This window comes from Erpetoichthys calabaricus, chromosome 2, assembly GCF_900747795.2.
Source record: "Erpetoichthys calabaricus chromosome 2, fErpCal1.3, whole genome shotgun sequence".
Classification (NCBI taxonomy): Eukaryota; Metazoa; Chordata; class Cladistia; order Polypteriformes; family Polypteridae; genus Erpetoichthys; species Erpetoichthys calabaricus.
The window spans coordinates 54,485,484-55,638,916 of NC_041395.2; the positions used below are offsets into that span (position 1 = coordinate 54,485,484).

Sequence of the window (1,153,433 nt, forward strand, 5' to 3'; positions counted from 1 at the left end):
TGAAGGGAAGCAAACTGTCATATCACTTAAACACATTTGAGGTCCTGTGAGAGGAAAAGTGTACAGTAAGTTCTTAACCAACAAACACTGAATCAGCACAACAAGTCGTCTCCATGTCTGTCTCTTTGCTTTCCAAGCATCACAACAAAGACAGCAGGTCACTGCCCCTCTCAGCTCCTCTCGCTCATTCGATTACGACCGTCCATTCCTAATACTCTACCGTAGCAGGAAACTGTTTGTCGTTCGTCCAAAACGCCGTCAGAGAGAACATCAGCGCCCTTCTGTCATTCAAACAAAAGGCTCTGATTCTGCCATTTCACAAATTTGAAGAAATGAGGAAAAAAGGTCAGCTAAGAAAAAAATCAACAAAACAGCAATTCTGATGAGGAAAGCAAAGTGTCACGCAAGTGCATCCTAAAACGGTCAGTTCAAGCAAAAGATGACATTTTCAGGAACTCCCATTCTCACCAAACATCTTATATCTTGATGGCAAGAGCTCAACTCCCAAAAGAAGCATTAGCAAAGAAATACAACCATAGTGCAATAATATATTTATTTCTTACAGTAATTTTGGTTGCCATACAAGAGTATTGAGGATTTTGGGGAAAGTGCAGTTACATGAACTTTTCTTTCTTTTTTTTTTAATATAACTGACTCTAAATAAGAGGATTTTTAGCACAAAATTACAGCAACATAGATAACATGAACACAAATTTTTACACAAAGTAGAGCGAAAAAACAGCTTAGTATTTATGAAGAAATAAAAAAAAAAAAGAAAAAAAAGAAAAGCAAATTCAATTTGATTCCTAGGAGAATAAAAAAATTGAAATGAGAAATTTGTGTGGTACAGACATAATCATTGCCAGATCAACTGGGTGATGGATCATTTATTTAGAACTTGAGATTCCACTACTCTGCTCTAAAATTAGTTCCACAAATAAATTAGCTTAGTGATATGTAATTCCATAAAATCGATTTGTCAACAGTCACATCTAGTCATTTTTCGTTAAATATATAAGTTAGCGTAAAATGTGATTAGCCCCTTTGCTATAAAGAGGCCTAAAAGGTTATACATAATTTACATCCTGTGAGATTTTGGTAATTTATACACACATTGTACACAAACTAAGCAGTTTTCATTTTTAAAATGTAATTACAATATGTAACAGATGCAGGTGAATACCATTTCCAGTGATTTTGTTTGTTTGTTTTTTTTTTTTCGATGCATCTTGTGCCAATTCCTGTGTCATCATTTTGCTTAAAAAATAATAATAATAAAAAAAAAAAAGTCTGAAGCATGGGCGCGTTAATACTATACATTAGAGAATTAACAAGCTCGAAAAAAGGAACAGACTGATCCTTTCAATATAAATATTGCTTCTAAAATTGTACCTCATTAAATGTGATATAATATATTCATATTTATGTATATCAATATTAGAGAGATAGACAGATGTGATATTTTTGGCAAACCATACTCCAAAGTTAATACAGTAGCATTTTTCCCAAATACCTTTATAAAATTCCATATAATATATACTATAAATCATTAAAAATACTGTGCTTTTTTTCTAAGCTCTGTTGCTTTTTAAAATAAGATCTATTTAAAAATTCTATACTTAGCAGCTTATCTCTTACAGTCCTCTTAAAGGAGGACTGTATTCCCTTTCCAGGATAGTTTTATATATAAAAGTCAAGAACAAGTATAGTTTACATCTGTCAACTTTTACATCCAGTTTGTCATTATGGAGAAAAAGTTTTTGTTTGCAACATATTAAAAGTGCACACATACTGTAGGCAGTTCGGCTTGAAAGACATAAAGCTGACTAAAGTTACAAGTGGTCTTAAGACATCTTGCGCTGAGGTCTAGTTTGACAGCTGTTTGTTTTCCTTGACCTGGAAAAGGGAACACAGCCACAGTTTAAAATCTGTACAATTTCAAGGAACAGCTTGCAAAACTAGCTTCACGTCTTTACTTGTGTTGTGCCATAATCCATAGCTTGATTAAAAAGTCCTCCCCACCTCCGCTTATCCTCAGCCAGCACAGTAATAAAGCAAAGACAATGGAAAAGCATCAAAAGAAAGGATGGAAGTCACCCCTGCCCTGCCGGGTGGGGTTTGGGTCCGCATACCCTTTGGCTGGGCACATTCCTGTAGGACACACATGTATTTCTGCACAAAGGTAACTTCATCATTTATTCCCCCAAAGACCCCCCCCCCCACCCCACACCCAGCTTCTCAGAATTGCTAAGGGACTAGCAGTTCTCTGGAACGGGTAACCCTGCCAGTCGATGTTCTGTGTACTTTCACCACACTGCGTCATGCTGTAGAGCCGAGTATTATTTTGCCACACACTCTTCAAACCTTTAAAGGTCAGTCAGTGTGATTGTGTTTCAGATTTCACCGTGGACGGGGCAGGATTAGTACAAAGCATCAACAGCACCACCCTTTTAAGAAAATGTGCTCTTCAAGTTCTCCAGACCCCCTCTGTCAAACCTGCTGGCGAGGCATGGATATATATATGCCTTTGCTAAGGAAAAAGAGACACACGTGATGCAAGCACAAGATTGCTGCCCTCAGAGCACAAGTAGCTGCTCAAATTCAGCTTCGCATTTCTCAAGTGGAGGCAAAGAGGAAAACTGAGCATGGAGCATTCGGCAAGAGAACCGCCAAAGGAGTGGCAACCACCAACTTAAGCACAGGCAAGCTAAGCTACAAAGAAGTCCACCAGTTTGCATCGTCCTGGAGGCACTTTGCGTTAACAGTTATAGGGTTAACGTAACACTGACAAAACGTAAATGGGACACCGCTGCTCTGTATACGGACTGCGTTAATCGAACACCGGGGACTCAGCCTCAAACAGCAGCAATGCACATGTCAGAACGGTACACACCTCTGAGGTCCTGCCAGGTGAGAGCGAAACCCCTCGGCGTTAATATTTCAAAAGTAGCCCAAATCTCAAAGTCAAGTGGAGTACCGTGAGAGACAGCATGGCTGCTGCTTGCCTTACGCTTCCAAGACGTACTGACCTCAACCGAACCTTCGGAAAATGCTTGCCATCACACATCTCAACACTGAATGGAAAGAAATGGACATTTAGAAGAGGAGTACTGCAGCTCCCGTGAACTAAAAAAGAAAATATTCATTGGAGAAGTTGCACAGGTCAGAATTCCAAAGCATTATATACTCTACCGGTGCGTAAATCGTAAAAGTGGAACGATATTTTAAACCGTTAGTGGCACATCATTAGAATCTGACCGATGAGATCAAAAAATCAAAGTCGGCTCTCAGAATTCACTATGCTTTCATTCACCTGCACATTTATGGAAGACAATAATGGTTCATTTACATTTTACACTTTTCAGAGACTGAAAAGAAAGAGAGAAATAGAAAACAAAACAAAACTGAAAGGATCTATTAATCAGAACAGAACGTCCCCCGAATCAAAGAAGGAAAGGAGAGAGACAGAGAGAGAGAATAGAGAAAGAGGAGAGGTTAACTGCTACAGTTGTGCCCCTAAAACGGTGACATAGGTGCAACATCGTGGAGGGTGACTTTTTCGTAAATTCTCTTTTCAAGTAAAACACCAATGCTGGGAACTTTTATGTGCACTAAGAATGAAAAGACCTAAGTGGACGTTTTAGCTTGATCTTCTTTCCAGAGAGAGATATGTGCGGAGTGAGACAATTTTCTGAACAGCTGATGCATTGTTTTAATATAACCCCCTTTATTCTGAAGAAATATTCATAGTTTGAACAAATACTAGCAAAGATAGAAAATGTAACACAGCTCTGCTGGTTTGGGTGCTTCCAAATGAGGTTGATTAAAAAGCTGTTTTTTGATATTTCAAAGCAATAGTCTCTATTAAATCACAAAAAAAGGAATCTCACTTGTTTCTTCTGCTTGCCTCTGCAGTGATGGAAGGCTGCTCAGTGTACCCGCCGCAACGCTTTCATCAGAATTATTGTGCTTATTAATGAACTGTACAATTATTTCAAATTGCAGTTCTTAAGGATATGATAATTCCTACACTCCAGTAATAGCTGATGTGAATCTAATTACACGCTTGATGTCAGTTGAAAGATGGATGAACTTTGAAGCCTGGAGTCCTGTAGATAAGAATCACCCTTTCTTATCTGTCTAGTAGAAGTTTTAATGCTCGCTCTATGTTCATTCGATGTCCAACTCTAGTCACGCCGAGATCTATCAAGTCCTCCTTTTGTAGGTTTGGCAGGTGGGTTCCATCAATTTCGTTATCCATAAAGGTGTCTTTATGCTCTCCAAGATTGAGGCTTTCCAGCCAGTCTGCTACATCGTGCTTCGTCCATAGATGGACTGGCTTACTTGAAAAAGGCTTGTTGGAAACTGGTTGTACTAAAGTTAAAGGTGAAGGAGACCTACTTCGACCTGAGCCAAGGCTGAACCTTTCCCCAGGTGCTTGAGGGCTTGGGATAGCAAAGACATCCGTCAGTGTGGGAGAGGAGACGGAAGGAGGGAGGGATGAAGCTCTGACATCTTTGTTGCTCTCGGTTGGGGAGACAACAGGACTGGGTGCCCTCCGTGTCACTGTCTTGCTCTCTGAGTTCCTGCTCTGTATGGTCACTGGCTGGTTTGCTCCTGGCCGGACCGTAAAGGTGACCATAGTGGTGCGCTGTGTACCTGAGGCTGAAATTGGTCCATCTGCACCCCTAGGAAAAAAACAAGAGACAAAAAAAAGTATTTAGGACCAGGAATCGAGGCAATACTCCATATATGTTAAACACAAATTGCTCACTGCAAAAGTTTACTGTGGAAGAGTTCCAGAATTTTTTTTTTTACTTTTTTCCTATTACATAAATGGGCCTCAACACTTGAGCAAATTGTACTTTCTAACCAGATGGACCTAAAATTAAGAGCCAGCACTTAAAGCATGCAAACATTTGTGGTGTCTTTATCTAAAGGACAGAGCAGAGGTGAAGGAAAGGACAACTCACGGCTTAGTAAACCGGAATAAAAAGGCACACAATTTAAGTGTGAAAGAAAACTATCCACCATCAAACCTGTTTAATCCAGTCCAGGGTCATGGAGACCAGAGCAGAGCAGCACTGGGAAGAAGCCAGTTACCAACCATGGACAGGACACCAGTCAACAGCGGCACATATCAAGTTCAACTCCTACAGAGTGGTCAGTGGGTCTGCACCTATACACAGTACATGGAGACGCTTCTGAGGTCCCGTGCTCCTTCTCATCCAATCAGTTCTGCTGATGAACAGCATGTTGGGATGCCACCTCTGTGTGGTGTCAAATCTCGGTGCAGACTCTTTGCATCTGTAGGTCCTGGTTAGTGGAACAAGCTGCCCACACCTCCATTTTAAATTCGGACTCCCTCAATATGTTTATGTATCATTTGAAGACTCTCTTGTTTGGTGAATAACTGATAGTGCCTATGAGGTTTTGTAAAGCTGGGACTTGTGACTCACTTGTATTTTTGTTGGATTGTTGATCAGGCAGCAAGGAACCTGGTTGATAAGTGCAGAAAAGTTCTGGGGCATCAACTCAGGAGTAACTATATGAAGCACCTGTTGTTTCAAATAAGTTTGAAATAAATTCACAACTTAGAAATTATTTGTGCAGGTTATGTTCTAAGTTCTTTGCTTGGGATGATCAATTTAGTGCCCTTGTCCTATTACACTTCAGTCCTCAGACTGATGTTACTCTTTTATAAGTACCTTTGGATGAAAGCGTCTGCTAAGCTAGTAAATGTAAATTTAAACGTCAAAGCAGGGCATACTCATGCACATGGGCTGGTTAATGTGCACATCTTTGGGATGTGGGAAGACAACGAGAACATCTGGACAAAAGCCCATACAGACATGGAGAGGACGTCCCAGCTCCATAGAGGCCAGGCCGTTTGTTGAACACATGAGTATGGGGCTGTGAGGTAGCACTGCTAAACATTGTAGATAGATAGATAGATAGATAGATACTTTATTAATCCCAATGGGAAATTCACCACCACGTTATCTCAGAAAACAAACACTCCAAGAAACCCTCTACCATTTTTAAGGTTTGCCCAGTTTCAGTGCCATGTTAGATCTCAAAAGATATTCTTATTTTGCAGTGTGTTATCAATGTTCATCTTCTTCTTTTGTGGTCTTCCTCTAACTCCTCATTTTCAAACTGTGCTTTGTAGTTAGATAGATAGATAGATAGATAGATAGATAGATAGATAGATAGATAGATAGATAGATAGATAGATAGATAGATAGATAGATAGATAGATACTTTATTAATCCCAAGGGGAAATTCACATTCTCCAGCAGCAGCATACTGATACAAAAAACAATATTAAAGGTAATAAAAATGCAGGTAAAAACAGACAATAACTTTGTATAATTTTAACGTTTACCCCCTCAGGTGGAACTGAAGAGTTGCATAGTGTGGTGGAGGAATGATCTCCTCAGTCTGTCAGTGGAGCAGGACAGTGACAGCAGTCTGTCGCTGAAGCTGCTCTTCTGTCTGGAGATGATACTATTTAGTGGATGCAGTGGATTCTCCATGATTGACAGGAGCCTGCTGAGCGCCCGTCGCTCTGCCACAGATGTCAAACTGTCCAGCTCCGTGCCTACAATAGAGCCTGCCTGTCTAGCTGTACGTGTTTTTCCTTTGTAGACTATACAATACTGTAGATCATATGATTTTAAGTGACTTGATGTTTAGGAAGCCAAATACTCAAGAGGGGGGGGGCAATGCTAAGGTGTGCAGACTTTATAGCATGAAGGCAGGCTTTATTCTGTAGCAGAGCCCGTAACAAACACTGCCAGTGGTTTTATGGTCAAGCCAGCACTCCTCCCCAGTTCCTCTTTAAAATGCTTCCTTGTGTCTTTTTTATGTTCTTTTCATTACTGTTTATTGTTTTCCATTCATTTTTATAATATAGTTGTGTTTGTTCATTGTCTATGTATTAATATCTGTTAACTTTATTCTGTTTAGTTATTATGTAATATCACAACGTGTTTTGTGGTTTTCTTATGTTCCTTGTAGTTTGTGGCTGGATCTCCCTATCTATTATCATTAAGGGACCACCCCCACCCTTATAAAAGGAAGCTGGTTACTGAAGTCCAGGCAGATCACTTCAAATGGCGATTCTTCTAAGTATTGTCTGTTTTTTGGTTTTGCTCTGGTTCTTGATTTTGCTACTATTTCTTGGGTTATTCTTGTGGATTTTAACTGAGAACTTGTCCGCGTTTAATTGATTTTCAGACAGTTCCTTTTTTGATGATGTTTTGTTGGTTTGTTATATTTTTCCTTTTCTATCAATAAATTCTTCTTTATGCAAGTTTTTTGTGGTCTTACTGTATACAGACCGGGGGTTGACGGTGACCCTCCTCTTGCGGGAAATCTTGAGTGTGTTTTGGGATATTACAGAATATATGTTTGAACTTAGATAGTGAAGTGAATGTTTGCTCGGTGTAGACTCAAGAGGAAGCTACACTGCCTTTTGATGCACTTTTGGCAGATGGATGACATGTAAAAAAAACAAAGTGGGATTTCAAAAATAGAAAGACTAAGCAAAGGCCAAAAAAGAAGACAAACCTGAAAGAACACTAATAAAAGGCTTTCTTATAAAGAATATCCACAAGCTTGGACAAGGAAGAAAGTGAGATACTGCGATGTGACGCACAGCACAACTTTTGAGACCACGTACCCTAACAACAGTTCACTACGTAATAGCAAACAATCCTCAAGATGGTGTCACCCATTAAAATCCAAGGTGGCATCATGATATTTGAAAAACAGAACAAAATTCTTAAGTCAAAATAAAAGTGAAAAATTAAAGTGAAACCAAATTCCTTATAATATGAAATCCAGCAAAAAATAAACTATTCTCAGAGGAAAATTTTGACAAGCCAGGAAAAATGAATAAACAGAGAGGTGGACCATAAGAGCTGCCCTGATAGCACTGATGGTTTCTTGTTACCTCTTGCCATAGTCAGAACACCAAAACGGCAGGCCAAGTGGCAAAGGAGTATAAAGGAGAGAGGACATGTTTTCCAGAAACAGACTAAGGTAAAAAAAAAAAAAAAAAACCAAAATGCTACACCAAAGCCCAATATGAAAATTAAAATTCAAAGTCAAAAGTACATGCAAAAATACAATCTCCTTGAATTGATTTGATTTTGAAAAAGCTGAAATTTGTCCCCATTCCAGTTTGTCCTTGGTTAACATAATGCGGTAGGATGCTTCACGTGACTGTGTTCATTGCTTCAATGGCCTCACAGAATGAGACAATATAAATATGGTGGTGGTGCCTTTATGCATTATCCCTCAGTGGATTTATATTTTAAAAACTAAGCTCCATTAGAGATAGTATCTCTTCCAAGTGTAAGGTTTTGTATCAGTTTTTTTTTTTGTCATTGACTTTTGATCCTCATTTTGCTCTTTTGTTTTGATTCCCTGGTCTCTGAGGCTGGGGATCTGCACTGGCAATCAGAAGGTTGCTGGTTCGAATCCTGTAAATGCCAATAGGGACTCTGCTCTGTTGGGCCCTTGAGCAAGGCCCTTAACCTGCAATTGCTGAGCGCTTTGAGTAGTGAGAAAAGCGCTATATAAATGCAAAGAATTATTATTTACTTTTCCTGACTACAACTTCTGTTGGTCATGTCCTGGTTATTTTCTTTGCTGGTCACAATAATTCCCAGACACTTTGTGCCTCATAATAGATGGCACCTGTGGTGAAAAGCAAAAAACAAAATGGCATTGTGAAAAAATTAACAAGAAAATTTTATAGTGACTCCAAAATCAATATGAAATAAAAAAAAATATATATGCAAAACTATAATCAGAATGCCCTAAAATCTGAGAAGCATAAAATTTCAAGACAGTAGCATAGCATTGTCAACAAAAGAAAACGGAGTTATACACAAGCATGAGAAAAGAGAGTGCCTAGAGTGTGGGGAAGTCTCCGTGTGTCAAACATTTCAAAAGTTTCATTCGTTTTGAAAAAGTCTTCATATTTAGGACAGATGTTGCCAGGTCTAGAGCACAAATAAAAGGCATTCACTTGCTGTTGTCCCAGTTGGGACAGTATGTTCATAGTTTAGGGTTCCTTACATAAAATAACACTTACGACAGTAACAGCAGAATAAAGAAGGGGAAAGCCATTTTAGACTCCTTTTGTTTGATTTTTCCTTCTTTATTTAAGTGTTTATTTTTCATGGGTAAAAGCACAGCTCCTATTAACCACAATGTGCCTTTCATAAGAGTAATTTCTCATTAAACATATTCCACAAGCAGTGGTCATCCAGTGTTCAGCTGATCTGGCAGAGGAATATGCCATAGGTATTGATAGTCTGAATGAAGCAACATAGTTTCATAATTCAAGCGTTTTCACATTCGGTTGACTGCTCTGCATTGATGGAAAATGTCGACAGTGTAACTCTAATCTACATCTTCACAAAGAAAATTCCTGAAACAGAAACGAAATTCAAAAATAAAATGCACCCTTAAGAAATATATATTATACTAGCTGTAAAAATCCTCGGGGTCCTAGAAACTATTGAAATCGTCAGAAAAAAATTGAAATGTAGAGATATCAGGTAATTGAAAGGAACTACTCTGGGCATCTCTCTCTTAGGAGGATTCGTGTTGCCGACGTGCTCGCATCGTTTGTGCATTAGCGGCTGTCTTTCTTCGGAGGTTTCCTTTTTGCCGATGTGCTCGCCTCACTTCTGTATTAGCGGCTAAGTGACTTTGTCTTTCTTCTGAGGTTTCGTTGTGCAGACGTGCTCACCTCACTGTGTTCTTAGCGGCTAAGCGAGTTTTCTGTTTCCTTGAAAGTGGAGCCCTTACCCCGACTCCACCTCTCACATCTGGGCCGGACAGACACACACACTTCCACGCGTAGACGTTTATATATAAGACATTTGAACTGAATACTATCCAAAAGAAAAGGAATGAGTTTCATGTTTTTGTGCACTGAGAATAGCAGATGAGAGGATGTCACTTTCAGAATAGATAAATATATGAAGAGTGGGTTCAATGTGCGAAAGTTGAAATTTGGACATTTGAACGTGAACTTCCTTTTCTTCACAGTTGTGGTGTATTTTCATCTGCTGTTGACTTGCCCTTTGCTTAGTGAAGTTATATTCAGTAGTTTTACAAAATAATTGCACTCACCTGGAACTGTGGCAAAAGCTTTAAAACGTAGAGAGCAGCTCACTATTCAGCAACAAAGCCCCCAGTTTCACATAACACGTCATCTGTGTCTCTGATTAATGTTTATGACAACAAGACAAAGCTGGAAGTGTTACTTTTAATGCAGCTTTTTACCCCAACCTTTTTATAGGGGAATGATATTTGGGCCTTTCCAGGTTGACAGTCACTAGAGCAGATAGAGTTTTCACAAACAAAAAGGCAAGTGAAGGAAATTCAGGGGGAGGTAATAGTAGTGCTAGCAGCAGTACTAAAATCGTCATTTGTAATGCACATCTATAGCTGTTTAACATTCTAGCAAAACTGAGACAAAAACATCCATTTTCCAACCCGCTGAATCCGAACACAGGGTCACAGGGGTCTGCTGGAGCCAATCCCAGCCAACACAGGGCACAAGGCAGGAACCAATCCCGGGCAGGGTGCCAACCCACCACAGGACACACACACACACCCACACACCAAGCACACACTAGGGCCAATTTAGAATCGCCAATCCACCTAACCTGCATGTCTTTGGACTGTGGGAGATAACCGGAGCGCCCGGAGGAAACCCACGCAGACACGGGGAGAACATGCAAACTCCACGCAGGGAGGACCCGGGAAGCGAACCCGGGTCTCCTAACTGCGAGGCAGCAGCGCTACCCACTGTGCCACCGTGCCGCACACGAGACAAAAACATACACACACAAATTGTGAGAATTTAATTAAAAAAATGACCAATCTACTCATTCCTTCAGCACAATTCACTGCTACAAGTACTTCAAGATAACCTCCTCTGTGAGTGCCTGTAGTAGCGCCATCTTGGCTGCACACAGTTAGCAAAAAATGCTAAGACAGAGATCTGTACTTAGGTTACAGCTTAGCATACAACATTGCTGCAGCCTAGATTAGACTTGGGGCACACTGCCAGTCTGCATTTGGATTTTGTACTTCCTAATTGGCAGAACGCAGCATGCACAGATAGGCAGCATCACTTCCTCAATACAGGAAATCCTTGGGGAAGTGTGCTGAACGCTATGCCGGACTAGGACTGTGTGGCCAAACACAGCTGCAAATGTTAAATCTGCTGATGATGGCACTGCAATTGGCTGATTACAAACAAGGACGACATGGCTTACAGAGAAGAGGTTTGCCTTCTAGTAGTTATCTTTGACTCTAGCATGTCATTTAAAGCGCATATAACAAAGTTGTCCAAAACATGTTTCTTCCATCTTAAAAATGTTAGGAAATTAAGGCACTTTTTAAATAAACAGGATTCTGAGAAACTAATACATGCATTTATCTCTAGTAGGATTGACTACTGCAATGCGGTGTTCACTGGATGTTCAAACTGTTCTTTATACAGCCTCCAGTTAATCCAAAATGCAGCTGTGAGAATTATTACAAGAACAAGAAAATACGAACACATAACTCCAGTTCTTAAATCCTTACACTGGCTCCCGGTTAAGTTTAGGGCAGATTTCAAAATCCTTCTTTTAACATATAAAGCATTAAATGGTCGAGGTCCGGCTTACTTGTCTGAACTTATCATGACTTACAAACCTGAGCACACATTAAGATCTCAAGATGCCGGTCTGCTTATGATTCCAAGGATTAATAAAATAACAATGGGAGGTAGAGCTTTTAGTTACAGGGCCCCTAAACTGTGGAATGGTCTGCCTGCTACTATAAGAGATGCCCCTTCGGTCTCAGCTTTTAAATCCCAGCTGAAGACTCACTACTTCAGTTTAGCATATCCTGACTAGAGCTGCTGATTAACTGTACAGTCTGCATCTCTGTTGTTAGTCATTAGCACTTAAACATAAGTAACATGACAGTTATAATTGTATACTAACTCTCACCTATTCTGTTTTTCTTCTTGGTACTCAAATGTAGCACTTGGTGCCACGGCCCACCTGCCAAGTTGTTTTGCCTGCCTAAGGAAAAGTCATCCCAGATGGAGGATCGCAGGAATCGTGGGAAAGAGGGGTCCTTTCATCGGATTGGCTGGCCCAGCACTGTTTCAGCCGTGGAATGGCCAAATGGGGGAGGCAGCTTGATGGAAGAGGTCTCCATGACTCTACACAAATCCAAATCTTATTATGGGATATATCATCTACTGTTAAATTCTGCTATGTAATTCTAAAATTTATATTTTTTAGTATATTGAGGATTTGTTCTGTTCTGTGTACTGTATTGTATTGACCCCCTTCTTTTGACACCCACTGCACGCCCAACCTACCTGGAAAGGGGTCTCTCTTTGAACTGCCTTTCCCAAGGCTTCTTCCATTTTTCCCTACAAGGTTTTTTTGGGAGTTTTTCCTTGTCTTCTTAGAGAGTCAAGGCTGGGGGGCTGTCAAGAGGCAGGGCCTGTTAAAGCCCATTGCGGCACTTCCTGTGTGATTTTGGGCTATACAAAAATAAACTGTATTGTATTGTATTGTAGTAGATAAGAGTATGACAGGTAAACAATTTCTCCCTTAATATCAACAAAACCAATAAGATGATTTTAGAATTCAGAAAGCAAAAAGAAGGCCACACTCCCTTCTCTAGTGTAGGAGATGGTGTGAGGAGGATCACCAGCATAACTTTTCTGGGAGTCATTAATGACCTGAAGTGGGTATAACACTTGGCTATTGTCAAAAAGGGCCAGCAATGCCTTTACTACCTCAGATATCTGGAGAAAGCTCAGTGGCTCCACTTCTGTTCAGCATCTATAGGTGCATGCTGGAGTTCATGCTTACTGGCTGTTTAACATCCTGATACTGAACCTCCTACACAGGTAGGTGAGGTGAGATCAGAATGTTAGAGGCACTCAGCTCCTTTCTGTTTAAGATTTATATAACACATGCCTGTCCTAGAAAGGCTAATAGTGTTGTTAATGCCATCCTACACAGTCACGTATCTCTCTCTGTTCAGGACCACCAGTACTCATAGCACTGGATTCAGTGACAGTTTGTATTAACAAATCATTAGGCTACTTAACAGCCACTCATACTGACATCTGTACATATCAACTGATGTTGCAGTCAATGTATGTTGTTAAAATCGCTTTAGTGTCATTAGACTGTGTAAGAATTCCATTGAACTATGAACACATGTCAATACATTTGAACTGGAAATTGAAACACAACTTTGAAGCTCTGGCTTGTAGTTCATAGTTTTGATGCACTTTATTTATATGTCCCATTTGATGGACTTGGAGAAGCTGTGGTGCCCAATTCTATGAGGCAGATTAGGTGCTTCCTAAGAAAACAAATGATGTTTCTTTTTACCCTCATCTGAGCATTGTCCAAGTGAGCCACTGCCTGGCAGCACAGATGTATAGTTGGATTCCTGTCAATGTCATTTGGTGTCAAAGTAACTAGAGAAAAGTAGTAGAAGCAGTAGAATTATGGAGTACAGCAAAATTCTTACTTGCATGTATAACCAACTTGCAACATGTTACCACTTTACCGATAGATAGATAGATAGATAGATAGATAGATAGATAGATAGATAGATAGATAGATAGATAGATAGATAGATAGATAGATAGATAGATAGATAGATAGATAGATAGATAGATAGATGAGTGCAATGCCAGTAAAAAGTATTCACCCTCTTGGAAGTTTTCAGTTTAATATTACACAACACTAAATTCAACATAAAAAGACTCTTTAATGTCAAAGTGAACTCTGACCTGATGGTGGTAAGCAATTTTAATCAGGATGCAACAGTCATCTAAAGTGTTTGCAAGTCACAAGCTCGTGATATTTAGGGAATCAGACATGGGCCACCCTGATAGCTTCACAAGAATGACTGAAAGCGCTGAGGACCTCACCCAAGCCAGTAAAATCTAAGACCCCTGCTCCTGGGGGAGTATAAGAGGTGTATGACATCGAAGGTGGGAAGATCATCAAGTCTTCACTTCAGAGTCATTTTACCCACTCGGCTATTATTAAAGATATCAGCCCCACTCTTGATGCAACAGAGTGACGTTATTAACAAGGTGGTAAAACAGACTGCAAATCAATTTCAAAAAGACAGAGTAGTTAAATACATCACATAGAAAACTGATCCAAAATGACTAGATGTCATGGCTCAGTAAGCTATCCATACTCCTGGACTTCACCTGTTTCATTTCAAAATAAAACTACTGCACAGGCTACTGACAAGGACCTTCTGACAAAAACATGAGCCTTGTTAAGCTATAAAATTGTGTTAGTTGGAGAGGTTGTGGGTGTTAGTGCTACTCTAGACTGTACATACTTATACAGGACAGGCACCATTTAAAATTTTAAACTCGTCTTTCTTTTCCCTAACATACAAAGACAGGTCTCCTTTGTTGTGTTGTTTTTTTTTAAATATGCCCCAAAGCATGTGTGCTGTTTAATCCCATCTAATCCTGAAATGCATGACTAAATTCAGAATGGGTTTCGGGAAATGCTACTAGAACATTTTCCCTTTCATTTCAGGCAGTAAACATTTTTCATGTTTCTGTTTCTGTTTGTTTTTGTCTTTGTCTACATTTTTTTTTTTACCTTTACACTCTGCTTCAAATTGTTGCATTCATTAATCTTTTATCACCCTGTCATGTAGAGTAGGCCACCAGTCCTGCTCCGATGCCCCATTTTCGATCTTAAGTTTCCCTCAGGATCAATAAAGTGTCTGTATGTCTGTCTGTCTATCTAATTATTGAGATCTTGTGACTATAAGTAAGGATGAGGATGAAGACTGACTGCTAAATGAAAGGGTTTCTTCCAAGGACTTACTTGTTGCTTTGGCACCACGATCAGGCACACCCTCTGCAAATCTGTAAATGCTACTTTGATTTAGTGTACATTCTCATGATCACCTCTACCCTCACACGCACAAACAAGACCCCTAGATATCAGAGCCCCTTACCTTGGGGTAACAGCTCACCCCATACCTTAACAGAACACACCATTCCTTTCTGGGTGAGGGTCATGACTTCGGAATTGGAGGTGCTGATTCTCATTTCAGTTGTATGATATTCAGCTCTTAACCTTTTCAGTACCGGCCAGAGAAAACTTTCTAATGAGACAAGAGGACAACATGATGTGCAAACAGCACAGACACAATCCTATCATGAACAAGAGTCATGACTTTCTCTTGGTAGAGTTCAAAGCCCATGGTGAACAGAGCCTATACGAGGCCTTCAAAATACTGTAAGATGCAAAGGTAGGCCAGGACCTTCACTAGCCAACACAAATGAGGCTTTCCCTAAGTCAGCCAATCCGCAACTACTACCAGTAGGCTTTGGCCAACAAAACCACAAAAATGAGGAGATGGCTTTTATAGTTCAACATGTCACAGATGCACCACAATATACCAAAATGTCTCACAAGAGACAGAGAAAATGTGAAACTCTGGCTTGTAGATATTTATTATGATAATAAAAAAGAGCAAAAAACAGAAAAAGGAGGCAAAAAGGATTTGAATTGAAAGGAAATCCAAAGCATACAAGTCCCAATGCACAATTCAAAGCTCAAATCAAGAGTAAAAAATTCACAAACCAGAAAACAATACTCAACAGAAACTCCAAAAACAATTTCAAAACTCCTTTGCTGGGTCTCCTTCTAACTGAGAATATAAAGCAGTGACATCAGGGTGGCCTCACCCCAGGACTCCATGCACAAAGAACAAGGAATGGACACCACTTTACAGAGACAGCAGGTAATAAAATAAGTAGTAACGAATACTAAAGGAAATGACAGAAAAATGAAAAATAATCAAAGTAAACAAAGATTATGATACAACAGAAAATAAATACAGGCTGGGGGAAACAGTACAGTTTTACAACAATGACAATCGGCAATCAAACAATATTTGACGTTATCACACGGTCTTTGTACAAGATGATGAAGTACTTGTTTTCATTCTCCAAAATTAGGACTGAAGAATCAAAAAAGAATGAATAATACTTTAGACAGCCAAATGAAAACAGAAAGGGTTTAAAATATTTGGATTTAGCCATTATGGATGTGGTGAGAAGTCAAGCAAAATGACACCTTTTATTGGCTAACTAAAAAGATTACAAAATGCAAGCTTTTGAGGCAACTCAGGCCCCTTCTTCAGGCAAGAAGTGTGTTTCCTTTTCTGAGTCTAAGCAAATTGATATAGATAGATAGATAGATAGATAGATAGATACTTTATTAATCCCAATGGGAAATTCACATAGGGAGCTGATTCAAAACAAAATGTTAAGAGAAAATGTCCTCTCTGTTAATCTCATGATGTAGCGTGAGTGTGAATAATTACATTCATAGTAAAATGACAGAAACATAGCGCAAGTACTCCGAAGCGACAATCGCTGACACTCCAAAAATAAATGTGAACCACGCAAAGATTCCAGAACACTAAAATATAAAACCTTAAATTCTAAGAAAATAAAACTTTAAACCAAAATAAGTGAATAAATTCCCAAGAGGAAATTCACAAGCAGCAGAAATATAAAAAGAGGGATACAGACTCACAGGATAAATAATACAGCCAATCAATCAATATGTAAATTAAATAAATAAATAAATGTATATTGTTCAGATATTTCAAAATAAACTTAACAACTGTCCCAGGAGGAAGCATTCATATGTTTGATAACAGTGGACAGAAAAGACCCCCAGAGGTGCTTCTTAGTACTTCATGGTGGAATGAGCCTGTGGCTAAAAGTGTTCCAAGACAGCGCCTCCTGGAGGGGATGGGGGGAATTTTTCGTGATGGCATAGACTGTTCAGTTAAAAACATTATCGTCTCTTCTTCAGTTATACTCCCTTATTCATTCATTGGGAGTCATATTAGTTACCGTACTGCTTTCACTATTAGTCTAAAATATGGGACTTTATTTTAAATTTGCCTAACATCTGCAGAAAAATGTTGCTCATTTCCCTTAGAGCCTGCCCAAAGAGCCTTATATTTAAATTTTCTTTCATGCATATAGTATCACTGTATTGTTTAATTCTTTAACGTTTTTCATAAATGTCTTGAACCCATGAAAAACAAATACATTCACAACACATGAATTGTGTCAGGTTTCTGTATTGCTATAAGGATCCTCTCATGTGCAGCTATGGAGACCTTCAGCTGATTCATTTACAGTAAGCTATGTTCAGGTGTATGCTTACTATTCCTCCGCTAGTCAAATCACGTACATTTTATGCATATTTTGCCTTTAGGCTCACTGTTCTTTACATTAATATTACTGTTTAGTGCATTGGTTGAATCGTTAAATCTAGTCTGTCCTAAGATGCACATCACTACCTTGAAAATCATCTGAACCTACTTTAACAAGTGTGCAAGGGGGCCTGTTTTGAACATGGATTACAACTGTTGTCAATGTGGCTCAAGAAGGGAGTCATGCAGCAAAATACCAATCTCAAGGCTGTAAAAGAAGCAACTACTAGGCAGACCATGTCTGACCATCAAGAGCTGAGGTTGTACATGTGCTGGATGAACACTTGGGGACGAGAGGAATCCCCAAATTCAATAGCTGTTTCTTATCCTATATGTGGTGCCCTGTTACCCACCACCTTGGGAAGGTTACCTGAATGTTGCCTGACGCTTTAAGCAATGACTGGTGCTCAGGAGTTTAGAAGCACTTGGGGCTTCTGGAAAACACACTGGACTATGGCAGTAGTTCCTCATGTTAAAATGCCCATTCCCACCAGTCCTATGACCTTGGCGTCAGACAGAATGTGAACAAAAATATCAGCTGTTAAGAGGATGTGAGACCAGAGCAAAGAGGTAAGGAGCATTTGGAGTATGTTTAGTGGGTAAGCGTGATAGGCACCTTGTCTGATAGACACAGAACACACTGTTGTAGGAGTCTAGCCAAAAGGACAGACGGTTCTTTATGTTTGTCTGCAATTTTCTTAATTTGCCGCAAGAGGGTGCTGCAGGGAGACAAGTCCATCACAGTTGGGAGCATGTCTTCCTGCAGCGCCCTCTTGTGTCACCCCTTGACCCCAGCAGGGCTGCCCTGCCAGACTACATTTCCCAGCATGCCCTACTGACTTCCCACTGGGCACTGATAAGCAGGGCTGCTGCATTCTAGCATGCTGGGGGAATAAAGAAAACCCCAGCAATATTTTTTCTTTTTAATGAGTTGTCCATCCACCCTTCCAGGTCTGCTCCCTTTCCTAGCCAGGATGCCCATACAGCCCATGTGGCATCTACAATATATATATATATATATATATATATATATATATATATATATATATCCTGTGGTGGGTTGGCACCCTGCCCAGGATTGGTTCCTGCCTTGTGCCCTGTGTTGGCTGGGATTGGCTCCAGCAGACCCCCGTGACCCTGTGTTCGGATTCAGCTGGTTGGAAAATGGATGGATGTATATATATATATCTATACAGTCATATGAAAAAGTTTAATTCTTTGGATTTTTGTTTATCATTGGCTGAGCAACTTCCTTTTAATATATGACATGCCTTATAGAAACAGTAGTATTTCAGCAGTGACATTAAGTTTATTGGATTAACGGAAAATATGCAATATGCATCGTAACAAAATTAGACATGTGCATAAATTTGGGCACCCCAACAGAGATATTACATCAATACTTAGTTGAGCCTCCTTTTGCAAATCTAACAGCCTCTAGACGTCTCCTATAGCCTTTGATGAGTGTCTGGATTCTGGATGGAGGTATTGTTGACCATTCTTCCATACAAAATCTCTCCAGTTCAATTCAATTTCATGGCTGCTGAGCATGGACAACCTACTTCAAATCATGACATAGATTTTCAATGATATTCAAGTCAGGGGACTGTGACGGCCATTCCAGAACATTGTACTTCTCCCTCTGCATGAATGTCCTTGTAGATTTCGAACTGTGTTTTGGGTCATTGTCTTGTTGGAATATCCAACCCCTGCGTTACTTCAACTTTGTGACTGATGCTTGAACATTATCCTGAAGAATTTGTTGATATTGGGTTGAATTCACCTGACCCTCGACTCAAATAACTCAATTTTTGTCTCATCAGTCCAAAGCACTTTGTTCCAAAATGAATCTGGCTTGTCTAAATGTGCATTTGCATACAACAAGCGACTCTGTTTGTAGCGTGAGTGCAGAAAGGGCTTCTTTCTCATCACCCTGCCATACAGATGTTCTTTGTGCAAATTGTGCTGAATTGTAGAACAATGTCCAGATACACCATCTGCAGCAAGATGTTCTTGCAGGTCTTTGGAGGTGATCTGTGGGTTGTCTGTAACCATTCTCACAATCCTGCGCATATGTCGTTCCTGTATTTTTCTTGGCCTGCCAGACCTACTGGGTTTAACAGCAACTGTGCCTGTGGCCTTCCATTTCCTGATTTCATTCCTTACAGTTGAAACTGACAGTTTAAACCTCTGAGACGGCTTTTTGTAGCCTTCCCCTAAACCATGAGACTGAACAATCTTTGTTTTCAGATCTTTTGAGAGTTGCTTTGAGGATCCCACGCTGTCACTCTTCAGAGGAGAGTCAAAGGGAAGCACAACTTGCAATTGACACACCTGTCTATGAAGTCCAAGGCTTAACAAGCTAATCCAACCAGTTTGGTGTTGCAAGTAATCAGCATTGAGCAGTGACATGCACTCAAATCAGCAAAATTACAAGGGGACCCAAATTTTTGCATAGCCAGTTTTTCACATTTGATTTAATTTCATACAACTAATTACTGCTTCACTAAAAATCTTTGTTCGGAAAACACCCCAGTGCTCAGATGTTCCTAGGAAATGAAAGACATACCATTGTTATCTTTTTTGTTGAAAGTAGAGTCAATTATTATGCAGGCTGAGAGGGGTTCCCAAACTTTTTCATATGACTGTATATGTGTGTGTGTGTGTGTATATATATATATATATATATATATATATATATATATATATATATATATATATATATATATATATATATTAGGAAAATTTGACTCAGATCCTCAAGGGCTACAGTTTGTGTAAGATTTCATTCTAACCCTTTTCTTAATTTGTTTCCAGGTTTTCTATCTAATTAATTTTGGCTTTAATTGTAATTTAAGAATCAGACTCTTTAATTATTTCTTAAGTAACTCCTTAATTAGTAACCAAACAATAATGAGATATAAAGTGACCCAAAACACGACCAACCAACCTGTGTCCATCATATAAAAGTCTCAGTAATGGTGATCTGCTCAGGTCAGCAAAATATTTTCATGGTGTTCTTAGAAAAAAGTAAATCAACAGTTTTATAAATGTCTACTGTGTCAGAACAAGAGTAGCAACAAACCATGGAATTAAAAAAAAAAACCAAAAACAAACTTTTAATTAACAACAAGAATTGGTTTCTTATTAAGAAACTGGTTAGAGTGGAATTCATTGGAGCTGGAGTCCTTCACTACGCTGGTCATCTGTTGGCTCACTTCATGTCTCATTTTTGTTTGACTTCCATTTAAGAAAGAAATAAGCAATTCAGAGGACTGAGTGTTAAAAAACACTGCAGATAAAATGAAGGGAAGAAAAGCAAATTAGCAGCAGAAACGAGTCACTGATTAAGAATATGGCAGGAAGGAAAATGTGCAACCACCGTGTAGCCCAGCAGGACCAGAGATGAACACCCCTGATATGTATACAGTATATATGTGTGTGTGTGTGTGTGTGTGTGTGTGTATATATATATATATATATATATATATATATATATATATATATATATATATATATATATATATATATATATATATATATATATATATATATATATATATATATAACAAATGGAGGTTACCTCACTTGCTCAAGGTGACACAGAATCAAAACAGAAGATGAAATAGAAGCTTTGCAGTTAATTTTCCTAACCATTAAGTCACACTGCCTGTCCTCTCAGATTCACTTCCTTTCACCTGGTGGAAAGTTCATATTCCATAAACCTGTGCCCGACTATTCAACATTAGATCCTGAGGAGAACAAATATCCTGACTTCACCTTATTCAGCCTGAGATAGAAGAATATGACAACAGCATACATTTTAGCTCATGTCAGAAGTTAATTCACATACTTAGGGAGGACTTCTGTGTGTTCACATATATATATATATATATATACAAGACTTACTATTGTTGGTGCACACAATATAATTACTTACTGGGGGTGTGTTTAGATTAGTTCTGCTAAGATTTAACAGCTTATCTAAACTACACAGGTATTGTTGTCACCATTAAGGTTTGTAAATACCTGGAAGCAGTTGCTCATGAACAGACATCTTGTCCTTCAGTTTCTGTATATCTAACAGTGATAAACTTGTCTCTTCTCGTCAGAATGGAGTTTTCTTTCAAGCCAGTTTTGCTACCCATACTATTTGCGATCAGAATGCGTGAACTGGTTTATATAGGCCCTTAATGAAATGTTTTGTTTATTTTACCCTTTATTATAATAATAAGTTACATTTATTAAGTGTCTTTCACAAACCCAAGGTCTCTTTACATATACAGTAAAAAAAAAAAAAAAAAAAAAAAGATGAGTTTAACAATCACACGAGGAGTGTCAAGGTAAGGCAGATGATGGCATTGCTGTTTCATGGATAGCACAATTGGGTGTTCTATATGTGGAGGTTGCTCTGACTACTACGGTTGTCCTCCCACATCCACTAATAAGTGGTGGTCATCTAAATGGGCAATTCCAAATTGACCCTGTGCATCTGTCAGTATGGGTGTGTAAGCGAGTGGGTCCTACTTTGGACTAGTGCCCTGTCTGGCTCAGGCTCCTGCTTTGTGCAAAGTGCAGCTAGGATGGGCTCTGGCCCCTGTGATATGTTACAAGCAGTATCTCTGTCTATAGTTGTTTTAAACTTTTACAAGCCTGAATGTGTACCTTAATCTAAAAATAGTTTTTTAAACCATGGGCCATGACCTTGTTTGTGATAACTACGTTATAACATTAGCCAAGTTTATATGAGAGTGGATTCTCTTCTGGGTCATGTACAGTACCTCCCTCTATTTACTGTTTATTGTGGTTGCAATAGAAATGACACAACTGACATATTACATACAGCTTTTGTTTAAGTGATACCTAAATGTAATTTATATTCCCCTCAACACCAACTTGTGAAACAGTCAAACTAAAATGACTGACAAGCTAAGACATGAATAAGAAAAGGGGAAAGAGGAGGGAATGACAGACAAGCTGGTGAGGTGAAGGGACTGCAGAGCTTGAAATGTTGAAATGAAAAGAACTGGTAAGGCATAAGAATGAATGATCTTCAGGGGTGTTGTTAGTATTGTGGGAGTATACATAGTGCAGTGGCCGTGTTTTATGCTAAATGCATCTACACCTGGTCGGTGCCATATCGTATATTTGCTGTTATGGCATACACTGAACCCAAATCTGTAATAGATATGTAAAGAATATTTTGTATTCATTTTCATGTGCAGTAGAGAGGGTGAATTTGTTCTCTCAACACTTCATTTTTGATGAATTTCAATCTACTGACAGTGTGAGGACATGTTTGTTGGACCAAGGACAGTAAGAACAGCAGAAGTTATCAAAAGGATGACACAAGCTGTATAGTGGGCTTTGGCGCTCAGCACAACATCAGCCAGAAGCCTGAAACAATTCAAACAGGAGTGACATGTTTGCCGAATTCTTCATCAAGATTTATTTTATTACCAATAAATATAACACAAAAATAATGCTTTCATTTCTAGGAATAATTTAGCTATGCGGCGCAATCATTTGTACTGTACTCAGTTTTTTGAATTGTTCAGTGAAAACCAGGATATGCTGAACACATTACTAAACTCATTCGCGAGAATAAACTGCTAATGGTGGAGCACATCTGAAAAACAATATACTGTAACAATAATAATGCTGTTTACAGCAAGGTAAATAAACAGCAGTAGTCAAGGGTATAAGTTAAGTGAACGTTCATGCTATCCTTTCAAAAAATCATGACATCCTTTAATTGCACTCCTTATAAAGAAGCGTTTATTTCTATAACCTTTACTAAATCTTACTAAGCATTTACACTGGCAGTGATAAACCTCAGGAAGGTATCTGTTGTACAGATAGATAGATAGATAGATAGATAGATAGATAGATAGATAGATAGATAGATAGATAGATAGATAGATAGATAGATAGATAGATAGATAGATAGATAGATAGATAGATAGATAGATAGATAGATAGATAGATAGATAGATAGATAGATATTTGGAGAGAAATGTACTGTCTTTGAGGGTACCAATGTGTCGACACAAATGTCAAATGTTTGTGATGTAGTGATTGGGTTTAAGTCAGGGCTCTGGCTGGGCCATTCAAGAACAGTCACAGAGTTGTTGTGAAGCCACTCCTTCGTTATTTTAGCTGTGTGCTTAGGGTCATTGTCTTGTTGGAAGGTAAACCTTTGGCCCAGTCTGAGGTCCTTAGCACTCTGGAGAAGGTTTTTGTCCAGGATATCCCTGTACTTGGCCGCATTCATCTTTCCCTCGATTGCAACCAGTCGTCCTGTCCCTGCAGCTGAAAAACACCCCCACAGCATGATGCTGCCAACGCCATGCTTCACTGTGGGGACTGTATTGGACAAGTGATGAGCAGTGCCTGGTTGTCTCCACACATACCTCAGTGCAAGACACATGACAGCCCGCATGGAGTTTGCAAAAAGACACCTGAAGGACTCTGAGATGGTGAGAAATAAGATTCTCTGGTCTGATGAGACCAAGATAGAACTTTCTGGCCTTAATTCTAAGCGGTATGTGTGGAGACAACTAGGCATCTCTGGAGAGACCTAAAAATGGCTGTCCACCAACGTTTACCATCCAACCTGACAGAAATGGAGAGGATCTGCAAGGAGGAATGGCAGAGGATCCCCAAATCCAGGTGTGAAAAACTTGTTGCATCTTTCCCAAGAAGACTCATGGCTGTATTAGCTCAAAAGGGTGCTTCTACTAAATACTGAGCAAAGGGTCTGAATACTTAGGACCATGTGATATTTCAGTTTTTCTTTTTTAATAAATCTGCAACAATTTCAAAAATTCTTTTTTTTGCCTGTCAATATGGGGTGCTGTGTGTACATTAATGAGGGAAAAAATTTATTTAAATGATTTTAGCAAATGGCTGCAATATGACAAAGAGTGAAAATTTGAAGAGGGTCTGAATACTTTCCGTACCCACCGTAGATAGATAGATACTTTATTAATCCCAAGGGGATTTAAATTTGAACCCCTGATATACAGCAGAGCAACTTTTGGAAGTCTCCAGCTTTGATTAAACAGTGTCTCTGTTTAGAACATTTCTACATCTTTTCTCTCAACAAGGGACAACTTTTTATGTTAATGACAAAGGTGACTGAAGAAGAGAAACCCTAGATAGATAGATAGATAGATAGATAGATAGATAGATAGATAGATAGATAGATAGATAGATAGATAGATAGATACTTTATTAATCTCAAGGGGAAATTCACAATATAAATTCACATATATTGATATGGTATATACAGTGTACATATTTTTATTGTAATTACTAAAGTTTGACCTTAAAAACCAGAGCAATGTGCATCATAAAGAAGCTTAAAATAATCTGAAAAACACTTCACAGTGTAGGAAAAATGACTCTTTAGCAACTGTATTCAAAGCCAACACCTAGCCTGGTTCAGCTCCACTCTATTGCTGAATACGGGTGGAGTGGTGTCTCTGAGGCTAAGGATCTGCGGTGGTATCCAGAAGGTTGTCGGTTCAAATCCCTTTACTGCCAAAATGGATCCTACTACGTTGGGCCCTTGAGCAAGGCCCTTAACCTGTAATTGCTCCAGGGCTGCTGCACAATGACTGACCCTGTGCCCTGACCCCTAGGGGTATGCAAAAATAACACATTCCTAATACAAGAAATTGTATAATAATAATAATATTATTATAATAATATCACATGCCGCTTGCATCCAGTTTCAAATTTCAATGGCTTGATGTGACTTAATTGATTACAAATTAAGTTTTAATGTTCACATTTTACACAACCCTGGAATGTAGTTTTCACCTATGAAGTGCCTATCTTCATTATAAATCAAGGTTTTTCTCAAAATTCCATCAACCTATTGTTACAATGAAAGCCTACCAACCAATCATGCACTCTGAAGTGTTACTTGTTTGCAGATGAAAAAGTAACAAAACTTCTCTTAATGAAAAAGGCTGTAAAAATGTACATAACTGCAGTACTTATTTGTGACAAAAACAAACTTTTAGGAGCAAAACACTATTGATGAAAGAAAACTTTCACAAAAAAACAAAGAGACACAGCTTAGAGCAGAAAAAAAAACTATACCCTGTGCATGAAAACATCTTTACACATTAAAGAAAACAAAAAGATCCCTCCACCTGATAAACTATTCCTATTGTTACACATCTGCGCATTTCTCTAATGCTTTTACAGTCTTTGCACAGGCAGATTATGTGATTGTTCTGCACATTGATTTCTCTGCATAAAAACAACATCACTTTACTTTCAAGATGTATACTATACTAGTATTGGATGCCCTATTTAGTCTATCGAGTAAAAAATTACTGCTAAAATCTGAGCTATCGTTCATTGATAAAAAGCTCATTTGAAAAGAAACTCAGCAAACAGAATAGAAAACACTGATGGTGTGTCACTCTAAATGCATAAGCAATAAAAACAGGTTATGTGGAGAATATAAGAATTAATGGAAAATAAAAGTAATTTCCTGCCAGAAAGGGAACAGAGAAAGCGTCCATTTTTAATAAAATTCTACATCATAATAAGAACAACTGTAGCAAGTAACACAGATGAAATACTGTATAAGTGACTGATGTGAGTTTTTGCTATGGAAACATTAAAAACATGTCCCAAACTTGGCCAATGAATAATGATAATAGTGTTACAGCACTTCTGTCGACTGCTTTCAGAAAATGTGCCTCAGCAAAGTTCATTCCCCTTAGGAACAGGCCATAAGATTTAAAAAGCTGTTGGCTGATGCATATTTTTGTCTTTTTCAATCCTTCCTCATCCTCTGGGAACATCAAAAAGTAACAGTGCCATGCGTTACAATGAAAAACCGTACAATTGCAGCACAATTTCAGTTACAAAGCACCAAGATACAGAGGACATAAGCTTTTTCTTGGTGGATTTACAGGTATTCAATGTGATCCACTAGAATGAGAAATGGGAAATAAAAGAAACAATGGTAACAACAAAGAAAAAGAAATGATATTCAGGTCAAACTTATTTTTATATAAGGATTAAGAACACAAGAACAACATTTTAGTGAACAGAGGATGCTATATGGTCAAAATGACAATCAACAATGGATTTTATATTGGTTCTGCTTCAGCAAGGAAAGCAAGTCTGTCATTAGGTTTACCAGTAAAGTTGCTGTCTGATACTTTTGTATGATAATAAATCTGAAAAGTCTGTGTGTCCAACAGGGAGCGTTATCTTAAGAGATGGACCAGGCTCAGTGCTGGGAATTTCACTCTGGAAGGTTGTTCCACTTACAGTACTGCCTCACAATCACAAAGGCAACAAAATAACCGCAACACAAAAATGAATTTAATACTTTGCTTGTATTAAAGAATCTCAGCATACAAATCCACACTCATGCCTTACTGGGAGACCCATGATAAACATCACCAGAGATGAACACAGCAGTGAGGTAAGGTGGTTGGAGATCTTCTCCAGAGACTGTAGATGTTGGAATAATGGAAGGGTATGGAGAACATGTGACGGTTTGCTCAATGGTCTAATTGTCATAGACTGAGGATGACCTGGGCAAGGAGGACACATGCAGTCAAGAAGTGGTGCAACGTGCTTTATTTACAAAACAAATCGTCCAAATAAAAAAAGTGCACTGCTCTTTAACAATAAATAAATAATATCAATGTGCATATGGAGATTAAAAAGTAAGTAATAAAATCATCCAGTAAAAAGAAGCTAAAATCCAGAGACAGTTCTTTTAACAGCATGAGCCCCAAAGCTTCCTACTTAAATCTGGCGTCTCCACTGCTTATCCCATCTGGGCATGCAGCAAGAGGAGTCACCTGCTGACAGGGGCAGTCAACCATTAATACTTGACTCAGGTCCTCACTGACAGTCCTTTGGTGGGCACGGGGCGCCATTCCAAGATGCACACACGTCTCCCGCTGCCAGTCCTTTGGTTTTGTTCTCTGTTGTTAATAAATTACTTCAACCCGCATCTGGCCCAATTGCCTCCTCTACTGAAGTTTGTGAAAAATTCCTCCACATTTTCCATGATAAAATTAAAAGTCTAAATAATTCAACTAACATAAATCCCTCATTCATATTTCTTTCCTGTCTTCCCACTTCATTCAGCTCCTTTGCTAAATTTTCACCAGTCACATCGGCATTTGTTAATGACCTGCTTTGTAAGATGAGGCCGACTGCCTTCATGCTGTAACTCTGACTGTTACGACAATAATAAATACATCCCTTGACACTAGCTTTGTGCCAACCTCTTTTAAAATCACTTCCATAACCCCAATGTTAAAAAAGTCTGGTTCTGTTGCCTCCAGTTGTGACAATTTTCAGCCTATTTCTCACTTACGTTTTCTGTCAAAAGTTCTTGAGTGTATTATAGCCTCCAAACTCACCAAATACTTAACTTCTAATAAACTGATGGAATCCTTTCAGTCTGGTTCACAGAGCTGTGAAACGGCTCTGCTTCAACTAACTAATGATTTGCTTATGGCAGCAGACTCTGGCAAATCCACAATGGAGGACATGCTGGGTGTCTCTGGCACTGCCCTTCAGTGGTTTAAGTCCTATCTGACTGATAGTTTGTTAATCTTGGTAACAGCAGATCCAGTTCAGTGCCAGTCACACAAGGGGTTCCTCAAGGGCTCTGTCCTCAGCCCTTTGCTTTTCTGTGTTGATATGCTTCCCCTGCCGTATTATTTCTAGCTTTGGACTGGGTTATCATTTTAATGTAGATGATACTCAACTCAATTTCAATGTTAAAAGTGAAACTTCATCAAAGCTTTCTCAGCATATAACTTGCCTCAGCAAATTTAAAACCTGGACAGAGCAGAACTCTTTAAAATTAAATTGGCAAACTGGCACTGAAGTGCAACCTAAGAAAATGAGCACCTTTTTAATCACTCTTGACGGTAATCTCATCAGACCTTCTTCTAGAGCCAGGAATCTTGGTGTCCTTTTTGATTTCTCCCTTTCTTATTCCATCCTCAAAAACCACAATAAGAAACTTCTTATTTTCACCTCTGTAACATATTCTGTGTTCACTCATTCCTCTCCCTTTCTAATGCTGAGAAACTTGTCCATGCTTTCATCACATCCCGCATCGATTATTGTAACTCCCTACTGGCACGTGCCTTTTCTAATCTTCTATCACGACTTCAGTTAATTCAAAACTCTGCTGCAAGAGTCCTAACACAGACTAGCAGCAGTGAGCTCACCACACCCATCCTGCTTCACCTCCACTGGCTCCCTGTGTCCTACAGGATTGAATATAAAATTCTATTAATAACCTACAAAGTTTTAATTACATACAGCACCAGAATACATCAGTGACCTTCTCCATCACTATTCTCCTGTTCTCCCACTAAGGTCCACTGATTCTGGCAATCTTGTTGTGCCCCACACTAACCTGCACTCTATGGGTGACAGAGCCTTCAGTTCTATAGTGCCCAGAAATTGGAATGACCTTCCTAAATTAAATAATTAGATCAGCTGACTCTTGTTTCTTTTAAAAAACAGCTTAAAACTCATCTGTTCAGGAAGGCCTTTAACTTAACAATCTGACAATCAAATGCAGGCCCTTTTACTTACCTCGGGAGTTTACCATTGTCATAGTTACCGCTTTTTACATTCCACCGGATGCTAACACTGACGGAGCTCTGGGTTACTTGCCTGATACCATAAATTTGCAGCAAAACACTTATCTTGAAGCTATTCATATTATAGCTGGTAATTTCAACCATATGGACTTAAAAGAAGTTCTCCCTAAATTTAATCAACACAAAAGACACTGGACAAGGCTTGCTCAAATATCAAGAATTGTTATATGATAAAACAGTTGCCTCATTTAGACCAGTCAGATCATTTATCTATACTTTTGACTCCAGCATACACTTCCCTCAAAAGGAAAGGCCAACTGTTAAAATATGGCCTGAATGTCCATCTTTACAGCTTCAGGATTGTTTTGAAAGGATCAGGACACATCCACTGTACTCTGCTACATTAAAAACTGTGTTCATAATGTAACTGTTAGCAAACATATTCGTGTGTACCCCAACCAGAAACCCTGGATGACGAAGGAGGTCAGATCTCTCCTCAAGCACCGCAATGCAGCCTTCAAGTTTGGCAACAAAGCCTTTTACAGCAACACCAGAGCCAACATAAAGAGAGTCATCAGAGAGGCTAAAACAGCCTACAGAAGGAAGACTGAGGGCCACTTTACCAAAAGTGACCCATGGTGACTTTGGCAAGGCATTCAGCACATCACCAACCACAACACCGGTAACCACATGGCTGTTGATGTGGACATGTCAATGGCAGAGGAACTGAATTATTTATTTGCTTGTTTTGAGGTGGAAACAGCAGAGACAGTCAAATCTAAGACTCAGCAGTCTTACCTCACCCACACCAACCCTCTACAACCAGACCTTCACAGCATGATGTGAGGTGGGTGCTCAGAGTGGTCAGCTGAAGAAAGGCTGTTAGTCCTGATGAAGTGACAGGACGGGTACTGAAAGAATGTGTGGATCAACTCGTTGGTGCCTTCACAAAAATCTTCCATCTTGCCTGAAGTCTACCATGATCATTCTGCTGCCAAAAAAAACCTATCATCAGCAGTCTCAATGACTACAACAACAACAACAACATTTATTTATATAGCACATTTTCATACAAAAAGTAGCTCAAAGTGCTTTACATAATGAAGAGAAGAAAAATAAAAGACAAAATAAGAAATTAAAAACTACTGTTCAGTGGCACTCCCTCCAGTTATTATAAAGTGCTTTGAACAACTGGTCCTACGAAACACATCAAAGCCACCCTCCCAGTCACATTGAATCCACACCAATATGCTTATAGAGCAAACAGGTCCACAGAAGATGCCATCTCCTCAGCCTTGCATATTGCACTTTCCCATCTTGAGCAGCAAGGGAGCTATGTGAGGATGCTCTTCGTAGACTTAAATTCAGCTTTTAACACAGTTATTCCAAATTGACTGTTTACAAAGCTCGCTGGCTTAGGACTTTCACCATATGTCTGCCACTGGATCAAAGATTTTCTGACTAACTGCCCTCATATGGTTAGATTAGGCCCCTACTTTTCCTCCATCCTCATACTCAACACCAGCATCCTAGAAGGCTGTGTATTGAGCCCTCTTCTATATGTGTTCCATACCTATGACTACTGTATGTACCTTATCACTCCACCAACACCATCGTTAAGTTTGCGGATGACACAATTGTAATTGGACTCATTTCAGGAGTTAGAAGAGACTGACTATAGGGATGAGGTCCAAAGATTGACTGCATGGCGCACTGAGAACAACCTCGCCCTGAACTCTACCAAAACAAAAGAACTTATAATAGACTTTCAAATATATGTTTACATTCTTTGCAAGTTATATTATTTATCTATTCCTATTATTGCACTCAGTTCATATATGCATTATACCTAAGTAAGGATCTGTGCTGGTATCCAGAAGGTTGCCGGTTCGAATCCCCGTCACTGCCAAAAAAAGAGATCCTACTCTGCTGGGCCCTTGAGCAAGACCCTTAACCTGTAATTGCTCCAAGGGCGCTGTAATCTGGCTGACCCTGCGCTCTGACCCCAAGGGGTATGCGAATCCTAATAAATTCCTAATACAAGAAATTGTATAAGGCGAAATAAAGAACAACAACAAAAAAAATGTAGTTCTTCAATTGTATTGTATTATAATTTACCTCTCAGTTTACCTCTCTGTCCAGATGCTCAGGATAATTTGTGTGTGTTTTATGTCACAAATTATGTTGTTCAGGCTTTTCTTCTAGTATTGAATTTAGTATTTAACTCTGTTTTATTATCTTTTATTCTATTTAATACTTTGTATATTGTGTATTTATTTGTTTTAGTGTTCTATGCAGAAAAAAATTGTAACCAATTTACATATACCTGCTGTTCTTTCTTAGACTCTGTGAAGCACTGGAGAGAAGCCGAGTGACACAGTAGGAATCAGGTTAAGCATTTTAACAGAGAAAATGTTACTCTTATGATTTCATTACTAAATCTTGCATACTTGCCCAGCATTTTTCTATTTCAAGACTTCTCCTTAGAGGTAATCTATCCACATCACCCATATAAAGAAAATGCTGGAGGTAGGTTACTACAGCTCCACTCAAAGGTCTGAATCTACAGTGTCTGAATCACCTAAGAAGTCCCAACAGCATAGGCTCGATTAAAAGGTCTGACAAAGCTGCTGTGGTGAGTTTATGTAGTAAAATCTACACTATTTTAATAATATCTGCAGAAATCAAAGTAGGGATTGGAGCTTTTAAAGAAGAACAAATGATGATGAAAGTGACAATATAATCCATAGGGGAATATTTTATAAGCCACAATACTGAAAATGTAACGTTTAAGTCTGACTTGAAAGCACTGAGAAAAATAGATATGAAAGACCATTCAAGAAAGGACAACCCATGCATTGCTGTGTTACCTGAGGGAATTGAGGGCAATGATCAAAAAACAATCATTGAACAAAGTCTTTTGAAATAGCTTCTTGCACAGGGCTCAGACCACACCGAAATAATTTACATGCTCACTGGGTCTGCATATATTCTTTTCAGGGGCCCTGCATCATAATAATGAAGGTGCTCAAGTTCCTGGACAGAATTTACATCACTGAAGTTATTCTGCATGTCACAAGTGTCTGAATGGACTTTAGCCTCACAATAGCTCAGAATAAGAGCCCTATAACTTGTATTACTCACCTTTAGCTTCTATTAATGCTCTTACCAACCTTATATACTTTGAGACACTCTCCACACTTTGGTAGGTTTTGTGTTTATGATACTGTAATTGTTTAAAATCAGTACACTTACTGGGCACTTCATTCATATATATACTTATATATATATATACCTATACACATATATACACTAGCTGTGTACGCCTGTGCTGTAAAAAGCCTGGGCTCCTAGAAACCATGGATTCTGGAACTACAATCAATCAATCAATCAATCAATCAATCAATCAATCAATCAATCAATCAATCAATCAATCGCATTGGTTGTGCATTAGCGGTTCTCTTTCCTTGGTGGTTTCGTTTTGCCAACGTGCTCACTTCTGTTGTCTATCACTGGCTAAGCGAGTTTTTCTCACCTGGGAGGTTTCATTTTGCCGTGTGCTCGCCTCGCTTGTGTTTTAGCAGCTAAGCGAGTTTCTCTTTTCTCTGCGGTTTCACTTTGGCGACTCAGTCGCTTCCTTTGAGCTTCATGCTGTAGCCTTGCACTTCTGGGCCAGTCAGACAGACACACACACTTGCATGCGTAGATGTTTATATATAAGATATATCACGCAGACAAAGTTAAGAGGTTTCATTGTTTTTTGACCAAACATTTCAATGTAGATGAGATTAGTGTGGACACCTAATAAGCAGAACTGCATAACTAAAGACTGGAGAAATGATGCCTGGTCTGATGAATTTCGATTTCTGCTACAATATGTAGAAATCAGAATTTAAAGTGAAAATTGGTCATAAAAACATGATTCCATGCATTCACTCTTAGTTATGTAAATTAACACAGGCAGATGATGGTACTGTAGTGAGGTGAGGAATATTTTTGGCACCTATTAGCCCTCTTAATACTAAATGTTGGTAATCACGTGCATTGCTTTATCACCCCAGGATACCCTTTTTGAAATGGATGCATGTGTTAAGAATACTGTGTAGGGTCATATCGGGATGCTATATTGTACTTAGAATCCATGAACTCTTGAGTCCCACTGGACAAAAGCAGCATATACTACAAGATGCCTACATGTAAATCAATCTGATCTGTCTACTTGCCACAGTGTACACAAACAGTCAGCCTGGGTAACAAGCTCAAACACCCAAAAAACACAATAAGAGCTAAATAATGCAATGTTCAGTAAACTCACACACTCAGTAACCTAGTTTTAGAGATAAGCATTACAACAAAACAGAACTGAAAAAAATACTATACCTGTTACAGCAGGCATGATGACAATATGCAATTCTAGTAAATAGCTGCCGGAGAGCACATAATTACAACATTTACTGTGATGCAGCAAGCCTGATAGCGTAATACAAATTTAAACCCAAACACATCTAATATATCATAAGGCCATACACCTGTGCCTAACAAAAAAAATCAAATTTACTTTAAAATGTCAAAAGTTGTTGTAGGAAACCACTTTCCTCTATGTGCTTGTGGTCCCCATGCAGTGTATCAGGAGAATGCAATAACTCAGATGCAATTACCTGTCATATTTACTATACAACCAAATTAACTGCAGAAAGGTACCCTGGTCTAGTGTATTATCATCATGGGTATACATTGCTGGCTACATTCACAATGCAGCTAAAAGTGGAATAATTTATGATTTTTGGTTCATATTAATTCAAATGAATTTTGCAAGCAATTTAAATCCACCATGACCGTATACAAATATCTATCCTGACTGTACCTCACATGTACAATATGAATCAAATAAATATGTCAGCCAGATATAAAAACATAAGAAATTTGACAAATGAGAGGAGATCAATCAGTCCATTGAGCCTGTTTCTTTTGTTAATAGCTAAGCTGTCTCATCCAGATTCCTACAGCTCTTTCAGTAGAGGTACTGTAATTCCTGGCTTTAGTCCTAAATATCTTCCCTTTAATTTTCACTGGTGTGCTCTAATGTGTGATTCACTGTTCAGTTAAAGGAGATCTGTTGGATCTACTTTATCAATGCCTTTGAGACTTTTGAAGCCCTGGATTAGATCCCCATGCCATCTCCTCCGCTCAAAACTAAACAGGTTTAATTCTCCGAGTCAGTCAGAGTACGACACGTCCTTAAGTCCTGAGATGCACCTGGCTGCTCTCCTCTGCACAGCTTCAAGTGTTGCTATGTTTTTCTTTTACTGTAATGTTCTAAACCAGACAAAATACTCCAGATGTGTTCTCACTAGTGCATTATATAGTTCAAACAAAACTTGATTTATATAGTTCAGTCCATAAATATTTGGACAGAGACAACTCTTTTCTAATTTTGCTTCTGTACATTACCACAATGAATTTTAAATGAAACAACTCAAATGCAGTTGAAGTGCAGACTTTCAGCTTTAATTCAGTGGGGTGAACAAAATGATTGCATAAAAATGTGAGGCAACTAAAGCATTTTTTGAACACAATCCCTTCATTTCAGGGGCTCAAAAGTAATTGGACAATTGACTCAAAGGCTATTTCATGGGCAGGTGTGGGCAAGTCCGTCGTTATGTCATTATCAATTAAGCAGATAAAAGGCCTGGAGTTGATTTGAGGTGTGGTGCTTGCATGTGGAAGATTTTGTTGTGAACAGACAACATGCGGTCAAAGGAGCTCTCCATGCAGGTGAAAGAAGCCATCCTTAAGCTGCAAAAACAGAAAAAACCCACCCAAGAAATTGCTACAATATTACAAGTGGCAAAATCTACAGTTTGGTACATCCTGAGAAAGAAAACAAGCACCGGTGAACTCAGCAACGCAAAAAGACCTGGACGTCCACAGAAGACAACAGTGGTGGATGATCGCAGAATCATTTCCATGGTGAAGAGAAACCCCTTCACAACAGCCAACCAACTGAACAACACTCTCCAGGGGGTAGGCGTATCGATATCCAAGTCTACCATAAAGAGAAGACTGCATGAAAGTAAATACAGAGGGTGCACTGCAAGGTGCAAGCCACTCATAAGCCTCAAGGATAGAAAGGCTAGGTTGGACTTTGCTAAAGAACATCTAAAAAAGCCAGCACACTTCTGGAAAAACATTCTTTGGACAGAAGAAACCAAGATCAACCTCTACCAGAATGATGGCAAGAAAAAAGTATGGAGAAGGCGTGGAACAGCTCATTATCCAAAGCATACCACATCATCTGTAAAACACGGTGGAGGCAGTGTGATGGCTTGGGCGTGCATGGCTGCCAGTGGCACTGGGACACTAGTGTTTATTGATGATGTGACACAGGACAGAAGCAGCCAAATGAATTCTGAGGTGTTCAGAGACATACTGTCTGCTCAAATCCAGCTAAATGCAATCAAATTGATTGGGCGGCGTTTCATGATACAGATGGACAATGACTCAAAACATACAGCCAAAGCAACCCAGGAGTTTATTAAAGCAAAGAAGTGGAAAATTCTTGAATGGCCAAGTCAGTCACCTGATCTTAACCCAATTGAGCATGCAGTTCAGACAGAAAGGCCCACAAATAAACAGCAACTGAAAGCCGCTGCAGTAAAGGCCTGGCAGAGCATTAAAAAGGAGGAAACCCAGCATCTGGTGATGTCCATGAGTTCAAGACTTCAGGCTGTCATTGGCAGCAAAGGGTTTTCAACCAAGTATCAGAAATGAACATTTTATTTCCAGTTATTTAATTTGTCCAATTACTTTTGAGCCCCTGAAATGAAGAAGGGATTGTGTTAAAAAAATGCTTTAGTTGCCTCACATTTTTATGCAATCGTTTTGTTCACCCCACTGAATTAAAGCTGAAAGTCTGCACTTCAACTGCATCAGAGTTGTTTCATTTAAAATTCATTGTAATGTACAGAACCAAAATTAGAAAAAAGTTCTCTGTCCAAATATTTATGGACCTAACTGTATTAAGTATCTTTTACAATATACAGTAACCTAACATTTTGTTTGTCTCTAGCTTGTACTATTAATTGACAATCCTTTTGCTCAATTTGCACTTTTCTTCATTAAACTACATTTCCCTAGTGTTTGCCCTGTTCTGAAGCTTGTCCAAGACATTTTGAACTGCTTTTGCTGACTCTTCTGTATCTGCCATTCCACCATTTTTAGTATCATCTGCAAATTATCAGAAGTTCACCAACCATACCATGATCTATATTGACGTAAAACTTGTTGGGCAGTGTACAGGACATTTCCAGACAACTCCAATTTGAGCATTCAAATGCAGGTCACATTCAAGATACATTATCTGTGTTGGATTTAGTGACACATACGAATGTTGTCTAAATCAGATTTGACAAGCTGTAAATCTGTGTGGTGTTTTGCTGTTCACATTTCTCTTAGCAGATAACATCTGCCTTGCATGTGCCTGTATCTAAACCAACAAAGAGCTACAGCACTATGACTTCATCTGTATGATCCAGACAAACTCCATGTGCATAACTCCTCTCATTTTATCCTAAAATGTTCTTGCTTAATTCTGTTGAAAAATTTATTGTCAAACATACAAAGTGAAATACACACAGAGCAAAGAGGACATGCGTAACTGGTAGTTCACCAGGAAAAATCACACTTCTCCTGACAGTCGATCTTCCCCTGCCACTGTGAAAGAAAAGAGTGCCCTAAGATGACAGAATATAAGAACACAACCAGGAGATGCCATTAGCAGGTGGGAGCAAACAAAATTGAAGTCACCGAACAGCTCAGGGTAAAAAAAAAAAACAAGGAAGTGAGTGACAGAAAAAAATGTTAAAAACACAAAAACAAAGAAAATCTTGTCAAAATGAAAAGCAAATGGTTTTAAGCTAAAAGTGAAAGAACAGACATGCAAAACTTTGATATTGTGTGATGCACACTGCCATCTTAAACAGCATTTGCATGATGACGCCATGGTCCCACCCACATGGCATCACAATTCACACTTTCCTGACCAGGAATGAGCATTGTGTGTATAAACAACATTGTGGCACCCATGCCTAAACACTTTAACATGATATTGTGCAACATAATACACTTAAAACAATAAGCATAATATTTCAAGATATTCAAGGAGCTCTATCAGGGTCTTGCTTCGCAGAATAAGTGGAAAGCCCAAGGTCTTGTGAGCTTGCGATGATCTAGGTAATCAAGAGGTCTCTACCTTAATGCTGTCCATTAAAAATTAAAAATTACACCCAGGCCTCAATACATTGTTGATTACAGTATTTCTCAAGCAGAAAACAGGTTCAATCTGTCATCATATACCAAATAATTTACAGCTTCTGCACAATCAATGCTGTATAATGGGAAATGATGGGGAAAACGTCCATTGTAAAAATAAAAAATCTCACCTTACTTGTATCACATAATCTGAAGGTCAGTCATCCAGTTATATGTTCAAAATGTTCAAAACACGTGCTGTCTTGTTAAAATATTGCTAAATAGTTAGTTTCAGAATTAATAGCACAAAGCATAAACAAGAAGACTAAAGCCTCATGGGAATGACTTTATGAATTGAAGACAGGACTCTTGACCAACAAATGGGTCTTCAACTGAAAATTTCATTCCTATGAGGGCTCAGGTTTTTTGTTTAAGATTTGCACTGATTATTCCAGAAATATTAAATGGATGTTTTAGCAAAAAAGCATATTCATATCACTGGATTATGCACCATGAGTAACATAAGGTTTTTTTTTCCATGTGTGCCAAAATACAGTTTAAAAAGTCATTCCCGTGAGGCTTTAGGTTATTTGTTTATGATGTGCACTGATTATTCAGGGAGTTAACTATTATGTGGCATGAGTAACATGAGATTTTTTTTTCTTTCAGTTTTCCATTGAACTGTCGACTTGCCTGAGGAGAAGCCTCTGATGTTACGCCAGGGTGAAGATCGGAGCACAGTATTACCAACAGGTGTCGTGTACACTTTGTATTGTTTGGTAGGTATTGAATCACATATCTATGAGCTGCTTCTCGCAACTGAGAGGACGTGACAGATGTTTGTCGATTGGCCGACTAACCATTAGCATTGCCTGGTAGGTAACCTAAATAATCAGATTTTATGTAGATTATATATATATAATTTTTGGGTGGAGTATTTTTTAAGGAGAAAAGACAGACCAAACATTCAACAGTTTACCAAACTAATATTCAAGCAATATAATCCATATTTTGGGAGGAGGGAAAACAGGAGCCACAGACAAGGTGAACAAGTCTATGTTCCAGCAGTTTGCCCCCATCAGCTTCCAGACACAGCAGCAATTGCCTATAAATAGTCTGAAAGGTAAAGGTAAGTGGATGACAGGCCTAAGCAGTCCTGCACATACAGAGTTGCAGACAGCTGCTCTGGAGTTTTTCCTGACTGAGACACAATTTTATTTTTGGAGAAACCCCTGGACATTGTGTTGGAAAACTCTAAAGTATCACTGCCTGAAGACACAGCAATGAACTCTGAAATGCCTCCGTAATTGACCTTCAAAATTCAGGCAAAATGCACCAAAGCCTCCTAAAAGCAATTTAGCTAGAGATTAGTACAAAACCAACATGTTCTCAAGCAAACAAATGAAATAGGTTTTCTGAACAAGCAAGTAACCTCAAGATTGTTGAATGTACCAGAAAAAAAGAAAACAGATATTGAAAGAAGCAAGAATTCATTGTTAACGAAATGAAACAGACAACCACGGGTTCAATAGAGGCTGTGCAGTATGCACCTTCGGTAAATTACAGAAGAGGTCATTTATGACCAGTGGGCATGACCCTGATGAATTAGAACAGTCAAAAGGGTCCTCTCTAAAAGAGTGTGTCATAATTACTAGTGCTTATTGAAAGTTCAACAATTTTCAAAACAGAAAACTTAAATAGAGTTATGTTCTTTATTGATAAAATGTCTGTACAGTGGATAGTTTTTCAACTATAATCTAATTTTGCTTATGTGTTCTAGCCTTACCTGTGTCTGGGCTCAAGGTTTTACCTTGTGATACTGAAGGCAAAGAGAAATGAACAAACATACGATCAGACCAGAATGTTAATTTTGCACCTGGCATAAAAACTTTTTAACAAGGCCTGAAAGCTGCAGATTTTTTAAAGTATTTTGAACAAAAAAAACCTGTTTTGTTTCCAACTCCTTGCCGAATTTAACCTTGCTTTCATTTTGTTCTCAAAGATCGCTTGCTAGATAGATAGATAGATAGATAGATAGATAGATAGATAGATAGATAGATAGATAGATAGATAGATAGATAGATAGATAGATAGATAGATAGATAGATAGACAGACAGTAAAGTCAGGAGAGGCAGCTTCCTCTAGGCCATGTTTGGTTATTGTTATGAACCTTCCACATCTTGTTAATTAAGTATATTAAGAACTTGAAACATTTTTTGCATTGTTCTCTTGATAAGTACATTTCAATCACTTTATGTCTCAATTACACTCAGAGCTCCAGGGTCTTCGTTGTTAAGGAACAAAGCAGACATTTATTTTCTCTAAAACCATGAAAACCACCACCGTTGTGTATTAAGGGTATCAAACATCTACTTGTATTCTTAGGTGATGAAATTTAAGTCACTTGTGCAGTTCTGCAGTAAATGTTTTAAAAACACAAATGTGAGTGATTTTTTAAATATTTTATATAATTTATGAGATTTTACAGATCAAAAGTATCATTCATCTGATGATAAAACAGGTTGGTTAACCTTGGCAAATGCACTGGTCTACAAAAATATTTTTTGTTTGCTACTGGGAACTTGAGAGCAGCTCTTTATTAAGTTTTTTACACTGATTCCATATATGAAATCGGAATAAAACTATCTTGTCAGGTTTTTGAAATACACATCATTGACGTTTTGACACTTTTGAATATCATTATAATATATCAACACAATATCTGGAGTTTGTCCCACCAAAATTGTTTTGATGTGTTTATTCTGAAAACAAACCGGAAGACGATTCCAGAGACACGTTAAAGCATATTTATGTCAATTTACCTCAATATAAATGTGAGGTCTGCGTGCTCCAAAATGTTGGAGGCACTTGCTTTTGCGCTTGTACTGCACATCCATCTCTCTTTGCAAGAACAAACAGTAGTCTCCCATCATGCTCAGAGTTCATTTTCCCAGATATTGGTTTTCCATCACCTTTATATCTTGATGAAATCTTTCCCCATGCTCATCTCTGTCATCGCTTAAGATTTGGTGGAAAAAAGTCGAGATGAGAATGTAAAAAATGCATCTTCACTGACATTCTGGCTCCCGTAAGCTGATACGCTTTCAGCATGTTCTCCACAAGCTCAGCATTATTCTCTGCTCTGTGACTGCCAAGAGAATTCTGGACAACCTGCACGAATGAGGGTGCTGATTCAGTTGACTTCGGTTTCCTTTTGAACTCATCGTCAAGCATCAGTTCACGGATTTCAGGGCCAACAAAAACACCTTCCTTAATTTTGGCTTCACTTTTCTTGAGACCAAACTTATTTCTTAAATGCATTGCTGTTTCTGTCCATCACCTTGACAGAATTTTCAAAGTAATGGTGAATCTAACGAACGAAATGTCCTGAAATGCAATGTTATGTTTAACAGTTAAACCACTACCTACTGCACCGTCATGTCTGAGTTGTGTCATTATGCTTTAGAGTCATATAAGACTTGGTAATCAGTAACAAATATTTTTTCTGCTAATTAAAAATTAACAATTAAAAAAAAAATTAATAGGTAAACAACACACAGCTGTTAGTAATGTGTGGCATAATCATGTATCTCAATGGCATCCCTAGTGGAATTACCTGTATTTATCAAAATGGTTATTCGCCTTTACTGTCCAGTCACCCTAGTTGTCCAATATCTGGAACATAATAACTAAAAAACGGGGTGTGATGGACAAAAACGGTTTTCAGATTTGGAGTCAGCAAGTGAAACCTGTTAAAGTAAAGGTGAAAGACTCTCAGTAGCAAAATGCTTGTTGACCAGTGATGTCTGACATTGATGTTTGAAAAATGGAATTAAACAATATTACTTTAATGGCAACCCAAGCCAACTCTGTTATCCATGTTTGGTATGGAGCTAAAGATTTTCACAAGAGGTCTGAAGAAGGCCTACGTGCTGAAAAATGATTGTTCTCTCAAATGGAGAAGAGATATTCTGAACACGAAAGCAGAATAATCTCAAGACTTCTGCATGCAAGTCAGAAAAAATAAAAACAATACAAAACATGTATGACTCCAAGCATCAAATGATGACAGAATTAGAGAGTCACAGATTCTCACCTTGTATTTGAATTTTTTAACAAATCACTTCATAAATAAACACTGGCAACATAAACTTTTTACACCGTATACTGTAGAAAACAAAATGCTGTGGCAAGTGTGAAGTGAATATGACGTAAGTTGCTAAATCTTGCATCTCTGGTTTAGTGATTCCATCTTTGCTCTGGCCTGTCTCTGTCCCTAAAGCAGTTTGGCTTATCCTGTGTTAATCAGACTGACAGGATTCATCTTGTCCTCAAGGTTGCTCTCATTATTAAGTTGCTAAGCAACTGTTCCGTTCATGGACAGAATGCACTAATGTATGAATCTAAAAAAACCCTAATTTCTAAAAAGTGTTCATTTAATCCTTGTACTCAAATTTGATTAATAAGGGGTTACAGAAGTAACAATGGTTTTCTACCAGGGTATAAATACAGTCAGGTCCATAAGTATTTGGACAGTGACTCAATTTTCATAATTTTAGCTCTGTACACCACCACAATGGATTTGAAACAAAGCAATCAAGATGTGTTTGAAGTATAAACCTTCTTAATTCAAGGGGTTTAACAAAAATATTGTATGAACTGTTTAGAAAAGACAAACATTTTTATACATTGACCCCCCTATTTTCAGGGGCTCAAAAGTACAATCATATATATAAAAACCTTTTCAATATTTGATTGAAAATCCTTCGCAGTCAATGGCTGCCTGAAGTCTGAAACCATGGCCATCTCCAAGTGCTGGGTTTCCATCCTAGTGATGCTTTGCCAGTCCTTGTTTGTTGGCCTTGCTGCCATCAGTTTTGTCTTTGGGTTGAGTTTAGTTGATTGACTTCGCCTTTGAAGAATATTCCACTACTCCGCATCGAAAAGCACTTGGTTTGCTTTCACAGTATGTTTTGGCTCGTTGTCCATCTGTACTATGAAGCATCGTCCTATCAGTTTTGCAGCATGTGGCTGAATCTGAGCAGATAGTGTAGCCCTGTACACTTCAGAATTCATCCTGCTACTTCTGCTAACAGTCATATCATCAATAACACTAACGACTGACTTTCATTGGCTGTCACACATGACCATGCCATAAAACTGCCTCCACCGTGTTTCACACATGATGTGGTATTCAGAGGATCATAAGCTGTTTTTTCTCTACTTCATATTCTTCTCTTTCCAACATTCTGGTATATTTTGATCTTAACTTCCTTTGTCCATAGAAAACAGTTCCAGAACTGGACAGGCTTTTAAAAATGTTTTCTGGCAAAGTCTAATCCTATGCTTGAGGTTCACCAGTGATTTGCACCTTGTGGAAAACCCTTCGTCTTTACTCTTATGAAATTTTCTCTTGATTGTAGTTCTACCTCACAGAGAGTCTTCTTGGTTTGGCTAAATGTTGTGAAGTGGTTCTTCTTCACCAAGGATGGAATTCCACAATCATCCAGAGCAGCTGTCTTCTGTGGTTGACCAGGCCTTCTGGTGTTGCTGAGTTCACCAGTGTGTTCCTTCTTTTTAAGAATACAGTGGAACCTCGGTTCACAACCATAATTCGTTCCAAAACTCTGGTTGTAAACCGATTTGGTCGTGAACTGAAGCAATTTCCCCCATAGGATTGTATGTAAATACAATTAATCCGTTCCAGACCATACAAACTGTATGTAAATATATATTTTTTTAAAGTTTTTAAGCACAAATATAGTTAATTAAACCATAGAATGCACAGCGTAATAGTAAACTAAATGTAAAAACATTGAATAACACTGAGAAAACCTTGAACAACAGAGAAAACTAACACTGCAATAGTTTGTGCTATAGCGCTACCAACCGCTGGCTAAAAACACTTTTTTTTAATGAGTTTTAAGCACAGGGAAAAAAATGAACATTTGAAAAAATCCGTAATTTAATAAACCACCAAGAAAAGTAACATTGCAACAATGCACGCTACGAACCGATCGCTGTAAACAGAAGTGAACACAAAATCAAGCCCAGTGCATTCTTTAACAGCCTTCCTACCTTATGCGTCCAGCTCTCTCTCTCTGCTGCCTGTGTGTGTGTGCGCGACTCTCTCTCACGCTACCTGTGTGTGTGTGTGTGTGTCTCTCTCTCTTTCGTGTGTGTCGCGCTCTCTCGCTCTCTCTCTTGCTTGCTGCACAGGAAATGCACAGGAAAAGACTGAACATGTACAAACCAAAAGGGAAACTGGCTTGTTTGTATACCGAGTGTGTGATCATGAACCAAGGCAAAAGTTTGGTGAACTTTTTGGTCGTAAACCAATTTGTAAGTGTACCTGTATACCAAACGGTTGATTTGACCACTCCTGGTGTTTTTGCCATCTCTCTGATGGGTTTGGTTTTGTTTTTCTCAGCCTAAGGATGGCCTGTTTTTTACTTGCATGGGCAGCTCTTTGGATCTCATATTGAAAGTTCATAGTGACAGCTTCTAAATTCCAGACCTTTTACCTGCTTAACAGTTAATGAAATAATGAGGGTACTGCTCCGGCCTGGCTATGAAATGGCTTGCAGTCAAATGTTCAAATACTTTTGAACCTCTGGAAATGGGGAGGTGGAGATGTGGGGGAATGGAGCTATGCAGAAAAATGGCTGTAATTCCTAAATGGCTTATATGATATTGGTTGTAAACTCCTTGAATTAAACCTGAAAATTTACACATAGCTTTATTAGCAAAATCCTAATAGAACAAATTGCTGCTGTCATCTTGATGTCTTCAGTATCAGATCCCTCATTATGTAACTGTAACTCCTCAGATGGCTACAGTAAACTGACTTCTTTGTGGCTCTGCTGCTGCTCTACTGCATAACATTCAGATATTAAAAACTGTTCTACAGTGCTACACACTACATAAAGTTAAAAAAAAGAAATATCTTGAAAATGGCCTTCCCAAAATAATGAACTTTCTATGGCTTTCCCTTAAAGATAGGGTGAGAAGCTCAGTCATCCGGGAGGGGCTCAGAGTAGAGCTGCTGCTCCTCCGCATCGAGAGGAGTCAGATGAGGTGGTTCGGGCATCTGATCAGGATGCCTCCTGGACGCCTCCCTGGAGAGGTGTTCCGGGCATGTCTAACCGGGAGGAGGCCCTGGGAAAGACCCAGGACACGCTGGAGGGACTATGTCTCTTGGCTAGCCTGGGAACGCCTTGGGATTCTCCCGGAAGAGCTAGAAGAAGTGGCCAGGGAGAGGGAAGTCTGGGCATCTCTGCTCAAGCTGCTGCCCCCGCGACCCGACCTCGGATAAGCAGAAGAGGATGGATGGATGAACTTTCTATGCACTGCTCTCTGAAAATTCTTATTCAACATTTTAGTGTCTGGTGAAAAATAAAGCATGCAGTGACAAATCAATCACTTAATAAGAAGCTTGGGCAGATATGAACCAGTTTTTAACACAAGACTGTTGTGCATTAAAATCATCAATAACACAATGATGTCAGGAGGAAAACAGGAATTTTCTGAGAAGCATCATCAGTTTCTTCTTTTTTATCTTTTTTAAATCAATGAAATATATATCAATTAAATTCAGTTTATGCTTATTAAGCAAACACCCCCTTCCTGGCATTTTCAAATTGTTTGTGTTGGTGTTTCCCTCCACAACCTATAAATGTTACGTTGATTAACAACTGCAAACTGAGCTGATATGAGTGAGTGTATGTGTGAGAGGGCCCTGTGGTGTTCCATCTTGCAAACATAGGCTCCCCTCAAACCTTGTAAGCTGCTTTATTGGTACATGACCAAAAATTGAGAAACATTCAAGAAAACCAGGGCAACCTTAAAATACGGAAAAAGCTAGATACAAGCAAAGAAAACATTATATATACTGTATGAAAAGCTCCTGCTGAGTTGACACAGTATTTTATTCTTCAGGTGATGTGTTAAGGAAATTCAAAATACAAATAAAACGGTAGGTTATATTGTAAAATCTGTTCAAAATAAATCAAGGGTGAATCACTAAAACACTGTGTGTAGCTTTGGTCACCAGGCTAGCAAAAGAGACCATGAAGCACTAGAAACGGTAAGAGCAACCAAGTGAATCCCATTACCTTCTTCAAGATATCTTAATGGTGAGGAAAATGTCTGTATGCAAATAGCGAATCCTACACTTCAGGACACTTGTGGTAATTTATAGGGAGCACATTTAAGATATAATTCAGGGAGCTCTTCTCACAAAGCGTTGTGAGAATTTGTAATTTCATTTATTTGAGGCAGGAACTTTGATGGCTCTTAAAAATGATCCCTATGATGAACAGATAATGGGTCAATTTAGCTATCAGCCAACCAAACAAAGCTTGACGAACTGTGAAATATTTGTGAAACTTCTTAATTGTCTTATGTTCTGAAGAGCCAAATCCAAGACAAAAATAGTCAAAAACTGAAAATTGCACAAAATTGAAATAAGAATTTTTGCGACCTTGGTACATGGAATACTTTCACTGGGAACACTATTTACTAGAAGTCTCCCTTCTTTGACCAATGCCTCTTTCTTCCTCTCATCTTTCCTTGAAATGTAGCTTAGTTCTTCTCCTGACCAGAAACCAACCACTCAGCAAACCTTTAGTTTAGCCATGAAGCCTAATATTACGATGCATTTATAATTTTAAGGATTAAAAGGATAGATTAGAGATAGCTTGCTCTCTTTCTCTCCCCCCCAGTCCCCCCCATTTTGCCTCCCCACTTGAGGCTGGACCACACTTCACAAAGTCCCAGTCATCTGACATACCTAGAAACAGAGCACGTCCAAAATAAAACAAGCCCCCCAGCAGTGGCGTATGAGGATTAAAATTGAGATATTTATTGTCAATACAGTCCAATTACTATTAGCATAAAATCTAATATTCAACAGTCTTCAGATAGTAAGACTGTAAACACAGGGAACGGTGTTAAAAAGTGGTCCTGAATAAACATAGTAAACCCTAATAGAATAATAACAATAACAATAAACCAAGGGTGTGATATTGAACAGTCTCCTTTAGAAGAAGAAGAAAAAAAAAGTTAATTTCTTCCACACATACATACGCACATATAATTGTAATTAAAACTTAAACTAAAAGTGGCCGAGAAGGGAAAAGGATGAGTAATTACAGTACCAGTATCGTTGCAAGTAGATCAAACAGCCGGTAAGATTTTCTTTGCCATGCCATGACAGGATATAACTCGCGATTGTATTTCAAAAAAGTGTCGGGATCAGTTCTCTCAACTCTTTTTCTGTTTCCTCCATAGAGGTAAAGATATAGTGCTTCTCTTGAATATCCACTTTCAGTTTGGCAGGGTACCAGAGGCTGTATCTGATCTCGGCTTTCTGTAAGCGCTGTCTAATGTTGTAAAAAGCAGCACGTTTAGCAGCTGTTGAGGGTGAGAAATCTGGGAAAATATGAATGTGGTTATTTTCAAATATAATCTCTTGTTTCTGTCTGAGAAGTGACATAATAGTGACATAAACCTTTAGTTTAATTCAATATTATTTATTGTTAACAAATTACCTGTAGCACAACACAATAAATTGTTGTAAAAATAATGTTTATGGTAAATGTTTTAATTAAATGTCTAACCCTTTATTAGCTTTTAATTAATACATTCGATTGCTACTCACCAAAATTCAGAGGTACGTGAGCCAGAGCAATGGGTGCAAAGTATGACATGAAGGTCTAGAGAGATTATTCTGGTTTAGCAGGAGTTTGTGAATTTAACAGTGTTTTTTCTAATTTTGTTTGTTACAGTTTGTTCCATTGAGAAAATAATTAGTTACAAAATGCTATCAAAGCACGATATATCTCTACACATGCCAGATTCTCTAAAGAACATTTTGACATTAGACTGAAAACAGGACTCATCCAGTTCAGGTCAGTCCCTGCCTCTGCTCTCAGCTCAGCCACCAGGAAATGGCCTATGACGACCTCTTGATTTCTGGTCTCTTGTAGACTTTAAATGAATATTTTGCTACCTTCTTTAAAATACAAGTTGCCTAGTGATGGAAGCTGCAATCTGTAAAATATTGATTGAGTGATATTTTCATGTGACATTTGCACTGCAGTCACTATATTTTCTGTTTGTTTCAATTTGTTGAAAAGTACAGTTCACTCAAGTTTTACAAAATGTTTTCAGCATAGACCAAGCATACACAAGACAACCAAATGTAATTGTACAAAAGTTTGAGTACGCTGTCTGTTGTGTCATCACGCTCACAGGTTATGCGTGAGCGTGCACACGTGTTATTTCTGTATCTGATATGCGGAAAACGCTGTACTTCCAGGAGTCTGCACATACCCGCATTTATTCAATCATTTGTTGACTTTGTGTGCATTTGTTTGATGTAAGTTACGCTTTGCTGTTTATTTTATTAGAAATAATTTACTGCAAGTAATGATAAAGCTCGTAACGTTGTTTTACTAACATGTTCAGACAACCCTTTATGTCAAAGTGTGTTCAGTTTAACGTTCAAAACTGTATAAGTACATTCAGAAATGTTGCTTCTTTATTAATATATAAGAGTGTCAAGAAAACAGACTTGGTAATAGTTGCTTAAGTAGTGATTTGTCTGAGTCTGTACAGTGCTAACGTATTTGGTAAGTTTTATTTAGTGCCTTTTCCCAAAGAGAGCATGTCATAGCGCTCTGTTAATTTCTGCTGCCATCTACTGACCTTTTTGGGTATTACCTGTTTTAGCATTCTCCGAGCCTTTATGAGTTATTTTATGTTATTGTATTTGTTCTGTTTCAGAAACCACACACAAATATTTGTCTGCAAATAAGCATTTAGCTCTACAAAGCCATTGCAACGATTCCTTCCTTTGCAACGTTCAGCAGTTAATTGAGATCTTTCTACCTTAATTCTGGTCTGCCTCATCCTTCTTATCGGGGATTAGAATTTGGTGCCACAGACAAACACCAGTTTGACGCACGCACTGTTTAACAGTAATATTTAAAAAAGGCCAAACAGGCCTTCAAATCATCAACCAACATAACATTAAGCTAGAACTTAAACACTCTTTGCTGGATTGAATCAGGAACTTACTGTATTTTTGTGAAAACTATTTGTGACGTGCTCATTGTGCTCTGAAAATAGTATCTGAACAGTCAAAGTTTCAGAGAAAACTATAGGTATTACAGTAACATCAATAATAATAAATTGATATTATTAGTGCAATTGAGAATTAAATATTTCTATTAATAATGGGGAAAGATATAAATAAAGATATATTGAATATCATATGTTAATATATTTTAATCTAAACCCAGTGTGTGGTGTACATCTAGGATTCTGTCTTAAATGTGCTTCATATTAATTTCCACCCATATGCTGGAGCTTGTTGTTCACAATCTACATGTTAGACCTGGATTAGTCCTCACTTTGCTTTAACTGCTCAGTACTAAAGGGGCTCAGGTCCATTAGCCTGTCAACAGTGGTACACACCCTTAATTCAGAGGTATAGTTACTTGATCTTCTCTGTACAGCTTCTATGCCTTTTTTGTATTATGTTGACCAAACATATGCACATGCAATCTCACTAACACATTAAACTCTCAGACCATAACATCTCTTGATTTACGAGGGCTGTCCAAAAAGAAATGAGCATACTGGAAAATATTGAAGTGTGTGGTATTGTAACAAGTACTTCCAATTATTTTTTTTTATCTTCCTCAGTCATATGTTCTTAGTGTGAAAAAATGGTTGACAAGGACATGTTTTTTCTGACAATGGGAGGCAATTAAACTTCTTGTGACCGCATTATGCCATTGCAGTCTCTGTAATTCATGATGACTACTCCAGTCTCTTCTGCCATTTTTCTAATTGTCATCCATCATTTCCCTATGATGAACTCAACAGTTTTGTTCTTTGTTGTTCTCTGTTGGGATTGTTTGCGGCCAACTGCTAAAGGGCAGACCAGTGATATCTGTGTTCATCTTCTTCAGTGTTTTAATTTAGATGGTGTGTGAATGTCAGCCATGGAGACATTAGGGGCCTGTATTTGCTCACCAACACCTGCAGCTCTCTGACAGTGTCAGGCGGTGCAGTGCGACACCACACTCTATGACAAACTGTCATAATCACATTATGAATATTATGAAGGTCTTCAGATATCCTGTTTCAAAGAAGGTAAAACTTCAAAGGATTGTTTTTTAAAATAAGGTACTCATTCACAGATTTGAAGAAAACCTGAATCTTATAAAACTGTTGTCTTGAAAACTTTAGTTAGTCTGTACTATTTTATTGAAACGTGATCAGTACAGTGATCAGGACTAAAAAAGTCTTGCTTCACCACTTTCAAGTATGGTACTTTCATATAATATGTACCTTGTGCAAATTTTTACCTCTTAGTAATTCATCGTGCTGGATTTCTGTCTACCGGTTTCAAATGTTTTTTTTCTTTTTATTATAAGTTGTTTTGTTATTCATTATTATCTACTTTGATTCTATATAAAGCCTACCAGTCAGTACAAGTTTGTAATTTGGTACAAAATGCCTTAATAAAGCAACTGCATAGTTGAGCTATTGTTGTTGTTGTGATGTGATATTTTGCATACAAGTTGATAAATATTTTGTATGTCTTTATTTGTAACTTGGGCACAGCAATGTAATATGAGTGTTACATTAGTGAGAAGCATTCATGTTTACAACCTCCCGCTCCCACCTCTTTCAGGAATGGGTCTCTTTGAATTTTACGACAGAGTTGGGGGGGAAGTGCCTGAAACAAGCTTGGCTAATGTTTCTCTAAAGTCTCTCAGTCAACCTCCATAGGGAAAACAGGCTGCCTAACTGCCAGGCTTTACCTTAACATAAGGTTTTGGGGGATGGCAGGTGTGGAGGTGTTCTATTCCCCCACTGGTCTGAAGTATGGTTGTTTGGAACTGGCCTGTATCAAAAGCCTTTAAGTGCCATGATGCCCTATTGGCTGTAGGGGTTGGACAGAGAATCGATAAATTTGCTTGCTTTACCTCGCTCTCTCTCACCAAACTGCTCAAAGACCATCTCACACCGTGAACTGAAACGGACAACACAATGAAGAGCACAGCTCGGCAGCCATATTGAGACAGGTGTGCGGCCTGTTCTGAAGAAAGCCGACCACCAATGATGCCTTAACTAGAGACATTTTTAAGTAACTAACAAGTCTGTGTGCTGCCTGAAACTACACATCAACATTTATCAGGTTGTATGGTTGCCAATATTCAAATGTACTTTGCATATTGTTATTATTTATGAATATTACCAAAAATACATTGTTTAAATTGTAACTTAACTCCTGCTTGTCTTTTACTACACCTAATTGCCTGAGGTTATAGATGCAGAAGGGAAGGTGGGGAGAAGTTATATACTATAATACGTTATAAACAGTGGTAAGTCTGTGAGATTTGAGGCATTCTGACAAAGGCTACATATTAATAATACAATAGGGGAAAGTAGAGTAAAATGTTATTTTACCAAGACAAAACAGATGTAAAACGCTAACATTCAGTAATTGACTCATACCGATTCCTTCAATTTACACATAAACACACATTTCTACATGAATGCCAAGTCTGTCATTTTCATCCTTATTCTTAGAGGTAATTTACAGTAAAAAGACAAACAAAAAAATAGTCTTAACCAAATCAATTTAGAAGACATGAGATTTGGTTTGTTATTTAAGAGTCTGCGATTATCTTCAGAGACAGTTAAGTCTTTCCCAGAATCTAAAATATTTAGACTGATGGCACTGCCAACAAGATTAAGAAGAACAACTACATCATTTGTGCTTCTACAACACCAAAGCAGCACCTGGTGGGCTTTCACGACAAGAATTAATCGAGCAGCAACATTAAGTGCTCATCTACTTCTATTACTTTAAGCCAAGAAACTCAAAACTGTGATCAAAATTTTATCATTCTGACTTTGCATTATGATTTGGGCCACAGTGCCTTAACACCTTTAATTTAATCATACTCAAAAACCTCTAAAAATGCTTTTAAAGGTAAGCTAAAGTAAAAAAAAGTTTGCTTAGATGTATACACATGCTGAGTTGGAACTTAAACCTCAAAAGTAATGGCGTTGAAATTTTCTTGAAGAGCTTTGTTCAGGATTGGCTCATTAGTATTTTAAACATAAGCACAGTTCTTTGAATTAAGGATACCTCACATAAAGATTACACACTGTTAGAAGAGAGCAAAATATTGGATTACTGAAAATTACTCATAACTACATTTAACTATTTTATGTAGGAGATTCACTAAAAGAGTTACTTTTGTGTTATTTTTCTCATTTCTTCCCTTTTCCAATGAGGCACTTACACAATTGAAGAAGAAACAAATTCTTTATCTAATTTAGTTATGAGATATTTTTGTTTCTTTCATAAAAAAAATGAAAGTATGCATAGCATACATGTTTTAACAAGAAAAGGCTTCATTTCAAACACTAACAGATGGTACAAAGCCCAAAATATAATACTATCCCTGTAAAAAAAACAATTTCTAATATATTTTGAATAGCCAAACACTGTTGATTTGTCTGATTTCCAGAGTTTGAACATGACATGCATTTCCTCCATTTTTTAAATATTAAACCACCACGTTTGGCTGAAAGTCTTGAAGTATAACCCGACTGAAGACATGTGCTATATGAATCCAAATGTGCTTTGTGAAATAAGTAGTGGAAGGTTACATATTTTCCTTTCTGCTGCATCATTTATTATATTTTTAATGTACCAAAAAATATTTTTTCCCCTAGGAAGGCCGTGCTAATAACATAAAATCTGATTTATCAATAACTATTCTGAAATTGTTAAACATGTTCATATGAAAACTTTACAAGTCAAAAGACATTGAAGCCATTTTGGAAAATGTCAGATCTGTTATAGTGACTTCTTCAGAACTGTAGTTCAACTTAATCCAGACAACTTTGGTTGTACAGCACCTAGTGGGCTTTACTTTTTTTTTTTTATTTGTGTTTTTAGCTATATACAGACACAGTACAGGTAACAGGAAATAAGTAAGCAATAGACATCTCAGTATGTTTAAGGTCACGTACTATACAGAAATGCTGGGCAGACCCAGTGGCTCTTTATATTGGCCACCATAGTGCTTTTGCTCACAAATCTTTGATAGAGGTTTGATTTTAACAGAACATTTCCCAGGACTTTCAGTAGTAAAGGCTGCTTAATGTGATAAAGTTTTATTTCTTTCAGTGAACTTTATAGTAAACTAGAACCATGTCTTATGCAAAGGATATATTTATGGATGTCATGCACATATATAAAAAATACAAAGTTGACGGACTAACTGACAGAGTGACTCACTCACTAACGTACTTGTCAACTAAAACACTTTTAACAAATTTTGAAGCATTTTACCTCTAGGGCAGTAGATATCTGTTAAGAAAAGACAATTCAATATATATATATACTAAATACCCCAAAATTTCAAAAATGCTTTGACTGAATTTATTGAAATTTGCTGACATAACAGAAAAAAAAAAGTTGACCCGTTCTTTTTTATTTCTCAATAACTGTTGTTAAAAAAAGCGTCAGCGAGCCGGTTTATGTTAATGAATACGGCCTGCAGAAGCAAAGTACAAGAAGGAACGAAGCTCAAAGAAGAAGTGGTCGGCCAGAGTTATGAAGCTCAAGTACACGTCAGACACTGTGCTGTGGGTGTGGCGGGACAGAGAGAGTAGAAGATGGAGTGCTGTACTTGGCTATAAGCAGTGCTTGAAGATGAAAGAAATAAACCTCAGGTACTCTCTATACTTCCTATTCAACTTTTAATGCAATGCAATGCAATAATTGCATAATTAGATGTGGACCACACTGTACAGGCTTCCTCTTGCTGCTCATTACAGTATAAACGATGCACAAATTCTTTGTAGCCTGTGGGATCAACCATTCAATTTTGTAATTGATCTAGTAAGAAATATATTTAATAATTGATACATAATTGATAATTGATCAATATAATTGATCGAGTAACAAATGTCCATCCATCCATCCATTATCCAACCCGCTATATCCTAACTACAGGGTCATGGGGGGTCTGCTGGAGCCAAACCCAGCCAACACAGGGCGCAAGGCAGGAAACAAACCCTGGGCAGGGTGCCAGCTCACCGCAGGGCACACACAAACACACAACCACACACCAAGGACAATTTAGGATCGCCAATGCACCTAACCTGCATGTCTTTGGAATGAGGGAGGAAACCGGAGCACCCGGAGGAAACCCACGCAGACACGGGGAGAACATGCCAACTCCACACAGGGAGGACCTGGGAAGCGAACCCGGGTCTCCTAACTGCTAGGCAGCAGCGCTACCCACTGCACCACCATGCTGCCCAGTAACAAATGTATTTAATATATTTATATATTATTCATTTATATATATTTATATACCCCCCTTCATCTTCCCTTCCTGCGTGTGGGACTACAATTCCGAGCTGCCAGTTTGCTGGCACATGATTTTGATCAGCACTTGCAAAGTTTAAATAAGAGCATCAACAAAAGCAGCATGTCATCAAAGGCAGCAACATCTGTGTTATTTGTTTCTCATTCACTTTGGGACAACAATTTCATTGTCATGCTGGATTACACGTTTTGTTTTAAAGTACAGTATGTCTTTTTGTCTCATCTTGGATTTTGTTTAGATGTTTATTTTTCCTCTTGTTTATTTTAATCTGGAGCCATTTCTAAGATAGCTAGGGGTTGTGGTGGACGGGGATGCCTCTTCAATGAGTATTCAGAGGGAGCAGCCCTGGACGGTGCAGTACCTCGCCCTGGACGCTGGATGGCCATCCCCCTGGGTTGGAGCGGTGCCTCAGTCTCTCGCAGGTCTTCATGGGAGATGGAGTTCTCCACAGCCCTGTTGGGATCTGCGGTGGCCGCCAGGAGGCGCGGCATGGGTCCCTGAGCCCAGCTGGACTAATCTTCAGCCCCAGGTGATCAAGCACCTCAAGCACGTCCGGGTGGGCCATAAAAGTAGCCAGCAACCACCACTCAACGGTGGTGGGAGTGGGAGGAGATGGTCAAAGCTTGAGGAGGAGTGGTGGAGGAAGAGAAAGAGAGAGGAGTGTTGTGGTGTTGTAGTTTGTGTTTGGGGACTGTGCTGTGGCTGGGGGGATTACAGGGAAGACGTGCCCTCCAGCTGAAGAAAAATAAAAGTTTATTTATTTTTATACGTGCCTCCCGTGTCCAGTCTGTGTCGGGTCGGGCGCATTATACTACCTTTGTTACAGGGTCTAAAAGAAGTTTATGCAGTTTTGCCAATCCCTTAAAGAGCAATCTTCCTTTCTTTCTACCTGTTCAAAAACAACTTAAAAAAAACTCCCAAAACCAAATACCTGTTTTTAGTAAATTTCACTATTGCAAGCTCACACATGACATGCAAGAAAACTCAGCTGTTTTGGTTATCATTATCCATTGTGATGTTATATTTGACATAATCTATGAAGCAATGGTGGTGGTGTGATGTAGTTGGCCAAATATGCACCTCATTTTACTGCCACACATGGCAATTACCCTAGGTTCTTGTCTATAAGCCGGACTCGTGTATAAGCCGGAGACCAAAAATCATACGAATTTTTAAAATAAAATCGTATCATAGATAAGCCGGACTCATGGATAAGCCGAACGTACTATAACCTATAACTAATAGAAAGGAGGGAGGTCAGTGGTCTCACTCGCACCCATTTAATTTCTTTAAGGGGGGAGAGAGTGTGAGATATTGGCGTCTTTCTCACGCCCCGCATGGCGTGGTTGGAGCGGCCGGAGCGCGTTCTTTCTGCTCTGGGCGTCGGGGAGTCAACACGCGCGCGTAGCGGTCATTTAAATTGTGATTTTATATGTAAGCATATTTAAATATATATCGCAGATTTTTTGCTGGTTCGCGGATTTCTGCGGACAATGAGTCTTTTAATTTCTGGTACATGCTTCCTCAGTTGGTTTGCCCAGTTGATTTCATACAAGGGACGCTATTGGCAGATGGCTGAGAAGCTAGATTGCTTACTTTTCTCTCTCTCTTGCACTATCTGTGATCCTGACGTATGGGGATTGAGCAGGGGGGCTGTTCGCACACCTAGACGATACGGACGCTCGTCTAAAAATGCTGAAAGATTATCTTCACGTTGCTATTTTTTGTAAAGCTGATTCCTGAAACGACATGCTGCACGGTGCTTCGCATACTTAAAAGCTCGAAGGGAACGTATTGATTGTTGACTGAAAAACAAACTCTGTCTCTCTCTATCTCTCTCTCTCTGCTTCTGACGGAGGGGGTGTGAGCTGCCGCCTTCAACAGCTTTGTGCTGCGGTGCTTCGCATATCTAAAAGCCAAACAGCACCACTGATTTGTTTGCTAGAGATTGTTTTCTCTATCTATGTGACATTCTGTGCTCCTGACACACTCCTTTGAAGAGGAAGATATGTTTGCATTCCTTTAATTGTGAGACAGAACTGTCATCTCTGTCTTGTCATGGAGCACAGTTTAAACTTTTGAAAAAGAGACAAATGTTTGTTTGCAGTGTTTGAATAACGTTCCTGTCTCTCTACAACCTCCTGTGTTTCTGCGCAAATCTGTGACCCAAGCATGCCAATATAAAAATAACCATATAAACATATGGTTTCTACTTCGCGGATTTTCTTATTTCGCGGGTGGCTCTGGAACGCAACCCCCGCGATGGAGAAGGGATTACTGTATAAGCCGGATTTATGTATAAGCCGATATTCTATTTTTTCATTTTCACAACTTTTTTCCTTAGATAAGCCGCGGCTTATAGACAAGAACGTAGGGTAATCTGAAATGACATGATTACACTACATCATAAGTGCATAATCCTGCATTTTTGAAAAGCCAATACAATAGTCTGCTTCGGATATTGCCATTAAATTTACAATACCAATCACTGTTTAGTGTTAAGTGCTTTTCAATGAGACGAAAAAAGAAGAAACACAGAAAAAATAAAAACCAACACACTGCAACTTAACTGCTGGAGCCAAGCCACACATGAACACATGAAGAGTTGAGGCACGGTCTGTCCACAGCCGACGGAGATAATGTGATAAGAACAGAACAGGAAGATTTCTGAGTGAGTAAAAGTAATTAGTTAACTTTTAGTTTGTTTTTTTTGGTAGACATTTATTCGAACCCACTATATACAGAAGCAGCACAAAATTTAGGCCTGAATGCTAAAGGAAACTTGAGATTTCTTAGGAGTTTTTAGGTTTGAATTAATCAATTTTAAATCCATATACCATTACTGAAAAATATTATTAGTGATGTCCTTAGGTGCTGATTAGGTGCTGTATGTCACCCCAAGAATTGTAAATTCACACTTGCATTTAAAATACTTTACAGTAAACATTAAATTTATATAATTTATATATTATTTATTTATATAACAATAATAATAAAGTATATATTAATATATCATTAAATATAAAATATAAGATATTACAATAACTATTAAACATAAATACAGTAAACTCATGTTAAATCTCAATTATTGGTTGACAGCTCATCTTTCAAGGACTAATACTAATGTGGCAGGCAGATCATACATCTTAGACACCTGCAACTTATAATAATGTATGTTCAAGTGCAAGTTAATTTTTATAATGCAATCTATTTTTTACTTTTGACATTTTCCCTTTCTTTGTACAATAGGTAGAGTGAATAATTACTGGGAAAGGGCATACCATACTGTATTATTGTTAAATATTACATTTAATTGCATTTGCTTTAAACAATTATATAGCTGAAAAATGCACATTGCATTTCTGTTTTAGTGTAGAAGCAAACAAATATCATTTGGTAGATCTGTGTCTTACTCATCATTTTACTGCCTGATCTCACAATTCGTTATACCATTCAGTGAACGCTAAAGTCAAATTGTCAGTCAGTCAGTAAAATTCCAACCCGCTATTTCCTAACACAGGGTTACGGGGGTCTGCTGAAGCCAATCCCAGCAAACACAGGGCGCAAGGCAGGAACAAACCCCGGGCAGGGTGCCAGCCCACCGCAGGGCACACACACACACACTAAGCACACACAGATATAAGTACAATGAATTAAAGGGAATGATCACCTTAAAGCTGTGTGTAATCAGCAAATACTTAAAACATGATGTTTCACGCCGCGTTTCACAAGTAGTGTCACAGACAGATTCAGTTGACAATACAAAAAATATGTAAAATTAATGATTTTTTATGTCTATTGGATTACTGGTGTTACTTTTGAGTGGCAGAGGATAAATATCTAAAGGCAAAAGGAAATTGTGTTCAAATAGAAAAAATGGGGGAAACTTATATTTTTAAAAGAGAATCAAAACCAAAAGTTTATAAAACAAGACAAATTTTTATTTTTACTTTTTCACTATAAAGAACCTGAGACTTAAGTGAATCCCCGTAAATTCTGCTTCAGAGCTTTTTCTTTCTCTCCTGTAACTGTGTTACTTGTGGTTTTTCACATTTTGTTTTTTGACACTTGGTGCACGTTTTGTGGTGCCGTTTTTCACTACAGGTGAGTCTTGGTTTATGGCAATTTAGACTCATGGTAATTCCAAAGATACAAATGAGCACATAAAACCCAAAACTTTAACAAATTAAATTTTAATGTCCTTTTTGTTAGTTATAAGCGAAGCAAACTAGGTTGATGCGAATTAATATGTTGGCAGCCATCACTAGGGCTGAGGCATAATACAGTACAGTACGCTATCCCTGTCACTATTTGATACCATTTTCAATCAATTTGTGCAAATGTGCATGCATGTTACCGAATTAAGAACAATAAGCTACTTTACAAGTACTTAATTAAATTGACATCTGAAAATTTAGCTGCTTGTTATTCCCAGTGCTCTAAACAGGCCACTGTTTTTTGGTGCAATCGGGAGTCAAAGTCGCAAGAATTTTTTCTGACTTCAACTCCAACGCCAGAACCGCAAGTGCTTTAATGAACTGGTGTCCTGTTGCAGGACAACAATTCCAGCAGTGACAGTTGTCTGTTTATTAGTGATAAACACTGATAAAAACACACAGATACATATATTGAAAATATACAGTAGACCCCCGCAAAGACGTGTTCAGGGTTCGCGGCCTCAGTCTTTTGCTTATTTTTCCTTAGCACCTATTTAATAATTGTTAGCGGAAACCGCAAATATCCTCTACAATTTTTTATGGCTTTTTTCGTCACAATACTGCACTGTAGAGAGAACAGGAAGCAACCTTAGTGGAAAATGCGGCTTGGGATTGTGAAAGTAGCCAATCCGAGAGCGTTGTACTCTACTAGAATTTGAAACTGAAACTCCCAGCAGTGGCTCTGATTGGTCTTCTACTGAGGGTGCTGGGGCTGTTGGGGTCAAAGGATGTCAGCGCGGCTTTTAAAAAGGGGGCCGGCGACCAAAAGAAAAAAAAAGTTTTTGTAATTTGTGTTTCAAGGTCCTGTTTCTCTGCCTGCCTTCTGTTGGGTTACCTGTACTTATTCATTTTGTCCTGGATCATTTTGTGGTTGGGGTCTGGATGGTCTGCCGTCGGCCTGTGTACATGAGGTCTGTAAGTGGATTCATTGCCATCCTGCGAAGAAAGGAGCGCTCCTGAACCCATTTCAGGAACTAATGGTAGGACTAGGGAATCCATTCCTGGATGGGGTTATCCATTCCCGGGAATCCCAGGCTCCCGGGCATGATAAATTGCACGGGCATATCACATGTGAATGGTTTTAGAACGACCAACACTTATTTTTAATAAAACTACCGCAATATGTTGACACAAATAAAAGACTAACCTTATCTACAAGCAGTTCATGCTGTCATATAACTACATGTATTTTTAGTTGTGGTAATAAGAGCGTAGAAAGCACAACGTCCTCATAGGTGGTGCAGTGGTAGTGCTGCTGCTTTGCAGTAAGGAGACTGTGGAAGATTGCGAGTTCGCTTCCCGGTTTCTCCCTGTGTGGGTAGCGCCTTGAGTACTGAGAAAAGCGCTATATAAATGTAATTTATTATTATTATTAACGTGTCCAGCGTGCGGTCGTCCAGGCAAGAACGCACCTTTGTGCAGAAGTACGCCAGCCACTAAGAAAGCAGGCTCTGCCTCCACTGAAGTAGGCGGCACAATCATCAGATAGTGTCTGATACACTTGTTCTAAACAACGCCTGCGCTTGCCTTTGCTCTGAAACACCGCCATTTCAGCTTTTACTGATGCATCCAGTTTCTTGTCATCATTCTGTGATGGCAAGTTTCTTAGCACAGATAATGCGGATGCAACAGACTGACGCATTGCAATTTCAAGTTGCTGTTCAAAGCTGTTGCCTGATGAAGTGCAAGCTGCAGCAATGGCGCCATCTTAATTATTTTCAACTATAACTCTGTTATTTCTTGATCGATTTTTACACGCTATATATGCGAGCTTGGCCGTTCCTGTTTTCCCGGGAATTACAGCAGTTTGATTCCTGGGAATGTGGGAATGAAAAATGTCCGGGAATCCGGGAATGGATTCCCTAGGTAGGACTACCTTTACATTCTCATTCAACGTGTGGATCTCTGGACTATCTATTTTCATCATTACATTTCATCCGTTGCCGTTTTTCATGATTTACTGTGTGTGTTTTCTTTGTGCTTTGTTGTATTTAATGTATAATCGCCGGTGTGAATCTTAGCGGCACTGGACTGCTACAGCGTTATTCATTTCTCCTTGCTGCTGATTGACTGCTGCCCTATGACGCAACTCCAGCTGAGTGTTCTTGTGTTTTCTGTTTTGTTCTTTTTAATCCTTAAACTGCCACAACTGGCTATAGTCGTTTCCCAGTGCCATTTGCCAGCACGTACAGTAGGAGCCATGTATATTCGGCGACGTACATTCATTGAATGCCGCAACTGGCTATTGTTGGTTCCCAGTGCAATTTACTGGCACGCCGTCAGTCAGTGCCATACATTTGTTGAGCAGCCAGCTCATGACCATTGCCGGCCCCTGCGGCCTCACTATCCCTGGGACTGAGCCGCTGCACTATAGCCTGCCAGCGTCAGCGTTTACCTCTGCGTGCTTGTGTGCAGCCAGTTCAGTGCAGCTGGCTCAGTGATTTACTGAATTTCATCAATTTTTTTAAATAGTTTTTACAGTTCATTAGCAGTGTGTAAAATAATCAGTGTTGCAGTAATTGTGATGCTCTTTGCATGAAAAAAAATGTGTTCCATTAAAATTTCACTTTTTCTTTGTGAATTGTGATGTCTACTTAAAAAGTGCAGCAAAAAAGTATTTGGTGTCCAGGGATAACCCCCAAGTATGTGGCAGTTTAAGGATTAAAGCCCCAAGATGTCGTCGAGAGGCCCTGCACCGTCTAAGGCTTCTGGCAATGAAAACGTGCTTGTATGAATTACAGTACATATAGCGGTAACATCGGTATGTTACATTCTAGCACTGTGGGAGACATAGCAGTACAGTACTGTACAGTAGACGGGTTTACCTTTAAATTCTTTTTTTTAGGTAATGTATTAAGCTGAGGTTGAAATGAAATTAAAGTGTTTTGGGGGCATATTTAGGGTTTAAACTATAAAAATAGGCATTTATTAACCAAATCCATAATTTGCGTTTTTTCACAATTCGTGGATGCTCTAGGAACGTAATCCCCACAAATTTCGGGGATGCACTGCAATTGTTTTAAACTTAATACAAGAACGCTGACACCCACACCAAGATGGGCTGTAATAGTTGCACAGGTGATTTAGGTAGCACTAAACAGACATGCAGATAAAGCTGCGGAGCGACAGTGAGTACCAGTGCAGTTCCTCGATGCATGAATGTTACACGCACCATAGAGCCACATGCAATGTCGTTTTTTTAAATCCTCTTTCCACCAGTACTTTAACTTTTCCCAACTGCTGCACTTTTTCCTAATTAACTTGTTCCAGTTGCTCAAATAAACAAAGAAAAAAAAAGCTAATTTAAAATCTGTCAAAAAAGGGTATTTATTTTAATGAAATAAACAGAGAAATGTTTACAAGAAACGGTTTGCTTTAGACTGCTTGCTTAAAAAATGTCAGGACGTTTCTTTTTTTTAAGATCGTCAGTTTAGGGGTAGGACACTTTTTTGAATAACTGCACATTCCAGGTTCTCAATATGTGTCCCTGCCATGCTGTCTCAGGGGGTTTTGATGACTTGGAGGAGTAAGCGGCTCTCTGAGTGATTCCTCAGCAGAGACAGAACATGTCCACAACTGTTAGTTATAGTGCATTTTTAAGCCATTATTATGCCTTTAATTATATCATGAAAAACAGTAGAATGTTTAAAGCATATGTTTGACATATTGCATATACTTGTGGTTCAGACTAGCTTAACTTAGTTTAAATTATTTGTGCTTTTTGATTTAAAGTGCTTTCATATTATTTCACTGTCAATTTATTAATGTGTTTGTGTAAAAACATAAATAAAGCATTATATAGTATTTTTGTAATTGCAAGTTTGAAAATACATACAAAAATGAATTACAATCTCCAGCAGGAAAGGAACTCATTCTTCATATTTTTTGACAGCACTGTGGTGTTGCTGTGTTCATACCGCGTTCATTTTCTGAGGCAGATATTTATGCTGGGGATGTAGCTGTAGCTTCATTTTTAAGGACAAGAATTATGGCCCGTTTGGCACTATCTGAGTCGACCTGTGACTAAAAAAAAAAAACGTGTGACTCATTGGCAGGTTTATGGCTAATTGTTTGTGTGTTTGTTTTTTAATTCATGTCTGGTAAATTACACCAAATAGTATTTGGAGGTGGGCTCATCCAGGAGTTGTCCGGCAATGAAACTATAAAGGAACTGGCAGCAGCTTGGGTTCTGTTGTTTTGTATCTTTTATTACTTTGAGTTTTCTCTAATCAACTATTCAGTGTGTGCCCCAGAAAATGAAATGCACATCTGTATAATAAATTTTGTTTGTTGGCTTTATTAATGGTGTGCAGATACTGTATATTACAATGCACACTCCTTTTACAATCCGAGTCTTATTTGACTAGGTGTTTAGTAACACGAAAGTACTGGAATGGCCTTAACTGGCACAGTGAGAGACATTTCATAATAGTTCACCTCTCATCAACTTTTGATACTGCAGAATAGAAAAAAAAGTCTAAGCTGTCTTCATAATTGTTGATACCTTGGATTTGTTCATATCTCTTCAGACAAAGGCAGTCAGTATTCCCTGATGAACAAAGCCGGCCTTTACATCTGGAGTGGGGTGCATTCAAAGTTATTTCAGATCAGTATAAAACAATGGAAGTATATTTTCTAGACAAAGTGTGTACCCTGTTAATAGAAACATATTTCACTCCAGATTTATTAAAAGGTATACTAAAGATGATTTTTTCTTCAGTGGTACACAACAGAATCACCAGTGTTAAACAGCAACTTAAAGCCTAATTAAATGGTTATTGTAACACTGTGTTAGTTCGTTTCACACTGGGGATTTTGGTGTGAACAGGAAAGAAACCCTTTCACCTGAATTTTAATTATTTCTAATGATCATTGCTACTATCTCTCACAGTTATATGTCTGATCTAGAATTGTTTTGTGCACAGTCAGTTTGTATTGTGTTCATCATGTGTCTCCTTATCCATATATTACGAGATTCAACACAACAAAATAAAAGACAGTACTGACTGAATTAATTTTCTTGTCCGTAGTCATTCCTTTTAGAGTACAATATAGCATATACCAGTACTAGCTATGCCACAAAATGATTCATTTCTGTTTATATACAAGACTAATGCTGTCTGTACTATAAGTAATGCTGCTACATATGACAACACTGGCAATAAATAAAAATTAAAGGATTTAAAACTTTTTTTCCAGCATTCTCAAATAACAGTCCTGATGTAACATTTAGATAAGCTCATCAACTTAAATTGAAAAAAATGGAAACAAAACTCCTTCAATCAAGGCTTTCTTGAAATTTAATACAGTACAGTTTGGTATCTGATTTGTAGGTTCAGCTGTGTACACCTAAGAAAGACTGATCATGTATGAGTTAGATGTGCTTCTTGATGTGCACATTGATGGAAAAAATGTCTAATTCACATTGGCAATAAACTAAATGATGAAGTCTTAAGCACTGCAGATGGTATTTGGAGACTGAATCAGTACATTACAGTGGATACACTGAAGAGGAAACACATGTGCTGTGGGCAGTTAGAAGGCTGGATGCTCCTTAGGATTGTTGCTCTTAGCAACAACCAAAGTCGATTCATGGTGTTCTGCAAGTGAATATGCAGGTATTCCAGCTTTATTTTTTATTTTCATATTCAAACAAAATATGGATTCCAAATTAATCATGTTTATCTACAAGTTTGCATGGTTATTAAACAGTTTTCATGATTTATTTTTCAGTATTTTGTCTTTCTTTGTTTCCACATTTACAGTAGATAATTCCTTTGTAGATTAGTTTGAAACCTTTATTATTCAGAGTAGAGAAATACACAATAGGGTCCTTATCTAGTAGAAGGATTATTCAATAAATGTTCTTATTAATACAGCCATAATAGATGTCAGAGAAAAGATAAAATGTTGCCTTCACCTTCAAGTAAAAGAAATATCATGTGAGTCATGTTTAATTATCAGTAGCCTTGACTGTATGGTATTATATGCTGTCTTAGTATCCTACTGACCACACTTACCGTAGCCTTGACACCACATGCAAAGATTAATCACCAGGTTGGAGCCAACTATACAGATAAATGTCTACATTGTATGTTGCTTGGGATTTAGCAGTACATAATAAAGCAACTTGGGCCCATTCACATCCTAACCGATTTTAGCACTGAACTAGAATGCTCCTAAACACTTGTAAAGTTATTTGTCATTATTTCAATGATCTAAGAGTATTAGCAATGAGTGGTTTAAAAAATCTCATGCAAGCAGTTGTTTTCCAGCATTTTCAGCTGAATGCTTGTTTCATTGAACTGGTCTTTTTCTTCTTTCATCTTCTTCCATATCTTTCTGTCCTCTGCATCTTGCTCTGTTACACCCATCACCTGCATGTCCTCTCTCACCACATCCATAAACCTTCTCTTAGGTCTTCCTCTTTTTCTCTTTCCTGGCAACTCTATCCTTAGCATCCTTCTCCCAATATACCCAGCATCTCTCCTCTGCACATGTCCAAACCAACACAATCTCGCCTTTCTGACTTTGTCTCCCTGTCCAACTGTCCAACTTGAGCTGACCCTCTAATGTACTCATTTCTAATCCTGTCCGTCCTCGTCACACCCAATGCAAATCTTAGCATCTTTAACTCTGCTACCTCCAGCTCTGTCTCCTGTTGTCTGGTCAGTGCCACTCTCTCCAACCCATGTAACATAGCTGGTCTCACTACCGTCCTGTAGACCTTCCCTTTAACTCTTGTTGATATCTGTCTGTCACAAATTACTCCTGACACTCTTCTCCACCCATTCCACCCTGCCTACCCTCTCTTTCACTTCTCTTCCACAATCTCCATTACTCTGTACTGTTGATTCCAAGTCTTTAAACTCATCTACCTTTGCCAACTCTACTCCCTGCATCCTCACCATTCCACTGACGTTCCTCTCATTTACACACATGTATTCTGTCTTCTTCCTACTGACCTTCATTCATCTCCTCTCTAGAGCATATCTCCACCTCTCCAGGGTCTCCTCAACCTGCTCCCTACACTCGCTACAGATCACAATGTCATCAGCAAACATCATAGTCCACAGGGACTCCTGTCTAATCTCGTCTGTCAACCTGTCCATCACCATTGCAAATAAGAAAGGGCTCAGAGCCGATCACTGATGTAATCTCACCTCCCATTTTAATGCATCCATTACTCCTACCGTAGACTTCACCAATGTCACACTTCCCTCGTACATATCCCGTACAACTCTTACATACTTCTCTCCTACTCCTGACTTCCTCATACAATACCACAACTCCTCTCGAGGCACCCTGTCATATGCTTTCTCCAGGTCCACAAAGACGCAATGCAACTCCTTCTGGCCTTCTCTAAACTTCTCCATCAACATCCTCAGAGCAAACATTGCATCTGTGGTGCTCTTTCTTGGCATGAAATCATACTGCTGCTCACTAATCATCACCTCAATTCTTAACCTAGCTTCCACTACTCTTTCCCATAACTTCATGTTGTGGCTCATCAATTTTATCTCCCTGTAGTTACTGCAGTCCTGCACATTCCTCTTATTCTTAAATATCGGCACCAGTACACTTCTTCTCCACTCCTCAGGCATCCTCTCACTTTTCAAGATTCCACTAAACAATCTGGTTAAAAACTCCACTGCCATCTCTCCTAAACACCTCCATGCTTCCATAGGTATGTCATCTGGACCAACGGCCTTTCCATTTTTCATCCTTACTTCCTCCTTGCTAATCCGTTGCTCTTCCTGATTCACTATCTCCACATCATCCAACCTCTTCTCTCTCTTGTTCTCTTCATTCATCGGCCTCTCAAAGTGCTCTTTCCATCTGCTCAGCACACTCTCCTCTGCTGTGAGTACATTTCCATCTTTATCCTTTATCACCCTAACCTGCTGCATGTCTTTCCCAGCTCAGTCCCTCTGTCTAGCCAATCAGTACAGGTCCTTTTCTCCCTCCTTAGTGTCCAACCTCTCATACAACTCATCATACGCCTTTTCTTTAGCCTTCACCACCTCTCTCTTCACCTTGCGCCTTATCTCCTTGTACTCTTGTCTACTTTCTGCATCTCTCTGACTATCCCACTTCTTCTTTGCCATCCTCTTCCTCTATATACTCTCCTGTATTTCCTCACTCCACCACCAGGTTTCCTTTTCCTCCTTCCTCTTTCCAGATGTCATGCCAAGCACCCTTCTTGCTGTCACCCTTACTACATCTGCTGTAGTTTCCTAACTGTCTGGTATCTCTTCACTGCCACCCAGTGCCTGTCTCACCTCCTCCCTAAACTCAACCTTGCAGTCTTCCTTTTTCAGCTTCCATCATTTGATCCTTGGCTCTGCCCTCACTCTCTTCCTCTTCTTGATCTCCAACGTCATCCTACAGAGACCACCATCCTATGCTGCTTAATTACACTTTCCCCTGCCACCACTTTGCAGTCTTCAATCTCCTTCAGATCAGCTCTTCTGCATAGGATGTAAACTACCTGTGTGCATCTTCCTCCGCTCTTGTACGTAACCCTATGTTCCTCCCACTTCTTAAAATATGTATTCACCACAGCCATGTCCATCCTTGTGGCAAAATCCACTATCCTCTGACCTTCTTCATTCCTCTCCTTGACACCATACCTACCCATCACCACCTCATCTCCACTGTTCCCTTCACCAACATGCCCATTGAAATCTGCTCCAATCACCACTTTCTGCCCCTTGGGTACACTGATCATTACTTCATCCAACTCACTCCGAAAATAATCTTTCTCACCCATTGCACACCCAACTTGCGGTGCATATGCACTAACAACGTTCATCATCACACCTCCAATTTCCAGCATCATAATCATTACTCTGCCTGACACTCTTTTCACCTCCAAAACACTCTTGACATACTGTTCCTTCAGAATAACTCCTACCCCATTTCTCTTCTCATCCACACCATGATAGAACAATTTGAATCCACCTTCGATCCACCTGGCCTTACTCCCCTTCCAGTCTCTTGCACGCACAATATATCAACCTTCCTTCTCTCCATCATATCTGCTAACTCTCTCCCCTTACCAGTCACACTGCCAACATTCAAAGTTCCTACCCTCAGTTTCACTCTCTTTACTTTCCTCCTCTCCTCCTGCCTCCAGACACGTCTCTCCCCTCTTCTTCTCCTTCTTCGACCAACAGTAGCCCATTTTCCACCAACACCCTGTTGGCTAACAGTACTGGTGGCGGTCGTTGTTAACCCGGGGCTCGACTGATCCGGTATGGAAATTTGTATTGTTGTCTGCATATTGATTTGGCAAAATTTTACACCGGATGCCTATCCTGACGTAACCCTCCGGGCTTGGGTTTCATTGAACTGGTTAGGCTCGTAAAATGCTGGTAAGGTTGTTTATAAAGCATTTTTGCAGAAAGTCACTGCCTGTCACAGCTCATTAAAATAAGAAAAAATGCCATTGCCGTTGTGCATACAAGTGCTTTGGTCATTTAGGGACAGCCATTGAGGGACAGGCCAAGAATGCATGGATTTTACAATCAAGTGACAAGAACTGAACAAATGTTATAGGTATACATTAATCAAGCTAGAGTTTAGTAAGTTTAGTAGAGATGCTTTATAGGCAGAATGGTAGTGCATGTTCTGTCTGTACATTTCTGAATTTATGGGTATTAAGATGTGTGCTTAACTACATGTTTTAACACTGAATACTAGAAACATTTCAGTAATATTTCTCAATTAAGAAAATACAGTATATGTAGTTCTTCATGTACTGTGAAGTAAATAATATCCAAACGTTTCCATTCACAACCTGAGCACTCAGGTATGAACACTGACCACTACTGTATATCACCATATCACACTGTGTGGTATCATTCTTTTCAGAGTTTATCGAATTTTAATGTGATGTTGTTAGATTTTCAGATACTTATTCTGTTTTTAAAAAAAAAACGAAAAAATATCAAGAACTCACATCTCGCGAGACAGGACTTTGTGCCAAGAGATTTAATCACGCCCAGGGCTAGAAATAAAATACAAGCAGTAGGACAGCTGCTGTACAGGCTTTTAAATGTTTGAAGCGCTTTGCGAGATGTAGATCACGTGGCACGGCACCAGCAGCAAGCCAGCAGCTGATTGAGCAAAGAGGAGGTTAAAAAAAAAACTATTTGTTTCCCATTGTATCACTATTTACGAGGGGGTTTCGGAGGAGCGACTGCATCTCCTTGGGGTGCGTTCAGCCCCCCTCTTCACAACACGAGCGGCAGAGAAGCGAAGTGACTGACGAGCGAAGTGAGCAGGGGGAAACCCCCTAGTGTGTGTGTATATATATACAGTATATATATATATATATATATATATTGTCACAGGTGGCTGGGGGGGGGCAACCCAGCAGGAACACCCTGGAGGAGGGCTTATATCTCCTCCAGACCACGAGGGGGCGACCACCATGGTGGCTATGGCGACCACGGGTACAGAGCTTTGAAGCTCAACCCCTGTAGGGGCCCGTGGTCACTGCCAGGGGGTGCCCCAAAGCTTTGGGAGCCCTGGACCTCAGCACTTCCGCCACACCCGGAAGTGCTGGGGGGAAGAGGATCGGGGACACCCGGAGTGCTTCTGGGTGCACAGCCGGCACTTCCGCCACACTGGGGAGTGCTGGCGGAAGATTGTCGGGAGGCACCTGGAGCACATCTGGGTGATTATTAAAGGGACCGCCTTCCTCCATTCGTGGGCTGGAGTCAGGAGAGAAGGAAGGACAAGGTCTTGGAGGAGGCAAGGAGGCGGCCTGAAGGAAAAGGCATTTGAGAGTTGGCCTGGACTTTGGGGACTTCAGGGGTTTGTGGTGCACAAATGTAAATAGTAGTATTTATAATAAACGTGTTGTGGGTGATTTGAATGTGTTCGCCTGTCTGTGTCCGGGCCATCTTCCACAATATATATATTGTGACAGACAACCAGGGATCTTGCCCCACTGGGATGCCTGGAAGAGGGTCGGACCACGGGAGGGGCACTGTTTTTCCTTGGGTGTAGGAGGGCAGCCCCCTTGGATTGGATCAGGGCAACGGAGAAGGAGCCGGGGAGCTCAACCCTGTTGGGATCCATGGCCACCACCAGGGGGTGCCTGGACAGTCCTGAAGCCCTGGAGGACAGCACTTCTGCCACACTAGGAAGTGCTGCCAAACCAGGAAGTAGGTACACCTGGAGTGTTTCCGTGTGCCCATGCAGCACTTCTGCCACACCAAGAAGTGCTGCAGGGAGATCATCGGGAGCACCTGGAGCACATCCAGGTGCGCTGTAAAAGGGGCCGCCTCACTCCATTCCAAGAGCCAGAGTCGGGAGGAGGAGGACGAGGTTGCGAGAGAGGAGTGGAGGCAGCTAAAGGTCAAGGACTGAGTAGTTGTGTGGATTAGTGGGGACTGGATTGAGCACTATAAATTGTAAATAAACTGTGTGTGTTGTGGACATCTGGTGTCGTGTCTGTCTGTGACCGGGCTATCTTTTACAATATATATATATACATATAGCAAAACATATGCACATAGGGGAAAATGCTTTAAAATACCTGAAATCCACCTGAAAAACGCTTACAGAATTACACTAAAAACCTTGAAAAACGTTAAATAAATGTCGGAAATTTATGCTCAAATGTGAATGAGCCCTAGGATATTTCATCATTTAAGTTTGGAGTGAGTCCTTAAAGTTTTACTTATACAGTATAAAATGATGATAAAAAAGGATATGAAACAAACAACATGAGTTAAGGGACTTTACTATACATACTGCTAGGTTTGAATACAAGTACTGGTCCACCTTATGTCCACTTATGACCAGTCCATCAGAACCAAATGTGGCTGTAAGTCGACACGTCTACCTGTAATAGGCACCAAATAAAGCAGGTTTTTAACATGTGCTGTATGTTATTACAATCTGCAGTGGGTTCACAGAAATGCAACATGTAAGACTGACCAGTAAAGAGTGAAGTCTCATAATTTTGAAGAAGTTCTATCATTTTTTTCTGTTTTGTATGTGTCACCAAACAGTCATTTTAAAACCTGCTTGGTCCTGAACAGGGTTTGCAGAGTGCCACAGCCTATCCCAGCTAGCATAGGGAACAAGCCAGGAACAAACCCTGGGCAAGACACTCACACACACACCCCAACTACTTTGTCTAAAACTTAGTCTGTCTAATTCAGGGTCATACTAACTTAGGTTAGCTATAAATTTAGCTTGTCCATGTATATTTTCTTTATGTCTAGTTTATTTTATAAAACAATAATGCAGGATTATAGCAACAACAACTTTAACCATTACAAAGAAATGAACTGGACCTTAGGTTTCCAAATTGCTAGATTTCAAGTTGAACATTCATTTGACTAACTGTCACTGGGTCATATGTCCCATTAAGATTTCCTATGGCCGTGACGTAGACTGTTCTCTTTGCACTCCTCTAAGATGCAACTGTGTGTCACAGATGACAGAGCAGTAACACAGACGTCAATACTGAAAGGAATGCTGAAATTTGTTTATTTATTACTGAGTCACTTGCAATTCTCTGAGAACATATCCCGTAAAAGATGTTCTAAGCATTATACAACATTTTGCTTTGCTAAACTTGAATGCAAAAAATGAAATGTTATTCAGACTCTCAACAATAAAGCAATTAACTATCCATCCATCCAATCTGCTATATCCCAACTACAAGGCGCAAGGCAGGAAACAAACCCCGGGCAGGGCGCCAGCCCACCACAGGGCACACACACCAAGCACACACTAGGGACAATTTTAGAATCGCCAATGCACCTAACCTGCATGCAGACACAAGGAGAACATGCAAACTCCACGCAGGGAGGACCCGGGAAGCCTAACTGCTAGGCAGCAGCACTACCCACTGCGCCACCGTGCCGCCCAGCAACTAACTAGTTCTATCCATTTATTAATTTTCTGTAACCACTTTACTTGTTAGGTTGGTTATAACACTGGGCTCCATTCCCGGCTCGTCTTTTCCAGCACTAGCTATACTTAAGCCATGCAATGGGCGCGCCTGCCATAGTTTTAGCCATTTAGAATGTATGACATATTTATGTTTTTTGTAAAAGTTGTGTGTTTTGGATTTGTATTATATATTCGGCATTTTGCTTTTTGTCTAGCGTTTTTTTCACTTGCTTTACCATGTATGCCTGCCCTTGATCCATACTGATGATCACAGACTTCAAAATATAAATGCAATTTTCCTGATCTCAGTTCTCCCTCTCCTAATAGTACCCTTCACTGCAATAGTCCATAATGCTGAACTAACTTCAGACATATTATAGTCTATAGTTATAGATTTACTGTACACAGAAGAGTACCACTTTGCTTTTTGGCAGACCATGGAGAAAAGAACAGCCATTAAGTTTGTGACAAATTATGGAGCCATGGTGAGTCAGACTTTAGCCCCACAACATCAGCTGATGATACTGAGCTCTTTGGTGGAGCTACCTTTAAGATCTTTTACCAATCCATTCAACATGAGCCATACTGCAAGATCACACTGTTCAGGAATCCCTAGCCCTTGAGCTCACATGATGCTTTCACTGTCCAATCTATTCTTTTTTTTATGAAATTATGATGCAGAGATTTGAAGGAATTCTTGGGATAAACAATAGAAACTGCAAATATATAGTATATTGTCATTATAGAATTAGAGAGAAAGCAAACATCCAGTATGTTAAACTTAATTTCTATCCAATCTCAAGACAAGTCAGTTTTAACAATATGTGACTCTCAGCACAATTAAGGGAATCAAGTGGAAATAAAGCTCATTACAGGAGGGTACAAAAATCTCCCTCACCTAGATTGTTGTTAGCAAGAGAAAGACAGTAACACACAATTGCTTAAGACAGAATATAATTTTAAACAGGCAATAAGTGTAGTTCTAGCTATTATGGTTGTACTTGCGTATTACAGATACATTTAGTTTTTTTTAAAGCAAATAAGTGCATTCTAATATTCATTTATTGTATTTATTGTCCAAATCAACATATGAAGTGTGTTTAGCATAAATTCTACAATGCAAGAAATAATCTTGTCAATGCACAAGTAGTAGGTTTCCCCGTCACAAATATATTCATATAGGTTCCCGATTTCAAATCACAGCCTGTTTTATTTATTAAGTTAAGGAGGGCCTAAATCTAAATCTATAAAAGTCTCTGTATGTGTGTGTGTGTATGTATGTCCCAGCATCACTTCTGAACGGCTGGAGCGATTTTCATGAAACTTGGTATACATGTTTCTCATTGGTTGACTAAAAATACTGTAGGGTGAAATCAACCCTAACCCACCCCCTTCTGGGTAGGGTGGGGGGTGATCTTGTACGCATTTTTTTGACATCTTGTAAAACACGTTGAGTTACGTCCATTGCATGAACACGTGCTACAGAAATAAAAATGTTCCTGTTGTTTTTCCTTCAATTTGTCTATCTCCCATTCCTTTTCAAAGTATATCCTATACAGTCCTGTCCTTTCCTATGATACTCCTCTTTACTCCTTGCATAAAACTCTCCTTTTCAGACTCATGCTTCTGTATTTAATCCTCCGTCTTATCACTCAGCTCTAGGCAGGCGTCCCATGCAATCACAGGAAACGTTTTCACAAGAGCTCCACCACTGACCTGCCTACCATGAACTACAGTGCTACAGTTCCGCATGAAGCTGGGTCACACATCACAGTATCATTAGACTCCTCTTTCTTCCACTTCATTTTTAAAGGAGAATCATGAGCAAAGCCACATTAATGTATAGACCACGTGGACAATTTAAATTAATGTCCCATATAAGCTTTATTTTGGAATGAATGTGATGTACAGAGTCATTACAGACTAGCCACAAGTACAAATATCGCCACCGGTTTCAAATTGTGTCTACTATATTTAAAATATGAGCATGAAAATGTTCCTTCTAGATAAGAGTCTCTTTATAGTGTTTTTTATTAGCCAGGAATTCATCTCCCTAACACTTCTATTTGATTTAATCAACACAAAAAAGAACAGAAAAGAACAGCATTAATTACTAATTGATTACTAATGTCTACTTCTGATCTTGCACTAGTAGTCTGTCATTTTAGCTTTGTGTGGAAAGAGCAGAGGGGGGTTCCCCATTATTGGAAGTTAAACTGTTTAGAATTTTCAAATGGACTATTCTCACAATCTTACTATAAAATTCAAGCCCTTTAAAATATTATTGTTGGAAATTGTATATTTTTGATAAAGGCAGGCCACTGCGTACATCTTTTAATTTGAAAATATTTTAAAATTAAAATGAGGACAAGATCAAAACCAACAGAGGAATTTCATTGCCTATTTTAGGTTTCTAGTCATAATGATAATCAATTTCTTCATATATTCTTAAATAATTTATCATTAATTTGTTAAATAAAACACAGATGTTCTGAGCATAAACTTAAAACTCAGACTCAGTGCTGTATACAAGATCAGGTTAATATAAGTCAGTCAGTCATCATCATCCAACCCGCTATATCCTAACTACAGGGTCACGGGGGTCTGTTGGAGCCAATCCCAGCCAGCACAGAGCGCAAGGCAGGAACAAATCCCTGGGCAGGGCGCCAGCCCACCACAGGGCGCCCACCCACACACCAAGCACACGCCAGGGACAATTTCGGATGGCCAATGCACGTAACCTGCATGTCTTTGGACTGTGGGAGGAAACCGGGGCACCCGGAGGAAACCCAGGCAGACACGGGGAGAACATGCAAACTCCACGCAGGGAGGACCCGGGAAGCGAACCCAGGTCTCCTTGCTGCGAGGCAGCAGCGCTACCACTGTGTCACCGTGCTGCCCTTTAATATAAGTATGTGGCTAAAATCCTGTTTAAAGGCAACATTTATTTAATATAAATTGTATTTTATGATGAGTGAGATTTAATTTTGACAGCCAAAATGGAAAGATAATGAATTAATCAATTGGACAGTCTGGCTGAGTGAATAAGGAAGCGGTCTTTAAACCTCAAGGGTCTTGGCTTAATGTTCATCTCCTATCCCATCTCTTACCCTGCCCATGTCATTCAGCCTGCCTTTTCTTCAACTATGTCTGCAAACAGTTGTAATGTGTACTGATCCTACAATTTACCTTATATCAATTTAAATATAAAATAAATATATTTTTATAAAGAGAATGGCTCAATTAAATGAATCCTTGACGTTTCCAGTTCATTATCCTCTTCAGATTCAGCTCCAGTATTCTTTTTGTTATTAAATCACTCTTTATACAGTATTAGCTCTCACTGTGAATTTACAGTGACATCAGTTTCCGCACCATACTTTATTAAGTACAGTTGTGTATCCTATGTAGAAAATACGTGAAAAGAGTTAGATAAAAGGAAATAAGGCTGATCTTAGCTTGCATTGTAATGCCCCTTTTTTTAGCATCAAACAGAAAAGCATTTCAACACAACAGTTAAAGAAATCATATAGCCAGAATGTTCAGCTTCTCAGTTGAAAGATTACTGCGTCAGTACTTCCCAGTTAATGTTATTCTTTACTTATCATCCTTAAATGTAAAAGAGTCTGCTAATGAAAACCATCAGGTACTGGTGATAAGAACTGAAAACTATCACGGTGGTGAATTATGTGCTGCTGGGAGGAACTACAACTCTGGCGAATTAGCTGTGGGAATACACTGCTTCAGGAATGTTTTAGAGGATTTATAGTGGGAGTAGATCTTATCAAGCCAGAATAAGACAAAAGAACACCGTAATAATTGCCAAGGGGTATGGCAGCTTAGGCTTAGTGTCTTGATACAGTAAATGCTTTTGCTACTGTTCTTCACTTACATTTTGGTTAGCTTCAAGTCGCCATACATGAGGTATGCTACAACAGTTTTCCGTGCTATGTAGGAGCTCTAAATGTTACTGAATAAAAGGTGCTCAGTGACTCTGTGTCTGTTGCAGTCATCAGAAATGAGCACTGTAGTTTCCTGCTTTAGTGCAGTCTAATTACAATCTAATTTTCTCTATTTTGAGCTATTCTATACAGTATGTGTTATGAAAGGATGTTGATAAAAAGTGTAAGGGTGATATAAATATTTATTTATAATGGCACCTTATACTAAGCACACCATCTCCAACTTCACAATTTATACAAGAAAAAAAAGGAAGAACTTAACAGTAGTTGATCCTAAGTGCCACAAGCATTTCTTCATGTAGTCACAGTTCTTTATGATCAAGGAAAGCCATATAAATTTTGATGTATATAAAATATAAGAGCGGCTGGCACACACAGATGTTTACATGTAGTGCACCTTAGATCTATGCTACATAATGCAGTTAGGTGTATCGTTATCTGGAGGTTCAGGACACCAACTGGTGCTCTATGAGGTAATCCTGTTATCATAGTTTGCACTCTTACAACACAACACAAATTAGCGCCATTAAGCTCCTATAAAGACAGATGCTTTTAGTCTCAACATAACCTGCAAATACAGTAACATTTGGACCTTGGATGTAGTCATCAAGGAGCTCCACACAAAACAAAGAATGCATAAAATCAAATTAGATTTTCCACAGACACACACAAACGCACATACAGACACCATGCTAGAATCAACTTTACACAATGTTTTGAACATCGTAGAATCAGAATGTGAAATTAAATCAATTGCAATTTTTGACCTTATCACCAAACTACCATTTATATGGAAACAAATGTCAGAAGTGAATTTTTTCAGTCCTCTTCAATCCTAATACAAGTTGTCTGCATACAATAAGAATTGCTATCTGCAAATCAGGGCAAAGAAGGAAAGCAAACTGCACCAATAACAGCAAACCAAAAACAGTAACATTTAAGCAAAAAAAGAGTTAAAATCAGGATATCCACACAAAAAACAATCACAAGTTACAAACTGCAGCTCCTCTTTTTACACCACCTTCTGCAGTCCCCAGCTGCATTACCTGGTGGCCCACCACCTTAGGCTCTACATAAAGGGGACAAGGCACAAAGTAAATAAAACTACCACTAATAATATTAACATAATGCAAAATACCTGCAATATTAATAAACACCTCAATATTAAATAAATACAACACAGACAGAACAAAACTAAACATAGAATTAATGACATATTATGAAAATAATATTTGAAGTACAACAATAAGATAAATAAGGAATAGAGTAGCTGGCTGAAACATGACAGACTGCAACTCTCTGGTGGTCACCGCCAGTTTAGCACTGAATGGAATTTATTTTCTAATTTATTTTTTTAAAGTTCTTCAAGCAAGGAAGGTACAAGCTTTTGCAAATCACCCATAGGACACCTTAAATATAAATATATATAAACTCGACTCTTTCAAAATACAATCAGTGCTTGAAACAAAGATGGGCAGAGAGGGAGCAGCAGGTGTAAGCTGAATGCCTGAGACAGGAAAAATATGGAGAGAGGGCAAACAAGTGCGTCAGACAATGGTGTTTATGGGATTGAAATTCAACATCCTTCATTTAGCTTTTCTTTAGAGCTCTGTCAGGAACTCACACAGCAATGACAGCTATCACAACCATCTCCTAGCTATTGCTAGTGTAGAGAAGGGCACCTATTTACCAATACATTGAAAAAATTAAAAACCCTACAACACCTTCTCACTTAAAACTATGTGGTGGTTTCTGTTCAGGTAATTTCTTTTTATCATACAGTTCTGTCTACTGTAGTTATCAATCTCATAAGGACTTCTAAGATCCAAGATGGCTGCGATGACGTGACAGCATTGAGGGCATAGTGATTTGATGCGTTAGCACTTGACATCATGGCAGACATTTTCTTCTGGACCAGATTATCAGATCTTCAGATGTCTCTTTTAGGACTATTACCTCTTGATGGATCTTTTCAAATACATTTTTGAAGTACTCAATCCATTTTCTGCCACCGTGTTTTGTATATAGTATTTCCAATCTCAATAAGTTTAATTGGTGTCAATTTTTGATTTAATTCAGCATTGTGATCTTTAAAACCATTACGGACTTGTAAAATAATTAGGTGCTCATGTTGACTGCACAGAGTCTGGGGGGCTGGGAATACAAGCCCTAAGTATAATTACCATTTAGTTTCCTTTCTCCTTTCAAACAATATCCTGGCAGGGCTGTTTGATACATGTTTTTCTTTGGCAGTCTCACTGTCACTGCTACATTTTCTTGCAACTAAGTGGCACATTTTGCACATATTAATATTTTTATATTTATAAGTCTGCTGATCATGACAGGTAATCCACATATAATGTATTCAGTTTAATAAGTAGGTTTTTTCAGTCTTTTTCATCTGTGTATTACATGTTATGTACTATGTATGACCTAGCTTAATCTGTCAATCTCTCAGATATGTGTCTAAAATGTTCAGTTAACAGAAAAGATACATGCTTTGGAGGATCAAGTTATTAGGCAAATGAAAAACTGTTTACTTCAATGATTAATTTAGTCTTAATTTCACCTTCATTTTACCTCCTGGACCAACTGTGTAGTCAAAGTATAGCCAAAACCAGCTGCACCATTTTGACAACAAAGTGATTAAATTACATACAGACAGGGTTGAGAAGTCAGACAATAGACATTTAGCGCCAGAGTTGGAGGTAATACTGCATAAAGCAAGACGTTACTGTAATTTAATTGGACTTCATTTTATTTTAAATAAGCGGTGCAATGCATTATACAGTAATTTAAAAACTTCTAATCGCAGCACTCTTTCTGACTTAACTATTACTTGCATTACACATACTCTATGGTTCTAAGCATATCATTGTCTTGAAAAGCAGACATTTCACATATCATTCGAAGATGATGCGTGTAGCTGCGATATCTGTGTCCTCTGCCCGATCTTCACTGCACATGTGCACTATTTTCAAACAGGCATACAGCAGGAGCTATGTCAGATCTGTAGAGACTACTGCCATCTCTTCTGTACTGCCATAGGAAGGAAAGCAGCAGGCAGAGGTGTGCAAAAAGGTCTGAAAGATGAATTGTAAGCTTGACAAACAAACAGGAGATTAAAATCAAAACAAAATGATGTGTTTTAAAGCCAAAATGGAAACTCAAAGTCAAAACTGCCAAGTCAGAAAATCAGAAACTGGAAAATTTAAACAGTGAAGGCTTTATTACTGTACATACCCTTGTTTAAGTTCTTCCGCGGATAAGTCGGGACTTGATTTTACCGTATACTTTTCAGTATTTTATAATGTCGGTCGCATAAGTCGAATGCGTAAAACTCATGCTATCACTCCAAGAGATTATGATATGCTAATGCCCACCTGAGAGAGTAACCACGAAGCACATTGCCTTTTTTTTTTTTCTATGTACTGTGCCTACGTGACCACACAGTAATACCCGAACTATTCTGAAGTGACGTTTGCACTGATTTGTGTTCTCACACCCTCATACACCTTTATCATAAGAGCATCCCTTATCTATGATGGAGTGTTCGATCAGAAGAAAATATGAAGCTGGTTTTAAATTAAACGTCGTTGAAATGGTGAAAGAAATTGGTAACTGCGCTACCGCAACAAAATTCGATGTATCTGAGAAACTGATGCGAGATTGGAGGAGGCAAGAAGAAGTAAAAATGTGTCATATTTTTGAACGGGCGTATAAGGCGGGTCTGATTTTATGATCGATTTTTCGAGTTTCAAGACCTGACTTATACGTGAGCATATACAGTATATACAATATTGAAAAGCTTGGACGAGATGCATGATGCCGGTTTAAGTATTGTTGTGCCAGTGACAATGTAGGGTGTGACTTCCAGGACTCCTTAACAACAGGTTGCCGCATAATAGCAACTAATTCTGAAAATGGTGACACCCATCAACAAAGTGCAGTGTAAGAAAAAAATTAAATGATGAGTCTTTAATCAAAATCAAGATTAAAAACAAAAGTAAAACCAAATTCATTATAACTCAAAACCAGAACAAAAACAGACTGTTGTCTACTGTTGTCTTGAGAAATTTCTCAAGCCCAAGAAAACTAAAAAAAAGAAACCAGCAAATCATATCAGCTACAGACTGTGGAACAGGTGATTGTGCGTCACCAACATCCTGCTCTACCCAAAACAAAATTCAGCTCCTCGCTTACCAAACGTCCAGCTCCTCACATTCCACAGGCTATAGCGAGGTATACTAGAGATACAACTAATTTCATGATATCTTATTATATTTTGTTTTAGTATAATAATAATTCTTTGAATTTATATAGTGCTTTTCTCACTACTCAAAGCGCTCAGCAATTGCAGGTTAAGAGCCTTGCTCAATGGTCAAAAAAGCAAAGTCCCTATTGGCATTTATGGGATTCGAACTGGCAACCTTCCGATTGCTAGTGCAGATCGCTAGCCTCAGAGCCACCACTCCGCCTGTATGACATTAGATTAGATTAGTATGACACAGTTGGATTAGTATGACATTAGATTAGACAAACTTTATTGCTCTCATGGGGAAATTCAGATGCACAAAGCAGCAGAAACTTTATAAACAAGATTACAGACTAACAGGACAGATAAAACATCAATCAATCAATCAATAAGTAAATAAATAAATGTATATTGTGCAACTTTTTTTCAAAAATCATGAGGAAGCACTGAATTGCCTAATAGCACTGGGCAGAAAAGACCCCCATAGGTGCTTCTTAGTACTTAGTAGTGATGGAATGAGCCTGTGGCTAATAGTGCTTCAAGAGAGTGCCTCCCTGAGGGGATAGAGAGGGTTTTTCATGATGGCATCCAATTTTGCCACCATCTTCTTCTGTATTTAGGTCAACTTTGTCTTTAATAATAATAATAAAGAAAAGTATGTGGGGTTTTACTTTGAAAGATAACTTTTTAGTTTTACAACACATTGAAAGAATGCCATTAACAGAGAGACTTTAATTCTAGTTTAAGGGAGATGGAGCGAAATGAACCATGGTGTACATCAACTTCTATAATGAAATATTAGGTGTTAATATTTTTGTTTTTGTGATGCACAATCCCTTGATCAAAGAAGTCATTTGGAATTAGATTTACAGAGATAAAAAAGTCTTCGATATCCAATCAAATGAAAATACCGTAAGTGTGAAATGTAATAAAATGTTGCGGCATATCTCATGTAGTTTGATTTTTTCCCCATCATATCACTTTAATGTTGAAAATTGAAGTTTTCCTTAATCATTAAGTGAACATAAGGAAATTACAAACTGAATTTTTTTTCTTTTTGATTGCTAAGTGATTTTGTGATATTTTGCAAAGATGGGTGATAAAACAGAGACTGGGGCAAACTGATTGTATTGCCCAATAAACTTAGTCCAACTGATTACTTACTGCTGGCCACTTTACTGTTTACTGACAACATGTGTGCAAGTGTTTCACTTTTCATTGTGAAAGTGTTTATTTGATCTTTGGACTTCAGGCTTCACACATTATATAGTTTATGCCAACATTTTGTCATTTACTACTAAAATATGAAAAACGTTTCTGTTTTAACAATGTGTTTACACAGATTATCGTAGAAACGGAACACATATGAAGTGCAACTCCAGCACTTCACTCCCAGATAATCAAGGCATGAGCTGGGAGAACTCTGTGCACATTCTGCAGCTGTGAGGGGATGGAATAGCAGGCTGCTTGCTGCTTGTCTTTATCTGCACATTTACAGGACAAAAGACACTGATGGAGAGGTGCGATGGGATTTAAAGTGGGCTGGATCTACGAGTTTTTTCATAGGCTCTGGTAATTCTAGTGTTAAAGAATTCTACAAATCTCCACTTGCTGGGTCAAATGTTTGAAATGTCACAGTGCTTATGTAATATGTGTAATGTATTTGCTATCTGCTGAATTTGTATTCACTGTTAATGGGTATTTTCTCATTCTTAAAACACTGAATGGACATTTGGGTGTCATCCTTCTAGCTTCAAAATAATACATATTTGCATGGGTTTACATCATAAGGTAAAAGTAAAGTAATTAGTAGTTTGATTACTTTTTCCAGGAAATAATGAGTATATAATCCCACTTAATTCCAAGAGAAGCCATTAGTAACTTGTAACAAATCACTTCCTTTGAGTAACTACCCTATCTCTGTTTTCCAGCCAGGTCATTAATTTAGGCTCAAGGCATATACTCAGCACTTGGCCACATCTTTGTTTAATGCAAATTATTAAAAGCTTATCACTGGTGATAAATGAACCCTGCAGTGAAAGACTGGAGCATGTGAGTAGGAAGCAAAAGCAATTCAAAAAGGCTTAGGTAATCTTCAGAACTGGGCAAACACAGACAAGTGAAAAGTGCTACAAGCAAAAAAAAAGAAATATAAATATAAATATATTGTGGGATAAGAATGGGCATCCCGGCCAGGGAGAAGCATAGGTTATTCCAAGAGGAATGATGGATGGATTGGCCGGCTGGGCAGAAAGATAACACTGTGCCCAGCCACTATAAAATAATGGATGGACCAGTGGAAGCCGAAACACGGGGCTGGGTTCCAACCCCCATTCACTAGGTGGCAGTGGTCCTTGTATGAGGACCCAGTCGGGACACATGCAGGGGTGTTAGGGGGATGGAGTTCAGAAGTGCAGCCCTGTAGGGGTCCCTTGGGATCGATAGAGGGCGCTGTCAGGGGAGGATCTTCCTACCTTCATTATAGGGTGTTTTGGCCCTGGAAGCATTCGCGGATCTGGCATAAAAGGAAGCCCTCTGCTACACATGAATGAGTCAGAGTCAGAATCAAATCCTTTATTTTACCCTATCAACGTGAGGTGCTTTACTGTGTCTGTGGTTTGGGGCTCTCTGGCGCCTTCTTGTGGTTATAATAAATTAAAAAAAAATGCAAAGTTGACTGACTCGTCCACTGTCATGCTGTCTGACTTACTCACTCATCAATAAAAACACTATTTCCCATTTAGTTCAAAAGCTATAATTTGTCACATTTAGGCTAGTAGGAATTCACTAAGAAAGGAATCCTACAACAGAAAAGCTAAATACCTCAAAATCTCAAAAACACTTTGATTTGATTGAAACATGGTGACATTATAGAAAAAAAAATTAACCAATACATGTTTTTCACTTCTCGAAATTTGTAAAGTAATAAAGCTATAGCAAGTGGGGTATCCTTGGGCACTGTGTTCTATAGCTGTGTTCGTGCAGGGAAATGAGGCATGCAGTTCAAGCAAATGAACGCTACAAGGATAAGAGAGCCACCGTACAAGCTGTAGCTATAACCGCAGGGAGAAATGGGGCTGGCAGTGAGTGGAGAAGAGCAGCTGTCCTCCGTGGTGGTGAATTGCGTGGAAAATGAGATGTGAAGTGGACAAAGAAAAGTTAAGAGAGTTTCAAAGAAGACATGGTTAGCAAGTGGCCTCCATGGGTACACAATACATGGACTACAAATCCCATTAGCTAGTGTCGTTCTATTCAATAAGGGCGCACACAAAAAGGCGACCTTCAAAAGGGCGACCTCAATTGGGCGCGGAGAATAAAGGCACACGTAAATAAAGGCGACCTCAATTGAGTGCCGAATAAAGGCGCCTGTAAATAAAGGCGAGCTTCAAAAGGGCGACCTCAATTGAGCGCCGAATAAATGCACGCGTAAATAAAGGAGCGCTTCAAAAAGGTGACATCAATTGAGCACGGCAAATAAAGGCGTTCATAGATAATTTAGTTGAAATGGCTCTGGAATATGTGAAGAGCAACAAAGGTGCAGATCTACTCATAGTCGAAGGCTATACATTCAGAAAGGAGAAAACTATCAACGGGAAACACATCTGGAAATGCACTGAATATAGGATTGGAAAATGTTCGTCTCGCTGTCATACCAAAAATATAGAGAGCTTTAGAAATAGTTCGTTAGAAGTAGTTTGTTAGAAGTTCATGCATTAATTAATTGGATGTTTTAATATTCTTGCTTTCACCTTTTTATACGTTCAATCATTGCCTTTATCTAATAAATTTTCTGTAATAATTTTGTTGCGTTTGCCTTTATTCGCTGCGCCCAATTGACGTCACCCTTTTGAAGCACTCCTTTATTTATGCACGCAGTTATTCGGCGCTCAATTGGGGTCGCCCTTTTGAAGATCGCTTTTATTTATGTGCACTTTTATTCGCCGTGCCCAATTGAGGTCGCCCTTTTGAAGGTCGCCTTTTTGTGCGCGCCCTTATTGACGGATACCAGCTAGTGTGCCGCTTCAAATGATTTTATCAGCCCTCACAAAGTTTAAATAAGAGCATCGACAAACACAGCATGTCATCAAAGGTACCGTAGCAAGTCATGCATTTAATTCGACTACATTGGGATAACAACGCCATTGTTTCACTGGATTACAGCGTACATTTTAGAGTCCATTGTTTTGTCTCATCTTGGATTGTGTTTAGACATGTTGAATTTACAACATTTATTTATTTTATTTTAATCTAGAGTCTTTTCTGAGAAATGTGTTGCCAAAACTAGTATATGCAGTGTTGCTAAACACTTAAGGAGCAATCTTTTGTTCTTTCTTTCTTAAGCCAAATACTTGTTTTTAGTAAGTTTTCGCCAATGCAAATTCACGTGAAATGTAATGTACTCAAAAGGAAACCCAGCTATTTTACTAATTACCTATTGTGAGGTTATATTTGACATCATTTACAAAGTGAGATTCAGGAAACCAACCGGAGAGTGGAGATGAGATGCACATGGCCATACATGCACTTCATTTTACGGTGTACACCATATGTGACGATAAATCTGAAATGAACTGATTACACTACATCTTTTATCAGTGCACAGCCTTGTGTTTATAAAAAGCCAACACTGTTGTCCACCTTCAAATTATCATTATTTGCAATACCAATCAGCATTAAGCTCTCTTTGAAGTTTGATGAATGGAGATTCCTATTTTCAAAATGTAATAAGAAGAAAACTGGATGGTGCTTTTAAATGAGTAAAAGTAATTGGTAATCTTGTTTTTTCATTTATAGACATTTATTCAAACAGATTGTATACTAAGGCAAGTACTAATTTTAGGCCTTGATGCTAATGGAGAGTCAAATTTTTAGCAGTTTATATAGCTTTGAAAGAATGAACTTTAAATCACCTTTGTAACATTACCAAATGCTATCGGAGATATCCTTTAAAATGGAATTCTGCTGCAATCTCTTTCACACCAACACCACCAAGGACCCTCTCACTTCAGTTCCCACCAACTATAGAGACTTTCCATGGTCCATGCTGTTCATAGTTCAGTAAATTATTTCTTTTTTCCTGTTCTGTTCTGTGTAGTGTTTAAAACATAAGGTTCATTACATGGGCCATGTACATATGCAGTATATAAATGTTATACCTGTTTATAGTAAGTTAAAGTGAAATTCATTGTTATAACTATATTATCTGGCTGTGGGTTTGTCAAAGAAAAAAATAGCTTGAACATACAACTGATAAAAAGCATGGAAAGAAATGCTTGGGTGAAAAATTAAAAATAAAAATTGTAAACATCTAATTATGATAGTAATATGTACTCAAAATTAAAAACATTATTCTTACTGATTACCTATTTCAGTTCAAAAGAATAGGAATATAGATTCCTTTAAATTTCTCATTTGCAATATCCATCAACAAAAGCCAATTAACCAGGAAAAGCAGGAATTGATCTACAGCAGAAATCTTCCACTCACGGGCAATTGCATGTAGCATGTTCAACAGATAGAAGTTCCACAGAACCAATATTAGCCACGGGAAAAAATATAAATATTGTATACAGAAAAGTACCATTATAACTGAGGCCCATTGTATTATAAAATTTCCTGGCTGAACCTGGGTAATATAGCTAGTATAAATTCAAGTTCAGCAACATAGTCCTACAGGGAGCAACAGGGAGCAAGTTTAATATGTCACTGTGCTCTGTACAAAAAATATTTTATAAATCCACTCACATGTACAGCTAAAACAAGGCCAGATTTAGCACACAGGGGATCATCATTTAGAACTGCTAGGCAAGCATAAGACAAGACAAGTTAAGGACAAACTGTGAAATGGGCATTGTACTATTTCTGTGTGTCAGAGTCAGGATTAGATCTTCTTTTCCTTGTTTGGAATGGCATGAATTACCTAAGTGGGAGCCTGCACATGGAGAAACAGTATAAAGTCTTGGAACATTGCCTGGCCCACCTTTGAAGCCGACGGACGGATAACAGATACCGTCATCCGATCCGGAAAAATCCTTCCAATGCAGCGACGAAAATGTCAAACTCTACACAAGGTTTTTTCATGACTTCCTTGTCTGTTATGCCACGTAAACCATCATTAAAGAAAGCTAAGTTATTTCTCCTATGTGATTTCTTACTGCCGTATCACTAAGGGAGGGGTATCGCTTTTTTATATTTTATCTATATAGTTTCGGGTTATGTAACATGCCACAATTACAAACTTATTCCAACAAGGGAGGGAGCTAGCGCTGCCTGCAGGATTCATCCATGTCTTGAAATTCTTAGACATATCAAAAAATTTAATTATTTCATTCAAACAGCAAATCACACCCCCGAAGACATTACTGAAAAACATGAGGAAGTGCACTTAAGACAAAGTCCAGAAAGTATTTCTGCACACAAAGTGTAATTCTGAAACAAACTGCTGAGTCATGTGCCGGAAGTGGAAAACATGGCAACTTTTTGAAAATATATCTAAATGTGAGATATTGGGACATAATTAAGTATTAATGATCTCCTCTCATTTGTAAAAATTCTTTGAGTCAATGTATTTCTGTTGGAGAATAAAGGCAATTCCACACGAATCAGGAATGCTCCACTTACAGTGAGGTCATCAGTGGAGTTCTGAGGAGTGTGTCCTTAGACTGTTACTTTTTCTGATTTATATTAATGATTCTAGTATACTGTAGTTAGTACACTTGTGAAATTTGAAGTTGGCATTTAAATTGGAGGAATGGCAGACACTGAGGAGGCAGTAAAAAAGAATTCAAAAGACCTGGACAAGCTTCAGACCATGGGGGAAATCTTAAACAACGCTCTTTGAAATAGAATAGTGCAAAGTGTTACACATAAGCAAAAGAAACTTCAGTTATACAGTAAATACAAAATGGGAGACACTGTCTTACAGGAATCAGCCTCTGTAAAGGATTTAGGGGTTTATGTTGACTAAACATTTTCATTGTCTAAGCAATGCACGGAAGAAATTAGAAAAGAAAATGAAATGTTAGCTTATATCAGCAAAAACTGTTGAATATATATTGAGGGACGTTATACTTAGATTATAAAATGCACGAGTGAGACCATCTGAGTATTGTGTGCAGTTGTGGTCAATTCGCTACAAGAAAGACATAGCAGTACTTGAAGCTATGAAGAGGAGACAAACCAGGTGCACCCTAGAACCTATGGACAGGTTGTACCCTGACATACTCAGACAATTAAACCTGATTAATCTTGAGCAGAGGAGACTGCATGGGGACCTAATTGAGGTGTTCAAAATCCTCAAAAGTTTTGATAAAGTACAGTAGATAGAGGAGGATTCCTTCAGCTTAAAGGTGAATCATGCACTCAAGGACACCAGTGAAAATTAAATGCAACTAGGATTAAAGCCAGGAAGTACTTCTTTACCCAAAGGAGATATGGGAATCTGGAACAAACTACGGAGACATGTAGTTTAAGCTGTCAACCTTTAAGAAGTATCTGGATGAGCTATTGGAACAGCTTAGCTATCAGCTAAATAAACAAACCTGATGGACTGAATGGTCTCCACTAGTCTGTCAAATGTCCTATGTTACACCAAGATATGTATACTAGAAATCAAAACAAAAATGATATACATAATTCTAAATATATTTTTGAATAGCTGTAACCAGAACCCAAACTAGAAATCTGTGTTCTGGAAGTGCCTTTTCACCTCTGCTACACTACTAAGTATTTCCTTTGCCATGAAAGTGAAATTTCAGACACTTGCTTTTTGGTGCTGACATGTTATACAGCAGCAACTACAATGTGTGGAACTCTCTTATTATATTTGTTTTATTTTTTATTACCACGCTTCTTTTAACTTCACCTGTTTGTTGGTACAAATCTTGTAATCGATATTTAACCCACTTCCTTTTGTCCAAATGACTTGAAATTTTGCACACTTACTTCCGATGACAATACATGAATCAATAATCAGAAATGAAATTTTCATATGAAGCATAGTTAAAGATTTCACCAATAGAGGGCGCTAGTAACAGATAGATATATTAAAGTGTTAAAATATTGATCACAAAATTATACAAAAACAAACCCTAAAAAGTTGAAAGTAATATATATATATATATATATATATATATATACTGTATACATAAAATACTTTTTAAAAACCACGCTTATATTAAGTTAAAAAGTGTACTAAAAAGTAAAACATACTGTAAGTCTCTCATACATCACTTGTAAAATAAAAGTGTGGGGGCTTTTCATCAATCAATAAAATCTTAGCAAAAGCACCCACGCTTTTATTTTAAAAAGTATTCTTTTATCTATATATTTTTAATATACAGTAGATTGACCTGGATTAGCTGATATTTGCATAATACTGCACTGTTAGTTATCTCCTAATAGTTCTTTATACTAGTTAAAGGTGTGTTTTGTCTGAGAATAATTATGATGCTAATCACTTGATTAATTTTGGTAATGGAGGGGTGAGGCCCATTGCACTGGTCTACAAAAAATATTATTTGTTTGCTTCTGGGAACTTCAGAGCAGCTCTTTATTAAGTTTTTTACACTAATTTCATATATGAAATCGGAATTAAGCTAGCACATCAGGTTTTTGAAATACACATCATTGACGTTTTGACACTTTTGAATGTCAATATAATATTTCAAAAAGATACCTAGAGTTTGTCCCACCAAAATTGTTTTGATGTGTTTATTCTGAAAACAAACCAGAAGACAATACCAGAGACACGGTAAAGTATATTTATGTCAATTTACCTCAATATAAAAGTGAGGTCAGCGTGCCCAAAAATGTTGGAGGCACTTTCTTTTGCGTTTGTACTGCACATTCGTCTCTCTTTGCAAGAACCAACAGTAGTCACCCATCATGCTCAGAGTGAATTTTCCCTGATATCAGTTTTCCATCACCTTTATATCTTGATGAAATCTTTCCCCATATTCATCTCTAACATCGCTTAGATTTGGTGGAAAAAAGTCGAGATGAGAATGTAAAAAATGCGTCTTCAGTGACATTCTGGCTCCTGTAAGCTAATATACTTTCAGCATATTCTCCATAAGCTCAGCATAATTCTCTGCTCTGTGCTTGTTAAGAAAATTCTGGACAACCTGCATGAATGAGGGTGCTGATTCAGCTGACTTCAGTTTCTTTTTGAACTCATCGTCAAGCATCAGTTCACAGATTTCAGGGCCAACAAAAACACCTTCCTTAATTTTGTCTTCACTTTTTTTGAGACCAAACTTATTTCTTAAATGCTGAAACGCATCGCCTTTACTGTCCAGTCACCCTAGTTGTCCAAGACCTGGAACATCATAACTAAAAAATGGGACATGCTGGACGAAAACGGTTTTCAGATTTGGAGTCAGCAAGTGAAATTTGTTAAAGTACAGGTGAAAGAATCCCAGTAGCAAAATGCTTGTTGACCAGTGTAATTAGAACAGGCAACAGGTTCTGTAACTCACCATCCTTGAAGTAGCTGAAGGACAAAACAAAGTTGGCTCAGTCACCACTGGCATTAAAACTATTTGGCTTAAAGTTCTTAATGTTCTTGTTCCCATCTTTCTCTTTGCGTTGTAGCGTTTGGTTTATCATTTTGGTTTTGATCATTAAGTTATCAGATTGCCTGGTTTTGACAACTGACTTGATTATAAAGTTTTCATTTTGATTTTGTAGTAGCTTATTTATGGATTCCCTTTGCACTTGTGTTTGAACGTTGATAGTTTCTCCATATTTTTCTACCTTTATTGAAACTGTTCATTTTTAAATTTTTGTCTTAGTTTTGTGCCTTCTTTGAATTATTTTCATTCCCATAGCTTTTTATTTCTTCCTTCATTCGTTCTTCCTGTGATGCTTTTGAAGCATTTTTAAGACACAAAATGAAGTATATTAGATGCAATATAATACATTCCTCCGAATTTAATCCAGTCGAGCCTCAGCATGCTTTTTTGCTGAAATAAATTATTTCACTGAAATAGTTTTACTTCATAGAATAGTTACTCAACTAAAACCTTCCACTTGAATCCTTGGCCCAGTCTCAATAGGCTTTTTTTAAAGCTGTATCTGATGTGCTTATTGACGGTGTGCTTGACATAATTAACTCATCATTAGATAAGGGGGTCTTCCCAGTTTCTCTAAAGACAGCAGCAGTTAATCTCTGGTTCAAGAAAAATAATCTAGACTCTTATATCTTTGACAGCATTAGAGCTATCTTTAACTTGTCTATTTAAAATAAAATTCTTGGAAAAGTAGATTTCAGCAATTAAATGATCACTTAAATATTCTATTCTTTAGTTAAGTTTCAGTCAGATTTTAGAATAAATCATAGTACAGAAACTTAACTGGTTAGAGTAGTAAACGACCAGCGGGTTAATGCTAACAGAGGCCACACTATCTGTTCCTGTTCTTCTAAATCTGAGTAAAGCATTTAACACCACAGACTACAGTATTATTATAAATCGACTTAGACAATTGGTCAGTCTCTTGAGAAGGGTCTTAAATTGGTTTTAGTCTTATATAACAGGAAGAACATTGTTTGGTAGTTGTGGTGATTGTAGTTTGGCAATCCATAATATTTTTTATGGTGTACCACAAGAATCTATTCTGGCCCCGCTCTTATTTTCAGTCTACAGGTACATACTTCCATTAGGCTAGACTATTTCAAAACACAAGGTGAACTACCAGAGGGGACGCGCAGCTTTACTTATCTATAGCACCTGATGATCCTGACGCTCTGGGCTCTCTGATCCAATGCCTTTCTTCACGCTTAATAAGGAAAAATTGAAATCTTAGTGATTGGCAAAAATGTAAATATTTTTATAATCTGCTATATAATAAAACACTGAATTCTATGCGTCCTGTCACTTTGAGCAATTTGATTGGTCAGTTTGGCTTTGGCGATACGATGATAGAGGAAGTGTGAGCAGGAGAAACGGCATGGGAGGAATGCGGAGAGTCACCTTCAAAGACAGCCAGTATACAAGTGGACAGGATGTGAGAAAGCCACCTCAAAAATAATGAGAGAGCCTGAGAAGCAGGCTTTATGGGAATGTGCTCAACAGAGGGGGCACCAGTGAAGAATCATTCATACACACATGCGCACGAATACTGGGGAAAGTAGCTGAAAGTACATGTAGGTCAAGAGACAGCAAGTATTTTTAAATTATTCTCTTATCTCCCTTCGAAAGGAAGCGTGACTAGTATATATCTGTAATATATTACAGAGTATTGTAATGCATTCCTAACAAGACATTAATCAGTTGCAGTTAGTTCAGAATGCAGCAGCAAGAATTTGAGGAAAAAAAAGAAACTTTAGCACATCTTCCTAGTTTTAGTATCATTACAGTTATTACCCATGTCCTTTATAACTAACTTTAAATACTATTAATGGTATATAAGCTTTAAATAATCTTGCTCCTGCATATATTTTGGAGAGGTCGTCCCACTACATATCAAGTTGTAACCTTAGATCTTTTAATAGCAGGCTTCTTATCATTTGAAGAGTATAAAAGAGATGGTGAGGTAGTCTTTTGCTGTTTTATACCAAAAATCTGGAATACTTTACCAACAGAGATACACCAGCCTAACTCTGTGGATCATTTTTTAAAAAAACAATTAAAAACTCACGTTTGGCTTTTTTTGTAGCTACATTTTAGTTCTACTCCTAAAAGACTATACATGTACAGAATGATCATATCCTTCATGGATATGCAATCATTACTAATCTAGCAGATACTCCAACTATGCATGAGATCCTCTGCACTGAACTTTTTAGGACAAAGCCTAAAAAATAATAAGTAACTACTTATGTTTGGTACAATGCCCGGTAGGTGTTGTGCAGTCTTTTGGCCTTTGAATTTGGTTTCTTTCTTCAATCCAAGGCATTGTCTCTTATTAGGAAATCTTGTAATTTGTAGACTGAGGACGGACCACTGCAAATGAGGCAGACAAGTGACAATTTAAAATCAGAATAAAATACAATGAGAATTAAAGCGCGCATAAAGTTGCAAATAGTACATATTCAAAATCAATAAATAGACCAAATAAATAAATACTCCACAAATCTGTCCCAGTAAAAACAATCAGTGTTAGAGTGTTCAAAACAGTAATAGAAATCCAAAAAATAAGTTATAATCCAAAGTGGAGAGGTAACACCGATTTTGTGCCTTCTTTACTCTTTCAACATTCTAATCAGGATTTAATGATAGTTTCCACTGAAGAAGCCCATTGAATCTCGGTCTGCCACCTCTTAGTGCTCACCACAGACCAAACTGCCTCCTCTGCCGGTCACCACAACTCCACCAGGCACCTTGCCTTGTCACAGATGCTGCTGTGTTGGGACCTCCCTGCTTCAACCAGCTCAGTGGCCTCTTCTCTTCTGGCAAGTTCTATATTTCTGCTGTTTAGCTAAAGAGAGACTATCTGCCTTGCAGAGCCATCATCAGCCCTCGGTCCTGCTCTCCACAAATTAATCAGCATGACAGATGCTTCCCAGCTTGTCCTCCTCTCTGATACAACATGTCTTCCAAAAGCAATTGCACATTCCCTCTCTTTACTATATTATATATATATATATATATATATATATATAATATAACCAACCCCATCCTCTGCACTAACCCTACCCTGCTCCCTTTGTTACTTCTTCATGCTCAGCTGGGGCCTCCTGATTATAGTAATGCAGCTGAACATTAATCATCATTTAACCTTAGTGCATGCCCCGTGACAAAATCAATAAAACCATTAGTGTCAAAAACAATAAAAACATTAAAGGAATTAACGACTAAAATAATTAACACTCCTCTTAACTGACTTCGCCACAGATCATATCATTGAACTTCTCTTCAGAGACTAAAAAACAATACTATACATAAGGACAACACCTTTCTACTAATTATATTCTATTTGGTATAAAAGCATATTTATTTATTTTTTGTTATTTAGACATTATTATTCTTATTTAATTTGCTTTTACTTTTCTTGTAGTTATTTCCTTGACATCTTGTAAAGCACTTTGAGCTACTGTACATTGTGTATTAACATGTACTATTGAAATAAATGTTGTTGTTCCTTTTCACTTTTTCTAGTTATGTGATTTTGCTTTGAATTTTGCTTTTGCTTGGATTCTTTTTTTTTTAGACCAAACCAAAACACCAAAACACAAATCATTTTAGAGAATAATATAGGAAAATATATTAGCCCCTAACTAACATGATTTCTTAAAGTTTATTTTTAAAGAAGGGATGCGATTCTTTGAAGTCAGGTCTAGTGTGCCACCAGCTTAGGCAGGGCATGAGCGTGCAGATTATTCCACATTATTCTACAAAGACAATGTAACTTTTTTTTTTTGTTTGATGATCCATGTATCATGCCCATAATATACCAGAATGGTATTTTCTGTTTTTATGATATGTATTAATAATTTGTTATCAAATTAATTAAGTGGCTTCAAAAAACGAACGTATTAGTAACATTTAAAAACAACCATTACACACAGTGAGATCAATTATGATAGTATCCATCCATCCATTATCCACCTGCTATATCCTAACTACAGGGTCATGGGGGTCTGCTGGAGCCAATCCCAGCCAACACAGGGCGTAAGGCAGAAAACAAATCCCGGGCAGGACGACAGCCCACACACACACACACAACAAGCACACACTTGAGACATTTTATAATTGCCAATGCACCTAACCTGCATGTCTTTGGACTGTGGGAGGAAACCGGAGCGCCTGGAGGAAACCCATGCAGACACGGGGAGAACATGCAAACTCCACGCAGTGAGGACTCGGGAAGCGAACCCGGGTCTCCTAACTGCAAGGCAGGAGCGCTTTATGATAGTATACATACTGTAAATTATTATTTAGAAGACAGAAAACTCGCAAAAATGCAAAAACCACAAACTAAGTGAATTTATTAACAGCACCATGCATTTCACAATGTGGGAGGTTAAGACCTACTGAGGATTAGCCCTAATGGTTAACAGAATAGGTTTCAAGGACCTGAATACTAAGGAGTGAAAATGTACCCTGGGCTGACAAAATCATACTCAAATACTTTCAGTTATACCATTAATGATTGTGGAAACTCAACATCTTTGTAATTCAACAGAACAAACTGTACAGAAGAAAACACATTTGCTACAACTCTGTTTTTCTTTAATTTTTTATTTGAGGTTGACATATAGCAGATACTGTATGTAATTAGCTCTGCCTGTTATGATCCTACCACTCAAAAAAGGGGGTCAGGCCTCAAAAAACCACAACCCAGATCAGTGATTGACCTTGGTCTGGTTCCGCAGAGTAGGCCCACACCACCAAGGTCAGGCTAACTCCAAGCTCAAAATGTAGGATTACAGCCTGCAGCGGCTCAAAAATGGGACAAAGGCTCTATAATCCAACTACCTTTAACATGAGGCAGTGGTCAAAAGCCAGTATATAAAAACAAGAATAGTAAATCAAAAACCAGCAATGTCAAAGCAGCCTGTCTCAGCAATCATAGGGCACAAGGCAGGAGAAACCTTTGGACAGGACACTAGTTCATCACAGAGTGAACACGCATACTGTACATTAAGTCCAATTTTGTAATGCCAATTCACCTTTCTGGCAGGAAACCCAAGCAGACAGAGCGAGAACATGCAAACTCCATACTGGGAACATCTCGGATGCAAATCCCAGTCTCTTTACTACAAGACGCCAGTGCCTACCACTGCACAACTGTGCTGTCCATGACAAAGACTAATATACACAATGTTAACATAATACAAAATTACACAATAATTAATAAACAATACAATATCAAATAAATAAAAAGGAGAAAAACAAAGCCATAAACAGAATTAATAATACAATACACACAATTATGTTTAAAAAAGGCAACAAAAAGATTCAACAAACGAAATATAAACTTAAGCCAGGGCAACAACCCTGGCCGCACCATAACTCTGCCCGCAAATGTACTGTATATCAGCCACTGCTGTTAAGCTGCATTAACTAAACCCTATTTAAGAACATTTTCTGGGCTCATTTTATACCCAGAAAGTTTTTAGAACAATTAAGACTTTAGAGTTATGATATATCAGCAGATTTATTAAACTTGTAAAATAAAGGCTTAGTACTATATCATTATAGCAGATAGAGCCCTTCCCTTGAACTCATTATCGAGTGGCCAAAGGGCTGCAACATGTTAAAGATGGCTACAGTGCAGAGCTTACATATATGTAGAAAAGTACACTTTGTGTCCAAGAGTGCCTAATGACATACGCTTTTTCAAAACAAATTCACTGAGCTGAGGGGCCGACATTAGAGGGGGCTGAGGTGGGCACTATCCCTCTCCACCACATTTTTTCTGTGCCCCCAAATGAAAATTGGTAAGCAATTTGTAGGAATGACATCAGTGTCTCCTGCGGGATTTCTGAATATGGTCCATAATTTCCTCTGCTTCCAAAACAACCCCTTTCAGAAATATCAGCAGTTATCATTGAATTGTACAGTTGTATTTTTTTCCCCACAAAGGAGAAACACCCCATCTCAGTCTGCAAGTTTCCTATGGGAAGGACGGCCATTTCTTCTCTGAAATCAATTCTTCATGTTGTATATACTAATATCCCGCTTTTTGCTGGCAGTTTTCTGATTTGCTTATTCCAAGAAAATAATAAAAAATACAAAACAATTTACAGAACATGCTATAGTGTATTAGAAGTAGTACAGTGGGCAGGTGCTACTATTTTTCATTACTGTAGCTCATTTCACTCCCCTCTAGTCAAAGCAGTCTAGAAGTGCAATCTTCTAACAAGCACTCATTATTAACAAAGATATCAATAGTGGTCGGCAGACAAAAATTGTTTTTAGCTCGTTTTGATTCTGTTCAGCATGGCAGAATAGCTTTCCCTACATTTAGCTTTTATCCTCATAATTTTAGGCACAGAATTGAGAGACATTACATTCTGTATTTAATACATTACCTATATTAGGTAACGCATGCTCTTTCTTTTAAATAATTAGTCTAACTATTTGAATAATCATCAATTTCTGAACGTATTTTGGATGTAGAATGAATTTTCTCAAATATTTTAATGTCTTAAATTCTTCCAAGACATAGTTAAGGAACAATTACCAGTTACGTTCTGAACCAGAATAAAAGCCTTGGGACTGATTCTGCTTCCTATTAGACTGTCCGGCACATATGGAGTGTGCTATAGAATGCCTGGGAGTCAAAGCTCAGCCCCTCAGAGGTTTAATTCCATTCAGGAATACTTTTGATAAGAACTTTCCTTCTGGCTGTATCTCAACTTTAATTTTAATGGATTTTATATCATCATGATTTGTCTTTGTTAATAATGGAGACTGCTTCTGTTTAAGTGTTTGTTTAACACAAGTTGTGCATTTATGCATGTAAATGCGGTACAGTTTATAATTCACTGTTAAAATACTATTTAAGTACAAGCATTCTCAGCCTACATTCCGTGCTATAGTGAAAAAAGCTTATATTTTTGTTGTTAAGAACAGGGCAAACACATATTTTTTGCTTATTAACTAAAACTTCTGCAATAGTTTGTTATGTAATTGAACATCTATTTTTTTAAACCTGGAGAACAAAGTATAATGCCAATAAATTAATACCATAATATTCTAATGCAAAAAGTCATTCATTGACTCTAGTTTAAGCCTCAAATGAAGATAATTTCATTTTATTCAGCCTTTCATCTCCTCTCTCTGTAATTTTATTTGAATTCGTATTAAAAGGAAAAAGTAATCTTTATTTTCAATAAAGCATATTATTTTAATAAAAACATATAAATGCCCTTTACTGTGTTTACAAAAGCAAATTATAGCAAAGATGGTGAAGTTTAACGAAAAGAAAAGCACCTAATTTAAAACAACGTGCCAAGATTACCTTACTCCAAAGTTTGTGCTTCTGGACCCTGTTGGAGAATCCAATGCGTCTCCTGGCTTGGAAGTCCTGTCTCGATTCATTTGTAGTAATATTGAATTGAGTTCGCTAATTACATTTGCCTTGGGGTCGGGGGTAGGGGGGCTTTTAACATCTGGTGGGTCACCCCAAAGTTTTGAGGTCCTTTGCTGTGGGGACTTAGCAGTGTCTGTCTGAGCACCCCCTGGGGGTGGAGGAGGTGCCGGGGGAGGAATCACAAAAGTGTCAATGTTTTCTTCAATTAGGGCATCCTTATAAAGTGCATTGCTTTTGTTAATTATGGGCTTCATTTTTGGTTTTGGAGGTACGGGAGGCTTGTCAACCAGAAATGCTTGCCCATCTGCATAGACAGTACAGGTATCCAGGTTCTCCCCACCCTCGGAAGACAAGGTGGAAATACTGGACACTGTTGAGATAGTGCTGGTTGTTTCCAAATGATGGTCACTGCTGCTCCTGCTATCCACTTCCTCAATCCCAGAGTCTGCAACATTATCAAAATTCTCTGGGGGTGGCACAAATGTTGGCGGCATGCAGTTCGAAAGACTAACTGACTTCTTGCTTTCTAAAGTGTTTGCTGTAGCCGTAGCCACCGCTACAGCAACTGCATGGGGATTGTACGCTGTTAATGTGGGACCAGCTGCCCCATTTTTCCTTTGCTTTAGCAGGTCCACTAATAAAGGAGTTGCCGCTTGATCTTCGGGAATGTCAAAGCTGTTTGCAAACTCCAGTGGTGGAGGCAATGGCTCAGTAAAAACAAACTCCTCGTCAATGTCTACTGATGCCAGAGGAGGAGGGGGTATACGGAAGGGTAGCACAACTGGTTCATCGACTGAGCTGATAGTGATTATAGTTTTTGTAGAGGCCAAACTGACTGGAGGGTTCACCACAGGTGGACTGGGCTCAATTGCTGCCTGGCTAGTGTCACGTAGCTCTGATGGAGCATTGTCTGCTGTCACAGCTTCCTCCTTTTCACTTTCTGACAAGCTGTTCTCTTCAGTTTTAGCTCCATCCACTGTGTGAACCATTAATAGCCCTGCTGATTTCTGCTGTGAGGTATCTACAATGTTGATCAACATGTTCATCTTCTCCTCTGGCTTCTTCTCCTCTTTTGCTGGTTCACATTCATATTTGGCCTCCGTTGCTTGCCTTTTGAGTGCAGCCCTTTGATTTGGCCGACTTATAGTGGCTGTTACAGGGAAAGTAGTTTCCATGTTGGACCTCATCTTAGTGTCAATAAAAAGTGGCTTGTTAAGGTCTGCCTTTCCAGGCTCATTCTTTGCAGGAGCCACTTGTGTTTGCTCCTTCATTGCTCTGTCTCTTGCAGCCAAAGCAAGAGCCAAAGGAGAATTGGGATCAAGCAACTTGCCAGTGACTGGATGCACATAATTATTTCCATTAGAATTATAACTTTTATCAGCTCCAGTACTTACTTCAGTGGTCTCACCTTTAGAAGGAGCATTCACTGTCCTTGTGTTAATAGGTTCTTTTGGATAGGTAGGTTCTGGACTGCTGAAGGCTGTCACATTTCCACGAGGAAGGGCTAGCAGGTTAGAAGCCATAAGAGTTCTCAAACGTTCATCATTGCTAAACATTCCTTCGTCAATTGATTTGGAATGTCTTAGTCTAGGGGCTGGTGTAGGTCCCACATCTTCATCTCCCAAATCTGTTGAAAGGAAAGCTGGTGAATTTCTTTGGGCTTCTAGCCTTTTCTCTCTGTCTCTTACTGCACCAGCAATTGCAGCTGCGAAAGGACTGCTAAAATTTAAATTATCTTCAGGTCTGAGCTGCCCCGGATGTTCTGACATTTGGGTATCAATCTCCATACTGCTTCCCTGGCTGCTTTTCCCACTGCTGCTGGTAGATGGCTCCTTGACAATGATTGTTGGGATTGGAATTGAACAAGTTTTTTCAGGGCTGTCTTCCACATTGGATTGTTTTACCAATGTCCCCTTCCGTCTAGCTGGCTTTGCAGGCACATAAACTGCTTTGTTTCCCATCTTCCCAACTTCTGAATATGGGTTTTCTGGCATCTGGGCCCTTCTGTTTCTAAAGTTTTGCTGATTAGAAGCATTTTGCTTGTAAGCCTCATCTGCATCATATTGTTCAGAATCTTGCCTGTAATACATTCCTTTATCTCTTCGGATAGTGCCTATATTTTCAGATCTGTTGGGCCCAGGACCTTTTGGTGTAGAATTTTGGGTGAAACCCGGCCTAATTGTGCCATAGCTTCTTGCTGTTGGTGACTTGGGGGTATTGTAGGGAGGAGATGGAGGCGAAGTTGCTGGAGGGGGTGGAATATCCTCTGATGTGTCTGGCATTGAAAGGCTCCGGGTAAATTTTAGCAAAGGTGGTGTGAGAAATTGCTTCTCCTCTTCAGTTATTCCTGTAGTAATACAAAAAACATCTTTATAATTTAAAGCTTTGCATATTATTCCAGTCTAAATTATCTTTTACTTTTGAATATTCAACCAAGTACGTTAATTATATCTTTGACTTCTAACTGCATCCATCATGGATAACATGTTCTTCTATTTTCCAAATCTGCATTTTTATTTTATAATTTTTGTAGACTTAGCTTATTCTGGTAGTATTGGGAACAAATGTATCATGTAAACTAAAAACAGACAAGATCAGACCAGGAACTAAATCCAGATCACATGGAGCTAAGATTTAGTAGTGTTAAACCACCACACCAGTGTACCATCCTTGAAATTTACCAACAACACTAAATAAAAAGCAATTTGACTTGATTGTGAATCACAAATTTGAGTATGTATACAAAGTAATTGCTTTGTTTAAATAATGGTCCTGACAAGGGCAGCTATGGATGTATGTTCTCTGCTCATGTGTTTATTATTTTCATTTTCTACCATTGTGTGTTGAGTCTCTGAGATGGACTGACACCCTGTTCACTGCATTGTTCATACTGTATGGCAGATTACTGGGGAACTAAGGGATCAGCTAACCCTATCCGATGCCAACCCTAATCATGTAGGGGGAGGGGGCCCTGAGGGGGTTAATAGGGTTGGGATTCTGGGTCAGGTGATGGAGCTGAGGGAGGATGATCATCTGCAGACTGGAACCCCACGGGTGGAGCACATAACCAACACTGGCCACAGACACATAATTCCAGTTGTCATCACTTACTCGTTACATGCCAGGGCAGTCATGGGTGTCCTGCGTTCCCATTTTATGGGGGCACAGGGCACTCATGCTCCACTCCAACAATATCAACTGATCGCCGCTTACAGGAAAAACAAAAATCTTAAAGACATTCTGGTCCAGGCCAAGTGCTCATCAAAGAAACAAAAAAATAAAACAGCCTGGAAAATCCCCTTTGCCAGAAAAAAGAATATTTATAATAAACTGGCAAAGGTGGATAAACCCATTCACCAAAACTTTCAGTTTAACTTCAAAAATTGTATTTATGGGATACAGTGCTCCACCTGTGGTCTAACCTATATAGGGGAAACTAAAAACACACTAAGGGACCGATTCGTGCAGCACCTCAGACTCATCGCCAATCAGAGGAAGGCAACAGCATTATTTCAACATTTCAAAATAGATGGACATAGACCAGTTATGTTTGGTCTGGAGCAACAGGCGCACTGGAACAAGACAAGGAGACTAAAAGCAGAACGGAAATGGATAACAGCGTTAAATACCTGGGCCCCATTGGGTTTGAATGAAAAATAACTTTTTTAGTAGTTTGGGATAGATTTATTTATTTATTTATGGAGTATTGATTGATAGATTTGGGTATTTATTTATTTATTTATTTATTTATTTATTTATTTATTTATGTATTTAGGAATATATTTTAAAGGGGATTTAGGGTTTATGAAATTTTAGGGGGGGTTAGTGTTTTAAAGACAATTTTATAGATTTTATGGGATTGATTTTATTAATATTTTATTGATATTAATATTATTGATTTTTCTAATTCATTATTTATTTAAGGAATTTTATTCATTGAGAAACCTTTTTTTATAGTACAGTGGGGGGTGGATGACAACTGAATTAAATTAATTTTTCAATTGGGATTAGGTATTCTGGTATTTTATATAGTAATGTCGGTTGTATAAGTCATATGCGGAAAACACATGCTATTGGTACAAGGAATTATGATATGCTAATGCCCACCTGAGAGAGTAACCATGGAGCACACTGCCTTTTTTTTTGTATATGGGTGCGGCAACGCGCTTTATCAACAAGTGCGCCTAACCACTCTATCTCTCTCTCTCTCTATATTGTGCCTACGTGACCACACGGTAATATCTGAACTATTCTGAAGCAACGTATGCACTGTCTTGTGTTATTTGTATCACACACCCTCATACACCTTTGTCGTAAGAGCATCTCTTATCTACAATAGAGCATTCGATCAGAAGAAAATATGAAGCTAGTTTAAAATTAAACGTTGTTGAAGTAGTGAAAGAAATTGGTAACTCGCTGCTGCAACAAAATTCGATGTGTCTGAGAAACTGATGGGAGATTGGAGAAAGCAAGAAGATGTAAAAAAAAAAAAAAAAAAAAAATTTGAACGGAGTCTGATTTTATGATCAATTTTTTGGGTTTCAAGATCCGACTTATGCGTGAGTATAGTATAGTACAGTGCATCCGAAAAGTGTTCACATTGCATCACTTTTTCCACATTTTGTTATGTTACAGCCTTATTCCAATATGGATTAAATTAATTTTTTTCTTCAGAATTCTACACATAACACCCCATAATGACAACGTGAAAAAGTTCACTTGAGTTTTTTGTAAATTTATTAAAAATAAAAAAATTGAGAAAGCACATGTACATAAGTATTCACAGCCTTTGCCATGAAGCTCAAAATTGAGCTCAGGTGCATCCTGTTTCCCCTGATCATCCTTGAGATGTTTCTGCAGCTTAATTGGAGTCCACCTGTGGTAATTTCAGTTGATTGGACAGGATTTGGAAAGGCACACACCTGTCTATATAAGGTTGACAGTTCATGTCAGAGCACAAACCAAGCATGAAGTCAAAGGAATTGTCTTTAGACCTCCGAGACAGGATTGTCTCGAGGCACAAATCTGGGGAAGGTTACAGAAAAATTTCTGCTGCTTTGAAGGTCTCAATGAGCACAGTGGCCTCCATCATCCGTAAGTGGAAGAAGATCGAAACCACCAGGACTCTTCCTAGAGCTGGCCGGCCATCTAAACTGAGCGATCGGGGGAGAAGGGCCTTAGTCAGAGAGGTGACCAAGAACCCGATGGTCACTCTGTCAGAGCTCCAGAGGTCCTCTGTGGAGAGAGAAGAACCTTCCAGAAGGACAACCATCTCTGCAGCAATCCACCAATCAGGCCTGTATGGTAGAGTGGCCAGACGGAAGCCACTCCTTAGTAAAAGGCACATGGCAGCCCGCCTGGAGTTTGCCAAAAGGCACCTGAAGGACTCTCAGATCATGAGAAAGAAAATTCTCTGGTCTGATGAGACAAAGATTGAACTCTTTGGTGTGAATGCCTGGCGTCACGTTTGGAGGAAACCAGGCACCGCTCATCACCAGGCCAATACCATCCCTACAGTGAAGCATGGTGGTGGCAGCATCATGCTGTGGGGATGTTTTTCAGCGGCAGGAACTGGGAGACTAGTCAGAATAAAGGGAAACATGACTGCAGCAATGTACAGAGACATCCTGGATGAAAACCTGCTCCAGAGCGCTCTTGACCTCAGACTGGGGCAACGGTTCATCTTTCAGCAGGACAACGACCCTAAGCACACAGCCAAGATATCAAAGGAATGGCTTCAGGACAACTCTGTGAATGTCCTTGAGTGGCCCAGCCAGAGCCCAGACTTGAATCCGATTGAACATCTCTGGAGAGATCTTAAAATGGCTGTGCACCGACGCTTCCCATCCAACTTGATGGAGCTTGAGAGGTGCTACAAAGAGGAATGGGCGAAACTGGCCAAGGATAGGTGTGCCAGGCTTGTGGCATCATATTCAAAAAGACTTGAGGCTGTAATTGCTGCCAAAGGTGCATTGACAAAGTATTGAGCAAAGGCTGTGAATACTTATGCACATGTGATTTCTCAGTTTTTTTATTTTTAATAAATTTGCAAAAACCTCAAGTAAACTTTTTTCACGTTGTCATTATGGGGTGTTGTGTGCAGAATTCTCAGGAAAAAAATGAATTTAATCCATTTTGGAATGAGGCTGTAACATAACAAAATGTGGAAAAAGTGATGCGCTGTGAATACTTTCCGGATGCACTGTATATATTAACGGACTGGTATCACACATTTTTCTTTCCTTTGCCACACAAGTCTTTTGCTTAAAAACCAGCTGTCAGTCACTCTTAACTCTAGGTCAAGCGTGAGGTTTCTCTCCACTGGGCCTCTTTGGAATTCAGTTTTTGGACCTTATCTGACAAGGATAATAAATCACAAACAAAGTGACAACCAAAGATAACTTTGTGATTCACTTTCTAAACACAATGAACTATAACTCAAAGACTGGCAACCCTGATAGACAAAACTTTGCACCAATTTTCAACCAAAGTTGAGCTTATGATCACCCAAACATCTTTTTTTATAAACCAGTTGCCTAAGCTGTGGCTGTAACAAAGGCTGCAGCAATCCAGTTTACTCCGAAGGGTAACCTGGTGCTGGACTGGAAGAGTGGAAGACTTGTCTGTATTGGAGCTAGACAATGATGTAACAGGTCCAAGCCTTGCTAAGGTATAACAAGTTGCATGTGTAGGACAGATTGTGGGTAAAAGCCAAACATTCATCTTGCTAAAGGCGACTGATCACAGCCTACCCAACAAATGTAAACTTTATGTTAGCAAAATATGACCACAGTGTGTGCAGAATGCTGCAGCACCATCTGCAACCAGAAAGTGTGATCAAGGCGAAGAAGGAGAACAGCTCCTGAACAAATAAAGAAAAGTGTAATGGAGCAAAGGAGAAGTTAACAAGACCAGAAGTTAACAAGAATCAAACCATAGGTACACCTACTTTGATTCTGAAAGCTATTAAATGTATTTTAGTATTTGGGATAAAGCCACCTAATGATTTATTGTATTGGTATAACTGTAACTAGAAAGAAAGACCTATTGTAAAGAATAAGTTTATAGCTATTATAAACTTGTCTTCTTAAAACTAGTAGGAAAGTTCACAGCAGCAGCTCACACACATACACATGAACAAACCGTGTGTTTTGTGGGGTAAAGCAGTGTAGACTAGCTGTGAGCAAATGAATGGTACTATCATAGCACAGATAGTGATATAGATCCAATTTGACCACATGAATCAAAAGATCAGAATTCATAAGTCTTGTGCCTTTTTCTACAGGAGATAAAAAGTTCAACTAAGCAGGTGTAAATTTATGTTTTATATTGTTTGTTACTGTCCTTTTTTTCTATATTTCAATACATATATATCTATATATATTTGCAAATGTCCATCTTCTAGTATCCTTATATTTTGAATAAATTGTATCAGTTGGTTCATTGCAGCAAGCATGTTTGGGTTCTTTGTTGAAAATAGTCACACCACATGTGAACTACAAACAGAGAAAGTGGAAGTTATTTAATGTAGACTTTTACATAAATTTTATAGATCTTTTCATATTTCTGCTGTCCCAGCTGAACTGAACCTGCATAACTGCACTGTACTGAAAAATGCAAATGCACTTGTGTCTTGTATATGCTGCATTGTAATGTCTACAGTATATGCCTCATAGATCTGCACTTGATTTTTTCACACCGGCATGATTGTGTGTGAATCAGTTTCTAAATGTACCAGGACAAACTCCTGTAGCTGACACAAACTGGCAAATAAAACTCAGTGCAATGTATTGTAAAGATACATAAGCCACAGTTTTAGGCTAAGGTAAGTTAATTGAATGGTTTAGCTGCAGACGATAATTCATTCATTTAGCAAAAGCCTCAAACTATAAACACATCAAAAACTGATTTTTTTTAAGGAATTAACATATTAAACAAAAACAATCATCTATCTTTTTCATCAGTTCCACCATAATCTAATATTAGCAAAAGAGAAAAAAAATGTGATAGGAATGTAAAACATATACAGTATATAAAATTTGGGACATTGACAGGTTAACAAAGCCACCGCTGCATTTTCATTCATTCATTAATTCTAAAAAAACTGTATTTTCTATGTTAATTTTTCATTCCTCATATTAAAAACTATACACTAATTTGCCTAACGAAATTCTAAATATAAACCAAAAAATATGCGAAGGATCAAGAAGCAGCATCACATTACTCACAAATATTCCAGGACTTTAAATCAGGTATTCACTTGATAAATCACATTGACAATCTGGATTTCATATCAACTCTATCACAATTCATAACATTATAAAAAATGGAGAAAGTCGAGTCTGCTTTGAAAAATAAAAACAAAGTCACATCCACATTTTGCCCTAAAGCTACTTACTGTGTTGCTGTAGATTTTATTCACTTTGAATGCTGCATTTTCAATATTAAAACCTCACTCTTAAAGAAGATGTACTCCAATACCTTATGGAAGTTGAAATATCAGTAAAAATAAACAAAATGAAGCGGCAAGAGATGGAAAACATTTTATTCAGCAATTTTAAAGGTAAATAATTTTGAGAAAAATAAGCTTTTTTTGTAGGATACTAGTTGACAGTCACCAGTTAAAGTAGTATACATATTTCATCCACCATACATTTACTAATTTTAAATACATCATAACAATAAATCAGTTTTTGTTTATTCTCTCAATCTGTATCTCATTGTACGACAATATGCTAATAAAGTTTTAAATACAATATAAATGGATTAAGTCATTTCTTTGGGAGCAGAACAGTGTTAAATAACAGTATGTTCCAGTGACCCTACATTTGTACTGGGAAAGGATATAAATAGATGGCCAAAAATAAATTTAGGAAAGAGGCTGAAGTGACGTTCCTCTATATGGCTGCTAGAATCATTGCTCTCAACATAATGTGGACCTTGACAACCCAACTGGATCTGAAGTAGAGACACAAGTGCTCCTGATAAAGAGTAACCATCTCAGGTGGTCTTAGTGACCAATGAGAATGAGATACTGTATGATTATGCTCTACTGTACTGTGTCCTGGGCTTAGACCACTTGGACACACCCCATAAACTAATCCATAATCCAAGGACTGTGAAGGGAATACATTTTTAGAACACCTAGGAATCACTGGAAATCTCCAGGGAGGAACTAGCAATTACTGTTGTTGTGACATCTGCTTCATTCCACTGAAGCTGTCATCACAGCAATGAAGAGTAGGACAAACAACTATAGAAAATAAATACATTTTAAAAATGAAAAAAATGAATAAAAATACATATTTAATTGTAAACATTAAAATACACAGAAAGTTTGAACAATTGTTTTCAGTTGCAAAGTGTACACTGAAGGTCTGCATGTCATTGTTATATCATTGTTTTCCTGATGATCCAATCACATCTCAAGAAGGTTCAAAAGAGAATTCTTGTTTCTCAGAAAAACCTTAAAATACTGAATACCCATCCTGTTATCTAGCAATCCAACAGGCTCTCTTCCAGCTTGTGATATTCTTAATAATCTGATGCAGTATTTGATTTTCCATAACCTAGCTCTTTTAAAAAGCTGGTGGTGGTGGATGTGGCAGCAATTTGCCTACATTTGACTTCAGTTGAACAAACAAAAATGCTTATTGGTTAATTATTTGGAAGCATAACCCAAGCAAATGCTTCTTGATGCATTTTTATTGTGCAGTTAGCTGCACAATGTGAGCAGGGGCAAAAAGCATTTTCCACATAATCTGTGGATATCTTCAGCAATTTGTAGCATTAAGCTTTGCTCCTGTATTTCTCTTACCGACTTTCATGGGCTGTTCAGATTCTGAATGACAGTCTGAACCTTTCCAGCTATCCTTGGACAAATGCACTTGATTGAGTATTATGAATGCTTATAACTAAATACATAATGTGTATGTGTTTCTTCTCATGCAGAGACTTAAAAAAGCATGTTTCAGTTTGTCATTATGTGTTACTGAGTGTAGATTGATAGTCAAAAAAGGCTAATTTATCTTTTTAAAATTAAATCTACAATACAATAACATATACAGAACATTTAGGGGTCTGAATACTTTTTGAACCCACTGTATATTGTTAGGTTCTACTTATGTTAATCAGTTTGAAACTGCTTAGTTTTAGTCTGTGCTTAAACAAATCAATATAGATAGATAGATAGTGTGGTGTGTGGTCGGCTAAATATTCCTGCCATCACCCCCAGGCCACCAGGTGGAGCTCTCCCAACAGCGTGGACGTTCCCCGAATTCCAGCAGGGCCTCATGGACTTTGTAGTTTATATGCACAGCCCTGCTGGATACCATGGGGACCACCAGGAGTCGCTTTGGGGAGGCTGCCGGACTCTTACTTGCCCTATAACCCGGAGGTGCGTCATGATCACATGACAAGAGGAAACGACGTGCTTCCGGGTTGAAGAAAGGAGCTTTTCCCCCGACCCGGAAGTGTTCATGATCACATGGACAGAAGGGAGAAACACTTCCGGGTCAGGGACTATATAAAGGACTCTGGGAAACCAGTACACTGAGCTGAGCTGGGAGGAAGGGTGGCGAAGTGTCTGGGAGTGTGGAGGATTGATTATTGTATTGTTTATTGATTAGTTTATGAGTATTGTGGAGTGGAGGGTGCTTTGTGCACTGTATGGTTCAAATAAAAGTAATATTTGGACTTTTACCTGGTGTCTGGAGTCGAGTCAGAGGATTCAAGAGGACGACAAGGGCCTCAAACTGCGACGATAGATAGATAGATAGATAGATAGATAGATAGATAGATAGATAGATAGATAGATAGATAGATAGATAGATAGATAGATAGATAGATAGATAGATAGATAGATAGATCTTTATTGTCATTGTCACTTTTACAAAGGAACAACAAAATTGAAGGTGCAGTCGACTCAGTGTGAGGCATAAGAGTTAAAAAGACGAGAAGAGAGAAAATAATAACAAACCGAATAGTAATAAAAGTACTTTACAAAATATACAAATTGCACTTGTTATATATTCAAATTGCACTGGTTGACTTTTGGTCTATATTGCACATTGGGAGAATGATATGGAGCAGTTTTATTCTGAGTTCAGGGCCATGATTGCTTTTGGATAAAAGCTGTTTTTAAGGTGGTTTGTCCTGGTTTTCATTGTCCTGTATCTCTTGCCTGATGGCAATGACCGGGTTGTGATGAATCCTATGAAATGTCTATGGCTTTTTTGTGGCATCGGTAGGTGTAGATTTGTTCCAGAGTGGGGAGGGTACAAGCAATTGTTCTCTCCGCTGTCCTGATGACCCTGTGGAGCGCTTTCCTTTCTGAGGAATTACAGCTGCCGTACCACACACACAGTTCGTATGTGAGCAAACTCTCGATGGAACGATGATAAAAGGCAGGGAGCAGATTTTTGGGGAGATGGTTCTTTCTGAGGATTCTAAGAAAATACAGCCTGTGCTGCGCCTTCTTCAGCAGCTCCTTGATGTTGGCGCTCCAGGTCAAATCTACAATACAATATCTTTATGGGTATGCATTATGCACTAATTAATTTTTAACATAATTGCATTTGACCTGTGAACTTTGCAGTGTTTAAGCCTGCACTCAGTGTTATACAAAAAAACTGAACAGAACCTCAGATCCAGGCCCCTCTATTTAGGCACCTTTTCTTCCAGAAGTGTATCCCCATGTCTTTCACAGTTGTGAATCCATTCTGTGTATGTACAGGTACAGACTTAACTTGTTTTATTTGGCAATACACCTCTTCCATGTTGCCCCCATTTGATCCTTTTCTGTGTCTTGGTTATATTGTCCATCAGTGAGTCAATGTCTGTACCTGCTGTCAGACTGTGGGCTATCAATTACATCAATGACAGGCTATTTCTGGATGCTGGATCACACTGACATGGGTAGCCATCTATTCTTTCTCATAAGCTGCTGCTCTGCTCTGTCTTTTCCTTGCTGTTAAGACTTGCTGGTTAATGTATAAGTAAACTGGAGAGAACTGTCATTTTCTTGCCTCTTAGTCTTCAGTTGAGAAGGTTTTTTTTGCAAAGAATATTTGCTAGCAAGCATTTTCAATTAAATGCAAGTCACGTTCAGTTATTGTTTTGCACAATGTGTCTATTAGAGTGTATTAGCAAAAATGGTATATTTTGAAAATATGATATTGAAGAACCGATTATAAATACTTGATTTAACTTTTACTGCTGTGTAGATAGGATAAGAAAGATAAATATTCATGCATGGAGTAGTAGGTTATGATGCTTGAAAATTGCAATGTAAAAAGAAATAAAACATCATGAATGGCTAAGAAAATTACTTGAGGAATTATTCCCAAAGCAACATATATTACAGTTTTTTATACAGCACGATTTACAGCAAAAGACATTTAGAATAATTTATGTATGATGAATCACAACTTGGCTAAAAATAATGGCAATGCAAGCTATTTTCTGGTAAAGCAAAGTGTACAATAATGTGAGAATGGTCTGGATTTCTATTGAACTGTATGATACCTAATGATCGAACATGGTTTCATAACCCACAACAATATTAATCACTATGCTGTAACTATTAACACTTACAGTTAGTCCCTTTAAAAACACTGATGAATAAGAAGTAACTGTACATTTCATTTATTCATAAGTATGCATAAGAAGTGCCAGTACATTTTATTTATTCATAAGTATTGATGCTGCGGCTTTTATTGACTTAGCAGATTTATTACTTCGACAATGTTGCCTGGCAATGAAGTTCAATTCAACTCAATTAATCATTTCCCTGACAATTATTAAAATAAACATGATGATCCTGAGAAATGTCAATAAAACAAGAACATACCTATAGATTTCTGGCGTCGCATTGTGCCTCGTGGTACTCCCAGGTAAGGACTTCTTGGACTGCCCGGCACGGTCGGAGGCATTACAGCTATACCCTGTCGATCATAGAGTGACTGCAAAGCACAGAGAAGATGAGCAAATGTTTATGTAAAAGTTGAGTGAAGTTATCTGCTTTTGGTTAACCGATCATGTACAGTATGTATTTTACAATTAGAGAAAAGGGATTTTACATTATTAGATCAAGGTTACACGAAGAGCCAGAAGCAGGGGCTACTCTAACTATTAAGCCAAATGGCTTATCAACAATGCCACACTACCTGCTTCAGAAAAACAGCAGCAAATGAGTAATTAACAGTTTAATTGCAGGCAAATAGAAATATAATAGTAAATAATATTTTTTTCCATATTCTCAAAATCCCTGTTACTGATATAGTTCAACTGTAAAAAAGTGTAGTAGTTTAAAATTTAATAGGATTGTATCTTTAAATCAGTAAGGAACATAAGAGGAAAATGAGCAAGTTCACTCTGGTATGGCTAACAGGATATGTAGGACTGGGAACAATACTAAAGATATATGTGGGAGAGCAAAAGCACGTCACAGGGTATGGATTTAAGCACTACACACCGTGTCGTTTGAAGTAGCATAAATGAAGAAAACTGCAACTTAGGTTTATAGCATACAGTGTGTCACGCATGCGTGCCAGAGGGTCACCTAAGGTATGTAGTACCATCCCGGGACAAAAGGGGGTTGTGTCACTAACAGTCTTGTCTCCCTTTTCCCTCACAGCCTTGAGAAACCTCCTCTCGAGGGCAACAAGGCCAGGGAAGTCCACTCCGCTAGGTGTAAAAGGGCGATGCTCTCTGACGGTGGCATCTCATTTCGGGCCTGACAACAACAGTGAACACTTGAGTGAAAGATGAAGAGAAAAAGTGCAACCCTGAGAGAGCACTGATTCAAGGGAATGGTCCTGAGCTAAGAACGCCTACGAGTACCATGTTTTTTGCTACAGTGTTCCTTTTTTTGTTGTTTGAATTAAATGGGTTTTTGGCCCAGTTGGCACTCCAAGCATTTGCCTTTTGCCCTGCCTCATCGTTTGTCCCACTACAAAAGAAATGCAGCCAACTCAGGGTACCATGTTACAGAAACTATATCAACAATTGCTTATACAGAACAGTCATACACATAATACATGCAGTTGTTTTAAACCAAACACAATTACTAATTTGGTGTGCATGTATAATAAAGTTGTTTATTTGCAGTACCCATTTCCATCAAATGGCCACACTTCTGATTTTTAAGAGGAAGTATTCCTAACCACATGCAAGAGTTCACCCACACTTCGATTTTGCTATACAGAGTAAGGCTTCTTTTTGAAACTAATGGATTGATCTAAAGTGCTTAAAAATATAGACTTGATCCGTTAACACATTGAATGCTGGACCATTTATTACAAGGATGCTGCAGTATAGATCTACACAATGATGATAAATAATGAACTCTATTAAAATATGTCAAAAAAGTATCAAGAAATTTATTAGAAAACAACTGTTTTATTATCAGCAGAAACTGTCAAAAATGTAAATAAACTGTTAATTACTTTATTCTCACCAGCAAAATGTAAAAGTCTACATTTGAATGACAGTCCTAGAAGCATGGCTCCATGCAGAGTGCATGCTTAGAAGCACATGTGCTCCACATATAACACGCTTCTTTGTGTTGTCCACAATTGTTACACAACACATTTTGTAGCTGGTGACCGTCTGCACTGAGTGGGAGATTGAATGTCCATCGAGGGCTGTCCTGACAGTCACGACAAGTAGGATGGGTTGTGACAAAGAAACGACTTTAGGGCAGCCTACAGGTTCCACATCAGCCAATAGATTGTCACTATCTCAGTCACTGTCATTATCATCAAGATATTCATCTTGCAAAAAATCTAGTTGTTTCAAATGATCAGCACTTTTGACCAGTTTCAGAGTGATGTAACTACGGACTGCCTATTTCAAACACTATTTTCTGCAAGTGTTGCCACCAAAAAAATTTCTATGGCTATACACTAGATGGCAGCACTGCAGTAGGTAACTGAGGTGTGGCAGCAAAGATGCATACAATAGTGGCAATATATTGAGATACGAGTTTTCTCGTATGTCATGTCTTGACAGACTCAATGAAATGCGAGTTAACTCATAGCTTGTGTTAACCGTTCCTTTGTTAATATTAAATAAAATTTAAAATCACAGTTTCCAAAATACAGTAAATATCTACTGGCATAATTATTTTTTGGTCTGTTAAGTCCAGTTGCACAGGAGATTTGTAACCTATGTATAATATTGGGTGTACTGTTTCATTGGTTTCTTTGCCAAATATTGTCAGTTTATTCATTTTATGCTCTTTTTTCAGTTAAAAGATTGCTGGGAACCAGAAATTATGCTATCAGAAATAAGTCAAGGCAGGAGCCAACTGTAGGCGGGATGTCTTTACATCACAGGACTCACCCATGCATACAACCAAACACTGATCCAATTAAGAGTCACCACTTAATAACTAACATAAATACAGGAAGACAGAAAACAGAGTAACCAGAAAAAAAACAAACCCTACACTGACACAGGAACACAGTGATGGGGCCAAGAATCATACCTAGATGACAGAGACTTTGGGAACGAGGTGCTAACTACACCATCAAGGTGACAACCTATCAAACATTGTATCACATTAAAAATTAAAATCTCTTTAAAAAACAGAGAAAAACATAATTGTGTTTAATTGTACTTATCTGAGTATTAAGTTATAAAAAAACATTACCAGAGCTACAAGCCAGAAAAAGACAATCAACTGCTCAGTCACAAGCAATGACGTCTTGTGCCAGAGACACTGGCTGCAAATCACTACAGCAAACATATGGGTAAGGTGCTGACCTTGCCAGAATGGCTTGGCTACACATGCAAATTCATGCACAAGGCATTTTTCATGCACATGTTTAGACAAAGCACTTACATTCATGTCTGTAGCAGCAGGAAAACACCTACTGGACGGACGTTGCTTGATTGTTGCAACTCTCATATCTACCGATACATTATCGGCTGTGTTTCGAGGCTTGGATATTGGCATGATTTCATCCACTTTATCTGCAAACAGAAACATAAGGTGTCCATCTAAGTGAACACTGACATTATACTATAACTTACACCTAATGATCCATCAAGCCAAGGAAAAACGACTGTCCTCCAAAATGCAGATTAAAAAAATAAAACGGCATTCAGTAAGCCGTGCAAGCTACTTTTTATTTACTGTTTGCATTTATGCAACATGCTTTCTTGGTTAAGTCTCCATGCATATCGTGTTTACTTAGTGTGACTTGAAAAATAATCCTCTTCTTCAGACCCTCAATATTTGAAGGCTGATCATCTATATAGAAATGAAGAAAATAAATTAAATGTAATAACCATCCTAATACGTATCAATAAGAATAAAAAAGAGAATTAGCCAGCTGTTTTCTGCTATGACTTAAAATGTAATAGCATCTTACAGAGAGGTAGTCCACACTGCACTCATTCAGTGGCTGGGAAATGCACCACTGGATCTGAATGACAAACAACACTAGCCGCTGGATTTATGACAGATAATAGTATGAAGTTTTACACTAAGAAAAATCCCAGATACAATGTATATACAGTACAGTATCATATGACACCTCAAACTTCACACTGCAATAAATAATTATATATTATTTTTTTTAGTTTTGAAATATTTGAATTTTACTTTATTACTGGAGTTTTAGCTATACCTTATAAGGTGCCGTCCACTGTGACAACACTAGTATAAAATCACATTGGCAACACAAAGGTATTGGATTTAGTCTGGTAAAACAAGATGTAAGAAAATTGCTGTTAAATAAAATCTTTTATTAAATTTATCTTTCAGTAATAACATTAGAATAATTTTGTGTAAGAGCTCTGAAGAGCAAGTAGCAAAGAAAAAATGATTGCAGTGCAAATTCTCAAATTATGGCAACTGCAGGTATTGCATATTTAGAATCTCATTCAGCCAAGAAGAGGTGAATGAACACAGTAGGGTTCAGCGCCTTAATCTGAACCCACAGAATGTTTCAAATTATTCTTTTGTTCCCTGAATGCTCAAAAAACACACCTGCTGGTCAAAAACAGTAATCAAATGTTGCATGGCTTAAAATTCCCTAATTAAGGAGGGTGCATCATGATATCCTTAGAGTGAACAGGGGACAATTATGGAAGGATAGCTTTTTATTCCCTGTTACTTTAATACAGTATACACATTCATTTAGATATATAATGAGCTATTTAAGGCATGCAAAAAAATCTGCTTTTACTAGAACTATGAGGTTAGAAATATTGGAATGGGAACAGACGGAGTGGGATTTAGAGGGAGCTGCAGTCTGTCCTTGAAGATGTGCTGTATTCTTGGGGGACAGCCTGTGATTCCTGCCCTTCAGCTGTGGCACTGAGGCTTGACTTTCTTTTTTTTTCACCTCTCCCAGGAATTTTAAAGAGTAGTACAAATTCCTTGCACATGCTGTCAAATCAATTGGCACTATGCTTCTAATTTTTGCATCATATCATATTTTTGCCTTTCTTTAGTTTCAAATGTGTCATATTTTATTTTGTTGGTATAGACCTACACATCTTTGGCATATTTCATTTCCCATTTTAAAGATTACATTCAGGTTCTTAGGGAGTTAAGCCTTATTCCATTAAAAAATTATATTTGATTTTCATTTCAGGTGAAATGTTTTTGCAACCATATGAACTGAACTGAATAGCATTTCCATGGCAACCTTATAGTTCCTACTGACTCAGTTCCTACACAAGGAGGCCAAGATGCAACAATATTTTTGCAGCAATCTGGTTTGTGCTATCCAAAGATATCCAGAATACATAGCCATACCCAATAGTTTAAACAAAAAAAAAAATATTGCACTGAATTTGATATTGAGAGTATATTAATCATCAATAGCTATCAATAAGATGTGTAGCTGTATAGTGAGTAAAGTCTGAGAATTTTCCTATGCACAACACTTTTGAAAGAAAAAAAAAAGGAAAAGCAGGGCTTGGCAAATTTTCTAGCCATTGAAGCAGCATCAATAAAATCTACAAATATTAATGACCACTTCTGAAGAAGATTCAGATATACGTGTACATTTTGTAGAGGCAGCTCAGGGTCTTACTGATTTTCATCTGCCCAATCTAAAGTTAACATTTTCTGTTTATTTCAGCTTACTTACACAAATGTTTAGTGTCTACTGAACACTGATATGCATGAAAACATAAACCCAGAAATACAGATTTCAACATTCAATGATTTGCGGTGGGCTGGCACCCTGCCCGGGGTTTGTTCCTGCCTTGCGCCCTGTGTTGGCTGGGATTGGCTCCAGCAGACCCCCGTGACCATGTATTTGGATATAGCGGGTTGGACAATGACTGACTGACATTCAGTAATAAATGCAATTCTAAACGTATGCCTTCTTCCTGAATATATAAACATCTTAGTAAAATACATATTCCATTTTCACAAAGAAGGTCCAGTGTTTATTCTTGCTTTTGCATACATCATTGGGTCTGCAGTGTCTGTGAACACTCTGAAAGCAAGCCGCTTTGCTGACAGCACTCCACAACGTGCCATCTCATGTGTTCTCTTTTCCTCACGAGGTGTCTTTTGTATTCAAAGTGTGTGAAAACTTTGCAGTGCAATTTCAGGGGAATTTTTTTTCACTGACTGAAACAACTGGAGCAGCGACAGGCTGCACAAAGGTTTGTAAGCAGTTTGTCATGCTGCTTGCTTTCTACCTAAATATTCCATGAAATATTTAAGAATGGCTGTAACTTTTGTAATGTATTCATAAAGAAAAATATTCATTTTCACTTTGTTTATTATATTATATCCCCAGCTGACTGAAGTGTGCCTTGTGCCTTCTTTTTTCCATATTTAGGCATTTGCTGAAATGAAGGAACACATTGTGACTGACACATCATCCATTGACGGTGATATACTACAAAGGATCTGGTGGTGCAGATGATTGTTAAGGCTTGGGACTTCAAACCCTGAGGGTGTGGGTTCAAATCTCACTACTGACATGGTGTGACCCTAAGCAAGTCATGTGACCTGCCTGGGCTCCAATTGGAAAACCAGAAAGAACTGTAACTGTAAATCATCTTGGATAAAGGCGTCAGCCAAATAAGTAAATGAAAATAAATTAGACTTCAGGACGGGCATGTGCTGTGTGACTTGAAGGGCGCATACTGAGCATTTGTAAGAATAAGAAACATAAAAACTGGGTTACTGAATAAAAATATTTGAAAGTGTTCAATTCCGCTTAAATAAAACATACAATTGTTGTTATGATTTGTTCATGTTATCAAATTTAAACTGCTCGGTCACACTGTGCATTTACACTAGTTTGTGTGTTCATGTATGTAAATGTTTATGGTTTAGAAATTTGCTGCTAATACACTGCCGCTGCTGATTTTTGCACACACTCTGAGCCTTTACTCAATGAGGAATGCTACTCAAAAATAAAGTGAGTTTAACTTAATAATGAAATTATTTATTTATCTTACTTATTCTTTTTACAGTCTGTGACTTTGTGCTGCAAAAAGCTTAAAAGATTTAAAAACTTGTATAAATAATAAAAAAAATGTCATTTTCTAAGATAGCTTCTTGCTGAACTGCCTTTCATTTAGTGCTTAGAAATCTTGCCTCCCAATGTAACCTTCCTTCTGCTGTTAGCAGAACAGATTAACAAGTCATTTGGCTCAAAAATTGCATAATGGCTCTTTTTGGTGCAACTGGTCCAGGGCCAGGTAGCCACTGATCAGCACTACTACACCACTTCTCAACTCCTGCTGGTCCCTCTTCTCTCTCTTGAAGGCCTGCTGTGGACCCTCACACCTCCTCCTCTGATGGCCTTTCCTTTACTACTGTGCTTTACATTTTCTTGCAAGGTTCAGCTGGGTTGGAGTGGGACTGGCATTTACTTTGTCATGGTTGGATTGATTGATTGCTGATGTCTTTCTTAACTGACTGTTTAACTCTTGTAGGGCATATGTTGACTTTTGTCGAAATTCAGGGGTAGACAACTGTAATCAGCTGCAAACTGTGACAAAACTCGGTGTTACATTTTCGTTTGACTTCTATTTGCCAGGAGGAAAGTTAGCTTTGTAGATTTAACCTTGATTGCCTGTGTGTGCAGGAGGAGCGAAGAACAGACAACCTCTAAAATGAGAGACTAAAGAGAATGCGCAAAGCAAAATACTCCACGGACGAGGTTTTGTACATTATCTCTGAATCGGACTCTGATTGTCGGATTCTGATTTTGATGCAAGTGATCTGGAGATGGAGATCGAAAACAAAAGTGAGGTACCAGCATCAGCTGATCAGCTCCCAGCTGATTGTGGTGCTGAACATATTTGTGTAGCTGATGCACCTATAGCAACTTTCACATGGGTGGACCACCGCTTGCAATGACAAGAGGTACAAATCAGATTCTGCTGCACTGCGACTGCCACTGCTACGCGAACACAGCCAGATGGCCAGCCCACCACAAATTCCTGCTAACCATTGAGCCACTGCTGCTGCCAGAGACGCCGGACAGCAGCCACAGCATGCAGTAACAGACATTTTATGTTGATTTATGTGTGAAACCATTGCTTTGTGTGCTTTTCAGAAAACTGAGTTTTTGGAAAAAAATATTCAGCCCTCAAAAGAGTTAAATTGGTTCTACTTCCTTTGTCCTTCCATTAGTATTTTATCTCAACAAAAAAAATTAATCACAAGAAAATATGTCATTTTCTGTGTGAAAAGTTTTGCACAAGAAGTCTCCCAAACCGAAGTGAATTTCTTTGCAAAATTGTAAGTGGAAAAAACAGAAACTTGCATGTCACTGCTATTCTGAGAGAGCGCAAAAGAGGTTTGTCAGCACTGCGTCCAGCGCACCCAGGAAGCAACACAGATAGAAACGTTGACCTGTAAACTTGTCCTACTAATGCTTCTGTTGTCTCCCTAAGCTAAGTTAGCTTGTCCTAGTTTATCATGACGACATAGTGCTATAGAAATAAAAAATGTTATTTTTTTATTATTACTCTTAAACAAATTATTGGTATGCCTAGGTAGATGTAAAAACCTGAATGTGAAATTGATTATTTAATATTGTGTTTAATTTATCTAAACCAGAAGCAGGATAGCATTGATTAACTAAACATCATGGTACAGTTTGATTTTTACTTCTTGTGAAGTTAGTGGTTCGGATGTGCAGAGTCCATCACTTTAATTATCTGGTGTGGCAGCTTTACCTTAAGTTTAGTGCCAAAAATAATTAAGAGTATGATAAAATAAAATCCTACAATAAGCAATGTTGTGTGTTCCAATACATTCAATCCATATTTAGGCCAAAAACTTGAAAAATGTACAAGAAGCAACTACTATATTTGGTTTTTTTTTTATCGCTATCGCAATAAACCTGGGGAGAATGTGAGAATGATGTGAGAATGATGCAAAGGAAGCCAAACTGAAAATACAAAAGAAATGGATTATTAAATAATAAAGGGAAGGGGTGAACAAGAAACAAATCACAATACAAAGTAAAGGAGAAAATAAAAAAAACATCTAACGACACTTGGAGACTTATAAACCCTAATTATTGGCGCTGTGGCTGGTTCACTTGCCCACATTTATGTACCGAGTTTCACACAACAGACATTCCCTTTGCTTCCCATCTTTTTCTGTCTGTTTCTTTGGTCACTCATCCTCCTGATTGTTGGGATCTCAGTGATTTCTGTCTTCCTGATTCCTAGCTCAATATACCCCTAATTAAGAGGCAGCCTTGAATTCTATCCCAGCCATGCCACTGAATCATGTCTTTGGGCTGTGACAGCCTTACATCTGTTCCAAAGACACCAGGCTCAAAATCCACTCTAGTAGCTCCTGGTGTCTCCATAACTCTGAGTCATCTGTTAGCCTTAAAGGGGCAGGACTCCCTGGGATTGTTGCAAATGTCCATATACCTGAGGAACAGCATGGCCCCATAAAGTGCTCTTTTAGGACATTGTGCCCTTCAGATGCTATGAAGAGTTGCCACCTCTGGTGTTTTGTTTCCAGTCACTGCAGCTCTTTAACCAGGTATCCACACACACCCTGGGACTTCTGGGATTGTTCTACTCAGGCTGCCTATTTCCTGCCTCTGTTTAACATACTCCTGGCTCTATTTTTCCATGCCGCCTAGTTTAGATATAAAACACACCAACCACTGGTGGTGCCATTATGTCTGTATTAACTGGAATATACATCTTACAAACCATTGAACACTTTTCCGAGACCCAGCCTTGTGTAACACTTCTGTGTCTGCAATCTCGATCCAGGCCAGGCTTCCATCTATATGGTAACAACAATAACATAACGGTATTTATACAGAGCGCACCATCCGTCACTTCAATAAGGCACATACTGTATATGATCTCTCTCTATATGAAAGAACTTGGTAACGCAAAGGACATGGGGTCATGATAATACTAGTAGTCTGTAAGTAAGGGATTGATATGTTTCCTCTAAATAAGGCCATTGTAAATAATCTGCAAGAAACATTATGATTTGTGATGCAGACCAAGATACGTTTATTTTCTGTGATTTTAACTTCAAAAATCTTACACACTGGCATCAAATTGCTGAGCACCATAGCAACCTGCAGCCTGAAATTTGCCAAGCCCTGTTTTAAATATCACAGTTTAACAGCAAGTCTATTTTGTTAATAGAATAGCATCAAGTATCCATTAAATGGCACAGAGGTTGCAGATACAAGAAATAACAGAAATTAACAGAAAGAGCTACACTTAACTTTCTGAAGAGCAATTCATCAAACAATCAGATATCTCCCTTTGATCGATTTACAACATAAAAGTTTAGTGAAAAATATAAATCTCTAACACATAAAAAAAAAACAACTCCATCTAATCATAAGTTGGCCTCATTTTATTCATATTAGTTTTTAAAAAAGTGTGCCCACTGTTAGGAAACAAGCTATATTCAGCATAGTGTTAATATAATCTTGCAAAAATGTCTTAAAAACTTACCACCCTTCTTTTTCCTCATTGTGGCTTGGAAATAAAAAAGGAACAAACTATAATATTTATCTTAACCAAAATTAAGAAAACAGGAAGAGAATAAACTGCAAATGGTTTAACCTCCAATCAGGACATGGAATTCTTGAGTAAAACATGAAAAGTGCATTTTGACAGGACAGGGAAAACAAGAAAAATATGTGTATTTTTTACGATTCAAATATGTTCATATACAGGTGCAGATGAAGCTGCCAAGCTGCTCTAATTAAAAACAAAATCCAAAATAATAATACCTATACAACATAAAGTCTGCCTTGCACACTGCTATACACTATGTCTGAAGATGAACAGGCCCGCCGCTGCCACAGATGCATCCCTGTGCAGTTAATAAACTCTGTAGTCTTTCATACATGATTGCAGTTGTGCCAATCTTCAGCTACTAGCATAAAGAATGAATTGCTGGTCTGTCTTCAAATGATTCTTTGATGGGAAGGGAAAACACTGTCAATTATACTCCTTTCACCTCTGCAGAGTGAAAAGGCCAACTGAAGTTTTACTGCAATGCTCCACATTTCACACCATCACAAGGGCACAGATGACAGATGGGAAGCTTCCAGCAGGATTATATCTGCAAGCCTCATTTCTCCTTCTCAAACCTCAGGCAACACGTACTGAAGTAGGCTGGTCACCTTGGAAGCCAAAGGGCAAACTCTCACTTCTTTTTCAGTGCCTGGCCAATTTGGCAACACCCTATAGCCCCCAGCCCCGAGTACATGAAAAAAGGCACAGATGGGATTTGAACTTGCAAACACTTGACTGCAGGATGCACACACTGTTTTTATGAAGCTTTTGCTTGGTGAACCAAAGGAAAAAGTGGACTTCTGGACTGCAGGTAATTCTGGCAGCAATCTGTTCCAAGATGTTAGTATTTCGTCAAAGGCTTTGAATAACTGGGTCCTTTTGGGAACTAAATTATTAGACCGCAATGATATTATGTTTGAACAAAAAAGCATTACAAAGAAAGATTTTTCATGAAACATATTTGGTAAATATTTTTAACCTGTAAATGCAGAACAGTTTAAAAAAGGCATTGTAAACTGTAACATTAAAAATAGAATAAATATTATTGCTTTTTTATTATTTTGAGGCAGGAACTGTTTGAAGTATCTTGCTGTACAAGAACATTACAATACTCAGTAAAAGAAAAACTGCATCAGAATGTATTCCAGAAGGAAACAAAAGTGGAAAATTACTACTGAAAAGAAAATAGAAAGTTAGAAACATAACCTTTCAACTAGTGTCTCCAACAGATGTCCTGCTAAAGTGTGTTTAAGTAGGTAAGGTATACTGGTGAGAGGAGGACTGGGAAGGGGGAAGCAAAGCCAAAAATGTTAAGGAGTGAGAAGTGTGGAAGGAAGCCATCTAAGAAGGCAAATGGTGAGGTTAAAAAGAAGAATGAAACAGCAAACTGAGAAAAAAATGTTAGTGAAACAATTGGAAAACCATTCAACCTGAAATTCAGCTAAATATTTTTTTATTTTAACCAGCTTAATAGTGACCACTGTTAAAAATCACTTCACAAACCTATTAACATTGTAGCTTATGATATGTTTTTGCATTTGACTTATCATAACAAGCATATGGCCTTTTACTGATGATGTTAATTCATCAATTTATTTTAAGTACCACTGAAAAATGCAATGTTTTATATGTTCAAATTGTTTTTTTTTTTTACATTTTAATTCAATATGCGAACACAGAGGTTATTACTATACACTAGAATTACCAGATCCAATGAAAAAACTCGTAATTCCGGCCCACCTTAAATCCCTTCGCACCTCTCCATCAGCATCTTTTGTCTTCTAAATGTGTCGATAAACCCAAGCAGCAATTAGCCTGCTATACCACCCCCCACAGCCTCAGAACGGGCAAGAAGTTCTCCCACTTCCTGCCTTGATTGATTATCTGGGAGTGAGCTACCTAGAATTGTAAGGGGAAATAATTTGATGTGTGTTTTGTGTCTACAACAATTTATGTAAACACATCGATAAAACAGAAACGTTTTTCATGTTTTAGTAATAAATAACAAAATGTAGACATGAACTGTATAATGTGTGAAGGCTGACGGCCAAATATCAAATACAGTAAACACTTTCACAAAAGGTACAAGTACAATACGACAGCTTCTGTGGTGTTGTGGTTAGAACTGCCAACTTATAATCCAAAAGTCGTGAGTTTGAAACCAGCTTCCCGGCAAATTTACAATTTTGAGTAGTAAGCTGCTCTTATTGTTATTATACAATAAACACATACATTTGATTTGTGTCTGTAACAGCCGGTGTAAATTTATAGCACTTGTAAAAGTTAGCTTTTTTTTTTTTCACTTTTATTCTCTCAGTCACGATCACGATACAACACCCACCCCCCCTCCCCAGATTTGACACTGTTACTTTTTATCTGAAACTGGGAATAACTGTAGATGTGAGTGGTGTTCTGAGACAATGGAACTGGAAATTCTCTGATGTGGATGGATAAAAGCTGACACACAAACGCTGGTGAATCTGCCTTCTTTGTATCTCACCATCACTTGAATTTTTTTTTATTCAGTTTTATTGAGTGTTCCTGCTCACGTTGAATTAGTATGCACCTTATGGTCCATGATGTCAAAGCCGCACTGACAAAAAAACAGAGACATAGGTATATATGATATTTGGAATAACTCTTTTTATGACCTGTATAGTACATTTTGGAAAACATTGTGGCACTGATGCAACATTATTCATATTATTCATATTCATTTGCACGCCTTCTTGCGCTTGTAATCAGTGACCGCGTTTTTTTTGTTTTCGATCTTGCCAGTCCCCACATGTTGCTGTACGGTGCAGTTTCTTTTGTACTCCAGGACATGCAGAGGAAAGAACAGCACAGAGAGGTTAGTTCCACGCTATATGCAATCATCAGATTCAAATGTTAACAGTTCTCACACACCCAAGGACCGTCCTTTCTACGTTTACGACATGTGTACCTGTTGGAATGTACACACTTCTCTCAGTGCTGTGGTTCCTATTACATTGAAGGGGTGCCTGACACTGACTCACTGAGTTTGCTTTCCTGGGGGAAGTGGCGGTCTTGAAACAGAAGCTTGTCGATGTTGCATCCTCTTTTGCTTTATCCATCACCTTTTCTTGTAAGAAGCGAAGACGAAGTTCCTCTGCAAGGTGTGCCATGAACACTCTCCTTTTCTCAGTGGTCCCTGTGCATGCCTTGTACAGTACATGTGCGTTGTTATAGCACACAGCAACTGGCCACCTGCATGTTCCTGCTCACACTGAATAAGCTTGCGCCTTCTGGTGCACGATGTCAACGCAGCACGGGGAAAAAAAGAAAGAGACAAATATATGTGACTTTTTGAAGAAATCATTTTATGACCTGAATAGTACCAATCAGAAAACATTGTCGCACTAATGCAATATGATTTGAAAACAAACAGCGTCAGATCAGCTGTAAATGTATATCACGTTCACGCTCTCCCTCCACCCCCACCCCCATCTGATCTGACTCTAACTAACAGCGCTAGTATAAATTCACACACTTCGTCGTCGCTTCTTACAAGAAAAGGTGATGGATAAAGCAAAAGAGGATGCAACATCGACAAGCTTCTGTTCCAAGACAGCCGCTCCTCCCAGCCCCTTCAATGTAATAGGAACCACAGCACAGAGAGAAGTGTGTACATTGCAACAGGTACACATGTTGTAAACGTAGAAAAGACGGTCCTTGGGTGTGTGGGGATTGTTAACTTTTGAATCTGATGATTGCATATAGCGCAGAACTGACCTCTCTGTACTGTTCTTTCCTTTCCATGTCCTGGAGTACAAAAGAAACAGCATCATGCAGCAACATGTGGAGACTGGCAAGATCGAAAAAAAAATGCGGCCACTGGTTACAAGTGCAAGAAGGTGTGCAAATGAATATGAATAATGTTGCATCAGTGCCACAATGTTTTCTGAAATGTACTATACAGGTCATAAAATGAGTTTTTCCAAATATCATATATACAGTAGACCCCCGCAAAGTTGTGGTTCAGAGTTCGCGGCCTCAGTCATTTGTGGATTTTTCCTTAGAACCTATCTGATAATTGTTAGAGGAAATCGCAAATATCCTCCACAATTTTTTGTCTTTTATCGTAGCAATACTGCTCTGTAGAGAGACCAGGAAGCAACTGTATTAGAAAACGTGGCTTGGGATGGTGAAAGTAGCCAATAGAATTTGAAACTGCAACTCCCAGCAGTCCCTGCAGTGGCTTTGATTGGTCTTCTGCTGAGGGTGCTGGGGCTGTTGGGGTCAAAGGATGTCAGTGCGGCTTTTATAAAGGGGGCCGGTGACCAAAACCAAAAAAAAAGTTTATGTAATTTGCGTTACAAGTTCCTGTCTGCGTGCCTGCCCGCCTGCCTTCTGTTGGGTTACCTGTACTTATTCGTTTTGTCCTGGATTGCTTTGTGTGTCTGGATGGTCTGCCGTCTACCTGTGTACATGAGGACTGTAAGTGGATTCAGGGCCATCCTGCAAAGAAAGGAGCGCTCCTGAACCCGTTCACCTGTCTTCACTATTTCAGGAACTAGCAGTAGGACTATATTTACATTCCCATTCAACGTGCGGATCTCTGGACTATCTATTTTCATCATTACATTTAATCCGTTGCTGTTTTTCATGAACGTTTTTCATGATTTACTCTGTGTGTTTTGTTTGTGCTTTGTTGTATTTAATGTGTAATCACTATAAGGGGAACAGGTGTGGTATCGTTTTCATTTATTTCATTTGTTTTCATTACATTCTTTATTTGCTGTTTGATTACCGGTTTGCTTTGTTTTTGTCTGTTTGTGAGTGCGTGCGGGTCCGGCCAAGGCTGGGTGCGTCCCTGGAATCTCTACCATAAAAATAAATAAATCGCCGTCTTCCTGACGGTGTGAATCTTAGCAGCAGCGGACCACTACAGCATTATTCATTTCTCCTTGCTGCTGACTGACTGTGAAGCATCCCCAGCTGAGTGTTCTTCAAAAAAACCCTCTTAAAAAATGCTGATAAACTACCTTCACATTGCTCCCTTACTTGCGGCTGCTGTGTCGTGTGATATGCTTCTCGCGTGACGCTACGCATACTTTAAAAGCCTGAACAGCACGTGTCATTTTTGGCTGATTGATTTATTTCTCTCTCAACCACAACCCCCAAAACAACTTCTGTTCCTGTTGCGGGTCCCGCTCTCGTTGTGTTCCCCTATGATGTTTGCCTATTCTTTTAATCGATAACTAACTGCATACTGAGCTTGTTTTACTTCTGAAAGAGACATGTTTGTTTGAAGTGTGTGAATAAAGTTCCTGTCTCTACAATCTCCTGTGTTTGTGTGCAATTCTGTGACCCAAGCGTGACACCCTGCAGCACTGCAGCCCAACTGTCTCTGGTATAGGCTGCACTATAACCTGCCATCATCAGCGCTTACCTCTGTGTGCTTGCGTGCAGCCAGTTTAAGTGCAGTTGGCTTGGTGATTTCATTCATGGCATCAGTTGCACCTTGTACATATTGTTCCAGTAGTTTTTTAAATAGTTTTTACAGTTCATTAGCAGTGTGTGAAATGATCAGTGTTGCAGTAATTGTGATGCTCTTTGCATGAAAAAAGTGTTCCATTAAAATTTAACTTTTTTTCTTTGTGAATTGTGACATTTACTTAAAGTGCAGCAAAAAAGTATTTGGCGTCCAGGGATGCATTAACCCCCAAGTATGTGGCAGTTTAAGAGTTAAAGCCCCAAGATGCCGCCAAAAGGCCCTGCACCTTCTAATTCTGGGAATGAAAACGCACTTGCATGAATTACAGTACATACAGCGGTAACATCGGTATTTTACATTCTAACACTGTAATGTATTAATCTGAGTTTGAAATTAAAGTGTTTTTGGGGCATATTTAGGGGTTAAACTATAAAAATAGGCATTTTTTTAACCACATCCAAAATGTGAGGTTTTTCACAATTCGCAGGTGCTCTAGGAATGTAACCCCCGCGAATTTTGGGGGTGTACTGTACCTATGTCTCCGTTTTTTTGTCAGTGCGGCTTTGACATCATGGACCATAAGGTGCATAACAATTGTGTGAGTAGGAACACTCAATAAAACTGAATAAAAAAAAATTCATGTGACGGTGAGATACGAAGAAGACAGATTCACCAGCGTTTGTGTGTCAGCTTTTATCCCTCCACATCAGAGAATTTCCAGTTCCATTGTTTCAAAACACCACTCACATCTACAGCTATTCCCAGTTTCAGATAAAAAGTAACGGTGTCAAATCTGGGGAGGGGGGGTGGGTGTTATATCATGACTGAGTGAATAAAAGTGAAAAAAAAACGCTAACTTTTACAAGTGCTATAAATTTACACCGGCTGTTACAGACACAAATCAAATGTATGTGTTTATTGTATCATATTAACAATAAGAGTAGCTCACTACTCAAAACGGTAAATTTGCCGGGGGGCTGGTTTCGAACTCACGACCTCCAGATTATAATTCAGTGGATCTTACCCATGCACCATGGAAGCTGTCGTATTGTACTTACACTTTTTGTGAAAGTGTTTATTTGATATTTGGCCATCAGCCTTCACACATTATACAGTTCATGTCCACATTTTGATATTTATTACTAAAACATGAAAAACGATGTGTTTACACAGATTGTTGTAGACACAAAACACACATCAAATTATTTTCCCTTACAATTCTGGTTAGCTCACTCCCAGATAGTCAATCAAGACAGGACTGGGAGAACTTGCCCATTCTGAGGTGGTGGGGGGATGGAATAGCATGCTGCTTGGACTTATCGACACATTTAGAAGATAAAAGAGGATGACGGAGAGGTGCGAAGGGATTTAAGGTGGGCTGGAATTACGAGTTTTTTCGTTGGCTCTCGTAATTCTAGTGTTACTATGACATAAGAACATGAGAATGCTGACAAATGAAAGGAGGCCATTCACTCCATCAAGCCTGTTTGTTTAGCCAATAGCTGTCCCAATATCTCATCCAGATACTTCTTAAAGGTTATCAAGATTTCTGCTTTGACTATATGACTCGGTAGTTTGTTCCAGATACCCACAACTCTTCTGTGTCAAGAAATTTTTCCTGGCCTTAGCCTTAAATGCACTTGTCCCTAATATGCACTGCTGTCCTTGAGTACATGATTCACCATTTAGTCAAATTAATCCAGCTGGATATACTTTATCAATGCCTTTAAGAATTTTGATGACCTGGATTAAACAGGTTTAATTCTCTGAGTGTGTTGGAGTACGACATGGCCTTAAGTCTTGGGATACTCCTGGTTGTTCTTCTCTACACAGCTTTATGTTCTGATGTCTTTTTTGAAGTGCAGTGACCAGAGCTGCACACAATACTCTAGATGCAGTCTCACTAGTGTGTTAAACAGTCTGAGCATAACACCTTTTTACATTATGTTGTAATATTTTACTTGCCTTTGTAATTGCTTCTTCACATACTGTAGCTCTGATGATAACATTGTGCCAATGTTTACCCTTACATTCTTTCCTGTAGGACCATATTGTATTTATACTAAAAACTAGGAAGCTTAACCATAAAACTTTCTCTTCCAAATTGGCTACAATTTAGGATTAGGGTGAATTTCAAAAATATCCATCTAACATATACAGCCTCTACCAGAACTCATTCCATAGAATATGCTGGGGTGTGTCACGGTAGTTATTGCTGATGTTTAGTCGTCACTATCTGCGTAGAATTTGCTTATTCATGAATATCTCCTCAGGTGCTTTTCTTTTCCTTCTATATCCAGTAGAGGTTTGTTTACTTGGTTAACTGGCAGTTCTAAATTTTCCCCATCTGAGTGTGTGTCAGAGTAGGCCCCTAGGATGTACTGGTGCCCTATAAGAGGTAGTTTCAGATTTAAATCTGATGTCCGTGGGACAGGCTCCATATCCATTTGCCCTTCCAAAAATTCTAAGTATAAACAGGCTGCTCTAGAAGTTATGGCCTTTAGCTACAGTACTGTCAAACTTTGGAATGATGAGCCTGCTCATATAATGGTTATGCAATCAGTCTCTGGAATTACACCCTTACTAACTTACTAGTGTACCATTGTTAGACCTGTTGAATAAACTTTTTCACATAGAAAAGTAACTGATAGTCATCCCTTTCATATGTCTCAAACCTGACCAAACTGCTACTGCAGATCTTCACATGAGATTTCAGATTGGATGGCAACCTAATACATCACTAGACTGCCGACACTGCACTAGACCATCAAATTATGCTACAGCTATGAAGAGCAACATTTGCTGTACAATGCTGTAAGATGGCTGGGAAGGGGAGAGACCCCCTCCCAGAGATCTTCTCCATTAATACTGTTAACTGTAGTTTTAGTCTTCTTCTCCTCTGCTGCCAAATGGACACATGTTTTGTTAGCAGAGTTTGGGTAAGATTTTATCCACATTTTTTGGATCTCTACTATGCACTTAAATGGATGCATACAAATGCGGAATTTCATGATTATGCTACGGTTTTCTTTTGTTACAGTGCATAATTTCAAGGAGCCCGCCTTTAGTGAAATGTGCTATATAAGAATAAACTGAATATTCATACTATGGTCAGCATGTGGTGCATACACCCCTTATTGTGAGGACCATGAGGGTTATAGGTCATTTCTATTCCTAAGATGAAGCAATTTTTCTTTGTATGATTTTGTGTTTCTTTTGTATTTTAGGGATTGGTTTACACCACATGGACAACAACAATACTCTTTCTTAGCCTTTAGCCTCAATCAGCTCCCTACAGGCATTTACTTAATTTGTAATTCAGATTTCATGAAAAATATTTGTAAACCTTTTTAGAATGCCTGGATTTCCATGAATTATCATGCAGTGTACCATTTTTTGTGCTGCTTTATGTTTTCCTTTTGTTTTTTTTTTTGCAAAATACCAAGTAATAGAGATCACTGTGAGCTGCCATGATATAGCTAATATACTGAGAGCGCACACACTCTAGCTTCTCACCATCAGCTCCGAAAATTCTATTTTCCTCAAAAAGAAACATCCCAAAAAACACTGCGAAGATGAGGAGTTGAACTTTTTTGTCTAGAATTTTAGATAATAATTAACTTATAATATTCACTACTGAAGAATATTTTTTAATTTTAATTGCTGTAACAATATTTAGTAATTGGAATCACCAAAGAATGTCTTTTATCTTGTCTGATAAGAGTTTTGTTTAAGCATGCTGGCATCTCATGAGCACATCTTAATAAATAACCTTCTGCTCAGATTGCTCAGTGATATTTGAGTTCACAGAAATCCAATGAAGGGTTAAAGCTGACATTATTCAGGATTAAAACTTGCCAAAGTTAACAACAGACAACAAACAGCAATCTCCCTTCACAGTACTGTCCAAACATATTTATTTTCTAGAATTATAAGGCAGACGATAAAGACAAATGAAAGACAGGATGCTGACCCACTGCTTTTTGGATCAAATATTTTTCAAATTTGATTTTTAAGTTAAAAAAAAACATTTTCATGCACAGTAAAACGTACTGTTTGTGGAAGTGAGCAAGTTGGTAATGTGGCAAGCTTAAATATATTCTTGTCATATGCAATTGTTGTTGTGTACTGTTGAGGAGAAGTTTATGGCAGCTTTGTGTTAGCTACAAGCTGTCTTTCTTACTGCACATCTTTAAAAACTGTTTATACTGACAACTCCATGACCTAAAACACCTCTTGTTATCTTGTTTCTTTAGGATTTCTTCTCCGACAAGGGACCTAATGATGATGTCCTTCATTGCTGACTGCCAGCCAATGCCAAACTTTCCTTCTGTAAATCTTTAATATTTATTTTAAGTATCTGTGGAGTACGTTATGACTCATAAGAGTGAACACAATGAGTAGACTAAGATATGGGTAACCATTTCTTTAAGTTCATCAGTTAGCTCAAGTACTACATATTTAAGTATTCTGCCTAAAACTGACTTTAAAAGACACTGCATATACAAAACACAGAGGATAAGATGTAAGCCATTTATACGTGCGACTGATAAATGGTCAACTATACATAACAGTATTTTAAATTTCTGGTGCCAATGCATTTAAAAGAACTTTTTTGAATCTCCCATTTTCCTAATTTATGTAAGAACACCAAATAAATAACCAAGTTTGATTAAGAAAGCCAGGCGCCAGTTTTCCTTTTTGGAAGTTTTACAACATTTCTGTTTCCACATGTCTTAATTAGTTAAACTATTCACTTTTGCCGTTTTATTACAACTGTCTATGTCTTTCTTACCTCTGTTTGAGAAACACTTTTCCTTTCGGCTGGACCCAGTCTGATTTAATTGGTATACAGTACCTAAAGTCCTTTTTTTGGTGGCACGTTTACTTCCTAAGCGGACTTGTAACCCAAGAGTCCCTTGCAAAGCTTAAAACTGAATGGCAACACTACACAAACATTTTATGTATCACATTTTCCTCAGAAAAGCAGGTTATTGATAACACAGGCATGTTTTCTCACTCTGTGTTCCTCAATTCATATCTATAAAGTAGCTTTGAAGACAAAGTAGTCCCACAAGCAACAACAACAACAGAGGATCATTTACAACATTACTTTTAGTTCTGCAAACATTAGCTCATGATATTCAGGAGATTAAAAAAAATCTAATTTTGTCTTCACAGTGCTATATAACCTGAAAAGAGCTGTTTAATGAACGATATTCACAGATATCTGTAGGCTTTTCTTTAGTTATTATTGACATGGGAGATACTACTTTCCATTGTTTTAATTGTTTTAGACAGAACAAGATTAAAGAACAGGAAAACATGGAAAATGAGTCTTATTAATGCTAGCAATTTAGGATATGTGTTTTTACTCTTTCATATGGTCACCCATAATCAACAAATAGCATTAGTCATTTTAAATGAACCTGAGAATTTCACATGGACATTAAAGAAAAATCCAGTCAAGCACAATACATTAATAATAATAATTCATTACATTTATGTAGCGCTTTTCTCAGTACTCAAAGCGCTATCCACACAGGGAGGAACCTGGAAGCAAACCCACAATCTTCCACAGTCTCCTTACTGCAAAGCAGCAGCACTACCACTGCGCCACCTGTGAGGACAATTGTATCTAGGTAACTACCACGACTTTCAAGGTAGAAATCGAAAGTTTCCTCATTACTTTCTTTTTGTAAAGAAATTCAATGGTAATAATTTGGATGAAATATCCAGTTTTGTTCCTTTAACCCCAGGTAAGTTTATATTTTTTTCTGGACCATCATCTATTCCCATCTGCTATTCCCTCTGTGATGGTTATAGATAGATAGATAGATAGATAGATAGATAGATAGATAGATAGATAGATAGATAGATAGATAGATAGATAGATAGATAGATAGATAGATAGATAGATAGATAGATAGATAGATAGATAGATAGATAGATAGAACTTTATTTGCCTCCAGCTTACCATTATTTTGCAATTTCATAATAAGACCTTTTTAGGGTATAGGATTTGTTCAGTGCTTGAAGTTAAACTTTTTTTCATAAAATTTCTATGTACATAAAGTGGTAATTAAAATATCACAAAAAGGTTTCTGCTTACCTTTATCCACTGATTGAGAGAAACATCAAATAAAGAAAAAAAGAAAAACACTGTTAAAATAGAAATAGGATGAAGAACTCGCAAATCAGAAATATTTTAAAGCACCTTCATTATTTGTGAAGTAGTTTGTAAGTACAGAAAGCCTTGATATTTTTACATGAATTTCACAAGACAGTCAAAGGACAGACACAGACCAGCAGCACAAAGTCGAGATCATTTTTACTCCTCTGTTTGTGACTCACTCATTGTATTTGAATGCAACCTGTGATGAATGGTGCAGTCAAATTGCTGCACTTTGCATTAGCACTTCTAGATTATAAACCCGGTTTTATTCTTCTGCTCATTAAATAAAAATTGCTTACCTAGTTCCTCAAGCTCCGAGGTCATAGACTTAGACCGTAAGGTCAATGCAGTTGTTGGCGCTCTCTTTGGAGGAGGCGGTGCTTTAATAATAAGGCAGAAAGAAAAAAGGGGGGGTTAGGTTATTTAAAATGTAGGAACATTCATTCACTCTGTGCTGCTTCCAAGTTAACTGAATTACCTCTGAAGTAGATCAATAAAGATGTCTCAAAATTGACAGTCATTTATATTAAAATAAGCACTGCCTGTTCTTAGAGTACAGTATTAAATTATTAAATATATAAACAAAAAATAAAGCAAAGTATTTAGTTTAGAATGAAGATCTAAAAAGTGATTAGAATATGCTAAACACGGAAATTTGCTTATGTATTTTTTGCTTTGCTACAGGCAAATTTAGTAGAATTGTTTCTATATTTCCCTTTTGAATTCATATTTTAATTAATTGATAATTATGAGCTAAAAATAAAAAGCAGACATACTGCAGAATGCAAATACTGTATATCTGCAGTTTCATATATACTGTATACACACACATACATATATATATATATATATACATATATATATATATATATACAGTATATATATATATACTCGTATATATAGTGTATGATCATAGGGTAAGGTATTTCATATGCCCTTAAAAATGTAGTTCTAGAGCTCACATTTATGAAATGTTGATACTTTTTGAAATGCAGGCTTTGTCTTCTACACTTTCTCAGAAAATACTCATGAGACTCATTCACACAAAGATGATACCTCAGCAAATGTTAACAGCAGACAGAGTCTTGAAAAACTATGCAGCAGAAACACAAAATAATTAATCATATCATAATATTTTAATGCAATAGATCTAAAAATGACTGGATCCCAATATAGCATTGTTCTTCTCAGCAAACTGTTCAATGCAAATACTGCTAAACAAATAAAAGCAAAATCTGGCAGGGAGTGTTGTGGAAGTAAAAAAACAAACACTGTATTCTTAAAGGCTAACTGAATTTATAACCACATCCTCTTGCAAAATTAGACAAGCTTTTTTCATAAGGCCCTCAAATGACTAATAAAAAAATCATGCCATTCTTTGCAATGCAGTAGGGGACTTTGAGGCACTTCATCCATCCTTTTCAGATGCCGACACAAAGAGTTCAGAGTCATGAGGGACCTAGGGCCTCATGTATAAAAGGTGCGTATGCACAAAAATGTCGCATAAGAACGTTATCACGCTTAAAACGCGATGTATAAAACCTAAACTTGCCATAAAGCCACGCACATTTCCACGGTAGCTCAAACCCTATCATACACAAGTTCTCTGCTCAGTTTTGCAGACTGGCAGCACCCAGCGTCAAAGCAGTGCTACTGTTCCTGTGTGATTATCCTTTCTTTTTCAGATCCACATCCCTGATGTGGCTTTGTAAATACACTGAAATTAACTGCATATTGTTTATTAGTTTAATGCATCTGATTGTAATTAACCTGTAACAATATAATGGTCCACAGAATGGTCAAACTATTCCAAATACCATAAATGCTTTAGCGTTGTTACTCTCACTGCACCTTCTTCTTCTTCTTTCAGCTGCTCCCGTTAAGGGTTGCCACAGCAGATCATCTTTTTCCATATTACTCTCACTGCACCACTCGGAGTATTTATATCACTGTATCTGAGTGTGGAATCACAGCTGTCCAGCAGCTGATTGGAAAGAGAATTATCGGTATACAGCATCAAGCACACGCTGCCTCAGCCATGCTGTCTATTGAACTGCTCTCATATGACAAACACTTCAGAGCCTTTCCTGTACTGCCCTCGCGGTTCACAAACAGTTTCATCCCAAGAACTCTAAATGCACTCAATCAGTCCATCAAGTGCTCCTTGTAGAACTGTTTGTACTTATAAGTACAATTACTTCACTGTAGTGCGCTTAGTGACGAGCTGGAGCTGTGTTCACAGATTGTTCCTGCCTTGCGCTGTATTCTTGCTGGTGCTAGCGCGACACTGGAAGGATAGATGGATAGGATAATTAAACACGTACTATGAAGATATTTCAATGTTCCTTAAAATTTTTGAAGAATCTGCATTCTAAGCTTACAGATGGCTTAAAGTCTATTACAGAGCTGATTGTGTGGCGATTGGGTATTTGGAGAAAGAAAAGTAAGGACAGGAATTGGAGGTTAGTACGTTTGAAAGAGACAGTACTTCTGTAATAAAGTATTTCATTGAAGATTGCACATGGAGTAACAAGCATCCTGCGTGAGACATGAACAATCACTGCACCACCGTTTTCCCATGTTTAATAACATGCTTTAACTTCTATCATCATGAAAATGATATCACGTTTACTTCTCAGTATTTTAATTAGTCAGAGAGCTGTAATATTACAAATGTAATGGATTCTGTGTCCTGTCGGAGGAAGAGAAAGCCCGGAAGCATGTAGTGATTCACACACATAGAACACATAGAAGATCAAATACAAAACAAAGCATTTAACGTGCTACTTTAGTTACAATGGGATTTGAGAAACTAGTAAATTAAACAATTGTAAGATGAAGTTTATGATGTTCTACTTTAATGACAAAATAAACTACGTGATTAAAGTGGAAATTTCAAGATTAAAGTTGACATTTCGTGCTTTTTTCTCCACTGTGTGCCTTTTTTTTTTCTCTGTACCATAATAAGCTTTCATATCACACTCAGACGGTGGGCTACGACTCGCCTTTTCACAGCGACTTTGATATCTGACTTTATTTCGGGCATTGTGCGACTTTGTGAACTTGAGCTTTCGAGTTTCTCCAACACGCTATGTCACTCGATCAGCTTCCTTTTGTTGTTTATACCACTGTTTAAACCAACAGTACGTTTTTCTTTGCCTCCACTTGGTATTCGCTGAAATTGTTCTATTTTCCCTCGTACTTTTGCCATTGTCTTTTCATAGAAGGCTGATCTTAAGGGCTATTTATTTTGATTTGCATATTCAAAGAGGCGTAATTCTGGGAGGAGTTGGGGCAGGACAGCAGGCGTGTGCACGTGCATTACTTTTCACGCAGACCATGATTTATGTAGCGGAAGAACGTGGAAGCTGGCGTTTGCACAGATTTATGCATCTGGATTTTTTTGTGCATACGCACACTTCCGCTTTTGTGCTTATGTCATGTTATAGTGCAAATTCTACGCACGCCGTTATGCATGAGGCCCTAGTCTGCCAGCACTGGCTAAAAGGCAGGAACCAGTTGTAGATGAGACACAAGCCCATCCCAGGACACACTCACATACACTGACTCACAAAATGAGCCTATTATGTCTAATATGTACGCCAGAAAGTTTTGTAATTTATAAAAAAACTATCTGAAAACAATCATGCGATGACTAGATGCTTTTGCTACACTCGTGACTGTTCAAAAAAAGTCAGTAACCTTCATTCTATATAATGTTTTATCGAGAAGAAAACTGTAATTATTAGATATCTTGCATCTGTCTTCATGGTGCAAAGCCAGAAATGTTTACCACCCTATCTGTAACTCATCTGAAAAAAGCTATAAAAAGTTTATTGAACATTCAGTCTTTAAAGTCTGTCTTTCTCTTACTCTTTCAATATGGAGTAAGGGTGTGAAGAAGGGGGTGGCACTTCTTTCTCGCAACCCCAGAAGTTTCAGTTTGAATCCTGACCCAGCCACTGGGTGGAGTCTCCATGTTCCTCCTGTGTCATGTGTCTGTGGGGTTTTCATTTGGTTACACTGTTTTTCCTCATACATCCCTGAGGTGTGTTTGTTAGATTAGCTAAATTGGTTGGGTATAAGTGGGCATGTACCCTACAAATGTAGAAAGTAAACAAATGTCGTCTTACAGCTGTCAGTGTCTGGATATTACTTTCATTACTTAATTTTCCAGTCTTGAAAACTAATAGCAAATTATTCTGCTAGCCTTCTTTAAGTGGAAAAGAAAACATATAAAAGAATCTGGCACAGCCAAGCTGTAGGCCATTGTGTTCAGAAAACATTGAAATTAAAAAAACAGTGTTGGAATATACTGCTGTGCGTATGTATCTAAGAATGATGCGGCACACTTTAAGTCACTTCACAAATGGGCTTTTAGGACATAAGCATTAATCATTAAATGCTGAAGTAATTAATATAAAGATAATTTGCGGTATCTACAAAAGCCCTGTGTTATATGAGTGTCCTACTAAAAGTAATCCAAACATTGGCATTATGAACAAAAATCTGAGGCATTCTAACTAGATGTAGACATCAGGCTGATGGGAACTTTGGATTCAGAGGTTACTACCTTAATGCCAGAACGTCTCCATTTGGTTCAGTTTATACTTTTGTTGATTTGAACTCATCAGATCTGATTTCTAGGGGTGGCACAGTGGTAGCGCTGCTGCCTTGCAGTAAAGAGACCCGGGTTTGTTTCACGGGTCCTTCCTGCGTGGAGTTTGCATGTTCTCCCCGTGTCTGCGTGGGTTTCCTCTGGGTGCTCTGGTTTCCTCCCACAGTCCAAAGACATGTAGGTTAGGTCGATTGGCGATTCTAAATTGGCCCTAGAGGGTGCTTGGTGTGTGAGTGTGTGTCCTGCAGTGGGTTGGCGCCGTGCCCGGAATTGGTTTCCTGCCTTGCGCCCTGTGTTGGCTGGGATTGGCTCCAGCAGACCCCCGTGACTCTGTGTTCGGATTCAGCGGGTTGGAAAATGGATGGATGGATGGATATCTGATTTCTTATACTGGGATATTAGATTGAGATTACATTGATTTTGTTATTAATAATTATATTTATTTAAGCCAAAGGTGTAGGGTTTACTTTACTTTTATCTTATTAAAATGTTAACTGTCTGTAAGTGTTCTGAATCTGTACTCAGTGGAGTATTTATGAACAGTTCCATTTGTCATCTCAAATTGAAATAAAAAGTTTCTTCAGCAATCTCTTACAACTCCATTTTCTGCACAACTTTTTTCACTATCATTAGGTCAATTCAATTAATGGTAACTGTAATTTTTTTCTAATTATCTTACAAATACTTAATGGCGTCTTTACATAAATAACTATACATCTAATTGTAATTACGAAATTTGCCTTTGTTTCTTTAAGTTCTGTGGAATGATCTGTATTTGACTAGCAGTACCATTCATTTGTGGAGATCTATTTACCACTTTAGTAATTCTTTAATAATAAGATACAGTCATGTACCGATTTACAGTAAACCAAGTTAAGGCCATTCATATGGCCAAGGGGCATAAGAAAATAATAGGGTAATAACGTTCTATAAACTGCCACATCCAGCAGCTAGTGGCCACAACAGCTGTAAGCCTTTTATTTATTGCGTACTTACGGCGGTGGTGGAGCAGCAGAAGTAGCATCCACCTGGCTGTTTTCCTTTCTGTACTAATGTTGCAGCCATCAAATGGCCACAAACTAGCAAAAAAAAAAACTATCTATCTATCTATCTATCTATCTATCTATCTATCTATCTATCTATCTATCTATCTATCTATCTATCTATCTATCTATCTATCTATCTATCTATCTATCTATCTATCTATCTATCTATCTAGTCACACACGTGTGCTCAGGAGAAGATTAATAGGCTCAAATAATGTTGCTTCTCAGCCAGACCAAGGGTTGGTGCTGTCATCTAACCACCTCTCCTTTTGTCCCTATACAGACCAGCAGAAGGACCAGCCAAATAGTGACGTCACCTCAAACCCGCCCTCAGATGACGCCACTTACAGCCTTTCATGATGACACCATCCCTCTCAGAATCACCTCTTTGGCATATGAGAGGAAACTGAAGTACCAGGAGAAGAGACTTGTGGATAAAGAAGTAAACTCCCCACAGACAGGCTGGGAAATGAACCTGTAGCTGTTGTCCAACAGAGTACTTGTAGGCACTGGGGTGTACTAGTCAAGGAACTGGACTTTAAGTTAGTAGGTTACCAGAGGAATCCCTACCCCTGGTTCTCTGTGTGGCCCTGAGCAAAGAATGTAGCTATCCTCGAGTTCCATCTATAAAAATAATATACTGTACATACAAGTGTGGTGACTCTTTATCCAGTAAGTCCCCTTAAAATAAAGGTGCCATCCACATTTAAATTAAAAATCTGCATTGACATTGAACTTTATTTCAAAATACATCTGCCAGTCAACATTAAAATTTAACCCTTTACCTTTCTTCCGGGCAGTGTCCTCAGGATCCATATTCCTGCTGACTGTGACCACCTTGAGAACCAGGTGATTTCCTCCCTGCCGAATCATGTTGACAACTTGCCGGTGGCCAACTTTGACGACATTGTCAGCATTGACCTACAAATGGAAGCAGAATAATTATGTAAAATACCTGGTTATGAAATAGTCACAGAGAATATACTGTACGTCCAGGTATAGACCATACAACTTACAAGTGATGACTGATCGCTATATTATCTTTTTATATAACTCCCCAACTATTTAAATATCTTATTGCAAATCAGATAAGACAAGGAAAATCTTAAGGGCCAGATTAAAAAATGGGCATGTCACATGTCACTTTACATGTCATAACCATTTCACTGTGTGGACAAGCTAGGTCAGAGTAGAATACAATTTCAAACTTCATTATGGTCATTTTACACAACTACATTGAACATCATGTGAAAGTGCAGGAATGCAAAATTTGAAACAGGCCATTTTGAAGCAAATTCCTAAATTAACACGACATGATACAAGAATCTCCTGCTGTCGTAATAAAGCTTAAGTGCTAACTCTGGATCCTTTCTTAAGGTATCTTTGTGCATTGCAGGCAATAAATAAGAGAGCAATGGATTATTTCTTTTAGATGACTGAATGCAATTGAGGAAGTAGTAGTGTGCAAACAGGTGCACATTTACAGAGTATACTAAGAAGCTTATTTTAAGACACTACTATAAAGTACCTGAACAGAACAATTCCTTCATTCAAGCAACGTCATTTAAATTTACAATGCATGGTTATTGTAAAGAGATCTATATGGCAAGTTAAGTAGCTCCATGTATTTTAAAGAGAAATTTAAACCTTCAAACATGATACACATACAAATGACAATAATAAGGATCTTTAAGGTTTCACCAAATGTAATATATTTAGTGTTATAATGCGCATTCTACTGCTGATAAAAATATGGCCTTGTGACAGTTCTTAATACTCATTAATAACCAACTTTTCATTCTTGGCTCACACATTAACTCTACTTCTTTAGATTTCGGCTTTTTCTTTCTGAATAAGTTACATTCATAGATTCTTTAAAAATGTCTTTTTCTATAAGATTCCAAACTCTTTTTCTCTGATTACACTTACAAACTGCCATACCATACAAAATGAGTTTAACACTAAAGTGGGTGTTTTTGTGCTTGTATAATGAGGATCTAACATACTGTATCTTATCTAAAAAAATAAGCATAACATTCCTAAACACACAGAATCCACTTCAGGGTGATACCATCTATGGATATGTGGCACCAGCAGTGTTGTGCATGAACTAGTTCAAAAGAGCGCATTCATTGAAAAAGCTAATTTTTCTAGGAACGGTGAACTTAACGTAACGTATTTGCAAGTGAAGAACTTGAATGTGAGCTAGTTCAGTTTTATGTGACATTCTGGATCTGGTTTAGGTCCAGATTAAAAGTTTTGTAATGTAGGGGTGGAGCAGAATCTGAATACGGTATTCGGATAAGCACAAATAGTGGATTTTAACGAATATTTATTTCGTACTAATTTTTTTCCATTTATTTGTATTCAGAAAAAAATAACGTAAACTCAAATAGACACTGTCTGTGTCTGCCTGCTTGTGCTTAAGCTGCACCCTTGCTGACACAAGCACGTGGTGAAGCTCCGCTTTCAGGAAAATGTTGTACTTTGCGAGACCACTTTATATTTTTCCCCTTTGGACATTCAATATGTGACGCAAATTTTGACCAGCAATGTAATAGGTTAGTTCACCTACACGCTGGTTCCACAGTCACCATTTGTGTCACACGGTTGGAAATAGAGCGGTAATTTATATATATACTTGCATCTATTTAATTTCTTGACCAGGAGGATATTAGCATATATGGTTATATGTGTTTGTTGCTGGGTATAGCTCAATAAAGTGTATTTAAATAAAAAAGTCTTCATAATTATTGTATTTTATTGAAGAACTCTGTAATCTCTTACATATACCGTATTTTTCGCACCATAAGACGCACTTTTTTTCCCCAAAAGAAGGTTGGAAATGTCTGTGCGTCTTATGGAGCGAATGTTGCGTCACAGACCATGATGTGTATTACCTGAAAAAAGTCGACATCCAGGGGTAGAGGGCGACAAAACTCACTGTTACGTTACAGGCATTCCCTCTGTGCTTGGAGGAATGTTAGACTCATTGACTCGGCATCTAATCCTTGCGTGTGCGTGAGTTGTGAAATGTAAACAAATATAAACAAAGGCAAGATAGCATCTACATCTCATGAGGGAGCGAAGCGAGTGCAGAAAACAAAATACTCAGCAGACAATGTTTTGCGCATTATCACTGAGGCGGACTCTGGACTCGACAGATTACCAGCCGCTGGACTACTTCAGGCTGTTCTTTCCTGAAGCTGCCTTTCAGCTACTGTCAGACGAGACAAACAGGTATGCAGAGCAATTTTTTGAATCGTGGGCTGTGCTTGCACCGCATTCTCATTTTTCAAACTGGAAACCCACAACAAAACACGAGATGAAGGGCTTTGTGGCATTACAAATATAGATGGGACTAGACTGGCGATATAACTTCAGGGAGCATTGGTCCAAACGTGCTTTGTCCCCTGGTGGCTTTGGACAGGTTATGTCGCGTGATGATAGGTACGTGATGCTGCAAAGTGATGGTGAGCAACTGAGCTTAATAAATTCTGACACTAGCGATGAGGAGTTCTTGGGGTTTCCATAAAACTAGAAAAGTGCTTGAACCTTAAAGTCTCTCCTTATTTGTTAATGACAGTGATGATGTTTCTTAATATCGCTGTTGAATTTACATGGTTGAAATATTATTCTGCTATATTTTATTAAACATATTAGTGCACCATTTGGTTCAGAATATTTTTTTTCTTGTTTTCCTCCTCTAAACCTAGGTGCGTCTAATGGTCAGGTGCGTCTTATGGTGCAAAAAATATGGTATTTCTCTTCTGGTTTGTCCTGCTTCCACTTCAAAACCGGTCCCGCCCACACGCAGCCGACACGGCATTTCTCGATTCCTATTCGTCCTCTTCCATGTCATGCACTATACTGGCCTGCTGAGTGTAATACATCCAACAAGTACTTGAGGTGCTGCCACAATGGTAAAGTAGCTTTACCACCTTTACGAGAGCCTCCTGTGTCTTTACAACAGCTTCTTACACAGCGAACATCAGAAGCTAAAACTTATCTTGAACACATTCGAGAATACAACTCTTCTCTAGCTTTTGCTTCCATGGGTGCACAGATAACTCAACCTCCTGGCCTGGACAATACTGTTTTAAAATACATGGGCAAATTTATTACTAAATCTTTCCACTATACGCTAACACTTCTACCTCTCCAGGATATGGACAGTTGTATGTTTTTGACACAGCGCAAGCTACTGAAGTACGCTTACAAAATAAAGCAAACTCTGCATGCAGCGAAAATTTACTTCTCCAGCTAGATTCCATTCTCGGAACCATCAACCCCTTCGCTAAATCATACTAACACATGCATGAAATCACTCCAATCCAACAGCATCTGTACGAATGGTTTTCAAGGAAAACCCTAGGCAGGATTTACGACTATACAATGCTCCGAAGAAGATGGGGAACTGCCTGCCGAAAGGGACATTTGCATCTATCCCATAGGCAACTCCTGTAAACAGATTTCCACACTCAATATGAATTGCGATCCTATGGTTTACCCACTTTTATTCCCTTATGGAGACATTGGCTGGCACAAAGATTTACAACATGTTCCCGATAAAAGAACCGCCAAGCGAATAAGGCTTACTCAATGCCAATTTTATGCGTACAGATTAACAATGAGGAATACATTTAGTATTTTGCACTCCAGTGGCAAACTATTCCAACAGCACATCGTAGATGCGTATGTTAAAACAGAGGGCGCGTATCTCAACTATTTCCAATTACATCAACAAGATCTGCACGTGGAACTATCAGATGAACTGCAAGCAAACGCTGAAAATAACAACGTACGTGTAGGCAAAATGATCATATTACCGTCCACATTTCCAGGAAGTCCAAGATACATGCAACAAAACTATCAGGATGCCATCGCCATAGCACGTAAATTCAGAAAGCCTGATTTATTTATCATTTTCACATGTAATCCTGCTTGGCCGGAAATTCTACATGCACACTGCGTCTTTCAAGAAGTATTTATTTCTTCTTGATTTCTTAATTTCTGTTCCTATTCTTACACTGCCGTATGCTACGGCGGGCATCAGCTAGTAGCCTAATATAAGGCATGCAAAATTGAAAAAAGTAAACTCATGGGTCATTTATTCTCATTCCTTAAAAAATACAAAATGAACTGAACATGAACTAGTTCAAAATTAAAACGGTGAACTATGAATGAGAATTTATTCATTTTAATCAGTGTGAATTGAAATTTGAGCTAGTTCTTGTGAGGTGTGAACTTGAACAACACTAGGCAGCAGACCATCACATGCACAAACCCACACATGACCAATTTAGAAATGCCAATTAAAATTAATGTCTTTGGGATGTGGGAGGAAAACTAGGATATCCAAAGAAAATTTCACACAGACACGTGAAGAATGTAGAAGCTCAGAAGAGATGGCAAAGCCAAGGATCTGGATCCATAAAAGAGCAGCATTATTCCACTGTATCAATGATTGTCTATTAAAATATATGTAGGATCTAAACATCCAGTGACTACCTATTATAAAAATCCATCCATTTTCTGAACCAACTGTTCCATTACAAATTTGCAGAGTACGAAAACATGTCCTAGCACAGGGGTGGGCAGATTCAGTCCTGGAGGGCCGCAGTGGCTGCAGGTTTTTGCTCCAACCCAATTGCTTAATAAGAAACCCTTATTGCTCAAGTAACACTTCTGCTTCACTTTAGTTGTTTCGCTCGTTAACAGTTTGAACCCTTATTGCTTATTTTAGTCTTAAACAGCTGTAATCTTGGTGTTTAATTGCTCCTAATTAGCAATACCATGCAAATGACAAAAGAGACCAGCATTTCTCCATTTAGCTTGTTACCATTTACGCCTGTGTGTATTTATTGTGCACTATTTGGTTTAATTAAATACTTGGAAGGAAAGTGAAGAGAAAAAAAGTGAAGCACTGAGAATTACTCATCTGTTTTAGACTTCAGATCATTTGGATGATATCCTTAGGAAGGAAAATAAATCTAGGATATTAGAATGACCTGACATGGCAGAGTTAAAGCACTAGCAAGCCATGCAATTATATAATTGACAAGGATTGGTTTTTAATTAAGCAACTGGGTTGGAACAAAAACCTGCAACCACTGCGGCCCTCCAGGACTGAATCTGCCCACCCCTGTCCTAGCATCATTGGGTACAAAGGTGGAACTATTTCTAGAAAAAACACCAGTTTAGACCAATCATAGGGGATACCCATGCATATTCTCACTCACATCCAGGCCATTCAGAACCACCATGATATCAAACACCAGTCTTTGGGATGGGGAGGTAGTCAAAGTATTTGGGAAAACCCCTCACAGATAGGTACCATAATGAGACCTCAACCTAAGTACATGGAACCATACAACCCTCAGCATTGTGTCATCCCAATTCTAAATGGGACATAAAGAAAGAATATTCACTCAGAGAAATAAAATCCAATCTTGATAATGTGCAGTGAGAAATACAGTTATGACTAGTTTTTAGCCCCTCTTCAAATCTTATTTCTGACAAATGATTGATTTCACTAATAATCTTGAAGTCAAGAGTTTCTTTATAACAGTTAATGAAATTGTTATTTACCATATTTACAGACATGTATTCAATGGACAGAAGTGTCATGGAATTCCCCTTTTATAGTATACTTTATAATATGGCATATGTATATGTTCTGTATATGATTTTTTAATTCAAAAGGTTACACAGAGTAGTTGGGAAGTGGCACAAGCACTTTTGAATAACAATGTGCTGTATAAATGATTTGCCTGTGCAAGCTAAAGAACATCTACTAACATTCATCAAAACCAAGGTTTCTGTTGAGGTAAAAGCAATTATTTGCATTGTGAATTTATAAATTATGTTATGTGGTCAAAACGTGCAAATGACATCGGCGAAGAAACAACAGTGAAATTGGTATGAAATAATTTTTATACAAGAACACGAGAAAAGAGGAGATGGAAATTGTTGGGTAGATGTTCTCAGATAAGAAAACAACTCTTCAGGCAATATCTATATATATAATTCACTAAGTCCATGGTAAGCAAGACGCACGCAAGACAGAGCCACGCCCACCAACAATTCACTAAGCAGCCGGCCATGGCACACACGACAGAGCCCCGCCCACCAACTCTAACACTCCTCCCACGTCCATTACCTTCACATTGTTTTCCTTTTATTTATGATCCTGTTCAACAACTATATGGCGACATCGACTTCTCAACTGTGACTCCGGAACAACTCAGTATGTGAGCTATATTAAGCGTCACCAACGAAGACTCGCTACACCGTAATGAACAAGTACTGAAACTTATCCCTACCGACGAAGTAACTTACACCAGCATTGCCTCCATCGTCACAGACGATCCCGCAGATCAAGTTTCATTCCCCGAAGAATTTCTTAACGGTCTTACTCCCACTGGCATGCCTCCGCATAAACTCAGAATTAAAATAGGTTCAGTCGTCATGCTTCTCAGAAACTGTCCATGGCAAGCAAGACGCACACAAGACAGAGCCACGCCCGCCAACTCACAGAGCATCGTCCACCAACAATAATTCACTAAACAGCCGTGCGCGCCGATGATTTCCGCATGTCTCTCCCTGTGCAGCAAACGAGCGAGCCAGAGAGAGAGAGAGAGAGAGCGCGACACACACACACACATACAGGCACACGAGAGAGACACACACACACACACAGGCGTGCGAGAGAGACAGACACACACAGGCGCACGAGAGAGACAGACACACACACAGGCGCGCGAGAGAGAGAGGGGGCTGGACGCATAAGGCAGAGAAGGCAGTTAAAGAATGCACCGGGCTTGATTTTGTTTTCACTTCTGTTTACAGCGATTGGTTCGTAGCGTGCATTGTTGCAATGTTACTTTTCTTGGTGGTTTATTACATTATGGATGTTTCAAATGTTCATTTTTTTCCCTGTGCTTAAAACTCATTAAAAAAGTGTTTCTCAACTGCGACTCAATAACAACTCAGTACACGAGCTATATTAAGCGTCACCAATGAAGACTCGCTACACCTTAATGAACAAGTACTGAAACTTATCCCTACCGACGAAGTAACTTTCACCAGCGTTGCCTCCATTGTCACAGACGATCCCGCAGATCAAGTTTCATTCCCGAACAATTTCTTAACAGTCTTACTCTGACTGGCATGCCTCTGCATAAACTCAAAATTAAAATAGGTTCAGTCATCATGCTTCTCAGAAACCTCATGCCAGCAAGAAGTCTCTGTGATGGCACTAGACGGACTGTTACCAGCATTCACCGCAATGTACTGGAGTGTAAAACTATCACAGCTCCTACCTCACAAACTGTCCATATTCCCCGGATATCCCTGACCCCATCAGATTCAAATTTGCCTTTTACTTTTACATGCAGACAATTTCCTGTTAGATTGGCCTTTGCAATGACAATTAATAAGGCACAGGGACAAACTTTCAAAACGATATGCCTGTATCTGCCAAACCCAGTTTTCAGTCACGGACAATTGTATGTTGCTCTCTCCAGAGTTCCATCTTTTCATTCACTCACAGTCGTATCCCTTAAACCCACCCCATTTGGACAACTGTGTCGTTCAGGAAGTGTTCACCCATCAATAAATAATTATGCGGCGTATGCTACACCAAACTCTACATATTTAACGTTCTGTGGACTAACTGCACAAGCAGGAAAGGAAGTATAAGCTAACAAATAATGGTGGAATTAACGCCTATAGAATGTGAGAGGAAGCTGAAGTCTACTACAACAGAAGGAAAAGGTGAAAACTTTACCTAGATAGGGACCAGAACAGAAATTGAGCACAACTGAGGAGGAAGAGGAGGAGGAGGAGAAGGAAGAGGTTGGGAGCATTCACTTATAGCATGTTGCCACACCCACCACACGACGAACCACCTGGATTGGGACCTGAGTGCAGCAGGTGACACCTCAGCACCACACTGGAACAGTGGGAGGTTTTTTATGATGGCTGGAGTGCCAATCCTGCCACCAACCCCCAAGTTTTACCTGTAAGGTGGAGGACCTGCTTGCAGTATCATCTGGCGTTTTATGGGATTCAAACCGGCAACCTTTCCATTGCTGGTGCAGATCCCTAGCCTCACAGCCACAACTCCACGCAACTGAGTTGTTAATCCCTGTACCTCCCTGCCTTCCTAATACTTCAGTATGTCACAATTCTCAAAGGTTTTTTAACATGTGTATAGGATTATAGGGTTGTTATTGCCATGTGCACAGAGTACAGTAAAATTGTCAAACTATATTGAATACTGTATTTAAACACAAATTCAAATATTCATTTTGTACTCTTGTAGTTCCATGATTACAGAGAACAAGCACACCCATAAAGTGTTCTATAGCAGCACTTTTCTGTAGTAAACACCATCTGAAGAAAAAGCAAAACAGTTTATGAATTTCTACAATGTCATTAAAAACATGGGAAATGAATTGCTAAGGGCCATGCAGTCACTCCCTGGTGGGTACAGGGACACCAATACACCTGAGTGGACTTTATTGTCCAGACCCACAAGGAAACTAATTTAGCAGAATAGCAGACATTAGCGGAGTGGTGGCTCTGAGGCCATGGATTTGTGCCGGCAATCGGAAGGTTGCCAAAAGTGACTCAGCACCGTGGGGCCTTGAGCAATGCCTTTAAACTGCAATTGCTTTGTTCTGGGTATGACGTTAATCTGCATCTAGCCCTCAAACAGGTCCTCCAGCTTACAGGGAAAACTCAGGGCTGCTGGCAGAATTAGCAGGACTGTAAATAATCTTGCACAGTTCCTGTGTGGTGCTGAGGTGTCACCCGCTACACTCATGTCCCAATCCAGGTGGTGTGGTGGGTGTGACACCGCACTATCTGCGCATACTCCCAACCAACAAGCATTAGGCTGTAAAAGTGAACCAACTTTCTGTGTTACTGTGCAGCATGAATCTAGTCTTAATGTTTAAAGTTAAAATGGACTAAAGGAATGCCACTTGTAAATCCAAGACAAGAGACACTAAACTCTGAAAAGGATTTAGGGGGTTATGTTAACACACAGTTTCATCACATAAACAATATGGGGAACAGATTAAAAAGACTAATAAAATGTTAGCTTATATCATTAAAGCTATAAAACATCGAGGGACTTTATGCTCAGACTGTATAATGTACTAGTGAGACCACATCTAGAGTACAGCATTGTGTGCCAGTTCTGGTCACCACACTAAAAGAAAGACATAGCAACACATGAAGCTGTGCAGAGAAGAAGAAGCAAGTGCGTCCCAGGACTTAAGAACATGTCCTACTCTGACAGATTCAGAGAATTAAAAATGTTTAGTCTTGAGCAGAAGAGAACCAATTCTCTAAGGCATTGATAAAGGAACTTTCAACTTAATGGTGAATCACGTACTCAAAAACACCAGTGGAAATTAAAGGGAAGTGTTTTTTGGACTGAAGCCACTAAAGCAATTGTTTTTTAAGTAAAGAGTTGTGAAAATCTGGAACAAACTACTGATACATGTAGCTGAACAATCCTGACAACCTTTAAGAGGTATCTGGATGAGATGTCGGACACTTTAGCTATTAGCTAAGCAAGCAGAATGGATAGACTGAATGGTCCACCTCCTGTTTTCTTATGCCCTGATGGTTTAATAGTATACAGTACATGGCCATAATCATTACACAACGTTGATTAAATGATATACTAGCAAAACCAGCATTTTGATAATTTCTGGAAACCTTATTTGCAATTTTATATGATCTTTCACTAAACTAAACATTTGTGCTTGGGAAACAGTTTTAACCACATCTTCAAAACCATGACATTTACGCTTTAAGATACAGTACTGTGCAAAAGTTTTAGGCAGGTGTGAAAAAATGCTGTAAACAAAGAATGCTTTCAGAAATATAAATAATGATTGTTTATTGTTATCAATTTACAAAATGCAAAGTGAGTGAACAAAAGAAAAATCTAAATCAAATCAATATTTGGTGTTACTACCTTTTGCCTTCAAACCAGCATCAATTCTTATAGGTACACTTGCACAAAGTCAGGGATTTTGTAGGATTATAGTCAGGTGTCTGATCAACCAATTATACCAAACAGGTGCTAATGATCATCAATGTCACACACAGGTTGAAACACTGTCATTAACTGAAACAGAAACAGCTGTGTAGGAGGCTTATAACTGGGTGAGGAACAGCCAAACTCTGCTACCAAGGTGAGGTTGTGGAAGACAGTTTCATGTCATGGCAAGATTAAGCACAGCAACAAGACACAAGGTAGTTCTACTGCATCAGCAAGGTCTCTCCCAGACAAAGATTTCAAAGCAGACTGGGGTTTCAAGATGTGCTGTTCAAGCTCTTTTGAAGAAGAACAAAGAAATGGGCAACGTTGAGGATCGCAGACGCAGTGGTCGGCCAAGGAAACTTAGTGCAGCAGATGAAAGATACATCAAGCTTATTACCCTTCGAAATCGGAAGGTGTCCAGCAGTGCCATCAGCTCAGAACTGGCAGAAACCAGTGGGACCCAGGTACACCCATCTACTGTCTGGCGAAGTCTGGCCAGAAGTGGTCTTTATGGAAGCGTTGCAGCCAAAAAGCCATACCTCCGACGTGGAAACAAGGCCAAGCGACTCAAGTATGCATGAAAACATAGGAACTGGGGTGCAGAAAAATGGCAGCAGGTGCTCTGGACTGATGAGTCAAAATTTGAAATATTTGGCTGTAGCAGAAGGCAGTTTGTTCGTCGAAGGGCTGGAGAGCGGTACAATAATGAGTGTCTGCAGGCAACAGTGAAGCATGGTGGAGGTTCCTTGAACGTTTGGGGCTGTATTTCTGCAAATGGAGTTGGAGATTTGGTCAGGATTAATGGTGTTCTCAATGCTGAGAAATACAGGCAGATACTTATCCATCATGCAATACCATCAGGGAGGCGTATGATTGGCCCCAAATTTATTCTGCAGCAGGACAACAACCCCAAACGTACAGCCAAAGTCAATAAGTACCATCTTCAGCGTAAAGAAGAACAAGAAGTCCTGGAAGTGCTGGTATGGCCCCCACAGAGCCCTGATCTCAACATCATCGAGTGTGTCTGGGATTACATGAAGAGACAGAAGGATGTGAGGAAGCCTACATCCACAGAAGATCTGTGGTTAGTTCTCCAAGATGTTTGGAACAACCTATCAGCCGAGTTCCTTCAAAAACTGTGTGCAAGTGCAACTAGAAGAATTGATGCTGTTTTGAAGGCAAAGGGTGGTCACACCAAATATGGATTTGATTTCTCTTTTGTTCATTCACTGCATTTTGTTGATTGATGAAAATAAATGATTAACACTTCCATTTTTGAAAGCATTCTTTGTTTACAGCATTTTTTCACACCTGCCTAAAACTTTTGCACAGTACTGTGCATTTTGCATTAGTAGCTTCGGGACTTATGAATTAGAGCTATGAGATTTGTGTGTCCATTTTGTGTTTCTCCAGTCATTGTTACACTTGTGTTTTTCTGTCTCTATTTAGCAGTGGCAGATGCCTATCCTGTTGGTAGAAGGTATGGAATGGGAATTGGATGCAGAGTACAGACTTCATCATCCCCCCAAACACACTCACTAATTACACCAGGACAATCTATATTCAGCTTTTTTCTTTGCAGAGATCTACACTAAACACTGCTTTAATATATACTGTGTTTCATCACAACATTCATACCAACCTAGATATAGACATTCTTACCTCTACACTCAGGAGATGTACTACGAGAAAGCTCTGACCACAAGGATATCTTTACACAGAGGACACCGAGTTTCATATGGTACCTTTGAATTACACACAGAACTTTGTACACTGATAGACCTTGTATTGTTTCTTTTCACATACTTTGTATCGCATGCCCACTGTTACTCTTTTTTATTTATTTTTCTTTATTGTCAGTGGGAGAAGGTTGCAAAACAATATGCTGGTTAAAAATGGCAGATAAAACATGAACTTGCAAACCAGAGTCTCCAGAGGCAGCCACCACTAGAACTAGAAAGTCTCATAACTTGATAACTTGAGGCTGGATATTAAACTACAAATCAAAAACAAGATGTGCTAAATTCAGCACCATGGTGCACTCCTTGAGGAATATGATCAAAATACAGAATTTTGAAGTACATTTACTAAAAAAGCAAACATAAAACCAGTTACATACAATGGCATCCAAAGCATCAGACAAATCCTATCCCTACAGTTCAGTGATACCCTCCTCATATTTGATTGCTCCTTCAGGTTTGACAGTGACATCCAGAGAGAAATCACACCTTTTCTCTATGGCATATGGTCAGACTGTTAAATTTACATTCTTGCTTATTAAGGTGCTTAAATTTGATCACTTTGTTATAAACTGATTGTATTATTATTTTCACACCAGCAAACAGTTTGCAATGTAAGATCTTCTTACTTGTGATGCCTAATAGCCCAAACTTGACTTGCTGTTTCTTCTTGGCTGCTACCACTTCGTCCTCACCAGTGGCTCCTACTGAAAACGTTTCCAGCTGGCACGGCACTAAGATTACGATGCATTAGAGTCAATAGCTTTCCGTAGGCAATGCTGTGAGCCACAATAATGAAGCACATGTTGCTTAGATTTAAGAAGCATGAAGAAAGACAGAAGTCAAATAATATGTCATACTAAAAGCCTTTTAATTAAAATTGTTCTACAACAATATAAAATTTTTCAGGAAAACTTGTTTGGTGAAAAAAAAGACAACTGAATGGGTCTTAGTTTTTAATTACTCCTCCGGCTCAGCATCCCCCACAACCCCACTTGACCTCTAAATCAGTATGCAAGACTTCATAGATGTAGTATGTATCTTGTTGATTTTATTATGAATGAGTTATAATGCACGGATTTCATGCAGCTGATTTTTCATTTTAATTAACCTGAGCTGTCTTTGGGATGTGGGAGAAATGTGGAGTACTCACTGAAAAACGTGTGGAACTGGGCCACCGAGCCAGGCAACAGACTGAGGAGCAAATTGAGTCTCTTGGAGCTGTTATGCAGCAGTATTAACCTTTGTGTCCTCCCTTACATAATGATAATGTTGCTAGGACCTGATTTACAACATTAAAATTTCATACTTTTTTATATTTGGTCAAATATTTTACCTGTAGAAACAGATACTTAAAATGTATTTTCAAAGAATGAAGGAGTATATTCAACACAATTACACTTTTGAGTACAAGTTATCTTGTTCCATTACAAAAATACCCTGGTCTGAAAATGAAAACTTAAGTAAACATGAGAAAAAGTTTAAGCAAACATGGGACAATGTTTTTGGAAAAATTTAGAATGAAAAAGAAAGAATTTCACAGTAAATCATCAGTGTTCATTAATTAAAAAAATGTTCAATGGAAGTTGGAGCTCACACTAAACCGTCACTTCTATTTCTCAAATAAAGGAAAGGCCTGCCAGAAACAAAGAATGAAATTAAGAATTAAGTATACCAGAAAAAACACCAAATTAAACAAATCAAAACAGTTGCAAGCTCTCTTTGGCTAGCCTAAATCTGATCTTTGACAAGGTGTGAAAGATTAATCTTACGGTTTGTAGAGGATCATCTTGATAGGGCTTCTATTTCTGATTAAAACATTTAACAAGTCAGAGAGGAACACATATTTCCAACAAGACAGGACTAGCTAGGGCAAGAGAAGTTCTAGTGAAAGATCTAGCCACTCTTGACCCAATGTGCCATGTCCAAAAAGTCTTGCAGGTCAATTTTAACTCTTAAAATTATCTTATATTATCTAACTTAATTTTGAAAAAAGAAAACATTTTTGCAAAAAAGTAACTAGAACATCAGAACAATCTAGATTAGAACAGGCCATTGAACCCAACAATGCTCGCTGTTTCTATCCGCTTAATTCTTCCAAAATAACATTAAGTCCAGTTTTGAAAGTCAGTAAAGCCCTACTGTCTACCACACTACTTAGTAACTTATTCCAAGTGTCTTTGGTTCTGTGCGACAAAAAAACTCCTAATGTTGGCATGAAATTTACCTTTAACAAGTTTTCAACTGTGTCCCCATGTTCTTGATGAACTCATTTTAATATTAACAGTCTCAATCCAATCAAATTCTCTTCATAATTTTAAACACTTCAATCACGCCTCCTCTTAATCTACTTTTGCTTAAACTGAAAAGGCTCAGCTATTTTAATCTCATAATTCACCCCCTTTAGCTCAGGCATCAACATAGTTGTTCTTCTCTGGAAGTTTTCCAATGCTGCTATGTCCTTTTTGCAGCCTGGTGACCAAAACTGCACTCAGTACTCCATGTGAGGTCTAACTAGTGTAGTATAAAGCTTGAGCAGCACCTCCTTGGACTTGTGCTCCACACATTGTGTCATATAACCTAACATTCTCTTAGCCTTCTTAACACTAGAATAACCTGAGTCTACGAAAAAACTCGTAGATCCGGCCCACCTTAAAACTGTTCTCACCTCTCTTTTGTCTTCTAAATGTGCCGATTTGGAGGAGCAGCGAGCAGCCGGCTATTCCATCCCCCACCGTCGCAGAACGTTCACTAAGTTTTCCCAGCTCATGGCTTGTTTGATTACCTGGGAGTGACTGAACTGCTGGAGTTTTAGAATAGAAATAATAGATCGCTATTTGGAATACATGCATTTCATGCGTGTTCCATTTCTACAGTAATCTGTGTAAACACATTGCTAAAACAGAAACTTTTTCATATTTTAGTAATAAATGTTACAAAATATAGAATGTGTAAAGCCTGAGTTCCTAAGATCAAATAAACACTTCCACAAAAGCTTCACACACCATATAACAGTTTCTGTGGCGTAGCATGCTAATGTAATGTAATGCTAATGCTAATGTAGCATGCTCACCAGCTCTAACATCACCCCTCCCCAGATCTGGCTCTCTAAGTAACAGCGCAAGTACAGACGCAAACCAAGTGTAATCAAGAGTACTGGGTCGATCCCCACTCACTCCTATATTTGCCGTTTTCAGTAGTAAGCTGCTGTTTTTGTTAATATTATACAGTACACACATGCACTTGATTTGTGTCTGTACTTGCGCTGTTACTTAGAGAGTCAGATTGGGGGAGCTTATTCAGTGCTGCAGAAACAACGCGCATGTTGATTTTTTTTTTCTTTCAGTACATGTGCCTTCCCTGTTTGTTTGTATATCTCTGCCTGTCTGTCTCTGTATTATGCAGTGCTCTGTCTGTCTGTGTGTTATGGATCTTGAAAAAAATAAGTTATAAGGACGGTTTGCTGACTTGGAGCACCACTGCCTTACTGTGCCACAGAGACGCGAGTTCGATTCCCAGCTTTGAAGAAAGTGTTTTTTTTTTTCCTCAAACGGACATTGAATTTATAAATTGGTATGCACTGTAAATCGTTAACTTTAAAATGTCAATCGCGGTTATTTCTGTTGATTAATTCATGCTTGTTTACTTAGAGTCAGAACAGGAGCTTTTTCAGCTTATTCAGCTTCTGATCTGACTCAAACAGCGCCAGTATAACTTCACACCCAACCTGACGCTGTTCGTTTTCAAATAATATTGCATTACTTCGACGATGTTTTCTGATTGGTACTATTCGCGTCATAAAATGATTTCTTCAAAACGTCACATATATTTGTCTCTTTCTTTTTTTAAAATGTGCATTGTAGCACTCAGCAACTGGCCACCTGCATGTTCTTGCGCACACTAAATCAGACAGCGCTATATGCAATCATCAGATTCAAATGTTAACAGTTATATAGCACAGAATGGAAATCAGCAGTTCTTAGCATTCCACCTACTGTAACTTGCTTTCTTTTTTCTTCGGTTATAGTCTTGAATAAAAGTGCACTTGTTTTGTTATACTTTTACATCAACATATGTTCCTGTGTTTGAGCTACATGGGCATGCTCAAAAATACACGTATAATGCCACGAAAAGTGCATGCAGACACTTCAGTTCGCAAGCATTGGTACGACAATGCAGTCACAAGTACACTGCAGAGCTTTAGCAGTGTCAGATGGGGAGTGTCTGATGATTGCATATAGCGCTGAAGTTACTGCTCTTTACTATGCTTTCCTCTGCATGTCCTGGAGTACAAAAGAAACAGCATACAGCAACACGTGGGGACTGGCAATACTGGGGGAAAAAAACAAGCGGTCGTATGTATCGTGATACACTGCAGAACTATAGCGAGTCTTTATGTAAAAACAGCAGTGTCAGGTGGGGGGCGGTAGGGATGGATCCTGAACGCGACTGAGGCAATGAAAAGTGAATTTTAAAAAAATAAAGCTAACCTTTACAAATATCATAAATTACACCAGCTGTTACAGACTGAAATCAAATGTATCTTTTTATTCTAAAATAGTGAAAATTAGAACACTTCTCAAATGGGAGTTGTGCAGGATCGAACTCATGAACTTCTGATTCCCAGTCAGCGACTGATACTGTTACGCCACGGAAGAAATGATAGTTAATTCATATCAATGTCTCACACTAAGGTGGGTTTTTTTGGCGGTGGCTTTTTTTTGTACCTTTTGTGAAAGTGTTTCTTTGATATTTGGACTTCAGGCTTCATACATTATATAGTTTATGCCTACATTTTGTCAATTGCTACTAGAATATATAACACGTTTCTGTTTTAACAATGTGTTTACACAGATTACTGTAGAAATGCAACACATATGAAATGCATGTGTTCCAAATAACAATCTTATTATTTCTACTCTAAAACTCCACTTCACTCCCAGATAATCAATCAAGGCAAGAGCTGGGAAAAGCCTGTTTACGTTCTAAGTCGTTGGGGGGATGGAATAGCCGGCTGTTTGCAGCATGTCTTTATCAGTACATTTAGATGACAAAAGACGCTGGCGGAGAGGTGAGAAAGGTTTTAAGAAGCGATTTAAGGTGGGCCGGATATACGAGTTTTTTCGTAGGCTCTGGTAATTCTAGTGTTAATGGCTTCTGAACAGTGCCAGGCAGTTGATAGTCTCAAGTTCACCATGACTCCTAAATCCTTCTCATGAGTGTTACTCTCGATTTTCCGACTGCTCACTGTGTATTCAAACCTAACATTTTTACTTCCAATGTGTAATACTTTACATTTACTGACATTAAATTTCATCTGCTACAAATCTGCCCAAGCCTGTATGCTGTCCATGTCCCGCTATACCGACACATCTGTTTCTAGATTATTTGCCAATCCACCTAACTTGGTATCATCTGCAAACTTAACCATCTTAAAATTTATATTCAAGTCCAAATCATTTATATACTGTATATGCTGACAAGGTAATTAATTTACGTATATTCCTTTATTATTAAATGTCAACATGAAAAAAAAGTATTTTACAAATGTTTTATCATAGAACTTAAAAACAACATTGTACAAAGTAATATTATCTTGAGTAGGAAGAGGTGAAAGAATTGTGGTCAAATATTTATAGGTAGGTAGACTAAGCATACAGTATAAGAAGAAATCAGTGACAGACCCAGTAAAAAGGGACAATGTCAATAGTGAGACATTATAACAAGAGTTTAAGTCTAACTAATGACTGCTGCCAACCTTCTTCATTCAGCCCACAGTATTTTACTAATTTTCTACACTTTTTTAAAATGGAAATTTTTACTACCAAAGTGAATGAATGAAGAGCTATCAGATGTGCTTGCTGAACACACTAAATCTGAAATTCCCACTAAAGCAATCAAGATTTAAGTAAAATGCTCACTTCCAAAGCTCGGTGGTAGCTATAAGGAGAGATAATATTTAAACTCTTCATGTCTTCCTTAAATTTTGTGGGGAAAAAAAGTCAATCATTGACAAGGACCAGGCATACTCCAAAATGTAGTTCATCTGCGGAACTTTGCTTCGAGAAAACACAAAGCCCTAGTTTGAAAACTATCTGGTATGAATTAGCTATAGTTCTGAATAACAAACAGCATTGCTTCTTTTTGTTAATGATCTCACCATTATCATCATCATCATTACTGGTTTAACAACTATTTTCCAGGTTTACTCAGGTTAGCCAATGGACCCCTAAATCTGCTTCCTCCATTCTTCATGGCCCTGGATACTTCATTCTTTTCATATCATTTGACACCCCCTCCGACCACATCTTCTATGACTTCCTTACACTGGCTCCCGGTTAAGTTTAGGGCAGTTTTCAAAATCCTCCTTTTAACATATAAAGCATTAAATGGCCAAGGTCCGGCTTACTTGTCTGAACTTATCATGACTTACAAACCAGAGCGCACATTAAGATTTCAAGATGCCGGTCTGCTTATGGTTCCAAGGATTAATAAAATAACAATGGGAGGTCGAGCTTTTAGTTACAGGGCCCCTAAACTGTGGAATGGTCTGCCTGCTACTATAAGGGATGCCCCTTCGGTCTCAGCTTTTAAATCCCGACTGAAGACTCACTACTCCAGTTTAGCATATCCTGACTAGAGCTGCTGATTAACTGTACATACTGCATCTCTGTTGTTAGTCATTAGCACTAAAACATAAGTAAAATGATAGTTAGAATTGGATACTAACCCTCACCTATTCTGTTTCTCTTCTCAGTACTCAAACGTGGTACTTGGTGCCTCGGCCCACCTGCCAAGTTGTTTTGCCTGCCTAAGGTAAAGTCATTCCTGATGGAGGATCGCAGGAATCGTGGGAAAGAGGGGTCCTTTCATCGGATTGGCTGGCCCAGCACTGTTTCACCCGTGGAATGGCCAAATGGGGGAGGCAGCTTGAAGGATGAGGTCTCCAGGACTCTAAAAAATATCCAAATCTTATTATGTGATATCATCTACTGTTAAATTCTGCTCCGTACTTCTTAAATTTTTTATTTTTTTTTTACTTCTAAAAAAAAAAAACTTTTTATTTTATACTGTATTGAGGATTTGTTCTGTTCTGTGTATTGTATTGTAGTGACCCCCTTCTTTTTGACACCCACTGCACACCCAACCTACCTGGAAACCGGGTCTCTTTTTAAAATGCCTTTCCCAAGGTTTCTTCCATTTTTTCCCTACAAGGGTTTTTTGCGAGTTCTTCCTTGTCTTCTTAGAGAGTCAAGGCTGGGGGGCTGTCAAGAGGCAGGGCCTGTTAAAGCCCATTGCGGCACTTCCTGTGTGATTTTGGGCTAAACAAAAATAAACTGTATTGTATTATATTGTACTTCCTTCTTGGTCTCACCCCTTCCAACTCGATCTTGGTGCTTCTCTTCACCTAGGTATGCTCTGCCATGCTAGTTTTTTTCTACTCAATATGACACCTATCACCTCCCAAACTATGTCTTTCCCTTAACACAGCATTTATCACTCTGCACATTCATCAGATAATTCTCATTTCTGTCCTTTCCAGCTTTGCTCTATTATCCATCTTCATTGGCTACATCTCACTTCCATAGCAGCTTGGCTTCAATCTTTATTTTTTTAAGAAATAATTCAGGAAAAATAAAGCATTATTCAGCAACACAGCAAAAACCCCACAGGGCACTGCAGGATCTCTAATCGAGTAAAGAAAATAGAAAAGGACTAAAGTAAAACATCAGTTCTTGGGCATAGGAGAGAAAAAAGTAGTTTAGCAAAATCCTGATTGTCTTTGTTAAAGGATTTATTTCTTGCATGATATTGAGAAGATTGTATCTTTGCTTGTTATTCCAGGAACTAAGCATAAAAGAACTGGCGAGGTGGAGTTTTGCTGTTATACACCAAAAGCCTGGAATGCTCTACCAAAAGAGATATGCCAAGCTAATATGATAGAATATTTAAAAAATTTCCTAGAACCCCACTTTTTTAATGTCATTTTTTCAAGATTGTTTCTTTTTTGTATCAGTTCTACCCATCCAGCCATCCATTATCCAACCTGCTATGTCCTAACTACAGGGTCACAGGGGTCTGCTGGAGCCAATCCCAGCCAACACAGGGTGCGAGGCAGGAAACAAACCTTGGGCAGGGTGCCAGCCCACTGCAGTGTATCAGTTCTAATACATTATAATATATTATGCAATATCTTATACTTTAAAGATCAGTTTTACTACTAACATATTCTCTGTTTTCGTTACTGGTTTTCAGTTGTGGCATCTCGCACCATTACCATCTAATCAAAGTACTGTGAAGCCACCAGTGATATCAAAAGTAATGTGTGATAACCTATAACTCTGCTAGAGTAGCACAAATCTATAAGACATTTTCAAGTATAATTATTATTTAGTAATAGTTACTAAAAATTCACGTTTCTGAAAGGACCTGCTAAGTTTTTCATCATTAGATGCTTTGTACTGAAAAAGTGAAAAAAGACACTGCTTAGCAGAAAGGATTTTTAATCAAAAAGCAATTTCTCATTACACGGCTAAAATAAATTCACACAATCAGGGCTACATTCAACAGTTGGTTTTGCAAACAGGAGAATCACACCAAAGCCTCAAAGAGTTCATCCAAACTTGTAATTGGAAGCATTTCAGTTTAATGGAAGAAGAAACTGATGTCATTGATAATTATACTGCATACTTATGAAGGATCAGTTTTGTTTTGCACTTTGTTTCTCTTTTTAGCATTCTGCTCAGAACTCCTTAAAATGGCAAAACGAAAATGGATGCAATTTGCTCAAATTATTAAACGGTTTCCAAATCAGAAAAAAAATCTGTCTTAATTGACTGTAAATAGTATAGGTGCTGAGCACAATCCTTCGCTGTGTTTGGCTGCTGTGTTTTATTAAGAGTATGACTCACAGCACAATTATATTGCTTCATACTAATTAGAGTCACCAGAGGAATTTCTGTGGAGAGAGCGGCCATATGACTTTCCTTGGAAGTGGCCTTGGAATATTTTTTAGCAAATAAATAAGAAAATATAGACTAAAAGGCTACTGTGCCTTAACTTTCCACATGTACTTAACATGCATTTACATGACCTAGGCAGCAATTAGGATCATTCTTCTAACTTTCAATTTAATGTTCTGATTTTTATTAAAATTCAATTTTTCTCTGTGTAAATTTAAGTAAACACAATGGCCAAGCCTTTCCAGTCAAGTATTGTTATTCCTCTGTAAAATTTAGGCAATAACTTTTTTCTGAAAAAAGATTACTTGCCAGCATATTGTGACACATGAGTCACTGTCTTGCACCCCAAAACACAAGGCTGAGTCTCAGTACTTTAGCAAAACCAACTTTATTCAACTTGAAACAGGAACAGCAGAGTTATTTATTGCAGCGGGAGCTACCACTCTCCTATACACAGACACAACAAATGGGCATAGTCGGAGCCAGGTGAGTGGCCAAGTTATACTGTTCCCTGCATTTATAATGTCCCTTGCATCACCCAATGGCCACAGGCGCATATAGCGCAATCTGAATCAGCTCGTAGTTGTTTCCGCGACACTCTACTGCTGTGCTGAGAACCTGTGGTTGCCTTGGCAATGGAGAAGCAGTCCTCCACAGACGCGCTTTGGCATGCCGCCCCGTTGGAGGGTGGGGGGAGGTCCTAATAGGGTTCAGAATATAAATGATGACTGTTCTGGCTTTAGCTTATTTTTTTTCAGGAAACAGACACATTTCCCATCAACAGCATCCTAATCTGTAGAGAATTTTTTTTTAAAAGTAACATAACAGTCTACAGAGAGCAATCCATCTGGTCTTGACTATCTGAAAAAGTGTAACACAATAAATATTGTTCTTTAACACTAGAATTACCAGAGTCTACGAAAAAACTCGTAGATCCGGCCCACCTTAAAACCGTTCTCACCTCTCTTTTGTCTTCTAAATGTGCCGATTAAGACAAGCAGCAAAAAGCCGGCTATTCCATCCCCCACCATCGCAAAACGTTCGCTAAGTTTTCCCAGCTCATGCCTTGTTTGATTATCTGGGAGTGACTGAACTGGAGTTTTAGAGTGGAAATAATAGATCGTTATTTGGAACACACGCATTTCATGTGTGTTCCGTTTCTACAGCAATCTGTGTAAACACATTGTTAAAACAGAAACTTTTTCATATTTTAGTAATAAATGTTACAAAATGTAGGCATAAACTAACGCTGAGATTTGCTGACTCAGAGCACGGCAGCCTTGCCGCGCTGTAGGACCTGAGTTCGATCCCCCGCTGGGGAGGAAGTGTTTTTTTTTTCTTTGTAGCCTCAAACGGACGTAAAATTTATAAATTGGTATGCACTGTAAATCGTTAAGTTTAAAATGTCGATCGCGGTTATTTCTGTCGATTAATTCATGCTTTTTTATTTAGAGTCAGAACAGGTGCTTATTCAGCTTCTGATCTGACTCTAAGTAACAGCGCCAGTATAAATCACACCCAATCTAACACTGTTCGTTTTCAAATAATATTGCATTACTTCGACGATGTTTTCTGACTGGTACTATTCGCGTCATAAAATGATTTCTTACAAAGTCACATATATTTGTTTTAAGATAATGAATAGAGCTACAAATTACAGGTGCTTGTTCAGTGTAATAGGAACCATAGCACAGAGAGGTGTGTACACTACAACACAAGTACACATGTCGTAAATGTAGGAAGGGTCGCTCCTTGAGTGAGCTATAGCGCGTCTATATGTGAAAACAGCAGTGTCAGATGAGGAGTGTCTGATGATTGCATATAGCGCTGAAATTACTGCTCTTTACTATGCTTTCCTCTGCATGTCCTGGAGTACAAAAGAAACAGCATACAGCAACATGTGGGGACTGGCAAGATTGGGGAAAAAAAACACTTGGTCGTATGTACCGTGATACACTGCAGAGCTATAGCACGTCTTTATGTGAAAACAGCAGTGTCAGATGGAGTAGGGAAGGATCCTGAACGCGACTGACAGAAAAGTGAATAAAAAAAAAACAAAACAAAGTTAACCTTTACAAATATCATAAATTACACCGGCTGTTACAGACTGAAATCAGATGTATCTTTTTATATCTAAAATAGTAAAAATAAGAGCAGTTCACTTCTCAAAAGGGAGTAGAGCAGGATCGAACTCGTGACCTTTTGATTCCCAGTCAGCAACTGATACTGTTGCGCCACGGGGCCGTCGTAGTAAATAAATGTCAATGTCGCACACTAAGGCGGCTTTTTTCTTTTTCTGCAGTTATATTTTTGAATAAAAGTGCACTTGTTCTGTTATATTTGTAGCTTTTATGAAAGTGTTTCTTTGATATTTGGACTTCAGGCTTCATACATTATATAGTTTATGCCTACATTTTGTCATTTACTACTAGAATATGAAAAACGTTTCTGTTTTAAAAATGTGTTTACACAGATTACTGTAGAAATGGAACACACATGAAATGCGTGTGTTACAAATAACGATCTATTATTTCCACTCTAAAACTCCACTTCAATCCCAGATAATCAATCAAGGCATGAGCAGGGAAAAGTTTGTTTACGTTCTAAGTCGGTGGGGGGATGGAATAGTTGGCTGTTTGCAGCTTGTCTTTATCTGCACATTTAGAGGACAAAGGACGCTGGCGGAGAGGTGCGAACGGATTTAAGAAGCGATTTAAGGTGGGACGGATCTACGAGTTTTTTCGTAGGCTCTGGTAATTCTAGTGTTAAATAAGATTTTAAATATATTGTGATTGTCTAGTATTTTAGCCTCCCTGCGTGGAATTTGCATGTTCTCCACAGCAGACCCATGTGACCCTGTAGTTAGGATATAGTGGGTTGGATAATGGATGGATGGATAGTATTTTAGCCTACTTTGGTTAACATGGGCAGACTTATTGGCATCTACAAATGTGCCCTTTAGGTGTGTGTGTGTGTTTGGGGCCTGCAAAGGAATGGCACCCATTCCAGGGCTGGTGCCCAATGCTGCTGGCATAGGCTCCAGGCACTTACACCATGAAATGCACTAAACAGTTAAAAATGTATGGACAGATTTAAAGTTGTTCATTTATCCAAATTTCTAGCCATACATGCAAAAACGTTTGTAATAATAGTAATACATTTGTAAAGCTTGAGTGAGAGAATGACTGCACATGAAATACGCATAATTCATTTGCAGCTTCCTTTGGGTTTTAATTATTTGATTGTTTCCCTATTCTCAAATATGCACTTAAATATTCATTGAATATTATAAACACAATTCATTTGTCCGCTAATTTAAATTACCTAAGATACCAGAATCAATTATGCACAAATCTTTCTTGTTTATTATTAATTAAACATAACAAATTAATTATTTAACAGAACTCACGGTTAATTTAATCCATAATTACATGTTAATACTTACAGTGTTTAAAAAATGAGTTTTGAATAGCATAACTATACAGCAAAAATAAATTGAAAAAGCAGATATTCCAAGATGTAGATGAACTAAGACGATTAATAAGTACTAGGCGGTATTGCTGATTTTTACAGATTAAATGTAGGAACTGTTTTAATAGAGTGTGCTGGTAATAGAGATTTACAGCAAAATATTTATGTGGAAAATTCAGACCATATTTCATGTAGGCTCAAAAAAGTGTTCTGGCAGCAGCAACTGAAGGATACAATAATGCTTTAAACTGGATGCCATTCTAGTATTGTCCTTATAACTCTCTCTCACACACACAAAGCAATGGATCACAACTGCTGTGTCATTCCTTGCTAAACATCACTTATCATATCATCTTATTTGCTGTTGCCAACTTTATTCCTGCTTTGCAGGAATCTACTTACATGATCTACTACATGCATCTACATGCATGATGGCCATCGACTGAAGGCATCTTATCAGTTCATATTGAAAAGAACTAAAGCAGAGATGACACAAATACAGTAGTTGGGACTGGGATCAGAAATTGTAATATGGAGTGATGCGATACCCTAAATGACTACAATGAGGATCTCATCTCCTCTGGTCTGTTTGCATCAACGTCTTTACAATCTGCATAGTTTACATCATGAAAATTAAGGTACAGAGTATTTGCTGCATCGTTGACAGATACTTACTAACTGACAAAAGTCCAAAACTCGTTTCATGTATACTGGGATCTCGTGTGTGATATAACAGTCTCAAGTGGGTCATTTTCAATGAACGCTGCTGTAAAGTCTACAGAGTGTGAAATATTTATTGCAGAAGCTCCCTATGAAGATAAGGCCTGTTTTATTCCACCTAAACAGAGCTGTCATTGAAGCTTGCCATGAACAGCAGAGCATTTTGTGGTTTGTCTTGATCCCTTTGTTGCTTGAGTGACATAATTTGAGTCAAGCTGAACACTTTTTAGTCATACCCTCAATTTGTCTACACACCTTGCCTACACATCACATAGTATACTTCCAGGCGATGTGCAAGTAGCAGCCTTTTTATAGAAGCTCCATATTTCTCACTGGTTTTCTTTTTGTTTCTAAACTTATTTACTAGGTATTAGTCTTATTCAAGATTAGAATTGATCTGGCTTGTCAATGACAGTAGCCACTAGAAATCAGATAAAAGGATTTTTAATGGATTTTAAATTTATCAACAAATGTCAATGTACACAAACCCACACGCCGGCTTGTCTAGACTGCATTTCAAACAGGCTGCGCACTTGGACAGGTTTACGAAGAGGACCCGAAGGCCACCTTATGGAAATGTAAGAGACACGGAGAAAGTGTAATTGGGGTGTATTAAATACTGACTGTACTCTTTTCAAAATGTCAAGTAATAAAAATTATAATATGCAAAAAAAATGTTTGCTTTATTAATATAATTGTCAGGTTTGTTTGCATTTTGCAAATATAGGTCTTGTAATATGCTGATCCACTTTGGTGTGTGGTGGCTACCCTGAAAGCTAAATGACGTCATAACATGATGCAAGCAGCGTTCAAGGAAAATTCAAGCATGTAGGGTTGTGGATCCAAAACAACAGTAGTTTGCGGATGACAGTGTCCAGCAACACTTGTCAAGAAATGTGACTAAGAAACATCATTATGAAGTGTTAATGATAGACATTATTTTCACTACTTAGTTTTAGGCATGGGGAAAGATCTGGGTTTGATTTAGACCTTTATGCCAACAACATTAGCAAAATATTTCTAAAATACATCAAGGTCTGAGCCTGCTTTCCCTTTCATGAGACCACTGTAACGCAGCATTAAAATTTCTGACATGTTTGTCTTTAGATGTTGCAAATGCCAAAATGTCTCCCATACAGGGCTGCAACTAGGGATGTCACAAGAATGGATACTTCTGTACCAAGTTGATACCAAAGCTCTGAAAGTGCAGTAGTACTAGGTTTTTTGTAGTATTGGTAGAACCAAATAAAAGGTGGTATGGCGGAATGGTAGCTCTGGGGCGGAGTGGTGGCTCTGAGGCTAGGGATCTGCGACCGATTGCTGGTTCAAATCCCATAATTGCCAGAAGTGATTCCACTCCATTGGGCCCTTGAGCAAGGCCCTTAACCTGCAATTGCTTCATCCTGGGTATGACGTTAATTTGCATTCAGCTCTACAAGCAGGTCCTTCAACTTAAATGGAAAACTTGGGGACTGGTGGCAGGATTTGCACTCCAGCCAGTGTAAGAAAACCTCACACTGTTCTAGAGGTGCTGAGGTGTCACCCGCTGCACTTGGGTCCCAATCCAAGTGGTTAGTTGTGTGGTGGGTGAGACACCACACTATCAGCGCATGCTCCTAACCTCTGCACGTTGAAGAATTAGTTTGCAGGGCACAATAATTTTTGGGAAAAAATACATAACAAAACAGCTCACGATGGTGATCATTCAGCACTGCATTAACAGATGTTGCAAAGAAAATCAGCAGGTCATATCTGGAAATGCTCTGAGTTTGATTCAGGAGAATTTCAGTGTGCGATTGTAGGAATTATATAAAAAAAAAAAAACACTTACATTGACTCTGATTATTTCTACTTTTCATCATGTAGTTCAGGAATAGATATTAAATTTACCAATCAATGAGATGTAATTTTGTTTAACATATAGTTTCACAAATTTGTAAGAGGAGATGAAGACATGGTAAATGTAATCACTTTTCAATAGTGTCCTACACAGGTCAGATAAAGGAAAGAAGGTTTTGTATTCATTCTCTAATTGTAATGAGCACTTCTACAAATGTCCATCAGTCCAAGCATCTTTCCATTTTCAAAGTGGTGTAGACAGTTGGGTCGGTGGTGGGAAATTTAGCATGCATGCACAATCACTCATATGGGACTGTGTGATGTGAAGGGAAACTGCACACTAACTGTAACAACAATTTCTAATTACCAAAGACGGCCCACCTTAAATCCCTTCGCATTTCTAAGTCAGCGTCTTTTGTCTTGGTAATGTGCTGATCAAGACAAGCAGCAAGCAGCCTGCTATTCCATCCCCCATTGCCACAGAATGGCCACAAAGTTCTCCCAATTCCAGCCTTCATTATCTGGGAGTGAAGTGCTGGAGTTTTAGAATGGAAATAATAGAACGTTTTTTGGAACAAATGCATTTCATGTGTGTTCAATTTCTACAATAATCTGTGTAAACACATTGTTAAAACAGAAACGTTTTTCATATTTTAGTAAAAAATGACAAAATGTAGACATATCCTCTTTAATAAAATCCCTGTGTGCGTGCAGGTGTCCGTGCGTGTGTCTCTTCTGGTGAAGTACGCATGCGCCGGGCACGGTGCGATGAGAGATATTACTGTCAGAGAAAGTTATCGGCGTTTTATGGAAATACAAACCAGTATTACTGCGAGAGGAAATTAAAGGTACACAATACAGTGATGCATATTACAGCCACATACAAGCCAGTATTACTGTCAGAGAAAATTAAAGGCATATTATCGACGCGCACGCCTGTATTACCGCCAGAGAAAATTAAAGGTTTATTATGGACATACAAGCCAGCAGACGTACAAGATGGTATTACTGTCACAGAAAATTAAAGACACACAGTACACGGTGGCAGCACACGAAGAACGGTCAGCTCAGCAAGTAAACATCAACAAAAGAATGGCTGAAAGACAAAGAAAAATACAACCAACAAAAAGAATGAGGTCAAGGTCCCTTGCCATTTAATATAGACTGTTCCTACTAATGTTTATGCACTACTGTTCTAGCACCCGTTATTGTAACGGGCTTAATGACTAGTACTATATAATGTGTAAAGCCTGAATTGCAAAGATCAAATAAACGCTTTCACAAAAGGTTCAAGGACAATACAACAGCTTCCGTGGCGTAGCGGTAAGAATTGCTGACTTATAATCAAGAGTCCCTGGTTCAATCTTGACTGCCTCGTATATTTATCGTTTTGAGTAGTGCTCTTTTTGTTACTATTATACAATAAACACATACATTTGATTTGCGTCTGTAACAGCCACTGTAAACATATAGGACTTGTAAAAAAATACTGTTTTTTTTTTTTTCACTTTTATTCTCTCAGTCACGATCATGATACATACTACCGCCCCCCAGGGATCGGACGATGTTATTCCCAGTTTCAGATAAAAAGTAACTGTAGATATGAGTGGTGTTTTGAGACAATCGAACTGGAAATTCTCTGATCTGGATGGATAAAAGCTGACACACAAATGCTGGCGAATCTGCCTTATTCGTATCTCATTGTCACTTGATTTTTTTATTTAGTTTTATTGAGTGTTCCTGCTTACGCTGAATTAGTATGTGCCTTATGGTCCATGATGTCAAAGCCACACTGACAAAAAAACAGAGACATAGGTATATATGATATTTGGAATTATTCATTTTATGACCTGTATAGTACATTTCGGAAAACATTGTGGCACGGATGCAACATCATTCATATTCATTCGCATACCTTCTTGCGCTTGTAATCAGTGACCGCATTTTTTTTCCCCCTTGATCTTGCCCAGTCTGCACAGGACTTCAGGACATGCAGAGGAAAGAATGTTCCTCTGCAAGGTTAGCCATGAACACACTTCTTTTTTCAGTGGACTCATTCATGCCTTGCACAGTACATGTGCGTCGATCACCGCCAGTCAAGCTTGTTATAGCACAAGCAACCGGCCACCTGCTTTCATTGAATAGGCTCATGCCTTCTGGTGCACGCTGTCAGCGCAGCACCGGGGGAAAAAAAAAAGAGACAAATACATGTGACATTTTGAAGAAGTCATTTTATGACCTGGGGCGGCACGGTGGCGCAGTGGGTAGCGCTGCTGCCTCACAGTTGGGAGACCTGGGTTCGCTTCCCGGGTCCTCCCTGCGTGGAGTTTGCATGTTCTCCCCGTGTCTGCGTGGGTTTCCTCCGGGCGCTCCGGTTTCCTCCCACAGTCCAAAGACATGCAGGTTAGGTGGATTGGCGATTCTAAATTGGCCCTAGTGTGTGCTTGGTGTGTGGGTGTGTTTGTGTGTGTCCTGCGGTTGGTTGGCACCCTGCCCGGGATTGGTTCCTGCCTTGTGCCCTATGTTGGCTGGGATTGGCTCCAGCAGACCCCCATGACCCTGTGTTCGGATTCAGTGGGTTGGAAAATGGATGGATGGATTTTATGACCTGAATAGTACCAATCAGAAAACATCATCGCACTAATGTAATATTATTTGAAAATGAACACCGTCAGATCGGGTGTAAATTTATGCTGGCGCTGTTCGTTAGGATCAGATCAGAAGGGGAGGGAGAGCATGAACGTGACTGAGAGAATAAAAGTGAAAAAAGCTAACTTTTACAAGTAACATAAATTTTCACCCGATCTGTTCTACTCTCTTTCACTACAATAGCATAAGTACTGTATATTCTAAAATGACATTTTTCACAAATAAAATATATAGAACGAAATTTTGCTGCTAACTTTAAGGTCAATGTTTACACTTTCAAAGCTTTTGTGAACATAACTCATCAAGAAAGGGTAGGCAGAAGGCTGAAACCATTGTTAAGCATCAACAAAAGTTGCCAAGAGTGTATTGCCTAACTTTGTCTGCTAGATGGCAGGAAAGACTGCAAGATGAACTAAACATCATGCTCTTCTTTACAAGTGAAAGCTGGCTATTATCATCATCACCATCATCATCATGACAATGCAGGTGTCCTATTACAATTGTTATGTAAAAGACAATTAAATGTTATTTAATACAGTGCCTTTCACAAGGCTTACAAAAGCTCTCATGAACAACATATAAACATCAACTGGATAACACAACACTTCCTAGATGGTAATTCAGACTGCGTTTCAAAGTCTGAATCACACATCTCAGCTTTAAATGTGATGTGCTCACTTTTTAGTATATTGTATTCACATAATGTGAGCCTCCAGACCCCTGCTGTTTTTTTCCAGAGAGGCCCACCGAATGAACAAAGCTAACCAAAAGGCAGGCTCACTCTGCAAACCCCAGAGGAAGTATTATGTCAGAATTAAAAGAAAACTCAGTGCCATTATGAACAATGCTGCACATCTTTGTGTTATAGCGGGTCCGCAGCTCAGAAAAACTGGCTGTTTTTAATAAGTAAACAGTGAATGCTCTTGCATTGGGGAGTGGAGCAGGTCTGAGCAATCTGTGGAGAAGTCAACTCGTCTCCGGGTTGGTGTGAGGCTGACCGTGCTTTACCTTGCCGGCATGTGCGGACAGCCTGATTATCTTATTATCAACCTGGGGCTGCACTCAGGCAATAGCACCTGCAAATGCTGCCCAGCATATAGAAAAGGGAGAACAAGATCAGAAAAGGAAAAAGAAAAGAACAAGAGAGACTGAAGGTTAAAGAAAGGAAGAAGAGAGGCAGGGGTGAGAGAGAGAGAGAGAGAGGGGCAAAGAAAGGAAGTAGGCAGACAAGTATGTAGCCCAAGGAAAGAGCGAGTGCGGTCAGTGCTTAAGAGGGGGCTGAAGGGTTGCTCCAAGTAGGAGGAGTGGCCATTATTGCTCAGGAATGTGATCTCGCCAGGAGGGGCCAACGGATCAGCAGCGGTGAGAGGACGGAGTGTGCTTTCGCTGGGTGGAGCCTGGAAAGGCAACAGTGGGCACGGAGCAGGGCTCCTTTGTACGATTGGCAATGGGGACATGGGCCAGGAGAAGAAGGATGTCCGCACCTGCTGGGTAACTTCTCCTCGGGCTACAAGGTCCTGAGATGGCAAGCCAAAGAGAAGTCAGTTTTTTTTTAAGGGGCATCGAGGTTCAGCGTTTTAAAGATGGGCTCCTGCCTGTGTTTTTAACCTCATTTTATGGATATTTATTTAGAATGATTTTAACCTCCATCTTCACTGACATTTTATGGATTATTTGTTTATTTTTGAGTTTTTGAGCACTGCACTTTTTGTTCACTTGTTTTGGTTTATTTTAAAGAAAGCACTTGAGCACATTTCACCAACCCCTTGCTTGGTGTTTGTCCTCGTCTGCTCAGCTCATCCCGGTCATGACTATCGATGGTGTTGAGTTCAAGAGGTTCCTAAAATGGATCAGGGAGTGTGGAGTTGACCCGCACCATCACAATCCTCTCTCTAAAACACTAACACTGAGGGCTTTCACTCAACAAATTATTCAGCAGGAAGTGTGTCAAGAAACACTAATGGGGCTCCTTTATACCAGCAGCAATACACCTGCATAATGCCGCACTGGGACTGGGACTGCCAAGTCAGACGTTTTCTTTTTTTTTTTTTTTATTTTCTTCCTTTTTAGTCATTCTGATGTTTGTTCAGACCATATTGTGTGTATCTATCTGTCTAAATGTAGTGTGCTTACAAATCAAGGCCTTCACATATTTTGAGGCAATATGGTAGTACACTAACAAATTATACTTTATTTGCACAGAGTCTCCTGCTAATAAACAGTGGTTAAAGTTTGAGATGAGATCTGGAAGAAAACTTTCATTTTGCAGCATGCAATTTTTGCATGGAAGAAATTTAAAACAATTCAAAACACTTAAATAAAATGTTGTCAAATTTTCAGTTGCTCTGCTTATACTTACAAGACCCATCACAAAACACAGCACAAACATTACTCTTATGAAATGCACCAACACGGTTTGTCTCTTATACAACTTGCATATTTACCTAAACACAAGAAATCAATAGTTTTTAAAAACAATGTCTGCCTGTATCTGTATACTAGTAAAGACATTTCACCACAAAGCTGGATTTAAAACATACAGAGTCAGGCTCAAAACACTCCTTTTGTAATTACTTGCTTCTCTAACTTGAAATACAGTTTTATTTCCTGCATCTCACCCTAAAGACAGTTGGTATAGTATAGACAAGCTGGTATAGTAGCTGCCACTAGAAAGTAAACAGTAAAAGAATTAGTAGAGTGATAGCTACTGATATGGCTTATACCACAGCAAAAAACTGACAGAAAGTAAAGAAATTATGTCTGTAAGTCACAACATTAGACCACCGTACACACAAACGTGGAGAAAAAAATTAACATCAAATCTTTTTCATTGTCTCCATGTAATAATATTTTTGGCTTCAAAGTCTTGATCCTGTAGAACTGTAACACACCAGGCACTTGTCCTCTGTATTAGTGTTGTGGACCTGATGTGCCTTATGCAGACTGACCATGTCCTTTGTTTGGTCTACTTAAGATTCACTCTATTGTCCCATCCTCTGCTTGTTCTACTGTATAAGACCTGCTAATATATGTTACTTTCACTAGTGTCAGGCAGCTAAGAACCAAAACTCGGCAGGTTTTCTCCCAGTCATACAAAATTCCTCAGAAATGCAGTCTTTAATCATTCCTCCATTGTTTCCATAATTAGGCCAGAAACAAAGTCTAAACTGAATCTAAACTCAGTCTCAAAATGCTCAACGGGTGTGTTAGCGCTTCCATAATTTCTTAATTAATTCAAACTGAGCAAATACGGAGTTTGTTTGGAGCATTAATCATATTTCAGAATGGTCACATGTGATTTTCAGTACATTATACACTTCATATTCCAATATTCATGTGTTGGAAATATTTCACTGATAAGGGTTTCTTCTTTCTTTTTTATTTCAATAACATGACAATCACATACTGTTTGAATTAGCACAATGCCTTGGGCAGGGTACTTCTATTTCAATCTATTTGACTTGCAGGAACTCTAGTAATAAAGAGCTTGTCTTGAAAAAGAAGATTTTGCCTTCTTTTGTATTTCTTTTCATTCAGCACCAAGCCACTTACTTCCAGCCTGGCGTCATGTTATGTTGCGCACACTTTGTGCAAATAATGACTTTCAGGCACCAGTGCCTAACAAATAGTCCTACAACGTTTATTAATCACTAGCCATGGTACCTGTCAAAGACAGCTTAAAAGATTATTAAAATATTTTCTATCTCTTGCCCAATGTGTACCTTCAGTCTCTGTCCTATGTATTTACTGTATGTATGTGAATAACTGTTTACCAGTGTTCCCATAAAGCCCCATTCTCAGACTCTGTCATTATTTTTCAGGCAACTTTCTCACCTCCTGTCTGGTTTTATACGAGTACAGTACTTTCCATCTTTGAAGGCGACTCTCTCAGTTTGCACTTTACTCCTCCTCGTGTGTCTCACAAAGTGGTTCAGCGCAGGGCTAATTCAGATGTACAGGTAATCTTTGGTGTCTCGGGAGTCACCAAAGCCAAACTGATCAGACTGCACTGAGGGACTTTAGTGTTTTATTATATAGTAGATACTCTAGCTTAATATAATTACCCAAACTATTTAAGCACAATGTAGCAGTGTAAAAATTTAAAAATTTCCAAAGTTCTTTGATATTATAGTCATATAATTGTGCAACACTATATTTTGATACTATTTTCATGTGTAAGTAATATAGACACTAAAAGTAAATATAATGACTATACAGAGGGTAGGCCATTTGATTTACTGTAATTCTAGCCAAAATGCCAAACACCGTGACCCAGCAATGTCTGTCCCATGGTGGCCTTCTGCTTCTACAAATTTCTCAGATGACATGTAACTCATTATAAGTTTCTCACAGCTATTATCATTTGTCTAGGTTAGATCTGTATTACCTTAACAAGCATTGCTCTAATATTGCTCTATCAATGCATTCAAAAAGCAGTTCTTCAAGAAGCTGATTATGTAATCTATATGACTGGGTACAAGCCATGTGGATCAAAGCATGCACACAGATAGCATGCTGAGAGTTGCATCTGTAGAAGAGTAGTAAATCTGGATACGATTTTTTGCCAAATGAATGGAGTTTTAATTCTTAAAAAATATTCCTATACCGATAGGAAAAACTGAGATGATTTTAAATTAATCAGACTTCCAAATGTAATATCACTGTGACTTCTACAATAATTGTAACAAAATGATTAAATAAATTTAGGCAACTGAGTGTCAAAAAATAATATATAAAATGTATGATACCAAAAATGCATTTATTTAAGTACAATGCCAATCATTTAAATTACATAGTACAGCAAAAAATATCTGTCCATCACTGAATAAAGCTAGGCCAACGGTTAGGCCTCTGTGCCTGTTATGCTCACAGCTGTAACTGGGGCAGCACAAAGCAGTCTTGCTAAAAAAAGTGATAACCAGATGATGCATACCATGGTGACCACAGGATGCTTGTACTGCAGCTAGAGCACCACAAGAAAGTGTCAGGCTTATGGACAATTATTATTTGATATACTTTATTAATCCCGGAGAAGAAATTGTCTTTTTGCAAGACCTTTGGGAGTTAAGTTCAGCTAATGTACAGCACCCCTGGAGCTATTTTCAGGTTAAGGGCCTTGTTCAGGGACCCAATGGAGTATCTCTCGTGGCAGTAACAGGATTTGAATCAGCCGCCTTCCTGATATCAGCACACAGCTTTAGCCACAGAGCTGCCACCACTCTAAGAATTATTAGTCTGTGTGAGGCTGGGTGCTCTGCCCCACATCTTGCAGCATACGTTAGACATACAGTATGGAGATGTCACAAACAAGTGCAATCAGAACAACATTTATAAATGGTACATCAAAAATAGGTTACATGGTGAGTAGCACCATCACATCATCTATGATAGCTTGATGCTTCTGCTGCTTGCTAGAAAAGTTGAGGATATCATGACCTCTGTCATTAAAAAAAATATTAATGGCTGTGCCCTCCTGGTGCCATCCAAAATGACAATACCTGACCACAGAGAGTTGTCGTCTCCTGGGAATACCTGCATGAAATCAATTGTCTCCTAGAAGCAACTGTATTTTCGGACTTGATTTACACAGAACATGCATGGGATATGCTGGGAGGCCAATAATAATAATAATAATAATAATGATTCATTACATTTATATAGCGCTTTTCTCAGTACTCAAAGTGCTATCCACACAGGGAGGAACCGGGAAGCGAACCCACACTCTTCCACAGTCTCCTTACTGCAAAGCAGCAGCACTACCACTGCGCCACCTACATCACCCAGGAGAAATGGTTGCACAAAACATGGTGTGGGCATGCCATACAAATATATTCAGTTTTAGGATGACTGTAAGCATTACTCAGGGTCACGTTTTTTATTTGCTCACCAATGACACCCAAAGCTTTGCTCTGAGCTAATAAATAACTCCTTTGCTATAGTTTAGAATCTTTTTCACCCAAATGTCACATACTCTGTATGCTGGTTTAACAAAAATTGGATCACTACGTCTGAGTACAATTAAATATTTATGACAGGGTACACATGAAGAGGCTAACTAGAAGCACACAATTCTCTTCGTTCTACTCTAGCTGTAATTATGTTAGACCTTTGTAAAAGTAGCTTACATTGATGTGCATGATGTCTTTTCTTCATTTTGAATGCAATTTATAAAGAATATTAAACACAGAATTATGAAGCCTAAAATGCAGGAGAAAATTTGATACAATAGATATCTAACTCAATACAAGAGCAACCAGATGACAATTTAAATCCAATATATTAAGCACACTACAGATCTAGAGAAAATTGAAGTTACACATTTAGAAACAAAATGTACCATTCAGAAAAATCATCAGTTTTTATACCAGTAATATTTCCACAATTTCCAAGAGCTCAGCTTCACTTACACACCCTCTGTTATGATCTCACGCTCCATTAGACAGAGTGGGATGTTCTGGCACACCTCCTTTTATAATTCAATCGTGCAGAATTTACAGCAGGTGAAAACAGAAGATGCCCGAGAAGCAGCTGAAGGACATTGGTTCATATGTCCTTTTTTTCTGAATGATGTTTAGCCCTATAAAATATTCCAAAACAATGCTGACAGACAAGAAAAGACACAGTCAAAAAGCAATCTGTGTCTGTAAGCGCACTCACTCAGAGAGAATTTTTTTTCTCATATTAATGTTTAAAAGCACCAGGAACAAACACTATATGCTCACACCTTTGCCATTCATTTTATTCATTAACCAAAAAAAATTGCAGGGGTGTCAAGCTCTGGTATTGGAGGGCCACCATGTCTCTTGACTTGACAGAGTCTGAGAAGCAGGCCTTTGAAGACAGATTTAGGCACATGCAAATGCAGAGGATGGGTGCTGAAGGTACATGTTAGGCAAGAGATCTTTGTTATTACCTGTCTTCAACAGGTGCCATGGCTACTTAAACAATAACAACTTAAATGTCTCAAAGAGTGGATCAATTAAAATTGAATTGAATGAATGAATTGAGCAGACTACTTTGCACGAAAAGCTATAGCAGTGCTAAGCACTTTTGTGAATTTCGTAAGTTATATGAAGAAATCGGTATTAATGAATGCCTGCAACCATGCCCATACAGAACGCTGACAGGACAGATAAAGACTTGCACACATTAACTGTATCACTGGGATTCTAAAGCCAGTTAGATCGTATTTCATTGGTTTTAAAATGAAGTGACCTGTACATGTGATTTCATCAGTGTGCCACGGTACTTTCTTAGTTCGTGTCTCAATTTGTTTTATTCATTTAAGAAACACTGGAAAAGAAAGTTCTCAATTTGGAAAACTGATTTGTACTGTATACAGTAAGGCTCCCATTTACATTTGGATCTGATTACAAAATTCTAAAAATCATGTTTCAGTCAGGGTTTCAGCCCTGTCTTAAGATTACGTTTTGTTTATTTAATCGTTTTGTTGTTGTTTTTTTAATATTACTTTGCATACTTTGTGTTTGGTACCATAGGTTTTCTTTAGTATTATGTTAATTTATTATTTTGTATTTTTGTGTTATACTTTTAAAAAATGTAATTTGTCAGTTATCTGCCCTATCTCCTTTATGTAGTGCCAACACAGTCAGGGCCACCAAATCACGCAGCTTGGTTACTGGTCCTAGTTAGTATTTAAGGAGAAGCTCCAGTTGTAGTGGATCTTCGGCATTGTGTTTCTCTTCTGTTTTTATTTTTTTTAACCTGTGCTTCATGTTTAGATTTACTGGCTTTTACCCCAGCCTCCGCTATATGACACTGTTTACTGAATTATGAGCTGGATTTGCTTGCTTAAGGTTTTGCCTCTCATCAGGTTAAAGTGAAATCCAAATGGTCAAATATATAAAACATTCATGAAAAAAATGACACATTTTCTTTTCATAAAAGGGAAATGTGTTGTCTTTAGACACTGTATCAAAAATGCATGTCTTTGAATATTAAAATGAAAAGAAAACGTGAAAACTATAATTTCTATAATTGCCAGTTTTGAATTAATGACTTTAATTGATCTTCACGAAACTACTGGAACATTCTGTTGATTTTCCAATATTAGTAACAGTTAGATGTACTGTCCCAATTTCAGATGGTTCCAAAATTTAATATATTATTGCTATTTAATGCATGTCCTGAATTTATATTATAAACGTTCTAAATCTTGGTGCCTTTTGTGTATATATACACATACATATACAGACATGATTCTTCACTCCACGCAGCACCACAATTTTGTGATGATCTACATTCTGGGTAAAAAGACCACCAACCCCAGGCCAGCTGGCTGACTATGGACTTTTTTCCTGTGGGAGTTTTGGCTACCCCTATCAGAATACATAGTCTTATTATAGCAAAGGTCGTTAAAAAGAGAGGACTAAACACAATGCAACAGCAAATAGAATCACAAAAAATAAAGAAATGAGTTTAAATAACTGAAATGTTGCATAAATACATCTCTGTAACCAAGGAAACTAGGGAGAAAGCTCACGTGTGAGCATTTCATATCAATATAAAAAAAAGGTATTGAAGGGGTCTGAGTTTGGCTTTTGAAAATTCGTTTACTTCACGTTTTAAGCCCCAAGCCCACTGATGTACAGAATCAACCTTACCTCGGCTACTACTGATTTTACCTTTTACAGTATGTCCAAAACTAGCTTAGTATATTTTCACAGTTCAGTGAAAAGAACATGGGTAAATAATCTTTTTGCAATACTTACAAATGGGTATTATTTTCATAAAACAATAATACTAAGTTACCAGAGGATGGTAATGGTCTTTCTAGTTAACCTCTCCAAGAATCCACTAAAGAACAGAAATTTATATAAATCAGAATGAACAGGGCAATTCATTTTTCAATGACTGTGCAAGGACAGAGACTACATAAAACCATGTACAGATGACAAAATTTACAAGATGTATTAATAGAAATTAAAAAGAAAGCAAATAAGAAATGGAATGCAGACCAAATGCAGATTTGTTTCTCAGTAATAACTGCATGCAGTGAAGTTAATTAGCATGTGCTAGCTGATCTAAGGAACACAATGATGGTAGCTTTTTCTGGCTAGCTAGTCAACTGCTTTAGCCTGTAGGGTGTAACGCTCTTCAGAATCAATATGCAGCCATTTGGTGGGAGGAGAGTGAAGTATGGAGCCTGAAAGGATCCTAAATCTGAAGTTATGTGACATTGGTGGTGTGTGCCAATATAAAAAGTATGAAGGGGCAATTATCTGGCTGTAGTCATCTCATATACCTTAGATCCATGTATGCTCTTAGAGTTAAGATCATGTTTTAGGTACAGTCTTTCAATTGTTTCTTTCAAATCTATTTCAGAATCCGTTAATCTTTTTATTTTGTCCAATTTTGAATCCTAGAGGGTAGACAACTTGTACTGTAGGGCACACACTAGGATCCCTTTTTCTTTTTGACAATTACATTTTGGTTAATTATTTCTATTCATATTAAATTCTTCCATTTAAATCTACCGTTCATGTTATAAAAATTTGGTTTAAAGAAATTGCTCAGTAATATGTACTGTGGACAGTAGGTAATTAATGAATAATTACTTCCAGGAAATTCACCTGGGAGGTTTTTATTCTTTCCATGAAATAGAGTTAAATTTACAGCCAGAAAAAGATGGACTTCACGTTGTTTCATTTATAAGGGAAGACTTAACAAGACTCTGGACAAAAACTACACTGTGAACAATAGTCATTCTAACAAATGTAGAATGTTACAAATGATGGAAAGGTACTCTTTGTTGAATCAACATAAAACATGTTTAGTGCTGCCTCTCTTATGAAGATGTGGCTACCCTGCCGAGACATACTTTACACGAACTGTTTTAAAATGTATTCTTTTTTTAATTATTTATTTTATTGATTTTATTGTAATCATTCCATATAAATAGATCAATTTTTACAAAAAAAAAAAAAAATAGGATTGAAAACAAATTCACCCCCACCCCTGAGGAACAGAGCATGGCCAACGGACTAAAACTTAAAAATAGTAAAAATAAATAAATTGATGAGTTTAACAGGCGGTTAGAGATAAATGGAGAAGAAAAAGAAATGGGGAGAGAATCTACGTCCTCAGCGCTTTAAGAGCTTATTCTAAAATATTATTGATTAGATCCTGCCAGGTTCTGAAAAACTTCTGCACAGATCCTCTAAGTGCTAATTTGATTTTTTCCAATTTCGAATAATATATAACATCAGTTACCCACTGACTTAAAAGAGGAGAGTTAGGATTCTTCCAGTTTAGCAAAATAAGTCTGTGTGCCAAAAGTGTAGTGAATGCAATCACAGTTTGTTTGTCCTTCTCCACTTTAAGCCCATCTGGAAGAACACCAACCACAGCTGTTAATGGGTTAGGAGGGATTGGGACACCAAGGCTGTCTGAAAGGCACTTCAAATTTTTTGTCCAGAATGATGTTAATTTGGTGTAGGCCCAGAACATGTGACCCAGTGAGGCTGGAACTTGTTTGCAGTGTTCACAGGTTGGATCCTACCCTGGAAACATTTTGGATAGTTTTAAGTGAGACAGATGTGCTCGATATATAATTTTGAGTTGAATAATTGTATGCTTTGCACATATGGAGCTCGAGTGAATTCTCTGCATTGCTACCTTCCACTCCTTTCTGATATGTTGAGTGAGAGATCCTTTTACCATTGTCCTTTTGGATCTTTGAAAGGGAGGGACTGTAAAACAATTTTATATATTGCAGAAATGCTGGCTGAGTCCTCAAGACTGAGCAATATTTTTTCCAGCATAGAGGAAGGTGGGAGATGGGGAAAAGTGTATTCTGTACAAAAAGAAAAGCAAATAACCTTTCTAAGTATGAGTAACATCTCAAGCACTGTACAAATGAATATTATTGTGAGATTATGTAATGACTACTGAGACCACTTCTGGTGTACTGCGTCCAGCTCTGTTCCCACACCTAAAAGAAGATGTAGCAGCTCTTAAAGCTGTGCAGAAAAGATTACTTAGAACATTCCTGTGATTTGGAACATGCCTTACTCTGACAAGTTAAGGTAAGTAAACCTCTTTAGTTTTTGGCAAAAAGGTTATATCGAGACCTAGTCCAGGTCTTTAAAATTCTCAAAGGAATCACTAAAGACTGCAGCTGAATTATTTCATTTACATAGTGAATCACATACTTAAAGATGGAAGTCATTAAGCATACTTTATTTAAAGGGCCATGATAAACTAAAGAAAATGCCATGTCATAAAGCTGAAGTGGAAATTTTGACGACTTCTGAAAGCATATATGCATGAAGTATTGGGAGAACTTAGCCATTAGCTGACCAAATAAGCTTGATGACCTGAATGATCTCCTTTCATTTGTGAATTTTCTTAAGTAAAAAAATCTTAACAACTATAGGCTTGTAGTTCTCACTTCCATTGCAATGAAAGGCTTTGAACATTTGGTGAAAAACATTTTAATGACACAGACCAAGCATTTTCAACATAGACACACATTTGCTTTCATGGCAAACAAGAGAGTAGAAGAAGCAAGGCTTGTTATTTTATACAATATATTGTATTGTATACGTTGTATATATATATATAATATATACAGTATATATATATATATATATATATATATATAATATATAATACATTGTAGGCATGGAGATGGACAGTTTGACATCTGTGGCAGAGTGACGGGTGCTGAGCAGGCTCCTGTCAATCATAGAGAATCCACTGCATCCAATAAACAGTATCATCTCCAGACAGAGGAGCAGCTTCAGCGACAGACTGCTGTCACCGTCCTGCTCCACTGACAGACTCAGGAGATCGTTCCTTCCCCACACTATGCGACTCTTTAATTCCACCCGGGGGGGTAAACGTTAACATTATTCAAAGTTACTGCCTGTCTGTATATCTGCATCGTTATCACTCTTTAATTTAATATTGTCTTTATCAGTATGCTGCTGCTGGAGTATGTGAATTTCCTCTTGGGATTAATAAAGTATCTATCTATCTATCTATCTATCTATCTATCTATCTATCTATCTATCTATCTATCTATCTATCTATCTATCTATCTATCTATCTATCTATCTATCTATCTATCTATCTATCTATAGCAACTCTTTTCATAATAAGCCTAATTTCTGTGTCATAGCACAATTTCTGAACTTCTCCTCAGAACCAATCATTCTTATATATTTATTGACAAATTGAATGTTAATCCATATATTACATTATGTATTCAAGACTTTACAGAGACAACATAACGTTTCTCAAATGGAAATTCTCACATGCGGGGGCATCTCAGTACTGTGCTCGGTCTCTGTCACAATTCATACACTATACCACTGACCTGAGACACAACAATGATCACAATTAAATGATTAAGTATGCAAGTGACATTATAGTGATAAGACGCATAACTGGGAAAGCTGAAAATCATTTTTCAATCAAGCAGACTATTTAGTGAATTGGTATAATAATAACTATCTTACTTTGAATGTCATAAAGACTAGAGAAATACAATTTGGCTTCAGGAAAAAGAACTTGAGAGGTTCTCATCAAAGAGAAAAAGTGACTGATTATAAATATCCACAAAACCGTAGTAATAATGATCAAAATTGGAATGTGACTACAACCGTCTTTACTCTAAATACAGTCCTGTGCTTATTTCTCCTTCAGAGTGGACAAGGGCCCTCATACTGTCCTTTCATCACAGTGTCATTCAGCCTGTGAGCACTTTCACAGCCATTTCCTAGTTTAATGCTACGGCCCATGTGATGGAGAGGAAAAACCTGTACGTTATGTAAGTTAAAAACTTTTTCCTCAGGAGACAAAATGTTTAAACAATGAGAAAGAATTTTTAGCAATTATATGGGCTATGTGATACTACATTTTATGAAGAATGTTTGGTCTGGAAAACGATTACAGAGCTCTTAAATGGACACGATGATATCTTGCACTGCCTCAATTTCAAATTGACAAAAACTTGGCAAACATAATATCACAGCTGATTGGCACACTTGGAGAGGAGGTAACCATGTGATAGAGGACACTGTCACTGATTACTTTTAAACAGATCACAGTATTCAAATACGGAGTTACAGTTAATGTATATCAAGTTCATTTTTATTCAACATTAAATATTAACTCTCCTTTTCATTTCTCTCCTGGTTTTTTGTTGACTTATTTCACAACTGAGGCAAAGAAAGTATGCAAATTGCATTCTCAGGTACTACTGCAATGATAAAAAAAATGTAGCCAACACAGCCACAATCACAGGGTTACTGTAAAAATAAAGTATCTACTGTATAAAAATAAAGTGCTGAGAAAACCTAACTGAAACTAAGAGTTCTATAAACACGCAAATTACATTACACAACCCATATCCTGCTGCTTACATTAAAACCTAAACTGTTCTAATCAAGTAAACATTACACTGTGATACAGTAGATTTCAGTTTTATAGTTTATTTCTTATATTTTTCTGTTGATCTTATCGCTTTTGCTTGTCTGAAACAGTGCAATGCAAGTTTTGCAATGTTAATTTAGTGTATACTGTACCATGTTGCCACAAGAACCCCAACTTGTATATGGCATGCCTACTTCATAAGTAAAGCTTGCCTAAAGATTAAGTGGCTCCTGCCACTTCACTAACCACCTGCCAAGAGTGAAATTGCTACTCATTTGTTATTTGTCTTGGATCAAATCCATTCTATGTGATAAGCCTTCCAATGCAATAAAGGCACAATGCAGTCTAATCAGATTTTTAATGAAGGAACACATTTTAAAGACTGGGTGGCTACAGCTAATGACAGCACTATGTACTCTTTAATCAGATCAATACAAATACATTTAACCTTTTTTGCCTAAAACTCTCTGCTAGGGTGAATGTCACATAAGGATGATCAATTAAAGCAGAATTAAACTTCACAATACATTACTAATAAGGCTCTAGGGAGGTAGAAAACTAACACAGAGCCATTTCTATGATTTGTTAACTTATGCGTAATCTAAGGTTTGTTTGACCAAGTGCCTCCACAACACTTATTGTTTCTGCGTTTGCAGCAATGCAGAATATGGAAAGGGGTGGTGGGGGTCATACCTGAATATACAATATTCTGATCTTATGAAGAAAATGCTACCATTCAACAGTTTAGATGCACTCTTGCCTTAGTTGCAGATATCAAGATAGCTGATGCACTTAGGATCGGCTGTAGGAGGTGCTGTGACTCTCCCCTGGCACTGAACTCACATTTACACACATTTACAGATAACTCTACTTACAAAGTCAACAAAAGAAATGAAAATATTATTGATAATGAGTAGCCAAATTTCAAACTCCAAAACACACAATAATAATTAAGCTTCATTGTAATCTAATAAGGTGAGACAATGTCTCAGAACTCTGGATGATTAAATTTGAAACGTGATTATAATATAGGCAGTAAACTAAATTCCATACATCACCTGATGAATAAGATGCCACAATAGGAACTTTTGCCCCTGTCATTACAGATAATATCTCCTGTGAATGGTCTGCTGTGTGGTATAAAGTCTCAATCCAGACTGCCCACCTCCATCCATACTGCTGACTCCATCACTGTATTCAAGAAGCAATTGAAAGCCCATCTGTTCTGTGAATATCCATCTAACTGACTGGAAAAAATTGTTCTGTGATATTTTATGTTGTTGGTTAATTTGTTGTTAGATTGAGTTTTATTGTTTTATCGATTGTAACCTATGATTGTAAATTTATTAGTTATTACATCTTTTCACTTGTGACAATCAACTATGTTACCTGTCCTATTACACTTGCTAATCAAACACACCCTAACCTAATAGCACTGGTATTATGTTTACCTCTTTTGTAAGTAACTTTGGATAAAAGAAGCTGCCAAGCAAATAGATGTAAGTGTAAATGTAAAATGACCTCACGGTAAAACCCTGGTTAACTCTTCCAGTTTGATGACAAGAGATCTTTTGACTAATGCAGCATTCTATGTGACATTGTGAATATGGGGTAGAATTCAAAAGTCATTTATTGGAATTTGGAAAAAAAAGCATCATTATCAAACGGAGAAGCAGGAAATCTATCATTTTTATTAAGGTATTTCTGGTCTTCATCTGACATTCTACCAAATGCTTCCATCGAAACAGTACATAGGTTACTGATAAGACTTGAAATTATGACAGAACAGTAGAAGCCAACCACATAGGGAATTGTAGTCATGTATACGGAGAATTTAATATCCATATCTACATCAGGCTATTTGCTAAATGTTTGTATTTTTAATTCACTCAATTGTGAGAATTCAATGGACTGATACACCACACCATGTATATGTTATAAAGTATGTGAAGACTGTGCAAACAATATCCTCCAAAAATGGTATGGCCAAGTAAGTAAACAGTAATAATAACAAGATGCAAGTGATGAGAAGGAGCCATGACTAACTCCTAATCATCAGTGTCATAGCGGCAGATGACGCACATTCTAATAACAGCAAGCGATTGGATTTAGCTAACATAGATGTAGAAGATTCTGCACCTGGAACTGAATCTCTACCTTTTAGGATATGTTCTTATCATTATTAAGGTATATAAACTGTAAGACTACATGATTTACATTAAACAGATGAATATATGCCCCAGTTTTTCAAAAGAGGACAAGGGGAAATTAAACAAATATGACAGTAAACTCAGTATAATACCTAGGCAATTTTAAGGTAATGAGAATCTATGAATCTGTATATTTAGAGACTATATGGTAGTACAATACAAATTGAAAAATAAAATACAATGACAAATCACTACTGCAGGGTGGCAGTCTGGGGAGACAAGCAGTAGTAGTAAATGCTACTGATTTTTAGAAAAAATAAACAAATTGAACTCACAGCTTCCTATATTTCACAAAGACATATCCAATTGTCAATTCATTTTTACTGCAATTTGTAGTAATGCAGCATGAACCAAAAAATGACATATGGCACACTGTTTAAAAAGTTAAGGAAAAGAAGTACAATAAGGCCAGAGAAACAGGACTCGGCTAAATTTGGGTTTCTTATACCTGTATCCCTGTCAATCAAAAGTGACTGGAAAGATTGTGTACTTGCATTCCATGGTATAGATTGACTGGGAAGAGTAACTTTCCAGAAGCCCTATTTATACTTAAGTTTGTTCGTTAAATTTGCTCACACATCATGATGTAATGTGCATGTGTTCTCAGCGACCCAAACGCTGTGATGTCCCGTTCAATTGGTGTGTTCAAATGTTCCTAGTCAGTAGGTGGCAATGCTAGGTCAATGTCGCATATGTAACTTTAACAGCAGTGCAATGACTTGTCTACATGATTATTCAGCAAAAAATGACAAGACTCTGGTGATGGTTGAAGAGTTGTGCCTGTTATTACAGGCTTTAAGAGGGGAGAAAGTGGAGAGTTCATGTTTACTTATACACTGCTTTGTTTTGTCCAGTGCTATTTGCAATTTCCTTCTGTGAATTTGTTGTCATCTGAGAATCTTTGTGGTCAAGAAGATAGGAATCAAACAGGTGACTATATAGCCTCACTTCTGCCACCTACCTCTCCCTACACTTTGGATATGTGGTGATGCTGTCAGGAGGAATTCTGTGTGTAGCGCATGGCAAAAACCTAGCAAGCCAGAACCATGCAAGGGGACGTGTCCCAACATCTGATGGGCCTTATGATGAGTGTGGATGTGTCATACATAAACCAGGCTTGAGACAGCTTACATGAACTATCCTCCATTATGAAAGTGGCAGATATATCTGTGTGTGCCAGGCCCTGCAAGTCATCTCTTCTCTGTCTTTCATTTTGGGATATCTGCTGTTAGACAAGGACTGCTGGGGTGAAGTGAGATGGTCATGCAGTGAGATTCCAGTGTGTCCAAGGAAAGCATCAGACATGATGGGGAAATACCTCTAGTGCAGTGATGGTTTGTACCATAGTGGAGTGGAATCTCAAGAAGTACTAAATGACAGAGAAACCCTTAGGTCAATGGGCATGAGTGCCATTCTTTAAAGTCTGGTTATACTGCTCTGCACCACCATTTGACTGTGGGTAGTCCAAGGGAGAAAAAAAAAATACTTCTTAAGTAGTGTGGTTTACTGTCTAATGTGATAACACAAAGCAGTCCCCAAAGAGCAAACAAAATGAAAAAGATGTCTATTATAACATGATACATCTGATTGGGAAAACTTCAGTTAACCTGGAATACAAATCATGAATCACAATTAGAATCTTTAGTGGTATGGATCAGCCTTCTCTGATGTTTCTGTGGTTGAGAAGGCCCAACCAAGGATCAATAAGGAGTGGAGCTGACAATCCTCTCTTACCATTATAAAAGCAGGCTTCAAAGTCATGATGGATGCCAGGCCACTGTACCCTTTCACAGTATTGCTGCTTCATCTTGACAATACTAAGCAGACCCTCAAGTGCCATCAACTAGATGTGACTACAGATTGTTGCAGGAGATGGCAGTGCAATTCAGGAATCATTCCAGATGGATACCTCATTCTTCACTGTACAACATGTCTCCACTCTGGGAGTGAAAATGAGGTCAGCATAGGAAACTTTCAGCAGTTCTTTCAATAACACAATATACTCAAGTGGAGAGTGCAGTAATTGTGCCAGATGTGCCTCTAGGTCCTTTGGGAATCCCTCAATTGTATCCACAAAAAGTCAAAATTGCAATGGCAGAAACGATCTCTCCATCAAAAAAATAGTGGACAATACCCTGGGTGGTCTGCAGAGTTGAAAAGTAGAGGTGGTCAGTATGGAGTGTGAAGTATCTGCCTTACAAATACTGTAAATATGCCAATACTCATAGGCCCAGATGCACATCAATGCTTGCCATTCTCCAAAAAATTATTCTGCATGGAGGATGTCATAGCATATGAAGAAAAAGCCATTTATGGCTGTTATATTCATAATGAAAAGGAGCCCAGGAACTCACAACAAATGCCAAATCTGTTTATTCCTTTCAAACTCAAAAACACCTTTGCTGTACAGGCTTTAGATATCAGCGTTTATTTTTTATTTCAGTGTAAAAACTGAAAAATGAGTAGTTCAAATATGAAAGAAAATGTTAATTCCTTTAACATATTTATTACCTTATTCAAGAATTTGAAATAAGGGTGTTCACTAGAATAATAGCTAATTAATAAAGTTTCATTCATGCTGATGTTCAGCTCTTAGCACTCTGGTACGTCTCCACCAAGACAATATTGCTAAGATATCTGCAGACAAAGAGTGTGCAGTGGCTGTGTGTTGGTCTCTCCCCGATGGTGTCTAAGAGGCGTTACACATGTGTTGCATCTGTAAGTTAGTCAAGTTTCCCCCTTCTCTTCACAATTAGTACAGCAAGTCTGAAAACTGAAGCCAATTTAAATTGTTACATACTGTAGATACCACATCTGATGAACACATGATGTTGGCATTTCACTCTATTTTCAGATTAATTTTACAAGAATTTGCTATTTATTTCACCTTTTATGAATTTTACTACCTGTCGGCCAGTAACGCACTTGTGCTGCAAGTGTGGACTTTTTATATAAATGATTACGGAAATAATAGCCACTAATAATATTTTATTAATGTTTCTTCAGAAGTAAACACTGTATATGACCAGTCAAGCACAGCAATAGACTTTGTTTTGTCTGTTTTTATTATACTACACTTGTAAATAAGGTTAATAATTCATGGAGAGGACAGCAAGATTATCAAGCTTTAGTAAAATCATTTTTATGCTGATACAAGTAAGCTTATTTATCTCTATTCTCTAAATTCATGTTAATGAGAGAACAATGTAAAACTGTTAACAGGCTTTCTTAATTACAAGGGATTATGGGAATCTAAACTCTAAGAAGCATTTTTTAACTGGCTCAGTCCTAAATCTGAATACAGATCACAAAATTAAACAAGTCAGACGACAGATGTTTCGTTTTTTTAATTTTCACTCTTTGAGTAAGAAGCCTGCAAAATAGATGATGTTTGTGCTCACAAAGGAGGGGTTCTTACACACTGTGCTCTACAGAGAAAGTGCCTTAACAGACTCAAAACTCCAAAACATGCTTAAGGCAATAGTATGTTTGTGAAAATGGCCACTTCATACATTAGAAACACACTTTAGATGCTATGTGAAGAGCACATTTCATGCTGTTTAGGGATTTCTTAAGTTCTTCATCATCTTTTAAAACATATCCAGATGCAGTGTCAAAAAGTAGCAAACATGGACTACTGTATCTCTTCATCCATCCCTTTGAGTTGGTATAAAATAGATGTATTGCATTAGGTTTCCAAGATATGAGGAATGTATTTTGCATGTTCTTAATTTAAGGTAGGGGTTTTGGGAAGTTAGGAGTCTGTCCCACAAGCATTAGATGTAAAGCAGGGACTAGGACAAGGAATTCCTATTATAATTATTGTACTTTTTTGGGAGGAACTGATTGCCTGGGAAAATGCAGCAAGTATGCCCAAAGTAGTTAACAGAAAAAAACGGGATGCTGTCAAATGTATGGGTGCATTTTAACTTGTTTTATAACTTATAAGAATTCACTGATTACTTGTTGACTAATGCATGTGGAGCTGAGGATCAGAACAAATGGGTCAAAATGCGTGCTCACCTTTTCTGTCTCTCTCAACACTACAATGTATATCTCCTCACCCTCACTGCTCTGCTGTGGTCTATTCAGTCCTTTTCCCCTGCAAACAGCTAGTCCTCTCAAGTGTTCTCTTAATTTCTATCACTAATCTAATCTCTACAATTCATTATCCTAAAAAATTCTGCAGTTTAAATATTTTAGGATTTTGCTCCACTATATAAGCCCGAAACTCCAGACACAAGTACACAAACACAGTCTAAGGTACAAATTAAGTGTAGCTTTATTACACTAAGTTCCTTTCACAGGCTCTTCCTCCAAAACCAGTACTCACAATGAAATATCTCCTCTTCTCCTGTCCTCATCTACGTTTATGTCTCCAACTCACCTTGATGAGATCAAGGTGCTTCTTTTACGTTGAACCCAGGAGTACTTCTGGTGCCATAACACTGAGTGGCAGAAACAATTCAGGGTCACACAGAAACCCCACAAAACAGGGAGTGTCCTCTCCCCTGCAGTGTGCACTCTGGCGATACCCAAGGACCCCAACAGGACTACAAAAGCAATGGATCCCTGCAGGTGTCCATACTGGGGCCATGACAGAGAACTTACAGTGTATCCAGAAAGTATTCACAGCGCATCACTTTTTCCCCATTTTGTTATGTTACAGCCTTATTCCAAAATGGATTAAATTCATTTTTTTCCTCAGAATTCTACACACAACACCCCATAATGACAACGTGAAAAAAGTTTACTTGAGGTTTTTGCAAATTTATTAAAAATAAAAAAACTGAGAAATCCCATGTACAGAAGTATTCACAGCCTTTGCTCAATACTTTGTCGATGCACCTTTGGCAGCAATTACAGCCTCCAGTCTTTTTGAATATGATGCCACAAGCTTGGCACACCTATCCTTGGCCAGTTTCGCCCATTCCTCTTTGCAGCACCTCTCAAACTCCATCAGGTTGGATGGGAAGCGTCGGTGCACAGCCATTTTAAGATCTCTCCAGAGATGTTCAATCGGATTCAAGTCTGGGCTCTGGCTGGGCCACTCAAGGACATTCACAGAGTTGTCCTGAAGCCACTCCTTTGATATCTTAGCGGTGTGCTTAGGGTCGTTGTCCTGCTGAAAGATGAACCATCACCCCAGTCTGAGGTCAAGAGCGCTCTGGATCAGGTTTTCATCCAGGATGTCTCTGTACATTGCTGCAGTCATCTTTCCCGTTATCCTGACTAGTCTCCCAGTTCCTGGCGCTGAAAAACATCCCCACAGCATGATGCTGCCACCACCATGCTTCACTGTAGGGATGGTATTGGCCTGGTGATGAGCGGTGCCTGGTTTCCTCCAAATGTGACGCCTGGCATTCACACCAAAGAGTTCAATGTTTGTCTCATTAGACCAGAGAATTTTCTTTCTCATGGTCTGAGAGTCCCTCAGGTGCCTTTTGGCAAATTCCAGGCGGGCTACCATGTGCCTTTTACTAAGGAGTGGTTTCCGTCTGGCCACTCTACCATACAGGCCTGATTGGTGGATTGCTGCAGAGATGGTTGTCCTTCTGGAAGGTTCTCCTCTCTCCACAGAGGACCTCTGGAGCTCTGACAGAGTGACCATCGGGTTCTTGGTCACCTCCCTGACTAAGGCCCTTCTCCCCCGATCGCTCAGTTTAGATGGTTGGCCAGCTCTAGGAAGAATCCTGGTGGTTTCGAACTTCTTCCACTTACGGATGATGGAGGCCACTGTGCTCATTGGGACCTTCAAAGCAGCAGAAATTTTTCTGTAACCTTCCCCAGATTTGTGCCTCGAGACACTCCTGTCTCGCAGGTCTACAGACAATTCCTTTGACTTCATGCTTCATGACCTTATATAGACAGGTGTGTGCCTTTCCAAATCATGTCCAACCAACTTAATTTACCACAGGTGGGCTCCAATTGAGCTGCAGAAACATCTCAAGGATGATCAGGGGAAACAGGATGCACCTGAGCTCAATTTCGAGCTTCATGGCAAAGGCTGTGAATACTTATGTACATGTGCTTTCTCAATTTTTTTATTTTTAATAAATTTGCAAAAATCTCAAGTAAACTTTTTTCACGTTGTCATTATGGGGTGTTGTGTGTAGAATTCTGAGGAAAAAAATGAATTTAATCCATTTTGGAATAAGGCTGTAACATAACAAAATGTGGAAAAAGTGATGCGCTATGAATACTTTCCGGATGCACTGTACATCTATTGTACTGGGGAAGAAACTCCTCTTGAAAATCAATCTCCCCCAGCCCATCCATTTACTGTAATCTCTACAAGGATAATAATTAATCGCCATATAGAGAGTCCATCGATTATGACATCCCGTCCAGGGCCAGGAATCGCCCTTCATTCCAGTTGGGGTGACAGTCCCTCCCTTAATGCTCTTACAATGCATACAAACAACTCTATTTATGCCCTGGGGGAATATGATGTTGGACAAGTTGATGTCACTAAAGTTAAGGGGTTAACTAACCCTAATACTTGTAGCAAAGTAAGGCAAACATTAATGACATGCAAAAAGATTGAAACAATCACTCATTCTAGTCTTTATGGCTAGGATTTAGCCCTTTCTAAACTCTTCAAGACAAGGCCAAATGAGTACTTTACAAAGACTGGAGAACAATGGAAACTCATAAGTTTGACAATGAAAGAACTTATCCATGTACCTTTTATGTTCCAAATTAGCTTAATTGTGCAGAAGTAATGCTTTTTTTGAGTATCTTGAGACTAATTCTGCTGTGAGCACAACCATAAAATTTCCCATTGGGATTAATAAAGTATCTATCTATCTATCTATCTATCTATCTATCTATCTATCTATCTATCTATCTATCTATCTATCTATCTATCTATCTATCTATCTATCTATCTATCTATAAACTACATCTTTTGGGTATATCTAATGACACTGAACTACTAGACATACTTGCATTCTGAAGCACAAACCTTATCTGCCAAGTTTCTATCTTATTAGCCATAAACTCTTTTGTCTGAATAACATTTTGCATAGGCTCCTTTCATATTTTAGGATATTAGTACAGTGTACAAATAATGTGATTTGGTTACATTCTTTACATGTAAGCTTTTTAGCTTCATTACCAAACTGTGCAATAATTCATAGTGTAAAGAACTGAAAAGGAGTATGGAAAGAGACACAATGCAAAGAGTCCCAGTCTTATCAAATACAGTATATTTGGCAAAACAATTTGCTACAGTGCAGACATTTTAGCAGTTATCTTCTAGCTGATTAACCTTCTATTACAGGCAACTCAGTACCAAGCTTATCTTGAAGCTTAAGAGGATCTTTGAAATTTGCAGTACTGTGCAGAGATTTAATTACTCGCCTTGAGATTGTACACTAATGATGTGTCTGAAGAGGTTCAGGATTTTGGTTTGCTAGACAATTTGATCAACATTGTGTTCTGGAAAAATTCTGGGCAGAGTGGTGGCTCTGAGGCTAGGGATCTGCACTGGCAATCGGACATTTGCCGGTTCGAATCCCGTAAATGCCAAAAAGGGACTCTGCTCTGTTGGGCCCTTAAGCAAGGCCCTTAACCTGCAATTGCTAAGCGCTTTGAGTAGTGAGAAAAGCGCTATATAAATGCAAAGAATTATTATTATTATTAAGGCATGATAAAAAAATTAAACCAGTCAGATACTAGAGCGGGAAAATATGTCAGATGTTCCTTTAAGTTCTGAATCATGAATTTCAAGCATGCTATATATATTTCAATGCTTCATTAAAAGTCATGTGTTAGGCATTCACAAGATAAAAGAAAAATGACAATTAGGATCAATATTAAAATAATGATATGTATCTGCAGGAAACTACTGTGAATAAATACAATTCCCAAAGCACAGATGTCATCTGGAAACTCCTCTATATCCACCTCTCCACTTAGTCATACGATACTTGATTTTGTTAAACATTCAGTTTGTCACACTGATAAATGTCCCACTTTGAAATTTCTTCTCTCAGAAAATACTAATAACAGCTGAAGAAGAAAGGATTAATATTAAGATAGGATTGTGATGTCTACTGGCTGTATTTGCTTTTCACCACTGTTGGTAAAACTCACAAGCAGAGTGACAACATGTATAAAGTAAGGAAGTAGGCAGCAATAAAACAAAAACAGACCAAGTGGGCTGAGGGTAAGCACACTGGTAGTGGATCACTTCTGTCTGTAATGGGACTTGCCTGCTATCAGATGTGTCAGCCATTTCAGCATATGTATGTGCTTGGTTTTTGTAATTATGTCATTTATTTATTTATTATTATTATATGTCATGTTGTTTGTTTTGTTGGCGATTTCCCTTTGTTTTCCAAAATCCAAGATGGTAGTGCATACTGGCATGTGATGTTACAGTCACCCTTTTTGCTTTATAGGGAGGTCTGAGGACAGGCTTAAAATCATCAGGTTTTCTGGAAAAAACACATAAATCTTGATGCTTTGTACCATTAATATTTGTATCTATTATTTGCTTGTATATTTTCTACTTTATTTTCTGAATCATATTTATAGTACTTTGTGTGATCTACAGCACTACTTTTTCTTCCCAACACTTTTGGGTTTGTTTTTGCTTAGTAGAATCTACTTGGTTTAAACTAGAGCTGTCACTATTGATCAAAGTGGTAACTGATTAATCTATCAGTTATTTTATCAATTGATTAATGTTGTGTTTTTTAAGGATCTACATTACAAATTTACTTAACTGAACAGCAACAAGATAGACAGATAGTCCTGAGGGGGAAATTTATCCATTTGTCTGTATATATTTATATGTACTGTATATAGCACAAAATTCTTAAAATTGTGTACTTTAAAAAAACTATAAAATTATTATTACTAATATTATTATTTACTTTCACTAATGAAATAAGTGACAGTGGAAACTATAATGATCTCTTTACCATCTCTGTACAACACAGTTTTAAGTTTATTAACTTTTAGAGGAGTTTCCTCCGGGCGCTCTGGTTTCCTCCCACAGTCCAAAGACATGCAGGTTAGGTGCGTTGGCGATTCTAAATTGTCCCTAGTGTGTGCTTGGTGTGTGTGTGTGTATGTGCCCTGCGGTTGGCTGGCACCCTGCCCGGGGTTTGTTTCTTGCCTTGCGCCCTGTGTTGGCTGGGATTGGCTCCAGCAGACCCCCGTGACACAGTAGTTAGGATATAGTGAGTAGGATAATGGATGGATGGAACTTTTAGAGGAATTCACTATTTCTGTTAAGGAAAGTAAGCATATCAGCATACTCAAGACTTAAAACTTGTTTAATGCTCGGATCGAATATTTCCTGCAGCAGAAAACAAGTGCTCTGATGCTGTGGAGGTAACATGAATGTAAAGGAAAACTTGGCCAACATGGCTCAGAACTGCCTCTGAGAGGAGACCTTTCAGCCTTCTGCGGTTGCAGGAGTGGTGTGGCCATATGTGCTCTTTCATTACTAGATATTTCCTTGTTTAATGATTTCAGAAAGCTGCCTTGTCATGTACTCTTTAATGATAAAAGAAACTATGATCTATTGCTTTATATTAGGACTTTAAGTCCAGATATTCCTATTATTAATTTTTGCCAATAAATATTGCTTTCCTCTAAACTTGAGTAACTGAGGTAATAAAGAAAATACAGGGGACAGTTTTGGTAGAGTGACCCTCCTTCGCACATGATTAGTGGCTGGGAAAGTACTCCTTCAATAGTGATAGCACGGGAGAACAAAATGCACCTTTGGTGTCAATATAAAGGTTCATCAGCCTCCAGTAGGTAGGAGACAACTGTCTGGCCTGCTCACGTCAAAGCTAGTGAGTCTCGATATGGGGTACTGAGGAGTGATAGGCTGTGCAGGAGTCACTAATAGATAGATAGATAGATAGATAGATAGATAGATAGATAGATAGATAGATAGATAGATAGATAGATAGATAGATAGATAGATAGATAGATACTTTATTAATCCCAATGGGAAAATCAAGACCTAAGTGTGTGCATGGAAAGGTCTTTCTGTGTGAGTGTGTATGTTTAGCTTAGGGTGCTTTTTAAATCTAGTGGGCCCCACTAACCACACAAAAATAGAGAGATTCAATAGTGACTATGTGTATGGATTCTTTAATTAAATGTGGACTTCCAGTAACACTCTACTTCTTTTTTATACAAGTCAGATCCTTTGTCAGTATTTTAGCTAGTAATGATGTACATACTGGCAGTATTTCCAGAATTTTTAAAACTAATTTCACAAACTACTAGACAATCTTAGACTAAAATGTGACAGGAACCTCTCAATTAATATCTCAGACGAGGAGTGGAATTCAGTTATTTAAAACATGCAGTCTTCTTTAATCTAACCAAAGCATGGCAATATTCAGTTTAAAACTATGCAATGCACACATCTTTCAACATTACAATGATCTAAAATCTATCAAGGGCACAAAGCTAACTGTGAACTAAGTAATCATGCACCCACCTCACTAGGGCATTACTGTGACTTGTGTTCTTTATTAATTGTTTACACTTTCCTGAGGAGTTTATGGCCACTTCTTGGTGGCTGTTGTGAGGTTTCTGAGGTTGAGGAGTTTACTAAGGTACTTATTTTGCCATATCTTTAGCATCTTATTACTGCACCATTGTGAATATTGTTGGGCAGTGCTGTTTTGTGAAAAGAAGTCCCTGGCTGTGTTCTTCCCTGATGTCATTGGTGCGACCCTTTAAAAAATGCCATCTGTATGCTGTCCAGGTTTCCATGTTTTGGATAAATGTAAAAGACAATGTGCGTTTTATGGTATTTTCATGCCTGATTTTCTAACTTACTTTCTGGTTTATGATTCTGATTATTGTCTCATATTTCTGGCTTGGCAAAAGATTGCTTTGTCTCATTGGTTTTGACCCTGTCGCTTACTTCATTTTGTTCTAGTTTCATTTTCTGGTCCCACAATGACAAATTATTCTGCTTTGAAAGAATAATCCACATTTTTGGGAAAGTGCCACAAAGTCATCTGTGCAGTAACCAGATGATCGTAACACCATCTATGTTCATTCGGATTTCAACAACACACATAAAAGCCAATGGAAGCATGGCTCCATCAGATGACTAGGCAAACAAAGTTTGCAGTTCTCTGACAAAAGTGAATGCTTGTAAAGCTGTAGGTACAGACGGCATCCTTGACTGTCAATATCCTCATATAAAACAGTCAAAATATCCCTAGCTCAGGCTACAGTGCCCACTTCCCTTAAGATAACCACCTTTACCAGTGACAAATAAATATACAGGAACATGTCTGAATGATCCTGCTCATCCTGATTACCATGAAACATTTCAATTGGTTGGTCATAACACATATCAATTCCAGCCTACCAACATTCTATCTATCTATCTATCTATCTATCTATCTATCTATCTATCTATCTATCTATCTATCTATCTATCTACCTACCTACCTACCTACCTACCTACCAGACTGGCATCATTTTGCCTACTGCACAAATAGATATCAACAGAGTATATAAATTCCACAGCAATCAATGCAGCATTAATCCACCTTAACAAAAGCAGCACTTACGTTTAAATGCCATTTATTGACTTTAGCTTCGCATTTCATTAACATAAGTCTATCCTGATGCAAGATTCCACTTCTTTCTCTCACACCCAGTTTTGTTCTCCTGTTCTGTGTCCATTACTCATGCCAATTAAAAGTCTCCCACTGGTCAATAGAGTCTCAGTTAACAGCTCTCTCTCTATCTCTTGCTTCACATCTCCTTGAGGAGATCCATGCCAAAAATCAGGATTCTCCATGAACCTCACACCAAAGCTCATGGATTTTTTGGGAAAGAGAGTTTTTTAAAAGCTAGCTACATTATTTGCCCCCCTCTGGGCACCAAGCGAGAGATCCCACAGCACTGAACGCCTTACCTACAGACTCACCATTTTTTTTATCTGTGGGCAAACAAACTGTTAACTGCCAGGCAATTACCTGCCTGACCTGTGAAAAAGACCACACTACCAATCAGTTTGCAGCTCTGTTTCAGTTTTATTGACCACAAGTAGTTCACTTGCTTGGATTACCTGCTTATTACCTTTTTGTTTTTTCTGACATCAATTCATTTTTGGTTTCATATGGTTGCACGTTACTGATATTATTATTGCTCTGTTTGGTAATTTGTGCCTGCTGTGCTGTTGTACCCTATACAGTATTTTCTCTGTACCAGAGGGACTAGCAAGACATACCTTTCATTGTACTGTAAAGTATTGTGATAATAAATTGAACTGAAATGAACTAAATGTGTGTTTAAGCGTACATGTTTGCAGGCATGCCATTAAAGCTGTTTAGCTTTATCGAAACATTCAACGCGAGGTTTTAAAAATCAATTCATTGCCTCTGTCTGCATGCAGTGCTGTCAGTTGCTCCTGTAACATTTGTGCTTGGTTGAGTTGGCACTGATTGTCCCCTTCACTGTGTTGTACGCTGCAAACACACACTAACTGCATGGTGGCATGTGGAAGCCCAGCATGCTGCAGTAGACACAATGCACAGGGGGTGTTAGATTAGTCCAATCTGCATTCTCCTTCCAACAATTAAACAGTGAGAGCCTATCGATGCACACAAACGACCTAATGGCGAATGGAAATACAAGCACAAGGGACACTGCATGAAAAAAGTGTTTGGTTTAAAGAGCAACATCTTCTCCTTTGGCATTTAGCTGCGAGAAGGTGTGTCAGCCAGCCAGCACTGTTCACAACTCTGACTGTCACTTGATGATTTTTGGAAGGTACTTTGTCCTGGTGAATTTTCAATTTTTTTCTTTAATTAAAAATTTGATCTTGATATGTCAATTATCAATGAATTTATAGTTCAATTCAATTTCTTGTTACTTTCTTGCCACAATGTGATTTTAGTTACAGTTTTATGAAAAACTAACAAAAAAAAATTATGCTCAATTCATATCTAATATTAAAGAAAGAAAACTGCCTCAGTGTATGAAAAAAATGTTTGATTTAGTATAATATTAAACTATAATCAATCAAATTAACTTGTACAAAATGTACATTAGGAAAGATCCAAAATTAGTAAATGCTTCTTTATATTATTTTTCCTTATGGCCATTTACATATATTCTTTCGAAAGTTCCTTAAAATATGGTAGTGTTGCAATTTCAGTCACATCATCGACTGCATCACCTATTTTGGAAAAGTTTCAGTCCAATTTTTCCCACAGAACTGAAACAGCTTTATCAACATCTTTATTCAAGAGTGGAAATACATTATAAATATAATAAACAAGATTACGCTGATGTGTTATTTATTAATACAGAATTATGTCAGTACAGCAAATCCAAAGTATAAGGTCAGAATATTGTTTTGCTAACTTAGATATTGCATCAAACTTTTTTTTCTACTACAATTTCTCTAATGGGATTAAATAAATGTACTACTACTACGGCTACTAGTGCTGCTGCTTATGATAAATGCCAAGGCTATACAGTATTCTTATGAATGACCTGATATTGAGTTTATTTTGCAAAGATAAATAAACAGCAATAATTACTGCCACTTTACCATCAAGTATTCTGCTTGAGTTTTGCTATTTTTATAACCCTGTGTTTTTACAAGTACCATGTGTAATATTCAGCCTGTGTACACCATAAAAGATCACACCAATATTTTTGAACTCAAAAACAGATCAAAACATAGGTCAATACAGAAATCTCCAAAGGCCGCTTTGGCTTGCATTTGATTCCACAAAAATCTGGTATATAATAAATGTACACACTCCTTAGTTTCCTTTTGAGATAATTACATGCATTAGTTATACAATATCTAAAATACTAGAAAAGTATCTCTGCTAAGCTAGTTACCCATTTAACAGTTACACCAGAACACTAAGTGTTTATCCTTTCAGTTACTACAATTATTGTGAAACTTAAGGGAACAGTTGATTCAAAAGTCAGAATTTTAGTCATTTTCTATTCCTGTGAAATGTCTGTGGATGGGAGCAGTCTCCAACACAGAAATTTGAAAGTGAAATGTATACCCCGATAACCTTGTAAAGTTTACATTTTAGCATGAGAACAGCAAAATTCCCCAAATCTCTGACCTTATCTTTTGTATTTTAATTAGTGTTTGAATCAGTCAAGAATAACCTCATCCATTCTAAGAATATTATCTCATCAGTCAGAAATCCATTTTGCTGTGACCCTTCATCCTCCTGAGAAATATAAAAATAAAGCAAGCCTGAATGTCACAGTCTACTGCATTTCATTCGCTTAATGGAAGAAACAGGCTTGAGCTAATAATAGCATTACAACTTTTCAGAAAACAAATGGAATCAACTGTAAAAGAAGAAAATGGGGAAGTCTCTTGGAGGCTTCATTGAATTTACTGACCCGAAAGCAAAAGCGAAATCGCACACTACTGTATCAGCTCAAGGCCTGCCCCTTTCTGTTAGAACCACAGTGCAAAGCGACCTGTCTCTTTGGATCACCATCATCTTTTCTAGAATGGCTTCATAATTCTGTTTAGGATAATCATTTTGTAAACCAGGATCACTTTTATTTTGTTGCTACCATCCCCCACCCCCAGCTGATGTTTGCAGATTTTTGACAAAATTAAATTAGTAAAAGAAACATACTGAAGCTTGTGTCACTTCATTCAATTACAGCTTCCCTTGTTTCACCGAAGATGGCAGTTTTAACCCAAAAGTGCAAGAGCAGCATATTAAACGGGTCAGAAGACAACAGAAGATCACACTAACTCAATAATAGATATTATGGTATTTTTCTACTTTTTAATTATATTAAAGGCAGTGAGTAGTGCTGCAGGCACCACAGTGACGTGGTGGTCACCACTGCTGTCTTAAAGCTCCAAAGCCTTTGAGTCAAACCACAGACCTGGCACTGTCTGTGTGGATGCATTGAGCTCTCCAGGTGTTCGGGTTTCTTCTTACATCTTAAAGAGATGAAGGTTAGGCAGACTGATGATTAATCAAATAGGAGTGATTCCTCTGGTGGACTTTTGTCCTTTTCATGTTTAATTAGCGTCTTGCGTCTGATGTTTCTCACAATCTTGTACTGAAATACTGTGAGTGGGTTTGAGCTCCAGGTTTCTAGTTGACTTTTGCCTCTGTATATGCGAGACTGTTGTTAGGGGGTCTTTGGATTCCTCACACACCTTTTCATGATAACCAGTTACCTTTAACTACAAGTGCTTGTGGTTGCATTTGTATTCCATCTAAGTAGGATCATCTCTAGATGTATACAGGGTCAAAGGTAACCAAGCCAGCCCTGGCTCTCCACTATAATGACAATAAACTCTGTGTCTGTGTGTATATATAAATATATATAATAAAAAAATCTTGGGTCAACATGTGATCTTCTCAGAAGACACTTTGACGTCCACCGAGACAAGGCAGTGAGACAAAAGGACTGCTGCTGTACAGGTTTTTAAATGATCGACGCGCAGCATGACAAGCAGAACACGCAGCTCCGCAGCAGCAGCAGAAAGCCAGCAGCTGATCCGTCCGCATCTCTTTAGCGTGTGTTCAGCCTCCCCACTTCACAACGAGAGTGGCAGAGACTCGAAGTGGCTGGAGCGTAGCGCGCCCCAGGTGGGTGGGCAAGCGAAGCAAGCAGGGGGCTAAGCGCCCTAGTGTGTATATATATATATATATATATATATATATATATATATATATACACACACACACACACACACAGTATATATGTCTGTGTGTGTGTGAAATATAAGCTCCAACTTTATCTTTAGATAAGCTTAGACTTTTGCGTAGAAATAATGGGTATCTGTCATCAAGAAAAGTAACTTTTTTTTTTGGCTGTGAAGCATTATGATGAAATTATTGTGATGAAATGCTATCCACATATTATGAGACATTAACATATCAGTTATCATCAGCTATGTGTGTAAGTTGTAGCTAACAAAGTTAAAGAACACTGAACCAGAAACTTTTTAAATTTGTACATTTTTTGGGTTGCTGAATTTTTTTTGTTTATATTCATACTTTTATATTTGAAGTTATGACTTTTTCAAACTGATAAGGTGACCTCTTGTTCTATGACTTTATCATTAATCACTGCTTTGCAGACCTGTGTGAATAAGCATCACAAATGAGTCTAATGAAACATACAGCCAGTTGACAATGTAGGAGTGAGCGTCACAAACACCAGTTATCAAGGTCTCTCCTAAGATGTTAATTTGGATTTCTAGCAAGTGGAACTGACTTGCTATTAACAATCACAAAGTACTTTTTTCAGCAGCATGAGACATTAGGCAGGCAGCTCCATGTTGAAGGGATCCATCTCGAAGACTCATACAGTGATGTAGTTACGCAAATACAGGGATGGGACACTTTGGGTTGGAGTCCCAATAATCTCACATTAGGTACTGCACAGATTCATCAACCTTTGGAGCTTAATTTCCATTTCTTTTTTTTTTTAATTTATTCAGGGAATACTAAATATAAAACATTTATCTCAGGGTAGTTTCACTACAGGGTGCTGTTCTGAGATGAGGCTTCACTGTCAGTATCTTTCATAGGGCCTGGGAGTATGTTATATTTGTATCTTTTGTGAAAGTGCTTATTTGATATTTGTACTTCAGTCTTCACACATTATACACTTCATGTCTACATTTAGGTATGCGTTCAACATTACTTGCATTTCCTGTCATCCTATACTTACATAGATCTTTGTAGACACAGAACACACATGAAATGCATGTGTTCAAAATAACAATATTTTTTTTTAGCCTATACAGCTCTAGGTACCTCACTCCCTGATAAAGAAGGCTTGAGCTGGGAAAGGTTTTTGCCCTTTCTGTGCAGGTGAGTGGGGGGGGGGGGGGGGGGGGGGGGGGGGATTTGGGGTGCTGGGGGTGGGTGGCATAGCAGGCTGCTTGTGCTTATTGACTCATTTACAAAACAAAACACACTAATGAAGAGGTGCGAACGGATTTAATGGCGGGTCGGGTTTACAAGTTTTTTTGTAGGCTTTGGTAATTCTAGTGTTAAAAATGGAAATTTTGAAGTTGAATTTTAATGTTACCCTGTAATACTTGCATCTAAGGCAAGGTTCGCACTATTGAAATTTTCTGTACCCCTTTCCAAAATGATCAAACTCAAAAATGGCTAGAATTGTGAATGAATCAGATTTATTTTCCCTTAAACAGAATCAAAAATAAATGTTAAATGTGTCAATAATTTGGGCAATCAGAAGTAAATAGGGGATATGTGGTGGTGCAGAGGTTAGTGCTGCTATAATAAGCTCTAGACAATTTGGCTTAAATAAGAGTCTGGTCAGTGTATGAAGTGGCACATTCTCCTTGTCTTCTGGAATTACAACTAAATCTTAAAGACGTATTACACATGATACACTGGTGACTCTAAATAAGTCCCATAGAAGTGAGTGTGACAGCACTACTGACTGGCCTATCAAGAATAGTTCCAGCCTTGTGATTGATCCTTCAGGCATTGGCGCCACGTCCTGTGACCCTGAATCAGATAAGTGTTAATTGCAGTAAGTTAAATGAGATACTGCTTCCATATCTTCTACCAGATGTCGCTGTTATGCAAAAATCAAATAAGTAGTAAACTCGCCACAATAATTTAAAGTATTGGTAAAATTCTGATAACAAACTCACCTTGGTCATGATAACCACATTTTACCATTTTTCAAGATATGCTCAATGCTATTTGTTATCTAGAAATTTCTTTCTGTAGTACATGAATTTTTTGTTTGTGCCTGCTACTAGCTTCTATCCAGTTTGCCTTGACAGGCCCTTCGACCCTACGGTGTTCTCGGCACAGCTTTGTTCATGCGTGTGCATGTACAGTCTGAACATTTCATTTCTGCATTGGGGCTTGAAGGCTCATGTCCTTTTAAGTGACAAATTGTGATGCAATTTAAAGAGATGGTCAGCTTGTACTGTACATCTTGTAATTTTGGAGCTGTTATCATCATGAATGCTATCAATTACTTATGCAAAATACCATTTTGTACTTTACACATTGAACAAAAATGGGACATTTATTAATATTCATTTCCATTCCTGCTTTCAGTGTTGAACATTTGATGCTGACATATCTTTTAATGCTGTTCTTTGGTGGTTGTACTTTATGACAAGATGTTGATAGATCTTTGTGTGATTTTCTTTATAAACTTATTCAGCTAACATTTTATCATTACTAGTGCTGAAAGCCTAATATATTGTAAAATGCAGCATCTCTTTGTCGGTTCCTAGCCACCGTCAACACTGCTGCAGTCACTCAGATCTTCCATGGCTCCTTCCATACTGCTCAAATTACCTTTTTTATATTGTGTCCACTGCCTGCACATTCATGCTGCTGGCTTCACCTTACACTGCTCACTTGGAGTTAGAGTCAACACCATCTGCACTCAATGTTTTACAAATCCATTAGGTGACACAAGCCAGAATGAATCCACATTTCCAGGCCAGTGGATTCAAGCAGAGGAAAAGTTCTCAGAAGTTCTGCTCTTTAAGTGCTTAATCATCTCTGTCTCTCTCTCTGTCACACCCAGCCATTCCCACTCAAATACACAGACATACCACACACGCACATATATTCTCCGCACGGCTTCTTAGGAAATCTCCAATCATTCTGCCAGTGCCCCTATCAAGTCCATTTGGTCCCAAAAATTCTTTCATGACAAAAAAGCCACTAGATAAGAGGGTACAAAAAATGGACGGGTGTAAGTAAATAACATTTAAAACATAATCAACTGGACTCAGGATCTAAATAAATATGCAAGCGTGTGTTAACAGTAAATGTGGCGCTTCAATACCCAAGGTGACTAACAGAAGGGCAAAGACAACACAAGGGAAATACAAGCAAACAAAAGATGATGTAATGCCCATCAGGGACTGACATGCACAATATGTTTCTCAAAATGTTAACTTTACAAGGTCTTTCAAGCGCAAACGTGTTCCCGCCATTCTTTGTCAGTGAATTATTATTTACTACCACCAAATGTGATCTGCAACTGGAACCATTATTGATTAGCTGATTGCTCCAGGGACAGGGTCAAAGGTCAGGCATAAATGCTGGCACCATAAGGCGGTGACTTATTGAGCAAACACAGCAATACACATCCACTTTCCTAGACATCTTACTTTAAAACATTTTTGCATTTTAATATTCCTCTGTGCTCACTTATTCATTCTTTGGCTTGCTCCTTGAACTGGCCCTACTGTATAATGTCCTTTGGCATACAATATCTGAGGAGCCATTGGCATATAAACACGTGTTTCCATTCCCTGCATTCTGACTGCATAAAATCGGTTGCTTACTGTAACTGAGTCTATACTATAATGCACCCATAAAGGTTTAAAGTAAATATTTCTTAATAGGAAAAGTCCATATAGCATATTCATTTCATGGTATAACACATTTTCTTACGAATTTAAATAATCAGTGTTAAACAATGAACATTAACAACTTTAGAAAGATATATTTCCTTGGTGGTCTGTGACTTAAGGTTTCCAAGGCAACAGAAATTATTCATTGTTACATAATGAAAAAAGAAGCTTAGTGTATATAGAGTACAGAGCTTCTTCCATACAATTAGAGTAACTACAGCTAAAAGATACGTTTTGATCGGTGGCCTCTGGTGAAAACATTAACTCTAGGACAAGAAAGTGAAAGTAGAAGAATATTCATTGCCTTTTAGTAATAGCTGACATAACCTGCCAAGAAATAATAGAATCCAAACATAAAATAGGGAAGGGATAATTAAAGCAAATCAACAGTAAACGTGAATAGAAAGTACTGTATGCATGGTACCATAGTAAAAATGCAGAGTACAGTCAATAATGCAGTGGAAGAGCTAAAGCATTAAACATCCACCCATCCATCCACCCCCCCTTTGTATGAGAACAAAACAAACGCAAAAGAACACAACTCCATCAATCCTTCCATTTTCCTTGCCTGCTTATCCAGGGTAGGGGCACGAAAAAGTCAATCAAAAAAATAAGGTTAACATAACAAATAAAACAGTGCTTTAAAAGAATCCAAGGCTGCCCCAAGCCAAAAAGAAACAGTGGGAAAATGTACTCTATGCATGGCGTAACATTCTGGTATGTTTGAGGACTGCGCAGACACCATAGAGCTCAAAGGACTGAGATCAGGGGGTAGGTTCTAGAACTTTCTCAGTCCATTTCAGGATTGTGGGGGTCAAAGACAATATTAGCAAGACTGGGCAAAAGGCTGAAAACAGACCTGGACAGGACTCTAGTCCATCACAGGGACAACTCACACTCACTCTGTCACTCACACATACCCACCCAAAATTCAAACACAGTGACAAATAGGAGTTTATCCATCCATTCATTATCCAAGCCACTATATCCTAACTACAGGGTCACGGAGATCTGCTGGAGCCAATCCCAGCCAACACAGGGCACAAGGCAGGAAACAAATCCTGGGCAGGGCGCCAGCCCACCACAGGGCACACACACGAAGCACACACTAGGGACAATTTAGGATCGCCAATCCACCTAACCTGCATGTCTTTGGACTGTGGGAGGAAACCGGAGCACAAGGAGGAAACCCACGCAGACACGGGGAGAACATGCAAACTCCACACAGGGAGGACCCGGGAAGTGAACCTGGGTCTCCTAACTGTGAGGCAGCAGCGCTACCACTGCGCCACCGTGCTGCCATTAGGAGTTTAACATAATCTAAATTAAGAAAAGGTAATTAATTCCTTCTTGACTTAAGCATGTCAGAGTCTTGTAATTTTTATGAGATGAGATTTGCACAGCTATTCAGTTATGACAAATGCTAGATAATAACAAAAGTGAAAGGCCAACTTTATTACAGCAAGTGGCCATTATAAATATCTTGTGAATGTGGCGCTCTGATAGAAAATTATAAAGTGCCCAAAATCCCAAATCAGGACACCTGTAGCATGTATGCCCGCACATAAAGTACATCCTCATTTTTTTTAATGCCTACTTTATGTCGTCATCTTCAGAGAAGGATTAGGGTACAAGCAAAAAAAAAAAACCCACACTTTCACAAATGAACACAAATAAATGAATGCTGTTCAAATTTAACACAAATTCTTAATCAAGCTTTACCTGTCAAGAGTTTTGACCATGCTTTTATATGTACATTATATCAAAGGGGGAGGGATATATGGGGGGCCCCTTGGAGTTTTGCATGTGCTGTTGTGAACGTATTATGAGGAAGTTTGCTTCAGCAGAGAAATGTTTTATTAGATTAGCAGTCTATTAAGACCGGAATATTTTGATATTCTTCAGTTATTTATCGGGACACATAGGCTGAAATCAGGACTGTCCCCATCACGGGATGTCTGGTCACCCTAGTGACGGTGAAATAAGGATTCATTATAGTTGGCAGATAAATAATAACAATATGCAAAGTACATTTGAATATTGGCAACCATACAACCTGATAAAGGTTGATATGTAGTTTCAGGCGGCACACATACTTGTTAGTTACTTAAAATGTCTCTAGTTAAGGCATCATTTGTGGTCAGCTTTCTTCAGAACAGGTCGCACGCCCATCTCAATATGGCTGCCAGGCTGTGCTCTTCATTGTGTTGTCCTTTTCAGTTCATGGTGTGAGATGCTCATTCATCATTTGTTTGTAAGACAGAGAGGGTGAGGTAAAGCAAGCAAATTTATAGATTTTCTGTCCAACCCCTACAGCCAACAGGGCGTCATGGTACTTAAAGGCTTCTGGTACAAGCCAGTTCCAAACAGCCATACTTCAGACCAATGGGGTGATAGAACATCTTCACACCTGCCCTCCAAACCATGTGTTAAGGTAAAGCTTGGCAGTTAGGCAGCCTGGCTTTGTGTGGGGGATGAGAGAGAGACTTTAGCAGAGAAACACTTGACAAAATTGTTTGAGAAACATCCCCCCCAAACCCTGTCGTAAAATTCAAAGAGACCCATTCCTAAAAGGGTAGGGGTGGGGTGGGGTGAATGAATTCTCACTAATGTAACACTAATATTACATTGCTTTGCCTAAGTTACAAATAAAGACATACAAAATATTTATCAACTTGTATGCAAAATTTCACATCACAACATCTAGCTTCCCACTTCAGGAAAAAAGCTTTAGTGAGTGTAATGTATGTCAGGAGGGCTGGGAACATGCATCTAACGGATTGTTTAAGGTGACTGTGTTCAGACATCACATGAATGATTAAGCCATAATCTGCAGGAAGGCCATAAACAGATATGAAGCAGGTCTTTTGGACTAAAATGTGGCTTTTTACAACTGGCCTTACTGTACCTCATTGGGCCAGTTGTGTCGAATTAGGACTTGATGAATCGAGGGAGTTGCCCGCATCCTTTGGCTCAGAAATGAAGATAAGACAACTCTATCGCAGCAGCCGTACTGAGACAAGCATGTGCTAGCGAAAAACAAGCTAGACTGAAGATAAACCAACAGCCGCCTATGGACACAAGATGCACTGCTACTTAGACTATAATGGAATTTTAGTCACACTCATTTCATGTTGCCTATAATTTGGATATATTATCTATAGCAGATAATTAATTGACAGTGTAACTCTCTTTCCTATTTGTTATATTGCTCTATCTTGTTGCCTGAGGACATACTGTAGGTATAACAGGTTTTGAAAAATATGAAGGTAAAAAATATGCGATTTCAGGCAATTTGTTAAGGTCCAAACAAATAAAAGAGTATTCAAGGGAAAAACAGGGTCACATAGGACTCTGTAAAACACAACTGGTGACTTCATGAAGCAGAAACATTTTGCCATCAGCAGCGGCTATAGGAGGTGAAAAACAATAAAATACACAAGATGTATAAATTGGTTTAACTGCTGTCAAGGAAAAATTGAGACAGTAAACTAATTTGCAGTTGTGGTGACACAGAACATTTTTCCATTTTAAGATATACAAGTCCGCAGACTCACCAATGCTGTTCAATGGGAGATTTTGATTTTTTAAAACTGTGTACAGTGCAATCTGGAAAATGAAAAAATAGCCTTGACAATCTTCTTGAAGAGTAAGTGTGCCACATTTCAACAAAATTGGTCTTCCAGGGGCCAATTTGTTTAATGCAGACATACAGATAGACCTGGCTATCATAGGTTCTTTGCATGTTAAATGTAAACACTACTAAAAAGAAAGCAATAAAGAATATTTCTGAACTTGTTTAAATCTATCCATTGACCTAGTAGGAAAGCACAATAAAAGCAGGAAGCCACCCTATACAGAAGGAAAAAATCTCATGCCAGCCTTATGTAGACAATGACCAGCCACAGATTCAAACCAAGTCTCAGGGAGCTGTGCTGCCATGCCAACTATGAAACATTTTTAAACTGGAATTTACACAGTGGCAAAGTTATTTCATTTATTTGCCATATACCACTAGGAGAAAGGAATTCTGCTCATGTTTGCCCCGTGTAAAAGCATGAAACATTAAAAAAAAATAATGAAAAAAGTGCAGTGTAAGGCCACATAAAACATTCAAAACCCTAAACGATATATGACACAAAAGAACAATATAATGTAACCAGCTGCACACAATCAATCAAAATGAATGAATATGTTATTTAACCATCCGTTAGTACTGACTTGGCAACTGTTGTCAGGTCATTGAACCAGGGAGACTAAAGCAGACAGTTATCTCTGCTGATGCTGTTCATTTTGTGCTTCACAATGATCCAGGGGAAACTGAGAACTTATTTTAAGCCAGGTGCTGAGGCAACAGAACAACAGATTTCTAAAGTTAGGGCAACAATATATATTATGGAGACCAGCCTTGACACAGACAGCCAGACACCGATGGCTCAAACATCAACACATGTTTATTGTCCATATTTACAATATTTACACAGTCCCAAAGCACATAACCCAGTGCCCCTGCACCAAGCACCCTCAGTCCAGGCCTCTTCTCTGTCCTGTCCTTAGGGCAAGAGTCATGGAAAACAAGCACATCATCTCAATTGACTCATGTAGGTGAGCAGTGCACATTCAAAGTCACTATAGTATATCGAATCAACAATTCCTGGGAACAGAACCAATGGAAACATACTCTGTGTAAAGAGCAAATCTCATTTGATCCAACCTAAGGTTCCCACTGATACTGGGGACAACTCTCAGTAAACCAAAGCAAACTGCTGTCTTTAACAGTTCACTCCACACTGTCCCATAGTATCCAATACAACTGTGTGCAGAAATTAAGTACAGGCAGTAATCTAATCTTTACGGCATCACCCTGGCACCTAGATGCAAATTTTGGATTTCACTTTACTTCATTTACTATCTGTTTTTTCTGGTAAGGCTTGCAACAGCAAAAAAGCAACAGACCAAGAGCACATCATCTTCAGCAACTTTTTCAAGCTAATTCACAGGCATTAATAGGCCAGACAAGAGATATAATCTTTCTGCCCCTAGGTCTATTTTCAGTGGGCTACGCCTATACAATGCAAAGTGGGAGGCATGTTAGGGTAATTTGTGAGTGTATACTGGCCCTGTATGAGTGAATGTAGGTGTGAGCATGAATGTGCCTTGTGGTAGACTAGTGTCAGGTCCGGATTTGATTCCTGTCTTAACTTCTAATCCAACCCATTGCAACAGAAGGATTTTAGAGAATTCTTTAGTTAAGTAACACAGTATATCTTGGTGACATTTTTACTGTTTTCACATGGGCTACTAGGGATTATAATGCTCTTGCTGTCCTCACATCAGTTTTCAACCAAACGTCATTTATTTATGAGTTGTGATCAAAAAGTATGGTGAATGTTGATGCAGAGCACCATCCAAGAGCAACACAAAACAATTCAATGCAGGTTCTGACATGTCCATCCTAGAGCCTAGTTTGTGACAAGTTTCAACTTGTTTGATATTGTCTGTTGTTTGTGAGTCACTGTTGAGTTCAAATGTGTTTTTCAAGTTTGTTGTTAATAATGGATATCGAGCAACACATTAACATGAAATTTTGTTTCACATTTCACAAAAGCTCAGGTAACCCATCAGATGTTAAAATTGGTTTATGTTGACACTGCATCAACAGTTAAGACTGTTTACAAGTGGTCTGATCGATTTTGTAATGGCTCTAACTCGGTTCAAGACGTGAAAAGTTCAGGGCGTCCTTCAACATCAATAACCGAGGAAAATGTTGAAACGGTTTCATTCTTCATCATGACAATGCTCCTTGTCACACATCCCTTCTAGTAGGACAATTTCTGTCAAATAAAAACATTACGCTGTGTCCGCATCCACCTTATTCGCGGATCTGGCACTGTGCGACTTCTGGCTGTTCCCTAAATTGAAAATGACCATGAAAGGCAAACGATTTCAATCCACTGAGGACATCCAGGCAGCCACAACAACCCAACTAAAGACACTTTCGAAAGAAAATTTCCAGAACTGCTTCGCAAAGTGGCAGAAGTGTTGGGATAAGTGCATTCGAAGTGGAGGAGAGTATTTTGAGGGTGACTAGTAGTTGTAAATCTTTTACTGCAATACACGTTTCTTTTTTAAAACATTCACCGTATTTTTTGATCACACCTCATATATTAAAATGTAATGCCCCGGATGCCTACAGCCATGGGCCACTTGGCTTTCCTGGGAAATCAAATGTCATAACGGAGGATGGACTAGAGTATGTGATAAGCCGAGTTAGCATTTTGTTTAAAAAAGTACATTATGGAAACTATAGCTTATCACAGAAACTACAAATAGTTATAGTGTTAAAATTTACTTACCTGTTGCTTTGGCACTCTTTAGTTCAGGGCCACTTGGCGGTTGTTTGTAGGTCTACAAATGGTTTGACAGAATATCTCTAGATTTAAACCGGCCTGAGGTCAGGTCACCCATGAGTAACCAATGCAAAAGAACAAAGTAGAAGTTACTGTGCTGTTTAAAATGGTTGCCGGCAAGAACTGTGCACAGAGGAGTTAGTTTGGAAAGATAGAGTTAAAGTAAGGTGTAAGTTCCCTGCGAAACTTACTACTGAGGTGAATGAGCAGATAGTGATGCACTATTGTAAATGTGTGCGCGAGAGTTGGAGGACTGAAATATTAAAACTACACCTGAGGTTGAGTTTGATGCACAGTGCACAACTAAATGCCATTTATTATTGGAGATCTCCAGAAGATGCAAGTGGGGACTGACTAAACGACAGGGCTAGCCACATAAAACTGTAGTCGAAACCATTAGGGGTTGTCATTTGACCGGTCTTCTGACTTATAAACATTTCTACACTGCTGAGTTGGTGGAGCAGAAAGAAAAGTACTTGATTTTTGATGATATTCACTTAAATGGATTTGCTTCTCATTGTATATATTTTTGGGTGAAAGTACTTGCCAAAAATGAACACTTTCAGACTCTGGGCACCTGGATCCATAACCGAGTGACCAGGGGATTGAAGAATTGAGACACAGACCCAATAAACTGTTCAACGTCTGGTTTATTTAAGACTGCCAAAAACGATTTACAATAATGGTTTATACATTTTTTTTTTTGGTATTTGGAACACTGTATTAATCCCTGAGGGACACAATTCAAAGCAAGAACATTAACAAAAACAAGAAAAATAAATGTAGGTGATATATACAACAATTACAATTTCTCCAAAGCAATAAAACAAAAGACTCTTCTTCCTCCTTCTACTCAGACAGTTCATAAAGGGCGGAGAGAAAAACAATCTAAATCAAAAAGTGAAAAAAAGACAATAATGCAAAATGAGCACCCATAATCACAGATTACCTCCACCAAAAATATTCATAGATGGAAGTAAATCTGTCAAAGCAAATATATACAAAAATCAAGCACTCTCTTCTCACTCTGCTCCACCTCACTTCAACTCCATTTCTGCAACCTAATTTCTCTACACATTTGTTCCTGCCAGCAGTCTTTATAAACTTAGAGCACTACACCTGTTAACTTTTTCTCCCACAGCAGGTGTCCCCGTGTCGGGCCAGTCTGAATCTGGAGAGACTCTGTTGAGTCATTTGTAAGCATGCAAACAATCACTGAGCAGCCCTGAACTCTAATGCTGGTGCGACATTTCTTCGCCATTTCACTGTTCCTCTTTGGGGCACTAAAACAACAGGTATGTGACTTTTACCACCATAACTATTTACAATTTCCATGATAAGCTATAGTTTCCATAAGCTTACCTTTTATACTTAATGCTAAGTTAGTTTAAAAAAATAATCCATAAAAATAGTGCTAAGATGAGGAAGTTAAAATCCAATAAATAGAAGCAAAAAAAAAAAAAAGGTATAAAAGCACAGTTAGCATTATCTTCCTTCCTCTTCATTCCCAGTGTTCTATCTCCCATTTCACACTATTCACACAGCACATCAAACATACCAGATGCCAGTGATTACAGTCTATCCACTGGCTCTTTTTCCAACCAGCATACATCAAAACTCATAGATCCTGGCTCCCTTGGTCTACCACCATCCAATACCGGTGCCAAGCTCTTTGGAGGATGCCGTAGCCACTTCACGACCAGAAAATTGGCTTTCGGTGCGCAGTGTCAGGAACATGAATAGTGGGCCCAATACTGCGGTTTACCTGGACATCTTTGAACAGTTTTACGACCAACTGACATCAGAAAAAAAATGTACTGCTTTTTCCAACAAGATAGGGCAACATGCCACACCTCACGTGATTCACTGGCACAAGTTCAGGAACTGTTTCCAGAGGAGTTAACTGTGAGCAAGGGGTTATGGCCACCACGGTCCCCAGACTTGTCCACATGCAATTTTTATCTGTGGGGAAATTTAAAGTGGAAAGTGTACGCCAACAATCCACATACCCTGGATGAACTCAAGGAAAACATCACAAACACTATCTGCAGCATCACTGTTGAAGAGCTACAAGCCAAAATGCTCCGACGTGCCTAAAGGTGCATAGACCTGAACGAGGACCACTTTCAGCATCTGTTGTAACTTGTCTGTAAGTGAATAAAAACAATCCACTTGCTTGTTCATCTTGTCATACTATCGCTGGAGGTGGACTACTTTTCAGTGGCCCACCCTGTATAAAAAAATTGCACTTCATTATACAGTAATCCCTCCTCTATCGCGGGGGTTGCGTTCAAGACCCCCCCGCGAAAGGTGAAAATCCGCGAAGTAGAAACCATATGTTTATATGGTTATTTTTATATTGTCATGCTTGGGTCACAGATTTGCACAGAAACACAGGAGGTTGTAGAGAGACAGGGACGTTATTCAAACACTGCAAACAAACATTTGTCTCTTTTTCAAAAGTTTAAACTGTGCTCTATGACAAGACAGAGATGACAGTTCCGTCTCACAATTAAAAGAATGCAAACATATCTTCCTCTTCAAAGGAGTGCGCATCAGGAGCAGATAATGTCAGGGAGATAGAGAGAAAAGCAAACAAATCAATGTTTGGGCTTTTAAGTATGCGAAGCACCGCTGGACAATGCAGCTCCTAGGAAGGGAGCAATGTGAAGGTAGCCTTTCAGCATTTTTTTAGAGGAGCGTCCGTATGGTCTAGTGGTGCGAACAGCCCCCCTGCTCACACCCCCTCCATCAGATGCAGAGAATGTCAGAGAGAGTGAGAGAGACAGAGAAAAACAAACAATTAAAAATCAATACGTGCCGTTCGAGCTTTTAAGTATGCGAAGCACCATGCAGGAAGCATATCGCTTGACAAAACAGCCACATTTAAGCCCAGCAAGGAAGAGAGCACTGTGAAGGTAATCTTTCAGTGTTTTTTGAGGAGCGGCCGTATTTTCTAAGGGTGCGAACAGCCCCCGTGCTCACAATATATTTGAGGAGTTTTATTTAATACGTAATACGCGCTCTGGTTGAGTAGCTTCTCAGCCATCTGCCAATAGCGTCCCTTGTATGAAATCAACTGGGCAAACCAACTGAGGAAGCATGTACCAGAAATTAAAAGACCCATTGTCCGCAGAAATCCGCGAACCAGCAAAAAATCCGCAATATACTATTTAAATATGCTTACATATAAAATCTGCGATACAGTGAAGCCGCGAAAGTCGAAGCGCGATATAGCGAGGGATTACTGTATTTCATTGTGGCTTGGCCATAGTGCATATTTTGCTTTTTCTTACCGTGTGAGCAAACGACATGCCATAACATGAGTGTTGATTGTGAGCTTGCAATGTACGATGTGCATGCAGGAGGACAATGGCACTGAATTAAAAAAATAAAATAAATAAAAAAAAATGTAAGACACTGCTTTGATATAGAGTGTAGTCCGTTTACTTCAGATTTATTATCTCATGTACACAATACAGTTACATTCCTATTTACTTGCAAGCAGTACTTGAAGTGAAAACAAATTATTAGCAGCACTCCGCCTTTTAGGTCAGAGTGTGTATATATTGGTATATGATATAGAAGGGGAAGTCCTCTTCGATCTATGAGCACTCTGATGTGCTAACATTCAACTGATTGCTGAGGGGTCCCCTTCCAGCCTTTGGTACAAGGCCATTTCAAGCCCTCACCACAAGACCAAACAAGCACCACCACGTGGCCACTTTCCTTGTTTGCCGTCCGAATGTCACTGGATAGGCTATGTAAAATACAACACCAAGGATAGGCTCAGGCAAGGATAGGCTGCAAATCTCCTAGGATAAGCATGGTAGAAAAACGAATGATGAATGAAAAATATTGTAATGTTGCTGACAAGATGCATTAGCCTGGGAATTAAGTCAACCACAGTATGAGTTGACATTCCATTACGCAAATGATCACTTTCACTTTCTCTTAAAAGGGGCAAACCTGCCAAAGTTGCAAAAAGAATTCCAACTTTTACAACCACAGTGAGCAATCACTGAAAGAACAGCGAGCTAATTAAAAGAGTAATGTAAAGGGCCGTGAAACCATGGACACTGCAAGCCTGTGAGCACTACCATCAGCTACAACATAGTCCTGCTATACTAGCATAGCACAAGAACCTCGGACACCTCCTACTGAGAATGCAAGTGCCTGACAGCTTTCTTGTGAGACATGAGAGAATAATAAAAAAAAAAGTGATGGCTGCAGTTTGGTGCCAATAATAAAAAAAAAGTGATGGCTGCAGTTTGGTGCCAATCGATGATTTTATACATACATCAATGCATCACCGATGTGTCTGGCCAATTAACAATGGACAATATCATCGGCCACTGGCTCAGCCATACCACGGGGATACCAGAGGATAAACTTGTGGTAGACAAATCACAGACTAAAAGGAACAATAGAAAATACATATATTTTTTTAAAAATTATATACATATATATATTGTGGAGACCAGCCTTGACACAGACAGCCAGACACCAACACATGTTTATTGTCCATATTTACAATGTTTACACAGTCCCAAAGCACACAACCCAGTGCCTCTGCACCAAGCACCCTCAGTCCAGGCCTCTTCTCTGCCCTGTCCTTACTGCCTCCACTCCTTCTTCTTCCACCCGACTCCAGCTAACGAATGGAGGGAGGCGGCCCCTTTTAAGTCCACCCAGACGTGCTCCAGGTGCCTCCTGATGAGCTTCTGCCAGCACCTCTGGGCGTGGCAAAAGTGCTGACGTCCAGGGCTTCTCAGGCATCTGGGCGCCCTCTGGCGGTGGCCACGGGCCCCTATAGGGATGAGCTTCCATGCTCTGTTCCTGTGGCCACCATACAAACCAGGGCGGCTGCCCTCTCGTGGTCCGGAGGAGGCGTAGTCCCTCTCCCGGTCCTTCCAGGCATCCTGGCTGGGTACCGCCCCCAGCCGCCCGCCACAATATATATATATATATATATATATATATATATATACATTGTAAGAAAGGCGCTATAGTGCGCCCGACCCGGCGCAGACTTGACACAGGAGGCATATATAAAACAAAACACTTCAGCTGGAGGGCATGTCTTCCCCGTAATCCCTCCAGCCACAACACAATCCCAAGCACTCCTCTCTCTTTCACCACCACTCCTCCACAGTTTTGTCCTCCTTCCACCTGACTCTGGCCGCAGAGTGGTGGTCGCTGGCTCCCTTTTATCAGGCACCCGGACGTGCTCCAGGTGGTTGATTAGTGACATCCGGGTGCACTTCCGGGTAAGGTGAAACCAGTGCCCAAAAGGGGCCAGCCGCTCCTGTTCCACCAATGGTTCAAACACCAACACATGTTTATTGTCCATATTTACAATGTTTACACAGTACTTCAGCATGCGGAACCCCACAGAGCTGTACAGAACTCCAATCCCCATGAAGTCCTGGGGGAGTCCGAGGCACCGCTGCAACCCAGGGAGGCTGCCATCTAGCATCCAGGGGGAGATACTGGGCTTCTCACCCTTGTCCCCCTGGCAAATGTGGTGAAGGGGCATCCTGGCCAGGCATGGGCCCCAGCCCTCCATCACAATATATATATTTTTTATTTACAGTGCTCAATCAGTTCACTAATAAGTGCCAAACAACTAATTATCATACAATTCTTGTGGTTTCAGGCAGCAAAAATTAAAGACAAAAATACTAAATTAAAATACAAAGAAAAAAATACTCCAGACTTCTTTCCTTCTGCCTTCCTACAAAAAACGATTATTTCAAAATAAAAATAGACCACAGCTTCAATTGCAGCTCACCACACTCCTTCTCAGGAAAAAATGGCCAAAAACCCAACCTTGTTTGATTCATTAAATCAATAGGCTCTCCCTTTACTGACACTGCCATATCTTCTTTTTTATAGAATACTTAGAAGGTCATCAGAACAATCAGAGAACTGACAGAGTCAAACCCCACTCTATTCTTGATCTCTGTGCTTCACTAGCGACTGCAATTGGGCAGTTTTTAAACGTGTGTGGGATTCTTCGAGCTAATCCTGAAAGCACATGTAAATCGATGCCCACCAATAGAAGCTGTTCTTCATCACCCTTGTGAAGTTTAGTAATTGATCCAGCTGCAACACTTATAATTAGGGCAGATCCAATCACGCATATGTGTATGCCTATGCGTCATGCCAGCTGCATCCAGACACCTACCTGAACAGAGCACAGGTAACCCTTCACTGTTACACTCAGAGCACTCAGTTGTCTCTTGGCTTCTGTTTTAAGCCAGCCAACAACTACAATTCTTTCACATCCTCTTAGCGCTGGCAATATGCCAAGATCATGGCACTTGCCCCCTCACGCACACATCTAGCCCGTTGGCTTCAATGCAGCACAACTCTGTGCAGCTAGCCCATTTCCTCCAGGCACCTTGCCGCTACACCACTACACACAAACAGGTGAGTTCACAATAATGCTCTCTGCCAGCATATCATGCCCTGTAGCCCAGCTTACCAAAGATGTATGTGGACTTATTGCAAAAAAGCACTTTCATCTTGTGTGAATGGCACAATTTTCACAGGAGGCAAAACACAACATATTTTGCAAATTTATTCTTGAAGCGCAGAATTGAGTTTCACTGAAAATTCAGTTTTGCCCAGCGTTACTCAAGAGTCAAAATACATGAAAAGTTATAATTCCTCAAATTTCTTGAAATGCTAACTGCTCTCAAAAGGTTTTAATCACAAATTCATACAATTGACATTGTTGTTGGTGCACCACCATCTTAAATACTGTTGGGTTGGTGATACCACATGCCATAACTTCCTGCCTTTACAGGATTGCAATGGGATAATGTTGGCAACAAGAATGTAAAATTAAACAAGAATGTCATTGGCAAGAAAGACATCAATCGACTGAAATTAGTGCAGAATGCAGCAGCCAGAATCTTAACTAGAAAAAGAAAATCTGAGCACATCTCACCAGTATTAGCATCGTTACATTGGTTAACTGTGTTATTCATAATTGACTTTAAAACACTACTAATGGCTTCCAAAGCCTTAAATAATCTTCCTCTGTTCTATATTTTGGAATATCTGTCCCCTAACACTCCAAGTCGTAACCATAGATTTTGAATAGAGTCCTGCTTGTAATTCCAAGAGTCAAGCTTAAAATAGGTGATGAGGCTGACTTTGCTGTTATGCACCTAAAATCTGGAATACATTTCCTTCAGAAATTCACCAGGCCAATGCTGTGGAACATTTTAAAAACTGCTAAAAATCTATTATTTTAAAATGGCTGTTTCATAGCTACATTTCAGTTTTAGACTATATGGATATAGAATTATCATATTCTTCAGGGTTCCACAATCTGTACTATTCTCTGCGTTCTTTTCCGGTTCTTCTGTGGTGGGGATCTGTGCCACCACCACCTGATTAAAACACCATGCAACCCCCTGAGATGATGGAATAAAGGCGAGTGTCGCAGCTGTCCATAAGCCTAACTTCATGAAATCCTATCATGTGAAGTACGAAAACTAACAGGTTTGATTTAGGAACGTTTATGTTAGGTAGAATGCCCAGTTGGCGCTGAGTGGTCTTTTGGCCTTGGAACCCTTGCAGATTTTTTTTTATTCCAGCCTACCTAGAGCTTTTTTTTTTTCTGTCCTTCCGGACATCTGACCTTACCTTGTTTTGTTGTTTACTCTTTAATATTATTGCCTAATCTTAATTGTTTTTCTTTTCTTGTAACTTTCTCTTTGTCATCTTGTAAAAGCACTTTGAGCTACATTGAGGCCTGTTCTGTGACTTATTCAATGGACATTGGTAAAGTTGTGGAACAACACATAGTTTGAAATCTGAAAATGATACGGAACATCCTTCATATTTACTGATCACATTTTTTTATAACTTAGTAAATAAAATATATAACTACAATGTTTCGTTTATTTCAGACTCTGCTTTTCTATACTAGATCATATTAGAGTGACATGTCACCCTCAGGACACTGGGTTCAAATCAACAACCCTAAACGTAGTACTAGTTTGCAGCACAGTACTCACGCTTACACAAGAGCAACTTAAGATTGCAGATCAATCGAAGCTGCACATCTTTGGCCTGAGGGAAAAATCCAAAGTACCCTGAGAATATCCCATGTACATAAAGAGCATGAGCACACTCCACACTGACAGTCGGGATTTCAACTCAGGACTGAATAAAACAACAAAGTTTCCTGACCTGAGAGCGTTTACCTTAAATGTTACATTTAATGCCTTCTGTGTGGTTAAATCCATGATCACTACTTATTCAATCACCAACTGAACAACTCTTACAATTGTTCCAGAAGTGATGGATAAACTGAACCATAGTGTACAGTATATTGTATATTAAGAGATGCAAATATGTAATTCATTAGTTTTATGCACTGCTGTTACTTTCAGGCTCTTAAATTAGTTTGTAAGGCTTTAATTTGAATAGGATAATGTATAGCAGATATAAGGAAATTGTTCACTTTTTTGAGGGTATAATAGTTAACAGAACTAACAAAGAGCCTAACAATTTGAATGTAAGTTAGAGAAGAAAATGGACTTTTAAATATTAGACTTGTAAAACAGGAATATAAACAAATGTTTAATTAAACACAATTTACTGGACTAAGAAATTACTATTCAAGGTCATTTGCTTATATGCATTACAAACCCATCACATAAATAAAAATGTACAGAAATTTGATCTTATAATTCAGGCACTGTCTTTTCTAAGTGACCCTTTTCTATTAAATAGCCTAATTGGTAACATAATAAGCAATCTCAGATACTGATCTTAAGTTAAGTTCTGTTATGGTTTAGAGTCAGGGTCATAACGAGAAAGGGTGTGAGGTCGTACAATCAGCCACCAGAGTATGCCAGGATCTCTGCTGGCCTGTCCTAAAGAGCCTCACCTCAAGCCAGCCAGCCGCAATCTTACTACTTGAGGCTGTGGTCAGATCAGACCCAAAAATGGAGAAACTGGCTTTAACGTTCCAGAATATATTAGATACGTCTCAAGGGAAAGGGAAACCATGAAAAACCTTTGGCTTGAAGAGAGAGTTCACAAAAGGCATCTTAATAAATAAGCCCTTGCAGTGGTAAAACACGAAGAGTAAGATTAGTCTTAGCCATTGTTAAGGTATTCAAAAATTAAGTGTTAAATCCTTTCAAAGGATGTCAGAGGTAAGTATTGTGAAGAGTACCCGTACAAAAGGTTAGTAAGCTCAGGAGTATCATTTAGGCATTTCCAGGATTAACTTTTCCACCAACAAAAAAATAACCTTAGGAGGTTAAAGTGCTTTATGCAGACACTTTCACAGTAAAACATTTGGCATAGTCAGCAGTAAAAATAGAAAATATAGCAAAACGAGTTGTCTAAAAAGGCAGTTCTATGGAAACAAGTCCCAAAATGCAATCTAAAGACAAAACCAATAGGGGCATATGTGATCTTAATAATGAGGTATGTAAGACGCTTGCACTGTCATTGTTTATTTATGATACTTTTAAGGTGCTACAGGCTTCTCACAGGCCGGCATTTGTAAAGCTTCCTTAGTCTTTGATTGGAGTGAGGCTGCTTCTTTTATACTGAATAAAGAAAGATAGATTTAATATTTTAACAATCTTATTAAATACATAGAAATGAAAAATAAATGTTTCATTCATTTGTATGAAGCAAGGTAAACCACTCAACTGCAGTGCACGTCCTTGCTGGTTTTCACCATCTGTTTTAAAGCCCCGTCTACTGAGCTTTTTTACGTGCACTTGAACACACTAAGGCAGATGGCAAAGTGACAAGCTGGTGAGTGACAATCAACAGAAAGGTCATGTTCTGTGCTGAGGCTGTCATCATGCGAGTGTTCCTGTTCTCACCAGTCTGAGAGTATGCCCAGCAGGAGCTAAGGTGGCTTACCCCCTACTCCGCCATGTAGGTGATTTAGTAGGACACTTTTCTTACTCAGCAATTGCCTTCTGAATATGGATGAGTGCGAGGTGAATAAAAAGATGTCCTCTAGCCTTCAAGTGAGTGACAGTGGGACAACAGTTCAGTCCTCGCAGGAATAAAAGACTCACAAAGCCCTGAAAAGCTTTCTTTGACTGTTACTATAGAAATTCAATAAAGTGCTATTGATTTGGCAAGTGAGCAAAACAGTTTATCAAAAGAGGATGATGATACCATGCAACAGGAGGCATGGTGCATCTCAAAGAAAGCAGAATCTAAGAACACAAACTCATCTCCCATCTCATAACACAAAGAAATACAATGAGAGCCATAGTACAAACCTACAAGACTTCATCAATTGCAATTATTGGTAAAAGTAATTAAACAGAAGTAGAGAATAAATGAAGCACTTGTGTTAGCAGACCGCTTCTAAAACTGACTACTTAATATTTTTTTTTATTTAGGCATATGCCAAGTGGCACAGCTAAGCACTATGCAAGATCTAAGGTGCAAGATATGACTATGCTATAAAAATAATTGCCATTTATGGTTACATTTTGGCACACGTCAATACATATACTGATAAATTTTATATTGTCAGTGAATGTAAAACTACATTATTGTAAAAATGGGTAAAAAGAAGCCATGAAGAATCCCAAAAATAGCATACAGTGGAATTGTTATAATACACCAAGATTACTTATAAAGAGTGGCACCCAAAAACTGAAATTAAGATTTCAAGAATCACAAAGATAACGGTCATCTCTACCATGTAATCTAATGAAATGATATCATTAACTATTGTGTTGTATCATCAGAAGAGGTGTATTTCATACTGTAGGTAAGTTGCTCTGAAGAGAAAAGACATAGCAGCTCTAAAGAAAGTCCACAGGAGTGTGACTAGGCTGATTTCAGGACTGAGAGGTATGAGCTACAAGGAAAGACTGAAGGACATTAACTTTTTTAGTTCTACAAAAATGGACATAAAGAGGTGACATGACTGAAATGTTTTAAATTATGACAGGGGATCAGTACAGTGGGTCCCTGCTGTAACTTTTAAATGCATTCCTCAATAAGGACATGGGAACACAGTTGGACACTTGTTAAGAGCAAACTCTACAAACATGTCAGAAAGTTTTTTGTCACACAAAGAACCACAGACACATGGAATAAATTACTGAGTAGTATGGCAGAGAGTGGGAACTTGGGAAACTTCAAATCTCGAACTGATGTTATTTTGGAAAATCTAGAAGGCTGAAGAGCTTGTTGGAATGAATGGCCTATTCTCGTTAAAATGTTTTTAATGCTGTAAATCCATAGAGTATATTCGTGACTTTTGCTAAAATGTATGTAAACCAAGCTACCAGAAAGAAATGAGAGTCATGGAGACAAGAATTCATGAAATGACAACGTACACCTTCTTGAAAATATAAACAATTCCTAACTCATTTTTTACGCAGTTTTCCAAATATGTTTTTACCCCATCAGGATGGCACAGACCTAGATTTCCAGGCTGTATGAGGTGCACCAGTTTATAACTTGACACCTTCATATTCACAAGTTTGTATACATTTAGTCACAAAAAGCAAATTCAGATTTGTCAATTAAACTAAATGTGATCTTTGGAATGGACAGGAAAATAAAAGTGCTAATAGAAAAAGAAGGTGAAAATGCAGGGGAATGTACAAACACCACATACAACAAACTAACTTCGAGGTAGCTGTACAAATCACACTATCACCCTGTTTCCCTAGGAAGTATTATCAGTAAAGTAGGTTAGAAAATGAATGAATGGATGGATGGGTTTACTTGTCTACTAAGTCATTTCATTAAGCTTAAGGTTATATAATAAGTGATTTTTTGACTCACCAACAGAATATTTTATCTCCCTTGAGTCAATGCTTTGTATCAGAACCTTAAACAGATTCCAGCCTTCTTGGACTATACAGTATAAGGTTTGTCTTTTCTGGATACATGCTGTACTTGCAGATACCTTTATGATCAGAATTTATCATTTTTTCCATATACATTTAATTGTAAGCCTTGTACAGTATTGGCATTTCCCTAGATGTCTGAAATCACTGCATTGCTGCTTTTACTGTAAGTTTGATATCATTGATCTCTTAAACTGTGAATTATATTATTGTGAGTAAGATCTCTGCAGACTAAAGGGGTTTGTCCCATTGAATTTCATGTGCCTTATATCTCAACAATCTAAATTTACTGTGTATAATGATGCTGCCTTTCCATCCTTCACTATAAGAAAACAAGGGGGCTCCGCCCCCTGCTTGCTTCGCTCGCCTACCCCCGGTGTTGGGTAACCCGAAATAGATTGATGAATGTATGCGATATGTGCCTGCTTTGCTTGCGGCATTTCAGACTCGCACTGTAGGCGCCTGCGTTCATTGATTATATCCAGGCGGGCTCGTGTGTGTATCTCCGTCAGTTGTGGTCTTTCGTTTTGAACCCATGCCTGCTTTGCTTCCACAGTTTCTGATGCGCATTGTAGGCGTCTATGTACATTGTATTTGTTCATGCGGAGCTGTTAGGTTTTGGAGCCGAGACAGTTTTGCTTCCGCGGTTTCAGACGCGTGTTGTAGGCGCCTACGTCTATTGTTTTTATCCATGCGGGCTCGCTTTTGTAGCTCCGTTAGTTGAGCTGGATCGTTTTGGAGCCGTGACCGTGACTCCATTAGTTATCCATTGTCTACCGTTAGTAATATGGATAATTGCACTTACTGTTAATACGAAGCGTTTTCTGTGGTTGTACCGTTAATAATGCATCACTGTAATGTGATTCACATATGCTATATGGTTAGGACGTGTGAGGATGCCGTACGTTTAATACGGAGAGTTCGTTTATTCTCATTACCCGGACCGTGCTGTGTAGTGTGGACGTTTAGTTCAGAAGCGCGTTGTAGGCGCCTGGGCCTTTCGTACTTTCTCGTGCCTTCCGTACTATTTTTGTGGACCTTTGCGGATGCCGTAGTGTCTTACGTGTGACTCTGGGGTGCAGTGCAGAGCTATGGGCGCGTTGTTGCTTCATGTCCTATTCAGAAACGCGTTGTAGGCGACTGCGCCTTTCGTACTTTCCCGCGCCTTCCATACTATCTTTGTGGACCTGTGGGGCCTCCGTAGCCTCTTCCGTTTGACTCTGGGGTGCAGTGCAGAATACTCTTTTTTGTGTGGCTGTGTCGTTAGTCGATAGCTATGGGCGCGTTGTTGCTTCATTTCTCATTCACGTTAGTTGAGCTCTTTTGTTTTTGGGCCGTGACTCCTTCGTTCGCGGTGGATAAAACTTCGCTTGCGGTTTATGAGACGCGCGCTGTAGGTGCCTGCGCAGTACGTCTCATGGTCCCATCGCCGTGTACCTGTGTCCATATCCGGTTTATTCTCGGTTAGTAATATGGATGTTATACAGAGATGATTATGTTTGGCCAGTTTTTGTCAAAGATAGCAGTTTTGCATTGTGGCTGACAGACGCCATTCTTGTTTCACTATCCCATTGATTCATTTGTCAAGTGCTTTAAATGCATGTAGCTTGTGAAATTTAGGTGTGCTAGTATATAGAATTATCTCATGATTGGCTTTCATCTACCAAATCTCTCTGAGAAACTGAAAGCTGAAGTACTATAAACATTGTTGTCCTTGGGGAAATTTGACTGATTTAGTCTATTAAATTAAAGCGTTCAGGAAAGATCCTCAGTGGGGTCTTGGCCACTTTTCTGCCCAATGTCCTTCTTGCCTAGTTGCTCTATTTGAGTACACACTTTATGCTCTGGAGACCTCGGGCATATCCAGCATCCTTCCTGTTTATTAATGGAGGACCTGGCTCTGGTCCTAGGCTTTTTCATCATCAAAGAAATTCTGTACCAATCTACTGTATACCCTGTCTCCTCTCAAATGTTGAGACAGAAGGTTAATTGTGAGATGTTATGTAAATAGATGCATTCCATTTGTAATCAGGTCCCCTTGTGAAGTGACCAACATCTGGAAGAACTTCATGAAGAATAAAGGTGCACATACTAAATCACATACCACAAGATACACTTATAAAATCAAGATATGTCAGGTTCTCAATTTAAATTGCATGGAAAAATCCAGAATTTTGAACCTACTTTGAACTTAACAATTAATTAATTAGAGATGATATATCTATATGGTACATATCACATTTAAATCTTGTTTTATTCTGAGTAAGCAAAATAACAAAACATGAGAAACAAATCCAAGGAGGTGTAAACTTTTTTCCCATCACAGTATATGTGAGAAAGGGGCATTCTAAATGGCATGACACTTATTTTCAGCTTTGTCACCATTAATGAAAATGAAGTACATACACTTTATCAGGTTTCTAAAACATTAATCATTATAAACTAAGTCAGAAGATACTAGAAACATTTTTTTGTTTTATTCCGATGTATCAATATTAATTTCGTTCACAATTACACTACATTTATTGACACTGATTAAATATATTTATGTAATCTGATTGGATTCAAAATATCACATACACTCACATAAGCAATTCAGGCTAATAAAGTCAGTAAATGACTAGAGTTTTTTTTTATTTGTTTAACAAACTGTGCAGCCAAACACCATTAATCTAATGTATTTGGGTCAAACAAATGTTAAATTCACTCGTTAGCATAAACAAGAACAAAACTACAGAGACTGGGTCTCAAAAAATCAGCACATGTTACTTAAACTGTATGAGTTAGGAGCGAGAAAATTTGAGGCGAGAAGAACAGAAAACTGTGTTAAAAATGGAGCTACCTTTAATAACAAAGGAGTGCAATCAAATAATAAATTACAATGGCCCTATGTGAATTTATATTTTGCACTATATTTCTGCAAATTATCACATTGGTCATGTTTTCTATTAATGAATAAACATTATTTCCCTAAAACCTACAAAAAAAGGCAATCGTTTAGAATTCTCTTCCAGATATTGTATACATTCAACTACATTTTACCAATATCCGTAATATTACAGTTATAGTACAGTCACACACAAATCTAAACACACATACAAAGTACAAAACTCAAACATTTGAGTTACACATTGTACAGGAAATAATTTAAACTGTTCAGGTAAGGGGCCTTTTGACTTTTTAGCCTGAGGTCTTGTCAATGAACAGAAATGCAGTGCATGCAGTGGAGATTGGAACACTAAACAGGACTTCAGAGTTTTCTTTTTATGATAATACTAGAAGGCTCCGCCCCCTGCTCACTTCGCTCGCCAACCCCCGTGTTTGGTTAATCAGACATAAAATTTTAAAAGCTTGTTTTTTTTCTTTGGAATTGTTTCAATTTCATTATTTGCACTTTTACTTTAAAGATTCAGTAAAAACAATATTTGGAATTACCTTTTCTTCAAGATCGCATTGAATTATGATTTCGTTTTTGGACTTATATCATGACAACGCAACGTATAACTGCCCGTGAGTGAATACCGTTTCTTTTTCTCTAATAAATAATCCGACTTCTTCAAATGTTTGTCCCTGTGATTTGTTAATTGTCATAGCAAAAGCTATTCTAATGGGAAACCGTAAACATTTTAATACTAATGGCATATTAAGGTCTCCTTTGGTGACTATTGTTAATCGTGGAATATATACTACATTACTGATCATAAATATACACCTGACCGAATTGTGGTTTCTTCAAAATTAAAATTGTCGTTGCTTTAATTGTTGTGGATCTACAGATTCTCATAGTGTATGGTTCATTACTGTGTAAATCTACGTTTTGAGCATTGAATGATGCAAAGGCGAAAAGATTATTTTAGACTCGTACATTTTGCCTGTAGTGTTTGTGGATTCTGCACTGGGCTGGCGCCCTGCCTGGGGTTTATTCCTGCCTTGCGCCCTGTGCTGGCTGGGATTGTTAACTGCAGACCCCCATGACCCTGTGTTCGGATAGAGCGGGTTGGGAAATGACTGACTGACTTTCCCCAAACATCAAATCTTTTAATTCTCTTGGATACGCCTCCTCATTGTGTAGAAACACTACTTTTCCCTGATGGCAACACGAATTAGAAGATCTACAAGTCTCTGACTTAAACTTCAAAGCCTTGCAATATTTCCATACTTCTGACAGATCACCTATGTCCATATATTCGATCTCTTACCACCTTTCCGTTATTTCACAGAGTAATAATTTCTCATTGTTAGCGCTAAAGCAATCTTTACTATCTTTTTTTTGATACTTTCAAATTTTTCTGCTTTTATATTCTCTACCGTGCTCTGCACGTGTAACGTTTTTTTTGTGTCTTTTGAATTCCACTGTTTTCATTATCTCTAACCTGCTCTGCATGTGTTTCACCCCCTCCTTTTTGGACCTCTTTATGACGTTTTACTTTGTTGTCTACTCTTTGCCTTTTATTTCTGACCTCGCTTTGTCCTGCTATTTTTTCAATTACACTTGGTCCATGATGATTATTTTCCCTTTTTTGAGTAATAATTTCCGTTTGTTTGCGCTAATGCGATCTTTACTATCTTTTTTTTTTGATACTTTTGAATTTTACTGCTTTCATATTCTTTAGCTTTCTCTGCATGTGTATCGCGCCATCGTTTTTTTTGAGCCTTTCGAATTCTACTGCTTTCATAATCTCTTATCTGCTCTGCATGTGTCTCGCGCCAACCTTTTTTCGAACGTCTTTATGAAGTTCTACTTTGTCCTTTACTCTTTGTCTTTTATTTCTGAGCCCGATTGGACCTGCTTTTTTTTCAGTTCCACTTGTTCCAGGCTGATTATTACTTTCCTTATTTTCTGAATTTGTACATAGATTATTATTTTTCTTATTTGCATTTTTTTTTCTCCAACGCTTTTGGGTCTCTTTTCTCCGGGCTGCTCTTTTTTCTTCGCTTAGTCGTTGACGTTTCATCTAGGACGTATTGTCCTTATACGCTTTATATGAGCTGAGAGCACAGGATCTGTGTCTGCTAAAAGCCTTTACACGACTGAGAGTTTTGATGACCGTGGTCTTATTTGAAAATGGTTGTAAGTAGTGCATGACTTGCAAGAATCTCATGTTCCACGTCCCTGTGAGACGGTCCTAGGACAATCTCTTGGCACCAAGTCTCATGTTTAAGGTCCCCTGTGAGACGCTCCGTGGCCAATCTCTTTCGTCTTGCGGGTCTTTTAAGTGTCTTCCGAGAAGATCACGTCTCGTCTCCATTCCAAAAATTTTTTTTTATAATAGAGACTAGGCTTTTGCTTACTTAGTTGTGAATCTTAGAAAACCAACCTTGAACTTTCTTTTTGATACCAATGCAAGAACCATTTTCATGTGGTGTAAGAAGCTGAAACAGACATTGTCAATATGCTCTGCTATCAGGGTTACGCTGGGGTGAGAGTTACAAAGCTGATACTGGAGAGCCCCTCTTTCTCCTCCCTTTCTCAACTATTTTTAAAAATGTCCTTGCTTTACTTGGGAGCACAGAACCTGCAAGAAAAGAAGACACCTGGGAGTGGAATGATCATCAGCATTTTACTACTTCTGCTTGGACTGGATGAAGATTTAAAGCACCCAGGCATCATCTTATATATGCTGTTATTGGTCTTAATGCAAATAAATATAACTTACAAGGAAAAGCTTAAAGTTAATACCATTGTTTAATATTATAACCAGTGAGCCAAGGGGCTGGATTGTCCATTCTTTGTCTAGCTGTATTCCCCTAAGCGCTCAAGGCAAAGCCTTTGAGAATCACTCTATTGGTGGTAATACTGGATTGAAGTAAAGGTTTGGAAATAAAAGGCAATGCCAGTCAGCAAGCAGCCTGCCATTAGAGGTTCTGTTAGGGTTGAATATGTGGGGTATATGGACAGTGATACAGGTAAAATGTATATGGCTGATTTTTGGACATTTCATTCTATCCTACATTAAGAAAAGAACCAATAAGGTTAGTTTGTAGACATATACACACACCCACATAGAGGATTTATATATAGTTTCTCTCCCTAAACCTAATTGCTCAATTGGATAACCTATACTCTGATCATTAACAACTAGCTGTAATCTTAGAAAAATGAAACCTATCTAACTATAACATTTCTGCACTGGTTTACATTTACTTTAGAGATGCTGAAACCTTCTTATCAAATAAAACTGATTAGTACAATGCTTCAGTACTATTCAAAAACTAATGCAGTTTATTTAATTCTGCAAACTGGCTGCCACTTAAGTTTAAAAGTGAATTTAACATTCCATTTTATTCCATGCCACCTTACAGAACTCATTAAGGTCAACAGTCCAAAGAGAACACTGTGAAAAAAGGATGAAGGCCATTTTAGACGTTCAAGCGTAAGCAATAGGGGTGTGACGAGACGCTTTTCCCATGAGACGAGACGAGACACGAGACTGGGTTCACGAGAACGAGACGAGACTTTTAGACATTTTTTTTAAAGAAATCCTTAATGTTTAAATATATAGCAAAAATAGCCTTTTATTTAACTGAAAAACACAAAATGCAAAAATGCATGTCCATTTTGAAATCAACTTTATGAAATAAAACTTCTATTTTGATGAATGATATGCAGTAATAACATGTAAACACTGCAAAATATTTTGCCACAAACTGACAGGCAATTAATTGCACAATAAAATTAAATAGTATAAATAAAAATAAATAATAAACAACACAAATATCCCTTTACGTGCAATTAACCATAATTAGTGTAACTATCAAAGTAGTGCTGTCTTAAAACTCAGAGTGCAAAACAATGAACAAAATTTTCTTAAGCATGGAAAAAGAGCTAAGACCTAGGTAATGCGGTAATGACCTATACAGAACAGCCTAAGATATGGTCATGTTCTTTTTTAAGAATATAAGCATGTCTACATTTTTTCACAAGAAATTCGGCATTGACAATGTCGCAGGTATCCAGTGTGTCAATGTTTCGGGCATTTTGTCTTATTTTTGGGCTGGTGAGCGCTGCTGCTATAGCAGCCTGCTGCTCCAGGTAATGAACCAGCATATCCAATGATGAATTCCATCGCGCGGTGACGTCCATTATTAATTTGTGCGGTGGCAGTTGTAGCAGCTTCTGCTTAGACGTCAGTACCGCGGCAGCTGTCGAACTCCGGTGAAAAAAAGCAGTTACACGTCTCACCCGCCCGAGCAAACGAGCGACACGCGCAACACTGAGGCCAGCCTGTGTAGCGAGATTTATTGTGTGCGCGAAGCATTTGATGTGCGGCTCAAATCCTGCCTCGCGCACAGCCACATCCATATTACGCGCATTGTCTGTTACAATAGCGATGCAATGGTTTGGCTTTTTAAGACCCCACTGTGTGACAGCTTCTTGTAAAACTTCAGCGACGTTTGCCCCTGTGTGTGATTGAAAAAGTGGGCGTGTCTGCAGTACAAAAAATTACTGTTGATAATGTGGGCTGTAATTGTGATATAGCTCTGTGTACACCTAGAAGTCCAACCGTCAGTAGTTATGGCGATGGTTTCTGCCTCTTTCAGAGCCTGTACAACGTTTACCTTGCACTCCCTGTAGAGGGTTGGGACCACCGTGCGAGTAAAATGTGCGCGTGACGGGATGGCATACTTTGGTTCCAGTGTGTGGATGAGTCGCCGAAATCCCAGATTTTCCACCACAGAAAATGGTCTCATATCGGCTGCAATGAAAACGCCAATGTCTCTTGTTATTGCCGTGACTCTTGCATTGGATGGTGGAAGTTTAGCTGCAAAGGCATTTGTTATGGTTGTTTGCCCTTTCATGCGAACTGAATTGCTTTCCGTTTTCTTCACAGGTGCAGCTTTTAGTAACGAGCTGTGGTTGTTTTCTAAATGCTTTTGCATAGTGCTTGTGTTAGCAGAGGTGTACGGTATTAATTTCTTACAGTGTTTGCAAATTGTCTTTGTCTTGTCTGTCATTTTTTTGCCGTTTCTTATTTCCACAAGGAATCCAAAATATTGCCACACCAACGATTTAAATGTCGCGGGCGCATCTTCTATCCTTACTTCTCCCTCACACTCCATCATGCCAATAACGCAAGGATATCGTCACGTTCTCGCGAGACCAGACGCATCTCACAAGACAAATCTGATCTCGCGAGATCTCGTACCACGAGATCTCGTCACACTACTAGTAAGCAACCGTAATTGCTTATTAGTTTACAGTCTAAAGTACTGCTAAGTTCCTAAGTGATTTGATGGATTAAAAAATGAAAGTTGTACACTTATTGGGGATGACATCAAAATCATTCATACTAGGTAAATAATTATTAAATAAATGTAGCTAACATTGTGACATTTATAAGCTTAATATTCACTACTTGCTTAATAAATCAAGTAACCTCTTTTTTCAATAAATATTGTTATAAAACGTTTATCATCAGAAATGCTTTAATAAACCTTTTTAACTTTTGTATCTGTAAATCCCAAAGTATTCACTCCACCCACTCTTAAAGGGGTTTCTCTGCCTCACCTATACTTAAGAGGTTTTAAATTCAGTATTACATGTGAGAAAAGACTACAATAGAAAAAGCAAGCTATAATGGATTTGTTGTTATGTGGCAGATCCATGAATATACTGTAACTTTCACTTATGCTGAGGTTCTCATTTACTCTGAGCTCAGTACTTATAAAGCTTAGCTTTCATTTTTTTTTGCATTTTTAATTTGCAGATATTACTTTATGATAACAAAAACATTTAATAATGTCTGATTTTGCTATGTTAACTACATTTATGTAGACATTACCTTTGTTCTAGCATCACGAAATGTAGTAAAATTGGTTTGAAATCAGAATAACTGTGAAGTTCAGGATTACAGAAAATACTTGTCAGTTTTCATCTGTTTATTCATCCACTTAAAAAAACAATTTCATTTAATTTCACAACTGAGATAAGCATACTCCCATCCCAGAAGCACTGTGTGCAAGGCAACAAGTAATCATGGATGGGTCTCTGGTAGACCTCAGGACATACCCTCTCAAACATGGAAATTCTGGATTTAAATTTCAATTACTTTAACCTTCATGTCTTTAGGAGATGGGAACTGATTTGCAAATTAGTGCCAAGTTGCTGCTCTTACCCATGAAATTAGATCTCAAGATGATTGGAAATGTAAGGTTTCAACAGTTGTTTCCATAACACCAGACAATCTTTTCTTTACATCCATTTTTAAAGATGCAGACTTTGGCATCTACTTATTTTATTTATAGACACAGAGCGTGGCCAATTTACCAAGGACAGCAAAACTTTGTCTTTCCTGTAATAAATGACCAAAATAAAGGAGTTTTATTTTATTTCAGCAATACCATTCATTTTTTTGTACTTGTACCTGCCATAAAACTTAATGCTTAAGTTAATAGAAATTTGTATTAGCATGACTCGGTGCACACTGAAATCAATAAGGGTGATTTATGTTTTACTCACTAAAATGAGGTTTTTGTAGTGTTAAGCAAGGAAAATTTTTACCTAAAGGCTATTCCCAAACTGAAACTTCTTTTTCCTGCGTTGGTTGCCATTCCGTACTCCTCCAATCTTCCAAGGCTGTTTCCAAGTACTGTGATCTGCTTTGTGCACTGCCTGTCTGCACATTCACATCACAGGGTCCCCCTCACACCACTCATTTGGTGTCAGAAGCAGTGACATTTGCACTCACCTTAACCATTTTCATAAACTAATCCAAGTCAAGATTATTTGTTACTCTCGCCAGTGTTCATATACCAGGCCAAGTGCTTTTAGCAGCACCTCCAAAGTATTATCTAGTCACATACATACACACTTTCCAAACTCTGCCAGAATGTATTTTACTATGCTTTATATATGGAGAAAAATGCTGCAGATAAGATGAAAATACGTGTTTAAAAGGGCATGTAAGAAACACCAAAACTCAACGGAGCATTTAAGTCAAGGGTTCTTAACTTGAGGGTCTCACGGTAGTTGCGTGGTGGGAGCAAGGTGGTGGTTTTAAGATTCTCACTGTAACAAATATCTAGCTGAGTAGACAAATTTATACTGAAATTGACAGAAACAAATAATATTTTTCACTTACTTGAACATTCAACTGTTTTGAGCCATCACCTTTAATCGAGGTTCAGAGTACACACTGCCCGGTGTCAAGTGGCAAAACAGAATGAAATAGAGAGAAAGAACAGATCTGTTCTCAGGTATCTAACAGAGACACATCACTGCTGTGTTGCCAAGAGTCATGATGAGAGCACTGATGTTTAGAGAACTTACATAGGAGTTTGCAAAGTATGGTCATAGGCTGAGAGCTCACTTTGTCACCATTTGTGTTTCTGAAATTCTGGCAGTCCACACAAAATTATTTTATTGTTGTTGCTAAAGCTACAGTTTTGTACGAGGTCAAGAATAAAGTCAAAATATATTTTGGCTTGGCAAGTACATGAGACAATAGGCATTTCATATCCTGCACAGCTGTACGTTATAATGAGTTATGTGAATAGTTCTGGTTTAATTCAGGAGAGTGTTATTGATTTCTTTGGTGTAGTAAAAGTGAGATATATAAAAATTGATTTAAAATTCTGGTAAACTGGCATGATTAAAAAAGAATATGTTCATATTAAGCAGCATAGTATAGACGTAGATGAGATTTGGTATTATGTATTTTCTTTCTATTAATGACAGCCACACACAGGGCCTGCACATGGACAAAGTAGTAGAAACTAAGTAAACAAAGTAGTGGCCCCAAACCCCTCAGACACAACTTCCCATAACAGTTCCATGTTAAAATCACTGGTTTTTTTTTTACAAAAATACCTGACATGGCGTCCACTGCAATTGGAAGTTCACAACACAATATACTGTAAATGTCTTCTTTTTCTTTAACCTTTCTTTCTTTTCTACTTCCTGTTTTTCCCCCCACTCCTTTCCTATCCAGATCCCTCTCAGATTTTGTCCATTGACTCTGACTGACCCCCTTTCATGAAGAAGGTTAGATCCATTTTATGCCAGAGCCAGATGCACTTCCAGAGGCAGCAACCACCCACGGAGGAAGTGCTTTCGAGTCACGTGGACCTCACTCTGGATAAGGACGGTTATTCTGATCCAACTGGAATAGATTCGATTTTCTCACTAACAGACCACAAACTGTGCGCATGGGTAAGCACTTCTCTTTATCCATAATACTGAACACTGGGGTATCACATGGCTGTGTGCTAAGCACTCTCCTTTACTCCCTCTTCACAAATGACTGCAAATTTACCCATGTTACTAATATCATTATAAAGTTGGCAAATGACACCACCATGACAGGCCTGATTTCTAATGATGACACGGAAAGCCATAGAAAAGAGGTCAAGAGTATGGAGAGTTGGAGCTAGAACAACCACCTTGTACTCAATTCCAAGAAAACAAAGGAACAGATTCTGGATTTCAGTGGACACCATCCCATTAGCATTAATGGAGAGAAAATGGAGACCGTCCAGAGTTTCAGATTCTTGGGAGTCTACAACAGCCAGGACCTGTCATAGACAACAAACATGACAGCAATGGCCAAGAAAGGTCTTTGGAGGAGCCTGAAGAAAGCACAACTTTTACAACAGCTGCTAGTTAACTTCTACAGGTACACCACACAGTCTGTCATCATGTACTGCATTACAGCGCGGTACTCTGGCTGAACATTTGAGAACACATATTTACCTTTATGTTTACTCTGTTTATGTTTGGAACTATTAATAGTAACTGTGCTTCTCATAGTTTAATGTTTTACTTAGTGTATTGTCTACTTTTATATACTTTTATCTAAGGCATCTAAATGCTTGCTCCAAACGATATTTCATTGTACTGTACATTGACAATAAAAGTATCTTGGTATCTTTTGCTTGCTTGCTTGCTCTTAGTTGTGCATTGGAACTACAATACCCAGAGTGCCCTACTGCTCCAGCCACAGGATTCTGCCACCTAACAGCAGCATGAGGGAGCATGCAGTTCTCATAGACATTCTCCACCTGGCATCTATTTCATGTGGATGTTGGTGGGCATGAGATTAGCATCAGCCATCACTGCTGAAAACAGCATGGTCGCCACAAGGAATGCTATCACAAAACAAAAACATGATCCAAAATAGCTGTAAATTCATGTCACAATCATAATGATAGAAATTAATAAAACATTTGAAAAATGAAAAAATAATAGTGCCCAAAAATTACCAAAAGCAATAAATAACAGAATAATATTAGGAATCGCAATAAGACTCAATCCTTCTTCTGGCCACAAATGGCTTTAAGAAACTTTACCAGTCAAGCCCCAGAATCACTTCTGTGATTGACGCAGACATCTCTGATTCTTAATTTAAATAAATATCTCCAGTTAAATGGCTTTGTGTGTCACTGTTTACCTCTGCTCTCATGAAGGGCTTGATCTCTGAGACAGCTGCCCAATTGTATCCATACAACATAGCTCCATTGATTCTCATCAGAGACCTTCTGCTGCTCCACAATGGCTAGACTGTAATCCTTTCTGGTTTACCTGTAAAGGAATGACATAGCTTCCTTTGCAACCAGATCACAATAAGTCTGTCTAGTGCCGGAGAAGCCTTGTGGCCCCTTCAATGTTTCTCTCTCTCATGCACACACTGTCTGTTTTAGTTAAGTGTGTCTGCTTAGAATCTGCTTAGTACTCCTGGTGTGGCACTCTTTCTTTTCTCCTCTAGTGCTCTTGGAGGTTTCACTTCTGTTACAACATGCTTGAAGGCAGGAAAACCAAGGAGATCAATGTCGACTTCAGGAGGCACAGCACCGACTTGGCTCCCCTTTACATCAACGGCGAGTGTGTGGAGAGGGTCCATACCTTCCTCCGCTGACATCTCCTGGACAGACAGCATCACAGCAGTCATCAAGAAGGCTCAGCAGCGGTTACACTTCCTGAGGGTCCTTAGAAAGCACAACCTGGACTCCAAACTGCTACTGACCTTCTACCGCTCGTCCATCGAGAGCCTGCTGATGTACTGTATCATAGTATGGTACGGCAGCTTCACCATGCAGACAGGGAGAGGCTTCAGAGAGTAGTAAAGGCAGCACAGAAGATCATCGGCTGCCCTCTCCCCTTCTTGATGGACATTTACACCTCCCGCTGCCTCAGCAGAGCAAAAAACGTCATCAAGGACAGCTCCCACCTTGGCTCTGATCTGTTTGACCTGTTGCCTTCAGGGAGGCGCTACAGGTGCATCACAACAAGAACAAACAGACTCAAGAACAGTTTTTTCCCAAAAACCATAACCATTCTAAACTCACACATGCACTGACTACACAGTCTAACCCCCCCAACCCCTGGACTTCCTTCTATCCATCAACTGTGCAATATCCAATATCTAAATGGTACTGATAATAACTGTGCAATATCTGTATACTGTACAATATCATTACTCTCAGGGTCCAACATCCACTACTCACTGCACATGATCATCATTATTGTGCAATATTTAAATTATATGCAATAAGTCAATAATGCAATAGTTATTTATTCTTTCCAGTATTTAAATGATGTGCAATAACCCAATAGTGCAATAGTTATTATTCTTTCCATATGTATATAGGGTCGCAGAACTTTCTTGCAACTTCTTTGCAACTTTTTGCACCATTTGTTTATTTGTTTATTTACTTGTTGTGTTCTACATATATGTTTGCATTGAAGGAGCTGCTTTTAATCTCATTGCCATGTGTATAGTGACAATAAAAGGCATTCTATTCTATTCTGTCCCCACATAGTTTTGGTCACCACGCTACAAAAAAGACACAGCAGCACTTGACGCTGTGCAGAGAAGAGTAACCAAGAACACCCTTGCACTTAAAGACATGTCCTTACTCTGACAGATTCAGAGAATTAAACCTGCTTAATCTTGAACAGGGGAGACTGCGTGGGGACCTAATCCAGGTCTTTAAAATTATTAAATGGATTGACAAAGTAGATCCAGCTGAATTAATTCTTTCAGTTTAAGGGTGAATCGTACTGGAGAACATCAGTGGAAATTAAGAGGAAGTGCATTTAAGCACTGAAGGTGGGAAGCACATCTTTATGCAAAGAGCTGTTGGACTCAGAAACAAACTACAAGGCATGTACTGTACTTGAAGAAGAAACTTTGACATCCATTAGGTATCTGGATGAGATATTGAGACAGCATAGCTATTAGCTAAACAAATCAGTTTGATGGACTGAATGGTCTCCTGAAAGATCACATTTCTTATTTTCTTATGTTCTAATGGTCCCCGTCTACACACACTGGTAAGTACAAGACATCTCGTTGTGGATTTTACTCTTTGGATTTTTCCTATGGAACTTTCTTTTGCCCAATTCTAATTCAGTGGTGTCCTTGGGAGGTGATTTTCCCTGACATGTTTATGGAGTTGGGTAATCAATCACAACAGGTCACAGAGTAGAAAGTAAGTGTCTGAAACAGAATGAATTCCTGATGTTAATTTTTTGTGTATATCAATTTGAACAATTGCGGTTTTCTCACCACTTAAAGATGTGTATGCTAGGCTGATTATTTATAGTAGTATGGTCGTATAGGAACTAACATACTGGTAGCTCATACAGCTTCATTGTAACCACTGACATTTCAACCTAGTGAATAATTAAACTGCTTCTTTGTTAATGTACTCCGTAAACAACATCTACTGCAGTTACTCATGTATCAACACTCAGGCTTAGTGAATCCATATCCAGATCCAGAGACAGACTAATTTTTCCCACAGGAAAATAAGAGAAAAAAGAGTTGGATAACATTTCAACACCTTAATGACTAAGCACTGCAGAAACAAACTCTTTTTAGCCAATAATATATTCATTATGAAGGCCACATATTAGATTAAGGCAGTTTGGAAAGTGAATACATGAATGAAAAATATTTAATTTTCAGCCTACTGTGAAAGTATTGCACATTCTTTTAACATTATTCCTGTACCTGCAGCTATAAAATGATTTTCTACAATATTCACATGTAATACAATGTCATAAACAGCTAATTAGTCAACTTTTCAATTACCTATTTCAGCTAGGTACTCTATTAACCTACATTTATTATCTGCTGTTTGAAAAAGTATGCTGGAATCAAAAACGTAATATTAAAATCTCACCGAATGCAAAGATGTTTTTTTGATCCTCCCCACAATGGAACTGGCTTTGCACATACAGTATATGTTGCTAAAAAGCAACTTAATTGTTCTTTCCAGAATTGGAGCTTTAAGCAATATTCAAAAGAGATTTTAATGGTATTTTTTAATAAATTACATTATCTAGGTTTACGCGTTGAAATGATTACAGCACATGGTGAAGAAGCAAAAAATCATCCAGCAGATTCAGCACAGACAGCTACCCTTCTGAGAGCAGCCCCTTGTCTTCTGTGCTGTAGGTAGAAGTTTTTTAATCTCTGCTCCTTCACTTTACTTTTCTTTACACGTGAAGCCACTCCTACTCAGATATTCTTCTCTTTTAAAATTTGTCATATTTACAAATTTTTAACAATAATACTAATCTACATTCACTTCAGTCCACATTCAGATTGCTGTGTAAAGAAGTGGACGCATATAACCAAAATTGTAACAAAAGTGGGAGATAGGTGAGTAGCAAAAGTCAGTACTTAATGGGGATACTGTGCAGAATAAAGTGAATGCATCACCTTGCTCCCAAGTCATGTCTCCTTGGCACATCTGCATTTAACCCCTGTTACAAAATGACATGAAGTATCTAACTAATCACTGTATTTAGATATTATACTGCACATTCAGACTATCAAAAAGGTTCATGAGACATACTGCAAACAAATAAGCAATATTCAAAATTAAAAAGAAAAAGATTATATAAATTTGCATATAGTACAAAATATAGCACACTGAAAAATGTTTAATTGGTTGAAAATGTGTATCTAGTGCATATGTTTCAAAGTGCACTTGCCAAAACCAATGTAGAGTAATTCAAGACAAGTCACTGTGTCAAGCAGTAAGGCAGTTTGGAGTCTGCTGTGCTTTCATACTTGAAAAAAGTGGTGTTTAGTTAGCCCTGGGATGACCTGAACTGAAAGTGTGAAATGAGTGCAATAAACTGAGGAACTGCTGAAAGAAATTGAAACACTTAATTTTATATGACTCGGCAAGCACATCATTGAAATGATTTGTGACATACCCCGTCTTAGCTGTAAATCTGGTGAAAAACAGAGCAATTTCCATTCGGAATTACTACTTGTTAGAGAGTTTATACCATAAACAGTGATTCAAACATGTTTCTATCCACTCTTGCAGAAGAAAGAAACAAGAAACAGTGCACAGAAGTATAAGGGGCCAACGTGTACACAAATACTCCCATCCCTTTTGTTGTCTATGACAATATCTGTTGGTTAATAGAATGAACATTTATTTAAGTGTATTCCACACTTCCACTCTCATAGACAAGGTTAAACTAATGAATTTAAAAAAAGAAAAAGTGCATTTGTATATTTGTTTATGTGTGTGCGTAAGCACTCTGAAACTACATTTTTATGTGTAAGAAAACTGGGGCAGGGTTTCTCACAATGTCAGGATTAAAATGGGCTTGGGTTCAAGGTAAAAGATTAAAGGTTTTCTCAACACAAGTACAGCACTCTTTCAAAATATCTTCTTATATAATACGCTACCGTGGTTATTCATTTGTCTGTCCAGAATATTAAATCACCTGTAGCTTGCAAACCGCTTGAACTATTGACCTGACGTTTGGTACACATATGCTATGTGACATCTACTATCTGCTTTTGGGGTGATGATTGACCTCCAAGGTTATTCCTCTTTTTATTGTTATTTTATTATATTGTAGAATCAACTCTCGGCAACAGGTAGCAGGGTGGCCGTGCAGTGTGGTTCTCGTTCCCTACCACCTTTGCCGTCACTTCTCCTACCTCTTCATATCTTAAAATCATTCTTGAGGCAGATTGAGGCACTTAAGTGAAAAATTAAAGAAAACGTACTAAGTAATTGCAACACAACCACTGACTTAATCAGGTCTAACGTGAAAAGATGCTGACGAAAGAAGAGAAGAAGGGGGCTGCTAGAGTGGAGAAAAGACAAGCTGCTCGGGAAGCAGCAAGCGCAACAACCTCTGAGTAAACGAATGTTAAATGTACAGAGAAAGAGGATGAAAACTAGGAATGCTCAAGTCAAGTGGATTCACGTGCACTGCGCCGCTACTGGTCTTTAAATATTACATGTTCAGATATGCTTTATTTTGGCAACACACTTGTATGCATTAATAGAAAGCAGTAAGTGGTATAACAATTTATATTCTGGTAGCTCTATATTACACAGCTTTACCTGTGTCACTGAAATTCTTAAATGGCAAATAACTGAAATGTTTTTATATTACTATACTCAGTAAATATTTACTCAAACCATTTATGTTTAAAATTTCTGCTGAGTAAGTCCATGTCCAGTCTGAGAAAACAGTGACATCCAAAATCATGCAGGGACTAAGACAGAAAATGTGTTTAATTCTTATTAACTTTTCTTGCAGGAAAAAAAAATGAAAACTGATGGGATACCATTTCAGTTCCTTAATGAATAAGCTACTGCCAAAATATAATCTTTTAGCCCGATAATGTGTTCATATGCATAGCGTATTTAATTAATAACAAAAAATCAACAATAAAATGGGACAACAAAGATTATTCTTCCTGAACACTTTTGGAGGAATCTTATGGAATCTGACCAGCTGATCACAAAAATTATCTTTAAATTTTCTGATCATGTATTATTATAGTGCAGTCGCTTATTTTTGATTTCCTAACATATTATAAATATAACTATACTGTCCAGCAACTGCAACTGGAACATTTGTGGTGATCTGAAGGTAGTGGCACTGCTAGTAGCAATGCAGCTCAGATATACCAAATACTGCTGTTTCTTTTGCAAATGGGATATCCATTACATTAAAGAGAACTGACCGCCCCAAAAGTTTTTAGTTTCAGGGCGGAATGTTGTGGCACATAAACTATTTGTGGACCCAGCAAAGATGTTTTTCCCTACTCTTCATATAAAGCTTGGGCTAATGAAAAACTATGTGAAAGCGATATACAAGGAGACTGAAGCATTTCACTACTGAGACAGATGTTTCCATGAATAACTGATACTAAGATTAACAAAGGCATTTTTGTTGGTTCAGAAATTGGACGTGTCATCAATGACAAACAGTTTGAAGATCTGTTAGTGGGGCTGGAGGAAATCGCATGAAACGTCCTCAAAGATGTTGTTGACAAATCTCCTGGCATCCACAGAGCACTAAACTCTGTACTGATGATTGACAAAAAACAAAGAAGTGCAACATGTCGCTAAAAATACATTTTCTGTATTCACACTTTGACTTCTTTCCTATTAATTTTGATGCACTCAGTAACAAACATTGTGAAAGATTTCACCAGGACATTGCAACAATGGAAAATCGGTACCAGAGCAAATGGAATCCATCAATACTGGCTGACTACTGTTGGACACTAAAAGGAGACATTTCAGGTGATGAATACAAATGAAAATCAGCAGAAAAACATTTTTACTTCAATTGATCTAATGAAATGTGTCAGTATCATTAAGTGATGAAACAGGCAAAATTCAATAAAAGTCAAGGAAAATGATGGTGCTGCATGTGGAGCTATAATGTGTCTTAAAGAAAAATAAACTGAGACTCAGTCAAATTGTACAGAACTGAATGGGTTGGCAGTCAATTTAAAGAATCAGGAGACAGAATGAGATCAGAATAAGGTCCAGGACATAAAATAATAACCACAGTCAAGACATGGAGCAACAGAATGAGAAACCAAAAGGTCACGTAACCAGAGGCATGACATAAGACAAAAATTATAGTCAGACACAGGAACTAATAAGAGCAGTTAAAAGCAAGACTCAAAATCATCATACAAGTTTATAGATGTCTTGTGTTGCTAATGGAACTTGGTATAGTGAGACTAAAGAAGCCAATGTCTGCCTAGCTCTTTATAATCGCTCCTAATTATTATTTTGTAGCTATCTGCACATCTCCCACACCTAACTGCATGCACTGATGAAGGGCATCAAAAGAATTCAGGCTCCTCATTGGTGGTTAATAATAAATTAAATTTACACAAAAAACTTGCAGGGCAAATTGCTTAAAACAGGAATGAACTGCATTTATTATAAATTATGTTTGCATTGATAAGAAAGTATATTAACTGTTACATTGAAAATGAAAAATAAAGATGAAACATGGTCTTTATCTTTGATTAAGTACTGATAAAGTTCAGTTATGCCAAAAAATATAATTGAGAAAACACATGTACCAATTTGCATGACACAACACACAATAACTGGCCATGCAGAGGGGCAGCGGATTACTGAATTTCATTTTTATTAGTAATTTTGTACATTCTTCTCTTTTTTTATAATGAGCATGCATAATTATTAATCATACACTGTACCAGTTGCAGTCTCATTTTCCTCATTAAAATTGGGTTAAAAAAAGCCACAAAATCCATGTCTTTGAAAATAAGCTCTGAAACCAATGCAGGTTGCAATATTAAAGCTGGAGTCCAGTGTCGCTAAGCTCTGTTACAAGCTGCTTTATACTGCTTCAGAATCAACAGAGGCTGAGTCAATAGTTTAAAAGTTCATCTTACTATGTCCAACACACAAACTGCACAGAGAAGGTGCAAAATTTAAAAGTATTAACTAATTGTATGCTTTAATGTGTTTCAGAATCCATGACCAGCCATAAACGGCACAATGAGCTGACATTTCCCAACACGGATTTGCAATTAAACATAAAACTAAAGCATTGGAAAAAAAAATTGCAGAGGGTCTAACAAAATTATTTCTAGTAAAGATGTATACTCCTACTGCGGTGGGTTTTTTTTTTTGTTTTGTTCTTTATTTATTTCGCCTTATACAGTTTCTTGTATTAGGAATTTGGTAGTTTTCGCATACCCCTTGGGGTCAGAGCACAGGGTCAGCCATTGTACAGCGCCCCTGGAGCAATTACAGGTTAAGGGCCTTGCTCAAGGGCCCAGCACAGCAGTGGCCTTTTTTTTTTGGCAGTGACAGGGATTCGAACCGGCAACCTTCGGGATACCAGCGCAGCTCCTTAGCCTCAGAGCCACCACTCCGCCACCACTCCTGCCTGGGATTGGTTCCTGCCTTGTGCCCTGTGTTGGCTGGGATTGGCTCCAGCAGACCCCCGTGACCCTGTGTTCAGATTCAGCGGGTTGGAAAATGGATGGATGGATGTATACTCCTCTGTTTGCCTCACTTTTTTCACGGCTCTGCTGTGCACATTTCTGTTGATTGTTTTTGTCACAGTGAATGACAGCCTATTTCTAGGGTTTGAGTGTTTTTGTGTCATTTATTATAATTTATTAGGTGCCAGTTAGGGCATGAATCATTCTTAATGGTACATACAATCTGTGGGGAAAAAAGATACACATCATATAGAAAAAAAACAACAGATTCTATACTTTCAAACTTATGCCATATGCTTAAATGTTTATTCCAATTGGGAGTCACAGTGAGGGGCTGGAGTGTATTCTGGCAGCGTTAGGTGGAAGGCAGGAACCACTTTATGGACTTCTTAAAATCTCATCTGCTTAATGCTATTAAGTACTGTTTACATTCAATATGCATGCTCACAGTATACATTTTGCTGAGTTTCATCATAGAGTTACATAGTATATAAGTTTCAGTATATAATAATTGTTAAAGAGTTAAGTCCTAAAAAGTATTTTAAAAATAATTACCTTAAACACAACCATTCTACTTGTGTGTGCTCTAGTCTACTTTTTTAATGCTGCGTATTGTGAAAGGTTCTGTTTTAACCCTAAAAGAGTACTTTTTACTTAGACACATACTTAGTTGTTAAATTTTTGCAGTTACTGCATGTTTACTCATTTTTATGTCATTTTGTGAGAGAGGCATCTGATCCTTTTTATGATCTATATGTCATAAAAAATAGGTGGGGAAGAGGCAAAAGTTATGGTGGTAATATTTCACACAAAACAGGAACCAACCCTGAAATGGATTCCAATCTATCATAGAATACAGTCTCTCATACTCAGCTATTTTGAGAAAAGAAACCAAAATACCTGAAGAAAACCCACACAGACACAGGAACTTTATACAGGCAATGTTAGTGCTATAAAACAACAATAACTACTGTTGCACCACCATCTGGCCCATATTCATACAAGTATAACCCATACATCTCTCCATCCATTTTCTAACATGCCATCCATTTCAGTGTTAAAGATATGGACGAACAATTTGATACCTAGAGATACACCTTCACAAACATACTGTATTAATGACAAATTTTCAAAAAAAAGAGGAAAGGTGCTGAGGGAAGTTCCTATTGCTTTACCATCTTCAGGAACTAAGATAGCTCCCTAGAAAAGAAATGATTTTACTGTATTTATTTTGTACTGTTATCTATGAAGCCACAAAAGATGAAATTCCATCCATCCATCCATCCATTTTCCAACCCGCTGAATCCGAACACAGGGTCACGGGGGTCTGCTGGAGCCAATCCCAGCCAACACAGGGCACAAGGCAGGAAGCCAACCCACCGCAGGACACACACAAACACACCCACACACCAAACACACACTAGGGCCAATTTAGAATCGCCAGTCCACCTAACCTGCATGTCTTTGGACTGTGGGAGGAAACCGGAGCGCCCGGAGGAAACCAATGCAGACACGGGGAGAACATGCAAACTCCACGCAGGGAGGACCCAGGAAGCGAACCCAGGTCCCCAGGTCTCCCAACTGCGAGGCAGCAGCGCTACCCACTGCACCACCGTCCCACCCAAGATGAAATTCAGTGGAGCATAAATGCTGCATTGCAATCATTGCTAACAAATAACTTACAATAGTAATATTTAATGATTTCTTGGTCCAACTAAGTAATTGCACTAGTGTGAGCAACGTTTAATAAAAGTTGTACACAAAGTGAAATTATGCATCCAAGAATTAAAAAAAAAACAAACTGAAAATTGTACGATGAGTATACTGGGAAATGTATAGCACGTAAAACCAAATTGCTAAAATAAAAATAAAATGAGAAGTCAATTTGTCCACTGCAGATACTGACAACTAAATCATATCAGATTTTTAAAATAATTTTATTGATTTTATTGTAATCACACAACATTCCATACAAATAGATCCAAATTTTACAAAAATAGGATAGAAATCAAATCAACCCACACCCCTGAGAAAGAGAGCATGGCCAGCAGAGTAAAACTTAAAAAGCTAGCAAAAATAAGTAAATAGATGAATTAATAAGTAAATAAAGATAAATCTAGAAGAAAAAGAAATGGGGAGATAATTCTGCTTCCTCGGTGCTTTAAATGCTTATTCTAAAATGTTACTCATTAGGTTTTGAAAATGTTCTGCACAGATCCTCTAACTGAGAATTAGATTTTTTCCAATTTCAAATAATATAAAACATCAGTTACCCACTGACTTAAAAGAGGAGAGTTAGGATTCTTCCAGTTGAGCAAGATACGTATACGTACGTGCCAATAGTGTAGTAAAGGCAATCACAGTTTGTTTGTCCACTTTAAGCCCATCTGGAAGAACACCAAACACAGCTGTTAATGGATTAGGGGGGATTGTGACACCAAGGCATTTAAAAATTTTGGTCCAGAATGGTGTTAATTTGGTGCAGGCCCAAAACATGTGACTCAGTGAGGCTGGAACTGGGTTGCAGCGTTCGCAGGTTGGATATTGCCCTGGAGACATTATGGACAATTTTAAATGAGACAGATGTGCTTGACATATAATTTTGAGTTGAATAATTGTATACTTTGTACATATGGAGCTCGAATGAATTCTGTGCATTGCTGCTTTCCACTCCCTTTCTGAGATGTTGAGTGAGAGATCCTTTTCCCACTGTCCTCTTGGATCTTTGAAAGGGAGGGACGGTAAAATGGTTTTATATATTGCAGAAATTCCAGCATAGAGGGAAATGGGAGGTGAGGAATATTGGGCAGGTTCTGTTTAACAAAGTTTCTAATTTAAAGATAGTGAAAGAAATGTGTTACTGGAAAGTTAAATTTGGAATGTAATTGTTCGTAGGATGCAAAGACGTTGTCTATGTACAGATCTCTAAGTGATTTAATCACAAATGTTTTCCAGATATTAAAAACTGCGTATGTTTGAGAGGGTGGAAAAAGGTGGTTCTCATGCAGAGGTGCTACAGATAAAAGCTTCTCTATCTTAAAATGTTTCCTACATTGGTTCCATATTCTGAGTGAGTGAAGCACAATTGGGTTATTAGTATATTGGCGATAACTTGCATTTATTGGGGCACAAAGCAAGGAATATAAAGAGGAACTGCAGGATTTTATTTCTAGTGCAGACTTAAGCCTGCATATGTTCATCTATTTGTGTCCATGTCCAGGTTTTTATAGTTTGTATGTTTGCTGCCCAGTAAAAAAATTGAAAGTTAGGTAGAGCCATGCCACCTTCTGCCTTTGGCCTTTGTAGGGTCGCTCTTTGGATACGTGGATGTTTTGAATTCCAAATAAATGAGGTTATGGTTGAATCCAATTTCTTAAAAAATGATTTATTGATGAATACTGGAATGTTTTGAAATAAAAAGAGAAGCTTAGGAAGGATATTCATCTTAACAATGTTAATTCTTCCAGCTAAAGTGAGATGAAGGGTTAAACATCTATGCAAGTCTTGCTTAATTTTTTTCATACAGACGGCAACATTTTGAAGATAAAGAGCTTTATGTTTACTTGTGATATTTACCTCTAGATATTTAAACTGATCTGCAATGATAAAAGGGAAGGTGTCCAAACTAATATTGTGTGCTTGAGAATTCACTGGAAAGAACACACTTTTAGTCAAATTAATTCTGAGACCAGAAATCTTTTGAAATTCTGTTGCTGTGTTCTGTTCTGTTGCAGTGCTGTTAGGACTACAGGCACAGTATTTTGTGGGTATGATATATACAGTACCATATCATCTGCATATAGAGAAATTTTCTGTTCAAGTCCTTCTCTGATAATCCCCTTTATCTCATAAGCATTTTGACAGGTTTATCCAATTCCTCTGCACTAAGAGTATCTATTTGTGATATCAGTAATGCATCCAGAAACACATTAGATTGTGTGTTGTCTTCTTTAAACTCAGTAGAATATAAGGATTTATAGTTGTCTCTAAATCTGTGCATTATATTTTTATGGTGAATGATTTTGTCTCCGTTTGTGTTGGTGATTGCTGGGATTACATTGCGAACTTCTTGCTTGTGGATTTGTTGAGCTACGAGCTTATCAGCTTTCTCTCCATGTTCATAGTAATGATGTCTTGATTTAAAAATGAGTTGTTCAGTTTCTTTACTTGTTAAGAGGTTGAGCTCTGAATGCAGAGCCTGTCTTTTCCTATGAAGAGCCTCACTTGGACACCTGGCATGTTCTTGATCTATTCTAGTAATTTCGCTGGTTAGCTCTGATACCTTCTTGGTTTCCAATTTATTTCTGTGGGAAAGATATGAGATAATCTGCCCTCTTAAGAAGGCCTTCAGGGTTTTCCAGAGTATTCCTGCAGAGACCTCTGAGGATGTATTTGTCTCTAGAAAAAAACTGATTTGTTTTGATATAAATTCTGTACAGTTCTCATCTGCTAATAAAAGTGGGTTAAGATGCCATCTGCGAGATCAGTATGTGGGGCATAATGATTTTATCTCCAAGATCAGAGGGGCATGGTTGGAAATAACAATAGCGTCATACTTGCAAGATTTAATAGTAGGGAAAAAATTGTTATCTACAAAGAAATAATCAATTCTTGAGTATCAATGATGCAATGGTGAGTAGAAGGAATATGCTCTTGAGTTTGGGTTTAGAAATCTGCAAGGATCTGATAGGTTGTGGTCAGTTACAAACTGTGTAATTGTCTTTGCAGTGTTAGATGTCATCACCCCTGTCGCAGGAGACCTGTCTAGCTCTGGATTTAAAACACAATTGAAGTCCCCAGCCATTATAATTTTATGAGTGTTCACATTGAGAATGGATGCAAATACATTTTGCATAAATTCCCTATCATCCACATTGGGTGCATAAACATTTATCAAAATCACTTACAGTTAAATAAATTACATGTTTCTCCCTTCAGGATCCGATACTACATCTGATACTACAAATAAGGCTGTTCTATGTATAAGAATTCCCACACCTCTAGTTTTCTTTGTAAAGTTGGAATGGAACATTTGGCCAGTCCAGTCTTTTTGCAGCCAGACTTGATCCTTGCTTAATAAGTGGGTCTCCTGTAAAAATACTATTTTAGTGTTTAGACCTGTTAGGTGAGAGAATACTTTCTTTCTCTTTAATTTGGGATTCAGGCCTTTAACATTCCAGCTCACAAGGTTAACCACTACTATCCTTTGATAGTTCAAAAAGATGATTGTGTAAACTGAATGACCTAAAATGCTGCTTATAATGAACCATGGGCCCTCTTTGCTAATCTAACTCAAGCCATACTTTTTACAGACAGAGCATAGCCTTCAGATTCTTCATGCAAGTCCTGTCTGTACAAGGGAGTCATCAGGATTAGCAGATTACTTCTAGTCTGTGCATGTGACAACACTACTACCACTACTGCTATTTTTAAATTCTGGCCAATGGGCTTACAAACATATTTCTCAATCAGTTTTATTCATATTACGACTTTTACAGTTTCAATAATTTGTACCTCATGTCATTTTTTCTAAATAATAAAATGCAAGAATATTCAAAAGCAACTTTTCCTTATATTTCTTGTTGATGCTAGTTGGTCAATTTTCTTAATGAAATAAACCTGAAGGTGGCTTGGAATATCACATTATTATTACTACTATCTGTAGCCTTATTTGGATGTTTCTTTTGTTTTAGTCTGTTTCCCATAAGGCAATCCAGAAATTCTTTTTCAACAAGGAAAAAGCTAGCTGGTAAATAAGCATTTAAGCAGGTAGAGTACTAACTCCAAGAACACACTATTTTCACTTCATCTAATATTTTTATTTAACATGGTAAGTTCACCATTTTCACTTTCGTTTTATATGAGAACTATAAAACTCTAAAAGCAAAACGATGCTGTAATGACTGTAAAGTTTATTTTCTCTTGTCTTAAAAACATAATGTTCATCCTTAAGCCAAATACATTATTAAATACAACACTGCAAAATAGCTTTACATTTATGCTGCACTGGGAATGACTGAAGGATATTACAACAGTCTAGATGAGAACAGGCCATTCTGCCCAACGAAACCAAGACTTTTAAACCCAGAAAAGGTCATCCTCTGATTTCCGATACACTGTGAAAAATTATGACTTAAGCATTTAATTTAGTCATGTCTCAGAAGATTAAGTACTAGACAGCATGAATTACTGTAATGCAAAATGTGCTATATCGGCCGAGTGATTGGTACTGCTGCACCATGGATCTAATGTCCTTGTTTAGAACCCTGCACACAGTTGTAGTGTGTGTGAAGTTTGCATTTTCTCCCAGTGTCTGCTTTCCTCCAGATATCTAAATTTTTCAATGCGGTCGGTGGACTAGGGACTCTATATTGTGTGTTTGTGACCTGCGATGGACAGGTGGCCTGTACAGGGTGTTTCCCGAATTGTTCACCGTACTGGTAGTCCCTGTGAACTGAATTTGAGAGATTTTTGAGAACAGATATATATATATATATATATATATATATATATATATATATATATATATATATATTACTGTATATATATATATATATATATATATATATATATATATATATATATATATATATATATATATATGGGATGCAAAAATAGTTCAATGTGCCTTATTATTAAGCAAGCTGACTGTTAAGTGAAGGTTGTTTATTACATTCACTGCACCAGGTAATGATTTATAAAAACTGCAGTGTTATAAACACAAAGTTATTGAAACATAAAAATGATTTCAAGGTATATGAATAGGCAGTGGCCAGTGCTTTCCAGCTCACTTACTTAGTTACTCAGAAGTCAATTTTTGCAGTTAAGTAGATGAAAACATAGAGACTGTACATGACTTGGAATGTCTATAAACCTAAAAATGTTTAATATATGTGGAGATTTCCCAATAATTAAGTATATCACAGTTGCCAATGGGCATCCTAATTTTATGCTCAAATTCGCTTCCCAACTGCGCTACACTCAGCTACAAACTGTTCCATTGCTTGTCAGAGATCATTGGCTTTGGCACCATTGTCATGTGCTCAGTAAATAAGCTAGCCATAAAATTTAGAAACATACAGTATGTTGTAAATGAGGCAATTCAGATACTGATTTTATACTTAAAACAATATTACAGAATTCATTTATCTCAATATCAAGATGGCAAAAACTTTTCAAAAGCAAAGCAGTACACTGTTTCAAGATTTATTCATAATATATTATGGTTATATTATATATATAGGTTATTTGTAATTTATCTGCCGCTATCATACTTCATTGCTCATTTCACGTCATGTAATCATACATCTAGATATGACTGTTGGGCTAATAACCCTCAAAAGTAACTATTTTATCATTATATTTAAAAACGATTAGATTTTTAACTTTCTTCTTCAAATAAACACTGATCAAAGCTGTAGCAACCTGTTACGTTCTGCAAAATATAGCTAAAAAAAAAATTATATATATATATATATATATATATATATAAATACATATATATACACACACAGTATATATAGTACTGTACTATATATATATATAACACTAAGATGGCACCGACTGGTGTGGCTGGCCGTCTGCTCGTCTCGCTGATCTATATTTTAACTTCGTTTTTATGTATTAGTTTATCTCAATGGCCACTGTCCTATAATCGTGATTCTTTACTTAACATATTTTCTTGATGGGATATTATGTGAACCTCCACCTTTGTTTTATTCATCTCCTGACTTCACCTGGACACCGGTGTTCACCTGTATCAGTGAGCTGAATGCCTCTCGGAGATGCAAACGCACCTGCCGCCGCCGTAGAAGAAGAGCTGGTATTGCTGTTAAAGAACGCTGACTCAAGTCCCAGAGCTTAGATTCCCGATGCCTGTGAGTCGTCTATGACCCATCTTCTCCTGCACAGGACTCCATCCCTGGTCCATGAGCGCTGGATACCGGATTTAATTTCTGCATCTCAAGGTGCCATCACTCTTCCTTGGTGTGCTCTTGGGGAGTAAACCCTGGTAATCTTCGCATGCTCACCCGTGTTCGTCCTGCAGCAAGCTCTTCTACTTCTATTAAGGCTACTCACTTGAACGTGAGATCAGTGCAAGACTTTATTATCACAAATAAACTGGATTTCTTTTTCATCACTGAGACCTGGATTGTAAATGGTGACTCTTCATGTTTTACTGACTTGGTACCATCAGGTTATTCACTTTTAAACTCTCCTAGGCTGACTCATTGTGGTGGGGGCAGTGCCACTGTTTTTAAAAGTATGTTCTTGTTTCAGAGCCTTACAAGGGGTCTGTTTAGTAGCTTCGAACTGAAACTTTTCGAAGTGTGCAGTTCCCCTTCTTTGTTGTTAGCTGTGGTTTATAGACCTCCTGTAATTTATGATATCTTCATTTCTGAATTCTCTGATCACCTGGCTGATATTACCCTCTCCCATGAGAAAGTATTTATTTGTTGGTGATTTTAACATTCACGTTTGTTGTCAATCAAAACCTTTGGTTAATAACTTTTTATCACTATTGGACCCATTTGATTTTATCCAGCATATTAATACTGCAACTCACTCTCTTGGTCACACCCTTGATCTTGTTCTTACACGTGATATTTCAGTTAATAATACTGATTTATGTGATGTTTCTTTTACTGATCACTTTTCTATAATGCTGGATTTGAATATTACTGTTGATGTTCCTACTACTAGTTGTGCTCCACGCTGTTCTCGCTTTTTAAATTCTTCTATTATATCCGATTTTAAAACCATATTCTCTAGTCTTGATGTACATGTTTAATATGATGGTATCGATGATTCTGTTTTATAATTTATTTTTTTTGTAAAATGGTTTTAGACTCAATTGCTCCGCTCAAGATACACTGTAATAAGTGAAGACCTGCTCCCTGGCTAAATGAAACTATGCGACCGCTACACCGTGCCTCTCGAACTGCGGAATTCTCTATTCAACTTCCAGGTTGCAGTTAAGAAAGCTAAAAATGATTTCTTCGCTGATTTAGTATCCCATCATTCTAAGAATCCCAGGGTCTTATTTAATTCAATTAATGTGGCCATTCACCCTCATTTTGTGACAAGATTAAATACAGTAGTACTGTTCTTTCACATGAGCAGTTTCTTTCATTCTTTGTCAGTAAAATTGATACAATCCTCAGTGGCATTGTTCCAACTGGCTATGAACTTCCTACTGCTAATCATGGCATTGTCTTGGAATCTTTTGATCTTCTCTCACTTTCACTGTTAAAAAGTTCTATTGACACCCTTAAACCTACTGTCAGTCCTCTTGACATTGTACCACCACGCCTCTTAGTGGAAGCCTTTGATGTTTTGGGTCCATCTTTACTAGCAATTATCAATAGTTTTATTAGTGAGGGGGCTGTGCCCTCATTTTTTTTAACATGCTGTGGTGCGTCCCTGTCTAAAAAAGGCAGAATTAGATCCTGGAGTTTTAGCCAATTTTCTCCCAATTTCCCAATTGCCATTTCTGGCTAAAATATTAGAAAGAATTATTTATAATCAATTGGTTGATCACCTTAACTCCAATAATTTATTTAAGATCTACCAATCTGGCTTTAAGCGTTATCATGGTGTTGAGATGGCCCTCCTGAAAGTATTCAATGACATTTCTGTTATTACTGACTCAGGTGGTGCTGCAGTCCTTTGTCCTCCTTGACCTGTCCGCTGCCTTTGACACTATTGACCATGAGATATTGCTGCTGTGGCTTGAACATCTTGTTGGGCTTAAAGGGTCTACTCTTAACTGGTTCAGGTCATATCTAATCGGTAGACACTTTTCAGTGACTTTAAATTCCTCTTTTTCATTTACTGCTCCTCAGGGATCCATGTTGGGTACTATTTTATTCTCTATATACCTTCACCCTATTGGAGCTATTTTTAGGAAATTTAACATTTCTTTTCACTGCTATGCTGATGATACTCAGGTTTATATTACCGTCTGCAACTCTGCAAAGAATCAACTGCACAACTGTCTTTTTGAACTAAGATCCTGGATGGCTCATACTTTTCTTGATCTGAATCAAAATAAAACGGAGGTGCTTATAGTGGGTCCATCAGCTAAAGCCCAAATTGGTCTTGGACTTCTCGGCTTTATCTCTGTCTTTTGCAAACCTCAAGTCCGCAATCTTGGTGTTATCTTTGACAGTAACCTCTCTTTTGAGAAACAGATTAATTCTGTAGTCAAGAGTTGCTTTTTCCAGCTTCAGCTTTTAGGTAAGATCAAGCCTTTTTTACTTCTAGGGATCTTGAGAAAGCTACTCATGCTTTTATCTTTTCTCGCCTTGATTACTGCAACTAGTTGTATTCGGGGTTTAGCAAAAACCCTGATACGCAGGTTACAGTTGGTCCAGAGTGCTGCCACTCACTTCTGGTTGGGGCAAGAAAGCATGACTCTGTTTCTCCAATATTAGCTTCTTTACACTGGCTGCCTGTCAGTTTTCGAATTGATTTTAAAATCTTCTTGCTAGTTTTTAAATCTTTACATGGGCTTGCTCCTGCCTATTTATCTCAATTGTGTGCTTTACACCAGCCATCTAGAGTGCTTAGATCTTCTGGTCAGTTGTCTCTTGTTGTCCCTCGTACCAAGTGTAAAACTAAGAGGGACAGGGCTTTTGCAGCTGCTGCTCGTCCCCTGTGGAACTCTTTACCTCATTACATAAAGGAATCATCTACTATTGAACTGTTCAAAACAAGACTAAAGACTCATTTCTATTCACTTGCTTTCCGTGACCTTCTATTTATTATTTATTTTATTTATGTTCATTTATTTTATGTCTATTTATGTTAACTGCATGTTTTTTCTTCTTTTATTGTAAAGCACTTTGGCCACAGCATTCCTATGTTGTTTTAAATGTGCTATATAAATAAATTGACATTGACATAAAAAATTCAAAAAGCATCTTGCAACTCATTGTAAATGCCATTAATTGAACTACACTGCATTTCTTATGGCAGTCTGCAGACATCAAAAAGCCACACGTAAGCCTATCTAATGCCAAACGGTGTCTTCTCTGCAGCAGCATCATAATCTGTCAGATGGTATCCTGGACAGCGCACCGATATTAATTAGTCCTGACAGGGATATCAATGTTAGAAATAAGGGAAAAATCCCATATTGATTCTGAGCGTAAATGCTTAGTGGAAGTATAGTGGGGGACAAAGCTAAATAACACACAAGCTCCCCAAGCTGAGATATTGCAGCAGGATCTTTTCTGTCCTCCTACTGCCTATGGCATTCAGACCCCTGCAAGGTTGCCGAGGTATTTTATAGAAACATAAGCCTAAAGCGTTGAAGAACTGTCTGGAAGAATCCATTTAAGAACCCCTCAAGGTTTACAGGATAACAGTTCTGAGTTGACCGGAAATGACCCAAGAACTGCTAACAGGAAATAGATTAAAAGGCCTGCAGGCACATACTGTAAGTTTGGAATCAGGTGAGGAGTGCAGGCAAAGAGAAGCCAGAGTGGGTGGCATTAAGGATTGTTTTGTATATGCTTAACACTGAGGATGTGGGAGCAGACATCCCTCGAATACACAGGATTGCTTATATGTATGACATAGGCCTTAGGACTATTATGGTTTGACCAACTCCTTCTGTGTCACATCATTTATTTTTACCCAATAAATCACCCTTGTTACCTGGCCCTCAGTTGTGTCATTTTGTGTCGGAGGTGGCATCTGCTGATGTACACCCACACAATATACAGTATTAAAAGAGCCTGATTACAGACTATACTATAAAAAGCTCTTTGAGGAGATCATTCTGAAAAAGCAAAAGGACAGCCCAGTGCTGTAATTTGACATATCTTTAGATTCTAGCAGAAATATATCAATAATATTTCTAATTTTAAATGACTGCATTGTCAAACAATTATCTTTTTTGTGATTGTGCCGTTTAAACAGATGCTGCCCATCGAACATCACATGCTGCTTTTTTTGTGCATTTGATTTAGAAGAATAACATGACTAAGACTTATTTTCACCAAGAGAAGGATGGAAATTCCATGTGCTGTTTTTCTGTGTCTGCCTCATCTCTGCCATGATTTTACTCCTCACAAGATGCATGTCCATCATACCTTGCACACAAATGCCATCACTGTATGATAGCCCTGAACTTAAAAAAACAAAACAAAAAACTGAAAAGTAAAGCCTCTATGACATTTTGCAAACTTGTAACTTTACCAAGCACAGGGGCTTTGTTTCAGACCATGTCCATTCTGGAAGATTTCTTGTAATTTGATCTTTCTTTTTGCCATTAATTCACCCCACACTTCATTCCCACCTACCTACACCAATAGTCACTGAGAATTGTAAAAATTGCAAGGCTGTCCTGCCCTATTCATATAGCACCTGCTAAATCTGACTTTCACATGATTTTGTAATAATTTCTAAAGTCCAAACAATACAGGAAAGAACATATAAAAAGTAATCTGCATTACATGCTGTACTGTTCTTTCCTTTCTAGCTTAATTGTCTCCTGCTGTCATCTTTAAATGTACTTGTTTTAAAGAGGAAGAAGCCACGTTTGAGAAAGAATAAACCCTGGTAGGATCTTTCATATGTGTATTCATTCATAACCTACATCTATATTTAGTTGGATAAGTCAGAAGAACAGCATTTATAGAATGTACTCTTGATACTAATTCATATAATTTTGCTTAGCTCGCATTTAAAGACATTTCGGAGATCACATAAGGGGGTTTTGAACTCACTGCTTGCTTCTACAAATCGGTAACCTAATATTTATGAACGGAGTATACATCACAATACAGTGGTTACACTCTGACCTTGCAGGACTATATCCATCTATTCAAGATGTTAAACATTAAACTTTTGAGAACTCTACATCACTTTGTGTGTCCAAGTTCAGGATTAAGGAAGGACAGGTGAAATTTAATTCAAATTCCACTTCAAGTTTGTTGTCATCAGAATCTGAATTCACTTTACTTGCCAGGTACACTAATGTGTACTAGGAATTTGTTTTGATCCTATCGGTGCAACATACAAGGACAACACATAATACAAACAATACAAATACGATAAAACATAAAATGAAAAAATATGATGCAGCATAGCAGGGCAATCTAAAAAACAAAGAGGAGGTTTAAAAGGTCCAGGCAGTCTAGCATGCAGATATAATTGATACGGAGTAGAAGCTAAGACCTGATTATTCAAGAAAAAAATGTTCAGGTGACATGTTGTTTTAGCTTTCACTGCAGAAAGATGTTTGCCGGAGTGAAGTTTTTGGAATATGTGATCCTCTGGGTGAGTCGGATCAGCAATGATTTTTTCAGCCTGTTTCCTTACCCTGGACTCATACAGGACTTGAAAGTAAGGTGAATTACAACCTGTGATCTTTTCATAGGCTCTGATGATGGGCTGCAGTTTGGCCTAAGCCTGAACAGAGGCAGAACCAAACCAGACAGTTATAGATGATATTAAAATGGACTTGATGGCTGTGTGGAATTGGACCAATTTTGCTTGGGGGAGACTGAATTTCCTAGGCTGACACAAAATGTATTCAGTTGATGCAAAACATTTCCTTATTGGATGCAAAATGAGTACACAGTGCAATGAGATTCTGACTCGCATGTCTACCACACACTAGTTACAGTTGGATAATACAAGCAACAAATCAAAAAGACAACAAGGAGAATAAATTCAACTGATACATATATTTACATGTACATATATTATTATTATTATTATTATATAGAAATATACTGTACTGTATATAAAAACTACTTGTGAATTTATGGTGTGCGTACTAATCGTCCTGGTTGGAGGAGTGGAAAAAGTGATTGTGTAGGATGGCTGAGGGTACCAAAAATATTATTATCCATTGTTAGGCAGTAAATACAGTAATCCCTCCTCCATTGCGGGGGTTGCGTTCCAGAGCCACCCGTGAAATAAGAAAATCCGCGAAGTAGAAACCATATGTTTATATGGTTATTTTTATATTGTCATGCTTGGGTCACAGATTTGCGCAGAAACACAGGAGGTTGTAGAGAGACAGGAACGTTATTCAAATACTGCAAACAAACATTTGTCTCTTTTTCAAAAGTTTAAACTGTGCTCCATGACAAGACAGAGATGACAGTTCTGTCTCACAATTAAAAGAATGCAAACATATCTTCCTCTTCAAAGGAGTGCGCGTCAGGAGCACAGCCTGTCAGAAACAGAGAGGAAAGCAAACAAATCAATAGGGCTGTTTGGCTTTTAAGTATGCGAAGCACCGCCGGTACAAAGCTGTTGAAGGCGGCAGCTCACACCCCCTCCGTCAGGAGCAGGGAGAGAGAGAGAGAGACACAGAGATAAAAACAAAGAGTGAAAAATCAATACGTGCCCTTTGAGCTTTTAAGTATGCGAAGCACCGTGCAGCATGTCGCTTCACGAAGCAGCTGCACACAAAAGGTAGCAACGTGAAGATAATCTTTCAGCATTTTTAGACGAGTGTCCGTATCGTCTAGGTTTGCGAACAGCCCCCCTGCTCACACCCCCTACGTCAGGATCAGAGAAAGTCAGTGCAAGAGAGAGAGAGAAGTAAGTTGGGTAGCTTCTCAGCCATCTGCCAATAGCGTCCTTTGTGTGAAATCAACTGGGCAAACCAACTGAGGAAGCATGTACCAGAAATTAAAAGACCCATTGTCCGCAGAAATCCGCGAACCAGCAAAAAATCCGCGATATATATTTAAATATGCTTACATATAAAATCCGCGATGGAGTGAAGCCGCGAAAGGCGAAGCGCGATATAGCGAGGGATTACTGTACTATACATGTCCTGAAACAAAGGTATCTGTGTGCCAGCAATATGTTGAGCTGACTGGGCAGCGCTTTGCAGAACTAAGATGAGCAGCTGCCTCTCTAAGATGTTATGCAATAAGTAAGAACAACAGACTCCACTGTTCACCTGCACATGTTCCTGAGCACAAATGGAGATACCTGGGCTTTAATCAAAGGTCTGAGGAAGTAAACCCATTAGTGAGCTTTCATCATGCAAGCCAAGATGTGTTGTGTCCAGGTTAGGTCAACGGGGATTGTAACTCTCTGTGATGTAGATGTGAGTGTGATCTGCCTACTGCTTCATGAAGCCTGTAAACAGACTCTCTGACATTAAGGGAGAAATTGTCCAGGCATGACTGTGTCACAAGGCAAACATTTTTACTGAAATGTTGTTATCCCAAGACATGACCCTCCCCCACCCCCATAAGCCACAACAAAACAAATTAACCGGTAAAGTTAATTAGCTTATCTACTCTGTTCACTGAAGTCCTTGGTTTCAAGATTCTCCTTCCAAAACAAAACCCATGTTCCTTTATCACTTCCTTCAACTACATAATGGGTTTTGCTTTTGAGTCTATATAAACAGCAAAATTAGTATATATCATAGGAGAAAAAATATGTACAAGTTAAATGGCCAAGTCAGAATTTACTTCCTGTCTTGCCATATACAGGACAATCCCAACCGACTTCGTTATCACCTTGGTTTTGAAAATAAATATGGTTAAGGTTCCATACAAATCCAACAAACCTAACCCTAACTTCACGGTCATTCACTTACGGTTTTGCTTCCTGAGATGATCTCTATCTTTCTCTCCCTGTCATTACAAATCTAAATTCATAGGCTTTATAACTAAAATGATAAGTCATGTTTTGTCAAAGCATTAATGATTAAAAAGCAATAATGGGTTTACATAACTAAACCAGAAATAAACATATAACATGATTTTCTTGTTAATAGTGTTATTTTTGGGAATATGTAGCAATTTTCTTCTGTGCAGTCTGAGGGATGTATTCAATGTCTCTCATACTATATTGCATTTATTGTGTAGGAGTTCATTCACACTGAAGGATATTTCCACATATGATGGAACAAGGAATGTGATACCAGCAAGTAATTAGAGTCACAGTTTACCAATGGCATCTTTTGTCTCTCCTTTGGGTCTTTGAGTTTACTAAGGCACTATTCCAGCCCATATTCATTTTTATAGTCTGATAGTCCTCTAAATTATTGACTTTTTTAGCGATCCAATGACAATTGTGCTACACTTCTATATCAGTATTGATTTTTTTTCTTTTTATTGCTCATATTTTATTCTTAACAGTGATATGAAGCAGTTTTATGTTCATTTGATTCCCCTTTTGAAACAGCTGTCTATCATGGTGATAGGCTGGAATGGTGCAGACTTGGAACTCACCTGCTTCTTAAAGCACATTGTAAAATTCAAAATGAAAAATTTCTATGGACTCATTTCATAGTTCATTTTAAACAGTATCCTCCATACTTCACTACCATACAAGAGGATGATAAGGTTTCACTTTAGTCCATGTTTGAGAAGAAAGCTTTGTCTACTTGGTCTTTCAGAGGAGAATTTGCCTCATATGTTCATAGCTGCTATTAATTTTACAAAGAATTTTTTTCAGATTGATTTTGAAGAACTATTAAATTAATTTAAGCTATTTGCTCACTTTTTATTGGTAAATTGAATCCTATATATGTGGATTGTTTGACTCTTTGTTTTTGGACTATAAAATGCAGCAGTGAAACAAATTGCTGTCTGGGGGCAAAAAAAAAATATCCTGGGTTACTGTTGTTCTCTTCTCTACTCTGTACAAGAATGATGCATCATATGTTTATGTACATACTAACTTTCATTATTTTGGGCTTTCACAATTTTATCTGGTCTGATATTTGTTTTTGACACAAAATCAACAAACTTTAAATTGTAGTTAGCATGCAATGTCTCAGAACATTCTGTTTTCAGTTGTATTAAATTTAAAAACGAATTCCTGAGGGATAAAGCAGACTCTAACCTGACTGCCTGACCTAATTTCCTCTTCAGCTATGCCTGCTTTCTTTTCACTTTTAATTACAGTTTCTTGTTTCTGCCACACTGCTCCACATACATCACTTCCAAAGTGGCCTCCCTCACAACTGGACAAGGAGTTATAGAACAAGCATAGGAACTGTAATAAATAGTAGAGACAGTCCTATCCTACTTTGTACAAATGAGGTTGTTATGTTATCTGCAAATCTCTGTTGCCTCAAGCAGTGAGATATTAGGCAGATTTACACTATGGCTGGATCAGGATCAAATGGTAATGAATCAGAAAAATTGAATTTACATAATACCCTGATTTGTACAGACTTAGAGCAAATTTGAGGGCTTTGCATTTACATATCTGTACAATGTGCAGCAACTGAATTTCTTATAAATAAAGAAAGTCCCACAGCTAACATTTATGCAAGACTTAAGTGTGCATACAGAGACACCTGTGTGGATGCTACCAGTGTCAGACAATGGATAAATCATGTCAAAGGTAAGAAAACAGACATTGGTGATTCCTTTAATGGGGTAATGTAAAAATGGATGATGAATAAATACTATTTATATTTGCCCCATTCTTTATCCATTCACTTTACTCTTAAACCTAGCAAACATAGCATATCATAGGCATGGGCACTGACTTGTCAGAAGTCATATACTACAGCATAAAGAATTTAGCCACATTCAGTAGCCTACCATTTACAATACTGATCGCTTTAGCTCAGAGTCTGATCATTCATGTTGAAAGAATCAGCAGCACTGAGGCCTTTTTGTAAATAAACCATTAAAAACTGACTGGAGCAGGGGTTTTGAATATTTGTTGAAAAGTATTATAGGCGGTAGGTTTTTAGGGAACAATGGTACTGTTTATAATAATAACAAGACCAGTTTGAATTATTTGCATGAGACTTGTATTTGTTTCATAAAATAAACTCTTCCAACTTGCGTAGCATAGGAGGCAGAGACACAGAAAAACTAAATTAAATGATTAATAATACAACATGACTGAAACTCTAGGTTTTGATGGAATTGCTAAAGACTGATTTAATTAAAAGTGAAAATATTAGCATCTCCCAAATATTCATACATTAAAAGTTTTGTTAAAACCTTACAAATTTAAAAGCATAATACATTTGACAAACAACTGGAAACTATTCAGTTCACCGAGCTTGTTTGCTTAGCTAAGGTGTCCCAATATCACTACTGTCTATGAATTGATTGATGACACTTGTCATGTTTGCTGCAGGCTCATTAAGAATTTTTCTATAGTTGGCTTCTTGTTTGACAAACTGTTTGATGTTGTGTGTTAAGTGGACGGTGGTGTGAGTTTGGGCCCACAAAATTAGTGAAAAGCCTGAAACTACAATATTACTCAAAACGTAGATTCTGAATTTCAAACAGACTTAGCCAATACATTCCAAATGGGTGAGAAAATCTGCAGCCAAAGAACAAATCAAAACCTCTAAAATATATATGATAGATAGATAGATAGATAGATAGATAGATAGATAGATAGATAGATAGATAGATAGATAGATAGATAGATAGATAGATAGATAGATAGATACTTTATTAATCCCAAGGGGAAATTCACATACTCCAGCAGCAGCATACTGATACAAAAAAAAAATATTAAATTAAAGATAATAAAAGTGCAGGTAAAAACAGACAATAACTTTGAATAATGTTAACGTTTACCCCCCCGGGTGGAACTGAAGAGTCGCATAGTTTGGGGGAGCAATGATCTCCTCAGTTTGTCAGTGGAGCAGGACAATGACAGCAGTCTGAAACTGAAGCTGCTCTTCTGTCTGGAGATGATACTGTTCAGTGGATGCAGTGGATTCTCCATGATTGACAGGAGCCTGCTCAGCATCCGTCGCTCTGCCATGGATGTCAAACTGTCCAGCTCCATGCCTACAATAGAGCCTGCCTTCCTCACCAGTTTGTCTAGGTGTGAGGCATCCTTCTTCTTAATGCTTCCTCCCCAGCACACCACTGCGTTGAAGAGGGCGCTCGCCACAACCGTCTGATAGAACATCTGCAGCATCTTATTGCAGATGTTGAAGGACGCCAGTCTTCTAAGGAAGAATTGCCGGCTCTGTCCTCTCTTGCACAGAGAATCAGTATTGGCAGTCCAGTCCAATTTATCATCCAGCTGCACTCCCAGGTATTTATAGGTCTGTACCCTCTGCACACAGTCACCTCTGATGATCACGGGGTCCAGGAGGGGCCTGGGCCTCCTAAAATCCACCACCAGCTCCTTGGTTTTGCTGGTGTTCAGGTGTAGGTGGTTTGAGTCGCACCATTTAACAAAGTCCTTGATGAGGTTCCTATACTCCTCCTCCTGGCCACTCCTGATGCAGCCAACGATAGCAGTGTCATCAGCGAACTTTTGCATGTGGACAGGACTCCGAGTTATACTGGAAGTCCGATGCATATTGAGAAATTACAGTCCCCTGCGGCGCTCCTGTGTTGCTGACCACAATGTCAGACCTGCAGTTCCTGAGACGCACATACTGAGGTCTGTTTTTAAGATCCATGCCACAAGGTATGAATCTACTCCCATCTCTGTCAGCTTGTCCCTAAGGAACAGAGGTTGGATGGTGTTGAAGGTGCTAGAGAAGTCTAGAAACATAATTCTTACTGCACCACTGCCTCTGTCCAAGTGGGAGAGGGATCGGTGTAGCATATAGTCAAAGTCAAAGTGAACTTTATTGTCATCTCAACCATATACAAGTATACAGATAGATGAAATTGCGAAGCTCAGGGTCCACAGTGTAGCAACATGACACGCAAATAATAATTTAAAAATAGAATTAAAATTTAAATCTCTATATATAATTCACAAAGTCGACGCAGGAGGGGGAAGACACCCATGAAAGCACGCACACCAAAACAAGACACCCATGAAAGCACGCAGGAAGGGGCGTGGATTCACTAAGCCGCTGACAAGTAGGAAGGAGCCACACCCACCAACTCTATGACCATTGGATACGACGCCAACTCGCAGAGCCACGCCCACTAACTGGGATGCAACGCCTCGGAAAAAACGGCGTCATTTATGTTCATCTGTTGTACGCTACACATGGACCTCTGAGCCATGTTGAGTTGGGGGCAGCAAGTCTTTGATAGGCTGCAACAAAATGATGAAAGTACGGGCGCATTATTTCACACAAGCTGTGTGTGTGTGGGTGGGTGTTAGTTAGTTAATTTGTTACTCGAAGGATTTCAAGATTTAATATGCACAGGCGGTAACACTGCAAATGCAGCCCAAACTAACCCAAAATCTTCCACAGTCTCCTTACTGTAAAGCAGCAACACTACCACTGCGCTACAAGACAGAGAATGCAGTTAAAGAACGCACCATGCTCGATTTTACTTTCACTTCTGTTTGGACAACTGTGTCGTTCAGAAAGTGTTCACCCATCAATACATAATTATGCGGCGTAAGATATGCCTTGAGTTGGCTAGAGCCACGACCACCAACCCGGACGCAAAAACTCACCAATCACCACGTTAGTCGAGTTCCTCCCTGCTACGATCCACATGCACCTCAGAGCCACGAGGCAGCGCCAGAGAGAGACAGAGGCACACACAGACAGCCCCAGAGAGAGAGCCGCGCACACACAGGCAGCGCTACAGAGAGAGCAGCGCAATCCTTTAAAACTGAGGTTAAAACACAATGAAGGAAGCAGTCTTTAAAAACCAATAAGCCCTGTGCCTCTTTTTCATTAGCGTCTCACCTGCTTCACCGCCCTACAACAGTCGAGACGCTTTCTCAGCAGCTGACCTTCTCTGTGCCTGACTCCACTACTGTCAGTTGCCTGATTAAAAATGGTGAACTCCTGCAATGTTACTATCTTGGTTGGCTTTTAAATAAAGTTCGGATTTGTTCAAATGTTCCTTTTTTTCCTCCTGTGCTTAAAACTCATTTAAAAAAAAAGTGTTTATACAACTGCTGCAATGTTACTGAGAGAGAGAGAGGACTCTCGTGCTTCTGAGAGACAGAGGGGGAGGGGGCTCGCGTGCTGCTGAGAGAGGGGGGGGGGGGGGGGGGCTGGGGTGGCTGCTGCTGAGACAGAGAGAGCCTGCCCATGCAGCTGAGCAGGGAGCCTGGGTGTTTGTGTCAGTGTTATTCAATGTTTTTACTATTACACTGTGCATTCTGTGGTGTAATTAACTCTATTTGTGCTTAAAAATCTTTAAAAAAATATATTTACATACAGTTCGTACGGTCTGGAATGGATTGATTGTATTTACATTCAATCCTATGGGAGAAATTCCTTCGGTTCACGACCAGAGGTTTGGAACGAATTATGGTCGTGAACTGAGGTTCCACAGTATATTGAGTCTAGAAAACATGATCAACAAGTCTTTGATAGGCTGCAACAGAATGATGAAAGAATGGGCACATTTTTTTCTCACAAGCTGGGTGGGTGGGTGGGTGTTAGTTAGTTAAATAGTTACTCGAAGGATTTCAAGATTTAATATGCACAAGCGGTAATACTGCAAAAGTAGCCCAAACCAGAAAAGACGGCTGGCAAAAAGTGGCTGACAAATTAAACACGTGTGAATTGTACTTACTGAAAGCGGAGTTACAGATTTTGCAAATGTTCATTTTTTCCCTCTGCTTAAAAAACATTAAAAAAGCGGCGTGATTATGCGGCGTATACTACGCCACGGGTTGGTATGCAGCGTGTAAAACTGTTTGTCGTAGATAATTTGCCTTTTACTTTAACACGAAGACAATTTCCTGTTAGATTTGCCTTTGCGATGACAACTGATAAGGCACAGGGCCAAACTTTCAAAAAGATGTGCATGTATCTGCCAAAACCAGTTTTCAGTCACGGACAGTTGTATGATGCTCTCTCCAGAGTTCCATCTTCTCATTCACTTACTGGTATCCCTGCAGGAACACGTGCAGCGAGCGAGAGAGAGCGAGCGACACACACACGCATACAGGCGCGGGAGAGACAGAGCGCTGGACACATAAGAATAATAATACTTCATTACATTGATATACCGGTGTTTTCAGTATTCAAAGCGCTATCCACACAGGGAGAAACCGGAAAGCAAACCCAAAATCTTCCACAGTCTCCTTACTGCAAAACAGCAGCACTACCATTGCGCTACAAGGCAGTTAAAGAATGCACCGGCCTCGATTTTGTTTTCACTTCTGTTTACAGCGATCGGATCGTAGCGTGCATCGTTGCAATGTTACTTTTCTTGGTGGCTTATTACATTACGGATGTTTCACATGTTCATTTTTTTTCCCTGTGCTTAAAAGACATTAAAAAAGTGTTTCTCAACTGTGACTCCGGAACAACTCAGTACGCAAGCTATATTAAGCGTCAACAACGAAGACTCGCTACACCTTAATGAACAAGTGCTGAAACTTATCCCTACCGACGAAGTAACTTTCACCAGCGTGGCCTCCATCGTCACAGATGATCCCGCTTTCAGTCACAGACAATTGTATGTTGCTCTCTCCAGAGTTCCATCTTTTCATTCACTCACACTGGTATCCACAAACCCACCCCATTTGGACAACTGTGTTGTTCAGCAAGTGTTCACCCATCAATACATAATTATGCGGCATATGTTACGCCGCGGGTTGGCTAGTTAAAATTAAAACACAAACAAGACAAGACATTGCACAAAGACAAGACAAAGAAGTAGCAGCAATATTGATGTGTAAGATATGTAATATAATAAATAAATAATAAATAATAGATATAGATAATACAGAAATTATCAGTGTATGATAATTGTGTTTAAGACGTGCAAACAATGACAGGTCAGAATGTTTCACAGCAGAAGGATAACAAGAGTGTCAAAATACTTAAAGGTCAGTAGGAGATTTCAGTTCTTCTCTACATGCACACTCATCTTTGCAGGACAGTGGCTCACATGTATAAAAGTTCTGTTTTTAGAGGTGGTTGAGGCCGTGGGGGCAGTCTGGTGTTATGGAGTCTAACAGCTTAGGGGTAAAAACTCTCCAGCAGCCTGGCAGATCTGGCTTTGATGCTGCAGTATCTTCTCTTGGATGGCACAAGTGTGAAAAGTCCATGTGAGGGGTGTAAGGGGTCCTGCACAATGCTGCAAGCCTTGCATACACTGCGTTTGTAAAATATGTCCTGTAGTGAAGGGAGAGGCACCCCAATAATGGTCTCTGCTGTCTTCACTATCCTTTGTAGGCGCTTGCGGTCGGATATGTTGCAGTTGCCATACCAGACCGTGATGCAGCTGGTCAGAACACTCTCAATGGTGCCACTGTAGAACATGGTGAGGATGGAAGAGGGAAGACTTGCTCACTTCAGTCGCCTCAGGAAGTGTAGCTGGGCTGGGCTTTCTTGTTTAGTGATGAGGTGTTATGTGTCCACGTAAGTTCCTCAGTTATGTGCACACCGAGGAACTTGATACTCCTAACAGTCTCCACATTTAAACCATTGATGCTGAGTGGGATGTGGGGAGGACGTGATTTTCTGAAGTCCACGATTATCTCTTTCGTCTTGTCGACATTGACAGATAGATTGTTGTCTTCACACCATGCAGACAGCTGTTCCACCTCATCTCTGTATGCTGTTTCATCATCCCTGCTTATCAGTCCCAGCACCGTTGTATCATCTGCAAACTTGATGATGTGGTTGGTGTTGTGCGTGGCTGTGCAGTCGTGAGTCAGCAGGGTGAAGAGCAGTGGACTAAGTATGCAGCCCTGCAGTGCTCGGTGTGATGATGCTGGAAGTGTTGCAGCAAATCCAAACTGACTGGGGCCTCTCTGTCAAGAAGTCCAGGATCCAATTGCAGAGGGTGGTGTTCAGGCCCAACCTGCTCAGTTTTACAACCAGCTTTTGAGGGATGATTGTGTTGAAGGCAGAGCTAAAGTCTATGAATAGCATCCTGACATATGTGTCTTTTTTATCCAAATGTGTCAGGGAGAGGTGAAGGGCAGAGCATATGGCATCCTCAGTTGACCTGTATGAGTGGTATGCAAACTGAAGAGGATCAAGAGAGACAGGGAGATTAGTCTTTATGTGTGACATGACTAACCTTTCGAAGCACTTCATTATGATTGGCATGAGTGCAACTGGTCAGTAGTCATTCAGGCATGTCACTGATGACTTCTTCGGCACTGGTAGGATTGTGGTCAACTTGAAGCATGCTGGGACTGATGACTGGCTCAGAGATATGTTGAGGATGTCTGTGAGGACACCAGCCAGTTGACGATGGCATCCTCCGCTCCCACCTTTTCCTGGTATGCGAACTGCAGAGAGTCGAGGGTGTGGCATACCTGTGGCCTCAGGTGGTGAAGCAGCAGCCGCTCCATGGTCTTCATCACATGTGACGTCAGAGCGACAGGCCAGTAGTCGTTCAGCTCACTAGGACGTGATACCTTTGGGACTGGGGTGATGCAAGATGTTTTCCAAAGCCTCGGGACTCTCCCCTGTTCCATGCTCAGGTTGAAGATGTGCTGTAGAGGGACTCCCCAGCTACAACGCCAACTTATTAAATAAAGAAATGGTACAAAACAATTAACTAATCCAAAAATTAAGGTGTAAAGGTGAAAAATTCAAAATACACAAAATTGGGTGGAGTGGTGGCTCTGAGGCTAAGAATCTGTGCTGGTATCCAGAAGGTTGCCAGTTTGAACCCCCGTCACTGCCAAAAAGAGATCCTACTCGGCAGGGCCCTTGAGCAAGACCCTTAACCTGTAATTACTCTGGGGGTGCTGTACAATGGCTGACCCTGCGCTCTGACCCCAAGGGGTATGCGAAAACTAACAAATTCCTAATACAAGAAATTGTATAAGGTGAAAAAAAGAACAAAAAAAAAATTACGCTAAATTAATACAGAGATCAAAAGCCTCCTAAAAAAGCAACCAATAAAGTGAGAAAGACCAGAATTGGAATCCCAAAGCAATAACCAATAAACAAGAATAAAAAAAATGATAAAAACCAGAAGATCAAGATGAAAAGGTCAAAAAGACAAGCAGGATGTAAACGTTTCCAGCTACGTAATTAAAGGGGGAGTAGGATAGCTACAGTAAATACTTCAGGACTAAGCTGATGCATCTTAAATCAGGTATCTGTCACGTCTTTCTCTATCCTAAAAACAGCAGGCAGAGTGAATAATACACACCAACAATTTATTTCTTTGATGACCTGAAAACCATTGGAGCGGTCCTTTAAATGGTCATGTTGGTGATATCAAATGCTGCACTACAAATAGTGACCATAACAAAATTTAAAAAGTTCTAAAAAAAAAGACACAAAAGAAATGCATAACAAAGTACATTTCTGCAATGGGCTGGCACCTTACCCAGATGCTGTTCCTGACTTGTACTCAATAACTGCTGGGAGAGGCTCCAGCTGACTCGGAGCCCTGTGCTGGATAAAAAGATTCAGAGGATATAAGGATGGATAGTAGAAATCAATTCTACATCAATCAGAATTCGAAAACAATACAAAAGAGATCTAAATTACATCGTGAAAAATGTAAAAAAAAACCCAAAATATTAAATGCAATATTAAAAAAAGAAAAACAATTCAATAACAGAATAATTCATAAAAAAAAAAAAAAAAGGAAAAGAAACTTGAGCGAGAGGTGGAGCCATAGTTAAACCATGACAGATAGTAATTGTTTTTTCTTGGCATGGACAGAGTAAACTGAAATTATTATTATTATTATTATTATTATATCTTGAGTTCAGCAAATTTCATGTATATATTAGACTAGTCAGTTTTTTAGGAACCTAAATTAAATTTACAGCATCATTTATAGGGCTGCTTTGGTAAGACAGTGATTTTCCTGCCACCCTCACCATATGTTACTAGTTAGACTTGACTTGGGTCAAGTACAGATCTGCCATTGGTAACCCATACTAACATACAAACACATATATAACATGATATGGACTTTACAATTCAGTTGTGACTTTTTCTAGCATTGCCCCAGATAAGGGGGACATTAGTATAAACGGGGCAACTAATGATTACCCTCAGGGTTCATGTTTAGTGATCAAAGACTGCTGCTATATGGAGTGCTGAATTTACCCCAAAAACTGGAGACTATGTGCCAGCTAAAGATCACACAGAACTCTGACTAAACTCCCCCAGAGAGTTGGAATTAAATTACTGCTATTTACAAAGCTACTGTACTGTACTGTAAAAACAATGTGCTCAAAGACTATTAGGGATTGCAAATTTTTAATTAAAATGATTGCCTATTTATCTATTAATTATGTGTACCAGTAGTGGGTCAGAGATGTAGGAACCTATCCTGGCTACATCAGACTCATGAGGGTAAGGCATGGAGACTCCACACACGGTGATCATGGCTTGGATTTGAAGCTTGTGTATCCTGGTATTGTGAAGAAGTACTGATAAGTGTTTTGCCACCATCTTGGCAATGTCTTATTTTGTACGATATTTTTTTTCCCAAATTATACCTAATTTTAACTATTATTCTTTTTCATAAAACCAGAGTTTTCCTGCTGCACATCTTCTCCGTACAGAGAACTGAACACTCTGACTAAACATTCATTAAGCAACTACTGAGTGCATTTACATGCACACAGAACACAGGGATAAGAGAAGTAGACTGGTTAAGGAAGGAAACCTCAGTTGACATACGAAAATACCGTTCTGGAGTTCTAACTTTCGGCAAAAACCTCAGTCGTCATTAAACTACATACAAAAGAGTTAGACGTCATCTGCTGTGAATCTGAAAACAAGCAAGAAGCCTGTGATAATTTCCTTGTGTTTTATTCATTTTGTCCTTCAGGTGTTGTGAAGTAAATGACATCCATCCCCCTTTTACATACTCTACCTGAGCCAACAATGAATCACGGGATGAGTGCTGGCCACTGCATCACTCAATTACATCGTTCCAGCATATCTACGGCAAATAAGCTGGATGAAAACTAAACTGACACTTTAATAATTTGTTTCTGTTACTTGATTGCATACAGCACACTCTTTTCTGCTTTGCAGTACAACCGAGCCCAGCAAAGGAGTTACTCGTTACTTTATGGCAAGATGGCACCGACATGTGAAAAGGCAGCGAAGCAAGTGCAGAAAAGAAAACACTTGGCAGACGTTGTTTTGCGCATTACCGCGGAGTCGGACTCTTGATTTTTCAGAATCGGACTTCATTGGCAGTGATCAGGAGATCGAGCAAGAGAGTTAGAAGCAGGCATCAGCTGATCAGACACCAGCCGATGCCGCGCGAGCGGATCTGCTGCCAGTTGAGTGCCTTCGCGCAGCCGATGCATGTACGGCAAGGTTCGCATGGGATACATACACAGACATTGATCCGTTGAGAGCCGATATGGCTACCGGAGTTTACAAGACGGCATGGCTTGTTTTTGGACACGACAGATCACCAGCTACTGTACTTCAGGCTGCTCTCTCCTGGTGCTGCTTTTCAGCTACTGTCAGACGAGACAAACAGGTAGGCAGAGATTTTTTTGAATCGCGGGCTGCCTTTGCATCGCATTCTCGTTATTCAAAGTGGAAACCCACAACGAAAGACGAGATGAAGCGCGCTGTGGCATTACAAATAGAGATGGGACAGAACTGGTGAGATAACTTCAGGGAGCATTGGTCCAAACGTGTTTTGTCCCCGGGTGGCTTAGGTACGTGCTGCTGCAAAGTTTTATTCACTTCTGTAATAAACAGAAGCAAATCCCATGGGGTGAGCCAGGCTATAATGCCATACATAAAGTCATAAAGTTTCAGAAGATGAAAAGAGGTGACAATACGGTTTTCATGCAGGCAGAAAACTTGGTGGCAGTGGCATGGCACGATGGCAAATGGGTGACTTGTCTCTCTACAGTACACACTAACAATATATGTGAGAAAATGCAGCAACAGACAATTGAAAAATAGGCATCAAAACAACACATAGAGAATTCAGGCTCATACAACATGCAAGACAGTAACATTTGTCAAAAGTAAATATTGTTGATTTGATATGTTAAACAATTGCTTTGTGTTCTTTTTTAAAAAATGTTAGTTTTTGGAAAAATATTCAGCCCTGGGAGAAAAGAAACAAAAAAAAAATTAGCCCTAAAAGAGTTAAAAAGTAATCGGGCTACATAAGGCACATTATTTTTGTAGCAATGGAAAAATGAATTTTAATTTGCCAACCCAGGGACAGTCAAAATAATGTGAGAAGTAGAAGAGATTCGATTATTAGTCTTGCCTTTTCTGTAGTGCCAGTAACTGACTAAATAATTCAGCAAGACTCCTACTTTATTTACTTTACTTTTCTCTGAGGTGGTCTCTGGCCTACAGACGTATAAACAAGGTAACTGAAGCACACTCATTTAAAGAAACAGAATAATACAATTTATTGAAAAACACAAGGATTATAGAAATATGATAACTACACTTCTATCTATGGATAATATAAGACAAGACACCGACAGACCAATATATAATGTAAATACCAAGTCTTTAAAGGTGTGGTCTGATGTAGAGTTGTTACTTTGTTGCTGTTCTGGGTTCAAGTGGAGATTTCTTCTTGCGTTGGAGTGCAGTCTTGCTGAGTGATCCTTTGTCCGTGGTGTGCAGTGCTTTTCTCAGGCAGGGCCTATGCTGTGTCATCTGCAACTTCACAGGGAAAAGCAGTACTCTTTCTGGCACAAGAGTTTAGATGATGAAGTTTCCCTCTTGATCTCAACTTTCAGGTCCACAAAGAAAAGAAAATGCTCAGTTTCACTCCCCTCGGAGGGGGAACAGCTTTTTTAGTTTCAATGAGCAGATTTCAGATGGTCATTCTGAGTAAAATGTTCTCAGGACTGACCCTGAGAATCTCCTGAGAGTTTCCTTGAAAGGACTACCTGAGAGGGACTGGAGAGAGTCTTCAGGATGGTGCAGCAAGTTAAGGGAATGTATAACTTCTTCTGATTGGATTAATGTCACTTCCAAACGTCTGCAGAGGGGCCTCAGGAAAGATGTCCATTTAACTGTAATTTTCAGATGAAGTACAGGCACATCCTGGTACAAACTGGAATTCAGTCACCTATCTTGAAATGTAAGTGGGAGAAGGCGCAGCTGGATGTCTGCTAGATCTGCTGTCTTGACATGCCTGGTGTGTCACTAAAGCCTAGCAAAATGGCAATGCCCATTTTGTTCTACACTGTTAATGCATTACTTGTAACACTGCTCCTGAGAATCTGCAACTGAGCTTAGCACTGAATGTTCAGCTCATCACATAAACTTAGTGATTTATGAAATATTAAGACAGATTATTTTAACCAGGAGAAGCAATAATGTGATCATCTGAGCACTTGCCTCAGGATATTTAACTTGAGGACACTGTTGCCTGTGGCTGCTGAAAGCGTGTGTGAAGCTAATACATGCACAGGCAAAAAGAGTGCAACGCACATGCGCAGACTACAAAATCCTGAACTGTAAACCGGTTAATGGTTTGCATCCCAAATAACCAAGTTACTTGTGAAGAAATCTAAATCTTTTAACCTGGTTTCTCTTGCCAATGTTAGGGTTTACATGGCATTTTAGAAACCAAGTTTTTGTGAATAACCAGGTTGTTAAAGCACATGTAAACGCACTCATTGATGTACAGATAACTTTTTTTTTTCCTAAAAACTTTGCTGACACACAGCATAACGTAAACTTGTGGAAAAAAAATCTAACTTTAAAAACGCCTCTTTAACACTAGAATTACCAGAGCCTACGAAAAAACTCGTAGATCCGTCCCACCTTAAATCGCTTCTTAAATCCGTTCGCACCTCTCCGCCAGCGTCCTTTGTCCACTAAATGTGCAGATAAAGACAATTTGCAAACAGCCAACTATTCCATCCCCCCACCGACTTAGAACGTGCACGAACTTCTCCCAGCTCATGCCTTGATTGATTATCTGGGACTGAAGTGGAGTTTTAGAGTGGAAATAATAGATCGTTATTTGGAACACACACATTTCATGTGTGTTCCATTTCTACAGTAATCTGTGTAAACACATTTTTAAAACAGAAACGTTTTTCATATTCTAGTAGTAAATGACAAAATGTAGGCATAAACTATATAATGTATGAAGCCTGAAGTCCAAATATCAAAGAAACACTTTCACGAAAGATACAAATATAACAGAAGAAGTGCGCTTTCATTCAAAAATATAACTGCAGAAAAAAAAGCCGCCTTAGTGTGCGACATTGACATTTATTTACTAAGACGGCCCCGTGGTGCAACAGTATCAGTTGCTGACTGGGATTCAAAAGGTCATGAGTTCGATCCTGCTCGACTCCCTTTAGAGAAGTGAACTGCTCTTATTTTTTACTATTTTAGAATAAAAAGATACATTTGATTTCAGTCTGTAACAGCCGGTGTAATTTATGATATTTGTAAAGGTTAACTTTGTTTTTTTTTTTTTTTATTCACTTTTCATTCTCTCAGTCGCATTCAGGATCCTTCCCTACCCCATCTGACACTGCTGTTTTCACATAAAGACGCGCTATAGCTCTGCAGTGTATCACGATACATACGACTGCGTGTTTTTTTTCCCCCAATCTTGCCAGTCCCCACATGTTGCTGTATGCTGTTTCTTTTGTACTCCAGGACGTGCAGAGGAAAGCATAGTAAAGAGCAGTAACTTCAGCGCTATATGCAATCATCAGACACTCCCCATCTGACACTGCTGTTTTCACATCAAGATGCGCTATAGCTCACTCAAGGAGCGCCTTTCCTACATTTACGACTTTTGTTGCATTGTACACACCTGTCTTTGCTATGGTTCTTATTACACTGAACAAGCACCTGTAATTTGCAGCTCTATTCATTATCTCAAAACAAATATATGTGATGTTTTGAAGAAATCATTTTATGACGTGAATCATACCAATCAGAAAACATTGTCGAAGTAATGCAATATTATTTGAAAACGAACAGCGTCAGATTGGGTGTGATTTATACTGGCGCTGTTACTTAGAGTTAGATCAGAAGCTGAATAAGCACCTGTTCTGACTCTAAGTAAAAAAGCATGAATTAAATCAACAGAAATAACCGCGATCGACATTTTAAAGTTAACGATTTACAGTGCATACCAATTTATAAATTTTATGTCCATTTGAGGCTACAAAAAAAAAAAAAACACTTCCTCCCCAGCGGGGGATCGAACTTTGTATGGTGCAGCAGGGCTGCCGTGCTCTGAGTCAGCAAATCTCAGCGTTATGCCACAGAAGGTGTTGTTACAGCCTTGAACCTTTTGTGAAAGTGTTTATTTGATGTTTGGCCGTCAGGCTTCACACATTCTATAGTTTATGCCTACATTTTGTAACATTTATTACTAAAAAATGAAAAAGTTTCTGTTTTAACAATGTGTTTACACAGATTACTGTAGAAACGGAACACACATGAAATGCGTGTGTTCCAAATAATGATCTATTATTTCCACTCTAAAACTCCAGTTCAGTCACTCCCAGATAATCAAACAAGGCATGAGCTGGGAAAACTTAGTGAACATTTTGCGATGGTGGGGGATGGAATAGCCGGCTTTTTGCTGCTCGTCTTAATCAGCATATTTAGAAGACAAAAGAGAGGTGAGAATGTTTTTAAGGTGGGCCGGATCTACGAGTTTTTTCGTAGACTCTGGTAATTCTAGTGTTAATACCTGAAAGCTGATAGCAGAAAAAAGGCATTGAGAAGTGCTGCAGTGCCACTTTTTAGCATGCTATTTACAGCATTGCAGGTGTCTTAAAATACACGGCAATGTGCCAACTGTGGCCCATTCCTGCACTTCTCAGCAATGATCTAAAATGGCCATACTGATGCTGCATGCTTACAGTACATGAAAGGCAGCTGTGCTGCCTCCTACGTCACAAAGTAAAAGAGGAAGTGTGCAGTACTACTTGGTAAGAATTTGCTGCCAGGGTAACCAGACGCTGGGTTTTAATAACTGCTACAGAAGCTTGATGATTGGACTTTACTGCACTCTGTTACCAGGTTAACAGTGACTGTGTGGTATATAAAAATGAAAGATGTTAACTGGTGCTTAGATTACAATTTAAAAAAGATGTTTAGTAAAACATTACACAAAACCTTATCCTACATTTGAGCACATAAGCCATCAAGGTCATCCATATGCAACAGCAACAATTCTTAGTATTAAACGTAATAAATCACCACAAGTTCTTTCGTATTAAGTGCTGCTAAATCAAAGGTTAGTGCATTAAACACTGGTCAAAATGTAGCTAATTAAAAATACCACTTCAACCAATGAAATATCTCACAACCTCCATGAAAACTTCCCTGATCAGCATCCCTGCTGCACTTCCTTTCCTTCTTGTCCTCCTAAATTCAAGATGTCACCGGGGCTTAATACAGGAGGTTTGCAAATGCCTCCCTCAGTGCAGCTGGGTCTGATTGATTTTTAGGAAGCTACAAAGTAGAACTATTTAAATAATTAACCTCTTCTCTTTACTCTTAGTTATTACTACTCACAAAACATGAAAGAGAAGAACACAAAACAAAAAGCACAAATCTTTCTTGGTAAACCCTAATCTGCATCAAATTATTTAGATCTATCATTAGGTAACTGCACATTATTTTATCGAGCGTTCTAGTGTTTTTTCATAATCTGAGTATCTACATAGAGTATGAGTTGAAATGTGTCACATCTTTTTGCATTAGAAATTGGCTGAATTTTTATTTTTTTCGCTGCGCCAGCTTGTCTCTAGCAAAAGAAATTAGCAGCACTCAAAAAAGAAGAAGGGGGGTACAACATAGGTATGGATGGTATCTAATGAAATGAGCAGGTAATGGGAGGCTAAGGTAGAAAATCATCTTTTTTCTCACAGTATAACAAGGCAGGCTCTGGTTTTACATGACAGGAAAGGATACAACATTGTGTGAATTTAGTGTGAAAAAGAAAATAATTCAAGCGATGGCTTGAAAATATGCAATATGAGTTTATTGCACATCATGACGGCCCAGTATTTCATCACTTTGAATTGGGAAAGCCTGGAGTTGAAGTACCTTTGAAAATTATACCAACTCTTTGACTTCTTGGTTAAGAAGGAAACAACTGTCGAAATCATTATACTAAACCTTGACTAGTCTAAGAAAACAACTGTGAGTACGATACTCTACTTTGATAGGCTGTAAATAAATTGAAATTAGGCAGGGTTCAGAGGTTGGGTTGATTTAATAAAGGAAAAGGAAACAAGCGTGCATACAGCCACAGGTTGGGGCCATCATTTGAAAGTGTGTGTAAGCAGCTCAACTCTTCTATGAAACAACCCTTGATATATCTATAGTAATAGGAGACAGCATTTGTGAGAGTGATGATGTGTGGGTTTATGGCTGGTTTGTGTCTCATGCTCATCCCTTTATTTAGATCCACTTTGATTTCCCGCAATCCTGAAATAAATAAGTGGGTCAGAACATGGGTGGAATGATATCTATCATCTATCATATGCTTACATAAGCAGCGGGCAGTGAAGCAAAGTAAGCAATACAGAGAGAGGAGGGCAATACTGCAAGAGACTCTGGAGAGGAGTGCACACGGAGCACTTGATAATTTAACTGAAAATTTGGAATATCTGTCGGCATTTACATTATAGTTTCTTCTTTAAGCTATCTAGCCCTGTTTTCTAATTTTCGATCTCTCCTGAAGGTCTGTCACGATTACACATGAAAGTTCCTTACTTTCTTTTCTGGGCTTCAGCAAGCTGCTCTGAGCTGTTGTAGCTGCTCTCTGTTAAAAAATATTAGTCACTATGTCCATATAATGTATACTGTTTTTTGCATTGATTAAGATGAAAAATTGCATTTGAAGCATAATTCCAATATTTATACTACTATTTAGCGTACTGTATATAATTTATGACATTGTAAAAGGAAGTCTGTAAATGGTCCCATTTTCTTATAGCCATTTGCCAGCAGTTTTTAGTGAGCTACAATATTATACAGAAAGAAGGCTAGATAAATGGGAAAAAAATGGGATAAATACTAGATAAATGGGAAGATCTGAATGGTTGGGAGAAAATCTGGAGACCATAAAGTCTGGATAAAACAAGAGTTTACCCTGCCGTCTGTTTCTTAAAGGTGTAGAGCTCAGAACAAGAGAACACCTGCTTCTTCATTGGAAATTATACTCATCAGCAATGTGTTGCCAAGAATACCAAGAAATGAAGTCTGGTAAGTAAGAGGAGCACATGAGAATTACAAATGGTATGGGAATCTTTGAAGATGAATAGTTCTGCCCCTCTTAGCTTCTTCTTATGAAACATTTTAGACTACTGTAAGTCTTTTAAGTTTCTTTAAGATAAATAACAAAACAGGCCTAATTAGGTGAGTAGCTAAGTGGGAAAATGACCATTCCTATATTGTGTGTGAAGCTACTGCAGTAGCACAAAAAGAGTGCTTATTTCTGGTGGTGGTATATGTTGAAGTATTCAATTTATGTGTTTGTTTATGCTAGCCTATTATATCTCTGCATACAGTATGAAACTGTCAGCCTGTGTTTTATGTGTTAAGGCTGAATCTGGATTGATGGTCAAATCACCATACAATTACTGTTTAGATATTTTTTTTCCAATAATTTAAAACACTTTAAAAACTCTGTAATAAAAATGTAGCAGTGTTAAATCACTGTAGTAGTGTTCAGAATTAAACAGCTACTGCAGAGTAGATTGAGCATATTTAATTATCTAAGCAGTATATGCTGTGATGAGGTGTCACTTTTGTCCATTGGCCCACAATCCAGGTGATGTCTTAAACAGGATCCCCTTTAAATTTTTGAGTGTTTTACTATGCTTTCTGAAAAGGTACATGAAGATGTGTGAAAACAAAACATAATTAAACTTTGCTACAGCACTATAAAACCAATATATAACTCTGAAACATGGGGAAGGTGTTCTGGGTCTTCAAAACCCTAACCCTAAAACATGGATTTCCATGACAGCATCACCCTCCTGCATCTCTTGCTGTTTCCACTCTTATAAAAACATTCTCACTAAGCTCAAATTCTGACTATAACCAATAAATAAATAAAAAACAGAAGAGACTGAACTAAAACCACGGCTGTGGCTGGTTATTCAGTTTTTTTGAATGCAAAAAGGAACTCCACACAAAAATGTAAATGCACATTCTTCCTGTACGTAATGTTCTTGATGTTTCTTGAATATTCATTTAAACTATATCAATTAAGGCTGCATGAGCTATCATTCCAAATAATATTAATTTTACAGACATTCATTGATTAACTTATAATTATGTTTTATGTCTTCAGTACAGGAAGACACAGGGGCGCACTGGTTGGCGCTTCTAATTCATGGATCACAGAACAATCTCAAACCCATTTAAACACATTTAGGGCTGGAGGACCTACGCACAAGGCAAGGAATAGCACTGCTTACCTTACAGTATCGACTATTAAGGTTAACCAGAACACATATCTGGTTCAGGAGCATAATACAGCACATAAAATCACACACACAAAGCACTTGAAACTAACAGATGCTTCATATAATATATTACAGCCTTAATATTTTTTAAAACTACTGTTTTGCATACATGACTGTAGAAACCTGGACATGTTTTTTCAGGCACAAAGCAACAAAATCAATCTCTAGTTGGGTTATCATGGAAGGGTCCTAGGATTGACTCTATTCTCACTTATTATGTAGACCTGAACAAAGTGCCCCAAATTTCAACTTTAGCTCTTTTATGTTTACTCTTACCAGCCCATCACAAAGATGCTGCTGCAATCTGTAGCTTTATTTATTGTCACTGTTAGTGCTGACTGCACCCTTTCTTTTATATATGTGACCCAGGGCGACAAGATAGTGTACCAAAACAAGCAGGAAAGAAGGTTTATACTTTGATTCACTCATTGTTAACTTAAGGTTCCTAAATATGCCCAAAACCAAGGCAGAGTAATAGGAGTGTGACAAAATATTACCAATACAACCTGGATGGGTAGCAGCTTTTCTTGCTAGAAGTCTATGCATCCAATTTGCCAAGGTAATATGGTGGATGTTTTTCTTAATAAGCTAATTGATTACTCATCTGTTGTGGTCTCTGGAAGCTGAGAGAGAGAAAGAGAGACAACCAGCGACTGATCTGGCATTGCCTCTGGATGGATGGAATTACAGAGACCTGAATTTATATTTGCCTTGTGCTTCCTTGATGTACCTCTTTGGGCCAATGAGACATCACAGTGTAAGGTAACTTCCTTGTTATTTTCAGGCATGCCCTTTCTCCAGTCCTGTTTAGGCATGATTTATGTCCTTGAAACTTTCATCCACCCAGCTTTTCACTGTAATCCTAGGGCTAGGAAAAAACTTTATACTGGTTCTGCCCTGGTATGTGGTGAGTTGAGAAAGTTTTTCTTACTGCCAAAAAGCTGCTTCTTTCTTTTAAGCAACCAATTCAAACTCACCCTTTACAGACATTATACAAACTTCTTCTTTTGGCTGCTCCCGTTAGGGGTTGCCACAGCAGATCATGTTCTTCCATATCTTTCTGTCCTCTGTATCTTGTTCTGTTACACCCATCACCTGCATGTCCTCTCTCACCACATCCATAAACCTTTGCTTAGGCCTTCCTCTTTTCCTCTTCCCTGGCAGCTCTATCCTTAGCATACTTCCCCCAATATACCCAGCATCTCTCCTCTGCACATGTCCAAACCAATGCAATCTCGCCTCTCTGACTTTGTCTCCCAACCGTCCAACTTGAGCTGACCCTCTAATGTACTCATTTCTAATCCTATCCATCCTCGTCACTCCCAATGCAAATCTTAGTATCTTTAACTCTGCTACCTCCAGCTCTGTCTCCTGCTTTCAGGTTAGTCCACCATCTCCAACCCATATAACATAGCTGGTCTCACTACCGTCCTGTAGACCTTCCCTTTCACTCTTGTTGATACCCGTCTGTCACAAATTACTCCTGACACTCTTCTCCACCCATTCCACCCTGCCTGCACTCTCTTTCACTTCTCTTCCACAATCCCCATTACTCTGTACTGTTGATCCCAAGTATTTAAACTCATCCACCTTCACCAACTCTACTACCTGCATCCTCACCATTCCACTAACCTCCCTCTCATTCACACACATGTATTCTGTTTTGTTCCTACTGACCTTCATTCCTCTCCTCTCTAGAGCATATCTCCACCTCTCCAGGGTCTCCTCAACCTGCTCCCTACTATCACTACAGGTCACAATGTCACAGACATTATACAGATAATTATCACAAAAGCTTTTTGTGCAGTCCATAACTTAGTTCACTTATCTTCATTCAAGAGTATAATTTTTCTCTCCATTACAGCTGGGCACAGGGATGTTACCAATTTATTCATTATGTTTTAGTCTGTACAGTAACTAAAAGCCTATAAGAGACTTGTGTGAACACAGGAATAATATGCTACCTGTGGTGCCATCATGCCCCTTAATGAAACAACGTTTTGAATGCAAAATCATACTGCTAAAACTGACTTTAAAATAATCCATATTGATGTGGTATTCTGAGGTTCATCCAAGCCTTTCTCTTGATCTATACCCTTAAATGTTACTTGCTGTTTTGAATGATTAAGCTTGTATTTTTCTTTCACATTAAAGGCTTTAGGATATCAACAGCGTGTTATGCAGTAGACATGTGGAGCTGTAAATCTTGTGCAATGAATTACTTCTTTACTGCAGTCAGCATACCCCCAGTCATCAGCTATGTTTCAGCTACTTTAAGATGAGTGCATTCAAAGCTGAAACACACCATTTTCTTCCTTTGGCTGACTTTTTTTTTTTCTTTTTTGAGAGAAAATCATTTTTCTTTTACAAGTCTCACATCATCAACACCATAATAGTAGGGGGCTAGGAATAAAGGGTCATTTAAAGCATGAAAACCTTTAGGAAACTGGGGTTCTTTCTTCAATTACACTCCAAGTAATCAGATCAGCAGACAGAGGCTGCTAAGGTCAAATGCTTTTCAAGTCCGATTACACGGCTTTACAAATGTGGTTATCACATTTGCCAGGTCTGTATCCCACTGTGTATGTATTGGCATTACAGCACACTCTCACACGACTGAGCAGATGCCATGGGCTTGGACAAGCAGGAGGAAAAGGGAGAGAAAGAAAGGTTTTTAATGCTTTGAGAATTAAGACTTTAGCTTTGAGTATTGCCTCATGGCCCCATCTCTGGAAAGTTGTTTAAAAAACTGTGGTATGTAGATATCCCCTCCAATGCATATAAAGTTATCAGATCAAAAGTGGCTGAATGTTTGCTTTGTCTGGTGGGCTTATTGTTTGTCAAGGTGTTGCTGCAGGTACATAATCGTTTGATAATCAAGATCCACAACTAATATGAATAGAGGTAATTACAAATAATCTTTGATTGGGTATAAGAGAGTAGACAGGGTCAGGATAATTTTCTTAATGATTAAGAAGACTTCACTGACCAGTAGAAATTTGTCTCTTAAAAAAGTAGACCTCCTGAAATTACCCACATTTTCATTCACCAGTCAATTCATAACTAAGGATCATTTCCAGTGTTGAGTCAGCTAAAATATAAGTACAGTAATCCCTCCTCCATCGCGGGGGTTGCGTTCCAGAGCCACCCGCAAAATAAGAACATCCGCGAAGTAGAAACCATATGTTTATATGGTTATTTTTATATTGTCATGCTTGGGTCACAGATTTGTGCAGAAACACAGGAGGTTGTAGAGAGACAGGAACGTTATTCAAACACTGCAAACAAACATTTGTCTCTTTTTCAAAAGTTTAAAACTGTGCTCCATGACAAGACAGAGATGACAGTTCCATCTCACAATTAAAAGAATGCAAACATATCTTCCTCTTCAAAGGAGTGCTTGTCAGGAGCACAGAATGTCACATAGATAGAGCAAACAAATCAATAGTGCTGTTTGGCTTTTAAGTATGCGAAGCACCGCGGTACAAAGCTGTTGAAGGTGGCAGCTCACACCCCCTCCGTCAGGAGCAGAGAAAGAGAGAGAGAGAGAGAGAGAGAGAGAAAGAAAAACAAGCAAGCAAAAATCAATACTTGCCCTTCGAGCTTTTACGTATGCGAAGCACCGTGCAGCATGTCGTTTCAGGAAGCAGCTGCACAAAAGACAGCAACGTGAAGATAATCTTTCAGCATTTTTAGACGAGCGTCCGTATCGTCTAGGTGTGCGAACAGCCCCCCTGCTCAATCCCCCTACGTCAGGATCAGAGAAAGCGCAAGACAGAGAAAGATAAAAGTAAGTTGGGTAGCTTCTCAGCCATCTGCCAATAGCATCCCTTGTATGAAATCAACTGGGCAAACCAACTGAGGAAGCATGTACCAGAAATTAAAAGACCCATTGTCCGCAGAAACCCGCGAAGCAGCGAAAAATCCACGATATATATTTAAATATGCTTACATATAAAATCCGCGATGGAGTGAAGCCGCGAAAGGCGAAGCGCGATATAGCGAGGGATTACTGTATTTCTTTGCTCTCAATTGATGGCTTGCATAAACTCAAATCAAAATTTCAAATGACATTTCTTGTGACATTTGTACTGCTGCCTCACAGAAAGGAGACAAGGTTTGCATTCCGAATCCTCCCTGTGTGGAGTTTGTATGTTCTCCCTGTGTCGACAAAGGTGTCCTCCAGATTCCTCCCACTGTCTAAAGACAGGCAGGTTAGGTAAATTGGCCATAGTGTGTGTGTGTGTGTGTGTGTGTGTGTGTGTGTGTGTGTTTGCCCTGAGATGGACTACCACCCTGTACAGGGTTTGTTGCTGCTTTGTGGCCAGTGCTAGCTGGGCTGGGGTACAGCCCCCACCACCCCTGGTCTGGACTAAGCGGGTTACAAATTGACATGAAAACTGAAAGTGACTGAAGAGTACATCAAATTTTTAAAAGAAAGCATATGATTAAAAACCTTTGTTTACACCAATATCAACTGAATAAAACACAAAAAAATTGTGCTTTAGGGATTTGTTTTCAAAATGCTGGATTTCACAACGTTGAACATAACCAAGGCATTTTATGATGCACAGCCCTGGAATCCGCATTAAACTAGCAATGCAAAGTTGTACTGCTTAGCATAAGGTGTCTCCCTTATTGGAAACATTGTGTCCCTTGCACCTAAACAATATCTCAAAACAAGTATTGTGGTAGCAGTTATGTTTTACATATTTATTTGGAAAAAACACTTTATATCATTTTGAAGGAACAAGTAAACAATTTGTATATATAATAATTCTTTGCATTTATATAGCGCTTTTCTCTCTACCCAAAGTGCTCAGCAATTGCAGGTTAAGGGCCTTGCTCAAGGGCCCAACAGAGAAGAGTCCCTATTGGGATTTACGGGATTCGAACCGGCAACCTTCCGATTACCAGTGCAAATCCCTAGCCTCAGAGCCACCACTCCGCCTTGTATGTATAATGTATGTATGTATAATTACATACTAACTGAAACCTGCATTTCAAAATTATTTTTCATGCCAGTCCTTGGAGCAATTACCACTAGATACATAGGAAGCTTCCATTTTTTATACTAGATTGGAGTTTTTGCGCGGCAATTCACTCATTTTCTCCTGCATTTTGTTGCAGTTGCCTCATATAAGTTTAGTGTGTTTTCCGCTGTTCATTTTTTTGTTGCCCTTGTTTTTTTCTTGCACTTCAAATCAGAAATATAGTATACAGTAATCCCTCACTATATCGCGCTTCAACTTTCGCGGCTTCACTCTATCGCAGATTTTATATGTAAACATATCTAAATATATAACGCAGATTTTTTGCTGGTTCGCGGATTTCTGCGGACAATGGGTCTTTTAATTTCTGGTACATGCTTCCTCAGTTGGTATGCCCAATTGATTTCATACAAGGGACGCTCTTGGCGGATGGCTGAGAAGCTACCCAATCAGAGCACGCGGTTAAGTTCCTGGGTGCTGATTGGCTCAGCGACAGAGCGCCAAATTCGATTCCGCTTTGCATTAACCAGGAAATCTCATCTCGCTCATTCAGCATCAATGCGTTTCGCTGTGTAAAGAGTTAACTTTTGTGCTCTTTTGTGTTTATCTTTGTGCATAGTCAAGCCCTTCGTTACGGCTCCAAAACGATCTGCTCCTGTTACTGCTTCAGGGGCCGTGCCAACGGAAGATGTTAACGATTGCTGAAAAGGTAAAGGTTTTGGATATGTTGAAGGAAGGGAACAGCTACGCCGCTGTAGGATGCCATTACTGCATCAATTAGTCCACTGTTCTTTTTATTTAAAAAGGAGTAAAAGAATATAAGATCTATGGCCGCAGTGTCCTTTAACCAGGGTGCAAAATGAGTTGTAAGTGGACGTAATAAGGTGGTAGTCCAGATGGAATCTGCTTTAGGGATTTGGATTGAAGACTGCCGGAAGAAGAACAACGGCGGTGCTACACAGTCGCCGAAAAAGGCTCCTTTAGAAGAGCTGTAACGCTCTCCTTTGTTGTGCAGTAAAATTAAACTCATCGTTATCGGACAAGTCGTCATGTCATTGTTGGTGAGTAACCATAATTAATTTTCTATGTACAGTACTTAATACATGTACGTATGTTTAGTGTCACTGTACACAAATTTTACTGCATACAATTTTTCTTGCATTGTACGTATTTATTGCTGGTGGCCTGTCTATCGTAATGGCTGTAATATATGTTATATCTGAGACGCTCGATATCTTTAAAATAACATTTAGGTTTTACTGTATATAAACAGTGTGTTTACATACATAATTTCAACGAATCTTACCTAATATCTAAGAGTATACAAAGGGTTTATGCTGTATAACTGTGCGGGAAATGTTTATAAGACAGTGGGAGCGCTTATAAGAGGCTTAAAATATCTATCTATCTATCTATCTATCTATCTATCTATCTATCTAATAATAACCATATAAACATATGGTTTTTACTTTGCGGATTTTTACCTTTCACGGGGGGTTCTGGAATGCAACCCCCGCGATCGAGAAGGGATCACTGTATAATATAATATATATATATATATAAGTACATGTATACAGTTACATATCAGCTTCTTCCAGTGATGGGTTATGGGGGTAGGAACAATGCCTTTGCTGGCAGCTCTGGGCGCAGGACAGGAAACAGCCTTGGATTGGTCCCATCGCAGTGTCACGAGCACATGAAACATGTTAACGGTATAATCTTAAGCCAGTGACTCTCTTTGTGTTTCCTTCATCCATTCACTTGCTTCAACCAGTGTTCTATAAAGGCTGTTTTACAATTTTATTTCACATTTGTAATCATGCTAGTTTCTACCTTCTACTTAGTTTGTTTAGGGAACTGGTGAAATAATAGTGATTAGAAGCGGGGTAAAAAATATTGAAAGGAGCTATCTATTCCTTCTGTGGAGAGGGAGGACGGGGTCGGGGAATAAAACCATGAACAAGAACTAGCTGAAACAGCTTTTTTTTTTTCTCACAATTGTTCCCCACATGAAACTACGAGGAGCAGACTGGTGATGCTAAGTTATACTAAGCAGTACTTTCAAATCAAGGATAGCATTGAGTCCCTTAGCAAACACATCATTCACAAGAAAGTCAAAACTGTGACTCAAGGTTTTCAAATTCCACGTCACTAGCATACAGGAACTTTTCTAGGACTTCCTCAACTACAGTATATGCTTTCTTTTTTGAAGAAGATGACATTTCCCTAGTACAAACTGCAAGTCTTATAGCACATCAACTAAACAATCCACATGCATTCTCAGAGAAGCTTGGGCATAACAATGCATAAAAATATGTAAAGATGAGCTGACGCATAACCAATGTATTTCCTGTTTTTTTATGCATGTCTGTGACATAAGTGACAAATATATAGACAACTATATCACTAAAAAGGTCAGCTATCCAGCTATTCAATGGATTTACAGCTTTACCACCTCTGAGCCCAGCAAACCTGACCCGCAATGAATATCCAATTTTAACTGCAAAATGTAAAGCTCCATATTTCTTGTTTCTTCCACTTTTTTATACATTTATTTTCACATCTGAATCTGATATGAACTGAAAAGTTGTAGTCTGTCGCTCAAAATAGAGCAAATTTGCTGTTATTAGGAAATGAAGCTACAACTAAAGATTCTTTATGTACCGTCACTGGTGAAAATGAGAGCAGGGAGAATAAACTGCCTGCTCAAATTGGTATTTGTTACCACAACCAACCTACATTAGTTTTACAAAGTACCTATCCTATAGCAAGCACCATCCTCGGGTAATTCACAAGTTCAGAGGCACAACACAATTGAAATGGATCAGTAGGAACTGAACCAGCAGCCTTGTAGGTTGAAGTCACTGGAGCAATCTGCCTGTCAAAGTTTAGATTTTTACTAGACCATTATTATGATCATCACAAAAAAACATTTGAAGTTTGTTTAGCTAATAAGTAATCTGCCAAAATATCTGACTCAGATACTTCTGAAAGGTTGTCAAGGTTTCTGCTTCAAATATATGTGTCTGTAGATTATCCATGTCCCCTAACAATGGGACAGTTTAAAGATCCAAGTTAACCATATAATTACAAATCCTTAGCATGTTAGCAAAAGAATTTAGAGAAATCAAACATAATCTACGCAGAAACAGAGAAAACCTGCCATCCCCACACAGAGAGATACTTTGTGAACTCAGGTTCCCAAAGTTGACAGGCTTTTAGTACAGAAATATTGTTCCACTTTGCAACTTTTATATTAATATATTGTTCATAAAAACATTGAAAATACACGTAAAATTATACTATATATTGCTTATATTATTATAGTATATATTATAGTAGTGTATAAATTTTATATATATATATATACATATATATATATATATATATATATATATATATATATATATATATATATACATACATATACACACACACACACACAAACGGTACAAGTCATTGGAAGAACAGAAAATAATTAAATATGTCATTAAGTGGATTTGCAGCAAAGCTGTGTGTTTACAAAGTTTTGAGATGAAGCAGGTGGCTCAAAAATGATCCAGAATGAGGCGTAAATCATAATTATCATGGCAATAATGTGGTTTACATTGAATGGAATTTTAATTCCCCTGGTGCACTCTCTTAATTGCTTCCAATCTGCAACAGCAGATATTCCATTTACAATAATCCAGGGAAACAGGATGACTGAAGCAGCTGAAGAACAAATTTTGGCCACAAATCTTAATTACTTTAATAAGCAACAATGTACATCAGCAAAAGGTGTAACTAGGAAGACAATATGCAAAGGTGATTCAGTGGGTTATTTAGGACATGCTGTATCAATAACGCATTTCAAATTAGGAAATCAGCTGTCAAAAACTTTGGAAGAATGCACAAAACTGTGACATACCATTCTGAAGATATATATTAAAGACTATATTCTTTTATATGAAATGAAAAGAGGGTATGCTGAATGTATCAATGTGGATAAAGTAATATAAAGAGTACACTCAATACCAATTTATAAGCCAGAAAGAAAATGGGACGTTATGTTGTTGTAAACAAAAACAAATAAAAATGTTGAAATTCTGATTCGGAATCACGTGTTCAAAGGAAACACTTAAAACAATGCAGCAGATACAACTGTTTTCATTATCATTAAGAGCAACAGCTGGGGGAAAACAGTTGCACAGGAGAAACCAAAATGGTAATATTAGTCATGAAGCTTATTTCAATACACTGCTCAGTTCAACACATTTACATAAACCAGAATACTCACAGAGGGACAGCATTATATTTATAAACTTTATATTTCCTTGCCACTGTTAAGAAATAGGCATGTTCAGAAACTCTCATGAGTGCACTGGTATTCTGGAGTAATGGAGCCGTATGAAGGTTTCCTTGAAGACTCCGGCAGGAGAACACCGCACTCTGATGTAAATTGACACCACATACTTATACTGTATAAATAAGTTGTAAAATGCTCCAAGACTAAATGCAGCTCAACTTGTTGATCCAAGATATTGCACTTAACTTTGTATTATTGGCTGGATATTGGCATTAATATGTTATGTGTGCATTTTTTGGAAAGAAAATGCAATAAAAACAATAAAATAATTAATAAATTAAGATAAATACTTAGTAATGAATACATTTACTAAGTTTTAAAATTAGTATTTTTGGTAAAAAGGGGGCTACTGGCACGTTAAACTAGACTTTAGGGCAGGGGTGTCAAACTCCAGGCCTGGAGTGCCGTAGTGGCTGCAGGTTTTCATTCTAACCCTTTTCCTAATCAGTGACCAGTTTTCACTGCTAATTAACTTCTTTTCCCTTCATTTTAATAGCCTTGTTTTTAAGGATTCAGTGCTCTGAATTAATTATTTTCTTCATTAAATGACAGCCAAACAGAAATCAAATGTGAAACAAGTCAACAGTTGACCAGCTAAATTGGGACTTCACTCCAACCAGTTTCTTAATAAGAAGCCAATTCTTGCTGTTAATTAAACTTGTTATTTAATTCTATGGCTTGTTGCTGCTCTCATTCTGACACAGCAGACATTTCCATAACTGTTGATTTTCTGTTGTTTCTAAGAACATTGTCAAAGTGTTTTGGGGACCTGATAGATCAACCTTACTGAGACCTTCACCTTTCTTTATTTTCTGATATTGTGTGATGGGCACGGGTGAGTTGGTCATGTGGCACCTTGATTTGTGTCTCATTATTGTTTGGCAGCTAATTAAAGAAAAAGAAACAACTAAGGGGCCTGAATCAAGTTAATTAAAACTAAGGCAAAAGAAGTTAATTAGCAGCAAAAACTAATAAAGAAGATGGTTAGAATGAAAACCTGCAGCCACTGCGGCCCTCCAGGACTGGAGTTTGCCACCCCTGCTCTAGGGCAAGATTATTGAAATGACTAAGAAACCACTACAATACAAAAGGTATGTCAAATCTAAGATAACACTGTAGCTAGCATGTTTTAATGCACATGGAATATATTAAGCAAATTTCAATACTTTTTAAATGTATAATTAATTAAGGTGGACTGTTCAGAGCAGCAGGATGTAATTAGTCAGGGGTGAATTTCCACAAAGCAACATCATAAACCCAATCTTAAGGTCAATTGTTAATTTATGGGTGTTTCTCAAAACCCATTGTAACTAAATGTTTTGCAACCTGCTTCCTCCCCGGCCCACTTGTTAATCACTAGGTTATTCTTAAATTGGCTACTTATTGTGCTGACTGTGGTGACAGACAGAAATCACATTAAATTAATGTCATGACCGTCTTCTGAACATCTAGAATACTAAGATTTACACTTGAAATAATATGATTTTCATGGTGAAACACATTAATGCATTAGTAGGATTATATGTTCAATATAAATTAAATAATATAAACTTTTAATAACTAAAAATTTATAGTAAATATTTATGTCTTATTTAAATGTTGTAAAGATACTGTGCCATAAGGTTGCAGTTATCTTTGCTTTCATGGAGATATTTTTGGAAATACAGTTCGTTTTGAGGAGAAATGGGAAGAAAGAACAGGGAAGGACAATCAGAAGACACGTTTATGAGGGTCACCAGCAAGCGTGATAGGCGACTCACAGCACAACAGCTTCAAGCGCAGCTCAACAGTGGTCAAGAAAAAGAGCACGTCTCTGTTACTACTGTGAAGAGGAGACTTTGTGCTGCAGGTTTGACAGGGCAAGTGACAGTAAGAAAGCCATTCCTTAAAGGACAAAATAGGGCCTTGGACTGTGGACTACTGTACAGTAGACTGGAAGAAAGTCTTATAGACCAATGAATCAAAATTTAAATCATTGGTTCATCATGCAGGGTGTTTTTACGCTGTCGAGTTGGTGAAAGGATGGTTCCTCAGTGTGCGACACCAACTATCAGACATGGAGGAGGAAGTGTGATGGTCTGGGGTTCTTTTGCTGGAGGCAGCCTTGGTGACTTGCACAGAATGACTGGCATTCTGAATCAAAAGGGTTACCACAGACTAGACGTCATATCAGTAGACGGTGGCTTCTTAGATGAATCAAACATTTGAAATAATTGTTGTACACTTAATGATTCCTTGACTTATGTTTTTTTTTTTATTTGTTATTGCTTATTTGTTCTATGTCTTGATTTAATGTAATATTAAGACATTAAACTGTATATATTTCCATAAAAACTGAGGTGTTGTAAAACTTTTGACAAATTGGTTAAGTTATCGAGGTGGTGTGTGTCTCTAAAAGAGACTAAAGTTCATTTGTGATTTGCTGCTGCTTGTTCTCTTCACTGTCTCACTTTCTTTAGTAAACAACTAGCACTGTGGTGTCAACTGAAAAATCAAGATCTGCTTTAGAAAATTGGGGTTTTGTTTTACGGCGAATGTCTAATTTCTTTTGCATTCATCCAAGAAACACGTGACTGATTTGTGCTTACATATACACTTTGTCTTAATTATGATGTTACATCGACTTCATATTTGTTCTTTCAACTTTAATTTGTCCCACCAAAGGACCAAAAAATTGTGTATCGATGTCAGGGGTGGGGCAACAAACTAGTACTTTATTCTTAATTGTACAGTTGCCAATTAAGAGGGGTTCCGGAAAACGTATGAAAAAGATGCTTGTATGTTACATTTGTGCATCATAAAGTTAACTGCTAAGAGTGAATGCTTTTGGGAAACACACTCCTGATTTACTCAGAATGAAACTGTGTCATAGTCACTAGGAAATCCATCCATCCATTTTCCAACCCACTGAATCTGAACACCGGGTCATGGGGTTCTGCAGGAGCCAATCCCATCCAACACAGGGCACAAGGCAGGAACCAATCCCGGGAAGGGTGCCAACCCACCGCAGGACACACACAAACCTACACACCAAGCACACAGTAGGGCCAATTTAGGATCGCCAATGCACCTAACCTGCATGTCTTTGGACTGTGGGAGGAAACCGGAGCGCCCGGAGGAAACCCATGCAGACACGGGGAGAACATGCAAACTCCACACAGGGAGGACCTGGGAAGTGAACCCGGATCTCCTAACTGCGAGGCAGCAGCACTACCCACTGCGCCACCAGTCACTAGGAAACTGTGATAAAGGTGGGGATTATTAATGTTTACCTCAAATTATTCTTCTGCAAAATAATTTCTGAAAGTCCTTTTTCATATACTAATTCTACGTGAAATGTATTTTTATGAGGTATTTGTTTTGTTAAATGGGACTTTTGAAAACCTGCACAGATTTCTAGAAGAGAACTTTTGGTGACTTTTGCTCAGCAGTCATTCATATACAGCGTTTCTCAATTATTCCAAATAAAGGCTATTATGAGCTGTACCAGTATATACTGTACTTTGAAAGGGCTTCAAAACAGGTGTTCATATTTTTTATTGCTCTAAAATCTCAAATGGTTATTTTCTAATTCTGATATTAAATAATCTATAGTAAGCATATGATTTATCCATGGTGGAGCATACAACATTATTCTCTGTCTTTGTTCCCCAAATAAATTTAGTGAAAGTACACAAATGAATAAACAATTTTGTGACTGTTTTTTCTCTTTATTTCAGTGTAGCATTCTGAGCCTTCAGTAGTCCCAAGATACTTACTGTAGAATAGACACAGTTCAGCTGAACAGATTTTGCATGTTATGTTTGCATGTTTCCTTACACGTTCCCGAAGACATGTAGGAACTGGCAATTCCAATTTGGTCCCAGTTTAAGTTTGAGTGGGTGCATATACGTAAATGGATCCTGTGATTAACTGACACACTGTCCAGGGCTGCTTCCTGCTATGTGCCCAGGGTTGGTGAAAAAGGCTCTGGCCTGCCACAACATTGACTTGGACTAAGCAGGTCAGTGAATGCTATATTACATTGGACATGTGCTAGGCAAGTGCTACCATAACAAAATAAATGTTACTGAATCAGAGAAGCTGTCATTTTAACCAGCTATAAGTAATATGCACTTTGGCCAAGCCAGACACCTTCTGATATACGCCGTTGCCATTGCACAAGCTGTGCCGCATAGGTAAGCCATTTGATTCCACCCACACTAGACAATGAATCTACAAAATACAATGCCAAAGTGTATAGCTGGCGGCAAGCAGCGGTCTTAAATAGACCTTTCAGGTACCAGAGTTCTTTGAGACCGCAACATCTGAGAGTTGTAATTTACAAGGAGAACTCTGTTATTTATATTATTAAACTATAATATTTATAGTTGATTCACTTGACTTTTTAACCTCCACCTCTCTGTGGTTTAATGGATTACTTATTAATTGAAGATGGCACTGCACGTTTTACACACTTTGCACCACCTCTTGACTGTACGTGTCCTCATTTGCCCAGCTCATTTACCATCCATGAGCTACCAAGGACTTGGAGTCAACCCAGACTATCACAAATACCTACTGTATTTCTTCAATAACATAAACAAAAACTAAAGTGTTGTAGGCCAGTCTCAAAATGAACAGTTGACTCCCACAATAACTAAACAATAGTCGTTCTCCTTTAAGAAGTTTGCTTTTCACAGTACAGAGAGGGAGAAAGATGTACGGATGTAAATTGTGAGAAACTAACAGTTAAACAGCCCTGACAACCTTGTGAGTGTACTCCTACGAAAGAAAAAAAAAAGTTCTTCGTTTTGTACCCTTTTGTAATCACTCCGTCTTCTGTTTATGCATTGCTTCTTATAAAAAATGTTTAAATTGGTAAGTTATGAATTGGCATTCTTAGAGTATAACTTGGGTCAACTGAAATAAGATCCGGTTAGTATGGTTTGTTATATCTGCTTCACTTTGTCTAACAGGTTTATTTCCAAAAATGGAATATCACTGACCGATATTGTACAACTAAATTTTGAATTAGAACATTAGAACACTCTAGACGAGAACAGGCCATTCAGCCCAACAAAGCTCGCCAGTCCTATCCACTTATTTCTTCCAAAAAAACATCAAGTCAAGTTTTGAAATTGCAACTATTTAAAAATTACACTACAATGAAAACGAAGGAACAGCACTGATATACTGTATCTTCCCAAGAAAATATTAACACCTACTTCAATATCAGGTTCGGGAAAATAAATATTTTTCAGCCTAAAATTTAAGTTAAGCATATTTGGACTCAACCCATAGCATTGTATTTTTTATTTTCCAAAAATTCAAAATTAACAAAGGAGCACATCTTTTCTATGCATTCAGTGATTTTCTAAACCCACTTTTTCGAGTGGGTGCAAGGGTAGCACTGCTGCCTTGTAGGAAGGAGACCCGAGATTGCATCCTAGGTCTTCCCTGCACGGAGTTTGCATGTTCTCCCTGTGTATGCATGAGTCTCCCCTGGGTGCTCTGGTTTCCTCCTACTGTCCAAAGACACGCAGGTTCGGTGAACTGGCAAAGTCAAATTGGCCCTAGTGTGTGTTTGCCCTGCAATGGATTGGGTACCCTGTTGAGGGTCTGTTCTTGGCCTTGCCACCTATGCTAGCTGTGGTAGGCTCCAGGATACTCCCCCAATGACCCTGGTCTGGATTAAGTGGTTTAGAAACATGAAATGACTTTTTCTAGTACTTCACGAATTAGAAAGAGCACTGCATCCAGAAGCCTACCCTGAAAGGGCTGCCAGGTCCTTACTTTACACATATATACACACACACACACACACACACAATCAATAACAGCTTTAGTGTCTTTCTAAATAACAAATTGCGGTCAAAATGTCCTCAAACATTCAAGCAACTTTTCCTTGATTGCTTGTGCCATGTGGAGTTTTACAAAATTATATTAGAGATCTCCATAAATACGTAGGTTAAAAATTAATATGAAACTGATATTTTATTTATTCTTTCATGCTCCACATTATGCTGTATTTGAGCATGTTCAACTGCAAAAGTTTATACTACGCTTACTGCTGTCATGTATGCTCTAACAGTAGTTTCTTTCTATATTAATTTGTATCATGGAGCACAGATGTGCTGCTAACAAGAGTAATCAAAGTATGAAGAAATCTGACTCTAATAATCAGATTTTAAATTCTTCTGTATATTATTGGAATATTTTCTACTTTTTGGTGTTATGAATATAAGAAAAAATTAAAGATGATGGCTCAGAAATGGCGAGTTATACTGGTGGACACTGCATTTACCACAATGGACTGAGTCATAAAGATTTTATTTCGAACATTGGGGCAAGTATAATACAAATAAAGTAAGGATATGGAATTGAATTTCAAACTGTTTTTTCAAATTTTTATATAAATTATTCACTTTATTCATAGATTTACATTTATTTAAAGATCACTAACACTAGTTTATTAAACAGCTCAGTTTCCAACTATTGAACTACTTCCTTTGGAAAGTTTATCTCATTTGGATAATGAAGGATTGTTAAGAGTATTGTACTAATAATTCCTGCACTGAGCCAATTTGAGCAGCAGTTCAGGTTTACCAGTCAAGTCCCACTCTCGTGCAGTAGGAAGCACGTTCAGGGTTGAAAAATGGGGATGAGTTATTTCATATAGGACACTGATCACACTCCTATAATTACAATTCAAATGTTTTAGAGCTGCAGTATATTATATCACTATACTCTACCATACACACAACTTTCTTACGTTTCAGAGTGGGTATTGATCGGGTGAAATTAATTGTGTTGAATTACTAAAACTGGTGGAAGTTATGAAACTAAGGACACATTAAAACCAGGCTAAAAATCTTTATGTACAATTACTGTATGATTACCAGTTCTGTAAGACTTCTTGAATTTTGCAAGCAACCCAATATTGTTCAACTGTTTGGCTATCTATACTTTATGTGTCAGTTCTGCTGAGGCATCTTAAAACCAGACAAGTATAATCAAACAGAAGACATGTTTAACTATCCTTGACGTAAAGCACAACTCTGTACTAAACAAGTTTAAAGAATAAGTTCAGTACTTTTCAAGCTGGAATTATTACTATCAAGGTATATGTTACTTTCCAACATGAATTTGCACTCTAAAGTAAAGCATTTTTAAAAATTTAAAAAATACCTAGCTGGCTCTTGCCTTTTGTAATGAATGTGAAAAGTACTGAGGTCAATATGTGAAAACAACAGCAAAGGCTTCAATTTAAGAAAATATGCTTTCAGTGTTTCTGAGGTGTGCTTGTGACAACAAATGAAAACCAAAAATGTGGTTCATGGTACTATTTTCTCGAGGTAAGGATACTGTATATCTTGTTTGCTTGCCTGCTGTCAGCGGGCATCATGGGTAGAGTCTTGAAAAAACCCACCCCCAAATTTCCAAAGCTTTGTCTCTGAAATTCTGTTTTTTCAATGCTTACGTCTTGAAACAATAGACAGGTGTGTGCTTCAAATCATTTAATTATCTTTTTCCAAAACAACACATATTTTTCCCCTATTCCATTCTGTGTTGTTATTTTATATAGCCAGCGGTAGAACATTCATGCCAGGTGGCAGTGTTGGTGGTGGAGAGGACACATAAGAGTTTCATTGTACTCTGTATAAACAGGAATAGCTCTGAACTGAACTAATGACACTACATTACATTTTTTATAAAAGCCTTAGATTTAGAGACAAGCTACTACCAACTCAATGCTAGATTCATGGTGCCAATCAATATTCACCATAATGCACTTTTCATGGTGTGGCACACACTTGCATGATAAAAAAAAAATACTAACAAAGTGAAACGAGAGTGCAATAGAGTCAAATCATGATGTGACAGACAGGATCTCCACAAACCAACTATCGAATTGAGTTCCTCTGGCTCAGGATACAGCAACTGAAGACAGGGTAACTGAAGACAAGGTTTTTGAGTGACTAAACTCACTGAACCTTAAGGATACCAATCAGTCCATAAATACATGGGGAGAATATGCAACCTTCAAGCAGGCCACGTAAGACAGGAATGACAGCTCTGGGTTACCACTTTGTCAACACTAACACATCCGTACAATACTTGCCTATAACATCTGTTCAGTTCTTGTCACTTGATTTCACTTTAAGCATGTGCTCAGTCTTCCTGTTGATATACCACTGAAGCACAGGCATACATGATCATACCAGACAGCAGCAATATTTTTGTAATATACTGAAATGATCCTCCGTAAAGTTAAAGACTGTGAGTAATCATAAGTGTGATTATTGTCTAATTGTCCACAATTTTCTAAGGATAACCCTTACACAATCATAAGTGTCCTTTCAAGTCAGCTCTAGGGATCACTATGGAACCACCTTGCCATCATCACAGTCATAGGAGCAGCTTTGAACTAAACCTTCAGAACAAATCCTTGTTTTATACTCATTTTAAATTATGTGCTTAAAATGAGTAAGATTTATTATTGGAAATGTTAAGCTAGCATCAACAAACAGAGGAGTGATTATGCTGGTTTGCCTTCAATTTTAGGGAACAACATAACTGTGTTTCCTGGAAATTACATAAAGAAATACAAGTACAGCACTGAGGTTTATTCCTTAGTGATGATTACTATGAATCACAGTGAATCACACTCTTACAAATCACTAGTGACAGAAATGCAAAGCCATTTACGTCCTTGGAAAACACACATGAAAAATGTTGCATTTGTTCTGATACCAATTTTCCATTACAGTATTAAATTTGGACTTTAAGCTGCAGTGTCCCCTTCTTTTCTTTAATTTGAAATAAATTATTAATTGCATATTATTGATGTTGATGTGTGAGCTGAATTCCTTTATTTTGGCTAACAATATTCTTTTATGTTTAAGGGTACTTCCTTTAGCAGAATTTGTTTTACTGCATAATGCTTTTAAGTTATTTCTTCTTTTAGTTTATAAAATACATAATGCAGCAAGCAACATTTGAATTTAAGGATAGTTCCAAATGTCTTCTATGATATCTTAAAACTAATGATATCATCTATAGATGTGTTTACCAGACACACCTAATCCAGTTCACAGTCACGGGGGTCAAAGCCTATTCCAGCAGAATATTCAGAGATTCTACACACTGCAAAACACCAACGGTGTCAGGGCTGCCATTCGAATGCAGGGCTCTACGGCTATGAGGCAGCAGAAATGACACCCAAAACCCTAGAAAAAGCAAAGCTGATAACAGAGTTAGTGTTGACAGAGCAACACGTCAGTGGCTTAAAATAAAACACACTGATGTCACGGAGTCAGAAATCTGAACTGAATCTCATCACAAGTCCATGACATCAAAAGTTTACAGGGTGCAGCAATGAGCAAGGGTTGCTTTGTAATGACTGGAAAGTTTTTACAAATCTCTGGTAAGCAGAGGAGGTGACATTACAGTTTTTGGGGTTTTAACTGTTTTATTCGATATGATTTCATTCGTAACTCTTTGAGGGCTGAATATTTTTTACCAAAGACAGTTTCTGAAAAGCAATGTTTTCACACAGAAATCAGCATAAAATCTCTTTTGCTGCATGCTGTGGCTGCCAGTTTGACAAGAATGTGCAGCAGGCTTGCTGTCTTTGCGTGGCTGGGGCAGCAGCAGCGGTCACGGTCGCAATGCATTGCAATCTGGTTTCTACCTCTTATCATTGTTAAGCGGCAGTCCTACCTGGCGAACATTGTCAGTACCACGATTAGCTGGGGACCAGTCAGCTGAAGCTGGAACCTCACATTCGTTTTCAATCACTTGTATCAAAAATCATAATCCGACAAGTCATAGTCCAGTTCAGAGATAATAATAGGCAAAACCTCGTCCGTGGAGTATTTTGCTTTACGCATTCGCTTTGATCTCTCACTAGATGTCAGTCCCATTTCGGCTGTTGTTTGCGCCTTGCTATTCACGCGAGCGCAAGAAATCTCAGTCAAACCAATGAATCTAACTTTCCTTCTAGCAACAAGAGTCCAATTAAAACATAATGTTGGTTTTGCCACCGTTTACAGTCGATTACCATCCTCCTTTTGACAAAAGTCAACATCAGCCCTGAAAGAGTTAATATATATGCATGCAATATAAGTTGAATAGTGACTGACAGCATGCTTCCCTGAAATGGATTAACTGGCTTAATCTCTGTCATCACAACAGCATAAAAAACAGTAAAAGTGTTTTTCTAACCAGTTAAGGGTTGTAACTTTTTTATTAAACATTGTGGTGGTCAGATGGGGGTTGTGCCCAGTCGCTAGGCCTGGATGGACCAGGAGAGGGACTGTGCCTTCCCAGGATCATGAGAGGGCAGCCGCCCAGCCTGGTATGGGGGCCACGGGGTTCGAGCATAGAGCTTTTTTTTGCAACTTTTTGCACCATTTGTTTATTTATTTGTTGTGTTCTACATATATGTCTGCACTGGAGGAGCTGCGTTTAATCTCATTGTACATGTGTATAGTGACAATAAAAGGCATTCTATTCTATTCTAGAAGCTCCACCCTATCAGGGCCCGTGGCCATCGCCAGGGAGCACCCGGATGATTGTGCGGCCTCGGATGTCAGCACTTCCGCCACACTCGGAGGTGCTGGCGGAAAGAATACCGAGGACACCCGGTACCACACCCCGCCACACCAGGAAGATGCCGCAGGAAGTCAATCAGGGAGCACCTGCAGCACATCCAGGTGGTCATAAAAGGGGTTGCCTCCCTCCAGTCAGGAGCTATAGTCAGGAGGAAGAAGACAGAGCTCAGTGGAGAGGAGAGGAGGTGGTTGAAGGCCTCGAAGAGGGTGTGTGGTGCAGGGGCACCGTGTGCTGTATGGACTTGGTGTAAATATATGTGTGCTTTTTGTAGACGTTCAGGTGTCGGTCTGTCTATGTCCGAGGCTGGCTTCCACAACATAAAATCCTGCAACAAACAGTCCATTTTAAAATCCCCCGTGCAAAATCTGATGCGATATATAGAACAACATGTACTGACTGTTGTCAAGTCAGAAAAATACTGTATACAGTTATTTTTGATAAAATTGTAAATATCTGTACATGTAAATTAGAAAGGTTTTATTTTTCTGCCAGTTCCCACAACTTTCTATAATGGCATGATTTTATTATAAATATTCAGGCTAACATAAAGAATTCAGTATCTAAATACAAATTTAGAACAACTCAATCTTATGTTTGCCTGAATACTTGAACATAGCAAAAATATGGCCAACAAAATATATAGTGTATTGCTCATCAGTGATTTGCTTCATGTCTCACCGATAGGACAAATACAGAACTATCCGTCAGAGAGCTCTGTAATTTGCCATGGAGAACCACAAGGTTCAGTATTGGGGCCACTGTTCTTTACTACAGTATTAGCTTCCATTGTCTTTACAATATTTTTCAGCAATGCAATATTTATCTTTTCATTGTTATGCTGGTGTTACGCAGATCTGGATGTCCACTAAACCTACTTGCATTCTCCCCAAGTACTCTTACTTCATGCCTTGATGACATTACCACATGGATGACAACCAACTCTCTCAAACTTAATAGCAGTGAAACCGAGTTACTTCTTACTGGGTCTAAATCAACACTGGCCAAGACATGCAGCTTCAATCTTTCCAAAGCTGCTGCACCATACCCATTTCTATACAGGCCATGAACCCAATCTTTCTTTTACTGCTCACATAAATAATGCTTCCTGGATTGTCTTTTTTCATTTGTGAAACATCTCAAGACGTCCTGCTTTAACACAACACAGCTCAGATTTTCTAGTCAATGCCTTGGTCACATCTCACATTGACTACTGCAATGGTATTCTGGCTGGTCTTCCCAATAAACATATTCACCGCCTTCAACTCATCTAGAACTCTGCGGCACGGATTATTATATGTTCTAAGCTCACTGAACATGTTACACCTCTACTCATTCAACTTCATTGGTTTCTTCTGTCCTATCAGATACACTTTAAGGCTTTACTGTTAACATTTAAAGATCGTCATAACCTTGCTCCAACATATCTTACAGATCTTCTTCAGACTTACATTTCCTCCTGGTGCCTACTATCTTCATCAGTGGGTTTACTTTTTACCCCAAACTATAACCTTTGTATAATTTGGACTGGGACCTTTATTTACGCTGAATCCAAACTCTGGAATTCATTTCTTCCTCACATTCAATTACTGAACTCTATTACAAGACACAAAACTGTTGTTAAAACTCATTTCTTTAAGTTGGCTCATGAACTTTGAATTGTCTTTCTGATGGTACAAAGTTGTTTTATTACGCTTCATTTATTTTATATTTATTCTTAATGTTACTGTTAATATTACTTTTGATTTTAAGTTGTGTAAGGGCACCTAAGTGTCATGAAAGACACCACCAAATAAAATGTATTATTATTATTATTATTATTATTATTATTATATGGTATTGGTCATCTGGGCACCCTCTGATAGATGTGCTCTCAATCCTATAGTCTCATTTTTTCATATTTTTAAGGGTTGAAGTTTCATGGCATATGCACAGTTTCTAGCTTAGGACTTATAAAAACGTTACATTACTACGTTTGCTTTAGAAGCCGTCATACAGCATTAGAGCAAAACTATATGTATCATAGTATAACAATGCAGAAGCGTACAAAGAAGTTAATATGCAAATATTTCATTCTTCCTGCTCAGTTAAAAATGTCAGTATGCAATTTTGTAGGCACAAATGACTTCCAAATTCATCCTTGCCACTGACCATATTAAATATTAACTGACTTGTCTCTGGACAAGATATTTCACTCTGAACTGAAATCTGCCAACCTATTCATTAGGCCTTATATGGAAAGTAACATTGCTCAGTTTTCTTCAGAATTTAATTAGAAACCATTTGCTTATTATTTATATGAAAATCATTATTATTGCTATTATTATTATATCTTGATTTTATCAAATTTTATAGTATATGTTAGAGTAGTCAGTTTTTTTCAGGAACCTAAATTAAATTTACGGCATAGTTTATAGGGCTGCTTTATTCTTCATTCTTCTTTAGGTAACAGTCACTCAGCTCTCTGCACAGTCCAGTTTAAAACTGTCCATTATGAGTTTTTTATCTGGGTCAAAAAATCCAGAGCACTTTTTTTATGGTACACATGAAATTCTGTGCTTTCACTGCAGTCTTGTGCATCTGCCACAGTCTGCATAAGGAACTCTGTTTAAATAGCAAAGTCTTTTTCACTTGAAGAAGCAAAAGCAAATGAGGCCTTCTTTGCAAGCTTCCTCTTAACAGTACTGTACAAGTCTATGGTACTTTTGTTTGAACAGATGGTACTCTATTGTTGCCTAACCTCACAGAGGTAATTCAATCAGAAGATTTAGGGAAAGGGGTTTTTAGTGGTAGTGTGGGAATCAAGCAAAACAAGAAAGTAACTGCCAGTTATTATCAGCCAATGTCACATAAAGAAAAAAGAGGCACATTTAGTGACCATTAAATGCTTTACACTATTTATTGTAGCCACTGTACAAAGTAAAAATGTAAAATCAACTTATGAATTTAACAGGGAAGCATTAATTTTCTATACTCCCGTTATGCAATAAATAAGGACACTTTCAGGCAAAACATGCATTTAGAGAATATGTGACAGACACTTCAGCCAACCTTGCCAATTTTATTTTGTGACTTGGTAAATAAATTTCCAATTTGGGAGTTACTTTGTAAAAAACAAATATACTACCCAAACCAGAGAGGATGTAGAAATACCCTCATTACCAATCAGGAATAGCAAAACCTGTTCAATCTGATAGAAACGTCAGATTTGAGAATTATTAAAAATGGTGACATGGTAAGTATGCATTGGAACAGTGTTCAGTGTTGTCCATTTGTGCTTTCTATGTATGCTTTTAAAGGCATATATAGTTACACACATGAAACACAAAACTAAAAACTGTAGAAAAAGCAAACTAGGCAGTACACCATAAACTTGAAAATAATTCTTAATAACGAAATATAAATAAAAAAAATAGTAATAATAGTAATTTGCTTAGAAATGGCTATTTTGTAAAAGATTGGAAATACCACTATCCACGCTGCTATGCTTGTAATATTCAGTAGCTGAAGGGAATAAGAGCCACTACAGGGGGTGAGCATTATGAAATGGCAATGTACATTAATTCTTCATGTGTGCATTTCTCACTGGAATCAAACAGGCTGCCTAGGTGTCTAGTCTATATATTATAGGGAAAATAGGTGTCAAAAACACAGATTCTGCATTTCTAAGAGAGATAAACTATTGTTAAGGGAGCGACTGCTGTTATGGTGTAGAATAGTATGCGTATAACAAGTAATACTAAATGGTTGGTGTCAATAAAGATATTAATGGGAGTTGACATCTGAAGAGGCTGAATCAAGAGAAGGGCTGCTGTGTAAACCGAACACTGTCTACAATGGGTCATTGTCCTGATGCAACTTCTCCTTTGTCAGTAAAGAAACAAAATATATCTTTGATTATCACAAAGTGAGTTACAAATTAGTTTGAGAATTGCATTCTACCATAACAAAATTATTTTAGGAAGCTACCACACAAGCCCAACTCTCCGTCACTCTTCATGCGCTTCCTGGTGTCCCTGGAATGTTCTTGCAGGACATATAAAGATGCAGTGGACCCTCAGCAGGTCCATCCATCTACTTTCTTTAAAGCAAAGCTTTGGTCTGCCATTCAAAGTGCAGTGTGTCCAAATGATAATAAAAGGATATCCAAACAGAAAAGCTACTCATTGCAAATTCATAACAGAAATGTCATAATTACTGGTTAACTTGTAAAGATATAACCAGACATTCTCAAACCCTCTTAAACCAACTCAGAAACCCCAAAATTGGGTGCCAGGATAAGGAGTACAATCATTTTATTATGAAAAAGTTAAGAGAACAAATCCGTATTTCAAATGGGCCCTTACTCTTAAATTACTGTACAAACTACATTGTTATGCATCAATAGTGTTTAAACGGTTTAATCTCATTGCCTAATTGCAACTCTCTAATAATATACAAGGCCAGAAGTCCATATTTAAATTGAAATCTGGTGTTGGTAATCTAGGAAAATGCAATATAAAAATGAGGAAGATAAAATTAAACCTATTGTAATACGTCAAAGAAGCATCGTGTTTAACAGCCATGCAAAGATGACATTTGTTCTCTTTTATTTGGTTAAAAAAGATGGGTTATGTAATCTGTAAATAAAACATGATTCTTCTTAAAATACACCAAAGATGCGTATGGAGGAGGGGTACTTATTTGGTCTATATACACTCTTGGCGATGAAAGCAGCTGTATTAACGTATATAGAAAATGGACAACATTTCAAAAGATGTAGTCAGCACAAACACCCCGCATTCTTAATAACAATGAGGTGCATGTTCGTGTTAAGACACATTCAGCGTGGTCTGCTGTCATCTTTCTCCAAGTCCCTTCCCCCTTTCTCCTATTTTTGCACATGTTTAGATTTAATCATCCGACTCTACAGTGTGCTTTAAAAGCTGTAACAGCTGTCCTGCTTTTATCACAGAGCACAGAGACAATGTGCTGCCGGTTGCTAGGTGACTGTTGCTCCATGTTACAACTCAAGGCACAATGGAAAGAATAAGTGCACCACATACATTACTTATTATTTTTTTTAAATAGATGCTCAAGTTGACTAAATGCTGCTTTATGTTGCGTTAAAAGAAGTGCTTTTTAAGTGGCCTTCCTTGGATTTTATTTTCACATTAAAATGTTACACTAGAAGCCTGCTGAAATGAGAAAGAAAAAAAATTAGAAATATGTGTGCTTTCTTAATGCTCATTCAGAGGAATTCTGTGGGAAAAAAAAAATCTCAAAGCAATAGAGGAAAAGCTATGGGGTTTTAAAGAGATCAATAAATACGCTTCAGTGCTACTCCTCCCAGAGGGAGTAATTGAATTATTTTTTTTCCTAAATCTTCTGACATTGGAGGATTAAAAAAAGGTCCAGATTTCATTATTTTTTTTCTTTAAGGATTCAGCATATCTGTCAAGAACACTTGATGTGTGCAACAAAATAACACTGATATTTCGACTATTTTTTTAATAAGTTTAAATTTTATATAAAAAAATAATAACCATGTAGTTGCAAATGATGCGTTTCATACATTGAAAGAATGTTCCTAATCAGTCTTTTTTAATTTTCTTATATACCAATATACTGTATAAAAGACTGTCAATAGCATATTATCTACTGAATACTTCACCAGCTGATGCGCCCAACAATGTTTGGGACACTCAAGAATCAGCCGATTTAGTTGCAGTTCATTGAATGGCACCTTAATCTCCTTATTCAGAGCAGGTGAAGCCTTACAAAATAGGGTACACTTTAAGCCCTTTCAGATATTGTCCTGGAGCCATAGCCCTATATAGCAAATTCTAAACCAAACCTAATTCACCATTTATGACAATTCATGTATGGAGCATATACACCTGGAATAAGACAAAACAGCTAAGCAATCTGGGGTAAAGACGGTCTGTTCATACCAAACAGTTCTTATTGTTTAAATATTAGATTTCCGGTATGGCCAGAGAAGCCTTTAATTTTAGGACCTTTCCCCCTTGCATCTGGGATGAAAAGTGAAGTTTTGTAAAAAAAAAAAAAAACTGGGTATGTTTATTATATTTTCTGCTCATTAACCTCAGACCGCATGTACACTTTCACTGTCCTTCTCTCTGTGCTTGGACAAATATTGCTACAAGGTGTAAGCTCCTGTCCCAGACTCTTTTGATGCTCAAAACCATATTTTGCTCATTCTCAATGCATGTTTTATTTTTTATTTACTATGTATGCAAACATACAGTACATATACACACATACAGTACATTTTAAAGTACACTTTACATAAAATATATGTCCATGATAAACACAGTGCTCTAATATAAAGAGTGAAGGGGTGTCTGAATAGCAGTATGTTAACAATTAAGGCAATAGTTTATTGGAAAATTTTGTGGAAGGTCAGAATCAGTATTTAGATTAAAACACTTCCAATGGTATAGTTTAAGCAAAAGTTAACTGGACGGCACTTTTCTATAGTGTAGTGCAAAATATTTGGGATCTTCGCTGAACATGCATTGAAGTCAATGGGAAAGGAGAAACTGAACTAGTTTTGATAATAGTGCATGGTCTTCTAAGTGTCCCTGACTGCTGGAGAAATGTCTGCCAACTATGTTGGACAGATTATTATTGAGGCCAAAAATGTGGCCTGAGCTGCAAGGTAGCAGTGCCAAACACTGCATCACTCTGCCTTGTTGAGACAAAAATAATAGAATTAAATATCAGAACAGTAAAACGTTTTGTAAACACTGGCAGACAGGAAACATGAATTTGCTAAGGCTTGTCCTCCATAGATTCAATAGCAGGTACTCGCCTCTCATGAACCAAAAAGTACAGTTTGTTTTTTACCTCCTGAAACACTAAAGCATGTGATTACTTCCCTCCTTCCTGTTTGCATCAACTAAGCAACACTCTGAGCAATACTATTAAAGAGGTAGGCTCACATATTATATGCAGGTCACATAAAACACATTATTTTTAAGACACAAAGATTTCAGCACATTTCCAGTTTCCTTCAGCATGCATAGTTTGTGTTTAAATGTATTCACAAGTTTCCTGCTTATTTTTAGCCCACTACTACTATGATCAGCATTACATACTTGAGGGGCCGTCCCTTCCAACATTGGCTGCTAAAGCTCTGTGATCTCACATAGGTCTTGCAAAGCATCATGGGGCACTGGGAAAAAACAGTTCACTTGCTGCACAGTGAATTTGCAGAAAAATATTCAGTGAACAAGGCCACCACCAAAATCATCATATTCACTGAGAAAAAACCCTTTGGATCAACACTACTTTTCTACCACCTCTTGTGTGCAAGTAAAATGCACATGCATACCAAAATAATCTGTCTTGTTGTGCGGCTGCCACATAAAAAAATCAAAACACATAGTATCACATAAACATTTTAATAGATATGCAAACCAATCTAATGGGAATGGGAAATGGCTGGAGCCTAATCCAGCAGGCATAGAGTACAAGGCAGGAACAGTCCCTGCTTATGAACTAAGTACAATGGGCATTAATTAATTACGCATTCCCAAATTCCTAACCAGATAAAGCATTTTCTGGTAATCATAAGTAAATACAATCTGGTATAAACAGGCAAAAGATATTAATTTGGAAATGCCAGGTACAAACCTGGGATCATGCAAGTGGTATAGTTTATTAGGGGATACTGTGGAACTTTTATTGTATGTCCAATGTCAAGGGTGACTTCTTTTTAAGAAATCATAAGTTTCTATGTTGTCTGCTGTCTTTAATTAGTACAATATGCTATTTGCACATGAGTATGAAGAGGCGAGCAGTTTGTCACAGTTGATTGAATCTGCTTTCATGAAAGATTCCACCTATGTTGAGCCACATGCAGTGGAAGACTCATTAACATTGGATAACTGAGTTTCAGACCTTTTCAGTGATGTATACCTGTCTGTGGTTGGTCATTTGGACCATTGTACATGTCACAGCTGTGTGTAAAAGGTAAGAAACACTGTGCATTTTACAGCTAATCTTTAAACATTGTTACACCTTGTTATGCACAAGCATCTGTGAGAGTGCATGCAGACTGTTTGGTTGATGTGCAATAAGACTTAAAGTTTGAACTAGGGAAATGTCTTCTTCAAAAACAAGAAAACATACGGTTGAGGAAGCCCTAGAAAAATTCTGAAAAGATAGTGTAACGGAATATGAAGACCCTGAGTCACAGTTTTGACGCTATTGAGAATGACACGTTTGCTGAAGGACTCAATGATAGGCTTGATTTGTAAGTACAGTAATCCCTCGCTATATCGTGCTTCGCCTTTCGCGGCTTCACTCCATCGCGGATTTTATATGTAAGCATATTTAAATATATATCGCGGATTGTTTGCTGGTTCGCGGACTTCTGCAGACAATGGGTCTTTTAATTTCTGGTACAGGCTTCCTCAGTTGGTTTGCCCAGTTGATTTCATACAAGGGACGCTATTGGCAGATGGCTGAGAAGCTACCCAGCTTACTTTTCTCTCTCTCTTGCGCTGACTTTCTCTGATCCTGACGTAGGGGGATTGAGCAGGGGGGCTGTTTGCACACCTAGACGATACGGACGCTCGTCTAAAAATGCTGAAAGATTATCTTCACGTTGCTATCTTTTGTGCAGCTGCTTCCTGAAACGACATGCTGCACGGTGCTTCGCATACTTAAAAGCTCGAAGGGCACGTATTGATTTTTGATTGAAAAACAAACTCTGTCTCTCTCTATCTCTCTCTGCTCCTGACGGAGGGGGTGTGAGCTGCCGCCTTCAACAGCTTTGTGCCGAGGTGCTTCGCATACTTAAAAGCCAAACAGCCCTATTGATTTGTTTGCTTTTCTCTATCTCTGTGACATGATCTGCTCCTGACGCGCACTCCTTTGAAGAGGAAGATATGTTTGCATTCTTTTAATTGTGAGACGGAAGTGTCATCTCTGTCTTGTCATGGAGCACAGTTTAAACTTTTGAAAAAGAGACAAATGTTTGTTTGCAGTGTTTGAATAACGTTCCTGTCTCTCTACAACCTCCTGTGTTTCTGCGCAAATCTGTGACCCAAGCATGACAACATAAAAATAACCATATAAACATATGGTTTCTACTTCGCGGATTTTCTTATTTCGCAGGTGGCTCTGGAACGCAACCCCCGCGATGGAGGAGGGATTACTGTACTGCTTTGCATAATGCTGAAATGTCACAGTGTGGAATTTTACCATTGCCATGGGTTCATTTACCTTGTTGTCTGCTGCATGTTCCCCCTAAGTTAGTTTTTCGGAGCGGTGCTCTTCTAGTTTCAACTTCTTAGCATACCAGTCACTACCGTTTTTCTGTACCTGCTCAACGTTTCACATGCGGAGCTCTGCCCAACCTCCACCTTGACTGAATGTCACTGGCCATGTAAACTGTTACAAGGGGCCGCTCTTTGATCAAATGTATTTGTATCGCTCCATGCAACGCCACTAGTCGCAGTTTCATGTCAGGAACATCTAATATCTCTGAATCACTATATGCAAACTTTCATTGGGGATTGCTATTCACACGAATGTCACTGAATTGTGCCGTGCTGTGTCATGCTGCTGCTAGGAGCTTCACATGGGGAACTCCTTGTACTCCTCTAACTTTGACTGAATGTCACTGTCCAATCCACTGTTTCTGAGTATGACAGTTTTTGAATTGTATACCAAGAATGTGCTATTTAGGTTGACTGCACACTCTGTGAATGGCTCAGATGTATGTGTGTGCCCTGTGAGGGGCTGTTTCCTGCTCCGAACTCAGGGCAGCCGGGAAAGGAATTGACACCAGCACTGGAAGACCTGGAATGCAGGAAAAGAAACCACCAAACCATTGTGGGAAAACTGCAACAGAAGGAAGGAGAAGATGTGTGAATTGCAGCAATAAAACCCCAATCTATTATAAAAAAACAAATGAAAAGAAAACACTGAATGTAGTTCTGTGTCTTCTTGTAAACAGAAATTACAGGCATTTAAAGGTTTGTCATGGAAAAAATGTTCAAAGTAAAGGTTTGGATGAGTACACAATTTTACATACATAGTTACAAATTGTTTACTTGTTCCTTCAGAGTAATATATAAAGTGTGTGTGTATGTGTGTATACGTAAACTATGCATATATTTCTTTTTCCTTTAAAAAAATATAAATGCAATTGCAATACTTGTTTTGAGAGATTGTTCAGGTGTAAGAGTCTAAATGATCCCAAATGGGTAAGACACCTTGTGCCAACCAGTATAACATCTACAGTATATGACATCGAAACTTGGTAAAATGAGAGCTGACAGATTGGGACACAAACAAAAATTAATCCAAGAGTTGTGCACATAAAAGGTCTAGGTTATTTACTGTTAAATCCAGTGTTTTGGAGAAAAAAATCCTGAAAGGCCTAACTTGCGGTGTTTTATTAAGTTTATATTGGTGTGAAACAAAGGTTTTTATTCATATAAAGACTTTCTTTAAAACTTTTAAGTGATTTACTCACTATGCTTCAGTAATCTGAAGCTCCTTTATTACATAAACAGAACCATAACCATTCATTTTTGGGTATATAATTTAGGTTCAATAGTGCAAAAATCGCTTAGAGCATAAGAGATTAAAGTCATCCATTACAACTGCATTCGGCAGGATGAATAGATTTTTATTTTAAATGCCACCCTAAGACACAACATGATGCTGTGGTATGAAGACATCTGTATTCTATACTGTAGGTACTTTGACCTGCAAGCACTAAGTGAAAACAAGCAGCAGCATCTCCCTATACAAGAATAAGGAGAAAACATGGCCATACATTTTTTTTGTGCTGGACAAGGGACCTGGTATTCCTAACCTTTTTATTACAGAACCTGATATTTGCTAGGAAGAAAACCAGGAGAGCCTGTCAGAATATGAAGAATATCTAGTCAGCCTCGAATTAGCTGATAAAGAGATTCAAGGGACCAGACCAAATACCTTTTATATGTCCTTTGGCAAAAAAATGATTTTCTTGTCATGCTTTAGAATAAGTATACAGTACATTCTGCTGTCCAAAATTTGAATTTAGTTCATTCTGGTTTATTCTTATATAGCACACACACTTAACACCCACAAAGATACTGTATAAATATTTTCCACCTATACTGGCGCTGAATCTGTTGTGCTGTCCTTCAATTGTTACTGTCAATAGACTCCTACACTGCTCACATTCAGTTTACTGTTTTATATTCTGTCTTGATACCTCTCCATGCATCTTAATCAGTGCTTTGTATTCATGTTTGATTTAAATGATCTTGTACGCTATATTGATAGCTTTGACTTTCCTCACACTTTTATCATACTACACCTCTCTATCAGACCAAATGACGCTTCTTCCATTGTATCCTTAATTAATTGTGTCACAGAATTGAAGGAGTGGATGAATGATAATGACTTGTTTTTGAATGCAAAAAAATACAGAAATGCCTTTTATTGGTGGGAATGATGCTGACAATATTTTACCTCTTGTATAATCCAGAAGGTCTAAACATTACTTTTAGAGAACGGGTGTTATCTTTGACACTAGTCTGTCTTTTAAAACACACATTACAAAACATCCAGCTTAAAAATGTTAGAAATTTAACAGGGTTTCTAAATTTGGAAGATACTGAGAAATTAATTTGTGTATTTAGTTATAGGAGAACTGACTACTAATATGTGTTATACATATGTTCAAACACTCTTTTAAACAGCCTTCAATTCATTCAAAATGCTGCTGAAAGAATCCTTACTACAATTAGACAGTATGACTACATAACCTTGTTCTCAACTCTTTACCTTGGATTCCAATTAAGCACAAGGCCGATTTCGAAACCTTCCACCTTTCATACAGGCCCTACTTACCTACCTGAACTTATCATTATACACAAACCAGCACATGAAGTAAGATCTCAAGATGATGGTCTGTCTACTAAGGATTACAAGGATTAATAAAACAACAGTGGGAGGTTAAGCCTTTAGCTGCAGGACCCTAAATGCTGTGGAATGATCTGCCTGCTTAAATAAGAGATGCCCCTTCGATTGCAGTTTTTAAATCCAGGCTGAAGACTCACTACTTTAGTCGCGCTGACCCTGATTTGAATAATTATGAATGGCTACTAACACTCCTCTTTTCTGTCTCACTTTTAGTATCCTGCCGTGACACCAGAAATGCTGGGACTCTTACAATCAAGAATGGAAGGATTCTGTCTTCTTATTAGACTGTCCAGCACAAACTTGTGTAATATCATAGAATGCACGGGTGTTAGTTGGTCTCCAGGACTGTGACTATTTCTGACTTTGTATTATAACTGAGTGTGGACCCCCAGAGGTTTACCTTCCTCCAGAGATGCTGCTGACTGGAGTTTTTCTTCTCTTCTCTTTTATTATTAACCTGCCATAATATATTGTTTGGATTGTTTTGTGTTAATCAGTTTTATTTACTGTGTATTTAAACTAATTTGTACTTTTATATGTGTGCATTTTGTAATTTGTGATGTTTACATTTTTTCTTCAAACATTTTACAGCACTCAGTGAGTAGTGCTATACAAAAATAAATTGACTTTTCATACTCTTGCTTTGTTCTTAATATTCTGTGTGAAATGGCACTGTGTAAATAATGATTCCTGGTTTTGGAATCCATTTGTTCCTTTCCCTTTTACTACAATTCTTTCTACAATGTGCTTTTGAATAAACATCAAATATCTAGCTTCTTCCTTATTTGATTTTTGACATATGTGTAGTGGAAGGCATCCAGTAACAACATATTAACAAGCATTAATTATACATAAATTAGTTATACCTGAAATATTAAGAGCAACAGAATTGACCTGTAAGTAAAACTACAGTCATTTATGGCCCGAAAAAAGCTGATGCATTTTGAAGTATTTGTGCACTTTACACATTATATAATAAAAGCAAGCAAAACGCTCAGTGAAAATAAAAAGGTATTACCTAATAATACCACAGAATGACAAAACCATTCTGTGAATATGTAACATATCAACAGGATTTTGGGTAAACATTGTTGCATGAAACAAAAATCATTCACATAAATATTCTGTCAGTGTCTGTTACATGAAACAATACAATTAATGGGAAAATTAATTAGAATTCTTGCTATATTTTTAATCCTAAAGATTCGGACTAATCAAATTTAAAATCAATAAATAACAGCTAATTGCAAAAGCCACACTATTTAATTTACCTAAATAAAATGTAAAAATGACATTATATAAATTTCGTTGCATATGCCCAGTCTTTCCTACAGTAAAATGTACAGTAAGACCAAATAGTTAATACAGTGCCAAAATGTTTTCTGCTGAATGACCTGCAATTTGACATGTAATCAAAAGAGAAGAGTTTGGTTAAAGGGTTTAGATTAAAATATATTTTGGTGAGCCCCTACATCAAATAGCTTCATGTAATCTGAAGCAACAAGTCATGAAGTCAGATTAGATTTAAACTCAGAACCTTCTGGTTTCAACCACTGTGCCAAGCTGGCTCTTATGAAGAAGACAGGGCTGTGAGTAGACTGTATATATATTTTTACACATATATATATTTCATTCCATTGCAGTTAATCATCATTTTCAACCCACTTTATCCTGAACAGAGTTGTGGGGGTGCTAGAGCCTATCCCAGCAAGCATAAGGCACAACAAGACAGGAAGAAATCCTGGACTCGCCAGTCAATCGCAGGGTTGCACCCACACACACAGTACACCACCCACACACTAGGGCCAATTCCGTGTTGCCATTTCACCTAACTTGCATGTCTGTTGACTGTTGGAGGAAACCAGAGCAAGTGGAGGAAACCCACACAGACACAGGGATAGCATTCAGGCTCCACACAGGATTACCTGGGACACAAACCCTTATATGCTTATTGTGAGACAACAGGGGAGGACCCAGGATGTGAACACAGGTCTGTCTCTCTCTCTCTCAGACGGTGCTATCACTGTGCCACCATGCTGCCAACTCCATTACATTTTTAGTCACGTTCTGCTCACTACTATCTAACATGTGATAAGATGTTAACATTAAATTTGGAAGAACATGATTATTCTCTTCTCTGTACTCCATAAAGATGTCTACAGACACATCTTATTGATATTCAGCAAATTATCAATGAATCAAAGGTATCTGACTGCAGCAGTCAGTTCTCACACAGTATATTTAGACTTGACATTCCTTTCAATACACATCTACGGTGCTTAAATCTTACAGTATAAATTATGGAAAGCAGGTCTAAATCAAAATGACTTAGAAGCGCAAAGGTCCAATTGTGTTGATATTCCTATTTAATTTAGATACCGCAGTCTTCAAATTCAACTTGAAACTTCTGTACCAGAGGTAATTATGTAACAAGGACTATCCTTCAAAAGACTCTTTTGTGCATACCACTCTGTTTTAAAGGCTATGTAAAATGAAAGAGCTTTGTGGAAACACAGAAGCCACATGAGGGATATAATACCCTAACAAAGTGCAGAGCGAAGTGGTGACAATTTGGGACAATTTAAGTCTTTTAAACTGATCTGACACACACACACACGTGGCAGAATGTATTGTGGTTGAATTACATCAACAAAAGTACAGTACCAAGAACAGAGTCTGGTCAAGAATCCAGTCCATGAATGTATTTGCTCTTTTGTGGCCAAAATGAACATGGCCTCCATGAAAATGCCTTGGCATATTTAAGAAATGCTTTCTAAATCAGTAACAGCTTAAAAGTAAAAGCTGTATAAGGCATACAGTACAGTATGTAAAATTAGTCTTATACAGCAAGTATAAAACATCATTTAAACAGAATATAGGATCTTCTACTTATTTCTTCCTTTATTTCTTTATTGAAAAATTTAAGTTTTTGTACACATCCCTAATAAACAACAATAACAATAATAAAATATTGTTCTCATCCATAAAAATATTTGGTGATTAAGATATGAAAACACATTTATTTCTGTTTACCCATTATAATTGAAACTTTTTTCTTTTAGTTTTTACTACATAAATGTGAATTTTTTCTACAAGTAAAAATAAAAGCAAAACATTATTTTTAAACATTAACGAACTGACAGCTACCAGTATAAAAGGAACACGTTTATGAAGAAAGGATCACTAGATATTGTACATATTAAAAAGCATATGCAAATATTTGTCAGGCTCCAAGCAAACTGATAACATAATTAAATCCATCAGTCTTTCTGTATGATCAATAATGATATATTTCTGGATCATGGGTGAGTTAGAACCTTATTTAGTACAAGGAGGGTCTCACCTTGGTTGTAGAGGCAGACATTAAGAAAAGAGGGTCTCTGACAGAAACTGGGGTATTTAAAGTTATACATTCATCGTACTAACGTGTCTTTGGAATGTCATTTAAAAGTTAATGTATCAGACAGAAAAACTATTCAGATTTGCAAGTAAGAGAAACATGAACTTAGTCTTTTGGTGCAATAGAAATCCATGTTTTATTTGCACAATATATATTATGTTCTCATTGGTTTCATAATTCTCTCTGTAAAGTAAATGAATTCATGGACAAATATTGTTGTTTTCCATTTATGCATAATCAGCTCTACCTTGTTCTTTGTGTGTTTTAAAAAATCTGTATTTATATGTGTACCAGTTCTGTATTTAGTAACTAGCTGATTACCCAATGGCGTCGCACACTGAGTGCAAGGGAAAAAAAATAAAATGTATTTATAAAATAAGTTTGTTAATTGCCAATTTTATTTTTCAACAAATAAAGAGCACTTACAATAACATAGAAATCAATATAAACAACATTATTAACATCATTTTCATATGAGAATATGAATATATAAGAAGCACATTGCATATAAATATAAATTATTAAACAGTAAAATCTTCTTCTATAATACGCTACCGTGGCTATCCGTTTGTCTGTCTAGGATTTTAAATCACCTGTAGCTCACAAACCGTTTCACCTATTGACTTGAAATTTGGCACACATATACTATGTGATGTCTACTATCCGCTTTCGTGTTGATAATTTTATTAAACTTTTTATCTTAATTTTATTTTATTGTAGAATCAACTCTCGGCAGTGCACAGCAGGGCGGCCGTGAGGCGCATGCGTATGGGCGCCGTTCTCATTCCCTACCACTTCCGAATCATTCTTGAGGCAGATTGAAGACTTAAGTGCCAGATTAAATGAAAGGTTAAAGAAAACATACTAAGTAATTGCAACACAAAAACTAACTTAATCAGTTTTAACGCGAAAAGATGCCGACGAAAGAGAAGCAGCGGGCTGCTAGGGTGGAGTAAAGAAGAGCTGCTCAGGAAGCAGCAAGCACATCAACCTCTGAGCAAACAAATGCTAAACTTACAGAGAAAGAGGATGAATACTATTAATGCTCAAGTCAAGTGTATTCACTGCACGTTATCGTGCAGTGCGCCATTACAGGTATTTTGATAAAAGAATTTGAACAACATATAAGAAGCGTATAAATTATTAAACAGTAAAACATTAACATTTAAGAAGTAAAGATACATTGAGTATACTACTGCAGTGCTTTTGGGTATACTACATTTTTTGTTTGCCCATTACGTGCATAAATGTATACATTTTTTGGTGTACCTACCCGAGAACACGCGACATATAACTGACCGTGGGAGAAGCATGGATTTTAAACACTTGTTAAGTTCATCTGCTGGTGTCCCTTGTAGAATAACTGGTAATGTTTGACGAAAATCTCCTGCGAGTAAAACATCAGTACCTTCCATTATTTTGGTAGGATCTCTGAGATCTTGCAATGTTTGCTTCAAGGCATCACAAGCTCTTTTACGTGCCATGGTGCACTCATCCCAAACTATTATCTTTGAATGTTGCAAGACTTTTGCCTTTCCAGAGCCCTTGCGTATGCTGCATATTGGATTTTCGTAGTGAGCAAAGTTTAATGGTAATTGCAATGCCGAATGTGCTGTATGGCCTCCATCTAATAATGTAGAAGCGATTCCCCATGACGCTACAGCCAGAGCTATGTCACCATTCGCTTTCTCGGCAAGAATCAGGTTTATTAAGAATGTTTTTCCTGTTCCTCTGTGGTCATACATAATTTCCGTTTCAAATGCGAAAAGTATTTTATATATATAGACGAGCTGTATATACCCGGCGTTGCCCGGGGCAGAAGTAACCTAATCGGTCAAACACTTACATATATACCAAAGTAAACCTAATCGGTTAAACAGCTTCATATATACAGAAGCGAACCTAATCGGACAAACAGCTAATCTATATACATAAGCAAACCTAATTGGTCAAACAGTTACATAAATACAAAAGCAAACCTAATCGATGAAACAGCTTCATATATACAGAAGCGAACCTAATTGGTCAAACAGTTATGCATGTGCAGAATAATTTTACAAAGATTATGCGTGTTAACAATCATTAAAAAGAAAAGATTGAGGAACTCTTCTTCTATATGTGATGAAGCTGGATGAAGCTGACTTGACGAAGACGTAGGTGGCATAGATTGGTTTTTCTAAAACAGAAGAAAAAAATGAGTATCTATTATTATTTTAAATTAGAATGAAAATGAGAACCTTGATTAGAGATAGATTATCCGTATTAAAATATGTGCATGAATAAACTTTTGGTAACTCTCTAGCAAAAGTTTATTCATACAAATTGGCATGGGATGGCTTTGTGAAAAAGTAAAAATTAGATAAAAATAAATTGAGAATGCGTACTTCGATTTGACTGAGATTATCTGTAATGATGAAAAAAAAGTTTAGTATGTTTTTTTTTTCCATACGGGAAGGATGTAAAACCTTACATAGGCACCCTTCAGCCCGTACTGAAGGGTACTGTCAGATTCTTACTGACTAAAAAACACCCTTTTTATTCCACAGCTACCCCAAAAACCACTATTAGGCATTACTTTGGGGTGGCAGTAGTTTAGTTATGAAACAGCTGGGTCCTGAAAAAAATGTGTCTTATTAGTGGCTTCATCACATATAGAAGAACAGTTCCTCAATCTTTTCTTTTTAATGATTGTTAACACGCATAATGTTTGTAAAATCATTCTGCACATTCATAACTGTTTGACCAATTAGGTTCGCTTCTGTATATATGAAGCTGTTTAACCGATTAGGTTTACTTTGGTATATATGTAAGTGTTTGACCGATTAGGTTACTTCTGCCCCGGGCAACGCCGGGTATATACAGCTCGTATATATATATATATATATAGCAAAATACCCGCGCTTCGCAGCGGAGAAGTAGTGTGTTAAAGAGGTTATGAAAAAAAAAGGAAACATTTTAAAAATAACGTAACATGATTGTCAATGTAATTGTGTTGTCATTGTTATAACTGTTGCTGTCTTTTTATATATATATATATATATATATATATATATATATATATATATATATAGATATATATATATATATATATATATATATTATATATATAATATACACACACACATAAACATTTATATACATATACATATATATACATATCTACATATACACATGTACATATATATACACACACATACATAAACACACACATAAGACTTACTGAGTGAAACGGGCTTTCATTGACAATCATGTTACGTTATTTTTAAAATGTTTCCTTTTTTTTTCATAACCTCTTTAACACACTACTTCTCCGCTGCGAAGCGCGGGTATTTTGCTAGTATATATATATATATATATATATATATATATATATATATATATACATATACACACATACATGCAGTTTTAATAACACAGAAATCAATATAAACATTAACATCATTATCATATGAGAATATGAAGTAATATATAAGAAGCACATTTCATATAAATATAAATTATTAAACAGTAAAATCTTCTTCTGTAATTTGCTACCGTGGCAATTTGTGTGTCTGTCCAGGATTTTAAATGACCTGTAGCTCGCAAACCGTTGCACCTATACACTTGAAATGTGGTACACATATAGTACGTCACGTCTACTATCCGCTTTATGGGTGATGATTGTTTTAGTCTTTTTATCTTTATTTTATTTTATTGTACAATCAAGTCCTATCTGCGCACAGCAGGGCAGCCGTGGGCGGATGTGTATGGTGTATTCACTCGATGTTATCGTGCATTGCGCTGTCAGTGGTATTTTGATAAAAGAATTTGAACAACATATAAGAAGCGTATAAATTATTAAACAGTAAAACATTAACATTTAAGAAGTAAAGTTACATTAAGTACTACTGCTGTGCCTTCGGGTATACCTCATTTTTTGTTTGCCCATTACATGCTTAAATGTATACATTTTTTGGTGCACCTACCCGAGAACACGCGACATATAACCGAGCGTGGTAGAAGCATGGATTTTAAACACGCGTTGAGTTGATGTGCTGGTCTCCCTCGTGAAATAACTGGTAATGTTTGACTAAAATCTACAGCGAGTAAAACGACATTAGCTCCTATTTTTTTTTTTACGATCTCTGAGATGTTGCTTTTTTCGGTTCAAGGCTTCATAAGCTCTTTTATGTTGTATGGTGTACTTATCCCAAACCATCATCTTTGAATGTTACAACACTTTCGCCTTGTATGTAGATCGGGGTAATTACATTCATTGCATTCCTAGTCTGAATCACAATGTGATTGTATGGGTGGTTACCTGGCACTGTAGGGTTGCCACCCGTCCTTTAAAATACGGAATCGTGCCACGTTTGAGAATGAAATTGCGCGTCCCGTTTTGAATCAATACTGGACGGGATTTGTCCCGTATTTTTTTTATCATTTTTTTTTTAAAGCAGCGTCTCATGCAAATCATCCCACACGCATTTTATGAAGATGCCTCCTTTCCTACTTTTGATTGGGTAATACTTGATGTCATCGTTAGTTTGATTGGTGTTTTTAACTGTCCAGTGAGTAGGGCGTGTCTTTCAACGGAATGAAAAAAAGGCCCACCCGACGACCCACCCATTCCATTTTTATATATATAGATTAGTATAATCTGTACTTGTATTTTAACTGAGAATTGTTCAAAGCACTCTGCTTCCGCACTCAGTGAAGACTGCTATACAAAAAATAAGTTGCAACAAATAAGCTATTCTAAAGACTTAAAATATGTCTGCTCAGCAGGCTTATCCTGCAAAAACATAAACAATGATGGAAATTAAGTACTTAGTTGATTTTTAGGACATAGTAATTGAATGTACCCACAAAAGAACCTTTTTCAAAATAAATGTCCACCTTTCACATATTAACTTATTTTAAAATCCCAAGCAGTATTATACTTTAATGAATATTTAAGGATGTAAGGATTTGATTAAATTGTTTACTAAGACACAAGCATTGTGTTTTTGTTAACACTCTCCTTTTTTTTTTTTTGCTTTATGCTTCTCTGAGCTCCACCAAACAACAACAAAAACAAATCTATTAATACTAAAAATGGTAATAACAAAGATTAACCCACCTGTTCTCTGAATGTCTGTCCAACTGATAAGGGCGAAAAAACTTAGCTAATTTGTTTAAGTTTAATTGCTTTATTGATTGTAATCTATGCTTGTAAATGTATGAGTTATTACATCTTCACTCATGGCTATCAACTTTTGTTACCTGTCCTATTACACCTACTGAACAATGTTATTCAATTGTTTACCTCTTTTGTAAGTTACTTTGGATAAAAGTGTCTGCTAAGCAAATTAATGTAAATGCAATAACTGATTCAGAAATATCTCTATAGCAAAATATGCTTGTATATTCGCTTTTGCATTCATTTTAAAGATATGACTATTTTTTAATGCTTATTCTTAAAGTAGGTTCAAGAAGAGGTCAGCCTGCTTTTAATATGATTTTAACTGTTAATATCATTAATTTAAACTTTCTGATAGCCTCTCGTACCTTGGCTTGTATTTTACACATTGCTTACCTTGTGCCTTAGCTTTAGTAAGTAAAAAAAAATAAATTCAATCCATTAATCAACCAACTAATGAATCATTCAATCAATATGAAAGTAAGCAAGTAAATAAGTAAAAGTAACCAGTTTAATTGATTTAAGTGATGTATAATCAAACATGACCGCCAATCTTTTAAATTTGGGACTGCATTTTTGACTTCCTGACTGTCACACTCTTCGTGTGTGCTGACATCGTCACTTCCTTCACACTCATCCTTAACATAGGCATCCCACAGGGCGGTGAGCGGAGTATACTCTGTTGTTCCCTTTGTTATCCTATGACTATGTCACTAATCACAGCTGCAACTCCATTATTACATTCGCTAATAACAATAACACCACCGACCTGATTACAATAAATGGTGAGACAGCAAAGAAATTTGCTTTCTGACTCCCTTAGTGTCAGAAAATTAGCTGGTCATAGATATCAGGAAGCAAGAGGCAGCCCACAATCCTGTTTACATCAGAGGGGAAGTCATAAAGAGTCAGCAATGTTACATTTTTAGAACTTTAAATTTCACCGCCACTGGTAACCTGAAGTGGGCACAACACATCTCAGCTATTGTCTAGACGGCTCACCAATGACTTTGCTTTCTCAGATACCTGAGGAATGCTCACCTGTACTCACCAATATCTATAGCTGCTCAGTGGAATTCATCACCACTGGCTGCAAAAGCATCCTGGTCAGTGGTTAACTTGTAAATCATGACGTAACGGAGCTCATAGTGTGGGGAGGGGTGGTAATGGAGGTGTGCTGACAACACCTACATGACATACTGATGTATGGTTAAGCCCACGATGACTGTGGTAATGTCCCTTTTTAAGTTTAAGAACATTTATTATATGATATATTGAAGTATGCTTCGTTTGCTCTGCCATGGCCTAATTTCTATCTGGCCACATTCATATTCCTCCCTTTTTGCCTGGACATCCCTAATCTATTTCCTACAATTTCCTGCCTCTACATTGCTAGGCCTCTGTGTCTTGTGTTATTTAGAACTTCCTTGGCCATCTAATGTTTAATTTCTTTTCAGGTAAACTGTTGAGGCAGTAGAATCCTAGTTCCTTCATTCACTGTTCTATAGGTTTTAACCTCACAGAAATTATTATTTTCTCTGACAACTTTAAGAGCAAGAGCTACAGTTTTCTAATAGTTTTTAAAAAATGATTTTTCAACTAGAGTTGTTCTTTGCTCATTTCCACTTTTTCCTCTTCTTCTGATTGACTGCTTGTTCCTAGATCTCAAGTTGCATTGCACCTCCCACTAACTTTAGTACTACATGGATTCAAAACCTGGGGCTTCCCTTCCCATTTTCATGTGGTCCTCTGCTGATTTATACAACTGCTAAATTCCTTATTCCATTGTTTATTATGTATTTGACTCACCTCAGTGACAATCTTTGCTATACCCTTCACAAGATGGTTCTATTTTTTGCTTTATAAGCAGATCTAGCACTTAGGTATTTTAACTAAAGTTTGCTTGATAAAACATGTTGCCCTTTAAGTCTAGTTCACACTTTTTGTTTTCTTTTTGCTGCAATAACAGGCCTCTAAATTAATTTTTATGTGCATTTGCATGTTCATATTAATCAGAATCCTTTTCTTGGACATGCTGCATGTTATGCCAGTCATTTTATTTCTCCAGTTTTGATATTCTGCTGCTTAAATCTTAATTTCTTCCCTCTTTGTCCCACTTGCTTTGGTCTGGATTAGCTAAGCGATTAGCTAAGCACTGATGTTATTTGACCGCTTAACTCAGATGCTTTATGTTAGTTTTACATAGACTTTAGATTCATCTTGAATTTTTAATGTTTGCTTTGATTTAATGGTTCTGGGGTTTCATTTAGCTACATAAAAAAGTCAAAAGTTTTACCATCATGTCAGTCTGTTCATTAACAATTTGCTAGTTTATGCTGCTCACTTTAGAGTTTTGATGTCTTACTTGGTTGTCTAAAAATTAATCTCTATGGAGTGATATCTATATTACAGGTTATGAGAACATAAGAAATGTCACTAAATAAACTAAGAGGTGAATTGTCCAACACCTTCTCCATATAATTGTATTTAAAATATGTCATTGTTGGTGCTCAGTAGTTTGTTCCAGAGTCTGTTAACCCTTTTGGTGAAGAAGTTCTTCCTGATTTCTGTCTTGTAATCACATGCCCTGAATTTCCACTGTGTCCCCAAATGCACAATTCATTTTTAACTAAACTAATTCTGCTGTGTCAACTTTATTAACATCAGATTAGGTCCCCTCCAGGGATGCACATAATTGCTCTTCTTTCTGCTGTGTCTAGTGCTGATCTACCTTTTTAGAGCGGTGACCACAAATGAACACAGTACAACAGATGTTCTCTTAGTAGTGCATTTTAGGGTCTGTGCACAACACCCCTAGATTTTTAATTAATACTTTTTACAATGTAATGTAATATTTTATTTCTGACACCTCATGTATCTATATGCTTCTGTGTCTACTGTTAATTTAGCCCCACATACTAGAATACATCAAATATTCACCAATTCCCCAGAAAAAGCTGACCTGGAAAAAAAAGCTGACAATGTTCCTCAAAAAGATGTGACTACAGTGTTCAGGCTTAAACACAAAAAAATCAATTTTCATAGTTTATAATTAGTAAATCAAAGATTAATCTGACGTCACAAAGAAACTAAGATCAATTCAAATACCTTTGGGATTGGACTTACAAAAATAACCTCTTAAATAAATATAACTACAGGAGTATGAAGAGGAAGATAAGTTACTTAAGAAAAAAATAATACAAGTCTGGAACAAAAATAAAAACCTTTGCAAGGAAGCACCTAACAGCCATTACACTTTATGAAAATGCATTGCCAGTAAAATTAGAGACAACATTGAAATGCGCTTGTTAGTGTAGTAACAGAAGATCATCGATTACATACACGTCATTAATGCAACATGTTTTCATAACTGCGTGAGGACTAGTATTCATTAGCAAAATTCACCAAAGCATTTTTTTCATTGGTTATGCTGCATTTGCCAGTGACCTTGTTCAGCAAATATTTTCCTGGAATTTCTTTGTGCAGACAGTTTAGATTAAGTTTTTCCCAGTGCCTAATAATGCTTTTCATGGCCAGCATGGTATCACAGAGCTGTAGCAGTTATGTGTTGAATGTTTATGCATGCATATGGTAAGATTGGTACCGAGCTGCTTTGGCATGCATAAAGTCATGACCTGATCAGTACCCTGCTAGATATTTAACACTGATCCCTAAGCTAGCACTGCGTGGCTAATATGCAGTCATAATAAGCCATGCGCCGGAGCAACAATCCAAGAGAAGTCTTAAAGGAGCCATCTCCTCCCCAAGAACAAAAGTGAAATAATAATAATAAAAAAAAAAAAGATTCTTTACAAAGCATTTCTATATTCTTCATGGAAGAAAAAAGTTCAAAGCATCTACACAGTGATTGGAAACAGAAACTGGTGCCCAACTAACAAGCCAGATTTACACCTGTGCTTCATCACACTACCAGTATGTGCTCCAAAATTGGACCTCTGTGAGCACAATGAAATACACATTGTCACACACGTGCGCATAGGAGGCAGCTAAAGGGCTTGAGTAAGGGCAGTTCCGAGTCATGCCGGGATGTGGCAGAGTGCACCAACTCTTTTTCTCCCTTTCCTGTAGACCATTCACGGGAGATTCCACCTGGCTCTCTTGACGTCACTTCCGGGACCGAGCCTATGGAAGTAGACCTTGCCGGCTATGGCCCCTGTGATGTCACGTCCGAGCTCGAACCAATGGCTGAAGACCTTCATGAGCCCGACCCCTTTGATCTCACTCCCTGTCTTCCCCTTTAAAAGCCTCCACCTTTTCCCTATTCCCTCAGTTCTGTTTTGGACTCGGTTTTGTGCACAGCAGTGCTATCTTTTCAATGACAATTTGCAGCCAGGAAAGCAAATATACGGGTGGCTGCCCCAAACCTTGCTATGGCTCTTTGTGGCTTTTGTGACAATATAGTAATCCCTCACCTATCGCGGGGGTTACGTTCCAGAGCCCCCCGCGATAGGTGAAAATCCGCGAAGTAGCGACCTATATTTATTTTATTATTTATACATATTTTAAGGCTTTATAAACCCTTCCCACACTCTTATAAACCTTTCTCACTCTCTTGTTAACCTTTCCCACACTCTTATAAACACTTCCTATGCTCTTAAACACTTTCAACATTCTTAAACACCGCAGACCAACACTGCACACTGCACGCAGCGGTCAGACGTCAATGTGTCTGCACTCGCTTTGTGAAGGGGGGCAGCTGAACTCACGCTGAGCAGAAATGGACTTTGTGCTGCTTCTGCCAAAATGCCTGCTTGTCGCTCTGCGCGTTCAGAAGGAGGAGGAGGAGTGTGTGCGTGTGTGTGTGTGTGTGTGGGTGTGTGAGAGCTGAACGCACGTTCGCTCAAACCCCCCCTCCCCGGAAGCGCAGTACGCTCCTGCCACTTCGCATTGTCAAGGGGGTGGGGAGCTGAATGAACGCTAAGGAGAAGTGGACTTTGTGCTGGCTTTGTGCTGCTTGTCGCTATGCGTGTCAATAATTTAAAAGCCTGTACATCACCAATTTTCCTGTCTCACTGTCTTGTCTTGCGTGAAGTTAAAATGTTTTATAATAGTGAGATGTTACTCATATCCTTAGCCCGACATCCACATATCATATGTGTTAACAAAGTGTGTTTTATAAGTTTACGTGTGTTTAAAGCATGTGGGATGGGTATTTTAAGGCTTAAACTATAAAAATGTTTATTTATATGGTCTTTCTATATCGCGGATTTTCTCCTGTTGCTGATGGGTCTGGAACATAACTTCCACGATAGGCGGGCAATCACTTGTATTTAAAAACCCGCGAAGTCGTGAATCCGCGAAAAGTGAACCGCGAAGTAGCGAGGGATTACTGTATATATTTTTTTTAGTTATTGCTAGTTTGCGACATTTGGTGTATTTTGTTTGTGATTATCATTCTGTGCGTGTATTTTGTTGTTTGAGACGCGATGGAGGTGCGGTTAGCACTGCTGCCTCACAATAAACATCACATTTTAGGCCATAATAATCAGTCCAGCACAGTTGGAAGCTGCTTCCCTATAACTCAAGGGCAAATAAAACACCATTGAACCATAGTAAGCAACTCAAAACTAGTTCAGTTTCTCCTTCCCCATTGACTTTAATGCATTTCGTCAAGCTCATGGTGAAGCAAACTCTATACAGTTCTCTCATCACTAGTGAAGACTATGACATGGAACTAGCAAACAACGTACTAGAAGAGCTGCACAGCATTTTTTGAAGAGGGAATGGAATTGTCCAGCCATAGCATTTCACAAAAAACAAAGAAGTGTCAAAAAAGCAACTAAAGAAGTGTAAATCTTCTACTTTGTCAGTTGTGAAATGTCAAGGGACTGCATGTCCTTCACAAAGTCGTTGGGAATGTAATGAAATCAGGCTGAGCTACATAAAATCAAACTGAGATCATAATATTATGACTAGTGAATAACAAACATTTAAAATCATCTTGGGATTTTAAATAATGTGTTTATGACTGTAAGGCGATGAGTGAAAAACCATTCATTCATTCATATATTTTCAAACCCATGTTTTATCCAAGTGTCAAGGCTTTGCCGACTGAAAAAAAATAATAAAATTAACATTGATCTGATAAAAATGCAAAAGAGTACAACAGGTTATTGAAATGATAGGAGTCATGCCCTGTAAACCAAAGTAAATGATACTTAGTTCAATCCAGTTTCATAAATCAATGGGTCAGTTTTATTTCTAATTGATCAGATTGTTTCATTTGAATTTAACTGATCTGATTGTTTAAATAGACTTTTTTTCTCTTATTTTGCATTCAAGAAAATGTGCCAGTCTATTATTTACATGTAAAAGAAAATTAGAAATGTGCTTTTTCCACCATTGAATTAAATGCTTATCTTTCTTTTCCCATATTCTTTAATTCACCTTTTCCCATGGGGTTTGCTCCCTTAAATGGATCCAAATACTGACCATTAATTGCAGGCAGTGCAGACACAGGTGCGAGAGACACTGAAAATAAAAAATCATATGTGTCACATTCACTTGTGCACTAATTAGCAAGAAAACACAATCTAAACAATTAGAGCAATTAGAGGTAAGAGTGACCCCATTGATATACAGTAATCCCTCGCTATATCGCGCTTCGCCTTTCGCGGCTTCACTCCATCGCGGATTTTATATGTAAGCATATTTAAATATATATTGTGGATTTTTCGCTGCTTCGCGGGTTTCTGCGGACAATGGGTCTTTTAATTTCTGGTACCTGCTTCCTCAGTTGGTTTGCCCAGTTGATTTCATACAAGGGACGCTATTGGCAGATGGCTGAGAAGCTACCCAGCTTACTTTTCTCTCTCTCTCTTGCGCTGACTTTCTCTGATCCTGACGTAGGGGGATTGAGCAGGGGGGCTGTTCGCACACCTAGACGATACGGACGCTCGTCCAAAAATGCTGAAAGATTATCTTCACGTTGCTATCTTTTGTGCAGCTGCTTCCTGAAACGACATGCTGAACGGTGCTTCGCATACTTAAAAGCACGAAGGGCACGTATTGATTTTTTTTATCTCTCTCTCTCTCTCTCTGCTCCTGACAGAGGGGGTGTGAGCTGCCGCCTTCAACAGCTTTGTGCCGAGGTGCTTCGCATACTTACAAGCCAAACAGCCCTATTGAATTGTTTGCTCCTTTGAAGAGGAAGATATGTTTGCATTCTTTTAATTGTGAGACTGAACTGTCATCTCTGTCTTGTCATGGAGCACAGTTTAAACTTTTGAAAAAGAGAGAAATGTTTGTTTGCAGTGTTTGAATAACGTTCCTGTCTCTCTACAACCTCCTGTGTTTCTGCGCAAATCTGTGACCCAAGCATGACAATATAAAAATAACCATATAAACATATGGTTTCTACTTCGCGGATTTTCTTATTTCGCGGGTGGCTCTGGAACGCAACCCCCGCGATGGAGGAGGGATTACTGTAATAAACTGGTTGGAATCAAAACTTACTGCCACAGTGATACACCATGGCTGAAACTGAGAACCACAGTTCTAGATAAAAAGCCTACAGTTGAAACCAAGGCAAGGATATGCAATAAGCCTCAGAACAGTGACCGAGCCCAGGTAATCGAGTCGTAAGCCCATCCTGGTGATTCAGTCTTGGGGTCTTTATTGCCAAACAGGACAGTTCATGCTAAGTTTACATGATTATGATTGGTCAAACCACTAGAAGCTGGCATGGTTAATTCAATAAGAAATACATGATCATGATGAAATATGTAATATCCATCCATCCATCCATTTTCCAACCCGCTGAATCCGAACACAGGGTCACGGGGGTCTGCTGGAGCCAATCCCAGCCAACACAGGGCACAAGGCAGGAACCAATCCCGGGCAGGGTGCCAACCCACCGCAGGACACACACAAACACACCCACACACCAAGCACACACTAGGGCCAATTTAGAATCACCAATCCACCTAACCTGCAAGTCTTTGGACTGTGGGAGGAAACCGGAGCGCCCGGAGAAAACCCACGCAGACACGGGGAGAACATGCAAACTCCACGCAGGGAGGACCCGGGAAGCGAACCCAGGTCCCCAGATCTCCCAACTGCGAGGCAGCAGCGCTACCCACTGCGCCACCGTGCCACCCAATATGTAATATCTTTGTTTTTAATCAAATGTCAAACTATACAGTGTCATACTATTCACACACCGTTTTTTAAAGCAATATCTTAACATAATTAGAAAACAGCCTTTTTTAAACTTTAGCACAATAAAACTAATGACATGTTGAATGTTGGACCAGCTCTGTGTCCAAAACAAACAGATTTAAAATCGTTCTTTGGTTGCTGTTGTACTTTCTTCACATACAATCTGCCTTCAAACAATAAAAATGGGTAGGAAACTTTTTACTGTCTAGTTTTCCATATTTACCTCCCAATTTTAAAACATGGTGTTTGAGTATAGCCATGTTACTTGATTACCTTCAAATCCATCAGTTAGCATTACCTTAACTACAGCTGTTAATATCCACATTCCAGAATAACTAAACTGTATATAGTTCAAAGATGTCTTACTTAACAGATATTATTATTAGTATATGACATCATCAGCCATTATAATTCTGATTATAGTTTTATTTTTAACTGAAATAAACTGCTTCCACATCAACTTCCAGTTTCTCTTGCTCTTCAGTTGAAATGATTACCGTATGTACTCACGTATAAGTTGGGTCTTGAAACTCAAAAAATCGAACATAAAATCAGACCCCAACTTGTACGCCCGTTCAAAAATACGACACTTAATTTTTAAATTTTTTTACATCTTTCTGCTTTCTCCAATCTCGCACCAGTTTCTCAGACATATTGACTTTTGTTGCAGTAGTGCAGTTACTAGTTTCTTTGGCCACTTCAACAACTTTTAATTTAAAACCAGCTTCATATTTTCTTCTGATCAAACGCTCCATCACAGATAAGGGATGCTCTTATGATAAAGGTATATGAGTGTGTGAGATACAAAAAACACAAAACAAAGCAAACATCCATCCGGAATAGTTTGGGTACTACCATGTGGTCACATAAACACAATACATATAAAAAAAGGCAGTGTGGTCCGTGGTTACTCTCTCAGGTGACTGTTAGCATATCATAATCTCTTGGACCAATAGCGTGAGTTTTCCGGATTTGATTTATACGACTGACATTATAAAATACTGGAAATTATACAGTAAAATCAAGACCCGACGTATCCATGGGAGAACTTAAACTTGAGTATATACGGTAGTTCTGTTAGAACATAAGAAATTTGACAAATGAGAGGAGACCATGCCGTCCATCAAGCCTGTTTGTTTAGCTAATAGTTAAGCTGTCCAAATGTCCCTGTCCCTGTTTAAATTTATCTACTGTAATTTTACAATTTCTGTTTCCTGTTGAATTCTTTTTCTTTCCCTTTAAAATCTTTCTAGTTATGTGGTAATATTCACATTAATTTTTAATAAATTTCTGTTTTTTGTTTCCTCTAGACATTGTGCAACCAGTTCATTTTGATGAACATACAATACTTCTATTTGGCCTCCTTCCACTAATTGTTTGAAATGGGTACTGTCTACTTCCCACCAACATTCTTTCTGTTTAATGCAGGTCCCACTTTATGCCCCTTATTATATTTGTTCTAAGCACCTTCCATGCTCACCTGAAGTAAAGCTTTTTCTTTCTTTCTGTGTTTTTTTAACTCTGGTTTGTTTCTTACACCTCAACAGTAAAACCTCTCCACTTTATACATCACTGTAAATTTACCCTCACTTTACATTGTGTATGCATTGCTTCTTCCTTTGACTCTGATTTTGTTTCTGTTCTCTCTAAATTATTCTATGTTTCCTTTTAAACAATTTGAATGAATTATTTTAATGACTTTGAATTTAATAATTTCCTTTGGCTTTGTGGTGTTGCTTCTAGCCATGCCTTCTATCCTCTAATAATTCACTTAAGTGCCGTATATTATTATTAACAGCAGTTTCCTCTAGAAAGTTATAAACAACTTTGAGCAGAGATCAGTGAGAAAATATAAATAACTTGTAAATAAACTTCAGTATAGTTCATAGGAAAATAATATGCAGTATACATGTACACTAATTATTAATAGGCTTGATATTATATCAAATGCTATTTGTACTAAATGTCTAAATGTGTATGGCACTCTGAGCTTGTAAATGTTGAGTAAATTATAAACAAATAAATCCAAAATGCCTCAATTTAATTTTTTATTTTAAAAACTGATGTATCACATACAATGATTATATTTACATTTAATAATGACTAGAAATTCAAAAGCATTTATGTTTGTAAATTGTTGTTTGACCTATACACCAAACAAATTAAAATCACTAGGTAATAGTTTCTGTCCTGCAATAACCAGAGCTAACATTTAGTAAATAAACTGAAATATACTTTACTATAAAAGATTATTATAATAGTTTAACAGTTTTAAAAAGTATTATAAGATTTGTACATTAATTTATGGATGAAGTAATACGCCAATACATGCATTTCTTCTTGTCTGACAAAAATATCAGCAAAAGGTGGCCTTACTTTGTTATACAGTATGAAAGCACTGATATCAGTAATCTGAGCAAATCCTCATGCTGTTTATGGCCCGTTATTATTATCACTATTGAATCCAAGGTGACTTACAAGATCTGTAGCATGTCATAAACTGGACTAAAATAAATATGTGGCTTTACTATAATTTTTTCTAGATCTGTTACACTAAGGTAGGGGGGTATATAACCTGTGGACCATGGGAAATGAGATGTGGCCAAATTTTAAACATTCACATATATTGAGGTGAAAAATTGGCAAGGAACCAAACCACTGCAACCCCATGACATGCACTGCATGTTTCTGAATAACTGTATGAAACTGAAAACTGACACCCCTTACTTTCACAAACCTACCTGTCAAAGGAAGTCAACATTTAAAGAAAGGGAGTGTCAGAGAGAGACAGACAGACAGAAGACCCACTTCCCTATAAAATCAAGTCTGTGAAGTACATTACAACTGGACTTTGTAGGCCTTACCCTTCTTGATTGTCTGAAGTTACAACTAATGATAGTAAAGTATTCCATCTCTGTATTTGCTTTTACCAAAACAAAATTTAATTAAAAGGGAAGCAGGCAGAAAAACATCCATTGATCTGTGGCAGTATGCAACAATACCTGTGCGTTATCAGATTACCAGAATTCTTATTGAACTTGCTTCTAATTGCTTCACTTGCACTCATCATGCTCTTTAACACAGTTGCAATATACTGTAATTATGTTATCGATGTTATCATAATTTTCCTTTTTCTTCTTCTTCAAGCAAGAAGAAAGTTTTGCTCTCTATTTTTGATGTATGATCATGTAACTGCAATAAATGGGAACACATTTCTTTTATTCCTACAACTGACATATTGCATATAACATTTGCAAAAGAACTTAAGAGGTTATAGTGAGTAGCAATTTAAAAAAGTCAGACCCTTACTCTGCTAGGATCAAAAGGCATCAAATTAGTTTATCTATTGTTAGTAACTATCATGTTTACACATTACTATTAACTGCCACCTAATTAACAACAAAAAAGTAAAGAAAAAATAAATTTAAAATAAACCAAAAAAGTAGACTTAACATGATGATTTCTGTGTAATGGGAGCTGTGACTTTAATTTTATTGATTTTATTGTAATCATTCCATACAAATAGATAAAGTTTTACAAAAAATAGGATTGAAAACAAATCAACCCCCACCCCTGGGAAAGAGAGCATGGCCAATGGAGTAAAACTTAAAGCTTGTAAAAATAAATAAATTGATCAGTTTAATAGGTGGGTAAAGATAAACGGAGAAAAAAAAAAGAGATGGGAAGAGAATCTACTTCCTCAGTGCTTTAAGAGCTTATTCTAAAATATTGATTAGATCTTGCCAGGTTTTGAAAAAGTTCTGCACAGATCCTCTAACTGAGAATTTGATTTTTTTCCAATTTCAAATAATATACAGTAATCCCTCGCTATATTGCGCTTCGACTTTCGCGGCTTCACTCTATCGCTGATTTTATATGTAAGCATATTTAAATATATATCGCACATTTTTTGCTGGTTCACGGATTTCTGCGGACAATGGGTCTTTTAATTTCTGGTACATGCTTCCTCAGTTGGTTTGCCCAGTTGATTTCATACAAGGGACGCTATTGGCAGATGGCTGAGAAGCTACCCAACCAGAGCGCGTATTACGTATTTAATAAAACTCCTCAAATATATTGTGAGCACGGGGGCTGTTTGCACCCCTAGAGGATACGGCCGCTCCTCAAAAAACGCTGAAAGATTACCTTCACATTGCTCCCTTCCTTGCTGGGCTTACATGCGGCTGCTTTGTCAAGCGATATGCTTCCCGCACTGTGCTTCGCATACTTAAAAGATCAAACAGCACGTATTGATTTTTGATTGTTTGCTTTTCTCTCTCTCTTGCTCTGACATTCTCTGCTCCTGACGGAGGGGGTGTGAGCAGGGGGGCTGTTCGCACCCCTATACAATACGGACGCTCGTCTAAAAATGCTGAAAGATTAACTTCACGTTGCTCCCTTCTGTGCAGCTGCTTTGTCAAGAGATATGCTTCCCGCATGGTGCTTCGCATACTGAAAAGATCAAACAGCACGTATTGATTTTTGATTGTTTGTTTTTCTCTCTCTCTCTCTCTCTGACATTCTCTGCTCCTGACGGAGGGGGTGTGAGCAGAGGGGCTGTTCGCACACTGGCCTAGAGGATACGGACACTCCTCTAAAAAATGCTGAAAGACTACCTTCACATTGCTCTCTTCCTTGCAGCTGCTTTGTCTGGCGGTGCTTTGCATACTTAAAAGCCAAACAGTCCTATTGATTTTTGATTGTTTGCTTTTGCTCTCTATCTCTCTGACATTCTCTGCTCCTGACGCGCACTCCTTTGAAGAGGATGATATGTTTGCATTCTTTTAATTGTGGGACTGAACTGTCATCTCTGTCTTGTCATGGAGCACAGTTTAAACTTTTGAAAAAGAGACAAATGTTTGTTTGCAGTGTTTGAATAACGTTCCTGTCTCTCTACAACCTCCTGTGTTTCTGTGCAAATCTGTGACCCAAGCATGGCAATATAAAAATAACCATATAAACATATGGTTTCTACTTCGCGGATTTTCACCTTTCGCGGGGGGTTCTGGAACACAACCCCCGCGATCGAGGAGGGATTACTGTAAAACATCAGTTACCCACTGACTTAAAAGAGGAGAGTTAGGATTCTTCCAGTTTAGAAAAATAAGTCTGCGTTCCAATAGTGTAGTGAAGGCAATCACAGTTTGTTTGTCCTTCTCCACTTTAAGCCCATCTGGAAGAACACCAAACACAGCTGTTAATGGGTTAGGAGGGATTGTGACACCAAGGCTGTCTGAAAGGCATTTAAGATTTTTTGTCCAGAATGATGTTAATTTGGTGCAGACCCAGAACATGTGACCCAATGAGGCTGGGACTTGATTGCAGCATTTGCAGGTTGGATCTTGCCCTGGAAACATTTTGGACAGTTTTAAGCGAGACAGATGAGCTCGATATATAATTTGAGTTGAATAATTGTATGCTTTGCTCATATAGAGCTCAAGTGAATTCTCTGCATTGCTCCCTTCCACTCTGATATGTTGAGTGAGAGATCCTTTTCCCATTGTCCTCTTGGATCTTTGAAAGGGAGGGACTGTAAAATATTTTTGTATATTGCAGAAGTGCGGTCTGAGTCCTCAAAACTGAGCAATATTTTTTCCAGCATAGAGGAGGGTGCAAGATGAGGAAAATTGGGCAGGTTCTGTTTAACAAAGTTTCTAATTTGAAGATAGTGAAAGAAATGTGTTGCTGGAAAGTTAAATTTGGAATGTAATTGTTCATAGGGTGCAAAGATGTTGCCTATATAAAGATCTCTAAGCAATTTAATCCCAAATGTTTTCCAGATATTAAAAACTGCATATGTTTGCGAGGGTTGAAAAGGTGGTTCTCATGCAGAGGTGCCACAGATAAAAGATTCTCCATCTTAAAATGCTTCCTACATTGGTTCCATATTCTGAGTGAGTGAAGCACAATTGGGTTATTAGTATATTGACGATACCATGCATTTATTGGGGCACAAAGCAGGGAATATAAAGTACTGCAGGATTTTATTTCTATTGCTGACCAAGCCTGTGTATGTTCATCTATTTGTGTCCAGGTTTTTATAGCTTCTATGTTTGCTGCCCAGTAATAAAACTGAAAGTTAGGTAGAGCCATGCCACCTTCTGCCTTAGGTCTTTGTAGAGTTGCTCTTTGGATACATGGATGTTTTGAGTTCCAAATACATGAGGTTATGGTTGAATCTAATTGCTTAAAAAATTATTTATTGATGAATACTGGAATGTTTTGAAATAAAAAGAGAAGCTTAGGGAGGATATTCATCTTAACAATTAATTCTTCCAGCTAGAGTGAGATGAAGGGTTGAACATCTATGCAAGTCTTGCTTAATTTTTTCCATACAGATGGCAAAATTTTGTTGATAAAGAGCTTTATGTTTACTTGTGATATTTACCCCTAGGTATTTAAACTGATCTGCAACAATAAAAGGGAAGGTGCCCAATCTAATATTGTATTCTTGAGAATTCACTGGAAAGAGCACACTTTTATTCAAATTAATTCTGAGACCAGAGATATTTTGAAATTCTGTTAGTGCTGTTAAGACTGCAGGCACAGTATTTTGTGGGTCTGATATATACAAAACCATATCATCTGCATTGAGAGAAATTTTCTGTTGAAATTCTTCTCTGATAATCCACTTTATCTGATAAGCATTTCGACAGTGCACTGCCAGTGGTTCAATGGCGATTGCAAATAGCAGTGGTGACAAGGGGTATCCTTGTCTGGTACCACGTTCTAGTTCAAAGTAGTCTGAACAAATGTTGTTAATACAAAATGAAGCTTCTGGATTGGTATACAGTAGTTTGATCCATGCACAAATGTTCGGGCCAAACCCAAATTTCTCTAATGTAGTGAAAAGGTAGTTCCATTCAATCATGTCAAATGCTTTTTCTGCATCCAACGATAATATCATACTCTGGGGTGTTTGACTTTGCTGGTGAATATATAACATTTAACAGGCGTCGAAGATTGAAAGCTAAGTGTCTGCCTTTAATAAATTCAGTTTGATCTTCTGATATTACCGAAGGCAGCACTTTCTCCATCCTTCTAGCTAGGATTTTTCAGAGTATCTTAACATCATTATTCAGAAGTGAAATTGGTCTGTATGATGCACATTGTAATAAGTCCTTATTTTGTTTAGGAAAGATGGTGATTAATGTTTGGCGAAACGTTTGAGGTAGAATTTTATTGTCTCTAGCTTCTTTAAATGTTGCAAATAAGAGGGGAGGTAGCTGAGTGGAGAATTTCTTATAAAATTCTACAGGGTAGCCATCAGCACCTGTAAACCATGTTTTCTAAAAATATTAACAATTTTCTTCAAATTAAAAATCTGGATGGCATAAAAAACAAACAAAGAAAGTGCTCTCCCTGTGGCCTCCCAGAAACCAAGCGTGGCACACCAGTGCTGGAATCTGTGCTAGTTAAAACACAACAAAGAAATCCACAGTTTGGTAAACTTTTTCTGAATGGTAGTACACACCTAGGTTTTCATCGCCCCTCCTAAACAAGTCACCCATTGTAAATTTATACAAGTTTTAATTAACATATTCATCTTAATTTGTTTTGCATTTTTGTATTTCTTTAACTAGTATGACTATTCCAAAAACTTTGCCATGTAGACAATCACGAAAAAAATATGACTAAATAAGAACTGCACTGAGCCTTGACAATGAATGTCTGAAACTTAGTTTAAAATATAATTGCATCTGCGTGCCATACCTTAAGAAAATAAAACTATAATATTGGATCTTGTCCTACAATAACCAGAGCTAATGATGGGACAATTTCATAATCTGAAACTGCTCCATTTTCCGTACACCTGCCATTCCATCTGTTTATTTCATTCATGTCTTCCAAAAAATCCCTAACTGGTACCACCGAAGAATCATTTAAGCTGCTAAAAGCTGTTGGATTATCAAAGCATGCTAAAAAGAGTAGTTCTTTTTTTATTTCCAAAGGCGGTTTATTTTTTCTGTCCTAATTAAAGGAACACCATTGAATGGTGATGTTTGAAAATGTGAAATTAAAAAAACAAATATTCAATATAGTACATATTTATGAAATATCACTTTGGTTTCGGAAGTTAAAGTGGATGTGCCTTATCAGCTTTATGGTTGACTGTGGCATTACAGGGCATATGTAGGTTGCATTGCTCTACTACCATTTTAAATCATCTTTCCATATGTGAGGAAAAAAGAAGTCCCTTACTGCTGAGATTAGGTGTCCCCAGTTCTGAAATATGGTCCCTTTGGAAATGACCTGGTATAGATTTTATCATTATGCAGCATGATCAATGTACTAATGTAAAACACATTTTGCAAATTACATATGCTATCTTTGTGGGTCACAGCTGTACACCTTGCACTCACTAAAACATCGCAAGAAAATTGTGACACAATTCAACTTTATTCACATGACTATAGAGCATAACTGCCTACATTATCCAGCTTACAGGATCTCCTAGTCTATGTATACCTGTAGTTTCAACCCATCAGCCCCTTCAAACTACCGTTGAGCTTCCAGTGTCTGAAGGACCACATACATCTTCCACTTTAACTGAGTAACCTCAAGGCCACAAAAATGAAATCCTCATAACTTGTGCTCTGAATACACAATACAAGTTTAATTATGTGAGAGAACTTTCAGTCCTTCCGTGGCTGTTTGTTTGTCTGTCCAGGATTTTAAATCACCTGTAGCTCGCAAAACGTTAGAACTATTGACCTGAAATTTGGTACACATATAATATGTGACATCTACTATCCGCTTTCAGGGTGATGATTGACCTCCAAGGTTATTCCTCTTTTTATTTTTATTTTATTGTAGAATCAACTCTCAGCAACAGCCAGCAGGGCGGCCGTGTGGCACATGTGTACGGGCACCGTTCTCATCCCTTCGCCGTCACTTCCCCGACATCTTCATATCTTAAATCATTCTTAAGGCAGATTAAAGACTTAAGTGAAAGCTTAAGTGAAAAATTAAAGAAAATGTACTAACTAATTGCAACACAAACACTGACTTAAACAGTTTTAATGCGAAGAGATGCCAACAAAAGAAAAGAAGAAGCGGGTCGCTAGGATGGAGAAAACAAGAACTGCTCAGGATGCAGCAAGCACATCAACCTCTGAGCAAACGAATGCTAAATGTACAGAGAAAGAGGATGAAAAGTAGGAATGCTCAAGTCAAGTGTATTCACTGCACGTTATCATGCAGTGCGCCACTACTGGTCTAATAATAAGCTATGTTGATCTGTGACTGGGTGTGTGAGTGAATGTACCCTGGGATAGACTGCTGTTCTTAACCAAGTCTTGGTAGCCAGCTTGTACCTGACACCTTTAGGATATGGTTTGGCCTCCTTTAACCCCATATTGGAAAAAGAAGGTGTAGAAAAATAATTTTAGCAAAAATCATTACTAACAGCAGCAGCAGTAATAGTTGTAATAGTACAATTGTCACATGTACAAAATGCGCTAAAATTCTTACTTCAATGTCCAGCTAACAAGCAACCCATCACTCTCTAGTGCAGCGGGAATCCAGAATGAATGAAACTGCATTTATTCAAAAGAAAACACAAATTAGCCATTTCAAGGATCTTTTTCAAGATATTAAGTCAAAAGACCATACAAAGATACTTGCAGAATATTTGTTTGTGGAAGTGAGGATAAGGAGTGCCCAAGGTAAAATGATCTACTTGTTTTCTCCCTAAATATATAGTTTAAATGAATAAAATGTAGAGTAATACAAAGATAATGCCACCATAAACTACAAAACAATAGAACAGTCACACACACATAGCAATTCATATTTGCACTTCCAAATAATGCGCAACATGCCATTGTTCTTCAACTTCATGACAAACGTGAATGTATTAAAACATGTAACTCCATTTTATTAAAATAAAATGTTATTTTGATTGGTAATGCTAAGTTAGTGCTACATTAGTTGGCCCCATCCAATATACTTATTTTTTGCTGTGGCCGATGAAAAAAGCTTTCCACCCATCTATCAATCCTACGTGCTATTTCCTTTACAGGCTTGCTTGCAGCTGGAGTCAATCGTAGCAACATCAACTGCAAAGCAAGAACCAAGACTGGGTGTTAGTAAATCGCAGGGCACGCTATTAGAAACTCCCACACTCAATTGTGCAGATCCACCTTATAGTCACCTATTGCACACTTGATGAGGAAGGAAACTAGAGTACCTGGAGAAACCCGACAGAGAATGGGGAAAACACACAAACTTCAGAAACAAAATGACCATTCCAAGTTTTAACACAAATTTTTGGAACTGTGAGGCAACAGTGCTAACCACTACGTCAATCATATTGCCTCAAAAAATATATATCCTCAAAAGGATAGCTTAAGTTTTTGACATTTTGAAAAATGTAATCAGAATAAGGGAATGTGCACATTAAGAAAATGGAATATTTACAGAAATCTGTCAGGGTATCTGCGAATCTAATGAAAACACCAAAAACTGCTCAGACCAATCTGGAATGTTAGGCTGTACCACTGGACCAAATCCCCATCACTTCCCCCTGCTTAATTTATCATCTCCTTATATGTTCAGAAGTTAGTTGAAGTATTTAATCAGGGTCATAGCAGAATTTAGGCCTGGCATCATTACTTGTTATCCTGCCTCTCTTAACACACACTCAAGCTGTAATGTCAATAGTTCTACTTCCTCTTAAGAAGTTAAATTCTCGCAGCAATAGTAATATGGGCACTAGGCACTCGTTAAGCCACTCTAAAGCCTAGATTTGTTATAGTCTCAATCCTAGGTGACCTCATCAAGATGATAGTTAACTCAGACAACTGACTCACACGTCTGGCTTATCCTGCTGATCTATGCTGTGCTGTACTGTCACAAGGAACACAGCAGAGGGTATATTGCTTTCATCTGCAATGAAAGTAATTCATTATTGTACACTGTTAAATACATTCACTTTTTATTACATGCCTTTAGAAACTGTTAATCATATCAAAATAAAATAAAATGAAATAAAATAACGCATTTGTAAGCAACAGTTTTCTACTGTAGATGCTGTAAAGGAGATGCTGAAATAATTAGTAGTGTTATTATTTATAGTGTTATTACTTATTAATAAATAGTGCCAAAGTAATCTTCCAAATGTAAAAGCTTGTGTTCAAAACTTGACTGTAACTTATCTTATTCACCCGTAACCATTTAAGAATGAAAGAGCAGCTTTCACAAAAATCATCATTTTAGCATTTTCCTTGACTCTATTTGTAATGAGAACAGTATGTCCTAAACATTAGCAACATGGTGTTTATCTCCTGGACACATTTTTTAGTAGCTGGAGGGGAAATGCTGACATCAAGTAGTCAGTGTTAGGACAGGAGGATATTAAGAGGATATTTTATAGTTTCAATTATAACAATACTGTTGCAGTTTAGGTGAATGGTCATGAAAGAGGCAGGAGATTTTAAAGCAAAAACATAATAAGAATCTTAGGCAGGATATAATAGGAATCTCAACATTTATAATATACAACTAATGTTCAGTAAGAGGTCTTTGAAATGATACACTGCTTGAACTAATACATGTATGGAATTTTAGTGTACTTTGATCCATGAGTTATTATCCCTTGTGATGGACTCGTGTCCCCTCCTGGGGTTGGATTTTAAAAATTTCTGTATGCACAAAGACAGTCTGAAAATGTATACAGGTAGTCCCCAGGTTACGGATATCCGACCTACGACTTACGAACGAGGAAGCAGCTGCAACGCATACACCTCAGTAACTGCCGCTCCGTCATCGTCGGCCTGGGGATGCTGCAAGCGGTGGCTGGAGGGAGGCAATTTCGCTGCTCGCACAGTGTAGTGTCCCTCGGGCGGCTCCCGGCGGCAAGCGGTGACCCGTGGTCCATAGTCACCGGGGCCACAGCTATCGCTCGTGTGCAGGACGATGGTTCACTGCCCACCCACTACGCCGCAGCAGCTACTGCTCCTGACTGGACGCAGGCTGGATGGAGCGGAGTGGGGCATTTCACTGTCCGCCCAGCACAAACGACTGGTAATACTGCAAGCGGTGACCCAGTTGTGGCTGAACGGGGAGGCAGGGGTAGCATTGTAGTGTGCCTCGGATGGCTGCCTGTTGAATTGGGGTTGGGCGATTCACTACTCGCCTTTGGCCGCACCGTGTTCGTTCTACAGCATACTGTAGTGGAGGTGACTGTGAGGTGGGCTGGTGAAGAACCGCCCCTCACCACCCCCATTCATTCTCAATAGCAAGCCTGCTTGTACTGTTACGCACATAGCAGGAAGTTGTCTCTTGTCAGTACATCAGACATGTTGACGACTGGTGCCTTCCTGGTGTGATAACGTGTACAGTGCTGTGCAGAAGAGCTCATCTTAACCTTTTGTCTTCACCCTTCAAGAACGTCTATGAAACACAAATCTGATGCAAGTGCTGGTGATACAGTAAAGAAGAGAAAAACCATCACCATTGAAAATAAAGTAGAAGTAATAAAAAGGTCAGAAAGAGGTGAAACTCTATCATTCATTGGCAAAACACTTGGTTACAGTCGGTCAAAAACAGCATTTATTAAAATAATGTACCTGTTCCGACTTACATATAAATTCAACTTAAGTACAAACCTACAGTCCCTATCTCGTACGTAACCAGGGGACTGCCTGTACATGCAACTTTTCATCCAGAAGTTGGGATGTATAAAACAGGAAAGAAGAACTTGCCTGAATTTAAGGCAACTCTAAAAGTGGGAAATGATAACACCTTTCATGAAGTAGGGAAATGCAGCCAAACCAGCTAAATGAAGACTCACACTTTTAATAATTAATATCATTGACTCATTATAATGTGCTTTGATGTGCCAAATAAATCAAACCTCAGATGTAATGAAAAAGATGTATAGATTCTATTGTAATTGCCTTTTAAAAGGGCCAATACTGCTAATTTGCAATGAAGAACTTTATAAGTCCGGCAGTTTATATCATCTACCAGTTGTCACTTCACAGGATTATAAATCAATGCAATCCCTTTTTGCCAATAACTGCATTAAGTACAAACAGGTGTAATTCACTTCCTGCATACAGAAAACTATAAATATCATTCTCTAAAGTCTTTTTATTGTCTAATGGTTTGACAATATATGACTTGCTTGGAGCTTCTTGAAGACTAAGCAAATGGTCATATACAAAAGGAACAGGTTTTGAGGCACCAGCAGTTATTTTTTTGCTCATGATGATGACTAGCTTATGAGCCAAACTGGCTCCAAAGAGCCATTTTCTTGGAATAATGTGCAGAGCTGAGCCCAGCTTTAGAAAGACAGACTGACCAAAAAAAATCAAATCAAATTTGATTTGTCACATACACATTATAAATGCAGTACAATATGTAATGATTTGCTTAGTTGCTGAACTTTAATGACTGCCTTTCAGAAAGAATATAAAAAGGACCAATAACAATAATACATGACTTCATAAATATCAAAAATCAGTAATAGAATTTTAAATGTGATAAATAATAAAGAATAACTACAGTAAATAAATAACATAATATAAGGGAGTTAACAATAATGCATCATGCAGTCCTCGACACTTTCCTTATTCAAGGATCATATGGACTATGGACAGAAGCTCCTGCTCAGTCTCTCTGAACTGGTCTTTAGAAAGTGGTATCGTTTAACTGACCATAATACAGAAAAGAGGACATTGTTGTGATGGCTGGAACCATTGATAATTTTCTTAGCCCTGGTCCGACATCACTTGGAGTAGATGTCCTCAAATATGGGAGTGCACACTCAGTGATGTGTTCAGCTGATTGCACCACTCTCTGTACAGCCTTGTGGTCCTAATGAGTGCTGTTCCCAAACCAGGCAGTACAGTGATCCCTTGCTATATCGCGCTTCGCCTTTCGCGGCTTCACTCTATCGCGGATTTTATATGTAAGCATATTTAAATATATATCGCGGATTTTTTGCTGGTTCGCGGATTTCTGAGGACAATGGGTCTTTTAATTTCTGGTACATGCTTCCTCAGTTGGTTTGCCCAGTTGATTTCATACAAGGGACGCTATTGGCAGATGGCTGAGAAGCTACCCAACTTACTTTTCTCTCTTTCTCTTGCGCTGACTTTCTCTGATCCTGACGTAGGGGGTGTGAGCAGGGGGGCTGTTCGCACACCTAGATGATACGGACGCTCGTCTAAAAATGCTGAAAGATTATCTTCATGTTGCTACCTTCTGTGTGCAGCTGCTTCGTGAAGCGACATGCTGCACGGTGCTTCACATACTTAAAAGCTCAAAGGGCACGTATTGATTTTTGACTGTTTGTTGTTCTCTGTCTCTCTCTATCTCCCTCTGTCTCTCTCTCTCCCTGCTCCTGACGGAGGGGGTGTGAACTGCGGCCTTCAACAGCTTTGTACCGGCGGTGCTTCGCATACTTAAAAGCCAAACAGCCCTATTGATTTGTTTGCTTTCCTCTCTGTTTCTGACCGTCTGTGCTCCTGATGCGCACTCCTTTGAAGAGGAAGATATGTTTGCATTCTTTTAATTGTGAGACAGAACTGTCATCTCTGTCTTGTCATGGAGCACAGTTTAAACTTTTGAAAAAGAGACAAATGTTTGTTTGCAGTGTTTGAATAACGTTCCTGTCTCTCTACAACCTCCTGTGTTTCTGCACAAATCTGTGACCCAAGCATGACAATATAAAAATAACCATATAGACATATGGTTTTTACTTCGCGGATTTTCTTATTTCGCGGGTGGCTCTGGAACGCAACCCCCGCGATGGAGGAGGGATTACTGTAATACTTCCTGTCAGGATACTTTCAATGGTGGATGTATAAAAATGCATTAATAATTGTGGGGGCTGCCTGAAATCACTGAAGCATCTGAGGTGGTAAACACATTGGCATGTCTTCTTTATGAAGGTGTCTCTGCGTTTCTACCAGGATAGGTCCTCTGTCGTGTGGACACCAAGGTTGTGAAACTTTCCACCTGGGAGCTGTGGAGCACCTGTGTGGAGTGTTAGGGATGATTATGTGAGGACACCCACTCAAATCATATGGGGTCTGCCTGAAAGGAAGTTAAAAATCTCAAATCATATGGGGTCTGCCTGAAAGGAAGTTAAAAATCTCAAATCATATGGGGTCTGACTGAAAGGAAGTTAAACATTCAGCTGCTCAATGATGTGTTTAGATGCAGGACCCTAAGCTTGGTGACCGGGCTATGCCTGTTCATACAAAAGTTTTAACAATAGTTGGCTTTATGAAAAAAGGCACCTACCAGAAGGAACTGGGTGACAGATTAGGAATATCTCAGATAAGGTTCAAGTCCATCTTGCATTCTGTGCTGCAAGCCATAAACCACCCGACGAGAAACTACATTCAGTTTCTGTATGATGTGGGTGTACGGACCGACAAAAAATGGCAATTCAAAGCAGTTTCTGTTTTTCCTAATGTTAATCGGGGCAATTGACTGCACTTAAATTGCAATAAGGTCACCTAGCAAGACTGAAGATGCTGCTTCCGTTAACTGTAAGCAGATATATTCCATTAAAACGCAAGTCATATGTGATGACAGCATGAGACTGGCGAATGTCATGCATTGGTGGACTGGGTCGACACATGGCTCATTTATTTTGAAGCAAAGCAGCGTAGGCAGATGACTTGATGATAGTTGCTGTACGTTATGGCTGGTTTGTTCATAATGTAACTGTCTGATACTTCAGTGTTTCATATGCACTATACTATTCATTGGAACAGCAGTCATGTCATTATCAGGTGAAAGTGGCTATCTGCTCAGATGATGGCTCGTTACACCTTTCCCTGACCCCTAAAGGAGAGCCTCTGTGATGCTCTTGAGTGCTCAGATGCTGGGAGGCTGCTCAAAGAACCAATGAAGGTGTGCAGCATCATAATTGCAAAAGCTTTGCTATATGACGATTGTTATTTAAAAAGGGTAAATTTTGTATAAAAGTGCTTAATAATAATAATAATACTACATTTTATTTATTCTGTATAGCGCTTTTCCCATGCTCAAGGCACTTCGCAGAGTCTCATAAAGAAACATTGGACACAAATGTTTCCTGAATAGAACAGTAAAACAGATAGATAAACTATATACAAAGCATTAAATACAATAAAAGACAATAAACCAGGGTAAAATACTAAATTCAAAACTAAAAGAAAAGCTTAGCAAATCATTTGTGATATAACACACACACAGCATCTGGACAGAGAGGTAAACTAAAAGAAGGGGCAGAATGTCAGGTTAAGTTAAATGCCTTCCTGAACAGATGAGTTTTAAGTTGCCTTTCAAAAGAATGAATGGAGTCAGCCGATCTAATTAATTTCGGGAGGTCATTCCAAAGTCTGGGCGCTATACAGCTAAAGGCTCTGTCACCCATAGAGTGCAGGTTAGTGTGGAGCACAACAAGATTGCCAGAATCAGAGGACCTTAGTGGGCAAACAAGAGCATAATGATGGAGAAAGTCACTAATGTAGTCCGGTGTGAGGCCATTTAAAGCTTTGTAGGTTAATAATAGAATTCAATCCTATAAGACACAGGGAGCCAGTGAAGGTGAAGCAGGATGGGTGTCTTGTGTTCGCTGTTGCTGGTTCATCTAAGGACTCTTGTGGTAGAGTTTTGAATCAGGCTGGAGCTGTGATACAAGATTAGAAGCCAGTAGGGAGTTACAATAATAGATGTGGGACGAGATAAAAGCATGTGCAAGTTTCTCAGCATTAGAAAATGAGACGAATGAGCGAACACGGGACATGTTACAAAGGTGAAAGTAGGAAAATTTGTTATTGTGGATTATATGCGTGAAATTAGAAAGGGAAGAAACAAAAATGACTAAGATTCTTTGCATTAGAGTGACTGAGAAGAAGCTCATTTTCTTAATTAGCGTTTTAGTGCCAACTTGCAGGAGTTCTGTTTTGTTGCAATTTCATTTTAAAGAGTTCTGCGCCATCCAGGTTTTAATTTCACCGAGGCAAGTTGTGATCTGAGAAAGTCCTGATGAAGTTTCACTTTTAACATTGAAAAACAGTTGAGTATCATCTGCATAAAAATCATAACCCAGTCCATAGCTACAAATGATATGGCCAAGGGGAAGCATATTGATACAGAACAGCAGAGGGCCGAGGACAGAGCCCTGAGGAACTCCTTGTATGACTGGCGCTGAGCTGGATCTGCTGTTGCCAAGACTAACAAACTCTTGCCTATTAGTCAGATAGGACTTGAACCACTGCAGGGCAGTGCCAGAGATACCCAGCATGTTCTCCATTCTGGACAGCAGAATGTCATGTCTGACTGTCAAATGCTGCATTAAGATCTAACAAAACTAATATGCTGGTTGGTTCAGAGTCTGCTGCGATAAGCAAATCATTGGTTACCTGAAACAGCTGTGCTATGCCCTGAAATCAGACTGAAAGGGTTCCATCAGTTTATTAGAAGTTAAGTAATTGGTGAGTTGGTAGGCTACAACATGTTCAAGAACTTTTGACAGAAAAGCTAAGTGAGGGAAAGGCTGAAAATTGTTAACGCTGTCAGCATCAAGACCAGACTTTTTACCCCAAGGTTTTTTTTTTTTGCATATGCATTTTCCTGTTTTTTGGCATATGCATATTTTCACATGCAAAGTTTTGTAAATGAGACCCCAAGGTTGTTTGTTGCTCTGCACTCAGTGCTGTCAGGGTAGGTTCTGGCCCCTTGCAACCCATAATTGGATTAAGCTGTGTCAGTGCCACATGGATTGGATGGGCATCCCTGGTCAGGGGAGAGTAAGAAACCAGACCCAGGAAAGATGTCCAGAAGGGATGGACGGACAGCCCATTAGTTGTGAAAGACGCTGCAGGGGATGTGTTATTCCCCCAGGATGCTAGATGGCAGCAGCCCTCCTTAATGGTGCCTATTTGGGAACCAGCAGGGAATGCAGGGAGATGTAGTCTGGCAACATAGCCCTTCTGGGGATGCTGCAGGGAGATAAGCTCCCTAATAAATTAGACTTCCGTATGACCCCAAAGTACTGCCATTGGGCAGTGGCACTGGCTCCAGAAGTACTCCTGGGTTCTTAATAAAAGGGACTGCACTTTCTTGTCCAGGAGAGTCGGAGCTGGGAGGATGTGGAGCAACACTCAACTGGAGGAGGGCAGTGTGTACTGGTGAAAGGAGAGATAAATTGTGGAGATAGAGACAGAGATCCTGTGCTTGTGTTTTTGCAGCTTTGTGGAGGTGTGTTTAATAAACTATCCTTTATTTGAACCAGGGACTCTGTGTCATCATGTCTGGGGTTCGTTTATGCCACTTGTTCAATCACAGCTGTTGTTAACAATGGTAAACAATAGGTAGCTACAGACTGTATTTACATCTTTCTTAAGCTGGGTGCATCAGACCAGTCCCATTTTTTTTAAAACCTTGCTTAAACCAATCACGATTGTGAAATGCAGCTGACAAAACATTGAATAAGGTGTTACACATGCCATACAAGAAGAAACACCATTAACAAATACAGTGAGCAACACAGAGAGCACTAAGGTGTTTGTGAAAATGAAGTGGCAGTAGTAGGCCAAAGTGAACATGTCAGACAATATACCACTTCTGAGTAACCTTCTCACTTAGGTTGCTCTGACTAAACCATAAGTAAGACAACTCCCTGTACTGCTAGTCCTAGAGTATACTGTGCATGCAGGTCACAGAACAGACAGTATGTTATCATATGTGGTTTTTTTAAAGTAAAATAAAATATTTATCACAAACGTATTTGTTGTTTCAGAGATCAGAAGGTTCTTTGATCCTCTTTTTTTTATTTGGTCATTTAGTACTGTGAGATGCTGGTGGGGTTGGTGGTAGGACTGGAATAAAACTTTTTGCTACTGAGTGAAGCAAATTAAAGAATCAGTGAATCAAAGATCTCTTCATTGACCTCAACCAAATGACTCCAATCACTGCACTGAGTATCAGAAGGCTACCCGAGTCAGCAGTAGCAGGTGATGTATTCACAATCAAAAACTTTAAATTGAAGTTGCAACACAAAATTAACAGTGGCTGTTGCAAATGAGGTACATGCAGTAATGTGACCACCTCATCTATTCCTTATTACAAAGTTACAGAAAAAGTCTATACTATTAATGTTTCAATATTAGATATTAAGGGATATGTTCAGGGAAAATAACATAATAACAGCATAAACGATATAAAGGACAGGCAAGGCTTTGGTGGGAAAAAGAGGATTTAGTAAGGCGTTGACTGACACTGAGCCATGCACTTCCAGGCACACTCGATGGTGGTTGTGACAGTACACTTAAAGAGATGCGCATTCTACCTCAATACAAGAATATCCCTACCTCCATTTACCTGACAGGACTGTTCTTATATATATGATAATCTTTGGAAGAATCATTGGATATCATTATATAAGAATAACAGACAAGAGGAAGGGTTACTAAATGTAAGACAGACTCTGTTCTAGCAATAATAAACTTAGCCATGCCAGGTTTGTTTAAATCACATGCTGATATAATTTGTATGAAATATAGTTATTTGTTGATGTATGTTTGGTAATGGTTTAATTTGCAAAAAATATGATACACTTCTTGTTACTTTTTTTTGCATTTGAACCTTATTTAACCTTCTGACTTTGAGTAGATACTTTGTTTTACTTATGGGCATCACAGTGGCATTGCTGCAATACAGCTCCAATAGACTGGGTTCAAACAATGGCCTGATCACTGCCTTTTTGTTATCAGTCACCTAGAATCCTTTTATTTGTAAAATAAATATTATACACGTTATTACTTTTTAAAATTTGAACCTTATTTCTTATTCCTTACGTTTTTATTTAGCCTCTACTGTTTGAAATATGGGCGTCACAGAGGTGCTGCTGCCATATAGCTCTAAGAGACACAGTTCAAATTGAGTTTGCACTTTCTCCCAGTGCTCTTCTCTACTTGTTTTAACCATCCATCCCACACCCAACTCTAAAATGACCCAGTGCCTGTGTGTGTGTATTTCTATGCCCTCCAATGGAATGGCTCCCTTTCCACCACTGTTCTCCAATTTAGATGCAATGCATTTGGGGTTGGCTTCAAATCTCCCCTGCCCCACACCCCGATCCTAAAGAGGTATAGAAAATGGATGTGTGAATGCTTGACTAAAACCGAAGGAAACTCATAATGAAGAAATACGTCAAGCTGCTTGCTGTCTCGGTGTGTCTACATGCAAACTTTATGTAGAAGTAAGTCTGGCAAACTAATTAATAAAAAAATATATAAGGCTAGGATAATCATCTTTAGGAGCTTTCTGCTTGTGGACTTTCTAGCTTGGAACCAAGTGAGCATTATAATGATAAGCCTCACTAACTATTAAAGTTCACGTTTCTCAGAATGCAGATTGTGACATTGTTTTAGAATGACTGAGATGTTTTTAGCACTATTCCATTTTCATTATGTTTTCTAAAAAAATATCTAAAAATGCCTTCCAGAATTCATAGTGTTTTCTGTATTGTGCTGTTTAACAGGCTTTCTCTATTAAATTGTGAATATCTGTGCACTGACATAATGGTACCATTTTCTCCATTAAAATGCCTGCAAAAAATTTCTGTCGTTTGACCGACAGGTTTGACCAGGTCCTATAAATGAAGACAATCTTATTACAGTTATAAAAGTTTACACAGCAGCCGGCAATGCTGAGTTAATGAAAAACAATATGGAAAGATTTGTGAAGATCCTGATGCTTCTTATGTAGCTGACTGTAAATGATAACCTTGTAGTGCAAAAAAAGATTTCATGCAGTATAGGACAATATACACTGTAAGATTTCACATCTTTACACATAATTTTATTTTTCCTGCCTTTGAAAAACTTCAGTTTATTGAGGACAGCATTTCCACTGGTCAAATACAGTGCGTGGGGATCATCAGTCTTACAGGAAAAGTAGGCTGACAAAATATATACAACTGTGATGTTTTGTGCCTTGCTAGAATCAAGTGAAGAATTTGCAGGAGGTCATTTTGTCATAAGTGAAAGTGATAATATCAGACTGGAGAGATGGCGCAACACAGCACCACAACACGAGTGGATAATCAAAAAAACATTTTAGGTGAAAAGAAGCCCACATTTCTCATACATAAAAAACAAATGAAGGGAACTCAGAACGCATTCATAATTTGGACTAACTCACTCCATGAACACATGTAAGATTTAATGCTTTATGTGTAATTAATGCTTTCTGTAGTATAATGTACTCTAAGTTGCAGGTGGCACAGAGCAAAGTTTGAGCAATACAAATGCATAACCAAATAAACAAACCAATAAACCTTTTAAGAAAATGCATACATGCATTAAAATATAATTAAAATGATAAAATTGTTCTTCTTTAGTCTAGAATGACCATTAGCATAATTTACACTTTTCATATTCTATCTATCTATCTATCTATCTATCTATCTATCTATCTATCTATCTATCTATCTATCTATCTATCTATCTATCTAAAAACAGCCTTCAGGTGAAATAAATTACAAATATAACATTTACAGTACTAGAGTGTTATTGTTTCAAAGGACCTGGGGTGTTTATTTTCTTTTTCCTGGCATATCCACTGTATACAGTTAAAAAAGAGACATGAAGCCAAACAAATATATTCGGTTGTAGAAAAATTATTAGAAGTTATAGTGTACACATGATAACACTGTTAACAATAATGCTATTACTACTACTACTACTACAACTACTACTTCGACTATAAGTTGACAGACATAAAACAAAAATAAATCCAGAGAGGAGTGCTAAAATGTGCACAGAATTGTCAGTTATAATCAATGGTCAACCCCATGTTGTACCTTTTAAGGAAGTTAATCAACACACAGTCTGAAACTGGGAATTCTGATAATTAAGAGTTTTTGGATAGGGGGAGGTAGATTTGTAAATATATTGGTATACTACATCCATCCATCCATTTTCCAACCCGCTGAATCCGAACACAGGGTCACGGGGGTCTGCTGGAGCCAATCCCAGCCAACACAGGGCACAAGGCAGGAAACAATCCTGGGCAGGGTGCCAACCCACCGCAGGACACACACAAACACACCCACACACCAAGCACACACTAGGGCCAATTTAGAATTGCCAATCCACCTAAACTGCATGTCTTTGGACTGTGGGAGGAAACCGGAGCGCCCGGAGGAAATCCACGCAGACACGGGGAGAACATGCAAACTCCACGCAGGGAGGACCCGGGAAGCGAACCCGGGTCCCCAGATCTCCCAACTGTGAGGCAGCAGCGCTACCCACTGCGCCACCGTGCCGCCCTGGTATACTACATGACTGAGGACAAGATCACATCATATTAAAGTAATCAAGAAGGCATGCAATAAGGAGCAAGTGATAGAAGTGGAACCTGACTGGAAATAGGGGTCACTTTATTGATTAAAAGGGTATATAAAGAGTAAGAGAGAAGCATTGAATGTAAGAACATAACAGAAGCTTTCACAGCTGACCAGAACTGAAGGCAGAAATAATTTAGAAAATGATAGAGAGCTGGTTAAACTGAAATTGTATGTCTTAGAAGTTGTATTTCGCATAGCCATTTGGCAAAAAAAATCACTAATGAACTGAACCCTAGTAGTGACCATGCAGAGTTTTGACATCTATGACAAAAGTCTTATTTTTGAAAAATAGGAGATTCTTTGCACCTTTGACCCCCCAATTTCTTCCTGTGATACAATGGGCCTGAGAAACATAAACTGGGATCTGGCCACTATTAATAATTTCTTCAGCTTTGAAAAAAAAAATAATGATTTGCATGAAAGGAAAGCATGACGCACATCAGAACCTCAAATGATTTTACTTAGAAATATCAGGTAAGTGTGTTGTTTTATTTACTGTAAGTCAAATGTTAGTGTTAGTGAACGGGTATTACAAAATGTTTAGAAGAGTAGAATAAAAATTGACAAGGGCAAATCTTAGATATTACAGAAGTTTGTAAAGTTGTGCATTCAGGGAATTTCATCAGAAACACATGCCGGTCTGGTTGATCGGCTTGGTATGGGTGAGTGTGTGAATGAGTGCGCCTTAATTATAGATAGTTCACTCCATCCTGGCCTGGCTACTGCTGTGAGTGTGGTGTTGCCAGGTTAGGATCAAACTACTGTGACGAAAAAAAAAAAAAGGAAATTAAGCAGGTTTAAACAATGAATGGACTTTTTTTTTAAACATAGCCCCTTTTGCATGCTCAACATTAGTCCCTTCTTATATAAATTCAAATTTAAAAATCAAAATATGATATAGAGTGCTTCTAGTTTAACTCTGATATATTGATATAGCATAATATCATTATCTATCCATCCATCTGCTGTTTGTGGACTACAGCTCTGCATTTAACACCGTCATTCCATCCCAGCTCATCGCTAAACTCCTGGATCTGGGGCTTAGCTCTACACTGTGCAACTGGGTACTGGACTTCCTCACCGGCAGACCTCAGGAAGTGCGTATTGGAGGAAAAACCTCCTCCCTCATCACCATCAACACTGGCACCCCGCAGGGCAGCGTGCTAAGGCCCCTGCTTTACTCTCTCTACTCCCATGACTGCGTAGCTAAGTACCATCCATCCAAGTTTGCTGATGATACCACTATAATAGGTCTGATCAGCGAGGACGATGAGACGGCCTACAGGGAGGAAGTCGGACTCCTGGCAGAATGGTGTCAGGACAACAACCTCACCCTCAACGTTAGCAAAACTAAGGAGATGATTGTGGATTTCCGCAAACAGGCAATGGAGCACAGCCCCGTCTACATCGGAGGTGAGGCTGTGGAGCAGGTCAGCAGCTTTAGGTTCCTCGGAGTCACCCTCACTGATGACCTTAAATGGTCAAGTCATACTGCGGCAGTAGTCAAGAAAGCCCAACAATGCCCCTACTTACTCAGGAGACTGTGTAAGGCCCGGATGTCCCCCACAACCCTGTGCAGATTCTACAGGTGTACTGTGGAATCCATCCTGACAGGATGCATCACCTCCTGGTACAGCAACTGCTCAGTTCAGGGCTGCAGAGCTCTGCAGTGTGTGGTGAATACAGCACAGCAGATGATGGGCACACAGCTCCCTGTAATCCATGACATCCACACTACACGCTGTCTCAGGAAAGTGAACCGTATCAGGCGGGACCCCAGCCACCCTGCACTGTCACTTCGGTGAATCGGACGGGCACCTCCAGGTTCAGGAACAGTTTCTACCCAACTGCAATCAGGACAATCAGTAACCTTGTGTCACCTCCACTGCTACCTGCACATATACTTCTGTCACTGTCTCTATTTTTCCTAGGATTTTGGTTTTATTTATTTACTTATTTATATTCATTTATTTATTGTGCGTATTTTCTTTTGTCTATGTTCACTGTCTGCGGGGGCACATGCAAGCAAGCATTTCATTGTACATGGTACTTGTTCTTCTACACATGACAATAAAGAATTTAATTGAATCTTTATGAAAATTTTTTCATATAGTTTAGCAGTTTGCTTAGATGCAAAAAAGAATGTTATAATTTGTACATTGTTTTCACCAGAGTTTTGAAATTTCTCAGATACTAAAAGACAAATGGCACTGAAAGAAAATATGCTATAGAAAAAAAGCCTTTTTTTCCAAGGTAAAACAAACACAACATTTTGAAATACTCATTTGAGAGACAAATCCACTTCCACACTGAGAAGCACTGTGGTACTGCTCATGCTTTACTTTCTGGTGTTGCTTTGTTAACTTTTTCAGAAACAAGCAACAAGTTTAGTCTACTGTGAAACCGTTTATCCATTCTTGGCCAAGGTGTCAGCAATGCATATAAGAAACACACACCTAGAGAAATAAGAAACCTCCTAGAGATCAATGAAAGCATCACTGGTTTGTGTTGAAGGAGGCAGTTCAAAGAGAGAAATTTCAAAATGTCTGCTGTGAACTGCACTCAGTAAACCAGAAGAGCTGAAACACTGGAAGATTATATCTGCTGCTCAGCATATGTTACCAAGGCAACATAGGCAAAGGGTCACAACACCTGTTTAAATTCCCAAGCCAGAAAACTTTTATGAGGCGTACTGTAGAGTCATGCAAGGATTTCAGCATTCTTGTTACAAAAATCTCACATGGAGAGAGTCTACCCATGAAGCAGCCAGTGTCATGGCACACTGTACAAAACACAACATGTTTGCCAAACAACACAAAACATATAATACATTGCATACTTGCAATACATACAAGTGCTCCAAAAAATAATTTAAAAAATGCATTAACATTGGAGAAGACTAACAAAGCCCAAGAGAAACAGGAATCCCCAACCAGCTAATACATTCACAACTTTGTCTGAAACTTGGTTAAGGCTGCTGTTCAAATTACAGAGTTATTGATAGTGGCAGTGGGTAAATGTGTGACACTACAGCACAACAGTGATTACCCTTTAATAAGGGTTCACTAGCAAATCTTTATAGTTGTCAAAACAAATACAACGTAAACCAAAGGTTTATTAACGACAATATACTAGTGTAAGTACATAATGCTTCTAAATAAGCAGCACTAAAATGTTTATTTCAGGCTACAGCCATAAAAATTTGACACCAAATGTATCTTCTGTTCATTTTATGGTCATGACTTTAATTACTCTGTGTATCTTGCTTGAATTCATACAAGTACAGTATATTCAATATCTCATTATGCTTAATTCATATATTACCATGGAAAATATACACACATTAAATAATTATTCATTATTTGGGGCAACTATACAGTGGTTTTCTCCATAAATGCTTAACCCATTTATGCCGAAGGTTGAAATTTTTGAGTTTGTGCATGAAATTCACATATGTTGCGTGGAGAAATATAAGGAACAAGAATTTGAAGAGAAAAAAAATGTATTACATTCCATTGTTGAGTTATGTGGCGTTCCAAAATTGGAACACTAGGCAAATCCACTTCTTACATTATACATAACATATGTTACTCCAACGTGACTGTCGTTCCAATAATGGAACACGAGGCATAAATGGGTTAATATCCTGTAAAGACAGTTGTGAACTTTGTAAGACCCTCTTGAGCGGCAGAGTTATCAAATCTGTACTTGACTGAAAACAAATGGCACCTCAGGTTGTGTGCCACACTGCAAAACTCTGATATTCACTCAGGCACAATGCCCAATGTCAACATCTACAATTATAAAACTGTCTACCATGGACTTTCAGCTTGGCGGCTCTGGAGACGATACTCTAGCAACTTATGTACAGTATTGTTAAAATGGATTTTGTAAAGTTTTATTTTGTAAAATACTGTCACATTTCACATCTATGACAACAAACTCTCAGTAATATCTGCAAAAAAAAAAACAAAAACAAAAACACTGAACAATGCCACCAAGTTTTTTGTCTACCATTGATTATTACTAATTTATTGTTGAATATATTATCTTCAGTACAAATCAGCAAACAACTTTAAAAAAAGATCCCAGAATTGTTGTCAACTGTCCTGCCACAACATTACATTGAAGTGAAATGTCTGTAACACCTTCAAACATAGCAAACTGGCCCATTTAATAGAAACATACCCTAAAGTAAAATGCATTTATGCAACTGTATATACAGCATGAATTTAGGCAATTCAGACAGTTGAAATTTCTAATAATACCATTATACACACCAGCATAACAGCTTTTCAGAATGCTGTTCTTTCACAGTCTTTATAAAGGTGCACATTATTGTGTAAATTATCAAAAGTAAATCCATGTATTTCAATGCCAAATACTCAGTTAATACCACAAGAAATCTCAGTGAATTGATCGGAATCATCAATGTAAGTCCAACCTTACAATGCAATATAAAAACAACCTTAAAAAATAACAAAATGTAATGAAAAACTAAAACATTACCAGAGAAAGCCTAAATGACAATTTCTGCCATTTTAAAACAAAGTTACAATTATACTGTGAAATGCCAACTAATGTCATAATATTTATACCAAGCAACACCACAGAAAAGTCCAATCAACAGTATAACAGTTTGCATTGCTTTTAACATATTGCAAAAAAATAAAAAAGTACAGTGAAAGCAGTGATCTCAAGGAAGCCTTCATACAATTAAATAAAGAAAAAAATGACACATGTGAAAACCCAAAACAACAAATCTCAGTCTCAATTAACTATTAGGTACTGTACACTCAGTCAAAGAAACCAAAACCAAATGCTAAAACATTAACAGAATAAAGTCAAGCAATGCTGCAAATACACATTTAGTTAATTTAAGGTCTCGGCAGCCCATTCCCAGCAGAATTAATAAACAGACCATCCAAATGTGTCCAGGCGGTGCAAAGAACATTACTGGTCAGGCCTTACAACAGCCTTAATTTCTTTTAGATGGTAACTTTGCCATAAATCAGAGCACAGAACAAGCTTCACCTTTTACAAGCACATCAGCGTGTCACCAGTCCCATACTCCTTACATATCTAATCAGTCCAACATGACAAACACTGAATCACAGCAACACACACTGAACTTTCTTTACAAACACTGTGACACTCAACAGCGACAGTACAGCTGCAAAGCCCAGTCAGGACCTCCCTTTAGCTCATTGCCAGCAATGCATCATGCTGACCAGACCCACTGTACACTACTCTATTCAAGATCCTTCTTGACAAACATTGCGAAAATAACCACCAGAAAGATTGGAAACTTCACCCAAATTGCTCCAAGCCGAACAAAATATAAAGAAAAACTCGTGCTTACCTCAATGAGAAAGTCTCCAGTCCTGAGTCCAGCTTGCCATGCGACCCCACCTTCATCAACTGACTCCAGATACTGCAGTGCAGGAAAGGCAGGGGTAGGAGTGAACTCTTCAATCGGGGTGTCAGCTTGTGAAGATGGAAGAGGAAAGCGCAATAAATAAACACATAAATAAATACAATCTAACTATTGCAGTGTTTTTTTTTTGGTCAAGAAGTAAGGATTCACAGTAATTTACACCCAACAGGCAATCCTGAAATAGGACACAGTTTCAGCAATGCTCACAGTTGAGGAGCTCAAAGTTCCTCAAGTAAATGTAACAATCAATCAATCAATCAAGTGTCTACTTTGTCTTCTGTTTCTAGAAGCATTTAGAAAAACCTCTCTAAGACTTTTATTCATTTCTCTTGGCTCATTCCATTGCACCAGAAACTTTTGTAGCAGTGACCTATTCACTTTGCTGAATGTTATTCACTTCCTGTCAGGACTGTTACTCTAAAAGACTTTTTCCAGTTCTTTAGCACATTGGATCCACTGAGTAGATGAACAATTGAGGCTAATCGTTTTAAAGGTGATTTGGGCCGTCAGATAAGTACACCTTAGAATTAAGAGGAAATAAAGCAAGTTTACAAGTTTACTTCATTAAGTATTTTTTTGTTGTAGAACAGGGCAGAGAGAAATACATGGATAGTTAAAGTAAGAAGGTGGAAATCCTTGAAAACATGCCACATAGTGAAGCTGCGGAAAATTATAATTAAGAGGCGATTTCAGAATGCGCAGCTTTTGTTTTTATATTCAGCAGTTCCCATTAGACTTTTGTGGCCCTCAAGTCTGCAAGAAACCAGTAGCGACAAGTATCACTTTTGATTAATCATCCTTTTATTTTTTTTTACTGAGAGCCATGTTATTGAATGTGCGTTTGAAATTGTTTTCTTCGAAGAAAATGTAATTCAAAGCAAATTGGATGTCCTTTTGTAAAGACAGAAAATATCAGGGACACCGCAGTTATTTTTGTTCAGTTGGTAAGTGAAGTGAAGTGAGAATGTTTTGGTTTATTTTATGTATGGAAAAAGGGGTTAAATGCTAGAGACATGCGAGATACATTAAAGGAATGGCTGCACTTTCATGTTTCTGATCTCTTTTTAAACAGGTATGTGAACAGAAAATAAAAGCCTGAAAAGGCTAGACACAATGACATGGCACTAAATTAGTTGAAAGGAATGTAACATAGGCTACACTTTTTACAACTATGTTTCGTCATAAATTAAATAAAAGAATATTTAAATAACATAAAGAATGCACATTTTTGAGAGCTCACCACTCTTTTCAGGGGGCTATGATAGGGCTGTTTAAAACTTACACAAACAACAGAGAAAAATATTTTTGCTTGGAAGCCAGTAAGAATCTGAGAATAACAGAAATTCTAAAATACTTTTTGCTAAATTATCACTATTTTACATTTTTCAGGTTAAATGATGGCAGAGAAGGTACACTTTTAAGCAAAGTATAACAAGGGAGAGATGCCAGAGGATTTTCTAAAGAGAGCTTCAACCTACCTTTGGCCCCTCGCAGCACAAATCCAAATCCTTCATTGTCTTTTTTCTGCAGGACCACTGTCTTCTCATCAATAACACAGTCACTGTGAAGAAAATTCCGAGGATAGCGACCATTATTACACCCCATCATCCTCATCATCGTTGCAGCGGCTCTTCCTGAGTAAAGGTTCATCGTCATCAACAACAAAGCTGCCACCACAGGAGCAAATTATTCATTTATTCAAACAAATAAAATAACAATCCTGTTACCAGGAGCAAAGAGAAACGGCACTGATAAAAAAATGAATTTAGAATCCGTAGAACACCGAGAGGCCTGCATGAGAATATGACGTTCTTGAACAACAACATATCAGCCAAAAATACAGAACGATAATTAAGGGGGGGGGGGGGGTGGGGGGGGTGGGTGAAAAAGCAACGTCACAGAAAGAATTATATAAATAGAAAAAAAAGATTACATTAGAAAACATGCATGGTGCCTGTAAGGCTGTGAGTGAAAGACTGAATGAGTGTTGACTCTCATGTCATCACTGGGTGAGCTGAAGAAGCCTGATGAAGGCAGGCTGCATGTGATTTGAATGACATTTTCATTAATATAATCCTCAACTGTGAATGCACCAGATGCATTTCCGAGTCAAGCAAAAGAAAAGCCAACCCAATAAAAAGTGAGGCAGCATTCTGTTGTCGTTTTCCAATTTTCTCTGTTGCTCAAAGGTGCGTGTATCCTGTTTTGAATCCTCTCATCACTTAAAGCCACTGAAAGAGCAGGAACATGGTCAGAGAGCAGAGGTTTTGCCTTTAAAAAATCTCTTTCTTTCAACCCATTTAATGCTGCATGCTGCTAGGAGCCCACATGATCTGTTTGACAGCCCACACGCCTAATAGAGAGCAGCTTGCCTTGGCGTCAGCAAGCATGCTTCTCTTACAGCCTTAGGAATCTGCATAATTCATTTAGCATAAGGAAACATGCATTTTTAAGCAACTAGGTGTAAACTATTTTCTTTACTTTTGTTTATCTATGGGGAAAACCACACAGTTAACTGCCTGTAAAATCAACAGTGAGCTTTACTGAGGGAAACAAAATAAAATAAAAAAATAAAAAAACAAAAAAAATCCCTCAAATGTAAATGCTTTTTTGGCAGGAAATGTCTCTCTCTTTATTTGACTATGAACAGATCAGGTATAGAAATATGTAAAGTATATATATATATAAAAAAAACTACTTCATCTTGGTCATTAAAGGGCTTTTGTATCTGCTTTTATATCCAGAGGTGCAATGCTGCATCTGTTAATGGCTAAAAGGAAAAAAAAAAAAAAAAAAGGAAAACACAATGCAGTCTCACTGCAGATTTTTATATATACAAGCCCACCAGCTGCAGTCTCAACCCTGCGAAACATTAACACCTCCAAAGTTCGTTCAGTATATTTAATTGTGTGTTACTCAGGTTTCTGATATTACTACATCTCATGAATATTACCATAAACCAATACGTGGAGGAGGATATATTTTGGATGCAGGAAAACAAACCAGTTTTCATGATTTTTACCAAATCAATAACATCAAAGTATAGCTCCTTTCACATACTGTCCTGAAGTCTACTGTGTATTCTTGCACATGAAGAAGTATAAAGCAAGATCCTGTCAAAGCATGGCTCCGTATTTACTTATAAAGAGACCCACCCATAATCTGTCAACATCCAAAGATGGGTGCTTTTAAAAACTTACCAAAGAAACAGAAAAATTCCCTCACCCATTCACCCATTCATCCACCAACCCATTTTCAAAGTGGCATTAATTCAATTCAGGGCCACAGTGAGTTGGGAGCTTTTTCTATAAGCACTGTCCTTGGATGGGATACCAGTCCATCGCAGGGAACGTTCACACAAGCCCATCAGATCAAATGTAGTGTCTAATTATCACGTAAGAAAAATGAAAATGTGTCAACCACTGATCACTAATTGATACAATCAAGAAATACTGTAAGTAGCAATACAATACATCCGCACATACCATCCTGCTCGTTTTGGGCACCATTCTGTTTCAATCTGTTACCCATGATATTCATTTTTATTTTAAGAATTTTAGAATTTTACCTGTATACAGGCAGGATTTTTTTATTTCATTAATATTGGCAGAATAGGCTCTGGCCCTATAATAGAATAGTATTACGAGTTCAGAAAATGGATGAATGGGTGGATGAATTTTTGTTGCTGTTGGGGGCCAGCATGTGACTGCAAATACAATTGTAAGGGCATGTGTATGTGTAGCGTTTTTCAAAAAGAAAGAATGTGGGGGGGGGGGGGGGGGGGAGGGAGTTAACCCCCATCAGCATCATGATGAGTGGCACTGAATGCTGAGTTGCCGTAGTAACATAATCTGTTGTTGGAGAAAGCCATGGGATAGATGAAGTGAAGCTGTGTTATTAAAATTGTGTGGCTGCAGATAAATGATGTCCTTTGATTTTACACATTATTATTTTTTTATTATGGAGAATTTGTACCTCAGAATGATAAATTCACCCTCAAACACCTCTGGCAATTTTTGCTATTTCTGGAAAATCTCTCGTCATTTATCTCACAAAACACGTTCTGAAAAATACTACCCTGTCGTCTTGCCAGCCTCAACATGAGAGCTTGATTACAGGATGGCATCTAATATACATATTTTAATGTCATGTACACCCAACCAATTTAGCAAATAAGAAGTTTATATACTGTAAATACTGTACTAATTTCATATTTTTTTAATCTGAATAATTTTATATGATTTATTCTTTTTGGGGGTTGGCACACCATATAAGAAAATCATGATAGCATATCAATGTAATAGGGAGACTCTGTGGTTGTAAGACACAAGATAACATAAATGTGATGGGCTGGCACCCTGTCTGTCCAGGGCTGTGTCCAGTGCTGCTGGGAGAGGCTCTGGTGCTCCATGACCCTGAACTGAATTAAGCAGGTTTAAAAACTGAATGGCATGTAAGTTTGTTATGGACTAGTAAATATTTTCAGGCCACTGTTATGCAGCATAGTGATATTTGTTTTTGCTTTAGCACCCCTGGCTCCAGTTCTTGCTCAGGCACTAGCTGTCTAGAGTTTTCATATTCTGCCTCAATTTACACTATTTGGGTTTTCTGACAAATCTCATGTAAGGCTGACCAGTGATTTGAAATTGGCCTGGTGATTCTGTATGTGCTTACAATTGCACCCTTTAATGGTTTGGCTCTCCATCCCAGGCTGATTCCTAACACTCCCGTTAGAGCCTCTGGCCCACTGCAATTCAATATTTAACCAAAAGTGTGTAGTAAGGGACCATATGGGACGTTTAAAAAAAATAAACAGTTGAGCTTAGCTAAATCTTACTTTGCTAAGTAATTAGATGTGTTTACAAATGTAAAGCATTCATGCAACCAATGGAAAAAGGCATATATCAGGCCAGTAGATCATCTTGCTGGGTTCAGTAGGTTTTGTCAATACCCTTGAATTAAATTAGACTTGAGGCAGGTAGCATAACTGTCTCTCAGTTTGACTTCATATCTACATTTTCATGTTTAGAATATAACAGAATACTCAACATGGCAATTCAAATCTAAGTACAAGAAGAACCAGAATGATAAATGAATTGTGCAGTGCTGGGGTATTGAGTTGTGTTAGCAATGTGTTAGCTTGAGTGAATTTGTTATATATACTGTACACGTGTGCGTGCATATACAGTATATGCATTCACATCCATTTATATGCACCTGTGTCATTAATGTAACAGAAATGTGCTGGCAGTTTCCGCCCAAGTATTTTATTTATCCTATAAATTTGTTAGGACTCCATCAAAACCTAACAGATGACTATCTACAATAGCTGTCTTGTATTTTTATTCAGAATCTGAATGTAATGTATCCAGCCTTTAAAGCTAAGTTGACTTTTGGTGCCATCTGCTGACACTGAGACTTGCAGACTTATAGTCACTGAAGGTCTCAAATGACATGCATTAACTCTAAGAAAGTTCAGTATGTTACTGTACCCTGTTTTGAATGTTAGAATAAGACATTTCATTGCTGTCTGTCAACTACCTTATGGTGTTAATCTAGCAGTTGTTCACTCTGCTCCATCTGCACAGCATGCGTTTGTCAACATATTTACACGACAATAGTGGCAAAGATTTAAATCATTACCTGAAAGAAATTCTCAGTGCTTAAACCACAAGGTACACTGCAAAAAGTGAACTAAAGCAAGTGAAAAGTATATTATGACATGAAATCTTGTTTTCCTTATCATGTTAAAAAAAATTGTATTTATGATTTTTTAGCTTACTTTAAGAAATTTTTTCAAGCAAATTTTGGTCACCCCATTGGCAGATGTTTGCTAAATAAAAGCAAAACAACTCCTATTTAAATATTTTTTTTGTCTAGGTTTTGAATATGTACTTTGTGCAGTGCATTCAGTGAGTTATGAAGCCATGAAAGCACCAAATTATGAAAACACACAAAAGCAGTGGAGGTAAACAAAATGTCTCACAATGACAGCTAAAGTGTAGCCCCACACGCAGGGCATGCCGCTGGTCACTCAGGTGACTGCTGTACTCCCAAGTCTGATCCCAACATGCCACAAAAAACTTTTCAGGACTGTAAACCAAAATTGAGAAGTGTCTAGTATGAGAAATCTAAATGCTGTACAATGGGATGGCCTGTTCAACTAACATTAATATTTTCAAACTTAAACAGCACCAAGGAGCAAACATTGCAAATAAATAAGATCCTTCTTAAATGAATGGATAATCCTTCCCATCCTTCTACAAGGCCTCCACCAACATTCAGTGCTTGCCTTCTTTTAACTATGCATGTAAATATATTTAAATAAAAAGTACCACATCTTCCAAAGTTACTAGTGATACTATATATATTTATATGTAATTTCAGTGTTTCATAGCAGCTAAGGATGAATTTAACAAAAAATATTGTTATCACTTATTTATTTTAATTTAGTAGGAACAATGTGATTTAGCATAAGTTATAGTTCAAAAATCATGGAACTGATGTGCCATATGGAGTTTAGAGCTACTGCTGATTTCCAAATTAGGCTCCTAGTTAGGTGTTCAAAATACAACTTAAAAAATAGGAAAGAATAAATTAAGGAGGCAACTTTAACACTGAAAACATATGCACCATAAACATATTGGTACCTTTTCAATTTTTTTCAAGTAATGCACCAGTTTTTTCAGAAAATTGTTGAAATTAAACATGCTTTGGTGTTAACATTTCTTTCATTTGGATAAAACGACGCACAAAAAAGGTGGAAAAAAGATAACTAAATCTTAAATCTAAAATGGACTAGTCAAAAGTATTGACATATTTTAGAAGTTTTAAGAAATATTTGGATTTTAAGCATTTGATTCTTCCTTGATTTTTAAGTAAACTTGCCTGTGATGAGTTGTACGAAATAAGAAGCATCCATTTAACCAGTGTCAATTAAGAAAAGTGGTTTCTCATTCTGCTTTATTGTTATATGGGTATTGAAATATTACTACAATTACTATATTAAAATTAATAATATTGATAAACAATAACTAACAATATTTTGATTTCTTTTTAAAGGTTACACAATTTCCTATAACTACACACCATTTATGTAATTGCAAGGCACATTGAAAGTTATCTGCTTATAAAACAAATACTTAGTTTTTATGAAAATGCAATATAACAGCTAATATACTTTTCAATTATTTCACAAAAGGAATATATTAATAACTTTAAATGAGCCTATTCTAGAATTTTCTTCTCAAGGAGAAAAAAGGAAGCAAAAAGCTGCTTTACATTAATAGGCAAAATGTGTTTTTGCCTGTATTATTTTAATCATATAGAGTATACGTCCTTACTATTCACCCATAAACTTAGTTAATTTTGCAGTAACACGCATCTAGCTGAAATAACAGTTAAAATGTTGCAATATAAGGAAAACAATACCATAAAGGATATAGAATGCTCTGTAAGATTTAAAAAGGTTACCTATATATTTAAACTGAGCAGAGGCTGATTACTGTTCTTCTACCAGTTCCACTTTGTTGGGCTTATTCAGTGTTAATGTTTTCAATGCACCATCTATTGGAATCTGTTTTGTAATGCATGCAGTAATAAAATGCATTGGCTTTTTCATTCAAACAAATGGTGCGTCACAAACATTAACATTGCTGTTGAGAGTCATATACTAAATGCTGAATAACTGAAGCAACAGACAAACTGGCACTATAACTTAACAAAGTTATATTTAAATTGACAAAAATCTAGAAAATAAAAAAGAAAGAGAGGCATCACTAATCTCAATCAACTCCATTAAAAATTCTGGTGATGTGTTTAAATTAATGCAGCAAGTTCAGAGCAGGAATAAATCATGTAAAGAAAAAAAAATCAACAGCTATAAAGGGGGCATGATGGTCTCCCAGGACCCACATTTCAGACCTTGCAATCATACTGTCAGAGACTTCCTTCTCAGTGAAAGTCAATGGGCTCCACTGCAATTAAGACTTCTTCTGCCTCTTTTTTCAACTTCCTACCTTTTTCACTTTACATTTCCTTTATTATGTTATTGCGTCTGGTGTACATGCCACCTATTGGAATGGAAAATGCAATGCACTTTATTATATCACTTAACAAAGGCCTTAGAATGAGCATGTCAAGAATGCCGCACTTGAGTGAATGTGTTGCTAATGGTGTCGTAGGTTTATGGACTGCAGTTACACTTTCTTATTCAGTTCAATTAGATGACATTTCTGCACTAGACCAATTGCCGAAGATTTATCATGAACTGGACCAGCTAGTATAATAATATTTGTCTCTCCTGCTCAATTCATTTTTAGGGTCATATGGTGTGAGAGCCTATCCCAGGAATATCACGCTCAAAGCTAGACCTAATCCTAGACCATGGACGGAGCTATGCCGCACCATCCCACTTCACGCCATGACAGATTTACTTGTATTAAGCAAACTGAGAACTGCTAAGTATCATACTGTAACTTGCACTAGGGTAGAGAGGAAACCAAAATGCTCTTATTAAAACCCACACAGAAACAAGGAGACTATGCAAACACCACACAGACCAATATTATATTTATAAAATATTCAAAAGTTTGCTTTTGACAAAAGGGAACATTTTTATTCAACAAAGTTTATGCCAGAGCTCCATAATGAATTCTTACAAAAATATTTTTAGATACAGTATGTACCAAATGCATGTTTTGAATACACAGGTATAAGATAATAAATAAGTGGACTGAATAAAAGTTATTATTTGGTGAAAAGTGTAAAATATACGCTTCCTGCACAGCAATGCGCTGAGAGTTTGATCACAAACTGCTACAGGTACCAGATTCATCATATCTCTTTTAACGGTAAGCACAGTCGATTAACATGAGTTTGCATGTCTCTGCAATGTTGCACATCTGCCTTTGTCTACAGTGAAGTGTTTTCGATAATTAAATATTAAGTTAACACTGTATTCACAGCATCATTTCAGTACTCTGTGTACTAAACCCCAAAGGAGTCACTTGTGAATGTCCATGCCACATTTGTTCTTAATTTTGATGTTTTATTTTGCTTTATTTTACCATATTCCATTGGAAGTAACAGTAAATTCAGTGCTATGTGCTGGGGTGCCTCATGTGTTCACCATCCCTGCTTGGCTTGGCTCCCTCTGGCATTTTCTATACCTGTTCATGGCAGGTTTGGGTTGTATTTGTGATTTTAAATAACAAAAAATCTAAACCTAGCATTCAATTTCACCTATAGAGTGCTGTTTTAAGGTCAAAACTATTTCTCATCGAATATGATTGCAACTATTTTTAAAACCTTTCTTTTATTGTTGCCATAATGTTGCTATGCACAGATGACTGGAAGTTTATACTGTGAGACGACATCAATGCTTCGAGAAAAGGGTGCCATACACTTTTTTAGGTATCCGAGATTGCGGATTTGGCTCAAAAAGAATAGTCTGTAAATTTGTGTTTACTAGACTTCTTGTTAAATGAGCCCTTGCTTAAAAAAATCTAGCCTCGTATTTAGATTTGCATTTTGGCTTGACCACTCAATTATTGGTCTTCTTAGCTTTTCGAACTCTAGCTAGACTATGATGATGTTTCATCTCCCAGCCCAGATCAACAATAAAACCACCTGACTCCTCTCTCTGGCAGAAGAGTTTTTAAAAAAAAAACAAACAAAAAAAAAAACTAAAGTGCTACTTTGAAGCGTTACATTGTGTGGGATGAAGTTCTGTTTTTTTAGCATTTCCGTATGCACTCTCTGCCGTATTTGTCGTAAAAGAAAATACTGTGGGTTTTATTGCCACTTTATACTGAATTCCCTTCACTGCTGCATTTTACACTGAATTCACTCCTCAATTCCCTTTCTGTGACAAGTTTGTGTAAAATATTATACCACATTATATCAAAAATTTTTAATTTCTCTGTACACAGTGCAGCAAATAATTAAAGAAGCCCAATTTTATGTTAAATATTAAGTAAAACACATAGTGATGTCTTAAATTTACTTTCTGTCAACAGCATTTACTTCTTAAAACATGCTTTTGAGCCTGTGTCCCCTTACTGTGACAGATGGCTGGTAGATTTTTAAGACATCTACTCTGTCCTCTTGAATTTTGACAATAAGCTATGGAGTGTTAAATGGGTTATTTTTCTCGTCACCTTTTCATGGAGTTAGAAGCGTGTTTACTTAGCACAGCTAAACTGACATACATTTCTCTGAAAATGCAAAAAGACAAGTTCATTGCAAGTGCTGCATACATTTCTTTGACAGTTTATTCGCCACAACTATGGTTGGAAACACTGCATTGTTTAATTTATTAAAATGAACATTCTACTTCATCTCTTTATTATTTCTGGATATCTAAGAAGTCTTTTAAGCTGCCTGCACTCCTGTTGAATAAAGAATATTTTATGTAAACGGTACCACAGCTCTGCAACTGTGAAGTGTCTTAAGACAGTGTTAACAAAAGAAAGATGTTCCATAAAATACTCTTTTTTTTGTTGGCTTTACAAAGTAGAAAAAGGCAAACACTGCCATTTACAATCTGTTCTCCAAAAGTGGTAACTGAGATATTGAAGCTTCAAATTAAGACCTAGATCATTACAGGCCTTTGGTCTCTAGTTTTAATGCTATACATTTTTTATTTCTAACAAGGATCACTGGAATCATTCACATCAGTATTTCCTAATAATGTGCTTTGCTTACTCTGTACTGGCTTGTAGTTCAAGCTAACTCTAAACTTCCTTGCATATCAACAACCAGCAGAAATAAAAGTTTATAGTTAAAACATATGGCTTAAACGTGAACATGAAATTGTTGATGCCATGTTAGCATGAGTTAAGCTCTAGATTAGACTTGAACCTGTAAATGCTATCTAGTCTTTAATACTTTAAGTCTGGTCTTTCATGGACATACAGTAGATGAACTAACTAACATGAAGGAGAATGGAGAAGGCAAAAACATTCAGGTAAAGCAGGTCTAAGAACACAAAAAAAAGCTCCACAATTGCAAAAAATGAGATGAAGGTAAGTATAATTCACTGTTGAGTTAGGAATCAATGCAAAAAGTCTACTCAGACACAGCAACAATTATAGCAGAAAGGGCTTAAGGTGTTGGTGGAGTATACACCCTCTCCAGGCAAAGGAAGCTGAGTGACATGGCTTGACAGTTTATGTACACCGTAAATACTGGATTACAACATGATCCAAGGAAGGCAGTGCAAATTCATTCAATTCAAGGTCATGGGAGGGCTACAGCATATCTTGCAAGCCTCAGGCACAAAGTATGAGCCAGCTCTGGATGGGGCGCCATCTGGATACATCCTCAATTGAGAATCACCAATTAAATCTTACACACACATCTCTGGGCAAGTAGGAAGAAAACCAGAAAAAAATCCACACAAACACAAGGAAAAACATGCAAATGCCATTCGGCAACCAGGCATGGGACTTCAAGATAGAATACTAAATCTGTAAGTCAACAGTGCTAACTGCTGCGCCACTACTTAAACATTTTATTTGAATCAATGAAATTGTTTGGTAATTAATAATTCAGAAAATTAACCCACAGAAAAGGGATCAGTAATGAGAAAAGTTGATTTCTAAGGGTCATGCTATGGTAGAGTTTTATTTTATCTACACGAAAATCTTCCCAATTCACATGATAATAAAGAATTCTGGACAGACAAATAAGAGATTAAAGGGTGTGCATGGTGACGGAAACAGGACATTTTCAAGCAACATCTGAACTGAACGAGAACTGAATTGTGTTTCTGAGATAAAGTGCAATAAAAATTAAGACAAACTAGCATGGAGCTTTTCAAACAAGCCTTAGATACTGAATGTGCTCAAGGAAGCTACGGTTGTACCTGTTGAAATCTTTACTTGATACATTGGATCTTTTACCTGATAAAAGGGAAGACTGTCAGAAAAGTGGATTAAAACTTTGAAGCATTATTGATGTGAATTTTTACCTTTTACTTAATATGTTTGGAATGTGCAAAAATATAACCTATTAATTTATTTCTTTAGAATATGTAAAAAAAAAAAAAACAACATTATCTGCCTTGTGTAAATACAATGAGCATGGGCATCAGTCTGGGAAAAGAACAGCATTTGTAATGTATAAACAGAATATTGTAAAATGTAAACATGACAGTTAGTATAAGATTATCAATCTTAATGGTATGTTACTATCTTATTGATGGTAAGTTACCATTTGCTTTTAATTATATAGAAATAAGCTAACAAAAATGTCTACATTCCAAACTGGCACCATGGCTGTTTAGCTTTGAGGACCAATTCTGCAGCTTTCTATACTGCAGTCAAACCAGTCAGTCCTTCAATCATCATGGGACACAGTTTTTAAAGAAATCACAAAATAGAGAAATTAGCACTGAAGCACACATTGCTTTTGTTCTTTTATTTCACCACTTAGGTGCCTTTGTTTTCCTGCTTTATGCAGTTTAGTATCTTAATGACTTAAAAACACATAAAGTGTACCAGCACCTGGAAATTACTGTGAATGTGACCGTCAATCACAAGTTTTGTCATTATTTTAATTAAATTTTTTTATCTGTAGTTTTGTTAATCTTGATTAAACATTACTGGTTTCATATTGTGATGGATTTCCGGCTTTTTACTCCGGCCCTCACCCCCAGGCCGCCAGGAGGAGCTCTCCCAGCAGCGTGGACGTGCCCCGAGTTCCAGCAGGGCCTCATGGACTATATAGTTTTTATACACAGCCCTGCTGGATACCTTGGGGGCCACCAGGAGTCGCTGTAGGGGGACTCGGAGGCTCGTATGTGCCCTATAACCCGGGAGTACGTCACGGTCACGTGACAGGAAGGAACGACGTGCTCCCGGGGTGAAGAAAAGAACTGTTTACCCTGACCCGGAAGGAATACGGACTTGTGGGTAATGGAACAGAGGCACCTCCGGGTCAGGGTGTATAAAAGGACTGTGGGAAAACCCAGAGATTGTGCTGAGCTGGGAGGCAGGGTGGCAAGTGTCTGGGTGAGGAGGATTGGTTTGAGAGAGTATTGTGATTTATATGAGTGTGGAGTGGAGGGTGCTTTGTGCACAGTATCATTATTTAATAAATAATAATTATACTTGTATCCGGTGTCTGGAGTGGTACCTGTGTTCAAGAGGTGGCTCCACGCCTCTACTGCTACACTGGTGTAGCTGGCAGGATTCTCTGGCCATCTGTTGGCAGGGGACCTGTACTTTATTTAAATTTTGTGGTGGCAGAAAACCCTGTGAAGGTCCCTCTCGAACACACGGAGGTGCAACAAAACCCCACTACAGAGAGCGCTGCAACTGCAAGCCTTCGGACCGCGATGGGAAAGAAATCCAAAAGAAAGAATGAGCGAGCCCAAACAGTACAGAAACTCGCAGAAATGTGGCCACCGGAGGACGCCGCGATGCTGTGGTCTTACCTGACGGGTCCTGCGGAAACCAGGGACGAGATCAACGCTGTGAGAGAGCACTGGCTAAGACAACAGCAAAGCAGTGAAGAGAGGACTGTGCTGGAGCCTGAAGCAATCCCTCATAAGTCGGAGGTATGTGTCGCGATAAAGCCCGAGGCGCAAGGAACTGTGTTGTCTTGTTTTGCAGAAGACGAGCGGTTCGGGACATCATATAAGAAAGACGCATGCCTCATACCTTGGCAAGATGGCCGCGAAGTCGAGGAGTCTGTGGATGTACACCTGGGGAGCCTATTCGCGAAGGACGATCATGTGGACCATCCTGGTGCAGGCTGGGACAGACGTAAGGAAAATACGAAGTCACCTGACCAGGAAGGGACCTGTCTATTCACCGCCCCACGTCGCGTGATTGCGCGCAATGGACCCCGGGAAGGTGATGGTCAGTTTGGGTCTCTAGGTGAGGTCATTCGTTCCCTGACGGATCCGAGCTTCCTGAAAGGGAAGGGGACGGCGAGCGAAGCAGCGCCACAATTAAAAAGAGGTAAAAAGGAGCGGGAGGCGACTGAACGGTCTGCCGACAAATTAAAAGAGGCAGATCGCAGTCAGCCGCTGGAGGCTATCCGTTCCTCTTCGGACTCCATGTCCCAGAAGCCTCCGCGAAGCCCAGCAGAGCATGTACCAGGAGTGGACGTGCTCATTGACTCCCGGCCGGCAGGTGAGACGAATGCGGAAGCAAACTTACCTCCGGCCGAAACAAGTAACTTTGTGGACTTACGGGAGCTCGAGAAATATCTCAAGCCTGTGTATGATTTCTTCCAGGGACTAAAGGACTTGAAGGAGCGTGTGGAGGAGCTGGGAGCTACAGCCGAAGCGCCGTTGAAAGTACTACAGGTGTACCTGCGGCGATTAGGCCGTGAAGCCCCAGTCTCGATTAATGTGGCGGTGCAGGTAGGTGAACTCTGTAACGTATATAAATAAGGGGACACAGTGCGAGTCGGCCCCGCAATTAATAAGTAGCGGGTGTCAAAGCGCTGTGAACCCGACAGTTGAGCGTGGCTTGGTGACTGAGTGGTCGGGTGAAGGTCCGATCGAACCGGGACAGCGGTACGAGATGGCTTCCCGGAGCGATACGGACCTCGAGACCCCGACCTGCGTGATGAGGGAGTTGTCGCTTGTTACTGGAGGGGCGGAAGATGTGCCAATCAAACCGGGGCAGCTGGAAAGTGCTGTTACCCGGAACGATATGGTACTAATGACGCCGCCTCCTATAATGCATAGGACAACAGGCGTGCAAACAGCAAAGAGGCTCTCTCTTCTCCACAGAGAGCCTCACGCTGTGCACAAGCCCCAGAATAAACAGGGGATCCACAAAGTAAAACGTGGGGCTCCTGACAAGATAGAGAAAAGGGCTGAGAGCAGCAAAGCGGCCGTAGAACCCTCCTTGGCGGAGAAAGGGGCTGAGATGACGCTGACGAAATTTCCGAGATGTTTCTGGTCTCGTAGAGGGAGACAACCAGGAGGGCATCGTCGGTGCTACAACTGCCGTCGGCCAGGCCACCTGTGGCAAAGTTGTCCCCGGAGGACAGGGGAGCGGTGGGACAGAAGATACACCGTTCCCCCAAGGTTCGCTGGGGGGCCTAGACAACGTAGCCAAGGTCCGGCTAACGCGTCCTCCTGGAGGAGGATGTCCCTCGCGGGGCTGGACGCTCCGCCGCAGTTGTCGTCGCTAAGGGGGGGGAATTGTGATGGATTGCCGGCTTTTTACTCTGGCCCTCACCCCCAGGCTGCCAGGAGGAGCTCTCCCAGCAGCGTGGACGTGCCCCGAGTTCCAGCAGGGCCTCATGGACTATGTAGTTTTTATACACAGCCCTGCTGGATACCTTGGGGGCCACCAGGAGTCGCTGTAGGGGGACTCGGAGGCTCGTATGTGCCCTGTAACCCGGGAGTACATCACGGTCACGTGACAGGAAGGAACGACGTGCTCCCGGGGTGAAGAAAAGAACTGTTTACCCTGACCCGGAAGGAATACGGACTTATGGGTGATGGAACAGAGGCACCTCCGGGTCAGGGTGTATAAAAGGACTGTGGGAAAGCCCAGACATTGAGCTGAGCTGGGAGGTAGGGTGGCAAGTGTCTGGGCGAGGAGGATTGGTTTGAGAGAGTATTGTGATTTATATGAGTGTGGAGTGGAGGGTGCTTTGTGCACAGTATCATTATTTAATAAATAATAATTATACTTTTATCCGGTGTCTGGAGTGGTACCTGAGGGTTCAAGAGGTGGCTCCACGCCTCTACTGCTACAATATAAAAACCTAGAAGGAGTAACTGTCATTGGATCAGGGAACGGAAACCTTCCCCATTAGCATTAGGTGCAAGGCAAGAACCAAGGTGGTCAGTCCATTGCAGGGCTCACTCACTCACTCCCTCCATCCCTCCCTCATTCCCTTGCTCACTTCCTCAATCATTCCTTTCCATATTTGCTGATATAGTGGTAAATTAAAGTAATCAATCATCTTAACCAGCACATGTTTGTGATTTGGGCAGAAGCCCACACAGTCACTGTGTAAGAACTGTGCAGTCTTTATATCCACATCTCCAGGGCCAGAATCTGAATTAAGGCATCTGGAGCTGTGAGGCAATGTGCCTGCAAAAAAAACCCCAAAAAAACAACTGTACGTTACCCCAAAATTTAAAGTTGTCTGAATTAGTTTGTTAAGAAAAAAAAGAACTAGAACTTAAAAGAACTGTTGATTTTTTTTGGCTCTGAACAATCAACCTGCCTCATCCAAACATAAACTGGCAAGCATGCTTTCGTTACATTGTAGGTACTACTTCACGTTGATTATTTGAGAACTGTTTCATGAAACTGGCCAAACTTGGGGATGATCCGATTACTGCTCACTTAATACTGAGTGAATATTTGAAAGACAGAAGAGTTTAACAAATACCTGAGAGTGTCAAGAGTGGAAAAAAAAGCTTTCTAACACTGCAGGCAGCCTGATCACTAATGTCACAGATGGTTTGTAAAACTGCTTTGCCAGTTGAATACCGCCAGGTTTACTCTTCACAGATGTGAACATAATAATAAGTAGTAGCTATAATAATTATAGGCTCTTGCAATCCACCACTGTAAGGGGGTTAAGAAAATGGATTCTGTTAAGAACGTTATGGGCTTAATTAAAATGCCATCATGCAGATGCATTAAAGGGTGTATCAGCACATAAAATGGATGAAATAATTGTTCCTTGTGCTCTTTAAATCTTCACTCTGCTACAAAATGACCTAAATACAGAATCAAAAGTGTACATAATTCAGTTAACCAAATATAAAATCTATTTTTTTTATTCTAAATTCAGCATGTTTTTCTGAAAAGTTAATGTAAAGGTAATGATTTAAACATGAAAACACAAAAAACATCATTAAACCTGGACCATGATCACAGCTCAAACTTTTCACCCTTTTTTGTTAACACCAATCCCAAGCCTAAACAAACCTCCCACTCACCCCAGTTGAATCATTTCCTAAAGCTGCTTATTCAGAGCAGGGTTACAGGAAAGCTGCAGCCACATAAGGCAGAAACAATTCCTGGATTGGTTGCCAGCCAATCACAGAGTAAACATATGCACACACACACACACACATCATGTCAAATTCAGCATCTATTATCCACATTTCATTAAAAATATATATACATATTTTGAGAAACAATTATGGAAAGATGTGTGTCCATATTTCAGTGGTACACACACAAAAATTTTTTACTTGTCAGTCTTTTAGGTTTTGAAATATAACATTTTTAAATGCAGTAGTGGTATTGTATCTGACATGTATGAGGGGAACCCAAAAATTTCTGTAATCAGCCAAAAGAGTACAGAGTACGGAAGTAAATTGTAGTTATCAAATATGTCTCTAGGTATGATCAAGTGTGTATTCCTGTGTATTTTTTCCAGCCACCATGGCAGATTTTCAAGAAATAATGATGATCACATTAATCAGTAACATTACATTGAACTGCCGAGGTTTCTACAAGAACGCACCAGGCAAAAAAACATCCAGAGAAGGGGCATCAAAAATGGATTTTGCACAATGACAACTTACCTGCCCCATGCCATGATGTCAGTCAGAGTTTTGATCAAAAACAGTGCAGTTGTGTTTTGCCCCCTGCACTTGATCCGTGAGACTTCTTTTTGTTACCAAAATTTAAATGAGACTGAAGGAAGAAGTTTTGCTACTGGGGAAAAAATCCAGGAAAGAAACACAGACTGGAAGTAACAAACGCATAAGAAATACTAACAGGAATGACAGAAGTGATGGTACAAGTGTATTGTATCTCAAAGAGAGTATTCTGAATGTGACTAAAAGAGAACTGCTGTAAGTTTTATGATAAAGTTGTTTTATATTCTGGTAAATATTTTTAGTCTGCCTTATTTATTTTAGGGATATAAATAGGGGTTGTAGTCTAAAAGCTATTGCTCATTTCCTGTGTGTTTTTCTTATGGGTGCCTTGACAGTATCCAAGAAATATCCAACATTACTGTAAAGACCTCGTCTTTGGTTATACGGCAGTTTTTAAGCAAGGGGCTATTAAAAAAAAAAAAAAAATTATGATGAAACTTCAAGAGAAATTGACTTATAGCTCTGGGCTAGTCACAACATTAAGCTGTTCTTAAATGTAACAACATTTTAGTAAGCATAATGGCAATGGATTAATTGAACTATCTCCTCTGCACTCCTGAGGAACAGGATAAATACCTGATTTACTGGAATGGTTAAGAGGTTTGCTTAGTTTATTTTATGGGTAAACCTAATCTGTACCTATATAAGGCCAAATACAATAATTAAAATATTAACAGTAGAAGGTAGTCTATGCAAAATTCTTCTAAGATCTATTCTACACTTGTAATAACTTATATATTTCTCTGGCTTATCCTATTTGGATCTCACAGCACAGACAGATGTCAAGCAATAGCCTCTATGCCTCTTTTTGTTTTGTCTTCTTGTTCCATTCTCTTCTCCCTTCCATCCCATGCAGGCTTCTTTTAACTCTGCTGCCTTATGTGGCCCTTCTGTGGCCCCAATGAGGTGTGTGACTGATCCGCCCTCTTATGCACGTGTGCGGCGCTATCAATCTACACCTCAATTAACCGAAGATCGAAATGCACTCGCACACACCTGCACATGATTGGAGTCCTACACCCTTACACGGACAATATTTTTTTTTTTTTAAAAAGTCGACCTGTGCCACTGACCACTCACCGCAGGAACAGAGGAGAAACCCCAAAAGAATGAGAACTTGAGCTGACAGTGGAACATGAACAGAAAGAACAAAAAGAGGAGATGTGGTCACATAGGACCAAAGTGAACAAACTGGGAAACACTGCCAGAACATGTGGAAGAAGGTCCCTGGATATTTAAGGAACACAGGTAAAAAGGTAGGTCTAAACCCAGATTATTAAACGGCAATTATTAAATGGGGTCAGGTATAATCTGTGTATAATTTTGAACTGAGTGTGCTGGTAATTGGTGTTTTTCAATGAGTTTCCAATATTTCTGAATACAGAATTCAGAATACTTTTGTATGGGAAGGAAGGTCACAAGACCAGACGGCTGAAAGTGATAAGGGTTTATAGGAAGCTTTGTGCAACAAGGAACAGAGAGAGGTTACAAGTTTGGATTTTGGGGATATGGAAACTGTAAAAGTGTAAAGTAAGTGATCAGGGAAAGAGAAAGTGTGAGAAATTCTACATGGTCTAAGCACATACCTTAGCTGTAGATAAAAGAAGGAGTAGAGGAGGGAGTAGGCAACCCTGAACTGAAAGGACTGGAATAATCCTAGTACTGAATCACTGAATATATATTCTAATGTGCCAGTACCCCTTCTAGACCAACTAGGAAAAACAGTTGGCTTGCCACTGATATTTAATGCTGGGTTGTAAAAGACAGGCATATACAGATGCCACCTTGAAGGCGATCCCAATAATTTCTCTACATAATACTCTAATTTAAGGGCATAGGAAATAACAGGGCTTGGTTTGATGGGGCAAAGATTTTAATCTGTGATTCAGAGATGCGAGTAAAGAAAGAGGCGCAGTTTTGCTCCATTTGTAGCCAGAAATGGGTATCTGAAGGAGACCTGATCCAGTGCCATATTAGACCAAGGGTATATGTTGTAAGATACTTTATGCCTGGGGTTCTAAAACTTTTTTTGTGAGGACCCAAATAAGAAAACTATAATATACTAACTATCCATCCGAACACAGGGTCACGGTGTCTGCTGGAGCCAATCCCAGCCAACACAGGGCACAAGGCAGGAACCAATCCCGGGCAGGGTGCCAACCCACCGCACGACACACACAAACACACCCACACACCAAGCACACACTAGGGCCAATTTAGAATCGCCAATCCACCTAACCAGCATGTCTTTGGACTGTGGGAGGAAACCGGAGTGCCCGGAGGAAACCCACGCAGACACGGGGAGAACATGCAAACTCCACGCAGGGAGAGCCCGGGAAGCGAACCCAGGTCCCCAGGTCTCCCAACTGCGAGGCAGCAGCGCTACCCACTGCACCACCGTGCCGCCCTATACTAACTAAACTAACTCAATACTATACAGGGACCCAAGATAATGATTGTTATCATAATGACATTGGAGTCATAAACACACAAATAAGAAGCATACTACCACAAAGAATAGTGTGGTAAATGGAGGGAGGTTTAGCACTCGACACAGAATTCGGGTTTGGACAAACTCTGCTAATTTTACTACACAATCATGCGACAATCCATCACAAACATGTTTGCGACCCATAGTGTAAGAAACACTGTCAAACACACCACAAAGTTTCCACCAGGCAAATACAGATGTTAAAACACATATGACTGGAGAAGGCTACATTTAAAAGAAATGCCACTCAAAATGTTATGGTATGTAATAGATTTAAGGAAAACTGTACATAGGCTGAAAGATGAACACTGGAGCTGGGAGACAACAATATTAAACACGGATTATACTTTATCTTTTTAGAGTATCTCCTAGAAATAATATACTACTGCACATGTTTTGTTGCAAAGTGAATAAGAAGAATCCTGTGTTCAAAAAAGCAAAAAATTGAAAATGTAACTGCTGTTTCTTAGTTAAAAGAGGGTCAGACTGCTTCTTTGAATGACATTTAAATTGTGAAACTGCATCTTTTATTCATAGTGAAACTGCCTGCAAAGTGTTGTATTATGCATGCAATCTTCTCCACAAAAAATGAATAGTAATATTCATATAATAAATGTGATTAGTCTGTGAATGATCATTTAGCTTTGAAGTTCCTACTCTTTGGAACTATCTCTCTAGTTCAGCTAGTGTTAATGTTGAAACCTGAACTGAAGCCCACCATGCATGATAGATTAGCTAATCCTTTGTTTACTTTATTTTGCCCACTGCCAGGGATCATCACACGACTCATTATTTTTTGCACCCCAGTGGCCCTAATATTTACTCTGAAAACGAGACACATCTTGGTTCAGCAGTAATTTTTGTCACAACAAAACATTTACCAGTGAATGTTAGACTACAGCAGATACTGTACAATGATTAGGCACTATATTAGACACACCTGCCGCGTCCATGTAATTGCCAGCTCCAATATATGTGTAGTCAAAAATATTTACATCAGGAAGCTAAGCTCCATTGGACTATGTGTGTAATTAAAGGGAGATTTACCAGACTAGGAACATGACATAGTAGAATGAGATCAGAAGAAAAGGCCTGAAGAAATGAGAAAACGCAATTTGGTTTGTCATATATGATAGTGCTACACACAAAAAAACCAAATAGGCCTATTGATTCAGAGGCAAATTGTACAGATTTGAAGATGGGCTAACAGATAAACAGAACAGCTGTGGTGCTGAAAGTGTCATATCAGCATATTGAATTCACTGCACCTTTTCATGGACAACAGTTAGGCTCCAACCAACTCTTTGTAAAAAACAACAGTGTGCAGCAACAGAAGACAAAGGAATTTAAGCCCAGAGGACTTGTAAAGCAATGCCTAGACTATTCAGCAAGAACTGTAAATAAGAATGCCAGAATATAGCAAACACACCAGAGTGTGAAGTGGGTTTCTCCTGGCCAACATTTGAAAATGTATTATGATTAAAGCTACTTTTTGAAAGCCAGAGGTCACTAGAACTTATCACATCACAGTGAACAAGAAAAAAGATACGCTCTCTGTAGATGACCAATCTATGAACCCCAAACACACACCCTCATTAGGCACCTCTCCATTGGTGTCTTTTGTTTTGAAAATATGTTGATCAGCACAAGCAGCAAGCAGCCTGCCACCCCCATTGACGCAGCTCAACTCGGGAAAAAAGTTCTCCTAGCTCAAGTCTTCTTTATCTGTGTGTGAGGTCCTGGAGTTGCAAAGGGTAAAAATTATATCATTATTTGGAACACATGTATTTCATGTGTGTTCATGTCTACAACGATCTGGGTAAGTGTAGGATGACAGGAAATGTGAAAAACACAAGAAATGTTGAACACATACCTAAAACAGAAACATTTTTCATGTTATAGTACTAATGACAAAATGTTGACATGAAGTGTATTATGTGTCAAGGCTGAAGTCCGAAACACTTTCACAAAAGGTACATGTATACAAAACAAGTGCGCTTTTATTCAAGAACATAACCGAAGAAAAAGAAATCGGGTTAGGGTACTACACTGACATGATCGCTTGGGTGGTGTAGTGGGAAGAACTGCTGACTCATAATCAAGAGGTCACCGGTTCAATTTTGAGCGCTTCCCAGAATTACTGTTTTGAGAAGTGAGCTACTCGTATTGTTACTATTATTGAATAAAAACATACATTTGATTTGAGTCTGTAACAGCCGGTGTATATTTATGGTACTTGTAAAGGTTAGGATTTTTTTTTTTTAATTCAGTTTTATTCTCTCAGTCACGTTCACACTCCTCTAGATCTGAAACTGTTGTTTTCAAATAAATATAGCACCTCTGTGCTATAACAGAGGTGAACTCAGATCAGGATGAGGGTTCTACATCGGAGAAAGACAACAGCATGCCCATGTCGATCAAACACAGGAAGCTCTGCAGTTTACTTGTGACTTTACGCTGTAGGAAGATAAGTAAATAAATAATAGGTAAATGACATTTGATGTGGCTTTAATACAAGTAACATATAAATATTTTTCATATACAGACCATCACAAAACATAATCACAAACAGAACTTTGCATGATACCTTGGCGAACTCAGCATGCCCTGCTGTTTCGTTGAAGGACAAGCATGTGGCAGATTCACTGGCAGGATGACGCCAAACCTCTTGCTGCATCCAAACGGTGTCGTCCTTCGCTTTTACGCCTGAAGCAGCTGTATTGTCCTTATGTGTGACTGGACATTTCTTGCAGAGAGGGCTTCTGTTCTCTTTCTCCGATGTAAAACCCTCATCCTGATCTGAGTTCACCTCTGTTAAAGCACGTCTTTATTTGAAAACAGCAGTGTCAGATCTGGGGGTGCGTGAATGCGACTGAGAGAATAAAACAGAATTAAAAAAAAAAAAAAAAAAAACACTAACCTTTACAAGTATCATAAATGTACACCGGCTGTTACAGACTCAAATCAAATGTACGTTTTTATTCTATAATAGTAACAATAAGAGCAGCTCACTACTCAAAACGGTAATTCTGGGAAGTGCCTGGAATTGAACTGGCGACCTCTTGATTATAAGTCAGCAGTTCTTACAGTTGCACCACCCAAGCAGTCGTGTCAGTGTTGTATCCTAACCCAATTTCTTTTTCTTTAGTTATAATCTTGAATAAAAGAGACTTGTTTTTTTTATACCTTTTTTTGTACCTTTTCTGAAAGTATTTATTTGACATTTGGACTTCAGTCTTGACACATTATACACTTCATGTCATCCTACATTTACATAGATCATTGAAGACAGGGAACACACATGAAATGTATGTATTCCAAATGAACATATATTATGTACCATGTACAACTCCAGGTGCATCACACGCAGATAAAGAGCCGTGAGAACTTTTTGCCTGAGTTGAGCTGCAGCGGAGGGGGGAAGGGGGGGGAGTTGGGGGGGGGGGGGGGTTTGTTGGGGGGGGTGGTAGTGGACGTTGGGGGATTTCTGGGATAGCAGGCTGCAGAGGAGAGGTGCAAATGAATTTAAGGTGGCCCGGGATTACAAGTTTTTTGTAGGCTTCAGGGATTCTTGTGTTAATCTCAGTGCTTTCACCTATGATAACAACTTTAAACCCCAAGTACAAAAGTGCTTCTTTTTTGTCCTGACCAAGTTTATAATTTGCAATATTCTCCTAAATTAACCTATCTAACAAACATATAAAAGATACATTGATGATTGTGTTGGTGCTTCCTCCTGCTACAGATGCCAGCTTGACAAATTTATTAATAACTTTCCAGATGTCATCCATTTCTCAGTTTCACAATCAACGCATCTGCTACAACTCTTCCATTCCACATCAGTCTCTCTGTCAACTTTCAAGCATTTCAAAGCTTTGTATATTGCAAGGCAAATGACTCTCACAGTTACCTTCTCTACTGCTCTCTCCATTCCTCTCTTTTTGACATTTCCTCTGCCTCTACAGCAATGAAGTGGACTACCATAATGAACACTCTGAAAGAGGATGTCCTTCTTATGCTGCGTACAGGGTTCCTCAACCATGCCAGGAGAATACCTTTCAATATCCTCCTAAAGAGGGAGACCAGAAACGAAACCAACATCTTACTTGTCCTCTATTTTCACTCTAGCACACTTTCTCTTCCACAGGTCATTTAACAAAACCTCTCAGTTTTATACACAGCTTTCCATGAGAAAGCCTTTTTTCCCTAACCTCCCTTGATCTTCTTCTTCTTCCATTGACTGCCTAACATATGCTAAGTTCTTTCCTGCAGCACACTACACAAAGAAAAGTCACCCTCCTGCCGAGCACTTTTCAGTTGTAACAGGAGCTGCTGTATCACTTACAAACAGGACCCCCTACAATAAAATCATATTGGATTACTCTAGAAAATTTATGTCAAAAATACAATTTAATGTATTTCTTATAGAGAATACTGTATATGGCTGTCCACATGGGTAAAATAGGGAGATGAATTTAAGGATCATTTCAGGTGGCACGCTTGAGCTGTTAATAGCAAAGTCATTACAAAGCATTTCAGCACATTTCACATCCCTTAATCATGGCCTCACGGATATCCCTGCTGTTGTCTCTTTTTGTTCTTTTACATGGTTTCAAAGACTCCTTTCAAAGAAAAACAGGACAAGCTAGGCTCATTGTGAAGCTTGGATCACATATTTCTACAGGACTTAATGACCAACTGACTTTTAATCTCTTCCTTCATCCTGTTTAATGCATGCTTTTCAAACCATTCTCATCTTTTGCTCCTTTCATCTCTCTGGTTGTGTGTTTTGCTTCCCTTCCTGCATACCCCTTCTACTTTTATAGCCAAAACTCCTGAAGAAAGCTACACACTAGAACAGGCTCTAAACATCGTTATCTTTCCAGCATGGAAAAAACCTTTACCTTTTTTTTTTATTTTTGCAGATGCACACTGACTCAGCCTTTCACTATCTTCTCCTATAGACAGCCTTATTTAAAAAGGTAATGCTGAATTATGAAATATTACATCCATCTGTCCATCCACTTTCTGCCACTTACCTGGGTCTGGGTCATGGAGGCAGCAGTCTAAGCAAAGATGCCCAGACATCCCTTTTCCCTCTCCACCTTCTCTAATTCCTCCACAGGGATACCAAGGTGTTCTCAGGCCAGCCGAGAGACATAATCTCTCCAACATCTTCTGGGTCTACTCAAAGATGCAAGTTGATGATTTCCCAGACATTGTGGTTGGCTAAATGTTCCAACACACACCCTCACTATAAGTTTAGACACACCTGGTTTGTCTGGTATCTTCTTCGCCATCTGGTCTAACTCTCAACAAGGTAGTGATCAATTGAGAGCTTAGCCCCTCTCTTTACCTGAGTGTCCAAAACATATGGTAGTAGATCTGATAACACAACCACAATATCGATCATTGACCTATAGCCCAGGGTGTTCTGGTGCCAAGTCACATATGAACACCCTTATGCTCGGACATGGTGTTCACTAGGGACAAACTGTGACTGGCACAGAAATCCAATAACAAAACACCACTCTGTTCTGCCCAATCTCACCCTTCCAGGTTGCACTGTTGTTATCCACATGAGTGTTAAAGTTCCCTTGTGGAAAGATGTGTCCCCACTGGTAGCAACTTCCAGACTCGCCCTCCCGAAAGTCTATAAGAAGGCCGGATACTCAGATCTTAGGGGCGGAGTGGTGGCTCTGAGGCTAAGGATCTGCGCTGGTATCCCAAAGGTTGCTGGTTCGAAACCCCATTACTGCCAAAAGAGATTCTAGTCTGCTGGGCCCTTGAGCAAGGCCCTTAACTTTCAATTGCTCCAGGGGCGCTGTACAATGGCTGACCCTGTGCTCTGACCCCATGGGGTATGCAAAAACTAACAAATTCCAAATACAAGAAATTGTATAAGGCGAAATAAAGAACAAAAAATCTAGTTGTCGGCACAAAACAAAGACAAGAGTGGTGGTTGCTTCTAACAAAGACGAGATCTCAGTAAGACACAAAGTTGCAGGAAGGTGACCCTCTCATCCACCGGGGTAAACTCCAACATACTCTTGCCAAGATATAAGTCAATCCACACCTGCAACTCCAGGTGTTACACAAATATGATTATAAATTCAGCTACATTGGACTCAATATAGTTGCCAAATTTTATGCTGAAGCAAAAACAAAGAAAATTTGTAGTGAAGGTCTGCCACAGGCTAATACTGCAATTTATGCAGCATGCATGGGACTCAAAACAGTAAGTCAGCAAGCTGGATTTGCAGGGGCCATGATTTGACACCATTTACCGGTAGATATCTTCTAAATCTGCCTTACAACTCATTGTCATAATGAATGCTGCTTTATACCCACACCCATAGTTCCCACAGAATATGCTTTCTTAGAATTTCTGTTGCAAGCATCCAAGTCATTAGAAATTTTATTACAATGTCACAATCAGACCATAGTGAGTACACACAGAGAAGAATAATTTTTTAAACCCTTTTAAAAAGCATTAAAAAACACAAATCAGAGAAAAAAAAAATAACGTGATTAGATAGAAAATGTTCATGCCAGGCTCTGCATGCTGACAGTCATAGCTGCACTAAATAAAGCTTCAGTAGCAGATGAAGCAAAGCAGTGCTGCATATTGTTAATAAGTTGATGAGTCATTGTTTTCTTTCAGAGGCTTTGACCTTATGACAAAGTGATGGAATTGCAGGCTGTGGAAAGTTTTTATTTTTTATAGGATTCTGAATGAACATGGTCGCATTTGAAAATTCATTTTCCTGAGAATGTATATGACACTTAAAATGAGTGACAATTATTTATATTTTTTGCTATTTCTTAGGGTATACCATAAAGCAACAACATGCCACTGTTTAATGGACTATTATCAATATACATGTCTGTATACATATGAAAACTCATAGACAATACATTTTTAGTTTTGCCCTCACACTGTTCCACTCCATTTGAACTAGTGTGGTGGTGCTGAGGTGTCGGTGGTTCATCGTGTGGATTGGTGCGGCAATGTGCTGTATCAGTGCATGATCCGAAATTCTCTCCTCCTCATCTCTTTTGCTGTCAAAATTATTATGCAAGGACAGTGCCATTTTATACAACTCCACATTTTTGAATGTCCTATAAAGAGTACAAATTAAAATCCAACTGAAATTCTATATTATTGATAGCTTCAAGTAGGCTGACTGTAACATAAAAGAGAGACACTCTGACCAAAATACCAACATACATTTGTTCTCCCATCAAATTTAAACTCAAAATTCACATCAGAATTGCATTCAAAATTTTTGCATGTTCATATCAAACAACTTCACAGAATGAAGAAATGCTAGTGAGTCCTTAGGGTGTCTGCTTCTAAACAACTCTGTATCTATAGAGCCCCCCTAACATCCATATGGTGGTGCAGTAGTTAGAGCCGCCTCATGGAGTCCTGGTCCATGAGTCCATGGAGTCTAGTGTCCTGGGCCGGCAAGGGCACGGTAACTTCTGTCAAGGATACCCACAGTCACCTTGAGGTCATCAATGGGTAGTGCACCCTAAGTTATACACTTTTTAGTCCTTACTATAAATTATAACACTTTCCTGTTTTGGTTAGTTCCCTGATCTCAACTCTCCCAGCCTCACCTTCACCCCTCTCTCTGCATTTTTCTCTTTGTAAATGAAAATTTGACATTAAAAGATGGTGCAAATGTATTAACAATAAACACAGGATTAAAAATTTTAACAGAAACAAGTATAGACTTTTTTTCATAAATTCTATATAAATAAGGTCTGCTTATTTATTTTTTCTTCAGTTTCACGCTTTACACAAACGAAATATGGTTATTTTCTTATACTACTTAGGGATTTAGAAATTGTGATTACATGAACAAAAGAAAAAGTATGTACAGCAAGAGTGTCAAATGTAGCCATGAATGAACATCAATAATGTAGCAACTCAGGAATAACTGATACTCATCACATATTGATTTTGATCAAATGTTTGCAGGGTGGGATGGGAAAGCAAACTGTGCAGAGAGACATAAACCTGTAGAGGACATGACCTTTGCAATCATAGTTAGGTTCATGTTTATATTCAGACATTCTTTAAGTTTGGTAACATTAGACGCTTGTTTTATTGTTCAGTTTGTATGTATGATTAACTGCTCTATGTAGGACATAATGTACCTTTAACCAAAAGGCTTGTTGCTCAACTGAGCACAGCACAGCAATTAAGTCTGCTAATGGTCCTTACCTTGATGCATCGAAGCTGTCATACGATCCAACGGTATAATGTCTAAACAGTTTCTTTGTTCTATCCGTTCGAGTTTCTGTGAGAAGACAAAAGCAGAATTATATGCATATTTTTTCACCATGCACATTACTTTATGCTGACAACCTCATCTAACATTTTTTTTTAATTAAAAGGAAAAATCTTTCCTTCTTAAAATGTAACACTCAAAAGAAACTGCACTGTATTTATATTCATTTCTGCTGATATTTCATGTGCTGATCTACCTCAACCACAGAATTTGTGTTTAGTTTGTGGTTTTACAAAGTAATGAAATGTGAAATTTCAACCCACACACAAAGTCTGCAACTTTTAAAATAAAGTGACAACTGGCAGAGTAAGCCATTATAGACCATCTGGGGGCAACTGTCTGGAGTGGACACAACAGTGGACTGACAGACTTAGCATTTACAAATGCGGTGAGACCAGCCAGCTATCAAAAGCAGTGACTGTTCCAGAATGGTGTTTGTCTTTTCCACATCTTTGTGATGGTTCTTCATCTCTGCAGAGGGGTTTACATAGGAGTACTGTGAGTTAGTCCAGTGATCCAGTGGGATGAAAAAGTGACAACAGTCTGTGAAGAGATTACAAGAAGAATGGAAGGAGCTAGGGTAGTTGATATCCTGGAAGAAAGATTCAGAGCACTCTGCGCAACTGGGAACAGCTAGGAGAGCCTGCATGCTGTGGAAGAGGCCAAGGAGATGCAAAGAGTGTAAAGAGTAGGGTGCAATGAGAAAACATGCTGGAGAGGTGCTAGTTAGCCATTTGTAGGCGTGCTACTTGATTGTCAGTACAATTGTCACAAGTGCACATGGAAGGGAGCAAGGCAAGATGAGCCATGACTTGTTCTGAGCGCCTAGGTGTGTATATATACAATATATTGCTTTGAAGGCCCTCTCCACAGACCCTAATTTTAGGCAAGTCTGCTTAGGATTAAGTGGTTGCATATGCTTAGTAAAACAATACATAATGCCAATTTGTTTAAGGGCTTGAATTGCTCATTCTATGTGATGTTACTGTCTCTTCCATCTTGGAGTCTATTAAAACCTTTAATGGTAGTGCCTCTCACTTAACTGGAAAACAAACAAATACAAAAAAGTAACTCATCTCATTGATAAAAGTTACATTTTACAAACGACATATTTCATATAACCTATTTTAATTGAACAATCCTTTTTTGTTTTATCTTTTCTATCTTTTTCTGCCTGTTGTATGTGACATATTCATGTGCATACTGATGCAACCAAGATGAAAAAGCATGTTGCAAAGTCCAATGAAGCAACAATAAACAAAGTACAGTACACCTGAAGCAGCTTCTTATGCATGTCACATGAGTCACTACACCCTATTTATCTGGCTGCAGAAATTCCATTCAGCAATTCAATTCCACTTGTTTTACTCTTTGCTCTGAGTCATCCACAAGACATAATAAAAATGTACTGCTTAACTTCAACTATCCATTCTTTTCTTCTCAAAAGAGCCTACACTTTTTTCCCATGAAGTGTTCAACTTCAATTAACAGCCTAGTTATTTATCATTACTTTGTGATATGCCAGCCTGATGCATTGGGACTGAAGAAGAGCGTTCTAAATTGTCAGAACCTACAGCCAAATATTGGCAGGTGAAAAAAAAAAAGGTTGTTTGGAATCTAGCACTGAACGTCAGTGGGAGGTTTGTCAGATGTTCATGTGAACTGGAGTAGACAAGTAAAAGGGCCTAAGAGTGACACAGAGGGCAATGAATTCATAGAGGAAAAGATTAGCACAGTGACTTGTGCAGGGGAATCTCCACGATAAGAGATGACTTTTATCATGACCACTTACAGGTTTTGACCTAGGCTCTAAATATATTGGTGGACTCAAGGAAAACTTCCATCACTGTGTGGCTCAATATACTCATAACTATCACCTCCAGTTTATTTTGTGTAACCAGAATGGTTAGACAAATGCAGGTACACCAAACATTTGAAATAAAGCAGGAACAGTCACATCATTAGCATGTCCGTTACAGACCCATGACTCCTAGACCTAAAGTTCCTACACCAAGCATGATCCCAAATAGATCTTCAATACCGGCACGCCAAAGTTCTAGAAGAGCCCAGCAAAAGAACGGATGGTCTAGTAATTGTCCTAAGACAAAAAAAGATTGAGTGATGATAATAAACCAAGCTGTGATGCCTGCCAGTCAGCCCTGGCAGCGAAAGGGGACAAGCTGGTAGAAATGTGGGCACATTTGCCCAAGTGTGGAGCAGCCTGGAGATGCTGGTAGCGGAGATGAATTTTGAGCATGAAGTGAACGTGTCCGAAGGTGCAGTACAGGCAGTCTCCAAGTATTGACTATGACTTGACACAGTCACTACTGGTATGTCCAGCATTTATTGTTCTTGCGGACAAGAAGCTGAGGAGAACATAGACTGACCTGTTAAGCAGTATATAGTGGACTGAGTCAGGACTTCACAGGTATCGGGCACTGACAGCCTCACCAGATGAAACACATGGGTGTTTGACACACACCTTTAAAAGGAGATGGGGCCGTAGAGTAAATAGTGGTCGGTACAGCAAGTACCTTGAATTAGAGAGAAAGATGGGAGAAAGATAAAATGGGTAAGATAAGGTCTGATGTATTCTATTACATATTTGTTTGGTGGAGTCTTTTGTGGCCCAAACAGCAGGAATAATGTGTAAGTACCACAGCAGATAAAAGATTCCAAACAAGCATCATGTCCTTTATTCTGACGTTTATCACACTACGACTTGCGGCACAGTTTGGCAAAATACATATCAGAAAATACTTTATACAAATGAAAAACACTGGAGGGCTTTGTAATACTACTGCTTCTAAATATAGTTAGGTCCATAAGTATTTGGACAGTGACACAATCCTCATAATTTTGGATCTGTACACCACCACAATGGATTTGAAACAAAAAAAGATGTGATTGAATTGTAGACTTTCAGCTTTAATTCAAGGGCTTAGCAAAAATATTGTAAGAGCTGTTTAGAAAAGACAGACATTTTTATACATGATCCACCTATTTTCAAGGGCACAAAGTATTTGGACAAACTAACATAATCATAAATATAATTATCATTTTCAATATTTGGTTGAAAATCCTTTATAGTCAATGACTGCCTAAAGTATGGAACCCTTGCCCTTCTCCAATTGATGGGTTTCCAATGTAAGTGCCACACAGGATGGACGAGCATCCCGACCAGGAGAGGGTATGGTCCCTTACCTGGACTGGAGGCTCCAAGTGGACAGACAGGCATTTTGGCCATGACAGAGAAAGGTGCCATACCCGAACGAGACTCTCTAGGTGGACTGACAGACATCCTAGCAAAAAGAGAAGATTCCTTACCCAGATGGGAAGCCCCAGGCAAATAGATAGGCACTGTGACCTGTTATATTTGTAGGTACGTTTCCTAGCCAGGATGAAAGGAAAAGACAGGGAGGTACTGGCTCTAAAGGACGTTCGTTACCCCAGGACACTAGATGGCAGCAGCCCTGGATATCGGTACTCGTTCAGACACCAACAGGGAATGTTGGGAATTGTACTCTGGTAACTCAGTCCTGCTGTTGTCTGTGGGTGCCACAAGAGGGCGCTGCAGGGAGATACATTCCCTGTTATTAAGGTTTTCTCTATGACCCAGAAGTGTTTTCAATGGGCAAAAACCATGGCACCAGAAGAACACCTGGGTCCTCAACAAAAGGGAATGCACTTCCTTGCACATGTGAGTCGGAACAGGGAGGAAGGAAGGCAAATACTCGACTGGATGAAAGAAGTACAGTAAAGAAAGGACAGAAGAAGCAATTTGTTTGTGCTTGTGTTCATGAGGTATTTGTGTAATAAAAACCCTTTATTGGAACCCAGGATTGTGTTGGTGTGTTCGTGTTTGGAGCTCATTGGTGCCCCCTAGCCTTCACACCACTCTAGTGATTCTTTGCCAGGTCTTTACTGAAGATGTTTTCGGTTGGTACTTGTTCCTTGGACTTTCTACCATCAGTTTTGTCTTCAGCAAGTGAAATGTGTGTCCAATTGGGTTGAGGTCTGTTGAATGACTTAGCTATTGAAGAATATTCCACTTCTATAAGTTGAAAAGCACGTGGTTTGCTTTTGCAGTATGATTTTGCTCATTGTCAATCTGTACTGTGAAGTGTTGTCCTATTTGTTTTGCAGCATTCAGCTGAATCCCACTTCAGAATTCACCCTGCTACTTCTGCCAGCAGTCATGTCATCAACAAACACTAGTGACTGACTTCAGTTCATAGCCATCCATGCCCATGTTATAAAAATATCTCCATCATGTTTCATGGAAGATGTGGTATTCAGAGGATCATAAGCCGTTTATTCTCTTCTCCATACTCTTCTCTTCCCAACATTCTGGTATATATTGACCTTAGTTTCGTTTGTCCAAAGAGAATTGTTCCAGAACTGGACAGGCTTTTAAAAATATTTTCTGGCAAAGTCTAATCTGTCCTCCTATGCTTGAAGTTTACCAGTGATTTGTGATAAACCCTCTGTCTTTACTTTTATGAAGTCTTTTCTTGATTGTAGACTTTGGCAATGATAGGCTTACCTCCTGGAGAGTGTTCTTGGTTTGGCTAAATGTTGTGAAGGGGTTCTTCTTCACCAAGGACAGAATTCTGTAATCATCCAGCCCAGTTGTCTTTTGTGGTTTTCCAGACCTTCTGGAGTTGCTGAGTTCACCACTACATTCCTTCTTTTTAAGAATGTTCCAAATGGTTAATTTGATCACTCCACATGATACTGCTATCTCTCTAAAGGGTTTGTTTTGTTTCCTCAGCCTAATGATGGCCTGTTTTTACTTGCATGGCCAGCTCTCTGGACCTCATATTGAGAGTGACAGCTTCCAAATGCAAACTCCACCTTTGGAATCAATTCCAGACCTTTTACCTGCTTAATAGTTAAAGAAATAATGAGGGTACTGCTCCAGCCTGGCTATGGAATGGCTTGTCAGTCAAATGTCCAGGGTTGGCTATGCAAAAAAAGGCTGTCATTCATATTTTTGGTAAAACCCTTAAATTAAAGCTAAAAGTCAACACTTCAGTCACACAGTGATTGCTTTATTTGTGCTAGTGTATAGAGCCAAAATTATGAAAATTGTGTCACTGTCCAAATACATACAGTACGGTTCTAAATGTATTAGGTAAATATTTTTGATAGTAAATATCTGTACAATCAATGGAACAAGCAGCATTTCCTTATAGCAAATTTTATGGATAGATGGCAGTTAAAATCACAAAGGAAAAAAAGAACACTGTCAAAGCAGAAAAAAGAGGAAAAATAAGACAGCCATCAGAAACATGAAAATCAAATGTTCACACAAAATTTCCGAAGAAGATTCAAATTGTTAAGCTTACTGACAGAACAAACGTATGGAAAATAAAATTGAAGAAAAATGTTCTGAGCTGCAGGGACCAAAATAATTTCACACTTCTGATACGAATAGCAAAGGGTCACAAGAGGTTATTACAGGCCATCTATACTTATTTACTGAAGAGCAACTTTTAACAATTTAGGAACTGCAGCATTAAATTCGGAAAACCAAAAGATGGAAAGTAGTGTATAAGGTTTCATGCTTGCAGAGCTTAAAATATACTTTCAACAATTAGACAGACAGATCTTTATTTGTCCCCATCGTGAAATTTTACATTTTACATAAGCTCTTTAAATAAATAAATACATAGATAGATAAATAAATAAATATATAGATACACACACTATGGTCTGAATACACACCAGAAGAAATCTTCTGACTTGGCATATATTGGTATAAAAGAGCCCCTACAGTATAGTGTTTCTTGAAAAGACTTTAGCTGCATTTGTTAATATTATTATAGTCCTTTTTTGTTTTCCTCATTTGTGTTCTGGAGCCTAAGACATCGCATAGTGATGAAATCGGACGGCACCATATACTGTAGCTTGAGAGACCATACATGGCGGATCTCTGTGTGAGCAAGCAGAGACTGATTTTCTTTTTTAATTTTTTTTTTCCTTTTGTGTGTTTCTATTAGTTTGGAGACTCACTAGGGACCTTCAACATTCCAAGAGAGTACTTAGTCCAGGAATTGAGATTCAGTAATGATTTGATTTTGTCCTTGGTATGTTTTTGAACAAGTATCTGGTTCTTCATTTTTAGAATCCTTGGTTAAATTGTGTACCTCTAGTTTGTCATCTTTTCCTTTTTTTTTATCAGTTCTCCTAGTAGAAATATTACGTAGTTTCTAACATTTAATTTGAAAGTAAAATATGTAGCAGAGCTTAGGTGGAATGAACCTGCAGCAGTGAAAAGACACTCTTGCAGGCAGAAGCCTGGTTAGCCACTTGAGCCGAAGACGCCTCTTTAGGCTGTTTAAGCTGAGGTGGTCCTGGTTTATGTCTCTGAGGGCCAATAGGGATGGCTTGCAGTTGGATTGCCATTCATGCAAAAACATCTGGTTACAAATAAACAATGTGCTATAGCAGGTCAAAGGCACGTTTTTGAAATTAGCTTAACCATATCTTTTTCAGGAAACTAGATGACAAAAGCCAGTTATTTTCTTTATCATCTCTCTTCTATCCCAGCTTGTCAGTGCAGCTAACTCAGGTGATTTTTATCTGTTCTATTTCTGAAGTTTAATTTAAATTCAATGAGATAAAATTTATTAATCCCATGGGGAAATTCATACATCCAATTAATCAATTGATAAACAAACTTCACAAGCACATTGTATGGAAGCATTGAATTGCCTGATAGCAGGGAGCAGAGAATTACCCCAGAGGCTCTTCTTAGCACACCGTCGTAGAATGAGCCTGAGGCTAAAAGTCCTCCAAGACAGCACCTCCTATAGGGACTTTTTCATGATGGCATCCACTTTTGTTATTATCCTCTTTTCTACAACAGCTTCCAATGTGCCCAGGTTTCACCCTGTGATGGAGCAGGTTGGAGACCACAGTTGTGATGCCATTGTAGGTTCTGCAGGGTGCAGATGGCATTTGGGATTCCAGAACTTTCTCAGCTTGCACACAGAGGATAGCAGTTTTGGTGGAGAGTTGGACTTAAAAGGGTCAAACCTAATAGCATAGAGAATATCACTACTAGTAGTGCTACTACTGTGACTACTCCTAATAATACTGATAACCCTGGATTATTATCTTGGTGCTGTTTTTCCTTTGGCTCATCTTTGAAACCTCTATGTCTACATGGTCCTTAAAATTGTCACATGACCACATCCCAATGTAATATTATCAAGATATTTTCTAAACATGTTTTTCCTGATTGATATCATATCGGTTCAATAGTTTTGTGGTTTCTGTGTGAGACAATGTGCCTTATAATGGACTGGTGTCCAATCCAGGGATAGATCTTCTCTAAAAATAAACAATAAAACAAAAAAATAGACAGTTGTTACTGTAGGCCATTTGGCAAAGTTTGGCCAGCAATGTAATGTAAATACACGGGCAGCATGGCACTTATCATCCTGTCTCAGTAAGTTTTAAATGGCAGTCTTAGAATTTTTATGCAAAATCTCACATCTTGCTTGGCAGCTACACTCACTTGGACTGTATGATGTACAATAACACATTGCTTTTGGTTGTCAAGGCAATTGTCTTGGAAGCCAAAAACCAACTTATTGAAGGTTTTTGGAAAATACAAATTTTCAGTTGCCTTACTGCTTGTGTGTAAAGCCTCAAAACCACTCTGGGAATATTAATTTTTGATTTCCAAAGGTAAACTCTCTGGATGTTAATTATCCCTTTTAAATTCTGATTGCCGTAATGTGAATAATATGAAGTGATGCCTGATGATGTTTGATTGCTAATGGGCATCACTTGTTACAATATGTGCTAAGATTACAAATGACTGTGAGATGTTACAGCTTTTTAAAATGTGTTAAATACATTTCTTTAAGTGATTTTGAAATAATAAATACCTTCTATGCATTTTCTTTATCTTTCAAATTAGATTTGATCTCCCACATGCTGCAACTCAGTTACATTGTTATTTTACTAGTTCAAAATGGAACACTAAGATATCCTCTGCAGTATAACCCTCTTAACCATCATAATCATTCCATCTTAATTACTAATGTAATGGTACACACATACAAATACAATAATAACAACACTGATAAGGTAAAGATTATTTCAAAGATAATTTGTATAACAGTGTTTCTGTTTTAAAATATGCTGACAAATGGTTTTCAATTCATTGCTCACAGAAGAAATTTATTACAATAATTGCCTATTCCCAGAAAAGTTGTGCAGACTTTGCCCCAAAACACACACTATTTACCGCCGCCTCCAATAGTCTTCCATTGCCAACTGAGACTGCACTGTCTGAATTTCAAGGAGCAAACAGTTCCTATTTGTTGGCACTGTCACTCACATTTACTGGTAACATAACTGCCTTGAATTTTGGCCCTGTATGCAGCTACCTTATGTACCATATCTGGTCTCATATATTAAGTCAGATGACTATTAAAAAAATTTATCTGTCTTTTTGTGAGATAGCATATTATCAGTGGGTGGTATACATGCATTACATTTTTCTGTGAACCACACATGTGGTGTATGATAAAAAATGAAATAAATAAATAAATAATCATTTTCTGTAAGTGACTGACAATTAGTGCAAGTGGGTGAGCTGGGCTGGGTTTGCTCTTTTTCTTTCTGGGTTGCCACAGGATTTACTGCAATATATGTCTGGTAAGTATTTAATTCGCTATATCAATAAACCATGCTAATAACAAACATTTCTGAAACCAAATAAAATATCTTTAAATGATATACAGTAATCCCTCCTCCATCGCGGGGGTTGCATTCCAGAGCTCCCCACGAAAGGTGAAAATCCGCGAAATAGAAACCATATGTTTATATGGTTATTTTTATATTGTCATGCTTGGGTCACAGATTTGCGCCGAAACATAGGAGGTTGTAGAGAGACAGGAACGTTATTCAAACACTGCAAACAAACATTTGTCTCTTTTTCAAAAGTTTAAACTGTGCTCCATGACAAGACAGAGATGACAGTTCCGTCTCACAATTAAAAGAATGCAAACATATCTTCCTCTTCAAAGGAGTGCGCGTCAGGAGCAGATAATGTCAGAGAGATAGAGAAAAGCAAACAAATCAATAGGGCTGTTTGGCTTTTAAGTATGCGAAGCACCCGCGGCACAAAGCAGTTGAAGGCGACAGCTCACACCCCCTCCGTCAGGAGCAGAGAAAGAGAGAGAGAGACAGAGACAGAGAAAAACAAACAACCAAAAATCAATACATGCCCTTCGTGCTTTTAAGTATGCGAAGCACCGTGCAGCATGTTGCTTCACGAAGCAGCTGCACAGAAGGGAGCAAAGTGAAGATAATCTTTCAGCATTTTTTGACGAGCGTCCGTATCGTCTAGGTGTGCGAACAGCCCCCCTGCTCAATCCCCCTACGTCAGGATCAGAGAAAGTCAGCGCAAGAGAGAGAGAAAGAAAAGAAAGTTGGGTAGCTTCTCAGCCATCTGCCAATAGCGTCCCTTGTATGAAATCAACTGGGCAAACCAACTGAGGAAGCATGTACCAGAAATTAAAAGACCCATTGTCCGCAGAAATTCGCGAACCAGCAAAAAATCCGCGATATATATTTAAATAATATGCTTACATATAAAATCCGCAATAGAGTGAAGCCGCGAAAGGCGAAGCGCAATATAGCGAGGGATTACTGTACTTGTTTAATTTCTTCCACAATCTATATATATAAAGGAGAGTTGGGATCCGAGAGACTGTGTTTATGTGTTTGTGGAGGGATGGAGAGTTAAGGCGGGTCTTGGAGTCACGTGATCATCTCCCCTCCCATTCACCTCATTTCATTCACTTCATTTTGCTCCGAGCCGAGCTCCACAGCTGGCGCAGTCTTGCCGTTCTTTTCCCTTAGTGTTTAGTCCTTTCTCTTTTACTGATTTACTATTTAGTAGATGCGCTACTTACTGAATAGTATTTTTTCCTTTAGTGTTTCTACTTAGTGTTTCTTAGTGTTTAGTAGACGTGGTGTGCGAAAGGAGAGTTGGGATCCGAGAGACTGTCTTTGTGTGTTTGTGGAGGGATGGAGAGTTAAGGGGGGTGGGGGAGTCACGTGATCATCTCCCCTCCCATTCACCTCATTTCATTCACTTCATTTCGCTCCGAGCTGAGCTCCGCAGCTGACGCGGTCTTGCCGTTCTTGATTTGCTTTTCACATGGCCAACTATACGTTGCATGCTCAAGAGTAAGCTCAGTGCACAGCTTGGTCATATTACAACCGGAGGGGTGAACCTTAACAAATAATTATTGGTATATTTTCCCTCAGTTTATTATTTAATAATTTTAAAGCAGTACTTCGCTGCTGCGAAGCGCAGGTATTTTGCTAGTTCATATATATGGTTCTAAAATAACACTATTGTAAAAAGGGTTTGAAGCACATCAACTGCGGGAGCACATCCATAACAATCCCGAGGATTCTCTATAAATATATTGAATTCTGACCTTGAGTGGAAATACTGTCACCCATTTCTGGGGCCACACATGGAGGTTGATATGGGCAGCTAATGGAAAAAGTCAGCTAGAAAACCTATGTAGTGCTCCTATGAGGTAGTGTTTGGATGTGATGCCAGTCAGGTGAGTTAGTAAGATCTTTGGCAGTGGAGCTAGACCTCTTGACATTGGTTCTTATCTCTACTATTCTGAAATTTCTCCACATGATCAGCACTGGGTATGTGTGGGGACACTCACAAGAGGATTTCTTGAGTGTTGCTTAAATTAAGTTTCTACGGATGGATAAGAAGGCTCCCTGGCTGAAATACAGAGACAAAAAAGTTTGAGTTCTGATTTTGCCAACGTGACTACCAACTCCAATATTCACAGTATCAGTCTTTTTTCAGTTCTTTGCTGACAGGGATTCTGTCGGCTCAATGACCTTAACACAATGACAATGATCCCTGGACAGAAATGATAGTGACAAACACCCTGCCTAATTTGAAATGATGGACAGAACTGTTAATCGAGTCATAGATGGCCTACAACAAAATGTGTGTTCAAGCATAATGTAGCTGCCCATACTATTCTCAGGAAATACGTGAGAAAGATTTATCTAAAGGTGAAAGGATCACTGTGGAGAACTACCACACCCAATGAATATGTTCTCTTCAGAACTGGTAGGATGGGAAGCATTTGATGAGACTTGGCCTGTTTATATGACAGAGGTTATTTGCAGTGTTAAAAAAGCAAAACGGCTGGGGCAGAGCAGATTTGTCTCAATGTGAACACGGGATATTGTGGAAATGTCCTGATTAACATGCCTCTTGCACAAAATAAGCAGGCATGAATAATGGTCAAATAACTTAGGCTTTCCTACTAAAGAAAGAAAGCATACTCCCTGTCCTGGGGTCTAAGAACAGAGACCAACAATATAGTGAAAGTTGTTTGATTAAAATCAATTATATGGCTTGAGGTGTTCATTTTTCTTACATTTTAATAAAAATGGGTCATGATGCTTGAATGATGAGGTGTATCATACATTTTTCTACCCTGGAATCTTAGTGTGTGGTGATTGCAAGTGCAAATACAATAAACGAGATCAAATGTAGTATGAAACAACTATCCCATGGAAAAATGGATAGATGGTTGAAATGCAGTTGCAAGTGCACTTATGAGGCTCTGAAGAGAAATCAAGATTTGTCTCCTGTCTTGTCCCTGATACTGCCTGGATTATCTCCAGCTCCCTGTGACCACTACATTCAAAGTATGGCTTTGTAAAGTGGATAAATGAATTATTATTCAAACAGTTGCAGATATGAAGCTTCAAGTTTGTATCACTCATTATATTTGTCCCAGATGGCCCTAGAATGTGTGTGTCTGTGTGTTCACCCTGTCATAGACTGGTACCCTGTGCATGGTCTGTCTATGCCTCGCATCCACTGCTCACTGGGGTAGGCTCCAATTTTCTAAAATCCTGGTTAGGATAACTGCATTAGGAAATGGAGGAATAGATGGATACACAAAATGGATGCATAAGACAGACTGGAATTTTACTTTTGTGGAATTTGCAATTAGTGAGAACAATGGTAGATCCGAAGTCCACTGGCCCCAGGGCCTGACAAGACTTAAGGCTCCCAACCCCACTGCTGTTAAACCAGCCTACAGAAATGTTGAATAAAAGTGTGTCATTTAACCAAATGAAGAATGTTTATTTGCTTTTAAAGGGCTTTACTATTTGCATAATTGGCACATACTGCATAATTTACACAATAATTTACATTAGGATTAGCACACTTTACTTGAGTGGTCAGCCTATATGAACTTTTTATTCAATAAAAATACACACAAATACTGTAAATCCCACAATTAACACACGGCAAAATAACAAGATGTGAGAAATAGCATGATCGTCCTTTCCCTCTCTTTGTTTCTCGTATGTAGTCACAAATTCACAATCACTAGTTCACTTGAACTGATAGTGTCTTCACTAAGGCCAAACGAATGGTGCAGCACTTGATTTCGCTGATGCGTAATGTTTAGTGTGCAGTAAGGCATACCGGAGTTATTGAGTACAGATACAAATAATAACATTATAGCCATCAACTTTATCTCTGTTTGACATCCTAATTGACACAGTCAGTATCTATTGAAAACATGCATAATGAGAGCAATGTAAAAATTGGTAAACATGGTAAATGTTTAGTGTAAATAATCAGAGATGTGTAAAACTTTAAACAGGATTCTGAACTTAATGTCTAATTACAGTAGCTCAAAATCTGCAAATGTAATTTTAAACAAGTTTGTGCGTGGGAGACTCCTTTAGTTATGTCATGTTTTATGATTATGTAGTTGGTTGGCACTTAAATGTTGGAAGGTGAGGTTTTAAATGTTAGTATACATTCATCCGTTTAAAATTAGGAGGCCTTTCTCTTTTCTCTCTTCATCTTTCTCCCTTAGAAATGTTTGTCTCAGAAAGGCTAATCCACAGGAAGAAAGAATACATTGCCACCAAGAGCAAGATTTGTTTATTTAATAAGGGAACCAAACCACACAATCAAGTAACAAGTAAATATTGCACACAAAAATTGAGAAGCCACCAAAAAAACGAGAAACAAAACAAGATGCGTGGCCTCCTTAACATTATGTTTACCTCTGGAAAAAAATCTGCCACAAACCTTGTATTTTTTTCAATAACAAAAAAATGTTATTATGCTTAAGAGAAATATGTAAATATCAAAACATCAACATAATCACAGTAAGAAAGTTATGTCTAGTGTCCACTGCAGTACTGATGAAGATTTGGTACATCTGTGTCATGTGATATGTTTTGAAACAGTCACCAACGCACACAGGCACTATTTGAGCAGACATTAAAAGGTTTTTTGCAATATTTTTCCTGTTACTTGGGTAAGGCAGGGTAGAATGTCAGTGCCTGACCTGCACGATTGACACCACCCATTGTGTCATTGGAACCTTCCCCAGCACAAGGCATACCCCTGATACAGTCTGTGACAGTTGCTGCATTGTGAACACTGCTTTGGAGCCCGACGTCTTTTTAGTCCTTCCACTTGTTTGCAATCATTTTGGGTATCTGCAACACAACTACTGCATCACACTTGCAGATTGAGGAATTCATGTGATTGGACTCAAAAGGCATATCATGGCGGTTTGGTCGTACAGTGTGCAGTTTCCATCAGTTTTCCTTTGAAGTAAACTCTCGAGCAGTTCAGGTGAGGTATAGAAATTGACCATCCTTATACAGCAACCTTGGTCAAGCAAAGGGTCCACCAGTGACAGCACAAATGATGTAGCAATGTGCATTGGTTGCGACCCTACCTGGTCACTCTACTAGTGTAAAATATCCGGTTCCAGATGTACAAAGAGCTTGCTTCACACAGCTTGTGGTATTGACGTGATGTACTATGTTTTTGACAGTCTTCCCTTGTAACCGTGAGACTTTCATCAATACTTATGTCACAATCGGGAACATACACCTTTTGCATATCTTTGATGATTGCCTGATACACTTACAACAGTTTGTAAAGTTTCAGTGCTGAGTGATTAGCTTTGTCATAGTCAACGTTATTAAAAAAATTCAGGAATTTCACAATGAGTGGAAAACGACGCTCAATAAAACTTTGCAGAAATTTGGTGTCTGCAACAACTTATTTGTGGACCAGCACCAGTGTTGTTTCTGTGAGGAATTTTTGCTTTTTATTTTTCTTCTCTAAAGCTTTCAAAATGCCTAATTAATTAGAGCCTGGGGTAGCCTATTAAAATTGTTAAAAAAATTAAGTTCAGTTGACTGGTTTGCTTTCTTTTTCCAGCTAAATTAACAATTTTAAGTCATGCAATAAACCTAGGGTACGTTCCTTTACAAAATGCATCTGTGCTTTCTAACAGTCATGGTGTTATATATAGTCTGCTGAAAAATGACTTGTTAAGAATGTTTTTAATAAAACACGCAACACTGCCTATTCGCTAATAATTAATATGATTTAACTCTTTTACTGGACTTTACTTTGGGGACCGTAAACCTACAAAACAGATGGTAATTTACCCTAGTCTGTGCCCTGCCACCTTATTCATTTTTTACACTGCACTCAATTGCCAGCTGTCACTAATCCTTTCTTATTCTGTTTTTTACCATTTATCTTGCTCTGGCTACCATTACTGAGATATTTCTTCTGCCATTGAAATGTTATGTCAGAAAACTTGGGAACCTTGGGTATAAAAGTATAATGGCACAACAAAAGACTGGGGAAAGATGGTAAGAGTTTGCCAAGTGCAAAGATATCACCAGAATGGCACAGGGCAGGGATATGTCTGGCAGCAGAAATTCAGAAAAGAGATATCCACAATGCATGTACTGAATGCTGCATATTGTCTAAAGGGGCAGTAGGCAGGGGATCCAGGGACTGCATGAGAGACACAGATTAAACTAAGGAGAGACAGACAGAGAGGGACTGAGTAAAAGCATGCAGTGTTCCCAAATGACAGCAGAGACCAGATAAACCAGCAGTTATCAGTTATCACTGACCTTATAGAGTTCTGAAGAAGCTTTGATTTTTTCCATCCAGTTCATTTCTATCTCATGCATGTGCTAATGCTCCTGCATAATGATCTTCTGGGACATGTAGCACACTTACAGGGATTGCTGTCCTTGGTGGACTCTGTGGTTCCACCTGGAAATATGAAGAATGTCTACTGCTACTGCCAATGTGGTGCTCTCTCTGTCTTTTTGTGCGATTTAGCCCTTCTCTGTGCTTTTCTGATAGTAGCCTGGCCCTAGAAAATTCTTTCCATCCAGGCACCACTCATAATGTGTCTTTGTTCTGACACTATGTATTGGATAATGTAAGAGTTGGGGAGAACCGACAAAGAGCAGAACCTTCTATGCAGATGATACATAACCACACACACTAGTACCCTAGCAGGTTTTTTAAGGGGGCGGGGTTGTGACTCTGTGTCTGATGTTATTTTCACCGTACTGACTTTGGATAGAAAGTGCCTTTTCTGCACTCCATGCACAGCATGCAGCAAAAACCTAGCGTGTGCCAGTAGCAGACAAGAAAATACCTATGTGTTGGAGGTAATTTTTGCCATGGTGTCTTTCATTTTTTGTATCTCAATTGAAGCTCCGTCGTTAAAGAGTGACAGTGTTAACCAAGTAATGACTGTACTAGTGTAAGCTAGAAATAATGATCACTCAGTTAGAAGATATGGACATAAGAAATTTGATAAACGAGAGGAGACCATTCAGTCCATCAAGCCCTTTTGTTTAGCTAATAGCTACGATGTCTCGATATCTCATCCAAATTCTTCTTAAAGATTGTCAAGATTTATTTTTTCAAGTTATTTTTATTCATTGTGCGATTAGTACAAATATATTTTTTCTAAAATTATTGTGGTTTTATTGTACTGACTAAAAGCTTTTGACAATTAAATATCTGCCATATAGACAAAAAATAATATGATAGCTGCATTTTTTTCACTCACTTCACTTTCATTCTGCTTATCCAGGCAAGAGTTGCAGTGGTAAAATGCTGATCTGGATAAACCAGGCTAACCTCCCCTCAGCAACTTTTTCAACTTCTTATGGTAAATTCCCAGATGCTCCCAGGTCAGTCAAGAATTATTATTTCTCCAGTGTGCTCCGCTGGAGGCATCCTAACTACTGTATATGTTTAAGTCGCTTCAATTCTGTGTAGAAACCTCTTTTAGTTGCTTATACCTGTACTTGCTATCTCAACATCCACATTGAACAGACTCAACTTAATGCTACATATGCAACAAAAATGTTCCCCTCTCAAAAATACAAGGATCGAATGGTATACAATAGTGGACTGACAAGGAAACCTAAACACTTTAAGTACTCTCCAAAAGATACTACAGGGCATATGGATATAAGCCTTTTCCAAACCCAAAAAGCATACAATATGTAGCTAGGATTGGTAAACTCATATGAGCCCTCAAATATTTGTGCCCACAAATATAACTAAAGAGTTAGTTCTTTGTTATATAACCTGGATGCAATACTCATTGTTTCTACTTTATCCAAGATGCAACAATCTGATGGAGTCTCCATTTAAGGATCATAACACAGGATTTCTCTTTTTCTGAGGAGTGTGAACCTGCAGAGCACAGTCTCTTGTCCCACTTTTAAAAAATAGAGACTACCGCTCTAATCTGTCAGAGCTCAAGTACTGGCCCCATCTTTCAAGCAAAACTGAGAAGTCTTGTTAGACAAAAAAAAATCCCCTCACAACATTCATAGCTTTTTGCATTATAAGCCATATCTCATCTGTCCCGTGGCCTTGCTTCAATGGAACTAAAACAGAACAGAAACAGACTCAGACTCAGACTCAGCCTCAACTGCTTCGGACACTGCCTTTTTCAGGGAGGGTGTATTCTCCAGGTTTATGAGTTTTACAAAGTGCTCATTCCAACTCTCAACAGGTAAAGTCAAGGATTTTGGACCCCTGCTGACAGTAGCCTGGACAACTTCTTGTCTAACCTTCCTCAGTCACGAAATGGGCTATGATTAACCTCATCGAGACTGTCCAAAAGTCAGTCTCCATGGTCTTATTAAACTTCTCTTACACACAGGCTTTGGTCTCTGCTGCACTTTCTAACTTTTACGTGTGCTGGTACCTCCTCAGCAAATTTAGAAACTGTGCTGCAAACACTGCATAGAAGGACAGCTTACCCTTACTGCTGGTGTCTATCAATGGACGCTAGGTTTGTCACCATTACTGTCACTAAAAACCATCTCACCAGGGATCTGTGAAGCTACCTTCACTATAAAAGTTTTAAACATGAGTTCTTCGGACTCAATGTCTGACTTCTCCAGAAATGCAGGGGAAGCTCTTTCAAGGTGAGTATTGAGCTTATGACAAACTGAGGCATCTATTAGTTTCTCCCAGCATATCTTCACAACTGTTTAGATATTACAGCCTGTCTAACAAGTGCTCCATCCATCTTAGCCAGCTCACCATCAAGTGGTGATCAGTTAACAGTGCAGCAGCTATTTGTACTTGAATCTTCAGAACGGATGGCACAATTACAAAATTGACCACTGACCTCTAGCCCAAGGTACTCTGAAAAACAGAAGAACTTATGAGCACCTTTATTCACAAAATTGTTTAAGTTGGCATGAGCAATGCATGCCGACCACAGAAATCCAGTAACAATTCACAGGTCAGATTTAGATCAGGCAGACAGCTCCTTCCAATTATACTATTCAGGTATCTAAGTGTTGAAGGTTCCCAGGAGGACTTCAAATTCACTAGAGGGTACTGTTTCAAGTGCTGTAATCCAGTCTCTTTAAAAGGACAAGTTCTCTGAATAGTTTTTGGCACGTTCACACAAACAACAGCAGTCAAAGTTTTCCTCTCTAAAATGTAATGTTAATGTCAACCACCAGAGTAAAATCTCTTGTTCGTATCCCCATACTGATAAAGGCCTCTCCCACAACTAGGAAAGAGAGATTACACACACACACACACACACACACACATCAAATATCATTTCAACATCCTGCGCCAGGTTCTCATCATCCCCCACCAGTGTAGTTACATTTCATGTCTTAAGAACCAGTTAATCTTGCCAATGTCTAGTATGCCATGGAACCCAACCTTTAACCATAGCAGTTCTGCACAGCTTTTTCCAGACTGCACATAATCAGTCATATGGCAAATAGGCATTCACTGTGGCAAACACCACACCCAAGATTAACTCCAGGAATTGGTCCCCATATCCTTGTTTCGGGGGAAGTTCTCCAATATTTAACTGAAATTAGCATGAAGGTCATTTATGATTTACTCTCTCTTTGTTCCTTCCCTTAACACTAGAATTACCAAAGCCTATGAAAAAACTTGTAATCCCGGCCCACCTTAAATCCCTTCACATCTCTCCATCAGCATCTTTTGTGTTGTAAATGTGTCGATAAGCACAAGCAGCCTGCTATCCCATTCCCCCACCAATGCAGCAAAGACACAAAGTTCTCTCAGCTCAAGTCTGTTTACTTGCCTGTGAGTTGCTTAGAGTTGCATTGAGTAAAAAACATATCGTTATCTGGAATACATTCGATCTGGCTTTTATATACAAAGTACAGCGACAGCAAAAGTGCAATGTGCATTCATTCTCCAATGTAGAACCCTCATCACCATCTCAGTTCACCTCTGTTATAGCATGTCTTTATGTGAAAACAGCAGTGTCAGATGGGGGAGCATGAACGTGACTGGGAGAGTAAAACTGAATAAAAAAAAAATGCTAACCTTTACAAGTACCATAAATTTACACCGGCGGTTAAAGACTCAAATTAAATGTATGTTTTTATTGTATAATAGTAATAATAAGAGCAGCTGACTTCTCAAAACAAAGGCGTCCGGGGTCGAACCCATGACCTTCTGATCAACAGTCATCAGTTTTTACCGCTGCACCACCAAAACGGTCATATTAAAGACATGTCAATGTCGCACCCTAACGCGGGATCTTTTTATGCAGTTATAATCTTGAATAAAAGTACACTTGTTTTGTTATACTTGTACCTATTGTGAAAGTGTTTATTTGATATTTGGACTTCAGTGTTCACACACTATACACTTCATGTCTACATTTTTTCAATTATTACTAAAACATCCATCCATTATCCAACCCGCTATATCCTAACTACAGGGTCACGGGGGTCTGCTGGAGCCAATCCCAACTAGCACAGGGCGCAAGGCAGGAAACCAACCCCGGGCAGGGCGCCAGCCCACCGCAGGGCACACACACACACACACACACACACACACACTAAGCACAATTTAGAATTGCCAATGCACCTACCCTGCATGTCTTTGGACTGTGGGAGGAAACCGGAGTACCCGGAGGAAACCCATGCAGACTCAGGGAGAACATGCAAACTTCATTCAGGGAAGACCCGGGAAGCGAACCCGAGTCTCCTAACTGCGAGGCAGCAGCACTACCCACTGCGCCACCATGCCGCCCTTACTAAAACATGAAAAATGTTTCTGTTTTAATGATGTGTTTACAGATTGTTGTAGACAAGGAACACATATGAAATGAACACATTCCAAATAACGATATACTGTATTATTTACCCTATACAACTCACAGGCAGGTAAACAGACTTGAGCTGAGAGAACTTTGTGCCTTTCTGCTTTGGTGGGGGGGTGGAATAGTAGGCTGCTTGTGCTTATTGACACATTTAAAACACAAAAGACACTGACATAGAGGTGTGAAGGGATTTAGGGTGCCCTGGGATAATGAGTTTTTTGGTAGGCTTTGGTAATTCTAGTGTTAAGACCAATTTTCCAGGTTTAAGAAAATATATCACTCAATTTTCAAATGTTAACAAAAAAATAATAATAAAAATCCTCCTTTATAAAGCTAAAATTATACCACTTACTGTATTAACACTAGAATTACCAGAGCCTACGAAAAAACTCGTAGATCCGTCCCACCTTAAATCGCTTCTTAAATCCGTTCGCACCTCTCTGCCATCGTCTTTTGTCTTCTAAATGTGTAGTTAAAGACAAGCTGCAAGCAGCTGGCTATTCCATCCCCCCACCGACTCAGAACGTGCACGAACTTCTCCCAGCTCATGCCTTGATTTGATTATCTGGGAGTGAAATGGAGTTTTAGAGTGGAAATGATAGATTGTTATTTGGAACACACGCATTTCATGTGTGTTCCGTTTCTACAGTAATCTGTGTAAACACATTTTTAAAACAGAAACGTTTTTCATATTCTAGTAGTAAATGACAAAATACTGTATAACAGAACAAGTGCGCTTTTATTCAAAAATATAACTGCCGAAAAAAAAGCCGCCTTAGTATGTGACATTGACACTCATTTACTATAACTACTGCCGTGGCGCAACAGTATCAGTTGCTGACTAGGAATCAAGAGGTCACGAGTTAGATCCTGCTCGACTTCCTTTTGAGAAGTGAACTGCTCTTATTTTTACTATTTTAGAATAAAAAGATACATTTGATTTCAGTCTGTAACAGCCGGTGTAATTTATGATATTTGTAAAGGTTAGCTTTGTTTTTGTTTTTTTTAATTCACTTTTCATTCTCTTTGTCGCATTCAGGATCCTTCCCTACCCCATCTGACACTGCTGTTTTCACATAAAGATGCGCTATAGCTCTGCAGTGTGTCATGATACATACGACTGCGTGTTCTTTTTTTCCCAATCTTGCCAGTCCCCACATGTTGCTGTATGCTGTTTCTTTTGTACTCCAGGACATGCAGAGGAAAGCATAGTAAAGAGCAGTAACTTCAGCGCTATATGCAATCATCAGACACTCCCCATCTGACACTGCTGTTTTCACATAAAGACGCGCTATAGCTCACCCAAGGTGTGTAATAGAAACCACAGCATAGAGAGAAGTGTGTACATTGTAACAGGTACACACATTGTAAATGTAAGAAAGACGATCCTTGCGTGTGCGTGAACTGTTAACATTTGAATTTGATGATTGCATATAGTGCTGTCTTATTCAGTGCGCACAAGAACATGTAGGTGGCCAGTTGCTGTGTGCTACAACATGCTGGCGGTGATCAACGCACATTTTAAAAAAAGAAAGACAAATATATGTGACGTTTTGATGAAATCATTTTATGACGCGAATAGTGCCAATCAGATATTTGAAAATGAACAGTGTCTGATCAGGTGTGAATTTATACTGTGGCGCTGTTAGAGTCACATCAGAAGCTGAATAAGCTGAATAAGCTCCTGTTCCGACTCTAAGTAAAAAAGCATGAATTAATCAACAGAAATAACAGCAATTGACATTTTAAACTTAACGATTTACAGTGCATACCAATTTATAAATTTTATGTCCATTTGAGGTTACAAAGAAAAAAAAAAACACTTCCTTCCCAGTGGGAAATCGAACTCGGGTTTCTAAGTCACGGCAAGGCTGCTGTGCTCTGATTCTGCAAATCTTAGCGTTATGCCACGAAAGGTGTTATATCATCAGTGTTTATTTGATGTTTGGACGTCAGGCTTCACACATTCTATAGTTTATGCCTATATTTTGTAATATTTATTACTACAATATGAAAAAGTTTCTGTTTTAAAAATGTGTTTACACAGATTACTGTAGAAATGGAACACACATGAGATGCGTGTATTCCAAATAACGATCTATTATTTCCACTGTAAAACTCCAGCAGTTCAGTCACTCCCAGATAATCAAACATGGCATGAGCTGGGAAAACTTAGTGAACGTTCTGCGACGGTGGGGGATGGAATAGCCGGCTGCTTGCTGCTCGTCTTAATCGGCACATTTAGAAGACAAAAGAGAGGTGAGAACGGTTTTAAGGTGGGCCGGATCTACTAGTTTTTCCATAGACTCTGGTAATTCTAGTGTTAATCTGTAAAATGTACTGCACAAAACATAAAATGCAGGAAACTGATGATAATAATAAAATTTGAAACTTCTACAGAAACAGAATGACATTACTAACCGCAACTTGAACTCGTAAGTGCTCCAGATGGTGGTAGTAGGTGACAAGATTCAATTGGTATAAAAATAACAAATTTACAAAAATATCAGTTTGGCTTTATTCTAATAAATTAGTTACTACATATGCTTATTAAAAACAAAATACTGAAATACTCCTGTTACGAAAATAAAACAAACTCAAGTACAATAATGAAATATTGAATTTTGATATCATAAAATAATTTTTGTAAAAGAATCAAAATTGTGCAATAACTGGCCATGGACTTTCAATGAAAACTTTAAAGTTAAATATAAAAGTACATCAATTTTTATAAAGAAATAATTCATTCCTACAACTTACTGTATATTTTATTTAGAAGAAGGGATTTACTATGTTGCAGCGATTAGTGCCAATGCTTCAGATATCCAGTGCAAATTCTATGGCCAGTGAATGCCTGCGTGAAGTGTGCACATCACCCCTGAATCTGCATGAGGTTTTGTCCAGGTACTCGTTTTCACTCACACAACCCAAATTCATGTGTGCCGAGTAAACTGGGGATTCTAAACTGGCTTAACAAGAATGATGGTGCATACATTGCATACTGCCTTTTCAGAGCTGGTCCTTGCTTTGTGCTTCCTGCTCTTGTCTAATTTTCCAACATGCTTCCAACATGAATTGGATTAAGGGGGCTTGAAAATGTTATTCTGTGTTATAAGAATAGTATACAGTAATTGTTTATTAAAAACACATGTATTATACTATAAATCAATGTCAAACACATTCATACATGAAATGTGCACATCAGCACATCACAAACAACTACAATTTGAGTAGTTGTAATGAATTAAAGTAACAAATTATATTTTTTCTTAATCTTAAAAAAATCTAATATTTTAAAATAGACATTTGGCTACAGGAAGGAAAATAAAAATATTGCCTAGGATAGATAGATAGATAGATAGATAGATAGATAGATAGATAGATAGATAGATAGATAGATAGATAGATAGATAGATAGATAGATAGATAGATAGATAGATAGATAGATAGATAGATAGATAGATAGATAGTGTGGCAAAAGGCACTGTATAGGCGTTGTCCCGATACAGACTGAAAACGTAGGCACGTATAAAAATAAACAAAAAGGTTTCTAACTTTTCTTCGGCCGTGGGGCACGTCTTCTATGTGTTCCAAAGGCCCAAAACAGTCCCAAAACACACAACAGCACAAAGCAAAAACACCCAAAAATCACTCCTCTTCCTTCACTCCTCCCAGGCAGCTTTGTCCTCCTCCTCCCGACTTTGGTGCCCGGAGTGGTGACTGTTGGCTCCTTTTATAGCCCACCCGGAAGTGCTGCAGGTGCTCGTTGCCCTACTTCCAGCTGCACCTCCGGGTGTAGCTGCTTTCCAGCCCAGATGGGCTTGTTAGGCCGTGCAGCTCCCCCTGGCAGTGGCCACGGAGCCCAACAGAAATGAGCTCTGGTCTTCCAAAATATTGGCCCCGATGCAACCCAGGTGGCTGCCAACAAGTGTTCTGGGGGACATAGTGTGGATCCCATGACTGCTCCCCCAGGTCCAGTGTCAAAGGGGTGTCCTGACCGGGCATTGGTCCTGGCTATCTGCCACGATGGATGGATGGATGGATGGATGGATGGATGGATGGATAGATAGATAGATAGATAGATAGATAGATAGATAGATAGATAGATAGATAGATAGATAGATAGATAGATAGATAGATAGATAGATAGATAGATAGATAGATAGATAGATAGATAGATAGATAGATAGATAGATAGATAGATAGATAGATAGATAGATAGGATACTTTATTTTCCCCCAGGGAGAAATTTGACATTTTACAGAAGCTCTTTAAATAAATAAATACATGCATAGGTAGGTAATTAAATATATATGCACACATATAATATGATCTGAGCATAAGCCATAATGACTAAAATGGAAGAAAATTACAAAGAAAGAAAACTCAGCAGCCCCAGTCTCAGTAAGGCATAATGCAGGTGTATTTCTGTTGGTATAATGGAGCCCCAGCAACGTTTCCTGACAACAGTTATGCTGAATAATTTATTGGCTGAAAGTACTCATCCCCTCCCTGAACCGTAACCAGGCAAAGAGGCATTTTAGACAAAGAATGAATATCATCTTAACATTACTGCAGCTGTAAGAGTCTAGGATTTATACGTTATGCTCTGATTATGGCATTATACTTAGAGTATAATTAACAGAAGTATAGTTTGCCTTCACTGCTACTCTGCATGTGTCTTGCCTGGGAATAAAATGCTCAATATTAATATCAGGTGAACAGAGGTGAGAGGAGATGTCCTCAGTATGGTCTGTGCATTGTGTACTGTTGGATGAAAGAGCCATATATGAGGGTGTTTCTTAGTAAGCAGTATCTAAAAAAAACTCTTAGACAAGCTAAAATCACATATGATGTATACATACTGTATAAACAGGAAATGTGTTATACTTTATATGAAAATGACAATCAGCTTATAAACTACTGTATATAATCACATAAAATAATGTACAAGTTCTTTGAACTTTTTAAAAATTGCTAACCTTTCGGCAATTACTTCAAAAAGTCCACAAATATGAAAAAAATAAAATGTTTCATAAATTGCTTATTTATAATATCCAAAACATAAAATCTGCACTAAGCTTTTTGAAAGAGTCAGTCAATTAAATTGAAAAGCTCTGGAGGCAAACAATTCAGGCTTGAAAAGATGAATGCACTTTACAAAGTAAAAAAAAAAAGTACCATACATAACAAACTGTAACACAACTTTCTCAAACCCACTTATTTCAAATCAGGATTGCAGGGAGGTCAGAGCCTATGTTGGCATTGTTGGGTGCAAGGAAGGAAAACAGGAGCCTGGACATGGCACCACTTCATCATCGACCTCTTTCATTCACGTAAGGGACAAGTAACCTAATTAATGTCTCTGTGGATATGGAAGGAAGCCCTGAGCACTTGGAGAAAAACATGCAAATATCATACAGTCTACAGACAGGCACAGGACTGGAATTTGAACTGATGCACTACCTTGTCAATGACAAACTTTATTTAATTAAAACAAAGAAACCATTAAACTTATACAGGGATAAAGAGGCACTGTAAAACACCGCAAAAGGAAACCAACCTATAAATCAAAAGGTACTGTGACATAGCAAGCAAAGGTTTTAAGAGCAACTATTACTCACTTTTTAAACTGTGCCACCTGTCTGCAACTTTATTGCATTCTTATTTCTCTATTTAATTCTAATATTCTTATAGCATGTGATTGTCTATGAAACATTTCAACATTAGGAAATAACATGCAAATGGTAAGTAACTTCAGATAAAAAAAAATAGGAATGCTACAAAATATGTGAACATATTACAGCATGGTGTTTGAAATAAATCAGTAAAAGAAATCCATATTTAATAAGTAGCATGCAAGCAGTAAAAAAAGTATTCCTCTCTAACAAACCCAAGCATAAAAACGAGTGGCTAGCGATTTACTCCACCTAGTGTTGAACTTGCAGTTTTACAGACACCACGATGATGCCAGGAATGCTCCATCCCAGCCTTTTTTTTCCCAGTTCTGTTCTACTATATTAGAAAATGATGTCTGCTAAATAAATAATAACAATGATAATACATACTGTATATACATACATAAAACATACTATCATTGTGTTATATTGGATTTGTATGCAAATATACACGGTCTGGAAATAGTATTATTTGTGCAATTTATTCCTTCTGAATTCTATTTTCATCTTCTATGCATTTTACTATTAATAAGGGTACAATAATTTTAGTTTTTGTGCCTCTTCACAGATGTACAAACATGGAATTGCATATTTCCATCACTGACGGACTCGACCCTTCAGACCAGTCCCTCCAGCAGTGACACAAAATATAGCCTGATATGTTGTAGTGGTCTTGTGCTGTTTTATACTAGAGTTCAACATACTGGGTAATCTTTGCAGCTCAAGTGTAGCACAGTATAGCAGATGCATTCTCCATTAAACAGAAGTGTAACATCGCTATGTACATTAAGAAAAGACAAAAGCTGTCAACAGTTTTCAATCAACTCTGAAGCAAAAATCGGCAAAGCGTGAACTATTATTATTTTCAAAGGTTGCTCTTCTTGACGTCCTGTATATTCAGAATAGAGGGAGAGTCGTTTTAATAGAAAAAAAAACGCTCAGTAGCAGAAGAATGCATTCATTCCTCTCAGGAAATCAATAAAAAGAGCCTTTTTCTTCAGTGCCTCCCACACATGCAATGGCTTAATGTGTAGTACACCAACTTAGAATGCAGAGACTTGCCATTTGGTCTTAAGGTATACGATATAAATTGTTTAAAACACCGATTAACATACATAGTATTATTACCTTTAGTTTTCACACACCACACAACAGACAACGGAGAACACACACACAGCCGTAAACATTCTTTTAGGCACAGGATTTTTTCCTGCCAGCTTCTTAAAAACCCTTTCAAACACAGCATTCTTCAGAGGCATTGATAATAACTAAAAGGAATGCTTTAAAATGCTGCAGAGTCAACACTCCTTTGCAAGCAGCATTAATTTCTGAGGTATTTTTAAAAGCAGGCATATTCAGACCACTAAGAATAGACAACTCGATGTGTCGAAGTTCTCCTTTCACATTTTGCTTAAGAATCTGAAAGAAGGTAAATGGGGCATCCCGCTTAGACAATCCCCAGTTAAAATAAAACGCATTTAAGACAGATAATTATCACATTTGACCAAGCCAGCGTGTTAACGGGTTTTTAACTAGCACACAATACCTCCGAAATGTACTTTCTTCCTTACGGTCTGAGTGTCTTCCATTGGATTGCTTCGGGACCTTCACACTTCAGCAAATTCCTTAATTTCCAGCAAGAGAAGAAAGAAATGAAACACAAGCCACAGGAGATGACTGGAGATCACGCAGCAAGGCAGACTGTAAACTGCACTGAAAGTTTCAAGTGCTCCCAAAGCAGCAGGTCTATAGTTATATTATTAAAAAATACTGAAAACATTTTTTGTACACCAACAAAGAAAATAACCCACAAAAGTCCACCAACTGAGAAATGCTATTTTACCTCTCTTAGAGCAATGAAAAAAAAAAAATCATACCATAGCCCACTCCATAGCAACAGAGTGTTACAGTGTAGAGAACATTTCCATGGAGATACATCAATCAGGAACCTACATGAGTGTTGAAGTGAAGGGTGCCACAAAGACCAGAACGATTACACATGACATTCGCGTCAAAAAGAACAAACAAAATATCAACTTAACTGGGCACCAGCCTGAAGTGTTCATTTGCACACATCTCTAGGCATCTAAATTGGTGATGCAGGTGTTAAAAAATAATTTCATACCTTTTTGTTACAACATTACATGAGCTGCGTCTGCAAAGGAAAGTTTAACAGTTTTTCTGCTGGCTTGGCAAATGCACTGCTGAGATTTCAACAGACTGGGAAAAGGGAGGAATGCTTATGAAGGACTGTGTTTTTTAGCGTCGATGAACGGATGCCTAATGGTGTCTACAGAAGTAGCACATACTGTTTTCTTAATGTCAATCTTGTAAGTTAGTGTTGAAAAAAACAGATCAATCTGGGTTGTATCTTACTTACGAATCATCTAAATTTTGACTTCTTTCTGGCTGCCTACAGAATTGGGAAGCATCAGACAGCAATGTGAGACACACATAATAATAATAATAATAATAATTCATTACATTTATATAGCGCTTTTCTCAATACTCAAAGCGCTATCCACACAGGGAGGAACCGGGAAGCGAACCCACAATCTTCCACAGCCTCCTTACTGCAAAGCAGCAGCACTACCACTGCGCCACCTGTGAGGACATTGCTTGATTTACAAAGTATTTTGTGACTTTTACTATGGATATCCTCCATCCAACCATATTCTAACAAACCTATTTAGATTAGTAATGTGGGGAGATGAAGGCACCACTTGGTGCAAGGCTGGAACCAACCCTGGATGGAAACCCAGCCAATTGCAAGGCACAGTCACACACATTAGTTAATCTAACCTGCACATCTTGGAATGTGGACAGACAATCTTGAGAAAAACCCATGCAGGCATAGGGAGATTGTACAAACAGCACGAAGGGGGTGGCCAGGCTACAGTTCAAACCTAGGATTTTGGAGCTGTGCCCCAGTATTGCCAAACACTCCGCCTCCTGATCAAGAAAGACGTTTCACAGAAAGAGACGTCTTACACTCAGTTTAGAAAATTAATTTTATGACCTGCAAGTCATAGACAGTGTTCAAGTTACTGAAATTTATAACAAACTAACGTAAGTTATGTATATTTCTTATTTTTTTTAAGAATCAAACTTTTATTGCTATAAAATGATACAAGACCCACGGCAAACAAGCCCCAATCCTACTCCCCAACAACCAACCAAACCAATTAAAAGATGGTTGTAAAAGGATGCCTGAGCCCATCACAGGAGGCCATTGAGAGAGAGTCAAGAGAAAACAATGGTAATTAAGGCATGGGGTAGCGGAGCTGACCATTGGCCACCTAGCCCTGAACCAGTTGCACATTGGGAAGCCATTATTCAGTGTTTGAGCCAGATGACCTGATAATGCCCACTGCAGAAAGCCTGCAGTGGGTGAAGGGTGGAGATCCAAACACTAAATGAAAGACAGTGCTTAGACTTCCAGTGTGAGGCCATCAAAGCCTTTGTCACTATTCATGCTAAGCAGAATGGCCACTACTAGAAATAAGAAAGAGAAAAGAAGTCCAGAAGGAGAAAATTTGTTGCAGAAGGGGAAGTTAATTAGTGGACAAACATTAAAGGGCACAGAGCATATGTATAAATGTCCCAAGGTCTGGTTGTATACACAGTATAAGTAATAGCAAGGGTCCTCGGCCAGACACATAGAGTGACATGTGCAGAAATGAAGGTATGAATGATGTACAGATTTGAATTTAATATGTAAAATAATTCTTATGACTAAGAATCATAGAAATGATTTTTAAAAGTACTGTTGCAAGTAGGTGGTGTCTGAACAATAATTAAGCCAAGGAAGCCAGAGTTTAAATAAAAAAGGGATTTATTATAAAAATAAATAATAACTGAAGGGTACTGAAGACTTCAAGGTGTAGGAATAAGGGCACTAAATACAATGCAACCATATTGGGTCTAGCTGTTCACAGGTGTAATGACAGTCTAGTATGTGGAGCACCTAAAACACTTTCCTACTATGGTGATATGTTACATCTTCTCCCTGCTACTACACATTCTTTCTTACCTCTGGCCTCTCTTCCTTCCATAAGCTGAGCCTTTGCCAGCACTATTACCCTGTCTCCAAACTCATCTGTCATATAGCCAGAGGGGGCTTTCAAGCACTGGACAAGGAAGGATCTACAAAGAAAACCCATACATCATGTAGGGTTGTCAGGAATGGCCAAGGGAACACAAGGAGGACTGCTCCCAGAACTATTTCCAGCTGTCTTTCTCTTGAACCACGAATTTGCCCTAAACATGACAGGCCACTCCCAGCACATTTGATTATTGGAAGGAAAGTAGGGATCCACCTGGCCATTTGTAAGATTTTTGCCCCCATTTCCTGCCATTCCAATCCAAATCTATGTTCCAAGAGTTATTGTCTCCAGAGCCACCGCTGTTGAACCAGTGACACTGGTAATGTCATCTGTTGGCCATATGGAAAACCCCTTGCTGCTATGGTTCCCTACCAGACTTTCGATCACAATAATAAGCATTCTGCACTGTTCTTTAATCTTGTTTGCACTGTAGAGTGCCTGTTGATGGTGAAAGCATTTGCTGGAACTATATAAAAGAATGTTAATTGACTGATTTGAGCAGATCAAACACATAAGCAGAATGGCACAGTGCTATTCAATATAAAACAAGCAAGGTAACCACACGAAATCTATGCTTCTTTTTATATCTGTCATATTTTCTAGTGAGATCTGTTGCAATGGAAATCCTGCTAGGAACCAGAGATGAGAACAACTTAACATTATGCAGAACAGGCTCTAAGTTGATCTAGCAGATTGAGTGTTGGTGATCACACTATCACTGGTGACACTGGAGCAGAGCCAATCGGGAACGCTGAGCTCCAATGTATGGTGCACTGGAGTTAGTTAATTACTTCTTAGCCATAAATATGGAGAAAGCTCAGTGGGGTCCAATGGGAATCAGCTCTGGAATCTCCCTTAGCCAGTATGTTACAGCCTGAAAGCCCAGCTTATATGGGGACCCACAGTGTAATCCTTTCAGGTAGAGTTGGAATGCAGGGCTACACAAGCACCACGGGTTGCTAGAGGAAGTGATAATAATGTCTATTACTGACTCTGGAATTGACATATGGGCTTTCCCCAGAAGTAGTTCCTGGACAAGTTTTAAGAGCCCCTTCAGAGTATAAGGCAGATGACTTGGAGAATGAAGTGGTCAAGGGTTCAGCTGGTGGGTGTAAGTCAGGCTACAAGAAAGAAAAACCAGTGAAAGTATGAGAAGGAGCAGACTCTTTGAGATGTTATTTTGGTGGGTTTACAGGCCTGCCATTATACCCAAAAGACCGGGAGCAAAATTTGTATAGCTTTGTGAAATATTTCTTTTTGTTTTGTATTTTTGTCTCCATCTTCAAGTATCCCATTGCTATTCTAATTCTTGTTAAAATAAATCTTTTCTTGAATTGACATTATTCTGTATGGACCTAACATTAATCTGTTGGGACGTACAGTATAATAGTCAAGCAGGTCTGTGCTGCAAAGACAAAAGATGAATTCTTTTGCTAAATGAGAACATGCTACTGGCATTAAATGATTCAAAAAAGCTTATTCAGTGGAAACAGTAGTGTGACAAGTTATGTGTTTAGATAAGTAAGCGGGAGTAAGGTGATTTTGAAGGCAGCAATTTTATAACACTTAGCTTGATGGTACTGTGGTCCACATCTGGACAAGAGGTCTAGAAAATAATGAATAATGCAGATGACCTTAAATCAATTGTCATTAAGATGAATTTATAAGTCTAAAAGCCTGATGAAGAAACCTTATCAATTTTAGTAAAACATAACAAAACATTTTCAAATCCACTTAATCTTGTCCAGTGTTGTGGAAGACTAGAGACTGTTCTGGCAGAAATATATGGAAGCCAGGATGGAGCTCTAGTCTAGCGCCAAGCTTACTAAAGCACATGCCAACACTAAGTAATGGGCAAATTAAACATCACAAATTAACCTAACAAAGATTTAAAATCCCAATTAGGCACAGATTATATTTTAAAATATAAATATTACATATTAAATTGAAGAGTTTATTTGCTGAGGAATTTGATCAAGGTTTTGCACTAAACCCTCAGTTGCATGTCGGCACTGAGATGGCAGCTATGGGACACATACTCAAAACCTTGAAATTAGACAACAACCCTTTCAGCCAGTGGAGCTAAAAGAGAAGACCCTCTGTTACAATAGCTGATTAGAGGCTTCTAACTGTGAGGGTGCGTCTAGCATAGCAGCAGACCTTCTCTCAGCCTTGCTTCACACACACTGTTACCTTTTACATATTTAAGTAAAGGAACAACTGAATGTACTAAATTATTATCATCAGTGAGTAGATCATTAAATTACTATTATTATTATTAGTAATTATTAAGTAGACATAGTTATACCAGGCAACAAAAAATATATAATAAACAGTATGGGTCTCACAAGCAATCAAGTTACTCAATTAACTTGATTTAAAAAAATCTGAATTAAAATTTACCTCTTTGAGTAACTGGTAAATGAAGTATCAGAGAAGGTCAAAGCAGAATGGCTCATAAAGTGTCAGTGGTTTGGAAGTATTTCAATTTAAAAGAAAATGTAGTTTTTTCCTGATTCTGTAACGCTAAATCAGGATAGAATTGTAGTAAAATGGCTATGCAGCAGCAGGATTTAAAACAAAAGCATCTAGGTTTCATCCAAGACTCAATCTAACCCACAGGGTGAGCTATGACTAACTGCAGGGTATATTCTATATCAAGGCTACTTACTGTGTCAGCTAATTGTGGGTATCTTCCAGCTATCCATGTTTCATTTTTCTGGTTTAAATGACAGATAAACTAAGACAAATTTACAACTCTTTACATGCACCTATGAATGCCTATGAATACTGCAATGGACAGAGGCCAATGTAATTAAGGAACGGGGGAGACAATGTATTTAAGCTGCATGCTTCCCTGTTCTGCTATGTGGCATCAACCCTGGAGTCCTGTGCACCAGGAGACACCCACAGGGCATGCTGTTTGTAGTCCCGTACAGCAGCCCTGTTGGGGTCTCTGGGTGCCACCAGGGGGCAGCTCCTTGGTTTTTGGAACTTCTGATTGACCAGAAAGTGCTTCCTTTGGGCTATGCCCTGGCACCAGAAGTACTCTCAGGTACTAGATAAAAGGAGATGCCCCGCCACATACTGGCAAGTCAGAGCTGGGAGTGGAGTCAGACAACGCTCACTTGGGAGGAGTGGAGGAGAGACGATGGAATCGAAGAGAGTAAGAATTATAGTTGTCGTGGTGGTAAACACTTCTTTGTGTAAGAGTTTTGCACCATAAAACCCTTTTTCCTTTGGAAAACTAGTGTCTGTCTGGTTGTGTTGGGAGTTTGGGGAGCTGCAACGCCTCCTACTGGTCACAACACATTATAGCCTAAAAAGTCTAACAAAAATACAGCCTCTCTATTCTTAAACATTTCACTTTTCTTAAAAAAAGTATATAAATAAAATAGCCAATCAACATATTATTTTCTATTATAGGCTCCCAATTTAATTTTGATCAGGTTGTGTAATGCTAATAAATAAATCTAAAACATATTCACAACATAATTCTGAAATTTCCCATTTCATGTGAACATAGCTTAAGTACTTTTCTAACTTGTAAGTACTGTTTGACTTTAAGAACTTCAAGAAATGCTACCTGCATTCAAACCTTCAAACCTGACTGATTGGTTTCTCAAAGCACTACTCCATGATGCAGAGACATTTACAATATGAACAAGGTGCCTATACTGTATATATGTTGTGAAGAGGACACAGGGTGGCTAGCACTCTGACAGGGATTGTCTGAAAGCCTCAACAGTGGAAAGGTTGCAGAAGACTGACTCCCAAGGCAATGTGTTCTCCCAGAGCAATAGGTGTCAATAATATAGTGGGTCTTCTGTGTACACACCTAAAGGGCTGCATGGGTGTCATAGCTCTGATGGGCAGCCTTGCTGGGTTTTTTAGTGGGAGCTGCCTCTCAGCTGGGTAAGGAACCATCCAACCTGGCTAGCTTGACAGCCAATCCTTGTCCTCTATGACATTGGTTATAACTAAAAACCCATAAAACATTTTATCTATTACAGCTAAATATAAAAGTGTAGTGTACACACCTACTGACAGCTTGGACTGCTGGTTACAGAAAAGGCTCCTTATTTACATGGTGCATTCTTTTCAGCTGTTTCAATAGATTTAGATAGGATTTGAAATATTGATTGGAGAATGACGCCTGTCACTTTAACATAAAAACAAGCAGAAAAAATCGGTGGAAGGCTAAAACAGATCTGTTCCCTATCACAATACATCACACAAAAGTAACTTTACTTAATTTCGCCCTCTGTTATTGGATAAAAGTCTGTCATGATTCAGTAGAAACTCCATCTGCCATCCCGCCCAGTCAGAGGTATCTGTGCAGTGATCACTTTGGCAAGTTGTTAAGAAAAGAGATGGTTATAAAAAAGCATGGAATTTGCTTTGGTTCTTTTTTTTACGAGAAAAACTTGCACATCAAGTACAACACTAAGTAAGTAAACAAATGATTTTATTAATTTTTAATGAAATTTTGCTTCATCTATGCAATGCAAGATGAGATGAGTGGGTACCAATTTCATTTTTTAAAATTTTAAAACCCTGTGCCTGTTTATATATGTTGTAAACAGCCTCTTGAAACAGCCTGAAATGCTGCTTAAATTATTATATTTTTCATGAAGTCACTTTAAGGCTTTCTAGTTTTTTTTTTTGTAAAATATTTTGGAGGTACTGTAATGAGGCACCTATTTTGTTTATTTACTTGCATCAACTTTTTATAAAAAGATTTTTTTAATGGGTTAATTAATTAGTCATAAAAACAATCTGTACATTATTTGATTAAAAAAATAGTTGTTAGTAGCAACAGAAGAGGCTTAGTACAATAGTTTGCTTCAAGACTCCATGAAAACTACTTACTTGTCTAGCAAAACAATAGCTGCTGGATGGTGTAATAATTAAGTCATGTTATACATATATTTTTAGTTCAAACCCAGCCACAGGGGATGTACAAACCAGTGTGCTTCTTTGTGGCAGTCTCAAGCCCGGATAAACGGGGAGAGTTACGTCAGGAAGGGCATCCGGTGTAAAATTTTGCCAAATCAATATGCGGACAACAATACAAATTTCCATACCGGATCGGTTGAGCCCCGGGTTAACAACAACCGCCACCAGTACTGTTAGCCAACAGGGTGCTGGCAGAAATTGGGCTACTGTTGGCCGAAGAAGAAGGAGGAGAAGAAGAGGGGGGAGTCGTGTCCGGAGGAAGGAGGAGAGGAGGAAAGTAAAGAGAGTGGAACTGAGGGTAGGAACTTTGAATGTTGGCAGTATGACTGGTAAGGGGAGAGAGTTAGCAGATATGACAGAGAGAAGGAATGTTGATATATTGTGCGTGCAAGAGACTAAATGGAAGGGGAGTAAGGCCAGGTGGATTCAAATTGTTCTATCAAGGTGTGGATGGGAGGAGAAATGAGGTAGGAGTTATTCTGAAGGAACAGTATTTCAAGAGTGTTCTGGAGGTGAAAAGAGTGTCAGACAGAGTAATGATTATGAAGCTGGAAATTGGAGGTGTGATGATGAACGTTGTTAGTGCATATGCACCGCAAGCTGGGTGTGCAATGGGTGAGAAAAGATTTTTGGAGTGAGTTGGATGAAGTGATGAACAGTGTACGCAAGGGACAGAAAGTGGTGATTGGAGCAGATTTCAATGGGCTTGTTGGTGAAGGGAACAGTGGAGATGAAGAGGTGATGGGTAGGTATGGTGTCAAGGAGAGGAATGAAGAAGGTCAGAGGGTGATGGATTTTGCCAAAAAGATGGACATGGCTGTGATGAATATGTATTTTAAGAAGAGGGAGGAACATAGGGTTACGTATAAGAGTGGAGGAAGATGCACACAGGTAGATTACATCCTATGCAGAAGAGTTGATCTGAAGGAGATTGAAGACTGCAAAGTGGTGGCAGGGGAAAGTGTAGTTAAGCAGCATAGGATGGTGGTCTGTAGGATGACGTTGGAGATCAAGAAGAGGAAGAGAATGAGGGCAGAGCCAAGGATCAAATGGTGGAAGTTGAAAAAGGAAGACTGCAAGGTTGAGTTTAGGAAGGAGGTGAGACAACAGGCACTGGCTGGCAGTGAAGAGTTACCAGCAGATGTAGTAAGGGTGACAGCAAGAAGGGTGCTTGGTGTGACATCTGGAAAGAGGAAGGAGGAAAAGGAAACCTGGTGGTGGAATAAGGAAATACAGGAGAGTATACAGAGGAAGAGGATGGCAAAGAAGTACTGGGATAGTCAGAGAGATGCAGAAAGTAGACAAGAGTACAAGGAGATAAGGCACAAGGTGAAGAGAGAGGTGGCGAAGGCTAAAGAAAAGGCATATGATGAGTTGTATGAGAGGCTGGACACTAAGGAGGGAGAAAAGGACCTGTACCGATTGGCTAGACAGAGGGACAGAGCTGGGAAAGATGTGCAGCAGGTTAGGGTGATAAAGGATAAAGATGGAATCGTACTCACAAGCGAGGAGAGTGTGTTGAGCAGATGGAAAGAGTACTTTGAGAGGCTGATGAATGAAGAGAACGAGAGAGAGAAGAGGTTGGATGATGTGGAGATAGTGAATCAGGTAGTGCAACGGATTACCAAGGAGGAAGTAAGGACAGCTATGAAGAGGATGAAAAATGGAAAGGCCGTTGGTCCAGATGACATACCTATGGAAGCATGGAGGTGTTTAGAAGAAATGGCAGTGGAGTTTTTAATCAGATTGTTTAATGGAATCTTGGAAAGTGAGAGGATGCCTGAGGAGTGGAGCAGAAGTGTACTGGTGCCAATATTTAAGAATAAGGGGGATGTGCAGGACTGCAGTAACTACAGGGGGATAAAATTGATGAGCCACAGCATGAAGTTATGGGAAAGGGTAGTGGAACCTAGGTTAAGAAGTGAGGTTATGATTAGTGAGCAGCAGTATGGTTTCATGCCAAGAAAGAGCACCACAGATGCAATGTTTCCTCTTAAGATGTTGATGGAGAAGTTTAGAGAAGGCCAGAAGGAGTTGCATTGCGTTTTTGTGAACCTGGAGAAAGCATATGACAGGGTGCCTCGAGAGGAGCTGTAGTATTGTATGAGGAAGTCGGGAGTGGCAGAGAAGTATGTAAGAGTTGTACAGGATATGTACGAGGGAATTGTGACAGTGGTGAGGTCTGCGGTAGGAGTGACGGATGTATTCAAGGTGGAGGTGAGATTACATCAGAGATCGGCTCTGAGCCCTTTCTTATTTGCAATGGTAATGGACAGGTTGGCAGATGAGATTAGACAGGAGTCCCTGTGGACTATGATGTTTGCTGATGACATTGTGATCTGTAGCGATAGTAGGGAGCAAGATGAGGAGACCCTGGAGAGGTGGAGATATGCTCTAGAGAGGAGAGGAATGAAGGTCAGTAGGAACAAGACATAATACATGTGTGTAAAGGAGAGGGAGGTCAGTGGAATGGTGAGGATGCAGGGAGTAGAGTTGGCGAAGGTGGATGAGTTTAAATACTTGGGAGCAACAGTACACAGTAATGGGGATTGTGGAAGAGAGGTGAAAAATAGAGTGCAGGCAAGGTGGAATTGGTGGAGAAGAGTTTCAGGAGTGATTTGTGACAGACAGGTATCAGCAACAGTGAAAGGGAAGGTCTACAGGACGGTAGTGAGACCAGCTATGCTATATGGGTTGGAAACAATGGCACTGACCAGAAAGCAGGAGACAGAGCTGGAGGTAGCAGAGTTAAAGATGCTAAGATTTGCATTGGGTGTGATGAGGATGGATAGGATCAGAAATGAGTACATTAGAGGGTCAGCTCAAGATGGACAGTTGGGAGACAAAGTCAGAGAGATGCTGGGTATATTGGGAGAAGGATGCTAAGGATAGAGCTGCCAGGGAAGAGGAAAAGAGGCAGGCCTAAGCAAAGATTTATGGATGTGGTGAGAGAGGACATACAGGTGATGGGTGTAACAGAACAAGGACAGAAAGATATGGAAGAAGATGATCTGCTGCGGCAACCTCTAACGGGAGCAGCCGAAAGAAGAAGATACATATATTTTTAGTTCTGATATGGTTTGGGTAATTTCGAGTGATTTTAAATTATTTTATAAAAGTTTATTTTTTATTCCTGTCTTATTTTCTATTTAAACTATGTGGCAGGATGTGTCACATGACTGTGATTGTTGCATCAACTACATCATGATGTAAATATGGTGGTAGCCCTGTAGCACTCGATCCTTTGGTATGTAATGACTCTAGTCTGAGAATCATTGTGAGAAAGGAAAATAACAACCAGGGGATGATTTACATAAGGTGAGAATTGTAGTGAGAGAGCAAATAGAGGTCCTAACAAAAAGAGACAAATATTCACCAAAACACAAGGGAAAGACAGAAATCAATCATTGAAGAGAGATAGGAGTTCAATAAACCAAAATGAAAAGTGACACTAGGGACTACTTGTTTGAAGCTAACTATCTAAAATAAATGTAATAATTATTTTCAAATTTAGGGATAAAGTGACACAGGACCTCTGTCATATTTATATCACTGTATCCGATGACATAATTGATACAACGATTATAATGGCAGTCATGTGACGTATTCTGCCGTGTTGTTGATAAAACAAAAAACTTTCATAAAATAATTCAAAACAACTCAAAAATCCCAAAACAACAACAGAAATAATACCAGATCTAAAAGTATACACATAAAAAACATTAATCATTACAGATGATCAATAGTTTCAGCATAGAAAATGAAAGCTAAAGCAGTCCAAAGGTGTGCTTATCACATTTACCCCAACCCCAGAGATGCATTGTTTACATTTTCCTTTAAATGATAATGAGCAAAATTATGAGCACTTAATATCCTAATGGTGTGGAATTTTAACTTTCCCAAAATTAGCCAAAGCTGACATCTGTATGAAGTAAAAATATGCTCTAAGCTGCAATAAAGCTCTGCAAGTAAAAGGAAAGGTAAAATAAATAAAGTTCTTTAAAAAAAGGGAGTAACAATGCAGCATTGATAGATACAGTGGTGTGAAAAACTATTTGCCCCCTTCCTGATTTCTTATTCTTTTGCATGTTTGTCACACAAAATGTTTCTGATCATCAAACACATTTAACCATTAGTCAAATATAGTCAAGTAAACACAAAATGCAGTTTGTAAATGGTGGTTTTTATTATTTAGGGAGAAAAAAAAATCCAAACCTACATGGCCCTGTGTGAAAAAGTAATTGCCCCCTGAACCTAATAACTGGTTGGGCCACCCTTAGCAGCAATAACTGCAATCAAGCGTTTGCGATAACTTGCAATGAGTCTTTTACAGCGCTCTGGAGGAATTTTGGCCCACTCATCTTTGCAAAATTGTTGTAATTCAGCTTTATTTGAGGGTTTTCTAGCATGAACCGCCTTTTTAAGGTCATGCTATAGCATCTCAATTGGATTCAGGTCAAGACTTTGACTAGGCCACTCCAAAGTCTTCATTTTGTATTTCTTCAGCCATTCAGAGGTGGATTTGCTGGTGTGTTTTGGGTCATTGTCCTGTTGCAGCACCCAAGATCGCTTCAGCTTGAGTTGACGAACAGATGGCCGGACATTCTCCTTCAGGATTTTTTGGTAGACAGTAGAATTCATGGTTCCATCTATCACAGCAAGCCTTCCAGGTCCTGAAGCAGCAAAACAACCCCAGACCATCACACTACCACCACCATATTTTACTGTTGGTATGATGTTCTTTTTCTGAAATGCTGTGTTCCTTTTACGCCAGATGTAACGGGACATTTGCCTTCCAAAAAGTTCAACTTTTGACTCATCAGTCCACAAGGTATTTTCCCAAAAGTCTTGGCAATCATTGAGATGTTTCTTAGCAAAATTGAGACGAGCCCTAATGTTCTTTTTGCTTAACAGTGGTTTGCGTCTTGGAACTCTGCCATGCAGGCCGTTTTTGCCCAGTCTCTTTCTTATGGTGGAGTCGTGAACACTGACCTTAATTGAGGCAAGTGAGGCCTGCAGTTCTTTAGACGTTGTCCTGGGGTCTTTTGTGACCTCTCGGATGAGTCGTCTCTGCGTTCTTGGGGTAATTTTGGTCGGCCGGCCACTCCTGGGAAGGTTCACCACTGTTCCATGTTTTTGCCATTTGTGGATAATGGCTCTCACTGTGGTTCGCTGGAGTCCCAAAGCTTTAGAAATGGCTTTATAACCTTTACCAGACTGATAGATCTCAATTACTTCTGTTCTCATTTGTTCCTGAATTGTTTTGGATCTTGGCATGATGTCTAGCTTTTGAGGTGCTTTTGGTCTACTTCTGTGTCAGGCAGCTCCTATTTAAGTGATTTCTTGATTGAAACAGGTGTGGCAGTAATCAGGCCTGGGGGTGGCTACGGAAATTGAACTCAGGTGTGATACACCACAGTTAGGTTATTTTTTAACAAGGGGGCAATTACTTTTTCACACAGGGCCATGTAGGTTTGGATTTTTTTTCTCCCTAAATAATAAAAACCATCATTTAAAAACTGCATTTTGTGTTTACTTGTGTTTATATTTGACTAATGGTTAAATGTGTTTGATGATCAGAAACATTTTGTGTGACAAACATGCAAAAGAATAAGAAATCAGGAAGGGGGCAAATAGTTTTTCACACCACTGTATATTCCCACTGACGGTTAATTAATATCAAGCTTTTATCAGTAATGACAGCCATCTTGTGTTAAATATATATTGCTAGCTTATCGTTAGTGCTACAACCAGAAGACTGCTTAACAGTTTAACAATGAATTTATTTCGAAAAAATTATGGTACTGGTCTTCTTGCTAGTGTGACACAAAGCTAGGATCTTCTTCAGTCAGATGTAAGAGTACGCATGAGAATGAGTTGAGAGGCACCAACAGCCCAATAGACTGTTTAGCTCTGGTCTCAGCCAGAAAGACCTCAAGCATCTGAAAAAGCCATTACTTCAACCAAACCTTGCCTACTTGTCTGCCTCTTCTAGTCCTAACAGTATATACACAATGCTTCAATAACAAGGTATTGTCAGATTTTGACATGCCCAGCAACAAGACACACACACTACACCTTTCATCCACAGAAAATCTGATATTAACATTAAATGGGGATCTTAAAAAGTTTTTACTTATTTCATATGTTAAAACCAATGTAGTCCCAGAATATTTGAACAATATTTGAAAATATTATAATGCAGATGTATTTTAATATTAAACAGTTAAATTTCCTTTATTTTATTTAATGTTTCTTTGATAAGCTCACTGATCTTAAGTGAACATGTTTGGTATATCAATTTTCAAGATCCATAAATTAATTATAATTCCCATTCTCCTAAAGAATTCAAATGAGGCTTCTCATTCCACATGTTGATTATTTTTGTATAACTACTTATAATCCCTTCATGTTACAATACAATAAGTGTGACCTGCTTTGACCTGCAAGAACATCACCACTCCAAGGGTGAAGCAATGCTGCTCGATTCAATCAATATATTCGCTTCCATTGGATAATCTGATTCAGAGCAGAAGGTAACATTATATGGTAGGTGTAGTGTGAGGCTAACTGGAGGTGGATGGTAGTGTGAGAGAGCCAGGGAAAACTGAACAAGTGCATATGAGACCAACAGCAGGGGTTCATTCCTCTACTAGAAGCAGAAGGCTCCAACCGCACAACTTTACTCCCACGGACACTTATAGAATGTACAATAAACTACACACACATACACACAAGTGCAATTCAACTCGCAAACTGTTTTGCAGAAAATATGTATATTGCTTAAAAAGCAAAAAAAAAAAAAAAACTAATTAAAAAACAGGAAAGTGCACAAATGTAAATTAGAATAACTTCTGTAAGATGTGATTTTTCCTAAACATCGTGAATTTATGCAAACTGCAGAAAAAACATAATTCTGGCTACCTCACATAGATTATTGTTATTGAGAAAATTTGCTTGCTATCTATCTTCATTGCTTATTTTCCCAGTGTATTTCTGAGTGCCTACTTTTTCTGAAGATTTTTTTCACATTGTCGCCTGTTACCAATATGCAGTACATGATAACTTAATACAACATTTCTTTCCACTACTAACAAACTAAAAACAAATACAGGTAACCTTTATTTTTAGTATGGTGCCTCTTCATTGTGGATGCCATAGTAGATACAGTACAATTCTTAACATAGAATGACAGTCCGGGTCGGCTCAGCTCTCCCAGGTTGTTGCCGGAAGCTTCTTGAACTCAGAACTGTCAATAATCATGAACCAAGATGAGCCGAGCAAATGAGGACACACACAGTCAGCAAGGGGTGGGTACAAAGTGTTCAGTGCTTTTAATAAACCAGTGCAGTGTAAAAACAGATCCTCAATGAATAAATAATCCATAAAATTCAAATGTGTCAAGTGGAGGTTAAAAATAAGAAATAAATATATTTCATAAGAAGAAGTTTAAAATCTTGGCAGGAATCTCGCCATCCATTCAAAATAACCAAGAACACCAGTGTCTCTCTCTAAAATGTGACGTCTCCTCAGTTTACAGCATGAGGAGACACCCGCCGACGGGTGCAGTCACCCAGCAACCCTGGGTTTGGGTTGCTACTGTCTGTCCATCGGCATCCATAGAAGTTGGCATCAAACCCCACTCAGGAGATGCGGTACAACATGGCCGCACCTACCCCATTCTCCTGCTCCACACTCAAGCACAGGCTTACCGCTTGCTTTCTAGGGCATACTCTCGACCACCTACCTCCACTATTTAACATCATGGGCTCCTTACCGTCCTGCCCCTCTCTTCTTTCTTAACCTCCTTTCTCTCATTGATCTGATCTGACATTGTTCTCCTTCCCTCTGTCCGCTATGCAGGCTACCTTATATTGCCCGATTAGGTGCAGATGCAGTCCTCTGTCTAATCTGAGGTGTGAGTGAGGCACCTGACTGGTCCAATTGCATTTGCACATGAATGTGTAATCAGCCAAGTGCCCTGATTGATCCCGGAGTGGCACTGGCATGAGTACACCCACACCCGTTCGGAGCCTGCACAATCCAAAATCCGATTATGTAAAAATCAAACTTCACCATGGATCTCTTATCATACGTAGATATTTTAGATTTGGAAAATGGCAGCCTAAGTTTTCATAGTCACAAGGCACCTGGTATACCATGCAAAAGCTCAATCACAGACGGGTTTCATCTTGCTTATAAGTAGGAGGTCATTCCAGAGCTTCATTTGTGATATTTCCTAGATCATGGATCACTCTACCATCACAGGTTCAAATTAAACCAGTAACCATGTAGTTCCTACCCCAATTTCTTAAGATATCTCTGATGAGACATCAGTCTATTACAGTGCTCACTCTAACACACACACACACTTACCTGTACTAGATGATTTGGTGATTTTAAGGAAACAGCATGACTTTAGACCAGTGGCTCCCAAGTTCAGTCCTGTGGCTGCAACTTTTTATTCCACCCAATTCCACAGTCAGTGTATCAATCTTACTTTTAATTGATCTCACTTTTAGTGAGCTGTCATTTTTTAAATTCCCTTATTCTAAGGAATTCTAAAATTATGTGTTTTTTGCTAAAAATGTAAGTACTTAAGTTTCCTTTATGATTTTCTTTTAAATTCATCCTTTTCCATAGATTTTGCTAACTTAATTGTATCTAGTGCTGACAACAATGAATGCTAAAGGGGAGCGGTTACGTCAGTGCCAGGTTCACATGTCTGCTTCTTTATAAGAAATGTTTTTAATGAGCAGACAAGTGAAAATGACAGCATAGTAATTGCTCCCTTTTAGCATTCAACATAGCTTAGACCAGTGTCTGCACTGCACATTGCTAATCATTAGCATTTAGATACCATTAAGAGATCAAACTTTGCAGAAAAGGATACATTAAAAAGAAAATTGCAAAAGAAATGTAAGCATTTAAAGCTATGGCAAAGAGTACAAATATTTATTAATTTCTTTGAAATATCTGTAGGCCAGATAACTAATCAATGAGATACATTAAAAGTAAGAGTGATGCACTGGTTGTGAATTTGCTTGGAATAAAACCTCCCAGGACTGGACTTGAAAATCACTAGACACAGAATGCACCATGCAGAGAACTGAACTGAGGCTCAAGTATTACAATGTATATGAAGAGTACAAAATGTACCACAAAGTCAGCCCATCCATCCACTTGTCCAATTTTTTACTGAACCCGCTTAAACTAATTCAGGGTTTGGGTTCTTGCAAGACTGAGTGGCAGTGTGAATTAGTCCTTGATGCACACATCCACATTCGCTCATGCAAAGTCAACTTAAAGCTTTTAAGTTTTTGGGATGTGGGAGGAAATCCCCAAACATACACAGTGGTTAAAGTGCTAATTTATCATAGGCAGTGTCCAAGCAGGATTTACACCCAGCAATCTAGAATGGTGAGGCAGCAGCTGTAACAACTGTGTGAGTTTGTTGCCTATTTTAAACAATCAACAGTGTAAAATCAATGTCATATTCTAAATTTTCTCAGTGAACATTACCTTAAAGCATTGTACAGGTAAGGAACGACTACAATATATACACTTCTACAGCTGGAACGCTGACAGGTTAAGTGACTACACTCAAGGTAAACTATGAGTCACTGGTGGGGTGTCAATCAGCCATCTTAAGGTTTACAGGCTTATGTCTTATCCCTTGAGCCACAAAAGGAAAAATCTGAAAATCTATATATATAAAATTCTTTTCGCGTTTGAAACGGAAATTACGTATGACCACAGTGGAACAGGAAAAACATTCTTAATAAACCTGATTCTTGCCAAGAGAGTGAATGGTGACATAGCTCTGGCTGTAGCGTCATCGGGAATCGCTTTTACATTATTAGATGGAGGTCGTGCAGCACATTCGGCATTGCAATTATCATTAAACCTCACTCATGACGAAAATCCAATTTGCAACATACGCAAGGGCTCTGGAAAGGCAAAAGTCTTGCAACATTCAAAGATAATAGTTTGGGATGAGTGCACCATGGCACATAAAATAGCTTATGAAGCCTTGAACCAAACAATGCAAAATCTCAGAGATCCTACCAAAATAATGGGAGGTACTGTTGTTTTACACGCAGGAGATTTTCATCAAACATTACCAGTTATTCCACGAGGGACACCAGCAGATGAACTCAAAGCGTGTTTAAAATCCATGCTTCTCCCACGGTCAGTTATATGTCACATGTTCTCGGGTAGGTACACCAAAAAATGTATACATTTATGCACGTAATGGGAAAACAAAAAATGTAGTATACCCAAAAGCACTGCAGTAGTACTCAATGTATCTTTAATTCTTAAATGTTAATGTTTTACTGTTTAATAATTTATACGCTTCTTATATGTTGTTCAAATTCTTTTATCAAAATACCAGTAACGGTGCACTGCATGATAACGTGCAGTGAATACACTTGACTTGAGCATTCCTACTTTTTATCCTCTTTCTCTGTACGTTTAGCATTCATTTGCTCAGAGGTTGATGTGCTTGCTGCTTCCTGAGAAGCTCTTCTTTACTCCACCCTAGAGGCCCGCTGCTTCTCTTTCATCGGCAAACTGATTAAGTTAGTTTTTGTGTTGCAATTACTTAGTACGTTTTCTTTAACATTTCACTTAATCTGGCACTTAAGTCTTTAATCTGCCTCAAGAATGATTAGCGAAGGTGGTAGGGAATGAGAACGGCGCCCGTACGCATGCGCGCACGGCCATCCTGCTGCGCGCTGCCGAGAGCTGATTCTACAATAAAATAAAATAAAAAAAAAATAAAAAGAGCGATAAAACCATCACCCCGTAAGCAGATAGTAGACGTCACGTAGTATATGTGTACCAAATTTCAAGTCAATAGGTGAAATGGTTTGCAAGCTACAGGTGATTTAAAATCCTGGACAGACAAACGAACAGCCACGGTAGCGTATTACAGAAGAAGACTTTACTGTTTAATCATTTTTATTTATCTGCAATGTGCCTCTTATATATTACTTCATATTCTCATATGATAAAGATGTTAATAATGTTGTTTACATTGATTTCTATGTTATTGTAAATGCTCTTTATTTGTTGATAAATAAAATTGGCAATTAACAAACTTATTTTATAAATACTACATTTTATTTTTTTCCCTTGCACTCAGTGAGCGAAGCCATTGGGTAATCAGCTAGTAATAATATGAAATAGGGAGCACAAGAGAGTGATAAAATAATTATTTTTTATTTTAAGGATCATTGTTACTTTCTGAAAACACCAGTTACTATTACTGAATAGTAACATATTTTTGTATGACATGATATAAAAATAATACAATGACCGCCCAACAGACATAAACTATTCCTTATGTAAAGTAATGACACCTGTAAAGAATGGGGTCTCTTGCACAAAGCAGCTCCCTTATACAGTAGAAATCAATATCTATAATACTTCAAAGCAACAAGAGTTAAGTTACTAAATAAGTTTATTAGACTGAATTACCTTCTTACATTACAAATTTCATATGCTACAAGGTTCTAAAAAGAAAGACTCCATGCTGATATCTGTAACACTTAGATTTCATTTTAATAAGTTATGGCACAGTCACCAAAAATAGTCAATTCTGTTAATTCTATTCATTCCTATTGTTTGCAGGTTAACTTACCTTTAAATAAGTTTCTTACTTTTTGGATGAATAGCGTATTGTCTCAGAAATAGGGTGATATAAGATTAGAAGCACAAACAGTTGTCTACACACTATTTCATGTGGTATATTTCAGTAACCTACTAGTAAACCTACCGCTAGATTGTGGGTTCCCGGTTCCTCCCTGTGTGGATAGCGCTTTGAGTACTGAGAAAAGCGCTATATAAATGTAATGAATTATTATCATTTATTATTAACCTCCTTCCATGGTCTAGTTTCCCCTATATATGATTCTGTCATTAGTTTTTCCAGGATACTGTCTTAAATAGGGTAAGGAGGGTAGGATCATGAGGCACAACCAAGCTGGGAGAAGGTTCATTATGGGTTAGCAACTCTGTTTTTGAGTTTCAGGAGAACACTCAGTTGTACAACACACCAAAGTATTCCTCAGGATGGCAGGTAGGCAATCAGCACAGATTGGACTGCTTCCATGAACTGAGACAGTTCCTAAATTCCAGTCTGGGAATGGAACTAAAAACTAAGAGCTTATGGTTAAACCCAGAAGGGGTTGCTTTGCTATCTAGCCTAACCAGACAGTTGTGGAAAAGCTCAAAACCTTTTTATAAACAGCATGAAATAATAATGCACAGATAAACAAAAGCAAGAAAAAAAATCCCACAAATTAGCAAGAAAAAGAGAGAAAAAAGGCCATGCCTGCTTTCATGGGTAAAACTGCTCATTTCATATTAATGTGCATCTGTCACACCCACCATATAAAATCAAACTGATCTGGCATCTCCTGAAACATTACAAAGTACTCTGATAAGCACCTTTTCTCATTTTCTTAAGAAACACCAAAATAGCCTAAACGTTTAATCTTACAGACTAATCTCTTTGTCAAATATTGACACTATTTTTTGGCTAAGGTTCTCAGAAGCAGAACGTAAAAATCGTTTCCATTTACCAATTCATATTATCAATCTGGTTTCATTAAAAGAATACAACAAATATGAAAATTGTTACCTTAGTTTAATGTAATATATACAATACTTGAGCTTCATGTAAATTCACAGTGGTTCTGCCCTCTTTGGGCATTAAAAAGAATGCTTACTTGCCACCTTACATAAACTTGGGTTCGAAATTAATATATCTGCCTTGATTCAAGTAATATATTCTGACACTGAATCCTCAATTTGCACAAACAGAATAAATATTAATTTCACCCCAGTAGGGTGTGACACAAAATAAGGGTATACCCTTTAATCACAATTCATTTAGCCATCACAATTAAGCCACTCACCACTTGATGCTGTATCAAATGAGAATCTTAAAAGGATGAAAATACCTGAAATGCTCCATTTTTTCTGATGATATATTGCTATGCTGTTCATAGTGCACTGAAATTCTTACTTTCATGTCTCTTCAGAACAGTCAACAATAATACATTAATAAATAAATAATTCATATCATTCTTTTTTTTGACAGCAACAGTGTTGGCATACAATGACACAAGTAACGTCCCTGTGATGGTCTAGGTTGGTCGCAGCTGCCTTAATGTCCTTGAACCCAGGACCATCGATAACATGACAGGACTGGTAGTCAACAAGAGTATGGTGCAAAGTGGGTTGTGCTTTTATTAAACAAAATGCAAACAAAACAGGGGTTCAGATTCCCGAAGTGCAAATTGTGCAGTGCTTCAATATATCATCCAATAAATACTTTTACAAAAGCAAGTGTTCATCCATGACAATAAAATTCAATCAATAAATAAAAACCAGACTAAAACCATGCACGTAGCGGGGTTCCCTCTCTCTCCACATCTAACACGTCTCTCACTCTCTGTCTCCCCAGCTTACACCATTAACTCTTTGTTGGAGGTCCAGCTTTCCTCCCAATTGTCTCTGTTGGTGTCTGCCGTGATGCTTATAGTTGGCCCTCTATCTTGCACCATGCTCTCCCTTCAGTCCATCGGATCCCTAGGAGGAACTTCCCAATCATCTGTGCTACCTCTGAACTGATCAGTGGACAATGACCTATCTCTGGAGCGTTGACTGCTCGCTCCCTCATTGGGTCAGTGCCCACCTGCCTCTGTGCTTTCCTTGGACACCTCAATTTTGTATTCTTTTCCATTCTTTTCCTCTCATCATTTTTCTCCCCTCTCTTTGCTTAGAAGTTCTTTGTACCCCTTTATTTAAAACCCTGCATCACCATGGACCTAGCACATCTAATCACAGTCTTCCTCGACATTCTTAATTTGTCAACCAACTGGTTTTATTTAGGCTCTCCACATCTTCATCTCACCAGTCCTGGATACATTTGTGTCCACAGTTTTCCAAGTACAGATATGGCAGTGGCATTTGCAGTCAAAGCAATTTGTGGGACCTTTCCTTTCCTACTTGTCTTCCTTGTCATTATGAGCTGACTTTTTTGTAGACATCCTTCACTAAAAACAACATGAAATAGGTCAGAAGCTATTAGGTCACATCTGCCTGACAATTTTTTTTTTCATTTGTTTTCACATGCTATGCACATTCAAGATAGAAATGTTTACACACTTAGGTCAGATTTGCAAAACTAATTTAAACAAGCATGCAAATAATCGGATATGAACCAAAAATGCATCACTTTTAGATGCAGTGTGAAAGTAGCCAGCTGTGTGTTCCTTTGATTATAATTCAGCAAACTATGGTACTTTTCTGGAATTAATATTGTTGTGAAGTAAATATGACAAGTGTATAAAGGAGCATTGGAGTTATTGCATTCTCTTGTCAGAGAGCAGAGAATTTTCATTTACACCTCTTTGTGGTCTTACTATGTATTGCATTAGTTTGTGTTTGGAGCTGCACCTTGCCTTCAGGTTTGCTTTGTTGGGGCAAGTAAAGGTTTTTCAGATCATGCACATGTACAGCCATCTTAATGTATATAGACGATGTCGAGTGTGCTGTCAGAATCCATAAAATCCTAGTAAAATGTAGTGCCCTAAAACTGACCATGAGTGAGACGGAACTAGCAACTCAGTAACCTTATCAGTGCAACCCATATGAAATGGTAGCTTCACAGATGTAATGATACATCCTGACAGGAGTAGGGTGATATGCTGAACATATCATTCTGTTGACTAAAGTGACGCCGACCAAGTGACAAAAGCGAAAAAGGGGAATTAGGATGAGTTATTGATTTATTGTGTTGATAATGACTTCAATTTCGCTTTAGTCCTGCACAAACCTTTGAAAAAACAGCAAGTGGTAATATAGGCAAGGTGGACTATCATCATATGCTATTTCAAGGTTGCTGATCCCAAATACATTAATATTTTTGCTTTTTTTTTTTTTTACTAGTGGTCCTAGCCCTCTAAGAGTCACTTCCAGAATTTCAAACATAAGCATGTGGGGTATCATTTCAGACTATTTCAAGGTCAGTGATTATGAATAAGATGTTATTTTTGATATTTGATCATTTACTAGGGATGTAGCCCTCTATAGACCTCAATTTGGAATTTAATTATTTATTTATTTTTGATGTACGTTTTAATCCTGGAGGGAAGTTCTATTACCATCAAGAATATTTAGACTTTAAATATTTAAATTGAAGCATATATTTTTATATTTCAAACATGTAATGATGTTTATTATGTACTTCTACCTCATTAAGTAAAACATTACATTTCTTATGAAGACCACGAGTTAGGGCGGGTTGTACTAACTCAGACTTTTTTTGTCATGGCACTTGTAATTTAAGAAATTTTCTTAGTTTACCTATCACTATTGCTGCTTTTCTACAGTTTCCTCATTATTTTATTCAACCCTTGCCAGTTTAACAGTCATTTCAAATGACAAAATATTATCTTAAAGTTAATTGTACAAGTTAAACTTAAAAAGTCTAAATTAAATGCATTAATTAACAGCTCACTGTGAGGTGGCATTCTGTCCACTTCTCGTAGTGTAGCCATGTGTTTATCAACTAACATTGACCATCCCAGTCACTCTTGGTTTAGAAGAAGAATGTAGCACAACTCCAACACAAAGCGTACCACTGGTATGAACATGTGCCATAATGTACCATGGGGGCACACAATGAACTCTTCAAAGACTTGCAGTAAAGATGCCTTTGTGTTCCTCAGGAATGGCAAATACATTTTCAGAATCTGAAAGCCAATGAAGATACATACTGTATTTTTAAGCCATCAAAACGCTCTGTAACTTGTGCTATATTGTTGCAATTTCTTTTACACAGTTTATTATTTAGAGAATATTTGCAGCTAAACAAACTAATCAGAAAAAGAACTGTTATATTATTTTTAATTCAATTAACATGTACTTATTTAGTACATTATCCAATAAAACTGGCCATTTCAAATACCCAATTTAACCTATACTGCTTCCTTCATTTATTCGTCAATGAACCAGTTCAGGGTCAGCGGGGTTGGAGCTTATCCTTGCTGCCTGAAGTGCAGTACAGGAAGCAATCCTGAATGGAGTACAAGTTCACTGTGAAGCACACTCATGCACACACCCACACTTATTCAAGCAGGGCCAGTCAAAGTCACCAGTTAACTTAATATAGTTTAACGCTCTTAATCCATTGCAGAACACTCTAGTCACTCACAAAATACAAAATTGGTGTGCGCCTCTGAGATATGGGAGAAACAAAATAACACTAACAGCATTAACAACAAAGCCACCACTCCACTAGTGTTGTTTTGCTTTCAGTGCTTCATATACTAAGTGCATGAACAAAAACAACACTGTATACCGTTTCTGAAATTAAAATTCTACAATAGTATAACCAAATGTTCTTTCAATGATAGCATTTCAGATTTCTAATTAATGGTATCACATACTTTGAAATGACTTAAAATGCTCCACTGAACCATGTTGTATTGGGTATAGAGAATCAATGAACAAGAAAGAGGAGCAGACAAGTTAATAAACATCACATGTAGCTTGTGTAAAATCAGGTCTCCAACTTTTGATTGCAATACATATTTATCAGGTAATACATTCTGTTTCAGTTTAAGGGGATTATTCTGCCTGCAATGACTGAGGTTAATGAGATTCAACTTGCAACAGTCTACAACTATTTTATAATTTCACTAAAAAGAGTTTACATTTACAGAATGTTTTATTGCAACTGGAGTAGTAAACCGATTAGAATATCCAGTTGTGGGCCACGGCCAGGACACCCCTTCTGTATATAATCCCGGGGAACAGACATGGACTACACAATACCTCCCCCAGGTCGCTAGATGGCAGCCTCCCTGGGTGGCAGAGATGCCTCAGATTCCCATAGGGCTCCTTGGGAGATGGAGTCCTTTACAACCCTGTTGGGATCCGGGGGTGCCGCCAGGGGGCGCTGCAGGGGTTCCTGAGCCCATGTGGGTGGTTCTTCCGTCACACCCGGAAGTGCAACCGGAAACGGGTTATCAAGCACCTGGAGCACTTCTGGATGGGCTATAAAAGCAGCCAGAGTCGGATGGAGGAATACAACGCTTGCCGGTGAGGAGTGGTAGTGAAGAGGAGATTGTTTGTGCTTGTGCCTTTTGGCCTTTGTGGGACTGTATTGTGCCTACGGGACACAGGGATGACGTGCCCCACAGGTGAAGAAAATAAAAGTTTGTTTTTTATACGTGTCTCACCCGTGTCTTTCTGTATCAGGTCGGCACTCATATAGCACCTTATCACACAGTGTAAGGGGAGAGCAGTGTCATCTCACTCAGAGCTTGGTAAATATTTTGACTGCATTGGTACCAATATGAGGGAGGTGGATGGACACGTTAATAAAACACAAAACTCTGTAAATGAGCACAAGAAGGAGAATCTTAGCAGTGAGGACATACAGCATTCAGCAATAATGATCATTTTTCATTTTTTAGCTAGACCTGCTTTTGACAAGATTTAGATAATTTCTGGTGTTATTCTGAGTCATGTGTTAAAAATTCAATCGGTATATGACATTCACTTTTGAAACACTGCAGACAAGTGCTCAATTATAATGAAATGGTGAAGTTTTAATTGAACGTGTAATTGTAGAGCACTGTTTGGAATTAATGTTGCCTTTGTTAGGAAATTGCACTGGAGGTATTTGGTGTACCACTAAGCAAAGCTGCTCAGGTAAAGCGCTGTAAACAGAGATGCCTGGCAATACACAAAATGACCCAAAAATATATTCTATGAAAAGAAATGGGCACAACCCAAAAATCAGGATAATAAATGTGGAACAAACTGCGGACCCTGTATGGAAAAATAGAACCTGTGTATATGCAGAATTTGGTGTCTTTTTTAACATGCTATTACAGTAAGTATGGTTACAGACATCATAAATAATCAATCAGACAATTATTCCCGTTCAATATGAAACCAGATATAAAGATGATTTCTTACGCCTACCATTTTATGTGTACAGCATATACTTATATGTATTATATAAACCCAAATATTGTAGATGTTCAATTTTGGGCATTTTACACTTGAGAATTTGGTAATTCAAAGTATTGCATATACCAGCAGTTCTTATAAGTCACTGCTTGGACGAGTCATCTTCTAAGCTGATAAAACATATGAAAAATCTTTTCAAGTAGTACAGGACCTTCAAAGTCCAGCCAACCAAAAACCCATTATCACGTCTGGGTCAGATATGAACCTCCTTTGGCTACAGGAACAGCAAGCTAGAACTTCCTTTGATGGTCCCTCCTGCCCCTGCATCTCTCTAGCCGTTGGATGGCAGGACAGTTTCTGGCAATTTTGGGGCTTTAAGCAACTTAACTGTTTTTGAGGCCCCACCACCTTCTTTGTGTGGGATGGATTCCCCCAGTAGTTGCCGGGTCTTTAGCAGTTTCTTAGCTCGTAAATGCTAGAAAACACATCTGCACAAGTGCCTACTGACGCCTGGTCGCCCATCTGTTCTACAATGGCAGACCAAGCTGCTCTCCCTGCCACGGTCTCTGTCACTCTCTCTCTGATTTCCTACTGGACAGCCCCGTTTTCCTAGCAATGTCCTTCCAGTTGGTATACGTTTACTGCATCTTATTAACTGCATTAATCCTGGGGAGGGGGTTGTACAAACAATGTAGCACTCTATAATCACTGGATTTTAGTTATTGTAGAACTTCACACCACAACATACTCCTATCTTGATCCACTGCAACTTCAGTTTTCATTCACGTGAACGCAGTCTGTAAGTTACCCAGAGTACATGAGCTTAATAAGCGGCGGTAAATCCAGGCAGAAGACAATCAGGTTATGTAAAGCATACCCTTTTTTGTCTTTGTAATATTATTTATCGACTTTCACCAGCAGATGGCATCTGGAAGCACAAATGACATGAAATAATTTAAGAAGATTGCATGAAAATGCGCAACAAGCACAGGTCTTCAGGCAAATGTTTTACATTTCCTAGTATATACACCACATAACCAAGGCAAAACAGTGACTAATTCACCACAAAATATGTATTTTCCATAGCGCCTGTCTTAACAAAAAGTCTTAAAAAATCTTATACAGAATGTACTAATACATGCTGTAATTTATCAATACATTACTTAATAGAATTAATATATTTGGGAAAATCTACCTAATGCCTGCCTTTAACATTAATGTCGGTCTTTATTTTACAGGCACTAATACAGATTACTAGCTCAAATCAGTATTATTATCAAGAATGTATTTGCCTGAATTTGATTTTGAAAAGTTGAAATTCACATTCCATTTGCCTACACATCTGCAGTTTTGTTCAGTATTACAAACATGATCTAGGTTGGTTATACATCAATTTTACATGCAAATGACTTTTATGACTTTTTTTAACCAATAAAACCAGCAAATATAATTTCATCACCTTTGACTTCATTTAAATATTACTTTTACTACTTGTTACCTCAGAATTATCAACCTTTACTGCTGTAGACAGACTGAAAGTGATGCAGAGTGAATTGTGCTTGCTGTGGCTGGAAAAAGATTATGGGGTAAGCCGGAGTTAAGGAAGGCTTTGGATACAGTTTAAACTTACAGTTAATGTAATTTAATGAAAACATACCACACAAATTCATATATACTATATACTGTATAATCCTGTAACACTTGATCCAATTCAGCACTGCGAGTGGCCACTGCTAATTACAGCAACACTGTGTGCAAGGAAGGAAAGTGCTATGGACAGTACTGTCAAATGAGATGAAAAATAAGGTTTGAATATTCAAATACAAAATAAATATTTCACCATATATAAACTTAAATGTGCATTACTATGTGTTTTTTTATATTTTACTATTATGGTAATGTCAACAGCAACGGCCACAGCAGGAACAAGTATCAATAATAATAAAAAAAAAAAAACCCCAGCGGTACTCTGGCAACTGTTATTTAAAATATAAGAGCCATTAAAGTCCGGAGCAGCTATACACCATATAAAAGAGAAGCGACTGCACTGCCATCTTGTTTTCAGTTTAGAACTCACGGCCAAGTGCACAAGTCTTACAACCGCTCAGTTGTTTTGGTGTGAAAGCAGTATGCCTCACCCTATCACTAAGCTCCTTCTATGGAGGTGCCTTGTGACCTCACAAAAAGTGCTTTCCCCGGGCTCCACCCCAAACCAGCTTCCCCTTCCTCAGTGCTATCCTTGCAGCAGCAAGATACATCATAATGTGTTTGTAGCACAGAGCACCAGCTGAGTGCTAAAAACAGGACTCACTCAACAACAAAAGTCAAAATTGCTTCATGCTTTTTTGCAGACTTGCATATGCATGGCAACTAAAAAACAACTAAACAGGTTAATACTAATGTAGCAAAGCATAGCACCACTGTGTGTGGCTCATAAGGAGTTATGCAACTTTTCACGGCTGCTTCTATGGCTTGCTGTCCTGACGAGGATCAGGAGGAATACGGGTCAGTTAGTAAGACCACAACAAGGTGAGAATAGCAAAAGAAGTAGAACAGCAAGCAAGAGGCGGGCCTTTCGAAGGAAGACTTGTTTCATTATTCTGGAGGTGTCCAATGGGCAGCAGAAGGGCATTCAGGATAAAAAGCCAGCTGGCACTTGTGGACTAACCTGGAAAAGTGAAATGTCACACTATTAAGTCAGAGCCTGAGCAATCATTCTAATTTTTTCTCCTTTATAGGTACAGCAATATTTTATTACAGGTGGCCTGGTGTCAAACCAGCAGCCATTTAAGAAAGAGACTAATTGTGGGATACAACGTGTTGGCCGACATATAGACGAGGCTTTTTAGGGTGTAGATTTCAAAACATTGTGTTTAGCAAAACTGTTCAGAGAATACTTGTAGATCAAAGTGCAAAGCAGTGGGACAGGAAAAAACAAAACACTACATTATAAGAGTGTCTGGCTGCAAGTTTTACTAATCATTCAATAATAAGAAAATGTTTTATATATATATATATATATATATATATATATATATATATATATATATATATATATATATATATATATAGTGGAAAGATCAGCCTCGACACAGGCAGACACAACATCAAATGTCCACAAAGACACGCTTTTATTCACAGTTCTCACTTCCTTTTACACACTGTGCCTTAACCACCCACAATGTTCACAGTCCTTTTCCACTCTTTTTCTTCTGTCTTGCTGCCTCATTCCTCCACACACAAGCTTTGTCTTCTTCCTCCCAACTCCAGCTCCTCTAATGGAGTGAGGTGGCCCCTTTAATACTGCCCCGGATGTGCTCCAGATGCTTCCTGATGATCTTCTGACAGCAATTCCTGGTGTGCCTGGAATCTCTTCCGGCAGCACTTTCAGTTGTGGCGGAAGTCCTGCAGTCCAGGGCTCCATGATCCTCTGGGCGCTCCCTGGCGATGGCCATGGGCCCCAAAAGTAGGATGAGCTTCTACACTCTGATCCTGTGGCCCCCATGCAAACCAGGACGGCTGCCCTCTCGTGGCCCAGGGGAGGTATTATCCCTCTCCCACTCCTTCCAGGCGTCCTAACTGGGCAGGATCCCCAGCCGTCCGCCACAATATATATATATCACAGACACCTGTTGTTTTTGATCTATAAACTTTACATTTTTTTATTTGCTTTACAGTACAGTCTTCGGGCTCCAAGGAAACTAACTGAACATTTCATAATATTTCTAACCAATGAACCAGATGTGTTAAAAATAAAGCTTTCAGAAACTGAAGATACCTCTGTAATGTTGTGTGATGATAGAGGACCAAAACGTCTTGTCATTGTAACACCTGCTCCCTACTCTCAGATGAAATATCTGCAGTTGTCTGCCAATTCACATAAGCCTTGGGGCTAGAAAGAACTGTGTGATACCCACAAAATACACCAACTCAATAAACTCCAATTCTAGTTCTATACATAAGAGAGCCTTTATCTTAAAGAAATTTGCTGACATTAATGAAGGACTAAGTAAATGAGCTGCTACAATAAGTGGCCCATTTAATGTAATGCAGATACAAAAATCTGTAAATTGTTAACATTATTTCTCTGCAGCAATTTGAAAGTTCCAGCCCCTTCTGAGAAAGTAACAGGGAAGAGGATATTAGGACAGCATAAGAAATGCAGGAAACTGTGAAAATGAGAACAGACTATTTGGACAATTAAACTCATGTTGTTACCTGACAGCTAAATTGTCCCGACATCTCATTGAGACTTTTTAATCAATATGGTCTCCTCTTCAGTACATGCTCGGCAGTTTATTATGATTCACATAAACCCTTGTCGGGAGACTTGCTTCCTTATTTTCGCTTGACTGTATTTCTGCTTATTGCCCATTGGTGTCTCTGAGTACATGATGCATTATGTAGCTAAAAGAATTTAATTGAATAAACTCAATCTACTTTGACAATGTAATGTGTATACCCCTGGCATACTGTGTGGGTAGTAAGGAGCCACAGCCACAATGAAGTGATTGCTTTATTAGCATCACTTGAGTAACTAACATTATAGTTTGTGCATTTGTTTAATGCTTGGCTTACTGTACCTTCTACTCTCATAACATGAAGGAGTGTTAAGAACACAGTAACCAATACTGGGCGAATTGCTGTTTATTTGCGTGTTTGCTGACTACTTAAATTACTGCTGCTTTTGACTAGCATTCTTATTATAGTTACTTTCTAGCCGAATGTTAGGAGGATTTTAAAAAAGAAAACGTTCAATCATAACATTTTTTCGTTTTATCCCCCTAACTCTCTGCAGCAAATTGGGTGTAGCGATATTTTTCTTGCCAAACATGTACATGCCTATATTTCCTTGTCAGGAGTAGGTACAAGCAGTACTGTGGTATCAATAATAATATATAAAGAATACTCAAACCAGGAGTGATTCCAGCACAAGGTGATATGCTGATCAGAACGTGGATGTGGAGCAAGTTTTGCAATTTAACCACCACTGGAACGGGAGAAATGCTGACATTTCTTGCTAAATTCTCTTAATTTGAAAAGGCTGCGCAAGAAAAACATAATTGTGGCCCCTTACACTTTGTACAAAAGTGACTTGGTACAATGCCTCTGTGTTAAAGAAGCAGGTATGTGGAGAAACATTTTACTCATTTGCCAGTCTCGTGTTGTCCAGAAAAACCACGGCTACACAATATTTCGCACTGCTCCCATACTGTCTCACAGCGTTGTGTTTGAATCTTCTAATGTGTGTTGATTAAAGGTTCATTACCTGTTATCATTGCTTGTCCATACACAACTGAGAGCTGTGAGATCTTAAATTGAATGAATTGTTCCATCAGATTAGGCAAATCATAGCCAATGTAATATTTAGGTCATCAGATGGCTGCCAGACTGAAAATTATGCAATATTTTGATCTGTATTTTAGAATATGGCAGTGCTGGAAGAGATAGCAAGGTGAGATGCAAAATGAGACCAACCAAGCACCAACAAACAATGATGTTCAGTTATCCAGAGTATGCCTAAGTTGCCCACTATCACAAAGCATTCCAGGTAGTGGAACAGACATAACCATTTCTGAATCAACTTTGAACACCAACACCTGCTCATGGCTGTGCTACATTTGCCAGTAAAATCCCATGCTTGCTGAAATGAAACATAAAATTGAAATTAGGAAGACACAACCTTTATCTGTTATACAATGCTGAGGCACTGCCACATGACTTTCCTTATCCAATATTTCGACACTGCCTGACAACTGAATGAGGACCCACCCTGGGTGGGTCTTGCCCTTATTTGTAACTCTACTTTTAAAAACAAAAAATCCATGTTTCTAACTGAGTTAATTTCTCATTGTCTCACTATTCAGTCAGAGTAATAAAACGAAGTAATTAAAAAAAATATCCCTGGCACTGCACACATAGCCTCTTGCATAAGTTGTTATCCCAGCTTGACAGCTTGTGAATTTGGGTCTATTAATTCATCCAATCTCAAACTGCACATGGAATTGAGTTTCCATAATGACCGCATGCTAGCCATTAAGTTATCTAAAGCAAGTAGTTTGAATTTATTAACATGAAGGTGTTTCCAGATATGTCTGAGGTCACACATGAGGCGGACTGCTCAACTGAACAAATCAAATTCATGCAGTATGATTACATACGGACTGTCTGTGGTGTGTCACATTCTTTGCTTCATCATCAGCTTGTAACAGAGTCAAATTTAATGTTTAAGATTGCAGAGAAGTGTGCCCTGGCAGCAGAAATAGCACACCGAAAGACGCATATGCTGAGGACTGAGAACACAGTAACTGCTAACTATGTGGAAGAGATATGCACAATGATTCCAACAAACATAGCTCTGAAAATAAGACCACCTACAATCCAAGAAACTGTTTCAGGTGGAGTAGGTGCTGTTCAGCTGAGACACACAAGTTTAACACAGAGGTGTCCACTTACTGAAAAAATGACACTTAGTTTGTGCGGACTTGAAAAAAGCTCACTTTACTCCTTTCACATCTAGAAAATACAGCAATGCAAACAGAAGCCCAAGATGGATATGCAGTCCCTAGTATATGGATTAAACACAAAGCCTGCAAGAAGCCTGCTTACAAGGCTACAGCTGCATTGGATGACAGGCTCCTAAAAGTGAAAGTGGAAGCTGATTCCAGATCAGCTTGTAGTTTGATCAGTGATGACACATGGCCACATAACCCACCTCTGCTGGTACATACAATGGTATGCCGAGGCAATGGTCTCAAGTGCCTGGTAACATCAAATGTCAGTAAAAAGTCTACATTATCAGCTTTTGTTATTTGGGGCAAAGGTAGAAGCTTGTTAGGCCAGCACTGGTTTGAGGCACCTGGAAAAGAATTAATAGGTGTCCACATAATATACCTGCACAATGTGACATTTCTCCTGGAATGGTATTCAGAAATGTTCTAGAAAACAGGAGCATGCTGGTTGACCACCTGTGTTTGCTGAAGTGAATTCTATAGTATATGAATTCTATAAAACAAGTCCTGCACCATTTACTCTTAAACATAGGACTGATCATCTTGTTAAGACAGACATTTTTGTATCAGACCAACAATCAAAATGGGCAATACCAATTATCCCTGTCATTACAAGGGGTGGCAGCTTAAGAATCTGTGATGACTACAGATGTACTGTTAATACAACAGCAAAACCTGATGTTTATCTCTTGCCAACTGTCACGAAGCTGTTCTCCACACTGGCAGGGGGTGTCATCTTTACTAAATTAGATCTTAAATAAGCCTACCAGCAGCTAGTTCTTGATGAACTCTCAGCTGAGCTGCTAACAATAAACACAAATAGGGGGCTGCACAGCACCCAATGGCTGCAATTTTGGAGTTTTTAAAGTGGTTGCCATTTTTTACTATTTTATGGATGGTGGGCTGGCAGGTGTTCAAATTGTACAGTGTCACAGGAGGCTGGGGGACAGACCCAGCTGGGACGCCTGGAAGGTGGCATATACGTCCTCCAGGCCACGAGGGGGCAACCACCCTGGATCTGGAGAGGACCATGGGAGAGGAGCATGGAGGCTCAAGCCCATTGGGGCCCTTGGCCACCGCCAGGGGGCGCCCTGAGCCTCATGGAGCCCGGGAAACATTCACTTCCTCCACACCTGGGAAAATGGAGTAAGATTCTTCCAGGGATGCCCGGAGTACTTCTGGGTGCAAGAGCAGCACTTCCACCACACCAGGAAGTGCTGCCAGAAGAGAATCATCAAGCACCTGGTGAGCATAAAAAGGGCCGCCTTCCTACAGTCTGGGAGCTAGAGTCGGGAATGGGAGCAAGATGAAGCTCCCATGGAGAAAGGAAAGGCGGTCCAAGGACACTGGGGAAGAGGCCCATGTTAAAGGTGGTTAGTGCTGGGAGCACTGTGTGTTGTGCAAGAACTGTGTTTGGAGAAAATAAACGTGTGTTTTTTATAAAGATGTGGTCTCAGTCTGGTGGTGTCCAGGCATATGTCACAGCAGTCATACCTGGATCACATTTTACTCAGGTAATTCCATCAAAGAAGCAGGATATGTATTGTGAGACACTGCTATGTCTCATCTCTGATGTTGAACTTGAGTTTCAAAGTGAGAAATAGACTTTTGCTTCCACCTAGTTTCTTGGATTCAGAGTAAATTAAAAAGGCATCCATTTACCCCATTGTCTTCAACTTATTTTTTAACTATAACTGGGAAAGTATAATATGTTCCAAGGACCAGCAGAACAGTGATAGCAGTAGCACAAGAAGTGTAGTTACTAAAATAAAGTGCATTTACAAAAACAGTTACAAAAACATTGTGCAAAACTTTCAAATAATTTAGAAAGTTTATTTTGTCAGTGTTGACCAGGGTTGGGCAAACTACGGCCCGCGGGCCACATCCGGCCCGTTGGTCTTTTTAATCCGGGCCCTCCGAAGACTGGTACAAAATTGCCCAAATCAAATCATATCATAATTATGACTACATTCATTTGACCTTGTCCAGTAATGCCTGGCATTACACCAGGTGGTGCATTAGGCGCAGTGATACATTGACTTGATTTTGCGGAGCCCAGGTTACTCTCTGTTATTACTCTGCTACTGCTCTGAACCCATCTGCAACAATGAATGGACCAAAGAAAAGAAAAGTCGACAGTGAGTGCCGAGTGTTTAATAAGGAATGGACAACTTAAAACCTTTTCACTGAAGTCCGTTCAAGGCTGTATGTCTTATTTGCCAAGAAACCATTGCGGTTTTAAAAGAATACAACATCAGCCGTCACTTTTCCACCAAGCATGCTAATTACGCTAACAACTAGTCAACGCAAGAACGGACGGCTACCACTCAGAGGTTGGCAGCTAGTTTGCAGGCTCAGCAAAACACCTTTATCCGACAAACTGCCATCCAAGAATCAAGCACGAAGGCAAGTTATGTGCTGGCATTTAAACTAGCAAAGACCAACAAGCCTTTCTCCAAAGGGGAGTTTCTCAAAGAGTGCATGGTAGAGACAGCAGGTATCTTGTGTCCTGAAAGCAAGAACAAATTTGAAAAAATTAGCTTATCACACAGGACAGTGACTCGCCATGTTGAGCTAATTGACGGAGACTTAGCTAGCAAGTTAAACAAAAAGCGGAGTCATTTACATTATATTCCTTGGCACTGGACAAAAGTAATGACATAAAGGACACCGCTCAGCTTTTAATTTTTATCAGAGGGATTAATTACAATTTTGAGATAACGGAGGAGTTTTTGGCCATGGAATCCCTAAAGGGGAAAACGCAGGGAGAGGACTTGTATGACAGCGTGTCGGGGGTCATAAATAGGCACAAGCTACCTTGGAGTACGCTCGTCAACGTTACCACAGTTGGATCGCCAAATCTGACTGGAAAAAACGTTGGGTTGCTCAAAAGAATCCAGGAGAGGGTGAAGGAGGACAACCCTGAGCAGGAGGTAATTTTCTTACACTGCCTAATCCACCAGGAAGCACTGTGTAAATCCGTAATGCAGCCTGACTACGTAGTAAAGCCAGTTGTAAAACTCGTTAACTTTATTCGAGCGAAGGGACTTCAGCATCGTCAGTTTGTTACGTTTCTTGAAGTTTGGGGAAAGTATGTCGACGAGTGTGGGAGCTCAAACAGGAGATTATCTCATTTTTGGAGCTACTTGAGAAAGCTGACGATTTTCCTGAGCTGAGTGACACAGATTGGCTTTCTGATTTAGTTTTTGCTGTGGACATACTGACACACATGAATGAGGTGAACATGAAGCTACAAGGGAAAGACCAGTTTGTGCATGAAATGTACACAAACGTCAGAGCCTTCAAAACCAAGCTAGCTTTATTCTCAAAGCAAATGTCAAACAACTCATTCGCTCATTTCCCCACAATGACTACGCTGAAAGAGGACCCTCAACTTGTGAAAAAATACAGGAAATCACTGGACGACCTGCATGGAGAATTCTGCCGTCGGTTCTCTCATTTTGGAAAAATTTACAAGTCACTTCAGGTGGTGTCATGTTCGTTCACACAAGACCCTGAAACGGTGCCGCAGGAGTTGCAGTTGGAACTGATTGATCTCCAATGTGACACTGTCTTAAAAGAGAAGTTCAACTCTCTTAAACTGGATGAGTTTTATGCTTCATTAAGAGCAGCCAAATTTCCAAACATCCAGAAGATGGCACAGAGGATGCTGGTGTTGTTTGGCTCTACATATGTGTGTGAACAGACTTTTAGTGTGATGAACACCAACAAAGCACGCCATAGATCCCAGTTGAGCGATGAACACCTCAGATCTGTTCTGAGAATTGCCACAGCAAAACTAACACCAGACTTCGATGCACTGGCAAAAAAGGGTGATCAACAACACTGTTCCCACTAAAAGTGAATGGAAATATTAACACTGTAATGCCTTTTTTATGTTTATGTTTGATATGTATACATCTAGTGCTGGCCCAGCCTGTCTGTCAAATTTTAAAAGTCAATGTGGCCCTTGAGCCAAAAGTTTTGCCCACCCCCGGTCTTGACTGTACCTACCCAAAATCAAAAACAGAAAACAATTCACAAGGAGGAGGAGGAGGTTGGGAGCATGTGCTGATTACAACGCATTGCCACACCCACCACGTGACAAACCAGCCAGCCGTGCAATGGGTGACATCTCAGCACCACATTGAACAGTGTGAGATTTTTTTTACAGTGGTTGGAGTGCCAATCCTGCCACCAACCGCTGAGTTTTCCCTGTAAGTTGGAGGGCCTGCTTGCAGGGCTGGATGCAGATTAACGTTATAGCCAGGATGGAGCAATTGCACGTTAAGGGCCTTGCTCAGGGCCCACTTCTGGCATTCATGGGATTTGAACTGGCAACCTTCTGATTGCCAGAGCAGATAGCTAGCCTGAGCCACCACTCCGCTCAAATCACAAGATACAATAAAATTTCTCTGCACTGAAACATGCCTTAAAAAATCAGCCCAAATTCAGTAGTATTCAGTATTACTCCCTTTCTAATACCTTAGTGAGAAAATACAGCTCATCTCTGAGAAAGAGAGTTTAGCAGCCAAGTCCACCCTCATTCAATGCAGCTTGCCTATACCTGCCCCTACTGACACCCAGTTAGTCCCCAGCTCTTCCCTATAAAGACCACTAGAGCTCCAGTGTCAAACAAAACCTAACCTACATCTGCACTTCCACCAACTGACTGCTCTGAAACTGGTTTCTCCCGCGTCATAGTCACATGCTTGAAAAAGGCAAAGGACCCACAAGCCATTGTCTGAGCAAGGTAAGCAACTCACTGCAATCTGCCACTAACCACCTCAATTCTTACTTTTAACAATGTTCTGAAAAAGGGACCAACATGAAGTCACACTTGCACACTTCGAGAGTACACCTTATGAGAAGAGTTTAGAAGTCATAGTGAACTCTAAGCTATCGACTTCCCGACAGTGTTCAGAAGCCATTAAGAAGGCTAACATAATGTTAGGTTATATAACACAATGTGTGGATTACAAGTCCAAGGAGGTTATGTTCAACCTTTATAACACACTGGTAAGGCCTCATCTTGAGTACTGTGTGCAGTTTTGGTCTCCAGGCTACAAAAAGGACATAAAAGCAATGGAAAAGGTCCAGAGAAGAGTGACTAGGCTGATTCCAGGGCTACAGGGGTTGAATTATGAGGAAAGATTAAAAAAGATGAGCCTATACGGTTTAAGCAAAAGAAAGATTAAGAGATGACATATCTGAAGTATTTAAAATTATGAAGAGAATTATCACAGTGGATCGAGACTGTTATTTTAAAATGAGTTCATCAAGAACACAGGGACCCAGTTGGAAACTTGTTAAGGGTAAATTTCACACAAGAACTAGGAAGTTTTTCTTTACATAAAAAACCATAGACACTTGGAATAACCTATTGTGGAGGGCAGTAGGACTGAAGGGACCTATAAAACTCAAGTTGATGTTATTTTGGGGGGAATTGTAAGTCTCAATCAACTTAACTGATTCCTATAATAATTTAAAACACTTCAATCATGTCTCATCTTAATCGCCTTTTGCTTAAACTGTAAATATTCATCACTTTTTAACTATGAAAGAATAATTAATAAATGGATAAGATATGAATTAAATGAAATAAGAACCTTTTTAATTATTCAATGTTGTAATTTGGCAAATAAACAATAACTTTAATTCCAGTGTAAACTTTTCTGATAAACAATAAACTCTAAACATGCATATAAAACAGGAATCACACTTGCATGCAATAAAGTTTACTAAATACACAGTTAATGTAAAATATGTAATGCTCAAAATGAATCAAAATAAATAGGTTAGTACTAAAAGAGTCCAATGGAAACTTTTTAAAAACCTACTATTCTAAATAAATTCACGTCAAGTACAAAACAATGTAGCAGCAATAGCTAAATAAAGATAACAGATTTACAGAAAAGAAATCACAAACAATGCCGACAAGTAGGCTATAAGATACAGCAGCAACAGTGAATGTTTTTAGGGCTCACTTAAGCGGCAGTGAGAAGTTAAGTTTTCTTTTTGAAGAAAATAAGCATTTATCTGCAGTTAGCAGATTCCTTTTTTGCCTTGTGTTGTTTACTTGTTGACTAGTTACACTTATACTTATTTTGATTGGCAGAATGCTGCAATTTTAAAAAGGAAAAAGGAAGTTCATTCAATAGGTTTTTTAATATTTATGAGAAACGCAAGAAGAATAAAACTGGTTAAATTTATTATCCCCTCTCTGTCTATATTTATTTTCATCCAATATAATAATAATACAGGTAGGAAGCTAGTCAGAAGTGTACATGTAGGCTGTGAAAGCCAGATGGCTGCACTGTAGCTTAGCCTACAAACCTGAAGATTTACTGTGCAAAAGTAAAAAGCCACTACAAAGACTAACATCAAAATGTGAGTTTACATTTAGACACACACAAGCAGAATTATGGCTGGACAGAAGGAAAAAGTGCGTGCTGGTACAAAGGTTCAGGAGACGCATCATAATGGGAAACACTGCTTTAAATTAGAGGATCATATTCACTCATTAGGAAACGAGAAAAGGGAGAAGAAGACTTTGGATTTCATATTCTCTGTCTCTGCTGTCTGGGGTGCTTCAAAATCAAACTAAAAATCAAATGTAAAACATAATAGTAAAATGTGTGGGGGAGGAGGTTAGTTGTGTGACTAAATCATGTTACATTTTGTTTCCAAATGGAGAAAACTAAATTTGCTATTAGCAAATTTTGGCCTTGACTGTTTTATAAATAGGACTAGGTGTTACAATACCTGACAATTCTGTATAGCAGTTGCCTTGAGTTGGGTTGGAGATGTCTACTTTGTTGGGATGACATTGATGATGACTACTTAGTGTTGTTTCCACCAGTACGACACTTCAATATTTGTGTACCTTGGCCTCATAGGGTGTTTCGGCCTTTTACCACAAGACACCCTCAGCTGAGGCAGGCTCACCATAGGCTGATCAGACCTGGGTTTGTGTCACATGGTTACTAGTGGCTATTCAACTTCATTCTCATTTATCTCAAAATGACCTGTATGAACAGTTCCAGTCTGGTTTTCGCCCCTTCCATAGCACAGAAATGGCATTTGTCAAAATTACTAACAACCACCTTATGGCAGCTGATTCTGGTTTAATTACTATTCTTATCCTTCTTGATCTGAGTGCGGCATTTGACACTATTTGTCACACCACTCTTCTCAATAGATTATCTTCAATTAGCATTATCCAGACTCCATTGGATTGGTTCAGATCCTATCTCTTAGCCAACACTCATCAGTTCATTCGGCTTAAAACTTTTACATCCCAACCCACTGCTGCTACTTCAGGTGTACCCTTAGGGCTTTGTCCTTTGACCCCTCCTTTTCCTTATTTACCTCCTTCCTCTTGGCAATATCTTTCATAAATATAACATTAGCTTCCAATGTTACGCTGATGACACCCAGTTCTACCGCACTAGCAAACATATTTTTTCCTTTCCACCTTCCTCACTTACTGATTGCATAGCAGAAATTAAATCCTGGATTTCTTCAAATTTTCTTAAATTAAATAGTGACAAAACCGAGGTTCTCCTCATTGGTACAAAATCAACATTATCCAAAACTAATAATTTTTCATTTGTTATTGATAATTCCTCTGTTTCCCTTCCTCACAGGTTAAGAGTCTGGGTGTCATCCTTGATAACATTAATCGTATTCACCCCTCCCTCACTCCCCACACCACTGCTATCCTTGTTCATAGCCTTGTCACTTCTTGCCAGGATTATTGCAATTCCCTCTTCTTTGGTCTTTCTCGCAAATCTCTTTATAAGCTTCAACTGGTCCAGAATTCAGCTGCCTCAATCATTACTAGAACCTCCTCTATTCACCACATCACTCCCATCTTGCAGCAGCTTCATTGGCTTCCAGTTAAGTTCCGCATTGAATTCAAAATTCTTGTTAACTTTTAAGGCTATCCACAACCTTGCACCTCCATATCTGGCCGACCTCCTCCATGTTGCCATTACCTCTCGCACCCTTAGATCCTCTTCTTCTATCAACTTGACTGTCCCCTTCGTCCGTCTTACCACTATGGGGAGTAGAGCATTTAGTTGATTGATTCATTCATTCATTCTCACTTCAAATCTAAACTTAAAACTCATTTATTTAAGTCTGCTTTTTTTTTTTTTTAAACTATAATTGCTCTGTCTGATTTTAATTTTTGTATTTTTAGTTTTGTTTATAATGTGTGTTTTATCTATTGTTTGGTGTCCTTGAGTGTTTAGAAAGGCACCTACAAATAAATAAAATGTATTATTATTATTATTATTATTATTACTACTAAGTGGTCATTTTGCAACCCATACCATCTCCTATTGCTTCAGCCACAACTAGTAACTGCTTCTTTCGGCGACAGTGGTGAGTTCCTTAATTGCCTTCCTCTGGGCCTGCCCTCCAATTCCCATTTTCCTTCAGCAGCCTTGTAGTGAAACTGGCAGCCCAACTCCATTGGACTCGCCTTCAAATTCCAGCCTCACTCCTCTGCTTCAGCTGAAAGACTGGTATACAGCAGCTTTTTTCTTTCATATGCTTCATTGATGGCATCCTCCCAAAGGACTGTCAGGTCAATGATGAAGCCACAAGCCACAGAAGACCAAATCTGGGCACATATTTGTGAGTGCGATTTCAGATGAGAAGGTGAGTCTCTGATTCAGGTTGACTTGCACTTCCCAATCCCTGGCCATATTCTGCAGACCTGAGTCCAGAGGTGATGGCTTGGTCTGCTGTTTCTCCCTTTCCTGGATGAAGGATGTTGGTTGTGGGAACGTAGTATGGGCATTAAGGGGGATGGCAATGGTTGACACTCTCTTGTTCTCTAGTGTTAAGGTCAAGCACCTCAGTACTTGCTGATGATGCCACCTGTATCTTCCTTGCATTAAGCTGTTCTTACAACCCACCAAGACGTGTTTGAGGGTTGCCAAGGCTGCACACTGGGGATAGGCTGGATCCTCTCGATACCAAAAATGTAGGTTTGTTGGCAAGAGCAGCACATCATATGTGGCCCTGATGATGAAACTTAGCCAGTTCGTTTCCATGTTCCAAACCTTGCACCATGTGATTTTACATTGCTCTATGATTTCCTGCCTCATCCAGGAGCCTTGCTGCATTTTGGAGACTGTTCTGGCACATTTGGCTGCTTCCTCCTGGCAGAGCATCTCCTCATTCACCAGATAGTATTATTCATTTGGTGTAGCCATTTGCTAGGTGGGTGTCGTTGGTCCCAAACAAAGTCCCCTTCTGCCATTTTGGACTTGCTCCACAATGTCCCAGTGTTTGCGGAAAGTCTTTCATTATGCCCTTGCCGAAGCTGTGTCCAATTTCCTCCTTAGGATTGGTGCAGCATCTCCTATGAAAGGATTGTGGGACTCTTCGAGTGTCATATCCAGCCTTGCTTTGATGCATTTATACTCCTCCACAAGGCTTGATATAGGCAGGGAAAGGGCTCCGTTCCCAGTCCAAGCCAATACCTGACTTGTGCATTAACCAGTCCCTCCAGCCATTTAGTATGGGATAGAGTGACATTCCACTGTGGCCTTCTTCCACTGACTTTTTCAGGCTCCATCTTTCCTTCATGAGTCTTTCAGTCTCTTGCTGTCTCCTAGACTTAACTTGGGCTGATGGTTCCATATGTGTCCTTGGATCCTTGCTTTTCAATCTGAATCTCTCGGCCTGTAGGTGTAAATAATCTCTCCAATCATCTTCAGTTTTCTTTTGACATCTCCTTTCTTACCTTCTAGCAACTGGCCAAGGTCTATGTTAATGGTTGCCTACTCTTTTTTCTGACAGGAGCTGGACTTCTTCCATCCATCCTCCTTTCTATTGATGGCTGTGGCTAGATGGGCTCTGGGCTCATGACAATCGGTAGATTTGTATCTTGTTGAGCTTTGACTGGGGTTTTGATGCCCTGTGGACTGTGGTGCTTGTCCTGCAATTGGGCTTCACCTGACTGATTTGCCCTACCTCTGCGGAAGCAGTGGTCAATGCAAGGCCCCTCTGCTAAATTCTCTCAGGCACCTTTTCCTGCCCTAATAAACAAGTAACAGTGACCTATCATATGCAAATTATATAAGCTGGTCTTAATAAAAAGGAGAATAAAAATTAGGTATCGATATGTAGTATAATACTTGACTGTAGAGCACCTTCTGGATCAGGTATTTAACTGAAAACACCAGAGTAACCAGTAACTTACAAAAATTCTCACATCATAGTCTAAAATGAAACTAAGATTAAGAAGAAAGACCTATCAATGTAAAAATGCAATACAGAAATGCTTACTGTTATATTCTTTTTCATATTTAATAATTGTGGCATCATTACTATTTAATCAATTCCTTGAAATGACAAATCACAGTACTAACCATTTTAGATTATTCACTGCTTGTTACATCAAAGGTAATTTATTATACATGCAGTATTTATTATTAATCTTACTTTGGACTGAACAGCACTATTAAATGCACTATATTTTCCTAATCACTAGCTGTCTTGCATCTAATGATGCTTGGACAGTCTGCGCCTCCCCACAACCCCGTAATGGAATAAATGTGTTTACATAATAGATAATTCAATAGTTTAATAATATCATAGTCGGCGTGAGGGTTTCCCCGCTGTGGCATTTTTTCATATAATTTATTCTAGTCTGAGTTATGTTTTATTATTATGAATATATAATTAATGACAGTAAAAGTAAAATGTAATAAAAAAACAATAAACATGCTGAAATCTTCCTGGTCTAAAAGCCAAATCAAAATCCTCATTCTTACATATAAAATGCTATTTTGTAATCTGAATTTATTGTTACACACTAAGGATTCCAAGGATTAATAAAATAACAATATGGGATTGACGTTTACGTTACAGGGCCTCAAAGCTGTGGAGAGACCTGTCTGCTTGCATAAGAGATGCTCCTTCAGTTTTAGTTTTTAAATCCAGACTGAAGACTCACTACTTTAATTCCCCATACCCTGAGTAGAGCTACTGAGTAGCTGTACATATTGCATCTCTGTTTGTTAGACATTTGTACAAAGAATATAAATAATACCATGCCATTTTCCAAGCGCACGTAATCTGGAGCAGGTTTGCAGCCTACCCCAGCAAGCATGAAGTACAAGGCAGGGCAACTTCTGGAGATGGCACATGTCCATCACAGAGTGAACACACACACTAATTCAGCATTGCCAGTCCACCTAAGTTGCATGTCTTTGGACTGTGAGAGGAAATTGGAGCACCTGGAGGAGAACATGTAAACTCCACGCTGGGAGTACTTGAACCCTGGTCTCGTTACTGCGAGGCAACATAATACAATGATTACATTTGTTACTGACCCTTCTATTCTGTTTCTCTTCTTGGTAGTCTGCTGTGACATTTGGTGACACAGATCTATTTCCAAGTTGTTTATCTCATATATTAGGAACTGTAAAACTAAAGAATCATTGGTTTTATTAGACTGGCCAGTGCAAAGATAGGCAGTGCAGTAGAATGCCTGGTGTGGATGGGCAGCCAGTTGGTTAGGCATTCAGGACTTTGACTGTGTCTGACTCTGCTTTTGTCTTTGACTCTAATAACTAACTGTAGGTCCCCCAAACGTTTATTTTCGCCAGGAATGCTGAAAACTGGAGTTTTTGTTTTCACAACAATAATATTGATACATACATGTTTTTAAGATCATGTCATGTCTTTCAGTATTGAATTGCTTTGTTTTACTGTATGTTTTAACTAATCTGTATATTTATGTGTGTACACTATGCAATCAGAAATTTGTTTTTATGTATTTATTTTTTAAATTCTATTGATTTTATTGTCATCATTCCATACAAATAAATCAATTTTTACAAAAAATAGGATTGAAAACAAATCAACCCCCACCCCTGAGAAAGAGAGCATGGTCAATGGAGTAAAACTTAAAGCTAGATATAATAAGTAAATAGACGAATTAAAAAGTAAATAGAGATAAAGAAAAATAAATTTGTTTTTAATTGCATTTTGCTAGTGAACTTGTTATACTGGACTGATCCTGAACTCAGTGAGAAAATATAAAGTGCAATATAAATAAAATTTATTATTATTATTATTAAGTGCTATATAAAAAAAAAAAGGAAAAATGAACTGAATTGAATATTAATCATCCATCCATCCATCCATCCATTATCCAACCCGCTATATCCTAACTACAGGGTCACGGGGGTCTGCTGGTATTAATCAAACAATCCAAAAATAAAATTATTATTATTATTATTTAATGCTACTTGCATGAAGAATTAATTTGCATGACAAATAAAGTATGGGTGGAAAATTTGGGTTGTATTTTATATATATATATATATATATATATATATATATATATATATATATATATATATATATATTGTGGCCAAGTTTCAGAATAAAACTTTCTTGATGATATATGCTGTTCAAATTACAGAACAGGAGTGTACTTAGGTAATGGTAGACATGCTGTCTTTTCTTTTCATTGTTATAATCCTTCTTTAGTGACTTCAGGATTTAGCTGGGTAAATAAAATGTATAAATGGTACATTTCAGACTAGTCAGTCATTCTGCAGCAGCTTTTTCTCAGGTTCTCATTAAAATCAGTAACATTTAGTCCTGTCATTTTTGTTCACTCATTCTGCACTGATTGTTTCCTGAACAGACCTCTAACCAGGTTTAGGAAGAGAAAAGTAAGACCGTGTAGAATAAAAAGGTCTTCTTCATTAAACTAAAGTTGTATGTTGACGCTGTATAGGTCATTACTGAGAAATTTCTTTGACAAGTATTACTTACTATCTGGTTTTTCTTTCCATTTTATTTGCTAAGATGTTTAGCAGATTATTTCTTATATGAGAGTTAGAGCCACACGATTGTTATCTTTTGGTTTTTATTTTATTGATCTTAAGTGTTGGCCAAGGACCTCATGCTACGTTGTTTACCTCTTTTAAGTGATATCAGGTGAAGTGATGACTTCCTCTCTCATTTCCTATTATTATGTTTCAGCACAGGAGATTACAAGCTGAGTATAATTAGTCTTAAACAACATGTCTAGGGGGACAACCGTGTGGTCTTCTGGAGCCAAATACTGTGAGTCCTTATGAGGAGTACTGAGGAGTGATAGGATGTGCAAAGCATCACTCATAATTAGTGCATAAGTGCGAGCATGCATGGGCTTTCCTGTGTAAGTGTTTGTGAATTAAGGTTAGGATGCACAAGAGTAGCTAAATTCATAAACTGGGTGAGTTCCTCTAATCCCACCATAGTAAACTTCAGAATATGTCAATGTTTTTTCCTAACTTTGAAGGGTGTTGAATATAACAATCATAGCTTACTTTATAGCTGGTTACTCAACTCAGCTTTTGAAAAGATGGGATTCTAGGGTCAAACTTTATATGATATCCAGTGTAACCACTGAAATCAATGAAGATGAACTCAATAATGAAAAGTTTTGAAACTACACCTGTCATGGTTTAGCCTGGCTTATGTTTTATTTATTTCATTTTTTGTTGTTTTTAAAATTACTATTTACTTTTCGCTGTTAATTCTTATTTTGGATTTTGACTTTTTCTAATTTATTTAATTGTATGATCTTTGTGAATAATGTGTTGTTGATTATTTTTTCTGCGTTTGTGTGTCATGCTCAGATTTCTTTTTATGTAACTTATGTTCTGTCGGTGGAGCCTCAGGAGGCAGGTCACTGCTAAAAGACCATCCTCAGGATATATATTATGGCTGAGGGTCAAGGATTGCCTTTGAATTTGACCATTGCAATTTTCTATATTTTTGTGAATTTTTGAATTTTGTTTGGATTTAGCTTTAGGACTACATACTTTCTTTGATGTGGTTAGGAAGTCCATTTGGAACAGTTATGAACAATGCTGCAGTGATGTATCACATATTCTACTATTATTAATATTATTTTCAGTTATTAACACTAGAATTACCAGAGCCTATGAAAAAACTCGTACATCCGGCCCACCTTTAAATTCGTTCGCACCACTCCGTCAAAGTCTTTTGTCCTGTAAATGTGCTGATAAAGACAAGCAGCAAGCAGCCTGCTATTCCAACCCCCATAGCCGCAGAACGTCCACAAAGTTCTCCCAGCTCATGCCTTGATTGATTATCTGGGAGTGAAGTGCTGACGTTTTAGAGTGGAAATAATAGATCATTATTTGGAACACGTGCATTTCATGTGTGTTCCGTTTCTACAGTAGTCTGTGTAAACACATTGTTAAAACAAAAACGTTTTTTCATATTTTAGTAGTAAATGACAAAATGTTGGCATAATCTATATAATGTGTGAAGTATGAAGATCAAATAAACACTTTCACAAAAGGTTCAAGGGTAAAGCAACAGTTCCATGGCGCAGCGGTAACATTTGCTGACTTGTAATCAAGAGTCCCCGATTCGATCCCGACTGCCTCCTGTATTTGCCGTTTTCAGTAGTGAGCTGCTCTTATTGTTAATATTATACAGTACACACATACATTTGGTTTGCGTCTGTAACAGACGGTGTACATTTATAGGACTTGTGAAAGTTACCGTTTTATTTTCACTTTTATTCGCTTAGTCACGATCACGAAACATACTAAGGGATTTGATGCTGATAGTTTTTATTTGAAACTGGGAATAACTGTAGATGTGAGTGGTGTTTTGAGGCAATGGAACTGGAAATTTTCTGATCTGGAGGGATAAAAGCTGACACACAAACGCTGGTGAATCTGCCTTCTTCGTATCTCACCGTCACTTGATTTTTTCTTTTATTCAGTTTTATTGAATGTTTCTGCTCACACTGAATTAGTATGCACCTTATGGTCTATGATGTCACAAAAAAAAACAAAAAAAAAAAAACAGAGACATAGGTATATATGATATTTGGAATTATTCATTTTATGACCTGTGCAGTACATTTCGGAAAACACTGTGGCACGGATGCAACATTATTCGTATTATTCATATTCATTCGCATAACATCTTGCGCTTATAATCAATGACCATGTGTTTTTTTTATTTGCCCGATCTTGCCTGTCTCCATGTTGCTGTATGGTGTTGTTTCTTTTGTACTCCAGGACATGTAGAGGAAAGAATAGTACAGAGGGGTAAGTTCAGTGCTATATGCAATCATCAAATTCAAATGTTAACAGTTCACACACACGCAAAGACTGTCTTTACTACATTTACAACATGTGTATCTGTTGCAATGCACACACTTTTCTTTATGGTAACTTTCACAAGTACTATAAATGTACACCGTCTGTTACGGACATAAACCAAATATATGTGTGTACTGTATAATATTAACAATAAGAGCAGCTCACTACCAAAAACGGCAAATATAGGAGGCAGTCGGGATCAAACCGGGGACTCTTGATTACAAGTCAGTAAATCTTACCACTATGCCACGGAAGCTGTTGTATCGTCCTTGAACCTTTTGTGAAAGTGTTTATTTGATCTTTGGACTTCAGACTTCATACATTATATAGTTTATGCCAACATTTTGTCATTTACTACTAAAATATGAAAAACGTTTCTGTTTTAACAATGTGTTTACACAGATTATTGTAGAAACGGAACACAAATGAAATGCATGTGTTCCAAATAACAATCTATTATTTCCACTCTAAAACTCCAGCACTTCACTCCCAGATAATCAATCAAGGCATGAGCGGAGAGAACTTTGTGCATGTTCTGCGGCTGTGGGAGGATGGAAGAGCAGGCTGTTTGCTGCTTGTCTTTATCGGTACATTTACAGGACTGCATAAGGGCTGCATAACTGAAGAAAAAACACTCATTGTTGCCTTCACATACTCCATACCACATGCACTTCAGAACAGGATATCCATCTGAAGCTAATCATGTTTGAGTCTGGCCAGTACTCGGATGAGTGGCCATCTAGGAAAAGGTAGGGTTGATGCTGAAAGAGGTGTTGGCAAGGCCAGCAGGGCACGCTTACTCAGTGGCCTGAATGTGGATCCCAACGCCCCATGCATTGACGGATGCTGTGCTGTAGAAATGGCTCAATCCTTCAGATGAGATGTAAAATTGAGACCCTGACTCTCTGTGGTCATAAAGATCCCTAGGCATCCTTTGTAAATAGTCGGTTGTATCCCAATATCCTGGCTAAATTGTCCACCACGGCTTAGCCATTCTGACCCCCTAAATATCCTCAGTGTCTAATTGGCTAACTACCCCTCACCCCTTCACCCCCTAACGGCTAATGTGTGGGGAGTATACTGGCACAAAACAGCTGCTGTTGCACATTACTGGGGTTGAAGTGGCTCCCCACTCACTATGTAAAATGCTTTGAGCAGTAAGAAAAGCACTATATAAATGTAAAGAATTATAATAACTAAAGGACTGAAGAGACACTGGTCTTACTACTGGTGTACAGTAACAAGGTCTTGACTTTGACTCCTCAATGACATGGAAACCATGCTGCCCATTCTGAAACTTTTTATTCAGCCTTTTTATACTGTATTCATCAGTATTTTAAAAAACAGCTAGTAAGGTCTAAAGATGCTGTAATATCAGCAATGTTGCAATCAGATTATGGAAAAAATATATAAAACATCTGAAATGACACTAATTCAATCTTAATTCAAGAAGTGAAACTAAAATAAGCTGCAGATTCAAAGCTTGAAATTTGTTCTCATGCATAAGAGCGTTAAGTCTCCCTACAGAAACAGTGCAGAAAAGAAAGGGGGCAGAAAGGTCTGAACCATCAACTGAAACAGATGGTGATCTGCTGGTACTGCTTGCAATGGACAAGTGATGTGTTAGGAGATGCACCAGTCTAATTTTCAAATCAAAAATGAGTGTAAAAATAGGATAAATGTGTCTAGGAGATATTTCATACAAAACAAATCAAGATTACTAGTACCTTTAAGGATAAAAACTGACTCTTATCTAAGAGAACAATTTAATCTATCAACAGGAAAAAAATGAAGTTTTACTTTTATATCTGTGGAGTTGTGAAAAAATGTATACAAGGATTTGTTTTACATTTAAAAAGTGGAACGGTGACAACAGAATGCACTCAGCAGGTATGGCCAGTTGGACTGCCCCAAATCCATAATGATTTGCAAATAAAATCTGCCCCTTGCTTCATTGGAAAGAGGTTTACCAGCACAGCATGCCCAGGCTTTGCCAAGACCATGGTGGTGTGATCACATTAACACACTTTCAATAAGCTATAAGATGGATAACCTTTCAGCCCATGAAAAGTTCTACAGAGCTCCATCTGTTCACAAACTCTTTAGTAGAGATACTGAAACAATGAAATTCATTGAAGGCAAGGAGAATAAATAATTGTTTTGAGACAAGATGCATTTTGTTTCAAGCTACCATTTCAGAAAATATGTGCATTTATTTTGCCAAAAAATAATTATAAAATTTGAAACAGAAAAAACCTAATTAGCTCAGGACTATATAAGATTTTACCGAGATTTTGTTAAACTAAAACTAACAGATACTGCAATGGCCTGGCGCTCCTACATTCTGCATTGATTTCTGCCTAGAGCCTGATGCTGCCAGGAACGCCATATATAATTTGCTTTGAGTCAATGAGTTACCCATATTTTTTATTTCAGAGGAATTTTGTCATTGAAGGGCAACAATAACAACAACAACAACATTTATTTATATAGCAAATTTTCATACAAAAAATGTAGCTCAAAGTGCTTTACATAATGAAGAAAAGAAAAATAAAAGACAAAGTAAGAATTACTTTGCCAAACAAGTGAGCAAAACAAGTGAGCCTCAAAGCTGTATTATTGATTTTTCTTGGTAGTCTCTGCATTAGGGGTCCATGAACACAGCCCTGCCAGATAGTGCTATTGTGCAAAATCAGTACTAGGCATCCCTGAATAATTTAATGAATTACTAAAATATTCACAACCAACTCAACCTAATCTGATTGTTCCAATTTTTTCCAATTTTTTTTTATTTTCCTTCATTGCTCAAGGTGGATTTTTAAAATCTTTTTTTTTTTTTTTTTACATAGCTTAATTTACATTATATATTGAAGAACAAGTTCATCCCCAAATTGAAAAATCATTAAGAAATTATAAAGAACTCCATGGTGGATAAATAAGGGGCTGAAAAAAAAGTTGTAAAGGAAAACACAGTTGTATAAAATATAAAAGGTAAACAATTTCAATGATAATCATAGGGCGTGTGAGAGCATAAGAGCCTAGATTAAAATGATATCAGGAAAGTTAAAAGGCAAAGATAACCTAAAGAGGTTCTTTGAGAATTTTAGTAATAAAAGAACTTGTCAAGGAGGAGGAATATAAGAGTATCGGGAACATCCATCCATCCATTTTCCAATCCGCTGAATCTGAACACAGGGTCACAGGGGTCCGCTGGAGCCAATCCCAGCCAACACAGGGCACAAGGCAGGAACCAATCCCAGGCAGGGTGCCAACCCATCGCAGTATCGGGAACAGTGGGGGTGAACTAAAACATACAGACAGTAAAATAGTGAATAACAGGGACTTCCAAGGAGGTACTTGGTAACGTGTTTATCATATAGGGACAGCAGCTGTGCAGATTAAATTATCTTAATTCTAACATATCACAGGAACCATCCATCCATCCATTTTCCAACCCGCTGAATCCGAACACAGGGTCACGGGGGTCTGCTGGAGCCAATCCCAGCCAACACAGGGCACAAGGCAGGAAACAATCCTGGGCAGGGTGCCAACCCACCGCAGTCACAGGAACCAGATAACATGTATTGAAGAGCATTTAAAGAGGTTAGTGAGTTTATATGTAAATTGAAAATCACTGACCATGGGAAAATTCCTAAGATAAACAAAAACAAATTTATTAGTGAATGGTCAGCATGGGTTAAGACCTGGGATTGTTTTGGGGATGTGGGTGAAGTCGTGTTTGACTAATATGATAGAATTCTGTGAGGTTAATCATTAAACTCAAAGAAGTGGGAATTAAATGAGCAGTGTTTAGATGGGTGCAAAATCGGCTTAAACACTGAGAACAATGGGTTACGATGAAATAAACATTTTTGTAAGTAGGAAATGTAAAAAGTGATGTCCTTCAGGGATCAGAGCTGGGACGAGTACTCTTTTTACTATACTGTACATAAATCATTACAGAGGGACCTGAACAGACTTGGGCAGATTTGTAGCACTTGGAGTTTAATGTAAATGAATGTAAAGTATTACTCAGAGGAAGGAGAAATGTTATGAGTTCAATACACAATGGGAGGTTTAAAACTTGAAAATACAACTTATGAGAAAGACCAAGGTATTGCAGTGATCTTGTCACTGCCTAAACCCAGAAAGTATACAGAAGCCATCAAGAATGCTAATAGGATATTAGGTTATACACAATAGCACAAAGAGTAGAGTGTAGGTCATGTGAAATTTTTGCTTAAGCTATATAACACACCAGTGATGCCTCACTTGTATTACTGTGTGCAACATTGGTCTCCGTATTACAAAAAGACATAGCAGTTTCTAGAGGAAGAGCGAGTAGGCGGATTCCAGAACTCACAGGTATGAGTTAGGAATAGAAGATTAAAGGAACTGAAATTATTTTAGGTGCCAGCAAGCATGACTAAAAGGTGACAAGACTGAAGTTTGTAAGATTATGAAAGGAATTGGTACAGTGTCTTCTGGTTGTTTAAATTAACAAGAATGCTGGAATACAGAAGGAAATTTGGTAAGGACAGATTTCACACATTGGAACTAGCACAGTGAATTAAATAAAAAGCAGCAATGGAGATTATCCATTGTAATCCATTTCTGAAAATAACCTGCAAAAACATTCTTAAAATTATAATCATAATACGGTACTATTGACGAACATTAAATCCAAGAAAATCACACACATTTTTAAAAAAATACAGACTTTTACATGAAATATGATCAGTCAGCAGAGGCTGGATGCATTGGCTGTGCTACCTACTGAAAACCGTTTCAGTCATGGACAGTAGGATCGTCAGAGCAAAGTTACTGAGAAGTTTGTACACATGAAAGGCCTCAATGCTGCCTTCCCCTTCACCAAAGTGAACATAATCAGCGAATTAATTGTTAACATTCTTTATTGGTGTATTGACTGGCACATACTGTATTGCATGAATACTGATTCGTCTTTCTGGTGTCCTTATGATGATGTTGTTGATTTTGGTCTTAAGTATTTGATGCTGAGGCATCTTTCAAGACTGTGCTTTGGTGGGAGTACTATTGATTTGACAAGGTTTGCTGAAAGATGACATAATTTGACTCTCATTATATCATCACTGATGTCATCTCCCTTGTCCAGCACACTGCTTTGGGGGACATTTGGAAATGAAAAACACCTATGTCAGGATGCTGTTCTGCCATCAGCATCATTGTCTGTCCAGCCTGGTGCTAAATGTCAGAGACCTTGTTTTAAAAATTTCCATATGTGTCTGGGTGTTTGGCTTCATGACAAATACACTCCAGTCAGTGAGGTTTGGCGAAAATAACTTCTCCACGCTGTTCACCAACATCGGTGTCCCACAAGGAACACCTGCCTCATCCCACTGCTCTATGGTCTGGTGACTGTGTAGCAAAGCATGAGGGCAACAGCATCATCAAGTTCACGGATCAAACCACTATGACTGGCCTCATCAGCAACAATAAGAGAGTGGCTACAGGGGGCTGGTAAAAAACCTGACTTGACCTGTCATAACAACAACCCCAATCTGAATGTCTACAAAGCAAAGGAGATCATTGTTAACTTCAGAAAGAACAAAGGCAGTCACACTCCACTCCACCTCAACAGCTCCAGTCTGAAGACAATTAGCAAATTCCGTTTCCTGGGTGTCCACATCACTGACTGCTTTTCGTGGTCTGTCAACACCACCTGTGTATTGAAAAAGACTCAACAAAGACTCTTTTTTCTGAGAAGGCTAAAAAGGCTTTGGGGTAAGAACCAAAGCATCGGTGAAGTTTTATTTCTGCATTATTTAAAGTATCATGACCAGGTGCATCACAGTATGGTTTGGTAACCTGACTTGCCAGAATCACAAACTCCTCCAATGGACTGTCTGTACAGCTTCTAAAATAAGAGCAGTGAGATTGTTTACATGTCATCACAGCTCTGTAACATGTGGCAAAGTCCAGGTAAATCTTTTACTGTTGTGCAGATCAAAATTTACAGTAAATTTAATCTCTAACATTTTAATGCCAGTGCAATAAAAGTGAACAAGTAAAATTTCAACTAAATTTAATTTGAATCTAAACATCAACATTGTCTAAAATAAATGTCATTCATCAGACTAGGCTACCTTCTACCATTGCTCTGTGGTGCAGTTCTGGGAATCACATGGCCATTGTAGGTGCTTTCGGTGGTGGACAGGAGTCAACATGTGCCTTAGGACTGGCTGGCAGCTACAAAGCCCCATATGCAGCAAGCTGTGAAGCATTGTGTGTTCTGACACCATTCTCATATGGTCAGCATTAAGTTTAAGACATGAGCTACAATATTTGCAGGACAATTTGATAAATTAAAATCTTAAATATATTTTCTCTTGTTTATATACAATGGGAAACAAACACACATTTTTATTTTCATGTATTCCATGTTACTTAACTGATTCTCCTCTTTACCAATATATTTAGGAATAACCAGTTCATAGAAAAAATAAACAAGACACTAGTCCAATAAGAATACTATTAAACCTTAATAAAAGCAGGGAATAATTCATATTCATCGAAAATATGTATATATAGTGACTCTGTTATTCTAATCACCAAGGAGAAAATGTTACTTAAAGATTTCACTGCAGTGTGTGTCCAAGACTTCTTTGCAGCCTGTTTTAGGAGAGTTCATAATGACCTTTGTGTGACAATGTGGTGATTTTCTCTAATTAGATGCTTTTCTATAATGCTGCTACATGTACGTATAAGACAACCAAGTGAGAATGGGGATCTGCTCCACTGTGTTCACAACTAAATTACTATGAGTAACTAATAACCTAATACTAATATGTTTACATTCTAAAATAAAGAATAAATAAATACAGCAAACTAAAAATGAACAAAAACACATTGTGCACCTTGTACACTATTAAATATCACCAAGAAATGCATTTTTAGATTTTTATTTAAACCAATTAAGAATTGCATATCCTATAGACCTACAGAGAAGAGAAATGGTGCTGCCTAGTGGCAAGAAAGCCAAACAGAAAACACTGCTTCCACTGAAGGAACACAAAATAAGATGTATCACTCTCCAAAACTACCCCCTCTTCTGGTATATAGAATTTCTAAAATTTATTTTTAACCTATTCTTTTTTCTTTTCTAATAAATTGCACGATTATAATATTTCACTAACAACAGAAATGTAATAGAAAGAGTGAAAAGCAGAGTAAATAATTACAGACACAAATACATACTTTAGCACACTAAATTCTAGCCGGAGAGCTTTTGTTGCAGTGTTTTACACGTAACCCATTGAAAATGTGATTTGGTAAAAACTGGCCATTGGCACTATTACAGGGGATTACAAAAGATAATGCGCACTTTTTAATAGAGAGTAGAGTCCTTATGTGTAGGAAACATTTTTAAATCTCTAAAGATGAGCCCGATGATAAAGTCAGATTGCAGGGGAGGACAGCAAAAAATTTTAAAACTTCAGAAAAAAGGGGGATCCAAGGCCAAAAAACCACCCAGCCCCCATTTGGGCATTCTGCCTAACACAAATGTTCTTCAAGTTGTTTGAAGCAGGGGGTCTTGTGGGAAGATGAGGTATCTGCTCTCGTTAAAACATCACAGGCGACTGCACAGTACTTTGACGCTATGTGTCACTCAATGAAAAAAGGCTATTCTCCAATCACTAATAAGATCATTAAAGTCTTACTGGTTAACACTCTAATATTTAGTAAAGCCCCATTTAAGGTCTTGGAAGAGCAAAACTGTATCAGAGTGTTAGAACATCTTGAAATTGCAGTTAAGTCATTTGTGCTTATCCTGCTTTGTCTGGACTTTTGCTTAGACTATGGTCTGTTACCACAGTGCCAATACAGAGCACACCTATACTATAGGTGAAGCCACTGCAGAGTTATCATATCCTAGCATGGGATTATAACTAACAGTAAGAAACACTATCATCAGTATTCTTTACATAGAATGACTTGCAAGTTTAAAGCACTAATGCTACATAAAGTCATTTTATAATTCACGGGTTGGCATGTTTTAATAGCAGGCATAGTTATTAAATTGTGGACAGTAATTCCTCATCAAATACTGTATTTAATGTGTTTATTACTTATTACATACGGCTTGATATAAAACACATTTTCAAACTACTGACTTGGCTAGACTCTAAATATATCGTACGTTACTAATAAGATTGATTTCAAAATGTCAAAGCTGATTAATTACCTTAGCTATATTGTCTGAGAGGACCTGGGCTCCTTGTCTGTTCAGATGTAATCCATCTATTCTAAAAAACCTCTGTCGTTTCCAGAACAAATCGAAATTGCAAACAAAGGGAAGGCCATGCTCAGCTCAGAAAGTTTTCAGCCAGGAGTTGAGGGGAAAAAAGACAACTAAAGGCCTTATCAGGATGTTGGTGTGGTCCAGAGAGGACAATTCACGCAGCTGACACGCGGGTAACCCACTTGTGCAATGTGGAGCAGCAATCCAAAGTCTTTTTTCAGCACCCCTGACTGGCAACTGTGAATGTCGTTTGTTCCCAAGTAAAAACACAGCTCTGATCATCTTTGCACAAGACTTTATCTTTTTTATCAGTGTCCTGAATATGCACCCAGGGAAAACCAAGCTCAAAAGTCTTCTGGTCAGAAGGTGCACAGTCCAGGTTTTGTATGATGGTGTCCCACAAAATGGCTAGAGCACTTTGGGAGGTATCTGACACAGAGCTGAGAGCTTCAAAAGGGTTCTCTCTGGGTGCTTAATGTGGAGGCCACTTTTTTATTGGTGCTCCTTCACTTCTTAAATAGAAGCAGGGGTAAAACAAATACTTGCCTGCTTCAGGCACTACAGCAGTACGGATGAAGCTAGTAGGCAACTACTGGAAGGAGAAGCCAGCGCTGGCCATCCTACAATATTGTTCTGTAGCTTATTTTTAGGTGCTTGTAGTGAGTGCAAAGCTTTTGTCATTGTTCCTCTAAAACTCTTTAGTTTTTCATCAATGTTTAGAAGCTCACAACTGTTGTTCTTCACTGTACCACATGATTTCTGTGGCATTTTTCCGATGGCATAAAACAGAAGAATGATATGCCATAAAACAGAGCTTCCACACAAGACTAGAAAGTGACTTACAGGAAGTCTCCAATATATGTGATCCCTGACTTTCTGTCACCAAGCCAAGAGTATCTTCCAGGGGAAATTTGCATCTATTGTAAAATTAGGACCTCATAAAATGGATTAAACTATTCACTGGCATCGCTTTGGCATTGACTCGAATTCCCAGGTGATAGATATAAGGACATCTGCACATTAGAACTACACCTACTGTCCACTAGTAGATCTTTGTTTAATTCACAGATTTTTGAACAGATCTCTTTATACATTTGTGGAAATATTAAAAACATGGTCAATTTTGAGTAATTCCCTAATCTAGAACATACAAGGGATGTCTGCTTGTTAAGAGTTCCCAGAGGCAGAAATACTGCCAGGCTGGCAGAAGGAAGCCTTTTCGTTCTGCAGTAAACTACCAAAGGAGAGAGGCAGCAGATATGGAAAGGAAGGGACCATTACAGGACAATACGTCCTGCTGATGCACTACAGTAGATGCCCTGGAAAAGAAAGAGGAAAATATACCATTGCGAAAAAGAGAGTAAGAGGGAATGATGGCTTTGGAAAAATGACACAGGAGGCAGCGTTGGCACCTCTGTTTAAAGACTGAGAGACAGAGAGAAACAAGGAGGGAAGGAAGAGGCCAAAAAGGTCTCCTGGCTGAGAGGGGGCTATAGGTGGCCACTAGCTTGGAACTTGCACAAGGTTAGAGAGTACTGGTAGGAGGCCATTAATCTCAGCCTAACCACTTAAAAACATGGCTTTTTAATGGTTATCAGTATTTTCACTGGAATTCTTTGATCCCTTAAGGAGTTCATTATTACTAGCCTGGCGTCTCTGTAGTAATTGTAGGGTTACCCAACATTGACTTAGCTGGAATTGACTTGGATAGGGAATTTAAAAGGCTCAGCTAGATGTGCGCTGCTTAGAATTAGCAGAAAAGTCAAGATGAAAGCTCAGGTGGGAGGAAGAGACCAAGCTGGAGAGAGAGGGGGTGAAAAGCAGATGTGAGGTGAGAAAGAGAGTGCTTGGCAGTATTGTAAGGACTGATAATCAGATCAGCCACCAAGTAGATTGTGCCTCAAGATTCATAAAGGAAAGGCGAGAATTAAAGTAGGAGTTTTGTTTAATCCTGTTTACTTTGTACAGCGATTTATTTAGTGCAATAATTTTATGCAAATATTATTTTTCATTATTTCTGGACTAAAGTTTCATTGTGTATATTAAAGGTCTCTAAGAATGAAACACCTTCTTTAATACACAACATAAAGTCCTTTTTCTTCTGCCATTTGATACTGCAATTTTGGCAGATGACACCACAAATGACATAGTCCTTTTATTTACTGAAGATGGTAGAATAATCTGTCAAGTGATTATTAGTTAGAAAGAGCCAGCTTTGCTAATTCTTAAGTTAGACTTGATTATCCTTAAATACATGTATAACTCAAAGAAAATAAATACACAAAATGAGTCAAAGTAATTTCATATAGCCAGATATCATGGGTATACACTGATTAGAGTAAGCGTAAGTCCCATCTCATGGCTACACCCTGAAGAATCTGCCAAAGGCCTAGTTCAAGACACACAAACACGGACATATACAGTACAGTGTACTCATGTTTGTATTCTTATACAGTATACTCTACTTGTGGAGACATCACCGTACTTTAGTTCAATATTCTACTCTGTAAAAAGTTTCGTAATAGATTACCTATTGAGACCAAATTACATGTTACATAAGCATTGAAGATTTGCCTGTTAATTATAATGGTATATTATCTGGTACAGCTCTTACAAGTATTAAGAGCAGAATTGTAATTTTTAAATTCTTCCTGTAGAATACCTCAAAACTAAAATAACTTCTATTATTATGGAAAGATCAGCTGTGTTACCCCGCTTCGCCTGTAAGTTATAGTGCAGAGGATTAAATGGATATAACAAAAGTACTATGTAAGCAACTAAGTGCTTTTTTGTATATGACATTTGTTGTTTGCTTCTCCAAGTGCTAATATTATTACTTCACTGGAAATCCTTAATCTTGAACATTCTACATACAATTGGACTTGAGTAAAACATTCCTGCCATTGATCAATTCTTGCTGTTACTAGTGACTGGGCTTTTGTTGATAAATTTTGCAATACATAATTTTAGATGAAACTATATTTTTTAAATCAAGCAGGTAATTAATAGGAATAATGGGAATTTTATGTATAAATATAAATTGTAGTTTCACTCACTCACTTTCATCTTTAATCTTCTACAGTTACAAAATTTTAGTGAGTTCAGATTAAAAGCAATATACACTGAATCGTAGTTACTTTTAACTTATTCTATACAGCATTGACGTTTACTGGCTTCACATTTATCTGGATCATGTAATGACAGAATATCTAAGCATTGTAGAGGTAAGAACAGGTGAAAAGAAATAATATTATGAACTAGGTCCACTTCATCTATGTTCTGTACCATTATTATAAATTTCAGCTTTTTAAATAAACAGAAAATAGTATTTTTGCTGATGAGTGAGTGAGTCATTCAGTATACTATATACAAATGTATTAATCAAAAGAGTCTGTCAGAGAATCACTGGTGACCAACCGAACGATATAACCTGGATTGGCTTAGCCTAACCCTAAAGTATTAACTTGGCTGCCTTTGGGCTGACCACACAAAAAAAGGGTGGTCCGAAGCAGTATAAATAAGGTATTGGGCATGTAAGGGACAAATAAAGATGGAAAAGAATTTGATAAGAGAAAATGGCCTTTTATTTATTAATAATAATAATAATAATAATAATAATATATTTTATTTCTATAGCATAGTTTAAACAACATCATCACCATCAACATCATCATGTGTATTGGTTTTAATTTATATAAAAATAACTAATCAAACTAATAAACACAAAAATAAAGAATATAGGCTAAGATTCATAAAGAAAATATATAAGAAAGTGAATTACTAAAAGCACTTTAAAAATGAAGTTTCAGTTAAAAACACCCAGTGATGATGAGGCTCACACTGACTTTGGCTGCTTGTTATATAAACCTGGGCCAATGCAGCAAAAGACACAAACACCACAGCACAGACCAAAGAACTGAAATCAGAGCAGGCAGACTGGAGAAAACCTCCAGAATTGGATGGGGTGAGTAAGTCATGAGGATATATGGATGCAAGAGGAGTAACACAGTTATGTACTGTACAAGAAGCAGCAGTTATTTGAAAATGTTTCCATACATTAGTTAGTAAATGCGATTAACTATTTTGGATGTACTATAACTTCTTTGTGAAAGAGACACAAAAGCTATACAGAACCTCTGCCAAGTCACTATAGTTGGAAAGCCACAGAACCAGTGCAACTGCAAACACAAAATTAGCAATGCAAGGCTAATGAGTGTGGTAATTAATCCACAGTAAAATGTGTCGTAAGCCAGCCATACCCAGCTGAAACACAAAGACCTTAGCTCCAGACAAAAAAATAAATAATCCCATGTTCCCTATGGACCAGGTACTAATATGTTAACTTACTTGTTCAGAAGAGGCTGGAACTTATGGAGAAGAGCAAAAGTATTAGCTAGTGTAAATGCCACATAGGCGGTACGGGCATCCCGGCCAGAAGATGGGAGAAGAAGGGGATCAAACATGAAGAGAGGGCCAGAAAGGATGGACGGACAGCCCACCGGATGTGGAAGATGTTGCTGGGGACTATTAATTCCCCCAGAACACACTAGATGGCAGCGGCCCTGGATATCAGTGCCCAGTAGGGTGCCAGCAGGGAATGCTGCATGACCTGGAAGTACTTCCAATGGGCAGCAGCCCTGGCACCAGAAGTACTCCCAGGTCTTTAATGAAATTCTCCCTTATCCAGTTGAGTCGGAGCTGGAAGGGCAGAGAGCAACACTCAACTGGAGGAGGACAGTGCAGTGGTGAGAGATGAATTGTGGAGAGAGAAAAATCTGTGTTTGTGTTACATTGGAGGTATTGTGGCGAATAAAAACCACCCTTTATTTGAACCCGGGACTCTTGGTGTATTTGTGTTGGGGTTTGGGGCTTGCTGATGCCCCAGTTTCATTTACACTAGTCAGACTCATCTCTACACAACAAATGAGTGTAACTAGACAGAAGCCCTCAATGAATCTGTAGGCATTACAATATAAAAATCATATATAGGCGTAAACAAGCTCAGCTATTTTACGTATGCCTAGACTTTAAACCTTTAAGTATGGAGTCAGTTCCGTGTGACTTCCAGCTTAGTTACAGATCTCATGTTTCTACTACAGAACAGTTACTTTTACAGACTCCTAAAATAAATAAAACATTTTAAAAGCTGTTTTCTGCATGTAAATGTTTTTATGTCTTAACTTATAAAGCAGCTTGGAATTGCATCAGGTATAAACTACACTATTTAAAAAGTAGTCTGTCCAAAAGAGATTATAAATTTTAATAAACTGTAAATTCTTATGGTCATTCAAGGTGTCTAGAACAGTGTCAATGAAAAGCACAAAAGACAACATGAAGAAGTAAAAAAGCATCCATCCATTCATTTTCTAACTGAATTATTGAGCTCAGTCATGTAAAGTCGTTGCCGTGCTTAAGTACATGAAGTTGCTTGTTAGATAGATCAGATTTAAATTAAACACAGCAAATAAAATTTGACATGAAATTATATTCCAGCAGATGGCACCAGAGCTTTTTTAAGAGGATTTTGACAGCATTTCAGCAATAAATAACTGCAACATTCTTACAAAACAAAACAATCAAATATTACTTTCAGACTTCAAACACACAGAAACTTTACTGATTTCCCACTCTCCTGTATTTTTATGGCAAATAAACTGAATGTGAATCAGCAAAAGGAATATTTCAAAAGCTTTACTCATATAAAAATATTAACTAAGAAACCCTTTACAGTCCATTAATATATTTTTGCAAAGTTTATTGTAACAATAATGCCATAATTACTACAAAGAAGTGCAAAAATATAATATTCAGATATCAAACAGGCCCCTCCTTCGTTAAAGTAAGAAACCATTTTGCTTAGCATATAAACGCAAACACACAAGCACAGATACAGATTAGTTAGGTGGGTAAACATTTCACATTCAAAATGTGCTGAACTGTAGAAAATTTGGATTAAAACATTTTGTTTGCAAAGTACAGATATCCATCCTTCCATTTTCTGTACCCAGTGCATTCAATTGAAAGATGGGAGGGATGACACTAATCAAGGCATCATTTAAAGGATAAGTTCATTATTTTTCAAGTCAAAGTTATTTCTTCACAAACATTTGCCAAGCAAAATTATGTTCTGAAGTTAACTACCTTTTATAAATTAAAATTAATATCTTGTCTACACTGCTGTGTTATATTGTAGTCTACGGAGCATGGAGAAAAAAGCCTAAAAACATACCAAATAATAACCATAACATCACTTCAAGAGAGGCCCGCCGAATCAACAAGCTAATTAAAAGGTCAGGCTCAGGCTACCTCTGGACCCCGTGGAGGTAGCAGCAAAGAAGAGAATTAAAACAAAACTGAGTGCTATTATAAACAATGCTGCACATCACCCCTCTAACACACCAACACTGAGGACTTTCAGCCAATAAATCATTCAGCAGAAGCATGTAATGAAAGAGTACAGGGGCTCCTTTATAGCAACAGCAACACACAGTACCTGTATAATGACTCACGCTATGACCGGCATGTCAAAAGTTTTTCTTTCTTTTTAAAGTTTTCTTTGTTTTTAGTCATTCTGGTGTGTGTTCAGATCATATTTAGTATGTACATGTACATTTATTTATTTTCTTTTGTATTTATTTAAGGAGTTTCTGTAAAAAGCAAAACATCCCCCGAAGACAAATATAGTTTGTTCTATCCATCCATCTATCTATCTATCACAAATGAAACATGTTTATATTAACAGATAATAGAATAGTGGATGAGCTTTTAGCTTTGTCATGCTATTTTGATAATTTTATAAGATGGTGGCTTATCAGGTAAAAACATCATGGAGCATATTTTATCACTAGGAATCTCAGGTCTAGATAAGAGTGATGAATAATTAACAAATTGTGTTATTAGAGGGAAGTAATGTTTCTTCCATTGCAGGAAGTGAGCTTACCATCTTCTAGGGGGCCCTATGTTCTCATAATGACATATACAGGACCTGTGAGTGTGGTTCTCTCCCTCTCATCAATCATACTTTAGGGTAACATTCTGCTGCTGCCCTTGCCTTTCAGGCACCCCAAAACACAAGTAACACACCTTTAATTATAACATAATGTATATGGCACCTGAACACTTTGTACATTTTATTTTCATGAATTCCTGGATGTGGGGCATGGTTCTTTAGTGTGCTCTATGGAAGGCCTGTCACTGAAGGCATCTCAGATGGAAAACAAAAACTTCTAAAGATGGAGGTAAATAGAAAAAATCTAAAAAGTTCTGCTCACTAAACACATGATACATCATTCAACCTATTACTAACGTGTTTAAATTAACCAGGCATACAGAAATCAACCAGCTATTTCCTGCTATTAAGAGTGTTTGGTGAAATGTTTTATATTCTTCTATCGTATAGTAGTACTGTGTCTACATTTAATACAATTATAATTCTGTACATTGCACATAGTTCTATATCTTACACAAAGAGAATTTCTAACATATTCACATTAGGCATGCTCTTTGATTTTCTTATAACAAAATATATAGTATTATGCTATCTGGATTTATGGCTCTGATATTACAGTTAAATATGACATATAAAACATTTCAATAACTTACATTCATGGTGTGATAAATACATATTTAAAGCTAGGAGGAAACGATAATATCTTGGGAGAAAAGAAATAACAAAACCCTTGGCTTCCAAAACCTTCTGTATGAAACCACTACCTTGACTTCTTTGTTGTAAAAATTAGCTGCTTTGTATGTTCAAGTATTCCTCATATTGAAGAAAACTACAGCCGCATGTTGGAATAGACAGTATTTTAAGAAATACATATTAATCAAATAATTTCCAAAATCAGAAATGCAATATAAGGTTCCTAAGTAATTTATCTATATTTCCTGTTTAATTTCACTTTGTGCCACTCAGGAGCTCATTTACTTTAACTACTAAGAACCAGCAAGTTAAAGATTCAGAGTTCTTGGCCTCTGATATGAGCATTATGGAGCTTCCATTCTATTGCAGGGCGTCCTGCTGTCCTCCTTTCTGTTAACCATGGCAGATCTCTTCAGCTGGTACCCACAAGCAATCACCTTTCAATTCACTCTTTGTACACACCATTCCTTGGGTATAGATTTAAGCAAAACAATAAAATTGAGTATAATAAGAAACTTCATTTTCTCCAAAAACAGATTTGTAATAACTATGTGAAAAATGTTTATTGTTCTCACGTTTTGATATGTTACCTAAAAAAAGAATAACACATTTTTATTTATGGAGAAAAAATATTATAATTAAAACCTATATGCATATTAAGTGAATATTAATTGCACACTGGAAATTTTCAATTTTGCAGTATTGCATGTTTAGTAAGGATCTGTGCTGGTATCCAGAAGGTTGCCGGTTCGAATCCCCGTTACTGCCAAAAAAAGAGATCCTACTCTGCTGGGCCCTTGAGCAAGCCCCTTAACCTGTAATTGCCCCAGGGACGCTGTACAATGGCTGACCCTGCGCTCTGACCCTAAGGGGTATGCGAAAACTAACAAATTCCTAATACAAGAAATTGTATAAGGCTTAATAAAGAACACAAAAAATATATATTTATTAAGTATATTTACCAGTGACACCAATACAAGATTTAACTAATCCTGTATATAAATTCCTAATCAAACTGGATAGTCATGCACAATGGATGCCTTACTTGCTTATACATCAGTTATTGTTGCTTATAGATATAAACACAATTTGTACAAATAATCTGAGTGTCCAGCTCCTCTGAATAAATATCCCTAGTTAAGAGCTATGAGTCATCACAGTCATGACATGGCTTTTAAGACTAGCAGAGCGCAGCGGGCACTCACATTTTGAATAATGCTGAGTCACCAAAGTACTGCTGTTTACTGCACTACCTGGTAATCAATTTCACGTATTTATGGTTCTGAATGTGAAGAAACATAGTAGTACAAATATGGTCACATGTGTAGAGTATAGTGAAATTCTTACTTGGATTTTTCAAACCAGTTCCATGAGAAAAAAAAATGTATTAAAATACATAACTCAATTTTATGTAACCTAATAAATCCCCTGGGTCTCATGGGATTTTACTGGTAGTGTTGAGAGAAACATTATAAATTAAACATTTGTTAAGCATATTTAGGCAGTCACTTCATATGGTTAATCCAAATTGCAGACTTTTCGAGTACACAAGTAGAATTTCAACGTCCTCTGTGCACTACTATAAAACATATAAATCACAAATTTATACTCTACTCTACATCATCAACAAGTTGATGTAATAACATTTACCTATGAAAAGGATTACCCTATAAAGGGATTCACCTTATTCTTGAGCCACCTAGTTTTTTTTCAATTTACTATGGGTTACTTGCTAAAGATTATTTTTTTTCCTCTAATTTTATCTCAAAGAAACAAAGTTGGTGTTTCACTTGGTTTTTGACTATTGTTTGGTCTCTGTTTTAAAGTGATATTTGAGAATTGTTGGCCACTTTGTTAAGCAGGGAATCTCTGTGGCTCAATGATACACAAGAGGTTACCTTTGCTACACTAATGACTCATGGGCATTTTGTCCGATTTCAGAAATACTGTAACCCTTTCAAAGTAAACTGTCATTGGCCTCATTGTGGCCAACTGTATAGTTTAAAAAATATACATACACACTGGAGAAATCCAAAGCAGATACAGTGAGAACATATAAACACAAAACAGACAGTGACCAGTTTAGGCACTGAAACCAATATTCTGGAAATGTAAGGTTACAGCTTTAACCGCCATACCACTTTTCCAAACCCTAACAAGAAAAAAGATAGTTTCTTTATTTGATCTGTGTTCATCATCTGCATGCACAAAAAACAATGAGGTGTACAATCTTAAAAAAAAACCTTCCTCATGTGTTGTCCAACTACTGTTTATTCTGCACATTACCACAACTTGACTTACAGTACAAGGACTGATGATACGCAGGTCTGTTAATAAGTTAAAAGGTATAATTCATGTTAATTTTACATTTACCTAGCTATAGTAAAATTTGCTTTCACTGTAAAATAGATGTATTATTTTATGAATAACTTTATATAGTACAAGTAAAACAAATGTCACACATTTTAAACACTGTACAATAAGTGCCAAAGTAATGCTTAACCATTAACTTTCATTTCATTACAAATAAATATTCAGAACAAGACACTGACAACCTTCTGCAGCCTTTCAAAACTGCACATTTCAAATGAAATAAAACTTCTATTATTTTGCTAAAAGGCAGCACGAACATCTCCAGGGGTATGTATATTTATCATCAGCTAGTAAAGTCAGATGTCTCTGTATTTACTCTACCTGGTTTACTTTCATTGGGCTTGGACTGGATTTCTTCCACACATTCTGCAGGAAACCAGCCCACATGACCCCGGGCACTGCCTTCCCAGAAACCTCCTTCTCCAACACTGATCACTGCAATACAAGAAGAAAACATTTTTCATTGTAACAAATTATAAAGACAACACTCAAAACTGTAATTTTTGAAAGGACAGGTCAATATGTCAAAATGCTACAGACTTGTATTAAATGATACGAACATGTCTAGAAAAAGAAGAAGAAAAGCTTGTGTGCACAAAAACAGAATCACAACAAAGATATTAGCCAGCTCTGTGTCGTGTAATACACACATGCCTTATATTATAAAGAAGCAGCACAACTACTTGCACCATTGTTTGTTTTTTTTTTGGAAACTCTAAAATAACTTAAATTTGTGAATTTACTAGTCACCTTTAAAGGGAATGTACTGTGTTTGCTTCTACATACTGACGCCTTCGCTTGCTCGCTAAGCTTGCCCGTTTTTGTCCCTCTGACATCACACACATTAGTAAAACACACAAAGCACATAATGACACAAAGACTATCCATCCATCCATCATCCAACCCACTATATCCTAACAACAGGGTCACGGGGGTCTGCTGGAGCCAACACAGGGCGCAAGGCAGGAAACAAACCCCGGGCAGGGCGCCAGCCCACAGCAGCACACAAAGACTATTCTACATAAAATAAACTAAGCACAGTTGGAGCCATTAGGAATACTTTAATGTAGTACATACTTTAAAAATTGGTAAAGCTGAAAATTAAACATATGTGAAAGAATCACAACTCACTGGTCACCTACACCTTTATTAATTCAGGGATCTGAGTTTACATCATGGCCGCATAACTCTGTATTAAGTGCTCACTATATCCTTATGGATTTTATCCAGGTATTTTGATTACCTTTTCTGAACCAAAAATAATGTATTTCATGTTAACTGGCAAAACTACCACTAATTTTGTACACAAATATTAAAACAATCTTTTATCTGAATTATAAAAATTGATATTAAGTGGAAAGCAAGTCTGTTTTACATAGTAGAGAACAGGCTGGCATTTGTTTAAATCTCAATCTGCCTGTCTTGCATTTTGTCTGCGCTGGGAGTACTGTAACATACTTAACTGATCATATTTAATAATAATAAGAAGAAAAAGAATAATACATTTTATTTATATATCACCTTTCCCATGCTCAAACAAAACACAAATTTAAATTAAGTGGGTGATACTAAAAGAGGAATAGGGTTTTCTCAGTTGGATGAATCATGGATGCTTAAATAATATGTTTGTCAAAAACTCAAAAGTAAAATTTCGATTTCATACAAACAGTAATAAAGCACAACTTGAATAATGGGAGGTGAGTTTAACAATGCTTTTGACATTGTTTCTTTCTAATTGACACATGTGGTATCAGAATTTACTCTGCATCCTCTTCAGGACAAAGTCAGGAGCCATGGGGGAAAAGAAAAGGAAATGTCGATGCCTCAAAAGCATGCTCTACACCAGGGGTGCCCACACCTTTTCGGCTTGCAAGCTGCTTTTAAAATGAACATTAAAAAAGCTATATAAGATTATTAAATCCAAATACTGTAGTGACCATAAATGTATTGAATTGTTATTGTGCCATAACGGTTATTCAGTTATGCAAGGTACAGCAACTTATATTTTATGTATAAAGTATACTCAGTGTATATATATATATATATATATATATATATATACACACACACACACAGGTGCTGGTCATAAAATTAGAATATCATGACAAAGTTGATTTATTTCAGTAATTCCATTCAAAAAGTGAAACTTGTATATTAGATTCATTCATTACACACAGACTGATGTATTTCAAATGTTTATTTATTTTAATGTTGATGATTATAACTGACAACTAATGAAAGTCCCAAATTCAGTATCTCGGAAAATTAGAATATTGTGAAAAGGTTCAATATTGAAGACACCTGGTGCCACACTCTAATCAGCTAATTAACTCAAAACACCTGCAAAAGCCTTTAAATGGTCTCTCAGTCTAGTAGGCTACACAATCATGGGGAAGACTGCTGACTTGACAGTTGTTCAAAAGACGACCATTGACACCTTGCACAAGGAGGGCAAGACACAAAAGGTCATTGCTAAAGAGGCTGGCTGTTCACAGAGCTCTGTGTCCAAGCACATTAATAGAGAGGCGAAGGGAAGGACAAGATGTGGTAGAAAAAAGTGTACAAGCAATAGGGATAACAGCACCCTGGAGAGGATTGTGAAACAAAACCCATTCAAAAATGTGGGGGAGATTCACAAAGAGTGGACTGCAGCTGGAGTCAGTGCTTCAAGAACCACCACACACAGACGTATGCAAGACATGGGTTTCAGCTGTCGCATTCCTTGTGTCAAGCCACTCTTGAACAAGAGACAGCGTCAGAAGCGTCTCGCCTTTGGACTGCTGCTAAGTGGTCCAAAGTTATGTTCTCTGATGAAAGTAAATTTTGCATTTCCTTTGGAAATCAAGGTCCCAGAGTCTGGAGGAAGAGAGGAGAGGCACCGAATCCACGTTGCGTGAGGTCCAGTGTAAAGTTTCCACAGTCAGTGATGGTTTGGGGTGCCATGTCATCTGCTGGTGTTGGTCCATTGTGTTTTCTGAGGTCCAAGGTCAACGCAGCAGCCGTCTACCAGGAAGTTTTAGAGCACTTCATGCTTCTTGCTGCTGACGAACTTTATGGAGATGCAGATTTCATTTTCCAACAGGACCTGGCACCTGCACACAGTGCCAAAGCTACCAGTACCTGGTTTAAGGACCATGGTATCCCTGTTCTTGATTGGCCAGCAAACTCACCTGACCTTAACCCCATAGAAAATCTATGGGGTATTGTGAAGAGGAAGATGCAATATGCCATACCCAACAATTCAGAAGAGCTGAAGGCCACTATCAGAGCAACATGGGCTCTCATAACACCTGAGCAGTGCCACAGACTGATCGACTCCATGCCACGCCGCATTGCTGCAGTAATCCAGGCCAAAGGAGCCCCAACTAAATATTGAGTGCTGTACATGCTCATACTTTTCATGTTCATACCTTTCAGTTGGCCAACATTTCTAAAAATCCTTTTTTTGCATTGGTCTTAATTGATATTCTAATTTTCCGAGATACTGAATTTGGGACTTTCATTAGTTGTCAGTTATAATCATCAACATTAAGAAAAATAAACATTTGAAATACATCAGTCTATGTGTAATGAATGAATCTAATATACAAGTTTCACTTTTTGAATGGAATTACTGAAATAAATCAACTTTGTCATGATATTCTAATTTTATGACCAGCACCTGTATATATATATATATATATATATATATATATATATATATATATATATATATATATATATATATATATATACACACTGTATATATATATATATATATATATATATATATATATATACACTGAGTATACTTTATACATAAAATATAAGTTGCTGTACCTTGCATAACTGAATAACCGTTATGGCACAATAACAATTCAATACATTTATGGTCACTACAGTATTTGGATTTAATAATCATGTGAAAAAAGACTGACTCGCATAAATAAGTGGAGCCGAATAATGCAGTCAAGGAGGTAGCACATTTCCTCATGTTTGGGTACTTTTCCTCTGTTAATAAGTTCCAAAACTGTCCAAGAGCCCCAGACTTCAGATGAATGTCATCCTGTAGTGTCAAAATCTCATCCTCCACTGTAGAGGAGTTTTAGGTGAAACAGTGTTGCAATTTTTGATGCGGGTGAATCACCCTCAACATCTTCCCTAAATGGATAGCACTTAAATGTAGCGATTGGCTCAAGTAAAGCTGAGTGTTGAAGCCGTCTGTCAAAGTCTGACAGGCAATTTTCAATCTGCTCTGTGTAGCGTATGCTGTCAAGTTGCGCACATGCCTTCCATTGCGTATCCAGCTCTGACGCGAGGTTTTGGATGTTCTCCAAATCAAGGCAGTGCAGCTTTGAGGACAGATGTTGCATTTTTCGTTTGAAAGGTTTAACTGAGCTTTTGATTTCAGCTGAGTGAAAACTGACGGCTGTCCGATTAACTGCGATTTTAGTTCCCTCTCCTTTCTCTTTCTCAGATCGCTTTTTGGAAGGAAGTCAGTTCCGTAGTTTTTATGAACATTTCGAAAGTGCCTTTCCACATTTTCCTTCTTTGGAATAGCAATGATAGATTGACAGATCAGACAAACGCACTTCGATTGTGACATTGTGAGTAAAAAAATACTCTTCCAATTCCACATCCAGCCCATACCCATCCCAATTAAATTTTTTTAAAATCTCTTTTTTAGTCGATATAAATTGTAAAGCTAACTAGATCACAGCCAGAGTTTTGCAGTAGCTTGTGCGTTTGATCGTGCGTGCAGGATGACCAGTTTTTTAGAAAAAAAGAGATCTCAGACTGGCCGCCCTGTATGTCAATCAAGTGGCAAATGCCACTTGGGAGGATATATGATAGACTAACATTTAAAAAAAATTTTTTTTGAATGCAACGCGATCTACCTGCACTACCTTTGCGATCTACCAGTCGATCACAATCGACGCATTGGGCACCCCTGCTCTACACTGTTTTCAGAAGAGGGCAAGAAATAATCTATAAACTATATGCCCCTGAGAAAACCAGAAAACAAAGACCTGGCTCAACCAACTATGGTCAAGTGAAACACTGCAAGTGGGCTGCCACTTCTGATCACAAAACCTCAGCTGAATATGTAAAAGAGGGGCTAACCCAGTCATCTGAACCTCCAGCAGCTACAGAAAAGGACCTCTGGCAAGAAAGTTGAAATTGTTTTAGCAAAGAATAAAGGGGAAAATGAAACACTCAAAAGTAATATGAACGAGAGCGGTTGGACAGAGAAGCTGCTCTGTTTGAAAACTGGAATCAGAAAAAGACCAGCTCTGATAGCTAATACAGGGTGAGCCAAAATGGTATCACAATTCTCAAGGTCATTGCACAGGGTAGAGGCAGCTGAGTGGGTTGGGGTGGGAGGTCCTTTGATAGGCGATCTCTTGTAGTTTTCAGTCAGTAACATGCCTTGGTCTGGTGCGCACCGTGCTTTTGCTGTTGAAGCATTCTTCAAAAACAATGAATCCATCATCACTACGCAACCCACCTCAGAAAACAATTCTTCAGTGTGTGGCTAAAATTAGACAGATGGGTACAACATTGAACAGAAAATCTCAAGGCCTCGGACTGTACGAATGTCTGAACACATCCAAGCTGTAAGGGCTTTTTGCAGTTTCCTAGACGTTCAGTGTGCAAACATTAGGCATTTCCAACACGTATTTGAGGATTTTGCATGAGGATCTTAATTTCCATTAATACAAAATAATGGTATTGCAGTAACTCACTGATAGAGACTGGGAGGACCATACAGAGTTGTGCATGAACATTCTGCAAACCGTTCATTGAGATGCCATCGTTATGTGGAGTGATGAGGCACATTTCCATTTGAATGATTACGTAAATAAGAAAAACTTTCAGTATTGGGCTGAAACCAACCCTCATGAACTTCATTAGAGACCCCTGCACAGTGAGTGTGTTACAGTTTGAATGGCAGAATTTGGCATTGTGGCAGAATTTGGCATTGTAGGTCCTTACTTCTTCAAGGAGGGGGAGAAACGGTCACCATCACTTCTGAATGTTTCATTGAAATGTTAGAGAACTTTTGGCAGCACTAGCTGGAAGAAATGGATGTGGTGGACGCCTGGTTTCAAGGGGATGGAGCAACAACTCATACAGCGTGGAGATCCATGCAAGTTTTGCAGGAGATGTTTCTGGGAAAGCTGATCTCCCTGCGCGGCGATGTCAGGTGGCTTTCACATTTGCCTGAGCTTGTTCCGTGTGATTTCTTCTTGTGGGGCTATCTCAAGTCGAAGGTATATAAACACCGTCCTCAAAACCTTCAAGCCCTCAAGGACACTGTTCGCCACGAAATTGCCACTATTCCCCTTGAAATGGGCAAACGAGTCATGCGAGTGTTCAGAAATCGTCTCAAACAGTGTATCGCTAAAGATGGCCACCACCTTGAAGACATCATTTATAAAACAGTGAAAAATATCTATTTTGTATACCCTTTCTTGTGTCGTAATGAAATTTATTTTATCTTGTAGAGTTTTTGTGCAATAAACGTTTGAAATGTGGTACTTTTTAGCTCACCCTGTATATGAAATGATGTATAAATATCTCTGTTACTTGGTCAACAATCATGCTTGGACAGATATTATTCTACAGCACTTTTATTCCTAATTTTTGCATACAGTGTGTCTTAGTTATGAGACTAGTACACATTTCAAGACAATTTTACATTTCACTCTGCTGTTTTACATGACAAATGAGGTTTCACTGGGACTCTGGGGAGAGACCAATGGATCTGAAGCTTTATAGACAGACAGAGAGAGAAAGAGAGAGCTGTACTTTTATACATTTGACAAACATATAAATGTTTACACATACATATTTAGATGCTGTCCATACACACTCAGCCATGGATAACTACTATAAAAATACTCTGAAAAATACATTCTACACAATGTATGCAGGGCCTTCTAATTTTAGTTGTGCAAGATTCATCAATCAGTCTTTATTATACTGTACGAAATGTGTGTTCACAGGTAGCCATCATCATTCAGTTTCCTTATAACAATAAATCACAGCAGAGAAAAATAAATGACAACAAAAGAGAACAACTGGCCCATATGCTAATTCTCTGCTTTTATTCCTTCTGATTTATTCATCAAACAATCCATAGGGAGCATATTCCTCACTTTGACTACAATGAATAGTTGAAGGCATGAAGCAGTAGGCATATGCATAGTCAACTGTGTTCCATTTTAGTCTAATTACAAAATAAAGAGAGTTTCATTTCTCACTGTTCCTTAAGATCACGTGAAAGAGCCAACTCAGTTTTGTAGGATCTTGCAAATTAAATTCTTCCAGCTACAAGGTGAGAAGTTTTTGTCTCTCACATTCATTACTTACTCGTTACATTAGTGCTCATGCATATTTCTTACTGATAGGGCTCACTATAAAAGGCACATAAAAACAAAATCTATGATTGACTGAAAAGCTTAATATACAATAGAATCTGAAAAGTTCACATAAAAAACAGATAGTGAGATCTCCAAGGAGAACCTTCAAATATCTGAAAATGTTTAACTTTCTTTAAAACACACTAACTGAACCTCCATATTCCTGTATCAGTACAATAAGATGCTGCAGATGTTCTATCAGACGGTTGTGGCGAGCGCCCTCTTCTACGCGGTGGTGTTCTGGGGAGGCAGCATTAAGAAGAAAGACGCCTCACGCCTGGACAAACTGGTGAGGAAGGCAGGCTCTATTGTTGGCATGGAGCTAGAAAGTTTGACATCTGTGGCAGAGCGACGAGCTCTCAGCAGGCTCCTATCAATTATGGAAAATCCACTGCATCCACTAAACAGTGTCATCTCTAGACAGAGGAGCAGCTTCAGCGACAGACTGCTGTCACTGTCCTGCTCCACTGTCAGACTGAGGAGATCATTTCTCCCCCAAACTATGCGACTCTTCAATTCCACCCGGGGGGAGGCGGGGGGTGGGGTAAACGTTAACATTATATAAAGTTATTGTCTGTTTTTACCTGCATTATTATCAATCTTTAATTTAATATTGTTTTTGTATCAGTAAGGTGCTGCTGGAGTATGTGAATTTCCCCTTGGGATTAATAAAGTATCTATCTATACTCTGTGAATAGCTTTTATCATTACTGATATATATATATTTCTATAAGAATAAAGTGATTTATTTATCTCGTTTACTTTTTTCTTTTTTAAATAGTTTTAACTATTCTTGTATTTCTCCTCTTCTAAGTGATTTTACACACAAAGTTTATCGACACATTCGAAGTTTATAGTAATATAGCACTGTTATGGGGCAGCACATGGAGCAATGGTAGTGCTGCTGTCTCACTACAAGGAGACCGGGATTCAGGGTATGGGTGCTCCCTGTGTGGAGTTTGCATGCTCTCCCTGTGTCAGCACAGGTTTTCTCTGGGTACTCCAGTTTCATTCCACTGTCCAAAGACATGCAGGTTAGGTGAACTGGAGTTAAACTTGCTAAGGTGTGTTCCGCCTTGTGATGGGATTGTTCCTCCTGTCTTGTGCTTGCTATGATCGACTTTAGCTGCCCTGCGACCCTGCCGTGGATAAGCGGTTTAACACTAGAATTACCAGAGCCTACGAAAAAACTCGTAAATCCGTCCCACATTAAATCACGTCTTAAATCCGTTTGCACCTCTCCGCCAGAGTCTTTTGTCATCTAAATGTGCTGATAAACACAAGCTACTAGCAGCCAGCTATTCCATCCCCCCACCGACTTAGAACGAACTTCTCCTAGCTCATGCCTTGCCTTGATTTGATTATCTGGGATTGAAGTGGAGTTTTAGAGTGGAAATAATATAGCGTTATTTGGAATACACGCATTTCATGTGTGTTCCGTTTCTATAGTAGTCTGTGCAAACACATTTTTAAAACAGAAACGTTTTTCATATTCTAATAGTAAATGACAAAATGTAGGCATAAACTATATAACGTATGAAGCCTGAAGTCCATATATCAAAGAAACACTTTCACAAAAGGTACAAACAAGAGAACACGTGTGCTTTTATTCAAAAATATAACTGCACAAAAAAAAAAAAAAGCCGCGTTAGCATGCCACATTGACACTCTTACTACAACTGCCGCGGTGGCGTAATGGTATCAGCTCCTGACTGGGAATCAGAGGGTGGCGAGTTCGATCCCGCACGGCTCCACTTTGAGAAGTGAACTGCTCTTATTCTTACAATTTTAGAATAACAACATAAATTTGATTTTAGTCTGTAACAGCCGGTGTAACTTATGATACTGGTAAAGGTTAGCTTTTTTTTTTTTTTTTAATTCACTTTTCATTCTCGCAGTCGCATTCAGAATCAATCCATACAACCCCAGTTCTCAGTGTCACTTGAGTAAAGCAATGAACGCGTGAGTTCACATGCATGGTTAAGTTGTCTTGGCAGGGTCAGAGTAGAACATGCAATTAATGATGGTGTTCATATTCAGGTGGCAAAACACAATGAAACAGTGGAAAAAAACAGGGCCTTTCTTAACCTCCTAATTGACATTACTCCATTGCTTGGCTGTCAAGCTGGCATGATGAGGGTATTGAATCTCCTAACAAGGAAAATTACAGGGAAATCACTTAAACATTATCCAAATATGATTCTGTCTTGGCCACACACTTCCAGTCATCTTCTGGGGTTTTCTGGCATGTCCCACTCCATTCACAATGATTTGATTTCTGCTATTGCAACCACTGTTGTCGATAAAAACAAAGGTCAAGTTCAAACTGCTCCCCTTTTTGCAAGGCAAGCAGATGAAACAAGCTGACACTTCATGTCATGCACAACTGTCCATCATAGTTCGATATGTCGAAACTGCAGGTCTAATTTGAGAGCAGTTTGTTCGATACCTTTATTTTTCAGTGGGGCAAGATGCCCAGTCCGTCTTTGATGTTTTAAATGAACAAATGTAGGGCTACAATTACAAAGAAAAACTTGTGGCTCAAACCTAAGATGGGGCTGCAGTCATGACTTCCTCACTGAATGGACTTTAAGCTAAAGCTAAAGCAATAGTCCACAATGCAATGCTTGTACATTGATATGTACACAGATTGAGCCTTGAGTTGTCCCCATGTTTAGGGGGGCAAAATGCTTGTCTGAATCCAGAATGTTTTTTGCATCTCTCTCTGGCTTGGCCACATTTTTTTTTCTAATCTACCAAGAGGATGTCTTATCTTGAGTCTGCAGGGTGGTTAACGTTGCTCAGAAACGCTCCTAGTCAGTGGAACCTTAAATCACAAATAGTGAGCCCTGGGCCAAACAACTATGAAAAGATTATCGAGCATGAGAGCTCAGCAGAGGAGGACACACTCAACGCTGCCAAAGGCTTCTTAAGGACACTGGAGGATTTTGAGTTTTTTTCATGTTGAACACATGAACAATTCATGAACAAATCTTCTCAGAAACTGATGTGGTCTTTGACATTGTGCAGCAGAGGGCTATGGATGTTCTTTATTGAAAAGAATTGAGAGATAGAAAAGGTCAGTGGAGGCTTTCAAAGCTGTTTATGCAAAAGGGGCAAGTCTCATGTCAGACCGGCAAAATGAGCTTAGGTGAAAGAATTGGTTGCTGTCACAATTGGAAGACCCCTCGGAGCAAATTTCTCAGTGCTTTTCAAATTTGAAAAGTATGCACTTCCTAGAACTAATCCATCCATCCATCCATGTTCCAACCCGCTGAATCCGAACACAGGGTCACGGGGGTCTGCTGGAGCCAATCCCAGCCAACACAGGGCACAAGGCAGGAAAACAATCCAGGGCAGGGTGCCAACCCACCGCAGGACACACACAAACACACCCACACACCAAGCACACACTAGGGCCAATTTAGAATCGCCAATCCACCTAACCTGCATGTCTTTGGACTGTGGGAGGAAACCGGAGCGCCCGGAGGAAACCCACGCAGACACGGGGAGAACATGCAAACTCCACGCAGGGAGGACCCGGGAAGCGAACCCGGGTCCCCAGGTCTCCCAACTGCGAGGCAGCAGCGCTACCCACTGCGCCACCGTGCCGCCCTAGAACTAATCAACCCAGGGAAATTAGATGAAATGAGTCAGGTATTTCCTGAGGAGGCATTCCAAATATAGACTCCAAGTCCTATATTCAGATTGTGACTTATAGGGCAACAGGGTTAAGCTGTGTGATTTCTTGGTGTTTTTTAAAACCAGAGCACCTGGACGAAACCCACGCAGACACGGGAAGAACATGCAAACTCCACGCAGGGAGGACCCGGGAAGCGAACTCAGGCCTCCTTACTGCGAGGTTGCAGTGCTACCACTGCATCACCGTGCTGCCATGGTGGTAGTGTCATCAGTAAATTCAATAATAAAGCTGTAATTATGTCTAGTCACACAGTCATATGTGATTAAAGAGTACAGAAGGGAGTCAGTACACCATCTTCTGGAGTACCTGTGTTGAGGGTCAGCATGGAGGAAACGATGCTGCTAATCTCTTGGTATGTTAGTTATGAAATCCAAAATTCACAGGGTGAAGTTAACTCCTACATTCAGAAGTTTAATGGTCAGTATTTCTGGTACAGCAATGTTAAACGGGACTCATGTTTTTTTTGGTATGAAGTTCAAGGGAAATGGCATCCACTATTGACAGGTTATGATGATATGCAAACTGGAAGTAATCATGACAATCTGGAATATTCTGTTTAATGTGTAACGGCACACGTCTCTCAAAGCACTTTATCACAATTGGAATTGGAATTTACACATTTTTTTTTTTTTAGACAGTGCTTCCTTTTTCGAAATTTATGCTGTGAAAACTGCACATGCACAGACTGCTGCCCATTATTTCACCTCAGATTTTCAATGTTGCTGTTGTGATGGACGGCCAGCGTTTCAATCTGGCCGGGACGTCCCTGAACAGAAAAAAGGAGGAAGAGCAGGCTTTTCAGGGCACTGCATCCCCCGGAACGCTAAGTGGCAGCTCCCCCGGACGGAAATGGTTCCCTGGATTCCCTCAGGGCATCATGGGACATGAAGCCCATTTCCTCAGCCCTGTTAGGTGCCGTGGGTGCCGCCAGGGGGAGCTCACAAGGAACCTGGGGACTCCTATTGTTGTTACGACCTGTAAGTACTTCGGAGGCACGAGGACAGTATTGTATTGATTATTCTTTATTATTATTGTTATTAGTGAATTGTGGAGTGTGCTGTGCTTTGTGCACTTTATTGAAGAATACTAAAGAAATTATTCTTGGTGCTTTTAAACGTGTGTCCTGGACGTCTGTCTAGTGGGTTTAATGGGGCAACAGTGCCTCTAGCGTCCACACTGTGCCATCAGCAGACACGCCTGTTATAGTGACATTATTATTGGTTTCATAAAAAAAAAAAGTTTAAAAAAGTTAAACCTGGGTTTGCAAACCTGCAAACAACAAAAGTCTTTTGAATATGCAGTTGCATTTAGTTTGGTTACTTGGTGTTTGGCTGTCTGCGGTGGGTTGGCACCCTGCCCAGGATTGGTTCCTGCCTTGTGCCCTGTGTTGGCTGGGATTGGCTCCAGCAGACCCCCGTGACCCTGTGTTCGGATTCAGCGGGTTGGAAGATGGATGGATGGATGGATGTTTGGCTGTCAAAGGACCTACATTTTTAAAGTGTTTTAATACCAGATAAAACAAAGGTAGTTATGCAAAGTGTCATGGCAATTTCAGATTTGATTCCAAGCTGGGAAAACATCAGCAATAAACTACTTTATCTGTGTGTAACTTTGAAGTTTCCAGTCAGCATTACACACATATAAACGAAAGACCTGTGTGTGCGTGTGTGTGTGTGTGTGTGTATGGAGTAGTCAGCTCTGTACACGCTCAACCACAGCCACCAGATGGCACATGCATGCAGCACTTTTAAATAGTTTTGTTGCTTGCATGCACTTGACTTCTCACTACCTAAGACCTGTGTGCACCAAAAACTACTGCGTAACAACAATGTTGCGCTGATCAGACAGATGAAGACACAGAACATTGAAAGGAAGCAAACACCGCGGCTAAACAACTTGCAAATGAAACACCTCAGCAACGGAGGGGCAAGGCTTGTGGTTTTCACTAAAAACACTGTTAATATGCCAGCGATACAGCTAAGATACGGTATCGCCAGGGTCTTACGAAAGCCACTGTTGCAACAAGCATAAATTAGGTCCATTTCCTCTGTCCTGGGTAATTCTTAAGAGTTAGCTGACACTTCTCCAAATTCATGAATAGTAAAACTGCTAGGGAGTCTTTGGGTTGTTTTTTGTCCCAAAGACCACACACAGCTAGTTTTCCATAAAACAGAAAAATGTGTCAGTGTGCAATTATTTATCAAGTGTACATAATCTATTTGTTAAACTGTAACAGTCGTATGTAAATTTTTATTTCATCTTTATTCAGAGAAACTGTTTTTTAGTTGGAAATTCCCTTTTGGGTTTATTTATTGTAATTTACCATTTGTTAAGTTTTTTAAATATCCATCCATCCATTATCCAACCCGCTATATCCTAACTACAGGGTCACGGAGGTCTGCTGGAACCAATCCCAGACAACACAGGTCCCAAAGCAGGAAACAAACCCCGGGCAGGGTGTCAGCCCACCGCAGGTTTTTAAATTAATTGTTCTGATGGATGTGTTTGTAGACCACGCTTAAAGGGGGTGACCATATTGTGATTTGTGACCTTTATTACTTTTTATGTGAGAGAGTTTTAAGATTTCTTGGTGGCTTTTCTTGGGTTTCAGAATTTGAGGAATGTGATTTCAAAATTTATTTCATTCTATCTTGTCTCGTTACAAAGTTATAAAGTGGTTGTGTCACGGTGCCATTTTGAATATTGATGGTCGGCACCTTTTTCTGTCTTTCAAGTTGGGCATTGCTGAGTTAACCCCAAAGTGGCCCAAAGGAGCATGCTCGCATGAAATCACTGATAGAACATTGTAAAGGGTCATGATATGGAAAACCACTGACTTAGATGACAAGAGCTGTCAATCAATAAAATTAAGGAAAAACAATCATTATACCTTTGAAAATTAATTGCATGTATTAATGTGTTAACTTTGGCAGCCCTAATTGCAATATACACAATATATATTAGACAGACAGACAGATGTGAAATGCAATAGATAGATAGATATAGGTGAAAGTCAACAAGGATCCCTAGATTAGCTGCCAGTCCATCACAGAGCATACCCATGCACACATCTGCATTTATATACAGTGCATCCAGAAAGTATTCACAGCGCATCACTTTTTCCACATTTTGTTATGTTACAGCCTTATTCCAAAATGGATTAAATTCATTTTTTTCCTCAGAATTCTACACACAACACCCCATAATGACAACGTCAAACAAGTTTACTTGAGGTTTTTGCAAATTTATTAAAAATAAAAAAACTGAGAAATCACATGTACATATGTATTCACAGCCTTGTCAATGCACCTTTGGCAGCAATTACAGTCAAGTCTTTTTGAATATGATGCCACAAGCTTGGCACACCTATCCTTGGCCAGTTGCGCCCATTCCTCTTTGCAGCACCTCTCAAGCTCCATCAGGTTGGATGGGAAGCGTCGGTGCACAGCCATTTCAAGATCTCTCCAGAGATGTTCAATCACATTCAAGTCTGGGCTCTGGCTGGGCCACTCAAGGACATTCACAGAGTTGTCCTGAAGCCACTCCTTTGATATCTTGGCTGTGTGCTTAGGGTCGTTGTCCTGCTGAAAGATGAACTGTCACTCCAGTCTGAGGTCAAGAGCGCTCTGGAGCAGGTTTTCATCCAGGATGTCTCTGTATATTGCTGCAGTCATCTTTCCCTTTATCCTGACTAGTCTCCCAGTTCTTGCCGCTGAAAAACATCCCCACAGCATGATGCTGCCACCACCATGCTTCACTGTAAGGATGGTATTGGCCTGGTGATGAGCTGTGCCTGGTTTCCTCCAAACATGACGCCTGGCATTCACACCAGAGAGTTCAATCTTTGTCTCATCAGACCAGAGAATTTTCTTTCTCATGGTCTGAGAGTCCTTCAGATGCCTTTTGGCAAACTCCAGGAGGGCTGCCATGTGCCTTTTACTAACCGATCGCTCAGTTTAGATGGCCGGCCAGCTCTAGGAGGAGTCCTGGTGGTTTCGAACTTCTTCCACTTACGGATGATGGAGGCCACTGTGCTCATTGGGACCTTCAAAGCAGCAGAAATTTTTCTGTAACCTTCCCCAGATTTGTGCCTCGAGACAATTCCTTTGACTTCATGTTTGGTTTGTGCTCTGACATGAACTGTCAACTGTGGGACCTTATATAGATAGATGTGTGCCTTTCCAAATCATGTCCAAGCAACTGAATTTACCACAGGTGGACTCCAATTAAGCTGCAGAAAAATCTCAAGGATGATCAGGGGAAACAGGATACACCTGAGCTCAATTTTGAGCTTCATGGCAAAAACTGTGAATACTTATGTACATGTGCTTTCTCAATTTTTTTATTTTTAATAAATTTGCTAAAACCTCAAGTAAACTTTTTTGACGTTGTCATTATGGGGTGTTGTGTGTACAATTCTGAGGAAAAAAATGAATTTAATCCATTTTGGAATAGGGCTGTAACATAAAATAATCTAGAAAAAGTGATGCGCTATGAATACTTTCTGGATGCACTGTATTCAGGGACAATGTAGTGTTAATGAGTAACATACCATGTAAATCATTGGAATATAAACGGAAATAATATCCAGTCAAAATGTATAAACTCCATGAAGAAAGAACCTATTGCAATAATCAATCCAGGGTCTTTAGAGCTGAGATAGCAACATTAACCACTGTGGAATGGTGTTGGCAAAGATTATATCATGAATTAAAAGAAATAAAAATCCTGAATGCATAAATAATATAAATGTTTTCAGCTCACATAGTTTACAACTAATTTGTAAAGTGTGAATGCCCACAGTATATGTGTTCTGTAATAAACTGTCTTTCCTAATGCAGCATGAACATGTACTACACTAAGCTGGTTCAGGTAAGAAAATATGACAAATAAAGGAACAAATAATGCAATAATAGAATAACACACTTAAAATGTGGGTATCTGGCTAACATTAGGTCTACTAACCTTTTACCCGGTCTCCCTTGTATAGCGGTATCTCTCCATCTCCTTGTGGTTGATATGGCTTCACAACTATAAAATGCCTTCCTGGCACAGCACTGTATAGTTTACGCTTTGGTCCTTGAAAATCCAGGCCTGAAACTGTCTCCTTATTGGCATTAGGACTAAAAGGAAAAGACATATATAAATGTTAAAATTCAAAACATTGATGTGTAGAGATCTCTTGTGTTTTTAAATTTGAAAAGCCCTGTTTGTAGCATCTAAATAAAGTGACCAGGAATCAACAAGAACTTCAGTTTGCTATTTGTCAAATATACAAAGTCAACCACACTTGAATAAAGTCACTGAGTGGGCAATGATATTAAACATATTCTTGAACAGTGCAGTCAAACTCTTAAACTGGAAAACACCAAAAGTCATCCTTAGTGATTTAATCATGATTACTGAAGAAATATGGAATCAAACAGAACTACAATTAATCGAAAAAGCTTTTTAAATGGTTGTGAAGTTAACCAGGAAATTAAATAAAGTGTAGACATATTGACAATCGCAGTCACAGAGTTACAGATCATTTTTACAAATAAATCAGAGAATAGATTGATTTTGTTAGCTTTTTTGGCTGTAGGCATGTCTAGAACAAAACAGAGAAAATAGTAGAGTCATTCAAAGCAGTTGCTGAAAATATCAAAATAACATTAACTACATCATTAGTAGTACTAGGGTGTTGTACCGTGTTAGCCATTATGAATGTAGTGAAAAGTCAAGCAAAATGACACCTTTTATTGGCTAACTAAAAAGATTACAATATGCAAGCTTTTGAGGCAACTCAGGCCTTTGCTTGCCTGAAGAAGGGGTCCGAGTTGCCTCGAAAGCTTGCATTTTGTAATCTTTTTAGTTAGCCAATAAAAGGTGTCATTTTGCTTAAATTTTTCACTACATCATTAGTGTCAGACTTTCATGGGTCTTGAAGTGTATAGCTTCCAAAACATCAGTAACGTTCAAGGACATTTGTTCTATCAGATATTGATAGTTATAAAGATTTTACAAATCTATTTCTGATAGTTCAGACAAGGTTATCAAGAGTTCCCTTTCTCTTCTCATACTTTTTAGGGATTAAACATTTTTAAAATGTGGTGAAGCACTTGTTACTTGTTAATTAAACTACTTTTGCAGCTATAAGGCATTTTCCAAACAGTTAAAGAAAGTTGGAGTCCACTAGTTCATTCACTATTTTTTTTTCACAGAAATACACAAGCTGAGAGTCCTGTCTGCTTTATTTGTACACCAGAAGGAAGATACTGATGTCAGTGCACCAGAAGAACCCTTCAGTCTTTACTGAAAGTTTCTTATTCTGCTACAGGGATATGTGGACCCGGAGCCTATGTCAGACGTAAGGCTACAAGAGGTGAATCAAGAATGGCTGGACGACCAATCTTCCACAGGGCAGAATTAGTTAGTTCAACGTCACTTGAAAATCCAGAGAGCAATTTATACAGTATAGGTACTGGCATCAAAATATGTGAAACCTAACTTAATAAATGAAAGAGAAGGTATTGATCAAGAACTGAATATATAAATAAGACATAAACCACATGTTAACAGTCCTGTGCATTAAAGTGATGAACATTTAAAGTACAGTGTATGGTACTGCACTATATTTGTATTTGTTTGTATTTTTACACACAGGGTTCTTACAATAATATACTTATTGTATTTTTTTATAAACAGAAAGTGGTAATTAATGTAAATACTGGTCTGGAGCCATAAGTACAATTTCTAGGGCTATACAACATCAGGCAAAAAATACAGGGAAATCACAAATACAATTTGAACAAATGCCATTCATGCAGATAAATTAAACATTGAATATCAAGTCACAACAGCACAACAAAATATTTAAATGGCTCAATAGACATCTCTGAGAGGTACCCAATTCGCTAATATTTGTTTTGTTTAAGTGTGTTCGTATATAACGTGAGAACAATTTTATCTTAAGACTTCAAATGATTCGTACTGTTTGAGAATATTTTCAAAATGCTATGTTTAAGAAATTTCAATTAATCACATGCACCCTTCAACCAATACCTAGCAAGAGCACACTGATCAATTTTACAGCACTAGAACTGGAATCTGCTTTCCCTGACAGCTATTGAGCCAACACAAGCCCATTTGAGCCATGGTTTTAACTACATGAAGTTATAAAGTACTGTTATTTTTTAATATGACTCATTGTCAGAAAAATGTTTAATAAATAACAATGTAAGAACTGATTTTATGAAGTAAAAAATGTAAAATGCTCAAACTTTCAAATCCTTTAATTAAGTCTCTGAACACACATGAATGTTATGCCATCTGTACAATTCCTAACTCGTTTTATCCTTTCTTATTCCTTAATAAAACTCATATGCCTACAAAAAGCACAATTTGTTTTTGTCTGAAACATAACTTGATAAGCATGGTATAAAGAAAAATAGGCAGGGGAGGAAGGAGGGTTAAGTTGGAGCCCACAACTCATTGATAATCGTATTAAAATCCATGTGAACAGGGAAAAAACATACACACGCATTGTGGAGGAAACTATTGTCATAGAAAATAAAATGAAAAGTACCTGAAAGTAGAGAAACTTACTAAATTATACAATTTTTAGTTCCTCTAGCTTTTTCTGGGATTAGCTGTTTCTGGTGGTATCTCTTAAGCAGAAATTTTGAGGAATACTATTTTGCCTATGCAAAAAATAAATGCATCGATGTTTCACAGTTAACCAAGACGGGAATGAAAGGACACACAGGGACTGAGAAAACATCAGCACTATTTGGTGAGGGGCAGCCATGCCAGATGGAAGGGTGCATGTGTGAGAGAAACTCCCTAAATGTGCAACACCAGGACTAACAACTGAACTTTTGATGAAAACTGCTGTTATTTCAAAGCAGTGAAAAAGCAGGTATGTCTCTACATCTTCAGCTTTAAAAATTAACAGTGACACATAAATCTGATTTGCAGATCTGCTACCAACCTAATATGACCTCCTTTTTGAAATGAAGTCATTCTAGGCCAAAGTATAAACAGAAGGATATTATTTTTTGTTAACTATGTAGACAGATTGATAGGAATAATCAATATTAATACTTTGCTTTGTTTGCTCCAGTTAAGAAATTGAATCATTTCTTTAATTCAATATTTTGACGAGAAATTTATTTTAGTGTGTATTTTTGTTTTGCTACCTGTCTGTCTCATTCTGGGTGCTATGAAATGCAAGCCACCTAATATGCAGTGGCCTTTGAATGTTCCCTGGGATTGGAGCTACAGTACATAAGAATAGACTGAATTGAATACATCCGCTATTTTCACTCCTCTCCTCCCCCCCCCCCCATCTGCTCTACGCATATTTAACCATTATTAAATAGACACACATCCTCCCCTCCTAGCTCCCATCACATAAAAGCTTGTGAATAGAGCTCTTTGTTTCTCCATTAGTTACAACTGCATAGAGTAAAAAAGCACCAGATGTAAATTTTATTGCAGCTGTGAAGTTCCACAATTAGACCAAAATGGTAGCAACAAGTTTTACAAAAATAAGCAATTGTCTAACAATAGACCATCACAAGACAGTTAAAATATTTAATAAATCATTTCAAGTAGTGACAGGGCTAACGAAGCACAATCACGGTGCACTGAGGCATATATTAAAGCCACCACTATGCCTACTCACTGCAGACATCTCTCATATGACTTTACCAATAGCTGGTCAAAGAATGAATGTGTCATCCCACGAGGCAGCATTTTTAATTTCTGGAATGTTTGCATTTGTTTTTTGTGGCCAAATAAAAACAAAGTTGTGTGAGTACTTTTGTACTGTTATTCTGAGTTCGGCTTTTGTCTTAGTGTTTCGGAACTGGATGGTTGGATCTTTTTGCATCTAATGATGGTCTGACTACTGTCTGCTTAAGGACGTAGATTTAGACTTGTTCTATTTGCTCCCATTCAACACTGTTTCTTTCATGGTGTCCATAACAGGATAGCCTTTATTCACAAACAACAGGATTGTGAATGAGACCAATCAGTTAATGCACTGGTGAAAATGGCATTGTACTATGTAGTGGTAGTAAGGTGAAATGGGAGCCAAGTCCGTGATCAAAGCTGGCAGAATCCACTTTCTCATTTAGAAGTGAATGCGAACACAGGCAGGAGTTACCAAAAGTGTCATTTGTTAGGCGTTTAGACTCAAACAAGATATTTAAATAATCAAAATACCCTGTCCAAATAACTGTCTAGTTCAAATATCTAATTAAATTGTTTAATTTTAAATAATGAGTTTAAACACAATCCAAAAATTACCGCAGGTTTCATGCTCATTTTCAGATTCATGGTGGCCAATGATGACATTTAAATCTTTTTTGCGCAGTTTAATAATATGAGAGTGTTTTGCCAAAGAACAATTACTTGTGCATTTAACAGGGTTACTCACCTTATCCGATGTTTAGTATGGGCATGTAAATACACAAAGTATGAAAAGATTAAAATCTAAATTCATTAAAAATTATCTTAAGAATGAAAAAATGGTGAAGCTCAAAACAAAGAAATTTCCAGAGGGAAAAAAATAGAAAAAATTTCAAAGATCTGGAACTGAACTACAGAAGTGATATAAAAGATATAAAAAGTGAACTGAATTAACTCAAAAATAAAAAATACAGTGGGACCTCGGGTCATGAACGTCTCGTAACATGTACAAATCGTGTTACGACCAAAAAGTTCGCCAAACTTTTGCATCTATTCACGATCACACACTCGGGTGACGAACAAGCCAGTTTCCCTTCCAGTTCGTACGCGCTGATGATTTCCGCACATGTTCAGTCTTTCCCTGTACAGTACATTGTTCTCGGTCAGACGTGCAACGCGCAGAGGGACACTACCTCAAAACTGTAACCTCCTCTTCACCCAGCTTCGTGCTCACTTCCTTCATGCCAGAACTCCACTCATGCAAGGTTAGTTTTCTTGGTTGTTTATGGTTAGTTTTTGCATAAATTAAGGATTTTTCATTTTTTTCCTTGTGCTTAAAACTCATTAAAAAAAAAGTGTTTACAGCGAGCGGTTCGTAAGGCTATAGCGTGAACTCTTGCAATTTTAGTTTTCTCTGTTCAAGGTTTTCTCAATGTTATTCAATGTTTTTACATTTAGTTTACTATTACACTGTGCATTCTATGGTATAATTAACTTTTTTTGTGCTTAAAAATCTTTAAAAAATATATATTTACATACAGTTCGTACGGTCCGAAACGGATTAATTGCATTTACATACAATCCTATGGGAGAAATTACTTCGGGTCACGACCAAATCAGGTTGCGACCAGAGTTTTGTAACAAATTACGGTTGTGACCCGAGGTTCCACTGTACATAATTAAGCAATCCTAACAACAACCCTAAGACTCAAAAACCGACCACACACCTCTATCAATCAACAATTTTCTTTTTCACCTCTTTCAAGAGGTATTGTTACTGTTAACGGTTATCATTATTTCTTATGATTTTAACTTTATGAGAAACCTGAAAATTATTCATAAAATTATTTTTGTTCATTATTGTTATTAACTCCAATAAACCACCTCACTACAACAAAGGGCAGCACCAAAATGAGCAAATGAACATGGTTACAAGAACTGGTATTTCAACAGCATTCTACCTAGTCCTGAGGTAGCTGTGGTCCTAATGACCATAGCACTTTAGGAGCTCATTCAATCAGATGCTCCATCCCAATGAACAAGGAAAACAACACAGGATACCATGGACCAATCTGCTACACTAACAATGTAGGGACTATAATGGGGAATATACTATTAGGAGCTAAAGACAGATGGTGGGAATAGGCAAGTCATAAATAGGGAAAAAAAAAACAGAAAAAAGTATCAGCTATTAAGAGACTCAGTATTATCAGAAACACTTCAGTATAATGTCTCATGAAATATAGCGTGTGTGTACGGTATTTGTATGTTGGGTCGTGGTCTAGATAAGTAAATTCTCAAAATGTGACTGCTGCCCCCAGAATAGGTCTGTGTTTTAAATATCAGAAAAAACACAGGCAATATTATTATACTAAAATAAAATACATACCTGTACATTAGTTTCTTTTTTGTCTATAAACTATAACAACAACCATTCAAATGCATTTATGTCTAATAGCGAGAAGACAGTGAAGGGAGAAAAATTAAATGACTTAATGCAGCCCATGAAGTATACAGGTTTTAATCAGAATATTTTGAAATTAGTAGTATTTTTAATAACCACAATCATCAGCACCACTGCATATGTATATAAGAAAAACTCATAGAATCCATATAATGGGTTAGAATTATTTTTTTCTCTACATTTGGTAGAAATCACAGACGGATTTGCACGGTTTTGCGTTTTATTTGATTGGAATCCTGGCAGATTCATAAGCCGCTGCTATAACAATTGCCATCCAGATAAATACACTCATTCTGTTATAATTTACTGGCCAAAGTAGCCGCCGTTGCCTGGGTGTATTTGTAGAATGGGTTATGGAAAGAAAAGCAGAAGTTTGTGCATTTTTTTAAATGGTGACCTGCTAGTTGATCCACCTGTCATTCACTCTGCCTCTCCACCAATGTCTCTGCTCTCGTGAGTTTTGCGTCCAATTGGGATTCCTCAATAGAAGTAATTCCTTGCTGGGCTGTAACCATGAATGCAGTCAAGTCTGACTCGTAATCTTAATTCAAGGCAGGCAGTTCGTAGTGCTTAAATTATGAAGAAAAGCTGACAAATTAGATAGCAAACAACAACCCTTTGTTTCTCTAGCCTGCTCACCAAAATTCTGAATTATTACCTGCTTCTTGTCTCTACCAATTTTTTTATCAGCTTCTCCCTTACCATATTTGAAACACAAAGAAACTGGGCAGCCAGTGATGCAGATATTAGATTTTCTGCCTCATACACATTCCTTTATAAAATCCCGCAGCCAGTTACTATCCATGTGGAATTTGCATATTCTCTGGGTAGAGTAGTTATTCATCCTTATCCTTACAGGTCTGCATCTTAGGTTAACTGCTGATTCCAAATTGCCTCTGGGAAAGTCTGAGTGTATGTGATTTGCAAGAGTAGGTCATACAATGTACTTATGCCCCGTTCAGTGCTGCTTCGTGCATTGTGCCTTATGCTGCCAGGATAGGGTCCTACACTCTCCAGGACCATGGGTTATATTAGGTGGGCATGAATTTGCTAGGCAATGCTGTAATAAACAAAGAATGAAACAAACATAGCAAAAAAGGTTAGAGAGAATGTCCTCCCACCTGTCTACTAAACCTCAGGAAGTACGTTCTGGAAAAAAAAGTTTTTTGTTTTCTTTTTCTCTATTTTTTTAAATAAAAACTGTGAACAAGAACCAAGTAATGATGAAGTTGTTGCACATTTTTTATGTTCTGAATTGATATTTTACTGTTTTAAGTTAGGCTAAAGTTAATTGAAAAACATTTTTCTAATTATAAGTAATTATAGTCATTGGTTTCTTTCTTGCTTATCAAAAGCTTTTGTCTCTTTCCTTCATTTCTTTTCTTCAATACTTTTATCATTACCAAAAACACAGCTGCCTGAAAATTTGCACATTATAACTATGACCACAACTATAATTTAATTTGCTTTACCAAACCTCCACTGACCAACAACTGTTTCTCTGTATTCCGCATATATGGAATTGTGAACACCTTAGAATTTTATGTACAGCATTTTTGGTAATATAAATATTGTTATTAATACATTTTATTAAGATATGACCTTACCCTTGTCCAAATCACTTCACTGATACTAGTTTGGCTTATGTTCCATAAACTGATGTATGAATGATGTAATATATTTAAACGCATTACAGTAAGCAGCATTTTTACTTATGCATTTATCATAAGCTGAGTCCTCTACTTTTCTCTCTGTATACCTCACTGGGCTCTATCATCCAGTCCCATGGATTCTCTTATCAGTGCTACATTGATGATACACAGTTGTACCCATCGTTCCCTCCCGAGGACAACACAATATCAACTAGAGTCACTGCATAACTTACTTATATCTCTTCCTGGATGAAGGCCCACCATCTATAACTCAACCTGGCATAAACTGAGCTTCCTGTGATCACTGCCAGCCAGTCTGTTCAACTATCCATCTTTGTAGAGCTTGCCCCACTGTCGCGAACATCTGGCAAGTCAGTACACAACCTTGAGATGGTGATTAATGAGCAGCTAACTTTTTCTGAGCACATTTCTACTCCTTCATGTTAATGCAGGTTCATGCTGTACAACATCCACAAGATCAGATCTTATTTGACGGAATATGCAGCACAACTTCTGCTCCAGGCTTTGGTCTTGTTGCGTCTGGACTACTGCAACTCACTTCTGGCAGGAGTACCTGCATGTGCTATCAAGCCAATGCAGGTGGACCAGAATGCAGCCGGCCATCTTGTATTTAATCACCTGAGACAGGCTCATGTTACTCTTCTCTTAAGGTCGCTACATTGGCTCCATGTTGCATCACGCATTAAGTTCAAATCAGTGATGCCTGCCAACAGAGCAGTCAATGGGTCAGCACCTGTGTATATGGAGACATTGATGAGGTGCTATGCCCCTTCTCGCACACTTTGGTCTGCCAGTGAACAGCGTCTGGTGATGCCGCCTCTGTATGGCATCAAATCTCAAATCTGTGTAGTTCCTAGTTGGTGGAATGAGCTGGCCACCTCAATTTCTACTGCTGACTCCCTCAATGTACTTAAGAAACAATTGAAAACCCATCTGTCCTGTGAATTTCCCATCGGGATTAATAAAGTATCTATCTATCTATCTATCTATCTATCTATCTATCTATCTATCTATCTATCTATCTATCTATCTATCTATCTATCTATCTAATATCTGTCTAATGGATTGAGAAGAAGGAACAAAGAATGCTCTATGATCCTTCTTATTATTGGTTCATTTGTTGCCACATTAAATTTAACTGCTTTATAGATTGTTAATCTATGTTTGTCAATTTATTAGTTACTACATTTTTTCACTTATGACAATCAACTTGTGTTACCTGTCCTACCACACTTGCTCAATTATGTTTACCACTTTTTAAGTCACTTGTAATGTAATGTAAATATGTGTAAGCGTACCTCTCTCATAAGATGTGTGCAGGATAATCATCAATTAAGCTAAAAAAAAGTTAGAATCAAAAGAATACATCAAACATGTCATGATTTTGCAGTATTGAAACAAATTATAGCTCTGCTTCAATTTACAATTTTAACATTTGATAATTACACTTTTTATAGTATAAACCTATTTACCGAACAAAAATATTGTTTTTGAAAGTAGTAAATGCTTTTGCCAAAAATTTCTTTAAAACAAAATTTGGAAATGAAAAAAAATTATTCTTTCCATAAATAAACATTTTGTGACTTTATTTTTTATCAAAAGCAATCCATGTGATTCCCTCACAATTCTCATGACTTTCCCAGTTTGGATTCGGTGTCTTTGTTGACTGCACATCTGCGAAGCACTAATAAGGTCTTATTAGCACTATCATACAACTGACGAGTGGGTTTTTCCCTTTCACATAATTATTATTCAGTGTTTACACAACAATTCCAAAGCTACCTGCACAAACATAATCATTTATTTGTCAAAAATACTTAATTCTATGAGTAAATTGAGCAATAAAAAAACAAACAGCTCAGAGCACTTTGTAAATTTTGAGACATACATCTTTTTCAAAGAAAAAAATCACATATGAATGTGAAGTGGATTTTAATGTATATCAAACAGAGCAATCGTCGTCAAGTCTAGTGCTCCTTGTTGGAAAGAGAAGGTGACATGTTATGAAAAGCCTTCAAGCTTTAGCACTCAATAAAGAGCACTCAAATGCTAAATTATAGTATTATCAAATACTGTAGAGCAGAAACATATACAACATTCTCAAAATCCACTTACTTCAATTCAGGCCGAACACCATCTTATACTATTGGGAACAAGGCAGGTAAGGGCCCTGGTAGGGGCGCCAGTCCATTGATGGGCCCACTCATTCACACATCCAAGAAGGGTTCATTTAGATTTGACAGTCAACCCAATCAGGCACATTTTTGGGGCTGGGGATGTGGGAGGAAAAAACAAGCGTACACAAAGAAACACACACACTACAAATACAGAAATTTACACATGACAAACAAGCACAACGTTCAAATCCTGGAAGCAGGTTGTTTGTGGCAGCAGTGCTACCCACTGCTCCATCGTGCTGCTTGCTCTTAAAGAAACAGTATGTGATTTTGAATGTTTATAAGAAATAAAAAATCATGTGAAAAGCTATCTTCACAAACCAGTATGAAAGGCATGATTTTCTTCTTTACCAAAATGGCTTTTTAATATCTATTTAATTTCAATGCTCACTACAACAAACAATATCACAATAAACACATTGTGCATACGCTCCTTATAATCTGAATTTATCTTATGAGCTGTAAATGATGGTATTGCCCTCTTTGATTTTAATGAAGGAGGATTCACAGCTGCAGCTGGCTATTTGACTTTTCAGATTCTGATGCTTCTATTTTGTCCTATTCCTAGAATCGCTGGGTTGGGGTGCAGCAAGACAGTACAGGCAATTAAATGCATTCATGAACGTGTCTGATTAAGGACTCAAACTATGTTATTAAAGTGTCTGACTGTCTTAATTCCAGACAGCAACTGTTATAAGATTAAACTGTGCAAAGCAACCAAGGTTTGTAGAAAATGCAATACAATATTTTATGAAAGACTTCATAAAAACAAAGCTTATCTTAAAATTACAATTAATTGCAAAGCAACATATTGATGTCAGTAATGTACACACTTAACACAAAGCTAAAGTTTGCATTTGCATGATTTCCATTAAAATTCAAATAAAAAAAAATGTCACACTTCAACTTCAAGTGATCAATATTTTATTAAATATGCTCCTCCATATCAATGGGATGCTTGTAAAATCAAATACAAATAACTCATTCACTGATAATAAATGTATAATAGGGAGAGTGTAACATGAAAGACATCATGAAAGAGGTTAAGAATTAAATGTTAAAATTAACAGGCAATATAAGGAAAAGCATTTTAACAAAAGTGTAACAAGGAACAAGGATTTAACAAGGATTTCGGCAATGACTTGAATGTTAGGTCCATTGGATTTTAACACACACATACTTTGAATGAAATGACTGGATGCAAATAAATTATAAGAATGACAGCTACAAAGAACTTTGTCCAGGGCCCACAAAGTTTGATAAAGCAAATAAAACATAAGCAAAACAATTATGACAAATAATTTACATGTAAACATGCTTACCTCAAGCTCTTATTAAAACAGAATTTGACGCAAAGAAATTCTCTAGGTCACACTTAGTGCTTAGGACCATTATTTCTTTAGCTACTTCAGGATATGACACAGTTTTGCAATCTCCCTTAAACACATGGAATACTGGTAAGGGCAGGGCAATGGGTAATGCTGCTGCCTGAAAGCCATTATAATCTTGGGTCAGAATAATGTCTGTGTGGAATTTGCATGTTCTCCTAATGCTTCCCAGGAATTTTCACCCACAACCCAAAGTTAACTGTCTTAAAGTTGTTCTGTGACCCATCTCTCCTCGTGTTCAGTCCAATATGCTTTAGGTTTCATGATTATGAGCATGTGTATAATTCTAGAAGTAACTACTAATAATATTTTAGCAAAAGGCAAGCCTTATGAACGTTTTGAGCCTATGAATAGATATCAAATGTGGATTATGGGAAACAAGTAAGGAGAGATTTTTTTTTTTTTTTGGAGTGTTACCAATAGGTAACACAATTTTACCAGAAGCATTCCTGGGTCCTGCCTCACAGTCAGAGTCAGTGTTGAGAAGCAGGAAGCAACACTAACCTGGAAAGTGGAAGGAGTAAAAAGACATCCAACTTGTCCTGGGATTGTGTGATTATTGGCTGTAAGACACGGTGTGTAATAAAAATTCTTTTATTTGAACCTGGGACTGTGTTGGGCATTTCTGTGTCTGTTTGGGGTCTCAGTGGACTGTCAAGTTTCTTTGGAGGGCTTTAATTCCATTTGAGCCTGCAAGGCCTGAGGCAGGCCAGTGGATTTGACTTTAAGCACCATTGGGGTGAGGCCTTTCCAGACAAGCAAAGGAGGCCTGGCCTGACCAGTAAAGCCTTTTAATAAAGCCTTTGGGTGGCCTTACACCACTGATTTGCCATGTTTGTGTCTCCAGATCCTAACAAAAATAACTATCCAATCAATTGACAACTTCAGACAGTAATTTTTCGAGTCAGAGATGGAATATGGAAAACTTTTTTAGCATACTAAGGACTCATTTATACTTCACGCTCAGAACGCGTACGCGCCCGCATCATGGCCGCCACGCGTTCTGAGCGTTCATTTGATGCGTCCTCTGAGCAGGTCCTCAGAAATTAACGCGATGCGTGTGCAAGTTGTAGTACCAGCAAAAAGTCGGGGGGCACAGTGTGCAAAAAGTTGGAATGTGACATCAGAGTCTCTGTTTACTATCTACATGTGACAGAAAGCCGCTTTGCGGATACTATGAGATCGGTGTGCGCACTTCGATATTTGATAAATGGTTCGATGTGGTGAAGTAAAATGCCGACATACAGATGTATTCATGGTGCTTTTATATTCAAGTGTCATATATTCCTGATCGTAATGATACGATACGTTTTAAAATTCTCACATACCGTCTTCTGTGCCATCTTTTTTTCTAGGGCTTCCTTTGCTACTGACAGCAGCAAATCGCCAGTGATAGATCGGCACAAAGAGCACATTAAATGTATGATATTCCAACTCTCTGCACATTTAGAATCCTTAGATTTATACTTGATATCACTTTCATGATGAAAAGCATTAAAGTATGTATATTACATTTTACAGATAAATCGGTAATTTCGTTTAAATAATGAATACTGTTAATAATTACACACATGGGGTGATACAATGGCGGAGCATTAGCGCTGCTATCTTGCAGGGAGTCACGTTGCTGATATTCCCTGCCTGGAGTTTACACATTTTCCTGCTGGGTTTCCTTCCAAAGATATGCAGATTTGGGGATTTGGTGCCGCTAAAATGACGCTAGTGTATGTGTGTGCTTGTATTCACCTTGCGATGAGCCAAGGCATCATCCAGGGATTGTTTCTCACTCGTGCCCAATGCTTGCTGGAATGGACACATCCCTGGATTTAATCAATAAACATCCTTTTCAGAGATAATGCGGTAAGGTGTCATTGGAATTTAATGTGTGTTCTACGCAATTCACAACACAGAGAAGCCGAACATTTTCTCACCGTGATAATATCTCGCACTGCCACCTGGCGGATTCCTCCAGATTTACGTAAAGTACGCGTGCAAGTATAAACACTTCAACGCTTGTGTAGCAGGAGCATCCGCTGCAGCATGCGTCGCGTGAAGTATAACTCCGGCCTAAGAGCGACTGTCACAGATGTTGATGAACGAGGACGGTATTTTCCATGTTTAAAGACATGTGGGAGATGTTTATAGTTTGAGGTAATCTGTCTTTAGCAGTGTATTCAAGAGCTGAAGTCATTTTGATCGTTTTTTTTTTTTTGCTGCGTTGTCTGTGTCTTCTATGCTGCAGTTTGTGCGTTATTATTAGATACTGTAGATAGATACTTTATTAATCCCCAAGGGGAAATTCACATACGCTAGCAGCAGCATACTGATAAAAACAATATTAATTACAAAGTGATAAAAACACAGTGCAAGTTAAAAAGTACAAGGTGGAGAGTACGAGGCAGGTATAACAGTCAATAACATTGTATAATGTTACCGTTTACTTTTATTATCTTCATTATCATTATTGTTGTTGTTCTTTTCATTGCTGGATTGTGTAGTTCATCAGATGTTAAGACAAAACATTGCTAATATGAGAAAATAATGTTATGCATAATTGGCCAGACATATTGAGTCAGAGTGTTCGTAAGTCAGAGTCTGTATTCTTTAAAAAAATGCTGCCCACTCCCCAAATTTTGTCATCCTTGGGGATCACCTAGTTCACATAACTAATAAAGCCTTTCAGCTATAAATTTTTAAAATTGATTTTGTCTGATACATTCTGTATATCTAATATGGCACTTCTGTTTTCCTGTTTTATTAGTATAATTTTAAGATATATTCCACATCAAATAAGCAAAAAATGCTTAATTGAAATGTTTGGTGTAACCAATTTTGGGTTTGAGCAAGATCAATAGTAGTAAACAGGTTTGTAATCAACAAAATAACCTCAGTGTAAGGCTCCTGTGAAATGCAATCTTTTAACTGTCCAAACTTGTACCACAAATTTAGCGAATAATACACCATTTCTGTAGACTTGTAAAACTTGCTGATGCAACTAACAATTTGCAAGTGAAGTGGCAGAGTAGGTTGAAGGATTTTGCATATGATTCATATACATTATAACATCATTGTAATTATCAGCATTTGTGTTATATGAGAAAACTTGGAATCACTCCCACTGTCTCATTACAGATTTCACAATATGATGCAGAATTTTTAAACCTAATACATACGTAACATATTCTCACAATGACAGAAAATAAAATAAACAATTTCCATCTGCCTTTACACATACAATACAGTGTTAAATTATTACATTATCAATCAAAAAGGATTCTACTTTAATGAATCAAAACCAATATACAACTTAAAACAGGCATTGTGTCAGGAAACAACAGCTTTTTTTTAGTGCGACTTTCCCCTTTCCATTCACTTCACAGCTCCATCTGCACAGCACATGTCAATGCCATGTCTTTTTCCTCTCTAAGCTTCCCCTCCTTCACTCATCACTCCACTCTATTGATCAGTGGTACTGTTTGTCTGCACTGCTCACGGGCTCTGCTGGAGACCTTCATTTGCATAAATCGGCATGGCACATACAGGCTGTTGAGCGGCTGCTCCTCTTTATCTTCAGGGTTCTGTCGGTGCTGTACAGCACGTTAGCACAGTGTACACAGTACAATATCGATATAGACAAAATCAACAAAAAAAAAACCACAAGGGTCATCTAATTTTATTTTCTCTATAAAGTCACAAAATTTCAATTAAAGTCTTTTGGGGTATTTAGTTTTTCTATTGGGAGGGGGTTTACATCTAAATATTGATGTATTTTCTATCCAATACCTTCTGGCCTAGTTCTGCAACTTTGCCAAATTTCAACTTTTAAACCTAAAGGTAAATAGTGTTTTTTTTGATGAGTAAGTAAGTGAGTAAGGCAGTTAGTCAGCCAAATATACACTATATACAACTATATACACACACTCACACACAAACATACACACATACATATATATATATATATATATATATATATATATATATATATATATATATATATAGATATATATATATATATATATATATATATATATATATATATATATATATATATATATATATATATGCACGCACAAATATATTGTTTGAATGAACGGTGTCCAAAAATATTAAGAAAAAGAAAGGTTACCTAAATTGAGGAATATAACTTTTATACCATTAACAATGATGTAGCAGGGTGGCACATAGACCAGACCAATGTCAATTGGAAGTTGTGGGTTTTTCTAACATCAACTGGCTGTGGATGTGTAAATGAGTGCACACTACAATGAACTAATGAGCCATCCATGGTTCCTGCCTTGTGCCCTAGCAACCCTGAATTGAATTAAGCAGGTTTAATATTGGATAGATAATTTTATACCTTAGAAGTACCGGTATGATTAACTGATGAATTAAATTTTTACAATGCGTAGAAAAATATGAAATGTTTATCTGGAAAATATTAAAGGAAAGCAAGAAAAATGAGAGTAAATGGAAAGTTTGTAGAAAAAAGGGAGGGACTATCAAAGAAAATATGCAAGCTAACTGCAGAAAAAGAACACAAAGGGATGAATTGTCTAAAATTCAGGAAGTGATTCCAGGAAATTCAGCACTATATAAAAGAATACTAGTTTGAAATCCTAAATATCCAAAGGAGGAATGTACAGATTACTCAAAGGCATGGGCAATGTCTAGCAACAAATTTAGGAATATTTTTGGGGACTAGAAAATAACTGAGGAAATGAAAATAAGGTATAGCAAAAAAGGAATTTCAGAGATTAGGAAAGAGAATGTGGATATTGATAAATGTGTCAAAGGAGACAATATGAGTGGAATAAACACAAACTTATGGAATTAAAAAAGGGTACTGCTTACAGGAATTCTGGAGGAAACTAATAAAGAAATCAGGGATTATGCAATAAAGAAATTAGAAAAAAAAGAATGGTTTGATTTGGAATTCCTATAAATCAGACTAAAGAGTAGCTCTTTTAAGTAGTGTGAAACTACAAAAGATGATTTGGACTGAGTTCTAATTAAGAACAAAGTGGTATTTTTTTTTGAATCAGCCATTTTCTTAATGTCAAAACTTAGATTTATTTCTGTAATGTGATCTCTCCTTAACCCTTAGAAGCATGATAGTTAAATATTGATTTTGTCTTTCATCTTATAATTGGCACTAACTGAACTCATCCAAGAATTCGTAGAGTTGTGGAGGCCAATTGTCTGATGCAAAACATTAAATAGGTTCAAAAGATAATATTAATCAAAGTTAAACTGAAACTGTGGATTTTTTTTATATTAGCAGAAAAACAAAAAGCTAAGAAGTGTTTTGGGATGATAAAATCAATGCAGCACAGAAATAATAGAAATAGTAAACTATAACAGCCTATACAGTTGTTTGATCTAAAAATGTTCTTTTTTTAATATTATGCACAATATTTAGGTTGAAAAATCTGGTGTGCCATCGATAAACACCCAAGTGATTATTAGAATAAACCATTGCCAAAGAACACATTTAAAATAACCTTATTTTAGAAATATTAGTAGGGATATTTCTTCTTCTTAAGAACACAGTGCTATGTCATCTAATTTAATAATTTGCACTGAAATAATTGTATAGCACTAAGAACATGACATAACGCAACATTCTCAGACCTTTTCAACCCAAATCAGAACTGTGGGGCCTGGAGCCTACCCTTGAAGCACTTAGTGCAAGGCAGGAAGCAGCTCAGGAAAGGGCACCAGCCTCATTTGAGAGTTGGAATTAATAACTATTAAGTATGAATACAGAACACATATCTCCCATATTACTCTGTTGTATTGTAATTGGTTATTAGTGTGCAAATGAATTGTAATTAATATGATTAATAATATTAGCAATCTGCGGTGGGTTGGCACCCTGCCCCGGATTGGTTCCTGCCTTGTGCCCTGTGTTGGCTGGGATTGGCTCCAGCAGACCCTCGTGACCCTGTGTTCGGATTCAGCGGGTTGGAAAATGGATGGATGGATGGATGGATATTAGCAATATAAAATATTATTTCAGTTTTATTTACTATTTGCCATTAAGATATGATATTTCTGTGCAGTTCAATCTAATAACTTATGCTTACCTTTATTATTGTTACTTTTTGATACTGAATGTTCTGCTTCTCTGACAAAATGTAAAATTAGACAAAGGTCAACTGACTGAATATATAACACTTTTTTTCTTTTTTACTAATGCCATTTATTGAAAGAATTAATGTTATTTACTATCACTTGGAATTATGTGAAAAAGCAGGTGCTCACTTACATTTAATCTGCAATAACTGCAACCAAATACTTTATAATTCAAAACCAGTCATCCACATCGACTCTGTCTTGTAGAACTGCTTTAGTTTGAAATATTGGTGGGTTTTTAACAAAAAATGGCTTTTTTTCGGGTCCTGGCTTGGCCAGTTTTTCTGTTTGAAATTATTTCTTGCTGCATGGTCTAATACACTTCAGCTTCAGATCATGGATGGATGACTAGATATTCTCCCTAGGAATTTTCTGATACTAAACAGAATTCATGGTGCCTTAATTTACAGCATGTCATCCAAGTCCTTAGGCAGCAAAATATCCCCACAGCATCAAAGTATGAGTGATATAATGTTCTTCCAAAAATCTTGACTATTATCCAGGTGCTTCTTAATGAAGGAGAGGCAGTAAGTTATTCTCTTCTTGGCGAGCTGTGATTTCCACCTTGCTACTCTCCAATGAAGCTCACTGTTTTCCAGTGTCTATTTAATTTTGTAGTCACAAAAACTGAACTATGATCAGGCAAAGGAAGCCTGATTGATAAGCGCGTGTGAGAGAAAATTGAGCATGCTTGCAATCAAGTTAAAAGAACTGAACAGGTTTTATAGCCATCCATCCACTAATTCAGGGCAGGATCGCCGGGCGTATGGAGCCTAACCCAGCAAATATTGGACTCAAAACAGAAACAATCATAGGGCGAACACATCCAAACAGCCCAAACACAAACGCTAGGGCCAATTTAGCAACATCAATCCCCTAAATTTAATCACATTGAAGTTTAATACAGATGATTTAGCACAGGCAGAGTGTTAGTACAGAGCTATCATTCCTGCCTCACAGTGCAATTTCTGTATGGAATCTGCATATTCTTCCCATGTATTTATCAACTTATTGGTATTATTATTGATAATTAGTTTGTGGCATTTCAATCTGTTTCCTTGTGGTTGGCCTGTATCACACACTTAGCCCTTTCGTTATTCTAAAAGTGTGATGTGCAGGTGGCTTGGCTCCTTCAGAAACTTAAGGCTTTTATTAAAAATACACTGCAGTGTAGGCAGTTTAGATTTGATTTATTGTTATGTGTATCAAGTACAATGAAACTCTTATGTGCACTCTTCACCGTCATGCCGCTACTTAATGTGAATCTCCCCAGACTATGCCAAACAATACCACAGACTATAACAGGTGAAAAGTGGGTGCTATCCAGGAAAAATAATTATATTACATGAGCCTGCATACTGTATGTCTGTTTTTACAAGCTATGGCAGAACATAAACTCTGAAGAAATAGAACTGCAGACGCAAAGGTACAGTACTGTAATAAGAAGAAAACAGCCTGGTTAAATTTGGATGGGGTGGGTTGTCATAACTCCATCCACGGCGCCTGCTGCATGTAGACAAGTGAGCAAGAAATGGATCCTTACCTCAAGGAAACAGTATTCAGAATGTCTGATAAAATTTATTATTTTCTGTTTACTTTAGTTGTCACATGCATGACTCAGAAACACAGAAGGCACATTTTCTTAAATTGAAACATTTGCTGCTTCAAAGTGGATGCGTTTGGTAAGATGTAAAGCATTTCTTTATATGTGAACTCTGGTACCCATCAGCTCCATTATAAAAAGCAAGAGTGGCCTATTAATTTTCTTAAATTTAGAAAATATGCTTAATTTTAAAATGCAATTTCAGTAACTTTGACATGAAAAACACCAAATGTATCCTTTAATAAAGAGCCAATGATAGTTATTGGGCTACTCTGCTATATTCTGTCAGTGAAACTGCTCAGATGCACCTGCTAACACAGTCTCCTTCTCTGCATGCTTTTACTACATGGGGTAGTTAATGCAAGCCAAAGTGGGATGCAATATCAAAGAAGAGCAATGGTAGCAGGATAGAGAATGTTTAATGGTGGTGGTGGGTCTGGCTCTGGTTTTTGGATCATGAGGGTGCAGGTGAACCCTTGATGAGCTTTTGTTAATAGAGGGTATGATGGGATCCAAACAAAATGCAAATGCAAATAAAAACTGACTTTTATCAGCACAGCATATGCAACTATGGGCAGGCTAGTGCAAGTCTGAGGGTGCTGTTATAACCTCATAAGCCCCTATCTCTTTGTCTTTCTCTATATTTTTTAATGTATGTATATAAGCATGCTTTTTAAATTAATATAGATTTAACAATTATCTGTCATAGAGAATCAGAGAAAGAGAATCTTGGCAAATGGCAAGTGTTTCCAAAAATTTTATTTCTAGAAATTAAATTCAGTCAATTACTGCTGTTTTAACTGCATTGTAAAGAATGACATTGATATCTGCACCCAAACCTGACCCTAAAACATACAATCATTAAGAAAATAATCCATCAATAAGGCTTCTTTCACTCTCTCTTTCTCACTTGCAACTACTCAAGCACGTGCTGCGTTTGCCTGAAAAGGCATGTGATGATGTAAGCAGTGCTACAGCCCACAGTTTTACAGTTTCACTTGTGACACCTACGGTATATCTGAGGAAAAATATATCTATATTTAGATCGTCTTAAAAATGCAGAATTATATCACAAGAAAAAGAAAGAAATTACTACAAAGGTACTATAAATGAAGTGAAAGTCAAAGTATAATGACAAATCTTTAACAATTTGTTCTATTAGTTAACACTAATTGTGCTTTTTGAGAGATTATTATTTGTGAAGAAAAATAAGAAATAGGCAAGCTTGGAGGGCCCTTTAAGACAACAAAAAACTAAGAATCAATTCCAACATAACAGAGCTAACTTGTATCTGTGTGTCAATTATCTGCCAAATGGTTTATACAGCTTTTTATTAGCTATTCGCAAAAATCTTTTGTCACGTCTTACAGAAAAGCAACTGTTAACAATGATGAGCATATGAATGCACAGTGCTGTATGCTCAATAGTTCATATCTAGATCATCTGCATAGTTTCTCTAAAATTGTCACAGATGAGTACTCTCAACTAATTTGTTACAGAGGAGTTTTGGAAAGAGTGTTGACAGGGCTGCATTTGTCTCTTCTAAGAACACCTACACATCACTCTTAGAATTTACAGAAACAGATGTCATCTAATCTGTAAGTATGACCTACAGTAGAGTATGCCAAGTTCATAACATTACATGATGAAAGTCTTCTCTGTAAAAACGGTGTGAGATGAAAGAATGAACCAAATGATAGCTAAGCAATGTGAAACAGTAAATCTACTCATTTAGAGAACATCACTTCTTCAGCAAGGACAAGACACGTCTGTATTATGATACTTTCATAATGTTTTCTCAGTAAATGGCGTGATCCTTTCATGATATTCTATCAAATGTTGCTAAATCAGTTTAGTGAACAAATAATAAAACTTATGATTTCATAAAAGAGGAGAAGTGGGGTCCAACTTAGTTACTGAAATCCCAAAGTGGGCATAAACATTTATCACAACATAGGCAACTATGACCAGGTCAGCATTAGACATATCTGGCCAAAATGCATACTGCATATCTCAGCACTAACATTTGACATGCTTCACAAAACTTTTTCTTCTCAGTCAAGCACAGTGTTACTAGAGTTATGCTATGGGACTGCTACAGGATTATGTCACTCACCTGAGCAACTGCTCAAAGCATAAAAAGAAATCTAAACTGTAGTGGCTGGAGGACATAAAAGGTAAAGGTAATAATGTCCTTGTGTTTGGTCTATTGTACATTAGTCAAGTCATGACTGGTGAATGGAAGCACAGATGTGAACAGCGGACATTTCAAGCAGAGGCAGCATACTCACTGGTTCTGCACATCATTGTGGAGCTTCACTGTGTTTAAAACAATTTGTACTAAAGTCTGCGATTGAAAGATATTCCATAATCTTGACAAGCTTGCAGAAATACACCAATAAACAACCTTTCCTTCATTTTTCAATTCACTCATACATCCAATAACTAAACCTGTTTAGGACAGCATGGGAGCTACAGCCTATCCAGTGAAGAAAGAATCAAAATGCAGGACCCAACCCAATGTGATGCCACACTCCCTCATTTCAGACAGACAGACAGACAGACAGACAGACAGACAGACAGACAGACAGACAGATAAATTAATCCCAAGGGTAAATTCACATACTCCAGCAGCAGCATACTGATACAAAAACAAAATTAAATTAAAGAGTAATAAATATGCAGGTATAACAGACAATAACTTTGTATAATGTTAACGTTTACCCACCCCGGTGGAACTGAAGAGTCGCATAGTGTGGTGGAGGAACGATCTCCTCAGTCTGTCAGTGGAGCAGGACAGTGACAGCAGTCTGTTGCTGAAGCTATCCTGTCTGGAGATGACACTGTTTAGTGGATGCAGTGGATTCTCCATGATTGACAGGAGCCTGCTCAGCGCCCGTCTCTCTGCCACAGATGTCAAACTGTCCAGCTCCATGCCTACAATAGAGCCTGCCTTCCTCACCAGTTTGTCCAGGCGTGAGGCGTCCCTCTTCTTTATGCTGCCTCCCCAGCACACCACCGTGTAGAAGAGGGCACTCGCCACAACCATCTGATAGAACATCTGCAGCATCTTATTGCAGATGTTGAAGGACGCCAGCCTTCTAAGGAAGTATTGTCGGCTCTATCCTCTCTTGCACAGAGCATCAGTATTGGCAGTCCAGTCCAATTTATCATCCAGCTGCACTCCCAGGTATTTACAGGTCTGCACCATCTGCACACAGTCACCTCTGATGATCACGGGGTCCATGAAGGGTCTGGGCCTCCTAAAATCCACCACCAGCTCCTTGGTTTTGCTGGTGTTCAGTTGTAGGTGGTTTGAGTCGCACCATTTAACAAAGTCCTTGATTAGGTCCCTATACTCCTCCTCCTGCCCACTCCTGATGCAGCCCACGATAGCAGTGTCGTCAGCGAACTTTTGCATGTGGCAGGACTCCGAGTTGTATTGGAAGTCCGATGTATATAGGCTGAACAGGACCGGAGAAAGTACAGTCCCCTGCGGCACTCCTGTGCTACTGACCACAATGTCAGACCTGTAGTTCCTGAGACGCACATACTGAGGTCTGTCTGTAAGATAGTCCACGATCCATGCCACCAGGTATGAATCTACTCCCATCTCTGTCAGCTTGTCCCTAAGGAGCAGAGGTTGGATGGTGTTGAAGGTGCTAGAGAAGTCCAGAAACATAATTCTTACTGCAGCACTGCCTCTGTCCAAGTGGGAGAGGGATCGGTGTAGCACATAGATGATGGCATCCTCTGCTCCCACCTTCTCCTGGTATGCAAACTGCCGAGGGCGTGGCGGACCTGTGGCCTCAGGTGGTGAAGCAGTTGCCGCTCCATGGTCTTCATAACATGTGACGTCAGAGCAACAGGCCGGAAGTCATTCAGCTCACTATGATGTGATACCTTTGGGACAGGGGTGATGCAAGATGTTTTCCAAAGCCTCGGGACTCTCCCCTGTTCCAGGCTCAGGTTGAAGATACGCTGTAAAGGACTCCCCAGCTCCAATGCACAGGCCTTCAGCAGTCGAGGCGATACTCCATCTGGACCCGCTGCTTTGCTGGCATGAAGTCTCCTCAGCTCTCTGCTTACCTGGGCTGCTGTAATTGTGGGTGGGGGGAAACTCTCTCCTATGCTGGTATCAGCAGAAGGATGGGTGGAGGGTGCAGTACTCTTAGGTGAGAGTGGGTTAGGGTGGTCAAACCTGTTAAAGAAGTTCATCAGGTTTGCTCTCTCCACGTCTCTCTCGATGGAGGCACCCCGCTTCGAGCTGCAGCCAGTGATGATCTTCATCCCATCCCACACTTCCTTCATGCTGTTATTCTGCAACTTCTGCTCCAGCTTTCTCCTGTACTGCTCCTACGCCGCCCTGAGCTGGACTCGGAGTTCCTTCTGCACGCGCTTGAGCTCATGCTGATCACTGCCTTTAAAAGCCCTTTTCTTCTTTTTCAAAAGGTCCTTGACGTCACTTGTAATCCATGGCTTGTTGTTCGCATAGAAGCATACTGTTCTTACTAGAACTACAATGTCCATACAGAAGTTGATGTAGTCAGTAGTGCAGTCAAAAACCTCCTCAATGTTCTCACTATAAGACCCCTGCAGGATATCCCATTCCATAGTTCCAAAGCAGTCTCTCAGAGCCTGTTATGCCTCAGGGGACCACTTCCTGAATGAGCTTGTGGTTGTAGGTAGCTCCCTCACTCTTGGTTTGTAGTGAGGCTGAAGCAGAACCAGATTATGATCTGCTTTCTCAAGTGCAGGCAGTGGGGTGGTGCTGTATGCGTCTTTAAAGTTTGCATACAGTAGGTCAATAGTCCTATTTCCCCGGTATATACAGTACTGTGCAAAAGTTTTAGGCATGTGTGAGAAAATGCTGTAAACAAAGAATGCTTTCAGAAATATAAATAATGATTGTTTATTGTTATCAATTTACAAAATGCAAAGTGAGTGAACAAAAGAAAAATCTAAATCAAATCAATATTTTGTGTTACTACCTTTTGCCTTCAAACCAGCATCAATTCTTATAGGTACACTTGCACAAAGTCAGGGATTCTGTAGGATTCTAGTCAGGTGTTTGATCAACCAATTATACCAAACAGGTGCTAATGATGATCAATGTCACACGTAGGTTGAAACACAGTCATTAACTGAAACAGAAACAGCTGTGTAGGAGGCTTAAAACTGGGTGAGGAACAGCCAAACTCTGCTACCAAGGTGAGGTTGTGGAAGACAGTTTCATGTCATGGCAAGATTGAGCACAACAACAAGACACAAGGTAGTTATACTGCATCAGCAAGGTCTCTCACAGACAAAGATTTCAAAGCAGACTGGGGTTTCAAGATGTGCTGTTCAAGCTCTTTTGAAGAAGCACAAAGAAACGGGCAACGCTGAGGATCGTAGACGCAGTGGTCGGCCAAGGAAATTTACTGCAGCAGATGAAAGACACATCAAGCTTATTACCCTTCAAAATCAAAAGATGTTCAGCAGTGCCATCAGCTCAGAACTGGCAGAAACCAGTGGGACCCAAGTACACCCATCTACTGTCTGGAGAAGTCTGGCCAGAAGTGGTCTTCATGGAAGAGTTGCAGCCAAAAAGCCATACCTCTGACATGGAAACAAGGCCAAGCAACTCAAGTATGCACGAAAACATACTGTAGGAACTGGGGTGCAGAAAAATGGCAGCAGGTGCTCTGGACTGGTGAGTCAAAATTTGAAATATTTGGCTGTAGCAGAAGGCAGTTTGTTCGTCGAAGGGCTGGAGAGCGGTACAATAATGAGTGTCTGCAGGCACTCCAGAAGTTCCTTGAACGTTTGGGGCTGCATTTCTGCAAATGGAGTTGGAGATTTGGTCAGGATTAATGGTGTTCACAATGCTGAGAAATACAGGCAGATACTTGTTCATCATGCAATACCATCAGGGAGGTGTATGATTGGCCCCAAATTTATTCTGCAGCAGGACAACGACCCCAAACATACAGCCAAAGTTATTAAGAACTATCTTCAGTGTAAAGAAGAATGAGAAGTCCTGGAAGTGATGGTATGGCCCCCACAGAGCCCTGATCTTAACATCATTGAGTGTGTCTGGGATTACATGAAGAGACAGAAGGATGTGAGGAAGCCTACATCCATAGAAGATCTGTGGTTAGTTCTCCAAGATGTTTGGAACAACCTACCAGCTGAGTTCCTTCAAAAACTGTATGCAAGTGTACCTAGAAGAATTGATGCTGTTTTGAAGGCAAAGGGTGGTCACACTAAATATTGATTTGATTTAGATTTCTCCTTTGTTCATTCACTGCATTTTGTTGATGAAAATAAATGATTAACACTTCCATTTTTGAAAGCATTCTTTGTTTACAGCATTTTTTCACACCTGCCTAAAACTTTTGCACAGTACTGTATATAATATATATAACATGAAGTAAAACTGTATTCAGGTTCACAGCAGGCCTGGAGCCTATCCTGGCAGGCGTGAGTGCATGGTAAGAACAAATCCTGGAACGGGCATTAGCCAACCACAGGTGCCACTCCTGTAGACAACCTCACTCGCACAGGGGTATTATACAGGCACAATTTCACCCAAAACTCTATTATCTGAGGTGTGCAAGAACAACATACATAAACACAAGAGGAACATTAAAATACAGAAACCAGATCTGATGTGGGAATCCAGGATGACAATCATTACAATGTATACAAAACCATTGGTGTGGATTTAATTAAAGCAGTGGTAAAGAGCTGAAGCTTAAGCTGTGGAGAGTAACAGTTATACATAATCATTTTATTTAGATAATAAATAATCAAAGGCATCCATCTGTATTCCTGTATTCTTACATCATGAGCTGTGTTTTCTTGTACGCATTTAATATAAGAATGAATTGAAGATATATCTGCTATTCATCCATCCATCATCAAACCCGCTATATCCTAACTACAGAGTCACGGGGGTCTGCTGGAGCCAATCCCAGCCAACAAACCCCAGGCAGGACACCAGCCAACCGCAGGGCACACACACTAGGGACAATTTAGGATCGCCAATGCACCTAACTTGCATGTCTTTGGACTGTGGGAGGAAACCGGAGCACCCGGAGGAAACCCACACAGACACGGGGAGAACATGCAAACTCCACACAGGGAGGACCCAGGAAGCGAACCCAGGTCTCCTAACTGCGAGGCCACTGTGCTGCCCTATATCTGCTATGCCAAACATTATTAACTTACTCTTAGGCCTTTTTTTATTTTCATGACTGCATAGACTTAGAAAAATATAAGAAAGCCGACAAAGTTAAATGTTAATGTTCTTTAGTATCAGTAAAACAATATCATTTTAGCTTGTCCATTGTGAACCAAGTAATCTTGTGACGAAATATTTTTAATAGTGTCTTATAAATTTACTGAGCAACACAAAATACGGTCTACTGAACCTACAAACTAAAAAAAAAAAGAAAAAAAAAAACTAATAAAGTGTGACTCATTTGTGAAAAGTTACAGGATTGTCACATACAATTAGAATCTGGCCCAGAATATTAAATCTTCAGGGGTTACAGTCTATTAGTCAATCTACACAATTTAACAATGATTTCATTTGTAGTGTTTACAAATATCAATAATCCCAAGTTGTAGGTGTATCTTAAATATAACAAGGACTGCAAACGGTATTTAAAGAGAGGAGGAAGCAACATCTTAATAAAGCCCTCTAATGTTAAGTTCGACTCTGGATATTTACTTTTTCCAAGCAACTTTATTTTCTAGAATTGTTGTGAAATCTATCTTGCACACAAATTCTGCTACATCTAACAGAGTTGTATATATTCAGTCACAAGTAAACTGCATGCATTTAAAGAATTAATATACCACTGGGAAAAACCTATCAAGATTATTGTAATAAAAAAGGTTTTCTCTGTAACAGGAGAAGGGATGAAATAAAGGAGTAAGAGGGGGGGTTGGTCGCTTCAGTGCAAAACCAGCTACAAAGATTGGAATGTTTGGGATGATAGCGAAAGAATGTGCAAAAACTTGCTTCTCATAAAGAGTTTCAGAATGTTATGGGAATACAGTCAAGGCCATGTACTTGTTTTTCACTTCGAGGGGCTTCATTGCAAGCAACGCTTGTTATTGTGTGTCTTCTGATACTAGGCACCATCTCAGTGAGGGCCAAGTAGAAGAAAAACAATAAGATGTCCCGTGGGAAGAAGGTGTGCAGAAACTGATCACTTCTGTATACACTGCTTACACGTAAGCCATTTTGGGCAAGGACACTCAATTAGTATATAAGGGAAGGTTCCGCCCTCAGTTTCTTTGGAAGCTCAACCGTGGGGAACGTGCACACCGCCCGGTATTGGACCAGGCTCACGAGTTGATCCTCTGACGAGACTGACACGCGGGCTCCCTCAGTCTACTGGTCTAGGATGATGGCTCTGGGTCTTTTGATATTACTGTAAGTATAGTATAATTCACATATCTGTATTACTGTAAGTTAATAGTATAAATCATATATCTTTATATATATTACTGTAAGTCAATAGTACAATTCCTATATCTGCATGTATATTGCTATTATATTGTATGTAACTGATATTATATTTGAACAAGTAAACAATTGAAGTATTGGACCTTTCCTCTCTGATTCTTGCCTGCTTATTTTCTGTTAAAACCTTTGAACCATTTTCCCAAACTAAAACATTTTGGCGTAGTCGGCAGGATTTTGGGGAATTTGGTAAAATATTGAATTACTAAGTGAGGCAAAGGAAATCAGAGATGTTTAAGAAATGTCAGGTGTCTGTAAAGGAACCCATAATGGGCTTGCAGACGCGAGGGTGGGTTTTGCTAACTGCGGTTAGAAGTCTGGATAGTCTGGTAGACGAAAAAGAAAGGGAGATTAAGAAAATGCAAATGGACTTGGCGGATGCGTTAGGGCGGGCCTCAATGGCCGAATCCCAGGTAGCTGTATTATTGCCGCGGGTACAGAGAGCCGAGGGGATTGCGGAAAAGGCAGCCTTTTGCATAGCCAAGGTGAATGCAAAAAAGAAGCGTAGACCGGATGTTGCAAAGATCAAAGCGTTTGTAGCAGCAGTTAATGTCCATGAGTGGGATCCTGAAAAATGGGACGGTAACATTTGGGATAATGATTATGAGGATGATGACGGACCCGATGCAGGGTCGGTAATTAACCCTCTGCCTCTACAGGCTAAACCCGTGATGCGTCGCAGACTTTTTACTGACGCACATGGTAATGTTAGGAGGGGAGATGTTTTCGAAGATTATACTGCACAAGAAAGAGAAGGATTTAGATCACGTTATGCACAAGGGCGAAATGAGCCAGTAGACACATGGCTTGTACGCTTGCATGATGCAGGAGCCGGGCATGTGTCACTGGATAAAGGGGATAGTACGTTGTTGGCGCTGGCGGCGAACGCAGCGTATGAAATATATCCACACCCACAGAATTGGCTTGAAGTAAAACCATGGACGACTTTGCAGCAGGCGATTCGAGTGGTTAGAGAATTGGCAATGAGGGACGCCGTGGTAGCGGGCCAGGCGGACCAGTTAGATTTGTTCCCATTTACATCTATGGCCAGGACCGTCCTGATAAGAACAGCCCCTGCTAGTTTGAAAGGAATAATAATGACTCTTTTACTGAATGAGGTAGGTGCAGGAGTGGGGGAAGTTGTAGCTAAATTACGGGATTTAGGTGACCTGGGAGAGTGGGGAGGAGCCCCGCCAGGGACAGCTGCAACACAACTCACTGGGGCTACATCAAGGAATAGCGCCTACAGAACAGGGGGAGTGAATAGGAAGGAGTTATGGGGAGCGTTAATTAATGCTAAGGTCCCTAAGGAGGAGATAGATGGACAGCCTACAGGACTGCTCCTGGACAGGGCAAAGAAAAAAGGACTTATAGATAAGTCTGGCGGAATAAAGAAGCGAGTGGCAAAGGCGGAAGTACATTCACTTCTTACCTTCGCTGAATGGGAAAAATTAAGTAAAAAGCATGACGAAGTTCTTACTTTTGCTGAGTGGGAAAAGTTGAGTAAGAAGCGTGATGAAACTGGCCCCTCTTCATCTTCCGAGAGCTCCTCGGAGGAGGAGGAGGAGGAAGACAGGGGGAAAAACCGGCGCAAGAGTAAACATAAGAAAGGAGGGAAGAAAGCTAAAAGCAAAGGGAAAGGGAAAAATAAAGGAAGGACTTTATATCCCGTCAAAGAATTAGAACGCGCAGCACGAGATTGTTAGGGATGGGGCCAAGCACAGGTGAGAGCCCTAAATTGGCATGATGCGGACATTCGACCTTTTGTACCGGTAACGATACATTGGGAAACTAAAAACAAACAAATAGTAAAGGCTCTCATCGATACGGGTGCGGAGGCCACTTTAATATATGGGAATCCATCTAAATTCAAGGGGAAACGATTGACAGTGCAGGGGATTGGGGGAACGGACATCCCTGCCACTCAGGTGACGGTGATGTTACAAATTGGTCAGTTGCCCGTGAGACCCTACCCCGTACTAATCACCCCAGTGAAAGAGTATATAATAGGGATTGATCGGCCACAGGTGGCAAATATGCTGTAATCGCATGCTGGCATACAGCCGGCAAATGTCAGCGTGCATCAAAAGCATTTCTGAAGTTTTTTAGGTGTACGGTAGAATCAGCTTTTACAGCTGTGTTTTCTTCGCTAAAAATGGAGACAGCAGTAGTTGCAACAGAAACTTTAACGGCAACGTTAACTGTAGCAGTAGCAATAAAGAGAGTCGAATCGGAGGCCGTTGTGCTTTCCTCGAGGAGGGCGGAGTCAGCTGCAGCAGCTGCGCTAGTCAAAGACGCAGATAAGGTGTCTCTGCATAAAGTGGAGGCAAAGGCGGTTAAAACAGAAAACCTACACTTGTCTGCTGGTCAGACAGATTGTGTAAGGTTAATAATTATTATAAAGCAGTTAGATGAGGAGGCAAAAGAGAGGAGTAATACCTGGCTAAAAAGTCGCGAGCAGCTAGCAGTACACGTAGCGATGTATATCGAGAATGCCATACGGAGTAAACAACGACCGCTCAGTGTTAAAGTGTGTGCTTTGATTTCGGGGTCTTTTGACCCTGAGGAACAGCAGTAGAACTTAAGCTGGTTATTGGGAGCACTCCTTTCAAAGCCCCTGTGTTGATTGTTGCTGCAGAGAAAACAATATGTATATTGGAGACGTCAGTTTACAAGTAAAGCTGCTATAATGTGAGGGTTACTTGTATGTAGTAATGAAGGAAAGTGTACGTGACAATATGGTGTGCATTTGTTTAAATGCAATAATTGGTATGAAAAATGGCATGTGGCAGTATAAAAACAGCCAATGCCAAACTGCAAGTGAAAACAGAGGACTGAAAGAAAAGGAAAAGAGTAAGAATGTTTTCTTCCATTTATTCTCTACTGCACTGCATTCTCTGTATAATTCTGAGGTTTAAAAATGTTATACCAATAGTTAATTCATAACTTTTTGTAAAAGTAACCAGTGCTAAGATAAGATTTGATTTAGACATTGAATGTGGAGAAACTGGTGGATTTGTATAGCCATTGTAGACTGCAGGGCATGAGTTGAATAATGTGACTGAAAACTAAGTGAATTAAAGAAAGAAATAGAGGAGATGAAAGCAAAGCACGTGTTTGTATATGAAAGCTTTTGAAAGTACTGCATTTGAATTAATGGAATGGCCATTTTAGCAGTTAGTTGGAATGAAAAAACTTATTGGTGTTTCAAGCAGCACATTCATATTGGGGAATAAGTAAATGAAAGGCAGTGGCTTACCATCCAGTTTTTGGAGCTCAGCATGTAAAACAAAGGGGTGAAAATCCCGAAGGGACACTACGGGCATGTATGCCCAAGATCAAGTCTGGCGCTAAAGGGAGTCACTGTGCTAGCAGGCGTAATCAATGCAGATTACCAAGGGACCGTCAAAGTTCTGTTACAATCCTCAATGGGGGATCCGATCAAATTGACTAAGGGAGATCGAATAGCGCACTTGTTAATAATACCAGTTCACATGGGAAAAGTGCAGGAAAGTACTGCACCAGTAGTTAAGACTGGCCGGAATGTGGGGGGATTTGGATCAACAGATGCTCCTAAATTGGTTAATGGGGCGAAGGTGTGGGTTAAACAACCCCATGAACCACCCCGCCCGGCAGAAATCATCGCAATGGGACAGGATTTGATTGTAACTGTTCTATACAATGGAGAAGAAGCATGGGTAAATGTTCCTGTAAAACACTGCTATAGACGGGAGTGAGGAGTGGGTGCAACATGCTGTGCTCTTGTTTTACAGAATTGGGGGTGTTCTGAATGAAGTAGGAGCCACCACATTAGGAGGCGAGGCAACGGAGACGACTCAGGTCCGATGGTGGTGGAACAATTCCACTAAATCTAGACGGCAGGAGAACACGACGTGTCCGGAGAATCAGTCTTGCAATGTCCTTACAATTACGACTGGTGATGGGTGCACCATCTACTCCTCGAACTTGAAGGTGCCAGGGGTAAAACCACAGAGGTATCTGATTGAGTGCTCTGAAAACTTAAATATTACCTGGACGTCGAAAGTAACTTGGTGTATGGGGCCCTGGAACGGCTCCAAGGTACAGTGCGAGGACAATGCAACATCAAGCGAATACACCTCTAATAAGACTGGGCCCATTGGCTGGATCAATGCAACTGAAATTATTAACAGGACTATACCAATGCTTGCTATAGCCGTGTGGGCTAGAACCCCCATAACGAGACAGTCACATGTAGAACCAATAATTGACACATGTAAACTTGTTTCTATGACAGCAAAAAGGACTAAGGTTACATGGCAAGTGACGTTTCCACTGTTGCCACAGTGTAAGCGTGCTAAACGGGCATGGTATGACACTTTCTTAGGAGGGGTTGGCACCACCCTAGGAACTTTAAACACCGTAGATAATGAAATAACTGCAAACAAGCTTGAGAATGTGGGACGACATACTCACAAAGTGGCAGACCAAATGGCTAGGTGGTTACCTCAGTCCATGGTCTCTCATCAGCAAACAGTAAACTGGGAACAACGCGCTTCAGATTGGATAATCACGGCTAGCAATGACACTCGATGGCTAAATGTGTCAACTTTCATGAACTGGACTGTATGCACTTTTAACATATTACAAGCACAGATACAGAAAAATAACATGCAAATGGCTTTAAGGACTAATAATATGCAAATATGGCAAGATATATGGAACATTAGCAGTAGCTTATGGTTAACGGTTAAACCTGAATATATTAGGTGTAATGATACAATATGTAATGGGTATTGGTTTCAATATAATGTTACCACTATGATAACCTTGTGTAGATATCACGTTTTACCTGTTGTTGCACACGGACACCCTTTGGTGCTGCTTATTATTATTATTGCTTTAATGACTATATTTAATTGCTATGTGTTTTGTGTTTTAAAACGAATTAATAATAGAGCACAACAGACAAGGTTGCTGATTTTGCGCTGAGCGAGGGACCGATTGTAATAAAAAAGGTTTTCTCTGTAACAGGAGAAGGGATGAAATAAAGGAGTAAGAGGGGGGGTTGGTCGCTTCAGTGCAAAACCAGCTACAAAGATTGGAATGTTTGGGATGATAGCGAAAGAATGTGCAAAAACTTGCTTCTCATAAAGAGTTTCAGAATGTTATGGGAATACAGTCAAGGCCATGTACTTGTTTTTCACTTCGAGGGGCTTCATTGCAAGCAACGCTTGTTATTGTGTGTCTTCTGATACTAGGCACCATCTCAGTGAGGGCCAAGTAGAAGAAAAACAATAAGATGTCCCGTGGGAAGAAGGTGTGCAGAAACTGATCACTTCTGTATACACTGCTTACACGTAAGCCATTTTGGGCAAGGACACTCAATTAGTATATAAGGGAAGGTTCCGCCCTCAGTTTCTTTGGAAGCTCAACCGTGGGGAACGTGCACACCGCCCGGTATTGGACCAGGCTCACGAGTTGATCCTCTGACGAGACTGACACGCGGGCTCCCTCAGTCTACTGGTCTAGGATGATGGCTCTGGGTCTTTTGATATTACTGTAAGTATAGTATAATTCACATATCTGTATTACTGTAAGTTAATAGTATAAATCATATATCTTTATATATATTACTGTAAGTCAATAGTACAATTCCTATATCTGCATGTATATTGCTATTATATTGTATGTAACTGATATTATATTTGAACAAGTAAACAATTGAAGTATTGGACCTTTCCTCTCTGATTCTTGCCTGCTTATTTTCTGTTAAAACCTTTGAACCATTTTCCCAAACTAAAACAATTATTAATCTGAATTTCATCAAGGAATCTACAGTAATCCCTCCTCCATCGCAGGGGTTGCGTTCCAGAGCCACCCGCGAAATAAGAAAATCCGCGAAGTAGAAACCATATGTTTACAGTGATCCCTCGCTATATCGCGCTTCGCCTTTCGCGGCTTCACTCCATCGCGGATTTTATATGTAAGCATATTTAAATATATATCGCGGATTTTTTGCTGCTTCGCGGGTTTCTGCGGACAATGGGTCTTTTAATTTCTGGTACATGCTTCCTCAGTTGGTTTGCCCAGTTGATTTCATACAAGGGACGCTATTGGCAGATGGCTGAAAAGCTATCCAGCTAACTTTCTCTCTCTCTCTCTCTCTCTTGCGCTGACGTAGGGGGGTGTGAGCAGGGGGGCTGTGTGCAGCTGCTTCCTGAAGGACAGGCTGCACGGAGCTTCGCATACTTAAAAGCTCAAAGGGCACGTATTGATTTTTTTTATCTGTCTCTCGCTATCTCTCTCTCTCTCTCTCTCTCTCTCTCTCTTCCTGCTCCTGACAGAGGGGGTGTGAGCTGCCGCCTTCAACAGCTTTGTACCGGCGGTGCTTCGCATACTTAAAAGCCGTATTGATTTTTTTTTTGACTGCTTGCTTTGCACTCCTTTGAAAAGGAAGATATGTTTGCATTCTTTTAATTGTGAGACAGAACTGTCATCTCTGTCTTGTCATGGAGCACAGTTTAAACTTTTGAAAAAGAGACAAATGTTTGTTTGCAGTGTTTGAATAACGTTCCTGTCTCTCTACAACCTCCTGTGTTTCTGCGCAAATCTGTGACCCAAGCATGACATTCTAAAAATAACCATATAAACGTATGGTTTCTACTTCGCGGATTTTCCTACTTCGCGGGTGGCTCTGGAACGCAACCCCCGCGATGGAGGAGGGATTACTGTATATAGTTATTTTTATATTGTCATGCTTGGGTCACAGATTTGCGCAGAAACTCAGGAGGTTGTAGAGAGACAGGAACGTTATTCAAACACTGCAAACAAACATTTGTCTCTTTTTCAAAAGTTTAAACTGTGCTCCATGACAAGACAGAGATGACAGTTCCGTCTCACAATTAAAAGAATGCAAACATATCTTCCTCTTCAAAGGAGAGAAAAGCAAACAGATCAATAGGACTGTTTTTCTTTTAAGTATGTGAAGCACCGCGGCACAAAGCTGTTGAAGGCGGCAGCTCACACCCCCTCCGTCAGGAGCAGACAAAGTGAGACAGAGTTTGTTTTTCAATCAAAAATCAATACGTGCCCTTCGAGCTTTTAAGTATGCGAAGCTCCGTGCAGCATGTCGCTTCAGGAAGCAGCTGCACAAAACATCACAACGCGAAGATAATCTTTTAGCATTTTTAGACGAGCGTCCGTATAGTCTAGGTGTGCGAACAGCCCCCCTGCTCAATCCCCCTACGTCAGGATCAGAGAAAGTCAGCGCAAAAGAAAGAGAAAAGTAAGCCGGGTAGCTTCTCAGCCATCTGCCAATAGCGTCCCTTGTATGAAATCAACTGGGCAAACCAACTGAGGAAGCATGTACCAGAAATTAAAAGACCCATTGTCCGCAGAAACCCGCGAAGCAGCGAAAAATCCGCGATATATATTTAAATATGCTTACATATAAAAACCGCGATGGAGTGAAGCCGCGAAAGGCGAAGCGCGATATAGCGAGGGATTACTGTATAGTATATTGCAAAATTTTTTGTTTTTAGCTGCATTACTTTTGTTCATCATTGGGCCATTTCAAGTTATTGAAAAAGCTGATTAAGCAACATGTCCAGAGTCACTCTGTGAGCTGTATGCGGGGATTCCACTAGCGACCAGTAATCCAGATATCCAGTCATTTTTGTTTTTCAGAACAGTGGCACAATGTCCCATTATGCACATTAACAACAGCTTTTAAGCATAAAAATGATGAGAAACCAGAGACAAACAAACTCACTGAAACTGCTGCCACTATTTTTTTGTGACCATTTTTCATTCAACCAAATAGAGAGAAACAACAGAAAATATAGGAACACATCTATAACGGTAAAAACCCATTCAGCCCAAAAGAACCCCGCCTCACTATTGAGTCAAAGGAAAGAAACTGTGGGATAATCAGTCCTCTGAAGAAAAGGAGGCGAATGGAACTATGGTAGTATGTGCAACTACGATAAAAAAGAGCAGCATTAAAGGAAAACTACATCATGGGGTAACAACAAGCCAGGATGTGAATGATTGATCTGAAAAAGTCCTGTATTCCTTTGGTTTGCTAGTTTTAAACTTATTTGATGGTGAAAATCTATATATATAATTCACTAAGCCGGAAGACAAGTAGCCACCCATGGAAAGCACGCCGGAAGGGGCGTGGATTCACTAAGCTGCCGACAAGACCATTGGATACGACGACAACTCGCAGAGCCACACCCACCAACTCGGACGCGATGACTCGGAAAAAACACCGTCATTTATGTTCTTCTGTCCTACAGTACACATGCACCTCTGAGCCACGTTGACTTTTCGGTTACGACGCACGACCGCGTGCACCATAGCAAACTGTTTTACACGCTACATACAGCAATTCGCACTCGCGACAAACATGAGTCTTCTTAGATGGTGCTGCAGGGACACGGAAGACGTTTCCCCAGCCCGCGTCTACCTTCGCTCTCTAGGCATTCACACTGCCTGCTCATGTGCCCGGACGCAAAAACTCACAGACCACCCAGTTAGTCCCTTTCGTCTGCGCTAGGAGTCCACATGCACCTCCAAGCCACGTTGACTTTTCATTATTCGTTTCAGTTACGACACCCGACCACGTCCACCATCGAAAACCATGGGAAACGAACAACGAAGCCCCGCTCAGAAACTCTACCCCTCCGCCAACTCGAACAGCTCATCAAACACATACTTGCTTTGGTCTGTGCTGCTGTCCAAATCCAGCTGTGAGCCACGTTGACTGTTCTTTTGCCCTCCATGGCTACGGCTTCAAATGTATTTCATGGAAATAACACTTCTTTCAATGTTCTAGAAATTCCTGCATCAGGTAACTGTTTCTTTCTATCAGTCGGGGTTTTTGGAAAAATGTCATTGACGAAACTGTTGCTCTCAAACTTCGCAACATGGCTGTTGGCTTTGTTTGCCAACATTGGGATAACGTCGGCAAGGTGGTCACAAACTGCAACAACTCACCACACATGGACGCCCTGTCTCTCGAGGCATTCACACTGCCGGAAGACAACCATGGGATACGCAGAAAATAGCCATGTCAGTCAACGCAGATCAGACACCCAGGCAAACAACACTGAATAATCAATAGCTGCAACTACTTTGCCTGCCCCCACTCCTCAACTGAGTCGGTTTCGTCTCTGTTCAGCAGTGTTTCCCAAACTCGGTCCTGGTGAACCCCTGTGGCTGCAGGGTTTTGTTCCAACCAGATTCCTAATCATTGATGCCGGTGAAACTCATCTGAGATAAGTCGGTTTTTCAAACGCAGCCGTGTAGCAGATTAGTCTAGCAGGATGTAATAATCCGAGATGAATGCGCGCCCTCGCGCTGAGTGAAAAGCCAATGTATATTGAGTCTAGAAAATATGATCAGCAAGTCTTTGATAGGCTGCAACAAAATGATGAAAGAATGGGCGCATTTTTTTCACACAAGCTGGGTGGGTGGGTGTTAGTTAGTTAATTAGTTGCTCGAAGGATTTCAAGATTTAATATACACAAGCGGTAACACTGTAAAAGCAGCCCAAACCAGAAAAGAACGCTGGCAAAAAGTGGCCGACAAATTAAACGCGTGTGCATTGTACTTACTGAAAGCAGCGTTACGGATTTTTCAAATGTTCATTTTTTTCCCTCTGCTTAAAAAACATTAAAAAAGCGGCATGATTATGCGGCGTATACTATGCTGTGAGTTGGTATGCAGCGTGTAAAACAGTTTGTTTGTTGCGGATAATTTGCCTTTTACTTTAAGACGAAGACAATTTCCTGTTAGATTTGCCTTTGCGATGACAATTAATAACGCACAGGGCCAAACTTTCAAAAACATGGCTAGCGGGTCATACGCTCGCACTGATTACGTCCCTGCCCTTTGTACACCCACCCCCTGGTACTACCATGGTCGGGTGACTTGGTGGATTATATATAGAAAAGCAGCCAAAACCGCAAACAATGGAAAGTCTACGTGACTCACAAGTGCATGTGGACTGTGCAAAGAGCAAAACAACTCAGATGACGAGTTGGGGGTGGGCACATGAAATGTTACTTTTCTTGGCGATTTATTACATTACCGATTTTTCAAATGTTAATTTTCTCCCTGTGCTTAAAAATCATTAAAAAAGCGGCCTGATTATGCGGCGTATGGTATGCCGCGGGTTGGCTAGTTGAATGTAAACTAAATTATAAAAAGAAGCTGACCAAACATACACAGTAATGGGCCCAGTCAAGCATTCAGCAAGAAGTAAGAAGTAATCTGATGCTACAGTGCTGAGACAGAATAATTTATGTTGTGAAGATTAAAGAAGCAGCACAGAACGGTCTAAGACAAAGATAATTTGAGCTAATACGTAAAGAAAGATCTGAGGATAGCATTCAAACAGGAAGACCAATTAACAGAAGACACAATGGAAAAAAGAAGTGACACAGAGAATGTAGCGAAAAGTAAATAAATATCAAAAGGAGACATATGCCTGAGTGGGTCAGTGGTGAGAGTGCAATCCATAAAGAATTTTAAATTGGGTAGTATCAAACATTAGAGAATACAATATCCCAAGAGACAGTGGAAAAATGGTTAGTAGGTAGGGATGCAGTTAGGGGAAGCAAACATGTCCTGAGTAACCTATGCGATTGGAGAAACAGCGGTAAGGTTTGGGAACTCGACAAAATGCATTGAAGTCAATGAAGAAGGAGAAACGGAAATACTTTTGAGTGGGTTATAATGGTGCAATGAGTCGTTCATGCACCCCTGAAAGCTAGAGAGGCAAATGCCAACTATGGAAGACTGATCACTGTGGCCAGAAATGCGACCTGAGCTGTGAGGCAGCAGCGTTTATCACTGCACCACACTGCCTCAAACAACAAAATATGTAGATGTGACAAAAACCATAAACAAAATACATCAAATGGCATGCAATGACTAGCAATAAGTAAAATATATATATATATATCACTGTGCTCAAAGAGTTCCATACCATGCTCATTGTGCAAAGTCAAAATTAATTTCAGTAAAATAGGCTTTTTAATTTTTTTATGGAAGAAAAAAGTGCAAGGCACAGATTGAACGGACATAGCTAGCAAGTCTTGATTGTTTTTGATTAATCAATCAGAGCACATGCTTTTCCCTTTTTTTCTTCCATTAAAAGCAGACACCCCTTTCATTATTATTAATATTTCAAAGGGTCTCGTGTTTTCTGACTCTGCTGTTGAAGGCTTACTGCAGATGCATTTGGCCTATGCGCCCTTCCCTTATAAAGACCCAGTGCTGCTCAGGTTGCTGGGACTCGAAGATTGGTTTGTGCTTTTCCATACCAGTACTTCTCTGTATGACCTTCTGAGTAACAGCAGAGATGTATGCATACTGGAAGACTCAGAGAGCTTGTGATGAAAGAAATCAGCGTTATACACTCAGGGTTCTGCATATGATCTGCACTACATAGTTAGCATTAAAGCATTTTTTTATAAATGCACATGGGGTGAAAATGATGCTGGAGTACTGAATATCACACATCTGCGAAACTGATCGGACAGTGATATAAATGTGAGGTGGAGTGCGGTTGCGGTATACATGCTTGAAAATCTGTGCATGGCTGCTACAGCTCTGTGATGCAATGCTGGCCATCGCAACTCATCATGAGGCACTGGGAAAAAAATGTTAGTCTAATATGGCCATATAGTAAATTTCCATGAAAACATTCAGTGAACAAGGTTACTGGCAAAAACAGCATATTCACTGTGAGAAAAGCTTTGGCAAATTTTGCTGATCACTATGGTCATTTCAACAGCTACCAAAAAAACAGATGGAAAATGCTGCAGATTTATAATTTTATTTCTTTAAAAAATAGTATTTTTAAGTTGTACGTATACACAAGATAACAAAAATTATAACGATACAGGCAGTCTGTTCTGGTGGCAAATATTGTTTTCACTATTATGTGATCAATTCCTAAATTATCTTCTGGATTTGTACTATTAGAAAGTTTTTGCTCTGAACTGATTCAGAAAGTTAAAAAATAACAAAACACTGTACACAGAAGAGTTTATTATATAAAGAATAAGGAGCCTTTCAGTCACCCCAAAAAACAAGCAAACTGCATTCCATAGAATTAATTATATGCTTTAATATTCAGGTACCTCTTTGGATATTTAGAAAGAGGAATTAAAAGGAATTAATACCGATAGGGATTTTCCAGAAAGACAGCAAAGCATTTCAGTTGGCAGCTCCCCAGCCATAAAGATTTTTTTAATCCCAAGTTCAAGTTTAAAATACAGAGATTATCAAGTGATTTTGTAACATCAGCCAAAACAGCTTCCACCTCTAACCTACTTCAATCATATCACAGATGTCGATCGAAACAGAAGTGAATACATCAGTCAGTTGGTGTTTAAAAAAAATCTATCATATCTGAAGAGCTTCTTGTACAAAACAAAACAGCAGGGCATCCCAACTGAGCATCTGCTCAGTAGAAGCACAATCCCTGGCTAAAGAGCAACAGGGAGCAGTCACTTAATGTGAAGCTTTTCATGGCAGTTGGATTATGACGCTATCAGCGATCAATTTCATCGAACTATCAACTTCTGTAAAAGGGCATATGCATAAACAGAAAAAAGGTGCTTTCCATATTCCTTTACTTTATAGTCGCATAGTAAGAAGCTAAATATTATTTACTTCATGACGGCCATACACATTACACATTTCTGTTATTTTGTACTTATTTGCAATGGTAGCATACAATATTATGATAAAAGCTACATCACATTAATAATCATTTATGAAGAATATCTACCACATTTACTGTGCCTTTTCACCTTATAAAATAAAGACCTTTATATACTGCAATAAAAGAAAATAATCCACAAAGTCACTGTTTTCACCATATTTGCATGTAAATAAAATCATGCTCTAAAGTACATGCATTACATTTCTGTTAAAACCATGAATAAATGTACTTTACTGTAACAAGCTAGGCAATAAAAGAACAAAGACTCTAGCTGGCAGACATTGTTTTAGTCACGTTTTAACCTTTAACATTCAATGGCAATGACCTACAAAGACGGTGAACTTCCACAGATGAGATGGTGTGGCTAAGCACTGAGTGATCAATGCTACTGGTTATTACTCCTCAACTGTAAACAATCACTGCTAAATATGTAGCATTTGGTATGTAAAATACTAAACTATATCCAACTATATGGTAAATTGCTCAGGCTGCTAAGGATAATATAGCCTAACACTCTGGGAGCGATTTAATGAGATTTAAGGCTTCAAGGGGCCTGAGCTCATCAAGAGTATGAAACACAAGGCAGAAAGCAACCAAACCATTGCAAGGCCAACTCATGCACACAGACACACTGGGGTAGTGGTCAATTATGTAGGAAAAAACCTGGAAAACCTGGAGAAAAAATAAATGCAAACATGGATAGAACATGCAAGAGCTACATGTAGGATCTGTGAGGAGCTACTGTGGCGCCCTGGTGGGCTTTTAAAATAACACATTAAGTATAAATAATATTAACCAAACATAACTCAATGAGAATTTCTTTACTGAAGCACATCCTACTCAGAAGCATCATATGTTTGTCACCTAATGTCAGTCATTATCCAACCCACTATATCCTAACACAGAGTCATAGGGGTCCGCTGGAGCCAATCCCAGCCAGCACAGGGCGCAAGACAGGAACTAATCCAGAGCAGAGCGCCAGCCCACCGCAGGGCACACACACACAAACCCCCACACCAAGCACACACTAGGGCAGGGGTGGGCAAAGTCATTCCTGGAGGGCCACAGTGGCCGTGGGTTTTTGTTCCAACCCAGATGCTTAATTAGAAAACAATCCTTGCCAATAATTACATTTCATGGCTTGTTAGTGCTTTAACTCTGCTACGTCAAGTCATTCTCATATCCTAGATTTTTTTTCCATTCTAAGGATATCAGTGAAAAATACTTTGAAGTGTAAAACGGATGGGTAATTCTCAATCCTTCACTTATTTCTCTTCTCTTTCCTTCCAAGTATTTAATTAAACCAAATAGTGCACAATAAATACACACAGGTGTAAAGGGTAACAAGCAAAATGGATAACTGCTGGTTTCTTTTGTCATTTACATCTTATTGCTAATAAGGAGCAATTAAAAACTGAGAATGCAGCTGTTTAAGACTTAAATAAGCAATAAGGGTTCAAAATCTTAATGAGGGAGATAACTAAAATGAAGCAGAAGTGTTTCTAGAGCAAAAAGTGCTTCTTATTAAGTAATTGGGTTGGAACAAAAACCTGCAGCCACTGCGGCCCTCCAGGAATGACTTTGCCCACCCCTGCACTAGGGACAATTTAGGATCACCAATGCACCTAACCTACATGTCTTTGGACTGTGGGAGGAAACCCATGCAGACACAGGGAGTACATGGCAACTCCAATGTTGCTGAGGCTTTTTAGATTTGTAAGCATGAACTTTAAAAAACATAGTATGCTACAATACTAAAAAACAACTAAAATATCCTCCATTTTCTATTAAGGATATACAGCAATCTTACCTTATTTGCCTGTGGGGCTGCCTCTTGACCTCTTCTCCCAGTCGGTTTAATGAAGGTGAGCGGCTGCGAGGACCACGGGCGCCACTCCCGACTGTCTTTACTGTGCCATTGGGGTTGTTCTGCATCTGCTGAAGCAATTGTGGTGAAAGGCTGCGGTGTGAAGATGCAGAGGAAGAGGCCGACCAGTCCGGGAGGTTGTTGATATTCAGGTTGTTGTCACTATTGGAACGCAGTAAGACCCGGGGGGTAGCAAGAGTATTCTGGGGTCCCCTTCGTCGATTAGAATAAGTTGGTGCCTCCCGAAAAGGCACTGCAGGGAAAAAATAAAAACAAAGAAAATCAACTTTTTCATCATTCTTAAGATTCTGGAATTAATGTGAATTTCTGCCAAGACTCTATACAGACAAGGTAAGATATTCATTTTTAAAATGTTATGATAAACCAAACAGTAGGCTACCTACAAAAGGTAATTTAGTGCCTATGTCTATGTGAATTTCTAAAGGAACATACTGTATGCTATAATGGATTTCTAAACATCTAAAAAAAGAAATTAAGATGTATCAATGTTTCCATTTTTTATAAATATGTAAATATATTGCTAACAATAAATATACAAATTAAAATATGCTTATTATATGCAAATAACCAGACAGAGAAAAGGAGATTATGATGTAAAATGTAAAATAACACTATGCATAAAAATATGATCCCATTTATTACTTGGGTTGATTTCAATTAAGTATATGCTGTATTTACCATAACATATTGACTTTATCATAATGAACAAATAAACTATTTACAATACATATAAAATGTACTTTAGTGTTAGACAGTTGTTCAAAAATGCACACACAGTAAATACAGTAACCAATCTTAAACCAGCTCTAAGCAGTTCTGGGAGGCAGTATTGTAAAGTCTTTCATGGCAGTATTAGGAGCAAACTGGGAACCTTGGTAGTGGGTGTCAGTTCATCCTAAGGCACAATCAAGCACACAGCTAACATACACATATATCTGCAGATATGAGGAGAATATGGGAACTGCACAAAGACAGTTTTCAGGTGCAGGATCTGTGAGTCAGCAGCACTAAAAACTGGACCTCCATGCCACAAATAAACTTTGCTGATTATGTAAATCTCAGCAATACTAAAATCTCCAAGTATGAAATCTTGTATTTTTCTGCTTTATGTAATAAGTAATAAACATTTCAATGAAGAAATAATCCCCACTGCATAGCATCTAATCCAGTGTAACTTCAAACAGAAAACAGAAGGCTGAAGAAGGCATTAGTTGGTAGCATTGCAAGACAGGCTAAGTTTACTCAGGGGCCCCATAAAGGTTTGGTCTCTTTATGAATACATTAATAGATATCCCTAATTAAAATATCTAAACATGTAGCGGTACTCTGCAATCCATTTGCATATATGGTTTTTAAAAGATAATAAAATAAACAAGTTATACTAGCATAAAATGAAACCAAGATATTGAGAAGCCAGAGTCAGGGAAAACATAATACAAAGCTGACTAAACGAAGACTAGCTAGGAAAGTGAGGGGTTATGATGACTTATACACAGAGCCTTTGCCAGTGTCCTTCATAAGCAACCACCCATATACAGTATATATCTATTATATAAAAAAAATCTTGGGTCGAGACATGATCATCTCGGAAAGACACTTTGATGTCACGCGAGACTAGACATTACAACCTTAGGAAGCAAGACCCATGAGACAGTGACTTTTGCACGTCATGCCCTACTTCCAAACAATTTAAAACAAGTTCACAGATATCTAACATCGCAGTTGTTGGAATGCTTTTGGCAGACACACTTCATGTGCTCCCTGCTCTTAAAAATGTTATACGTTCTAGATGGCATGTGAACGACTAAGCGAAGAAGAAAGAGCAGCATGTCAAAAAGTGACATGAAAGCGTTGGAGAGAAAAGAAGGCAAAAAAGGATGCACAAGAGAACAATAATAATCTATGTGCAAATTCAGAAAATAAGGAAAGTAATAATCAGCCTGGACCAAGTGGAATTGAAAAGCTCGTAGGTCAAAACCGGGTCAGAAATAAAATACTTCATAATGAAGTTCAAAAACGTTAGCGCGACACACATGCAGAGCAAGTTAAAGAATATGAAAGTAGGAAAATTCGGAAGTATAAAAAAAAAGATATTAAAGATCACATTAGCACAAACAAACGGAAATTATTACTCTGTGAAATAATGGAACAGAAAAAAAGAGATTGAATATATGGACATAGGTGATATGTCAGAAGTATGTAGATATTGTTTGGAGTTAAACTTTAAGTCTGAGACTTGTAGTTCGGCTAATTCCTGTTGCCATCAGGGAAAAGTAATGTTGCCTCCCAATGAAGAGGCGTATCCGCGAGAATTAAAAGATTTGTTGTTTGGTGAAAGTGAAATCCACAAACACTACAGGCAAAATATCCGAGTCTACAATAATTTATTTGTGTTTGCATCATTCAATGCTCAAAATGTAGATTTACACGATTCAGGACCATACAAGAAACGATGAAGTCAAAAGAATTAACATAAAAATTGTAGAATGATTACACGGCAAATTAGTTAAATAAGTATCAATAGATTATGCTGCAGCAGTTGGTGCTGATAGTGCAGAAGATGAAAACATCAACTTACAATATCCCATCAAATATCTACAAGCGTTAACACCGTCCAGACTCCCACTGGCTGAATTACTGTTAAAAGAAGGATGAACCATACGCTATGAGAATCTGTGGACCAGCAACAATTAAAGCTACGACAAGTTTAATTTTGAAGGAACCACAATTTGGTATATGTATATTTATGATCACGGAGAAGACGAGGTTCAGTCAAATCAGAGCATACATTTACACGATCGAATTTCAAAAACGGGGTTTACCTCACATGCATTTATTGGTAACTTTGCAAAATAAATTATTAACTGCTGATGATGTAGATTGGTTTGTGCTTAAAGTCCAAACAGAGAAACCTATCCTGAATTACGTTACAAAGTCATTAAACACATGTCTCATGGACCACATTTAAAAGATTCAGTATTGAGACTCAAAAGAGAAAAAGTGTTAAAAGAAATTTCCTAAAGCGTTCGTTCAATCAATAGATATGACTAAGGCTGGCTTTCCTTATTATTGCTGAAGAGATAATTGTCACGAACAACACACTTACCGCAGAAAGAAAGATGGTAAAATTGTGATGATCAATAATTCAATGATTGTACCATATAACCAGTATTTGCTCAAACGATTCGATTGTCATATTAATGTTGAGTATTGTGCATCGGAAATGAGTATTAAGTATATCTACAAGTACATTCTTAAAGTACGCATAACTTTATCCAAAGAACAGTCTCAGGACAAAATTCAAGCATATTTAGATACTCGGTACGTCAGTGCAGTGGAAAGCGGGCGGCATTTAATGGAATTGCCAATTGCAATGCCAATTCTGTTGAATTATTAACAATTCATTTACCAGATCAGAATATGATTCAATTTAAAGAGGACGAAGAAGCAGAAGCTTTAAAGGTAGTGAAAAATAGAAATACAAAATTAATGGCTTATTTTGAACTTAATAAAACAGACGTAAATGCAAAAGCATATACGTATGCGCAAATCCCTCGACATTACACATGGCAGAAACAAAAAGGAGTGTGTATACTGTATATGTATGTATGTATATACAGTATGTATGTATATGTATATATATATATATATATATATATATATATATATATATATATATATACACACACACACACACACTGTATACTGTATATATATACGTCTATGTGTATATGTATGTATATGTGTATGTGTGTATATGTATGTATGCATATATATATATATATATATATATATATATATATATATATGTCTATGTGTATATGTATGTATATGGGTATGTGTGTATTTGTACGTATGTATATGTATGTATATATATATGTCTATGTGTGTATATGTATGTATATGTGTAAGTGTGTATTTGTATATGTGTATATGTGTGTGTGTATATGTATGTGCATGTGTGTAAATATATATGTGTGTGTGTGTAGGCATCTAACTAAGCAGTTACTCAGACATTAAAATGAAAGCTAATTAATGTTATATTTGGTATTTTATTAGATATATAAAAAAAACTATACATAGAATTTGAATTATGCAGATGGATTGAAATGTAAAGTTTTGCTTCTAGAGGAATAATTGTTTCTAGTCTCCTTGGGGTGCGTTCAGCCCCCCCTTTTCACAATGGCGCGTAGCACTGGGGGGGAACAGGGGGTAGGGGTCGGCGAGCGAAGCGAGCCCCCTAGTATATATATATATATATAAAAGTAACATCAAGTAAGACCATTTTACAAATGACAGGATGATAAAAGATCTATAAAAGGGAAACCATAGACATTGTGGAGCCTCTGACTCTCAAACAAGCATATGCTAGAGCTCAAATATGAAGTTTCAACTGTATGACAGATGCAATGCCAGCTGCTTCTGTGTGTCTTCTTTACTCAGCTTCCTATTGTGTTTTAGCTTGGAAACAATATGAACGGGAAAACATTTTTCAAATTAATAATAGATAAATTGTTTTGACATGACTCTAGCGTACTTTACAGATGTGGCAACAGAATTAAAATATTCATCTGTTTCAGAAGTCAACAAAGCAACAAATAACTTGGCTTCCAACACCGAAGACATTTTATGAGTCTTGAAACATTGAATACTTTATGAATAAATCAGAAATAAAAAAATATATAAAATCCAGGAGGTAAACATGAGGAGCTCCCTGTTCTGAATTAGGAAAAAAAATATAATGTAGGCTGACATACATGTATAATGAATTTCCAAAGCAGATTCCCAAAGTATGAGTTTAGGAACAGGATAGCTTAGAGTTTTACTTTCTCCTTACTGCTACTGGATTAATCTGATTCATGCAATTCTGATTATGAAAGACAAAATAAAATATACAACTATATCATGAACATTTTATCACTCTGAAACATAGGAGCTCTTAGTAAGTGACTAAACCATTGCTTTGAATTTTTTACATATTAAGCACTGTTTGTCATTTTTTATGCATAATTAAACTATCCTGCACATGAAAAAGATTTAGGGTCTCAATAACCATGTGAGAAAACAGCAAAAGTGTACCTTTTACACATTTTACACAATACATTTTAGACTTAACAGTGACAAGTTTAATATGTTAAAATATGTATAATTTTAAATATCATACATATTTAATGTTTTTAGATTATTGTACATAATAGGCTGTGTTCCAACATGATCCTGAATTGTATTGAACAGTTTTTTTTGTCATTTTCTAACCCACTTAATCGCAGCCTGGATTACAGGTTAGGTTTGGGCTGGAGCCTAGTCCAACTAGCATAGGTCATAAGGCAGAAACAATCCCTGGACAGGGTGCCATCCATTGCAGGTTGAACACACACACACCCACCCACTATGGTCAATTTAGCTATGCCAATTCACCTAACCTGCATGCCTTCGGACAGTGGGAGGAAACCCACACAGACACAGGAAGAACATGCAAACTCTTAAGACCCAAGACATGAACCTGGGTCTCCTTACAGCAACTCAGCAGCGCTACCACTGCACCACCTTTAAAACAGATTTGAAAAAGGATACACCTTACACTTAAAGCATTTATGCATTGTATAACTCATTTTAAATAAAAGCAAATTTTAAATTGTTGCCAAGGACTATGGAAAACAACAAAATAAAAAATAGAATAAAATAGGAATACCTTGAATAAAAATAAAAAGAAGCACAAAACAGATTAACATCTAATAACATAATTGTAACAAAAATAACACACACAGTTATAGATAGATAGATAGATAGATAGATAGATAGATAGATAGATAGATAGATAGATAGATAGATAGATAGATAGATAGATAGATAGACACATATATCGTGTACAGTATATATCTGACAGTATCCCAAGAGAATTTACAACCTCTAAACAAATAACTATAGACAATATTTTGTCAGCCACTGGCAGAAGCAAAGTACAGAACCACATATTATGACCTGAGCTGAACTCAAGAAATGCAAAAGTAACAACAAAAAAAATCTTATTTTATTAAGCTGACATAAAATCATTTGTAATAACATTTGTTTGGCAAACCCACTTCAGTATGGAGTTACCTGTAGATAAAGCTGATACAATGGCTGCAAGCAAGGAGCTGACCTGGACTGGATGTCAGTCCAAATGGCCAAGCACACAGTTGTACTTTGCCATACCTGGATAATATAGTCCCAGTTAACGAAGAGACACAGAAACAAATATCAATTCTGACAGTTCCTTCCCAAGCGAGCTGCTTTAACATCCCAGAACTACAGTACTATAGTACACCCTTTTTTTTGTTTTTTTTAAATAGTTGAAGCACAAGAAGGTTATGCAACTTGTTCAGGGTCACATAGTGAGCTGGAGGCAGGGGCCAAACCAGCACCTACAAGGCCAATGCTTTAGCCAAAAAGCTAGCATGTGTTTGTGCTGTGGAAAGAAACCAGAATGACCAGAGAAGAAACAAACAAACAAGAGGAAACCTTTCAAACTTCTCAACAGAAGGTACACCAACAAATTAGCACTTCTTAGTTGGACGATGATAATGATCAATCTATGTATCTGCACACTAAAATTAACAGTGTTTCTTTTATATATGTGCGTGTGCTTTTTTCCATTTATGAACGTCAGCAAAATAGGTGGGAGTCATTTCTCAGTGGTAAAGCAAAGAATCAGTGTATTTTCAGCCTTTCCTTAGGATGACATATCACCCTATATGTCATGCAAAATACTTAATATCTTTAAGGCAGTCCAAAAATCAATATCATTAGCCTTAATCCTGAGCAAAAACAAAACCAACAAAATTGAAAGAAGACTCTTGCTGTTGTTCAGAAATTATGACAAAACCAAACAGTACTGTCCTGATTTTTGTATTTCTGTAAAAAATGCTTGTGCTTCAAGAGTATCACAGCAAAACAATAAAGAGAAATGAAGAACAGTTATCATTCGAAAAGAAATAAATAAACAAAGTGAAAAGGCAGAGCTAGTAGTTTCGTGGGATCTTTAAGAACACATATCGCGCGCCCTCCCACCTGCCAAGCTTTCCGTCAGACTATTCCCATTCACAAAATATTCTTGCCTCTTACCTTCTTTCTTTGTTAAGGCATTCAGCAAAGACTTCATTTTCCCCCCTCCTGCCTTACTTTCACTCCAATTCCCTCATTATAATACCTTGGTAAAAATAGAACTACAGCACAAATAAAAAAAATGCATAAAAGTAAATAAATATACAAGTAAAGAACAAATAATAATAATAAAAAAAAAAAAATCTTTTTATTCTGCATGTAACCAAACACACACAGCAGGCAAGTTCCCAGGCATGCAGTGATAGTGAGCATCGAGCATACAGTTCCTAATGCTACAGTGACAGCCCACCCTACATAATGTTGTCTGTCAGCTGAGAGCTGACTGCGAGCGAGGACTGGAGCTCTCCAGCACAACTATTCGACCCCCCCCCGCTTTTTTTTCTTTTATTAGTCACACAAAATCTTGCCACCAGATTCTTTTTCTATAATCTTCTCTGCTTTTACAACCACCACAGTTATGAAAAGAAATGCTTGTATAGCACAGAAGAAGAAACTAACACTGGAAATTACTCAGACAGATTTATATCACTTTATTTTATATTGTTTTGACGTGAAATTGATGCACAATCTTAAGATTTCTTGGCAATAGGAAACCAGCATAACTGGCACAAATCTCGTTGGACCTCATGAAGTCTTTTCCTTCCCTGTTTTCTAGAACCAGTCTCTTGATGCCTTGATTCTTGTTTATAGGAAGTGACTGTATGTATTTACTTAAAACGATGACCTATTATTTCCTTTCTTTACAGATTTTTAACTCTTCCCAGTAAGCTGCAACATACTCAATGATTCCCTTGTTGCCTAGCAACAACAAAAGCTGTCCAAATTTGTCTTTGCAGGATGCCTTATAGAGCTATTTAGGTGGCTGAGAAAGGCATTGTGCTCTTCTTTTCAGCCTTAAACAATAATCTTTTGTTGTTTCAGTTGATATGTATTTAACTCTAAAGTACTGGGGAATGAACCCAAATGACTTGAATTTGTGTGTCGCTCTTTCAGGGCAGGTCTTGTCAAAGCTACAGAAAGGAAAAGAATGATTGTAGGCAAGCTCCCAAAAATGGGAAATGTGTGAACACTTTGAAAGAAAACGTATTCTCACAGTTCAAACATTTCCCAATATGCTGCACAGTTTTCATTGGTCTGACAGTGATAGCTGACAAAAAGATACAGGAACAAACCAATGAAAAGCACATATACTTTTGTAAAATAATAATAATATGAAATGTAAACAGCAAGGAATTGTAAAACTTTAGCATCAACCCAACTATTTCATAAATCAGCCTGGAAATAAATTTAAATTTTTTGTTAGAAAAAGCTGAGGAATGTAGGTGAATATGCTGTCTTTCGAGATGGCACAGCAATGACGGTGGAGCAGAATGAATTAGGAGAGGTAAGTGATCACGGTCGGGCACGTGGCAGTTGCAAAGCGGCAGCTACAAAAATAAACTCTGTTGGGGGATCTGACAAATTGGTCTTCTGCAGATTCTGCTCACACCTCGATGAAACAGTCTAATCTAACACTCAGCAGAGAGAAGGAATGTGTAGTTTTCCCCAGGACTGAGTGGTGCTCTTCCAGTACGGTTGAAAATACAGACTTTGATGCCTTGCTTCAAGTGAGCTAGCGGGAAACTGACAATTTTATTTTTTGTGGCTCTTTCAAAAAAGTGTGGAAAGATATGTTACCTGTGTCTGCATTAACTACTTTAACCAATGCAGATGCTAAAAGGATTAGCTATTGAGCTAATACATTCTTAAAATGCATCGTCAAAAGCTAAAAAAACAATGTCTGTCAAAATTATGCAATTTATTTATGCTTTCGGAAGATTAGTTTACGGAGAACAGTGTAAAGATCACAATTTTTAGGATTCTGATTAATGAATTAAGTATAAAATAAAAATGTATTTTCTGTATACACTTATGCTGAAATTGTGATTTTTCAAAAGCTTTATTGTGTGGAATTTCATTTGATATGAACTGTATCACACATTACAATAATTTTACATAGAATTAATTATTCTTCTTGTCTGCAGCTGTGCAAATTTTGCTTCTCCTAATAAGCACATTGTTATTCTGAAAAGGCACAGGTTATTCACAGTTCACATGTTTGAATCAAGCAAAATGTTTGTAATGCTCAGAAAAGAAATTAATACTTACGTGTCAGCACAGAAGTAAATAAAAGAAGACCAGGTTGAGGTGTGGGTTGGCTCCCTAAGGCACTAGGGTTTACTATTGAATGAAACAATGCTTCTAAACGAACAGGTCCACTATCTGGGCCAAATTCTGTGTAGTAATGGATGATCGCTCAATCACAATGTATTACACACTTTTAATTAGAAATTTGACATGGTCATTTCCTGGAACTCCTCCTACTCCTCCTACAATCTCAGTCTTAGCATACATTCACTGCACAAATTATTAGGAACACCTGCAAACCTGCTTATCCATGCAAGTATTTAGTCGGCCAATGAATAAAATCAAGCAAATACCAGTCAGAAGCTTTAGTAAATGTTCAGATCAAACACCAGAATAGAGAAAATAATGTGATCCCAGTGATTTTGACCATTACATCATTTTTAGTGCCAGAGAGGCTGGTCTGAGTATTTCTGTAACTAATATGATTTTTGCATCCCCAAAGACATTCTTGTTAGGTTAATTGGCCATTTTAAACTGGTTTTGTGTGTGTGGGTGACTGGCACCATGATGCTGTACTGAACAGGTTTGTGAATGCATGTTCAGGTATCTGCTGAAATAGACAATACCACCTCAGGATGAGGGGGGCACTAATGCTTTTTCCTTTTTGCCTACTGCTTCAAGGTGCAAGCTGCAGAAAATGATTAGCTACTGCCCTGACTCCTGACCTAAGACCCACCTATTCTCGCAGTGGATTATACATTCAGCCAGAAGAAGATCGTCCCTTTTAGATAACTTTATAGGAGAACCTTGACTCAAAAGAGCAATGTTCACTTTGGCAGTATAGCCACTTCCTTTTTTGTGATCACACACTTTAATTTTCAAAGTCCTTTTTGTGTTCATTAAACAAGGATCACTTGGCTGGTGCCCCAACCATTGCTTTGATGTCTGCTACAATTCTGTGGCCGTTCACAGCTGGCATGTACAGTATGTATGTATGTATAAAATTAATGAGTTACTGACTTGCATCTTACACACAATAATATTGTGAATGGCAGCTAATAAAATAACTTAAGTTTTTTTTTTTTTTTTTTAAGTGAATATTGGAGTTAGTGTGCTCTATGATGGAATGGAGCTGCACTTTCTGCTCCCAACCCTGTGCTGGAATGTGAAACTCTCTTTGAAGTATTGCTATTTTTTTTTTTTTACTACAACAGCATCAATTATGTATACAAACATAAGTACTACAGTTGCTGATCATATCAACAGCATTAAGAACAAAGCAGGAAAAAATCCCGGACTGGACCTTAATCTGTCAAAGAGAGGTATGCTTATATTCACCTGAAACCTGACTTTTCAGAGTCTCTTTATTCCAGCGAAAACACATTGCTAGAGAGACAGAGTCAAAGCCATATGCTTCCCAATGGATTTATAAGGCAGGAGAAATAAATATGCAATTACTTTACTTATTTACTTTCTGCTTGTAGCACCCCTCGGCCACTGATGCAATTTAGATATTATCCACGTTCCGGCTCTGGATTACATGTATCTTAATGTACATGTATGTATGATTCCACTGGAAAACATGCATAGTGTATGTCTATATAACAGGACACATGGCAGGAGTTATGCCTGGAAAGTGCGCCAGTGTATCACTTCGTACATTCACTCACTCACTTAATCTATACAAACACAAACACTGTAACCAACATATAAATTAAATCTTGCCTTGTATCAAACGTTTATCTGCAAAATTAAACTGATTTTTATACTCTATAGATTTCTGTTTCTGTACTGCCCACAACTTCTAGCGGAATTTCTTCCAAGTAGTTCTTATTCTTGAGAGAAAAGTACATGCACAGGTTAGGCGACACAGCAAATACTGAAGTTATATTTGATTCATTGATAAAGCTCAATAGGGTTCACTCAACAATGCTGTGCAGTGTGCACAACTTAGTACTGTTTGTTGAGTATTTGCATTTAATATCTCTGACTCTGTTTCTAGTGTATGATTGGCCTTGCTATTAGACTAACCAATCAGGTATATGCATACATTCTCGCCAGTGGAACTGATATTATCTGTGAAAAGGGTACCCATGTATTTTGGCTTCAAAAGGTTGGATGAGTAACAAAGCGTAGCCATATGATTGACATATAGTACATTATGCCGACAAAAGATTCCTACCAAAGCTAGCAGAACTACAAATCTCTCTCACATCTCAAACAAAGAGGGTATGATTCAAACTTTGTACTGCACATTATTCCTCTCGTGCTTCTTAAAATAAACTACATGAGCAACTTCATATTTTTCATTGAGTATCTTACATGGTTCTAAGTTTGACTTAATTGTATGGAATGTTATTTGCTTCAAAATAAACATCAATAAAATATATATACAGTATATATGTATTTATATGTAAATATATATACATATATACAGTATATACTCAAGTATAAGTCACATATAAGGTCTTGAAACCCGAAAAATCGATCATAAAATCAGACCCTGTCTGATACACCCATTCAAAAAAAGCGACATTAAAATTTTTTTTTTTTACATCTTCTTGCCTCCTCCAATCTCGAATCAGTTTCTCAGGCGCATCAAAGTTTGTTGCAGCAGCACAGTTACCAGTTTCTTTCATTACTTCAACATTTAATTTAAAACCAGCTTCATATTTTCTTCTGATCGAACACTCCATCGTACATAAGGGATGCTCTTACAATAAAGGTGTATGAGGGTGTGAGACACAAAAAACACAAATCAATTCAAACCTTACTTCAGAATAGTTTGTGTATTACCGTGTAAACACAATAGAGAGAAAGAGAGAGAGAGAGGTTAGGAGCACGTGCTGATACAGTGCATTTCTGCATCCACATAGAAAAAAAAGGCAGTGTGCTCCATGGTTATTCTCTCAGGTGGGCGTTAGCATATCATAATGTCTTGGACCAATAGCGTGAGTTTTCCACATTCGATTTATATGACTGACACTATAAAATACCAGAAATTATACGGTAAAATCAAGTCCCGACTTATCCGCAGGAGAACTTATCCGTGAGTATATATGGTATTTATTTACAGTATATATATATGTGTGTGTGTGTGTGTATATTTATTGTGGTTTACTTTGCCCCACAGGGGCTAATATTAATAGTTCACTGGATGTCCTTAATCTTGAACATGCCAAATACAGTTATACAAGAGTAAAACATTCCTCCCAGAGATCAACTCTTGCTTTTCCTATTGACTTGGCTTTGATGAAAAGTCACTGTAAATTTAGAGGAAACTCTATTCTTTTAAATTGAAACAGGTAATTAAGCAGGAATAATGGCAATTTTGAGTATAAATATCATTTAAGCCTGTAGCAGATTCTGTAAAAACAGTAGCTCCAGTCATATATGAATGCTACACTTATCTATAAAAATAAATAATATTGTGAACTATGTACATGTACTATTGTACCTCTTCTATGTTCCATCTGAGGGAAACACCTTTACTGAGCTGCAAAAGCATTTAAACTGACCAAGGCATGCCGTTGCTCCTGATTTACACTGTACCAACAGTTTCCCAGTACTGCTTTGTGAACCAGAATATAGCAGCACATTGCGGTCTGGGTTGCAAGCAGACACTTTAGTTCTTCCCAATACTGCATGCATCTCACCACCAAATAAATGTATATAAAATGTACTCAACAAACCAATCCAACTTGAATTTGTATGTACTTTAGCACATCTTATGGAGTAGGAAGTTAGCCAAAACCTGTGTGGATAGCGCTTTGAGTACTGAGAAAAGCACTATATAAATGTAATGAATTATTATTATTATTTATTATTAAAACAGTATGGAGTCTGAGAAAAGCGCTATATAAATGTAATGAATTATTATTATTATTATTTACTGCGTGTACCCAAGGAGGAATTTGCTAACAACAGCTTCTTTGAACTTTGCCTAACTTTTCTTCGTACATTTCACATCCCTTTTTTCATGCAGCTTGTCACCTCATCGCTGTTTCCTATGTAGGACAGCTGTCCTTCCTCAGTCACCACCAGTGCCATTTCTCTGCACAATTACAGCCTCAGCTTGTACAGTGGTGCTGTTCTGTTTGTGAAATTCATTTGCATGAACTGCACACCCCATTTCTCCACATGATCACAGCTGAGGCAAGAAAAGGACATGCTGCCTAAGAATGCCCCACTGGTCACAGCTTTATTACTGAAAAATATCAAGATATAAAAAAAAACGTGTTGGCTAATTTTCTTTTTTCTATAACGTCACCAAATTTCAATCAAATCAGGAAAATCATTTTGAGTTTTTGGGGTACTTAGTTTTTCTATAGTTTGGGGATATTTACCTCTAAATACTGATATAGTGAAATATCCTTTATTAGGCAACATTATAGAAGGAAGCAGCTCTTTAAGGGAGAAAATAAGTTAATTCAAGGCAAAAATGGGTAGACATTACTGCATTGCACGGGATACTCAACCTTTTTACTAAAAAGAAGTTATGGCCTTTTTAAGGCTTACCAATTGCTCAGGGGTGCACAAGCACCCTGGCCAGCTGAAGAGAGGTTTAGCCTAGTACAGTATCTCTGGAGCAAACATAGGGTTGTCATGACCACAGACATGATTGTGGGACATTGATGGAAGTGACAGCAGGAAGGTGTTTAAATCCTTCTTCAAGATAAAAGCTTATTGAGTGTTAAGTCAGAAGAAAGGATGGAGGAAAGCAGGAAGAAGAGAGACCAAATAAAATGAGAACAGGAAGGAAAAGGGGTATGTACTAGTATTAAAGTAAAGCATTTGGAATAGGAGAAAACAGACAAGTCTGGAACACATATCCTGTTCTAGGAAGGTCTTACTTGTTTATTGCTTTCTATGACTTCATTTAACTCTTTTCAGTATTTGTTTATTAATAAATATTCTTGTTAACTGCTTTGGCCTCTTGTGTTTGTGGCAACTGTAACAGTGCACCCTATCCCTATTTAAATTATATAACCTTTAGCTTATAATTTTTCAAAAATGAAAGTTTTGATTTAATAATTATTTTTGCTCTCTGCTATGACAAATTCCTCTCTGATATTACCCATATTTATGCCTGCATAAAATAATGTAATTTATGGACAACACATACATCTCTGACTACAGACTAGGATACATGTGCTAGTTATTGACTAACAGATCATAATTTATGTTAAAAGAAAGTCTTTTAGGCATTACTTACTTTGTGCTACTTCAATACTAGTCCTTTTCTTCTCTGCATTCCTCTACTCAAATAAACAATTTATATAAAGTCCTTGATGTATTTCTTAAATAAGTGCATATGGGGACCAGTAAACAGAAATAATGAAATTGCTATGTAAAAAACTTAAGGATTTGTTCTCCTCTCCTCTCAAAAATGCAATGTTAGACCACTGGGGTCTTCTGTAGAGTGGGTGAGAGCTTAATGACAGGGAGTTACAAGGAAAGTCACCTGCAGTGCTCATTTATAGTACACGCAAATAGGAATTTCACATTACTCCATACACATGACAATGCTACTACTACTGGTTTATTTATAGTGCACTTTCACACTAAATTGTAAAAGTACTATTTAAAGATGATGGAAATAAGGTGATAAAGAAAACAATAACAACATAAGAATATGAAGCAAATCTGCATTGTTTCAATGATCTCAATCTACTGACTGAAAGGTGTACAAAAAATGTAGTGTAAAGATTAATATCTATTCCCACTGGAAGCAGGTACAACTTACAATCAAGAAACCCAGGAAGAAAATCAAGTGAAAAAGATCACACTTTAAAAAAAAAAACAGCAGCTGATGATTTCTGAAACTAAATTAATTCTGAGGTGAGCATTTCGTATTGCAAATATACAGCATGTTGTATTGTAGTAGGCCCTTTTTGTACTTTTAGGGGTTAATTATTTTTTCTAACGGAGATCCCACTTAAATACAGAGAAGAAAGAGGTCTGTAAAAAAGAACAAAAAAAAAACACATGCATTGAAAAAATTAATTTTTTCCAGCCTGGATGAGTAATAAGATGTAAACCTGAAAACCATTCTTTACACGTTTAACTCAGTACAGGTAAAATTCCGTTACAACAAACTGCCAGGGACCTAAAAAATATTTCATTGTAATGAAAATTTCGTAGTAATGAGATTCTGTATTTGTCACTACAGTGCTTTCTTTAACTTGCGTCCAGGCCTTTGCAATCATTTCAATAGCTTCTTTCGTGTTAATTTTAATCTCCTCCTGTCTACGAGTTATGCTGACGAGAATTTTTCTCAGCATTTCCTTGCGATAATGCACTTTCAGGGTGCGAATGATGCCCAAATCCAATGGCTGAAGCACTGCTGTGCAATTGGGTGGGAGGAATTCAACGTGAACATTATCTAAATGTGGAAGCATGTTTTGGCAGCACAGTCGTCAATCAGAAGCCGAATCATCCTTTTCTTCTTCTTCATATTGTGAAGTTTCTAAACTCTTTTGGGATTCCCCCCCACCCCACGGGCGACACGCCGAAGTGCGTCCCGAAGTGCAATTGCCACGTCTGTGGAAGATTGTTTGTCCGTTGCCAGGGCAGGAGAATAGCAGGCTCACAGCGGTGCAGTGAAGTGCCACAGAAGAAAATCATAAAAGATCGTGGTCGCGCTATATGTTGCTGTCTTGCGCCCCAAAACACAAGGCTCAGTACTTTAGCAAAACCAGCTTTATTCAGTTTGAAACACGAACAGCATGGGCATTTATTGTAGTGTGATCTGCCACTCTCCTATACACAGACACAGGAGTCAGGTAGGGTTGTGGATAGGTTAGTGGCCAAGTAATACTGTTCACTGCATTTACAATGTTCCTTGCATCACCCATAGAGATCTTTTCTGTTTGCTTCGGTGGCGAGCCGGTGGCAATGGATAAACAGTCTTCCACAGACATGGTGATCACACTTCGGGACACTCTTCGGCATGTTGTCCAGTTGGGGGAGGTCCCAAGAGAGTATAGAAAACCAAGGAGCTGGGTGCAGACCTATAAATACCTGGGAGTGTAGCTGGACGATAAATTAGACTGGACTGCCAATACTGATGCTCTGTGTAAGAAAGGGCAGAGCCGACTATACTTCCTTAGAAGGCTGGCGTCCTTCAACATCTGCAATAAAAAATGCTTCTTTGATTCATCAGCAGCTTCAAAGTTTACAAACAATTTAAGCAACCAGTCCGTTTGTACTGCTTACTACAAAAGTGAGAATAATGTAAACAGTAAGTTGGAAAATTTTAATACTCAGTGAGAGCTGCCGCTGACATAGTCGATCCTGAAAAGACAGTTAAAAAATCCTCCAGCACTGTTACATCATTGAAGACACAAAGTGTGTCTGATCTAAAGAAAACACGCCGGAGAGCTGGACGTAAATGGAGAAAAACTAAATTGATTATCCACTATGAGATACTGAAAGCTAAAATAACAGAATACAACAACATAGTTCGTCTTGAGAGGTAGTGCTATTTCTCTAAAATTATAAATAACAATGCTAGTAAACCGAGAGTTTTATTCTCTACAATTGATCATCTGCTAAACCCAGGTCACTCAATGGAATGCCTCCAAAACACTTCCAGTGAAACTTGTGAGGCTTTTGCTATATTTTTTAATCACAAAATTAATGATTTTAGAAATAATATAGTACATCTCCCCAATACTGATCCTCTTAAACCCCGGTACACCATTTTAAACAAATTAAATTCTTTCACCAGGATAGATTTACCTGATTTATATAAAATAAATTCTAAACTGAGACCCTCCACCTGCGTCCTTGACCCAATATCAACAAGTTTTTCAAAGAAGTATTCGGCATGCTAATTGATAGTGTTCTTGACATAGTAAATTCATCATTAGATACGGGGGTCTTCCCAGACTGTCTTAAGACTGCTGTAGATAAACCCTGCTCAAGAAAAGTAATCTTGACTTCTCTGCTTTTGAAAATTTTACACCTATTTCTAACCTGCCTTTCTTAAGTAAAATATTAGGAAAGGCCGTCATTATGCAGCTAAATGATCACCTGAATTGTTCTTGGCAAGTTTCAGTCAGGTTTTAGAACAAAGCACAGTACAGAAACTGCACTCATTAAAATATTAAATGACTTGCAGGTAAATTCAAACAGAAGCAGTTTATCTGTTCTCATCCTCTTAGATCTGAGGGCCGCATTCAATACCATTGATCACAATATTCTTAGAAATCGCCTTAGTCAGTGGGTGGGCCTCTCTGGCAGTGTCTTAAATTGGTTTGAGTCCTACCTGGCAGGTAGAAAATTCTTTGTTAGTTGTAGTAATTATACTTCAAAGACACATGATATTCTATATGGTGTTCCACACAGATCTATCATGGGTCCACTGCTCTTTTCGATTTACATGCTTCCATTAGTTCAGACTATCTCAAGGCATAATGTGAGCTACCACAGCTAGGCTGATGACTTACAACTGTATTTATCAATAGCACCTGATGATCCCGACACACTTGATTCACTGACACAATGTCTTACTTGTGTTTCTGAATGGATGAGTAGTAATTTTCTCAAACTAAATAAGGAGAAAATAGAAATCTTAGTGACTGGCAAAAATGGATATAATGAGGGTATTAGAAATGAACTTGATCCATTAGGCTTAAAAGTCAAGACAAAGGTAAAGAATTTAGGGGTAATCATTGACTCTGACCTAAATTTTAAATCACATATTAATTAGAGTACTAGGACAGCATTTTTTCATTTAAGAAACACAGCAAAAGTTAGATCCCTTATAACTTTTCAAGATGCTGAAAAATTAGTTCACACTTTTGTTTTTTGTCGGCTAGATTATTCTAAGGCACTCCTCTCATGGTAAATGACACCTTATAAAACCTGAGAATTCACCTTCTGAAGTCTTTCTATTTTAAACATTAACACTAGAATTACCAGAGCCTACGAAAAAACTCGTAGATCCGGCCCACCTTAAATTGCTTCTTAAATCCGTTCACACCTCTCCGCCAGCATCTGTTACTTAGAGAGTCAGATCGGGGTCGGGGGGTGATGTTAGAGCCCGTGAGCTTATTCAGTGCAGCAGAACAACGTACATGTTTATTTATATATCTAGTGACTTGTCTGCCTGTCTGTCTCTCTATTAAGCAGTGCTCTGTCTGTCTGTGTGTTATGGATCTTAAAAATAACAGTTATAAGGACAGTTGTTCATGTTAATTGCAGTCTCAATTGTTACAAAAATATTTTAAAAGGAGCATCACACATGAAAATATAACGATCTCATTAACTGACAGTGCATACCAATTTATAAATTTTATGTCCGTTTGAAGTTAAAAAGAAAAAAAAATAACACTTTATCCCCAGCAGGGAATCGTACTCAGGTCTGTGAGGCACGGCAAAGCTGCTGTGATCTGAGAAGCAAATCTTAGCGCGCTATGCCACGGAAACTGTTATATCGTCTTTGAACCTTTTGTCCATCCATCCATCCTCTTCCGCTTATCCGAAGTCGGGTCGCGGGGGCAGCAGCTTGAGCAGAGATACCCAGACTTCCCTCTCCCCGGCCACTTCTTCTAGCTCTTCCAGGAGAATTCCGAGGTGTTCCCAGGCCAGCTGGGAGACATAGTCCCTCCAGCATTTCCGGGGTCTTCCCTGGGGCCTCCTTCCAGTTGGACATGCCCGGAACACCTCACCAGGGAGGCGTCCAGGAGGCATCCTGATCAAATGCCCGAGCCACCTCATCTGACTCCTCTCGATGCAGAGGAGCAGCGGCTCTACTCTGAGCCCCTCCCGGATGACTGGGCTTCTCACCCTATCTTTAAGGAAGAGCCCAGACACCCTGCGGAGGAAACTCATTTCAGCCGCTTGTATTCGCGATCTTTTTCTTTCGGTCACTACCCATAGCTCATGACCATAGGTGAGGGTAGGAACATAGATCGACTGGTAAATTGAGAGCTTTGCCTTACGGCTCAGCTCCTTTTTCACCACGACAGACCGATGCAGAGCCCGCATCACTGCGGACGCCGCACCGATCCGCCTGTCAATTTCACGCTCCATTCTTCCCTCACTCGTGGACAAGACCCAGAGATACTTGAACTCCTCCACTTGAGGTAGGATCTCGCTCCCAACCCTGAGAGGGCACTCCACCCTTTTCCGGCTGAGGACCATGGTCTCGGATTTGGAGGTGCTGATTCCCATCCCAGCCGCTTCACACTCAGCTGCGAACCAATCCGGAGAGAGCTGAAGATCACGGCCTGATGAAGCAAACAGGACAATATTTGATCTTTGGAACTCAGGCTTTACACATTCTATATGCTTACAGTTTGTAACATTTATTACTAAAATATGAAAAGGTTTCTGTTTTAACAATGTGTTTACACAGACTACTGTAGAAACGGAACACACATGAAATGAGTGTGTTCCAAATAACAATCTATTATTTCCACTCTTAAACTCCAGTTCAGGCACTCCCAGATAATCAATCAAGGCATGAGCTGGGAGAAGTTCGTACACGTTCTAAGTCGGTGGGGGGATGGAATAGCCGGCTGCTGGCAGCTTGTCTTTATCAGCACATTTAGAGGACAAAAGACACTGGCGGAGAGGTATGAATGGATTTAAGAAGCGATTTAAGGTGGGCCAGATCTACGAGTTTTTTCGTAGACTCTAGTAATTTTAGTGTTAAGCGCTGCTGAAAGAGATCACACAAGCGTTGCAGGAAATGCAATCTCAAACCACAGTTGACAATAGGCATGCATCTCCAGAGAATAGTGAAAAGCAATAAATAAATATGTAGGTAATTCCATAACAGTAAATAAAGAACTTGCCTAATGTTAACACTGAAACTTTGTACTATGATTATAGGTCAGTATTTATCTCTGCCTATCTATCTATCTATTTTTTTTTTTTTTTTTGATGACTCAGGCACCGTCGTGAGTGGCAGCCATTCCAGCAGCTCCATGTATGACTAATGTGGACTCGTTCCCTGGACACTTTTTACACACGAGACTCATCTATTCAAGTAGTCAACTTCAAGTGCTGAGAACAAATGCCTGCGCCGGTGTGGTTCCCTATTTACCTGACGAGGTAAGAAGGCAGTATCGCGGCAGCAGAGCCGGTGCTAAGATAAAAGCCAAGCGTTTAGCGAGAAAGTGGAGCTACAAACCTTCGGTGCCATCTGTGATCCTGGGAAATGTTAACTCACTACCAAATAAAATCCGACGAACTGGCTGCGCTGGTGAAAAATGTCAGGACCTACAGAGAATGCAGTTTGTTGTGTTTTAGTGAAACGTGGTGTAGAAGAAGAATGTTCTCTTGAGCACCTTGTACTCTGTGTGTTTTGTAACTGAATTTCAAAAGCAATGCTTGTAACCCTGCCAAGTAAGAAAGCCTGATTTATGAACTGACAAAAAATATGTTACGCAAGGGCTCAGGAAAGTGGTTTCTATATGATTCAAACTGCCTTTTCTGTTAAGTTCCTCAAAGTAAAATGGCTCAGGGAAAAAGGTCACAAGGCTGCAAAATGCAAGGCGTCTGACCTGTGATCAGTCTTATGGACATAGATAATGCTTAGCTCAGACATATTGCTCAACTTTGAAATTTTGATGATAAGGATGTTTTTCTGTCTCACCAATCATGAGATTAAGGGGTATTTAAGCACCCCCCAAGCTGTCGTTCAGGGTTCAAACGAGCCCTGTGGCCACAGGCTGTGCTCTCTGAATCTCTACTCCTGCGACTCTGCTTACTGATATTAAAAATGAGAACTAAGAGAAAAACCGCCTGCTGTGAGTCTGCACTTTTTTTTGTCCACAGTGGCTAACAACTAACATCTCAGATGCTAATGTGGAGCTACCTGGATTTAGCACAGTTAGAGTGGACAGGGACGCAAGTACCTGCGGGATGCACAAAGGAGGAGGATTCGCACTCTATGTCAATACAAGATGGTGCAACTCTGGACATGTTAACGTTAAAATCTCCACTTGCTGCAAGGACATCAAACTGTTGGCCGTAAGTCTGCGTCCCTATCACTTGCCCAGAGAGTTTGGATACGTCATTGTTGCTATTGTTTACATCCCTCCTCGGGCGAACGTGGAGATAGTGGGTGATGTCATCCATTCAGCAGTTGCTAAATTACAAACACAGTACCCTGAGGCGCTTGTGCTAATCGCTGGAGACTTTACCAATGTAACGCTGGACAAAACATTACCTGCCTTCTCCCAGTATGTGGATTGTAACACCCGGGGAAATAGGACTATTGATCTACTGTATGCAAATGTTAAAGACGCATACAGCTCCACCCTGCGCTTGGGAAAGCAGATCATAACCTGGTTCTGCTTCAGCCTCACTACAAACCAAGAGTGAGGGAGCTACCTACAACCATTCAGGAAGTGGTTCCCTGAGGCAGAGCAGGCTCTGAGAGACTGCTTTGGAACTACAGACTGGGATATCCTGCAGGGATCATATAGTGAGAACATTGAGGAGGTTGTTGACTGCACTACTGACTACATCAACTTCTGTATGGACATTGTAGTTCCAGTAAGAACTGTACGCTGCTATGCTAACAACAAGCAATGGATTACAAGTGACATCAAGGGCCTTTTGAACCAGAAGAAAAGGGCTTTTAAAGGCGGTGATCAGCATGAGCTCAAGCACATGCAGAAGGAAATCAGAGTCCAGCTCAGGGCAGCGAAGGAGCAGTACAGAAGAAAACTGGAGCAGAAGTTGCAGAATAACAGCATGAAGGAAGTGTGGGATGGGATGAAGATCATCACTGGCTGCAGCTCGAAGCGGGGTGCCACCATCGAGAGAGACGTGGAGAGAGCAAACCGGATGAACAACTTTTTTAACAGGTTTGACCACCATAACCCACACTCACCTCGGAGTACTGCACCCTCCACCCATCCTTCTGCTGATACCAGCATAGGTGAGAATTTACCCCAACCCACAATTACAGCAGCCCAGGTAAGCAGAGAGCTGAGGAGACTTTGTGCCAGCAAAGCAGCGGGTCCAGATGGAGTATCGCCACGACTGCTGAAGGCCTTTGCGCTGGAGCTGGGGAGTCCTCTATAGCGCATCTTCAACCTGAGCCTGGAACAGGGGAGAGTCCTGAGGCTTTGGAAAACATCTTGCATCACCCCAGTCCCAAAGGTATTACATCCTAGTGAGCTGAATGACTTCCGACCTGTTGCTCTGATGTTGCATGGGATGAAAACCATGGAGCGGCTGCTGCTTCACCACCTGAGGCCACAGGTCCGTCACGCCCACGACCCTCTGCAGTTCGCATACCAGGAGAAGGTGGGAGCGAAGGATACCATCGTCCATATGCTACACCAATCCCTCTCCCAATTGGACAGAGGCAGTGGTGCTGTAAGAATTATGTTTCTGGACTTCTCTAGTGCCTTCAACACCATCCAACCTCTGCTCCTTAGGGTCAAGCTGACAGAGATGGGAGTAGATTCATACCTGGTAGCATGGATCATGGACTATCTTAAAGACAGACCTCAGTATGTGCGTCTCAGGAACTGCAGGTCTGACATTGTGGTCAGCAACACAGGAGCGCCGCAGGGGACTGTACTTTCTCCGCTCCTGTTCAGCCTATATACATCAGACTTGCAATACAACTCGGAGCCCTGCCACGTGCAAAAGTTCGCTGACGACAGTGCTATCGTGGGCTGCATCAGGAGTGGGCAGGAGGAGGATTACAGGAACCTAATCAAGGACTTTGTTAAATGGTGCGACTCAAACCACCTACAACTGAACACCAGCAAAACCAAGGAGCTGGTGGTGGATTTTAGGAGGCCCAGGCCCCTCATGGACCCTGTGATCATCAGAGGTGACTGTGTGCAGAGGGTGCAGACCCATAAATACCTGGGAGTACAGCTGGATGATAAATTGGACTGGACTGCCAATACTGATGCTCTGTGCAAGAGAGGACAGACCCGACTAATCTTCCTTAGAAGGCTGGCGTCCTTCAACATCTGCAATAAGATGCTGCAGATGTTCTATCAGACGGTTGTGGCAAGCGCCCTCTTCTACATGGTGGTGTGCTGGGGAGGCAGCAAAATGAAGAGAGACGCCTCACGCCTGGACAAACTGGTGAGGATGGCAGACTCTATTGTAGGCACGGAGCTGGACAGTTTGACATCTGTGGCAGAGTGACGGGCGCTGAGCAGGCTCCTGTCAATCATGGAGAATCCACTGCATCCACTAAACAGTATCATCTCCAGACAGAGGAGCAGCTTCAGCGACAGACTGCTGTCACCGTCCTGCTCCACTGACAGAATGAGGAGATCGTTCCTCCCCCACACTATGCGACTCTTCAGTTCCACCTAGGAGGGTAAACGTTAAAATTATACAAAGTTATTGTCTGTCTGTATACTTGCATTGTTATCACTCTTTAATTTAATATTGTTTTTTATTAGTATGCTGCTGCAAGTATCTATCTATCTATCTATCTAAACCTCACATTTTCTTGAATGAGTGCCACATTAATAGGAATGTTTCTTGAATGAGCATCACTGAACAACATAAAAACTACTTTTTAGACGTCTTCAAATGCAGCAGGTTGCATACGTTTGCAACCCGAGATTTTTCTTCTTTTTTTGCTTGGCCTTTCAAGAAATTTGACAATTTATTGCCACTAGTGTACTTCTGAACATAGTAGACAGTATTGTTATTTTAAAATATGATTTGAGGATGACATAGGAGGTCTTGATCAATAACTTTTCTACACCAGTGTTTCTAAAGAAACTGAACAGGGTATGTATATATGTATGTTTTGAAAAGAAACTCAAATATTTTAAAAACCTACATATGCAATAGTATACATTCAGTACATATTTATTGTTCAAATGTATTTAATAACACATAGCTCTTTATATAGGGTGTCTTCTGTTACAAAGTAAGGTATTGACCAGTGCACTTTCAAAAATGATGAATGTCAAGGATTAAAAAAAACATCTTTAGGAAGTGCCCACGGTGGCGCAGTGGGTAGCGCTGCTGCCTCGCAGTTAGGAGACCCGGGTTCGCTTCCCGGGTCCTCCTTGCGTGGAGTTTGCATGTTCTCCCTGTGTCTGCGTGTGTTTCCACCAGGTACTCCGGTTTCCTCCCACAGTCCAAAGACATGCAGTTTAGGTGAATTGGTGATTCTAAATTGTCCCTAGTGCGTGCTTGGTGTGTGGGTGTGTGTGTGTGTGTTTCACGCACTGTGGTGGGCTGGCGCCCTGCCTGGGGTTTTTTTCCTGCATTGCGTCCTATGTTGGCTGGGAATGGTTCCAGCAGACCCCAGTGACCCTGTAGAGTGGATAGAGTGGGTTGGATAATGGATGGAATAGATGGAAGTGCCCATCTTCAAGGACCCCTTCCATACCATGACTTACTAATGTATTCTGGTAAATCTATCAAAATATACTGATATCATTTTTCTTCTTTAATTTTAGATTGATATTTTTGGGGTGGAATCTTCTAGGTGGAAAGCTTTACCTCGAGTTTGGTGAAAATGCAAAAAAGTTTGAGAACTTTGAAAAACTTTGAAAAATGCATTGTAGTCAATGGGATAAGGAGAAACGTAACTAGTTTTGAGTGATTATAATGGCGTGGTCTTTTACGTATCTCTAAGGGTCTGCCAACTATGCTGGACTGTCGATAGTAGCTTAAAATGTGATCTGAGCTGTGAAACACCAGTGCTACCCACTGCACCACTGTGTCCCACTGACTGAAAATTACCTCTCTCTGTGTCTCCTGAGCTCCTATCACTTTGCGGTTCCATGAATTTTAAATGTTGTATTTTATATTTTATTTTACTTTTTGCTCACACAAACGAAAATTAACTTAATCTTTTATGGATAGTTAACGAATTGTATCACATTAAAACAAAGATTTTACTCAAATGGACAAGATAATCTTAACACTTAATGAGGCAGGACATCAAAGCATCCTGTTTTCCTGAATTATGCCAGTATCAATCACAGTAACATCTGTTTAAATGGAGTAGAAATCCAGGAGATGCTTCAAACAGTATCGATTACTTTACTTTAACCTGCAAACACTGAGAAGATTCTTGGAACTAAGAATTACTAAATTGAGGTATGGCCTGGAAAAGGAAGATATTCCACTTGAAATCTTATGAAAAATATGCCTCATCTGAAAGGAGACTTCAGAAGAAGAAGAAACAGCAAAGAGAGAGATGTCAGAAGAGGGTGAGAGACATGTGACCGTTTTCAACCGATTGTCATGTAAAGCATTTCAAAATTGATTGCTAAATCAATGCTGCATCTTTGACATCTATAATTCTTCGTAAACTTTTTCTAAAGACATATCTATATCCATACTTTGCTATCAATCTTAAATTTGGATATTATATCTTGTTCTATTTGGTATCATCATTATTCATTTAATAAATATCACACTGCTTTAAACTTTCTATACTTTGTTTTCATATCTAGAGTGATTGAAGTAATACGGTAAAATATTGGTTGATAAATGGGATATAGCCAAGGATGTTGAGCCTTTATATATTTGAATAAATATATACTTGAAGACCAAAAGTAACATGTAGGTCTGAGATATATCTAAAACATCATACATTGTACGTGCAGAAGATAAATATGTCTCTAGAGTGCTAGAGAGTGGTGTGTCATTCATATGGTACTTATGTGGTACAAGTACTAGAGAGTGGTGTACAAGTCATTCATACAGCACTTTTGTGGTTAGGGTCTGTGTGTATGCACATATTCTAAGTGTGTGTGTGTGTGTGTGTGTGTATATTAATCTTAAAGTGCAACAGTAGACCAACCCAGTAATTAACCTGATGTGTACACTCATCCCTGAAGAAAACAGATAAAGTAGAAGGGAATATCACAATGATACACACTTCAACTAACTAACAACCACCGAGATTGTCATACAACGGTTCAGCTTTACATACTCAGGGAGCTTATCCCTGTCACCAATCTGTATAACATTGTGAGGAGAGTAACATGCTGAATCCACTGAAAGCACAACATACAATAAATCTATGCAGAACAATGAAGAATTTTCAAAGTATTCTCACTATGGTCAGTTAGTATACCCCTTAAATGAAAATACCGCAAGTTGTGAGTCCATATATGAAATTTGGATCAGACTGTGCTATAAAGTGTAATACTGAACAAAGGTTTTTTTTTTTTCCTTTAAACACATGTGGTGGTGCAAATGCGGCTGGAGTGCCATCATGTATACGCAGTGTTCTCCCTAGCATCTTTTAGCCGGGCACTCTGCCCAGCTAATTTAGTTGAGCGCCTGGCTGTCATCTCACATGACATTGTGAGATGACAGCCGCAGATCTACAGGCACAGGGAGATCTAATGATCTGCAGAGATGGCAAGGGACGAGCGGGTGGATGGGAAATATTTTAGAAGCAGGATCGCAAGTTGCAAGGGGAGAGGTGCGGGACGGGATGTTGCCGATCACTCAATGCTAAAACTAATAGTGGGAACGAGGCAGAGTGGAGTTCACAAGCAAAGAGTATGTGGAAGTGGGCTTTCGAGAGGGGGGTGTACATGGTAATAGCGGGGGCGGCGCATCTTAATACAGTAGCAAGGAGTATGGAGAGGTGGGCGGGCGAGAGGAGGCAGTACATGCTAATAGCAGTAGCGGAGCGGCAGTTCACAAGCAAAGAGGATGTGGAAGTGGGCGAGCGAGAGGACGACTGATAAAATAAAAAGTCTAGTGGAACCAGCATGTTAGATATCAGAAAAAGGGTGTCAGGAAGTAACGCCTCTGTTCTCAGTGTCAGTGCAGTCTGTGTAGTGCTGCTAAGCTTATGTCAAGAATAAAGTCGACATTTCCACTTTATTCTCGATATTTCTACTTTATTCTCGCCGTTTATCTCGAGATTAAAGTCGACATGTTGACTTTATTCTCGTAGTTTGTCATTAAAGTAGAACATCGTAAACTAAACTTCATTTTAAAATGAATATTTAATTTACTAGATTTTCTCAAACCCCATCATATATTCTGTAACACATGAAATGCTTTGTGTTAAGTGTTCCTCGAGCCATGTTAATCGCTACGTGCTTCTTAAACTGATTTTCACTTGCACTAAGAGGAGGCGCAGGCAGCGATCACCACACAGAATACATTAATTTCATGATATTCCTGCTCCCTGAAAATTTACAATGCTAAGATAAATTCTTGACATCATTTTAATGCATTAAATGCATTAAAGCATGTACTAATCATGTGGGGGCACGGTGGCGTGGAGGTTGCACTCGCAGCAAGGGGGTCCCGGGTGTACCCTGCTTTGAATTTGCATGTTTTTCTGGTGGGTTTACTCGGCGTGCTTTAGTTTCCTTTCAAAGTCATGTAGGATGTGGGGTTTTGTGATGCAAAATTGACCCTGCTAGTGTGTATGTGTTGCTCGTATTCACCCTGCGATGAGCTGCCGCCCCGTTCAGGATTTGTTCCTGCCTCGCACACGATGTTTGCTGGGATGGGCGCAACCCTGAATGGATGGCATAATTAAAATGTATAACGAAGATTTTTTTTAAGTTCTGAACACTCCGTGGTCTAAGTTTATAACTATTTTTAATTTCACAAAGATGTTTATTGTGTGGTGATTGGTTATGTGGAGAAAGAAAAAGGAAGGATAGGAACTGGGGGTTTGGCAAGTCGGATAGAGACAGCACACATGCAATAAAGAAAGCCCGCTCAGAAGAACATCCATTGAATTCTGTGTTAAGTGTCTCCGACCACCAGATCATGAACCCAACATTTACACAATATTTAATTTAAACCTGCGCGATACCCATTCATACATCCAGTTTTTTGAAGCCTCGTTACACCTGCCATAAAGTTCTCTACACTGAACATACACCTGGGGACCCCATACTGTGAGGGAGCAGCACTACTGCCACACTACTGTGCATGTTTAATACCTGCTTTAATGCATTTCATCATGAAAATGATATTAAGTAATTATCTTATCATTGTAAATGTTCAGAGAGCAGGAATATCATCAAGTGAATGCATTCTGGGTGGCGATCCCTGCTGGTGCCTCCTCAGTGCTAGAGGAAATCCATTTAAGAATCGTGTAGTAATTAACAACTCGGTCGGGGAACACTTAACACAAAGCATTTAATGTACTACATTAACTTATGACGGGGTTTGAGAAAATCTAGTAAATTAAACATTGATTTTAAGATGAAGTTTAGTTTACGACATTCTACTTTAATGACAAAATAAACTATGACAAAGTGGAAATGTCGACTTTAATCTCGACATAAACGGCAAGAATAAAGTAGAAATGTCGAGAATAAAGTCAACATGTTGACTTTATTCTCGACATATAGGTTTTTTTTTCTTCACTGTGCCCGTATTTATTTTTCTTCACTGTGGCCTTAATATGCTTGCGTAGTTTTGTTAAAGTGACCCATTTGCCATTGCTTTTTGTTCATATCTTGCCCTGCCGTAGTGCAAGTGTGCACTGAATATCCAACAGGCTCTCACTTTCCCACTCCATTGTCTTATTCATTGGTACTTTTTATTTTTTCAAGCCGTTTTACCAACATGAGCAAAAAAAATGTTATTTCAGAAAGTTATTTCAGAAAAGAGATGCCACAAACTAATGAAGGTGCAGCGTCAACTCCTGTTGCAACTCATGTGACAATTTCAGACAAAGACATTGCAGAAGCTAGTCCTTCTGGGGAAATCTTTTCAGCACACACTCTGCCAATTGATAAATCTAAGCACTGCTTATCCGGGGTAAACAAACAATGGTTTAAAGATTTTGATTGGGTAATGGTCAAAGAAAATGGTATGTGGTGCTCATTGTGCATGAAATATTGAAACAAACATCCCCAACGAGGAAGTTACCTTGGGTAAACGTGCCATGCACAAGAATTCGAAAAGAAAGCTTGCTGGACCATGAAAAAAGTAAAACACACACTGAGTCTTCTGCTGACCTTTTAGGAAAGCATGTACTAGAGCAAACTGGAATCAGTCAAATTGAAAGATCTGTATCTGTGTTAAATAACTTTCAGAGAGATGCCTTTATGGGAGCTTTAAGATCCATGTATTGGTTGGCAGAAAATGAGTTGCCACATACAACGTTGTTTGAAAAGCTGTTGGAACACTGTAAAGAAATGGTTTGTTCCTTTTTACAACATCTCAATGTTGGTAAAAATGCACATTACACCTCTGAAAGAATAATGCAGGAGCTGCTTGATGTCTTAGCATCAGAAATAAAATCTAACATACTGAAAAATATATACGTTGAAAATTTTTTCAGTATTCTGTGTGATGAAACCACAGACATCTCAATTGTAAAACAATTAATTATTTACATTAAATGTGTTTTCCAGGTCACTAAAGAGGTCAGAATTAGTTTTGTATCAACCTGCAATACGATTGATGGCAAAGTGGAGACTATAACCAACACACTGAGTGAGACAATGGACACTCTAATTTGGTTGGACTAGGGTCAGATGGAGCGGCTGTTATGATTGGGAAACAGAAAGGTGTGTCAAAACTGCTTAAAGATCAAACATCTGGACTCTTGGTCAACTTCCACTGTGTAAACCACCAATTGGCCCTTGCAAGTGCCCAAGCAGCAGCTGCTGTACCTTAATTAACAAAACTGAATGACATCTTAAGGCAGCTGTTCTATTTCTTCCAAAATTCTTCAGTTAGGATGGCTGGTTTAACGGAAATTCAAAATATTCTGAACATTCCGCAGATTAAGCTGAAAATGGCCAGTGACACTAGATGGCTGTCTCATGACTTTGCAGTACAGTCACTACGACAGTGTATGATGAGAGTCATAGCTGCGCTGGAAAGAGAGGTCACTGAACGAAATGACATCACAGCTGAAGGATTAAGCAGATGTATTAAAACATACAATTTTGTTTCCTCTCTGATGATGCTTTCAGACATATTACATTTGTTGTCCAACTTATCTAAGGCTTGGCAAAGGCAAGATGTCAATCTTACCGAAATTGAGCCAATTTTGCTCGCCACAAAATTGTCCATCATGGAGTTGAAAGACACTCCTGGGAGATATTTTCAAAGTCTTCATCATTGTCTGGCAGAAGAATGGTCAGATCTCCACATTGTTTATACACAGAGTGATGTAATGTCATTCAAAACTGCAATATATGATAAATACCTAGAGACAGTTGTCAAGCACCTAGATGCAAGATTCCCTGACATGCCAACTATTTCCAGCTTTTCAAAAGTTTTCAGTGCAGAAACTCACGATTCACGTGAGTCTGCTGAAATTCTTTTCGATCATTACTCCAAAAATGGTAGCCCTCCAATTTTAAAATATGAAAGTAGCAGGCAAGAATGGACAGCTGCGTCAAAAATGATCAGAAGTCGATCATACAAAGACTTCAGTCCAAAACAGATTTTACTAAAAATGGCAATGACATCAGAGCTCAAAGAGTTGTTTCCAAGTTTAGCCAGACTAGCTCATATTGGGCTAGTGATCCCAGTGAGCACAGCTGAATGTGAAAGGGGATTTTCTGCCCTTAAAAGGATCAAGACATGTTTGAGAAATCGCATGAATCAAAGCACGCTAAATAATCTCATGCTGATCTCCTTGGAGGGCCAGATCCTGGGGACTTTAATTATGGGAAAGCTGCAGACAACTGGGCCTCTACGAAGAAAAGAAGAATACATATTTAACTGAAGACACCTTCTGAATATGCAAGTTGGCTTTGAAGAATATTTTAAAATTTTTCTTCATTAGGTTTCCCATACTTTTTTTTCTTTGTTCTCACTTTTCTTCCCGACAGCTACAATACTTGTGCCTCTTGGTTTAAGACATAACAATTTTTATTTAAAATTTTTGTTAGGGTTGCAGGATTCTGAATTGGATACTTCTTAAATTTAAGAAAAATATTCTGGCACTACTGTCAAACCTTAAAAAAGGAAGTCATATTGAGCATTGGAAAATATATAATAATAATTAACTAATAAAAACTGTGCACATTTAATTTTCCCCATCACCAAATTTCCTCGTCCCGCCCGGCTACTTTTTCATGCCACCCGGCTGGAAAAAATTTCTGGGAAGAACACTGTATACTACGGAAGCTCTGAACCACACAGTGAAAAAAAATTATGGGATAACCCTTATCTCGTACGTACGGGATACTTTCACGCACGTACGAGATGTTTTCGCGTACGTACGGGATACTTTTACGTATGTACGAGATGTTTTCACGTACGTACGAGATAATGTTAGATAAAAATATTACAAAAGTGCGCTTCGGGGCTACCTAATTATGCCTTTACCAAGGCTTCGGAGCTTCAGTTTGACGTCACTTCCAGCTCTTGTAGCGCGGTGATATAAAAAAGCAGACGGCTGGGCTTTTATTTATTAAAGAAGTGTGGGATGGTATGAGATCGGTTTAACTGCAGCTTGCAATACCTTTGACGTATGTCAGGTACTGCCCGGAACGTCAGTCACGAAATGCCCATCGCAAAACAGCAGCAACACGATTTAGATTTCTGCTTTACTTTTAAAGATCGCAGTTTGTTTTGCACAGTGCAACAGATGACCCAGTGTGCCAATGGATTTGACTAAGATATTCAAGTTTGGCATTTTAACAAGGTTATATTTCTTGTCTGAAAACAGCGGGAGTTAAAGTGGCCCGATTTGGATTTAACTCTTTAGATGCATGTTAAATCCCACAGTTCATTGGTGTAGTTAAGCGATCGAGTGTGCACGGTTTACCAGTGCATTAAAATAGTGAACCCACATTGGACTGCATAAACTTCACATGTACTCAACACGTGAAATATGAATTCCTTTCGTAACTTGTGTGAATAAGAAACTGCGAGCTAGTAACTAGATGGCTAACTAATGTCATTTCCTTTTACTATAAATTAGTGCAGTGGTTAGTGGTGCTGCTTCGCGGATTTAACAATCTGGGCTTGAATGCATAGCCTGCTTTTATAAACTTGCCAATATCTATTTCTGTGGACTGTAACTGTGTGAGGAAAACATCAGACTGTTCAGTGATATGTCCTGTTTCCAGAAAATGATGTACAGTAGCACGCGATGGCATTTGAATGTATGAGGAGTACACGCAGTATTGGCCGGTGCGACCTTAAAGCACCTGGTGCACAGGCTATGGTAAGTGGTGGGCACGAGATATATACATGGTGGGCATGAGATAGTAAGTTGTACGCACTAAATTGTTTCCCAGGAAGAAAAAAACACCATATCTCCTCAGGTGCTCCGTACGAGTGAGCAGACGAATACCTGTAAACATGAAGCAAACCCTTAACCCCCCCCCACCCCCCCATCCTCACACATACACAAGCCTAATCTTAACCATAGTGTAATGGGGTATGAGATGGGCATTTTGTGACTGACGTTCTGGGCAGTACCTGACATACGTCACAGGTATTGCAAGCTGCAGTTACACCCATCTCCAACCATCCCACACTCCTTTAATAAATAAAAGCCCAGCCGTCTGCTTTTTTATATCACCGTGCTACAAGAGCTGGAAGTGACGTCAAAATGAAGCGCAGAAGCCTTGGTAAAGGCATAATTAGGTAGCTCCGAAGCGCACTTTTGTAATATTTTTATCTAAAATTATCTCATACGTACGTGAAAGTATCCCGTACGTACGAGATAAGGGTTATCCCATAATTTTTTTTCACTGTGCGGTTCAGAGCTTCCGTAGTATACGTCTATATGTGGTAAATTATTGATGCATGCATGAAGCAGGTCGATCAGCATCACACATTGTCAGGTGAAATACACTTACAGTATGCATGAATGTGCAATGCAAATAGGCAGGTAGCACACACTTGGTAGTGGCATCCTCATTCAACAATGGCTGCTACAGCCCTGTGATGTCACGTTGGTCTCCCAAAGCAACAAGAGGCTCTGGGGAAAAAAATAAGTCTAAGCCAACACTACACTGAACACTACTAGTAAGCAAATGATGGGAGAATGTAGGTCCAAAGGGAATGTAGGGAAACATTTGATGACAATCAAGGAAAGCAACTGGTGCACATGATTAATACATGAGAAGGAATAAAGGGGCTCTGCTAACAACTATTATTATCATATACTGTGTTTGGACAAAGGGCAGTGGATAGTAAACTTCTAACAGTTTTCATAGGTTATTTGTTGACTTCCCAGGCTCAACTGCATGGAGTCTGCAGCCCGGCTGGTCGAATCTTCAGCCCCACCCGGAAATGCAATTAGGACCAGGTGATCAAGCACCTGGAACGCTTCCAGGTGGGGTATAAAAAGGGCCAGCCACCACCACTCGAAGGAGCCAGGGTCGGGAGGAGGAGGAGGACTAAGCTTGCGGAGGTGGGTGGGAGAGTAGAGAAGAGTGTGTTGTTGTTGGGATTGTGCTTTTGGGACTGTATATTGCCTGTGGGTCACGGGGAAGACGTGCACCCATGTGTGAAGAAAAATAAAAAGTTCTTGTGTTTTATACGTGCCTCTGTGTCGTTCTGTGCCGGGTCAGGCGCCTATATAGCACCTTTTCTACAATACATAAATTGATACATGTGTGTCACAGGATGCCTCACTGTAATAAATGTGAGATAAACACAGTTTTCAAGAAACATACTAAAATATGGAATGCAGAAACTTTGGGAGAGGCCCAATATGAAAGGGCAGCAAGGATACTGGAATGGGAAGCAGTGTAGATTTTTTTGTGGTGGATTAAATACTCCACAGCAATTTCAAGTTAAACCATAAAGGTACAATTTTTCTTAACATATAGATAACAAACTAATTAGTAAAAAATGTATGCAAGCATAGCCCTTTGGGACAAAGCTTCATCTGAATATAGTCTTTGTAAGAGATGCAACCTATGAGACATTGATGTAGATTTGTAAAGCTCAATTACTAAGAACAACTTGACACCAACATAAAAAGAAACAATTCATCAGAAAGTATTTTCATACTTAAATGAATGAAATGTAATTAGAAACTAAAAACATATAAATCCAAAATAACTGAAGCAAGATACTTTTTCACTTTTTGACACTTGTAGAAAATTACTGCTGCTTTAACTCAGGCTTTGGTTGTTGATTATCTATTAAATTCCACATTGTGTGATTCTTCAGATTGTTAGCATACAATAAGATACTTATGGCAATATCACTGCAGAAATAAATTTTAGAGTACACTAAGACAGACTTTTTACAGACAGCTTATTGCATATACAGTTACAGTATATAATGCTGAAGTACAATAGGAGAGTACAATATTTTATCACACTGAATTGCACTTTCTGATTCTCTTCAAGCAATAAATCATGAATAAAATATTGAAAAAGTCATTGAACAATGTGTAATGGACTAGAGGATAATCTACTGTATCTGTTAGTTTTTGATGTTCTCTTTATTAAAATGGAACTATCATGCTTAAAGCTCTCTCCTTCAGATCTTGACTACCATATCACAATGCCACAGAACCATAGTAGCCTGCCTCCAAGCAATTGAAAATCTAATACAGGATGATCTTAAAAACTTCTAACATGAAGTATCAAAGACAGAGTAAATACCAAACTAAGCACTGTCTGCAGGAAACAAGATGTCAAAGAGTTTCCTAGATAGCCAAAAAAAGACCCATTTCTGAGCAGTCCATTCATAATTGCTATGTGCAGGACACCATCAAAGTTTTGTTGGGCACCATTGTGGGAACCTTGAGGGTGGACATTTACAAGAATGTACAGGACAGGTACAACTAATAGAATATCCTGATAACACTTCTACATTTGCACCTCCATAAGAGAGATAAGGTATCCTTTTGGTAAACTGGAAAAGGGATCAGAGATAAAGTTTACAGGCTTTCCTTTAATTATTCTATTTATTTATCAGTTGTGTGTATCATGTACGGCTCAAACACACCCATTAACTTACATCAGTTCAGTTTATTTTTGTATTGCGCCCTTCACTGAATGCAGGCTCATAGAACTAAAATGTGTCACTAACATAACCCTCTTTTACTTAAATTTTTTCAGAATGGTAATAACCTTTACCTTTGCTTTCTTTGATTTTATCAATGCTGCCGAAATAGGTCGTGGCTCTGACAGTGATCCTAATGGAATTAACTTGCTCTGACAACAGACATATACCGTAGATGGATGAATATATTACATGTAATGGCTGGATAGTTCAATCAATCAATCAATTAATTAATTATATATCAAACAACTGAGATGTGACAGAAAGGCTTTAATTAAAAATTCTGCAATATCAGAAGTAAATAAAGAAACACAATCAAACACAAGATGAAAAAGGGTATGAGATTATCAACTGCTAGAAAAGGCAGATCAAGAGCGAATAGTCAGTGTGCACCTTCCTTTGTTTCACATTTTATATGCTGTGTATGATTTTATTAAAATATCATCAGTATGAAAAGAGAACAATTTCATTTTGTAAACAACTAATATAAAATTGCATTGAGATTCATTTCTTACGTGCACACATAAGATATACAATTCTATACATCTGCGACTTTAAAGTATTAATGTAATTCCTCCTAAATATTCCACTTACAGCAGTAACATGATATACCTGTTTAAGAACATCAAGAGCTTACATTAGCATTGACCTCTGCCATTAAAACTTTTCTAAGCATTGGTACTTATTAATCTTGTGAACTCGTATTCAATTTCCATGAATTAAAAGCTATACTTTTGTATTTCAAATGCTTGTAATAGAGCAGAATGAATGATAGGAAAAGAAAACACGCACACACACACATATATATATATATATATATATATATATATATAAGCAATTATGGAAATATGTTTTCCTAATTTCAAATAAAACAAAAAATAAAATCAAGAATGCATGCACTATAACATGCACTTTCACGCACATAAAGAATATATACAAAGCATTAAAACTAAAATTAAAACACAGCAACATTTGCCAGTCATTCTTAGTTTTTTTTTTTTTTTTTATGATTAGGTGACCTGCAACGACTTCCAAAGCTGAGATAAACAAAAAATGCATGTCATCAATAATGAAACTACAGACCTCGTTCCGGTGTTGAACATGAGCAACCCATGTCAAATAATCCACTTTAGATTGTATCACATCACAAAATAGGAAAAACAAATGCAGAAAAACAAACTATTTTCCAAACCCTAATGTCATATAAACTTCATCTTGCTTTACATGCACTTTCTCTAATTATGTAAGTTTCCTCTGCTTCAAGGCTCCAAGATTCACTACAGCTATAGTTTTCTTTTACCTCCATGTCACACACTATACACAAAGAAGCATGGCTAACAGATGCTTCCTAATCCTCACATGCTCAGTCTTTCCTTATCAACAGCTGCATATTGCTGAGAAACAATCAGGGATTATATTTTATACTGTCCTTGCTTAGTAATCCCCTTCTTAACCTTTGCTTTAAAATATATTAATTAAAAATGAATATATTATTTTAAAATATAACTTGAAGTCAACTGCACTTTAGTAGGTTTTTGTACTTAATTTTTATTTCAATATTATTCATCATTCACATAAACAAAAAACACCACCATTACAACAGCCCTTTTGAATTTATTATTAACACTGACAACACACAGCTTTTTTTGTAAGTAAAATATTAATATTTATACTATTACAATATTAGTCAATGACATAAAAACATTGATCTTAAGAAACACAAGGATTTGTAACTAGAATTTTTTTTTTCAAAGTGCTGACTTAGTTATGTTAACTCTAAATTCAGAAGACACTAAATAATGTTTCACTGTGTAAGGCTGGCATGGCTTTGACATTTCATTTTAGTATCAAAGATTTGCCTACTACAGTTTTATAATATCTGAAAGCTATTGTGACATACAAAAACTACACAAATGATCTGTGTATTTTCAGTTACACAGTTTATATCGCTCTCTTTTCACAATTATAATTATTTCACAGCTCAGCTGCAAGGATTACAACGACCTATAAAAATCAATGATATCACTACTGCTCTTAGGTCTCTTCCGTTGCTTTTCATTTTCATTTTTGAATTTTCTTTCTAATCAATATAGAGTAGCTGTAAGTGGTTTCACTTCGCTTTACCCTGTTGAACATGTTAATCCTTAGATACCCGCTTGGATAATTAATCTTAACATTATATATGACAACTGAAAAAACACATAATCACACAATTCATTATTTTTGAAAAACTTTTTATTGATTACCTACAAATTTTTGAAAATGCTTCTTTTGATGCACATGTAATCTTTTTCTCATTTACATAGTAAATTTAATTTTCTCTGATTTAAGTAATTGTTTCAAATTGCACTATAGTAAATGAGTTTGGATCCTTCCAGTGCAGCAGAATAATAAGGTGAGTGAATAGTGTAGTGTTCATTATAATAACAGAGTGAGTCTTAAGTTGCATTTCTTCATTCAGTGTTACCCCAAAAGTAGCCATTCATGGGTGAGGATTTTTAATAATCCTAATGATGTCAGGGTTCTCAAACTTCAGTCCTGGAGGGCCCCAGTGGCTGCAGGTTTTCATCCTAACCCTTTTCTTAATAAGTGACCTGTTGTTTTTGGTTTATTTTTTAATTAATTTCAATTGACTTTTTTTTTATTAATTTTTATTAATGATTCCAAACAAATAGATCAATTTATAACCAAACAAAATTGAAGACAAATCAAACCCCACCCCTGAGAAGGAGAGCTTAGCCAAAGGAGAATTGCTTAGGGCTTTTTAATAAGGCAACAATAAACAAAAGAAAGGGAGAAATAAATATATAGGTAAATAAGAAATGGAGAGGGGAATTAAATGCAGTAATAGTTATTTCTCTTATTCTAAAATAATATTGATTAGATCCTGCCAGGTTTTGAAAAAATTTTGTACAGATCCTCTAACTGAGAATTTGATTTTTTCCAATTTCAAATAATATAAAACATCGGTTTCCCACTGACTTATCAGAGGAGAGTTAGGATTCTTCCAATTTAACAGAATAAGACTGCATGCCAAAAGTGTAGTGAATGCAATCACCGTTTGCTTGTCTTTCTCCACTTCAAGTCCATCTGGAAGAACACCAAACACAGCTGTTAATGGGTTAGGAGGAATTGTGATACCAAGGCTGTCTGAGTGGCACTTAAAAATTTTGGTCCAAAATGATGTTAGTTTGGTGCAGGCCCAGAACATGTGACCCAGTGAGGCAGGAGCTTGGCTGCAGCGTTCGCAGGTTGGATCTTGCCCTGGAAACATTTTGGACAGTTTTAAGCGAGACAGATGAGCTCGATATATAATTTTTAGTTGAATAATTCTATGCTTTGCGCATATGGAGCTCGAGTGAATTCTCTGCTTTGCTACCTTCCACTCCTTTTCTGATATATTGATTAAGAGATCTTCTTCCCAATGTCCTCTTGGATCTTTGAAAGGTAGGGACTCTAATAGGATTTTATATAATGCGTAAATAGTGTTTAATTCCTCGAAATTGAGCAGTATTTTTTCCAGCATTGTGGAGGGTACGAGATGGGGAAAATTGGGCAATTTCTGTTTAACAAAATTTCTAATTTGAAGATAGTGAAAGAAATGTGTAGCTGGGAGGTTGAATTTTGAACGTAATTGTTCAAAAGATGCAAATATGTTGTCTATATAAAGATCTCTGAGCATTTTAATCCCAAAACTTTTCCAGGTATTAAAAACTGGATATGTTTGTGAGGGTTGAAAGAGGTGGTTCTCTTGCAGAAGTGCCAGAGATAAAAGATTTTCCATCTTAAAATGCTTTCTAATTTGGTTCCATATTCTGAGTGAGCTAAGCACAATTGGGTTATTAGTATATTTGCGATAACTTGCATTTATTGGAGCGCAGAGCAGGGAGTATAAAGAAGTACTACAGGATTTTACTTCTATTGCGGACCATGCCTGTGTATGTTCATTTATTTGTGTCCAGGTTTTTATGGCTTGTATGTTTGCTGCCCAGTAATAAAACTGAAAATTAGGTAAAGCCATGCCACCTTCTGCCTGAGGTCTTTATAGGGTCGCTCTTCGGATACGTGGGTGTTCCATTGAGTTCCAAATGAATGAGGTTATTGTTGAATCTAACTGTTTAAAAAATGATTTATTGATATAAATTGGAATGTTTTGAAATAAAAAAAGAAGTTTAGGAAGGATATTCATCTTAACAACGTTAATTCTTCCGGCTAGAGTGAGATGAAGGGTTGAACATCTATGCAAGTCTTGCTTAATTTTTTCCATACAGACGGCACAATTTTGTTGATAAAGAGCTTTATGTTTACTTGTGATACTTACCCCTAGGTATTTAAACTGATCTGCTATGGGAAAAAGGTAGGGTGTCTAATCTAATATTATATGCTTGTGAATTCACTGGAAAGAGTATACTTTTATTCAGATTAATTCTAAGACCAGATATCTTTTGAAATTCTGTTAGTGCTGTTAAAACTGCAGGGACAGTGTTTTCTGGGTCTGATATACTGTATATAAAACCATATCATCTGCATATACAGAACTTTTCTGTTCCAGTCCTTCTCTGACAATCCCTTTTATCTGATAAGACTTTCGGCAGTGAACCGCCAGTGGTTCAATGGTGACTGCAAACAGCAGTGGCGACAAGGGACATCCTTGTCTGGTACCATGTTCTAGCTTAAAGTAGTCTGAGCAAATGTTATTAATACAAACTGAAGCTTCTGGATTGGTATACAGTAGTTTGATCCATGCACAAATATTTGGGCCAAACCCAAATTTCTCCAATGCAGTGAAAAGGTAGTTCCATTCAATCATATCAAATGCTTTTTCTGCGTCTAATGATAGTAATATCTCTGGGGTGTTTGATTTTGCTGGTGAATATATAACATTAAACAAGTGGCGGAGACTGGAAGATAGGTGTCGGCCTTTAATAAATCCAGTTTGATCCTGTGATATTACAGAGGGCAGCACTTTCTCCATCCTTCTAGCTAGAATTTTTGAGAGTATCTTAACATCATTATTCAGGAGTGAAATTGGTCTGTATGATGCACATTGTAACAAGTCCTTATTTTGTTTAGGAAAGACGGTGATTAATGCTTGACGAAATGTTTGAAGTAGTATTTGGTTGTCTCTAGCTTCTGTAAATGTTGCCAATAAGAGGGCAGCTAGCTGAGTGGAGAATTTCTTATAAAATTCTACGGGGTAACCATCAGGGCCTGATGATTTCCCGCTTTGAAGTGACTTTATAGCATCTAGTAATTCTGTTAGTGTCAGAGGTTTATCCAGTTCCTCAGCACTTAAAGCATCTATTTGTGGTGTCTGTAATGTATCCAGAAATGCCTTAGATTGTGTGTTGTCTTCTTTGAGCTCAGTAGAATATAAGGATTTATAATAATCTCTAAATGCGTGCATGATATTTTTATGGTCAATAATTTCTTCTCCATTCGTGTTGGTGATTACTGGTATTGCATTGTGAACTTCTTGTTTGTGAATTTGTTGAGCTAAAAGCTTATTAGCTTTTTCTCCGTGTTCATAGTAATGATGTCTAGTCTTATAAATAAGTTGTTCAGTTTCTTTAGTTGTTAAGATGATAAGTTCTGTATGCAGGGCCTGCCTTTTCCTGTGGAGAGCTTCACTTGGACACCTGGCTTGTTCTTCATCTATTCTAGTAATTTCGCTTCTTAGCTCTGACACTTTCTTGGTTTCTAATTTATTTCTGTGGGAAAGATATGAAATAATCTGTCCTCTTAAGAAGGCCTTTAGAGTTTCCCAGAGTGTTCCTGCAGAAACCTCTGTAGGCGTGTTTGTCTCAAGGAAGAAGCTGATTTGTTTGGATATAAATTCTGTGCAGTTCTCGTCTGCCAATAGAAGAGGTGAGGTGAGTGTGAGGGGCTTAATGATTTTAGCTCCAAGACTAGAGGGGCATGGTTGGAGATAACAATTGTGTCGTATTTGCATGATTTAATCGGAGGCAGGAAATTATTATCTATAAAAAAATAATCAATTCTTGAGTAGCTATAATGCACTGGTGAGTAGAACGAATATGTTCTTGAGTTTGGGTTAAGAAATCTCCAGGGGTCTGATAAGTTGTGGTCATTTAAAAACTGTATAATTGTCTTTGCAGTATTAGTTGTTGTCCCCCCGTCACAGGAGTCCTATCTAAGAGTGGATTTAAAACACAATTAAAGTCCCCAGCCATTATAATTTTATGAGTGTTCACATTGGGAATGGATGTAAATAGATTTTGCATGAATTCCTTATCGACATTGGGTGCATAAACATTTATCAAAATCATTTTACTGTTATATAAGTTGCCCATGACCATCACATATCTCCCTTCAGGGTCCGATACTACATCTGATGCTACAAATGGAACTGTCCTGTGTATGAGAATTCCCACTCCTCTAGTTTTCTTTATAAAGCTAGAGTGGAACATTTGGCCAGTCCAGTCTTTTTGTAGTCTGAAATGATCCTTGCTTAGTAAGTGGGTCTCCTGTAAAAATACTATTTTAGCGTTTAAGCCTGTTAGGTGAGAGCAAATTTTCTTTCTCTTTAATTCGTGATTCAGGCCTTTAACATTCTAGCTCACAAAGTTAACTGTCCCATCATGGAGACATTGATTCTGAGTTTTTAATGTCATTTTATAGTCTTAACTGATAGTGAGGCAGTTTTAATCTTAATTTCAAAATTCCCCATGAGTTATTGCATTTTAGCCTATTGTTGCATTGATATTTATAATTATAGGGATTAGAAGAATAGATTAGATATAGCCTGCTCTCCTTCTCTCCCCCCTTTCTCCCCCCACTTTGCCTCCCCACATGATGCTTGATCCCACTTCGCGATGTCCCGGTCCTCTGACATACAAAGAGACAGAGCACATCCAAAACAAAACAAACCCCACCCCGCAGCAGCCTTAGAGAATTAAAACAAAGAGATATCTATTGCAGCTGAATTCTTAAAACTATCTGCCGAAAATATAATCATTAACAGTCTTTAAGCTTAAAATAATCTTCAGCGATTTTAAGATATTAAGATAAAAAAAAAGAATGAACCCTGGGAATGATTTTAAAAAGTAGTCTAGGATAAACATAGTAATTCCTAATGCAATAGTATAATGTAATAGTATAAATGTAATAGTAATGTAATAGTAGAAATAGCAATAAACCAAGAGTATGATAGATAGATAGATAGATAGATAGATACTTTATTATGTTAAACAGTCTACTTTAAGGTAGTAAAAAAAAAAAAAAATCCTACTTTAATTACTTCCACACTCGCGTCTATTACTGTAATTAAGATATAAACATATAACGTCCAAGTAAAGAAAAGGATGTATAATCAGAATACCAGTATCTTTAAAAGTGGATCCAAGAGCAGAGAGCAGATGATAGGTCCTTCCCATGCCTTGATAGAGTACGGCTCCTTATTAACTTTCAAAAGAGTGTTGGAAACAGCTTCTTTAGTTCCTTTTCGGCCCTCTTCCTTGCTTGAAAAAATATAATATTGATCTTGAACTTCCACTTCAGTTTGGCGGGATATGAGAGGCTGTATTTGATATTGACTTTCTGTAGCAACTTTTTAATGTCAAAGTAGGCTGCGCATTTTGCAGCTGTTGTTGATGAGAAGTTGGGGAAAATACGAATAAGATTATTTTCAAATATAATCTCTTGCTTGTGTCTGAAAAGTGCCATCACATCAAGCTTACATCGTAGTCGATCGAAGCGGACAATAAAAGACCTAGGTTTAAAGGTACTTGATCTGTATGTGCGATAAGCAGCTGCTATCTCAATGTCGAGTTTAAAATCATCTCCAATTATTTTAGACAGTAATTCTACTGCAAATTTCACTGGGCTTGAGCTTTCTCGTTTCTCAGGTATACCCTCAATTCTTATATTATTTCTTCTGTACCCATCTTCCAGGGCCGCAAGTCTGTCTCCAAGTTTTTTGCATTCGGAATTTGCAGCTGTAGCTTTTTCATCGGCGTTAGACGCCAATTGTTCCGCTGTTTCAACTCGAGCCGTGAATGCCTGCTTAACGTCATCCAGCTGATCTGTAACGTCATTAATCTGGTCAGCAAGCATTTTCAGTTTGGATCTATTTTCTTCGATGTGTTCCTCTAATTTCCCCAACATGCCTTTAAAGTTCATGTCAAAACGTTTAAAAACACGCGTTTCCCGATCTTTGTTATCCTTCTTAAGCTCGTTCTTGTTATCCTTCTTAAGCTCATTTATGGCCGTAGCCATGGCAGAGGCCAGTGTAGCGATCATCTCTTTCATTTCAGTTTTCAGTTCGGACAGTTCATTTCGGATTTCGTGCTCCGCGAGTGGAAATGCAGCTCCTGTTACAGCAGATGCTGCGGGCTCACGATGAGTAGATGAGAGCACATCCTGCAGGGCCTTTTCTAGCCTCGAATGATCCTCAGAAATTGGAGATGCATCGCGACCTGTATCGCTTGCACCTTCGCTCCCATTTTCACTCTCGACTGGAGACGATACAATGGAGCGGGGTCCTAGGAGATCTGTGCATTCGTCTGCTTGTTCCAGGTCAGTCTCCGAGAGGCCATACCTTGCACTTGGGCCGGATGTCTGTCCAGACTTTGAAGCAGCTTTAAGTTTCTTTTTCGGTTCTTTCTGACTTGCCTGACATGCTTGTATATTGCAGTGGAAGTTCCTTGGTCGGGTTAAACACAGGATACCTCTAAATCAGGGGTTGGGAACCTTTTTGGCTGAGAGAGCCATGAACGCCACATATTTTAAAATGTAATTCCGTGAGAGCCATACAATATGTTTAAAACTAAATACAAGTAAATGTGTGCATTTTATGTAAGACCAACACTTTTAAAGTACAATAAGTCTTATTATGCTGTTGCTAACCAATGATGAATAAAGTACTTCTTACCATTATGCGACTTCTGGTGCTGCATGGTTTTGCTGATGGCTTTGTAGTCTGGTTGATACGTGGTGAGGTTAAGCTTCATGCAGGCGTTGAGACTTCCATCCGTTAAACGTGATCGTAGGTTGGTCTTAATGTTCTTTAGATGTGAGAAAGACTGCTCACATGTATACGTAGAGCCAAACATTGTCAGTACAGCAATACTCACACGCTGCATGCAATGTGTGGTATGTGACGGGAAGCGCGTTCCAAGTTTTGACAATCAGCTGGTCCGCGGGTTGAAGTTTTTTCATTTCTCCCCACTTGTGTTTGCTCGCCAACTCTGCTTGCTGTCGTGCAAGTCTTTCCAAATCTTCATTCAGTGACTTGAACTTATTCACCCACATGTCTGAGGCCTTCAGGTCAGCAAGCTCGTAGCTCAAAATCTCTGATGGAGACACCGGGGATGTAACTCAGGTCAGCACTGTCCACTGCACACTTGTGTGGATGGGTGATGAACTTAAAAAGACGAGTACGCTCACGAAATTCTCCAAAGCGCGCTTTGAATGACTGCAGGAGATTAGATGTGAAGCCCACTAGCTGCTGAAGATCAAGATGTTGAGCAGGGTCACTTGCTGTGCATGCATCTTTAAACTCTCCCAGTTTTTCAAAGTGTAGTAAACGACCTGTTTCAATGTCGGCGATGAAGAGTTCTAGCTTGTTTTCAAATGCAAACACTGCTTGTTGAAGGGATAAGACTGTATTTCCAACGCCTTGCATTTTCACATTGAGCTGGTTCAGATGTTCAGTCATGTCCACGAGATAGCAGAACTTCAAGAGCCACTCAGTGTTACTAACTCAGGATGCTCGACGTTTTTTTCATTTCAAGATAAGTCCGGATTTCACTCAGACAAGCCGCGAAATGGCTGAGCACCTTCCCTCTTGACAACCAACGCACATTGCTGTGCAGATGCAGACCAGGATAATTATTCCCAACTTCATCCAGCAGTGTTTTAAACTGGCGATCATTTAAAGCTCGGGCAACAAGAAAGTTGACCACCTGAATGACCAGCGACATCACCTCACCAAGCTGCTCGCCACACATCTGAGCACAAAGCGACTCCTGATGTAGGATGCAGTGAAAACTTAGGATGGGTCTCTTTTCATGTTCACGAAGAAGCGCTACGAATCCTCTGTTTTTCCCCACCATGTTTATCCATCGGTAGATTTTTTTTCTTTAGCGAGCTCAGTGAAAGACTTGAATAAATCCTCCCCTCTTGTTGTCCCTTTCACAGGCAAAACAGCAAGACTTTCCTCACGTAGTGTGTCACCGACAGCATACCTTGCAATCACGCTGAACTGGGATAAATGGCTTATGTCTGTTGACTCATCCAAAGCGAAAGAATGGTGCTGCATTTATGTCCTTCACTTGTGTTGCCTCAATTTGATTTGCCATCATGATGGTACAATCGTGAACAGTTCTTGCCGACAGAGGCATGTCTTTTATTCGTTTGATTATCTTGTCTTTATCCGAAAAGTCGTCAAAAAGTTCATTGGCAACATCAAGCATGAATGTTTTGGCATACTCCCCATCTGTGAATGGCTTTCCGTTTCTCACAATTGCTAAAGCACCAGCAAAGCTAGCCGAATTCCAGTCACCTTGTTGGGTCCAAACACGGAGTTGCTGCTGAATAGCTTGCACTCTGCACAGTAGCTCTTGACATGCTCTCTTCCTGCTGTCCCCCGCAGGATATTTCGATGCAAATATAGTATGGCGTGTGTCAAAGTGCCGCTTTATATTTGACCGTTTCATCGATGCAATTTTATCATTGCATATTAGACACATTGCAGAACCTGCTCTCTCCACAAAGGCGAATTCCTCTGTCCATTCCTGCCATCTTCTTCGATAAAAGGGTTTCTGCAATTAGCTAGCTGACTACTTGATTAAAAGGAGGGAAGTTGACTTCCTGACCTCACAACGAACCGTGTACGTTACGCATTATCCAATAAAAATTTGGTGTTGTCCCGGAGGACAGCTGTGATTGGCTCCAGCCACCCGCAACCATGAACATGAGCGGTAGGAAATGAATGGATTGAAATACATGAGAATGTTTTATATTTTTAACGTTATTATTTTTTTTTTAAAGATTTGTCTGCAAGCCAGATGCAGACATCAAAAAGCCATATCTGGCTCGCGAGCCATAGGTTCCCGACCCCTGCTCTAAATAATATGAAATACGTGGGAATATAAAGCCGCTGCTAGCGGAGCTCTGCTTCAGACGTCCATCTCCTATAAACGGACGAGACCAACATTGACTTGTTTATGAAGATTTATTTCCCTGAATTTCTTCATCGTTCCTCTGAATTGCTTCATTTCTTTCCTTAAATGGCACCCAAACAGAAATGAAATGTGAAGTGAGTGAGCCAGCAGAAGACCAACTAAGTCAGGGCCTCAAACTCCAACCGATTTCACTCCAAACAATTGCTTAATTAGGTGCCAATGCTTGTTGCTAATTAAACTCATCTATATATATAAAATCCCTATGTGCGTCCAGGTGTCCGTGTGTGGGTGTCTTCTGGTGAAGTGCGCATGCGCGGGGAATGGTGCGATGCGCGATATTACTGTCAGAGAAAGTTACAGGCGTTTTACGGAAATACAAACCAGTATTACTGCGAGAGGAAATTAAAGGTACACAATACAGTGATGCATATTACAGCCACATACAAGCCAGTATACTGTCAGAGGGGATTAAAGGCATATTGCCGACGCGCACGCCTGTATTACTGCCAGAGAAAATTAAAGGTATATTACGGACGTACAAGCCAGCGGACGTACAAGACGGTATCCTTCAATAAGGGCGCGCGCAAAAAGGCGAGCCTCAAAAGGGCGACCTCAATTGGGCGCAGCAAATAAAGATCTGCACCTTTGTTGCTCTTCACATATTCCAGAGCCATTTGAACTAAATTATCTACGAAACGCCTTTATTCGCCGCACTCAATTGAGGTCGCCCTTTTGAAGCTTGCCTTTTTGTGCGCGCCCTTATTGAATAGAGCCGTACAAGACAGTATTACTGTCACAGAAAATTAAAGACACACAATACACGGCGGCAGCCCATGAAGAACGGTCAGCTCAGCAAGTAAACATCAACAAAAGAAAGGCTGAAAGAAAGAAAAATACGACCAACAAAAAGAATGAGGTCAAAGTCCCATGCCATTTAATATAGACTGTTCCTACCAATGTTTATGCACTACTGTTCTAGCACCCGTTATTGTAACGGGCTAAATGACTAGTTCTTTAATAAATCCATGGCTTGTTGCTGCTCTCATTGTGCAATAGCATACATTTCTGAAATTGGCAATTTTCTCTTTTCTATGAGCAACGTTAAAATGTTTTGTGGACCTGAGGAGATCAACATTCCTGAGACCTTCATCTTTCTTGATTTTCAGATATTGCATGATGGACACAGTTTGCTGGTCATGTTTTTGCTCATTTTGTATCTTACTATTGTTTGGCAGCTAACTAAGGAAAAAGAAACACTTAAGGGGTCTGAGTCTTCAAGAGCAAGTCAATTACAATTAATTCAAAAAGAAATTAATCAGCAGCAAAAACAGTTCAGTAATTAAGAAAAGAGTTAGAATGAAAACCTGCAGCCACTGCAGCCCTCCAGGACCGGAGTTTGAGAACTCTGGCTTACGCAGAGATCAACCCAACAACGCAGCCAGGTGAGGCAGGTGCTTGAAAAGTGTACTCAGGGGTCTTTTTTTGACAATCTAAACTAAGTCATATTTTAAACTGAAGCACATCATGTGACCATGTGAGGAAGGATATACTCTAGCTAGTGTTGATTCTCATTTATTAAAATATTATCAATCAAGCCCCTTCCTCTAGAAACAAATAGCTGATCTTTTCAACTTACTATTTAGCATAGTTGTCTTGTCCGGTGCCCTAGCTCAGAACTGTGCTGGTGTACATTAGCCTTGTCATTAACAAGTATTATGTTCATTCAGCTTCCTCCACTTTAAAATTTTAATAATTGGATATCAAATTTTAAAATAAAAAATGCGGATGAGTTAAAAAAGGGACTTACAGTTGAATGATGTTTAGCTTATTTTTCTAAGAGCTACTTATTTTTTCCTATTTAGATCATCTTATTAACATGCCAATTGATTTATTCTGCTCTGATTAGTTTCACTACCAAGTTAAAACTCCTTAATTATTTCTGATGGCGTAATAAATCATATTAAAAAGTGAAACAGTGAGATCTCATGCTGACATAAGTGATCAATTAACATTTTTATCCTAAAAGATTATCACTGTCATTTCATACTGTAATGTCTCAATTTCCTCAAATGACTGTTTTGAAAATGATGCAGAAGGCAGTGCCTCCAGAGAAACTGAAAATATACTAGGTAAACAACAGATCTGCAAACAACCCCAGGGCCGGAAAAGTACAAAAAGCCAGAAGAGGAGCTATTTTTATTCTTTCATTCTGTCATGATTTTAAAACAAACTAACAAACGAACCTTAAAATAAAGCAGTACAATTTCAAATATCCATTAATGTCAAATATCAATTAAAGTATGACATACATTGTTAAGTCCTTGTACCATCACAATTAAAAAAAGGAATGGCACTATTACAAAACAAACAAGAAACAAATTGAGGACCATGACCACACATTGCCAATCCTGCAGCCAAAAAATGTTTACTTTTCCTGGGCAAATGTTGTCTTTTTCTGGTAAAATATTCTAAGTGCATTTAATGGTATAAAATGTGCAGCCTTTAACAATCTTTCACCAATAATTATAATTGTAGTGAATCCTTAAAAAATCTGTAATAAAACCCTTAGTAATATGTTCTCATGCATAATTAGGAGGTGATAAAGACGGTAAAGGTCCAGTAGAACTACTGTTTAAAGAACTTTCTCTGCCGCATACTGTATAAGACTTTTTTTAAATACAAAAGTAAAATGTGTAAGACATTAAAAATAGCTTGCCTTAATGCTAGAAGTATCAAAAATAAAACAAATGAGTTGGAGTTGTATGTACCAGAGCATAATAATGATATTATAGCAATAATAGAAACCTGGCTAAATAACAAAGATGGGGATGAGTATAACATAGATGGTGTGGCAGGTGGCCGGGGTCCATGCCCAGCTGGGATGCCCCTGCTCACTATATTCAGGGGGAGCAGCCCTGGACAGTGCAATACCTCCCCCCTGGACGCTAGATGGCCGCCCCCCTGGGTTGGAGCGATGCCTCGGTTTCCCACAGGGCTCCATGGGAATTGGAGTTGGGTGCAGCCCTGTTGGGTTCCGCAGGCACCACCAGGGGGCGCCGTGTTTGGGACTCCTGAGCCCGTGTGGGAAGCATGTTCATCACAACCAGAAGTGAAGCCAGAACTCGGTGATCAAGCACCTGGAGCACTTCCGGGTGAACTATAAAAGGAGCCAGCGACCACCACTCAGTGGCCAGAGTCGGGAGGAAGAGGACGAGGTTGCCAGGGAGTAGTGGTGGAGGAAGAAAAGTGTGTGTATTTGTGTACAGTTCTTTGGGACTGTGTTGTGGCTGGAGGGATTATGGGGAAGACATGCCCTCCAGCTGAAGAAAAATAAATATTTTATTTTACCCGTGCCTCCCGTGTGAATCTGTGTCAGGTCGGGCGCTATATAGCGTCCCTCTTACAATGGGTACACATTATTAGGAAGACAGACAGAACAAAAATGAGGTGGGGTTGCTGTTCATTTCAAACAAAATTTAAATGCAAGTTCTCTTCAGTTGGACGATGAGCACCATCTTAGTGAGGACATGTGGCTTTGCCTGGAAAGCATTAGGGAAAGAGGCATTATTTTAGGAATGTGTTACCGACTGCCCCATGCATACAATATTTCAACGCACATCTTTTCGGTAATATTAAAAAGGCAAGTTTACAGGGGGATATTATAGTCATAGGGGACTTTACCTCCCTAAATATTAACTGGCATAACCTTTGCAACACATGTGCAAGTAGGACGCAGCTAAAGGGCCTGAGTAATTGTAATAAAACATCCGACCAGGGGGCGGCGGAGAGTGCTGACCTTTTTCTCAGTTCCCTACAGACCTGTTCCGGGAAATCCTGTAAAGTTCTGGCGCCTCAGAAGACATCACTTCTGGTGCCGGCCCCTTTGCTGACATCACATCCGGTCCAGAAGACATCACTTCCGATTCCGGCCCTTTTGATGACATCACTTCCTTTACGGGCCTTTAAAGCCTCCATCTTTGTCTGTAATGATCAGTTCTGTTTTGGACTCTGTTCTATGCACATCGTGCTTCTAAAATTCAACATTTGCAGCCAGGAAATCAATATACGAGTGGCTGCACCAAACCTTTATGATGTCTGTGTCACTTTATTATCACACCTTGCAAATAGTTTTTTTTAAGAAGTTATCAGTGGCTGTTTTTTTAAACGCAGTATGTTAAAACACTAATGCAAGACGAAGCCTGTCTCCTTTTAGTATTTTGAAATAATCAGGATAGAATTGAGTGGGTAAAGATGACTGAGCCACCAGGGTCAAATGACCAAAATATTATACAATTGTCAGGGTTTTGAAAGAATGTGAATACAAAGACTAACGTTTAACTTTGGTAGAGCAAATTTCGATTGGATGCGGCAAAGTCTAAGGAGGATAGAATAGGATACACTTTTAAGTGTGGAGACTGTCCAGGAGCAGTGGAACAGGTTTAAAAATGCTTTACATATAATGCAGGGCATGGTACATACCTAATTTTGGAATTAGTAAAGTTTTCAAAAATCTCTGCATTGAGTTAATAAAGAGTGGAAAAGAAGCTGCAAAAGAAAAACCAGCTGTATAAGACTAATAACTCCAATATGAATCGTAGGGCATATAAGAACATGAGGGCAACCATTAAGAAGGTTATCAGAGAGGCTAAAAGACAGTTACAGAGGAATATAGCGGATAAGGCAAAAGATGACCCAAAGCGATTCTTTCAGTATTTTTGCAGTAAAAGAACAGTTAAGGAGGAGGTGAAGTGTACCAGGAATAGTAAAGGGGAATTAAAAAATACAGATAGTGAAATAGTAGATGCTTTAAACCCACATTTTGCTTAGGTCTTCAGATGTGAGGCAGTGGATAACCTCCCAGGAGTAAAAGGGACTGCACTAAGGAGATACTGAGGGATTTGGAAATTATAGAAGATGAAGTATTCCTCAGATTAAATAGGCTGAAATCAAACAAATCACCAGGACCAGATAATATTTACCCTCAAGTTCTTAAGGAGGTTTGCGAGTACATATACTGTATAAATGCTTATTTTGGAATCACTGTGCACTGGGGATATTTCAAAGGACTGGAAAACGGTAAATATTATCTATCCCCTTACAGAAAAAGGGTGACCAGGCAGATCCAAGCAACTATAGGCCAGTAAGCTTAACATGCATCACAGGAAAATTAATGGAAGGAATTATTAAGATTGAGCAACACCTGCCAAGGAGAGGAGTTTAACTGAAGAGTCAGGATGGATTCAGTAGAGAGAGGTCATGTTTTATCAACATGCTGGAATTCTATGAAGAAGCAACAAAAGTATATGATCAAAGTGGAGCATATGATACTATTTATCTTGACTTTCAGAAAACATTTGATAAGATGCCACGTGAGAGGTTGGGCATCAAACTAAAAGAAGTGGGTGTTCAGGGTGATGTTTTTAGATGGGTGCAGAATTGGCACAGACACAGGAAGCAGAGGGTTATGATGTGAGGAACCCTGTAAGAATTGTCTGATGTTAACAGTGATGTTCCACAGGGGTCAGTGCTAGGGCCGTTGTTATTTTGTATACATGTAGATGATTCAGATAAGAACATAAGTAAAAATCTGGTTAAGTTTGCAGATGATACCATATAAATAATGTAATAAATAAAACACATAATACAGATTTTGTGGCACAACCCAAATAATGTTTTGCAGAATCAAATCTGGGAAAAGTTTTCATTCATTTCGAGTCATGTTAAGTTGTGTGTCACTTTCATGAGATAACCCTACCAAATATTTAAAACTATTTGCTCAGTCAGATTTTGAACTCAATGCTTTGTTTCCTTTACTTTGACTTTGATGTAATAGTTTACATTTTGATGATCAATTCTTCTTTAGACCAAAAGCCTTATCCGAGAGTATTCTTAAGTTTGCCTTTTGAAATTTTTTCATTGCCTCGTCTAATTTTGTTTTTCACTTTATCAGTCAATAACAGTCTGTATCTATGGGAACATAACTAAAGAGGACTGGCGAAATTAACATTTTATTAAGGGAAACAAAGTGTTTCTTTAGAGAAAACCTCCTGTGCATGAATAAGTAACCACATAAACTCCCAAAACATTCTAGGGGCCAGTAAGGCAAGAGAAACTGTATTAAAAGTCATCTTCTATTTGTATCCTTCTCTAATGTGCATTAGAATGTAAGAAACTCTCAACAGTAAGCTCCAAACACAATCCATGAAACTCACCTCTAAAACAAGACACAAATACAACTACAATGGTTCGGTTAAAAGGGTAAAACAGAAAATAAAATAAAAAGGCTCAATATAAGCCTGCTATGTTTACTTTAAAATCACATTATTGAGTTCTGGATAAGTTCTGAAAAATTTCTTAACTTAAACCCACAACCAGAATAGGCTTTTTCCAATTTAATATAGATCATCGCTTTCCTGTTGAGTTAGGGATTTTTATTCTTCCAGTTGAATAAGCAATGTGGTTTGACAAGATATTATAACCGATTATTCATAGCACACTTTTATGCTGCCCGATATTTCTTCAAATATTGCTGCTAAGATGTTAAGAGTATTTTAAATCAAGGCTATTTGAGAGATAAGCTAATATTTTGCCCAAAATAGTTAAGTGTAGGACATTCCCAAACCAAGTTGTATCTTGACTTGGGCACATTTTAAACAACTTTTATATTAAATGTATGTTAACGATGAACAATTTTTAATTGAATTATAGCAAGGTTAGTGCATTCTAAATAAAAATATATTTTAAGAATCACTGAATTCCATTGCTTTTCTGAAATTTTAATTGAAAAATTCTTTTTCCATTGTTCCCTAACAAATGGGACTTGTCATCCCTTTCTGGAAAGGGAAGGGTGATAGGCTGGATTGAGGCAACTACAGGGGGATAACACTGCTAGGATCACCCTCAATAGGATCCATGATCATTTTCTCACCTACCAGCAACCAGAGCAGTCTGGTTTTCAGCCTAAGGAGTCTACCATCGACCGCATCCTGGCACTAGGGGTTCTCATCAAGTGCAAACGTGACTATCGGGAGCGTTTCTCTGCAGCCTTTGTTGATTTTCATATGACATTAGACTCAGTTGATAAAGCTGCCCCGTGAGACATACTGAGACTTCACGGGATCCCTCCAAGTTGTTGGTTGTTCTATCCACTAGTACTGTGAGTGCTGTGCTGAGTGGAGGCAGAACCTCTGGGTTTGTCCCAGTTGATTCTGGGATTCATCAGGGGTGTGTTCTTACTCCTACTCTGTTCAGTGTTTGCATGGATTGGGTATCGGGTAGGGTCGTGGGGTCCAATAGCCGTGGAGCAACTGTGAAGAAGAAAGATTCACTGATTTTGACTTTGCCGACAATGCTGTGATCTTCATGGGCTCTTGAGAGGCTGAGTGAGGAGTCTTGAGTATTTGGGCTTGCAAATGTCCTGAATAAAAACCATGATCTAGGTCTTTAATGACCGCTTGGGTATCAGCAGGGTGTCTGTCTGGTGAGAGAGTGTCAACCGTGTCAAGAGTTTTACTTACCTCGGCAGCAACATTCAATCAGTAGACGGATTGGGAGAACATGTGAGGTCACTGGAAAGTGGTGTGTGGCACTTCCAATATCTATGCAAAAGGACAAAGGTCCAAGTCTTTAGAGTCCTGGTGCTTCCTGTTTTGCTATATGGTTGCAAGACATGAACGCTGTCCGGTGACCTGAGACGAAGACTGGTCTCCTTCGGTACTGTCTCTCTTCAGAGAATTCTTGTGTACTATTGGTATAAATCTGCAGCTAAGGTGCCATGTTGAGAAAGAATTCCTTCTTGTCCCACTATTTAAAAGTAGTTTGATAAATATCAATCTAATGGTAGTGTGAAACACATGTTTTTAAACCACTGAGAACTGCAAGAACCCCGTAAAATGTCTAAAGGGTAACATTTAAAACAGGACTATTCACCAAATTATTTAGCAAGACTTATCCTATCACCAGTATGAAGTACACATAATGTTTATATATTTTTTAGGAATAATGTAGCTTCTTCTCTGGTTAATTGAACCATCAAATGGAAACCAGAATATTTTAAGTTATTTGCAAACTCATTTAGAAAAAGTTATTGTTAATAAGGGAACTAATCTGAAAAGCATTCTTTTTCTTTTTAATGTTGTTTAAGAAAATGTAAATAAGCTATATTGATTAACTAGCAAAATACCCGCGCTTCGCAGCGGAGAAGTAGTGTGTTAAAGAGGTTATGTAAACATATATATACATAAACATATATACTTATATATACATATCTACATATACACATATCTACATATATATATACATATACACATCCACATATATATATATATATACATATATCAACATATATATATATATACACATACATATACACACATACATACATACAAACATGTGTGTATATATATATATATATATATATATATATATATATATATATATACACACATACAGACACATATATATACATATTTACATATCTACATATATATACACATATATACATATCTACATACATACACATCTCTATCTATCTATCTATCTATCTATATATCTCTATCTATCTATCTATCTATATATATATATATATATCTCTATCTATCTATCTATCTATATATCTCTATCTATCTATCTATCTATATATATATATATATATATCTCTATATATATATATATACACATATATATATATATATATATATATATATATATATATATACAGTAATCCCTCACCTATCGCGGGGGTTACGTTCCAGAGCCCCCCGCGATAGGTGAAAATCCGTGAAGTAGCGACCTATATTTATTTTATTATTTATACATATTTTAAGGCTTTATAAACCCTTCCCACACTCTTATAAACCTTTCTCACTCTCTTTTTAACCTTTCCCACGCTCTTATAAACACTTCCTATGCTCTTAAACACTTTCTACATTCTTAAACACCTCAGACCAACACTGCACACTGCACGCAGCGATCAGACGTCAATGTGTCTGCACTCGCTTTGTGAAGGGGGGCAGCTGAACTCTGAGCAGAGCAGAAATGGACTTTGTGCTGCTTCTGCCAAAATGCCTGCTTGTCGCTCTGCGCGTTCAGAAGGAGGAGGAGGAGTGGGGGTGTGGTGAGGACTGAACGCACGTTCGCTCAACCACCCCTCCCCGGAGGCGCAGTACACTCCTGCCACTTCGCATTGTCAAGGGGGTGGGGAGCTGAATGAACGCTAAGGAGAAGTGGACTTTGTGCTGGCTTTGTGCTGCTTGTGGCTCTGCGTGTCAATAATTTAAAAGCCTGTACATCACCAATTTTCCTGTCTCACTGTCTTGTCTTGCGTGAAGTTAAAATGTTTTATAATAGTGAGATGTTACTCATATCCTTAGCCCGACATCCACATATCATATGTGTTAACAAAGTGTGTTTTATAAGTTTACATGTGTTTAAAGCATGTGGGATGGGTATTTTAAGGCTTAAACTATAAAAATGTTTATTTATATGGTCTTTCTATATCACGGATTTTCTCCTGTTGCTGATGGGTCTGGAACATAACTTCTGCGATAGGCGGGCAATCACTTGTATTTAAAAACCCGCGAAGTCGTGAATCCGCGAAAAGTGAACCGCGAAGTAGCGAGGGATTACTGTATATATATATCTCTGTCTCTCTATCTATCTCTATCTATATATATATCTGTATCTATCTATTGTCAGTTCAGCACTACGGTTGGAATATGACCAAGCCGTGCAAGCTTACTGTTAAGAATGCAACGTATAGTTGTACAGGAGAAAAGCAATCTTGCCTCAAATCAATGGCAACCTTTTGTAGGTCTATGAACTTAATTTAAACTTTAGGTTTACACAGTGCTCTGTTTCCATAGTACCTGCACTCATGAATATATCTGTATGTGTCAGTCGCTGAAATCCCCGCGCTTGGCACTGGCGAAGTACTGCTTTTAAATTTTTATTAAGAAGAAAAGAAAACCTTTTTAAATTGAGGTAAAATATACCACTAACAATTTGTTAAGGATCTGTTTTTTTGTGTAGCTGACTTCACACAGCCTCTCCGCTGTTTTATAAACGAACGTCATATAAGGTCTTCCTTTTTCGTTGCTTCACCAACGGAAGCAGCCTTTTTATTTAATCCTGTTTTTACGATTGTTCTGTTTGTATACCAGTTTGTCAGTTCAGCACTCCGGTTGTAATATGACCAAGCTGTGCAAGCACACTCTTGAGAATGCAATGTATAGTTGTACAGGAGAAAAGCAATCTTGCCTCAAATCAATGGCAACCTTTTGTAGGTCTATGAACTTAATTTAAACTTTAGGTTTACACGGTGCTTTCTTTCCGAAGTACCTGCAATCATGAATATGTCTGTATGCGTCAGTTGCTCAAATCCCCGCGGTTCGCACCGGCGAAGTTGTGCTTTTAAATTTTTATTAAGAAGAAAAGAAAACCTTTTAAAATTGAGGTAAAATATACCAATAACAGTTTGTTAAGGATCTGTTTTTTTGTGAAGCTGCCTTCACTCGAGCGATCACTTCGAGCTTTAAGCCTGAGAAATCACCCCGTAAATGCACACGTTTAATTGCACATCTGTTATCTGTTAATATGTATGCTTACACAGTATTAAAAGACACTCAACAATTACACAGTATTAAAAGACACTCAACAATTAACGTCATTTACCTTCGTTCCCGCGTTTGACTCGTGCTGTAAATCTCTTCCTTGTTTTCACTTCACGTGATTACGTAGGAGGCGTAATACGTGATGACGCGATACGTGACTCCGCCTCCTCCATCTATACTAATTAATAAAAGGCAAAGCCCTCACTGACTGACTGACTGACTGACTGACTGACTGACTGACTCACTCACTCATCACTAATTCTCCAACTTCCCGTGTAGGTGGAAGGCTGAAATTTGGCAGGCTCATTCCTTACAGCTTACTTACAAAAGTTAGTCAGGTTTCATTTCGAAATTCTACGCGTAATGGTCATAACTGGAACCTGTTTTTTGTCCATATACTCTAATAGAGGAGGCGGAGTCACGTATCGCGTCATCACGCCTCCTACGTAATCACGCGAACTAAAAACAAGGAAGAGATTTACAGCACGAGTCAAACGCGGGAACGAAGGTAAATGACGTTAATTTTTGAGTGTCTTTTAATACTGTGTAAGCATACATATTAACACATGTGCAATTAAACGTGTGCATTTACGGGGTGATTTCTCAGGCTTAAAAGCTCGCCTTTTATCAAACGCGGGAACAAAGGTAAATGACGTTGTTGAGTGTCTTTTAATACTGTGTAAGCATACATATTAACACATGTGCAATTATACGTGTGCATTTACGGGGTGATTTCTCAGGCTTAAAAGCTCGCCTTTTATTAAAAAGGTAAATGCAAACTGTTTTCATTCTGAAGGGCACAAACCACGTTAGATTTCAGACGTTAAACGCGCAAAAATGTCGGTACACCAGATAAATAAGCGCAACATATTATCAGTTGTATTGTATGCTTACAATACATATAGAAATGTGTTAATCGTTAACTAATATTATGGGATGGTGTTTTTCGACTCGCGCCTTGATTTAAACTATTGCATTTCTTGGTGGGTTTGCGTAGCTTATTGTCAATATCTTTACACCTCTTTTTAAGACTTAATTTAAAAAGGTTTTCTTTTCTTAATTAAAATTTAAAAGCAATACTTCACCACTGCGAAGCCCCTCTAGCGCTGACGTCCGAGGTTCAATTACCGTAAGCGAGTGCAGTGAGTGTGTACGCCTGATGAGCCAAGAATAAGGGGGAAAGACATGTCGCGTACTCTTTGCATTATTTGACAGTAAACTATTTTCAACCATTCTATGATCTGCTTCTCACAACTGAAGGCACCGTGGCTGATGTTACCTCACTTGCTGGCCAACCATGAGCGTTACCTGGTAGGTAACCAGCCACTCACTTCACTCCCTTACGGGAATCGAACCTCGGACGTCAGCGCTACAGGCGAAGCCCCTAAAATTGCGCCACGGCGTGTGGTTCGTTTATTTGACAACATGTGGATCGGGGTAATTACATTCACGGCATTCGTAGTCTGATTCACAATCTGATTGTATGGGTGGTTACCTACCAGGTAACGCTTATAGTTGGCCAGCAAGTCAGCTCGAAGTAATCACTCGAGTGAGGGCAGCTTCACAAAAAAACAGATCCTTAACAAACTGTTATTAGTATATTTTCCCTCAATTTAAAAAGGTTTTCTTTTCTTCTTAATAAAAATTTAAAAGCGGTACTTCGCCGGTGCGAAGCGCGTGGATTTGACCGACTGACACATACAGACATATTCATGAGTGCAGGTACTTCGGAAAGAAAGCACCATGTAAACCTAAAGTTTAAATTAAGTTCATAGACCTACAAAAGGTTGCCATTGATTTGAGGCAAGATTGCTTTTCTCCTGTACAACTATACGTTGCATTCTCAAGAGTGTGCTTGCACGGTTTCGGATATAGATATATATATATATATATATATATATATATAGATATATATATATATATATATATATATATATATATATATATATATATATATATGTATGTATGTCTATATATAAATATGTAAGCTTATAAGTACTGCCTTACTTCTCTTTAAGAAAGGAAGATGTAATGATACTTGATTTAAACGATTCCATGTCTTGCTGGGTTTGCTTAGCTTATTGTCAATATCTTTACACCTTTTTTTAAGACTTATTGACTGAAACGGGCTTTCACGAAAAAAGTTAGGGCTTTGCTACAGGATACACCCTCCACAAGTTAAGCAAGTAAAAATAAAATATATATTTCTGTTTTATTTAAACCTTTTAAGTTCGTATGGATAGCCCCATTTGGCTGTTTTACTTTTTTTTTTTCTTTCTTCAGTAATATTTAATCTCCTTAAAGAAAAAGAACATATGCATTTTACTTTTTTTGTATCTCTTTAGTAATATTTTAGTGTAAAAGGATAACCAGTATTTAAACCTTTTATGTTACTTTATAAATTTATTTTACACAATGTTGAAAAATTAATAAGAAAGCTACATATTTTGGCAGCTGCTGCTTTAATTTTCAATGAAATGAAAAAAGCTCTCCAAGAGAAAACGTCAATGAAGAAGAAACAGTTTGCACTATCTAAAAAGGAGAAACCCTCATTTATAAAGGTTTGCTGCAGATGACTTAACTGAAAATAAATTAATAGTTCCTATGTGTATAATACATATTTATCTATTTTACTTATGCCTTTATTCCAGCAACTTGCAACATCTGAGGTACAATTTGTTACATTACTTTTGTTTTTTGCAGCACAGGCAGGTGAAGTGACTTTCTCAGGGTCACAAAGTGGTGTAAGTACCAGGATTTGAACTGACAAGCTCCGGGTTTGATGAAATATTACTGAAGAAAGAAAAAAAATGAAAACGGGCAAATAGGGCTATGCATTCAGATGTCCATCCATCCATTATCCAACCCGCTATATCCTAAATACAGGAGCCAATAAGTAGATATGTATATATACAGTATATATATATATATATATATATATATATATATATATATATGAATGTATGTATGTATGTATATATGTATGTCTATATGTATATGTATATATATATATATATATATATATATATATATATATGTATATATGTATGTCTATATGTATATATATATATATATATATATATATATATATATATATATATATGTATATATGTATGTCTATATGTATATATATATATATATATATATATATATATATATATATATATATGTGTATATATATATATATATATATATATATATATATATATATATATATATATATATATATATATATGTAGATATGTAAATTTGTATATGCATATATATGTATATATGGTTATGTATATATATATGGTTACATAACCTCTTTAACACACTACTTCTCCACTGCGAAGCGCGGGTATTTTGCTAGTTAGAGTATATGGACAAAAAACAGGTTCCAGTTATGACCATTACGCGTAGAATTTCGAAATGAAACCTGCCTAACTTTTGTAAGTAAGCTGTAAGGAATGAGCCTGCCAAATTTCAGCCTTCTACCTACACAGGAAGTTGGACAATTATTGATGAGTGAGTCAGTCAGTCAGTCAGTCAGTGAGGGCTTTGCCTTTTATTAGTATAGATTCTTTTTTTTAACTCTTTCATTCCTTAGCTGGTGCCATGAGTCAAATGACAAAATTAAGTCTTTCATACCATGCTTCCGAAATCATTACATCCTCATGCCACACCCAAAAGGCATGGGAAAGGCACTATATAAATAAAATGTATTATTATTAGATATAGGTGAAAGACAACAGGAGTTAGGTTGCTTTAAACAAAATTTCTAGTTTGTATATAGAAGGAACCGCCCTGCGTGGAGTTTGCATGTTCTCCCCGTGTCTGCGTGGGTTTCCTCTGGGTCCTCCAGTTTCCTCCCACAGTCCAAAGACATGCAGGTTAGATGCATTGGCGATTCTAAATTGTCCCTAGTGTGTGCTTGGGGTGTGTGTGTGTGTGTGCGCCCTGTGGTGGCCTGGCGCCCTGCCCGGGGTTTGTTTCCTGCCTTGCGCCCTGTGTTGACTGGGCTTGGCTCCAGCAGACCCCCGTGACCCTGTAATTAGGATATAGCGGGTTGGATAATGGATGGATGGATATAGAAGGAAAAAGAAAGACTAAAATTGGAGCTTAACATAAGAAAGGATGCAAATTCATTATAAATATAGAGATTTCTAAATGGCACAATCCTTCACACCCTCCAGAATTTGCTTTTAGTGCAAGAACTCACTCCAAACCCATTCTCATGGGGTCCTTAAGAGGCAGCTGATTTCAGCTCTCTGCCTGCTGTCTCAGAAATTAATAAAAACTTTACTTTAACCTTTCCTTAAATTTATGATGTTTACTCCTGCCACTGGATTGTTTTGGGGTTGATGTTATTGCTTCATTTTTATTCATTCATTTTTCAAGCAAGTTCTCATTATTTTAAACCAGAAGGCATTTAACCACAAGTGGAAAATCACAAAAAAGACAACAGCTAATCATGTTAGCTGTTGTCATTTTTACTTGTACAAGTTTTCTTCATGAAGAGGCCGTGATGAATGAAACTGTTCAAATTTCAAAAAACAAAATGTAGGTAATGAGTTGTCCTATCCTACTCACTTAAGTTTATGCTTTGACCTTTCCAAATGATAACTGGTCCAAAATTAAATATGATATTCCTTCAGATTAATAAATTGGTCTACCAATAGTAAGACTAAACACCTCTTCACATAACTATCAAAATGTTTACTGTATGTAGAACATACAGAATTCAGAAAGAAGCAGATATATGACGAACAATATTTAATGCTTAAACGTTTATAAAGTTTATGAAAAGGAAACATATCACATATATTTAAACAAACTAGTATCTGAGGCATTAAAGAAATCCTTATGAAAAAGACTTGTTAGTCAGTAGTTGTTTTACCTGTTGTGTTAGAAAACACACTGTTCTGAGTTCAGGGGAAAATGCGGTTAAAAAGAGCTTTTAAAACCACACCTCGAATACTGTATGTGGTTTTCATCACTATATTACAAAAAGGATATACAGTAGCAACACCATAGAAAGTCCAACGAGGAAGTACTAATTTTAGGATGGTAGAGCAAACATTGCGAAGAAAGGTTTAAGTAATCAGAGGGAGATGATGACAGAAGTGAATAAAATTATTCTTTTCAGAACTTTTCCTTATGTCCTAAATGTGTCTTGAACACAAGTTATAATTGTTTAAGGCAGCATACCCAAATTAACAACATTCAGTCATGTCTTCAAAAAACACCCCACAATCACCCAGAAACTATTAAGGGGTCTTCATACATTAAAATCATGTTAAGGTAAATCCTGACTTTCACCAGTTTACCTAGTAACTACCATTCATGACAAACCCTCAGAGACACAGTACAGTTAACAAGTGAACTTTGTGGTCATTGAAGAACAGTTAGGCAAAGCTAAATCCAAAGAAAGAATTAATGGTGTAATTCATCCTTCCATTCATGTCCTGAAGTCATTATTTCCAGTACTCAGTTACTGTGTGCTACTTCCACAACAGTGGGTTCAAAGCAGAAATCAAGCCTAAATGATACAGTAATGCACTGCCATGAACGTGCGCATAGAGGACAGCTGAAGGGCCCTAGTGACTGCAATTCTACTGCAACTCCAGGGGTTAGCTCTGTGTCCTAAAGCTTCCATCTCTTCCTCCCTCTGCAGACCAGTTGATTGACGGCTAGAATGACTTTGATGTCACTTCTGGTGTCCTTCCTCCTGGACCTGCCTCTTCCTGTCAGAAAGACCCAAAACTGGAAGTTCCACCATCTTGGGACAGTTCTGTTTTGAACTTGAATCTGTAGTGATAACTCTGCAATAATTGTATATTTTGTTGAAATTCTCTGCATCCTGTTATATGGGGTGACCGTCTTGACATCCCAACTCTTTATCTTTGCCCTCAGTTTCTGTTACAGTGGTGTAGTGAGCAGGACTTGTTGTTTGGATGATGGAGCAACAGAATGTGGTGGCCCTACATAACGCCATGGCAACTGAACTTCAGGCACTAAAGGTCCAGCTCACTGAGAGCAAGGTATGTAGTCAAATGCATGCTGACCTTGAGCAGGAACAACTGATTAGTCCAGACTTACCTTCTAGTGTTTGAGTGTACCTGTCATCACTGGGAGAGTACAGAGTGGGTGCACATAGTGGTGCCAATTTTGAAGGGACTGGTTCAATAAGCCTATTATGAACTTGATGAACAGATCAAAGCTGATGTGCCACTGAGGTACAGAGTTAGTCCAGACCAGCAGGCAAGGGCTTGTCGGGAGAGGATTTTTGACCCAGAGCAGCCGACCCGCTCCCAAATATTTGAACTTCGGGGCAGAGTCAGGCGTTGGCTACAGACAGTAATAAATGACCCTAAAAAAATTCAAGATCATAACATGCAACTTCCTGGTGAATGTCCTGCCAGTCTGGCAGTTGGACTATAACAGCATTTATGACCTCATTGCAGCCCTCAAACGGCACCAGACGGCCTCACAAGTTTGGTGCTCGGAATGGCCTGTTGATTGCCACAAGTCCCTGATGGGATGTGTCGCCATTCCTAAGCCTACCTGCCACAAGATGGAATCATCAGAAGGACAAAAGGAGGAGCACGCACCACCTGCCCACTGTTGCTAGTGTGGGAAGGTGAGCCATCCCACGGAGACTTGTCTCCACTTCAGTAAGCCAATCAACTGCAGCTGGGAGCGAGATGAGAGGTATTGTTTCACTGCCAATCCTCTATCACTTCCTTGCACCAAGGTGGTAGTTATCAAAAGACAAAGGGTCACAGCTCTTATAAACTCCGAAAGCAACATTTCCATTCTTGCACAACATTACATGCTACCATGACATTGGGAATCCAGATTGACCAGTCTAACTTGTATCCATGGGAAACTCAATGGTACAGGTCTGCCTCATATACTGTATAATCACCTAACAAGGGGAAAATAGAAACATCAGGCTAGCTGTATTATGTAGTCCACCTTATCCTGTGATACCTGGGCAGGACTAGTCACACAGTAAATGCAGAGAAGTATGAACCACCCATCTAAAACACTGGGCCTTAAAATAGATTGTAAGAACCAATCTCAAGCTGTCTCCACACTGTGCTGTCAGCCGGCTGATAAACAGGGTTACATGGCTACCTAGAGTGACAAGGGGAGTGTAAGACCAGCTCGCACATACGTCTCTATGGAGACGGACACCGAGTTGTCACAAGTTGTCACTCTATCCACTAAGGTTGATCCAGAGTCACTCTCAGATTTATATTTTCAATTTCGGCAAACATTGGCCTCAAAAGATAACAGTGGAATGATTATTCCTTAAAATTTGCCAAGAATGCGGTTGTTCTGATAGATGGACAATAAATGTCTTATTCAATGCCACCAGTTCCGCACTTTGTGCTTAATAATGATTTATTGTATCGTGGTCCTTGGCACCCACTTTTTGGCCGGGGATTAATGAGGTCTGCCGCTTTTGTGTTTCTTGTCCGGAATGTCAGCTGCGTCAGATTCCTTTGAAGAATCTTGCTTCTCTTGTCCCACCTGTTGATGTCCCATTTGAGTACATAGGAGTAGATATTGTAGGCCTCCTTGAACTCTCAACTCCTGGCCATAAACATATATTAGAAACTGTTGATTATGCTACACAATACCCAAAGGCTATCCATCTGAGAGTAGCTAATTCCAAAAACATTGCACGGGAACTGGTAGGTGTCTTTGGACATGTCAGCATCCCTAAAGAAGTCCTAATGGATCAACAGATGCCTTTCATCTCAAAGACATTCAGGGAGGTTGTCAAATTATTCAAAATTAGGCACTTCAGTGTATCATCCTTAAACTGACGGTTTAGCAGAGCGGTTTAATCAGATGCTCAAACACATGCTGTGCAAGGTGGCCAGCGAGGATGGAAGGAACTAGGATCAGCTCCTCCCCCTAATGTTATTTGCATACTGGGAGGTCCCACAAGCTTCCCCGGGTTTCTCTCCATTTGAATTATTGATTATAGGACATTCAAAAAGAAAACTGGAAGGAAGAGGTAGTCCCATCTACTAATATTTTGGAATATATTGCACAGTTACGTGATACGTTTGAAAAAAATAAAACCTATTCTAAAAGAAAACATGGAGCATGAGCAAACAACACAAACTTGCAATTACAATCATGGCTTGAACTTTCATGACTTCCACCCCGGGGATCGAGTCATGGTCCTCATTCCCACTTCACATTCCAAATTACTGGTACATTGGCAAGGCCCTTACTAAATTAAGGTGAGGAATGGGCTGGTTAATTATTTAGTGAAACAACCAAATTGTCGACCAGTGGAAAGAGTATACCATATGAACTTGCAGAAACTGTGGAAGGACAGGGACTCCAATCCCTACTCTGACCAGCCTAATTCCTTTTTTGCGCATAAAATGACCCTTAATTTCAGCACAGATTTGACATTCAAACAACAACAAGTGCTTGAAGCAGTTATCTTGTCTGTCCCAGAAGTGGTAAATGAACAACCAGAAGTATTTATCTGATTGAGCACATCACAGAGCCAGGGGTTTTCATCAGAGAACATCCGTATCGCCTCCTGGAGGAAAACTGAGCAGAAGTGGAGCTTGAGATCAGGAGAATCCTAGATCTTGCTATAACTGAGGAAAGTGTTAGTCCCCAGTCTAGTCCCATTGTCCTCGTCCCAAAGCCAGAAGGTAGCTGGTACTTTCACAATGACTTCTGCCAACTTAATCAAGTCTCCCAATTTGATGCTTACCCAATGCTGCAAGTGGATGAGCTCCTCAAGCAACTTGGGAAAGCTCAATATCTGACTTCCCTTGACATGACAAAAGGGTATTGGCAAATTCCTTTGATATAATCCACAAAGATGAAGACAGCATTTATCTTTCCAGCAGCAATTAGCTGCATCATGTCCTGCCATTTGGACTGCATGGGGCACCAGCAACTTTCTCCATCATCGCAACTCAAAGAATCTGGGCCTGTGGGCCTTGGAGGTCCTGTCACATGTAGGGGACAGGTGAAGGGCCCTAGTGTCTGCAATTCCACCGGTGCTCCAGAGTTTGGCACTGTGCCCTGTGTCACCCTAACCCCACCCGTCTCTCTCCCTCTCCCTTTTTTCCTCCCTCGGCAGACAAGCTGATTGACCGCTAGAACACTTCTGACATCACTTCCGGTATCTGTCCAGCTCGACCCGCCTCTTCCTGTCAAAAGGGCCCAAAACCGGAAGCTCCACCATCTTGGGACAGTTCTGTTTTGAACTCGTGTCTGTAGAGATTGAATTCTGATGCATCCAATTCTACAGGGTGGTCTTTTTGGCGCCACAGCTCTTTATCTTTCTGTTACAGTATATACCCACAATCCACACATATTGGATCAGTTTAAAGAAACCAATAATCCTATGAATCTGGAAGTATACTAGAACAACTGGAGAAGAGTCATATGAACAAAGAAGAAATGAGGACTCTACACAAAGGGTACCCCACTCCTGCCAGTCAAATCAGGATCATGTGCTGTGAGGAGGAGAATAAGAAGTGAAAAAATGATACCCTGGTACAAATAGTTTTTGAAACTTGAAAGGTGTGTTTCAGCTGTCTGTTACATATCCAAGAAAAGCAAGAATATAACTTTTAACATCTTCTAGTCATCCATGACAACCAGGTATGGCGGTTTTCAATTCTATTACTGTATAAAGTAAAAGTAGGTATGAAGATACATGTATAGTACCAAAAACATTTTTAACAAATATTGGCAAGTATTTGTTTAGTAAAATATGCTCAGCTAGTGAATGTACTGTATGCGTATTATCATCAGACTTCATTGAATATCAAGTTATATTGAGAAAAGAAATCTTAGGCAACTAAGGCTAAGTTGAGGCGATAATTATCTTTGAGTTGTCCTGCATGGAACAAAGACTTCTTCAATGCTTGAATTGTTTAAGTTTGTAAAAAATGTTTTGTTTATAATTTTGACTTCAATTAAACTATGACATTATAGCAATTAAACAAAACACTGAAAGAAAAATAATATAAGAGAATTATTTAATGGCACTGTGCAACTTACCAATATCTGTCTCTTTGTGATTCTTGATAAACTCTGCCAGTTCAAAATTTCCAGCTATGATAGCAACCTAGAAGGCAAAGACCCAAGTGAAATGAATGTGATTATGTCAAGAAAAATAAGTTTCAAACAGCTTACCACATCTTACTTTCTAATATGAAAGGTTAAATTTTAGCTAAAAGTTAAACTAACATTAATGTATTAATAATAACAACTATGATAGTGCCAACGTTATTGTGGTAATCACAAAAACATCATTTATTACTTTACAATCATATTAAAATAAAACATACATATCTTGAATGTTCAGTTGATAGAGCCACCATTCAGTTAGTTGTGCCTATTCTGTAGCAAATGTAACTTGGAGAGCTGACTTTGATAAGTACTTTTTTGCACATGTATAACTTCTCTGTGATTCTCTCTGACCCTTTTTGACCTCTTCCTATTCTTTCAGAACTATGAAAATTATGTTTTTCCATTTATTTTTAGTGTTTCATTTGTTCTTCTTAGCTGGTGCATCACACTTACTATATAGGCTTTAGATTTCCAAGATGGTGGATTGAGACCTCTGTCTGTACTCATTATGATGGTGCATATGAAAAAAAAAATTACATTTACAGAGAAGGGTACGACACATAAAGGCAGACACTGTATTTTGTGTACTCTTCTTGTGAATCTTTGTTATCTATCCTCAGTTAAAGACAGTTTGCAAAAGGTTTACAAAATTGCTTCTATGAAAAGGAGAGAAATAACTTCTTGCATATTCTGCTTAACTAATTATTCAGAACATTAATGTATTCCAATGACATCGGTATTACTAGTTTGAAGCTTTTCTCTGATTATCTTCATACAAATATATTCATTTTTGGAAAACCTCCCAGTTGTTTTATTTAGACTCTATTTGACCCTAACTCCTTTCATTCTTAGTTATTTTCTTTATTTAGCACAGTTATAGGAGTTAAAGGAGTAGACTACTTTTACATTTCACTGCATGCGACACTGGTATATTATGTACTGCATTTGGCAAATAAAGTTCATAATTGAAATTGTACAGGCAGCTGTAACACACACACACAAACGGTTACAATTAAATTAAATAAAAATGAAGATTTCATTTCTTAAAAATAGGTGTTTTTTTTTATTTAAAACTTTGAAAAACATAACAACACAGCTAAACATAATGATAAAAATAAATCCCACATCGCCGAACTGAATTAATGTGACTTCTGGAAATGATTATATGAACATACTAAATATAATACTCACATGGCAAAACCATATGCTTACTATATTCCATGCCTGTACATAGAATTTGTAATTACTATCATAAAGATAAATGTTCATGTTCAATCATTCATTAAAGACAGTTTATTTTTTTTCTCCTAATATACTATAATTAACTTGGAAAAACTCCCAAGTGCTTCAGGGATTAAACATGACCTTTGAAGATGTTAATAGGGCAAGAAAATTATAAGAAAAACCATTAAAAACTGTTGCTCCAAGTCCCGAAGTAAAATATTGCCTCTCTGCTGCATTAGCTTTTATACGTCACTTAGCATTTCAAATCATGATTCATTCTCACAGCCTCACTCTGGAAAATGGGTCTATTTAAGTATACAGTATATCTCCTTTTTGATTCATCCATAGCCATCCCCTGATTTTAGAAATGTGCCTTTTCTATGAGTGAGCTTTGGGATTCCATCAGCAACAGGTACAAATAAAAACCATTCCTTGTTAGACTCCAATTTAGAGTCAGTTTGATATGTGAGAAACTGGAGTTTCCAATCAGAGTATTATGCAGATCCTCAGACAAATTGCACAGAAATATACAGAAATATACAATATAAAAAAAATTAAGATAATGCTCTCACATCTATTTCACTATATATACTCATATATATATATATATATATATATATATATATATATATATATATATATATATATATACTCATATATACTCATATATTATATATATATTTATATATACTTATATATATGTATATATGCACACTCATATACAAACTAACTGTATAGTTAGTAACTATACCTCCGAGGGCAAACTATCTTTTTTTTTTTTTTTTTTCCAACTTTTTTTATACACATATACATATATATTGAGGCAAGAACTCCACAAGACCTTAGAAAATGTCCTGTAGTATCTGGCACCGTGACATTACCAGTATATCCTTTAGGTCTTGTAAGTTACAGGGTGGGCCATCCATGTATTGGACTTGTTTCTCCAGCATGTCCGACAGATACTTGATTGGACTGAGATCATGAGAATTCCGAACTCTAATCATGTTCCTTAAACAATTCCTGAACAACTTCTGCAGTGTGGTAGTGTATGTGGCATTCTACTGTCAACTCTTCTTCTGGTAAATCATGCACATCAGAGCAGGAAACCTTCTTCCATTGCTCCATGATCCAGTTCTGATGCTTATGTGTCCATTGTAGGTGACTTTGGACACTCTAAACCGGTCTACAGCTACATAGCCCCATATGCAGAAAGATACAATCCACTGTGTGTTCTAACACCTTTCTCTCAGCATTATGTTTTTCAGCAATTTAACCACAGTAGCTGTTCTGTGAAACTGTAGCAGGCGGGCTGACGTTTGCTCCACACACACATCAATGAGCCTTGGGCAACCATGATCTTGTCGGCGATTCTCTAGTTTTCCTTCCTTAGACTTCTTTTGGTAGATACTAACCACTGCATACAAGGAACACTACACAAGACAACAGATATGGAATTTGTTTGACCCATTCATCTAGTCATCACAATTTGGCCCTTGTCAAAGTCAAATCCTTTTGTATGCCCATTTTTCTACATACTTTCAGCACTTGACCTTCAAGAACTGAATGTCCACTTGCTGCCTAGTACAGTATATCCCTCCCCTTGATAAGTGCCATTGCAACAAGATAATTAATGTTATTCACAACACCTGTCAGTGTATACATAAATACAGTATCTTCAGAAGGTATTTAAACATTTCTTTTTACACATTTTAAGTTTCAGCCTTATGCTATAATCATTTAAATTATTTTTCCCCACATCAAGCAACACTCGATATGTCAAAATGACAAAGCAAAAAAAAGATTTTAGAAATATTTGAAAATATATTAAAAATAAAAATCTTAAATATCACATTGACATTAGTATTCAGACCTTGTACTCAGTACTTTGTTGTGGCACCTTTGGCAGCAATTACAGCCTGGAGTCTTCTTGACTATGATTTGACAAACTTCACACATCTGGATTTCGGGATTTTCTGCCACACTTCTATACAAATCTTCTTAAGCTCTATCAGATTGTATATGATACCGTCAGTGGACATTGTCCTGCTAGAACATGAGCCTTCAGCCCAGTCTAAAATAGATAAGAAAGATGAATGGATATGTCTGCACTTTGCTTCATTCAACTTTCCCTCAACCTTGGTTAGTCTTTCAGTCCTTGCCACTGAAAAACAACCAAAAAAGCATGATGCCACCATAATGCTTCACCACTGGAATAGTATTGCGCATGTGCTAAACTGTGACTGGTTTTCTCCAGATGTGACACATAGAACAGTCTTAGTTTCATCAGACCAGGTAATCTTTTTTCACATTCCGAGAGTTCTTTAGGTGCCTTTTGGGAAACTCTGGATGGACTTTCAAGTACTATCTGGCCACTCTGCCATAATGCCCAGATAAGCATAGTACTGCAGTGGTGGTTATTCATCTGGAAGTATCTCCTATCTCCATACAAGTTTTCTGGAACTCAGTCACAGTGACAATCAGGTTCTTGGTCACATCTCTTACCAAGGCCCTTCTACAAGGCATACAGCTCTAGGAAGAGTCATGTTCATTCCATATGTATTCCATTTAATAATTACGGAGGTCACCTTGCTCTTGGGAATCTTCAATGCTGCAGATATTTTTTCCAGTTATCACCAGATTTGTGCCTTGATAACGGGGAATGAATTTAAATGATCTTAGCATAAGGCTGCAAAACAGCAATATATGAAGGAAGTTATGAGGTCTGAAAACCTTCTGATGGCACTGTATATACAGTATAATTGTCTTACACTGAATTAGAGACTTCTGAGATTTTTTTCTTATATATAATGTAGATAAACTCAGATGAAAAGAAATTCACCCAAGCCTCCAAATCTGCAAGTGTAGGATAATATCCTATTCCTGTAAAAAAAGCCCGCTTAAGCTGATGGGCACTGGCATCCAAGGGTTTTGTCTCCAGATGTCATAATCCATTGTATTCTAAAGGTGCATGTAGTAGTTGTGTTTGCCCGGAAAATTTTGTAAGATAATGGGCCTCTGTTATAGAGTCATCAGTTAATTGGATGTATCAGAAGTACTATGCAACTAAGTACTTTTCCATATACAATATTTGTAGTTTTTTTTTCCTTTTTTTAACCAAAGGAACATGTTACCTGTAGGCAAAGTGGTGTTGTGATTAAAGCTTTGGGTCAAGGACTAAACCCAGAGACTGTAGGTTCAAATCCTAGTACTAACACTACATGACCAGGAGCAAGTCACTTTACTTGCCTATACTCCAACTACTGTAAAAAAACAGAAATGTAAGCAATTGTATGTCAAATGTTGTAAGTTACATTGAAAAAGGTGTCATTCAAATAATAAACAACAACAACATTATTAGTTCACTGAAGCTGCTTACTCTTGCACATGCTTAAGACAAGTGTACATAATTAAAACATTCCTGTGTTAAATCACCTGCTCCTCCTGCTGATGTGTCTTTTGTTGATGGTCATCACAAAACACAGGGAAGTGTATCTCTTGAATTGAAATGGGAAATCAGTAGGAATAATATGAAATTTCAGTATATATTATTCTTATTATTAGATTTTTATGACTTTCATTTGTTGACATCATTCACTCAAGTATTTCATTTTGCATTTTTTGTTAGCTGTATGTGGTATTTTACAAAATACAATTAAGCTGGTCAATGAAAATATTGAAAACCTTTTCTTCGTACATTTGTCAGTTAAATGAAGTTTCAAGAGAAGTAACAAATCACAGATTTTTGTTTATATTGCATTTTGGAAAATATCCCAAATTGTCTGGAAATGGGGTTTTTATATACATATACACACATAGTATATAGTTGTTACACACATACATACATAAATATGGAATTTATGCACTTTTTTTGCTGGGTTAAAATCTTAACCTTGTCATTGCAAATGTAGTGTCTGAATGTTCTCCCTGTATACATTTGGGCTTTATTCAGGTACTTTTTTTTCATCCCACATTCCAAAATTTAAGTTTAAAACATATGTTAGCATGAGTGTATGTTGGAGTGTGGCACATGATAAATTAGACTCATTCTTTCACCCAATGCTATTAGTATTGCCTACAGCTCCCTGTAAGTCTGTAATGGTAAAAGCAAACTCAATTAATATATGGATGAAAGGTTTTGTTATGAAACAGCTGTGATTAAATCTTTCCCCACAAGAGGGTGTCAGAGATTGCAATTCAAAACTAAACTGTTTTATTGCAATCTGCAAAGGGGAAAACCATCTTTAGAGGTTCAAAAAGTATATTTTTAAGCAAAAATCAGCATTTCTTTATGTTATCATTTACTGTTATTGAAATGAGCAATGTATTAACTTAATTTTTATTAATTTTTCTGTAATATTTAATTAATTTGTATTCCATTTTGTATTTTTTACTTACTCTTTTTTCTTTGAATGTGGATAAAGAGTAAGTAAAAAACATTTTGAATTAGTAGAGAAAAAAAACTCTGCAGTGAGTTAATAAGGAGTTGAAAGAAAAAAACAAACAAACAAACAGCGGTATAAGGTGCAAAAAACTAATAAGTCAACCTAATAACTGTAAGGCATATGAGTCAATGACAACAACCATTAAGAAAGATAACAGAGCAACTAAAAGGCAGATAGAGGAGAATATAGCAGATAAGGTGAAATAACTCTCAAAAGAGGTTCTTTCAGCATTTTAGTAGTAAAAGAACAGTCAAGGATGAGTTGAAGTGTATCAGGAATAGAAAAAGGGGAAATAAACTATGCAGACAGTGAAATAGTGAATGCTCTAATCATTTTTCTGAGGTCTTCACATGTAAGTAAGCAGATAACCTCCCACCAGTAAAAGGAACTACTATGGAGGTACTGACTGATTAGGAAATTGTACAGAGAGAAGTACTGCTTAAATTAAATAGTCTAAAATCTAACCAAGCCACAAGACCAGATAGCATTTATCTTTGAGTGCTTAAGGAGATTAGCAAATACACATATAAACCCTTGACGCATATTTATAGGAAGTTACCTCACACTGGGGAAATTCCTAAGGACTGGAAAATGGCAAATATTGTCCAGTTATATAAAAAGGGTGATTGGGCAGATCCAAGTAACTATAGCCCAAAATAATCTGTTGCAGTCCTCTTGGTAAGAGTTTTGCAAACAATTTAGCATCAGCTTTCATTGATGATATAGGATGGCAAATGAAACAGTTTACAAGTTCATTGCCTTGTTTAACACTAGAATTACCAGAGTCTACGAAAAAACTCGTAGATCCGGCCCACCTTAAAACCGTTCTCACCTCTCTTTTGTCTTCTAAATGTGCCGATTAAGACGAGCAGCAAAAAGACGGCTATTCCATCCCCCACCGTCGCAAAACGTTCACTAAGTTTTCCCAGCTCATGCCTTGTTTGATTATCTGGGAGTGACTGAACTGCTAGAGTTTTAGAGTGGAAATAATAAATCGTTATTTGGAACACATGCATTTCATGCGTGTTCCGTTTCTACAGTAATCTGTGTAAACACATTGTTAAAACAAACTTTTTCATATTTTAGTAATAAATGTTACAAAATGTGGCATAAACTATAGAATTTTTGAAGCCTGACGTCCAAACATCATGTAAACACTTTCACAAAAAGTTCAAACCTGTTACACCACCATCTGTGGCGTAGCAGTAAGATTTGCTGACTCAGAGCACAGCAGCCTTGCCGTGCCTTAGAGACCTGAGTTCAAATCCCTGCTGGGGAGGAAGTGTTTTTTTTTTCTTTGTAACCTCAAATGGACATAAAATTTATAAATTGGTATGCACTGTAAATCATTAAGTTTAAAATGTCGATCACGGTTATTTCTGTTGATTAATTCATACTTTTTTACTTAGAGTCAGAACAGGAGCTTATTCAGCTTCTGATGTGACTCTTTAACAGCGCCACAGTATAAATTCACACCCAATCTGACGCTGTTCGTTTTCAAATAATATTGCATTAGTGCAATTATGTTTTCTGATTGGTACTATTCGCGTCATAAAATGATTTCTTCAAAACATCACATATATTTGTCTCTTTTTAAAATGTGCGTTGATCACCGCCAGCATGTTGTAGCACACAGCAACTGGAACTGCATGTTCTTGCACGCACTGAATAAGACAGCGCTATATGCAATCATCAGATTCAAATGTTAACAGTTCACACACACACGCAAGGATCGTCTTTCTTACATTTACAACGTGTGTACCTGTTACAATGTACTCACTTCTCTCAATGCTGTGGTTTCTATTACACACCTGAAAGAAAGACAATATATGTGAAAACATCATCGCACCAATGCAATATTATTTGAAAACGAACAGTGTCAGATCGGGTGTGAATATATGCTGGAACTGGAAATTCTCTGATGTGGAATCAGTTCTGTATGGTTGTGGGCGTGGGTGTGAGTGGTGGACATAACTGGGAATTACTGTGAATGTGCGTGGTGTTTTCAGATAATGAACAGAGCTGCAAATTACAGGTGTTTGTTCAGTGTAATAGGAACCATAGCACAGGCAGGTGTGTACACTGCAACAAGTACACATGTCGTAAATGTAGGAAGGGCGCTCCTTGGGTGAGCTATAGCGCGTCTTTATGTGAAAACAGCAGTGTCAGATGGGGAGTGTCTGATGATTGCATACAGCGCTGAAGTTACTGCTCTTTACTATGCTTTCCTCTGCATGTCCTGGAGTACAAAAGAAACAGCATACAGCAACATGTGGGGACTGGCAACATTGGGGGAAAAAAAACACGCAGTCGTATGTATCGTGATACACTGCAGAGCTATAGCGCGTCTTTATGTGAAAACAGCAGTGTCAGATGGGGTAGGGAAGGATCCTCAACGCGACTGAGAGAATGAAAAGTGAATAAAAAAAAACAAAAACAAAGCTAACCTTTACAAATATCATATATTACACCGGTTGTTACAGACTGAAATCAAATGTATCTTTTTATTCTAAAATAGTAAAAATAAGAGCAGTTCACTTCTCAAAAGGGAGTCGTGCAGGATCAAACTCGTGACCTTTTGTTTCCCAGTCAGCAACTGATACTGTTGCGCCACAGCGACCGTCATAGTAAATGAGTGTCAATATCACACACTACGGCGGGTTTTTTTTTTCTGCAGTTATATTTTTGAATAAAAGCGCACTTGTTCTGTTATATTTGTACCTTTCATGAAAGTGTTTCTTTGATATTTGGACTTCAGGCTTCATACATTATATAGTTTATGCCTACATTTTGTCATTTACTACTAGAATATGAAAAACGTTTGTTTTAAAAATGTGTTTACACAGATTACTGTAAAAACGGAACACACATGAAATGCATGTGTTCCAAATAACGATCTATTATTTCCACTCTAAAACTCCACTTCACTCCCAGATAATCAATCAAGGCATGAGCTGGGAGAAGTTCCAAGTCGGTGGGGGGATGGAATAGCCGGCTACTTGCAGCTTGTTTTTATCAATACATTTAGATGACAAAAGACGCTGGCAGAAAGCTGAGAACGGATTTAAGAAGCGATTTAAGGTGGGACGGATCTACGAGTTTTTTCGTAGGCTCTGGTAATTCTAGTGTTGAGAAAAGGATGGCCATGGTTGAATTTATAGAAAGGGTTCACTTTGCACCAAGAGTAAGCAGAATTCATTATTTGAAGATATGAAAGAGCTGGTTCCTTCCATAAACCTGAAAGCCACTTTGAAGGTAATCTTTCAAGGCCTGGGGCCTCATGTATAAACGGTGCGTACGCACAGAAATGTTGCGTACGAACGTTTCCATGCTCAAATCGCGATGTATAAAACCTAAACTTGGCATAAAGCCACGCACATTTCCATGGTACCTCATACCTTGGCGTACGCAATTTCTCCGCTCGGTTTTGCAGACTGGAGGCACCCAGCGTCAAAGCAATGCTACTGTTCCTGTGTGGTCACCCTTTCTTTCTTAGACCCACATTCCTGACGCAGTTTTATAAATACACTGAAATTAACTGCATATTGTTTATTAGTGCAATGCATCTGATTGTAATTAACCTGTAGCAATTTAATGGTCCAGGGAATAGCCATAGTATTCCAAATATCATAACTGTTTTACCGTTGTTACACTCACTTCATCTTCTTCTTCTTTCAGTTGCTCCCATTAAGAGTTGCCACAGCGGATCATCTTTTTCCATATTACTCTCACTGCACCACTTGGAGTTTTTATATCACTGTATCTGAGTGGGGAATCACAGCAGCAGCTGGTCGGAAAAAGAATGATTGGTATACAGTTTCAAGCACACACTACCTCAACCACGGCAAAACGCGTTAAAGCCATTCCTGTACGGACCTCGCGTTTCAGAAACAGTTTCATCCCAAGAACTATAAACACACTCAATCAGTCCATCAAGTGCTCTTTGTAGAACTGTTTGTACTTATAAGTACAATTACCGGTACCCCACTGTAAACTTGCACTACAGTTATAATATTGCACAACCTGCGCCACTTTATAAAGCGCGTATGATGACGATATAATTTGTAAGATGAAATGCAGCAAAATATGTTGCTTATAGTATACAGATAAAACTTTAACTTTATTTAAATAATCTGTATCGTTAATAATTAAACATGTGAGGACACGGTGCCGCAGCGCTAGCAAGCCGCTGGTGCTCTGTTCACGGATAGCTCCTACCTAGCGCTGTATTATTGCTGGTGCTGACGCGACACTGGAAGGATAGATAGATAGATAGAATAATTAAACATGTACTACGAAGATATTTCAATGTTCCTTAAAAGTTTTGAAGAATTGCGTTCTAAGCTTGCAGATGGCTTAACGTCTATTACAGAGCTGATTGTGTGGCGATTGGGTATTTGGAGAAAGAAAAGTAAGGACAGGAATTGGAGGTTAGTACGTTTGAAAGAAACAGTACTTCTGTAATAAATTATTTCATCGAAGGTCGCACATGGCGCAGCAAGCCTCTTGCGTGAGATATGAATAATCACTGCGCCACCGTGTTCCCATGTTTAATAACATGCTTTCATTCCTATCATCATGAAAAAGATATCACGTATACATCTCAGTATTTTAATTATTCAGAGAGCTGTAATATCACGAATGCAATGGATTCTGTGTCCTGTCGGAGAAAGAGAAACAATGGAAGCACGTAGTGATTCACACACATAGAGCACATAGAAGATCAAATACAGAACAAAGCATTTAACGTGCTATTTGAGAAACTAGTAAAATAAACGATTTTAAGATGAAGTTTATGATGTTCTACTTTAATGACAAAATAAACTATGTGATTAAAGTGGAAATTTCGAGATTAAAGTTGACATTTCGTGCTTTTTTCCCCACTGTGTGCCTATTTTTTTTTCTCTGTACCCTAATAAGCTTTCATATGACATTCAGACGGTGGGCTACGAGTCGCCTTTTCATGCCGACTTTGATATGTGACTTCTTTTTTATTTCGGGCACTGTGCGACTTTGTGATCTTGAGCTTTCGAGTTTCTCCGAAACTATGTCACTCGATCAACTTCCTTTTGTTGATTATACCACTGTTTAAACCAACAAATAGTACGTTTTTCCTTTGCCTCCACTTGGTATTCACTGAAATTCTTATATTTTCCCCCATGCTTTTCCCATTGTCTTTTCACATAAGGCTATTTATATCGATTTGCATATTCAAAGAGGTGTAATTCTTGGAGGAGTTGGGGCGGGACGGAAGGCGCGTGCATGTGCGTTACTTTTCACGATGATCGGGATTTATGTAGTGGAAGAACGTGAAAGTTTGCATGCGCACAGATTCCTGCATCTGGATTTTTCTGTGCGTATGCAGATTCCCGCTTTTGTGCTTACGCCATGTTATAGTGTGAGTTCTACGCACGGCGTTGTGTTGGCTTTATGGTCGATCGACGGACTGCCGCTAGTGTTATCGCATTCCAACCGATATCTGAGCGCCTGGCGGTTATCACTATCGATGGAACGATCAAGACCTATATTGTATCCGTCTACGCTCCAACTGAGACCAGCCCGGACACGGAAAAAGGACAAATTCTACGATCAGCTGCAACACACACTGGATACAATACCCCAAACTGAATTAATCATACTCGCGGGCGACTTTAATGCACATAAAGGTGCAGATCGAACCGGATGAGAAGAAACAATGGGAAAATTCGGACATGGGGAAATCAACGACAACGGAGTTCGCCTTTTATCTTTCGCAGCGTCAAACAACTTGACTGTCGGCAACAGCATCTTTCGTCACCAACTTAAACATCAACTCACGTGGCGAAATCCATCCAGCAACAATGCGGCGATATTGGACTACGTTCTGGTCAACACCAGATTCAAATGAAACTAAAAAGAGCAGCGCCCAGGTTTAAAATCCAAGTCTGTGCAGTACCTATATTTGTCTGCCTATGTGTTTTTCCTCCTGCATCCCAAGGACACACTGTTAAGATTATTTGGTAACTCTAAATTGGCCCCGTTTAAGTTCATGGTTGGTCAATTTCTTGTGCTGCTCATTACAACACTGGCATGCTCAACACCTTCGAGGTCTATTGAATCACCTCCTCCCCCAATTCCTGAGCTGTAAAGTCCATTCTGGGTTTACATGTTGCTATAGGTTTTGTATAATAGTAGATCTCTACTTAGCCCATCAGCCTAACTGGTTGCTTGTGGTGACTGTGATAATGTTATAATGTTATTGAAGCAGCCCAATAAACTACAAACATAAATTTAAGTCGCTGGAATCAACTGACTAGATCAATTTATTGACAAAATCAATGCAATTGAAATATCATGATGATTTTGAAACAATGACCCAGGCTTTCTGTTTACTTTGCCCATGCCAGTTTATGCAGAGAACACAATATCATCTGCTCAATGGATGATGTCAGAGTTTTTTAAATGAGCAGGAAAATGCAGGGTAGAACTTTTTAGTGAGCCAGACATTAAATTAAGGTGCATCATTAATCACTTCATAGATGGTAGTGAGCACATTTGGAAGACATTTTAATGAAACCAGTATTTAGTATTCAATGCCTAGAGATATATTCATGTTGTCTTGCTGATCATTTAGTTTTGCTTTACAGCATCTGCATTGAAATCCTCTGGTTGGAAGGTTAGTATTATTACTGTTATTATTGTTTAGGGTGGTTGTTGTTGTTTTACAGAAAATGAAGCTCTACAAAATGTAAGTCAGTCAAGTGCAAATATCTTCTATAGACCAAAATGAAAAAAAAAAATAAAAGTAGCTTACAATGCCATTCAACAAATATTCAAAAGCTTTAAAGTCAAGAAATGAAGGATGTCAATGGTAAGCTGTTAAATAGAGCAAGACTGGATTTTTTTTATTTGTGTTGTATCCGATGATTAGTTACTCCCAAATGTGTATGGGAAGTTAGCACTCATCAAATGCACTGTCTCCTCCTGACCCTGAAATAGATAATTAGATTAGAAAATGGTTGGATGAATAGATTAGAAATTCAAAAAACTGAATTTCAAAGAAGAATGCTTGACCTTTTTATTGCCTGCAAATCCCCATCTTTGTTTCCTCTTAGAATATTCCAATGCTATTTTAAAAGACAGGAAGAAACTGCTCTATAATTTTTCCAGTTGGAAATATTATCAAGTGGCATTCAATATTTTAAAATAAGACCTAAGAGAACAGATATAGTAGTACATTAATTGGTTCTTTCATGAGGAGGAAGGGAAAGGATCTGTGAAAATCTGAATTAACAAAGTGATCATTAAATTCTCCCCAGACATGACATAATAGTACATTAATGAACAATAGAATGTGATGGCATTTCCAAAGAAAAAAATAAAGAGATGGAGACAGGGTGTGATATATTCAACCTTTCTCACAGAGGATAAAATCATACGTGTAGAATAACCATGCCCAAATGTTAAGTGAACACTGAAGTCATCAGGATGCTTTTTTTTTTTTACAAGTCTCATATGTATAAATGGAGAGTGTGGCAATCTGTGCAAGTGTTATGATGTGGCAGACTTTAATAACATTTTATGCTGAAGGTATTTTTTCTTGTTTTGAACCTTGCAGAATCAGTACTTCTTAGTATTTTGTACATACTATTGATTGGAACAATGTTAATATTTATATGCACTGTGGTATGTTTACAGGGAAATTTTCTTTTTTGGAGTTGCTAAATTGGGGGCCTGGGGTTGTATTTTGTGGCACATCATGAGAAATGCACTTGTCGATTGCTAGGGATGAGTTCTCGAAGGTGGTGTGCTGTGACATCACACAGGAGACCCTTTATAAACAAGAAGTTCACAGAGAACTTCATCCAAGATTGTGGATAAACAAAAGAGAGCTTCAGTGTTATTTAACGTGTTACTGGCTTTGAATATTAGTGATTTCCCTCTGACGTCGAGTTTGGTTAGTGTTCGGGTTGGCCAACAGTTTATTTTAAATTCTAAAATTAATGATGTTGCTTTGGTGATTAGATTTATGTTTCATCTCTTGGTCCATTCTTCTTCCTAGCTTCTCAATTCTTCTGCACTGACACTACACCAGGGTGGTTGGTGATACCCTTCCCGAACAAGAAGGTGCAATAATGGAAGGACAGAGGAGGGTCACAGGTCATGATATATGTCCCCTGGACTGTAGGATGGCCTGAGCATAATATTTTGAACGTCCGCTGGGTTGTCTTGGATTTGTAGTTCCGACAGAGGACCTGGTCAGAGACTTAAAAAGCTGCTGGAGGGAAAGCACTTGGAATGAGTCCTCATTGTCCTCTGTTCTGGCCCTAGGGTGTATAAGACCACTTTGACGTTTTGGTACACATACACTATGAAGACAGTGCTATATAGCTAGCAAAAGATATTTGGGGAAATTCACCTTCAGTGTAACAGTGCTGGTACTGTAAGGTAACACCATAGGCTTGAATTACAATGCAAGATCACCTTTTGAAAATTATCAAAATAATGCCCAAATTTAGGTGTGCTAATTTATTCCTGAAAAATACATACTAGTCCTATATTTTAAATTTGACTAAATTGTTAATGAAGTAAATTACAGAGACACTGCACTGATTACATTGCTGCATATACCCATGTGTCCTCCTGGCTGGAGAGTAGCCTGTTCTCCCAGTTTGAATTCTCTCTGATCCCACAGTCACACTAGGTTTAATCACCAGTTACATCCTGTAACACCAAAACTCATATCAATACATATGCAACCTGCCAAAAATCACTTCAAGTGAAAATTCAGTAATTTACTTCTTTTCAGTCCTGGTGACTTTAAAAAGCGGACAACTTCTGGATGATTCATCAAGCAATGCACACATTTGTTTATAAATGAAAATGAAAAACAGTGCAGACTCCACATATTTGTTTATAACCGAAAAACAGTGCAAAGCCAATATAAACTGTAAAGAAAATGTTTGCTTTCAAACTATTGATCAGACATTGCTTGTTGTTTATTCCTCCATACTTGCTCCCACATTGTGGTGCTCTGAGAGATGAAAGGAAGAGGTCTCAAGACTATTCCTGGTACTCTGAATGGTTATAAGCTCAAGTGTACCAAATATATTAGATTTTCTTGATGTTCATTTGACTCTCAACCACAACCAACCGGTGTTTTGTATGCAACATTTAAGTAATGCCCTGCTTGACCAATGGGACTCTTCAAGAAATGTAAAGTCTGATTCAGAATATTTCCCTTACGTTTATACAACAAAAGAGAAATGGCTGATATGCTTTTGAAATATTTTTTCTATAGCTGTTCATGAGTTACTATCAGTCTGCTGGAAGAGTCTTACTAGTGCAGTTTTACAGATTGGACTGAAACTTCGGCAGCAAAATGGCAATTTTTATTTATTTATTTATTTTTTTACAGTATCAGTCATACTAAATGAAAGTACCACACTGCTGAATGACAGAATGTTGGCGTCTTACTTCTGAAGGAATTATAATACATGATAAGACCTTGAGTACAAGCTATACTTGAAAATGGCTCGCAGTGCTACAGCACATCTCAAAAAGACAAAAAAAAGCAGAAATTCTATCTGGAAATGCTTTTTGTTTAAGGCACAAGAATTTCAGGGTGTGATTGCCAGAATCATAATTATAATTAAAAAAAACATGTCCAATCAGATCTAAGTTGTAATTACTTAACTTGAGGACAGTAAGATTAATTCATGTCCAAGATACCATGTCCCACATAGTCTCATAAAGGAATGGAGGCTTTACATTCATTCTCTGATTCTCTTACATTCGTATCTTACAGATATCTGCCCAAGGATCCAATGACATGTATGGAACTGTGGGATGTAACAAGAAAACTGTACACAAGTGCTAACAACAGTTATATTATCCAAATCCAAATCATATTATGGGATATCATCTACTGTTAAATTCTGCTCCATACTTGTACATTTTTTATTTTTTATACTGTATTGAGGATTTGTTCTGTTCTGTGTATTGTATTGACCCCCTTCTTTTTGACACCCACTGCACGCCCAACCTACCTGGAAAGGGGTCTCTTTTTGAACTGCCTTTCCCAAGGTTTCTTCCATTTTTTTCCTACAAGGGTGGGGGTGCTGTCAAGAGGCAGGGCCTGTTAAAGCCCATTTTGTCACTTCTTGTGTAATTTTGGGCTATACAAACATAAACTGTATTGTATTGTATTGTATTGTACAAAGTAAAAATTGAGGCATGTCTCAAACAAAATAGTTGTTTGACTTGTGGGCACTGGTGATGAAATAAGCTGCTCCATTTGTTAATAGTAAAATAGAATAAAATAAAATATATTTAGTGTTTCACTACTTTGAAGCACAAAGTATATAGTAATACAACATATAAAGCATTAACAGAAATGCACTGCAGAGTGTGATGTGCAGTTTGCTGACAGCTAGCATATGTCTCTTCAACCCAGGTCATGAATAGTCAAGAAACTGAGATGGACTGGGCAATGAGGACACATAACAGCAAGAGTAAGGTGCAAATCTCTGCTAATTTGCTTTTATTATTTGCACAGCATTCAAATAATAAAGTGCAGCGCAGTCTTTCAGTAAATAAATAATCCATAATAAATAATCCCAAAACAAAATCCAAGGTCTTGGTTGAGGTTAAAATCAACAATAAATAATACAATAAATAGGTTAAAATTGAAGGTTAAAAACAGTCAGGATCTGTTCTGTAAAATCACTTATGAGCCTCTTTGTTACCTTCTAAAACAGATGTCTCCTTTGTTCAGCAAGAGGCGACATCCTCCAACAGGTGCAGTGAACCATTTTATCCAGCTAGTTTCTGGCTTAGGGGACCTCACAAGCCCTGCTCTCTTCTCCAACCAGCATCACCTGGCACCTGCAGGAATCTCTTGGAGTAGTTGGTTGCTCCTGCTACTTTGGACACTTTTAAATCAGTTTGACTCGTCCATTAAATATTGCTCTTTAATTAATTTTTTTCTTTACTAGCTAATGATGAAATGTAAATCTTACAGTAGCAAGATTCTAATAGATTGACTCCCTGACATACTAGATTTTAAAATCATGTTGTTACAAACACAGTTTTAAAGAGTTTACTGAAATGAAGCTATCCTGAATTATCTTGGAATTCACTAATTCAACAATTTTGATTGACAATATAATAATATTTCATTTTTTTATATTTAGTATTGATTGTAAGCAGTTTTGTTCAATTACAGGAGAGAAAATGTCAGGAAATAAAATTAGAACTTGCACATTGTAAGATAAATCCAGTAGTTGATCATATATCACTCTTTATAAATCCTGTTCTGAAATCCCTCCAAGATTAAAACATCTCCCTAATTTGATGTTACACAGGAGGAATTCCCCAGTCTATTACACATTAAATTCAAGTCTTGTATTGTAATTTGATATTTGTGAATGCAAGTGCTGGTTTATTTACAAGATAGCCGGGCAACTACTTGACTTATATACCAGTGTTTTAAACTTCTTGTTGCTATTTGTATTTACAGTATATATGTTATTTTACAAAAAAAAGGTACAGTACTGTCTAGTGAAAGGGATTCCTTTTTTTTGCCAGGGTTTCAAATAGGTACTGGTATTGATTACAAAACTTCAAGCACCACCTCATCTCTCTGTTATTGTTTTTAGAATTACTGGAGTATTTGCCAGATCCAGACCAACTAAAGCATTTTAGCATATTACACAGACGCCACACCACATTATTTATTAAAATCTGCCAAGTGAAACACACAAGATGATGCACAAGAAAAAAAAATTCAACACTTCTGGCATATTTGGTTAGCTAATATGCTTATTTGTCACACTTATATCACATTTTGTAAAAAGATAGCAGTTAATCTGTATCCACTGCATGAATGGCAAGATCGTTATATAATCACTTTGATTTCTGTTTCAAATTACATCGCCTCAGAGTCATCCTGTGATTCAAACTGAATACTATTTTAATCATAAGAAGAATTTGACTGGATTTACAGTGCTAAAATTTAGGACTTCTTGATTATATTCTTCACAGGAACTTCCTCAGAAGTAAAGTGTTTCGTAGTATCTTTAATGAACTCACTACATCTTTGTGTGGCAAAGAACAAAGGCACGGTGATTAGTGCTACTACCACATATCCCAAAACAAAAGGCTTCTCTTTGTTGTTTTCCATCCTGTCTGGTAAAGTATTATTGGTAGACATCATTCTCAGCTAGTTTTCGTTTTACCAATGTTAATAAATAAAAATGGAAGAAAATAAATGTTTCTACAATTTTTGAAAATAAAATGCATTTTGTTAAAAATATCCACACGAGAAATGATGCCATCCTGAAACCATAGATGAAGTTCTGTTAAAAACGAGAACAGGATTACAGACATAAACCATTAAATATGAAGCCGGGTTGTTTTTGTAGGGGTGGGGCTGCAAGGATTAAAAGGATGCAAGCAGACCTTTTAAAGACAACTCAAAGGGTAGTGAAAATACTGATAAAAAAGAAACAAAGGGAACAATAGTAAAGAACAGAGATTGCTTGAGATAAGATGACAAGATTTCCTATGACATACAAATTATGTGACCTTTGAAAGAACCAGAATTAAACATAACTCCACTTTTATTAGTTACTGAGCTGAAACTGTTAGCTCAAGGAAATACAACATTTTATTTCTATTTTAAGATCTAGAAAAAAGTGCTTTTATTTCATCTGGATGTTAACTCTGTTATAGACTTTTAATGCATTGATTAGGAACAAAAACCTTTTTGGTTGGTGACCTATGTTACACATAATATGTAATGTTAATTAAATGAAGGATGTTCGGGTTATGGTTTTTTAAAAAAAGAACAATAAGGAATCTTTCTAGTCTTCTCAAAATTTGTAACTATGTTTACAAAAGCTTGAATGTATGTTGTTTCAATAGCACATATATTACAATGCACAGTCATCAAATGAAGTAATTAATTTCTTTCAACTGGAAGATTCTCCCTATTGCCACATCTTAAATTTAAAACAAATCATGTGATCAACTGGGCTTTTCCTGAGAGTTGGCTGTATAACAATATTAAAAATTAAGCTAGTGTGCGAGTGTACCCCAGTGCACTAAAAGCACAACAATTAACATCTTTGCCAGAGATTTCAGATTGTTAGGTAATGATGAATTTGCAAAAGAAACCTGAATAGTTCAGTTAAGGATTTAGTTTGCTTAAAATTAGGAACTTGCCAGTGAATAGGTAGTTGCAATAGCAACAACTGAATACATTACAACTGATAATGATTTTGCTTTATGTTACAATTTGTTTCAGCATCCCCCTGATGTAATGCGATAGGAGCACATCAGAAACCACTAGAGCAAAGACTGGGAACTCTTTTATTAGAATGTTGGAAGGGATCAGAAATGCAACAGCAAGGACCAGATGGATGACCATACAGCTCACCCGCCCCAAGAAGACTGAAGCAGAGGAGTGAAGACACAGAAGTGATAATTTGTAAAAAAAAAAAAAAAAAAAAAGTAAGTAATAAAGATTCTGCACAGTGCACAGGTGGTCACCTGAACAAACAACAAACACTTCTTAGTTAAATGTTTTCAGATTCATATACAGTATTAGAAAAACTAGAAACAAAATCTCAAAAAGATCCTGTTCTGTATCTGATTATCAGTATTTATGTTTGTGAAAATTAATAAGAAATGCATTGGATGCGAGTTAAAAAAATATTTACCAATTTTATAGATGTTTTAAGGGGTTGCTTAGATAGCAATGTGCTGACCAAGGTAAATAGATTGTGAGTACGACATTGGATCAAAGAAAGACTTGAAAGAAGAGGCCTCACATAAACGGATAGTTGGGAAGTTCTTCTAGCAGACAGTGTGAATTTTACTATCAGGAAGTGGAAAGTCATTTCTGTTCTTAGAGTGTCCTGCAAATGATTTGTATGAGGACATAAGACTAAGAGAGAGATGGTGTGGAAGGCTATGTATGAGGCCCTGAAATTTTACAGAAAAACTAATGGTTCAAGGTATTATGCATCAAATTAACCAAAGGTAGGGTTATAGACCTTTCCTTGCGAAGGCCTTAAGGAGTCTAGAGTTTAGGTGAAGACATAATGGCAGGAGCCAGACCCACACCATCCGACTGACTATGGCATTACACCATGCTAGTAATTTTATCGGATTGGTGAAATTCATTATGACTGCTCTAATTTAATATGACAACTAATTTGACAGTTCTGCTCATTTTGAACAATCTTTCTCTCCTTATAATTGCTCTTACATGACAGTGGAGATTTTGCACCTAGGTTCCTATAGGATATTGTGACTCAATTCTCAACTACTTAGGCACCAACTTTGTGGCACAGAGCTGACTCAGAAAATGTGGGAAACACAATCTGCTGTAGTACTCACTGAATAAATAATCCCTGGAAATATCATGGTGGGAGTGTTGAGCTTCAGCACTTAGAAGAGCACCGAGGTCCTAAACTCAAATATTCTGATCTTAGTGCTTCATTCTGACACTTCTCTTGAAGGAAAAAACATTTGGGTTTGTAGCTGGGGCAGTTTTCTGAACTACATACCATCAAGACAAGGTCTCTTGCTTGGGTTTGACATAGAACACAGATCCTTCTTGCATTCAGGAGGGTAGACGATGTGCCGAGTTGTAATAATGTTGATCCATTCCTCATTGCACTAACATGTCCTGGTACAACCCTGGTAATGTTCATGGGTTCTGTGGTTCTCAAAACAAAGTAGAACTGAATTCATCTAAGTGGTTGAACTCTAGTACCTCATTTTAAATGTAAGAGGTGATTGAAAAAGGCAGGAAATGTCAGGAATCATGAAGTTCGTCTAACACAGCCACACAACAGAAATAATACTGTAAGTGGTGCTTCACAACAAAGCCTCCTTGACTCATTCAGTTGATGTTAAAAATAATTCTCTTGTGGCTGGCCTCTTGGACAACCTGGTGATCCTTTAACACTAGAATTACCAGAGCCTACGAGAAAACTCGTAAATCCGGCCCACCTTAAATCCGTTCATACCTCCCCGTCAGCGTCTTTTGTCCTGTAAATGTGCCGATTAAGACAAGCAGCAAGCAGCCGGCTATTCCATTCCCCCACCGTCGCAGAAAGTTCACAAAATTCTGCCAGCTCATGCCTTGTTTGATTATCTGGGAGTGAGTGAACTGCTGGATTTAAGAGTTTTCTCGTAGGCTCTGGTAATTCTAGTGTTAAAGGGAAAGAAGTCTTCCAAGATAAGTCCTCTTCTTATGTCTAGGAAAGGGGTGATCCAAAATAGGAGGGCCTGTCTCTTTAATGTTTAACTTCTCAAATCGGAGAGGATGCTGGTCCAGGACTTTCTGTGGCTTTGTAACTTTGTTTCCAATGTTTTTTTTAACGATTTCTGCTCTGTGTGAAGATCAAAACTGCCATGAAAACAGTAGGAGCTACAGAAGCAACTGATTTTACATTAGCAGAAGTGGTAGTTTGCACTGAGGTTTGTGTCAACCTAGGAACACAGGGTGTAAACAAAGGGGGGTTACAGGGGGATGCACTGTCACTACCCTGCCTTGCATTTCCACATTTCCACCCTCAGACTGGAAGAAGATGCCACAGAGGAATCATGAGGTCAGTTCCACTGGCCTTGAAGACTGTCTCTTTTGATCCTGCTACACAAAAAGAAATGCAACCACTAAAAGCTGGTGTTCAGACTGAAACAGCATCTGCAGGAAGCAGACACATGTAAGCTCATCCACATCTGGCAAAACCAGTGTTTGGGTTATCAAAAGAGTCCTGTCAGTATTGTACTTTAATTCTCTTAATTAACATTACAACATTAGAACAACCCAGACGAGAATAGGCCATTCAGCCCAACAAAGTTTGACAGTTTTATCCATTTAATTCTGCTAAAAAAACATCAAATCTAGTTTTGAAAGTCCATAAAGTCCCACTGTCCACCACACTACTTGGTAGCTTATTCCAAGTGTCTATGGTTTTCTGTGTAAAGAAAAACTTCCTAATGTTTATGCGAAATTTACCCTTAACAAGTTTCCAACTGTGTCCCCGTGTTTTTGATGAACTCATTTTAAAATAACAGTCTCGATCCACTGCACTAATTCCCTTCATAATTTTAAACACTTCAAGACTGAAAAGACTCAGCTCTTTTAAACTTTCTTCATAATTCATCTCCTTTAGCCCTGGAATCAGCCTAGTCGCTCTTCTCTGGAGACCAAAACTGCACACAGTACTCCAAATGAGGCCTCACCAGTGCATTATAAAGGTTGAGCATAAACTCCTTGGACTTGTACTCTACCCATTGTGCTATATAACCTAACATTCTGTTTGCCTTCTTAATGGCTTCTGAACACTGTTGGGAAGTTGATACTGTCAAGTGCCCTATGACCCCTAAAGCCTTCTCAAAAGGTGTACTCTCAATTTTCAGACCTCCCATTGTGTATTCAAACCTAACATTTTTACTTCCTCTCTGTAATACTTCACATTTACTCACATTAAATTTCATCTGCCACAAATCTGCCCAAGCCTGTATACTGTCTAAGTCATTTTGCAATGATTTAACAAATTCCAAATTATCTGCCAATCCACCTATCTTGGAATCATCTGCAAACTTCACCACCTTGTTACTTACAGTATATCCCTATCCAAATCATTTATATATATATTAAAAAGAGAAATGGGCCTAGCACTGACCCCTGCGGAACACCACTCTTAACATTGGCCAATTCTGATGAGGTTCCTGCTTCCTGTGTCTGAGCCAATTCTGCAACCATCTAAAAACATCACCTTGAACTCCTACTTCTTTTAGTTTGATGCCCAACCTCTCATGTGGCACCTTATCAAATGCTTTCTGAAAGTTAAGATAAATAATATCATATGCTCCATTTTCATCATATCCTTTTGTTATTTCCACATAGAATTCCAGCATGTTAGTAAACATGACTTCCCTCATCTGAACCCATGCTGACTGTTCAGAAAAACTCCTGTACTTCCCATGTGCTGCTCAATCTTATCCTTTAATAATTCATAATAATATGCAATTCAAATTCTGATAATTTTCATCATTGCTTTGGATAATAAACTTTCAAATAACATAGTATGTTGAACTCTGATTTGGTATAAGGAAAATGCTGTATTAAAATATCCCTTTATTGGAATAAACAGGCTTGGAAAAAGAAAGAACGAATTAAAAAAATGGCTAGCAAATCTAATTATCATAGCACATCAATAATCTGTGCTGGGCCTTAACGTCATGGCTGACATACCCATTTGTTTACTTCAGATTTTGCTTTTTAGGATAAATGAGTACAGAGAACTTGGTCCACCCAGAGGAATCAACAGCCAATTCTGGCAATGCAAACAGAATCATTTGATGATTTAAATTGTAGATGAAAATACAAGTAAGCTGATGGATAAGAGTAACTGGAGCAACACCTTATTCAAATCATAAACATTCATGTAAAGTTAAGACAATATAAAAATCATAATGAAAGTATATGGTCCAAAAACAATGCTCATAAATATGAGACATACAAAACAAGGTAATGGTCATCTAATACTGGAGATTAAGGTAAAACTAATAGCTTGCTAACCCTAATTAGTAAACATTACAAGTGCAGGGCAGAAAAACAGTCTGTAACCCTGGATGCAAGTTTGCAGAAAATAATTTCACAGAATGAGTGAGTAACTAAAATCTATTTGGACAATGATGTGAATGAACTAAAAAAGAAGAAAAATCAGAAACAGAGCATAAATAAGGCTTCAAGTTAAACAATTTCATTTCTTTCATCTTTTAGTATACTTGTGTGATCTCTTTTTGCATTTATAAATCCTGCTCTGCAAATGCAGCAATTCATATAAAGTCTAAATATCTGTATTTCTTTGTTTAGATATTTTGTCATGTTCTGAGATTGTTTTGGGAATGCACTGCATCATGAACCTAAACAGTAAAGTATAAGCATAATTCTGACATCCCCGGCTATGCTTCAGAGATTAAATATTGCTTTTAGTTCAGTAATACCAAGAAAGGTTAACACTCACAAACTGATAATAATTTTAAAATATGCTGAGACAGCTTTTATGGTGCAAATTCATTCAAAGAGCACTGCATTTTAATTCACCAACATTTCACCTGTGATTAGAATCACATAACAGTGACAAAGTTTGGTCTGTGAATGTCACAGTCTGACCCTGTTTTACATATTTCTATAAGAAAAGCTTTACCTTTTATATACAGTAACATTTACCTTATTGTGCACAAACTGAACTTAAACCATGTACCATAAATGATGATAAATATTCAATAGAGATTCCACTTACACTGACAATCAAAAGAAGAAATTACAAAAAAAGGACAAAAGAAATAATTAATGGAAAGCTTGTAAGAGAATTCCAGCTGTTACTGAAACCAATGAAAAAACTATAATTAGGCTGTCAGACAGAGTAACAGTTGGAGCCAAATATACATTTTGGATTATACTTTGATTAGGCTTAAAACAGTAGTGAAATAACACTAAAGAAGGACTATATACTGTATTATCTTTTAAAACCCAGGTGAGACCACACTGTCTTTGAGCATCAACAGGCCTTTGGATTGGTTGTTTACTATGTTCACTGAACCACAGTTTAATTAGAATCCACCTCCAGACATCTGCTTTTGTAGTGGTTTCCTCCCACACCTCCTACATGATCTGGAATGTACCAACACATACAATAATTGATCACTTGCTGGAAGAAACCAGCTGATTGCAGCTGGTTGTAAAACTGAAAAAAACTAACTATAAAATCAGGACTGAGTAATAGTCTAGGGGTGCCATAAAGACATATGCTGAGAACAACTTAACTGTGTTTTAATACTACTCAAGAGATCCCAGAGGTTATTATGAAACAGTCTTCTTCAAAAACTAGAAAAGAAAAAAAAGTGAAAAATGTAGTAAAGAGATTTCATCATGTTAATGTATATGTGGTGCAGTGGTAGTGCTGCTGCTTTGCAGTAAGGAGACTATGGAAGATTGTGGGTTCGCTTCCCGGTTCCTCCCTGTGTGGATAGCGCTTTGAGTACTGAGAAAAGCGCTATATAAATGTAACAAATTATTATTTTTATTATTACTAAGGGGTAAAAGGAGTGTATGATGGATGGATTAGGCAAAAATAAAAAAAGCAATTTGATACTTTCATTATCAGCATCAGCAAAACATTTGTCAGAATTTTAAAAGGTAAATTATGGAAAAGATTTTTCACCAGATGCTCCGGTTTCCACCCACAGTCCAAAGACATTCAGAATAGGTGGCAATGCAAAATTGGCCCTAGTGGGGCTATGTGTGAGTGTATTCCCCGGTGATGGACTGGTGCCCTGTCCAATGGTTCCTCCTGTAATGTGTTCTATGCTTGCTGGGATAAGCTCCAGCCCCTAGCGACCCTGCTCAGGATTAAGCAGACTTAGAAATTGGTAAGGTATTAAGAAAAAGGTTATAAACCACCTGAATGTGGGTCACATTGACCAAAAAACATAACCACAAATGATACATTTGAGGTCATTTAAAGTATAGATATTAAAGAACTAAAGTTCAGACATGTAGTTTAATTCACTTTATTTTCCTTCTTGGAGTACAGGCTTACAGTGGTGGTACAGGTTTCTAGCTGTATAGCAATAACAAAAATATTTAAACTATCCATCATTTATATGTATGTGCACACAAATTTAGTATTCCATCACGCAATACATTTTCTAAACCACCTTATTCCAGTTTCAGTTTCAAGGGAGTTGTACTTTACTCAAGCAACACTAGGTGCAAGATCAGAACCATCACTGAAAGGGGATGCCCATCCATCTTAAGGCACATTTATGCATCTCTCACTGGGCCATCTAACCTAACATGCATGTCTTTAGAAAGTCTGGGGGAAAAAAAGGTATCATGTGGAAAAAAAAGAACACAAGTACTAACCCTTGAGCTACCAGGCCACCTGGATCTTTATGCAAGTAACTGAAAATAACACAGTCAACCACACTTATTCCAGTTCACGGTCTTAGGAGATTGGAGTGTATCAAAGAAGCAGTAAGCAGACTGGGCAGAGTACTAGCACACTGCAGGGTCCACTCACAGCAACAAATTAACCTAACACGCATATCTAAATGTACTCGAAAAATGAAGAACCCAGAGCAAAATGTACAGAGTCATGACAGAAAACAATACACTGATACAAACCATTTATTTAGACTTATTTTGGTGATGCTATATCACATCGCTATTTTGTGCATTTTGCTCTTTATGGGTGTCTATATGGTCTGTAGTTGCTTGGATCTACCCAGTCACTATTTTTAATTTATTCTTCCTTTTCCTTTTAGACAATGGCTGACAGTGAGATGAACCGTGTCGTCGAAGAACTCCAGGCTCTCGACATCCAGATCCAGAAACTCCTGTCCAGATGGAAGCACCTGAGGGATTTGAAGGCTCGTTTGCTGGAAAAATCCTTCCCAACATCTAAAATCGTCACATCAAACCGCGGTTCAGTAAGATCAACTCCACACTGTGCCACTCACTTTCAAGGCCAAGTGAGCTTTACCCCTTGCGCCTCATCGTCAGAGCAACGATGTCAACAATGAAGAACTCGGCCAGTTTCAAATATGCAGGAAGGGGTTTAAGGCTAGCACACCTCCATCGGCACAGGCAAGCATCTCCACCCAGAACCAGTTCGACCCTCTCCATGCTCCCAGTTTGCCTTCAACCCAGGGTGATGTTTTTGTGAATGGAGATTCAATTGTACGAAACCTAAATATCTCATACCCTAATCAGAAATCTTTTGTCTCCTGTTTTCCCTGTCACAACCCTCCTAGCCCATTAATAGCTGTGTTCGGTGTTCTTCCAGACGGACTTGAAGTGGAGAAGGACAAGCAAACGGTGATTGCATTCACTACACTTTTGGAACGCAGACTTATTTTGTTAAATTGGAAGAATCCTAACCCTCCTCTGATAAGTCAGTGGGAAACCGATGTTTTATATTATTTGAAATTGGAAAAAATCAAATTCTCAGAGGATCTGTACAGAATTTTTTCAAAACCTGGCAGGATCTAATCAATATTATTTTAGAATAAGAGAAATAACTATTACCGCATTTATTTTCCTTCTCCATTTTTTATTTACCTATATATATTTCTTCCTTTCTTTTGTTTATTGTTGCCTTATTAAAAAGTCCTAAGCAATTCTCCTTTGGCTAAGCTCTCCTTCTCAAGGGTGGGGTTTGATTTGTCTTCAATTTTTTTTTGTTATAAATTGATCTATTTGTATGGAATGATTACAATAAAATTAATAAATAAAATTAAAAAAAAAAAAAAAGAAACCTTTCTAAATTGAGGACTATAGTTACAAGACCAGAATTGGAGATGATTGAACATGCTTTCATCTCCTCACATCTTGACTACTGTAATGCCCTGTATTCTGGTCTGAATAAATCCTCCCTCTCTTGGCTAAAGTTAGTCCAAAATGCAGCTGCTAGGCTTTTAACTCAATCTAGTCAGAGGCCACATATTAACCCAATCTTGTACTGTATGCATTGCACTGGCTTCCAGTTTATTATAGAATTAGTTTAAATATTTTGGCGCTTACCTATAGAGCTCCCTGTGGACAAACCCTAAGTATATACTGGCTTCCTCCACTGCCATAAAGCCTATTGGGCACTTAGGTCTGGGCAACAGGGCCTCTTAGTCATCCCTCGTACTCCGCTCAAGCGACATGGTGATTGTGTGTTTCAGTCTGTTGAGCCAAGTCTCTGGAATGGTCTTCCTCTAGCTTTGTGCACGGCTGAGTGAGTTGAATCTTTTAGTAAGCAATTTAAGACATTTTTGTTTAAGCAGGCTTTTGAACACAGCTCAAGCCTCTGGTTGGACTTTTAGTTTTGTTCTTGTTTTATCTTATTTCTTTTTTATTTTTCTTGTTTTGTTATGTTTGTATGGCACCTTTATGTGTTTTATTGCTGTACGACGTTCTGTGATGTCATGTCTGTGAAAGGCACTTTATAAATAAATTTTACTTACTCACTCGTCACACCCAATGCCAATATAACCCTTTTTATTTAACGGGATAATATTTGCCATTTCCCAGTGACTTAACCGCAATACGCAATGACTTCCCAAAAATATGTGTCAAGGGTTTATATATGTACTTATTAACCTCCTTAAAAACTCAAAGGTAATTGTTATTATCTGGTCCTGGTGATTTGTTTGATTTCAGTCTATTTATTCTGAACAGTACTTCTCTCTCTACAATTTCCACATCACTCCTAAGTGCCTCCTTAGTAGTTCTTTTTACTGCTGAGAGGTCATCCACTTGTGAAGACATCAGAAAAATACAAGTTTAGAACATTTGCTGTTTCACTGTTTGCATTTTTAATTCCCCTTTACTATTTCTGATGCATTTCACCTCCTCTTTGACTGTTCTTTAACTACTAAATACTCCAAGAATCTCTTTAGGTCATCTTTCACCTTATCTGCTATATTCCTCTCTAATTGCAATTTAGCCTCCCTAATAAAGGTTGCCCTCATGTTCCCATATGTCCTACGATTCACATTGGGGTTATTAGTGTTATATGCCTTATACAGCCATTTTTTCCTTTGCAAAACCTTTTATTCTGCTGGAATCCATGCACTTCTAGGCATGTGGCGCAAGTGCATTGAGAAGGGTGGAGACTACATTGAGAAATTACATTATCAGATTTGTTAAGGTTCATTCCATTTTCTAATAAATCCCATTTTCTAACTTTAGCTTGACTCCCCCTCGTATTATGGTCACTTGACCCTAGTGGTTCAATCACCTCTACACCCTAAGTTCTATTCTGATTATTACAAAATACTAAATCTAAACAGGCTTCACCCTGCATTGGTGCTTTAAAATATTTTGTTAAACATCAGTCACTGATTACTGTCAAAAACTCCTGCTCGTGTGCTGCTATTTGCAAGGTTATCCCAGTTAATATTCAGGTAGTTTAAGTCTCCCAGGCTATAATATCTCCCTGTATACTTGCCTTTTGAATATTACCAAAAAGATATGCATTGAAATTATTGTCTGCATTAGAGGGGTCTATAATACACTACTAAAATAAGGCTTCTTTCCCTAATGCTTTCCATGTTCTAACTAAGATGGGGCTCACAGTCCAACTGAAGAGGACTTGCATTTAAATTCTGTTTTGACATAAACAGCAACCCCACCTCCTTTTCTGTTCTATCTATCCTTCCTAAAAATGTTTATCTCTCTATGTTATACACATCCCCATCTTTGTTATTTAGCCAGGTTTCTGTTATAGCTATAATATCATAATTATGCTCCTCTACATATAACTCACTTATTTTTGATACTTCTAGAATTAAGGCAAGCTATTTTTAATAAGATACTCATTTTACATTTGCATTTAAAAGTATTTACATTACTTTACATTTTTGTTTTTACACTAATGTTTGTTCCTTCATGTACAGTTTTAAACCTGACCTGACCTGACCTAAACTCCCTGCTCCCCCCATACCTTAGTTTAAACAATCCTCTACTAACCTATTCATATGCCACCCCAACACATTTGTGCCCTTCCAGTACAGATGTAACCCATCGCAGCGGAACAGGTTCCATCTGTTCCAAAAGGAGTCCTAATGCTCCATACACCTATAGCCTTCTATGCTACACCAAGATTTGAGCCATGCATTAAGCCTTCTTATCTCCTCAGTCTTAACTGGACTGATGCGTGGCATAGGCAAAACTTCAGAGAAGACTACCTCATCAGTTCTTCTCCTCAAGCTGGTGCCTAAATCTTTAAATTTGGATCACAGAACTGACAGATTACCTTTATATATGACATTTTTCCAACATGGACAATGACCACTGGATCCAGTCCCGCTCTGGCCAAGAGCCTATCAACCCTTCCACGGAGGTGTCCCACATGTGCACATGGAAGGCAACACTCCGTGCAAGACACTCTGTCTTTGGAGCAAACCTGGGCTTCAGTCCCCTAATGACTGAGTTCCCCACTATCACTATCTCCCTCTTTCCGGGAACTGGTTTCGAGATGGCCTGTTGGGGATCCTCTTGCCTGCCTACCAACACAGAATCTTCAGGGAAACCATCCAAATACGCAAGGACCTGAAAACAGTTTGACACTTCCAGCTCTGAAGTTGATGCCCCCAGACAGTGTGCATCCTTCACCTTGCACCTTGTAACCGTGACCCACCTATCTCTACCTGAATCAACCAGCAAATAAAAAAACAGAGCATCGAAAGCACATAATATAACTATGTTAAATGGAATGTAAGTTGTTGGCCAAGCATAATATATCATAATCATACATGAAATAAACTGAGTTTTGAGTCAATATACTGTATAGGTAAAAGACTAAAAATGAAAACACCAATCAATAGAACAGTTTTTACATCATAAACATCTTCGTAAAATCATTAAGTGCTGGTTTATGGTAGAAGTCTACAATGAATTAAAGCAACAGAGTGGGAAAACATGCAAAAAAAGTTAACTTTATATAATATTCACACTAATTATCATGTTGTCATTTTGAAAAGCAATCTGAAAGAAAGAGCCATGTTTTTAGTTTAGTTTTTAGTGCTATTACAGCTCTTCTAAGGTTTAATGTTTCTTACTTCCTGGTATTGCTCCTCTGTTTTTATGTGTTAGGATTTTGGTTTTGAATTACAAGTAGCACATTCAGATTGAGATTAATCTTTTTTTTTGGTTAAATTTGAAATAAATTAATTATAGGGTATTTGTTTTTTTAAAGTTACTTTAACATGTCTGTGTTCCAAATGTTCTGAATGAGGGAGTACTCTTTTGTCAACTTCCTTACCTGGAATAATTTTTGTCTTTGAAATGCTGTTGTTACAAATACACAGCTTTTTTTTTTGTTTGTTCTTTTCTACTTTGTCTTTCTATTCTGGTGGTTTTCTTTTGGGTATTTTTGTCAATTAGTTTCAAATGGTTTTATTGTTTATTATTATCTATTTCTGTTCTCTTGTTTTGTTACTTGTTTATTTGCTAATAAAATGGTGCCCATAAAGTACCATAAATTTGCACAGGATGTTACAGACTCACATCAAATGTATGTTTTTATTTTATGATAATAATAATAGCAGCTCACCACTCAAAGCTCTAAATGCAGTGGGCGATGTCCACTGTGCCATCTGTGTAAGTCTGAGATAGAACAGCGTTACCACTGTGACAACTGGTTGAAAATGAAACGTGCAAACACACATGTATGCAAACTTCTTTTACTTTGTACCGACTGATAGTTGGGCTTCAGCAACATGTCAATTGAGCAGTTTCTTTTTCTTCAGTTTTATTCTAAAAGCATACTTGTTTTGTTACACCTGTTGTGAAAGTGTTTCTTGGATATTTGGGCTTCACTCTTCATACATCCTACACTTCATGTCAAAATTTTGTTATTACTATAATATATGAAAACAATTTCTGTTTTAGCTGTGTGTTCAGCATTTCTTGCCTCGCATTTCCTCTGTCATTCAATATTTACGCATATTGCTGTTGACCCAGAACACACATGAAATATACAGTATGTATTTTAAATCATGGTATTTCATTACCTATATAAGTCCTTACAAATGCATCGCCAGATAAACACTTCAACACAGACTTGAACTGTGAGGATTGCAGCAGGATGATGCCTTCATCTGACTGAATGGTGGGTGGGGGGTGTAGCAGGCTACATTCTACTTACCCACAGATTTGCAAAACAAAATTGGGCTATTAGCGCAGTGATAAGGAGCTATGAGCTTCCTGGCATATGTCAGGAAAATTTAAGGAAGTCAGGGACCACGAAAGAAAATTGTAAGCTTCAGAGATTTTAATGTTAAAAACTGCCTATTGCTATGGGCAATGCACAGAACAGAAAAAGTGAAGGTATTCATTGTAGCCTCTACCAATACTTGTTCAGAAATTGAAAATCATCTCTCAAAAATTAATGTTCATGCCTCCCTGAAAAATCGATTATGATTAAGAATGAATGATGCAGAAAAGGGCAAGGTGAAAGAGTACAAATAGTCGTGCTTAGATTGTTACTAGGAGTTCTGGTACCAAATCAAATTTTTTTTTTAATTATTCAGTTAGGGCAAAACAAAATCAAAAACAAGTAAACAACCTTGAAAACTGCTCAAGAAACCAGCTTTCTGGCATTTAACTATTTCTTTAATTTGGAAACAAATTGCAAAAACTTTCCAAACATGCAGCTGCCAGCCTGCCACACCTCCTAATGACACATGGAGCTATACCAAGCTGTTTCAGAATGGTGACATGAGATGGTGCCACAAATAAACAACTAAAGTGATGAAAAGAGAACAATAATAATTAACAAAATTATATTTTTTACTGAATGTGACAAATAATCCTTAGTAAGAAAACTCAGCAATCCTGCACTTGCCTCAAATAAAATTTGCATGTTCCTACATTAATTTTCAATTAAAGTCAGTCAGTATACTACATTTAACGTTCAAATCATTTTCAGTTGTGATGAAAATACTCCCACAAATTACAGATTATGTGTTCATGTTTCCTGCACATTGAAAAAAATAAAACTTGTATACATCCAGGCTGGACATGAGAGTTTGATCCCTTTCAGTTCTCAGACCAAAGCTAAACTGTGGACAGTCTGTAATTTACCATTTATGACAGTGATGCTCCTCAAAACCCCAATTAGTTAAACTTATTTGGTTAATGCAGTCAAATCACAAAAAACACTGCTCAACAGAAAATAAGAGACATGTCGGAATACTTTAACATCAATGTAAAATACTAAGAAAATCTCAGCAAATGAACAACAGGCCATGTAACCTCCAGAAATGCCATGAAAGTTATTATTTTTTTCTGTAAATGACACACATACACATACACATACACACACACACACGCACACAGATTAATTAACTCAAACAGCTGTTAGTCACATTTTGCACTAATCATCAGCTGACAGCATTATGTCCAGCTGTCAGGCAAAATATGATCAAATTTATATTACGTTAGAAAATAAAATGTGACAGTCCCTTATCTCACATACTTGGCTTAGCAGAGCATGCAATATTATTCCTTTCGGTTCTTATTTAAAGCAATGATTAGTCCAGTTCTAATTAAGTGCATTCAGCACAATTACATGGAAGTTATCAAGATAACTGTGGGCAATTTCCTTTTAATTTGGCTGCTGTGTTTTAGTTTTTAGTGCTGGCAATACTCTACACATACTGTAATAGCACATAACCCATAGTGTACCAGGCATTCAGTCACTACTCTAATAAACCGGATAAGAGCACAGCAAGCACATCAGAAAAAACAACACCTGCCATTTATACAGTGGCATAAGCGATGCAATTACTAGTTTTCCCTTTTTTCTTTAGTTATACAATCAGGTAATATGTAATGATGATACAGAAAGTTTTGGTTAATTCAATTTTGTGCGAGCCAGAATAAATGATGAGGATAGCGGTCATCAATACCGTAAGATGTATTACAATGCAACTTAATAAAATGATAAGTTTCTATCTGATTGTCTGTGCATTACAAACATTTGTAGTAATAAAATGCTTTGAAGTTGTCATTCCAAGAGATGGTGTATCACAAACAAACACTGCTTTTATGAATCCCATAAATGGTAAATGGCATATAGCACAGACATATGCATTAAAATTGTCATTCTGACAGATAATATATTAGAAACATTTCTAGTAAAGCATTTTATTACTGCAAATTTTTGCAATGTGCCATTTTTGGACCGACAAATGCATTGCATTTTAGTAAAACAGAATATAGTCATGTGCCAGCTTTCAGGTCTGTTTGGGACAGACTTGAATGCTATTTTTTAGGTCCTTCTATGCCTGCCAGTTTGACAGCCATTGTTGGAGCCATTTTCCCAGTTGATAGGGCTGTAGCTTCTAGGCTAGATAAAATAAAAGGTTTGTGACTGGGAGGGATTGTGACAAGATTAAAGGTTGGCTGGGGGTTCCTTTTGTTACTCGATCTATATTTACAAAGCTCCTAATAATAAAAAAAATACTTAAAAGGAAACTTTTGTTATTGTTCTTCTCTCGAGTTCCATTTTGGTTTGACCTCTTTGCCTGATTTTTAGACTTTCATCTTGTCTTTCATTAGGACTTGGTAGCTACGTTTATTTTTCTTTGTTTTGGTTTCATTTCCTATGTGCTTCAGTATATAAATCACCTGTCCGGTTTCTGGTAAGACAGCCATATGTCAGTCACAAAGTGTACAGGTCATTATGGGTCTGTTGTGGGTCACTGGTATGCAGACTTTAACTGGTGGTACAGTGTAGTGCAAATTGATCTCTGACTCTGAGCATCTATATGCCGGGTCCGCATAAGACAGCGTTTCTCAGCCACTAGATTGCACCACCGGTGGGTCGTAAGTTGCCATCATTGGTTTGCGAATGATTCTTAGTGGGTTGCCTAAGCATTTGGTGGTGAAATATGTTTCCTCATTTCTAAGTGAGCTCATTTCACTAAGGAGGCAGTTTGCATTTGTTGCTAGTGAGTCATCAATGAACTTAAAAAGGCAAAACAGGATCACGGTTGAGGGAAAAAAAACCCACAATGAATAATGTGTGTTGGTTTGGCAGTGACAATGGTTAATAACAAATTGGTGGCAACAAAGTGTCACAGTCTATGTTCTCTCTAAGCTGTGAGGCTGCATAGCTGGTCTACCTGTACCTGACATCAGATGCTCCACCTGTTCTTGGAAGGAAATAGAAGTCTACTATGCCTCTTAAGCTCCCCAATGTTGTCACATGTCCCAAATACAAGCTAAAGGGGAGTCCTAGGTTCGATTTGAGAAGAAATTCCACATTCACTCCCAACTGCAACATGATTTCAACAAGTTCCTAAATCAATAATCTAGGAGAAAAATGTATCTGACAAAACATTCTAAACTGAATAATGTATTATTTAAAAGGGGACTTACCTTGTTAATTGACTGGTTATGGATTTGCCTGGATAAGTTCATTTTTATTTAAAATTTAAATAAGTACTCTCTTTGTTAATGGACTGATTATGGATTTGCCTGCCTAAGGACATTTGTATTGATTTTTTTCACATTACACCTTGTTAATAAAATACTGCCAAGGTACATTGAAAGATCCATAAATTGAAGAGTGGTTGTCTTGTCTCAGCCTCCCTCCCAGTCACAAAACATATTTCATAAAGAAAAATGTATTGCTGTCAGAAGTCATCAAACCAACCCAGATGTTCATTTTTTATTTTTTTTAATAAAAAAGCATTTTCTCTCAGTCTATCTTATTCCAGATATTGAAAATGACACCATCACAGAAAGCACTCTGAAGAGTTAATCAGGTTAAAGCAAGAAAAATAATAAGGAGGAATTCAGCAATACCTACAAACAAGTTAGAAAGACAACACTTTGCTACATTAACTAATCATTACCACATATATTTGTTAGGATAATGGTATGTTGACCACACACCCACATCATGAGAAGAAAATAGTTGAACTATATAGATTATGTAATTCTATTTCTGACTTATATATATCACAATTAGCATAATTATGGGAACTAGCAAGCACAGAAAAGGTACACATTCATGATACGGCCAAAACCACAATGAACATCTTTTTGTTTAATTTAAAAGTCTTAACATGTAGTACATAGTAATTTCTGGCAAGTCTACATCAACTATAGATTATTCTATAACCCAAAATTCACATCCAACAAAAATCATATGCTTTATATTTGCGTAACAATCTGTTGTGCATTATGAAAGAGTATAATTTAACCCCTATAGTACAAAAATATGGAGTAATTGAAAAAAATAATAATGTTTTTGCAACCATTTTTAAATCTGAGTTTTTGCTAAATATTTTTAGTATATGCCACAGTAAATGCAATTATTTGGATAAATGAGCAGCTAGGACTGAGAAAAGAGCTATATAAATGTAATGAATTATTATTATTACTATTATTATTATATATTGTCATTATCCTAGAAAACATGCCAGTTGAAAGAACTACTAGTGTTGTCATCAGAGTGTACTAGTGGAGTAGCACAATTTTTCAGGGAGAAAAAGAAATAGGAAATCTATGGTGAGTAGATGGTCTCACCTCAGAGTAAAGAATGACATGATAGATAAAAAATGTCTCCATCTCAATAGACATTAAATGTTTCCTTTTAATTATACTCCAAGCCACCCTTATGTGTGTATATCAGATACTGGTGAAATTCCATCTTACAAATGACAATAACTTGTATTAACTTGTAAAATTAACATCATTTCAAAAATTGTGGCAGATATTGGTCACTTGTTGCAATAGTATACTAATACCAGAATTCAAATTAAAAATAAACACAAGCTTTAAGTAAAAACTTTAAGAATGTGCAGTTCATCTAAGATAATGACATCTAATGAATAATCTACATTTAAGCATTATTTTTACAGTTCTTTATATTAATGCTTGGCTTTGACTTTTATGTATTCTTCCCTTTTCCAGCTGTACACTGACACAGCCCTAGCGAAGCTCATTCCAAATAGCTTGGAGGCAGCCTGAAACAATCTTCTGATTCAACATCTGCAATTATTACTATTTTTATACTTTCTCCTTTTCAATAACATTCTACTTGGTTCTTCTCATTTTATGTGTTCAACAATATTTACTAAAAATATTTTACGGCCTGTTCCTAAAATCAGATCAGTTTGTTGACTAAATTTCATAATTATTAGTTCAGTCTCATTGAAATACAAAATTCAGGTTCACAGAAGTCAACCGAAAATGTCACACATGAACAAAATTGTGTTTTGGCTTGTCTAAATACTTATGAAGAATTAACACTGTTGTCATATTTTTAGACACTTAAAAGTTTACTTCGGTTAAGAGAACATGCAAGTATCCAGTGACCAATCCCTGTAATGAACTGAGAAGCATGGAGCGGTGAGCAAGCACTGCTTACCTCACTGCAATTGTTCCTCTCGAGATAATTATAAAGTGTTTCTTTTTTCTCTCTTTCTGTCTTATTAATTTTAGAGTAAATACACAATGACTGAACAATTAACCGAATTTAGGAGATAAAGACATTCATTGTTATTCTGTGCACTGAATACAATATACCAGCCATACATTCCACAAATCCCTAACACACAACATGTTGGGAGTGCATGGATTAGTCCAGTACCCTTTCACTTCCATTCCAACTTTTGGGCTGTCTCCATTGGCTGTACAAAAATGACAGCTACAGGGGCCCAAAGAACAAGCATCGTGTTCAAGGAGAATGTATCAGAAACAAGTCCATTGTGTTTTAGTATTGTCATTCGTTTCTACTGTATATTCTGATACTAAAAGTGTACATCACACATACATTTATCTCCTTTGACAACAACACCTTCAATATGTACTGCTTCTTTATTTTAAGTGAATGTGAAAATAGTGATTGAAGTAAATAAATAAATACATTTGTTATTCCTGGATGGAATACCCTTGTCAAACTCGCCCTCAACTTGTGTAATGTTATTTTAAGACTCAAATACAGAACAACATACAGTATATTAATAAATTATGATAATGCTCTATAGAATTGAACTTATATCAAAGGATATGAATAAAATGTAAAGTTCAGCTTTGGCAAGTTCCAAGTAGTGGAAATTCCTCTGCAACATATAATATTAACAAATAAGAACAGGTTTCTTCAATATTGCAAACACTTCATAAGATTAAAGATCCACATTAACATAAAACACTGCTTTGGAATTTTTTACAGAGTGACATCATTTCTCATGGAACCATCATTGTCACTGTCATGATCATTTTACATCAGGCTATAATATTAAAGCAAGTGACTATATAATCTTACATTACACACATAGCTCAATAATAAAGATTCATGTGTTTTAAATCTATTATAAGGCAGAAAACATATAACCTGTTATTTTATCTAAAAAGGCTTTTCTCTCTAACTGATGCTGCAAAAAGCTGATCCGGTTTTCCTCTGAAAGGCCCCAAAATGGAAACTATCATTGTATCTTGATGACAACAAAAGACTGTCTTTTTTCCTTTACTGCATGTGTCAAAATTCTAAGCTTGAAACCTTAATAGCACACTCGGAGGGATTGTGTTTGCAAATCACTGCTGGAACAATTATGCTGGCTTAACTACACTATACTAATCATTTTCAGCGTTTTCATACTAAATGGCACAAAGAACTGGGGGCAGCTACTATGAAACATCATCCTTTGGTGATTTAGCAACATGATCAAAAAGTCAGTAATAACACTGAACAAGAGTTACTGTATACCATTTATGACATGAGGACCATTCTTCATATCTTCAGGAAGCTTATATTTAAAAAGTCCTCATGGAGCAATTTATTTCATTAACACCATCATTTATACTCTAACACAAAAAGTTTGTATCAGTTAACAACTGGGCCATAATGCAGGGCAGTAAGAACAAGAATACCTTGTTAACTACTGCTCATTTAAAAAAAATATATATCAAATACACAGTATTTTTTAAATATACAACAAACTTTATATTGAATGCAAAAGTGTTTTTTTCCGGTTTAGATATTTACTGTATACATCATACAAGTATCTATTGATTTCTACAAAAAATTAAAAGAGGAAAGTTTAATAACATATACTGTAAATACATCCATCACACCCATCTAGAAAGATTTGCTTCTGGTGCTTTATCTGCATTTAGGTATTATACTCATCCACTTTTCAGAGTGCACATATGCACAGTATATACAGATGGAGGCAAATTGAGAATGAAATAATATATTAAAATTTAAATCCCATTAATGAAAGCCTAAATGCCATTAATCAATACTTATAGAAATTATTATGTGATTGTGTCTGCCACAGCGGTATCTTTGAGCCACTGGTGTTCTTCTAATCTGAAGATGGGATCTAAAGCAAGAGGACTACTCTCTTGAATGCTGAAGTATTGGCTCCTATTTTGAATGAAGTCTTGAGACTGTACCTGCCTTCTCTATACAGTAATGAAGTACCTGTATTTTCACTGAAAACCTGGACTCACCTTCCTGTTTCTCGTGCAACTCTGTGACCCAAGTTTAACAATACCTCTATAAAAAACACCACTTCTTAAACTGCAAAACTGTTTTATTTGAAAATTAGACGTTAGATCTTTTTCTTTTATAGAAATGTAGGTATAAATGCAGAATGAAAATGATTTTTTAATAGAAATACAGGTATGTAAATACATGATGAAAATGAGACATTACATAAAGATGAAGGCATGATTTCAAATGCTTTCACCATTTTTCTTCATTCTGGAATCAACTTTTTCTAGGATTGTTAATTTTTCTTTCAGCGTAAACTGACGCTGTTTCTCACTTTTTTTTTTAATCACAAAGAAAACTTTGAGAACTATTATGAAACTCAAAAAGTACAGTATTCACACACGACACAAATACCCACATGGACACTAGGTGGAGCACTGACTCAGAATTCAGCTATGTGTATGATGTCATGCCTATACTCTCCCCAAGCCTCGCCGAGACCGGAAATGTTGCTACAGATTGCCCCTTTCTTTGAGACAGCCTGTTGCAGCATTCCTGGGACTTGGCACAGAGAGTGTAAGCATGGCATTATTTTTTTGCATTACATTATTAATTTTGGTGAACATTTTAGGTCAAAAAACAAAAAAAAACATTCGGTATACTGAGTTTTACATTTCACTAAAATGAAATTAATTTAACATGATGTTGTATTAACATTTGCTATTCTGAAAATTTTGTCACTTCGGCAGTCGCTATAACGAGATTTGACCTGTATCACTATAATTGATGAATGGTTTGTAGTTCTTGCTGTAGAATGTTAGGATTTACCCATAAGTAACGTAGCAGAAGTTACACGTTCATACTGTCACATATCCGCGGAATACTCTTTCTGAATCCTTGACATTCAATTAGGTGCATTTTGGGAAACATTAGGAGAGCACTCCTGCTCTTAAATACAGTATTCTGTCTTTCTTTTCTTCCATGGATATTACACTTGTTTGGTATCTTTCTTATGGTGCAGTTATGAAAACTGACCTTAGTCAAGGTACCAGAGGCTTATATATCTCTGTCTGTCATTATAGGCTTTTGTTCATTTATGTGGGTTGTGGGAATGGCTTTTTGTTTAACTTGAGAAGACTGACTATTCTCCCAGACAGCCAGACATCAGAATTTTTTTTTTTTAATTTTTTCATAAATTCTATTTGTGTATGGCATAAAATGGTTATAGAAACTGAACTAACCCCTTTGCTTTCATAGTCAGAGCCAAGGGTATTCCTATTTGTGTTGGACAGGATTGTCATAAATCAGGCCAGGTTATTAATTTAATTATTCCAAAGGGTGACATTATTTTAAATGGGTGAGATCAGGCAAAAAAATCAAAATGAATGAAGCATCAAAGACCAAAGATAAATATTAGGGTGTTATCTCTAGAATCTTAAACCTCACATAGATATCTTACAAACTGACTATAAAAATATCTAATAACACAAAAAGAATAATGATTTTTTCACTGTACTATAATATATAATTTCTTTCCACTGTACCATGAGAGATTAATTTCATAGATATCACTCTGATGCTGTTGAAATTATATTGAATGCTTTCTTTATTTCAGTTCATGTGCTTAATGTAATTTCACTGTAGTGACGTGTTTTCCACTTAGTATGGTTCATTGCTTGGTTCTAAATAAAAAGAACCACAGTATAAGTCTACAGAAGCTAAAGAAAAGAAGGGAAAAAATAATTCTCTTTCTAAAAAGGAATACAAAAGAAGACTGAGGTTATAAAAATAAGATACCTGGAGGTGTATGGGTACTGCTCTACAGAGACATCTGAGCGCAAGTAAAACAGAGAGTGGTGTAGGTGGCTGCTGTCTCCTAGAAACCTTGTAAATGAGTTAAGCTGTGTATACTTTCTCCACATAGAAATACATCAGTACTTATTCCTTAGAATAATCCTTGAAAGTATTTTTTGGTACTTTTGCTGTGATGTTTACAACAGTGCATCATAGCATAGAAAGAAAAAAACAATTCTTCTATTATTTTTCAAACTGAGATTAAAAAAATTCAAGAGGTTTATTGAAACTGTTAAAATATGTTTACAGATAGGAATATGCATGTAAGTGTGCAGTGAAAAAGATGTTCACAGGAATATTGATAATCCCCATGAAATCCTGGTAAACCTGTTCAGAGTAAAACATATTCTTCAGATGGAAACAAGGTTCTTCAGATAAATCACATCTTTATTTTCTATGTAAAATATAATCATTAAGCATTGTCACGTATGTATATTGGATGGCCTCCTTCCAGGATTGTCAGCGGTAATCACTACCACCCTAGGACACCAGCGGTCTTGATCACGGATTCTTCTGTCTCTTTTTATACCCACAGCTCCAAGAAGATGCCCAATGAGAGCAACTGACCCCACCCCTTCTGGTCCACGAGCTATAAAAACAGGATGAAGCCTGATCACACTCTAGAACTTTAAAACTGTAGCCAAAAGCTGAGCATCATATTCTCTTCTTTATTGTTATATTCTTGTAGTTGTTATTTTGAGAAGAGTAAATGGGGTGACCCGGCTGACACCCCAACATTTCAATTGGCCTCTTACATTTATCATGGATGATGATAGCATGTATTAATAAGAAAGAGACTGTATTTAGGGTGACGTGGTGTCACATGTTCGCCCCGTGTCCATATGGATTTCCTCCAGGTGCTGTTTTCCTCCTATAGTTCAAAGATATGCAGGTTACGTGAATGACTGATGTTAAATTAGCCCATGTGTGTGTTTAACCTGTGATGGACTGGCACCCTATCCAGGAGTTTATCCTGCTTTGTACCCTCTGCTTACTGGAATTGACTACAACTCCCTCACGGCCCTGCTCAATACATAGCGGGTTTAGAAAATGGATGGATAGATGGTTGGATGAATTGATTTGAATTTTATTAAATTTACATTAGCGGCTGTGGACTGTTCTTAAAGTAAAAGAGTTCATCCCACTTAAAGCAATTAAAATAAAGTGAGATACAAGGACAATGTTCACTACAGTACACCCATGTCTGAAGAAGCAGCAAAAGTACTACAAATGAATACATGTGGTTTAAACAGACTTAGAAGTATGTGTGTCCATAGTTGTATTCCTCCAGAAATCTGGATTATCTGTCTCTGAACAGCAACCACTGAGCTTAAAAAAATGTCAAAAGGGAAGTAGAAAAACCGTGAGTCTGTATTCCAAATAAGCTAACACCTTTAAGATGTGCTGCCAAAAGGAATGAGCTGGTTTTATGTGAGGAATGGAAGGTACCTGCAACTAGCAGACGAAGATGATGTTGTGTAACCATCTTAAAAAGCTCTTTTTTATTTATCTTTTTTATATTCAACGTAAAATCCAAAACCCTACCTACTGTATAATACTTGCATGTTCTGTTCTTTGATTGACAGCAAATTACAAGAGAAATAAGGAGCAGTACTACATCATCATACTCATTATCATCATGTGTTCTGTCTATAGAACTAGAAGCAACTAAAGGCAGTGTTGTTAAGCCATGGGCTTTTTTGGATATCCCTGCACAAGCATTGTCATAATATAAAACTAAACAGCACTATTCCAGGCAGAGTACTTTCTCTCTTTCCCTAGGGTATTCATTAGGATGTTTCTTCACATGTGATTTCTTCTATCGCTGTGTCTGTAAACAATTAGTAGTGACTTTCTAATTATGTCAGTCAATTATGGTGAAATGAAGCTTTCAATATGTTAATTTAGCCATTGGTCTTGACACCTGACCCCCTCTAATGTTGTTCAATATGTATATTTCAAATTCTTTAAGCATTTCTCTGTGTATGTCTTGGAATTTTTAAAATTCCATTAATGTTAAACAATAACCTCCTAAATATCATCTTAAATTACCTACTCACATAATAGATAATACAAATCTTCTTTTGTTTATTACATATTTGGTTATTGAAATTTTAATGGCAGGTGCACACCATTCTTTAGGCTAAAATGAGCACAAATTAACATCATGCTTTATTTTATGTGTATCTCATTACTTTTTCTCCAACACTCCTCATAGTTTAGCCTAGTCTATCTCCTATGAAACTTCTCTAGCATTGCTATGTCTTTTTGGTAATACAGAGACCAAAACTACACAAAACACTCCGGATGAGGCTACATATGTGTGTTTCATAAATAAAGCATAACCTCCTTTGACTTGTACTCCACACATAGTGCTGTATAAGGTAATATCCTATTATCCTTGCTGATTACTTCTATACTTTGTCCTTATGTAGCCTTGAGGTCCACTATGAGTCCTAGGTCATTTTCATAAGCTGCACAGACTGTATATGTTAATTAAAATGAGCAGCATCCCTACCACCAATCCCTAAAGGAAAACTTTTTAACATTACCTAATATAGAACAAGTTCCCTTAGCCTTTGCTTCTGTCATTGAGCCAATTTTGTACCACCTACTGTACACACTGCATCTTGAATTCCAACTTGTTTTAGTTAGATCACTAACCTTTCATGTAGTACTTTATCAGAAGCCTTCAGAAAATCATGATCAATAATATTATATGCAGTCCTCTTATTGCATGCTTTTGTTGTGTCCTGGTAGAATTTCAGTGTATTAGTAAAACATGACCCTCCTTGTCTGAACCCATGTTAAGTATTTGTTAACAAACCAATTCTAGCTAAGTGCAGCTTGTTCTTTCCCTTAATAATTGCTTCCATTAATTTACCTGTGATGCATGTTAAGTTACTGCCCTAAAGTTATTTGGATCAGACTAGTCACTCTTTCATTACAGTGGGGCAAGGGTTTCAGTCTTAACACTAGAATTACCAGAGCCTACGAAAAAACTCATAGATCCGGCCCACCTTAAATCTCTTCCCACCTCTCCGTCAGCATCTTTTGTCCTGTAAATGTGCTGATAAAGACAAGCAGCAAGCAGCCTGCTATTCCATCCCCCCCACTGCCACAGAACGTGCACAAAGTTTTCCCAGCTCATGCCTTGATTATCTGGGAGTGAAGTGCTGGAGTTTTAGAGTGGAAATAATAGATCGTTATTTGGAACAAACGCATTTCATGTGTGTTCCGTTTCTGCAATAATCTGTGTAAACACATTGTTAAAACAGGAACGTTTTTCATATTTTAGTAATAAATGACAAAATGTAGGCATAAACTATATAATGTATGAAGCCTAACGTCCAAAGATCAAATAAACACTTTCACAAAAGGTTCAAGAACTATACAGCAGCTTCCGTGGCGTAGCAGTAAGATTTGCTGACTTTTAATTAAGAGTCCCCGGTTCAATCCTGACTGCCAACCATATTTACTGTTTTCAGTAGTGAGCTGCTCTTATTGTTAATATTATACAGTAAACACATACATTTGGTTTGCGTCCGTAACAGACGGTGTACATTTATAGTACTTGTAAAAGTTACCTTTTTTTCCCACTTTTATTCTCTCAGTCACAATCACAATACATACTACGGCCCCCACACCCAAGGATCTGACGCTGTTACTTTTTATCTGAAACTAGGATTAACTGTAGATGTGAGTGGTGTTTTGAGGCAATGGAACTGGACATTCTATGATCTGGAGGAATAAAAGCAAACACACAAACGCTGGTGAATCTGCCTTCTTCGTATCTCACCGTCACTTGATTTTTTTTTTTTTTATTCAGTTTTATTGAGTGTTCCTGCTCACGCTGAATTAGTATGCACCTTATGGTCTATGAAAAACAGAGGCATAGGTATATATGATATTTGGAATAACTCATTTTATGACCGGTATAGTACATTTCGGAAAACATTGTGGCACGGATGCAACATTATTCATATTCATTCACATAACATCTTGCGGTTGTAATCAGTGACCGCGTTTTTTTTGGTTTTTTTCACAATCTTGCCAGTCCCCAAATGTTGCGGTTTCTTTTGTACTCCAGGACATGCACAGGAAAGAATAGTACAGAGAAGTCAGTTCCGCGCTATATGCAATCATCTGATTCAAATGTTAACAGTTCACACACATGCAAGGACCATCCTTCCTACATTTATGATGTGTGTACCTGTTGCAATGTACACACTTCTCTCTGTGCTGTGGTTTCTATGATCTACGAGTTTTTTTGTAGGCTCTGGTAATTCTACTGTTAATGAGTGTCACTAGTGTGCAGAAATTTTGGAAAAATATGCATTAAAGGTTTATATACAGTATATTTTCACTAACTTCCTTAAGCACTCAAGAATCTTATCTGTCCTATCAATTGGTTAAATTTCCCATTATTTAATCTAAGCTATACACTTTCCAAATCACCTCCTTGGAAGTCTCTATTTGGCAGATACTCAGCTTCCTCATATATGTATAAACTTCGGAAAAATTACACTTTAAAGCATTTGCTATTTCAATGTATATTCTAGCTTGTCTGTACCCTTCCTAATATTTCTCACCTCCTCCTTGACTGTTCTTGAACTACTAAAATATTGTCCTCTTTTGTCTTTCCTACATAATTTCCCTCCAGATGCCTTTTTGTTTTCCTAATATCTTTTTAGCCATTGCTCTCATATAGGATTGGAGTTGTTAGTCTAATACATCTTATACAGCTAACGTTTTTTTTCCTTTGTAGCTTCTTTAGCTTCTTATTTATATACCAAGGTCTTCTGTTTAATTTTTTTTTACTCCACATCTCCTTGACTATCTCCATACTTAACACTAGAATTACCAAAGCTTACAAGAAAACTCGTAAATCCGTCCCACCTTAAATCCACTCGCACATCTCCACTCAGCGTCTTTTGTCTTGTAAATGTGTCAATAAGCCCAAACAGCCTGCTATACCATCCCCCCCCACCCCACCCCAACGCAGAAGAAACTGCAAAAAACTCTCCCAACTCAAGCCTTGCTTATCAGGGAGTCAGATACCTAGGCTAAAAAAATATATTGTTATTCGGAACACATGCATTTCACGTGTGTTACGTGTCTACAAATATCTGTGTAAGTGCAGGATGACAGGAAATGTTGAACACATACCTAAAAGACAAACTTTTTCCATGTTTTAGTACTAACGACAAAATGTAGAAATTAAGTGTATAATGTGTGAAGACTGAAATCCAAATATCAAATAAGCACTTTCACAAAAGATACAAGTATAAGAGGGTAGTACAGCGGTTAGAGCTGCTAACTCCTATTTAGAAGGTCCTGGGTTTGAGTCTTAACATGTCCCAAAATAAACATTTTGAGTAGTGAGCTGTTCTTATTGTTACTATTATAGAATAAAAACATACATTTGATTTGAGTCTGTAACCGCCGCTGTAAATGTATGGTACTTGTAAAGGTTTGCGTTTTTTTTTAATTCAGTTTTATTCTCTCAGTCGCGTTCACGATCGCCCCGATCTGATACTGCTGTTTTCAAATAAAGACGTGCTATAACAGAGGTGAACTCAGATCAGAGAAAGAGAACAGAAGACCTCCCCGCAAGAAACGTCCGCTCACATACAGGGACAACACAGCTGCACCAGGCGTAAAGGTGAAAGACGGCACCGTTTGGATACAGGACAAGGTCCGGTGTCATCCTGCCAATCACCTGTCCTTCGAAGAAACAGCACTTCTTACAAAGCTCGCCAACGTATCGTGCAAACTCCTGTTTGTGATTATGTTTTGTGATGGTCTTTACATAAGAAGCATTTATATGTTAGTTATATAAAAGCCAGATCAAATGTTACTTATCTTGATTTATTTAAATGCAAAGCTGACCGACTAAGTCAATCACTCATCAACAAAAATACTATTTCTGAAGTAGTAAATAAGCTGATATATGGTGTTTTTCTGTAGATATTTTTTTGATAATAAAGTTGTAGCAAATGGAGTATTTTTAGGCAGCACATCCTTTTTTGCCTCAGCTGTTATCATGCAGAGAAATTTGGCATGCAGTTCATGCAAATGAATGCCGCATGCTGAACAGTGCTACTGTATATGCTAAAGCTGTAATCACACAGAGAAAGGGGGCTGGCAGAGAGTAAAGAATGGAAGCTGCCCTGCACAGAAAAAAGAGACAAGGTGGCAAGCTGCATGAAAAATGAGATGAGAAGTGGATAAAGAAAAGATGTGTGAAACTCAAAGAAGACATGTTTACCAAGTGGTTCCTTGAGTACTTACAATAATACCTATTTTGTTGCTAAATGCTAACACAGGGATAACGATTCCCATCACTCAGTGGACTTCCCCAGATGACGTCATCAGTGCTCATAAAGTTCAAAATGACAGACTCAGTGTCTTATCAAAGATAAGTTTGAGAGCAACAGTTTCCAAAGTTTCTTCACTCTGCTTCAGCAGGAACTACACAAAGCATTCTCCCTGTTATATATACCATCATACAGCACGATTACACAGAGCAGAATGTGCCTAGTCTTGAGGTGGGGGGAGAAAATGCCAGAGCTGTCCATCACATATTCTAACCCTGCAACAGTGGCTACGCTACGATGAGGAGAGGAACAAGCAGGCTGTTTGTAATGGGTGATCAAAGGGCTATCACAGTGCACTTGGAGGAGGAGACTCCTCCAAAGGTGTCTCACGCCAGAAACCAGTACTTCCATTAGAGGAGAGAAGCTAGAGGTTAAACTCTGTAAGATAAGCGGTTTGTTTAAAGAAAGAAAAAAGAAAAAAACAAAACAGAAAAGTTACAAGTGGTAAAGATGTGTCATAGGTATAGGGAAGAGCATTGAAGGATGCACAAAAAGAAAAAGTTGTAAAGAAAACTGCAGAAAATTTAAGGAATGGTCCCTATAAGTAATTTGAAACAAATGTTGTGGCCATGGTAAAGAAGAGCAAGGGGATGAAAGTATAAAAACAAAAAAACAAAAACAAAGTACAGAAAAGTCTTCAGAGAGAGACATTTTCTTATTTTGCACCTTTTCTCATTGACAATAAAAATAAATAAGTTTTTGTATTTCTAGGAAGACTGTAGTTGGATTTTTAGTGTACAATACAAGGACAATCTTATTTTGTTAGTTTTTTTTTTTTTAATTAAATGTGATTTCCATGTTAAAATATTGACATTATAAATTGTCTGTAAATATAAAAAACATTGAGGTTTTATTTTTTTTTTTTTTGCCATACAGCCCAGCCTTACTCCCAAAACCAAATACCAATTTACAGTAAGTTTTCTTGGTAGACATTTATTCTAACCCACTGTATAAGGAGGCAGTACAAACTTTGATGTGCTTTGATGCTAACAGGGAGACAAGATTTTTAGCAGTTTTTAACTTTGAAAGAATCAACTTTAAATTACTTTTGTAACATTACAAAATACTATTTACGATGTTCTTTAATAGGGAGTTCTGCTGCAATCACATTCATACCAACACCACCAAGAAACCAACACCCCTGTCACCACTTGAGCACCCTCTAACTATGCTTTCCACAGTCCATGCTGTTCGTAGTTCAAAAAGTTATTTCTTTTCAACTATTCTTCCTTATAAAATGTTTAAAACGTTCAATTGATTATATATACCACTTAAATTTACATTCTTCTAACTGTTTGCCTGTTTCAATTCAAAAGAATACAGTTTCCTATAAATTTTTGTTTTGCAATGATCACCAACAAAAGCCAGGTCACTTGGAAAAACAGGAACTGATCTACAGCAGAAATGTTTCACTGAATTGGATGTGGTATGTTCAAGGGTAAGAAGCTCCAGTAAACTAACAATATTAGGTCCCGGTAAAAATAAAAAAATTCAAATATTATATACAGAAAACTACTTAGTTACATAGTACTTCTGATACATCTGATTAACCAAAGGCACTATAACTAAAGCCCACTGTGTTAGAAAATGTCTATGGCAAAGCCCAGTAGCACAGCTACTTCCTAAATAATGTGTGCCTGTCTAGGTTATACTCATCTCCATCTCTGTTACTTAGCCAGGTTTCTGTTATTCCTACTATATCATAGTTATGTGTAGCTACATATAAATCCATTTCACTTATTTTATTCTTAACACTCTTATCATTAAGGCAGGCAATTTGCAATGATCTACTTGCTTTACTTTGACGTTTTAACACTGAACAAGAATTTCAAATGTTATCTCTCAGTATTAATACCCCTACCTGTCCCTTCACTTGAAGTTCTAAACTTGGCCTGTGCCCCAGAATCACAAGAAAACACCACAAATGTAGGAAACCAAGCATCACCACAAATATAATATCAGGAGATTATGAACTCTAAGAAGACTCCACAACAATTTACAAATCTCATGTTCCAACAGGAACAACAAGATTAAACACATGACTGCTTATCACCTGGCAAAAGATATGGTTCCCATTTTGAAGAAATATTTGAAAGTTTTATCCACTCAAAGAACTATAAACACATGGAATAAATTAACAAGTGGTATAGTGCAAAATAGAAATTTAGGGACGTTCAATCTCAGACTTGATTTCATTTTGAACAGTTTAGGTGAAAAGGACTGATGAACTTGTTGGGTTGAATTTCCTGTTTTTCTTCTTATTCTTCTTCATCTTTTGGCTGCTCCAGTTAGGGGTTGCCACAGCAAATCATCTTCTTCCATATCTTTCTGTCCTCTGCATCTTGTTCTGTTACATCCATCACCTGCATGTCCTCTCTCACCACATTCATAAACCTTCTCTTAGGCCTTCCTCTTTTCCTCTTCCCTGGCAGCTCTATCCTTAGAATCCTTCTCCCAATATACCCACCATCTCTCCTCTGCACATGTCTAAACCAACGCAATCTCGACTCTCTGACTTTGTCTGTCAACCATCCAACTTGAGCTGACCCTCTAATGTACTCATTTCTAATCCTATCCATTCTCGTTTTTCTAATGTGCATTAAACTGTGGAGTAAAGAAGGGTTGAGAAAAATAATTACTGTCTTGATAAACGCTACACAATCGCAATTTGCAACTATTTCAGATGTCAAGTGATTACTGGAAAAGATTTGAGACATGCCGACTAGTTTGCAACTAGTACAGATTTATGGTGTAGCAGAACCATGGAGCCCTACATGTGCTCAATAATTAAATTTTACTAGCGCAGATTTTACATTGAGAATCTATTGACTATAAATTGCATGCATCCCTGCCGATCACATGCTTGATGATACTGGGAGTTAAAGGGCATTTTAGCTAGATATCATTTAAAAGAACAGAAGATGAGCTGTATAATAACAGATAATGGGTTGGAAGTTGGGAAAGCCATTTCACTTAACAGATGGTAAAGTCTCCAGTGTTTTGGGCACAAGCTACAACTTTTAATAGCTAAGCTGTTTGCTTTATGATTTTCTTGAATATGTACTGAAAATGTAATTGTCGTAAAGAATACAATCAAAAATCATACAAAAATGATTGAGGTTTTGAAGTCCAAAGCCTTAACCACTATTCCACACTGCAGTGTTAAAGCTCAGTTCCTTACCGACATTGTAAATATCAATCAAGGGAAGTAGCTTTACTCAGACAAAAGAATAATCTAATAAATATGCTTTGCTTGAAGAGTTTCAGCATCATAATATTGGAGCAGGTTCAACTGATACTGATACATATGTAGAGATCAAATAACAGCCTGATATATCAGCACCCAGTATTATTGATCAGGCCTTACTGATAAAAATCTGTTTCCCAGCTCTTATGAGTTGAGAATTAGTTTTGTTTTGTATGACTGGATTCCATAATTGCCATAACTTCTTGCTGAGCTGGAACCACAAATGCTACTTCTTTGTCTTTCCCGGTTTGTTGTAGTAGCTAAATCCACATCTCCGGACAGCATCAACAATGGAGGGGGCTCAGGGGGTTAGGGGGCTGGGAAATGGGGTTCACAGATGTCATTGTAAGTCTTTGTATTATTAGAGGAAACAGCACCAGTGTGGCGGTAGTTGTTAATGTTAAAAAGACGATTTAAGGTTGATGCTAAATTTCTACAAATCTCAACACTGTATTGGTATCAATTCATAAAATTACATGTGCCTCATCATAAAATGGACTTTAAATGTCTACAATCAAGAAACAGTAAATGTTACTAACTCTATCCTCTGTTGTTCTCTTTCTGCTATATTCTGAACAGCAACTCAGCCTGTGGTAAAAAATCATGTTTCATTCTGGCTTGTCGCTATTACACTTAGTAACGATACACAGATGTACAATAGCATTGGCTTTTCCAAACATAATATGCTTTGCCTTGTTAAAAAATGTAGTGATATCAATTCATTTTACAGTTACTGTCACATGTACACAGTGCTATGAAATTTCAATTTGCACATTTGAATAATGGGTGGCACAATAGTAGCGCTGCTGCCTCGCAGTAAGGATACCTCGGTTCGCTTCCCAGGTCCTCCCTGTGTGGAGTTTGCATGTTCTTCCTGTGTCTGCGAGGGTTTCCTCCAACAGTCCAAAGACATACAGGTTAGATGCATTGGTGATCCTAAATTGTCCCTAGGGTGTGCTTGGTGTGTGTGTGTGTGTGTGTGTGCCCTACGGTGGCTGGCACCCTGCCCGGGATTTGTTCCTGCCTTGCGCCCTGTGTTGGCCGAGATTGGCTCCAGCAGACCCCCATGACCCTGTGTTAGGATATAGCGGGTTGGATAATGACTGACTGACTGACTAATAACTCTTGAAAGTAGATCTGTACAAACAGCAAAATTTTACTTTGCAGTTTTCTACTGCTCTGTGTCGGAGAACAGTTCAAGCTAAAATCAAATTGTGCATACTAGTATGTTTTAGGTAAAACTACGTACTGCCTAGGCTTGGTCTGGGTCAATCCAGGATACTGACCATTTTTAAGCCATTTTTTGACTGGCTGTGCCCCACTGAACAGAAGCATCCCCATCACTTGATGATGCCTACTGTAAACCATGCTTCACAGAACTGACTCTGAATACAGTATGTCTGTTTCAAATTGTGTCCAAATAGCTGTAGTCATTTTCCTAAAATCTGTACAGGTCCATACTTATGAAAGTATTCCATACTGTTGTAATATTCACACTGTGGCCAGCTCCTGCCATTCATTTCTTTAAGATTATCAAAGACCTTTCAGAAGCTTCCCTGATATGAATTCTCCTTTTCCATTAGCAGTACCTGAAGTGAAATGCAATTGGCTAATCATAGGTGTATTAAACATTATAAAAGGAGTGGACATTTATGTAATCAAGATGTTAAGTTGAATATTTTTGTTCCAAATTGTTTTGTTTCAAATATTTGTTGCAGATACAATAGCTTGCTTTCTTTCTGAGTGTTGAAATCATCCACCTTGCAGCCATCTTTTTTAGAAACTCTAAATCAGATTTTGTATCAAAAAATAAGGTATATTAGATTGGTATTCCAATACAATGGCTGTTTGCATTTATGCATATAACATTCTCTAACCTTATTTACTCAAAAGTTGCAATTAAGTAAACTAATAGTTTCACATTTCAGATTAATATATTCACCATTATCTTTAAACCAAAAACAATAAACAGCTAAGCACTGTCTGAAGTGGAAAGATAACTACTACACTGCATGTACAGAAAATTTAAGATAATAATAAAATAGCAAATTATTTTTTCTTCTTGCTAAACCAATTTTAAATACTAAAGAAATGCATATCATAGGTGGGTAGAACATTTGTTTTGTTAATACAGGACATTCAAATTATATAACCATTCCTCCCACTTCAGAGATTGTAAAAATGATTCAGTGGTAAATATCCAAGTATAGCTGTCCACAGCTATCCACGGTTTTAGCAGTACAGAATAAATACAATAAAGACAATATGTTTCATCCTGCTAAAGATACTATCAAATATAAGCATCTGTTTTTTTTTCTTTATTTTCTTAATTTCAAACTATTAGGTTGCAACTGAGCACTAAAAAGTGTCTAAATTAATTGCCATTTTCAATATTAGCCCACATATTCACAATCTGTAGGTAATATGAACTAACCTGGAAAATCAAAATGGATTTTACAAACAGGTTAAAAGGGAGATATTTAAATGAACTACTTTTCCACAGCAGTGCTTCTTAGTCAAGGGGTTCTAATCCACACAGTAATACCGTAAGAATTATGGAGATGCATAAGAACAAAGGAGTATAAGAAATATAACAAAAAAGACGAGATCATTTAATCAGTTAAGTTTGTTTGTCTAGCTAATACTGTAGCTATACTGTCCCAATATCTCATCCAGCAAAACTATAATACAGTATATTGTCATCAAACTTTCTCGTTGTACAATATGTGTCCCTTATGTGTGGTACTGTAGTCCCAGTGCTTCATTATGCTATTTTCTTCCACCCGTTGCAAAACTTTGTAATTAGTTACTGTATAATGGGGCTACTGTGCATTGAAAATCTTTATTTTTCATTATTTATCCAAAAGAAAAAATATCTATTTGTTTCCACTTAAATATTGAAGGTTTCATTAAATAATATCTTTTGATTTCACTGTTTAGTTTCAGTAAAGTTCTCCCTTACCACTGTGGATTATTCCAATGTCTTGCCAACCATATCCTCCACTCTGGGGACTGATGTTACATAAAGACAAGGGATTCTAGTGACCTTAACAAACTACAAGGTACCAGTTCCTAAAAGAATTTAAGAACTTTTTGTGTTGCAACATTCTCAATCTGCGGGCAAGACACAACAGAAGCAATTAAACAGACTGATGCATACAAATAAAGTGCATAATGTTCAAATTCTATAAATAATAAGAATACATCTTATGTACTGGGTTCAATTTTGATCATCAGCAAAAAGAACACTAAGAACAGGACAGGTCATACTTAGTGTTGAGCCAAATTAAAGCTAAATTATTTATTATCAATCACTTCCAATTTGAATTCTAAATAAAAGGTAAAATAATTGCATGGTTATAATGTCTTTTGAAAGCCACCATGCATTTAGTATGTCATAAACAATGCTAGCTAGTATCTCACACCAGGGCCATCCTAACGTATGGGCACAATATGCACTTGCCAGAGGCCCCAGGAGCATAGGGACCCACGATGTTTCTAATGCCTATGTATGTTTCTGTTTTGCTATCAAAACAGGGGCTCCAGTGCGCTACTTTGCCCGGGGGCCTATGATGCTGTTAAGATGGCCCTGTGTCACACCCCATCACCAACTGTACCTTTTTTTTTTTTTGTTTTGTTAGTGTACTTCTTACCTGCTCATCACTATGTAATTAGGTGTGCAATGAAAAGTTTGCAGCTTTGACTGTTTCCTGAGAACAGTAAAGAAAAATCTCACTATTTCAAACATCCATACAGTAAGTAACTGTTTTTTTACGGCACAAGGGCAGTGACAACAGATAAATTTCTAGAAATTGTTTATAGAAATATTTGTGAAAATGTATTGCAAACACCAAATAGGTATACCGTATATACTCGCGGATAAGTTCTCCTGCGTATAAGTCAGGACTTGATTTTACAGTATAATTTCTGGTATTTTATAATTTCGCTTGTATAAGTCGAATGCGGAAAACTCACGCTATTGGTACAACGGATTATGATATGCTAATGCCTACCTGAGAGAGTAACCATGAAGCACACTGCCTTTTTTTCTATGTGGATGCGGCAATGTGCTGTATCAGCGCGTGCTCCTAACCTCTCTCTCTCGTGCCTATGTGACCACACAGTAATACCCGAACTATTCCGAAGCAACGTTTGCACTGATTTGTGCTTTTTTTGTATCTCACACTCTCATACACCTTTATCTTAAGAGCATCCCTTATCTACGATGAAGCATTCAATCAGAAGAAAATATGAAGCTGGTTTTAAATTAAACGTCTTGAAGTTGCAAAAGAAATTGGTAACTGCGCTGCTGCAACAAAATTCGATGTGTCTGAGAAACTGATGCGAGATTGAAGGAGGGAATAAGATATAAAAAAAAAAAAAAATTAAGTGTCGCATTTTTGAACGGGTGTATAAATCGGGATCTGATGTTATGATTGATTTTTCGGGTTTCAAGACCTGATTTATACGTCAGTATATATGGTACTTTAATTCAAAAACAGTCCCTACTGGATTGTAAAAATCTCTGCATGTGATACAGGGACAACCTGTTTACAGCAGTAGCTAACTAAATAAGTCTGATGGATTTAATGTTTTTCTCTTATTTGAAACGGGTCAAAGGACAATATACTATATACAATTTAAAAATTTGCTTCAATTTCCAATTCCTGAATGAATGATCAAATTCTAATTTTTATTTCACAAAAAAGTGAGTGTAGCATAATATCTAAAGTTGCATCTTTAAAAGTACAGAGGAGTGAGATCGAAACCTGTTCATGTGGAGTTGCTATTATTTCCTCGTCCATAATTCTAACAATGTGCATGTTAAGTTGATTGGTGACTAAAGACTGACCCTCTATGAATTATGATTATGAGTTCAGTGTCAATGCGCTCTCTGACAGACCACCACCTAAATCATGATTGTTCCCTGCCTGGTACTCAGTGTTGCTGGAATAAGGTCTGGTTCCCCTAAAACAAACAAACTGAATAGGCAAACTCAGAAAAATAGGTGAGATGAATTGGTGTTGGCAAATGATGAGAAAAAAAAAATCAAGGCTCAAATACCTGTACATTCAGCTTCTACAAGAAGACAGTTAACAGGTATAATTATCTAAAGTTGCCATGTTGACTTTGACCTTCCTTATCCCAATTATTCAGGCTGCCATTTTAGCCATGGCTACCATCAGAGGGATTATGACCTTAGTTCATCTATTGAAATTATTCATTATTCTGCTGCCATTATAAGAATGTACTACACACCTTTGCTTTTCACCAGACACTTTGCTGTCCTGTCAAAACAGGACACAAGTTTTGAAAAAATGGACATGTTTTCCTGTGGGCCTGTTCAGACTTTACTCTCTATTTGCTTCTGTTAGACAAAAATGGATATTTTACTGTCTTTAATACAAATACACCAGAAAACTGACTTTTTTTTTTTGCCATGTTTGCCTAAATGGCATAGCTAACTCTTTTTGAAGAAAGTCATTGGTCACTCCAGCATTATAAGTAAAAATGTATGAAAATACTGTAAATAAGAAAACATTTCCATTGGCCTGCTGATAATCTACCCTGATGTAAAATACCACTATAAATAAACTAACATGAAATCATACAAACAAATGAATAAAAAATGGCCACAGGCAAAGTGTTGTGCACACACTGTAGTCAATTCAACCATATAATGATTTGCACATGCTAGCCAGTTTATATTATCACAGTAGGTGCTATAAAAAGCTACAAATTTACAGCAGCTGCATGCACAGAAACCTATTTTAGGTCCATCTTTCAATCCCTTAAATTTAATGTCAGAGGTCTTTAGACCAACTGTAATGATACACTGCTTACATTAACACACTCAGTACCACAGAATTCTCAAAAAGTCTTGCCTTTTTACACACACAGGTGCAACTTAAATTTTATTTTTAATTTAATGACACCAGCTTAAAAGGATACAACTCAGTCTTTTCAAACCAATCTTGTATGCATGCATCAAATGAATATGCAAGGCTGACTGCCTTTTAAGAGTCATTGGATTCAGTGTTTGAAAGGGTACAATGTAGTAATTCTGTAGTCCTACTGTGAGGCTTCAAATCTCATATCCAGGAAAATTAAGACGTGTAGGAAGGCATGTTGTTAAGGAACAGCCTGCTTTTATTTTTTTTTTGTTCTATATTTCGCCTTATACAATTTCTTGTATTAGGAATTTGTTAGTTTTCGCATACCCCATGGGGTCAGAGCGCAAGGTCAGCCATTGTACAGCGCCCCTGGAGCAATTGAAGGTTAAGGGCCTTGCTCAAGGGCCCAGCAGAGTAGGATCTCTTTTCGCAGTGACGGGGATTCGAACCGGCAACCTTCGGGATACCAGCGCAGATCCTTAGCCTCAGAGCCACCACTAAATCTAAATCCGAGCAGTGAATTGTTACTGGAATTCTGTAGTAGTTATGGATTGTCCAACGTGAATAACTTGTTTAAACACAACACATTTGATAAGAGTATGTGGTACCTGAGTACCTTGGGTCAAAAGTTACTGTTTGACTTTGTAGTTGTACCATCTGATCTGAGGCTGAATATTATGAATGCATTGGTAAAGATAGTTGCTGAGCTGTGAAATGATCACTACTTGCACTGGCTCAGATTAATTGAACATCCCCTAAACACATCTGAGAAAACCAAATACGTACTGAGTACAGTATGTAGTGGTGATTGATGAGCAACTATCTTTTTCTGACCACGTTTCTACTGCTTGTCATTCATGCAGGTTCACACTGTACAATATCCGCAAGATCTGACCTTATCTGACAAGAGTATGCAGCACAACTTCCGGTTCAGTTTTTGGTCTTGTCATGTCTGGACTACTGCAACTCACTTCTGGCAGGAGTACCCACATGTGCTATTAAGCCACTGCAGATGGTCCAGAATGCAGTGGCCGTCTTGTATTTAACCAGACGAGATGGGAACATTTCACTCCTCTCATCAGGTGTCTACATTGGCTCCCTGTAGCAGCACACATTACCAGTAAGTTCAAATAACTGATGCTTGCCTACAGAGTAGTCAATGGGTCAGCATCTGAGTATATGGAGACACTTGTGAGGTCTTATACTTCATCTCGCCCACTCAGGTCTGCCAGTGAACAGCGTCTGGTGATGCCGCCTCTGCGTGGTATGAAGTCTCAATCCAAATTCTTTTACTGTGTAGCTCCTAGTTGGTGGAACAAGCTGCCCACCTCCATCCGTACTGCTGACTCCATCATTGTATTCCAGAAGCAACTGAAAACCCATCTGTTCTGTGAATATCTGTCTAATTATTTAGAAAAAATTTTGCTCTGTAATATTTTATATCAGATGTTAGATTAACTTTAATTGCTTTATTGACTGTAATATATGATTGTAAATGTATTAGGCATTACATCTTTTCACTTATGGCAATCAGCTTTTGTTACCTGTCCTACTAAACTTGCTGAAAAAACAGGTCCTAGCCTAACATTACTCGATTATGAATACCTCTTTTGTAAGTCACTTTGGATAAAAGAGTCTAAGAAGCAAATAAATGTAAATATAAATGTAGTATGTGCTGGGAACAATCACTAGATGCCTTGTTTTTGTATAAATTCAACTCCCACCTCCGGAAGAGCTTCTCCTTGGAAAAGGCCAAAGAGATAAAGTTTTGACCCTTGTTCCAGGCAGCTCTCAGCAAGGGTGAGTAAACATTGACCTCAATTTGGAATATCATGATGAGGTAGAAGGAGCAATTTTAAAGAACTCTAATACCGCTCAGGTGAATAAAAAATGCCATGTTGGCATGGCAGCAGGGGTGGATGATTCAATAAGAACTATTGAAAGCACTGTATATGTTTGGAGCTATTTCTGTTAACATACCTCTTTAATGCTGACTAGAGTCAGGGACAGTACCCCAAGACAGGCAGATTGTAAATGTGATCCGTATTTTTAACAAGGCAGGTCAAGAGGATGTATTCCAATTACCAAGGGATCACACTACTCGGTGTGCCTAGGAAACTCTTTCCAATATTTGAACCTGAAATACACTGAGAGCAATGCAGTTTGCAACCTGGCTATGGAACAGTGGACCATTTATTTTCCTTTGCACAAACAACTCAAGGGTCATAGGGATCTTCCTCATGGAAAAGGAAAATTCTTATGACCATGCATACTGTAGTATCATGTGGAATGTGATTCAAGAATATGGGGGTCTGAGGCCACTGCTGTGTGCCTTTCAATCCCTGTATCTCCATACTGGGTATTTAGTTTAGTTTATATGGATGTTCTACTCTGCCAAGGGTGTGTCTTATCTCATATCTTCTGTTCATGTTTGTCATTGACAAGACATTAATAACGTGCAGAAAATTCTTTTAAATATTCAGTTGTGAACGTAATGGTTGCACATCTATTGTTTGATGATGATGCTGTCCTCTTAGTCACTGCAACTCCATTGTGTGCTAAAATGGTTCATACCTGGTGCAGATGGAAGAATCACCACCTCCAGCCCTTAAAATAGATATCTCCTGGAAAAGAAATGCTTGTTTTGCTCTAAAGAAAGAGAACCTGCTACAAGTGGATGAGTTTCAGTACCTATCACTTTTGTTCATAAGCGACGATTATGGTGTTCATGAGATTGGCCAATGAGTTGGTTCAGCAGCAGTAGTCCTGCAGACTATGTACCAGACCATGGTAGTCCTTTCACCAAGCTTTGAATTTACTGCACAGTCTCCATCACCATGACCATAAGCCTTAAACAGGCTTATTCAGATCATATGTACAGGCAGCCAAAATGAAGTTCTTCTGCAAAGCTGTTGTGTTCACTCTTCGTGTCAAGGCCCAATTGAGGAAGAGGATGAGTATATCTTGACTGCCTTAGGAGCTTATGGAAAGTCTGGAGGAGATGAAACAAGTTTCTCGGGACAGGGTGGTTTGATCTATCCACCTTGTGTTGCCATACCAACCTGTATCAGGGTATGTATAGTGAAAATTACGTGAAGTATTACACTTGAGTTGTAGGTTGATTTTTTGAGTTGCCTTGGTTTTCCAAAAGTTTAATCTATAAAGATTTACAATACTGTACCTTTTACCATTTCTCTCCTCTGACTGTTCTAGGATTTTAGCTAGTTCTACAGTAAATGTATTTGATTAATTAATCATTGCATTAAATGAGAATTCCTTTATCAGCTAGCATCTCTACTATCTGTGCAGCACCCTCAGAACACCTGTTGCCAGCCACTGTACACAAAAATAAAATGAATTGATATTCAGCACATGCAGCTGACAAGTTGTTTGATTCATTCCTTATTACCTACAAATCTTTCCATATTCAATTGCAAATGTACAAATTTAACTCACAAGTCAGCTTCAAATTAAAGCCATCTGCTGCAAAAATTATTTATTAGTGACTTCATTTAAACAAAGGAGGAAGCCATGCACAACAGATCTACAAAAATTCACACTTTGAATGATTTCACAGCTAAGACAGAGGAAGCAAAACCTTAATCTTTTTCTGACATGGTATAATTAAGAGTGCATGGAAATTTGCAGAAGGACCAAGAACAATGTGTGCAACATCAATAAATGTCTTGGTATTCCATGAAAAATGGAACCATGGCATTTCAGTAAGAAAATATACAACTAAGGTTTGCCAATAGACATGCGCCATTCAGAAGAGATTATTAAAAAATGGACAGTTCAAAAGGCATAGCAAATTTTTTAAAAACTCTTTTATAGCTTTCCATTGTTACTGTGCCAATTTCTCAATAAAAGCAACAGTCACTGCTGATTCTTAATCTGTATGACATTCAAAAATGGACAATAAGTCACTAAGGCTTTTCTACATAGCTCAGCTTCAGATGCATTTTAAATTTAACAGGGTTATTCCAGCAGGTCTTTCCTAAGCAAATGTTAAAGAAAACAGTTTCTCTTTATCAGGCTTTATTCTCTTTATCACACATGGCTACAAAAGAATTTACCCCCAATGAATAATTTATTTTTAATTCATTGCTACTATTGCAAATCTATCAGTCTTGTCATGAAGAAAACATTTCTCACACTAAGCTAGTTTTATTATTTTCCATGAAGCACAAACTAGGAAGAAAGGATTTCACATTCTCTTTCTGCTAAAAAGATATGCAAATTGCTGTTATCTCAGCATTTAAATAACCAAGAGTTTGAAACCTGCAATTTCAGCATGCTTGTCTAGCTTCCTGTAAGCAGGCAAAGAAAAGTAGTTAAAGTACCTGGAATGGGGTTTGGCTGTTGTAGTTCTTGATATCCTTGTTTGCTCCTCGGAACAGCAGAACTCTAGCACAGTTATCCTGTTAATAAGCAATAAGATTTGTTAACCTGCTTGGTTCAGCTGTATTCTTTCCCACCCCCACTTCACACTCCTCCGTTACTCTTACCAAGGAAGGGGGGGTTGTTAAATGTCTCAATTTTCATGCAGCTCTGTTTGAAACAACAATCGCCTTACAAGCAGACAAAAAGGAAGATAATCAAAAAACACATCTAAATGGCAATGGAGTGTAACTCTGTTATGTTAGCTGTGCAAAAACCTAGTTTTGCTCTCAGGAATTCATCAGCCCACCCACGACGCTTCACACACTCATAAGCACATCATGATGTTAAAGCTGTTGTTGTAACTGCTAAAATTATACTCCTTGAAAAGAAAAACCTTTAAAGCTGCTTTAATAAGAAATCATTCAGAACATTTGTTTTACTAAAGAATTAAGCACCCCACTAATCATTTCTATTGTCATCAGTAGCAGGATAATGGATGAATAAGCTATACATAATTCTCAAATCAGCAGCTGTACACCTGAAATAATAACAGCATGTATACAAGACAATACCTTTACGAAAACACATTTTATGCAGTTAGTAAAATACATCTTGGTCATTAAAGAAACAGAAGTTCAGAAATGCATTAAATATACAGTATATAGTATGTAAATCATATGTAACATATGAAAACAGGATCAAATATAGTGGTAAACAAAACAAAAATCTCCTCTTTAAAACATGGTCTTTGGTAGAACTAAAGGAGCAGAATGGAAATAAAAGTGTATTATAACATGAACTAAGCCATTGTAAGATGGCAAGATATGGAGGGAATCAAAATATCAACATGATTATGTCTGACAACGTTTATAAAATTATTAAGAATGACACATAAATGCAAGACAACAACTTAACAAGATTAAGCAGTAGACAAGAGGTTTTCCTGACCCATCCTATGTCCACTTCATTTTTCTCTTCAATAATCAGTCTCAACATTTAAATCCAGGATGGAAACTCGTTACTTTAGCATAGCATATTTTTATTAAAGATTTTGCTAAGGCTGTTAACACTGAATAAAAAGATAAATGTTAGTTCCATACCAACAAAATAAAAGGATGTCTACAAACAGCATATTTTTGGCACAAACCTCATCAGGTGTGCATGAAGTGGAGTAAGAAAGTAACATGCAATAAATAGGTAAGAGAAGGAAGAAAAAATAGACAAAAAGGCAAAGATGGAGAAATACATATAAAGTCACAATTAGTGTAACATGCAGTCCTTATGAAACATGAAGGGAGGAGGATGTGCGTTAAGGGAATTTATAAAGTGCGTTTAAGAATTTATACGATTTCTCCTTTTCTTTAAAAGATTCCTTTGAATACTTGCATGAAAGCACAAAGAATTGTAACACTATGGACAATAAATATGAATAGTGGGAAAACAAAGTTGAAGATGAGCCTGACTTCTCCGAGACACTAGCTGAAAAGTTCGATTTGCCATGTAACAGTGCAAGTCACTTTCTCTTGGAAATATAATAAATAAAGCTGCTGGACAAGAGACCCATTTTATGGTATTAAAATATCCAGAAGGTCTGGATACTGTAGTATTACTGTAGGCATATTGAGGCAACAGCTTCATTTTAGGTGTTTGGCAATAGGAAATCATAGGTGAGCAGACCTAAATATAAAGCTGTCAAATAACTAAAGAGTATGGTCAGGGTCTTTTATACAAGATCTTCCCATGCACACCCTCATCAGAATGCAAAGTTTATTACTTGTACAAGTCAAGATTTTTTGTAACGTGTACATGCTGTAGTACAATGAAATTAATACTTTTGTGTCTCCCCAGATAGCTGACAAAAACACAATAAAAAAATAAATCAATTCAAAGTATAATTGTACAATATGCATTATATACAATATGCATTTGCAAGTAATTATATACTTATACACACTGTTGATTATGCTGCAATATTTGAATTCTAATGATTGACGGTCTAGCAACCTTCTGGTGTCAGAACCAATGATCTCTCACCATTTACCAGGGGGAGACCAGAGACGGTGCAGCATGGCTGAGATCTTTATTAAGACTATTTGCCTTTGAGAAGCAATAAGTGTTGTGGACCACTGAGTCAGCAGTTAGACCTCTTCTCTGTGAGCTTCCTTATCACTGTTTGGCGATCACGCCTATTGCAGTGGTGTTATCAGCAAATGTAATGATGGAGTCAGAGCTGTCTGGCCACACAGTCCCAGATGAACAAGGAGTACAGAAGATTAATACATACTCTTTGCAGAAAATACTTTGTGGAATGTCTAATTTACATAAAGAAAGAAAGCACACACTCAAAAAAAACACTAAATTGAAAATACTCTGGGAAGCAAAAAGCACATATTGTGTACTTTAATTAGTATAAAATATGTGCACATATACGTACATCAAAAGTATATAGGCTCAATCATTTTGATGTAATTCAAAAACCTTTACACTGATGAGCAAAAGAAATATTCAGAGCAAATTATATCAACACTGCCTCGTAGTTAGGAGACCCAGGTTCACTTCCCAGGTCCTCCCTGTGTGGAGTTTGCATGTTCTCCCCGTGTCTGCATGGGTTTCCTCCCACAGTCCAAAGACATGCAGGTTAGGTGCATTGGCAATTCTAAATAGTCCCTAGTGTGTGCATGCCCTGCGGTGGGCTGGCGCCCTGCCCAGGGTTTGCTTCATACCTTGCACCCTGCGTTGGCTGGGATTGGCTCCAGCAGAACCCCGTGACCCTGTAGTTAGGATATAGTGGGTTGGATAATGGATGGATTATTTCAACAGTATTTCATTAATTAAAAGCAATTTTCTGTATTACCAGGAAAGGTAATGCCATTTGAGTTTTGTCATTCAGCTCTTTAACAAAATGGCAATTTAAATGACTGTGGATATCTACATCCTGCAGTCAAAGGAGCATCAAATATATACATAAGTAAAAGCTGCTGATCCCCATCTGAGGTGATGTCTGTATTTTTTTTTGGTATTTTTTTTTCAGCTTTAAACCCATTCCACGCAGCAGTCATTAAACTATACTTTATGTAACAATTAACAGACATTACAGGTCTCTTTATCCCTCATTATTATCCTGTTTTAATTGTGATAAAGTTAACCATCGAACAGTTATTAGCACAAATACCAACATATTATATAGTTAACAACCACAGAGAAAAACCGACAAGACACTGATACATGCACTTCCATGTCCAACCCAAATAGACAATTTAGGTACTTGGTTTCTGAAAGAAATGCCATGAAAGTATGCAAAATTTCTCATTTCTCTAGTCAAAAACAATGGGTTTGATATATAACCGCTATAATGAATATTTGAACAAACATATATCAAAAGAATAATCTATAATAATTATGTATAAACCTGTAGCTGTTTCAACAAATCTGCTTGATCATCCCTTCAAAATGAATAACTTGCATTCACTAGAAAGCAACTCTAGCCAGAGCTATTTGATACTAAGTGCATGATGGGAAAATACACAAACAGTAAACAATATGATAATCAAACAATGAGCACTGAGTCAATATGGCACATGAAACTGATATGCAGCATGACATAAAACACATTTCAGGTCAAGAACTAAACCTACTACACAAAAGTGCTGGTGGATTTTGAAAATACTCCACTATTGTGATGTGTTTCATGGCTTGTGTAGGTGGCTGCTAGAAGGCATTAGCTGAACAAAGCATATTGTAGCTGGAGTACCTAAAAAGAGTGGCTCATGGGGATTTACAAGAAAGAGGCAGCTGAAGAAGGACTGGCTCTGCTCTTAGGCTAGAAGCACAAGGGACACTTATTATTAGGGTTTTGTATTATAGTACATTAAAGCTGGATTGGTATTTTAAGCAGTGTAGTTTGCAAAAGGAGTAGAAATATTATATATACAAAAGGACAGGCAGGGTAGTCATTGATTGCATACAAAAAGAGTGAACCTGTTTAGATCACTATGCACCAGCATCAGCTGTTGGCATTATATCTTCATGAGTGATTTCAGACTCGGGGAAACAACCTAGAAAAATGTATAACTTAGGCTTAACGTTTTAATAAATTAAGTATATTATGTAATGACAGGCCGTTAAAAATGATCTAAACTCACAAATGTACACAAAATATGAGTTTGATCTTTAAACTGAAATTTGGATGACATTAAAACAACCACTCTGATGTATACAACTTCAGCTTTTGTAAACTCTATCCTCAGGAGGGGTTGCACATAAGACTAAAACTCTGTAACATATTGGGATTTCTTAATTCTGGCTCATATCGAGGCCTGCTTGCTGGAAGTGACAAAAACTGTGCAGACGCGCTTTATCAATTGCTGTGGTAATTGCTGAAGACCAGATGTCTTAGCAGATGCTGCAAAAAGCACCAGCAACTCTTTGAACATGCTTTACTAAGCAGTAGTCAGAACAGCTATGAGGAAACATGTTTTACCCTAACACATCACATGTGTCATCAGTCATTACATAACTCAGCCTAAAAACCTACTTTTGAATAGCATGAAAAGTGCTCTTCACAAATGTATAATTATGCATGTTTTCACTGTGTTCTTGCTTGACAGGTAGCTCTCCAAATCTACAACTTGAATTAAAAACATAAAAGGTATTAGAATAAATCTTTGGTAAATCCCAGTCTACCATGCAATTAAAACAGGTATACCTTATACCAGTGCAATATAACCTAAAGGTTTTTGGAATGTTTAGAAAGCTAAAGCATGACATGTACCGAACAAACAAATCCCAACTAGTGACCTGTCCCCTGGCTTGTATGACAGAATTACTAACCATTATATCAATATGCAGTTATGTTTAAAAAAAAAAGTGAATCAGTTGCTGGAAAACTGACGTTGAATTTTACAAATTGTGTTTATTTAAACAAACCAAACGAGGCACAACATAACTATACATTAACAAGTGTTTTTTTTTTTCTTTATGTGATTTTAAGAGTTTTAAGAGTTAAAAATTATATAATGTAAGAAACCTTGGTGGCTGACTCTATTTAACTTCTAATATATCTTTCAGTGATGTTTCAAATGCATAATCTAAATCAATGTATATATTATTTTTATAAATGTACTCAATCTCTATGATGGCACACTGACTCTAAAATACAGAAAAGACCTACTGCCACGTAGCTTCTGCAGCTTCATGTGATTACAAAATTTACTACTGTATTACAAATATTTTTTAAGGGTAACTATAACCTGCAGGCAAGCTTGATCAGAGTCCCTGAATTTTAATATTACTGTATATGATGCTTTAACATAATTTAAAGGAATACTACACCCAAAAACAATATTTTATTTAAATGTTGTTCATCCCATGTGCTTTGTAGTGGTAGCTCTGGAAAATGTTTATTCTCATGTTTTTATGCAGAACAAGAGAAAACAATTTATCATACAATGGAACGAATGGTCACCAATGCTGGACAACAGCAAACAACATGAAAAAACATCCACAGAAAGAAGAAAAACAATTCTCACATTACTCATGTCACATAATCCATATGCTCCTTATCCAGTTGAATGCTCAAAACATGCAAAAACTATGCCTTTAATTGCCGAAATTTTAACCTTTTCATTCGAAAAAAGCAGCATAGTTTATAAACTGTACAATGCATACCCACAATTGTGTGTTTTTGAATTGAAGACAGGGGTTTTGACCAGTGAATGAGCAGAAGAGTGTTTTCCAGAAGTGGTTTGTTTGAAATTTTTTTTTAGTAAAAATACATGTTTCTGATGTTGTGAGGGAATGAATGGATAACTTTGCATGAGGAACATGAGATTTTTTCATGGACGTCTTAATACTTTTTGCTGTTGTTCTGCATTGGTCACCTACCGGGACCACTGAATAGTACATTTTCTTACCTCCTTTATGAATGAAAACATGAAACAAAAAATGTTCCCTGGCCTTTGATCCTTTAATATATGTGATATATAAAAGTAGTTAAATGTTAAAGGTAATAAACTTTAAAATTAAAAAAAATTAGAAGCTTACATTCTAAATATCCATAAAAGCTATTGTTAGTATACTTGAAAAGGGTATTGGTTAATAATAATAAAACAACATCCTCAACAGCACGTTTGCTAATAGTGGAGAGCACAGACCAGCAACTCACCATGCTTTGTGTAGGTTATGATCTTACAATCCAGTCCACAAAGCCATGCTAAGATTCTTTAAAACTATAGAAGGTAATGTCTTAATTTTACCTCTCCATGAAAACAGTTTCATAATCTTCTGGTGATACAGTAATCCCTCACCTATCGCGGGGGTTACGTTCCAGAGCCCCCCGCGATAGGTGAAAATTCGCGAAGTAGCGACCTATATTAATTTTATTATTTATACATATTTTAAGGCTTTATAAACCCTTCCCACACTCTTATAAACCTTTCTCACTCTCTTGTTAACCTTTCCCATGCTCTTATAAACACTTCCTATGCTCTTAAACACTTTCTACATTCTTAAACACCTCAGACCAACACTGCACACTGCACGCAGCGATCAGATGTCAATGTGTCTGCACTCGCTTTGTGAAGGGGGGGCAGCTGAACTCACGATGAGCAGAAATGGACTTTGTGCTGCTTCTGCCAAAATGCCTGCTTGTCGCTCTGCACGAGGAGTGTGTGTGTGTGTGTGTGTGAGAGCTGAACGCACCTTCGCTCAAACCCCCCCTCCCCGGAAGCGCAGTACGCTCCTGCCACTTCGCATTGTCAAGGGGGTGGGGAGCTGAATGAACGCTAAGGAGAAGTGGACTTTGTGCTGCTTGTCGCTCTGCGTGTCAATAATTTAAAAGCCTGTACATCACCAATTTTCCTGTCTCACTGTCTTGTCTTGCGTGAAGTTAAAATGTTTTATAATAGTGAGATGTTACTCATATCCTTAGCCCGACATCCACATATCATATGTGTTAACAAAGTGTGTTTTATAAGTTTACATGTGTTTAAAGCATGTGGGATGGGTATTTTAAGGCTTAAACTATAAAAATGTTTATTTATATGGTCTTTCTATATCGCGGATTTTCTCCTGTTGCTGATGGGTCTGGAACATAACTTCCGCGATAGGCGGGCAATCACTTGTATTTAAAAACCCGCGAAGTGGTGAATCCGCGAAAAGTGAACCGCGAAGTAGCGAGGGATTACTGTATTCATGAAAACCAAACGTTTTGTTTAAGATCCCTTCATCCAATTAAAATAAATGACAGCCTTCCACCATGCTTTGCTCCATCTCAGAACATTCCCTCAGTATGTCTTTACAAACTGACTATAAAGAAACCAAAGCTGATGAGTTCCATGAAATCACAATAAACACTACAGAGAGCAAATCATACTTTCAGGTTCTCTAATGTAGATGGGATATCAATGGAGGTATATACATAACAATGCACAGTACTCTCTTTAGCAATGAAGGTTTCAACATGACAAAGATATGTCACACTAATTATTAGTGTGCTTTAAAAAATAAATAGAAACATGCCAAAACAAATTATGGGATTAAAAGCTGCATAATGAAGAATTACATCAGCATTTGCAACAGATGGTAAGAACAGAAAGCTTGAAATAGTTTTTTAAGCAGGAGAGCTGCGTCACAAAGCTAGTTTTCAGCTGGTGAAAGACAGTTCTCCTTTATTTGAGTGATAGAACTGGTAGCAGCAAACCATGTGCAACACCTGCTGCCCATTACATCTCAAAGAAGTCCATGACCCTGAACAATGACTTCTTCCAATGAAAAAAATACAGAAATAAACAAATGAAGAAAGAATAACATGTCAAAAATATAACACATTAATTAACACATTACTTATTTTTCTGCCAAATTTCAGTTATTCATCTTTCTTCCATTTAAATAACGCAGCCACAGGGGATGCACAAACCAGTGTGTTTCTTCATGCTGGTCCCAAGCCTGGATAAATGGGAGGGTTACATCAGGAAGGGTATCCGGTGTAAAATTTTGCCAAATCAATATACAGACAACAATGCAAATTTCCATACCGCATCGGTCGGTCGAGGTTAACAACGACCGCCACCAATACTGTTAGCCAACAGGGTGCTGGCGGAAATTGGGCTACTGTTGGCTGAAGAAGAAGAAGAGGGGGTATACATGTCTGGAGGCAGGAAGAGAAGAGGAAGGTACAGAGAGTGAAACTGAGGGTATGAACTTTGAATGTTGGCAGTATGACTGGTAAGGAGAGCGAGTTAGCAGATATGATGGAGAGAAGGAAGGTTGATATATTGTGCGTGCAAAAGACTAAATGGAAGGGGAGTAAGGCCAGGTGGATCGGAAGTGGATTCAAATTGTTCTGTCATGTTGTGGATAGGAGGAGAAATGGAGTAGGGGTTATTCTTAAGGAACAGTACATCAAGAGTGTTTTGGAGTAATAATTATGAAGCTGGAAATTGGAGGTGTGATGATGAATGTTATTAGTGCATATGCCCCGCAAGCTGGGTTTGCGATGAAGGAGAAAGAAGATTTCTGAAGTGAGTTGGATGAAGTGATGAACATTGCATCCAAGGGACAGACAGTGATGATTGGAGCAGATTTTAATGGACATGTTGATGAAGGGAAAAGAGGAGACGAGGTGGTGATGGGTAGGTATGGTGTCAAGGAGAGGAATGAAGAAGGTCACAGGATAGTGGATTTTGCCAAAAGGGTGAACATGGTTGGCTGTGGTAAATACGTATTTTAAGAAGAGGGAAGAACATAGGGTTACGTGTGGAGGAGGAGGAAGATGCACAGAGACAGATTACATCCTATACAGAAGAGTCAATCTGAAGGAGATTAAAGACTGCAAAGTGGTGGCAGGGGAAAGTGTACTTAAGTAGCATAGGATGGTGGTCTGTAGGATGACGTTGCAGATTAAGAAGAGGAAGAGAGTGAGGGCAGAGCCAAGGATGAAATAGTGGAAGTTGAAAAAGGAAGACTGCAAGGTTGAGTTTAGGGACAAGGTGAGACAGGTACTGGGTGGTAGTGAAGAGTTAGCAGACAGCAGGGAAACTACAGCAGATGTAGTAAGGGTGGCAGCAGGAAGGGTGCTTGGAGTGACATCTGGACAGAGGAAGGAGGAAAAGGAAACATGGTAGTTTAATGGGGAAGTACAGGAGAGTATACAGAGGAAGAGAATGGCAAAGAAGAAGTGGGATAGTCAAGGGAGATGCAGAAAGTAGACAAGAGTACAAGGAGATAAGGCGATCGCACCTCGGCAGACACTGCGACAGTGGGCAGAGCGGCGCGATGCTGGAATCTCTGGCCGGAGGATTGTGGAGGGGCGGGTAAGGCAGACCTGCACCGTAAAACGAATTGGACACGCGAGCGAATGTGTCCTAGTATCGTGCGGTTCCGGTGACCGAGTAGCCACATCTCCAACAGTGGATGCAATGCGGAGGGCTGATCGCGTGGTGGGAGTGGAGCTAAGACGCCAGCTGATGAGTGTCACGGGTCTTAGTGCCCTACTGCCAGCGTCAGTCTCACGTCGCTCCACAGGGGTGCAGACGGCGAGGGGTCTCTTCCTTTCCCGTAGGGAGACTCAAACCGTCAGGGCGCCCCAGAGAAAAAGGAGGAACCGGAGGAGTAAAGCCGGCTCTTCCCACAAAGTGAGACGCGAGTCCAGGATGCCAGCCGAAGGGGGGAGCATTGGCCCTTTGGCTTGAAGGAGGACGCCAGGCAGTGGCATTAGGGCAACGTCTCTGCCCGTGTCCTTCCTACACTATAAATTGGCAACACCACAGTGGAGAGAAACACCTACACGTCATAGATTTTCTGACTTAAAGCCTTGGTCTTCTGATAACTGTGCATATTATTAGGAGAATATTTAATTGTACTCAAATTTTCAGCTCAGTATACAGAGAGGACTAGGGTTGCTAAGTAACTATAAACTTAAAAGTAAATGTTGTTGATGTCATTTAAAGCTCTGTTTCACTGTGGTGCATGACATAACTGAACATCAGCAAATTTCAACACAAGCTTGACATTTAAAACTAGTATTTTAACAAATGAATGATGGATGATTACTTTAAGAGAGAGAGAGGAAAAAGTCATCTGTATTCAACAAAAATAGTAGCATAATAAAATATGCCAACATGTACAAAGGAAGCAAAGATAATGCACAGTCTCTCACCACTATTTTGAGTGATCAGTGGAATGTCCTGATCTCTACTAACAAGTCATAAATACATTTTTGTTCATCTATCTATCTATCAATACAACTTCTGGGCCCACCTCTTCAAATAGAAGTTTATAGTGTACAGAGATTAAACCAGAAACACTGGCAACAAGTGTGGAACTAACTTTGGAAAGGACACCAGCTCCTCTACATGATCTTATTTCAGAGATTCAAACACTTTTTACACTGTATTTTGAAAACAACACTATGTCCATTTATTTCAATCATATGGCTCACAATTGATCGGTGCTGGGGGGTAACATATTAAAAGGAATGTGCATTACATAGTCACATTACTTTTTAAAGTAACAAGTAACATAATGCAATACTTATTACTTATTATTAACATACCTGTATTATTTAACACTAGAATCCCTGAAGCCTACAAAAAAAACTTGTAATCCTGGGCCACCTTCAATTCCTTTGCAAATGTTCTCATCACGTCTTTTGTTTTGCAAATGTGTCGATCAGCACAAACAGCAAGCAGCCTGCTATCTCATCCCCCGCACTGACAGAGTTAAGTCCGTCGCAAAATTCTCAGAGCTCAAGTCTCTTTATCTGGCAGTAAGGTGCCTGGAGTTGTATAGGATAAATAATATTTAGTTATTTGGAAAACATACATTTCATGTGTGTTCCGTGTCTACAGAGATTTGTGTAAGCAAAGGATGAAAGGAAATGCGAGGCAAGAAATGCTGAACACATGCCTAAAGCAGGAACTTTTTCCATGTTATACTAATAATGACATAAAGTGTATAATGTGTGAAGACTTTAGTCCAAATATTAAATAAACATGCACGCTTTTATTCAAGAATGTAACCAAAGAAAAAAAAATCAATTTACATGTTGCTGTCAATGAGTTAAAAAACCAAGCTCAAATATCAATTGACAGGAAGTTGATATGTATTCTTGAATGGTGTAGAGGTAAGAACTGCTGCCTTATTACCCAAAGGTTCCAGGTTCAAGGCCGGGCTTCTCTGCATTTTGAGTAGTAAACTGCTATTATTATTACTATAATATAATAAAAACATACATTTGATTTTAGTCTGTAACATCCGGGGTAAATTTTGGCTAGTTGTAAAACTTAGCGTTGGTTTTTTTATTACTCAGTTTTATTCAGTCAGTGACGTTCACGTGCTACAACGAACTTGCCTCTCCCTCTCCGAGTTGATGCCATTTATCTCCATTCTTTTCACAAGACCAGCAATAACCACCACAGTTGGTGCTATGATTGATGCCTGCACTGGCAATCAAAGATACAATGTCCCGTGACCGCTATCAGACTACCAAGCGGCATTTTGACAACAAAGACACCTGTGCAGAATGTGTGAAAAACAACAGATTTGCTGCGATCTCGGACATCTGGCAAAGTTTTGCTGAGGACTGTGTTTTGAGTTACAACTCAGGGCAAAGACTTTTCAAGTCTGTGTTCATAAAGCTTACGGAGCTGTTTCTGGACAAAGGCAGAACCGTAACAACAGACAGCTTCTTCACAGCGATTTCGCTGGCTAATAGAGTGCTGCACCGTGACACAACTCTACTTGGTACCATAAATAAAATGGGACTTCCATCTGCAGCTAAAGTCACTTCAGTACGCAAGCAATTCACCACACTAGTGTTTAGATCTGGCAGTGCCATGCTGACAGTGTATGCCCCCAAAAAGAAGAAGCCTTTGATTTCAGTCTGTAACAGCCGGTGTAAAGTTTTGCTACCTGAAAAAGATATCGCTGAAGGGATAGAAGCAGACACACAAACACTGGTGAATCATGTTTTCTTGTTATCTTGTTGTCACTTGAATTATTTGTTATTCAGTTTTATTCTTGAATAAATGCACACTTGTTTCATTATACTTTTGCGAAATTATTTTATATTCCAATAATCACTTGCATGAGATCGAATCTGTCTCTGCCTCACATGTCTACAAGTTTTTTTTTTTTATCTTGCCTGTACTGCATTTTCAGTATCATGCACCATAACAGCGTACAGGCAAGATTAAATCAAATGTATGTTTTTATTATATTATAGTAATAATAATAGCAGCTCACTACTCAAAACGTGAAGCACCTGACCTCGAACACAGAAAATTTGGGATATAAGGCAACAGTTCTTACCTCTACACCATTCAAGAATACTGTACATATTAACTTCCTGTCAATTGACATTTGAGCTTGGGTTTTTAACTCATTGACAGCAACATGAAAACCAAATAATTTTTTTCTTTGGTTGTATTCTTGAATAAAAGTGCATGTGTTTATTTGATATTTGGACTAAAGTCATCACACATTATACACTTCACGTCATTATTAGTATAACTTGGAAAAAGTTTGTTTTAGCTATATGTTCAACAGTTCATGTCATCCTACACTTACACAGATCGTTGTAGACACGGAACACACATGAAATGTATGTATTCCAAATAACAATATATTATTTACCCTATAGAACTCAAGGCACCTCACTCGCAGATAAAGAAACCTGAGCTCTGAGAATTTTGCGACGGACTCTGCTCCAGCGGTAGAGGGGATGGGATAGCAGGCTGCTTGCTACTTGTGCTGATCGACACATTTGCAAAACACACGGACACTGGTGGAGAGGTGCAAAGGAATTGAAGGTGACCCGGGATTACAAGTTTTTTGTGTAGACTTCAGGGATTTTAGTGTTTTAAAAAAAATTGCATTACTGTGTTATTTCATTTTATTATCTTAAAAAGAACTTTCCATGCATTATGACCTTTTTTAGATGCTTCAGACACACAGGCAAAAACAGCAATTGGAAAAGATGCAATCATTTTTTTGTATTTTGGGCATTTTAATGAATGCTACACTTTCTACACATATGTTTTTGGCTGTGAATTATATCAAATTTGCAGTTTAATAATCATAAAATCCTGTGTGCATCCATTTACATTTAAAAGTAATGTTACCCAACACTGCAAATGATGCATTGGTATTTGTTTATTTATAATTGATTCTTGCATTATTAACAATAATTAATTCATTTATTAAATTTAAACACTAAGTTCAAATTTTAAGAAGCAATTAGAATGCAACTCTATTTCACATTTATTCCCCTATCATAAGTTAATGGTTATTTAATGGAACAACTACTGCCCTTTTCAAATTCAAAAACTCAAGCATTTTGGACTTAATCTGCCAAATGAAAATTCATGTTGCATTCCTGGAAAAATTTAAACCAATCTGAAAATAAATGCAGCCAGTTCACATAAGTACAGGGCAATTAAATTTGTGCAGTATAATCTGTGCCTCAATGTTCCTGACTGGGGTTCTCCCTTGCAGGTGTAATTTGCCTTTGGTTACTGGATATAGTGGAACAATTATTGTTGTATGTTATGTTCATTCTTCAGCTGCATACAATCCTTATTTCTGCAGAAATACCACCCAGTCTGACAATTTTCAATGTAACAAGAATAATAATTTACTGTATGAGATAACTGCGGTGGGCTGGCGCCCTGCCCGGGGTTTCTTTCCTGCCTTGTGCCCTGTGTTAGCTGGGAATGGCTCCAGCAGACCCCTGTGACCCTGTAGTTAGGATATAGCGGGTTGGATAATGGGTGGATGGATGGATGGATGTATGAGATAAAGCTGTTATCTCAAATTAAATCGAGTTTTATTTGTCACATAAAAATTATATTCAGTACAATAAGTAGTTAATTTTTTCAAGAATAAAGTAAATCAATAAACTTTATGAAAATGAGCAGCAACAAGAAATATTTTCAATAAACATACCATCCTCTACTACATTTAATATGCTCAAGACACAAATTCTGGGATGGCAATGTGAAATAAAAAAAGATAAATAGAAAGGGTCAGCAGAGCTTTACAGCAAGTTCTGCCTGGTTAAAACCCCAGGCACCTTCCTCCATATGCTTTGGGTATGCCCCCCATTTATATTGTAGTCTGCAATTTTCATCTTTCTATCATCTCTCTCATCCTTTAATATCCTTATCTTTCCTCATATATTTCTACTTTTGGACCTTTCTTCTTATCTCTTACTTTATTTTAAAGTAGTTCCCCTTCGGAACAATTGCTGCAAAGCAGTCACGGATCCCTCAATGGACTACTTCTGGAGCAATCTCTTAACAATTTTAAAAGATCCTTCTTCCACTCTTTGTGGTAAGGATTAACTAATCATCGACGCAGTATTTTCAAGTCCAAAAGGTTGAAATTGCTGCTCTGAACCCTAATGTCTAAGCTTCTTAATGGATCTCTGGGAGAGCTGTGCGTCTTTCTTCCTTTTATCTTGCAAGTAACTTACTCCCTTTTCAAATGACTCCTTCAGGGATGAAATAAAGAGGAACAGAGTGTGTTGGGTGATAGGCTGTGGGATAGGGTGTGTTGGGGGCAGTAGTTCATGACTAATTTAGGATTGTAATTAATCATTTTGTGAAATTTAGATCTTGGAGTTTCTGCTTCTGAAGCTACCTGCTTAACTATTTCTGCTCTTGCATCAATTCAAAATAAAAACAATAAGGATATTACTACATTTTTGTAGGTAAAGAAGTCCAAAATAAAAAAAGGATACCACAAAACAGCAACAGATGCTCTACAAAATGTCAGTTTGTAACAGAACTTCAAATTAATCAACTTATCCTCTAAATAAAGGTCAACGTTTAAGGTGAACTCCTGAAAATAATCAACAATACACAGTGAATAAAGCCGTGCATAGTCAACAGCAAAATTTGGAAAATATCTACAGAACAAATATATTGCTAATTCAATATACTATTCAACATATTTACTAATTTTGAAGTTAACAAAATATGAATACAGTAATCAAAGGAGAGAGTTTTTAACAAACCAAATATCCCATACACATGAATGACAGATTCTAGGGAAGGTCAATTTGAGAAACAGGCAACAAAGCACATGTGACATTATCTTGGGTAATGGTGTGTGGTGTTCGGCTCCTTTTTTTCAGACACTGCCTATTTCTATGTTTATAATTTAATGGACTGTGTGCATTGACTGGGCAGAAGTCCTATGGTGACAAATATTGACTAATCTTGCAATAAGAAGATCTGGTCTATTGCTTTCAAAGTTTGTTATATTATGGAATAAGGAAATGTAGGTGTCATCCATATTTGAAGTAAGCCTTTGACATTATTTACAGTTTTTCACTGGTCCTAAAGTAGAGCTTGCAGCACTACTTTGTTTTTGGACAAAATTAAGTGCTAAAATTTGAAAAGACAGATAACTAAAAGGGCAACAGCAATAAACAGAACAAAACATTTATCTGCAGACACTGAAATTACCCAATAAGAGAAACAGTAGAGACAGAGTGAGGTAGTATTGAATTTTATATTTCTTCACAACAGAGACAAGGACCTGAATCAACTCTGTTGAAAGTCTTCACATTCAAACTCAGAACAAAAAGAAAGCCTAAACTGTCTTTAGCAGATTGCTTCCTTTTTGTTTACAGATAAACGCCTGCTCTAAGCAAGGAAAAAATTGGGCTGATAAGCCAAAGGTTTGCTTAAACACGGATTGGAGTGGGTAGCTACAGTAGCTGCTTTACTTATTATACAATATGGAGAAATCTGTGTACAATGTTGAAAAAATGCTTCAAAGAAATAATTTATAGAGATGTATTTTTCTAAGATACTATAAAATTATCAGTCAATATGTCTTAAAATTGACTGTCTTAAATATTCCTGCAGAGCACTACAGTCTTATAAACTTAAACGGCAGTAGATTATGATAGGGTAGAGGTCTTTTAACTGAATATAAAAATATTTAGAGATAGATTTATATGTGTCACAAACCTTAAAATTGTGGGTGAAGAAAGGCAGCATTAAATTTACATTTTTTCAAGTGAGAAATGCACATAGGATTTTAACTATTACAGTTTGTCTGTTGAAAGCATAAACTAAGCTGACACCACCTAATTAAATGCATCCACCTACGAGTACAGTGGAAAGGGTTCTGCCCACACACAAATCTAAAAGCATGTATTGTTAAAATCAAATGAAATAGAAATATATTTTAAATGAACTCTGTACTAAATAAAACCAAATTTGAAGTAAAATGAAAGATTATAAACACACATACACAATGTTTGCATCACTGTATAATTTCAAAAATAATAAAAAAAGCAAACAACTTCAAATTTACTTTCACAGTTCTATGCTAAAAATGCAGTAGCTCTTTACACAATTGGTTTGAGGCACATCTATTCTTTATTCACAAGCATAAAATAGTAGGATACTACAAAAACAAACAAAAAAAAATCAAAACGTATAAAGAAAAGGAAGGCAGCATCATAGCAGATAAGACCATCATAAATGCTATTGTATTCTGTTAGATTACTTCATATGGTATGATTTCATTAACTACCACTCAATGAGCAGGAGACAAAAATTTTATATAAGTGAAGCATAAGAGCTCTCAATAATTTTCATTTCTTAACATAAATCTGGGATAGGCCATATTAAGTTTGAGCAATTAATTTTTAAAAAGAAAAAGTTAAGACCAACCTGTAAAAATGTCAGTATGCAAACAGTACAAATTGTGCAGCAGTTTCTCAAAGAAATACAATGAAACATTAATAAGGATGCTTTCTCAAAGCACTACCATAGCCATACCAAGTCCATGCCATGGTGTTAAAATTCCCTTAATTAAATACTAAGAAACAAATTCTGCAGGGAAAAAATATCAGATTGTGCTTAGCGTTTTGAAGTACAGCAATTATGCATTAAAGTGGTTTATGTTCAAATGTATACAACAACAGATACAAAATTAGATATGATGTACCTCACTGCAAACACTGCAATAAAATGATTCTCAGATTTTAGAAACACTCGAAATGAAAACAGTGTTTCAGTTGCTTGAATCATTTGTACAAAGATATCATACATCTAGAGATATGATATTAAATAAGATTTGTATTTTTGCACTACAATGTTAACAATGTATATTCTGTCATCTTTAATCTGGAAATTTTGTTCTATAACTCCAGAAAGATCCAGCTAGAAAACAGTTAAATTTACCTGATTATAAAGTGCACAGATGTGCAATGCTGTGTTTCCAGAAGCATTCTGAGCACTCATGTCAGCCCCATAGAACAGCAGATGCTCCAGATGTTGCACATGACCATACCGACAGGCCTATTAGAATAAATAAATTTTATTCTTATTAAGCCTAAATACACAGAATTAAAACACATTAAGGACAGTGAAAGACATAAAAACTTGTTTTGCAAATAAACAAAAAACATTCATACCCCTTAATTCCCTAATAAAGTATTCATTAAACATCAATATTTTAAATGAAACCCAATCCCACTTGACCAACCAACCAACTACAAAAAGTAAAATCAATATTGTACCAAAAAAGCAACAAACACAATTATTTACAAAATATTTTAAACTATTCAGTTAATCCTACATGTTTTATATATTATTTTATAAAACTCTTTAAGAAGGGGGACCGGAGGGTGTGTTCCAACTACAGAGGGATCACACTCCTCAGCCTCCCTGGAAAAGTCTATTCGGGGGTTCTGGAGAGGAGGGTCCGTCGGACAGTCGAACCTCAGATTCAGGAGGAACAGTGTGGTTTTCGTCCTGGTCGTGTAACAGTGGACCAGCTCTACACCCTTAGCAGGGTCCTGGAGGGTGCATGGGAGTTTGCCCAACCAGTCTACATGTGTTTTGTGGACTTGGAAAAGGCGTTCGACCGTGTCCCTCGGGGAATCTTATGGGGGGTGCTCCGAGAGTATGGGGTACCGGACCCCCTGATAAGAGCTGTTCGGTCCCTGTACGATCGGTGTCAGAGCTTGGTCCGCATTGCCGGCAGTAAGTCGAACCCATTTCCATTTAGAGTTGGACTCTGCCAGGGCTGCCCTTTGTCACCGATTCTGTTCATAACTTTTATGGACAGAATTTCTAGGCGCGGCCAGGGTGTTGAGGGGGTCTGGCTTGGTGGACTCAGGATTGGATCACTGCTTTTTGCAGATGATGTTGTCCTGTTTGCTTCATCAGGCCGTGATCTTCAGCTCTCTCTGGATCGGTTCGCAGCTGAGTGTGAAGCGGCTGGGATGGGAATCAGCACCTCCAAATCCGAGATCATGGTCCTCAGCCAGAAAAGGGTGGAGTGCCCTCTCAGGGTTGGGAGTGAGATCCTGCCCCAAGTGGAGGAGTTCAAGTATCTTAGGGTCTTGTTCACGAGTGAGGGAAGAATGGAGCGTGAGATAGACAGGCAGATCGGTGCGGCGTCCGCAGTGATGCAGGCTCTGCATCGGTCTGTCGTGGTGAAAAAGGAGCTAAGCCATAAGGCAAAGCTCTCAATTTACCAGTCGATCTATGTTCCTACCCTCACCTATGGTCATGAGCTATGGGTAGTGACCGAAAGAACGAGATCGCGAATACAAGCGGCTGAAATGAGTTTTCTCCGCAGGGTGTCTGGGCTCTCCCTTAAAGATAGGGTGAGAAGCGCAATCATCCAGGAGGGGCTCAGAGTAGAGCCGCTGCTCCTCCGCATCGAGAGGAGTCAGATGAGGTGGCTCGGGCATCTGATCAGGATGCCTCCTGGACGCCTCCCTGGTGAGGTGTTCCAGGCACGTCCAAAAGGGAGGAGGCCCCAGGGAAGACCCAGGACACGCTGGAGGGACTATGTCTCCCAGCTGGCCTGGGAACGCCTTGGGATTCCCCCGGAAAAGCTAGAAGAAGTGGCCGGGGAGAGGGAACTCTGGGCATCTCTGCTCAACCTGCAGCCCCCGCGACCAGACCTCGGATAAGCGGAAGAGGATGGATGGATGGATTTTATAAAACAAATTTTACACCACCACCCTATATTAAGTCTGTACTGGTTTTATAAGAAAGTATTTTCATTGAGTGCTATCCAGTTTATTGTATCACAATATTCTAATTATATCATCTCTTTGTGAGCACTTGCATAAACTATTACTATTATCAGACACTATGATAAGACATGTATAGTATTACTTTCCTAAAGCTGGGTTTCCTTTATCAACACAGTGGTGAAGCATCCTCTCAATATTTTTTTTCTCAGAGCACACTGATTTCTCTCCTACATCCCACTAATGTGAGTGGCAGGTTGAACTGGGATTCTAATCTGACCCACTACAAGGGTTTGTGTGTGTTCTACAAAGGACTTTGGACCAGTCATGGTTTGATTCCTGCCTTGTACTTAGTGCTACCAGGATACATTTCTGAACTGAAAAAAGGAGTTTCAGAAAATGGACAAATAGATTAACTTTCCTCACCACCTTCTAAACAACCAATACAAATAAATTGCCAATGCACTGGTTTGCACTGAAAATACTGGAGCGAAGGAGGGTGGCACAGAAGAGGGGGGTACATTAGTGTACAAATATCAACCAAATAGCTTTTTATTGATTTAGAATAAGTTTCTTACAGATTCTCATAACATACATTACTGCTATGCTTTATGTTCTTAAATCCCTTTTCAGAAATCTCAAATTAATTTCAAGACATCATAAAATGGCATCCTGGTCATTCAATGAATACTTAATCAGTTTCAATACTTTAAAAATGTATCTGAAATACATATCTATTTAAGCCATCTAAAAAAGATAAGATATTATTTTAGGGTTTCTCTGTATTATTTTTAGGTATCTAAACCACACATAAAATTACCTTTTTTCAGATGTCTGTAATGCAATTCAAAACATCTCAACCTAATTCACATTTGAAGACACCTTAAATTAATTTCAAGACATTTTAATACATACAGGGAGTCTCCGCCAAAGGGTAGGAAATTTTACAGGATGTAATTTTTACAGATCTCATTCATTCACTTTCAAAAACAAATTCTCCAGAGGAGGGTTCTGGGGAAGCTGCAGCCTATCCCAGTGAGCACAGGTGACAGTTGGGAACAATCCCTGCACAGGGGGACAATCCTCATTGGGAGAACACACTCAAATGCATACATACACAAGGGACACTTTAGCCGTGATAATTCACCTATTCTGAACATCTCTGGACTGTAGGAGGAAACTGAAGCACATGGAGAAAACCCACACAAACACAAGGAGAACATGCAAACTTCATAAAGGGGGTACCAGGGACGTTAACTCTGATCTCTAATTACAAGACAGAAGAGCTGTGACACCCAAAATGACATCAAATATCTTAAAACAGATACAACTTCAGTTTAACATATTTGAAAATATCTTGAATTGAACTCAGCCACAGGGGATGCACAAACCAGTGTGTTTCTTTGTGCCGGTCCCAAGCCCAGATAAATGGGGAGGGTTACATCAAGAAAGCCATCCGGTATAAAATTTTGCCAGATCAAAATGCGGACAATGATACTAATTTCCATACCAGATTGGTCGAGGCCTGGGTTAACAACGGCCGTCACCAGTACAGTGTGCCAACAGGGTGCTAGCGGAAATTGGGCTACTGTTGGCCGAAGAAGGAGAAGAAGAGGGGGGAGACGTGTCCGGAAGCAGAAGGACAGGAGGAAGGTAAAGAGAGTGGAACTGAGGGTAGGAACTTTGAATTTTGGCAGTATAACTAGTAAGGGAAGAGAGTTGGTCAACATGACAGAGAAGGAAGGTTGATATATTGTGTGTGCAAGAGACTAAATGGAAGGGGAGTAAGGCCAGGTGGATCGGAGGTGGACTGAAATTGTTCTATCATGGTGTGGATGGGAGGAGAAATGGGGTAGGGATTATTCTAAAAGAATAGTATATCAAGAGTGTTTTGGAGGTGGAAAGAGTGTCAGACAGAGTAATGATTATGAAGCTGGGTGTTCGATGGATGAGAAAGAAGATTTCTGGAGTGAGTTGGATGAAGTGATGAACAGGGTACCCAAGAGACAGAAAGCGATGATTGGTGCGGATTTCAATGGACATGTTGGTGAAGGAAACAGAGGAGATGAGGAGGTGATTGGTAGGTATGGTGTCAAGGAGAGGAATGAAGAAGGTCAGAGGATGGTGGATTTTGCAAAAAGGATGGGCATGGCTGTGGTGAATATGTATTTTAAGAAGAGGGAGGAACATCGGGTTATGTACAAGAGTGGAGGAAGATGCACACAGGTAGATTATATCCTATGCAGAAGAGTCAATCTGAAGACGATTAAAGACTGCAAAGTGGTGGCAGGGGAAAGTGTAGTTAGGCAGCATAGGATGGTGGTCTATAGGATGACGTTGGAGATGAAGAAGAGAAGGAGGAGAGTGAGGGTAGAGCAAAGGATCAAATGGTGGAAGTTGAAAAAGGAAGACTGCAAGGTTGAGTTTAGGGAGGAGGTAAGACAAGCACCGGGTGGCTTTGAAAAGCTACCAGACAGCTGGGAAATTACAGCAGATGTAGTAAGCGTGACAGCAAGAAGAGTGCTTGGTGTGACATCTGGACAGAGGAAGGAGGAAAAGGAAACCTGGTGGTGGAATGGGGAAGTACAGGAGAGTATACAGAGGAAGAGATTGGCAAAGAAGAAATGGAATAGTCAGAGAGATGCAGAAAGACAAGAGTAAAAGGAGATAAGATGCAAGGTGAAGAGAGAAGTCACGAAGGCTAAAGAAAAGGTGTATGATGAGTTGTATGAGAGGCTGGACACTAGGGATGGAGAAAAGGACCTGTACCAATTGGCTAGACAGAGGGACCGACCTGGGAATGATGTGCAGCAGGTTAGGGTAATAAATGATAAAGATGGAAACGTACTCACAAGCGAGGAGAGTGTATTGAGCAGATGGAAAGAGTACTTTGAGAGACTGATAAATGAAGAGAATGAGAGAGAGGAGGTTAGATGATGTGGAGATAGTAAATCAGGAAGTGCAACGGATTAGCAAAGAGGAAGAAAGGACAGCTATGAAAAGGATGAACATTGGAAAAGCAGTTGGTCCAGATGACATACCAATGGAAGCATGGAGGTGTTTAGGAGAGATGGCAGTGGAGTTTTTAACCAGATTGTTTAATGGAATCTTGGAAAGTGAGAGGATGCCTGAGAAGTGGATAAGAAGTTTACTGGTACTGATCTTTAAGAATAAGGGGGATGTGCAGAGCTGTAGTAACTACAGGGGAATAAAATTGATGAGCCACAGCATGAAGTTATGGGAAAGAGTAGTGGAACCTAGGCTAAGAAAGGAGGTGATGATTAGTGAGCAGCATTATGGTTTCATGGCAGGAAAGAGCACCACAGATGCAATGTGTGCTCTCAGGGTGTTGATGGAGAAGTATAGAGAAGGCCAGAGGAGTTACATTGTGTCTTTGTGGACCTAGAGAAAGCATATGACAGGGTGCCTCCAGAGGAGTTGTGGTATTGTATGAGGAAGTCAGGAGTGGCTGAGAAGTATGTAAGAGTGGTACAGGATATGTACTGTACGAGGGAAGTGTGACAGTGGTGAGGACTGCAGTAGGAGTGACGGATGCATTCAACATGGAGGTGGGATTACATCAGGGATCAGTTCTGAGCCCTTTCTTATTTGCAATGGTGATGGACAGGTTCACAGACGAGATTAGACAGAAGTCCCCGTGGACTATGATGTTTGCTGGTGACATTGTGATCTGTAGTGAGAGTAGGGAGCAGGTCGAGGAGACCCTGGAGAGTTGGAGATGTGCTCTAGAGAGGAGAGGAATGAAAGTCAGTAGGAGCAAGACAGAATACATGTGTGTGAATGAGAGGAAGGGCAGAGGAATGGTGAGGATGCAGGGAGTAGAGTTGGTGAAGGATGATGAGTTTAAATACTTGGGATCAACAATTCAGAGTAACGGGGATTGCAGAAGAGAGGTGAAAAAGAGAGTGTTGGCAAGGTGGAGTGGGTAGAGATGAGTGTCAGGAGTAATTTGTGACAGACGGGTATCAGCAACAGTGAAAGGGAAGGTCTATAGGACAGTAGTGAGACCAGCTATGTTATATGGGTTGGAGATGGTGGCACTGACCAGAAAGCAGGAGACAGAGCTGGAGGTGACAGAGTTAAAGATGTTAAGATTTGCATTGGGTGTGACAAGGATGGAAAGGATTAGAAATGAGTACATCAGAGGGTCGGCTCAGGTTGGAAGGTTGGGAGACAAAGTCAGAGAGGCAAGATTTCATTGGTTTGGACATGTGCAGAGGAGAGATGCTGGGTATACTGGAAAAGGATGTTAACAATAGAGCTGCCAGGCAAGAGGAAAAGAGGAAGGCCTAAGAGAAGGTTTATGGATGTGGTGAGAGAGGACATGCAGGTGGTGAGTGTAATAGAGCAAGATGCAGAAGACACAACGATATTGAAAAAGATGATCCCCTGTAGCAACCCCTAACGGGAGCAACCAAAAGAAGAAGAAGAAAATATCTTGAATTAAGCAGGAAATTATTATAAAATATCTTAATATTTAATTTTACTATATCTGAAATTGATTTTAAGATATATCTACATGGTAATTTTACTTACCATGATATACATTTTTTTTTCCTAATTCAAATTAAAATCTAACCAGGAGTACATGCCACCTGCAGGGGTGCCACCAAACAGCAACCTCTCTTTGCCACAATTTGCACTCTCTTAAGTGGTGGCTCTGAGGCTAGGGATCTAGCAGTCTGAAGGCTGTCAGTTCTAATCCCATAAATGCCAGAAGTGATTCTACTCTGTTGGGCCCTTGAGTAAGACCTTTAACCTACAATTGCTCCGTCCTGGGTATGACATTAATCTGCATCCGGCCCTGCAAGAAGGTCCTCCAATTTACAGGGAAAACTTGGGGGTTGGTGGCAGGACTGGCACTCCAGCCACCATAAAAACCCTCACTCTATTCCAGTGTGATGTTGAGGTGTCACCCACTGCACTCGGGTCCCTATCCAGGTGTTTCGTCATGAGGTGGGTGCAACAACACACTATTAGTGAATGTTCCCAACCTCACTTAAGTCTTACATGCATAACTATTTTATTATGCTGTAAGAGTGTTCTTGTGTTATTGTTCTTTTTGGAATCTGCCCAGACAAAATAACTATTCTCACTGATTATTCTAAGACAGTCTCTATTGTACTCTTCTAGCTCCCCATTTAATTTGCTGAAGTGGAAGAAATCTGTACATCTCTCTACTACACACTGGCATTATGCTATCTAAAATGGGAAGAAATGTTTACCTAATGGGACGAAACCAGTTATTCTACAAAACATGATATCCTTTTTTGGACATAATTATTTTTCAAGCTGTACCACTATCTTGGATCTTTATTTTTTTCCCTCTGCTGCTTATTGCTAACTAATATGTCATCTAGGGAGAATTAACAGGGATGGTGATTAGGAAAGTTGAAAGTTAAAAATAACATTGAATACTTTACAAATGATAATGATGCATTATTGTACTATTTAGCTGTATAAAAAAACAATATAAAGGTAATGAAATCAAAAACAGTATTTCCTTTACTTTTTAATACATATAATTATTCCCCATAGCTCTTACATGATTTTTTAACATACTAGACCAAAGGAAGTTCCTCCTCCACAACTGTATGCAACACGTATGGTTGCTAAGAAACACTTTTCACTTGTCAAAGAGATCAGCCCACTGAATTCAGTCTTTGGTATTTGTTTTAAGTAACAAAATGCAAATCCAAGCAGAAAATTTGCAGCTATAATCTATAAATATAAACCTAATCAGAAAAGCAGACACATAGAGAAAACAAGGTACTGAAAAATTGTGTGTGTATGAGGGACGGACATGGAAAGCACAAAACAAGAATGAAAATAGCTCAAAAAGATACGTAGCAGATGTAACTACATATGGACAAAACTAATACAAAATTAAAAAGTGAGTGATGAACATACATATACCCCTATAGGTGTACATACAATGTTGTGCATGTACAGTATATATATGTGCATAAACTGTGTGATGATATAAAGCTACACCCAGATGCACAATGAAAAACAACAACAAATGAATATTTTCTCCATGGAAAAATACATCCAAAGACATCATTTCTACTTGCCACAAAAAGGTAAAAGCTGATTTTGTTGGCTCATTGAAGCCTCTGAATGCTTGTATTTCCACTTTAGTATTGAGTCAATTTATTTACACAAGGAGACAAAGACAATGGTGCAGCTCAGGAAATAAACTTGAATGATTCATAACCATAGAAGACACTGTAATGGTGCGAGATGCCATTGAGTAAGAACACAGGGTATCTCTGTTACTTGCCTGGAAGAGTTTAAGCGCATGCCATTATACCAATTAACAACTGCCACACCATATAGGTGTGTCAATTTCTCCTTGGTATACTGGCATGCAGATAAAGTGCCTGCTTTGTGCTATTTTTTAACAGTGTGTTATGAACGTGTTTGAGAGCTTCTAGGACAGGGACCGGCAAACTTTGGCCCGTGGGCTGAATTCTTCACATGCCACACGGCTGTTTATGGAAATATATATAACTTGGCCATTTTAAAGTGTTCTTTACAAGAGAATGCCACAGTTGGCTGGTCTAAGCACAGTAAATTGTTTCACAGGATCATCTTCTTATATAATACACTACAGTGGCTGTTTGTTTGTCTGTCCAGGATTTTAAATCACCTGTAGCTAGCAAACCGTTTCACCTATTAACTTGAAATTTGGTACACATATACTACGTGACGTCTACTATCTGCTTTTTGATGATTTGTATTACTCTTTTTATTTTATTGTTGAATCAACGATTGGCACCGTGCAGCAGGGCAGGGCACATGCGTATGGGCGCCGTTCTCATTCCCCACTTCGCTAATCATTCTTGAGGCAGATTGAAGACTTAAGTGCCAGCTTAAGTGAAAGATTAAAGAAAACGTACTAAGTAATTGCAACACAAAAACTAACTTAATCAGTTTTAACGCGAAAAGATGCCGACGAAAGAAGAGAAGCAGCGGGCCACTAGGGTGGAGAAAAGAAGAGCTGCTCAGGAAGCAGCAAGCACATCAACCTCTGAGCAAAAGAATACTAAACAGAGACAGAGAAAGAGTATGAAAACTAGGAATGCTCAAGTCAAGTGTATTCACTGCATGTTATCATGCAGTACGCCAGTACTGGTCTAAAAATAATGAAATAAACCAAGCTTTTACAGTACAAATAGGGATAGTCTGTAGCACTACAACATAGAGGGGTGTGTATGTTTTGAGCTATTTGCTTGTCTTCATCCAGTGTGTTCATTTTCAAATAATATGAAGTTGCCTATGGCTGATTTTATCAGAAATGGCTTAGGTTGGCAGTGGCACCCCTTAAGATGGAATTTTTTGTGTCACTCTACAGTCGTGGCCAAAGGTTTTGAAAATGACACAAGTATTGGTTTTCACAATGTTTGCTGGTTCAGTGTTTTTAGATCTTTTTGTCAGATGTTTCTATGGCATACTGAAGTATAATTACAAGCATTTCATAAGTTTCAAAGGCTTTTATTGACAATTACATTAAGTTTATTCAAAGAGTCAACATTTGCAATGTTGGCCCTTCTTTTTCAAGACCGCTGCTATATGCCCTGGCATGCTGTCAATCAACTTCTGAGCCAAATCTTGACTGATGGCAGCCCATTCTTGCATAATCAATGCTTGGAGTTTGTCATAATTTGTGGGTTTTTGTTCGTCCACCCGCCTCTTGAGGATTGACCACAAGTTCTCAATGGGATTAAGGTCTTGAGAGTTTCATGGTCATGAACCTAAAATTTTGAAGTTTTGTTCCCCAAGCCACTTAGTTATCACTTTTGCCTTATGGCACGGTGCTCCATCATGCTGGAAAAAGCATTGTTCATCAACAAACTGTTCTTGGATGGTTGGTTGCTCTCACATCAGTTGAACTTTCTACACAAACCGTTCAGTTGGGTGTTCTGTTCCAACCTCAAAGTCAATTGAATTTTTTTTTATTCTCTTCTGTTGTACATTTTGTAATGTTGCTGGCTGCACTTAACTTGTATCATGAATGAATCTCAGCTTTTGCCACTGTTTATGTTACTCTGATATTCAAAAAGTTTCCATAAAGTTTCTCATGAGAGGGTTTACATTATACAATATGAAGAAGAGATTCAGGGCATCAACTGCCAATGGGTGTAGGAATTGCTTCAACATATGAAACAAATTATGTGTCACAGCGGTTCATTACTAAAGTGAAAGATCTGGAAAGTGGAGTAGTACCAAGAACTATAGAAGATACAGCTAATTTTAACACTAGAATTACCAGAGCCTACGAAAAAACTTGTAGATCCAGCCCACCTTAAATCCGTTCGCACCTCTCCCTCAGCGTCTTTTGTCCTATAAATGTGCCGATTAAGACAAGCAGCAACCAGCCTGCTATTCCATCCCCCCACCAGCTTAGAACGAGTACAAACTTCTTCCAGCTCATTCCTTGATTGATTATCTGGGAGTGAAGTGGTGGAGTTTTAAAGTGAAAATAATAGATCGTTATTTGGAACACAAGCATTTCATGTGTGTTCCGTTTCTACAATAATCTGTGTAAAACCATTGTTAAAACAGAAACGTTTTTCATATTTTAGTAGTAAATGACAAAATGTTGGCATAAACTATATAATGTGTGAAGCCTGAAGTCCAAAGATCAAATAAACACTTTCACAAAAGGTATGCATTTGCTACGACTGCTTCGGTGGCGCAACGGTATCAACTGTTGACTGATAATCAAAACTTCACGGGTTCGTTTTGAGAAGTGAGCTGCTCTTATTCTTACTATCTTAGAATAAAAACATACATTTGATTTCAGTCTGTAATAGCCGGTGTAAATTTATGAAACGTGTAAAGCTTAGCTTTGTTTTTTTTTTTTTTTTATTCAGTTTTATTCTCTCAGTGGCGTTCACGATTCCACCCCCCAAACCCAAACCCCCCCACGATCAGGCTCTTATATATAAAGTACACAGACGGCAGCTTCCACCTGCAGTTATAGACTATTCAGTACGCAAGCGACTCTCCAGGCTCCAGACTCTCCAAGCTCACTTCTCAAAACGGACTCAAACCCGTGAAGTTTTGATTATCAGTCAACAGTTGATACCGTTGTGCCACAGAAGCGGTCGTAGCAAATGTGATCTTTGGACTTCAGGCTTCACACATTATATAGTTTATGACAATATTTTGTCATTTACTACTAAAATATGAAAAACGTTTCTGTTTTAACAATGGGTTTACACAGATTATTGTAGAAACGGAACACACATGAAATGCATGTGTTCCAGATAACGATCTATTATTTCCACTCTAAAACTCCAGCACTTCACTCCCAGATAATCAATCAAGGCATGAGCTGGGAGAAGTTTGTGCACGGTTTGTGGCAGTGGGGGATGGAATAGCAGGCTGCTTGCTGTTTGTCTTAATCGGCACATTTACAGGACAAAAAACGCTGAGGGAGAGGTGCGAATGGATTTAAGGTGGGCCGGATCTATGAGTTTTTTAGTAGGCTCTGGTAATTCTAGTTGTTAATCCATATAAATGACTGAGGAAAGCAGGAGTTTAGTTTCAGATTAAATACTTCCTGCCTCAGCTGTAGACACAGTTTCAATGTTTAAAATTTGGAGGTTAATAAATTGACTTCCAGAAGAGCTGGTTAAGGGTAATTTTGCACAAATATAAGGTAATACTTCATTTGTGATTGTACTGTAGTTATATGGAACAAATTACCTGGGAGTGTTCATGAAAGCAACACCTTGGAGGTAGCACCTCTAGGTAGTAACCAAACAGTGAAATCGTAAGTACAAGAGGCTCCAGGACTAACTCTCCTTGATAATATTAAGAGTTCAGTAATGAAGGAGTCACTTAAAGTAGGACTGTTGTGACTCAGAATAAAGTGGAGCAAGTTAAGGTGGTATAGGAATATAGTGGAGATATCCCCTAAGAGTTTTCTGCAGAAGGTGTACCAGGAATGGCACATTAAGAATAGGGGTACAATCAGTTTTCCTGTGTTTTGAACATTCTAAAAAACTTTCCTAAACTTTTCCAGTGTATTTTTCCTAACAATAAAGTGAATACTTGTACATGAGGTGTACACATTTAAGAAAGGTTAAAGAAAATAAGACAGAAGTGTTTAAAACTGGAGGGTAGTAAGCCAGACAGATACCCATAAGAGCACACATAGGGAACTGACTGAAGGTTAATTTTGCACAAATGTAAGATAATACTTCTTTACACAAAGGATTATATGTATGTGGAACAATTTACCTACGAGAGTTCTTGGAAGTAGCAACTAGGAGGCCTTCAAATCTAAAACTGATATGTTATTTTGGAATCTTTGGGGAATATAAAAATTCAAGCTGTGTCTGTCTAAATTGCCAGTTTCTGTAAGCATATACTTATTTTTCTGCAGCTTTTGTAGAAACGTTTTTTTATCAAGTTCCAGGAAATGTTATTTTCAACAACAGGGACACGTAGTGTCAAATTAAAGTACAAGTAGAACAAACAGGGAAAGAAAGAAAAAACTTTGCATTCACAAAAACCCTTGCAGGCTGAGCCACACAGTATGTAGGCTACAGGTCTATTGACACACGATACACTATATGTCCAGAAAAATTAGAAATTACAAACTTATTCGGTACAAGAGTGTTTATATTTCAGGACAGAAGAAGTGTGAATAATTTCATGACCCAAGAATATAAGACCTGAAAAATGGTGCGGTAATCAATATCACAATAAGGTACAACATTATATTAAATATATAAACCATTTGAAAATATTTTTCTTGTAAATAAGTGGAAATATAAAACAAAAACATTTCACTTACTGTAATTTTACTAAAATGATACACAATGGAGTCATCCACTAGGTGGCAGAAGTTAAACACAGCAGGAGACTGGAAAAGAAATGTTTCTTTTCACTTTCGCAACATAAATGTAGATAGTATGGAACACTGACTAAAGCTTTTGTTATAAAAAGGCCATTCAGGTAGCAGCTGTTAAGTATTATAATACTTCTGAAACCCACATTTTAAATTACTGATTCTTTCATCACTGATTAAAGATTCATCAAATCCTGTAATAGTTTCAACAATGGTATAATAAAAACTGAATATTATGAGTAATGTGCATCTTATAGCTGAATATTCAAGAATAGAAAACATTAAGTGAATGCTACTTGCTAAAATAAGTAAATTAATATAAGCATTGTCAAAAAGAGATTTAAGGGTTGATACACTGAGATTAAAAGGCAAGTTGCACTACCAGTGCAAACTTGCATTAAAAAAGTCACTATGCAGATGGTCAGAATCTAAGCTGCTTTTATGTTTTCCTTACTCAGCTTGATAGTGAGCATTAAAAATATAAATAAAATATAGCACTTAGGAAGTCAAGGTTAGCCTTAATAAATAAACATAAGTACCTTTGCTGGAGTACTACAACTGAAGCCAAAGTAGTAAGCACAATGATATGTCAGAATGAATAAGCTTGGAAAATGAATGAATAAGGGCGGCACGGTGGCGCAGTGGGTAGCGCTGCTGCCTCGCAGTTAGGAGACCCGGGTTCACTTCCTAGGTCCTCCCTGCATGGAGTTTGCATGTTCTCCCCGTGTCTGCGTGGGTTTCCTCCGGGTGCTCCGGTTTCCTCCCACAGTCCAAAGACATGCAGGTTATGGTCATTGGTGATTTTAAATTGTCCCTAGTGTGTGCTTGGTGTGTGTGTGCGCCCTGCCCGGGGTTTGTTTCCTGCCTTGCACCCTGTGTTGGCTGGGATTGGCTCCAGCAGACCCCCGTGACCCTGTCATTAGGATATAGCGGGTTGGATAATGGATGGATGAATGAATAACAAATATTTTGTTTTCTGTAACTGTAAAATTTCTTCATACAGTTTAAAAAAGAAAACTATTGTAAATGTTCTGTAATATGGGCTGCCATCATTCAGGAACATTATGTATAAAGTACAGCTGTACCAAATATTCTATTCCAACTAGTTTTTTAGCCAAATAATGCAAAAATGAGAGTATTCAAGTTCAAAAAAATTCTGAATAGTTACATGCGTATTTTAAAATTATCTGGGGAGTATGAGAGACACAGGAATGGAAATAGCCTTTTTATGTTGATTATAGGTGAGTGGCATTTTCAAAAGTGCTTCTTCCATGCTGCTCAAAAGATCTGCTGTGAACATGTACTCCTAGCTGCTGTGCACGTTTGTCCAACCGAGTGCTTCCCAGCTCCACCTCACACCATTCACGTGACGTCATAAAAAACCTGTAGACCAGACTAATCCCCACTCTGTGGGCTGACCCAAGGCAGGATCCAAATCAGAGACTTGCAGCAGCCATGCATCACAATCGATGGACTTTAGCAGCAGGGAGACACCTCCAAAGTGCTCTCTAAAGGCTTGTTTAACACATGGGCACAGCTACAGATGTGGTCATACACAGATGATGCACTACCTGGTCTGTTTAAATTTCAACCGTTCAGTGCACTACACTACACTACATGGTTGCTGAATATCTCCAAAGTTTTTTCTTTGCCTTTACATATTAATCTAACAGAAATTCCCATTTCTGCCTGCCAAATCTGTTGTCAAACTCGCTCAGATAGCTGCTTTTGATGCCAGCTTCTCCTGGTATTCCCATCCCCTTGGGCAGTCCGTGGCCACCTGGTGAGCATGTCCCTCTCATGTCTGCTCCCTGAGGTCTCAATACTATTTCTTGTGGGATTGCAAATTATTTACGTAGTCACAGAAGTCAGACTCAATCAAACATTCAAAGGCTTTTTTTTTCCCAATCATTCTTTTACTTTGGTTTATTTGTGTTAATAGTGTTTTCAACAATAGAATTTTGCACTTTCCGTATTTTTCAGGCAAGGGTAAAACAAAGAACAGCGGAGTGTGGAAGTTTAAGGCTGTTTGCAGTCTCAGTGATGTGACGATTTCACGTGGTCCATCAGCAAAGGCTTAACCGTTTATGACATCACTCCTTTGAAACCATTTTAAATTCAAGTATCCCTCAAAAATGAGCATAATAAAACAGAAACAGTCAAACTCAGAGGACAATGGGAGTTGGGCACCTGGTAGTACAGCATTGCTCAAAAAACAGCTTCTGTTGTCTGATGTAGTAAAAAGAGTCAAGATTTAGAAAATCAGTAGCCCTGAAGCCTCAAACGTTAACGAAGCAATAGCTCAGACAATATGCACGTTCAGCCTATTTCAACACTTGTGGATGTAGGTTTGAGAAATTTAATTGCTGTTCTAGAGCCCTGTTACAAGGTTTTATATTGTTAATTTTTTGATAAAAAAATTATTTTAGCCAAGTATGAAAATATTTCGGAAAACTTTAAAATTAATTTGTATGATGGGCATCTCATTCATGATTCATTCATGATGGACATCTCATTCACAACAGACATGTAGACATCTCAATGCAGCACACAGTTGTTTATGAGTTTAACTGCATGCTGCACTGATGACAATTTCAACTGACAATTTGCTGTGCTCCACTGTGAAAATGTAACTGGTACACATGCGGCTGAAATGCTTGCAAATGCTGCTTCTGAAATGAGAGAATGATTGAAAATACAACATCAAATTCCTGTGTTTATCAGAGACAGTTGTAGCAACATAAAGAAGGTTATGCAAGGTGCAAACCAAGAAAATGTATGTTGTTTTGATCACACTCCTCGGCTATCTATTCATAACTCCCTGTACAGTGAGAATTCTGTCAACAACCTCATTACCATAGCAAGAAAAACAGATGGCTATTTCAAACATTCCACCAGTGCTATGGTCAGAGCGTGTGAGAAATAAAAAGAACTGAAATTACCTGAACATGAACTCATGCAAGATGTTGTCACAAGATGGATTTCTCTATACAGTTCTACATGTGTGAAAGATTATTAGAAGTGTGGAGTTATTTTCTTTATGACTGAGGAAAGCTCAAGTTACAAGCTCCGTGGAAGTTAATGCAGATTCTTTTAACTATTTTACAACCATTTAAAGAATTAACTGGAGATGTTTCATACGAAACAGCTTTATATAATCATGCAATGCCCTTACTCAGTATTTGAACAACCAGTTGTCCAGTACAAGTACTGACAGAGTACAAGAAATGGTGTAGGAAATTTCAAAGTCTTTACATGAAAAATTCCAGAATGTCAAAATAAATCTAATTCAAATTGTTTCACCTGTACATGACCCACGTTTTAAAGTAAAATGGTTCACTTCTCAAAAGCTATGGAAAAGACTGATATATATGCAGCCATATATAACAATGGAGATAAAGAACATTTGACAACAGATTCACCTACGAAAAAAGCTAAAAATCAGTGCAGGAGTTTACTCATGCTGGGATTACTTAGATGACAAAAGAATTAAGAGTCCAGTATTGCTGTTACAGTATTTGAGCAAGAATATCTGACCTATGTTTCAAAGAGCTATTTGCAGATGACAGTGATCCCCTGTCTTGGTGGGAAGACAATTCAATTTGGGAACACCAGCTAGCAATGGTAGTAATGTTTGTTCAGCAGGAAGATTTAGTCTTCTTCCCAACTGAGCTGAACAGTTGATACTTCTGAAGTGGAACATGGACTTTTTGCATTGTAGAGGCTAGAAACACTTATATCTCCAAACTTAAACTTCACGACTATTGATTTATGATTAATGTTTTTGAGATAAAAAAATAAATTTTTTAAAACCTCAAGTTTTTAATTTTGTTTAGTGTGTAAACAAATCCATGTCAAAAATACTCTTTATACTAATAGCTAGAATTTCAAGAAAATGACATATTAAATACACAGTACTGTCCGCAAGTGCTCCCATTTCAATTACTGTACTATTTGCATTCATACTCGACCTCTATCTGGAAATCGAAAATTCATATTCGGCCGAATAGTGAAAAATCAGGTATTCAATAAAGCCCTTGTATAAACTTTTTTTTTTTTTTTTTTTAACTATGTCACAAATGTAGGCCTTGTGAGTGCCTTAATGGGGATTTGACTTGGTGAGATACAATCTTGACACAATCTTGTACAAACATTCCTGCACCTGGAACTTTAGGTCTCACATCGAGTGATGTCACATTTCTTCCCTGCAAACTCCATCCCTTCTGGTGCAGCATTACAAAAAAGCTCAAGACCAGGAGTCTGACATCATTTGACCAACAAACATCCTGGAAAGAAGCTTGGAGACCAAAACAGAAGAAGACAAGTCATCCTTCCATTTCTTTCTTCAAACTTACAGTTTTTCCTTTTTTCATTATTCCATTAAATGGTGTTTTCCTAAGCTGGGTCCTCAACTCTTCTTAAGATTTCTTTTTTAATTTGTGTAACAATTATTATACTAGGTCACTTGGTGTCATTATTATTTGCAGCATGTGGGTAATGTACTTCAGGAAATGTTCTGCCACAGATTCTTTGATTTTTTTCTTGGGTCACAAAAACAACTTTGTTAACTTTGTCAATAGAAAGCCATAGCACATGCAGAACTAGGTCACTGGGAACTAAATCCTAAATAAAAACCACCAAAAACATACAGTATGAGCCAGCAGCGATTAAAAGCAGCAGTGAACACCTCTGAGTACTTTGCAGATAATCTGTGAGGAAGGTAGCCTATGAAATTTAATAATACAGCAAATGTTGACTGTTAATTACATTTACAACTGACATTTTTTATCAAGATCTAGCCTAAAGCCCCACTTAAGGCCCACTTAAGCCAATTAATGCTTGCACACTCACATAAACATCCACACTCGTTCATGCAATTACTTTTGTATCCTTTATATAGTGATCAACTCACAATAGAGTAATTAAACCGATCCCAACAAAGCTAAGACCCCATATTCATGGCACATTATGATTTATAGTTTTGAATATGTTTTATAGAAACTGGGTAAACATATTTTTAACAACATGGTTAATAAAATCTATTTTATCTAACATATTTACCCTATGCACATGGTTTCCACATGTTGGCAAGTTTGTGCTTCTTCTAGAATTTAGTTCATAATCATATTTTAGTACTATTCATTATTATTTTCCAATACTGATGCAGAGACGCTAATGTATAAAAGTACTTCTGAAACTGAATTCCAGCTACAAAACAAATTATTCACACATCATAGCTTTTCATCCTGACATAAATATAAGAAAATAGGGGGCTTCGCCCCCTGCTCGCTTTACTCGCCAACCCCAGTGTTTGGTTTTCCGGATACACACTTTTAAGATTTTATTTTCTTTGAATTGTTGCTATTCCATTAGTTTCACTTTTATTTCAGAACTTCTGTAAAAACAATATTTGTAATCTTGCGAGTCCCAATATGCTGAATCTTTTTAATGAGGTCAGGACAGGTTTCTCTGTTTGTAATTTCAGCATAGACAAAACGATCTACATCATCAGCAGTTAATATTTTTTTTTTACAAAGTAAAAAAGTACGCAGAGTTCTGCATTGGACTCCTGTCTGTAAAGTCGTGCTATTTTCCTCTCACAGATCCAAACGTACATGGGGTTACCAAGGTCATACCCCAGCTTTTGTCTAGGTTTTTGTACAAGGGCTAGACAGAACGTTTTTGACTCCTGGGGTAAATTTAGCTTTTTAAATAAGCAGACAGGTAAATATATATACACTAACAAAGTAACCAATAAATGCATGTGCGGTAAACTCCGTTTTTGAAATTCTCAAGATTCTTTATTTGTCACATGAATAGTTATACAGGACAACACGCAGTGAAATGCATCCTGATCCGCTTATCAAAAACTGTGCAAAGTTAGAAGAATATCAGTTAGATTAACAAAAAGTCATAGATTGAAAGATAACAGTATAGTAGAACATAATAAATAAGTAAAATTATGTGAATAAAGTAGAATTAAGTGTTAAGGTGCAATAGTGTAGTAATTATTGTGCAAAACCAAAGTTAGACTGGTACATAGTTAAATGAGGCAGTTTGTTTGTTTGCGTTACTGCGATCTTTACTTTCTTTTTTTATATTTTCTAATTTTCCTACTTTCATATCCTTTAACTTTCTCCACATGTGTATAGTGCCGCTTTTTTTTTGAGCCTTTCTAATTTCACTGGTTTCATAGTCTCGTTTGTAAACGTCTTTATGAAGTTCACTCATTGTCTTTTAATTCTGAGCCGTACAGTACAATGCATAGAACAAAATAAATCCTCAATACAGTATAAAAATAAAAATTCTAGAAGTACGGAGTAGAATTTCACATTAGATGATATCACATAATATGATTTGGATTAGTTTTAAGTCCTGGAGACCTCATTCATCAAGCTGCCTCCCCCATTTTGCCATTCCACATCTGAAATGGCGCTAACCCGATGAAAGGACCCCTCATTCCCACGTCCCCATTCATCCCCATTCATCTTAGGCAGGCAATCTACAATTTAAAGAGATTGTTATTTTCTTGTGAATTGTTACATATCCATTATTTTCTCTTTTACTTTAAAAACTTTTGTAAAAACAATACTTGTTTCTTTATTTCCTGCCCCACACGAGGTTACATCTCTTTCTTCCCAGACGTATAATACTGCTCGTGTTGTGAAGGGTGTTGCGGCTGAACGTATGCTAAAGATATGCCTTTGGATCATTTGCTGTCTTTTTGCTGCTTGCTAGCTGCCTCTTCTGCCTGTCGCATGACAATGTTTTAAGAGCTGGGAACACATGATGTTTGCCTGCCAAAAGCAATCCAACAACTGCTAGCTTAGAGGTCTGTTGATTTGTTTTAAATGATGGTTCACTGCCTGGTCTCGCGTGACGTTGTAAAAGCAATACCTGTCTTATTTCTGGACCACGCCCGCGCATCTCATGTTTACCGTCCCCACGAGATGTACCGTGGCAAGTCTCCTTGGTCTTGCGGGTCTTTAAAATGTCTTTTGAGATTATCACGTATCGTAGACTATCAGGACAGGGGACAGGATTTCTTTTTATAATAGAGAGATGTGAAAATATCCCCATTATGGTTAACATAGAAATTGATCAGTTGTGTATTTTTCAAATACAACTCAGAAGATGGTGGGGAAAGAAGTTAACATAATTTTTGTTTTGCACAAAAGTGCTGTTGTTGGCACAGTTTCATTCAGTGCCTAATCCACAATATTAAGGACATAATTAATTCTTAGTCTGTCCGAATGCCACATGGATTCCCCTTCAATTTTCTTGTAGTTTTGCATGGCCATCAGCATGCTGCCGATGATATTCATTGGTGGTTTTGTGATCAGATGTCAATGTTACAATAATCAGCTACACATACAAGCATGCCTGGTTTTGTGCTGTTTTACTTTCTTATTTACATTTTAAAATGTACATCACCTTTGAATAGATAAGTGAACACTGCATATACTTACGTCAGGAAAAATAATTGCAAAAATCTGTGATAAAATATATCATTTTCAATATCCTTTATCACAAATATACGACAAATACCAAAGGTACATTTTCTGAATTCAAACATTTTGCCTCCTCAAAGTGCATGTATTTGGTACATTTAAAGGCTTTTGCTCTGTACTGGTGCCCAGTTTCAAATGTGTTATTTAAAATCATAAAAATGATTCACAGTAAAACAATAATTTGCATGACAATTGAATGTACACCATTACTGAGAAAAAGTAACTAACTTGAAAAGTACCAAACACATCCTTTAAGCACCACTGAATCCACAACAATCAGGTGTACCTGCATATACACATTGGTTTGTATTTATGAACATGAGCCTTGTTCGCATAGACAAGGAACTACGAATCCTTTTGGTCAAAAAGAAAAGAATACAAAATGTGCTAATAATAAAGCATACATACAGTACACCCCTACACACAATGTATAATCCATCCATCCATTTTCCAACCCGCTGAATCCGAACACAGGGTCTTATTGCATAACATTGGCACAAATGAAAAATAATTGAAAAGTGTACCTGGTGAATTTCCTGCCATCCATTTTCATCTTTACAGCTGACAGTAGCATGTTCATGTAACAGTAACTCACAACAGTACGGGTCACCTCCCACCATTGCTGTATGGTACAAGGCTGTTAGTCCACGACGGTCTTTATAATCTGGAGAAGCTCCCAGTTCCAAAAGTGTCTGAAATAAACACACATTATAAAATGAGATGAAAGGTGGATCAAACAGTCAGAATCCACATAGAAAGCAGGTTTCTCACTTAAGAGTTTTTTGACATTTCATGTATATTTCTAACACCCCTAGGATTTGTAACTTTCAGTTTATTATAGAAATACCAGTAGTGCCCACTTTGCGAACAATCAAAAAGAAATGATTTACTTTTCTGGAAAGAAGCAGTATAGAAAGTAATAATGAGGTGTTCAGATTGTAAAACTGTTTCTAGATAATTAAGAAGACCCAAAATACTTTTTAAGCCATAAATCAGTCAACAATGTGATGTTTTGTTACATTATTTCAGAAAAATGGTTAAATATAAGTCCCTAAAATGTGATCTACATGTACAGATGCAGCAATTCAAAAATGTGCAAGGAATGCTGCATTATTATGAAATGTGTTACCCGTAACATACTGCTTGAACTCAGACTATTTCAGACAATTTCAGTAATGGAACTGTACTAGCTTCAAAAACCAAGTGACCAAGGCGGAGAAGTGGCCACCTTAAATCCCTTCGCACCTCTCTATCAGCGGCTTTTATTTTGTAAATGAGTCGATCAGCACAAGCTGCAAGCAGCCTGCTGTCCCATCCCCCGTCTTGACAGAGCTCAGCTCGGGCAAAACATTCTCCCAGCTCAAGCCAAGGCTCCTTATCTGCATGTGAGGTGCCTGGAATTGTATAGGGTAAATAATACAGTATATCATTATTTGAAATACATGCATTTCATGTGTGTTCCGTGTCTACAAAGATCTGGGTAAGTGTAGGATGAAAGGAAATGTGAGAAAAGCTGAACACATACCTAAAGCAGAACCTTTTTCCATGTTATACTAATAACAACATGAAGTGTATAATGTGTGAAGACTTCAGTCCAAACATCAAATAAACACATGTGCTTTTATTCAAGAATATAACCAAAGGGGGAAAAAAAAGCATTTAAGTTACATGTGGCTGCCAATGACTTAAAAACTCAAGGTTAAATGTCAATCGACAAGGAGTTTACACTCATTCTTGAATGGCGCAGAGGTAAGAACTGCTGCCTTATAACCCCAAATCCTGGGTTCAAGACCAGGTGCTCCGCGTTTTGAGTAGTGAGCTGCTATTATTATCATTATTATTTCTGCAATATAATAAAAAACATACATTTGATTTGAGTCTGTAACACCCAGTCTAAATTTTGGCTACTTGTAAAAGTTAGCGCTTGTTTTATTATTATTATTCAGTTTTATTCTCTCAGTGACGTTCACCGTGCTGACGGTGTATAAATTATACAACAGTGAATCACAATTGATTTAATTTGTCTTTTTTGACACTGATCATCAGTAAAAGCCTCTTTTACTGCTAGTGTTATTGAGTTACACCAGCATCCTGAGCAGTTAAGTTTTACTATTTTAGTCTACTCTCTCTATGTTAAGTTTGAAAAAAAAGTGCTAACGTTTAAACACTTAAAGAATGTCAGTTTAAAGTAGTGTTGAATCAGTACATAAACATTGACTGGTATCAATATCAGTTTCTGGACCTCAGTACCAGTACAAAAACAGTTTCAAAGGAAATAATGAATAAAACACTCCTACCCAATCTCAAAGCTGCTTTATTCTACGAGCCAGCATAGACACAGGCTATACTGCGTAACCATAGGTTAAAGTCTATTGAACACCACTGAACCCATAAAAGTCACACTGTATAATGTATGTTTACTTCAATTTACATACAGTACAAATAGAAAGACTAGCTAACGTATCCGGTGAGTGTTTTCAGAGAGCTCACTGTTTTTCACCTTTCTACTATTTCTGAGTTTCTGAAGTCAAGTCATGATAAAAAGAAACTGATAAATTACGGCTTCCTGGAACACAGGCCTGGTGTTCTACAGGGTTTTTAAAGGAATGAAAGAGATTTAGAGTGATCAGCAATCACTTGAAATAAATATAGGGAAAACCAGAGGGAATATGGCTAAAGCAGGCAAGCCAAGTACATTTTGTCATTTTGGTGTCGTCTTTTTGGCCCTGAAGAAAGTAGTGAGGGGATCATTACATGTGCTGTAGAATAAAAAATAAATGTGACAAGAGATATATAGCGGGATTACCATAAATCTTTAATGTTGTCTTGCCCTTTCTGAAGTGTACTACAATATAATAACAACATTCACAAACCTGGCTAATCCAATTCTTGGTCAATAATGAATGGAGCCTATCACCAACAAATGCATCTACTGTATGTATTAATTATTGCAAACCACTTAATCCAGTTCATGGTCAAGGGGTTTGTAGTTTTAGGCATAATGCACAAAACAACAAGACAGCAAACCCATCACACACTCATGCCACAGCCTTGTTCACTAACACTGGACCAATTCTGAGGCTTGTCTTTGAATGTGAAAGAAAAACCAGAGTAACATAAAACAAAATAAGAATGATAATTAAATAATATGAAAATGAGGTGCAAACTACTATGTGTCAACAGGGCCAAGAACAAGACTGAAAATGTGTATTCTGGGGTTGTGATGCCACAACACTAATCACAGTGTCCCTCCTTAATAAATGAAATTAAAATAATTTTATGATGATGTATATAATAACTTAACAAAACTGATTTATTTTTTTTTAGTTGAAACAGAGTGTGAATAGAAAAGCAATGGCAAAAATCAAAAGTGCGCTCCTTCAAGCATATATTTATATAGATCAATACTACTGTAGCATTTGATGTGAAAAGATACATTGAATTTTTGATACAAAAGATAATGATGTTTAGAGACTGTTTAACATATGTTTTTGACTTTTGCCCTGCATCCTCATAAAAATAACAAGCTAAATTTAATTCATGAGTTTTTGATTAAACAAATTTAACTGAATTTCTGGCCTACAACAGCAGCATCTATTAAAAATTCCAGCAGTAACAAATACAGGGTGTACCCACACAAGTGAAGATTGTTTTGCAACATATACTAAATACTTTTATCACAAGACCAGCACTTATTATGAGTCCAATGTATATCTCCTTAAAAAATCCTATGATAGAATGCTTCATAGTGAGAATTTTGGACTGTAGGCACTATTAAAAGCAAGCTGCAATTTGCTTTGTGTGCAAGTTTGTGCTCAGATGGCCTGTACAAAAGCTCTCTGGACATAGAACAGTTCTTTGAAACTCTGAAAAGCAATGTTGTGAGTGGCACACCACTGACAACGTAAGAATGCTTTCCATTTTTGTTTTAATTCTACATTCTTTCTATAGTATATTTACCTTTAAATGTTATCTATCACTAACCCTGAAACTAAGGGCTCGTTTATACTTCACGCTCAGAACGTGTACGCTGCCACGCATTCCCAGCGTACATTTGACGTGTCCTCTGAACAGGTCCTCAGAAATTAAAGCGACGTGTGCGCGAGTTGCAGTACCAGAAAAAAGTCAGGTGGCGCAGTGTGATAAAAGTCGGAACGTGACGTCAGAGTCTCTGTTTACTATCTACATGTGACAGAGAGCCACTATGCGGATCCTAGTAGGTTCCATGTGCGCGCTTCGATGTTTGATGAATGGTTCGATATGGTGAACCAAAATGCCGACATACAGATGCATCCATGGTGCTTTTAAATTCAAGCGTCGCATATTCCCGATCGTAATGACACAATACATTTTAAAAGACTCACATACCATCTTTTGTGCCATCTTTTTTTTGCAACTTAACAGCAATATAATGTACAGCGAAAAAAATTAAGGACATGGTGAAAAGGTGTATTTTGTGATTAAAGTGGAAATTTAGGTTTTAATCTCGAAATGTCCACTTTAACTTCATAGTTTACTTTATCATTAAAGCAGACCACCGTAAACGTCATCCCAGTTTTTAATCACTACGAGCTTCTTGGACTTCTTCCTGACCTGACAGCAGCGGCACGCAGCAATAGATCACCACACAGAACACATTAAATGTATGATATTCCAACTCTCTGCAAATTTAGAATCTTTAGACTTATACTTGATATCACTTTCATGATGAAATGCATTAAAGTATGTATGTTACATTTTACAGATAAATCATTAATTTTGTTTAAATAATGAATACTGTGTGATAGACGGCCAGGAACCCTGCCCCGCCGGGACGCCTGGAGGAAGGAGGGACCAGGAGAGTGGCACTTCTCTTCCCTGGGCACCTGGACGGTCCTTGATTACTGGGGAACAGCACTTCTGGGACACAAGGAGGTGCTGACAGACCAGGGATGGTGTACACCCGGAGTGCTTCCGGGTGCAAGGGCAGCACTTCCGCCACAGTGGGGAGTGCTGCCAGAAGTTCATCATCAGGCACCTGGAGCACATCCGGGGAATTATAAAAGGGGCCACCTCACTTCATTCAGGGGGGGAGCCGGAGTCGGGTGGAAGAGAACGAAGCTTGCGAGGCAGGAGTGGAGGCAGCCCGAAGGACCAAGGACTGAGTGAAAAATTGTAAATAGTTGTGTATATAGTATATTAAACGTGTGTTGTGGACATTGCGGTGTTGTGTCTGTCTGTGGCCGAGCTAGCCCTTACAACTGTTAATAATTACACACGTGGGGGTGACACAGTGGTGGAGCAGTAGCACTGCTGTGTTGCAGGGAGTCACATCGCTGGTATTCCCTGCTTGGAGTTTACATATTTTCCTGCTGGGTTTCAACACTGTGCTCTGGTTTCCTTCCAAAGATATGCAGATTTGATGACACTAAATTGATGCTAGTGTATGTGAGTGCTTATATTCAGCTTCCAATGAGCTGATACTCTGTCTAGGGATTGTTTCTGCCTCGTGCCCAATGCTAGCTGGAATGGGCTCATCCCTGGATTGATGGATTTAATCATTAAACATCCTTTTCAGAGATAACTGCGGCAAGGTGTCATCGGAATATAATGGGTGTTCCAGGCAATTCACAACACAGCGAAGCCAAACCTGCTCCCACTGTGATAATATCTCGCACTGCCACCTGGTGGATTCCTCCAGATTTACGTAAAGTATGCGCGCAAGTATAAAAAGTAAAACGCTTGCGTAGCAGGAGCATCCGCTGCAGCATGCATTGCATCGCGTGAAGTATAATCTCGGCCTAACATGTTAGACAAGAGTGCCTATTTTTCAAGAGAACCGGAAATAAAACAAATAGCACCCTTGACAAGATAGAATTGTTTCTTACAATTGTTCATGATCAAATCTCTCTCTCTCTCATGCTGTTGTTGCTCATCAGAGATTGACAAATTCATTCATCCAGTAGATGGCAGCAACTAACTGAAACATAATGCAGCAGTAACTTAAATTAGGCAAGTACCAACCTTGAACAGGACATTTTTCACATTGCATATTCACTCCTATCTAAACAACTTGGCGTCATCAACCCGCTTGGCTACATGAAAGCAAAAAAAACTTGCACACATACAGCATAGATTTATTATTTATTTCATGAGAAATTCTGGACTGAAAACAATGTAAGTTTTCATAGGCATATTACAATAAGCTAGATTTCAATTGTGACCTTCTTCTACAAAAAGTGCTCTACAAAATAAAAAAGAATTTAGTTCAAACCCACACAAGAAAGAGGGGCCTTAAGAACAAATGTCTTGTAACTTTCAAGATAATACAAGCTAGTATTCCAGCAAATTTCTGTTCTTTACAAAAAATTACATCAACATCCAGGAACATTATAAAAAATGAGGATTCCATCAAGGATTGTGTCTAGAATTGTCTAGCACATTACATTAGATTTGATAGCTATTTCTTCACAATAGCACAGTTTAAATATATGAGGATAACTATCACAAGTAAATATAAAGACCTCTTAAAATACAATTCAGGAAGCAATACAGATAAAATTAAACAAGATGTTAACAGATGTTCAACCCTCAATCTCAGTTTAGTAGGCAGAATTAATACTGTCAAAATGAACATTCTCCCTAAGCTGCTCTGTCTGTTCCACTTCATTTATGTGGAATTCGAAATGTCCAGCATTCAAAAGGCGACTCAACAAATATCTAAAGAAGAATGTGACATGGCACTACCCAACTTTCAGTTTTAGTACTGGGCAGCAAATGATAAAATCTTGAAAACTGGTAGAAAATAATGAATTTACACTGGCCTGGCTTCCAATGAAAAACAAATCTTACTCCAAATCGTTCTTGAATGTCCTGCTTTGCCCTCCATTCAATAGTAACATTCATCAATGTACCAGCAAACCAGTCTGCTACCCATAATTAAAATAAGCAAACAATGCAGGGCCGCTGCTCCTATACATTATAATCCCCTTTTTCCACTTTCTCAAACCTACTCAGTGTTTAACTTATGGAAAACATCAGGAATTAAGATACTAAGAAATTTTCACATAAAAAACGTACTTGCATCATATGAACAATTATACTCCAAATTTAATTTTCCAGCTAAATACTTTTTTCCTAAATGCAAATGTGAAATTTTGTTAAAAGAAACCTACTGTACTTTCCACATCATGCACCCATATCAATCCCAGAGGCGACACTGGTTAATGTCCATGAAGGATCAGATAGCATTTCAATAATATATAAAATATTTCAAAGAATTTTCCCTTCAAAGAAAAGGAAAGGAACATTTCAGTCATCATTTTAGAAAAACAGTGGAACTCAGCCATGCATGGAATATGCTCTAGTTCTACAGGTGAAAAGCATTGCATAATTCAACTTAACACTTGTGTAAATTTATGGTACTTGTAAAAAGTTTTTTTTTTTTTTAATTCAGTTTTAATCTCTCATTCACATTCACGTCCCCCCCGATCTGACACTGCTACTTTTCAAAGGCGTGCTATAACAGAGATGAACTCAGATGAGGATGAGGGTTCTACATCGGAGAAAGAGAACAGAAGCCCACCTCACAAGAAACGTCCACTCACACATAAGAACAATGCAGCTGCACCAGGCGTGAAGGTGAAAGGTGGCACCATTTAGATGCAGCAACAGGTCGGGCATCATCCTGCCAGTGAATTTGACCCATGTCAAATGTCATGTCCTTAAACGAAACGGCGGGGGCTTACAGAGCTTGCCAATGTGAGAGACAAGACCAGGTTTTTAACTGTTTATACAATGCACAGTCGACAGACTGGTGGACTAACTTACTTAATCACACACTCAACAAAAAAAACACAATTTCCAGTTTAGCTAAAAAGCTGAAATTTGGCAAGATGATACAACTAGGCCAGTAGTTATTCACTAAGAATGGACATTTCAATGTACAGTGCACTCCATAATGTTTGGGACAGGCACACTTTTACTTGATTTACCGCTTTGCTCCACAATTTAAAAGTACAAATCAAACAATTAGTTTCAGATGCAGAGTTTATTTCGCATACATTTCGTTTGGCCACACCATGTAGAAATTACAACACTTTTATACATGGTCCCCTGCATTTCAGAGCACCATAATGTTTGGGGACAGTTGGCATCAGAGGTGTTTGTGATAACTCAGATGTGTTTCATTGCTTCATTAGTGCAGGCATAAGATACCTAGGCTTGTTTCTACCCTTTGGAGTCTGTAGTTGCCAATGTTGAACACAAGGACAAGAGCTGTACCAATGAAAGTCAAACAAGCCGTTATGAGGTTGAAAAACAAAGATAAAACCATTTGAAACATTGTTAAAACCTCAGGATTACTTAAATTAACTGTCTGGAATATCATTAAGAAGAAAGCAAGCAATGGTGAGCTTAGTAATCACAAAGGGACTGATAGGCCAAGGAAGACCTCCACTGCTGATGTCAGAATCCTCACTATGGTAAAGAAAAATCCCCAAACGCTTGTCTGACAGATCAGAAACCATCTTTAGTATATACATGCGTACAAAGTTCTGAATGCAGCACACAGCGGTCCGGCTTGCGCTTGGTGATTTGCGGAACAGCACAAATGTAACAACTAGGTGGAGATTCGCACTGCCTTTCTGAATGCATTCCTCTCCGATGAATACCAGGCATTGTTGGAAAAGAAGTGCCAGACCTTTGTGCAAAAATCATCACAGACTCTCAGGGACTTTACCTTTGAATTCCCAGCGTTGTGCCTTAAGTGGCATTCCGACACATGGGAAGAGAAGATATTTTGACATATCCTTGATGCATGTGACCCTTGGGTGACAGCTATTCTGAGGGGAGTCATGAAATCGGTGGATGAGATGGTGAAGTTGGGGTCTGGAGTGGAGAAGGACTTGCATACTGAAGAGTCTATAGCTGCAGGTGGAAGCTTCCATGGCTGTCTTTGTATATGTACACGGGAAGCTCTGCAGTCTACTTGTGACTTTACGCTGTCACAAGTAGACTGCAGAGCTTCCCGTGTACATATACAAAGTACAGCAATGGCAAAAGTGTGAAACGCATTCTTTCTCCAATGTAGAACCCTCATCATCATCTGAGTTCACCTCTGTTAGAGCGTGTCTTTATGTGAAAACAGCAGTGTCACATGTGGGGAATGTGAACGTGACTGAGAGAATAAAACTGAATAAAAAAAACAAAGCTAACCTTTACAAATACCATAAATTAACACAGACTGTTACAGACTCAAATCAAATTTATGTTTTTATTCTAAAATAGTAAGAATAAGAGCAGCTCACTATTCAAAACTGAGTCATCTGGGGTCAAACTTGCGACCTTTTGATTACCAGCCAGCAGATCTTACGGTTGCACCACCAAAGCAGTCGTATTAAAGATGTGTCAATGTCGCACACTATTGCGGGTTCTTTTTCTATATATACTGAATAGAAGTGTACTTGTTTTGTTATACTTGTACCTTTCGTGAAAGTGGTTATTTGATTTTTGGACTTCAGGCTTCACACATTATATGCTTCATGTCTACATTTTGTCAATTATTACTAAAACATGAAAAACGTTTCTGTTTTACTGATGTGTTTACATAGATTGTTGTAGACACGGAACACACATGAAATGCATGTGTTCCAAATAACAATACAGTATTTACTCTAGTCTATACAACTCTAAGCAACTGACACGCAGGTAAACAGACTTGAGCTGAGAAAACTTTGTGCAGCGATGGAGGGTATGTGATAGTAGGCTGTTTGCTGCTTATCGACATATTTACAACACAAAAGACGTTGACGGAGAGGTGCGAAGGGATTTAAGGTGGGACGGATTTACAAGTTTTTTCATAGGCTTTGGTAATTCTAGTGTTAATCTGGCGGACTCTTTCAAAAGAAAGAAACCAAAAAGACGATGAGGGATCACGATCATCTGTCAGTGTTGTTTCTGCTCATCACACATTCTATTGGATTTCAATCTATCACAACCTTGGATTACACTTTCATCTAGATTTATCTGCCTTCCTGTGCCTGCTCGTCGGTGTGGATTCATCTTGGTTGGCTTCATCTTCGTCTGGGGAGAGCTCCCAATCACCTCCAAACCTCACACTTCATTGGGAACCTGGTACGACAAAACTTTGCATTTCTTTCAGAGGGCTGTTCACAGGGATTTCATTTCACACATTCATTGTCATCTGCTCCTGCTATACTGGACTTTGTAGTTAATGTTAATTGTTTGTGTCGCATACAAAAATAATTATCACCGTTGGGAGACTGGGGAGGGCTTTGCGTACACTTTGTAATATTTTTTGTTCTTTTTCGTTATTTAAATAATATATTCATTACTATTTATCAGTTTATTGTGCTGCTCATCAGTGTCTTGGTGTGTGAGTGTGTGAGTAACAGTTCAAGGTTGGGTGCGCTCCTGGAGTCCCCGCAATAAAATAAGTAAATCACTGTGTGAATCTTAGTGTCACTGCAATGCTACAAGGTTGCCAGACACTCAAACCGATCGAGAACATGACCCTCACAAGAGGCACACAGTGTCACTGATCACGCCATGCTTTCCTTCTTCCAGGAACTTCCATAATTATTGCTGCATCAATCAGCATATGTCACCTGTGCTTCACCTGCAGCTTTGTCCTTACATTGTGTGTCTCTTTCATGCATGTGCAAACTGGTGAAAGCTATATGCTACTTACTCCAAATGTGCGAAAAACATTTAAAAATGTAATTTCTTGTGATACATGGTTTTACCTAACTAAAATCATGAATCATAGACCCGTGGTTGGGTGGGGGATGTCGGGGCTGTTTTTCACTTCATTCTCCATTTAAAATGGCTGAATCGCACAAGAATGTTTTTAGTTTTGTTTTTTTTTCCCCCAAAAAATGACATGGCTAAGTTTTTGTAATAATATTTATGCAATCTCAGGAAACAGATCAATAATTCAATAACACTCTAACACTCACAATAAAAATCAACATATTCAGTAAGTTTTAAGGGCTTTGTTTTTACATTTGGACTTATCACCCATGAAGGCCATTTTAAACTGACATAGTACTTTTTTAAACTTATAGAAAATGCTCGACTGTAAAGCACTATTTCATTTGACAAATTAATATATTGAGCACTATGACTGTGAAGAGAAAACTCACACTTGAAAAATACTATATTAAGCCTTTAACAGTATTAAAGAAAACTGAATTATTATTATATCCTATATACAAACTATGTAATATACTACTCTTTCTCATTAGGATATTGTAGCTTTATTATTAATATTATTATAAGCTCCCTAATTGTAGCACAGCTATCTCTCTCCCATTTCGCTCCATTCTTTCTTAGAAGTGAGGCAATCTTGTTGCCCTAATTAAATGATAAGCTACTATTTGAAACCAACAAATCAGAAGTATGAGGAGGACTGATTTTTAATACCTTACCAGCTGCTTTCAAAAGTTTCTCCTTACTTTCACCCAGATCCTAAGTGTCACTGGTTAAAGGTACAATGGCTGGCTACAAAGTAACAGCGTAGATCCAATGAGTCGCACTTAAATTCATGCCTCCAAGTGTCAAACAAATGCTGGATAAATTCAATATAACATAGACTTATATCATATATTAAAAATACCCAGGCAAACAACACTAAACAAATCCAGACTGGGCAGGTGAGAGGCAAAGGTGAAGAGAGCCATTCTACAATTATTATTTAATTCATTCACATAATTATGTTTAAATGTTATTAGTTGCAAGATCTGGTATGAGAAACATCTCATCAGCTAAATGTAACCAAGACAGAGTATACTTCTCTGAGAGAAACTTAAAGCCTACAACAAAAAATAAACAATATAAGGGATCATTCTTTAAATATCAATAGTTGAAATTTCAAGAGACAGAGCTTTGAAATGAAAAAAAATGTCATCACACCTTAGTTTGTTAAAGTCAAGCATTACCTTCTGACAGAAGACATATTTCAAAACATCTAATTAGATGGAACACAGGATGAGTTTGACAGTATTTCACTCCAATTATGGTAATGAAATGAAGAAGTAGGGATATGGAGCAATTTCTGAATCACTAATTCACTCTATTATGGTAGTGGGAAACATGAAAAGAAGTTTTCAGGGTTTCCTATTTTGAATATTTTTTGTATCCTGCCTTGGGGTTCTCTGTGTAAACTTTACATCTTATTGTTTTCTTTTTACCTCAAGGAATCTATTGGCTTAATGTATTCTTGGTAAACACCTCTGGTTATGAGTTTGATTTGGGCTATTTTATCTGTCTAACACTGTTGATTCCTGTTGCCAGGACGATCCCAGAGTGGGTATGTCAACAGAGTTTGTGGCATTGTCAATCAAGATGGGATAGAAAGTCATCAAAAGGAATACATCCTCATCCAACTACATGGATTCTAAAACTCTTCAAACCTTTACAAATATCTACTTTGTTTTGACTCTCTGGTTTTTGAATTGTGAGAAGTCCATCTTGACTGATTTTGTCTTGTGATTTTTGGCTTTAGTTACTACATAGTTGATCTCCTGGTTCTGATCCTAGTTTCATTTTTTCCCCCACTATGCCTTCTTCCAGTCACTCTCTGAAATCATCATACCACTGGGCCTCACAGAAACAGATGAACTCTGATTAATGTTTATGCATATAGTCATCAGGATAAGGAATTTATGCAAATGTTTTTCTTTAGCTCCTAACTTGTAATGGCTGAGCATTTTAACTGTACTGAGCCCTGCTTTGGGTCACGCTCCCCTTCAACCAGAACCACACTGTCTAAAAGTCAAGAACTGCCTCAACAATTTACCTTTTTTTAATAATAAACTTTCAGACTAATCTTTTCTTCCTCCTATTATAGTTATTCACAGATCAGGTTTTGATTAATAAATATTCGTTATCTTCTATCAGATGTAGCATATCCAACATCAATGCTCTTTCAAACCATGTTCCACTTGTGTGGTGTTAAGTATAGTAAACCATAGTAATTCAATTTGATGCTAATGATTCAATCTATTATTGTTAACAGGAGAAGATTTTTGTTTGAGTGCTAAATAAATTCATATTTCTGTTGAAACGAAAGCATCTCCTGAGACATCTGTCAGAATTCTATGGGAGACAGTATAAAGTATATGTAAGGGGACAAAGAAGATTGTACCGTATGTCTACCACAAAAAGAAATTGTGAAGTTGAAAGGCAATAGAACTAATCACATCACCAAAACTCACTCACCAATGATCTCCATAAAAAATACATAATATACTAACTAAACCAACAATTAACTTTACTGACTACAATTTAGAAAAATAAGTAAAATATTTAATACATATTCCTAAATATTTTACTCACATTAAAACAATAAAAAAATGATGAATTAGGGAAAAAAGTCAACAACACAAAGAAGCCACAATTCTGGTCATCATTTATAAATAACAATAAATTAATCTATAAAACTCAAAATAAGCTACTGCTAAGTCCTTAACAAGTAAGAAAAGAGTAAGCAGTGACAATTATCAGATTTTTATTTAGAACTCCAGTTTACTTTGCCTTTACATTCACCGTGGCTCATCATTTTTGGTCCTTAGACATATTATATTTTAAATTCAATTCAATTTACTGTGTATACTCCTATTCAATGAGTGTAGGCTCAAAAAGCTGTAAAATGTCCATAGGCAAAATTCAATTACCACATTTACAAACTCCTAATTACATAATGCATATACATAAGACACAGAGTTCTTTAAACATACTGAAAAACAAAGCAGTTACAAAGTGATTAACATAAATGGAACCTAACAATATCTGCTGATTAACATTATCACTAAGCTCTATAAAGGCAACAGAATAACATTTGCTTTAAGAATCAGAATGATTCCATTTATTGATTAACATAAGAATTATATTAATAGGTTATTTTGTAGAATAACTGCTTATAATATGAACTCCTCAAGTTCACAGGAAAAAATGTGACCATTTCTGTCACTCCTATTGTATACATTATACTTGTCATCCACAAGACTCTAGTTATTGAGGTTCCCTTTTCTGAAATAAGGCTTTGTTTTTCAAACTGAGTTCAGTCATTAGCATAGCAAAGAGTCAAATTTAGACGAATCTGAGAGTGCGTCCACCTCCAACAGCTTTGATATGAGAGAGTAAAAGAAAGAAGTACACCTAGTTTTAAGCAAAGTTGTTGCTTTTGTTCATAGGATCAGCATTCACACCCAAGTAAAGGTCAAATCCTGATAAAATAAACCTGAGTTTGCTTAACAAAGTAGATGTCAGGTTGTGTTTACAAAGTTGAATAAATGAATGAATTAATGCCATTTTAGTCACTTCTTGGTTTAACAAAGATAAGCAAATTAAATTTAAAAGAGCAGGAAAACAGATTGTAGAGGTACAGGTGGATCTTGGTTCAGACCAGTAATGCAAACAATTCTTGTGATCTTGCTATCAATTCTGGAATATAGCAGAGTCAAGACAAGCTTGAAGGAGGACAAGCTGACTTTCTGCTTAAAAATAGTCATATTCTGCAACTCTCTATTTGCCATTATGCCTGAAAAAGTCTGCAGAGACATCATCTTTTTGTGATAGTTTCTGCTGTGTCAAGATAAAATTCAGACTAGCCAAAAATTAATTGCCTGTTGTACAGCTCCAGGAGGTCCTTAGTCTTGTGTCCATCCATCCATCCATTTTCCAACCCGCTGAATCCGAACACAGGGTCACGGGGGTCTGCTGGAGCCAATCCCAGCCAACACAGGGCACAAGGCAGGAACCAATCCCGGGCAGGGTGCCAACCCACCGCAGGACACACACAAACACACCCACACACCAAGCACACACTAGGGCCAATTTAGAATCGCCAATCCACCTAACCTGCATGTCTTTGGACTGTGGGAGGAAACCGGAGTGCCCGGAGGAAACCCACACAGACACGGGGAGAACATGCAAACTCCACGCAGGGAGGACCCGGGAAGCGAACCCAGGTCTCCAGATCTCCCAACTGCGAGGCAGCAGCGCTACCCACTGCGCCACCGTGTCGCCCTAGTCTTGTGTTCATCCAGGAATTCAGATTGGCTTCAGTCAGGAGTGAGAGGTGTGCTCAGTCTCTAATAGAACAGGCCATTTGTCTGAAGGCTGTTGTTTAGAATGAAATGATACAGTAATTATGCTACTCTCTCAATAAATAACTATAGTACAGCCATATAAAAGCAGACTCCCAGACATTACTTCCCAGTAATGGCACAGACTTATTCTGTATGTTCAGGTAAACCAAAACCATTAATTGTCATTTCATTATCAGAATGATTATTCATCAAGTAACTTTCAGTAAATGTCATAATGCATGTGTCTCTTTAATTACGCTTAAAGTGCATGCACGGTTCCATGATGAAAGTCATTAAGGGAGATGGTGACACCCACATTTTAAATCAGTTTCTTGTTAATATGTCCTTTTTAGACTATTTTCCAGTTTTGTTTGATATGCAGATTTTACAGAAATTCAATGATAAATACATTTGTTCAAGTAAACTCTAATGAAACATGCACTCTTGGCTATATACAATTTATGTAGGCTGATTAGGAAAGGTAACACAAGAAACCGCAGGCCAGATGAAAGTAAATCAAAATTACAAGAAAATGAAAAATAATAATTCTGAAATCTTTCACTTATCTATAACAATGTAAAATCAAACTAGTTTCAAAGACAGAATACGATAGAATAGATAATACAGTGGAACCTCGAGATACGATCACCTCTGTATACGAGAAATTCAAAATACGAGGAAAGTATGAGCGAAAAATTCAGCTCTAAATACGAGCATTGGCTCGCGTAACGAGCCACGAGCCAGGCTGTGGGTATAGCTCGCGGCTTAGCAAGGGGGCGTGGTAGCAGTTGCGAGACGCGATCTGCGGTGTCTGCGTTTCTCACTTAAGTGCACAGGTGGGAAACTGCCCACATCCATGATTGTTCCTGTGGCTGATGGGCTGCAGCTGCCATGTCCTCCCCGCATATATAGAGAAGCACGAGCCGGTTAAGGGGGAGAAAAAGTAAAAGAAAAGAAAGAGAGAGAGAGAGAGAGAGAAGGCAGGCAGGCAGGCGAGTGCAGGCTCGCGTGTAGCTGAACAGGCGAGCCAAACAGCTGAAGCAGGACGGTGTAGAGAAGGTCAGCTGCATTAAGAGTGTCTCGCCTGTTGCAGAGCCCGCAGGTGAGACGCTAACAGAGAAGAAGCACCGGCGATTGTCATCTGTTTTTTAAAGACGGCATCCTTTTGACGTTTTAACCTCGTGTTAAAGGATTGTTATTCTTGTGTATTTTAAACCTCCACTTCACAACTGTTTTAAGGATTATTTATTTAAAGATTTATTGAATGCTCTACTGCACTTTGGACACCTGTTTTGATTCTTTTAATAATCAGTTATATTATTTACCAGTGTTATTTATTAAAGGTAGACTACAGTATATATAATTTATCAGTGTTATTTGTTAGGAAAATGGATTTTTATGTTAATATATTTGGGGTGCAGAACGGATTAACTGGATTTCCATTATTTTCAATGGGGAAGTTTGTTCTAGATACGAGAAATTCGCTATACAAGCTCAGTTCTGGAACGAATTAAACTCGTATCTAGAGGTTCCACTGTATTAAAAATGCTGTCTGGAAAAAGTAATGCTATGTTTTACTTATCCTAAATTTCTATATCATCATAAAATTTTGAAGTCAAAAAAAGAGCAACAGAAGAATGTTTTCAACCTGTTCTGCACCTATTAGGAAGAATAAGGCGTGCATATCCTTTGATGGAAAGACATTCCATTTAGAAAACAGATATTTGGTTGTAAACTAAGGAGGCATCGTGCAACATCACACAGCAGAATCCTTTAATGAATATGAATTTATATTTGTATATTTGTCTGTGCTTTATTTTTGAAGTTAGTCTTGTGAAGACTGTTTAAATATAATGAAGAAAGCGTAAAGATTAACAGAAGTACGAATAGACATTTGCCCTCTCTGCTGGAGTATAACAAGTTGTGCAGATTTTGCAATAATTAATTCAGTAACAGTTCTATCAGTAACTCTGCCCAATTATCATGCGGCAAGTGTATATGTAAGCAGTTAAAACATCACATATAAAATATTGGATCTTTTCATCACATTTTCTTAATTGGAAAAAAAATAACATTGCCATTTTTTGTGACAGACTGAAAATATAGTAGCACTACCAGCAGTAGTAGCATTTGTAAATGATGAATTGTCATTTTTAACTATTTCCATACCGTTAAGGCAACTTGATTTTTGGATCGGGCTGCTTTATGTAATGCTGTCATTCCATCTTTTGCTCTGAAGTCCAAATGAGCACCGCCATTTTTCAAAGCTTTAATGACTTCGACAGTGTTGTCAAGGTGGGCTGCAAATGTAAGAGGGGTTTCTAAAAAAAAAAACAAAAAACAAACAAACAAAAAAAAAAATTAGACAAAAATGAACATTGGCTAAGTAATTATAAAAAGATTCATTACTGTATTTTTTTAATTTCTGTATATGATTTATGTTAATCAATTTGTGTATACTGTAACTTTGTCAATTTGCTATAAAAATGACAATAAAAGATGCATGCTATTATAATCCAAAGTGGTGTATGGCTACAATGGAAATGTTTTGATTCTCTCTAGAAGTTTTTTTTTTTTTTTTTTTTTATTATTCACAGTTTTCTGTTTTGACTATCAAAGTCAAGATTAGCAATAAACAATGTCAATTATTTTAAAAACTTAATACACACCATAATTCATTCTTCTCATCAAGCTTACAGCTTTCAACTTGGCCATAACATTGGATGTCCATAGCCAGAGACCACTGCTTATAGGGTCTGGTCATTAACAAAAGGTGAAGCACTCCCTTTACTCTGAAGAGTAAATTGTGCTGGAAGGGAAGCCTGGAAGACTTGTTTGCATTGGAGTTTGATGAGGTTGGCATTAGTGCAAACCTTGCTGAGGAATGGCAAGCGTACAAGCTGAGAGAAACCATATAGAAAAGGCCACACATTCATCTTGCCAAAAACGCAACTGACTCATTATCAGTTGCTCAACAGACATAATTTTGCTAGCAACCGAGGACACTGTGTGTGTAAAAACATTGAAAATAAACTGCAGTACGCCCACAACTAGAAGTTGCAACCAAGACAAAGAAGGGGACAAGTTCCTAAAATGAAAGAAAGTGCACCGAAGATCCTTCCAAGTGTCTACAGTACACTTGCCAGGAAAGGAACAAAGCCTCGTTTACACCAGAACCATATAAATGCCTACTGAGAACTAGTATTTGTAATTTAACAGAAAGGACAAAGCCAGCAAATGTTTTATGGTATGGGTTTCACAGTAATTGAAAGGTAATAACCTTGTGAAGGATAATTCTAGTTATTATGTGTTTCTCACCCTAAATCTAATAATAAAGTGCAGAACAGCATTTCACACACCACATATTTGCATACATACACACACTTACACAGATATCCTTTCATGGAGGTAAGCCAGCACAGGCACTAGCTGTAAGCAAATGAATACCACAGTGTGAAAATGGGAAGCTTAATAACTAGCTAAACAACGTTTCAATCTTGAAAACATCAATTGAATGATCAAAATTTATAAGTTATGTGCCATTTATTTTAGGGGAGAAAAAGTTCAACTAAGCTTCTGCAATGTTATGCTGTTTGTGATTGTCCTTCATCTATATATTATATACATGTGTGCATATATGCATATACCTATCTTCTAATGTTTTAAATAAATTGTATTAATCTGTTTATTGAAAAAAGCGTTTCTGGGTTATTTGTGAAACTATATCTATAGCCACATTCAAACCATAACAGGGAAAGTAAAATTGTTAATGTAGACTTTCACCAATGTATAAACTTTGTTCATAAATTGTGCAGATCTCTTCATATTTCTAGTGTCCTTAGACGGCTCACTCAACCTACTGTACATTTAACTTGCCATCCCTTGGGGGAGCATCTTGTTGACCATTTTAATTAATTACCAATACTGAAGTAGGTAAAACTGATAATCAACTGAAAGATCATACACCTCTTCCTACACTTGCACTGTCCCTTTACTCTCTTTGCATTCACTGCATGTAACTCCTTAACTCACTTGAACTAAAAAGGGCTAATTAGCTACCCAATTTGGTTTAACCAGTTTCTTAATCTGAGGGTAGTACAGAGTTGTTAAATGAACATATTTTATTTGCTCCAACTCACTGACTGCAACCTCAGAAATTAATTATAGTGCAGTTCTCACATTCTTGAAATGAAAAAGTGTTATTGCTGCTATGGTTTTTTTCTGCTCATTTTCTATACTCTTCAGTTACCATTTAATTAACTGGCTATCGAAGAACTTAAAATTATTTGTTTTATTTTTCTTGTGTTGCAAGCAATGGACAAATTAGTTGCAAATAACTAGATAGTTAACTTAGAAATGAAGGTGAGGGACTGGTGTTCTGATCCTCTCCAGTCCTCAAGATATGCTGTTTTTTTCTGGAAAGAAAAACATACATTGGTAATAGTTTCTGACACAGCAGGATGAGAGCAGGAATATAACACCAAATGTCTAAGCAAAGTTAGCAAGAAAGAAAGCCTGCAAGCTAAGTGGCTCTCCAAAACCCAGACTGGCCAGCTCTGAATTACATGTATTAGTGTTTCTTTGTAGAAATATTTACTGCCAAAAAAGGGTGAATGTTGTAAGGTCTACCAAATATCTATTTAATTGTTTGGCCAAAAATTTTAAAAAATATATGCTGACAGCCCATTTACATTTGTCATACTACATGGAAAATCAAAACTGATTTGACACTAATTTAATGCTCTGTTAATATATGAAAATGCTTACAATGTTATAACCTCCTTATAACTTCCATATACCATACCATTATGTGCCAGAATAATCAACTTAGTCTTCTTCAAATAAGGAGTAATCTACCTGCACTCAGTTCACTTTACTTTTATAAAATGTACAGTTGTTTGAATAGGCTTCTAAGGTGGAACCACAAAGAATTAGGACAAACCGTCATTGCACATTAGAAAATTTCAATGTACAAGTTGTGATCAAACATTTCCTGGACAGACATGAAATGTTAACTCTGAAATGTGATTTGCACAAATTCAAATCCAAATTATGAATTGGTTGCATTTATGTCTTTGGATTAAAGCAAGAGGTATTGTTATATCTTTTTGCAAGTATTTGTTTTAGCCATTAAGAATTTTTTGGTTTTTCTTCCATTTTCATCTTCATCTTTTCATCTTGAAATGTATAATGTATGAAGGCTGATTGCCAAATATCAAATAAACACTTTCACAAAAGGTGTATAATCCGGAGGTCGTGAGTTCGAAACCAGCTCCCTGGCAAATTTACCATTTTGAGTAGTGAGCTGCTCTTATTGTTAACATTCTACAATAAAAACATACATTTGATTTGTGTCTGTAACAGCCAGTGTAAATTTATAGTACTTGTAAAAGTTAGCTTTTTTTTTATAAACTTTTATTCTCTCAGTCACAATCACGATACAACACCCAGAGATCTGACGTGGTTACTTTTTATGTGAAACTGGGAATAACTGTAGATGTGAGTGGTGTTTTGAGACAATGGAACTGGAAATTCTCTGATCTGGAGGGATAAAAGCTGACACACAAACACTGGTGAATCTGCCTTCTTCGTATATCACTGTCACTTGCTGCTTGGGCTTATCGACACATTTAGAAGACAAAAGACGCTGACAGAGAGGTGTGATGGGATTTAAGGTGGGCCGGATTTACGAGTTTTTTTGTAGGCTCTGGTAATTCTAGTGTTAATTCAGGAATCTAGACTTCTAAACAACTTCACTCTTTTTGTGATTATTTCCATTATTTTTCAGGATAGCTCATTCAAAAGAAAAAAAAAACACTAACTCCTCACTGTTAAATGAGAGGATGCTTAACATGTAATCAAGTTATGTACTGTATGCACAGCAGTGAAACTGGAACGTGTCCCTAAATCCCTAAAAAAAATCAGGACTGAATAATGTAATCTAAGATGTAATATAACAGATTTTGACTTGTAAATAGCTGGTTTGGAACACAGTTGCAGAAACACAACAATGCAACTGAATCTAAAATCATTAAAGATGAAAAAAAACATAATAAAGGAATAGTTTTCAGCATATCAAAATGTCACGAAGGTGAGACTCATGCTAACAAATTCTCAATAAAGAAAAGTTTTCCTAGAGGAGCAGGATAAATCTTTGAGACAATTTAATATCCAAGATGCTACAAATTTTCTTTGTAAACAGGTAATGCTCTCATCAGATTCAAGTTGTTAAATAGCTCTGTTAATTTCTGGAATTTTATGTTTAGCTGGGTGAATTAATATTGTTAAAATAAATATATTTCTTATCCTTTCAGGGTATCCCTACATTAATTAACAAATCTTTTTTAAAAAGTTTCATTTTATTGTAAGGACATCATTATGAATCCAATTCCTCTCTAATTAAAATACGTTTTCATCTTTAAATACTGTATAATCTTCCGGTAACTACCTACTGTACATTTTCTATGTCCATGTTAGAAAGTCTATCTAAAGACAACTATCCAAACTCCAAACCTTTTATTAAAATCTAATTTTGAAGCTATACTACCTAGTAATGATGAAGACAAAGCTATTTTTGAACTTGATCAACTAATTTCAAGGTCTTCACAGGGGATGAGACAATCTTAAGTAATGATGAGAAAGGGAAATAAAGTCTTAGATAAATAATGCATTTCACTTATTTACAACATATATCCTTCTTCAAGCTATGCAAAACATGTTGTCAATCTAATATCCATCAGGCTTACATAATAATTTTGTTTTTATTTCTATAGCACATTTCCCATCCTAAATGTGAACAATTTCATCAAACACATATCTCTTTATATCATATGCTTTGAGAATGACATACAACTAAAACATTTTAGGTAAAAATAGTTGCTTATCTGTCAGATACTGTTAGTTTTACTAATTCTCCAAATCATTTAATATTATTGTCTGGAGTAACAGCAAAAGGGATAAGATTATGCATTAAAATATGTACTTTAATATCCTACACTACATTTCTACAAGTCATCTTACCTTGATCAACTGGAAAAATTCTAAGCCACTCTCTGTAACTCAATAAGAAAGTGATATCACATATTAATTAAACCTAAAAAAATTTATTTTTAAGAAACACACCAAATCGTCGTCATAATTTGTACGTAATTCATACTTCATTGGTCCCCAAGAAGAAATAAAAACTTACAGGCTAACATTCTCTAAGTCAGGGGTAGTCAGTGCTTGCCCTGAACACTGAATACAGGAAATAATGCTGGGCAGCGCACAAGTCCATCTCAGAAACTAAGGCCTACATTTACTTGATATCACATGATAGCTTAATTCTCAATTTACTCATTGAGTATATAAACAAGTTTAAAGTCAAACTATGCATAACCATCAAGAGTGATGCTAAAATTAAAACTACAAACTGAGATGCAGTAGCTGTCTCTGATGCAAGCAGATATATTACAAGAGAACATAGTACTGCATTAATTACTTATAGTAAACTAATATAGAGGGTGTTGTAACACAGTCTGTTCCAACTCTGCTTTAAGACAGGCATACAGACAGTTTCTAAAATAATTAACAGAAGTTGGGACACCTGTGCAAATTGTTTGCTTCAACTTGCATGGCTTAATTTACTTAATTAACCTATTATTATTTCCCTGAAGGTGGCCCATTTGTAATATTCTCAAATTTCCATTTTGTTTTGCTAACCTAAACTTTAAATTGAAACCTCTGGTGGTTTATTGCTTGCCTTTTCACTATTTTAGGCTATTCACTGCATTTCAATTGATTAAATTTTAATAAAAAATTTGCGTTTTCAAACTTGTGACTGGCAGTACATACATGTGTACTTTTTCAGAGAGTGAAATGACCGTTCAGCGGTTTAGTTCAACAAGTGTTGAATAGGCTTCTCTTAATATATACTAATACTTTTATATTTGTGGACAACAGAAAAAGTAATAATACTTTTTTTAAAGAAGATTACCACACCAGTCAATAAGGAAAACTATGTGGAAGCATATACTCGCCAGAAACAACATGATAAAATAAGTTAAAAATGTTACAATTTTAAGGATGTACAGTGATCCCTCGCTATATCGCGCTTTGCCTTTCGCGGCTTCACTCCATCGCGGATTTTATATGTAAGCATATTTAAATATATATCGCGGATTTTTTGCTGGTTCGCGGATTTCTGCGGACAATGGGTCTTTTAATTTCTGGTACATGCTTCCTCAGTTGGTTTGCCCAGTTGATTTCATACAAGGGACGCTATTGGCAGATGGCTGAGAAGCTAGATTGCTTACTTTTCTCTGTCTCTCTTGCGCTGACTTTCTCTGATCCTGACGTAGGGGGATTGAGCAGGGGAGCTGTTCGCACACCTAGACGATACGGATGCTCGTCTAAAAATGCTGAAAGATTATCTTCACGTTGCTATCTTTTGTGCAGCTGCTTCCTGAAACGACATGTTGCACGGTGCTTCGCATACTTAAAAGCTCGAAGGGCACGTATTGATTTTTGACTGAAAAACAAACTCTGTCTCTCTCTATCTCTCTCTCTCTCTCTCCCTGCTCCTGACGGACGCCTTCAACAGCTTTGTGCCGCGGTGCTTCGCATACTCAAAAGCCAAACAGCACTATTGATTTGATTGCTAGAGATTGTTTTCTCTATCTATGTGACATTCTGTGCTCCTGACACGCACTCCTTTGAAGAGGAAGATACGTTTGCATTCTTTTAACTGTGAGACAGAACTGTCATCTCTGTCTTGTCATGGAGCACAGTTTAAACTTTTGAAAAAGAGACAAATGTTTGTTTGCAGTGTTTGAATAACGTTCCTGTCTCTCTACAACCTCCTGTGTTTCTGCGCAAATCTGTGACCCAAGCATGACAATATAAAAATAACCATATAAACATATGGTTTCTACTTTGCGGATTTTCTTATTTCGCGGGTGGCTCTGGAACACAACCCCCGCGATGGAGGAGGGATTACTGTACTACAATTTCAAAATAAATACAAAACCATAAAAATGTGCTTAATAAATTAGTGGATACAACAAATTATACATATTGTGGATATTAGTGGTATAAGCTTTGCAGAAAAAATCTAAGTAGATAATAAACAGAATTAATATTAACTTTATTAATGAACTGATAATGCTGAAATCAAAAAGTGTCAACTAATTAAATAGGCCACATTCACAGGGAGAGGGATAGATGACAGCTTTAACTAATAATAAATGCTGATTCTGTTTTGCCTATTCTAAATTATTGCTGTCAGGAAGGATCCCTCTGAGGATTCCCTCCATGAGCTGAAGCAGGAAACCGCTTCATTAGAATGTTCTAACAACACCTGCAAAATGAAAAAAAAGAAAAATTAAAAAGCACCTTTCTTTCCAGAGCTCATTTTTTAAAAGCCTTGATTTCTAACATTTTTCTTGTAATGTATTAATTTACATATTATTGGCTGCAACTGTATATAAAAAACCCAGATGAGTACTGGCAATAATCTGCACTAATTTATCACATAAAAAGGTGCTTAATACCAGTTAGACATACAGAGAAGAAAAACAGTTCAGGTGGACATCACTATACTGTGCACTCACAGTATTTTAGCATTACCAATAAAAGGTTTTAAAGATATCATAGATATTTTATTGAAAGTAGCACACATTACTGCAATACATCAACCTTATCATTCTTCTAATGCATTTATAAATGTAATGTCAATTGCTAAAATGTCTTATGGTGTAAATTAGAGAATTTTATTTCAAAAGACCAAGAGTGCTCTGTTTAGTAAAATATGAATAACTTTGCTTTCCCACAGAGGTTATTAATGCAAAAACATTTTACTCACATTTTTTTTCTAGGTGGTATTCATATTAGAGATGAAAACAATACAATAAGTACGCACACATCTGCCATGGTTTTATTACATGCATTCTTAAAAGTAAAATAATACTCAGACCTGGACATTACTTACTTTTTATGTTAAATTAATAGGTAGTCTTAATTCAGTGAGGTTTAGTTAAATCAACACAAGAATAATAAAACTGTTAAAACAACACAGCAACCGACAAACAAGGGACTATTCAGTACATTAACCTCATTTGTTTAGCTAACCAACATGTCTCTGTAGTTTCTTCCAGATTCACAAAAGTTTTGAGTAAAGAAGTGTTTCCTGGCTTCAGTCTTAAATGCACTTCCCCTTAAATTATCACTGGCATCTTTGCGTATGTGATTCACCATTTAGTCAAAAGAATTCAGCTGGATTTACTTTATCAATGTGTTTGAGAATTTTGAAGACCTGGTTTAGGTCCACACGCAGCCTCCTCTTCTTGAGACTTATCATGTTTAATTCTCTGGGTCTGTCAGAGCATAAATCCTGGGATGCACTTTATTGCTCTATTCTGCACAGCGTCAAAAGCTACTATGCATTTTTAAATCATTTCTACACCTAGCTTAGATGATGAGAATGCTGTGTCAATGTAAACCCCTTAATCCTTCTCAAAGGTTGCTTCCTGTAGGACAGTATCCCTCATCTTGTATTTATATTTGATTATCCTATTGCCCACATGCAGCACTTTGCACTTTCCTTCTTTAATCTATATTTCCAAAAGTTTTGCCCAGTTCTGAAGACTGTCCACATCCTTTTCAATTATTTCTGCTGCCTGCTCAGTTTCTGCTGTCCCTACATTTTTAAAATTATCTGCAAATTTCAGAGGTTTACTAAATACACTAGAATGTACGTCATTATTACAAAATAGAAAAAGTAGCAGTGCTATAATGTCCAGTATTCCAAATTATTTGGCTGATTTTTTATTTTTATGTACATTGATTCTTTCAGTTTTACATCCTTAATGGGGCCCTTATTTATTCATTTTGGAATTTTAGTTTTATTGTTTAGTTTGTCTGTGATCATGATGATGGCACCCAGTATGGCAGTGGACACTCCGACTCCTGACAGCGATGTGCGATTTACGTTAAATATACTGTCTACTTCTACGCAGTTAAATATGAGTTTGGTCTATAATTGGTGTACTTTGCTCAGACTTCATGCATCAGAGTTATTGAACAACCTACCCAGCAGTTTACTAGCATTAGAACTGAAAACACTCCGTAAACCTGGAATTTTACACCAGCAAGACCCAGATGTCTGTGCAGCCAGCAATGTGAGAGACCTCCGCTTGCTGGAAAATATAATAGAATATTTGAGACTGGATTTAACTACCCAACACAAGGTGAGAATCCATTATCCTGTCCGCAGAACATTCTACAGAGGCGTTATACAGCACATCTTAACAAGCAGCCTCACTGTCTAGTATGGCAACGACCCTGCTTCAGACCTGAAGTCCCTCTAGAGCAGGGGTGTCAAACTCAATTGCACAGGGGGCCAAAATCCAAAACACACTTTAGGTCGCGGGCCGAACAGGATAAACATTTATTGAACACACTAAAACTAAACTTTTAAAACTTTAAAACTTTTAAAACTTAACTTTTTTGAACATAAATATGAATAAAAACAGACAGGGATATTATTCCGGAATAAATCAACTCAAACCTTAAATAACTTATAATATTTTGCTCTCCATAAAAATATATCCTGTCTAAATTATACAAGTTAGAAATAAAGTAAACGTTAAAAGAACAAACATTCAAATTTCTTTACTCTTATGTCATTTTATATAAAAAATATGAACATGCTGCATAACAAAACCTGGAAATATAAATAAAATTTGTGCTTTTCAGCAATAACAAATCAAATCATTCAGTTGTCTTTGCTCTTATGTCATTTTATCAGAGCTGGACGCCTGGCATCTTTTTTTGGCAATAAGTTCGTTTATGTTTGGTGTGAGGTTCTGTGTTGTGGAGATTCTCAGGATGGACTGCAGGTGCTCATCAGTGAGACGACTCCTGTGTGCTGTTTTGTTAGTCTTCGTCACTGAGAAGAGGAGCTTCTCACACAGATATGTGCTACCAAACATGCACAAGGTTCGAGCCGCATGTAGACGGAGCTGGAGCATTTCTGCGGGAATGGAGTGAATAAACTGTGCGGGCCCTGCAGTATCGTACTTTGCCTTCAGTGTGCCATTACACTGCAGCTCAATCAGCTCCATCTGAATCTGCACAGGTGCAGTTTCCACATCGACGGCAAATGGGATGCGAAGCAACTCAAAATTCTTTTTTTGTTCTTCAAAGTCACCAAAGCGCCATGCGAACTCAGTGCGCTCAGTTTATCAGCAAAGTGCGTATTTGGGAACACCGTTGTGCCGACTTGGTTCAACATTACTTGGCAACAGGGAAAGTGGGGCAAGTTGCACTGCTGCATTTGTGTCTCCCATAAAAGCAGCTTCACTTGAAATGCCTTCACTGCGTCATACATGTCAGTGATCATGCGGTCACGTCCCTGGAGCTGGAGGTTTAAGGCGTTGAGATGAGCTGTTATGTCAGCCAGAAATGCCAACTCGCATTTCCACTTTTCATCCCTAAAATTGGTGGAGTCTTTTCCTTTACTGTCCATGAACTGACAGATTTCGTTGCTGAGCTCAAAAACTCTGTTGAGAACTTTTCCCCTACTTAGCCAACGCACCTCTGTATGATAAGGAATGTCAGCAAACTCTGAATCTATCTCCCGCATAAAGGACTGAAATTGCCGGTGATTTAAACCTTTAGCTCGGATAAAGTTTACGTTTTGTGTTACAGTGCTCATTACATTGTCCATCTTCAGGACTTTGCCACATAGTGCTTCCTGGTGTATGATGCAGTGATATGCAGTTAATTCACCAGTACACTTCTCCTCCTGCATCTTTACTCGCATCCTTCCCACTAGTCCACTTTTTTCACTACACATAGATGGTGCTCCATCAGTTGTAAGTGCAATAAGTTTGTCCCAGGGCAGTTTCATGTCGGTTATACTTTGACATACATTTTCAAAAATGTCTTTTCCAGACGTTGTCCCGTGCATCGAGTTAATGTCCATTATTTCCTCTGTAACGCGCAAACTGGAGTCCACTCCACGGATGAAGATGGCCAGCTGTGCAGTATCAGTCATGTCAGTACTTTCATCCACAGCAAGAGAGTATGCAATAAAGTCTTTGCTTCTTTCACTCAACTGTGTTCTTAAATCAGTGGCCATCTCACAAACTCGATCAGCAATCGTATTTCTACTCAGGCTTACATTTGCCAGCATCTGCTTTTTGTCTGGACATAAGACGTCAAACACCTTGATCATGCAGCTCTTCAGAAATTCTCCCTCGGTAAATGGCCTGGCTGATTTGGCGATCTCCTCTGCCACGATAAAACTTGCTTTCACAGCAGCTTCACTTTGTGATTTTGCACGGGTAAAAACGTCTGCTGAAGTGTCAGATTCTTCTTTAACTCTTCTGCTTTCTGCTTCTTCTGCTTTGCATTCAGGTCTTTCAGGTTATCCTGATGTTTTGTCTCATAGTGCCGTCTTAGATTAAATTCTTTAATTACAGCCACATTAGCTCCACAAATGAGACACACAGGTTTACCGGCAATGTCAGTAAACATATACTCAGCCTCCCATCGGTTTTTAAAGGCTCTGTTTTCAGAATCAACTTTTCTCTTCGGCATCATGAGGGCTAGCTTCGCAATAACTTGCAGCATCATAAGCTAGACTTGATTAACACGGGAAGTGTTCGGCAAGGCAGCTGAAGCGCTGCATTATGGGATCTGCAGTTTATTGTGTTACCAGCGCTTCATATCGCCGGGCCATTAATAACAATAATATATAAAATGATCTCGCGGGCCGGATATAATTACACGCCGGGCCGGATGTGGCCCGCGGGCCTTGAGTTTGACACATATGCTCTAGAGGGTGGCGAGAATGGCAGAGGAAATCACCGGAACAATCCTCCCGTTTATACAAGATCTGTATTGTCACTCTACCTTAGGAGAGCCACCAAGATAGTCACAGAGACCACCCATCCAGCCCACGGACTATTAAACTTATGCCCTCAAGCAAATGCTACTGTAATATGCAGTGCAAGACTGACAGACTCAGTAGGAATTTCTTCCCACAAGCTATCAGACTGCTCAACTCCCTCTAACAACAAACAACATGGTGACCTGTTGGGACTGTTAAATTCCTGAATGTCTCTAAAGTGCCAAAATCTATCATTTATACTTGCAGAGTTATTACTTTCCCATTTTTTGTTTTCTAAAAATTTTTTCATCCCTATAAAGTCAACTTTCATCAAATTGTAAGTCTTTATATTTTGTAACTTTGTGAATTTTCAAAGACAATTTCAAAGTTTACTATGTCTCTGGCGCTTAAAGTATCAATAACTTCTGTTTTTTATTGTTCTGTCTTTATTTTAGAAAAAGGTGAGATCTAGACAGGAGTTGTGAATTCCCATTGGGATTAATAAAGTATATCTATCTATCTATCATATGTTGAATGTAAGATTTATTTGGTGAGAAAAAGTTATTAGTCATTAGCATCATTTAAGCTTCCTCCTTTGTATTTTTGACAGGTACCTCCCAATTAATGTTTGGAAAGTTAAAATCCCCCATGTTCACTGCACACTCTTTTTAATTCATATGTCTTATTTGCTTAAATAACATGCTATTGTTGAAATATCAGACTTTGTATGACTGTAGTACACTCCAGTTCCAGCAGCTCAAATTGCCTTTATCTCTATTTTTTTTGGAATTCCGGCATGTCACAAATCATACAAAGTGATTGAACTTTTGCTACTGCAACTACAGTTCAACACAAAACCATGTTTATTATGTAGAATCACACAATGATGGCATTCTGTAACAGTTTTTTCATTCTGCCTTTAATTTAAAAACATGCAGCATAAAATGGAAGTGTTTATGCATACCATTTATAGGTTTAGAGGGTTATTATTGTTCGATATTTATTCAGTTTTATTCTTGAATAAAACTTAATTTGAACAATTATTTATTCAGTTTTATTCTTGGATTCTTGAATAAAAAAATTGTTCAAATTATATGTTGATGTGAATGTCTACTTGCAAGGAACAGTAACATCCACCATAGACACTGCGTTGTCTGTTTGCTCAACAACAGACCAAGAAGAAATGATTGAGCTGCATTTGCGTGCCTGCTTTTATCTCTTCAGCTACAACTTTTAAAGGCACCATATATTTATACCGGCTGTTACAGACTCATATCAAATGTATGTTTTTATCATAAGAATAATAGCAGCTCACTACTTAAAACGGTAAATGCGAGGAAGATCTGTGATCGAACCCGCAACCTCTTGATTATGAGGCAGCAGTCCTTACTCTGCACCAGCCAAGCGGACGTGTCTACTTTGTATCAATTGATAGTTGGGCTTCAGTTTTTACACATTGCCAGTAACGTGTAAATTGAAGAATTTCTTTTTTTCTCACTTGTTTTGTTATACCTTTGGTGAAAGTGTTTATTTGATATTTGGACTTTAGTCTTCACACATTATACACTTCACGTCAACATTTTTTTTGTATAACATGAAAAAAGTTTCTGTTTTAGTTATGTGTTCAATACTTCTTGCGTCACATTTCCTGTCATCCTACATTTAGACAGATCTTTGTTGACACGTAACGCACATGAAATGTGTGTATTCCAAATAGCAATATATTATTTACCCTCTACAATTCCAGACACCTTATTCCCAGGTAAACAGATCAGCTCTGAGAATTTTGCGTCTTAGTTGATTTCAGCTGCCTCAGTGGGGGATGGGATAGTAGGCTGCTTGCTGTCAGTGGTGACTGACACACTTGCAAAACAAAGACACAGATGAGGAGGTGAGAAGGGAGTTAAGGTGTCCCGGCATTGCAAATACTTTCATAGGCTTCAGGTATTCTAGTGTTAAGTTATAGAGCAACACTTTTATATGTTTGGAAAGAAGCCAGCTCTAGTTCTGCATTTACAAGCAGCGTGCTCTGTAAAATGGAAAAAAAAAATTTGTTGGTCGTTCTATCCATTGTAAGAAACTGAAAATCATTCTGAAACGCTGGATTTAATTCTCTACAATTCAGGCAAGAAAGCTCGATATAATTTTTTTTCCATATAAGCCAGCATGTTGCTGCTATGTTGTACAGTGCAATTCTGTATAATGCATTCAAGGATCTTCTGTTAAAAAGCGACTAGGTGGACATGTTGGTGTCAATTTAATATTTTAACAGACAGGGATTCATAATCCAGACAAATGAAATAATTGTATCCCTCATGAGGGTGATCAAGAATCAACTAACACAGTTCAACACATTAATACTGAAAACTAAAACAAATGTACACAAGGACTGGCCTGTCTTCAAAACATGTCCCTAATTACTGAAAAGATTATTGTTGTCAGTCTACAATGTCTTCGTTGTTCAGTATATGGACTATAATCCTATGAAGAAAGGCACACATAGCAAGTACATATAAGAACAGTGAGGCATGTACAATATGGTTCATGGATTATGTTTTTATCAGGAATTTATTGTACATTCATTTTTTGACATGTAATTTTTTGCTTGTTTTTTTATGGTTATAGTTAACCTATCTCAAGTAGAAGAAGAAGTGAGCTATTGTACAAATAGTTTGTGAAGCCTTAATGTTTCTCTACTTTATCACTCTAATCCCTGAAGCCTACGAAAAAACTTGTAATTCTGGCCCACCTTAAATTCATTTGCACCCCTCCGTCAGCATCTTTTGTTTTGTAAATGTGTCGATCAGCACAAGCAGCAAGCAGACTGCTGTCCCATTCCCCCCCTACCGATAGACCTCAACTCGGGCAAAAAGCTCTCCCAGCTCAAGCTTCGTTTATTTTGGTGTGATGTGCCAAGAGTTGTACAAGGTAAATCATATATTACTATTTGGAAAACATGCATTTCATGTGTGTTCCATGTCTACAACGATCTACTGTATGTCAATGTAGGATGATAGGAAATGCAAGAATAGTTGAACACATACCTAAAACACAAACTTTTTTCATGTTTTAGTACTAACAGCAAAATTTTGACATGAAGTGTATAATGTTTGAAGACTGAAATCCAAATATCAAATAAACACTTTCACAAAAGGTACAAGTATAACAAAACACGTGTGTTTTAATTCAAGAATATAAACGAAGAAAAAGCAATTGGGTTAAGGTACGATGCTGACACGACCGATTAGAGGTAAGAAACACTGTCTCATAATCAAGAGGTTGCAGATTCGATTCCGGGTCCTTCCTGTATTTACCATTTTGAGTAGTGAGCTGATCTTATTGTTACTATTATAAAATAAAAACATACATTTGATTTGAGTCTGACACAGCCAGTGTAAATTTATGGTACTTGTAAAGGTTAGTTTTTTTGTTTTTTGTTATTATTATTCAGTTTTTTTTTAGCTCAGTCACGTTCCCGCTCCCCCCAATCTGACACTGTTAGTTTTCAAATAAAGACGTGATATAACAGAGGTGAACTCAGATAAGGGTTCTAAAACGGACAAAGAGAACAGAAGCTCTCCCCACAAGAAATGTTCAGTCACACATAAGAACAACGAAGCTGCACCAGGCCTAAAGATGAAAGATGGCACCTTCTGGATGCAGCAAGACTTTGTCATCCTGCCAGTGAATTTGATGGATTAAAAGCCAGAAGTCTACATGACCATCATCATCAAGTCCTTCCATGAGAACCCTAAATACAAAGTGGACTGTTTCATTTATGTTAGGTAGAATGCCCAGAGGGGGCTGGGCGGTCTCATGGCCTGGAACCCCTACAGATTTTATTTTTTCTCTCCAGCCATCTGGAGTTTTTTTTTGTTTTTTCTGTCCTCCCTTCTCTTATTCTATGTTAATTAGTGTTGTCTTATTCTAATTCTTACTTTCATTTCTCTTTTCTTCACTATGTAAAGCACTTTGAGCTACATTATTTGTATGAAAATGTGCCATATAAATTAATGTTGTTGTTGCCACATAAATGTCCTTCAATGAAACAGCAGAACCTACAGAGCTCACCAAGGTATCGTGTAGTTCTGTTTTCAATATGTTTTTTGATGGTCTTTATATGAAAAACATGCATATGTTACTTATATAAAAGCCACATCGAATGTTATTTACCTATATTTATTTACTTATCTTCCTACAGCGTAAAGCCACAAGTAGACTGCAGAGCTTTCCTATGTTTGATCGACATAGGCATGCTGACGAAGTACATGTGCAAGGCCACTCCTTATTTAGGAAAAAAATCAAAGATATTCCACGAGAGAAAGACTTTGAGACTGTGGTCATAAAGCCGTTTCTGGACAAACGCTTTTTTTTTTATCATTGCTCGTGATTTCAACCGTGCCAACTTAAATAATGTTGCACCAGACTTTTACCAGCCTGTGAACTTTGCCATAGGGGGTGAGAAAATGCTGGACCTTTTTTACAAAAACATTAAAGACTTTCACAAGCCTGTACCCTGCCCCCATTTGGGATTCTCAGACCCCCACTGTGTCATAATGCTCCAAGCATACAAGTCACTGCTGAGACAAACCAGGCCATTTCAAAGAACCTTCAGAGTTGGGCCTGAAGGAACCAACTCAGCATTGCTGGACTGCTTTCAATGTACAGCCTGGAATATGTTCACCCATGACCAGTATATTAACTTAGAGGAATACACTGACTCTGTGGCCGGGTACATAGGAAAGTGCATTGAGGACGCCACTATTGAAAAAACTATCATTATAAACGCCAACCAGAAGCCATGGCTGAAGTCCATGCTCTGCTGAGAGTAACAGATGCTGCCTTCACATCAAGAGATGAAGGGGCTTCTCAGATCAGCACAGGCTGAACCACCCAAGTCCATCATTATACACAGAAGACAAATGACTTCTTATGTGACTCAAAAGATCCTAGATGAATGTGGCAGGGTATGTGGGCCTTAACGGATTATAAAATCTTACCACAGGTCTACAGCAATGATACTTGCCTCCCAGACATGCTCAATAACTTGTACGCACATTTTGAGGCTCAAAATAACACACAGGCATATAAGTCCAAGCCCTCCCCTGAGGAACAGGCACTCCATCTGGACCCTGCCAATGAGAGATGGACACTTTCCAGAGTCATTCCACGGAATGCTGCAGGACCAAACAACATTCCTGGGCACGTGCTTAGAGACTGTGCTGACCAACTGGATGATATCCTCAAAGACATCTTTAACTTCTCTTTGAGCCAGGCTGTGGTCACCATGTGCTTCAAAAAGACCACTATCATTCCAGTGCTAAAGAAGTCAATGGTGATGTGTCTTAATGACTACCAACCTGCAGCACTGACTCCCATTGTGATGAAGTGCTTCAAGCAGTTGGTCAAAAGACACATGAACTCCATCCTTCTCCACCTCTCTGGACCAACTCAGGCTTGATTACCATCGTAAATTGTCCCACTGATGATGCCATCTCCTATACACTGCACACTGTACTGTCTCACCTGAACACCAGGAATATGTATGTCAGAATGCTGTTTGTTGATTTTAGCTCAGCATTCACCATGGTCATTCCCTAGCAATTGACGAGAAAACTCTGCTGGGCCTTGACACTCCTCTGTGTAATTTGAGTCTGTTGAGCCACAGTCATTGTGCATTGGTATCAGAACATCTAACACCATCAGGCTGAGCACAGGTGACCGCCGCAAGGCTGCATGCTGAGCCCACTATTTTTCTCACTGCTCAACCACGACTGCACCGCCAAGTCTGAGTCCAATATCAGTGTCAACTGTGCAGATGATACAACCATAGTGGGACTCATCAGCAATGTTGATGGCACATCCTACAGAGAGCAGGATAAATATCTGGTGAGGTGGTGTGGTGAAAATAATCTCTCTAAATGTCGATAAGACAAAAGCAATGCTTGTCAATTTCAGTAGAAGATCAGCTGACTATTCACCACTGCTCGCCAATGGCTCTACTGTGGAGAGAGTCAGCAGCAACACATTTCTTGGGATGTATATTTATGATGACCTCTCCTTAACAAACAACGCTAACTTTGTTGTCAAGAAGGCACAACGACGACTCTTTTTTTCTGCAGAGACTGAAGCAAATGGGCTTGCCACAACCCATTTTCACCACCTTTTACACAGGAACTGTGGAGAGCATTCGGACAAACTGAACTACTGTGTGCTATGGGAACAGCAAAGCCCATGAGCGCAAGACTCTGCAGCGTGCAGTGTGGACCGCTGAGAGGATCATAGGAGTTACCCTCTCCTCAATCCAGGACATCTTTCAGACAAACTGTCTGCGTACAGCTTAGGTCATTGTGAAAGATGCCTCTCAACCATCACACGCATTGTTTAAACTCCTGCGGTCAGGTAGATATACCACAGCATTAGAACCAGCAAAGCCAGGTCCTATAATAGTTTCTTTCGTCAAGCTATCAGACTTTTGAACTCCTACATGTCACCTAGTAACATATCCCTATTACATTTCTCCCAACTATGCACTGTCACTTTGCACTCTGCACTTTAATATGAATACTGAGCATTGCTCAAGCTTGATAGTCCTGCATCTTTTGTCTTGTTATATTTTATTGTTGCTTTGGTTTTGGTAATGTTATGGTGTATGTTAAATGTACAGTATGTTGTTTTGCCTATGCATCGGGGTCTGTAAGGAGTGAAATTTTTAATGGCTGTGCTGTTCTGTGATTCCTTATAGTTTAACTTGGATTCCATTAAAAGTAAATTAAACGTCTTTTGCCTGATTAGTTATCTTTTCTTAAAAGTGTGGTACATATCTTACAAATTCTGCCTGGGTATTTAAACTTATGAGCCCAACCGTACAAAAGACACCCCGCTCTGTGAATATCCAGGACAAACCTAGGACATGCTGGAAGGATTATCTTGGGGTTGGCCCAGGAACATCTAGGAACTGAAAAAAATATATCTGTTTTACCTCTAAAAGAAACGGTTAATATATCACAGTGATTATGAAGTAAAGAGACTCCTGAAAAAGATTCTGACATGAAGATTACAATCATATATATGTATTAATAACTGACATTGTTAAGAATAATTGAATTGGATTTCAATTAATACAGTTCATCTAGCAGGTAGCAGTAGTGTAGTTGTATAAATGCCTTAGACTTCAATCATGTTTCTCAATATAGCATAGCTATTAATAATGCCTGGGAGTCCATTACATTTTGTTTTGCCTAGCTGCTATTATAGATTAGAAATAATGAATGTCATAATCAGGCATAGTACTTACATTTATGAGATAATAAAGTGCAAGCTCATTTAACCACAATTAGCTCTACTAAAAAGGCTATATGCCAACTGTCAATTTAATTTGATGTGCTTAATAAAGCTTGGGACTCGGCTCTTACAGAGACTCATGGGCCTTTAACAATGTAGAATTTTCAACAAAAGGCATCAGGCTGAGAATTTTTTTTATTCTATATTGATGTCTCCTTCTGACTTGAAGTAAGCTGTCAATTCCCACAGAGGGAGGCATATAGAATTTTACTTTATGATATTTGATGTAATATTTTGTTGCATTAAAGCTGATACAGTAATGACACATTCATAGCACACTCAATTAGGATGGCTGTCTCTACCCATTTATCCTTCTCAATTTAAGAAATAATGAATGTCATATGCTGACTTTCCAATAGAGATTTTGTTAACCAATACTGGCATAAAGCTCAACCACCACATACTGTAGCTACATCAAAACCAGAGTCATTTCAAGAATATACTATATACCTGATTGCCAGAGTAATATCTTAAATGTAAGGTAAAGGTAAATGATATTCTGTGTAATTAATTAGTGCATACTGAGTGGCATCCTGAAAAAGGAAGATTTTTCATGCCTACTACATTTTATTAAAAAAAAAAAATCTATAAATATTTAAAAAACAATCCATATATTGAACATTGAAAACTAAAAATCAGTGCATTTTTTTTTAACACTGCTCATAGTCATCTCCACAAAAAAAAAATTTAGATGTACCAGGTGTAACAAAAGGCACTATATTGCGCCCAACCCGACACAGATTGGACACGGGAGGCACATATAAAATAAATAAACTTTTTATTTTTCTTCACCTGTGGGGTACGTCTTCTCCGTAAACCCCACAGGCACAACACAGTCCCCAGTGTACAAACACCCAAAGTAAGCACACCACACATCTCTTCTGGCACCACCACTCCTCCCAGGCAACCTTGTCCTCCTCCACCTGACTCTGGCCGCTGAGTGGTGGTCGCTGGCTCCTTTTATGGTCCATCTGGAAGTGCTCTAGGTGCTTGATCACAGAGTTCCAGCTGCACTTCTGGGTGTGACGAATATGCTGCCCATACGGGCTCAGGAGTTCCAGTTACAGCACCCCCTGGCGGTGCCTGCGGGACCCAACAGGGCTGCAACCCAACTCCAATTCCCATGGAGCCCTGCGGGAAATCGAGGCACCGCTCCAACCCAGGGGGGTGGCCATCTAGCGTCCAGGGGGAGGTATTGCACTGTCCAGGGCTGCTCCCCCTGAATATAGAGTGCAGGGGCATCCCGGGTGGGCATGGACCCTGGCCACCTGCCACACAGGATAGTGAAAAGGATGGTTTTCAGTATAATATATAGTTATGAATTAGAGGATGTTCAGCATATGTAATCTGTCATAATAAAGACACAGACTATAATTTTTATTACTGAAAGAAAAACACTGTATCTGGTATGAGATAGTACTATAGCATCAGCAATCTTGCAATCTGTAAACCGACTGCTCACAATTGTTTACACAAACTTTCATGACATACTGGACGAGCTAGGAATTCTAGGAATGAACTTCATTTAGCTCAGTTAAATTCAGTTTATTGCAGTTATAGTGTAAGTCATTAATAGGTATTGGTTGCTAGTTTCACTTCTGCAGAACCATTTAGTAATACTATAATACATGTTACCATGACACTGAAGGCACAAATTAATGAAAAAATAAAATAAAATTTAAAAAAGCAATACAAATTAAAACATATGCAACAATTTTCTATAAAATATAAATATCAAATATAAACATATAATGTATCAGGTAGAACATGTGACAGACAATAAAACTGAATCAGTAGGGAAAACTGATCAATAATACAGAATCTTATGTAATGGAATCTTGGCCTTAGGTCAAGTCAATGAACATGTATAATGGTCTAGGGAAAAACAATAATTCAACTAATGTTGATCAATCAATTATTGGCACTGCTTTAGGGTAGTGAAAACTTTCGGTTTCCCACTTTATTTCCCTACCTTTTTCTGTGGATGGGGCTCCTGGTCATGTAATATTTATAAAGATAATTGAGGCACACTCAATTTACTAATCTTAATAAAATGATTAATAATGATCAAAATAACCAAATAACATGATGATTGCTTATATGTTGACATTAAAGTTTGGACAGAAGACAAATAAGACAAACAACCATATAACACAGAAGAAGCACAGTGTGTGAGAAAGAGAGGGCTTTTGTTAAAATCCAGGTTGAGTCTCTGCTTCTTACATAGCAACATTAAAACCTAACACCACAGGTTTTGACAAACTGTTTATAGGCTTTTTTGATATATACTGGCACAGATAAAACAATTGTACAGTAACAAGTCTTTAAGGAAACGTGATGCTGTGTAAACTGGTGTTGTCACTGGTCTGGGTTTAAGTGAAAAACTTTGCTTATGGTGGAGTGCAATCACTATTTTTGCAAAATGGTCCACAGTCAAAGTTGTGGTGTAGTCTTCCTAAGTTTACTTTTGATGTCAGACTCTTTACGGTACTCAGGGCACCTTTATAGGGAAAATAATGACTTTCTGATGCTGAACTTCACTCATTGCCATGGTGCTTCTTCCAGACTAGGCTCAATCATGCAAAACGTGTATTGGAGAATTAGATCTTAAAATAAATAAACACTCTTCTAGGTATATCTTGGTCTGGAATATTATGTAGAGATGTCAGTTCATCAGCCCTGGCTGATGGAAATTCCTATGTATTCTGATGAAATTCTGAAAGAAAGCTGACCAACTGCTGGCTAACAGTAGAACTGTAAAACATGCACAGTGAATACAAATACCCATCCCTCTGGAAACTACATGGGGATGGGCAACTGGCTTCCTCTGTCAACATCAAGTTGTTCTAGTAGAAAATGACCTGTGTGCCACTGAAAGTCTAGTAAAATGGGGCAACGCTCACCTTATCCTATAATGGCCAACGAGTATAAACTGTTTGTGAGTCTGTTAGTACATCATCAAATAATACTATATTGTTTGCTGGATGGCAGAGATCCGAGTCAATAATAGCAAGTGGTATATTTCCAGGATGGTATAGTATTATATTAGGATGATTTTTTTTAATATAAACACAGTCCAACTGGACAATAATTGACAGCAGCTATCATACTGTAAGAAACACCGAGATGGAAAGACCAAGACACACACTGAATGGATGTTAAACCCAATAATGGGCACGTTTATTCCACAACAAATAATTTAGAGCAGTCTTCTAGCAAAATCAAACTCACAAACATCCTGCAAAAATAATCGTCACTTCACTAGGCAGGTTATTCCATTCTTGCAGTGTTCCTGATCATTGTACAGCATCTCGTGTTGTGTCCCTTTTCCCAGTTACCCCTGTTGTCTTCTGCAAGGCTGTATTTATAAAGCCAACGAAATCCCGACCTGCATTATTGAGCCTTCTCAGACCTCAAAGGCATATGATAAGAAAGTTCCAGGGGTTCCTGGAATGTAGAGATCAGCACACCTGTGAATACTCTGCTACCAATCACCTGCCCATCTTAGAGTGACAATGCTGGCTATTACACTGCCCCCTCCTTTAGCTCCTCGTCCTCAAGGGCAATATAAAGTCTTTGTAACGGGTAGGTAGGTGCATCTGATATGTTGATCTTCTAGGGGTGGTACTAGGTTGTGAAGAAGTATTCCACATATTAGAGGCAGTGCTGTTGTTTGTGGTTTTTGGTGCTAGGTCCATGGTGGGAGGTGACACTGGGGAAGTCCAGGATGTTTCCTCAGATTCCTGTGCATTTTGAGAACATCCTCCTTTAAATATGTGCTAAGCGATCCTGGTATAAAAATACCTTCCCTCCTGGGAAAGGTAACTGCATCCAGTAGACCACTTTCCAATCCTCTTTAGGATCTGGCAAAGGCAAACTCATGGACTGTCCAACTTAGGTGAGAGTCCCTTCTTTCTTTTTGGGCTATAGATCCACACACGACTTAAAGACCTTATTCACTGAGCCTTCTCAATATTAATACTTCTGGGAACTGCTTTTGATGTGACCCTTTTAGGCTCCTTATCCCTAACTTTTGTTCTACCACCAGAACATACAGACAGATATTTTTAAATGAAAAAACTGGAAGAAGAAACATAGTCAAAAAGTCAGGCAATGTTCAATGCCAAGAAAAATCAATAAACAGTGACATCTAACCCTAAACATTAAACAAAAATGCTTAGTGAGAAAAACACATGCAGAAAATTTTCACCAGAAAAAAAGTTTAAAAAAAAAAAAAACAGCATTGACAAGATACAATTTTCAAATCCTATCTGTAACTTCTGACAATCAGGAACTGAACAATGTTGAATTTTATACCTTAGACCTGGTAATGTCACACATCACAACAAGGTTATTATAGTTTTGCCTTTTTATATTAGTTTTTATTTCTGTATTTTTTTCTGACCTTACTTGGAAATTCAGTTTAGTTTTAGTTTTCCTTCATCGTGTATTTTTAGTTTTAGTTTAGTTTTTATTTCACAAAGACATTTCTATTTTATTTTTATATATATTAGTTTCAGTTTTAGTTTTAGTAATTATGGCATGGAGCGCCTACGGAGTTAGTTTTGTGTCACAATCAGACAGAACTGTACACTTAACAGATTTGGATATGTGTTTAATGTTAGTGGAAGCTTACTACACTGCCTGGTTTTCTATCTGTCTTTTGTTTTGTCTGATAAAAATAAGCATAATCAAAACTAGACACTGAATATGAACAATTTTACACAATTTTATAATTTTTAAAATATTTTCTCATGAAAATCACAGGGGCTTACTGAAGAACAGGGCTCTTAGACTTGAATGAGTGTGCAGACCCCACCTAGCTGTATTGAGGGAAGCAAAGAACAGCAAGCATGTAGTGTCAAGGTTAGGGGCAGTGAGTCTTGAATAGACCACCATAAAGGTCAGTAAACCCATAATGAGCAGAGCAAGAGCAAGTAATAGGAATACAGACGGGCACAAAATGATACAGAGGCAGCGTCTAAGATTAAGAACAACATATACATTATCTAAACCTGTTTATCCTGAGTAGGATTGCAGGAAATCTGCAGCCTACCACAGCAGGTTTGGATGCAAGGCAGGAAAAATCCCTGGTATCCCTTATATGTATGATAAGGCTGATGTTAAGAACAAAAAGAATATGATATTTCAACTACCTATTTTGAGAGAGAGTGAAAAACACTGAAAAAAAGAGACAAATATTTTAAAATATAATTCTGCTAATGGATTACTTTCACAATATCAGTTATTCTGAGTTGTGAATACGGAATAAATACAAAAACCCATTAGTATGTGTAGTCTTTCATCACTTATCAGATGTTAAAGCAAAAGTGATTGGTCAGCAACAATATGTTGATCTTGTATGATGACCTAGTTAGTCTCTCGATCAGTGCTGTTTTATTTTCAAAAACTGGGAGTGCTCTCTCCTCAACTTTCTTGTATACTCAGATATGGGAATGGATCTTTGAGGAGTAAACCGCAAGACAATGATTATATTTTTATATTATGTACATTAAGGAACCATCAACAACAAATCAAATTAATAATATATTGAACAATTATTGTAAAAGTAAAGTTGAACAAACCGGACTCTGCAGCTGTATAAAAAAAAAAAAAAAAAAAAAAAAAAAAAGAGTATGTGTTCAGGTAAAGTACCACTTCTGGGTGATGGATTTGGCCCAAAAGTTAATACAGATCTATAATTGTGGTGTAACAACCACATGCCGAATTTCATCCATCTATCTAGTTGTGTTTTTGAGTTATCGTGTTTACACACACAGACACACACATTTGACCGGTGTGTGCATACACACACAGTTCCAAAAAACAGTATTGTTGGACACTGGTTAGTCTATAACGTCAAGATTCATCAAAATATCGAGGTTGAATTTTTTCATGATTACTATACTTTCTCTATATTTCGTATATGAGAAAGTAAAAACGAATTCTCCTGTGCGAAGTGGCAGGTGAATTGCTGTCAACAAAAAGCAGACACCTGAGAAATAAACTGAAACGTTACTCACTCGTGATTTTTCTGTCCATATGGTAAATGTTTTGTTGACCAGCACATTCTGATTTCAGCCGTTTGAATTATATCTTGATATACAACAAGCGCAAAAAAAGGCGCCACGCAAATCGCTTTCTATTTCTCACGCTTTACGCACCCGCAATCAGTTTGCTCTGTTACCGCAAATGCTGTGTGAACAGCCGTCCTCCGTTACCAGCCACCGTTCACTGGATGAATATATGCAGGCGGCTCGTGGTGGATGACTTTCTGTTTTAGAGAAAACTTACAAGGGTTAAAGACTAACGGCAAGAATATGCATTCAAAAACGAAAACTAAAAAAATATTTTAGTAAATTATTATTTTATTTCAGTTAGTCTTTCCAGCTACTTTAATAGTTTTGTTTAGTTTTAGTTTTTAATTTCGGTTTTGTTAATTATTTTATTTCAGTTTACGAAAATGTTTTTTTAATAATAGTTTCAGTTTTGATTGTAGTTTTCGTTAACTATAATAACCTTGCATCACAAACTTCCATTTGACCTTGCCTGAGAAACGCATAATAACCGTCAACAAAAATTCCTCAATAATTTGTAATCTGTATACCTGCATTGTCATCACTCTTTAATTTAATATTGTTTTTTATTAGTATGCTGCTGCTGGAGTATGTGAATTTCCCTTTGGGATTAATATACTGTAGTATCTATCTATCTATCTATCTATTAATATGGTGGTGCCCAATGGGAAACAAAAAGGTGTCATGAGAGAAAACAAAAACAACTTTAACACTATGAAAATTAAACTAAAACAAAAAAAATGTCAGAAATAAATACCTTGAGCTTCAAAATCCTACACTGTATGTAGATCCTTTAATAACAACCCATGGAAAACCAAGAAAATATATAATAAAGCAGCTGATCATAACACCTATCACCTCAGAGTTATCAGAGTCACCATCCAGCTCTGCAAAGTCTTGAGAAGAGTTGAAAACCTCAAAATCTGTGGTTGTTGGCCCCAGACAGTGTTCACCTCTTGCACTGCACTTACATCTGACTTTGACCTATTTGTTTCTAACTTTCTGATCAGGGGTCTCTTCCCATGCCAATATGGGGGTGCACACTATCTCCCTAAATAACAACTGGTCATGATCTGCTAATTCGTTACTACAACATTGGCTAACCACCACCTCCTTAAGTTCAGTGACCTAGACTGGAAAGTGCTGGGTCCACTGGCAGCTCCTCCAGATGCAGGGCTCCTAGGAACTTACCTTGCCAAAGCCAGCTTTCAAAAAATCAAACATCACATAGGACTTATATTGGTCTCAAAATAAAAATTTGCACAAGTGACTATTGAGCCATTTTAGTATTAAATGTAAACTACATATACGCTTAACTGCAGTGTCTGTTTTGATACTTTCTGGCCTTCTCTAAGCTCCTGTATTTACTGTTTAAGATGTTCTCACTACTACATGCTATCTTCCCTCTGCTGCTGGCACACTTCAAGATCACGCAAGAACAAGTTTTTAACTCTTACCAGACTTTCCCTTAAGCCTGTTTGTTTCCCTAATAAACTATTTTTGCTGCTTACTTTTTTCTAACCCAACTAAACTATTAACGCTATAACTGCTTAAATTCTCTAATTTTTAAATGCAATTTTTACTCTCGCCTTCCACCTAGCATTAAGGCTCATTGGCTTGTGAACAAAGTACCTGAGTTAACTAGTATTCCTTTATTTTCCTTCTTTACTGGAAACCCACTCATGTATTTACTATTAACAGATACAAGCTCATCTAATTATTTACTTACTGCCCCCTCTGCTACTGTCCTACTTCTGATCTACACTAACACTGTCTCTGCCATTACTTCACTTGTGCATGCTGCTGACATACACAAACGCCCTTCCCTCACAGCATGTCCTTTCTCGGGGCAGTTAAAAACAAACTTTTACAAGGAAAAAATTCTATAAAAAGTGCTAACTGCTCCCTTAGTGCCAGCTAAAAACAAAGTATTATAAGCAAACGCTATACTTAAATCAAGTTTCACACACAATGCACAGCACCTAAATCGCAGTACAATCCAAAAGCAAGAATCAGCATGCAGCAGACACCCTGTATGTCAGCAAAGCTCCAAGGACATATCTGAGGGGCAAACTAATCTCTTACATAAAAATAAATTGCAAACAAGAAGGGTTATAGAATTAATCAAAGATAACTATTTAAGAACACCCACCACTGAGCTCTACAAAAATTTGTTTGGCTTTGCAATCAGAATTCAATGTATTAACTACAACAGAAGAGGAGCAACTATTATTTAAATCATGACAATCTTATTACAAACATAAAGGAAAAGATGAAAAGATGCCAGCTAATCAAATGCATAAAAATGAATTTCAGTACACTGTTGCAGAAATAAACATTGCAGTCAGAAGCATACTGTATTTACTGACCATAGAGAATAAATAACACATTTATAGAATACTACAAGATGCCTCCCTTATTGGAATGTAAAGAAAATTAAGCTAAAGGACAGATTTTCGTTTTAGCAAAACAGAAATGCCACAGCCCAAGACAACATGTTTAGACAAACTGTATATAACTTTAATCCTTTGAAGATACTATTAAATCTCTAAAAAGAGGAAAAGCTGCAAGCCCAGCCAGCTATTTGACTGAATTTTATACATAAATCTCTGTTAAATTAGGCCTGTTAATGCTAGCAACATTTATGGAAGCTAGAAGTGAGACGTTTGAACCTAAAACACTACACCTTCTGTTTCTCTCCACACTAAAACAATTATGATACACTTCTGACAGGACAGACTACCTGTTGAATAAAAATGATAAGATTGTAACCAAGGCCCTGGCACACAGAATAAAGGTGTTTTTTCACAATATTTCCTAAGATCAAAGATGACTTTTTTAAAAGCAGACAATTATTTCCAAATCTTCAGTGTATAGAATAATACATAGCTCAGCAGCAACTGAGCTCCCTGTGCTCTTGCTATTTGTAGATGCAAAAAAGCCTCTGATTGAGCTGAATTGTGCTATTTACCATATTACTACATTTGGGTTTATGCCAAATGTATGTGCATTGAATAAACTATTACACTCAAGCACTGCTGCTTCAGTTTCTGAAAATTATATAAATTCTGAGTACTTCACTTTAAAATACAAGTCAAACATGGTTGTATCCTCTCAATAATTTTTTTGCCAAAAAAAATTGCAAAAAAAGTATTTGTTAACCTGAATACTTAGTACTTTATAATACTGACCCCCATTGACAACTTCTGTATGTCCTAAATGTACTGGATAATTACCATTCAATTTCAACATTCAATAAAGATTTGAATAAGAACATATTATTTCCTGTGAACAACCTTGCACATGAGATTAAATATGATCAGTTTTGTAGACCTGTTGAAATACTGTTTATATACTTAGAAAATGATTGAAATTACACTTTAGGAAATTCACAGCAAATGTTAAAGAAGACCTTATTTTCTAGTCAAATGTTCACTTTAAATTAACCAGGAAAACTTACAATGTTAAAATAATACTCTCCGTAATTATATCATTTCAGTGTACTGTAATATATAGTACATTAATAAATGCTGCTACAAAACACTGAATTCAACTGAAACTTTTTTCATTTGGAAGACAAAGAAGCAGGGTCAGGTCAGGTTGGGGAGCATACACTGGTACAGCGTGTTGCCGCACCCACCACACAACAAAAAAGCTTGGGATCCTGGTTGGCAAACCCCCAGGCAGACAAACAGTCCAGTCCCACCCTCCGGAAATAACCCTCTATCTACCACAGCCAGGTAATGTGCCTCTTTCGGGACTCTGTGAGCAACCGCTCAACAGACACAAAGTCAAATAAGCAGTACCCAAGGATTCTCTGAAGAGAAACAGTACTAAAGGAGTCCAGTCTTCGTCTCAGGTCACTGGACAGCGTCCGTGTCTTGTAACCACATAGGAAAGCAAGAAGCAACAGGACTCTAAAGACTTGGACCTTCGTCCTTTTGCATAGATATCAGGAGCGCCACTCATCCATTTCCAGCAACCTCATGACTCCCCATGCTCTCCCAATCAGTCTACTGAATTCATAGGAAGTGTCATGAAAGACATGAATGTCACTGCCTAGGTAAGTAAACCTCTCGACAAGGCTGACACTCTCTCCGCAGATATACACACTTAGGCTGTGTCTAAGAGGTCATTAAAGGCCTGGTTCATGGTTATTATCCAGGACACTCGCAAGCCCAGACACTCAGACTCCTTGTTCAGTCTCTCAAGAGCCCTGATCAGAGCCTCCATTGACACTGCCGAGATCACAGCATAGTCAGCAAAGTCAAGATCAGTGAATCTTTGTTCACCAACAGATGCTCCACAGCTGCTGCACCCCACAACCTTGCCCAATACCCAGTCCATGCAAGCATTGAACAGAGTAGGAGCAAGAAAATACCCCTGATGAATCCCAGACTCAACTGGGAAAAACGCAGAGAGTTCTGTCTCCACTCTGCACAGCACTGACAGTCTCCAGCAACCTTGAAGGGATCCCGCAACGTCTCAAAGAAACAACAGATAAAAATCAGAATTCTTTAAAGATCACATCAGAGTGTGGCAGGTACTACCTAACTTTCTATTCTACTACTGTGTTAAGAATATTCATATTATAATGGAGGGTATTCGGGGGGCGAACACACACTAAGCAGATGTTCAGCAATATGGAAATAATGCTTCAGACATTTTACACCTGAGATATGAAAAACTTACAACAAAATCAAAGAAATCCTTCATGCCTAACACACAAAACACTCAACCTATGAAGAAAGCTCAGTATTGGCACCTTTCAATAGTAAAGCTGCATTCTCTGAACAACTGTGCCACAAATATAATCTGTAATTAACACATTTCATTTACTATAAGCAAGTTATGGACTTTGCTAAAACAACTCTCCTGAACTTTCTTCATTATTAGTATCAGGTGTAGATATCATACATTTTAGCTCCTATAAAGATTCAGGGAATATCTCTAAGTTATACTGATACTTTCAAAAGACTGCAATATTACACAATCTAAGAAAAACTGGAAACAAGTGAGTGAATTAATGAATGGAAGTCAGCTCTTAATAAAAAATACATTTCTTTTCCATCTCTGCAAAACGTGGTTTAATCCAAGTCAAATGATACATAGTGCATATATACATCTGGACTCAACTCAGATTACTCAAAATGTACCCACCCAAAGCACTCAAAATTTACCCAGGATTAATTGTGAGAGTGATGTGGGTGGGCACTATTTCATGGAGTTAAATATTCTAGGTGTGTCCCCTATTCAGAGCTTATTAGAACAAAATCATTGTTAATACAGTCATCCCTCCTTATCCCATTCTAATCTGTTCCTGAAAATAAGTTGGAAAATGACAAGTCCAATACTAAAAATATTATTTCCCATTATAACAGGGAAAGACAATAATACATTCTCAACCCATCAAAAAACCAATAAACCAGTTGTGAAGAGATTAAGAACTGTTAAAATCTATCAGCATAAATATTTGTATAGATTGTCTTTATTTGTGTAATTGTCTTTTTAAGTTTAATTTTATACTTTTATTAAGCCAATCTATCAGACAAAAATTTTGCATGCAGGTAGCCCCTGAAATTCCAAAGCAGGAACTGACTGGCTGGCTTGGGGAATACAGCTGCTAGGACACTAATAGGCCAAAAACTAGACTGCAAAGATCTAGAGGGCTTTGTATCATGTACTTGTAACCAGTTACATAAGATTTGTTTGTGTGAGCTTCAAATATGAAATACAGAGACTGTTTACATTAAAAGAGCCCAGGAAGCCTGGACTGGATGAGACAAATAAATTTATGACACTGGAAGAGAAACAGGTTTAAAAAGCCAGTTTATGACTTAATTACCTGAATATGCTTTCTTCAAGTTTATGTTAAGCTACATTTGAGCATCTTTAAAACTGGAGAAAATGCCAGGAATGAGCATGGCCTAGACTGGACATGGTGTCCTGAGCGGTTTCATTGGTGAATGCATCCCCACACTGATTGAAGAAAGCCATAGGATTCCTCTAAATTAACAGTGATGCAGAAGCGTATTCTCTTTCCCTCTGCTATTTTCCATCCTGAAGAGAGGCCATTTCTTCTACCCTATATAGACAGCAGGGCCACAACACATCAGACCAGTGACTTAACTGAACACTGAGACACATAGCCACCTTGTAATCTACAGCAAACATTTTAGCTGCTTAACATGAACTAGGTCATATTATTTTAATTAATATTATGATGATTTTGCCAACATTTGTACTCCTCTTTATATTTATAATAAATATATTTATGATATAAATAAATGTGCAACTTTTTCTCCTGCCTCGTTTAATGTTCCTTCTTGTTGCCTGAGGTCATACATATAAAAGGTGGTGTAACATATGAGGGATGTAGCAGGGAATGGGGTAAAATAGGAATCTACCATGTGTGGGAAACAGCCCGGACACAGACAGGCAGACACCAATGGTTCAAAACCACACACACGTTTATTATACATTTTCACTATATACAATTATGACGCACAACCCAGTGCCCCTGCACCAGACACCCTCAAGTCCAGGCCTCTCAAAGTGCCTCTCTCTCCGACCGCCTCCACTCCTCTCCTCCGAGCTCTGTCCTCTTCCACCCAATTCTAGCTAATGAATGGATGGAGGCGGACCCTATGACGCTGCCCTAGATATGCTCCAGGTGCCCCTTGATGAACTTCCGCCGGCACTTGCCGGCTGAGCACCCGGAAGCACTCCAGGTGTCCCTGGTAATCCTTCCGCCAGCAGCTCCGGGTGTGACGGAAGTGCTGACGTCCAAGGCTTTTCAGGCATCTGGGCGCCCCCTGACGGTGACCACAGGCCCCTATAGGGTTGAGCTTCCATGCTCTGTTCCCGTGGTCCCCCTACCAACCAGGGGCGGCTGCCCCCTCGTGGTCCGGAGGAGGCGTAAAGCCTCTTCCAGTCCTTCCAGGCGTCCCGTATAGGTACCATCCCCAGCCATTTGCCAAACATGACAAAACACAACAAAACACCAATGTCTCCAAATATCACTGAAACACTCTTAACCACCAAGCCTTGATCTTTTCCATTCTAAAAAAAAAAACAAGCTTAATCTTCAATTACCTAATTAAGAAACTGTTAATGAGGTCTTTAAAGGAAATGCATCTGTACGTTAGTCTATGTTCAAGAAACATGAGTGAGAAACTTGGTCTATACCACTCTTGTACAGACAGAAGGCTCGCCTTCCAGGCTGACCAGAATGGTGGCCATGTCTAACAGCAAAAGGACAAAAAAAAGGGTGTGGAGCTACATGTGAAAAATAACATTCAGGCCCATAAATTCAAGATAGAAACAGGGAACATGTCAGAATCGCTCTGAGAAAGAAAGAAAGAAAGAAAGAAAGAAAGAAAGAAAGAAAGAAAGAAAGAAAGAAAGAAAGAAAGAAAGAAAGAAAGAAAGAAAGAAAGAAAGAAAGAAAGAAAGAAAGAAAGAAAGGTGTGGTTACAGGCCGCTGCATTCTGATATTTCATGCAATATTACTTGATCAAAAAAGACACATGTGCAATAAAGAGGAAGTAGTAATAATGGATGATTTTAACATTATTTGGGAAGACACAATGATGTTCAAATACTGCTGCAGCAAGCCTAATTTAGCCGATTAAACAGATTCTATGGCAGGATCACATAGTTTCAAACACGAACATCTACTCCCAACAGCAAATGACATGCAGCAGGCTGTGGCAGTGTGTTGGCTGAAAGCAAATTTGCCAAAGAATCTGTGGTAGTAAATGATTTCCAGACACAAAAAAGAAGAGTGACGATGCAAAAAGAAATATCATTTTAGTAAAATAAACTCTGCATATTACATAGCAAAGGAAGAACAGAAATGAAGCCACTTATTTTGTTGCAAAAGAAAATAGTCTGGACATTTCCCCAATATAGGACAAAGATGTTCACTGTGCTGAATTAATTTCAAACATTGCTGAAGATCTAAAAAAAAAAAAGAAAATAATAAAGTCATGAGGGTGCTAAAGACTCTTACGGGGTGGTATACTGCGGTGGTCAGATATTTGCATGATGCTTGCCAGTAAATGGCCGCTTTCACAGAAAAGAAAAAAAAAATTTGTAACTCAAACTACATGTTTAACTTTGAATTGTTGGTTGAATGTGATTATAAAAGCATAAGCCACTTTAGTTAGCAAGTTTAATTAAGTTAAACAATTGAAAACATTTGTGTTTTTAAGAAAATTGGTTGTGTGTGCTATTAAGTTTTATTTTTTTTATTAATGTTTACTTTAAATTAATTATATTAATGTTTTATAAAACCTAATATTTTGTTAAAAATATCTACTGTAGTTTAGTTTTTAAAAAATACTTTTCTGAAAATTTTATACAAACCTGTTTTTTGGTGAAAAGCTTTATGCACTTACTTCATAAAATTTCAAATTAAAATAATAAGTCTTAAATTTTCTTTTACATTCCAACAAATTGATTATCAAAATAATATTTAGTTGCAGCCCTATTTGCATTTAAAAAGGTAAAAAAAATAAGTCAAGTTACATCATGAAAACTGTTGAATATACATAAATCAAGGGACGTTATGCTGAGACTATACAAGGGTTGTCAAAGGTATCAAAATACTGATAATATTGATTGAAATAATTTCAATATTGTTTCAATATTCATTTTTCATGATATCAATTCTACAGCCTACGTTAGAAAATACACTTTTAACTCATTCTGCCTTTTCACAGCTGACCCTCACATATACCAATGAGCATAACTAGATTCTCGGCACTGTTTCATATAGTATCTTATTTCCAAATTATGGAAACATTAATCAGTATAAGCCTGTAAAATGTGGTGTCGTCTTTCTACAGGTCAAAAAGCTCTTTGTAGCCAGTAAACATTTAACACATTAAGACAGGGGTCTGCAGTAATTTTTCTCTGGGGGACAGTTTTATTCTGCACGGTTTATTAAGAGGCAACATTTTTTAGCACTAAGACTCCATTGCACCTTTGAAGTGAAGTGTAATGCTCTAGAGGAGACTGTATTAAGGATATAATTCAGGTCTTCAAAATTCTCAAAGGCATTGATAAGATAGATCTGTCTAAATTCTTTCACCTTAATGATGACTTATGCACTCAAGGACACCAGAGAAAATTGAGAGGAAATCCAAAATTTAAAGTGTTGTGGGAATATGGAAAAAACTACTAAATCATGTAGATGAATCAGAAACTTTGATAACTTTTAAGAGGTATCTGGATATGACCTTGGGACAGCTTAGCTATTAGCTAAACAAAGAAGCTTTAACAACTGAAGGATCTCTTTTCATTAGTTAAATTCCTTAAGTTCTAATGCTTTAAAATGTGGCTCTGAAATTTATGTTAAAGAAAAAGTAAGAAACTGTACCATGTTTTCAACTGCTTTCCCTTTTTTTGCATCTTTTTTGAAGCCATTTTCAAAATAAAAATATTTAGTAATAAGTGTAGGCATTGAACAAGCACATCATGGTGAACAAAAGCATGTGAATAGTAGCAGGGGGCTCAAACCTTAAAGGTGTCAACCACAGAATGATTGTTTACACAAGAAAACTTTTTTTTTTTCCAGAGGCATATCAAATGAAATGTGTCTTACAGCAAACATATGGTCTGGATCTCTGCCTAAAAACCAAGAACCCATTAAATGGAAAAATCAGATAAAGACAAATAGAATAAAAAGGGTTGACTTCATATAAAAACATTATTGGGATCAGAATTACCCCTACTTTATTCCAGCAACACTGTTTGGAGTTTTACCCAATGGGACACCTAATTAATGAAAAATGTAGCGTGATAGGTTATAGCTCACTGCTGGCATGACTTATTTTCTTACTCCAAAGAATCTTAACCAAGTTGCCATAAAACAATGAGAAAAGTTAGTTTTATTTCAATTAAAACTAGAAAAAAATTAAATGAATTTTAAAGAAAGCATATAAGATTTCTTTAGAGTGTGACTGTCACATATGAAAGTTGCCTTCAAATAACTGAGCATGCTGAGGCACTGCTGACCTTTTGAATACTACAGCATGATGGATGACCACAAAATTAGGCTTCCATCTGTATATCTGAGCTCTATGGGTGGGTAAGGGGTGGGGTGTGTGACCTGTTTTAATAAGATGTAGTACTGAATACTGCAATATAATGTACTCATTGAAAAGTAATCCTCAAAATAAATAAATACAGTTGGCAAGTCTGGTCTTGGAGAAGGCACATCAATTTAACTTTACACAAAAATTTAATTCAGAGACAGGCAGAAAAAAGTGTACACTGCCCAAGAGTAGAATTTAAAGAAAGTACAAAAAAGTGATGCAAAAGCACAAAAGTGTACGAGAAAAGGCAAAACAAAACAAATACTGACTAGAGTCTGATGTGAAACAAGAACATATTGCATGGCTTCTTGTGTGAAAATTTAAGATATTTAGAAAGAACAACATTTGGGTAGGAGTTAATAAAATAAATGTATTATTTGTAAAATAAGAAATATTTTAATAAATAAAAATAGTAGTGTTTTAAATATATTGCAGGTGACAAAAAGGAAAATGCACAAGTGTGAGAAAAATTCCAAAGACAGATATGGCTTATCAAATTAAGTAAGGTAAAATAAATAAGGCCTTTTTATTCATTTCATATTTTTCTAATCATCCATTCTTGTGTCAAGGTTTGCTGTGTAAATGTATAATGAAGGAAGGTGGAGAACTGAAAGAAAACAAAATAAAAATATCAAAAAAGCATCCTGCTGATTTACATTAACAACATTCTTAATGTTGCAGTATAGCGTAGTTTGCAAAGTAGCTGCACTTTAACCCTTAACTACTCGCACCATTTCTCATTTCACAAGCACCCGTGCAGTGTACTTTATACACCAGTGTTAAAATTACTATTTATATGCACACTGTAAGGCTGTAATATAAAATATTACAACAATTTTTAATTGTACATCTTTTTAATGTGACCTTCCCATGGGCTCACCACCTATGGGAGGGGCCAAGGAGGTTGGGTGCAGTGTGAGTTGGGTGGTGGCCGAAGGCGGGGACCTTGGCGGTCCGATCCTCGGCTACAGAAGCTGGCTCTGCTTAGAGAGTCAGATGGGGGGGAGGGGTGATGTTAGAGCGGGTGAGCTCATTCAGTGCTACAGGAACAACGCACGTTGATCTTTTTTCTTCTTTCAGTACATGTGCCTTCCCTGTTTATTTATATATCTCTGCCTGTCTGTCTCCCTATTACGCAGTGCTCGTCTGTCTGTGTGTTATGGATCTTAAAAATAACAGTTATAAGGACAGTTGTTCCTGTTAATTGCAGTCTCAATTGCTAAAAAAATATTTTAAAAGGAGCATCCCACATGAAAATATAACGATCTCATTAACTGACAGTGCATACCAATTTGTAAATTTTATGTCCGTTTGAGGTTAAAAAGAAAAAAAAAAAAAAGCAACATTTTATCCCTAGCGGGGAATCGAACTCAGGTCTGAAAGGCGACAGAGCTGTTGTGCTGTAAGAGGCAAATCTTAACGCGCTACGCCACAGAGGCTGTTGTATTGTACTTGAAGCTTTTGTAAAAGTGTTTATTTGATCTTTGGAACTCGGGCTTTACACATTCTATAGTTTATGCCTACTACATTTTGTAACATTTATTACTAAAATATGACAAAGTTTCTGTTTTAACAATGTGTTTACACAGATTACTTTAGAATAATGATCTCTTATTTCCACTGTAAAACTCCACTTCACTCTCACATAATCAATCAAGGCGTGAGCTGGGAAAACTTCGCTCACGTTCTAAGTCGGTGGGGGGATGGAATAGCCAGCTGCTGGCAGCTTGTCTTTTATCAGCACATTTAGAGGACAAAGGATGCTGGCGGAGAGGTGTGAATGGATTTAAGAAGCGATTTAAGGTGGGCCGGATATACGAGTTTTTTCGTAGGCTCTGGTAATTCTAGTGTTAAAGGCCAAAAGTCCATGTGACCATCATCATCAAGTCCTTCCATGAGAACCCTGAATACAATGTGGACTGATCATTTATGTTAGGTAGAATGCCTAGACGGGGCTGGGCGGTCTCATGGCCTGGAACCCCTGCAGATTTTATTTTTTTTCCAGCCGTCTGGAGTTTTTGTTTGTTTTTTCTGTCCTCCCTGGCCATCGGACCTTACTTTTATTCTATGTTAATTAGTTTTCTCTGATTGTAATTCTTACTTTGTATTTTTTCTCTTTCTTCATCATGTAACGCACTTTGAGCTACATTATTTGTATCAAAATGTGCTATATAAATAAATGTTGTTGTTGTTGTTAAAGGACACAGTTATACTGAAAGTGTTATCTTTTGCTTCTGCTTCTATATAATAGTGGGGGTGAATGCAAAAACGCAATGCTAAAAGGAAGAAAAGAAGATTAGATCTGAATATACAAATCCAGCTGTTCTTTTTGACATCACGATAAACAAAACTATTACTACTTTCTCTTGCTTTCAAAATGAGGAGTCTTCTCCTACCAAACACAAACATTTTTTGTACATTTTGTAGCCAAGATTTATTTAAATCTTGTAAATCCTCATTTTGTTTTAAACTGATGTTGGGGCTAAGTGAACAAGAATCTACAATATACAAAACAAACTTAGGAGTGACACACTACATATACATCGGGTGTGGTGTAGCAGAATAAAAATACTATGAAAATATTGTAAGTGAATAAACTTTTTGACTAGACGATTGAAATAAGAGACATCATTATAGGTCACCTCACTCTTCTCTTCAGTGTAACTGATACTGTAATTAAAACACTTAAAAAAAAAAAAAAAAAAAAAAGGAAATAAAATATATTTCAAAGCTTGGAATACAATGTGTATTATCATACCGCCAGTTTCAGGATCATGGTAATTGGGATCAAGGCCTCTTTCAAGCATCTTGATAATTTTATCCATCTGGTGATGTTGGATGTGATCCATAAATTTCCGTAAGTTGGCCTAAAAGATCAAAACAGAAAACAATTTAGTTGTGAGTTACCTGAAGGATGACAAAAGCTTTTTGACTGAGAGCATTTATTCCTGCTGTGTTTAATGCTGTTCTTCTAAAGAAAAGTCTTTCCTTTCATTCTGCTTAAATCAGATGAAAGGATAGGTTGACTCAGGAAAACACCAAAGAGTATGTCAAAAAGGTAAACTGTTACTTTACGCAATACTTTGACCTTCACATGTTACCTTATTTCACAGGAGTCTGCAAATAGAAACACACTTATACAATGAAGGGTAATTTAACTCTTTTAAATATAATATACAGATTATGTCCAGCACCAGCAGAAGTCTTATATTGTTAATTTTTTCATAGTAAGTACAGATGAGAAAAATATGTCTTTAATTGTATGTCTTCACGATATGTCATTGTCACAATGCAGACACAGTAGCTTGGCCACATGGAACATGGTATAATGGAAATAAAAGGTAATGGTTTTTAAGAAAAATTAATGCAATTAAAACACAATTAATATAATGCCACAAAATAATTTTGAAATCATTTTTTACAAATCTAATAAAAATCAAATGTCTGTAACATATCAAATGTCCATGATTTTAAAAACTACAAAACCATTTTCACATAGAAAATATAGACAAAATGAAAGCACTGTAATATTAGATAGTTAACTGACAAATAAGTTACGTTAATATTATTGGGATTTTCAGATTTGTTTATTGTAAATAAATTAGAAATTTTAGCAGAAAAAATAAAACTAGATTTTGTAAGTAATATGTAAATGAACAATTCTCAAGTAAAGTGACTTTTATAACTTGAGGTAAGAATATGAGTGAACCAGCAGTAATTTAAATATTAAGTGGCAGCTGCTATATAAATAAGCATAAGAAATAAATGCTATTTGTGAGATTGATGGGCTACCATAATTACTACTGCTTTACCTGTTAGTGGTTATGATATAAGCCTTTCTTTTATTGTTCCTGGATAATCAGATTTTTTTATTGTTTAAGATAGATCAGTAAATACATAGTAAACTCTGCCGTTTGTTTTTTCCCCCTATACTGCTGTCCATGTTTTGCAGATTTACACTTTATCTGGGTACATTATCTTAGAATCGATTGTAAGTGTGTTGAATAGCCCATAGGCAATAGTTGGAATATCTCAAGCACCGAGCTGAACAATGTACTAACTTGGGATGCTGATGATTTAAATATCACTAAGGCTTTGATTCTGACCCTTACTGTGTTCCAATCTTTTCACTGTACTTCCATTCCTTTATTTGAACATTAAAACATTTCTGGAACTCTATGTATCTATCTATCTAGCCACAAATGTATCTGCTTGAATTTGCAAGTTGTATGTATTGTACCCTAGTTCACAACATTTCACTATATTTTTTTCAAATTCTTGAATGTAAAAAAACTGAATGTTGCTGAATTACTTTTATTTTTTCTTCCAAGTGCTGTTGGGTAACAAAAAAGTATGAAGTTGCTGCCCCAAAGCACATTTATTCAGTTTTCTATTGGTTATCACATTGTTTAGTATGAATGTGTCATCCAAGTTAGAACAAAATCATACTAGTATAGAGTTTACCCCTCTAACCACTTGTGAAATCCTGAGTTGGTGAAAGCAAAACCTGTGAGTTACATGCACAAAAGAATCAGATGAAACTAATTTAAAGAGAACACTTCTAATTTCCTTTTAAAAACAGAACTTCACTTGAATTTATTATGTAGTTGCTGTATACTTCCAAATACTTAAGGATGCACAGGCATATATCTTGCTAAAATATGGTGAGAAAATTATTATTTTATTCAATACCATTCTTCAATGAATACTGTTCCAATGCACTTTATAAGTTAATGGCAATTAGAGATGGGCAAAATTAATGACATGCTACCTATTAAACACTTTTTACAAATTAAAAGCATTTGCATTTAAAACTAATTTAAAAAGTATGATTCCCAACATAACCTACTCATGTACAGTAATCAAAGTAATTGTGATATGTTACTTTCCACCACTGCCTTGAAGTCACATTGAGGCAACCTTCTTAGCTACCGGATCAAATTCCAAATGACACCCAGCAGGAAATGTATGTGAGTATTCCCGCTCCTGCCTAGTTCTCTCTCACAGGGCAAATACAATGTAGGATGAAAACCACCATTGATCAGGCAGTCTGGTTTCAAAGACAACTCTGCATAAGTTCCAGCTCCTTCATCTCCAGTGAATTTGCTTTCCACATTCCAAGACCCTGTTTCTGTTGTCATGGTTTAGCATGCCTAGTCCTCCACTCTTATCTGGTGTAGCAGATATAGCGTTTGTCCACCTCTTGAACCCTCAGGTACCACTCTTGAGACCAGGTGAAAGTACAACTAATATTATTTTTATTATTGTACAGTGCACAAAGCACTACACACACCACACTCATATACTACAATAAACTCTTCCAACAAACAATCCTCCACTCCCAGACACTTCGCCCTCCTACCTCCCAGCTCAGCTCAATGTTCTGGGCTTCCCAGAGTCCTTTTATAGCTCCTGACCCGGAAGTGGTTCCAAGCACAACCCACAAGTCCATTTCCCTCCGGGTCAGGGCAAACAGTCCCCTTCTTCATCCCGGGAGCACGTCGCTTCCTCCAGTCACGTGACTGACACGCACTCCCGGGTTATAGGGCATGCAAGAGCCCACTAGCCCCCCTACAGCGACTCCTGGCGGCCCCCAAGGTATCCAGCAGGGCTGTGTCACAACACTACAAAGTCCATGAGGCCCTGCTGGAACTCGGGGCACGAATATGCTGTCCGGAGGGCTCCTCCTAGCGGCCTGGGGGTGAGGGCCGGACTGGAAAGCTGGCAATCCTCCACACTGGTTTCTCCCAATTACTTGTTGGCAGGCTCCAATTCTCCCCCTGGCTGTGGAGTGAGTCCCGGTGTCCCTGTTCTGGGCATGATTTTCTTTGATTTTCTGTATTATCAGGAGAGTGTTTATCTGGCACATCCTCTTAGCAAATTTGCCATAAAACCAGAAATGCACATTTCCAGAAAACGTAGGTTTAAGGATATTGGCATTCAACCTTTTGACCATGCCAAGGTTACAACTGTAGGAAAAGTTTATTCAAATCCTCTTCAGACATTTGCTGCTGTCATTCACTATATTTAAACTTGGTAATATTGTAAATAAGTAAGGTTTTCATTTTCACAGTTGCAAGAATTTATTTCAAAATCTGTAGTCATTTTGTTTACTGGATAAAACATCTCATTAAATCAAATATTGCAACGTATTACATAAAATTTTGTTATTTATTGTATGAAGTCAAACATTTCTACCATTATTCTGGTATAAAGTAGTTTATTTATGTTAACGGACTCAGGGAACCTGGGCCAGGTACAAGCCACTGTTGTTACAGGGTTAGGAATCACTGACCATACTTGCCTTTATTCTGATTTACCGAGAGGCATATACAGTAAGTGCTTCAATCTCTGCCTAGATCAAAATGATGATCACTGAAATAATGGCACATACCAATTTCCTTTGTTGAACAATAGTGTAAACACGTATTCCTAGATTTAACACCAACACTGTTGTTAGCTGTCAACAAGTACATATACTACTGTATGCTAATTAGAAACAAATGTCTTCAAATCTCGTTAATTTTCAAAGGAAGCAGGTAGTATCACAATACTACGAGATATGAGATACCAATCAAAGCAATCTGATCTTCAAAGCAGGTGACTCTTTTGCAAGACAGGTAACTGTCTATATCCTGTAGACAGCCATCAACAATAACGTAAAAGAATTATTCAGGAGATTTGCCTTTTCACTTATCCAGTCTCAAACGAAGGGTGCCTATTGCCCCTTCATCTCTGGGCTTTGACTGTAAACTTATTATTTACATGTGTTCTTTCCTAAAAGCACATAAACTTCCTTTTCTTTAAAACACAAATTTAAAGCCATTACACTTATAACACTTATAACATAGTAAAAATGCTTTGACTTACCTTCGTATGAAGTTTGGCCAACTGCTTTTCATCAATGTTTGCTTGCTTATAGACTCTCCTTTTGTATCGAAACTGAGTAAGAAACACAAAATAAGATTTACCTACTACAAGGAAAAGTACTGCTGAAAATAAACTAACATACATACAGCAGGAGTGAAAGTGAAGACATGGTAGTTACTGTTGTCTGTAAGAGACAATTATAGGCAGCATTCACAATTTTACAACTATTAAGCAAGGCCTGGAATGTTAACAACAAAAGAAATACATCAATCAACCCATAGTCAAATCCAATTTAATCAATTTCATGGTGAAACAGAGTCAACCCTTTAGAGTACCAGGTACAAGGCTGTAACCAACCTTGGGTGAAGCAACAACCTACTGAAGGTCATTTTCACACTATACCAAATTTAGCCTCATCAAATGAGAAAATTAAAAAAAAAAAAAATTGCCACCGAAAGATAGTGCGTTAGTTTATCTAAAGTAAATATGACATTTTAGTTATTTATAGTAGCATTTTAAAAATGTGTTGTTCATATAATCATTCTATTTTCAGCCTTCAGATCACATTTTCATTGCTTCTTATAAATCAGAATAAAATCTGTAACCTGTGACCTTTAAGTGTCCAAAAAAAACAGTATTATTATCTCAAAATAACAAATACTCTAGATTAATGGAAGACTTCGAATAGAAATTGTTTTCCAGTCTATGACGTAAGTTCTAGTTTAACACATTCCATCTCTATATAAATATATTTACGCACAGCACATTTTTATGGGACACAAAACTCCAAATTTCTGGTTAGAAATACCAGATTAGTGGATTTATATATTCTTTGTTTGACTGCAGGTCTTCTCTACCTAGACTGTTTAATAGAACATTGTGCAATATGTATATTAGATAAGCCAGTAACTCTAAACTTATAACTGATGGTTTAATGTAGGTATATGAATGATTGTTTTCTGCAATGGACTAGTGTCCTATCAGTGATTGTGTCCTGCCTTGTGCCTGCTGTCCTCAAGGTGAGCTATGGCCTTTTGAAATATTTTACCAGAATAAGTAGTTTCTGAAAGTAAATCAATATATATTTATTAAACTGTTAAGCTTTTTTAAAACAAAATGATCGTATAACAATAAAGTGTTTCATTGTCTTTAAGCTAAGAATTCCACTACCTCCAGAGAAGGAACTCCTTTGTTAACGGGCTGGGGATATTCTCTGAGCAGCCGTTCTTCATCCAAGAACTTTCCATCTCGGCCATTGCTAGCAGGTTGAAAGAGGCCATAGTTGAGGACATCCTTTAAACTCTGGTTCAGAGTACATAGAATCCTCTGCTTAGCAACCCACACTGTGGCATCTGGATTGAATCTCATACATTTCTGTTTAAGAAAGAATTTTAGAATTAGTACAGTGTGAGTTACAATTTTGTGGTAGAAAACAGTGACGGTTAGAAAGTTACATTAAATAAACTACAGAGCTCATGCAGTAGCACAATATACAATTAAATTACGCTAACTTCAGTAGTGGAGACAGAAGATAAATAGATATGTGCTCTAATCCTGCACTAAATGAAAATTTCTATACAAAAATAAACTGAGTTGAACACATACAGTGGATAATATACTGAACACAAGAAGAAGGATCAGAAGTCTAGAAGTATGAAAAGCCACATATACATAGAAACTACACAAAAAATACTCTATAAACAGGTAAATTAAATCACTTATTTAATTTCAAATAACTTACAGCATAGTATCACAGGGCAATTATTTACGGGTAGAATGTTTAGTAATAAATTTTTTATGTATGTCTTGAGCACCATTAGATGTAGGTTTTTAATTTTTAACTGCATGCTGTTTAATGTCCTGACTATAGCCTGTCTTCTGTGCTGACCAGAAAAAAATGTGTTTAGGGATAAACAAAACAATACTGTTTCTTTCTGTCCCTAAATCAATCCCAACTATTAATATAAATTACAATCTATACATAAAGGGCATATTTCAAGGCCAAAATAAGATTTCAAATCTGGTTTTTGGCATAGAAATTTTTCATCAAAAGTATTATACATGAAATCCCTTATTTCATAAAATGTGAAGTTTTGATTAATCAAATAATAAAATGTCCTTTGCTTGCTTATTGAATCTGGTCTAAAGACTTGAACATGAAAAGTTTAGCTGAGATATGCTTTATTTTTTTCTTTCTGCATCAAAAAGTCTAAGCACTTGAAAAAACTTGAATTAATACATTTACTAAAATTCTGGGCAACTTTGTATGCTTCATTCATGATAAATGTGGCAAATCACTTTCTGATTTTTATAGTCATTATAAACATTTCTTAACATTTTATCTAATATCTATCCATTTTCAACATGAATATGAGTAGAGTAAGCCTTATTTAGAAGAAAAGAAAATACGTTAGACCATGGCAATGGAAACTGGGTTATACTGTTAACTTTCTTGTGTGCGTTTTTCAGAGTAGACCAATTAATATAGACTGAGCGCTTTACTTTTACTTTCTAGAAACAAAAAATGTAGGGCATCTTGAATCTAGGATATATAACAGACATCAATTTTTAAACTTTTTTTTCCCTAGAGGATTATGGGATTATGTGATCATACAAAAGCACAGTAAAATAACACAGCACATACAAAAACAAACAGACAAAATTATTCTCCCTGTGGAAATTTATTTAGTGACCATACCTGCACTGTATTCCACCTCAGGCAGGGTCAGGTATCCCTGCTGGTAAAATTATAAAAATGACTCTACCTACTGTGGCATACTTGAGGTATTCTCCATGTGCCAATTATTACAACATAAAACACTCCTATTGCTACGTTAAGCGGGCCAGAAGAAAATTAACGCACTTAGTACAGCTTTTCAAGGGCATCCTTGCCTTAAATATACCATGCCAAGAATACATACTCTAAATGTACTGGGCTAAAATATATATAACAAGTGGGCACCCTGGTAGCACTAGTTAGAAGTCATAATAAGCTCCAAATTACTGGGGTGAACAAAAACACATAATTTCTCTATGTGTAGTCTGTCTACTGAAAGCATTAAATCATGTTTGGGAGACTATGAACTCCATGGTGTTTTTTTTTGTAAATTGTGCTTGTCAGCTGGAGAAGGGAGGTTGTGTGAAATAAATCTTAATTTTTTCTTTATACTGCTTTGTATTCTTATTATAGAAAAGGAAAAGTCATGTCTAAATGAGGCAGGTAGCTGCTGAGGGTTGGTTTACCTTCGCACTGTAAGCATGCTGGAGATTTAGAAAATGTGCAAGTGCTGACTAACATTCTCTAAGGGTTTATATTAGTCAGTTCTGTGTGTCCCTCCCTCTGTACAGATTAGTGTTGCCTCCCTTCTTTAATTTTCATCCTTCCTCTTTCAACAGGTAAAGGTCAGAGCTTGTCAATATATGAAAAATATCCATTAAGTGTCAAATATTAGCAACAATTCTATATGTGAATGTTTAACATGAATTACCTGTGCTGTAAAAAACTTGCAAAAATAGAAAGTGCTCAAAGAACTCTCTCATTGTCTCCTTGTGCAGCTGTATACTTTAACCAGACCCTGCAACTCTGACCTGGATTACATGGGTTTAGTGATGGATGGATAGGTGGACTTCAGCACAGTTCCACACTTTTGGATTCAAAGATTATAAGCAACTAGTAATTATGATTTTGTAGAGTGTATTACACTAAAGGAAAATGCCACCAAAAAATAATATGTTACTTCCTCATGGACTTTATAATGATTACAAAGAAAAAATTTAAATCTCATTTTTTCACTATGAAAAAATATTAAAAAAAGTTAATGATATAACACAAGCCAATGGTGTCTATAGCTGTACAACAACAAATGAAGTGAAAAGCATCCATGGAAAAAAAAATTAAAAAATCTCATGTTAATTGTGTCTTATAATCCACACATCAGTTATCCAATCGTATGTTCACAGTGTACAAAATGCATGCATTTTTCACTAAAATATTGTTTAATATATAATTTCAGAAAAATCTGAGCAAATTAGAAGTTTTTCAACTAAAGATAAGACACTAACCCACGCATGCTGAATTTCAGACCTCAAAGGTTTGCCAAGCTCCTCTATGTGGAGTATCAAGATATGGCATTTGTATCTCAACAAGGAAGTCTCCACCTTGAATCTCACTTTCTTTACACTGTGACAACTATAAGGACTTGCAATGTTTCTTAAATGTGCCCATTATTCCTTAGTGCTCCCTGATTGTAGCACATTTGTATTCACTGTATATGCATTTTAAACATCCTGTTTATGTATTTTTTGTTCTAAAATCTTACTAGCCTTTTCCTTGTGCTCATAAAATTGAAAATGTGATATAAAGGTATGTGGTTTTGTTTATTTTGCAGTGAAAATATTAAATTCCAATTCTAGAGAAGTCTTTTGCTAAAGAGTCAGAGAGCCTCATTTGCCTTGCATTTTCCTGAAATGGTATAAAAATTGTAGTGATTAGTTCAGATGCCCTTCTAGTTAGCACTCTCTTTTTCTTATGAAATATTCAAGATAATTTGTCCTCTTAAAACTGACTTGTGTTTCCCAGAGTATTCCCATAAAAATTTGCGAAGAAACATTGTTCTCTAAAAAATATAATTTAATGGGAAGATGAACTTTATAATGTACTCATCAGCAAGGTGTAAAAGATTATTTAGTAGGTACTGAGTTAGATTTGGGGGGAATAATGATTTGAGCTCTAAAATAAGAGGACCATGGTCCTTGTTATGGACAGACTGGAAAACATACCCAATTAATGAATCATATATATATATTTTTTTTAATAGTGAATAAGATCAGGAAATGAATCAACAAGTGAACTAACAAAAATCATTTATCAAAGCCATCAGACTAAAATTATAAAATTAAATAAAATAAAAAATAAATTATAAAAAAGTCAAATACCAAACTAACTAGAAATAGATTCTAACCAAAATATACATTAGTTACACCTTTTGTTACATAAAAGTTAGGACACTATTAATGCTGCACTGTCATTTTTAAATAGCTGACACGTAAAGAAGTGTGTTCACACGTTAGCAACCATCCAAGCAATAGTAGAGGATGCAACTGTCATACATCTAGGCTTCTCTTAAATGAAACGCTGCCAATAAGGATTACCAGAAACTGTGCAGCTTTGGTTCAGTGTTTCATGGGGTGAAAAAGGGATGTACTGTGGCTGCGATTATGCTTTCTAATAACTTGAGTTTTGAGAAGAATCTATTATGGAGGGTGGGGGCAGATGGAGTTGGAAAGGCAGGTGGCACAATTCGGGGCGGGATGAAATGGGGAGAGGAGATGGGGATATGTGTGAGTGTTTTGAATCATTTTTAAAAAGTGCTTTGGAATTGAGGACTCCTCATCAAGATGGCTTGCAAAATAAACAATAAGTGCACAATAAGGCATATGCTTCTTACGGAAATAAAAATAATTTGAACAGATTAATAATGGAGATCTGTACATATTCATTTGTAATTAAATGATTTGAGAATCTTAAAATGGTAGCTTTGTAATGAATGCTACCTTATTTTAAAGGTAAGAAAGAACATCTCAGATGTGTGCGGTCTGAGTGACCCAGACATCTCGAATGCTGAGAAGGTGAAGCAGGCCCTCAACACAAAGTTGGAGATAACAAACATTATGCGTGAAGACGACAGCCCAACAATCTCCATCAAAAAGCACCATTGAGGATTTTCCTCTCATTAGAGGCATTACAAATGCCATTCATAGAGACTTATTGAAGAGATTTGTCTCCACAGAAGAGAAAAGTACCTTATTCATCTCCTCAGCTAGATTTAAGTCTCTCCCCTTCCTGTCTTCTGAAGATATGCAAGAGACTTATTACACAGTGGTGTCAAAGGCTGCTTTTCCCAAATGCCAGAATTAGCCAAATACCATTTTCAAGCTATAGTTAATAAAATTTAAGATGGTGAATTGTTTGAGTATTTCTCTTTCAGTAAATAAGTTATTGTGATGATATCAGAGACAAATGTCTTTTTATTTACAGATTATGGCAAAACAGTAACTATCGAGATGTTATCATTATCGGAGGCAAAATATTGTGATATCATATCATGAATAACCCTAAGATACCCACCCCTACTTTCAGCTCAATGCAAGGTCCCTGTCTGCTTCAAAGAATCCACATTTATTCCTGTGCCTAAGAAGCAAACTATTAACAGGTCTGCAGCACTGACCTCTTTTAAAAAGAAGCCATTTGAATGTCTGATTCCTCAATATCCAAAATATGTTACAAATTCTCTCCTTGAACCACTTCATTTTTCTTACTGTGCTAATGTATCATTTGAGGATACAGTGAACATGGCCCTCCACTCTTTCTTGCAGTATTTAGACTCTTCAGCAATTTATGCCAGGATCTTGGATTTAACATCTTTGGTTAATACAATCATACCAGAGCTTTATGATAGCAAATGTCTCAGTAAGAATGTGGACTCTGTCACAGGTCACTGGATCCCTGACATTCTAAGGAACAGACATTAGACAGTGAAGATACATGAATATCAATCTGGGCCTCTGACCCTGAGCACAGGGTCCCCTCAGGGTTGTATTTTGTCTTCCCTCCTTTTCTTTTTGAATGCCAATTACTACACCACCAGTCACCCAGCTGTTAAACTGCCGATGGCACCACCCTGATTCACCTGGTTACAGAAGGAAACAAAGTGCCATATCGGAGGGTGGTGGATCAGCTGGCCAGTTGGTGCACCCTGATCAATCTAAACTTGAATTGCCTAAAAACAGTAGAAATAACTGTGCCTTGTAAGAGACACTCCTCACATCAACCTTCCCATTTTTGGAGCCTGCTCCAGCTAAAACAAGAAAACGCATAAAGAGCCAGGATGAAGTTTGACTCCTAAAGTTTGGGCAGGATTCTGGCCAGCTCTTTGGCTTGTTTTGGAGGACTAACCTTGTTTTGCTTTGAATAAAACTCTTATTCATGTCAATGCTGCTGTTGGAGTATGTGAATTTCCCCTTGGGATTAATAAAGTATCTATCTATCTATCTAAAATGGTAATGGGTCCTGGAGTCAAAACATCATGGCAGCCTTCCTGAAATCTAAAATTATCTAATGTCTTTTTTTGGCCAATATTAAAGTGTCAAAAACATAAAAAAAAAAAATTACAGATGACAGGATATAAATGTTACAAAACACAGAATTGTGACACTGGCATTCAGAGAATATCAAAAAACAGTGACATGAATGGCAAAAAGGCTTTTAAAACTGCAACATAATGAAGTACAGTGATCCCCCGCCTATCGCGGAAGTTATGTTCCAGACCCATCAGCGATAGGTGAAAATCCGCAATATAGAAAGACCATATAAATAAACATTTTTTTTTATAGTTTAAGTGTTAAAATACCCATTCCACACACTTTAAATACATGTAAACTTATTAACACACACTTTGTAAACACATATGATATGTGGATGTCGGGCTACGGATATGAGTAACATCTCTCTATTATAAAATATTTTAACGTCACACAAGACAAGGCAGTGAGACAGAACAGTGAGAACAGCTGCTGTACAGGCTTTAAAATGATTGACGTGCAGAGCAACAAGCAGAACAAGCATCTTATCAGAAGCAGCAGAAAGACAGCACAAAGTCCACTTCTCCTTAGGGTGCATTCAGGAGTTTAGGGGGGAGTTGGAGCAAAGCGATCAACACCAGATTATCTCAGACAGACACTTTGACGACACGCAAGACTAGACATTACAACCTTAGGAAGCAAAACCAGTAACTTTTGCACGTCACGCCCTACTTACAAACAATTTAAAACAAATTCACTGACATCTAATCTCGCAGTTGTTGGAATGCTTTTGGCAGACAAACTTCAGGTGCTCCCAGCTCTTAAAACAAACGACAAGCAGAACATGCAGCTTGCCAGCAGATGACCCGAGCACTTCTCCTTAGCGTGCGCTCAGCCCTCACAACCCCCCCACCCTCCTCCTTCAGAATGCGCAGAACGACAAGCAGAACAGGCATCTTGGTAGAATCAGCACAAAGCCCTTAGCTGATCTGTCCACTTCTGCTTAGCGTGCGTTCAGCTCTCCCCCTTCACAAAGCGAGTGGCAGAGAGGCGAAGTAGCAAAAGGACAGCTGCTGTACAGGCTTTTAAGTGATTGACGCAAAGCACAACAAGCACAACACACAGCTGGCCAGCAGCAGAAGCAAGACACCAGCTGAACCGATCGCATCACTTTAGTGTGCGTTCAGACCCAGCCTTCACAATGCAAGCAGCGTTATAAGTGCCGCGAGAAAGAGATTTAACCACGCCAAGGGCAGGACATAAAGGACAAATATTGTTTTTATAAATGTTTTAAAATAAAAATGAAAATAATGCATATGTAACAATTCCCATGAAAACAACAATCTCTTTAAATTGTTCATCCGGTAAACCAAACCCAGGGGTGGGCAAGCAAAGCGAGCAGGGGACAGAGCCCCCTAGTAATAATAATAGTATTAATAAATCCGCGATGTAGTGGGGGAGCGATAGCTGAACCGCGATATAGCGGGGGATCACTGTACACAGAAACTTGCAAAACACAAATGTAATAAGATACATTACAATCGGGGATAACAATACCTTTGTGTCTGCATAAATTAATAGAGGATGGTAGACTATCAGTTCTTGAGTAAGTATGATGTGTTGGAGGGGAAAAAAAGCATCACTGAAACTGATTTCAGAAAAGACTTCACTGGATAACAAGAATCTACTGATTTTGGTAGACCCACAATTTTAACATTTTCCTTTTTTGTCATACATTATCTTCAGATTCCATTTTTTTTTTTTTTTTTTTTTTTACACAGAGTATTTAACATTCTCACCTTAAAACAAGTATTAGTAATTTCTATTATTCTGTTTGTTAAGTTGTAAGTCATGAGCATATGTTTTACATCCTTGACTTGAGCTCTAAACATACACACCCATTTTATTGTCTGTATTTTCCCCCATTTCTTCAGAGTTTCTCAGCTTTACCTCAAAGTGATTACTTGTGCACTCCTCCTGATCTTTCACCTGCTAATACAAATTCTTCAAATCTTTCTGCAGTCTTATATTAATTGCTTTCATTACCTCCATATCCAGTCCCAGATCAACTACCAGCTTTCTCAAGTCGAGGACATAATCTGTGTAACTTTCACATACTACTTTGGTGGCATCATGTAGCCAGATAGTGTCAGTGCCAGGGAGGCACTAGGTGTGTGTATGCAAGAGTTTTAAACAAAGATGATGAAGCTACTTTCTCGTATTACTTTGATTTTAAACTGAGGTGTCATCTGCTATACCGTTGCACTTGGGTCCCAATCCGGATGGTTCATTGTGTGGTGGGTGCGGCAACACACTGTAATCAGCTCATGCTTCCAACCAACCTTTTAAACTTGCTGTGGTCAGGGTTAGATGTTCCACCAGAGGTGCTTGGTTTATCAGGATGCACATCTGTCTCTTCTTCATTGACCAGAAACAGGCCATGTTGTGTTACTGGCATGGGCATAGTCTTCCGTGGCAGTTCAGAAGTCTTTTTCATTTATTTATGATCGTTCTGTTCCTTTAGCTTTTTTTTTTTTTAATAATATAGTGCTTAATACTCCCACAAAGATTGTTAAAAGGATAACACTGCTTGCAATGGAGCACTTTTTTAGATGTCCACCTCTAAGTGCACCCAACCTCCCTTTGTCCATTAACACTTTTATTCAAAACTCTGCTGATATGAATTTCCTATATAGTTTTATCAAACACCAATTTTGCCATTCTATTTTGTACCAAGGAACAGTTGTGCAGTGACAATTACTATTAAACTGGACTGCCTTTATATTAGGAACAGTTCTTTAGTCTTAAGGCTAGTTTAAACATACCAACTCCAAAAACAGACACCAGAGGGAATATCCAACACTAGATTCTTAGCTTATTACAGTCATGAAAAAGTTTGGGGACCCCTCTCAGCCTGCATAATAATTGACTCTACTTTCAACAAAAAAGATAACAGTGGTATGTCTTTCATTTCCTAGGAATATCTGAGTACTGGGGTGCTTTACAAACAAAGATTTTTAGTGAAGCAGTATTTAGTTGTGTGAAATTAAATCAAATGTGAAAAACTGGCTGTGCAAAAATGTGGGTCCCCTTGTAATTTTGCTGATTTGAATGCATGTAACTTCTCAATACTGATTACTTGCAACACCAAACTGGTTGGATTAGCTTGTTAAGCCTTGGACTTCATAGACAGGTGTGTCCAATCATAAGAAAAGGTATTTAAGGTGGTCAATTGCAAGTTGTGCTTCCCTTTGACTCTCCTCTGAAGAGTGACAGAATGGGATCCTCAAAGCAACTCTCAAAAGATCTGAAAACAAAGACTGTACAGTATCATGGTTTAGGGGAAGGCTACAAAAAGCTTCACAGGTTTAAACTGTCAGTTTCAACTGTAAGGAATGTAATCAGGAAATGGAAGGCCACAGGCACAGTTGCTGTTAAACTCAGGTCTGGCAGGCAAAAATACAGGAGCGGCATATGCGCAGGATTGTGAGAATGGTTACAGACAACCCACAGATCACCTCCAAAGACCTGCAAGAACATCTTACTGCAGATGGTGTATCTGTACATCGTTCTACAATTCAGCGCAATTTGCACAAAGAACATCTGTAGGGCAGGGTAATGAGAAAGAAGCCCTTTCTGCACTCACGCCACAAACAGAGTCACTTGTATGCAAATGCTCATTTAGACAGGCCAGATTCATTTTGGAACAAAGTGCTTTGGACGGATGAGACAAAAATTGAGTTATCTGCTCATAACAAAAAGCACTTTGCATGGCGGAAGAAGAACACCGCATTCCAAGAAAAACACCTGCTACCTACTGTCAAATTTGATGGAGGTTCCATCATGCTGTGGGGCTGTGTGGCTAGTTCAGGGACTGGGGCCACTTGTTAAAGTCGAGGGTCAGATGAATTCAACCCAATATCAACAAATTCTTCAGGATAATGTTCAGGCATCAGTCACAAAGTTGAAGTTATGCAGGGGTTGGATATTCCAACAAGACAATGACCTAAAACACAGTTCGAAATCTACAACAGCATTCATGCAGATGGAGAAGTACAATGTTCTAGAATGGCCGTCACAGTCCCTTGACTTGAATATCATCAAAAATCTATGGGATGATTTGAAGCAGCGTTCCATGTTCGGCAGCCATCAAATTGAACTGAACTGGAAAGATTTTGTATGGAAGAATGGTCAAAAATACCTCCATCCAGAATCCAGACACTCATCAAAGGCTATAGGAGGCGTCTAGAGGCTGTTATATTTGCAAAAGGAGGCTCAACTAAGTATTGATGTAATATCTCTGTTGGGGTGCCCAAATTTATGCACCTGTCTAATTTTGTTATGATCCATATTTCATGTTTTCTGTTAATCCAATAAACTTAACGTGACTGCTGAAATACTACTGTTTCCATAAGGCATGTCATATATTAAAAGGAAGTTGCTACTTTGAAAGCTCAGCCAATGATAAACAAAAATCCAAAGAATTAAGAGGGGTTCCCAAACTTTTTCATATGACTGTATGTGTGCATAAACAGTACAATGTCAAACACCATCCAAAAAACACCTGCCAGCCAAATGGCCCATTCTAAATATTCAACTGGTTTATAAGTAGTTAAATGTTAAAGAAAACATGGACATAAATAAAAGGTGATATTCAAACCTTTGTTGCTTAACCCATTTTTCAACTTAAATTCAAAATACCCATGTACACAGTAACAACAGTCATGTTTCAGTCGTTACTGAGGACACTTTCTGAATATTTTCTCTCACAGACACACATATAAACACATGTCCCCTCTCTGTAGCAAACGGTGCATTGAACACAGCTTGGTACTGCCTGAGAGGTATAAGTCTTTATTCTTTGATGGATGAAAATAACAGTTTAATCACATTACATAGGCAGTATTACTTGTGAGCCATTATACAAATGTGAATTCCCCCCTGAGATTAATAAAGTATCTATCTATCTATCTATCTATCTATCTATCTACCTTTACAGAATGCAACAACTGCCCTATGCACACATTTGATTTTATACGAAAAGGCAGAGGGAGTCATTAGTGGCACACAAAGCTTGCTTATTCTCCTGCCGTAAGCAATTGCTCCTATCTTTCTCATTTCATTTTCCATTGAGTGCAAATATAATTCTAACCTACCTTCCAATATAATGTGGTTTTACAACTCAAGTACAATTACTACGCTAATGTTATTAATGAAATGCAAAAAAGTGGTTCAAAACAAACAGTGCAAAAATATTTAAAAAGTAGTATAATCAGACTTATTTTGTTGATTTTTCACATCAGCAAAGCAACAGCCAGTTTACACAGCTGCCATATTTTGAATTTGGATTAGGATTTTAAAAGCTCACAAACAGATACCATAACAAATTCAGCACCTGGAACTGTGGGCAAAAAATCCACATATCACAGTTATTCAGATCATTATGAGTAATTAAAAATGAGTGTAGTAAAAGATGAATACAATTTAAAAATATTCAGTTGCAGACCAGAAGCTAAAAATCACATTCACATCTAGTTAATTAAGTTTCTTATTTTCAGCTGTATGACTTCCCTTTCTGTGAAAAGAACGCAAAAGGCCTGTATGCCATTGCCAGATGTCCAGGTCATTTCTGTGCATGACTAATAGAGCTAGGAGATATGCCCTTTGATAAACCACATGGTGAGTAAGTCAAAATAATGCATACCACTAAGACTGTGATAAGTTTTACAATTATAAAAAAAATGGTTAAGAACTAACTAGTACCACTGAAACCACTGCAGTTCTCATTTAATTCTGTATCCTATAGAAGATATTATGTATATTATTCTTTTCATAAAGGATACAGTGGCTATTATCACAGTATTCAAAGTTCTGAAAAATGTTACTTTTGTTATACACAGCACATCAAACAGCAATGATTATTAATGATCTATATGTAGAACTGTAATTTCATACAATTTTATTTTCTTAGTAAAGACTAATAGATTTTGGAATTTTTTTTGTATACATTTAGGTTTTGCAATAGGATCAAACTGAATATCAGAAATCATTTAAATTAAATGATTCTTAGTCAAATTATATACAATTTTTAGATGGTCATAGTCAGTCAGATGAAGCTGGGTAGTTGTGCCATTCCATTTAAAATGTAAATTAACACTAGAATCCCTGAAGCCTACAAAAAAAACTCATAAACCCGGGCCACCTTAAATTCCTTCGCACCTCTCCTCATCAGCGTCTTTTGTTTTGCAAATGTGTCAATCAGCACAAGCAGCCTGCTATCTCATCCTCAGCCCAACTCCCCAAACCCGCCCCCCAAACCCCAAATGGACCTCAAGTCAGTTGCAAACTTCTCCCAGCTCAAGTCTCTTTATTATGGTGTGAGGTGCCTGGAATTGTACAGGGTGAATAATATATCGTTATTTGGAATATATGCATTTCATGTGTGTTCAGTGTCTACAAAGATCTGTGTAAGTGTATGGTGGCACGAAATGTGAGGTAAGACATGCTGAACACATACCTCAAAATAGAAGCTTTTTCAATGTTGTACTAAATGACATAAAGTGTATAATGTTAAAAGACTTTAGTCCAAATATCAAATTAACACATGCACTTTCATTCAAGAATATAACCAAAGAAAAAAATAATCATTCAATTTACATGTTGCTGTCAATGAGTTTAAAACTCAAGCTCAAATGTCAATCGACAGAAAGTTGATATGCACTCTTAGATGGTGCAGAGGTAAGAACTGCTGCCTTATAACCAAAAGGTTCCAGGTTCGAGTCTGGGCATTCCGCATTTTGAGCAGTGAGCTACTATTATTATTACTATAATATAATAAAAACATACATTTGATTTGAGTCTGTAACACCCAGTGTAAATTTTGGCTACTTGTAAAAGTTAGTGCTTTTTTTTTTTATTACTCAGTTTTATTCTCTCAGTGACGTTTACATGGTAAAACAAACTTGCCTCTCCCTCTCCAAGTTCATGGCATTTATCTCAATTCTTTTCACAAGAGAGGTAATGACCACAGTTGCTGCTGTAGTTGATGCCTGCTCAGAACTATTTGTTGTACTGGCAATCAAAGATACAATGTCCTGTGACCACTATCAGATTATCATGTGGCATTTGCACTTTGACAACAAAGACATCCGTGCAGAACGTGTGAAAAACGACAGGTTTGCTGCGATTTCGGACATCTGGCAACGTTTTGTTGAGTAGTGTGTTTTGGGTTACAACCCAGGTTAAAGACTTGTTAAAGTCTGTGGTCATAAAGCTTATGAGCTGTTTCTTGAAAAAGGCAGAACTGAAGCAACGGACAAAGGCTTCTTCTTTTTTGGGCCCATACACAGCCAGCATGGCATTGACAGATCTAAACACTAGCGTGGACAGACACTCACGTACTGACGTGTCTATAGCTGCAGGTGGAAGCTGCAATCGCACAGCTAATATTTTCGATAAAAACAATAACCTCTTAATACTCACTGGACTTAAAAGTATTAGTTATTAAATCTAGCAAAAAATGATTAAGTATTTCTGAAAATAAAAATCAAATGTAATTTTTAAAATGCATAATTAGTCTCTGCAGACTTTTTTTTCACAAGTTTTTACATAATTACATAACTTTGGTATCAGCAATAGCTACATTTTTTTTTTAAGATTTTGTTTTCAAAAACTAGAACAATACAATAGCATTCTACTAATAAAATAATAACATACAGATACAGCCACTTATTTTGAATGAATATAATAAAAGCAAACAGAAAATAGGAAATAAAAGCAAAATAGGATTCAGGCACCACTCAGATAGCAACATGTAACACAAGTGGAAATTCAAATGTGTTTTCTATGCACATACAAAAATCAAGTCAGCAAAAAAGACAAAAGCATCATGTAGGGCAGCGACAGCAATCAGATAAGTCACATCGACTGTCTCTGCAGAGCTTTAAAAAGTGAGAGAAGTGTCAACAGCAGTGATTGTGAAGTCGACCTACCATTGTCTTCATTAGACTGAATTAAAACACTAAAGTTCTTTATGGCAGTGTGACATGTCATCTGCTTTTCACATTTTCTTGTAGGGTCAATAACAACAGCCTGTTCCCATTCTAACTACAGAGTGTTTGCTGGCAACTTTGATGACAGAATACATGTATAAAACATAATAGAGTACTACAGTTAGCCCTGTTGCTACTGAAAAAACAGGCACATCTTGTGAAGATCAATATTATTTCTAGCACTTACTTTTAAATATCAGAATTCATCAGGGGTACAGTATGTTGACTAATACAGTAGATACATTTTGTGACGTGCAAGTTGATGTCTTGTACCCCAAAGAGGAGGATGAGTCTCAGTAATTTAGCAAAACCAGATTTATTCAACTCGAAACAGGAACAGGAACAGCAAGGTTATTTATTGTAGCAGGATCTACCATTCTACTATACACAGACACCACAAATAGGCAGGGCTGGGCCAGGTCAGTGGCCAAGTTATAACGTTCCCTGCATCACCCATCAAGTGATCGGGGCTTGTAGTTGTTTCGGTGGCTCTGCAAATCAATGATTTCCTCTGCAATGGACAAGCAACCCTCAAAAGAGGCGACAGTCACACTTCCGCATGTCATCCCATTGGGAAGTGTCACTGAAGGTCTCAGAGTTCAGAAGTCTAACACAGCACAGCTTTCTCCACTCCAGTGTGGGTGTGAAAGAATGTCAGCATTGATGTGTGCAGCCCCAGGATGGTGGCAAACAACAAAAGCAAATGCCTGTAAACTAATAAACCACTGTGTGATCCGGGCATTCGTATCCTTCTGTCTGTAGAAGACCAACCATTCTTTCTCACAAAACTACACACATGCTAACTCTTCATATGTCACATCAAATTTCAGTCTTGCTTTAAGGGCAGATTTGAAAGCAAACTAAAGGCATATGTGATGTTACTTTATATTTGATCAATACACGCTTAAATCTATGGGATCTTTCTTCCATTTTCTAACAATGTCATTTCTCCTTGACAGTGATAGGCAAATAGATTTCAGCACTTAAAATACAATGCATTCAATGTAAATGTGCCATTATTGAAAAACAAAATACTTTTGCATTTCTTTTCCTTACATAAAGTTATCATTCATGAAGCATCTAGAAGAAAAATAAAACATCCGATTAAAGTAACAGAAGAAATGCTATTGACTAAGATGAGAAAATTGTCTCAGAATTCAGTAACTTTCTCAAAATTCAGTATTCAGCTGAAGGTGCAGTTAATGGTTGAGTATATTCTTTGTAAAGTTGTACAAACCAAGTTTCCTGTCATTACTTATCTTACTCCAAAGTAAGAAATGTTTTAAGTCTTTAACATTTTTGTTTCTCCTTTTCCAATGGAAGCTTACAGTTTAACTGTGCCTATTTCTGCCGTTCCTAAACAGAAGTTAGCAGCTAAACAAACATTTCCAAGTATTCAACTTGTAACAATGTTACATTTATTTATCTCATGTTTCTCTCCAAAACAACACACAAATGCACACTACCTTTTGTCATTATTTCTGAATTTGGCACACTGGGAGGTCAAGTTACTTGATATAGTTATATACAGTATTTTTTTTTTTTTTTTTCACCTTATACAATTTCTTGTATTAGGAATTTGTTAGTTTTCGCATACCCCTTGGGGTCAGAATGCAGGGTCAGCCATTGTACAGCGCCCCTGGAGAAATTGAAGGTTAAAGGGCCTTGCTCAAGGGCCAAGCAGAGTAGGATCTCTTTTGGCAGTGACCGGGATTCGAACCAGCAACCTTCAGGATACCAGCGCAGATCCTTAGCCTCAGAGCCACCACTCCACCGAAAGTACTTGGCTGATAATTGAGAATAATCCAAAATTTTTTGGTTTCCAGCTCAATCCCATTCATTGCTAGACCAAAAGGAAAGGAATAAGCAAATCACGGTCTACCTGGATGTTAATTGTTATTTTTGTTTAATTAATTTAATTTCATAGTAAAAAACAAACCATTCTAAGATGTTACTACTACTTCTATTACTTCTACTCTATTAATACACAACATTATTAATACATACAGTTTATGCAGTCTCTAATTAAAATGAAAGTAGTATGACCCAACGCCGTTCACACTGAATTTCACATATTTCACCATATTTTCAGAAATAAGTCATCACTGCAAATTATTATTTTTTATAGAGAGGCAAAACTAAAAATGGTTTCATAACATATAACTAGAATCATAATAAATCCATGATAATAAATTCTGTGTTTTCCGGAGAATATACGAAACAGTGAGTAGCCTGACCATTTGCCTACCGTTTGCTGAAGATCTGGCATAATAATACGGATAACAAGAGTATTGTTTTGTATATCTTCCATTCTGCTGCTTGGTTTTTCAGCGGTGGCTCTTATGGTGTCATAGATAGTTTCTTCTTTAGAGCTGTCAGATTCGGATTCCATTGAGTAGTCAGAAAAACTCTGTGCCATCTCATCTTCACTCGATGTGGGACTTCGGGGCATATTCAGCTTGCTTTAGCCAATCAAGCTTCAAGAGAAACAAAACCAAAATTAAAATGGATCATTTTTTTGAAAATGCATTTTTAAACACAGTTTTTCTTGTCTGTAATTTGTTAGCAGAGTTTAAGATTGGTTATTTTAATAAAAGCCATTATAGTGCTATGCTGAATGGTTTGGCATAAGGTACATTATGTTACAAAACTGCTTTGAAAGAAAAGATTACAGTCAAGTCCAGCTCTTCTATATATATATATATATATATATATATATATATATTTAAAAAAAAACACCTAAAGGGGTGTTTGATAACTTCTATCATTTATCATTTAGAAAGCTATACAGCATATCCAAAATGGGAAAAAAGGAAAGTGTGAAATACTCTCAGACCTCCCATAAAGTAACTGCTCCATAGTTAGTGGTGACTAGTAACAAAGTTAGATGAGCAGGCCAGAACCTTTAGTAAGTTTGGGCAGAAGACATGTGAAGCATCTGGAAAAACAGCTAACTGAAAAAATATTCTGGACTTTACTGGAAACAGGTATTTGATTGCTGCTTTGCTTTAGATATTTCACAATGAGTAATAGCAAAGTATTTTACAAACAGCCATAATACTGCAACATAAGCAAACTATGCAGAGGTTATTCTACAAAAATAAAACTTATCACAGAATCCTACAAAATACGATAACTGACGTGAGTGTCTGAAAGTTCAGCAATCAGGTGACTTTGTGATAGAGTGATAAGCGGTAGCTCAAAAGGAACTGTGAAGTATATTGTGTTTAACAGTAGAATTAACAAAGCCTACGAAAAAACTCATAGATCCATCACACCTTAAATCCTTTCGCATCTCTCCATCAGCGTCTTTTGTCCTGTAAATGTGTCAAAAAGCAGCAAGCAGCCTACTATCACATCCCCTCACCACCACAAAGTTTTCTCAGCTCAAGTCTGTTTACCTGCATGTCAGTTGCTTAGAGTTGTATAGAGTGAGAAGTCAAGCAAAATGACACCTTTTATAAATACTATATCGTTATTTGGAACACTTGCATTTCATGTGTGTTCCGTATCAAATAAAGACTTTCACAAACGGTACAAATATAACACAACAAGTGCACTTCTATTCAAGAATATAACTGCAACATTGACACCCCTTTGATACTACTGCTTCGGTGGCGCAACGGTATCAACTGTTGACTGGTAATCAAAACTTCACGGGTTCGACCCCAGATAAGTCCGTTTTGAGAAGTGAGATGCTCTTATTCTTACTATTTTAGAATAAAAATCTACATTTGATTTCAGTCTGTAACAGCTGGTGTAAATTTAATGATACTTGTAAAGGTTAGCTTTGTTTTTTTTATTCAGTTTTATTCTCTCAGTCGCGTTCACGATCCCACCCCCCCAATCTGACACTGCTGTTTTCACATAAAGACGCGCTATAACAGAGGTGAACTCAAATGATGACGACGGTTCTACATCGGAGAAAGAATGCATATCGCACTTTTACCATCACTATACTTTGTATATGTACACAGGAAGCTCTGCAGTCTACTTGTGACTTTATGCTATAGGAAGTAAGTAAATAAATCAAGGTAAATAAGTAAATAACATTTGATCTGGCTCTCATATACAAAGTACAGCGACGGTAGCTTCCACCTGCAGCTATAACCTCTTTAGTACGCGAGCGACTCTCCACGATAGTGTTTAGATCTGGACGATGCATGTGCCCAAAAAAGAAGTCTGACTGCATTCTCGCACCATTGCTCGCGAACTGAAGTGTCAGGGTGCATGTTTCGTGGCATTACACATGTATTTTTTGAGCATGCCCATGTCGATCAAACACAGGAAGCTCTGCAGTCTACTTGAGACTTTACGCTGTAGGAAGTAAGTAAATAAATCAAGGTAAATAACACTCGTTCTGGCTTTTATGTAAGTAACATATAAATGTTAATGTTTTGGGCACATGCACCATCCAGATATAAACACTAGAGTGAAGGTGGGATGAATCTACGAGTTTTTTTGTAGGCTTTGGTAATTCTAGTGTTAAATTAGCATGTTCTTCTTTATCTTGACCTTTTTCTCATCAACATCTTCACCTTGACTTGAGCTGGCATTAAAATATTACATAACATAACAATCTCAATACCATTTAATCCATTTCAAAGTCACTTAACCTGTCCTGGGAGCCTCTGACACAATGGAGGAACCAGCCCAGCAGATGACTTTCCAGCAGATGACACACCAGAGTCTATTACCCGGTTTTCTGATACACACTCCAAATACAGTTGTCAGTTATTCAAAAATGCATATGTTTGTCTTTGTGGATGTGGGTGGAAAACTAGCACACTGGGAGAAAACAAAATACATGCACAGAAAGGGATAACAAGTGGGTTCAGGATACAAATCTACCATGCTGAACCTGTAAGTTAGTTGCACTTATGTCTGTACTGTCATGCTGCCCTTGACTTGTACAGTCAATCAAAAACAGTTGATCAATATCATGGTACTTTAGAAAGCAAAGCTAAATTGACAAACACCTGCCCTACATTTGGGAATATCTGTGCTTTTGCTAAAGTGATATTTGGTTATTGACAGACAAGATAAATGTCACTCCAACTTGCTCCCTGCAGCAGTTATGCATTAAGTTCAAATCCTTAATGCTTGCCTACAGAGTAATCAATGGAACAATACCTATGTATATGGAGGCACTAAAAAGTTCTTAAGTTTCTTCTCGCCCTCTCAATTGTTCAATTTTGTAACCTTGTTCTGTAAAAATTGTTTTCAAAACAGTCCTCAAGCTGATGTTACGCAATCATGTCTGATCTCTCTTTTGAATAACAGCTTCTGCTAACAGAATAAGTGTAAAGGTAAATAATGGGATTACAATTTGGATTTGAGAATTAAAATGGAACAAATGCCAGCAAAACAGTCTTTACACTCTCAGGGTGCAAACAGTGTTGTATGTTTTTATAAAAATGATTTGTTTTCTTTGATTTCTACAGTCTTATTTTGCCACAGGTTCAATATTTTCTGACTCTAGTTTCCATAAAAACACTGCACTGTGTAATAATTTTCTATAAACTGGTTAGCATGTCTGACATAGTTGGCCTAAAGAAAATCTCCCTGTCAGTTATTTGCCTCAAATGCAGTTTTGACATCACCACTTCTTGGCACTAAATGATGGAGCGATGAGGCAACACTAATTTTTAAAATGAGCACTGTATTTTAGTTCAATGTTCCCTTTCACCACATTAAGACATGCTTTGAAATTACTATATTTAAATGCAATGACGTTTTATTAATATACCAAATCTTAAATAAGTACATCGATAAAATTTACCAAAAAAAAGGTAGTTGGAGAAGTTTAAGATTTTCAATATAAATTAATGCTGGTTTGACTCTGTCTTGCTAAAGGTTTATATCCTTCAGTATAACTAAATAAAAGTAACCAAAGTAGACTTGATATGTTTCCTTCAACAACACTGATGATGACAAAGTCTCACTATAATAGATGTTTGGTGGGCTGGATACAAATTTAATTCTGAATCATTTCTCTGGAACTGGCAGTTTTGCTTCATTTCAACTCACAAAGCTTCCTGGGCACATTAAAGCATACTGAGAAAAAAAATAAAAAAGCATTGAGTCATTTAAGACATCATTAACATTTTAGTTATTTGAAGTGGTAGAGTGACACTTTTTATGTATTCTCTCAAAGCAGACATTGTTAACCTGAAGTTATTGAGTGTCATAAGTCACTTTTATACTGCATAGGAATTCAGTATTAATTTTGGACATTTTAGTATAAGCACAGATAATTCTGCAGCAGTCTTTGTAGAATACTTTGTACAGTTGAAAAGGTATGTACATGAACAGTAGGCTTCAATCATGTTAGGTGTATTCATCTACTGAAATGATCTGATGAACCTCTTGCCTTCATGTTGTCAGTTGAAAGATAACTGCATCATAGTTTTTAATTTTTTTTTCCTTCTTTCTCTTTCAGAATATCATGCTAAATCTGCCTGCCACTATTGATGTTTCCAGGAAACCTGCTTTTCTTCCATGGTATTTTCAATCAGCTATACTATGGATCGCTTGCATTTTAGGAATAGAAACTACAGCACCATTCAGCAATTTTCTCTCACCCTGCTGCATTTTTATAGCTTCTTCCTCATGTGTGCTTCCATAACATTTACCAAATATTTTAAATGTTTTCATACCAGAATTTGTTAGGTGGCTGCTTTTAATTGGATTAACTTTGAAGTAACATTTTGATAGCTTTCTCTGTTAAATGCATTGTCTGTCACGTGTACTTAAGGGGCTTCTTCAGGGCTCTGGTGAGCAAGGTAGAGCTGTCGCTAATAGCTTTTGCCCTCTTGCCCTCAGAACAGAAAGTTTCAGAATGGAAGACTATTAAGGATGATGCCTACAAACTGGAAGCCATGTCTCTTCCACCTCTGATCCAATTTAAGAATTAACAACCTCAGAAATCAGTGTGTCAGTGATGGTTCAAGCTCCAAGAGCACCTATAACATTTACTGTTGACCCTAACAGTCATCCTTTGTTTGTCTATGAGTTCATTTTGAGAATAGGCTTGCCTTTTAAATGGGGACTACTGAGGGTGTACACCCTGACTCTTTATTCTGTCTTTTTAATTCATTTTACAGCATACACCGTACAAACAAAAGATCAACTAAGTGGGTGATCCAACAAGAAATCCAAGAAACCCATACAGTTAAATGAATGTGAGACTGACTGGAAGAAAAGTCACTTTATTTTTATGTAGTACGCTTTCAATGAATAGATTCAGAGTGCTTAGATGTTCATGTCCATTTAGTCAATCATCTTTCAACTGTGCCAAGCAGCAGGGCACTAGTTTTTTGTAGGCATTAATTGTTCTTCCCTGTCATGTTCTCTGTATTTGCAGAGCTCACAGAACTTCAACTTTCCTATTTTTCTTAGTATTTTTAACAGCACATTATTCATCTGGCTCAATAAGAAAATTATGCAATAATAATAATAAAATGCTACAATAAACATAAGGTTCATCCTTGAGCAATGACATACAGAATAAAAGGTAATTCTGACATATTACAGATGGAAAATGCAGTGTTAAAAATCACTTTAAATAAACAGATTTTTACTAAATATAGAGTACAAACATATTTTATGGAGCAATTTAACAACATTAAGTTTCTTTCTACCTGAAAAATCTACAGTATATAGTGAAGGGGTATTTGGATCCCCACTGGAAGAACTATACACTTGATTGCTACATATATGAGAAAAAAATAAAACACTGTATAAACTGCAAATAATTAGCTTCATTATGCCCAGGCAGAAAATTATCAATTTTTTTTTTAATAAGAGAATGAGATTGAATAATACTGTGTGGAAAAAATCAATTGCTTTATCATTAATCAAAACAGTATAGCAACTAACTTACTACTAAAACAACTGCTAGAAACAGAAAACATTCATTTTTTAAAAAACAGTAGTTTTTTAAAAGTTTTGAAGTGAAGGTGCTGTACCAAGGAACTGTTTTGAGTCTGTTGCTTTCATGATAGTGAAGATGGTGGTGACTAGATCAGCTTGTGAAGGATTCCTATGGGAGATCTTAGATGCTGATAATCTCATTTTGATGGCACAAAAATTGAAGAGGAACTGTAGAAGAATATACAGAAATGGAAAACAATTTTGGAAATGGAACTCAAACGTGATGATTGGAGGAGCTGGGGCATTAGATGGGTACCTGGTCATGTGGCATATGTGGTACATGAATTGGGAGAAACTTGATCAAATGCTTGGGTTTTCATAGGGTGAGAATAAAAGATATAGTCGTGTATGTGGCAAGTGCAACCTTTGTTTGTAGAAAGTGTGTGGGAGATTTGTAGAATGCTGATGTAATACATGTAAATTAAAATAAACAATTGAGTAGTTTTGGGCAAAGTACTGAAAGAGTTACGGTCACGTCACATTAGACAACTTTTCCGGCAATTTTCCATCACAGATGTAATTTACATAATCCTAGAGAGTCAGTATAACTGTCAGTCGTGTACTCTCATATAACCAGCGATTCACACCTAACTGTCCATGTTTGGCCCTGACAAAAATCAAACCAGTTTTGGAAATATGAAACTGTGCTGGAATTACATCAAATAGTCACATAATTTGACATGTCGTGTGGTTTTCAGTTGTGTACGCTGACATGCTCCAGTGATGAAATTAGCAACTGCTGTTGCCATGTCTAACATCCACTTTGACTAGAAGTCGTATAATTTCACATTGGCTTTAGTTGACATGTTGATTACAGCCAGAGGTGCAGGCAATGCAGTGACAACCAGAGTGAGACACACATGGAAAAAATTCCAGGAGCTGTCCCCTATTCTTCCTTCTAAAGGAGTCTTTCTGCTGGTATTGGAGAGTGAAGTTTATGAAAGCAGTCTGAAGGGTAGTATGCTGTGAGGGAGTGAAAAATGGCTAATGAAAATTGGACATGAAACAAAGCTAGAAAGAATGGGGATGAGAATGTTCAGGCAGTCTTAATGTGAAGACCACAGGCACTGTGGTGAGTAGAAACAGACTAAGAAGGTTTGTGCACAGACAGCAAAAGGCATATGATTGCTGGTGAAGAGGTAAACCCAAATGGATGTGGTGGGATGAGGGGCCAAAAGGAAGACCAAATAAGGCAATGGTTGTAAGTGGTGTCAGATATATCTCAACCCAAAGGAGGCCAAGTACCGCCCAAAATAATGTTGAAGATCTCAAGGGACAAATAGGAATGGTGCCATATCCCATATAATGCTTCAAGAGACCATCAGGATGATGCTGAACCACACCACCCACAAATGCATGCCATATTTCTTCTAAAAAATTATGAAGAATGATTAGTATAAAAAATGTAACATAAAACATGTTTCAAGTACAAAAAAAAAATAGTTATATCACTACATGTAACTAGCTTGATATATGTCTGGGGCATTGTAGATGCTAACTACAAAGTAACATACTGTACCTAGCCAGTAGGACTGTCATGTTTTCTAAAACGAATAAATGCTTATATTCTGAAAAATTACTGCTCAATTAGGAGTGGGGAGATGGCAGTGATCCCAGCAGTACTAGAAGCAGAACAGCAAAATATGGAAAGGTATAACACAATAGCACACCAATATTCAACTATATAGAAACAATTTAGAACTGTCCAGTAACTAAAATAAATGTTCTAATGACGAAAAGCACTGTGTAGACCCAGGATACATAGAAAGTTAAATAATAAAATTTGTTTTCTTACATGATAATCTATGAGATGTGCAGTGCTGTTTACCAGATACTGCATTCCTGGGATAAACAAACCATTGCACTTTTAAAAAGATGTTTGACCCATGACCTAATAAGAAGGTCACACAAACTTTAGCACATCGATTAAAATGAAAAGTAGGCTGTAATTACAAATAATATGAAAATATTAAGCAAAGCCATTAGCCAAAGAAAAAGGCTGTAAAGGTTAATACAAGACATGGTAAGGGCAAAAATGAAAATGAAGCCTTGACAGATATTTCACTATCTTTATGTAAGAAGAGATCAGTAGAAAAATCCATTTACAGTTTTGACCTGTGGTTTCTTCCTGGTGTCTGGCGCTTGTAATTGATCAACTCAGCTGTTCTTGACATTTACTTCCTGAAGCAATAAATGCAGAAATGAAAATAACACATGGAATTTAAGAAAGTGCAGAATTTCAAAAAATGCTATACAAAGGAAATGAATTGGATTTCAATTTAAAGTTATAAATACTTTATGAGTCATTCATGTTCCCATTATAACCTCTGAAATACAAGTCATGAACAGTAGCTCATTATGCATATTTAAATGACATACTCTTCATGTACAGTATACAGTATATAGTATGCAGGCTACAAATATACTGACTGTATTCTTTGAAAGAGTTGTATTCTTTGAAAGAATTATATATAAGGCATCTGTTGTTCGTCTTATAAGTGTTTTGAAGCTTCTAAATTAAGTCTGTAAAACATTTAAGTTTTCTACCTGCAGGTCCTAAGGCTGCTAAACAATCACAAGAATTCAAATAGTGTGCATATAGATTTACTTTCTATGCATATCTTTATTTAATCATTTATTTGTTCATTTATTTATTCTACTGTAATTTTTTCTAGCTGTTCTGAGGGGTCACGCAAGTAGGAATTTCATTGTAATATATAACCATTAAAATAAACTTGACTTGTAAAGCAGTTGTTCTCAAGGCCATTCCTGCGGATCAGCTGTTGTTGCAGTTTTTTGACCCAACCAACTTCTGCTTCTTATCTTAATTAAGCAATTTCCCAGCTTCTCTATTTGTATGTCAATTCAGAAATTTAAAAAGTGTATTTGCCAAACTGTCATTGAAATGCTGCAAACATTTATGCATGTTAGAGGAGAATATTTTAAAGTTTTTATCTTGGATATATACATTTTCATCACCATCATTATTTTCATTTCTTAGGTATTTTGGTTATTTAAGTCATTACTTACTAATAAGTACAACAGCGACTATGGCATTCAAGTATTAGAAATGCAGTTTTTAACTATTCTGGGTCAACTGACCTTGCATTTGCTCTTCTTGTCATTTTTACAATAAAACTATTTATACAAACTCCACTTAAAAAGTTAATTCATATGAAAATGATAAAAAGGTAAGGATTTTAAAAGTATGACAAAAATTCAAATATCTCAAATTTTTCTATAAATGTAAATCTCACATTAATGCATGTTTCTGAATGCAAAATAAGACGGGAAAAAACACCAGTTCATCAAATAATGTGATCAGTCGTATTGATTTGCAAAATTCACCAAAGTGTTTTTCACAGAGAATATACTGTGTTTGCCAAAAATTTTCTGGAAATTTGCCGTGCAGTCAACTTGGGCAAACATTTATTTTCAAGCATCCTATGATGCATTGTGAGACCAGCATGACATAAAAGGGCTGTACCCCAAGGCGCCCAACTTTCACGCACGCCTACAGTAAGAACATTGCTGACATGATGGATGGGTAACAAACACATGGAAAAAACAAAATGCAGCTTCGTCTACTAAGATGCCTTGAGACCGTCCACCGGAGCACTTGATAGTGCTGTGCAACATTTCTCCCTATCTCTAACCACACTTGTTTCTTGAACTCCCTGTTGTTTCAACCCTCTGAGCAGCACCACATAGCTAATTAAGCATGAAAATTTGCCAACTGTCCTGCAACAATCTCAAAACAAGACTTAAAGGAACTCTTTCCTTCTCCTACTCCTCTCATTAGAATACACCTGACACGCTGTGAAATAATAAAAATAAAAGATTTATTACTATTTAAAAGGGCATTTCTTTCTTCTTAATAGAAGAAGAAAGTAAAAAGGATCTGCACAGATACATGGAAAACAAAAAAAAAAAAGACATTCTCGCCAGGCCTGCAGCCGTGACTTCAAACAACGGAACGAGCCAGTCCCACACCACTACTTCATTGCATGGCCAATGTGTGCCCCAAGATTGGCACTCTGTGATCACGATGATCTACATTTTATTTACATGTTGCTACTTTGTGGCTTTTTGTTGCATTCTGTTTGTGGTATTCATTCTGTCTGCTCCTTTTGTTGATTGAGGCACAGTGGCAAAGTGCTTAGAACTACGGTCTCACAGCTCAGATCACATATTTGGCTATAATCAGCCTAGCATTTCTGGAAGACTTTTCCCTATCTCTCATATACCCTTAAAAGACCATTGTAATACATTCAAAACTAATTCCAGTCCTCATTTGCCACTGGCTTCAATAAATTTCATGGAGTTCTCAAACATTTCCGTGATTTCACCAAACTCATTAAAAGCAAATTCAGCTGGATTCTCCCATTACTAGTAATCACTTAATGGTAAAATGTCATGCACGTAATGGAACCAGTTTTAAACAACAATCTGCAGCCACAGTGGGTCCCACAACTGAATTTGAATACAACTGGAAGTGATCTCTTTATCCCGCTCTCTCTCTCTCTCTCTCTCTGAATTTGCTACTCAGGGGGTAATTAGTTCTTTAAAAATATATGATACAATTCTCCCTGCTGAGCATTTATTCATTCAATTACTTATAGACGCTCTCCAGGTGCCTCTGTGGGTTCCTCTAGGAAAGTACAGACACCACTGCCCTGAATATGCCCTGTGCCATTTTTGCCTCTGGCAATCTATCACATACTAAATTCTAAAGTATATCATGTATAACATGATTCTAAATGTTGATAAACAAGATTGACATTTTGTTATAAAATGAACCCCTTTATAAAATGTCAACTTTCATAACTTTCTGAAAGTTAAAAAAATTAACTAACTGCAAGGTGTTACTTCAAAACTAGTTATATAAAGTTTATTGGCGAGTTCCTTTCCAAGTCCAAGTCCATACACAACATACAATGCTAGAAAAAGTATGTGAACCCTTTGGAATTACCTTATTTTCTATCTCAAGATACTCTTAGGAATTGCACTAAAATTCAGAATAGGATAAGAACTTGCTCCCAGTGAGGAGTAAGTGTTCACGTTTGTGAATGAATAATGTCACAATTTTAGGCAGTCTAAGCTGCAAAGTGGGTACTCATGATGGTATTTCTTACTTTCCTTGGAAATCAAGATGATGCTTTGTAGTTTTCTGAAACTAATGCTACGGCTTCACCACAAAGATAATGACAATAGCAATAATAACAACAATAATAATAATAATAGAAGAATAAGGTAGGATACTCGGTTACGCTTAATGTAATTGCTGCAATTCGGAAAAACATCATAAATAATACTCTAACAGGAATAACGAGTTGAAAGACTGAAGACATAGGCACTAAATGTGAATAAAGCCTGATAACATGGCAGATTTATTTAACAATGAATGACGCATAGAAGAATCACCTTACCACTATTATGGCCACTGGAAGTGTTTGGTAAAGAAATAGTTACACTGAAACTAGCCATGGCTATAAGTCACACTCACTCTTCCAGTGAACTGTGGTGTGCCTTCTCTCTCTCTCCATCATCTTCTTTTGTATTTGTTAAATGACAACTTGCTGCAATATACTAAATATACTCTCCTATTGTTATTTGAATAATATTTTGACAATTGGGGGCTTGTCATACCTTTCTCCTTTCTTCATATGGCACCATTGCTCTCACACAACAGACAGGTACCCAAGAGGTGTGTAGATTTGTCATCTCAGCTTGCTATGTTTATTTATGGCTGTTGCTAGATTGTGAGATTATTGGGGGTGTGGGTAGATAGATAAATAGAGAGACAAAAAATTACAACACAAAGTGTAACTCATCATCAACATATGTACATAATACATTACATTCACAAAACAAAAATGTCTAACTGTTGAGTTATAAAAATGAAAATTCACTTATACTCTGTTTTCACACAGCATTAAAAAACACAATTGGACCTATGAATCCCAGACTCACTAATCTTATTAATTGTTGGTTTTCCATACGCTCAGTTTAGCTTGACCAATAATAAAATTGGTATGGTTCACATTATCTCCCTATCTTTTTGTTACCTTCCACACAAACAAGACCACCACCGTCCTATATTTGATCCCCAGTCTCTCAATTAATTTCTGTATTATAAAAAGAAACAGTTAAAGTTTCACCACAAAATCCATCTTTGACAGCAGTAGAGTAAGTCATGCAACAATCTCCACTATAGAACCACCACTCTGTTAGCCAGTGGTGGCTAGTACAGTGACATCCACACTGGATTTATTCCATAGTCTTATTTGTCCCACTTGGTCAAGAAAAAATTGTGCTACAAGCATCCATGAGTGCTTTTTGCATGATGTGTATAAGCAAAACAGAAATTCAGCTTGCAGAAGCCAATATGTTCTTGATTGCCCTTGTCCAGTGTCAAGTATAGCACACTTTTCCTTTGCCAGTGCATACCATTCCAAAAGAAATACACAATGGCCTCTTAAATCTCCTGGACAAGCCATGATGGGGGTTCCAAACAGATACATTTATGCCACAAGCTGGAGTTCACCAAATTGATAACAACAAACATACTGCCTCTGTATGACGACATCTGGGGAATGATCCACCGACTTCTCATTAGTTGATCTATATCTTTTATAGCATGCCATCCTAGTTCTTTTAAAGAAATTGTCCATTTCCAAGGTAGACACCCAGGTATATGAGTCCTCAAGTACTCCACTGCAGATTCCCTTCAGGCCAAGATGGACTCAGTCTCCTACGAACAGTGCTTTTAGCCCAATTTATTTTGGCAGATTATATATTTTTTTTAAAAGTCAATTGACAAGCAGTTATCTTATCAATGTTCTCTCGATTTCTAATGATCACCACAATATCACCTGCATTGGCTGCAGCTTTAATTTCTCTTATTTGGGATGGAGAGACCACTCGGCCCCATTCTTAAATCCACCAAAGACAGCTCCAAAGCCAGCGCATATATCATTCTGGATAAACAGCAGTCCTATTCTTTGGACAGCAAAAAGCATGCACAAGCCACCATTGACAACTACCATTCTAGAAACATTACTATATAGTAACTGAATATATTTAAGAGAATTTTCTCCAAAATCAAAAGCCCTCATAGTACTCAACTAAAAAGAATGACTAAGCTAACCAAATGCTTTCTCTTGATTTAATGATACAAAGCCAGCATTAAAATTAAAAAGGTCTGAGGCAGCTAAAATGTCTCAAAGTAAAAAATATTATATATATATATATATATATATATATATATATATATATACATACAGTGGTGTGAAAAACTATTTGCCCCCTTCCTGATTTCTTATTCTTTTGCATGTTTGTCACACAAAATGTTTCTGATCATCAAACACATTTAACCATTAGTCAAATATAACACAAGTAAACACAAAATGCAGTTTTTAAATGATGGTGTTTATTATTTAGGGAGAAAAAAAATCCAAACCTACATGGCCCTGTGTGAAAAAGTAATTGCCCCCTTGTTAAAAAATAACCTAACTGTGGTGTATCACACCTGAGTTCAATTTCCGTAGCCACCCCCAGGCCTGATTACTGCCACACCTGTTTCAATCAAGAAATCACTTAAATAGGAGCTGCCTGACACAGAGAAGTAGACCAAAAGCACCTCAAAAGCTAGACATCATGCCAAGATCCAAAGAAATTCAGGAACAAATGAGAACAGAAGTAACTGAGATCTATCAGTCTGGTAAAGGTTATAAAGCCATTTCTAAAGCTTTGGGACTCCAGCGAACCACAGTGAGAGCCATTATCCACAAATGGCAAAAACATGGAACAGTGGTGAACCTTCCCAGGAGTGGCCGGCCGACCAAAATTACCCCAAGAGCGCAGAGACGACTCATCTGAGAGGTCACAAAAGACCCCAGGACAACGTCTAAAGAACTGCAGGCCTCACTTGCCTCAATTAAGGTCAGTGTTCACGACTCCACCATAAGAAAGAGACTGGGCAAAAACGGCCTGCATGGCAGATTTCCAAGACGCAAACCACTGTTAAGCAAAAAGAACATTAGGGCTCGTCTCAATTTTGCTAAGAAACATCTCAATGATTGCCAAGACTTTTGGGAAAATACCTTGTGGACTGATGAGTCAAAAGTTGAACTTTTTGGAAGGCAAATGTCCCGTTACATCTGGCGTAAAAGGAACACAGCATTTCAGAAAAAGAACATCATACCAACAGTAAAATATGGTGGTGGTAGTGTGATGGTCTGGGGTTGTTTTGCTGCTTCAGGACCTGGAAGGCTTGCTGTGATAGATGGAACCATGAATTCTACTGTCTACCAAAAAATCCTGAAGGAGAATGTCCGGCCATCTGTTCGTCAACTCAAGCTGAAGCGATCTTGGGTGCTGCAACAGGACAATGACCCAAAACACACCAGCAAATCCACCTCTGAATGGCTGAAGAAAAACAAAATGAAGACTTTGGAGTGGCCTAGTCAAAGTCCTGACCTGAATCCAATTGAGATGCTATGGCATGACCTTAAAAAGGCGGTTCATGCTAGAAAACCCTCAAATAAAGCTGAATTACAACAATTTTGCAAAGATGAGTGGGCCAAAATTCCTCCAGAGCGCTGTAAAAGACTCATTGCAAGTTATCGCAAACGCTTGATTGCAGTTATTGCTGCTAAGGGTGGCCCAACCAGTTATTAGGTTCAGGGGGCAATTACTTTTTCACACAGGGCCATGTAGGTTTGGATTTTTTTTTCTCCCTAAATAATAAAAACCACCATTTACAAACTGCATTTTGTGTTTACTTGTGTTATATTTGACTAATGGTTAAATGTGTTTGATGATCAGAAACATTTTGTGTGACAAACATGCAAAAGAATAAGAAATCAGGAAGGGGGCAAATAGTTTTTCACACCACTGTATATATATACTGTGGTAGGTGGCCAGGACACCCCTTCTACACATGTTCGGGGGAGCAATTATGGACTACTCAATACCTCCCCCGGGACGCTTGGTGGCAGCCTCCCTGGCTGAGGATGGTGCCTCAGTTTCCTGCAGGGCTCCATGGGAGATGGAGTTCACCACAGCCCTGTTGGGATTTGGGGTGGCCACCAGGGGGTGCTGCATGGGTCTATGAGCCGGCCTGGACAAGCACCTGGAGCACATCCTGGGTGGGCTATAAAAACGGCCGGCAACCACCACTCAGGGCCAGAATCGGGAGGAAGAGGACAAGGTTGCCAGGGAGGAGTGGTGGTTCGAAACGGGAGTGTTATTGTGGTTTGCTGAAAGTGCTTTGAGACTGTGTTGTGGCTGGGGGGTTCATGGGGAAGACGTACCCTCCAGCTGAAGAAAAATAAAAGTCTTTGTGAATTTTACACGTGCCTCTGAGTGAGTCTGTGCTGGGTCGGGAGCCATACAGCAGCCAATTCAGTATTTTTATATTATATACACACACACGCACACACACACACAGTACTGTGCAAAAGTTTTAGGCAGGTGTGAAAAAAATGCTGTAAACAAAGAATGCTTTCAAAAATGGAAGTGTTAATCATTTATTTTCATCAATCAACAAAATGCAGTGAATGAACTAAAGAGAAATCTAAATTAAATCAATATTTGGTGTGATCACCCTTTGCCTTCAAAACAGCATCAATTCTTCTAGGTACACTTGCACACAGTTTTTGAAGGAACTCGGCTGGTAGGTTGTTCCAAACATCTTGGAGAACTAACCACAGATCTTCTGTGGATGTAGGCTACCTCACATCCTTCCGTCTCTTCATGTAATCCCAGACACACTCGATGATGTTGAGATCAGGGCTCTGTGGGGGCCATACCATCCTTCCAGGATTTCTTGTTCTTCTTTACGCTGAAGATAGTTCTTAATGACTTTGACTGTATGTTTGGGGTCGTTGTCCTGCTGCAGAATAAATTTGGGGCCAATCATACGCCTCCCTGATGGTATTGCATGATGGATAAGTATCTGCCTATATTTCTCAGCATTAACAACACCATTAATCCTGACCAAATGTCCAACTCCATTTGCAGAAATGCTGCCCCAAACGTTCAAGGAACCTCCAACATACTTCACTGTTGTCTGCAGACACCCATTATTGTACCGCTCTCCAGCCCTTCGATGAACAAACTGCCTTCTGCTACAGCCAAATATTTCAAATCAGTCCAGAACACCTGCTGCCATTTTTCTGCACCCCAGTTCCTATGTTTTCGTGCATACTTGAGTCGCTTGGCCTTGTTTCCACGTCGGAGGTATGGCTTTTTGGCTGCAACTCTTCCATGAAGACCACTTCTGGCCAGACTTCTCCGGACAGTAGATGGGTGTACCTGGGTCCCACTGGTTTCTGCCAGTTCTGAGCTGATAGCACTGCTGGACATCTTCCGATTTCGAAGGGTAATAAGCTTGATGCGTTTTTCATCTGCTGCACTAAGTTTCCTTGGCCGACCACTGCGTCTACGATCCTCAGCGTTGCCCGTTTCTTTGTGCTTCTTCAAAAGAGCTTGAACAGCACATCTTGAAACCCCAGTCTGCTTTGAAATCTTTGTCTGGGAGAGACCTTGCTGATTCAGTATAACTACCTTGTGTCTTGTTGCTGTGCTCAATCTTGCCATGACATGAAACTGTCTTCCACAACCTCACCTTGGTAGCAGAGTTTGGCTGTTCCTCACCCAGTTTTAAGCCTCCTACACAGCTGTTTCTGTTTCAGTTAATGACTGTGTTTCAACCTGTTTGTGACATTGATCATTAGCACCTGTTTGGTATAACTGGTTGATCATACACCTGACTATAATCCTACAAAATCCCTGACTTTGTGCAAGTGTACCTATAAGAATTGATGCTGGTTTGAAGGCAAAAGGTAGTAACACCAAATATTGATTTGATTTAGATTTTTCTTTTGTTCGCTCACTTTGCATTTTGTAAATTGATAACAATAAACAATCATTATTTATATTTCTGAAAGCTTTCTTTGTTTACAGCATTTTTTCACACCTGCCTAAAACTTTTGCACAGTACTATATTTTATATATATATATATATATATATATATATATATATATATATATATATATATATATATACAGTAATCCCTCCTCCATCACGGGGGTTGCGTTCCAGAGTCACCTGCGAAATAAGAAAATCCGCGAAGTAGAAACCATATATGTTTATATGGTTATTTTTATATATTTTAAGCCCTTATAAACTCTCCCACACTATTATAAACATTTCACGCACAGTTATACAGCATAAACCCTTTGTATTCTCTTAGATATTAGGTAAGATTCATTGAAATTATGTATGTAAACACAGTAAAACCTAAATATTATTTTCAAGATATCAAGCGTCTCCAGTGTCACATATGTTACAGCCATTACGACAGACAGGCCACCAGCAATAAATACGTACAATGCAAGAAAAATTGTATACAGTAAAATGTGTGTACAGCGACACTAAACTATGTACATGTAATAAGTACTGTACGTAAATAATTAATTATGGTTAACAATGACACGACGACTTGTCCGATAACGATGAGTTTAATTTTACTGCACAACAAAGGATAGCATTACAGCTCTTCTAAAGGAGCCTCTTCAGGCGACTGTTTAGCACCGCCGTTGTTGTTCTTCCATCACTCTTCAATCTAAATCCCTAAAGCAGATTCCATCCAAACTACTGCCTTATCACGTCCACTTGCAACTCGTTTTGCGCCCTGATTAAAGGACACTGCGGCCGTAGATCTTATATGCTTTTCCTCCTTTTTAAATAAAAAGAATCGTGGACTCATTGATGCTGTAATTGTGTCCTGCAGCGGTGTAGTTGTTTCCTTCCTTCAACATATCCAAAACTTTTACCTTTTCTGCAATCCTGAAGCAGTAGCAGTAACGTGCGTTAATGCTGAATGAGTGAGATTAGACTTCCTGGTTAATGCAGCACTCCGTTGCTGAGCCAATCAGCAGCACACAGGAACTTAACCGCGTGCTCTGATTGGGTAGCTTCTCAGAAATCCGCCAATAGCGTCCGTTGTTTGAATTCAAATGCGTCCCTTGTTTGAATTCAAATGGGCAAATCAACTGAGGAAGCACACGTACTGTAGACCGCAGACATCCGCGAAGCAGTGAAAAATCCGCGATATATATTCACATATGCTTACATTTAAAATCCGCGATGGAGTGAAGCCACGAAAGACGAAGCGTAATATAGCGAGGGATCACTGTATAAATAAATGGTCCTGCTAGGCACACAGCAACTGTGACCTGGATGAGGCACTTCATTAAGCACAGTTCAAAATCTGTTGACCAGTATTTTTCATTAGATTTTATAATCCTTTTTCTCTTGACCTCCTTCAGATTAACCTTTTTAAGAAGTATTGCTATGACAGCTCCTTGACAGCTCTGGGGTAAGACCCCATTTTGATTCTTTGTCTGAATATTGTTATAATGAAGCCAAGGTCCCTTCCCCTGTCTGGGACTAAAATCCTTTTGTTGTTTTTTTTTTTTTTTAATGTTTTCTTTGTTCAACTTTGATTTGTTTCTTCATATTATTTTATTTCTTTTAATTTGCATATTTGTTAGTATTTCACATTATCTATATACAGTATATCTATCTATATATATACATATATATATGGAAGAGAAGGTCTGTGATACGGTTTGCATATTTGCAGCTGGAGATCCACAAAAGGAGAAAAAATGAATCACGTATCATAAAGTAGTTTTTATTCCTGAGCTTTCAACCCCTACCAGGGGTCTTCATCAGAGGATAATGCTTAGACTTACAAGAATCAAAGGCAATATATAGCAACACATTAAGTTGGGGGGTGGGGGTGGGGGGTGGAGGTGATTAAGTCCGTATGATCAAAGGGGGTGGTTTTAAGGCCAGTACTAAAAGTGCCAGAGAGTTGGCCGAGTCTTGGCTATCAGATGAAAACGCCATCAACAGACACCTGGACATAAATCCAGCATATGCTAACTTAAGAAGAACATGTACATAATAAACTATACAAACCGCCCCCAAATGATCATACGGACTTAAGTCACCTCCACAATACACACAGTATATATACTAGCCATTAAGCCCGTTACAATAACAGGCGCTAGAACAGTAGTCTATAAACATTAGTAGGTACAGTCTATATTAAATGGCAAGGGACCTTTTACCTCATTAATTTTTTTCTGTAAAATGCCTGTAATTTTCTCTGACAGTTGGCAATCAGCAGATTCTCCCCAGCATCAGATGTAATGTGCGTGAAAATAAATCTACTTTTAAAAGTCATCGTATTGTAATATCATGAAAAATTCGTATATTTAGGAAAACCCCTTCAACGACTGACACTTTACCGGGCCAAGCTTCTTAATCGCAAATCTGACATCCTCAGAGTGAACACTTGCACAACAATGGAGAAGCTGGTCTCCGCATCTCAATACCCAATTGGATTTTTCGTGTTTTATGTTTTAGGTCTTACCTCATTTTCCGAAAGCCAATTGGATCGGCCGCGCGATATTTTATAGGTCCCGCCCTATCTGTCTTGTGTGACGCGTCAGGCGGCCTTTGAAGCATCACACCATGCCCCGTGCATGCGCACTTTCCCAGAAGACACACACACACGGACACTGGACGCACACAGGGGTTTTATTAAAGAGGATATGCCTTGATTATATTACTTCTTCAAGAGACGGGGCCACTTGCTCATCACCACAAGAGACTGTCTTCAGCCCTATAAGGGAGGGTCAACATACAGTCCCTTGCAGTTTATTCAAAGGCAATTAGGGGTGGTAAGATCTTGGTTTTGTTATTTACATAAATCTTTATTGCAACATGTTGAAAGAAGATACCATAAGTTAAACCACCTGATATATTCAAGTCTTACCCATATTAGCAAAATGCAAAACTTGACCTTTTGATAAACTATAATGCCTTTCTAGGTGTATAGCCGTAAGTTTTTCACCAAGCATTTTAAAATTGTCTTACGAAACTGCCAGCCTGTCTTCCCCTTTTTGTACTTTGTGACCCTTGGTTCTTTTGTTTTCTTCCTTTTTTCCGAAAAAAAATCTGCTTTGGTTTGAGCACTGTGTATCAATTTGTTGTTAATCAAGGGTCATCAGTTTATTTAAGGTTAGTTTAATTAATTTCGCTCAGTTCTGAGTCAATAATGTTAATAAGTGGTGGAGCAACACGTCTAATTAGATAACAGCCTTCATGTGCTGCAATCATTTACGGTTACTTAAACAACATGTGCCCAACATTATTTTGTAATTCCATTCATTTATGAAAGTGTGGTCTTCTGCTTCCTTTTGTGTTCCTTTCCCTTCATGAAGATAATGGTCTGTTGACCATTCAAGATTTTGTTTTTTAAATTTTATTAACATATTTACATTAATCATTAACATTAGAATTCCTAAAGCCTACGAAAACACTTGGAATCCCGGCCCACCTTAAATCCTTTCGCACCTCTACAATCAGCGTCTTTTGTTTTGTAAATGCGTCCGATCAGCACAAGCAGCCTGCTATCCCATCCCCCACCTTGATGAAGCTCAACTCAGGCAAAAAGCTCTCCCAGCTCAAGCCAAGGCTCCTTATCTGCATGTGATGTGCCTGGAGTTGTATAGGGTAAATAATAAAGTATATCGTTATCTTTGTAGACACGGAACACACATGAAATGCATGTATTCCAAATAATGATATACTTGGCTTGAGCTGGGAGAGCTTTTTGCCCGCGAGCTGACCTCCATCAAGGCGGGGGATGGGACAGCAGGCTGCTTGCTGCTTGTGCTGATCAACTCATTTACAAAACAAAAGAAACTGATTGTAGAGGTGCGAAGGGATTTAAGGTGAGCTGGAATTACGAGTTTTTTCGTAGGCTTCAGGAATTCTAGTGTTAAACCTGAAGTGTCCAGGGTTTATGATGAGTTTACCTTCCTGTTTAGTGTCATTGTCATAATCATGTTCTTGCCTATGGTATCTATTTGTTCACATTTACAATGGCAGTTTGATCCCACTATGCTCTAGCAAGGGGTTTACTCACAAATTCAGGAAAGTCTTCCTCTTTTGTGATTGGATGATAAGACACTGTACAAGACTTCCTTTGCAATACTGAAGAGTCTGCAGGATTAGCAGGACTACCACAAATCTAAGCATTAAGAAGAAGTGACACTGCAATGGCCTAAATTTTTCATTTTTAATTACACTATATATTCATTTATTCACATGGTCTTTCAGAAGCTTTGTTTAATCAATCTGTGTGTCTATTTACAACTATTTGTTTTCAGAATGTCACCCCTAGCTTGACAGTTGCAGTGCATATTACCATATTTATCCAGTACCCTTATTTATATCTTTCACTCTTTTGAGTTATTCACATGCACATGCTGTTAAACTTGTTAATTCAATTTAAAATAAAGAAATAATTTCAGTGCTAGCTGCCCCAAACACTAATACAGTACAGACACTGTCTCTGTGTTTTTCATGTTTCCCACTGCTCTTATGACATTGACTAACAACAACCTTTATAACAGGGGTCACCAAGTTCAGTCCTGGAGGACTACCATGGCTGTAGGTCATTCTAACCCTTTATTAACGAGTGCTCTGTTTGTGCTGCTCATTAACTTCTTGTGAATTCATTTTAATTGAATTGTTTTTTTAAGATTTGTTCCCTTGAATTCCTTCATCATTCCTCTGCATTGCTTCATTTATTTCTTTAGAAGGCACCCTAACAGAAATGAATTGTGAAGTGAGGGAGCCAACAGAAGACCAACTAAGTGAGGGCCTCAAACTCCAACCAATTTCACTTCAACCAGCTTCTTAATGAGGTGCCAGTTCTTGTCATTAATTAAACCCATTCTTTAATTTTGTGGCTTTGTTTCTGCTCTCATGGTGCATTAGCAGACATTTCCAAAATTGTTTATTTTCTCTTTCTAAGATCACTGTTAAAATGCTTTGAGGACCTGAGCAGATCGACATTCCTGAGACCTTCCATCTTTCTTTATTTTCAGATATTGTATGATGGACACCAGTTGTTTAGGCTCATTTTGTATCTCATTATTGTTTGGCTGCTAATTAAGGAAAAAAACAATTAAGGGGTCTGAGTCTTCAAGAACAAGTCAATTAAAATTAGTTCAAAAGAAGTTAATTACCAGCAAAAACAAGTCACTCATTAAGAAAAGGGTTAGAATGAAAACCTGCAGCCATGGTGGTCCTCCAGGACCGGAGTTGGTCACTCCTGCTTTATAATGTCAAGATGGTAAAAATGCCATCCAGTATTTTGGTGACAACAACAAAAACAAGTCTTAAGAGAAAATATAGGAAATGTTAGAATAACCTAAACAAACAGTCCACAATCTTTACATTACAAAAAAAGGGAAGCTTAGTGTACATAAAAACAAGGTCTTCCTTTGCCAATAATAATTATGGAGAGCTATATTGGTCTATAAATATGTATTTGTTATGTTTTTCAACTTTTGGGTTCAATTATTACTTTTTGGTATTGATTTTCACTTCACATTTATTTAATGTCCATGCAGTTATTCACTTTAAATATGACATACATTATCTTAATCTCTTACATATTTTAACAGATAGAGGCACTGTTGACCCCTTGAACCCTCAGACCAGACGTCAGATACCAGATAAAAGTCCAATAATCATATTTATTTGAACAAATAAATGCACAAAGCACCCTTCTCTCCACAATACTCATAAACTACACAATAACTAATCAATAACAATCCTCTACTCCCAGACGCATAGCCACCCTGCCTCCCAACTCATCTCACTCGTTTGGGGTTTCCCACAGTCCTTTATAGTCCCTGACCCGGAAGTGGTTCCAACCCTGCAGTCCATGACTTGTTATCACTTCCAGGTCAGATTAAAAGTACTTTTCTTCATCCCGGAAGCACATCGTTCCTTCTGGTCATGTGATCAGGACGTACTTCCGGGTTATAGGGCACGTATAAGTCCTTGAGCCTCCCTGCAGCATCCTCTGGTGGGCCCCACGGTGTCCAGCAGGGTCAGGAATAAAAACTCCATTGTCCATGATTCCCTGCTGGTCTTTGGGGCACTCCCATGCTACAGGGAGGGCTACATCTAGCGGCCTGGGGGTATTGGCCGGGTTGAACAGCCGGCCATCTCCCACAATATAAATACACGACAAGCCAACTCAGGATCCAGATTAGGACCCGAATGCAGCCATGCAACGGGTTACACCTCAGCACCTCAGTTCACATGGAGTGGAACCAGTGGAGCACCACGCCATAATGTGTCTGGCAGAAAACGGAAACCACTTCCACCATCACATGTAATGCAATCGATTAAACATACATCAAGGTATATAGCATATTTTCTTTGGTTCAGATTGCTTCATCCTAACGGGACTTATAACAGAATATTCAGGGCCTCTTTCGAGTGAATCTCCCTGTATTTATCTAATATCATTTCCTTCTTAACATCACTTCATTTAATAGATATTGTTTTTCTTATATTTAGATATTTGCTTTGTTCTTTTTGTTAATTAATGAACCTTAATTGAAGGTTCCCCCCTCTGTTTCTAGTTTCATATTTTAGGTTTCTGAAAAAGGGTTATCTAGTTAAAGATGGTTATTACTTTAGCTTAAGGCTAAAATATGCCACTCATTAATAGAATACATTAATTGAGAATCTGAATAAAAGCTGCCCTAAAATGTTAAACAAGATTTTTAGATTTGACATTATCTATAATTCGCCCACTAATATCTAATCTTCTGTTGATAAATTTGTAGCTTTTCTTGAAAGGTTTAAATTAATGCTGCATACATAAGTTGCTACAGTTAAGTATTTACTTCATGCTCCATTATTTTATCAGCGGTTACATGGAATTATTTAAAGAAGAAATGGTTTTGAATAACATACAGCTGGTCTAGACACAGTAATTTGATTCTGAGTGTGCTCCAAGCATTGTAACTATGAGATTGAGTTAAATACATATAATTTTTTGCATTTCACATATATTCACATATACTGTGATTTCTAACTACTGAACAGAAGACCTGCTTTAAATCTTTCTCTTTTTAAAATTATCCTATTAATTACAACAAGCTTTGCTTGGGTATGGATTTTTCATTTTTACACCATATACAAATTCTGTATCCTAATGAGTGAATTTACTTAATATTTTTGTAAAACATACTTACTATTATTTTCTAAATAAGGAGCTTTAAATTCTAACACTCTTGCTAAATGTATACACCCACAGCCTTCTTGTGTCAAAGCCAACTTGTGAATGGCTGTCAAGAGGGCTTTTTTTCTTTAAAGTGTTTTGGTCATATGAGTAGTTGAAGCTTTGGCATCTCTCTTTCTCGGTCTATGGCATTTTTGTAGATATGTGACTTAAGTTTTCATAAGTAAAGACTGCTACACTGTAGGTGATGGATTGACAGAAACATCTCAAAAACAAAGGGCGAAGAATAAATTCTGTGGGAAGAATAGAATTTATAATGAGACGAATGGAAAGACACTGTTGAATTTCTAAAGTGCTATTAAAAATTGATTTTTGTGCCCATTTTTAACTACTCAGAATAGTGGTTGGAGAAGAAGCAAATCGATGAGGAAAGAGCTTTGACCAAATGAGCCAAATAAGGATCCTAACAAACCTAAGCCAAATAAATACTTTCTGTCATACATTAGGTGTTGTTCTCAATAATTTAGGGTGTACTATCCCTTATTTACAAAATTAACGAACACAAAATACTATAAAACAGCATATGGTCTTTCTACTAGCATCATAAATAATGCAATTACAAATTAAAACAAAACTGTACAGAAAAAAGACATATACAAATGTTAGTGGCAAGAAAGTAGCATAAATTGTTAATTTTGATCTCTCTCTCTCTCTCTCTGAACAAGCCAAATAAATCAGTGCAAATACTTTCTCATATTAAATGAAGAAAGAATTTCACTTTATCATAGAAAATAATAAAAATAACATATTTGAGTATGTCATTAAAGTGGTCTGGTGTCTTAGCCAGACTTGGTTCTTGTCTTACATCTAAAGCTACAGGCAAAGGCTCCAGTACCCATGACCATGAACTGGGTTTGAAAATGATTGGATAGATCAAAGATTTGAATAAAGTGTGTAATTTAAATACCTACACTGGACAACTATAAAGTTACCAGTCCTGCCGAGTGCAGAGTTGGGTTACTTATGCAAAGAATTATTTCTCTCAAATTATAAAAGGGTTACTTTACTGGAAAAAGCAAGTACATTACTAATTACTCTGCTTTTATGTTACTCTCTAACCCATTCAAATATTTACCTACTGGAAAGCACAAGGAAGGAATTGAAATGTCCTTTCAGTATCTGAATTAAGAGGAAATAACCAGTAACATTGAATTTAGCAGTTAAGCAAGTAAACAACAAGACGTGCAATAATAATGTGCCATTTCAAACAATTGATCATCAAGTAGAGGTTTTTAGTTCAAATAATGAATTCTTAATGAGAAAGCATCTTAATAATTGAAAATAAAATTTATTTGAGTACTCAAATACTTGCATATATGGAGTCCATAAATGGTGCAGCGGCCAGCACACAAGAGTACTGTATGATCAGTGGGGACATCTACTATTGAGAATGACCCATTTTAAGAACTCGATGTTGTCCTTTATTTGTATGTATTGTTCACAGTATAAGTTTGAAGAATCACAGTGTACAGTTTCACAGTTCAAGCATCATGAGTTTAGTTACCATTCCAGGATGCTGTCCATTGCATGTTCTCCCCATGTTCGATTTTCCAAGCAGTGGTCTTTCAATTTCAACTTAGAATACCTGCAGCATTTGTTAGTGTACCGGAGAGTACTGTTATGTTGTATCACGCCTCTCATTTCACCAATCGAATGTCGCTGTATTACATCGCTTGTGTTGCAGGCACATGAGGAAAAAAGACCCTTTTCAGGTTGTGACTTGTTCAAGGTATAAAGCCCCCACTTCCCACCAAAGAGACATTTTTCCCCATTTGACCTTGCTTGGTATGAAAATATATGTTGCATACTTAGTTTATTCCAAATGTAAAAATTAAAGAAAAAACAACAACAAAGATAAATAAATAACTTAAAGCATACTAAATCTTTGTGGAGCAACTGCATAAGGAAGACAAGAGAAGATATATGAATTGCAGCACAAAAAAAAAACAAACAATCTATTGTAGAGTGTAAGGTTTCTCTGTGTCTAGTGGAAAACAGAGATTGTTTCAAGGACTTGCTTGAAAAGTAATTTTAAAAGTAAAGGCTTGAATGAATACATAATTGTATGTACATAGTTACAAAGTGTTAACTTGTTGTTTCAGAGTGATATGTATATAGTGTGTGTGTAAGTATGTATGTATATATTACACACATATATACATATACACACACACACACACACACACACACACACACACACACACAGTGTGTCGTTGATTTACAACCACTTTCAGTTTTGACGGATCGGTCATAAGTTGATCTGGACACAAGATGGACCAGAATATGTATTCAAACCTAACCATATGTACTGTATAATGAGTCCCTTAAATTATATTGCTTCCTTTATATCCTTTATTTTACCATTATTCTTAGCACCTTGTGTAGATTTATCTATTTTCATAATTTTTTTTATCTTATTATTTTGTTCCATTATTATTGTTGCTCGTATGGAAGCTGAACTTTTTAATAGCTTCATGAATCCTCTCTTTGTCTGTGTTATGTTACATCATCAGTATGAGCCTCTCACAACTGTAAGATGAGTAATTGGGCTTGAAGAGTTTGAGCTCTTATATGTTTTCTGTTTTAACCTATCACCCCATTAACAACAAACATTAACAAATAAAGGAGTTCAGCATGGTTTCATTACCTCTTCGTGGCAGTTCGCACAAAGCAGCAATTTGTGAGTCACAACGCAGACACTTCAGAGATTAACTGGATTCCAAGCTAGAGCGTAGCAGTACAGCATGTGTGGTGAACGCAAGTAACAATGGGATAACTTAAAGTCACAGGCAATTTTCTTTCCTCTCTCGTACTGCTAGATCGCCTTAATTTTTACAGTATATCGAGATCAATTGTCTTTTCTTCCTGCAATTGCAAGACAAATGTAACTGAATGCAGTCAAAAACCACTGTAGATAATAAACTGACATCAAGATGAATGAGCAACCACATACGGAGCTGGCGTGGTGAAAACTGTCATTTGCCCATGAGACGTGGTAGCGGTCATAAGTAGAATAGTCATAAGATGCATAGGTCATAAGTCGAAGATTACCTGTATTTATTGTGATGTGTGGGTCACAGACTTGCACAAGAGAAATGGAGGCGAGTCCAGGTTTTTGAAAAAAGTCAGATTTATTGTTGTCAAGAAAGGAATATTTTCAAAGCATGTATCCAAAAGGGAGTTGTCACTTCAGTACACACTAACACAGCATGCAGCAGTAACGTTATCAGTCGTCCTACATTAACTTCAGATTAAAAAGAACAGAGAGCCTCCTTCACCAAGAAGGTTCATTCTGAAGAAGAGACAACAGAAAGGTGAGCACATAGTCAGGTCAGCAGCTGGTTTTAAATCTTCCCCGCATCAACTGCCAGGTGACAGACACGTTACATGGTGATCCAGCAAACTTGTAGTTGTAGCGGCATTGGACAACCAATTTCTGCCTGTTTCTTTGCACAATGCATTTGAGGGGTTGTCAAGCACCTGTTTGGTGCTGGGGTCTCAAAAATATCACTATATCTGTGTAAGCATGTGCTGTAAAAAGCACATAGTCCTAGAAAGTATTGAAATCGTCAGATTTCTCTCATAAGAGGTTTTGTGTGGCCGACATGCTCGCATCATTTGTGCATTAGCAGCTAAGCAACTGTCTTTCTTTGCAGGCTTCTTTTTGCGGGCGTGCTCAACTCGCTTGTGTATTAGCGGCGGGAAGAAAAGTAAAAGGGGTACTGTTTTGCCGATGTGCTTACCTCGCTTCTGTATTAGCTGCTAAGCAAGTGACTCTTCAGATGTTTTGCTTTGCCGACGTGCTGGCCTCGCCTGTGTATCCTCGGAGGTGGTGAGGTGGAGGCTGGGCAGACACACACACTTCCATGCATAGACATTTATGTATAAGATATATATATATATATATATATATACACACACACACACACACACATATATATATACATACTATTCATATTGTACTATGTATTTTTTCTAATAATTAAATGTTTTGAAAGATTGTTTATGTGCAAAAGACAATGTTTCCAAAAAGAGGGACATCTTCTGCCAAACTTTGCAATGCTATGGGATTTGACATCTAAACTTGGTACAGTTGATGGCTTGGTACTTGATGGCTGACATACTGGGGCATGAAGTAAATTTGATTCCAAGATTGTGCACCATAAAATGTCCTGGTTATATACAGTGAAATCCAGTTTTTTTGACAAAAATCCCTAAAAAACTATTTTTTTATTTAGTTGATATTTTGTAAACAAAGGTTTTTAATTATTATCACACAAATGTGATTAGGAGGCAGCTAAGGGGCTTGAGTAACTGCAATACTACGTCACACCAGGGGTGGTGGAGTGTGCTGACTGTCTCTGTCAGTCTCTTGGAGACCATTCCAGGGAAATCTCACCAGGTTCCAGCGTCACTGATGACATCACTTCCGGTTCCGGTGCCTCTGATGTCATCACATCCGGCCCCAGCACCTTTGAAAACGTTACTTCCAGTTCCGGCATGGATGACATAATTTCCTCTTCTAGCCCTTAAAACCGCCATCTTACCTCCACTAATTCAGTTCTGTTTTGGACTCTGTTTTGCAAACAACTCACTTTCCACCTCATCCCCGGGCAGGTTGCACATGTGGCGGCCAGGGAACTTCAAAACATGCTCTGGAGCATATGAAAAGGACCAGTTTTGTGGGACATAATCCTCACGGAGTCCACTAGAGGACCGTTCTGCTCTCCCAGATTGTGAGGTTGACTTTGTTCTTTCGAGGAGCCCGATGAGCTCGTGCATGTTGTGGAAGTCTTCCCAGACCGGCTGGGCAAGGTTAGTGGGGAGGCTCTTAACAGTAAGAAGCAGGCCACCTGCTGCACTATAGCCATTGTGCCACCTGTTCCCATTGAGCCTCCACCTGTTCTCGGGGTGTCTTTCTGGGGTTAAATTCCCAAGTTATTAAGTTTCTCACCTGCTGGTCTGTGAAAAGCCCATATTTCTCTGGGGTTTTAACCCCAATGGGCGGCTCAGCTCTCTCCTCTGAGAGAATATAATGAGCCCCCTTCATTTCCTCCCCAGGAACTAGCCCACGTCTGTTAGTCTCCTCCATACTCATCCCGTGGTTATATAAAGTATCTATCTATTAGCCCGGGTTTATATATAGGGAGCAAAGCCTGTTCTGAGTTACACCTGACCTCCAGACTAACTCTCCACCCGGAAACACGCCCCCGGTACTTTCCCACCTGGGTAGTTTTCAGGTCCTGTCCCATTCTCTTCAGGGTACACACCATCCTGCCGACTACGCCACTGTAACAAATTGACTCCAGACAGGCACAAAGGTTTGGGGCAGCCACCCGTATAATATGATCCTGGCTGCAAAAGGTTTGAAAAAGTGAGTTGCTTACAAGACGGAGTCCAAAACAGAACTGATTAAGTGGAGGTAAGATGCTGGTTTTAAGGGCTAGATGAGGAAATGATGTCGTCCATTCTTTTAAAAATGTGGAATGTTGTACTTACTACTTTTCAGCTATTTGCAGCTGTTTTATTACATAAGCAGAATCATAATCAATACTAATTGGCTCAATAATGTCAAGACCCCTTAAGGTATAAGAGTTAAAATTGGAGAACAGTAATACACTGCATATTTTAGTAAGTGATGCATTTTTCTGTTACTTTAATCATTTAGGAAATCGTTCTCAGCATAAATTCCAATGCAACAATGTATTTCTACTTTGATGTTACACAGCATGACTTCTGGGACATACCCCCTAGTAATACATTGTCACTTCATAGTTAAGTGTACTCAAAATGGTTGTGCTCATGTAAAACTGCAATAATATTGAAAAGAAAATTATAAACACAATTAACTATGCTCAACCATGTATTTAATAATAAAATGTAAGAAAAATAAGAAAAATATTTGCACAGGCGATGAAAATTTTACAGAAAATTCTGCAATGCCCTCATTGTTTTAGGGAGGACTTAGAAATACTGACTAAATATAAATACTTAGAAACTCACCTAGATAATAATCTAAATTTGAAAATGAATTCCAATGCTAAATGAAATCAGCACTTATTTCTCCTCTGTAAACTCAGAACATTTAAAGTGAACGGAGATCTCATGTTTGTATTGCAGTGTGATCCTATCTGTCATCACTTTCTGCTTCACTACATGGTTTAGTGGTCTGAAAAATCTAAATTGGTGTGTGTCAAATGAAACTGCAAATCTCAGCTGATGACATGTATAACTTAACCTTCAGTAAATCAGGGAGTATAATAACGTTAAAGACCCACACAAACAGCTCCAGAAATGCCTTTATTCCCAAAGCAATAAGTTGTTTAATTAAAAATAAATTCAAAAATATTTAGGTGTGTAGAGTTTTTTATACATGTGTGACTTTCTAGGTAAAATCTTTAGAAGTAGTTTACAAAGTATTTTTAACCTGTTGTCACGATGTGTTTAATTTTTGTCTATTTTGTATGCAGTGGATAAAGCAAATGTAAAGTTTTCTTGTGTAAACAGGACTAAGTAAAACATTACACATATTCACAAGTTTTTCTCTTTGTACTTTGGCTTAACTGGCTCATCCCAAGGGTTTGATGGTTAGATTAATTGTCAACTCTACATTGAATGTGGGTGGTTGTCTAAATAATTGCCATAGGTTTAGATGACATCCAAAATGAGTGATTGTCTTGTGCCAAAAGCCGCTGAAATATGCTTCATCTCCCCATAATACTAAAATTATATCAAACAGGATCAACAAATGGAATGGTTTTAATAATCTTCAGCTTCTCATTTTAGGACTGTTAACACTAGAATTACCAGAGCCTACGAAAAAACTCGTAAATCCGTCCCACCTTAAATCGCGTCTTAAATCTGTTTGCACATCTCCGCCAGAGTCTTTTGTCATCTAAATGTGCTGATAAACAAAAGCTACTAGCAGCCAGCTATTCCATCCCCCCACCGACTTAGAATGAACTTCTCCTAGCTCATGCCTTGCCTTGATTTGATTATCTGGGATTGAAGTGAAGTTTTAGAGTGGAAATAATTCTAGCGTTATTTGTACCTTTTGTGAAAGTGTTTCTTTGATATATGGACTTCAGGCTTCATACGTTATATAGTTTATGCCTACATTTTGTCATTTACTATTAGAATACGAAAAACGTTTCTGTTTTAAAAATGTGTTTGCACAGACTACTATAGAAACGGAACACACATGAAATGCGTGTATTCCAAATAACGCTAGAATTATTTCCACTCTAAAACTCCACTTCAATCCCAGATAACCAAATCAAGGCAAGGCATGAGCTAGGAGAAGTTCATTCTAAGTCGGTGGGGGGATGGAATAGCTGGCTGCTAGTAGCTTTTGTTTATCAGCACATTTAGATGACAAAAGACTCTGGCGGAGATGTGCAAACGGATTTAAGACGCGATTTAAGGTGGGACGGATTTACGAGTTTTTTCGTAGGCTCTGGTAACTCTAGTGATAATATTGTTTATAATGCCAAAAGATTGAAAGTAATCATTAGGGTCAGCTTCTTCAGCGTTATCAATATTTTATCCAGGCCCCTATTCATAGTTTTAATTTTTCTTCAAGCTGTTGCTCTCAGCTGATAAGATCAATATGATTTTTTTTCTTAAACTTGCCATGCAAATTTAATCAAATAAACATGTGCAATAAAGAGGATGTAAGGGTCATGGTTGATTTTAACTTTACAAGCATTGTTTGGGAAGACACTGTTTGAATTAACACACTGAAATGGTTCTAATGGCAAATTACTGTTTTCTCAACCAGATTTTTTCAAGCCCAATACATGGTAACTCCTGTCTGGATCTCAACTTTTTAAACAATAAATAGAGAGAAGGAATAGTGACCACAACATAATAACATTTGAGATCATCCTTCATAACACACAAATGTACTCTATACCAAAACAAAGACTTTTAATTTGAGTAAAGCCGAGATAAGAAAGTTTCTAGAAAACAGACTGGGAAAGTAAAAACTCTGATACTATAAATGATAGACAGTGTCACTTCAGAAACTTTCTGATCCTGGCTCAAAATAAACTCATTCCTAAAACCAATAAAACAAAGACTAAAAAACTGAACAATGGATAAATAAGGGCATTATTAAAAAGTAAAACTGAAAAGATCACTGTTCTCGAAAATGAAAAACCTGCCAAATAATTCTGACCTACTGGAATACTACACACTATAGCAAGAAATCTAAACATCTGTGTGGAATGGTCCATGTAAATTTCACTTTAGTGATATTCCAGGAAATTACTCAATGGATGATTTTACAATAGAATACAATCTTTTGTATTGTACATAATATACAATCGAATACATTAATTTATATGTTTTATGTACACAAATAAATGCAGAGCAAAATGAACAAAATATTTAATGAAATGAATAACTTAAATAATATTTAATTTGAAATTAAAAACATTGGGTCAAATGAAGTAAACAAAATAGACTGGCACAGGGGAGGCTTTCCTCTGTGCATAACCATCTTTACAGATCAAGGAGTGTGCGTGTTTGTGTGATTATTTCTTTCTAGCATCATCTAGCATGTGCTCTAGTAGGGAAAATAAGCTCTCCGCTATCTTCACTTATAAATCTCTTTGAGTGTGGAGGTGTCTGTGCATGTGTGTAGATGTGAGCATGCTTGTGTATGCCTCTGTATGTGTATACGTGTATATTTAAATAAATTATATACAGGCAGTCCCCAGGTTACATACGAGATAGGGACTGTAGGTTTGTACTTGAGTTGAATTTGTATGTAAGTCGCAACAGGTACGTAATTTTAATAAATGTTATTGTTGACCGACTGTAACCAAGTGCTCTGCCAATGAATGATGCAGTTTCACCTCTTTCTGACCTTTTTATTATTTCTACTTCATTTTCAATGGTGATGGTTTTTCTCTTCTTTACTGTAGCACCAGCACTTGCATCAGATTTGTGTTTCAGAGAGATTGTTGAAGGGTGAAGACAAAAGGTTAAGATGAGCTCTTCTGTACAGCGCTGTACAGCTATCACAGCAGGAAGGCACCAGTCGTCAACACGTCTGATGTATAGGGTGGTCCAGATCTAAGTTATTCAGTTTATTACATAGAAAATCACCCAAAAAATCCCGGACCATCGAGAAGTGTGCAAACTGACGACACGAAGAATCGTCTCTGCGCCGAACTGGAATCGTCCCCGCATAAATCAAAGTCATCCAGACGATCTGGATCTGCAGAATTAGATCTGGACCACCCTGTACTGACAAGAGACAACTTCCTGCTATGTGCGTAACAGTACAAGCAGGCTTGCTATTGAGAATGAATGGGGGCAGTGAGGGGCGGTTCATCACCAGCCCACATCACAATCACCTCCACTACAGTATGCTGCCTGCAGTGTCCCACCGCACCACTGCCCCCATTCAACATGCAGCCATCCGAGGCACACTACAATGCTACCCCCCGCCTCCCTGTTCACCCTCAATGGCCTGCGTTTGGCCACAACAGGGTCAGCACTTGCAGCGGGGGGCGGGCAGTGAAACCGCTTGCTGCCGGGAGCCGCCCGATGGACTCTACACTGCGCAAGCAGCGAAATCGACCCCCTCCAGCCTCCGTCCAGCCACCGCATGCAGCGTCCCAGGGCCAAAGATGACGGAGCAGCAGTTACTGAAGCGCATGCGTCGCAGATGCGGCCCCATTCGTATGTTGTAGGTCGGGTGTCCATAACCTGGGGACTACCTGTATCTCAAAAACTAGTTGTGGAAAAACTTTACAAATCAATAGGCCTTTTACTATGACTAAATAGAGCAGACTGCAAAAATTCAAGTTAAATTAAAACAATTTCAATGGCAGTAATCATTGAATATGGATAAAACTGCTTTTGAGAGATATGTACACAAGTTCTGGACCAAACTAGACCAAAAAACAATAGGCCTGGAGCCTGTGAAAAGAAAAAAACAACACAATTTCATTTATGAAAAAAAAACTACTGATCTTTTTCAATCAACATCGTACAAAGGTTTTCACAGACACACACATACATACGGACAAAATGATAAAATTAACTTTTCCTCAACGTTTTGAACATCACAGAATCAGAATCTGAACTTAACTAGATATTAATTTTTTTACCACATTGCCAAGCCTCCATTTACAAGGAAGAGTACTTGAAAGGTTAAAAGAGAAACTGAAATAAAAAATGTTATTAAAGTCAAAATAACGGGAAAGCTTTTTCTTTTAAAAAAACAAAAAAGTATTATTCCAGTAAAAAGACAATTAAACAGAATTGAAGAAAATGAGGAGGAAATGGCAAATGAATTGAAGAAACATTTCACTCAAGTACTTGTAAAGGAAAAGGGAAAAAACAAGCTTTGAATTCACAGAATTTAAAACATAAGAGTCAGGTGTGCTTATGCATATAAACAATGCACGGACGATATTAAAAGGACAAATAAAATGTTACATTATATCAGAAAAACTGTTAAACAGAAATTAAGGGGCTACATATAATGTACTAGTGAGACCACATCTGGAGTATTCTGTACAGTTCTGGTTACAACGCTACAAAAAAGACACAGCAGTGCTAGCAACTGTGAAGCGGAGAGCAACCAGGTGCATCCTAGAACTTAAGGACATGTTGAAATCTGACAGACTCTGAGAATTAAACCTGTTTAGTCACAAACTGAGGAGATTGTGTGGGGACCTAATCCAGGTTTTGAAAACCCCCAAAGGCACTGATAAAAAGGATCCAAACAAAATTCTTTTAGTTTAAAGGTACATCACATTCCCTATGACACCAATGGAAATTAAGGGGAAGTGCACTTGGGACAGAAGCCAGGAAGCACTTCTTTACTCAAACAGTTGTGGGAATCTGGAACAAACCACCAAGACATGTACTTAAAGCAGAAACCTTGACCACCTTTAGTAAGTATCTGGATGAGATATTGGCACAGCTTAGCTATTAGCTAAACAAACAAACATGGTGGACTGAATGGTCTCCCCTCGTTTGACAAATTTCTTATGTTCTTTTGTAGAAGGTTTTCTCCAGTAAATTCTTTCTTATTATTGTCCTCATGTACTGAAGAGATGCAATGTTTCTTAGTAAGTATGTAAAACACCATTTTAAAAATTAAAATCCGGTGCTTAAAAAGGAATACTTGGAACTTGTAAAAGAAAGAGCAGGTACTGTCAAGGTAGGAACCTAGCATTTAAATCAAACCTGCTTTTTTTGAACATAAGAAAAACAAAAGATAACAAAATTTTCAAAGAAAGCCCTAAAGTATGCTTTTGGCATTCTGATTTTAACCATAATGCTGTTGTTTTACATATTTGTGTTTTCCTAAGTTTAGACAATTTACTATAAGCAGTCTTACATTTACTGATTTGACACTCTACTTATCCATCTAATATTTTACAAATATCCCCAGGATCATCTAGATGACAAATATGAGATGTGTATCATTGTTCTTTATTGTCTTCAATGGTTTCCACCTTGCTATATTCAATTATTAACATTCTTTGATGGTAAGTGTCATGAACATATTAGCTAAATGGAGTGCCTCTTCAATATCCTTGGATGTTATCTGGGGTTGTGTTTGCCTTTTTTGATGATTTTCCCTTTGCTCTTAGAGTATCTGTGACAGGACAACCACTGTTTGGAAGATTCACTATTTTCCATTTCAATCTTGATTGTGGATTAGTGCAGAATTATATGTTTAAACCATGGTAGATCTCACAGATGTCACTTTCTATTCTATACTATTTTTCAGGAAAACTTCAGTGTGACATGCCTCTGAAATCTATTGTATATCGTGAGAATTTCACAGTTACAATGACTATTAAAATTTATGAGATCAGCTCTGTTTGCTTTCTGACATGATAATAGATGTGTCTCTTTATTCTGAATGATTACAAAAAGCAGATTTTATCTGATATATTTACACATTTGATCACTATGTTTCTTTTTTGACATTTACATATTACTGATTCTACATCGAAACATCAAAAAATGTAATTCAGAATTTTATTTTATTTTTTTTTTTTTTTAAAGACACTACCTTTGCTATATATGGCCATAAAGGCTGATTCCGCATCTCCAAGAATAAAACATGGCTAATAATCTTGAGGAGCACTGCAATCTCACTAGCTGAAAGAATTAAAATTGATACAACCTATGTCAAGATTTTGTAGACACCAAAGGAACAAAAAGGTGTTTAGGAGGTTAAACAAAAGATTAACACTTAATCCAAACATCTGTATGTCAGTTTATTTTGCCTTGCTATCCGATTCTCAAAATTATATAAGGAATATAAAAAACTGTGGCAGTTTATAATTAGATTTTGAGTTTCCACTATAAAATAAATAACCTGCCTTATAAATTGTTAAATTCACAAACACATCTTTTACAACAGCACAGGGTTAGACCTTTTGAGATGAAGGGAACATTTATATTATACCTGTTCATTCCGAGATGCCTGTCTCTGTTCAACAATCCCCAAATGTAAACCTCTAAATGACCTAGTTCTTACCCTACATAGTCTCCTTCATTAAGAGAAAACTTGTCACTAGGGGATGTTACAAAGTGGGTCAAGTTTCATATTGCCTGCAAAGTAATGGAAAGAAATTACAGGCAAGATGTTCTTCAACAAAAAAAGGCCTTTTTTGTTACTTCCACAAGTAGGGTATACACTGTACTTAATAGGTCAAAGGCACTGCCCACCTAGTTTTATAAGGACATTTTCAGTTTTTTGCATAGAGTCAATTGGCAAGAGAAAACTGACAAAACAGCTGTAGCAGGGTTCTAAGAGTTCCTAATCCTTAACTGCCAGCTCTTTTGTAGCATATCATTGTTTCAGGGCAGCACCCCAGGCAAAGGCCAAAATGTGTCACACAAGTTATTCAGGGAACATTTTTTAAACAACAAAGTACTGCTTCAGGCTTAGCATGGCTCACTCCAAAAATGCAATCCAGGCTGTCAGTTGCACAATATGTTTGTGGTCTTTAGATCCGTCAGTGCTCTAGATAATAATTTTAATCAAATTAAACCAACAAAGCCCACTGTTTAGCAGTTGTAAATTTTAGATATAAATCACTGAAATAGGTTTTTCTAGCTAACTTTGAAGTAACGACATGCAAATACCTCAGACAGTGATCTCTAAGCATTAAATGAAGAGACAGTCATCCACTAACACTACATAAAAATTTTTACAACAGTTAAAAATGTACTTCAAATACATATTTAGCCTCTTTTGGCTGTTATTCCTAGGTCCTTGATTTATATAACTCATTATCAATGCGTGCCGTATGTAGGCATCTCCTACGTTCCACATTTTCATACAACTTACCTTTCTTTGATAGATCTTAAAACATATGTCATTTATCTTTTGTTTCTTTGTACTGGATTCTTGTTAGCATGGTAAAGAATTCCATGATGGATATGATAAAAGGTGCACTATATGTTGTATAAAAAATAAGGATGAGTTGAAATTAGTGCATTGTGCCAAAATTAGTCTTTACTTGGCTTTCACTGCAAGACACCAACTACAGAGACATCTGTTGTCTTAAGAAAAGGCTTTCAGATTGTATTTAGCATCATTGAATTTCATATCAGAAAGCAACAAACATAAAATGGCCAAAGTTTTGAAACTGAATCAGAGGAATTAATTACTTGATAGAGACTCAGGATAATCCTTTTTTTTTTTTTTTTGTTCTTTATTTCGCCTTATACAATTTCTTGTATTAGGAATTTGTTAGTTTTCGCATACCCCTTGGGGTCAGAGCGCAGGGTCAGCCATTGTACAGCACCCCTGGAGCAATCACAGGTTAAGGGTCTTGCTCAAGGGCCCAGCAGAGTAGGATCTCTTTTGGCAGTGACGGGGATTCGAACCGGCAACCTTCGGGATACCAGCGCAGATCCTTAGCCTCAGAGCCACCACTCCGCCCTATGGCTTGTCTGGACTTCTATAACCTCTTTATAGTATGGTGCACTGATTCAGACAGGATAATATTTTCATAAAGGATTTTAAAATGTCTAACAAAACAAATACAAGATAGATAGATAGATAGATAGATAGATAGATAGATAGATAGATAGATAGATAGATAGATAGATAGATAGATAGATAGATAGATAGATAGATAGATAGATAGATAGATAGATAGATAGATACTTTATTAATCCCAAGGGGAAATTCACAAGAACAAATCCACATAAAATAAAGTGATAGGAGTGATCAATAAATAAAAATAGAAAAATAAAAGTAGAAAAGTACACATACACATACAGTCATACACGGAGCTGCTGAAAAGGCTGCCACTCTTGGCGGCGCCGGATATATTGTAGTACAGTATAATATTGTGGTGCTTGCAAGTGCCAATCCAATAGATTATTGCTTATTTCGTTGCTTTCAGGTAGAAGGAAGGAATACTTTAGGCACACTAGAATGGTGATTGTATGACTGTCACGTCTTAGCCCTTTATACAGACTCCTCTGCCCTGAAGCTGCACATTTGAATAATGGAATGCCAGCTCATATATCTTCTGACTCAGCAATGATTTCATCCTCAGCTGATGACAGAGTCAGCCCTGTTCCAATATTATAAATGCATAAACAATGGTGTATGCCGACGTATAGGAAACGGAGCTGCATCCTGATGTCATCTTTGTTTGGCGAGTTTGCTGAGAGCTAGTGTCTATGTATGAAACTTGATTTATATATAACGTTTTCTTCTAAAACTTCATTTTTGGTTGCCACTATAGGGCTGGGCAGTACACCTCACAACTTATTTTCCCTTTAGAAAAGCTTTTTGATGTTTTTATCAGCTACTTTGGATCAAGGGCATGTCATAAGTGAAGGGTGTGTGCCAAGGTTATTATAGTTTTGCCTTTTTATATTAGTTTTTATTTCTATATTTTTTCTGACCTTACTTGGAAATTCAGTTTAGTTTTAGTTTTCCTTCATCGTGTATTTTTAGTTTTAGTTTAGTTTTTATTTCACAAAGACATTTCTATTTTATTTTTATATACATTAGTTTCAGTTTTAGTTTTAGCAATTATGGCATGGAGCGCCTACGGAGTTAGTTTTGTGTCACAATCAGACAGAACTATACACTAAACAGATTTGGATATGAGTTTAATGTTAGTGGACGCTTACTACACTGCCTGGTTTACTATCTGGTTTTGTTTTTTGTCTGATAAAAACAAGCATAATCAAAACTAGATACTGAATATGAATAATTTTACACAATTGTATAATTTTAAAAATATTTTCTCATGAAAATAACAGGGGCTTAGGAAGAACAGGGCTCTTAGACTTGAATGAGTGTGCAGACCTCACCTAGCTGCATTGAGGGAAACAAAGAACAACAAGCATGTACTGTGAAGGTTAGAGGTGGTGAGTCTTAAATAGTCTACTATAAGAACTCTAAACACATAATGAGCAGGGCAAGAGCAGGTAATAGGAATACGGACAGGCACAAAATATCAGAGGCAGCATTTGAGATTAAGAACAATATATACATTATCTAAACCTGTTTATCCAGAGCAGGATCACAGGAAACCTGGAGCCTACCGCAGCAGGTTTGAATGTAAGGCAGGAAAACTCCCTGGTATGCAATATGTATAACATGGCTGATGTTAAGAACAAAAAGAATATATTTCAACTATCTATTTTGAGAGAGAGAGAAAAACATTGAAAAAAGGGAGACAAATATTTTAAAATATAATTCTTCTAATGGATTATTTCACAATATCAGGTATTTTGAGTTATGAATATTAAGTAAAAAGGATAAATTAATATAAAATAAATACAAAAACCCATTAGTTGTTTAGTTTTTCATCACTTGTCAGACTCTCTACCTTTGTTTGTACTGCTTCGTTGTTAAACGATGTTTTTAAAGCAAAAGTGATTGGTCAGCAACAATATGCTGATCTTGTATGATGACCTAGTCAGTCTCTCGATCAGTGCCATTTTATTTCCAAAAATCGGGAGTGGTCTCCCCTTGACTTTCTTGTATACTCAGATATGGGGATGGATATTTGAGGAATAAACAGCAAGACAATGATTATATTTTTATATTATGTACATTAAGGAACTATCACCAACAAATCAAATTAATAATATATTGAACAATTATTATAAAAGTAATGTTGAATAAACCCGACTTTACAGCTGCATAAATTAAAAAAAAAATCGTATGTGTTCGGGTAAAGTACCAGCTCCGGGAGATGGATTTGGCCCAAAAGTTAATACAGATGTACAACTGTGGTGTAACAACCACATACCGAATTTCATCCATCTATCTAGTTGCGTTTTTGAGTTATCATGTTTATACACACACACACAATTCCAAAAAACAGTATTTTTGGACTCTGGGAGGTCTACAACATCAAGATTCATCAAAATATCAAGGTCATATCTTTTCATGATTACTATACTTTCTCTATACTTCGAGAAAACCAATTTCTCCTGTGCTAAGTGGCAGGTGAATTGCTGTCAATAAAAAGCAGTCACCTGAGAAATAAACTGAAACGTCACTCACTCGTGATTTTTCTGTTCATACGGAAAAGTTTTTGTTGACCAGCACATTCTGATTTCAGCCGTTTGAATTACATCTTGATATACAACAAGTGCAAAGAAAGGCAGCACGCAAATCGCTTTCTATTTCACACGCTTTACACACCCGCACTCAGCTTGCTCTGTCTCTGCAAATGCTGTGTGAACAGCCGCCCTCCGTCACCAGCCACCGTACACTGGATGAATATGTGCGGGGATGGCTCGTGGTGGATGACTTTCTGTTTTAGAGTTAAAACTTACAAGGGTTAGAGAATAACGGCAAGAATATTCATTCAAAAACTAAAACAAAAAATATTTTTGTAAATTATTATTTTATTTCAGTTAGTCTTTCCAGCTACTTTAATAGTTTCACTTAGTTTTAGTTTTTCATTTCAGTTTTGTTAATTATTTTATTTCAGTTTACAAAAATGTTTTTTTTAATAATAGTTTCAGTTTTGATTTTAGTTTTCGTTAACTATAATAACCTTGGTGTGTGCTCAATTCAGCAACGCATGCAGGTGACAAGGTGTTAGTGGCAAGTCAAACAGGCGTAAGGCAGCTCTGCAGTAAAATTTTGCCAGCAGGCATATTGTATAATGATTTAGCTTTTGTTTTTTATTTTGCTTCAATGATTTTTTAACAATGTTTATTGATGGCTGCTATGCTATTTCTAGGTATAGTAAGATTAATTGGAAGCATGTGGAGCATGATATTCCTGGGTCAAAGGTATAAAAGTCAATGCCAAGCACTTCCTGTCTATCAACGTTTATGGATAAAAGAAAGAAAAAACTTGGTGTTCTTGATAGTGTTTTGATCTTATTTATGGCAACATATTCCTTTGTTATTTGACTACAACTTTCTTGTTGCCTCTGGTTATGTGAAATTCTTTTAATTTTAAACTCATTCGCTACACTCACTTATGTGAATTTCCCCTTGGGATTAATAAAGTATCTATCTATCTATCTATCACTCTTTAAATATGATTTTGGTTTTATTTCCTAGGCTTATTTATTACATTATTGCTTTCCCAGTATCAACTTTTCACTGTTAATAAAACCACAACTTGTCTCCTATTTACATTCTTATTTAAATAACTCCTCCAACCCAGCAGTCATTAAGTAGCACAGCCCAGCAGCAGGACTGTAAGTAAATGACTAGCTGGCTTTGTGTCTTTTTGAAGGAAATGTGTGTGAGATTCCCAGTAAGAAAGGAGGTAAAGGAATACTAGTTAAGTCACGTAAATCGCACATAAGCATTGCCGCTAGAAGAAAGGCATTTAAAATTTATTGCATTAATGGTTATATACGGTTAGTAATAAAAGAACCACCAAAATGACAGGTTTTTAGAAAAACAGGAACGTCTAATGAGTCTCAAAACGCATTCAGCAGACAGCTTTAAGTAAGTGCTGTAGTAAGGAACTGACAGATCTTGGCCAGGTTTTATTTAGATACTGTTTTCCTGTGACTGTGCGGGTCGGCTCCTTGCTCCCACCTCAACTTTGGGAGCCTCTTGAACCCAACATCATTGATAACATAACTGGATGAGCATGGCAGATTAGGACAAAAACACACCTGAAGCAAGGGGATGGCAAAAAGTGCTCAAGTGCTTTTATTAAAACAAACAACAGTGTTCAAAAATGCAGTGCTCTAAATATTCCATAAACAAATAATCCATAAAAACAAAGGTGAGGTGGAGGTTAAAATTCAAATAAATAGATCCATTAAAATTAGAGGTTAAAAAACAGGCAAGAAACCTCTTTAAAACACTATCCTCGGTGCCCCTTTAAAACTGACTCCTCCTTGTCTAATCCCTTCCCGGATCTTGCAGACCAAGGAGAAGTCCACCAGCAGATGCAAACAACCTTTTTCCCTGGTTCGTGTCCCTGTCGCCACTTCCTCAGCATTCCATGGGGAGACACAGAGCACCTGCTCCACTGGTACCACTGCCAGTCTGTCGGCTCCTCCTGGCATGAGCGACCTGTCCTTCCACTGCTGCCAGTCCACCTGCTCCTCCCTGCGACAGCACATTGCTTAGCCCAATGGAGCACTGGCCAAACATGCTCCTCCCTCAGGCTCTATTCCCACCCATGCGCTTCCTTTCCTCTCCGCTCTCTCTCACACTCCTGCCTCTCTTCTTCTTCCTTTAACCTCTGCTCTCTTTTCTTGTCTTTTTTTTCTTTAGTTCATTCCTCCTCCCTCGCACTTGCACTTCCCTTTTTAAATGGGGATGTGGCACAGCTGCGGCAATCAGCAGTTCCCGGCGTCAATTAGGGGTGCGGACGATCCTGCAGTTGTGCACTAAGTGCAGAGCCGTCCACTACCACATCACGCACGGGAACCGCTCACACTATGCTGTCATGTTCACCCCCCGCCACAAAGACACAAATACAGTAGTTATTTATTTAAAACCCCAAAAAACCGCAGACCTCACTTTACCACAGTACCCCTAAAATAGTGTGGGAAGAGACTCCAAATCAGAGAGGTAGAAACAGTTGGTTACGTTTGGATAAAAGTGCAACACAAGAAGTGAACACTGTCCAGGGTCATCAACTTCAGGGACAGTGGTGTACAACTGCTTTCAAGACATTGCATAACTGGACAGTACTGCAAACAATTGTGAGATGATAGGTTGGAATGAGAAGCTCCATTAGGTTACCTTAAAACCAGTCACCAGATAGAGAGAAGTAGTGAGAGTGGGGTAGTCAGTCATTAGGGATATTGAGACATAAGTTTGCACCAGTGACAGAGATTCTAGTACAGTGTATTGCCTTATCAGAACACAGGTGGCTAGGCTGTTAGGCAATGGGGAGAGTGGGTCAGTTGTCATTGTCCATATTGGAACAAATAACATATGTAAGGGCAGGTTGGCAGTTCTACAATATCAGTTTAAAGAGTTAGATGCCAAGCTAGGGTGCACAACTGACAAGGTGGTCTTCTCTGAGGTTTTGCCTGTGCCACATGGCAATCCAGGAAAGACTTTGGAAATTATAAGGTTTAATGTGTTGCTCAAATCTAGCTGTGTCTTACCTTTACAAACAGATGGGACCTGTTTTGTGTAACAGGTTACATCGGAAACAGTAAGGTACCAATGTGTTGGGGAGGAGTATGAGTAGGTTAGCTGAGGATTGTTTTCAGTTGGGAATGGGTGGGACAGGTAACATTAGATATGCCAGGTTTAGAATAAGAAGAAACAAACAGCAGTGTAAACCGAATATAAAAGATAATTTTGAATCTTCTTAGAAGTGTAGGCTTTTCATTTAGAGAAATTGTAATAAAAATCAAAGTGTCAGTGAGAACAGTGTACTACACAATCCAAAGGCAACTGGAAACTAGAAGAAACTCTGATAGGAAGAGATCTGGCAGACCCAAAGTCACAACCCAATCAGAAGTAAAATTTCTGAGGGTCATCAGCTTGCATGATAGGAGGTAACAGGAGACTTTGTCCAGTCTCCAGTAGTCCATAGCCAGTATTTCAAGGCCCTATTTTGTCCTTTGAGGAATAGCTTTCTTACTGCCCCTTGCCCTGTCAAACCTGAAGCACAAAGTCTCTTCACAGTAGAAACTGAGACTTGCTTTGTTCGAATACTGTTAAGCTGTGCTTGAAGCTTTTGTGCTGTGAGGTGCCTATCACGCAAGCTGGTGATTGTGTAGGATACCATACTCACTGACACTTTGAATATTGTTGCAATTTCTGTAAATGAAAGGGCTACACTTCTAAGGATAATAATGCTTTATCTTGTTTCATTTGTTAATTGCCACTTTCTTCCCATTATACCTGGAATATTTTCCAAGTAGTACTTCAGAGGGTTATAGTAACACAGTCTGTTCCAACTGCTTTAACTCTTTTAGGGCTAATTTTTTTTTTGTTTCTTTTCTCCCAGGGCTGAATATTTTTCCAAAAACTAACATTTTTTAAAAAAGAACACAAAGCAATTGTTTAACATATCAAATCAACAAAAAATATTTACTTTTGACAAATGTTACTGTCTTGCATGTTGTATGAGCCTGAATTCTCTATGTGTTGTTTTGATGCCTATTTTTCAATTGTCTGTTGCTGCATTTTCTAACATATATTGTTAGTGTGTACTGTAGAGAGACAAGTCACCCATTTGCCATCGTGCCATGCCACTGCCACCAAGTTTTCTGCCTGCATGAAAACCGTATTGTCACCTCTTTTCATCTTCTGAAACTTTATGAACTTTATGTATGGCATTATAGCCTGGCTCACCCCATGGGATTTGCTTCTGTTTATTACAGAAGTGAATAAAACTTTGCAGCAGCACGTACCTAAGCCACCAGGGGACAAAACACGTTTGGACCAATGCTCCCTGAAGTTCTCACCAGTTCTGTCCCATCTCTATTTGTAATGCCACAGCGCGCTTCATCTCGTCTTTCGTTGTGGGTTTCCACTTTGAATAACGAGAATGCGATGCAAACGCAGCCCGCGATTCAAAAAAAATCTCTGCCTACCTGTTTGTCTCGTCTGACAGTAGCTGAAAAGCAGCATCAGGAGAGAGCAGCCTGAAGTAGAGCAGCTGGTGATCTGTCGTGTCCAAAAGCAAGCCATGCCGTCTTGTAAACTCCGGTAGCCATATCGGCTCTCAACGGATCAATGTATGTGTATTTATCCCATGCGAACCTTGCCGTAGATGCATCGGCTGCGCGAAGGCACTCAACTGGCAGCAGATCCGCTCGCGCGGCATCGGCTGGTGTCTGATCAGCTGATGCCTGCTTCTAACTCTCTTGCTCGATCTCCTGATCACTGCCAATAAAGTCCGATTCTGAAAAATCAAGAGTCCGACTCCGCGGTAATGCGCAAAACAACGTCTGCCAAGTGTTTTCTTTTCTGCACTTGCTTCGCTGCCTTTTCACATGTCGGTGCCATCTTGCCATTGTTTACATTTCGCAACTCACGCACACGCAATGTTTATTTGCCGAGTCAACGAGTCTAGCATTCCTCCAAGCACAGAGGGAATGCCTGTGACGTGACAGTGAGATTTGTCGCCATTAACAGCTGATTGTCGCCCTTTATCCCTGGATGTCGACTTTTGTCGACATTCGCCTTCAACCCCTCCTGTCGACAAAAGTCGGCATCCGCCCTAAAAGAGTTAAGACAGACAGAGGTTTTTTTAACACTAGAATTACCAGAGTCTACGAAAAAACTCGTAGATCCGGCCCACCTTAAAACTGTTCTCACCTCTCCGCCAGTGTCTTTTGTCTTCTAAATGTGCCGATTAAGACGAGCAGCAGGCAGCCGGCTATTTCATCCCCCACCGTCGCAGAACGTTCACTAAGTTTTCCCAGCTCATGCCTTGTTTGATTATCTGGGAGTGACTGAACTGCTGGAGTTTTAGAGTGGAAATAATAGATCGTTATTTGGAACACATGCATTTCATGTGTGTTCCGTTTCTACAGTAATCTGTGTAAACACATTGTTAAAACAGAAACGTTTTCATACAGTATTTTAGTAATAAATGTCACAAAATGTAGGCATAAACTATAGAATGTGTGAAGCCTGATTTCCAAAGATCAAATAAACACTTTCACAAAAGGTTCAAGAAAGATACAACAGATTCTGTGGCGTAGCGCTAACATTTGCTGTCTCAGAGTGCAGCAGGCTTGCCGTGCCTCAGATACCCAAGTTCGATTCCCCGCTGGGGAGAACGTTCTGCGATGGTGGGGGATGGAATAGCTGGCTGCTTGCTACTCGTCTTAATCTACACATTTAGAAGACAAAAGACGCTGGCGGAGAGGTGAGAACGGTTTTAAGGTGGGCCGGATCTACGAGTTTTTTCTAGTGTTAAGTAATCAACTGAAGTTGGGACACATGTTTGCAAGGCTTAATTTACTTTAATTGCTGCAGATCACCTGCAGGTTGTAACTCATTAGTTATTCCCTGAAGAAAGCCCATTTGTAATATTTGAATATTTCCTTGTTTCAGTTTCAGCTAACCTAAACTTTAAATTTAAACCTCTGGCAGTTTACTGCTTACCTTTCACCATTTTAGGTCATTCATTGCATTTCAACTGATTAAATTTGAAGAAAAACTGGAAAAACTGGGGTGTTCTGAAATGTTTGACCTGTAGTCAACATATTTTTAATAAAACTACAAAAGCAAGTTTAGATGAGCAATATTATAGTCATAGGGACTTTCATTACACATAGTAAAGCACATGAACAGTAGCTTTTAGATTTATTCAGTTGCATTTTTTCACACAGTACGCTAAAGCAACAAAAAGGGAAGAAGCCTGTCTAGAAGGGACATACCTTACATTTTTGACTGAAAATGTATATTGACATATTTTAAGAAATTGGTGTTTTCTTAATATTTTACCATCTAGTTCATCCCTTTTAAGGTTATGTTTCTAAAATGATAGAGATCCAAAGGAATTAAAAGACTCAATTCTCCAAAGATAAAGTGAGACAGAGAAAAATGATGGTCCCTTAACAGGTGCCTCAAAAACACTATTGTGCTCAAAATACCAACTCAAAGAGTGGAAGAGAAATATTCTTTGATTTTTTTTTTTTATCATGTTCTTCCAGTCCTTAGTACTGTACTTTAAACCATTTATCCATCAAATTTCTAAACCTGTTTATTCTTTTGTAGGAACCAGAGCCTATTTTAGCAGCATCAAACATAAGGTCTGAATCAGTCATGGACAGAGTACTACATGCACATTTCCACACTCACTCATATTTGACCAGGTCTGAATCTCTAATCAACTTAGTAAGCACGTATTTGAGATGAAGTACCCTAACAAACCATCCAAACCTGTGGAGAACATGCAAACCCCACATGTACAGTGACCTATTATCTTAATGCAGTGCCATTCATGAAATGTAGCAAATACAATCAAACTACTAAATATAAAAGGAGTTTACTGAATTAATATAAAGGCATTCAGTACTAGAAGATACTGTTATATTTCTTAGCCTGTCACTATGGAAATAATAAAAAATCCATAACATCTTCTACTGGGATGTATTAGAAAAGAATAACTACGATAAAATACCATATACTGTATTGCAAAACTGCTTAAAATAATAAACTTTTTTTTTTAATTATTATTATTTTATTAATTTTATTGTAATCATTCCATACAAATAGATCAATTTATAACCAAACAAATTAAAGACAAATCAAACCCCACCCCTGAGAAGGAGAGCTTAGCTAAAGGAGAATTGCTTAGGGCTTTTTAATAAGACAGCAATAAGCAAAGGAAAGGGAGAAATAAATATATATGTAAATAAGAGATGGAGAAGGGAATTAAATGCGGTAATAGTTATTTCTCTTATTCTAAAATAATACTGATCAGATCCTGCCAGGTTTTGAAAAAATTTTGTACACATCCTCTAACTGAGAATTAGATTTTTTCCAATTTCAAATAATATAAAACATCGGTTTCCCACTGACTTATCAGAGGAGAGTTAGGATTCTTCCAATTTAACAGAATAAGTCTGCGCCAAAAGTGAAGTGAATGCAATCACCGTTTGCGTGTCCTTTTCCACTTCAAGTCCGTCTGGAAGAACACTGAACACAGCTGTTAGTGGGTTAGGAGGGATTGTGACTCCAAAATAGTAAACTCTGACAGAACAAGGGAATACTGAATGTTTTAAAGTTGGTACGGGTGTGCATCAAGGTTGTATTGTTTCACCCCACCTATTCAATATGCATGCTGAGAAAATAATACAAGAAGCCAGACTATACGAAGAAGAGCATGGCATCAGCATTAGCAGAAGGCAGATCAACAACCTGAGGTATGCAGATGATACAACTTTGCCTGCTGAAAAAGAAGAGGACTTAAAGCATCTACTGATGAAGATCAAAGACCACAGTTTCCAATATGGATTACATCTGAACATAAAGAACATGAAAATCCTCACAACTGGATCAGCATGCAACATCAATCTGTTGTCCGTCTATCGGGAAGTTGTGGACGATTTCACCCTACTTGGATCCATAATCAATGTCCATGGAAGCAGCATTCAGGAAATCAGATGACAAATTGCACTGGGAAAATCTACTATGAACAACCTCTCCAAAGTGTTAAAAAGCAAAGATGTGTCTTTAAAGTGAATCTGATTCAAACAATATTTTTAATCGCCTCATATGAGTGCGAAAGCTGGACAATGAATGAGGAAGATGAACAAAATGTGTCACCTTTGAGTTATGGTTCAAAAGACCTTCTATGATGAATAAAAAATTTGGACAGCGTTTTACCTTGCCCGGACGCGGGTCACCGGGGCCCCCCTCAGACAGACAGACAAGACAGACAAGACAGACAGACAGACAGACAGACAGACAGACAGACAGACAGACAGACAGACAGACAGATAGACAGATAGACAGATAGATAGATAGATAGATAGATAGATAGATAGGATACTTTATTAATCCCAAGGGGAAATTCACATACTCCAGCAGCACCTTACTGATACAAAAAAACAATATTAAATGAAAGATTGATAATAATGCAGGTAAAAAAACAGACAATATCTTTGTATAATGCTAATGTGTACCCCCCCGGGTGGAATTGAAGAGTCTCATACTTTGGAGAAGGAACGATCTTCTCAGTCTGTCAGTGGAGCAGGACAGTGACAGCAGTCTGTCGCTGAAGCTGCTCTTCTGTCTGGAGATGACACTGTTTAGTGGATGCAGTTGATTTTCCATAATTGATAGGAGCCTGTTGAGCGCTCGTCGCTCTGCCACAGATGTCAAACTGTCCAGCACCATGCCAACAATAGAGCCTGCATTCCTCACCAGAGCCTCCTTCCTCACCAGCCTGCATTCCTCACCAGAGCCTCCTTCCTCACCAGCCCTCTTTAAAAAGGGGGACCAGAGGGTGTGTTCCAACTACAGAGGTATCACACTCCTCAGCCTCCCTGGAAAAGTCTATTCGGGGGTTCTGGAGAGGAGGGTCCGTCAGATAGCCGAACCTCGGATTCAGGAGGAACAGTGTGGTTTTCGTCCTGGTCGCGGAACAGTGGACCAGCTCTACACCCTTAGCAGAGTCCTGGAGGGTGCATGGGAGTGCACCCAACCAGTCTACATGTGTTTTGTGGACTTGGAAAAGGCATTCGACCGTGTCCCTCGGGGAATCCTGTGGGGGGTTCTCCGAGAGTATGGGGTACCGGACCCCTTGATAAGGGCTGTTCGGTCCCTGTACAACCGGTGTCAGAGCTTGGTCCGCATTGCCGGCAGTTAAGTCGAACCTGTTTTCAGTGAGAGTTGGACTCCGCCAGGGCTGCCCTTTGTCACCGATTCTGTTCATAACTTTTATGGACAGAATTTCTAGGCGCAGCCAGGGTGTTGAGGGGGTCCGGTTTGGTGGACTCAAGATTGGGTCACTGCTTTTTGCAGATGATGTTGTCCTGTTTGCTTCATCAGGCCGTGATCTTCAGCTCTCTCTGGACCGGTTCGCAGCTGAGTGTGAAGCGGCTGGGATGGGAATCAGCACCTCCAAATCCGAGACCATGGTCCTCAGCCGGAAAAGGGTGGAGTGCCCTCTCAGGGTTGGGAGCGAGATCCTGCCTCAAGTGGAGGAGTTCAAGTATCTCGGGGTCTTGTTCACGAGTGAGGGAAGAATGGAGCGTGAGATCGACAGGCAGATCGGTGCGGCATCCGCAGTGAAGCGGGCTCTGCATCGGTCTATCGTGGTGAAAAAGGAGCTGAGCCATAAGGCAACGCTCTCAATTTACCAGTCAATCTACGTTCCTACCCTCACCTATGGTCATGAGCTATGGGTAGTGACCGAAAGAACGAGATCGCGATTACAAGCGGCTGAAATGAGTTTCCTCCGCAGGGTGTCTGGGCTCTCCAATAAAGATAGGGTGAGAAGCTCAGTCATCCGGGAGGGGCTCAGAGTAGAGCCGCTGCTCCTCTGCATTGAGAGGAGTCAGATGAGGTGGCTCGGGCATCTGATCAGGATGCCTCCTGGATGCCTCCCTGGTGAGGTGTTCCGGGCACGTCCAACCGGGAGGAGTCCCCGGGGAAAACCCAGGACATGCTGGAGGGACTATGTCTCCCGGCTGGCCTGGGAACGCCTTGGGATTCTCCCGGAAGAGCTAGAAGAAGTGGCCGGAGAGAGGGAAGTCAGGGCATCTCTGCTCAAGCTGCTGCCCCCACGACCCGATCTCAGATAAGCGGAAGAGGATGGATGGATGGATGGATGGATGGATGGATGGATGGATGGATGGATGGATGGATGGATGGATGGATGGATGGATGGATGGATGGATGGATGGATGGATGGATGGATGGATGGATGGATGGATGGATGGATGGATGGATGGATGGATGAGTTATGGTGCTGGCGAAGAATGTTGAAAAACCATGGACTGCCAAAAGAACAAACAGATCTGTGTTGGATGAAGTTCAGCCAGAATGCTTGTTAGAGGAGAGGATGGCGAAACTATAGCTCACATTATTTAGACATGGAGGAGGAGGGAGCAATCTCTCGAAAAGCACATCATGTTCGATAAAGTTGAAGGAAAGCAGATGAGAGGAAGACCTTGCACAAGGTGGATTGACACAGTGCCTGGAACAATGGGTTCAAACGTGGAAGAAATGGCAAGGACGGCTCAGGATCGGTCAATGTTTCGCTTTGTTGTAAAGAGGGTTGCTAAGAGTCAGAATTGACTCGACAGTACCTAACAACAACAACTACTGTAAATAAATAAATACATCAGTATATTTATATTTAAACAATTAGCAGTTGAATATATAATATAAAATAATGGATGGACTAGCGGAAGCCGGAAACCAGAAGCAGTTCCATCCCCTATGAGCTAGGTGGCAGTGGTCCTTGTATGAGATCCCAGTCGGGACACCCACAGGGATGCAAGGAACATGGAGTCCAGAAGTGCAGCCCAGTTGGGGATGAATACTTTGTGTATAGCCCTAAAATGCTTCCTCAAATTGACAAAACAATTGTGTGGAGGAGTTGAGGAGGCAGTGACAGAGAGAAAAAGAAGAAAAGAGTTGTGCTATATTGTGCTTGTGCTTAATTGTACTTGTGGCCATGGTAGGAAATGCTTGAGAAAGAGTTCCCCACAATAAAAAGATTCTTTACCTTTTATAGCCTTCTTGGGTTGAGTGTTTCAGGAGCTGGAGCACCCCTTGCTGTCCTCAATTGACATTTAAAACTTGGTGCAGACATACTACACAGACAAACAGAGTATAGACTGGCTGTGTACTGGTTATTTACAGTCCAACTTTATCTCGCACAGATAAATAGATTTACGATACCAAGTCTTTATGGATGATGTCCGATGTTGTGTGGAGTTGTTGCTTTGTTTTTGCTCCAGATTCAAAAGGAAGATTCTTCATGTGTTGGAGCACACTCTTTCTCTTCACTGTATGATCCGTGCCAGTGCTGTGCTGCTACTTCCTCATATTGCTGCTGTCACTTGCCACTTCATTGTGAAAAGGCATTACTCATTCTGGCCCTATAGTTTAGATGCTGAAGTTCCCTTCTTGAAGTAATTGCTTCTCAGCCTTGTCAGACTACTGGCACATAGAGTAGGTTTGGTTGGACAGACTGCCTCTCTGCTTCAGGTTCATAAAAAGAACAGAATTTCATCTTCTCAACTCCTCATGGAGTGGGCAGCTCAAAACTTTCTTAGGTTTCAAAGAGTCATTTTGCATATTTCCTCATTCCTGAGACAATCCCCAGGGAGTTCAGTGAGTGTGAAGTGAATATCCCAGAAAGAGAGAGAGAGAGAGAGCTTTTCTTCACGATGATCCATGGAGTTTTAACACTAGAATCCCTGAAGCCTATGAAAAAACTCGGAATATCAGCCATCAGCGTCTTTTGTTTTATAAATGTGTCCATCAGCACAAGCACAAAGCAGCCTGCTATCCCATCCCCACCTGACGGTGCTCAACTCAGGCAAAAAGTTCTCCCAGCTCAAGCCAAGGCTCCTTATCTGTGTGTGAGGTGCCTGGAGTTGTATAGGGTAAATAATACTGTATATCGTTATTTGGAATACATGCATTTCATGTGTGTTCCATGTCTGGGTAAGTGTAGGATGAAAGGAAATGCAAAGCAAGAAATGCTGAACACATACCTAAAGCAGAAACTTTTTCCATGTTATACTAATAAGGACGTAAAGTGTATAATGTGTGAAGACTTTAGTCCAAATATCAAATAAACATGTGAACTTTAATTCAAGAATATAACCAAAGAAAAAAAATCATTCAGTTTTCATTTCGCTGTCAATGAGTTAAAAACCCAAGATCAAATGTCAATTGACAGTAAGTTGATATGTATTCTTGAATGGTGCAGAGGTAAGAACTGCTGCCTTGTAACTCAAAAGGTACCAGGTTCAAGACCAGGCGCTTCGCGTTTTGAGTAGTGAGCTATTATTATTATTATTATTACTATAATATAATAAAAACATACATTTGATTTAAGTCTGTAACACCCAGTGTAAATTTTGGCTACTTGTAAAAGTTAGCGCTTTTTTTTTTATTATTCAGTTTTATTCTCTCAATGATGTTCACGTGGCACATCAAACTTGTCTCTCCCTCTCTGAGTTGATGGCATTTATTATTTCACAAGAGCAGTGTTGTGGCTGGTGCCTGCTCAGAACTATTTGTTGTACCGGCAATCAAAGATACAATGTCCCATGACCACTATCAGACTGGACACAGGCAGGACCATAAGAACAGACAGCTTTCGCTGGCTAATAGACTGCTGCACTGCAACACAACTGTGCTTGGCACCATAAAGTAAAATTGGACTTCCACCTGCAGCTATAGTCATTTTAGTACGTGAGCAATTCGCCACACTAGTGTTTAGATCTGGCAATGTCATTCAGACGGAAAAATACAATAAATGGTGATGTGTTGGAAGGAAAGAGGCATATAGATAAAATGGAATTTGCATGTGACTGTGTCACATGTGTACGGAAATTTTATGTTGTATGCATGCTTGAGAAAGACCATTAGTATTTAGGGATTGATAATGCAAATCAAAGTATGATGAATGGAGAAGCAACTGAATGTTAATGACTATTCAATAAAGAGATAAGGAACATGCACTTGTCATGCATGTGTGCAGAGGGGACATCTTTAGAGCTCTGCTGATGTAATCAGTGCTTTACAATCATGTACTTTCTTTTCTGAGACTTTTTTCATTCATTACACAGGAATCACCTGGCTGGTGCTCCAACTATTGCTTTGATGTCTACTACGGTTTTGTTACCATTCACAACATAGACAAGCATGATCTTCAAAACCTTCACTTTAATTTTCTGAACACACCAGTGTAAACACATTTTAGACAAATGTGTTATAAAAAAAGATTAACCTACCATAATCTTCTATGATCATAGACTACTCTCCCTCTAGACATGCAACTCAGCACAACCTGATCTTTGAAACTCACAGTAACTATAAACTGTGAGATTTTCACTTTGTTTGAATAATTTGACAAAGCAATGCTTTTAATAAGTTGCATGTTTGCATAGTACAATAAAAAAAAATTCCATGTTTTTAAGTACATTTAAACAAGTTAAGTTTTCATCAATCTTGTGGAACCTCTTTAACCACCTTGGCATTAACTCTGAACAGCTCTCAGGCTTGGAATTACATGTAAATATGGTTATTCCCAAGTCCTACTGTTTTAAAGTAATATATTAGGCATTACGCCCAAATAAAACTCAGGATAGTATTCTGCTTCAATCTTGTGGATAAAATAACATTATACTGCAAAACAATCAAGAGTTCTTCTATGTGTTCTGCCACCCTCTGGTAACTCATCAATATTAATGAGTGTGCCAGAACCTGACTCAACAAAAAAACAATGTCATATAAACAAAAGACTGTAAAGCCTGCTTTAGACGAAACTGAAACTGAACCATTAGTTGAATCAAGTAATAGTGATGACAATATAAAATTGTATATACAATATAAAACTGCCAATACTGATGCTCTGTGTAAGAAAGGACACAGCCGACTATACTTCCTTAGAAGGCTGGCGTCCTTCAACATCTGCAATAAGATGCTGCAGATGTTCTATCAGACGGTTGTGGTGAGCGCCCCCTTCTACGCAGTGGTGTGCTGGGAAAGCAGCATAAAGAAGAGGGACTCCTCACGCCTGGACAAACTGGTGAGGAAGGCAGGCTCTATTGTAGGCATGGAGCTGGACAGTTTGACATCCGTGACACAGCGACGGGTGCTGAGCAGGCTCCTGTCAATCATGGAGAATCCACTGCATCCACTAAACAGTGTCATCTCCAGACAGAGGAGCAGCTTCAGCGACAGACTGCTGTCAATGTCCTGCTCCACTGACAGACTGAGGAGATCGTTCCTCCCCCACACTATGCGACTCTTCAATTCCACCCGGGGGGGTAAACGTTAAAATTATACAAAGTTATTGTCTGTCTGTATACCTGCATTGTTATTGGCATTGTTATCAATTAATTTAATATTGTTCTTTATCAGTATGCTGCTGCTGGAGTATGTGAGTTTCCCCTTGGGAATAATAAAGTATCTATCTATCAGACATCAATGCAGGTAGATGCATACAGCACTCTACAACCGGACCGTTGCAAAATACGTGGTAAGTTCAGTCATGTGAAGCTTCATACATCTGCCTCCTGAGCACTGTTCACAATTTACATTTAGTTATATGGCTGGTGCCTTTATCCAAAGCAACTTCCATCATTTATGATACAATTGGTTACATTTCTTTTCGTTTTCCAGTTGGAACATAGGCAAGTCAAGTGACTTGCTCATGGTCACACAGTGTCAGTACTGGTATTTGAACCCACAACCTCATGCTTTAAAGTTCAGTGCTTTAACCACTACACCACACTGCCTGGCACAATGCAGCAACTCTCAATATTCATGTCAGAGAAAATGTGAAAGTCACTAAGTCATGCACTGTGGTAGCCTACAATAGCATAATCACCACGTTGATCATGTAGAAGCATTGACATTCTACTCTCTCATGCAAAATCAACAGAAAAAAATATTATAAAAGAAAATGAGCAAAGAAACATGTTTCTATTGTCCTGATTGAGACACTGAGCTGAGTGCTGATGACTGTTTTCAAGATATACCACATGAAAGGATGTGTACTAAATCTACATCATTCCAGCAGCAGACACTAAACACACCTTCCCTACTGTACTTATACTTGTTTATGTACTTACCCATTTATGTTAAATGCAATAACACTTTTTCTTGATAAACAAAATTCAACATTTTTGGCTCTTTTTGTGGGGATAAGCACAATACTAAGGAGGTTACAAATTATACAAAATTTTACTAGATGGGGTAAAGGCAAGACACTAAAGTTTGCTCAGAACTGGCAAAAGTTAATTTCATAGAATACACTTCTATAGTATACTGCTCTCTGTTCTATGAGTAACAAATGAGGCAAAACATATTAAATTCTTTGAGCGTCTCTTTCTGAAGAGTACAGTGGATATCCCCAATTATACAAAAATGATCAACCACTCATCTAGTGTTTTTACTTCCTGAGGAAATATATTATATATATTTGTTCTAATGAAGAGAAAATTATCTTCAAATGCTACTATTAAACTTACACTTTAATAACATACATTAAATTGTATTTCTAATAAATAAAAAATAACTACATCATCAACTATAACTACAGACACATGCTCAAATCTTATTTGAAAGGTTCATACTTACACTAATACACTCTTTATTTTATAAGTTGTATGGAATACATTTTCATTTTTTCCAAACCTAAGCCATTAAGTTTTTGAAAAATAAACTGACCTAAACTTTAATAATACACATTCAAGAATCCAAAAATTCAAAGATAAAAAGGCAAACTTACTCTTAAGTTCAGATCACCCAGTTCCCCATCATTTAACAAGCAACCAACTCACTCCATACCTTCTCTAAAAATACCTTTTGCGCCCATTCTGGCCTTCAAGCTTTATCTTACCCTTGTACCTACTGGAAAGGATGACAAAGATGGCGGCACCTGGCTGTTTCAACATTGTAGGCAGGGGCTCAAGGCTAGATCACCTATGTCGGCTCAGGCAAGCATCAAAATCCACAATCGCTTTGACCCTCTTTGCCCAAACGCTCCGCAGTACCGGCAGATCTTTGTGATGTAATTGTTATCAGGAATTCAATTGTATTCAACCTTTATGTTTCATGTCCAAAACAGATCCTTTGTTTCATGTTTTTCCAGTGCACGAGTTCAAGACATTACAAGAAAACCACCGACAGTCCTCGAGAATAACCAAAAAAGGGCTGTTACATCTACTCCATGCAGGAATAAATGACATTCGTTTTCGACAGTCGAAAGTTGTAAAATCAGACTTCGCAGCATTAATCCAGGCCAAACAAGTGAGGACCATGGCTGCTAGAATCATCATGGCAGCTCCTCTGCCATAGTTAGATGGTCTACTGAAGCCTACAGTCAACTACTCTTCTTAAACAACTGGCTGAAGGGTTTCCGCCAAAGAAGAAATATTGGCTTGAAGGACAACTAGAATCTCTTCTGGGAGAGACCATGTTTCTTCAGATGAGATGTGCTGCATCCTATTAGGTGCCCAGGTCCTCTCTGAAAACATCTTAAAGGTAATCTGTCTTCCCTGACTATGTAATTTTAGTTCTAATGGTTTTCATAACAACTTGCTGGCATGTAATAATTCTGTTCTGGAGTGTAAGTGTAAATAATTAACATTTCATCTGTAGATATTCACCACCTTAGAACTTTAACAAATGATTATAGATTAAAGAAAAATCTGCACTAAGTAGCATTAATAAGAAAACCTTATTGCTATTTCAAGCTGCCATAACACTTAGTCTCAGCTCTGCTCTTCAGAGTCCTTAAATATGGCTCTGCTAAATATTAGAGCATTAACCAACAAAACCTTTCACATTAACGATCTGATCAGTTATAGGAATATAAGATTTCTCTCACTAAGTGAAACATGGCTTTACTTAAATGGTGCTGCAATATTACTTGAAGCAGCATCCCCGAATTCGCCAAGGCAAAAAAGGAGGCGGTTTAGCAAACATTTACTCAAGCCGATTAAATGGTAAAAATGCCAACTTTGGTATCTTCACATCTTTCATTATTCTAGGAATCTCCCAGTCTCCTGTATTGTCCGTTTATAGACCTCCAATATATGATGCATCTTTTATTGAGGAATTCTCAGACTTAGTATGCATAATAACAACAAACTGTGAAAGGTATCTAATTCTAGGTGATTTTAATTGTCATGTGGATAACCAATGTGACCTGAAAGCAAGAGAATTCCTGAATTTACTGCAATCTTTCAGGTTAATAACCTGCAATTCCTTCATCCTGGTTATGATGTTAATCTGCATCCAGCCCTGCAAGTAGGTTCTCCAACTTGCAGGGAAAACTTGGGAGTTGATGGCAGGATTGGCACTCTGGCAACCCATAAACAAGCTCACACTGTTCCAGTGTGGTGCTGAGGTGTCACCTTCTGCACTTGGGTCTCAATCCAGGTGCTTTGTCATGTGGTGTGTGTGGCAACACGCTATCAGTGCATGCTTCCAACCTTTTTATCTGATTTAGCATGTCAACGAGCCCACCCATAAAGGAGGTCACAGACTGGATTTAGTGATTTCAAAAGAATTAAAAGTTGATGTGAGGCAAGTAGTGGATCTTGGCATTTCTGACCATTTTTGCATATTATTTGATGTAGAAATATTGATAAGTACAATTAAGGTGAAGCGTACTGTTAAAAAAAGTTATTTTGAAACATCTACAGCTTCAATGTTTGCTAATATTCTAAACAATAAATCCGGTTGTGGTGCTTACTTCAATAGCACTAATAGTGTCAATAATAAAGTGGAAAATTAATACATTGGTTACCTGTGTCATTCAGAATTGACTTTAAAATACTACTAATGGTTTATAAAGCCTTAAATCTTGCTCCATTCCTATATTTTGGAATGCCTGTTCCTCACACTCCAAATCATAACCTCAGATCAAATGACGGTCTGCTTACTATTCCTAAAAAACAAGTTTAAAAGAGGTGGTGAGGTGGCCTTTTGCTGTCATGCACCTAAGATCTGGAATACTTTATCTACAGAAATTCACCAAGCTAACTCTTTGGAACATTATAAAAAATTGCTAAAAACACATTATTTAAATATGGTTTTCTCGTATCTACATTTCAGTTGTATTCCCAAAAGAATATATGGACATAGAATTATCTTATTCTTCACGGATCTGCAATCTGTTCTAATATCCACTATTCTCTGTTGTTTTTTCAGGTTCTTCTGTGGTGTTGATCTGTGCCACCACCACCTGATCTAAGCACCATGCAGCCCCCAGAGATAATGGAATGAAGACAGTTGTCTCAGCTGTCCACAAGACCAACTCCATCAAATCCCATAATGAGAATCATAAAACTTAGGTTTGATTTAGGAATAATTATGTTAGGTAGAATGCTCAGTGAGGGCTGTGCAGACTATTGGCCTTGGAACCCCTACAGATATTTTTTTTTTCTGTCCTCCTGGCCATCTGACCTTACTTGTCTGTTATTTATTCCTTAATATTATTGCTTTTTTTAAATTGTTTTCTCTTCTTGTAACTCTCTCTTTGTCATCATGTAAAGCACTTTGGGGTACATCACTGTATGAAAATGTGCCATATAAATACGGTAAATGTGTTGTTGTTGTCTCCAGCTTACTGTTATTCAAACATATTTGATGAAGACGAAACATAGAAAACAATTTTGCACTTTACATTTATTCTTAAATTATATTTCACTCTTATATTTTTCATTTTACAGGTATATGCAGATGCAGATGCAACCCAGCCATCCGGGGTCCCAAGCCCGGATAAATGGGGAGGGAGGGCATCCGATGTAAAAGTTGTGCCAAATCAATATGCGGACAACAATACAAATTTCCATACCGGATCGGTCGAGCACCAGATTAACAACGACCGCCACCAGTACTGTTAGCCAACAGGATGCAGGCGGAAATTGGGCTACTGTTGGCCAAAGAACAAGAAGGAGAAGAAGAAGAGGGGGGAAACGTGTCCGGAGGCAGGAGGAGAGGAGGAAAGTAAAGAGTGGAACTGAGGGTAGGAACTTTGAATGTTAGCAGTATGACTGGTAAGGGGAGTGAGTTAGCAGATATGGTGGAGAAAAGTAAGGTTGATATATTGTGCGTTCAAGAGACTAAATGGAAGGGGAGTAAAGCCAGGTGGATCGAAGGTGGATTCAAATTGTTCTATCATGGTGTGGATGGGAGGAGAAATGGGGTAGAAGTTTTTCTGAAGGAACAGTATGTCAAGAGTGTTTTGGAGGTGAAAAGAGTGTCAGGCAGAGTAATGATTATGAAGCTGGAGGTGTGATGATGAATGTTGTTACTGCATATGCCCCGCAAGTTGGGTGTGCGATGGAGGAGAAAGAAAATTTTTGGAGTGACTTAGATGAAGTGATGAACAGTGTACCCATGGGACAGAAAGTGGTGATTGGAGCGGATTTAAATGGACATGTTCGTGAAGGGAACAGTGGAGGCGGTGATGGGTAGGTATTTTGTCAAGGAGAGGGATGAAGAAGGTCAGATGATAGTGGATTTTGCCAAAAGGATGGACATGGCTGTGGTGAATACATACTTTAAGAAGAGGGAGAAACATAGGCTTACGTACAAGAGTGGAGGAAGATGCACACAGGTGGATTATGTCCTATGCAGAAGAGTCAATATGAAGGAGATTGAAGACTGCAAAGTGATGGCAGGGGAAAGTGTAGTTAAGCAGCATAGGATGGTGGTCTGTAGGATGACGTTGGAGATCAAAAAGTGGAAGAAAGGGAGGGCAGAGCCAAGGATCAAATGGTGGAATTTGAAAAAGGAAGACTGCAAGGTTAAGTTTAGGGAGAAGGTGAGACAGGCACTGGGTGGTAGTGAAGAGTTACCAGACACTTGGGAAACTACAGCAGATGTAGTAAGGGTGACAGCAAGAAGAGTGCTTGATGTGACATCTGGGCAGAGGAAGGGGGAAAAGGAAACCTGGTGGTGGAATGGGAAAGTACAGGAGGGTATACAGCAGAAGAGGATGGCAAAGAAGAAGTGGGATAGTCAGAGAGATGCAGAAAGTAGACAAGAGTACAAGGAGATAAGGCACAAGGTGAAGAGAGAGGTGGCGAAGGCTAAAGAAAAGGCATATGATGAGTTGTATGAGAGGTTGGACACTAAGGAGAGGGAAAGAACTGTACCGATTGGCTAGACAGAGGGGCCGAGCTGGGAAAGATGTGCAGCAGGTTAGGGTCATAAAGGATAAAGATGGAAAAGTACTCAAAAAGAAAGGAGGGAGTGTTGAGCCTTGTGCCCTGTGTTGGCTGGGATTGGCTCCAGCAGACCCCCGTGACCCTGTAGTTAGGATATAGCGGGTTTGATAATGGATGGATGGATGAAAGAAGAAGAAGAAGAACACAGGTATATGCAGATGCAGTCCATTTTGAATTCTACACCTTACTACTTTCAACACATACAATGTGGTAGTATATTACAGTATGTTTGGGCAGGATGCCAGTTGTTTGTGCAATGTGCATTATTTTTAAATACATATCAGGATGTACAATAGGAGGTTCGCCCTGCATTATGTAAGCAACAAAATGTGGAAAAGCAAGAATGACATTTTCTAAGGCTATCACAGCAATGACCATAGAAGGGCAACTGAGATGAGGAATACAATTTGATATAATGTCTATAAAAAAGATCTACATCTACACAATTTCATATTAGATGTTTGAAAAGTAATTGTGGATGTGCCCTGTAACTTACTAAAATTATGACATTACTGTCAGAATGATTTAAAATTTCAAAAACTGCCAAAAATAATGTAACTGCAACAGGGAGTGGAATTATACAGTAACCTATTTGATTCAAAAATCAAGACATATAAACATCACTAAACTGACAAGTAAAGCACAGGTCATGATATTCCTTGTTTGACATTACAGAACAAATATCCCTTAAAGAGAAACAATAAAATAACAGAAAATGTTATTACTACAATGTTTTTGATGCATTTAAGCCAATGCATTCAAATAATGTATGGTATGATGATTCTGCATGCTGTATTTTACACTTTAAAGAGCTTTACTACTCTTTTAATATATAAAGAATGTAGAAGAACAAAGCCCTACTTAAAAATAACACTCAGCAGAGAGACCCTTACTGAGGTATAATTGGACAAGAATTTGAATACACTGAAAATTCAAAAGTGTTTCAAATGAAAAGCATGTTGCAGAGCAGGCTAAACAGCACTGTATGAGGAGAAAGTATTATCACATGATACTTGTTAGAAGCAAACTTTTTGGGATTTGTTTAATTTATTTAAAAAAAAAACCCTTGTTCAAACCAAGTCATTAATAGTATAGGAGCTCTTTACTTTGAATCTTTTAGGAAAAGGTAATTTGCTGCAATATTGGGACCGCTGAACCCATGTTACATGGGAAAATGACAGTGATGCACATGCACCTGGAAAGAACGTTTACAGGCATGCCTGACAAGGAATTTGGGCTGAGCAAATTAACTTAGCAATGGTAGTGGTAAAATCAAAAAAGAAAGTGCTAAAAGCAGGGTCCTCCATGTGTTCCTCTTTCAAGAGCAGCATCTGGCTCATTCCTGAATATTAAAACTGCACATAGACCACATCCATTTTAAAAATGTTCATTCCAAAAAACTAAAACAACCCACAAATACCCATTACAATAACAACACAATTTATTGGGTAATGAGTACAACCAAGCATATTGTAAATTTTTGTACATTTTAGTACATTTTTAGTAGTTTAAAAATAATAGTATAAAAGTTACTAGAAGTAATATGGTTAAGGGTGCACATCAGCATATCCTGCAGTTTGGGAGACTATGAATAAGTAGTTAACATTCCATATCCAACTCAGTTTAAGTGGACGAAAGTTACCAAAATACACCACCCCTATGTAAATGGGGGTGGCTTTCCACCTTCAAAGAATGTCATACTTTAGAAACTGAACTTTAGACATGATCTGTGAAATATTAATGACAATCCTTTCAATACTGTTGAAACTTTTAACAGTTACTAAATAATCCTTGTGGCAGATCTGAATTCTTTAGTGTGAAGAGACAAAACCACAGATAAATTCCCTGTTGTTTATTGTTGGATTAACAGTCTATATTATACTGAGTATTTAGTGTTGCATTACTGTTACTAAACTATGGCAGACATATATTGTACTTAAACTTGAGTGCCATTCTAAGCACTCTGTGCCCCTTAAGGCATGGTTAAAAGCTGCATGTAACTTCCTACTTTCTGCTGCTGTGTCAGAGAGAAAAAGGGGAAGCAATGTATTGCTTAAAATAACCTTGGACTTTTATTTCTCAGGCTTCAGGAAAACATAGTTTCTGACATTTAAGAAATTCTTTCATGTGTAAACCAGAGTGAAAAACCTTACACTCCAAGCAGAAAGGCAGAAGGATTAGCACCAACACCAACCAGTGCCATATGTCTCAGTTGCTGAACTCTCCTTTCCAGACTCAAAAGGCACTTGTGAAGAACTGAACTGTGTAAATTGAAGATGTCTTTAGACAACTTTGAAGGAATTAAGTCCTCTCCTATTTTGCAAACCTTCAGTCAATGTGGGAAATCTCATACATTGGTGGAAGGCTAGCACATTCTATGTTCTTTGTGAAAACTTTTATCATTTTTGCAAAACATAATATTTTTTACAAGACATGGTTTACTGTTCGAAAATGAAAATTGCTCTACATAAGGAATAACACTTGTACTTTTGAGGTTTTGTTGTTTTTAAATTTGAAAATAATTTTGTGCCTTTTAAAATGTAATTCGTAGATTAATTAAAGTTGCAATGGACAGATTTGTATATAATCAAAAGTGATGCATTTTCCTTTCCTTTTTACTGGTTAATTACCATAAATCTTGAACCAAGATCACCAAGCATCTCACTAATTACCCAAAATTACTCATTTCAAACCACATACAACAGAAGTCAATATTAGTTATATTTTTAGACTGCTTCTGTAGAATGCCTTTTTCCCTTCCATTAAGTCACATGCCTTTGTAGTAGTGCTTTAAACAAAGGCTGAAACAATTCTCCTAGAACAAGGTTGGCTTAATCACTGCCCATTATGACATGTATACTTGTCCACATTGCATCTTCTAAAAATTATTCATATTGCAGATTTTTTCTCTCCATACTTTGTAAGAATCTTAAAACTCCACTGGGGGACAATATGCAAGTCCTGCTTATCCAAGTGTTTGTAAAACAATGTTCTTGACACATTTCAAAAATCCAGAAAAGGTATGGGATAAAAGTCATGTATATACAGTACCCTCTGATAATTAATCAATCAAACAAAGACCACCATGCTACCTGAATTTTTGAAAGAACATTTAATTCTTTTTGTATAAACTGTATTGCAGCTGACTGGTTTTAAGGTCAGATTTAAAACTTAGTGGGTAGTGCATATGGTTAGATTATCGACTTCCTGTGTTTGTGGGATTGTGGGGTCAATATTGTCATATGTAGACTGGATTGTTATCATTGTTGGTTTGATGTCCATAACTTGTTGTCTACAGAGTACTAATTGTGTTGTCTTTGTGAATGAAGCTGTTTAGGGTGTCACTGCTACTGGTTAGGTTGCCTGCAGTCATTCACCTGTGCATTATATTTAGACATTTTTATACTTATTTTTATACAGTTTTTAAAATGCCAGTATCAGAACATAGAATTGGGTGATATACCATTTGATCTGGTATATCAGCTGAAATTTTTCCTCCAGTACTGAATTTCATAAAGAATGTTTTACTGATATGCTAAAAACCTGCATTTAAACGTACACCACAAAACATGCAAATCTGTATATGCAAAAGAAAATGAGAAATGTGATTTTCTGTCAGAGTATTAGTGTCTTAAAAGTAATGATAGATACTTGTAATGTGAACTGTGTGTAAAAGGTGAGTTTCCCCTTTAAGAACATGAGCAAGTAAGTGGTAAAAATCCTGTATTTTTAATTGGTTTGTGAGAGGTGAATACCTGTTACAAAATCTATCTGAGAAGCAGGGTATTAACAAGCATCGGTGCACCAGTTTGCACAATTAATCAGTAATACTTTAGCACTTTTGTTATTCATTAAAAATACATTTTAGTATGAAAAGCATATTCAATTATATTTCACTGTTATCACCGAAACCACCAGAATTTTTACTAGGTAGCATTTTCTTAATGAATGACTTCTATTTTAATCCTTTCCTAATACAGACCATATCTGTGGAAGGCTTTAGAGGATACCATCCACTTCTAGCTATTAATTTCTATGAGACTATCAGTGGGAAATTGGTGAATTCTTCTGCAAACCTGAGTATTCAGTTTGCGAGGACAGCCTTCTCTTACATAAGTTGTCACACATACTTTTTCAGTTTACAAATGATGAACTTTAGTATGCAGCAGTAAAATTCAACACCAGAGGTATTTTTGATATGCTTCTCCAATAATTCAGTGAGTTTTTTTTCCCTGTTCTTTTTGCGTATTTTTGCATTGTTTTTCATTGGTATTTATTGTCAGGTTGGAATTTTACTGTTTTGAATTGAATACATTTGTTATGGTTGTCTCTCAAATATTCTTAATGCACAATCATTACTTAATTAAATTAAATAATTTAATATTAAACATTAGAGGTAAATAGCAATTTAACTGGTTATAGATATACCACTTCAAATTTAATTGGAGATTTTGTAAGTAGTTGTTGCACAAAAATATCCAACGTATATATTTCCAAAAACAGTAGGCAAAAATGTCCTTTAATATTTGGCCTTCATAACTCATGACCCATATTAGGGGTTTAGAATATTTTAAATGTACTATGACATATGCAACATACCAAGCACCAGATTCAAGTGGCTGTTCATTACCATCAAAAATCACTTTAATGGACAGAAGAGTCACTTTGTGTATCCATTATTAAAGCAAAATCGATCATGCATAGAATCTAGTCAGGCTGAAAAGCTAATGCATTCCTGCTTTTTCAGGTTAAAAAATAAAATATGGAATAATACAGATGAAACTCGGGATTGAGTTAATTGTATAACAGTGCAAAAAACCTAATGGTGATCAGCCACTGTTGTCAGGTCCTATGTCTTTCTCTCTGTCTTGCTTAACTGTAGTAGTAGGGTGTTGTACCATGTTAGCCATTATGGATGCAATGAGAAGTCAAGCAAAACGGCACCTTTAATTTGCTAACTAAAAAGATTACAATATGCAAGCTTTCAAAGAAACTCAGGCCTGCAACTTACAAACTGCCTGAAGAAGGGGCCTGAGTTGTCCCGAAAGCTTGCATATTGTAATCTTTTTAGTTAGCCAATAAGAAGTGTCATTTTGCTTGACTTCTGATTGCTTTCCTTAACTAAACACAAATGAAAAAATACACCTCTAGGCTGGCTATACAGTGGGCATAAGATAAACAATGCCCCACCCTTGTCTCTAACTAAAAAGGCTCCATTACCTCTTGCATGGAAAAGCATGTATATGTATTCTACTAACCAAAGAAAACACATATATAGGATTTCTCTAAAACTCCACTATGAGGTTTGGTACAGTAATCAGTAGAGGACTCCTCTGGTTAATTGTAAGCTTTGGTAGGATAAGCTCCTTGACACAACAGCTAGATAAGTACATAGCCTTTAAGGTCTATCAAATGGCCATCAGGTTTCAAGACAATAAGGTGTTCAGTAAAATATATCTCATGTCACTCACTCATCTTGCACATAAAAGATTGGATCCAAAATATGAGATTACTTTTAAGTCCTTCAGTATGTTTTTGGTCTTAAACACAGTTTATAAAAAGCCTTCCTATATACAAAATTCCTTCACTGCATATTTTATAATCTTTATAAATGTTTCAGTTTAAAAATTAAGAGTTAAACTGAAAATCAGCTCCTTTCAACACTTTTCATTTTGTGCAAGTGCTTCCTTTGTTGGGCTGTAAAGCAGGAACCCTTAAATGATCCAAGTTTGTAAAAACCCAAAACAGAAACACATCTGTTCTTTTCTTTTGATGTCATTATTCTAATTGCTATTTAGAAACTCTTGTTCATGCATCCTGTTGTGGTACAAATAAAGTGGGGAACCAATTTCCTTGGTAAGGAGCTCACTTTTATTGCTTTGCATTTTGCTATATATCATTTTGTTAATTTCATCTTCAGATGAAATGCTTTAGAATTCTATGCCAAGATTTCTACTTTATGTCATTCTGTGATTTCATATACATAATTTGGTAGCAAGGAGCAATAAATACATTTGGAATGATTCCTACTGCTTTCCTATATAAGGCTCACCTGTCATTTCTATATTTTGAATGGCTTTGTATAGCAAAAGATTGCTTTAATCCTTTTAATACTTATAATTTGAGACTTCCTTTTTAATCATTGTTTAGTTATACATATCCATAAAATTTATGAACCTGTTTCTTCCATAACAGCAATGTGCAGAGCCAAAGCCACATGCAACAGTATCAAGGGCAAGGCAGAAAGTAACCATGAATGGTTGCCAAAAAACAACATAACAAACTTACACACACACCCACACTTAGTCAGACCAGACCAATTTGGAAACACATATACACATAGGCAGTCTGAATGAGGAAACAGGACAACCCAGAAAATAAAAGCACAAATAACATTTAAACCATGTAAATCCCATATCAACAGCAAGGCAAAAGTCAAATAAAGGTTCCTGTAGCCATGACAGAAGAGTCTGGTTTGGGGGCTTAAGCTATCCTGACAATCAAATCCAAGCAGAAGTCACAACAGACCCCTGGATACTCGGTTAATTTATAACTACCATACTGTACACCAATCTTACTGGGTCTGCTAGCTGTGAAAGCTCTACACTAAATTCATTCATTTATCCAACACCATTCATTTCAGTATCACTTTTGCCTCTTTGCACTTTTAAAGTTCTCACGTTTTGCTAAATTTCTTTCTTGTATATACTACAGTGATTTTATTCTGTGGGTCGGTTTCCATATTTCATACTTGTAAATCTGATTACTCTGTCAAGTGTCTTGTGTCAATACATGTTATTAGTGGAGTGATATAAAAAAGACTGAGTAATTGAGATATAATTTAAAAAGTTTAGAAACAAATGTTAAAATATTAAAATACATTCACAAGTTCATGTTTGAAAATCTGTAGTTATACATTTACTGTAAAATACTACATAGTACACGCATTACCTGTGATGCCATGGTGTAGCTGTGCTTGGCACTACTGTCTTGTATCTCCACAAGAGAGGATTTATATTGTGGACCTGGTCTCTGTATGTTAAAAGCTTGCACCTTATCTCTGCCTCAAGTTTGTCTTTGTTTTTTCCTCCTTTCATGAGGTACTCCTAGTTTCTTTACACACCCTAATAATGTGTGTGTTAAGTTATTTCAGACTCCAGACTAGCCAGTGTGAATGAATGTGTCCTGTGGGCCTGGTTGTTTCCTGCATTACCTTTTCTTGAGACATACTGTGGCCTCTTACGGCTCTATAACTAGACTAAATGGTTTGTAAATTGATAAAAGGATAAACAATATATTAATCTACTTATCCTTTCTCTTATTAAAATAGTTTCTTGGCAGCTTTAAAACACTGATCTGTGACATCAAACTGTAAGACAATTACACATCAGGACTGTTCTTCTCAGGGTCAATAATAGTAACAGCTAACATTAAGAAAAGTTGCTGCGGGCACCATTTTAAATAAAAGCAGTAAATTAAACTAGTTAATGAAAATAACTGTTAAAGAAACAAAGGGGATTAGTAAATTCTGTAACTTACACCACAAATGATGTATAACAGAACAGGGGACATAAGCATACATATAACCAACCGTATGTAGTATGAAAAGAAAAAACTTCAAAAGGCACTGTGAGGATATCAGGCATACTGAGAGCACTACAAAACATGTCAAGTCTACACTACTGGCATTTTATACGATATATACAAATGTAAAATCTTTTCACAGTTTTCAACTTTGATTAAATGCATTCATTTTTACAAAAAAGTAGTATACAAATGGTAGAATAAGGCTTCTATGTTTTAATGATTTTCTCTTACAATTTCTTACAAAGTTTTATTTTCTCCCCCATTTTATCTTTAGAACAAATCATTGACAATTTAAGACCATTAACATTTTTTTTTGCCAGTAATAAACCATGCTTTTGTATTTCCTATGTTGAATAAGGTCACTTTTCCTGTAAAAGTTAACTTCAGGTGATAATTAAACCGAACATCTTTAAAAGATAAGGCAACCTGCAAAACCACAACTCCTGTATAACAATTTTTTATTTTAAATAAGTAGGTTAATTGTCTCAAAAATAATCCTTATTAAGCTTCAAAAATCAGAAAAGGCATGATCTTGAATAACACCTAAAGTTGTTCTGTGCATTTTAGAAGATTAACATCTAGCATATCCTTTTAGTAATATAACAGTAATAAATGTTTGAATGTTTCAACAAAATAAAAATGAGCAATAACAAAAACAAATGTAAAATTCAGGCAAATATACACTGCAGTTCTACTAACATATACTAATATATAATATAAATATGTAAAATTCGAAAGGTAATTACAGATATTGAGAGAAACACACAGTTAAACCCATAAAGTAAATAAATAACAAATATCAATTCTCATATGGAATATGCTTACCAGATAAGTAGACTGTAGCCAGGAGAAATCTAGGCTGAAATCATTTGAGTTGACAAAAGTTCATATTAGCTTCCTAGAGGCAAGAAAAAAAAAAGGGAAAAAATGCAGTGATGTCATCAAATCTGCATAACCTATATTTGCCAAACTGCACCCTTTCTGTTCCACATGTGTCTACAGAAGATTACACAATGGAGGCATGTAGAAAAATGCTTTAAAATACAAATCTGCACACAGCCAAAAAAAAAAAAATCATATTAATTTCATATTTGTTTTGTTATGTTTAATGGTTCATTTAAATTACTTGAATCAACTATGACTGACTAAAACTAACATAACAGCAGGGATTTTTATTTATAATCTATTACATTTCTCTTGCATTTTCTTTATCCATTTCAGGAAAGCAATATTTTTCTATATTAATTTTATTTAGAAAAATCTGAATTAAAATCAGAAAACTTTATTAATCCTGAGGCATTAAGCATTAAGTATACAGATAACCGATGACAGCTCCGTCTGTCTAGTCACGCCACTAAACATTCATACTACTAGAAATAGTGTTTTTGTGCTGTACTCTTACTTTCTTTCAAAGTGTTTTGTAACTGTGTATTCTCAGAAATACACAATATGATTCACTAAAATTGACGAATATTATTAATGAGAATTCTTTTAACATAGTGTGAAATGAAGTGGAGGCCAAATGGATTCATTGGCAGAGGCCAACTGCAAGACAACTGTCTCCTCATTAGCATGTGTTTGTCTGTGGTCTGTGTTGGTCTGGTTAATTTCAGACCTTTGATGCAACAACTGAATATTTATGCAAAGAGAATATATCATATTTTCCACATCTCATTTTCAGATTCATACTTTTGAAACAAAAATATCACAGACGAAAAAAATTTATTTGAATAGGGCTTGAATAGTAATGCAAGGCACTATTTTTACAGATGCTGAGGATACATATAGTCATTTAAACAGCTCAAAATGATTGAAACAATATAACACCAAAACAAGAAGGATGCATGTTAACATCTTCTTGAACAAAGATATTAATATGTGGGTAACAGTGGGTTTTCTACAGCAAGGGCCACTGGGGCACAGCCCTACAGATGTTGAGCAAAATAAGATATAAGCTTCTCTTTTTAAGTTACTTTGTTATTAAAATGTTTATAACAACCCTTAACTTTGTCTTCTTAAGCACTTTTTTCAATTCTCCATCATATGCTCAATGTAATTTCTTATCTAAAAAACACTGCTTTTAATCATGTGTGAATTTGCCTACATGTGGGTGATGCAAGCTTGTTTACAGCAGAGGAATTAGCTCTACTGGCCCTATCGTGTTCCTGGTTCACCCCTGGATGTGTGTGCACATGTGCAACTTCAACTTTCAATTTAGTGATCAGGTTTGTAGGCTGCAGCCCCTTAATCAGCATAAAATATCACTGCATAAATTATTTATTTATTTTTAAACCACTTTTAGAACTTCTAGTTCAAACTTTTCCCAGTCAAGGCTAAGCAAAGCAAGCAAGAAAAAAAAAACATGAAAGTCCAGTTCCACTTGCTTTCTTAAGGCTATGTCACATTAGAGGATGTGTCTATCGATTTCCAGTCTTTGCCTTCATTTATATAATTTTACCTATTCAGAAGTAGTCACCAGCAAGCACCTAATGACTGAAATCAACTAGTCTGCGACAGGCTAGTTTAAAATCAAATAAGTTTGACTTTTTTCTTTGTGTGAAAGAGCTGAGAACCAATGCATAGAATGGAACGATGGGGAATAGGGAACATACGTGTTTTGAAATTCACAAAGAGAAGACAAGCTCAACTGTCTGATGTCTCATATTTTACGTATCATAACAAAATGGAAAAAATAAATAAAGGGCAGAGATTGCTGCTAAACTCTCTATACAGCTGCTGACACTTTATACAGCACTGGCTCTAACAGGTTGCATGCTATTGGCTGTCAGAAAAAAGGAGTGAGCAGGACTGTGCTGGAAGATCGATGCTCAGTCGGTAAATGTGACGTGGTGCAGAGACCAGATCATGAACTGTGACTGGCAAATCTGACATACTCCACAACACAAATTCATATAATTTGGCATCGGCTTTATAAACTGCCAGAGTAATATGAAAAAAAGGACATAAATATTAGCAGATGACGTTGCACTGATCATTATGTTGGGGATGAGTGGCATCTTGATTTTCACTCAATTTTTGCACAATTTCTCGTTGGTGGCCTTGTTCAGCAAACACTTTCCTGGAAATGTGCCTTGCAGCTAGCTTACACGAACATTTTTGTGACAGAAATGGTGCATGAACTTGCACATTTTTCTAGTCATTATTAAAAGAAGAACCTTTTTTTTGTAAGGTAACTTAACGTTAATATTAGAGAAGTATGCGCACTTTATATGGAAACTTAGGTTTATGCCACTGGTATACTGTATAGGTTCTTTCTTTCTCCTAGGATAACTCTTAAGACACATGAGATCTGAAGAGTTAATGGAATCAAATAGTAAAAGAAGATTTGTGCCCTTCTAACTTGTATGAAAGCTAGAGAGTTTCAGTTTAATGTTCAATTAGACTGAAATTAAATTAAAATTGTGTCAATGGAATTTAGCATAACAAATGCAATAGAAAATGAATATTATTTTATGGGGAGTGTAAAAATTATTTTTCCCAGAATGTTTACTGAACAGAAAAGACTCCTCTTAAGGTGTATTATGTCACCCAGATTATTGAAACTGCAGCTGTAGGCACACCTTAATCATTTAGAGTTTTGCAAGTCAAAACAAACTTTAGGATGATAACATTGTAGGTAGTTATCGCTTCCATACACCAGAAAGGCCTTTCCATAAAAATATATTAATCCTGATTTTAAAAAGTCAACAGAAAAAAAAATAAAATCACACAAAAAACTATATATATTTTTTACATAGTGTAAAAATATATAAAAAAATTGAAATTGAGTTACTGCAGCAAAGGAACCTCAAACCTGAAATCTCTTCATGTTATATCAGTCTTTAGAGCTCATTTTAAATTAATTCAAATACACATTAAACAAGTGGAAAAAGTACATTTTAATTCAATTTTGCTGAAATGTTACACATAAAGCATTGAAAATAAATGTTTTGGAAAGGGATGAATGTTAAATCACTATCAGTAATCACACATGATTCTCACATATATTATTTGACAAGCAAAGCTAACATTATTTGCCTGAATTTGTAAAATCTATTTTTCTTGATTTTTTTGGGGTGATCTAACCTATAAATATATCAGAGCAAATGGAGATTAGTATGTAAAATGAAACAAGCATTCAGAATCTTGAGTTATTATGGTGGATCCCAACTACTACTCTACAATTAAATCATCAGTAAGAGTACAGGAAAAAAGAAACTGGGCAAGAGTGAATTTTACAAAAGATGTTTTTCCTCAAACACAGAATCATAAATACATGCAATAAGTTACCGAGTAGTGTGTAGGAAAGTAGGTCTTTGGGCACCTTTTAAATGTTATTTATTTTTCAGCAGACAGGTAAACAGAGATTGACAAACTGTGATGGACTTAATGTCCTTGATTATTCCAAAGGGAGAGGTTTTTTTCTTCAATGTTTATTGTAACAGGCTTATACACAGTAAACTAAGAACATACTATACATTATGTGACTAGGGAGGTGCTGCATTAGTTAATACTGCTGTCTCAGGAATTCAGAATCCTGGAATTGAATCCCAATCCTGGTTGTAGTCTGTGAGAAGTTTACATGTTGTCCCAATGTCTGTGTGACTTTTTTTCCTCAGAAAAAAATAGTTTTATTCCCAAATCCCAAACACATGCATGCTAAGCTAATTGGCAATTTTAAATACAGTGGAACCTCGGTTCACGAACGTCTCGGCACACGTACAACTCGGTTTACGACCAAAAAGTTCGCCAAACTTTTGCCTCGGTTCACGACCAAACACTCGGTATACGAACAAGCCAGGTTCCCTTTCGGTTTGTTGATGTTCATTCTCTCCCTGTGCATTTCCTGTGCAGCAAGCGAGAGAGAGCGCGCGCGCGCGCACACGCACACACACACACACACACACACACACACACACACACAGGAACACGCGCGAGAGAGGCGTGTGCGCACACACACAGGAGCGCTCTAGACAGACACACTGTGAGCTGCAAAGCTGATCGCACCCCCAGAGAATACAGATGCCCCTGGGAAAACCCCTAAGAAACATGGACAGACTACCTTAACATTCCTCCTTTCCCTTCTTCCCGGCTCTGTCGCGTAATATGCCTCTCGTGCGGTGCTCCGCCTTCTTAAAAAGCCTGCATGGGCTTCTTTCAGTTTGTTAAATTGGTTGCTTGCTTCTCCTTCTTTCTCTCTCAGACAATCTGTGCTCCTGGCGGAGCTGTCATCTCTGACTTGTCATGGAGCACGTTTAAACTGTTGAAAAGAGACAAATGTTTGTTTGCAGTGCTTTGAATAAAGTTCCTTTTTTTCTACAACCTCCTGTGTCTCTGTGCAAATCTGTGACCCAAGCGTGACAACACACACAGGCGCTCCAGGCTCGCAAAAGAGAGACGCACGCACACACAGGCGGGGGAGAGAGAGGCGCGCGCTAGAGAGACACACACAGGTGCTCCAGGCTCGCAAAAGAGAGACGCACGCACACACACACAGAGCGATTGAGGGACGCATAAGTTAGAGAAGGCTTGTTTTTGTTTTCAGTTCTGTTTCCGGTGATCGGTTCGTAGCCTGCATTGTTGCAGTGTTACTTTTCTTGGTGGTTTATTAAATTACGGATTTTTCAAATGTTCCTTTTTTCCCCTGTGCTTAAAACTCATTAAAAAAAGTGTTTTTAGCGAGAGCGGTTCCTAGCACTATAGCGCGAACTATTGCAGTGTTAGTTTTCTCTGTTGTTAAAGGTTTTCTCAGTGTTATTCAATGTTTTTACATTTAGTTTACCATTACGCTGTGCATTCTATGGTATAATTAACTATATTTGTGCTTAAAAACTGAAAAAATGTATATATTTACATACAGTTTCTACGGTCTGGAACGGATTAATTGTATTTACATACAATCCTATGGGAGAAATTGCTTCGGTTCACGACCAACTCGGTTTACGACCAGAGTTGTGGAACGAATTATGGTCGTGAACCGAGGTTCCACTGTATTTATGTTATTTTTAAAAAAATTACATAATATACCTGAGCTTATCAAGTATGCTTTGATCTGATGAGATACCCGTTTTGGGATAGCTGCATGATTTTCCAAAATGCATTTGTTTTTTAAACATGGAATTTCCTGAAGAATTTTTTTTTTTTTTACCAAACCATAACCACTAATCTATGTTTTTTCCCTTTCCAAGGTTTCAAGAGAAATAAATCGCCACATTAACGGGTGTTTAAAAAAATCATCCTACTCAAAGAAACACCACATACAGATGATCAATACTCAATTGTTCTAAGGTTGAGATAATGTCTTTGCCTTACTGGGTCAAAGCCAGCACCCCACAGAGTCACCATTGAAGGTGCTCTACTTCGAGTTTACCAACAATACATGTTCCAGAATGGCACAAATACTGTCGAACAATTTTTTACACTGCTAAAACCACAATGACAAAACAAAAACATCAAATGTTCATAAGCTAGAGTTAAAATAAGCAACAGCACCAGTGTTTGTGAACATCAGTTACTAAGACTGCCATCAGCCACTTATAGCATAATGTCTGGTTTCTTGCTTTCACATTGTTACATGGCAGTCACTGCCAAGAAGCAGTTCAGAATTACACTATATACACATGACAAACAAAATACAAGCAAACATTAAAATATATATATCAAAACTGTCATGTGTGAATGGCACAGTATCACAGTACTGTATTCTAGTTGTTACCTCTGCTGCCTCGCACCTTTAGGGATGGGTTCAAATCCTGGAATTGCTAACTGCTATCTAGGATTTACTATTAGTTTACTACAATCTACAGTTTTCCTTGTGTCCCAAGGGTTTTCTGAATGAACTTCAATTTCTTCACGCTGCTAAAGAAATACTGTATGTTAGGGGGTGTGAATGAGCTGAGGGCGAGAATGGACAAGTCTTAATGGTTGAATCCAACATTGCACTCAACTCTGCTGTGATAGACTCAGACTCCCCTATAAGATCCTCTATAACAGTGGGTTAACAAAATGGTAAAAATGATGAATTCCTACTGTTGAGATAAACAGTAAAGTAAATAAATAGTAATCAATTCTAAGTCTCTGTAATGCTTATATATTCACACTGCAAAATTCTTAATATATGTGTGTTATGGACTTTGGAGGAAAAAAATACAAAATAAATGACACACAAAGCCAAAACAAAAAGACATTTCACAAATCCCCCTGTCGATTGTCTGCCCAGAACTCCCTCTGGAGACCTCAGACATCCCTGCCAGGAAACTGGCCTGTTTATAAGAAAAGAGTCAAAACATCTCTGCAGAGGAATCATTAGCAGTCTCCTGCTGCCATGGTAGGAAATGTAAAATATTTCTGCAATTCCTCACTGTCCTTCCATTATATTAATATCTCTTGAATTGGTCAAGGACTTCTCTGCACCTCCATCTGGGATTCCTTCTGGAGCAGGTTAAGAATGGCCTCCCATCCAGGATATGTTCCAGCACTTGCAGATACAGGTCCTGACCCCAAAATACCTTTAAAGTGTGTATAAGCCAAAAATTACTAAAAACACTTTCAACTTTGCCAAGTACTTTTGAAAAACAAAAAATTGCTTTCACTTTTAATCCAGATTTCACAGGAAAAGCCCACTTTCAGCTGTAAAGCCTGCTACCTTCTCTATTATATGATTCAAATGACATTGATGGGGCCTGTGAGTCTCTACTGGAAACAAGTTAAGAAGGACAACAGAAGGGAAGAGAGAGTTCTTAGTTTTTATTGTAACAATATATATTAGTATGGACATGTCTGTGGTGGTCTCCTTCAGTGATTGGATAGGAGGACAGTTAATTAAACAAATTTCTAGGAAACATCCATACATTTCTCATTTATAAACTGTAGTGGTTTGTCATCTTAAAGCACTGAAGGTATTTTTCCAGTTGCAGGTTGCACTGATAAAAACAGGACAGATCTGAATTTGAGGTTTAGAAGCTTGTGTAATTTTAAATCTATAAAAAGCCCTAATTTGTGTTTCAGCGATAAAGGGTGTACAATGCAGCAGAAAACTCATTCTGATTGGTCCTTCTTGTTCCTTTCTCTCCCTGATATCAATAATTTTTTTTCTTTTGAGTTGTTCCAGTATCTAAGCATCTTTTCCTACTGCCTCTGGAAGAGTCATCCATCATAATGAAAATGTTGGGTCACTGGGCATGCCAGCATGACACACTGAACTCCTTTTCCAGAAATGGCACGTCTATTGACAAATAAAGACATAAAACTTAAAAGAAGAATGAAAGCAGATTTCCTGACTCAAACATGCTAATGACTGTTGGAGTTGATGGAGAATGACAAGGATAGGAAGTGGACTACAGCTTAAGATGAAGTTTGTTAATGTGTAAGTGATGAAGGTTCTAAGGAAGGTATGAAAAAGATTAACATAATAAGCGGTATATGCATGATTATTATCAAATAGACCAGAATCAAAAGTTGACAGAAATGAGCCAAAGGAAAAAGGGAGTAACTAAAAAAAACATCAAAGGCAGGACAGGCAGGCAAAACAATTTGATGCATAGGATCACTCATGTTAATAATTCAAAGAGACTAAAATAAGATAAAGGCCGGAATCACTGTTGTCAAAGATTCAGTCAGAGATGACAAAAAAATGAACTACTTTTATTTTTACAGAGCTTGAAGAAGATAATTACAACATTAGTACGAAGAAAAGCAATAAGATAGTTCAAAGACAAAGATCTCCAAGAAAGAATAAATTAGAAGATTAGCATTAAAATTTAAGGCCTCCCAAAAGTTGTATCATCTAGTTAGGGATCCCCACTAAAATAAACCAAAAGCTGTGAAGTGAGTTGACATTTTGCTTATGCTCTTTGAGTCCTTTTAACTGTCATATGCTTCACAATCAGAAATGCCACCTTTCCAGTCACTCTGCCATAAACTCCTGATTGATGGACTGCTGCTGGAATGGTTGTCTTTCTGGCAAAATCTCCCATCTCAGCAGAGGAGTTCTGAAGCTCTTTTGAGTGACCATTGGGTGCTTGGTCACCTCCTTCTTTCCTGGTTACTTAGTTGGGTGGGATGGACTCTAATAAGAATCCTGGTGGTTACAAACATCTTACATTTCACAATTACTGATGCTACTGTGTTCTTGGGAATACTCAGTGCTTTAGAAACGGTTTCATACCCTTGCCCTAACCCTTGGACTTCGTGGCTTAGATTTTCTCTTGATATGCAGTGTGAATTATGGGACATTAAATAAACAGGTATGTACATTTCAAAACAATGTCCAGTAAATGAAATTTGCCCTAGGTAGACTGTAATCAGGTTGTAGACGCCTCTCAAGGATAAATAAAGCAAATAGGATACACCTGACCCTAATTTGCAGCGACACAGCAAAGGGTATAAATCTATACTAATTAATAAAAGGCAAAGCCCTCACTGACTCACTGACTGACTGACTCACTCATCACTAATTCTCCAACTTCCCGTGTAGGTGGAAGGCTGAAATTTGGCAGGCTCATTCCTTACAGCTTACTTACAAAAGTTAGGCAGGTTTCATTTCAAAATTCTACGTGTAATGGTCATAACTGGAACCTGTTTTTTGTCCATATACTCTAATGGAGGAGGCGGGGTCACGTATCGCGTCATCACGCCTCCTACGTAATCACTTGAACTAAAAACAAGGAAGAGATTTACAGCACGAGTCAAACGCGGGAACGAAGGTAAATGACGTTAATTTTTGAGTGTCTTTTAATACTGTGTAAGCATACATATTAACACATGTGCAATTAAACGTGTGCATTTACGGGGTGATTTCTCAGGCTTAAAAGCTCGCCTTTTAGTAAAAAGGTAAATGCTAACTGTTTTCATTCTGAAGGGCACAAACCACGTTGGATTTTGTAATGATAGTTGATTAGTAAGGTCTATTAAGGGATACTTACAGAATGATTAGTAATGCCTGTGAATGCCGATGCAAGTAGGAGAATGGGCGTGAACTAAAGAACGATTAGTAACTTGTACAGTAAATGTCTCTAAAGTCTGTCTATTAAAAAGTTATTATATCTTTCAATCCTGTGTATTGATTAAACTACGAACCTAACAAGATCACTACATGGTGTCAGAAGTGGCGGATTGGAAGAGGAATCTGAAGAAGAGGTTCAGCTTTTGAACGAGTCGCGTGTCTGTGAGTAACCCGAAAACGTGATCAGAAAGCGCTAAGACGTTCTAGCAAAAGAGAAAAAAAAATATGTAAGGATTACAGCCCCCACTAAATCTCCAGTTAAAGGGAAATGTAGCTGAAAATTGGAAAAGATTTAAACAGAGATTCGAGTTGTATCTTGCTGCGATTGAAGCAGATAGGAAAAGTGAAAAAATGAAAGCGTCTATGCTTCTACATGTAATTGGCGAAAAGGCGCTAGAGATGTATAACAATTTTCAGTTTGAAGAAGATGGAGACAATATGAAATTGAACAAAATAAGTTGAAAAATCCGAAACGTATTGCAACCCAAAGCGCAATGTGACGTTTGAGCGGCACAAGTTTTTTTACGTTTCCAGAAAAGCGGAGAAACAATACACCAGTATGTGACGGAATTGCGTAATAGGAGCTGTTCTAAGAAGAAACCGTCAAGACATCAAAGGACCAATAACCTCTAATCAGAACACTAACACCAGCAAAACAAATATTAACGAGAAAACAAGTATAAATCAGGAAAGAACATCTCAACTGCAAACACAATTAACCAGAATATCAAAATGTCAAGTAAAACCACCAGAACGACTCATTGAGACATGTTGAGGATTAAAGGAACATTTTCAATTAAGAAATGCTGAATTCCTTTAACAGTTGTGCTTTTTATACATAGTTTGAATGCTGGATGTATGCCTGAAATGTTCTGGATAGTTCAGTTGTTTGAAGTGATAAAGAATTAAACGTGTGCATTTACGGAGTGATTTCTCAGGCTTAAAAGCTCGCTTTTTATTAAAAAGGTAAATGCAAACTGTTTTCATTCTGAAGGGCACAAACCACATTAGATTTCAGCCGTTAAACGTGCAAAAATGTCGGTACACCAGATAAATAAGCGCAACATATCAGTTGTATTGTATGCTTACAATACATATAGAAATGTGTTAATCGTTAACTAATAGTATCGGATGGTGTTTTTCGACTCGCGCCTTGATTTAAACAATTGCATGTCTTGGTGGGTTTGCATAGCTTATTGTCAATATCTTTACACCTCTTTTTAAGACTTATTGACTGAAACGGGCTTTCATGAAAAAACTTAGGGCTTTGTTACAAGATACACCCTCCACAAGTTAAGGAAGTAAAAATAAAAGGTATATATTTCTGTTTTATTTAAACCTTTTAAGTTCGTATGCATAGCCCCATTTGGCTGTTTTAGGTTTTTTTTTTCTTCAGTAATATTTAATCTCCTTAAAGAAAAACAACATATGCATTTTACTTTTTTTGTATCTCTTTAGTAATATTTTAGTGTAAAAGGATAACGAGTATTTAAACCTTTTATGTTACTTTATAGTTATTTTGCACAATGTTGAAAAATTAATACGAAAGCTACATATTTTGGCAGCTGCTGCTTTAATTTTCAATGAAATGAAAAAAGCTCTCCAAGAGAAAACCTCAATGAAGAAGAAACAGTTTGCACTATCTAAAAAGGAGAAACCCTCATTTATAAAGGTTTGCTGCAGATGACTTAACTGAAAATAAATGAATAGTTCCTATGTGTATAATACATATTTATCTATTTGACTTATGCCTTTATTCCAACAACTTGCAACATCTAAGGTACAATTTGTTACATTACTTTTGTTTTTTGCAGCACAGGCAGGTGAAGTGACTTCCTCAGGGTCACACAGTGGTGTCAGTACCAGGATTTGAACTGACAAGCTCCGGGTTTGCTGAAATATTACTGAAGAATGAAAAAAAACGAAAACGGGCAAATGGGGCTATGCATACAAATGTTCATCCATCCATTATCCAACCCGCTATATCCTAAATACAGGAGCCAATCCCTGCCAACACAGGGCACAAGGCAGGAAACAAACCCCGGGCAAGGTGCCAGCCCACCGCAGGGCGCACACACCCACACACACCAGGGACAATTTAGAATCGCCAATGCACCTAACCTGCATGTCTTTGGACTGTGGGAGGAAACCAGAGTACCCGGAGGAAACCCAGACAGACACGGGGAGAACATTTAAACTCCACGCAGGGAAGCGAACTCGGGTCTTTTCAGCCAGAAAATCTAATATAAAATGATGTTTTTTGATGCATTATTTAGCACTGTTATAAAACTATTTATGCGACACATCTTCAAAATGTTTTAAGTAATAATTAGGGATTTGAGGGAAAAAAAACACTTGTAATATCTAACAAATTAAATAACATAATCCTTTACTAAAGCAGGAAGTGTACTCAATACAGTGTTATACTAGGCTTTGTTCTGTTAAAAATGACGCCTCAAGGTATAAACTGGAAGGGGAAACAGGGAACTTTAATTATGTTAGCATATGAAAATGCTGCCGCAGTTTGCTGGCTGATAACAGTACAATTGTCCTCAACATTTGTAGGACTGGAGTTCCACAGTGGTAAAGAATAGTATATTTGTAACCTCCAATTAATTTTGAGTGAGTGAACATTATGCGAGTATTCCTCTCAAATCAAGAGGCTGAGGAAAAATAAAGAAACATTAATGGCTTTATACAATCGGTGACCACTAATGCACAACAGTCTTCTTTAATTATCTTTTTAATAAATGTAAATTTACAAAGTGACTAAATGAAAATTCTAAATACTTTGTTTTTTTTTTTTTTTTATAAAACAAGTGTTAACACAATGCAGAGAAATACAGTCCATTTTGTGCACAAATGAGCAAAAAGTTTATATTACATATGTGCAAAGTTTAAATTATAATGTACTGGGGACAAATAAAGTTCCATCATCATCTTTTATAAAGTATTGAAACAAACACAAGACTTTAAAATAATGTGTTATTACTGAGCAGACAGTGCTCTTTTTTAGGAGTAGCTATATAGGTTATAAGCCAATTAAAAAAATTACAGGCATTTATGTGCAAATCTGTATATGTGCCCTGGCCCTGTATATGTTCTCCTTTTTAAAAAAATGAGGAGCACCACTTTAGTCTGCCAATTCCAAAGCACTGTCTCCATCTTCACCACAACACTGAAGAGTCACGATTGTCAAAACACAGCACAGTGTACAGGTCTGTATTTCTAGGTCTCATCCACATCCACACAGTCTTGACCGTACAGAGTATACTAATCACCACAGAAATGGGCCCATCGCTATCCAATGACTCTGGCACTGGCTCCTTAAAGGCTGGTATGTCCACTGTAATCAAGAGTTTCTCAGAGTGCTCCTTTGACCTTTCAAAAATATTACCAGTTGGGTTTACAGATTCCACGTTTTTGTTGACAACAGCCAGGTGACATACCGCCTATACTTCCTGTAAGAGCCATTTTCCTTGTTCCATAAGATTCATGAATGTTTATTAGATGACAATGCATAAACTATGGAAGGTTCCTATAATCCCCGTGAATAGGATCATTTTGGTATGTTCTTGCCATTTCTAATAGCTTGGAGTAAACATTATTCTTCAGTTAGTTAGTGTCAGCCTTGCCTTGTATAAGGTGTAGAGGCATACGGTTTTTAACCGTGACCGCACGTTATCGTGCCTGGGCACTTGCCTATGTGCCAACCGGCTTACGAGCCTTTAAGTAGAAAGAACAAATTAAGAACCTTTAAGTAGGAAAGAAGAAATTAAGAACCTTTAAGTATAAAAATACTAAAGTCTTTCAAGAAAAGCTAAGTTTATAGAAGATTCATTTTTCCCTTTTTTTTGCCTTTTATTCTACGTGTGTAACTATTTTTTCTTTTATTCTTGTTTGGATTATTCGCTTTTAACTTTCACTAAAAACCTTTAAAACGAACTCTTGGACTCTGTGAATTCTTTTGACACGTGTCTTACCCGTGCCTGATGACACCTTATATTTTTGCAGCTACACTTCCATATAAAAGTTTCCCAGAACCTCTTTGAATCCATCACAAAGTCACTCTCCATAGATTTTCCAAAATGCACCCACACAAAGGTTTTTGTTTTGGCCATTGATGTAGCTACTGCCTTTTTGCCCTTTCTAGCATTAGAAGGAAGGTCTCTTTCTTGAATTTGACAGTGTCCCTTACCATGTCTCTCCACCAATGGTTCATAGGTGTCACAAGAAATCTTCTGGACACAGGTCTTTGTAGGTTTCTCTAGTCCTGGTGCCTTGAACATGGTTCATACAGGCTCTGCTCCAGTACCTTTCAAGTTGAGAGGATAAGCTTTTCCAGACGTGAGAGTTAAATTTATCCCAAACAGAGGCATTCATAAGTCATGACAACAAATCATCATTACCCATTTGGATTTTCAAAGTCAGTCTATCGCTCCATTCACCTGCGGCAGTTCCTCACCAAGTGGATATCAATTCACAGCTCAACACCTCTTTACCCAAGAGTCTAGAATACACAGCCTCTTATGAGACAATACGCTCGATCACTGGTCATTAATTTACATGTTGCAATGAACATGCTGCTTTTTCTCTTTCACATTAATTTGGCAATTCCACATCAGTTACATTTGCTCTCCTTAAAATTTTTGCTGCAGCTTCTCTTTCTACTCTTGCCAAGTTGTTAACCTCAACACAATGCTTTTAAATGCATATTTATTTATTTCATATCATTCATTGTTTAAATATGCATAATGGGTCAATAGAAGTACTAATTCGAAATACTAATTTGAATTTCAGTAAAACTGGTTTTACATGGAAGCAGGCTTCGTTTAATTGTGACAGATTGATAGAAATCAAGTTCTATTATATCATTTTTTATCGTTTAATTTTCACAATATTTAGGTGATTTCATTTTGTCACCATTTTGTCCCAATTGTTAATGGCAATGCTGGCCATTGTAATTTCATGAAAGAAGTTGTCATTGTTTGACATCATAGCCCACTTCCTATTTAAAATGGCAGCTTGTTGCTCCAGGTACCCCAAGCTTTTGGATATTGACCTAATCTTTGAAAATTTTCTTGACAACTTCTATGTTACAGACCCAAATTTTTTTAATTTGCTGTTTATACTCTGGTCTTGTATTTTGAACAATTCCGGTTAGCATTTTCTTCATAATATACTTACGACATCTTGATTACAAATCCTTCTGTACCTACTGATTAAAACAATCTTTTTACCAGAAAATGCCCAATGTGCGCATTTAAGAAGCATATTTTTTCACCTAGGCACAAAAACTATATTGCTGGTATCTAAAAGGACCAGTTGAAGATTACCATGGTGTTTGACAAACTGGAAAATAGAAATACAGCCCAACAAAAAACAAAACCTTTATCTCAAAATTAAGGCTGTGACTGCAAAATTAGCTTATCTTGATTGTAACTCTCATAGAAATAATATTCCCATAGAATTAGAAATAGTGCAGAAGACAGACACCTGATTATTTTTATTAAAAAGCTATGGCCAACAACCCTCTCTAAACTGCGTAAGTTTTTTTTTTCCGTCATTTAAAAACATACACACTAGTTTCAAAATTATAATGACAGGCAGGCTGTCTCACAGTAAGATAGGAAATAGACCAACCTAAGCTTTGAACTTCAAAGAGATCACATACTTCTCAACTTCAGTCAACTGACATCTGTCATCAGGAATGTCAGGTCTCCAATCATAAGGAGAGCTTAGTCTTTCTTATTGTTTCCTGACTCTCATAATGTGTCTCATGGAGCAGAGAATGCGATTTAATGATGACACCATCTTTTCTCTTTTTCATCCCATAATCCTCCATGCCCTTTCTACTTAACTTAATAAAATGAGCTCCTTCCCAGTCCACCTTGGCAGTGATCTCATCAGACCTGCCTCTACTGCAAAGAATCTTGGTGTCATTTTTGATTCCTCCCTTTCTTATTCCGCCCACATAAATCACATTAAGAAACTTTCTTACTTTCACCTCTGTAACATATCCATGTTCGCTCCTTCCTCTCCTTTTCAAATGCTGAGAAACTTGTCCATGCTTTTATCACATCCCGCATCGATTATGTAATTCCCTACTGGCAGGTGTCCCTTATAATCTTATATCACAGTTCCAGTTGATTCAAAACTTGGCTGCAAGAGTCCTTACACGAACCAGCAGCAGTGAACACATAACACCCATCTTGCTTCACCTTCACTGGCTCCCTGTATCTTACAGAATCAAATACAAAATTCTACTAATAACCTACAATGCCTTAAACGACCCTGCACCAAACTACATCAGTGACCTTCTCCATCACTATGTGCCTGTCCGCCCACTAAGGTCCTCTGATTCTGGTAATCTTGTTGTACCCCACACTAATCTACACTCCATGGGTGACAAGGCCTTCAGCTGTATAGCGCCCAGACTCTGGAATGACCTACCAAAATTAATTAGATCAGCTGACTCCATGAATTCTTTTAAAAAACAACTCAAAACTCATCTGTTCAGGAAGGCTTTTAGCTGTACTTGACTTTATTACCTTCTCTCAGTTTACCTCTAGATGCTCATGTAACCTGTGTGTGTGTGTGCTATGCCATCAATTATGTTGTCTGTTAGTAAATATTGAGAAAAACCTATCTTACTCTTCTTTATTTATTTGGTTTAGTACAATGCTATATACTGTATACCCTGCCGTTCTTTCTTAAACTCCGTGAAGTGCCTTGAGCATAGCAAGGGAGCTATATAAATAAAATATATTATTATTAACCAGGTCTGTGTGGATCTAATGGTGAACTTTATTCCACTAATTATTTATTTTGTTTCATATATATCACCCCAGTGGAAGTCTTAAGGTTTTCTGAGTAACCGGGAGTTGTCAGATGCTGAGGACCGGATGCTTCGATTCTGTTCAATGACTCCTGAGAAGGCCCACTATCACGTGAGAAAAACATGACGACAACCTACATGTGAAAATGGCTCACACGGTGGTAATGCTACAGCTGAAGAAGCACAAATTGTAATAATCACCAAAAAAAAGTACAGGCCATGCCTGGAAATGCCTTGCCTTCAAGGCAGATGCTGAGGAACATTGTTGATTCTGAAATATCTGTGAACCATGGAAAATTAGCCATGCCAAAATGGTATTCAATCCACTGTGTTTGCAATGCATATTTATTTCATGCATTGCTTTAACAAAAAAGAAATCCATGAAATGAGTCATTGCTTTTTAATATGGTACACAATATCTGGGATAATTTGAAATGCAATAGGAAGACGTGTTCAGTGTTTGATCTAATGGACCTGAATTAAACTGTAACATTTTTTGACTAAAAGTAAAGCAAAGTCATTACATATCAGTGCATTCAGCGCACTGCATTGCTTTCTACTATTGTTTTGTTTTTAATGATGACATAAAAAAAATCTGCCAAAATTAAATGCACAGCATAAGTGTATTTTATATAGATTACATTTAATTTTACCACATATAAAAACCTATCCTAAATAGTACCTCTGATCAATAGAAACTAAAGGAAGAAACACATCAAATCTAGCAAAAAACCAATAAAGAGTTAACTTCAATTCATACAAGGAATTCAAGTTGGTGACTTTCAATTTATATTATTAAAACCTAGCATTATAATGTTTTGTGTTCTTATCCCAAAATACACGTGTTGCCTTTTTTTTGCTTGAGATGACTATTTATTGCTTTATAGGCAACTATGCTACATATATTTGATATGGAAATGTGTTAAATTATGTTACTTATATCGGCTGTAGCTTGTTAAAGCATTCATAATAGTGACTCAGGTTTTCATAAAATGTAACGGTAGTCAGTAACTTGACTTCTGTTTTCACTCTGAGTTTATAAAAATGATGAACCTATAAATTTATAAAAGAAGTAAAATTACACTTTTGAATAAGTAGATATATAATTTAACAGATTTCTCTTGGAATTTTTAAAATATCTTCCTAATAACGTAAGTTATGTCATTACAAAGTCTCACACAACATGCTCATGGTTGTTATTGTGGCCATTCGTAAAATAATCAGCTATCATGTCTGCCAGTTCACACTCACTATGTTGATGTTACTGGTTTTGTGTTTGTTCGTCTAACAGACAACATTTTCACTGTTATTTTAAGACTTCAAAAATAATTTGACTGTGAATGTGAGGCTGGATCCTGCATGTTTCTCTCACACAAATACTTTGCAAATGTCAGAATGTAGAAAAGTCCTGAATTTTAAAGACACCATATTAAGCTCTTCAGTGTTTAAACTGACAAACTACTAAAGATGACATAACTTGTTTGGAACTAGAACAATACAGGATGTTTTCAACAGCAGCAGCACTTGTTGGAGACTTAGTGACAGACTGAACAAACAGTAGAAGATATCACAAAGTTGCTCATATCAGGCATTAAGTTCTCGAGGACTAACTGTGACTATTTCCATGGCTTCTCCTCACTTGATCAACTGAATATAGACAGCCCACACTAATGGTCAATAATGGAATCATCATTGGCCATACCAGTTAAACAGGTAAGAGTAAAATACTTAGAGAGTCGGTGCTATAATAGAGACTAGCCATTGGAAGAAGGTGGCAATAGGAAGTAAAAATCTATTTAAAAAATTGGTTAAGATCGTTGGCTTTGTCCACATCAGTTCAGAGCATTAGCTTTGTTCACTTTCCCGTCCAACAACTGAGCCCTGGATTTCTTGAATAGAGTATTGTGCTCAGTATGTTATTACTTTGTTTTCTATTTTAGCTCTGTAAGCTTCCTTCCCCTCAGTTAGTTTTTTCATCAGAACTTTCTATGTTTGCACAGACTTCAGTAGGTCTTTGTTATCAGATATGAAAGCCCTGTTCTTATAATTCAGGAAATATTTGAGCTCTTTACTAGTCCAGAGCGTGATGTAATCAGTGATGCAGTGACTCTCAATACTGTCCCCATGAGATTCACATATCATTTCTCAGCCTATCCTTTGAAAGCAGTCATTCAAAGCCATTTTAGTCTCACTGTCCTAACAGTAATTATTGTAATCTAATGACAGGGTTGTAGGTGGGAGTAACATGGATCAGACTGCTGCCAAATATGCCATTGGGGCCACAGGTTTACATTTACAGGCATCATTAACATTTGAATAAAGTAGGTCTAGCTTGTTCTGTCCAAGAGATAAACATGACACATGCATCTTCTCATATTTTTTTCTAGCCTTTCTATATTCATTTTGCTTACTTTGGATTTTTTTGACAAAGAGAACTTATTTTCACAAAGTACAAAATTGTTTAAATGCTGTTTAAAAATGTTATTATTTTACTACAATGCCATGATTGTTTGTCATGGGTGCCTCCATTTAGTGAACTATTTAGTTTATGGATGCTATGGCTTAGTCCTGGGCGGTATGACCAAAATTCTATATCAAGGTATTTTTCAAAATCATACCGGTTTCACGGTATTGGACGGTATTTTTTTTCCCATGCATGAGTGGATGTTAACCACATTTTCCACTGTAACTACTGACTAAGAATAACCTATTCCACTGTCATGAGAATTGTACATTGTACAAAAAAACATTTTAATGTGCACACAAGTATCAATACAGGTTTGCATGGCCCCATAAAGTTTTCAAGGGGGTGGCACTTATGAAGAGAAGGAATCACATTGCATGACAGTTGCAGTCAAGATATAGAACTTTTTTATTGAACAAATTTTGCAAACAACTTAAACTAAAATTTTGACAACATATTTTCAACCATCCAAAGAGGCATTTAGACTTAGTAAAATATCCAGAGGTGCTTGTCAAAAGTTGTACTGCACTGAACACGTCTTAGAAAAGGAATAAATAGTAAATATTTTTTGTAAACCAACTACACTTTTTGTTAATGTTAACAATCTCTGTCCACTGACACGTTAAAGTGACTTTTTAAACAACTTTACCATCATTAAACTGCATAATATTTAAACTAATAAATAATAACAATAAAATAAATAATTGTGCAACTTCTAGTAATAATACTATTACTTCAAGCCCAGGTGCATCACATAGTACAGTATTCACCAAATAACAATAAAACAAAATTAAACAAGTGCAACTTGTTGATGACATCTTTACCAACTGAAGCATCATTAAGGCAAACTGCATTAATATGGACCTTGCTTCAAGCTAAGCTATATACATAAATAATAAAACTGCAACTTGCATATAGAATGCTATTTGTGGTATAGCCCTACGGAAGCATATTAGGGCCACGGTGAAGAAAAAAAAAATACGGACACGGAAGAAAAAAAAAAAAAAACTATATGTCGAGAATAAAGTCGACATGTTGACTTTATTCTCATAATTTATTTTGTAATTAACTCTTGGAGGGCTGAATATTTTTTCCAAAAACAGTTTTCTGAAAAGTAATGGCTTCACGCAGAAATCAAAATAAAACATCTGTTGCTGCAGGTTGTGGCTGCCAGCTTGCCAAGAATGTGCAGCAGGCTTGCTGCCAGGCTGTCTTCGCGTGACTGGGGCAGCAGCAGCAGTCACGGTCATAATGCATTGCAATCTGGTTTCTACCACTTATCATTGTAAGTAGCAGTCCTCCCAGCTGAACATTGCTCTAGGCGTGTCAGCTACACGATTGGGGACCAATCAGCTGAAGCTGGAACCTCACATTCGTTTTCGATCACTTGCATCAAAATCGGAGTCCGACAAGTCATAGTCCAATTCAGAGATAATAGGCAAAACGTCGTCCACAGAGTATTTTGCTTTACGCATTTGCTTTGATCTCTCGGCAGATGTTAGTGCCATTTTTGCCATTGTGTGCGCCTTGCTACTCATGCGAGCACAGGAAATCTCGGTCAAAACCCATTAAGCCAGCTTTCCTTCTAGCAACAAGACTTCAACTAAAAATAACAGTTGGTTTTATCACAGTTTACAGATAATTACCATCTTCTACTCATCAGCCCTGAAAGAGTTAAAGTAGAATGTCGTAAACTAAACTTCATCCTAAAAATCAATGTTTAATTTACTAGGTTTTCTCAAACCCCGTCATAAGTTAATGTAGCACATTAAATGCTTTGTGTTAAGTGTTCCCCAACCCAGTTGTTAATCTCTGTACGAGCTTCTTAAACTGACTTCCTCTACACTAAGAGAAGGTGCAAGCAGCAATCGCCGCACAGAAAACTATTCACTTCATGATATTCCTGCTCTCTGAAAATTTAGAATGCTAAGATAAATACTTGATATCATTTTCAGGATGAAATGCATTAAAGCAGGTATTAAACATGCACGGTAGTGTGGCGGTAGTGCTGCTCCCTCGCAGTAAGGGGTCCCCAGGTCTACATTCAGTGAAGAGAACTTTATGGCAGGTGTGACAAGGCTCCAAAAAACTGGATGTATGAATGGGTATCGCACAGGTTTAACTGAAATATTGTGTAAATCTTGGGTTTGTGATCTGGTGTTCGGAGACATGAACACAGAATTCAATGGATGTTCTTCTGAGCGGGCTTTCTTTATTCCATGCGTGCTGTCTGTCTGATGTACCAAACCCCCAGTTCCTATCCTTCCTTTTTCTTTCTCCACATAACCAATCACCATACAATAAACGTCTTTGTGAAATTAAAACTAGTTATAAACTTAGACCACGGAGAGTTCAGAACTTAAAAAAAAAAAAATCTTCGTTATACATGTTTAATTATGCCATCCATTCAGGGTTGCACCCATCCCAGCAAGCACTGTGTGCGAGACAGGTACAAATCCTGAACGGGGCGCCAGCACATCGCAGGATGAATACAAACAACACCTACACTAGCAGGGTTAATATAGCATGACAAAAACCCCACATCTTACATGACTTTGAAAGGAAACTGAAGTACGGCAAGTAAACCCACCAGAAAAACATGCAAATTCAAGGCAGGGAACACCCGGGACCCCCAAGCCACCGTGCCCCCACATGATTAATACATGCTTTAATGCATTTCATCATGAAAATTATATCAAGTATTTATCTTGGCATTCTAAATGTTCAGGGATCATGAAATTAATGTATTCTGTGTGCTGCCAGCGCCTCCTCTTAGTAAAAGAGGAAGTCAGTTTAAGATGCACATAGCGATTAACATGGCTCCGGGAACACTTAACACAAAGCATTTAATGTGCTACATAACTTATGACGGGGTTTGAGAAAATCTAGTAAATTAAATATTCATTTTAAGATGAAGTTTAGTTTACGATGTTACTTTAATAACAAATTACAAGAATAAAGTCAACATGTCGACTTTAATCTCGACAAATGGTGAGAATAAAGTAGAAATGTCAAGAATAAAGTCAACATGTCAACTTTATTCTCGTCATAAGCAGCAAGCTTAAAGTAGAAATGTCGAGAATAAAGTCAACATGTCGTCAAATTATTACACAGTACCCAGGTACATTATACAGTATTGAAAAAAATAAAACAAGTACAACTTGGCTTGCAGTATTATCCAGTAGTATAGAAACAGTATTCACACATTTGAACATAATGGTCCACATCCGACCTTTTAAATCCAAAGTATCTCCAGACAACAGACACGGCTCTTTTTTCCAGCAAAAGTTCTTCTGTGTCATTATGTTCAACTTTATTGTCTGCTACAGCTTCTGTTTTGGAATGTTCTGTTCATTTTGACCACGCAATACCTCCACTAATGCATGTACTCTGTTGCATGTGTTTAGCGGTGTAGCAGTGAAAAAGGTCTCCCTTAAATAGTTTCCCGCTGCGCCACCTTCCAAAAGTTCTTTAGGCAATTTAAACCGGTGTTGTGATATAAGAAAAATCCATAACGAAAATAAAAAACGGTTTTCGGTATGAACCGGTATACCGCCCAGCACTACTATGGCTTGTTGCCTAGAGTTGATTGGTAGTACATGGCATGTAACATAATCACATGCTATGCTTTAAAAGGTCAGTAACACACAATTTCTTGTCATCCGAGTTTGCAGATCTTTCAAAACAAAACCTTCTTCATGTTAACGTGCTTTCATTTAGGAATTATGGTATTACACCCTTTGATTTGTTTCATTAGCATTTCCCATTTACTTTTTAGCTTGATTTACCATCTATCCCCTGGTAACTAGTTTTCAAATACTTAGAACAATCAAGGGACTCTGCTCTGTTGGGCCCTTGAGCAAGACTCTTAACCTGCAATTGCTGAGCGCTTTGAGAAGTGAGAAAAGCGCTATATAAATGCAAAGAATTTAAGTCAGCAGAACATACTTATGGAAGTTTGTCAGTGTTCCTTGCAAAGTCACATGGCTGAAGTTGCCACATATTATAACTGTAGGTTTAGAGTGACTCATTATTAGTGTATGGTGGTGAAATATTTCTGCTCCTGAGAGTAATATAAACATGATGAAATACTGTTAACTTATCTCCCCATGCAGTTGCATGATCAAACATGATCAAACTCCTATATTATGCTCAGACTGTATTTTAGTTCCCTTATTAGAGGGCCAATGCTACATTTTTTCACTACAAATATTTTTGTTTTTTTGTCAGTTTATTTCAGCTACCTGTTGTCTCAGCCAAGCTTCACTCCATCATGGTACTACTGTATATCCAGTTTTCATATGCTGTGCATGTACATAACAAAACAAAAAGTTTTTCCCAACATAAAAAGTCAATTTGCAGCTGCGCCTGGTTCTCCTAAAGTAATCCAAGCACTTTACTCCACTCAAATTGCAATAAGAGCACCTAGCAAGAATGAAGCAGATTTTGTTAATCCTAAGCAGCTACATTTCATTAATGCAAAATGTGACTGTCAAACATTGTGTCTCAGTGGCCTGGGGCAACCCATGACCCATTTATTTTGAGGCAAAGTAGCTTTGAAAAATGTAATGGTGCTGTACGTGATGGCAGGTTTATTGGTAAGGCAACTGGCTACACTCTCAGCGTTTCATATGGGCTGCACATCATTAAATGTACCAGGCGATAGCAGCTATCCGCTCAGAAAATCTTGCCTTACACCCTTCCCGGACCTACAGATGATCTTGCACTTTCAGTTGTAGAGTACTGCCAGATACTTTTGAATACAGTGGACGGAGTAAAAAAGATTCAGGAGGGAGCTGCTCTACTAACCAATGAAGTTCTGTTGTATCATTATCGCATATGTATGAGGTTATATAGCATGCTTCATATATGTTTCAGAGCAGCGTTTGAGACACGCTTATGTACGCATATTTATAAAGTGATTGTGATCTATAAACTGTAAATTGTGTAGAAATGTGCATAGGGCAGATTTCATAAATGTGATTTTGTTCTTTTCATTTTGAGTTGTGTTTTTTTTTTGCCATACACACAAAGTTTTAAAAAATAATGCCCAGCTCTTTTTGTATAAGACAAAATCCATCCAGAGTTAAAATTGTGCCACTATAAATCAGGCTTAAGTGAACTTACCATAATATACAAAATACAATAGTATCTTAACACGCCATGATTCACTAAGTGAGTCAACAGTTATCTCATTTGAAAGCCATCAAGCATTATGGTGGACAGTTCTGAATTATTTTCTCAATTGTTTTTATTCTTACTTCAGGTTTTCACCCACTCCATGTTTGAACAAACTGCCACGGATAAGGCTAAAACAGAGCTGTCTGGGCACTAGGATCACAGAGCTAGCAGCTGATTATGGGACTATTTAACATACCAACTTTTAATTTTGCAAATTCTCTTATGTTTTCAGATGTTGCAGATATCAGGTACCTTACAGATACTCTTTGGTCTCCCTGTGACTTGTCTCAGGTTCACAGCTTGTCAGAAAGGCAATGAGCTGGCGCTCTGGATTGTGTTAACAGCAGCAGATCATTTGTAAACTTAAAATCAATTTATACTATTTCAAGTTAATTTTCTGTGATACGCCAAGTGGTACATTGCAGCTAATCCTTAAAGTAACCAAAACTGGTAACTAGTAAAAAGTTACAAGGGCTGCTATCTAAACAGTGCTCTGAAGTTTAACCTAAGTCACATATTGCCTTCTTTCAAGAATACAGTCAACAACAGGCAGTATTGCATGGTTGTTTCAGCATCCTTTATACAAGAATCTTCTATGTTAGGAATGTCTTCAATACGTTTGGCCACGTTGCATAACTGTGCTTTTTTTATTTTTTTAAATAAACTGCAATGTTACTACATGCTAGTTACATGACTTGTGAAATTATGTATTGTGGCAGTCATAATGTTTTAAATGAAATATCCAGTATTAGGACAAGTTTAAGTTATAGAGATTTTCGATGTTGAATCTGTTTTCTTAATTACTGAACTTTTGACTTTATTTTTAATATGTGATTTTTTTTTTGGATTTGACAATCAACTTCTCTGACTTCCTCCTGGTTTGCTAAATTCTGCCTGTTCCTTGACAATGTCTCCTTCGCAATTAGGTACCTTTTATCTTCTGATCTTGGTGTTTTTCCACCTTTGATTTGCTCAAAATTTTTATTTAAAAAAATCCTTACATTTTAACAATAAAAAATGTAGCATGCCGATACTCATAAGCTGCTCTCTCCATCTTAAAATCCTTAACATTGGGTCAAATGCAATGGGAAGGTCATATTATGCTGAAAAGAAGCTATTTTCTGTGCTGTACATAATCCAACCCCTTTTTTTCCTAGCTGTTTTGCTAGATAGCCTATGAATGAATAATTGGCACAGATGCAAATGTGGTGAATAATAAACATCCCATTAAACTTCAACACTTTGTAAACATTATGTACACAAGTGTATGCCACAAAATTAATTTTTATTTTTTGCCTCTTCAACATTGTAATCAATTCAGGATCAATTATAGTTTAATTTCTCAGTCTTTACCCTTGTTGTTTTTCAATTCCACACTCAAGTCAGTGTCACTTTCTGATCACAAATCAGAAATGGCACAACTTACTCTGTGCCACACATTGTTTCCTCAACACTGCTTTATACCATAATAATGACTGCTGCACAAAAACTTTCGCCCATGTTAAATGAATTTTGATAAGGTAATACTAGGGTGTTGTACCGTGTTAGCCATTATGAATGTAGAGAAAAGCCAAGCAAAATGACACCTTTTATTGGCTAACTAAAAAGATTACAATATGCAAGCTTTCGAGGCAACTCAGGCCCCTTCTTCAGGCAAGATGTAATACAGAGACTGAAGTTCCCTATGTTTATATACACAATCTAGGACAAGAAACAACATTGGTAAATCTTTAAATGAGAAATTTTAAATGTAAAAAATACATTCATTCAGGCTAGGGTTAATTTAACAAGAGAGAAAATAACAATGTATGGTCAAGATCTCTGGATAAGATAACTGTCCAACAAAGTCTTTTGAAGTTTGTAATGAGTTTTTTCAAAACAATGTGGATCTGTAGACAGGTTGTCTGTCATTCTGAGAGATGTAAACAATCCTCATATCTGGCCATAAAACTCCTGTCTCTATTCAGTCCATGTTGTAATGTTTTAAATTTTAGCATGAGTTTAACTTCCCATTCTTTTCTCTCTTGCTGTGTTTTGAAGTTGCCCATAAGCACTGTGACTTTAAAGTCCCTCTCATGGTGTCCATGGCTAAGGTAATAGTAACTCTACTACAATTCTCTGGATAGTAGTCAAAGGGGGTTATCCATGACTTATCCAGACTTAGCTCAATCACACTGATAAAAAGAATGTAAATTAGAATCATGTTTTACCTCCCTGGAGGAATTGTAAATGAACATACTAAGTCATTTATCTACTTTTAAAAACATTTTTCAAGTTGTTTTAATTTTTAATTAAGTTAAATTAAAAATTTACAAGATCACAATATCTTTGTAAAACTCTTCTTTGTCAATTATTAACAAGCATAATAATGACCACAATTTGGAGTGCCGCAGCAAAAGGACTGAATACTTAGATTTCAGTTTTTGATTTTTTATAAATTTGCACATTTTTCTGAAAATATATACAATATATGTGATATAAAACCCATACCATACCACATTTTAAGCATGCATAATCCTGAGCAGGGTTTGGGAGGATAGACTGGATATACAGTATATATAAACGAATCCCTTAGAAAGTCTACTACATAGGAAGATACAATTGCAAATAGCACTCTAATTGGGCTAAAGTCATATCAATTGTAAGGAACCAGGATAGAAATATTAAAAATACAAACAGTTAAATCCACCTGATAACAAATTACAGAAGGAAAAAAGGAAAATAAGACTCTTAGACTGATGACATTCAATTAAAGTCCAAAGTAAAAGTATTCTGAATCTAAGCCAGTTAACAAGTACTTCTACCTCCACAAACAAAATACATAGCCAGCAGCTGCATGGACCATTATTGAAAGTGGTTAATTGGTTCACTACATAACACTAAATATAACCAAGAATTCTATACAGTACTGAATTATGGTATTAATTAAGGTATTAATTAACACTGATGCACTTGAAAAAGGCTAAACTTTTTTTAAAGCACAAAGTTTGGATTGACTTCAGAATTTTTAAAAGCCTTCCTTTCAAGTCCAAAATTCACATGCCAGATTTTGTTAACTTCTGAGAAGTGGTTTGATTTTCATTGGCATTATCTTTAAAAATGTTGAACTTTAAAAACAGAGATGATGAGATGGATTTTGCCCAAAACCTACTCGGCTGTTAAGACTAACAAGTGGAAGTTGTCCATAAATTTTTTTTTCCCCCCCATAGACATACAGAAACGGGAACATGCATCTTTCCAAAAATGCTCAAAACATTTTCTACCAAAATGGCCAATATAGCAATGGCAAAATATGTTTTTGTGTTGAAAAGTGGAATTACACTTTTTCATAAAAAATACAAGAAACAGAAATATGAAGAAAGCAAAAATTCAGTTGTGGTTTATGTGAGCAAGAATGACACAGTCTTGTAATGGTTACTTTTCAATAACAGTAAATGATACACTGCATTTTTATGCAACTAACTTACAGTATATAGGCTTTCTTTATTTATTATCTTAGTTGCTAAGAAACAAAGTGGAGTTACCCTTGAGAAAAAAGGAGATTGTGAAGATATTAGATGTAGAAATAGACATCATTAGTAAATACTTTACACACCTACTAAACTCAGTAGGGCTTTACCAGATTATTAAAGGTCCAATTCACTCTCAAAACCATACACTTGATCAAATTATTACTCCTGGTTTTGAGATTCAAAATCCAATTGCTTTTCTAAAGCAAATTACCTCTGATCATTCCTTAATTACATTTGACTTGTTTGTGCCTCTGCAAATACAATCACTGGCTAAAGATAGAACAGTATGACACCTAGGCTGCAAGACTGCATGAAAATGTACAGCATATGTGCTTAATATATTAATATATTATGACAAAAATGCATCTCTGAAAGCTCCACTCAAAAACGTGATTAGAGCACGAAGAAACTAACTGTGGTTGAATGCTAGTGCACTCAATCTAAAACTAGAATGCCAAAAACTATAGTATAGATGCAGAACAGTGAAAGCAAAATTCTTCTGAGCATCAATGGACTAGCCTGACAGTATTAAAAGATATAAAAAGCTATTTATTTACAATGCTCTAAATATTATTCCAAATTTTAAGATTAAAATAGAAATCATAACTGCTAATTTGACAAAAGGGGAATGTAAACTGTAATGCAAAATCCCTACAAACAGCACCACAGGTGTTTTGAATGCCTTTAATAATAAAATAGGTAATATAAAATTCAGGATTTCAAAATCATCTCAGAAACCTTCAGAAACAATGTCAAAATCTGTATCTTTTTCAGGACAACAACTTAGTAAATACAACTTGATAAATGAATAGGAAATTGAAACCAGTTACATGTCTCTTATACCAAATAAGCTTGAAAAACTCAAACACCTTTCCTGCATCACCCATTTTCCATATTGACAGTAGATCACAATTGACTGACATGGTGCCTAATGTACTAAATTGTCTGGCTGACCAGTACTGAAAAGCACAAAATATGCTTAGGAACTCCACACAGAGTTACCTCTTCTTTGTAAAGTACTTGAACATATAGTAGTATCACAGCTTCAGAATTATCATGTTCTTTGCAATTTTCTCCAAGTTCACTGTACAGAAAAAAGTATTTAAAGCATATACTCACGTATAAGTTGGATCTTGAAACCTGAAAAAAATTGATCATAAAATCAGACCCCGGACTTATACGCCCATTCAAAAATGTGACACTTAATTTTTTTGTTTTTACATCTTCTTGCCTCCTCCAATCTCACATCAGTTTCTCAGACGCATCAAATTTTGTTGCAGCAGCGCAGTTACCAATTTATTTTGCTACTTCAATGACATTTAATTTAAAACCAGCTTCATATTTTCTTCTGATTGAACGCTCCATCATAGATAAGGGATGCTCTTACGATAAAGGTGTATGAGGGTGCGAGATACCAAAAAAAAAAAAAACAAACACACAAAACAGTGCAAACGTCACTTCGGAATAGTTTGGGTATTAGCGTGTGGTCACGTAGGCACAATATATAGAAAAAAAAGGCAGTGTGCTCTGTGGTTACTTTCTCAGTGGGCAATAGCATATCATAATCTCTTGGAACAATAGCGTGAGTTTTCCACATTCGACTTATACGGCCGACATTATAAAATACCAAAAATAAGTCCCAACTTATCCGCGGGAGAACTTATCCACAAGTATATATGGTACTTGTTTTGTGATTGACATTCTTATGTCTTCTAAAAGATGAAATGCTATAATTATTATGTTGTTTGACTTAAATGTAGCTTTTCACATTATAAAAACTAATTCAACTATACAGGCTTTAAAATTATGTTGGGCACTCGGACATTGCCCTTGCATTGATTAGTCCATACCAAGCAAATATTTACATATAGAATTGTGATTATATTAGATCAGATAAACTTTATTAATCCAATGGGGAAATGCAAATGCATGCTTCTTAGCACACCGTGGTGGAGTTGAGCCTGTGGGTAAAAGTGCTCTAAGAGAATGCCTCCTCAAGGGGCTGGAGGGTTGGTTTTTATGATGGCATCCAGTTTTGCCACCATCCTGTTTTCCACAACAGCTTCCAGTATGTCCAGGGTTCTCCCTGTGACGGAGCAGGTTTTCCTGATAGGTTTGTTCAGACATTGTGCTTCTTTTGAGCTCAGGTTGCTTCCCCAGGAGAGAGCAGCATAGAACACCACATTAGCTCCACTGGACTGGTAGTGCTTATCATTACATTGTGCATTCATTACATTGTGTTTGATATGGAGTACTTCAGTGCTCAGTACTGGTAATGTTACTGTTTTCCTTTACATGCTATCACTGGGATATATAGATAAAAACATATTATTTATCCCTCCTAAAAAAGAGGTGCAAATCTCAATTTTATACAGACACAGTACAGTTACAGTAAAGCACTGTAAAATAAAAAACTTCGAGCTTTATCAAAGCTCACATTAAAATGTTCACAGTATTTTACGCTATTCTTTAACATTTTTTGGTAAACAAAAGTACAAAGTAAGAAATCCAGGAAGCATAAACAAGGTCATGTTTCTTTGATCTTAATTAAAACAAATTCCACAATAGACAAAGGCATTAAGGTTATAACCTTTTTTAAAGGAAGGTAAATAACTATACAAAAAAGAGCAATGCAAAAAAGAAGAATTGTGTTTAATCAGGTGTAAAAGACTCTTTATATTGTTAATATAAGGCACAGGGGTAAAGATAAAATGGTTAGTACTTCTACTTCAAAGCACCAGGATCCAATTTTTAATTCCTACCTGCTGCAAATGTCATCACAATTTGCAGAACATATCAAGTTTGACAAGTGTCATCAATTATTCAATTGTCATGTTATATATACCACACCATAAACAATTTGCCATTACCAATTCACTCATCCTGCATGTCTTTGGACAGTGGGAGGAAGCCAGAGCATCTGGAGGAAACCCACACAGACACGGGGAATCCATGAGATGTGAACCCAGGTCTCCTTAATCCAAGGCAGCAGCACTACCACTGTGCCACTGTCTCTTGGGTGCACTCTCCATCACTTCATCCAACATGCTCCAGTAAACGTCTTTCTCATCTTTTGCACATCCAACTTGCGGGGCATATGCACTAATAACATTCATCATCACACTTTCAATTTCCAGTTGCATAATCATCACTCTGTAACACTCTTATACCTCCAAAACACTCTTGACATACTGTTCCTTCAGGATAACCCCTAAATAGTAATAAAATGTAAGGTTTTTATCACAAAATATTCATTGTTAATTTTATTTAAAAAGTATTGCTTAGTTGTAATAATACCAACTTTACTAAATTGTGTGTCTGGGCTTTCATGTCTCTGTAGTCTTATTTAATATAACGTATTGGCTATTTAACTTTTCTTTGGAGACTAATACATTATATCTTATAAACCAGTACTACTGAACACACATTGACTGGAGTGCCAATGCTGCCACCAAGTTTTCCCTACTAAAATGTAAAAAAATGAAAAAGTAAAAACAAACATTACCAACCAGCTTTCTATATTACTTTCATATTTTTATTTCAATAAATTTTAATTTTAACCTATTATATAACCTATGTGACAGAGTAAAATGAACCATAATCCTACCTTTTGTCCATTGCTTACTAGATAGATTTGGCATTTGTGACACTCATTAAAGAGCAGGACAGGATCTAGAAAATGGAAAGATAGCTGGTATCAAAGAGCAGTCCACAAATTATTGTACATTTATATAAAAATAACAAAGGTTTTATTAAATATTGCAGCCAGAAGCAATTAGAATTTACAGTATATCATTAATATAGGATATATCTATACAAAAGTAAAAACAAAATATTGCAAGAATGAACTGAATTAAATGTTATAATTTATAAATATTAAGATAAAGGGATGTGAATATTGTAAAAAAAAAAAAATGATCTATTTACTAAAACTCAGAACACACTCAAAAAGATGTAAGCATAACATTTCATATAGCTGGCAAAACGGGTTCACACAGAAGTTTCCATTAGGAATTACTCATAGTCTGCAAGTCTGCATTTAATGTTGAATATAAGCATGTCATGGCATTTCTATAAGAAAGTTTTCAACAGTACTTAGCAACCCACCTAAAAAACAGCCTGAGGCAACAACTGTTCTAAAGTATTTCCATAAATGAGTGCCAAAGTGTTTTTAACACAATTGATGATAATTTCAGTAGTGGCCAGTGTTCAACCATTCATTCAACTGATATGGAGCAAAATATATACAGACATGTGCTAAAAAAAGTATTTAGAGTAGAAAATGAGCAGAATGGTTTTTAGAAATGGTAAAAGTGACATGTACTTTTTATACACTTCACCAGCTTTAAGGTTAAAAAGACTTTGGAAGGCTTGGAAACTCTTCCTCCCCATGTACATTTTTTCTTTGTTGTTTTGAGGCAGGTTGGTTAGACTTCTTCCAATTGAGCAAAAGAAGAAGGAATGCCCCAACATATATCACAACACAGTGTGTATTGATCAGTTCATAACTCAATAATTAGGGAGTACTGTGAAGCCATGAATGTCTGCTAAAAGGGAAAAGATTTTATTCCGGTATGATCTGAGAAGCGGACATTCCCAAAACATGTAAAAGAAAGCTTTTCAAAAAATTCTGCTGGATTGCCACGTGGGCCTTCTATTTCAAAGAAATTTAACAGCAATAAAGATTTCAGAAAATCCTACATGATTATTCACCTACGTTTTAACACAAGTGTTTATTTGATCTTTGGAACTCAGGCTTTACACGGTATAGTTTATGCCTACATTTTGTAACATTCATTACTAAAATATGAAAAAGTTTCTGTTTTAACAATGTGTTTACACAGATTACTGTAGAAACGGAACACACATGAAATGCGTGTGTTCCAAATAACGATCTATTATTTCCACTGTCACCTCTCTGAAGGGGAAGGAGCCTGAGCTTGTGCGCGAGGTTGAGAGGTTCCGGCTAGATATAGTCGGGCTCACCTCAACGCACAGCTTGGACTCTGGAACCAATCTCCTTGAGAGGGGCTGGACTCTCTATCACTCTGGAGTTGCCCCCGGTGAGAGGCACCGAGCAGGTGTGGGCATACTTATTGCCCCCCGACTTGGAGCCCGTACATTGGAGTTTACCCCGGTGGACGAGAGGGCAGCCTCCCTCCGCCTTCATGTGGGGGGACGGGTCCTAACTGTTGTTTGTGCGTATGCACCGAACAGCAGTTTGGAGTACCCACCCTTTTTGGAGTCCTGGAGGAGGTGCTGGAGGGCATACCTTCTGGGGACTCCCTCGTACTGCTGGGAGACTTCAATACTCACGTGGGCAATGACAGTGAGACCTGGAAGGGCGTGATTGGGAGGAATGGCCCCCCCGATCTGAACCAGAGTAGTGTTTTGTTATTGGACTTCTGTGCTTATCACGGATTGTCCATAACAAACACCATGTTCAAGCATAGGGGTGTTCATATGTTCACTTGGCACGAGGACACCCTAAGCCTCAGTTCGATGATCGACTTTGTGGTTGTGTCGTCGGACTTGCGGCCACATGTCTTGGACACTCGGGTGAAGAGAGGGGCAGAGCTGTCAACTGATCACCACCTGGTGGTGAGTTGGCTCCGATGGTGGGGGAGGATGCCGGTCAGGCCTGGTAGGCCCAAACGTGTTGTGAGGGTCTGCTGGGAACGTCTGGCAGAGCCCCCTGTCAGAAGTAGCTTCAACTCCCACCTCCGGCAGAACTTTCACCATGTCCCGAGGGAGATGGGGGATAACGAGTCCGAATGGGCCATGTTCCGTGCCTCTATTGTTGAGCTGTGGCCGTAAGGTAGTCGGTGCCTGTCGTGGCGGCAATTCCCGAACCCGTTGGTAGACACCGGCGATGAGGGATGCTGTCAAGCTGAAGAAGGAGTCCTACCGGTCCCTTTTGTCCTGTGGGACTCTGGAGGCAGCTGATAGGTACCAGCAGGCCAAGCGGAATGCAGCTTCGGTGGTTGCTGAGGCAAAAACTCGAGCATGGGAGGAGTTTGGGGAGGCCATGAAGAACGGCTTTCGGACAGCTTCGAGGAGATTCTGATCCACCGTCCAGCGTCTCAGGAGGGGGAAGCAGTGCAGTGTCAACACTGTGTATGGTGGGGATGGTGCGCTGCTGACCTAGACTCGGGACGTTGGGGGGGGGATGGAATAGCCAGCTGCTGGTAGCTTGCCTTTATCAGCACATTTAGAGGACAAAAGACGCTGGCGGAGAGGTGTGAACAGATTTAAGAAGCGATTTAAGGTGGGCCGGATCTACGAGTTTTTTCGTAGGCTCTGGTAATTCTAGTGTTAAAACATGAACATTAAACTTAAAACTAATTACAGAAAGATAGGAGAGAAGGTTATATACATGTAAAAGATAGTAGGCTGTAGTTGCCTGATGTCATTTATGTTAGGTAGAATGCCTAGAGGGGGCTGGGTGGTCTCGTGGCCTGGAACCCCTGCAGATTTTATTTTTTCTCCAGTCTTCTGGTGTTTTTTTATTTTTTCTGTCCTCCCTGGCCATCGGACCTTACTTTTATTTTATGTTAATTAGTGTTCTCTTATTTTAATTTTTTTTCTCTTTCTTTTTCTTCTGTAAAGCACTTTGAGCTACATTATTTGTATAAAAATGTGCTATATAAACAAATGTTGTTGTTGTTGCAATATCAACTATTCCAGGATATATAAAAAGCAGACAATAGACAAGCAGATTTATTACTTTAACATTAAGTGGTTGGATACAGTAAAAGAAGAGTTGAAGGAAAAGGATCTGGCAGGGGAGGAGGTGCAGGACTAAGCTGTATGGAGAATGTGGGTGAAAGACATCAACCCCACACAGGGGTAGGAAAAGATGAAGATAAAGAAGAAGAAATGATGCTAAATTAAACACTTTCAAACCTTTTACAACTATGATGTATGAATGAAAAATGAAAATCTTATGACATGACACTGTTATTTCTCATTTTATTGCATGCTGTACCTTGTCATAACACATCTACACTATCTTAATTAGGTATCTAGACCTGCAATATCTAGGCAAATGAAAATGTAATCTCTAAGTATATTACAGCTTCATCCATGATTTTAAAAGTAAATTAAAATCAAATATTAAATCTGGCAATAAAATAATAAAACGAATTTAAAAAATCCAGCATATACCAGTGACAAGACTGGCCTCATGATGTCATAATTTGAAAACTGTGTTACTGTCTTTACAGAAACCTGATCCTTTGCTCATAAACAAGTTTAATGTATGACCTTTACATTAAGCCAGCAGTGGTTTTACTTTGCTTGACCTATGAAGGAAAAATTACCAAATACATTAATGAATGACAGATTTCACAACATTCAAATTTAATTAATCCTTCAATTATGCAAAAATGCCCCAGTTTCTGTGTATCTGGGGTTTTGTGAGATGTAGTAAGATCATGGAATATTTATAGAAAAGCAAATAGGTCTACACCATACAAGCAGCATACAAATAGGGAACGTATAATACTCAAAAATGGCAGTATGGTTCTCCTTAAAAAATGTTTTTTTTCTGAGCAATAGTTTTGATTTTTCTCCAGAATGTACCCGAAAAGAACATATCCAGCAGTTTAAGCAGTTGCCACTAATTAAAACAGTAATTTTTACTTCTTAACTTTGAAATACAGACACAACATTTATACTCTATTGCTATATATAGTAAATTAAAGAAGTCATAGTAAAGGTCAGAGGCATCAACTTTCATGCCTGTTCTCTCCCCAAGTACAGTAAGAGGAAAATACATGCTTATGAGATCTGGGTAAATAAACCCCATTCCACACTAGCTAAGTTTCCATCCAGTTTTTTGCGACGTTTTGTTATCGACAAACAGAATATACATAAAAAAAATGTGCGAAATTTGCTGTCTCCAGCCTGTTTCCATCAAACTGGCTTTTTATCGATAAAATGGTGTGCGTGATGACGTCACCCCCCCCCCCCCCAAAACAAACTGTCGCATAACTTTTGTTGCATCGCGAAAAATATCTGCCCTTGAGCCGTTTCCATACATAATTTTGTGTATGTCGCAAATTATCTACCTTTTGTTTTCCACGTTACACCCCCTCCACTAAACAAAGAAACAAAGAAATGGAGAGATTATTCAGACAGTTTTTTGAAATTTGCCAGCTTACTGTTATTTCAGTTTCACAAATAATTGGAATTGTACATAATATCCGAAGACAACAGCAGAATGAAGCAGTTGCTTGTCTGATAGCCCTAGAGCTCGAAGAAAGTACCCCAGTGCGACGAAACCCACGGGTATGGGAGAGACGACGGAATAAGACCTTCTGGGAGGAGGTGGTGGAGAGACACTTCACAGAAAATCTCTGGCTGCAACATTTTATAATGACACGGCCGACGTTTGAGATGTTGTGTGGATTCATCAGTCCTGATGTTGCGCCCATCACAGGTTGCCACCGACCACCGGTTCCAACCCAAAAGCGGATTGCCATCGCCCTTTACAAGCTGGCAACCTGCGCCGAGTACAGAGTAGTTGGAGAAACTTTCGGGGTTAGTAAAACTACCGTCCATCGATGTGTATATGCTGTGTGCACCGCTATTAAAGAAAAATTAATGCGGCGTTATATCAGACTTCCGACTGTAGCGGAGGCCAATGAAATTGCATACCGCAATTCCTTGGTGCATCTTGTGCCACAGATTTACGGTGCGCTGGATGGCACGCATGTGCCTATTCTTCCCCCGACGGAAGGCTACAGCGATTACATTAATCGCAAAGGGTGGCCATCTATTGTTCTCCAGGCCCTTGTTGATGACAGGTGCATGATACGAGACATTTGCGTTGGCACTCCTGGAAGTGCCCATGATGCAGCTGTGTTTGCAGCATCGGATCTGTACAGGTGAGCCTACCTTTCAACATCCCTTCTCAGTGCGATAACAACTGAATTAACCTGCTTCCCTTAAGGTTTTTAATTAAAACTGAAATTTGAATTAACCCTTTAACCGCCAACTCCCTAAATATTCCCCAAGCCAGGCGAAATCTGAACAATTTTTGTTTTTTTACTTTTTTACATTTTTTTTTACATTTTTTACATTTATTCAAGCAGTATTGACCACTAAATGTTGTGCAAGTTGCCAGTGTATACACGAAATCTATAAATGTAACCTGAATTCTCAGCTAAGCAAAACATCTTGATACCAAACCGTGCCCTTTTCAATGGTAGATACTGTCGAAACTGTAAGCGGCCCTTCCACGACAATAAACTTTCATCAACTGCAACTGACGGTCCTGGCATGTAGGGCAACTGAAATGCTTCAAATAAATGATCAATCAAAGGACGTAGCTTGAACAAGTGGTCGCGGTTTGGATCTTTCTTATCTGGCTCGTTTCTGTTGTCATTCAAATGAAAGAATTTCAGCAGCAAAGAGAATCGGTTACGTGTCATGACAGCTGCAAAAATAGGTGTTGCATACATAGGATCTGTAGACCAGTACATCTCAATATCTGGTTTTCTGATTATTCCCATCAACATCAAAATCCCAATGAATTTTTTCATTTCGTTTTCATCAGTGTCAAACCAAGCACGAACACGGGAATGTGGAGGTAAATTGGGATTTTTCTCAATAAACTGTGCTGCATACAGATTTGTCTGATGAACAAAATGTCTAATCAAATCAGGTGACACAAACAGCTCATAAAACTGCTCAGCAGTGTAATTGTTTACATCAACAATAAAGCCACACGTTCCCTCAAACGAATGCAGAAAAGGTAGTTCACCACGGGCAGCAGCCCAGCTGAGATGCTGGGGATACACCCACTCAGCGCCGTCATCCGATGCGTCTTCATTCACAATATCATGCAGCGCATGATGCTGCTCATCACTGTCACTAAAATCTTCTTCAGAACTGCTACAATCATGATCAGAACTGTCCAAAATCGCCTGCAAAGCCTCACTTGAAGTCAGTTTACGTTTCGCCATATTCACAGCTGTTACATGCGAATCACGTCACATGACCGGCCAAAACAACCACAGACTTGTCGAAATACAACGTCGTAATAATACCCACGCCAAACCGTCAGTTATACTACTTGCCAGGCATTCATATAACCACAGGCAAATGTGCCGGATAATTCCGGCAGTATGGCGTTAGCATTAAAACAGCGGTGCCGGATATATCCGGCAGAGGGCGGTGAAGGGGTTAATACAAAATAACGACGTTTAATAAAAAAAAAACTCTCTTCATCAGACCATGAGAACCGCTCCGCCATTCTCGTTTTGATTGCACGTGATGAAAATATGACACATTTATTTGCGCTAAAGCCCTTTTTTTCCGACAAAAAGTGTTTCCAATGTAGTTTTTGCGACATCTGAAGTATCGATATGGAATTTATGTGCTAAAGTTAAACGGAAAAATATTATGTCGACATGTACAACATTTTATCGATAATTAGCATTTCCATCAGCTATATCGGTAAAAAAATTTGAAGCGCTAAATATTTTTTCACAAAAACTCCTTGGATGGAAACCTGGCTACTGACACTACATCAAGGTCCATCCTTGAAGACTTCCTGAATAGCCACAACAGTCTATCAAAGTAGAAGGTGCACTGCATTGAATTCACAGATAAGTGATAGGGACTACTCCATGGTTTTGTCTCAATGGATATATTTTTCTTTGCATTATACACAAATTCTCACAGCTTTTAAACTTTTTTTAAGCTTTTCCATATGGGACTAATTTAGAATTGACAATTAACCTTGTATGTACTTCTTAGGAGGAATATCAGAGTTCCTACTGAAATCCCCACAGACAAAAAGGGAGAATTTGTACATTTAACGCAGAAAAAGACTGATTACAGGATTAAGCAGGCTGCCAAGACTGAGACAAAGTACCTAAAAATTTCATTTTCATTAATTAATTTTCTAAAGCAACTTAATTCATTAGTGGATCACAGGCAAAAAAAGATACTAATTGTTTAAAACATATTTTATCTTATGCTGTAAATTATTGTAAAATTTCCATTATAATAAATCATCAACTGTTGCTTTCATTTGAGATTGAAAGTTTATAAAGTATAATACATTTTTTTAATACTCATTTTTCTGTCGGATTAATATTTGACTGAAAGAGCAATTACTAGAAATGGTGGTAATTTAATCAAAATAAATTACACCTAAAATCATGAAAGTCTAGAAAAAATTGTAAATACACAAAAAACTAAATAATGCCAAAATACCCAGAATAAACAGCTCATCACTGAACAATGAATATCAATTTATTAAACCATTTAAAGTGACATCTTGTGCAACTAAATACAAGTTAAAATAAATTTACTAATCATAATTCTCATTTAATCCCAGATAGGTTACTGATTACACTTTGAGACTAAGATTTTCAAAAGTAAGTGCACTCAAACAATCTTCCCTATATCACAACCAAAAACGCAAATGACATAGTTGTCCACCTACACAGGGCATGCATGCATCAGCAGAAACAGTAAGAGGAAGTGTCCTCCTCAAAGGGACTGTAAAGAGATGGAAAACAGTAAATTGTTTGACTTTTGCACATGGATGCCGCATTCAAAGTGTACAAAACTCAATTTAGATGAACACAAGTAAGCAACACAACATGTAGCATGAAAAGCAGCTCATCTGTGTCTGCTGTGTTGGAATGCAGTTCTCTTCCTTCCAATCAGGGAAGGGCCGCATAATAAGCACAAACCAATCAGAGTGCAATTAGAGTCTCGGTTATTAAAAGTAATTTTTGGAGGGTTAAAAACACCCAAGCAATGTAGACAAAGGGCAAAAACAAGATTGTCTACGTTTTTTAAACAAAAATGTAATTGTGTGGACAGGCCCTACATGTGTACAGTACTTAATATTTGTGAAAATCTGTACCCTGGGTATACTTAAAAGCATTAGCAAAATATTTGCCTATATTTAAAAAAATACTGCAACTTAAAATATTTTAGATGTTGCATCATCACTGCTCATTATACTATTTGGCAATTATTTTAATTAACAAATGACCCAAAGAAAACCAACTAATTTGCCAATGATGTTATAATCACAGAACAAAATTTACTTTGTTTTCTAACTATATTTATTTTTTTCTTTCCACGTATGCCACTTATCTACACTAATTTTATCCAGGCTTTTTAAACTGCTAAATGTCATTCACATTCACCCTTTAACTGCTGCCATATCTAACTTGTTAAAATTATTACAAGTCTGGTGCTTGGACAAACAATGAGGTCATTGTGACAGACCACTGCATAGTACAATTTTACTCTATACATTATGATATGTAAAGCCCATCAAAATACTTTATAAGATTTAAATTGTGTGTTTTGCACTTCAAAGTTCTCTTTTGACAGTTTGTGCTTTGACTTGGCCAACACTGAAAGCCTGTATCTGTTAATTCATGACAGGGAGAGCGAGAGAGAATTTATTGATCTTGATGGGAAATTCCAGTGTTACAGAACGCTGTGCTGTAGACGTTCCGCAGGTTGATGGGTATCATGCAGGGGATGCAAGATACTGTTCATGATAACCAGCAGGTCGGCCAACATCATTCTTTACGCTCATGTATGGCAAACTACTTTTAAATATGATGCTTAGATCTGTAAATCTTGTCTTTTACTCCAAAATTATCTAACATTTTACTGATTTACCATCTGATTAACACCATAAAAATGTCAACATTACATTTTCATCTTGCCACCAAAACATTATTTGTGCCCTTAGCTAATGTCTTTCCTATTTAAAGAAGGGTCGACAAAACATAAAGCTGTGGCTTTCTTATTGGCTTTCAAGTCAAGTAAAAAGCAGACTGAAATCTAATATTTCAGACAGCATTCCCACACTGGAAAATATGCACTGACATATCATTAATTTCTGCATTTCAAAATGTAAACAATCGAATACAAGAAACAAAATTATTTCTGAGAATAATCATACCATAACTCAAATTACATGGATTACTGCAGCCACCTAAACAAACAGTGTATGACTGCAAGTTATGTTAAAAGTTTTGATGTTGAATTATTTTATAATGAAAAGCATGACATTGTTAATGTATTAATACTGGCCTTGGTAAGTGGTATATGTGAAAAAAGTCAACTTTTCCTTGAGGATCCCAAAGATCCCATGTAACGCTGGACAAAACATTACCTGCCTTCTCCCAGTATGTGGATTGTAACACCCGGGGAAATAGGACTATTGACCTATTACTATATGCAAACGTTAAAGACACATACAGCGCCACCCTGCTGCCTGCGCTTGGGAAAGCAGATCATAACCTGGTTCTGCTTCAGCCTCACTACAAACCAAGAGTGAAGGAACTACCTACAACCACACACTCATTCAGGAAGTTTTCCCCTGAGGCAGAGCAGGCTCTGAGAGACTGCTTTGGAACTACGGACTGGGATATCCTGCAGGGATCATATAGTGAGAACATTGAGGAGGTTGTTGACTGCACTACTGACTACATCAACTTCTGTATGGACATTGTAGTTCCAGTAAGAACAGTACGCTGCTATGCTAACAACAAGCCATGGATTACAAGTGACATCAAAGGCCTTTTGAACCAGAAAAAAAGGGCTTTTAAAGGCAGTGATCAGCATGAGCTTAAGCACATGCAGAAGGAACTCCAAGTCCAGCTCAGGTCAGCGAAGGAGCAGTACAGGAGAAAGCTGGAGCAGAAGTTGCAGAATAACAGCATGAAGGAAGTGTGGGATGGGATGAAGATCATCACTGGCTGCAGCTCAAAGCGGAGTGCCACCATCAAGAGAGACGTGGAGAGAGCAAACCTGATGAACAACTTCTTTAACAGGTTTGACCACCCTAACCCACTCTCACCTCAGAGTACTGCACCCTCCACCCATCCTTCTGCTGATACCAGCATAGGAGAGAGTTTCCCCCCCACCCACAATTACAGCAGCCCAGGTAAGCAGAGACCTTAGGAGACTTCATTCCAGATGGAGTATTGCCACGACTGCTGAAGGCCTGTGCGTTGGAGCTGGGGAGTCCTCTACAGCGTATCTTCAACCTGAGCCTGGAACAGGGGAGAGTCCATAGGGTTTGGAAAACATCTTGCATCACCCCAGTCCCAAAGGTATCACGTCCTGGTGAGCTGAGTGACTTCAGGCCTGTCGCTCTGACGTCACATGTGATGAAGACCATGGAGCGGCTGCTGCTTCACCACCTGAGGCTACAGGTCCGCCACGCCCTCAACCCTCTGCAGTTCGCGTTCCAGGAGAAGGTGGGAGCGGAGGATGCCATCATCTATATGCTACACCAATCCCTCTCCCACTTGGACAGAAGCCAGTGGTGCAGTAAGAATTAAGTTTCTGGACTTCTCTAGTGCATTCAACACCATCCAACCTCTGCTCCTCAGGGCCAAGCTGACAGAGATGGGAGTAAATTCATACCTGGTGGCATGGATCGTGGACTGTCTTACAGACAGACCTCAGTATGTGCGTCTTTGGAACTGCAGGTCTGACATTGTGGTCAGCAGCACAGGAGTGCCGCAGGGGACTGTACTTTCTCCGGTTCTGTTCAGCCTATATACATCGGACTTCCAATACAACTCTGAGTCCTGCCACGTGCAAAGGTTCACTGACGACACTGCTATCGTGGGCTGCATCAGAAGTGGGCATAGGAACCTAATCAAGGACTTGGTTAAATGGTGCGACTCAAACCACCTACACCTGAACACCAGCAAAACCAAGGAGCTGGTTGTGGATTTTAGGAGGCACAGGCCCCTCACGGACCCCATGATCATCAGATGTGACTGTGTGCAGAGGGTGCAGACCTATAAATACCTGGGAGTGCAGCTGGATGATAAATTGGACTGGACTGCCAATACTGATGCTCTGTGCAAGAAAGGACAGAGCCGACTATACTTCCTTAGAAGGCTGCCGTCCTTCAACATCTGAAATAAGATGCTGCAGATGTTCTATCAGACGGTTGTGGTGAGTGACCTCTTCTATGCGGTGGTGTGCTGGGGAGGCAGCATAAAGAAGAGGGATGCCTCACACCTGGACAAACTGGTGAGGAAGGCAGGCTCTATTGTAAGCATGGAGCTGGACAGTTTGCCATCTGTGGCAGAGCGACGGGCGCTGAGCAGGCTCCTGTCAATCATGGAGAATCCACTGCATCCACTGAACAGTATCATCTCCAGACAGAGGAGCAGCTTCAGCGACAGACTGCTGTCACTGTCCTGCTCCACAGACAGACTGAGGAGATCGTTCCTCCTCCACACTATGCGACTCTTCAATTCCACCCGGGGGAGTAAACATTATATAAAGTTACTGTCTGTTATACCTGCATTTTTATCACTCTTTAATTTAATATTGTTTTTTATCAGTATGCTGCTGCTGGAGTATGTGAATTTCCCCTTGGTGATTAATAAAGTATCTATCTATCTAAGACAAATGTGATCACTCTTCAAATTATGCATTTAAAAATTTTAAACTGCATCAAAGTTCTTGCCCTGTTTTCGAAACATTCAAAATGATGGAAAAGCTCTTAACTCTTTTAGGGTGGATGTCGACTTTTGTCAACAGGAGGGGTTGAGGGCGAATGTCGACAAAAGTCGACATCCAGGGATAGAGGGCGACAATCAGCTGTTAATGGCGACAAAACTCACTGTCACGTCGCAGGCATTCTCTCTGTGCTTGGAGGAATGCTAGACTCGTTGACTCGGCAACTAATCCTTGCGTGTGCATGAGTTGCGAAATGTAAACAATGACAAGATGGCATCGACATGTCACAAGGGAGCGAAGCGAGTGCAGAAAAGAAAACACTCGGCAGACAATGTTTTGCGCATTATCGCAGAGTTGGACTCTGATTTTTCAGAATCGGATTTTATTGACAGTGATCAGGAGATCAAACAAGAGAGTGAGAAGCCAGCATCAGCTGATCGGACACCAGCCGATGCCGCGCCAGCTGATCTGCTGCCAGCTAAGCGCATTCGTGCAGCCGATGTATCCACGGCAAGGTTCGCGTGGAAGGAATACCCAGACATTGATCCGTGGTAGCCGAACTTGCTACCGGACTTCACAAGACGGCATGGATTGCTGTTGGACACGACAGATCCCCAGATGCTGAACTACTTCAGGCTGCTCTCTCCTGATGCTGCTTTTCAGCTACTGTCAGATGAGACAAACAGGTAAGCAGAGAAATTTTTTGAATCGCGGGCTGCGCTTGCATCACATTCTCGTTTTTCAAAGTGGAAACCCACAACAAAAGACGAGATGAAGCGCGCTGTGGCATTACAAATAGAGATGGGACAGAACTAGTGATATAACTTCAGGGAGCATTGGTCCAAACGTGCTTTGTCCCCTGGTGGCTTTGGACAGGTTATGCAGCGTGATGATAGGTACGTGATGCTGCAAAGTTTTATTCACTTCTGTAATAAACAGAAGCAAATCCCATGGGGTGAGCCAGGCTATAACGCCATGCATAAAGTTCAGCCCCTGCTTGACATTGTGGAACCAACATAGAAACAATTTTATCAGCCTGGCTGTGATTTGTCTGTGCATGAATCTATGATAAGATAAAAAGGACACCTTTTTTTCTGCAAACATATGCCAGACAAGCCCACAAAGTATGGCATAAAGGATTTTGTACTGGCAGAAGCAAACACTGGTTTCTGCCTGAAAGTAATTACATATACAGGAAAGTATTTCTTTCAAAGAGAGAACTGTCCCTTGACAAGTCAGGTTGTGCTGGAGCTGCTTCAGGGCTATGAACATTTGGGTCATGTTGTGTACATTTGGACAATTTTTATACATGCCCAGAATTGTTCATGGAGCTACAGAGCAGGGGAATTGGAGCTTGTGGCACAGTGAGGGTGAACAGGATACACATGGCTTCACAGTTCAAGCCAGACAGGCCGAAGATGAAAAGAGGTGACAATACAGTTTTCATGCGGGCAGAAAACTTGGTGGCAGTGGCATGGCACGATGGCAAACGGGTGACTTGTCTCTCTACAGTACACACTAACAATATATGTGAGAAAGTGCAGCAACAGACAATTGAAAAGTAGGCACCAAAGCAACACATATTGTAAGCAGTGCAATGTGGCAATGACTGAAATTGGCTGCTTTGAGCGAGATCAGACTTTGCAGGAATTTGCTGTGTAAAATGTATGTGATATGTATGTGAAATCATAGAGTATGCAGGCTCATACAACATGCAAGACAGTAACATTTGTCAAAAGTAAATATTTTTTGTTGATTTCAATTGCTTTGTGTTCTTTTTTTTAAAAAAAGTTAGTTTTTGGAAAAATATTCAGCCCTGGGAGAAAAGAAACAAAAAAAAAATTAGCCCTAAAAGAGTTAAAGTAGGATTAGATTTTCACATAATTTCCCCTTTTAAAGCTACAATTCCTGAAACCAATCTTAGGGTTGCCTGGAAGCACCGAGTATAGATTAGGAAAAAACAGTGGACTGGGAACTAGGATTATGTTGAGTGCACTTTTTCATATTATATGAATACCTTAAGTTAGTATTTCTTTTTAATTTTTATTCAGTATCTTGAAATCGTGAGCATTGTACTGAAATAACACATTTTTCATATATTCTCCAGCTGCATGTATCCTGTTAGAAGATGTTTAGAGATTTATAGATGTACTTATGTGCACACTATTCATATTTTCTTCTGGTTCGCTAACACACTCTTAATAGTAGGCTTCCCATTTAAATAAATAATGGTACTGCAATAACTACATACATTTGTATGGACACAATAAACAACAATTTTTGGTGCATGTTAAAGAATAAAAATTTGAATATTGTGATTACTGTATATTGGACTTGTCAGTTTAATTCATGTGGATTAAATGTATATGCTTACAGTTTGCAAGTTTTATAACACTGACTTTAGTGTAACTATTACCATAATTTACCTGTTAGACCAGTGTTTCCCAAACTCGGTCCTGGGGACCCCCTGTGGCTGAAGGTTTTTGTTCCAACCAGCTTCTGTTTTTAATTGAACCACTGGGCTAATTAAGTGAACTGTTATTTCCCAAGTTCTGTGTTTTGGGAAAAATATAGAAATTAGAAAACTAACTTTGCTAAAAAATATATTTATTAAAATGTACCATGCAGTTATATGGGAATAATGTATTTTTTTCTTTTTAACAGTATTTTCATCTTGATTTTCATTCTACTTTTCTAGGTGTTCTAATTGTTTAATTAATCCATTATTTACTAATTAGTGGCTCTGATGCTAAAGTAGTTTTTATATGTGGCACCTCTACATGATAACCACCTTTTTCCACCTTCTCAAACTTGCAGAGTTTTTAATGTTTGGAAAATGTATGGGATTAAATCATTTAGAGATTTGTATATAAATAATGTCTTTGCATCCTATGAACAATTATACTCCAAATTTAATCTCCCATCAACACAATTTTTCCATCTCCAAATTAGAAACTTTGCTAAACAAAATCTGACCAGTTTTCCTCACCTACCATCTATTTCTATTCCCAAAGAGATACTGATTAGTGTATAATATATAAAAACATTTTAAAGTCTCTTCCTTTTAAAAAGATCTCAGAGCACAGTGGGAAAACGATCTCTTACTCAGAATTTCAGAAACGGAGTGGAAGGCAGCCACGCACAGAATTCACTCTAGCTCCATGTGTGCAAAACAATCAATTATTCAACTTCAATCTCTCTTGTTTGAAATTGTCCAAGATGTTTCCAGGGCAAGATCCAACCTGTGAATGTTGCAATCAAGCCCCAGCTTCAATGGGCCATGTTTTGGGCATGTACCAAATTAACATCATTCTGGATGAAATTTTTTAAATGCCTACCAGACAGCCTTGGTGTCACAATCCCTCCTAATCCATTAACAAGACAAGAAGGACAAACATACTGTAATTGCCTTTACTTCACTACTAGACTTGAATTGCTCAACTGGAAGAACCTCTTTTAACACTAGAATTTCCAGAGCCTACGAAAAAACTCGTAGATCCATCCCACCTTAAATCGCTTCACACCTCTCCATCAGCGTCTTTTGTCCTGTAAATGTGTTGATAAGCAGCAAGCAGCCTGCTATCACATCCCCCACCGCAGCACAGTTTTCTCAGCTCAAGTCTGTTTACCTGCATGTCAGTTGCTTGGAGTTGTATACAGTGAGAAGTCAAGCAAAATGACACCTTTTTTCAATACTGTACCATTATTTGGAACACATGTATTTCATGTGTGTTCTGTGTCTACAACAATCTATGTACAGTAAACACATCGTTAAAACAAACTTTTTCGGTTGTACAGATTGAATGTTATTTACTTATTTACCTTTACTTATTTACTTACTTCCTACAGCGTAAAGTCACAAGTAGACTGCAGAGCTTCCCGTGTACATATACAAAGTACAGCGATGGCAAAAGTGCAACATGCATTCTAGCTCTGATGTAGAACCATCGTCATGATCTGAGTTCACCTCTTGTTATAGCGTGTCTTTATGTGAAAACAGCAGTGTCAGATGGGGAGGGGAGGGTGGGATTGTGAACGCGACTGAGAGAATAAAACTGAATAATAAAAAAAAAAAAACAAAGCTAACCTTTACAGGTATCATGCATTTACACCGGCTGTTACAGACTGAAATCAAATGTATGTTTTTATTCTAAAATAGTATGAATAAGAGCAGCTCCCTTCTCAAAACGGACTCATCCGGGATCGAACCCGTGAAGTTTTGATTACCAGTCGATAGTTGATACCGTGGCACCACCAAAGCGGTCGCAGCAAATGCGTGTCAGTGTCGCTCCCTAACGCGGGTTCTTTTTCTGCAGTTATATTCTTGAATAGAAGCACACTTGTTCTGTTATATTTGTACCTTTTGTGAAAGTGTTTATTTGATATTTGGAATTCAGGCTTAACACATTATACACTTCATGCCTACATTTTGTCAATTATTACTAAAACATGAAAAAGTTTCTGTTTTAACGATGTGTTTACTGTACATAGATTGTTGTAGACACAGAACACACATGAAATACATGTGTTCCAAATAACGATACAGTATTTAAAAAAGGTTTCATTTTGCTTGACTTCTCACTGTATACAACTCCAAGCAACTGACATGCAAGTAAACAGACTTGAGCTGAGAAAACTGTGCGGCGGTGAGGGATGTGATAGCAGGCTGCTTGCTGCTTATCGACACATTTACAGGACAAAAGACGCTGATGGAGAGGTGCCAAGCGATTTAAGGTGGGACGGATCTACAATTTTTTTCGTAGGCTCTGGTAATTCTAGTGTTAAGTCAGTGGGCCACTGATGTTATATACTATTTGAAATTATAAAAAAAATCAAATTCTAACTTAGAGGATCTGTTCAAACCTTTTTTAAAATCTGGCAGGACCTAATCAATATCATTTTAGAATAAGCATTTATAATGGGGGAAAAGACTCCTTTCTCTCTTTACTACTTTTAACAGTTTTGCTCTGATTGTTGGTCTTCCTCTCTTTCTCATGGGTAGGGGTTGATTTGATTTTGGTTTTGTTAAGTCTGACTTGATTGTATGGAATGTTATATGCTTTTAATAAATTCAATAAAAAATAAAAAATAGAGACTAAACTGCACAACAAGTATGAAATCAGAAATTAATGAAATGAAGGAAAAATGGGCTCTGAATATTCTAAGTCACTGCAGCTGTCCTAATCCATAGACATCCAGTACATCTAAAATCAGCATAACAGAGACTGCAACCAGTCAGTAATACACTAATAGCAGTGCCCTTAAAAACAAACATCTGAACCTAACAGCAGGTAACCATAGCAACTGTCAAAATGAGCATGAAAAAACACCTAGAGGTCACAAAGACCACCCCTGGATTGCTTTTTAACCTCAAAACAAACTACCTCTATCACCATGTTTATGTACGAGTGCAATAATCCCTTAGCTTTGTTAGTGTAATAATATTGTGTAATAATCCTATGTACATTCTGTTGCTATCCATTAAAGTTACACAATTCTCAGTTAGTAAAACTTTGCTTTTTCCCATTGTACTTATAAATCTCTTCTTATTCAGTATTTGTAAATCAACAAATAAGCTTGCACTAATAACCTAAATATTAGATTACTATATACATTATCATATATTTATCTAGGGTAACAGCTATAAACAAACCACATGACAAAATATAAAGGAATCACAAACAGCATACTAATGCAAGCCAGAAAAAAAGTCATACTGTATATTAAATGTGCACGTAAATTGAGCTTTCCCTCAATAAGAATAATGTGTGGTTCAATCAGATTTGTGAATTAATGCCAACAGGAAGGTAGAATAGAAACAAAAAGCCATCTACCGCTGTGGGGGGGGGGGGGGTAGTAGTTAAGGCTTTAGACTTCAAACTTTGAACCTGTGGGTTCAAATCCTATGAGACAGTGAGCAAGTCACTTCACCTACCTGTGTTTGGAAGAAAAACAGAACTTTAATCAATTGTATCTCAAATGCTGAAGTTGTCTTGAATGAAGGCATCAGTCAAATGTGTAAATATAATGGACTTTTGAATAGTTGCATCCTCTGACAACCAATATTGAGTTATACCCACTATTCCTGCCTTGCATCCAATTCTGCCAACATGGGATCTGCTTTGACCATGTATTGCAATAAAAGCAATCATAAAATGAATTATTAAGTAACTGTTATACTTTTTGATCGTTTTTACTTTAGGGCTGTGCGTTCTGCTTACATGTCAGCTTTTCACCTCTAATTTCCACAACCTTTTGTATATATATATATATATATATATATATATATATATATATATATATATATATATATATATATATATATATATATAAGCTCTTTATTATATAACATGCATTACATCCTTCAAACATTACAATTTTTTATGTTTAACTCACAATCATACCTGAAATCACAAAGAACATTTAAATCTGAAAAAACTATATAAAAAAAACTATTAATGAATTAAAATTTATTAAAAATGTGACTTTAGGTTTCTTTTAAAACATTTAATTCTTTTAAAAGAGTTTTATACTGTTGAAGAGCAGTATGTAGGCAAAAGAGGAGATATAAAAATAAAATTCAAGTCCAAAGTTTAAAAAATCATCTTCTTCTCAGCTCCAGCTTTTATTTAATTACTACGGGGTTCCGCCCTGCTCGCTTCGCTCGCCAACCCCCCGGGCCTGCACTACACGGCAGCCACTTCGCATCTCTGCCGCTCGCGCTTTGAAGAGGGGGGGCTGAACACACCCCAAGGAGATGCGGTCGCCTCTCCGAAATCCCCTCTTAAACTGTGATACAATGGGAAACAAATACAGTTTTTTGTTTTTTTTTAACCTCCTCTTTGCTCGATCTGTTGCTGGCTTGCTGCTACTGCCGTGCTGTGTGAATGCTGTGGAGTTTGCTCATCACTACTTAGGAATTACTTTATTTTTTTCATTGTTGATATTTCATTAAGCTTGCATTCACAGGAAGGTACTATATGTTGCATCTGCTCTTGACCTGAACATTGAGCAGTTGTCTGTTCAGTGCAGCATGGCAGGAATTGAAAAAGTGTGACACGTGGTGGCCATCATTTAAAATGCTCTTTAGAAAAAAACAACTATAAATTTTCTTAAACTGAAGGCTAAAAAAGGATGAAGTATATTCTTCCACTAAAATCAATGCTAATATTTGTATAAATATACTGTATTGGCAAGGATTTTCTATTCAATTTGAATTCAACTTTGCTCTTTTCTATTTGAAAAACCGACAGCTGCCAATTCATGGCTGCATTGTGACTAAACTCAAAGACACTCATAATTGTCATTTCATTAATGTGGTGTACTGACTCTCTTTAAAACTAACTGAAAAGTAGAATCATTGACACACAAAAAGATTAATGATGCTTAAGGATTACTTCAAGGAAATCAGCTGTAGCATGACTAAGGATGCTACCTCTATAACTCTGAAACAAAGGGTAATCCAGAAGAAAAAGTGGGACTTTGTAGGACATCATTTCCTATAATACCATCATTCAACTTTACATTCTTCTGTGCTCTTTTAGAAATGTCCTTTGGTTTTGACAAATATGTTCACTGGGAAACTAAGAAAATATTTGTCATTCTCAAAACCACTAACTCTGATTCAGAGGAGCATGTAGCAAGAGCCTATCCTGGCAATAATAAACACAATGAAGGAAAATGGTCTGGACAGGATACGAGTCCATCGAAGGGCACAGCACACACTCACACTGGGACTACTTAACCAAACCTGTAAGTCTTTGAGAAAGTGTGAGGGAAAACTGGATTACCCATAAAAAAAACAAGACAGAGAGACACAGACAATCAAGTGCTGGATTTTAACAGAGTGCGCTGGATCTGTAAAGCCGAGGATATACTAACTATATAAGAAACTCAACTTTCTTCATCGACGTTTTTTGTAAGCACAAACACGCCAACACTACACGTGAATGGAAATGTGTAATGCAATACCATAATTTAGCACAGTGACCCAGGCACAAAAAAAAAATATGGCAATTGAAAATCTGAATGTGTACTAGCTAGAGGCTAATGACACATATTTTTTAGCCGCCTATCATAAAACTCTGTCGCAAATGCTAGTGTTTTAATTGCTAGTGCATTGTAGAGGGCTGGATTATGACTCAAATCATGCCTCACTTCAAACCAAAAGTCATGTCATTATGCCTAGCCTAGCAAATATTGTGTTCATATACCTGTATCACATAACACTGAAGTAACATTCAACTAACTGGGATCACGGGGAGTCTTACTCCTCCGCAGAGCCTGAAGCAGTATATTTCCTGTTCAAATGTGTATGCATGTTCGTTGTGCTCTCATACCATACGAGGTCAGCCCTACAAATTTTGCAACTCATGACCTTTTTTTCTGCTTTCAGGTTAAAGTGCTTCCAAACTCTGGAAGTCTTAGGTCGCACTGTCTTTTCTGTCACTTGCTTACCATCTGCCTTTTTTCAAATGCATTCACAACTGAATGAAGAAGAGACAAAATTGCATGGCACAACATATTAAGCTTAGTGATGTCATCAACTAATCTGTAAAAGTGATCATTTTATTATATTCGATTATTGTCAATAATGCCGATTAGTTGTTGCAGCTCTACAGAGAACTTTGTATGTTTAGGAGTGGTAAGACAGCACAGCTGTGAGGAATGAATGCCGCAGTGTTAACATGAGATGCTTAATAACTAGTTAAAGAATTTATCCATCTTGAAAATATTAATTGAAAGACCAGAATTCATAAGTTACGTGACTTTTCCTACAAGTGAAAAAAACATTCATTGTTTGTTAAATGGCCTATAGCAAAGGTTGTTGAGCCTTTATAAGTTCAAATATAATCTTAGTGACCAAAGGTAATATTTAGCTTTGAGATGGATCTAAGACATTGAACGTTGTTCGCACCTATGATAAGTAAATCTCTTAGAGTACTAGAGAAAGTGGACTGTGCATCTGTTATTCATATGCTACTTGTGTGGGTTAAAGTGCTAGAGTGTAACTTGCATGTGCATATGGCTTTCATATGGTACTTCTGTGGTTTGAGTCTGTGTGTATGCATTTATCTAAGTATGTGTGTGTTAATCTTAAAGTGCGACAGTAGACCAACCCAGTAACGAACCTGATGAATACACTTATCCCTATAAATACCAGGTAAAGGGTAAGCAGAGGGCAATATCATGATAATATAGGCCCATATCCTACATAACCAGAGCACTTAATTTTAGAACATAATTTTACATGGAAAATGCATACATACCATGTTAATGAAGAACAAAAGTTTGATTTGAAAAATTCCAAATTTATCCTTTAAAAATAAACCATAAAGTTGGCAAATTAGTGGAATTCATTCTACACAAGCTTTATGAGAAAGTAACAGACTGGGGAAGCCAAAAGCTTTTTACAGAGCTAGCCAGTCCAGAAGGCATGGTTTTGCATTAAATAAATATATACAGTGGAACCTTGGTTCACGAACATCTCAGTACACGTACAAATTGGTTTACGACCAAAAAGTTTGCCAAACTTTTGCCTTGGTTCACGACCACACACTCGGTATACAAACTAGCCAGTTTCCCATTCGGTTTGTACATGTTCAGACTCTCCCTGTGCATTTCCTGTGCAGCGAGCAAGAGAGAGAGAGAGCGAGGCACACACACACACAGGCAGCGCGAGAGAGAGTGCACACACACAGGCAGCGCGAGAAAGAGACAGACGCGCGCACACACACGGGCAGCGCGAGAGAGAGAGACGCACACACACACAGGTATGCAAGAGAGAGACGCACACACACACAAGCAGCGCGAGAGAGAAAAACGAGCACACACACAGGCAGCGCGAGAGAGAGAAACGCGCACACATTCAGGCAGCGCGAGAGAGAGAAACGCGCACACATTCAGGCAGCGCGAGAGAGAGAGCACACACACAGGCAGCGCGAGAGAGACAGACGCGCACACACACAGGCAGCGCGAGAGAGAGAGAGAGAGAGAGAGAAAGAGACGCACACACGCACACACACAGGCAGCGCGAGAGAGGGGGCTGGACACATAAGGTAGGAAGGCAGTTAAAGAATGCACCAGGTTTGATTTTGTTTTCACTTCTGTTTTCATCGATCGGTTCATAGCATGCATTGTTGCAATGTTACTTTTTTTTATTAAATTACGGATTTTTTCAAATGTTCATTTTTTTCCCTGTGCTTAAAACTCATTAAAAAAAGTGCTTTTAGCCAGTGGTTGGTAGTTCTATAGCGCAAACTATTGCAGTGTTAGTTTTCTCTGTTGTTCAAAGTTTTCTCAGTGTTATTCAATGTTTTTACATTTAGTTTACTATTACGCTGCGCATTCTATGGTTTAATTAACTATATTTGTGCTTAAAAACTTAAAAAATATATTTACATACAGTTTGTATGGTCTGGAACGGATTAATTGTATTTACATACAATCCTATGGGGGAAATTGCTTCGGTTCACGACCAAATCGGTTTACAACCAGAGTTTTGGAACGAATTATGGTTGTGAACCGAGGTTCCACTGTACCTGAAAATGCTGCAATTGCTTTAAAACAAGTTTGCGACTTACTTCCTCTGATGTTACAATAGCCTCTGAAAGGTTGTTTAAAACAAAAACAACTGAACTTATTTCTGACTAGAAATGTGTGGCCAACATCCCATACCCAATTTACCAATATCTTTTATGCAAATGGTTTGTAACTTTGTGATTCTTTGTTATGTAAAAGTTGGAGGAAACAAAAATAACATGAAGAGTAGCCATAATGCTTTGGTTCAGTTGCTTTCAGATTGAGATTACTTACAGGTCTAAAATATTAAACATTACCTCAGCGGAGGTAAAAATTAATAGGCAGTTCTTCTACTCACAATGAATAATTTTCTTCCATAAACAGCAAAAGCTTTTCTTCACTAACATAATAAGCAGAGCTAACCTATAACTTGCAGGCTTGCATCTAAATTGTCTGATCTTTAACGAAATTGTAAAACAGCTGCACTGAATCAAGTTAACAGATTAAAATCACTACAATGTTGTATATGTTAATTAAAAACTGCAGGCTACAGGAATGTGATTTTTTTCCCTTACTTGTTAAAAATTATTGACTACAGCAATTTTCTTTCATATCTTTCTCTATAATTTCACATATCTTGATTTTGTGGAATCAATTGGAAGACAATTAAAATAAATCATCCAAAAGATTTGCATTTAAGCCAAAAAAGTGAATGAAATTTCATCAGTAATTACCAGCTTTGTTTTTTTTATAGTACTAGTTCCTTCTGTGATACAAAACATGTTTAATACCTATAGGCTTAAAAGTTATGTTTAGATAAAATATAAGAGCAACATTTCATTTCATACTTTCAGTTCATTAACAATAAAAACATTCCTGTCAGTAATTTATAGTTGACAATTCTATAATCTTGTTTCTGCTTATGTCTTTTTTTTGTCTTAAGTTAATGATGTACTGTATGTTGCTTTATTTAAATTCAACATCAAGTATGTCCTGTTCAATTAAATATCTATTCACATCTGTTTTTCCTCTTATCATGCAGGCATAGGTGATAATAGTACTTCAGAGATACTCAAAACTGGACCTGATGTTACTTTGGAGAATTAGGTGAATAGGATTGGGATCATTGTTGGGCTGCATGGCCTGTGATTTATGGCCAGAGATGGATATAATGTAGTGGCAGTTTTGAGTCAGATTAACAAATTTTTATCCTCCAGGGCTGGAGACAGAAGAAATCAGCAAACAAAATCCTCCAGTTGATTAACTGGCAGTATTAAAATTTGATCAACTCAATGGCAGAAAGGACTACAGCTAAATAGGAGATGCTTCATGAACACAGGTCAAAATCCATTAAAACAAAGTGCTCGGGGTCAGAAAAATAATTTGCTATAACAGGAATTTCTTTATTATGGAATTGGAATATAGGGTGATGTTTTGGCAGATACGGTTGACAAAGCTGACTGCAGATTGCCAAACTCGATGGCAAGGTCTATTTTCTTAATGCTAGCATCAATAGCAATGAGAAGTTTGAAAGGTCCGGTGGAAGAGGGTCAGGAGTCCCCCTCCGAGTCTGGAGCACACCCCATTTCAGTTACATAAACAATACAACTCAGTGACCATAACATGCGCTCCTAAACTTTCTGGTCACATTTCTAAATACAAATTAGTGGATGTATACATTTGTAACCACAAAATTCAAAGATGCATTCATATTCAACTTTGTTTTTAATAGGATTATGGTGTGCAGGTGTTCATAGAGTAAAATCTCAGAAAATTTCTGAACCACGTTAACAACTGGTTGAGTAGCATTAACACAAGGGCAGCTCAGTAGTCCATAATTTTGATGAAGGGTGAGCCAAAAATGAATCCTCAATCTGAACAATTTGCTCAGCAAAGTCAAACCACACCTTGAAAAGAAAAAAAAAAAAAAAAAAAGTAACAGGGTCTAGCTACAGCGAACCTCCAAAGCTCTGCAAGTACAGGTGAAGTCAAATTTGATTGACAGTTATTTTGCCCCTAAACATGCCAACAATTCCTCCAATCTGCCTTCTTGAGCTCCACTATGACAACTATCAAGTAAATCTAGTGATATAAATGTGCAATCTAACTGGCACTTCAGCAATGCTTCTGACATTTCACAATTATAATCACTAACATTTCTTAACTTTGTGTAATCAAGAAGATTAGAGAGAAATCTAAAGAGGTTTCAGTGCTCCAGTTATTTCACTTAGCAAAGTATGTCTATAAATTCACCTGAAATGGCATCACAACATTTTTCACACAACTTGTATTAAGAAATACAGTAATCCCTCCTCGATCGCGGGGGTTGCGTTCCAGAACCCCCCGCGAAAGGTGAAAATCCGCGAAGTAGAAAAACCATATGTTTATATGGTTATTTTTATATTGTCATGCTTGGGTCACGGATTTGCACAGAAACACAGGAGGTTGTAGAGAGACAGGAACTTTATTCAAACACTGCAAACAAACATTTGTCTCTTTTTCAAAAGTTTAAACTGTGCTCCATAACGAGACAGAGATGACAGTTACATCTCACAATTAAAAGAATGCAAACATATCTTCCTCTTCAAAGGAGTGAGCATCAGGAGCAGAGAATGTCAGAGAGAGAGAGAGAGAGAGAGAGAGATAAAAGCAAACAATCAAAAATCAATAGGGCTGTTTGGGCTTTAAAGTATGCGAAGCACCGCTGGACAACGCAGCTGCAAGGAAGGGAGCAATGTAAAGGTAGCCTTTCAGCATTTTCTTTAGAGGAGCATCCGTATCGTCTAGTGGTGCGAACAGCCCCCCTGCTCACACCCCCTCCGTCAGGAGCAGAGAATGTCAGAGAGAGTGAGAGAGACAGAGAAAAACAAACAATTAAAAATCAATACGCGCCCTTCGAGCTTTTAAGTATGCGAAGCACCATGCAGGAAGCATATCGCTTGACAAACCAGCTGCAAGAAAGGGAGCAACGTGAAGATAATCTTTGAGCATTTTTAGATGAGCGTCCATATCGTCTAGGGGTGCGAACAGCCCCCCTGCTCACACCCCCTCCGTTAGGAGCAGAGAATGTCAGAGCGAGAGAGAGAGAAAGAAAGGCAAACAATCACAAATCAATACGTGCTGTTTGATCTTTTAAGTATGCGAAGCACCATGCAGAAAGCATATCGCTTGACAAAGCAGCCACATTTAAGCTCAGCAAGGAAGAGAGCAATGTGAAGGTAATCTTTCAGTGTTTTTTGAGGAGCGGCCGTATCTTCTAGGGGTGCGAACAGCCCCCGTGCTCACAATATATTTGAAGAGTTTTATTTAATAGGTAATACGCGCTCTGGCTGGGTAGCTTCTCAGCCATCTGCCAATAGCGTCCCTTGTATGAAATCAACTGGGCAAACCAACTGAGGAAGCATGTACCAGAAATTAAAAGACCCATTGTCCGCAGAAATCCGCGAACCAGCAAAAAATCCGCGATATATATTTAAATATTCTTACATATAAAATCAGCGATAGAGTGAAGCCGCGAAAGTCGAAACGCGATATAGCGAGGGATTACTGTACATGCTAACGCAACGTTCCATGACGAGAAAGCAGAAGACAAGAGATGTTGCACAGTGAATGAAGTAAGTCTCAGGTGAAGGCCACAAAGCCAGAAACAGCCCTCTCATAACATTAGACCAGGGGTCTGCAACCTTCACTATGAAAAGAGCCATTTTGCCCCCCCTTCCTCCAAAGAAAAATAGTCTGGAGCCGCAAAACATAACACAGCTTATAAACTTTTAAAAGTTTTAATCTTTTTTTAGATTTTACATGTTACAACCACGGAATACAACAAACAGAAGTGCAGTGTGCATGTGTAGGCCTACTTTGAAATAAATTAAACTGAACTATGCAGGCCTATTTGGGTCCTTCCTATACCTGTGTAAAATTAAAATAAAAACTAGCCCACTTTAATATAAATAAAACATTTAGCTGTAGCTTAGCAGCTTTAAAAAAGTAAACATTAAATTCCATTTCAGTGTGCTGAATCAACTGAAGCACCTGAACATACAAAAAAACCTACATCAGCTCCGGGTCCGAAATGAATGTGTTTTTTTTTCTGAAAAATAATAGCATATTAAATGCTATTGTTCTCACCTGTTTAATGTGACTTCTGTTCCTGAAGTTCGCTGCTGATCATCTCTATGTCGGGGCTGTACGATGTGACTTTGACCTTCACACAGGACTGCAGGCTCTCATGTGTGAGGCGGGAGCGATATTTGGACTTTATGAAGTTCATGCTTGAGAAAACTTGCTCACTTAAGTATGTTGAGCCAAAGATGGACAGGACTCCAAATGCATATTTTTTCATGTTCATATACGTTTCGGGAATGGCACTCCATGTGTCGAAAACAAATTTGTCAGGTTTGGGGAGGTTTTCAATATCACTCCATTTGTGCTCTTTAGCGAGAGTAGCCTTCTGACGGGCGACTTCTTCAAGATCCGCTGTCAGGCATTTGAACTTGGACACCCATTAATCTTTATCTACTATGTCGTCCAGTTCAATTTCTAGATCGGGCTTACTTACTCACTCCTGTGAATGCGGATGTGTTCAGCAGGGATGGGTCGATGTCCAGGGGTGTGACAGGGAAGGAGAGAGTGTGTGTTTTTCCTTTCTGAACTCACTGAATCTTTCTCTAAATGCAGCTTGCATTTTCTGAACAATTTCCCGTTTGTTTTTAAAGTCGGAGAATAGATGCTCTGATATTTTTATGAACGATTCTTTCATGTATTCTCCGTCTGTGAACGGCTTACCCCTCCTTACGATCTCTTGAGCTGCCACAAAACTAGCAGCTGTAGTTGACTGTGTAGAAGTGATCCACTTTTTGAAAGTATGTTTGCTCTGTTCAGCTTTCCGTTGCAGATCCGAAATTGCTCTCTTTCGCTTATCTTCACTTGGGTATTTTGAATGCTGAGTGCTTGTTTTGAAAATGTCTTTCAACGTTACATTTTTTGTTGTTCGATAATTTATCGCCACATATTAAGCACACCGGTAAGCCAGCGTCGTTGGCGGTGAAGGCAAATGCTTCTGTCCACGCAGAATTAAACTCTCTAAATTAGATGTTAAAATGTATAATAGTAGTAGTCGTAAATAAACATATATATAAATACAACTTAAATTAAGAAATTGCCATTATTCATTTTCATGTTTTTTTTTTTTTGTCAAGGCCAAAGGGAGCCACTACAAGGAGGCTGAAGAGCCGCATGTGGCTCCAGAGCCGCGGGTTGCCGACCCCTGCATTAGACCCAACAACATCTCTTATATATATTTCTCTTCTGGTTCATCCTGCATCCACTTCAAAACCAGTCCCGCCCACACGCAGCCAACACGGCATTTCTCAATTCCTATTCGTCCTCTTCCAAACCCTTCCCCATGCTGCACTGTCACACTTGCACAAAACGTTTCATAACGCAGAACTATCTTCAGAAACACACAAAAATTCACTCCGCTGAAAAATTACCTGACTCCCACTCCAGTAACACATTCTTCCAATGCGATTCTTGCAACAAAAAACTTTTCAAATGCGAACCTCATTTGCTAAATAGAAGAAAATGCATTCTTCCCAACAACTATATGAGTGCCAGAAATGCAATAAGAAGTTCACTACACAGGATTGTCTGACTAAACACAACAAAACTCATTCATAACTCTTGCAATGCAACAACTGCAAAGCAATATTTCCAAACCAACGCAGTCTCAGCAGACATACACACAATCCTCTTCCCGTTACCACAGGTACTTCACCTAATTCCTGTCTTCCCATCCAAAAGTACAACATTGGGACTCCAGACCAACAGTGCAAACACTGTCATGTACTATACTGGCCTGCTGAGCGTAATACATCCAACAAGTACTCGAGGTGCTGCCACAACGGTAAAGTAGCTTTACCACCTTTGCGGGAGCCACCTGTGACTTTACAACAGCTTCTTACACAGCAAATATCAGAAGCTAAAAATCATCGTGAACACATTCGAGAATACAACTCTTCTCTAACGTTTGCTTCCATGGGTGCACAGATAACTCAACCTCCTGGCCACGGACCATACGGTTTTAAAATACACGGGCAAATTTATCACCAAATCTCTCCACTATACGCTAACACTTCTACCTCTCCAGGATATGGACAGTTGTATGTTTTTGACACAGCGCAAGCTACTGAAGTACACTTACAAAATAAAGCAAACTCTGCATGCAACGAAAATTTACTTCTCTAGCTAGATTCCATGCTCAGAACCATCAACTCCTTCGCTAAATCATACAAACACATGCATTAAATCGCTCCGGCCAATCCAACAGCATCTGTACGATACAATGCCCCGACATGTCACACCAAAGCGATTTTCGTCGGAGAAGATGGCGAAACGCCTGCCGAAAGGGGTCTATCCCATAGGCAACTCCTGTAAACAGATTTCCACGCTCAATATGAATTGCGATCCTATGGTTTACCCACTTTTATTCCCTTACGGAGACATTGGCTGGCACAAAGATTTACAACATGCTCTCAATACAAGAACCATCAAGCGAATAAGGCTTACTCAATGCCAATTTTACGCGTACAGAATAGCAATGAGGAATACATTTAGTATTTTGCACTCCAGCAGCAAACTATTCCAACAGTACATCTTAGATGCGTATGTTAAAACAGATGGAACGCGTCTCAACTATCTCAGATTACATCAACAAGATCTGCGCATGGAACACTACAAAGGACTATCAGACGCACTGCAAGCAAACGCTGAAAATAGCAACATACATGTAGGCAAAATGATCATATTACCGTTCACATTTCCAGGAAGTCCAAGATACATGCAACAAACTATCAGGATGCCATGGCCACAGTACGTAAATTTGGAAAACCGGATTTATTTATCACTTTCACATGTAATCCTGCTTGGCTGGAAATTCTACATGCACTGTCGGATACCCAAAGACCAGAGCTCAGACCTGATACCAGTTTTCAGCCACGGTCAGTTGTACGTGGCTTTTTCTAGGGTTAGATCTTTCGACTCATTATTTGTCTTCTCCACCAAAACACCTATGCACAACCGCGTCTTTCAAGAAGTATTTATTTTTTCTTGATTTCTGAATTTCTTTCTCACCGTTTTCCATTCCTATTCTTACGCCGCCGTATGCTATGGCAGGTGTCGGCTAGTAAATAATTACAAGAATAAACACTTGCTTTTCTTTGCTGACACACAACCACCCAAAACTGCATTGTGGCTGAAGGCAGATGGACCAATGGAACATGGGACTTAATTGTAGATGAACTGATGTCATTAATTGTTATTTGTTATGTATGTGGAGTATACTGTATGGTGGGAAACATATGGATATGAAAAGTAAGTAGTTTGGGGTTTCTTTTTTCAAGATCTGTTTTTGCAATATCATACCATTTTTGCGATTTGAGAACAGAGATATGCTGCAGTAGCTTCTGGATTCTTGCACAAACTTAATCACACTTTTTGTGTATCATGAATTATAAGCAAGAGTAGAATATAATAATAATAATGCATTTTATTTATAGGGGCACTTTATATTAGCAGTAAATCTCAAAGTGGAACATAAAAAGTTTAAACAAAAGCAAAGCAAGATTAAAACAGAGATAAAACAACAATAATTATAGCATTCTTGTTAATACGCTTTCCTAAATAGAAATGTCTTTCGCAGTTTCTTAAAACAGCCCACAATCTGCTGTGTTCTTAGGCTCTCTGGTAGGGCATTCCAGAGCCATGGAGCAGCGGCTGCAAAGGCTCCGTCTCCCATTGTATGAAGTTTGGTCATAGGGGGGCGAAGACGGTCGTGAATTGTAGTATAAGGAGTTCTTTAAGATATTGTGGAGCATTTCCATGGATACATTGGTGAGTAAACAAACAGAGTTTGTATTCAATACAGAGATGGATAGAAAGCCAATGAAGTGATCAAAGGATTTGTGAAATGTGTTAATATTTCCACACCCTCATCTGGATTCTTGCAGGACTATTTTGAATTTGTTGGAGCTTTTGAAGGCTCTTGCTGGGTATCCCGATGAGGAGTGCATTACAATAGTCCAGTCTGGATGAGACAAAGGCATGAACCAGCTTTTCAGCATCACAGAGAGAGAGGTAGGAACAGAGTTTGGCTATGTTTCTGTGATGAAGGAATGCAATTTTACAAAGGTGATGGATATGTGTATCAAATGACAGATGGGAGTCTAACTTGACACCCAGATTTGTAACAGAAGGGGAGATGGCTGATGAAACGTTATTCCTTAATAAATACTGTTGCCCTTTGACCCTGTTTATATTAAACAAACCTGACAAGTCTGGATAGCCACTGTTATATACAGCAAAAATACACTCAAAGTTAATCCCGATATGTGATCCAGTGAGAATTTCAGAGACTAAGGGAGAAATGACACTGTTGACAATATTTTTACATACACTTTCCATGGCAAACAAACTACTTGCCAAAAAGACACATGTAACATGAACAAAATCAGATGTGAGCTGGTAGCACCCCCCAAATAAAGGAAACACAGCCAAAGATGGTCTACGCCTGTACTGAGGAAGTACAGATACAGTGCCAAGTAACAAAACAAAGGAAAAAATAGTAAAGTGACACTATTTTATGAACAGAAGCTGTTTACAAAAAACTGCAAAAATCTATGAAGACTGCTGATTCAACACTGTATAGCCAAACGTTAAGATACCTAACCATCACACCTACTGCATATGAGCTTGTTGTACATCCCATTCCAAAAGAGTTGACACTCCCTTTGTTGCTATAATAGCCTCCATTCTTCGGGGAATGCTTTCCACAAGGCTTTGGCGCACATCTGTGGGAATTTATGCTCATTTAGCCAAAACAGAATTTGTGAGATCTGGTTGTATGAGAAGAACTGGATTACAGGCAGTGTTCCAGTTCATTCTAAAGGTGTTCAAAAGGATTGAGGTCAGTGCCCCTAAGTTGGAAGCACACGATTGTCTAAGAAGTCTTTGTGTGCTATAGCATGAACAGTACCATTCATTGGAACCAAAAGGCCTAATCAAAACCCTGAAAAACAGTCCCATAACCATTATCCCTCATCCACCAAATTTTACAGTAGGAACTATGGAATCTGGAACTTAACATTCACCTGGCATCTGCCAAACCCAGATTCATCTATCTGACTGCCAGCTGTATGCTTTACACCACTCCAACCAATACTTGCCATTGCATATAGTGATCCTAAGCTTCTATTCAGCTGCTCAGCAATTGAAACCCATTGAATGAAGCTCCCAATGCACAGTTCTTGTACTACTGTTGCTTCCTGAGGCAGACTGGACCTCTGTTTTGAGTGATGAAACAGAGGATAGGTTTTTTTTTTTTTTTTTTTACATACTATGCACTTCAACACTCTGCGGCCCTGGTGTGTGAATTTGCAACTCCTAACACTTCATGGCTGTTGTTACTCCTAGAAGCCTCAACTTGAAATTAATACAGTTGACCGGGGCAGATCTAGCAGAGCAGAATTTTGATGTACTGAATTCTAGTAAAGGTGTATTCCTATTGACAGTGCCACATTTAAAGGCACCAAGCTCTTCAGTCTGACCCATTCTACTGACAATGTTTATTAAGGGAGACTGCATGGCTACATGCTTAATTTTAAGCACCTGTTAAAAATGGGTGCAACTGAAGCACTTGAACTCAGCAATTTTGAGAGATATCCACATACTTCTGGCCATATACTGTAATTGTTTTCTGATCAACCAACATGCCACTTACCATTTATCATGAGTAAGGAATATCTGTAATAAGATTAAAATATATGGGCGGATGAAGTCATTTCAGCACTTTTGGTATGTTGACTTTAGGAAGTATGCAACCTAGGCCATGGGAAACCATGAGTTCTCTTTTCCCTATGGTTCTCTCAAAAAATGCATGATACTATCTCAGCCCGCAGTATTTCAAGTGCAAGCTACTGCGTTACAAGCTTGGTTAGAAAAAATGGCCAAAAGGTGGTGCTGGCAATGTATGACTTGTTAGTGATAAGATTGCTTCCTTTAATTTCTCACTGTACACATGTAATTCCATTAACAGGGGTTTTACAGCTACTAGGTCAGTTGCTATGGTAATTTGTAGAGAAAAGCCAAGCAAAATGACACCTTTTATTGGCTAACTAAAAAGATTACAATATGCAAGCTTTCGAGTCAACTCAGGCCCCTTCTTCAGGCAAGATGTAGAAGAAGGGGCCTGAGTTGCCTCGAAAGCTTGCATATTGTAATCTTTTTAGTAAGCCAATAAAAGGTGTCATTTTGCTTGGCTTTTCTCTACATTCATAATGGCTAACACGGTACAACACCCTAGTACTATGGTAATTTGAGAATATGTTTATATATACAGTATATACAGGCAGTCCCCAGGTTACATACAAGATAGGGACTGTAGGTTTATACTTAAGTTGAATTTGTATATAAGTTGTAACAGGTACATTATTTTAACAAATGCTATTGTTGACCAACTGTAACCAAGTGCTCTGCCAATGAATGATGGAGTTTCACCTCTTTCTGACCTTTTTATTATTTCTACTTTATTTTCAGTGGTGATGGTTTTTCTCTTCATTACTGTATCACCAGCACTTGCATCAGATTTGTGTTTCAGAGACACTGTTGAAGGGTGAAGACAAAAGGTTAAGATGAGCTCTTCTGCACAGCACTGTACACGTTATCACAGCAGGAAGGCACCAGTCGTCAACATGTCTGATGTATAGGGTGGTCCAGATCAGATCCAGATTTTCATTACGCTGTAACTTATTTAGTTTATTACATAGAAAATCACCTGAAAAATTCTGGACCATAGAGAAGTGTGCGAACTGACAACATGAAGAATCGTCTTCACGCTGAACTGGAATCGTCCCTGCATAAATCAAAGTCATCCAGACAATCTGGATCTGCATAATTAGATCTGGACCACCCTGTACTGACAAGAGACAACTTCCTGCTATGTGTGTAACAGTATAAGTAGGCTTGCTATTGAGAAGGAATGGGGGCAGCGAGAGGCGGTTCATCACCAGCCCACCTCACAGTCACCTCCAGTACAGTATGCTGCCTGCAGCGTATGCAACAGCACCGCCCCCATTCAACACGCAGCCAAAAGAGGCACACTACAATGCTACCCTCCGCCGCCCCGTTCAGCCACAACCGGATCACCGCTTGCAGCATTACCAGCCGCGCACCTAGAACGAATGGGGCAGCCGTGTGTGGTGAGCGGGCAGTGAAACCACTTGCCGCCGGGAGCCGCCGACGGACACTACACTGCGTGAGCAGTGAAATCGCCCCCCTCCAGCCTCTGCCCAGCCACCGCATGCAGCATCCACAGGCCGAAGATGACGGAGCGGCAGTTAATGAGGTGCATGCGTCGCAGCTGCGGCCCCGTTCATATGTCGTAGGTCGGATGTCTGTAACTTGGGGATTACCTGTATGTTTATATATATATATATATATATATATATATACTTCAAAATACATTTTAATGTATTAATCTTTCTCTGAAAACCTCTGTTTATTGCATGAGAAACATTTACTTAATAGCAAATATAGTATAGAATTGTCAATATACAGAAAGGAATATCTGTGAGGAGGACAGCGCGGTGGCGCAGTGGGTAGCGCTGCTGCCTCTCAGTTAGGAGACCAAGGTTCTTTTCCTGGGTCCTCCCTGCGTGGAGTTTGCATGTTCACCCCGCGTCTGCGTGGGTTTTCTCTGGGTACTTCAGTTTCCTCCCACAGTCCAAAGACATGCAGGTTAGGTGTGTAGAAGGAAAATTTTTTAGATTAGCATACAAATAGCAAATTAACATAAAGAGCCATAAAAAGTAATTAAAAGCTTCTAAAACATTAGATTAAGCATAAATTAGAATGTTAAGAAAATAAGATAGGTCAAGTAGATAGTTAACTAAAAAATCAGTCATTTTGCATTATTTTTTAAGCTTACAGCAGAATTGCTAGTGTGGGAAAGAACAAAAAATGACATATAGAAACCACCTTAGAACAGAATATGAAGATTGAGAACACCTGTGTCCAAGGATAGGAAGCTAAAGGAACGATACCACAGAGAAAAGATGGCTCTGAAAGGCACATACGAAGCCAGCTGAAATATTGAATCAGCAAAGATGGCAAGAAGGCGTTGCTGCCAAGGTCAGGTGATGTAATGCAAGTAAAATGACAAAATATATTCTAACATAAATAAGTTTAGAAAATTAGTAATACTAGCATTTAACCAAAGTACAGAAATTAAGGCAAACCAAGCATGCCAAGCAGATGATTAGATAAAGGCACGTGCCATAGTTCCCTTTTAAATTAAAGCTTAAGCTTCAGGCCACTATTATAAAAAAGTTTGGAAGGCTTAGAAAAGGAAATGACGAGAGGAAATCCATATATGGAATCAAGGCTTTGGCCAGTTAAAGAAAATAAGAAAAAACAAACTAGAAGTGAACAATAGACAAGTAGAAATACCGAGGGGCCAGCTGCAGGAAAGTGAGGAGATAATAAAGATTCCCATGGAAACTCAAGGTATCGGCTGGACAGGAGTAGAGGGAAGGCCGGACAGGAGTAGAGGGGAGTCAGAGAAAATGAGCAAATGAGCTAATTAAACGAGGCCGAGGTGATAAGAAAATGATACATAAGTTTTGGATTTGGAACTGTTCAGGGCTCAGCTCAATTTGGCCGTATTGGGTTGAGTCCTCGTTATTATTATGGTTATTTCGTTGCAATAAAACTATAGACTCTGTACGCCTATCCCGAGACTCCTAATGGCTTTTATTTCAGGTAAAAAAGCCTTCTGGTGACAAATTTTTCGCCACGACAGGTGCACTGGCGATTCTAAATTGTCCCTAGTGTGTGCTTGGTGTGCGTGTGTGTGTGTGTGTGTGTGTGTGTGTGAGCCTTGTGGTGGGCTGGCGCCCTGCCCGAGGTTTGTTTCCTGCCTTGCGCCCTGTGTTGGCTGGGATTGGCTCCAGCAGACCCCCGTGACCCTGTAATTAGGATATAGCGGGTTGGATAATGGATGGATGGGTGGATATCTATGAGGATGTATAGAAAAGCCAAGCAAAATGACACTTTTTATTGGATAACTAAAAAGATTACAATATGCAAGCTTTCGAGGCAACTCAGGCCCCTTCTTCAGGCAAGATGTAATGCCACTTACCATTTATCATGAGTAAGGAATATCTGTAATAAGATTAAAATATATGGGCGGATGAAGTCATTTCAGCACTTTTGGTATGTTGACTTTAGGAAGTATGCAACCTAGGCCATGGGAAACCATGAGTTCTCTTTTCCCTATGGTTCTCTCAAAAAATGCATGATACTATCTCAGCCCGCAGTATTTCAAGTGCAAGCTACTGCGTTACAAGCTTGGTTAGAAAAAATGGCCAAAAGGTGGTGCTGGCAATGTATGACTTGTTAGTGATAAGATTGCTTCCTTTAATTTCTCACTGTACACATGTAATTCCATTAACAGGGGTTTTACAGCTACTAGGTCAGTTGCTATGGTAATTTGTAGAGAAAAGCCAAGCAAAATGACACCTTTTATTGGCTAACTAAAAAGATTACAATATGCAAGCTTTCGAGTCAACTCAGGCCCCTTCTTCAGGCAAGATGTAGAAGAAGGGGCCTGAGTTGCCTCGAAAGCTTGCATATTGTAATCTTTTTAGTAAGCCAATAAAAGGTGTCATTTTGCTTGGCTTTTCTCTACATTCATAATGGCTAACACGGTACAGCACCCTAGTACTATGAGGATGTAAATATTGTATACATGTTACTGCTAAAAGTATTGCTATAATCTAGTTTCTCTGCATTCGTTCAGTTGTTATTTTTCAATGAGAAGTTGCGTACTATAATGGCTAAACAGAACAGCGGATTAAATGGTTATTTTGTGTTCTAGAAGTCAGGGTTCAAGTCTAGCACAAGATAACTGCATATCTCTTAACATGTACCTTTTTTTAACAAAATAGTAAGCAAGTAGTCATCTTTAAAAATAATAAGTAAAGAATTTGAGCACTATATTGATTTTGGCCTTAAAGTGAAACCGTATTTACTACAATTAAAACCGACAATAACAAAGTCAATAAAATGGAACGATTATTGAAACTGAAATAAAATAAAATTATAAACACAGCAACAGGACTGCAGTTTGTGGCTTTGGCTGTATTGCTAAAGGCTGATTCATTAAAAGTACAAGCATCTCTCAAATAGGCTTAGGCCTACATTAAAACTTGCATTAAAACTCTGAAAATGTTATTCTCTGTTGTACATCAACACCTATGACTTGATTCATTATACTCTTCACAGTCATTTCTTATACGCTATGAAAGTTTTCCACAATCAGTCTCTTGTTAAAAAAAAAAACCTCTAATTTGCACAGTAATGAGATGCTAAACAGGAGTCACGGGTAAATGTTTAACACTTAAACTAATAATTAACACTTCGATTTCATTGAATTTTGTAATTATGTTAAGCTAATCAATTTATTTTACTGACCTAAATTATATTTACATGCTCACAGGGGCTTCTTATATACACTATTTTATGTTAACATTACTATCACATAGAATTATTCAGGACATTTTTTTCCAGCAACAGCAAGTGGTGTTCTTACTACTGTATTGCATTTGATTTGAAAAGGGCAAAACATTATACAGTAACCTCTTATGAAGGCCAGAAAATAAAGATTATAATATTAGATCAAGTATGCTAAAAGTATCCCCCACCATACTGTAAGCCACAGGGATTAAAGATGCATAACATATTTAGGAAGAGAAAGGAACTTGTTTGTGTACATTTTCATAGTATATTTATCTACAGTATTGCTGCCATCTACAGTTATTTATTTTATGGGTATCCAGACAGCACACCTTAAAATAATACACTACTACTCATCCATTTTGAATGGCTGCATCTGTATTTTAATACTGAAATGATCATTAATAAGGTATGTTGTAGAGATAACAAGCAAACAGAAGCCTTACTGTCTGTTTTGGTAAGCATATCATTTGAGTGTAATGATGAGATGCAAACTATTTTTAGATAATTTAAATCTGTATAATTCATCTTAGACACTCTGGAAAATTGGGTCATTAGCAATACAAGCTATTCATTCATGAGACTACCTTTGGAAAATAAACTTTTTCTGACTTGTATTGACAGGCACAAAATGGGATTCAGTTGTGGACAAGACATCATGTTTTCAAAGATGTCATATAAATACAGTCGGACACTTAGGAACATAAAATACATAAGAATCAACACCACAGAGAATGTGTAATGTGGCAGAAATGAGAAAAAAAACTCTACATACAGAACACGTAGACTTTACAGAGCAAACAGCCATTCTAGCCATAGGCATGAGAACCAAACATTGTGCAACTAAAGTCTTTACATTTACAATATGCTTTCTGTCCACAATAGGCAACATAATATAAAAAGCTATGCTTAATGAAATCTTGTTTAATTCTCTGAATAAGCTACATCTCTTTAAGCCAAGTGTTAAAATGCTAGGCAAAAGCCAGTTGACTTGGTAAACGTAATGATTTAAGTAACTTAATGTGACCATTTCTGCAAAATCAGAGTATGTTATTCTACTTTAAAAACAATACTTATTCTGCAATGTTTCTAAAATAATCAAAAGCAATAAAAATTTAAAATCAAAGCCAAACTGAAGGTCAATCAGATTGTTCCAAGGGACTGGATATTAGCATTACATTATATAGTTAGAATCAGTTGAGTGCTTTTATAATAAATCTTCTAGACTTGTTAATCTGAGAACATACCATTTTTCCAGTTGACATACCTAAAATTATGGACAAAGTGATTATATAAAAAAAGATTAATATTTGGTCTTGAAGATTTTCCCCAGTATACCTATTGCTATTATATCATGAATCCATACTGCATTCCAGTATTTTATAGTTACCACTATTGCTTCAAACAAAATGGTAAGTGGACTGTATGCAATATTCTGCTCCTTTTCTGCTAATTCTGCATGTTTAAATATGAGAAACAGCCTGAGGCAAGTTCATCTTGCACTTTCATGCATAGCAATTTCAGTATGCATCACTTCACACAGCTGTGTACTCTGTCTTTTAACAGTGTGCCATTAAAATGTAAAGGTAGAACTTCCTATAAGCAAGACCAAATATGGAAATGGTAACAGGGCCCACCCTTCTGTCTGCTTTTTGACTACCATTAATGGCAGAAAGGTCCCTCATTACTTGCCATGAAAACATATTTCATATTTTCCTAAATACATTCCATGTCTAAAAGGCAACTCTCATCATTCCTACTATACAGTACCTTTCCTTGGAATCCTGGTATGTCTAAACATCTCTTGACAGATGCTTCTCCTTTCAATCACATTCCCATAAAGCCTGCTGCTCAGACCTTATCATTTTGAGGTAACTTGCTCATCTCCTGTCCACTTTTTGCCTACCACAAATAGTAGACTGACCCTTGTTACCGGCTATGAAAACATAATTCATATTTTTGCAAATAATTCCCGTCTTTGAAAGGTTACTCAGGTTGTACCTCGATAGTATTTTGCCACAGAAATCTCACTATATAAATTATTCGCTTTGTTGTCTTTGAAATCCTATAGTTTAACTGCATTTTTTTGTAAAAAGTAAAACAAATTGTCACAATCAGTAATTGAATCAGTAATTGAACTTTGCACCTCTAACATATCATGTCATCATCCTTACCATTGAGAAACCAAAGGCAAATTGACCAATCACACCAAATCCAGGACCGGGGACACACACACACAGTGTAGCGGAATATTATATAGCAGATAAATTGCAGTGGAAACCTAACAAATTTTCCCCAGTGGGGGAGGTTTCAAGTTTAGAATTTTAGTCAAAGTAAATGTTTAATTTGTAGTATGTAGTGAGTCTACCACTAGAAAATGCTACACTTTTCATTAAATTGGGTCATTTTGTTCAAATTCACCATTTTACACTGGGCAAACACTTTGTGATTATCTGCTGAATCAGAAAAAGTAGCTTTAAAGTAAGAATAAGCAGAATTCTTTTTTCAGTCACCTACTACACTTATATTTTGTTAATGAAAGTATGAAAACATGCAAACAAAAGCTTTTAAAAATAAAATTGGCTACATTACAGCAACTGCTAAACACAGATTTTCATTGCTTGTCTATTATTAGTACTTTAAACCATTGAGGCTTTTAGCATTGAAGAATGACGCTAAAAAAAATCAGCTGTTTTTACATCTTTACAAGCTAGCTCAAATTATTAAAAAAAAGATATCTTACTGCCTTTGATTACATTATACTATAATAGAGTATAGTAGCATTTTCTTCTTATAGCCACCAGTACAAAAGTAAATGCAAAATAAATTACATTCTTTAGATATTGTAAACAATGAAGCATAGCAAAAGATCACAATGATGAGAATAAAAGGAAGTGTGAATGCTTAAATAGAAAAATGTATTTGTTCATCTATTTTGTTTTTTGTATTATGTTATTTGTTCTTGTATACAACTTAACTCACAATTTACATTGTGTTATTAGGGATAAGCATACTATATTTTCAATTCTCTAAAACTTTTAAAAAGCAACCTGTGAAATGTTAACATTAAATTAATAGGTTTGTTTACACTGATGTTACAGAGTGTATTTACATATATTTTAAATTAGCTAAAGAAAGGTATCTGCAAATGATGAATAACAATTATTGAAAGCAGGTGTTTCTTCACAGGTGTAATGATTAAAATAACTGAGCAATTGACATCCCATCAGGTATAAGGTCATGTTCAAAAATGCGGAGTAAACCCAGCTGCTCATTACATTAATTGCCAACAACCAAACACGAGATTGCTGTGAATTTTGAGGAAAACTGATTGTTTGATCACATTCAGCAGGAGCACCAGTGACAAGTACTGGTCCAGTGACTGATGTTTCACAATGGACAGTGGCTAAGGTGATGCTGCCATGATAAACTGAGGAAAAAAAACATTAAACCAGTGTAAATGTGAATGAAATTGATACCTTCTCAAAACTGAAGTAGTGGTGTCATAAGTAATCAAGTTACTCAATTAAAGAAGTACTTGATTAAAATGTAACTTTTCAAAACACCAAGGAGCTGTGTAAGGCAAACAAAGCATAGGTGAAGGTAACGAAAGAAAGCATCAGAAATCATCAGTGGTTTGGGAGAATTTCACTTTAAAAGAAAATGTAGTTGTCTGCTAACACTGTAACAATTTAATTTGGGCACCATCACAGTTCAATGGCTATGCAGCAGCATCTAAAAAGAAGGCATCTAAATTTCATCCATGTCTATCTTGGAACAGAACGCCTAACCGCAAACCGTGTGTGATGGTGGTGTTCTTTTTAAAGGAATACACCGCTCAAAAATGATTTTTTTTATGTTATCTCACGCAGTTTGAACCGATGGGTGAGAACATTTTTTTAATGTCATATTTTCATATAGAATGTGAATAACAAGGTTTATGTTAGAAAAGGCATCTATGGTGAAGACGCTGGACAAATGCAAATAATATTAATAAGTCCATGAAAAAGTCTCTCGTTACTCATATCACATAATCATATCAATTCATCCAGTCATATGCTCACAGCGTTCCAAGCACATGTATCTTTACTAAAATATTGTTAAATAAACCACTTTCAGAAAACACCCTTGTGAATAAAAACAGAATGTGTTCAAACACGGCCAAGCATTGAAATTGAAAATGTAAGAGGAGGTGGAAGTTCAGTATGGGCTTAATATCCCATTCTTGGTATTCTTACATAGGAGGCTAGAATTGGCAAGTCTATCATTTCCAAGTTAGTTCCCAAGCTCTAGGCCACAAAACATTAACAACCAGTCCAACATTGTGTTTAAAGAGTACCAGCACTTGGGAATGCTTGTCAACAAGATGGCAGAGGCAAAAATTGGCATTAGTTTGTGAATAACTCTCGAGCAACCAGGCAAACACATAAATCCAATAATCAAGTATTTTATCAAAATTATTCTAAAATAAACACTACAGTATTTAAAGCTTTTTATTGGCACATCAAAATTTGTTAATTGTGATATAATATTTGCACATTAAAGCAAATATTACCTATTATTTTTTTACAAGTTAACAACACAATTAAAATGTTGATTTAAAATGGTGGTTCACTGGAAGAACACATTCCCTGCATGTGTAATCTGTTCCTACGGGTTTCCTAATTTACCACGGCTCTGTTTAGTAAGAGACAGTAATTGTAGAAGTAGGAAATGTCTGCATGGTTTAACATAAATGTTTTTGGAAACTGTTTGGAAAGCCAGAGAATTTTTATTTATTTATTTAGTCACTTTGTTTCTCTGTTTTAAATTCACCAATGCTTTAACATGGGAATTTCGGAAATGTTAACATTTGTACAACACACTCTATTTGAGGTATCTCAATGGAAATTTAACTTTTCTCAACAAGTTTCCTTGAGAAATAATTGTGTCAGATTTCAACAAAATTGGGGCACTGAAAGCCAAACTATTTCATGTAAACAGTAAGTGCTTTTTGATTTAAATGTCAACATAAAACAATTGATGAACTAATAATTCTAACTCCGACTCATTATAAAAAATTACATTATCCCATTGCAAAACTGGCAGCGTTAAATTCACCTTAAAGTATACAGTCAGGTGAATAGGTATTTGGACAGTGACACAATTTTCATCATTTTGACTCTGTACACCACCACAATGGGTTTTAAATAGAATCATTACATTATTGAAGTGTTGACTTTTAGCTTTAATTTAAGATATTTACCACAAATATCACATGAGCCATTTAGGAATGACAGACATTTTTCTGCATAACCTTCGCACCTCTCCATCAGCGTCTTTTGTGTTGTAAATGTGTTGTTCAGCACAAGCAGCCTGCTCTCCCAACCCCCACCACTGCAGCTCAATTCACAAAGAAGGTTCTCAGTGCTCAAGTGGTTTATCTGGGAGTGAGGTGCCTAGAATTGTACAGGGTAAATAATATATCGTCATCTGGAATACATGCATTTCATGTGTGTTGCGTGTCTGCAACGATCTATGCAACGACATTGCTAAAACAGAAACAATTTTCATGTTTTAGTAATAATTGTCAAAATGTAGACATGAAGTGTATAATGTGTGAAGAGACTGAAGTCCAAATATCAAATAAACACTTTCATAAAAGGTACAAGTATAACGAAACAAGTGCGCTTTTTTTCAAGAATATAACCGAAGAAAAAGAAGTTGCCTTAGGGTAAGTCAATGACATGACTGCTTGGGTGGTACAGCAGTAATAGTTGCTGACTCATAATCAAGAGGTTGCTGGTTCAATTCCAGGGTCCACCAGTTACCACTTTGAGTAGTGAGCTGCTATTGTTATTATTATATAATAAAAACATACATTTGATTTGAATTTGTAACAGCCGGTATACATGTATGGTACTTGTAAAAGTTTACATTTCTTTTTTCACTTTTATTCTCTCGGTCATGATCACTAAACCACCCACCCACCAGAACTGACACTGTTAGTTTTTATTTGAAACTGGGAATAACTGTGGACGTGAGTGGTGTTTTGAGACATGGAACTGGAAATTCTCTGATCTGGAGGGACAAAAGCTTATAAAAAAGCCGCACTGACAAAAAAACAGATATATACGTAGGTATATATGATATTTGGAATAATTCATTTTGTGACCTGTATAGTACATTTCAGAAAACATTGTGGCACTGATGCAACATTATTCATATTCATTAGCATACCTTCATATGGTTGGAATCAGTGACTAAGTTGTTTTTTTTTTTGTTTTTTTTGTTTTTTTTCCCGGACAAGCAGAGGAAAGAATAGTACAGAGAGGTCAGTTCCGTGCTATATGCAATCATTAAATTCAAATTTGAACAGTTCCCACACACCCAAGGACCATCCTTCCTACATTACGACATGTATAACTGTTGTAATGTGTGTACTTATCTCTATGCTGTGGTTCCTATTACATTGAAGGAGCACATGACACTGAGTTTGCTTTCCTGGGTGAAGCGGCGGTCTTGGAACAGAAGCTTGTCGATGTTGCATCCTCTTTTTCTTTTTCCATCACCTTTTCTTGTAAGAAGCAACAACGAAATGATAAATATGTACATTTACTGTGCTTGCTGAGGAAATGACTATGAAACAGTCAACAAAAGCTGCTTTCTAAACTTAGCTGTTTTAAAACTGCCTGCAATTTAAATTTACATTTCTATAATTGTACAAGATTTAGAAAGTTTGCAAGGGGACTTTTACACAAAAAACTGCTATTACATCTAAAAGGTTATACACAAAGAAATCGTACAGCAACAGCAGGAAATAAGTCTGTATTATGTAAAGAAAAACATAGTAACATAAATGCCTCATATATTTAAACCAACAGCTACAGTATGTAGAATCTATAAACCAAAAGACTAACAAACCAAGCCAACATTAGAACTTCTGAAACAAAAATGAAGACTTGGAAGAAAAGACAAGTACAACTGTACTTTTAACAGGCTCATGTCTGGTTGTCAGGAATTTGTTCTAATACAAATACAAATTTTATGGCATTTTATTTTTTCTAAGTTGGTTTAGACAATTGAATTTAATGTCTTAAATTCTTCTGAAAAGCCTATTTGCAGTTAGGAACAATAGATCCATGAAGAGATGCATCAGACTGACATGCTCTGATCAGTTGTTTTATGGCCAGAACCAATCACTGATTTATTGTTGCTAGAACTGGCTGGCTATGATTTTTTTTTTTTGCTCTTTAAAGAAAAATTACACTAAACAAACCAAAAGTGTATAAGCCTGACATCATATTAAAGTGCTAACCTGGGTATTTCTACAGGTTTTACCTGTTCATTTTTTATAAATGTGAAATGAAATTCTGTAGGCTTATTGTTCAGTGATGATAAAAAATACTGATATAAACTAAATTCCACTAAAGTACATACTTGTTTTAAGTAGTAAAACTAAAAATTTATCCATAAAATCTATGGTGTAAAAGAAAAGAAAATGCTTGTCATAATTATAACCCACAATTTTAATAAAATGTTCATATTTATAAAAAAGATACAAGGCTTGCATGCTTAACAAGTTTACACATAAAACAGACAAACTAGTCACTAGAATCCCTGAAGCCTACAAAAATATTCGTAATGCCAGGCCACCTTAAATTCCATCGTACCTCCTCATCAGTATCTTTGTTTTGCAAATGTGTCATGAAGCAAGCGGCTTGCTCACCCATCCCCCACCGAGGCAGCTGAAGTCAGACACAAACTTCTCTTTATCTGGGAGTCAGGTGTCTGGAATTGTATAGGGCAAATAATATATTATTTGAAATGCATACATTTCATGTGTGTTTCGTTTCTACAACGATCTGTGGAAAAATGTAGGATGACAGGAAGTCCGAGGCAAGAAATGTTGTACACATAACTAAAACAGAAAGTTTTTGCATGTAATAGTAATAATGACAAAATGTTAACGTGAAGTATATAATGTGTGAAGACTGAAGTCACAAAATCAAATAAACAACTTTCTCAAAAGTTATAATAAAATAAGTTTGCTTTTATTCAGGAATTCTTGCTTTTATTCAAGAACAAGCACAAACACACGCTTGTTTACTATTCACATCCTTTTTATTTATGTTAAAAACATGAAAAGGTCTAAACCAATTAAAAGAGTTTCTCTTAATTTCTGCTGAAGATGCATATTTATTTTCTTCCACTCCAAATACTGCTGAACAACATATATGTTTGCTGTTCCTGTCCACACACAGCACGCCAACTTCGATTCCATTTTCTTAGATTATTACTCTACTTTCCTTAAAGTAAAAGGCATTATCCCTATCTTCACTCTCTCCTAATGTCTATTGCTCTCTTAGTTACAGGAAGTTCTGGCAGGTAAATGATAAGTAAACTTCCTCTAATACAGTAATACTTTGCATAAAGTAGCACTGCAAAAAAAGAACGTTGCCAGTTCGAATCCTCGTCACTGCCAAAAGAGATCCTACTCTGCTGGGCCCTTGAGCAAGACCCTTAACCTGCAATTGCTCCAGGGGCGCTGTACAATGGCTAACCCTGCACTCTGACCCCAAGGGGTATGCGAAAACTAACAAATTGCTAATACAAGAATATATATGTAGAAGGCGAAAAAAAAAAAAAAAAAAAAAAAAAAAAAAAACTAAAGTATCGTACAGCTTAGAAAGAAAAACTTTTTTTGAGATCGGCTTTGATGCAAAACTACAACTAATGCTACACTGATTTTTGATACACTGAAGTACTGATTACCTAAACTGCGAACATTTACAGAAAACTATAGAAAGGCACATTTCAATATTAAATGTTCCTCTCAGTCTTAATAAAGCTGCAAAGCTAAACTATATTTCCTTCATATGTTGCTTATTGAGTTTCAAATGTTATCAGACTCATCCACTTTAAAGTCAACACTCAAAAGACTACTTGCACAAGCAAAAACACATTTCACCAATGAAAGGAAAAACTCAGTAAAAATTATTTTTACAGACAGGCTTGTTGTACTGACACATCTTAATGTAAAAGATTTAATTTTACCGACTGCACTTTACCGTTATTTCCCTGTTATATAAGTAAGTTTAGAAAGTACTTTCCATAATCTACTGAATAGTTAGGAAGTTATTGATAAATACATTATAGGACTGCAAAGCATGTCACTATGCATGCAGATAATGTACAAAAATAAACAACTATAGACAATCAAACCTAACACAAAGTGCACTGATCACAATATTGTGCTAAGAAAGTAAAATTTGCAAGATAATGACTGCCCTTTACATTTATGTTTAAACTTCAAAGCTTAGTAAGAAGGCTTTTTGATTTGCTGCTTCAGTGAAAAAGCTATTTCAGTTTCTGTGCATCAGCATCTTTATTATTGTTAAATAAGTCTGTCCCTGCACTGTTCACATTTTTGTGTATATGCAGCTTGACTCACTGTTTTAGAATTTAAATCAATAAATCATTCTTTAAGCAATTAGATTCAACCATAACCTCATTTATTTGGAACCTAAAACATCCACGTATCCAAAGAGCGACCCTACAAAGACCTAAGGCAGAAGGTGGCATGGCTCTACCCAACTTTCAGTTTTATTACTGGGCAGCAAACATACAAGCTATAAAAACATGAACACAAATAGGTGAACATACACAGGCTTTGGCAGTACTTCTCTATATTCCCTGATTTGTGCCCAAATAAATGCAAGTTATTGCCAATATCTATATATATAATTTACTAAGCCACCGACAAGTAGCCACCGATGGAAAGCACGCACCGCCGACAAGTAGCCACCCATGGAAAGCACGCAAGACAGCCACGCCCAACGTATATAATTCACTAAGCCGCCAACAAGTAGCCACCCATGGAAAGCACTCAAGACAGCCACGCACACCAACTCTAAGACCATTGGATACGACGACAACTCGCAGAGCCATGCCCACCAACTCGGACGCAGCAACTCACAACACCGGGCGTCATGCACGTTCGTCTCTGCTAGACTCCACATGCACCTCTGAGCCACGTTGAGTTTTCATTAGTCAACCTCAGTGGAACCTCGGTTCACACAGAGGCAGCGCGAGAGAGAGCTGCGCACACACACAGGCAGCGCCAGAGAGAGAGACAGAGGCACACACACAGGCAGTGCAAGAGAGAGAGCCGCACACACACACACAGGCAGTGCCAGAGAGAGACAGAGGCACACAGGCAGCCCGAGAGAGCCGCGCGCACACACACAGGCAGCGCCAGAGAGAGACAGACGCACACACACACACAGGCAGCGCGAGAGAGAGAGCCCCGCACACACACACACCAGGCAGCGCCAGAGAGAGACAGAGGCACACACACAGGCAGCGCGAGAGAGAGCCGCGCACACACACGGGCAGCGCAAAAGAGAGACAGAGGCACACAGGCAGTGTGAGAGAGAGAGAGCCGCGCACACACACAGGCAGCGCGAGAGAGAGAGCCGTGCACACACACAGGCAGCGCCAGAGAGAGACAGAGGCACACACACAGGCAGCGCGAGAGAGAGACGCGCACACACACAGGCAGCCCGAGAGAGAGACCCGCACACACACAGGCAGCTCGAGAGAGAGACAGACGCACACACTCAGGCAGCGCGAGAGAGGGGGCTGGACTCATAAGATAGGAAGGCAGTTAAAGAATAAACTGGGCTTGATTTTGTTTTCACTTCTGTTTACAGCGATCGGTTCGTAGTGTGCATTGTTGCAATGTTACTTTTCTTGGTGGTTTATTAAATTACGGATTTTTTCAAATGTTCATTTTTTTCCCTGTGCTTAAAACTCATTAAAAAAAAAGTGTTTTTAGCCAGCGGTTGGTAGCGCTATAGCACAAACTATTGCAGTGTTAGTTTTCTCTGTTGTTCAAGGTTTTCTCAGTGTTATTCAATGTTTTTTTTATTTAGTTTACTATTACACTGTGCATTCTATGGTTTAATTAACATTTGTGCTTAAAAACTTAAAATATATATTTACATACAGTTCGTACAGTCTGGAACTGATTAATTGTATTTACATACAATCCTATGGGAGAAATTGCTTCGGTTCACAACGAAATCGGTTAACGATCAGAGTTTTGGAACGAATTATGGTCGTGAACCAAGGTTCCACTGTATTCTTTTCAGTTATGACGCACGACCGCGTCCACCATCGCAAACTGTTTTACACGCCATGGTCTTAGAGTTGGTGGGTGGGTCTCCATGAGTTTCTCTTGCGAGCGGGCACATGACCAGGCGGTGTGTATGCTTCGAGAACGAGGGTGGACGCAGCAGGACTATCTAAGAGGAGGCATGTTTGTCGCGGATGTGAATCGTTGTATGCAGCGTGTAAAACAGTTTGCGAGGGGTATCCCATGGTTTTAGAGTTGGTGGGTGGGTCTCTGTCAGTTGCTCTTGCGACCGGGCACATGACCAGGCAGTGTGTATGCTTCGAGAGTAAGGGTGGACGCGACAGCACCATCTAAGAAGAATCACATTTGTCGCGGATGTGAATCGCTGTATGCAGCGTGTAAAACAGTTTGCGAGGGGTATTCCATGGTCTTAGCAGTGTCTATACTTCGATGTGAATCGATGTATGCAGCGTGTAAAATGCTGTATTGTATGTTGCCCTCTCCAGAGTTACATCTTTTCATTCACCTACAGTCGTATCCTCAAAACCAACCCCATTTGGACAACTGTGTCTTTCAGGAAGTGTTCACCCATCAATACATAATTATGCGGCGTATGCTACGCTGCGGGTTGGCTAGTACTAACTAATACAGTAATCCCTCCTCCATCGCGGGGGTTGCGTTCCAGAACCCCCCGCGAAAGGTGAAAATCCGCGAAGTAGAAACCATATGTTTATATGGTTATTTTTATATTGTCATGCTTGGGTCACAGATTTGCACAGAAACACAGGAGGTTGTAGAGAGACAGGAACTTTATTCAACCACTGCAAACAAACATTTGTCTCTTTTTCAAAAGTTTAAACTGTGCTCCATGACAAGACAGAGATGACAGTTCCGTCTCACAATTAAAAGAATGCAAACATATCTTCCTCTTCAAAGGAGTGCGTGTCAGGAGTACAGAATGTCAGAAAGAGAGAGAAATGCAAACAAATCAATAGGGCTGTTTGGCTTTTAAGTATGCGAAGCACCACAGCACAAAGCTGTTGAAGGCAGCAGCTCACAACCCCTCCGTCAGGAGCAGAGAGAGAGAGAGAGAGAGAGAGAGAGAGAGAGAGAGAGAGAGACAGACAAAAACAAACAATCAAAAATCAATACGTGCCCTTTGAGCTTTTAAGTATGCGAAGCACCGTGCAGCATGTCGCTTCACGAAGCAGCTGCACAGAAGGGAGCAACCTGAAGATAATCTTTCAGCATTTTTAGACGAGGGTCCGTATCGTCTAGGTGTGCGAACAGCCTCCCTGCTCAATCCCCCTACATCAGGATCAGAGAATGTCAGCGCAAGAGAGAGAGAGAAAAGTAAGTTGGGTAGCTTCTTAGCCATCTGCCAATAGCGTCCCTTGCATGAAATCAACTGGGCAAACCAGCTAAGGATGCATGTACCAGAAATTAAAAGACCCATTGTCCGCAGAAATCCGCGAACCAGCAAAAAATCCGCCATATATATTTAAATATGCTTACATATAAAATCCACGATAGAGTGAAGCCGCGAAAGGCGAAGCGCGATATAGCGAGGGATCACTGTAACCCAATTGTGCTTCACTCACTCAGAATATGGAACCAATGTAGAAAGCATTTTAAGATGGAGAATCTTTTATCTTTAGTCACCTCTGCATGAGAACCACCTTTTTCAACCCTCGCAAACATATGCAATTTTTAATATCTGGAAAACATTTGGGATTAAATTGCTTAGAGATTTTTTATATAGACAACATCTTTGCATCCTATGAACAATTACATTCCAAATGTAATTTTCCAGCAACACATTTCTTTCACTATCTTCAAATTAGAAACTTTGTCAAACAGAACCTGCCCGATTTTCCCCATCTCCCACCTTCCTCTATGCTGGAAAAAATATTGCTCAGTCTCGAAGACTCTGCCAGCATTTCTGCAATATATAAAAATATTTTTCAGTCCCTCCCTTTCAAAGATCCAAGAGGACAATGGGAAAAGGATCTCTCACTCAACATATCAGAAAAGCAGTGGAAGGTAGCAATGCAGAGAATTCATTCGAGCTCCATATGTGCAAAGCATACAATTATTCAGCTCTAAATTATATATTGAGCACATTTGTCTCACTTGAAATTGTACAAAATATTTCCAGGGCAAGATCCAACCTGTGGACGCTGCAATCAAGTTCCAGACTCACTGGGTCACATGTTCTGGGCCTGTGCCAAATTAACATTGTTCTGGACATTCTGGAAGTGCCTATCAGACAGCCTTGGTGTCCCAATCCCTCCAATCCATTAACAGCTGTTTTTGGTGTACTCCCAGATGGGTGGAGTGGAGAAGGACAAACAAACTGTGATTGCCTTCACTACATTATTGGCACTCAGATTTATTTTGCTAAACTGGAAGAATCCTAACTTTCCTCTTTTAAGTCAGTGGGTTAACTGTTGTTTTATATTATTTGAAATTGGAAAAAATCAAATTCTCACTTAGACGATCTGTGCAGAACTTCTTCAAAACCTGGCAGGATCTAATTAATCATATTTTAGAATAAGCTCTTTACTGAGGAAGTAGATTCTCTCCCCATTTCTTTTTCTGCTCCATTTATCTGTATCCGCCTATTAAACTCTTCAATTTGTTTATTTTTACTATTTTTAAGTTTTAGTCCGTTGGCCATGCTCTCTTTCTCAAGTGTGGGGGTGGATTTGTTTTCAATCCTGTTTTTTTTTTTTGTAAAAATTTATCTATTTGCATGGAATGATTACAATAAAATTACTAATAAAAAAAAAGAATTTAATATACTATATTTTATATACTCTCCAACCCATTATCTCTGTCTTCTGTGGCACTTCTTATAGTTACAAATATTTTGTTTAAGGTAATATTATGCCTTGCCATTTTAGACTTCATCAAACTGAACACTGCTCTGATATCTTTATGGCACATGTCAGCAAATGACAGAGCAGAGTAATAATTCGGACTTGATTTCTGACTGATTTCTTTTGATGGACACAGTCTATACAAATTGCAACATGCAAACAAGACAACAGAAAAGATATGGTATTAAAATGATACAACTATTCATTGTATGTCTTATGTCTTGTTTCTGCTCTAAAACCTTTGGAATATTGAAAATTTCAGATTCTTGAAAACACCACAACAAAGCAACACTGCATGTTACCTTATGCAATATTAAAATGTAATTTGTTATTAACAAAACATAACCTTCTTTAAAGATTAAGTACCTGTAATTTGCTTAAATAATCACTTAATAGCTTCTTGTATAAGTTTCAATGTATTAAGTAGCATTTTACATGAAAGACTGCTCCTACTTAAAGGCACCTTTTACATGGCTTAACACATTCCTCACTAAAACAACCAACTGGTAATATTTTCCTGATTGATGGTTTTAACAAAGAATATGAAGGAGACATAATTACACATGTAATACATATTATGGTCTGGAAAGTGTGGTTTACTTTTTCATAATGACACAAAATTTATCCAGAAATAAGTTTTCTTTTCATACCTTCTGATCAAATATTAAAGCAGGGGTGCTTGCAGCAAAAGCTAATGACACACAGAACACACTCACACCTACCAAGAGCACAGTTATTACGGTTCATCTGGCTTCTTATTTAATAGCTCATAATCACATTTTATATTTCTCTCAGATATGGATGAAGTGGAAGCAGATCCTGAGAAAGAAGATTCAGACCTTGTTTAGACCTGCACTGCAGTAGCAGAAGAAACCTGAGATACAAAATTTACATTTGGGTGCAACTAAACTGCCAGTCCTGTTGACAGTGATGATCTGTATATTCACCTCACTCGATAAGAAGACCAGAAGAGCAGTTAAACATTTTCATCCACTACACCAATTAGGTACAACAAACTGACAGAACACATACGAAAAGTTACACACAACACGTTTTGAAATTGAAAGATGATATCATCACGCTTAATGAAGAACTCAAATACCTAAGTAACAAAAAAATGTTCAAAGTATAGGGGGTACAAACACAACATCTGAAATTTTAACATACCACATCAAACAATGGGAGCAGGTGTCATCTGAGACAAACATTAGGTCACGCCTTTATAAACTATGAAGCAGACAATGAAGGACACATTGATAGATTCTAAAAACATGGCACATCAAAAGTTCCAAGACTTGGCATGAGAACCAAAATGGAGAGCACTACTAAGTTCCTGTAAGAATTCCTGGAGATGCTGTCAAGTAAAAGCTGAACACTGAAACACCCTATCCTTTTCCTGGAAAACGGTTCTCAAGAGCGTTAATCATTACATTTGTGAAATTTGTATGTATCAAAAATTTGCTATAGGAAAAAAACAAAAAGTTTTTTCAACAGCAATCAAATCAGCATTTTTTCCTGATGCTTTCTAGGAAGTTAGTCTTTAAAAAAAATCTATGATATGATGCTGCTAGCCACTATATTTGCGCATTCTTCTTTTATTTCATTTTGCATTTGAGCCAGCATGTTCTGTATCTATCAGTTTGCTGCTACCCCCTTACTTTGCACATGCCACTCCTTGTAGTTTTCTACTGCTTGCATTCATTTTCATAAAATATTCAAAATCAATCACAGTACCTCTTAAACAGCTCCTGTTTGGGAACAAAACTGTTTTCATATTATTTGCAATAACAGTGTGTAGTGGCCTGTGTTATGGTACCATTGTACAGTTTCAGACTCTGGGCACCTGGAGCTGTAAACTAACAACCAACCAACCAGGGGAGAAGAGAATTGAGACACAGACAAGGATGACTGTTCGAAAAAAAAAAACAGAAGACTGATTTAGTCACGCACCCGACATCCTCCTCTGATCAGGTGCACTGTCATTATTTTAAACCTTCACCTTTCCCCCATGCACGTGAGCTACACATAAGTTACGTAGTGTACTTTCCCCTACTTTCACCCTTCTTTTTATACGTGTGTATTCTCTGCCAGCAACCTCTTAAACTCAGCGCTCTGTTCTCTCCGTCTTGCAGCGGCTTCGTGCACATGCTTTGCTGTTGGGTCACTTCAATTTGAAAGCAAGCCTGGTAATAATATAATGCCCCTTGGTGTTGTGCTGGTTCAAGCCTGAGAAGCCTTCTGACTTGTAGGCCTCCAAATAAGTGGGGTAACTGGCAAGGAGACACCAAACACCCAAATGACTTTGCCCTGCCACTGTGTTATGCCTTACTAGAGCACCAAAACATCAGGTAAGTAACTTTTACCTCACATACAACCATTTATACGTTAGTGATAAGCTATAAATAGCTATAAAAGAACTCAACTTTTAATTTGTCTGAGGACTCAGCTTATAACACAGTGAACAAAGTTTTCTGAATTTTACATGTTTAAAAAACTCAGTTCCCTGGCTAGATGAAGTCTCTGTTACTGTGAGGAGGTTAACAGCAATAGTACCTTCTTCTTATGCTTTACTCTAAAATTTAATTCTGTATTGTTTATTAATAAGTTCTAATAATCATTCAGATGTATCTTATAGATTTTTTAGCAAGGTGCTTCGAATAAAGATGTCTGCCAAGAAAGAATTTTAATGAGGAGGAAATACTTAAAGACAATCTCAATGCAACCTTTAATACATTCAGCGATTTCATTTGTAAAACACACAAAGACTCACTATGTCTCAATTTATGTAAAATAGACAATTATATGAAGTTTAGGTCTTCTTGCCACTAGAAGCAAACAGAGGCATATAATGGAAACAAGAAAAATTAAGTCATGATTGCATTCAATGTTTTTGAACAATCATGAGTGATTTTTGGCTTAATTTTGTTAATGTATTCCAAGTTTAAACAGGTAGCATGTTCTCTCTCTCATTAGCTGTCATGGTTTTAACTATAGGAGAGCTGGAATTTCAGACTGTGGTACTTGCATTTAAAATGTGGCTCTTCACTTAACCAATAACTATTATTTCTTTCTAAAACTGCATTACAAACAGTATTTCAAGATAATGAATTGTTAGTGTCATTCATAAAAACTGTACTTTTAAATTTGATGTCAGCTACAATATATTAAAAAGGCAATTCCACAAAACAATTTTGAAGCTATAGTAAAACTGAGGTGCAATATGTATCAAACATATGCTTACTCAACATTCAGTATTATAAAACTATGAAATTCGTCTATGTATAGATAATGTTGTAAATAGTGTGGTAAATAACTTTATCTACACTTTTGCAACTTCTTGTTTTAACTTGCTTTATAGTCTGCTTAGCTTGCAAAGTATGAGGATTATTGATAGTTGTGTTCTTGTGTGTATTTATTATACAAAACAGGCACAATGATTGTTATTTAACAGGAGGTCAAGGAAGCTCTTAGTAAAGATATAGAGATGCTGTCATTGAGACTCCTTTTCCTACAAGTGTGCCAGAAAGGAAAAGCATAACAGTGCACTGCTTCTAAAAAGAAAGTGAAAGCAAGGCTACATGAGAGTTTGCTCTTTCAGAATTTTATCAAAAGTTGTACAAAAATCAATTTGCACAGGGGCCAAAGGCATACACTGAAGTACAGTAACTAGCTAAACCGAACACCCAAGATCAAAGAGTGTTCTCTACTACTGGACAAGCAACATAGTATGAGTCGCTCCCGTGGCTGCATTATCTTGAAAGCTTCTGTCAGCACCATGTACCCGAATGGACAGTGAACAGCATTTTGTGCACCTTCAAGAGTTCTAGATAGAAGGAACAGACTGATCTCTGATACAGCTAAATTGTTACTGTTTTTAAACAGAACCACCCTCTTATATATGAAAACATTGTCAACATATATTTATTTCTGTTCACAAGATTTCAATTAGGCTGCGGTTCTTTTATTTAAATTCTAGTTTCTTAAAAGAGTTTGCTTCCAGGGTAATATCTACAAGAGTTATTATTAATTTTAATAAATGTCATTCAAAAATGATAAATGTTTATTCTTCTTCAGAACAAAAACCATGTATGTTTTCATGCAATAAACAAACTTGTATTGTCTTTATATATTTGCTGATGAAAATGTATCATCGTTCTATTCTTTCTAATAGGAGCACAGTACAAGTATCAGTACTCAGTAACACCTTACAGTGTTCATGAAGTTGATATCAGTGCAACCCTAATTCACAAATTTTTTTTCTATTGATCACTTTGTTGATCATTCCTGATTTAATTTTAACATTAACCACAACTTTAGTGTGTATCAGACTATTTTTTTTTAGAAACATTGTGAGATCGAGCTGAATGTTGAGACCAAGAAATTTAAATCTAAAAGGAGAGGAAGGCAGTGCTAAAACTGAAGTCTGTCTAGAAGCACCTTTTAGTTGATTCTAAGCTAATGAAGTAAGTGAGAAAGAGCACCTGGAAGCAGAAGCTAGGAAATGTACCTTGGAGTTGGAAGCAACAAGAAGCAGCAAAACTGAAGTAGAAAACACAAATGAGAATCAGAAACCTAACAGCCAGGAGAAAACCAAAAAGTCAAAGAGAATGTTCCAGATAGGTCCTTAAACTAGCTACTGATGCTAACTTTTCCCAACAAATGTCAGAAACTTTGTTCAGAAATTTAATAAACTACACAGATGATTTGTTTGTCACACCACCAATAAAATGGGGTATAACAACGTCACCTGTCACAATGTCATGTGTTCATTTGACCAGTAACAGATTGTGTATCTATAAACAACATGGAAGTGGCAGCAGTAAAGTGGTAATTTAACATGCTGCAGTGGTATTGTAACAGTCATAGTGCTAAAAATATTACAAACAATGTCAACACCAAGTACAAGTATATAAAGACTTGAAATCTGGGGTCCAAATCCAAGATCATAACAAATTACTTACTAAGAATTATCTTTTCTAAATTCGGCATCATAACACTGCTGATTATCGTGCTTTATTTTCAATATGAGCATAAATGCAAGTTCATTCCTGTTAGGCACGAAGGAGAGGATCAGTAAATGCATGTGAAAATTTGATGTACCTAAATAAACAGTCCAAAAACAATGATGAATTTTAAATACAGTGAAAATCGTTTAACACGAAACTGAGGGGACTGAAATATTTTTTCATGTTAAAAGAATTTCGTGTTAAAGGATATTACAAAAAAAAAAAACATGCAGTATATTCAACAAAATTAAGTTTATTAGAGTACATTTTATTTACATAGATATGTATATATGCATGTATTTAATAAAAATGGGAGCATTCTGAGATCTCGCTTGTTTGAACCAAACAAGTAAAGCCGTCTCTAAATCCTCGTGCTTGGCCGTTCTCATCCATTTTCGCTCTGGCTCAAACTTACTCCGTTCAAACATTTCCGTAATTTGCTCTCTTTTTTTTTTTTTTTTTAATTACTGTATTGTTGATAATGTAGAGATAGCAATATCAAAATCTTTACAGATTTCCGTTTTCGTCTTCTGTTTTTGATCAACAGCCTTAAGAAGCTCCATCTTCATTTTAAGTGAAATAGCAGTTTGCTTTCCCCCTGAGCTCTTTGCCATTGTGCTCGTAAAAAAATTCTTCTAAAATAGAAAAAAAAAACACGAACCAAACTCACTGATTTTTACTCACACTGCGATGTACTCGTCACCGAATTCCAAAGCTAATTGATGAGAGATGAGATGTTTTTGTGTGGCGTTTGTAGGGGTGGAGGGTGAAAGTAGCTTAGATAAACAAAATTGGCTCGTGTCAAAGGCTATTCCGAGGTTATTTCAAAGCCAAGTTAGCCTCCTTTGTACGAAACATGTGAAACCACCTCTCTTTCATTTCACACCCCTCTTAAATTTCGCCTGCGCGGCTGGTGTTTTCCGTATTTTGTTCATTCCCAGAAGGGAAATCTTTTCGTGTTAAGCGATTTTCGTTTCGTGTTAAGAGAAAAAAATGCATGAAAATACATAGTAGTTTGTCGGGACCGTTGTATTATTTCGTGTTAACCGATATTTCATCTTAAGCGTTTTCGCGTTAAACGTATTTCACTGTAGTTCCATTTACATTACTCAACTGACTGCTGAAAAACCTTTACCCACTTTACTCACATTTTCTCATTCTTCCTCTTTCTTAATCAGAGAAAGCCAAAGGGAAGGGAACACTAATTTAGTAAGGGCATATCAGTGATTTTCACTTTCCATGTTGGTCACCAAACAGAACATAACTCTTTATACATTAAAGCAGAGGTGGGCCGATTCAGTCCTGGAGGGCCGCAGTGGCTGTAGGTTTTTGTTCCAACCCAATTGCTTAATAAGAAGCACAGATAGATAGATAGATAGATAGATAGATAGATAGATAGATAGATAGATAGATAGATAGATAGATAGATAGATAGATAGATAGATAGATAGATAGATAGATAGATAGATAAACACTTCAGCTTCACTTTAGTTGTCTCGCTCATTAAGATTTTGAACCCTTATTGCTTATTTTAGTCTTAAACAGCTGTAGTCTTGGTTCTTAATTGCTCCTTATTAGCAATAAGATGCAAATGACAAAAGAAACCTGCATTTCTCCATTTAGCTTGTTTCCATTTACACCTGTGTGTATTTATCATGCACTATTGAGTTTAATTAAATACTTGGAAGTAAAGTGAAGAGAAAACAGTGAAGCACTGAGAATAACTCGTCTGTTTTAGACTTCAAATCATTTGGATGATATTCTTAGAAAGGAAAAAAAAATCTAGGATATGAGAATGACTTGACATGGAAGAGTTAAAGCACTAGCAAGCCATGAAATTAAATAATTGACAAGGATTGGTTTTTAATTAAGCAACTGGGTTGGAACAAAAACCTGCAACCACTCTGGCCCTCCAGGACTGAATCTGCCCACCTGTGCATTAAAGCATTAAAAAATTAAGGGGATTTTTTTTCCTCCCATTTTGGCTTTGCCGTTAGACATAATATTAGAAGTATCGGTACATTTTCATTTTCAGCACTGTAAGACTTTGAGTGTGTTTTTAAATCCCCCAAAAACTCAGCTTGATCCATTTATAATATATAATTATAATATAAGGAGTTATAAACCTTCATGTGGCAAGATGTGGCCCCTTCCTTCTGTCTCTGAGCAGTTTAGCAGGGAGCAAATGCAGCTGCAAAACCAAATCTAAATTCTAAACCACTGCCTTAACCAATGAGATTCTACCATATTTTCTGAAGTGAATTATTATAAAGATGGGGCAGACCCTGATCAGAGTACAGCGTTGACATCTGACTATTGTTGTCTGGTAATTGAGGGCACAGCACTGGTACAGGCCCTAGACCACTGCCTATATGGTGATCAGGGTGTCAAATTCATGTAAAATTTCTTTTTACAAACATTTTGTGACATGGCTTGTCGTCTTTATTTCAGGAAAGTCTTTTGTCTGCAAGAAATCAAGTGGAAAAATATAGCTTGTTGTTCTGGTCCTGTAACAGAGAGGGTTGAGCCAAAGTTGACATGGTGGTTTCATTAAAGTTGATCCCAAATGTGGATGAAGCCCAAAGAGTCAGTGACAGAGTTTCAGCTGTGAGCCTGATCCATGAATGCACCACAACTAGGCAGAAGCAATAAAGACAAGGAGATATTTTGGCAGCAATTAGAGGATGCGGTCATGAAGATAAAGGACAATGAATGTAAAGGCTATACATTGGAAAGTGTGTTTGGTGCAGCATTTCCTAGTCGTCATGGATTTGAAATAGTATTCCAAAAGGTACCATGAACAGCTGGATATTTAGAAATACAATTAAAACCTGGCACCTGACCCTACCTTTCTGAACTAATGTTTTAGTGAAATTGAGACAATCTTTAAAGGTATAGGAAACCCCATAGAATGTGAATCATACAGAAGGACAAAGCTTCTTGAGCAAGGCATGGAGACAGTGTTTGAAAGTCAATTGAGGGACATAGCACAGATCCATGAAATGCAATTTGGGTTCAGATGAGGTGTCAGCACCAGGGATGCCATCTTTGTTGTCTGGCAGATATGAGAAAAATATATGGAGAAAGGAAAAGAACCTTGGTGATCCTTTATTGATTTGGAAAAGGCATTTGATGGGGTGCCAAGACAAGTGATCAAATGGGCAATGAGAGAAACAGGTGTTGAGGACTGGTTGGTGAGAACAGAAATGTCCATGTATGTTAATGCAAGGATAAGGGTCCAGACTGACATGGGCTTAAGCAGCTACTTCAATGTTGAGGTGGACGGGCTTCAGGAATCCATCCTTAGTCCTCTTCTTTTTGTTCTGATCCTGGAAGCTTTCTCTAAAAATTTAAAATTTAAGGGATTGTGTGCCTGGAGAATTTCTCTACACTGACAAACTGAAACTGCTGGTACCTAGAGAGAATGAGCTAAAGAAGAAGCTTATGTACTGGATCATATAACTAGACAAGAAAGTTCTGAGAGTGAATAGAGAAAAGAGGAAGTTAATGCATAGTCAAACCAATCACAATTACTGCAGCTAGGTTCAAAATTGCAGGTTTCTGTACTCAGTCTGCAAAGGAGATGTGAGGAAAAATTTGATACAAATTAATGGATGTCGTTGCTGAGTGCATGCCAAGTGCAGTTTAAACTAGGGAGCCTCATAAAAAGCGGCAGAAGCTTTTTATTGCAAGAGGTGTAAAGGTGATCTAAAAGAAAGTCCAAAAATCACATCACCCTCTATTGATGACCACAACTATGAAGTCTGTGATGTTTTACGTTACCTTGGGGACACTCTAAATGCAATAGGGGAGATGTAAGGATGTCATTGCTGCAAGAATAACATGTTCTTCTAACCAAAGGAGTTTCTCTATAAATGAAAGGTATATTGAACAAAGCAAGCGTACAGCCAGTGTTTTGAGACATGGGCTATGAAAAGTAAGAAAGTCTTAACTATATTGAGAGTGACATGAGGATGGTGAGGTAAATGGACGGTTAGTTACTAAGAGAGAACATAGAATGAGTTGGAAGTTTGCAGTCTGTTTAATGTGGAAGATGTGGCAGAAAAAATGAGGAAAAGTAATTTATGTTGGTTTGGACATGTGCAAAGGAAACTGAATGGTTTGAAAGAGAATAATGTGCAAAACAGAAATGACTGGAAAAGACAGATTCATGGTAAAGGCTCATCCCAGCTGACTGCTAAGAGTACCCTCTACATATATGATGATTATGATATATGACATAAGAATATCTAAAATTAACAAAATTGTTTGTTGGTTGTTTTAGTGAGCAGTATTAAATAGTTAATATGCCAGACATTCAGACAATATGCTCTATTTTCTCTATATTAGCATATTTATAAATAGCTTTAGTCTGCATTTACATACACACAAGAAATATTTTGCTCTACTAGGAAAAGTGTTTTACAGGATGCCCTATTAGTCTTTAAGCGCATACATCAAAAAAGATTAAGCTTAATGCAGGCAAAAAAAAACAACTTTTTTTTTTAACATAACCAAACTTCCAAGACAATTCCAGTTATAGAGGGTTGTAGGGTCAAGAATTGGTGTTTAGAGTAACCACACTGTGCATTGGACCAATTTTGTAAAAAAATATTTCAATTAGGTGACAAAAAGGGCAGCTATCTGTTAAGAGAATGGGAGTCAGAAGGTCAGAAATACTGAAAGTAAGAAATAAGATCAAATGACAAAACTGAATCTCCCCGTAAAAATTAAAATCAAGAAGCACAGCAAAGGTCTTTTCACTATCTAGTTTTAAAATGTACTTAACCAAAAATAGTAAATACATTTTGATCCGAAAACAAAGACATTTTAAAACATGTCAGGAGCATTGCATCGTCATGTTTTATAGTTTCAGTATTTAACATGACCACCATATCATGTGACAAGCAACAGGGATCAAATAGTAAACAGCATGGCTGTCAACAGAAACAGCAATAGTAAACAACATGGCTGCCACCTTTCAGAGACAGTCACAAAAAAAAAAAAAAAAAAACTTGAAAATGGAACGTAAAATGGTGTCATCCAAATAACGATAAAATTATGTTTATTAAAATGAAGAATACACCAACTCCAAAACTGAATTTGGATTTCAGACCAGGTCACCTGTCACAACTGAGGAGCCAAGAACTCATTGATAGGTGAGAAGGTAGCTTATGCTCCGATTTTCACTGATGAATAAAAGACTTGTGGCTCTTATGATATTCTGTCTTTATGTGCCTTAACAGCTTTGTGTGGAGGGAATGGCAATTAGACAGCTGAGAAGTAAAGGAGTCAGTTTTCAAGTCAAAAGCCCTTGACATCCCCTTACCAAACACACATAGATATCTGCTTACCAGCTTATCACACTATCATATAAAATTAAAGAAGATACAATTTTTTGTATAAGAATAAACCTTCACTTAACAGGCACTTTACACAAAACATTTGAATTTACAATAGGTTATTAAACAGTTTATAACCATATTAAATATGATTCTCAATCTCAAAAACCTTGGACAATCAAAGTTACTAATTGATTATTATAAAAATATATTAACTTTCATTATTTTTTTAACAGTTCATGAGGAACACATTTTACACTGTATTTAGCAAGGAAAACGTTGACCTTTCACTTTTGTGGGTAAATGTCACACTATTTTTGCTAATCCACCAGCCACTTCTGGTTCATTAACTTTATACTGATGTTGCTATCTCTTTGCAGTTCATAAGGATTAGGGATGTGAACTGTTAGAATTATCAGAAGAGCCATGGAGAAAAGCCTTAGGAGGTTAATGTAAAGGTTTAAAGCAATTATTATGCTGTCTTGGCTGTGAAAGATGATAGACAAACAGTCGGTTTTTTTTGTTTTGTTTTTTTTTTACACATTAGCAAAAGCTATTTTTTAATGAAAATTAAAATTAAAATGCTCTGACTATATTTCTGTTTTAAAACATTTAATTCAACTAAAAGATCACATATTTCTGTAACAGTGAAAAAATTTAATTTAAGAACATCAACTGTAAGGGCAAAGCTGAATTTATTAAATAAATGGACGGATAGATAAATAAGACCCAACTGTTTTATTTTGTTACTGTTTTAAATTTTAAACAGTGAAACAGTTTCTTAATGTCTCTATTAATTTAAGTCATCCAGTATTCACACTAATGAGTGTTTATATACAAATTCTACATACTTATTTTGGAAATTTTCAAAGATAAGATGTCATTTCAATTCTAGTATATAAAAATATGTACCATGTTAATTTGAAGTGGAGAAAAAAATACAGCAGTGTACTTCAGTATTTGTTGTGCAGTATATTATTGATACACTAAGAACAACTATTTGGATTTTTTTGTTTGCTTGTTTTTGCAATGTTTACACCAAGTATAAGAGTCTCCACAGCAGTATTCATGTTTGTGACATTCCATCTGTGGGAATATGAAAACACTAAATGTGCAAGCATGATCTTTGCAAATCAAGTACACTAAAAATTAGGAGCCGTCTCACCAATTCCAGCTGACGGACAACCTAAAGTTTAATTTATACTAAATCTAGAATTCAAACTCCTGTTATCCGAGGGAACTGAGATTAAGTGTAAATGTTGTTGGGTCGCATCTGGACTTTCTAAGCCTCATCTCCATTGTGCTGCAATGAAGACACTACCAAAGCAATAAAAGTAATGTCTTAAAAATAGTGAATGGAAACTATAAAAGGATTTATTTCTTCATACTTAATTAACATAGAACTTAATAGAACATAATCAGTTTTTGATTAATAGTATGAAACAGGTTTACATTTGAAAGTCTGACAAAATTTTAATCTCAATTACTGATAGAAAGCACAGAAGTAAATTGACTAAAAGGCAAATACATAAGAGTCTAAATAACTTTATTGAACTTTGAGAAGAGGCTTTAAAAAGGTGAATAAAATGTTATATTCAACAATTTCTGTGATATAATCTAAATCAAGGAGTTATGTTCAGACTATATAATGCTCTAGTGACACTGTATCTGGAGTACTGTATGCAGATCTGGTCACCACGCAACAAAAAAGACAAAGCAGCCCTTGAACCTGCGCACAGGAGAACAACCAGGTGCATCCCATGACCTTAGGACATGTTGTACTCTGACAAGCTCAAAGAAATAAACCTGTTGACTTCTAATCACATACAAGTTAATGCCCAAGAAACAGTAAACAATATGGCTGTGACCAAAAAAAGAAAAAGGAACAAAAACAAAACACACAAACAGAAAATGGTGGTGTCTCTGAATTATTATAGATCCTTGGTGCTACCCCATCTTCCCAACTGATATCACCACAGACAGCAACTATTTTTCCACACCCAACTCTCTCAATGCCCACCTCACCACCTCCTGCATCACCCTATCCAACATCTTCTCCAGAACTGCAAAGTCATAATGCATGACCTTTCCCTTCATCTGATACATTTCCTGCATTTGCCTCAGAACAATGATCACATCTGTTGTTCCTGTCCCAGGCATGAAACCAAACTAAATTTCATCAATTTTCAGGTATGCCCTTATTCTTTTCTCTAGCACTCTCTCAACCGCCTTAATTACCAGCTCCAAAAGCTTGCTATGACCCATAATCCAATGGATTACTCCTCCCTTGATACACTTGTTTTTCAATCTTCAGAAAACCTCTCTTTACACAACACAAATGTTGCACAGGTCTATCGACCATCTAACTCCAGGACCTTCCATGTCTACATCATTTCTGACACTACCTGTTGGGCTTGCTGCTTTACCTGTCCTCGAATGTTTTAGTGCTTTTGCAGCCTCCTCTTTTGAAAAATTTACAACTCATCCTTCTACTTTTCCACAATAAGCATCATTTATCCTAATCATTCTCCTCATTCAGCAACATCTACATGCAGTTCTTCCAGCTACAAGTATCCTTAACCCGAATAATAGCATTTTTAAGAAATTATCACAAACTACTGTACATGCCTTTGCCATCTGTTTTGCAATCCTAAACCTTCACCATTCTGCAACTTGCTTGCAAACACTTGTCTCTTGGCTTCTTGCACACTTTCCTTATATTATCCTTAAAGATGCCCTGTCACCTTCTGACTTTCTGCCACACCTTATAACATGCCTTACTTGCCAGCTCTACCTTAGCATTCCACTATTATGATTTCTTGCATCTTGGCAGTCCCTTTGTACAACCACAGACCTGCTCTGTTTTTTCAAGCACGTATTCTCCATCGCTTCCCAACTGCTATTCACACCTGATGGTTCTGAAATCTCATTTATGCTTACTATTAACATTTCAGCAAATTTACTCGGCATATTTTTCTCATTTTTTTCACAAATGTAATTGGCACATGCTGCAAAACTAAAAAATCTCCTTCAACCCAGCAATAATGTAATATACAACCTTCTCCAGAGATCCCCTTTACATTTTTCATCATATCCATATTATCCTTCCTCAACAAAAATAGTCTATTACACTAATTACACAAAATTTCAAATGTCACCAACTTGTTTTCCTCCTTCTGAAACAGGGTGTTGAATATAACCAACCTGTTCATCAACATGGTTATATTAGATCAAAATATTTGAAGGTCAAATGTCTTTTCTGACAATTTCCTCTTTTAGTCACCTTAAACTACATGCAAAAGGCATTGACGATTACAAAAACCAATTCAAACATATCTACCATTGTAATCAAAGCAAAAAAAAAGTTCCATAAAGAATTAGTCAAAGGGTACACCTTATGTACACCTATGCAATGAAGATATTGAAAACTTCTGTTTCAATTTTTTTTTCTTAAAATGGTCGATTTGTTTTCCACGTAAAAGGTAAGTGTAGTTTTTTTTTAAATTGATATCAATTTTTCATAATCGTCACTTTTTTATTTTTTCAAAATAAAAGATTTCTAAGCTGAAGTAGCATTTATTAATTATAAAAAGCATTTTCCCAAGCAGCTTACAACAACATCCAAACAATACGGAGTAAAAACATCTTGAATCTTACCAAATACAGTAATCCCTCCTCCATCGCGGGGGTTGCGTTCCAGAGCCACCCGCGAAATAAGAAAATCCGTGAAGTAGAAACCATATGTTTATATCGTTATTTTTATATTGTCATGCTTGGGTCACAGATTTGCGCAGAAACACAGGAGGTTGTAGAGAGACAGGAATGTTATTCAAACACTGCAAACAAACATTTGTCTCTTTTTCAAAAGTTTAAACTGTGCTCCATGACAAGACAGAGATGACAGTTCAGTCTCACAATTAAAAGACTGCAAACATATCTTCCTCTTCAAAGGAGCAAACAATTCAATAGGGCTGTTTGGCTTGTAAGTATGCGAAGCACCACGGCACAAAGCTGTTGAAGGCGGCAGCTCACACCCCCTCCGTCAGGAGCAGAGAGAGAGAGAGAGAGAGAGTTAGAGAGAGATAGAGAGAGACAGATAAAAAAAATCAATATGTGCCCTTTGAGCTTTTAAGTATGTGAAGCACCGTGCAGCATACTTAAAAGCTGCACACAGAAGGTAGCAACGTGAAGATAATCTTTCAGCATTTTTAGACAAGCGTCCGTATCGTCTAGGTGTGCGAACAGCCCCCCTGCTCACATCACACCCCCTACGTCAGGATCACAGATAGTCAGTGCAAGAGAGAGAGAAAGAAAAGTAAGTTGGGTTGCTTCTCAGCCATCTGCCAATAGCGTCCCTTGTATGAAATCAACTGGGCAAACCAACTGAGGAAGCATGTACCAGAAATGAAAAGACCCATTGTCCGCAGAAACCCGCGAAGCAGCGAAAAATCCGCGATATATATTTAAATATGCTTACATATAAAATCCGCGATGGAGTGAAGCCGCGAAAGGCGAAGCGCAATATAGCGAGGGATTACTGTACGTTAATTTCAAAGTCACACAATCCTGATTTCAAACAAAATATGTATAATAATGAAAGTGAAGTAAATTCATTGTAGCAGTTTACCACTATCTTTTCCAGGAGAAAGACTGTTTTTCCCTCCTCAGCATGGTAAGGGTTTTAAGTGCACAAAAGCTGACATATATGTAGCTGTTTAGCATAAGTAGCCTTTTGGCTAAAATTGCATGGAAATTTATATTTGGGATGCAACAAGAAAATGAAAAAAAAAAAAAAATGGAGCCTGCATCAGCAATCCCAACTTCATTATTCCATATACTGTAGTTTGAAACTGTAAACAGCAACATTTAGGTTAGTTGAAAACAACGTAAGTGAACTTTGGGAAGCTCATGTATGTGTATGTGTAGCCCACTTCCATAAAGGATTTCTAGCTAACAGGAAAGAAAAGATGGTCCTGATCAACTTGATCTAATTCTTGCAAGATGTTTTTGAAGGTGACAAAAATGTTACCATTGTCATGATTTGTATACTGTTCATAAACAAATTGGAAACAAATACTGGAATTCTTTAATTTTGAAGTATCTTGGCATGGTAATTAACACAGGAAAGTGCTATATAAATAGATTTTTCAAAAGGGAAACTGTTTTACTGCTTAACAAACAGTGACAAAGTAAGTGGTGCTGTTAAATATGAGTGTGCCACCAACTTTCAGCACTCACTTCCTGGCATCGTACAGCACCATTAGTTACAATTTAAACTGTGCCGAATATTATGCTGTACTTATTAGTCACTGAGATTTTGGCAGAATACATGTATTACTTTTTCTTAAAAATTGAATGTGTAATGGATGTGTAATCAGTTTAAAATTAGAGAAAACAACTAAAGTCCATGCGTTTGGTTCACCTGTACAAGCCTAGGTATGACTTTTAGGAATGCTTTTTGGTGTGGGTTCAATTACATTTACTGATTCTCTTTGAGGGAAAAGTAAATGAAACTAAATACGAAACAATTCTGAATGTTTCCATTCATCCTGTATTGAAGCATTTCAATCCAGAGGTCAGTGTACATTTCTAGGATAACAACATACTTATCCATAAGGCAAAACTATTTGACAATTATGACATTCATGTAATAACCCATGGCTACTACAGTCAATACATCTCAGACCACTTATGGAAGATTCAGGAGTGACACCAACATTTTACAGCACTAACATCAAAGGATCAAATGATAAAAACTTGACACGGAGTAATGAGGTCACATCCTTTCAAAATCAGTTCCAGACAAATGAAGAATCTATGCAAATGTGCACTGAAGCTCTGTCAGCTGTTCAATGCAGCACACACCACTTTTCAGACTACTTCTGAAGGTTTTTCCATTATATGTTAAATATCTGTTTGTAAACTACAATTTACATTATGACAATATGTTGCACAGTATCAAACATGTCTGTCATTGTTTAGCTGATTTTGTAAACTCTTTGAACAGTTTTATGACAGGTTCCCACAGACAAGGTTTATGGAAATACAAAGTGGGGTTGCATCTTAAGAAAAAATGCATAGAGCTTAAAAATCTTATTTAGGTCACAGCTCTAAATTTGGCTTTTGGAGGTCCAGTATTATATTTGTGGTAAATGCATGCTCCCAACAGCCAGAACAAAGCTGGTGATGAATTTCTAATATAACATACTGTATAAGAGCTAACCTATTTTTTTCTTCTTGTTCTACTTACAGCTTTTTATTTGAAGTGCTTATTTCACCACCAAAGATTTGCATACTGTAAAATAATTGGCAACACATTTCATAGATCAAATTTAAAAAAGCTTAAAGAATTTTTATTTAAATTGAATTAAAGTGCCTAAACTAGTAGCTTCAGTTACAGATCACTAAATGTAATATTGAATACATAGATGTCAGTAGTTCCCAGTAGTGAACGTAATGTTAGACTCAAAGGATTTCAAAAGTCACATACACCCACATACAACACACGTGTGATCAAAATAAATTCATTATTAAAAATAAACTGAAATGACACATAAAAGAATTTGACTGTACATACCAGTCTCTCAACAGTCCAAAATTGCACATTTAATCAATACTGGGGACATAGTCATATTTTCTTTTAATAAAATGAGAGGGGGGTGCACCTGGATTTAAGTGAAAATTGGGTACAAGTCCTAGGACACTGCATTTGTTTCAAATCCTGCAGTGTCCACTTGAGCACGGACAGCCAGGGAAAGGCATAATAGAATTATACGAGAGATAATCCAGAAACCTTACTTCAGTGAGAAAACTATGAGTTCCAATACTTTGAGAGCGAAAAATGCTTTTCACTTATTAAAGGAATTGTAAAGGGTGTGTAGAACATTTTCCCATAACCATGCTTTGAATTAACTGCAGCCTTAATTCTATAATGTATAAGAGATAGAAGACCCCTTTCTCAGCTCTCTTAAAACTCTGTATAAAATCACTTCTGTTTTCATGCCTTTATATTGAAATGTATCAGGCAAGCACTGTTGTATAAATCCACTTTAGAAACTCTACCATGCCCCTCACATGGTACATTTTTTAGTAAAGGGACAAGAAAATGCCATTACTACTGTGCTGCAAGGGTAGTGGTCTATTATATCATTATTAAAAACTTTTAAGATGCATACATTTCCAAATACAACAGTTGTGTTCAGAGTTGTGTTCACAAACTAGTGATGCATCCCCATGTCTATTACAGAATCATGATTGATGTGGCTGGACTGTTTGAGTGTATACAGCAACTGAAATGAAAGGGAAGGAGGGCTGAATTTTACAGATGTGCCCCAAATATGCTATACACTGTTAACCAGCATTTCCCACAAACACATTCAACATTAAATTCCTGCTGCCAGTGTTACTACACACCTAGCGTCTGTTCTTTAAAGCCCGACCTCCACCCTTACATTTCATGACTGCATCAAACACAACTCTCAGAAAGGAGGACTCTGCCCCTTGAATAAGCATGATTGTGAAAGTTCTGGTATTCCAGCTGCAATAATATTAACACCCTTTAAAAAAAAAAAAAAAAAAAAAAACAATAACTACGTAGAAGATGTTCTGTGGAACAACTCAATTCTTGAGTCAATCAGGTCAAAGGTAACATCACAGAATGCATAATTAGTTTTTTGATTCAACCACTTGCCCCTCCGGCTTGTCAATGTGAGTTGACAGAGTCACTGGACTATGATCACATTATATCATTATTCAGCAAGATGCCTCAGTTCTTCTCACTGTAACATTAAAGAGTTTCCAGAAGATTATTATGGTTGAGATCACAGTGAGTTTGTTTACTGCCAAACTTCAACATCCTTACTGTATATAACTGAAAAAACAAAATAATCAATTTGAACAACACTTCTATGGCTTACAGATTAGAATACATAATATTAATTTTAATAAAGAATGTACATTATAAATAATAGATCTATTCATTAATCTCAACCTGACTGAAAATTTCTATTAACACATAAAAATTTCACATGAAAACATATGTATTGTACTGCATGAAATCAAAACCATCTAGAAGATTTGGGATTTTTCACGTTAGGATTTTGTAAAACATTTTATATTTTTCACAACATGAAACACAATAAAAATGTAAACACTGTCACCTTGAAACTTCACAAAACTGAGTTTAATGTATCACCCGTTTCAAGGTAGTACCATTACAAATTAACTAAGTGCAAACATTCCTCCTCAGTCTGCTTTTTTCTATTATGAGTCCTTGTCACTAACACACCAAAGCCCATCAAAATAAGTAACTTGTGTTCTCCTGTGTAAGCACATATCTGAAATACACAAAACCATTTAGATTATTTTAACCAAACAAGTAACCTGGTAATATATTGTTTCTCACTTATTGATAAAGGTGCCAGTTGTAGGTTGTACAGTCTATCTCTTTTAAAGATGTCTATCAAAAGCTAATGTTTATTGTACATGAATGGACAAGAGAACTGTAATATCATCAAATCAGTGCACATATTAACATTCAATGGAAAACAGTCTTGAAACAGGCAATATTCTATCCAAGGTCTTAAATATGCAAAGAGACAGAAAAAAATAAAAGCATGACAGTATGCATGGAGCCTTAATAAAATTATTCCTTCAGTTGGTGACACCAGATCATATCATTATTTTATTACCCCTGATCTGCTCCTACCCACTGTATGCCATTGTCTGTGTGAGTTTTTCAAGCTGACCAATGATTATTTGGGCTTTATGTCAGTGTGGAAGTGTGTAGGGGTTGACCCTATGATGGACTGGGTGCACGGTCCAAAAAATTTAAATTCAGTTTTAATTTTTAGTTTATTCCTATTAAGTATACTGCACCTAAATGTGAAGTGACTATTAAAAGGACATTATGGCTACAACTTAAAACAACATAAAAACACAGACATAAAACTAATCCAAAAAAACAAAAAAGAAAGAAATAGCAGCACATTTTTTTTCATTTGTGAAAATACATCAACTCCGTGGCACAGCATTTACTAGCTTGGATTCCAAGAAAAAAAAGCAAAGACTTCATATTTGACAACAAAAACCATTTCTAAAATTTAATTAAAGAAACATAATAAAGTTTTAAAAGCCTCAACAGCAGACAAGTAATCCCTACTTGGTAAGTGGATTATGCATAATATTTGCAAATTTGGTTTTAAGGGAAAATTCAACTCACAAAAATATACTATTCTTTAGATTATAAAGTCAACCAATCACTCCAGATGTTGTCCTTTTTTCCAGTTTGTGTTTGTGTGTTATGTTCATATATATCACCCACAAATTTTAATGTGCTTGATTTAGCAATACCATTAAATTGATTTTTTAAAATATAGCTCAGACATTACTAATGTTGGAAATGGCTATAACTGTTTGAAATACGTGATTTGTAATTTATTTTTCACATATGACTGCAAAGCTCCACTTTCGTCTGCCACTACTCCAAAGTCTTAATGATAAACTCTCTTAGCTCATTCTTAATTAATCATGTTTAAATGCTATTTGGTTATTAGATAGACCTCTGCAATTGTGTTATTAAAGCTGAAATCTTTTATTCTTTCCAATAAAGCAAGTAAATAGTCTTTCTCTGCATTACAAGGTACTTTCATTCCTAAAGTTCAACACCGGGTTCAAAAATAGCTAAAACAAATCGGCTTTCACAAGAAACACATCCAGCTGCAACTACATTATAAATGATTTCACTGTCAACAGGGCTGATTCATTTACATTTCCTGGCGCAACTATCACTCACAATCTGAACCGGCACAAAAACATAACTGATTGTATCAAAAAATCTCAGCAGTGGATGTTTTTTCTCCATCAACTTAAAACGTCTAACCTGTCCCAATCAGTGTTGGCAAAGTTTTAAAGAGCAGTCATTGAAAGCATCCTCACTTTATCAATAAGTCTGTTATGACAATGCATCTGTTCACTCCAAACATGAATTACAGCATGTTATTCAGAAATTACTTCCAGGTTCAATAAATGTAACCACTTTTGGCTATTGTTTTTTCCCAGTTATAAAAGGAAATTGAAATTATTGTGTGATATCTAATCTTAGAAGTGAATTATAATTAGACTTCTCTGGTAACTATGGATTTGCCAAAACAAACATAAGATTTATGACTGCCTCTGGATCAATCAGTGTCAGAGGCCGTAGGCCAATGAGGATAACGACCTGCCTTGTATTCAAGCAATGAACTAGCTGTGAGCTGTGAACTAGGGATGCACAATTATGATAAAATAATTGATGATTACTGCCTTTGATATTAAAATTGTGACAATTTCAATTAACAGCATTACAATAAACTACACACCTTGTCTTGCCAACAGCATATACTACAGTATATTATCTCTACACAGTACAGCAAAACCTCCAGTTTGAAGGCAACCACTTAAAAGTGTCAATATGAACTTGTCAAATGCCGAATTAGTCTGGAAATTAAAAAAAATGTTTAATAAGTTTTCTTTTTTAAATAAAGATATATACAAATATAACAATTGTGTCACTGCTTTTTAAATACAGTCAATACAGTAAATTGCTGATATACAAATGTTTATAAATTAAATTTAGGCATAACCTTTCCTTTTTTAAATAAATGTTGATTCTGAAAAAAATGTAAAATATTGAAAAATGTTAAACATGGAAATTGTCTATTAATAAAATCAAAGCTGACAATGTAATCTTAAATGAGAGTAATGTAAGATTAAGTAGTTAATGTAAACACAAACTTGATATTTCAGTTGTACATGTATGCAAACAAATTAAATGCAACAACATGAATATATAAGCAAGCTCAAGGAGTATTTAGAAAGTAACATATTTGTAACACATTGTTACATGCTACTCCCCGACTCAGTCCTTGAGCAGTGGTGCCCCTTTCTTGAGGAAACCATTGTAACAAAAGGCACACTCATCGGAAGAAGCGGCATTGCACATGGAAACTTTTCAACTTACTTTCCTGAACCATTACAGTAAAGCATGTTTCTATAGTTCTACTAACCCACAAATCAATTATGGTTGAATAAGGCGTCACTTTTTTTTTTTTTTTTTAGACTCATTTTAGTTTTTGTCAACATTTCGAATAATGTAAAGTCAATGTAACTTTGAAAGAATATTTGCAGATGGGGATGTCTTCTCTTACCCTAAGTGTTGATCATTTTTTAAAACCTTCATTATGCACAATTTTAATTGCAGCCTGGTCTTCCGATAAATAAAACATGATGACTACCTTTATCTGATTTTGCTGTCAACATCCTTACTGGACTGTTTTGACATGTTGATTTTCCCACCCACTCTGGTGGTCATATACTGGACCTGATCTGCACATCTGGATTATCTGTCGGCAACACTTATAGCAGTGATTTGGGAGTCTCTGACCATAAAGCAGTGCTTTTCACTGTCTCATTATTTCTCCCTCCTCTTACCTGTAAACGTCAAATTTCTTTCCGAAACCTTAAAAATATCTGTCCCTCAGTTCTTGCTGGATCCATTTCTGATCTTTTTCTGTCTTCACCTATTCCATCAACACTAGATAGTCTTGTTGACCACTATAACTCAGCCAATCATTCAGCTCCTTTAAAACATAAGGAGGTTTCCTTTAAGCGTTCAGCTCCATGGTATAATTCAGAGCTACGATCTATGAAAGCAACTGGCCGACGCCTTGAGAGAATGTCATGCAAGACTGGCCTCGCTGTTCACATCCAGGCTTTCTCTGACCATCAAAGGGCTTACAGGGATGTACTAGCTGCAGCCAAGAACACACAATATGGAAGAATAATAGAAAGTGGCCATGATAACCCAAGGGCTTTGTTCTCTGTAGTTAATACATTACTTCAACCTGTATCTGGCCCCATTACCTCCTCGACTGAAGTCTGTGAAAAATTCCTCCACTTTTTCCACAATAAAAGATCTAAATAATTCAACTAACATAAATCCATCATCCATTTATATCCTTCCCTGTCTTCCCACTCCATCCAGCTCCTTTTCTAAATTTTCACCAGTCATATCGGCATTTGTTAATGACCTGCTTTGTAAGGTGAGGCCAACTACTTGTGTACTGGACCCCATCCCCACCACACTTCTTAAATCCTGCCTTCATGCCATAATCCCGACTGTTACAACAATAATCAATACTTCCCTCTACACTGGGTTTGTGCCAGCCATTTTTAAAATTGCTTAACCCCATGTTAAAAAAGTCTGGTCTTGATGGTGAAAATCTTAACAATTTTCAGCCTATTTCCCACTTACCTTTTCTGTCAAAAGTTCTTGAGCATGTTGTAGCCTCCCAGCTCATCAATTACTTAACCTCTAATAATTTGATGGAACCCTTTCAGTCTGGTTTCAAGGTACAGCACAGCTGTAAAACTGCTCTTCTTCGGGTAACCAATGATGATTTGCTTATGGCAGCAGACTCTGAACAAACCAGCATATTAATTCTGTTAGACCTCTGTGCAGCATTTGACACTGTCAGACATGACATTCTACTGTCCAGAATGGAGAACATGCTGGGTATCTCTGGCACTGCCCTCCAGTGGTTCAAGTCCTATCTGATTGATAGGCAAGAGTTTGTTAGTCTTGGCAACAGCAGATCCAGCTCAGAGACACACGGAGTTCCTCAGGGCTCTGTCCTCAGCCCTCTTCTCTTCTGTATTTATATGCTTCCTCTTGGCCATATTATTCGTAGCTATGGACTGGGTTATGATTTTTATGCAGATGACATTCAACTCAATTTCAATGTCAAAAGTGCAACTTCAGAGTTTTCTCAGCTTCCAACTTGCCTTAGTAAAATTAAAACCTGGATGGAACAGAACTCTTTAAAATTAAATTGCAACAAACTGAACTCCTGCAAATTGGCACTAAACTGCCACTTAAGAAAATTAGCTCCTTTTCAGTCACTCTTGATGGTGATCTCATCAGACTTTCTTCTGATGCAAGGAATCCTGGTGTAATTTTTGATTCCTCCCTTTCTTATTCCGCCCACATAAACCACATTAAGAAACTCTCTTACTTTCACCTCCGTAACATATCCTGTATTCGCTCATTCCTCTCCTTTTCTAATGCTGAGAAACTTGTCCATGCTTTTATCACTTCCCACATCGATTATTGTAACTCGCTGCTGGCAGGTGCCCCTTCTAATCTTATATCACAGCTCCAGTTGATTCAAAACTCTGCTGCAAGAGTCCTTACACGAACCAGCAACAGTGAGCACATCACACCCATCCTGCTTTACCTTCACTGGCTCCCTGTGTTTTACAGGATTGAATATAAAATTCCATTAATAACCTACAAAGCTTTAAATGGCCTTGCACCGGACTACATCAGTGACCTTCTAAATCACTATGCTCCTGTTTGCCTACTAAGGTTCTCCGATTCTGGTAATCTTGTTGTGCCTCACACTAACCTGCACTCTATGGGTGACAGGGCCTTCCGCTCCATAGCACCCAGACTTTGGAATGACATCCCAAAATTAATTAGATCAGCTGACTCCATCCATTCTTTTAAAAAACAACTTAAAACTCATCTATTTAGGAAGACTTTTAACTTAACATTCTGCCCTTTCTTTCAGTTTACCTCTCTGTCCAGGTGCTCAGGATAATTTGTGTGTCTGTTATATCACAAATTAGGTTATTTGTTAGGTTTTTCTTTTAGCATTAAATTTAGTATTTTACTCTGGTTTATTGTCCTTTTTTCTATTTAATGCTGTTATCGGTTTTATTGTTCTATTCAGGAAAACATTTGTATCCAATGTTACATATACCCTGCTGTTTTCTTTTTCTTTCTAAGACTCTGTGAAGCTCCTTGAGCATGGGAAAGCCACTATATAAATAAAAAGTATTATTATTAACAGCTTCCTTTATGCAAACATGCATTAGCGTAAACTGGTAGTGGTTAACTGTGTCACAGACTTAACGTTACTGGGATTTGGTGGTGCTTGCTTAGCTTTCATGGACTCTTCATTCTGAACCATGTGGTTGAATTTTAAATTGCTGTATATGTTTTTGTGCACTGGTTTAATATTTTGGACAGTACATTTATAAAAATAAAATATTTCCAAACAACAGTCAATTCACTTCATTTTGGAGCTAAAAAGACTAAAAAGTGTCAGATGATCTAACTTATTATAATCATGATCAATATACAGTTAAGTGTGAAGCCCTACTGTGAACTGAGCTGGATAGAACAGTCCAGCTTTCAATTAGACTGATTCAAAAGCAGAAACTGGAACGTCACAGTGAAAGAAAACTCTGCAGTTTGCATATCAGGAGAAGGTGGGAGCGGAAGATGCCATCATCTATATGCTACACCGATCCCTCTCTCACTTGGACAGAGGCAGTGGTGCTGTAAGAATTATGTTTCTAGACTTCTCTAGCGCCTTCAACACAATCCAACCTCTGCTCCTTAGGGACAAGCTGACAGAGATGGGATTAGATTCATACCTAGTGGCATGGATCGTGGACTATCTTAAAGACAGACCTCAGTATGTGCGTCTTGGGAACTGCACGTCTGACATTGTGGTCAGCAACACAGGAGCGCCACAAGGGACTGTACTTTCTCCGGTCCTGTTCAGCCTATATACATTGGACTTCCAATACAACTCGGAGTCCTGCCATGTGCAAAAGTTCGCTGATGACACTGCTATCGTGGGCTGTATCAGGAATGGGCTGGAGGAGGAGTATAGGGACCTAATCAAAGAGTTTGTTAAATGGTCCGACTCAAACCACCTACACCTGAACACCAGCAAAACCAAGGAGCTGGTGGTGGATTTTAGGAGGCCCAGACCCCTCATAGACCCAGTGATCATCAAAGGTGACTGTGTGCAGATGGTGCAGACCTATAAATATCTGGGAGTGCAGCTGGATGATAAATTAGACTGGACTGCCAATACTGATGCGCTGTGCAAGAAAGGACAAAGCCGGTTATACTTCCTTAGAAGGCTGGCTTCCTTCAACATCTGCAATAAGATGCTGCAGATGTTCTATCAAACAGTTGTGGTGAGCGCCCTCTTCTACGCAGTGGTGTGCTGGGGAGGCAGCATTAAGAGGAAAGACGCCTCACGCCTGGACAAACTGGTGAGGAAGGCAGGCTCTATTGTTGGCATGGAGCTGGACAGTTTAACATCTGTGGCAGAGCGAAGGGCGCTCAGCAGGCTCCTATCAATTATGGAGAATCCACTGCATCCACTAAATAATGTCATCTCCAGACAGAAGAGCAGCTTCAGTGACAGATTGCTGTCACTGTCCTGCTCCACAGACAGATTGAGGAGATCGTTCCTCCCCCAAACTATGCGACTCTTTAATTCCACCAGGGGGGGGTAAACGTTAATATTTAACATTATACATAGTTATTGTCTGTTTTTTTCACCTGTATTATTATCATTCTTTAATTTAATATTATTTATTGTATCAGTATGCTGCTGCTGAAGAATGTGAATTTCCCATTGGGATTAATAAAGTATCTATCTATTTGAAATCAGTTCAAATCTCAAATTCACAGGAGCTTCTACTCCATTTCAGAATATGTCAAGAATGTACAGACTGAATGAACAATGTGTTCAAGCCCTTGGAAGCGAGTGCTACTTCTAGAAAAATGGTGAGATCTGTGCTTATTACGAATGTAACACTGAGGAAACTGTCAAGATACAGAACTAGAAATTATTGGCAATGGTAGAAGGGTCTGACAAGAAGATAATTCAAGCAAAGATAATGGCACACTATTTCAGTAACTGTAGAGAAAGTCCCTATGTTAAAGCAATCCAGTAAGGCAGGGAAAATTTCAATGTTAATATGGCAATTCACCCCGGACATCACTAGCAACAGCAGGGAAATGCTGACTGCAACTATGATTATCATCATAGGGGTAAAGAAATGCAGTAAAGAACATCTAAAATCCCTGGAGGCTCCCGTCTTAAGAGGTAGAAGCAGGATGTATACAGTAGAATTAGGTCAATTTCAGGGGTGGCAGTTCTTATTGTGGTTGATAAGCTCTAACTTGATTAATACTCTTCTTCAATGGTTTGTGCAAAGTTTCTCCCTCAGAATTGGCAATTGGTGGTCCCAATTTTTAAAACAGCTGTGTTTTATTTTTAAAAGGATTACATATACCAGCGTTTCTAAGAAAAGTCTGTGCTTGGATACTATAAATGAGATTGTGACTGTCAGACATCAGAGGCTCTGTAGACACCACATTCCGTCCTCACTGCCCTGGTGTTTTAAACACCTGAAAATGGAGACTTTTGAAAAAGCTCTCCAGAGCCACATACTTCTGAAAACTCATTGTAACTTGCACAAGTAAAACACAAACTCTAATCATGCTCCGATTTAGTTGTGATTATTATTACATAGCCCTTCCCAAATTAGAGTCTGCTCATTACATCTCATTCCATGACTGGTCATCCTTCATGGAAGAAAATCATATTCCAACATAACGGATGTAAAGGAGTTGCTTTCCATGGTGCTTGTAATGTTGCTTACCTATGTGGATGTAAATTGCATTTTGAACTATTTAAATGCTGCAATTTGAAACACAAATAACATACCAGCTGCTACAGTTTTTAGATTATAGTAATCCTTTGGCTGGTAGCATTGTTATCCCTGTCTGTTTTCAGCTGTGTTAGTGTGACCAGAGATAGTTTCATAAACAATGTCAAAAAGCTAGTGTGGATGAGAAAACAATTTTCAATGAAAATGTACTCTCCTTAACCTCAGGCCTTTATAATGAGGTTGAGGAGATGGTCCCTCCCCTGTCATTGACAGTTGTGAAGTTAAGAGCATGTGTAAGTACGGTTTGGATTTTTCTGTTTCTGGGGACGTTGCTTCAGTCTTCTGGATTTTGTCTTTGGGTTTATTAACTGAACTTGTTCGCTTTCAGTTGCCTTTTAAGGCAAATTCTTTTTTTCCTTATTTTACCTTGCTTGGCAATATTTGTTCTTCTTTTGTTTATTTCATATTTTTTTTAAATATTGAAAGAATATTTATCCATTTTCTGAAACCACTCATCTATGGGCACAGGGCAGCTGGAGTCTATACCCAGCAGTCACTGGGCACAAACTACAAGCAACACTTGGGCAGGGCACCAGTCCAACAAGGGGTGATCAAACACTCACTAGGGCTAATTTAGCAATGGCAATTCAGCTAATCTACATACTTCTGAACTGTGGGAGAAAACTATAGCACCTTGAGGAAACTCACGTGGACACCGAGAGAAAATGCAAACTCTAGTTTGCCTGGAATGAGGTCCGTTTCTATGTACACCAGTGTAATCTTTTTTTTTGTTTGTTTTTTTTTTTTATTTTGAGGCCTCTTCATCTTATTTTTTTACCATTTTGTGTTGTGCCATTACAATATTCTAGTTTCCAGATTGGACATGCTTGTTGAAGTAATGTGTTCCTAGTAAGATCTCACTCAATTTCAATTGCTTAATGGGACAGAAATAATTAGTGCTGCAAGCCTTTTTCTTTTAAGTTTATCACAATTAATTGTTTCTTTTTTTCTTTGTGCTTCTCATCCATGATGTTGGAAAGGTGAGACACTTCTGTTTAGTTTGCTTTACTTATACATATGTTTAACCTGTGAAGCTACTTATCCTGTATTACCATTTTCTCCTTGTTCTGTGTATGTCTCTCTTAACTTCATATTCCAGCTTCCTCGATCTAAAATCACAGCTGACAGTTTGAAAAAGGTCACATTTTTATTTAGTGCCTCCTACAGTCCCATGTTTTGTATTTTTCATATATCCCATGTAATTTATACATTAAGTTTTTTCTTGCTTCCTTTTTCCACAACATTTCTCTGTTTAACGTTTTTGTCACTTTTTTGCTCAATACCTGTATATGCTTTTAACTCCATGGCCTTGAAGAAGGAGTATTGACTCCCAAAATACATCAGACATTTATATAGACTGGGTATGCTTGAATAACAGAAGCGTGGACAAGCAGAAAATTGAATCATCTGTTATCAGTATAATGCATCATAATTTATCACTTGTAATGGAAGTAATGTTGTTTGCAATTACTTTGCAACACTTAAAGCAAAAAGGATTTTTTTCCTAAAATTTTACCAGTATTTCACAAGTGATAGAGGAATTTCATATTCTAGGCATTTCTAGGTTAAGAAAATAGGCAATGCAGGAAGATAGGAGAATCATTCAAGACAGGTGGATGTCAGCCACATAAAAGGCCTGAAAGACTATGAGTGAAAGGTAGCTGATGGTTGTATTAAACAGCTCTTAGCTCAAGTAGCACCATGTAGTGGTTAATGCATGCATTAAAACCACAATGTTTACAGTTCCTGCCTCTGTGTCACCATATGACCTTGAAGAATTCAATTAAACAGATACTATAAATGAAAGTCTCCTTGGAAACTGGTACCAGCTAAAACATAAAATATTATAATTATAACAAACTAAAAGAAGCTTTTCTGTGCTTCCCAAAAAAGAAGGTAATAAGAATCTCAAAACAACTAACAAGCAGAAAAGGGAATCACTTGTTATCAGCATCATAATTTACTAGTTAGGAGAATTAAGTGGATTAAATGGATAGGACTGGCAAGCTCTGTTGGGCCGAATATCCTGTTCTCGTCTAGATTGTTCTGATGTTCTACTTATAATGGAAGCAAGTACAGATTTGATGGCAGATAGATCTGATGGCAGAGCAAGTTCTTTCTCTTGCTTATCTGCTACTTCTGCACATTGTGTCAGGGCCTTTTGAGTTTCAAATGGCAGTAAGGACTCCTTTTACCCACTGCTCATGAAAAGCATTAGAGTTTTATGCAGTATTATTCCCTTTAACAAACACTAAATCAAAACATTTCATAAATGAAAAATAATCATTTTGTTAATTAAAACTAAAATAAATTTAATGTTGATTTTCACCACACTAGTGTTTGTGTATAAAGTAAAGGCAAGCTTGCAGTTGCCGGTATATTTAACAACTATTATTTAAAGTCACGCCATTGTTGTATTAGTTAGGGATGATTCATGTGCATGTGCAACTATCCCTTGCTACCGGTGTCTAATTCTGTGGCTTTACATTGTCATTTCATCCAGCAGTTCGCTTTCTCTTCTTGAACTGAGAGTGAATACCAAAGCCTCATTACTTGTTAATGACTTACTCTGGATTTCATTGGCCATAATTGACTGTCAGTCACATAAGGCCACTTAAAGCAAACAGCAGGGAGCTTTCACTAAACATCAATGAAAAGGCAAATTAAAGCATGTCTCATGTTACTTTGGAAGATACAGCTAAATAGTTTGAAAATCAGAGCCATTGAGGATTGTTCAAATTCAAATAGTTAACTACATGCTCTAAATTCAGCCAGGATTTGGACTGGTAAAAATGCTACCTTTATACAACAAAGAAGGTAGGAATTTCAGCCTTTACAAACACTTTATGAAATGCATACACGGAGTACTGAAATTTGAAATGATTCACTCTCCTCTCGTAGAACTGCTATGCAAGCCAATAATTATGATTTGATTGTACTCGTATAAAAAAAAAAAAAATTCCAAAATACTCAATTGTAGATAAATAATTCTAGAAGCACTTATACATATGAGGTAAGCAGAACATTAAGACATATGTTTCATATTAAATTGTTTATAACACTTTGATAATTTCTTGGGATGTAGCACTCATGTCAAAGATGTAAATGGCTTTTAACAAACTTTGACTCTCAAAACTGCTAAAATATTCATACTTAAACTCATAGACCATTGCTGAAAAATAAATAGTGTAAAATCCACATCCCTTGTTTTTTGTGCTTTTAATTTTAAACTTGTATACTAATCATTCAAATATCATTTATAATTGCTTTGGAAAAAAGGCTGCTAAACGATAAAAATAATTAATCACTCTTTAATCATTACAAAATGACAATAAATTCAGTTGTTCCATTTATGAAACATGTAAGATTTCACAATGCTCTGATTTACACAAAAACACTGGCAGTGACATTACATATTCTAGTTTTAGCTACCTAAACACAGCAGCTGGTGTCAGTAATAAACTGGCTGTTTGTAACATGTCTGATGAATCACAAGCAATATCGCCAGGTTTTTTTTTCTCCTGCACAATATTCTATAATATGCGTGACAGATAGAACAAGAATTATAGCGTGATGCGCCTACTTAATTCTTTCCTTTTGACTGTGTTCGCATCTCTTCATAGAGAATTTTTCCATCAAATATCCCACAAATCAGCAGTGAAACGCTACCCTCCCTGCCAGGGGAAGTTCAAGGAATACAGAGTTAAAAGATAAATGATTCTTTCAGATTGAAAAACATATTCTGGAGAAGAGTCTACATTTGAAAAAGAAAAGGATCCTCTTTCTTATTGGACAGAATGTTTTGGTTTGTTTAATTATGGCAGAAGATATCCAACCAAAAACATTACCAAACTGTTCCTGTAGGTGATAAGTGAACATAACAGCCAATCTGAAAACTACTCTTTCTGAATTACTTAAATACTCCACTTAGCACAAGGAAAATTAAAACACAGTTTTTACACAGTACACTCATCGGTTTTTGCTTTTGTTGAAAATTTTTTTAGTACATTAGAGTTACATTTAGCTAGCAAATAATTCACAAGGTATCATGCTATACTCTGAGGCAGTGCAATTCTCTATACTGAAATGTACACATTGAAAGTACTCTGTAGTAAAGATGGGTAAACTATGGTAAGCAGAAAGTTATTGCCCTTATAGGACCTGGTAAGCATAATGGTATGGCCCTCATTGGACTCCGAATTAGTAAAGTTTAAAGAGACTTCACTTATGATTCATTTTATTCACATTCACTGACTATAACTGGTATATACATAAAATATGTAAAATTAAATTTCACTTGTTTTGCAAATAACATCTAATATACTGTACATCTCCACGGATAAGTGGTTCATGTTCACAGGAAGACTCCAGGCTGCTCTACAGTTCTTCATAAGTACATTGCACTGCACATGACAGGTCTGTGATGAAATATGAAAGACATGAATGGTACAAAAAAAAAGCAGAAACTAGGAATGCACCAACACTAATTTTTGCCTACTTTTTTACTCGAATCGGGCCAATACCGCATCATACTCGGTATGTGTTTCATCTTATGGCTTTCAGCAAGAACAAAATGAGTAATGGACTCCAAGTTCAAGTGTCAGAAAATTTAAATAAGGACAGGGAGTAAAATATAACAGTTTGCAAAGAAGTGAATGGATATAAATCAGTAATTGCTAGAGATGCACGATATATCGGGAACTGTATTGTTATTGGCCGATGTTCATTAAAAATGACGACATCGAAAATTGGTCAGATGTGTACATTTTAACCGATACAGCCAACTGATATAATTCAGGCCTGTCAACACTGCCAGTTCACTAAATAATTAAATGTTGCTTTCATTCTTCGGCGAGGTAGACATTAAGCTACAGAAAAACATGCATGCAAACGCAGCCCCTTGTGCTCACAAAAAAAAAAAAAAAATGCCACAAGGTTTCCTAGCTTTGCTGACAGGAGCACTAGGCGCGTTGTTTATTTATTGGGCAGATATCGTTAGTAAAGCAGTATGCCAGCCATGTGGTCATATTTTTCCTTGAAAAAGGAAGATAACAGAGTTGCTATCTGCTCTACTTGCAAAAATGAGATAATGTGAGGAGGCTGCAGAATTGAATCTTTACATACCACAAATGTAATTACCTATCTGAAGAACCACCATAACAAATTACAGTCATATGAAAAAGTTTGGGAACCCCTCTCAGACTGCATAATAATTTATTTTCAACAAAAAAGATAACAGTGGTATGTCTTTCATTTCCTAGGAACATCTGAGTACTGGGGTGTTTTCCAAACAAAGATTTTTAGTGAAACAGTATTTAGTTGTACGAAATTAAATCAAATGTGAAAAACTGGCTGTATAAAATTTTGGGTCCCCTTGTAATTTTGCTGATTTGAATACATATAACTACTCAATACTGATTAATTGCAACACCAAATTGGTTGGATTAGCTCGTTAAGCCTTGAACTTCATAGACAGGTATGAACAATCATGAGAAAAGGTATTTAAGGTGGTCAATTGCAAGTTGTGCTTCCCTTTGACTCTCCTCTGAAGAGTGATAGCATGGGATCCTCAAAGCAACTCTCAAAAGATCTGAAAACAAAGATTGTTCAGTATCATGGTTTAGGGGAAGGCTACAAAAAGCTATCTCAGAGGTTTAAACTGTCACTTTCAACTGTAAGGAATAGAATCAGGAAATGGAACGCCAAAGGCACAGTTGCTGTTAAACCCAGCAGGTCTGGCAGGACAAGAAAAATACAGGAGTGGCATATGCACAGGACTGTGAGAATGGTTACAGACAACCCACAGATCACCTCCAAAGACCTGCAAGAACATCTTGCTGCACATGGTGCATCTGTACATCGTTCTACAATTTAGCACAATTTGCACAAAGAACATTTTTTCACCTGTATTATTATCATTCTTTAATTTAATATTATTTATTGTATCAGTATGCTGCTGCTGAAGAATGTGAATTTCCCATTGGGATTAATAAAGTATCTATCTATCTATCTATCTATCTATCTATCTATCTGTATGGCAGGGTGATGAGAAAGAAGCCCTTTCTGCACTCACGCCACAAACAGAGTCGCTTGTTGTATGCAAATGCTCATTTAGACAAGCCAGATTCATTTTGGAACAAAGTGCTTTGGACTGATGAGACAAAATGAGTTATTTGGTCATAACAAAAAGCACTTTGCATGGCGGAAGAAGAACACCGCATTCCAAGAAAAACACCTGTTACCTACTATCAAATTTGGTGGAGGTTCCATCATGCTGTGGGGCTGTGTGGCTAGTTCAGGGACTGGGGCCCTTGTTAAAGTCAAGGGTCAGATGAATTCAACCCAAAATCAACAAATTCTTCAGGATAATGTTCAAGCATCAGTCACAAAGTTGAAGTTATGCAGGGGTTGGATATTCCAACAAGACAATGACCCAAAACACAGTTCGAAATCTACAAAGGTATTCATGCAGAGGGAGGAGTACAATGTTCTGGAATGGCCATTACAGTCCCCTCACTTGAATATCATCGAAAATCTATGGGATGATTTGAAGCAAGCTGTCCATGCTCGACAGCCATCAAATTTAATTGAACTGGAGAGATTTTGTATGGAAGAATGGTCAAAAATACCTCCATCCAGAATCCAGACACTCATCAAAACAACAACAACATTTATTTATATAGCACATTTTCATACAAACAGTAGCTCAAAGTGCTTTACATAATGAAGAGAAGAAAAATAAAAGACAAAATAAGAAATTAAAATAAGACAACATTAGTTAACATAGAAAGGAGTAAGGTCCGATGACCAAGGTGGACAGAAAAAACAAAAAAAAACTCCAGAAGGCTGGAGAAAAAAATAAAATCTGTAGGGGTTCCAGGCTATAAGGCTATAGGAGGCGTCTAGAGGCTGTTATATTTGCAAAAGGAGGCTCAACTAAGTATTGATGTAATATCTCTGTTGGGGTGCCCAAATTTATGCACCTGTCTAATTTTGTTATGATGCATATTGCATATTTTCTGTTAATCCAATAAACTTAATGTCACTGCTGAAATACTACTGTTTCCAGAAATAACTGCGCCCTCCAGTATTGGAAAAGCAATACAGCCCGTTTCCCAACCTTGGCCAAGGCAGCGATCAAGTACCTATCAGCACCTTGTACCAGTGTAGACTGTGAATGCCTTTTTTTCAGCTGTGTCAAATATAGTAAACAAAAAGAGAAATGGGCTTGCTGGTGAAAAGGAAGAAATGCTTCTTTTTGTTAAGAAAAACCTACCATTTGTACTTTTAAAGAAGCCAACTTCCTCCATACCAAACTCACTTGGCTCATTGTACCAGCCTCCATCTGCCAGTGGATCACAAACTTCTTGACAGATAGAAAGCAGCAAGTGAAACTTGGGAAAAATCACATCCAGCACAGGAACAGTCAGCACTGGCACCCCCAAGGGATGTGTCTTCTCCCCTCTGCTCTTCTCCCTCTACACAAATGACTGCATCTCAAGAGACCCCTGTGTTGCCCCCTCACACACTACTCAACAGCACTGTGTCTGCTGTGTAAAACTTTAGGTTTCTGGGATCCACAACTTCTCAGGATCTGAAGTGGGCACCAAACATAGACACAATTGTCAAAAAGGCCCAGCAGAGGTTGTATTTCCTGCGTCAGCTCAGAAAGTTCAACTTGCCTCAGGAGCTGCTCATCCAATTTTACTCTGCAGTAATTCATTCTGTTCTCTGCTCATCTATCATAGGCTGGTTTGGTTCAGTCACAAAACAGGACAGAAACAGACTACAACGGACAGTCAGTACTGCAGAAAAAATCATTGGTGCTGATCTGCCCTCCATTCAGGACTTATATAGATCTCGAGTCAGGAAACGTCATTGCAGATCCATCACACCCTGATCATAACCTTTTTCAACTACTTCCCTCTGGTAGGCGTTACAGGGCACTGTACGCCAAAACTACCAGACATATGAACAGTTTCTTCCCTCAGGCCATCACTCTCATGAACACTTAAGTCAATCTTACAGCATCAGAGACAATTTGTGTAATAAACCAGTCAACAACAGTGATCCACTGTACTGAACTGGTCTCCATGTGTACATAATGTAACTGCTTACCCATTTCATTATTCTATATTCCATAATCTGTGTTTATTCCAGTATCTCATCCCTTTTTTTTTTTTTTTTTTCTAAGCACACACAGAGCAAGGAAAAAACGGAGTCCAATTCCTTGTATGTGTATATATACTTGGCCAATAAAGTTGATTCTGATTCTTAAGCCCAGGGTTACTGTCCTCATTGTATGCTTTATTTTAGTTTTACTTAAAAGTAATATATGTCTGATTATAGCACAAAGAATATGCATTCATTTTTTTTGTTAATATACCCAATGCCATGTTATGTAATGGCATGGTGTCTTGATGTGCTTAAGTTACTCAGAATGGGTATGTTAAGCAGATTTTTGTACATGACCTGGAGTATTTTTTCTATAGAGATGAGCCATATCTTGCTCTTTTTCCCCCGCATAAAGTACTGGCTGCTTATATACCAAAGAACAGTTAATAAAAAGTTAATCTATGTTTCACATGCTACTGTTGTTTCTTTGATAATGCACAATATATTTTCAGCATACCTAAAACATTCATACCTGAATAAAAAAAAAAAAAATATCGGCCATTGGTTATCGGTATTGGCAAAGATGGACAAAAACATTGGTTATCAGTATCACCCAGAATTTCCATATCGGTGCATCACTAGTAATTGCCTAAAATCATTTTCTCATACAGAGATAATGACAATAATCTGAATATAAAACAAGTTAGACAATGTATGCATGATGTAATATTCAGATGCATTTGGTTGCTAAGTTAACTGATATGAAAGTTGGAGCATTTCACATTTTTTATTTACTTCACCCAACAGTCAGTTATTACATTTTTGTTTAGTAAATAGTTTAACAACAATGAGTCATACTCACAAGTAATAGCAATAATAGAATGCAATTATATGTGTTAAAGACTACATTAAATATGCTTTTTAAAAAACGGAGCACAAATAGGGTTGTGGTGGCTTGACAGCTTTCATATGCAGCAGATTGCAATTCAAGTGATATAAAAATGTTATGCTAGTGGTGGAGAGTCTGTGAATGTTGTTCAATTTTCTTAAAACATTTTTAAAAAGTATATCAAGAGGTGTATCCAATAACTACCAATGGAAAAATATCTATTAAAACAAAATGATCAATGATAGTAATAAAATCAGTATTGATATTAGCCTATGAAAGGAGAAAAACAACTGAAATAAATTCCCCATATAGCTATTAACATTAATTAATACACATTCATTTATTACAGTGGCATAAATAAGTAAGAACTTGGAAAAGAACTGATTTATTATATAGTAGACCCTGCGAAGTCGCGGTTCAGAGTTCGCGGCCTCAGTCATTCACTGATTTTTCCTTAGAACCTATCTAATAATTGTTAGCGGAAACCGCAAATATCCTCCGCAATTTTTATGGCTTTTTTCGTGGCAATACTGCACTGCAGAGCGAACGGGAAGCAACCGTAGAGGAAAACGTGACTTGGGATGGTGAAAGTAGCCAATAGAATTTGAAACTGCAACTCCCAGCAGTCCCTGCAGTGGTTCTGATTGGTTTTAGGCTGAGGGTGCTGGGGCTGTTGGGGGGTCAAAGGATGTCAGCGTGGCTTTTAAAAAGGGGGCCGGTGACCAAAAGCAAAAAAAAAAAAGTTTTTGTAATTTGTGTTTCAAGTTCCTTTATGTCTGCCTTCTCTTGGGTTACCTGTACTTATTCGTTTTGTCCTAGATCGTTTCGTGGTTGGCATCTGGATTGTCTGCCACCTGCCTGTGTAAATGAGGAATGCAGGTGGATTCATGGCCATCCTGCAAAGAAAGGAGCGCTCCTGAACCCGTCCACCCGTCTTCACCATCTCAGGAACTAGCGGTAGGACTATATTTACATTCCCATTTAACGTGCGGATCTCTAGACAATCTATTTTCATCATAACATTTCATCTGTTGCTGTTTTTCATGATTTACTATGTGTGTTTTGTTTGTGCTTTGTTGTATTTAATGTGTAATCGCCGTAAATTGTTGTTTTCATTTATTTCATTTGTTTTCATTACGTTCTTTATTTGCTGTTTGATTACCGGTTTGCTTTATTTTTGTCTCTGTGAGTCGGGCCAAGGCTGGGTGTGTCCCTGGAATCTCCACCTTAAAAATAAATAAATCGCGGTCTTCTCAACGGTGTAAATCTTAGCGGCACCAGACCACTACAGCACTATTCATTTCTCCTTGCTACTGATTGACTATGATGCATCTCCAGCTGAGTGTTCTTGTGTTTTCCGTTCTGTTCCTCTTAACCCGTAAACTGCCACAACAGGCTACAGTCGTTTCCTAGTGCCATGTGTGAGCATGCAGGAGCTGATCAGTCAGTGCCGTACATTCATTGAGCAGCCATCTCATGACCACTGCCAGCCCCTTGTGAGCAGGGGGGCTGAACGCACCCCTAGAAGACACGGACGCGCCTCAAAAAACTCCTCTTAAACAAAACGCTGATAGACTACCTTCACATTGTTCCCTTACTTGCTGGGCTTTCTTGTGGCTGCTCTGGTCGCATGATATTCTTCTCGCGAAACACTACGCTTACTTAAAAGCCTGAACAGCAACTGTCCTTTTTGGCTGATTGCTTTGTTTCTCTCTCCTCCCCCAGACATCCTCTGCTCCTGTTGGAGGTCCCGCTCCCGTTGTGCTCCCCTATGATGTTTGTCTATTCTTTAATCGAGAACTAACTGCATACTGAGCTCGTTTAACTTCTGAAAGAGACATGTTTGAATAAAGTTCCTGTCTCTACAATCTCCTGTGCTTCTGTGCAATTCTGTGACCCAAGCATGACACCCTGCAGCACTGCAGTCCTCACTGTCCCTGGGATTGAGCCGCTGCACTAGACTGGCCTGCAAGTATCAGCGCTTACCTCTGTGTGCTTGCGTGCAGCCAACTCGAGTGCAGTTGGCTCAGTGATTTACTGAATTTCATCCATGGTGTCAGTTGCACCTTGTACATATTGTTCCAGTAGTTTTTTAAATAGTTTTTACAGTTCATTAGCAGTGTGTAAAATTAACAGTATTGCAGTAATCGTGATGTTCTTTGCATGAAAAAAAATGTGTTCAATTAAAATTTCACTTTTTCTTTGTGAATTGTGACGTCTACTTAAAAAGTGCAGCAAAAAAGTATTTGGTGTACATGGATGCATTAACCCCCAAGTATGTAGCAGTTTAAGGGTTAAAGTCCCAAGATGCCGCCGAAAGGCCCGGCACCGTCTAAGGCTTCTGGCAATGAAAACACGCTTGCATGAATTACAGTACATATAGCGGTAACATCGGTATTTTACATTCTAGCACTGCGGGAGACATAGCAGTACAGTACTGTACAATAGACGGGCTTACCTTTACATTCTTTATTTTTAGGTAATGTAAATGCTGAAATTAAAGAATTTTGGTGGCATATTTAGGGTTTAAACTACAAAAATAGGCATTTTTTTAACCACATCCAAAATTTGCGGTTTTTCACAATTTGTGGGTGCTCTAGGAACGTAACCCCCACGAATTTTGGGGGTGTACTGTATAACCAGAATACAAATGGTAAACAATGGGCAAGAAGATCATGGGCTTGCCATGGCTGTTCATGTATATCTGGGAATAAAAGTTCAAGGATTGGGCACCAGATCAGGTTCTTAAAAGTCACTGAAGCCTCCCACATCCCAACGCCACTGTTCATTTTTAAACCCGTCCTACGTTTATATCAGTTAGAGTAGCTGCCCCTTTCCCGTGTTATTAATTAGTTCAAACACCATTTAAGAGCAGGATGAGAATGTCAGTTCTTTGCAATAATAATCTGCAATCAATTCAGTTCTATGGATAGATAGATAGATACTTTATTAATCCCAAGGGGAAATTCACATGTATGTGTGAACCATACATATGTATGGTTCCATAATTGCTTTCCCTTTCATTTATTTCCAGAGAAGTACCCTTTTTCTACTCTATTAGTCAACTTACCTAAAGCAGCAGGAGAAGGGTGCTTCTAGGTGAGCTGTTTGCATGTGCGTGCTCTGCTCACTGTTTGACTGAACTGCATTGGGCACCCAAACAGCTGTCAGATGAGTGAAAAAAAAATATTTAAAATATACAAGTTCAAGTAACCACTCTCAAAGTAAAACTGAAACAGTAAACTAATTCCTACTTGAAGTTCCACAGAAGGTTCCTCTGTTTTAATATTGATAACTCGACAAATTCTCCACTAATTTTCAATGGGAAATTGTGTCATTTTAAAACTTCATACAGCACAATCTGCTTGAGATATCTGAATGAAAATTGAAATATCTCAAGAAATTTCTTTGAAAAACAAGTTCGCCACATCTCAACAAAATTAGTCCACTGGGCAGTGTTGTTTTATGCAGACAGACGGACAGACAGACAGACATGGGCATTCACAATAGGTGCTTCCCTCATTATATGCAAGTGCACCTAAAAATGATGAGTGATGGAAAACTTGGCAACCACTGCAAGTTCATTTGAAAGCAGATGTGAGACAACTCAATCTAGATTTACAGATTACATATGTAAATCTGTTTTTATTTTGTTTTATCCTAATTGTCTGAGTTGTAATTTCAAGTTTCTGGAGCGTTCACATGGTATTTCCGACTCTACAACTCAAATTTACCATCTGTCTGTGAGTATGTGAATGCAGCAAAACAAAGCTATCCAGTAGCAGAGACTTAATGTCCTCAGGCGCATTGATTGATATGTGCCATACCTGTCTGAACCTTATATCCCAAGATCAGAAGTGCTCTTCAAGATGGGGAAAGTAACAAAGTCTAAATAGCTGGCTGCTTTAATTTAAAAGTTTGTGTCAACACAATGTACAGCTTTAAAGAATACATGGCTTTTAAGCGCAGTGTCAAAGAGTTACAGAAGAGAGAAGAAACAGATTGGTATGTGATAGAAATGAAATGTCACTTTTTCTGAAAAAACATTGGAAAAGCCTAGTTAGGCTAGATATTTATTTCAGTTGCCAAGAATTACAATTGTGCTTCAAGATTATTTTGTTTGTTTGTTTACAGAAATTCTTGCTTGTTAAAAGAGTTTGTGTTCAATGTCGGTTAAATGCTAAAAATACAAGTGTTCTTGTTAATTTTAATTATTAAATGCTATTCTTCCTTGAACAAAAAACACACGTTTCATTCACATTAGTTTATTGAATAAAAATGTAAAGCCTTGATATATGATTTTAAAAATATAGCATCATTTCTTATTAATAAATGTAACTTATCACCCTAAAGTATTCAAGAAGTATTTGGTATCGATATCAGCAACAAAAAAATGGTATTGGTGCATCCTTAGAGTAGATGAAACTGCCAGTTATGTTTTTAAAAAGGACTGTAAAGTTTTTCTTCAATGGTATGGGAAAGAGGGTAGTAAATCTGATATGACAAGAGAACATAACTATTTTCGAGATGAATAACCACAGCTGTAAGCTTTACAATCAAACCTGATAACTACATGAAGAGTACATTCACTTAGAAAATGACAATTATAGTTTTTCGAGGTCATGAAAAGTTTTACTCAATACCATATTATTTAAGAACATCCTAATTAGGTACCCTACAGGCTAATAAATAAAAAGGGAACAGAAAACCTCTCACTAGCTCCATATGGGCAAAACATTTAATCATTCAACTTAAAATCTTTCATCACTCTCATTTCACTTTTAAAATTGTCCAAAATGTATCCAGGGCTAGATTCAACCTGTGAACATTGCAATCCAGTTCCAGCCTCACTGTGCCACATGTTTTGGGGTGTGCACCAAATTAACATAATTCTGGACAAAAATCTTTGAATCCTATCAGACAGCCTTGGTGTCACAATCACTCCTAATCCATTAACAGCTATGTTTAGTGGACTCCCAGATTGGCTTGGAGTGAAGAAGAACAAATTGATTGTAATTGCCTATACCACACTACTAGCACATAGACTTATCCTGCTTAACTATAAGAATCCCAATCCACCTTTTATAAGTCATTGGGTAATTGATGTTCTGTACGAATTGAAAATGGAAAAAAAAAAATAATTCTCACTTAGATGATCTGTTCAAAGCTTGTTTGAAATATGGCAAGATCTAACTGATAACATTTTAGAATAAGCATTTATATCAGGGAAAAGGACATTCTCCCTTCTTCGTGTTTAAAGATTTGCTCTTGCTATTGGCTCTCCTCTCTTTGTCTGGGGTGGGGATTGTATTCTGTTTTGCCAAGTTCAGTTTGATTGTATGTAATGTTTCTAACTTATACAACAAAGAAAGTCTTGAAACGTTATTTTCTTCAAATAAATTTAAAATAAAAAAAAGAAAACCTCTCACTGAGGGGAAATTTTTAAAGCACTCTGAACCTGATGGAATACTTCATACACATATGAAAGAAACAAATGAGACTTTTTGTCAAAATTAATAAATAACATCATAAAAATTACTTTATAATGTAATCAACAATATGGATACAGCAAGTTTAAAACCTGTATGACAGAGTGCCTGCATGATAAGTGGGGCATAAATATAGCAAGGTAAAATGGTAGAGAGAATTTTTAAAATCTGAAGAACAGAAAAAAAAAAAAATCGCAAAAATCCCACACAGTTCAACATAATAAAGGGCAGGGGGTAAGATCCTGGAACTTATTAAAGACAAACATAGAATATTAGGCACCTGTTAATGGTATTTTAAATTTTTAATTATAGCACACATTTAGAAATAAACCTATGTAACCAGTCTATCAGTTCTGCTAATATATCTAACTTTAAGCACCTTGCAGTTAACATAGCTGACAAGTTACAATGAACAAAGGAGTCAGAAATAATAGTGAGATGGATTGCTGGCTAATCGAAACAACACTTATACCTGATAAGGAATCCTAGTTTGTACATTCATTCCCAGAATGTAATCAGTCTAAAGTTGTGGTAAATTAAAATCAAGATGTTTTCAACTAAGTGGCTATTACTATCTGCAGTTAGTCTACAATGGCATTGAAATGAGCTTCTCACTCATTCCAAAATTAAAATTTACTAGTTGTGACTTGAAAACACAAACACTGGCTTGGCTTAGTTTATGACATAGTTATGAAGGCTGACATATACAATATAGTTATCTAATGTTCACCTTGGTTTGGTTTAACCTTTCTGTTACCTAAAACCAGAAATTTGGAGACAAAATCATGGAAGTAACTTTGGGAAAAGCTCCCTGATTGTAGGGATGCGGCCCCTTTTATTTCCACCCAGATGTGCTCCAGGTGCCTGATGACGTCCTTCCGGCAACACTTCCTGGTGTGGCGGAAGTGCTGCCCTTGTACCCGGAAGCACTCTGGGCATCGCTGGAAGGATCTTCCTCCACCTTCCCAGGTGTGGCGGAAGTGCATGTTTCCCAGGATCCACGACACTCAGAGCACCCCCTGGCGGTAACCACGGGCCCAGTGGGCTTGAGCCTCCTTGCTCCTTTCCCATGGTCCCCTCAACATCCAGGGCGGTTGCCCCCTCGTGGCCCGGGGGACGTATTAGCACACCTCCCAGTTCTTCCAGGCGTCCCGCCTGGGTCTGACCCCCAGCCTCCTGTGACAACAGGTTGAAATGTAAATGCATCCCTTGACCAATGATATTTTCCTTCCTCTAATCAATCATTTTGTGATACAAAATCCATAGTGAATTATGCATAGTATATACAGAGTGCAGTTACAGTACAATAAAACAATTATGAATTGAAGGCTATACATGATCTAATAATTAATACAATTTCCATTTATGTGACAAAGCTTGCTTTATTATTTTGAGGCTAAAGAACAGATTGCTTACTTAAAAGTGTGCTACACATGTTATATATAGACAGTGCAGTCACTGCCACTGTGATTACTTGTTATTTCTTCAACCAAATTATTAGAGGCCAATTCTAGCTTTTAATTCATGTCATATTTAATTATCAGTCTAGTGTCTTTTGTCATTCCATAGAATGCTGAGCACTGTTTCTCTACCCAACTAGGAAAAACAGGCATGGAACATGAATGGATCAATGTACTACTCTCACACCATTTTCTAATTAAATTTAACAATCAACTTTCTTGTTAACACTCTGCATTCTTAAAAACTTCTAAATGTCTTATTTTAACTAATACTGAGTGACATGTTCTAAACATGGATGTTTAGACCATTACTACAAAATATATTTTTAACCATATGATCAAGGAACTAATTTCATAACAAACACTGTAAGAGGAATTAAATAATCTTAAGTAACACGAAAACTAATCATTTTCAGTGAATAAAACACAAATTCTTTAATAAATGTCTTAGAAAAGAACAACAGACCCTTCTGTGGAGTTTATAAACTGTGGCATTAAATCTAAAAACAATATCTAAAGGCTCTTCTGCGACCAGTTTCTTTATCCATAAAATGCTATACAGGCTTGATCTTGAGAATGTATCGAAAGACCAGGAGCACAAAGAAGTTTTGCGCATAAACCATTTAAAACTTTATATGAAAAAAGTATTTTTAGAATGTCTCAGAATTAAATAAGAATAAGTTATCATTTTTTCTGCAGTGTTTTGAATTACATATGGTGGAGTACGTGAAAAATTTAAACAACCTGACCATAAAGCATTATAATAGTCAATTCTGGTTGATGCTAATAAGTGGGCTTCCTCTTCTAAAATACTTCAGATTAAGATGTCACCACAATATTGTTTTTTTTTCTAAAATGTTATATCTGCGTTAAACCTATATTCCGCAAGGATAGGGGCAATATTCTGGCCTATTAAATAAGAGTTTTTGTATTGCCTTATTAGAAAGTATTTCATTAACATTCAAATAATATGTTTGGATATATTACATAGCAGTGCCCTTCCCTAGCACTTACAGTGTACTTAATATGAAACTAACATAGTAAATATTAATCATTAGTGCTAATACAAAAGTTCTTAATGTTATTTCATATCTGACTGAATATTTCACTATACTACCATTCACTGTCCATTCACTGTTCATTGTGAAACTGAATAGTTACACTGCATAGGTAGTCACAACGTAATTATTATTTATATTAAAATTGAACTGAATGAATAATTATTGTATTAGGAAACATGACTGAACACAATGTTTATACACAAATTCACCCTAAAAGACATACATTACTTTGTTGAGAATTGGTCCGTTAGGTCAGAAATGTAAAGTTTCCAATTGCATAGTAAGCATTATTTAATCAGAGCTGCATCCCTCGGTCCTTATTTGGAATACTAATTCAAAGAATAGCCTGGCTATAAAGCTGTATTTTGCCTTTTGTTATCTTCAAAGACAGGCTGTGGGCTGTGTTCTGGGTGTTTTGTGGTATCTGAGAATGCCAGAATCCCTCTTAGTTACCTTTAAGATAACTTTGTCCAAAAGGTTATCAAAGTGTATAATCGAATTAGAACACTTGGTTTTCAAAGTTATTCAAAGTGTCTACTCTTGAAACAAGAACTATGTGCAAGATAATCCTTGCAAGAAGTACCTTAATCATTGCCATTTTCACTTTAAAATATTCACTAAAAATTGTGTCATTTTAAATAAAAAAGGAAAGCAAAGTTAAGACAGTGAATATAACCTTATGATAAAGATGGCACACAACTCAATTTGACATTGTCTTAATTGTAAACTCCATCCATCCATCCATTTTCCAACCCGCTGAATCCGAACACAGGGTCACGGGGGTCCGCTGGAGCCAATCCCAGCCAACACAGGGCACAAGGCAGGAAACAATCCTGGGCAGGGTGCCAACCCACCGCAGGACACACACAAACACACCCTCACACCAAGCACACACTAGGGCCAATTTAGAATCGCCAATCCACCTAACCTGCATGTCTTTGGACTGTGGGAGGAAACCGGAGCGCCCGGAGGAAACCCACGCAGACACGGGGAGAACATGCAAACTCCACGCAGGGAGGACCCGGGAATCGAACCCAGGTCCCCAGATCTCCCAACTGCGAGGCAGCAGCACTACCCACTGCGCCACCATGCCACCCTAATTGTAAACTCTCCTCAGAAATTAAATTTAAAAATAATGAACTCATTCACAGTTTAAAGTTTGACTAAGAAACAGTTTGCATTAAATGCCTGTGGCGAGTGAGAATATTCATGACCAAGTTTCTGACAAACTACCACATTGGAGTTTAAATATGTCAAAGGTCTACAGATGTTTCCCAATTTTCAAGTAATATAGGATTCTTTTTCATTAAAGGAACATTTAAGATGAACTATTAAGCAATAAAACATGCTGAATGCCTCCTGGTAAGGGATAAGTAAAATAAGTACAATCACAGTCACAAACTTCCTTTACTAATTTTTTTTTTTTAACTCAAGAATGTGATCTTATTTTAAAATAACCTCAAAGAAACGAATAAAAGTGTTTAAAGGGCACCGAATAATCTAAAGGGCATGATCTTAATTAAAATAAAAAATGCAAAATAAAACCTAATGAAAGTAATTTGCATCATGCAGCATTATTATTGTGGCAAATTAAATCCACATTTGTCGCAACACAAAACAAAAGGCCTGCTTTTGATTGACAGTTTCACCTAATTTAAACTCAATAATTGCAAGTGCAGATCTTTGCTAGCAGTTAAATGCTATAAAAATGGCATGCAAATATCCACTTTATCAAAGTCAATCTGCATGTATTATGATGAGACAGATGTGTGTGCTTCTAATCTAATCATTCTTAATGAAGACTTTTTTTGGCGCAGTAGTTTTGGGTTATTTTTCTTTTCTTTCAAGCACCTGTGATGACAAGACCAAATCACTTCTTAAATCATCACATCACTGACTGAAGAATGTTTTACAATGCACACTATGACTTGCTACCATTCATGTATACAGTATAGTAAGAGTACATACTGCATTAGACCTATACAAAGACATTTTGGGATGCCGTTAGAAAAAGGGCACATCAATTACACATTTAACCTTTAAATTGTGACTTCTTTTTGGTACCAACTGAAAGAAGCACCAAATAAATTAGATAAATGTAGGATATGGAATGTTACCAGAATGAATACATAGCTGAATTCACTTTTTGATCTACACATTTTTGCTACCTGAAATTGTGTTTTTTACAATGCAAAAGCCCAAGGTAATATAACTTGAACATCAAATGTAAACTGTTTATTGAAATAGCTATACATTTCAACGACTAATGAATGAAACAAACTGTCAAAGTAAATGCATTTAAATGAGAAAAAAATAGTAAGAAAATAATAATAGTTCCTACTCCTCAAATTGGAAGATCAATTTCTGAAATGTTTACAAATGAAGGTTTAATTAAAGTTTCTGAATCCTGGTCTCTCATGTTTATTCCCTTAATCTAGAACTAGTGTTCATGAATGGAGTATGAAAACACATCTGGAAATTATGACTAATCAACCGCTAACCAGTATTTTCTACATAACAGGAAGTCATTTTGTACCCTAATATGAACTGAATTTAATTACTGCAATAAACAAAATTAATATAGACCTGTGCACTTTATGAAAGAAGACGAAAATAATCTTGGTGCGGAATAATCTTGGGTGTTGCAAGAACTCTTACAAGGCATCAAAAGAAATAAAGAGTTCTCTAAAACAGTTTAACTGTGGCTTAAAGAAGGCTACATCACTTTCACTTTGCTTTCACTTGCATGTGTTAAGTCAGCTACACTACATCATTTTTAAATTGAAACAATTATATGCTCTGTGCTTAAATGTGTGCTTTTCATTTAGGTTGTACATTCCCATCTAATAATCTTTTATCATAATCTATGAGTACCAATTATGAAAAAATTAGGTCTATAAAAATTAATTTTAAGCACATGACAAAGATTAGGCATTATCTTTTGTTGAGGGGCAAAGGATGCCCAGAAACCTCCAACACCCCCCACCCCCCTTTATCGACAAATGCTTCCTGTTAAATAATTGGCTGATGATAAACTGACTGAATATGTAAGAAAGTCTTATTTACATAGAGCTGCTGTGAAAAAAAAAATAAACCAACAGAAGTGTTTGCCCAAACTTAATACACATCCTTAACCTGTCAAAATTAATTTTCTTATATAAAAACACTGTCATGCTATTTTTTAAGAAATGTATTTTTATGTTAAATTTATGTTACAAAATCTGACAAAACCCATTCTGTTTCATACTCCCTTAAATTGACTATGAACTCTTTATGTACAGTGATTGCCTTTCATGATTATGTTTTTTCACCTGTTCATATTAACTAATAAATTACATAAAATGTATACATCAGGTGACACTGACATTTTCTCAAAAAATATAAAAACTTTGATTACTAATAAACATAGAATATTCCAAATGTAGAAGGTTTATCACACATTCTGCATGAAGACAAATTATATACTGTTCTATCTTTCATTAACAAAAGACCCATAATGATTTCAAGTATTTCTGTGATTTCTAACCAAGCCAAATAAAATTATTTTACATAAAGGCTCTCAAGTCACATTTCAGGTAAGGAGCTATAGCTCAATTGTTGATCCATTTTCAAACGGTCTCAATCCAGTTCAGAACCACTAGGGCTAGCATCAGACGTAAGGCAGAAACCAACCCTGGACTCAACACCAGCTAACAATGAAAAATATTAATCAAAAATGAATTTGTGCAAATGTTATATCCTGTTTTCCTGAGCAATGATTTGTTTTCCCCAAAACAAATATCTATTAACAAAATGATTTCCAAATTGGCATCATAAAACTGGAATTACTAGGAGTTTTAATTTCCATATGAGAAGAATATGTGATGATACATATATGTAGAATATTCAAAACAAAGAATTTGTCAGGTCGAATGCAACTGTCAGAAACCATGATATTTAATCTATTTCCATTAGGTAGGAAGGCAGTCGTCACAGTGATTTCTTTGCAGTTATGACTCCCATTTCTTACATGCCTTTTTTATCAAAAAGATCCCTCATTTACTTTTACAGTCATGGCCAAATAAACTAACAGGATGAAGGTGTCCTGTTTATTTTTATTTGATGAACATTTACTGCCTCACTTGCTAAAACATAACCATTTTAAACACAGTCTAGGAAAACAGCTTTAAGGCTGGGTTTGTCCAGCCTGATTAGAAAAGACACATTCAAATCATGCACCAAACACTGGCATCCGATTAATTATTTTTGTAAAAGCAAGCTTCCATCTTTATCGAAAACTACTGTACTTAACTTTAATAGTATGCTTCTGGTTACAAAAGATGAACTTGGCTTCCCGAAAGTTGTGTAGCATGCAGCCACTTTGATTTATCTTCAGAAGTCCGTTAAGTCTAGAGGGTTAACTAACCCCACGAGTCCACACTGACAAAATACATTACCCCTTTGGTAATTTAAATCATGCACAAAAAGCACTCATTCTCCAAAAACCACTACTGTATCATTTAGAATCTTAATATATTTATCTTCTGTGCACACTTCCAGTAGTATAATGAAAAGTTTGCTTTAACCGGAAACATTCCTCAAATGTAGCGTGTTATGTTCAGAAAAACTTTCTACTTTACTTTGTTTCCTTTGGTTGTGTTTTGTGTTTTTCCAATAAAAATAAAAAGGCAGGTATTAGTCGAATGATTGTAGCAACATGTTGTGAAAACAACTTTTGGAGTGCTAGTGCAAGTGACATAAGAGATACCCAAATCAATGTTGCCCTTTGTCTCACTCGAACTCAAATACTGGCGCAAAGAAAGACAAACGATTGGGACACTTATAAGCAATTATCAAGGAAAGCAGCATGAACACAGAGAACCTAAGAAAGTGCCTTGAATTAGCCTTCAGACTAACCATCTTACAGCTGAAACTATTTCACTCATTCAGTTCATTCATCATGTCAGCAAACCAACTCTGCACCGGCACTGGTACGTCCAAGGTACACACATACCCGGACAATTTAGAGTTGGCATTTACGTTAAACTGCGCATCACTGGGTCATGACAGTAAGCGGGTGTATATCCAGAGAAATCCACGTAAACATTTTTGCAGGTTCTATAAAGGCAACACCTAGACCAGTACTTTGAGCCGGGATAATGGGGTACGTGAGACAGCAGCGCTAACAGCTGCGGCACTATCAATTTACCCGCAGCAACTTGTGATCTTCCAAGTTCTTTATGCTGTCGAGGGAAATTCAATCTCATACTCAAATAGGCAAACATTAGCACGAGGTACCAAAATCGAGACAAAGAGTTAAAAAAATATTTTTTTTCTTGTTGGGTAATTAAAATGCATTAATTCTAAATAAAACGCGCACGCTGAGAACATGTAACCAAATTATGTGTATTCAGAGAGTTGTGGCAGCTCAGCCCAGAGTTTAAGTGCAAAGTTGTTACATTCTGTCACCTGCGGAAAGGACGCACGTGTGCGCAGCTTTTGCTAAAATTTGAATTAAAACTTCAACGCCCCGAAAGTTGCGCCTGCAAAAGGGACGCACCCGTGTGACTTTATTTCGCAATTTAACACCTGGCATACCTGTTCTGAACATATGTAGAGCGAAAGTCGTTTAATGCACAGGATTCGTAAATAAAAGCATTCAGCGACAATGGAAAGGCAATGACGGTCTCTTCAGTATTTCGGTCGGTTCTCGAGCTCGCCGCCTCTAATGCGCGTCTATAGTAGCTCGCTGCTTACCTTCTTCTTTCTCTGTCTTTTTCTCTACCGCGTCATCTCAAACAAGAAAATAAACGTGAAGAAAAGCCAGAGCGCAGTCGGGTACAGGTACAACACTCCAAATCGGATGCAACTTCCTCTTGGCAGTAGTGTCAGTCAATTAAAGGTTGTGGAGAGGAGCGTGCGTTTAATGGTCCGAAGATCGGAAGCGAAGCGAGACCCCCCTCCAGCAAGAAGTGGACTTGTAGTAACAGTCAGTGGCCACTCGACGTTGTGCGCGCACGCTTCTTTCAGACAGTAGTGGTAAGAAGTGGGGGAGGTGGAGTGGGGAGGAGGATAAGGACAGCATATGCTGCCTATTTACATTTGGGAGTGCACACCTGGCGGCGGGATCGAGTCCGACCTGGCAAAGCAATGGAACGTGCGTGTGCACCTGACTCACCGCCGATTCCCTGAAACCAGTTAGCGGCGCGCTCACTTTGTGTTTCACGCGATGTGCCGGGCGTGTCCGTTATAAACGGGTAACGGGGAGGCTCCTTGAAGAAAAAATGCGCTATAACAACCAAAACTACAGTTGTTGCCTCAATTTACATTTACTTCTTTATATTCCATAAATGTTGTTGGCAGGACTGCCCTTCGTCTGGAGTTCTCAGTATGCCGGTTCACGTTAAGTCAAAAAGTTTTATAATGGGTTATTAGCATTACATAGGCGTAGAGAAAATACCGAAAGAATTGCTGGTCAGAAATTTAAATAAAGGTTTAGCTATGTTATGTTATATCCTATATACACTCAAATGATTCTTGGGTTATGTTGCTATCGAGCAAGTAACGTAAATTGATTCTACTGCAGCTGAGTATGTTTCTATTGCTGGTGTAACTAACATACATTTCTTGGGTGTTGTATTAAGAAGTATAATTTATGTACAAATCATATAAAGGATTTCATTATCCACAGAAATACTGTCAATCCTATGTTATATTGCCTTTACCTTAATACCTTAGGTTGACATTACTCAAACACGTTTTTTAAGCTTTAAAAGATATTTGGATACATTTGCAATACTACTCTAGGTAAAAGTTTGCTTATAGTGAAGACTAATAATAATGAGTATAAGCAGTGGTTAACATAAACAATGATAACGTATACATTGAAGTCATATTTAAAGTTGATAACACAATTACAAAACAGAGAAAACAATTCATTTCAGAAAATGTACATAAATAGATAATCCAATAAAGTAAACATATGTTAACATAGTATTTTTTTTTGCTCTTTATTTCGCCTTATATGATCTCTCGTATTAGGAATTTGTTAGTTTTCACATACCCCTTGGGGTCAGAGCGCAGGGTCAGCCCATTGTACAGTGCCCCCTGGAGCAATTACAGGTTAAGGGTCTTGCTCAAGGGTCCAGCAGAGTAGGATCTCTTTTGGCAGTGACGGGGATTTGAACCAGCAACCTTCTGGATACCAGCACAGATCCTTAGCCTCAGAGCCACCACTCCACCCCATATGTGGAAAAGTAAAAACAATACCAATGAAGCAATAGAGCAAAAATAAATGAAACACCAAAAAGATACAACGAAAATAAACATAAATGCAGAAATATAAAGATGTCAGCAAAGGAACAGGTGCAATGATAAGAAAATCAAGGATAAGGCAGACAATGATGAGAATTGTTTTGCACAGCCTTGAAGAAGAATGCTTTCAGCTCATGAAATGCATTGGCCTAAACCTCTTTTTGCAACAAAGTCAGGGGACATTCTGATCTCACAAGATGTTATACAGTAGGTTTACCAGACATCCCATTTTTTCCTGGACAGTGCTGTTATTACACATTGAGATCTGGTTTTGTTTTGGTTTTTTTTTTAAGGGGAGAAACTACAATATCCACCAACAAACCAACAGCTCTTCGACCTAATCTGAGTTTCTGTGTCTACCATGCTGACTGGAATAATGACTTGTGTCCTGTTTTAGAACAATGAAAATGTTTTCAACCTATGACATAACTGATCTGGAAAGGATATATAAAATGTATATATTTAACTTTTTCATATAAATTTTCCATATATTTTTTCACTTCTATTTTGGTCATTTTTTTCTTTTGCATTTGATTAGATTACATAAAATTTATTAATCCCAAGGGAAAATTCAGATGCATACAGGAGTAGAAATATAAAAACAATTGTTTATTAAAAATTATTTAAAATTCATTTAGGAAGTTTGAAAAGTATTTAAGTCCTAAACATTAATACTTTGTTGAAAAATCCTTTGTTGCAATATCAGCCTTAATTCTTTTGGGGTAAGTATGAGCCATTCTACACCAGTTCCCCATTCTTCTTGACAACATTTATAGGTTGGTGGGATGGCACCTCTGGACAGCAGTTTTCAAATAGTGCCATAGTTACTCAGTAGGGTTAAGATCAGGGCTTCGACTTGGCCATTCCAAAACATTCACCTGTCTGTTTTTTGAGCCATTCCAGTGTTGCAATGGCCTTATGCTTAGGGTAATGTTGAAAAATTAATCTTCTTCCGAGCCATAGGGTCATAGCAGACTGGAACAAGTTCTCTTGAACTATTGTCCAGTATTTGTGCCCATCAGTTGTTTCTATAACTCTGACAAGACTCCCAGGCGCAGCACATGAAAGCATCCACATAGCATGATGCTGCCACCACAATATTACATTTTAGGTATGGTGTGTCTTGAGGAATTGGTAATGTTAGTTTTATGCCACACATCCAGTAACTCTTTGTAGTCTGGACAAAAAGTTCTATTTTGGTCTTATCTGACCATAAAACCTTTGCCCACAGCTCAACTGGCTCTTTGTAATGCTTTGTAGCAAATGCTATACTTGCTTTCATGTGGACCTTGAATGGCTTCCTTCTTGCAACCCCCCAGCAGAGGCCTGTTATATGGAGAGCTCTTGAAATTGTTGACCCTTGCATCTGCACTTCAGTTTCAGCCAAAGAGCATTGAAGACATCTGAGAGAGACGGTTGGATTTTTAATTGCCTCACTAACCAGTTGACATCTTGCTCGATTTTATTGCTTTGATGTTTAGTTTTGAGGGACAGCCTGTTCAAGTAAGACTCTAGATGCTGTAATGAACCTTCCACTTTCTGAGGAAGGATCCAAAAGTGCCTAATGGGACATTCAAATTCTTCACTATTTTTTTGTAACCCTTTCCTGCCTAGTGAATTTGAATGACTTTCTTTCTCACATCAGCAGAATGCTCCTTTGTCTCCATTTTTGTAGTGATTGTCCAACAAAGGCTATGTCCCTTACAAAGGGTGCTTTTTATATCCAGAGAGATAAAGGACTCACAATTAGTACCTAGTTATGTTTAATTATGGTCAAATGACTGTCACCTTTGTGTCATTTGTGATTAATTTGCCATATACTGTATGTAAACCTGGAGCTTCCCAAAATACAGAGGTTTAAATATAAACATAACTTTTTTCTTCTTCAGTTAAATATCTACAGAAAATGCTTTTTTCAGCTTTGGAAATGTACTGTTAAAGCATAAGAGTTCACATTAAAAATACCGAATGGATAAATATGTGTATAAATCTTTTGTTATGCAGAAAATGATGATGACTTTCAAGGAGGTTGAATACTTTTGCACAGCAACGTATGTTCATTTTTATTATATCTTTTCAGTGTTTCGTGTATTTTTGCACTGTAGCGTCATTTTTTTAAAAAAAATTCTAATCTACTATATTCTCATATGTTTACTTTATTGGATTTTAATGATTTACAAGATTTATGCACATTTCATGAAATATATTGTTTTCTCTATATTTTTTAATTTTGTTGCCTACTTTAAATATATGACTTTAATGTATATATTATTATCACTGTTTATGTTAACCCCTGCGTATTGTCATTATTAGTCAAATTTGTAATAAAACAAATATTTTTTAAATTGATTTAACTGAATATGAGCTTGTTTTTTTTTTTGGTTTTACATATTTTTTAATGCAACTGACATTATTTTGTTGACTGACACAATAACTCAGTTCATTTACATTTAAAGAAAGCAACCTGACCCTGTTGACACAGAATCACTAGTCATATTACAATGTCACACAGCAGTATTGCCAAGTGGACATGTCCCCCCAAATTAAGTGATTTGTTTTCATATTGTCCAGTGGGAAAATGGATATGGGTGGAGTGCATAATGTTTGCACTGTTTTTCAATTATTTGTCTTTGCAAAAAATGCCTTAACCTTTGGTATTTGTATTAAGGGACACCCCTTTTATTAATAAGTTGTTTTTTTTTTTTTGCCAAAGATTAGTATAGTTATAGAGTATTTCTTTAATAACTTGACAAAAGTATTGCACACCCTTCATAATAAGAGCATGTTTTCTTTTTCAAGTGACAACAGGAGGTTATGTAATGTATTAATTTTTCCATCTGGCGTAACTGTAATTTGCGATCATATTTAATATTATAAAATGTTGGTCATCAAATGAGTAGATGATATCAGATGATTTGCCAACTTACTATGTGGAAAAAAATCTAAAAACAAAGGGTTATTTTTTGGATTTACTTAATTGATGGGAAGTTGTTATATAATGGAAAGTATGGAATCAACTCATTTGAATTCTGTTACATTAACATTTATTAATTCAATTTAACAAAACTGTTTTAGCAGTAGGGCGGCACGGTGGCGCAGTGGGTAGCGCTGCTGCCTTGCAGTTGGGAGATCTGGGGACCTGGGTTCGATTCCCGGGTCCTCCCTGCGTGGAGTTTGCATGTTCTCCCCGTGTCTGCGGGGGTTTCCTCCGGGCGCTCCGGTTTCCTTCCAAAGACATGCAGGTTAGGTGGATTGACGATTCTAAATTGGCCTTAGGGTGTGTGGGTGTGTTTGTGTGTGTCCTGCGGTGGGTTGGCACCCTGCCCAGGATTGTTTCCTGCCTTGTGCCCTGTGTTGGCTGGGATTGGCTCCAGCAGACCCCCGTGACCCTGTGTTCAGATTCAGCGGGTTGGAAAATGGATGGATGGATGGATGTTTTAGCAGTAATCATTTAAAATAATTTTGAATAACTCAAATAAATTATGATAACCTTATTTTTTTACTATAGTTAGAGTAATTTATTTGGCCAGTGTTAGATTAATCACATGAATTGAAATGAGTTTGCATTACTTGGTTTATTTACAGTACATGGAATTTTTACACATTTGAATTCAGTTCCTGCAGCAAATACTTTTTTTTTTGAGAACAGCATATACTTTGTAGCATTTGGGAAGGCAGAAGACTCTTTGACAATTTTTCGTGAATAGAATATCAATGAGAAAAAGAACAATGCAAGGTTTCTCATAGCAATTTGAGTACTGTTTAAAATGGAATTATGTAACACTGATACTAAGAACTGTGCACATGATATCACTTTGTTTGCAACCACTTTAAAAGAGGGTTTCATGGACCTTACTTACATGAAATGGTCACCACTTAGGTGATTATGCCTGTTCAAGACAATCTGTTGTGTCATATGTACTGTATATACACCATATTGCCTCACTTGGCCTCCCATTCATGGAGTCTAGTTTAGTTTTCGTGATGGTCTCCATTTACGTGGAGTTGACTTGTGCTACAGTCCCCAAAGATAACCTCATACTGGCATAATATCAAAGGAGACTGTCCTGCAGTGGTTGCCCGTCTTGCCCATTAGATTGATAGTAAAAGGAGGTTTAATAATTAGATGGATATACGTGTGAAATTCAGTATGGTAGGCTGAACTGCTGCTTTACATGTTCTAGAAGCCTGTCTCAGCAACCATCAGGCACAAGGCAGGAAACTATCTTAGATTTCCAGGTTAGTCACAGGTTTTGCACATTCTCTCCAAATCCATGTAGCGTTCTCACAGTATATTTTAATTTTCCTTTTTTATCCAACCATGTGCAAATTAGACTAACTTGGAATTTGTTATCCAAAGTATAATGTGTGAGTTTGCCTTTGATGGACTGGTACCCTGTCCAAGCATTGTTTTGCCTTGTGCAATTTAAATAGTAAATACAATGATGGTTTGCATACTGAAGTGTAGTATACATCTGGGTGAACAATATACACAGCAGTTTCCAAAAACATTTCTCTTCTTAATTTACTATATAACTAAATATTTACACATAAAAAGATCAAAGATACCATCATTTTTTCTTAAATAAATACATTTTGTAAGGCTATAATTCTTCTAGTACTGAGCTAAGCAGTACATATGTGACAAATCAAAGTCTGATTTTTGTTCTGTCCAAAATCAAAAATTAGTAAGATTTATTTGTTTATATTATATTACACAGTTCACAGACCAAAAAATTGTATTTAACTTTTGGAGACAGAAGTCAATAGATCCAACTACTCAAGGAAATATTGTCCCACTCAGTGTAACAATTTATGAAAATGAGGAACATTACAAATTACAGTATATAACTTACAGTAATATTGGGTTTCATAGTGGAACGCCATTCAATCCCTGTTCTTGTGGAGTTTGGATGGCTTTCTTTGTTTGAGAATCTAAATTAACAAGGACCTAAGTTCTAAATAGGATTGTTGAAAGATTATTTAAAATAAAGTGCATTTTAAACTTGTTATGCTATATTTTTCATATTGCTTAAATACCTGGAGTATTTTTAATGTGCTTTTGATGAAGACATTTTATGTTGATTTTTGAAGTATGTGAGGCTCTTTATCCTTTGCTTATTGATGTATTTAATGATTTTTTGTGTAGTATGACAAAATAAAACAAAAAAAAAAACAAAGTTAAGCTTTGAAAAACACTCAGTTTCAGAAGGCACTTTCCAAAAATACAATTCGCATATAAACAAGAAGATAAATTTCAGATCCTGATTGTTCAAATTAGTGGTAAATGATCAAAGATCTCAAAATACATAACTTATTTAACAAAAAAAAAATGCACCAAATGTGCACAGATTGAGAAGACAAATAAATAACAAAAGTCCAGATGTTTGTAATAGGTTTAGAATAAGCTACCAAGATAAAAAGGTTGTCTAGGATGTTTATATTTACAGTTTTGAGTGTTTTTGGATTTGAGTCAGTGCCATATAGGAGAATGAAAGGGAATGGAAGCAGGAGAGAATAAACACTAATATTATTAAAAATGCAAAAGATAACCTTAAAATTGCTATCCAACAAGCAACAAGCCAAAATAAAAATCTTCAACACACTAACAATTGCTTGTATTAATGCTAGAAGTGGTAAAAATATACAAAAGGAATTGGCTATATATGTAGCTGTACATTAATAGGATCTTATAGCAGTAACCAAAGCTTGACTAAATCAGAAGGGTGATGATGCGTATAATATAAGGGGAAACATATTATTTAGGAATGACAAACAAAACTGAAAAAGTGTTGAGGGGTGGCCATTTATGAAAGAGAAGATGTACAGTATATATTTTAAATGAGTAATCAGCCACATCTTGTATGTGGGCTCAACTAAAAAAACAGCAAGAATAAAGGTCTGATGAAATTTGGAATTTGTTATAGAAAATGCTATAGAAAAATCTTCCATCCATCCATCCATTGTCCAACCCATTATATCCTAACTACAGGGTCACAGGGGTCTGCTGGAGCCAATTCCAGCCAACACAGGGAGTAAGGCAGGAAACAAACCCTGGGCAGGGCACCAGCCCACCATAGTAGAAAAATCTTATAAAATGTTATAGAATTATAGTTTCAGTATGTTTTTAATAGTATAAAAAAACAAGTTTACATGTTATAGTAATGTTGGGCTTTATTTACCCAAATGCAGTATTATGTCAAACAGTGGAGCACGGAAAAGGAAATCGTAAAAGTTTTATAAATCAGTATTTGAAAATGCGTATTAGAAACAAAGCTAGTCTAGATTTTTAATTTGGGAACAGACCATGAAAGAAGGGCATCACAATGCTTCTACTTTGCAGCTTCTAAGCATGTGGTGTTAGAAAAAGTACAATAGGGATATCTGGCATAAGGCAACCAAACACTTGTAGTAATATGACCTAGCTGTCACCTTAGAGCAGAAATTAAAAGTAATGTTAAGTGAGATTACATTATTAAACAGGTTAGTTTTATCCTGCTGATAATGCATTGTCTTAATTAAAATCTTGCATGTTACAAGAGGAACAGCTAGGACAGATATTAATTCTACCAGGCAATCCCCTCACTGGCTCCATCACAATGTCCCATTAACTACTACATTGATTATCCTAAAGTTAGTACATAATATCATAATTTCAAGCAAATTTACTTATAGCCCAGGTCATGGTGTTTTTTTTTTTGCATTATATTTTTCAAGATTTATATAATTGGTTTATTTTGTTTAATTAGCTATGTTCTGATTACAAATTGTCTTCTTTTCCTTGTTAATTATTTCATTACCTCTTAATAACTATTATTATGTAGCTATCTGTAACTAAACTGGAGTGTAGCTGACTTTTTTTTTTATAAATTGATACTGTGAGAAGGATTGGGCAAAAGAATATGCAGCTTTTGAAAGTGGAACAATTGGATAATGGTATAGGAGTATTAAGAAAGTCTGCGGTGGGTTGGCACCCTGCCCAGGATTGTTTCCTGCCTTGTGCCCCGTGTTGGCTGGGATTGGCTCCAGCAGACCCCCGTGACCCTGTGTTCGGATTCAGCGGGTTGGCCAATGGATGGATGGATGGTATTAAGAAAGCCCAGTGGAAAAGAATTATGCCACCAGACGGCTATTGCCACCTGCAGTTTTTGAGGACTGGAGGGTCAGATGAGCTAGGTTCACCGCATAAGGCTGGTTGATGTAATGTGCATGTAGACCATCAGGAATTGTCCCACGTTTCCTTTTTTATCAGGGTGTGTGGTGGAGTCAGATTGTTTTGTTACCCTTTGGGGACTGGAATTTGATCACACTGCTAAAATGATATGAGAGTTATGTAAGCATCTCAACCAGTGTCAAAAAGCAACAAAAAAATTACTAAATTTCAGCTCACCTAATAAACCAAACCAATTATAGTTTTCACTGTGAAAAACATCTCCAAAGTGAAAAAAGGAAATTCAGCGGGTTGGAAAATGGATGGATGGATGGATGGATGCAATAAAATCCTTTTCAATTACCTGTGACATGAGGCTACATCTTCTTTAGAATATTTTTTATTAGCCCTGGGACCTTTTCTATAAAACACTGGCTGCAGCAGGATAGGATAAAGACATTTTCAGGTTCATCATTAAATGGAGTCTAATAGGTCACACGCTGAGTCAGAGATAAGTGGATGATGAATACTGCAATGAGCTCTATTTGTAAACAGGCAATACACAGCTCATTAATTTGGTTTGCCAACCCGCATGTATTTTTTGGGAGTGTTATCACATTTTATAAAAAATCAGATACATCTGTTTTGGCTCTGTATATCAAGAGTAATCAATAAATAAAGTCTCAGAAAAATTCAAACAGAAATCAACAAAGTGAAACATTAGCACATGACTGAATATTCTGAGGTATCTTGTAGAAAGTTCTTCATAAATTTTGCTGGTGTAGCCTCTTCTGTATACATTTCAGCTCCTGTGTTTGATTAGAAAAGATTTTAATTTATATCAAATAAGAATAATACACGTACACAAAGTGGCTCCAGCTGCCTCATGTTTAGCACTGGATAACCAGGTTATGAAAATAGATGGGTGGAATTTTGGATAATGTTGTCATAAAAGTAAACACACAATTAACAATTATGGAATACTATGTAGGTATGTAAAACCTAACAGTACAGCCAAATTTTCTACCTTCCTTTTACGTAACAGCCTATACCTCAATATCCTCAAACTCACTTAATCCGTTCTGGGTTACAGGGTGTTGAAGCCCATCCCAACAGTTTTGTGAGTATAAACTGGGATCAGCCCTACACACATCACAGATAATATTCAAGCTCACATCCAAAAAGGGCCAGTCTGTAATGGCTGACAAACCTAACCTGTGTTTTTGAAGGTATAGGATTATCCAGTAGAAAGCCAAAGACTGAAGAACATGTAAACTGGATAAGAAATATGAATGTAGGACACTAGGTCCTTGAGGTAACAGTGCTAAACATTGTACCACTGATGTTCATTGCCCTTCTGTTCATTTTGCTAGAATTTCTCTTAATTTATAACACCTATATTCTGACAAATTCAATAAATTTTATACAGATATGAGAATTCTTCAAAATGTTTGCACTCTTCATTTTTAATTTTTTAAAAATGTATTTTACAGACCTTTCAAATACAATGAAAGGTATCAGTCCTTCAACTTGCAGGGAAAACTCTGGAGTTGGTGGCAGGATTGGCACTCTAGCCACTGTAAAAAACCTCACACTGTTCCACTCCATTTGAAGCAGTGTGGTGCTGAGTTGTCACCCATTGCACGGATACGCTTAGGTCTTAAATTTGGGATCCTGAGGTGGTTTGTTGCATGGTGGGTGCAGCAATGTACTTTATCAGTGCATTCTCCCAACCTCTCTCTCTCTTCAAATACAAAATCACAAATTTGATTAAGCATATCTGAGAATATAGATATGTATGTACCTCTCTAAATTTTTCTCTACATTTTTCTTGGAGTGCAAAACCAGTTATGAATATTTCTTTCACCCTATGTTTACCTGTGATTTAGCCAACCTTCCCTAGGTGAATTGAGATTTCCTTTTTAGTTATTCTTCACTTGGTGAGAAGGGTAACTGTAGCTTCTTCATGCATCTTATTTATGGTTGAAGATGACAGTGCTATCAAGTCTCCGTATCCTTTTAATATCTCCGACTGTTTTTGAACATCTTTATCTATTGCACAGTTCCCCAAGATAAAAAAAATGTCCCCAAACTAAGTACATAAGTTTGAATTGAAGTTTAGCTCTTTTAATACTTTCCATCAACAAAAAAGCACTTATCAATATTTATTAAGTGCAAATTGATAGATCAGTTTAGGCCATGTTCTGGACTTAGAGGCAGCTTGCACACTGGCAGCAATGCAAACTGTAGCCACCATGCTAACAGCATAACCACCATACTAAGGGTAATAAAGTTACAAAGCCTACGCCGGCTGCCACAGAAAAATGGCTTTGAAAAAAAATACTGCAGAAATATTTTGAAGAATCCTCTTATTTAGTATTTGAGACTTATTGTGTGTCCCTGGAGTTTGGGAACAAATGTCTTACTGCCACCATGTACGTATACCTCAAATGATTTTCAATGCACCCTTTTTTATTAATTGATAGGATTATGCATAAGACAAGCAGGCATAATTAATTTTATTTTCTTGAAAAACAGACTTACAGTAAACTAGTTTAGTATAAAGCATTTCCACTGTTGAGACTGCTAATTAATTGTTAACTTTATTTTCAATAACTGAAGTCTGAAGCATCAAACTCCACTCGTGTAGCTATCTCTTCCTTCATCCATACAGAACATCCATCCATTTTTTGAACAAGCCTATTACATTACACAGTCAATAGTTGCTTGTTTATCCCAGCATTATTTGGTAAAAGGCAAAGAGCCTGTCCTTGGTGAGATGTCAGCCCATTGCAGATTACGCTCAGGCAGCCCACATCCACTTTTACAGGGCTAATTTAGAGTGGCTAATGTATCCTACTTAGACATTTTTGAGAAGTGAGAGAAAACCGAAGTACACAAAGAAAACCTACTTGAACAAGCTGGAGTTTGTGTAAACTGTTTGCAGATAGTGTCAGTTCCAGTTGTTAAAGTACCGTAGTATAAAATCCACCTTAGCTTTGCTATACACTATATACAGGGTGTTCATAAAGTCCATGTGCAATTTAAAATAGTTGTAACTTTGTAAGTATATGTGATAGAAATAATTTGTAAAAATGATTAGAAAGCTTGATGTATATATATTTTTTTGTCTTTAGAAGTTTTATTTTTGTCATATTTGGGGAACTGAAAATCCACATGAGTCTGTTGAACATGAAAGAGATTCTCCCAAAGTTAATGTGTGGTGTGCTTTGGGAAAACATCGAGTCATAGGGCCATTCTTTTTTGAAGGGTGTGTTGTTAATGGTGATAGCTATTTAGGAATGCTGCAAAATGACTTTATTCCTCAACTTGAACAATTAGGACTGATAGAGAATACAGTGTTTGAACAAAATGGTGGTCCTTGTCACTTTGCTTTGCATGTTAGACAGTTTCTACATAAGAAATTCCCTAACAAATGGATTGGAAGAGGTAGACCATTTTCTTGGCCTCCACGTTCGCCAGATTTGACTCCATTGGATTTCTTTTTATGGGGACATGTGAAAACTAATGTTTATTCAACCAAATCTCGATCTTTAGAAAACTTGCAAGCGAGGATAACTGATGTGATTGCTGGTATTACTGAAAATCAGCTTGAAAATGTTTTCCGAGAACTACAGAATCGTATTACCCTCCGTATTATTAATGATGGTGAACATGTTGAAAATTAACAAGAACAATAAAAATTGTGTTTCTTCTTTCTAATCGTTTTTACAGATTCTTTCTATCACATATACTTACAAAGTTACAATTATTTTAAATTGCACACAGACTTTATGGACACCCTGTATAATTTTATCACAATAGTATTATTGATGGCTGTTACCTGCGTTAGTGGAATATATGAGTCAAACTCCAGTGGACTTCCAACTAAAACCTAAACTAACAAAACAGCTTTTTTGTGACACCCTACTTTCCCTTTACATAACAGCTAATAATTGATTGTGAAAGAAAACCACCTAAGTAAAAACAAAAAAACAAAACAAAAAAAACACTGTAAATTCATGAAAATAACTGCTACACAAACTTGCAGTTTTTCCTGTCATCTCCCTTTTAAGTTTTTTTTTACTCTACATCAGAAATGTCAGATATAGGCAATATGACATTGCAGTTTGAGATAAAGAAATGTGAGTTCAAATTCCAGTCTACACACTGTCTGCTCGCTGTTTCCTATTTTTGTGTGTAAGTTTTCCCTGGATGCTCCATTTTCCACCCACATCCTAAAGAGGTGTAAGATAGAACAACTGATGATTCTGTGTTTTCTGTGTGTGTGTAAGGGCATGTGTGCATTGCAATAGAATTCCTTGATGATGCCCAAATATGCAATGGTGGTACTAAATGAACAGTTTCAGAAAATGAATTGGCAGATGATGGTCATTGGTGTGTAATGACATAAAGGAAATTGATAGAAGGAAAAGGAAAAAATGAATAAATAATATTGACTCATTACAATAACAAAAGTCTTCCTGGTGAGCTGTGATGGTCTAGTGTTTAGCTGTTTAAATTTATTTTTAAAACAATTTTTTAAATATTTTTTTTTCAAAATTCACTTTATTTAGAATAAAAACATACTATATGCTAATCTTTTATTATAGAGGATGGTATGTTAGTTTGACAAAAAAATTTATAACGTCTAATTGAAACACTGTCTTTCACACTTTCTTATTCTCTAATCTCAGTTAATCAAAATCAGTGTTGCAAGACACTTTCATATTAGATAACATAACTTCCAGATTTAGCTTGTCTTTTAAAGGCATTAAGCAAGTAAAGGTTTGAGGGCACTTACTATAGTCAAGAATAGTACTGCAAAAGTAATTTTTTTTTTTCTTTTCTTAAAAGAATTATCAAATCATTAAATCTGCAAAGCTGCTCTTTTAAGGTTAAGTTTAGACTGAGTGAATGCAAAATGGAAAAGAAGTTTATCTGGTCCATGAAAAGTTCATTTTATACATCATGATTAGAAAGACAAAAAAAAACTATCTTCTTAAAACCATGTAAAGTATCTGATAGCCATGTATATTGTGACTGTACAGGTTTACAATCGGCTTCTTAAGTGTTTGCCTTTAACAAAGTAGCATAACTTAACCCAGTGGCATCTTTTATAGTTTGTAGTGATTTGCTTTATTTGCTTTATTTTTGTAGAAAATCTCCATTATCTCCCATTTAGGCTACTAAGCCAGATATTCAATACATTGTTTATAGCCTTTATTTATACGGAATATAAACATAAGACTATGAAGCCATATTTAGGCAGTATTTATTTATTTAATATCCTTTTAACTTGGATTTTTATAGTATCACATGAATACAGTATTTGGTTAACCTATTTAGGATTATTTAGTGAATTGGTGAGTAAGCCTTCAATCTTGTGGTTTGCATTTGCAATCACAATTCACTAAAGCCCATAGACTCAGGGTGGTTCAGATAGTTCAGAAGTTTGTTGTTCCTAATTGTTTCTTTCAGATTTTATAAAAACATTTATGCTAGTGCTTATGTATCCCAGTCTCCCAAATGTTTTTTGAAAATGGCAACATTTTATATTACTGGTAATTTTAAATTATCTTAGATAGCAAAAAATGTACATCTTTAGACAAGATACAAGGAATCAAGAATAATTATGCATTGTCATAACTCATGCTGTTAATGTGGTTAGTTAAAATAAAACTCAATTGATGATTGGTTATTATTATAAATTACTATTCTTTTCACTTTATTATTTCACATTTACACAGATTGCACTTCATTATTTTCTTCATTTTAAAATTATAAATAGCATTCAATTCTGTGTCAGGAGTTCCTTTTGCAGAAAGCACATCTCCAAAAACACAGAACTGACAGTTGGTAAAAATCCAGTTGTATTTTTAATGTTTATAAAGAATGAACAAAAGGGACACCAAGCATATGACGCAAAATAAAAAATGAACCCTCCATTGGGACTACTGGTCCTTCCTAGATAAAGCTTCATCTTTCAATTTAAGGCAGTGAGCCTGATCTCTTGCTCACACAGTAATGATCATTTTTCACCTCAGAAATAACCCTTCAGTCGCTAGGTTATTTTTGCCTTTGCAGTCCATTCAGAGTACATGGACATTCAAATGAATGTATTGGTTTTCATCAGGATTAGTTAAATCAAGCAAAACACAATAATGAAGTATTATGTCACTAAGCATTTTGGAACTGATTTTATTGATCCCTGTGAAAAAGTATGAAGGAAAACATAAATCAGGAACAAAAAATATTCTTGTTTAACAGTACCATATTTGGTTCATTTATGTGTCAGAAATACGAAATATGTATTACGATAAAATTTAACAAACTAGCATACAGCAGAAAACTTCACTTTTCAGTAAACCATGACTAATTGACAAACTCTGAGGCAAGTTGTAAATTAAAATGTCTGTGTTGCGAGTTGGATGATTGAAGTAGCTTCTTCTGCAGTTAGGTAAATGTCTGCTGAAAACTTGTAAATTGATTCTGCTGAACTGATCTACTTTTAACCTGGCAAATCTATATTTTCACAGATTCCTAATAAATGCTTATTCTGGTGTTTTATTTAAAAACATCTATTTTAACACATGCTAAAATGTTGTTTTCACATTACTTGTAAACTATCATTTACAATGCTGTTTACTTAAAGGAATAAAGGAATAATGGAATAAGCATGTGGCCCAGTGGCTAAAGAATTGGTCTGTGAATTGCAGGGCTGTTGGCTGAATCCTCAGTACTTGTTTATATTGTCTGACTTGGCCAAGGCAGCAGTTTCCATGGACTCCAGTTATAGAAATATGTATATAAGTAATTACTTACACAAGTAAATTACTTTAGCAAGGTGTTTTTAAGAACTTAGATTTTTTTGTGTGCCTTACTCATTTTTTAAAGAATGTACTTACTATTCACAATTGACTCATTGAATGGCCTTTACTTTTGATGTTAAAATTTAAATCCAGGATGAAGACCCATTTTACCATATGCACAATGTGCCACTATTGCTAAGGGTAAGATACTTCTCTTTATTCCTGCATTATTCTTACTTTGAATATTTTCTTGTAGAACTTCTATCCATTTGTGCATTATTCTTACTTTGAAATATTTTCTTGTAGATGCACACTTAAAGAATTAAAACAGATTATGTATTAAAGTTGAAGGGAATGGATGGATGGATGGAATCATAACTATGGCATTAACTAGGTACAGGGTAAGTAAATGAATGGACACCTCACTATATTTCAAACAGGATATACGGTGGAATTAGAATAGCTATTAGCACACACATTGTATCAGAAGCCACCAATGAAACAGATGATTTGAGTTAGGTATTAAGGTAAATATTATACCTGTAAGTCTGAAAAACAAGCAGAGGTTAAATAGTTAGACCAGCTGGCAGGCAAACATAGGCCATGTTTTTAAAATCTTTCCTTGTCCTCATACTTGTGCTGCATTGCACAGGCTCTGTTCTTCAGCAAGCTAATCTACACTTGTTTTGATTTAGGATATCTTCAGTGGTGAATTCCACTTGCTAGATATCCTCTTTTTAGGCAGTCCAGACAATTTTTCTTCTGCAATTTTTGTAGCCGCTTTCTCCACTGACTAAGGCGAAGCGGTCCTCTGGTCAGTGATGCAAACTACATGCCTGTACCATCAAAGGAAGGCTTCAGGTATCTTCTCAATAAAAGGTGCCACTCCCACGATTATTCACACATTGTTGTTCATGATACAGTCCTGCCTTGTTAGGCCAAGTGTCCAGCAGGGCACTTTCATCTCCATGGCATGGAGGTCTTATTCATGCTTTGTGGTTGTTGGCTAACATTCCATTCCATACAAGGTGACTGAACAGATGCCAGTTTTGTAGATTTTCGCCTTAGAGCAGATTGGCAACCTCCAGTCACAGAACACTCCAGTGACTCCATGTGGTGTTGACTCATGCTCTGGCATCTGAGATGGAGTCACCATCAGAGCAGATAAGTGAGCCCAGGTACTTGAATTGTGTGACCATGTTATGAGGTTGGACACTGATGCGAATAGTCCTGTTTGTGGTTAAAATTCTATGTATTTTTTCTTCTTTATGTCTCAGGCCATTTTCCTCCAGTTATGTTTTTTTCGGAAGCCAGACATCATCAGCATTCAGTAGTGTCCATGGGTGTAATGTCTGGATATCCGTGCTTAATATCTGGATGTCTGCTGTGCCATATCTATTCATGTTTTTGAAAAGCAAAGGCAAGAGAGCTGATCCTTGATGAATGCCAACTTGAATAGTGAATGAAGGTAAGAACACAGCAGGGCATTGCATGTTGTTTTTGATGCTGCTATAGACGAATTGGATCCAGCAGATGTATGTTGTTCTGAGGGCCTGCCAAATAAGGTTGTGGAGGACCTAATCGAATGCTTTCTCCAAGTCAAGGAATTTCATATGCCTTTCCATAAGGCCAGGTATTCAATGACATGATAAAAAAACAAAAACAGGCTGCTTTATGGGACCAACATCATGCATTTGAACCTTGCTCGCTGTCTATGTCAGTGTGGAGTTTGCAAAAAGTTGGTTAGGTTAATTGGTAATTCCAAATTAGCCTTATAAGACTGTGGATGTATGCATGCGTGGGATGCCACTTTGGCCAGTATTGGATCTTGCCTTATGTCATGGCCTTGAAATTTGTTAATCAGGTTTGAGAACATTATTTTATGTTACAAAAGCAAAATGAAAAAAGCAAAGCTACAAACCGTAAAGAAATTAATAACAATCCATTGTCAAACTTGTTTAATTCAGCCCCAAGTTAGGATGCTGGAAACTATACTTGGACACAAGGCAGAAATCAACCCTGTAGAGGATGCCAGTGCATTGGAAGCCCCACTCATGTACAAATGCACATGAGTCTATATAAAAAAGAAAACTGGGGTGTCCAGAGAAAAACCCGCTGGACAACATAAAAACTCCATGGAGACATTGAGTGGGCATTGAATTCAGTCTCATGATACTGGTATCTTCTATGTCATACCGACTTTCATAATGTTTCCTACTTTAATAATCAAGTAACAAACAAGTACTTGAATCCCATTACCATCAATGTATCCATCAAAGTGCCCACATAATCCAGTTACAGAGTATATTACAGTCGATTGATACAGCTGCTAGGTGTTCAGAAACAGCTAAATGTCACACTTATGTAAATACCAGTAATGGTGCACTGCATGATAACTTGGAGTGAATACACTTGACTTGAGCATTCATAGTTTTCATATTCTTTCTCTGTACGTTTAGCATTCATTTTCTCAAAGGTTGATGCGCTTGCTGCTTCCAGAGCAGCTCTTCTTTTCTCCACCCTAGCGACCTGCTACTTCTGTTCTTTCGTCTGCATCTTTTCACATTAAAAGTGATTAAGTCAGTTTTTGTGTTGCAATTATTTAATACATTTTCCTTAATTTTTCACTTAAGCTGGCACTTAAGTCTTCAATCTGTCTGAAGAATGATTTAAGATATAAAGAGGTAGGGGAAGTGACGGCGAAGGTGGTAGGGATGAGAACGACTTCTGTACACATGCACCGTACAGCTGCCCTGCTGCCGAGAGTTGATTCTACAATAAAATAAAATAAAATAAAAATAAAAAGAGTAATAATTCCAAAACTCTTCGCTTTTAATATAATGTCGTAGTGCAGAGTTTCTGCGTAGTATATGTGTACCAAATTTCAGGCCACAGGTTATTTGATTTTTGACCTTTGACCTTGGATGTCAATCATCACCCCGAAATCTGACAGTAGAGGTTACATAGTATATGTGCACCAAATTTCAGGTCAATATGTCAAACGGTTTGCGAGCTACAGGTGATTTAAAATCCTGGACAGAGAAACGGAGCGCCACGGTAGCGTATTATATAAGAAGATTAAGACAAACAGATGATTATAGGAAACATTGTACTGAATGACATATTTTACATCTGAAAAACAAAATCACTATGTTTAAAAGAACAATTTATGTGTGTCAGCATTGCATCAATAACCAATCCTAGTGCTATTTAAATAATTAAAAATCCCAAAAGGGACCAGTATACAGTATACTGTAGAACTTAATCATGTGAGAAAGGGAGGAGTATGAATCAAATTGTACAGTAATGTGTAAAATTTCAAACACCCTCGCAAAATAGTAAAAAAACAGACACAAATGATTATTCACAGTTTTAGTTTTGCTTTTATTTTGTTATTAGTGTAATTGAGGGATGGGGAATACTGAACATGTGGTGCTGCTAATCGGGCAGGTTTTCAGTCCAATACATTTCTTGCTTTGAGATCAATCCCTCCTGTTACATGTTTTTTTTTTTTTTATTACTTCATTAGCTCGATCGAGGTCTCTTTCTAAAGGCAGAGATATGGGGAACAGTGGAGTTTTACTTCAGGAACAGGTAAGCCTGCTTTTGGAGTGGTACAGTAAGTGGCCTAATGTTTTCATTCTAAATCATTTTATTTCTGCAAATTATGTCAGCTATTGAAACATATAAAATAATTATATGGCTTATTCATATTGGAGAAATTAATTCAGTTAGGCAACTTTTTCCTATTATTCATCTCCTTATTGAGACATCTGAAATCTCATCCTATTTATTTCAGTATATTTCATTAGTAGTAGGGTTATACCGTGTTAGCCATTATGGATGCAATGAGAAGTCAAACAAAATGACACCTTTTGTTGGTTAACTAAAAAGAATACAATATGCAGGCTTTCAAGGCAGCTCAGGCTCCTTCTTCAGGTAAGATATCATGGCTATGGTCACACGTTTGTAAATGATATATTATTAGCTGTTTGATTCTGTTTAAGACAGCAGAGAAACAATTAGACACTCATAACAATTTTGACAAAAAAGTGAAATGAAGTAAGACAAAAAAGTTGGTGCTGAATTAACTTTCTTACAGTGGATGCTGTGACAACAATAAATGTTATTCTAAAATGGAAGTAGGAGTAAAACCCCAAATGACTTGTTAGTCATTTCTGAGCCTATGGATGCTTAAGAAAAATTTTTAATTAAACATGAAGCTCTATTCACTGCAAGTATTGATCATTTGGAAAATACATTTTCATGTGGACAAGTTTATAGTGCTAAGCATAGGCAATCAGAACATTAATTATAAACACATGATAGGCAAAGGCAGGAACCAGCTCTTGACAAAATGCAGTCCATCTCGCAACACACTTTCTTAATGTTCAGCCAAAGAATTTAGGACAGGGCTTCTTAAACCCAGTTTTAATATATACAGAATTTCCTTTTGAAACTCCATCAGTGCATAGTTTTAGTCTTTGGTTGTAACTTGAAGCACATCAGGTTTCTGGAAACTGAATTTCAGATTTTTTTTTTTTTAATCTACCAAAGTTTGCATATCTATTGCAATAAAAATACATTGTTGTGAATATGGATCCTAGTTGGAATCACCAGTGACCTAACACATATGTCAATGGACATGAGGGAGGGCGACATGATTACCTACAAGAAAACCTATACAGACACAGAAAGAGGATACGCAATATGTGGATGGTTCAGGTCCCAAATCTATGATTCAAACACATGACTTTGGAGTAGTGAAGGACAACTGTGGGGCTGTGCCACTCACATCTGCTTGTAATTACCCTTAATGTAGGCATCAAAACTACTTAAAAAGATAGATAGATAGATAGATAGATAGATAGATAGATAGATAGATAGATAGATAGATAGATAGATAGATAGATAGATAGATAGATAGATAGATAGATAGATAGATAGATACCAACCTTAGCAGACCCCTGTGACCCTATAGTTAGGATATAGCGGGTGGGATAATGGATGGATGGATGGATAGATACCAACCTTATTTGTGCCAAGAGGAAAATGTAGCTTTTAACAGAGTAATAAAATTTGTAAAGGATGTCACTACTCACATTAAAGGAAAACAGTCTGCTTTGCCCTTTCTTATATACTGTATATTAGTTCCTCTATGTTACTTGACATGTCATTAATGTGAACTCCAAGTACTTGAGGCTGTGCAACACCTCCATATCCACTTCCTGAATAGTGAACTGGACATAGAGGCTTGTTGGTGTGGCGACAGTCAATGATCAGTTCCTTGTTTTTACTGATTGTGAGTTGCAGACAATTCTATTTGCATCAAGAAAAAATGTTCTCCACCTGATTCCTATACCCTGCCTCATCCCCCTTGTCAATATACTCTGTTATTAAAGAATCATTGTAATATTTCTGCAAGTGACATGACCTGTTGTTATACTTATAGCCTGAAGTGTACAGAGTGAAGTAAAAAGGTGACAGGGCTGTTCCTTGTAAAACTGGTGTGGGATCATTGCCTGAAATACAAAGGTAAAATAGACAAATGTTAAAGTGCTACTTTCTTAATAACTAACCCTACAGCTTGTGAATAAAACTAATGGGTTCACAACTGTTTTTTTATTATATATCTCAAGGTAATTGCACAGTTAGGTATTTATATCACGTTTTTAAAAAGCATTCCCACTGTAGAGTGACATTTAAAGAATAATTCTGTATATGAATAAAAATATTTAAATTGATCTTCTTATGCATGACAGTTTTTAAACTGTTACCAGGCCTTTCATTTTCATAAGACAAGATGCACCATTAACTTGTGAAACAAACAAAGAAATCTGCTTTCATATGCAATGGTTCGCATGGCAGACATCTCCTCTGGGATTTATGCATTGTAGCATGGCATAAGGTCTTCATGACAGTCTTACAAGCTTTCTTCATTCCTTTTACACAGTGCTGATATAAACATCTATTTGTGCATTGTAATCATTCATAGACAAAGTGAATAGCATTATGCTTCCCATAGTTTGCATAACAGTTACCTTTACCAGTCTAAATGTTAAGTTGTATACTCTCTAAATACTGGTGCATGAATTTCATGTTAGTATTATTTTCCTTTCTAGTTAACTGCATAACTATTGGAAAATGAATAGAAATAAAGAGTTTAAGAATCAAATGAATATTTGAGAAATTTGCAGATGATACCAAGATAGGTGGATTGGTAGTTAATTTGGAATCCGTTAAATCATTACAGAAGGACTTGGAAAACATACAGGGTTGGGCAGATTTGTGGCAGATGAAATTTAATGTTAGTAAATGTAAAGTATAACACATAGGAAGTAAAAATGTTTCATTTGAATACACAATGGGAGGTCTGAAAACTGAGAGTACACCTTATGAGAAGAATCTAGGAGTAATAGTGGACTCTGCACTATCAACTGCCAGACAGTGTTCAGAAAACATTAAGAAGGCAAACAGAATGTTAGGTTATATAGCACCCTGATGTGTAGAGTACAAGTCCAAGGAAGTTATGCTCAACCTTTATAACACACTGGTGAGGCCTCATCTGGAGTAATGTGTGCAGTTTTGGTCTCCAGGCTACAAAAAGGACATAGCAGTGCTAGAAAAGGTCCAGAGAAGAGCAACTAGGCTAATTCCAGGGTTACAAGGGATGAATTATGAAATTAAAAGAGCTGAGCCTATACAGTTTAACCAAAAGAAGATTAAGAGGTTACATGATTGAAGTGTTTAAAATTATGACGGAATTAGTACAGTGGATCAAGACTAATACTGTTATTTTAAAATGAGTTCAGCAAGAACACAGGAACATAGTTGGAACTTGTTAAGGGTAAATTTTGCGCAAACATTATGAAGTTTTTCTTTACACAGAGAATCATAGACAAATGGAATAAGCTGCCAATTAGTGTGGTAGACAGTTGGACTTTAAGGACTTTCAAAACTCAACCTGATGTTTTTTTGGAAGAATTAAGTGGATAGGACTGGCGAGCTTTGTTGGGCTGAATGACCTGTTCTTGTGTAGACTGTTGTAATGTTCTAATTAATTAAAAAAAAGCCAGCCAAACTCTCATGCCTCTACAATTGGGAAACTTACATCTATGAATGAAAGCTGTTAATACCCTCACTTTCTTCAATATGTCAAGTCTTGTATGATTTGTTGGGTCTCAAGCATTATGTGCTCTTTGTTGGGCTCTGTAAAACTATGGGCCTCCAGAGATTTTTTTTGTAAGCATGCCACATGCATTAACTGATCATAGAAAAATGTCCAAAAGTGCTGTAAAATTTATAAGTTTACCATAGCAACAGTGTTTTTGCAGTACAGTAGATTTTTAGCATAGCAACTGTATGTACAGTTGTCTTACAGAAGTCCCCTGAGATACAGTGTCATGTTTAGATTTTTAGCAAAGTGTGCACCCAAATTCATTCCAACCAGCCTTTTTACAAAGGGCTGTACTAATCTGGGTCTGATTTTGCAAAGATACCTTAGGTTACATTGAAGCAAACACTTGATTTTGAGTCAACAGAAAGAAATCAGAGGAATTCTAGTAAATGATGACTTTGTACAGCAAAAAAAAAAAAAAAACATTTAATAAGGCTAGAGGTGATAATGTACTGTGTGCACTGACAGGAGCTGACATTTTAGAAGCTATTCATTTTAAAATTTCTATGTGGCATACTTGCGATTTTCGCTTAGCACATTCACATAGACACACAAATATACCATAGATTCTAATATGCTTACCTGTAGATATTCTCTGTAGTCAGCTGCAAATTTTATTTGACTCACTGATCATTCAGCCCTTTAGGACTGGAATTGGTATAATCGGTAATACCCATTATGTTGTTGGCTTTGACACTTTTTGCACCTGGGGCCCTATGGTAGTACAGCGCACATCAGCTGGCAGCTTATTGGATCCCTGATCAAGTGTGTTTAGGGATCGTAACATGGCTCAGCTGTTTGTTTCAGTTAAATGAAGCCTACATCGAAGCCACAATGTAAAATGGTTTTACTTGCAGTGGCAACAATATGGAATACAAGTTCGTCACATTCCGTGCATTTTGATGTTTAAAGCTCTGCAATGTTTTTAGAAAACTGCATCTTTAATGCACTTTGAATTATGTAAAAGGAAGTAGACTTTTGCATTTGGAGTGGGAAAGCACCTGTCCCAACAGATTTTCTTCATCTCTTTTCCTGCAGCTGTTAAATTTAGTGTTAGCATTAGGAAAGGAATTAAATCATGCTTGAAGCTGTTATTTTGAGGTAAAAGTTTAGTGTATTGCAATTGCAAACAGCAAATATTGACACATGTTACTCTGTGTTGCTGCTTCACAAAGTGGTTGTTATGATGATCATTTTTTGCTTCTCATTTTATGTATTACTGTAACTGCTAGGTAAAAGAGGGTATTACATTAGCAACAGACAGTGCCTTCAAACCAGTATTCTCTGTGCTTATTTTTCTTTAAGTAACCTTGCAAAATGCAAAAAACAAGTACTATGCAAAAAAACAATCTTAAATAAAATTATAATAGTTTTACCCATTTGTAAACAAATAACTGAGAACTAGTGATATTTATTATAGTGGTGGAGTCCTAATCATTCCTGTGTTTGAACTCAGGAGTCATGGGTTCAAGCCAAGATGCTAATCATTGTCTGTGGATAATATGTATATTTTCCACATTTCTGTGTGGAGTGCAATTACAAACCTGTGAGGTAGTTTACTTCAGGTATTCTGTGTTGTTTCTGTTGTGAATGCTATGTTAGATGAACTGGCGTCCAGATCAGAATTGAGGCAGGTTCCTTGCCAGGTCGCGAGACCAGCTTGTAAGTACAGAAGATGCCTGCTCGCAGGTACTATGTCTTTCCCCACCCTGTGCACACAATAGCACCATCCTACTGGTGGTGCTCCCATATGGATACCTACAGGGCAGGCTGGGAATTGCAATCCCATGGAACAGCCCTGTCAGAGATCTTGAGTGCCACTAGAAGGGGAGCTCCAGGGCATTGTTATGCCCTCTTTGAAGGGCTTCTGTCTGTCCCAGAAGTGCTTCCAGTGTGTGCAATGCTGTGGCACCGGAAGTACTTACAGGTCCAATATATGCACGGCGGACGCATGGCGGACGCACCGAGGCGCATGTGCACTGTGGCCTTGCCGCCCGCCCCAGAGTCTAGAGTCAAACGCAGCGGCTTTCCAAAAGGCGGCGGCTTCCCAGAGTCAGTAGGTGGCGCCCGAACAACACAACCTCTGAGCGCCCAAACAACACAACCTGTACAGTCAAACGCAGCGGCTTCCCAAAACGTGGCAGATTCCCATAGTCAGTAGGTGGCGCCCAAACAACACAACCTGTAAGCGCCCAAACAACACCACCTGTAAACTAGACTTGCTCTAATCCACTGTGCCAATAATGTAGACCACATAACGGTCATTCAGTTTGGCACCCGCCCCAGAGTCCAGAGTCAAACGCAGCGGCGTCCCAAAACGCGGCGGCTTCCCAGAGTCAGTAGGTGGTGCCCAAATAACACAACGTTATGCGCCGTGGCGCCCGCCCCAGAGTCAAACGCAGCAGCTCCCCAAAACGCAGCAGCTTCCCAGAGTCAGTAGGTGGCGCCCAAACAACACAACCTGTGAGCTACACTTGCTCTAATCCACTGTGCCTGTAATATAGATCACATAACGGTCACAGACTCCAACCCAGCGGCTTCCCAGACACAGTGGCTGGCACACGAAACACCACAACCTGTACACTAAACTTGCTGTGCTCCACTCTGCCAGCAGTCGGTGTCAGCAAAGGCAACGGAATCATGTCTCCACAAAACGAAACCGCTTTAGTACAGATATGCTTATGTAATTAAATGACATTTCCCCAGACGCACCCACCCTCCATGATATGTCATCCATCCAGATATCGGACAGAACAGCAGCTGATTGCCATTCTTGGATTTCCGATTCGCTAGCGAATCGCGGGCTTACTTGTATAAAAGAAGCAGAGTTTCCTACATGAGTAGTCAGTGTCAGAAGTAGAGTGGATGAGACTACATGGGAGGTGTGGGGGGAGACAAGACAACATATTGTATTATACTGTTGTGGAAACTAATTTCCGCAATACCTGTAAAGGTATTGTAAAATAAAATGTCTTCTGTATGAACCTAGGGTAGTGCTGTGAAATTGTGTCTAGGGGTTTAAAGGTCAGTGACACCCCCCTGCTGTTCACACTATATAGGTGTGCACATGAGTTCACCCCTAAAGTTGGCTCTTGCTTTGTGCCTGATATTGCCAGAATATGTGGCAGTCCATGCAATTCTAATACACATTAAGCAGAAAATGAATGGAAGGAAAGGATATTTACTGCAGTAATGCTTTGATGAAAGTGACTAGAGAATTGGCTTCTGCTGCTGCCCAGTCAAGTTCATTATCTTGTCTATGTTTCTGAGTATCCCAGTACATGAAATAACACTTTAGATCTCCATTACCCAGCAACATCTAAGACCCCCACTGTATTTTTTCTCCATAAGGAAAAAACACTCCATTGTATTTATAAATCTTGTCCTTTCTTCTTTTCCCTTTAAGAGCTGTTTTCCACTGCTGCCCAATCATAATACATTCCTCCTAGAGTACTTTATCTAAGAAATATGAAGTGAGTTTGCTACTGTTTCAGGAGAACAATAGCTGATGTTATTATTACTATTATAGGCTATAGTTATGGGCTTAATTTGACAATTGTTTGAAGACTTACAAAGGTCATCAGAGGCTAACAGCTAACATGCCATTATAATAAATGAGCTAATGTCGCTAATGACTGATGAGGTATGAAAAATGATTTCTTCTCGACATTCGTTATATGTAATTATCTTTCTTTAAAAGAACAGGAGTATTGAAAATTAGGACATGTTCATCCTTCCTTTCATCTGTTTATAGAGCACAAATTTATGGTAATTAGGAGCTGCAAACTATCCTTGAGTCTTTGGGTACAAAGCAGTTGCCGGCTTGGTCAGAGTTTCAGTCTGTTGTGGGGCATATTCACACTCACACACTCTCAAGGGCAACCACATTGTTACACGTGTATTAAGGTTGTGAGAAGACATCAGAGTACATGGAGAAAAACCCATGCAGCCACAGGCAGCATGTTCAAAGTTCACAGTACTGCACCGTTGTGCCTTCTATTTCAGATTATCCTCTCTGGATGTTAAATAGGTTCTATAGCAGGACAGAAGATGCTATACTAATTAGTTGCACCAAAATCTGATTGAGTCTCACGCTTTGATTACAGGAGACTAGTTTTGAGGTAATCTATTAGGAATCCTCATCCCTGCCTACCGACTGGGCCGCGCAAGGTTCTGAAAATAGTTGGACAACTATAGCTCTGGGGTTGATGCCACTAATCAGTGTATACCTCGTACTTAGCACTTACATCAGTTTCTACCTCTTTGGTCTGGAGCTGGAGAAGTGAAGTTCCTTAGTACAACATAGAGGAGTAGGAGTGGCCCTGTCATCTCCCTTCTGGCACTGTCTGGCTGAGGGACAGTGATGTGCATTGGGTTCGGCAGGGAGTCCTAAGGACACTGATGGACTGGCAGTAGAACCATGAACTCGGGATTTAGTGGATGAGTACACCTGTCGATGGGCATCTCCTCATGCTGCAAGGTCCTGATAGGATAAGCTGAGGAGACACCAGATTTTAGGAATTGGTATTGGGGCTTGTGACTGTGTAAACTGAAGATACATATAGGTACCTGGGATTTTAACCTCATTTATAGTAGATAATTTATTGAACATTTTAACATCCACATTTTCACATATTAATGGATTATTTATTTATTGAAGAACGTGCACTGCACTATTGGACACTGTTTGCTTTTGTTTGTTGGCACTTTTGCACCAACTCCTTGTCAACTGTGTGTGTCCTCATTTGTCCAGCTCATCTTAGTTTCCAGCTACTAATAGTTCTGGATTGAAGAGGCTTCCGAAAGCAACCAAGGAGCATGGAGCCATCCTGGACCGTCACAGTTTTCAAACTTGATAGTCACAGGGGGATTGGGGGCTGGAGCCTAACCCAGCTAGCATAGCCTGGACAGGGTGTCAGTCCATCACAGGGTGAACACACTTACACACCAAACACATACAAGGGCCATTTAGTGTCACCAGTTCATCTAACCTGCATGTCTTTGGACAGTAGGAAGAAACCAGAGCACCTGGATGAAACCCACACAGACACAGGGATAACATGCAAACTCCACAAAGGGAGGATCTGGGACACAAACCCCGGTCTCCTTACTGGAAACCCCTGTGCCTCTTGTCCATAACTAACTTATGTAGAAATGTACAGTATGAACGGTGCAAAGCCAGGTGCTAATTTTGGGTGAGAAAGGGAAAGGAGAGTGGCCGTTTTTTATTAAACCTTTTCCAAAACTGTTCTCTCAGTTCACTTGCTGAAATGGACAGTTTCATGGAGCTTTCAGTTCAGTTGCTATTCTTCTGACAAGTTTATAAAGAGCAAAAATGAACACTTGCAAGGAGCTTTCTTTTTCTAAATAAAACAGACTCTTTTCAGAGAGCTTTCTATCTGGTGTTGCTTAGCTGCTGGACACTTGAAAAAAATCTATCTCTAGCATGAAAATCTGTCTTTGCATTTGTGATTGAGGATATATAATTTTAACTAAGGAACAAGGCCATATGTCTTGTTTATATTTGCTGCTATTGATTTTGATACAAATAAATATAATTTTTAAGTGAAAGTGTAAATCAATGTCACTGTCCAGTTTCTACAATTGAGCCTAAAAAGTTAAGATTGTTCATTCTTTGTCTAACTGTGTGTTGAACATTGCACTCTATTAATGGTGAACTGGGTTGAAGCAAAGGAGTGAAAGTAAAGACAGTCCCAGTCAATAAAGCAGCCTGCTGACAGTGGTCCCTAAGGTTGAAGACGCAGGGTAAAAAATGTCAGGTGAGATGTTACAGGTAACATTGTAAATGGTTTTGACATTTTCTTAATGTCCCCCATAAAGAAAAGAACCTAAGCAGTACGTTTCTACCTTTTGTGTTTAGGTGCATGTTATATGAGATCTAATAACATGATAATACAATTGCATAGATGGTTTCATTTCTATAATTAAAATATCAATATTGAACAAATTGAAAGCATATCCTATTTGTAAATTTGTAAATAATGGCAGAAATGACTAATTATAGATCTTAAATTGTAGTGCTACCCAAAAGTTCAACATATTATTGCTGCTAATTTCAACTGCAATTTACAGAAAAAACCAAAATGCATTAGCTAAGACATGCTTGTAGAGAACAATCAATATCTGTGGGAAGCTAACATCACCTAATAAGGCTGAGATGAGGTAGTAGAGGCATCACTTCTGGTTACACCCCACCACAAAGTTAGCAAATGAAAAAGAACAAAGGATTGTCTGTCTTCTTTTAAGAGAAAAGAACTCGGACATCTTCATTCAAAAGAAGTGTTTGATGACACATTTTGCACATAACTAGTTTGAAAAATTTCATTTTGAATCCAGTCCCTTAGTTTTCTTAGTGGCCCAAAGCTTCACAAAATGTAAAATATGTAAAATAAACAGTTGTAGAAGAGAAGTGCTATGGTGTTACAGTGGCCATATAATTGGCCATAAACCCAGCTGAGCGGATGCTAGAAATGACAGTTCAGTGATTCCCTGAATTCTTAACTTGGCTAAAATCCAAATCAACATCATTAACTAGGAGACCCTAACCGTAGACCATCCCCTCATTGGGCCACATGATTCATTAATCAGCAGTTTACTTAAGAATGATCATCTCACTAATAAGACAAAAAAAAAATAAACAGATGAATTAAAAAAACAGGTTTGCAGAAGCTAATCCCAAATTAAACCTCCTGGCCCTGCTGTCCCAAGATCTGTGGTTTGAGGATTTCACTCCTCTGCCACCTAAAATTTAACATTTTTCCCTGACAAGAGTCACCTCTGGAAGAAAGAGATAAAGCTACTACCTCATAGCTGTAAGGTCTTAGGTTCAAGGCCTGGCCTGGCCACAGCTTGTGTGAAGTTGCCATATTGTTTTCTTGTCATTTTTTTCTGATATATACAGTCATATGAAAAAGTTTGGGAACCCCTCTCGGCCTGCTTAATAATTTACTCTACTCTCAACAAAAAAGATAACAGTGGTATGTCTTTCATTTCCTAGGAACATCTGAGTACTGGGTTGTTTTCCAAACAAAGATTTTTAGCGAAGCAGTATTTAGTTGTATGAAATTAAATCAAATGTGAAAAACTGGCTGTGCAAAAATTTGGGTAATTTTGCTGATATGAATGCATGTAACTGCTCAATACTGATTACTTGCAACACCAAGTTGGTTGGATTAGCTCATTAAGCCCTGAACTTCGTAGACTGGTGTGTCCAATCATGAGAAAAGGTATTTAAGGTGGTCAATTGCAAGTTGTGCTTCCCTTTGACTCTCCTCTGAAGAGTGATAGCATGGGATCCTCAAAGCAATTCTCAAAAGATCTGAAAACAAAGATTGTTCAGTATCATGGTTTAGGGGAAGGCTACAAAAAGCTATCTCAGAAGTTTAAACTGTCAGTTTCAACTGCAAGGAATGTAATCAGGAAATGGAACGCCAAAGGCACAGTTGCTGTTAAACCCAGGTCTGGCAGGCCAAGAAAAATACAGGAGTGGCATATGCGCAGGATTGTGGGTTACAGACAACCCACAGATCACCTCCAAAGACCTGCAAGAACATCTTGCTGCAGATGGTGCATCTGTACATCGTTTTACAAGTCAGCGCAATTTGCACAAAGAACATCTATATGGCAGGGTGAGGAGAAAGAAGCCCTTTTTGCACTCACGCCACAAACAGAGTCGCTTGTTGTATGCAAACACTCATTTAGACAAGCCAGATTAATTTTAGAACAAAGTGCTTTGGACTGATGAAACAAAAATTGAGTTATCTGGTCATAACAAAAAGCGCTTTGCATGGCGGAAGAAGAACACCGCATTCCAAGAAAAACACTTGCCACCTAGTGTCAAATTTGGTGGAGGTTCCATCATGCTGTGGGGCTGTGTGGCTAGTTCAGGGACTGGGGTCATCGAAAATCTATGGGATGATTTGAAGCAGGCGTTCCATGCTCGGCAGCCATCAAATTTAACCGAACTGGAGAGATTTTGTATGGAAGAATGGTCAAAAATACCTCCATCCAGAATCCAGACACTCATCAAAGGCTATAGGAGGCGTCTAGAGGCTGTTATATTTGCAAAAGGAGGCTCAACTAAGTATTGGTGTAATATCTCTGTTGGGGTGCCCAAATGCATGCACCTGTCTAATTTTGTTATGATGCATATTGTATATTTTCTGTTAATCCAATAAACTTAATGTCACTGCTGAAATACTACTGTTTCCAAAAGGCATGTCATATATTAAAAGGAAGTTGCTACTTTGAAAGCTCAGCCAATGATAAACAAAAATCCAGAGAATTAAGAGGGGTTCCCAAACTTTTTCATATGACTGTATATATATATATATGGAAAGCAGCCCAGACACAGACAGGCGGACATGTTTCAAAGCACCACAACACGTTTATTTACAAAATTATTATGTACAAGGTGACACACACAACCCCAAACTCCCCCAAAGTCCAGGGCTCTTCATTATGCCTTACTGTCTTCAGGCCGCCTCTTCTCTTCTCCACCCAGGCTCTGTCATGCTCCTCACCTGACTCCAGCTATTGAATGGTGGGAGGCGGCCCCTTTTATAATCACCCGGATGTGCTCCAGGTGCCTCCCGACAATCTTCTGCCGGCACTCCCCAGTGTGGTGGAAGTACCGGCTGCGCACCCGGAAGCACTCCAGGTGTCCCTGGTCTTCTTCCCCCAGTACTTCCGGGTGTAGCGGAAGTGCTGAGGGCCAGGGCTCCAAAGGCATTTGGGTGCCCCTGGCGGTGACCACGGGCCCCTATAGGGTTGAGCTTCTAAGCTCCGTTCCTGTGGTCCCCAAAGCCACCAGGGTGGTCATCCCCACGTGGTCTGGGGGAGGCATAAGCCCTCCTCCGGTCCTCCGGGGCGTCCCGGCTGGGTTCCACCCCCAGCCACCTGTGACAGTATATGTATATATTATATTGTAACAAAGGTGCTATATTGGTGCCTGACCCAACACAGACTGACACTGGAGGCATGTATAAATATAACAAAACTATTATTTTTCTTCACCTGTGGGGCATATCTTCTCCGTGACCCCACAGGCACAACACAGTCCCAAAAGACACAAACGAAACACCACAACACTCTCCTTTGGCACCACCACTTCTCCTCTAAGCTTTGTCCTCCTCCTCCCGACTCTGGCCATTGAGTGGTGGTTGCTGGGCCCTTTTATAGTCCACCCGGAAGTACTCCAGGTGATTGACCGCCGATTTCCAGCTGCACTTCCGGGTGTAGCGAATACGCTGCCTATATGGACTCAGGAGTCCCAGCTGCAGCACCCCCTGGCGGTGCCTGCAGGACCCAACAGGGCTGTATCCAACTCCAATTACCATGGAGCCCTGCAGGAAACCGAGGCACAGCTCCAACTCAGAGGGGCAGCCATCTAGCATCCAGGGGGAGGTATTGCACCGTCCAGGGATGCTCCCCCTGAATATAAAAAGTGAAGGGGTGTCACGGCCAAGCATGGACCCCGGCTGTGTGCCACAATATATAAATATAAATAAATAAATAATGCTTTTTATGGTGTTGAAAGTGACTTTTTTTCATTTCGTTTTTCGCCAGTCACGTTTATTACTTTTCATTTGAGCATCTTCATAAAATTTTTAGATATCTTGTCAGGGATATCATTTTAAACTAGCACATTTAGCTTTCTAGAAAATCTTCATGCTCTACATTACAGTACTTTGCAATTGAATGTAGCCCCATGAGCCTCAATTGCAAATTGCTGACTTTAAAAAATGCCTTTCCTTACATGTTCTACATGGAAAGATAATTTGTGAGAAAAAGTTTAACAGATCTTTACCTAGTACAGTAATGCTAAACACATTCTAATGTCATTGGCTTTACTGACAGTTGTCTAGCTGAATAACATTACTTTATTTTGTTTTGTTGAATCAAAAGAAATTCTAATACTCATTCTCATTTATTTATGATTTGAAAGGGTCAGATAAATTATGGTTTTGGCAGCCAGCTCTGTTAGATCACTTTAACCCAATGTATTTTAATGGGAATGTAAGGATTTTGGCAGCCCAAGAAGGTTATACTCAAGCTTTGTAATGAAATGTTGAGGCCTCATCTGGAGTGCTTTGTCCAGTTTTGGTCTCCAGGCTACCAAAAGGACATAGTAGCACAAGAACAAATTATGAGGAAAGATTAAAAGAGCTGAGCCTTTTCAGTTTAAGCAAATGAGGATTAAGAGGAGACATGATTGAAGTTTTTAAAATTATGAAGGGAATTAGTGCAGTGGATCGAGACTGTTATTTTAAAATGAGTTCATCAAGACCATGGGGACAGAGTTGGAAACTTATTAATGGTAAATTTCACACAAACATTAGGAATGTTTCATCAGACCACTAGGACAGCATTTTTTCACTTAAGAAACATAGCAAAAGTTAGACCTCTTATATCATTGAAAGATGCTGAGAAATTAATTCACTCGTTTGTTTTCAGTCGACTAGATTACTGTAACGCACTCCTCTCAGGACTACCCAAAAAAAACATAAATCATTTGCAACTAGTGCAGAATGCAGCTGCGAGAATCCTAACTAGGAAAAGAAACTCCGAGCACATTTCTACAGTTTTGATGTCACTACACTGGTTACCTGTGTCATTCAGGATTGACTTTAAAATTCTGCTTATGGTTTATAAAGCCTTAAAAAATCTTGCCCCATCTTATATATCGGAATGTCTGACATCTTATATTCCAAATCGTAACCTTAGATCCTCAAATGAGTGTCTGCTTAGAATTCCAAGAGCAAAACTTAAAAGACGTGGTGAGGCGGCCTTCTGCTGTTATGCACCTAAGATCTGGAATAGCCTGCCAATAGGAATTCACCAGGCTAATACAGTGGAGCACTTTAAAAAACTGCTGAAAACACATTACTTTAACATAGCCTTCTCATAACTTCACTGTAATTTAATCTTGATACTCTGTATATCCAATTCATTATAATAACCATTCATGGTGGCTCTAAAATCCGTAGTAACCCCTACTCTCTTCTGTTTCTTTTTCCGATTTCTTTGTGGTACTCAAGGCACCATGATGTTCCAACATTGATGGATTAAATGCCAGAAGTCTGCATGACCATCATCATCAAGTCCTTCCGTGAGAACCTTAAATACAAAGAGGACTATTTCATTTTTGTTAGGTAGAATGCCCAGAGGGGACTGGGCGGTCTCGTGGCCTGAAACCCCTGCAGATTTTATTTTTTTCTCCAGCCGTCTGGAGTTTTTTTTGTATTTTCTGTCCTCCCTGGCCATCGGACCTTACTCTTGTTCTATGTTAACTAATGTTGTCTTATTCTAATTTCTTACTTTGTCTTTTATTTTTCTTTTCTTCATTATATAAAGCACTTTGAGCTACGTTTTTGTATGAAAATGTGCTACATAAATAAATGTTGTTGTTGTTGTTGTAGGAATATTTTCTTTACACGGAGAACCATAGACACCTTGTTTTCCAGTGTCCCTCCCTGTGATCTTCTACAAGGCCTCTATTTATTCAATGCACCGGGAGTCTCCACCTGCCTTCTTGAACCCTCCTGGTCTTGTAAAGTATAATGCAAATCTATAAGGAGTTCATGGAATCAGTCACCCATCACTCTCCACCAATCTTCAGGGTAATTTGCTGGCTACAGCAGTGTAATTTGCATCCATTACCTTCTCTTTGTTGATACCGTCTTATTGATTGAGATTGAAATATGCATGCTCAACCACACCTGTAGCAATGATCTTTATGTGTGTGCTGATTTGGATGACTGCAGCTTGCTTTAACATTAACTAACATGGAATGGTGTATCATTTCATGTGTTCTTAGGGAAATGTAAAAGTCAGGAAATGGTTGGGTTGACACGATGAAATCTTTGCTATTACAAAGCTTGTATTTTAACCTGTGGCCAAAAAATGTAACGCTACCAACACTTTCATTTTGGCCGACAGAGAGCATGGCTTCTGCAAATAAATGGAATAATCACATGTTATACAAGATTTGTTATGAATGATATTTCATCTTTGTCAAATTGGTATCTTTTTTTTCTGGGGATGTGCATGCCGCTCTCTGTCTGAATGCTAGCTTCTGGTAGCTCTTAGCAAGTTAAGACAGCTCACGAGCTCTCCTAAAACCCAGTGAAGTTAAGAGTAGTTTCCTAATTTAGGAAAACTGATAAAATGCTTTTATACCTTAGAGTGGGGCCAAATTTTCATCACTCTGAGATGTTTAAGCTGTTACAGACATTTTCCAGCTATGAGAAGTTTGGTAAATACAGACACATATTTCTGTCGTATATGTACGTAACTAAGCCCTCAGTTCTTACTTCTCTCTCAGTATCTTTAATAATACCAACAAATAATAATACCAACTGCAGCACTATGACTTGATCTCTACAAATCCACACAAACTCCATGTACATTGCTTCTGTTACATTCTTCTGTCCTAAAGTGTTCTTGCTTAATTCTATTGTTGTTGTTGTTGTAATTCTATTGACAAATACATTGTAAAACATAGAAAATGCTAAACACAACCAGGACAAGCATTTCTTCACAATAAGACAGACATTTTTTGTTCTTCCTGTATTGTGATAAAATAGTCTTGAAAAGGCTGGTGCTTGGAGAAAAGGTTAACTCATCTGTACAACATTTAGAACCTGCTTACTTTCAGAATCCTCTTCGTATGCACTTAGAACTTACCTCTGCTGCGACTGGCTAGGGTTGCTGCCATTACACATTCTGGCTTCCACTCAGAGTCATTAGCATTAGCCAAAGTATAAGCAGATGAGGGTGTTAGGTTGGTTATTTTTGCACATTTTAATGGATATACCTACATATTTTTACAATTTCTTGATCCACTGTTTTTCTTTACCTCCCTGACTTTTTCAAGTCCAGATTTTTTCTCAGCAAAGTCAAGATCAGTGCTGTTTTCTTCTCTGAGTTATTGCAGGCTTTGATTGGGGCTCTCGAGAGACTCAGTGAGGAGTCTGAGTGTCTGAGCGTGCAAGTGTCCTGAATAAAAACCAAGATTCATTCCTTTAATGACCTCTTTGGCGGAGACGTTGGCAGTGTGTCTGTCTGCATAGAGAGTGTTGACAACATCAAGAGGTTTGCTTACTTAGGCAGCAACATTCATGTCTCTGGTGACTCTTCCTTTAAAGTCAGTAAATGGATTAGTATAGCATAAAAGGTCATGAGATTGCTGGAAAGGGGTGTGTGGCACTCCTGATGTCTTTGGAAAAGGAAGAATGTCCAAGTCTTTAGAGTCCTGGTGCTTCCTGTTTTATTATATGGTTGCGAGACATGGATGCTATCCAGTGACCTGAGACAAAGACTGGACTCCTTCGATACTGTGTCTCTTTGGAGAATCCTTGGGTATTGCTGGTTTGACTTTGTGTCGATTGAACGGTTGCTCCTGAAGTCCCGAATGAGGCACATTACTTGCATTGTAAGGGAGCATCAGTTATGGAACTACTGCCATGTGGCTCAATTCCCAGATGGTTTTTCCGGCTCGCAGAATCCTCATTGTTGAGGACCCGAGCAGATGAACCAGGCCAAGGGGACGCCCACATAACACCTGGCTGCAACAGATAGATGGTAATTTCGAGTGGGTGGGACTGGACCGCATATCTGCCTGGAGAGCTGCCAACTGGGATCCTGAGCTGTTTTGTCATGTAGTGGGTACGGCAACATGCTGTACCAGTGCATGCTCCCCAATCGGGCCTGACCTGACCTGACATTTCTCTGATACCACAAGTTTTAAGTTTGAAGAATTATGTTATTGTAATAGTACTACAAAATCATCTTTAAAAGTAAACATATGTATACTTTAATACATAGATTAAAATAAATTTAAGATGCATTTAGTTGTTTAAATTGATATTTTTAATTAACCTTTGTGATTTATGTATAAAGTGCTTGTAAAAAGTTTTCACCCCTCTAGAAGTTTTCACATTTGACCATTACACTAGGTAGCACAGTAGTAGCACTGTTGCCTCACAACAAGGAGACTGGGATTTGTATCTTGGATGCTCCCTACATGAAGTTTGTATTTTCTCCCCATGTCCTCAGTTGAGTAGCCACTTGTGCTGCAGAAGAATATTTTCTGGCAAACTAGTTTGGATTCTGGTCTGCTTTGTGGTAATGTTTTGAAAGGCTTCACATCACTTTGACCTTTTAGAGTGCTGCACGTATCACCCTGACCTTCATTTTTTCTTCAGTAATTTCTTGGCCTTTTATAGCATGCCAGTTCTAGCTGGCAATTACTGTACAGTATACTAGGGCAAAGCATAAATGTGACAAATGGATTGTACCCTTCAGTCATGTAGCAGATTTTTACATAGTTCTTTCAATATTGTGCTCCTCTAGGGAATAGGAAAACTTGTAGGATGAAAAGAAACAACAAATAAAATAAAATAATTTGTCTAGAATGGGTGGCATATTACCAAAATCACAGGGGGTGATGGCATATTTAATGCACTTGTGCTAATGATTTGAAACAAGATGTTATAATTATAATCAAAATACTAAAGACAGAAAATGCTGATAGGTGATAAGGTACAACGGTTACAGTATGTTCTATTACATTAAAAACCCAGATAAATTGTCCATAATTTGTTTAAGTGACTCCTGATTTTGCTGACATACTGTACATTAAAGTATGGTAAAACGGCACTAAGGAGTAATGGAGTGCTCTGATACATCAAAACTTAGCACACTATACACACTAGATAATAAACATTTTCTCAGCATGCTAAATCAGGACTTTTTCCCATTAGAATTGGTGCAAAGAAGGGAGTACTTTGAATGGGATACAGCCTATCACCAAGGCAACAGGCTTTCTAAGAGACTGGAGAGCAAAGAGAAATACATCAAACCAGTGCAGGCTCGGAGAAAATATCTAAACACTAAACTAATGGCCGCTAAGGCCAGAGAGCACTTTTCATATTTTAAACTTAGTGACTACAGTTGTTGGATCTCATTGCCTTGAGGATGTCAGATTAAAAGGGTAGAAATCACAGAGGTTGATTATTTGACTCCCTTATGAATTTTCATTACATGTTTCATATTTCCCAAGTATCATGGGCTCATTTTGACAGCCAATGTTGCTTGACAGCCCCGATGGCTGTACAAATTTGTGAATTTCCCATCGGGATTAATAAAGTATCTATCTATCTATCTATCTATCTATCTATCTATCTATCTATCTATCTATCTATCTATCTATCTATCTATCTATCTATCTATCTATCTATCTATCTATCTATCTATCTATCTATCTATCTATCTATCTATCTATCTAAATGATTTGCAGGTATGGTGAGTTCAGCGAAAATCTTGGCCTGTGGTACAATAAAAATGAGAAAAAAGACAGACAAACTTCTGTTTGGTTTGCACTGTCCAGAACACCTACTTTCCACCTTTCCTTGTAGACACATTGTATGTATTGCTCTTCAGACTTAGCATTTATTGGCTGAAATACTTGTATACACAAAAGTCTGATCCTACAGCTAGTGAAAAAATGTTTTGATTTTGTCATGGTGAGTTGTGGTAAGCTGTAAAATGCTGTGAATGAGTTGCTGGCAATTATTAGGTTTGTGCTATGACTTACACCCGTTGCATGGCTGCACTCAGGTCCTAATCTGGATCCTGAGTTGGTTTGTCATGTGGTGGGTGCGGCAATGCACTGTATCAGCGCATGCTCCTAACCTCTCTCTCTCTCTCTCTCTTACATGACTTAATAAGGTTATGTAAATGACTGAAAATTGCCAAAAAAGTGTGATGCCAGCTTAACTCACGTAATAAACCCACGACTCTGAAGCAGTGTAAAATTAATAATAAAGTTATTTGTGAATTTTCTGATACCTGAGAGTCCTAAGGGGAAAATTTCATCAAAAATCTTGGCTAGAAGGCAATGTAGAATCTTTATAAATAAAAGACTAGGTTTATTATTAAAAAGCTATATAGAACAAAATAATCTATGAGGAGCATGATGGCACAGGATGCAATGCCTTCAAAGGAGGAAATGCCAAAAGTAAACAAAGTCCCAATCTCAAACCCAAAGGCTAATCAAAATACAGAGAAAAGGGGTGAACAAACAAAGAATTTCACAAAGCACAAGAAATAATCACAAATCCAATAATTCATCACTATCAAGTGCGTTTGAATGAACTGCAAGGAACTGTGGGTTGCCCCTGCATTTATTGAGCTGGAGTGATGAACAGGTGGCCCCGCCTCTTGGGGAACCACCCACCAAATACAAGCCACATAAAGCAAGCATAAAAAATAAACCAAATAACAAAGTAAATAATATTAAAATAAATCAAAGACTCAACAATGAACAAATAAAAAAACAGGAATTTGAACACCAGCAAGGTAAGTGACACTGGCTGAAATTCATCAGTGACAATTTTCCTTTAAAATAGAAAGGTTTTTAATAATAGTTAGTAAAACAAACATTGATTGGAAATAAACCCTATGTCTGACTACAATCTGTTTTCACAAAGCAATTTTGGAATTCTAAGAGGCAATTTTATTTTTCTGTTATTTTTTTCTTATAGTATAAGATCATACAACAAATCATGGCAAAGTAGACAAGAGCTAAAGATATTTACATTGTCTTCAGAAAATATTCAGATCCCTTCACTTTTTACACATTTTGTTATATTACAGCTTTATGTCAAAATTCATTTGTTCCCCTCATCAAACAACACTAAATATTCTGAAACGACAATGCAAAAATAGGTTTTGATGAATTTCTGCATATTTGTTTAAAATAAAATACTGAAATATCACATTCATACAAGCATCCAGATCCTTTAATCAATACCCATTAAAGGACCTTTGGCAAAAAATACACCCTGAAATCTTCTTTGTGTATGACATGACAAACTTCACATACCTGGATTTGAGGATTTACTGCCGTTCTTCTCTGCAGATCCTCTCAAACTCTGTCAGGTTGTGTAGAAGACCGTCAGTGGACACCAATTCTCAGGTCTCTCAAGCTGGGTTCAAGAATGGACTCTGGTTTGGCCACTCAAGAATATTCACAGAATTGACCCTAAGCCACTCCTTTGTTGTTGTTGCTTTGTGCTTAGTGGAAGTTAAACTGTCAGCCCAGTCTAAGGTCCAGAGTGATCTGGAGAAGGTTTTCATTAACGATATCTCTGTACTTTACCTCATTCAGCTTTCCCTCAACCCTTTCTAGTCTCCTAGTCTCCCATTCCCTGCAGCTGAAAAACAACTCCAAAACATGATGCTGCCACCACCATACTTCACTACTGGAATGGTATTGTGCAGGCAATGAGCGATGCCTGGCTTCCCCCAGATGTAAAAGACAGAAGTGAGGCCAAACAGTTAAATCTTGGTTTCATTAGAGCAAAGAATGTTGTTTCCCATAGTTTGAGAGTCCTTTAGGTGGCTTTTTGCAAATTCCAAAATGACTTCCATGTTTTGTCTGGCCATTTTTTAATAAAACCTTAGCTTAGTGGAGTGTTGAAATGGTGGTTGTCCTTCTGGAAGTTTCTGCCACTTTCACACATGTTCACAACCCCCCGATCACTCCGATTGCTCAATCAGAGTGCCCATCTCCCCCAATTGTTCAGTTTGGCCATGCAGACAGCTGTATTTAAAGGTTTGTTTTTTTTGTTCAAAACACCTTCCATTTAAGAGTTATGGAGGCCACTGTGCTCTTGGGAACTATCATTGCAGCCAAAATTTTTAAGTAGCTTTCCCCAGGTCTGTGCCCTGGCACAATTCTGTCTTTAGATCACATGGATTGTTTTTTTACTCTGATTAAACATTGTCAGCTATTTGCGCCTTTTCTAATCATGTCTAATCAATCAAATTGACCACAGGTAGACTCCAAGTGTCATAGTTAAGGGGCTAAATACTTAATGTTAATGTGGTATTTCAATTTTTTATTTTTTAACAATTTGTAAAAATGTCTAAAATACTGTTTTCTCTTTGTCATTCTGAACTACTGAGAGTTTCATAAGTTTGATAAGTCAAAAATGAATTCAAAAATTTTATCATAAGGCTGCAGCTTAACAAAATGTGTAAAAACGTGAAGGAGTCTGAACAATGTCGGAGGGTGCTGCATTTGAGCATGTCCTTTTAAACTTTTGTGGCTTATTTGTTGAAAGCTTGTTTTGCTTTTTTCTTTTACGTTCTTTGTTAATGACATCATCTTCTGTTCCATTTTGAGTATTTGCTACAGACTGTCAGGGCATGACATGGTGCCTGACACCACAGCAGCTATGACATATACAAGTGCCTTGTGTTTTATTTCACATTTTCTCTGTGTTTTTTAAAGTTTAAGACTTTAGTGCATTATAGTTATAGCTCAGTGAACCTTGCTAAAAGCTGGTCTTGAGTGCACTGAAAATTTATAGCAATTTTCTGAATTTAAAATGATATTATAATCATTGCTACTAAAGTATCTGTCTACCTATGCAGTTAATGCTTTGCTTGTTTTTACCATTCTGTTAACTACAGTTACCTTCTTTCATATCTGGCATGCCATTAAAAATTATATTTTGTTTAAATTATAATTTAAATATAAATCACCTAGGCACATACCATATACTTTCTGAATATTGTTAAAGATGAATTTTTACACACATTATTTGACACAAGATGGTTTTCAGTTGTGCAGCCTGGAGACTCTCAAGGAACACCATGAAAGAGCAAATGAAAACTGCAAATATATTGCTGTCTGAATCAAGTTCTGTTTTTAATAAATAATGTGATTAATGCATTTTCAGTTATTCTTTTCAGAGGTGTAGAGTGAACTGAGAAGTTAGGTAAAAGGTTAAGAATGAGGTGTCAGGAACTTGAAAAGGAGATCAAAGGCAATCCGCAAAAAACAATTGGTTTGAGATTGTGACTCTTAGTAAATACGGTATATTTAGTTTCAGTGTCTTTTCTGTGATCGGCTTTGAAGAAACTGAGCAACAGAACACAAAAGGAAAGACAGTTAATATTGTGTTCGATGTCAGTGAAACAAGATACAAAGGGTTTGCTAGTGTCACTGTTACTGAGATCTCTGTAATCTTTACTGAATCATCCATTGCGGTTTATTTTGGTGCACCCAATAAACACAGCATTGCATTTCTTTGTGTTAATGCAATATGTATTAGTGGAAAACTAGAAAATAAAATTTAACAATGTGTTTTTGATCCTAGAAAGAAAGAAAGAATATTGAGCTTGCTTGAATTTATTACAAGCTGGCTGGACTTTACTGCTTCACATAATCCTTCAGTCATATTACATCTAGTCAGAATCTTTATTGGCTTCAAAGAAATCTGAAATGACATACAGGAATTTTATTTGTATATTATTTTACTTCATATTGCTGTTGCGACTGTCTGAATCATTCCATGCTTGAATAACATGAAGCTTTTTTTGTGTGCTGTGAGTGGCAGAGATTTTGTATTAATGAATGGCAGAGACAAGTGTAAATATTAGTGGGTTGTTTCAGAAGACGACAAGAGGAACAAGGACTGGCATCATAACCAAAAGGGCAACCCAAACAGCAAATAAACAAAATACAGGGGAAGGTTTACAACCAGAAACTTAACTTTAATTAATTGGTCAAGAAACCAGTTTTTGCAAGAAGTACTCCCTGTATTTGTATTAGGATTGCATAAATACTGTTTGTGTTTTAATAATTGTTTTGTAGTTTATAACTCCTGTTTTCGCGATGGTGTTATGAGTGCTTCCCTTTTTAGATTTGTTTATCGTGAGTATTGCTATTTTGTGTGTTGCTTTCTTGTGGGTCCCACTATATTCTGCATTTGGTTTTTTATAAAAAATGGTGAAAAACTGCAAAATGTCCAAACTAAAAAGAAATGACTTTGCAAGAAAATGTATAGAATGTTTGGTTATGACTTTGAATTTAGTTATCTTCCATACACTAAGAGGATAAATCTTTTAATCTTTGACTGTATCTTACTTACGTTTTGTAACATCACTAAACAATCTGTGCTACTCAAGTAATACATTTGGTTAAAGGCACCTTTTCTGAAACCTCTGAGTGATTATGTTGGTGATGTCATCAAATAATAACAAAAGAATTCAAATATTGCATAAATGGTAAAAATAAATAAAAAAAAATAAAACAAATAAATTATCAAAACGTTATAAATACAATTTAAATTATTAGTGTTAACTTTGTGACTGTATCTAGAAAAATGACCTTAAATATGCAATTAGTGTTATATATAAATAATACAATGTATACTACAAGAAGTGATATCTGTACAAAAGATTATAGTAGCAGTACTTCTTAGCGTAATTAATTTGTACAGTTTGTAACATGGGTTAGGTTTTGAAAAAATAAATACAATGGCTGGAGGGAAATTAAATTAGACAGTTTAAACAGCATAAAGTGTAGCCTGAAAGCTACTAGTTTCCACTGAACAGTCTATTCTACTGTAGTGTATGTAGGATAGTAACAGGAATGGGACTGGAAGCTGAAAAAGGAGAGAAAGGGGAGAGACTGCAGGAAAAAAAAAGAGAAGAGGAAGTGTGAAAGGATGGCGACCAAAAAAAAAAAAAAAACAAAGAGCACCAGCAAAATGCCGAAGTGAAAAGAGACACAAAAATGGCTTAGTGCACAAAAGTAAGCTTTCAGAAGAGAAGTGTCCGTAACGAAAGAAATGGAAAGACAACCAGTAGTTTAACTGTCCAGGTGAGCACAAGAAGAGAAAGATATATTTAATTGAGGACATGAAGAAAACAAATAGAGGAATAAAGAGATACACCAGTGGATGAAGGGAGTGTTTTGGGGGTCGAAGACACAGGAAACTTGAAAGTTGGTGTTTTCAGATGGTGTGAGACACAGTTTGGAGTAGCTATACGAGGGGGGACCCAAAAATAACCAGAATTTTGTTGTTGTTAGGTTGGTACTTGTAGTACGTGGTTGGGCCGCTAGGGTGATCTAGTTACACTCCTCACAAGTCAGTCTGCCAAGTGCCATCAGTCTGGAAGGTTGTGCTTGTGTTCAGTGAATTTTTTTGTAAAAGTAGGTTGCGCAACAGTGTGAGAAGGAAACGCCCTGATTTGTGGGAGTTGGTTCTTTCATCATGACAACGCTCCATCTCACACTGCTCTCAGCATTCGCCAATTTTTGGCAAGAAACGGTATGACAACCCTGAACCACCCACCCTACTCACCGGATTTAGCTCCATGTGATTTCTTTTTGTTCCCTCGGATGAAAAAAGACTTGAATGGAAGGCGTTTTGCTGACGTCGAAGAGGTTAAACAAGAAACGACCAGAGCATTAATGGGCATTACTTCAGATGAATTTAAAAAATGTTTTGAACAATGGAACAAACGGTTAGATAAGTGTATTTCCGCCAATGGAGAGTACTTTGAAGGAGACTAATTGTAGTTTGTACAGAAAATTAAATTAAACACGTTTTAAAAATATTTCCGGTTATTTTTGGGTCCCCCCTCGTACATGGTGAAATGAGAGCAAGGCCTGGACGTGTGAAGTCAGGTTAAAATAAACTCTGTCTATTATTTTCTTTTCTTTGTTTTGTTATTTAGCTTGAGGTAAAATCTCAACTGAAGGGGCCTGTTCTGTTTTATTTTTTTGGCCATTACGCCACCACATTCTCAAGCTACAGTTTGGGGCCCCCAAACCAAAAGTGTGAATGTAGTACTGTACTTTAAGATTACTGGGGGTCAGCTCACTGGTGGTATTTTAGTGGAATGTTGTGTATTATTGTAAATGTTTAGTCGCTCATGGATTTTATTAAATTCGGTATATATTTGTATTCTTATAATGTTTGGATACCTAATGCAGTGATTTTGAACAGTTCAGTAAAGATAAAAGTTTTTTTTGCTCTTAGACTTGGAGTAAATTGTTACTGTGTTGGGTAGCAAAAGGTCAAATAGCATAAAATGCAGTATGTGAGGATGGGAAAGTGAGTGAGAAAGACAAACGTTATTGTTAATAATAAAAGTGGAGACACCATACTAAAGAACACAGGGCCCTGCAATTTATTTAACTGATAGGTGTAAAGTGAAAACATATGTATTTTACTGCTAACATGAAGGACAAAACTATAAAACCCTCCCAAACTCAACACACATAAGTGTTATTTTAATAGTTACTAATTAATTAGGAAATTATTTGTCAATTCATGTAATTGAAACTAAGTGAAAAATTAACTAATATTTGACATTTATAAGACAATCCTTCAACCATACAAAACAAATAATGAAAATAACAATTGACTCTATAAGGAACAGACATTAAGCCAGAGGAAATACAGGGAGCAAAACATAAACCAATATATTAATAAAAGAACAACCCAGCGAAAGTATTATCCAAAATTCAAAGATCAAATGTCAGAAAATGTTGAAAGGCCAAAAATTTAATACAAAATGACACAAAAAGAGAATACAATTAAATGCAAAGAATATGCATCAAAATGGATAAAATCTGACCAAAATCATTTTGCTAGAGCAAAAGGAGCACAAGGTAGAGGCCAAAGACACCACAACTACATTGTCTAATGTCACAGCAAATTGGTGAGGCAAGTGATGGTCTTAAGTAGTCCTCTCAGGTAATGTCAATCATAATGAGTACAGCCCCTAAGTATTATTCTTTAAGGAAAAAGGCAGGAGTTTCTTCTTGTAAAAGTAAGGATTGTGGGGTGAAATTGAATCAGAAGTCAAATGAAAGTCCATAGCTAAGAATCACTTCAATCTTTTACCAACACCTAATCAGAAACCAAGGTTCTTAGAGAGAAAACAAAGCAAGGGTTAAAAAAACCCATAAAGTAAAGCCTGCACCACACATAAAGTATTTTTACCCAATACCCAGGAGGGCATAGTTTTGATTTTTATACGGTTGCATTGATGACACACATGCACATTTGTGAACGGTTACTATGACAACCAGATGGCGCAAAGTTCACAAAATGGCAAAATCCTACAAAACAAGATGGCATCGAAAAAAAAGTGAAAATTAATGAGCATCTTTATACATGTTTAATAATATATTTTTAGGGTGCAGAATTAAATCTAACATGATTCAAAACCCCTAGAACAAGAAAATAATTTTTAAAAAGTGCATGATGAGATTAGAAAAAATTATAAAAAGAAGCCCCAACAGACAAAGAATACTGTTGAGGACAAGGTCTGGGAAAAAAATGAAAAACACAGAATAAAATGAAAACAAGACAAAGGTAAGGGACTATGAGAAAAACAAACAATCAACATGTATAGTAGGGTGAGGCACAGTTGTGATCCTAATACCAAAATCCTTTTTCATATATTTAAAGTAAGAGTGTAAAGGTTTTTATTTAATAGTGTTTGAATGAGAAAACATACACTGCAAAATATGAAATCTAAGCAAGTGGAAAAGTATTTATATCATGACATTAAATCTTGTTTTCCTTATTGTAAGAATTATTGACCTACCAAAAATTTGTATTTACAATTATTTAGCTTTGAAATAAATTTTACTTACCCCATTGGGAGATTTTTTTTTGCTAAATATAAGCAAAACAACTCCCATTTAATATATTTTGCCTAGTTTTTGCATATGCGTCTTCTACAGTGTAAAATTAATGTTTTCATTTGCAACGTAATAGAGAACAAAAAAGCACATTCAGAAAACAGGAAAAAAGATTTCAAGAAAAATCTATTAAAAAATCTAGAAATATTTCTATTCTACATCAAGAGCTGTGCGTATAATGTCAGTGTCAGAAAGAGGAACTGACCACACTGATCACACCAGCACCCAGAACCCACACACTCGCTCTGCAAAAAGATGAGGTGAACTGTGTGCTCAGAACAGTGAACCCAAGGAAGGCCACTGGCCCTGATGGAGTATCTGGGAAGATACTCAAAGCATGCACTGGCCAGCTTTCCGGGGTCTTCATTAAGATGTTTAATCTTTTTCTGGCAAGAGACACTATTCCACCCTGCCTAAAGTTATCAATCATTGTACCTGTCCCTAAAAATTAGCCACTGAGAGCTTCAATGATTATAGACCAGGTGAGCTCATGCCAGTAATGATGAAGTGCTCTGAGAGATTGGTCTTACAGCATATTAAGTCCTGCTTCCCATCTACTTTCGACCAGCATCAGTTTGCTTACATATCAAAGAAGTCCACAAAAGATGCCAATGCTACTGCTCTACATACCACACTGAGCCATGTAGACCTAAGCTACAGCTATGTAAGGCTGCTCTTCATAGATTACAATTCAGCATTTAATACAATAATGCCTGAAAAACTGGTAAGCATGCTGACAGACTTAGGCCTCCCATCCTCTACCTGCACCTGAATAAAGAAATTTCTGACTTACTGCCCACAAAGGGTTAAATTTGACCCTCATCTCTTCTCTTCCCTTTTGCTCACCACAGGATCTCCACAGGGTTGTGTGTTGAACCCACTATTTTACTCTTTGTACTCATATGACTGCACCCCAATCCATCCCTCAAATACTATCATTAAATTTGCAGATGACACCACTGTAATAGGGCTCATATTAGAAGGAGATGAGTCGGCCTACAGAGACAAGGTCCAGAGACTGACAAAATGGTAAATAACTTAACACTGAACAACATCAAAACTCATTCTGGACTTCAGAAAGCATAGCATAGAACCAGTTCCTCTTTACATCAATGGAGACCATGTGGAAAGGGTGCAGACTTTCGAATTCTTGGGAACCCACATTTCAGAGAAACTTTCCTGGTCTGAGAACACCCACAGCAATGGTTAACAAAGTACAACAGACACTGCACTTTCTGCAAGTGATCAGGAAAAACAACTTGGAACAAAAACTATTGGTGGCTTTTTATTGTCTAACCATCGAGAGCATCCTGACATACTGTATCACAGTATGGTAAGCTGGATGCACAGCAACAGACAGGAAGGCTCTCCAGAGAGTTATAAACACAGCACAAAAAAATCACAGGCTGGTGTTTGCCCTCCCAGGAAGATATTTCCTGCTCCTGCTATCTCACAAGAGCCACAAACATCATTAAGAATCTTTCACATCCTGGTCACCACATGTTTGCACTGTCGCACTCTGGTTGGCGTTACAGATCTTTGAAAGCATGGACTGATAGATTCAGAAACATTTTTTTTGAATGGCCATAAATACTTTGAACAAAAATAAGCAAATTAAGGTGATTTAAATAATGTTTTAGTCAGTGCTAGAAATAGACTTCTACATGCTGCTGTTGCTCTCGTGCAGCTACTCCACAGTGAAACAGTATTATTTTATTGTATTACTTTTGGGTTTTTTTGCTTGCATTATGTGTTGGAGCATTGGTTATGTTTCATGAAAAGTAGCGTTGTTTTTGCTTTTTTGTACCCAGTTGGAATGGCACTCACAATTTTGTTGTAATTGTGTTATAATGACAATAAAAGCTTTATTCTTTTTTAACAATACAAATCTGTGACCCAAGCATGACAATATAAAAATAACCATATAAACATATGGTTTCTACTTCGCGGATTTTCTTATTTCGCGGGTGGCTCTGGAACGCAACCCCCGCGATGGAGGAGGGATTACTGTATTACTTTTAAAAGTATGACAATAAGTTTTTACCTGGGTGTATTCGCCATATCTATGGCAATAGCCGTCACCCCTAAAATGTTACTACGTCTGATGTTTTCTATTAAAAATCCATGTGGCACTGGTAAGAACAGAATTTCTGAAGGAATTTGTGTGGGTCTTTAAAATGACTATCATCTAAACACTGCATGTAATGGGTGTCTGTAATCAGCTGAAATGGTTTCCAGCTTCTTTATCATTTGCTTATGAGCAAATATTTCCCTAGTCATCTACCTCTAGTGCTCTTGTCTGGTAACCTGTTGGAGCTTAATAAATTTGGATTTTTTTAGAATTGTAAAGTAAGCTGAAAGTGATTACTGACTGGACCACACTATGATAGAAGGACAGAATAAAGTCACTGTCCACATTAAACAGACTGTGCTCACAAAGGAGCAGTAATCAACAGATATTTTTGTATCAATATTCCAATTATTATTATTATTATTGATGGTGTTTCTTGATATTTATATTCCATTTCTTTTGCTACCTTCTCTGCCAGAACTCTGTTTTGTCTGAAGTTACCAATGAAAGGTTTAAATATTGAAGAATACAGAACACATCCTTAAGGAGCCCCTGTGTTTGAGTTAATGACCTCTGAAGAGGTGTTTTATACCCTAACTATGAGTGAATGATTAAAAGGAAAATCATTACCTGAGACAAATTGACACAGATGATAAGCAGCAGACATTCTCTAAGTATAAAAATAAAAAGGTGTAAATCTAGGATAGTTATCAGTTTTAAATGTAAAAATGTGTATAGTTCACAATATTTTTTGAATATGAGGTGCTCACCAGGTGTCCTGCTCCTCTCCTATCTCATCTCAAAGATGTATTATCCTGAACAAATTGTCATATATACAGTATTTTTGAATTATATGGGCAATTTCCCATCTTCTACATGCATGCATTTCCTGACAGTCAGTCCCTTGGAGTCAGTTCACTGCTGTATCATCTTGAAAAATTATCAGTGAAATACATTTAAATGGAGGAAATAGAGCCAGGAGGAAAGAAGGAAAAATTTTTCACCAAAGAAAGCTAGCTTTTTTTCTTATTAAGTCATTTTGGAGCAAAGGATTATTATTTTTTTTAATAAGTCAAATTTATGTTTAGATTAGATTAGATTATTTATTTATAAAAGCACATTTAAAACAACAGAGGTTGCGCCAAAGTGCTGTACAAAAAAGCATTAAAATAAACACAATACAAACAATCATGCCAAAGCAGATTAATAAAACAACCAATTCTAGCATCCACCACAATCCCATCATACACAATGAAAGACAGAAGAAAACAAGTAGGTCTTAAGCCGACTTTTAAAAACCTCAATCGAGGATGAAGACCTGATGTGCAGAGGCAAGTCATTCCAAAGCCTAGGAGCAACAACTGAAAAAGCTCTGTCTCTCATCAACTTCAGCCGAGATCTTGGCACTACAAGGAGCAGTCGTCCAGATGACCTCAGTGGTCTTGGTGGCACATAGAGTTGAAGGAGGTCACAGATATATTTTGGAGTGAGACCATGCAAGGCTTTAAAAACAAACAACACAATTTTAAAATCAATATGACACGTCACCGATAGTCAGTGGAGAGAGGCTAAAATGGGGGAGATGTGATCTAGTACAGCTTCTAGTACTGCAGTTAGTAATTTGGGGAAGGAAATAAATGTGAAACCAAAATTGTATAGTGAGTGCCAAACAGTGCATTAATAATTTATTATGGAAACTTTGTTGTCTACTAGTTCATTGTGTACCTTTTCAATGTAACACTTCAGAATCAACCTTTGCTTAGACTTAGTGCTAAAGAATAACAGGTATTCAAGTAATTTAAAATATCATTTATGGAGGCAAACTTTGTCAATCATTTTATAACTAAATATGTAAACTTGCTAGGAAATAACAGCACTTTTCTTACATTTGACAAGTAAACCTTTAGAATACCAACTCATTTTACAAATTTTCGATCTTGTATTGCATTTGCAGATCAGCAATAAACGCTTACTTATTTTTGTGCACCTCCACAGGATTCACTACATACAGTATCTGTCATCCCATGAATTTAAGATTATACAACCTTTTCTGATTTACATCTTCCAAAACCATGAACTTTATTTGCTTGTGTTTCCTCTTTCTTGTTGTACTTAAATTACTATCTCATTCACACAGTGCAGATATAATCAGCAAAGTTTCCAAACTGATTCCAGCTGAGGTTACTAAAGCCCAGGTCTATTTTAGCTGTTTCAAGCCCTAAATGTTATACCTATTCTGGGCACCCCACCCCTCTTCTTTGTATAGGATGGCGTCCCTCAATGGCTGAAGGGCCCTAAGCAGTCATTAGCTTGCTTATGTCTGGAAACAGTTGTGACAAAACCATTAAAGTCAAATAATATGTCTCATTATATATCTTTTTTATATTTTCCACTTTCAAATAAATAGGCTGATTTCCTTAAAATCTATCGGGTTTTCTTCCAATATTAGACTGTGTATGCATAAAGAGCAATCAATGTAGAATGATGTGATTAAAGCAATACAACCCAAATAATGTTTAACATATATTACATAGCTATCTAGCACATCATTTGTTTGTGGCAAACCAGTAAAAACTAATATTACCCCACATGTGGCCATAGTTTCAAGTGGCACTGACACAAGAGATCACAGCTAGCTGAGTCTTTAATGAGGATAAGATATTCACAAATGCAGTGTCTTGTTTTTCTGGTGAATAACCTATTTTTCTACTGAATTCCTTCAAATGACAGGTAGAATAAAACATCTATTCTGATCTTTATCTGGGGCAAAATTCCCAATTATAACTCATCAAAATATTGTGCCTTCTTACAGAACCTAAAGCTGCACATAATGGGTTACTGCATTTGTGTTCTGCTCCTTTATTGGATTTAAGCCGTAATGCCCTGCCATTAATTCCTAGTACATGATTTCTCACTTTATTACTGACCTTTGTAATAGATAACAGGCATGGGCTGGTGTTCCTGCTGGGCTGGTGCAAGATTCCTTACATGGACAGTAGGCTGGCCCACCAATTAGACCAGGTGGTCTTTATGTTATAGCCAGGAGATGGACAGGAATGGATATGCTGGTATCCTAGAAGGACTTGATAAAGGACCCTTAACCGGCTAGGATTCCAGTACAATGGAAGGACTAGAGGAGGCAACTTGCTTGGGTTATTTACATCCTACGAAACACTAGGTGGCAAAGTCCTGCAGTTATGGTACATCTACTGATACCTTCAGGGCACACTATGAACTATGGTACTATGAGGCTACCCTGTTGAGCTCTGTAAGTGCCTCCAAGGTGCACAGAAGGGATTAATGGTCCCTACTAGGTCCACCTAACCTGGAAGTTCTTACAAGGGACAGTGTCATGGCACTAGAAGTACTAACTGGTCCTGGATAAAGAAAGCAAATCTGCTTTAGTACAGGGAGTCACAGTCAGGTAGAATAAAATGAAGCTCACTGAGAAGGAATTTAGGAGATTGAAGAGACAGATAGAAGGAAGAAGACTTTTTGTAATTGCACTTGTGCAACTTTTGGAGAAGACTGTTAGGCATATTTGCACCTAGGACTTGTGTTTGTGAATCTGTGTCTGGGGTTTGGGGTGCTCCTAATACCACCTACTTATTTAGAGAACATATTAAGATGCATCAAAGTTTAATATATCACATTTACTGTATTTAACCCATTTAATTTTGTTGTTACAGAAAGATGGAGCCTATTTTGTCATCTTCAAACACAGAGTAGGAACTATCCAACAAGCAATAATTATTGCCTTATTTGACATGTTGATGGTGGCACAGTGGCGTCATGTTCAGTGCCACTGTCTAATGCATCCTGGGTTTGAATGCCACATCTGGTCACTTTCTGCCTGGATTTCACAACTCCCTGTGTTTAGGTTTTCCTTCAATATTCCAAAGATGTGCAGATTTGCCCCACGTGAGCGTCAGTGTGCCCTAGAGATGGCTCTTACATTGTGCTGATTTGTATTCCACTAACATCTTTCACTTAATTGTACCTGTAAAATACACTCACATGCTTTTCTGCTGCTCTACATTACAGTTGACAGAAGCAGACACATCACTGGCAGTGAATATATCATTAGCAGCAAAAAAAGATTGTTCAGGATATATACTCTGTAGTGTTTAAATTCATTTTCTTTGAATGCTATCAATACACCAAAAAACAGTTAATTGGAACTATTTTATGTCTCATTATATTTTTGATTTTAAAAGCATCATGATAAACTTGTAACAGCTCTAGATCAAATGTTGTATATGATGAACAAATACAATTTTAAAAGCTGGCTTTGAAAGCTGTTTATTACATTCAATTACCAATCCCAGTTTTAAATTAAGTGGGAAGTAAATGTTGTTAAATGCTATATCTGAGCCACACATCATCAGTCAAAATGAGGTGGCAGAAAACGTGACAGACTGTCCACATATTAAATTTTATTTCTTTAATCACGATTTGACAATGTAATGTCATAGTGCATGTCACTATAAATCAGCCTAGGAAAGTTTAATATATAAAATTTGAAAACTTGTCTAATAAACAAAACAAGTATACTGGCTGTGAAATGTCTGATGATGACTCATTATGAATGGTTCTATAGAAATAGTTTTTTCCATTGTCATAAATGATATGTTGTGGCTTTCCTGGACTGAAAAGTAGCTCTAAGCTTTCTCATAATCCTTACACTAAAATTTTAACTGCATTTATACAATAACTAGTGGGCTTACCCCCCTGCTCGCTTCGCTCGCCAACCCCCGTGGCCTGTGCTATGCGGCAGCCATTTTACGTCTCTGCCACTCGTGTTGTGAAGAGGGGGGCTGAACACACCCCAAGGAGACGTGGTCGCTCATCCGAAACCCCTCTTAAACGGTGATACAATGGGAAACAAATACTGTATTTTTTTTACCTCCTCTTTGCTCGATCAGCTGCTGGCTGGCTTGCTGTTGCTGCTGGTGTGCCGCGTGATCTGCATCTTGCATGGTGCTTTGAACATTTAAAAGCTGTACAGCAGCTGTCTTTGTCATCTACTCTTTGTGTTTTATATCCGGCCCCGGGCGTGGTTAAATATGTTGGCACAAAGTCTCATCTCGTGGGACATCAGTTCTTGATATTTTAGTTTATAATTTAAAAGTGGAATAAGAACCTGAAAATCTTACAACATCACATTAAAGTTCGATAAATTCTGAAAAGAATGAGACCAAACATATATATGTAGGTTTTAAAATAAGCCCGATTTAAAGCGTGACAAAAAAGTGACATAAAAACATCACATAAAATCGTTGCACAGAAGTTGAAAATAACTTTATACATTGTCACACACATGTGCTTAGGAGACAGTTGGTAAGCTCAAAGTTGAGTGAAATATCATGAGATGAAGGGTTGATATACAGTAACAGTGCCTTTCTTTCTTTGTTTCTTTGTTTGTTTGTTTGTTTGTTTGTTTGTTTCTTTCTTTCTTTCTTTCTTTCTTTCTTTCTTTCTTTCTTTCTTTCTTTCTTTCTTTCTTTCTTTCTTTCTTTTTGTCAGACAAAAAGAAGAAAAATAAATATACATGAACGGATTCCAAAGATGGCCACCAAAAACGTCACATCTGTCCAACCCAGATGACGTATCTTCCGGCCCCTTCACATCACATCAATTCCGGCTCCTCCTGATGACATCATTACCAATTCCACATCACTTTCAGCCTATCTAAAGGGCGGAGTGGTGGCTCTGAGGCTAAGGATCTGTGCTGGTATCCCAAAGATTGCTGGTTTGAATCCCTGTCACTGCCAAAAGAGATGCTACTCTGCTGGGCCTTAACCTTCAATTGCTTCAGGGGTGCTGTAAAATGGCTGACCCTGCGCTCTGACCCCAAGGGGTATGCGAAAAAAACCAAGTAATTTCCTTTGGGATTAATAAAGTATAATAAAATAAATAAAAAATCTTTGATGACATCGCTTCCGTCCCACAGTTTCGACACCAACTCACTTCCCGTCTCCATTTTGTTTTTGTCTGTATAAAAACGCCATGTTTGTATGTAATGATCGTCAAATACTTACTGTTTTTGATCAACTTACCACGTGTACCGTCAGTTTATTTGTCCTTTGGACATTATACAGGAACAGTCCCCAAACCTTTGTGCTTGTGAGAGACTCTTATTTAAGAAGAAATATCACAACATATATTTGATGGCATTTTTACTTGAGACCACCATACTATCAAATAAAATGTGCTAACTGTTCTAAAGAAATAATTACTCAGAGATTTAATCACAGCTTGGTTTGATTGGTGACAATTAGTTTGTTTGATTCTCATTTACCTCTGAACACATTTCAAGATAAAATTTTCTTGTAGACTGAGGTCTTCAATAGTTTCCTTGAAGAGTATAGCACCACTTAGGGCATTCCAAAACATTGCAAGAGGTAATAAACATAAAGAATATCTTCCATATTACAGCCTTAGAACCTGATTATTTCACTGCAGGAGTTTCAGTCACATTTACCCTTGCACTTAAACAAATCACATTTGCATTTATTTGCCTAGCAGACACTTTTATCCAAAGTGACTTACAAATGACTTTAACATAGTCAAGTAAGCATCAGTCTAGGGGACTGTTTGGGAACACGTGTTATATGACAAGGTTTCAAAATTGATCATTGCAAGTGAAGAATTCAAAACAAAATGCAAGGGAGTTACACTTCCTTGTGCCATGCTTTATGCCTGAGTTGCTGACTTGTGTCCACTATATGCTAGCACTTTCTTGCATTTATCACAACAAGTAAATGGCAGTTGGTTGCCATCACAATCGATAATGATTGAACATGACTGGCAAAAGTCAGACTTCCTTTTTATGACTTTTGCAGTCTTTTATTCTTTTTTAATGGCATTTCCACTGCTGTGGATATACAGCTGTCTCCAGGCTTTAACATCTTGGAGCAACTGTGCATGAGACAATATATGTGTCCTAACTACTTATGCAACTGTGTAATAAATCCATCCATCCATCCATTTTCCAACCCGCTGAATCTGAACACAGGGTCACGGGGGGCTGCTGGAGCCAATCCCAGCCAACACAGGGCACAAGGCAGGAACCAATCCTGGGCAGCGTGCCAACCCACCACAGGACACACACAAACACACCCACACACTAGGGCCAATTTAGAATTGGCAATCCACCGAACCTGCATGTCTTTTAATGGAAACTGGAGCGCCCGGAGGAAACCCACGCAGACACGGGGAGAACATGCAAACTCCACGCAGGGAGGACCCAGGAAGCGAACCCAGGTCCCCAGATCTCCCAACTGCGAGGCAGCAGCGCTACCCACTGTGCCACTGTGTCGCCCACTGTGAAATAAATCTGTATTAAATTTCTTTTTTTTCATGGGAATTTTCCAGATTCTTGCTCTTGCCCCGCATATGGTTTTCAAATGCTTCTTCCCGCCCACAATACTGAAAATCATTCCAAAGGTAAAAGAAATTGCATCGAATGCCATGGGTGTGCAGACCTCTAGTTTGGGTATTCTGTTGTAATTATAAAAGTTTTTTCTGTGGCGTTAAGTCACAATGCGGTATAAGAAATGGCAACGTGCTACTGATAGTGTCTTAGTTTTTGTATACTAATGTCATTTATATAAAACCTTTTGAATGGTTCAGTAGGTACTGTTAGTTAAAAAGAATTTAGGAAGACAGAATTTTCTGTGAGTTCTTTTGACTTTCATTTTAGTTAAAATATTGCATTTTGGCACTTCACTTTAGAGATTTTTCTGGTTCCAACCTCATTCTGTGCCGAGTCTTGATTCATTCGTTTCATCTCCTGATCTATCCTAGGCCTTTTTGGCTTGCCAGCACTTTTTCTACTAGCACAGTCCTGTTGTTTGTTTGAAAATTACATGAGAGGTGTAAGCAACATAATAGATTATGTTAAACTGTAGTCCTGTGTTCACAATAGAGAAGTACTCAATACTGTTTAAAATGATTTTGGGAGCTTAAATTTCAAAATCTTTACTTCTTTTACAATGTAAGTACCCTCAGAATGGGGTCCTTCTTGATAGGACTCATCATGATATTCACTTGGCTTCTTGCCTGCAAATGACTACATTTAGTCAGCACTGTTATGTTACCTTAAAGCCATATCTATTATGACCTCTGAGTCTCAAAGCGGCTTTTCTTCAGGCCATTTGTTTTGACATCCGTGGCAGAGCGACGGGCACTGAGCAGGCTCCTGTCAATAATGGAGAATCCACTGCATCCACTGAACAGTATCATCTCCAGACAGAGGAGCAGTTTCAGCGACAGACTGCTGTCACTGTCCTGCTCCACTGACAGACTAAGGAGATCGTTCCTCCCCCACACTATGCGACTCTTCAATTCCACCTGGGGGGTAAACGTTAAAATTATACAAAGTTATTGTCTGTCTGTATACCTGCATTGTTATCACTCTTTAATTTAATAATTTAATATTGTTCTTTATCAGTATGCTGCTGCTGGAGTATGTGAATTTCCCCTTGGGATTAATAAAGTATCGTAGCGTAGCGTATCTTATCTTATCTTATCTTATCTTATCTTATCTTATCTTACCTTTTCTTGTCTTGTCTTACCTTATCTTATCTCATCTTTCTTGTCTTGCCTTGCCTTATCTTATCTTGCCTTATCTTATCTTACCTTTCCTTATCTTATCTTGCCTTACCTTATCTTAACTTATCTTGTCTTACCTTTCCTTGTCTTGCCTTATCTTATTTTATCTTATCTTTTCTTATCTTACCTTTCCTTCTCTTATCTTACCTTGTCTTATCTTGCCTTATCTTATCTTATCTTATTGGCCTCTCCCACCCTTGAGCCAACACAACTCATTAAAGCTTTTTTTTAATGAATTGTGGTATCTGTCAAAATATTGGTTAAGGTTAATTCAGACATTTTCATCCCTGTCCCTCAAACAGTCATTCTTTTTTTAACCAGTTCATTTATCAAAGAAATGCTAGTTTATTCACTGGCTTTGTTATGCTCTCAATCAGACAGAATGTACACCATAAGTCTATCTGTGAGAATAACATTTGATTATTAGTTCCTCACTTCAAACTGTGACCAGTGGCAAGGAGGCATGCAAAATGTGTGAAAATCTGGGATTTCTGAGCACAAAATAATGTGAAAATGATAACAGAAATATCCCCCAAAGTAAAACAACTCAGGATCAAAAGCACTGAAACACCTACAAATTAATTTCAGGTCAATTCCAGTAATACTCCTCCGATCTCCTCTTTCCTTTCATGGTCCTCTCAAGAATGACCGGAAGAGCCAGGATTTCCATCAGACCTTTATTGCCGGCCTTGATTTCTCTCACTGGGTACGTTTTCTGGGCTGCAGAAAAAAGAAACTGTCAGTGACAGCACCCCCTCTTGCCTGGGAATGGTACTGCTTACCTTGCCTGAAGTTGTTGGGGTTGCTCCCTGGTGCGCATACGTGACATTATATACTGTATTTACTAAATGATTTAGATTTTCTCAGTCTATATGGCTATAGGTCACTGTTGCTAGCAACTTGCAAATTTCCACTGTAATTTGAAATACCTTTCCTCAACCTAATTTGAAGGTCTATTATGCATCAGTGTAACCTGTCTAATAATACACCAGTCGTGCTAATTGTCTGTGTAATGGGCTAGAAATTGCTGTTTTAAAGAAAAGGAGATTTCTGTATGTTGCTTTTAGGAAAAACACATATAAATAATAAATGTAGAGTAAAAGCCTAGAGATGAAGGGGCAATCGGAACCCTTTATTTCAGACTGGGATAAGTTGAAATGCAAATATCCTGAATAATTGTTACAGTTTATTGTTGATGGCTATCTACAAGACATAGATATTTACCTGTCTTGCTTTGAAGATCAGACTGCTTTGATTGGTATCTCATCAATATATAATATTGCTTCCTTTGAAAATTAATGAGTTCTGAGAATGTTGGTTTCTAATCAGCATACAGTGGTGCATGTACTTCTTGATAGCTGACAACAATGCTATTGTTTAATCAAAGCAACTGTGTTTACACTATTGTTCAGAAAAGAAAATTAATACGTATCATTGTTTAACTAATCATCATGTTGATCTAGGCAGAGACTGAAACAGATACAGTGGGGTAAGTAAGTATTTGAGCCCCTGCTGAATTTGTAAGTTTGCTCACTTACAAAGTAGTACTAGGGTGTTGTACCGTGTTAGCCATTATGAATGTAGAGATGACACCTTTTATTGGCTAACTAAAAAGATTACAATATGCAAGCTTTCGAGGCAACTCAGGCCCCTTCTTCAGGCAAGATACAGAAAGCTTGCATATTGTAATCTTTTTAGTTAGCCAATAAAAGTTGTCATTTTGCTTGGCTTTTCTCACTTACAAAGAAATGAACAGTCTCTAATTTTTATGGTAGTTTCATTTTAATGGAAAGAGACAGAATATCAACCAAAAATCCAGGAAAAAACACATTACATAAAAGTTATAAATTGATTTGCATGTCATTAAGATAAATAAGTATTTGAACCCCTACGACCCAGCCAGAATTTCTGGCTCCGACAGATTGGCTGTGTGCCCACGTGGCACACAGATTACAATCAATCAATCAATTAATTACAGATACTCCTGATCACAACTCGTTATGTGTATAAAGCACACCTGTCCACAGAATTATTTGTTATATTCCAACCTCTTCCATTTCCGAATAGTCGTACCAACAGTTGTCACCTTCTCACCAAGCTTCTTGCTGATGGTCTTGTAGCCCATTCCATCCTTGTGTAGATCTACAATCTTGTCCCTGACGTCCTTTGACAGCTCTTTGGTCTTGCCCATGGTGGTGGACAGGTTGGAATGGAAGAAATTGATTCTGTAGACAGGTGTGCTTTATACGCATAATGAGATGAGATCAGGAGTATCTGTAATTGATTGACTGATTGTAATCTATGTGCCACGTGTGGAGCCAGAATTCTGGCTGGGTTGTAGGGGATCAAATACTTGTTTCACTCAATGACATGCAAATCAATTTATAACTTTTATGTAATGTGTTTTTGTCTGGATTTTTGGTTGATATTCTGTCTCTTTCCATTAAATTGAAACTACCATAAAAATTAGAGACTTTTCATTTCTTTGTAAATACTTATTTCCCCCACTGTATTTACCTCTGGGTAAATCAGAATTAAAAGCAAAAGTATGGTCAGAAACTCCTAATAGCTACCTACTTCTTTTATGCTTTTGGCATCATATCACTTTAACTACCCCCTGTAGCAACAGTGGCTTGTACCTGGCTCAGGTTCTCCTAGGCCTGAGGCCGGTAACAACTACAAGGAACTCCACTGTGATAGGTTCGAATCCTGGCCATGTCGCTCTTTGTGTGGAGCTGTGGTCATGTATCATGTGATGCACTGGTGTCCTATCTACCACTTATACCTAATGCATTTAGGCTCCTAATGACCATCCATATAATATAAAAGGTGACTTTAGAAAATAGGCAAATGGGTAGTTTATTAAAGTTGTTTTTTATTGTGTATCACTTAGCAGAAATTTTACATGGTTATTATATTTCTATTTCATTAGACATTTTCAAAATACAGTATAAGATAAATCTCATTTTTTAAAGTGGTGCTTGTAATCTAATCTAAATGTGAGAAATCATTAAGTGTTAATATGCTGCTGGAATCTAATTAGTACATTGGAACAATCTTGATTAATACAAGAAATTTAACCCAATAAGCTAGTCAAACATATTCACTTCATTTTTCCTAAATGACATCAAAGTTGAGTTTCAAAGGTTCCCTAAGTACAATTTATCTACTGCACTACTACAGATTGAATAAGATTGCTATGTATGTTCTGCAAAGATTGTATATATTTATTTGAAACAGCGCAGTGAACCCAATACTGATCTCATAGTGAGACCACATCTAACATCACCCATTTCTGACAAAGTTAGTCGCACCATAACCCTTTGCTTCCAAGTATTTAAGCCAACTTTGTTTCCAGATTCAGTCTGCACCCTGAATTCCCACTTCAAATGAAAATGAAGATGAATAATATTTATACATCTCTCTTATCTAGGGGTGTAGCACAGAACTCTGGGCCCTATACATAAGTAGTCTTTGTGGGCCCCTTCCTCTTGAAAACAAACTTTTCATTGCATGCCTTGAGACCCCCAAAGTGGGCCCTGGGTAATTATTACCTTTTTTCCACCAACTATGACGGCCATGTCCTTATCATATGCTTTTTTTGTTTCCTCATTGAATTAAAGCTCATTAGTGAAATACTACTGACTATTCACTAATACACCTGTTTTCTCCCTGTGATAGCTGATCGTTTCTTTTATGATTACTTCCATTAATTTTCTTGTGATGTATGTTTAACTGGGCTGATTACTTTTTTATATATTGGAATAATATTTGCTAGTTTCCAACTCTTAGGAATTTTCCCTGTGTTCAGTGATCTCTCCAAAATGCACATCAAGATTTTATATTTGTACTCACTAACCTCCTGACGCAGTTTTATAACATAAAGAACAACTTATCAACACTTTTCACTTATCAAAAACATTAAAAAGAAGTTACAGAGCAGTTTAGGTGTATTCACAATGTATTTACCTTATTAATTACAAAACCACTAAAAATGGAAAAATTACCAACTCCATCTTTCACTAACAAAGAGTCCATTCATATTGACTAGCACATATTGTCTCAATCTATTCACAATCATTCAGGGTTAAATTTTCATTGTTGTAGTTATTTGCTTGTTTAACTTGAATATAATAAGCAAAACATGAATAAAACAATCAAAGTAAATCCATTATTTAGACAAATCTCACCACTTTCATGAAAATGAATAAATGAACCAGTATGTTTGAACAGAAAAATCTTGCTTCATCATCATCATATTATTAGAAACAAACAAACTGCCAAGGCATTTTAGAATTTTAGATATGACCTACTTTTTAGTGTTGCTCAAATTCACAGGGCTACAGTTTGAGACTGCACATTAAAGAATGGTGTTTTCAGTGTGATCATTCTAGTGCCCTTAAGGAGAACAAAAAAACAAATACATCTTTATGATTTCACCATAGCCAGCAAGTCCAGACCAAGAAGTGGAACTATACCTCTATCATTACTCTGTCAACTAGTGCATCTATAAAAGGACATGTGGACAAGAGTCCAAGGATGCAAGAGGTGTTAGGTTGCACTTGACTACAGTACAATGGATCAATATGCAGCAGTAGCTTGTGTCCATTAATCATTAGAAACATGTAAAATGGTAATATTTCACTTTGTGAACCCAACTCTCTATCTTATTTTCTGTGTCTTTTTTCATAACATGTACCCTGTATTGGCTGCTAGAACTGAAAAATTCTCAGGAACAGAATTGTAAAAAATTTCCTAGCTGTGTAACCAAACAAGTCTTTATAAACATCAGGACAGATGACTTACCAACAGGGTTGCCAGATGCATTCATGACAAACTGGGCTATTTTTGAAGCGTTGTGTGGGGAAGAATTTGTGGATGTATGGTTTTTTGTGCCACTTTTCAAAGAGTACTTGCAGTCACCCAGGCGGCAAAATTCCAAGGGGGAAAACCTCCCATGATGTCAACAGTGTCAAAACATCAAGCAGGGAGCCAGGAGAGAGACATCACCAGAGACAAAATTCCAAGGGGAAATCAATAGATGTCAACAGTGGCAAAACTACAAGGGGGACCCAACCTGGACCTCAGCAGTGCCAAAACTCCCCCCAGTCTTCATCAGAGTCATTCATTGAGTTGCACTACAATACCATTAGGCAGGCTTTCAGCTGTCATTGGGCTGGGAATATTTCCAGGACCTGGCAATGGCAACCCTGCTTACCATTTAGCTTCCCGAGAAGGAAAAAGCTAAAACTCATTATTCTTCTGCAGAGAAAGGCACACTAAGAGTTCTACCATTAACCTCAGGATTATTTTGTTCTGAGTTAAGTAAAAAGTAAAGAAACATTGGCATGCATTTTATTTGTGCCAGTCTAACATACAGAGGCTGTAACCAATGTAGATAGTGCTAAATGTCAGGTCCTGCGGAATCTCACTGTTTGTGTGTGCAAAAGCTACTCAACTACATTGTCTGTGTGTGACTGTGCCATTTCTGAATGACTGATAGGATTGGCAAACCTGAACAAGGTGGCAGTGAAGTTATGTGAACATAGCTGTTTAAATGAGCTTAGCCCCAACACTTTTGTTTTTGTAAAGAAAACATTATTTTTTAAACACTGTGTAGGTTTTATTTCAATATATACACATTCAAGAAACATGCAGTCTTTTAATATATATCACTGTAACATTCAATAACTTGTACTATCCAATTCAAATAATTTCTTTTGGAATTGCTGAAGTAAACATTGTGATGCAGTAAGTAATGATAACATATCAATAAACTTTTATTTCCATTAATTATTTAACTAAGAAAGAGGCAATAATTAAACTACAGTAATAGTTTATGTAGAACATCACTAGCCAACAGCTTTTTTAACCTCAGGATCTATTATTATAAATATCTCACATCAATAGTACGAGAAGGAAATCTTTTCACTATATTGTGTATTGTGACTAAAAATCAGCAAGATAAAGGAGAATGGCAACCGTAAATGTCACTTCCCCACATTCTTCTAGCAGAATGTTCTGCTCAGATTATTTTTAAGCATCTCTGACCCTAATGCCTAATATGTGTTATGTTTAGCAGCGTATATAATTGAAATATGCCAGTTCCTCTGAAACATGGCGGGGGCATGTGTAAACTCTTTCTATGCATAGCTTCCTCTGTAATCTTATCCTCCAATCCAATCCATTTTGGATACTGGGGGCTGCTGGAACACATTGCCAGAAGTTCTGCATCAGAGAGACAGCCTCTTGGTTTCCATGGATTCCAATTTACCTCCTGCATTCACTTTTGTGCCTACACAGAAGGCACAATTTTGGCTTTTCTAAACACATTTTCACTTTTCAGCACAAGCATGACCATTGGTACTTCATAAATGTTCTGGATCTTGCCCATACCCATGCCATTTTTTAACTTAAGCCTAAAGAACAGGCCTTTAGTGATCAAAGATGAACACTGCTTGTGACTGCTTAATTGTTTCATAGACTAGCCATCTGCAGAAAAAAAGTCTTGTAACTGGAAATGATGTTCAGCTTAATTGGTACAAAAATTGAATACTGATAACTATCTGAATTAAATGCTATCCTTGGCTCTTTTATGGTTGTATGCAGATTTAGCAAGCTTTGAGAACTGTTGCTATGGCAACAATCTGCATGGTGTCCACTGTTACCCCTTTGGATAGCATATGCTACTATTAAACTTCACTGTTTATTATGTTTATTTACTGTTTATTAACTTTTTCTTTAGAAAGGATATGATACAAGCGACAGCCAATTTGGTGGAATATCACCTTATCTAATTTTGTTGTGTACTGTAAGCAAAATGCCTTACTCTTTGGGGAAATAATTCTGTAGAACTGAGTATAATGCAGTGTAATAGCCAATTGCTTATAGTCCTGAACCACCTGGGAAATGCAAATAGACAAACGAGGGATTTTTAAAAGTTTAGGATATTTTAGTTCTTATTTAATTTAGTATCATTAAGCAAAACTAAATGTAACAATAGGTGCAAATCATGTTTAGTAAGATATTTCAGCTTTATTTGCATGCTTTTATCTGCACAAATTGTCACATTATACATTAAGCTGGAAGAGACTACGCCATTTCATTTGACAATTACTAACATTTTTGTTCCAATAGTTTCATGTGAGAAGCCTAATTAAATGATTCTAATGGATATCTTGTAAGGGTTCACTTGTTTATCTGTAAGTTGGTTGATTGCTTCTTGCATTCATATGATACCTTTGCTGAATTCTCCATCAGAATTATAAAACAGGGAACTTGTCACATTTGTGCATCTGTGTTATTTGACAAGGTGCTCATTGCTGTAAAACAAGGAACAGAAAGAGAGAGAAGAACGTAGTATGTCCAAACAGATGGTCACACACTATAGGAAAGAAGGAAGTGCATTTCATCTGAGGATAATGAGTGCAAAATCTTCAAAAAAGAAAAGAAGCTAACATGGCAATCTATAAGATTGTTTCTGAAACATTTAGTGGCAAAATCTAGATGTCAGCTGACAATTTTAAGTAAGTAGTTGATCACAAGCATTATTATCTCATCTTACCTTTTATGTTGTTGTGAACAGCAAATTTTATTAATTCCTTTTATATATTTTTCTTTTGGATTTACCAGTATTTTAATTTAATTTCAGTTGTGTTTTTCCACTTTCATTTTGGTTTTGAGCTTACTATTTTACTTGTACATTAAATTTGGAATTTACTGTGATGGCAAGGTGGCATGATGGTGCAGTGGTAACACTGCTGCCTCTCAGTAAGGAGCCCAGGGTTCATGTTCTGGGTCCTCCCTGCATGTGGCTTAACTGGGTTTGTTCCGGTTTCCTTCCACATGTTTGATATCTTTGCTATCATTTCTCCAATCGCTCTTCCAAGAGCCAGATATCAGAATTGTCACTAATAATTCTTTTGTTTACATTTATATTCATTTCAACTTTGGATTGCTGTATAAGTGACTTGACAGTGGAGACAACACATGAATAGACAAGTAAAGAATATACAAAGGCAAGAAAAACAAACAGAACTATAAGGACTAAGCTTAAGTCATACAAGTATGAAGGAGAAGTGAAAACCATTATGACAATTATGATCCTATAATATTTAATAAAGTATCAAAGCAAAACTCATTGATAAGACACAAAGGGAGATATTTAGATTAGTGGTTCTCAATCCGTGTTCTGTGGAACCCACCTCAAGTGTTCCACAAGTTGGACTTCACTTGCTTGTTGGTGAACGATGGACTGTGCATTTGGCATCTGAGTTCAGTATTGTTTGTTTCAACGACTGTTTACAGTGATAATTCATTCAACTTTCAATCAGTTTATTAACATTATATGTAAGTCTTTTATCAGATGAACAATTGGTTATTTGAATATACTAGGGGGCTTTGCCCCCTGCTCGCTTCACTCGCCAATCACCGTGTTTGGTTTTCCAGATACACACTTTTAAGATTTTTTTTCTTTGAATTGTTGCTATTTCATTAGTTACACTTTTATTTCAGAACTTCTGTAAAAACAGTATTTTTAATCTTGCAAGTCCCAATATGCTGAATCTTTTTAATGAGGTCAGGACAGGTTTCTCTGTTTGGAATTTCAGCACAGACAAAACGATCTACATCATCAGCAGTTAATAATTTTTTTTTACAAAGTAAAAAAGTAAGTAGAGTTCTGCATTGGACTCCTGTCTGTAACGTCGTGCTATTTTCCTCTCACAGTTCCAAAAGTACATGGAGTTACCAAGGTCATACCCCAACTTTTGTCTAGGTTTTTGTACAAGAGCTAGACAGAACGTTTTTGACTCCTGGGGTAAATGTAGCTTTTTAAATAAGCAGACAGATAAATATACAGTACAGTATATACACTAACAAAGTAACCAATAAATGCATGTGCAGTAAACTCCGTTTTTTACATTCTCAAGATTCTTTATTTGTCACATGCATAGTTATAAAGGACAACATGCAATGAAATGCATACTGATCCGCTTATCAAAAACTGTGCAAAGTTAGAAGAATATCAGTTAAATTAACAAGTCATAGATTGAAAGATAACAGTATAGTAGAACATAATTAATAAGTAAAATTATGTGAATAAAGTAGAATTAAGTGTTAAGGTGCAATAGTGTAGTAATTATTGTGCAAAACCAAAGTTAGACTGCTGCATAGTTAAATGAGGCAGTTTGTTTGTTTGCGCTACTACGATCTTTACTTTCTTTTTTTATATTTTCCAGTTTTCCTACTTTCATATCCTTTAACTTTCTCCACATGTGTATAGTGCCGTTTTTTTTTTTTGAGCCTTTCTAATTTCACTGGTTTCATAGTCTCTAACCTGCTCTGCATGTGTTTAGCGCCAATGTTTGTAAACGTCTTTATGAAGTTCTATTTTGTCATTTTACTCATTGTCTTTTAATTCTGAGCCGTACAGTACAGTGCATAGAACAGAATAAATCTTCAATACAGTATAAAAATAAAAATTCTAGAAGTATGGAGTAGAATTTCACATTAGATGATATCACATAATATGATTTGGACTTGTTTTAAGTCCTGGAGACCTCATTCATCAAGCTGCCTCCCCCATTTTGCCATTCCACATCTGAAAGAGCGCTAATCCGATGAAAGGACCCCTCATTCCCACGTCCCCATTCATCAGGGATGACTTTACCTTAGGCAGGCAATCTACAATTTAAAGAGATTGTTATTTTCTTGTGAATTGTTACATATGCATTATTTTCACTTTTACTTTAAAAACTTTTGTAAAAACAATACTTGTTTCTTTATTTCCTGCCCCGCGCGTGTTTACATCTCTCTTCCCAGACGTATAATACTGCTCGTGTTGTGAAGGGTGTTGCGGCTGAACGTACGCTAAGGATATGCCTTTGGATCATTTGCTGTCTTTTTGCTGCTTGCTAGCTGCCTCTTCTGCCTGTCGCATGACGATGTTTTAAGAGCTGGGAACACATGATGCGTGCCTGCCAAAAGCAATCCAACAACTGCTAGCTTAGAGGTCTGTTGACTTGTTTTAAATGATGGCTAACTGCCTGGTCTCGCGTGACGTTGTAAAAGCAATACCTGTCTTTTATTTCTGGCCACGGGTGTGGTTGAATTCTTTCTTGCAGGTTTTTAACGCTGCTCGCGTTAGGTTGGGGTAGCTGCTGTCGCAGCTTTCTCCACATGTGTATAGTGCCGTTTTTTTGAGCCTTTCTAATTTCACTGGTTTCATAGTCTCTAACCTGCCCTGCATAGGTTTAGCGTCAACGTTTGTAAACGTCTTTATGAAGTTCTACTTTCTTTTACTCATTGTCTTTTAATTCTGAGCTGGATTGGACGTGCTTAATTTTCAATTCCACTTGTTCCGGGCTGATAATTACTTTCCTTATTTTCTGAATTTGCACCTCGATTATTCTTTTTTGCTCTTTTTTCTGTCCAACGCATTTGAGTCTTTTCTCTCTTTTCTCTCTCTCTTTTCTCACTTGTTTCGGGCTGATCATCACGTTCCTTATCTCGCTATTATGAAAATAAATCCTGCCCCCGTCCTGATAGTCTACGATACGTGATCTTCTCTTCTCAGAAGATAATATAAAGACCTGTGAGATAAAAGAGACCTGCCATGGTGCGTCTCACGGGAACATAGAATGAGAGTCTTGCAAGACACACCCTACTTACAAGCAATATTAAAAAAAAAACAAATCAGTATTGTAAAGGCAGTCATGCAGCACACACAGCTCCAGGGCTCTCAGTGCATATAAAGTGTATAAGGTCAATACGGTAGAAATGAAATGAATAGGGTAGAAATGAAACGTCGATGATTAAACGAAGAAGAAAGAAAAGTGCGGAGAAAAGAGACCCAAAAGCGATGGAGAGAAAAAAATGCTAAAAAGTAAAACAATAATCTAGGTGCAAATTTAGAAAATAAGGAACGTGATGATCAGCATTTAGCATTTTTAGCATTTTTTCTCCATCTTCATACAAAAGTGAGGTGGTTGTCAAATGGAAAAGTTTAAAATCATGTGTTACATCTTAAAAACTAATTATTGTTTTTTTTTTCAAAACGGGAAAACACAAAACATTTTGTAAATACCTGAAAAATGATATTTGGTGCAATAATTTGGCATATTTGGCTGATCTTTTTGCTTACCTTAATATGGTCAATACAAGTATTCAAGGGAAACATGAAAACTTTCTTACATCTACCGATAAATTGTATGCAATGAAAAAAAGATTTCACTGTGAAAGAGACACATTTCAGAAAGGAACACTGAAATGTTCCCTTCAATGCAAGATAAAAGTGATGAAATTGTTTCCTTAATAATCGAATTTTAACACAATTGAAAGAAAGCTTTGAAAAGTATTTTCCGTTATTAAATACTTAACAGTATGACTGGATAAGAAATCCATTTATTCCTTCCAACATCTCTTGTTTTACAACTAAGGAAGAAGAAGAATTAATATGTCTCTCTTCAGATCGTGGATTGAAATTAAAATATTCAGAAAATACTCCTGAAGAATTTTGGATCTCCATTGAAGATGAATACCCTATCATTGCGATAAAAGCCCTAAACACAATATTACTATTTTCCACATCATATCTTTGTGAGGTAGGATTTTCAACAATGATCAATATTAAGACAAAAAATGTGAGAGGCTTGGAAATTTGGAAGAAGAGATGCAAGTGGCTTTATTCTTTATTTATATTCCAGAAATTTGCAAAGAAAATCAAGGACATATTTAGCTTTAAATAATTTTTGCTGTTTTATTTTTATATTATTAATATATCTTGTACTACAATTATACAGTATGTGAATGTTATTAAAAATGTATAATTTTTTTTCTTCAATTATTGGTATTTCATTACATGTTTTCTTGTAATAATAATGATTTTAATAGTAATAACTACAAAATAAATATTTAAAGTTTAAATAATAATAATAATAATAACAATTACAATTTAACATATTTGAGTATTTTGATGTTAATGTTCTGGGTAAAAAAATGTCAGTGTCTGGTGGTCTGTGACTTGAAAAAGATTGAGAATCACTAGTTTAGACCATAAGGGAGAAATGCATATAACACCGCATGTAGTGGAAAGGTTAGCACCACACTACACATTGGATGTCGAACCAGCCGGGATCAGAATCGAGAGATGGCAGCCATGGAGGCACAAACACAAAAAAGGTGGTTTTTCACACAAAAAATAAAAACACAAAAATAATGTCCTAATCAAAAATAATGAATATTTTTACAGTGATTTGGCCAGTCCCAAAAATCAAAAATAATCAAAGGCAAAAAATTGTATAAACATAAAACTGTAGTCTTAATAAATAAAGAAAATCCAATCAGGACAAAACTGTGCAAGACAAAGTCCAATGAATCCCAAAAATATCTCTCTATTATAAAAAGAAATCCTGTCCTGGAAAGCAAAAGCAAGGCTACGATACGTGATCTTCTCGGAAGACATTTAAAAGACCCGCGAGACTAAAGAGACTTGCCATGGTGCGTCTTGCGGGGACCGTAAACATGAGACATTGTGCCAAAAGATTGACCCAGGACTGTCTCACAATGACGTAGAACATGAGATTCTTGCAAGATACACCCTACTTACAATCTATCAAATAGGACAACGGGGCAGCAGAACATTCAGTCTTGTGAAGGATTTGAGCACACACAGATGCATGGTCTCAGCGCAAATAAAGCATATAAGGACATACGTTATAAATGAAACGTCGACAAATAAGCGAAGAAGAAATCAGCGCGGAGAAAAGAGACTCAAAAGTGTGTGGAAAGGAAAAAGAAAAAATAATCTAGGTGCAAATTCAGAAAATAAGGCAAGTAATTATCAGCCCGTAACAAGTGGAAATAAAACAAAGCACGTTCAATAGGGCTCAGAATTAAAAGACAGTGTAACAGACAAAGTAGAACTTCATAAAGACGTTCACAAACGTTGGCGCTATACACATGCAGAGCAGATTATGAAAGCAGAGCATTCGAAAGGCTCAAAAAAAAAAATGTAGGCGCAATTCAAATGTGGAGAAAGTTAAAGAATATGAAAGTAGGAAAATTAGAAAGTATAAAAAAAGAAAGTAAAGATCGCAGTAGCGCAAACAAACGGAAATTAATACTCAAAAATGGGAAAATAATCACCACGGACCAGGTGTCATTGAAAAAAAGCAGGACAAAGCGAGGTCAGAGATAAAAGACAGAGTAGAAAGCAAAGTGAAAAGTCATAAAGAGGTTACAAAACAAAATGGACAAACACCAGCAGAGCAGGTTAGAGATAATTCAGGATAGGTTTCTTCTGTTTGAAATTTCAGCACAGACGAAATCATCAGTTAATGATTTTTTTGCAAAGTAACCAATAAATGCATTTGAGGTAAAACACATTTTTGAAATTCTGTGATTTAAACTTCAAAGCCTTACAATATTTACATACTTCTGACATATTACCTGTGTCCATATATTCGATCTCTATTCGCCTGTTTGTTATTTCTCCGAGTAATAATTTCTCTATTTTTGCGCTAATGCAATGTTTATATTTTATTTTGACACTGTCATTTTTTTCTGCTTTCATATTCTGTATCTTGCTCTGCATGTGTTTTGTTTCCTACGTTTTTTTGGGGTCTTTTGAATTCGAGTTTTCATTATCTCTTAACCTGACAAAGTCATTAAACACATGTCTCACTGACCTCATTTAAAAGATTCAGCATATTTGGACTCGAAAGATTCCAAATATTGTTTTTACAGAAGTTCTGAAATAAAAGTGAAACTAATGAAATAGCAACAATTCACAGAAAAAAAAATCTTAAAAGTGTGTTTCCGGAAAACCAAACATGGGGGTTGGCGAGCGAAGCGAGCAGGGGGCAAAGCCCCCTAGTTTACAAGAAAAAAAACACTATATACAAGAAAAAACAAAAAGTGCATCACAAACCCAAACTCTATATAAATACCTCCAACTAGGATATATTATTTACAAAAGAAAAAAATTACAAATAAGGCACAAGCCGCTGCCTGATATACTGACAGAAATCGCTATACCAACCATATTCTCCACTTGACTGAGTCCAAAGATGACCCCTAAAGGCAGGAAGTGCCTTTTATATTGGGGAACAAATTTTACAGGCAATTCTGCATCATGCTGTCCTCTTTCTCCAATTGCAGTGGCTTGTGGTGTGTTTTGCACATGTGCTAGGCTCAACCCCCGCAAGGCATGTATTTAATAGGCTGGCAGCCTCACAAGCGTGAGCACACCACTACACTCTTCCCTGGATAAGCAAGTGTTCTCTCCAAAAAGTAAACTACTTTTACCTTGGGTCTTTTGATGGGAATCCCTTGATCAAAATGAATGCATGCATGCCTAACAAACTGAACCAAACTAAATTAAACTAAATGTTCTGCACTTTTTACTTTATCCAGGGCAGGTGCCTATGGAGATGCTTGCCTTTTTGACGTGGCACACACAGCATCCACCAGGCCTGAAGTAGATGTGTGCCTACCATGCCACTAGAGTCACATCACGCAAACCTGCTGAAGCCCAAGTTAAAAACCTTGCAAAAGCGCTTCCCCCACACTTTGATGGTTTAAATGGGTAAGTTTACGTTTAAGTTGTTTTTACACTACTGTTATAACCTTTCTTTTAAATTGGTAATGCCTGGCAGACCGATTATCACAATGGAGTTTACGTATTCTAGGGGAACTTTACATTTCAAGGCTACAGATTTAATCCTTGTTTCAGGTTGTGTGACCAACTGAGCAACATAATTTATCAGTCCTAATTTAAACTGTAAAAAACAAACATAGACAGTTAGGTTATCTTTCATCATAACTCAAATCTCTCACTTCCAGAATCAATCTAGTTGCTTGTCTTATTTGCAATAAGCAGACCAGAACTGTACACAGTACTCCAGGTGATGCCTCACTAGTATTTTATATAGATTCAGTAAAACCTTGCTACACATCAGCCTTCCATGTCCACACATTCAGCAGTCTAAAGAACTTCTGTGCACTGTCTGGGTGTAGAAAGTGAATTCTTTTACATTTACATATATTAAATTTTATTTGCCACAAATTTGCCAAAGTGGAAATTCTGACCAATTCAATATTTAATTCAGTTGATCACAGATTATCTGCCCTTCCACATAGTTTGGTATCATCTTTAAAGTTAACCAACTTATTATTTTTATTCTTAGAGAAGATCATCTATGTATATTAAAACGAGGATAATCCCTAGCACTGATTGCCAAGGTGCAGTGCTTTCCTGTAATAAGGCCAATTTTGCGCTAATCTACACATTGTGCCTATGAATTCCTACTTGTTTTAGTTTAATCGCTAACTATTCTCATTAAAAATTTGTTCAGAAAAATCAAAAAACATAATATCAATATGCACCTTTCTCATTATATCCTTTGGTTGTTTACTCACAGTATTCCAGCATTAGAAAAACACAACCATCCCTGTCTGAACCTGCACTGACTGACCGCTTATAAATCCTTTCTTACCATATGTTGTCTGATTGGTTCAGTAATAATGACTTCCATTGATTTATCTGTGATGGATGGTAAGATTATTGGCCTAAATATAGTAGTGTAGAGGTTGTACATTATACCTTTGTCCATAAACACTTGATTGATGGAGGGCTAATGAGATGGTTGTCCTTCCGATGGGTTCTCCCCTCTCAACAGTGGTCTTTGGAAGTTCCTTTAGAGTGACTATTTGGTTTTTGATCACCACCCTGCTCAAAGCCCTTCTTGCCCAGTTATTCAGTTTAGCCGAACAACCAACTCTAGGAAGAGTCCAGGTGATCGCAAAGTTCTCCTGTTTCACAATTATTGAGGACACTGTGATCCTGGATATTACTAAAGGTTTAGAGATAGTTTTATACCTTTGACTTGATCTCACCAAAATTAGATCACAGAGGTCTACAGAGAGATCTTTGGACTTCATGGCTTAGTTTTTGTCCTGACATGTGTGGTGAAGTGTGGGACCTTTTATACACCGGTATGCAATCAATTCAGAAAGCAAACAGGACACACCTCTCCACGATTTGGAGAATGAATACTGCTATAAATGACAGATTTCAAGTTTTTGATTTTTAATAAATTTGCAGATGTTTCTGAAAACTTGCTCCAACTGTGCCATTATGGGTTATTGAGTGCAGATTGATGGCAAATTGATCAATTTAAAACAAAATCTATAACACAATAAAGTGTGCAGAAAATGAAGGAGTCTGAATACTTTCTGAATCCACTAAAGATCATTGAGTACAGATCTGTGTAATTCAAGTGCAGTTGTTGTTTTCATAAGAAAATGAGGAAACAGTATGAGTTATATACAGCTATTTATAGACTTAATTTTTCATGTAGTTTAATTACAGTAGTGAAGCAGAGCGTTGCTTGGGAGTTAAAAGGTGGTGCCAATGGATGCTCCGGTGAAGGAAATAACTGGTAGCTAAACGCGTATGCACATCTAAGGCATGCTAGGTGAGGGTACCATGAAGTGCCACGTGGCCCATGTGCACCTTAGGACTGGACAAGGCAACCTGACTTTATGTATGATGCTGTGAAGAAGGAGTAGTTTGCAAAGCCATTGGTGTAAATATTAGAGGACCCGTAAACAAAGACTAGGCTTACTTACTGGATGGGGGTGGGAGTTTGTGGACTCCTACGTGAGCACGAGTATCGGTTAGCAGTTATACAGAGTTCCTTCTTGATTGAAGCACGTAGTATAAGGGGTCATTTGAAAGGGCTGGAGAGGCGTCAGTGGGGATTGGAGGGCGATATTCTGTGGCCGTATAAAACAGGAAAACTGACAATAGAGGTCATTTTTGGGCCTTGAATCTGTTCTTAGTGTATACTGCCTTGAAGTCCTTCTGAACAACTTGTATGAGAGAAAAGAGTGCACTCTTACAGCGAGTGATGAAAGAGAGGTCATCTGGTGATTTGGATGTTGGTTTATTTTTGTATGAGTAATTTTCTTTTGGAAATCACTTTGTTTTCTTGATCAGCCTGACAACAGAAGAAGGAAAAGGATTTGAGTTAGTGCTGTGTTTTCTTCTAAATTTGGGTTTTTTTTATTTCATTATTTTTAACTCATTCAGTATGAAAAATAGAATTTGATAAAGACTTGTATGATTGTTTCAATTGAATTCTTATTTAAATAAAGAACTGTCAATTCTTTTTATTATCAAATATTTTTAACTATGTCTCTCTCTATCTCTCTCTATCTCTCTCACATGGCCATGAACTACATCATACCACTGCATGGGGTATTCACAAATAAAAAAAATGAAAAAATAAAATTACTATTGCTTGAAAGAAGGGATAATTCTAGAATAAATCCTTTATCAAAAATCAGCTAAAGACCACATCGTATTACGCAAATGATTGACATTGTGCAGAGGAGATTGCTCCAGCAGTGAAAGTGTACACAGTGGGGAATGAAAAATTTAAAGACAGCAGGAGCTTTATTAAGGTGCAAAGAAAACATTCTATAAATTCATTCAACCCTGTGTCAATGAGAGTCATAGTCATGAAAGATATGTAAAATAGATTCACAGACAACTTTTAATATCATTGGGAATATGATTTATGTTCTTCACAGAGCACTAGCTTACACAGTAGTTACAGCTGCTAGTCACATAGCCTGTGAAATGAGAGTCTGAATTACCTTGCTGTTCACAAACAACCTATGTCAAGATCAGTTAAAAGTGATGCATGCAAACCATTACATCTTAAGTGCCACTGCTCCTTATTTTTCATCTAAGGAAGAAAAAAAAAGAAAATCTATACATCCATCTTGTGACACAATTAATTCCATCACAGAGTTGTGGGGAGGTAGAGCGTATATGCAATAGCATCAGTGGTAAGGTGCCACTAAGACCCATGCTGACTGGTAAAGGCCAATGTGAACCTCCAAGGGATGTAAGAAAAAACAAGAAGCATGATGGACACACAAGGGAAATGTGAATCGTCTTTACAGACATTGGTGGAGGTGACAGGTACTAGTGCTAACCACTGTGTCATTATGCCACTCGTAAAAAAATGTTAACCTAAGGTCATGCTGTTTAAACAAGGAAAAAAATGATTCCAATTTTATTTTGTTCTGGAATACAAGAAATAGTCTTTACTTTGTTGGTAGTTCATGGGCTTCATGTTAATACATTTACTGTATATTTTATCAATGTGGAATACTTTACTTCTATTTCCTTTTTTGTACCTCCTTATTAATGTTATCCATATTTCATATAATGTTTTCACTGAAAACACAGCTCTGAATAGAAAAATGGATTAACAAATTGACATTATTTTGTAATCTGACAATATTTTATTTTGTGCTCAGTAATATTTGGTGAAATGTATGAACAGTTGTTTGTGGTATAGAAAACTTTACTATGATTACAAAACTCTGCGGTGGGCTGGTGCCCTGCCCGGGGTTTGTTTCCTGCCTTGCGCCCAGTGTTAGCTGGGATTGGCTCCAGCAGACCCCCGTGACCCTGTAGTTAGGATTTAGCGGGTTGGATAATGGATGGATGAATGGATTACAAAACTGTAGCACTTGCTTCTGCATTATACTATTAGTTGATGAGATAGATAGATAGATAGATAGATAGATAGATAGATAGATAGATAGATAGATAGATAGATAGATAGATAGATAGATAGATAGATAGATAGATAGATAGATAGATACTTTATTAATCCCAATGGGAAATTCACAAGAAGTCAAGCAAAATGACACTTTTTATTGGCTAACTGAACAGATTACAATATACAAGCTGTGATGGATGGCCGGCTAAATATTCCGGCCCACACCTCCAGGCCGCCAGGTGGAGCCCTCCCAACAGCATGGAGGTTCCCTGAATTCTAGCAGGGCCTTATGGACCTTGTAGTTTGTATACACAGCCCTGCTGGATACCTTGGGGACCACCGGGAGTCGCTGTAGGGAGGCTGTCGGACTCTTACGTGCCGTATAACCCGGAAGTGCATCATGATCACATGACAAGAAGAAACGATGTGCTTCCGGGTTGAAGAAACGGACTTTTACCCTGACCCAGAAGTAATAAGGACTTGTGGATTGTGGGACAGGAACACCTCCGGGTCAGGGGGTATAAAAGGACTCTGGGAAAGCCCAGACATTGAGCTGAGCTGGGAGGAAGGGTGGCGAAGTGTCTGGGAGAGGAGGAGTGATTATTGTATTTGATTATTGATTATTGCTATTTGTATGTGTAGTGTGGAGTGGAGGGTGCTTAGTGCACAGTCTTATCATAAAAATAAAAAGTCTTGGACTTTTACCTGGTGTTTGGCGTGCTACCTGAGAGTTCGAGAGGTCGATAACAACCTCAACTGTTACAAAGCTTTGGAGGCGGCTAAGGCCCATTCTTAAGGCATTACATCTTACCTGAAGAAGGGCCTTAGCTCTCTCGAAAGCTTGCATATGGTAATCTGTTCAGTTAACCAATAAAAGGTGTCAATTTGCTTGACTTTGCATCCATAATAGTTAACATGGTGCAACACGCTACTACAATTAGTTGATCTAATTTATATTGCCTAGCTCTAGTTACATCACACTCATTCTAGAGGAAAAGGCAGGCAGTGTGGTGTATTGGTTAGACCCCCTGACGTTGTGGGTTCAAATCCTTCTACCGATACTGTGTGACCACATGCAAGTCACTTCATCAGCCTGTGTTCCAGTAGGAAAAACAAAAGAAATGTACCTGGTCTTATCTCAAATGTAGTAAGTCACCTTGGATAAAGGTATCAGTCCTATAAGAAGCAAAATGTATATATATATATAACCTTGAAAGAGATTAAAAACAAGACTAGAGAGAGCCCACAAAATATAACTTGCTTTTTAAATCAAATTTGACGTCTTTTAGCCAGTTGTATCGCATGTCTTTGTGCAAAGCAGATTCTCCCAAGGAATTGTAAGAGAAATATCTGTGACAAAGTTGATTCTTAAATTAAACGTAAATGAGAATCTCTTTTAAGTCTAATGAGCCATGAAAGATTAAGCTTTTAGCAATAAAAATTTCCCTATGGGTAATAATCAATAGAACAACATGAACCATCTCACTAGTTGTACTTTTATTGGAGACTGGATGGGTAATCCGTAATGAGCTGTGTGAAGACCAATACTTCCACAAACAGTGCAGGTCATCATTTTACTATTAGCTACCTAATAATTTCTCTGCATGTCTATCATCTTTCATGTTATGTATTCCCATAAACCACCATGTGGTTCAATTACATTCAATCCAATTTATTCTTGTACAGACCTGTTCACTTATTTGCTCAGAACTATTACTAATGCTATAATTTCATAACAGTTAATTACTAAATCATATGCTTATGTACAAAAATATACATTTTAAGTTAAATGCACAGTAGAACAGAGCTTAATCTAAATATTTAATATAAGCAATTCATAGCAATATAAAGTCCCGTTGACAGAAGAATACCAGGAGAAAAACAAATCTCTAGGGGTCCATTATCAGTAATAAAGAACAAAGGACCAGACAAAGAAACAATTCTGATGACCTAAGCTGACTAGCTATCCTCCACCTCCAGGGCATTCACAAATAACATGTGTATAATTTGAAATATACCACTGTAAATACTAAAATATCAAATACTGTAAGGTTTATATATTGTCTGTTGAGTAACTTGGGAACTAAAAAACTCAAGATTGACAAGATTGTTTTTAATATTTTGCTTTCCTTCTTTTAATTTCAAAAACAGAGAGATATTTAAATTTCTACATCCTATCTAGCTTTATTTGTGGAGATGCCAGCATGCAACCTATCATAAAAGTGCCTTATTGTAAGGTAGACTTAAGGTGTTCTTTATTCAGATGAGAAAACAACCCTGAAACAAGGCACCTGAATACTCTGTGAGCGGACTTAATTAATTATGTCAAATTAGCATACTTGAAATTGCCATCACACAGTCATTAGACGGTGACTGGCAATGAACTAATGACTAGTTCCGTATCAGTTGACAGTATCACTGGGTGAAAGGTAGGCAGGAGACGTCTGAGATCTGAATGCTCCTTGTCACTTGTCCATATAAGGCTGCTATCAACCTTTCACTTTCACAGTAAAGTAATTCGAGATATCAGCTCATGGCATTTATCATCAACCTAGCCTGCTTTCTAAGAGGAGATTTTTCTTTTTGTTCAGATGTAATCTACGAAAAAACAACCATGTTTCTGATTTAATTTATAATTATATCATGTAATTCTGAATTTCATTTGGGTATCAAATGGCTGCAGGTAGTACTGTTTGTCCATGTACTTTAATGCCCACACCTTAGTTCAAGACCCTGCATCTTCCTGAATTTGTTCCTTGAATGTGATATGACAAAGAGAATCTTCACTGTGATACAAGGTGTGCATTAACTATCATCTTTGGAGACTTTAGACATGACATAAGCAATACAACTCTTGAGCTGTGCCATGGGTTAACAAAAGGAGTGTAGAGAAAAGCCAAGCAAAATGACACCTTTTATCCATATTACTAACCGAGAATGGTAAACCGGATGGCATGGACGCAGGCACACGGCGAAAACCAGATGGCATGGACGTAGGTACACGGCGATGGGACCATGAGACATACTGGGCAGGCGCGTACAGCGCACGTCTCATAAACCGCAAGCGAAGTCGTATCCACCGCGAATGAAGGAGTCACGGCCCAAACACGAAAGAGCTCAACTGACGTGAATGAGAAATGAAGCAACAACGCGCCCATAGCTAACGACTAACGACACATCCACACAAAAAAGAGGATTCTGCGCTGCAGCCCAGATTCAAACGGAAGAGGCTACGGAGGCCCCACAGGTCCACAAAGAAGTGCGGGAAAGTACGAAAGGCAAAGGCGCCTACATAGCATAGTGAAACCCGACATAGTACGGAAGGCGCAGGCGTCACCGCCATATTGTGAGTGGCACTACTGCGGAGTGAAGTTAAGAATAATGTGCTGCTTGGGATTGTACAAACCAGCTCGACTAACGGAGCTACAAACACGAGCCCGCATGGATAAAGAAAATAAACGTGGGCGCCTACTACGCGCATCTGAAACCGCGGAAGCAAAACTGTCTCGGCTCCAGAACCAAACAGCTCGACTAACAGAGCTACAAAAACGCGCCAGCATGAACAAATACAATGAACATAGGTGCCTACAATGCGCATCTCAAACTGTGGAAGCAAAGCAGGCACGGGGGTTGGCGAGCGAAGCGAGCAGGGGGTGAAGCCCCCTAGTTGGCTAACTAAAAAAGATTACAATATGCAAGCTTTCGAGGCAACTCAGGCCCCTTCTTCAGGCAAGATGTAATAAAAGGAGTGTAGAAATCTGAAGTCAGCATCACTAAACCGTACTATTTACAACAGTGTGCACCTCCTTCCAGTTTACAGTATAAGGAAAAGAACATAACTGGAAAAGGACATAAAATTGGACTGATCAATCTGTTCAGAGTCTTCAAGGATAGCCTGACGCTTAAAAAACAGGTATATTGCTGTAAGCTATATTTATTTTCGCGAAGAAATGTTTATTGATTACATTTCAAAATACAAAGTTAGATCCTGCCAACAAGTCTTGGGTCAGCAAATCTAAAGTCTGCCCATTTTCTGAACTCAATCAGTCAGAGTCACCAGTAATCTTGGGCAACTGGGACAGAGCATGCAGGTTCATCCCCTGTGGTAGGACAACTGAATCTTACTCCTTATTCCTGAACATCATTACAATTCAATTATAAAATTTCCATCTTTAATAATATCCCAAAGCATGCACTGTAGCGTTTTCCTTCCAACTTCCCCAGGTAAAAGAAACTTGCACACCATCCATCACAATTTCTTTAATTTGGGTGTTTGGTTGTTCAAGTCCTTGCAGCTCATGATACTGGGACAAGTGCTGTATGATCCCTAAAACTGATTCTGCCTGGTAGAAATCCAAATTGAATTATTAGAAGGAATGCTGCTAGCTGATGTTTTTGCCATTTTCTCATTTTTTGTCAACTGGTTGTAGGTTTGGTTAGCCTGATTGCTGATGAGGCTGAAGTTTTGTATTATTTAGCTGCTTATTTGTACATGTCTATAGTAACAAGAATATCCAGTATTTTAAATTGTGTATCCTAATGTGTCATTAAATTTGATTCATAACTGAAAAATCAGCTTTCAAATGGAAGAATCCTAGCCCACCTCTTTTAAGTCAATGGGTAATTGATGTTATATACTATTTGAAATTGGAAAAAATCAAATTCTCACTTAGAGGATCTGTTCAAAACTTTTTAAAAACCTGGCAGGATCTAATCAATAACATTTTAGAATAAGTTTTCATATTTGGGAAAAGGATTATCTTCCCTCTTTTCTCTTAAAGTTTTACTGTGGTTGTTGGCCTTCCTCTTTTTCTCTTGGATGGGGGCTGAATTGAATTGAATTTTGTTAAGCTTGACTTGTTTGTATGGAATTGTAACTTGCTTTTAATAAATTCAATAGAAAATAAACAAGAAAAGAAAGAAAAAAATCAGCTTTCACGTTTTAAATTATTTTCACTTTTTTCCTTCCAAATGTGAGAACACTTGGCAAATGCACTGTCAAACTTGACACAGTCTCATATCTTTTGCACTGGCAGAGCAAACTATGATGCTTAAATCCTATTGGGCCACTTCTATTTTCACAAGTCTTTGATAAAAATTGACTTGTATGATTGATTTTTCTAAGAGCAAAATAAATATAAAGTTTGGAGTTTGAGGATTTAATTGGAGGGTTCACTGCATTAAAAGTTTGGAAAGCTATGAAAGCTGATTCTTGCAAATAAGCTTTATGTTTTTCATAAGTAATACTGATATTATAATGACTCATAGTACTGGGTCATCTGATGTGCTTCGTGACTAAAACAAAATTTCTTTGTTTTGACAATTAATGCCTACAAAGTGTAAGTCTATCTGAAAATAAAATTAAAACAGACTTTTGTTTGAAGCATATGAGGATAAGTCACTAATTTTCTGCGCTATTGTGGTAAATTGTTTGGATTGCCTGTACAGCTTTCCCTCAGCACTTGTGATAACATGGTGTGTTTCTGGTCACAGTGGTAAACTTTTGACCTTGATCAATCAGTTTCTCTTGTTGATGCCTACTGTAGGTGCCTAGGAATAAACATTGCCTTGCTGCTCTCCATTATCACCAAAGAGGGCAGTGAGCAGTAATACACTTTTAATGGGTTAAAGGTGTACCAGAGTTTGAAATCTATAGAAGACTCTCTGCAGAAAACTGAGAGCATTTTACGATAATGTAGTATTTACGAATGGATTGAGAAGTTAAAAAATATTTGGATAAGTGTTAAGCACAAAGAAGGAGTAGCTCCCTTGCATGTCCACTACCGATGACAACATCAAACAAGTCTGTACCATAATTCCTCCTTTCAACTTATAAAGTCTTAAATGGTCAAGGCCCTGCTATTTATCTGAACTTATCATTACTTACAAATCAGAGCACACATTGAGATCTCAAGATTCCAGTCTGCTTATGATTCCAAGGATTAATAAAATAACAGTGGGAGGTTGAGATTTTAGTTTGAAATCCAGGCTGAAGACTCACTACTTTTGTCTAGCATACCCTGATTGGAGCTGCTAAAGAGCTGTGCATAATGCATTTCTGTTCATTACTCATTATATAAATATCACAGTATGTTTAACCCTTCTCTATTTTGTTTAATTTCTCAGTATCTGGATGTGGCACTTGACTCTACTGCTCAACTGCCAGGCTGCTCTCCTGCATATGAAAAATGTAAAGGAGAACTGGAACTATCGGATGGAAAGATTCTTTAATTAGATTGAATGGTCAGCACAAACTCCACTATAGAAAACCCATGAGTGACTAGGCAGCCAGCATGGCCAAGGTCTGCAGGACTTTGACTTTATTTTTGAGTTTTTTGTGAAGACTGGCCATAGTTCATTAATTAATTCATTCATTAATGGACAGATACCGTTGATTTCAGTTTTTGTTTAATCAGTTTCTACCTTGTTCTTTGTGTGTTTTAATAATCTGTATTTATATGTGTACCTGTTCTTTATTTAGTAATTAATATCATCTATCCTTGTATTTTAACTGAGAATTGTTTACAAAACTCTGCGCTTGCATTCAGTGAAGTGCGCAATACAAAAAATAGGAAATGCTTTTCATGGTCAGTTCAGGTAGGAAATGGAGGACCTGAAAGTGGTGAGATACACTCATTAACTTCTTTCTCTTTTTAACCCCAGGGTGGGGAACACCTATGCGGACCACTGAGATAATTTCCTCTGTGGCCCCCCTTCCATCATACAAACTATTTTGAAAATACTCAAACCAGAAGGCAATGTTTAATCAAGTACCAGCAATTGAAGAACATCCTTGCCCTCAGAAGCCCAGATTTTTGGCAAAAGAAGACCTAGTATGGACCAAACAGCATAGAGCTGTATAGGAGAGTCATCAGCCTTTTAGCTGTATCGCTGAAGATAATGGCCAAAAGTAGATGGAGTGCTAACCTACGATAGGACACATTCAAACAACCACACATAAGAGTTTGGAGTTTCCAGCTTAGCCTGCCATGTATCTGGATGAGAACAGAGACTCAAAACTCATAAAGAAATAAGCAAGCAGACAAGGGGAAAATGTGAAAACTTCAAGCCAACAGTGACTCAGCTGGGATTTGAACCCAATTTCCTGAAACTATAAGACAATAGCAATGCCCACTATGTCTCAGTACCATCAGGTGCCATTTTTAATTAAAAGTAAAGTTGCCTTAACCAAGGATAGGATAATGAAATAATGTGACGTGTGTAGAAAAAGAAATTGAAAACACGTGGTTTAATAAATCCATTAGAATGAGTCAACAAAGCTAAGTTTCATGCTAGCCTACTATTTGGAAAATCTCGCATCTTCAGTGTCTCACATCTTCTTGGACTTGATTGTGTTATAGTGGCTATTTCACCTATAAGAAAGATGGAAAAAATTTTATGGAAATAATTGCCAATTTCATATGCCATCATCCACTGGGTCTGCACAAGGGTGTATTCTTTTATACTTTTTGCATACTGTATAAATAGATGTCATAACAATTTTGAAAAGAAGTATACTATAAGCCAATGATTCTGAAGCACTTTATAAGATCGAAAGATGTCATTGTCCAGTGGCTTGGTGATTTTGTTAATTAGTATGATGAGTGCTTTTGACAACTTAATGTTACTAAAACTGAAGGAATAATTGATTATTGGTTTATTGATTGTAGAACAAAACACTGAGGCATTCATCAAAGAGCAAGCAGTTTAGCTTGTTGAAATCAATCATAGCACAATCATTAGAATCAAAAATGCTTTCAATCTGAACACAAAATTATGTTTGTTTTAATTTAATATAGGAAAAAACAATTAAAACAAATTTTGAAATCTAGTATTTCTCTGTTAATGTTTACTTAAGTAAGTGAATATGCTAAACCACTTCTCTTTTGTCAATATTTGTGAACAATAATGATTGCTTCATTCGATTTCCACTCTCTAATTTTGGGGAAGGAATAGGGGGATCATAAAGTGGCTGCTAATGGAATTTATCCAATGTAAAATTATGTTGATCTGTAATATAAAATATTTTCAAGGCAATAAATGAAGAAAGAAACATGTAAAAGCATAAAACCCAGATTTTAGCTAGTTTTTTAATCAAGACAGATGTTTCCAAAGTACAATTGTAAGATTTGTTGTGACATGTTTTCCACAAATTAATGAAGACTAAATGTTAAGAATAATCAAATGTCACTACTTCCCTGCAATGTTAATAGTGAGGCCTGCAGTGGTCTCAGTTTTAAAAGAACTAGCCTCTCAGTAAGTGTGCAACCCCCTCTGCATACAAGTGAATAACCCCTTCTAAAACCTAACTCTTTAGATTTGTTGCACTTTCTAGCAGAAGGTATGTGTAGCACAATGGTTTGGTGGCATGTTTTCATAGCTCTGTTGTATTGGGATCATATATCTGCCTGGGTACCATCTGTATAGTTCTTCCAGAGTCTGTGTAAGAATTTTTCTAGGTACTTTTACTTTTACATCCTAAAGACACACTTTTGGTTTATTGGTAAGTGTAAATTGCATGATTGTGCTTGAGTTTATTCTGTGATAGATTGGCACCCATAAGAGGGTTGATTATCTATCTATCTATCTATCTATCTATCTATCTATCTATCTATCTATCTATCTATCTATCTATCTATCTATCTATCTATCTATCTATCTATCTATCTGTCTATCTGTCTATCTATCTATCTATCTATCTATCTATCTATCTATCTATCTATCTATCAAATATAGTTTCTTTGACATCTACTAAATATCATAAAAGTCGTTTTAAGGATCCAACAAGCATACTGTGTGAACTATTACTAAAAAAGAAGTGCAGACAGTCACTTGTTTCCTTTCAGACAAATAAAAAATTGAATATTAGCTTTTGCCTTCTGATCATATATAAAATATGTCAAGAATAAAATATAAAATATTCTTTAATTTCAAACATCATTAAGTTTCTAAATAAGGTTAAATTTAATATGCAACCTAATGATTTACTTGCAGTTCCTAGAAGTATTATTCCAGTGAATTATCTGTCGCATAAATTCAGTTTGTATTTTTATCTTTACTCTGAGCAGATTCATATTGAATGATGTGTGTCCATGTTTGTTATTATATGTCATTATTATAATTATTATAATTGGCATAGGACCAGTCAGTCAGTTGTTGTTTATTCCATGTAGTATCATTCAAAAAATATACCATCACGTTACTTTACAAAAAAAATAGGATATGTGTCAAAATCAACAGTACATAAATTACATTTCAGTAATGTACAATTTAAGACTAAAGTACACAACAGCAAAGGACATCAAAATAGTTTAATTAAGTCAATGAATGTCTTGAGAGACTGCACAGTAGAACCAGGACTAATCCAGTAGTTACAGGAGAATGAAATATGAATCAAGTCAAGTTGTTAGAATTGCATGGGAGATGAGTCTTTAAAAGATGAGAAGAAATGAGTCTTTAAGTGAGATTTCAGAGAGTTCACATATGGAGCTTAATGAACAGATCTAGAGAAAGACATTAGGAGCTACAAGGCAGGCTGAGCTCATTTTGAGAGTAGTCGAATGGCCTCAAGATCTGTTTGGCAGGAAGGTTACATAGATAGATAGATAGATAGATAGATAGATAGATAGATAGATAGATAGATAGATAGATAGATAGATAGATAGATAGATAGATAGATAGATAGATAGATAGATAGATAGATAGATAGATAGATAGATAGATAGATAGATAGATAGATAGATAGATAGAACTTTATTTGTCCCCGGGGGTAAGTTTGGCTTTTTACAGGAGCTGTTTAAATAAATAGATACCTAAATTGGTAGATCAATAAGTAAGTAAATAAATATACATAAATATTATATATATATACTGTATAATTTAAACAGAAAGAAAACTTCTGACTTGGCAGTTCCAGTCCCAGTGATGCATTATTCAAGTGTATTGCTGTTGGTATAAAGGAGCCCCAGTATTGTTTCTGACATACTTCTACTGAATGAGTCATTGGCTGAAAGACCTCAGTGTTGGTGTGTTAAAGAGGGGATGTGCAGAATTGTTCATAATGGCACTCAGTTTTGTTTTACTTTTCTCCTTTGTTACAACCTCTATGGGGTTCAGAGGGTGTCCTATAATGTCCTTTTAATTACCTTGTTGATTCAGGTAGCCTCCCTTGAAGTGATGTTACCAGCCCAACACACCACAACATATAAAATCACACTGGCCCTCACAGAGTTGTGGAAAATGTGAAAGATGTCACTTCCCACATTAAATGAATGCAATCTCCTGAGGAGAAACAGCCTGTTCTGCCATTTCTTATATAGTTCCTCTGTGTTTTAAGAAATACCCAGTTACATACTTACATGCAACAACGACAGATAATCTGGGACATTGATATTATTATGTAGAAAATAATTACTACAGTATGTGGTATTAGTATTACATTGTTGAAGAATATACTGAATTATTGATTTTACCCTCTCATTTTTATGTAATATCTTCATCTATTTTTAATATCCCTTTTGGCAAATCTAATTCTCTTCTTGAGGCAATAATATTTAATTTGAATTTAATACTTACAGGAAATAGTATACAGTATCTATCAAGATTTTGTTCATGTATTTCCAGTAGAAGGAACTGGTCAGACCAGACTCCTGTAAGCTCCAACTACAGCTGGGCAATTCTCAGGCCAATGGATTGATGTAATCACTCCGGCATAAGCTGTGTCTGTAGTCTATCATAACTCCAGTGGAAGGCTCATATTTAGGAACAAAGGCTACATAAGGATGGGGTTTTTCTCTTTTTATAGACACATGCAGCACCTACTGTATACTGCAAAAGTGCACTAAGTGGTACAATTCTTAAAGGCATCAGTAGTGAAGAACATTCTTTATTCAACTGGACAGAATACGAGTGGAATGAGATTATGGGCATTTAATTTCAGTAAAGAGGTTTGCAATAGGAGGATGAGAGATGCAGTATTCTGTTAACAGGGAAGTTTTCCAGTGGCCCTTTTGCATATTATGAAAGTCAAACGGCAGATTAACCGTGACAAGAAAGTGAGACCTCCCAGCATAGATTGAATCAAAAGTCAGCAGACCGTGGAGACACCAATAAAGAAAAAATAATTAAGTTTTTATGAAACTGACACAGTCCAATAAAGATTACCTATTTCTGAATATTCAGTCTGCATGGCACAGCTAACACATTACTTAGGAAGAGTTTGTTAATAAATGAACTAGGGGAGTAAGAAGTTTATTTAATTTTTTTATGGTAAATTTTTTTTACTGTCTTATAAAATTTCTTGTATACTGCAAAGATGTTTAATAATTGGTTTATGTGTTTGGTTCCTTCTTTTTCTTTTATGGTCGCTACTGAAACATTGTAAGCAATGATGTGAATAGGAAGGTAGACTAATCGATGAAAGGAAAGTGTTGGTCGACACTGTGGACTCTTAAACATAAATATCCTTAAAAGAGCAAATGACGCTAAATCTTCTTCTATAATACGCTACCGGGCTGTTCGTTTGTCTGTCCAGGATTTTAAATCACCTGTAGCTCGCAAACCGTTTCACATATTGACTTGAAATTTGGTACACATATACTATGTGACATCTATTATCCGCTTTTGGTGTGATGATTTTATCACTCTTTTTATTTTTATTTTATTTTATTGCAGAATGAACTCTCGGCAGCGCGCAGCAGGGCGGCTGTGCGGCGCATGCGTACGGGCGCCGTTCTCATTCCCTACCACCTTCGCTAATCATTCTTGAGGCAGATTGAAGACTTAAGTGTCAGATTAAGTGAAAAATTAAAGAAAGCGTACTAAGTAATTGCAACACAAAAACTAACTTAATCAGTTTTAACGTGAAAAGATGCCAACAAAAGAAGAGAAGCAGCAGGCCGCTAGAGTGGAGTAAAGAAGAGCTGCTCAGGAAGCAGCAAGCGCATCAACCTCTGAGCAAAAGAATGCTAAATGTACAGAGAAAGAAAGAGGATAAAAACTAGGAATGCTCAAATCAAGTGGATTCACTACATGTTATTGTGCAGTGCACCATTACTGGTGTATAATAATAAGAATGGTGGATTTTGTTATAAGGAAAGTTAAAAAACAGGAAGAACAGGAAATAAAATTAAATAGAAAAATAACACACAAACAATGCGTACAGGCCTACCTACAAAACGCGAATCTACCATGTGGTGTGGTTGGCTCACCTACCCACAATATGGCACTAATGCTTACTCCTTACCTTCAATCAATATTCCTTCTTTTAAGTAATACTGAAGATGGTGGTGGACTGCATCTGGGATCCAAGAGTTTGAGCTTTAAACAAAACAGTTTGTTGTTGTTAGCTAGAGCAAAAATCTTTCTTTTTAGGTATTTAAGATATTGGTTGTGTCATGAATTCAGAATTATTTTTTTCTGATTTACATTTTTCTTTTAAGAAATTAGACTTTCTAGAGTTATTTTTAAGCATAGATAATTTAATGGCATGCTTTTAGAAAGCTGCAATTAAAATTCCAAAATTTATAACATTTAATTTGTACTTTACTGCAAAGCCATCTTTGTTTTGGATGGCTGCTGCCATTTTTTGGCTTTTTTGCTATACTTGGCCTTGGGGTGTTAGTGGCTTGGCCCCCAAAGTCGTAAGCTGTGCTGTTACCTCTGCAAGAATATAGAAGGTAGTCATTTAGAGTGTAACACTGTCTAACTTTGTAGACAACTAAAATAAATTCTTGTGTATGTTATTTTCAAACTTTCTGGCTTTAAGATTTTTGTGTATTTACTGACTACGAGTTGATCTTCTCTCTTGAATCTTGGTTGCTTGATTCTTTCACCTTCAGACTTTCATTGTGGGTATATATCATCGGTATATTCTCTGGACCTTTCACTCTTTTTTGCACCTGTTACCAGTGCCATAACCATGTTTCTGACTATGCACTTAATTTTACTTTCTTGCTTCTTTTTGAGCTTTTTGGTTCTTATCCTTTTCTGTGTTTTTGACAACAACTTGCCTTACATCTACTGATCTTTACTCAACAATTTTTTTCCCTCTGCCATTTCCAATCCAGTAGAATACTCACGTCCTTACTCCAGACTCCAGCCTTGTGGTCAAACAGTGCTGCCACTGCTAGGGTCCTAAAACAAAAGGCTAATAGAACTAAACCAAACATGTGAACCAAAATCACCATCAAAATAATGATACAAAAATCCAGACTGCTTATAAACATTTGAATAATAAATCCAGTTTGAATCCAGAAACTTGGATGCCTACATTACTGCAACACCATATTAAATATTGTCACCAATCATCGTCAACACAATAGTTGAGACCAAATGGCAAACTCAAAATAGCACTAAGATGATGTCGCAAACAAAGTGATTAAAAATAACAATAAAAAGAATAACTTTTTAAAGAAAAATAAATAAATGCCTAAATAATCACTAAGAGAGAAGTGTGAGATTCACAAATGTTAAGGCAAAAAATCTCAACATGCAGTATCCTCCTCAGTTACAAGGGTTTAAGCCCTGCTTCACTATCTTAGTCAAGTACAATTCTCACAATTCTGCAGTTCCAGAATCAATTTGTTGGTCGTTTTCAACACCTCTGTTTCTGTATTCTATCTTTTCCGAGAGCTCAAGGAATGTAAATTCTTATTAATTGTTATTAACTCCTGTTTTAAAAACACCATAACTTTCCAATCTCTAAGAACTGCCCCATTTTAACAGAAGTACAATGGGGTGTGATGTGGTGACTCGCATTACAAAGCAGACAGGCAGGCAACAAAGCTTAAGGAGGGTCATTTCATAAAAACACCTACAGTCTAAACAAATAACTTCACTTAGAAAACAAAACAACAATCAGATAAATAGCACAAATTTATAAAACTACCCCCACCATATCATGTGATTTACTTTTCAAACAAGCATAATTTAATTAAAGTGCACCTACTGTATAGCGAATCACTATCAGTGTACATATTAAAATGAAATGTTGGAAACACCTTGCCCAAACAATTTAGATTAGTAAATCAAGCAAACAATTCCAATACATCTTCCAAGCTCCTTGCTTTATCCATATAGACCTTTTTGATTTTAAAAGATGAGGATGCAGCAGCTGTCCTCAGATTTTGCTCCTCCCTGCGAGTGTCCATTTAACTTCATGTGTACGATTTTCAGTGTGCCTCTGCTGGAAGTCTTCTTTGTGTTTCTGTCGGATATTTTAAAAGCACAAGTGATTCAGTCACAGTACAGATAAGCCATTTAAAACATTGTCTAGTTATTGCCTTAACTTTTCACTAATGCGTTTCTGCTGCTCACCCTATTTTGATTTGTTTTTCGTGTTTATATTGAATTTACATACTGATGCTATTTCACATCTGTTGTGGTTCATGGATATTTTTACTATGGCATCCTGTTCACATGTTAACATTTCATTTTCTGCATATGTTTTCTTTTTTAAGGACTTTTTATGCAGCAGGTAACCTTCAGCTTCACTGATCTTTCACATCACTTGATGCAGTATTTATGATGTTTCTTTCTAGTATGTAAGAAAAACGGATAACTTGATTATTTCTTTAACTTTTTTGCTATCTTATTTGGTTTTCCTTGTTGTTTGTATCCTTTTGTTTCCATTTTGTGGGGAACTGTAGTTATATATATGTTTATAGTCTCTTCTAGCCTTGTAAGGCTTAAGAGTTGAAGTAAGACCCTGTTGTGATGGTGTGGGTCGGCTCCATGCTACAGGGTGCCACCAGGAGCCTCTTGAACCCGCCACTACTGATAACATTTCTGAGTGATGAGTCAGCTAATGAGGACATCCACACAAACAAAGGGGAAATGCTGTGTTTTTATTAAAACAAGACTAAACAAAGTGTTCAAAAAGTGCAGTGCTTAGTTAAATAAATAATACATAAAAATGAAAGTTAAAATCAATCCATAAACTACCCTTTAAAAATGAGGTTAACACACAGGCATGAAATTTTACATTAAATCATGAGCTCTGGTGCAGTTCCTTAATACTTGATGTCTCCTTGGCTTAACCCAATACAGGCTCTCACAGCCAAGGAGGCGCCTGTCTAACAAATCATCCCACCTTCAGTGCTGCTCCAGGCAGGGCACCCATCAAGCCTCTGACTCCCACTGCCAGGCTTGCATCCTTGTGGTCCATGACACCATCCACAGAACAACCCTCTTGGCCTCTCACTCCCCTGCAGCCATGATGCCTGTCTTTGGTGAGTCACTACAACTGACCAGCGTTTCCGCCACTGCAGCTCCCAGGTCACTGTGCCGGAGTGGCCATCAGCCACTGAGCTCCGTTCACATGCTCACAGGCTGTAGATGCATGCAGGTGCATGAGAAAGGATATGTATGAGTGAACGAGGACTTGGGTTAAAAGCAGTGTTGGGGTAAGGGACAATATTCCAGTTAGATAAATAGGAAGAAGACAAAATATGTGAGGTTTAATTAGGATCAAAATTTAGAAGTTAAGCTGTAGGAAGAGCTATTGAAATGAGTGGATACATTTAAATATCTATGATCAGGAGTTGAGACATGGACAGTAAAGGGAGTGCAGGAGAAGAAGTCCAATGGGGCAGAAATGAGAATGTTGAAATGGATGTGTGCAGTTACAAAAAATGACAGAATAAGAAATGAGACAATCAGAGGTACAGCAAAAGTGGGAGAGATATCTAAGAAAGTACAGGAAAGTAGGTTGAAGTGGTTTGGACATGAGATGAGGAGACAAAAGAGTGATGGGAATTGAAGTATAGGGGAAGAGAAAGTGTGGGATACCAAAGTGGACCTGAATGGATAAAGTAAAAGAAGATCTGAAGGAAAAGGGCTTGACTGGAGAGGAGGTGCAGGACTGAGCTGTTTGGAGAAGGTTGATTAAGCACAATGACCCCACATAGAAGTGTGAAAAGATGAAGAGGAAGAAAAAGAAAAAATACTTCTCCCTCTACAATTTCCAAATCCCTTAATACCTCCTTAGTAGTCACTTTTACTGCTGGCAGGTTATCCACTTTCTGAAGACTTCAGAAAAATGCAAGTTTAGTGCATTCACTGTTTCACTGTCTGGATTTTTTAATTCCCCTTTACTATTCCTGATGCACTTCACCTTCTTCTTGACTGTTGTTTTACTACTAAAATACTTAAAGAATCATCTTAGTTCATCTTTCACCTTATCTCCTATATTCCTCTCTAACTGTCTTTTAGTTTCTCTAATATGCTTCTTAATGGTTGCCCTTATGTTCTCATAAGCCCTACGATTCCCATTGGCGTTATCAGTATTATATGCTGCATACAGAAGCTGTTTCTTTTGCTGCTTCTTTATTCTCTCCTTATTAACCCACTGCTGAGTGTTTTTAATTTCCTACTAACTCCAAATTTAGAATTTTTTAAAAGTTGTGCCTGTCCTACATTGTTATTAATAATAATAATAATAATAATAATAATAATAATAATACATTTTATTTATATAGCACCTTTCCCATGCTCAAGGCACTTACAGAATATAATAAAGAACGGCAGGGTATACAGTATATAGCATTGTACAAACCAGATAAATAAATAAAGAAGATTAAGACAGTGAATTATGAAAAATAAAACAGACAACATAATTGATGGTCTGGTTTATATGTAAACATGTTTTAAACCTGTTCTACTGTTACTCAACTGTTACTACATTTAAAAGCTTAGATGTGGTTTATCGTTCAAATAAAGACATGCATTTAAATTCTGTTTAACATAAATGGCAACTCATCCCTCATTTTCTTTTTTGTCTATCCTTTCTAAAAGATGTGTAACTATCTATATTACATTCATCCCCATCTTTGTTATTTAGTCAGGTATCTGTTATTATTATAATATCATAATTATGCTCAGCCACATACAAATCCAACTTGCTTCTTTTATTGTTTTTTTATTGTTTGCAACAAGTTTTTTCAAAGAAGTATCTGCTGTGCTAATTGATAGTATTCTTGACTTAGTAAACTTATCATTAGATATGGGGGGGGCTTCCCAGACTGTCTTAAGACTGCTGTAGTTAAACCCCGGCTCAAGAAAAATAATCTTGACTCCTCTGTTTTTGAAAAATGTAGACTTATTTCTAACCTGCCTTTCTTAAGTAAAATCCTAGAGAAAGCCGTCATTATGCACCTAAATGACCACCTCAATAAACATTCTGTTCTTGAGAAGTTTCAGTAGGGTTTCAGAACAAATCACAGTACAGAAACTGCACTCGTTAAAGTATTAAATGACTTGCGGGTAAATGCAGACAGAGGCCGTTTATCTATTCTCATCCTCTTAGATCTGAGTGCCACATTTGATACCATTGATCACAATATTCTTAGAAATCGCCTTTAGTCAATGGGCGGGCCTCTCTGGCAGTGTCTTAAATTGGTTTGAATCCTACCTGGCAGGGAGAAAATTGTTTGTTAGTTGTGGTAATTATACTTTGAAGACACATGATACTCTATATCAGGGGTAGGCAACGTCGGTCCTGGAGTGCCACAGTATGTGCAGGTTTTTGTTCCAACCCAGTTCCTTAGCGAGAACTCAATTATTGCTGATGAAGCACATATTGCTTAAGTGACATTTTAATGCTTCATTTTAGTGGTCTCGCTTGTTAAGGTTCTCCAACCTTAATTGCTTATTTCAATCTTAAACTGCCGCATTCAGTGTTTTAATTGCTCCTTATTAGCAATAAGATGTAAAAGACAAAGCAGCCAGCAGTTCTCCAGCTAGCTTTTTTCCAATTACATCTGTGTGTGTTCATCATGCACGGTTTGATTTAATAAAACACTTAATAGAAAAATGTGACAGACTGAAAATGATCTGTTTTAGGCTTCAAATCATTTGGATGATATCCTTGGAAAGGAAAAAAATCTACGATATAAAAGCCTTACATTGCACAGACTAACAAGCCATAAAATTAAATAAGGTCTGAGATTGGCAATGATTGGTTTCTAATTAAGCAATTGGGTTGAATGAAAACCTGTAGCCACTGCGGCTCACCAGGACCGACATTGCCTACCCCTGTTTTACATCTTATTGCTAATAAGGAGCAATTAAAACACTGAATGCAGCAGTTTAAGATTGAAATAAGCAATTAAGGTTGGAGAACCTTAACAAGCGAGACCACTAAAACGAAGCATTAAAATGTCACTTAAGCAATATGTGCTTCATTAGCAATAATTGAGTTCTCGTTAAGGAACTGGGTTGGAACAAAAACCTGCACATACTGTGGCACTCCAGGACCGACGTTGCCTACCCCTGCTCTATATGGTGTTCCACAAGGCTCTATCCGGGGTCCACTGCTCTTTTCGATTTACATGCTTCTTTTAGGTCAGATTATCTCAGGGCATAACTTGAGCTACCACAGCTATGCTGATGACACACAACTGTATTTATCAATAGTGCCTGATGACCCCGACTCTCTTGATTCACTGACACAATGTCTTACATGTGTTTCTGAATGGATGAGTAGTAATTTTCTCAAACTAAATAAGGAGAAAACAGAAATTTTAGTGATTGGCAAAAATGGATATAATGAGGGTATTAGAAATAAACTTGATGCATTAGGATTAAAAGTCAAGACGGAGGTAAAGAATTTAGGGGTAATTATTGACTGTGACCTCAATTTTAAATCACATATTAATCATTTCACTTAAGAAATAAAGCAAAAGTTAGACCTCTTAAAGCATTGCAAGATGCTGAGAAATTAGTTCACGGTTTTGTTTTCATTCGGCTAGATTACTGTAACGCACTCCTCTCAGGACTACCCAAAAAAAGACATCAGCCAATTGCAACTAGTGCAGAATGCAGCTGCTATGAATCTTAACTAGGAAAAGAAAATCTGAGCACATCTCTCCAGTCACTACACTGGTTACCTGTGTCATTTAGAATTAACTTTAAAATACTGCTTATGGTTTACAAAGCCTTAAATAATCTCGCTCCATCCTATATTTCAGAATTTCTTTCACTTTACACTCCAAATCGTAACCTTAGATCTTCAAATGAGTGTCTGCTTAGAATTCCAAGAGCTAAACTTGAAAAAGTGGTGAGGCGGCCTTTTGCTGTTATGCACCTAAAATCTGGAATAGCCTGCCAAAAATGAATTTGCCAGGCTAATAAAGTGGAGCACTTAAAAAAACAGCTAAAAGCACATTATGTTAACATGACTTTCTCATGACTTCATTTTATTTTAATCCTGATATTCTGTATATGCATTTAATTATCATTTAATTATCATTATCATTCATGGTGGCTCCGAAATCCATATTAACCCCTACTTTCTCTGCTGTTTTTTTTTTGGTTTTCTGTGGTGACGATCTGTGCCACCCAGTGGTGTAACTAGAGTTTGTACCACTCGGGGCGGAGCAGTGCTTCAGTTTGCTCCCCTCCAACATATCTGAATATGTTAACCTATTTAAATAGAAAATAAATTTGAATTCCTAGATCTAAATACCTCTAAATGGAATAAAAAAATAAATACATGCATTGAAATAAATATGTAAAAATGAATAACCAAACCACTTCATAACAGTGAGGTTCTTGTAGTTAAGAAAAGCAACTTTTTTGTGTTATTCTTTTTGGTCTTCAGGCTCTTGACTTGTGATGGTCAATTTTATAATCTTAAGACTTGCTTCAAAGCAGTCCCCCCAGTGTTTACTTGCTTATGTCAACCACTTTTGTAAGTTGCTTTGGATAAAAGTGCCTGCTAAATGACTAAATGTAAATTTAAATGTAAATCTTCCTCTATGGTTTTGTCAGCTAGGAATATTTAAACCACTAAACTGACTTCAGCCAAACAATAGATCAAATCTTCTAGGTGTTTTTGTCACTAATGATTTCTCTTAACAACGTCAACATTCCCTCACCATTGCTGAGGCAACTTTTTGAAGGTTTGTTTGGTAGCACCTAAAATCATTTCGAATGGCCTCACCAAATACCTCCAAGCTACAGTATGTGTTTTGGTCTTTGTGGCAAATGTCTTCTTGGTCTGATGGTAGCTCTCAGGTAATTCCTGAGACCTTTTCACTAACAATATGTAGAAACCATCTTTCTTTAGCCATATACTTTCCCTCAACAACAAACTGCTGTTCTTCCCTGCTACCTTTTAACAGAGGTCTTGATTCATTTCATGTTTTAACCTTCCCAAGATTTGCAGCCACAACTCCTTTTGTAGATGAACGTTTCACTTATCTTGAAAGGCTGTATCCACCTACCTCTCTTATGACACTTACTACCATTCTGATGACACTTACTACCATTCTGGGTACGTTCAACTGATGCTGTATACATCAAAGAGAGATGCCTTATGTTACACTATGCTGTTTATTATGCTTAAAATGGGATGCAGTCTTTTTTGTTTAAAAGCAGTACTGGTCAGTCACAGCAGGTGAAATCTCAGTTTGTATACACCATCCTGCAAACATTTACCTTTTTTAAGTTTCTTAACACACTTTTTTGTCTTCACAATGTAGCCGTGCTACAGCTTAAAATGCTCCACTTCCAATCTTTCCCTGATTGGACGGTTGAGGAGAATGCAGTGGCTGCTGGGGAGAAGAGGGGCCGATGGGAATCTTAAAAAGGGAGCCGGCTAAGCACCACATGAAGCTTTGTCTGTGTTTCTGTTCACACATTTGTCTCATCTGCCATTACCTCTTCATAATATCGTCTATACCCTGGATCGTGAACCTGTAAGGATGTATGGACTGTCTTGGGCCTGCCTGTTGTGTGAGTAGTGTTGAATTGATCATCGTGCTTCATCAGAGGGAGCACTTCTCAAATCTCACCCCTCGCCGCATCAGAACTATCAGTAGGCTGTTTATTGCATTACTTATAGAAAGTAGTTCCTGGGATCGTCAACTTTTCCTCCATACCACTTTTTCCGTTACTGCTGCACTGGGACCGATTCATGGACATTGTCGTAGGTGTTGTTAGATGATTATTGTTATGTGTTGTATTTGTTATTGCATTAGGGGAAGGGGAGGGTAATCTGATTATTTGTTATTTATATTTACTTTCCATTTAATATATTATTCATTAATTTACTTGTTTTATTGGATTTTGTATCTCTGTCAGTGAGTGAGTGTGTGTCCGGCCAAGGCTGGGTGCGTTCCTGGAATCCCCACCAAAAAAATAAATAATCACCATCCCTTAGACCACTACAACTTCTTAAGAGGTTTGCTATTGTTCATGACATAATCTGCTTCAGTTTTTCATATAATGTCTTTCACAGCTAGGTGCGATTCATTAAAATATGGCATTCAATGTACTGGAATTGTAGATAATTTGGCCAGGCTGCTTTGACTCTGCCCTGAGTTTTATGTGCACACTGTATGTGTCTGAAATTAGAGATCATCTTTGTATTGTAGCAGTTGTTAAAGCAAGTTATTCTGTCTTCAAGCCCAACATTTCAAGCAAGGTATTTTGATCTGTTAGTAAGGTAAACATTCTTCTGCATAGATATGTGTAGAATTGCATGTCTCTAAACTAGTTTTACTGCTTCTTTTTCTGCCTGGGAGCAATGACTTTCAGTCTTGGTAACAAAAGCTATGGGTCATTTGCTGCCTCATTCTATTTTAAGAAAAATAGAGCACTTACTCCTGCAGGTAAAGAATTGCAGGATCGGAGGAACAGTTGCTTCAGGTTATAATGAACCAGGTTCTTATTTGACTGCAGCTATCATTTAGCATTCTTAAATACAGTGACATTTTCTAACCATTCCCTTTCACATCTTTTTTGTATTAATTGTAGAATGATTCAGAATGAACATTCCAAATGAGTTAAACAAGCCTAAAAATTACAAATATTCTCTGTTATGAAATTAGGAACAGATGCTTTTTCTTAATGTTTCCATTTTTTCTTTCATGATATATTATGTATACTTGATGCATCTATAATGTGCCCTAAGTAAAACTAAGCTGAAAAAGAACATTTATCTTTCTTGACTACAACATTTTGAGTTTGCAGCCTTTCTGCTCTATGATTCTCTTTGTTCTTTTTGTTGTCACAACTGGCTATCTGTATGTCACCTAAATAACATATTACTCCATGCAGACTGTGTAGTACCTGTATCCTTATTTAATGACAGAAAGAGCACGGGAAATGTCATAAAGTAATTTTATAAATAGAAAAACTCCTTATGTGTATTTTATTCTTGAAGTCAAGTTTCTTGTTCAAAAATAGAATCTGGTCGACAGTATCAGTGCACTCATCTATGCTGCTGCTGTGAAAAATTCTTTCTTTCACCTGTGCCACAGATATAAAGGTACTGTTTAGACATCTTAGTCAGGTTCTTACATCTCCCTACAACTTTGTGGATTTCAGTGGCAGTGACAGTAATATGTTTTCCTTCTATTTCTTAAATTGTGGATTGTCTGTATGTCCATATTTGTATGTTCTTTATCAATGATGAGTCACCTAGAGGAGCCCTTTGTGTAGTGGTGCGATGATGGAGACTGTGTGGCTGCCCTCTGCTGACAGAGTGTTTATGGCCAGTTTCATTAGCTTTAGAGTCTCCACTTAAAATGAGTCTCCTTATGTATTATAGATTGTTTTCACACTAGAAACCTGTCCATTTCTGTCCAGTGCATATTTCAAATGCACTGTTCCATCTGGTCATAATATTGTTTAGGGGTTCCATCTGAAAAAAAAAACACAAATACACCTTACTCTTCCCAATAAGTATGCTACAGTTTGGAATGGCACTGCACATGGAGAGGTCATCTTTGAAGGATGCACAAAGTACCTGATGTAGAGAACTATAACAACGTTTATGTTCTCTAGATAGATAGATAGATAGATAGATAGATAGATAGATAGATAGATAGATAGATAGATAGATAGATAGATAGATAGATAGATAGATAGATAGATAGATAGATAGATTTGCTGGCTGAAAGTCCTCCATGTAAATGTGTCAGAGAAAGGATGTGCAGCATTGTTCATAATGGCACTCAGGTTTGTTTTAATTCTCTCATTCACTGCGACCTCCATCCTATAACTGAGCTTGCCCATTAATTAGTTTGTTGATTTGGTGGGCCTTTCTTGAAGTGATATTACCAGCCCAGCACACCACAGAGTAGAAAATTGCTCTGGCATTCACAGATGTGAAGGATGTCATGAGTTACATTAAAGGAACATAGACTCCTAACAAGAAAGAGACTGTTCTGCCTTTTCTTATATAGTTCTTCTGTGTTCTGATGCCAGTCCAACCTGTCATTAATGTGGATCCCCGAGTACTTGTAGGAGTGGACCATGTCTACATCCACTACTTCAACAGAGATCTGACATGAAGGCTTTTTGGAGCAGTGAAAGTCAATAACCAGTTTCTTGGTTTTGCTGATGTTCAGATGCAGACAATTCTTTTTCCACCAAGAAACAAAAGTTTCCACCTCACTCCTATGCTCTGTCTCATCCCCTTTATAAATATACCCCACCCCTTAAGGGTAGAATCATCTAAGAATTTTTGCAAGTGACATGACCTTGCAGGGCCAGATGCAGTTTAACGACTGTTGTGATGTGAGATTTTGCATACAAATTGATAAATATTTTGTATGTCTTTATTTGTAACTTTACTGTTTACTGTAATATTACTGTTACAATAATGAAAGCATTCATGTTTACAACCCCACCACCAGGACTGAGTCTCTTTGAATTTTACGGCAGGATTTGGGGGAAGTGCCTGAAACAAGTTTGGCTAATGTTTCTCTGAAGTCTCTCAACTCCCACACAAAGCCAGGCTGCCTAACTGCCAAGCTTTATTTTAACATATGGTTTTGGGGGATGGCAGGTGTTAAGATGTTCTTTGCCCCATTGGTCTGAAGTATGGCTGTTTGGAATTGGCCTATATCAAATGCCTTTAAGTACCATGACGCCCTATTGGCTGTAGGGGTTGGACAGAAAACCATTACATTTGCTTGCTTTATCTCATCCTCTCTCTCTTTTACCAAACTGATGCATGAACTGGAAAGGACAACACAATGATGAGCACAGCCCGGCAGCCATATTGAGACAGGCAATGCGGCCTGTTCTGAAGAAAGCTGACCACAAATGATGCCTTAACTAGAGACATTTTAAGTGTCTAACAAGTCTGTGTGCCGCCTGAAACTACACATCATCATTTATCAGGTTGTATGGTTGCCAATATTCAAATGTACTTTGCATATTGTTATTATTTATGAATATTATCAATAATACATTGTTTAAATTGTAACTTAACTCCTGCTTGTCTTTTACTACACCTAATTGCCTGAGGTTATAGATGTAGAAGGGAAGGTGGGGAGAAGTTATATACTGTACTATAATACCTTATAAACAGTGGTAAGTCTGGGGGATTTGAGGCATTCTGACAAAGGTTACATATTAATAATACAAAAAGGGAAAGCAGAGCAATATATTTCTCTACCAAGAAAAAACAACGACATACCTAAGACATTTTCAGAACATATTGAGAAATATGGAATATTACATTTTGTGTCAAAATAATTGCCGTTTCAATTTAAGATCATATAACCCAGCCCTTCCCTGTATTCATTTTCATACACTGCTACTGTATATGTTTTAGGTATGGGGACAATGGGAGCTGTACTATCCACTGTATCTATGTGGCATGGTGGTTAAGGCTTTGGACTGAAAACACTGTGTGAGCTAGTCAGTTCACCTGCCTGTGTTTCAATTTGAAAAACAAAAGAAATGTAACCAATTGTATCATAAATGTTATAACTTGCTTTGGATAAAGGCATTAGTCAAATAAATGAATGTAAATCATTTGATCTTCAAGTGCCTAGAATAAACAGCATGGCTTAAACAAATTTTGGAACTGCCAGAATATACAGTATGAACCTTTTCTTTGATACCTTTAAGCATGCCATATTTAGGCAGAAATGCAGAGCAATATTTATCTCAAGGGTTTTCAATGGTTTTGCCAGCTGCTTTTTATACTTAACAGTTTCCTCACATTCATAATGTGCTCACTTATGGCTTCTCCTGCGTGCGTTTCACCTCTCTTGCATCTTGGCATGTAGTGATTCTTTAAAAGATCTCTGTTACCTCTGTTACAACCTTTTGTGAGGGCACCAATGGCATACAAATCAATTAAAAGCTGTAAGCTTTTTTCTGACATCATTAAGTAACAGCATCTTAATTTTTTCTCTCCTGTGAAGAGGAGACCATATGCTTCACAAATACTGTTTCAGCCCATTAAAATATTTGCTAACATTTTCTTCATATTGTCTGAAGTTAAAATCTTCAGGCTTACCAAAACTTTTCGCTTCTCTCATTTTTTGCCTTGTAAAACAATTTTGTTAATTCAGACATTTTTTTCTACTGTATGAAAAACAGTTAGCTGATGCACAAACTACTTCATCATGACTAAACATCCCAATCCTCATCACCAAATCGGCTGTAATATCACAAGTGGAGAGGGACATAGTTCTTTATGTGTTTCATATGAAATACAATTCTGCAACCAATCAAATGAAATCTTGTTTTGTTGACATGTCAGACATATTTTAAATAATGAACTAAAACCTAAATAATCTTAAAAAATGTTAAGCACAAATGTCAAAATCTTGCTCTCTGCAGTTTATAGTCATATCAGGGTAACTTGTTTACTAGCACAAATTCCAAAAACTACAAATGACAGCTGCAAATGTGTGTGTATCTTAACACCCATGTAGAATTTCTACTGTAGGAAAACTCCAGATGAGAATAGAAACCTCCTTGATTAAGAAATCTTGTTCCAGAGCCTTGCTGTGCATGGAGGGGAGTCTAACTATATCTACCAAATATTTTTAATCTTCCTGCATAAGCACCAGAGAATTTATCTTCCATATCCCTAGGGTTAATTTCCATCATCCCGATGGATCTGTCCTACATATGATTTTCACCTGACTGGCATCTTACTTGACTTCCATGTTTAAAAAACAGATCATATTATCATATAAGTTGCACACCTCATATAATGGCAACAACCCTCAATGCTCATTTTAAAGTGTTATCCTACTTTTTCTATAGATGCACTAGTTCATCTGCTTCAATATATTGTAGCTTTTATATAGAATGACCTTAACATAATCTTATTCAGTAGCCAAACATCTAAAAAGGGAATTACATTCGGTATAAAAAGCTTAGCTCTGGCTTTCTGTCCATTTGTCTATGTATTCTTATATCTGAATGTCTATTTGCTTGTAATAATGTGAATCCTATCTACAAGCAGGAGATTATGCTTTGAACACGACAATTACACAACTCTACTGTATATAATTCTAGTGGCTGAGTGAGATCACTGTCTGCACATTCAGCTATGATAAAATCACAACTAAGGTACAGTAGTGGGAAATAAGTATTTGATCCCCTGCTGACTTTGTACATTTGCTCACTTACAAATAAATGAACAGTCTCTAATTTTTATGGTAGTTTAACTTTAATGGAAAAAGACAGAATATCAACCAGAAATCCAGAAAAAACACATTACATAAAAGTTATAAATTGATTTGTATGTCATTGAGTTAAATAAGTATTTGATCCCCTACAACCCAGCCAGAATTCTGGTTCCCACTAATTGGCTCTGTGGACTACAATCAATCAATCAATCTATCAATCAATCAATCAATTACAGATGCTCGTGATCATGTCTAGAGAATCAATTTCTTCCATTCCAACCATTTGTCTTCCGGGCCTGTACACGTGCCTTCTTTAGCAGGTAGACCTTGCTGGCACTGCAAGATTTCAATCCATTACAGCATAGTGTGTTACCAATGGTGTTCTTGGTGACTGTGGTCTCAACTGCCTTCAGATCATTAACAAGCTCCTCTCGTGTAGTTTTGGGCTGATTCCTCACCTTTCTCATGATCATCCTCAACCCATGAGGCAAGATCTTGCATGGAGCTCCAGACCGAGGGCAAATTCCTGTGTACATTGTACATTTGGTGGATGATTTTTCATTCCTAATTCTTCATTCCGACCATTTGTTTCTGGAGCATCTCATGTAGATCGACCGCCCCAATGCAAGATTTGTTTTAGGAAATCCTTCATTATTCAGTGCTACTTCAATTAAAAATTTATTTCATAAAGTAACAATTACTAAACCTCCACCTTAAAGACAGCAATGGCCTGGCTATGTCTTCAGATTCTATTTTATAATTTTATAGAGTCATTGTTGTCACATGTAAAGATTACAGTGAAATTCTTAGTTGCATGCTCTAATCGACACATGCACTTTAAAGCACCATGATTAATGAGTATAACTACTGTGAGCCACTAGGGGGCGTACCGCCTTCCTAACCCAGACACAGACAGGCAGGAGACAAGTTTGCCACACACCATACGTTTATTTGCAGTTTCTTACCAGCTGACAATACCCATAAGCACAACGCAGCACCACTAACACCTTTCAGTCCCTTCTGCCACCAGTCCTGCTCCCTCCACTCCTCTTCAGGCTTTGTTCTCTCCTCCCAACTCTGGCCTCTCATGGGGTGAGGCGGCTCCTTTTTATAAGGCACCTGGATGGATTCCAGGTACCTAACAAGCTTCTTCCTGCCACAAGAAGCGTGACCAAATAAGGCCCTGGAAAGGTCCATGTGCCCCCTGGTGGTGGTCAAGGGGTTCCAACAGGGTTGAACCTCCATGCTAATAACCCACTGAAGACCAAGGGGGCTGCCCTCTATCAGCCCGGGGAAGAAACTGTCCTGACAATCCTCTTTTCCCCGGTCCTTCCACACTTTGGGCGTCCTGGCCGGGTAAGGGCCCTGGCCATCCACCACACTACCTTACCATGAAAACTTTTGTCTTATGCATGCTGAGTAAATGCTTTGATGACTTATATTTAGACTGCTAACTCAAGTCTGACTTAATTTACCTTTAGTACTTTGCCCCCAACATGTTGCACCGAGTCATCAATGCTTATACTCGTAATGTTCTTATTTACTAACACGCATATCTCCAGACAGAATTCCATCTCAGGATAATGGATCTGTGAGGCAAAAGCATTAACCATTTTGCAAAGGTGTTTCACCATTTAAAAAAGATCTTGAAATATCATCGAAAACCTATGCAGTTATCACTGCAATTCTCCATTACAATTGCCTAGACCATGGAACATCTGTTACATAGTTGTAGTTACATATCCTGATGTTTTTATTACATTTTGAAAGTACAGATACAATGTAACTATGTAAGTACACTTTTTTTGGATCAGTGATAAATTGTTACATTGTAATTATATAAACTGTGGAATAACAATGACAACTGAGTAATTACCTATAGCGTTACTTTGTATTACACAGTAAGTACGGAGTAATAACTCGTAGTTACACTGTACTTATACAGGTAATTACATAGTAGTTACAGTGTAATTATGGACACTTAATGTAAAGTGTTACCGTTTGAGAAGAAACATGGAACATACTACCATGCTGGATATCTCAGCATACTGCTATAACAAAACACACAACAATAAATTCAAAGTGTTGGGGACTGTCCCCATTTAGTTAAAGTTGAGTTAAACATTTGGTCTTTACAGACTTGAGTTCAGAACAGAACTGATCAATGTAAAAACGGCAGACATATACATAATGGAACAACAGGAAGTGATGTAACAAGCAGGTGGCGTTCTGGGATCAAAGTGTCATCATCTGGAGGTGGTGGAAGCAGAAGTGACATCATAAGCTGGAAGTGATTATTACTGGGGTGATTCTTCAGTTGTTCTGTGGGGAAAAGAGAAGAAAGAGTTAGAGTATAGTGCCAACCCCTGGTCTGGTGAGCAAATACAATTATTTGAGCCTATAAACTGTCTCATATTCACACATGTGTGACACGGAGTGATGAAGCAGCCAGGAGATCTGATGCTTTACCCTTTGTAGTAGAGAAATTAAGAAGACCCCAAGGTACTATGCCAAGAAAAGAAAAATAAAAAATATACGTATAAAAAATTTAATAATAGAAATGACAATAGCTAAACAAACATGAATGGTCTCCTCCATGTTGTGATATTTTTAAGTTCTCAGATACATGAATCAGAAACAAAATGAATATATCTTATTTTACGTACAGTATGTTGTAATAATGTAAAGAAAATCATTTGAGGCTCTCTTATTTATTACCTTGTTTAAGCCTGTAGAGTGTGTAAAATATAAAGTGTTACAGTGCATAATAAAAACAAACTATGAAAAAAAAGTAAAAATGTACCCGTCAATTAATATCTGCATGGTAAATGGGAAATCAGAAAGAAACCCAAATGCCCTAATCAATACTAATTGACAGTGTTCTCTTATTGGCACAATGACAGTACATTTAATGAGACGGACCAGGAAATGAGACATAGTTGAAAGTAGAGCACAAAGTTTGATGCCCAGAATGCCAGACTGATCTTTTGCCAAACTCAAAGTCAAAATTTTTTAAGGACTTGTCTGTAGTCTCAGTGCTTACCTTCTATCCCGTCACACAGTTGACATTACATGCCATTTCTGGTCTGTTACCCCAGTAACTCTACAACAAAACTTCTAAAATGCAGATGTCGAGGAAAAAATAAAAACATGTAAAACAACACAAAACTATTTTAATAACATTAAAAATATTTCAAAAACTTCTTGTGTAAACGAGAATTGGAGATAGAAAACTTACAGAAAAAATGGAAACAAGTAAAGGAAAATTAAAAACCAAGCCAGATCATAACACTTAAAAATGTTTTGCTTCTGCTAAACAAGGCCAGGAATGGGGTTGGGGTTCCAGAGGTGAAAAAAAAATCTAAATTATTCCTGAAATTGATCATGGTATTGAAAGCATTAGCACACCACCACCACCACAGATGACTATTGGTAGAGCTACCAAAGATATTGCAATCTTGACAAGAGATAATATGTAAAATGATTTGAGAAACCTTTTATCATAGTACATGGAGTCCAGATGGTGTACTTTTCTTCTAGGTCCGTAATTTCCAACCTTTTGATGGAACACAGAGATAAAGTACATTATATTTAAGCCATCCTTAACCATGCCATACTGCGTCTGCCTTAATGTAGGACTTATCAGGTTAGTCAAATGATCACATTCTCCACATTTGCCAAACGCTGTAATAGTAGATGCAACTGCTGGTATCACTAAATTGTTGCAGTGTGATCATTTTTGGTTATAGACCCTTACTCATGTTACCCAAAAATTTGGAATGGCAGAAAGACAGAAAGAGTGACAGTAAGCTCCGTGAAAAAGGGATCTGTTTAACATAATACGGAATGACACTTATTCAAAGTTAAATGATCATCATGCTGCAAGGTTAATGTTCTGTCCAAATATTCACTGTTAGACAATGTCCCAGGTGCATCGATAATAACTTCTCATTGCATATGGATGGCAGCTAAAACACAAATTGGCCTGACAATCTTAAACTGCCCAGAGGGTAAATTCACATTACACTTCTTGGTCTGCCTAACAGCACACAGAAAACGACAGAAAGCAGTAGAGATTACAGTTCATGCTACCTTCTGTCCACCATATAATGCACAAGCTATTTAGTGACACTCATTGTAATACAGGAAGCTGAACCAGATGGAATACTTGATGAAAAGAGGGACATACTTGGACTCACTAATCCCAGAGTAATTTGTTTCATAGTTCATACAAGAAAACACAGAAAGTCCTCACAGGAAGCATTGCAGTCCATCTAGTAACCAAGTGCTGTGAGCCTGTAATACGCACTGCTATGTCACAATGTCATCCACATATGATTGTGATTAATATGACAAGTTAAGAGTGGTAACTCTAGTGGTCTTTAAAAGTACGAAGATCAATAATGCCCAAGAAGATGAAGAAGAAGAAGAAGACATTACTTTTATGTGGTGCTTTTCTTATTATTCAAAGTCATTGGGGAACCACTTCATACCTTTCAAATGTGCAGAATCCACTTGGGTGATGCGATGTAGCCATATTTGTGGCAGTACACTTACCACACATTAGCTTTTAGGTGGTGAAATGGTGAGATAGATAGTTAGCCGGTTAAGGTTAATTAATAAAAATTGCATTAATAGTAATTTAATGGAAAAAAAGAAATAAACATGGCAAAAACTTAACAGGATTTGGGTCTATATGGCATCATACTGCTGGAGCCAAAGGTCCTGTAACTCTCATTATTGAAAATGAATACATCAGTGTTTCCCAACCTTGGTCCTGGGGACCCCTGTAGCTGCAGGTTTTTGTTCCAACCAGATTCCTAATCAGTGACAACACCTGACAGCACTGATATCATTTAATTAGCTGGTATTATTTTTCTTTTATTCTACATTCAGTAAAGCACAGCAGCATGATTTATAAATTTATAAGACATTTAGAAATATTTCTGCTTTTGCTAGAGATTTAAATGCTTAACTCTTTTATTGATTTCATTATATTTTGCCCTTTCTCTGTGCAGTTTTTCCCCTTCATTGTATCTTATTAATGACAATTAAAAATGAGCAGAGCAGACACGCTGACAAACAACACTGAATAATCAAAGGCTGCAAGTACTTTAGCATCAGACCTACAAATTAGTAAATAATGGATTAATTAAACAATTAGAACACCTAGAAAAGTAGAATGAAAATCAAGTTGAAAATATTAATAATAATAATTCTTTACATATATATAGTGCTTTTCTAACTACTCAAAGCGCTCAGCAATTGCAGGTTAAGGGCCTAGCTCAAGGGCCCAACAGAGCAGAGTCCCTATTGGCATTTATGGGATTCAAACCGGCAACCTTCCGATTGCCAGTGCAGATCCCCAGCCTCAGAGCCACCACTCCACCCAATATTGTTAAAAAGAAAAAAAGACATTATTCCCTCATAACTGCTTGGTACATTTTAATATATATATATTATATATTGTGACAAATTTGGATGCTGTCGTCCCCTTGAACCCTCAGACCAAACATCAGACACCAGATAAAAAGTCCAATAATTATTTATTACAATAATAATGTGCACAAAGCACCCTCCACTCCACAATACTCAATAAACAATACAATTTTCTATAATCAAATCACAATAAACCTCCACTCTCAGACACTTAGCCACCTGGCCTCCCAACTCAGCTCATCTGTCTGGGATCTCCCACAGTCCTTTATAGTCCTCGACCCAGAAGTGCTTCCGAGCTCTCAGTCCATATGATTATCCAGCACTTCCGGGTCAGGTAAAAACTTCTCTTTTTCTTCAGCCCGGAAGTATATCATTTCTTCTGTTCCCGTGACTTGGAAATACTTCTGGGCTATACAGAAAATATAAATCCCTGGGCCTCCCTGCAGCGACTCCTGGCGGCCCCCATGGTATCCAGCAGGGCTGTGCATTATAACTCCACTGTCCATGATTCCCTGCTGGCATTCGGGGCACCTCCATGCTGCAAGGAGGGCTCCATCTGGCGGCCTGGGGGCATTGGCCGGTATGAATGTCCAGCCATATCTCACAATATATACTAGGGGGCTTTGCCCCCTGCTCGCTATGCGAGCCCTCCCCCTAGCTCCCACTCTGGGGTGTGGCACGCGACAGCCATTTCGCATTTCTGCCGCTCGCGTTGTGAAGGGGGTGGCTGAACGCATGATTTGGAGATGCAGACAGATCACCTGCTGTCTTTCTGCTCCTCCTGCCTCCTGCATGTTCTGCTTTTCATGCTGCGTGTCAATCATTTCAAAGCCTGTACAGCAGCTGTCCTCACTTTGCTCGCTTACTGTTCCCCATCTGGAGCGCATCTCTGCTGCTCGCATTGTGAAGTGGGGCTTGGTTGGGGGACTGAACACATGCGTGTTCTGCTTGGTACACCACTCGTCAATCATTTAAAAGCCTGTACAGCAGCTGTCCTTTGGTTTCACTGCTTTGTATTGCAGGATGTTAAAGTGTCTCTCACGGGACGTCCAGGGTGATTATTACTTTCCTTATTTTCTGAATTTAGATTATTATTGTTCTCTTGTGCATCCTTTTTTGCCTTCTTTTATCTCCAATGCTTTTTTGTCTCTTTTCGACGCGCTGCTCTTTCTTCTTCACTTAGTTGTTCACGTGCCATCTAGAATGTATAACATTTTAAGAGCTGGGAGCAGATGAAGTGTGTCTGCCAAAAGCATTCCAATAACTGAGAGGTTAAAGGTCCATGAACTTGTTTTAAATTGTTTGTAAATAAGGTGTGATGTGCAAAAGTCACTGTCTCATGGGTCTTGCTTCCTAAGGTTGTAATGTCTAGTCTCACGTGACGTCAAAGTGTCTCCCCGAGATGATCATATCTTGATCCAAAATTTTTTTATATAATAGATAGATATTTTTTTTTTACCAAACTTAGTTTTCTAATTTCTATATTGTTCCCAAAACACAGAACTTGAGAAATAACAATTCACTTAATTAGCCTAGGAGTCCAATTAAAAACAGAAGCTGGATGGAAAAAAAATGGCAGTGACAGGGGGCCACAGGACCGAGGCTGGGAAACACTGGAATACATAGTTCATGTTGATGTCACCTAAGTAGGTTTCACAACTGGATTGAATCAAAAAATGACAAAATACTAAAACCTGCAGAAATGGGTCAAAATCAGAGACATGGTTATTGGCCAAGACTGAGACAATTCCCCAATGCTAATGGGCAAAGCTGTGATTGAAGAGTTATCTTAAAATTACAGTCTTGATTTCAAAACAAGTGTCTAGGGTAACACCAAAGATTAGATATGTCGCAGAGGACTGGAAGAGGGCTTGTGCCTTCCCCAGATCATGTGGGGGCGACCGCCCTGGTACCTATGGGGACCACGGGTACAGAGCTTTGAAGCTCAACACTGTAGGGGCCCGTGGTCACCACCAGTAGGCGCCCCAATGCCTTTGGAGCCCTGGATCTCAGCACTTCCGCCACATGCAGAAGTGCTGGGGGGAATAGAAGCGGGGACACCCGGAGTGCTTCCGGGTGCGCAGCCGGCACTTCCGCCACACTGGGGAGTGCCGGTGGAAGATTGCTGGGAAGCACCTGGAGCACATCCGGGTGATTATAAAAGGGGCCGCCTCCCTCCATTTGATGGCTGGCGTGAAGAGAAGGAAAAGACATTGTTTGGAGGGCCTGGACTCAGGGTGATTGGTGCTGCAACACTGGGTTGTGTGTGTTCATCAGTTGTAAATAGTGTAAATAAACGTGTGTTGGGTGACAAAACAATGTCTGCCTGTCTGTGTCAGGCCTGTTCTCCACAGATACTACCTGTAATTCCTCTAATAGTTGCATACAGTTATGTAACTAGACATAATTAAAGGCCTCTTTTAGTCTTAATACTCATAAAGCATCAATAAAATGGTTATATATCTTAAGTGGGTGATACTATGTCTCTCAATATTGCATACTTTATCCTGAGTCTTGCAAATCCTTCATTAATGATTATTAAGTGCAAATTAAGTTCTCATATTTATATATGACTAGGGGGCTTCGCCCCGTGCTCACTTTGCTCGCCAACCCCCGTTTTTGTTTTTCCAGATTGTAAGAGTTGAATTTGAACCCTGGTCCAATATGCACCTGGCATGTGTCTGAGTCTCATATCCTTCTGAGCTTATGCTTAAAAGCTGACGCTGTTATTTTATTATTCACTATGATAAAATGTATTTCTTGTCCTTTATATAACCCCTCAAGAGAAGTGCTATATTTATGGCATAACCTTTCTTTTACAATACTGTTTCCTGTTTTGTACCAAGCTGGATCATAATATTATATATATATATATATATATATATATATATATATATATATATATATATGCCATTGTTCTTTTCTCTTCTTCTTGAGGTTCACAAAGCTCCTCAAAACAAAAATGAAAAATATACATTCAAAACGTCACATACATCCTAAACAAACAGGACTATCAATCAAATTGTGGTCATCTAAGGCAGGGGTAGGCAACGTCGGTCCTGGAGTGCCACAGTATGTGCAGGTTTTTGTTCCAACCCAGTTCCTTAACGAGAACTCAATTATTGCTGATGAAGCACATATTGCTTAAGTGACATTTTAATGCTTCATTTTAGTGGTCTCGCTTGTTAAGGTTCTCCAACCTTAATTGCTTATTTCAATCTTAAACTGCTGCATTCAGTGTTTTAATTGCTCCTTATTAGCAATAAGATGTAAAAGACAAAGCAGCCAGCAGTTCTCCAGCTAGCTTTTTTCCAATTACATCTGTGTGTGTTCATCATGCACGGTTTGATTTAATAAAACACTTAATAGAAAAATGTGACAGACTGAAAATGATCTGTTTTAGGCTTCAAATCATTTGGATGATATCCTTGGAAAGGAAAAAAATCTACGATATAAAAGCCTTACATTGCACAGACTAACAAGCCATAAAATTAAATAAGGTCTGAGATTGGCAATGATTGGTTTCTAATTAAGCAATTGGGTTGGAATGAAAACCTGTAGCCACTGCGGCTCACCAGGACCGACATTGCCTACCCCTGTTTTACATCTTATTGCTAATAAGGAGCAATTAAAACACTGAATGCAGCAGTTTAAGATTGAAATAAGCAATTAAGGTTGGAGAACCTTAACAAGTGAGACCACTAAAATGAAGCATTAAAATGTCACTTAAGCAATATGTGCTTCATCAGCAATAATTGAGTTCTCGTTAAGGAACTGGGTTGGAACAAAAACCTGCACATACTGTGGCACTCCAGGACCGACGTTGCCTACCCCTGATCTAAGGTATCAACATCTGCCATGTCCTGTTAGCAACTAGGTGTAACCAATCATGTTAAAAGATTTCTGAATTTGTAAATAATTCCTTTTAAAGAATAGTGACCTAATCAATGAACTGTATAAATATAGCACTGAGGACATTTTTTTCCTTTGTTGCAATGTGACTAACATGTGGCTAACATGTAATACACTTGTTACCTCTTCGGAGATTTAGATAAAGAATAACGATTGATGCTTTCTCCTGCCTGTGTTTAATTGCTTAAATCGGGGCATTCATAATTTTCTTCCACAGGATATACACTTTTAAGATTTTTTTTCTTTGAATTGTTGCTATTTAATTAGTTTCACTTTTATTTCTGAACTTCTGTAAAAACAATATTTGGAATCTTTCGAGTCCCAGTGTGCTGAATCTTTTTAATGAGGTCAGTGAGACATGTGTTTAATGACTTTGTACCATAATTCAGGATAGGTTTCTCTGTTTGGAATTTCAGCACAGACAAAATGATCTATATCATCAGCAGTTAATAATTTTTTTTTGCAAAGTAACCAATAAATGCATGTGTGGTAAACTCCGTTTTTGAAATTGTCCTGACTTCAACTTCAAAGCCTTACAATATTTACATCCATCCATCCATTTTCCAACCCGCTGAATCCGAACACAGGGTCACGGGGGGTCTGCTGGAGCCAACCCAGCCAACACAGGGCACAAGGCAGGAAACAATCCTGGGCAGGGTGCCAACCCACCGCAGCAATATTTACATACTTCTGACATATCATCTATGTCCATATATTTGATCTCTGTTTGCCTTTTTGTTATTTCTCCGAGTAATAATTTCTCTTTCTTTGCGCTAATGCGATGTTTATTTTCTTTGTTTTGTGCCAATGTTTTTTTTGAGTCTTTTGAATTCCAGTTTTCATTATCTCTATCCTGCTCTGCATGTGTTTGGCCCCTTTGTTTTGTTACCTCTTTATGACATTTTACTTTGTTTTCTACTCTTTTATTTCTGACCTCGTTTTATCCTGCTTTTGTTTCAATGACACCTGGTCTGTGGTGATTATTTTCCCTTTTTCGAGTAATAATTTCCATTTCTTTGCGCTACTGCAATCTTTACTTTCTTTTTTTCATACTTTCTAATTTTCCTACTTTCATATTCTTTAACTTTCTCCACATGTGTATCACGCCAACGTTTTTTTTTTTGAGCCTTTCGAATTCCATTGCTTTCATAATCTCTAACCTGCTCTGCATGTGTATAGCGCCAATGTCCGAATTGGATGTGCTTTTTTTTCAATTCCACTTGTTCCGGGCTGATAATTACTTTCCTTATTTTCTGAATTTGAAACTAGATTATTCTTTTTCTTTTTTGTCTCTCCAATGCTTTTGAGTCTCTTTTCTCTGCGCTGCTTTCTTCTTCTCTTAGTTGTCTACGTTTCACTTATAACGTATTGTCCTTGTACGCTTTATACATGCTGAGAGCCCTGGATCTGTGTGTGCTCAAAGCCAAAACACGACTGAGTGTGTTGCTGCCTGTGCTCTTATTTAGTTGTAAGTAGGGCATGTCTTGCAAGAATCTCATGTTCTATGTCATTGCGAGACAGTCCTGGGTCAATCTCTTGGCACAAAGTCTCATGTTTAAGGTCTCTGCAAGACGCTCCGTGGCCAATCTCTTTAGTCTCACGGGTCTTTTAAGTGTCTTTCGTGATCTTAACGTGAAGATCATTTCTCGTCGCCCTACTGTTTCTCTCTAGGATTTTTTTTTTATAATAGAGAGATATAAACAGAATATGCCAAACTGCCCAAATAGACAAATAACCACTTTACTGATGCCTTAAAGTGTTAATAAAACCAAAGGAAGCCACTGTTAAGATCTTATTACATAAAAGTCTTTGACTAATAGGTAGTTTCTAATTTAAAGTGTTGTAGTAAATATTACGTCAGGCAATGGTGTCATGACTTTATCATTTTGTTCTTTTATAGTTTCTGATAGTTAATTAAAACTGCATTTAAACTAGCAAAGGGAGTTGGCCTTACCACTAACCTAATGGAGAAGTTGCAAATTGACAGAATTTGGAAATATGTAGTGCCCCCTGAGGACCAACATGAACACTGAGACACTGGGCAGGCACCGTATTTCAACATAAAGCACATTAATTAACACAATATTTGAGAAAAACATGCAAATTGTAAAGAAACACTTTAAGGTCAGGTCAGGTTGGGGAACATGCACCACATGTACAGCACATTGCCACACCCACAACATGACAAAACAGCTCGGGTTGGCAACCCCCCAAGCAGACACATGCTCCAGTCCCACCCTCTGGAAATGACCATCTCTTTGCCACATCCAGGTGTTATGTGGGTGTCCCTTTGGCCTGGTCTAACCACTCAGGTCCTCAACAATGAAGATCTTGCAAGCTGGACCTCCCTCTGAGAATCGCACCACATTGCCGTAGTGCCGTAACTGATGCTCCCTCACAATGCATGAATGTGCCTCATTCAGGACCCCATGAGCAACTGCTCATTCAACACAAAGTCAAAGTAGCAGTACCCAAGGATTATCCAAAGACATGCAGTACCAAAGGAATCCAGTCTTCTTCTCAGGTCACTGGATAGCATGCATGTCTCGCAACCAAATAGCAAAACACGAAGCACCAGGGCTCTGAACACTTGGACCTTCGTCCTTTTGCATAGATATCGCGCGCGCCACACACCCCTTTCCAGTGACCTTATAACAACTCCATGCTCTCCCAATCCGTCTACTGATTTCATAGGAAGAGTCACCAGAGACATGAATGTCACTGCCGAGGTAAGTAAACCTCTCGACAAGGTCGTCACTCTCACTGCAGACAGACACACTGCTGATGGCTGTGCCTAAGAGGTCATTAAAGGCCTGGATCTTGGTTTTTATCCAGGACACTCGCAATTCCAGACACTCAGACTCCTCGCTTAGTCTCTCAAGAGCCCTAATCAGAGCCTCCATTGACTCTGCAAAGATCACAGCACCGTCAGCAAAGTTTAGATCAGTGAATCTTTCTTCACCAACAGATGCCCCATAGTCACTGAAGCCTGTGACCTTGCCCAACACTCAGTCCAAGCAAGCATTGAACAGAGCAGGAACAAGAACACATCCCTGACGAATCTCAGAATCAACTGGGAAAAACACAGAGGTTCTGCCTCAACTCTGCACAGCACTCACAGTTCCAGTGTACAGGCTGGCCATGATATCCAGCAACCTTGTGGGGATCCCACAAAAAGTCTCAGGATATCACACAGGGCAGCTCGATCAACTGAGTCAAACACTTTACAAAAATCGATAAAGGCAGCAAAGAAACTCGTCAGATAATCGTGTTTGCTCTCCATGGAAACCCTCAGTGCCAGGATGCAGTCGATGGTAGACTTCTTTGGCATAAAACCAGATTGCTCTGGTCGATGGTAGGTGAGCAAGTGATCACAGATCCTTTTGAGGATGACCCTAGCAAGGACCTTATCTGGCATCGAGATCAGTGCTGCAATCCAGGCGATCATCCTTCCCTTTCCAGATAGGAATGACAAGTCCCGTTTTTTCAGTCAGTTGGGATGATGCCAGTCTCCCAAGTGGAATCAAAGATTGCTTGCAATGCCAGGAGGACAGCCTTACCACCAGCCTGGAGAAGTTCACCCCGGATACCACAGATCCCTGCAGCCTTCCCTACCCTCAGCTGGTTCATCACCTGTGCAATCTCAACGAGACTGGGTGGTTCACAGCTAATTGGGAAGATCAGCCTCAAGAACTGTGGACCCAGAGATATCCAACATCCTAGCCGGAGAATCATCTTTAAGCAGCTGCTCAAAGTAGCCAGCCAGCGTCATCCATAAGGATTGTTCCATCATGACTGTGACTCTCCGAGGAACAGATTTGGATGTGGAGTAATGCTTTTATTCCTCTGTAAGCAGGATGTGGGTCACTAGACAATAGATGGTGTGTCATTTGCTCACAGATTCCACTAACAAATGCCTCCTTATTTTCCCTCAGAGCCCTCACAGCCGTCCTTCTCAGTTCCCGGTAAGCTTGGGTTGTGCGACTCATCTCGATAATATCCAGAGTACCCTGCGAGATGAAACACCTCCTTTTGGGACCACTGGTAACACCAACACAACTCTCAGAAACCTTCAGGGTCTTGTCACGGAAGGTCTCCGACATCACATTAGGATTGGCAGTCACACCCAAGTCTGTAAGTTCCTCACACAAACTGCATGCAAACTCATTAGAAACTGCCTGGTCTTGGAGTCTGGCCAGGTCCAGTCTCATTTTCCTAGTAGGTGGTAGCCTACTGGAACTAAGCTGAATCTTCCAAGTAGCATCAACAAGTCTGTGGTCATAATTCACAAACTGGGCACTTCTGTAGATCCTGCAGTTTTGTCTGCACACAAAGGATGTGATTGATGTCCTTCACCGCACCACCAGTATTGGAGTACCAATAAGTCCAATGATGCGGCTCAGGATCCAACCGATCCACTGCCTCGACCCTTTGCAAAGTCAAGCAACATGGAGCCACTTTCATCATGGCCACCAGACCCATGGGGATTGAGACAATCCTCATAGCCAGCACCGTCAGTGCCAGTGGTTGCATTGAAGTCACCCATGACCAGAGGAGTATCACCTCATGGGCACTCATCAACCACTGAGTGAAGTTGTGAATAAAATGTCTCCCTCACTGAGACATCACTCACCGCGGTCAGAGAATACACTGAGACAACAGACAAGACACCCAGAGAGTACCGTAATCTGAGTCTCATAATACACTTATTGAAAGGAGTGAATTTGACACCATCAGAAGGAGCTGATCTGCTACTGCAACAGTTACACCCTGAGTATGACAGCCATCAAATCAACCAGACCAATAAAAATACCCACCTACAGAGATCTGGCCAGCTCCAGGTCTGCGCACCTCAGAGAGTGCCACCACTGAAATGAGGAGTTTACGCAGCACCTCCGACAGCAGAGGAAGATGATCATCATGCCGGAGAGACAAGACATTCCATGCACCTACCCAGGTGGGCCCCCTCAAAGTGTGACCTGAGTGCTGCTGTGCAGTGGGCGACACCTCAACACCACACCAGTTCTGATCCCCAACAGGCCTGACTCCATTGGCTCTCCGACGGTTTTGACTCTTCTGTGGATGGGGCTTCCGAGGGCTTTCCCCCATCCCCTACATAATGCGAGCAGCCGTCCTATGGGTGGCTGCAGCAGAGTCCTGTCGTCTCAGTGCTGTGTGAAGTTTTTTTTACAGTGGCTGGAGTGCCAATCCTGCCATCAACCCCCATGATTTTCCTGCAAGAAGATATTCTTAATAATGAAGAAGAAGATATTCTTAATAATGAACAATCCAAACCAATAAACAATTACCACCTAGATGTTAACTTTAAACCTTCAAAAAGCTACACAGCAGTAAGCATAATCTGCTTGTCGTGTGTTAAACATGAGCACTTCTGAGAAATCTTCAAAGCTCTGAGAAGGTAGTGCAATATCATCACCTGTGGTATTGGGGGCACTGTTTTTAACTTCATCTCTCTATGCACCCGTAGTTCAGAAGCTCACCAACTGGAGGACGAGTGACTCAGTTTCTGCTATAAAGATTGAGAAGCCACTGGAAACTGCTATTCTTTAAGAACATGCAGCCGAGAAGCACAAAACTTTCACCTCAGGAACATCATTTTGTTTAACAGCAGTACACCATGTTTTGAGTGCTTTTTTTCTTTTCCCTTTATTTATCATGGGACACTAGACTGGCACCCCAATCCTATTTATTACTCTATACTCCATATTTATATATGTTGACAACAATGTCCAGTTTTTCTGTATAAGAACATTCCTATAGGTATGTGTCCACACTACTAGACAATAAGAGAGTACTTGCTCTCCTGTTCTCTTAACTGTCAGGAACTGACTAAGACTCCACCTCTAGCACTTCTGCTGCTAGGCTATGATTTCTCTTATCTGTTGCTATCCATCCATCCATCCATCCATCCATTTTTCTAACCAGGGTAGCTGGAGTGTATCCCAGAAGCACAATTCATCATAATCATCTTCAAGGTTTGAATATTTTGACAAGATATTCGGAGGAGTCATCTCTAAGGTCACAAGTTTTGCCCACATTAGTGTTGAATTCTGGGAATTCAAGCACAATGAAATTCTTGGTTACCTCAAACTCCAACTGCCAAGTATTCAGAAGAGCCAGACTTCCATGCCTACCTGTCCACTACTCTCTTGTACAGAGTCCAACCACTTGCTTGCTGGACATGTGTGAACACACAAGATAGTGGATGGAGGCAAAGTTTTTAACAATGTACAGGAATTCTTCATTCTTCTAATGAGGGTCAACATGAATGAACCTTGCCCAACACCTAGAGATTGTCTGCCCCTCTGCCAATCCCTCTGTTCTGTTCTTGTATTTGATTGTGTAATAAGGACAAAGGTTAGTCATTAAAGAATATCACCAAAGCATATAAATGTAGGTGCTAGTAATTAGACAAGGGTCAGATATTGAGACTATATCCATATTCATATTGTAAGGTCATGTTATAATGGTGTTAAAACCTGTCCTGAGCATCATAGGATAGGGCCCAAGATATGAACCAACCCCAAGTTTTATGCCAGGTCACACACACACAGCCATACTCGCTGACTTATTCTGACATTCTGAGCCAGTTCAGACATGCTGATGAACTTGAAACATGTGCACAATTTTATGAGGTGGGAAGGCTAGGAACTAAACCTAAATGCCCGGAATGGTGCTAAACACTCTACCACACCCATGCCCAGAAGGAAGACAGCTCAAGTTTTATGAGCTTCTTTGTTTTTTTGTTATATATTTACAGGACGAGTTAAAGTAAATTATACCTCTGAAACCATCTTGCTGCAAAGGGAATGGGATCTCTGTCAGTTTAGCAAGACACATGTCTGAAGCTGAGCTTTGAATGATTGATAGTCTAAATAGTCTAAAAAGGGGTCGATTGTGTGAGCAGCTCCAATCTGTGCTCTACCATTTATGAACAGTATCTATTTATTTATGTGTTTTGCTGCATACAATATTATTTACTTCTAGAGAGTACATCAGCAGATATTTAGCTTTATTCATCATATTTTGTAGAATATTACATTGTATATACAAGATTTATTTAAATAAAAGTAATTAAAATCTTACTGATAAAATTAACAACAAAGTAAAAAATAGAGCTCTTCCCATTTTCTTAAAGGCTAGCATAATTTTATTTCTCCCAGCACCTGACAGTTTCTGGTGTTGTTGAAAAATTAATCACAGGCACTGCCTTGGCAAGTTCATAGTTCACCTGGGTCTCAATCCAGTTTGGTATTAGATTACAGCAGTAATGAGATTGCTTTTCAGGTTTGTGTAAGATGAAAAGCAACTGAGAGGATGTCTTCCTATTCGTATTAAAATATTACACAGTATATAGATATAATTAGTTATAGAGCAAGTCATAAAGCAGCTGTGCTACTCTAGGTTGTCTCTTACAAGCATCGACATTCCCTTTGCTGATACGCACACACAGTAAGTGGTCATACGTGGTGCTAATCAGGCCCCGTGGGAAAACTCGAACAGCTCAGTCTCTCTGTTCTGAAATTTAGAATAATATTTATTATCCTTGCTGCTGAGGATAAGCAATCTTGTGTAAAGTGCAGAATGTCAGCCTGTAATGCTTCTGAGCATAACCTGATTTAACTATCCATTTATACTTTATCGAAACCACTAAATCCAGGTGAGGGCTTTGGGGACCGGACCCTATCTCAGCAGTATCAGTAACAAAGAAGGAACTAAACCTGGGCAGAAAACCACTGCAGGCTAAACAGTGGACTTGTTTTGAGTGGCCAGACTGGCTAGGATTTGAAGGCAGGATTCTGGAGCTGAGAGGTAGGGGTGAACCATTGTGCAAAAAAAGAATGCATGGAGTTAAAACAGAAACCACATCTTTCAAACAGAATTATTCCCTGGTTCACTTTTATTGTCTGTCTTACCTTTTATATTGTTGCATAGCAATTATACTAGAAATGTTTGGACAAGCCCAACCATACCGGTTCCTCCTCAGCACCACCCTCATCCTAACCGCACCCTTGATAGCTCCCTCTTTAAGAGGAAATTGAATTAATATTTGAATCATCCTGTTGTCAGGTAAACACTATCTGATTAACTTCCCTCGCCCAACTGGCACCTCAAAAGTAGCATGAGTAGCTCGGGGTATCTGTCCTTCAGGCTTAACTTTAGGCCGGGGCAGCTTTCAGCACATGACAAACTGATGTAATTTTCATTATTTTTTGTAGGGTAAACTTTGACTCCACTGTGATGCAAAACAGAGATAAAATGTGAATGAAAAGAAAACTGTTTATTGCAAAACCTTGATTAAACATTTATATATTAAAAAAATCAAGAAAGAGTATACACAAAAAACAGTACATCAAATGTACAAAGCTCCAAATCTGTGTGTTTGTGTGCACTCTGATCAGTGACAACATTAAAACCACCTGCCAAATATAGTGTAGGTCCCCCTCATGTTGCCAAAACAGCTCTTACTTGTCCAGGCATGGACTCCTCAAGACCTCTGAAGGTGTCCTGTGGTATCTAGTACCAAGATGCTAGCCTCTGGGCCTTTAAGTCCTGTAAGTTGCAAGATGTGGCCTCCATGCATTGGACATGTTTTTCTAGCACATCCTACAGATGATCAGTCTGATTGAGATCTGGGGAATTTGGAGGCCAAGTCAACACCTTGAACTCTTTGTCATGTTCATCAAACTATTCCTGAACATTTTCTGCAGGGTGGCAGGGCATTTTATTCCTGTTGAAAGAGACTAAGGTCATCAGGGAATATTGTTGCCATGAAAGGGTGTACATGGTCTGCAACAATCTTTAGGTAGGAGGTGCATGTCAAAGTAACGGCCACATGAAATGCCAGAACCCAAGGTTTCCCTGCAGAATATTGCCCAGAGCATCATGCTGCTTCCACCAGCTTGCCTTTCTCCCATAGTGCATTCTGCTGCCATTTCTTTCCCAAGCACAATGAAGACGGCTGCCACATGATCTAAAAGAAAACATGATTCTTAAATAAGGCCAACTTCCTCCATTTCTCTGTAGTCAAGTTCTGATGCTCATGCACCATTGTAGGTGCTTTTGGCAGTGGACAGGGGTCAGCATGGGCACTTTGACCCGCCTGTGGCTACATTGCCCGATACATAGCAAGAAGTGATACATTATGTGTTCTGACACTTTTCTCTCTTGTCCAGCATTAAGTTTTCAGCAATTTCTGATACAGTGGATGTTCTGTGGGATCAGACCTGACAGGTAGTCTTTGCTCCCCACATGCATTAATGAGCCTTGGGCACATATGACTGTTTTGGTGGTTCACTGGTTGTCCTTCCTTTGACTACTTTTGGCAGTTACTGCCCACTACATACAAGGAACACCCCTCAAGACCTGGGGCCTCATGTATAAACGGTGCGTACGCAGAGAAATGTTGCGTAAGAACGTTTTCACGTTCAAATCGCGATGTATAAAACCTACACTTGGCATAAAGCCACGCACTTTTCCACGGTACCTCATACCCTGTCGTACGCTAGTTCTCCGCTCGGTTTTGAAGACTGGCGGCACCCAGCGTCAAAGCAGTGCTACTGTTCCTGTGTGGTTACCCTTTCTTAGATCCACATCCACGACGGCGGCTTTATCAAATACACTGAAATTAACCGCATATCGTTCATAAATTTAATGTATCTGATTGTAATTAACCTGTAACAATATAATGGTCCACAGAATGGTCAAACGATTCTAAATACCATAGCTGCTTTAGTGTTGTTACTCTCACTGCACCTTCTTCTTCTTCTTCTGTCAGCTGCTCCCGTTAGGGGTTGCCACAGCGGATCATCTTTTTCCATGTTACTCGCACTGCACCACTCGGAGTATTTATATCACTGTATCTGAGTGTGAATCACAGATCTACAGCGATTGGAAAGAGAATTATTGGTATACAGCATCAAGCACTCGCTGTCTCAGCCATTCACTATTTGAACTGCTCTCATCTGACCAATGCTTCACAGCCTTTCCTGTTCGGACCTCGTGATTCACAAACAGTTTCATCCCAAGAACTATACACGCACTGAATCAGTCCATCAAGTGCTCCTTGTAGAACTGTTTGTACTTGCAAGTTACAGTGAGGTAATTGTACTTATGATACAGTTATAATATTGCACAACCTGAGCCACTTTATAAAGCGCGTATTTACATATGATGAAGATATCATTTTCAAGATGAAATGTAGCAAAATATGTTGATTATATTATACAGATAACACTTTAACTTTAACTACACGGTGCCACAGCACTAGTGAGCTTGAGCTTTATTCACGGTTTGTTCCTGCCTCGCGCTGCATTCATGCTGTGGCTGGCGCGACACTGGAAGGATAGAAGAGGTAGAATAATTAAACATTACGAAGATATTTTGATGTTCCTTAAAAGTTTTGAAGAATCGGCGTTCTAAGCCTACAGATGGCTTAACATCTATTACAGAGCTGATTTGTGTGGCAATTGGGTATTTGGAGAAAGAAAAGTAAGAACAGGAATTGGGGGTTAGTACGTTTGAAAGAGATAGTACTTCTGTAATAAAGCATTTCATTGAAGGTTGCGCATGGCGCAGCAAGCATCTTGCTGTAAGGCATGAACAATCACTGCGCCGCCGTGTTCCCATGTTTAATAACATGCTTTAACTCATATCATCATGAAAATGATATCACGTATACTTCTCAGTATTTTAATTATTCAGAGAGCTGTAATATTATGAACGTAATGGATTCTGTGTCCTATCAGAGGAAGAGCACGTAGTGATTCACACACATAGAGCACATATAAGATCAAATACACAACAAAGCATTTAACGTGCTACTTTAGTTACGATGGGATTTGAGAAACTAGTAAATTAAACGATTTTAAGATGAAATTATAATGTTCTACTTTAATGACAAAATAAACTATGTGACTAATGTGGAAATTTCGAGATTAAAGTTGGCATTTCGTGCTTTTTTCACACTGTATGCCTTTTTTTTCACTGTACCCTAATAAGCTTTCATATGACACTCAGACGGTGGGCAATGAGTTGCCTTTTCATGCCAACTTTGATATGTGACAACTTTTTTATTTCGGGCACTGTGCAACTTTGAATTTGAGCTTTCGAGTTTCTCCGACACGCTATGTCACTCGATCAACTTCCTTTTGATGCTTATATAACTGTTTAAACCAACAAATAGTACGTTTTTCTTTGCCTCCATTTGGTATTCGCTGAAATTCTTCTATTTTTCCTCGTACTTTTGCCATTGCCTTTTCACAGAACGCTGGGCTTAAGGGCTATTTATATTGATTTGCATATTCAAAGAGGCGTAATTCTGGGAGGAGTTGGGGTGGGACAGCAGTGCACGTGCATGTGTGTTTATTTCCACGCTGAGCGGGATTTATGTAGCGGAAGAACACGGAAGTTGGCGAACGCACAGATTCCTGCATCTGGATTTTTCTGTGCGTAAGCACATTTTGGCTTTTGTGCTTACGTCATGTTATAGTGCGAATTCTACGCACAGCGTTATGCATGAGGCCCCTGTTGTTTTGGAGATGTCTGGCCCAGTTGCCTAGCCATCAAAATTTGGAACTTGCCAAAATCATTCAGATCCTTACGCTTGCCTATTATTCCTGCTTACAACACATCACTTTCAAGAACTGAATGTTCCCTTGCTGCCTAATATATTCCACCCCTGGACAGGTGTCATTATAATGAGATAAGTAATGTTATTCACATCACCTGTCAGTGGTTCTTAATGTTGTGGCTGAGTGGCATATATCTGTATGATTGGCAAACAAATCTACACCGTTACACCAATTTCTGCCAAAATTTGCACACCTCCTTCATTTGATTAGGGGTAGACTATAAACCATGTCCTAACCTGAACTTTTGACTCTGGAGGTAATTTTGTTTTTTTTTTATCTCCTTTTTACTCCAGATTCAATGACAGCACCTCCTAATGACTCAGAGCTAGTGAACCACCAGAACAGATTGAAGCCAGACTAGCAGACAAACAGACCAGAGATTAAAATTACATAACCAAGCAACACGGGGTGCTGCTGATAGTTATAAATAAAATAAATAGTACTGGTATGTGAATTGTGGTAGTGGTCTGGTGCGTCAAACAGGAATTCCAATTTAAAATTATGGGTAGCAAAACAGACAAGTTTTGATAGACATAAAGTTTTACAAAACAGACACTAAATTGGTTTTGTAGGTGATTTATACAAAAATAATTTTTTCAAGATTTTAAAGGCTTTTTGGGGTGAAAAAGAAGCTAACAAGGAAAATTGCTCCCTAAATCCTAATTCATACGTCTATGTTTACCTGTGTTTTTTTCTGCAGCTGCATAATGAATGTAATCTGTTGCACAGCGGTCTAAAATCAATTCTTTTTATGCCTCTCATTCACCATGGAGAAGTACGGTGCCTTTTTTAAAAATGTAACATTTTGCATATTTTCCAGATGAAGACACACTAAATCACACCAGTGTGCACATTATTGTGTTTCCTCCAATGGAAAATCTTACTACATGTGAAGCACCCCCCACTGTTACCTAGCAACTGCCCTTTAAAATTTCTTGATTCCTGCAGAAGAAGTTGAGGATGTACACTCAGGCACTGTGGAGATTCAAGTTTCCTTCTCATCTCTGATGCATCTTTAGGGTTTAGACTGCCAAGATTGTCATCATAATTGGCAAAACAGGGATCCTGCTACCTTGTCTGAAATCAGTCAGGTGCATGCAGAATTAAGGCATGTAAATGCTTCCAGACAGGAATAAACATCTTTCTTCATCTGCCAATAGAGGTGATTTCTCTGTAAGCAAAATTAAATTTGTTTCGCTAATTTGTCAAGGAGTTTCTCTGCGAAATCAATTTCCTGTAAGGGCAATAACGAAGGGCAATTTTCAAAGGAAAAGCACATACTGGCAACTGGTGCTAAATACTCATAACAACTCCTACCTCTAGACATGCAAAGAAGCTACTATGAAGGCCTTATGATTGAGTCCAGAAAAAGTTCTTTTTCTCTCATATCCCTAAAAGGACAATAATGAGCACCTCCTTAACTAACTATTTCCTATTAACTTGCACTTCACTCATCTCCCTGTACATGAACAGCTATGAATGTCTACCTAACCAAACAGCTTCTAGATGAACATAAACTAAAAACTACATGTAACTACACATGATATACTGATGCCATCTTGGATTCTAAGAGATAATGGAAGATTACCAGGAAATTAACAAAAAACAAATTACTAAATACAAGAATAAATGATATAGATGCAGTGAAAAAACATACAAGTTGCTGGAAGACCTGAGATTAATGGTTTTATAGAGAGAATTTCCAGCAACAGTATAGGTTCCTGTCTTCAGCACACTAGAGTCATTAGTAGGAAAGTGTGAAATGCTGAGGACATGCAGTACTCCTCAGGTTTTTGAGGAACTACATCAAAATCAAGAGAAATAGCAGTATTCAGCCCTGTATGGATTGATAGTCCAATGTCTAGCCCACATTAGAATATTAGAACATTAGAACAATCTAGACGAGAACAGGCCATTCAGCCCAACAAAGCTCGCCAGTTCTATCCACTTATTTCTTCCAAAAAACATAAAGTCAAGTTTTGAATGTCCGCAACGTCTTACTGTCTCCCACACTACTTGGTAGCGTATTCCAAGTGTCTATCATTCTTTGTGTAAAGAAAAACTTCCTAATGTTTGTGTGAAATTTACCCTTAACAAGTTTCCAAATGTGTTCATGAGTTCTTGATGAACTCATTTTAAAATAGCAGTCTCGATCCACTGTACTAATTCCCTTCATAATTTTAAACACTTCAATCATGTCACCTTTTAATCTTCTTTTGCTTAAACTGTATAGGCTCAGCTCTTTTAATCTTTCCTCATAATGCAACCCCTGTAGCCCTGGAATCAGCCTAGTCGCTCTTCTCTGGACCTTTTCTAGTGCTGCTATGACCTTTTTGTAGCCTGGAGACCAAAACTGCACACAGTACTCCAGATGAGGCCTCACCAGTGCATTATAAAGGTAGAGCATAACCTCCTGTGACTTGTACTCCACACACCGTGCTATATAACCTAACATTTTGTTAGCCTTCTTAATGGCTTCTGAACACTGTCTGTAAGTCCACTATGACTCCTAAATCCTTCTCATAAGGTGTACTCTCGATTTTCCGACCACCCATTGTGTATTCAAACCTAACATTTTTACTTTCTATGTGTAATACTTTACATTTACTGACATTAAATTTCATCTGCCACAAATTTGCCCAAGCGTGTATGCTATCCAAGTCCTTCTGTAATGATATAAAGGATTCCAAATAATCTGCTAATCCTCCTATCTTGATATCATCTGCAAATTTAACCAGCTGGTTACTTATATTCCTATCTAAATCATTTATATATATTAAAAATAGCACCAGCTCTAGCACTGCCCCCTGTGGAGCACCACTCTTAACATCGGCCAGTTCTGATGAGGTTCCTCGCACCATCACCCTCTGCTTCCTGTGTCTGAGCTAGTTCTGCACCCATCTAAAAACATCATCCTGAACTCCCACTTCTTTTAGTTTGATACCCAACCTCTCATGTGGCACCTTATCAAATGCTTTCTGAAAGTGAAGATAAATAATATCATATGCTCCACTTTGATAGTATCCTTTTGTTGCCTTCTCTTAGAATTCCAGCATCTTAGTAAAACACAACCTCTCTTTTCTGGATCAATGCTGACTGTTCAGAATAACTCCTGTCCTTGCCAGGTGTTGCTCAATCTTATCCTTAATAATTCCTTCCATTAATTTTCCTGTGATGCATGTTAAGCTTACTGGCCTATAGTTGCTTGGATCTGCCCTGTTACCCTTTTTATATAATGGGATGATATTTGCCATTTTCCCAGTCCTTCGGAATCTCTCCAGTGTGCAGTGACTTCCTACAAATATGTGTCAAGGGTTTATATATGTACTCGCCAGCCTCTTTAAGAACTTCAGGGTAAATATTATCTGGTCCTGGTGATTTGTTTGATTTCAGCCTATTTAATCTAAGCAGTACTTCTCCCCCTACAATTTCCATATCCCTCAGTACCTCCTTAGTAGTCCCGTTTACCACTGGGAGGTTATCCACTTGCTCACCTGTGAATACCTCAGAAAAATGTAAGTTCAGGGCATCCGCTATTTCATTGTCCATATCTTTTAATTCCCCTATACTATACTTTTACTACTAAAATGCTGAAAGGGTCTTCTTTTGCCTTATCTGCTATATTCCTCTCCAACTTTTAGCCTCCCTGATATCCTTCTTAATGGTTGCCCTCATGTTCTCATACGCTCTATGATTCACTTTGAAGTCGTTAGTTTTATATGCCTTATAAAGCAGTTCTTTTCCTTTGCAGCTTCTTTTTTTAAATCTGTATTAATCCGCTGTGGTGTTAAAAATTTCCTATTAATTCCAATTTTAGGTATGTATTTGTCCTGCATTACATTTAAAACATTTTTAAATCTGTTCCACTGTTCCTTGACTGTCTTCACACTTAAAAGTTTATCCCAGTGTATCCTACTTAGACTTTATTGCATCTGGTGAAAACTAAGATGGGGCTCATCGTCCAAATGAAGAGGACTTACATTTAAATCCTGTTTGGCATAAACAGCAACCCCACCTTCTTTTCTGTTCTGTCTATCCTTCCTAAAAAATGTGTATCCCTCTATGTTACACTCATCCCCATCTTTGTTATTTAGCCAGGTTTCCATTATTGCTATAATATGATATTTATTCTGTGCTACATACAACTCCAACTCACTTACCTTATTTTTGATACTTCTAGCATTAATATCTATATCTACATAATTTGTAATGTGTTACTCCTTCTAGGGCGGCACGGTGGCGCAGTGGGTAGTGCTGCTGCCTCGCAGTTGGGTGATCTGGGGACCTGGGTTCGCTTCCCAGGTCCTCCCTGCGTGGAGTTTGCATGTTCTCCCCGTGTCTGCGTGGGTTTCCTCCGGGCACTCCGGTTTCCTCCCACAGTCCAAAGACATGCAGGTTAGGTGGATTGGCGATTCTAAATTGGCCCTAGTGTGTGCTTGGTGTGTGGGTGTGTTTGTGTGTGTCCTGCGGTGGGTTGGCACCCTGCCCAGGATTGTTTCCTGCCTTGTGCCCTGTGTTGGCTGGGATTGGCTCCAGCAGACCCCCCGTGACCCTGTGTTCGGATTCAGCGGGTTGGAAAATGGATGGATGGATGGATACTCCTTCTACATTTAAATGTTTGCTTAGAATTTACATTACTACACATTTTTATTTCTACACTGTTGTTTGTTCCTCCACGTATACAGTAGATCTAAACCTGCCCTATCCTAAACTCCCTGCCCCCCCATTCCCTAGTTTAAACAATCCTCGACTAGCCTACTGATATGCCTCCCCAATACATTGGTGCCCCACCAGTTCAGATGTAACCCGTCATGGCACAACAGGTCCCATCTGTTCCAAAAGGAGTCCCAATGCCCCATAAACCTATACCCTTCTACCCTGCACCAAGATTTGAACCACGTGTTAAGCCTTCTAATCTCCTCAATCTTACCTGGACATGGCGCGTGACAGACTACCCTTATGTATGTCATTTGTTCCAATGTGGACAATGACAACTGGATCCACCCCCGCTTTGGCCAAGAGCCTATCCACCTTTCCAGGGTGGTTTCCACCTGTGCACCCGGAAGGCAACACACCGTGCGAGACTCTCTCTCTGAAGCACACCTGCGCTTCAATCCCCCTAATGATTGAGTCCCCAAATATCATTACCTCTCCCTTTCTGGGAACTGGTTTTGAGGTGGCCCGTTGGGGCTCCTCATCCCTACCTACCACCTCAGAATCATCAGAGACACCGTCCAGCTCCATTAGGACGTGATAACAGTTTGACTCTTCTAATTCCTGGTGTGCACCCTTTACCTTACGCCTTGTGACTGTGACCCACCTATTTCTACCTGTTTGGTCTGAAATTTGTGAATGTAGCCCTCATAGACAACTGGTTCTTCCAAACTATCATCTAAAAAGTCTAACATCCAACAGGACTTGCATTGCAGTGGCCTCATTATTAAAATTTGATTTAGGATTAGTAAAACTGCCTTAACTTTCTTTTTTCTTAAAGTTAAATGATTTAACTTAAATGGTAACACTAAGAACCGCTACAGCAATTTACACCTTGTCCCCTTAAGCTCCTGTACTGTTCTCCCTCTCAGCTGCCTGCTGTTTGTCCTTCTAGGAGGTTAACTTTACTTTTCTCTGTCTCTTCTAACTTTGCGCTCCTCTTATTCCTTACTTAAAAGCTCTCCACTCGCACTGTTTATATTATCCCGTATTAATGAACCCTTATGCTGTAGCCCGCTTAACTGTTCTACCTCTGGACTGCTAAGAACTGTTCAATGTAAAATAAACAGATACATAAAACTACCTGATCTGCTTCTACAGCCTTTTAAACTAAGGAATCTCTGTTCTGATGTGGTTATTTACTTACAAATGCTGATATCAGTTACTGCTGCTTTCTACCCTACCTCCTCAATGCTAGTTCAAATACAGATAACAAGAACAGGTACACGTAACTTTTCCAAGCACACTTCCAAACACCCAGCTACTTTTGCTCTTGTGCAGGTAAAAAAAGCAACAAAAACCTTCTAAAGGGAAAAAAAAACTTTAAAAATTCCCGCACGGTTCCTTAGCGGCAACCAAAACCCAAGTTTTTAAGAGCAAAATGTATTTTATATTTAACTCTCACACCACAGAAAACACCAAAAACTCTCAACTGCCTCTAGCATTTGCAAAGTACACGTCAGCATGCCTCAATCCTCAGCACATTCAACATTAACCCACATACCCACACTAGGACAATTTAGGGCTGTACATCTTTCAGGCTTATATACATGTTTTTGGTATGTAGCCTAAGGATAGTTTAGGGAGATCTAATGGAGGGGAAAAACTTCACAAAAAGAGCTCCTGGCACAAGAGTACCCTACCAATTACAACACCACTTCACCTAAATCTGGAATCAGCACTTTAAAAAGGTTAGGGTTAGGGAGGAAAGATGAATCAATGGAAGAGATACATTTTCACAAGAGTCGGTACAAATATTTGAAAAAATGGCCAACTGATTGATGCTGGAATTGTAGTTGTCATGAAAGCATTAATCATTGTAAAGGACAGCCGGGTCCCATGCCCGGCAGGGACGCCTCTGCTACATCTGTTCCGGGGGAGCAGCCATGGACTGTTCAATACCTCCCCCGGGACGCTTGGTGGCAGCCTCCCTGGCAGCCAATGGTTCCCCAGCCTAGCGCATGGCTCCATGGGAGATGGAGTCCTCCACAGCCTGGTTGGGGGCTCGGATGGCCGCCAGGGGGAGCTGCGTGGAGTCAGCAGCCTGGCTGGTCATACCTTCAGCCCCACCCGGAAGGGCAATTAGGACCAGGTGTCCAAGCACCTGGACCGCTTCCGGGTGGGATATAAAAAGGGCCAGCCACCACCACTCAGGGAGCCAGAGTTGGGAGGAAGGAGAACGAAGCCTGAGGAGGAGTGGTGGTGCTGAGAAGAAGTGCGGTTAGTTGTGCGTAATTTAAGTGCAATTTAAGTGCTTGTGGGACTGTGTTGGGCCAGTGGGACACGGGGAAGGCGTGCCCCACGGCTGAAGATAAAATAAAAAAGCGTGTTTTAAGACATATGGTGTCTGTCTGTCTGTGCCTGGGGCCTGGTCTTTTACATCATATATTTAAGTATTGATGACTTTATATTACGGCACATATTGGTTGCATCAGCCTTGTCATTAGTCACCCATACATTGAACTGGCAGCCCATGCAAATAAGTAGCTTCAGAGCCAGAGGCAGAGTAGTCTGCCTAAGTCGCATATGAATTACCACTAGTGCAGCAACAGCTAGTGGTCCTCCTAAGGACAGACAGCTACACAAAATAGTAATGTAAAGAGCAAGAATCCATTGAGTTGGTGACAATCTGTGCAGAAATGGGACAAACAGAAAATATACAGTCTGACTCAACAAAATGCAGAATGTCATAAAGATCTGAAATAGACTTACTGGGCTCTTCTGAGGAGTTGCTGTCAAGTTCTGAGGCTGGGATTCTGGATTCTGGATTGCAGTATCAGTGCAGGAAGGAAGACCTAAGAGACTGCCTTACAATGAAGCACTCAAGAGCCCTGCTAATGTGACCTTTTTACGAGCTGCATGACTGCAGATGAAATGAATACTGTGCCTCTGCCATTACAAGAAGTTGAAAATGAACTCTGGGGACAGAAACTTTTGAAGGGAGGGCTATGCAATGGCACTGATAAGCTGAGGATGTGTTACTAACTGAATGAACTGGACATCCCACCATACAAATGAGCAGCGTCAAAGCTACAAAAACACCAACCCTGCCAGAGGTGCATATGAACACCACTTTTTAATATTTTTAATGTATTAGTAATTTTTATTTATGTTTTATATTGTTTTATTTTGTGTACTTGTTTTTTATGAGCACTGCCATTTTGGAACAGTGCATTTATATGCTTAATGTCATGTAATGAAGATTTCCATTTGCATTAAAACAGTACCCAAACTTCAAAAAATTAAAAGAAATATAACAAACAAATAATTTAGACTTTGAATTTTGCTTAGGCTTAATTTGTGTACAATTTGAAGTTTGGTTTGGTGTTTTGAGTGTAGGTGACTGGCCTAATGTCTTGCTTACTGACCCCAGGCAAACAAATCTAACAGTTTTTATTCCATGCCCTAAAAGAAAGGATTAATTTGATCTTTGCTACTGAAGTAATACAATAAGTCTGAATTGACAATTTTTTTGTTCACAGACTATAGGACAGTGGATGTTATGTGAGAGATTTTTGGTTTTGCAGTTAATCTAAATCCTCATTTTAGCTTAAAGTCAGCGTTTTTATGGATAAAAAGAAACTGTGGCTACTGCAAGTTGCTGAAATGAGCTTCCACTAAGGTCTTCTTAGAGTCACTGTTAATGACAGCATGAGTAAAATGATGATCTATGAGGACCTTGTTGATCAAGAATGTGAACAGACAGCTGTGGTGGTATGGGCATTGTGGAAAAAAATTTCCTCAATTTTCAAAGAAGTCATTCACAGAGGCCAGATGAGAATGCAGGGCAATCCTTTATTTGCACATAGATATGCACAAATGTCTCAGTCCATCGAGTGAACACTCAATAATACAATTGATTTGCTTTTATGCTTTTCCACTATCATTACATAATCTAATACATCATGTCTGACTCTTAATAAGCATAGCTTTATTAGCTTTATTATTTCATCCAATCAGCTAGTGCCACCAATATTTCCTGACTCCTTTCAACTTTCTCATTTACTTGAATGATGCCTCGTAAATAGGGATGATCTGCAGACTCTTTAATTAATCTTGGCACTGCTTCATAGGAGGGGTGTTTGGGCTTTTCCAGTAGTTTATCCTCACTTTCTAGAGGGGTGTTCATTACTCATTTACATCATTCTATCTTTGAAATCAAGCTGATGGTTTCTCTGAGATGAGGCAGACCTCATATGTTCAAGCTTTAAGCCATGTTTAGTTAACCCTTTAGTTAATTTCAGTCCTTTTTACTATGTTTTAATAATTCATTGTTACAACATCATTTACGTATATTCTGTAATAATTGGTAAATTTTAAATATAAATATTAAATATAAAAATTAATTTAACTAAAATTCCATAGTATCAGGCAAGAATGCACCCTCATCAATCTTAAGTAAAAGAGGTACTTGCAATGATCTACTGGACCTTCAACTACACACATGTTGGAGAGATTATGTCTCTCAGATGGTCTGGGTCTCTGCCTGAAAGAGCTGGAGATTATTGTTACGGATATAGAAATCTGGGGGGTATTTTTCGTACATGGATTAGTCGTTTAGCCGGATGTAATTGTTGACGATTTGGCCTGATCCTGGATCTGTCGGTTTTTCGAAACTCTTGCTGGAAGTGTTGTCATAGCAACACATCCTAATCCGCAAACCTGCTCGGAGCAGGTTTGTTCTACGTAAACAAGGATTAGTTTACACACGTGATCAGTGACGGTGTGTGGAAGTCATCCAGTCATGGCTTCGCCGTTCATGAATGAGCGACCAATTGATATTGGTGCGCAAATTATAAGAAGAGAATTTCATATAGAGAGGATTTTGCGCAATCGGCAAGATCCTTTATTGCTCCCAGAGGAAATTGTTTTCGAAAGATACCGCTTTAGCCGAGGGGGAATATTGTACCTCAAAGATTTATTAGCACCTTATATTCGAAGTCAAACTAGGCGAAGTCGGGCTCTCACAACCACACAGACAGTAGGCATTGCTTTGAGGTTTTTTGCAAGCGGCACTTTTTTATATACTGTAGGCGATGCGGAAAATCTAACTAAAAGTGCAGTTTGCCAGGCAATTCGTGAAGTCTGTTTGGCTCTGAAATATTTCCTTTGAGTATTCATAGTGTTTCCTGGACACCTGCGTGTGCAGATAATAAAAGAGGTGTTTCATGCCATTGCAGATAGGTAATACACAGGCAAAAACACCCACAGTTCCATGAAGAATCTCAATCAGCCTAACATTCTCATTACCAGGATTTCCAAATGTGATTGGGGCACATGGGACTGATCAGAGTGGAGTTTGATTAAACATTATTTGGAAAATGAACCTCTCCTCCTGATGAATAATCAGACACAGTGTCTTCATCAAATATTTGACCTTCGTCAATATCTCGTTGGTCAGACACAGGTTCAAGGGATATGACATTCCCTGCAACTGACCCAACAAAAAAGAGGGCTATATGGAACATACCTATGGCACACATGGAGGACAAATATATGCAATGACCATCATTTACCTAAAATGAAGTGATCACTGCATCCTGCCACTGGTTCTGAGGAGGAGCTTCCCCCTGGAATGCCCTCAGAAACAGGGCGATGGGCATTTTACTGGAGAGCCAACTCTTCTGCAGGGGTTAGGTGTGGACCGCATGGACCTCCACCTGTTTTTTGCTTGTCTGCCTTCTTATGAGCTTTAAAATTAATGTTTTTTATATTATATATGATTATTTATGTCAACAATTCTTTAAATAGTTATATACCAATATTTACCAGTTTGAAGTATATTCTTGTACTTCACTTTAACCTGTTCCCATGTTCTCCTTGTGCTCACGTTTGATCTGGAATTATGACATATTAAATAATAATTAATCTGACACATAGGAAATGAAACGCTGCATTCAGTAAGTACAATGCACACTACTTAGCGTTTAATTTGTCAGCCACTTTTTGCCAGCCGTCTTTTCTGGTCTGGGCTGCTTTTGCACTGTTACCCCTTGTGCATATTAAATCTTGAAATTTTTCATGTCCTTCGAATAAAAGGTCTTACGCCGCGTGTGTGAAAAAAAAAAAAGCGCACGTTCTTTTGTCATTTTGTTACAGCCTATCAGAGACTTGCTGATCATGTTTTCTAGACTCAATATATATGGGCTTTCACTCAGCGCGGGCGTGCGCATTCATCTCGTATGATTAGATCCAGCTAGACTAATCTAATACACGGCTGTGTTTGAAAAACTGACCTATTTCGGATGAGTGTCACCGGCATTAACTTATCCAAGATGAGGCACCTGCTCTCGGATGATTTAAGTGACGTACGAAAAATACCCCCGTGGTCTGCAATGCTCAGCTTGTTACCACAGGAATCCTTGTAATCGACAATAAACTGTTGAACTATTTACGTTTGTAAAATTAACTTGCTATTAAACAGTAAAGGAGCTAAGTTTTAAAGGGATAATTTCTAGGGGAAGTTGTTGCTACGGGACTTTCATAAACTAGCTGAATGTTATGTAAAAAAAAGTTTGCATGTGTTTGTAGTGTGTGCACCACAGCCCCTAAAGAGAGTTGGATAATTAGATAAAGAATTGAGTACATTAGTCTCCCTTTTTTTAATAAGCAGCCAATGAGGTATGTTTTGAACGTTAAATTATGTTTAACTTCCAGTTTGTTTGTGTTAAATGTTAAATCATTATGCATATGCAAATTAGTACATGTCCTGTAAGACGCTATTGTTTTTGAAGGAATAGACCTTTATTTCCATGACTTTCAAGTAAGATATTTTTTCGTGGAATGCTGTATATTTTGATATTTAATTGAGAGGATTCATTTTGATTTATATTAGAATTATTTTAAAATTAATTTTATATGAGGAAAATATGTGATATAGTTTCTAAATAGGGTTATGTTTCTATTAAGTTAAGATTTATATCCAGAGCATGTGAATCACCATAATTTATAACAAGAAAGAAAATAGAGTTTAACTTTGTGTTAATCTTTATTTATTTATGGCATATTTATTTCTTTTATTTCTCACGATGGTGATAATTTAGATAGTGATCCTCCTTTGGTTAATATCTAAATAAACCATCGTTAACTCAAAGAACTATTGTGCTCATAACTACTGTACTAAAGTGAGCTACAATCCTCACTAGAAAAACTGCATGGAAAATAAGAGAGCATTAAATAAATATAATTCAAAATGTTTAAAGAACCTACCTGCTGTGAGAGCAATGCCACATATAATTTAAGCAGTAAATATTTTATGCATATTTAATGGTAGAAATGTAAATAGTGATTGGATGTTGGAAATAAATAATGGATACTGAAGTAATTATAAATTATTTACACTAAATCTGCATATTTATATATTTAACTGTAGTGACTTAAAGAGGACACTTGGGGGGGGGGGGGGGGGGGGGCTAATAGGAAGAGGAAAAGAAAACATTTTGTGTTTTGTGTACTACTACATTTTTACCTCACCTTTAACACTAGAATTACCAGAGCCAACGAAAAAACTAATAAATCCGTCCCACCTTAAATCCCTTCGCACCTCTTGGTCAGGGTCTTTTGTCTTCTAAATGTGTCGATAAGCCCAAGCAGCAAGCATAGAGAGAAGTGAGTACATTGCAACAGGTACACATGTCGTAAACGTAGAAAGGACGGTCCTTGGGTGTGTGTGTGAACTGTTAACATTTGAATCTGATGATTGCATATAGCGCTGAACTGACCTCTCTGTACTATTCTTTCCTCTGCATGTCCTGGAGTACAAAAGAAACAACACTATACAGCAACGTGGAGACTGCATGGGCAAGATCGAAAAAAATAAACACGCGGTCACTGATTACATCCGCAAGATGTTATGCGAATGAATATGAATAATATGAATAATGTTGCATCAGTGCCATAATGTTTTCCGAAATGTACTATACAGGTCATAAAATGAATAATTCCAAATATTATATATACCTATGTCTAGATTTTTGTCAGTGCGGCTTTGACATCATAGACCATAAGGTGCATACTAATTCAGCGTGAGCAGGAACACTCAATTCAAAACTGAATAAAAAAAAAAATCAAGTGACGGTGAGATACGAATAAGGCAGATTCACCAGCATTTGTGTGTCAACTTTTATCCATCCAGATCAGAGAATGTCCAGTTCCATTGTCTCAAAACACCATTCACATTTACAGTTATTCCCAGTTTCAAATGAAAAGTAACAGCGTCAGATCCTTAGGGGGCGGTAGTATGTATCGTGATCGTGACTGAGAGAATAAAAGTGAAAAAAAAAACGCTAACTTTTACAAGTCCTATAAATGTACACTAGCTGTTACAGACACAAATCAAATGTATGTGTTGTCACGGGTGGACACCTGGAAGAAACGGGAGAGGGATTATACCTTCCCCGGGCCATGAGAGGACAGCCTCCCTGGTTGCTACGGGGGAAGACGCTACGACAGTGGGCAGAACGGTGTGGTGCTGGATATTCCAGCTGGAGAGACACAGCGGTGCAGGTAGGTGACACCTGTGCCATAAAGGGAAAAGGAGGACATGCGAAGGGGGCCCGGTATTGGTAGCCATACCTCTGACATTGGACGCAGTGGTGAGGTCCGAACGTGTGGCATGGGTGGAACGAACAAGAGGGCAGGTAAGACACCGGCTGTTGTGTGCCGGGGGTCTAGGTGCCTTACTCTCAGAGCCAGCGTCGGTCTCACTCTGCTCTACAGGGATGCAAACGGTGCGGGGTCTCCTTTTTTCCCATAAGGAGACTCAGACCGTCAGGGCATCCCAGAGAAAAAGGAGGATGCAGATGAGGAAAGCTAGCTCAACCGACAAAAAGAAGCATGAGCATGGGAGCCCACGTAGTGTGGTGGGCCACCCTCTGTGGGCATTGAGGGAAGCCCTGAACTCAGCTGACAGAACGGGGGTGCAGGCGGGCCTGCTGAGTGTCCGGATGGTGAAGGCACCGAAGTATCGGAGGGGGTGCCGGAGTCACAAGTGCCAGGGTGCCGGTCGGAAGGGGAGACGTTGCCTAGCAAGAGACACCGAGCGAGAGCATAGAGAGTGCAAGAGTCACCCCTTGGCTTAGGGATTGTGTTGCAGGATTGGACCCTGGAGAGAAGTGTGTCGGACCTCCACTGTGGAACAACTGCCCTTGCATCACTGACCGCTGCGCCCTACGGGTCTCAGCTGAGGGAAGGGTACTATCACGGGCAGCTGGGTGCCATACCCAGCCAGGATGCCTGGAAGGACCGGGAGAGGAATATACCTCCCCCGGGCCACGAGAGGACAGCCGCCCTGGTTGCTACGGAGGTCATGGGAACCGAGCTGGGAAGCTCAACCCTATAGGGGCCTGTGGCCACTACCAGGGGGTGTTTACTGGATCCTAGAGCCCTAGAAGCCAGCACTTCCAGGTGTGCTGGCGGAAGGAATTCCAGGGTCACCCGGAGTGCTTCTGGGTGTTCATGCGGAACTTCCGCCACACCAGGAAGTGCCAGCGGAAGTTCATCAAGGGGCACCTGGAGCATATCCGGGGAGGTATAAAAGGGGCCGTCTTTTAACAGTCGAGGAGCTGGTGGTGGCCCGAAGAGGACCAGTGAGAGGCCAGAGAGAGTGGTGTTTGGTGCTGGAGCACTGTGTGGTGTACAGGAACTGTGGACCTTGTAAATATTGTAAATAAATCATGTGTGGTGGACTAAAGAATGGTGTCTGTCTGTCTGTGGTCGGGCTGGCTTTCACAGTGTTTACTGTATAATATGAACAATAAGAGCAGCTCACTACTGAAAACGGTAAATACAGGAGGCAGTCAGGATTGAACTGGGGGACTCTTGATTACAAGTCAGCAATTCTTACCGCTACGCCACAGAAGCTGTTGTATCATCCTTGAACCTTTTGTGAAAGTGTTCTTCACACATTATATAGTTTATGCCTACATTTTGTCATTTATTACTAAAATATGAAAAACGTTTCTATTTTAACAATGTGTTTACACAGATTATTGTAGAAACGGAACACACTTGAAATGCATGTGTTTGAAATAACGATGTATTATTTCCACTCTAAAACTCCAGCACTTCACTCCCAGATAGTCAAGACATGAGCTGGGAGAACATTGTGCACGTTCTGCGGCGGTCGGGGGATGGAATAGCAGGCTGCTTGCTGCTTGTTTTGATCGGCTCATTTACAGGACAAAAGACGCTGACGGAGAGGTGCGAAGGAATTTAAGGTGGGACCGGATTTACGCATTTTTTCGTAGGCTTTGGTAATTCTAGTGTTAACCATACTAGGTGAAAAAATTCATTTAGTATTGATGTGGTCTGATTAATGTCATCTTTAATATTTTGTGACATTTCTGACCTCACAGGTGTTATGTAAGCTGACTGTGTGAAGCTGAGTTTCAGTTCCTCTTCAAGATTGTTGTTCATTTACCCTTTCATAATGGCAAGATAAATTTGCCTGTTTGACCTGAAGGACTTCAATAGAAAAGCTGGCAGGTGTGGAAATGAAATGCTAAACTGCCTCTGCTTTAAGAAGTGATTTTTTAGTTAGCTTGTGTAGTCTGCTTATGCTTGCAAAGGGTAGTGAGTATGGAGCATGTGCACTATATGGCCAATCATAGTTTGAACTGAATAAAAGTGTCCTCTATCTTGCATTGTGCTGTATAAAGTACTTCAGCATGGCTGTCAGCTCCATTCAGTGTTCTTACTTTTATGAGCTGTGCCAGGGCTACAGATTCACTATTGTAACAGTAAGAGGCTTTGTCCACCTCTTGAACCCTCAGGTACCACTCTGATGACCAGGTGAACGTATAAATATTCTTTATTTTACAAATATATCGTGCACAAAGCACTCTCCACACCACTCTCATAAACACTTAAACTCTTCAACAATAAACCAGTACCTCCTCGCCCAGACACTTCGCCTTCCTACCTCCCAGCTCAGCTCAGTGTCTGGACTTTCCCATAGTCCTTTTATATCCCCTGACCCAGAAGTGGTTCCTGGCAAAACCCACAAGTCCATTTCCTTCCGGGTCAGGGTAAACAGTCCTTTTATTCATCCCGGGAGCTCGTCGTTCCTTCCGGTCACGTGATGCTGACGCACTCCCGGGTTATAGGGCACACAAGAGCCCACTAGCCCCCTTACAGAGACTCCCGGTGGCCCCCAAGGTATCCAGCAGGGCTATGTGTATAAACTACAAAGTCCATAAGGCCCTGCTGGCATTCGGGGCACCATCATGCTGTCCGGAGGGCTCCTCCTAGCGGCCTGGGGGTGGCGACCGGAGTCCGTAGCCGGTCGTCCATCACACTATATAAAACAGAGACAAAGCACTGACTCTTTCACCATCTTAAAGTAAGATCCCCTTTGATTATTTTTCATGCAGATGGGTGATTTTTTTCACTTTATTTGTGGTTTGGACAAACCTTACTTGAAGTTTTGTTTAAAAGGTAGTGAGTCTGAAAATGACACTGTTTTTCTCTCCCTCTTTAGAAGTGTGCAGCCCCCATCTGATCTTCACTAGACACCTTGCAGCCATGAGCAAATGCTAGGTCTTAAGTATTTCCCAGGGCAATCTGCATATAAGTCTATAATTTTACATGGTGTACCCTCTGTATCATATTAATTGCCAAATACAACCTGTGGATTACCATTGTATGGGACAGTCATCTGGGTGGAATGCGGGAATGCAAAAGTGGCTCATGACATGGGTGACATGTAGAATAAAATGAAGGCAGGACCTATGTGGAGCACTTAATACTCAGTTTGGGGGTTGTGGTGATGGAGATAGACAGAATGGTAGCTCTGAATGTTCACATGTTCTTTAATGATGCACATACTGTATATATAGGTACTGAAAGGCTGTGTTGGTGTGCATCAGAAAATGGAAAAAAGCTAAAGGCTATTTCCATGCTGCACAAGAAAAGAATCTTATAGACACAACTTTTGGCTAAGTAGCTCTCATCAGCTGTGCGACTGAAAAAGAAAAACACAGGTTACATACTAAGGTGGTCAAGGAGGGAAGGCCACTGAGATGAAAGCAGTGAAAGAGCAGAGAGGGTGTAAAAGTAACCATTAGATAAGATGAAGGAACAGATTAAAAGGTTAGTCAGCCATTTATTCCTGGCAAAATCAGTGATCCAAGTCTGAGAATCCGTTTATCTTCACCTGTTCCTCCTTGAAAGTTGTCTTTGAAACCCTGCAACAGAACACAAAGGGATCAGTGTGGCTATGATCAAGGGGTGTGGAATTTTCTAGTATAGGTTTTCCTAAGGTCTTTCATCCTCATAGCTTAAATGTGCTACCTAAAATGAATTGTAGGCTGTTTCTGTGTTTCACTTGCGGAGATGACGTTCTACAAGAAAAGCATTAAATAAGACTACTGAAATGGCAGGAAGTCCATTGTTTAATAATACATTTTCCAAAAGGAAAATAAATAATCATGCTGTTGGAGACCTATTTGCAAGTGTAAGGAGGGGTCATGTGGTCTTGACATGAGAGGGAAATTTAAAAATACCTGAGTGCTGTTATTTGTACATCTCCTGCCACCAGGGCCCAAATCCTGAAATGTTCAATGTTGGCAACAGTGTTTTTTAGGGTAATCAAAGGTATGTGTGTTAGGTTGTTGTGTTTTTCTAATCTGGATCATTGTTAATGAGTGTACTGGAGGTCTATTGAGAATTGTTTTTTGCATCTTTCCAAATGCCAATTAAATAGGCTCTGGCTTCCTAAGATCCTTTAATAGTGAGCTCACAAAAATGGATGAATGGATGAATGCATTTTCTATAAATTGAGTTCTGCGGTGTTAATAGACTTCAGATCTGATCCTTTTAATAGGAGCATTCATATATAGACAGAAGAACTTTGACAAATGAGAGGTGACCACTCAGTCCGTCAAACCCGTTTTGTTAACTGCTGGCTAAGCTGTCCCAATATCTCATTCCACTTCCTGAAGGTTGTCAAGATTTCTGTTTCAACTGCATGTCTCAGTAGTTTGTTTCCATTCCACCAATTTCAGTGTCATCTGCAAATGTCACAAGTTAACTTACTATACCAGAATCAATGTCATTTTAAGAAAAAGTACCAGTCCAAGGACAGACCCTGAGGAACTTCACTGATGACCTCACACCATGTGCAGGATTCTCCTCTTATCCATAATCTTTGTCTCCTGTTGGTTAACCAACTTCAGATCCAGTTTATTTAGGTTACCTCTGCTGCCTTAGGCTTTTGTTTCAGAATTAATCTTCGGTGTGGGACTAGCTAAGGACACCTGAATAAGAGAGCAAATAGAGTGTTAGTACAGAAGAAAAACCCTAGAGCAAGAAAGTGGGGTGAAAGCAGGTTACTCACCAAGATTTTTTTTTAAATCAGCGTTTTTCTTTTCTTGATGTTTTTGCTTAGTATGGAAAGAAAAAAGGCTTTTCCTTTTTAGAACTGTGACACACGGGCTGTGTTTATTTTTCCTTTTCTTTTTCTTTTGAATAAATTACTCAAGTAAAGACATGGAATCATTGTTGTGTTAGCATTTATCTTCAAGCAAGTAAATAAAGGCACATGTATTTCTTTACACCTTATGAATTGTTTGCGTCTTGAGTTTCTCCGCAACAAATCCATTCAGTTATGTTTCCTAATACCTCTACAGAGCCTATACAGTTTAAGCAAAAGAAGATTAAGAGGTGACATGTCTGAAGTTTTTAAAATTATGAAGGGACTTAGTACAGTGGATTGAGACTGTTATTTTAAAATGAGTTCATCATGAACACGGGGACACAGTTGTAAACTTGTTAAGGGTAAATTTTGCACAAACATTAGGAAGTTTTTGTTTACACAAAGAACGATAGACACTTGGAGTAAGCTACCAAGTAGTGTGGTAGACAGTAAGACGTTAGGGACTTTCAAAACTCAACTTGATGTTTTTTGGAAGAAATAAATGGATAGGACTGGCGAGCTTTGTTGGGCTGAATGGCCTGTTCTTGTCTAGAGTGTTCTAATTTTCTAATGCTTGGATCCGAGTTGTGCCAGAGTTTGCAAGGCATGGGGCATCACAGGGCTGTCTCATTAGAACTCTTGCCAATCCAGTAAGGTGCTATGTGATACACTGCTCAGTCTATCTGGGCAAACCAGGCGAAGCATTGTAATGTTTGATTAACATATAACAAGAGAAACATGTTTGTGAGTTTGGTATTAAGGTACTTCTTACCTAGGCTTTATGATTGAGCTCTACATATATTGACAACTGTGTTCTGTTACAGAACAGAAGGAATAAATTTGCCACTTCACAAGTTTTCACCTATACTTTTGTTTATATTCAAATTGCCTGCTACCACTCTGCCATACCTTCGTACCAGTCCCGTTGTTGACTTCTAGGAACTTAAAGCCTTATTATAAAACTCTAGTACATCTAATTCCACCCTGAGCACAATAAAAGATTTTACATAGATAGATAGATAGATAGATAGATAGATAGATAGATAGATAGATAGATAGATAGATAGATAGATAGATAGATAGATAGATAGATAGATTATTTGTCCCCAGGGTTAAATTTGGCTGTTTACAGAAGCTCTTTAAATAAATCCATAAATAGATAGATAGATAAATATATATACACACACAAACAATGGTCTGAACACACACTAGACTGACTAAAAAGCAAGAAGATTTAAGAAGAAAGAAAAGAAACTCTGTCACAGTCAGAGTGAGGCACTGTGCAGGTGTACTGCTGTTGGTATGAAGGAGTCCCTGTAGTGTTTCTTGGCACACTTTTGCTGAGTAATTCATTGGCCGAAAGTCCTCAGTGTTAGTGGGTTAGAGAGTGGATGTGCAGCTTTGTTCATAATGGCACTCATGCATCCATAACTGTGCCTGCCATTTTAATAGCTTGTTGATTTTGTGGACCTCTCTTAAAGTGGTGTTATCAGCCCAGCCCACCATAACGTAGAAAGTCGCACTGGCCATCACAGAGTTGTAGAAGATGTGAGGGATACGTCTATTCACATTCTTCCAGTTCTCACATATGCTCAGATTTTGCTGCCTCTACAGCAACAAAAATGACTTTTAAAATTAACACTCAGAATGCAGATATCACAGTATTCATCAAATGAAGAAAACTGGAAATTGACATTACATCCCAATGATCCTAACCATTCCATCCTGACACACTTTCTCTGTCCCAGGTTCCTAAACACAGTTTCCCACGTTTACAGACATATCCTTCCACAGAAGCCTGTCTCCTAATCCTCATCTGATCACCTACCACTGTCCTCCTAACCTACACAATCGTCTTATCTCCAGATTTCTCCAGAGGTCACAGCCACTTTTCCAACTGGCATTTTCTGTTGTAATAGGAGATGCTGCATTAATGGCATTATTGTATTACTAAACTACGCTAAAATCTGGTCTTATGGAAAAGATTTATCATCTCATAATAGACCTTCTGCTTTTCTATATAGCTTGTTTGCTTCATTTGTTACAGAAGGTATCTAGCAATCTACAAATGTAAAAGAAGAAGACAGCTTGTAGATCCTTTTAGTCAAAATATTTGAGTGTTTATTGTTAAATTCATCACAAAACCTATTGGGAAACATATTATGCATCCTAATCATAGCCATCCTGATCATTTTGTTAGTGTCCTTTCAAAATGTTTCAAAGAAAATTTTCAAGGAAATGCAGAGGACGCTAAGATCATTCTCAGTCTCATTCTCATTCTCATATGACATATTTTCGCTCAGCTCCTGGCTCTACACTAAGCAAGCTTCTGGCCACACAGTTGAATTTCTTTGTGTTTATCCCAGAAAACATCTAGAGTCACAAATGGTTGAATATTAACTCTAAGGACACCAGGTAGGAACACCTTCTAGTGGCTTCTGGAGTCCCTGAACACTTGAGCCACTTTAAGCCACAAAGGGCCACACATTGTTTTTGGCAGTGGGTTAGGTGACTATCTCAAGCTGCTGTGTCATCTTTTCACTAGTGCCATGGGAAAACATGCCAGGTTTCCACTCAGGTTCATTACTTTTCATTCTATGTTGGTGCTGTTATGAATGACAGACAATCTGAACTAAAGTTAAAAAAAATAAGGTGGGCTTGTGGTCGAAAGAATGGCAAAGGTTCAGTAACAAGAAAACCCAAGAGAATGGCAAACTAAACCAAGGGACAAAACTAATTCAGAAACCAGAAAACAAAGCACAAGTCAAAAAGACAAACTAGCTTTGTTTTAGGCACTAACCAAAACATAAGAACAAGCACACTCAGGTTTTTAAGATATCCAAAAGGGAAAGGTAGGGTACTTTTACATACCATCTTAAATTAAATAGCTAATGATGTGCAATGAAGCAGGACATAAATTCTAGTCACATGATAGCAACTACCCATGCATGGCCTAAAGCTATAGGCAGTGCAGTGATGTCTCAAAATGGTGATGCAATAACGTCACCATCATAACAATAAAAATAAATGTAATGAAAACAAACTATAATAAAGAAAGTGTGGAAAATGTAGACAACGTATAAAGAATACAATTCATGACAGATACCCCTGTCTGTAGCCCTTTCATGGCACTCCAAGCACACTAATGGGATACCACGGCTGTCCGTCTACTTCACTGGAGTTACAACTTACATTGTTCCTGCTAGTGAATGCTTCTTAATTGTCAGGTATTCTTACAGCCCAGCATTTGCCCAAAAATGCTTTCTTTGGCCCACAGTTCCTAACCTAATTGGATCCTTTGCTACACAGCCGTACACACTCACTGTGATCTGTAGTTCATCCATTTTGTGAGTTTTTGTACCCATTTTGCTACCTATACATGACACATCCCTTCTTTTTGTTTTTCATTTATGTACTAGAGCAGTGCTTCCCAACCTCTTTTATGCCCGGCACCCCTGGAAAATGTTTGATTTATGTTCACACCTCCTACAAAAGTAATATTATGTCTGTAGAAGAAAAAGTCAAATTTCTATTTTTTGAAATACAAATTGAACCACATAGAGAACTGCAAAAGAACAAATTGAATTTAAAAGATTAAGCTTTTAATTCAGTGTATAAAATATAAAAATAACTTGAGCAATTTACCTTTAAAAATCTCAATAATCTTGTAGATGTGTCCCCCGTAAAGCTTAGACACTCGATTGACAATCCGGGGGTTGGGATATCCCGTGAAGAATCAAGCAGCAAGGAAATGACACGTGATCAACAATCGAGTGGCTTGGGAGATTGGAAACCCCTGTGAAACATCTCATTTGCTAAACAATGACACACACTTGCGAGCTTTGTCCCCCGATAACATCTGCACTGCAGTTCAAAAACAGATGTGTCACACATTTAAAATTGCTGCACTACTGCCAAGCCCTGCAGCAGGAGAGATGGGCTAAATGTAATCAATAGGTTTTTGCATACAATTTGTTTCAGGATCAGGGCTTGCACAGAAATCAGTACTAGATCTTGCTTCTCTGCGGTCCAAATTCCATTCACTTAAAAAAAGCTATTTGCCATTATGAACGCTCCACCTGCAGCAAGGAACCCACAAGAACACGCATTTTTGCTGCTCATTTACAGGTGACAATTGTGTACACAATGTGTGATTCTTTTCATATCATAGAACAGGAGCCCTAATTAACAAATGACCTACATGTGACTGCACACTGCAACACACTGATTGTACCATGATAAAGTTGGACAAAGAACTTCACTCAATTTTGGTGAATTGCAAAACAACCTTCCTCCTTGTTACTCCCCCTGAAATGCCATCTCACATGCCCTGGGGGTGCATGCACCCCAATTTGGGAACCCATGTACTAAATGAAGATCAAACAACCCAAATATCATTTATCCAGCATATTTTAAAAATTTTCAGTATACCTATTTTTTAGGACGATTTTGACCACCTGGGGTAAAGCAAGAAACAAAATCTACCATAATAGATGCACTTATTTGCTCAGTTTGATTTAATAAGCAGTGCTTTGTTTTGTCTCTAAGTAACAAAAGAGAGTTCTGCTGTCCTAGAAATTTGATTCTGTTCATCTGGACAAAGTTTTTAAGTGGGAGAAATATTTCGAGACTTATCCAAGTCTCTTCCTCAGTCTCAATTGACTGCAGGATTCCCCAACCTTATAAACAGTACCTTTGCTTAATCACAGAGACTAGCACCATTGACAAAGGGCCAGTTGATCAGTGATATGCAAATTGTCCACTGATTAGTAGACGTGTGAACCATTCATAGAGGGTTGAGGAATGGCTGCAATCACAGCATTGTAAGATGGCGACAGATGTACCCTTAGGCCCCCTCCTCTGTTCAGAGATGGTCGTTCCTTTTTCACGTAAATGGCCTCCTTGATTCCTCTCTCAAACCAGTGCTCCTCCCTGTCCAGGATGTGCACCTCTTCATCTTTAAAGGAGTGACCACTATCCTGTAGATGTAAATAGACTGCGGAGTCCTGGCCTGACGAGGAAGCTCTTCTGTGTTGTGACATGCGCTTAGCCAGTGGCTGCTTGGTTTCCCCGATGTACAATTCACGGCACTCCTCCTGGCACTTAACTGCGTAAACTATGTTACTCTGTTTGTGCCGTGGGACCCGATCTTTGGGATGGACCAATCTTTGGCGTCGCGTGTTTTGTGGTTTGAAAGCCACTGAGACCCGGTGTTTCGAGAAAATGCGCCTCAGCTGTTCCGATACTCCTGACACATACGGGATCACTAAGGGTTTTTGCTTAGGCAGTGGATGTCCTTCCTCTCTCATGAATCGCTTGGAGCGTTCTTTAGGTGTCCTCCCTGCTTTGACAAAGGACCAGCTGGGATATCCACATTTACTCAGGGCCTTTTTAACGTGGTGTTCTTCTGCTTCCCTGGCCTCTGAGTCTGTGGGAATGGTGTTAGCTCTGTGTTGTAGAGTCCTAATGACACCTAGTTTGTGCTCTAGTGGATGGTGAGAGTCAAACCTTAGATACTGGTCCGTATGTGTGGGTTTACGGTACACATCCACTTTCAAATGTCCCCCGTTGACGAAGGAAATTTCACAGTCTAAGAAGGCTAGCTTGTTATTTTCCATATCCTCTCTGGTGAACTTGATGTGTTTGTCCACCCCGTTGATGTGGTCTGTGAACTGTGGTACCTCCTGAGATCTGATTTTCACCCAGGTGTCATCCACATATCTGAACCAATGGCTCGGTGGTGTTCCAGGATAGGATGATAGAGCCCTCTTTTCCACTTCTTCCATATATAGATTGGCTACTATAAGTGAAACAGGGGAACCCATGGCACACCCGTGCTTCTGCCTGTAGTACTGGCTTTTGTATATGAAATATGTTGATTGAAGACACAGTTCCAAAAGCAGGCACACTTGGTCTGCGTTGAGAGAGGTTCTTTTACTGAGAGTGGGGTCATTCTGTAATCTCTTACGTACTACCTCCACTGCTTCAGTCACTGGGACACAAGTGAATAGAGATGTAACATCAAATGAGACCAAGGTTTCTTCTGCCTCCATAATGACCTCTCTCACTTTCTCCACGAAATCCAATGTGTTCTGAATGTGGTGTTTTGAGCTGCCTACCACCGGGTTAAGAACAGCGGCCAGGAACTTGGAGATGTTATACGTGACTGAATTGATCATGCAGACAATGGGTCTTAAAGGAGCACCCTGTTTGTGTATTTTTGGTAAACCATACAGACTTGGTGTAGATTCCCCTGGGTATAATCTGTGGTATGTGGTCCGGTCAATAGCATTGTCCTGAACTAACTGCTTAAGACAATCTATCACCTTTTTCTTGTAACCACTACCTGGATCTCGCTTTAAGGGCTCATAAGTATTTTTGTCACTGAGCAGAGACAAAATTTTCTCATGGTAGTCTGTCTGGTTTAGCACAACTGTGCATCTCCCCTTGTCCGCTGGAAGGATGATGATGTTGTTGTCCTTGCTGAGTGCCGTGAGGGCCTTCCTCTCCTCAATGCTGATATTGGATGCAAGGGGTTTTGCATTGCTGAGACATGCCGAGAGTTCTGCTGTATTAACAAATACAATGCAAGGCAAGTTAAATGTTCATCTGGACTAATGAAGACGAAAGAGAAAAGTCTACAAATGTGACTGAGATGGCCTCAGGAGATTCCAGAGATTTGTGAGCACTTAGACTTTCCATAACATTTCAGGATAAATCAAAAGTAGAGGAAATCATTTAAGACATTATTTTTTGGTTCCTGTTTCTTATTGGCTAAGGTGCAGTACAAAGTATATAGATATACAGAATACCAGTGGCGGACCGTGCATTTCACACCTAGGCCTTCAGTAGTGCTCCGTCTGAATCAACCCGCCCCTCAAAAACTAATTTATGGTTATAAAAACCATCTTAATATTCAGAAATACAGTATAAAGAGCCATTGCATCGCAGATAGATAACTCCTGTAGCCACAATAAATGCCTTTATTGAATAGACAAACCAGGGGTGAACAAGTTCCTTTCTACTGCAGCTACAGCGCGCGACACACATAAAAAACATCAATAATAACTCATAAACTTGCAATATTATTTAGGAAAATCGCAAAATTTTACTCACAAAAAATTCGGATTATTTGTAAACAAAATCCATCCTCCTAGAGGGCCCTAGTGAAACCAATTCAAAATCTGATTGGTTGAAGCAACAGTTTAATCAACATTTATTTTGTGTTAGAGGGCCTGCAGAATGGATTATGAAGGCCTCCGGGCAGACTTCTTTGACTTTGACCCTGCCTGGCAACAAATGATGGCTGAAATGCTTTAATACGAAATGATTGGTTAAATGCTTTAATACGAAAATACATGTCTGGAAGCAGTACACCCATCGGAAAAGCTATGAAAGGAAGCGGACAGACTATTTGGAATTATTTAATAAGTATTCATGGACAAAATATAATTAACATCAGTTTGTGATTCAGATATTTTTTTAGGCCAGCAGAGAAGGCCTTGCAGGCCCTGATGGCCCGCCACTGCTGAGAATACAAAGAGAGGCAGAGAATGATATCGAAAAGAGACAGATGGATTCTATGGTGTGCTCAAAAGTAGCAGAAACTTGTACATGCATTAACTTTTGTTGCACAATAAGTATCGAAAATTAGAACCAGAAATTTTATTTTCATTACAACATAATGCTAAAAAACAAATAGCATTACAGGAGTTTACTTTTTCCTGTGGTATTGTTTGATAACCTAGCTTGAGACTCTATAAGGACCAAAACAGCACTTTAGTTGCATATTTAAAGATTTAAATTATGTCTTACCATATGCTATCACAATTTGTCTCCATGACACTTCTCATTTTGTTTTATTTTTGTAATGATTAGCATGCAGTGTGTTTCAATAAAGCTGTGAAAGTTAACAATGGAAAGCAGCTTTAAACAGGGATCATGCAGCTTAAGAAATCACTAAAGGTTTTTAATAGGTTTACTGTTTCCTTATATTATAGATATTAATGTGTACACCTGCTCTCTAAACTTCCTTAAAATTTCTTTAAACATTCCTTAAACTTATTTGTTACCTTTACTCTTACTTGCCCTTGTTTTTCACTTTTTTCTTTTGCTTTTAATTTTTTTGGATCACCAGGAACTCTCATCATCAGCCCCACATACATATATGCATTTGGAGTTTACTTTTGATTATAATGATCCAACAAAATTAGGCAGGAGTTTATATACATCATTTTTCCTACGTTTCTGGCTTACCCCTTAATTATATATTGTGACCTCCAGGGGGCGTAGCAGCTATGGGTTCAAATATAATCATTTTTATTGTTTCCAGTACCTCTACAGGTCTTTCTAGAATCATCCTATCCAGCACACCACACAAGTGAGAATTAAAGTCTTCAGCCTACTTCTCCTCCCTGTTGTCCTGTGCCTCCCGATTCCAACTCCCTGAGGAGAGCTGGATTGACTTCTTTTATCTACAAACCGGGAGTACTTCTGATGTTAGGGCATGGTCCATTGGAAGCACTTCCGGATCATGCAGAAGTTCCACAGAGTAAGGTTCACAGATCTCTGCGGCATCCGCTAGCGGCACCCACAGAACCCAACAGGGTCATCGTTCCTTGTTAAATCATCACTTCGGCAGATTGCAGTAGACAAAGAATATTAGTAGTTTCATTCAACAATAATTTCACTTGGAATATTAGAACTGTTGCGGTGGGCTGGCGCCCTGCCCTGGGATTGTTCCTGTCTTGCGCCCTGTGTTGGCTGGGATTGGCTCCAGCAGACCCCCGTGACCCTGTGTTAGGATATAGCAGGTTGGACTATGACTGACTGACATACAGTATTAGAACTGCCAAGTTTAAATAGCAAGTCGTCTTCCTATTTATGTTCAATCATCTATCTTCATAAACTCTTCGCCATTCTTCCTCTCCACTTGCTCTTTTCTGGTGCTGCACGACACAATGTCATCAGTAAAAAGCATGCACTGGGGAATTGGTCTTTTGTCTCATGACTCAATACATACATAACCAAAGAGGATCAATGAGGTAAGGACTTAAAGAAGATCCCTGGTGCAGACCTACTCTAACTATGATCTTGTCCGTTACCCCAACTCTACTTTTAGCCCAAATCCCCACTCCCTCATACATATCCTGGACAATCTGCACATACTTCTGTCTCTCATGCACCTTCAGACCTCTTGACAATCATAAGCCTTCAAGAATCAATACACACCATATGCAAACCTTTCTGTTTTTGAGAATTAAATGAGGAGAGGTATTGTGGAATGAAATTGTTTGTGTTTTTTCAACTTTGCGAAGTACTGTGTATAATAAACACACCATTATTTGAACCCGGGACTCTTGGTGTGATCGTGTTTGTGGGATTGGGGCTTGCTGATGCCCTGGTTCCATCACAATATATTTGTTTAGGTTTAGGTGCCAAAGCAAGACTGATAATTTTCTCCATTGAAAAGATTGTTCATTAGTCCCAAACTAATAGATCATTAGTTTCTTACACAGCCTGCTAGGAAGATTACTTTCAGCGACTGAATTAGTAATAGCAATGCTCATATACACTAAACTCAAGAATCTGTGATGTCTAAAGTGTTTTGATGCCAAAGTGGAATTCACTGCCATTTTTACCATTATCCTCAGTGTGCATACTGCTGATAATCTGAAAAATTACCAGTTGCCAGAATGAAAATAAAAAACATTTCTGCTTTTTTAGGAGTGGATATTGGAATATATATATTTAGTTTTATGTTAGTTCATTTGATGTTTGCTGCACATACAGTAATAGATTGGAGAAGTTTTATTCTTAACAAATATGCTTGTTTGTCCTTTTGAGTTTATTTCCCTAATGCAAAGCAGCTGTCCTGAAATCATGCTCATGTATAGAATAGCTTTTTCATGCATTATGCTTTTTGGAGAAGGTGAAGGGATGAGTTAGCATGTATCTGTTAAAAAGAAAAACAGTAATAGTTATTCTCAGTTTAAAAAAAAGTAAAGGCTAGAATCACTTTGTGTTTCATGAATACAGCACCTTATCATAAGTGTTACTTTCCTTTTCTTTTTCTTTACTAATTGTTTAAAGAAAGTTATTGTGTTGTGTATTCCTGTGTTTTTAAAAATGGGTTTCATCATCTCTTCTGTATCAACCCATACCTCCTTGTACTATTTAATTCTACCTTAGGTGTTTTGAAAGGAGAATCAATTAAACTAATTTTCTTTTCTAACTGCTACTGCCAACTGTTAAATGTTCACAATAGTGCCTTGGGAACCAGCTGTTATTCCATTTACGCCATTTTTGCTTTATTGCAGCCTTAAAAGTTATTAATACAGGATTTCAGATTCATTCATCATTCAGCTTTTATACCCTTTTTTCAGTATTCAGTATTATTTAGCTGATTAACTCAGAATCACACACTGAGTCAATGATGGAGTGTTGTGTTAACAATTTAGTTTTTTTTAAATCACGGAGCCACTCTTTAGAGCCTCAGTGTATTATGCTATATGTTTCTTTATACTTTATTGCCTTTTTGTACAGCTTTGGGACAAAAGTGTTTAGTTGAATGAAAAGCATTTTAGGAGTGCATGCACATTATGCCAATTCATTCAATGGATTTTCCAATATTTCAAAATGTATTGTGTCTCCTTATGGGAGGGTCCATATCCATTTAACATTCTGTAGAGGAAATAAACCTTCTTTTGTTTAAGGCATAACCTTATATTATGTTGTGTTTTACATGTGATAGTCAGGCCATTTGGTGTTGTGTTTGCCTAATCATCACCACTACTTTGTGGCTATTTTTCCAAGACTGTGGCCATTTTGCTTACTATGAAGGTTATGTGGCAGCTTGTGTATAAATGATGGTGGTGCACTGTGCCTGGTATCCATATACTTGATTGAAGTGAAAACTTTTTTTCTCTTTTTTATTTGGAATTGGAGTGTGGACCAAGCACTGAGTATTTTTGACTTTGTTTTTTACATAACATTTTGTGAAGTTGGCGCAAAGTTTTATTTTGTTTCGTTTTCACCCCTTTTCTATCTCGCCTTTTCTAATAATTTTCATTTCCTGGTCCATTTAATCTTACCACCTTTTGGCAGTTTATGACACATTATGTAACTTGCAAAGCATCAGAGATTGGAAGTAAAGCAGCAATTCTGACAAACTTGAACTTGCAGTCAGTCCAATTATGAGTTCATATGCATATGAATGTTACTGTGCATGAATAAGAAGTGTCAATAATTACCCCAAACCTAGTATCCTTTGGGAAAGTACAGGATATAAACTTTGCAAATTTAGACATAAGAAAAAAATATTTTACATGTTTTCAGCTTTTAAATCCCAGGAAATCTTTTGTCCCAGACCCCTCATATATGTATAGTATATTACACTTATTACTTTCTCATATACAAAGTATAAGGAAAGTATTACAATCGTCAAAAGATTTGATGTCGAGATTTTAATGAATCTCAACGTCAGACTTCCCTGAGTCTGAAAATACTATTTTTGCAATTATGTCTGTGTGTCTCTGTGTGTCTATGTGTGTGTGTGTATGTAAACACGATAACCCGAGTACACTTTCACTTAGGTCAACCAAATTTTGCATACAAGTATTAGGTATAAAATATAGATTTCTACCAAATTTGGGCTATTTCCGTTAACCGGAAGTGGTACTTTACCTTTCATTCATGCAGCCCCATATCTGACTATACAAGAAAGTCTAGGGTGAGACCGCTCCTGATTTTTTTAAATTACTCAACTATTACTTACCTTTCAAAATATGTTGACATTCCACTTTCAAGGTTTAGTGTAAACTTAAGAATTACCATCATTTGGTAAAAACCTTTTCTCCTTTTTCTTTAATTTTTGAAGCTTTGTACCAGGTTTAGGTTTAACATGCAAATCACAGAGAAACAAAGCTTTCTTTAAGATAGTTTATCTGTTTAAGAAAATGTTTTCTAAAATCATAACAATATCCTATTTATTCTTCTACATTCTTGGCTTTTCATACTTTCTTTCTTTTTGCTTATATCCACAATTCTTAAGGGTTAATTTTGAAGCCTGTAAATGGAGTATGTGCCATTATTTTGTGATAAACTTGTGGATCTGTTGTGGATTTTCACATTCTGTGTACAGTGGAACTTTGCTGGTCAAACAATTCTTATCTCGAACAAATCGATTCCCAAACATATATATATATATATATATATATATATATATATATATATATATATATATATATATTTTTTTTTTTTTTTAAATTTTATTAATTTTATTGTAATCATTCATACAAATCGATCAATTTTTACAAAAAATAGAATTGAAAAACAAGTCGACCCCCACCCCTGAGATAGAGAGCATGGCCAACGTGGTAAAACTTAAGGCTTGTACACATACCTAAATTGATGAGTTTAGTAGGCCAGTAGAGATGAATGGAGAAGAAAAAGAAATGCGGAGATAATTGCTTCCTCTGTGCTTTAAGAGCTTATTCTAAAATTTTATTTTATTATATCCTGCCAGGTTTAAAAAAAAAAATCCCAAACATATTTTCTGAACAAAAAACGTATTGGTTTCTGAACAGAATCTCAGTTCCTAAATAGACAAACTGGCAACCATGTGCTCTGTGGGCTGAGATTTGTGGCGGAAGAGTATCAGTTGCTCCACAGTTTCCTCTCAGTGCAGACCCCTGCTTGAATTTGCAGTGCCTTTTCTTGATTTTCCTTGTGTTTTGTTGTTTTTATTTTATATATAAATTACTGTACTATTAACTATTTTAGGGCTGATTTTCTTTTGTTTTCTCCCAGTGCTGAATATTTTTCCAAAAAAAACAATTTTCTGAAAAGCACACAAAGCAATAGTTTCTCACATAAACCAAAATATTAAACATCTGTTGCTTGTTCTATGGCTGCTCTCGCTATGTGTTCCCTGTTTCCTTACAGCAGTTGTGGTTGCCTGGGGATGGCGACGAATCGCTGGAAGTCGCAGTGCAACACAATCTGGTTTGTACCTTTTGTCATTGTAAGTGGCAATCATCCCAGGTGATTGTTGCTTGCCATAGGTGCATCAGCTACACGAACATGTTCAGCACCACCATCAGCAGATGCCATTACCTCACTTTCATCTATATTTTATTTATGCAACGTGTTTAATCTTTTGGTGTAAGAGGATTTGGAAATGGATTAACCCATTTTGCATGAATTCTTGTGGGAAAATGGTTTCAGTTTTCAAACAAATTGGTTTGTATATAACGTTTAGGAATGGATTATGTTCAACAACCAAGGATCCACTGTATTGACTCTTTTTTTTTGTAAATATTACAACATGTAAATACAATATGTTATTCTTAATATGTTTCTGTTTCTTTGGCATAATAGTATAATCTGCCTTATCACACACATTCAAGGAGAAGGCATTCAAAGGGCTTGTGCGGTCTCGTTAGTTCCATCCCGATTTGAGAGGGGGCATTGACATTCTTTTCCTTTTCAACCACAGACCAGAAGCATAGAAAATTAAGGATCTTTAAGGTCCTTTCCAGTTTCACCTCTCAGATCTGCCTCTTCCTGTCCTGAAGAAATTTAACCCTTTACCTGCTTTCATGTAGTCAGTTCGCTTGAAGGTCTGACATATACAAAGACACTGTTGCTTTAATGTATTGCTGTAGTACTAGGGTGTTGTACTGTGTTAGCCATTATGGATGTGGTGAGACGTCAAGCAAAATTACACCTTTTATTTGTTAACTAAAAAGATTACAATATGCATCTTGCCTGAAGAAGTAGCCTGAGCTGCCTCGAAAGCTTGCATATTGTTATCTTTTTAGTTAGGCAATAAAATGTGTAATTTTACTTGACTTCTCTTTAGTGTATTGCTTAATCTAACGACTATTCCTTTGCAATATATGGGGTTCACCGGATGGTGCCCCAACTCTTTTTCTTACTTTGTTTGTTTATTTTTACAGCTTTATTATCTTATGTTACTTGTAAATCCTCTGTGGGAAACAATTGATCATTTGTTTGCTTCATGGGTGCTGATACATTTGACCAAAGCAGTTAACTTAAAGTAAAACCTACAAATTGTCTTTTCTGGAAGGTTGCCCATTTTTCACATCTTCTCAAAGATGAGTGAACTGTTCGTCTCATACCAAAACCAGCTCAAGAGCAAACTGGAGAATCATCTAGGTTTCTTCTACCAGCAAACAATCAAATCAGAATCAGAATCAGAATCAGAATCAGCTTTATTGGCCAAGTATATGTACACATACAAGGAATTGGACTCCGGTTTTACCTAGTATTGTCCCTGATGCTGTGAGATTGACTTAAGTGTTCATGAGAGTGATGGCCTGAGGAAAGAAACTGTTCACATGTCTGGTAGTTTTGGCGTACAGTGCTCTGTAGCGCCTACCAGAGGGAAGAAGTTGAAAAAGGTTGTAACTAGGGTGTGATGGGTCTGCAATGATGTTTTCTGCCCGTTTCCTGACTCGAGATCTGTATAAGTCTTGAATGGAGGGCAGATCAACACCAATGATTTTTTCTGCAATCCTGACTGTCCGTTGAAGTCTGTTCCTGTCCTGTTTTGTGGCTGAGCCAAACCAGACTGTGATAGATGAACAAGAAAATAAAAAACTAAACAGCAGCTCAAAGTTAGCCCATCAAAATCAGCTTCTCCCAGTTTACATAACATGTTCAGTACAGCCACCTGTACAGTTAAACTAAGCTGTAATGGGCAAAAATGAGAAAATCAAGACTCCTAACTCTTAATTATTTTATTTACTTATTGGACAGGACTGATTTGATATTACTGGCACATTTGTTTTGCTTTCATAGATTAGATACAGTAGGCAGGTATCCACATTGACCATGCATGCAATCTTCCTGTAGCACACTTCTTTTATAATGTGCAAGTTGGAAAGTTTAAAATAGTAAAGTTAAAGTAAATCTGTCCAATTTTAATAACCTTCCATCAATATCAATAGTTAAAGAGTATCCTGTCTAGTGATGGTGTAGATGTAAGGCAGCATTTCCAGCCTTCACAAACTTACCTCAAAGAGCACATCCTAGAATAACATAAGGAAACATTGGGAACAGAACTTTCCAATTAGATTGAAATGAACAAGATGCATAGAAGCTTTATCAATTTTTATAAATCATGGTGTAATTTGATTAAAAATTGTACATTGCATGCATCTTGTGATGTTATAGCCAGGATTTGTTCCTTTGCTTATTTTTATTGACCTTTTTTGTGCTATATTTTTTTTTCACTAGGGGGCTTTGCCCCCTGCTCACTTCACTCCCCAACCCCCCATCCACCTTGCAACCTCAGCCTGCGCTATGCACCAGCCACTTCACATCTCTGCCGTTCATGTTGTGATGAGGGGGTCTAAACGCATACCAAGGAGATGCGGTCACTTCTCCAAAACCCTCTCTTAAACGGTGATACAATGGGAAACAAATACAGTTTTTTTTTTACCTCCTCTTTGCTCGATCAGCTGCTGCTGCTGTGCCACGGGATCTGCATCTCTTGCGGCACTTTGAACATTTAAAAGCCTGTACAGCAGCTGTCCTTTTGTCTCACTGCTTTGTCTCTCTTCTCCCTCAGACGTCCTTTGCTCCTGTTGGGGGTCCCGCTCCTGAGGTGCACCCCTATGAAGAGGAAGATTTTCTGTTCTTTCAATTGAGAGACAGAACTGTCCCCTCCTGGCAACACCAATTAGATGATCTAAAAGTCTCCGAACAATATGATTGATCTCTTTTCGCTGTTCTGTTATTTCACCGAGTAACACTTTCCATTTGTTTGTGCTAATGCGATCTTTACTATCATTTTTTTGAGACTTTCGAATTTTCGTACTTCCATTATCTCTAACCTGCTCTGCATGTGTGTCGCACCAAAGTTTTTGAATTCTTTACAACGTTCTACTTTGTCTTCTACTCTTCATCTTTTATTTCCGGTGCTGGGCGTGGTTAAATCTCTTGGCACAAAATGTCGTCTCACGGGACGTGAAAGTGTCTTTCTGAGAAAGTCACATCTTGTCTCTCTGAACAGGTCTCGTCTCGTCCCAAGTTTTTTATATAACAGAGAGATGTGTCTATTGTAATTATATATTTTTTGTTAATATTGTTGTTTATATATTATTTAGTATATTTGCTTCTGTGTTCCCTTTTTATTCCTTGTGTTTTGTAGGAGGAGCCCCAAGAGGTGGGACCACCCTGATGTCACTGCTGAAGCAGATCCTTCAGTGGTTCATTAAAGTTTGGAGAGTTCTATTGTATCGTTAATATTATTTTTGGGATTCTGAATTTTTGCTTCAGTTTTGTGGTTTTGGTTTAGGATTTTGTATTTGTTCGCTTTGCATTGCCTTTTTAGGTAAGTCCTTTTGTCTTATTTTGACATTTTTCACATCCTTTTGTTTATATAAATATCTTCTTCTTTTATAAATATTCTTTGTGGACTTGTTTTTCAGGTCGATTTTTTTCAGTTTCCTTTCCTTTGAGAGGTATTTTGGGACATTTAAAGTTATTTGAACTTTAAAAGCTTGTTCATATGTTTTTGAGCACTGGAGAAGCCTAGAGCCTGCAGAGCCAGATGTATAATATTTATCTAGGGGCAATAAATAAGTGAATTTTAGAAATTGGATCAGAACAATTAGACGGCTAACTGAGTGTCACATTTCTAAACCAAACCAACACCTCATGAAAGCATCACTCAAAGCAGAGGCAGGGATTTTGAACTCCAAAGAGAAGCTCTGCTCTTGTTAAACTAAACAAACAGAGAGTAAGCTTCCGATTACGATAAACTGCCTACAGCCGAGATGTCTCCTAAAAAGACCCCTATTAAACATGTACATATTTGTCACATACACATATGAAAAATAAACATAAGCAGCTGCAAGAGAAAATCCTTTCAATACTTTCGCATTCGAGGACATCAATTGATGAGTGGTAAATTTGAAGGATATGTTGTCACAAATGATGCATGTGCTCTCTGTTGTACAGTTATGCTGATAGTGTCGGAGTCAATGTAAAGTGGAAAGAATTGGCAGCTATGTTTGTGAAAATATGAAATGTGAAATATGTGTTAAAAGTAAACAATGTGTTACTCAGAGGTGACAAGACCTGCCGTTAAAAGAGTTAATGATAAAAAGCCACAGGAGATGCAGAATACAATACATGAAACACCCAAATCAACAAATCAGCCTAACGACTCCAATATAAGCACAGACAAGGGCGGCTTCACATCTTCTTACTGCATATCTAAAGGAATAAGTAAAGAAAGTTAATATTACTGTCTAATTAGAAATGCAAACTTGCCTTCCCAGAATATACCCACAGCATTTTAACACATGGTGGAGCCATGTCCTTGCAGTTGTCTTTGTGTGTGTGTGTGTGTGTGTCCATCTCTTCTGTCACTGAGCTCATTACAATGTACAAATTAATCATTAATCTTTAACTTCCTTGTGCTACTGCACTCCTGAATTCATAACAGACTTCTGTTCAGTTTCTTTTGCTCTCTTCCTGAAACCCTGGCAGGTTAAAGTGCACAAACTGGAGAAATTGCAAGCACGTATTTTAGGAAGAAGTCTATTGAGTGCACCCTTTCAGTGTTGGATTTTGTTGCTATTCACTACAAACTTTTCACAAGTTGTCCTCGGCATATTTTCTCACTTAAGAATCACATCTGGCCCTGCGAGACAGACATGTCTAATTTGAGGCCTATCCTAGGCAGGCTAGGGAAGGCACTGGCCTGTTTTTTTTTTGGGGGTGTCATTAGTGGCTTCCCACCATTTTGTTTGATGTGCTGTTGCTTCATAATATTTTAGTCATCATGAACCTCAGTAGAACTCAATTTAAATCATTCTGGGAAAAACAGTATGGGTATTCTTTTTACGTAATGAGGAATTTACAATTATTCCAATAATATTATTCAGAATAGCATTAGATGAATCAACATTCTGTTAACAAAAATTTACTGGGATAACTTACAACACACTATTTGCTCATTATCTTGCCTTACTTATTTGGAAGAATCATACTCTATCCTCCATAACTCAGTTGGACAATTATGCCTTATTTAATTGAAATCAGGAAACGTAACATTTTCTCTAAGATGAACAGTCCAGAGCATTTTAAATATTTTGCACGAATCTGTTAATATTATATTAAAATAAACTAAACTGTTCATATAGCTCTGCAGACTGTGTAGGGAAGGGGCGCTGACCCTGATTTGACTTATCTGGGATAGAAAGGCATGGAAATAGGATTGATTCTCATTTGTTCTGTGTACAAAGTTAATTATAAGGTATTTCATATAAATAATAAAATTAACAAAAAGCCTCCAGTTATTACAAAATAAATGTTATTGCTTGACAACAACAGTTAAGATTTGGTACTGTGGAGCAGAGGCAAGCTTAAAGTACAGAAGTGCTTTTGGTGTGTTTTAATTTTGATCTGCTTGCATGTTAAAATTTAAGAGTTAATGTAGTAATAGTCAGGGTGATTTTTCCAACATAATAGAAGTTTTTTAATAAGTACATCTTTATTTGAAAATCAGTCTGTTTACAAGATTTTTTTAACCTTATAACATTTGTTTTGCATAAATAAAAATACTAAAAATTTAATTTAAATGAAACTGAAACCTAGCTTATCAATTATGGTATTATAGCCCCCCTCCCAAATGAAATAGAGTAAAAAAAACACTTAAGCATAATGAGACAAGGTCGCCTAGACAATTTTTAGTTTCTTAATCAATGTGAATGTGAAAATCATAGGCATTTTAATTAACTGAGCATTACCTGTCAATGAAATGTAATATAGCAAACGATTTTAAATACAAGTAAAAGCCAAGCTGACACTTGCTATTTTAAGAGAAATGCAATTAACCTCTGAACTTTTGACCTGTGACTGCTTCAGAGTGCCATTCTTGTACAGTCCATCAATGCTCGTTAAATGGTGGTCTTATTTAACACCCATTAAAATGCGTACTTGGTATTGGCAACATGCATTATATATACATTTTTTGATAATGGTAGTAATTATACAATGGTCTTCAATCAACTGTTATTCAAGTCAGGTTATAATCCAGTTTTAGGCTATTATACAACACTGGGATTAGGGCAACAGACTCAAACAGTAGAGATAAATAGCACTGGACTTTAAATGCTGATTTAATGGTATAAGTGATGCATGGAATGATGGACATGTTTCTCTGTTGCTGAGCTGCTGACTCTAAACAGGACTCAGGTAACTTGGATCTGAGAAATGATCTGAAGGATGGCTTGATGAATTTCAAAAAGACAGCACTCAGATAGTAAAGCAATGTGGTAGACACACAACCAAAAAGCAGCTGGGGTTGTTAGCTACTCTCTTTATTACCTTATTCAAATTTTGTTTTCTTTGATTTCTTCTGTAAACAATATAATATCTAAGGCACCCATTCTTCCCACTTTTTTATATATTTAGTAGAGCTGCCAGGCAAGAGAAAAAGAGGAAGGCCTTAGAGAAGGTTTATGGATGTGGTGAGAGAGGACATGCAGGTGATGGGTGCAAAGGACGATATGGAAGAAGATGATCCGCTGTGACAACCCCTAACAGGAGCACCTGAAAGAATGTATGTATGGGAAAATCATGTACTTAGCATTCTGCTCCCTTTTGTTGTGTATTTTGTATATAATGTTTGCATTTAGAACAGCTTATTTATATTACCAGTATAAGTTAAATTTTGTATGCTTATGCATAAATGCAAAATTTGTGTAATGTTTAAATGTTGAAAGAATGTCATATGCAGTATATCTACATAACCATTTCAAGCATAAATTACAGCGACATAATAATTATTGATTCTATATGTTTCATTAATTTAACTTCTTTGACATGGGCTCCACACATCATGCTACATAGCTTAACATCCTAATAGCCTTCTTAATGGCAACTGTACACATCTATATGGATGTAGATAGTGACGAGTCCACTTTGACTCTTACAGTACATCCTTCTCATAAAGTGTACTTTCAAGTATCAAACCTCTCATTGTGTATTTACATTGTAAATCAGACATTGTTCATTCTCCATGTGTAAAGCTTGATATTTTCCTATACTAACAAAAGTACTTGGTGTAGCCTGGGTATAAATAAATGGGGGAATACTGTTTTTTGAAAATTCAACATTGCTAAACACATCCCATGATAAGATGAAAAGAACATACACTTAGACAAAGCAGTAATCCTTTGAGGCAATGGCAAATTAATTGAGAAGAAAACAATTTATGTACCTTGTGCTTTGGCTGCTACAAATCTTTGTGTGGGCTGTGTGAAAAGCGCTATATAGCGCCCGACCTGGCACAGACAGACGCAGAGGCACGTACTTAAATAAACAGACTTTTATTTTTCTTCAGCCATGGGGCACGCCTTCCCCGTGTCCCACAGGCCCAACACAGTCCCAAAACGCTCGCAATAATCACAACAGTCCTTCTGGCACCACCACTCCTCCTCAGGCTTAGTCCTCCTCCTCCCGACTCTGGCTTCCGAGTGGTGGTGGCTGGCCCTTTTTATAACCCACCCGGAAGCGCTCCAGGTGCTTGACCACCTGGTCCTAATTGCACTTCCGGTTGGGGCTGCAGATTCGTCCAGCCTGGCTGTTGGAAGGAGACAGCCCCTCCTAGCGGCCACCCTGGGCCCCAACCAAGCTGTGGAGGACTCCATCTCCCATGGACCCCTGTGGGAGGTTGGGGAATCAGCGTTGGCCAGGGAGGCTGCCACCAAGCGCCCTGGGGGACATACACAGCAGGGGTGTCCCGGCCAGGTATTGGACCCGGCCGTTTGTCACATTGCCCCTCCCTCAGATGAGGCTTGTGGGGCTCATCGGCCTGCCCCACGAGGGCCGGTCCTCTCCAGGATAGGGAGTTGGCATCCTTGGCTCCGCGGCTGCGCCCTGTGAAAATATAATTAACAGGTCTGGAGTGCTGCCCTGACGTCCCTGCCACTCGGATGTCCTCACTGGACAACACCTCCAGACGTGGCCACCGCGGCCGCAGTTATAGCACAACCGAACCCCTCCAGTTCAACCCTTGCGGGAGTGGAAGCAGGCAGGAAACTCAACCAGACGGGCTTACGCTGAACCTTGTTAGGAGTTCCCGACCTCTTTGTCTGGGTCCTCCTCTTTCTCTGGGGTGCACTGACCGTCTGGGTCCCCTTATGGGAAGAAGGGAGACCCTGTGCCGTCTGCACCCCTTTAGACAGCCGTAAGACAGGCGCGGGCAGTTGGGGCGAAGTCGTTTGGCAGCCGACGTTCACCAGCTGCCTCTTCGCACGTTCTTCTGCCACGCCATCTGTCATCATGGCAGCGTCTTGTGTAGTGGGCGGAGCGGCCTGGCAAGCAGTACTAATCATCACTGCTGCCGCTGCGCACTGCCCTCTTTCCTCTACGGCCCAGGGTTCACCTACCTGTGCCGTTCCATCCTGCAGGCTGGAGGGTGACGCCCCACGTGTGCGAAGCCGCTCAAGAAAGACTTCCAAAGGGGCGCCGAGTGTCTTGTCTAATCCCTCCTTCGTCTCCCGCAGAACCTGCAAAACCTTACACAAGGACTGCAGGGGCAGGAGCACAGATTTCTTGGGCTGCGCGGGAGGTGCAAAGTTAATATTGTCGGTCGGCAGTGGACTTGGGCTCCTCTTGTCCCCTCCCGCCAACCGTGAGCCATAAAGGACCTGCGTCATCTCCGCCGGCCTCTTTGAGTACTCCAGAGGCGTGGTGAGAAGGTTTGTCGCCTCCGCCTGCCGATCCTCCTCAGCAGGCAACTGACGCACGCCCTCCCCCCGTTTACCTGCTTCAGGGAGCTGCTCCCGCTTCTCCTGCAGGAACACCGCGCTGGGATGCTCGTCCGGGCTCTCCTCCCCCAGGCGATGGATCAGGCTGTAGGTAAAACACAGCTCCACCTCGCTCTCTCCCGAGCTTGCTCCGCCATCCCTCCATGGACAGACATCGTCCGGCCACCACCGGGTGCTTTGCGGCTCGTCATCTAGGAGGTAGGCTGACGCGAATGAGGAAAACCCTTCCCGCGGCCCTTCCCCTTTGGGCCCGTCACCTACCTCCGGCTGCAACCCGTGGTGCTGGTGGGCATGGCAGCGTCTGGTAGCTGGCTTCTGTGTCTGCCCGGCTTTCTTCTTCCCCATCACACGGTGTCTTTAGAAGCTCCTGGGTGACTATCCCGCGGCCCCTGCCGCAAGCTTGCTGGAGGCCTCGGTAGAGCTCTATTGCGCTGTACTGCGCACTCTGGTTGCGGCCCCTGCCGCGTGTGTGTGCTTCGGAGCACTGTGCTGCGCGTGCACGTATGTGGCCTCGAGTGCACGCTCTCCATGCTGTGCCGCGCGTGCTTGCCTGTGGCTGCAATGGGAGCGTGCTCTCCGCGCAGTTGAGTCAAGCACGTGCCTCGCGCTGTTGTAGTTCGCTATGCCGGGTCTCTGCTTGAATTTAGATGCAGGTTCCAGTCCAAATGGATGGACCGGGATCCTGCTGACTATGCCAGATGTGAAAAGCGCTATATAGCGCCCGACCCGGCATAGACTGATGCAGAGGCACGTACTTAAATAAACAGACTTTTATTTTTCTTCAGCCGTGGGGCACGCCTTCCACGTGTCCCACAGTCCCAACACAGTCCCAAACCACTCACAATAATCACAACAATCCTTCTGGCACCACCACTCCTCCTCAGGCTTAGTCCTCCTCCTCCTCCTCCTCCCGAAATTGGCTTCCGAGTGGTGGTGGCTGGCCCTTTTTATAACTGACCCGGAAGCGTTCCAGGTGCTTGACCACCTGGTCCTAATTGCACTTCCGGGTGGGGCTGCAAATTCGTCCAGCCAGGCTGTTGGAAGGAGACAGCCCCCCCTAGCGGCCACCCCGGGCCCCAACCAAGCTGTGGAGGACTCCATCTCCCATGGAGCCCTGTGGGAGGTTGGGGAATCAGCGTCGACCAGGGAGGCTGCCACCAAGCTCCCCGGGGGAGGTATTGAGCTGTCCATGGCTGCTCCCCCGGAACATACACAGCAGGGGCATCTCAGCTGGGCATTGGACCCGGCCGTTCGTCACAGCTGAGGATGACGTCCTTATCTTAGCACACTCATTCTGGCTGATGGGAATTGTAGTCCCCTGCATTGGCACTGTTTTTTGAGTTACCTCTTCGCATTATGACCCATCTTCCCGATACACCATGAAGACTAAAATTAAAGTTGGACAAACGCCAAGGCATGTGCAAAATTTCATGAAAACCAGTTTAGCCTTTTTTGTGTGATGAGCGAACAAACAAACAGACATCCAATTGGAAACAGCTTAAAATTTTATTTATATATATTCATTCTGAGTTCATTATCTGTTGTTCCACCTAATTTGGTATCATTTGCAAACTTACCCAGATTTTTAATATCATTTATGTGTATAAAATAGAACAGTGGCCCCAACATTGATCCCTGATAGACATCACTTTCAACATTATTTAACTCTGAATAAGTTTCATAGATTTCTGTAGACTGAGACTTGAATTCCCACTTCCTTTAATTTGATTCCTAACATTTCATGTGGTAACTTATCAAAAGCTGTCTGAAAATCTAGATGAACAGTATCATGTGTACCTCTCTGATTGTATGCTTTTGTTGCTCCCTCATTTGTGAAACACAATCTCCTAATCTCATTTTCTTCAATTTATTCTCCCACATACCTTCTGGTGCGGTGTAGCTGGAAACTGATGTAAGATTTCTTTAGCAATTACTTTTGGTTTCATACGTTAGTATTGCAATATGTCGAACACTTACACAATGGTTGAATTTAGTTGGCATTGCAGTAGCCACTGTGATCTTGGGAAATTAACCAAATTCTGTGTTCTCACAATGAATAACAGCTATGCCATAGTTTCGGCATTTTTTTAATGCAAATATTCTTTCTCTCGTTAATGGCAGTGTCCCAAAATGTATTCATCGTAACCAACTGGAACTTCCAGAGGTTTAACCATAAATTGCACGGTCTCCAAAGAGAGTTTTTAAACTTTGTTTATATGAATTTGAATACTTGAGGAGTCAGTCATTTGTTTAACTGTATAAGTAATTGATCAATGTCACAAAAAGGGAGTTCCATGTACAAAGTCATATGTATATCAACAAAACACATATGCTTAGTATATTAAAACTAATATAGCAATGGAAGGAAACCAAGTAGTAAAAATTAAAATACTCAGAATGAGAGAATAAACTCTTTATCTTGTCCCTCACTGTAAAATAAGGAAGCTCATTATACATGGCAGTGGCAGAACAGCATCGATATAAGCCTATCTCATTTTACGCTGGTGGCTCTGATCAGTTAAATATGAGGCGGAAAACTTTGAATGTTACACAGCCAGTAACTCCATCTACCTTTGTTTCCTTAGTATGGAGGAGAAGAAAACCCAGGACACATGATGTCACTTCTGCCCAACTTCAAGAACCCCACCCCTTGTATTCTGTTTTAATATTTAAAGGCAATAACAACCAGAAGTTTCATTTCATTTTGGGCCGTTCTCTCAATGAGAGGAGATCTCCTGCAGAGACAACTAAGTGCTTCATGGAAGGCTCAAACCCATATTAGGGAATTTACTTTGCACCGGTGGTCTTCCACAAGATGGCAGTGTACACTAACACCGCTTCTCTTCTTCCCTCTATAGACTGGATGATTGACAACACCGACCACTTCTGACGACACTTCCTGTTAAGTACAGGCCAGGAGCAAAGAGGTGTGGGTGTGTCCAGGGGCAATGGCACTGGAAGTGATGTCAGAGTGACCTCAGGTTGTTGGGAGCAAGAGAAGAGGTGTGAGTATACACTGGCATCTTGTGGATCGTCGTTGAATTACCACCAACAGAGCTTTTAAGCTGTCCCAAAATTGCATGTGTGTGACAGTGTACCTATCTTGTTTCCACAAAGTATAGAACTTTTCAAGGCAAACCTACAAAATGGTGTCTTGGCAAAAATTATACTTGAAGCTGCATGGTAAACAGACACTTTATCACATTATTTACAATTTTCAGTGCTACTTATGTGGCCTAAAGCACTTTTACACATTTCTATTTTTTAGCACCCCTCTATGGGATGCCTTTCAAATTAGCACATTCATTCAACTTCAGAATCATTAAAATCTAATATATCAAGGATAATTGAAATTCTCCATGTTAACACTCACCAAACTGTCTTGTCAAATCAGCTGATGCCAGAGACATACAACTGTGGATTTGTTTGAATAAGGAGCTCACACCGCAATGTATTGTATTACTGTTAATATTAGTGCTGTCTTTCTTTCTATATTCATTGTCTTGTTTTTTATGTAATTCATAGCACAGTAGTTCATCTAAATATGCATTTGCTTGATTAATTTATTAGATGTATCGGGTCATTGCATATTATGCTAAATTATTTGATTAATTAGTAAGTGGCTTCCTAATTCAAAATTTCTACTGATTAGTTCTATCATTCTTAATTTAATTTTGCTTAATGTTCACTGGCATTTGAGTTGATTTGTCACCAGTTGAGTGTTAAAAATGTTTTTTTTTTAAATTTTCTAAATATTGAAAAAAGCAGAGAACATGGGAGTTATGCTTTTATAAAACATAAGCCCTCAAATTTATTTTAACAGAGTATCCTCAAACCCACAAAATCTAGTTCAGTGTTTCATGGGTTGAAGGGCTAAGGAATATCCAGGTAGCATAGGGTCCTCAAGAAGGAATCAACGCCAAACAGACGGCCATTCCATCGCAGCCCAGTTTGTGCACATATTTACTCTACAAATTAACCTGACCAGCATCACTTTAGGGATGTGAGAAGAAACCCAGAGAACCCAGCAGATTCAGAGATATCAGGCAAACCCCACCAACATATCTGCTGTGAATATGATTCAAGCCCAGGAAACTAGATCTGTAAAGCAGCAGTACTAAATCCCAAGTCACTAGGTATAGATAGATATCCATGTAGAAACATTTTCAATTTCATTAATGATATATTGGTTTATGGATAACACTTTAGATTAGAATCGTCGGGTAGAGGGGACGTTTCATCGGATTGGCTGGCCCAGCACTGTCTCAGCTGTGGAATGGCAGGGGGAGGCAGCTTGATGGCTGAGGTCTCTAGGACTCTAAACAAATACAAATCATATTATGTGATATCATGCACTGTTGAATTCTGCTCTGTACTTGTAATATTTCTATTGCACTATTATATTGTATTCATGCTTTGTTCTGTGTATTGTTTTGTATTGACCCCCTTCATTTTGACACCCACTGCACGCCCTACCTACGTGGAAAGGGGTCTCTCTTTGAACTGCCTTTCCCAAGGTTTCTTCCATTTTTTCCCTACTAGGGTTTTTGTGGGAGTTTTTCCTTGTCTTCTTAGAGAGTCAAGAGGCTGGGCCTGTTAAAGCCCATTGTGGCACATCTTGGGTGATTTTTGGCTATACAAACATAAATTGTATTGTATTGTATTAGCAAAGACATTCAAGCTAGGTTAATTGGTGTTTCTAACTTGGCACTAGTGTGTGTGTGTGTGTGTGTGTGTGCGTGTGTTTGTTCACCCTGTGATGGACTGGCTCCTTGTCCATCAGGTATTCCTGCCTTGGACCTAGTGATTGCTGGGATAGACTCCAGCGCCACTGCGATGCTGCTCTGAGTACTGAGTATGGATTTACTGTAGATCATGTGACTAATTGATGCATTATAGGTAGCACCTGATGTTCTGTAACAAGACATTAACAATGGCTTCTTTTACTCTCAAAAGCACTTACAAAGCTTGAGTAAAGTACTTATAAAAGGTCTTTTTAATTCGCCACATATAATGTTTACAAAACAACTAGCTTCAGCTCTGACCTTAGTGCCTCTGACAGTATGAGAGCAATGCATATACAAGATATTTGGAAAAATAAAAAAGACATTTGGAGAGAAATATTGCAGAAAATGAAAAAATTACTCAAAGAGATTCTTCAGTTATTTTTGCTAATAAAAGAAAGGTCAAGGAGAGGTTTAGCATATTATGAACAAAATTCAGTATTCATTTCTATATAGTGAAATAGCCAATGCTGTAAATACCAATTTTTCTGAAGTTTACACATGTAATGAATTTGATAACCACCCAATAGTTACAGGAACTATTAACAAAATATTAATTGATTTCGAAACTATAGAGAGAAAAGTTTTGCTAGGATTAAAAAGGAAACTGAAATAAAACAAATTTTTTGAACAAGATAGCATTTATCCTAGGGTAAGTAGGGAGGTTAGTGGGTACACATATAAACCCTTGATGCATTTTCAATATAAACTGCACATGGGATAAATTCCTGTAACACTATAGTTTAGGTACTGCAAAAATGCATCTATTACTCATTTACTCTTAAGTAACAAGACTTTAAAAGAAGCTTCTTTTTCTGTTCATAACACTTACTAAGCATCAGTAAAGTGTTCATTCACAATGTACAGTGTCAGTCAGTCATTTTCCAACCCAATATATCCTAACACAGGGTCACGGGAGTCTGCTAGAGTCAATCCTACCCAACACAGGGCGAAAGACAGTAACAACAAAGGCAGGGTGCTAGCCCACCGCAGGACACACACACACACACACACACACACACACACCCACACACCAAGCACACACTAGGGACAATTTAGAACTGCCAATGCACCTAACCTGCATGTCTTTGGACGGTGGGAGGAAACCGGCGCACCCGGAGGAAACCCACGCAGACACGGGGAGAACATGCAAACTCCACACAGGGAGTACCCGGGAAGTGACAATGTACAATGTGGCTTACTAAAATAATTTCATTTTGGAACAGTCAGAAGTGGCGTGAGATATTTCTCTTGGTACTGCATACTTCTGTATATAACCTGTAAATCTTTCATATTCATAAGTAATTTTACCAGCATCAGTTGGGCCCTTGAACAAGGCCCTTAACCTGAAAATTGCTTCAGGGGCGCTGTACAATGACTGACCCTGCGCTCTGACCTTCAAAGGTCATGTGCGAAAAGACATTTTCCCATTGAGGATTAATAAAGCATACCAAATCAAATATCAAATGCCGCTCTGCACAGAGGTGAGTAACCACTTTACCGATTATTTGTAAGTGTAAAAAACTCCAAAAGAAGCCTTTGTTAAGGTCTTGTTACATAAGAGTAAGTAATACACATGTTACTGAAATTCCTATAGATTAGAAAGTAGTAAATATTACCCCATTAAATAAATAAAGGTGATTGAACTGATCCAAATAACTATTGGGTAAATTAACTGAAATAATTATGCATAAAAAAAATAACAACAAATGTCAACACATGGGTTCAGACAGGCAATAAAAGCATAATTAGACAGGTGCATGTCTCGTGATTTAGATTTTTGTTGAGGTGCCATATGAGAAGCTTTTAATAAAATTAAAAGAAGTGGGAGTTCAATTTGTGATGTATAGAATGGTGCAAAAATTGGCTTAAATGCTGGAAGTAAAAAGTTTTAGGTGTGAGGAACTTTTGCTGAATTTAATGATTTGAATGTTGTATTTCTCAGGAATCAGTTCTTGGGCAACTGCTCCTTTTCATATAAATAAGTAATCTGGTCAAATATATAATCAATAAGCTGGTGGTTTCAGGTGATACCAAATCAGGTGGAATGTCATCTACAATCTGAATCAAAAATTTGCTGAGTCATTACAAAAGGAACTGGACTGAATTAATGCCAGGCAAATGTTTTGCGAATACATTTTTTTATGACAGGTTGACATTATCTATTTTCCCATGGCTGAAATACAAGTCCTTGGCTTAAAAGGTCTTTGCCAGACTCTCGTAATATCAACTTCTTGACTGGATGACTCTTTAGAATGCAGCCTTTCTTCATTATTTGTTAAAATGATCAATCATTGCCCAAATGACACCCTAGTAATGGCTCTCTGAAGTACCATCTAAAAACCCAATCTCAAACAAAAAGACATAACTTGGTGATTGGCAGTCTTGATAAACAAACGTTTGCTCCAGTAGTCAACCAAAATGTATGGCCTTATGTCCACCCAATGAACCATTGGTAAGATCTGTTCCTTCCTTTAAAAAAACCCTCTGCAATCCCCAAATCTTTGCTTCTTCTATCAGCTCACTGCTGTCATCCTGGCTGTAACCTGTGCCCTATAGCAGAGACCCCAGTGCCAATGTTCCCTCTAATTTTTTATAGGCTATGTGCGCAAAAAATATCATCCGTGCGCATTTTAAAGCAAGACTAAATTTTTGTGCGCTACAGAATGTTTGTTGGAGTTCAGTTCAAGTTACAAAAACACGATGTTATTTCAGTTATCAATACCAAACAAGTTTCATTGTTAAATGCTATACCTATTAATAATGTGTAATTATATTTTACAGGTAGCATTTCGAATGTGGCACCAATGTCCATCAATTTTGCTAATTCTGCAAATTGATCATTCTGAAATGCAAATTTCGTCATCTCTGGAAAGCTGTTTATCAGATTGCTTTTGATTTTTTCTGCAACAAGGAATTTAAAGTCATTGTATTGTTGAATAATGACACTTTCCTCCTGAAGAAATTGTTTGTACTTTAAACAAAGAGATCGGATATGTTCAATTCCAAAGTCAAAGTCGCATTGTGCTATTGCTGTACAGTCAAAAGCAGACCATTCCTCAATTTCATTTTCAGGAAATCTTTCACCCAGATGCAAACATAGGATGTTGATGAAGGTTAATATGGAATTAGTATCCACGGAAACTTCTTTTCCAGACACCTTGTCAAGAAGACTGTTAACTTTATCACTCCATTTAACCTTCTCACCAAGGTACTGCATTCGAAGTTTGTTCAGTTTACCCTGTGCAAGATGATAAGCTTCCAATGGCGTCAAACCACGTTTTTGAAATGCCATAGTTAAAGAAGCCATTTCTGATAAGACATCATTCAAAATTTCCAATGTTATATGAAATTGTTCACTCTTCAGCTTCTTATAGCAGTACTTTGATATGGGATCATTATCTTTGGATTCTTCAAAATATTTTAATAGGGGATCATAATTTCGAATAATTGCTTGAAGTGCAAAGTGTCTGGATAACCAGCGCACTTCATTCAGAGGTCTGAAAGCAATTGATTCACATTCAGAAGCATCTGCTATTTCCTGAAATTTGTATCTTTTAGTAGAAGCCATTCAGACTTAAAAGCTATTGCAGCTCTCTTGCGTTTTGCACCTTTCATCGCTTGCGGTTTCGACATTTAAAAAATTATATCTAGCTACAAAGTACCAGGCTGAACACCAAGATTCCACGAAATAAACAATACAACGGAAGTCAAAGAATCAAAAGTTAGCGCGTTTCGTACAAAGATGTTATAGGCTGCCGCAGGCAGCAAGATACCGCATAGCGCCGACCGTAGCCTGCTACGCAAGAATCTAGGTCAGTCAACTCTGATTGGTCGTAGCTGCACAAGCGACGCCACAAGCGACGCCACACCCCTGATTTAAAATTTATAGCGCTTCGATAAATGGGATAAATGGGAAATCGGAACAGCTGGCCTTCTGCAACATTTCACTTTAATGCCAAAAATCATTTTAGGCAAAAATGTAATTTTTGTGCGCGCTATTTTAATTTGTGTGCGCGGGTTCGGAAAGTCGTGTGCGCGCGCACACGCGCACAGCTTAGAGGGAACAGTGCCCAGTGCCTATAGGGTGTGGCTGTAACAAAGGTTAGAGCAATCCCTTTGACTCCAAAAGGATCCTGTGACAACTAGAAGAGTGGAAGACTTGTCTGTTTTGGAGTTAGACAAGAGTGTCCTAAGTCCAAACCTTGCTATGAAAGTAAAGCAATTTTTTTTAGGAAGACTGTGCATAAAGCTATATGTTCGTCCTGAGAAAATGGTAGCTGACTAATCACCATCTGTCCAGCAGATGTGATTGTGCTATCTACAAGAGGATCAACATGGTATGTTTTAAGTACAAAGAGAAACTGCAGTACAGCCTGAAACCAGAAGGTGCAACCGAGTCGACGATGGAGAAGAGATCCTGAACAAAGAAAGAAAGCACACTGAAGATCCAGTGGAGAAAGCCAACCAGGAAAAGAACAAAGCATTGACTATACCAGAACCATAGCTACACTTCCATTGATTCTGAGAACTATAATAAATAGAACAATGCCAGCTAATGTATTCTGGTATTGGTTTCACTGCAACTGAAAGGTAATAACCTGCTAAAGGATAAATTCTATCTGTCATGTTTCTTGCTGAATCTCAATCCACAGACTACTTATGCGAGGTAAGCCCATGCAGACTAGCTGTGAGTATGATGCAGGCAATAGAACCTTACTAAATAGTTAAAGAATTTATTAATTTTGAACACATTAATTGAAATATCAGAATTCATAAATTATGGGCTGCCGTGCACACATGCTTAGGGAACACCTGGAAGGCTCAATTAAGCCAAGTAATTCTGCCTCCAGGCAGGAGGGGCCGCTTCGCCAATGATATCTTTTGTTCCTTCCACAGTACAGAATCATTACTGGGAGATGATAGATCGATAGATACTTTATTAATCCCAACGGGAAATTCACAACAATGCCGGACGTTCTAAGACCTGAGCCTTCCGGGCCCTCACTGATATAACCAGGAGGACTCTCCAAAAATGGGGTCTTTGGACCCAAGACAGCCACTAAATGTGTTTGTGGTTGGCTTGGTGCCTCAGACATTTGTACCCGTGTCCAGTGATTTACTTGGTATTTCACTGTGCCTTCTATTTAAGTTATGTGCATTTTTGCATAGAAGAGAAAATGCTCATCTAAGCAATCGCATCTTTATGTTTTGTATTGTTTGTTTTTGTCCTTCATCTACTGTATATCTATATGTATTGTAGAAAGAAACAACAAAATAAAAACAACAAAAAGTTTGTTTTCAGTCGACTAGATTACTGTAACGCAGTCCTCTCAGGAATACCCAAAAAAGACATAAATCGTTTGCAACTAGTGCAGAATGCAGCTGCTAGAATCCTAACAAGGAAAAGAAAATCCGAACACATTTCTCCAGTTTTGATGTCACTACACTGGTTACCTGTGTCATTCAGAATTGACTTTAAAATTCTGCTTATGGTTTATAAAGCCTTAAATAATCTCGCCCCATCTTATATATCGGAATGTCTGACATCTTATATTCCAAATCGTAATCTCAGATCCTCAACTGAGTGTCTCCTTAGAATTCCGAGAGCAAAACTTAAAAGAAGTGGTGAGGCGGCCTTCTGCTGTTATGCACCTAAAATCTGGAATAGCCTGCCAATAGGAATTTGCCAGGTTAATACAGTGTAGCACTTTAAAAAACTGCTGAAAACACATTATTTTAACATGGCCTTCTCATAATTTCACTTTAATTTAATCCTGATACTCTGTATATCCAATTCATTATAATAACTATCCATGGTAGCTCTAAAATCTGTACTAACCCCTACTCTCTCTTCTGTTTCTTTTTCCGGTGTCCTTTTGGTGGTGGTACTCAAAGCACCATGATGTTCCAACAGTGAAGAATTAAAAGCCAGAAATCTGCATGTCCATCATCATCAAGTCCTTCCGTGAGAACCCTAGACACAAGAGGACTATTTCATTTATGTTAGGTAGAATGCCCAGAGGGGACTGGGTGGTCTCGTGCCCTGGAACCCCTGCAGATTTTATTTTTTTTTCTTCAGCCGTCTGGAGTTTTTTTTTTGTTTTTTCGGTCCACCCTGGCCATCGGACCTTACTCTTTTTTTTATGTTAACTTATATTGTCTTTTTATAATTTCTTATCTTGTTATATTTTTTTTTTATTTACTCTTCTTCACTATGTAAAGCACTTTGAGCTACTTTTTTGTATAAAAATGTGCTATACAAATAAATGTTATTATTATTATTATTATTATTATTATTAAAACCAAGATGAAGGATTGGGGTCTGAATGTCTGTAGAGGAAAGAAAGAAAGCATTAGTGTGCATTTCCACCCCCTAGTCCGGTATATAAGTACACTTATTTAAGCCAATCGACTGCCTGCCAAGCACATGTGTGTGACACTATATATGTATATATATGTGTGTGTGTGTGTGTGTTGGTATGTTTGCCCTGGTCTGGACTAACGGGTTAGACAGTGACTGAAATGACACAGATGGAAAGGTTTTCTTCAAAGTAATAGACACGTGAAATAAATTATTAAATAATGATGTTGACAGTAGGACCTTCAGATCTTGACTTGATGCAATTTTGGAGATATTAGTTGAACAGGTTTGACAAACCTTACTGGTCTGAATAACCTGTTCTCATTAAAACTGTTCTAATAGACCATTATGCCTAGTTTATTTTAATGGAAATGGATGTGGCTGCAATTTACTTGGTTTAGCATCTAATATATACTACTTTTCAGGTGTGTGATGGTTTTAAAACATGGCTTTTTGCAACAGCAAGAATTTAACCTAGATATGGTATTTATAATGAAAGCATTATCATCATTGCGTCCCAACCAGGGACATTTTTCTTAAACAGAAGACAGATGTGCCTCTAAATCATGAATCCATGACAGAGTATCTGAGGCTAAACCAACTGATTACCACTTTTAATGGCCATTCAGACAAACAGTACGAAGGGTTATTGATTCAATTACAGCAAAAATATTCTCCAACGATGCAGAAAGTTTATTGCAAAAAACAGCACTCCTAAGCAAAGATATATTAAAGTGTCAACTTTCAACTTTCAGTTAGGAAGTATTAACAACACAAACAGGCTAAGCAAGAATCAGAGAGAGGTTAGGCCAGTGAGTGAAAAAAACAAATATATAATTCAGCCTAGACCGAGTGTGATATAGAGGTAAATTACAGCAGAAAGCATGTGAAGTGGTTTCTGGACTTAATTTTGAAGTAGAAAAATGTATTCAGTGTTTCTATAAGATTTTTCCATTATTTGGTATGATTCCCACAGGCACAATCTGTCATAAACTGGAGTAGAATTCAAAGAAGAAAAGATTGTGAGGCCTACAAAAGCCTTCAAAAGCCAGCAAACCCCACCCTCTTTTATTCCTGCCTTGATTAGGCCTCACCCAAAGCACCTGACTCCTGTCACACAAGCCTGCTTTGGCCTACACAGCGCAAAAAGGGTAGAGGTTTCATAGTTAACTTAAATGTCCCGAGATATCTAAGTGCCTTCCAAGAGAGGAGAAATCATAGAACATTGGCTTGGAGAGATGGACTACAAAAAGGATCTTACATAAATGAAGTTATTATTTATCAAAAAGAAAAATAATTAAAGCTCAAAAAAAAGGAACAAAAGGGGTTGTCTAAAAGGCAGTCTTCAGCTAACAAGTCCATGATCCAGATATCATAAAACAAGGATAAAACAGGAAGGTATCAAAAAAGAATGTAAATCTAGAAAGAAAGAGCAGTACAGTCAGCCCTCTGTATTCATGGGCTATGCATCTGCAGATTCAACCAACCGTAGATTAGAACAAAAAATTCAGAAAGTTCCAAAAAGCAAACCTGAATTTTTCGCATGATGAGCACTACACAGAATCCATACAAATGAAGTGTGTAGGCATACCGTACTGTAGCCTCCCACCATTTCTAAGATCCTTTGTTACTCGGCGGTTGCACATTTTGAGTCTCATTCATGCTCGTTGTGTCTATCTATACTGAATATGTACAGACTTTTTCTCTTGTCGTTATTCCCCACACAATACAATATAAATACTATTTACATAGCGTTTAAATTGCTTAAAGTATTATAAGTAATCTAGAGATAATTTCAAGTTTATGGGAGGATGTGTGTAGGTTATATGCAAATATCATGCCATTTTATTTAAGGAGCTTGAGCATGCAAGGATTTTGGTACTTGTGGAGGCTAGTGGAATCTATACCCTGTAGATACAGAGGGACAACTATACTCACAGTTCCAAAAGACTTCAATGTATCATGTCTGCGCTCACATTCAGCATGGGCTTAAATAGCCAGAGGGAGAGCTCAGACACGGTGATGTAAGTGTGGCCCCATCTGTTACAGCACCACCCACAAAACACAAGGAACATAAGAACATTTAAAGGGACAGAACACAATAAACATAACAGAAAAATACATAAAAATAAGACACAATCACTCGAAAACAATAATAAAATATATACAGTTAACACAAGTAACACCATCACTCTGCCATTATAGAGCATTTTTGTTGTTTGGAGTGACTTCTATTTGATAACACTTCACAACCGGAAGTCGTCCTGGATGACGTCAGCAGTGTGTCACTAATTAGGAAGGTGATGCGCTGTGTTCTCTGTCCAAGTTTCTCCATATTCCACAAACTAAAAAAAGAGACATTTAGTAAACTTTCTTGACAACATCTTGACTATCATATTCTGCTTAAGTGTTTGTTCTCCTTGATTTTCTGGTCTAGACCTCTCCAGATTTTAGACTCTGCTTCTCTCTAATCTTCCAGTCCTTCTTTCTGAAAATCTTTGCTTTGATCTAACAGTAAATGGTGGATTTAACAAAGGAAAAGATTCAATTAGGTTTGGGTCTGATATAAATTTGTCTAGTGAAAGGGTTAAATGAGGTAAGTGCTGGTGAAGTGGGGCTGGAGATCCATTAAGAGATTCATGAATGTGTTAGCCTTTATACTTAACATAATATAGGGCTACCGCAGGGTAATAAAATCTGTTACACATCTTTGGTACATCACTTATCAGCAGCCTAGTCTTTTGAGTGATATCCACCTTTTTACCTCTTAGAAATTTCATGACACCAGCCCTTTTGACACTTGAATTCAGAGCCTGGACATTTCACAAGGCAACTGAAAAATCAATAAGAGATACGAAAAGCTTAGAAATAAAGACAGAAAATGAAGCATGCCATATAACTAACTCTACCTGTTGACCAGTTAGGACAAAACAAGAATAAATATCAGGGCATAATCTTATCTTTCCTTCCCACCTACCTCCATCCAGTTTGTTACAGACAACCAGACAACACTGATGAATGATAAGCTGGCTCTGATAACTGCTTCTGGCATTTCATTTTATTCTCCTTCATGACAGAAATTACAAATAGCTTCATATATAGTATGTGCAGCATATAAAGGCAGAAAAGGTAATATCATTTTTATGTTATACAACTAATTTTAAATGACAGTCTCAATGGGGCTGCCTATTTGCAAACTGGTTCTTCTGTTGAACCAAAGAAGATTTGACATTTAAAGCTCATCACATATTCAAGGATAAAGATGAAGTAGCTTGAAACCGGCACTGTTGTTAATTTTTCTTTTAATTTATGTTTGTTATGTTGTGCAACACTCTGCTTCTGAAATGGAACAAGAAGCCAAATAAAAATATCAGTTTCAGCATAACACCACTTAAGCATTGCATCATTCACATACAGAGGATAAAGGTAATAAAGAAGAAATAAAAGCTTTGAATTTCCAAGTGGTAGCTTACCAGTATATCAAGATATCATTAGCATTTTATGGTCATGTTGTTTTAAATTGACAAAATACTTGCTTAATACCTTTAATAAGCTTTATGGTTTTATGACAAAAAAGTGAAAATATTTAATTTCTTATTGTACTTTTTCTTATTAATTAATAAATTAAGATTTGTTGAAGCAGCAACTCCACAGAGATCAAACATTTCTCCTCAAACTCTAACTTTGAAATACTTGAGAACAGAGCAAATTGGGATGGTTGGATGTCACAAATGGTAATTTCCAAAATTCTATAGGCATGTGTATGAAGCCTATATTAGTTTCAGATAGGCTGGGTTATGATGCAGTTCTTTTGTCAGCACAAGAAAAGCAGCACCAATATTACAAATAACGAGGAAGTCAAGAAACCAAAAAATCAAGACTCAAGATTAACCGGGCATCAAGTCAAGAACCAAAGAAATAATACATTAGCAGAGCCAAAACATTAGTCAAAGATGTTGTCAAAAACAGACAACAAAAGAGAATGATAAATACATATAGAGAACCACACCTTACATTTACATCCGCAAACAATTTAGAAGAGGTTTTTGCCTTCTTCAAGTTCTCACGAATCAGCTCCCATACATTCTTAAGTCTATTGAGATATTCCAACACACTAGGAGTGGATGATGAAACAGAGGGCAACTCAGACAAAATGAACTGATATCTATACATGCACTCAAGGAGAGTTGATAGAACGCAGACTCTGCCAATTGCAATATATCAGCCCGTTTTGACTGAAACAAATTAACTGAACGTTTTCGAACCTCCTCAAGGTTTTGTCTTACTCTTTCAATTTGGACATATGCCTCCAGATGGTATTCTGGTATTAGGTTGACCTCATAATCTATTTTGGCACAAAAGAAATGCCAGATACAAGAAGAAAACTGGATTTAACAATCCAAAATCACTGACAGTGGAAAACTATGCAGTGTAACTATTGTGGTACAATCTGTATTGTTGTACTGGCTCGTGTTTATTTTTTAGTCACTTCATTTTTTTGTTATTTTTTAAATACTGTATAATTGTGTGTATTGTGTTATTAATTTTGTCTTTGGTTTTGTTCTGTCTTTTATTTATTTGCTTTTCTGTTGTTTATTAATTATTGAGTAATGCTTGTATTATGCTAAAATTGTATTAGTTTTCTTTTTTATTGTCTCCTTTTCTGTTTCCTGTCTGTAGAGCCCAAGGAGGTAGGGCCACCGGCTTATTCATCTAGGAAAATAAATGGAGAGCTCTGTGAAAACAGCATTGCTGGTTTTTGATTCCTTTTTTTAAATCATTAATTTAAAAACTGGATTTACTGATCCCTGCATCCCATTAAAGGTATTGTATCTGCATTCTAATTTTGGATTTATTTGTTTTTGGTTTGACTATTACGCAAAACCTTTTTTGTTTCAATTTTTCCTTAGTCTTTATGAAATTTGTATTTTTATAATTTATCAAATAAATGATTTTCCCTTAATTTCTGAACAACCTCATGAACATTCTATACAGTCATATGAAAAAGTTTGGGAACCCCTCTTAATTCTTTGGATTTTTGTTTATCATTGGCTGAGCTTTCAAAGTAGCAACTTCCTTTTAATATATGACATGCCTTATGGAAACAGTAGTATTTCAGCAGTGACTTTAAGTTTATTGGATTAACAGAAAATATACAATATGCATCATGACAAAATTAGATAGGTGCATAAATTTGGCCACCCTGACAGAGTTATTACATCAAAACTTAGTTGAGCCTCATTTTGCAAACATAACAGCCTGTAGACGCCTCCTATAGCCTTTGATGAGTGTCTGGATTCTGGATGGAGCTATTTTTGACCATTCTTCCATACAAAATCTTTCCAGTTCAGTTCAATTTGATGGCTACTGAGCAAGGACAGCCTGCTTCAAATCATCCCATAGATTTTCAATGATATTCAAGTCAGGGGACTGTGATGGCCATTCCAGAACATTGTACTTCTCCATCTGCATGAATGCCTTTGTAGATTTCGAACTGTGTTTTGGGTCATTGTCTTGTTGGAATATCCAACCCCTGCGTAACTTCAACTTTGTGACTGATGCTTGAATATTATCCTGAAGAATTCGTTGATACTGGGTTGAATTCATCTGACCCTCGACTTTAACAAGGGCCCCAGTCCCTGAACTAGCCACACAGCATGATGGAACCTCAACCAAATTTGACAGTAGGTAGCAGGTATTTTTCTTGGAATGCGGTGTTCTTCTTCCGCCATGCAAAGCGCTTTTTGTTATGACCAAATAAATTTTTGTCTCATCAGTCCAAAGCACTTTGTTCCAAAATGAATCTGGCTTGTCTAAATGAGCATTGGCATACAACAAGCGACTCTGTTTGTGGTGCGAGTGCAGAAAGGGCTTCTTTCTCATCACCCTGCCATACAGATGTTCTTTGTGCAAATTGTGCTGAATTGTAGAACGATGTACAGATCACCATCTGCAGCAAGATGTTCTTGCAGGTCTTTGGAGGTGATCTGTGGGTTGTCTGTAACCATTCTCACAGTCCTGCACATATGCCGCTCCTGTATTTTTCTTGGCCTGCCAGACCTGCTGGGTTTAACAGCAACTGTGCCTGTGGCCTTCCATTTCCTGATTCCATTCCTTTCAGTTGAAACTGACAGTTTAAACCTCTGAGATAGCTTTTTGTAGCCTTCCCCTAAACCATGATACTGAACAATCTTTGTTTTCAGATCTTTTGAGCGTGCTTTGAGGATCCCATGCTGTCACTCTTCAGAGGAGAGTCAAAGGGAAGCACAACTTGCAATTGACCACCTTAAATACCTTTTCTCATGATTGGACACACCTCTCTATGACGTTCAAG

The 1,153,433-nt window shown here is 38.0% G+C and overlaps 1 protein-coding gene and 1 long non-coding RNA gene across 2 annotated transcripts; both read right to left on the reverse strand.

The window, feature by feature from the left end:
• Nucleotides 1-2,239: 2,239 nt before the first annotated feature.
• Nucleotides 2,240-973,361, reverse strand: shank2b (SH3 and multiple ankyrin repeat domains 2b). The gene is made up of 27 exons (XM_028793812.2): nt 973,106-973,361; nt 872,461-872,525; nt 841,681-841,753; nt 772,564-772,792; nt 756,355-756,558; nt 755,185-755,256; nt 751,073-751,181; nt 713,087-713,238; nt 696,350-696,517; nt 675,619-675,735; nt 658,375-658,452; nt 597,902-597,968; nt 530,890-531,199; nt 488,684-488,841; nt 472,931-473,044; nt 380,290-380,365; nt 353,436-353,518; nt 351,883-352,007; nt 137,088-137,223; nt 130,938-131,018; nt 130,576-130,584; nt 118,937-118,960; nt 112,188-112,247; nt 111,837-111,967; nt 108,840-108,951; nt 95,918-98,336; nt 2,240-4,688 (listed from the first exon to the last, which is right to left on the reverse strand). The coding sequence occupies exons 4-27, from the start codon at nt 772,765-772,767 to the stop codon at nt 4,133-4,135; spliced, it is 5,565 nt and encodes a 1,854-aa protein (XP_028649645.1). The 5' UTR covers nt 772,768-772,792; nt 841,681-841,753; nt 872,461-872,525; nt 973,106-973,361; the 3' UTR covers nt 2,240-4,132.
• LOC114645903 (uncharacterized) lies at nt 722,969-724,739 on the reverse strand. The gene is made up of 2 exons (XR_007934155.1): nt 724,215-724,739; nt 722,969-723,256 (listed from the first exon to the last, which is right to left on the reverse strand). It is a non-coding gene; the product is annotated as an uncharacterized LOC114645903 (long non-coding RNA).
• Nucleotides 973,362-1,153,433: the final 180,072 nt, after the last annotated feature.

What these genes read in the sequence shown, in the direction of transcription:
- shank2b (XM_028793812.2), bottom strand. Translation starts at nt 772,767, where the DNA reads ATGCCCCGAAGTCCCACATCGAGTGAAGATGAGATGGCACAGAGTTTT. An exon ending in TGGCCAAACTTCATACGAAG is followed by an intron (nt 751,182 to 755,184) that starts GTAAGTCAAAGC and finishes TTGATCTTTTAG; the next exon opens with GCCAACTTACGGAAATTTAT. An exon ending in GATGGCAGGAAATTCACCAG is followed by an intron (nt 675,736 to 696,349) that starts GTACACTTTTCA and finishes TTATTCTAATAG; the next exon opens with GCCTGTCGGTATGGTCATGT.